The sequence below is a fragment of the Falco biarmicus genome, chromosome 1 (assembly GCF_023638135.1).
Source record: "Falco biarmicus isolate bFalBia1 chromosome 1, bFalBia1.pri, whole genome shotgun sequence".
NCBI classification, from domain to species: Eukaryota; Metazoa; Chordata; class Aves; order Falconiformes; family Falconidae; genus Falco; species Falco biarmicus.
Window position 1 is genome coordinate 76,659,756 of NC_079288.1, and position 1,153,433 is coordinate 77,813,188.

General features: G+C 39.2%; 7 protein-coding genes and 1 long non-coding RNA gene across 35 annotated transcripts; 5 read left to right on the forward strand and 3 right to left on the reverse strand.

Annotated features, from left to right (window-relative positions):
- Positions 1-39,667: 39,667 nt before the first annotated feature.
- Positions 39,668-618,983, forward strand: SORCS2 (sortilin related VPS10 domain containing receptor 2). Of its 4 annotated transcripts, none has more exons than XM_056352655.1 (28): positions 39,668-40,021; positions 223,966-224,033; positions 357,411-357,510; positions 495,514-495,678; positions 500,416-500,489; positions 511,794-511,858; positions 514,011-514,129; positions 518,241-518,330; positions 530,888-531,067; positions 536,395-536,541; positions 537,916-538,018; positions 549,273-549,349; positions 556,658-556,749; positions 558,302-558,409; positions 571,549-571,669; positions 573,010-573,143; positions 573,772-573,900; positions 575,310-575,481; positions 579,082-579,268; positions 583,184-583,317; positions 584,634-584,757; positions 586,538-586,650; positions 588,264-588,389; positions 594,927-595,026; positions 596,513-596,615; positions 605,597-605,754; positions 607,906-607,985; positions 608,325-618,983. In XM_056352655.1, exons 1-28 carry the CDS (start codon positions 39,677-39,679, stop codon positions 608,346-608,348), a joined length of 3,438 nt encoding a protein of 1,145 aa, XP_056208630.1. In that variant the 5' UTR covers positions 39,668-39,676; the 3' UTR covers positions 608,349-618,983. The 4 variants fall into 4 exon arrangements, with proteins under 4 accessions (XP_056208630.1, XP_056208638.1, XP_056208646.1 ...); XM_056352663.1 differs by having other exon boundaries at positions 605,597-605,742; XM_056352671.1 differs by lacking the exon at positions 607,906-607,985.
- A 5,466-nt stretch (positions 618,984-624,449) lies between these two features.
- Positions 624,450-745,924, reverse strand: AFAP1 (actin filament associated protein 1). 6 transcript variants are annotated; one of them, XM_056348670.1, is made up of 18 exons: positions 745,789-745,924; positions 692,722-692,862; positions 687,441-687,538; positions 673,397-673,505; positions 667,691-667,902; positions 664,508-664,687; positions 654,670-654,762; positions 653,050-653,134; positions 649,509-649,658; positions 646,017-646,228; positions 644,418-644,563; positions 640,766-640,883; positions 639,031-639,285; positions 637,022-637,136; positions 635,338-635,502; positions 634,542-634,732; positions 632,857-633,018; positions 624,450-628,088 (listed from the first exon to the last, which is right to left on the reverse strand). In XM_056348670.1, exons 2-18 carry the CDS (start codon positions 692,858-692,860, stop codon positions 628,062-628,064), a joined length of 2,457 nt encoding a protein of 818 aa, XP_056204645.1. In that variant the 5' UTR covers positions 692,861-692,862; positions 745,789-745,924; the 3' UTR covers positions 624,450-628,061. The 6 variants fall into 6 exon arrangements, with proteins under 6 accessions (XP_056204645.1, XP_056204627.1, XP_056204636.1 ...); XM_056348652.1 differs by lacking the exon at positions 745,789-745,924 and adding an exon at positions 700,280-700,387; XM_056348661.1 differs by lacking the exon at positions 745,789-745,924 and adding an exon at positions 700,280-700,386 and having other exon boundaries at positions 692,734-692,862.
- Positions 745,925-757,164: 11,240 nt separating this feature from the next.
- On the reverse strand, positions 757,165-902,000 carry ABLIM2 (actin binding LIM protein family member 2). 9 transcript variants are annotated; one of them, XM_056351376.1, is made up of 21 exons: positions 901,844-902,000; positions 861,840-861,983; positions 845,680-845,863; positions 837,415-837,530; positions 832,434-832,560; positions 830,266-830,359; positions 814,849-814,936; positions 808,605-808,663; positions 805,276-805,353; positions 800,557-800,703; positions 795,864-795,984; positions 794,032-794,130; positions 788,388-788,489; positions 787,056-787,109; positions 782,021-782,073; positions 781,262-781,409; positions 775,305-775,363; positions 773,205-773,259; positions 771,778-771,842; positions 771,527-771,607; positions 757,165-758,920 (listed from the first exon to the last, which is right to left on the reverse strand). In XM_056351376.1, exons 1-21 carry the CDS (start codon positions 901,857-901,859, stop codon positions 758,807-758,809), a joined length of 2,004 nt encoding a protein of 667 aa, XP_056207351.1. In that variant the 5' UTR covers positions 901,860-902,000; the 3' UTR covers positions 757,165-758,806. The 9 variants fall into 9 exon arrangements, with proteins under 9 accessions (XP_056207351.1, XP_056207281.1, XP_056207291.1 ...); XM_056351306.1 differs by lacking the exon at positions 794,032-794,130 and having other exon boundaries at positions 901,844-901,999; XM_056351316.1 differs by lacking the exons at positions 794,032-794,130; positions 901,844-902,000 and adding an exon at positions 870,273-870,427.
- Positions 830,699-835,108, forward strand: LOC130154828 (uncharacterized). The gene is made up of 2 exons (XR_008823866.1): positions 830,699-832,016; positions 834,479-835,108. It is a non-coding gene; the product is annotated as an uncharacterized LOC130154828 (long non-coding RNA).
- Positions 902,001-915,098: 13,098 nt separating the features above from the next.
- SH3TC1 (SH3 domain and tetratricopeptide repeats 1) lies at positions 915,099-975,105 on the forward strand. Of its 8 annotated transcripts, XR_008821836.1 has the most exons (20): positions 915,100-915,215; positions 921,037-921,287; positions 922,599-922,673; positions 924,832-924,959; positions 927,489-927,594; positions 929,431-929,574; positions 930,176-930,353; positions 931,135-931,208; positions 931,935-932,130; positions 932,973-933,100; positions 935,280-935,321; positions 936,927-938,612; positions 939,296-939,476; positions 941,875-942,025; positions 944,171-944,293; positions 944,576-944,726; positions 945,608-945,804; positions 948,996-949,231; positions 972,640-973,599; positions 974,960-975,105. XR_008821836.1 is itself a non-coding variant. In XM_056338637.1 (18 exons), exons 2-18 carry the CDS (start codon positions 921,080-921,082, stop codon positions 972,721-972,723), a joined length of 3,852 nt encoding a protein of 1,283 aa, XP_056194612.1. In that variant the 5' UTR covers positions 915,100-915,215; positions 921,037-921,079; the 3' UTR covers positions 972,724-975,105. The 8 variants fall into 8 exon arrangements, 4 of the variants coding, with proteins under 4 accessions (XP_056194642.1, XP_056194612.1, XP_056194624.1 ...); XR_008821835.1 differs by lacking the exon at positions 948,996-949,231; XR_008821837.1 differs by lacking the exon at positions 974,960-975,105 and having other exon boundaries at positions 948,996-953,120; positions 972,640-972,724.
- Positions 975,106-978,099: 2,994 nt separating this feature from the next.
- Positions 978,100-1,005,341, forward strand: HTRA3 (HtrA serine peptidase 3). The gene is made up of 9 exons (XM_056326581.1): positions 978,100-979,006; positions 988,250-988,349; positions 990,090-990,312; positions 991,002-991,196; positions 993,815-993,847; positions 994,512-994,626; positions 1,001,206-1,001,254; positions 1,003,033-1,003,128; positions 1,004,395-1,005,341. The coding sequence occupies exons 1-9, from the start codon at positions 978,583-978,585 to the stop codon at positions 1,004,558-1,004,560; spliced, it is 1,401 nt and encodes a 466-aa protein (XP_056182556.1). The 5' UTR covers positions 978,100-978,582; the 3' UTR covers positions 1,004,561-1,005,341.
- Positions 1,005,342-1,060,658: 55,317 nt separating this feature from the next.
- Positions 1,060,659-1,097,311, reverse strand: ACOX3 (acyl-CoA oxidase 3, pristanoyl). 5 transcript variants are annotated; one of them, XM_056338686.1, is made up of 18 exons: positions 1,097,178-1,097,311; positions 1,093,597-1,093,775; positions 1,091,779-1,092,012; positions 1,090,658-1,090,729; positions 1,089,096-1,089,185; positions 1,087,333-1,087,476; positions 1,086,420-1,086,508; positions 1,076,793-1,076,889; positions 1,076,191-1,076,373; positions 1,074,711-1,074,833; positions 1,072,930-1,073,050; positions 1,072,326-1,072,445; positions 1,071,533-1,071,646; positions 1,069,748-1,069,863; positions 1,066,929-1,067,103; positions 1,066,373-1,066,440; positions 1,065,592-1,065,678; positions 1,060,659-1,061,968 (listed from the first exon to the last, which is right to left on the reverse strand). In XM_056338686.1, exons 2-18 carry the CDS (start codon positions 1,093,762-1,093,764, stop codon positions 1,061,849-1,061,851), a joined length of 2,121 nt encoding a protein of 706 aa, XP_056194661.1. In that variant the 5' UTR covers positions 1,093,765-1,093,775; positions 1,097,178-1,097,311; the 3' UTR covers positions 1,060,659-1,061,848. The 5 variants fall into 5 exon arrangements, with proteins under 5 accessions (XP_056194661.1, XP_056194670.1, XP_056194652.1 ...); XM_056338695.1 differs by lacking the exon at positions 1,097,178-1,097,311 and adding an exon at positions 1,096,463-1,097,047; XM_056338677.1 differs by lacking the exon at positions 1,097,178-1,097,311 and adding an exon at positions 1,094,517-1,094,837.
- TRMT44 (tRNA methyltransferase 44 homolog) lies at positions 1,097,184-1,116,070 on the forward strand. Its single transcript, XM_056338724.1, has 11 exons — positions 1,097,184-1,097,721; positions 1,100,210-1,100,327; positions 1,100,984-1,101,203; positions 1,102,451-1,102,519; positions 1,105,282-1,105,389; positions 1,106,820-1,106,891; positions 1,110,108-1,110,214; positions 1,110,882-1,111,065; positions 1,111,734-1,112,124; positions 1,113,014-1,113,130; positions 1,115,620-1,116,070. The coding sequence occupies exons 1-11, from the start codon at positions 1,097,283-1,097,285 to the stop codon at positions 1,115,850-1,115,852; spliced, it is 2,058 nt and encodes a 685-aa protein (XP_056194699.1). The 5' UTR covers positions 1,097,184-1,097,282; the 3' UTR covers positions 1,115,853-1,116,070.
- The last annotated feature ends 37,363 nt before the right edge of the window (positions 1,116,071-1,153,433 follow it).

Consider the following 1,153,433-nt stretch of genomic DNA (forward strand, 5'->3'; position numbering starts at 1 on the left):
CTGTTTGCCTTGTCTTCATTGGCACTACTGGTATTTCACTTACTATTTTTGTCAGGACTTACATTATAAAGCTCAATTTTACTCCATTCTATATCACAAAGCAGCATATGTCACGGCAACTCCACTGAGCAGAGTAAGATTACTACATGAAATCTTATATCATCTTGTGATATATATACACACAAGATTACTGAGAAAATAACTTGTCATCACTGTAGACACTTCATGGGTGCTGGAAAAAACACTCCATACTGAAGCTCACGTATATATACACTGATTTAACAGCTCTATTCACCCTTTGCTAGAACAGTGCTGCCAGCAGAATGACAGACTAGTAAAGCTTCATACTTGCAAGGAAAATTTTCTGATCCTTTCTGTTTATAGGACCGAAGTTCCTTATATTAAAACGAAACATAACTTTAGCAACTACGTTATTCTGTGAAAATAGAAGCACTCTCAACTCGGTGTCACCTTGGACACTATTAAGATTCCAGATGTGTCACAAATGATGCCATACGGCACACCTTAGTGATTGCAGCATTAGATTTGACACTTTCAGATTGTTAACTCTTTGGTTTGAATCATGTTGGGGGATTTTTTTAAATACAGATGAACAGTTCAAGTAGTTCAGTGTCTCTGATTCTTTCAGCTGAGGTGTTAAAAAGCATAGTCCTCTCAGATTCTTTGTAGACTGAAATCTTAGAATCCATTCACAAGAACAGGACTTGGGAAAGCTGGTTTTGGGTGCATACTGTATGCTTTTCTTCTTGATGCATTTCGGTAGTGATTTCAAAGGTAAGAAGGTTTCCTTTCTGTAACTCTCATGAAAAGTCAATTACATTTTGCTGATTTGAAATGTTTTGAAATATAACCTTTACTACTAGTGTCCTGTGCCTTTGAGGTGGCTCCCAAAAGCCCAGGTCTTCCTGTTGATTCTGTCCATTCCCAACTGAGATGATTAGTTTTGCAGACTCACCTTTTATGTGTTCTGAGTTACTGTGTATCTAGAACTAAAGTTCATTTTGGCTATGTAACACTGGTTGATTTCTTGTCTTAAAGAATTTCACAAAACCAGTAAGTTTCTTTTATATCTGTGGAATGTATTTCATAAGAAATGACAACATTTCACGTTCTTTTTCTTTGTCGGTACACAAAAATTATGTCCTAAGTGACTTCACTTGTAACAGACCCACACTCATTTTTTCACAAGGTTCCGATCAGGCTTTGGGTTCATTGATTTTGTTAATGATTCCAGTGATATCTTACAACAGAAGAATGTTGTATGTGACCCAGTAGTGTTGTGCTCTTTGTGGTCCAAAAATCAATAAATGCACTTAAAACCCCTAAAAACATTAATTATAGATATAGGCAAAGGTCACTCTCTCTGCCAAATTCCTCTCCCTATCCTATTTCTAAAATAAGACATTATAAAGAAGACGCAATTTGTGAAGTCTAGTGACAACTTTTATATTATATATAAATTAGATTTAAGGGTTCCATTTTGGAAATTGAATGGAAAAGTTTCAGTGAGTAGAATTTCCTACCTGCTTAATAAAAATAGAGGTCTCTCCTAGCATATTACGTAACAACAACAAATCCAGGAAACACTATTGTGCTCACTGTCAGTATCTCCTTGTGGAATGACTTGATTGTAAAATTGCAGCAGACTCTCAGCACTTTTACAGTAACCAAGCTGGGACCTAAATTGGTATTCTACCACTTTCATTTAAATTCTAGCAATTATATAAAATAAAGAGATAGACACCTTATGATATTTTTTCAAGCCCTGAATGTTGAATTAAAATGTGGAGCTTCCTAATTACGTTAAATGCTGTCATGAAGAGTTCACTTTAAAGCAATTCAGACATTACAGAGAAGGGTATGGCTTCATCAGCTTATTAATTCTTTCACTTGAGTTCTAATGTGAAGTTGCTTTAATAGCTTTCTTGCTGTTTTAATTTTTTTACAGGCTTTCCTTCTCAACAGAAATTTTAGTCACCATATTTAAGTTAGGAAACTTTCCGTAATGAAATTAGTATTTATAAAAGTTGGCAACCTTATAGGCAAAATTCTGTGTTTATTCTTAGGACAGATATAGCATAGACAAGAAGAATGTAGTGCTATTACTAGATAGGTATGGTCGTCTGAATCAATCTTCATCAATTAAAGTCATCACCACAGCCCCTGGAAATGGCAGCACTTTGTCCTATGCTATGCATTGTGCAGGTGCTCTCAAGCCGTGTCCTGGCAAAGTCAATTGGGACAGCCAGCTTTACATTGAAGGAAAGGAGAAGTATTTAATTGTTTCTTCTACTAGCAAAAGTTTGGGAGCAGTAGCCTATGGCAAAGGATAGTTACAAGCCACTGTAAATTATTGATACCTGATACATGCTTCCTTGCAACATGAATGTGAATCATGACCTGAACTTCCATTTCTCTTGCTCAGTGATACTGCAGTCTTATTTTGGAATAGAACAGCTTCTGGCATTATGAATGTGCTCCTTTTTTCTGTAACTTTGCTGTATGGGATGTGATACAGGTTGTCTATACCAGTGTAATGTGAATACAAAACACTTTTATAAGCAGGTGATTGGTGACAGTCGACATGGCTTCACTAAGGGCAAATCATGCCTGACAAATCTGGTGGCCTTCTGTGATGGGGTTACAGTGCTGACAGATGAGGGAAGAGAAGCTGATGTCATCTGCCTGGACTTGTGCAAAGCATTTGACATTGTACTGCACAATATCCTTGTCTCTAAGCTGGAGAGACATGGATTTGATGGGGGGGCCACTGATGGATAAGGAATTGATTGGATGGTCTCACTTGAAGATTTGCAGTCAATGGGTCGATGTCCAAGTGGAGACTGGTAACAAGTGGTGTGCCTCAGGGGTCAGCACTGGGATAAGTGCTGTTCAACATCTATGTCAGCAACATGAATAGTGGGACGGAGTACACCCTCAGCAAGTTTGGCAATGACACCAAGTTGAGTGGTGTGGTTGACCTACTGGAGGGAAGGGTTACCATCCAGAGGGATGGGATGCCATCCAGAGGGACGGCCATCCAGAGGGACCTTGACAGGCTTGAGAGATGGGCCCATGCAAACCTCATGAAGTTCAGCAAGGCCAAGTGCAAGGTTCTGCGTGTGGGTCAGGGCAATCCCAAGCGCTAATACAGCCTGGGCAGAGAATGGATTGAGGGCAGCCCTGAGGAGAAACACTGGAGAGTGTTGGTTGATGAGAAGCTCAACATGGCCCAGCAGTGTGCACCTGCAGCCCAGAAAGTCAACAGGATCCTGGGCTACATCAAAAGAAGCGTGGCCAGCAGGTCCAGGGAGGTGATTCTCCCCCTTCACTCTGCTCTGGTGAGACCCCACCTGGAGTACTGTGTTCAGCTCTGAGGCCCTCAACATAAGAAGGACATGGACCTGTTGGAGTGAGTCCAGAGGAGGGCCACAAAGATGATCAGAGGGCTGGAGCACCTCTCCTCTGAAGACAGGCTGAGAGAGTTGGGGCTGTTCAGCCTGGAGAGCCTCTGGGGAGCCCTTACAGCAGCCTGCCAGTGCCTAAAGGTGGCCTACCAGAAAGCTGGAGAGGGACTGTTTACAAGGGCATGTAAAGGGGTAATGGCTTTAAGCTGAAAGAGGGTAGATTTAGATTAGATAATAGGAAGAAATTCTTTCCTGTGGGGCTGGTGAGACACTGGCACAGGTTGCCTGGAGCAGCTGTGGATGCCCCATCCCCGGAAGTGTTCAAGGCCAGGCTGGATGGGGCTTGGAGCAACCTGGTCTAGTGGAAGGTGTCCCTGCCCATGGCAGGGGGGTTGGAACCAGATCCTTAAGGTCCCTTCCACCCCAAACCATTCTATATGATTCTATTATGAGTTAATAACACTGAACACTTCTGCCTTGTTATAAATTGCTGAAATTATGCAGAGGTATGGACTATGGGGTTTTGGGGTCTTTCCATGGTAGGTAAAAGTACTTCTGTTAAGTATGTGATAGCCAAAATGTAAAAAACTTAGTGGTGACATGGTATGTACACAGCCTGTTTTTCTATAGCAGACAATTTTGTTTGTTTTTAAGGCAACTTTTACAAGTAATCATTGTACTTTTTGAAATGTTAGCTTGTGCACGTGCTAGTCTACCTGCATTGTCTATTTTGTTTTGACTTAAAAGGGCACTATTGAACCAGTATTTGAATCAATGCATCTATATAGATGTTTATGAAATGTGAGTAGAACTACTATCCAGAAGATGGGTAAAGGGACAGATACACTCTTCAGCTAGAGGTTAGCACACCTGATGCAGAGCATGAGATTGTAAATGTGCAATGTGGTGCAAAATCAGCCAGTGTAGCTCCAGCCACAACTGGCATGGTTTAAGGTAAGCTTTGGCCTTGCCCTGAAGAAATGAGGCAGGGACACATATTTGGGCTTCTTGGCTCTGACTCACGGGCCAGCTGAGAGATGGCAACATGCAACATGCATCTTCAGGGCAGTGACATTGCCTAAGGCAGTGTTAGGGCAGTAACTGCTGCAGACAACAGTTAAAAATCTAGTTTATATTTGCTAGTTTTGTACCATAAAATACAGATATAAACTCTCATAAACTGAAAGAAGCAGATGCAGACTGCACAGGTGTAAGCCAGATTAGATGTAAGGCAAGAATGTCATAGTATTCATGCATAATACTTCAAAATATCATTCATTAAGCCCATGCAAGTCACAGAGAGATTTTGGGGGAAGAAAGGATACTGTATTCCAAAAACTACTAAACCCCACTGCCTAAGTCAACTCAGGCATTGGGAAGAATAAATGTCATGGAAAGTCAATAAGACTTGGCTCCTGGGTAACCCATGTTATTTTAAATGTCATGCTCTGTGCTAAATAGTGACTCATTTTGTACATGTTACTGAATATTCTTGGGAAATGATCTAGATTAAAACTAACGCCTGTGAAAGGAGAAGTCGCTTCCTGGTCATCCATTTCTGATTTTTTGTTTCTTTAAATATTGATACCCGTGGAAGGGGTCTAAGAGAAAAAATGGCTCATAAACTAAAGGTGACCCAAATGCCTAGCAAAGATCTATGGCAAAGAAACCAAAGGTGTCAAATGCTGTATGAATTCTGAGACAGGTATATTATGTACAGAGCCAAACACACTTGCAGCTTTTAAGTGTAATTCAGGTCTGAAGGAGGGTTTCATATGTGCTTACAATTTTCCAGGAAATATTTCACTGAAGTTGTAGTTATGCTAAAACAAACATCTTAATTTATTGAGCTGAATACTGTAGTGTTTTCTAGTTTTTCCTCTCTCTAAACGCTGCCTAAGTGTACTAAAAGTAACACATATAGATTTGATTGCCGAATGGTTGTTAACTTTGAATTCCAGGTTGTTTTCTAGAGGAAATTTTTTTTTCTGGTTCTGTCAGAAGAACTAACATGAGATTGTATATGTGCTGGTCTCTACTATTCCTTCATGTTAGTCTTGTACTCAGCCCAATTAATGGCTCAGTCCGACACATACTGAAAGCAGTAGGAGGTATTCTATTGATTAACAGGAGTTGGACTTCTCTAAGAAAAAAAAAAATCATCCTCTGACATCAGAATTTGACAGTTTCCTTTCTACAATTTTAAGTTTTTCCTGACTTTATTGTGAACAAGAAACAGATTTTAGAGAACCATCTTTAAGTCTACAACGGGAGTTGAAGAAACAGAAGTATTTTGTCTTGTTTCTGTTCTAACCAGATACATGCTTGATTATAGTGTTCTCCTTTATGACACCACAGAAAAGATCTGGCAGTTAATAACTCTGTTGCAAAAGCTGTGTACTTTGGCTGAAAATAGCATTCCATGTGGAAAATTGGCACAGCAGGTGTCAGATCAGGATACTCAGAATTCTTCCTCCCTCTGCTACCAAATCAGGCACAGGAAATGTAAGGATTTTGTGGTTTCATGTTCCACTGTGCTGTTTTTCATTCTCATTACTTCTATTTTACTTCCCATCCAGCCTTCCACAATTTTCTTAAATGAATGAGGTTCTACAAAAATGCAAGAGGGAGGACTATGTGAACTGCAGGCTTGGTAGCATCACCTCAGTCCCTGAAGAGATTATGGAGCAGGTCATGTTGGAAGCTACATCTCAGACATTTAAAGAGTGAGAAGATAATTGAGAACAGCATAGATTCACTGGGAAAAATTATGCCTGACCAATTCATTGCCTTCTAGAATGAAATGAGTGCTCTGTGATTGAAGAAATAGCCATTTGTTTTCCTTGACAAGGCTTCTGACATGGTCTCCTATACCATCTTTGTAGCTAAACTGGTGACACACAGATTGGGTAATGGATGAAAAATTGGTCTGTTGGCTCAAAGAGGAGTGATCAATGGAATAAAACTGGCAGGCAACTTACAAGTGACCTTCCTCAGCAGTCAGTACTGGGGCTGATACTGTTGAACATCTTCATAGAATCATAGAATTATTTAGGTTAAAAAAAACTTTTAAGATTGTCAAGTCCACCATTAATCTAGCACTGTCATGTCCACCACTAAATTGTGTTCCCAAGCATGACATCTACAGGTCTTTTAAATGCCTCTGGGGATGGTGACTGAACTACTTCCACTGTGCAGCCTGTTCCAATGCATCAGAATGAAGGGGCAACATGCACTCTCAGCAATTGCATGAATGATGCCAGATTGTGTGTGTGTGAGGGGAGCAGCTGATATGCTAGGTTGGAGCAAAACTTCCGTACAGAGGGACCTCAACAAGGGGGAGAAATAGGCTGGTAGAAGCCTCATAATGTTCACAATGCAAATGCACTGTTCTGCCAAGACAGATTAGTACAGGCTAGGGTCCAACTGGCTAGAAAGCAGCTCTGCAGAAAGACCTGAAGGGTCCTGGTGGGCAACAAGGTGGGCAACAAGGTGATCCTGAGTCAGCAGGAACATGCTCAGAACAATGAAAGCCAATTGCATACTGGGCTGCCTGTAGCCAGCAGGTCAAGTGGTTATTCCCCCCTTTCATTACTTACAAGACCCCATGTGGAGAAGTGTGTTCTGTTTTGACCTCCTGTGCAAGAGAGAAATGAATAAACTGGAGCAAGTCCAGCAGGGAGTGACTAAGATGGTTAGGGAGCTGCAGCATAGAGAAATTAAGGAAAGTTAAGGCAGTACAAGGAAAAGTTGCAGGTGCTGTGCTTGTTTATCCTGGACAAGTTAAGGCTAAGGGAGGATCTAACTGCAGTCTTCCACTGCCTGGAGGAGGGATGTAGAGAGGATGGAACCAAAACTGCTCAGCAAAACGACAAGATGCAATGAGTGCAAGTTCCTACATAGAAAATTCAAAGGCATTAGGAAAATTTCCTAGGTATAAGGTAGTTTTATTTCACAGGGTGTCTGCTTAAGTACTGGAACAGTTTGCCCAGAGAGGCTGCGGACTTTGTATCCTTGCAGATATTGTAAGTTGCTAAGTCCCAGAGCAACCCAATTTCACTTCAGAACTCACCATGTTTTGAGGAGGAGGTCGGGCTTGTTGATATTCAGAGATCTTTTCCAACTTAACTGTTCTATAATTACCCCATTCTATAATAAGTTTTCACTTCTGGACATGACATCCTTCTGAAATTTAGGAGAGATATAGCCAGGAGATGGGAAAGAAGTGTGAGGTTTGCAAGTTATTTTGTCCGCTTTCTTGGAAGATTTTTTAGATCTTAGGTTAGTCCTTGAGTCAGCATTCCCAATTTCCATGAGCATATCAGTCCTTGGAAGTATCACAGAGCTCGGGTAATGCCTGAATAGCAGCACGGTCCGGCATGTGGGGCACAAGGCTGAGCTGGCTTCTGGACTTGACCATACTGCTGTCTTGATAATGTACGAGTCACTCGTTTGTTTCCCCCTCTCATTCATTCCCTATTTAGACCACAAGCTTTTTGGATCATAAAGTGGATTTTAGTATTGTTTTTAGCATACAGCATGCCAGGATCTCATATTGGGTGGGCCTGTAAGTGGTATTTTTTGCAAAACACCATCTGAGGTGAACAATGCTGTAAAAATGCAGTGTTATAGCTGGAATTTCTCTTAGACTACATTTGTCATGTAACGCTAAGAGAAAATGAAAGTCCTCAGTGTTGTACTGCTCTCAGTGAGAGACTTAATAAACTCTTATTATAAATGGAAACGTTAACAATGGTGACCGGAGGCTGGGATTGAATTAGAGTGACCTGGAGAGAGGCTGAAGAATTTTGTTACAGTTAATGGGGCAAGACAGGGGAGAAGAATCTGTACTTGATCATAAGACTCTGCTTGTCCCTTGGCTCCCTTCTTTTCCCTCCTTCCAAAATGAAACTAAAACCACAGGGCTTTATTTGGGGCTGAAATCTTTATGTGACTTGGTGGAAGACTTTCTGTTGATTCTGTAGTGTTAATTCCTGGAGGGTACTGTGAACCCTTGACTTCCAATTAATGCTGATGTAAAGTGCTCATAGGATTTATGAATCAGAATTAAGAAAAATAACTGATATGGACTGCTGCCATAGGCTCCTGAGATTCTCTTGTAGTCAGCTTTGCTGCCACTAGGATTGTTTCTGGCAGCTTCCTTTCTTTTCTTTTCCAAAATGGAAGGAAATGTCTGATCATACTGTATGCACGTGTTCCCTGCAACTTCTTATAAAGGCAGCTGGAACAACTGTTGAAATGAAGAGTTCAGAAACCTATTGAGTAGTTCTAGTTGTGTTGCCACCCATAAGGCAATAGAAGAGCAACCATAAAACCCACTCCATGGCCAGGAGCAGATTAATTTACTTGCGGAAGAGTGTTGTTAATACTTTCTCCTGGGCCATGCAACTGGGTATGACTGGGACACGATATGGTGCTTCAGCAGTGTTACATGCCTGAATAGCTCAACACACATCTGCCAAGCTAATTTCTGACCACTGAGTAAGGGAACTGTGAATGGTATTTGCTGATCTCCTTACCTTTCCCAAACTGCAAGCCTGCATCTAAGACAGCTCAGGATGGAGCTGAAGCTTTTAAAAATACCTGTTCCTAGCAATTATTTGTCAGAATGCACCCTTTTCTTTAAGATTTAAAAAAAAAGGAAAAAAGAACAAAGGGTTCTTATCTGCTGAGAGTATAAAGCTGTGATTTAAATTACTCTGGAGATGGTATTTCTAAAATAAATACTAGGCTTAGGTTTATGCTAACTGGCCCTTTGCACAGTTTTGCTCTGATAGAGCTATTATGAACATATGCAGATGACTCAGAAAGCTTTGATTTGTATTTTTGTTACTTCCCCTGCTAGTTTCATCATTTCTCATGAAATTCTGAGATGTGATCTATAAGTAATTTTTAATTATATACAACTAGAAAGGTAATCCTCATCTTGTGGATAAATCACAGGGCTTGGTGGCAGATGTAGGTTCTTTCAGCTTCGTTTACCTTTGAGGCCTCCAGCAAGTTACTGGATTTTGGTGTCTCACAGTACCTACCTGCTTAAGTGGGCTCAGAAGCCCTGTCAAGTACAACAGAGACTCAATATTTATACAGATTTGGTGAACTTTTAATAGACTGTTGTGTGAATGTTAATGAAACAATTTTGTAAGTCTCAACCCAAAATTTAGAGCTCACCCAGGCAGCATGTTTTTGGTGAAAACATTGCTGCTCTTAGTTCTGTTGTTTGGAAATTGGTTAAAACATGTGCAAGGGAGGAAAAATAGCAAAAATTCCTGAAGTCTGTGAAGAAATACGACATAATGCAACTTCTGCTTCTATGTTATAGCATTGCCATCTCTAGTAACAGTAACTGTTTTTATGCTGGTCAGTATTATAGTGTAGCTTCAGAAAAGGAACTTATATCCTTCTGAAATTAATAGGGTGTAATTCAAGTACCTTGACTAAATGCATATTTGCGAAGACATCTCTCCCAATAGCAAATTTTCTGGCAGAAAATTCTCGACCTGTGATAATCCTGGAAAATGATCTACAGCTTAATCCTGCATACAAAATAGGTTAATAGATGTCCAGAAGTACCCTGATGTCTCTATCAAAGACAACATTCCTATTGATTGAGGATTTTTTTTGTTGGTTCGTTCTGTTGTAGACTATGATAACTGCTCTGCGTGGTGACACCTGGGAAATTGCTAAGTAAAAAGAGGCTGTTATAGAGCATAATCTATCATTTTTCCTTTTTTTGTTGAAACACATTTGTGATAACAAGAAATATCTGTGCACATACTTCTGTAAAATTTAGTCGGACTTTTATGAGTAGTGTATTTCTATGTGATAAAGAGAGGGAGATAAAGTGATAAAGAGAACCAGAAAGATCAGTTGAACTGTACTGGTCTCAAACTGTATGCTGGAGTCACAGGTCCATTTAACTGCAGTACAGAGAATTCTGATTCCTGAATAAATTTTCTTTGGTAAAATGATTTTTAAATAAGCCTTTAAAGTTTCTGTATTTGTAAAGATTTTATAGTTTTCTTAAAAGTATATAGGCATAATCATTGATTTGTAACATAGAAAAGTCTGAGGAATTTTTTTTCCTTAAGCTTATGATTCTAATACCTTCACATGCCCATCCTAGTTGATTGAAATGTGTGTTGATGAAAGTTGGATTTGAGAACAGATACAGAATACTTGACATATTCACATTACAAGGATAACTCCTTACTCCCGTTTTCTAAAAGTGGTCTAAATTTCAGTGGAACTTGTCACAAGACTGAAGATTTTTGATGGGTTTAGGGGCTTTTAGATTGATTCTCAAGTAGTGCAACCCACTTAACTTCCCTATGCAGTTTGACATGAATACTGTCCTAAGCTTTCACATAGAATAGCATAGCTGTGTGCTGTTAGTCAGCTGCTGTGTCCCATTCCATGTGTTTGCATGTGATTCCTGTGTTTCCCTTTAATTGTTTGATTAACTAATGGGAGGTTTTATTGGTGTTTGTCAAGTGCTTTGAAATCCACATATGAATGGTGGTATAAAAGTGAAAACCTGTTCTTTGGCAATGCCGGGAAAAACAGGCATTGCTTTGAATGTGGCCTATGAATTTATCCTCAGTCACCCCCTTATCATTACATGGCTTTATGAGAAAGTAAATAAAACAATGGGGTATGACTGGGCTCATTAAAAACATATTTTGTTATTAAGCATCCTATAAAGAACATACTATAATATCAATTACTAGCTTCAGCAGGTTTGGGAAATGGGAGCATCAAAGTACATGAAAGCCAATATGCACCAATGGTATAGTCATTGATTTTTGTAGGATTATGGGAGTCAAAAATGGAAATTGATATTGCAGTGATGTCCTGGGTAATTGGCCATTTAAATGATTTGGTAGTGGTCCTGTAGATAAGGCAAGAAGTGCCCTTTGGTGCCTGTTCCATATTAATGAGTTTCTTACTTAGTCTTTTATGCTTGTTTCGTTTATAGTAGTGCTCTAAGTACCTGATCTTGACTTGAGAGTACTTGGCATCTTGCAGGATCAGGAACCGTGCCTGCCGAAGCTTGCTGCATTTAATTTAATTGTATCATTTTATTCACTGTTACTCACTCCATCTGTCCCAAGGGGAACATAGAGAAAGGAAAAGAGAAAGGAGAGAGTGCCAGTAAACTATAATAGCGGAAAGAAGGAACTAATTTTAAACTGCTTTGAAACTTGCTTTCTGTAAGCAATCTTGTCCTCCCAAGTGGAAAAGAGCTTAACTATTGAGAAGAACTGCAATAAACTCAGGTTTTCTTCAATGGCATAACATAGTGTATTGATGACACCTCCTTACAAGCACTGTCTAAAATGGGTTTTCTAACCTAGGAAAATTGTCAAGTGGATAGGACCTAAATACTCAGAAATCCTTATTATGATCATTATTTATAGTGAAGGTCATACAGAGGGTTAATAAAAGACATAATAGATTATTTGAATAAAAGGCAAATCAGCAATTACAGTCCAATAGTTTGCTTATGATCATTGCCTTTAATTGTACATTAAACCTTCTATCAGCTGTAATATGTAAATCTTATAACTATAAATCTTTATAACATGTTACAGTCATTTCAAATTTATAAAATATGTATAAATGGAACCTGATTATAAGTCTAGCCCATATATTGTGGCTTTGGTTTCCACTCTGCAGCATGCTGCTTATTGTGCAGATCAATATTGTCTTACTGCTTTCTTGTATTCCCCTGTCTACCTGTATGTAAGAAAAGATTTTCTCTATATTAGTATCCCCATGCTACTATGGTTTTGTTCAAATGTGTTTAATTACACACACAAATATTAGGAATTTCTTCTGAAAGATGAGTTCAGGAAATGCCAGAATGAATGTTACCTGTCCCAAAAGAGGCACACGCAACCCTGATGTGCATGGCTCCAATCTCACAGCACATGAAATTGGGAGTTAAACCTTTGTGTGATGTTGTATGTGAAGCAGTGTTTCTCCTTCTCCTCCTGTGCCATGACATCCTACCATATGGCAGGACCAGCATGGCAGTGGGTTCAAGGAAGATCCGGGCTCAGTGACATGTCATTTGGATTCACTGATAGCTCACTTAGAAGCAGGAGAGTACTTTTGAAGCAGATCTCCCTGTTGTCAACACTTACTGCGCATTTCTTTGCATCGTAGAACAGTTGCAGTTTGGATGAGCTAGATTACTTTCAGAGGAAACTAAACCAGAAGACCCACTGTAGGTATGTTCCAAATATGCCCCAATCCCTAGTAATGAGAACTGGAACCATGAATTGCCCTCAGTACCGTGAAGTTCTCCAGCATGAATTGAATGCACACCAAGAAAAGGTTCTTGGACACTTGAGAGTTTGTGCAGCACCCAGAAAGTACTTCTAGTGCTATATAAAGGCTCATGTGGCAAATATGCCTTGATGTTTGCTGCTATTGATGACCTTGAAATTTGCTCTTTTTTTTCTTTTCTGGGACAACTCCTACTGCAATATTCTTTTCTTTCTTTATAAGCACTGCCTTTTGTTGCAATCTGTCTTTGCTGAACCTACTTCTGAACAGAACCTTGGTGTCCTTTACAGTATCTCTTTTCCCCCCCATCTTATTATTTTGGCCCACTCCCTGCTGTTGTTCCAGGTGGAAACGTCTGCTGCTTCAGCCTCCCAGAATATCCAACGAAGTACATGCTGCAGCCTTACAAATATAATCATGTTTATTATCTTGTACTGTGAGAAAGCTGAAAACGTCTCCAGTGGCAGAATAACCCAGTGGCAGAACAAAGATCTTCCTAACCTCAGGATAGCTTCTATGTGCAAGGAGACTGTCAGTTAGAGGTATACAAAGCACTGGAAGAGGAAGGTTCTCATGATAACAGTAACTACACTTTCAGAGAGACACAGTGGATGTACCCCTGCTAAGGAGATCTGAACAGCTTTTCAGGTGGGACCATACCTCTAAGGCTGCCATCCACTTGGACGCTTGTGGCCTGAGTCTTGGGATCATCACGCAGGGGTCCTGGAGGAGAACTCAGCCTCTAATGCCATTCCAGGGAAAGCTGAATTGCACAAATGACTCCTGCAAAAAACTGTCAGCATCAAGGGATATTTCTTTTACTCACTCTCTGCTGCAGCCAGTATCAACAGTCCCCTGTGTCAGATTTAGTGTTTTCATTTTAGGTAAGCGTAGGTCTCCACAGCAACAGTAAGCATTGCACCTCCTTCCCACGAAAACAAGGACAAATGCAGGCTGGATTTGTTTCAGAAATTAAGCCAAGGGTTTATCTTCATCTGCTGTTACATTAGAAGACTACAAAGTTTTCTGTCTCTGTTAATACTTTACCCTTAATTTCAACTTCATTCTAATGAAGGCAAACCATGAGAACAATACCAACCTTAATGTTAGTACATAAACTATGTGTATTTTAGGTGACTAGCCATAATTAAGACTTGCCTTGTTTTCTTCCTCTTTCTTGGCCTTTGTGATAATGAACAAACAATTCTCATGAGTTATCAAACTTGCTTGTAATGATAAAGAAGAATAAACCCCATGTAATTAAAAATTATTTTAAAAATTGAAATGAAACATATTTTATTTTGAAAATACACATAAACACCCTTTAAAATGTGAGTATATACTAAACCCTGACTTCAGTAAAAAAATATAAATATTTTTATGCATCATAAGTTTATTATATTGTTGTCAATATTTTCGGTAGTCAGACCACTGCAGTCACTGGGTAGGTGTTTGAAACCATAGGTTTCTGAGGCTATAATATAGCATTAGGTTTTTTCTGCAGACACAAAAAAATGCTCCCTTATTTTGTCCTTTTCAAACAGAAAATTGAAATATATATATTTCAAATAAATAATTATTTAACTCCAAGCTGAGAAACTGACTTGTGCTGCAAAAACAGAAAAACTTGGTATTCTCTCCCAAACTGTTGATAGGATAGGAGGGTCAGATCTACTAATTAAATGCTTGGAGACAACATCTATGAGAGGCAATCAGATTAGTTTGCTAATTTTAGATTAGTAAAGCCTTCTTTATCAATTAGAAAATTTTGAAAAGAAAATGTGAGCTGACAAAGCTTTTTCTCCAGGTATACATCAGACTGAAGATTTTCGCTTCTAAAATACCTTCAAATGCTGTGTTATGCATTTGGGGTGAATTAGATTTTTTAACCTTAATTCAGTTTGACAGAAGTTAACAGAAGCAGACATTTAATAAACAAGACAGATGCTATTCACAAGAGTCTAAGACCCCGAAGAGTGAAAATAATTGTGTATTACTCAAATAAGGTTTTAAATTCATTTATTTTTGTCATCAAAGAGAAAATAACAATGCATGCCAATGAAAATTAACTAAGTAAAGAACACAACTGCAAAACAAAAGTAATGATTATTTAAGGTTTTCTACTTGGTAATTCACATGATTAAAATCTGTGACTACCAGCATAGCTACAAATTATCAGTAATTCCAAGGTAGCAGCATAGGGTTCTTTAGTCTTCAGTCTCAGTATTCAAAGATAGGAATTTCTGTGGCAAGATGGGAAATAAAAGAAAGATTCTGTGGAAGGAGACTGACAGTTATGTTTCCAGTAATTTCTCAGTGGTAAAATGCTTACTCAGCAGTTAAAGCTGAATTGAAACGTTCTTAACTATATTGAAATGCTAACTTACTCTATAGGAAATCACATTCATTGTAAGGTCTTGTTCAGTAATGTGGTGGTTAGTCAGTCTAAGACTGCGCATGGTCTTTTGCTTTTTTAGTTTCTTCTTTCTTACTCCTGGTAACACTTTCTTTGTATTTTTAACCATAAGTAGATAAAAATAAACTGACCACCATAAGGAAAACGAGCCAACAAAAGCAGTTTACCTTTAGATATGAACTTAATGGAGAAACAACAACAAAAGCCTTCAGAAGACCATTAATTTGGACTGAAAAGGCTGAGCTATATTTTTAATTATTACACTTAAATTCCATGCTGTTACTTCAAGTTGTTTCTCAATGGGTTTAAATGGTATGTGATGAATAAAATATTGATTGGTGGTTTTGGATGACAGATGCTTCTAAGTCTGAACAAAAATAACTAATATGAAATTCAAATTCTGATCAAACAAAAAATTAATATGAATTTCATATTTTCTTGCTTTTAATAAGCACAGATGCCTTGCCAGTGGCTCAGGCTCTGTCAAGCATCACTGCGTCACTTTTTGTGGGCTCAGACATAAAGGTAAAGAGTTCTTTCTATGTATGTGCCTTGCATGCACAATCAAACTGGTTGATATTCAGGCATAACTGATGTTTATTTTCTTGAATGGCAATTGTGGTCCTACTGTAAAAATCCTGAAACTCTGCTTTTCCAGTAAAGTATTTAGTAATTTAGTAATTTAGGACCAGAAGAGTCCTAGCTCATCAGTGAATCATGTCCCCTGGTCTCGCAGGTAATTTGATCAGGTAATCTCTTTAACAGACTGATGCAGTTCTGCGCCTCTTACTGCTTGACAATGGGTAAAAAAAGATAAAATTGCTGATACTTCTTTTATCTTCTGCCAGGTTACTGAAGATAAATAATGCCCCAGCCTAAATAAAGTATCAGTTTAGTGAACAATGAAGTATATGAACACAAGAATCGCCATGTAGGTCAAAATATTGTGTGTCTAATTCGGTATCCTTACATTTGACATTGTCCTGTTCCAGGGTGAGGTTTAAGAAACTCTTTCAGAGTAACCTTCCTCTCGGGGAGGCATTTTTGTAACAACTGTCAGTGAGAAATCCACCCAAACATGAGGTTTAATTTTTTGTTACTTGCACTGGGTCTGGCTGAGCCCCATAGCAGCCCTCATAGTGCTGTGCTTTGTATTGGTAGCTAGAAAGGTGGTGATAACGCAACCAGCCAGTGTTTTGGTTACTGCTGAGCAGGGCTCACACAGAGTCAAGGTTTTCTCTTCAGCATTCCCCCCCATCACCAGTAGGCTGGCAGTGGGCAAGGTCTTGGGAGGGGACACAGCCAGGACGGCTGACCCAAACTGAGCAAAGGTATATTCCATACCATATGATGTCTGCTCAGATATAAAAGCTAAGAGAAAGGAGGAGGAAGAGGAGGCATTCATTATTTATGTTTGTCTTCCGGAGCAACCACTATGCCTACTGAAGCCCTGCTTCCCCCAAAGTGGCTGAACATCGCCTGCTGATGGGAAGTAGGCAATAACAACTTCTGTTCTCCTTTGCTCCATGCACACAACCTTTGCTGTTGATTCATTAAACTGCCTTTATCTTGAACCACAAGGGTTTTTTCATCTCATTTTCTCCCTGCCCTGTTCTGCTGAGGAGGGGAGTGACAGAGTGGCATGATGGGCATCCAGCCATGGTCAACTCACTACATTACTCCTGCTATGTGACTTATGTGTTCATTCTGTTTCTATAAACATTTAAGTTTTTCTTTTAATGTCTTATAGTTACGAGTTTCAGATGTTAACCTGAAAATTTTTATATTTTGTTTTTAAATAAATAATTAAAATATGGTTTATATTTAAATATTTCTGCCTTTTACCTTTACTACTTCACTGAGTGAAGGTATATCAAACCCTGACTGACTGTGGATATACCACTGATTATTTTATATATCACCATCATGTCTTCTTGTTGGCATTTTGCTGAAGCACTTAGTTTCCTCCATTATCTTTGAAAATAAGATGCCCAGAACTAAATGCAGTATTTCAGCTGAAGGCATACTAATGACTAGTATAAAATGATAAAACAGCTTGCTAGAATTATTTTTATTCTTTTATGTATCATTCCATTACAGAAAATAAGGCTGAGAATCTCAAGAAATCATCTTTTCCCCTCCTTCTCCCATAATCCTAACACATTGTTTGCCTCTTTATTTGCAGTTGTGTGTTGATCGGAAGGTTTTGTATTCAATCTGTTTACAATAGTGCTCCTGTGTCTGTCTTGAAAGGTTCTAATTAATTTAGAATTTATCAATGTCTAAGTAATTCAGACAGGATTAATGTATAGTGAACTGTGTCTGGATTAAAATCCTGATGCGTTGGGTGGCTGAGCAGACTGGTGAAAGCATGCAGTGCCTTTCAGTTCTAAGGCAGTTTGATATATAGTAATGACCAAAAATTTTCACCAATGTGAACGGAGTTTGTGGTAGTATCATCTTGGCACTTTTTTCATAATTGGCATTTTTTTAGGAAATCTTCACCAAGAGGCCTAGGCTGGCATGAAGTAAAGAGCCTGTGCAGGTGTCTCTGAGGGGTGGACAGGAGTGAAAAAGCTGACACTGCTTCTTGTTCTGTGTTATTACTTCTAAAAGGGCTCTGGGGAGGAACAGGGAGGTATTTTTTTTGTTTTGTCAGTCAGGGATTGAAATTATGTTTCTGCTCTCCCCGAAGTGATGTCCTGAGTGTCTTTTGCTCCTTGGGTCGATGAGTCAGACAACTGTGTTGTATCATTCTTTTAACAACCTCACCAAAGTCAGTCTAAAGATGTGCTGGTGAATGAGGCCATGGCCAAAGGTTCCAGCAGTAATAATACATTTTTATTAGGAGGCACTCTATGTCTGAGGATTAAAGCTTCCTTAGCTGCAATTAGCATGAATGTACAACAAGCTGAAATATGCCCAAGAGCGCAGATTGAGAACAATATGAAGAAAATGACCATTTACATCCCATGGACAATAAATACGTCTGTACGGGAGCAATACAGTGTACAGCCTATCGCCTAGTTGAGTCTTGATGTGCATTATAGATATGGAAATCTCATTTCCTGGCAAGAATGTCCACAGTGTATTCAGGCTGTGAAACAGACACAGCACACTGGGTACATGAATTATCAACATATGACTATTTATCTATCATTTTAGATTGATATAGATAGTAGATGTGCAGTAGATTGATATTTAGTACCTGTACATAGGTATTAGATGCAGGAATAAAATAAAACATATCTTTGCCTAGTATATGTCTGACATCTTACTAATTGCACAAATTTTATCTAGACAGCACTATGTGTGATGGAAAAAAGAATTTATTCCTCTCGGAAGTTTGAAGTGCAAAGCAATAAAAAGTCTCGGGGTTTATTACATACTTTCTGTGATTATAAAAGAATCTTCACCTGTTGTGTGAGTCAACCTGTCCTGATAAGTCTTAGCAGAGATCATCAACTATTACTTGCAAGTTCAGCATTGATCCCCGATGTTCCCTCTGTATAGTAATCAGTCCATGCAAGACTCATCCGAGACATACGGCGTTAGAAAGTTGTTACTCTGTCTTGGTACTGGAGTTGTTCAGAACTCTGCCACTGATCCCCATTATTAATAGTGTCCATCTCATTTGGAGGACCTGAAGAGGATCAGGGCTTTTCTGTGTTTAATGCTGCATAAGACTGGTAGGAAAGTGACTGGCTTCTACAGCCTGAGGTTAAAGTTGCCAAGGGAGAAGTGGAGAAGCATACAAATATCCAAAACAAATGACCATTAGATGTGTAGAGTACACACATGTGTGTATTTAGGGCACACATTTTTGCTAGTTTAAGAAACCAACAATTTAGTTTAGTTGCAACTAGGCATCATGACAGAGGTGGGTAATGATAAAAAAGGGATGATCCACATGGTGCTGCTCTAACCTGGTGGGAATTAAAATCTCTGTGTCAGATAGACAAATTCTAGAGTTATAAAATGCTCATATTGAAAGAGACCTCCAGAAGTTATCAGAGTCATTCCCTTGTCCCAGTCTTCTCTGGTGTTGAATCTACAGAGGGACGTGGCTGTATTGACAGTACTCAAACTGAGATTTGTTCTTTCATTACTTTTAACTTCATGTACGCTGTTCATCTTAATTATGTGAAGCATAGGTGCCTGAAGTGGTAATTTTTCATGATGCTGAAAGATTGATTTAGCATACTGGATAAGCAAAATGCAGCTCTTTCTCCTTTTCTCCTGCTCCTTGCATTGTTTCTGTAGCTTGTGTAGCATTAGCCAGCTATTATGGTTTTGTTTTTCTTGATTTTTACCATCTTGGTAAAAGTTCATCTTGGGTGCGTTGACCCACTGCACATAAAATGTCGTAGCCACAGTTTCCAGTGTTATACTTAAAAATTCTAATTCAGTCTTGCTGTTGCTCAGTATCTCTTCAAATTGTCAAATCAATCATAGCATTCTCATCACTCAGTGGTCTACATTAAGTCCAACATGTTGCAGAACTTGAACAGCTTTCATCTTTTCAAACTACTTGTTTCTGCTTATATACATTCTGCATGGAACTCAAAATTTATCACTTTTTATAAGAAGGAAATAAAATTTCAGGATTAATTTATTTCTTTTTGTCTATTATGTTTTCTGTTATAATTATAAAATACAGAATCTACTATTCCTTATATAGAGGATCAGGGATTTAAAATTAATATTAATCTGAAGTTTATAGGAAATGTTTTTATTGATTTTTCATCTTAAATGCATTTTCAGTTTTTCTATGGGATATGAGTTATTTATTATTTTCCTCTTATCCTTTTCACAGAGTGTGAGGTTCTCAAAGTGTTATGGAGCTGTATTTCTACTTTTTTTCCTACATGGACCTAGTGTACCTCCAAGAAAGTTGCTAGTGATTTCACTAGCTGCCATTGTGATGAGAATTGTCTCTCTGATTTTAAAACTGCTGAAAATAATTTGCTTTTATTCAAAGAATTGAAAGGACAAGAGAATGCTATAAGTAGACCTATGAAGAAAGGTAGTACCAGATGCAGCCATAATGTGAAAGATGAGATGTTGCTGGATGACTGCTTCTAGGTCATCTGACTAATATCATGTGCTCCTCCTGGTCCAGTGCTTTACTCATACCCACAGTAGTGGATCTACCTTTGTGAAGTTTAGGCAGAGAGAAGGGAGTGAAGTATTATGCCCTGACTTTCCTCCACAACCAGTCTCACAATGACAAGAAGCTCCTTCCTTTATGGTGAGATGCTGAGCTATTGGGAATATTCCTCATCCTGTGTCGTTGCCCCTCCCCGTCCTCCCCGTCCCCCCCCCCCCCCTTTTTTTTTCCTGCAACCACATCTATTCTATTTATCTAGGTAATTATGTGTTTTTGCAGATGGATGTACCACTTGTGGTTTAAGCTTCCTTTGTCCTCAGAGCAGCATCAAGAAATTTGTTGGAGTCATATAGGGACAATACATAATAGCAGCCTGCTTTCCTAGGGAAATGACACAGCCATGTCTGTTTTCACCAATAGTAATGTTTAAATCACCTGAATTCGAAAGGGAGAAGAGCTATCAGTCACAAGTATTATATTCCTGCACATTTTGTGAGAACAGGTTGGCTGGTGAAGGTGTAACCTGTTAGTGTTGGAATACCTTTGATTCAAACCTGTTCAGGCATTGGTGTCAATCCGTCTTGAGTATTTGGTTTTCTTAATGCTAGTAATTGTAAAAGTGCATATTTTAAAACAGGAGGACTTTGTAAATGATAGTTTATTTTGATTGTAGTTTATCACTGGAAGGCCGTGTCTGGGAATAACTGGATTCTTTGTCACTTTTTCCTTAATTCTTTCTAACTTGGATAGCCTTTTGAACACAGCTTCTAAATATGGCACAAGAAATAATTGGGGAAATTGTAAAGCATCTTAATGTTCTTTAAAACTATTGAAAATTATAATTCTAATTTATTTATAAAGAAGAGTTTCTATTGCAGGTGCTCAAGGCAGGTATCTCAGACCCCCTAAGAATCCTGTGCTTATTACCTCTCATGTACTTTAAGAGCAGATATAGTGCTTGATCTTTATGTTTGATCCATTTTTCAAACTCATATGAATCAGGTACATCATGATGCTTTCAGAATGTAAATATTTAATACAGACTTCTTCCAGAAGATGGAAGCGTATTGATCCTGTGTTTTTAATCTTTACAACTTTATAATTTTTCTGATTGAAATTTGAAAACTATCCTTTGTGGGTTTTAGAGTTCTCTTTCCATTTATATGAACAACCTGACTAAACTCCAGATAAGTAGGACTGTAATTTATGTAACTGTTTCTCAGACTCTTTCTATGTCCTCATTGAAACAGCATGGTTTGTTTCATTATTGAAATAGACTGCACTCGATAACTTACCGTTCAGTCTTTCAACAGGTAAGCAAAGGGTCTAAGTGTGAATGGAGGGAAAAACTCTGAACTTCATACACAGAAGCTGTAATTCAAACAACAGAGCAAATATTTTTCAGAAGGAGTAGTCATTACATAGATTAAAATCAAAGCTTGCAACACTTTTTCTGTGTTGAGATTGTAAGTTAGGATAATATGAGCTTCAGTAATGAGTATCAATTGAATGAAGACATATGCAGACCGTAAGTAACAGCACATTCACCACCACTCTAATGAGGGGGCACTTGATTGTAGTAGGATGTGCTTTCTTTCCATGAAATCAAATATACATGTTTTTCATGTTTTAGATCTATTTTTTTTTAACAACTAGCATCTACATCTTATTTATATTCAGGCAGGTATTAATTATACAGTAGAGATTGTGATTTCTGCTATTATCAGTTAGTGACAAGACTTTGCCTACATCAGTCTGGAACAGACTTTGCAGCTTATTAGAAAGCAAAGGAGCAGGTGGGGGCCACGTGATGTTCTAAAACAGTAGGCAATATAGAGAAGACTGGTGCACAGCAAAAACTCTAAAGCTGAAGTTGTCATGTGGCTAGAACTGAATGTTCAGAAAGTTAATAGTTTGCAGGTCCTTTACCTTGGTGAGCATTACTAGAAATTTGGAACACCATCACTATGCAATAGGAAGAGTTCAATACATTTTAACCAAATTTGTTGCTGAAAATATCCAGCAACTAATTGTAATCTATACAACATATACAGACTTTCTTTCTGCAGTTCTGTTTTTGTCATTATGTCTTTAACCCTGTTTGTCCCGGACACACACTCCAGTCCACCCTCACAATTTCTGAGGCAGAATCATTTAATTTCCCTAAATCCCTCTGTGACTAGATGATGAATTCTTGCAGCTCAGTAATCTTGCACCATTCCTGTCACTGAAATAAAATATTCAATAAGAGGGAGACTTTAAGCTTGGTGCTTTTGCGCCAAGTTTCTTGGGACCTAGACGTTCACATGGCTGACTTGCTTAATGTCTTGCAGAAATTAATTAAGTTTCCTGAAATTAGTGGGAATAAGACATAATTCTGGTAGTTGTCTAGCTATTTGATAATGCCATGGAAGTAGTGAAAAATGATATGTAAATAATTGAATTTCATATGCCTGCGTTGTGATTTTGTTATTGTTGCTCCATATCTGTGTAGCTTCATAGAGAGAGAGAGGTGTGCTTGCTGCTGCTCTCTCCTTTTACAGTTAAGCTATTTTGCATTTTAAAAGTTAAAACGGTGATACCAACAGAGCAGAGAGATATAAATAGAGCACTCTCTCTCAGTATCCAGTAACAGATGTTTGGGGAAAAATAAAAGAAACTGGGCAAATACTGAGTAATCTTTCCCTGGCGCCATCCAACCTTTCTGTAAATGGCAACTTAGGGATTTTCGGACCTGGATGTTTCATCTGTACCATGATGCTCAAAAGGTTTGATGCGCCATTACCTCTCTCTAATGTCTCTTTATACTTCTGGCTTCCACAGCAACTCATGTGGAGTTTAATTATGTTGCAAAGTGTTTCATTTTGTGTGTTTTAGACCCGCTGCATGCTGAATTTATGAGCTACTTTCTCCCTACCGATTATTTCATAGAACTGTACTGTACTCCTTTTCAGTCATCCTTCATCCAAGTGCAAGAGTCTGACTAGCCTCTTCTCATACAGATGGTGCTCATCATTGCTTCCAATCATCATTGTTGCACACTTCCTTCTGGTTCTGTTACATCCTTTCTGAGCTGGGAAGATCAGCACTCCACACAGTATTTAAAGTGTAGGCACACCTTAGATATGTACAGTAGCAAAAACTGTCTTTGCATCTGTTCTCAATTTCTTTTCTAAAAATGTGACCATCCCAGGGAAAAAGAATGATTGAATACCTTGTCATGCCATTTACAAGGTCTTTACATGTCATTTCCATTACAAGCAGCTGTGCCCTTCCTTCAAGAAGGTGAGACCTTACCCCTTCCATCTCTTCTAATGCACCCTTTTCTGGTCTTAAATTCAGAGCTCCCAAATGGCCAAATTCACTTCAGTGGGTATCACTGGCTCTAGAGCAGATACTTCTTTGACCTGTTCTTCCTTTAGCTCTTTTGCTTCTGAGCCTTGCAAACAGCTACTGCTAGCTGCTCCCCATGTTAAGTATGCAAAGGTACTTCCTGGTTTGTATGTGCCAGTAGTCTCTGCTTCTCTGTTGCTTTATCTGGCTGCTCCTATTGCTTTCACATGCATGAAGTGTCATGTTCTTCCTTCACTACCTGCTCCCCTTTCAGGGTCTTCCACTTCTACATTACTTTGCTTGTGTTAGTTTTCCCCTTCTCATCTTTTTTCATAATCAATGGTGAAGTATTTAATGTGATCGGAGATTGGAGGTTTGTGGCCCATTTTGTCAAACAGCATACAAGCTTGACAGAAAGGGTAATCTCAATTCATAAGAGCTTACTATATAAGTTAAAGCTAGTGGGGGGCTATCCAAGGGAAACGGAGCAGAGCAGTGAACTGTAAAAACTAAAGGCAATCACAATGGCACTACCACTAGACAAAGGTCTGAATCTAACATGGACACCTATAGTACTGAAATGTGCTGTGGCAGGAATAGTCCTTGTGTTTATAATAGGCATAATCAAAACTTTGAGTGGGATACTACTAAGCACCAAGATAAAAGGGTGTTAAAATTGAGACAATATTTTCTTGTGCCTCAGACCCATGTTCCAGTGAAGACTTGGGAAAAAAAAAAATAAATCTCTGCAGCTACAGCAATAAAAGTACTAAATAAAAACACTAAATACACTGTAAGGTTAATAATAAGCACTCCCTACCATAGTGTTTTATTCATGGTTTTATGCACAAGAAGTCTTTTGTACCCATGACATGAGGAAAAGTTATTATTGATAGCAGAATCATCTGCTTAAAAAAAGCTACAAAATATTCCACTACTAACGAACTTCTACCTAAGATATACTTTTCTCCTTGTAAGCTCAGACCTGTACGTACAACATGTAAAGGTTTTTCAGAATAATAAATGAAAGTTGTTATAGAAATAATACAAGAGTGCTTAAGAATGACTTTTAAATGGTTTAGTGAAGTAGATACTGGAACAGCAATCTAAATTCTATCAGACAAGGTAATGGAGGGTAAAGAAGCTGGCGTGCAGAGTGACTGGAAAACTAAATGATAATATAAGCCTAAAGCATAGAAGAGCTTTGAAAAACTATGCAAATGGGCCAGGAAACTAATTTATACATGAAGAGACAGAGCCAAAGGTGTTACAGAGTGCTTTCGCTCTGAGTGCATGGCATCTATGCAGCTGCAGGCTAAATTCCCATTTGTGGTATTTTGATTTAAAATAAAGCTTGCTTATACATATGTATATACATACAAAACATGGCTGTTAATGGTCACTTGGTGAACCTCTTGGCTCCAAACCAGGATCAGCTGTACCTCAGCCATTCTTGACAAACCCTTGTTCTACTGGTCTTTAAAAACCTGCATGGAGATCTGCAGTCACTAGGGGCATTCTCTTCCAAGTGTTGGCAGTTCACCTTAGGGAACTTTTCCTGATACTTCACCTTAATATTTCCTTCTGCACTTTGGACCCTTTGCCTCTAACCACATCCTCAGCTGACAAAAATGAGATCTCGCTGCCCTATTAGCTTGAATCTCAGGCTTCACTTCTCTGCTTCCAGAATCATCCCTAATGCCTGTATGATACCCTTGGGCTCTAGTCTGGAGTGACCTGCTCTCCTCTGTAGACAGGGACTTCAGGTCACTGATGAAATGGTACAGGTGCTGTATTTCTGTCTAAGGTATTTTACACCGTAATATTTGCACATTGGCTTGACAACTACTGGTAGCTACTCTTTTGGCCAATACCCTGGATATGTAGTGACCAATTACATATGTAGAAATCCATGGGAATACAACCTGGAGGGGAAGTGTTCATAGCTGGTGAATTCTAGTTTGAATGTGTTTAGTCTAAAGTGTTCTGGCAATGGAGTGCTTACTGATAGTTATTTGAGAAATACATAATAAAAATAGCAGAGAGGCAAATTCAGTTCTCATATGGAACAATCACTGAGAAATTGTTCCCAGTGCTTTTCTAGACCTAGGCAAGTGTTCACGGGTTTCTTTAGCCATAAAAGTGCTCTAAAAAGAAAGCTTAGCACCACAGTCCAGCCAAGTGATGAAGTCTGCTGAATGAATCAGTATTTAACATTTGTATCACAGGGGAATCCTGTGGGGGTAGATTTGGTGCGTATTGATGATCTGGCTACTAAACCAGCAGATGCTATGTTGAAATTTTGCTTTAGGAAAAGACTGTTTTAAAGTATCTCATCCAACATGGTTCCTTGAGGATTTGGAAGGAAGGACATTCAGATAACATGGCAGATGAATGCCTTTTCTCTTCTGGTCAGTGCTACAGCTGTACTTGGTCTATAACCAAGCCTAAGCTTCTCAAAGCTTGACTTCAAAAGGGACAAGAATTTGATGTAATTTGCTCAATTTTTAGCCAGTTGAATAGTGCAACACATTATTTAGTTTTCATTAGCTTAGTCAATGCACAGGGCTAGTAAATGTTAAACATTAATATTAATCATACAGCAGTGCCACTTAACAGGTTCTCAGTATTCTGATCTTTAGCCAGAAGTGCAGGTGCAAATGAGAAATGTTGTGGCATGCTTTCTGCCTCTTACACCTGCGCATGTTTGGAAAATAAGTATAGCCAACAAAAGCTCTACTGAAATATTATTATCCAAGGATTCCCTTCCCGAACACTTGCAAGATGCACACATATAAAGGAAGCAGACATTACTCTGAGAAGTGTAAAGCATGCGCATTGCACAGAAGCTGATGTGATCTACTCAGGCTCATCAGAACAGCAGCTTGCAGGAGGTGCTTGATTGCCTGCAGAGTCTGGCCCTGGCTCAGTAGGCTGGTATATGATTATCTAAAAACTCTCATCTTGCTCCCTCTGAAGTAAATGACAGTGTTCTCATCTTGTTGGCCTTAGTGGCTCATCTCTTGGCAATATTTCATTAGATTGTAGTTCACATACATGATCTTCCAATTAAAATACTTAAAATTATCTCCTTTGGGTTTTTTGGTTTTTTTGTTTTTTAATTAAAGGGAGACACTTAAACATTTATACTTGCCTTCTGCATTTTTTTGGTTATCTTATTGTAGGTTCTTTTTTTAACACTCAAAATTACAGTGTCAAAATAATTACAGGAGTTAGTGGTATGTTACTTTACTGATTTCAGTGAAGTTATATATGCATAGTTTACAATCTGCATGGCAAAAACTGGCAAAATGCAAAAACTGGTATTAATAATTTGTAAGAAAACCTACTTTGAATGCTGCTCTTTGCACTAAGTTTTTGAAGATGTTCAGAATGAAATGGGAATTTAGTAAAGTGTATTTATGAAAAGAATCAGTCATACACAGGATAATATCCCTGAAAGTTGCATAGACTCTCATGAAAGCTCTGCTGCTGAAAAGCAAGATCCTGTTATAGTATAGGATACACAGATGCCTAATGTGTATCTTCCAGAGGTCAAGGAGGAGATAGGAAGATCAAAAGTGGTACAGAACATTTGTAATTAATAAAATTTATGAAGTCAGATCCTGACTTGCCTCTTCAAGGAGCTCCCTAAGGAAAAAATAGGTGTGGGTGTGAATCTCTTCCTGGTGTCCAGTGAGACAAGTGATTCAGGAAGGAGTTAGTGCAGTTACGGTTAGAGTTGCAGCTGTGTAAGTTAGCATAAGTGCACAGCAACCTTGGTAACAGCTGGGGAAGGCACGACTGAACTTGTTTAGAGCTAGTTTGGTTATCTCTTTCAACACATTAGATGTGAATCTGGCTTACTGTGTAAAACTTGGGGAAACCACAATTAAGAGATGACGATGGGGAGTATTGGCAGAACTATTTAAGATGAATAAATATCATGAAGGGAAACAAACTTTTGGAGAGATTGAAAGGATATCTGACTAACTGGAAATAATGGAACTGAGTCAAAGCAAAACTGTTTGGAAATGTATCTCATTTTCATTTTGGCTCTATAATGGAGTCACATTTTCCTATGCTTGAGCTCATTTAAGGCATACATCCACCTAAAAAGATCACTGTAGGCTTAGTTTGCATAGTATTAAGTCAATCAAAGGTTCAGAAACAATACTTGTTGTAGGAGAACAAATAGGTGAATGGCAGTAGCTGTTAAGATGTGATTAAATTTGATGAATATGTCAGAGGTGGTTCCTTTCTGAATGACTAGAATCAATTTTTATTTTTATGATAGGTGTTTGGTGACCAGAACTAGCAGCTGTGTTTCTGTGGCATTGCATGACCTGTCCTAGATCAGCATCTTCCCTATAACCCACATGCAGAAACGCTCTTTAATTTGTCTGGTCTATTGACCTGATAGCATTCCTGGAATTCAGGTGTCTCTAAGGTTTCAGCCCTGCAAGAATTACAAACCTCAGATTGCTAAGTGGCCACTTGTAGAGGAATGAAGGCAGTGGGTTGATTAGCATTGATAACATGCAGCTGTGGCCTTGCCTCAGAGGCACTGGGTTGGCTGACATGGATGATGTGCAGCTGTAGCTCCTTCCCACTAAGTGGTTAAATAGCCCCGAGGATTGTGGGAGGAGAGGGGTTGGATGGAGGAGGAGTAGTGTGGTCTGGCCTCTGGAGGAAGGAGGAACGAGGAACAGCATGAACTGTAGAATCTGACTGATGGTAAAAGCCTTGTTGCAGCCTACTAGTTTGTGCTGCAAATAGGTTTCCAACTTAGGTTAGGGGTTGCAGCATGAGCAAGACTTCAAGGTAAGCTGGAAGTAGAAAGTTGAGGTGACAAATATTAAAGCTTACATTGGGGCATCATTAGTATGGGAAACACTACTATGAAGTCAATCATTCTCCTTTGAAATGCTAATGCTTAGTGAATGCAATGGACATGAAGTCAGTATTTTTTCCATATTTAACCCTTTTTAAAAATGCGCAAAAATGTTTTAAGTGATACAAAGGAAGATTCCTAGTGAAATCAGTGCATGACTTAAATGTGTGCTCAGGGTCTCTGTTGATTTGTTAGCCTTGGCATAGGACCTTCCTTTGCTCATTTTTGTCATTGCAAAGTTGGTAATGTATTCAACATATTTTCCATGATTTGCAAGCCAACAGTGACAAGCACTGTATCAAATGCTGCTGTAGTGACTGATTGAACTAATGAAGTCCAGGGGACATATGCAATATTCCACAGCTTGACAAAGAATTAGACTTGTTCTGGAGATGGGAGAAGACTCAGCCAATATAAAAAAAGATCAGGTATCTACCCCATTCACAGTAATACTCATATCCCTAGAAATAACTACTAATACAACTAAGGTGGAAAACCTAGAAAATGAAGGTGCTTTGAAAACAGCGTGGTAGAAAGGAGCTGAGGATGAGAAAAATTCTGCATCAAGCCAGCTACAACCGAGTATCTTTACTAATATTTTTTTTCTGCTGGCAACAGAGACCCCATGAGAAGTTTATGGGTTTTTTTTCTTCCCCCAAATGGAAGATTTGTGTCCTGTGATGCAGTTCCATGCAGGCTAAAACTGCAAGAACACTGCTGGAAAATTGCAGGAACAATGATTTATTCCTGGGTTGAAAGCTGAACAAGGGAAAACACATAAACTCTGCACTATAGGCACAAAGGGTGATTATTTTTGCCACATGAAACAGTTTTAAAATTCATGGGAAAAAGTAATCTTTGACAGTATGGTATAAGCGGTGTTGGGTCTTATAAAAATAGCTATGGATGGTATGTTTGCTTTTCAGACTGCTATCTTTGCTCTACCATTCAGGTATTTTTAATGGCTTTTCTTGAGTAAGACTTAGAGTAGTTATGTTTATTGATGTATGAATTTATATGATTATAGCAGAATAAAATTGCAGAATCTTTACAATAGCAGAAACAAATCTGTAGACTTACTGTATTTTTCTTGAGTCAGTTGTCCTGGGAGAAATCGTTCTATTTGATTGACTATTTTTTTTCCCCCAGTTGTATTTATTTTAAGCATTTTGATGGATAAATGTACTACTTTTCTGGGTGCTGCACTCTGAATCATATGGGAAACTAGAATGAAGTAAGGGAATTTAGCAGTATGTCACTAAAATACAAGTCATTCTCTGTTTCTTTGTCAATTTTGACACTTTAGGTGATGCAAATTCAGATTTCTTATGCTCTTTCATGAGCCCTAAGATTTGTTTTGTTAGATGTTTCTAACATCCATCTTTCCTAAATTTCTGGTTCCATCTCCTGTAGGTCAGGCATACAGAATTACCAACCAAAGATGGAAAAAAAAAAATATCTAGTTAAGGTCCCTTTTTCTTAATTTTTTTTTTCCAAGTATAGTTCCAAAACCAGGAGAAATAAGCTCAGGTCCTGTAACGTAATAACCACCAAAAGCTTTTTAAAGTTTAGTCAGGTAGAAGAAGATGGTGAGAAAGTTATGCTAGACTTCTCTTCCACAATGCTGCAAAATAAATATGGAAATGTTAAAAAATCATGAGAATATCTTAAAGAATGTGATGTTAAAATGAAGTTTTTGACTACGCTTTCTTTGTCTTCCAATATCCCGAGTCTAGAGGATTAATTTATTCTGTGTTTTCGGTCTTTCTTTGAAAACATGAGGATTATCACACTTTCCAAAATGCCAACACAGATTTTTATGCAGTCTCCCGATTCTTACAGCTGGAGGTCTAAGAAAAATACTGTGAATCTATAAGCTGTATAATCTTTATATATTGTTTCCTGTGGATACATGTTTACACTTATTTACCTCTTGCACAGTACTCATTCCCAGTTTGCAAGTGAATGATACAGCAGGCATATGGAAAAACATAGAATTTCCCCAGACTTCTGTGCTTTTTGATAATCTTGAAGAAAACTGAGACAGCCACTCATGCCAGATTTCTAAAGGCATATTCATTTTCTAAAGCATTTGGGCTCTTAGCTTCCATTGATCTTTGTAGAAGTTAGGAAGCCAAGAGCATTGAAAGTACCTACCTGCATCTTTACAGATTTAGGCTCTTTCAAGACTCTGGATCAAAAGGAACTTCAGGCTAGACTGCAATTGTTTGAGATTGGTGAGAAAATACAGCATAGGAAAGGAAAGAAAAAAAAGATAGAAAAATGCTTTTATTTTGGCTATTTTTTCATCCTGTGTATTTACGAGAGGTACTGATAATATAATTTATATAGGGCTGTTCAAAACATTGATATTTATGCAGCAGTATATTTTTTTCAAGTTAGGTCATCCTATATTCATAGGACAATAGTAAAAGGTGCCTTTGCTTGGTGAAAAGTAGTATATTGTCTTGATATAAGTAGCCTGTCTTGGTGCATAAAACAAGATTTTAAGCTGTTACGAAGTGTGTGTTTGTTTTACTAGCTCAAATGCAGAGCAAGAATGATTTAAAGGAAATTAATGTTTAAGTGTAGAAATAGAGTTGATAAGGGGAGCCTTGGAAAGTGTGAAGTCCTTTGTATTTCTCCAGTTTGTGATTCCAAAGCCTTTCAGCCTTTTACTTACACAAAACATCTGCCTTCAGCTGTTCCATTTTTCAGGAACAATAGCTTGTAGGAAAGGAATTGGTGTCAGTTGTCTTTTATGTTTCTATTACTTTAATTTTCACTACTACCCATACAGCTCTTTTTGAAAATGGTCTTCTCCAAAATGTGTGATAGTCAGGTTCCCTGGCATCTGATAGTACATATTTTTCACAGTGCTATGTTACTTTCAGTAACTTGCTTTTTTGGGGAAAAAGGGGGAAGACTTACCTTTATCTGTATTACAGAAAAAACAAGGAAAAAAGTTACATGAAAAAGAATAAGCCAGCTGAGAAAAAGTACTACCTACACAAAATTAATGTACTATTCTGTTAATTATTTAAAGTAGTTTCTCCTGAAGGTTGTTACTTTAAGTAAATCTATTTCACAGATTGAAGATACTGTGGTCTTCGATGACGTTTTAATTGAAATTGTCTCCTGCACAAACCCCTCTCATTTTTGTTGGTTTGGCTTTGAACCAGCTATTGCTATATCTGCAGACCTCAGCCATGAGACAAAATTTAGCACACTCCTTGGAAAACTTACAGTAAAACCCTTTCCCATCCCTTGAAACAGGAATGGAAGACCACACAATTAGTACCCAGTCCCACACCAACTTAAGCTTGTATGCTTGCAATAGATAGGATTTGCTCTGTGGGTCAGAATCTATTAACCATAAATTGGAGCCTACTGACATCTGCATTCCTTGCTAAGCTCTTTCCATGAAGAGTTCAAGAGGATCAAGGTAGCTGTAAACATGTCATACTGACTTCCCACTAAACGTTTACCAGATGGGAACATCTCCTATTAGAAAAATGGTGCCTTAAGGCATCCTTTGCAAGAGACAAAAAGACCGATTTAGAATCGTTTGGGTTTAGTTGAGCTTAATATTTATTGATTTTTCTGATACAATTTTCTCAGAAATGCAACTGTATTAGCAAACTGATTAATAAAATGACACTGGTGAAAATACGGGTAAGATTAGATCAGAATGTAAGTGGTTGGTAAGACATTAACAGTTTTTTGAAATAAAAGGAACTGCATACCTGTATGAAGTTGAATGCAAACCTGAGAATTACATCCTTCACACCGTATTTTACTTACCTAAAACCCCAACTCTTTCCCAGCTTTCTGTATTTTCTCAAATAACATTCATGAAATTTTAGGACAGCATGAGTGCAAAGCTCTTCTGTGAAAAACAAATTCCCACAGTCTAGCTAGCCACATAAAAAAAAAAAAAAGGTCTTGTTTTCTTGTGAGCTCTTAAAATGTAGACAATTAATCCAACAGTCTCGTGTTTTCAGAACTCTCCTCATTAATTGTTGGTGAGAAATTATGAAGGTTGAAGACAGATAATCTTACAATAACCACTACAATGTTATGCTTCACCACATGTTTTCTATTTCAGACTAAGTCACTGTTTCAGGCTCTGTGGCATAACAAATTTATACAGGTTAGATGTATTTTTTTTTTCTGATTGACAGAAGATAAAACTTCGGTGGCTCAAGTCAGCTAGTATTCATTGTCAGCCTGTTTTGTAAATGACAGTTTTACAACTTTTTTCTCTTACTTTTTATGAGATGGAACTAGAGAAAATTAAAGTGTATATTTACCTACTTACTAGTAAAAATCCTGCAAGGTGCTGAGCTGTTCAGTTACTTTGATTGAATTAGATGAGAGCTGATGATGCGCAAAGGGTGATTTCAAGACCACTTCAATGCTGCCTTCTTTATGGGCTACTGGCCTGTGTAAAGATGGGTGTTTGTGTCAGGTTTTTTTCTGCATACATGCTGTTTGCTAACGTGATACTGACAAAATTAGAAGCTATTTAGCTTTCCATCAAATCATTTACAGCTCTTCCAATTTTTTTCTCATAGGTTTATGTCAGTTAGTATACTTATACCTGAACACAGCTCTCTGTAATGATCAGATATAATACACTATACTGAAACCCACTCTTTTATATTGTTCAAATTTGAACAGGATAATTGAACGTGTACTTTGTAGCTTAGTCAGTCCTTCGTAGAACAAAGGCAGCTACTCACTTTTTTGGCTTCAGAACTGCCCACAGAAGTAGAGTTTTGTTTTTCTAGTGTCAAGTATTGCTTCCTGTTAATTAGGCTTTCTTCTGCGGGCATCTGGGCTAGCTGCTGACAGCAATGTATCAGTGAATTAATGCGAACAAAACAATCTGACATCTGCTTAATTTTTTATTCTCTCAAATGGAACAACTGAGAAAAGTGTTAAGACACCTCGATTTGTTGACAATAGAAAGATTTTTTTTTTGTAACTGTAGTAATATTTTGGACCCTGAGAGGATTAGCTAAATAAAAACTGTTGTTTGGCATAAGGGAAACAGGGTGTGGCATTAAAATAATTAATATATAATAATATAATAATTTTCATTTTAAACAGAAGAAATAATTAGTTTTTTGTTAATTGGATAACAATAAGAATAAAGAATTGTCATTTATTAATTTGTTAAATGTGGTCAGAGTGAGTAATAAGGCTGTTTTGAAGTCAGGCATTTTGATAAAACGCATGTGAGATTAAGTAGTTCTTATGCATGAGCATTTTGTCAAAAACCCTGCAGGTCAATGTGCTCTTAATGATGTTAACATAAACATAACGTAAATGGAAAATGTTTTGTATCTAATGAATGGAATAAGGTATCCTAATGCATCTTGATACATTAGTTTAAATTGACTTCTAAAAGAGGGAAACAATCTATGAGGATTATGCTTAAATGGGTAATTTTTCTGTGATTTTCTACCGTATTGTGTATTTGCGGTCATCTTGCATTATCAACCTAAGAAGGCCATGAGTATGAAACATATAACAAATTGTTATCAATATTTTTATTTGCAAGCGTACCTCTTATGTCCAGTAGCAAAAGGAATATTTAGCATTGCATTTTGGTTTCTGCTCAACCAGAACTTGCTGCTTTCTGCAATAGTTTCAGTGTTTGATCAGAAATGAACCTGGTAAAAATAAAGTGGGTTAATTGAAGCCTTTTAGATCTTAATTTAATCTGACAGTCAGTAAAAATGTGAGTAGACATTAGTATAGCACTGATAATTCTGCCAACTTGCCTTGGATTTAGAACACACTAATTATTTTTCAAGCTTTTTCTGTTTCTGTTCTTGGACTAGAGGAGCTCGGAGGTGTCTGATACTAGATTGTCTTTTTGTCTGTGTGTGTGTATTTGCTGAGCCAGAGTTTATAGGAGACATAAAAGATCACAAATTTAGGGAAGCCTCTTTATTTTAGGAATCCTTAAACTCAGTCTAAACTAGCTTTTTGGCAACGCTTAAGAAGTTTCAGTTAAGCAGGTTTTGAAACTGGGAAAGCCCTTTACTGCTCAGAGTTGGTCTCTAACACTGCTTAGCTTGCTTGGGCTTTCTAGATAAAATTATGCTTACTAGTCTGTAAATTAGCTTCCTTCCTTTATTAACACACCTGATGTTAACAAACCTAGAAAAATCAGTGGCAATTCTGTTCTCTTCTGTTTGCATTTCAGCTGGAGTAGTCACAAAAGAAAAAGTAATTAAAGATTCTGGACATGCTTTGGACTAGAAGTATGTTACTTTGATTGTCCTTTGCATAACCAAACATTTCTATGAAGCTGGATCAACCTTTTTTTTTTCTTTCGTACAGTACCTGCCTAACACAATTGGACCCTGATCTGTGATGTGGTCCCCTGACTTTGGGCAAAACAAATACATGGTTTACCTCTTAGGTGATTTAGCTACAGGAGTAGCTAATTATATTAATGGGAGTTACACAATGAAAGTTTTTTTCAAGTTTTGCAAACCTCAGCCTTCTCATCTGATGTGCTTGGTACTCATTTTGAAACTATACTGTCATTAAGCATACACAGTAGTTATATAATGCAATACAGGTATTGTTATTACCATATCCCTAGTCTAGACTTACAACATTTTATTATTGTGAATTACTGATATATTAAATACGCATTACTTATTAGATTGCAAGATTCAGTAAGTGTGTATTAATCTGGCTGATGTAAAACCAGCTTCAACAGCCATTGAAGAAGTGGCCAGGTAAAAGCCTTTCACTTAGTGGCAGAGATAAGAGATGGTGTAAATATTTTCATAGCATTGCCCACACATCTGCTTTGGTTATGATAATATCTAAAGGAGGGAAAATAGCTAAGTTACTTTTGGTTCCATTTAATCTTTGACTTCTTATGAGCCTGCTACTAAGGGATTCAATTAGTGACAAGCATAGTGGTAGGCTGATTCATCCCCATGTACTCAAATCTCGCAATTCATACAGAGAAATAAGAATTACATCAATTTCTCTCTACTTTAGCATTAGTGTTCAGGTAAGATTTTTAATTGTCTTGCCTAAGAATAAAAGGCTTATGTGATTATTCTTTATCAGTGAGGAATCAGTTGTGTTGTATGTCTGTCCATCCACCTTGGTCGACATCTCCTGAACCAGTAAGACAATTCCAACTAAACTGGCAAACAGGGGGAGGTCACAAAAATAAATGACAAGTTTTGTGATGGGGCAAACAAGGAGGACTTTATTAGTGGATTTGTTAGGATCGTGTGAACATACATGGGAAGGATATTCTGACAGTAGGAAAAGATTCAAGCAGACCTTGCAGGTGACCATAAGATGCAAGTCTGAAGGAAACCAGACTTTCTTAGTTCTAGAACTACGGCTTGGTTTTCTTTTTCTTTTTAGGTCTCATTGTGGGAAATGTCAGTTACTGACAGATATAAAGAGCTTGACTTGTAGGAGCGTGGGTGTTACCATCTCTTTTCTTAGCTGCTGCTCACTTGGGAGCCCTAGCTGTTGAACATAGTTGTAGTGAGTTTGCATGGCAAGGTTTTGGTGGTGGTGGGGCTACAGAGGTGTGAAGGTGCCAGAAGCTTCCCCCATGTCCAATGGTGCCAGTGCCAGCTGGCTCCGAGATAGACCCGCTGTTGGCCAAGGCCAAGTTAATCAGCAACAGTGGTAGTGCCTCTGTGATAGCATAAGAAGGAAGAAGAAAAACAAGTGCGCCAGTGAAAGAGAGGAATGAGGCTACATGAGAATAACAACTCTGCAGACACAAAAGTCATTGAAGAAGGAGCGGGAGGAGGTGCTTCAGGCACCAGAGCATAGATGGCCCTGCAGTCCGTGGAGAAGACCATGGTGAGGAAGGCTGTCCCCCTGCAGCCCATGGAGGTTAACAGTGGAGCAGATACCCACCTGCAGCCCATGGAGGACCCCGCGCCAGAACAGGTGGATGCCCAAAGGAGGCTGTGACCTGTGGGAAGCCTGTGCTGAAACAGGTTTGCTGCCAGGACTTGTGACCCTGTGGGGAACCCATGCTGGAGCCGTCTGTTCCTGAAGGACTGCACCTCATGGGAAGGACTCATGCCGGAGCAGTTCATGAAGAACAGCAGCCTGTGGGAAGGAGTCATGTTGGAGAAGTTCATGGAGAACTCTCTCCTGTGAGAGGGACCCCATGCTGGAACAGGGAAGTGTCTGAGGAGGAAGGAGCAGCAGAAACAATGTGTGATGAACTGACTGTAATTCCCATTCCCTGTTCCCCTGTGCTGCTTGCAGGGAGGACATAGAGAAATTGGGAATTAAATTAAGCCCGGGAAGAAGGGAGGGGTAGGGGAAGGTGTTTTTCTGACTTGAATGGTAATAAATTAAATTAATTTTCCTCAAGTTGAGTCTGTTTTGCCTGTGACCGTAACTGCTGAGTGATCTCCTTGTCTTTATCTCGACCCACAAGCCTTTCATTATATTTTTCTTTCCCCTGTACGGTTGAGGAGGGGAGTGACAGTGGTTTTGGTGGGCACCTGGCATTCAGCCAAGATCAAACCACCACAACGGCGGTGAATGCAAAATGGATAAGCATAACAAAGTCCAAGTGTATTGATTCAGATGAAGTATTACATTTTGTATGCCAGTTTTAGCATGTAGGGGACTCAGGCCCTTCCATCTGTTCTGAGTATTTTTAGGTTATTCTACAAATGTTGAGTAATCTTCACAGTTTCACAGGAGATAGACCATGACATCAGAATCAAAATTATTTAATTCCTAATAATGGACCAATCACCCCTTAATATTGGTTGATACAACTGTGATCAGTCAGTGTTTTCTTAACAATTCAGCATTGTTTTTTCCCTTGTTCCTTTCTGTGTGGAGGTGCAGAAGATGGAAGGTGACACACTCAGCATCAGGTGTTACCCCACCAGGAATGGCTTCCCACTCATGTGTCTTCTGTGAATGGTTGTATCACTGCCTAATTTCTGTGCCCCTAAAGAACATATCCAAACAGCAACAATTCAAACAAGCGTTGACCACCAGCTGTCACTGAGACCAGTTTGCAAGAGTCGAGGGGATTTTGTCTGGAAAACTAAGTTTCTACCCCCTTAAAACCAGCTGTTTTTCTCCTTACAAGCGTAGTGGAGGGATAAGACACTGTGAAGAAACTAACTGTATGCAAAGATTGTTCTTCTTTCATGCTCATGTTTCACTTCCTTTAGACAGCTCCCTATAGCTTCTCCTAGGCCTTCTGAGCTTTCAGTATTGTCTCCAGAAATCAAGATTTGGGGGTGGGGGGGTGGGAATTGACTTGCTTTTTACACAGGATGTAAAGTCCTTCGGGAATGAATTTAATATACAGCTCCTTCAAGGGTCCGAGGGGCAGCTTCTGGTGACCTGGGCCAGGTGGTGCTGCCTGCCTGAGTTCCTGCCAGCTCCCCGGGCTCCTGCTGGCAGGCTGTTTGGGGCAGAATCTCCAAAACTGGCAGCTGGAGATTCTCAGAGGAGGGACAATTTCTTCTGTTAATTCAGACACCGTGCTGGAGGAACAAGGGGGAAAGCTGTGCAAAGGCTGTTTTGAGTCTGTGGGGTTCCACTTGAAACTCTGAAAGAGACTTTACATTGGGAGCTGTGGAAAAAGCACATGGGAGTATCTTCAAAATTATTTTTATTTTTAATCTTGATTTCTTTTGAAATGTAAGAGTTACCCTGAATTTGAAACTGCTCTATAGTTTGAGCCACTGCAGTAATAACAGGGCAGGTTACCATAGGCCTCATGGCACTGAAAGTGTACAGCTAATACGTAATCATGTAGCTTGCTGAAAGTCATTTTTACATGAATTTGGGATGACCAGGTTACTTTAGGTCATTATGAGAATCATCCCAGGCCTGTAAATGGTATCGTTAAATCAGTGGATACTATTTTTTCTATTAATCTTCCTAGAAAAGCCTTTGTAATCCTAATTTTCTAGGCCATTAGGGTAAAGGCAGATTACAACTAAAGCTGGTTTACTAATTTACCTCGGTTTTACCCAGCCCCGATCTCTTCTCCTAGGTGTCATCTGACGTGTCTGCCTGTAGCTGGAGTCATTACTTCTCTCGGCAGCCTTTCAAATGTGTTTTCTGACATCTAGGCCTCAGCAACCTTATCTTACCATGAAGTTAGGTTCAGCTTCAGAGCTGGCCCTGGGCTGTGCAGCGGGTCAGACCAGGAATCCTCCGGAGGTCCCAATTGGCCTGTGGTTCTAATCTGTTCCCTCTCACAGCATCAAATGGCTTCACGACCCCCGGTTTATTCACAGTTGCACAGCATGCTGCAGTGGAGCAGGAAGAGAATCCAACCTGCGGTGTGATGCCTAAATCTCCTTCCACCGCTTCACCTGTCTGTCCGAGTTACGCCACACGGCACAGAGCCAGCCATTGCCCCTCCTGGCCCTGACCACCCTGCCCTGTGCATTTCCTGCTGCTTCCATGCATCAGTCACAAGTTACGAGTCACATGTCCCCACAGGGGGCAACCCTGGACCAGCAGCGCGCTCTGGACAGCGCAGGTGAGGGGGCCGGTGCCTCCCGGGCGCAGGGGCAGGCCGGGCAGGCGCTCCTTCGCCGCGGAAGCGCCTCTCGTCGTAATAACCAGAACCGTATTTTTGCACCCGCTCCATTTGTTCCTCGGCTTCCAGCTGCTGACAAACAGACCGCTTCTCACCTTGTCACCGCAGCCTCCCGGGACCCGCGGCCAAACCCGGGCCACCCCCGGTGCCGACAGTGGCAGGGGGCGCGCGCCCGCCCGCGGCGACCCCCAGCCGGCAGCGCGCCCGCCCCGAGGGGCAGCGTGAGTGCTGCCGAGAGCGCTCGGGAACGCCTGCCGGGAGCTCGCCGTGAAACTTCACACGCCGCGGGCTCAGCCGCTGCCGGGTCCTGCCCTGCCGCCGCCGCTCGCCCGGGGCCGGGGCGGGCGTGCTCGTGACCCCGCGTGTGCCCGTGTGCGGGAGCCCCCCCCGCCGGCCGGCGTTTCGGCGCGGGCCAGCAGATGGCGGCGCCGCCCCGGCTGGGCGCGCAGCCCCGCGCACGCCGCTGCCGAGCGAGCCCCGCTCCGGTTACAGCCCTCCCCCGCCCCCGCCCTCCGCGGCGGTGTCTCCCTCCTCGCCACCTCCCCGCCTGTCACTACCACGCCGGAGAGCCACCATGGCGCACGGCGGGCCACGCGTGTCCGCCGCCGCCGCTCCGCGCGGGGCTACCCGCTGGCCGCTGTTCCTGCTGCTGCTGCTGCCGCCGCTGCTGGGCGCCGCCGCCGCTCTGCGCTGCGCGGAGCCCTGCGGCCGCCCGCGCCCCGGAGCCCTGACCCGCGGGGCGCGCAGCCCGCCGGAGCCGCGACGCGGCGGCGGGGCGGCTGCGGGGGGCAGCCGCGCCAGGAGAGCATCCTCAGCGGCGGGCCGGGAGCAGGTCTCCCTCATCAGCACCTCCTTCGTTCTGAAAGGGGACGCGTCTCACAACCAGGCGATGGTGCACTGGACGGGCGAGAACAGCAGCGTGAGTACGAGGGGCAGTGCGGGCGGGGTTGGGGGGGTCCCTGCCCTTATCCCTGCCCTTATCCCTGCCCTTATCCCTGCCCTTACCGTTGCTTTGCTTCCCCAGCTTGCGGGGCGCAGCCTGCGCTCCGCCGGGCTGGCAGCGGCCGGAGCGCGCTGCTCCCGCCGGCCGGCCCGGGGCGCGGGGGTCCCCGCGGGCAGCACCCGGGGCGAGGGGCGCCCCGACAGCCGGTCAGGTGCCGCCGGGAGGCCAAGCGCCGCCGGGGTCGGGCCGGCCCCGCGCACCCTTCGCCACTTCCCCAGAAGTTTGGAAAGTTTGCGAGCGCGCATCTTGCGGAGGGGCCGGGTGCGCAGTGTGCGTCGCGCTGCGAGGAGGAGGAGGAGGAGGAGGAGGGCTTGGCCCCGGAGCGGCCAGGCCGTGTCCGCGGTCGGTCGGCGTGCCCTCGGGGCTGGGCGAAGGTCTCCGGGAAAGGAGAGGCAGGGGCCGAGCTGCGGCGCTGGGATTATCTCCTCCAGCTCCTCAGAAAGTCCCCGATTAAATTGTCGAGGTTTATCGATTCACCTCGATTCAGTCATCCCCGTGTAATCTTCCCCGCGCCGCGCTTTGCCTCCGCAAGCGCCGGGGAAAGAAAAACGCGAAACCAAAATCTCATCAAGCGCGGCCCCGGGCTGGAGGGGGATGTCAGCGGCAGGGGCGGCCCCGCGGGGCGTCCGCCCGGTGGGCGCGGAGCCTCCGCCAGGGCGCGGGCGGTGCGCGGGCAGGGCGCAGGGCTTCCCCCGCCGGGCCGGCTGCGGGGGCGGGGGGGGATTCCCCCAAAGGTCGGGGAACCGCGGCAGCTCTCCGAGGAGTTTTACAGCCTGATCGATGGGTAAAAATCCTGCGCTGGGACCGCTGTTACTGCGTGAGAGCAATCGGTGCTCGCAACTTTTTGCAGTTAAAGCGATGTGCCTTGCCTTTATTACTGAATTGCCTGGTTTAGACAGCAGCTCTCACGGTGAGCACTCACAATCTATTTTTAACTCATTTTCAGTTTCAGCTAGGCTTCATTTCTTTATGTATTGACCCATTAATGGTTGGGTATTTGCACAGTGTGTTTTCAGGGATTTGCTGCTTCTAATTTATTCTTCACTGAAACATTATATCATAACAGTGGGCGTCATAGGTAAATATTACATAGCACCTTGCACTGTCTGTGAAACTTCACAGACAGGAAAATATCGTATATGAAGGCTCAAGATCAACTTTCTCTTGGAGGATTTTAGTGTTTCTGGAAAACTCTTGAGTGTTTTTACTACAGTTCAGCTAAGCTCCGACTCTGCTTGAACTTTGTGAATTTAGCATAAGGTTTACTTAAACTTGGCTCAGTTCAGAGAGCTGGTGTTGTACTTCTCGTAAGTATGTGAATCATCCTTTCTGTAGGATCGCAAGTCCTGGGCTTTGCCTGTTTTGATAGGGGGTCACCCAGGATGCGGAGCTGCTAAGGTTCGCCTGGCGAGGATGCAGTGATTCCCTTGAGCACGCTGAGCTCTTGTGTTAATGCTCTTGTATAATCAGTTGTCAGAGCTGGAGTCAGCACGAGAAAGCTTGACACTTTCACAGGCGATTTTTGATTTGCTCAGGAAGGGAAGCATAAGATGATGGCCATTTTCTGTGAAAAGAAAATGTTGCAAATCAGCAGCATCAGCTGTTCTGATTCTGTCCTTCCTCCGATTCTCTGCTGTTAGAATGCTGGCATTTTTTGTGGACAGTGTTTGCAGGCTGTTAGGACTACTTCCTTGAAGAATTCAGTATTAAAAAGTTGGCATATGTTCATTTTTTGACATAAAAGGCAAGTAACAGCTTTTATGCAAAGCACTCTGCACTCTAAAACGAATATAGTAGAACCTTGCTAATCCACTTTTATGACTAGTGGTCTCTCCCCGCCTCTCTGCAAAGATTTAATAACAGATGCTGCAGTGAGGGCTTGTATTGCTAAAATGTTATTATTTCTTCACAGAATGCTACAGTTCACTTGCTAGAATGCTACCAAGTAGTCTCTTCAAAAGCAAAGATAAATGGCAACTGTCAGAATAAATGAAAGTAGTCTTTGCTACAACTTAGTTCTTTTATGTTTGCTTAGTTACTGTCTACTAATTCAGTATTACAGGATACTCATTATGAATGCCTGCAGACGTTCTCTACAGTGTTTACACATTCAACAAAAAATACTTTTGCAGAGTTACTTAAAAAGTAATGTTGCTTATTCTGCCTGCCATCAGGTGATTACCATCAAGCAAGACTAGATTTGAATAGTGACCCGGTAATGAAAGGTTCTTTGCTGCCTTAACCCAAATGAGAGCAGCCAGTCTTTTTGCACTCGATGTTTTACAGTATGACTGTCAGCAGTTTTTTGCACCTTCTTTTTTTTTTTTTTTTTTTTTTTTGTTGTTGTTGTTGTTGTTAGCGTTGTTTTATTGCATGCTTCCAGGAGAAGAGCTGATTTTAACAAAGGCTTCCAGAAAAAATGATTTGTAAAGACAGTCTGCAGAATTTTTTATTTTATTTTATTTTAAAGAAGTGGAAGACATACATTAAGCCCAATGGAAGCAGGATGGACTTAAAGCATTTGGAGAGAAATTTGCTTCTGTATGTATATGAGATTAAAATAACTGAAAATAAGTACCTGATCCAAAACATATTTAAGGTAGTCTGGAATGTTTTTTTGTTTATATAGATACATATGTATGTATGTATTTATTTATTTTACTCTGGCTTAAATGTTTGGAGGTAGGAACACTAAGATCCAGTGCTTCTCAAACCTGGCACTTTACCCTGGGTTCCTAAGTCTATGGCAAATCCTGTCTTGCCCCGGAAGCACAGGTTTGAGCTGCGAAGCACTGTTCTGTCCCAAGTGCACTGCAGACAAGGGGAGGACTGGCATTCATAACAGTGGGGTTTTGGATCAGGCCCTGTGAACCTCAGGAGGCACTAAGCAATCTTAAAGTGTCACCACGCACATTTGGCACCTCATTGGAGGTACTCAGCACTTTGTAAACCAAGGACATAAACTAGTTCCTTTATCCTTTACAGCTGCGTGGCTGAAAATTTGACAGTGATGAGCTCCAGATGACCATATATCCTCTTAAACACCTCACCTAGTAAAATAAATGAAAAAGAAATATGCAGTAGGATTATTCCTTTGAGCTCCACGGTGGAGAGACAAATAACCATAAAAGCAGAGGGGGCAGCTGCCTCACTGAGGGGTGTTCACCTGCATGAATAGTTCATTGAAAGTGCTACCATGGAGTACTCATGTGTGTGGATCAAGGGCAAGTAAATAAATCTGAAAGAGGCAGAGGTTAGGTTGATGTGCACATGGAGCTTTAAAAATAATTATTTACATCTTGTAAATCCTCCTGTGCCACAATAATAGGACCATGTGATTTTCGGTTGTGTGAGATGGCCTGAAAGCAGCTAAGGAGGCTATGAATTAAATTGGTCCTGTCTCGTCCCCCTTCTTTACTGTAGAAGTCTGACGTGTACTTTATTATCCTCTCATAATGCCATTAATTTTGTGAATCACAGAAATGGTGGATTTGATAGCACAGCAGAGTATATGGTTGCACTGACTGTAAAGTAAGCTTGAATAACTGGGAAGATAACTGTACACTTCCTTGCTGTGTCAAGAGAGAGCTGTACAGGGAGGTATGCTAATTGCTTCCTATTGTCTTCTCATTACTTTTATTTTTTACTCTAATAGTTATTTATAAATTCCATAAATGATAAGCCTGTCACTGACCTTTCTTGACAGTGGAATGAATAGTTAAAACCGTCACTAGTGGTGTAAGTCTTGCAAAGCTAGTTTATCTCGTTAGTGAGTTCCTTCAATTAGTATTTCTGCTCTCAGTTCCCAATGCCCACAGAGATCTGTTGTGTACTATTACTTTCAAACAAGAGCTCATGCGAGTGGAACTAATTTCCTTTCCAGTCTTAAAATATCATAAACTGAAGACATGACAGGTGGGTGGCGCAGCACACCATTTACTCTCGTAAGGGCTAAAGACTGACATTTGTGTAACTGATAAATAACATGGAGCTGTGCATTGGAATATATACAGGTAGTGTGCTTAAAGAATAGCCTCTTACTGTGTTAAGCTGCATATGTATGCTCCCAGATTTACTAACAAACTACTACCCTTTCAGATTTGGGGAAAACAGTCAATTGATGACAGCTTTAAAAACCCCTGCTTCTTCTTAGAAGGGACCGTATAGTCATCCCAGGAGCTTTTTTTTTTTTTTTTTTTTTTTTTTTGTGTGTGTGCAGGTAAACAACTTTCTTTGCAAAACTATATTCTTTTTGACCCTACTGGAGAATTCCCATTGTGCATTAATAGTAGCTGATTTAAAAAAAAAATATCAAAGGCAAACCAGAAATACAGGGAGAATGAGACTTGTATTCACAATTGATTTTGATTCGTGGGCTGCTCTTCATGCTGTGTGCAGACTGTTAAAGTGTTGTGAACAGGACTTCAGCCAACTAGTTCTAAGTCTGAAGTTTCATGGTGCCAGTATTTCCTTTCTTTTGTTTGTTGTCAAAGTATTAAGTCCATGCAGGTACTTATTTGTCCGGTTAGTTGATGTCATGATCCCCCATAAACATGTAGCTCTTTGTTATGGAAAAACAAATATAAATATATACACATTTTTTTCAAGACTTAATATTTAGCGGCATCTTATGGGAAAGGAAAGTTTGTCACACATCTACGGAATTTGCTACGTGCAAAAATTTTAGCTGATTCAGACTTTTTTGTATTTGATATACAGGTAATTTGTTTAATTTAAAAAATATTACTCTTTGTGAGACAGTTTCACCATATATGATTTGTAGAGCCCAGTGATCCCTAAATGTATTATTCTGACAGATATTTTATATAATTGGTTTTCTGTTTTGTTCAGTTTGCAATAAATTGTGCTGAGGGTATCTATACAGAGCATTCACTTCAATATTACTGTAGCAGTATCTGTAATGGTAAATGTAATTATCTATCCAAACTGGGCAAAAGTCCATTTGTGGTAAGGTTTTGGTGCTGTTTCTCCAGAGCAGCCGGACTACTTTTTATGAAACTAAAGGGAGCGTAAGGTCAAAAATCTTGACAGCTCAGACCTTTGATAAATGGCAGATATATTGCAAAGTGAAAGGCAGATTTCCCATAGGGATTTTTGTTTTTTTAAAATTCCTTGAGATGATAGTGTGATAAAAAACAAACAGAAACCAAACCCAATAATTATATTTGAATGGAACAGAAGAATCCCACATGGAAAAGAGAATGATTTTAATTTGACTGAAGTAACTCAGGAGTTTAACATCTTTTTTCTTCCCCCACCCCCCAATATAAAGTTCATGGCTTACTTCATTTATTTGCTTCTATCAGCCTCTGTTTTCCCTCTCTTCCAGCCCTAGAGCTTGCTAGTCTTGTCGCTGCCTGCTGAGCTCTCTCCACATTTCAGCAAATTCCAGCTGCTGAAAGAAAGAGAGAGCACCTCTTCTCATCCCCTAAGTAGACACTTAAAACTGATACATACTTTAATTAGTAAGTGTGTGTCTCAAACATGCTTGAAAGTCCTCCTCCACACGCAGCCCTCCACACCTGCAGCCATACCTGGTCTTACCTGGTTTGCTGGTTTGACTGGCATTACCTGGTTTGCTTAGGAGCAAGCTACTAGCCGCTTTAGCTTAGAGTAGGTACTACTGTGCTGACAGTGGGACGAGCTCAGAGAGTTTGAATCTGGGAGGGAAATCTGGCAATGAACAGTAAACACAGACAACGGATTGAAATCCTGTCTCTGATACTGCTGATGTTATGTGTGCACGATAAACCAAATCTAGCTTAATAACAATCATTAGATATTCATTCAGGCTGTTGATAGCAGGTTCACATATCACAGTGGGAACATAATGCATTCTTCCCAAGCTCGACAGTGTTAGGAATTTACTGATACAGATCTTTGGAGAAAGAAATGAGGACATCCCTTTTGATTTTATTAAAATTCAATAGACTAGTAGAGTCTTTTTGAAAAAACAGAAAGGGAGAATGGTGAACTTTTCAGAAAAACAGTAATTGTTCTGCTAAAATTCTGTTCTGTAAAGTATGTGCCATTTTATGAATTTAAAACATGAAACGGCCCAGATTACAGAAGCCTTTATGGCAAGCCCTTTGCGTGTCCAAATGAAATATTTTATGGTCCTGTCAATTAAGACCAAAGGATGTTAGCATGAGGAGAGATAATCTGCAGTACAGTGCAAGTGGAGTCCTTTGCGCTCCTGAAAGCACAACTTCATTTAAGCAAAAGCTTAAAGTATAGGTTGAAAGTAGTCTGCTATATATGACTGCTTGCTATAGCTCAGGATGAAACTTGATGACCTGCAACATTCCTTCAGCATTTTTATTCTCATAGTCTCACATTCTTTACCAAACATTCCCATCTCCAACACCCTGCCCCAGTATTAAGAATTTTAAACTCTTAACAGTCACCAATGACAAAACCCCTTTGGAAAGAAATAATGGATGGGATCCTTTGTTATGCCTTACTTCAGCCATCAAGTCTAGGCTTGGACTTCTGCAGTAGGAAGGAGGTGGAGGTGGTCCCTGGGTTGATCTTTCCCCTGACAATCTTAACAGCTATGCTTGAGAAAGCCTGGATGATTTGACTTCTGAAAGCATGTATCTCTCTCCACTTATTGGAGAGGGGCCTAGATTACTAACTTTGATGAGAGACAGAATTTATTTAAAGTTATTCCTAATCCAAATATCTGGAGTTCATTGCTGCTGCAGTTATTTCCTTCCTTTCTTCCTGTAACTTGGCTGTTGGAGTTTCAGTTATGGATTAAGACTCTGTTGCGGTGGGTATTGCACAACCCCAATGCAAAAAATGCAGGTGCAGCTCTAAAGATTTTATAATTACAGTTTTACCTACATACATCCCTGAGAAACAGAACTGTACGCTTAAAGGATGTACATTGACAGAGATTACACAAAGGTCCAAGTTTCAGTCCAAGGGCTGCTCTAACAGCTGTTCAAATATTATTTTTTTTTCCCTAATGACTAATTTTTATTTTTCTATTCTAATGGAATATTCATATATAAGCAGTCCTGGGGGGAAGGGCCTGAAATTTTCCTTCCAAGGCAAAAGTCAATCAGGAGTTTAGAAACATGTCCACTTTGTATGTATGTAGGTATGCTTTTCTGTCTCTTTTTTTTTTTTTTTTTTTTTTGTCCAAATGAATAGATCTGTATTGTGCCAAGAAAAAGTGCAACAGTTTTAGCAGTAAGAGCTGTGAGTCTCTGTTCTAGCAGAGGATGCATATTTCAACTCTTTGTGTAAAAGGGGGAGTTACACCCTTCTGCTGGTTGAGTAACCCCAGTGCTGTTGTGTAAGGGTGAGGACAGTGTCACCTCCCACAAGAAGCTGTTTCAAAGGGAGTTTCCACTGTGCACTGTGAAATGCTCAGTGTTGTAGGTGTGTGCTGACACATCTGCTGGCCTTGCTGGCTTTAGTATAATAAGTGGAGAAGTGCCATGCTTATGGATCCTATCGGATTTCATCAGCCCTGGGTGAGGCTGTTGTGGAAAGAGGAGAGATGCTGAGGCACCGGTTACTCGCAGGACTGAGAGTGAGTGTGCACCCTTGGCAGAACTGGTGATGCTTGGCGCAGCCTCATCACCATGTCTGCAAGCTCTGAAGCGGTGTTGCGATATTCACAATGATTGATACCTCAGGGGCATTTGAGGCTTGGCCAGATGTACAGTGTGAGGTTCCAAATGAATGGCTGTTGGGTTAAATTGGAGCTGAATAGGAGTACCAAGGGACTTTGCCCGTCACCTCACCAGTAGACTCTGGGATAGCATTGGCATTATGTAGGTGATTTTGTGCCTCAGTTTCCTACCTGCAATGTGAGTATAACGGTGATTCCCTGTGTCTTGGGATTGCTCTAAAAAAGCTGTGCACTTCGATATTAAAGTAATGGTTATCACCATAACATCTAAAAGAGACAGGACCATAGAAAACCACATCTATGGTTTCTTTGTTCCTTTGACTGTCTCACAGTACAGTCTAGGAATTAGAGAAGAAAAGGCTCTCACAGGTCATGCAAACTTCTCTGCTTGTTCTGATGTTTGTTTTGATCAGGGCTCCTTTTAATGTGTAGTCCAGTTTAATTTGAATGCCTAGGCTCTAGCACTTCAAGATCATTGAACAGACTTAAGGTTATGTGATTAAACCCATTTCCAGTGAAACTTAACCTGTATTTAATGTGGCTTTTATTCTGCTCTCATTTACCAGTATAATGAAATAACTGTGCTTCTTTCTCAGTGTTTGTACCTTTCATACTCGTGTAGACTAATAATTATTTCTCTGAATAACATTTATTTTGTTCTTTCTTTTTTTTTTTATAACTCACTTTTGCTAAGTCTTTAATTGCACTGTCTGGATAGGGCAGTACCTACATATAATAGTACCTACTATTTGTATTTGACTGGCACATTTTTAGAGATGTACATATGCACAGAGATTATTGTTAATTTCTGGCTTCCCTTTAATCTCTGTAATGTCCTTGTGGTTATCTGTATTTTCTAAAAAGAAAACCACAGAACAGTAAATAGTTTTGGAGGTTTTGTTTTGTTTTTCTTTATTTTAAAAAAGATAAGTCATAAAAGCACTTAAATAAGTTGGTCATTACCAAAAAAGCTAATTTAATGGTTTCTGTGCAGTAACATTGTTAAAAGTTTGTTCTAGTAAAAGAAGTAGATTTATGTATTTAATGTTTCCCTCCCCTCCCGGTACACTTTATGAACTTTGTTTTTTTCATGGTCTTTGGAAGCTCACTGGAGCCATGGTAAAACTGCGTGAAGTATCGTAGAAGCATATTTGCAAGCACCAGCTACTGTGGTGTGTCCTTATTCCTACTGAGTGGTAGGTTCATGTTTACTGGCCAGCATGTTCAGTTTTAGAACATAGCAAGCTACACTCTGTGAAAACACATTTTTTGGTCACTGTTACTATCTATTCTCTGCTCCCCAGACTGGCAATACCACAGGGAAAGAGCAGTCTTAACACACACACACACACACACATGCGTGCGTGCATGCACACGTGCACACGCACACACACACACCCCCACCCCCACACCCCATGTATGAGCAAGATGTGTACTGGGGCTGAGTTGGTGGCATTTGAGTGCTTCTGTAATACCAATAAATAATAATGATGATGACTGAAGATTGAGCTGTTCCACCTGTAAATTCTAGCAGTGTGTAGCCTGGCCTCCTTAACTGAGCTACAGAAGAGGAAGGTTGCTTTTCTCAGGTATTGCAGAACAGCCTGTTTGTGGTTAATGCATTCCCATGCTTGCTTCCACCAGCAATTGTCACTGCAAGACGGATGCCCGAGGGGAGCGGGAGGGTGAGGAATATGTTGGAATCACTCTTTGAGCTTTGGGCAGTGCTTCACAGTGTTAAATGTGACTGATTCTGAAGAAATAGTTGTTTATTCATAGAGAACACAATTGTATCACGGCATAGTAGGTTGCCATAAAATCCTCCTGGGTTCTCAGTAAGGTATTTTTACTGTGTTTGCTAGCAGAAAGATACCGTGTAACTTGCTCTTTTCAGAGGATTGGAACCACCTGTGAGTCTAAGGCATCTAAATCTGCAGCAGGACTTGTTAAATTTTGCCATTTATGGAAAGCAGAATATTATTTTCTCTGTTCTTTTATGCTCCTAGGTATAGTGTTGGGTGTTCAGCATAAGTAGGCATAGTGTCAACACAGGTAGAGATAAGAGTATAACCCTGAGAGAACTTGCGAACCCCTTTTGTATGGGTAGCTCATTTTTATGCATGGTTTTTGAACGGATCCATGGATGAGGCATAAAAATAGGAATAAAACAAACAAAATCAACATGTGCTAGCTACAGGTGGATTACTTTCTGAATGTATAGAGATCTTTGCCAATCAATTACTGCCACAAGGCAACAGGGACCCATCAGGATGTAGCACACATACACAGTGCTCCGACGTTCAGCCTGTTACAGAGATCATGAGGTGAACTCCACGGAGATTTGTAGCAGCAAATGCCTGAAGATGCCCAGGGACCTGGCTGGTGATGCTGGAGACCTGTAACCACATGCAGCTGGATGGCAGAAACACTGATGCTCTTTTGCCCAACTCACCTCAACCTGCAGTGATCACCCCAGTGGGAAAGTAAGTCAAAATTGAAGGCTGGGATCTGCTATGTGTTTGTACTTATGGGCTCTAATCTCGATGATTCTTAACTAAATAAAGCCCAGTATTCTATTCCACAACAGGTTGGCATTAACCACTGTGCACTTTCTCAGCACTTTTTGGGGCCCTGTTGAAATAAGTAAGGGCTCAAATTAGATTTGGCTGCTACATATTAGTTTGTGGAGATGCTGTATGAACATCATTCCTTCTGGCCTCTCTCATTTTAGCCTTGTAAACTGCACAAGTTTAAGTGATATGTACAGGACTTTGAAGTCTTAGGTATTGCAGTTCATCTAGTTAGAGCATAGAAGCAAGCAAGCATATGAATGAAAAAAGTTTTCCTCTCCCAGACTGAGATGCCCCCGCACAGGCATTAGGACTTTATCATAATTGCAGCTTTTGATGTAGAGGGCCATTTCTTACTTTGCTAATTTGTTTGGCTTTTAATCAGTCACTTCCTATATTTCCTTGCCTGTTACCCAACCACGTAATGGCAGGCATATCAAAAGGTCTCAGCTGCCTTGAGAGCAGTCTTGAAACATGTTCTTTGCTCAGAGTGAGAAGTACAAACTGAACAGAAACTATGCAAAACATCTATGTTGGGAGTATGGTGGCTTCAGTGGGAGCTGTGTCCTGAGCACCAGTGACAGACTGTAGAAGACTAACAGTGAACTCTCTGGTTGCCCTTGGCTGTGCTGGTGCTGGGGGCAGAGGACTGAGAAGCTGTTACTATTGGTGGTCCTGAGCTTGTCTCTTTCCCTGGGTGAGGGAGGCTGATACTGGCAGAGTCAGCTGCAACTTGTTCCTGTTCTTTTTGAGGTTTCCTGGCCTGATAGGAAAAACAAATATGAAAGAATCCAGTTATTTTTTTCCTCTCTTGTATGTGACATCCACCGAGGTGCTGCTGAGCACATGCAGGAGGGAGGAGGATGTATGGATGGAGCAAAAGTGCCCTTATTTTTGGAGCAAACACCCACTATCAATGTTTGAAATTTCTCTTGGGTCATGGATATTATTGTTAAATTCTGTCTAAAACCACTGTAAAGAATAGAAGCCAGAAAGTATGTTGCGCATCAGCTGAACAGCATTTTTGTAGCTCCATGAAACCCACTTTGTGATTCTCTGATTAAGTTCTTGGCTCCCACCAGCTTCCGTGAAGGAAGACGCAGAAAGAATGCATCCCCCTGCATAATGGGCTGAGCTGGCACCTCTGCTTAAAAACTGTAAGATGTAGCTCAGCAAACACGCTTTCTGTTCATAATGAAAAACATGTTCATTTCCATACAGCATCTCTCAAGGGCTACTGCGCAGAGAGCACTGAGGGCCACTAACAAGGTCTCCTTTTCCTTCCTTCCTCCTCTTCCAACTGCTTTAAAACAGATGGGTTTTTATAAAGTGGGCTACATTTAGAAGGCTTTGAACCCTGGTATTTCTTCTAACGATCTCATTGCTCCCGGAGAGCTCTTTTTTAAAATTCATTGTATAAGCACCTTCTGTCCTGTGTTCCATTTCTTTATTTAAAACACCCTTGGGGGAGAGGAGGGAGATGATTGATATCAGGCTACCATATATAATTTGTGTGAGAACTAGGTTGTTAGTTGGTGAATTATCAACATAAAATATTTCTTTTAGTTTAGCTAACTGCAGAAAAGCCACTTCTTAAACTGACAGTGGCACAACTTAAGAATTGAATGAAAGGCAATCTTCTTTGTCAGTGGGTGGACTTAGTTTGGTTCATCAGTTTGCAAGCATGCAGGCATGTTTGAGCTGCTTTTGTGTCTGCTACTGAGGCAAGAGATGTTTTACGAACACTGGAACCGCATGAAAAGAAGACTCTCCACTTCCTGTTTGAATCAATGTCCATATTATTGTGAGGGATTACATCTTGGCTCTAATGTTCGTGACTGCAAGGAGACTGCTCCTGAAGATGGGAATGTAAGGCTATAGAAGGATATAATCTTTATCTTGCAGAAACTGCCAGCAAGTCTGGTTATTGCATTGCTGCATTTTGTGAGGTATATTGAGGCTCCCTAAGGGAGCAGGACTCAGTCCAGCGTGATGTTTCACAGGGGTCGGTAGCTCAGAAGTCAAGCCCATTTTGATGAGAGCACTGAAATTCACATTTAGGCATAGACTGTGTGCCAGGAAATAATATAAAGAGTTCATAGTCTTTGATCCACGGTCTGTTGTATGTGGATGGTTTGCACAAAATATGCAAGCTTTTTGGGTTTTTTTGTAGGAACTAAATAGACTTGTATTTATTAACTGAACCTGATCACAGTCACTGTCAGCGAGAAACTCTGCTCCCCTTCAGGCAACTTCTGCATCTGTTCTTTGTTTCTGTTACTTTTCTGTCTGCTTTTTAGTATGTCTCATTCCTTCTCCCCCCTTTCTTTTCTCTGTCTCTGTGTGTCTCCTTTGTTATTCTCCCTTCATTTCCTTCTCTGTATTAAATCACCTTTCTCACCCCTGAGGGCTTAAATAGCATCATCTTCCCAGTTCCATCTGGAAAAAAAGATCTTCAAAGACGTTGTTAGTAATGACACAGACATGTCATCAGTCTGGGAGTTGCCATTCCGGTGAATATAGATGTTCACACTTGGTCACATGTTGTCTGCAGGCTTGGACAGACAGTGCAGCATTGCTTAAGGAAATCTTGCATTCATGGCAGTATCTGTAGCTCTAGAGGGTAGCAGTAGCAGATGTTTATAAAAAACATTGTCCCCAAAATACATCATCTTAATTGAAACTGGCCCAGAAGCAGTGTATTTCACCTCGTGCCCCCAGCCTAAAGCTGTGAAGCGATCTCTTAAACTCACCTAGGGTTAGTTTTGGACTGGGGAAATGAAGTAAAACACGCTGCTTCTGTGTCAAGCTTCTGGGTGAGTTTAAATGATCATAATTAGAAATGAAAGACTCAAAATCCCATTTCCAGTCATCCAATTCTGTAATCTGGACATGCCATCTAGTAAGAATTTCTATACCACCTGTCACTGGAATGACTCTGTTTCTTACCCAGCTTAAATTGAAAAATAGTAATAAGCTATTTCAGTGCTAGATTTAATGCATAAATGAGGCTTTGTGAGCAAAACACAACTTCTGAAATGTCTATTACAGTATGGATTTTATTATCTGGATTAAGTTCAGATATTAGTGCATGTAATTCTGATATTTGGGTGATGTCATTCTGATATGTGACTTTGCCAAGTATGCTTCGTTATTACTTTTTGCAACCTATAGGCAATGGATTCTTTTTCCTTTAAATAAATGAAATATTTGCAAGCAGTTACTTACTGCAGGAATTTAAATAAGTTTCTTTTGAAAATAAATGTAAGCTGAGGAGAGCAAAGACAGCCAATGACTGTGAAGCTGTCGTAGGAGGGAAACTGCAGCTCATATATGCAAGCTCTGTGGCTTTAGCTGAGCCTTGAAAACATGGGAGTCAAAAGCAGGAAAGTGCTAAGGTCTTGGTTTCTGGCATAGCTTGTTTCTCTGATGCAAGTGCACTCGCTGTGCAGTCACTACAGTTCATGGACTGAAGGAAGATGAACAGCTTTAGAGTGCTTTTATCTAACGTGAAATTGATACTGTCTTATGGGAATGACTTCTAAGAAGAACATAAGAATGTCTGTACTAGGCTAGACCTGTGGATATCTAGGGAAGAGCATCAGACTCAGATGAATATTTTGTGATCCTTCATCAGACAGCTTTTCTGGCCAACAGCAATTTGTGGCTCAGGGGTAACTGTAAAAGCTTTTCAGGTGCAAGAAACATACCTTGTTTATAAACATGAAAACTAGAGGGAAGATGAGCTTATATACTTAAATGCAGCAGCTAGCCAAAATTGCTATTACTGAATTTCTCTTGATTACATCACCCTTTCCTCATGCCTAAATAAGTTCAAATTCTGGGGTATGTTCTCTGAGTGACTTAAATTATGTAGATCTGTAGCTACATTTTAGAATTTCAGAACTGTTTCTTAGTAAATTGATTTAAATACTATTTAAATTCCAACAAATTGTATAAAATAACAAGTAGACCAATCAACACGTAATTTACAAAGTACTTCTTTTCTACTGTGAGTTTCTCACCAATCTGGGAATTTTAAGGGATACTATTTCTCTTGAGTGAATGTTGTTTCTAGAAAGAAATGCATGGCAAAAGTAGCGTTTAGTTGTCTTTTTGTTTATATGGAATTTATAAAAGCATCTTTTTTGAAGTGTTAGGTGATGGTAATATCATATGGAAAAAGTACTAAATATCCTGAATGTTTTCCTTGGTTATTTAAAGTTGATTAAATGTTCGTTAAATGGACAACCTCATCTGAGCCAGGATTAATTTTAAATTCAAGCCATTATTCTCTTGGTACATAACCAATACAGTATATGTTCTTATCAACAAGTGAGTCTCATTTTTAATTTATGAAAGTTTACCTGAGAGTATTCAAATGTCTCACCCTTTCCAAGTATTAAAAAAGCCTTTGATGTCTCAGCATTTGACTTTAAAACAGCTGATCTTCTGGTGTGCTGTATAATAAAGTTGTTTTGATACATACAAGAAATTCTGCTTATTCATTCCAAGTTTGCTTGGCATAATTAGGTTTTAACCTAATAACTAGGTTTTTGTTCGGTAAAAATTGGTGATTCTGTTAAAGTGAAAATCAATCCTTTTCTCTTAAGTAACTTTAAGGCCAATTATTAAACAGGCATGAGCAAATTTCTTAGATTTTAAGAAGTGCTGAAGGTAAGTTTTGAAAATGTTTCTCATTCTTGTTTTTAAATAGTTCATGATTTTTAAATAAAGATTTCTAGTGCTTTCTTTTAATTTTTAATATTGGATTGAAGGGTACAAATGAAAGCATTCAATTATAATGGACTATCTATAGGGTCCATGGGAACCCATGCTGTGATTAGATTTCTCATCTGGAGTAAAGCAGCACCATTTCATTGACTTAAATTTCACCCATTATAGAAGGATTCTTAGCTTTGATTTGTCTCAAAGTTAGTGGAATGTTCAGAGTAAAGGACGAGAAGAGGTGCAGGAGCCTACAAAACTGGGAAAAGTAAACAGAAACAGGTATTATATTTTAGGTATTGAATTCCACACTGTTCTTTCCTACTGTTTTTCCTCTTCAGTTTCTGTCTTAAACATTTCTATATTACTGAGTTTATCTAGAAAACCCATGCTTGTTAGCTAGAGCAGAGGTTTGTTGTTTTTTGCCTTAGTCGTCTTACTCTCTACCTGCCTTTCTGTGAACTGGTTAATTTAATCTTTCTAGCTACTGTATTGGTTTGTTCAGCATCACTAGGGTTGGCATGTTACATATGGAAGGCACATCAGCGGAAGGAAACTAATATCCCGATCAACTTACCATCACTGCAGATAGAGGGAAACCATCTGGCATGAGTGAATTGATTTCTGCATCAATCTCCTTGCACAGGCAATCAATTCAACAGAGAGAAACGAGACCTGAGTCCTCATCACTTTCCTGTTGTAGAAGGCTCCCTATATCAGAGTCTTATTCTTCTGAATTCACTGATGCACTCTGCTATCACTTAGCTATGACAGCAGTGGTACTCCGTACAGTATCACTGAATTCAAAGCCTGTAAGAGGCAACAGCAGGCTACAGTGTGCTTTGGATCAGATCCTTGGGCTAATGCTGCAACTGTACTAGTGACTGTATTAGTTAAGAGGTATTTAAACCCTTAAAGCATTAGGAGGGATCTCTCATTGCTAACAGCATGAGACTCATCCTGATAACAAAGCAGGAATGATTTTATTTGTAATTTTTTAGTATACCCAACTGCTTTTTGTAGTTTCTGAATCACATGCATGCTAATAATTCAAGAGGAATGACACACAGTTTTAGTAGGCACCATTATTATATCTACATGAGGAAAACATGGTGCTTTTCTTCTCCTCCCTCACTTTTTTGGTGAAGGAGCAGTAGTGCAGCAAAGCAGGTCTGTTTTATAATAAAATTCTTCAGGGCACTATAATGTATAACTTAGGTAATGGCTTAAAAAGCCAAGTTAAAGAGAAAATAATTAGAAGCCTAATTTGGATTCACCCTTCCCTATTACCACTTAAAGATGTTGACTGTGGAGTTCTGTTACTGCTTCATTTAGCTTGGTGATTGCAATGACCTAACTCCTTGTGCATCAGACTGTTCTTGTTTGGATATGAAGTACGGTTTTTGTGTTGCTGGATCAGAGCATGTATTCTGGTACCATAGAATTAAGAGGAAATAAGCTGACATTGGCTTGCACAAGGGAACAGACTTGCTCTGCTTTGGTCCCAAAGGTGTCATTGATTCTATTTGCACTACAGGGTCAAATATTTGTATATGATATCATTGAGGCTAACAAAAGGTTGTCATGGGGCAGTGTTTATGTCACAAAATGTGACATTTACTTGTTGATGGGATACAATGTTGATGGGGTACAATGTCAGCATGTCGTGGTGCAAATGTCATCATTTTGTGATGTGACAAATTGTCCCTAAGGATAGAATTTTTAAGAGACCTTAACGGATGTTGGAAAAATGAATATTTTATTTGTGCCCTATTTAGGAACAATCAGAAGTTTAGAAAGCAAAGCTTGCAGCAATTTGCATCACTTTTCATTCTTGAAGGCTCTTTGCTAATGTCACAGACTTCAGTCATTATATACTTGATGCTTCCTTAGCAGGAAAATTTGTTGACTCATCATGCTTCAAGGCAGCTCCAGAGATGACAATTCTTCAGTAGCTAACATGTTTAATTGGACCGTTCTCCATTTGTAGCAGACTGGATTTTCCTATTTTAACCACAAAATAGTAGGACAATTTTAAAAGTTTCAGTCTGTCAAAACTTAGGTGCGATAGGAAGTAAGATAATTTTGTTTGTATTTGTTCTGTCCTTCATTCAAACCTTGTTAGAGGCAATTGTGAAGCATACCAAGCAGTGTTGCCTGTACCTTATCTACAAGGCAAATTCAGCTGGGAAGGCTGTGCTTTGTTAACAAAACTAAACTGAACCAGAAGCATATTTGGTATTGCAGTGTATTCCTGGGCCGTTCCCCTGGCATGCCTGAGACACACTGTAAGGAATCGAAGGAGAGCATGTTCAGTAGTTTCCAGAAGACATTTTAAATAAAATTCAGACATGTAACTTGCACTAATATCAGAGCCTTTGAGAATGTTGATTTGGTTTCTTAAATATGAGGGGAGTATTCTGGTAAGAACTGAAGGCTGCCCGTTTTTCTGTGGAAATAGTAGATTTCTGCTTTTGTAGTAGTAGACTCAATGGAAAATCTGTTTGTCCAAGAACAGAACAAGTAAATCATAGATTTGCTGTACAGATGAGGTGTTTCTGGATTTAATGATGAAATTTGGTCTTAGACAGACCTACTCATGCTTCAGGGCACCGATGGCATTCAGACTTATTTGGTCAAACATGGGTCCGAAAAGCAACATGTAATAGCACTAGTGGACAGTATCCTGCTCTCTCTTCCTGAATAGCTGTGTGCTCCTCCTCAGCTGGACTTCAGGTGAGTGATTTTGTATGAAACTACTTTCCACTAGGTTTGGAAAAAGTTCTGATGAAATTTGTGCTTTCCAAGTCTGTATGTTCTCAACTTTGTGTTTGCACAGAAATTTGGTTTTGTGTATGTGTTTTATGTGAAACAGCACATGTGGTTTTAGGCACTTAGTCTGCTTATATAGTTTGTAGATTTAATGGAGAAGTTTGAGCTGCTGCTGTTTGAAAACACAGATAAATATAAGTAAAATAGTTTGTTCTTTTGTAAAATTTTCTAAGCAAGGCCGGATGGGCAGTCCCTGGATGGCTCCTTCCCAGGAGCTGGGGGAAGCCTGTCCACTTCTATCAGCTTTAACTATGGCACTACTGTCAGAGAACTGTGCTCATGCAGACTCTTCTTGCTATACTTGGCCAATAATTGAGCTAATGCTCTGTGATTACACCAAGCCGTAACTTGCTGCTAAGGAAGAGAAATTGAATAAAGAAAAAGCATAGTGTTTGGTGGATGTGAACAGCGTTGAAAAATTTTTGAACAGCTTTCCAATCAAGATATTGGACATCGGGTACCTTTTTCAAACCATTTTGTCTGGAGCTGATCCAAAGCCAGTCTTTCTCCTGAGCAAATTCCTCAAGTAGGACATTTTTGCTCAGATTACCAACAGCATAAGCCTCCAGTAATTTCTGTGTCAGTTCAAAGACAGACTCCAGGTGAGTTGTGATTTCTCTGCAGAGAACTGTTAGTGGTTGCAACATGATGTGGTTCCTGCAGAAATGGCAAGGTGGGTCAGGTTGTTTTTGCATCTCTTGGGCTTCAGGAGGACCACTTCCGGTCTATGGGGCTGCCAGAGGCTTTCTGTTCAACCTTGAGCAGTAACTTGAATCTTTCTATATCTAAATGTAACATACGGAAATCTTGCTCTGCCTCTTCGGTTATAAGGCAACATCAAAGATCATGAAGTGTTTGGATACTTTGGAAATGTGTGTGATCGTTTTACCACAGGTAAGCAGAAGGGAAAAGAGAGGCAAGCTTCACAAGAAAGTTTTTTTTCTGATGTTAGTCTGATATAAGGGAATCTCATTTTACAGTCCCTTATTCAGCGCTTTCATGTGGCTTTACATCCTACATGATATTGCTTTTTAAATGCTGTCCTGTAAAAACAGTAGAGCATTATGAATGATTTTTCATTTACATATATTTTTAATGCCTGATACTTGCATTAGTGAAATATGCTTCTTACCAAACCACTTTTTATTTTGATATATATTTTTTTCTTTCATAATAACAACTACTTTAAAAATAATTGTGAAATTTTTCCTTCTTTAAATAATGTTTGGGATTTTAAAAATTCTTTTTCTCAGCTATATTTTTTTAATTTTAAGTTGGTAAGAGTTGTAAATTTCTTAGAATGATTGCCTACATAATAATTTGAAATGTGTCTGGCATTAGTTCTGTGAAAACAATCTGGATGTTCTCTGATCTGGATCTACAGAGCCATAAAATATATATGGCACTGTATTAAGTTTTATAATGCTCATTACTTCAATGTTGTACCTGTTGGGTAGAGAATCACTGAAGCGGATGAAAAGTATTGCTCTTTGAGCAGCAGAAATATTAGAAGTGCTTTTACATGGCCCCTTCTAGATATGAGTTTCACTGCAGGGTTCAGCAAAGAAATAATTAGTATTTAAACTGTTTGTGAAGGAATATGACTATTCCTCCAGAGCAGAAGAATTACAAATCAGTGGAGCGCTGCAGAATTTTTCTTTGGGCTAAAATAATTGCCATATGAGGTCTTCAGGATATAACGAGGGCTATCTGTGGTCTAGCAAAGTGAGCTTAAAACTTGATATAGTAGGACCCTGTTTTAATTCCTGAATCTTTCACATGCCTGTCATTGTAATCTGGGGCAATGCTCTTTGTTCCTGTTCCAGTTGTTAGAGCTACATTAGCAATGTAATTTATGTGTCTTTAAAATTAACTGTGTCTTCATATTTAGTTACTTTCGGGGCCAATTGCTAAGCTGCTTAGAAAACAAATTTAACCTGCCTGCTTTGTAATCACTGTAATCGGTACTCTGGAAGGCCTGGGATCTACATGCATGTTGTACAACATTGACCATTGTACTCCAGCCATGAGCTTCAAAAGGTTAAATATTTAGATAGTGTTACCTAACCTTCAGCTTACAATTATGGCCCTAATAAACCTTAATATTTGTCTTGATATCTTTCTGTTTTTAAAAGGGAGTTTTATTTATGATCTGTAGAAAATGCATTTATTTAATGTTCATTGCATTAGCATTGGTAATGGTCCTGACGTGTTTAGTTTCAAAGGATACCTGCTTTGAAATTTACTGCAGAATAGCGGAAGTGCCACCATTCACTTGGGAGTGTCTAGAAGAAAGTCATGTTAATGTTTTAATTTTAGAATATGTCATTGTAGCATTCTACTTCTGTTACTGAAGTGCCAGTGGTTTGGTCTCAGTGGAGCTATACAGGACATGAAACATTTCTGTAAGTAACATGGTACAAAGCCATAAGCACATGTGAAAGTTTGTAGCGGGTGTGTAATTCCCAGCTCAGTTTTGCATGATGAGAGCTTGTTGTCTAGGTTTGGATGTAAGCAACTTCTGAGCGTAAAAAGTGGTGTGTGTGCCCCATTTATGTGAGCCACCCAGGTTCGCCTGTCTATTGTATGGCTTTAGATGTGGTATATGCTGATTTTGCGTTCTCCCAGGTTATAGGCCTCTTAAAACAAACCCTCCAAAACTAGGGTTTTTAAGTTGGCTTATTTCACTGTACTGGTGCATGGTGTAGCTCTGTAGCCATTGCACTGACACAGTTGAAAGGGCAGCGGCACAGGCAAGGGGCTGAGAACAAGTGGCCAGAGCAGGAGGGAAACGGGAGCTTTGGGAAGGAGCTTCACTGCTGAATCAGTGTATTGTGAAACAGATTCCTTAATATGTAGCTTGCTACCTGTTTCTCTGGGTAGCAGTGCTGTCTTAAGCAGCCACAGAGTATTTCCAGGCCCATACAAACCCTCTCAGCTAGTGTCGGTGTAGTTCCTTGTGGAGAACTGAACTGGAGAATTGATCGCGATAAGAAGAACCTGGACAGCTGGATTAGCCTGTTTTCTTTAATGTCTGATTTAAATCTGTCTTGCTTCAGTTTACTTCTTTCCCTGTCTACCAGGGATATGGAGAAAAGTTTATTTCCTGTCTCTTTTCATCAAGCTTTAATATATCTGAAAGCCTTTATTATGCTTCTCCTATGTCTTGCGTTCTTTAGATTTAATAACCTCAGCTTCTTCATCATTTCCTTGCTGCTTACTTGGTGCTGCTTTTCTAGACCTCTCATCATTTTTATTGCATTCTTCCAGGGTCTATCCAATTAATCCACAACAGTTCTGTGATGCTCTGGCATGAACACACTCTTCCAACTGAGGTCTTCAGACTGCAGTAGAAGTTTCCTCTTGGAGACTCACAGTCTGCATGTGTCTTGCAGCCTCTTTATCCATTACCTTATGGTGCTATGCTGCTATGAAAAAGGCAGATGTTACTGTCTCATGATTCATTAACACTCCCAGCTCTTTTGCTGAGTGCACTTTGCTCTTGCCTATTCTGATTATGCGCACTTTAGTATTTATGCTCATTGACTGCAATCGTTCTTGCTGAATGGCACATGGCCATTTTTGATCATTTTTCTAATTTGTGAAGATCACTTTGAGTTCTCACCCTGTACCTCAGTCTGTATGTTTCAGCTTGGTGTCATCCTTGGATTTAATAAGCATAGCCACTTTGTGCAGATGTTAAATAATACCAGAATAAGGATGTGTTCCCTTGCAGACCCACTGGATAGAGAGGGTGTCTGTTGCCTCTCTGTTATCCCTAAGGCCTATCACTCTGCTATAGGGAAGAATTAGATAATTTTGATAGTATTTGCTTTTCAGAATTTCAAACTGGACCTCACTCATTGCTTGCACACAGTTTGTTTAGTGATAGCTTCTGGAATTTGTCTTGGAGTTGAAGATAAACTGACTAGTTGGTGTTTTCAAGACTCCTCCTACCCCTTCTCTTTTTATAAAAATAAGTTCAATGCCTGTCCTTTTCTGCCTGTCTGGTATGCACCCTGATTTCCATTGGTTCTTTAAGAAGTGAGTGAAAAAATCTCAAATTTATGGCAGTGTTTGAGAATCTGAGGATGATGTTTATCTGTACCTTATCTACTAGTATGTTTCTGTTGCTTTGTTCTTTGCTAAAATCACCTAAATTCTTCTTTCACCTTTCCCTGTCTCCAGGCACCTGTTATTTATCAATGCATTTCACTCACCTTTGCCACCAGCTTTGTGTGACCTTGTGGTAAAGTAGATGAGTGAACTGATTTGTGTAAGAGTAGTCATTCTCCACAACATCTTTCCAACACCTCCTACCCCTGTCTTAACCCTCACCCCTGTGTTGGGGGAATCAATGTGGAGAAGTCTGTATCCTGAAGTGACTAACAGGAAATTTTGGGAAAGGGTGTCTCCTGCTGTGTTCCTTTTTGAAAATATGTCTTCTGAGTAGCTTAGTTTACTGTATTGGTAAACTCCATGAGTTGAATTATTTTTCTTGCTGATTAAAATTATGTAGAAAGACAGTAATCTTTTAGAAAAATAAGAATTTCTATATTTCTGTGGCTTTTACTTCACATGGCAAACTCTGCTTTGAATTAGTGCATCTGTTTCAAGGCCTGCACAGAGTCGTTCAGTTTTGCTTGCCATTGCCTGGATGTTCTTCCACACTGGCATACGGGCACACAGCATATGTCCCCCTGTGCCTCCTCCCACCTCTACTTCACTGCACTTTTACTGCTGGGCAGTCTCCTGGTCTTCTGTAATTTGTTTTTTTTTTTTTTTTTTTTTCTTGATTTCTTCTTTTTGCTCTCCTGACACTACTGGCATTTTCTTTCTCTCTCCCTCTGCATCCTTAATTCTTCAACCTGCATGAGCTTCAGAATACATTTCTGGATTACAGACATTTATAGGTAAATTTTGTATGAGCAAAATACACAGCTGGTAAAAACAAGTTCTGTTAAAACCAGGGAAGGATCAACAGCTCTGTGCACATGTATATATACTTATGTCTCACTTGAAATACTTTGTTGATTAAACTCATATTTAGTTTGTCCTCAGAAAATCATTGAAAAGTTTACAAATAATGACCTCTGTTGCCTTAGCTGTATGTTTACTTTTCTCTGTTGTTTTGCCATGTGGCCAATGTGAAATCCATGCTTCTTGAACACTACCTTATATGTTCCTTAGTATAATTTTGATTTTGATCTTGCCATAGGCATATAGGTGCTACAGTAAAGCAGGTAATAATATCTAGCAGATGTTAATGCATTAAACGTATGAGTTCAGAGGCAGGCATCTCATTTTTATTATTGTTACAGCACAGTTTTTAAGTGTCCCTGTGTCTTCCTCACCAGATACCTGGAATTTATTGAGTGGCTTAAATTCCTTCTGAGTGTTTACAAGAAAAAGTGACAAATGTGATTTGATAACATTGACAATTGCACAATTCCCTTCTTGCTGGTGAATCCAAAACAACTTTTGAGAGCAATATGAAATTAAGTTATGACCAAGACCAGCCACTGTGAGTAACAGTAAATACCAAACTCAGAGCTGCAGAATTTCTTACAGAGACATTCAGACAACAGAAGAAAAATAGCAGAATGTTAATGAGCTTTATGTCTACAAGAATTAAACTGATTTTTCAGGTAAACAGAAGTGCATAGCTTGCTGAACAGAACAAAGAAGAAACATTGCCGATGGTCCTACCAATCCATCACTACAGAGAGTGTGTTGAGGAAAGTCTTTTGAAGAGTAACCAGTAGTAGAGGGGACACCAGTAAGCAAAGCGTATCTAGAAGATCTTTAGGAAAAGGTTTACAGAGAGAGCACTGACTCCACTTGTCTAATAATCTGTGCTTCAGTAGTTTGTGATCCTACATATGTTCTGCTTCAGGCTAGATAATTAGTGTTGCCAGTGGTTATCACTTTCTGTGTAGCAACTCATATCTGTCCTGGACTAGAGGATGATAAGCTTTTGTTCCATCTAAAGGTTGCTGTGCATCTTCATGCCACTGTATATATACTACTTAAACAGTAATAATCTCTCTCTGGACTTTCTTGCTCTTGCTTTTCCGTGCCAGTGAGCATCTTTCAGGGTTTGAGAGAGTGGGTGATACACTTTGCTAGGGAATGAGGACTGTTAAGAGGAGGTCGGGCTATATCATGCCACAGTGTTTCTTTAACTTGGACAGACAAGACTTCCTGTCACCTAGGGAGCATATTTTAGACTTCCAGGGTGGGGAAAAAAATGCCTGTGCCTTTGCTTCCTGAGAAATGTCATACAGGGCAATGCAGCATACAGAGCTTAGCAGGAGTGTTTAACCACTGGTCCATATCACACAGGAGATCAGTCTGTAGAGTTCCTGGTACACTGATGGTGGCTTGCAGAGAGCTTGTTTAAAGATGGTGCTCTCCCGGCACCAGTGGCTTGGAGGGGGCACCGGTATGTCTCCATGCTCCCAGTTTTCTTGGGAGAAATGTTTACTGTCACAGCATTTAATTGTGACTAACTAACGAGTAGAGGGAACAAGTGGGGAGCAGGAGGCTGTTATCATAATTTCTGATTGTAAATACTGCTTCAGTTTGTTTTTACTCTGTTTTGAATCCGAATCAATAAGTAATAAGCAACAAGGAATAAGCAGAAGTTATGAGTAAGACATACAGAGTAACTGAGCCCCAAAATGTTTACAAGATCACACTTTGATTTTTAAACAATTGCTTAAACAGATAGTTTATTGATAGAAGAACATTTCTTGAGTTTGAAAATGATTTATGATTTGTACAGTAATTGAAGTGGCAGTTACTTCATCACACTTAAGTTTATTGATTCCATTAATACATTGACCTCCTTTCTGCTGAACCACCAGTTTGAATGTCTGTGCTGCGTGGGATAAATCAAAAGGAAAAAAAATGCTATTTTCCTAACTATGCAGGACCAGGTTTTCTGCAATAAATAAATGAAAGCAAACAAACTAGTAGAAAATGAAAAATCACAGGTGAAGTGATGCTTTGAATCTCTTTACGTTTGATGGATTTTTTAAAGTAACTTTGTGTTTATTAGAGGTTGCCTTTTCTGCAGGTCAGTGATGAATGCTGAGTTTGCTTGCTCTGTTAAAGCGGCCATCATACTTATTCCAACAGTTTGTATAAACTGAAATCCAGAAGAATATGAAAATTATCATATGAATGAGAGAACAAGGCCAGCTGGAAAGTGATTCCTATATGATTCCACTTTGTATATTCTACATGTTAAATAACAGTTTCTACACTTTTATTTTCCCCCTGGAAGATTGCTCATAGTTGGGTGATGCTCAAAGCTGCAAAATAAAAATGTGGAGCGTTGGCATGTGAACTCAATGGGAGCTGAAAGACAGAAATCTCGCCTTGCTTGTGTTCTGCTGGGGCAGCAGCTCCCTCCTCCTCTGGCCTCTTTAGAGCAAAAGCTGCCTTCTGCAGTCTCACTCGGTCTTATCTCACCTTTGGGAAGATAGTGGCTTTCTGCATCAAAAAGTGCTTGTAAAGCAGGAGCTGCTGCCTTGCCAGGAGCAACTGATCCTCCGTCTCAGTCTGCCCTCCCTGAATACCTGGCGTCGTTCAGCTTGCGGCAGTTCCCCTGGACAGTGTGGTATGAAAGCTGGTGGTTTGCCATGGCACTGAGTGCTCATCTAGTCCGAGCATGGCACTAAGGAACGAACGTTTTGGCACTTGCTGCGTGTCCCTTAGATTTGATAGGTTTTCTGCTTTCTCCCCTTAATCACTGATGAAAGTCAGCCAGGCTGAAAGGACATGTTTTGCTCTTTGTAGCTGGGAAACAGAACAAAACAAAGTAAAGATTTGGCCCTTGGGATAACTGAAATGAGAATAACCCATCATTCTGTGGCTGATGGAAGGATAGTTAATATTTTTACCATTGATAGCATATGCTGGCCTAATGGATGTAAAGCTTCAAAAGCACCTGTAGGATATTCTGACCATTTAATCATAGAGTTCTGAAAAATAAAGGACTTATATGGAGCCTTGACTGTAATCAAATGGTATCAAGCTAACATTCAAGGTCTCTTAGCAGTACTTGGATACTGGTAGAAAAGGTATTTTATTTAGCAAAGTCATCTTAGGAGCATCATATTTTTAATGGCATGATTTGTGCTTGGATTACCACAAAGTGAGTTTTGACATGATTCCAGTAGCACCTTTTCATGGAATTTGGCCCAGGCATGCCGTGCTTTCGCTGGAGTGAGCCTGGAAAAGCTAAGGTGGAGAAATAGAAATTGGGAATTGTCATGCTCTTTCCAAAAGGTTTTTCATACAGGTTTGTTTTTCTCCATTGCAAAATGGAAACCTTTGGATGCAGAGCCTGGTTCGGAGGCTGAAGGGATCGCATAGTCTTGCATTTATTAAATTGCAATGTGAGTTGGGCCATATGGCACAGAAGCAGAACAGGGGGATTGTGAAGGGTTTTCTCCTGGGATCCAACTCTCTTTCTGTGACTACAGTGGATTTATTAACATTTTATGGTGCAGACATGCTCTGATGCTATACTGGGAAGTGCAGTATAGTAATCTGAACTGGACTGAATTAATTGCTTCTATATGACAACAAAGTCTTGGGCCATGTTATGAGGTTGGCCTCTTGTCATCTTTTTTGATTGCAGTTCTCTAAATTTGGACCATCTGTGTGGGGTTATATTAGTGGTGTTGCTCAGGAGTTTACAAGCTTTCTAACAGCCAAGTGGAAAGGGCATTTCTCATTATTGTACCGATGGCTGAAACATTAAATGCTTGTTGTTATGTTCACAAATGAGTGTACAGATTTTTGGCAAAACCAAGGAGTCAGATTCACTCATGCAGATAAAGGTTTTATTACAGTATGTCCAAGGGGTTTGTATACACCTAGGTTGAACCACTGAGTCTTTCATGTGAAACGAAGAGTAGGTTTTAGATAAATAATAGAAGTGGCATAATATTTTATCAGCCCTTTCTTTCCTTCTTTTTTTTTTTTCATCAGTTTGATTAAAGAAGAAAACAGGATCTAATTTAATTTCCCTTCCTCCTCCCTGTAAAAATCTGTTTTACTGGCAAATTAGAGTGATGAGAATTTCTGAAAATTTTATCAAGCAAATACTTTCCATCTGACAAGGCTGAAACTCCAAAGTTGCCAGGAAACCAGAAAGCTAGTGTGCCGTTAATTAGAGGAGATGGTCTGGTTCTTGCTTTTGCCATCTAACTCCATTTTTCTGTCCTTGCATCATTTCACAGAGAAAGCCCAATGACTATTTTAGGTTCAGTAGCCAGCTGATTGTCTTGTCTTTTATATTGCATAGCACGAATAAAAAAAGAGCTTATTTGTGGAAGTATCATGAAATGTTTGTCTGTGCTACCTGTGAAAATACAATAAACTTTTTAGATTTTTTTGTGGCCTGAGCTTAAATAAGAAAAGGGGGACTGGTGACCAGAAGAGTGGCTGAGCACATAAAAATGGCCAGAAATACCTTCCACAAGCTCACTGTTAATATTTTATTAGAATGATGATTAGGAACCAGTATGAATACTTTGAATACAGAAAAAATTATGTTTCCCACCTCCTGACTTAAGGAGATGCATAAGGATTAAATTGAAGTAAATATGCCTGTAATTTACTGTATTGCATGTACTCAGCATACTTGCTCTTTGACAAGTATCCAGCTCCATTCAGTGCCAGCTACTTCCTAATCAAGTAATAGGTGAGGGTGGAAGGAGGCTGCTCAGCATCCTCTGGAGCTTTTGCTGTTGGGTAAAGAGGTTTAAGGGGTCCAAACGCAGAATAAGCAGGAGGAGGCAGGATGCTACAGCAGCATAGATGCTGGGAGGGTGGAGGAGCTGCTTGTTATAGGCATTATTTACACTGTTTTCCTTAAAGGATCATCGGTTAAAGTGCATGAATGGTGATTAAAGCAGTGGATTTAGTGTCTACAGTTGTGTTGATGCTTGTCTCAAAGTGATCCACTATCTCCCTGGCTAAGGATTGTAAGACAGAATCTTTAGAAGTGGTAGTTTTGGATGCATGGATGTTGTTTTTGTTGCTAGCCTGAATATTAGTTACCTTTTTTGTCATTTAGTTGTTATTGCAGTGGCCTCTGGTCTTGTGAGACTTATAAACACCTGCTGTCAGAAAAAAAACCCCAGCAAATTAATGGGTAAGTATGAATTTAAGCTGAAGCTTCTTTAGTCCTGGGATCACATAGAATGACTACATTCATTGATCCACAGTGTGGCTGTATTAGGACTGCATCTTCTACAAGTAGAATTAAACCAGATATTAGGGATGAGTTTACCCATCCTGTAGAGGAACCGCATAATAGTCTTAAGCCTAGTCTGTGCTATAAAGTGTATCCATTTTTTCCTGAAGTAATTATATGGAATTTCATGAGAATTTTGGTCAGAAGCTTGACTCTAAGTAGATTCCTTTAAGTCATAGTTATAGTGATCCTTTTATGTTTGATGATGGATGTTGTAGTTTTGGATCAACAGAAGCCAGATCGAAGTGGTCAGTCTCTGCGATCTTGATCTTCTGCTTTGAGTCTGTAAAATGGGAATAACAATGGTTCCTTATATGCATATAGTTGTGCTGAGAATTCATTAGCCACCAGCTAGTGGTAATAGGAGGTCTGTGAGTATGTGGTGGGAGTATTGGTATCGCATATAGTTACATACATACTATATCCAATTGGATTCCATGGAATAAATGGCGGTATTTTTGAGGTTTTCTGAAGTTTGGTACTATGGCTTACACTGAGGTGAGGGCACAAGTGGAATCTGAAGTTCTTGCTTTTCTTCAAGACTATCAGTTCATGTGACTCTTCCTTTGGAACCTGAGACTTTATTCTTTCCAGCCATAGTCCAAGTTAAACCAAAGTGGAATACATTTTCCATTGTCTCCCACTAGGCATCGGACATGCATTGGATATGTGTCTGTGCCTTGATCATGTTATAAAATGCATGTAATGGCAATAGCTCTAGTTTATTTTGGGGATCTCAGTCATGCAGTGTGCTGGACACTCCTGCCAGTTCTCAGTGCCCTTGTCATGGCTCAGAACGTTCAATGTGCCCCTTAGGACTATGTGACCCAGCCAAAATAATGTTATAGTACTCAATATTTATATTTTCATTATAATTTTTTTTCTTTCCCTCTCTCTTCATTGTAAGGATTCTTTTCACCTGTCTTTGGGTTCTGAATATTCTCAGGTCCATAACTGATTCTAGGTTATTTACAAAGTTTCCACTACCCATCTACTTTGTATTCCCTAATGGGAAGCCTTCTATGTAGGAGTAAAAACTTTCAGTCTGTGAAGATCTGGTGAACCAAGAAGACTTTTTGCAGCCAAATTAATTTTTAATGGCACATTGATTCAGTATCTAGCAGCTCACATGTCAGAGTGTATAAGACTTGCCCTTTGTCCCATCCCTAATGCATTTCCCTTTAACAGTCACTGTTTGTGCTTTTTTTATTATTATTATTTGATTTAGGACTTTGAAATGCACTGGTGCTGCTTCATTAAGTTTTATTTAGTAAGTGGATTGTGTTGAGGATCAGTTAAGCTGGTGAAGGCTGACAATTCTGTGAAACTACATACATCCCGCTGTGCCATCCCGTGCATGCTGCTGCTGTTCTGTCTGCTGACATACTCCAAAGCAGAGGCAGTATTAAGAAAGTGCCATACCTAACTTAACTTTCACATTTAGTGTGGAATAATGTAAAGGGCTCTATAATGGAGCAGGAGCGGCCACTTCTGGGTTTAGCAGATTTGTAAGAAGCTTGGAGTGCAGACTTTGGGATGCTAGTGCTGGCTGTCCTGCTGATGTGTTGTTGCTGTTTTTATTGTGTTACCACAGTGTCTAAGCATCTGAGGCAGGGAGCTGAACATCTTTGTTCTATGTGCACTGTACACACCACACAAAATGTGGTTTGGGGAACACTTTACAAACTTGTATGAATAAAATTAATTTTCTAAAAGTTATGCTTAAATATTTAGATGAACTTGGCTGTTTTTTTTTTTTTTTTTCTCAGAAGTGATATGCTGCTTTTTCACCCTTACAAAGACCAAGGCCCTAGCTCTTACAGAAATAAATTTAGATAGCAAAACAAAGAGTTTTAAAAGTGATTAATAATATATTTACCTCTGTTTAATTATTCCAAATATTTAAGTTTTTTGGATACCCATTTTGGGATTTTTTAAAAAAGGATCATTTGAAAGGACTGAGAACACACTACTTCCTGAAAATTAGGTCTAGTTAAGGCTGCCTGAAATGGAGATGAGTGCAAGTCAGCTCACCAGTCACTTCTGAAAATCTACATCTATCTGACGCTGAGGAGCCTAATTTGAGGTCCCCGTTTGGAAACACTGATGGCTTTTTTTTCCCCTTAGCTTCTTTGAATCCTCTCATCATGTTTCTGTCTTAACTTATGTATTATTGTGGCCCCTGGTGGAGACATACTTTGCCTTTCTGTATCTATAGCTCTCTAAAATGAGCACAGTGGTATTGTTTGGTATTTATATTTTTCCTGTGGGGAATAGAAACCAGTCGATGGAAGTAGGAAATTCTGGTGTGTGCCCCCTTTGCAGGTTGTGTAGCTTAAGAGTTCCCTCTGTCGCGTTGTTGTCCCCTTAAGCTGAAATTTTAAGCTGTTTCGCTTGCTCATTTTGATGCCTACTCTGTAAAATATTCATATTAGCATCACATTTGTGTCCTGCATTATATCTGGTGCTGCTGTGTAGCTGAGAGGTGCAGGCATTCCAATCCAGAGTGAGTTTGTGGCTTGCATTCATATTCAAATTTTGGTATCATCTATCTATGAAATTATTCATCAGATTGCTGTGTGAATGCTTTTAATGGTTTAATGTGTTCAGCTGATAACAAACTGCATGCTCAAACGTAATGTTGCTCTTTTTAGACTTGATTAGACTCTATCCTTGATTGTGATTTAATAGCTGTTCACAAGCTTGTTCGCTCTTGCTGTTGCATATTAAGTACCGAAGTATCCAGCCAGGTCTGCCAAAGTCTTTCAAGGGACCATGGTTTCTCAAGGGAGATGAAAAGCCCTAAGTAGGCTAGCATTTTGATTCAGGACTTGGATTGTATTTGATTGTTCTTGATCACCAAAGGTTTTGTCCAAAAATCCCTCTGGAAATGTTCTAAGTGCTCAAAGACCTGTCTCAGTGCTGGATTTTACTTCCCTAAAATGCTATCTAAACAATCAAACAAAATCCTTTTTAAAGCAATCAGCACAAGTGATAGCAGTCAAAACAATTCAAAATATGTTTTATTCACCTTCTCCTTTTCATTTCCAAAATGTCCATTTGAGCTATTTTGCCAGAAAAAGCAGTGTATGATTAGAAGTCAGCTATTTCTCATATGCTTTTTGCATCATCTCTAACACCTCGTATTTGTGTATTGTGGATACTTACCTGGTGCTAATTACCATAATCTCTGCTTTGTAGCATATGTTATTTTTCACTGTGCCCTTACAGAAGTACCAATAGACCCAAGTCTCAAAGAGGAAGATGTAGGGATTTCCACAAGAAGTCTACAGAGGCAAGGGCTTGATCTGAAATCCTATGCTAATGCCATTACCAAACAGTGACTTCTCCCATAAGTATATAGTCTTCTATGTTTAAACTAGGAGAAAATGAAAAAAGTATAATAATGATGCACTAGTTAAGAGAATGTTTAAGCTGGGCTAGAAGTTATACCACGTGCTTGAACAGCACAGTGAGAGATGAAATATCTTCAGTAGTTTCTGGACAAAGGGTCAGAGGGGGAAAGATGCCCACTGGGCAGTGGGAATGTGGGACCACAAAGGTATGTTGATGTCTTCTAGTGATGTGCTTCTCACCCTTGGCTAATGTGTCTTTCATGAGCCCTAGTGAACTCATGGTCTCTAAGAAAATATCTGTAAGAAGAAATCAGCTTTTAAAGTGTAGGTTGATGACACCTGCCCCTCAGGTGATGTTGAGGGTAGCTTGTCAGCAATGGTATATTTTGAACCAGAGTTGATCTCCACAGCCTGCATTAACTGTTGCTTCTCTAAAGAAAGAATTAGTTTAAGGATTTGCAAGTACTTTTTTATACCAGTGAGTCTGTATTGGCTTTGGTGGAATTACTTCTGGTTTACTCCTGCTAGCTGAGAGGAGTTTAGCTACCAGTGGGCCTCTTTCCTCTTTCATGTCTGGCTGTGGTTAATGTATCTGCCACAACATTATTCCAAGACAATGGTTTCATTTTAGTTGAAATATGAATATGAACTGACTGCTTTTGAACTGCATTTTATTAGTTGATTAAGCAAAACATATTGATTATTCAAAACAAACAGAAAAAAGTGCAAAAGAGACCACCTAAAATAGGCTAGGCTAGATTAGACTAGGGTATTTCAGTTGGAAGGGACGTACAATGACCACCTAGTCCAACCAGCTGGCCAATTCAGGGTTGAGGAAAAGCTAAAGCAAGTTGATAAGGGCATTGTCCAAATGCCTCTGAAACACTGACAGGCTTTTTGGGCATCAACCACCTCTCTAGGAACCGTGTTCCAGTGTTTGACCACCCTCTCGGTAAGGAAATGCTTCCTAATGCCCAGTCTGAACCACCTCTGGCCCAGCTCTGAGCCATTCCCACGCGTCCTGTCACTGATCCCAGGGAGAAGAGCTCAGCACCTCCCTCTCTGCCGCCCCTCCTCAGGAAGCTGCAGAGAGCATCGCTCTAGTGAGGCCATCTCTCACCCTCCTTTTCTCCAAACTAGGCAAGCCGAAAGTCTTCAGTTGCTCCTCACGGGACATTCCTTCCAGCCCTGTCACCAGCTTTGTTGCCCTCCTCTGGACACACTCGAGCACCTGAACATCCTTCTTAAGCTGGGGGGCCCAGCACTGCACGCAGAACTGGAGGGGAGGCCGCCCCAGCGCTGAATACAGCGGGACGTCACGTCCGTGACTGGCTGGTTACACCGTGTTTGCTGCACCCCAGGACGCGGGTTGCCCCCTTGGCTGCCCGGGCACACTGCTGGCACGTACCGAGCCTGCTGCCCACCGGCCCCCCAGCCCCCTTTCTGTGGGGCTGCTCCCCAGCCACTCCTCTCCCTGTTCCTACTGGTGCCCGACATTGCTTCATCCTAGGTGCAGGATCCAGCATTTCAACTTTTTAAATTTCATCCCATTAATCCTAGCCCAATGCTCCAATCCATCTAAATCGCTCTGCAAGGCCTTCTGTCCCTCAAGAGAGTCAACAGCATATCTCAGTTTGGTATCATCAGCAAACTTGCTAGTGCTGCATTCAACTCCTGCATCCAGACCGTTGATAAATGTATTGAGGAGAATTGGCCCTAGAACTGAACCCTGAGGAACACCACTTTGCCAGCCAACACTGACCATTGCCAGCCAGATGTAGCCCCGTTCACTACAAATGTTTTGGTGGTTTTTTTTTTTTTTTTGTTTGCTTGTTTTTCTGTTTGTGTTTTGTTTTTCCATAAATCAGAAATTTTCTTTTGAGGTAAGTTTCAGACAGAGAAGATGGGTGCCTCAGAGCTCCCCTTGTCCATAGTTGTGAGGAGCTTTCAGCTGCCTCTGAGAAGGTGGTGTGGTGCAGGCTGGGCTGTGTGTGCTTCCTTGTCCTCAGGTCAGGAGCTTTGCAGAAAGCTGCAGAAATCCCCAGCTGAGTGGCTGAGGAGGGAGAGGACAGGACTGTGCCAGGGTCTAGTTGTGTCCCTGTCTGGGGCTGAGGCTGTGAAAAAGAGGACAATACATACAAACAACGGGAGCAGCCACCCCGGTCATGGTGGCCCAGGGCTGTCCCTGCCTCAGGCCAAGGCCCACATCTCCCCTGCATCCCGGAGACACCTGTCCTGGAATGGCCATGTCACTGACTCCACCACCAGCCTGCTGCCCACTGTGACACGGCCACTACATTGCTGGGGCTGGTGTCAAGAGCAGATTGCTCAAAAATAGCACCGGTCAGGCATTAACTTTGATTCCTTATCTTTACTTCAGTGTCCTTGTAGAAAGTCACAAGTATCTCCGGCTGAGCAGCTGAGAAGTGTGCCATGGTCCGGTCGTGTCCTCTTCGGGCAACCCCTGCCTGTGGCCCAGCTGCCCCCTCCCCTGCCTTCTTCCATGTCTTCTGACCTCAGACTTTGCTCGCCCACTGGCTCTCCTGCAGCCCAGGTGGGCTCACTGCGCAGCCTCCCTGAGCTGGCCATGTCTGCGCCCCCGCCCTGGCACGGCCCCTGCCCATGTTCTGCCTGCTGTGGCAGAGCCGGTGTAGAACCGGTGGGAAGGAGGTGCCAGGGGCTAATAAAAGGCCCAGCCCTCTTCTGCCCAAGGAGAAAGGACTGTCACCCTTCAGATTTACTCAAATGCAGTGGGACAGATGATAACTCAGGCCTGTGAGGAAAATTGCCAACATGGACAGCCTACTGTTCCTCCTGTCTGTGTGGGGACAGTCTCTTACCTGAGGCTGCAGTCACATCACAGCCCCTATCACCTCCATCCCGTCCCATCCTGTCCTATCCCACCACCCCTTGGCTGCCTCCTTACTGTTGGGGCTGGGGCAGTGGGAAGTAGAGCCCAGTGTGAGGCTGCAGAATAATAAATGTGGTGTCAAAACACTGGGGAGCCGTTCAGGTGTTCAACATACTGACCTAGTGCCACTTTGGCTGTCTGAAAGCCCAATATCCTATGAATATACCTGAAATTGGTGGAACACTGGACCTGGGAAAAATATATGCCCTTTTAGATCAGCCAGGTGGGGTACACTAAGGCATCTGAAATTGACTAAATAGTTATTTTAATTCCAGTTGTAATGCCTGGAACTCCACTGGGTCCATCTATGGACAGTTAGCTCACACCTGGCTGCACACCTGTGCTTGGGAAGGATACCAAGCTCGTTAGCCTTTTATTAAGCACATTTAGAGATTACATGCAGAAAGATGTATGTGAAGGAATGGTTTTGCTGTAAGAAGTAATGTGGTAAATGCCAGTTATCAGGGAAAAGATGCAATTTCAACCCCTGGTGAGGAGGTGCAATTGACTTGCTTTCAAAGTAGTCTTACAAGGAGGCAGGTTCTTGTACCCTGCTTAAAACACTTGCAAAGATTAAAACTTCCAGCATGCCTTTTCCCATCCAAGAGGCTCTTTTGTGCTTGTATTCAACCCCATGCCTTCATCACTGCTGCTAAAAGTCCTTCATTTTTCCATGGGGAAATAATCACCAGCTGAAGTGGATCAAGAATTACTTTTACATGGATCATACTCAGCAACAAGTTTAATTACAGCTGAAGTGGCAGATATTCCCCTTGTGACACATCCTCCCTTTATTGGCACCAGAAGAAACATTTAGCATTGGAAGAACTCCTAACTTCCAGGAGAATATTCTGCTTTTTGTGCTGTTCTGACCAGGTGACTCTTATGTTAGCCCAGCTGCCCTTTCATCTTTCTTTCAGGAGAGAAGCAATATGTATCTTGTGATTTAATGCATACCTAGCACAAGGATTGGATATGGTGTTTTAAAATCAGCAAAATATTCTGCAAGCTGAAATTGCATTATAGTATTTATTAAGGCAGCAATTCTGGATTTTGTTAAGATGTAATGTAGACATTTTTATTACTTATTAATGAAATCCAAAATATATCAGGAGCATGATTTAATTCCTACATAATAATCCTCTAAATGCAAATATTGGAACTCTTTAAAACAAGCTAAGTATTTTTTCACTTGAGCTTGATGAAGCTGATTAAGAAATACCTGCAATAAGTTGGTTTAGTTCCAGTGTAGGCTATTTGCTTAATAAAATAAATTACCATCTCAGGAGAGCATGAAGAGAAACACTGGAATCTGCTAAGGGTGAGATTTTCAGAAGCACTTTGCAGTGGCTTAACTCTGCTGTGTTAATTTTACCCTTCATTTCAAATGCAGGAAGGTGAGGGAAACACCCAGTGTCCATCTTGGATAAACAGTGGACAGGGAATGCAGAAACTTTTTTCTCTGTTCTTTACAAAATGTTTGTTCAGCATTGCTAAGAAATCCTAGTGGTCTTGCTAAAATCAAAAGTCTTCTGCCAAAGGCAAGGACAGGGTAAACTAAGCTGAAAAACAGCTGTTACACTCACTGGCAGTACTTTATTGTCTGTGTCTTGTTAGCTTTCTGTTAGATTTGGCTCAGTTCCTTGAGAAACAATCCCATCTCTTGAAGAAATAAACCTCATGTTACCACCTTAAAATAATATGAAAAGTACTTGATTCTTCTTACTACATTCCTCCCATCTTCTCCTCTATGTTGTTTGGCCATTTTTATGTTGGCCCCTTTAGGTACTGAACCCAATACCTGCAATTTTTTGCATTGCCTTGTCTCCTAAAAACTCAAACATATCACAGTGCTTGTTCAAGCAAAACATTACCAGTTTAAGAAATATCTTTAATCAATTTGTAGACACTTAGGAGAAATAGGCGCTGTTAAAGACTCTTCAGCCAAACTAAGTGCTGTGCTGTTGTTTTCATCCACAGATCTCCCCTCCTTCCTTTGCCTGAATCACTGTTGAATCATAATGTTAAGCTGTGAGTCCTTCAGAGGGTGGGGGATTCGGGTAGCCTGCTAGGGGGCTGGCCCCACCCTACCTTCTGGACCCTGGGAAATAAGAGACTCTGCAAGGGAAACAATGTGGATCCAATTTGAAGTCTGAGAAGTGAGGCCGTTCTGTGGCATATCAGAAATGCACGGCTTTTAACCCACTTTCTCATGCCTGGCTTTTGCTGATGTCCTTGAAAGCACAGTGATCAAACATGATACAGAACACACGCCACCTCAGCTAAGCATGGTGGTGCAGGGTGGCCAGAGTTATGGCCTTAAATCTGAATTTTCCATGGCTTTGCGATAGATGGAGCGTAACTTTGTCTTGGTGCTGATTCACACATGCATATTATGTGTGCTGAGAGGGAAGTCACCAGGGCTTTCCCAGTGCCCCACATGGCTCTGGCCTCCTGGAGAGCGGAGCATGGCTGGCAGTTAGTGGCGCTTCCCAAGCTTATGTTCCAGCAGCTATTCACAACCACCTCTTCTGCAGAGCACCCAGATCACAGATCTATTCATTTTTATTAATTGTCCTGGATGTTGATCAAATACAGAGTGAAAAATATGCTGAATAGCAACTGTGGTTTCCTTTCTTTTGGGTGCATCTCCTAATTTAAGTTGCACACTGTAGGAGCATAGAGTGAGTAAAGTGTCCTGTCCTCTTGAAGTTCATTGCTGGAGAAACTGAGTGTAATTGTCTTTTAGAAGTGGATATACTTACACTTCAGGATCCTCCTAATTAAGCTTCCATATGGAATGGAAGAGGGCTTTCCGTGCATGATCCTTTTCATGAAGACAGAAAACCTGTCTGCACTGCTGTCTTTTCTAACTCTTAGTTCTGTGCTAGAAGATCACAGATAACAGTGCACTTGCACGTTGAGAAGACTTTGGTTAGGCAGAGGCACCATAAGTAAGGTCGTCTGGTTTCATGTCCAGCCCTCAACCCTGACTGCCTTTGCAGCCATAAATAAATCACTTAGGCCAACATATTTTGAATGCCAATGACTGAAGTTAGACATCCAAATTTTTAGTTAAGCATGTAAGTAGGACTGCTCTGATTTTTATAGACAGTGACTCCCACAGTATCTCTATGTGTTATATTGTGTGGGGGTTTGCAGCATTACTGAAAACTAAATGTGGATTTAGGAGCATAATGTAAGACAGCCAAGTTTAAGAATGTCAGCCTTGACCTACACAAGCTTAATTTTTTTGCCCCTCTGTTAAGCTAACCTAATGAGGCTTACCTGGCTGAAGATGCCAGGAGGACTGAGGGACAGTGAGTTTTCTGATGATGAAAGTGTTTTGATCAACCAGTAGGTGATGTTTTCTGGTTTATGAGTAAGCACAATTATTGTTACAATATCAGGAGGGAGATTTCTTCAGACCCATTGCCCAAATGTAGTGCAGTTGTCATGTAGCAATCTAATACATTTCTGAATATCAAGACTGTGCTGTTAAACACAGCCTGATTTGATCCACCCTCCATCAAAACAGATGAATTGCAGTTTCTTAATGTGCAGTTAGATAGCTTCTTAGAGACGTGTGCAATATCATACTGATGAGATAAGGGCTCCTTTGTGGTACTCTGGATTTATAAGCCTGCTGGCTCCATGTGCTGGGGCAGAATGTTTGAGCATTTTATTAAAAAAAAAAAAGCCACTGTTTTGGTAGTTTCGGGGCCACATTCCAATCTCGTTTTCATCACATATCTCTGGCATAGAGAACAGAGGAGCTTACAGCTAGACTGGAGGCTAACCTCCTTTTCATCACATGGGGACCAAAGCATAGAGCTTTTCTTTTAAATTCCTCTGGTCCAGGTTTACAGTGGCAAGGACATGTTAATATTGCTTCATAATATAAAGGGAGTGAGTTCCATGGAATGCTTTAAAGGACTAGATTCGATGGTAGTAAGTACAATTGCAGCTTTCAGCTTGTTACAGAGTTAAGCTCCAGACCGTGTTATGTTATAAAAAGAGTTCCCAGTGAATATAATATTGTTTGCAGGCAGAAGCGTCTTCATTTCTAGCATCCCTCTCCCTTCCGTTTCGTGAGTACTGTGACAACTCTGCCCCTTTTGGGGACAGACCAAAGTCTGCTGCAACTTTGTGTGGAACGTGTATCAAAGCCTACTTTTGTCTTCCTGAATTCAATGGGAATTTTGTCTTTAAATGTAGTGGCAGCCCTGCTGGATTCCTTCTGTTACAATTTATTCTTTAGGGAGTTTATGTCCAGAAGTACTGACTGCCTCTTGCTTCCAGTGATTTAAACATGAGCTGACTGCTTATCACCCTTGGAAGGTGGGGTTCTTTGCTGCAGAATATTCCAGTTTCAACAGAGAGACGTAATTGCTCAGAAACAATTTTTCCCTTGGCTCCTGATGAGACTGTCTTAAGTCAGGCTTCGTTTGGTTTGGTGTGCTTTGATACAGAGGTGTGACAGTGCTTTTCACACAATTGGGTTAACACTGAAAGCGTTGTCTGTTTTCATTAACATGGTGCAGTTTTTCTTTAACAGGTGGAGAACCAATATGAACACAGAATCATTTTGACAGCCAGAAAAAGGTTCTTCAAGCGAATGGGTTTGTCAGATACTTGATCGATCTTTCAAAATCCAGCTGTTGAGCAGAATCATCACAGGCCATTGTGTTTTTTGTGGTTTTATATGATGTATCAGAAAGGATCTTGGCTTTTAAGAAATGCACTGCCTGTGTTGTTTTTTCACTCCGAAGCCATGAACTGGTTTGTTCCAATTTGGATTCAAGCATCTTGTGCAACGCCGGGCTGTGTGCGGTACACAACTGCTGGAATTGTTTCTTTTTTTAGCTAAGAGATTGGCAGCCACTTGGATGAGTCACAATCATGAGCCTAATTTTAGCTGGTATGTATGTATTGGGAGTATCTACCAGAGACAGTTGCATCTCAAGGGTTGAGAGAGGTGAATTTAGTTTTGAGTCTTCTTAGAAATCAGCTTTTGTGTCTGAATTCTGTTTCTTCTCTTGTGGTTTTGTATAGTTGTATTATATGACCTTTGTGTTGGCATTCACCTAATTCTTTCACCTTCAAAGGGTTTATCAGAAGGAGACAATCTGGAGTGACAACATCAATACTTTGATGGATGCTTGTTTGGCATGTATTAACTTGTGTTTGTGTTTTGAACATAATGAAGTCCAGAGTTTAAGCTGTCTGTAGTGCCCCAGTTAATTTGTTAATTTATCCATGTGCAGCCTCTGCTTGTTTCCTCTAGCTGACCTGGGAAATAGTATCCAGGAAGGTGTGGTAATACGTAGTCTGAGAGGAGTTCAGTATATGCAGTCAGAGCCCTCCAGTCACTCAGGCTGCATAATCTTGCTGCCAGCCCTCCTGCCACTGTTTAGTGGCTGCTACTGTTATTTTTAAGGCAGTAAAAAGGTGTCCTGTTGAATACTGCATTTTGCTGTGTTGGTCCACCTGTATCGACGTAACGCGACCTCTGGCAGGAGCTGGTTCCTGCTTCTGGTAGCCCATTAGGAAAGTGATGTGAACAGTGGTGCCTGCCTTTAAAAGCTGGGTACGTGAGAAAGTAGTGTGTGCTTTTTATGGCATCTTGCTGTTCCCTAATGCATTATTCCCGTTTCCTGTAAGGCAGAGGTGTCAGACTGGATTATGCAAGGAGATGGAGGCCAAGTTATCATTATTGCCTATGTTCAGAAAGCAGCCATTAGTAGTACCCAAGTCCCTCTGCTTTGTGTTCTGCTCAGCTTCTGTGTGTGCATAGGTAGTAAACTACCATATGTTGTTTATAGAGAATGCAAAGGCAGTGTATCATTTTCCACTTAATCAGGATGTTCCTAATCGGGAAATTGCCCAGAGAACTAATAAAGCCAAATGTACTCAATAACTACTGTTTAAGAGACAGTAACTCTGCTTAGCAGAAACATCCGCAGGTGATTTACAGGTACCTGCGCCACATCCCATTTTTAAACGGATTGTGACCTGGTTTCTTGTAGGAGAGCTCTTACTTTTGTTTGAGTTATGATGCAGGGAATGTTTGTACAACCAACTTCTCTCACTGTCTGATCCATATTGAAGCTGTCTTTTCTAGACAGGGTATGCAGAACGTCCTCCCATTCGTTGCTGTGGCTGGATAGCAAGCCCTGTTCCTGCTCCAGGCAGAGCCACTTCTCCCCTTACCCTGAGGAGTCTCAGGCTGTGGGCTGGTGGTAGTAACGGTGATGGTCCTGTTTAAGCTTTGCTTATGCTGAGCATAAACATCTCCTGGCCCTGGACACATGCTCCTAACCGGTGCTGCTCCTCATGTTGTCCTGGCAAACCATTAGCTGTGCAGCAGCCAAATCTGGATACTGACCTGGCTGAGAAATAACACAGAGAAAGGGAGCAAAGGGAGAAAAGAAAGGTGTCTCATCCAAATAGTTTTTCTAGTCTGGTTCATGGTGTGGCTACACAAACAGCTGTAAAAGCACAAAGAAGGGAGTGGTGGGAATGAAGTGGGTGAGGTCAGGGAGAAGGGAGGCTATTGAAGCCAGCACTGCTGCCAAAATGTTACTTGCCAAATTACTTCTCAGCTCCTCTGTTTTCTTGAACATTTCCTTACATCTGCTCTGTCACAGTAAATTCTTACGGATGTTACCACTTCTGCATAATAACATAACATCTGTACTGGTTCAGGCAAAGGGTTCCTCTAGCCCAATATTCTGTCTCCAGCAGTGGCCGTAATAAGCAGACCTAGAGGGTAAGGAGGAGACAAGTATGCCTGATATTACCATGAATGTTCTCTCAGCCTCAGTGTTTCTCTCAGGGGATTTCTTGAACCTGATATGGTTCATTTACACAGTAACTCTCAACGGATCTCTTCAGTACTTGTCCAACCCAAGTACTCCCCTGAAGGCTGCGTAAAATTGTGGAGGTCATGACATCGTTTGGCAAGGAGTCCCACAGTTTTCCTACTTGGGATAATCATGAAGTCCACAGGCAGGACAGACCTATAGTGGCCTAGTCCTATACCCGACATGAATGGGCCTGGGACCACACTGGCCTGGAGGGTCCCAGCTGCGGGAGCAGCCCAGGACTTGTCACACCTCTGCTCAATGAGTGTGCCCTCCAAACAAGGGTAGCTCCAACTGCTCCTCCTGTTGGGACTCCATGGCTCACCATGGCTCTCAGGCCATGTTTAGGGATTCTTGGCTGTGTTGGCACGAGTGGGCGTAAGTGTGGTGCCCCTCAGTGGCTCCCAGCATGGGCAGGTGAATTCCAGTGTTCCTGGCGCTCTTTAATTTACAGAAAGAAGTGCAGCCATGGTGCTTCAGTTTCTGGGCAAATGAATTTTTTTTTACAACCTAATGCTTGTCTAATTCCATTAGGATTCATGCCAGATTATAAACTGGGTAACTCTGGATATTTTCATTTTCTGTGTGCTTCTGTGTTTTGTGACCGAGTCAGTGAATTGCAGTGCTGCTTGAGAAGGGTGAATCCGTTGAGACAAGGCCGTGTTGACAAACTAGGGCAAATTCTAAATGCTTGTTTAGTGGTGTGTTTGATGGAGATTATAATTGTTCCTAGAATATAGATACCCATTTACTGGGATGAGAGGGAAAACTCTGTCTCTTTTCACCTGATGGTTGTTGTGTTTCTCTTGGTGATCTGTGCAAGGGCGGTCCTGGTCAGTGCAGCACTCCTGAGCCACCTGAGTTGCTTTGTCAATGAGGAACACATGGGCAGAGAATAAAATTACCTGGTATTTATTTGCACATTAAAATCTCTTTAGGAATAGGCTATACATTTCTTTCTCCTGCCCCCTTGGGATGTGCTTCCCCCTTTGTAAGATATTCACAATTTATGTAAATGATTGTGATTGCCAAACTAATCAAACCAAGGACAAAAGCAATCACAGGCGCTCATCTAGCATCCAGCTTCCTGACTCCAGCCCCCACATTAGCCTCTACTTCATTAAAATATATATGACCCAATTCAAGAACTAATTTGGACGAAACCATTAGGCTTCTGTCCTCATCACTGGTAGAAATCTGAGGTTCATTTTCACACATGAGTGAGCAGTTGCAGCTTTAAGATGCATGAAGGTTATTGCTGAGTATGTGCATGTGAAAGGGAGAGGAAAAGTGGCAGACAGTGGACATACTCCTATTATTTCTGTTATGGCATTTTTTATAAGGTCTTATTTGTGCTTCACCTGTGGAATGCTAGGAAGGATGTAAAAATACATGGGTGAGTTAAACACATGAAAGGATAATTGAGCCTCAGAAGAGAGAGTGTGAGGATGCTCATGTTGTGTTGTAACTGTTGAGTGGCTAATAGAAAAGCTGGTGGTGGTCTCAGTGGGGTCCCTGATTGAAGATGTCTGATCGGATCTCCAGAGGTGTTTGGACCAAGCCCAGAGAATCTCTACACACTCTTTTTTCAGAGTGTTTTTTGGTTCGGTTTGTTGTTTTTTTTTTTTTTTTTTTTTTTTTTTTTTCATATTGGATAGTTGTTTTAAATGCCTTAATTTCAAAAAAAGCCCTTAGCAGGCGGTTTGCAAAAATACTTAAAAGATCTACAGATTCAGAATCTCACAATATTTTTAATCCAGCAAATCCAGCTAATTTATCCTAGCATTTCCCAGTCTTGGGAAGGATGCCATGAGTAGATTGTGTCAGTAATATCTACTGGCATGTGTGGCTGGCAGGGGTTTCTTCCCTGTAGCCACTACCTAGGGTATCAAGTTACTCTCTGGACTGACGGATGAGTCACTAGAATCTCTGTTTTGTTTGTGCGTTTTATCAGAGATCATCAGGCAGCCGTCAGTATGATTGACTAACTCCATACCAAGTGTCAGGCAAAAGTAGCTGCAGTGAAGTAACACAAGTGACAGCTAAAGAATAAGCACAATCTGTCTTTTCAAATGAGTTGTTTGGTTGGCAATTTGACAAATTGTACGGTGTAACTGCAAGTTCTAGTTAATGTGTTACATTATTTTATTTCAAAATATTCTGTTATGAATTGCGTACATTTAAATTCTGCCAGATAGAATGCTTAATGATATTGGTACAAATACAATAAAATTGACATAAAAATGCTGAGACAGTGTGAATCTTCTGAGATTTATTCCTAAATATACTTGCAAAGTCCTGTTTCAGCATTTTTAAAAATAATTTGACATTTTTGTTTTCTAGAAAATAGGGTGTAATAGGAGAGCTCTCAATATAAATGGACAAGAAGGAGAAAGGGTGTGATTTGAACTATTTGTTTTCCTGTAGAAAACCTCCTACAAACTTTCACTCAGCAGATATATTTGGGTGCCATACATACTGATTGATCTAATTTGTTTGCCTTGCACAGATAATTCATGTTTTTCCCCATCCTAAGAAAACTTGACTTTGTTTTCCTTTGAGATTGATCAAAATTACTCTGGTTCCATAATATTAGGATGACATTTTAATGGGACATGTAAATAAGGAGTATCTCCATGAACTCCAGTTTTGTTGCACAAATACAGGCAGGGAAAACTGGAAGATTTTTCTTCCAAAGTTTTGTTTTTTCTGGCTGGTTAATGCCTTGGGAGAGCTCACAGCTCTTCTGATTGTCAGTGTTTACACATGTTTTTTTAAATTACTCTCATTCTATATTAAAATGTGAATCGTGGTTAATTGAGCAGTGGCTGATTTAATTTATTATGACTGTATTTCAAGGTCTTATAATTAGTTTCTCATATTCTGGCCAGTCAGTGTCTTGTACATGGCTAGCTAATAATATAGGTTGTAAAAAACTTTGCTGCAAAAATTGAAGTGTAATTTTAAACAATTGCAGTTTTGCTGGTATACGTTCCTGTGGGGATATCCTTATTCTACAGTGATCTTTTTCTCTTTCCTTTTTTCCTGGACTGACAAATCAAATTTGTGACTAAATTGAAATATTCTCCTCTGATTCCAGAGTAAGCATCCCCACATAAAGAGCTATTTGCAAGCAATCAAGTGGCCATATTATAAAAACTTGCTGTGAAGGTGCTTTAAATGTCCTTGTTCTATTTTGCATTGCAAAGGACTAGGAGTGTACATTGTCAGCTACCATGCACTACTGAGAGTGCTAAGTCAATCACATGTGATCATTAAAAGTGTCCACTGTCCATTAAATTGCTAATACTCTATCTTGGGCTAAGATTGTTTGGATGCTTGCAGCAGCGTACAGTATCTAGGTGCTTTATGTTTCCTGTCATGCTTGTTAAGTCTGATACAGTGTGAAGACAGTGTTTCTGTTGGCAGGTACAGATTGTAGATTAAACACCAGTTGTACATCTCCTGTTTGTCTTCGTCACTGTGACCTACTCATGCTGTGGTAAAAATCTGTCTCAGAGTCTCCATGAGGACAAGAGCAGGCAGCAGGAACAGTTTTTCATAACTATAACTTCTTTTATGAGACTTTGCAAACAGCAAAGGTATTTTTTTGCACATGGCATTCCTCAAGTTTTAATCTCATCCCTCCTGATGATAACTGCATGGTTGTTGGGAAAAATCATAGACTGCATTTATCGTCATTATGTTGAGGCTCAAGGCTAACTCAGAAGACAGGGGAAGCTACTGGCTAGTTGCCCTGCTGAAAGCAGGGCAGCATCTTCTCAGTGTCACTCTGGTGGGGCTGGTATGCTTTCTGCTGATGTGAAGGCTCTCCCTCATGTTTTGGTCCAATGTAAACATCACTGGCATCAAAACGTGTGACTCTCTTATGGCATAGCTGACGTGACGAAGTTTCTTCCTTAAAATGGGCAGATAGTGGAGTTCAGATAGGGGCTAGGTGGTTACAGCCTAAGATAGATGAGAAGAAGCAGAGACCATTTAAATAGAAAGATTACCAGCAGGTTATTGCAGAGAATATAACCACTGCTTGCCCTGAAGATATTTATCTGTTCTCTAATAGCTGAATTTGCAATGACAGTTTGGTGCCTGTGGCAACTAGCGCCATAAAAACCTTTTGTTTCAGATAGAGGCTTTGTATCTAAACCTTTACAAGGCTGTGGTACCCGCAGAAGCTAGCGTACGCATAAGCTGGAAGCAGTGAGGCTGTGCTAACTTCAGCAGACCCCGCTGCAGCAAGGCTGGTCAGTGCCTGCATGGCCAGTGGCCCCTCACTGCGTTGTCTGACTTGAGGCTACCTGCCCTGCAGCTGGGGAGGCAATTTCAGAGAGGAGAGTAAGGGAAGCGAGGGCTTTAAAACTCTTCCCTCTCTCCTACCCTCCAGTCAGCCCATTTCTGTGCAGGGTTCTCCACCCATGAGAAGCTGGGATTTTTTTTGGAGGACGTATACCTGCTGGCATCATTCCAGGAAGTGTTAGACGTGACAGTGCTTTTGAGATGCCTTGTGGAGAGCTGTAGGTGGAATCTCTTGGCAAGAACTTAAAAAAGAGAAAAAGACAATTGCACTAATCTCGCTTCTCCTCCCCAATTTAAAACAACTTGGATGTTGGCATTTTCTCTTCCATTTTCAGAAGGATGAACACTAATCCAGAGGTGATGGTGACAATGGTTGATGGGTTTACTTTTGTTATGTAGTCAGTGTTGTATTATCCTTTTGTTCTGTGATTTATGGTTAAAAATAAAACTGCTGACAGTTTGGAGAATGCAAGGGAGGCTTGGCTAACATACATATTGAAATAAAAGAATGAATAGATGAAAAAAATTACGTTATAAGTGAGTATGTTGCTTTCAGGCTATTATTTCTAAAACAGATAATAAAATTGTGTTATATAAATTCAAACAACTATATTTAAAATCATTTAGTACCTTTTTGGCTCCTATTTGTACTGTATATCCCCAGACTTTTGAAACACAGAGGTAATTTCTTAAAAAATCCCACCATTGCCTTAGTTTGCAAATTAGCTCCTTGAAATATCAGCTGTACATATTTTGCATTTAATAAATTAATTTATTAAGGAAGCAAGAAATTGATTATTCAATTACTGTGGGTCAGGCACCAAACATCCTAGTATGTTAGATGAAGCATGAAGCTGATCAATAAAAATCTATTCATCAGCATTTCTTAGAAGTGAACTAGCTGCTTGGGAACAAACGAAAGCACACACATGCAAACCCCTCTCTCCTTTAAATGATTTCGGATTATGTGACTGAAACACAAATGTCCTGTGCAATAGATCTGTGTATAATCAGGAAATTTGTTATGTATGAAATGCAATTTGCATTTCATTCCTGGAAAAAAGTTACATACATGTTTGATTGTATGATATATGTCTGAGTGAGATATATGGACACCATGAGTAAGAAACACATTATAAAATCTACATCAGAACAATTTTCTGTATCTTCACATTAAAGCTGTGCTGAACACTGGCAACAGTGAAAAATCAAAACTTTGTGGTTTGTATGTGTCTGCCTGTTTCCTTCTTCTTGAAGATCCTTTAAATCTTTGCTGCAGAGCAGCCTCTTCCAGATAGTTTATGGAGGCTGCTGCCAGACTCTTCTCATAGTGGACATATTAGAGGCCACACAAAACAAAACAAGTCTTTTAACTGGGAATTTATGTGCAGAGTGATTGCTGAACACTTTGACTACTTTTTTTTGGGGGGTGTCAGGAATGTTCTTGTTGCAGCTGATGGAATGAATCATGTCTTACTATGTACTGCGTAAGAATGACAACATGTATCTATTTTGGGACATGGGCAATAGAATAAAATGATCCTGTCACCTTAACATCAACTTTCTTAATATTACTCCAGTTGAATTAAATATATGCAAGCATCAGGACATTGCTTGCCATTGTAACTGTCTAATAGATAATGACTGTGCTGGACAGTTGTGTAATTATTGCATTTTTGTTTGTGTATTTGTTTAATAATTTTCAATTTGGATTCTCCAGGCCGAGTTCTGCATTTTTCTAGTTAAGTCTCAGACGTTTGGTCTTTGACAGATATTGAATGTGGTTTGATTAGTATGCTGAGACTAAGGAGATGACAGTGCTCTTATTCTAGTGGCTTTAGTGGAGTTCCTTTCCATTTACACCTGAATAACCAAGATCAGAGTCAGGTCATTGATGTTTGGAGCCCTATTTTTTCTTTTTTTTCTTTACTAGAATCCCTCTAATGATATTCAACTGGTTGAAAAAATTCAAGGGAGCCAAAGTAAGTAATGCTTGGTGGTTTGGGAATCTTTCCTATCTTTGAACAGTTTTATTTTGAAACTAAAATTGTGCAAGCTAGTTTTAATGCATTTTGCAAAGCTCTGCTTATGTTCTATGGTTATGTTACTGGTACACTCTCTTCCAGCCTGAGATCTCCCAGCTAGTCCTGGGAGATGTTATAACACTAGAATAATCTTTATCCTACTGTCTATAAACCTGCAAAAGCTACTACCACCACAAATCTACACAGATGAAGGAAGCAAAGCAAGTTAAACTCAAGGCAGATTTATGTCCTTCTTCAGCCAAACACTTCAGCATGCATTTGACTACTGACATGGGTTTAATCCATTTTTAGTCAGCAAGGGATTTAAGCTCATGACTGAACCCCATTGCATTACCATGAGGGGTGGGCATGGGGGTATGTGCTTTGCCACCTTGGAGTCTAATGCACACGCAAGTGCGAGAGTCTGATAGCGTTGTGTGTGACGTTCATGCCATGGTAGTTAGGTATAAAGCCATAGACTGAGGGTGAATCATCAACATCACCACAGCAACAAATTTCTTAATACTCAAAACCTTTGTTTCTTGTGAGACGGAGTCTCTCGTTACACAGCCTTGGTAGAGCAGTAAGGAGGTCTTTATTGGAATGAACCAAGCAGGGAAGCTTGCACGTATTGAACTTCAACCAGCAACCCTGCTTTGCTTTGCAGAGCAGATCTTGGTTTGGACTTCAAGTCCTGTAGTTGCCTCCCAAATGCTCACCTGGTGTTCTTATGCACTTGCAGAAAGTTGCAGCTGTCCCCACACTGATGGACATGCGAGGAGAGGGACACTGAGTACCCTGCTGCTCCCTGGCACCCACCTGCAATCCAGAAAGGATCAGACTTTGTTAAACCCATATGCATTTGTGTATCAGTGTCAGCTACATCTAACTGTGCCATGTAGGGCCACCCATGAAATTAAATTATTTGATATTCAGACTCTCAACTGGTGAGATTCAGTACCTGAATTAATTTCAATGATGTAAAGCAGTCAAGAGGAGGACCTGTCTTCCTGTGCGTGCTTTCCATTCAGAGAGTTTGATCACTGAAGCAGATATCTAAACTGCTTGCTTTTTTTTTTTTTTTTAATAGGAACATAAATCAATTATTTTGAGAGAATGCAAATGTTCAGAATGAGCCGTTTTTTACCTGTCTTGGGATTTGAATGACTGTACCAGAAGTTGAGGCTGGTATCCCTTCCAGTCTTCAGCAGAGTGAGGAACTTTCTAGAATGAATTTGGTGTTTATTGATTCTCCTCGCTAGCATGGGTAAAAATGTTTCTGTAAGGACAATAAAAAGAAAAGATACTTTTTGATTCTTTGCGTAGAGATCTGTAGTCAGTTTGAGATTCCTTATGGGATATAGTTTGTCAAACACCTGTCAGTCATTTAATACTTTCTGCTTTGTTGAATTCTCAAAAAAAGACATAGGATTCTGTTTTCAATGTGGTGCTTTAAAATGATTAAATAACCATGATGACTCAAATGTTTTATGAGGCTTTTTGGCTTCTGTATGCTTTTCATGATACAGATGAAGGCACTTTAAGCTGAGCTCAGAGCAAGGATCAGAAGAGGGGTTACAATGCGATGACCATCATGGGAGTCCTTTTTTCCCCTTCACAGTATTTATTTTGATAATAGAGCTCTTTGATGGCGGCAGAGAAGAGATTCATGGCTGCTTGTGAGCAGGAAGGCATTGCAGGCATAGCAAGGTTGGGCACCCATATGAAGAGCTGGCCAATATTCTTTCATTTGTTGTGATAATTGTAGTTTGAGGTTTTTTCTATTCCTGAAAAACAACAGGAGGAAAAAAAATATTAAAAACTACACTGAGAAGATACTGCAGTGACTATTTCTCCATTGCTGGCTCTTGCAACTGTATGCTTTATGTTGTTTTCTACATCAGTAGGTTTATTTGGAGGTAGTAGACACTTTAAATTATAAAACCCTGAAACAACAAAGCAAAAGAATCCCTGAAAGAATTTGTTGTTGAAGGGGGGAGAGAGAAGACAAATGTTTGGCCAGCTCATCTCTGTCTTTGCTTAATGACAGCCTTTGTCCTGGCAGTTATCTTATGGATCTGACTAGGCTCACTTCCCAAAATTTATATCCATCTATAATCAGAAGTTAATATGGTAAAGTAATTCCAGTCCTGTTTCTGTGCTCTCTTCCTTAATTAAATTACTTGAGACAGTTTGAGGTGAACAGGGGCAGTGCCGTCCAGAAGTTGTAACCTTCTGTCCATATTGCAGGAAATAAGTGCTATTTTGTGGGTGTCCCCATCGAGAATAAGAAGCTGACTTCCTGCATGAATATAGCTTAGTTTAATGGTTTATGTTTACATCAGTCTCTGCTAAACTTTAAGATTTTGTGCCAGAAGAGTGCCAACTAGTGCTGAGAAGACTTTCCAAATGCTCTGCCCAGTTCTTCCAAACATACCCTGTTTTTAATATGTTACAGTCTTCTGGGTTTACTGGCTTAACATGCTACAGCTGACTTTGGCCTAGCAGTACTTCTACAATGTAAGTGTTAAGCACATGTCAGCTCTGCATTTTAGTTCTGGGGATGAGATTTTATCCAACTTGCAAATTTTTAGCTTAGTGACTATATTTATAGTTGACATTTTGATTTTTTTAAGTGCTGGATGTGTTACACAATGTGGATGTGCTCCATGACTAAAAATTTGTAAAAGTTGCTGTCTATCATACCTATTTTTTTAATTAGTTAAAAAAAAAGAGAACACTTTAATCCCTGAGAAGACTCTCTTCTGTGTAAAAGGATGTGAAATAAAGGGTGAAAAAAGCTGTATGGTACAAATCTGTTAATACAAAAATGCACAGGAGAATCAGAGAACATATAAGAGGATGTTTTCCCCAGGTAATATAGCATGTAGTTTGTTACTCTGCAAAGCAAAAGATGTGTTAACTGTACAGCTTGAGACACACTTCCATTGTACTTTTTGATCATTTGAACGAGTCAAGAACCTTATGACTGCTTGGTCATGAAGAAATAGATGACTTTTTTCCCTTGAATTAGTCATTACATTTGTAGTTCAGCAATATTTAAATACTGCATGAACTCTTAGAGCTTTCATTCCTCTTTTGATGTACACATTATAGTAATTTTTTTGAGGCAGAGTAGTACTTTCTAGTCACGATAAAAGGGTTGCTGAATAGTTCACATTTAATTCCTGAAATTTACATTCCTAGGTATATTCCTGGAGATGAGTCAAACATAATATAACATTATGGTTTTCTTTTCTGTCCACATGATTAATTTCTTCTCATGATGTGGGTACAACCTAAGATTTATCAGTTTCAATTTATCAGGTCAATAATGGCCTTCTCTCCAGATGTAATATATTCAGCTCAACAGACAGCAGCCTTTTAACATTTCTATCTTCTAAATTGCTATTTACATGGAGAAGACAAGTCAGTGGAATCAGCTGGATTCACATTTTTCCAGGCCTTCAGAATGAAAGACACTAGAGGAAAATAAACTGAGTGCCTTCTGGGTCTAACCAGCAGAGATGGGTTATTCTCTGCCTACGCTAATATATCATAAGATATTCTTTACTGTCCACAAGCTAATAAATTGTACCGTGTGCTACCAGAGGAGTGAAAAATATGACCTCAAGAATTTGATATCCTTTTATATTGAGGTCTAGATAAGACATAGGTTCTTTATTTGCTGTGAGGATTCAGAAATACTTTCATATTTAGTGGCAGGTATTGATTTACTAGGTTTTTTTATTCTGTCCTGAGGGCTTGGAAAAAGGAGTGCTGTTGTTCATGCATGAAGTAACAGCAAGCGAAATTTTCAAATCCCAGGCACATCTAAACGTACATCCCTAAATCAGCCTGGCCTATGAAAAGACCCCCCAAATCTGAGATGTGTAACTCCTCCTATATATGAGGTTCTATCACTCTCTTAACCTAGTGACCCATTCTATATCAGTGCTAAACACCTCCAGCCTCTGCTAGGTTATGTTAGTTTCATGGTGTTCATCATTTGGAAACAAGTTACTTAGAAAATACTGTTTTCCAGCTTTAGGATGAAGCTTTCACTATTTTAGCCTTTATTTCAATGACTTGATCATAGGCTTCAGTGCAGTTGCCTGCAATAGTCTTTTAGATGCATCATCTCTTCAGCTGCTCTTACCTTCCCTCCCCTCCCTCCTTCTCCCACCCCTCTCACCTACAGTCCCCTGAGCAGTTACAGCAGCTGTTCGTGCACTCATCTGAGTCAGCCACAGTGAATACCGCTGAATGAACACATAAGGATGATTCCTCTCCACCCTGATAATTTCCTGTTATCCAGAGCTGCCTCGAAGAGCAGGGATGATCTGAAAATCCGTGGCTAGGTGCAGTTAGGAGTGTGTCTCACTGTCTCCCAGAATTCCAGTAGCTCCATGCTATTGCGCCTCTGCCTGTGTTTAGAGGCTGAGGCCATTACATTGAAGTAATGTTCGTTTTTAAGCTTCAGAATACAGTGATGTCTTTGTTGTATGCTTTTTGCTCCTTGCCACGTAGATGGCTTGCATGACTAACAATACTTTTGATACTATGAGGATTTCTGTTTGCAAGAACAGCTTTCCATCTAGCTGGTTCAGTCTTTTAAGGTGGAGATCACAGGTTCTTTCTATGTAAATTTGCTAATGCAGCGTTTGTGTTGTACAAGTAATAGTGCAGGCCCGGCCTGACACATTGAAGTAACAGATTCCATGTGTTTTTTGTATATGCTAATGTTAAGTATTGTCTACTTCCTTATCTTTTTATACATTGATATGCAAGGTGACAAGGTAAGTTGAAGAAATTGAATCAATATAAAATGTTAATTGTTTGAACAAATAATTTAGAGGACTAACTTGTTCATGCTTATTGCAAAAAAAATTCATTCAAATATATTAATTGAATTCTGTGTGCACTTTGCAAAACAAACAGTAGAATTTCTTTTACAGAGTGTTGATGGTTTTCTCTAGCTTCGAGTGAGTTATTGAAAGGATCTGCTTTGTGATGTACCTGAACTGTATAAGCCTCACTGGGAATCTGGTCCATTCATGGAAGACAATTTATTAGGCAGCCTGGCGTATTCTTAGAAAGAAAACTTCAAGATGTCTGTGAAGGATTTGGTATGTATTGAATGAGTACATGATTTGTGTACTGCAGGAAGAGAGGAACTGATTTATCTTATGTTCTCTTGCCTATACAAAAGCTTGCAATATGTTAACAAGGTTGGGATATTGTTGCTAGCACATGTTGGAGGAAAGCCAAGCTCTGCTCGTATTGGGCTTAAATTCTAGTGAGTAATTTTTGATTATTTCAATTAAATTATTTGGTTTATGTAATTCCATAATGCCTTGATAATGTAGAGACCTGTGCTGCACTCGTGCAATGTCAACCTCACGTAACAGCTACTATTTGGGAGTAACAAAATAGACAAGGGTAGAATAAAAAAAGAGTAGAATGTAAACTTGCTGGTTTTACCTGGTGGTAACACCCAGAGTTTTACAGTGTGCTTGTTGTCTAGTACTTCCCTATCAAACACATTTTGCCAACACCCTTAGATAAATATAATAACACTTTTTGAAGAACAAGTAATTTCTACTAAAATAAATTTTTGGGACATCTCATTTTTTTTTGGTCTCATGTTGGAGTGCTGGCTGCACTTGAGACAAGCCTGCAGCTGTTCTCCACACCATTTCAGGTCTGTGGTTTGTGCCATTTGGGATCTGGTACCATCCAAATGCAAAGGCTTATGGCTAAAGATAAGGCAATACTTAAAATACCAGTTTCAGAGCATGAGCACGAGTTCTTTCTTTTCTTTTTCTTCAGTAACGTTGAGGTCTTTCAGTGGTGCCTGATTATTGAGAATAACCCTCTTGTTTTTCAAGGGACAGAATATGCAATTGCCATAATGCACCTGCTGGGTTTGCTGACAGGGCTGATGTATCTGTAAAGGTTATGGTTGGAAATGTAGCTTCTCCTGTTGGGCAGAGAAGAAAGAAATTGTACTTCTTATTGGAGATACTGCATAGATGTCCAGAATGGAAATCTTTAAAGCAGAGAATTTTCTAGTGAGCCATAGATATTAACGTAGATACTGATTTTTTTCTGGCTGTCTCTACTAATTATCTGATAGGGAACTACCCAACCAGGAGGCCAGGCTGTTGCTTTTTAAGCTTAAGATACTTGCATTGCTCAAATCGAAATAGAAAGCTGCAATCAATAGGATGATCAGTTTTCTGCAAGCAAAGGGAGCATAGTGTATGTAATGATCACTTTGTGTATATGTAGCTTGTTGAAGTGATTAGAAGAATGATGACACCAGCCTTTTTATTACAGCAGTTGGATTAGTTAGGACTTTGGCTTGCAATATTATCTCAGAGGCAGCAGATAAAGCAGCTGTTAGGGAAGCTTTGCTTGTTCCCATTTACAAGGAGCTTGCACCTGTACTTGTTTATTTTCCAGTGTGTGGGGAAAAAGCTGAGAGCGTAAAGCCACTAAGTGGCCAGAAATGATACCAGTACATTACAGTTTTCATGGTTCGTATTTTTTTAATGTGTTCTAAGCAGTTAATCTGAGCCACCCACAGAAACACACATAAACCACGTGCTTCCCATGCTATAGTGGATGCTACTGTTTGCCTTAATCTTTCCCAAGTGGTATATTGGTCCTGATCCTATAGCCTTTTCCCATGTTGAAAGTACCTTCCTTGCATGTAATCCTAGCTCAGCAGGACCCTCTCTGGAAGTACAACTTTGTGTGTGGGAGAACCTGCAGAGTCAGGTTGTGATTTCTGTTTTAACTTCACTGATGCATGGATTTCTACTGCTTACTGATCAAAGGCAGTAGAAATAAATATATGTATGCCAGGATTAAGACATAGCAACACCATGCAACTTTTCCTTTCTTTGGATATATATGATTTGAAAGGTAGATTTTCAAGACTGTTTGGTTTTTGGGGTGAGTGTTTTTTGGTTTTTTAACTTACCTTCTTAAATCCTCTCTGGCTTTGAAATACACTGTTTCATTACGTCAGACATTGAGTACTTTCAAAAATTTATAGGTAGAGATTTAGAAATCCAATTTAGTTTCCAATGAAATATGAAGCTCAAAATGTTTATTAAGCTTTATTTTAAAAATAGTAAGAATATCTGTATGTATTCCCATCAAGATCATTATTTCTTTACATTCACAAGCATATGAATGCAACTCCTTTTTCTGCTATTGGCAATGACTTTTATTGATTATTCACCTACAAAAAGTTTTCCCTAAAATGTAGTTTGTGTTTGGAGTAAAACAGCAGGCTTCGGCAAATTTCTTTTGACAAGGACTTTAATATTTGGCATCCAGCCATTGAAAATATATGATCCTTGCTGCTTTGCTCAAAGCTGCATTGTTCCTTGAGAGCAGAGGTATCATGCAAGATCATGGAGAATGAAGGGATTGTGGAGACAGCTTGGTTAAAGGTTTTGAAAATTTAAGGTAAGGCTTAAAAATATTTCTGAAATTAAAAAGAAGCTCATATACTGGTGAGATGTGTTTGTGTAGACTCATGTTTCCCATGTGTGTCTTTGTAATCTTATACCTTGTGCGAAATGTAGACAGACAGGACTGTATCAGATCAGATAAAAATGTTCTGATGTTGGCATTATTAATTAAAACTAGGAGGCTTCTCTTGACAGTTATGGCACTGAGAGGAAGAAAGGTGATCTTAAAACTATCTCGGACCTAATCCATATAAAGACTTTCATAGCTCAGCATCAACATCTGGAACTATATTAGGGTTAACAGGGCAGTTATATGGTCTAAAGTATTGTGATGTTGTGTTCCTTGTGGATAGCTGCTTTCTCCTTGCAAGTCTTAAGTGATCCACAGCTGCTCCATGTAAAAATCAATACAGTAATCCAGTCCGGAGGTCCTAAGGTGTAGCAGCAGTGGCAATTATGCTTTGACAACAGACTTCTAAAGTGTGTGGTATGGCTTCATTACAATGAATAACTTCAAATATACTGCCAGTTTTCTGAGGCTTCTCTGATCAGGGCTGAGCTGAGGCACAGACCTTAAATCAAGACAGCTGCTCTATCTGAGCAGTCCAAGCAAATGGGTCTTAATGGTGGCAGCTAGCGTGGTAATGAAAATCTGTTACACCTATTGCTTGGTGTAGCAGAGCTTTGGATACCACGAAAGTTTGTATTCAGATGAGACAGGGGATTAGGATTAGTTTAAGATGGACAGAGCAGATGGTTAAAGAAAATTAGCCACTCTGTATTTCAGGGAAACAGCAAAGATTTCAGATTACTTTGTGCTGCCTTTGTTGCTTTTTTTATTGTAGACATTTGCCAAGATTACTTTGTATGTGTGCATACCAATAAAGAAACTTGTAGTTTATGCAAACTAGGTGTCTCACTTGCACGTTTATCTGAGATAAAGAAGATATTTAAGCCATTAAGGAAATGAAAACAGTGTGATAGAAATAAGCCCATACAGATATGGCATTATTGTATTTGGTTTTCTGCCAGATACAGCCCTTGGAGTTGTAGTGTTTTGCTGTCTTCAGTATAGAGATGTGGCCACTGAGACTGTTGGTCAGAGTTGGAAGTTACTTAAATTAGAATGCAGTATTGCCTGGTGAGGCTTGCAGTTGTAGGAGACTCTACCTTCATTGATCAGATCAAGATGGATGGCTACAAAATTGGATCTCCAGCCTCACTGAGCCACACTGCAGTGTGAAGGATTCAGGCAGAGAAATTACACTCTGGTTTGCCCATACTGCTCCAGCTGTAGTCCCAGGACTGCTGCTGCCATCCCAGTGGTCTGTCTTTTGGCTGAAGCCTCTGCCTTGCCCTTGAAGAATTTAAGATAAAGGAACGTGAGTCTGAAGAAAAAAAAAAAAGTTTATAGCTGTCAGTGCAGTGTGTGTAGCAGGCCTTTTCTGCTCTAAATTAGCTTCAGGTTAATATGGGAATTAAAAAGGTCAGTCTCTTGCAAAGTAACCGACAAGATGATGACAAGTTGCTCAAACAGATATCCCTCTGTTTCTCTGAAGCATAATCTATCAATCAATTCTCAGCTTCTTTCTTTGCCGTTATGAAATGATAGCAAATTAATATGGGTCTGTACATCAAACTTGTAAGTGTGTCTGGGTGCTTCTCTGCAAAAATAGGTTTCAAATGGCTTGGAAATTGTAATTCTAGTGAGCACTCTCCTTCATCTGTAACACTTTGGTGCCTTTATAGTCATGAACAAGAATGAAACTTGGGTTTTAAAAATTGTGTTTTTAAAAATTCTCAACTGTTAACAGAAAAGGATGGCTTTTAAGTGGGTTTCTCTACAAAAATGCAGCCACCCCCCTGAGACCCCAAAGCTCTTTGTTGCCCAGGTTTTTCTAGCAAGCTGTCCTTATCAATAGGAAGAAAGTTTCTACGGAATTGATTTGCTTGACAGTGCAGCAGGGGTGTCCAAAAGAGGTCAAAATGCAGTATTGCTTGCTGGTTTTGAAAGGGCAACAGGCTCCTCCTGTGAGTTTGTGTGTCTTACTGCAGCAAACAGGGATCTTTGACTGCCTGTGCACTTGCTGTAGGATTGACCTACAGAGCCACATAAAAGGGCATGGCTGTAGTTTCAAGGCAAAGTGTGCCTTAAAAATCCCATTCTTTAGTGCTTAAACTGATTAAAAGACCAGCAGCTTTTGGAGGGCTTTTTTGTATATCCAGTTCTGTAAAGATAAGTATCTAGGTCAGAAGCTAGAGGTGCTGTCACCATTATTTTCAAAGCTATAATATGTTTGGAAACTCTTTAATAAAGTTGTATTGCTATAAGGAATTCAGTGAGTTTCTAAAATACTCATTGAATTTAACCTGTAAGTCTCGAATTCCAGCAGGCTAACTGAGGATTTTCAGCTGGTGCCTTCATCTCGACTTAGGCTGACATGAAAATTCTGGAAAAAAAGCAAAGAAAAAATTCTGTGTTCTCTTTATCCTATTCACATGCCTTTTGAGCTCTTCTGATTTACTTAACTTCCTTCTTTACATTGTAAAATCAAGCTTAACTGTCTGTCATTTAGCAGTGCAGGGCACCTGGCTGTGTGGCCTCATTCTGCTGGTAAGGAGGGTATTGGGTACTGTGCTGAGGAGGCTGTGGCCGCTGGTGTGCCACACACGCTGGGGGTGTCCAGCAGAGCAGGAACTGCCATAGCAAGGAAGGGAGCAAAGTGGCAAGGCCAGAAGGGATGTTAAGTCCAAGGAGCTGAGCCCTGGGTACAGTGGCTGTGCCTGGGTTATGCAGAAACTAGAGAGCAAATGCATCTTGTTAGGTCAGAAAACCTGTCCCTCTGAAAGGAGCACCTTTGCACTGAAGGGCTTTCTGGGACTATATGGACTTTGCTGGTGACAGTACCTTTTTTTTGCTGTCATGAAGTGATACTTGTTGCTCCATCTGTCAGTTTAATGAATGTTAGTTTAATGAATCAGCTGTCTGTAGGACTTTTCAGAGGATGCATCCCGCTGATACCAAAACACATGAATTCCAGTTCTTTTTTCTCTGACTTCAAGAAAAGGAGGTTTGTAAAGAATGTGTAGGTACTTAAATATTTGGGTAGAGACCTTGTGAAATTTTGACAACCTGTTCTTAGCCTGCAGTTACTACAGGTGTCTAAATGCCTTTAAAATCTGCCCTGTGGCTTCACTAGTCTAGATATTCCTTCAGTAAAATAATCAGGATTAATTCACTAATGGAAAATGGTGGCAGTTGGACAGTGTGCTGAGGACAACAACTAACTTCCAAGAATCCAAGAAATCCAAGAAATCTGAAATTCTCATCATGCTTTTATAAGACCAGTATGAAATACATAGATCTGATGTGGTGGAAGTAGTAAGAAAGAAGAGATTGTTTCATACTCCCTCTAAAAAAACAGTGTCCCCTCAATGGCAGAACTCTGGGGTCCTTTGCAGAAAGCAGACTGACAGCATTTGTAGGTTAAATGAAATGAATTAGCAAACAAGTAATTATATTTGCATGTAACCTTGTTAAGATAATATCCTGTCCATCTTAAACCTGTTGTATTAGACATATTTAATCTTTGTGACGCATGGAGTGGTATATTATATTTGACAGCTTCTAAAGGAAGAAGGACGAGGGCCTGTAATTGGAATGCTGTCGTTGGGTAATAATGATGAGCACTTCTCATCTTCAAAGGGTTTTCAGCCTCTCTAGCTAATCCACACATCCCCTGAGTGGGGAAGGTAAGTTTTATCCCTGTTTTACATATGGGGAAACCGAGATGGACGAAGAAGCAGTGGATTAGAACTTGAAGTGCCTAGATGCTAGTAGTGCTGTATAAAACAAAATTAACTTAATTTTTAATTTGCACACTCAAAATGAGGTAAATGTATTGTTTAGGTTTAGATTGCATGCATTACATCAATGTCCTGATATTGGACCCTTCAAATATTAAGTCAGTCTCATGCGCTAACAATATAACAAGTGTTCTCCAGTTCATATTACTGTTGAGTTCAATAATCTTTACGAGTAAAATGTGCAGAGGTTCTGAATGTTCACATTTAAAAGTGAAAACCTGATCCTGAAAACCTTCTGGGTATAGAATTGTTTTGCAATTTGTGGAACTTCAGAATCAGAAAACTGGGAGAGTATCACCCATTGCACTGGTAAAACTCTCCCTGGCGTGTGCAGCCTCCTGAACAGTGTTACTTGCTGGATTGTGATGTTAAGGCAGTTTGAGTTCATTGGCTATTACAATGGTAAAACGAAATCAGTTGCTGGAGTGGACATCTTCCTCTCCCAAAGTGATTGCTTTTGGTGTTAAACAGATGGGTGGTTAAAAAATAACATTTTCTTTTGGTTTTAAGTCTGTAACTTAAGTTGTTAACCTAGTTTTAAAACATCAAGTTTGCCTATTACTGTTTATACTTTAGCTAGAATTTCTTCTATACAAACAGCAAAAAGTGGGTCAGTCATTGCACATACTATTCTCACCTGTGTGATTCTGTTGTCCCAATGGCTAGTGAGTATCAAATATACATTAGAGATTTTCACAAAAAGTCTTTATTTAATGAAAAAATACTCAATTATTTTATCCTCATTTTTGGTTTAGTAAAGATTCCCCAATGTCACCAAACTTTAATGTACAGGCAAACTATAAACTGAACCATACTACAGTCCCCTATTGTAACCCAGTGGATGAACTTTATGCAACTAGGTGAGCAGACATGAAAATATTCTAACTGATGACATTTCTAATTGTGTTTATCTGGGGAATGCTTTATATATGCAAAAAAATACAAGCAAAAATTGCAACATTAGAAAACCTCGTTAATAAAACCAGAAATACTCCTTTTTCCTTTTCACCAATAGTCTTCTCCCTTCACTTATTTTCACGTTGCAGTGCTGCCCAGTAATTTTGTGACTAGACACCCATTTTGTTTTCTTTCTTTTTTGTATTTTCTGGGGAAATTCCTACATGCACTTGTTAGTTCCCCAATAAAAGAAAATGTTTTCACTTAGTCTACCTGAGTTCTATTGGCTGAAATGACAATGCCGTTAAAAATCAATGTGCAGAAAGCTGGATCATTACTGAGGTTTTCTCTTGAACAGTTCATAGAGACAGCAAGCTCAGGAAAACAGCCTAAGTAAACTGCATCATGATTGATTTCAAGTACATCTGACGGAGTATAATTGTCTACCCATTCATTTCTTTTCATTCTCCTCTCTACATGCTTCCTCTTTTGGGATCAAATAATCAGTAGCAATAATCACAAGCAGACAGAATAAAAAAAGAAAATACATAGAAATGATCCCCTGTCAGTTTTGGTTGCAAACCCAAATAGCAGTAACTTTATATTTCATTTACAGATTCCCACATTCCACTATAATATCAGCAGAATCTTTGGGAAAGCTCTGGCTCCACTTTGTATTAACTTAGTAAAAATGCACACTTTGATTTATATTGATGGTTTTGCTGTTAGTGGCATCAAGACTAAATTTGCAAGTGTGTCAACATCATCACTAATACCTTCTCCTTAATTTCTTTTAAAATGTGGCAAGAGAATCAATACTGTGGGGGGTTAGGATCCCAGCATTCCTGTGTGGTTGGTTGGTTTTGTTTTTCTTACTTTTTAAATTGATGTTTATGGCACTCAAAATGGAGACTTTCTAATTCTGAAAATATGACACAAACTGTCCCTTTTGAACACAGCATTAATTGCAGAATGTGGTCTGATACCTACTTGATATAAATCCAGACTATTAAATTGATATGAATTTTGATATAATTGATATAAACTTCCTTCAATTGGAGTCCCAATTAAAAGAAATTTAGATTTTACTCATACCTTTAACCTTGTAAATTTACATCACTACAAACTCTGCTGTAGACTCTTAACATGAGAAAAAATTATTCTGTGATTATCTGCTATGGGCCATAAATCTGTTTTATAAAGTCATACTCTGCTTCAAATATTCATCTAAAAATCCTTTAATAGGTTGGTATTTTTAGTTTCAAGCACAAACAAATACCTTAAGGCTGCCTAAGCAAATGGTTTTGGCATGTTTTTTGTTAAATTTATGTAATAATATGGTCCTCTTACCTATGTATATGTATAGCATGCCTGTGAATTGCTGTTACTGTGCTGAAAGGAACTGTGGTGATGAATGCAGACCTTTTCTGGTTTATGGTGTGCTCCTTGATGTAACTGCTTTCATACCATTGAGGATATAATCTGAGCACTGTGATTTCTTGTGAATGTTTGCTCTAATGTTGCATGTTACTTTTGAGTTTTGTTTACTCCTAAATTCCTCTCTCAAGTAACACCTTTGTCAATATGTCCTGGAGTTCTATACTTGCAATTTCTCAATGTTTTAACTATCAAATTTACTAGTGAAAACTCATATATTTTTCTGCCAGATCCATAAACTCAATTTGAAATGTGAGAATTAAGTTTTGTTCCTCCGTTTTCTGTGTGCATGTATGTGTGCTTAAATTTATCTCCAGTAAGAGATAAGCTTCTCTACACAGAAGGTTCATTGACGGTCATCAGAAAAAAAATATCCACTTTTTCCAGATTATGCCTTCAGTGACCTCACCCACTGAAGGTGCTGGGACTGTGCAGTGAAAACAAGGTTTCTGAGGAATGAAAGAAGTAATATTTCAGTTTGTTCAGGTATGTCTCTGCAAGGAGCAGACGCCATGGAAAAGCAAGTGTCATTTTATTTTGAAGCTCTTCAGAACAGCACAATACTTTTAAGTATCCAGAAAGTCACATCTGCTGTCATTTTTATAGGAAGATCATTCTACACTTTCTAGCTATTCAGTTTCTCTTTTTGCACTCAATTTTAGGTGTACTAAAGCCTTCCCTTATTTCCTTTTTAATTTTCACATTGTTAATCATCAACTACATTCGTATTTCCTTCTCTTCCCTTCAGCTCAGCCCTCATAGGTTTTGCTTGCTTTGCTACTTCATTGTAGGCAACTCCCTCCAGTTCCGATCATGTGTTGTCACCCTCTGAGAGCTCTCCAGTTTATCTACTATGCATAGAAGTGCCAGTTAGCCAACTAGATCTGTGTTAATACAGCATGTTAAGAAGTGATTTAAATGTTTTCAGTTGTGTTGATATGTTAATACAGGTAAATTTAATCAGTATTATATTGGCAAAGACATTTTTATCTTACACAAACTTTTGTATATTCTCTTCCTATTTCAGCTTTAAGGGAGTGCTATTTACTTCTGCCATTCTGGATGAATTCTTGCATCCATTTCAAAAAAGCGTAGGAGGACTTTATGGTAGAGAAGGCTCTATACGCTCTGAGACCCTCACAGATACTGAAATTTTATGGGAAGCAACAATGAATTGGTTTATGATGAGAATTCTAATTGCATTAATTAATTACTTAATTGTATTAATTTTTGAGTACAGGCTGATGTTGCGCATCTTTTCATTGTCTCAAAATGTGTTTTCATTAATTAAGCAAGTTAGCATAAGGCATAACTAATCTCTGGTTTAAAATAAAGGAGTAACATTTGTGTCTGATGTGTGAACCTGAGAGTGATATCTACATTCTCCTTGTATTCCTTCTCGTATTTCAGGGAAGTTCAGATGTATTGGTACAGTCTGTGAAACTGTACAGCAAGGAAAAAAAGCACTTAGCTCTGAATCCAAGATAAAATTCCACACAGAATATTATCCCTATATTTAGTGAGCCTGCAGCCTATTTTTTCTTATATTTTATTCATTATTACTAAAATGTTTCTACAAGAAAGTCTCCTGGGAATATTTTTTTTTTGTTAAGAAGCTGTCAGTATGTCAGAAATAGGCCTGCTGGCATTGGAGAAGAAGAGACTTTGAAGTGTGGTTCTCAAAGTCAAGATTCTGGGCCATGATAAACCCCTTTTAGTTGCATATCCATAAGCAAATAGCCACTTCAATTCCTGGCAGAATGACTGTTACAATAAATGTAACAGCTGATGCTGTATTGTATGTGACTAACTCACAGGTCTGTTCCAATTGCACATAAAAGTACATGGACACACACTTCTGATTTCATCTGCTTCCAAGCACAAAATTACATGTTGTTCGTCATTAATAATATTCTTTTAGAAATAGTACAAGGATGAAGACCAAACCTGGACTGTCTCTTATGCTACCCTGGAGCATGAGAGATACTAAAAACTTCTGGTCTTGCTGTGAAAATAGTGAGCAAATGGAAAATGAAGAAGTCAGTGAGGTCTTTCTGAACAGTCTTGTGCACACTTTCTCCTTGTTTTGGCAGATTTGGGTCTATACCACTGTGATTTAACTCCAGTCCAACACAGTACATTAGTTTCTAATTACACTGCCCTTCAAACCAATGTAGATCTCCAGGTTGTTTTTAGAGGTGATGGCTTAATACATTAACACAGAATATCAATCACAATAGTTGTTTGTTGCTGAAAACACAGAACTGCACTGTTCGTAGAAAGGGAAGGCTATCTTGTGCCTGTGAAACTTGAGAGACTGAAAGTCAATTTCTTTCTCTTCCACAGATTTTCTGTGCAACTGTGGGCAAGCCTTTTAGTCTCACAAAAGGACTTGGGTCCTAGTCCTTGCTTCTTGGGCTGTTTATTTCCCCTCTCCCCTCTATTTTTTTTCTCTTTTAATTGTAAAATACCTAAGTAGTCCCTTACACAGGCAGTAAGTGTTGGAAAATATCTGTTCCAGTCTTTTTTAATGACCTGGTAGTTAGAGGACTTTCTACCAAAGCAAGAGATGCAGGTTTCACTGTAGAATTAATATCTATGGATATATTTCTCCTTTATATTAATGCACACAATTGTGAATAACTGAGAGTAATGAATGACAGTAGAAAAGCTAAGAATAATGAATGTAAGTGCATAACTGAAGGCAGAATTAACTCCTTTGCGAGGAAGCTTTGCATTTTCCTTGTTGCTTTCAGTGATTTAAATTTACCAAATAAAACTTGTTATGTACAACGTTTAGTGAAAAGAGGAAGAGAAAGTGGCTTAAGTGGGAGCCTTTCTCATTGGGATGGAGTGCTCAGAGTCCTTGAGAAAATACTTTTGGGAAATCTGCCTATTGATAGAGCCAAAAAGAAACCATAGAGGGGCCATAACAACAGCAGTAATGTTGGAGGCGAACAGAAAGACATTTTTGGAAGGTAAGGCAGGAGGACTGAAGTGCAAGGTGCTGGGGCAACCTGTCAGAAGAATTGTTCCCTTGCTGCCGTGATGATCGTATGTACTAGACAGAGATGAAAGACTGAAATTGAGTCACCTGTGAGGAAGACAAAAAGGGGCAAATCTGGCTGATACATTGTAGCTGATATTTCTAAATTTAGATGCTAAGGCAATATTGTAGCTATATGAGGTGGGAGGAGGCTTAATATATATGGCAGTGGGGTTCGATTGCTTTGTGGTGGCAGAGTAGAGACGTGGCTGGGTGGTTGGGAAACACTCCTGTTATACTGGCCACCCAGGTTGCTGCTAGAGCCAGCCATCAAGGTTTTAGGCTATTTCCCATCTGCAGTGGAGGTGCAGCTTGGAGCAGCTTTCCCAAAAGTTAGCAGGTGTGTGCATGTACCTGAGCTTTTTATGTTTGTAGGGGAAACACGTTGGTTCTTACCTGGGAAACTACTACTAGAAAAACTGTCTTCGAAACAGCAGTGTCCCTACTACAGAGCTGCTATGCTTGTCAACAGTTTACTGCTCAAAACTCCCAGATTTCCTCTTCAGTTCCTTTTTCAGTACTTTGTTCTTTCCCCTTCTCTGCCAGGGTTGTTTACGTTTCATTGCTGTGTATTGCTTGTAGGCTATTTAGCCTCTGTATAGGACCTGTAGCAGAAAAAGGTCTAATAATGTGAGATGCTCAGTTCTTGTTAGTGCAGCTGCCACCTGTGTGAAGGAAATTCTGCATGGGTGGCTGTAGGTGTGAATTGAAAAAAATGGGGAGGTGGTGAAGAAATCGAAGATGTTGTGAGCGTGAATGGAGAAATTGGATTGTTGAACATTTCTTGCCCTGCAGCATACAATAATTATTGATGAAAGTTCTACTCTGCAGGAAATCTGTTTGAGCTTTGTGCACATGAGCTTTTCAATTTGGCATGCAGATGTAAATGATGTGGAGAAATGCAGTCTCCTTTAGAAAACAGCCGTTGACAATAATGGCACTAACCTAGAATTTGTTTCTGTTTGCTGTGAGTTTGGCAGAACAGGCTAGAAAAGTACTGAGCATCCTTTGCTAGTCTCACGATGTAGAGGCCTGATCTTTTGCACTGCGCTTTGGGTTCCTCTGTCTCCGCAGAATAGATTATCTGTTGCTTTTTCAGTAAGAAGTTACAATAATTGTATTGATTGTCTTTCATTTGACTCTTGACTGAGAGGAATAAAAAGCTTCAGGATTATTGATTTAGTTTTGCACTCAAGTATTTTACTTTTGTTTTCACTTCCCATAGGACCTAATCCCAAGGCCATTTAGGCAGTTGTGTAAGGCCTTAATGCAGTAGAGATAATGCAGTTTAGCTCTGCAGAAGCCTGAATCAGCAGACAGCCCATGCGTCTATCTCCTTGCTCAGGCATTTGTAACTATATCATCTGAGAATAAACCTCAAATGAATTAAGAGAAGTGGAAACAAATGGATTTGTTTATTCTGCCTTTTTAGGAACTATTCTTTTATGCAGCTGAATGACTTCTAGATAGACCTTTGCTGTATCTATCCCTGTCAGTGACCAGCACCAGAGGGGAAGCAGTTTAGGGCTAGAGGTTTTCAAGTGCCAAGCACACGATGATCTTGTTGCTACTGAAATGCTGTATCTGTTTGTAGTAAAAACGGTCAGTGCATTGTGCTTTGGAACATCCATGTAGGAGTCAGGCAATGTTGTCATAGTGGTTTTTTAGTGTTTATGTTATTTACTTCTCCTTACAGTCTGTTCTGCTTCCCCAAATAAAGAAGAGCTTAGACAAGACTGATTCAAGCAATCCTGTAGGAAAGGCTCTTGAACTCCATGCTCACTACAGTGGTGGTCTGGTTCAGAGGCTGGAACTGAGAATCCTTTTTTCAGTCTCTCAGTGCTTCAGTGTTTGTGGAAAATAGTCTCTCATAAATGCATTGGATTTTATGTTTAATACTGATTTCTCCAGTTCCTTTACTTGGAAAAATAATTAAATAAACCCATAAATATAAACAAAATTTTGTTGGGCAGAAATATTTAGGCACAACACACCACACAATAAAAGAAACCTACTACAAGATAAGCACAGAAACATGCCATTAAATACAACAAATAAACCTCATCTCATGGATTAGCGTCTGTTGGTGTTAAAGGCCTTGTGGTTCAAAGACTCCACATAGAATCAACACAAGTACTATATCTGACAGCATATGCACTGTGCCTATATATGTAGTGCTGGGAGGAAAGGAGTGGAGCACATGAACTGATTTATATAACACAGTTCCTGTGTTTGCTGTACCATTACTAAAATCACACAATCCTGTAATAATGTAAGTTTGTCTTAGGCTTCTTGGCCACATTTTTTCCATCACTTCCAAACATTTTCACAGGAGTTACATTGGTGCTATATCCTTCTGCCACCTCATTTTCTTGATGTTGCAGGTAAGATATTAAAAACTAGGAAATGCTTTGGGACAAAAAGGCATGTGCATTTAAAATTGTTTTACTTTATTAAATTCAGCTTCCACTCCACTGTGAAATAGTGTCTTATGCATGCCAGAATTTTAGGAAGGCAATTAAATATACTGAAGTCCAGGTCAGATTTATTCTTTTGGACAAAGTTGTTTCTCCTAGGATGGTTGGTAGCTAATAACAGTTGTCTGGTTCTCTAGTCTTAGTTTTGACTTACTGGATGACCTTGCCATATCTTTCCTGTGTCCTCATTTGTAAGATAAAGATAAGCAGGCAGATATCCATTGCACAATGCTTGGACATCTCTCAATGAAAAATGCTGTGCCATTTCCAAGTTTTTGTTATTATCCAAGTGTGGTCATTAGTATACTGTTTCCTTGAGAATGCCGAGCCCTTCTCCAACCTGTTCTTTTTTTCCTTCAAAAAAAATTTATGTATATATACACCATATGTCCAGGAACCTTCTAGTACTTTAGAAAGATCAGAGGATAACGTTATCTCTGTTTTACAGATGTGGCAACGGAGAGTCTGTAAAGAGTAAGATCCTTCTTGGAGGTTATACATCTTCCTCAGTGGTCCAGGTTCCTGTCTCCCAGCAGCTTTAATCACTAGACAACTTTGCTACCCTTGGTAGGAGAGAGAGAGGGATGAAAAAGCCATCTGCTGCTTGTGGTTGCTAGGGAGTTGCAAGCTGCCCTCAGGTTAGGCTGATCCACTTCCTCTCACATTTGTCCTTGTTTGGACCACGGAGCTTAAGTTGATTTAGCTCTTGCTTTTTTCCTCCCCCTCCCAGTAGTATGGCAACCGGACAATTTGATGTGGGCTGCATGAATTTAAATGTGTAACCTCTCAATACATACATGCAGACAAGGAGAGTAAATGTAGATTCTGTAAAGCATTGCTTTTCTACTTGCTTGTTGTTTGAGGCTTGCAGCACGGATGAGGAAGAAAACTGCGAAGAATATTCACACCCAAGACACTGGCAGAATACTGAGGTTTATATAAATCTGTTCATTATGGCTCTGTGGGGAATTTCCAAATGTATTAGCATTTTTAGGTCCTCTTATCAGCACTTCAAAGATAAAGTGGTGTGAGATGAACGCTTCTCCCTTAGCCCGCTGAGTTTTACATACGCTGTGCACCCAAAATAGGTAGGGAAGTCTAAAAGGGGATTTATAATAAGCAGATGTTAAAAAAATGCAGTGAATGAATTTTTGTATGGTTTTAAATTGTGGTTTGTCAGATGGCTTCTCATAGGAGCATAATCACAAACCAGATAATCACTGATGGTTTATTTAAAGAAAAAAGAAAAGAAGAAAAGGCAGGCTGGGTAGTGTTTTTGTGAGGTACTGCTGATGGGGGCTCTGTGTGTCTCCATCATGTTTATCTCCCTGCTCATTGTCGTCATGGAAGCTCAGAGCCAACTGGGAGATCCTGCTCTGCACGGGACTGGATTACTGACCCTAATGCATGGAAAATTGAATGTATTAAGCGACAGCCGCATTTTCAACCCTAAGGACTTCACAAGGAATTTGAAACAAAAGGCCAGAGCCCTCTGAGGAGATTTTCATCCCAGGGGGGAGTCTCATTTTTAAAAAACAAATTAGCATCACCATAGAGAAGCAAGTTCCAGTGACCAAAAATTAGAATACAAAATGAAAGATTTTTTCGTTCTCCTGGGTACTGCTTTCCATTTTTTTACCAGCTGAAGGAGAGCTCTTGTCTTAAATGTAGCTGAGGTGAGCTAAGCTGTGACCTCAATGCAGTCGGTTGCACTCACATTGGAAGTGGGAAAAATAGCGACATCATAATGTCTTGGCAATCCACGGGTGAAAGATATAAAGGCTCATTCTTTTATAGAGGGTCAACAACAGTGTTCTCTTGATTTGTATGTATATAAATTAACTAAAGGTCCATGAAAGGAGAAATCAACAGGAGTTAATCTAGCAGGGACAGATAGGGGTTTTTTTGCCTCCTTTTCCTCCTGGTGGCAAATAAAGTATTTCTAATAAAGGATAGCCAGATTCTGAACTGTTAAAGAAAGCTCAGGAGTTATAAAAGTTTGGCTTGCATGTACTTGCATGTGGAAAATGTGTATGTCATATCTCTCGGAACAGGGATAGCCAGGAGCTGTAGGGAGAGGGCTAAAAGGTTTGCCTTTGGAAATGCGAAGGATGGAATTGCCAGAGGTAAGGCATGGACAACCTCTATGTGTCTTCTTAACTCCACTTTGCTGCTTTGTCCCACAGATTTGTGTTGCAGCAACTGGGTGTTGAGTTGCATGTTGAGGTTAATGGCAGATGTGTGTCTGTGCCTGAGAGATGGAGGGCACAGGGCAAGCCTGCAAGGCTTGTTTTGCTGTTTTGCCCTCTGGGGTGATGGCAGATTAGCTCCTGCCAGGGAAGTCTGTGGGGACTGTGTACGGAATTGATGCAAAATGTGTTTCACCTACGTTTTCCTATGATAGATGCTGTCCTTTGAGTTCAGTGTGCATCTTTTGAACTCCTCTAAGGAGTTGTTTTAGCCTCGTTGCAAAATGGTAGCAGATTTATAAGCTAACAAGCTTATACTGATGAGTGTTTTCTCCTTAAGCCTGGCTATCCAAACATAATAATACTCTGCAGATTTTTCCCTGAAGGGTGCCTGTGTAGCCTGTCACTTTGGAGGATATGCACTAAGCCTGAAACAACACAAAGAATAAGCAGATTTTAATGATAGCTGTTGTCGTATGAGATTTTGCAAGTGAAGCATGCATTTGTGGTGCAACCAAACCAAGAGCAGACCTAGCAGTACCATCACTGCTTTTTGATTTTTTGCTGTAGAAAAATACAAGAATATCTACAGTTACAGGTTTTTATATGCAAAACACTTTATAAATATTAAATAATTAGTTTTCACAAAATACATACTCAAAGGCAAACTTATCCCCAGGCCTCTGCTCACTTCTCAGATTGTTTCTTAGTTTTATCATCCCAAAGTAATTAATGCAGTGCTCTGTGTTGATTTGTTTTTGAAGATACAGTACCCGATAAAATTGTAGTACAGGAATGAAATGGGTAACTACCTAATTTATTTTAAAGGATTATACGCTATAGCATCTTTTAGTATAAGTCTGTATGTGGGCATGTGTCTGTACAATTAACAATACTGACACAACAGTTTCACCACAGAAAGCTCTGGTTTTGGACACTGTAGAATGTAATAGGAATCTTTTATTGTAAAGGTGGTGGCAAAATACCCTTTTTCTGCTCTGTACGCTAAACACTGAAAGGTCACACTTGTCAAGAACAGCAGCTTTATTTTGCAACACAAGTGAAGTGTTTTGTCCTGGTTTATGCATTTTACTCTGAGGAGTGAGTTGTAGCGCTTGTGATGCAACTTTGCACCGCTTCAATCTGATAAGTGTTGGGTGACATACACTACAGCCAACGGGGACTCAGGCAGCGAGGTGCAAGACACCTTGGTATGATTTTGATGAAGAAAGGTGCTGAATCACTGTCTGTTCTGAAGAAATCTCCTCCAGCAACACAGTTAAGATTAAATGACAGTAACTTCTCAACTGTTAACTTTTTTTGTTTGATAGTTTTGTGTCTCTTAGCATAAACATATAATAATGGTGGAAAGTGAGATAGCCAAAGCACTGTAGAGGATAAGATAATAATGGTCAATCACGATAGGAGAGAAAATGACACACATCTTTTCTCCAGTGCCAAATCTATAAGGGAACATGTGGGGAAAAAATGAAACACACACACACACACACCCACACACCCCCACACCCCCCCAACAAAAATCCACACAGTGATTTGGATCACTGGCATTCCTGTATGTGAATCAGAAGACAGTGGTGACAAATGGACATGCGACAGCCCCCCAGACTTTTGCAGCTGATTAGAAGCACCACAGATGAGCAGCTGTCATGCCAATGAAATATTATGGAATTGAAATGAACTTACAGCTGGTGTGGGTACCACCCCTTGTACTCCACTTTTATCACTGCTGCTCCAGGCTCCTACTCTTTACCTAGTCAATGAGTCTCACTGTCTCTGTGCCTGCATCCCGTTTAATGAGGTTCACTTTAAATCAAAATGGGACTTGGTTTCTGCAAGCCTGTGTTTTATAAGGCGGTGAGATATGGAGCAGACTGGAACGGTTCTCCTCAAGCACAGCTGACGTTAGGCAGGTTATCACTGGTACAAGTGTGCTGCTGATCAGCTAATAGCAACAAAAGTTTGGAGACCACTAGATTTCAAAAAATTCTGACATCTTTCTGCTCTTCATTTGTCTTGCCCTTCTTTTCCATGCTCTTTTTCCTCTAGCCCTGTATAGAAACTTGTTAATATTTTGTGCAGCTACCAGCTAACAGAATGGGGTTACAAATAAGGGAAGGTAGCTGTATCCTTAAAAATATATACCTATATACTTAAAATGCTGAGCCTTGGTATAACATGTAAAATATATTTGCAGATCATTTAGCTCAAGCCGTGGTGTGAAAGGTAATTCTAGTTGACTGCTGGGAAATAGGAAGTGTAGCCTCTCATTTTCTGCTTTCGGTACTGAGCTATTCATGGAATTTGCAACTTTTTTTTTGTTTATTTTCTTCTTGGTCTCTATTATTTTCCATTATTCTCTAGATTTAACTGCTTCTAAATCCAAAGGAATACTCTGGATTTAAAATATTGCTTCCAGGAGCAGAAAGTCTATTTTCCTGTAGGATGGATGTTTTGCTCTTGAGTCTATTAATTATGGCCTTTTCTTTCAACGGGAATAATTGTGTTATTAATAGTCTTTTCATGAACAGAAGAAAGGCCTCTTTGGAAGGAGAATGCTCTCGCTTCACAAAAGGTTTCTGATAGCCTTAAGGTGGATTTATCTGGTGGAGCCTTGGCTAACCTTCATATTAAACAGACAGAAGCAGTTTAGGGAATTTGGGGGTGTGAAGCAAATTAGAAAATAAATTAAAAGCATTATAGCTCAATAGTATAAATTAATGCAGCTGCCGTAAGCTTCATCCTGAGAGAGTTGTCAATATCTGCAAAGCTCCTGCTATGGGAAGAAAATTAATGTGTATTTTAACATTTGTGTTTTGCCCCACAAGAAGCAATTTGAAAGAGTCCCCTGTAGCTTTGATGGCTTTCCTTATCTTAACTCCTTCCACACCAGTGCCCTGGGTGTCCTCTGGGGACTGCAGAACGAAGGGGCTAACCCATCCCAGGCAAAGCATGTTGTGAGTAAAAGCTGTGCAAAACAGATGCTGGTGACAGCACTGATGTCCAGGCTTCCCTCTGCAGCCGCTTCTCTGGGCTGCCGGCTGTGCAGGTTGTGGCAGGCTTGGTCCAGTAATTTCTCTGTCTTGCAGATGAATAGTTTGGTGATAGAGGCATCAGCTGACTCTGTGTCCACAGAACAAAAGTCTCTTCTGTTCTGCTATGGTTTTGTTAGTGTTGATGGGAGAAGAGCACTAACCTCCCTCCCCCTCCTATATCCCAGCCCTCTGTGGTGCCATTCCCTCTGCAGCAGCTCTTTGTTTCTGCTCTTGTCAACGGAGATTTTAGTATTGTCACTTTCCTCCCTGAGACCTGGGTGGAGGCTCTACCAGGAGATCAGAGAGGGCAGTGGCGTGTCTCTTTTTACTTAGGGAACAGAGAGACTAGCGGTGCTCATCCTAAACCAACATGAGACAAACCTCCCAAAGCAGAAAAGAATAAGACAGCAGGAATTCTGTCTTCAGCATGGACAGAATCATTCAGAGTGGTTACATGAGAACTGAGGATAATAGAAAAAACATGTTAAATTGCTGGTTAAAAAGAAGACTGTGTGTGGCATTTGTGTTTTCTGGTACTCAATATAAACAGGAACTGAAAACTGTTGTTCCTGTTGTATTTATATTCTAGTTGCACTGGGCACTCTTAGTCAGATCTGGTCCGTGGTGTTCTGAGAACTGAGCTAACATGTAGTAAATTTTGTTCCAGGGAGTTTGTGATCTCCATCAAAATGAGATGTGTCAAAATGTATGAAGGGGTGGAAAGAGGTGAGAGCAACTGATATGGCCCATGGCTGGCTTGGTAAAAATCAGTCCCTACAAGGGTAAGCAAAAGGAGATGGTATCTGGCCACAGGTAACTGTTAACCTCTAAGAGAAATAGATTTTAGAGAGGAACCTTTTCAGCTGGTCCTGAGACAGCGTTCCTAGGGCAAGATGTGTCAGAGAGAGAGGGAGTTTGAGGCAACAGAGGACAAATGGCTATCTGAGGCTGCCGTGGTTGGTATGTTGGAGCATATTGGAATGAGGCAAGTAGTGGAAACATCAGCTGTGCAAATGCTTACTGCAGGGGACAGGGAAGGTGTCTTTCAATGAGAGCCAGTGGAGAGACTTGGTGACAGGAATGACATGTCAGGGCTTTATGATGGTCCTTGTGGAGATAAGTTAGGTGTTACGAAAATGGCAAGGACACATGGACACATGCTGAGTGCAGATTCCTCCTCCTCTGAGGAGGGTGCAATCTGTGGCAGAATATGGCAGCAGCAGATGTGGAGAAAATTTGGTATAAACTTACCAAATATATCTATGAGGAGATATCCTAAAGACCTCATTCCATGGTTGTGGATAAAATAGGAGATACTCTGCTACATTTTAGCTTGCTGCTTTTTTTTTTTTTTTTTTTTTTGTATTTTATGTCTCTTAATTTTTAATAAAAAGAACTACTGGCTGTCTTTAATACATACTACTACTCTCTAAACATGAATTCTAATCCTAACACTGTGAAATAGATTATAGCATGCTTCTAGCAGAACATGACTTGCCTCCAGAGCAAACAAGGAAACTCATAATCTTGAAAATCCGACCTTTGCTTAAGTTCTTCTTACCTGTACTCAGTATGTGTTTCACCTGTAGTCTTCTCTTTATTTAAACCATGACAGGCTAAGAATGTTAGCTTTGTCTTTCTGCCTTCTTTAAGGTATGCAGTGAACTGCTGATGCCTTGTAATTTTTGGTGTAAGGAGAAGGGTATGGGCAAGGAAGATGAGGAATTGCACATATGTGGGGGAAGATGGAACACAGTATCTGGAACAAAGTTAGATTGAAAAATCCTTATCAAGTGAAAGCTCACTTAGGCATAACTCTGAATGTGGTATGTAGCTTAAACTTCTTGCAGACTCTGCTACAAAACTAGAAAAATACTGTCTGGGCAATTTATTTGAGCTCCAGACATTACAAACGGAGTAAGGAAGCCCGTGTGACAGCGGGTGCTAATATCTTTATTCTGCTGCACCTGAGACCCTGAAATTCCCCTTCTAGTGCTGCTGAAAATGCAGGTCAATTAATAGGAGCAGAGTTCTCAGTTTTGGTCCTGTATTTAATTCCCTGAAGCTATTATTGTCTTGAGGGAGTGGGGGAAAAGTGGGGAAGATAATTAGACTTGACCTTGTGCTATGGACTTGTGCAAACTGTTGGATTAGCAATGAACACTGTCAAAGCTTGGTTAGAAAGCAGTGGGGGGACACAACATACTGTAAAGCATGTTGCTGAATATGCAAGAGAATAAAGATTTAGGTGGGAAGGACAAGATGAAAGCAGAAAACAAACACTGAGGATAACTCTGTAAGTGCGATGCTGCCAGGAGTTAATGTTTTTTCTTTTTTGTTGTCAGAACATCCATGATAATCAGACAAAATGGTACTTACTGCAGAGAAACAATTAAGTTGGGCCTTCACAGCCTAAATGATTAAAAAAACAAAGAAAGAAAAAAAATAGGATTTACAGTAAGGGAACATCTTGTGATGCCTAAGCAGCAGCCATATATGAAATAGATGGAGTGGAGCAACTGATTCTGGTCAGCTTTGCTTTTCCTTTCCCATTTCTCACTGTACATTCTCTCACATTATCCTACTATTAGCATTACTGTCTTCCATTTTGGTGTGGATTACAATGGCTTGAATAAGCCTTTTTTGGAAACCATCTGGCCTTAGACATCAAAGAACAGCTGTAGATAGAGCTGGCTTTTAATGTAGCTAAAGTTCACATCTCTGTGTAAAATAAAATGGAGCAGTGCCCGCATTGATGTTGACATGGTGACACTGAGCCTTGGGGAATTAAATTTCTCATTTTTGGTTTCCTAGCCTTCAGCCTCTCCCCCCATTAGGGCTCCTGGGCCAAAGCCTGTTCACCTTGCTCATGTGAAAATAGTTTTTGATATCAGTGGGATTATTTGCTTGCATCTTTAGACCATGCAGTCTGTGTCCTAAACATAGGTGGTGTTCAGCAAGTAGGGGTGAAAGGAAAAGAAGGTGATATGACACCCAACATAATTAGAAATTTTGCTATGATTTAATTTTTGCCCAATTGCTTTTTTTTTGTTGTTGTTGTTGTTTGAGTCTTTGTGGCACTGGAAATTCGAAATGAAAAGCAGGTCAGCAGAATGAAATGCCAGAAACCACTTAAAAGGGTGAAACCATAGGGCTAGATTCTGCTCTCGTTTCTAGTGTTGTAAATCTAGAGTGATGTGAACATCTTCCAGATTTATGTAGCTGTCACAAACAACAGTACCCAACCTAGGAAATGGAACTGATCATTGTTTTCAAGACCAGGCTGAGTGCAGGAGGGAGAATTTGAAAACTTGACATGATTTATGAAAATGTATTAATTTTATGAATTCCTAGGACTTAGCAGTAGCATTACAGCTCAGCTGGAGCTGTAACATGAACTTAGAACATTTCAAAGGCAGCATTAGCAGGCAGACTGCTTCCAAGAACGGGCATGTGGTTGTTGCATTCCCTGTGTGGGGGTCCACAGAAAGGAGAGCAGTGCCACAACCCTTTCCTTCCTACCGCCGGGCTTTGGCGCAGTGGGTGATGCTGAGCTAGCCCAGCCCCTCTGTGGAGAGGAGGACACCAGTACATAACCATATTTATCTTCATACCCTCTTCTGGCTTTTGAGAATCCACATAGAACCTAGGAATGACCTGGCTTGCTGATCATCCCTTTCTGCTTCAATTTCTGTAAATACAAGTACCTGTGGCCCGTGTGTACTGTGAAGCAAGCAGAATTGTATTTGTGTTACTGCTTTGGTAATGGGCTGCGCTGTCAAAACAGAACAAATGGGGAGTGAGCAATGAGAAAGTAATCCCCTGTTTATTCCGAATCATCTTCCACAGCCCTCTCTGAGAGGAACAAAGAGAAAGTGAAGGCGAGGGAAGAGGGTGCTGCAAAAACATGTTTCAATTACTTTATGAAGAAGTAACTGTAAATGTTCCTCTTTAAAATTTGCTAAGCTTCATTGATTTAACATTGCACTCAACATGGGAATTTTCCTCCTGAGCAGCTAGGTTACATTACATCTGACCTCTTTCCTGCTCATTCTTTTCTTTTTCAAGTGACTTTTTAATAATGATTTGCAAAACAAAATGAGATTCACTTTTGTAAGTGCTTTCTCTACTTTCCTGTATTCTTTGGCCATTGAAGTAATTGCTTCTAGGAGACAAATATGTTAATGTTATGAAAAAACCCCACCCTATAAGTATAGTGTATCCAAACTCATGTCCTTATCCTGAGCAGATTTATTTTTAAGATAAAGTGCACTTGTGTACAGTCTCACATTTAACAAAGTGTCATGACCTATAAACATTCCAGTGAACATTAAATGAAATAGGTATTGGGCTGGATGAGTTCTAATATTTTGTACTTCCTCCATGGAGTCTCTGAAAGTTAATCCAAACTCTGCTTCCCTTGGGCTGTCAAGGTAATGAGGAGCAGAAAAAAAAGGAAAAAAAAAAAAAGAAAAAATCCCCAGCAAACTGCAGGGTAAAAGATTATTACAGGAGGGAATGAAATGTTAAAAGGAGAGGTTAAAATCACTGCCCAGCTACACTGTATGTTTATACTTGGATTATCTAATGAAAGCGCAATGAGGGGAATATATATGACGTACGTAAGTGTGATGTAAATGTAAATTATATGATTATCATCCTGCAGCTAAGGAGGTAACAGTGCTTTAGATACTTTAGTTAAAGATTATATACAAGATATATTTTGATATTTTAAGTAACACATAGGTGAATTATCTGAATCATAGGAAGGTTAAATGGCGTGCCATGGCTACTGGTCCAGTTGTGGGACTGGTATTAACTTTCAGTAGCCTCAGAGCAAGGGACTGTGGTGTCCGGCTGTGCTGACGGCAGAGCTGGGAACGGACAGTCCCTACATGCAATGTTCATCAGGATAAAATTACAGATCACATACAATGTTCTGGTCAGTTAAGGTTGAAATTATCCTTCAGATTGCGGAAGATTTTTTTCACTCTATTCTGTTTCAGTTGCTCTGGCATGTATCTGGACTATGGGTTGACTGAAGGGGGGACTTTGTCTGACCTCCTTGCTGTGACATTCCTCTGCACATCTATGACCCTGTGGTTAGATAGCAGTCAGCAAACGGTATTAAAGATGTAATCATGAGCTAACTTGATCCTGAGAAGCCAGATTTAATACTTGTCTACCTCTTTCAGAAACAGGTTATGATTCTGAATTACCTTGTGGAAGCTTCTTTTCTCTTCTGGAGGCCTTACCATCCGTGGATGTGTTCAAAGTTGACTTGTCTCTCCAGGCGATAATTTGCTTTGTGAATGTCTCCCCAGGAGTCTTGCTTCAAGGTGAGGGAAAGATAGGTATCTGCCCTAGCTATTCCAGGGCTTTTTGCTGATATTTAACGGATGACTTTCCAGATCTGGGCTTTCTGGGAATTGAGTCTCATTTTTCTTTACACCATAGTTCTTCAGAGGTGCACCATAGGTTAAGCAACTCACCATGGATAGGTATTGCTGCTTAATCATTACTGCAAGTCAGCTGAGCCACAGTGACTTTCTGTGAGTGCTTGTTCATGACTCTCAGCCCTTAAGTATGTCCTAACTGCTTCACAGAGATCTCCAGTCAGATCTCAATGATTTAACTGACTGCACTAGCTCACTATCTGCTCTCTTTGTTTTTCAGTGGTGTATTAGTATTCCAAAGTTAGGTATCTGCTTGAGTTTTTAAATCAGTTGCTAGTCATGGAGAAAGGCTGGGTTTTGTCCATCTTAAGATTCAGTTTACTGAATGTCTTTTTGTTTTGTTTTGGTTTTTCTGTTTTTTTTAAAATCAGAATGTATATTACTTGATAATTTGATCAATGCTGCAGCAACAAAGGCCAGCAAGTGCCTCGTTGCCTGTTGTGCCCTCTGGTTTGAAGAGTAACAGCACATTTTCATGCTGAGTTTAGATGAATTGGCTCCTGCCTGTGTGCGCTGGGTAATGCCCTTTCATATTCTTGGCATTGGTAATGAATAGGATTTTGAACACAGCTTGCAGATGTTAAGGCTTATTGTAGGAAAAACCCTCACAAAAACTTTAAGCTTCTAATATGTGCCTAAAAGCCAAAGGAGGGCATCAGAATTATGGTACTAATTCAGTTGCTATTGGTTGCTTGCTAGATCTTTAATTGCCTGTACAAGCACTGAAATGTTTTTGATGATAGGTGACTTAACTTTATAGTTCCTAGATTTGTTTCCCTGTCCTTTTGTCCATACATAAGAGAACTTCATCAATCTGCTTGCTTTTAGACCTGCATTTGTCTTTTAAATCCTGAATATCCTCTTGAACGTTAGTGCTGTTCTTACATCTTAATTAAGATAGAAGTTTGACCTGTTTTTTGTCCCCTGAAGTAACGAAATAGCTTTCTTACTGATACTGGGGTGTACTATAGGAAATCCTAAAAAACCCCACAAGAAACAACCCAAACCAAAAACCTGAAAAAACCCCTAAGATCCTACAAAAATTTCTGTTGCCTGAAGATCGTCAGAGTATTTGCCAATGTATGATTAATCACTTGTTTGCAAAACCAGAAACTGAAAAAACCTTTGCAGTGTCAAAACTGCCAACTTTTTATTTTAACAGGGTGTATTTCTGAATAGTAACACAAATTATAAACAACTTACAAATCTCCTTTTTTGAGGAATTACTGCGATTTACAGATCCTATTTGATTTTACATACTATTGAAAAGCCGGATTTAACACAGACAGTTAAGAGGGATTCTGTGTGTTGGGTTTTTTTGGCTTGCCTTTTTTTTTTTTTTTTTTTTTTCCCCCAAGAGAGATGTTTATTTCAGTTGTGGATTTAATCCTTCCTTCAAAGAGAACTGGAGGATAAAGTGAATGTGAGAGCAGCACTGTGGGTTTCTACTGTACTTTTGCTCTTTGTTGCTACAGTGCCAAACAAGTTTCTGTTAATGTGGTGGTGCAGGTGAAAATGCTGGGACTTCATTAACAGTCCTGCTGATGAAGTGTGAGCCAGAATTAAATCCAGTTCCTCCGCTGTTCGCCAAGTTAGATTTGCAGGACAAACAGCAGAAAGCAACGTGCCCTGCTCCTGTTATTTCACTGAACAGATTTCACTGAGACTCTACATGGGCAGTAGAGTAAAAGAAAAATAGCAATAAAAGTGTGAAATCTTTATGTTGTCGCATTTCTGAGTAAAACCAAACGTCTGAGACCTTCAAAGTGAGACTTTGCAGGCAAATTACAATGGGTCATCTGTGCTGTAGCCAAAATACACTGAGAAAAATAACTCAAGAACGACACATTAATGAGGAAAAGGTAAGGAAATGAACACATCATTTTACCTTGTAGCCTGTGTAATTCCACACAGTGTCATAGAAGGGGGTCACACTGACACAGGCGTGTGTGGTTGTACCGGTGCCTGGTTTGCTACCTCCTTAACACCAGCATAAATAAGATGGATGGTCTTGTGGCAAAAGACCTTGTCTAGGTCTTATGAGTAAATCTGATTGAATAATAATGATTTTTCCATTTTACTGGCTAAAATGAATTTTAAAAATTGGAGACCAAATAGAATGTTTTAAACCAGGTTAAAGCCATTGATTATTTTTTCCTGCCCATTGGTTCCTGCTTCCATGTGAGAATAAATTCGGTGATGTGTGGGGACTGTTGCAGTGGGGTGGTACGAACAGACAGGCAGAGACAAGAGTCCTATCTGATTAAAAAGTAGCCAGCTCACTGAAGGATTACCGTAGATGTTAAAGCAAAACCCGTTTTTGTTCTGCCTTTCAGAATCTCTGGTAGTGCTCTTTTCTAAACAGTTTTACATAAACAATTTAACTCCTATTAAGAAGATTGCCTCAACACGTTTCTTAAGACAGATGAACAAATGAATCCTTTTTCAACAATGGGAAGTACGTCTAGCACTTCACTTACTTAAGTATCACAGAAGAAAATGAAAAATAGAAGAAAATCAGAGTGAGATGAAGATGGTAAACAACAGAAATTCGTTAAAAGCTGATGTTTATTGTCTCTTGGTAATGCAATCAATATATTCTCCAAGAGCTTTAAGGCAGTAAGAGTTTCTTTAAATAGTGGAGCTGCTTTGAAATTCCCTTTCATACCTGGGTAGAGCAACATTAAATCAAGAGACAGCATCATCAAACTTGCTTTGACTGATGAAAGAAAAGAAATGGTTGTCTGAGCCCAATCCTTTTTTTCTCCAAGTGATCTTGCTAGCTGCAGGTCATTTGAGAAAGAAATCATCTTGCATCCATATTGCCTTTCTAGAGAAAACTGCAGATCTGACCAGCACTTTCCCTTTTTCCCTAGGAGTCACCAACTTCTTTACTGTTTTTCCCTTAGTTGTATATACTGGAGGCTTTACTTATTTCCCAGGGCGGACTTCAGATGATGCATAAAACTTAGATCATGAACACTGGTTGTAATTAAAGATCCGTGGTATGTATGTTCTAGGTTGTTAACTTGGGTATCTGGGCAAATTTCCAGCCTGGATAATTATGTGCTGTCTCGCTGACTTCTGTCAGCGGCTTCCGCTGGGTAAGGTATTGTATTCAAGTTTTCTCCTACGTCAGTGTGTAATATTAGTCGCTCAGTCTCCTGGGCCTATGGCTCTAGGAGCTGATTGTTGATTTACCCTTTGAAAAATCACTAATGATTTGATATGTCTGTCTTGTTCCCCATAAAAATGTCCAGTTCTGAGAGATCATACCCTCAACACTTAGTGAAAATTAAGTCCTTTCAGTATTTCTTGTTAAATTAAGCAGGTGAAATCATCAGTTATTTTGGAAAAATTAAGCTTTCAGCAGAAATCCAACAATTTCTGGGTAGGTTTTGTTCACTGGCAAATTTCTATGCATTTACCAAAAAGAAAAGACTCCTGTTTTGTCAAAATACCCTCTCTTCCCTCTCAGTAATGCTAAATTTGCCTGAGAATACATGTATCTTTCTGTCAGAGTAGAAACAGGGAGAACCGCAGTTCATGCTAAGTCTTTATTGGAAAGGAGTCAATTAGTAGGAGAGAATTCTTGTTGCTATTATCTTAATGTATTCGTGTATTTACAAATATTGACATTATGTTCCACTGTGTTGCCTGAGTGTTATTTGAAAGCTTTTGAATATCTAAATCATTAATACTGTAACAGATTCTAGTTTGAGGAAAATGATGCTACTTTTAATTCCATCAAATGCTTTGTGAGAATTGTATTTTGTCACGTGCGTGCTCTGCTGTGTATTACTGCTAAGTACCAAATTCCTGAAGACATTGGAGGCGTATTTCTAACAGCATCTTAAGCTGCTCAGTTAGAAAAGAGGACTAAAAATAGCTCTGGTCATTTTTATTTTAAAAATTGAGTTTTATTGTAAGAAGACACTCCAGTAACGTATCCCAAATGACTACCGTGATGAAGTCAATATAGCAGAGATTTTATAACATCACCTTTGGCAAACTGTGTTGTTAACAAAAACATGCTGCCCTCGTGGAAATATCCTCCTCAGGCATAATTTCTATGGTTTCTTGAATAACAGAGTGGAACTTCAGAATGAAAATTTCCAAAATCATAGGATAGATGTTAATGGAATTAGATATCTCCCTCTCTCTCTTTCTAGTGCCTCTGAGAAGAGGATACCTAGAGACAGCTTCACCATCTGTAAATCTGATGCTGGTATTATGGCTGCTTACACAGACTTTGCTTTCTGGTGTTGGAAAGGATCACACCAGTTAATGTCATGGATTCTGAGATACCAAATAAGCAATTTTTTTCCCTTTTTCAGCTGCATTTTTTCCTGTTAAAAAGGGGAAAAGAAGAGGAGAGGATACAGTATGTCATCAGATCTGGTCAGGAAACCTCTGGGCTATTGAGGTGGGACTAGCAAGAGTGCAGGGACATTCCTGATCCTTTGTTACTAAAAGGCACATAAAAATTGTGAGATATTAGTAAAAACTTTTTCACCATGAAAACCATAGGTGGTTAAGCATCAGAACGAGTGCCCAGAAAAGTTGTTGGGTTCCCACAGTTTGGCTGGGTACAATCCTCAGCAGCCTGCTCTAACTTGGAAGCTGACCTTGCTTTCAGCAGGGTATTGGACCTGATGACCTCCAGAGATCCTTTCCCTTATATTCTGTGATTCTAAATGCACATCTGGCTATTTGGAGATGAATTTATCACTTGTTATTCCACTAAATTCTCCACTAAATTCACTAAATTCTATCTAAAAGATCTGTCCGCATGCCATTACAGCAGGTGGAGATGTTAATTTGGACTTCAGCTGGAGTTAGTACATGTTCTGAGTCTCTGTAGTCCTGTTCCAGTGCCCATTAAATCAGACCTTTTATGGCTCTAATTCATTTCTCTAATTTCTGTAATCCATTTATACATGTGACATCTATAACAGTGTGTGGGAGGCAGTTACACAGTATCAGGATTTGAAAAAAAGACTATTCTGTAACCTAAAAGTTTATCTGCTTTTTTATTTGCATTCCTTCTCATTGCCTTTCCTCTGTGGTTTGATATGACTTTGTTAGACCATTTATATGAAGCAGAAACAGTAAAAAAAACATCTTGAAGAAAAGAGCTCAGTACATAACATTGGGTTGGGAAACTGTCAACCATGACAGAAGATGGAAGTGTTGAAATTTAAATAAGCATCGTGGGCAGTATATTTCTACCTCATCCTCAATGCTAATATGCCTTGTCTGTGATAGTAAGACATTCTGCATGCAGAAGTTACAGCCTTTTGTAGGACTGGTGTGCAGTGGATTATTTCTCAAAAGTTGCTGACTAGCAGCAAGCCCTTGGCTGGTTTAATCTCCCCAGCTGAGGAGCTTGCCTGGCAGTCTCATTGCGTCCGAGGAGAGCCAGATTTGAGCCAGTGACCTGGAGGTGAAAAGCTCTGCACCCCATTAGCTATTCTCTGGGGGATGTTTAGTCTTTTCAGTTTTAACTGTTTAAGAATTGCTGACTTTGATGGCTGCATTTGGCAGAAGTGAATCATTGATAAGAAATGAGGTTGGACCCATTCCCCTGAGGTTTCCTCCCTCACGATCTCCACTTGTAGCTCAACAGATTGGATAGTGAAGAAATCAGTTACTTACTAACATTTTACAATAGTTGAGGAGAAAAATATCACATCTCTCTAATACAAACTTTAGCTCTAAATTGTGCAAGACACTACTTTGAAATGGCTGGAAATATGCATGACTGCAGCAAGCAGAAAAATTGTAACTAACGCATTTTCAATGAAGTCAAGATGACCATATATGAATATTTTGTAATATTTAAACCACTTCTGTTTTGAGAGCAATATTTTTGCTACTTGTAGGCTGGATTCTTCTTGTAGGTTTTATTAGTGTGAGGAAGAAAATGTGGCTGCTTGAGTCTATCATTTGCAGTTCTCACAGTTTTACAGTCACTAGTTTTGTAACCCTTTTTATTACTGGCAGGTGCTGCCAAGGTTTGTTAATGCAGAGTTGAGTGGGACTACTGAACTGGCTGTAACAACTAAAAACCTGATAAATTAAAAAAAGGGGAGTAATTCCCTTTACCTTAGTATTTTCTGCTCTGAGATGGTGGTTATGGTTCCAGTGCATTGCTAAAGGCAACCCAGAAGCTGACTTTCAAACCAGACTTGTAGGCAGTACCAACAGCAAGCTGGCACGTGGAAGCACAGGTCTCATTAGAGTGCATCTTCCTGACCCTGCTGGGTGCTGGAGCCTCCTGTAACTTGCGGTTTGCAGGTGGGAACAGGATGCATTGTGTTTGTAGCCACTTCACAGGCTGCTCTTCAGAGCCAATGACATGACCTCCCTGGGAGATGGGAGAGTTTGGCATTTCCGAATCAGTGCAAAAACCAATTTGTTTCAATAAAAGTAATATTGGCTGTAATAAGCAAATAGTGGACTTTCCCATGAGCCTAATTCTTTTTCCCTAAAGGGTATATAGTATTGAAAACTACATTTATTCCAGGCATTTTTGCCTTGAATGATGAGTAAGGATGGGTGATTGTACCTGAAGGAGCATCAGATAAAGAATGAGCATTGATATATACATATATATAAAAAAACAACCAACCCAGCTGAATTAATTCTGTTCAGGTGCTCCTGGGTATGGCCATATTCAGCAGCTTGTTAGAAGGAAACCAAGCAAGACATCTCTTACTATGTATGGAGAATCAATTTGAGCCAATAGTCTGGAATGTGGGAGTCTGCCACCACAGCCGTGATGCCACCAGTGGAGCCGGATGGCATTCCTTGTGGAGCCTGACAGGATGCCTCGGTGCAATGTAGCTCTGCCACCTGTCTCTCTTCTATGGAGTGTAGCACAGTCCATTTAGATTCACTTTTGGTTTTATTCTTTGATGAGTGTTTAATAACCATTTCCAAATCTCTGCACAGTTGGAAAGTGACATTGTCAAGAACAGGTGCAGCCAGCTGAAATTATGTAGTAATGCTCAGTGTAACAGCACTGGGATGAAGTAAAGTGGAAAAGTTTTGTTTGCTTCAGGGCAGAGTTGACTAAATGGAATTGAGATATCCTGGGATAAAATAATTGCCGCCTTGGTTTTTGCTTCCTTTTTGTCATGAGAGAAACAAGATGGCATTTTCACTGAGGAATAAAAAGTCATATATTTTCATCCCAGCCTTGATATCAGCTTGCTGCATGACATTTGAAAAGTCATGTGGACAAAATTTTGAGTCTACTTGTTCTACAACCAGGTGCTTATATAAGCCACCTACTTTCTTAAGGTAAATGCACAACTCTGTTTTTCATTCTGGACACCCAACATTCCCAGTACTTGCTTTCTGTGTAATTAACAGTATATTAATACAGGCATTTGGAACTGAATCTTTCAGCTTTATTTTTGCCATAGGAACTCTCTGTGTTGCAAGGAAAATCAGTGAAACCTAGAGATATGCAGCATCTTTCTTCTGGGTTAAATTGGAGGCAATAATTCCTATTTCATCGCGTTGTTTTGAGGCTTTTTATCAATTAGACTTGGGTACTGTGAGATATTGAACATCATAGGCTCTGATGGATATTAATAGATGAGCATGCAGCGCACCTGCTGCAAGAAGGGATCTTAATATTTCCAATTGCTTTGAGATCTTTGCTTTGAGATGCTATTAAAGTGCTACGGCTTATTAAGCTGTATCTTAATGCTAGCAACCCACTACACTGCCAGTGGGGGCTACCTGTTTGAGGCGGTGTTCTTTTATTCATGATATGTTTTACTACTTTTTCTCTGATCTTTTCCACTGATTGCTTCATATAAATGTTTTGATGAACTCTGCAAATGTTCAAAAGCCCCCTTCCTTGTAATTCTCCACTGTCCTTTTCTCTGTTTTCTTTCTCTGGTACTTTTTGCTTTGCTTCTTCAGTGTGGCAAAACAGCAGGCACAGCAGTCTCTGTCCTTTGGAGCAAAAGGATTACAGGGGTTAGAAGTTGTAAAAGTATACACATCGAATGAATAATTCCCATTAGAAAATCAGTTTGTTGACTAAGGGAAAGTAGCTGGGGGGGAAGGGAAGAGAAGAAAAAGGATAACTTAAAGCTGTTGTTCCCTGTTGAATCCTTGTTAGTGCAAACAGCTGATGTCTGTGGAAACTCTGACCTCCTTGCCTTAACCATGACCCTCTTCAGTGCTGTAGCTCCCTTTTTGCTAATAGAAGGGTTAACTCAGTAGATGGCAGTCTCTTTCCTCCGAGTAAGCACAGAGAGGCAGCGAGCTGGAGCTGCAAGGTGGTTCTGCAGATGCCCTCTTTTGCAGAAGATGCAAAGCCCACACCCTGGTGAACTGGGGTCAGCTGAGATTGCTGCGCAGATTTCAAAAAAGTAGGTGTATTCCATCCCAGTAGGTTATAGCTCTCAGAATTACATCTCATCTTTCGAAGTTAACAGTTGCTATTTTTATTATACCATAAAGTTTGGAAACAATACAGACATGACATCCAAGCCTTAGTCTCACTAAAGGTAGCTTTACATGACTGTTGAGCAGTGGAGCTGCTCTTCATTCACATATGGAAGTGGAAGTGGGAGTCAATCCCACCATGTTGTCTTTAGCAACATGTGTCCAAAAATATTTACCATGAAGGTAAGCAATATGGGTAAACCCTAATGCCAAATGACTTAGGAGGTGTGCTGCTTCTGAGTGCAGCTTCTCACACGGACACAGATGTCTTCATGGAATAGAAGCTCTTTCTTTATTTCATTCACATTGCCATAGTTGCAGCAAAAACCTGCACTGTGTTTAAACCAAAAAATAATTTACTTTATATTTGATAACTAATATTTAATTTAATCGTTGATATTTTATTAAAATATTTTAGGAAGAAATGAAATTTGGTATGCATTGCCAGGTTTCTTGTTAAAATATTGAAAACTTTCAGTCTCAACTTAATGAATTCTATTTAAAAAGTCATTCAGGAGATTTAAGAAGAATCTAAGATGGATTTTGAAGTTGGGGTTTTTTTTTGCTTCTGAGTGAGGTTCCACATGATTTGACTTACTCCAAGAAACCAGGGGTGCTTTAAACACTGCTTTGGGTTGTCTGTGTGTTAGCTTGAGGAGGCAAGTCAACTTCCAGCCCCAGACACCATCATACAGTGACAGAAACTCAATGATGGGTTTTTCAGTTGAGGGTCAAATAGTAGCCTAGGTGTGAAGATTAAAACTTCAAATTTTGTTTTGTTTTGTTTTGTTTGTCCTTTTTTACTTTGTTCTCATCAGTGAGTACAGTGACCAGAGCATCAATGTGACTGAGACAGTGAATCCATTACTAACTGGGCAGCTGCCTGTTACACCAGTGAGAGTTTATTTAGACCTCTAGCTTTCAGTCCCATGCTGTAGTAGTCGGGCTTGCAGGTCATATATAGATATACAGATGATCCTTGTCTCTTCTGTCAGTACAGAAGAACATACAGGCCTGAATGGATTAGTTACAGAGTTGACTCTAAAATGTCCTTGCTTATAATAGTTTTTGCCCTCTGAGCTTAAAAAAAAAATAAAATAAAATTTAAAAAAATTAGCTATTAATAGATCTAATTTTGGAGCCTCTGAATGCATTTTTCCTCTGAATACATTTTGCACCCTGGATTTTGACATACTGTACGCTGCCATAATATTACTACAACACCTGCTTCAAATTCTTCTGTCTCCTACCTGTCAGTGCATCATTTCATGCTCCACTAAGTGGTGCGAATAGCAAAACCATCTGTTCATTACTCATGTAGCCATTGTGTGAAATGTGAATGAAACATCTCATGTCTGAAAGAGTCATTGTCAACTGAGTTCAGCTGGTATGGTTGTATTCTGCCCAGAATCCAGAGTCCAGTTGCTTCCTTCAGTTGTGCTTAGTCTCAGCTCAGTACTTGTTCAAGCAAATGTCTAATCCATGATTTGAAATCTTCTATTTATTCACTTTCTCCCCTTTGAAGCATACTTTAGGGTTGAGATACTTGCTAGGACATTGGCTGTGGAATGAGATCATTCTTTGTTTTATCCTTGTAGACACAGATAAGTGAATAATATATGTGTGTATACCTACAAATGAGGCAAAGAGATAGATTTGTTATGTATTACAGGAAGTTAATGAATGTTTTAAAGAACTCATTTTTTTCCCCACACTGACTTTACTGAAATAACTTCCATCAAAAGTTTTCTCCACCAGGTCTAGAGTTCCATCTCCATCAAAGCTATTTGTACCGTTATTTCTTTTGGCAGATAGAATTGTTCCTTGGGAAGCCATCATTGTCAGTACGGCACAGATCAGATGGCAATGGCTTCTAAAATAGCAGGTTAATATCCCTGTCTGACAGGATTAAATGCTTAACAGTGATTCTTGCTTTTACAGCTATCAGGGTAAGTGATGCCATATGCAATGATAAAGATGTGACATTGTTCAGCTTGCCTTTTGGAGAATGATTAAATGACATGCTTAAATCCTTTGTGGCTTCACAAGTTTGATGGTACTGAGTGACACAGTGGGACAAAACAGCTAAGACTTAAGTGAGGAACAATGGCTAAGTTACGTATCTAAAATTTAGTTTATACTTACAAGTTGCAGGCAGAAGGAACAGCATGTACTAATTTCATTTGTAACTAACAAACCGATATATGGTAAAATCAGTCTCTGGTGTAAGCTTTCCCCCACTCCTCATGAAGGCACTCACCCATTTGGGGTGGAAAAGGCTGGATAAAAACACATTCAGTAAAACCTGAACCTGTATTGTCTCTTTAAACTACGGGATAAGATTCTGTTTGTGAATTTAAATATCTGATTAGAGTTGTCTACATGCGAAGCAGGAGTCTAAGCTTTGATTATGAAGTCAGTAAAGATCTCATTATAAGGGTCTAAAGCTATTTAGCTTCTAAAGCAATGCAGCCTAGGGATGTTCAGCTGACCAAATTTTAGTGCCTATTTTAGGATGAGCTGAGCAGCTGACATGGACTCTGTTGAGTGTAATAAGTGCTCAGATGACTTCTTCACATGTGAATGTCTGAGTGTGGCACCTACATGTAGGCGTCCATCTGTGAGCTGAATCCAAGCCTCATTTTTGTGCAGTTTACAGCAAGATGAGTGTGCCTTCTCGTAATCCATTGAGCAAACTGGACCATTGTTGCACAACACATGAGGAAGGTTTGGCTTCTTGAGATAGAGCTGTCAAGGATGGGTGAACTGAGGGTCAAAGGTGGGTTGTTCTCTGCATATTTAGTATCTGTACACCTGAGGCACTGAAGGAACAGCTGAGCTGTAGGATTTTGAGGCTGTTGTAGGAGCTCAACAATATATGCAGGTACTGAAACAGAGGTCGATGGCTAAACATCTTTGAGGATCTGGGCCTTGGCATTGTGCAGTGGTTGTTGATATCATATTTAAAAACAGTGGCAGTTTGGTGTGTTTCCACATTTTCTATTGCTAGCATAGAATTAAATAATTGTGTTGTATAACATCAATCATTAGGAGTAGGACACTGCAGAAGACAGTGCTGAGAGAGATCTCAAGTGCTAACATGGCCATAGTGTCTCCAAAGCCAGGATCAGCTGTACCAGTATATTTGGAGGTGGCCTTGGAAGGGTGGCGCTTGGCTGGAGGTGCTTGGGGCCCACCACTGTCATGCTGATAGTCCCATTGATTTGGTTTTTGAATGTATTTAAAGAGCTTCTTTTCATGCTTAAAGTTTTTCTCGAGTATGGAGGTAGGAAGAGGGCTTACTCTAACTTTGGTGTTTCTAGTCTTTTGGCTGGTAATCTGTAGTCCCTTAGTGTTTTTCTTTTGAGTATCATATATTATTTCACATATAGAAATGACATCATTAACCAAAATTATTAGTAACATGTGAATTCTTAGAGTAGATTTTGATGTAAGATTATATGTTTCTTTTAAAATGAGAAGTTGTAGCTTTCTGGCATGAGCCTTCTGCCAGCAAGAGCAAAACCTGTGGTTCTTCAGTCTCTCTGTTGTATAGCTTTAAGCAATCCCCGTAACAGGAAATTTACCCTTTTATAATCAGGCATCTAATACTTTACAGTAGGATAAAATATAACCTGCAGGTTTGTATTATTTACAGTTTCCAGGCTTGTAGGATGTGAGCAGGTTTGGGTCAGCCCTAATGCTAAAAAATGACTCAAAGTTCAGAAATCTGGAAAGCTGCCGTTGTTTGCTTTGCCTAATAAAGCGAACTGTAAGTCAAACATTTAATCACAGCATTCTGGTAACAGGGGGCCTGTTTTAATACAGCATTTTTATTGGCCTCTTTGTAGTTCAGAAATAATAAAGGCGATCCTGGCAGATAAGGTGTTTTCAATGCGAGTCTCATGTGGGACCTTTATTTTCAGACACAGACCTTGTATAACAATATGAATCACCGACATGAGAGCTGTTCTGATCTGTGGTGGTTTTTCCAGTAGGGAAATAACCTGCTGAGTTTATTAATGTTTGTCTAATTTACATCATTAGGGTCATTTTTTAAATAGCCCTGTCTGTTTGCTTTATTGCCGGCATGCGTATTGGGAGGATGGATGCCAGAGTGTGAGTGCCACTCATTTCTGAGCAGAGCAGAAAGCTGAGCCTTGTGTCCTCCCAGGTACTCTCTGAGCAAAGAAAATCTTCCGAGGCTTTGAGTTCTGAAGGCCTGCACACCACCACAGGTGTACGTGTTTTGCTGTGTTTTTTCTGGTTCCTCAAAAGACCTTTGTTACAGCAGGAGATGACCAGGGCAAGGGTGGCAGGAGGATGGGGCTTGTGCGCTTAACCGGGAGACAGCACAACATCTGTTCCAAGATTTTAGAAGGGAGTCTGTGCCACCTCTCTGTTTACAGGTGTTGCACGTACCAATTAACAAAGGGGGATTTTTGCAGCTGTTTGTGGGCTGATGCAGTGCCTGCAGAATTCGATGGGGTTGTCCTTGTGCTGCTTGTGGTGGAGAGGAAGTTCAGCAGTGGTGCTTTCAGAAAAAGGCTTGTCCAGCTCCCCTGAAGCACCCCTCTCCTCTGAGGGATGGAAGATGTTCTGCAATGTCATTGCAGGAGACAGTCATATCTGTTGCTACTACTGCTAGCAGTAATACAGGTGAGACTATTTAGTTGAAAAGACCAATCTGCAGGTTGGACTGAAATTCTGTTTTTTTCTCCTTGTTTGTTCTCAAAGGGGAATAAATGAAAGGAAAAGGTAATACTAAATTGAAATCTAACAGACCAAGTTGTGATCTTTTTCTTCCAGTGACAATCTGTAATCTCTCTTTGGTTTGCTAGTTTCTCAGGATTTGCTACAATGAGATTTGAATTTGATCAAGCTGCTATAATTTTTGGGAACAGTTTTTAATTGATATCTATCTACCTCTCTACCTGATTGCACATACGTAGGCGATATGTGGACGTTTGCCTGTACTTGACTAAAATTGTGTTTTCATCATTGTTGTGTCAGAACTAATTCAGTTCTGCAGTTTCTGTGACTAAATCCTTTTTACCTGAGTGGGAAAACTTTAAGGAATTGTCCAGTCTGAGCTGCAGTGCCTGTTGAGTTTGTCAGCAAGAAGCAAGGAGGTGCTCTGTCCTGTAGTGCATTTAGCCAGGCAGGTAAAGCAGACAGAGATTTAGAAAAATCCTGATCATTGACATTTCAGAGTTTATATTAAGTTTCTGAGTTAAACTGAATGCTGTCACTAGTACGGCACTATACAGATTCCTTGAAGAAGTGTGTTTGAACGACTGAGTCTCCTTGTGTAAATATATTGCAGAATTTGAGATGTTGAGGTTGTTTGGATTTTGGATAACAAGGAACTTTGAAAGAGCTGTTTATTCTGGTACACTGACTGTACTTAGTTCTGTATTGGACTGTAAGGAAGAAGTACAGACAAGATATTTTTTTTCTTTTTCCTGGGTAGGAAATTTTTTTCTTCTCTTTGTGTGGACAGCTGCTCAGCTGCAGGTAAAAAATGTTATAGTTTATGGGACTGCCAGCTGGAGCCAATTAAAATCTAATGGACCAGAGTTGGCACTAAAATACCTTATTCTGTCCTAGCAATGTAGAGAGTTTGTTCTGTTGGTTATATATGATTTAAAAGGTTTACAGTGTTGTTAAGAAACAAATTTACTTACAATTTTGCAACCCAAGAAGTGATTGAATTTAAAATGTGGCACAGAAATATTAGAGTTTGGGTCTTTCAGTGAAGGCATAGTTCTACCGAGCATGAAGAGCTGTGATGGAGGGACTTTCCCTGCCTGATGATGTTCTCCCTTAAATATATGAAATGGAAGCAGAGAACTAAATGGCTTGCTTTCGTCACACTGAGGATCTGCTACATACCTAGGAAAAAATGCAGGTCTTCAGACAGATTATCTGTCTTTTAGTTGTGACTGCCTCAAGCAAAAGAAACCTAGGACAAGACTAGGAGCCTGAGTTACAGTGTTGAAGAGTGAAAATCATTATTGTTGAGAGTAACATGGGCAAAGGGCGACGTGGATGAGGTGTGTTAAGAGGGACAGAACAGTAAGAGCTCAGCAAAAAGAATTGATTTTTGGAAAAGGGATTCAGTTCATTTGAACTGGAAGGAGCTGTTGTTTGTTCTTGAGAGGTATGACTCAGACTAGTCTCTTTGTGCAAACCTAAAGGCTTAAAAGGCATTTTTGGCCTTTTCAAGAAGTATTTTCAAAGACTGAAATAAAACTTTTTCACTTAGTTTTGAAGGTGGGGTGAAATCTTGTTTTCCAAAACATACAAATTTCACCAACACTGTATGAAACATGGCTCCTGTAGGCAATCTTTCTATCTAGGAAACATTTCTATTTCTTTCTGGTCATTTAAGTGCATTTCACTTCATGTTTTCAGTGAGAGCATTTGATCTGTTAGCAACCAATTGCTTTTGATTGTTTCTCCACATTCTTAAAGATTGCTCAGGGCACAAAAGATACCCTGATAACAGGTACTAAGTAACCTTGGAGATGCATGAAAAACAAAAGAGAAGATTCTTAAGACATAAGCCTGGAGGATATTGTCCCATGGTTTCCACAAACAAGCAGGCTGTGTTTTTGAAGAAATGAGAGATGGGAATAGTGGGCATTTGGAAAGTGTGATAAATTTAGGCCTGATTTCTCTGGTTTGCTATTCATGGGGTAGACTGAAGCTTCCTTTAAGCATTCTGCCATTTATTCAAAGATCCAGGTATCCAAAGACTGGTCAACATGGCCAATTTTAATCCTGATGGATTTTAACCCAGAAATGGTTTATCCCATGCATGTCTTCATACCTACCGTGGGTGGTCAAGTTACTCTAGAAGGCAGGAAGAAAAGAGGATTGGGAGGACAAGAAAAGAGCATGAGAAATAGTTGGGTTTGGTGGTGGAACTTGTATGGAACAGATTATACAATGTCTGAAAAACTTGTATTTGGATGAGGTGCTAAAGTGTAAAGAGGGGGTCACAAAATCTAGAGTGCATCTAGAGTAACGTTAACCACAAACAGTTGCTTTGGTTTGTTCCAGTGTTTCACTGGTTCCTGGGTGACTGGTTTTCTTGTGGCTGAAGTACTTTCCACTGCTGTTGGTATGTAGGCATTTACTTGCTGTCTTGACTGAATGCTAACTTCTGATCAGTTGTGTTGAGGAACATTTACTGTCAGACCCCTGGGAAGTGAAGATGCAGAGCTCAGAGAGAGCTGTCCTCAGAGGAATGAGCCTGTGGCCAAGCCGAATTTGGTCCTAATTTTAATTTTTCCATGATTTTTCTTTTCTAAAGCCTTTGGGAACCATTTCTGTTCTTTTTGAGAAAATAAGTTAATGAAATTACAAGTAATTTCATAGAGCTTTACACAGTTAAAATTATGTAGTTCTCCTCCTTGTGATGTATCCAGCTCCCCTCAATACTGAAACCAAGGATTCAAACAGAACTGGAGATCATTACAGCTGTAGGGTGGTCCTCAGGCACAGGACTGGGGTACACGCTCAAGAAACTGTTGGAAATACTGCCCAGGTGGTGTTACTATGCCCGTGTCGCAGCCAGAGAACTTCCCTCTCTGAACTTGTCAAGGTGTCACTTATAATAGACATTAAATTTAATATTTGGAGCTGACACACAACTTCATAATATTAATAACAGCTCCATAATGTTAAAGAGAAAGATATAACCTAATTGGAGAATGAATATAGACTTTTTTTGGCTGCTTTTCAGGCAGGAGATTTATTCAAAGCACTGTAGTACTCTTAATTCCTAATCCATCTCCTCTCCCCCAGTTAGCTACTCCATTTGCCTCTCTGTTTTAGGAGTACTCTTGAAATGGCATCTTTTACACACCTGGTTTTTAGAGAACGTTGTGGAGAAAAAAGGAGAAAGAAACCAATCCAGACCAGAATATGGATGATTCATAGTAAGAACTACTGAGGCTGTAAAAAAGTCTGGTAGGGATTCTGACAAGTTGGCATATCTCCTTCCACATCAATAAATTTGTCACTGGTGAAAGTGTTTATTCCTTTGCATTTTTATGATTTATGCTGGACCTTTTGTGCTGCATATGTGGACCTATAGCTCATCCTCAAACAGTAGAAGATGAACTCTGACTAATCGATCTCAGTGACTGTTCTGCAATTTATGCAGGATTAGTATTTTAAAAGGGTAGTGTGCATGATTTAAGTAGGATTTGAGTATATAGCCATGGTTTGTCCTTTGCCGTCAGCAAAGCCATCTTAAGTTCATTTCTTTAAAGAAGCTCCAGGCCAAATGTCAGGAAAAATTAAATCAAGCAGTGATGTAGTCCCATAGGGAAAATGTATTTCAATTGTGAGGTATTCATGGATATAATATGTCATCCTGTAGTCTGTGACTGTTGGGTGCACTTACAGGCAACGTGGCTTGGTAATTGCTACTTGTTAAGAAATTTGGCTACAATAAAAAATGACCTGCCAAGGGAGAGAGACAGTTCTGTTAATTTTATTTATGAGACTTTCATCAGAATTGGAAGGATGTGTGTATGTAGTGGCAAATCCTCCATGATACAGCATCTTTTATTAAATAACATTGTTTTTGTCTTCCAGCAAGATCACATAATCTTTTAGAGCTTTGGCTTCTGCAGTCTGAGAAACAAGTCAGACACAAGCCCCTTATTTTGCTCAGCCACCAACATTTTGCTACCTAATTCACCCCTCCTGAGGGCAAGTGTAAGCAAATTTTCCGTCTTTTGAACAAATGTGGGACAAAGCTAGGCTTGTTGGATCAGCCTGGATCCAAACCTGGAAAGAATTAACTCCACCCTCTGTAGTTTTGTTTTCGTAGAGAGTTTCTTTTTTTCCTTGGCATATTCTAAATAAAACAAACCAGACCCTTACTGCTGAGTTTATTCTTTAGAGTGGATACCTGACCTACGAGCAAGATCATGTAGGTCATAATTAGAGGCCTGGCAAGCTGAGATGGAGCCACAAACTGCCTTTCTGTGAGAAGCTTCCCTGCCCGTGCTACTGTATTAGCTAATTCTCTAAATTTTTCTGGGGGTGTGGGATCTTGCAGTGGTTTTCTTTATCATCTTTAATTAGAGGTGGGTTAACTTTGCAGTATCAGTAGCCATAAGCACTGATGTGTAGCATTCAAATGTCCATGTCATTCTTAGTCCTGTTATTTGATTACTGTGAAGCATTACACGTGGAGCACATATATAATTTAGGAAGAGTATCTTTTCAGATGAAAATAGACATTTAAATTGCAAGAAGCTGATGCACATTTGATAGTGGCATCCTTCCAGAATGAAAGGGTTTATCACCTATTGGATTGTTAAGGAACAATAGACTTGCTCCCTCAGCTGGCCAAAATCATTGTATTGCTTTGGGCTTTGGCGACCCTCTGACATTAATGATCTAACCCAGTATTGTTACTGTATCTGAGTAAGAGAGTAATGAAGTCATGTTTCATGGATTTATTTTAAGGATGTGAGAAATAGAAGGGGCTAGATTCTGCTTCAGCTTGTGCCATTCTAAGTCCAGAAGAAATGAATTAAAAACCCCAAGTAATTTTAAGCAGAGCACTTGTGTTATTCCACAGTAACACTTTCTGAGCCAGATGCTTAAAACCAATGACAGAAAAAGACTGAATCATAAAAATTTCTGAATAGTTTCATTGTGTACTAGCACAATGCACGGGATGTTCTGGGTAAGGAAATAGGTTGCATGGAGTTTTGAATAGGAAAAAATCCTCATGTAGTTAACTCTTTAGGGTCTGCAGACAGGGGGAAGTGTCATACCAACTGTAGGCAGGAAAGTTAAGGATGGACTGTAACCAGACAGGTTCATCCGGCTCTTGCATGTCTGGCAAGCCAGTGCTTTTGGGGAATGTTTTGTTATTCATGGTCTATCTGCAAGATAGTTCTTTTCAAGTCAGATTCAACTCTGCAGATTTGTTGAATGAAAAGACCCATCTAAAGGAAGGCAAAGTTTTTATTTTATCCTTTAGTGTTAATTCTTCTTGTCTTTCTTAGAAGAATCATGAGTTACTTGGGGTCTGTTGGAACTAAAGTACTTTGGGAGAGAGTTAACCAATGCCCCTTTACTGGAAAAGAGATTGGTTGACAGATCAAGGTGCACTTTCCCATAATAGTGAGCGAAATATTTTAATTGAGCTGTCCATATCATAGAATTGTAAAATAGTTTGTGTTGAAAGGGACCCTGAAGATCACCTAGTTGCAACCTCCGTGCCGCAGGCAGGGACACCTTCTACTAAATGTGGCTGCTCAAAACTCCATCCAGCCTGGCCTTGAACGCTTCCAGGGATGGGACGTCCACAATTTCTCTTGGCAACCTGTTCCAGTGTCTCACCACCCTCACACTAAAGAATTTTTTTCCTAATGTAAATTTATCCTCTTTCAGTTTAAAGCCATTACCGCTTGTCCTATCACTACAGGCCCTTGTGAAAGTCCCTCTCCACCTATCTTATAAGCCCTCTTTAGGCACTGGCAGGCTGCTGTAAGGTCTTCCTGGAGCCTTCTCATCTCTGGGCTGAACAACCCCGACTCTTTCAGGCTGCCTTTATAGGAGAGGTGCTCCAGCCCTCTGATCGTCTTCGTGGCCTGCCTGGACTCACTCCAACAGGTCCACGTCCTCCTTATGTTGGGGGCCCCAGGGCTGAACACAGTACTCCAGGTGGGGTCTCACCAGAGCAGAGTGAAGGGGGAGAATCACCTCCCTGGACCTGCTGGCCACGCTTCTTTTGATGCAGCCCAGGACCCTGTTGACTTTCTGGGCTGCAGGTGCACACTGCTGGGCCATGTTGAGCTTCTCATCAACCAACACTCCCCAGTGTTTCTCCTCAGGGCTGCCCTCAATCCATTCTCTGCCCAGGCTGTATCTGTGCTTGGGATTGCCCTGACCCACACGCAGAACCTTGCACTTGGCCTTGCTGAACTTCTTAGTATGTTGAAGTAAGTACTTGCTGAACTGTAAAGAGATGATCGCTTTTGCTGGAGTCAAGGCTGAGATTTTGAATTCATTGAATCTTTCTAAAGTGCATTTCATTACAGTGGCTTTCCTTTGTTATGTGGCTTTAACACTTCGCTTTGCTTGGTTTTAGTAGCTTTCCCCAGGTCCAACCTAATGATACTGTGTTACACAAAGGCATCTCTTTTAACTGTTCAGCTCTCCAATGATGATGTTATTTAACCCCAAAGTTACTGAAAGCATGGAAGCATGTCTGTTGATTAATTTCTTGTATAAATTCTTTACACATTTCTTATAGAAATGCTTTTCTAAACATCTGTCCTGTTTAGACCTATGCCTAGTGTTCACAGCTCTTAGGTGAATAAGCATTCATTCCCATGCTTTTTTCCCCAGGTTCTCCTTTATTTTGTTTCCTACCAATCTATCTGTTTTTGATGTTGCTGTTGCAGTTTTCTTTGCCTTGTCTTCTTTTCAGTTATTTCCCCGTTCCTTCATTGGAACCAATAATTACTCAGTTTTTCCTAGACAGGTAATTTCCTCAGCATTTTTCCTAGGGCCCTCAGGTTGTTGGGTTTTTTTGTTTGTTTGTTTGTTTTTTGTTTTTTTTTTTTTAATGCTTTCTCTCTTTTTGATTATTGAGACATTCTTTCCTCCATCTTGGTTATATTTTATGCAGGTATTTCAAATGTATTTCCCAGTTCTACCTTGATATTGGATAGGAGATGGAGCTCGTAGTAGCTGTTTTACAACTTTCTTACAGTTGTTCAGCAATAGCTGCAGGTATTTCCTTCCTTTAGAGACTCATTCATTGCCTGTTGGTCCTGGCTGAGGCTCTGGGAGATGGGAGCTTTCACTGAAGCTGTTAAAAAAGATTTATTAAGAGGTGAAGAAAAGAATATTCTGCAATTGGTAAATTAAGTGATCTGCTGAAGAAGATTGAAGACACTACCATTGTTGGTAGTTGTGATTCCTACCCATTCTTCTTTGACAAAGCAATTTATGTAGATGTTATCAAATGGTGTTCTAGGTACACTGGTCTTCTTGGAGTCAGGGAGAACTCCCATGCCTGTGCTGTCTGCTTCTGGCCTGGATTTGCCTGTAGGAGGTGAGGAGAGTGCAGCCCAGAGCCAACTTGTGCTGCAGACAGCAGTGGGAGCTAAACCAGCTCCTCTTGCATCAGTAAGACCTAGCTGTCCAGGCCTGCAACTTCCTATTTATTTGCATTTATCCTTTGAAAAGTGCAGTTAAAATTTTCACACTCATTTATGTAGCTGCACGCATAGTGATAAATATGCTTTTTTACAGAAGCTGTTTGTAGCACCATGGTTATGTTACACTTGTATTTCTGAAGGCTTCAGGGGTTCTTTCTGGGCCATATGACTCACAGCTTTGAAGTCACTGAGCAAAGGGTCAAGCCCTTCCTCACTCAATAGATGCTTTCAGCTCCAAGAGCTACTAGTACATTTGGGGCTAAAAATCTTGTCTATTGTAACAGCTATAGCTTCAAAATGTCGTGAAGCTGCATTAACGCTTCATTTCCTGCAGTGAATCATTTTGCTTATGAATGTATAGAAGCTGGGGACATTTAGGGAAAAAAAAATATAGAAAGAAAGAAAGAAACCCTCTGTGCTCTGGAATGGATAATTTGTATTCCTCCCCCCCCCCCCCCCCCCCCCATTGTATAACTTTATCCCATCGCAGCCGTAAAAACTAATATGCAAGGATATAGAATAATTATGTATTCCTAAGCTTTTCCAATTGATATACTGTTGTGAAAACATATTAAGTAAATTCACCTGAGTGACTTTGGACAGCAAACCACAAGGACATTATGAATAAAAAGAAACACTTATTTGCCTGATGTAATGGAATGTTCTAACCACAGGAACATCATTGTCAATCTCTATTCTAGATTAGAGTAGGTTTGTTTTCAGAAAAATGGGTGCATGGTTCAGAAGGTGAATGCAAAAATGTCAATTGGGCTTCATATTTATTCCGTCCCTCTACTTCCTAGTCTTAAAATTTGATTTTGGATTGGAAAACCAAGCTGTCTCCTTCCTGTTGCTGTTAGCAGGAAGGTGATTTTTTTTTTGAGAGAAACCAAATGGCAATTTTGCTGGGTGAGGAAATGGGGAAAATAAAGCCTAGCTGTCTTCTCTTGATAGGCTTTCTATTACTACTCATATTTAAAATATAAGTTTTAAAAATGCTCAGATTTAAGGGAGCAGATATTTAGAAAAAAGAATGTGACATTATTAACAATTTACTTCTATCAGCACCTGCATTTGGAAGCAGCTCTGTCTTCCCCAGGCAGTATTAGCACTGTGAACAATGAAAACAGAAAAATGCAGTGTCTTAGATAAAAGGTATACTCATTAGTGTTCCCCTGTTTTCCTGCAAGTGTTCTTCTTCTGCATTTGTCAGCCATATTTTAAAATATGAGGTAAAATTTGTTTAAATGTTTGTCAAATGGGGATGTAGGAGTTAGGAAATGCTGTAATGAGAAGTGATTTCAATACATGAGATAATATATATATTATATATATATTATATATATATTATATATATAATATAATATAATACACACAGTTTGTCTTATTAAGGCATTATTGCAGAATTAACAGATTTCAAAAAAGACACTGTATAACAGCCAATGAATATGATATATTGCAAATAAGGTCATATTGTTATACAGCTAGAAGTAATAAATTTATACTACTCATGATTGGTTTTCCGATACGTTTATTTTTCAGTGGCATTTGATTTTTTTGCTTTGTGTCTTAAAACAACAAAAGAACTTGCTCTAAAATCTCAGATACAATGGAAATATTAGGAAAATCTAAGAAAAGAGAGAAGGCAAAGAGCATTACAGAGGATGGGTAGCAGAGGAGAAAAATACATTTTTACGTATTTTAATTTCAAGAATATAATTTTAATGGGAGACTGTAACCTGACAAGATAGAGTTGCCTAAACAAAGAGAAAAGGAAACCTTTTGTGCTTTCAGTTTTTACGCTATTTTAAGTTTGAAAATTTCAAGATATTTTAAATTTTGTGGGTTTATAAATAAGTGTTTGAATTTTAAATGCCATTTCCATCTAGCTGCCTCCCTCTTTCTGATTTCACTACTGGGAAATGAGAGGATGTGGAAGGATTTGGGAAAAGTAGAAAAAAAACCCATCTGTGAAGGGGAAAAACCCCCAGAGACCTATAAGTTTTGTCAAAGTAATTAAACAAGATCTCTAAACTTCTATGCACCCTTATCCCCCCCGCCCCTGTTTTTAGTTATGGAGAAGTGAAGTCCATTTTTGTCTACAAACACCTACTTTGAAAAAAAATTGACTACTTCTATTTGTTCAGTTATTATGGTAAAAGTGAGAACATCTAGTATGTTTCTGAATGGTGTGACAACTATAATTACCCACCCAGGGAACAATTTTTGAAAGTAGAGGGATCTTCAATCCAAGTGTGAAAGACATGGCAAGATCAAGTGGCTGGAAACCAAAGCCAGACAAATTCTAAAAGAAGGTACAGGCACAGGTTTTTAACAGGGGTGTCTGTGGGCGTGTTATCCACAGGAACGTCTCATCAGGAAATGCTGCTCTATCTCCATCACTTGATGCCTCACCTTGGTAGGAAGGCTTTGTAAAAGATGTACTGGAAGGAATCGAGAGATTTCTGGGAGGCAATATGAGATATCACAGCACTCCTTCTGGTCTTAATGTTGGAATCTATGAAATATGTTTTTGGGCAGCTTTGTGAGTCTGTCCTCTGTGGCTGTGATATTCATCCTACGTGCTTAACTGGAGGAAACAGCAGTGTTGCTTATCTGCCTGTTTCAAGGGGATGGTTCAGAAGAGCCACATATTCCATTACAGCATGTGATACAGTCAGGGCTGCCATGTCATCTGTGAACCGGTTGACAGCTGTGTGTGTTGGCTTGTAAATGCATACAGCTGAGACACCCTCATTGCTCCTCTGCACTTGCTTCTCTCCTCTTTATTCTAATTACCACCTTATTCTCAACCAGCTGATAAACACGCAGCGATGTCTTGATGTCCCCTCTGTCACATGAGTGACTTATTGCTCATGCTGCTGCAACCCACTTCTTGAAGAAACCTTCATTTGGAAAAAGGAATTTTTAAGCCCAACAGTCTCTGCTCTCTTCTGTAGCTTTTACCAAGGATGCTAACTGCAAAGTCAGAGAGAGGAAGAGGAGGGTCATTTCTGCGAGGTGGGCAGCTCTTTACTGATGAGTAAAAGGTGTCTTGCTGAGAGCTGAGGTCAGTGCTGGAGAAGGTACATTTTTCATCTGGTTTTCATGTTGTGTGGAGTTAGATGTGGTGTCACTAGCACTTCTGTCCCTACAGAGATGTACCATGTGGGTCACATCCAGTAATTTCAGGCAAAGAATAGGTGGAATAGTCAGACTTAGCAGCCATCATTAGCTACTGACCTGTTAGCAGCAGGAAAATATTGTTGAACAGAGTGTGAACATCCCCTGAGTAAAAGAGGCTGTTGCATGTGAACAGGAAGGTTTTGTTTTAATCATATGAAGACTACTGAAGAGTTGAAAAAAAATATTTCACGATATGGAGGATATTTGTAGTAGCTGAAGGAGTGCAAATGGAAGAATTTTGCTCGCTTTTTCTTGATTCACTTCAAATGCAGTGACGAGAACCAGGTATTACAGATTTGTGAACTGTGATATGCAGTTTCCCTTCATTAAGTAACATGGCTTCATAGCTGTCCAGTGGATAAAGAAAAGTAATTTTAGGTTCACATTGTAAAGGGGTGAGATTGAGACAACTGAAATTTATCTGAGGTTTTGTCAGTCCAATATCTGACCAAGAGAGGAGCCTGTCTTATGCTAGCATCAGCTGCAGGTGGCTGCCACTCCTGGTTTGCCCGAACTTGTGCCTGCGTGGCGGAGCAGCCAGGGTAAAGTGCTGTCTGCCAGGGTCCAAGTCTTCCTATCGACGGGGGAAGGGGAGTTGGGTAGAGCAGAGATGGTGACTTTGTGCCCGCTCAAGCCTCGCTCCTGGGAAGATACAGGAGACCATTTAGTAGATTTTTGCTATCCCAGTGGACAAGAGGAAAATAGCATCAGGTAACATTGCATGCTCCAAAAGAATTCATAAGTCAAACCTTGACATGTCAGCAGGTTTGTGTGCAATAAGTCAGCAGCAATACTGGGCCATTAGGAGTTAAATATTTTCCTAGATTCTCAGAAAGGAGTGGAATCAGAGCCAGGATTTGAAGCCAGCATCTGAAGCCAGGTCCTGTGGTTGGACAATGAGGCTCGGCTCTCTTTTCATGGGGTACGGAGCAGCTGGGTAGAAACATCTATTATTTATAATATACATATTCAGAGTATCTGCACAATTAAATTGTAGTGTTGATCCTTAAGCAGTTGCATTCGAGACCTCTGTGGACTAGAGGATTCAGACCTTAGTAGTTTTTATGTTTTTGTAATTGATTTTGTAATTATGTTTTCACTGTTTCACATTTTCCCCCTGAAATACCCACATTTGATATACTTTCTCCATCTGTCTCTGTCTGGATTTGAATGGTTTGTGAGGTAAATTTAATCTCTCTATTGCATCATTAGATTCAACAGCTTGTCAGCATTTCCATCCTGAGCTGTTTTATGTAGGTCTTTGGAACTCATCTGTGTACTAGTGAAATCTGGGCTTAAATGACTAAGATGTGAGTGGTTTTCCCCCCCTGTTGCTTATGGGTAATTAAAATAAATTGGTATGGAATGCATCTTTAAGTTTGAGGAAGACCTAATGTATAGACAAGGAATTGCTTAGGAGGTTGTTTTTTGCTGCTTACACTTAGATAAAGCCTGCCTCATTAGTGCAGTTTGCAGTTATTGTTAATTAGTCCATGCAAAACAAAGCAGGAAGATTGCCTAATTCTCTTCTAACCTCACCTTTTTTAAACTGGTGTTATTCCAGCATCTCTAATAGAATTACTGTAGATTTACGCTTAATGACTACTGTGACACGCTGAATAATACTCTCCAAGTCAAATGTGTTCCTTGCTTGCTAAAACTTGAACTCTGCGATCTTCAGTTGCACTGAGTAGTGTCTCAGGTCAAGAGTATAGCTCATTCCCCATGTGTACGTTGGGCACCTATATTTTATTCCAGGTATTTACTGCTGTAAGCAGTGTATGCCCGGAGGATGCAGATCTACACAGCTGTCTGTCCTCTTATATGCAATTCATTTAAGCTATTTGCTGCGTCAACACGTCATGAGGCAAAGTGTTGACCCAGGGCTTGTGGCAGTGTGGAGTCTGAGCTTCGTGCTGGCACCTAACACGACTTGGAATGAATTCCAACATTTGATATGATTTGCCTTATTTGTGCCATCTCATTCCTCTTGTCAAATCTAGGTATGCACAGCGAGTGCATTAAGGACATTAAGTCGGCTGTTGAAGTCACACCTTAGCAACCCTGTCTTATGTATGTAGTTCCATGCACGCCCAAAGAACCAGGTATGTGGCTATTCAGTGTGAGATTGATTTGCCAGGAATGAGTAGGACAGAAGTGAATGTTATGAAGACAAACAAGCAACTGTGGTTACTGAGCATGTTTTGAAGAAATTGCTGCTTGTACTAAGTACATCCGGAAGAGATCTGTGGTGTGCTGAGGTGGGCAGAGCCTTGGCACATTGATGCAGATCGCACAATCTCTTTTTCTAGGACTTACGTGGAAGTGGCAATGCAGGACCACTAGAAACTAAAAGCATAAGTAAAACTTTTAATATGCTGCCGTTCACAATGGAGAAAGTAGAGACCTAAAGGGAAGTCTACTTCTTTTTCCCAAAGGGATTTAAAATGAGGATTAAATTCCCAGACAGTGTCTGTACAGGGAGCAGGAGCTAGCCTGTAACCAATGCCATTCTGCTGCAGCCAGTGTCTCTGTTTCACCACTGCCTGTGCATTGTGCAGCAGGTTACAGCAGTGTAGCTGCAGAAAGGAAAGAGTTACAAAATCTTCTTAACCTGGTAAGTCTTAACTCTGCTGGCTGATGATTCCCATCTTAGAATCCCTTTTTGGTGGCTCTAAGTGTTGATTTTGTAGCAATGTGTACTCTCATTAGTGTTTCTATCAATTTTCTGGGCTGTTCATCACTGAGAAGTGACCTGTGTTACACCACCTCTGTATGCAGGACAGTCTGGGGCCCCTCTAGGTATTAGGTGCTGGGTGATCAAGGCTGACAGAACACCTTCTCTGGACAGTCCTGCACACTCAAGAGGCTGGTTGTCAGCAATCATATTCTGAAGCTGCATTTCTTTACTTGCTTTGTGCTTCCTTATGTTTGCTTACAAAGTAAATCTCCTATATTCAGTGTTGGATGAAATGTTGACTCATCTGGAATCATCAAGGCCAGCATTTGACTCCAGATCTTTCTAGTCCTCATGCTTTCCTCTGCTCTGGGAAGGATTAGGGATAGTTACTAGCCTCTGTACAAGAGGTGAAGATGAGCTCTCCCTTCCACTCCAATTCCATGGGATGCTTATTCAGGAATAGTCCTGATCTTGTCAGAAATCTTTACTGTATACACTTTTGGTCTTATTCAATCACAAATAATACTTTTTTTTCTTTTTTTTTTTTTTTTCCAGTCATCAGGGTCAGTTGCACGCACATAGTATAATCCAGTACTTGGAGGAGTAGGAAATCTCTACAAAGTGCTTCTGGCTTCTCAAGAATTTTAAGCTTTGAAAATTAACTTTTGGCAAAAGTGGAATATGAAGGGTTTGAGTAGAAAATAACAATTATTGCATATCTACTGTCATTGTTTCAGTGTTTGGTGTTAGATTGGCAGTAATAATGAGCTGGGTTTTAAAAAAATGTTTATTTAATTACACTGTGATACTCAGGATAGTTGTAAAAATAAAATTGTTTGTTTTAAATTTCAGAGGAGAGGTTCTTGCTTTATTAGTAAGATGGAATAGTTGTCAAAATAGTAAGCTAAAAATGAATATAGGCTGGGACCAGGAACCCAATCCTCATCTTGCTTACAGTGGTCCGGCCATTGCCTTGGGTTTCTTAAGCTCACGCACATCTCCTAGATCGATGCCATTGCACTCCTGTAGAAAACTGGTGAAGCAAAAAGAGCGCTGGCTTCAGTGGTGGTCTTCCAGGTTTGTTGAGGTATGGGTAGGTTTGATTGCCACAGTCCTTGTTTCGAACGTACTGGATTTACAGATAGTTATACATGCAGAATACAGAATGCTATGTAGGAGTTTTGTGCTTGACTTGCTCTGTTTTATGAGGGAATAAAGCCCAGTGGTTGAATTAAAACAACCGAACCTCTGAAGAGGTCTTCAGTAACTTAAATTAAAAATAGTAAATTTGTAGTGTAGGCCTGCCCTATGCTGTATATTCATTCAGTCAAATGAATGGCATCTTTGCATGATATTTAATGGGTGAGCTGTGTGAAAGAAGATGCCTCCTTAACGTATGAAGCAGAGAAACAGAAAACTGTACTGGTGCTGTTGTCGCAGTTCAGCTGCAGTCTCTCCCTACAGACTGAGAAATGTTACTGCATGACCTCCTGGTGAGAGTGGTTATCGTTAAAGTAGTTAAATCCTGTATGGCTCAAATCAAGATAGAGATTTTGTGCAAGTCACACAGAGGGTCTCTGCTGCTACTCTAAGTATTTATGACTAAATAACTTTAGATGACAAAAAATCCAACTACTGTGGCCAAAAAAGCTTCTAGAAATACAAAAGCTATGGATATGACACATGTTGAAAGTGACCCACGTTTGGTATTTTAGTAACTCAGATACAGCTTGTATGTGTATTAGTCTGGTGCCAAAACCCCAAAGCTGCACAAGTCTTATCTTAGTTTCTTACTTGAATTGTTTCCCTTTTTTATCTTGAAGGCTGACATGGTTTTGTCATTAATATCTCTGTAGTACCAAAATATTTCAGATAACAAGTTCTAACTCTATTTGTGGAACTTGGCTGTCTGTAGTCCTTGGCTTTACCACTTTGGATGAAACCTAAATTGCAGATAGGTCAAAAATGAGTTACTAACTGTCTATTAACTTTGCATATGGATATTACTGGGGAATCCACTGACAGCTGTGGCTCCTGGGGCTTGTGGTAGAGCAGGAAACTCAAACTAAGAGATTCTCTAGTTTGGTTTAGCTTAAGGCAGAAGGGAGTAGCATTTCTGAGGTCTGCTGGATTGCTGCAGAAAAGTAGAACTGGACTGAGTGCAGTATTGGGGGTGACGGACATCATTGTCAAAATCTTTCTTGCACACTTGGAAGAGGTTTGAAAGGGCAAATTACTTGCCAGTGGGGCAGTGGTGGTAAGCTTTTGCTTTCTTTGTATGCACTTCTGATTTGTCCTACTTAATATGTTGGTATCAGTATGAGGTTACATTTATTTTTCATTTGATAGAAGAACTCTTCTCAGCTTTCTAAGATTTTATTCAGCTTCTTTATTCTAGGCATCTTATTTCTAAACGTACCCTTTCCGTCTGTGACAAATGCTAGGAGTTAGCAGCCTAAAGGGAGAGGTAGCAGGAGGTGGAGGGAGTTCAGTAAAGAAAAGACAAGAATTTGCCTTCACTGTGGAGAGAAAGATCAATAATACCTTTGATCATTGCATTTTTGTAAATGATTTGACACACATCACTGGTGACTGGAGCATGCTAAAGCCATGTGGTCACTTCACATGGACAATCAATATATAAATGCAAGGCAGAAAAGAATGGCATGAGTGACTGGTTTTCTTGAATACTTGGTTGCTTCTTGCTAAGTGCAATATGTAGGTGGCTTTTAGGGATTGATGGATGAACATAACTTTTGTGGTCTCATGTGTGGGAGCTTAAGCTACAACGATAAAATCCACTTTAATAATTTGTCTTTAGTGAAGGTCCAGCAAGGTTAGCTGTACTAGCAAGTACTAACTACAGTTTCGCCAGGGTTGGCATACATCTAGCTCATCAGTGGTGGGAGTAAGGAGGATAGACTGAATTTACCCTTTTCAGGTTTTTTTGACCCTTTCCATTAGATTTCCTTTGTGCTTAGTGGTCTGTGAATGCCACCCTTGCCACTTTTTCAGTGAGAGTGACGCTGAGAGGTGAAAATGAACTGTTCCATCCCTCCCCTTCATACTTTCTTCTATCTCTCTTTTCTTTCTAATCTATTTTCCTTTAATCAATCTATTTTACTTTTATTAATTCTCATTTCATTGCTATATGACACCAAGGAATGGCATTTACATTGGAGACTTTTGAAAATTTGGTTAAAGAGTTAGGGAGTCTGATATGGTGACTATGCAGACAGAAGACGTGCATTTGGCAGACAGTTTCTTCTTCTTCTGGTGAGCCCAGCTCCTGAGCTTTTGTATATATTAAAAATCCAAACTCAGATCTCACTTGGCAAAGAGCCACTAACTGGAGTAGGCTGATTTAAAACCTCGGGGCAGAAATCTTCCTGGTTTCCTATCAGCTACAGCTTAGAAATGTAAACAAGTTAGTATTGATTTTGTATGTGTGTGAATGTGTGCATACCTACATACTTCCTTCCCCACCAACCAAGTATTTTAGAATTCTCTTGTCTGTATTTTCCCTTTCCTCCTGTTTTGTTCAAGGCCTTTCTGCCATTTCCAACACATATAGGATGTTATGGTGTAAAAATCCACATAGAGGTAAGCACCTTAAACCAGCAGTGTGCTCTTTACCTGCAATGTGAGCAGGTGCATAGACCATTTGTAGGCACTGTAGTCTGGGGAGATAGCCAGCTTCAGAGGAAAGACAGTGTTTGAGAAATAAAACTCATGCTTTCAAGGACTAGAGCAGAGGTTGAATGCCATTCGAATTTTTCTTCAGCTTATCCTTTCTAAAATTTCAAATTTTAGGTCAAAACCACTTTTCTTGCAGAACTCCAGCTACTTCAAAGTCGTTCTGCCTTGAAAAGTTTCACAGCTTGGGCTGAAGTTACTGATATGATGGAAGCTGCTGTGGGCTTTGAGATCTCGTGGGGTGTTGTAGCCAAAATGCTCTTTTCATTAAAAATTGAAGTGGAGAGTTAAAAGCAAGCCATGGAAAGAATGTGTAACATTTTTTTAAAGTCTAGGCATTTCGTGCTTCCTAAATTTTTAAAATTAGTACATTTTATTGTGTTTTCCCAATGTTAAAAAATGCCACGCAGCATTCAGAAGAACCCATTTTACTGGTTTTGTAATTAGCTCTTTTTATGCTGGTGGCACCTGCCTGTTCCACTGTAAATTTGTACCTTCTCTGTTACAGAAATGAATGAAGAAACCATTGTGATTGAATAGGTTTGCAGCCTAAATATACAAGTATTAGCAGTAGGTGAAGGAAATACTGGTATCTCCCTTTTGCAAATAGGGAGGTATAGGCACGGAGAAATTAAATTATTTGGACTTACGTATTCTGCATGTGCTCAAGGCCTGGATCCTTGGGAACAGAGGCCACATTTTGCAAAATCTCTGAAAATATGAATCTGTTTTGTATGACTGTCTGCCATTGCACAGGCCAGAATTATTTAAAAATCGTGCAGAAGGTAGTCTCCCCAACTACCTGCAATGCAAGCTAACTGCTGATATTCTAACCACTGTTTTACTGAAAGGAGAACTGATAAGAGAAGTGAATTGGGCTTTCTGCGGCATTCCCAAGCCAGACATCCCAAAGAGGGATTATAAGGCTAATGTAGAATTCTCTTGCTTTCAGAGTAGTTTCCTGCTCAGCTTTCACCACTGAGATACAATCAGAATCACAGTCCAGTATTAAATGCCACTGCTTAGTTAGAAGGCAGGTATGTGAAAGACTGCAAGCTGCTATATGCTTATACGTGATCAAAGCAGCTATAAAATTCCACCATGAGTCTAAACAAAAAAATGAAGTTGTATCTGTTAGTGTAGTTTGTCCAGTTTGTTCAGACTGTGAAAACATTGGAGTGTGGGTCCTGCATAGCCTTAGAACTAATCCCCATAGTATTGTAATGTGATAATATTATATTTTTTATTTATCTATTTAATTGTTTATATTTATTCTTATCTGTATGCAAAAATCTTTTTTATTGTTAGCTTTGTTAATACTTCAATTGATCTCAAAATCAGATTTTTATACAACAGCTTCTGCTTGGTAATATTGCACTGAGTTGATTTTAAGGCAAATGAAGTCTACCTTTTTGAGAGCAGTTTTCCTTTTTAGTTAATCATCTCTGTCTGTACACGAGGATTTGTCTGAATGCTGCTTCATGCACTAAATGTTTAGTTCATTTCCTTCGTTATTATAAACCTACTTCTGTAACAGGATTGGCATTTATTTCAACAGTACAAAAATGTTCTGTATCTTTATCAAAATAACCACCTGGAGTGCTATAAGTAATGCACATACATGGAACAAAACTCTGCTCTTTATTACAGATTTTTGAATGCAAAGAAGCTGCATGTCAATTTAATATAACTACTGGCCTCAGTAGAGATGCTCAAGATTTATACTTGTGTAATTGAGAACAAAATGCAGCTTCATGTATACATCTTCTAATAATGCAGCAGTATTGCGTGAGAAATAAATCTGAGCTTTACTGCTGTCTAATAAATTATCTGGTAAGGACCATAATTAAACTACAAACCAGTTCATTAGATGCAGGCAGTATCAGTTTATTGGTTCTAATACAAGCTAGGTAGTTGCAGAATGTGAATGGCTGATTGTGAATATTATTGCTGTGACAGCAACAGTTAATTCAAATAATGATGGAACCTTAATAGATGAGATTGTGTTACAGAATTAGCAAAAGCAGATTTGCTGAATAATTGGTTCTTTCTTGGTACAGTAAGTCATTGATTTCTATTCCCTTCCTTCTCCTTCCTCTTACAGTTGTAATCATCAATCTGATCATATATGTGCATAGTGCCCTGAGACTTCAGCTACAGCTGTAGTAAAAATTCAGTGCCTATTGGAATAGAGCAAGCCTTGCAGAAGAAATGCCAAACCAAATCCATCACCAAGCCAGCAGGCGTGTGGTCCAGGAGGTGTGGGTTGTGAAATAAAGCGAGAGAAGGCACTCAGCTGGGAGTGACAGCTAACCACACTGTGTTGCAGTGAGAGCTGGGACAACAGGGGTGTTCTGCCACAAGGCTGCCTTCTTTAGAAATTAAGCTGCAGCCTAATGTAGTGCTTTCCAAATGTCCATTGCTGTGCCTGCACTGCAGATTTGGTGTAGTTGTTTTTCATTCACTTTTCCTTGACATGATCTGTTGTGAAAAAAAATCATAGCCAAGCTATTTTACTCACAGATCACTGTTTCATGCTTTTGTCTTACAATGTCTTACTCATACGTTTTTATGTACATGAGCCATTGCAAAGTGTGTGCTTGCATATGAGCTCATGAATGTGTACATCTGTGAGAATGCACGTGCTACAGTGTTTTCAAAGCTATAACGCCGTAGCTTCTCAAGCAAATGCTTTCAGGGTGTATAGCGTGATCTAGTACATAATCCTCTTTAATGTATGTTTTTCATAGCACCAGGCTGTGGGTTGTACTGCCAGAATCAAATTGATAGTATTTGTTGTAATAGCCATTTTAAGGAGAAATGAAAGACATGAAATAAACACTGGAGGCAATTGGTTAAAATGTGGCTTGATAGGCAGGTGTCCAAAGATCAAAAGTGGCTCCAGACTGTATTAGGATAAATCAGTTTTCTTATACAGTACGATTTCTCAGAAAATGTAGAGTTGGAGCTATATTTAGTAGCTCAAGGGCCCTGCTTTGATTTTGTTTTTGCATGCTGAAAGCTTTGATTGGACCTGTGTGTTAACTTGCCATCACTTCAAAGAAGTGTTACACAGATTCATCAATACTCATTTTCCTGTGCCTTGACTAACCTGACGTGTTCCGCAGCAGATGGGGGCTATAACAGCTTCCTGCTGCTGATGCCACTGCAGTCTCTATACTCCTCTCACACACAGATTCTGCTTTTTAATGCCATATAACTGCATTTAGGAGTTCAGTAATTTGGGGCATCTACTTTTCAAACTCTGACAGTGCTGAAACAAGGCTCCTGAATAATTCTTAAAAATAACATTTTTGATAGGTGTCCCTACACTGGAGTGACAGGTACAGACTCTGCAGGTACAAAGAAAACTATTTATTTTATATGTGCTCTGTGTCGTATCCTTGCCATTATTATATCTTCTGGATTCAGGCATGATTCCATCAGGATTCTAGAATTCTTCTAATTTTGAGTTAACCTTTTGGGTTCTAATTTCATAGAATAATGAAGTATTGACCCAAACTGTGGGCTTAAATGTCCACACAGCTTGAGGAGAGATAGAAATTAGTTAGGCAATATACATGTTTTGGTTCCTCTTTTACTAGCATGCAATTCTTTATTGGATTCTGGAGAGCTGAGAAAGCCAGGCTTTTTAATTTTAAGTCTGTAGGATTCTTGAGATGCTTTGCAAATTGTTCTACTCCAAGACCTCTGGACTGATCTTCTGCCAAAATCCAGGACGTATTCTTCTGCTTTTTCTGATAAAGCAGGCAGTCTTTGCTTGCTATCCTATCAGCTGGGATCTAGGCTGTATAATGAAATATGTGCTGCTCTATTATAATCTTTAGTGATTGGATAACACATAAAGTAATTTCCAAATGGTAAACTCAGTTGCAGTTCATCATTATGGACCTTTTCTTATGAAAGACAAGACAGGGTACAATAGATTAACAGCTCAAAACCTTGTTTAAATTTTATAAAATACGAATACTTTCTAAACATGTAACTTTATGCCTTGATTCTGAAAATAATTAGGTATATATTAGTTATATTATATACAGACTTCTGTCATTCTTCCTTTCTACCCAAGGAAGGTTTTTAAATAACGATGATTTTTTGTTTTGTAATCATTTGTAATACACCTAAGACAATCTGATTTATACACTTTTGCAGCATTTTGATGCTACTAGATAAATTCATCTTTGACTCTGGACATTGGTATTGATAAAGTATCAATTGCTGTTTACACAGATGCTGAATAAATAACAAATGTTTCATTTCAACTTCTCTCTTAAGGACCTTTTCTTACCAGTGTTGACTGCAGCATCCACCTGAGAAGTGCTGCTAGGTACCACTGGCACAGTATTTTAATAGTTTACATAGGAATGTTAGAGAGCTCTTGGTTCCGAGTTCTCTTCATGTTTCCTGTTCTGCAGCTGATAAAATCTGTTCTAGAAAAGAGCAGATGTTTACGTTTCTTGTGAAAATCATGGATTTGCCTACTTTCTCTAGGTTTAGTCTTTTCCTTCTAAATGATTGTTAATGTAAATTTATGGAGAAGTAGCTCTGGCACCAGTTACTTTTTACTGTACAGTCAGTACTTATGGAGCAGAAATCCAGAGTATCATAAAACCATGTAGTTTTCTTGGTTTATTTGCAGGTGTACCAATTTAAAATTATAGATTTCCTGCTTGTACTTTTGAAATTGATGTCTTTATCAATGATCGGAGTGAGGGAATAAAGCGCACGCTCAGTCGGTTTGCAGACAACACCAAGTTGGGGGGGAGTGTTACTCTGCTGGAGGCTCTGCAGAGGGATCTGGACAGGCTGGATTGATGGGCTGAGGCCAGTTATGAGGTTCAACAAGGCTCAGTGCTGGGTCCTGCATTTGGGTCACAGTGCTATGGGCTTGGGACACTGGAAAGCTGCCTGGAGGGAAAGGCCCTGGGGGTGCTGGCTGACGGCTGGCTGAACATGAGTCAGCAGTGTGCCCAGGTGGCCAAGGCAGCCAACAGTGGCCTGGCTTGTATCAGAACTCGTGTGGCCAGCAGGACCAGGGCAGTGATCATCCCTCTGTACTCGGCATTGACGAGGCTGTATCTCAAACCCTGTGTTCAGTTTTGGGCCCCTCACTTCAACAGGGACATTGAGGTGCTGGAACATGTCCAGAGATGGGCAACAAAGCTGGTGAAGGGTCTGGAGCACAAGTCTCATGTGGAGCAGCTGAGGGAACTGGGGGTGTTTAGTCTGGAGAAAAGGAGGATCAGAGGGGATCTTGCTGCTCCCTACAGCTGCTTGACAGGAGGCTGTAGCGAGGTGGGGTTGCTCTGTTCTCCCAAGTAACAAGCAATAGGACAAGAGGAAACAGCCTCAAGTTGCACCGGTGGAGGTTTAGATTGAATAAGAGGAAACATTTCTTCACCAAAAGGGTTATCAAGCATTGGAACAGGCTTCTCAGGGAAGTGATGGAGTCACGATCCCTGGAGGTATTTAAAGACGTGTAGTTGTGGTGCTTAAGGACATGGTTTAGTGGTGGACTTGGTTGTGTCAGGTTTACAGTGGGACTCAATGATCTTAAAGGTCTTTTCAAACCTAAATGATTCTATGAAATTGTGGAACCGTGTGCTATATACAAACCTTACAGCAAATCACTAACAGGCAGTTCCTGAAGGATTTTAAATTTAATTCAGTATTTCCTGGCTGGATTAGCTTTTCTCTCCTATGTTAGTATAATGAAGGTTCCCTTATAAATTTTATATAGAATAACATGATTTAAAGAATAATGTGGATAGTTGCTGTTTGACGCTCTGATAATTATTGTGGTTGTTAATCCTTAAAGATCTGAGAAGCTATGTGAAACTAATTGGGTATTTTAGAGCTCTGCTCTGTTTATCTAACAGTTTAAGTACTTCTAAATATAGTTTGAAATTTACTTTTCTTTTTACCCATTCTTAATTAAATGTATGCATTTAAATGGATGCATATTCTTCCATGCACAACTGTATATTGTTTTAAAACCAATTACATCTATTTAATTTGCATTTGAATGTTTACTTATGGAAATTAAATCTACCTGAGTAAGGTTTATTTGTTAAGGGCAACCACATGAGGTTCAATAATGCAGTTTGAAATTACATTGTTTATGGTATGGACACATGTGGAATGACTCTACTTGAAAGGTAAAGCAGATTGATTTAAAGCGCCTGTAGTGATGCTTAGTATAAGTACCCACACAATACGGCTGGTAAGTGATAACTTCTTAAGTGATTGTAACTCCATGACTCTCCATGAAATGCCCATATCTTCTGCAGAAACTTAGGGCTCAGACTTGTAATCAGTTTATTACAGCTTAATAAATTACCATGCATCATCTGAGGCACAGCAGTGAAAGCCCAGCAATGTAATCTACCTTAAATCTTGGTGTAATAAGTTTGAGCTACATGGGATTACCTGGCTGTGGGCTGAGTGTGCGTAAGGATAACAGAGTTGTGGTAATGTGAATTTGAGATGATAATGAATAGGGTGTAGGGATAAGTGTTTCTGTGTTTTTCCTAGTGCATTAGAAAACCTCAGTGGATTACAGCCACTAGATTGTAAATGAAGAACCTGTTGTAGAATTCTTCCTGTGATACTCTCCAAAGTCCATAAATTAATGACATAAGTATTTATTTGAATTTTCTTTGAAAATTCCATTAAGCTTGTTGCTAGAAGTTGAAATTATATACCTCAACGCTTTTCAAAAATGTTGAAATTTCAAATCATTGGAAATTGCTACACTTCTTAAAAGCAAGCAATATGTTTAGGCTCTTAATAAAATGTGTGAGCCTAATTTTAACACCTTCAGGATATGGTCCAAAGTCTATTACCATTATTAAGATACCTTCTTTTTTTCTTTAAGATTTAAATCAATCTGTAATTGATTCTGAGCTATTAATGGCATATTTTAAAATACCTCTTTTAATAATACCTCATACTGCAATGGAAGGGCTTCTGGAGAGGTATTCACACACCGCAATCATCTCTGTGTAGCTGTACAAAACAAAGCAGTGACTCAGGTTAGAAAGAATTGTTCAGGGACTGAAGTCTGTACAATGCAGGTCAGCAGGTGAGAATGCAGACTCTGTAATTGGTAGCATTTCTGTTATTTACAGATGTAATGTCTCCTCTGAATTCTGCTAAAAGACAAAAGATGTTAAAAACCAATATTTTGACTTGAGCCGCTCTCTGTGTGGTGCAGCAGTGTTCCTAACTCACCTTCTCTTTCTCAGCAGTGTCAAAAAGTAGTCTAAAGGAGGCTCATTCACATTATTTCATTAATTTGAAAGAGGGAAAGAAAACAGGATGTCAGGACTGCAGGCATCCTCCCATTGACTCGACTCCAGTTGTTTTATTTAATACAGCCCAAGCTGGTCTATTATTATTTTCCCAGTTGGCTGGGTGGTATGAGGTAGGCATTAAGACATTAGTATAATTCTTCCTGCATGTGCATTTATCTTGCCTCACAAAGCCGTGGCTATCTGATGGTGCCACACCAGCTGTAGGAGCCAAACTGAGCTCTTGTGTGTTGAAGACCCTTCAGGGGAGCTCGGAGGTTCACAGCTGGGTGTGCTGGACCTGCTCTGCTCACAGTCTGAGAATGGTAGCCTTCATGCTGTCACTCTGTCATCTCTGTCCGTCTGGGTCTCTGGGGTTCTGTCTGTCTGAGTGTATGGGGAAGCAAGGAAGTAGAAATCTAGTGCACCCTTACAAGACTAAAACAATTTAGGGCAATGCTCAGGTTTTGTGTTTCTTTGATTAAACTTCTTTCTAAATCTAAGTACTATGTATTTATAACCAAGATACATAAAATCAAGATGAAGTACTAAGCTGAACTGATATTTTTTTAAAGATCATCTTTTGGCAAGTTTCCTTAATGTAATAGAATATGTGTTATTAATGCATTTAAATAGTCTAAGTCAGATATGATCAGATAATTAATAAGATTACATTCGATGTAAATTTCAATTCCTTATTACTGTTGCTGTGTTCATAGATTCAGTAATGACGCCTGTGCACCACACTAGTTCAAAAGTATAGCTCTGCCGTAGAACACATTGAGCGAGCACACACAGTCAGAAAATGTCTTGGAATGAGTCAGAATTGTGTATTTAATATTGAAAGGTTTCTGTGATACTGCAGGGATCTGTAAATATTAAGACTGAAACAGTAGCTATTTTTTGTGAGCCTCTACGAAGAACGCTTTAGGTAATAACCCCAGCCTGGGTAAAGAAGAGGTTTTGGGTTTGATTTTTTGTTTGGTTGGTTTTTTTTTTTCTTTCAAGATTTCACTTAGTTCCATTAATTATTGAGCAGAAATACCAGAGTGATGTAGCTTCATTGTAACTTTTCCAGAAGTGAATATCAGTACATAAACAATATAACACATTCCTTTTTCTGAGGGTAGCCAGTAAGGAAGAGATGATAGAATCTTAAAGAACGAATAGTTTCTGATCAATCCTTTATTCAGGTTTTTCCTTTTCACTTAAAGAAGTAATTTTGACTTGAGGAGTCACCATATGTATTTCACTTCCAGCTTAGGTATTCGCTGGCCTTATTTTAGAAGACAGAAATATGCTTGCATTTTCTTTTTGGTCTCATCTGTTTTATTCCTCTTCCATAGGATACTTTTAATATTAGCATTACAATCTACAGGAGAAAGGGTCCAAGACATTACCTGAAAGCACAGGTTTAAGAACATGTACTGCAAATGTTATGTGATTTTGTTTGTTGGTAGATAGTTTCTTTGTTATCTTTCCAAAAGGCTGATGAGCTTATTTTGATATTATTTAAAACTAAATTAAGGTAGGAGAATGCTTATAAAAACCCATGTGAGTTGGAGTTGGAAGTGCAGAGGAGCCCTTTCAGGCCAGTGCCTGTGAATAACAGTGTCAGCCAAGAGAAACAGGGCTGCATCTGACTGCTTTCCTTTCGCCATTTCTTGTCCTAGTTTTTTAGCAGCAAAGAGGCTGGAAGCTGCTCAGTGGCACTGTATGGTGCTGTTGCTCTCGTAACAAGCCTGTTCCACTGTTATCCAGGTATGAAAAAGCCTTTGAACCCTTTTATAGATGTGATTGAGTGTGACTTTTTCTGGTAATTCTTTTCCATGTTTTCTTATTCAGAAAGGGTGACAACTTCCTCTTTCCTAGAAGCTGAGATCTGAAATTGAGTAGCTTTAGTAGCTGTCTTTCATCATTCTGCTAGGAGGAAGAGGTCAGACCACTTAAAGATGATGAAGACTGATGTATCACAGACAGAATGTATCACAGGGTCAGAAGCAGAATTTGCTTCATCCTCATAAAATTGAATTAACTCCTGAAGAGCTGGATTTCACTCCAACTTCTGCTCTGTAGGCAGTATTTTCAGCTGACTTTTGTGGAGCAGTTCACACGAAGTGTCTACTGTCAAGCTGAATACATCACCTTAATCACAGATTATATAAATCTTTTTTTTCTACCTATCATCACTTTGTAAACAGCTATCTTACATTTGTTGTCTTCAGAGTTTTAGTTTTCTTGTCGGTTCACTTAATAGTTACTGAGTTGCATAAATGTCTTTCTGTAGCCAAAATAGGAATTATCATAAAATTCCAGTGCATAAACTTTCCTGCAGGGCATCATGTGTCCATTGATATCAGCAAATTCAGTTGTGTGAAGCACATGGCATGGAGTCTGTTCTAAAACCTTTACTGATGGATGGGCAGTTTGTCAACGGGCCCTTTTCAAATCCCTGGTAGAGATCAGTTGGCAAGGTTAGAGTCAGGTAGTGACCGTGGACCCAACGCTTGGCTGAACGTGGCTTTTGCCAGGAATTGTCAAAGTTTCAGAAGGTTGCTGCCATATCACCACTGAGCAGTGACCTATATTATTGCTTAGTCTGCATGCCAAGTGTTTTGAAGCCAGTGACTTGAAAAGGTATGTCCTATGTGCCCATATGAAAGACTAGGTTGAAATATATTGCTGCTCTGATACAGAAAGGCTGATTTTGATACAACTTTTCCAATTCCATGACTGTTGAGGCAATGTTGGTTTTTAATGTCATTAACGTACCATATTTAATAAATTTAACTACTTCTGTTGCAGTTTAATACATTGATGCAGATCTGACAATCTGAGATTCATCTATCGCACAGGAGTTTCCCACCTACTCCTGTTGGCAGGTTCTGCACCTTTGTACCAGACAGAATTGCTCTCTTCTCTGTACACTCTGGGAAGTGCAGCCACTTCCCAGATAGTATGTCTATTCCATAAAGAGGATTTATTAATTCCAGAAGGCCCTTTCCAGATTTAATTAGTTACTCTCTTGACCAGTTTGTACTGGCACTTTCTTTCTTATCCATTTCCTTTTAAAAGGTTTATAAACTAACAGTGTAGTTGACAGTAAGTTGACTGAATGCATGGAAAGATGAGTTGATGGAGGTGCGGAAGGTTCTGATAGTGGCAGAGTGTTCCCGTTACAACGGTTTAGTTGCTGAAATCCAGTAAATGAAACTGGAGCTTTCAAACTGAACGTGGCTGCTACCTAGAACAGTTTAACCCTTTGCTTCCTCTAATATGGTAGTGAAAGAGTATGGAAAGCTCATTTGTCATGTTCATATGCAATGGTTCATCATGAGCTATAGTGCAATAAACTTTGAGATTCCATCTGAAGTGGCAATTTTAATGACTTCTGGTCAGAGATTCTGTCTCGATGATATGGAAATGATATGGAAATTGTTGTTAATACCTATTAGGATTGGAGTAGGATGGAGTTTTCAAAGCTGTCTAGTACAGTCTGCTCTCATTGGGGCATCAAAGGTAGTGTTACCTCTGACTTCAGTGAAAATAGAATTACATGCCTATTCTACATGCTTTTAACAATCCAGTTCCCTAGCTGTTTTACGTTTGGATACACTTATCCCTGGCAAATGTACTTTGCTTAATAAAATCCCTTCTGGACTTGGTTCTTGACCATATTCAATGATCAGTATACCCTTGCTAATAAGGAACTATAAACTTGTGATTTCATTTGACCTAACTTTTCATGGCAGTGTCTTCATACTCTCACTTTTACTTTTTGGTAGCATTTTTGCCTTACTTTAGCAAAAACTTGTAAAACATTTCAAGTCTTAAAGGAAATTCAGAGTAAAGAGATTTGAAACAGGTCTCTTTTTGAACATCCCATTATCCAAAGAATACATAGAGGGAGCAGTTATGATACTGTGAGGCTTCGTTTAAGAGTAATTGAATGGAAGATAGTATTTTAATGGTAAGATTTATGCTATATAGAGGACTTGACTGAGTATCGCCTTGCATTAAATAAACTAGTAGATGAGATCATCGTTTAGGTAGTCACAGAAATGACTGGACTTATCTGTCTCTCTCCTTGTTATTCTCTCCTTCATTCTCTGCCATTCTTTTCCTTGAGGTCCTCCTATTCAAATTCACCACACAGAACAGCTGCCCTGGGCCAGCTCCTGCTGAGCCAGGCTGATGGGATAACACAGATTTTTGTTGCTTTTCTGTGATACATTGTTGGTGGATGTTGGACATAATGAACACAGACAAAAAAACCCCAACAATAACTCCCCCCCCCAAAAAAAACCACCCCAAAACCAACAACCAAAACAAACAACATCCCCCCCCCCCCCCCCCCCCCCCAAAATCCAAACCAAACAAAATAAGAAAACAAAACCAACAAACCCTCAACAAACTAAAACCAAAACAGAGCCTAAGCACTTTTGAGGAGGATGGGATGTTCTGGGAAAATGAAGTTGCCGTGTACTCCATCTGTGCCGGCATCTGAGAGGAATGGTTATTAGAGCAGGACCCAGAGCTTCACACCTGCAGTCCAGTCTCTGTGGGATCAGTAATTACGTGTTAATTAACAAGTCTGGAATGAGTGAGAGTTTGCATGTCAGCAGATAATCTGTATAGTGACTAATAAGCTGCAGAATGTTCTCAATTAGCAGGCTTGAAAAGGAAATCCCAGTGAGTGTTTTGCTTGGTTGGGAAAGGACCGAATGAATGTGCCCTGTTGTTAGGACCCTCAAAACAGGCAAGTGGCAGATTTAAAAACTACATTGTAAAGATTAAGATCTGTGAAACACATATGCCTAAGGTACTTGCTACTGCTTTGATGGAATCGAACAGAGTAAACTTCAGTGAAATGAAATTTTTCACTTGATTAAATAAGAGCAAACATGGAAAAATTCCACTCTTGCATAGATTCATTAACGCGCTTTAGTAGTCTAAAATGGATTTTTATTACAAGTTTTTTTAAGGGACTGAAGTAGGGACAACTCCAGAATCTGTTCACTTGGGCTGGAAACAAATGTTGCATTCTTTCTTTGATACAGATTCTGGGAATCATTGACTATACCTCTGTTAGCTTTTCACTGTGATCTCCAGGTGTTAGATTCTCTTCGTTATATGTTTATATAGTAATGTAAGGAGAAAAGTTATTTCCCAGTGACCTGGCTTGTCTGTTTTGACTTGACTTTATTTCTGTTCTGTCCATATTTGCACTCAGGGGCAACATTTGGAGAGGTAAGAGGTAATTTCCAGAAGTGTTTGAGCATTTTTATCTCTTCCCCCCCCCCCCCCTCCCCTCCCCGAATGGTATTACAAGGGCAGGCAATCTGGAACCCTATTTTTTAATTAGCTACAAGTAAGGAGAGCTCATCCAAGGGACAAATGTTTAAAATTTGTTTGCGATGTTTCAGTTTGGGATGTATACAGGACTATAAATTTTTTCCATTACATTGAGCAACTTAAGAGCTTCAAGATATATAGTGTCTAATTTTGAACAACGTTGAGACATTGCAGATGGATCAGAAATGGCCAAATTAACTAAAGGCACAATTTTCAAGTTAATTCTTGGTAAGTGAGCTGTATTCAAAACTACATTTGGACGGAAGATGTACACTGTGACAGCCTTGGTGTATTGAGAATTACTGTTACGGAGATATGCTCAAAATAAGAGTGATTTTCAGACTTGTGAACATCCAGAACTACCTGGCTCCGGCTCCATGTTGTGCAGTTGCTTTTTAATGTTTTCTTCTAGTGAGGATGCTTGTTGGGAAAGAAAGGCTGATAGAGACCTGCTTTGTGCATTCCTCACATGCCACAATTCATCTTTGGCTCCTCCCAAGAGGAATGGAGCTTTGCAGAGCTGGCCCTGCCTGAGCTGAGCTACAAGAATCCAAACTCCACTCCTATGCCTTTGCCATATCATATATCTCCGATTAATGAACACTTTGCAGAAAGTGAGAGTTTTTTATGATCTTGGAAGAAGCGCAGGTTGGATACGAATCATGTCAACAATTGTAGGTTTTCTTCTTAATAATCATCAGTCTTCAGGTTGGCAGTGAGCTGTTGGCATGTCTGAAGTGCAAAACAAAGCATCTGTCCTTTTCATCCTGGGTTATACCAGTTACCCCATGGAAACCACTGAATTTCTACTTATAGTGTTCAAGGCTTGAGTTGCCTTTTATGGACTTTCTGTCAACTTCGCTTTGTCCCCCACCCCCATGCCTTGGGCTGCTGCTGCTGCCACGCTTAGGGGAAGCAAGACAAAGGCACGTGGAAAGGTGCCAGGTTGTTTCCATGTGGTGGGATGTATCAGAGTTGGGCTTGTCACTTGAAAAGTCCAGATGCTTGTTTTCCCCAATTTCTTTTCTGTGTTTTCCTGCAGATCCCTTCCTGGCTGTTACACTGAAGTGATGTTGAATGTAAGAGATCTTGATACTATCTAAGGCATCATCTCCTTCATGGAGCTAAAATTTTTATTACCTTGTAATTAATTTATAAGGTTCTCTGTAGTACCTGTTACGAAATCAAATTGGATGTACGGATTTGGCCAAGCTCCTTCTGGAGCAGGCAGGCAGGTGTTTTGCCATGTCAGATGAACTATGATCCTTGACTTCAAGCCTTTTTAATTCCTGTGAGACTTATTAGTGCTCACCTCCACCAACTGCATACTAGAGGGTTATTTTTAATTAATCTAGTTTCAGATCTTACCTTCCTCCCACCAATTTCTGAAGGATACCTGAGTTTGTATCTCACTCAGCAGATTTTTTTTGCCTTCTCTTGTCATGTTAAATCCCGAATTGGTTGGAGCCTAAGAAATGGCATAGATTTTTCACTCTGAAGGAAGACAGCATGCATCTAGAATTATGTCCTCACAGGTAATTGAAGTTGCAGCTGTTTTACCAGTCACCTTTTTCACACTGTCAGGGAGATGAGGCACTGTTGAAGACTACTAGCATCTCATATCAACAGTTGGCGTTTCTAAAACATGCAGACCATTATGTGTATAAATGTGAAGATTTTAAATTGTTAGAATGACTGTAAATTGGTTGACATCAGAGGTTTCTTTTGATAGAAAATGTCACTGCAGTCATCTCCTGTTACTCCTGGTTTTCCATTAGTGTGACAGCTGGCCTTGGTTTGTTGAGAATGTTTGTGAAGTGATGACAAGACATATTATTCTTCCCTTACATGGCTTGTTCCAGATTGGATTAATTCAATGTAATGATTTTAAAGGTAATTTTCCCTCCTACTTTTGGGTACATGTAGAAATGATCTAATTACTTGCTATTACTCTTAAAAGTACTGGGTGCGTTCCGGCCTCCCCTGAGATTTGACAGGTTATGCTGTACAAAATGCTAAAATAAAAATGCCAGCGAAACAGTTGCAGCAGTTGCCAGCACATTGTTTTTGACAGTGCTGTACCACCAAGTGAACGGACAGGACTTTTAAACTACTGTGAAATAAAAACACATGGAAGTGGAGTGTAAAGGACTTGAGGCAGACTCTCAGATGTTCAGCCAACCTCATGGAAGTCATTTAACTTCTCTGTACCTGTTTGTCTCTTGTTTGCCATCACCTGTGTGATTTACATTCTTTAGAAATTCCTCTCATGAATGTCTCTAAAATGCTGTGAGACACCTGGATGCCAAAGAACTATAAATATTAACACATACTCTTCTAATTCTTAAAGCATTTCTACCACTGAACTGGTGTCACCACCGTAGCTTTAAAAACCAGCTCTCAAACCATGCAATCTCAACTGAGAAGGAGTTTTAAAAAGCCAACACTTTTCCCAAGGTCTATAAAACCAGCTAATCCCAAACAAAAGCTGATGTCCTTAATTCATCTCACTGTAACTTTTGCAGTGTTAATGCCTCTTGCCCTGGCTGTCAGCGTGGCTCCACGATGAATCCGCCTGGATGCTGTTTGCAGGGGCTGGTTGAAATAGTGCGGGATTCCTGATCCGAGGTGGCTGGCCAAAATCCCATCCTGCTGTCTGCTGTGTGAGAGTGCATTGTCCCAGCCAGGCTGGGGTGGCATGCTGAACCTACTGGGTTTTTAACTAGGCATCATGAATCAGACACTTTACTGTTAAAAGTGCAGAGTTTGGGCTGATTAATTATTTGTTAGCCCTAAGAATCTGAGGATTCATGAACCGTCTCTTTTGAGGAATGCAGTGATTTCATCAGATAAATGTTTAAAGCGGGGCTAAGATAGCAGGCAACCACAGCAGAAAAACATTTTTTCCTTTGAGATAACCTCTTAAATATATACATATTTTAAACCATTTTATCTTCTCTCTCTAATTCTAAGCACCCCTTCTGTCAGCAGCAGGCAGAATTAAAAAGAGAAAACCCTCAGTGGATGCCTTTATTTTTTTGTGAAACATGTCAGATGATAAGCAAAACGTAACTGGGTATTTATTTTACTTTTCATGTGTCCTGCAAACTGTGGAAGGCAGCAAGAGACAGGTAGAGCAGCAACAGTCTGATAAGCATGGCTTTTCCCTTTCTGCCAGATTTCTCTGTATACTGCCTTTGAGCGAACACTGGGCTAGAGACCAAATGTCTTCACTCATCTGGGAGATTTCAGAGCTGCTGAGAATAAACTCGTGCTAAAAGCAGCTCCTTGATTACAAGATCTGTAGGTAAATGTTACCCTTGCAATAATCGCCATTTCCCCTCCATCTCTTCCACAGCACATTCTGTTCTAGCAGTGCCTAACAAATAATAATAGCAAAAATAAGGCGTGTTTTTACACTGGTTATTTTCTGTCTCCTTACTGAAAAAGACACATAATGGAATGAATCTGGCTTCCCATCTGTTGCTAGGTGCAATTCAAAGTGGCAGTTTTGACCTATAAAGGTTTGGCTGGTTTGCGTCATGCTTACCCTAGAGACAGCCTCTCCCCTTTAATTTCTCCGTGTCTCCATTTTCCATCTGTGAAAAATCAGGATAACACTACTTTTCTACTTCACAGGGATTTTACAAGGACACATTTATTAACAGGCATAAAGCATAGGCTCTGTATTAGACATCCCACAAATATCTATGTCTAAAAACTTGCTGCAACCCTCAGTCCCACAGAGTCCAAGTTGGTTGACCTTCATTATGTGATAGAAGGTGATTTGTTGTCCTAGGCTGTATTATGTATTGCCAGCTCCTAATCTTGCCATTTTTCAACAGACGCATAACATGATACTTGCAAGTTGTCTGGCTGAATTCAGTGTTTCCCATTAAATAGATTGGGACATCCCAGATTATGTAGAAGTGTGTTTACATGTTGCAGTCTTAGGTCTCAGATAGAATAAGGGACAGGGGATCACAAACTGTTGGACTGGAGGAGGTGTATGTGAGATACTTATTTGAGAATGGTTTCCTCAGAGTGCATATATCTAGAGTGGTGGTTGCCTGTTACATTAGAAGTCGGGTAGTTCTTCGGTTAGCTTTGAAAATCGGGAGTTCTCAGGTGCATTTTTGTAGCCACATGCAGGTCAGGTTTAAGCAGTTCAACACGCCTATTTGAGAGAAGACATCTCCAGGGCATGTTGGCTCATCAAAGCAATATTTTAGATCTGTACTAAATTATGGACTCAGTCCTTCAGGGGATGGGTAGGGGCGTTTTATGGAGCCTTGGCTTTACAGCAGCAACCCTTCAGTGCCAGATTTAAGACATTTCATACCTGTCCTGTCTCTGATGTGATTGCTGGAATGACAAAATTCAAGCTCAGCAGTGGTAGTAGTTCCACAGCTGAATGGTAGATAGGGCAACAGCATTTCTTGTGGATGATTACAAGACATGGGCCATCAAGCTAGATGGATTAACTTCCTTACTGGTGTGGCTCTTAACTTGGAAAAAGTGGGATCTGTCCCTGTCAGACCTTTATAAGTCTTGGTAAAATATTTTGAGTCTTATTTCCCAGCTACGGTAAGCATGGAGAGCACATACACTGCCATGATGCTAGCCCTTGGCCGAGATTCTGGCGAAGCTTGCAGAGACAGACAAGATGCAGGCTGTGCCAAAGTAGCACATGGGAAACTGTTACAAGGTCTACTAAAGATCATTGCCATATTTTGTTTTTCACCATATTACACTCAAATATTCTATTTTTTTAATCATGTCATCTTCATAACAGTAATGAAAATTGACCTTCCTTGATGTGATACTATTCTCTTAAAATTCCATTGTGTTACATGTGCGTGCAGGCACACAATTTGCAGAAGATGCAGTCTTCAGCAGAGAGCTCCACCAGATAAAATAATCATCACAGCTGCCACTCTGCCTACCTGAGTAACTCCCCTTAATTCCATTCTTTGTGGCTTTGATAAAGATTTTATCCTTTTCAGGTCTAGCTACCTTTTAGAAATCTCGTTGAATTTTTTTTAAAAATAAGTAAAATTAAACTGCAGCAGAGGGTTTTTTTCAATCTGTTTAAGAACATGTTAACAAACTGCAAATACATGGCAAATTAAAATTTAACGTGTATTTATTTTAATTAACTTAACAAAAGCCACAAGCCCCTTCATTTGAACATCAGTGATGTGGAAGCCGCAGTTTTGCGGTTTGACAGTGACACAGCTTCTGAGAACTGGAAATGAGAATAGCAGGGAAAGATAGAGGGGGGCCTCATCCTGCAAGGCTTTACTCATTTGAATAGCTCTCTATACATCCTTAGGGCATGTTTGCCTGTAGCACTGCGTTCCAGGGGAAAGGCTGTTAATTTTGCTCAAAGAACAGGGTCAGGAGGCGGTGACTTCTCCCCTCACAAGAGGGAGCAGGCAGGTCGAGCTGGGCTGAGCCAGCTTGTGCTCCTCTAGCTCAGCCTGAGGAGCAGCACTTTGGCTTGACCATGTGAGCTATTTCACGGCACCTCGTTAGCACGGGATGATGGCTTTACTGGGGGAACGAGTCATAAAAAAGCTTCCTTTGGTTAAAAATGAGCAGTTTCATTTTAGTGTGATGACAGCCTGATACTGAGGATTGAGTTTTTGAGTTAAAGCTAGTTTTGTGTGTGTGCAGGCAAGTGAAAAGGAACTGTGGACATGTGTCTAGAAAGCAGCCGCTGCAGGAGGTGAAATCAAAAGAAACAAATCCTGCTGTGATTTTATTTTTATTTTTTAAACTTCTGAGATTTTCACTGTCCTGTAAGCTCAATGGGCATCTCTTTAAGTAGTGAAACACTTGTGTGGCTGTCCTGTCCCTGAATCTCCTTTATAAGCAATCGCTTGCAACTATGGATGAGCAAAGTACCAAGGATGAGGGCATCAGATGTGTTTTTTACTACTAGTTGTAAAGCAAACAATTAATGTATTGCACAGTCCTGTATATTGTCATCAGGGAAACACAGCCTACAGAAAGTTTTCATCTTACTTGTTCCAGTGGAAATACCTAATGTGGGAAAATGTGTCAAAATTCCCCCCCATGATGTAATACCAGTGTCTGAAAATCCAGGTTTTCCTTTCATGCGAACAGCTCAAAGTGCTTTTCAGATGGGGGAAACTGGAGCACAGATTAATGACGTAGTATTTCTGGCTCCCTATTAAAAGATACTTACTTTGTCTTTCTTTTGTATCTTGTTACCTAGGGAGGCCAAGCCTGTTTTTTGTTAATGGTTCATACCATAGTAGTTCTCCCACCCTGCCCCAGTTCTGAGGTCTCCAGATGCTACTGTAATGTAAATAATGCATAATCAGCAGGTCACCAGGTGAGGTGGGGGCAGAGGGAACAGAACCCAGGCTCCAGGGCATGTTTTCCTGGCCACTAGACTGGACTGCCTCCCTAGTGTTGTTTTTCCATCATTGACATTTCTTTGGACATCAATATAAATGCCACAGAGAAGCAGCCATGCATTTGCTGAAAATAGGGCTAGCATAATAGTTATTAGATTTAGAAGCAGAGTGCATGCATAGCTCACCCCTAAAAGCACGATTATTTACAGTCAATCACAAGATAATATGTCTCTCACTGGATAATGATAGAAATGCACCAGGAAGAAGATTATCTAAGTTCTTCAATAGTAAAATGACAGACCTTTACCAGATGAGATGGCATAAACTAATATACATGTGGTCTGATTCAAACTTTTATTAATTGCTGGTTATTTTTTTTGTGCTGACAGCCGGTAGAGGGCACTGGTAGATGTCTATATAGTACAGAGCTATACATTCACTTTCCATAAGAGCCCAAACAAACCCACAGAGCTTGCTGTGACTTGCTGCCAAGAATATGTTGTATTTCTTAGGACAGTCCTTTATCCACTAATAGTTTAGGTCTGCTTGAACTACCAGCAAGTGGATTTAGTTCTTCAGCACATATTGTAGGCCTCATGCTTTGGGTCAGGAGGTCTTCATCTAACTCCATGGACAGCCAGAATGATAGCTCTTGTGTTAGAGGATTTTCTGCTGAAGTAGCAAATCATATTTGAAGGTAATGATTTGGGATATCCATATGTAATATCCGTATGTAGGGGAAGGGGGAAAGGCCACGTATCTTGTATGGTTTAGCCACCTTGATGGAGGTGGACCTAACTGGAGATAGTGTATTTCTGTCCTCATTGATTAAGGTTTTGGATGCAGCTGTTCTCTAATAGCTCTGCTTGCCTAGTGTGATGTACATGTAACATACAGACATACTACCTGCAAGGGAGGAACTAATTTAAAAGGGATGCTTGGTGTTGTGAGCAGGTCAGTAAATGATTTGGTCCATTGTATGGACCCAGCTTCTCATATGAGACACTGTGGCCCTGAGGCCCTGGCTCATTCTCTGCTATCTATATATTTATTATATTCTTTATGTGATGGCTCCATTAATGTACCATTCTTTGTAAAATAACTGGTACAGTAGTGCCCAGGTTGTGATCAGGGCCCCTGGGCATTATCATGTCATAAATAACAGTAATGTTATTTCCACCTTTAAAGCCTGTGATGACCTCATCATGTTCTTCTATGAAATATCTATTTTTTAAATGTTGTTCATTGTTACTCCTCATAAAGACTGCAGGAGGAACATTGACTTGCCACTGAGAATATTGAATCTTAGAACAAACAGATCAGTCATGGCTATTTTGCGTGTTTTGATGCCTTCGTATTCTTCAGGTTAAAGTGCTATTTATTCTTAGTACTGTTGACCTGATTTTAATCCTAGCTAATGTCTTTCAGTCATTGAATGGAATATATTGAGTAGAAAAATAAATTCAGTCTTACAGAATGATGCTATAAGAGCAGTTTAAAAAGGTCAAAGATGGAATTTATTTTCTCTGTGTTGTTGGAACTCCTGTGTTTGAGTGTTTAGAAACTTGATATGGCTTTATAGCGAGTGAATAAATCAGAGAAAAGCTAAAGCCTTATATCGGCGGTTCCCGAATACCTCACTGAGTAGCTTCTCCTTTGGAGGTAAATCAGTGAGAAGTAGAAGGTGTTGAATGTCTTCAGCTATTTGTGGATGTAGAACAGATTGGAGCAGGATGGAATAGAATCCATCCATGAATTAAGTCACCACAAATGGTTTTCAGTCAATGCACAGTTTCTGCACACACTAGAATAATAAAGAACGGGGGTGGCCGTATCAGAGGTCATAAGAAAAAACTGAAGTGTGTTAAATGTTCACATCTGTCAATCCTCCTGCTCTTTTTGGAGTGGATGGAAAATAGCTGAAGAAATTATGATGAGTGTCCCAAATGACTCTACGTGCAATCTGGGAAGTCTCCAGGGATGCTATTTGATTCTGAACACACCATTTTTTCTTGTCAGTCATCAAATTGGCATTGCACACTGTTATTAAGCTATTACACAGTTTTTGTGAAACGCACAGAATCTTTGCAACAAGATAAAGCCCTAAGAGAAAATCTCAGTGGCTCACAACAAACACTTGTTGAAAAAAGAAAAGTTCATACTATTTTCTTCTGGTGATGTTCAGGGACACGTACATTTCATACACTAATGTATCAGCAACTGTAATGAAAATAGGAGTAATAGAGAGTCTAAAGACAAGAAAATATTGTATGAAACCTACTAATGAAAGTTAGGATTTTGTAGATTGTTCTCTGGAACAGTAAGATCTGTTGAGCACGTACATGTGATTCCTATAACTTGGTCATGGCACGAGGAGCTACTCTTAGGGGAAAAGGGAAGAGGCTTCCTAGGTGATACAGTCCAATTCATTAAAAGGATAATTGGTGATTATATTAACTTATTGACAAGCTCTTTCCACTGTACCAAAGTAACAATTCGCTTGTGGATTCAAACAACATGCTGATGACTGTTAAGTATTTTTACTGTTTTGGAGACTTTAAAAACTGTAGGTTTATTATAATCTGACTGTGACTTCCCTTGACTTTGGTGGAATAGGCCCAGAAAATATTTCCGTGTTTTAGGGAGAAAATACTTGGGGTCTTTCTCTAGTGCTTATGATGTTTTTCACTTTTTAAACATCCATTGTATATCTTGTGCTGTTTTCTTTTAAAACTAAATGGAGTATTAGTTTTATCTGCTCTTCTCTTGAGGAGAAAGAGGAAGCTAATTTTAAATATGGTATTTTTCATGAAATCTTAAAGTATTAGAAATACTTAATTTACATGAATTTTTAGAAAACATTTGTCCTTTATTTCTTAAATGCTATGTTTGCATTTCAGATTTATGGTACCCATTCTTTTTGAAAATGGGAAAAATAGACAAGGAGGACAGGGAAATAATTCCAAGTATTCATTTAGTTTTTACACTGAAAGACTTGAAAGATTATTTTGGTCAGTTTTCTATGGATGATTTAGAGCATGGGCATGTGTATGTAAACTCTCAACATTTGGAAACCAAATCAACCTTCTTATGATCTGTACAGAGTTTTTAGAAAAAGACTAAATTTTCTTACTTGTTGATCAGCAGAAGGGTCTATGTTTGCAGCAGCACAACAGCAATTCTAGCAAAATTTTGCCAGATGTGTAGTAACACCTTTGTTTCACTTCAGAAAGGTGGCTGTTTTAAAATGGCTTTTCTAATTCAGCATATTTTGGTATTCAATAAATAATTTAAATGAGCCTAGATTAAGATGAATCCCTTTAATAAATGTATTTTAAATTAAATAGGATTGAAACATTCATGTATTTTTTCTGCCTAGCTCCAAGTTGCCTATGAAGTCATTTTTTGTTAGCTCAAGATTCTTCCCTATGTAATGTCGTGGGGGTCAGCAGAGTTAAACCATGCAAACATTTTTGCCCAATGTAATTTCTGGTAACTTAATTTATGCTTAGGTGTTTAATATAATTACAAAGAGTACTTTAATGATAGTTTATAAGAAATAGTCTCAATGAACTGTTACTAACACCGTAGCTCCCCAAGAGAAACACTGCATCAAAGTCTGCTAGTTCTGTCATCAGTTTCTTTGTTAAGTAAATAAAAGGTGATTTGAGCATGTTTGATGCTGAGCTCAGCCTGCAAAAAAGAATGATTCCCCTCATACCACATCCAGATTTCTTGCTCCTTATATTGTTTCCCTGCACCAAGTCTAATGGGACTCTGTATAAGTCAACTCCACAGTAGAAAGAGTAGCTTGTCAAATAGGCTGGTGTGTTCCTGCTTGGTATCTGTGGACTGTGGATGGACTATAAAAATGACACAGCACTGTTGTTGTTACTGTATTGGAGAGTCTGCAGCTTAAGGGTGGCTTTTTAATAGTGTGTGTGTTGCAGGGTGCTGTATGATTTAACTTGGGCACCAGCATCTATTACTAAAGACTAGGCTGGCTTAAACTGATATTGCAACTCGGAACACTAAGGAGCATGACAGCACGAGCGGATGTGGAGCTTTATAAAAACTGACTTTCATGCTGTTGTTATAAAAAACAAAAGTGCAGCACTGAATCCTAATGAATGAGATATTTGCGCTAATTCAGAGAATGTAATATGATTTTGTAGACCTTTTCAGGTGCCTAGAGTGACCTCCGCTGCAGCTGTGAAAGGACAAGTCCAATTACTGGTGTAATGCTCCTTTTCTGAGTGCCTAACAACTGTTCAGTTCTTTGATCAAGGCCATTGTTGGCCCTTTGCTGTCCAGTGAAAACCGTATGAAAAAATATTAAAACTATTTATATGTAAATAGTAGTATCTATTCATATAAAAATAACTGGAATAACTCATACCTGCTCCATAGGTTATCTGGAAATATACCTGTCTATTAGGATGTAACTTGCAGTAGATTTGTAGTCTCTTGTCTTCAGCTGGTCACAATACTCTCCTTCTCTGTATTGCACACAGATTTCTGAGGTTCCTTTAAAGATATTTCCTTAAATATTTGATCTGGTTAGTCTCATGTAAATACTAGCAATCTAGGGCAAGATGCTGGTCTATTTTCATTTGCTAAGGTCTGGAGAACCTGTGCTCAGCTGAACTATTCTAGCCTTGTGTGGTAAAGGAGATGACGGTCTGGTCCCTACCAGTAAACGTGAATTGTAGTCTCCTGTTTGATTCATGCGCATTGTTCATTGTTCTCATTATCCTTAATGGATGTTGCACACATATATTAGGGGAATAGACTCTATTAGGAACTGTCTAAGAAGCGAAATGAAAATGATAATCACTTTGTCTTGGATGAGGTATTGTATTTATTCTATGGTATTTTAACGGATATTTTAGTGTTTAAATTATCTGGTACATTAGAGAATGGTTTAGATAGGCTTTGGTTGATTGACAGTGGTGGGTATATTTTAGAAAATTATTATACGCATTGGGACTTTAATTTTGCTGTGAATTATATTATTTTTGGAGATGTAAATTGCCATCTCTCCCAGGAGACAGAAATAGTGTGCTGCTTGTTTGATTTTTAGCAATAATTAAAATGATGTGTTAAATTAGGCTCAGGTAGCATCATGAAACAGGACAAACTGCTTGTGTGTGGGAGTTTGGAGTCCCTGACAAACCCACAATTTTTTATAGTAAAATAACCTGGGCACCTTGTCGTTCATATCCTAGAAATCACACTCTCCACCTGTATCATCCCAGAAGAAGGCCAAGTAGGCTGGCAGAGACAAGTCAGCAGAGCCGTTCACTGAGATTGAAGGTGGATGCTCTCCAAATGAGTATTAAACTAATGAACAGATGAGTGGACCGGAACTATTTCCTTGGCTTACACTTAGCTGACACAGAAGACTATAATTCTGAATGCTGTTGATCCTTTAGTTTTCATCCCTTGCCATGCAGATTAGACAAGGTTGTGACTGAAGCAGTAAGTACCTACAGAAAGGGTTTCAAGGGAGAATTCACTGCCCACTGAATAGAGCGGAGATCTGCAGGTTACGTCTCGCTTTTCAGATCACTGGCCTTTGTGGCAGGGCTGTAGGAGGCAATACGGTTAAAAGAAAGATCATTGGGTCATTGCTGTTTGGACTTCATGGCTTCCTACCAGCAGCCCCAATTTAGTTAAGGTTGTTACTTTCTCCCCTAGAGAAGAGAAATCACAAGAAAAGTAAAGTGACGTTTGTTACAGCTGATAGGAAGCAAATTGAGTGCAGTGAGTGGGTGATCTTTATTGAGGACTGGGTGGCAATGTCACATATCACCCTCTGTGCAGAACCTGGCAAGTGTAAAGATCCTCTTTCCCTTCCTAACCGGAGCAGGGGATGGTTGTCACACTAGATGGATGGAGTGAATGTGAGAGGATGCAGCGAGTTCTTTTATGCCTGTAATTCAGAAGAATCTGAGATAAGCTGTAAATCTTCAAGGGACAGCAAAGAAAGTTTTATCAGTCACTCAGTTGATAGCTTTGTTCAGAGAAAGAAAAAGACTGAACTGTGAGTACTATCAGGGTAGAGTAAGTTGTTTCTAAATAGAGATCGGTGGGTGTGTTCGTCCTCAAAATCACTAAGCACAAGGTGTTTGTCGGAAGCACAGAACTGATTTGGAATAGCATCCAAATAATTTCCTGAATTCCAGCAAAGACAAATATAAATCTACCATATCAGGGAACTACAGAATTAAGACTTACATTAGTTTCTGTTGTACTACATTGTCTGCAGATGCTCTGTGTATAGTGTTGTAAAAATGGAAATGCTCTGCAGTTCAACTATGCCACTTCTTACTGAGGTCATCAAGAGCTTTGAGCCCACTTATTACCCAAAACTACTGGAAGGACCATCGAGAATGGATTTCCAGCACTAATTTTGAATTTCTTTCCACTTTTGTCACGGGCCTTACAGGTATGGCCTTATCTCAAAAGGCTTATATTTAACTTTAATTACAAATCTCTTATGTGTTCTTTAATCCTATAGATGACAATATGTAGTCATAACTTAGGATGCTACAAATCAGCTGTGGTAGGAACCTACAGCCTCTGGGGCCTCAGACTACAATTCTCAGTGTTTGGGGAGTGTAATCAAAAGTCAGCAAATGTGGTATCCAAATTCTTTGGAATTAGGGATCACCCAGCTAGGCACCTCTCTAGGCAGAACTCTGAACATGACTAAACCAAACGCCAACAGGGAGAATGCAAAACTTGCAATAATGCATCACTCTTGTGATTCCTGTAGCCTCTATTGCCAGGTAGTGCTTGATTTTTCCAAAGGCAGGGATAGAAAATGGCCAGTAATAGGTAACTGCCAAATAAACATAAATTTCAACATTACTGAGGCTTATCGTATGCAAACTGAAAAAAATAGAACAGTATTCTTCCAAAACGTTATTTATAACATTAGCTGGTGTATTGATTGGGTATCCTCTCAACCAGTGTTTTTATTGACTTTATGTTCTTAGCTGTTCATCATAGTACTTACTCCCTTCCTCATTCCTTTTCTTTTTCATTCTTTGAGGCAAAAATGTCATTTCATCTCAATAACAATAGGATGTGATGATTTTTGCATTTGTGAAAAATAAAAAAAACCCTGAGAGGTTCCCAAATCCTCCACATATTCATATTTTTATGTATCACTTTCCCTAGCCTCCTGTGCCTGCATCTTAAGGACCGCTTCCTTGGCAAATCAAGAAGTCTTCCTGCTGTCAGAGAAACTCCTTATTTCTGGCTTCTGTTATTTGGAACAATTTCTTCACATCTCTCCACCCCATCAGCTCACCTTCTTGACTGTCCCTTGTGCTTCACATTTCACCTAAGAATGTATCTTTCTCCCTTGTCCCTGCCTGTAACTTCATTTCTTTGTCATTTTTCTCTGCCTTGGTGTTACAGCCATTAATTATATAATTTCAAGGTAAAAAACAATAAGAGCACAGTTTGTTTGAAAAACTCTATGTAAGATGAAGCTGTATAATATTTGCTATATGCTGTTAATTCCCCAGATTGCTTCTCTCCCTGCAAAAATGAGGCTCAGTTTCTGGAGATGTTCCCTATCAGCTCCCAGCTCTGTTGTGCAAAACGACATTTGGAGGTTGGCTTATCAGTGTTGAATATGGTTATGTAGGAAGGGAGGGCAAGCAGCCTTATTTTTCTACTATTTCTGTTAGACCAAATGAGAATCATTCCTTCTCAAAATATAAACAAGTATTACGCAGACATTTGTGGTGTAGTACAAGTAAGGAAAAGCCATCACAGGAAAAGATCTTGATCAGGAGATACTGATGGCATTTTTCTGGAGCTGAAACTTCAATACAGCATGTTACTGATACCTCTTGCTGATGAATCCTTTTTTACTTTAGCTTATTGAGGACTTTGGAAATACTTTCAGAATTGCATGTGAGCAGGATGAATTTAAGTGTTTCCTGTGATTATGCCCTGTCTCCAGTACACAGTAATGGTGTGTAGGCTGTGAGTATCATCAGGTGAGTGGTACGTTTACATCCCCTTTGGACAGCTGTCTGTGGCCATCGACAGCATGTCCTCAGGCAAGGTCCCTGCGACAAGGTACTACTGGCCAGAGGTAAGGTTGGCAGCTAAGGTAGATAAGCAGTAACAACCTGGGTAAAGAGCAGAAAGTGTTTTTGCAGAAAAAGCCAATATAGAGCTGAAGGGAAATTGAGCTGGAATAACCCCTGTTGACAAAAAACTCAGGTCCCTTCGAACCACATTTTCAACCATGAGTGATTTTTTGCTGTAATACAGCAGTGTAGCTGTGGTGGCAAAACTCTTCCCTATACAGATGTGGTCACAGAGGCCAGGGTCTGCCCCAAGCCGACCTGAGTGTGCTGGATCTGTTAGCACCTCATCTGTCCTAGCTGCTCTGTAAACAAGAGCATTACTTTTCTGTCACATGAAATGGCTTCATGTTAAGGAATTGTGCTGTCCTGTGGGCGAGCTGCATTTCAGACAGTGTTTTGGCACAGAGGAGCTGTCTGGTCTCAGGGAGTGATGTTTTCCTCTGCTTTTGAGTGTATCATATGTTTTTCACAAATGAATTTCTTAGTCTGAATGTGATGCCATGGTGCGTGGATCAATACTGTTCCTCTGTGGCAAGGTGTACAGAATGCCAAATGTGTTCAGCAGTCTGTTATTATTATAAGGCAACTTAGCAGAGCCAAGAAGCCTGCAACCACCACTTTCATTAAGGGTAATTATCCTTGAGCAGCTGGGACAGGAGCAGGAGCCTGAATGGTAATTAGCTGCAATGGTTAGGAGATGCTTTTTCAGGTTCCTGTACCATTTTTCCCTCTGTTTAAAGAACAGACTGAGGGAATTGTGATAAATCCTGAGTCCTTGCTGTGGGAGAGGAGCTAGCTGCCAGCTGATCAGCTCATGTTAGGATGTTCTTTGCATGTCCTGCTGCAGAGAGAAATCATCCCGCACTTGGATGTTTTGTGTCTTTGTGGCAACATTAACACTTTCCTATCTGTTTTGTCAACAAATATATTGCTGTATTGTTGAGTTTTGTGTTGTAATAAAGTGACAACAACTGCAGATCTGTTTCAATTCAGTTTTGTTATACAGGTAGAGAGAGATGTATGCATGTCACCAGTGAACAGAATTATCAGACAGATACAATCTCAGTCACAGACAAATAAGATTGATGTGTTTCTATCCACCAACATTTTCAAAATGTATGTTTTCAGTAGAAGTTTGGTGGTAGATTTAAATGGAAGAATAACTATTTTTTAAAACATCTTTTCACCCACAGCCACTTTTGGTGTTTTGTTTTGGTGTCAGTAAGTGGTGTCAGAAGAGCTTGACAATTAATATGTCCTTGCTGCAACATATTTCATGAAATGAGAGAATTTGTAAAGAGAGGGAAAAGAATTAGTAAAGCTTTTATCATGCAGCATTAATCTGCTAGACACTTGATCACCCCTGCTCTGTCCTTGGATAATAACAGTCATCCTTATCTACTAATGTTCATCTTCAAAACCTTTTACAAGTGTTAGTTTATGAACTCTTGGAACATTATTTAACCATTAAGAAGAGGTGCATGACGGAAAACTGAAGTAAAGATGTTAGGTAGCACATACTTCTCCTGTATTGTATTTCTGTGTAAGAAACACTTCTTCATGTTAGAAGAAATAATGAAGCTGGAAGACTTGCTTCTCTGCTTTGCAAAGGACCCCTGAGCAATTGTGTCAGTGAGAACCAAGGGCATTCAGCATGTCTCTGCTAGATGCTGGGTCCTGAGAGAGGATTTGTCCTGGATGTACAGTTGTCTTTTCTGGTTACTTAATTTGTAGTGTATGATGTAGAATAATTATTGATTTCTTTTCACATTATGCGTGAGAATAAATGATAACAATCTCTGTAAAGCAGGCATGTTTCATAATATTACAGATATGACTGTATATCCTTAGAAGTGCCTTGTTTTTCCTGCTACTTCAGACTTTTTTGTTCTAAGATTTTTGTACTTTCTGTTGGAAATCTAAACCAACAGTTTCATTCCCTCCTCCAGTTCTAGCAGAATTTCGACATAGGCTATTTATGACAGTATTCAGAATCACTGATGCATTGTATCGGTGGGAGTGGAGAGGATTCCAGCAGAGACTGAAGCATTAGAGGAGCCAGACACAATCCTGGTTTTTGCTGTATGCCTTGAGGTGAGTTTTTCAACTTTCTGAAAGCCTTTTTGAGAGTCTCCAGTGATCTCTGGAGGGGAGGCCATACTGGCCTATCTGTTAATCAGTAGAAGAAGTTTTCATTGCCAGGTACATTGCTTTCTTTCACACTTTTCCTCTGCAAACCACAAAGTCCAGCAGTTCATGTTCTTTTGTAAGTGTGCTTTGTTGGTGCTGCTTCTTTGTATAGAAAAGAACATCGTACAAAGGCTTGGTTATAGTGAAGCCTATCAGAGATGAGCTCAGAGGGTGGAGTAAAGATGTCCTGAGCTTAAAATAATGTTCCGTTTATAAATAACAGGATCTATCAAAATGCCTTCCTTTGCAGCAGCTCTTCTCCCTGCCCTCTTCCTTTGTTCTTGGCTAATCTTCCTGTCCAGCAGGTATTTGCTTGCAGGTTGTGTGAAGTTACAACTTAATAATTGAAATTCCCCCATTTGTTGGCTACAGATAGGCCCCCTGGCGCCTTGTTAAGTGCTCTGTTACCAGTGACTGTTCTTAATTATGTTCTGGAAGTTGTTGTTCAAGTCACAAGTCATTTACTCAAGGTTTGGGCCCAGCAGGTAAACATTTTCAAATTAATTTAGGTTGCTAAACAGAAACCACTTAGATCTTTTGAATGCTGATAACTCGCATTACCTACTGAACTCAATGGGAGAAGAGATTATTTACCACGTGTTGAAATCAGGATGATTGCTGGTTAACTGACAGGATAGGCTTTTACTAGTCTTCTAGTTTGGAATATGTTGAATATGATTCAGCTAGAGAAAGATGTCTATAAGGTGTCTGACTTGGCCGATGTCCCTTCTAAATATGCACGTGCTAATGAAAACAGCCACCTTTAAATTACTAGAACAACAACCGATCATAAATGATTAAACATGAAGATTTGTTGTTCTCTATCATACTAGTTTTACATAAAGTAAAACAATAAAGCTGTCTTCAGAATCTCTATTGTTCCTTTGTGCATGCAGATACGTACTATAGCAAATGCTCTAAATACTGTAGATACTGGAGGTATTTATAGATGAATGATTTTTCTTTTATCCTTTTATATAAGGACATAACTTTGTTTTTATGGACCTTCACTTAATATAATTTTTTTTACTTTAATCGAAAGCCATAGAATCTTTCTAATTTCTTTGCTGTCATTATCATCAGCTTTGTCCTTGTGTGCTTACTAATGAATGACAGCCATTAGAAACCCAGTCAGCAAAATTTATATAGGGCTATATGCGGCAGAAAGGGCAAGGCTCCCAGGGCTGCACTGCTGATGGGCCAGGAGCTTTACAACAGCAGACTTATATCTTGACCAAAACTAGATGCTGACAAATAATAGGGGAAAGTGTGCCCCTGCCCCCCATGTCCAGCTATAAATCAATCAATAAATAAAGCTAGCAAGCAAGCAAACTAAAAAAGCTTTGAACAGATATAAATCTCCTTTAGCCTAGAAGCCTAGCTTAAATAATTCCATGAATTTTTAGTGAAAAGAGCATGCCCATGTCCTGCTAACCAATAAGTGGGAGCCTGGGATTTTGACATGAGCGTGTCCTCAGTTTCTGATGCAAACAGGCAAGTTTTTTACCTGAATTTCCAGAATCTTAATTTCAACGGTCTGTTGGCGGAAGCATAGGTTGCATTAAAAGTAGTCATGGTGGTTTATGTAGCAAACTTCAACCTGGGAATGTTTGTTTGGTTTTTGTTTGTTTGTTTGTTTGTTTGTTTTTTGTGGATGGAACTGGGGACTGCTGTTATTGTATCTTGAAGTACCAGCAGGTTTTTATTTTGCTCACTCCCACTGTTGATAACCTGTCCACCTTTGGGAAAACATGTTAGCTGAGCTAATAGTGGTGAAATTCAATACTTTTTAGTGCTATACTTTGATTTCCATGTGTGACTTTGTTAGTACAGAACTTCTGACTTCAGCATAGGGATCTTAATAATAGAAAACATTGAACTTGCAGAAAAACTGTCAACAACAGAATTTTATTTTATAAATAGCTGTAATGCTATAGTTAAGATTTATTTGGGAAAATATCACTTCAACACGAATCTGCATCTACCCACAGTAAAAAAAGATGACTTTTCAGCTAGGTGAAGCCAAAAAATTACTGTCAAATGTCATGCAGATTGTTCTGTCAGGGTTTATGAAGTAAAATCTGTCTATTTGTAAGTGAATTTATAACAGAAATCCAGATTTTCATCACTGAGTCTTGCTTACAACATTGTACATATAGGGGAGGGACTGGAGACATCACATGCCATGGAAGTGTACAAGACATAAGACTCCTGACTGGCAGCTCCTGCAAGAAAGGGGGCTGCCTGAGGCATCTGACAGGAAAGCTGTAAGTGGATGGAAGACTTAGTCACCAGGAGGTGGGTGGCACTGAAAATGGGTTTGTGAGACTGGAGTGTGTATTGAGATCATATACAGGTTGCGTGGGTTTTTGACAGCTGGGTGTTCACGGAAGCTGAGGGGCTTCTGTTGGAAGAAGACATAAATAATGGAGATTTGGGCTACTTTGGATAGAAAAGCAAGTGAGTGCTTAGTAAAAAGGGTACTGGGTGCTTGAGGGGTGTGAGGTATAGCTGGATTTGGAAGAACATGAGACTGCTGAGTCAGCACCGTAGACCCTCAACTTGATGGTGGTGCTTCCACATCCCTGTGGTCTTTGCTAGGAAGCATTAGGCAGCTGGAGTGGAGGTCCCCAGCTGCACTTTCTGCAGTGGTGACTGCGGCTTGGAGTTCTTTCCATGCACTTGCCATGCTGAGCAAGGCTTGAACTGTGGGTCAGAACTGGTCTGGGGTGAGGAGTGATGGAGGACATTTCTTTTAACAAGTGAGTAGCCCACTGGGTTTTTTCCAAGTAAGTGGGCCACAAAGATAGGGGTCCTGTTTAAGCACCAGTAAGCACTTGTATACATGGTTAAAAGGAAAAAGTAGAACTGGTAAGAAAGACAAAAGCTGCAGACATATTGTATGTAGTTAAAGAAACAGTTTTCAAAGTGGAAACTGACTGCTCTATCTTTGCAATAGAGGCTTCAGCCTCTTAATCTTTTAACATCTGGGCTCTCTTTAGTTCCCTTTCTACTGAGAATAAAGGGATGATGTGCCTCAGTCAGATTCTTCTGGTTCATTATCCTCCCAGGTCAATATACATATGGAATTCTTTCTGCTTTCCCAGCCACTACTGATACCTGTTTTATAAATTGTTCCCAATTTTTTCCCCTGCGTCTGAAGTTCCATTTGCTTCTGAATGACCAGCCATGATGTAGCTGTCTCCCTGTGTGCCAGATGATTTCCTCAGTTGTTTTTGCCACAAAGAATTGCCAGCCTTTCCCCCCACTTACTGGGGATGTGAGGATGTACATTCACATTTCTTAAGTGACCTAGATTAAAAGGGACAGAGTTGACAAGAATTATGGTAGCTTCCCCTTAAGCCTATTCATCCTATTGACTGCTGATCTCCACATGCTTTCCTCTTTTGCCAGTCTTTTTAGTCATTTCAATGGGACAACGTTTCCTATAATACTCACACATTGATATCGAAGAGTTTATTGGAATGCAAGAAGAAGCAACTGCTCTATGTATCAGCAGTAATTAACATTCTTTATATTGTTATGGATGAGAATCAAGGATTTAATGTCAAAGTCTCTGAGGATAAAGGAGCAGCAGCATCTACTAGTGCAGAGACTGTTTTCACTAGGTCATATATCTACATTTGTTTAGTAAGGGTTTGGAAGCAAAACTGGAAGTTCCATTATTTTTATTACTTAGAGGAATCAAACTACTTTAGCCTGTGATGTATGCAGAAGTTGCGTGTACCTGCCCACTAGTGTCAGGAAGAGAAGAGAGACCACTGCTAGGCAGCAAAAAGCTTCTTGAAGATTTCTGTGCATTGAGGCTCAGGGTTTATCCTGCCAGTTCTTCAGAACTGATACCGCACTGACGTGTAGTGAAGCATGTCGGGGTGTTACCATATTTCCCTTCCTGTGTCCCTATAGGATCATTCATCTTCCCCTTCCTTTCAGAGAATCCAGAGATGGTTTTTGATGTATGAACTCCTCCATGTTTTTAATCACCAAGAATAATCTAACTAGCTTCTTAATGACTATGTGAAAGCTTTCTGCCATTAAAAAAAAAGTATATTCTATTTTTTTTTTCTCCCCTGGTTACTTACTTTTCCAGTTTTAGGGCTACCTCTTCTTCCTGGTAAGGCACGTGTTTCTTTCTTTTCTATAACACTGTGGTTTTTTTCATATTCAGGAGTGCTGTCCTTAAGCCACAAGGCACTGTAATGTTATTTGCCTGTGAGCAGAAAGGAACTTTCCCACCCTTGTTTCCTGAATAGTTAAATGACTGTGGAACATATATTTATAGGGCCAAAAATAATGTATGAGGTAGTGGGGAAGCCTGTGCTGTACTGGTTGGTGTCTGGAAGAGATGGCAAAAGTCTCTCTGTTAATGTCTTGTTGGTGTCATTCAGACTCAAAGCCTGGAATATCTATCTCCTATAATCTCACATCCCAAGCTACAGTGAGGGCAGTTCTAGTCCTGACTCCAGTTATTGGACAGGCACACTTCATATGGTATTTCAGATTCCTCTTTGTTTATTGCATGAAGGTTAGTGGAGCAGTCTTATTGCATGTACATTACATGTACATGGACCAGTTTTACACATTTCACTGCTGTATTCTTAATTGTTTTAGCCCATTTATTCTTCTGCAGTTGTTCCACGGCATACTTGGAGAAGATAGCAGGCCCTTCAAACCAGCTTATATGAACTGATAATGCCTCAGGAAAAGGTATTTTTCTTAAAAAACCCAAACACACACACAGACACCCAAAAGCCCAAAGCAACAACAAAACCCCACTTGGTAGCCATATCTGAAGAGCTGCAGATACTGAGATCTGCACTGAATATCTCTATGGTACTCTCCCCAACAAAAAAATCTCTGCTGTATTATGGAAACATCCTCCTACTGTTTTGGGTAACCTTACTGAGAACACAGTCCTGTAAAACCTGCAAACAGAAGCAAATTGTGAACTAGATCAGTGGACTGAACTGCTATTGTAGTATTCCAGGCTCAGCAGCCATAGTTTCCTTTGGTAGATATATTGAGGAACCAATACTAGTTCCTCAAGCTGTCTATGTTTTATGTTGTCAGAAGACAAATTTAATGCTTTTTTTCCCTTCAGATGGCTGAGAGAGTGCTAAACTGCATTTTTACTTCCAAATTAGTATTACACTGAAAAAACATGTATTCAGCTAGTTTCACCTGCTATCCTGGTGTTTCAGTTCCCCACAGCCGTACCTGCTGATCACTTGCGCTAGTTTCCCTTACCCAGCCTTTATCTTTGTCCACCTGGCATCAAAAAGTGGTAGAAACAGCAGTCTCAGCTTGAGTGTTTTAGCTTAAAAACACTCTTCTAGGATCATTACAAAAATATCCTTAGGGATATGACTTGATTACGCTACATAGAGCTTGTCTGAACCACCAAAAAGAGCAATTGATCACTTAGCATGCTTACTAATAAGTCTGAGAATGAAACAGAACCGCTTTGGAGCGGTCTGGTGGGACCACCTTAAACATCACCCAAAAGCAAGTTTGTTCTGTTAATATGCTAGGAATTCTCATGATGCTGTCATCAAGGGGTGAACTTTTTTCAGTACAGCAGTATTAGAAATACTGTTTTTTAAATCTGTATGTGTATATATACAGTGAACAAAGACTTCTCATTCCACTGCAAGTAAATTTGTCTTCTTTATTGCAGAGGCTGGTGATGAGTTATGACCTATTTTTAACTACTGGAAAAGTAAAGAAAAGACCTCATTTCATTCCCAGTTCTGGAGTTTTACCCCATGTATAGACTTGCTTCAGCACCTTGTATCAGATCGTGCTGTGGTTTTGCAGCCCTCAGCATCTCCCTATGTCTAGTAACAGGTATCTGGGCAACTCCTCATGTGAACTGCTCTATTAATTGTCACTGGTTACCCTTCTGTGTCAGCTACTTCTCAGTTCCCTGGCATAACTTGACTCTGCAGTTCAAACTCTGGTGTTCTTCGACTTTACATTATGTCTAAATATCAGCTGGTTGGGGACTTGCCTTGTAAATGAACTTTTTCATCTGATCCTTGGGACACCAGCGACCAGCATGCACATGGACCTTTTCCAGTTTTTTTATCCACTTCCATAGCAGTCCTTTCTTGAATTGTTACATCTGGTGTGAAGTAGTTGCCCTGAGGCTAAGAATTAGAGCTGATGCCTTTAAGAAAACTGGCTTCAGTGTCTGCCTTAAAAGTCTGCATACAGCTTGGTCTGTAGGTTTGTGCAGTGTGTTTGCATTGCTCAACAGTGCATTAGGAAGCTCCCTTGCTAATTGTTTGCAAACTGACTTTCCACAGACGATCTCTTATGTTTTACATCTGGGCGCAGAACTCTGGCTGGGATGCCCTTGCCAGGTCTGGCACAGCTGGTTTAGCTTCACTTGAGCTGTCTCCTAAGACAACTGGCACAAGGAAAACTGCATGAAAGTATTTGCAGTGCATACAAATAGGCATACAGAATTACTCCTCCTGTCCTGCCTTCTGCTTGCCATCCCTTTTGACATTTCAGAAAGCTGGTCTTTCCTGCCTCCTCCCCTGCTTGGAAGCACTGTAAGCTAGCACAGCTATTTCTAAGACCCACAGAAACTGCAAGCAAGAGGTTTTGGTATCACTGTTGAAAATTCTGATAGATACAATGCAGCTTTTTCTTTAGCATTTTCATATATGGAAAGCGGTAACTCCAAAATTCAAGTACAGAGATCCTTGGTTTGATCAAAGTGATCAGTAAATTTAATCTCATGTGGAAATGTTTTTGTCATCTGAGTCTTCTGGCAGCACAATATTCTGAAAGATCAGAATTTTAGAACACAAAAATTTACAATTTTAGCAGATGTATGTAGGATACAACTATTTTTTTATCTACTGTAGTAGATAATCACTGTCTCGTTACCCAGCTTTTACACTAAGATACAGGTCCACTGGTTTTTTTGGCTGGGTAGATATGGTCTTACTTGGCAAATGCAGCTAGCTTGCTGTTTTAGTTCACCCAGAACTAAAGAAGTGAAGAATTTCAGAATATAAAAGAAGGAAGAGGGAACAGTAATTTTCATAAAAGGTTACTGTTTACTCAAAAATGTGATCTGTCTGTGCTTTGTACTGCAAAGGTAAGAAGACAAAGGGCCAAGTCAGCTAGGAGCTCATGTTAGTATAATTCCATGGCAGAGAAACATGTTGTATGAAGAGGTTCCAACCAAGTTGCATCCTTATTATACTAGACATGTATAACCATATAGCATTGGAAACCCTGTACTTTAGATTTAGCAATAGTGAAATAAATAAGCCAAAAAAGAGAGGACAGAAATCTGGGTGTTGGTGGTAATTGCATCATTAGCAGTTATCCCAGTTGTCCAGCCATTAGGGCTGAGCAATCATGTCAGGCAGATGTGATGCATAAAGCAGTTCTATAACAAGAGAGACAGCACCTTTTGTGCTCCTAAAAACAAACTAGCCAAGGATGGAGTGTAGTCGGGGAAAATTGCACCATATGCTTGTGGGTTGTACTGAACTCCACTGCAGAAAACCTAAAAGCCGGGTGGGTTTCTGTTCCTCAGCAAAGACAGAGTATGTGTTTGGAGAGCAGGCTGATGAAGGTAACAAAATCACTGCAATGTTCTGCCAGGTGCCATCCTAATGCTGCTCAGGGCCAAGCCTAACTGAGCTTCCCAACCCTATATCCCCACACATAATGGCAGCTCCTGCTGTCTAAGGACCCAGTTGTCTGCACAGCCTGCCAGCATCCCCTCACTGCTGCAGCAGGCAGAGGGTGATGGATGGAGGCTTCCCACCATGCTGAAGAGGAGCACGGGGCTGGTGCCAGTGCTGTCTGCCATTGCCTTGGTGTGTGGTGTACCCTGGGCTGGGAAGGGAGGATGGGCATGTGCTTGTAGCACTGGTTCAGCTGGGGGTGAAGGCAGGCACAGACTGAGAGAGGCTGGAGGTTCCTCTGCTGGCATGGCCAAATGCAATTTAGTCTATGCTTCCCAGAAGCTAAAATATGACCCAGCTATTCTGAAACAATTTAGCGTTGAAAAGCTGTGCAGTCTGCCTGCAGTTGTTCAGCTTTAGAGAGTGGAAGGTCTCACTGGTTCAGGATGTATTATTAGTGCATATGGCCTTGGACTTAGCTTAGTTTTCCTGTTTGTGAGAGAGATGCTGTGCATAGTCAATAATATACAAAGAAAAAAACCAACCCAAATGCAAGCATCGTTTCAACACTGTGGATCATGGTGAAATTCCTCTTCTCCTAAGCTCAGAAGCTAGCTCTGCTTAGGGGGGTTAATGGGCAGCAGGAATTAGCAGAGGCAGAAACCAAACTCCTGTGACTTGGAAGCTCTCTCTTGATATGGTTTGCCAACATGTTCACAAGGGGACTTGGCTCACATATTGAGAAAAACCCACCATTGTCCATACCCACTGGTTCATAATTTATTTGAAATGTTCTCTGTAAACCACTAGATTTTTAGTGCATGCACAGGCTGGTGCCAACTTGAATCTGGCATAAGGTACAGGAGCATGGGATGTTGGTCTGAAGAGTCTGCCTGTGTACAGATATGAAGGTTCAGGGGGATGTTTTTGGTGATTACCCCCCTCCCCCCCTTATCACATGCTTTAAGACATAATCATATTTTTATTCGTTAAAAACCCACACTTAAACACATTTCTTAGTATTGCATTGCCTGGAGCTGTTAGATACTCTTACAGAGTAATTAGGTACTTAAGTCACTGTTAAAGCATGTGTAGAATTTGAAAGGTGTGTTTTACTTGTAATGCTTTATATATACATATATATGTATATACACACACAGTGCTGAAGGAGAAAAAATGACTCAAAACTAAAAAAAAAAAAAAAAAGGAAATTCCACTAAGGATTACAAACCAACATGTAGGTAACAGTGAAGAGTCTGGCTTGAGCTCAAAAATTCAATGGAATTCAGTTTTAAGATTGAAAACCCTTGTTGACGATCACCCCTGACTTCAAAATTTATTTCTTTATTTTTACAGTAATGAGAATGGAGGCTAGAGTTGTCAGCCCTTTCGCTTTAGCTAAGAATCCAATTCTAAGTCAGACACTTAAAATTGAAGAAGAAAAAAAATCAGGTTCTTGTTAATCAGTTGTAAATCAGTTTTTCTTTTAATAACAGTATACTATTTCTATAGAGAGGCGAAGGTCTTAAAGAAAGCTATTCTTCTGGGTAATAATGTCTCCAGCCTGGCATGTGAAGAAGCAAGCATGAATGAAGTCTCAAGAGCAGCAAACATTCATAAGGAGCACAACAGGATCTGGACTCCCTGGTTTAGTCGCTGATTCTGGTTTTAAGTTTTGTTTTACTTCTTGGGAGCTCTTTTTTCTACCATGTAGGTAGAGGAGCGATGTGAAAGCAGAGAGGTTGTAGTATTCTCTAAACTGCAGGCGATCAAAAATCAGGAGATTAAACTTATTCAGAAATCAGTAAGCATCTTAGTGAGTGATAAATATGTGTATATATTCTCTCTATATGATCAGTGTATTACATACAATCACTGTAAATATAAACATAATCAAGTAGGTATATTTCTATCAGTATTTTCTTTCTGACCTCTGAACAGCTAGAGTTTACTTGCTGAAGTCTTTTGAACTTTGAGCTTAAATATTATGACACAACTAGTTAGATGTAAAAAAAAACCAAACCCATTTTCTGTAATAAGTGTTTATTTGTAACAAAATCCTAAAAGTCGATGCTGAATTCCTTTCCATTTGTAAAGGTCACTTTAAGCTTTTCTCTGATTTGCATTTTATCAATGTGGAACTAATTTTTTGAAGAAATTAGGTAAAATAGGAGGCAGAGATGAAAACTACACACACGCCACCCCCCCCCACCCCAAGGTTTTTTTTTTTCTCTTTTTGGAAGTCTAAAGAGAATTCGCTATTCTGTCTCACTGCTTGGCTGAACAGTGTTTCCTGCAGATGAGATGAGACCTCCTCCTACTGTTCCATTTTATTTTAGATGCACTCGGTGTCTACACAGGGGATGAAAATCTCAACTCCTTTGAATGAGAAGTACTTGAAATCATACAAAACAGCTAGTGCACATTGATCACTGATCTCATCCCAAATGCCCACGATCAAACCCTTTTTCTCAGGAGAGACAGCTTTTCCTGCCGGGCTGCAGTACTTCCCATTTCAGCTGTGAGTTAAGATGCTCTGATGGGAATATCTTTAATGCAAGTTCCTCTGAAGTCCTCATTGACTGGAGTCAAGGTTATTGGCATCCACTTTCTTTGAGATGGAAAATAAATACCACGATCTAGAACTCCAAGAAAATGTTCCTTGGATTTCCTTTGAGAGCACTAATCCCTGTTTTTAATTGTGAGGCAAAACTTTCAAAGAGGATTTATTAGGCCTCATGTTCCATGAAGTAAAAGAACAATTTGCACAGTAGCAGCTTTGTATTCCAGTGGTAGTGAAAGAAATGCTTGAAATGGGCAGAAAGGTTGAACAGAGATGCTTTTCACGTGCGTTAAACTTCTTTTAGGAAAATGCTACTGACGTGCTGTGCTGTTGGTTTTGTGAGGTTTTTTTTTTTTGTTTGTTTGGGTTTTATAAATTTACATAGCCCTCTAAAGAAAGAATAGGCTGTATTTAAAAATAGAAATCTACTAGATGCATCACTATGAAGGCTATTACCTGCTGCTTGCTTGCTTCACATTTTTATTTAAAGCTGTAGAACTTTCATACTCTGAGCTATCTAGGGAAATTGCCATGCAGTTCAGAGTCATTTCAGAATGTTTGGAGTTTGAATGTGCTGTATCTTTCAGTTGTGGTTTTTTTTCTGGTTTGTTTGTTCGTTTGGTTTTTTTGTTTGTTACTTTGTTTGAGAAACAATGTTAATGTGTTTCATTGGGAGAGAAAAGTCAGAAACATCACCGTTTCTATTGACACTAACATCCCTGCATGATGCTATAAACAACCCGTACCCTCAGTTCTCTTGCAGTGCTAAATTGGGTAATGTTCTTGCCTTTGCCCTCAATCCAGCTCCAGCATCCCATGCTTAATAGCCCCTGTAGATGTGTGTGGCTACTGTGAGCTGGATGCAGGCAGGCTGTACTGTGACCGCAGGCATGCTGTGATATTTTTTTCTATTGAAGATACACGCCTCTTGAGGATTTTTGTGGGCAAAGAAGTTCAGTTGCTGGAAAACAAAGGATAGTCATGCCAAGGACAAACCAAAGTAGCTTTGTCATCTAAACAGCATGGAGCATTTTATTTGCAGAGGAAAACACAGTATTGTGTTTTGGGTCAGTGTGGATCTGTCTTGGAAGGGTTGACATGACCTTCTCAGAGTCCGTGCTGTTGATAAGTATCCTGCAAAGGCTGGCTTTTTTTTCCCCCTGATTCCCCTTTTCAATGCAGCTATAGTAAGAATTCTTAACTTCGAAGCTTGCAGTCTTCCTGCCAGCTTGTTGCATGGGTTGTGAACTTTCAGCTGTGAAATTCTGAATGAAGAGTGTTGCAGGGACACAAAGGCCTGAGCTCGTTTCCCCTGATTTCTCTCCTCTCCCTGATAAAGAAGGCTGAAAGGCTTTTCTTACAGCATGTCTAATGAATTGTTCAGTTTCTACATCTTTCTCTGTACCTCACTTTACAAAGTAGGCAGTTGGGACTGATTTTACCTTGGTAGGAAATACCTGCTTTTCCAGGGGAAAGGAGAACCTCAAATTTACTGGAATTCCTTAGCAGCTCTAAGTAATTCAAGACATAGCACATCCTATGTACATCTGATAGCTGAATGATGTATCAGAGAAACACAATTAAATGTAGTAAAGAGTAGATTTGAATCACGGTTTGGCCTGAACATAACCCTGAAGTAAGTGTCTTATATTAATATTTACAATACATATCAGTCATTGCAATTAGTCATAACACTAATGAGACAGAAGCAAAACTGTAACCTTATTAAAATTCTCATTTCAATAATGTAATGTGGCTCAGACATTTGAAGTGGAAATGGATCCACACTGATTAAATTTGAAAAAAAATTTTTTTTTGAGTCTCTTAAACTCCTTGTAGTTTCATTTGTCACTAAGGTTTGCAGTTACCTGTAGTGGAAATGCAAAGCTCCATTAAAACAAATTTAGATCACCCCTGGAAGTGTTCAAGGCCAGGTTGCGTGGGTGTTTGGGCAACCTCATCTAGTAGAAGGTGTCCTGGCCCATGGCAGAGGGTTTGGAAGCAGATGATCCTGAAGGTCCCTTCCAACCCAAACTGTTCTATCATCAGGAGAAAGAATAGCTGGAAGATCTAGTCCTGTAGCACACTCCTGCTGGAGCAGGTTTGGTTACCCTTTATCTCTGGGGTTATCTGTCTTGCAATTTAAATATCATTTTGCATAACCTAAAGTCATTAAGGATTAGGAATATTTGCAGTAACCATAAAACTCGTGATGATACTATCAGATGTAGTATTCATAACATCAGGTGTGGTAAATATGTGGTGATAAAAATACTGAGTTTTCAGATACTCCCCCTACTTTTCTAATCAGAACAGCACTGTAAAACATAAGCACTTAATTTCATATCGCTTTTAGAATCTTTCTCCTAACTAGGACAGTAAAAGGAGCACAAATACTTCTCACCACATCTTGGCCAAGACACGCACATTTTAAGAAGGATTCTTAGTAGTTTCTACAGCATTCTGTATTCTCCTGCTAGGAATCCTCTGTTCTGATTCTGATTATTTTCAAGCTGAAATCATGTAAACCATAATGATAATGAAAGATATTTGGTGCTCTAAGAAAATATCATAATCAGGAGAGTAGAAAACTATTTCAGTGCTGTCTTGGGCTTTGCAGGCTTAACAATGTGACCTGTCTCATGACTGCAGTATTTGCAAAAAACACTCTGTCTCACAGATTCTTTCCAGCTTTTCATTTCAGACAGTCTCTCTTCATCATCTTTATTTTCTCCATTTCACTTTCTTAACTGCTACAAGACTTAGTGTGCAACAGTCTCATCTGAATACAGCATGCAGAATCTTCCTGCCTGTAGCAGAAATGTCTGTCCTAATTTTTTGGTTTTGTTTTAATTTTAAACTCCTACTGTAGTTGTCGAAGCCTCCCTTCTGTTTATATTGTAGGGGTTGTGTACAAAGAAATTAATCAGCTCTGCCTGTCAGTTGTAAACCTATCTTTTCTGTTACTAAAATAACACTTTCTGTGCCAGTGAATGCTACAGTTGCCTGATCCTGTCGGCTGTCTACATTTGGTAAGTGTGGAGAAGTACAGTTTTCAAAATTCTGTGTAAACTGGGATTTTTGAGCCACTACTGTTTTTTTGCTATCAAGAATCTCCATCACTCCTTGTTTTTGGACAGTTTTCCCCTCCAGTTCCCCATTCTGGTGTTTACAGTGTTTGCAGTTTATGATATTAGAGAGTTTTCTTTTTCTTTTTTCTTCTTTCTTTCTGTAATTACACACTCTCTTTGGCTGGTCAGACTTCTGAGAAGGCCTGGCAAACACTGCTATGCCAGCTCGCCACTGGGCACGGTATTTGATCTTGAGGTTACCCTTTTAAAGGGGTGTTGTTTTGTTCAGGCTATTAGTATGCTGGAGTAATTGCTTATGATGCAAGAAAGAAACGTGTACTTAGTCTTCCAGAGTTTCTGACTCATTTTTCCAGTTGTATCCATATCTTAGAAGATGAACGATGTGCCTTATCCTCCATGTGGATGTACAAGTTTGGTGGCTTTCCTGGGCCCCTGAAGACAGTTGACAAGAGCTGCTGTCCCTTGGCTGTCTATTTCATGGCCAGTATGGGAAAGGCTGGCTTGGCTTTTCAGCTGGAGATGTTGCTGTGTCTGAAAACGCACATTTTTTGACTAAGACAAGACTGAGCAATCCGAAGTTATTTACATGTAAAATGTAAATTTCCTTGTAAAATATATATGTAAAATGAATTTCCTCTTCCTTCCTCTTCATGCCACCTCATTTCATAGGTTAGGCACACTGGCTTTAGGGTCCTGCAATACTGTTATATGTGCTGTATATACACTTTATATGGGATTATCTAGACCTGTAAGTTCTTTGGAGCAGGGATCTTTTGGGCTTGGTGTTTGTGCAGCATCTAGCATAGTGGGTTTAATTAGAGACCTTATGTGCATTATCATCATGAAAACTAATGGCCTGTTAAAGTTAGGGGACGGCTTAAACAACAACAGCAAAATAGATCTTTCTCTTTACCTATCTTGTACCAAACTTTAGGTTCACTGTGTTCTCAGAAAATCTTTGCATTTAAATGGCTCCAGGTAAATCAAATGCAGAATATACATAACAATTATAGAGGAGACACAGGGCTCCATAGTACTTGCCATCTGACATCCTGACCATTTTCCCTGTCATTCCTATTTATTTTCGCATGCTTTCAGATTGCTTTCATCCTTCCCCATCAATTTGAAGATCAGTTATTTCCTTTTTTTCATCACAACACTTCTGAACTCCCAACCTGTTGTTAGAGGCCCATCATTGTTTTCTTGCATTTAGGACAATTTTCCTTACCCTTGATTGGACTTTCAACACTAACTGGGAATTTGACTGACCAGAGGAACTGTAACTGTTTTCTTGCCTTTCTTGCCAGTGGTTTGGAAGAGAAATTTCCAACCTATTGCACAAGGCTAATACCTGTATGTACCTCATACTGGGATTGCATATAAATTTGGTCTTATTACTGCAAGCTTTTTTTTCCTGATGGCTCCTGCAAATCATTCCTTCAGGGGATATGTTTTGGCACCTTAAACTTTATTTACATCTGGATATCATGCCTACAGACTTACTGAAGTAAGATGCTGGCTGAATAAAAGTAGTCTTTTTGTATTCCAGTTGAAGAATTCACCATCTGTGATCTATAATTAGACTCCTTACTAATTATACATGACAAAGCTGCATAATGCCAAATTTGAGGAAAAATATATTAGAAATTCAATGTAATATATGGTTGATTTGATTTTGTTGCTTAACTATAAAGAAAATGTTCCTGTCGAGTGCTGGGCATCCGTAGTTTCCTACCCCTGTAGGTTTAAAAATTTCTTCCAGTCACTCATGACACTATGTTGGTTGCTATAGTGATACCAGTTTCCTGTCTCAAATTATTGTACTTCAGAGGTACATGAACATGAGGCCATTTAATTCCACACACCCTGCCCCGCCCCTGCTTCAGTCTTTGTTTCCACAGATGCTCTTACTCAAGGATTGGAATTCCTATATTTTTGGTCTATTTTTTCCACTATCTGATGGAAACCAGAATAAATATAACCTTTTCCCCCATAGGACTAATGAAGGTTCCTTCTGCTTTATTGGTACCCCCACTGAACATTGCTCTATATCAAAGCCTTACAAAACTTTTATTTAGTTTTGTTATGGGTCACTAAGCCAGAGAAGCACAGGCTGTTCACCTTGACCAAATCAAGAGCAGCTGCACTCAACCAAGTGGAATTTACACACTTATGAAAAGCAGCCTGTCAGCCACGGTAGGTGTTTATGTTGAGCAAGATGCTACTGAAATCCAGTATGAGAAATCCAGCTAAGCCAAGTCTCTGTAATGTGACTTAATGGCGACTGTACCCTAGCTGAGACAGTTTGCTGTTTCTGTGATATATGTAACAGAAAGAAACCATAAAGCAGTATTAGCTGATCAATGTTCCCTTTGTTTCTCTACCTATGACAAAGTTCATGTGGTGGCTGAATTTTCTGTAAGGATCAAGTTGTTTCTGTGGGGTTGCAAATTGTGCTGGACATTTCTATATTGCTTCCTCCTCTCTCTGTACCTCCCTTTACATCCCTTTGAGGGCTGCTGTGATCAGAGACGGGTGTGCATTTGGCTCGTTAGTCTTTTGATGCAATATTCCCATTGATTATGTGGTCTAACTCCCTCTGCATTTTGTTCTCCCTCCTGTGCTATGGCACTGCCACCATAACCTCAATCATCAGCATATGTGGAATTTGGTATGTTTTATGAGATGTGTAGTCCTAAGCAGCCTCAGTTCAAAGGTCAGTATTATCAAATGTCTTTCTGCTCAGGAATCACTCGTACAGATGAATGATGCCTTTTCTGATGCAGATCATATCCCAAGCACTCTGTAGAATGAGACAGACTGCTGGAGTTTCTAAGCAGCAGGAAAAAAATAATTACAGAATAAGGTAAAAAGGAAAAGCTTCCAGGTGGGATTACTGGATTTCCAAACAGGTAAAAACTGAGGAGGGGAGGATGCATATAGAAAACATTCAGGAAAGTCAGGAAAAGGAAGGGATCTGTGTGGCTGCAAGCAAGTGATCTGTTTGTATTTTAGTGGATAATAACGGAAGGAGAAATGGGAAATGAAGAAGATGGATGTGTGTGAATCCTGGGATGAATTTGTACTTCATGGAATTATACACGAATTAAGCAGGGTGGCAATAATATTTGTATAACCAGGAAGGAATGCATAATATACTCTTATTCATTAATGTCTTTTTCATCTCTATATATACACTATTCTACCCCATTTTCTTTCTAATTTAGGCTCTCTTCTTGTATGAATTCTATCCCACGTGCGTTTAGCGTAATCTTCGTTTGCACTTCCACTTGCTGCCTGCTTGTTTAGCTTGTTCTGCCAGGCCATTAGTTCAGTTCTGTATTCTCATGGGGAAAAAAACCCCTTCTTTCTGTGGTAGAAGTAATTAAGTCTCCTCCAGGTTTACTCTACTATCATTCCCTTGAAATCCATATGTGATGCTATGGATTGGTGATAGAAAAATCTTGGCTTCTCACACACCTATTCCAGATAGTGGAAGTTTCTGTGGCTGAAATAGTTGGCATCAGTTGGGTCCCAAAGCAGTACCTGCACCACACCATTAGCAGCTATTTGTTTTGGCAGCCAGAAACTTACCCAATGGTGTTGTCTTTTTTTATTTGTACTGCTGTTCCTGGGTAGCAGCTGCTTGCTTTACTATCAGCTTATAGCTGCCTGTGTGTGGGCATAAAACCCATGCGAGGATCACTCTACTGTGGTTGTAATAGCAGAAAATAGATGTATTTTCTCTCGCGAAAGATCTTTAGATCTTTTCAAAGAGAAGTGAACTGTGATTGTGCAGGGTGAAAAGGGTCTTGTGCTTTTTAACTCCTATCTGATGACACAAGGGACAACTGCATTTCTTTCTTCTTTTTCTGTTCTTTTTATTGACGCCGTGAATTCAAGACTTGTCTGGCTCAGGGGAATCCACTTTTCTCTTTTGTACATATTTGACTTCATGCCAGTGATCGGTATAAAAGTTAGCTTTTTAGCATTAATTGAACTGTGGTGCTGTCTCTACACGTCAGCTGCTAGCATATGCTGTAACCACCTCTCAGAACCTGGAAGAATATTGTAGAACAAGCTAGGCAGAGCAGGTCAACCAGTGACTGAAAATTTTAAAACTTTTGATTTTTTTCTTGATTTTTAAATTTGATGTGGGAATAGCAAACAGATTAAATATGATTTAAATTGAGTATTTCCCTAATTTCAAGCAAGATAACAAGTAAGGTCCAAGTTCAAGCCAGGAGATCCAAGCAACAACTCAGTAACATCAGGGAATGGGAGTGAGAACAGACACACCTACGGCCGGCATAGCTCAGGCCAGGACCCTGTGCCAGAGCTGAAAAGAAGATCCCAGTCTGTGGACAAGAGGGTGCAGGGTTCATGGCTTGGGATACAAGGTAAGGCTGCTCTGGGCAAGTAAGACATATTGGTGCTCTCAGGACCCTGACAAATCTAACTTTCTTAAAGCGTTTACTAGGAGAATCTTATGGCCAAATTGTCTGTGACAAGTTAGAAGTGCTCGGTAGAGCTGAAAGGTAGATGATGCTGATTATGTTGAGAATGAGCATGAGGAGTTCACGATGAGTGAATGCTGGCTTTCAGATGGAGCAATTATGAGGAAAAATGGAGAGGAGATGATATCGTTGCAGCAGCAGTCTGGATGAAGCCCACAGAGACCTATGATTCTATTTCATGCTCTCTCTTACCAAGACTTCCTGTACAGTAGAGGAGCCTGGTAAGGGAAGACTACAAGTATATTTCTTAGAACAGCTAAAAAAAATGATAAAGCTAACTGAATTACTCTGAAAATAATCAATAGACTTATATCACAATTGCTACAAAAACCTGACTTCCCAAAATCTTTTTGTGATCTGTGAAAGGAACTGCAGGTGATACTCGGGTCATATTCATATCAAAAAAACTGACCTCAGACAGAAATTAAGTACTTAAAATAATAAATAATTTAATTCCTGGTGTTATAATTTCTGTAAAAGATAAGGATACAAAAGGATTGACAGTGAAGAACCAAAGTTGAGAAACAAATTCTTAATACTATCTGACTAATAGTAAAAACAATTTCTTTCCCAAGTCATTTGTTTTTCAAGTAGAAGACTCTTGTGGTAGGGGTATTTTTTACACAATGCACTTGGCCTTCTGCCAACAGATGAGCACTCCAGATTGATACTAATGAAAGAAATATTAATGCACCATAGCATGTCAATTATCTTGAAAAGGTCTCCAGCAAACATTTATCACTTAAATTTCACATCTTATAGCTGAGGACCAAATTGTGTTACATGTTAGAGTAGTTCTGCCAAATTTGATCCATCATTAACTTTCATTTGTTGATAATTTGAACATGAATTTTTAAGTTATGCATCTTTGTCAACTTGATGGAAATGTCCTCATTTGTTGTGTTATCATAGATGAGTGATGCTGTTTCTCAGTTGAGACTCAACTTCAAGGATATGTCCCCCAGGAAAAAATCCTGAGGCCAGGGACTTTATTTGTTGCACTTGAGGGAGGGGAGATGGAAAAAAAAAAAAAAAAAAAAAAAGGAAAAAAAAAATTTATGGCTTAGATTGGATTCTCAATTGCTGAATCATGCATGGACACTTAGTTGGTTTTTTTGAGTTGTTTGTGGGTTTTTTTTTTAACTTTAACCTCATTGGTATGATGGCTTTCATTGCTAGGGTTACCAGGCTTACAGGTTATAATAGTTATAAAGTGGAAAGGTAACACCAGAGTAAATTTTACTTATCTGATAGATGAGTTTCAGTGGATTGGATGACATAACTCAGGCGCAGGAAGGCAAATGAATCCATTGTAGAGGATTTGATGCAGTCACAAGTCTCAACACTAATGAACATTAACATCAGTTGCCTCAGACTTTAGATAAAGGCAGTGCCCTGGAGGGATTTGACCAAGGAGGGTGGACAGAAGCATCCCCTGTCATAATAGTGGGGGAAATCCTTTGGCTAAAGATGTTTGTTGATTTGTGCACTAGGGCACAGCTACTCTTATCTAGCAGCATGGGGTAATGTGGCAGGCTGTGGAAATATCTTTCTGTATAATATTGAACCATTGCAAAGCTCATCAACTTCTTTTCCCTGTACAAGGCATACTTTTCCTGCTTCCCTTTTTAAAAGCAAACACACAGCAGCTTAAATGTGTTATTTTTTTTAAGCTCTCAAATAAAATTCTTGGTGCCATGCAGAATTCTGGCTGAAGGAAGCTTGAACAAGGCCTCATACATAGCAGGTTTTAATCACAGTTTAATATTCTGTAATGTGCTCAGATACTGTTTTCAGGAGTGTGGTATGAGAGGTCTGTGTTGCATAAATAGAATGGGAATCAAGTAAAATGTACCTAAGTAGCCAGTAAATAACAAGCTCTGGTGACACCTTCAGATGATATGAATTAAAACCAGAACAAAAGAGACAAGAGGGTTAAACACTAATTGTAGCTGTTTGAAGTGCTTTGGAAATGGAAGTGAAGCTTTGGAAATGGGAAGATATAAATTTGTTTTCTTTTTGGAAAAGCTATGTCCGATCAGTATTCTCACCTATGTTTAAATGGACAGTGCAAATGTATCCTTCATGCAAAGGTCAGGATTCCTGTGCATGTTGTGTTTGTGCCTGTGTTTTATTTAATTTACTTTTCTGAGAATCTGTAGCAGTATAAAGGCCCTAGGCAGCCTTTCTCATCACTTGGTATAGTGGTTAGATCCTTGAATTATAAGTCAAAAGATCATGGTTGTAGTCATTTTTCCATTATCGAGGGTACTGGGAGGTTGACGTAGGCTTTGGATAATGTACCTCATCCAGGATATGCTTGGAGTACAATTTAAAGACCCTTGAATCACTGTACTGAGCTCCCTGGGTTTCTGAAAAGGCCAATTAGCTCAGGCTGTGAACATAAAATACCTCTGTTCTGCTTCAAGACAAAACTTGGGCAAGAAGCAGCAAAATGAGTTGTTGCTGCACCTGAGCTAATAAACCTTAGCGTGCTCTGCGGAGAGCTACATCCATAACCCTCTACGGTTAATTGGCAGCTTGAATAATTTGACCACGTCTGGGCATAATTGACAGAGTTGCCAGCACTTTGCACCTTCGTCACGTTGTCCCAGCCTTACAGTGACCAGCAGGTGCTTGTCACTGTCTCGATGAATTGTTCTGACCCCACTGCAAGCAGCTCTTGTGTGTAGGGTTATTTTTTGCCTCACCGTGTAAAGTCTGTCAAAGGCCATTGTGCTGAGTACAGAGTGGAGACGCATTTCTCAAGCACCATGCTAAATGAAAACCTGACTGTTTGTGTGGTTTTATGGTGGTATCTCTTTAGGGAACCATGGTAATTTGTGGAGGAGTTCTTTTCTGGTTCCCTTAAATTTTAAAGCAGTGGAGCAGTGATATTATGGCAGGCTGGGTTTAGTGAGAGGGCTGCTGAGATATAGGCTCAGTTGTAGTGCTGTCACAAATGTCCACTACATTACCTGGTGTTAACATCCCTGGATGCTTAATACATCTGTTCCTAATCTTATGTTGCTTTTAAACCACCACGATTCATTAGTGATATATGAAGAAAACCACCCCAAGTAATATCTCAGTTTGTTTTGCACCAAGCTGATAAAGCTCTGACAATGGACATATGAACATCTCTTCTTATTGAACAATAGTATAAAGATTTTTGATAGATATATCTTTCTTAGTAAATAGTAAGAAAACCTTTCAAATTTTCTGAGTAGTTTTTTTGTTTTCTGGTCATGTGTAAATGATTCTAGAACCTAACTTACAGTGTTTGTTTGTATTTTATATGTATTTTGCAAGTATTTTTGATTCTCTTGATGTTTCCAGTTTATTGCTTCTTAGTGTTAGTATCTTATCTACTTAATAGCATTTAGAGTTGTGATTCATGTTTGGGTTTGTGGGAAAAACAAATGTGTGGATCATCAAAAAAATCAACTAACCAATCCTAGTAAAAACAATTCTCCCTGTTCTTTACAGCAATTAAAAAAACCCACAAACCATCAGACAGGTGTGCGTATTGCAGGGCTGTGTAATAGTGTATAGCCTGAGGCACTATTTTGGTATCTATCAAGAATGGAGATGCTGCTTTAGTTCACGTATGTCTCTGAAACAGAGAGTATTTGAGTCTGGTAGTGGCTGTTGAAGGAAGATCTTTAGGAAATTTTTTTTTAATGATGAATCATATATTTCATCTAAAGTAACTAGGGAAGGTTTTGGTGAAGCTTATTTACTTATTAGCAAAAAAACTATGTGATCCTAACATGAAAAACTCCGTAGTAGGAGTAAGGCAATCTTTATATTAGCAAGCCACTTAGCTCATCACTGGAATAAGCGATGTGACTCAGTCACTATCATTTTTTGCAGGACCATGGAAATCAGCTGGATACAGAAACTTTTGGTTTTGGAATCACAGAATTACAGAATGATTAGGGTTGGAAGGGGCCTCTGGAGATCCATCTAGTCCAACACCCTGCTAAAGCAGGTTCTCCTACAGCGGGTTGCTGTAGTTCCCCATGCTGTGTGTTGGTGTACAGGGATTTCAGAGAGGTAATTGAGCATGCAGGCTTCTGCAGAGGGGTGCAAGAGGATCAACCACAGCCACACATCCCCTTGAGGTGGTTGGCCTTCTGGTACTCATTTTGGGAGGCAGCTAATGAACATCTGTCACTGCTCTGCTTGGCCTGGCATATTCCCCAGCTGGATGCAGTGGCACGAGCATTGCCATTTTGGACCCTGCTCCCCAAGTCCTTCACTTTAAATCCTGCCTCACCAAGCTGGCCAGCTTGCTGCCAAAGGTTCTCTTGCCTCTTCTAGGGAGGTGGACCCCATCCCTCCCTAACAGGCTATAGTCAAAGAATGTCGTCTTGTCACAGAAGCTAAAACTTTCACAATGGCACCAGCCAGGAAACCAGAAGTTGACTGGCATTATACCTTTATTTCTGGCGGCACCCTTTCCTCTTCCTGGTAGAATAGAAGAAAAAATAACTTGGGTACCAAAGTTTTGCACTTGCACCCGCAGGGCTTTATAGTTTGCCTTGCTTCTGCCCAGGTTCTGGCTTGCGGTGTCATTAGTGCCCATGTGAAGGTGTAGCAGTGGAGAGCAGCCTGTGCTCTTTGCAAGCTGTGGCACCATCTCGGCAGCAGCTTGGCCCGTAGCTCCCGGCAGGCAGCGTCCCTCTCGTGACTCTCTGCCAGGCCGGCAGGCAAGTGGTGCCTCAGGGCCCCTCAACGGAGAGTCACCCACTACAAGCACTCAACGTTTCTTTCTGCAGTGACTATGCCGTGCTGCTGGTGTAGTTTCTCCATGCAGACCTTGCTCGTGGGAATCTATTGCCATTAAAGCTTCGTATCTGTTCCTGTTTGTGATGCTGGAGGATGGAGACTGAAGCAGAGTCCTTTTTTGTGGGTCACTAGGGTCTAAGCTGCCTCATTCTCTGTGGTGCCCACTACAGGATCATGGGTCTGTAACCACCTCTCTATCTCCATCTTGACCCCTCTAATACTGCACAGCCTTTTAGCTGTTCCCTGCAACGCGGCCACCTGAGGTAACAGACCATCAGCCTGCGCACACCTGAGGCGGGCACTTACCTTCTCTCCAGGAGAAGGCTCTGGGCACTCGTTGCAACCTGCTGCCTGGACTGAAGTTTCCTTTCTTACCAGTTCCAAGTGGGTGGATGCATCAAACATGTCATGGGCTTTCTCTGTAGAAACACTGGTTTTAACTCTGAGACGAGTGCCCACCACCCTGGCAGAGGCCTAGAGCACTTCCCTGGGCTGTGGGCCTGCAGATGGGGTGCCAGGCCCTCCCTGCATGCCCTGCTGCACCACGCCATGGCTGCCAGCCCTCCCCAGGGCTGTGTAAATCTGCCGTGGCTGCTCCTGGCCAGGTCTGAGCTGTGTCAGCCTTTTTTGCAAGAGCTGCTGGCTCCTGGGGGATTACTTGGCTGTTGGTCAGGTTTCCCTGACTCCAGGAAGGCCCTGTCCACCTCAATCTAGCACTCAGGCACAGAGTTTGCTGTTGTCGCTGCTGCGCGTCTTGCCAACTGAGGGGAGGACAAGTCATGGTCAGTCACCTCAGTGGTAAGGCATAGGGGAATGGTTGTGGAATTGATTTTACTCAAAATATTCTGTAAAAAGGAATCATTTATATCTCAGTTGTTTTAAGCGTTCTGCTAATTGGTAAACTAAAATATGTTTTGCAATGGAAGTGGTCCTCCAGGGAAACAAAAGTGACAACAAACGTTGTTACACTAAACTTACTTCCTTTATCTCCTATGGAGATTATGCTCTCTCCCCTTACATGCATTAACAGTTCACATAAGTTTGTTATTGACTCAGAAAGCTGCCATTACTGCTGTCGAGGTCTTAAGAAAAAAAGAAATTTAAATGCCAGGGATATTTGTTATGAGCTTATAACACCGCTACATTGGATCCAGAAATGGGGTCTGGCATTGTGTCTCGATCTTTTCCACTGAATGGCAAATAACTTGGATGTCATCTGAAATACACAGCTGGATTTGGTAATGCTGCAATTTGGTAATGACTGGTCTGGTCAGAATTACACCTGTACAACTGTGCTCAGTCGAGGACGGCTGGGGCGTGAATTCACCATGTTTGTTGCTCTGCAGTATGAGCAGATTGCTGTGAGGCTGTTACTCTGTCCCTGTGCCTGCTTTAGGTAAGAAAATTTTCATTGCTGGAGCTGCATAGTAGTGAGTGGGCTCTGACCTCTGACTGCCTTTGGATGCCTGTGACTTGGGTGGCCTCAGCGCACAGTCCTGGGGGAAAGTTTTCCCGTGGGCTCTGGGTATGGCCCCACACCCTCTTTTTCCCTTAATCCCTAGGCTGTGCAGTCCCACCGGACAGAAGCGTGCTGGCCAGCACGCTGTTGCTCTGTCCTCTCCTGAAGCCTGTTGCTTCTCCAAGGTTGGTGTGAATCAGAAATAAGAGTCCAACTCCATGATCTTTAATTCTAGGCCAGGCGCTCTTTCACCATCCAGCAGGCCAAATGTGATCTGGAATAGTGCTGTTGAGTTAGCCAGGCAGCACAGCGTGAAATCCATGAAAGACAGGTGTTACCTGATCTATAGGGTGATTGGAACAGTGCAGGTGGATAATAAGTGAGCCAACATAAAGCTTGACAATAGAAAATCAACTTTTCAGAGCTTGCTCATCAGGTTTGAACTTTCAGGGTGGGTAAATACTGAAACAGTGCTTTGGTGGTTTTTGGGAGCTTGAGGGGTAGCTCTGCTGTAGTGTCAAACTACAGCCTAACTTCAATTCTACAGCTATTTATGTAAAGCCAGTGGTGAAACTTTGAAAGAAAATGAGTGGTTAAATGTCCTTGACTGCTTTTGAAACCTTACCACAAGAAGGCTTTGCACACAGTAGTACTGTAGTTTTTCTTAACCAGGAATCGGACTTAGATCATCTTAATTTTAGATTTAAAATAAGGAGTCTGATCTTGGCTAACAATGTGTCACCTGCATGCAATGCCATTAAATTAAATCAACTGCAAATGAAGCACAACTAGGCATATAGCTGAATACTTTATTTTTTTTCTTAGGTTTAAATTTTTTTTCACTAAATTTTACTCTTATCTTGAGCTTGTTCCTGTTTTTTTTTCTTCTTTTCAGAAGTGAGAGAAGGGGATTATAATAAAATGAGTTTTTCCTTCACATTATCAGCAGTATAATTTGCTGTTTTAAGGACAATGCTTGTAGTCTAGCACTGTGATAGGTATGTCCATAAAAGAAAGGAATGCTTGGAAATACAATTTTCCACCAAAAGGAAAAAATAACAGAAGTGCATGTTATACTGACTTTTGTGAGTAAAATCTGGTTATTAATTGGTGCACATTATTTGAGCAGTTTTAAGAGCTGTTTAAACTAGTGAATACTCTCAATTCCAAATCCTTATCTGTTGCAATGAAGCATAATTTCAACAGGTGATAATTTTACAGTCTGTGGAAGAAATTGCTAGAAAGTCATCTCTGTGAGATAGATGTCCACAGCAGGATCTCACTGGTGCAGATAATTTGTTTACATTTTAAGGCTTATTCTTTACAAAATGAGTTCACTTTCTAGGCTGAAACTATATCAACTACCAGAGCATTGTCTTAGGGATGTAAATTGGTCTTGAAGGGTGAGTAGAGGAAGGACTCCTTTTCATGGTGCGGTGTACTATTGCAAAGTTATAACTATTAAGGGGAGACTTCTTGCTTTAACGTATCTGACATTATCCTCTTGGAGACAGGCTATTGTTAGTTTTTTTCTAGTGTGACTTACAGCACTATGTAGTTACCAGATGTTGCAGCAGTAGAATGTACCATATTATTTGAGATTCTTTTAAAATATAATCTATAGTTATGCTGAATGGCTTGTGGACAAATGACTTTTTAAAGTTTTTTTTTCAAACTTTCGGTGCTTTCTTAAAATGAAATGATCTGGTTCAGAAAAGGAGATGCAGCTTTAACAAGGTATAGGGTTTTTGATATATTCATGTAGAATCTAATGGGACTTATTCTGATGCATCATAATGGACTGTTTAAATGATCACATTCATGTAACAGGAGATATTCATATAACGTGACTGAGTCTGTAGAGAAGGAAAGAAGAAAGAATCAGACCAGCCAATTTTGGTTTTGTGGGAAGTATTTTATCCTAACTGCAACTGCCAGTCTTTTCTTTCGCACCGAGACATTCTCGAAAGCAGAAATTCATTGGTGTAATGAACATACAGTCATCCTTGTAGGGGCGAGAATTAGAAGCTGAAATGAAGTGTCTTGGGTTTTTTATTTTATTATTTTTATTAAAAAGTCCATGATACCTCTGATATTTACAGAAGCATGACAGAAACAACCTCACAGCTTATCCAATTACACTTTAACACTATAAATAGATTTGAAATATTGGTAGCTTCCAAAGCGTTACAGGCATGTAGGAGATCACATAAAAAATTCTTGTGTGTTGTGAAAGGAATCTAAGTTGAGCATCAGTTAAATGGCACTCTTCTTTATTACATTAATATTCAGTCACATTTGAAGAATTGACTCCTGCAATAGGAGTATCAGAATTAAAAAAACAGGCTAATAAAAAACCCACCCTTGTTGCAATGCATTATGCCTTTAATTCTAAATTGCAGCTGATCAATGATGTTCACTAGCCCATGGTGTAAATGGAATCAAAGCTGGTTTGGAACGAATAGTTGCTGTCTAGGTCAGCAACACAATTGTCCTTTAGAAAATGAGCTTTAGAAGTAGAGCCCTAATTCAGTGAATTCTTGGTATGTGCCTGGGTGATTTGCTGAATCATGGTTTCTGTGCTGGAACTACAGGCTTGGTTCTTCCTAATTGACTCCTCTTTGGGCTGTTGCAGAGTGTTGGCTGGGTGGGATTCAGCTTCTGGGAATCCTGCACACTTAGAGTGAGTTTTTTGTGTTGAGGGAAAGTCTTGTGCAGTAGTGAACTATGTGAACTTGCCTGTCCCTGCTGTGGCACAACTGATATATTAAACTCCCTTTGTTAAATAGAAGCCTGTGTTTCTGTGCTTCCTAAAGGTCATGATTCCTGCCCCCTTTGAGCACCCTGCACAGGGTGGTAGGAAAGGGTCATTTTAAGTTTATGATGAGTATTGAGAAAGTCACCATTCAGGCTCGGAAAGTATTGCTCACACAGCTGAACAAGTCCACGCTTGTTGCAGTGAGTTGTGGCCACTTGCTGCAGCTGTGTTGCTTTTCTTTTTTTTTTTTTTTTTTTTTTTCTTCTTCTCTCTTAAGCTATTGGTCCTTTTGCTCTGAAAGGTTCTTAGGTCTTCTCTGTGTGTTTGTGTGCACTTTAACAATAAAAATACTTTGTCAGTGGCTTTTTTTTTTTTTTATCAGCAGCATTGATTAAGACAGCAATTCATGACAGTTTTGGCCATTAGCCTTCATTGTGGTTTTCACAATACACCATTATCTTCTTTCTTCTTCATAGTGGGCTACTAGCCCAGACTCCTTCCACTTCTGCTGCAGTAGCAGGATGGATTTAACAGAAATCTCTCTGAGCTCAAAAAGAAAAGTGACTCATTTCCCCTTGTTCATCCACTCATGTACATCTTAATAAAAGAGGTTTAACCATTTTATTATGAGTGTAGGGTATAGATTCAGTCTTGTCTTTGCAGTCTGTTAAATTTTTCATTTAAGTGAATGTGTTCAAAAGAGTTAATGTTATCTTAGAGCCAAGCAAGTGCTCAGGGCAGATCCCTCTCACTCATCCTGCTATAGCTGCCCATTCTGGCTGCTCCACCTCATTGTGGTAGGAGATGTGAAAGACATGCTTTGCAGCTATAGCCCTGGTCGCTCTGGGAAACCAGGCACCCTAGCTAAAAATAGTCCCCTCTAAGTTAGCAGCATTGCTTGTGAATACACAGGCATGAGAAGCTGATTTGGGTAATAAGAGATTCCCATGGTAGACTGGGAACCAGGGCTATCTGGGAAGAGACTGACAGGAGAAAGACAGGAGATGACAAAGACATAGTGGTTTTAAACCTAGCATTTCCAGTCTATGGAGTGCTTGATGTTGCATCCTTTAATTTGACTAACCATTATATATTTCCTTAAGATCTTAGTCAAGGTCAGAATTTCATCCCACTGTGAGAGAAAGCATTTGTCTCTAAGACTATACATTTTTATCAAACCAAGAACAATGTGAGGAAAACAAAGAATTATTGTCTCTTTACTGTGCACATGGGGAGTTAAGGTGAAGGAGACTTCCTTAAGAGGCTGAAAAATTACCATCAGAAAAACTCAATCTGTTTTTTCCGTGTTCAGGATGTGAGCTTCCAGAGCAGTTTCCCTCTTATCCTTATTCCCTTTCACCCGTCTTTTCACCCCTCCCTCTGCAAAGCTTTCTGTAACCCCACTTCTTTGCACTTGTGCAGCTGAACTGAACTCATCCTGCTGCTGGGTGGAATTCCTCTGCTGTGGGGTGAAGCTGTACTCCTCTGTGTTTTATTCGCCAGTGGAAGCAGCTCATTTTGTCATCTGTATAAGATTCTCAGCTAGATCATCTGTGGTACAAGGAGGAAAATAAAGACAGGAGTTGGGAAATGCAATAGATAAAGACTTAAGAGGTCAGAATTTAAATCTTAAACTGCCACTTGTTTGGCTGGCTAGAAAAAGGAAATGTAGGAAGAAAAAGGCAGTAAACATGATGATTAAGTGGATCTTAATCAGAGTAAATTATAGCATTCCTGAATGAAAGTCTTTTTAACGGAGAAATCATTAAATGTTAAACTCACACTATTTGTGTTTCATTGGGTAGACTTGCATGTGCAGAAATATCCATTTTAATTAGTGTTGAAAAGAAGTCTCATGTACAGAGCACTGCCTGGTAGGTATTTTTATACTCTCTCTCAGTGAACTCATTTTATATGATGATGATTTCCTCTAATTTTTAATTAACATGTCTAAGTTAGAGTTGGGGAAAATGATCAGTGTTTCATTAACTGCCTCACACTTGGAGATCTATGCAAACCTAATTGATATGGTTGCTACAGGGTACTTTGTCAAAATGAGCTGTTCTGCCACTACCTTTCTCCACTTGCTTTTTCGTTATACAAATTTGAGTGAAAGGCATACTGCAGCAACATATAGTTTTACCTCCAAAATGACAGCTTATGACGTGTCATTGTATTTCAATGCAACGTTTCATCTAGAGTATTTCAGAACATTTTATAGACTCTGTATTGGAAGATCATTTGTTTACCACTGGTATATAGTGCCCCTCCTTTGCAAAGAGCATATATAACAGTGCTTAGGGAAAAAAAGTGAAAATGTCTTGCTTCTTCTCTGAAGAAGATTATTCGCTCAATTCTGAGCATGACAATTAAAAGTATACTTGCTAGTCTGTAACAAATACCCCTAGATTAATTACGTTTAATATCACAAATTATTAAAGCCTATTGCTGATATTTATTGATTTATTTAGCCATATATACAAATGAATTTCAGTATCTCACTGGAAAAAGTGGTTGAGATGTGTGAAGGGAGGATGTCCTAGTGGTAAAGGCAGCGTAACTTACAAGGTTTCAGCTCTGATCCCAGCTCTGCCACTAACCTATTTAAAGAATAGGACCAAATCACTGGGTACCACTATTAGTGTACTAAAGAAAGTAATTTTGGGGGAAGAAGAGACTCGTCTTAGTCATATTCATTAGTAAGTGAGTATATTAATACTAAATGTTTTTCATGGGTTTAGGTTAAGCTATAATTATTGTAGCTATAGGGTTTCTGCTGCCATACTGTGATAAAGAGAAAGGATATGAACCACAAAGGTACAAAAGAGCTGAAACCTGGCAACGTACTCAGTACTTTGCCCACAGATTATGCCATGAAACTAAGTTAGAGATTGTGAAGTCTGAGTAAAAATGCTATCTCTGAACTTGCTTTATCTCTGGAGAAAAAAGAATTTTACTGTCTGCTTATCATAATGAGAAGAGCTAACTGTAATAACAGTAATATATTTGACTAATTTATAATGTATCAACTCTTTTTATGAAGCCATTATTAAAAGGAGAATACAAACTTTGTTTTCATTACAAAGTGTGAAGTTTGTGTACTTCACATACAAAGGTTATGTTATTAACATATACTTGGTTTCCTCAAATGTTTTGGACTTAGAAAATCAATCAATAAATCTTTTGTCTTAAAATACGATATTCACATGAGATATTGAGGCACATAAGATTCATTCTAAAAGCAGTTAACATGACATAGAATTGCAGAAAAATTGAGGTTGGAAGGGACATCTAGAAGTCACCTTGCCCACCCTCCTGCTCAAAATAGGGCTTATAATGAAAGTGAGATGAAGTTGTCAAGGGCCTGGTCCAGGCACATTTTGAGATCTCCAAGGATAGAGATTCCTCAGCCTCGCTGAGCTACCTGTCCTAGTACTTAACTACTTTCAGAGTGAAAATATTATCTCCCACTGGAATTTACCCTCCAGCTTGTGGTTTTTCTTCTCTTGTTGTCAAACTCTGGGAACAGCCTGTCTCTTTCTTCTCTTTAGGTAGTGAAAGCTGCCTAATGGACAATGCCTAAGACAAATGGAGGTCTTTTCCTTATCTGTCATGTGCTTCAGCTCTCTAACTGTGATCCTCTGCTGGACTTACTCCAGTCTGTCAGTCTTTGTTGCAGCAGGATCCCCAAAATAGACACAGCATTCTCGATTTTGTATGTAGCTGTTGATAGGGAGCTGCTGAATGATAAATATCAATGGTAGGATCCCCACAACTACCTGGATGTAAAGGGACTTCTTAGTTTGTATGCCAAAGTTGCCGTAAGAAGCTGAATGCAACCTGGAAGGATGAGTTACATAAATCCTTGCATTTGCACTTTGTACTCCAGTTCTGAGAAAAAAGCAATAGGAGAGAAACCCAGTTTGAGATAAGAGAGGAGGGTAGAGAGTGCTGGGTTATAATGGTGATACTAAGTGCAAATTCTAAAGCTTCATTTTCCTGAAGAGGTGATGAAGAAGCCAGTTACGGAGAGATGAGTGAGCGTATCTTTTGATTGGAGCAAGCAAGGTGCAAGCCTTCCAGCTAACTGAATCCCTGGAGCCACTTTATGTTAAACATGATGTAATGCAGTGAAGTTTCCCTTTTTAACTCTTTCCAGCTCTGCAGTTAGGAAGGTAACCCATTGTGTTATGAGAATAAAATTTATTTTTCCTGGTAGGCATTTCACTGTTGGGTAATTATGACAGTTAGCATGTATGGTGTTTCCTTAAAAGCTGTGAATTCAAATGATAGCTTAGTGTTGAAAAAAGGATCTTGGGCGTTTACAATCCGAGGCAGGGTTTGTCAGCTACAGAAGTCAGAGCAGGTTTTCCACAAGCTAGAACAGTCTGTTTCGGGCAAGTGCCAGGAAAAAAAAGAAATCTCCCTCGGGGAAGCAGTGGGGACTTAATTCACGATGTGAAAACTCATTACCTTAGTTTTCAGGCTTTAGTTCTGACCTCAGTGATAGTCAGTATTTCTGTATTTTCAGTCACTAATATGGACACTGATGTAAATTTTGCTTTTAAGTTTGTAGAGGGCACCACAATTGCTAAAATAATGAAGGGTGTTGCAAGGATAATCTGAAATGACTGATTAGATGACAATGTTCCAAATTAATACAGCCAGATGAAGAGCCGTGCATCAGGATTTTTTTTTTTTAAAAAAAAAAAAAAAAAAAGTAAGACTGTCAGGGTGGAAGGCTGCTTTGGGAAGCAGCAACCCAGAAGTCAATGTAAGGTTGTTGGGAGGGGGCAGCTTGCTCAAACTGTACTTAAACTGAATTGGTATGGTAAAGAGGGCTCATGAGGTTTGTTCTTGATGCTGAAATTCCTATCTGTATTTGTGAACTGAACTTGGAAGATTGTTCTCTCTTTAATATTTTTTTAATTGTCTCCAATTGCAGACTTTTTCTTGACAAACTTGTTCTTTCTTCTACAGAAAGTCAGTTGTATTCTACTGGAAATTAGCCCAGAGAAGCGGAGACTAGTTAGAATAATTATTGCTGGAGGTGTAGGTGGAGGTCTACAAAGCCTGAGGCTAAACAAGAGGAGACAGATTAGAAACAGCTCTTTGGAGTCTGAGAGATGAATAATATCTGACCTTGGAAAGTTCTTGGATTCTTGGGGAGAACCTGGTGATGTGGATGAAAAAATGCTGATTATTTTTGTATGTATCTGCATTCATTTAATCCCTCCAGGCATGCCCTATTTTTATGAGGTGTGTTTGCCAAGTGATCTTTCCCTTTTAGGGAAAGAAGAACAAAATGTTTAACATAGCTCTCCAACAGCAGCACTATGCTGGTTTATCCCAGAATCACTATTCATGGAAAGCTGTGATGAGGCTCCTGTAGGCTGTTTGTGGGCTATTTATAAAGGATATATCCAGGAGAAATTGGAAAATAACTTTGCTTTGCCTCTGGTTGTGACTGCTGTTCAGACCTGGTACCCTCACCTCAGAAGTGTCCTCAGTTCTAAAGGACATACTTTGGGGATAAGGGGTGAGGGGTTGGGAGAGGACCCACAAAAAATGGTCTGGATGCTGGAAAATAAGCTTTATGAGGTGAATTGTAGGGAAGCCAGTCATTAATCTTATCAAAGAGAAAAGGTCAAGAGGTAACGTGATTGCTGTGTTTAAGTACTTATATATGGAGAATATATTTGTCAGGCCCTTTGATCTCCTATACAAGGACATGACAAGATCCCATAGGTAAAGACTGAAGGCAGGCAAATATAGTCTAGAAGGAGGTTACCATTACCTGGCTGTCTGTATAAATAAATACTGGGATTCTTTGCCACGGGAAGATGTAGGAGTTGTTATGTTTTTTGAAATGTATGTAGCTCTACTTTGAGCAATGTGCTTTAAGCACGTTTCTGAGTTATCTGTATTTGGATTTGGAAGGGAAGGAGAGGAAGCTGGACAGAAAGGACCAGGTGATCCTTTCTAGCTTTGGACTCTACATCTGAGATGCCTTCAGTTTATTCCTTTAATTTGAGGGCCATTTGAGTGTTCATAATGGCTGCAAGTCTCAAGCAAGATGATAATTAGCTGATGCCTCACAGCATCAATCTGCAGGGGCTCAGGAGAGATCCCTTTTCCTCCTGGACATGTGCTTGGCTCTAGCTGGAGTTCCACCTGCCTGAATGCACCCTGTAACAAGCATATGTTCCTTCAGGGAGTTCATGAGAGCCACAGCCTGGGATGAGACAGTGCCTGAGACAATGGATGCAGAGAACCTAGATCTTTGGCTTACCACCTCTTTATAAAAAGAGAGTCTTTTTAGGAAATAAGATTGTGTTTTGGGCCATTCCCACTGCCCAGATTGTTGCTGCCTTATTGCTTCATTGAGGGACCATCTTGTCCTTACCCCTGTGTCATAGGCAAACAATCTTGACTGTGAGAATTATGTCTTTGTCCCCCCTTCCCAATACAAGAGCAAAATAACAAATTAATCATTTAGAATAAATCAGAATACAATAGCTATTTCTTATGCGTAATCCTTCAGGAGCAGTCATAGGATCTTCAACAAAAGGCAAACAATGTTAGGGTAAGTTAGACTACTGTTACATCTTAGCAGCTAGAAACAACATTTTAGTGAATCTAAAAGATAGACTATAAAACACCTTACAAGCTGAGATGCCTAAGTACATTCACTTTACAGTAAGAAGGAACCACCACTGGGAATCAAGTTTTATTTTTGTAAATAAAATGGGTGAGGGTTTTGGGTGTTTTTTTTTAATTTGTTTGGGTTTTTTTTATTTTATTTTTCTTCTTTTTTAGTACAGGAGATAATTACTTTGTCTGCCATCCTAGTAAACATTTACCTTGTAGCCTTTATCCACTTGGATTCATTATGAACTTAGGCCAAAAACATTTAGCTTTTGTGATCATTATCTGCCATTGCCTGATAGAAGGACCATTATACTTTATTGTATTGAACATTACTGGAATTAAGGTTGTAGTTGCAATTCCTTTAAGAAATACCTATTTCCACGGATTTGCTGTTCAATGCTAAGCATCCTGGATAGGAAAAATTTAGCTACAAGCAGTTATTTAATTTTTTATTTCTGTCCTTTTCCTTTGGTGTCAAAAATAAAAATTTAAACAGCATAATCTTCTGAAGCTATAAAACAAACAGATTGTCTTGGAGGCTTAATTATTCCCCACCCCCACCCCCACCCCCCATTTACTTTTGCCCATCCACTACCCCTCTCCTTGCTGAAGTGGGATGGACCCTTTTCTCTAGTCTGTCAGTGTGAAATAACCATGAGAGTCACTGCAAAGCTGAATGGTAATTAATAATTAAAGACAGATCCAGAGGAGTATATCTATAATGCATTCATTGGTGGGGGGAGGAGTAAGTTGCTTTTTTTTTTTTTAAAGAAAGACTTAGCAGCTAGTCTTATTTTTAGACACAAATCTAAATTTTAGAAACTTCAGTCTAAGCTTCTTATTAGTCATAACACCGCTCCTTGGTACAATGAGCTAGGTATTCACTTTGCAGAAATCTCAGTCCTTTTTAATATTAGCTAGTCATGCGCAGCCACAGACTGTTAGTATTCTTTGCACTGAGAAAAGAAAAAAAAAATGGAAGGACAACCCTAGGTACCTGGATACTAAAACCAAAGCAAAGACTTGCCTGAGCTGTGATCAGAGATCCTGCACATTTCCCTAAGCTATTTCTCTTAAGGCACTGAAGAGTAAATATTTCTTAGGGACTGACAGTTCTCCAGATAGCTTAACCCACTGAGAAAATGGACACTGCTTGAGTTGGATAGGAACCAAAGAACTGAACTGACATGTTTGAACATCTGTTTTTCCCCTTCCTGGTTGATGCATTTCTCTGGTGACACATTTACTGACTTTTTAATTTATTCATGGGGAATTCACATTATTTCCAGGTATCTGATGATTCCTATTTTTTCACTGTAGTCCTTTACATCTGTACTCTGGACCTCTTTCTTTTGTTCAAAAATTGTTGATCATAATCCTTTTGTGCTTCAGTTATTTAGTGCAACTGATTAAGAACAGTATGTGTTATGTCTCTTCCCTAAGAAATACACTTCAGGCTGCTTTGTGTCGTGACTTGGGGAAGGGAGAGGGAAGCTACAAAAAAGTACCACTTTAGGGAAGTTGCTGGCTATCTGTCCTCACAGAGATTGAAGGGTGCTTTCACCTTCTATGGGCCAGGGAATATGGAGGGGATGTGATTTCGTTCGCTGCTGACAGGGAATCAATGCTCTTGGGAATTGCACAGGTTTCTGTGGGTAGCGCTCTGAACTGTGTGGTTTGCGAATATAGATAGGAAACCTCTGGACTGAGTTCATGTCTCCCAGCACTGAACTCTAACGTTTATAATTTCTTTCTTCATATAGCTTTAATAATGCTGTATTAATTAACAGGCTGAGGTAATTTTCAGTAGTCTACTTCTGCTTACTTTCTCTTCTACATCGTGAGTGAACTTTTACTTTAAGAAATATCTGTTTAGAGAGATCTTCAGAAGTGTAAGTTCTCACTATAGGATAAAAAAACCCTTTCATCATTAAGTATAATGCTAGCTGTTCTCTTTGAATAGTCTCATGTCCCTTATAACTTGATAAAGTCATAAATTTGTACAACTATGTGCCTTTTGTGGAAAATACTGTGGTTGTTTCTTCTGTTCACAGGATGTATGAGACTTTTACAAATACTGCTTTTATCAAAATTGGATGCTTCCCTTCATGAAGGAAATTTCAAGATCTGATTTACTTTTAATATGTTTAGAATGGGCTTAATCCAGATTCTCATTGGTTTAAAAAGACTTTGGATCAGACTCAAAATAAATGCATGTGTATGGAAGGATGAGGAGGGAGCAAGAAAAATATCCATTTTCTAACAACATCAAGCTGAAAAATTGCCATTGGGTTTGGGCAGTAGCCTCTGCATTCTGGTTATTAGTGCCTTTCTGTATTGGCATCAGTTACAACCCAAACTCAAGGAAAATAATTTGCAAGAATTAAAAGGTTCATATTTTTTTTCTTTGTTTTGGGATAAGGTAATTTCCATAAGAAAAAAGACTGTTGACTTGTAAACAGAGAAGTCTATGCTGTAAGTTTCAGAAATAGAATATAAATAAAGTCATTTACAATACAAATATAGAACAAACTCATTAGAAAAAATGATTGTAAAATAAATAGCAGTTCCAGAGAAATGCTAAATATGATGGACAACAGTAAATGTTATGTACATTTGTTATACAGTTATGTATACTGTGCAGAAGTTTTAACCGTTAAATAGTATTAAGTTGTGTAATAAAGTACCTTCGTATAAAACATATCATAGTCACACATGCCATTTTGAACAAATGAGATTTGCTGTTTTAGTAGTTACAAAAGGTAGTCTGCTGCACCTTCTGAGATGATATATAGTTGCATAAGTTTCTTTGAACTCTTCCCTCAGATTTCCATTTATTCCTTGGTGGAAAACCAGGTAAGGGGAAAAATGAATTTTTCCCGTACTGAACATGTTGACTTTGTGGTACAGTTTATGTTATGTGTCAGGTAGGACATCTGTGGTATAGAGGTAACTGTAACTGTACTCCAAATCTCCTAGCTCTGCAAACTGCTGGTGCGTACCTGTAAGTCACGGGTGCTGTCGTTAGGGTAGGTGGTCTTTAACAGATGCAAGACTTGTGTCTGGGAGCATCATGTACTGGAAAAGAAGGTCCACAAGGATAGCAGCACACAGAATTTATGTCACATCTGTTGATCCTGCTTCTTAGTTTGTCCTCTTTTTATATGTTGTTTTCTGCTCAGCCTGGACATCATCAGTAACTCACTTAAGCACGGCTTTAACCAGTCTTTCTGAGAGGGTCAAGCTGGAAGTGTAGGTCCTCAGCATGATAAATCAATAGGAAAAAAAGTACTTCCAAAGGACTATTCAGATCTAGACAGACAAAACTGATCTCCAGAGGTATCTGACTCTGTACTTAGTCACTGGTACATCCTCAAGTTAGGTGGGAAAAATCAGTGATACATCTTTGCCTCCATTTCCCAACTGTAAAATAGACAGTACTATTACCTTCTGTTAAGGGGATTTGAGAAGCCTGAAACTACTACATTTCTACAGAAAAAAGCCATGAGAAGATGTAAGTGTTAGAGATAATGGTTCAGAAGTGTTCTAGGCATGAATTAATATTTTCCTTAATGTTTTGTGCTGCTTAACTGTTCTACCTGTCTTTGTGTCTATGAAGACAGAAAAGAGTAGTTCTCATAACGTGAAGAAAGTTTTTAATGCATTTCTAAAACAATCTGGGATCACAGGGGACAAACCAAGCATGAAAAATATCAGTCTCTAAGGGGGAGGATTTCACATTAAGAGTTTGTTACTGAAACTGCTTAGCAGCCCTAGCTACAGCCTGCTAAATGCTGACATACAAAAACTGTCTCCAAAGAATCTGTTGAATGCCGAAGTCTTTGCTGGCGTAAAATAAAGAAATATAGCCCTCATTTATCAGGGTCTACAATCTCTTCCTACTTCTGTCTACTTGATCTGAAGGTCATTTAAAATGTATTAAAGGTTTAAGTTTGGAATGCGAGCCTAATTTGAAACCTGGCTCCAAGATGACCGATTGTGTTAATATTCTTCATACTGGTTAAACTAAAGCATAGTTTCTGCGTGACAGAGCGGCATTAGCTAGAGATCCAAAATGATGTGGCATTGCCTGGTGAAATAGCTGTTTCTTTTCACAGATAATGCTGTATAATTCCACTTAGCTTTAATGGCCCAATGGCTCTTAAAGTAATGAACACCTAGGGCAGAGGCTGGGTGAGGAAATACAAAAAGCTGGCAGATCCTTTGTGCTCACAGATTGGAAATTTTCTGGTCTGGCTTTGGACTGAATGTGGAGAACTCTCCAGCACTCCCCCGGCCCCTTCCAATATTTTCTCTGACATATTTGGCCCCTGACCAATTTTCCCAACTGCTCCCAAGCCCTTTCTAATAGTCTTCTAACCCAGTTGGATGTTCCCTCAGCTCCTTTACGCCCTTTCCGTTGGCACGGATATGAAGTTCTGCTGCTTGAGGGATAATGCTGAAGATAAATGTGCTTTCATCCTTTCCTCTTGAAGGGGGGCATTCCCAGTATTTTACAGTAGCTGAATTCTGTTAATATCACTTGAGGTGTTCTAGATTTATTCCGAATGTGGCCACAGGGAGCAGATGGGTTTGGCATTTGAGTGGGAATGGTCCCCTTTCATACCATACTAGGGGCAGTGTGTTGGTACTTCTGCTGAAATTAATTATTTTAGCAAGATAAGTAGACATGTAACGTTTAAAATGAAAGGCAGACATAGAGGTGCTGACTTCCATGAAGTAAAAGGATGCGGGGGGGGTGGGGGGTGCAGCATTAGGCCTGCTCTGTCCATGTGTGAAGCTGCAGAGCAAATGGTCCTTGTTTGGAGAGGCACCTGGGCCCACCCCATGGGGAGGGTGATGGTGCTGTGGGGACTAGAGGACTTTTTTTAGACAGCACTTGAAGTAACAGGCCCAGATCTGTTTTGTGTTACTCCTGTTTTACTAGGCACTCCCCTGCTTCCTGCCCCCTGCCCTGCTGCCTCTGTTTATATGTCATTGTCCAAGCCTGATTTCGTCTTTGGAATAAGGGGTGTTAAAGTACCCCCGAGCATGTGGATGCCATTCAATGCAACATGCACACTCCATATCAGAAAAGGTACAAAATAAGCTTTGCATCTGCCTCTGCTACTTCTCTGATTTTCTGACTAAAATATTAATTGATATCACTCTGTTACTTTAATACAACTACCTTGATCTTTAGCATGTTTGTCCTGGCAGTACACCTCTCAGGTGTGAGTGTGCTGTTGTCCCCTTCTGTAGATCTTGTGGCCATGTTTAGCTTTCTAATTTATAAAGAACAAATTCAGGTACCTACAATAGTCAGGAAATATAAAGTCCAGTCCTATTTTGTGATAAGAAGGGTGTTAAACACTGTGATTCTGGCTGATTGTTGATGCAGCATCAAAGTCCTTGTGCCCATATACAGTTTTATAAAGCTCCTTTATGATAGGCAATTAGGTCTTATTTGAACACTGTAAGCCATTTTCAGAGATAATTAAATGTAATTTTGAGGTCAGTTTAGGCTGATGCAACCTCTGATAAATATGATGTTATTCGGTACAATGATATTTAATCCTGTGGCTCTGGTGAAGACAGAGCAGCTGTGAGGGAGAGTAACCAGTGTGAACGTATCTGCCAACAGCCCTGCGTCAAACGAACAGTCTTCCCAGCTTGTGGTATCCTCTACAGATGTTTCCATATGTCTTGCATAACAATTTCTGTTTTGAAATAAAGAGCGTAATTATTTTTATATGGTAATGTTTAAAAAATAATAAAAAAAAAGCTCTGGCTTTGAAAAAAAGGTTAGAAGGGTTTAGTGATGCAGATTGGAAGCTCAGTTTTCTGTTTTTATATTTTACTGTTGGGCAGTATGACAGACTGGGAATATCTTACAAACAGCACTTAAAATTTGATCTTTCTTTTCTGGTAGTGAATAGCTATATAACATAGACGACGAAGGTGAACTGTATATCCGTAATATTGGATTCCTGAAATATCGGGAAGAAAGTAAAGATGTTTTACATATGTCTTCTACGGATGTTAGCTCTGCTGCTTCTTGAATTTTCATGGAGATGGGAAAGAATATTCAGACAGTAGGTTTGTTTCTGCAGGAAGGATTGCTAATTCAATTTAGGATATACATTATTAGAGCAGATAAGTAAAGCTAGTCTATATTTCCAAAAAATTTACAATTAGGAGTCAAGCCAAACTAGGAAAAAAATATTCTTGCTTCATGCTCTAGAAATTTATTCTCTTGGCATGTTAGCAGATGTGGTTTTAAGAGCTTATCAAATGCTATGTTAAATATTTAAACCGAAAAAATACTGTGGTTGTGTAAAAAAAGGCAATGGCAGAAAATGAGGTTTTTGTGTCAGAGGTGACATTGTTTTGGGCGCTTTGAAAAAGAACAGTAAGTTTAATTGAACAAGTAGTTAAAATGTTATACACTGTTTCCCAAGCTGCAGATTTAATCTCGATTTTTGGGTCCTGTAATTCTGTGGCCTTCAAATGAAGTTCTTGTTTGCTTAAGCAAGCTCTGCATCTGCAGCGTGCCCAGAAATCTTGGAGCTACATCTAATGATTATAGAAATGAGCAGCAACACAAATATGTTCGAGTAGCAGCAGTCCAGATTGGTTTACCAATTTTACATATGCTTTGATTTTTGAGGACTGACCATTAAAAGTTACGAACACAATAGTCTCTGTTGTTTGCTGATGGGTCAGGCAGCACCACCTAGGAGCCTGTGCTTATCCAAGCAGCCGACTGCTAAAACCTGAAATAACAGTCCAACTGCCTGAGCTAGAAATTACTGAAGGCTGGAAAATATATTTGAGAAGTATCTTTATTTAGATGCTTCCCCCTTTCTTACCTTTTTGCATTTTTTGTTTGCCACTGTTCTAGACGGACCTGTGGTATGAACTGGTATGGCTTCTTCAGCTGTGCAGCTGTCTACCTTTGTTAAATATGATTGAAATGCATCAGTGGATTTAGAATGATAAGGTAGGGATGAGCAGCCAAAACCATGTATGTGCAGTGTGCATGCAGTGCCGTCATGTGAACGTAATTTTCTTAGGAGCTTGCACTGAAAATCTGACATCAGTTGTTGATGTGAAGACTTCCCTTATTCTGAACTTGGACTGTAGGCACCTAAAGGCAGTAAATTGTCTTTTTCTTCTGTGTTTGTACAGTGCTAACAGAATATAATGTTCTGTGCTAGATAGTGAATTAAATATATTGGATATCTTAAAGTTACTCTTCTGTATAAATGTTTGCAGGGTCAATGTATAAAGTACTATATTCAAAATGGCTTTGAATCCGGAAGCAATCACAGCCACCACTTTCAAGACTATGCACTTATTCAGCTCTTGTGGATAGAAATAATACTTCTAAAAAAATAGGAGTTGAGCCGTTATTGCGTCTTGCCTTGAATTATGAATAAATTCACTGGACAGAATTATTACTAATGCTTAAGACAAGTGCACTGGTCTGGTCAGTGACTTCACGCACAGTAAGTTCTCTCTTCTCCCAATACAATTCAGTTGGAAGAACTATAAATCTAATTCTTTAAGTCTTTCATGTTAAGTCATGGGTTGCTTTTATGAACTTTATTACCAAAGATGAGTAGAAGCTTATACAGTGAATTCTTAATAGCTTTAGTAACGGTCTAAATGTCTCTTTTTTCAGTTTTCATCATAGTGCTGCAACAATGTAAACCTAGATGCTTTTTTTCTGCTTATCATTTTCTTGGTGTAATCAAATTATTATGAAGATTTTAATAGTATTATGGCAGTTGTTCCATATAATAAACTTGTGGTAATATACCTTCATATTAATAATCTCTTGGGTTTTACTTTTCTCGTAAGAGTCTTTGTTTTAAATAATGAATGTAAAAAATAATGTCGACCCTAGTATTACAATTGAAGAGCCTGCTGCTACGAAAGTGGAAATGTCTCAAGGGATTGGAGAAGTAGGTAGTGGTTGATAATTTGTTGGGAGTTTTCTAATTATTAGTTGTCAAGAGAGTTTTGGAAGTACAGGGGGTGGTAGTGACGAACACGTGCACAGAATTTGTTGATCTCACTGAAACAGTTACAGTTTACAGTGAAGTAGTTATAGTTTAAATGCTGAAAAGGTGAGTTAGGCTGTGTTCTTGAACAAAACAGCAGCTTATGTTCCAGTCCTACAAAGTATTAAGTGCCTGTTCAGGTGACTTTCATAAACACTTCTTTTGATTTCAGTGTGATAATTTACATTAATCTAGATTAAGCAGATGCAAAAAAGTTTGCAGCAACTTGAGTCTGTCTGAGCAGTATACTTTCCTGGTAGCTCTGGCTGTCTGGAAGTATTTATAGCATGTTCTCACCTTCTGATAAACTTGGGAAAACAAAAAAACCCTTGTAATTACACATATGAAAGTATGAGTCTTTTGCTATTAAACTTCTGAATAGATGCAAAAAAAAATACTTCAAATCACAAATGGCAGGGGTCAAATAAAGCTTAATCTGTAAGAATCTCCATGTAGATAGAAAAAGAGAGATCTCTGTTAAGAATGGTGCATGAAACAAAATATCATGGAGCGAGCATGGGGGAAAAAAGAAAAGAATATTTTCCATAAGTCAATATTTATCAAGAAGAGAAGGATCTTAGGAAATCCTTCACAGAAAAGGAAAAAAAAACCCAAACCCAAAGATAAAATGCAAATACTAGGGCAAGTGATTGATCAAGAGTTCATTCCTTTTCTTTTCTTGCCTCTGTTAGCTGACATGGTGATGAAAAGAGAGGATTAAAATGGGCTTCTTTAAAGTCAAAAATTTATTAGGAAATGATTAAAAACTTATTGTATTTCTTAAAGTGAAGCCTTGCTCTTTTTGGTCCAGCCTTGCTGCAAAGCATTTTCAGAGAAGAGCAAAAGAAAAGGAGAGGGGGAAAATGTAGCTCATTCTAAGTTTATTCATGGATAATAATATCTGCGGAATTTTCCATTTTTTTCCCTGTCCATCATTCACTGAAAACCTAGTGCTCTCCTGAAGGCAGGTCTACATCCAGAAAGGACTTTTGGGTTAGAAACTCAGAAACAGCTATAACTCTTTTGTTTGGAGAACAGTTTTGAACTGTAACTACCATAACGGTGAGAATCCACCCAGGCAGGAACTAAGTTATGGAAGCAGAGGAATGGCACAGGAGAATCAAATTCTCTCTGTGCACCGCCACCCCCCATCTCCCCCCAAAGAAAAGGTGGGGCGAGGATGAGAAAGTAGAGGCAGAGAAATTTCTGAACTTCAAGGTCTCCCATCCCAGACAAATTGAGCAGAACTATAGTTATTACCTCCACTGAAAACTTACTTCCAGTGCACGTTGCATATAACTTTTGGAATCCTAAGGAATTTATCTTCCATACCTTGGCCCATATGGAGAAATACTGGCCAACTCAGGCTTTATGGAGAGGTCAAGGGCTTCAGTAAAGCAGCAGATAATAGAACACTAACTTTGTGACAAAAGCTGACAGTTTTCATTTGCCTGTTTCCCTATTTTATTCTAAGTCTGTACTTTATGATATAGTTGCCATATGCATGTCATGTAGTCACAAAATAAAACAATTTATTGTAAAAAAAAAAAGGGTGAAAATACTGTGTCCTGAACTCTATGCATGGAACCTGGCAGGGAAAAGGAGATACAATGCTCTGTTTATTCTAACGTTGCTGGAGGGAGGTGAAACTGCAGGTTCTTGTTGCAAAGGGGCAGAAGGTGCTGGCATCAGAGCAAGCATCAGAAAGACAATCAGAAAGCTGTAAGGTGCACTAAGGCCTGCGACTAAGAGAAGTCTTAGTTCAAATACTGAGCAAGGGATCTGTACCAGACATCCATGTCTGTCTTTTGGACCAAAATGTGTATGTACCTTTACTTGTATTTACTTAAATCCCCCAAAAAACCAAAATTAAACAACCAAAATTCTGTGAAGAAGAAATGCCTAGGGACTTTTGCCTCAGGGTAATGAAAGCAGAAGGGATAAATATCTTAGGTATATGTATCTAGAAACTCCAGTGAGTGTTCATAGTTCTGTAGCACAAAACAGTAAATTCCTGTTGCCACCTCCATTGACAAACTCTGAGGACTAACTCAGAGCTGTGGGTGAATTTAAGGTGAAATGGTTTAAAATGGTTTCACAAGTCTACTCATAGAACAGGAGACTGGATGGCCTAGGAGATCTCTAGGTAACCCTATAAATCCATCTTTAAATAGAGAATCTGGTAAAGCTAATTCTCCATTGCCTGCATTTATTTTAGCTACAAAATAATAATGCAAAAAAGCTAAATTTATTTTAGCTGTCCATGACTGATGGTAGTATGAACTGGTTAAGAATTATACTCTTGATTATTGCTTCATTCTGTGGTGCTTGAAGCCTCCCCCTTGAAGGCCACCCAAGTGCTTTCACGAGGACAGTGGTGTGTATGAACCATTGGCCTCAATCCAGTTTGTAAAATGCTTATAATTATGGAGTCCCATTGAAATGAAATCAGTGAAACAGGGCAGTGCTTTTAGCAATGACACACAAAATCCAGAGTTCCTGAAGAACTTTACATTTTAATTTTGAAATTATTCCTCCTGTTCTTTGGATCTGTTTATAAATTGAGAAAAAAATCACCGTTATGGCTAACAGGATCATCTGAAAAGATGCCCACAATCCAGAGCACAATGCTGTAAAATCTGTTAAATAGCTGACCTACATTTTTTGGATATTGGGATGATACCCACTGGCATAGTTGAAATAGTGGTCAGCCTCCTGGCAGCCTCACAGTTAAGCTGCACCAGGAATCTGCTAACTGTTTAAGAATTCAAAGATGGTTCAGTATGGCTTTTTTTTTTTCCCTACTAAGTCATTCTTCCTACTTCTGAAATGCAAAATAAGCTATTTTAATTTTGAAATGAATTTATCAATCAGATTGAAAAATACTGACATCTATTATTCAGAGCTGTGACTCAGATTAAGGCACTGATCCTGCAATGTAAATAAGACATTTTACTGTTTATGGCTGCTCCCTGTTGCAGTTTGCAATTACCTGAAAACCGTTCATTTGAGGTGTGTGGAACAGTGTGGTGTTTGCATCTCTTAGGTGAACTACAGTTAGCAAACAGTACAGTAAGCCCACCCCTTGTTCCTGAAAGTCTTTAACACTTAGGCTGGGTGCCGAGTTACAGGAACGGCTTATCTGGAAGGTGCATTGCTGATGCTTCCATAGAATTTTAAGTTCAAAGCAGGTGGATTGTGGGTAACCCAATAGGATCTTCTGTGTGTGATAGTAACCAGTTTAATTCAGGAATGAACAAAACATTGGGCTTATCCTGTGGCAGAGTGGCTCCAACATATATTGCTGAAAAACATCTGAATTATTAAAGTTATGGTTGTAGAATGTACAAGGATGAAAAAAGTTGGCACACTAAGTTCAGGAATGTCTCTGCATGAATCAGGTTCTGCATGAATGTAAAGAAACAAATTATTATCTCATATATCTTTCAATATTTTCTCTTTTATTGTCATGTACCAAATATTTATTCTTGTATCTCTTAAAAATAAAAATATCCCAGGCCAATTCTTGTGACCTAAAAGGAATTTCAATTTTTCTGAAAAGCATAGTCTGAAACGTTTTCCTTAATAATTGGAGCCAATAGATGCTCCTAGTAGTAAAGTTTCTTTCTTTCTCTCCTTAATTGCAAGCACTAGCAGAAAGCTGTAGTTAAGATGCTGACAATAGAATAAATAGTTGACCTGATGGAGTGTGCCTGGGCTGTAGCCAGGAATCTCATCAATAGATGCTTTCTCCTTTCAGAAATGGTTCTTTCCGTTGGCTTTGTAAGTATTGTAGTTACCTATTTAAAAGTAAAATATTTTTATTTTTTCTTTCTTGCTTTATTTTAAACCAAGCCTTTGGTTGTATAAATCACCACATTCCAACAAAGTGGTCTGGTAGATTGTGACTCTCTTGAGAATAGGAGAGCATAATACTATTTATGAATTATGGTTGGTTCTGTTTTTATTTATATCAATATACAGCCAGGATTACATGTTGTGAATTTGTTAGGTTTAGACAACCCTGAGTGAGACTGGTGTTATAGCTCAGTTCTGTAAAACATTGTGTTATTTCCCAATGCCGTGTATGTAACAGCCATGGTCTGCAATTTTGCTCTCTCATAAGCTCCAGCATAAAGAGACTGCAGCATAAATATATCATTGGCATATTAATTATCTGAATAATCAAGGTGAACGCCTACAGTTTGTGTTGGCTGGACATTTCATTTGGTGGTCAGGAGCAGAGGAAGTGCCAGCTAAATAACAGCTTGCTCCAAACTGTTGGAGACTGATGTTGACCCTGCATTAAAGAAAGCCAACAGCTGTGCAAGGAACCAGATGTTCTTCCTGTTCTACCTCTATGAGGTTACTATGGGTGTAAGAATGACTAGTATGGACTGGCAGCAAGTGGTGGAAATCTGTTTTAAATGATCTAATTATAAACTATAACATTCAGCTTGATACACCAGTCATGGACTAGGGCTTTATGTTTTTTGATCAGTGAGTTTGGCAGATGTTGAGTGAATGGAAAGTGTTTCTTGATGAGACTTCTCATAGGCTGAAGATGTTTTGTGGCTGAAGTTTGTTTGTATATTTTGTTGGCTATTGGTGATTTAGATGAGTAATTTACAGAGCAGAGCTGGTTCTTGAAGGCAAAAAAGAAAACTGATACTTCTAGGAAAAAAAAATGACAGACATGAAAGTTGCATTGCATTTCTGATCTTACAGGGAAGACCAGGAATTTGTTAGCTTGATAATCAAAATTAATTACCATTTTTTAAAACTTTGTATTAAAAAAAAATAAAATTGTGTCTGTAGATGTCCAAGAGAATTGCCTCCTAAATTTAAACTAGCTACCAGATTGGTTCTTCCTGCTGAGAAAGTCATACAAATTGTTTGGGGGCTGTCATGTGGTAGGGGGATTTATGTGACTATTCCAACTCCACCGCTCATGTGAAATAGGAAATCTTTCATAAAGCCACCAAGCTTGCAGAAACCTTTGAGTGCTGAAATTACTCTTCTTAGAAAAAGAAAGAAAAAAACCCCCAAACCAGTCTTAAAGCAAAACTGGTATAAGGTAAAAGTAAAGTGAAATACAGTTCGGATTTTCCAGGAGCCTCAGTTTTGCATTCAACACAGTAATGCTGCCCATGATCTACTTCTGGTTCTTATATCAGTTTACATATATGAATATATTTATTCTAATTTTCTTTTAGGTGATCCTGATCCTTACCAAGTACTATCATACTGACATGGGGAAAGTGCTGGAGAGCAGTTTGTGGAGGTAAGTTCTCTGTTTTTCCTGTAACCTGCCCTGCCTCACTCAGAATAGATCAGTCTCTTTTCCCTTTCCAACTGCTGCTGAGTTGAGTTGGTAGCTAGTTGATGCTAATATAGCAGGATTATCCAGTTTGTCATCATCTTTTACTCCTTCTCTTCCATAAATGCAGTTCCTGCAGTTCAAGAAGAGTTTGAAATGAGTTTTAACAGTGGAGACAATGATAGAGAGTATAAGGCACCTTCCTGACGCCACTTTGCAAGATACTGTTCTTTGACTTTTCTTTGAAATTTTGCATCAAAGTTACTTAAAAAATTTAAAATATTTATTGTGTTGAGATGTGTCTATTGGGAGTTCTTGTTGCTTTTGAGTACTGTATTCAGGTTAGTAAATATGCTGACTCGGAAGCAGGAACAATTGTCTAGATGAAACATAGTACCAGTGCAGGTTATGTTGTGTCGTCTGACAACTAGGAATATGTAGCAATTCAAATAAATGTCTAAATTGATTCTCATTTCCTTAACGTTAGTGAAATTAGATATCAATATCCTTGTTGCCCGTGTGTGCAGAAACTGCACGCTCAGGTGTATATCAGCACAAAACCAGGGCTAAGATAAGCCTATGTTATGCAAGTTATACTGGTTATCTTCTCATGTGTTAATTGTGTTTTGCCAAGTGGGCTTTTTGTGCTCTAATTTTCTGTGTATCTGTATCAATCTTTCAACACAATTTTTTGCTAGACCCATTATGTACACTTCAAAAGTGAAAGTATTTCACTGTTATTAATGAATGCAACATTGCTCCAATGTTTGCTATGCTAGTTTTGCTGGGCTATCTGCAGCAGGAGAAATACTGAAATATTCTGCCGAGATATCTAAATCATTATAAAAGACAGGAGACTTATTTGAGGAGTCTTATGTGAAATTCTTATGTAGCCCATAAGCTTCAGGTCTAGAAACAAATGGGTTATCTAATACTTTGTGGCTTAGGTACTTGTAAACGTCATGCTGTCCCAAGAGCTTGGCTGGGGACTCAATCTTCATCTGTTTATTTAAGGAACTTTGCAGAGACAGTCCAAAAAAAGGAGTGGATAGGGGAATAGGGAGTGGGAAAAGTCTATGACGAGGACATGCAGCACACCAGCCTTGTTACTTGTTTTGAAGGAGGCTGCAGTGTTTTAACCTTGTGGGATTTCTCTTAGTGACAGCGTGGTGTGTCTTTGTAGTATCTTGTTGTCATACTAGTGGCGGAGTAGTACAGTCTGGCCAGGGGCAGTGGTCCATGCAGTACAAGGATATTTTCAAATAAAATAGAAACTTCTAGTCATAAAAAGAAGGTGTTCAGGAAAAAAGAGTAAGATCAAATGGAGACTGCTTAGTGTAGGCTCAGGATTGGTCTTTTTAGGGCTGTGATGGTTCATTTGTAATTATCGTTTAAACTTAAAAGATGTGCAATTAATTGCACATTTGTTTCTGTTTTAATTTTTGTCCAACATCTTGTGCAAAGAAGACAACTAAATGGCAATTTGGATACTCACATAATATGCTTAAGCACATGTTGCTTTTCTGTTGTATGCCCCTAGCCTATACAACATGTGCAATATGTTTCAAGCTTTGCTATCCATGCATCAGTATAATCTATCATAGCAGTGTTTTAAACTCATTCAGTCAGACTCTTCCAAATAAACTCTCTGTTCTTTTAAAATAAACATAAACCAGGCTTCAGATAATGTTGCTCTCTTTTGAGAACATAAACACTTTAAACAAGGTCATTCAGACCTTGCTGACAGCTGGTATAAAGAAGAATTGGTGTGAACTGCATTCAAATAAAATTGATACTAGCGTGCATCATAGGGAAATCAGGTCCTTTTACTTGCAAGTAATAGATGTGCCAGATGCTTTGTTTGTTTATGAAACTAGGATGGAAAAACTGAAAGGAAGGAAGTGTTTAAGATTAGCACTTGGGCCAGGGGTGGTAGCTAATCCATCCCTAGATTTTCTCCTCTGGGCTCACCTCCTTCCTCTGCCTCTGCCCATTGTGGCATAAAAACAGCACATGTGGTTGTCAGACTGGAGGGGTTACAAGGTGCCTGGATCTAGAAAAGCACAAATGAGACCACCTGGTGCAAAATATATCAAATAGTGCCTCTCTCTGTTGAGATGTGGCTCATTATTTGTACTAAATAAAATAAAAATAAATACTGAACAAAGCTGTCTGTGAAGTCAGGTAACTTTTTTGTTATTCTTTGTGTAAAATGGTTGGCTATAAATTGGTGAAGCTCCATGTTTGCTGATGGAGCTGGGTGTTGTACTTGCATTGGCAGCCTGCCCAGAATGCACAGTGTATACATATTTTTAAACTTTTTTGTTTGATTCTCTTTTGCATTCCTCTCATTTGCTTCAGAACAAATAGACAGTAAAGCAGGTGTGAAAATTAGTATAGTGTTTTTTGTCAGCAGAAAAAGCGCCATTAATCTTTGTGAGGTTTCTGTGTGCCCTAGTGGGAAAGGATCTGTGCGGTTGTTTCCTGAATCAGCCCAATGTTTTTCTTCTTCCTGTCTTGCCTGGATAGATCATACCAGACACTTGATATTCAATAAATCTCTAAGTAAAAATAAACTTGTTTTATAACCTGACCAATTCCCACCAGGTTATTTTTTTTTAATGTTGTTAATCTTCCACTTTAATCTTGCTGATTAGTAAATATTATCCTAGCTTGACATTTATCAGTTCTTTTGTTTCTTGAAACTGTATCTTTCTTTTCTTCCTTTAAAACATGTTTCTTCTTCATCTTTCTCTCTTTTTATCCCACCAATGAAAATAATTTTTATTTTTCCCCTTGCTTAATGGAACAGGGAATGAGAAGGTAAGGGTGACCAAGTGGTATAATGATGCTTATTTGTTCTTAGTGACCTTGGAACTGCTGCCAGACTTTTAAGAGTAACGCAAATGGTGGGCAAAAAACACCAGTTGGGGGTACATGCCCAGTGGGGCTTTATGCGAAGAAGATAGATTTTTTGGAAATGGACCTAGGTGGCAAATTTCTGTGCCTCTGCAGACCATTGCTAATTTGTGTAGGTAATTTATGCCTGCCCACACAAGTCAGGCTACAGGATTGGGAAGCCTAAATTTTAATTACCTTGGAATTTTTTCATTGTTGAATAAACAGTGAAGATGGTGCTGGATATTGAAAATCTTAACTTTTTACTAGTAGCAGCCAGGTCTGGTTATACTGAAGAGCTGGAGGCATAAATCTCGGTGAAAGTATGTAGTTAGAAAACACCAGGGTGTGCTTCTCTAGTCAGCTATTTCTGAGACTGTGCTACATTGTTTATTAAATAATTATTAAGGTTGGGGTAAATTGTACAGTTATTTAACTCAAAATAAGGTAGGGAAATAAACAGAGATGATATTGGTTGCCTCTTGAATAGAAATTAAAATAACTTATTAAGAAGGAACAGAGGAGTGTTTTCAGGTTTACTTTTAGATTTTTTTAACTGCAATACGTATTGGGAGTACAGGTTGGTTGTTGTGTTAGTCCTCATTAGCATAGTGAAAAAACTGATACTGTGACTAAACCTGAAAATTCACATACTAAAATTATCTTCTCAAATTGTGATACTACCACTGTTCCTGTTAGAGTCCACGCACATCTTTATTCAGCATCTTTATCCAGCATGTTTGTGGTATCAAGAACCTGAGTCAAACAGACCATTTAGGATAATAGATACCTGAGCCTGTGTTTTCATATGCTTTATGAACTAGTTTGTGCATAAATCTATAGTTGTACATATTTTAAAACCTCAGCTGCGTGTTTGCTTATGTTGTGTGCCTGCAGCTTTGGATGTATGTAGTTGAATCTTCCAATCAAATATTTTAACTCTGAATTGGTAGCTACTACAAAATTAATGCTAATACTTACCTGTCACCTGACTTAATGAATTCTAATAATGTCTCTTGATAATAATAATAACAACAACAACAACTATAATAATTTTACACAAAGGACAACTGAGATGGTAACTGCTGAAAGTTATGCAGTGACTCAGCACTGTATGGCCATGGAATTGGCTTCCAACACTGCCCTTAGAGTGACTCAAAGTCCTGTTTCTGGTATGCATACAGCCTTCCCCTTCTTGGCTTGATCTAAGGAATGAATAATAGATGCTGCTGCTGATTGCTAATAAAGTTTTGATTGCATATTATCAAGCTGTAATGATACGGTAGTGCTAAAATGACTTGCTGCGTAATTGTCATTGTTCCCAATGGCATCACCATGTTATTGCTTCACTATAGCAAAACAAATGGCATTATTTGATGTTAACTTCACCGTTAACTCCTCTTATCATTGCATGCGGAACCCCAGGTAGGCCTGTTTTTAGAGATATTAGGATATTTTGCCCCACATTGTCAATAATGAACTGCTAAACAAAGAAACAGTCTTCCCAACCTGCTTAAATCTGGTCAGATATACTACATGAGCTTTCTGGGACTCCTAACTCCAATGCAGCCTGAGGAAGGAGTGAAGTTGCAGCACTGTGCGAGGAGGTTGTGAGTCCAGGTCAGTGTCTGGGCAGCTGGAGGTGAGACCAGTTTGGTGAGTCTCATGGACAGCATGAGACTTGGTAAACCTCGAGTCAGGAAAACACTATCTTTGGTGGCACAGCTGTTTCTAACCAGCACCCATAAAAAGCCACATATTCAGGGCAAGACCCGTTTGTACAAGCCCAGTGGCAGTCAGTAGTGGCCAGTGCACAGTGACCACATGGTACTTTGGACATTTACACAAAGGCGCATGCCTACACTAAAGTTAAAATCCAGACTGTAAGGAGCAGGAGATTCTTTTAAGGTAGATACAGAGAACAACATACCACTCGGGAAAGTAAAATTTCCAGACCTTTTGTGGCTCACAAAGTATGGGCATTTGTTTCCAAACTCTTTGGACTTGTAGGTGAAACTCATTTGTTCTGTTTCCTGAAGTTAATTTAAAAAGCAAAGCACAAAACCACAATATGCAGTCCGGTGCCCTAGTGAAATTCTTTCTTCGTGTGAAGTGCTGCTTAATAAGTGAGCAACTGTATTCTGCAGCAACTTGCACTTCCAGATGGTCTTATATTGTGGTTCTGCTTTGACTTTGTAGAAATGGCCCCAAGGGATGGAGTTATTGAGTCTGTGATTTCCATATCAAATTTGCTCTCTTTTCAAGTAAAAACAAAAAGAGAAATGGCTTTCTAATTATTAGCCCAGCAAACTCAGCTTGGGATCTAGTGCCTGGCTGTGCCTTCTCTGGCTGACGCGTCATCCTGAGTGATGCAGGCTCTGCAATCAGAATAAGCTGTCCTCAATTACACCTGTGCAGCTCTTTTGTCCTCCTATTATATCCTTATTTACACCTGTTCCCCTGTGAAAAGGTTTTGGGCAGTGCCATTGAAAAGCAAGTCCTATAATTAGAATGCTATTTCTTTTATTGAACAACAGATTTTTATGCTTTCTTTGATCATATTTCCATATTCACCTAATAGCATTACGAAGACTCTCATTATCTTTGCTGCAATTTCTGTCTTGCTAATACTCTACAGTGCATCGTTATGAGTTGAATTGTGCAGGAAAGTATCTATTTAAAATTTATTTTAGACATTTAAATTGAGCTGTAAAACCATAGTTAGGCTGAAATCCACTACATTCACTTTCTATCAGCAATGTTTTATTATGGGTGACAGGTAAAAATATGTAAAAGGCAAAGGAAGTGAAAGAAGCATGTCTTGGACAAACCTTGGAACATGCAAGATACTTGAGAGATACTGGAGAGAACATGCAAGATACTGATGCTTTTGATGGGCAGTGGTATTGATTTAGGGATCTAAAGGGTGCTGATGCTGCAGTGTGCTTCTGTAGTTGGTGCTCTAATGGACACATGACCCGCCATAATCTTTCCCAAGACCAAGACCCATCACATTGGTAATAACTTTGTTGTTACCTTGGTGCTGCACTCATCCTGTCACATGTCTTGGCTGTAGCTTTTGGCCGTCCAATAATGGAACGAACTTTGGTCATGGGTACTGGGAACTGTTCTCTGAATCATGACATGTAGTCCCCTCTGAAGGAGAGATGTCTTTTAAATGGCTCTCCAGGGCATGGGACATAGCTTAAGGAGGTCCTTTTATATCTGTGTTGCCATAAGAGCATTTAAAAAAATATTTTTATGTCTAGTATGTGTGAAAGTCTGAACTGAGAAAAAAACAACCAGCCACACACCCACAAGCAAGTAAAAGCTACTGAAGAAGTCTATCCAAAGTTCCTAACTGAATATCTGTTGCTCCCAGCTGAGAGCTGTGTCATAGCTACTCTTCCAAGTCCTCAGCAACTCAGAGTAGTGATGATGATTTATAATATTTTCATGTTTCTACACTAGTTTGTAAATACACAAATATGACATAGAGACTAAGATCCAGTTGGAAGGCTGTGATTTGTGTGGTCAGGAAAAGGCTCTTGCTTGCAGTACACTTGTGTTTGTTGGAGCTGGTTGCTGCGTGGCTGCTGAGCATGTTAAGTATATGTTGGAGCATAGAAATTTTGCTACTTTACAGGTTGATTTTTTTTCTTTCTTTTCTTTAATCCTCCTTCTGGAAAAGGAATTAAATAATCATGAGATATAACTCATTATAAGTGAGTCAATTTATTAAGAAAGAATAATGATTTATTTTAAATGGTTGAAGAATCCTGTCCTATTGTTTGAGTAACTTGAACCTAAGTCATAGAATTTCTGATGTCTTTAACTGGAACTGCGATCATAAACATTTTGTTATAGGCACAGACTGTGTGGGAATTGTACCATAGGTTCTTGTTTTAAGTAGATTCCTTTTGGCTGGGACTGGTGGTAATAGAATAAGCAATCTTTCCTACGCAAAACCCATCTGGGTCAGTAGCAGTAGGAAGTTCAGGAAAGCCATTTCACTGTCATTCCCTCAGATCTGTCATGGTATCTTACTGCATAAGCATCATACAACAAATGATCATCTTTCTCGCTAGCCTCAGCAGACCAGTTTAAGGTGAGGAGTGGAGAAACAATGTCCTTCTATTCATTACTCATCTCTGGGGTTGTAATTTTGTGTGTGTGTTGCTTTTGCTCTCCCTCCCAGAATAAAAGAGGGAAACCTGCATTGGGACTGCCCATGATCCACTTCTATATGACCAAACCAAAAATTGCAATCTCAGAGCTTTTATTGTGGCATGATTCCTCTGTACTAAATTAATATAAAAACAGTTGAGCCATCAGTTTTAGTTAATCATAAGCACTTTGCTGGATTGTCATCCATTAAATCCCACCGTCAGCAGGCCAGTACGGCAGGGAGGTCTGGAGCCCATAACCTAGGGGCAGATGGAATGACACTGTATATATTATATATTAAGCAATGTTTCCTTTGCCACTCTGAAAAATGGAATAAATAAGAAACCACAATCAAAGCAGCCAGTTTCATTGCTCATCACATGTTCATGGTGATGAACAAAGTACAAAAACCTGAATAGGATATATTTTTAAAACCTGAGAAGGGTGAAGTCATGGCTTAGGGGAACGTATGGTGAAGTAGGTATGACACTGCACTCAAATACTAGTGATGCTGCTGGTTCCACCTTTAGCCTAGTCTGTGACCTTGTGTGAAGAACCTACCATTCCTGTGCTTTCCTCCACATGGTCTTCACTTTGTTTCTTTGGAATATAAGTAATTTGGAGAACTGATTGTACAACCACAGCAGGACCCTTGTTAGTGCGAGGGCTGAATGCTGCATTAATACAAATAATACGAAGGAGGTGTAATGTTTAGGAGTGTTTAATGTTTGTCTCCACAAAGTTGTTGGCTTGAGCCTGAGGACAGGAGACCATCAGAGAGCACTGACATACCATAAGACTCATCCAAAACCGCCCGTAGTTTCACTACAAGACAGCTACTGATGAAGTGCCTTTTCTCAGCTGCTGTTTTGAAAATGCTGTTTTGCAACCCCCTGTTGCTTCTCTCTGTGTGGGGCACGTTGTGTCACTGATGTGGTATGTGGCATGCGAGCAGCTTCACTTGCTTCTGTAGAATGTATGCTCTGCTCTAGTGCATCCCCTGCGAACTGATTGCAAATTAATTTGGTTGTTGGGGCTGAATGAATGAACAGCTGCATAGTTAATTATGCAGAATGGTATAGAAAAATGTAGCATTAATGTTTTATACTCTCATTATCCCTGCAGTATGGAATACATTTTTCAGTGTGAAAATAACAAAGGCAATATTTCCCAAGTAACTTATTTATTAGGAACTTTGTATTGTTAGGCAGCTTTCTCCTCTTTGATTTGGTACGGATTAGGACAATCAAAACCTCAATACAGGCCAGTTTTTAAAATATAAATATAATCTTATGTGCTGAAGAATTTGGGAGTGTGGGTAGTTTACAAAAATTAAACCCATTTTACATTCAGATTTAAATATCTTGATTCTATTTGGTGTTCTTAAAAATGGAAGGTTAGTTGAGAGTTTTTCCTTCTGCCTACAGCCTCTCATTGAACAGATGACTGACATTTAATCAATTAGTCAATTGAATCTTTGTTCCAGCTACTTTTAAGGTTATTTTTTTGATTGTTTTGTTTTGTATTCATGGTATTTGGTTTTGTTCCTTCCTACGTCTGCTCCCTCTCTTCCCCCTTTGGTATCGTTTCCTCCTATTGCATTGTGCTGGTTTTGGCTGGGATAGAGTTAATTTTCTTCATAGTAGCTGGAATGGGGCAATGTTTTGGATTTGCGCTGAGAACAGGGTTGATATTACAGAGATGTTTTCATTATGCTGAGCAATGCTTACACTGAGTTGAGGCTTTTTTCTACCTCTCACCCCACCCCATAAGCAAGTGGGTTGGGGGGCACAAGGACTTGTGTGGCACACAGCTGGGACAGCTGGCCCCAACTGACCATATGGTGCCATGCTCAGTAGATAAAGCTGGGGGAAGAAGGAAGGGAGAGACATTTCGAGTGATGGTGGTTGTCTTCCCTAGTAACCGTTTATGTGTGATGGAGCCCTGCCTTCCTGGGGATGGCTGAATCTGCCTGCCAATGGGAAGTGGTGAATCAATTCCTTGTTTTGCTTTGCTTGCGTGTGCAGCTTTTGCTTTACCTATTAAACTGTTTATCTCAACCCATGAGTTTTCTCACTTTTACCCTTCTGATTCTTTCCCCCATCGCACTGGTAGTGGGAAGTGAGTGACTGGCTGTGTGGGGCTGAGCTGCTGGCTGGGGTTAAACCACTACATGCATATAATGCAGGGACAGCAACTTACTTTGCTTCAACAAATAGCTATTCTTGTGCTAACTTTCAGAAGACATTTCACTTTCTCACCAATTTTCTCTCCTAGTGGCCTTTTCTTGCTGGCTATTACACTGGCCCTTTCATAGGATTGGTTTTCTGTCTCTTTAAGGCCTGACTTGTCTAGTCCGTAGCAGAGAAGATGCTTTTTGGATGAGGTGTTAAGTGCCTCCAAAAGTTTTTGCATTTTTGCCTGACATGTCAGCTCCAAGGCTGGCTTTTGAAGCTGTTCCAGAACTGAAGTCCTTCTTATGGCAGGGCTTTCCCCCCATTGCTGCTTTGACAGACTGTAGATATTTCCATGACCTGTGAGCACATTTTATGCCAGTTTTCTATCATAGGATCTTACATTGTAATTTTCTGGGGGGAGATGGGCAGGCAGGATGATACGTGTTTTTGACTGTTGGTTGAAAACCACTTGTCTGTGTTTGGTTTTTTCAAATCTGATATATCCTTTCTTTGCCATATGGATATGATTTTTCTTGAAGAGGGTGCATGCAATTGGAATTATGCCCCTTGACAAAAAAACATTGCAGTATTGGTGAAATACAGACACTTCTGGGGAAAAAGCCAGGCAAATAAGTAAAGCAGACATACAGTAAAGTGTGCTCTTATATTGTCAAACAGACCAACAGTTCAGTTCAAAAGCACCTACATTGTTCAACCTTTTAATATCCAGTGTTTCAAACTTTCCTTTCTGGCAGGAGGAGGATGTGTGGTCATGCTTTTTGTATGATTCGGATAGATTTTTGTAACACTGGTCTGTCCTTAGGATTGCTGGCTGTTCTGAAGACTTCAACATAAAATGTTAACACATGGGAGAAAAAATTATTTTAAATTTTACTCTCTTCCAAGGATCTGGAGATTTATCACTGTGTTATCTTAATTCTTACCATATGCTGTCCACTCCTGACTTTTGTAATGTCTCTTTGGGATAGAATTTAAAAGTAATGTTGTACTGTTCTGAAGTACACTGGCTAGAGTTTGAGATTTCTCTCCCTTAACCCTACCCCAGGGCAGCGCCTGTGTTAGATATGGGTGTCTTAGGTTTCAGTAGGTATTTAATTTGCATTTTCTTCAGCCTGACATGTAAAATTAGAAAAATCATAATATTTTACTTTTTTGCCTCATTTAAAAATAATCGGAAGCAAAATATACATGTGATGGTGTTTTGTATGTGTGATGATTTCAGGTGTGTAATACTTAAAACTCAGTGCTATTTCGGTGCAATTTTCAGCTTCGATCACACTGCTCTGTGCTAATGGGAAGGATGCACCAGTAAAATATTATTCCTTTGCACTGTGAGAGGCCAGCACTTTCTGACAAAGTGCAGAAGCCCAGAGTGAAAACTCTCATGCCTTGGCTTTCCATATGGCCTCGGGTAACTATAAGAATCAGCTGGAGTTCCAGAGTGGAAAGCGTCCAAGAAGCACATTTAAATAAAGAAAAGAAAGTTAATTATTTAAAGATCAGAAAATTATGTTACAATTATGCTGTATAAAGCTCCATGACCTATCACGGCATTACCTTAATAGGTCGCAGTTAGAGGACACCTTGACTCCTTGCTTAAATACACTTCAGGTACCTCTCTTGAGATGTACTGGTAGGTGAGATGCAGTGTTGGATTTCCAAGAACTTCACAGTGATAATAGCACTTAGCTTTTTAAAAAGTCGCTAACATTTGTGAAGTACTTCAATAAGTAAATATGAGTATATATTTAAGTATCAAATTATATTTGATTTACATGTTAACTAGAAGTCTTGATACTTCCAAATGCTTGAGTTTTTATATAGTTGCTTGAGATTTCATCTTGGGAATTGATACATGTTGATATAATAATCATTATTATTATAATAAACATTATTATTTCTTTTTTCTTTAGCATGTTTGATAGGGCTGGGAATAGGACATAAGTTTTCTCATTCCCAGTTGATCACTTACATAACTGTTTTGCTGGGAAGTTTCTTCCATGTTGCATACATTCAGAGAATTATTTTGGTTTCATGGGAGCTTTGGTGGTCACAAGTACAAGCCCTGCTGAAAGCAGGGCTCATTGCCGAAGTTGATCAGGTCGCTTATGGCCTTGTCCTACCCAGTTCTGAAAATCTTCCAGGGTTCCACAGCTTCACTGGGCAACCTCTGCTCATGCTTTGCTGCTCTTGTTGTGAGGGGTTATGTCAGCTGAAATTTCCCATCTTGCAGATTGTCCTTGACATCTATCACGTATTCCCTGTATATCCTGGTCTCGTATACTCATATTTATATATTTTTAATATATATTTATATATTTATTTTCATATTTATAACCTCCCTTTTAGATACTGGAAAACTGAAATGAGATTCACCATTAGCCTCACTTTCCAAACTTAATCCAGCTCCCTCAGCCATTCCTTGTACACAGTGTTCTCCAGTTCCCTCACCATCTAAGTGACCCTTCACCAGACTTGCTCCAGACTGCTGATCTCTCTCTTCTATGAAGTGACACCAAATTATTTTATCCCGTTTGTAGAAGTGGGATGGTGTGTGCTCTGGGGGTCTCTCTCTGCAGCTCTCCCCACATAAAACAGACTGTGCTTGGGTGAATGCTTTAGAGTAGTTACCTTTTTTACCTGAATATAAAAATAAGTGTGAAAATCCCTAAATGACAGAATCATTAGCAGGAGAAATTAAGTGTCTAATTACTTAGACACCGAAGTCACTTCATTACCTCTTGAAAAAGATAACATTGGTCTTGTTTGCACTGACCTCTCAGCATAAGAACAGTGGGGATGCCAGCATTAACTTTTTGTCCTCACTTTTGTTATGCCATATGAATTCTTGGTAGGTTTTGATTTAGTTGCTGGTACGTTATTTAGGACATCTCTTGGCTGCAGCTGCTGTAATTCACAGATCAAAGCCAAGCCTATTGTTTCTAGTCATAGAATTGTAGTTTGTTGTAGAGTAACTCCCAGGTAATTAGGCAGGGTGTGTTGTAATTGGTTCTAACATGGGGTCTTCTAAATAAAGCATTAATCAGACTGAAAGACATAGTAAAGTATTTGTCTTTGGAAGATTTTTCTACCACAGGTAAACATTATTGTGGCCACAAATGTTAGGAGGATTAATTTTACCAGCAAATTATGTGCTTTTTTCTTAAAAAAAAAAAAAAAAAAAAAAGAAAAAAGAAAAAGGTATTTCACTTAGAAGTGAGTTCTTTTAAGTGAGGGGTGTGCAAAGCAAAGTTTTTGAGGGCAAGAATTCATGTACCAATCCTGGCATGTGGGGAAAAAGTCTTATTCAAAGAATGGACTTCATACAGCAGTTTTTACTACTATTGGTTTCATGAAGTTTTGAGTCATCTTTAGCTTGACCTGTGCTTCCGTACCTGTATACTCTTGACTCACAGGGTTTCAAGGGTCATAGAGACACCTGGAATCACTGGAGTAAAACCTTCTGATTGCTTTAAAAAGTGATTATGAACTGAAGAAATTGTAAGAGGCGCACCGTTTGGTGGATTTCTTGTCTCTTGAAATCCTCCCATCAAAGCTGGATCTTTTGTGTAATATGTAATGGATACCAGTTAACTGGAAACAATGCAAAGGAAAAGGGATGAAATTCAGCATTAGCTCTGAAAATCAGAATATACAGTAGCTACCTCAAAACCTGTGAGAAGCTAATGGATTTGCCTCAATTCACACAGCAAGCTTGTGAAACTGTCTTTGCCACAAGAACAGTCAGGACTTGGGATGGGAAACGAAAGGGAATCAAATTGCATTTGTTCCATCGAAGGTTGTTACCTTGAACATATTATTTTACCATAGTGTTTTGTTAGGAGAGAAGTTAAAGGCTGAAGAGTCAAAGCTTTTCTATTTTATGATTCTTCCCTGTTTTGACCCTCTATGTTCAGTTTGACTTGCTGTGGGAATGATATTTGTGAAGAGGTTCTTGTCTGCTCTCTTGCAGGTGGTGAAGCAAAGTGAATTACTGTTACACTATTAGAAAGCAAGTGTTGGGATGACACTGAGGCAGAGCCTAGACCAGACAGGGATTATTCCAATTTTTATTTCGCTCCATAGAGTGCTGCATATTCAGTATTTAATTTTCCTTTGCACGCTCTCTGTAAAATTTTGATGAGAAGTAGTGACTGTTGCTGCCATGCTCACAGTGGGATGGATTTCCCTGCCAGAAGAGTGATTTCTCTACCAGAAAACAGTCATTCCAGAAGAAGTGAACTGTGTGGTGTCACTCTTGGCAACAAGCTAACCTGCATGGCCCTCCACTTCTCTCCTTGAAAACAAACTGTATTTTAGGGCACACATGCATGTGCCCTACTGGGAAACAGGGCAATAAATTGGCTTACCTGGTGTTAAGAGTGCTAGTGCTTTTGGAAGCAGTGGGACTGTAATGATTTGCACAGGTTATAAATCAGCTCCTAAAACTAGCAATAGACATCAACTGCAGTTTGTACCAATTATGGAGATTTTAAAGCAAACATTTGTGAAGTGCAGTGTTATTATGCAAGTAGTAATCATCTGTTCCCATTCTATTTTCCCTCTGCTTGGTAGCCTCTGAGGAGGCATTCCTTTGATCACTGGAGTATCTTTTCCACAGATGAAGCCCTGCAGCAGAGAAGGGGTTAAACTCGAGCTCAGCAGCAGAATTTTTCTCATCTTGACAGTTTGCACAGCAATTGATTTTGCATCACAAAGCATTTTCATGTAGGAAGAAGCTGAGTTATCTTACTTGGGGTGGTGGGGTGGCAAGAAGGCAATGTCCATTGTGTATAGGTTAGATTATTCTGAGTAAAAACTGTAGGCTTGAAAGGCCTTGGGCTTCCTTCATGTATCTGATGATGATTATGTTGGTTTGGATATTAAAGTGGAAAGAACTGGTGTGTCCGAATGAAGTCTCCTCATCAATTTGTTCTCAGCTTCCTGACCTCTTTTTTGCGGTGTCACAAGCAAAGATCTTTGTTGAGCCTTCTCCCTTATCACTCATTTTGTCACTTAGTGTAATGAGCAGAAGATTTTGAGGAGGCACACTGGAGGCAAAGTAGCTCTGGAGTAGATTCTTGGCTCCTGGTTACCTTCTGTGTTTGATAGCAAATGGCAAGAATCCCAGTGTTGAACAGAGTCCTTCTTCCCTAACCAGGCTTAACTCAATCCTGCCTAAGCAGCTGGATGACAGCAAGACAGCCAGTTGCAGAAAGGCAATAGTTTCTGTCTGTCACAGTTTGCTCACAACACGTGGCTTAGGTGATTCTTTTCTGTATCATATCATGAGAGTTTTTTATCTTTTAAAATTGAAATTTCCTGATACTCAATCTCTATTTGAGGAAGTGGGGGGAAAGCACTATGTGGTATTGTTAAGACACAGATTAAATATATTAAAACCTGACTATTCACAGATTCTTAAAATTTAATTAACATTGAGTAATTGTAACTGCCTGGAATTTAGCAGTGATCAGTATCAGCCTTGCTTCTAATCAACATTTTAACCACTTATTTGGCAGTAAATACAAATTATTGCTGGTTATAGTTATGGGTAACAAAAAAGAATTGACAGTTATGAGGACTGGACTGAAAGAAGAGCTTTAAGTTGGCCCATTAAATCCAAGTTCAGCTTAGTGGAACACTATTTATCTGGGAAGAAGAAATGTGGGGTATGATGTACAAAGTATGTTGGCATACGGTGGAAGATAGTGATGGTAAAAAGGCTGAGAGGGGATCAGGGGTGTGACCTTCATGATTGTGCCTTGGGTACTTATGAACTTCATGTAAACAGCACTCATGAATAGAGGGAAGAGCAGTATCTTGCTTTCTGTGCATGCTGCTGTGAGGGTGATGCTGAAATACATCAAGGTCTTTTGTCCATACATTCAGATGCATGTAGAAAAGCGGAAAAGAGTCAAGGGAGCATTTGAAAGCCGGAGAAAATGGCCTGCTGTGACAGGTGCAGAGTTCAGTTTTTCAGCTTATCAAAGGGAAGTAAAAGGCTCTTTAATTTAGCAGGTAAGTTTACAATAGGGCTTGATGTTTGCTCTGCTCAAACCCTGGTGACCGTGGCTGTAGCCAGTAGGCTGCAGGGAAGTGACAGACATTGTCTATTCATTTGTTTTCTCTTTCTGATATCCCCCATCTTATCTGTTTTGACCAAAAATACTTTTGCTGCTTGCTCTTTAGCCAAACAGATTTAGCTGTAGACCACTTTCTAGTAGTTTTCCTTAAAAAAGACAGGGAGGCAGTTCATTTCTGGGCATGTTCATTTCTCCGATGGTTTCTGCAGGGGTGGAATAGAGGGAAGGAAGGCCAAAGAGTAGTAAGAGGCAAGTGAGAAAACAACTAGTGGAAGAAGTCATCACTATCCTTTACAAAAGCTTTTGAACATTTTGACATGCCCCAAATGCCTTTTAAACATTAACTTAGTTGATACATTTAATCCCAATTAAAAATAAACAGTACAAAGCGCCAATAGTGCATCAGAAGAGTTGGTAATCTTGGTCTGATTGCTCACAGCAAAGTTGTTAAAATGATCAGAAGCCCTGCTAGAGCTGATGCTGATTTATGTTCCCACAGGCAGCTGCAGCAGAAGGACCAGAGAACCAATACAAATGTAGCTGTGAAATACGTGCTTCTCCTTTGATGTGGACGATTCGGGTCACAGCTTCAGCCATTAGCACAATGATCAGTTTAATTTTCTTGTCTGTTTAGTTTCATCAATATTAGGTTTTGAAACTCTGAAACCTTGTTAGTCAATCCTTTTAAAGACTGTGTGAAGTAAGAAGGTACCATCACCTCTGTGCAACAGAGAGACAGGAGGGAATCCATACTGAAGCACTGGTGATGTTCAGAAAGCCTGCCTAACTAAGGTATCTTAGCAAAGTGCAGCATCTACAGACCATGTCTGTGAGCCTTCAGGTGCCTGTGCACTCTCAGGCTTCAGGATTTCCTTCTGAGAACAGAGGCAAGGATATCATTCCTGTTTTGTTTGCTTCTCATCCACATATTCTGTCACTTCGAATGGGAAAGTTTTCCCAAGAGAGCAGTAATTAAAAGGAAACAAGATATTTCAGATTGAAAGGTTATCAGCAAATGCTGCATAAATGAAAATGTTAAATGAGTGAATCTCCTGCAAGTCTTCTGTGTCACTGCTGCTTATAAAAACAATCCCAAGAATGAGATGAAATGCCCAGTGCCTTAGATTGGTAACATATAACAATTTGAAATACTCTAAATACCTGCATACTTGGTAAGAGAAGGAGGAGGGGTTGACTCTTGCAGGGAGAACAGATGACTTACATGATTCAGAAACAGTATACATTAGTAAATGCACATCTTGTTTAGGTTAAATAGAGATGTTATGAAATTATATTAGACAGCTTGGATGTGCGGTATTTCTCTGAGTGGAGATCGTGTATTTTTTGGTAGATTTTAATGGTCAGTTTGAGTAGCATCCACGCTGGGTAAGCAGTCTTCTTTAATTTGAAAAAATATTCAAGTTTTGTTCTGAATTGCACTGTTACATTTAAACGTATTGAAGATTATTGTAATTTAAAATAAATGGGCAGGAAGGTGAAAAATAAATCAAAATTAATTCTCTATAGAAGGATATGGTTTTGAAAACCCCTACTATAAATACCCTCCAAAACATCTTGTACCTGCAGAGAAAGGTTTTTAAGAGATTATTGTTTTAGGAAAAGCTTTTACAGTTTTTCTCTTTCTTGCAGTTCTTTTTTTGTTTGTTTGGGTTTTCCCCCCCCTTTTTTCTATCAGATGAGGAGTGAGGGAAGGTGAGAATAAACTCATTGAGTATGGTGAGAGTCAGAGTAATGTAGTGCAAAGTAATATTAGAGTCCTTCTCAGCTACACATTCATAATTTTCAGCCCTGTATTATTTGAATTGGGCTAAGGAGCCTCTGGGTCCTTATGAGTCAGGTCTGGGCACCTTCTCCTTTAGAAAGATAAGGAGGAAAAAACATAACCTCCATTTAAATTCTGTGGAAGTTATATTAAAAGAAGAATCACTCCCTGGAAAGCTTTTGCAAAGTGAGAATTGAATTTAACAGGCTAAGCTTTCTGTGATAATAATTGCACAGCTAAGGATGATGCAAATTTAATGGCTCTAATCAGATGAGGTGAAAGAAAGTAAACATTAGGTTTATGCTTTAAATTGTGATTTGCTCTACTGTTGATTCTTCTGTGCAAGAAGAAAGGTATGTTATGTGTGGTGTTCTGGTTTTTTTTTTTCGTTTTTTTTTAACCTAGAAAGCTTTGGAAATTATTAATCAAATTGAGTGCTCTTTATCAACTTAAACTGATTCCAGCTTAAAATGATACATTTTTACAACACTTAAAATAGTTAAAATTATAATCTAGAAAATGAGAATGACCGTAGTAGGTCACAACAGATTACTGACCTGGACAGTCCTTCGTCTCTGCCAGTAGCTCATACCAAATACTTACGAACTGTAACAAAAGAACACAAGTCTGTAGTGGATCTTCACAGACTCACATGATGATTGGGGGGTGGAAGGAAACTCTCGAGATTGTCTAGACCAAGCCACCTGCTCAAAGCACTATCAACTATAGCAGGTTGCCCAGGATCATGCCCAGCTGGGCTTTGAGTATCTCCAAGGTTGGAGACTCCAAAAACTCTCTGGGCAACCTATGCCAGTATTTCACCCTCTTCACATTAAAAAGTCTGTTTCTGATGTTTAAATGGAATTTCCTGTGTTTCAATGCATACCCACTGCCTCTTGTCCTGTCACTGGGCATCACAGGGAAGAGTCTGGTTCGATTTTCTTTACAAGCTCCCCAGTATTTATACACATTAATAAGGTTACTCCCAAGTCTTTTCTTCACCAGGATAAACACTCTCAGCTCTCACAGTCTTTCCTTACATGTCAAAGCTGCAGTCCCTTAACCATCCTCAAGGCCCTTAGCTGGTTTGGTTCAGTATGTCTATGTCTCTTGTGTACTGGGGAGACCAGACATGAACCCAGCACTCCAGGCTGACTCCCCAGTGCTGAGTGGAAAGGACCACCTCCCTTGACCTGCTGGCCATGCTCTTCCTAATGCAGCCCAGGAGGCTGTTGCCCTTCTTTGCTGCAAAACACATTGCTAGTTCATGTTCAACATGTTGCTCACTCTTGTTAGATTTCATGAGACTCCTGTCAGCCCATTTCCGCAGCCTGTGGAGGTCCTTCTGAGCAGATGTATCAGTCACTCCTCTCAGTTTTGTACCATCTGCAAGCTTGCTGAGGTTACAGTCTGTGCTGTTGTCCAGGTCATTAATGAATATGTTAAGCAGTATTGGCCCCAGTGTCAACCCATGGGGTACATTGCTAGTGCCTCACCTCCAACTGGACTTCATGTGGCTGATAACAACTTGCTGAACCTAGGATTTCAGCCTACCTCAATATCCACTTACTTAGCCCATACTTAATCAGTTTGTCAACTAGGATGCCATGGGAGATGGTGTCAAAAGCCTTGCTAAAGTCACAATAAACAGTATCTACTGTCTACTGCTCTCTCTTCATGCTGTGAGCTACCTAGTAGTTTATCAGTTTAGCTAAGCATGATTTTCCCATTCATAAATCCATGCTGACGATTCCCAAATCTTCTTTTTTTCTATACCGAGAAATGGGTTTCAGGAATAATTTGCTCCATCCTTCTTAGGGGTAAAGGTGAGGTGGACATGCTTGTAGTTCCCCTTCTTGCTGTTCTTGAAGATAGGAGGGACATTCATTGTTCCATGAACACTCTCCCACTCTCTAACATTTTTTTCTCAGGCAGCTCCTGAGCCTGAGGTGCAGTCCCTTTATTTAATTTCCCTTCATAGATCTCCCCCCTCTCCCCCCCACCCCGGGGTTAATTTTTTAGTTTGGGCACTTTTTTTTACTACAACTCTGGGTTATGATGGAACAGCTCCTCCACTTTACCCTGTAAGCTTTTGATTTTATGGACACTGCAGTTTTTGGTCCTTGAAGTCATTTCATTCCTTTGTTTGCCCTTGTTTGCCTTATGTATATTTCCTGTACTTCCCTTGTGTCCTGTTGGAGGTGTACAGCAGTACTGAACACAGTGTCCGAGGTAAGGTCACAATGAAGGGGCTGAGACAGTGCTATGCAGGCATTTTTTGTTTTATTGTCTGTTAGTTTCCTAAAAATGTCTGTATTTATTTATTTTTTTATTTGCTGTTGAATGGCAGATTGATATTTTCATGGTACTCGTACTCTGTATAATGCCACTTTATGGAATGGAAATAGTTTGTGCAAAAGCCTTCGTTTTGTATGCAATGTTAGAACACCCCTTTAAATTTATCTACTATGAATTTCTTTTGCCCAGTCGCTCAGTATCATGAGGTTCATCTATGACTTCTCATATTTACTATCTTACTTGATAGTAATTTGTCTTTGTTTTACTCCTTTGAATGATGTAATGTTATGGGCAGACTTTTGGCACTGTCTGCCTTGTTTCTATAATTATGAATATGTTACCTAGGACTGACTGAATTATCTTGTGGGACTCCTTTGATGACTCTTCTCAATAGCAAAAATTAATCAGACCTTCTGTTTCCCACTTTAATAATAGTTATTCCTCCAAATAAAGACTTATCCTCTAGCAATATAATTTCTTGATTACATTTTTGGCGGGGGGTGGGTGGGGTGGGGTGGAAATCTCTGTGAAAGGTTTTTAGATTAGGCTATTTGCTTGAATTTTCTTTTTTGTATTTTCATTGCTTCAGTCAAAACCCAAGGACGTTAATGAGTCATTCATTCCCTCTCCAAAGTTGTGTGGATTCTCACTCGGTACCTCTTATTTCTCCTTGTGTCAAATTACAGAATTGGAGTAGCTTTTACTAATTTGCCTAGTGCTGACATCAAACTTTAATGCCCTGAAGTACCTCTCTAAATTGTTCTTGGAGACCTTTAAAAAACTGGAATCCATATTTTCAGTGTCCATTTCTCTAATACAAACATTATTTTAAATGAGAAGACACTCTCTGCAATTAATGGCTTAGTGATTTCATCCTTGAGTTCCTTTAGAACATTTGGATGAATACCATCTGGTCTGGGCAGATGAGTGCTGCTGATTTGTGTAAAATGTCTTTCACTGACACTTTGAGATATATCTTAATACAGCGACAGCAAAGAAGAGTTCCGACATGGGAACTTTTCAAAGCAGCTCCAGGGTGAACAAAGATGCAAAACTAGTTTGCTTTCTCTGCTGTGGCCTTGTCTCTGGATGCTCTTTTCTCACTTTTCTCATGTGTTAACTCTACAGATTGTTGTGGCAGGCTTCACATCTTTTGGTAGCTTGATAGAAGATGTATTATTAAAGTGTCAAATTTTTCAAGTTGTGTTTCAAAGGTTTTTGTTTTGGCCTGGTGCATTTTAGTGTTACCCTTCTGAGGATTTTTTTCCCCTGTTATCTTCAGCTGGAAATTCAGCTTGTTAAAGTTGTCTCTTTTTCTTCAAGTAACGTTTCTTTTTAATCATGCCTTCCACCCCCTCGCTTTTGGTCTACTTTAGGTAGTATGCACTTGCAGTGAAATTCAATCTCATGCCTTTAAAAAGACCCTTCCAGTGTTTTACCTATGTCATTGCTTCTTTTAGCTTTCTTTTTCTGACCAAGGTTCCTCCTTTTTGTGCAAGAATCCTGTTGAATCCACTCCCATTGTGGGTATTTTGGCTGCCTTGCTTATGCACAGATGTTGAAGCTACATCTGTGCTGATCACAGTCACAGAGTCACTCACTGACAGCCCTGCTGCGACCTGCTGAAGAGTTGCTTCCCCTCAGAGTTTCCTGGCTTGCTGCTCACGAAGCAGAGTCTGAAAATTTGCTCTTGGCCTTGTGCCCTGATATAACGTTTAAGCAATCTACGTGGGGTTGTTGAAATCTCCCATTACTGCTGTGTTTCCTGGTCTTGCAACTCTTGAGTTCACGAAACAAATGGGAGTCGCTGCTCCGATCCAGGCCAGCCTGGTGGGGGTATGCTAAATAATGCATATTGCGCTCCCCGCCTCATGCGGGATGGAGCTGCCGTTTTGCAGGGATTGTGTGTAACGTCAGACAGTTAACTTATGTATTGGTTTTAGCTTTAAGCTTTTCCTGATGGATAGTACCCTTGCTAGCTATTCTGATTTTTTTTGAATCCCCCCTCTTCCATATTTAAGCAATTTACTAGTTTATTAGATATCTTACATTTATATAGATGGACGTTTATTTACTTTATCTTTTTCTGGTTTTTGTTAAAGGAAAGTCCCATTTAAGGAAGCATTATCTGACTGCTTTTAATCATCTGCTATTTCAGATTTGCCAACATCTCTCCTATTCTTTGCTTGAGAATACGGTGTTTGATACCCTTCTCAAAAATATCCATTGTCCAAAACTGCATGTCCTTTTGCGCCATTCAGCTTTCTTTTTCTATATGTCTTTCTTAATTTGCTTTTCTCATTGTGCAACTATCAATATTATTGACTTCAAATCTACTAGTAAGAAGAAAGATGAGAAGAAGAAATCTGCATTATTTTTTCAGTTAAAAAAAAAGTGCAAGTGATGCTGAATATCACATACAATAAATTTTTAAATATATTAATATATATATATATATTTTTAATTATTTTCTCCTTTTTCCTATGACTGTGAGTTTACACATTGGAGATGTCAAAAATGAGGCAGCACTACATTTCTTTTTAGGGAAGAGAGTCCTTAACTCAAAAGCATTCCTGCCTTTCTCCCTCACTCCAGTGGCTTCCCTGGGAAAGTTCTCACTAAGAGCGAGGAAGCCTTTGTAAAATCCTTGGCCATGTGTTTTGTGTACATTTGTCATCTGGGCTTGTCCTTTTTTCTTTTTTTTTTTTTTTTCTTATTTTACTTTTTTTTCTTTTTCTTTTTTTTTTTTTTTCCTTCCCACCTCCCCATTAGTTATACATATTTGGTATAAAACCAAGTTGAAACTAACCAGAATTCAGAAGCTTTGACTTTTCTGGTGAATAAAGATAGCGCACATGAATAAAACAGACCTTGCGTGTCTGCAGCAGCTTCCCACACTCCTATCTAGCAGCCAACACTTTCTGCTGGCTTTTCAATTAAAGCTCTATGCATAGGGACGGATTTGCATCATTTAAAATAAAACTGCTGTTTAATGCCTCATAGACATTAACTCAAGAACATTATTATTCATTAATTTTTATGACTAGAAACAGCTTAGTCATTTGAACTGTAGTTTTTCTGACTACCACTTGTGGTTGTAACAGAACCTGCCTGCCTGTGATTTGGGCAGTGATGTTTGGTATTCCTTTCCTCGACACCTGTGCCTCTTGCTTCTGCCTTCCCCTTGGCAGGGAGACATCTCTGATGTTCTTCCACCTGAGAGAGATCTCTCCCTATCTTCCCCCACCCATTATCTCAGGATGTTTTAAAAATGCTAATAACATGAGATCGGCATTTCTAGAGAATAAATACAATTCTTGATCATTTCTAAAAGGGTAATCATGGATCAAATTTCCTAGAAATTTCTTAAGGTTTCCATGCGCTGCCAAACATGATTTCATATATTTTTAAGAAAAGGTCTTTTGTTTGGTTTTGCAGTAGTAAAACTCTGTCCATGACCTTCCTGTACAGTGGAAAGTCCTTTTTTTGCTAAGGAGACTTTTACAAGAACAAGTCTTTGTATCAGACCTGTCAGGAGAAAAGGAGGAGGCCTTGTCCCCTCATCTCTGCATATTTTTTATCAGCTGTATTCTATGTCTGAGGAAAAGAAGAGGATAGCAGGAGGTGAAAGCTTGAAAAAAAAATTAGAGGTAGGAGGAATTCCTAGGAGACTATTTCATACTTTCTTTCTCTGCAGAAAACACTAATCTTAAAAATACAAACGAATTACTGCATGCCAGCTAATCCATGTATTAAGGCTTATATCATCATTAGTTTGTCAGCTTGTGTATGTCAACTTAATGGGGTAGATTTAGGGGTATACGGTTGCACAAAGAGGCTACTTGGGAATGTGAAGTGCTTTGTAAGTCCTTCCTTTGAGATTTTGCACTGTTCCTCATCATCAGGACCCAAACAAGGTCTAAACACCAAAGAGTGCTTTTTAATTGGCTTTTACTTACAGTGTCAGTGGTTTAGGATGGAAATTCAGGATGTGCCATGTATATAGGGAAAATGAACATGTCTGCCATGAGGTGGAAATCTGTTTTGTCGTTCAACAGTGGAGCCATAATTATGTCAAGCTATGATCTTGTTGGACCGCATCACCAAGTGAGCAGGGCTAGGCTAGGCTTCCCTACTGCTGCATCAAACCTGGAGCTACGTGCTAAGTGCAGTAGGGAGAAAAGGTGGCCGCCGAGTAACTGATGCTGCCCCTCTAAATGACAAATGACTTTTCTGATAAGAGGCTAAATAAAATCATTATCTTTTGTTATTAGCAAGCCAGTCTATAAAAGGAGAGCACTTAACCCTGGACACACTTCAACTACTACATGCACATTTTTCAGACTTTGTAGAGATGTTGATCACATGTAATGGTGATGTGATACTCTGTGTCTTTATATGTGTGCATTCCTGTATTCAGACATATATACCATTTAGAAGAAATTCACGGTACTGTCAAACAGAAGAAATACCATTTACTGGGGAACTCTACACTCTAACAAAAAAAGGTTTGAATAGAAGCACTGACTGGGAATTGAAGCTAGACAAATTCAAATTAGAAACCAGGCAGACATTTTTAATTGGAAGTCTAATTATATGCTGAAACAAACAAACCAGAGTAAGTGATAGATTCTTCTAGTCAATACTGAGTGGCTTTTAGAAAGACATGTGCTGGTCAGACATGAGTTACCATCCTTTTGTGTAGCTAGCTGTATTTCAGTGAAATGCTCTAGTCAGCTTTATGCAGCAGGTCAAGCTAGAGGCTTCCATGATTTTTTCCAGATTAAAGCTAAGTAAATCTAAATGCTAACAGTATTGCTGTAAGACAGATGTATCTAAAACTGGGAAACAGCAACCTTGTTAAAAAATAGAAGGGCAAGTGTTGATGAAATGCTTATGTTAATTTCTAGTTTAAAATGTTAATTTCTAGCTCTGTAGTATGATTGATTGGTGGGGTTTTTTTCCTTTTCATGGGCATGTTCTTTACCTGTGTTGGCAAAGGGTTTGAATATAGAACAGTTTTACAAGTTGGGATCTAACTGCATTTCTTAATGAACTTTTGTCATTAGTTGGATTGGGGAATACTAAGACGCTTTCATTTTCCAAGGAAGAGGAAGGAGTGGCAATTTAAAACAGAATTTCATTTCCTTCCTGTTTTTGGCACATTTGACCCTTTTCACATGAAAACATAGAAATTTTTTTCTCAGTGATTTTTTTCTATTGTGTTGTGGGGGCTGTATTTTTCTATTTGTCATTTAATTTTTGGTATCTATATCATCCAGAACATTGGAGTAGAAAGTTGGACAATGTGTATGAGAAGTTTCCAGTGATCTTACACATGAGGAAGCAGCCTATCCTTTTCCTACACTGGCTGCTCCATCAGCCTTAATGTCAGAAGTAAGAAGCAACGTGTCAGCAAAGTGGGGAGGGGGAATGCTGGAAGAACTGAACTGCACCAGCCTCTGAGGAAATTGTAATGATTGTCCTTGTATTCTAGCAAACTCTGACTCTGTATGTCTTGGGGGAACAAAGGGAAATAAGGTTTGAACAGGCATTTTTAACTGTTTTTCTGTTCCTCCTTGTAACACTCACTGTTCTGCCTGACAGTGTATTGGCAGCCAGGGACTGCTGGCATCCCTTGCAGGGGGAAGAGGAATCCTGCCTTGAGATTACATGGGCTTGATCAACTTTCAGCAGTTGTAGAATCTCAGCCACCCAAAGCTGCTGTTGCCATCCATCTTCTTTGTTTCAAAAATGTGCTTTTGAATAGATTTCCTTAAAGCTACAGGAAGACATCATATAGCTTTTTGTACAATAGTTTGCAAAATTTTACATACATGGTACTCTGGGAAACTACAAAATGTATAAGACCTCTTGGGGTGTGTGTGTGTCTGTTTTGTCTTTTTTTTCCCTTTTCTTTTTTTTCTGTGATATACAGATTACGCAGGAATTAAAAATACCCTTCCAGTTGTTTTCCCAAATTTTAAATAGTTTTTGAAGCTTCCTATGAAGTCATCAGTCACCTAGTTACTACACAGAAAATGTGTTCCTAAATATAACAGGTTTCAGATTTCTGGCTGATTTCCTCTTTGCCTGTGTCAGAAAAGCCCCACAAACTACAGACAGCTGGAACTAAGCAGAAATAATAATTCTCTGGAAGTACTTTTACTGTGTATGGCAAATGGACCACAGTTACTTAACTGCTTTTTAGTTTTGTCTGTGTGTTTTTGTAGAGATTGTACACAATATTAAGGAAGTTATAAATTTTAAATTGCCCTTTTTGGTACTTTTCTTACAGTCAAAGAGTAATTTGGAGTTGGGGAACTTATTAGTAGGGGCTTGAATCCATTTGTTCTGCTCAGCAGAAACTATCTAAAATATTTAGCAGTGCTACTAGAAATGAAGAGGAAAGCCAGGAAAATACAAATACTTAAGCTTTAATGAGCAGAGTTGTAACTAATTCCATTTTCCTTTTCTCCTGTCCATGTGGATTTCATTTTTTAAAGAAAGGGCTCTCCTCTAAATTCATCAAGTGACTGTGAGTCGCAGACATTCCTGTTAACTTAAATGCCTAAATTAGGTAGGTAGTTGCCTGAGGCCATATGTATAGCTAATGGAGATGAGTAGAGGCCTCCAGAGGATGGCTGGGAAGACAGGAGTGATGACCTGACCATGGCAGTTGCCTTTCTCTGTCAACTGATTTCTGCAAGGTGAATGTTGAGTGGGATGGATATGGATCACGAGTCCCACTGGGAAATGAGTCAGTAGGTAACAGGTCTCAGTTCTCTTGTTTTGGAATCAGGGAGGAAGATCTAAGATACATTTAGGGGAAAGGAAGACTTGTTTTGGAATCAGGGAGGAAGATCTAAGATACATTTAGGGGAAAGGAAGAAACAAAAATACAACATGAACAAATCTGGGGAAGTGGGATTGGTGAAGTTCAGCTTGGTGCCTTGTTGAGCAAGAAACTGCAAAGGTGGGAGGGATGCAATAGGAGAATGACTTGGTCATGGAGTGAGAAAAATGGTAGCAGATTGAATTAATCTGTTCAGAATACCTTTCAAATGATGCTCATGTCTGATTCACTCCTGTCACTTAGTCCACGTGGGACATTCCTGGAATAGGGAAAGATTTGCTGATTGTATATTGTATATTCAGAGGTCTTCCTAGATAGGTGATGACTGTAGATGACTGTAGTCTTTTTGATGCAACAGTGCTGTTGCTGCCATCGTTTCCTGCCTTGTTTAGTGAGTTGCTAGATTTTTCCTTCCGAGAAGTGTCTAGAAGAAATGGACACTGCAGTCCTCCCCAAGAAATTTCTGCTGTCTTGGTAGGGAGACTTCCTTTTCTTATGGAGAGAAACAGCTTAGCGTGCCATCTCCATCTGCTGGTTGAGCAGATTGGCAGCAGGAGTATCTGACCCGATTTCAGAAGAAAGAAAATTAACACATTGGAAAATATGAGTAGAAAAGTAGAAAACATAATATACACTTTAACTCTTACTGAAAAATGGAATTTAATCAACAAGATATTAAAAATTACAGCCTTCCCTTGGATGACTTATATAATTTTTATATTTTCATGGCAGGGATATAATTACATATTGTTTGATTAATTGCATAAGATATTACAGTGGACTATACCTTGACTGATACAGGCATATAAGTATATCTGTGCTACTGAAAATATAGTAAAATAGGCATCTTGGAGACGGTATCGTGGTTTATTTTAAAATTCAACCATGTGTAAAGCAATTATATAAATTGTATATTTCACAGACTCTGTGTGTTTAGTTTCTGACAACGTTTGATAATTTCATTGTTATCCTTAGGGTGTAAAATTACTTAATTGCTAATGAAAATATTCAGCCCACCTGAAAAAATGTATTACCTAAGTGCTTCTATTAAATATTTTCTGTTCTGTACAGAGCAGAGGAAGTTCTCATTTTTAAACTGGTTGTCATTGAAGTATTCACTTACTGTTGCTACACTTCATCATTTGAAATGTGCTTAGAGGAGGAACTTAGGGAATGTGTTTTCCTTTTCAGACTTTAGTACATAAAATAATCTGACTGGCATGCTGATAACCTTTAGGGCAAAGGGATTTCTTCTGTGTCCGAATAACAGAGGTGCACATTCAAGGCTTTCCTGGAGCAAACTGGAAACCTTAAGAAAGGTAGGGAGGTGAGCTCTACGAGCCGGCAGGTTTTCTTGGCAGGTTTTCTTGGCAGGTTGACTTCACTAAAATAGTGTATTAATGAAGTCATGATCGGTAACTTTGGAGTTCAATCATTAAAAGGTGCGTATTTACATATATTACAATTTATATTTGTGTGTGTATATTGCAAGTACATTCCTGAAGATTAACATTTGGATCTTCAGCATAACATTATATCAATGTAGTTTTCCTGCTGTTGTTTCATTCTATATTCAAATAATAAAAAAAAAAAGGTAAAGCCTTCTATAAGCACTATCATTTCCTTATTTCCAGGGAATAAGATCACCTTTATCAGTCTATCCCTTTTATCAAACACGAGTTTTTTGAATGTGTGTTTATACGTAACTACACAGAGTGGTAATGAGGGGCACGAATTTCTCAGCTGCACATTTCAATGAAAAGAAAACCATAGTGATACAAAAGCAATTACTGTCATCATCTTCTGGCGTCTCTGTTTAGGGTTATGGTTTTGCATCTGGATATCATAGTGACTTTTTGATGGAAAAACAGTGTGGTTTCATCTTTACTGAATCCATTGGTTTGAAAACAGTGAGACTCCAGCAGGTTCAAGCACAGGCAACAGAGATTAACCACACAATTGAGGACAGAATTAATGTGTTTTCTTTTTTTAAATAGAGGGCTAAATTAAAAAAATCAAACCAAACCAAAACAGTATGATATGTTTTAATATTTTGTAAAATGTTTGAGGTATAGGCTAAACTGTTGCTAACTGCCAGTAAGGAGCAAATTAAAAAGTTATTGTGGTAGATATAAATTGAAAATAAACCTTGTGCTTTGCTTTATGTTCCTTCTCTTCCCGAGTGGCAGACGATGTAGTTAGTTTATGTAATTGCAACATGCAACATTAATGGTTTGGTATAACTAGAATACAAAACCATCATGCAATAAGGAAATGTTAAATGTTTGGACTTGAATTCACTAATGCTTAGTTTTCAGTGTACACTACAAGTAGTTCTTCCAAAGCAGCAAGATACGGGAAGGAACTGGTGTTCATTCCTTAAGTTGGTTATCCTTAGGTAAGTTCCTTTATCAGTCTTTGCCATTTTGTAAGCTGTGACTGGCAAGAATATATATCCAGTATCAAAAGGAATTGCACTTTTCATGAAGTGTCCTACAGGTGGTTGTTGGATATACATCCTTTTACCCAATTTGAGTTTCTCTCTTGTGAGAGAAGGAGATATTTTGCCTTCATGACAAATATTTTCTCTCAGTGAGTCCACCTTTGATTAAGAGAACATTCTATCTTTAAAATATTCAAAAAGAGTTTGAATAAACCACCAGCAGCTGCACAAGATATCATTTTGTCCTATTAGAATATGCAGTACATACCTGGTACTGCAAGCAAGAGTAGAACACATAAATGCAATTAGAAGAGTAATAAGTCATCCTATAGCAGTTGATTGTACATTCTTTGATAACAAAGCACTACTAAGAACTTCAAAACCTGTTATTTGTTGCTGTTTGGATTGGTGAAAAATATTTTAGCAATGATAAAGCCTGTGAATGTTGGGTCAGTGGGCCTGTTAGTGGGGCTTTGTGCTAGCTCCCACTCCAGAGGCACTCACTGATATTCTGTCTTCCTTGCCTATCGAAAACTTAATTAAAAATGAGAGCTTGTTTTATTGCTCCAAGATTTCAAATCCAAAGAGCAGAAAATATATTTAAAGGGTTCTTAAAGTATATGCTGATATGTCTGCCACAGAAATACCTGGTTTTGATGTCTTTCCTGGAAAGTAAGATTTATTCTTGCGATACACCTCAGGTTTTTGAACTCTTAAGCCATTCTTCAAGCCATAGATTATTTGAAGAAATGACCAATATCTCTCTAGGAGGTCCTTCCTACAGGGGTGGTAGCACTGAAAGGCTTTTTCAATTGTCTTGGGTTATTTCAAGTGAGGATATAGAGTCCTGGTGATGTCTAAAAAAGGCTAACCACATTTCATATACCATATACCAGGTGATTTTTGTAAACTCCTCTGAAGGGGAAGATCTACCCCAAATCAGGATTGCAGCTGAGTTGCCCCCTTGCATCATATCTGGTGGTGTCTTGACCGAACAGGCCAGAGGCAGGATTCCCACCTTTTGAAATTGGTGACTAGAATGAAGCCTCACCTCTGAGAATGGAGACTCACCAGAGGATAACTGTGTTACTTGGCTAAGGAGTCAATGTAAATAGAAAGGTGACAGGGAAGGAAAGGAACTTTCCATAGAGTTCTTTATGCTGCTAAATTTCTTCCTCGTACCAGGTACCAGGTACCAGGACCGAGTGTACAGTGCTCGAGTTTCTCTTCTTATTGCTATGTTTCCTTTAAAGAAGTATGTTTGAAACTACTGTTGTTGTATCTTTCACCTGGGGGTCTTGGGGACCTGGACCTCCTACCAGTGAGAAAGACTTCTATGTCTGTATGCTACAGAGTGCAATGGAGGCAAGAGGTGTCAGGGTGAGGCTGAGCTAAAGGCATCTCCAAGGTCATCTCTGAACTGCCCCTGGCCCAGTGATGGTGGTTTGAGGACAGATGGCATGGTACGGAGGTAGTGCAAGAAGTCTCTTGACATCAGAGGAACATGAATTCTCATTGCAGGGAGTGGAAACGGATTTGTTTGTGTGTGGTGTAGTCTCTGAGACTTTGTTAACCATAGTTTAAAGCTCATGGGAAGGGGTAAGTGAGCTGTAGAAGCAACATCATAGAATCACAGGCATTTTGGCTGGAAGTTACTTTTGGAGATTATGTAGTGCTGCCTCCTGAGATCTTTGCATTGGGAAATTTCACCATCAGCAGCTGTGCAAACTGAAGTGAGGGATTATTGCTGATGTCTCTGTGGGGCTGGGTATTTAGCTTATACATATGCATATGTTTTAGCATTTTCTTATTTTAGTAGTTTCCTTTCCTTGTAATAAAAGTACCTTATAAAGGGCTTATGAGAGGTGTCAAGCCACTGAGTCATACTCGTATAAATAAGAACCCCTGGATGTTTGCATCCGTTGACCTTTGTTGCTTACAACACTGCTTTAAACAAGAATTTCAGGACTTGGCTACAGATACTTGATTTTGAATGAAACTGGATTTTGGGAGGGTTTTTTCTGGAAAGACAATGGCAATATTTCATCAACACATGTTGGGTGAAGACAGACTGGTTTTAGTCTGTCCATATAAGCAGTAGAAGTGCACGTATGAAACGATAAGGGAAAAATGGAAGTGGAAATCAGGCTCCATACTCACAAGGCAATCCGGTATTTATTATGTATAATTTACATTTATCCCTTAATGTTATTTTGAAGATAGGTAATAGCCGACAACTCCTTTTTAGCCTGTTGTGGAAAAATCTTACCATATCTGAAGGGTAATTATTTAAGAAACACCTAGCAGTTTTGAAATATGAGAAAATCATAGTGCTGGCAAGTAAAGGCCACTTCTTATCTGCAGAACTGGTTCAGTGAAGGTCATGGTAGGAACTGTTCCTCAGCTCAGCACTGTTTGGAAGGACCACCTCTAGCAGAGGGAGGGTGCAGCCTCTGTTGCTGTTGTCCATTGAACCACTAACATCTAGTATGTGATTGCCATCAACGCTGTCAATTAGTGCTAATTGCATTGGTAGTTTTTGTGAGCCTAATTAACTTTTTCAGGCCATTAATATTGCTTTCCTTGGTCTTGCTGGATTATTTAATGTTACCCACAGTCTGTGAGAAGACATTTATGCTTAGGTTGCACTGTTGCCAAATGAGATGGTTTAATGGCTATATGTTGTTGAAAACTGATGCTTGTGGCTTAAGAGTACCTGGCTAGAAACAAGCACTGACGGCCTCTAGGAATAATAATTTGGTTTTCTCATTTTTAGTTGTGGTCTTTTGCACACAGATGACACTTGCAAGCATTAATAAGCGATTCAGCTATTGCAGCATTTGCCCACCAACTCAACTAAGCCTGTTGTGGTTTAACCCCAGCTGGTAATTAAGTATCACAGAGCTGCTCACTCACTCCCCCCTCACCCAGAGGGACAGGGAGGGGAGTTGGAAAGGAATGTAAGACTCGAGGGTTGAGATAAGAACAATTTATTAATTGGAATAGAATAAAAATGAAAGAACAATAACAATGATGACAATAACAGGTATAATGAAAAGGGGAAAGCGAAGAATAAAATCCAGAGGAGATTATCCTAGTTCAGGCCAGCTGACCTGGATTCATCCCCCTCCCAATTCCTTGTGCCCCTCCAGCCTTTTTGCTAGCAAGGCCTGAGGAACTGAAAAGTCTCACATCAAAGCCAAAACACAGCACCGCACTGGTTCCTAAGAAGACAATTAAGTCCATCCCAGCTGAAACCAGGACAAACCAATATTGTAAGCAACTAGAGATAGATGATGGGCTATGTCTTTGAGGATATGAGTTTGCGTCCATCAGTTCTGATGAGTTTTACTTTTGTTTTTGTTATCTAAGGATTTGTCTGGAAGTCATGCAGGGGGCTCTCTGTGTTTCTGTATGTGCTGAAGTGGGGACTAGGTCTGAGAATTTCCAGGTTATAAAAGTGAGATCTCAGAGCAGGGAGGAGGGTACAAGCTGTTAGTCTTCTGCTTCTTAATATAGTTCAAGATTTTTTTTCGTCGTGGGAGAGATCCCTACAATGACAGGAGTGCTCAGCTGAGTGCTCTGGCATGGTGCCATTTACTTTCATTTGAGTCTAATTTGCAAAGTAATACTAATTTTTCAAATAAATGTTTTAAAGCTGCAGGATGTTCCCACACTGAAAGAAACCCCAGGAGTTCATCCATTTCCTCATTCCTGCTACAGCAGGGGAGATTATTTCTACCTTTCTTTCCATACTATTTTTTCCAACAGTACCTATTGTCCCAAGCCATGCAGTAACTGAGGTACACAGCAGTGCCAGTCACAATTAACCCAGGACGTCAGCATTACAAGTCATAAGCAGAATGAAATATTTCCAACCCTTTATTTGGCTATACAGTGCTAGATGGAAAGAAAAAATATTTTGCTTTAGGAAGTAGTGAACCTTTATGCTCCATAGATTGACTTGTTGTGTGTTCAGAACTTGATATATTCTGGCTTTATGTCCTTTATAGAATGAAGTGTAAAATTCTTGTTCCATAGAAATTGTTACAGTAAGAGGCAAAAAGCCTGTTTATTTGATCTTTGAGGAAATACAGAAATATAACTATTCATTTGCATTTTACTTATGTAGAAGGAACTAGAAAGCATATAAAGTTTCTTGTTCAAACATGTTTTTTAGATGAACTAGAAGTTCTTGTTACACTTTTCTTTCTAAGTAGTGACGTACCCAAGATGAAAAATTTAACAGTGGGTCCAAATGCAGTTTGTGAGCATCCTTTCTTAGTGCTAAAAGCTATGGACCTGACACTGTGTCCTTAAAGAAGTAGTATGTAATGACTGAGGGCGCCTTCAGAATGTGGGCTTGAACCCCAGAGATCTGCCTTCTCCATTGTCAGTTTTGAGACCTTTAAAAATTCTGGGGTTTTGCCCTGGTCTCAGCAGTTCTAATCCTTAAGCTTATTTTGTAGAAATGAGTCAACTGGGGAAACGGTTCCTTTCTTTTTCTTTGGTTCTTTCTTTTTCTCCTTCCCACCTCCCCCCGCCCCCCCCCCCCTTTTTTTTTTTTTTTCCTTCTTTTTTATTTATGAATACTGCTTTTGCTGTCAGGGAATAAGAGAGTTTCTTTAAGGAAATTTATTGCTGAAATAAGGGAAGAAAATGAAATTGGGCTGGCTGCCGCTTAAGACTTATGGACAAAAAGCATACGGACAATAATTACTTTTAAAGCCTCTCTGGAAAATATAAGATCTCTTCTATTAACTAAACTGCTTTTAAAACTAAAGAAGGCATGTGCAAGGCCTACATGATTTTTGTGTGTGTGTCCATGCATAATTCTCTGTAGATTCTTCATTTCAAGGCTACATTTCCAATTTTCTCCATTTCCTTCCTCTTATTCCTTTAAAGAAATTCTAGTGCCCGTTTAGACATAGGGAATCCAGAATTTCACTACTGAGTTTCTTTATTTTTCATTTGATTATTATGTTTTATTACAATATTGCATGGGCACCTTGGTTGGCTAAATATATGTGTGTTGATCTGATCAATTTACAGTTGGAGCATGTGTCTTAATATAGGCAACTCTTCTTTCACAATGACTTTTCTGGTACCTTTCCTTGGTAATATTTCCCAGAGGTGGGATTTAAGGAAGAAAATGGAGCAAATCTAGATTCAGACTTTGCTTTTGGATCTTCTTTCTCCAGAGGATCAGAACAAATCCCTGAATTTAATGATGCACTTCAATGTAATGAAAATTTGGGTATTAATCATCACTGGGAACCTGTGTTCTGTGCTCATTAAACAGCAAATTTTGGTGAGTACTTCCCATTCCCTTATGAGATACCAGAACAGCAGGTAGACACCAAGCAACATCAGGTCATAATGCAAATTATCTTTCAGGCAGAGCAGTGCATATTGCATTAGTTTTCAATGAAACCTCAGATTCCACTCTTACTTTTAAGTTTAACATCATAAATATGCAAAACTGCTTTATTATATGCCATACGGGATTCTCATCACTTTTGATAGTGAGAGTCTGGACTATTTAGAGGGACCAATTGTTTGAGTTGATATGTGAATTAGATTGAGAAACAGATTTTGAGTGTGAAGAATGATAATTAAAGTGGTATTAGAAATAAGTGACTAGTGAAATCTTTCCTGGCTGAGTAGTGAAGTATATCTTCTTTAATTAATTATATTTGTATACAGGGATGCAACATAACCTAAATCTTTGGAGTCATAAAGGACTCTCAGCAGTGTTGTCAATCCAAAGCATTCAGAAGTCAGAAACAAGCTTGAGTTAATCAATTGTGAATTCTTTTTGCTTGTTTTGTCACATTTTTGCCTTTAGGACATGTATTTTGAAGATTTTTTCAGCTTCCACAAAGAACAGAAATTTGCTTTGGCAAAGCTTTAAAAATAAAATCAAATAAATAAATAAATAATAATAAAAAGAGCTGGGATTTTTTGACAAAGATGTATCTCCCTGAAAGGAAGGAGGTCATTTGAAGAAAAAAAATCCACAATTCTTTTAAGTCTCAGGATGACACTCAGATTTGTTATATGATTTCACAGTTTGAAGCAGAAGATAATTCCTATATCAAGGCCTGTGTCTTGCCTGTTCCCAGAACAGGGTTCTCTTCTCTTTCCTTAATGCCCCACATGTGATGCAGCAATGGTAGGTTGAGTTATGGCATAGGTATTTCCTATTCTGATGGGTTCGTACGCAGCTGGGCTGTACGAAGACATTAGGAATCCTGCTGCAAGTCATGCTTCAGGTTGCTTCACCTGCTGCCTTCTTCCCTCCTGATTCCAAATAGCTCTTGGCTTGTAATGTGTCCTCATACGGAGCTGTCACATGCCTGGAGACAGTAAGGACTTGCAAGTTTTAAGCAGCAAGGGCTACATATGAACTATGTCATTAAGCGTTTCTGCAGAAATACAGCATTGGTGTGATAGCTTTTCCACCATGCAAAGTCTTGCTTTTTATATTCTGTGTGGGCACATGGAGTTACCCCTGACTTAGTGTTTGCTTTGTACTATAGGAAGAAAATAACTGATTGAAAAATGATTCCATTTCCCTGAGTTGCATCAGAAGGAAAAAACCAACCCACAAACCCAAAACTGAGGGGTTTTGGGTAATCAATATAGGTCACTTAGGAGCCAAGCAAATACCACAGTGAGTTTAAATTGTCTCTTCTGAAGCCACTTTTAAGTTGGAAAAGCAGTATCTGTGCTAACCTATAAGAATGCAACTAAACCTGTGGGACATCTGAAATTACTGAATGCCAAAAAGTAAAACGGTGTTTTTAGAATACAAGTAGGAATTCACAAACACATATATTTTTAAACATGCAAAAGCCCCCTAGATTAGGAGCAAGCAATTGGATTCATGCTGTTTGATTCACTGTAAACTTTCTTAAGTATCACATGGGTAGGGTTTTGCTCATGTGGATATGAGGCAAAAAAAAAAAAATTCTCCTTCATTCACCTGGCAGATGTGATGTTCTTCATTGAGGACACTCCAGTTCACTACAAAGGCTGATGAGTTGCTTGTATATAAGGCCTGTAATCCCAAATCAAGAGCTCAGCAAGGATGTAAAGAACAGTATTTTTAGATGCATTCCCATATACATGTTATATGTTTAAGTCTATGTTTATAAGCATAGATTATTCCAAATGTTTAAAAATTGCACATCACAGTAGAATATGTAATTTTTAATACATGTTCTTTACTGGCTAATGTTATTTTTAAAATTACTTTACATGTATATATTATTTATTTATTTTATATATATATATATATATATGTACGTTCCTTTCTGCAAAAATGAAATTTAAAATTAATTAGTTTTTACAGACAAATTACCATGTTTGTACTCAATTGTGTATTAGAACATAATTAATGCATTGTATGTTATTTATTAAAAATGGAACCTCTGAAGATGTTAATTTTACTTCTCATTGTCACTGATCTTATGCAGCGATACTTGAATATTTTTGCTTCCAAACACTGAATGGGAAGTGGTGGAATGGAGTAGCATTAATTCACCACCAGCACTTTCTAATTGTTTAGAACATCTTTTGGCTCTTGATTTAAAGAAGTAATGTTTGTTACAGAAATATTGGCTATGTTTTTATGTTTGTCATGGGTGCTAAGCAGCTCTCCTTCCAAGACTGGTCTGAGCTTGCAAAGCTATTTATGCATTCTTATACTAAAGAACTTAACATTAGATTTTATACAGTCTGCTTAACAAAACCCAGATGGGAGTCGACTATTGAAGATATCCTTCTAAGTCCTTTTCTCTTATGCAGTTTCATACTGATCTACGTAATTTATAGTAAATGTATATCTGCAATTAGTTGCATTCTTTCCTAAATTCCTTGTTGTTTGCTTGGTTTGTATGCAGAAGAGGACTTGGGGAGATGGTGGCCTTACTTATTCTAATGTTATAGTAACACAGTTTAATTTACTGATGTACATCAGCAAATTCATGATCCATGCTGTAAAAGGGAAAAAACTAAACTTCTTTTTCTAGTATTTAACATGAGTTGCTTTAGTTGAGCCTAGGTTTTAAAAACTGACATCTTCAGCCCCGTACACTCATTTGTTCATAATTTACTCACTAAGAAAGCCTGTTATTTGCTTGTCCTTGCCATCCTGTGCTGACTGACTGGCTTGAATTTCAGAAGTAAATTAATTTGTGAGCAATGGTTTGTTCCATTCTGGCTTTATGGCTTAATGAGACTGTAATGTATCCAGGCTGAGGTTTCTGTTTGATCTCATAATAGTAGGAAACAGACAAGTAGATCGCACTAATCATTAATGATTGCTAATACATTTGTTTCTCTCTATTCTGACAGACTGACTGTCTAGTGTATGGGTTGGAGTCGGGCACATGGCAAAAATGGAAGGGTTATGTTATCTTACTTATGTAATGTTACTGGCAAAAAATACATAGTTGGTTAAGGAGAAGACTGGCCATCTTTCACATCTCCCTTCTAGGAGATTAAGATGGGAGAGTCAGTGCTGTTTAGAATAGCAGGATATTTTTATTGGGAATTTCTCCTCCTGTGAGCTGCTCTGTACGTGTGACACAGCTGGTCCTAACAGCAGTGGAGGAAGCGGGATGCTTTCAGTCATGTGCCATGCATTAATAATCAAAAGCATTGTGTTGAAACTGGTGGGACATTTGTCCTGTGAAAATAAGGGTTCACCTTTAATCTGGTGATTTGTGCTCTTTGAAAGAGTTCCGGAGACTCGGTCCTTTTGTTCTCTCATAGGTGTTGGAGTGAATTATCTGTCCTGCCAGAACAGTCTGAAATGAATATACTTCCTTCAGGAAAACTGCAAAATTAAATGAAACTTTAAAGAAACCACAGAATCCCTTTTGAATATTTAAGTTAAACCTTGATTTCCCCGCCTCCGCCCCCCCCCCCCCCCCCCCCCCCGCCATTTGGCCTGACATGGGACAGAATCAGAACAGAGAAATGAGAAATGGAAACCAGGGGTGGGAGGGCAGCCCTGAGCTAGAAATTGGGGGTTTGGGTCACAGCCAATCATGGGAGAAAGCCAAACTGGAAAAATTGCCAAGGTGTTAAAGACTCTGAACCCACAAGCCTGTGGCTCACTGATCTAAGCTAGAAAAAAACTGCTGATCTGAAAAGGTAATATGAAATGTGTTGTAAAACTTCTGGATGATGAAATAATACATGCATTGAAATGAGAAACATTCTTGGACTTTTCAAAGACATCTGGATGTTCTGGGCTGTTTGTTGTTGTTATTTTTTTAAGTTAAATAGGGCTTTAAAAATCCATAGCATATGGGAGCTGCAAATTCCCACCAGGTGTTGCTGTTAAGTGTAAGGATGTATGGTTCCTACAGCAACTTTTATTGTTTTTAAAGTGTCCATGTGATTTAGCTGCTTGCTTTGCTTTTCCCTCTACCCCAGCGAGTGAAGGCTGTCAGCTTGTGGCAGAGAGCATTAGAGCCATTGCAGACGATGTCATGGTGATCTGGAGATGGACACAGATCCTGGTAGAAACACACCCTGGGAGCCTAAAAGCTTCTAGCATAACTTGGCTGCCCAGCTCGCTTTCCACAGACCCCATCAGCAACACTTTAACTGTGATGCTGATAAGTACTATAAAATGTCATGGATGTTGTCTAGAGCCAAATCCTGATGGTGTTGCATTAGATTTGATCATGGGAATATATATTCTCTTAGAAACAGTTCTGATATTAAAAATAATCTTTTCTTGCACCACCGTTTGGCTGGCAGCTATATAGACACTTCCCAGGAACAACACAGACGGCTTTATTTGCTTTTGGAAGGTTTTGCTGCCTGAGTTCATGCTCCTTCCCTGCCTATTTTTCTAAAATAGGACTAGATCAAGGCACAGTGAGTTTTGCAAGAAACCTTATGCTTTTTGGTGTCTCAGTGACAAAACAGATAAGGAAGTCAAGTGTCTTTTCCTGGCATACAGACGTTTAGAGACTAGAAGAAACAGTGTGTGGGGAGTATCCAAACATTTACAGAGAGAAGAATGGCCATGGCAGCTGCACTATATTTTATAACCGTGATAAAGATAATATCATTCTGGTGCTTTTTTGAACCTAAGGAAATGATTTAGTTTAGGGGGAAAAAAAAGAGATTTTCCAGTGTATATGAAGAAACCCACATGCATGCTACACTTAAATTCTAGTGCAATGGTGTTGGTGAGTTTAAGGGCTGGGAGTGTTTTCCTCATGATGTGTTCCCTGGGGACACACAAAACAGGGCTTCGCCGTGCAGGTGTGATGAGGCATGTTCTTGAGGATCAGATCCTTATGCCCTGTGATGTCTCTTTTTTAAAGGGAATTCAAGATTAGATGATACAGTTTTCAGGAGCGAGTACTTAACAACAGGCTAGCTCCTTTCTTTGAAACTTTGTCAGTGTTGAAACACTGAGATAACTTCACAGTTTGGAGTGTGTTACGCACATCTTGGTGGCATGGGGTAAATATTAGAAGATGCCAGATGGGTGATATGATATTGTGGGCAGATGACGGGGACTATGACTAAGACTTGTGGAGATCTAGTCATATTGGAGACCTTCAATAACAGATGCTGTATAATTTTCTAGTGCAAATGCAGTGAAGAGTATCTCCCTGTAATTCAGAGCATTAGCATCCTGTTGAGTAGGCAGATGGTTCTGGAAGACACTATGTGAAGGCATTAACTACCTGTTGTATAAGTTAGTCTTTGCTAGTAATGATGGTTTATTAGTCTTAGAAACAAGGCACATATTTTCTTTGTTGTTTCTTTTGAAAGAATTCTTTATATGTGGTCACTAAATGTTTTTTTGCTTGGAGGTTTCACTGAGGGATTTGTGGTTTTTTTCTTTTTTTTTTTTTAATTGATTTTTTCTTTCTATTTGAGAGACACTAGAAGTTGCTAAATAGCCTGTAGAAACAGTCTGCTAGGTGAAGAGATGTATCACAGGGTTGTGCATAGCCCTGGATAATGAAGACTAATCAGATGAGAAAATGCAGTCTATTTTTTGCCTTGTATTCTGGGAGATAGAATAGGTGGATAATCTTTTAGTTCAGGCGTAAATCCTGGGTTTGGGTCTGCTATAAAGTTCATACATGGTGTCCTCAGAGGCTACTCAAGGAACTTTCTGTAGGTATCTATGAAAGATCTCAGTGACTGATTTTGTGCATTTAGGAAACATGGGGCTTCAAGGTCAGTTGTGGCTCTGGGAAAGTGATTCCCTCGGCTCGGTACACAGCTCACATCAGTGACAGCTTAAGTGGTACACAGATACTGCATTTCTCAAATCCCATGCAAAGTGATCACTTCTGTACAATCCCATCATTTTTTTCTCTGTTTATAATTGTGATAGTCTCACTACAATTATAATCTCCACCAGGGCCATTTGGAAAATCTTACCTATCTTTCATGTTATATTTTGACATGCTGAAAATTGATACAAAACCATGGAAGAACCAGATTTGCTGTGAAGATATAAGCTGTACTTCACAGAGTTTCAGGCCTAAAGAAACCACTACAGGATGTAGTTCTAATTTTTCTTTAGGAAAAATGGTTAAAAAACCCACATTTTTGTTTTACTTAAATACTCCTTTGTTCAGAATAAAACATTTTTGTCTTCTGGAGACTAAATTCTTTGTGCTAGAAAGCAGGAGAGATCACAAACCCTCCAATACTTGATACCCTTGGCATGACAGGGAATTTATTAGGTATGATTACATGAGTCCACCAGAAAAGAAAGAGCTTATAGCACCATTTTTCTAGTTTTATCTTTTGCTTATGCTCAATCTCTGTGTTGTGGAATAAGCTAAATAGAGTTCTTTCCTCTTCTGCATTTGGAGTAAGTTTAGATAGCTGCATGGGAGGGAGATGATGTTGTTTCTGACCTCAGTGGGTGACTTTGACTTTAAAAAACAAGATTTCAATAAAATGATTTTCTTAATGGAGAACAGAAGTCATTCTGTCTCTTTGGGTAGAAAGGCAAGAATCTGTTTTCCTGTGACCTGTGAAGGAAGAGAGATGAGAAGGCAGAGGTTTTGGAGTCTGTTTACCTTCATAGTCTTTCTGCTCTTTAAAGTCAAATCATGATCTTTCCTGTCCAGTCCAACAAAGCATGTTAACTGCAAAGAACTTCTTCAAGAATCTTCAGGAAAAAATGAAAAAGAAGAGGAGAAATATATTCTAGAAGGATAGCATAATTTTCTTTTAAAGACTTCAAGCAAGGCAGAGTCCCCTGGTAAAATATTTCAATTTAATTTTCCCAGCTGCGAAAGTAATCAAAAGCTTCTTTCAAGGTTTAACTTGCTAATGAGATCCAGTGACTGGAAGTTAGTTATGCCATTGTCTGCATGATTAACTATTTCCATACTGTTATTAGAGAGCTTTTATGTGTGAAAATACCTGTGCATGGTGATGAAGTCATCCTATAACATTCTCTTTGATGATCTGAATATGTTACACTTCTGAAGTCTCACATTATAAATCATGTTTTCTAGGCTTGAGTCATTTTTGTGGACCTTATTTGAATGTTTTCCAGTATTTCCACATGTTTCTTAAATTGTGGACACTATGCTGTTATTCTGTCAGAAGTCTTTCAAATGATATAAAAAAAATGACATGACTTCTGTTTGCCTAATCTTTATTTGATTTTTTTTTTATCCCAAGAACGTCATAGATGCTTTTCACTAAGAAAGTCTGTCAAGAGTTTACCCTGAAGTTCTCATCCTTCTCTTTTCTCCAGCTTCTCTTTCTTTATCTCACTTCCAACAAAGCTCTTCAAGTCCCCAAAGTGGGTGGCTGCCATGGCAGTGACAAACTGATAACCTTCAGGCATCCAGCTCTGGAGGTATCTATTTCTATTTTCATAATTCTGTAAGAAACACAGGCTTTTATTTTAAAAACTTTGTCAAGCATCTAAACTAAATTATTTAAGCAGGCAAGTCAAGCACAATCCTGTGGTTCCCATTAGGCACATAAAAACTCCATTCTTAATTCCCCTTGTGTTGCCTTGCATTTAGTTCTACTAAAATGAATTTTGTTAGATTCTCCTTGTGGGCAGCAACTCAGATCTCTTCTCAGATACCACATTTTCTTCCCTAACCTTTGAGAATCTGTCTCACCTACCACTGCTACCAGAGGAGATGTTATATTTTTGATAAATATAACTTCAGATGAAGGATGAATCCCTTATGACTTCACTAAATGAGGAGTTATTGGTATCAAGAACATTTTGAGACCTGTGAGTATACTACAATTGAATCCAACTGAAGTACACTCTGTTAATTCCATATCATCATTTTTTAATTGAGATGTCATGTTCTACTAAGTCAAATGCCATGGAGAAATCAAGTGCACTATAGCATACAATTGCCTTTGTCATCCAGACCTGTTATCTCTTCACAAAAAGACAATAGGTTTGTTTTACAAGACCAACCTTCCATTAAACTAACTGATTGACATTAATTAGATTTTTAGCCTGTAATTCTTTGTTGATGAAATTCCAAATTAATCACTTCTTTTACTGAATGCTAAATAACTATTCTAGAGGTCTGTGGCCCATTGCTTTTATCCTTGTTTCAATATTGGATCTCATTTGGCAGTCCTTTATTTCTTTGGAATTTCCCCAGTTTTCAAAGGTTTGTTTAAAAATTAGTATTAGCAATTCCGGGAAGCTCCTCAGCATGTCCTTTTAACACTCAGGGGTATGTGTTATCCAGGCTGTTGATTTGAATATTGTTTAATTTTAGCAGATGTTGCCTAACATCCTTCTTTATCACATATGGCAAACTTTCTATTCCATCCACAACTTTACATGAGGTGAATGCATCCTCCTGCTTCATTCTGAACAGAGAACAGAAGAAAATAAATCTGGGCAGTTCTGCATACTTTACATCATCCTTTACAGTTTCACCACTCACCTCCTGCAGATCTCCTGTTTCCCACTATTGTCTATTATGCATCGTCATTCACTTACCTTTCTTCTGCCTTATACAATCACATGCTTTTTTTTTTCCTAGGTGTGTTTTATATGTTCTAGTTTCTTTTCTGTTCTCATTGCTAATTCCATGCCTCATTTAAAGCAAGATAATTTCTTGGCTTTTTTTTTTTTTTTTTTTGTGTGCATCTGTGTAATGATGAATTCTTGGGAATTTATAATTTTTTACTTCTAAAGACACTCTCATTTTTTGTTAAACTTTACACCTTAAATGTGTTTTGTTGGTTTTCAGTTTTTATGTCAACTACAACTTTAAATTTTGGAAAAAGTGATCCTCCAGAGTTTTCAGATTTCCTGTAAAATGTGTGGTTGTGCTTTTAGAGAGAATTTGTTTTTCTGGGTAGAGGTGTTTTGCACAAGGTGAGTGCAGTGAAGTCATAAACGTGAGTATCACAGTCTAAGGAGCATTTTTTTTAAAACAGTGTTTCACATTCAGATACCTTAAACTGATCATGGGTGATGAACCCGGAGGTTTTGGGGCTCTGACATGTTGATTTTGTCAGCAGATGAAGGCAAATACATATCTTTGCTAGAATTTCTTTATGTTTCTCTGTGGAACTGAGGAAATCATTTGGTGCAGAAAGCCTGTGGAGAGCTGTGCCACTGTTAAGGCTCGTCAACGAATTATAGCAGCTGGTATCTCCAAATACGACATCCTTTTAATGATACACAGTGGTATTTACACAATATTACAGTGAAAACTGTTCATTCAGGCCCTCTGATGTGTGAGCTGTTAATGCAGCATGCTGGATTTCCTGCTTGTTCTCCTGTCTGTATTACAACTGCAGTGGTATTATGATTAATTCCTACCCTCCCAGTGTCTGAGATGTGATTTTGGGTCTTATGAAGCTGTATTGTCTCCCTATAGTATCTTCTATGCACCACTTTGGTGCCCGTTCCTGCCCCCCACAGTGTTTAGTCTATTTGGCAGCAAAGAGCTCTGTAGCTCCACGGGTTTAGATTTACATTTAGGAAATGCTATAGAGTGAAAGCATATACCCTGAAGTGGTTGATGCCCAGTGTGAACCCAAGACAGATGGCACGGCCACCCTGAGGCAGAGTCTGTTCATGCTGGGGCTCCAATAACTCTTCTTTCCATCTCATCCGTTGTTCCGTGAGCCCCGGTAGGCTCAAGATACTGCCATGGTGAGAAAGTGCTGTGTGCAGAGTGGTTTTGTGGCACTTGTTGAGATTTTTTTAAGAAGCAGAGAGGAGCAGAAGAACAGGTGCTGATAGTTGCCTATAGAGGGCACATCTCTGGGGAAGCTCATGTGCACACAGCATCTCGGTCCCACAAATCTTCCTCTAACTCCGGCTGGATCGCTTCCAATATCTGAGTTGAGGGTACGTATCTTTAATGCCTATTTCACGTAGAAGAGGCTCACATAGCTGTACGTTGCTCTTAGACCCAAGAGAACAGTTGTGGATAAAAACTAGGGTTTGAAAAGTAGAGACTTAAGACAGTGCAGACTTGATGTCCTAAGCATAATTGCCGCCTTCAAAATCTGACATGTTTAAGACAATATTTTCTGTACATCTCATCCACCTCTTCAGATATTGGCTCAGAGTCCTGTGTTTTCTTCCCTTGCTCATTAGTACTCCTGCAGGTATCAGTGCATCCTCGAATGGTCTGACTGCTGTGGTAAAGATGACTTTATGAATACAATTACAAATGTTCTTTATGATTTGTTTGACCCTTTTTAATCACTTTAATCACTCCTCTTCCCTAAGTTGCTGGCTGCTGACAGACAGACTTTGTTTTCTAGCTCCCACTGAATGTGTGGAGACTACATAACCTTGTCCTCCAATTGTACCTTCAACGCTTTTGTATCTAATAGAAAATTGGTTGATCAACTAATTGATAAAATCTGGCTAGGAATTCTTTAAAGTGCTTGTGGGCACCAAAGAGAAAAAAATGGAAAAAGAGGAAAAAATGGAAAAACTATTTATTTTAATTAATTCAGTAAAGAACAATTTTAGAAAACAAGGCTTGCCTTTGTCATGTGGATACCTACAGATATAGGCAACATACCTTTATACAATTTTTCTTATTTTATCAAGATGGAGTTTTGGATTTGCCAGAGGGGCTCAGTTTTCAGTGTTTTTGCTATACAAGAGAGGTAGAAGAAGAAAATTTAAACTAGAGTCCTGGCAACTTGAATGTAAAGTGTATTTAGCAGTGGTCTTTTCTGTTTTGCAGCCTCAAGCACAGAAGTTTCCCATGCTGTTTCATTTCTTGCCTCAGTACCTGTATTTCAAGTCAGGATGAGAGTCAAAGTCCATGGTAAAATTCAGTGCTTGAGACATGGGAGTGAAATGGAAAGGAGCTGCAATACACCAGCTACATGATTCTAAATCTCATTGATTTGATCTCCTCCTTTGAATGAATGTTGGAGTTCAGGAGAAACTTTTGCCCTTTCCTCCCACTTCCTCCCCAGGAATGACAAAAAGGTTGTTTTGACCTGTGAATACTTCAGAGTCAGGGTGTACGTGCATGTATAGACAATTCAGTCACTTTCTACACCTCTTTGTGCAACACATAATATGCTGCAGTTGATTCCTTGCATTAAACCTGGTCTTGTAGCTAAACTTTTATTTTAAAAAAAACCCAAACAAAATACCACCAACAATATTGAATAAAAAAAACCCAAATGAAAACAGCAAAAAAACCCCCACCAAACCCCAAAACCAATCAAGCTCCTCTTTCTTCAGTAATTTATTTCAGTTGTTAGAAGTATAACCAACAACTCTTTGCTTGTCTGATTTTAAAGCCTGACTGTATGAATAGACTTTAAGGGGTGTAAACATTTATTTCACTGAGATGCCAAACTTTGAAAAAAATCAAACTTTCACATTGTTTGACTAGCAGCTCTTTCAAGTCTAGTTAATTATTTCATTGCTTAGGTTAGGCAGTGGAATAATTAACAAAATAATATGCTTGATTTCCAAACTCAGACGGCTTCCTCAGGTATCTAAACCTTCCAGTACTTCCTTTCCATCTGTCAGATTTTCTGCTTTTCCTATAGCCTCTCCTGACAGGATTTATAATGTCCTTGTGCATTTTCAGTGGAAAACTTTCTTTGTGTTGCTGTTTAAATCTTCAAAGACACCCAAGTTTATAAAATGCAGTATAAAATTAAATGTGGGAGCAAATGCAGACCTAATAATTTAATAGTTAGTTCATTTTAAAATTTATTTTTCAGTGTGCTACAAGATTTCCCCCTACATTCCAGTAATCGCCAGACTCCTATCCTTGAATTGAGGCATTTTCCCCACAGTACGTGGTGCTTGCATGCAGCAAGGTTATTCCCCATGTGCAGCGCTGGGGTGGGCAGTAATGGACACTTGTTAACATGAGCTGCCCTTCACTTCTAGCCCTGAACAGGGTTATTACTATCATCTCACTTCAGAATCTTTAGCAGATGTACTTTATAGGTCAGATATAAAAGATGCATCTTTGATGGGGGTATGGGACATTTTCTCCCAAAAATTTTTGATTCCTCCTCTCCTTTCTGAATAGCACAGGGCTACTGCTGTTACTGCAAGTGCTGCATTGAGCGGCAAAGAAGTGCATTCAGTACAGCTGCTTTCCATCCAAAAATGCCTTCATGGCCTCCTGGCTGCTTTGGACATGCCTGGCTATCGGAAAACTAGGAGTGATACTGTGTTGTGTTGACTAACCTTAATTTAAAAAAGAGGGAAATCTTCTTGAAATTAAAGAAAGAATTTATTTCTACCAAGCTGACTTGGTTTTTCTAAAAGAAGCATTACTATATTTTATAGCTATATTACAAGTATGAAATAGGATTAGATTTAATACTGAGAGACTGTGATCTCTTCAAAGAGTTTGTCTCATGCTTCTGTGTACCGTGAGCAATATATTGTCAAGTGAGTGTATTGTGTCATGGAAGTTACAAGTTCAGTTCAGGATGACTTAGTTCAAATTGCTGCAAACAGAATAGTCCTGGTTCAAGGCTCTTATAAGCTCCTCAAGCCAGAATGTTCTAGCTCAAGATATTTATATCTCCTGCCTGTGAAGGCCAGGGTAGTTTGTTCTGCAAGAAGAGCTTGAGACGTCTCTTATCCTTTTGTATTTATTTCATAAGGTGTTTGCTTGTAGTGTTTTGTTTTTTCTTTTTTCTAGGTGTCTTTCACTTCTGCACACTCACAATACTGTTAAATAAGGAAGTTGCACACTCATGATTTCTGTTCAGTAGGGGTGAAAAAAAGTACACAAACATCAAGAATCTGAAACTACATCTTGAATATCCAACTCTAATTTGACCCAAGTTGTATCTGCAGTAAGATAATGTGTCACTTTGTAGCATTGACTTCTTATAATTTCATAAAACATTGTGCTGTAAAAAGTTAAGGTTGTCAGATACGTCATACCTTTATTGCAGGCTTTGAGGGCATTATGAAGTTTAATTCATTGGCAGGAGAAAACTAGTCAGCCTGTGATAATTTTACATTCTTTAAAGTTACATTCTGAAGAATTGGGGCTTTTAAAATAGCATTAATTTCTTAAAACTAAAACCCTAGCTGATATGAATATTTAATATAGGGAATTATATTTAATGTTTGGAATGCATTAGTAATTACTGATTATTTTAGCATGAAAATTTGAAGCGATATTCAGGTTAACCTTGGAGAATTGGTGTGGTGTGGGGGAGTCAGGTGAAAGCCAGGGGATGTGAGTCTCTGGGAAGGCTGTATAGCAGCACGAGGCTGCAGGTGGGCTCTGTGGGCACCACAGGTCCTCTGTGGTACCCGCAGCTGGTGCGTGGTACCAGGGCATAACAAAACCCTGCACCAAGACCACAGGTTCCCCACACCAAGGGAGGGCAGTCATAATCCCAAACTAATTTTGGGCAAGCTGCCAGTTACCCTTACCACTTCTATAAATCTGCTTTTATGCCAGAAGCCAATAAAATCTGTTTAGACTCACTTCAGCTATGTGTGGAAACTGAGCAAGCAGAAGAAAACACCTTTTGCACGTCCCCCTGGGAAAATAGCTGTAGGAGAGGAGGGAGCAGGGTTGCAGGGGGTGCTAATGCAAGGGATGCTCAGCACACAGACTTGGTGGGAAGCCTTATCCTAAAACATGGTAGTTTCTTAGTGTGTAGGTCAGACTCCCACCTATCTGTGATTACCTGCAAAAATCTGCCTTTTTTGATTAGAAATACACTCTTGTTGGAGTTTCTTACTGGGGTTCATTTTTCTGAGATTCTTGCTTTACAGATGGTGCAGGCATGAGCCCCTGACCCAAGTTCAGAGCATTTGCAGCTGAGAGTGAGCTGCTGCACCTTTAACTCCTGATGCAGAAACCAGTGTCCAAATACAGCATCCAAAATATGTCATCTCTGTGGGAACTTTACCTGGCCTTGTACTAATGAGACAAGAAAAAGTGGGAATGTTAGGAAGTCAGAAAGGTTCCTTTATTGGGAGCCCTGTGTAAGTTAGTAGTAATGGTGAAAAAGGGAAATGGTCTTCTACATGTATACTTTGGTGCTAAGCAAATCCTTGCTAAAAGTATGTCTTCCATAGCTCGGCATTTTTTTGCCCTATTTGGGCATTATTGTATAGCATAATTTACATTTGCTTATGTAAATAAGTTCAGTGATTATAGCTGACACATTTTTTTCTGGTTAGTTTTCTGCTACTGCCTTCCCGTCTTCCTCCTTATTCCAATAATAAAAAGGAATTCATATTCTTGGAATTCAGAACGTAAGGGATGAAGATAGTGTTATACCCTTGTTCATTATCATAAACTATATCCAAATATGGATATAGATATAGATTTTTATTATGTGTAAATCTTTCTGATGTTCCAGAATTGTCACTGAGAGCTTTTGGTTAAAAAGGAAATAAAAGTAAAGGTGAAAATAGAAAGACAAAAGTTGGGCTTTGTCCTTTGATGTCTTAGATATAGGAGGTATGTATCTGGAAAATGACTGCCTTCTGAGGCCTCCCTCTGATTCAACTAATCTTTTAAAATTGGTGCCGATAATCACTTTTGCTCAAATCTGGGAATATAACCTGTTCTAATGATGACCTGTGATCTGCTTCAGGTTTTGTCTGCTCTTTTCTCTGCCTCCTCCCCTTCATATACAACCTGCTTGTAATGAAAAAAATGGTCAATGTGCTATACACAGTTAGTTTTGAAAACACATACTATGTAAAAATGAGTTCACTTTGGGAAAATTTACCTGGTTCCTCTATTTTTCTATGAATGCCATGCCAACAACTTGCCTGTAAGTAAGACCCTGATCTAGCTAAGGGTCATCCACTAACTGTTTTGATCTGAGGTTTGTGGGTTGGAAAGATATGAAAGATCTAGTGTATGCACATGTTCTCTGTAACAAAATGTGAATTGGACACAGATTAAGCAGAAATTTGTGTGTCTGAGTTCTGGGCATAATTCTGAAGTGCACACACTTGCATGCAAACGTGGGCCCTAAATGGTAGTTCCTGTTTATTTTGATTTCTTTGAGGTCTAAATATATGGTTTTGAAATACTTTAGGTGACAAAATTATTTGTTGTTTAATTCAGTTGATGAAGGGATCAGCATTATTCTTGCAGTAAGTGTTCTACTTAAGGTGAATGCACTATAGAAGGACTAAAAATACCCTCCAGTGTATTCCACAACCTGCATGTGAGTGCTGGTGAAGAATTCCTTTTCACCTGATTAAGTCTAACCAAACTTCTATTGAAGTCAGCCCAGTATTTAATGGAAAACTTTGGGGTTTAATGTACAGTCAAGACACAAATGAAGTTTTGTATTTCACAGGATTAATATCACCCATTGTCCATTTAACTCTTAGTATGTCGTGCCTGTTTCTGTTAGAGCAGGGAGAACTGGAGGAAGCCCATGCACAGTGGGAACATGGTGGCCCACACTGAAGCTTGCAGAGTTGCTTTCCTTTCCATCACTTACAGTTATGAATACAGCAGCTACTCGAACAAAGCAGACAGACTGTGCACATCCTTAACAGATTGGTCGAGGAGACAATGGTGTGATAAGTTACGGTCTAATAAATCACTTTCTACATAGCCAGAGTACAAATGTTGAAGTAGTTAAGTGTTGGTGGCTTAAATGCATCCCTGGGAGTAGAAGATGAAATGCTGTGGTGCAGTATGTGTGTAGGTAGGCTGCCACTCAGTGTAGCCTTCCACAAAAAAAAAACCAAACCCACCAAAAAAACCCCACCAAAATCCAAAGCCAAACAAAGCCAACCAACCAACAAAACACAAAACAAACCAAACCCCCAAAATCTGTGTGTTTTTCATAGCTCAGGAGTAGCAGCAGCCTTTGGTAGCAGCTGTTGAATCAAGCAGAGCATGAGGAAGATGGGAGTGTGGTGGCACCGAATTCCAGGGTGATATTGCCTATGAGTTAAAGCACTGGATCGTCTAGGTTGTGAACAGATGCTGTTATGTCTCATAGAGATGCACAAATTGTTTTGTTTCAGTGGTGCCCACGTACGGCTGTCGGCTCCGCTGTGTGCTGCCTGTTCTGTAGGAAGGCAGTGTGTTAATACTATCAGTTAGAAAGTTCAGCCAGGTGTGAAGCTGAACAGGAGTCAGATCACTAGCTTGAACAGTTGTTTTTAGATGTAGGTTTTGGTCTGTTATTTAGTGTCCTCATACAAACACATAGCACTTTGCATCATAACACTTGCACCTCTCAACAGTTAAGGCTTTCTATATGCTGCAGTCTTTGTGCAGATAGTGATGTGTGTGGAGCAGATACTTCCCATGCTCCAGCAATTGCTGTTATATTCCAAGATAACCTTTTCCCAGGAAAAATAAATTTCATAATCAGATGTGTCTTTCTCAGAGTTGGTTAGCAATATATCTAGTGCTACTCTTGCAGGAGGCAATATTGAATAACTGCAGATATTATTACAGGCCTGTCCATTTTGATATGAAAAGGCACATTAAGTTCTTCTCAGCAGTTTTTCTGGATCATGCTCATGTTCCTTATAACCAAATTGTTATCCTCATGATACTGTCCTTAAATGGTCTTGATACCTAAATGGCATTATATAACAGCAATTGAGATGGGTGCATTTTTGTGCCAACAGTGTGCAAGAGAATTACAATATTTGCATCGTGCCCCATTTCATAGGAAGTTCATTTTTGCAAAATTAAGGCAACACAAGTTTAAGTGACTTAAGAATCTTAAATCCTTGTAAAAACTGAAAAACGTTCAGCCATAGGGTTTTTGAAGCCCAGTATCCTCTCACTAACAAGGACCAACAGCAGATGCTTAGGAAAGTATGAAAAACATTAGTTATACATTCAGAGACACCTCCTGCCTCTGCCAACAATCAATGTTTTAGACTTGCTGAACCAGAGGTTGCATCAGGATTATGCAGATCCTGCAGCCTTTCATGAATCCTCCTTTGCTGATGCAACACAGAGGAAGAAGAGCTACAAAAGAACCAGTAAGATTGAAGTCTGTCCTGTGCACTTCCAGGGTTACTCACAAGCATAGGAATCTGCTGCCTCTGCTATGAGCACATTTTTTGGAAATCTGTCCACCTTTTTATGTAACCTACTTTATCATCCCTCTTTTATGCATACAAATTTTGCTATGCTACTGTGAAACCTTATCTTCCAAATCACGTATTTCAAGAGGATTTACCTTTTCTTTAAAGACAAAGGTTTGGCTTGTGCAGTGTGTGTCCCAAGTACTGAATTCTCAACTCTGCAAATGATTTGCTTTACTTATGGATAAGACTGTTTATCCACTTTGTGGAAGCAGAGGTAATATTATTTTTCTAGAAAGATGAGTTTAAAGATTTTTAATGTTTAAAGATACTGCACTACTAGGTCCACACTATATCATAATATTTAATTATTGATTAGGTCAGTGAATAAAGCTTATAGTACAATGAGATCATGAGATACTGCTTGGGAACCAGCTTAAATTTACCTAGCGGTGAAAAGTCAGTACACAGCTAAATAGCTCGGTCTGGCATTTCGGAAATATACATCTGAAATACATTGGGCTTTTTCCTTAAGCAACATTTCATTGTGGCTTTTTTTCTCAGTAGAAGTATTTTACATCATACCTGTACTTGCAAAGAACTTGACTCCTATGGAATGATGGTTAAGTATGGTCAAAATTTTCAAATGAGGTGTTAAACCCCTTTTCTTTCAGGCTTTGCTCACATTCTTAAAATATAAAAAGCCGTTTGGTTCCACCAGCTTGCATTGTCCGTATTTGCCTGCTTACCCAACCTGGCATGCCAAAGTATTTTTGCTGATTCCAGCTCTTACAGAAACTGTTCAAAGAGCCAAGCTATATTTTTGCCTTGTAACATGTTAGAGAACTAGTGATTTATTGCATTTATTTCCAAGTTGAAGTACAGTGCCAGAGCCTGGTTCTCATCATATTTTCTTCTGGTCTAAAGCATGCACTAGAATGGGTGTGTGCTTGCAACGCACAGAGAAAATTATCCGCATTAACTGGCATAAGTAGCTACTTCCATGTGGGCGATGCTGAGCAAATGCTTCTAAATTTAACTACTGAAATGTAATAAAAAGAAAAACCTCTATCACACTGTAAGGTTCCTGCAGGAATCTAGTCTCCCTGATCTGAAATGTGGAAAAGATATGATCACCTTAGAGCTGCTGCTGCTTCCACCTTGTGCTTCATAGGGTGATTCTTTATTATGATGCAACATTTGTTTAGAAGATTGGGAAAATATAGAATACTACATCAGAAAGAAAGATCACGTGCTTGTCTGTCTATTTTTGAATAGTTATTTATCCTCTGTTGTGGTGTAAATTAGCTGAACAACAGCTATACTAAAAATAAATGCACTGTTGTGGTAAAAGATGAAAAAAAATGTATTGTTTTCCCCTGCATTGATCTAAATGATGCATTCTATCCAATCCTATCTGTCCTATTCTATCCTGTTTTTTTAAATGATACTGCATTCCTTAAATGATAACACTGAATTCAAATGCAGCAAACAATGTAGTCAGGAATAGTGCAAAGCTGCAGCTGTGCCAGTTTCTCTGTGCCAGCTCAGGACTGATTTGCACTGAACTGAACAGCATCTATTTTCAAGTTCTTCATAAACAAAACTGAGAAATATTTTAATTGTTGACCCTCAGAATGAAGAAGCTGGTGTATTAACTTATAATGTCTCTGTGCTTATTGATTCATGAGGCCAGAAGTGTAGATAATAATGAACTGATATGCTTTAACAGCAATTTATTATAATAACTAGTCATGATTGTTTGATGGCACCTCTTCTCCTTTTCCTTCCCTTCTGCAATACTATCTCATCTGTATTTTTGCTGCATCTCCCTAAGTCCATTGGTTCATCTGACCTCCTTATTAGTATCTGTTTATTGCCAGCTGCATGAATTTTTTACTCCCTCATCAGATCATCAAAGAATTTTGTATGCACCAGGACAAAACATAGTCTGAAACTGTGAAAACATATTTTCAGTTCTTCTCTAGGTCAAGTTCAATAGGAAAAGAAAATATTTACTGGATACCTCATTTAAAAAGTTGTTTTGTATCTTCCAAGTAGAGCAAGTAGTGTTTTGCTAAGAAATGAAGACCTGATGTAGGTTGGCTTGTATATATGCTAAACCACATATTTGTTTTTGCATCTTTGCTCCTGATTTTGGTCTTGGCAGGTTGAGAGCTCTACAGGGAAAACTTCATAAATGCTTTACAGATCTTTAGTAAATTGGGCTCTAAGTTACATCAAAGTAACATTTGATCTCATTATCTAGAAAAAGCTTAGATTACTGCAGAATTTAATGGTGATTGTTGAATTAGGTGGTGGTTTTTATGCTGGATACTGTGATCTCTGGTGATGTAGATGTATGAGCCATTGTCCAATGTGCAGTTTATGGGATGTAGATAGCTCAAACTTGGCCAGGAAAGTGCTGAAGAAAATTGAGGGGGGGGGGAAAAAAGCTATTGATCCATTAATACTTACTTTGATGCTTTTAATCATTGCCACTTATATACATGGTATTAAATGGATCTGGCAGGTTTTATTTTGTAGATATAATTTTTTAAGAGGAGAATGCCTAATTCATTTAAGTGTGAGTGGCCTGAACTCCCACCAATAGGACATATGAATGCTCATGTCTGCTAAGAAGTAAAACCTTGAAAACACACACACTGCTCAGGACCTAGATGCATTTCTTTTAAGAAATGTTCTTCTGAGTAGTTCTGTGTCATTAGAGCTCCATCAGTGCCAGGGTGGTCCTTGAGGAACAGGGGAGAAGGTGGGCTCTGAAACATCTCTATTTCTGTGGACCGTAAAGAAGGGACTGGCCAGGGAGGTTCAAATAACCTCTGTAGGACAGGAACAGATTAGGTCTGAAGGCTGTGACTCTAGGATGACAGGTTTCCTAGAATTTTTTCTTGAGCTTTACGAACTTTCCAAAATGTGGTGCATTTTTACAGTTCACTAAGGACAATTCCCTTCTGATCTCCTTAGTACTTTGCCTAATGGACAAAATGCCCAAAAGATCAAAACAAAATCATGCTTTGCATTGCCCAAGCATGTGTTTTCCTAATATAGACCTTTGATTTTGGTTGGCATTGGCAGGGGTCTGGGATGTTGTTTGTTTTGATTCTGTGAATTGAGCTTGGTTTGAGAACAATCAATTATTGATTCATTGTTTGAGACAATTTAGACTTAAAGCTGCCTAGGAAGCCAAGTGATCATAAATGATAGTTGCCTAGTTTCTTAACTAAAGTTGTTAAAAAAGCTCTTTAAGATGTAATTTAAATCTTACTGATATTATGCTTGCTAGTTCTCAAAATAATAATTTCCACTTATAATACTAGTGTGAAATTGTTACATTATAATATTATGCTCTGGATAGTATTTATTTTGTGTTTTTAATTGGAAGAGCTTGAAGCATTTCACAAAGCATTAATAATCCCTGCAATTGTCCTCTTAAAGGGACTATTCATAGCTCTAGTTTCCATACAAAAGAAGACAGAGACATTGAGTCATTTGCCCTATGTTACAGAACAAGCCAGTAGCCTGAGTGAAAATATAATCTGAGTCCTGATCTCTGAGAAGTGAAAAAAATCTTCTAACACAGGCATATGTTTTTCACTGCATGGGATTTTCTTTATATGAACAGGGGGAATAGGATAGATGGGTAGGTTTTATGAGTGAGAGCTTGTGGAATTATTTACTAGTTTTCTTAAACCCTTTCTCATAACTTTTATTTTAGTTCTTTCTGAAAGAGTAGACGTAAAATTTGCTAATAGGTCTATTTAAGAATGGTTATAATCTGTATTGTTTTTTCACTATGGTATTAAAAAATAAAAGTATGTGCAGTGCTTTTTTGTGCATTTGAATTTTAGATTAGTATTTAACTGTTCAGCTGCATAGATATCAAACACTACCACCCAGGGCTGACACAAGTGATATGGAAATATAGAACAATGCAATTTTTGCATCTCTGAGGAGATTCAAATCATTAGCCTGTGTAGAATAAAGTATATTTGAACAAGTATCAGCCATATGAGAGTAGACACTTTTAATTGAGTCAAGCTTAGTCCTTGAATATGAAAATGCTTTACTTATATAACCAAAATTGTGCTACCGTAGCATTAATTTTTTCTGTATGTGAGAAGTTTTCTGTATTTAGAGCTATAAAAATGTGAAAGTTCAATTTAGTGTTATAGTTTTAATAATTAACATGCTGCTGTAAATCAAGTGTATAGCTTAGTTTGATGGTTTTATATCAGTTTCTCAAGAATTAAGTTTCATGTCACAAAAAAGCAATTCTATACTAAAAAGGAAAAAAACTGACATGAAGAGATTAAGGGTTTGAAGTTTCTGTTCTTTGTCTATCATGGGGCATTTTATTCTCTATTTCTACTCAGCAAAGAGAGATGGTTCCAATCCTTTCCATGGTCTGTACTATACTGAAATAATATTGATGGCGTTTGCATTTTGGAAGATAAGAAAGGTACAACCCAACGGCACTTATGATCTTCTGCCTTTGCTGCTGAAGGAAATGTGTCTGATGCTGTATTGGTTTGTAACGTAAATCTTGCACAAGTTTATTGCATTACATTGCTGTAGTGACACAGCAGGAAACGAAGACTATTTTATAAACCCTGTGGAGAAAATAGCCTAGGAGGGTGCTCTGCTTCTAAGTCCTCAGACCTGTGCTAACACTAATCTTTTTTCTGCTGTTAGTGATTTTGGAAAAATGCTATTACTTTGCACTGCTGTCATGCTTTGTAAAAGGAAAATAGTGAATATTTCAAATAAATACAAAAATAAAAATATACTTAGTGATGTCTTTGGTCTTTTTCTTTACAAAAAAAGAAACTGTGAAATGCACTATAACTGGTTCTATGATGGCTTTAGCTTATGAGAAATGAGTTGTTGGTATTCAGATTTAAAATATAAGTATTCAGTATGCAGGGCTGCATGAAACACTATAGATTTAATATATTACAAGTAAAGCTGTCAGATCTACTTCAGGATAAATAATTAATGCAAGTTGCAAGGTATGCTGTAGTCATGACAAAATCCAAATGTTAAGTTGAATATACCTGATCTAGTGACCACTGATCTTTGTAAGCATCTCATTTGGAGACTGTTGTATGTTGGTGGCCCATGTCTGAATAGCAGCTGTTCTTCCATCGTCAAAAGAACAAAACAGCAACAGCAGCAAAGTTTTCCCTTTTAGAGAGAGATATATCTTTGAAGAAAAGTCAGGTATTTAAGAGCAACAGAATCAAGATTTGGGGATAAGCATAAGAAAAGGGAGAATTTTACAACAGTGCAGTTACACTTTCAAGTAACCCTAATTATTTTTCTTGCTGGTATAAGAAAATCAGTACATTGCTCTTCAAGCAGCTCATGTTTACCCGGTGACCAATGATCCAGCTAGTCCAGTGTATAACATCTGAGTACCAAATGCTTAAGAAAAAGTGCAGAATGTGTTAAGAGGTTTCTTTGGTACCTAAACTGTTTGAGACCCTGAAGAATTGGGTTCAGCAAGGTTTCCAGTATGTGCTGGAAAACTTGCCAGCAACTCTAGAAATCGTTATTTCTCTAAATATCATGCCATGACCTAAATATCATTTTTAGTCTTTCTCTGCTTCATTTCTTTACTATGTGACAGGGAAATCTATGGATTGGTTGCCTGAGAAAGATTGTTTTGCTTGATCAGGTTTGATTTGATAGGTTCTTTGTTTCATTCTGTGTACCTTTGTCATGGTGCTGCATTAAAATAAGGGTCAAATCAGCCCTCCAAAGACTGTGGTTTTGTTATACAGCACGCTTATCATGCTTCCTCTGATTTCATCTTTGTAAAATAATCTTTTGGCCTTCTAAGTCATTCTTTTTGAGGGAGTACTGCTATCACTCTATAATTAATCTTATACTCCACCTCTCTGAACCCCCTTCAGCTCTTTAATAAATGGATTTAGCCATTTGGATTAAGCATAAAGCAGACTAACTGCAGCTAGGAGTGGATTTAAACTTGTACTTTAATATTTTGCTGAACCTTGGCCTAAATGAATACATTTGTTAAATCACAAGTGTGTCTTAATTGGTATGCAGACACTGGTGAATGAATATTAATTTCTTACTAGCTATTTTTGGATTAGTTTAATAAAATTACTGAGCATTTCATAAAGGACTTTTAAAAATATTTTTACTGTTGTGTGCTGCCATCTAATTATGTGATTTTTTTTTCAGGTTCTAAGTTTTCTTTTGCTCTTTAGTGGATCAACACCACATCTCAGAAACGATCTTGCATTTAGTGTAGGACCCAAATCTTACAGTGCTAAATTTTGGCATATAAAGAGTTTGAGAAAATAAATCCTCTGCTTATCAAAGGCTATCAAAGAAACTTTGACTGACCTTTAACTATAATGTCATGATCATGACTATATAGCATAGTACACCATATAGGATTTCAGGTGAAATAATTCATGTTAAAACAGTTTAGGACATTGGAACAAATCTGTTCCCTTTGTTTCCAACAAGCTGTATGCTGTAGCAGCTTTGTTAGTCTTCCCATATATGTAAGGCACACCGCAGTTTAAATCTTTGCGAGGGATAGGTACACATACACAAACAATAAAATGATTGTATGAATTAGGTGCAAAAAGTTCTATAATGTGGATTTGTTAGGATTACCTTCTTTCAAGGCCTGAGCTGCCTGTGCAGTGGGAGTGCAGCGGGAAATGTAATATGGTTTGGCTGATGGGTCTTGTTCTCTCCCCCACTCCCTCCCCTTTTTCCTTCAGTTCCCAGCCCGAAACCTGAAGCTTCCTAAATCCATGTCCAATCCACAGGGATAAGTTGCTGGGCGTCAGTTAGCTTTCCAGTGAAATGTGGCTGATCAGAGGTGCTGACATCTGTGGCCATGACCTTCCTGTGAACCCTCTAACAAGACTATTACCGTTTTTTCTACATTTCATGCAATATACGTGGCAAAGATTCACTAATTGCATTTGCTGGGCTATGCTGCCTTTAAAGCATTGCTTTTACAATGTTCTTTCCCCTCCTTTCTCTGCAGTATCTGGAGAGTATCAAACTGATAGTTGCAAACTGCATATGAGCTTTTGAAGTCCAGACATTTGCAATATTGCTGGGCTTTAATGGTCAGAATAAGTATGTTATTGAGAGACAGTAAAGACAACTGGAGTCCTAATGACATCAGGCCTGAAAAAATGATTATTCTATGAGTAGAACGTTTAATTTCCAAAATTAAATTATGCATCATTTCCAGATTTGTAATAAAATAATTAGTGCCTGCACTTTCTCATTATCGACTAGTTTGCTCCAATTTCTTTATATGAAAGGGGCTTTGTCGTTTAGTGAGGAGTCATATTATAGTCAAGTTTTACACATTTTATTGTCTCGACTTCAGCTCCAAGAATTACATGTCTACTTGGGAAATGAATTCAACAGTACCACAGAGGCTGGCAATCTTCCAGATTTTAATTGCTTACCAGTGAGGTTCAGGGCCGACTGTTCTTCCTAGGGTGGGAAAACGAAAAAAAACCCCAAACCTCAGTTGTACTAAAGAAAATGAAAATCACCTTCTTGAAAAGAGTATTCACTCATATGCGAAACAAAGAATTGTATCATAGTTGTTATTATTGCATAGTGGGCTCTATGGCTGAATTAAAAAAAATAATGGGGAACTAAGCAAAGTTGGAGCTGTCATGGTATTTAGCCAAGACTTGTGGCTTTTTGCAACTAACTTCTTGTAGGGAGACTGAGGTAGTTGATGGGAAGAAAAGGGACAAGATCAAAATACAGACAAAAGGCTGAGAGGAAAGATGGGCTAAAAAGGTCTGTAGTAGCAAACCAGAGAAGTAGCCCCAAAGACATCAGCTGCGATGTAAAGGTACTGTGCAAGGAGGCTGAGTGGTGAGATCCTCGTATTGAAAGCCAAGAAATCTGGATTTTGATTTCTGGGTCCACAGCAGGACCTGTCACGCCTTGTTTCTAGTGTGTTCTGTTAGCAGAGAGGGAATATTTTCCACCATTTGCCTAAAAATCTCTTCCTCTCTCGCTTTTAAAGAAGTATTTTCCATTGTATAACTTCATGTCATTGCTTTCATGTCTCCATCTAGTAGCGTAGTGAGAATAATGAAGAGTAAGGGACTGGTGAAATGGAAATATCTGAAGTGAAATAGTAAGTGTAGGAAGTTCTTTGCAATTTATTGCCATCAAGCTGTCTAGAAAACATGTTATTGATTTGATACAACTTCATAAGGGATCATTGATGCTTTGAGGAGGACGACGTCATGTTTTACCTGCTGACACTACTGCAATAAGACTTCAAAAAGGAGAAAAAAGGAAAGAGCATAGTGTTGAACAGGCTCAAGTCTAGGCTTTTCTAGAAAGACTGATTCCACGAAGTGAAGCAGTTAATAGGTAATAAAAAAGTTAATTTTGTGGCTACTACAAAAGTGGGTAGAGAACTAGTGGAGCTCTACTAGGAAGGATCTTTATTGCATTGTGCATGGATAGGAGAAAATAACATGCTTGAATTTGGATATGAGCAGTTTGGGAGATTGTGGAGGAGGTGAGATGTGGTAATCAACAGCTGTAGGTGAGCTCAGCAGCTGGAAAGGTGGCTGGATTGGTGCAGGGGTGTATGTCTGTTCCAGGACTTGTTTGCTTGGAGCATGGACAACCTGATAATCTGGTTGCCCTCTAACAAAACTCAGAATCTCAGCTTCATTACCTCTCCTGAGCTTTCCTTTCATACCTGTTAATTGGTTTATTAATAGCATTTGAGCAACCCCCATATTTTTCATTCTTCTTTTCATTAGCAGCCTGGTAAATGACAGGGAAGAGATCAGTATGGTTTAGCCAAGGGAAAAAATACTTCATGCAGCATCCGTACACGGGCACTAAAGTATATTCACCAAACAAGAGGAAACATACTGCTTAAATGATTTAAGATCTCTTAATCTGTCAAAAATTATGTGCTCCAACAGGTACTGTTTAATCTCAAGTCGCTAATGATACGTATGCTAGAAAGAGCTCTAGTTAGATTGTCAGATCCAAAACTTTATCAGCCTTGCTGTTCATTCACTAATATTCACACGCACCAATGTTCATGCTTGTTAAATGTAACACTCATTAAAAATATATAATCCATATTCATCATTTTAGTTATCCATCACTAAATAGGATTAATAGATCACTATACAATTTTACATTCTTTTTACAACTTAATGGAAATGATCCATTATTCAAATACTGAGCATTGCCCATCTGCACCCTTTTTTATTTTTTCTCCAGTTGAGTCACCCATTAATGAGTGATGAAAAGAGTAATGCCGACAAATGTATTTGGAGATCTTCAAGATGTTGTTGCCAAGACCCCTTGTAAGGCTTGGTCATCCTTCTGAGTCACTACTCTGTGCTTCTAGCTTCTTGTGCATCCTCAGGTGGGGTACTCCTGTTTTGGCAATTCCTCTGAAGGACAGAATCTCTGATAAGTTTAATGGATTCCCTTATTATGTCTGATAAGTTTTCATATTTCTTATTTTAATCCATTTTTTAAAAATGGCCTCATGTCTCGGTAGCTTTTTCCCCATGACAGGAGGTCTTTTTTAATTAAAACATCTCATTAAAGGGAATTTTTTGGTAAAGAGCTCATTCTTTTTGCCAATACTGCCATATAAATACCACATAGCATTGTCATGTATTTTAAGATTCTGTGTATGTGGGATAGACAGTACATTGTATTTGCTTCTACTCTAGTTTATGGTTTCTGAGCACACTAAGGATACAAAAGACAATATGATATCATACTTTACTTCAATATTTATCATAATGATAACTAACTACAAGCATATCCCTCACTGTTTTGTTTCATCTGGGTTTAGCTCAAGCAAAACCTTCACTCTAAGAGATTTCTCCCTGAGGATTTTCCTGTCTCTATAATTAATTCTCATTGGTTTTGTCTTGAACAACATCTCCAGAGGAGATGGTTGCTGAAAACCACTGTGTAGCAGCCAGTCCTTAGAGGACAGACCCTGTTCCCCAGACCCGTCACCATGATGCTTGGGAATAGTGTCTGAAACCTAAAAACCTTCTCAGCCACTGTCAATGCTAAATGATATAATTGTGGGAGAGACTCTTAGCAATCTGTTCTCCTATTCATAGTCATCAATGAACTACCAGATAGACAGGGAGCCTCAGTTCCTGGACAGTTCATGTCACTCAGTGCATAGGGATGAGAAATATTAATGAGGCTTAAGAGTTTCATAAGAAATGCTAAGGGAAAGGGGTGAAAAAGGGGTGGGCGAGAGTAAGCCTGGGCCCAGTCATTGCAAAAACCCCCAACTTTCCAGCACCTGTGAAGGCTTGTACAGGTCACGATGAATTTTCTGTCTCTCTAGCATTTTTTTTGTGTGTGTGTAATTCCTTTGGCCAAGGACTGACAGATTGTTCACATAATATATTCTTTTCAAAATACAATTTAGTAAACTCAGCATGTTCCCCTTTATTCTTTTGTCCTCCTTTAGCCTTCGTTTTGCCCTCGTACTTCATTCTATTTATGCTTACCTAAGAGCTGCTTGTTGACACTCTCATCAGTAGGGATGCTGGGTAGCTGATGTGCTGGGGGAACTGTGGCAACACCTTTTGCTTCTAGCCTTCCCTCAGCCAGTCCCCAGGAGTGCTCCTAGATGTGGTGCAGTGCCCTGCCCTGCTTCCCATTGGGCTCATGGTCTCAACTGGTTGTGCACAGAGCCCGATCTTCAGTTTTCTGAACCTGTTCTTTTGCTTCCAGTTTTCCTTTTTCTTTCTACCTTGTTCCCCCTCATGTGCCCTCTACCTTCCCTCCCAAGCTGCCTCCCAAGAGCTGCCATTACAGGGAGCATGGTGCAAGCTGGGCTTGCCAGCTATGAAAGGTTTTCACAGAGGAACCTTGTCGGAGGCTGAAAGGTGAGAATTGTTTTCTTTTTCCTCAGTAAATATAGAGGAATGAAGCTGGGTTAATTATCATTAATAATACACAGCTGTGGGCTGGCTTCAGGGGCGGTGGGTTGGCCAATGCAGATAAAGTGGAGGTGTGGCTGGTTCTGTTAAGTGGTTGGGCAGCCAAGGAAGAGAGAGAAGGAAGAAGTAGAGAGGAGAGAGAGTGAGCACCCTGGATGAGGAGGGACTAGAAGGCTACAGAGGGACTGGCATGGAAAGTATGTTGATATGTGACAGTAAAAGACCTTGTTGCAGCCAGCTAGTTTTGAGAGTGCTGCGACAAGTAAACACTTGAGGAAAAAACCAGCTTTGACAATGAAATAAATCTTCAGAAGTGGTACTAGAAGTAAAAGAGAAAATTTTCCACAGTGTGGAAAACTTATCAGGTAATATGTGTTTTAATTACAGGAAAGCAAACAAAGAAACCCATGAAGTCTGCAGTTTTTTGATTCAATAATAGTAGCTTTTTGAATTGCTGAGACAGAAGCATTGCTATGCTGTGAAATCATCAGATTCCCCCATGCTTGCCCTATGTCTGTAAGGCAAAAGCAACTCCACTTTATGTATTTATCTAAAACTTACTTGCCACTGCTCTAAGCTTCTTCACAAGCTGAGAGTGGATCCGAGTTACTGATCGCTCAAAAGTGAGGTACTTTCATAACAGAAAAATAAACCAACAGTAGATCCTATATCAATATTTTGAACATGAAGCAAGCATATTTCATATAGAGCCTTTCCTAATCGTGCATTTAGCAGCAGATTTTTTCTGTGTAGGTCCAGTGATGCAGTGAGTAGGGGTTTTTCACATGTTGTGCAATAACATTTGATTTCACCTACTTGCTTCTAGCTCAGGAAAAAGTGATCCAATAACCTGTACAGATAGGATGTGAGCTTTGTCCTATAGCTAAAACATGATGAGCCAATTTGTAATGACCTTTCAAAGTGTTTGGACAGGCTCTTACATTATGAACATTTTCTTCTAATGTTCAGTGGTTTGCTAACGTTGCTATTTGCATTTCCTATTCTCACCTCCCTGCCTGCTCAGCCTTCACATTCTCTTCACAAATATATCTTTTCTGTATGTCCTTGTGGCTTTTTCTATGTCTTTTTTCCCCTGTCCTTTCTAATTTGAATTCTTTTGTTCTCTTTCAGCAGCAAATAGCCTCACCTGCATCCTTACCCTGACTCTGTAAAGCTTTTCAGGAGCAATGAGTGCTCCTTCAAGATCCCCTAATGTCATAAATGAAACATAACAACAGAAGAGTGAGCCCACCGTAATGATAAATGCATCTTTCTGAGTTTAAGTATTTAGTCTGTGTTGTTTTGTTCGGGCTGTGTGCTTTGTTCAAAGGGTAGAGACACTTCCTTGGAGAGCTTACAGGCTGAAAAGCACCATTGGAGAAGGCAATCAGTTAAAGAGGTTATCACATAAAAGCATGGTATGTTGGATAAAAAAAAGCCCCTAGTAGAAATTTTTTTTTTTTGTAGTCTAAATGGCAGTAGTGGGTCTTCAGGAAGGATGTTAGCAATGTGAAATCTGTAGAAGAATCATTTGCTTAACAGAGCTTCTCCTGTGTAAGGGGCACGGGAAGGAGGGGAGGGAAGTCATGTTGTTGGTGAAAGTGGGAGGCAGGGGAGCAATTTCATGAGAGATCAGGATGGTTTCCTGGACTTTGTGCTCCAAGTTCAATGGAGCTTCAAATTGGAAAGAAGAATTTCAGATGACAGTCTGGCCTTTTCAAAGGATGAAGGGGTTTCTATATTGCTTAAATATTTAAAGAACACGGGGAGCACTTTGAAAAGACTAAAGCATCGAACTAGGCAATTAAAAGAGAGAAGATTCTGCTGAGACTTTGTTTTTGAAGATGTACAGAAGAGGTAAAAAAGCAGGCTCGTCCAAATGCTTAGTACACAGTGGATAGTAATTGCTTAAGCCAATGTGTGTTGTTAAAAAAGTGAGCAATGTAAAAAAGGTCAGTGTTCCCAATTTGCTCTTGAGAACCTAAGTACAGCTGTGCATGTTTGCATTAGAAATCTGTGCACTTGAATGGCATGTATAACACCTGTCTGTACTGCTGAAATTAGGGGCCTTCCAGCATCATTCTACTTGGATGAAATTATTTCATTCAGTCTCTGCCCATCCTATCATTGAGAACTGATGGGATATCTCAAGATTTATCATGCTCTGTAGGTTTTTGAAAGCTCACAGATTTTTCATGGCTGAAAATCTCTCCAAAGGAGTTAATTGTGAGATTTATCAATCAACAACAATCCCCCCATGCCCCCACCCCTGCTACCACAAGGATTTTTTTCCTGAATTATGTGACCTTTGATATAGCTAGCGATACCTGTAATGTGCTTCAGAGAAGCCTAAATGGGAAAGGCATAGGTCATTCAGTAGTGGGTATTCACGATTGAAAGTATCTTAGGAAAATAATTGGCTTCAGAAGACTTTTGATTTGTGATTAATTATTCACAGCACAATTTCTCTAACCCATCTTGGTTTTACACTTTAATCTCTTCAATTTGTCTGGCCTTCGTTGGTTTTATTTGTAAGTTCATTAAAATTAATCTTTCTGAAAAAGAAGTCTGACTTTGCTTATAATCTTGCTTGTGAGATGAATGTGGGCATTTTGCTTCGTTACATGCAAATTCGGGGGAGCCGCATATGAAAGGGTAGTCATGTGGATTAGATGAATGAGCAATCGGTTGTCTCTGAGTGTAATATGCTACACAGCTTCCCTTCTAGAAGGCAGTGGAGCGTCTGCATAGACATGTTCCACACAGCAGCACTGCCTTCACCTTGCTGTACAATTTTTGAAAAAGATAAAAAAGCACTACTATGAACGGCTTAAAACTATTTGTAAGTGAACTGCAAGTGCAAAGCTGGGGTATGCTTTAGGCGCTATGTTTGCTTTCTTAGTCCTTACTATATCCCATGTGCTTACTGGGATAAGTAAGCTGGGGTCACTTTTTTTAGGGGTTGCAGAGGCTAATTATTTAGGGCTGGGGTTGCACAGGCATTTTAGTGATCAGAAGTTCCTCTGGCATGGAAAGGGGCAGCTCATTTCCCTCTCCTTTTCCAGCTATGGGCCACTTGTACCCACATCGTCCCCTATGTGGGCACTCATGTTTGTTCGGCTGTGGGGTGAGCAGAGCAGAGCGTGGGGCTGGCCGATGGCTTTGGGAAGGGGAGCAGTTTGCAGCCAAACTTTTCACAGCACTTCCTTGCTCTAGCTTGCTTCTGTCACCGGGGGTTTTGGTACAAAGTTGGGAGCAATGGCCTGTGGCAGGGAAGGAGGGCTACAGACAGCCTGTGCATCTACTTCTGAAGGCATCTGTGAGGACTATTTTGTTTAAAGAAGCAGAATAGCATTGCAGTTACATAGGATGTTTGGGATATTAGGGCAATCAATTTAAGTGCTAATCAAGACTGATGCATGGTTTGTTATAGTGGTATTTTAATATGTTGGTTGACAGAAAAAAGTGAAACACTGCTTTGGCAATCTTGATATTCTCATTCTTACATCTCCTGTGGTGTATTTGACCAGGAAGTGGCATAGGATCCCCTCTGATTTGGGACTCTGCTTTATAGCTATTTGCTTGGGTTTCATGTGCCTTCTTTTGATCTCTTTAGAAGCATTTCTGTACCCCTCAGCAGATACATTCTTGATCAGGTACAGTGTTTCATCTGAGCCTTTTTCAAAATTATAATGATGCTCTGCTAGTTCATATTCCAGGAGGAGTAGGTATCACCTTGTTTTAGTTGCTATAAAATTATTACTTTGCCTTTGTCCCCTGTATAGATTTTAGACATGCTTTATGGCTCAGCTGAATATAGTTGAATTTGCTTAACTCTTTTTTGTGAACAAAATAATAAGCCTGAATTTATATTTCTTAATTAGCTGTCCATAGTCTTTGCTGATAAAAGTCACTTTGAAAATGAATCCAACCGAGGTTGCTATAGTGCTAGAGATACTCATTAGGTGCTACTGTCCATAAGACTGTTCCAGATGTTCCCCGAGGTTTTAGTGCCGATACATGGAATGATTGACATCAGATGGGGAGGATTTGGGGCATAAGTCCTCAAAACAGCAGATTTGCAATTTTGCAGTTGACCACTATGGAGCAGAAGCAAGGGATAACAGAGTGTGTAACTAGCATGAAGAGAGATATGGCACACTGGTGGTCGTGCTGTTTAGGCATTCTGCAGCCAACTTAATCGTTTGCTTTCTTCTTGTGTTTCAAAACTTTACTGTTTTGAAGTGTGAAGTGGTGTGAAGGAAGAAAGGAAAATGTAGTGCTTTCAGGGTCCTGTGAAAATGAACCTCACTGCAGAGCACCCTGCTTTAACCCGTTACACATCTTAGTTCAGTGTTTCAGAATTGCATAAAGGCTGGCTTAGGGTCTCAGGTCCTAAAATCTGAAAGCACTGGTGAAAGCTTCACCACTCTGGGTTAATTAAATGTCCCATGGAAGTAAGGGGATTTTTTGCAGATGAAAGGAAGAAGCTGGAATTGTACGAGCTTCCAGTGGTTGGCTGGATCTGGATGGGGGAACAAGTGAGGAATCGCAAGGCAACATGGGCAGTATGAGAGGTTTACTCTCAAGACACAAGACAGTGCTGTGCTGGGAAGTCAGGTGCTTGTTGCTCTGTCCTGGGAATTTTAAAAGTGATTTATGGAGACCAAGTGGCCAAGCCTGAGATGAATTCATGCCAGTAGCCTTCCTTTGCTAAAACTTAAGGGATCCTGGAGAGAAGCATTTACTATCCAGTAGACAGATGCCAGCCAGTACCAAATGGCTGTACTGAAAGCAAGCAGCACATACCAATGTGTTTTATGGAGAGACAGCATGAATTAAAATGCATACAAAAAAGGAAGTGGATGTTTGCCGGTGGTCATGTGTTTATCTATGTCATCTGAGGCTTTGATGATCCTATAGAGTCTCCTCTCATGAGATATAAACACTACCTAATAAGAATTTGAAATGCTCTTTTGTCTGTCAGGGATAAGTACCATTTAAACCTGATCGGAGATTTCAGACCTCTTCCCAGAAGAGCTGTTCATTAATTTTTGCACTTGGAGCTTTACATGTAGTATGTAGAACATACTTTCCTCTTCTTCCTGATGTTAATACTAAAGTTTGTAGAACTGAAGGGTGGGGGGAAACCCAAACTTTAAGCTGTCTTGAATTAGCTCTGTATCTATCTCAACAGTAATTTCTTGGGAATTACAGGTACCACCACAATCATATGGGACCACAGATTAATGCTAACATCTTTCTTAGTTGTGGACTTCGATTTGATAAGATACAGTACCTGGTGATTGCTTAAATGCTGACTGCACCTGGAACGCACCGGCAGATTATTCCTAGCATTCTGCACTAATGGGAGTAGAATTTAACTTCTCAGAAGTTTGCCTTAACTCTTAATTTTTTAGCTTTCAGAAGCTTTGCTGAAATTTATAGTAAAAAAAAAAAGACATGATATTATCAGGGAATTAATTGTTTTGTTACAAAGTATTGTTATTATCTCAGCCATTACATATTACCAATATAGAGTTAAGTAAATATTTCACTTCAACCATAATTGCTTTGCTAATTGCCTTAATGGACAAAGTTTTCAGCTGGTATATTCAGAATTTTAATTTCAGGACTTACTGATGGCAGGCGTTTTAATTTTTGTGTTGCTTGCGTGGGTGTATTTCAGACTAGAGATTGCTTTAGAAATCTGCAGTTGCCTGTGTCTACAGAGTTATACCTGCATTGTGTGTGAATATATTAGCAGCATTTCCTTATAATGTTGTATTTGGAAAAACTGAATACCAGAAATTCTTGCCTAGCCATACATTAATATTCGTCGCAGAAATTCTGCCACTTTGGCCTTCAGGTAATGGGTGGTAGACGAATGATGGTTGTTACTCTTCTGGTCGATGGCTTTGTCTTGGTTCACTGAGTTTCTCTCTGCACAAACACATTGCATGTGAATCACTACTCACCATGTGTCCCAACTGATCTAGCCAATATCGTCTCCTTTTTCCAAATGGGCTGAAATTGGGCAGTCAAATGGAAACTCCTATTCACAGTTTGAGATGGAAAAACTAATGAAATGCTCCATTAATCATTTCGTTTGCCCCTCATTCCCACTGTAATGAAGACTGAGAGGCAACATTAGCCCATCTGAAAGGTTTAAGCATTTCAGATTGATCTTGAATGGTATAATACCATCAGTGATATAATATAGGATTACTAAAGACTTAAATAACTCATGTCTTATAGTTGTGTTAACATAACAATCAGTCATACATGGGACTTCTAGGTACTATATTTAAATTTTGTTATCAAAATGCCTTTTGCTGCTGGGATTTTTGTCTGTTTGCTGACAGACTTGGGAAGGCTGCCTATTTTGGCTGTCCAGTATTTTATTGCACTACTTCTAGTGCTGTGAATGTTAATAATGCTAAGTAAGGCAGGAATTATTTTTTTAATACCTGTAAATTAAAAATACTGCTGCTTTGTGCAGAGTTTCATCAGTCAGTGTCAGTAGCATTCTTCTCTTTTTGCCAGGTGATCCCAGATCCAAATCCCACTTAGAGACATGGACATTGATTGCTTTAACATCTCAACATGGTGTCTGGTGTTTTGTGTGAGGCATTCACCCATACCCATGCTAGGAGTGTGATTTCTGAAATTACAGACATGTTATATGGAAAGCGTAGGGGAATTTAGGGTGAAGTGTAATGTATATTTTTCTTTTGTAATACTTCTTTCACAACCTTTATAATTAGGATGGAGCATCTATGGAAACAAGCATTGGTATTCAAAGGACTTTCCATTATAAGTGTCTCCATTAAGTAAATAGATGTAGGAGTCATAGCAAAGCAATTTGTTGTTTAGCTGTATAAAACAGCAGTGATTTGTGCTTATTGAATTTTAAAACAGCACAAAAGTTAGAGCAGAATTTAGGAAATCGCTGTGCAGTTCTTGCTCACTGTTACAAAAAGTTGAGTGATGCATACAAATAGCACTAATTAATTTTTCAGTAGAAAACCAGTACTTCATGCATACTGATTCTTCCAACACGGGCATGAAATTGGTAACACTATTGCTACACTGAGAGCAAGAGGCATTGCTGCAGGGAATTACACTGTGTAGAAAGGTGTTACGCAATCTGCACTTCTTGGATCTGCACTCTCATTGACTGAAAGTATTAAGAATAAAAAAATGTATCATTCTGGTTTTACCTGTTACTTACTTTGAAAAATGTATGAAAATGAAATGTAATTTTAGGATTTTTTACTTTAGGTAAATCAGTCTACAATGTCTGTAACAAATGGAAGGATTATTGTGGTGCTTGAGTCAGGATTGCTGGCAAGCTCTAGGCAATGATAGTCTCCAAATGAGCTGAACTTGTTGCTTGTCAAATGATAATTGTCAGTAGAGCTGGTTTAATGTGACATTTTTAATAATAATAAAACTTTGTAGTTTTGTAGAATTCTGTTTCAAGATCTGTTGAGTTCCTTTCTTCCTCTTAATGAACAAAGAATACTTTTTTTCTTTTATCAGGCTGCAGTATTAAGGATAATGGGCCTTTAAAAAACCTTAAGAGGTAGTTAAAGGCTACAGCTGTCAGTGCACTTCTTTGCATTTAACTTTTTTCAAATGCACTGAAAAGCAGAAACGTATGTGCAATTTCTGGACAGCAGGAAGCTGAATTAATCATTCTGATGATGGGGAGAGTAAATTTTCTGAAGTGTTTTTACAACAGAAAACCATTTAAAAATAATAAATGGGTCACGATAGCTAAAACTTCAGGTCATTGTGGCAATGCCTCTGTATATCCACCATGGCCTTAGCCCGTTAAGTACTTTTCACCTTTGGATGGCAAAGCATGAGAGAGTGGAAATGCACTCTTACTGCGAGAGGATAGGGTATAAAAATGTTGGTGCAGGGCTTCTCACAGCTGGTGTCACTTTGCACTTCTCTTTGATATGGCTGTACATACTAGGACAAAAGTACAGTCTGCAGATTTAATGGTTAATGAGCTTCCCACCTTGCACCGAAGAAAATCTTTCTGTAGCTCTTGTATTGAAGTAACTTGGAACTAATTTAGAGTCGGCATGTCTGTGGCTTTGTGAGCTGACCAAATTGTGTTTAGGCCCTTGCAAAATGTCTAAACTACAGTCCATGGCTTGGATGCAGCCTCTGGGAGGATTTGTACAGACCTGAAACATGTAGAAAGTGGTTTTCTTCCCCTGCCCATGTCAGAGTGCTTACTCTGCAAGCTGTGGCTGTAATCTCATGTTTCCCGAGAACAAGTTGACTTGCTGTTGATATATACCCCAGCAACCATTTGGCCCAAAGACTTGAGGGTGTTAAACGCTCCAACCACAGAATAAAACAACATAATTGCAAAATTTTCAGTGTTAGTGAAATAATTGCTATTGATTTCACTGAATGCAGGCTCAGGTGTTAGAAGTGTAGAGCACAATACAAATTTCAGTGTTTACATTTTTAGCTTCCTCTAGGAAAAGAATGGTTTCAAGCTCACTCCCAGCCTTTCTTTATGTCTTCTTTAGAAAGTTTCCCTGTTGCTTAATCAGCTGATATGGAATGGTTTGGAATATTTTGGAATTTTCTTTGGAAATTCTCTCTGGCAATAACAATTCATCCAACCAGGGAAAGGGCTCAGACAGTTTTCACCAAGCTGATATATCAGGACCATTCTTAAGTACCAGTGCACGTTGATGCTGTGAAGCTTTGGGAGCAGCAGGGAATTTCATTTCACAACTCTGGTGCTCTAATGCATAGCCAGGGCCTTTTTAATAGAGCAAGACCTTTCCCCAACAGGAAAATTTGAGCCAGACTGAGAATTAGCTACGTGTTTCTAATGATTTTTCAGCCCTACCTACTTTGTAACAAAAACCCAACTGAACAGACTTACTGCACAGTATTGCGTTGCTTGATCTGCTCTATCAAATTTTGGGTGCATTAAATGATTAAATGACTCATTCTTTATACTACTCAGAATGCAAACTGCTCTGTGGGGGTGGGGCAGAGTTTCTCCTGATGTAAATATAGTTCAGTGGAAAGAACAAGATTCAACTCCTGTTCTTTGAAGAGACAACAGAATGTTGTTGCTTTGTAATTGGACTGTGTTACTAGTTGAGTGATACAAACTCAGAGTAGCTCAATTTCTATCTGCAAGAGGAAAAGGAAAGCACTCCAGCCAACCCAAACAAAAATTTATATTCAGATGGTAAGAATGGGGTAAGGTGACACTGTTGAAAGTGGTATTTTACTGTTAATGATAGAGAATTAATAGAGGTATTGAACTTGCAATAAAAAGCCATCTGAAAAACTAAAATCTGTTTTGCAAATACAATTTTACTTGCATCCCAACTTTTTTGATGAAAAGAATTATTGTAGTAAAGGGGGGTACAGTCTTTAAGAGAAAGGAGGGTTTTTTCACCTCTCAATAGGTCCCAAACCCACTGGGAAAGTGTGCAGAACAAAAGATTTCTTATGAAAGAAGTGAATCTGTAGCCTGTTGGTTTGCTCCCGTTCCTGCCCATCCCTGATTGAGCTGTATTATTAGTTTTATGTCCCAGTATATTTCCTGATACTGTTTTAAACCCCTTATAGGAGATCCTGTTCTATATGCTGTACAGACAAGCCTTTGTGCAGAACGAATCCCTCTAATACCTTTTGTGGCCATCTTTCCCCCTCCTTTCACAACATTCCCCCTTTCATGCAGTACGACACTGATTCATACTGTCTGATTTGTTCCTTTTACACTTCTGTCACTTCAGTTCTTCTCTCCAGTGTCTTATGGCAGATGATTGCTAAAGTTCTATGTTTGGTTTTTTTTTTTTTTAATTGTAACCTAGGCTTTGTAGCTTGCATTTCTCTGTAGATTATATTAGAATATCTGAAATACCTATCTCACCAGGTCTTTGTATTCAGAAGTAATTAACAATTTTATTACTGTTTCTAATAACTGTAGGTTTATATTATCAGTAAATTTTAACCTTTAGCCTCCTTCTGAGTCTTTGATCAGCTTTAATATTGACCACTTTTAGATTCAAGCTATTACTCCTTTTAGTTCTCTCTCCTACAATTGTAAATAATCCCTTATCAGAAAGGATTACTCTTAAAATGTGTACTCTCACCTTCCCTGCCAGGTATAAACGAAGCATTCTCATTCCCTCTCCTTTGGGCTTTATCTTTACAATCTTTTCATTGTTTTGCTTGCCTACTTTAGATACTCTCTAATTTATTAATGTCCTTTTTGTAATAAGTGCCCAAAATGGCATGCAGTGCTTTAAAGCACAGGTGCTAAATAATTTATTTTCTATGAATAATTCAGTTCATCCTCTGTTAATGAACTGATCCTGCCTCTACAGAAGCATCCATTGTTCACAATTCTTCGTTGGCACCCATTGTGCACCAAATTGTTTGTGCAAACAGATTTCAGGTGGTGTGATCTTGAATAGTTCATGTTTGGTTTCTGGTTTCTGTGGTATATGACCATTCACGTAAGGTCTTGTCTTACCACAGTCTTCCTTACTTAAATTGGTGCAAGGGGCTTAGTCTTAAGAGGACTTTAGTGAGCTCTTGATTATTGGTGGTGTTACAAGTTCAGCTCATCAGCTCCTTTCCATCAGTAGAATCTTTAGTCTTAGTCCATCGCAAATGTGAGATGAGATTTTTGTCTCCTCTTCAGATAAACATGTTTAATCTAAGATCCTGAGTACAGCTGTTACTACTCACCAGTTTTAGCACATCCATCTGTATTCTTGGTTGCAGTCTAAACCTAATTTACCCAAAATGCGTTCCTAAGCAACTTCAGCTAAATTGAAATAAATACATGCCTTAAGCTTAAATGAGAGCAGATACAAACACCTTGCAAAAGTGCAATGCAGTTCTTCAATCCCGTCCTGTCTGTGTGCCAGGATTGCAAGAGTGAAATTTGACAGTGCAAGAAAATCGAATTATAGAGTGCCATTCAGTGAAAAGAAACCAAGGCAGGCATACTAAAACAGGCAAATATGGGAGTTATCACCAGACTCCTTTATCAGTTCCAATAACCATAATCTGAATCCTGTTCCAAGGATTAAAACAGAAGCAGCATCTAACAAAGTAAGCACAATCTTTCACAGATTTGGTATCAAGGATAAAATTTGGAATGGTTTCTTTCATGATTATATCGTTTTTAAAATAAAAGATTTTAAAAAAAGATGTAGCTGGGACCTCATCATTTGTCAGTGAGGCAATGAAGGATAACACACTGCATTACATTTTCTGTTATTAATCTGCTTGCCGCAGTCTTTGGGACTGGAGACATTGAATTTTTACAAGGACATTGAATCTTGTAACAAGCTGTTAAAAGGATATTGTAAGGAAAGTATCACTTAAAATTATTTAACAAGCAATTTGTTATTTTGACTTCATATTCAATGGCTTAATTGCCTAGACTGTAAGATGTTGTGTCAAGACCATCTTCCTCTTCTGTGCTTTGCTATCTGCCTCAGGTTGGGTGATACAGATAATGTAGTGATACAGATACCTAGTAGTATTGAAATTCTGTATTAGTTTAGCTCTATAGATAATGCATAGTTTTTAATTCATCTGCTTTAAATAAAAAAATCAAAATATCAAACTATAGATTTAAAAGAGTCTTGAACCATGTAATATATGTGAATTTAGAGATGAAGTATATTCTGAAGGGAAAATTCAACAGGCTTTGGTCCTGAATGTTAGATTTCAACTAGGCAAATAATTTGCAATTCCTCTGTCTGCAAATTAAAAGATCATTCTGGTCTTTATTACTACCTCTGATTTTAGGATTTTCTCAATTAAGGAGGCATTTCAAAAGCAGTAGAACAATTCTATCCCGTCCCTCTCAAACAGTTATAGGAAATAGTATTTCTTTGACTGATGGGCTGATTTTGACTTCTAGTAACAAAACGAATTGCAGCTATGACTATGAACTCTCTATTTCCAGTTCCCATAAGTGCTGTTCTTTTGTATATCGAGGACATGAGATCTGAAAGAAGATTTAGTAAGGAGGATAATAATTCAGAAATAATAGAATATCTGGAATTATATCAAGGTATTTGATTGGCTGGTGTACAGCTTATTACTTCTTCTTTAGAGTTCATTTAAAACACACTGCTTCAAAATAGTCATATGTCTATCACATTTAATTTTATTTTTTTTTATGACAGCCACAAAGAGTACAAGAAATTTCTGTGGTAGTGATTGTGAACAAAGGCTAAAGTCCCAAGAAGTACCCTGTGTCTCAATCATTGTGCCTGAAATAGGTGTGGGTAGCTTAAAGCTTGAAAAAATGTTGGAAAGTACACAGTAGTCTGCTGTAAGGTATAAAGATGAGAGACCATATCAAAAGGAAGATGTGGGATGGAGTATAAAGACGTATTCACATTTGGACCAAGAGGAATTAAATAACTGAGGGGTGTTCCTGAGAAACTTCAGGTTGGTGTAATAAAACCCAAGCATATCACACTGAATTTTGGTACAAATGTGTAACTTGGCGTTATTATGGTTTGACAAATAGAGAAAGGCAAAGAAAATTGCAGGAGAAAAAAGGTGAAACTTTAAAGTATTCAGAAATGGCAGAAATAAAACAGAGAGCAACATTTGAATCCTTTTATAGTTATTTGAGATTTAAAAATAAAAACACTTCAAAGATTTCCTTTAGCATATCTGTGGTGGCATGCAGCTCCCAGCACACTAGAACTCTGCTTTTTTGGAATTCTTTGTGTTTGATGATGATAAAAATACTTACTGTTAATGCATAGTTTTGTGAGAAACATTGCTTGGCAAACTGGTATAAGTAGGTGATGGAAAACTGGTTTATGTACTTGTGGCAAAGTTATTTTCTACCTTTTGCCCGTTGGGCCCAATTCTGTAGTTGCTGTAAAGCATTACTGATTCAGTGTCATTTGGAGAATCTTTTAAATAGCAGTTAAACATAGGCTTTCAAATGTGGCTTGAAAATAATGCAAGACCTTTTCCCTGGTTTTTAATAATATTTAGTTACTAACCCGTGGTTATCTTTTAAAGACCCAATGGTATGTGAATTATTTTCACAAGGTATTTGAAATTTTGTTCTGATTATGTTATGTAATCACGAATTGAGAATAACAAATAGTAGCATCTTCTGTAGTTCATCCTTTTATATTTCTAAAATATCATGTATTCTAAAAGCAAGGCAAATTGAGCACTCCAGATGAGATTATGTTAACTCAGTTCAGGAAAGCACTCAGAAGAGCTTAAGCATGATCTTAGCTTTCAGTGTTTTCAAAACCAAAATCAAAACAATCACAAAACCCATTTAATCCTCCTGGGATTGTGTGCCCTGAAGGAACCAACAAGTGTTGGTGGCCCTGACCAGGATCCCCTGCCCATGGGCCCAGGAGGCCAATTTCTGCTCAGCCTGGGATCATCAGCCGCTGCTTGAGCCACACTATGGGTGTGCCTGTCTCCAGCTCTGGTGCTGCATGCTCCTGCCTGGCCGTGGCCTTTGATGATCATGGACCTCGACACGCAGGCTGACTTGTTGCTTGGGCTTCAGACCTGTCTCATCACCATGACATTGCCTTATAATCTGGACTCATGGTTGGACCTGGCCACCATCTGCAGTCTGTCCAGCTCACTTCACTTGACAGGGTAGGATGAGGCCCCTGGTCAGTGAGGTTCTTACCCTTCTAACCTTGTCCTTCAGAAAGCAGTCACCCCTTGCAGCTTCCTGACAAATTAAGGATAATTCCATGTATTCTACAGCCGTAAGGATTACCTCTGCATGAGTTCAAACACTGCAACCCAGTGTTTCAATAGTTGCTTTAGGTTTATTCTATTATAAGTCCTGGTGGGGGAGGAAAGGAGACAGAATGCTCAAACTGCACACTCTGTTGCCTGCTTCTGCAAAACAATTTAAAGGGAATGTCCTATCTGAAAATGGAAGTCTGAAAGCCTACTTTTCCTTACACTGGTAACTTCCTGCTGGGAAAAGTGTAGTGTGTCCTGTTGGTTTCTGGAACACACATCTGAGAATGAAAAGAGATCAACCCATCCTGGGAGAGAGAATACGCTGGGCTGAAGAGTTTCAGATCATAGTCAAAGATGTATTTTCCAATCTTGAAACTGCAATAAATACAAAATTGTATCTGTTACATAAATATAGTGCCAGGAATGTTTGAGCTTTTTTCTTTACAGGGTATTTTGCCTCTGTCATTTTTCTGCTATTTTGTTGTGTGTTTCTGTAAACTCATTGAGATATTGGCTTTGATTTTGTTTCTGAAAAAAAACCCCCAAACACCTGCAACCAAACAACCAGACAGAAAAACCCCAAACTCACTCAGAGATGTTTGTTATGAAAGAAAAGCAAATCATTAAGCAGTTTTGCAAAGAGAGACTGTACGCTTATCATGCCAATTTAGGCTGATTTATATTAGAAAATACAGCATGCTTTCTAATTCAGGTAAATACTGGTAAATTCTTAGCCTAATCCACGAAGATTTTCATAGGTGAATATGTAAAGACCAATATATTGAGCTGCAGGCATCTTCAGTGTGCTACCTCTTTCTGCTCTTCATTCTTGTGTTCCTGTTAAAACAAGAATGGGACATTCAGCGTTCAGGACACTGTCATAAAATGTGGCAGAGCTTTTCAGGGAGACGTGGCAACTCTTCTTTGCTGGATGTAGCTGCTGAGCAATGGTTGTGGTAACAGTGTAACTTAAGTCCTTCTCTGGGATGTCTCCTTTGCTCTCTCTGTGTGCTGCAACTGACCTAGTAATAGCAATCACTGTTACTTTTCTAATGGAATTGTTTTATGGCTTGACCAGTTTCCCCATTCTAGTCATGAGATGGACACGCAAAGACCTCCTTGAGCACAATGCTGTGTGCTGTGCAAGGGCAGGAATAAATGGCTGGGACTGAGGAGGCGATTACTTAAGCTGCTATAGGCAGTACTGCTGGTGAATGTGTAATTGCAGCCTAGCTCCCATTAACTCTCAGCCCCTGTCACTTGTGCTTATGGAAATCTGAATCATTGTGTATGGCTGAGCAATAATTCCTGTTGTAGGCTTCCAGCATATTTGATCTGACTACTTGGTGTTTTCAGACAGAAATACCTGACCTCTTCCTGGCTTATCTGTCTTTATGTGACCCCCTGAGTCAACAGTGACTTATTTCCCCTACAACGTGAAGACTGAGATGCAGCAGTAATTACTGGTTTGCTCAAACATTTTGGATACTCCAAGCTGTTGTGAACAATTGCATTAGGTGAGCATTTCCCCTGCTAGCGAAATCACATGCAGTCACTTATCACAGCCTGCTCTAGTTTCTCCACCTAGGAGTAACTAGTTTTTGCAGATTACTGCTGCTTAACAATTCTCAATCTTCTTTCAGCTCCTTTGGCCCCACTCCAGAGGGGCCGTGATCCATAGTGTAAGAGTTTAAGACCATATTTGTATTCATAAATTGAATGTATGAAGTGTGTAACTTGAAGTGAAATTGAAAAGAGGAATATGAATTTTGGAAGAGGGAAAAAAAGCCTTTCCAAATCGCGTAATCTCTTTTTGAGCTTCTTCATTATAAAAGAATACCTAGAAGAATATGTGTCTTTTATTAACCTGAGAACATATTGCTTGTACCTTATATTAAGTCATGCTGTTGCTTTCACTGGGGCTATTTAAGAAAGACACGAATCAGTATAACGTTGTTCAAATCTTGCTGTTTGTAATGCTTGAAATTATATTTTTAAGGTGTTTTCTTTTTCATCTGACTTGGGTTGCCTTATAAGCATGGCTTTTTTAAAAAAATAGAAATTACCATTTAACATGGTTCTCTGAATCAGGTATGGAAGCCTGCCATATTTCTGTGACCAACCCGTAAGCAGGCTTGAGATCACAATCTAAAAGCCCATGAGACCGAGAATAATTTCCCATGGTTTATTCTGAAACTCAAGGTGGGATTGATTATAGTAAAGGTAATAGTATTCTTGTTCTTTGGTTTGCTTTATGATTTGAGAAGGTTAAGGAGCAATATCTCAGTTCTCTGAGCTAAAGACAAAATGCATTTTTAGTCTTTAAATTAGTTCAGGTTTTATGTCTGTTAATACATAAGAAGTTTCTCCTTCACTTCCTCTCTGCCCAGCATGATGGTTAGCTCATTATCAACCCCTAACAATTAGCTCACAGCTTCTGCTAGTTCAGTTTATTTGTATTTTGAGGTGCATAATGCTTTGGTTCTTCTCTCCTCAATTTATTTTTCCAATTGTAAAAGTCAGATGGAATAAACTCATTTTAGAGATGTCGGAGCTTTGAGAGATCTGCCCAGTTTTTCATTAGTACGTGCTCTTATATTACACTTCATGCCAATGAAATACATCATCTGTCAAGGCTCACCTGTGATCCTCCTTTCTTTAAGTATACAATTACACTTTGGAACACAGCATGGAGAGTTTCTTATGTGTCTGATCGAAGTCTGATGGCTTCCTGTTGGCTCATGCAGAGGATGGACTGGAAACTTTCACACTTTTGTCTTGAGCTTGAGCTGGGGTCTTCATCATAGCAGCTGAGGACTGGGCCAGCATGTACTGCCCAATGGATTAAACAAGCACTGTAAAACATGATGAGAATCTTTCCAAGACTTCAATAAGGTCTGGACTTGATCCTAAAAAAACATTGCAAAATTTGAAAGGGACACAGTCCCAAGATGTACTTTAAATTTATAAGCCACAGGTTTTCACATGGGCCAGAAATAGGTCTTGATTAATGAAATGGCAGTAGTTCAGCTGGTGGTGCTAAGAAATCAATTGATTGCATGTAAACAAATAGAGATTTGATTAATGTGTTGTTTAGTGGACACATAGTGTCCTTCCAGGCTTACATAAGTTATTGACAAAAATATTTCATGCCTCCAGTATATTATACCCTTCACTAGGAAGTGTATTTATTTGTGATCTAGTAATTAGTTCTGCTGAAGTTGGCACATACATTTTGCTATTTTGAGGGGACATAATGTGTGTGCAAAGCAAACAACTTGTTACATTGTAGTAGAGAGGTAGATGAGTTCTTTAACTTCTATTTCTATATGAAATATTTCGTTTGGCTTATAGCTGAAAACCAGTCTCAGCTGCTACTGTGTAGTGATAGTTGCTCTATAATATACTTATGATGCTGTCATAGGATGAAATATATAGATGTGGGCACACAGTTGTGTTATAAATATTTGATTCTCTGTTTTTTCAAAGACTCACAGCTTGAATCATGGGGTTTTGTTGGTTTCCTATACAGGTTGTATGAATTTAAGCTGATTCCACATTGTACAAAAAAATACCTATGAAAAAAAATAAATTGGATATTGATCTCAATTGAATATTGAGCACAAAGAGGTTTATAACAAAAAGTAAAAGGAAGACAAGCAGGAAAAAGGAAAAATTAAGATACAGAGCTTGTAAGAGTCACTTCATCAAGCACTGAAATAGACCTGTTCTTCAGTGTGTCTGCTTAGTCTATACTGTTTCAGGCTGCTGAATCCTGTACTCTGTCACACTTCCCACGTCTTTGCCTCACCTGTTCATTTTTTTTTGTTGCTGTTCACAGCAAAGTCATCTTCTGCAGAGGACTGTCGAGATAAATGAATAGAAACCAGGACATCCATCTTAGTTATAATTATGACCTTGCAACTTTTTAAGGAATATTGGAGGAATTTCTTGCTCAAAAATTCCCAAGAAACTGCTTGTTCATAGTAACAACTTTCCAAATAAAACTGGCAGTGAACTGTTCATTGCACACGGTCAGTGCATCATGTAATGCTAGTTAGCTGTGGAAAACAGTACTCTCTAGTGTGGATGCTGTTAGCATCTTAATAGTTTATATCAGTAAACAGGGCATTGAATACCCAGCATATCCTCTGAGAATTATCATTTAGCTTAGATATATGGAAAAAGATTCCCGTCTAAATCATATTCCTGCCTTTGTATTAGTCATGTTTAACACTGTCACCAAATATTGGAGGTTAACCTGTGCAATACTGAAAGACACTGCATCCCTTTATAGTGCCTGGGGTTGTAAATAAGTTTTCTTTAGAAGAATGTGATACCACTTTTACAGCAGGCAGCATTTGTACACACAGGTTGCACCCTTCTTGCTGTGCAGGAGCAGCCTCAAGGCCAGATTTGAGGACAAATTCATCACCTATGTACTTCATTTTCTCCAGTGCTTTCAGGGTTACCTCTGAGGTAACCCAGTGGTGTTTCTGGGAACACCTGTTTCAGCACAGACTCAAGCATATATTTATTTGTATGCAGCCTGGCAGTCTCCGATGGCTCGTGCACACATGTAACAGACATTCACACAGTACTTATTAAATGGCCACCAAGTTTATGTGCCAAAAATATAGATGGGTTTCTGCAATAGCAGGAGATCAGGCTCTCCACAAAGAAAATGTGGAAGGATGACGCAAGTCAAAGTATAGGCATGACCAGAGCACCTCTAGTGGGACCAGAATCTTTGATGAAATAGAAACAGCAATAATAAAGAAAGAATTGGTGGTGAGAGGCTATGTGCCATCCAGGCCTTGGAGTATAGAGGAAATACAAAGAAAGTTCAAGCTAGGCTATTGCTTCTTATATCTCTTCTCTCATTTTTTTCATTTTCAGTATGATGTCTCTTGTGGATTTCCACATCCACCATCTCTCTGCCTTTGTAGAGCTTCCCCAGGTGTATTGTCTCCACTAGTATTGCTCTGTATTCTTTTGTGTAGTTTTCCTTGCTGCTTCTATTATTTGAGCTACTTCTGGTCAAATATGTCAGTCCAGATAAAGGAATTACTTCATGCCTCAAACCCTAAAGTAGCAATAAAAATGGAATACTGGAGAGGGAAAACAATCTTTTCCCTTAATCCTATCTGTTAACTCTTCTCGAAACCATCTTTTGTTTGTAGGCATAGCCCTACATTGGAGTTACTGCCAGTAAAAAAAAAAAAAAGAACCTCTATAATAATAATAATAATAATAATAATAATAATAATAAAATACCCCGCCCCCTTTTTTGGCTGAATAAAATTACCTCCAAATATATGGCATATGTCGGCCTAAACAGTACAATATAGATAGCAGCACAAGAACGAGACAGCAAAACATTGCATCAGCAGTATCTTTCACTGAAGCAACCAGGAGTCCCATTACCTTCCCTACATTCATTAAGGACCGGCTTGGTTAGTCTGGCAGCTGTCCCTAGGTGTGTGAAATGAGATATGGGGACAGAGGGGAAAAGTGTGTGTGAAGAAAATGTGTCTCTTAATTGAGCTGGGACTTGAAAGTGAAGGAGTCTTTATGAAAACTCCCTTTATTATCTCTCTCTGAATCAGGTACAAGAAGTGACCTAGAGCACTTTGTGTTAGAAATACTTTCCACTGTTAGCATAAGCATAGCAAACCACAATGCACAGCAATCAAGATGCTAATGGGCATTGGCAGTATGCAAACGCTCTAAAAAGTTTTCATTTATTTATATACACTGCTATCAGTGTGGTGGGAATTGAAACTAATAATGTCTGAATTGTTTAGTTTTCTGGATAAATGAAAAGCATCAAACCTGATAGCATAAATGTTATTCTTTTAGATGGGATCTTTTAAAAATGTTGTAATATATTGTGTTCTAGAAGGTGCTTTGACACTTGCTCTGTTCTCTGAAGAATTGCCATGTCAAATGAGGCTCCATTTATTGAGGTGTTACCATTTTTCCAGTAGAAAATGGGGCGTTCCTTTTCTAGCTTCTTGGAAGCTTATTCTCTAAGGAAGAGTGTCCATTACTCAGGCTAATTGTCCCGATTCCAGCACCATTTTCTTAATCCGAGAACAAGTCTTGAATCTCCAGGACAGAAAAAAAAGGAGGATTGATATAGCTCAAGCTAGAAGAGAAGAAATTAAAGCTTGGCTGCTTTGAAAGATGGATGCCTCCCAGTAGGAGCTCGGAGAAGAATTGCATGTAAGAATAGAAAGTGGGGACAGGTTGCTGGGAAACGGATTAATGAGCTGGAAGATAAATTGAGAGGAAAAATTAAACAACAGATAGACCCTGCCTTTAGTGTCACAGAGAGTGATGTCCAGTTCCCTGTAAGTGAAGCAGCTGTGAGTAAAACTGCCCTCTAAAATCCTCATGCTCCTGGTTTCCAGACCAAAACATGGTCTGTAATCACATGTGGTGACGAGGCAGGTTGGGGTGTGTTGTTCTGCTTGTGTGTACGCCTGCCTGCTCACCGTGGTTTCAGGGCCTGCCATAGTGCGTGGGTAATGACACTCTGATAGAAGTACGTGTGTGAAAGGCAGAACTGGGCCCTAAAATGAGAAGAATTATCAGGAACAGTGTGCTCTGTGGAACGTTTGAATGCATGTACCTTACTTCTCTTGAGCAGATGGGAAACCATAATGTTTTCTGACATGTTTTTAAGGGGGAAAATGCTTTCTTAATTGATTTCACAGTTTTTCTGTAAAAATGAGCAGAATACCTAAGTAATTGCTTTTGAAAACTTTATTAAGATGGTATGCATGATGTACATGCATTGTACAGAATTAATTTGCCATCATTTTACAATCTATACATTTGAGTCTAAGGCTAAGTTAGCTTTGTATTACTAGGGAAACCTTTGACTGTTACAAAAGTCCTTTTATTTGTCAGAGTAATGGTGCTGGTACATCATTATGAGTGAGCCAGGGATGAAACTTGTAAGCAAGAACATTTTTTATATGCATGGGAGTTCTATTGTGGATTCTCAGACAAAAGGAGAGCATGTCCCATTTGGAGAGACAACAGTGGAAAAAGCAGATTATGGAAATGGGTCATGCTCTGCAACAATATGTAATGCCTGAGGGAGTATCCAAGAAGCATCTTAAGAGCTGGAAATGTAATGACATGGTTATGGATGGAGCATCTCTGCTCATCCATTGGAGCAGAAAGCAAATGCATCACTTTTCAAGAGCAGAAGACAGGTGCAACAAGAACTGAAGGGAATTAAGAGTTAAATACTGTGTAAAGCTCTCCTGTGCCAAGGTTTTCGTGTTGAGTTCTTTTGTATGCATTTCCCAAAATGTAAGTTGTAACGGTTTGGTTTTTGTAAAATCTTATATGCCTCAATTATGCTTTCAGTTATAACATGATGCAAATTTAGCGTTAATCTGTTTAGTTCACTAGAGTTACTTGCCATTTCTAGTAAAGTAACTGAAGCAGTGCCTGGCCTCTGTGGATGTTACACATTTGAATGCAGAAGAGGGCAGTTGTGTGAAATGATGCTCTTGTCAGAGCATGAGAACAAGAATGTTAACAGGAATGAGGTCATCCTTCTAGATTTGTAAAATTGCATTAGATCAAGTTTTCTGAAATTCTGGCCTTTAACCCAAGCGAAGGCTAGCATGGGACTGAATTTTGTAGGCTGGATAAATGGGAAGATGAAGAAAGCAACCCAGCTGAAAACAGGCTGAGGCGACTGTGTAGAGGATCATATTTCTGGGTTTTGGCCTAAATCTGATCACATTGATCTCAGTGGTTCAGTATATAGGCTACAGGGGGCTACAGGTGGAAATACTATGGGAAGTTTGGGCAAAAGCTAGGCTGCAGACTAGTTGAGACTCGAACTGTTTAGACCACATGGATCTAATAGGCAAAGAAAAAAAAAATGAAAGAGGGGCAAGCAAGACCTGAATTATAGGGGTTTTAGACAGCATAGAGTATTTTATGGCTCTATTTACTCATCTTCCAAGTGAGAGAAGGAGGAAAAACATGGGAAGTTCATTTTGTTTAACCATACTACACATAAAGGTAACTTCAGTAATTTTGATTTTTGTGCCATTTCGCCTCTTGTTGAAATATGCAGATGAAGCGTCTTTGTCCTGATGGTTGATGTACTGCACAAACTGCAGCCAGACTTGGGCGATGCTAAAAAGATTGGCTTTGAAAATATAAATAACTTCTTTGCTCTTTTAGCTCCCCTGGTCTCTTTCTGTAGTCCAGCAAAAGATTGAAGACAACATCAGCTTTTACAGGGTGCTCTCAGATTTCTACTTTCTCTTACTCTCTGCTAAGTTATGAACAGTCATATGCCTGGTGAAGCATCTGGTTAATCTTTAATTCTGTAGTGAATAAATTCTCCTGCCTTTAGCACTGATGTGAAATAATGGGTCTGACCTTTAATTTCAGACCCTAGTCTTGTGGGATAAAGTGAAGCATAATACTTTTTTCGCAGCTCCAGGAGGTTCCCTATTTAATATTGGCAAGCGTACAATAAGATCTCATGTCTCATTATCATTGAGCAGTTTTAGGAATTTTATTAGAAGTATTTAGAACAATAACAAGAGATGCCCTTTGTAGAAGCTCGTGTACAGCATTCTGAATGAAGCTTTTCAACAGAGGCTCCCTATGAAGCATCTCATGGCCTATTATTAGAAAGGCACCTGTCTCAAGTCAGGTAATTGCACCACTTTTTCCTCACTCTGTCGTATGTAAAAGTCCTAAGAACCATTCCTGTCCTTTAGCTGTTTTTTTCCCCAGTATAGTCCTATGATTAATAAGATATTCAACTTGAATCAGATGTAAAAAAGAAGTTAAGATTAATATAAATTTGCAGGCATAAATCGTAGTTCTGAATTCTCAGATCCCTCATTATGACAGTGAAATTCCCATGCAGACATTGGAAATGTGCTATTAGGAATAACTTTACTTGAAGAATATGAGAGAAATGCTCAAAGGAAGTGCCATTGTGTTAGGCTATTATAATATACACTGTGAAGGGATCTGAAACATGCACTAGAAACTTGTGTTCGAACCCATAGGTATCCTAACAAGCTTCAAAAATGTGAGGTGTTTATAAGAGGATTTCTTGAAAAAGGGTCTTGAAATGGAAGTTACAGAGGGTTTAAACGTGAAGTCATGTCTTCATTGTACTGATATGCAGAAACTTTCCAGTCCTATTAATTTGGACAGACAGAATTTTTTCTGATTTTCTCTTCACACTGAATTGTTTATGCTTTGTGTTTCTACTAAAGTGTAGTTTATTGTCCGTTAAAAATGCAGCTGTATTCAGTAACGTTGATACTGGTAAGGTATATCTCAACAGTGTAATCTATGTAGAGTATTTTCATCTCTACCTCTCTACTGTTAAGAAGTCACATTAGAATTATGTCAGTACTTAATAATGTGCATGAATTAGGCATCAAAATAAAGAAGAAATTACAATGGCCAACCCTGACAGCTATGCACTGTGCATTCCAGATGTGGTGGTTATGGGAAAAGACCACTTTCTTTCATTTGTAGGATATACTTCACTTCAAGGATAACTTCACTAACTTTTATGTCATGTGTTATAAAATACATCCTTCAACCAGTTTTAATTTTACTTGGTGTTGTTAGTCTGATATATATCTAAAACAATGTAATGAAAGTATATATCTCCTTTCCTCTTCTACTTTGAGTAGAAGACAACGGCAATTACTAAAGCCCCACTGCTTCCAGGGAGGCCAAAATTTAACATGTTTATGGAAGCTTACTGAAACCAACAGAGACAGTTATCATAAAATATTTTGCTTTCTTTTCTTCTGATTTAAAAGACTGTTAAACATAATTTTCTAGTGTCAACATTAAGAAAAGATGGGAGAAGTGGAAATTTGAGAAGAAAATAAAACTGTGGCGGCTTTCTTCCCTGCAAACTAGTTTTAGTATCTGTAGTCCATGAGCATCAATAGAGGTGCATGGTCCTCATTCATAATCCCCCAAATAGTCCATTATGAGTGAAACTTGTAAGGATGTGGCTATTATAATTTAGTAAGAATCATTAATATTTCCCATTCATTTGGCTGTAATTTCAAAAGAGTAAGTTCCATCAGTTGGTGTGTTCCTAAGATACTGATGATTGATTAATTTATTTCCAGTTAGACTTGTTCTCATTTTTGGATGTTTCCATTTGTATGACTGCCAAACTGTGGTGAGATGCAATTTGTTCCTAAAATGCCTTGAAGTCTATAACACGTCTATACTTTTTAGAAGCTGGTGGAGAGGTTCCTCATTAACTTCAATAGGAACTGGGTTGATGCAAAAATTTTTTGGCTTTAAGACTTATTTCTACTTTCTTTTTACCAACACATATTGTGGGTTGTGCATTTTTTTCCATACTTCTTTCTTATTAACCCACCCCCCCCCCCCCCCGCAACCCCCATTATTTAGAGAAGCTCTAGGCATTGTATGGTTAGGAGACAGGAATTCTGCTTTTCAGCTCATAGCAAGAAGAATTGTTTTCTGTTTGAGGAAACTCATTTGTCACCTATCAAGACATTTCAACTTTGTCACAATCAACAGTTGCAGTTAATATTTTTCATTCTATTTAATTTTTATTTCTTTTCAAGAAAAGAAAGATAACCATGGGACTCCTAAAATTACAAGATAGAAAGTAAAGAACTGAGAATACCAGTAGAGAGTAGGGGAGGGGTGGGGTGGACGTTTAGAATGTTGGGTCCTTTTAAAAGTCTATAAACAGTACTGACTTCTGCCTTTATAGTTTATGAATGGAGAAATAATTGTGGTCTACATGAGTCTGCTTTTCCTAATCATGGGCTTAGAGTCACAACACTGAACTTCCAAATGAATCCATAAATTGGACTAAAATCATATCTAACTTTTTAACAATGAAATTATAAATTACTTTCTTTCTGTTTTGGAAAGAAGGGAAAAGTCCATGAAATGTGGGTGGTCAAAAGTCTGTGCAACAGACAAGAGCTCTAATGTATACAGGGCTCATGATTTTTGGGGATAAATGTTTATAATCCCAGATGGCAGAAGGTTTTAGAAAACAATTTTATGGTCATGGGATTGCCTCTTGGAGAAGAATTACCTTTTTCTGGATGTACCTTCAGTATAAATCAGTTAAATATGTGTATGTACACTGGAAATAATTTAACATATTCCTTCTGTTGTGTCTTACTGTGGTGGAGAAAGGCTTTAATTCTTCAGTGAACAATCTGTCTCTCTTTTCTCACCTCCATTGCTTCTTGCAAATGTCTCTAATAGATGTCATGAAATGATAAAAGGATTAAGGTTTTAAGCCATCTGGTAATGTAAGTCTTCCTAGTGTTAAAAATTATAATTACACATCTCAGCATAGTCACAGCATTTTCAAAACTACCTTTATTTCATTTTCAGTGCCCTCCTTGTAGAGCCTTTTAAGGCATAGATTTACTTTTTTACCTGTTTTTGAGATCAAATACTCAGTACCTTGGTTATTTGGCAGCCTTCTCTTAGTATTTTCACTTACTGAAATGTCCTTACAAATATTGGAATATTTCTTCTATCTTTTGGTAACATAATTTTAGTTGTGAAGCATATTAATTAAGTTTATTCCATACTCTGGGCTCATTAACAGCATTTTAAGTAATCTGCCTTTTACTAAAACATCTAAGGTCTGGATTTTTAAAGCATGTCCCTTTGGGGTTCTGGACATGATTCACTGCAAGGTCTGTAGGATTCGTGCAATACAGTGTGATAGAAATGAAATGAGAGTTAAGCTGCTTACACTGCGCTTCATACAGTTGCTTTAATAAGCAAAATGCTCCAGTGTAACTGCAGCAGGCAGCTCACAAATGGCTGAGAATTGTAATTGTAAAATTATCCAGTCCTTCAGAGTGGATCATCTTTGCAAGTACTTCTGAGAAAAAAGCGCCTGTGGATTGATTCTGGAGAGCTTGCGAATGTGTACCATGTCTCTAGGGCTTACTGTCAACACCCAGGCAATAGCTCCTACCCAGTTTTCAGAAAGGGAAAATATCTGATGGTTGTAGTGGTTCAGGAAAGCACTGCAGACCCAGGACGTTTCTAAACATGAAATGGTCAGAGTTATTCAGGAACATGTTTTGGTAGTTTTACTTCAATTATGTAATTTAAATAAGTAGGAATAAGTTAGCAATATAGGCCAAAACCAGCTTTTTGGTCTAAGGAGATTGCTATCAGATACTTTGTGAGCTAATCTAACTGTTGATTATGTAGATGTCCATGTTCGTTGTCTCGATTTCTATTTTATATGTGTTTGCATAAAGATTGCCTGTGTACTATTAGCATAATCCTAAAGCAGCTTTCCAAACTAGAGCCCTTGTACGCCTGTTTTTCCTCCTTGGTGATAAAATGAGTCAAGTGACTGTCTCAGAAATTGGCATTTCCATTGTAGAGGTATAACGTTTGGCAAGATAAGTGCCGCCATTGGCATGGCACAATCAGAAACCCCCGAACCTTTCTTGATTGCTTATTTTAATATGCAAGCTCACTCCTCAGCTGAGGAAGCTATATAAAGGGTCACGTAGAAAATAAATTGCAAAGTAATTTATTGCAGCAATGCATTGTGCTTCTATTGAAATGGGCTTCATCTCATAACATGTTTTACAGGAGAGTAACTTTAGTTCAGTTATTAATGCTCTAAAGCAGCGAGGGAATCACAACTGTGCAAGAAGTCATCAAAGCAGATACGATGTGAGAGCCACTGACCACAGTGCCAAGCAAGCCAGGGCTGCTTAGGTGCATATCCACAAGGAGCATTACCTGCAGCAAATCAAGGAAAGTTGTTAAAACTCTAAATAACAGAAAGACCTGAACAGTTAGAGTCTCCTTTCGGAAATGCCGGTCGTATCCATTCATAATAGAAATAGGATTCGACTGCATGAAATTAAACTGCAGCTGGTATTTCTAAAGTGAAGAATGATGTTGTGGGTAAAACTCAGGTACAGAGGAGGTTCTGGCTGACCTTTATTAAATTACTGATAGATTTTCCTTGCTTTACTACCACCAGTTAGTCATGTAATATCAGTTGCTACATTCTATACCCAGACTCCATCTTTTTCTTAAACCGATGAAAGTCCTAACCTGAGGCATCTGAAATCAGCCAACAGCAAATTTTCATCCCCTCTTTTAAAATTCAGCTGAAACTATTGTCCTGTCAGATATATGAAGTTCTTTCCACCTTTATTAATGAACTTCGACCAGTTTTTTGTTTTGGGTATGCTGACTTTTTCTAATCTAAGTTGGCTGTTTAATATCTTTTTCTACCCTTAGGTTTTTAATCAAAAGGCTGTATTTTCATTTTAGGATTTAGGATACCATTCATTTTGAAAGACATAGGAATTTGCTGTAATTAGGAAAATGGGGCTTTGTGCTGGCATTTACATACAACCCCCAGGTGACTGTCAAAACCAATCCATAGCTTTTGTAATCCCTTTCCTTTGGGAAGGGGAAAAATGTTTAAGCCACCCCTGCTCAACTTTTCTGTTAGTCACTTAAATAGTTTCTCTAGGCTTAACACTTGCCAGTGATCCCAAAAGGGAAGGGATAGACTTTGATAGGGCATGTTAATAGTCTGAACTTGATATAGCTCTGAAATATTCAGAAAACATGTTTTAGAAAACTGTATTAGAAATATTAATGACTTCTTAATTTGTTGGTTTTTTTCAACTTCTAGCTCAGACTGTGGCATACACTGTTTGTTTTCCTGAGCTCCCTTTTATAGCTGGAGAATTTGTGTGTACTCATTAGCAATAAACTGGGACAGGACTTGGTGTCTGGGTGTCTGTATCTTTTGGCCTCAGTTTTACTTTTCTTTGTAATACCTCTACGTTTTAAAGATTATAAATATCCTGACCCAGTCCAGTAAAACTGCAAGATCTCTAACAAGGGCATTGGCCAGTTCTTCCTTCCCCTTCTAGCAAATCTGAAGTTTAACAGCTTCTAAGCAGCCTTTCTCTCACAAGAACTGCTACTCTGATCAGGCCAGGGGTCCTGCCAGCCCAGTTTCCTTTCTCCAGGAAAGATCAGTACCTTATCGAGGAATAGAAAAAAATGAGGCACTGAAAAGATGCTTTAAAATATGTTAATTTGTTGAATTTGTTCTAGCCATTGATCCAAACAATATGATTTTCCCTTAGTAAATAGCATTCATATATGAAGTAGTCTTTTTCATGGTTTTAGCAGCCTTGCAGTCATTTGCTATTTTTTTATGCTAAAGTGTAATAGCTACTTACTAATTTTCTCTCTAGACTCATATAAATTGCTGCATGAAATAAAATGCAAATATAGCACCTACACACTCCTATGTTCATAGTAGAAAGTTTTTAACTTACTAGGCCCTTGCACAATAAATCTGTTTGCTACATACAGAAAATATTTGCCAGCTATTGAAAACAAGTGTAAATAATGTTGACAAAGCAGAAGCTGACATAGATTAAATGACCTTTCTAATAAAAGGAACAATAATTGTAAATTAAAGTTTTGATTACCCAACATACCTGTGGATCGATATCTACAGATGGGGTCTCCTGTTGTGGCAATAAATATTAAGGGGAAGGTCCTATATATAAGAGGAGTTTCTTAATTTCTCTTCCTTCAGCCTTTGGGTTTTTTTGTGCATTTTTTTTTTACTGTAATTTCTTACGTGGAATTGTGTTTCTGTTCTCAGAGCTGGAACTTCTTTTCCTTATCTTCATTTCTGTTGATGTGCCCTTGGCTTCTCTCCTTTCTTTCTTCATCCCTCCTCCTGCCCTCACCGCTGCTCACTTTTTTCCCTGGATCTCTTTGCTAGCAAAACTAATGTAATCCATTTATATTCTGCTCTCTGCTACTGTTTACATTTCTGATTTTCTCACTTTCTATTCCCACAGCATGCTCTTCATATTAAATCATTTCCCTTTGTTTTGTTTTTCCAGTCTGAACTTTGATCTCTTATTTACACCTGGAAGGTTTTCCCCATTCAGTGGGGAAATAAGCTGTCTTCATTCACACCCTTTCTAAGAACTCATCTCCTGTGGATGATTGATATTGATAAGCCATGCATATGATTTTAGGTATTCTTAAAATGACTTACAGTTTAAGATAAAGTCGCATTCAGCTCTGTAACGTCTTATGTGTCTGTCTTGTATGTGATTATAGCTGCCTTGGGGCAGGGTTCCTGTCCTTGTTTCTTTTGCATGCAGCTCTGAGCATGTTACCAGCACTAAATGGGTCATGTTATCATTGACTAATAGATGGTGTGTTTCATGTCTCTGTTTTCTTAATTTGAACCTGTGTGAAAGATTATTTCCTTTTTTAGCTATTTAAAAATTACCTTAAGGCTACTTTTACTTTCAGCCCAATGGAAACAAACAAGATATTTTGTCAGCAGAAGCATTTTAGATAAAACATACTGTTGGCATGACTCCTGAATCTTGATTTAGAAGATTTTGGAACAGACATTTTGAATGATTTCTAAATGAAATGCAGGGTATGATATGCTGTGTTTGCTTCAGAGAGCAACTGACTTGCAGTCTAGAATTTCTTCACAGTTGTATAGTTATTACTTTTGATTTTAATGTGAAATTCAAGCCACTGCTATCAATTTGATTAATGGGGTAATACAACTTCTGACATTAAAAAAAGTTAAGTGTTGATAAAAATAGTATTTTCCTAGGAAGCTGAAAATATATTCCAGTTATTGCTGAAGAGTTATGGAGTCTGGTCTCTTGAAAACGTTGGCATGATTCTTAATGTTACAACATTGAATAACACTTTTCACCTTAATATTTGTGCAGTTCTTTGTTCCATAAGACTTTGTGCTGAAATCTTAATCTCTGCAGGGACAAAGAACTTTGTTACATAAACTAATTGGTTGTGAAGAAAGGAAAAAGGCATAAAATTGACACAGGAATAAGCAGAAATGCCACTCTTTTTGAAATGCACTGATTAGAATAGTTTCTAAAAAATTACATCTGCAATATGAATATCCAAGTGTACAATATGTAATATTTCTATTACAGTTGACTATTGCAGTAGAACAAAAAATTGTCTGTTTATGAGCAAACACACCATTTTCTGTACAGGTAGAGTCAAAGAATGCAGTTACAGAGGGAGACAGCAGTACTCCGTACCAAGTGTGGTTCAACCCACACTCTGTTTGAAGAAGGGGTGTTCTTTCAACTGTAGAGCTGAAACAGGGAGAAAGAAAGAAGATTTAGAAGGAGATTAGTGTGTAAGGGTAGATGAAAGTAGGGTATGTAACAGGAGGAATGGTATAACTGAAGTCTTCAATATCTGTCAGGTTTATAAATCCCTCTTTCTAGAGAGAGCAATAACAGTGCCAAAGGATAGACCTCTTCAGTGTCTGCATGGTCCATCTTTTCTGTAATAGCCTCTTAAGTATTCTAGCAGTGTTCTTTCAAAATATAGCCTCTTTTTTCCAAGGCAGATCAGTCTGGCCGTCATTACACTGTAGTCATCCAAACCAGCATATTTACACAGATGGAGAAAAGCAGTATTGGTGGGAAGGCAGAGATCACAGTAGTAGACACTCATCTCAAGAGGAAGAAATATGGCCATATGAAATGAATTAATTTAATATTCTTTTGTTTTCGTAGGAGAGTAGAACTAGGGTGTGAGAAAAATAGTTTTGTTAACTGTGCAAACAATGTTGATTCCCATGTGCTCTACTTCCAAGTCAACACCCACTAGTTAATATTTCTTAGTATATATGTTGACATAAAGTGCTTCTCCATGGGACAGGGAGTCCTCTATGCCAGTGTGTAGCTGCGTGCAAGTATTATGCATGAGTTGGTCTGCGACTCTGACTGTATTCTCATCAGGCAGGAGGAGCTGTGATAGTGGAAAAGCAAGATTTTACCCCCATTTACTGCTGCAAAGCTGAAGAACAGACAAATTAAGCAACATGAGGCCACAGAACTAATCTCTGCTGACAGAACTAGAACCTTCTGAGCCCAGAACTTACCTCCACAGTAGGAGTGTTATTGCTGCCACTCCTCCAGCTCTTCACTTGTAGAAGACTAATGTTGTCCATGAGGCATACTGCAGTACTATTAAGATTCACATCACAAAATACTTTATCTTTTAGGAAACAACATTGTCCACAGTGTTGTCATGTTGCCTCCCATCTCTTCAATGACTTGATTAATCTAAACTTGTATTTAGTATAAGCTTGATCTCCTTACAGAGTTTGTAATTTTATTTGCCCTTGGATTAGGGAAGATTGGCTTGCTGTTTCAGTGTTCATGTAAATTCTTGATAGAATAGCCTAAGTCATATGTTTTATCATCAGTTTTCTCCAAATCAATTGATAGTTTCAGAGATTTAGGTACTTCTAGTCCTACTCTCAGTTAGGACCATGAGCAGGCCCAAAGGTATTCATGACCATGTTTGAAAAATAAGATACTGCACAGAATGAATGAAAATAGCAAATGCCAGCCCTATGCTGTTACTAAAATGTTGGTGCACCAGAGGCACATAAAGTTGTGGCTGAAAAAAAGGCTTTGAAAGGAAAGCACAATATAGAAAACTATGAACAAAGCATTAAAAGTACAAAGATGATGACCTGAGAGTAGATTTAACATACATCTTGCAAAATGACAATTGCATCCCTCCCCTTCTCCCCGCTGATATTTTGCTCACATGTTTTAGAAAACAGCAGTGACAAGTTAATGCTTTACACCAATTAACATTGTCTCTGTGGTAGACTTCAAAGTTTCTGCATTCTTGAGAAAATCTAAATTGCATGGTAAAATATTAATATGGTGTTGTTTAAATTATTTCATATTCTTATGGTTGTCAAAATTGAAAACCCATTTGCTCATGTATTCTCACTCATTGCATTCAATGGTTGCCTCAATATTGACCGTCAGTCCCCATGCACAGTAGGCTAGAGGGCTTTTGTGTGATGTTTGAATATGGACTGATACTATTAATAAGTTTTTAATTTTAAATCATTAATTTAAAATTAATGTTTAAATTATTAATACAATAAATTTTATTAATAAAATAAATTTATTAATAAAAATTAAAATATTTTCCAAGATTGAAACACAGATGTTGCATTTGTTTCACTGAATTTTTGTTTCCTCTGTACAAATGCAATTTAAAGTCCTGTGGGGTAAGTTTCCATCTTCTTGGTTCTGTATAAAAATCTCTCTGAGACTGTTGAATCTAGTATCTGTCTCCAGACAAAATCCATTCTTCAGAGAAGCTGTTGATGTACTGGCTCTGAATTGCCTGATGCCATCTGTATGGTGATTTTCACATGGTCTGCGTGCTTATGCCCTGAAATATGAAACTTTTCTTTTTTATATAGATAAAATCAGGAACAGAGATATGTGGAATTATATTGGTTTTCTAGGTGTATAGTATTCAAGTGTAATGAATCTTTTTTTCTTCCCTTTCCCCCAAGCACCTTCCCCCCCTCCCCCCCCCCCCCCCCAACTTTTTAATCACTAGCTACCGGTATAGTGAATTAAAAAAAAAAAAAAAAAAAAAGTTGAGAAGTTGAGCACCAATATGCTTTAATGTAGCAGTGCATCAAGTTTTACTATTGTATCTTTATATCTAGATGATTTCTTCTTCCTATTTCTGTCCTTGGTGTTCTACATTTTTATGTCCAGACAAAGTAGTTTCATGGTTGAGAGGTTTTTTTGTAAAGCAAATCATGAATGTAGCTTTACACAAGAATTTTAATGCAACAGATGCATTCATTATAGTAGAACCTCAAAGACTCTTTGACAGCAAAATGAAAATATATTAGTTTGTCATTAAAGGAATTTTGAATTTCATACTAACTTAGATAAATGTAAGAAAGTATATTTTTGACATCTCATTAGTTACGTTGATTCCAATAGAGTTGTATGTTTTAAAATATGATAAAACATAGCACTAGACCCTTGACTGAAAACACAGTGCAGAACAAACTGGAATGAATTTCTTTTGTGTTTTTTTCTGCACCCACATTATACATATGATCAGCAGAATTTTATGTGAGTTAACTTAAGATCTTACAGAGATATTACAAAAATACAGATTTTGCCCCAGTTTTTCTTTTAAGTGTAAATGCAACTATGAGATAAACCACTCTCATTAGCCAGTAGTCATACTAAGCCTGCTACAACCACATTGCCTAGCCAGCAGTCAGACACCACGTGCACACTAGCAATTAAAATTTTTATAAATTTTTTTTTTTTACTATTTTGATATCTGGCACCTTATCCTAGTTCCATGATACTGACTGATTTTGGTTTATCAGTGCTCCTTACTTTGTGATACTGGTTTTGGAGTTTGTTTTCTGTCAAACATATGCCAATGCTCTCTGCTTTTATGGTGTACTATTATCATAGTCCTGATGAATTGATAAGCATTGTGATTGTGGCAGTGGCAGATTAAAATATGAAACACTTTAAATGCAACAAACTAAGCCCCAAATTCATTGTTAAAACCAGTTGTATAAAATCCTAGTTTTGAGAAACCTGACTTTGTAATTTCATGTATTTGGGATTTCCAGTGCAGTGTCACAGTGTAACTTTTTTGTTACATTTAATTGATTTTATTCAGTATCAACAGTATATTTAACATTGATGTTGTTATTTCTCACTTAAATTAATGTTTACCTCTGGTACAGCTTCATACAGGTCCAGCCTTCGCCAGACAGCTGGCTAGCTTGCATTTCTGCAGTGTCATTTTATCGGATTTTTTAGTGGTTGAATATACCCTATTCAGAAACAACTGGGAACATAAAGTCACAAGTGATACTGGTGTGTAATTCTTTAAATTGCCCTTGCAGAAAACTCATGGGAAAAATAATGGTAAAGTGAATTAATTGTATATACAGTGGAGCAAGCCCTTCTAAATGGTCATTAGTTGTGTCTTCATGAAGGCTGTAACACTATTACTGAGAACCAGGGAATTTGAGCATTGATTTTAAAGAGATGGTATGTTAACAAGGATGGTGATAATAGTAAAATTTTGTCTGAAAGTAAAGAAATTGTAATGTAAGCAGATGAAGCGCTTTCAGCAGGAAGAAAGAATACTGGGAATGACATGCCTCCCTAGAACCCCATTTATTCACAAACTGCATTTTGGAAGCTATGAATTTGCCTAAAATTAATTTTACTTTCAGCTGTTATTATGTTCTTGAAACCCTTTTACATCTCTGCAGATGCTTTGGACTTGCATCCTTCTGTAACTGTGTCCAGCCTTCTGTATACAAAGCAGATTCGTCAGAAGGATCTGAAAGGCATTAGGGTTCCTTGGGGACTTCTTGCAAAAGGTGTGCAGTGTTTATTTTGAAACTGGTACATTTAAACTTTTCATGCCATTTTTTGTTAGTAAATACAGAGAGCTATGATTTACTGTCCTATATGAATATCTGAACACACTGACAATATGTGGCTATTAATATTTTAAACTTCAGCCTTTTGCCAAAGACAAACTGAGAATAGGCTGTGTTCCAGACAACATTGCTTGTCCTACTGAAAATACTCTGTTGATCATCTGATGATTAGACATCCCTACATCCTTTTTGGTTTTAGATCAGAAGAGACCCACTATCTTTTTATTCATTTGTCATCCCTAATTAATAATTGCCAGTGATGTACCCTGAACATCTTTTCCCTCTTTCATTGAATATAGTTGGGGAAGAGATCAGTACACACTCTCTTTCCCAGGTTGCCCATACTATTGGGGACGATTGATTGAATATACAGTTTCCTGGAGAGCTGGCAGACTGGTTGGCTATTGATGTTAGCTCCTGGGAACTGGCTTTGTACAGGGACAGCTCAGAGCTATCAACATTTAGGACTTACACGTTGCACAAATGCCTCTGTACTTTTTTTTTTTTTTTTTTTTTGTGGGGGGAGACACCTGGCTGTAGACTGACACTGTGTAGTCTACCACCAACTTGGGTCAAAGAGAGGTTGCAAACTCCACCTCAGTCCTGACCATGCTGACCAGATGAAGCCCTTCTCTGCCCCACACCCCTGATCTGGGGGCCTTTGGTAGGGCTTCATCTTGCAGTTTGTAAGTCCTCCCTTTTCAATGCGTGACCCAAATGTCACAAAGCTTACCCAGGCCCTGCTGGGATGCCTCTGCATACATTCCCATGCTCCCATTTCTAGGAGGATTTTCATTTGCTCACTTTCATTGATACTGTGCCTACGGCAATATAACACAAACACCAAAGCCAAGCTGGCTTTCCACATACAGGTAGAACATAGAGATTATTACAGGAACAAGTCAAACCTCCTACAGTGTTTGATTATTAGGGGCTTTGCCCTTCTTGGGAGTGTGCCAGTCACCTTCCTTGCCTTAGATGGTAATTGGCTCATTTAAAGGATCTACTAAAATAATAGACTAGGGATTCTTTCAAAGGCAATAAAAACAATATTCTCTTTTGTCATATTTTCCTTTACAACCCTGAGAGATATTGAACAGGGCCTAAGAAGGATTTCTTTGTGTGTATGTACATATTCACTTTCATTAGGAATATATGGGGGGCATATGACAACACATGGTATTGAGAAATTATTTGACATGATTCAGTCTTTCCAATGCAGATAAGATTGAATGATGCTTCAAGTATGTTATTGAATCTTCCCAAGATGACATAATGTTCAGCTAGTCTCATTCTTCATGTGAAATCAAAAAATGTGCAGAATTACTGAAAAGTTCATTGCTGAAACATAAAGTGTAATTCAGGGGCATGAATAAAATGCAGATCCAAACTGCATAGAAGTACTAATCTTATTTTTACTCATGCAGTGAACCCACAATATAGTTAACAATATATTCAGGAGTGTGAATGCAACTCCCTATAATACGATTTAATGATTATATAGATTGGGTTTATCATTTCTGTATGTATGTGTTTCTAGAAATAAAAAAAAAAAAAGAAGAAATTCAAAATGGCTTAGTCAAGAAATTAGCTAAAAGAAGGGACCAAATTGAGCGAAGTAGAGATGCACAGTGTTTTCACAATGCTGCAGAAAGATGGGGTGGATAGCATTATAGGAGTGACCAGTTTATGGCAAGAGAAGTAATGAGCAGGAAATGAGGCAGCAAAATGATAAGGTGGGAAAGAGTAGATGTGGAAAGGATGATGCAAAAAGAAGGTATGCTGTTTGGTGAGAGAGAAATTACGTGATGATCTATGAAATTAGAGAGGAAAGAAAGATATGATGAAGTGAAATTGGATTTAATGAGGTAGAAGAAAGGTGATTAGGAACAGAAGAAAAATAGAATTTAGTGATGAGAAAATCCTATTAAAATATCCAATAAATCTTCCCATTCAAGGGTTTCCCTTCTTTCTTCTCCTTCTCCCCAGGATATTTTCTGGGGTAGTTGTGTCCATATCTAACCAAACAGGAATGCCATTTTTCACATGAAGCACTTCACTATCTCTCCATAGGACCAGGAAAATGGTACAAGTGTACTCCTGGTACCTAGTTGTAGCCTTCAGGCTTGTAGTCTACATAGTGTGTTAGGGTTTTGTCAAGACTGTGTTTAAGAGATGGATGACTTTTTTAAGACCTCTTTTGTTTAGGGTGTTTATTCAGGGAGAGTGTATCTGTTCTTTATATCAGATACTATCTATGGAATAACTGTCTTTCCATTTTTCCAGTTAACTCCATTGCATAAGTGAAATTTCTGGACTTTGTATCGTTTGCTTCCTTTTAACATTGTTCAGTTCCATATGACAGCTTTTTAAAATCCAAGCAGAGTAGATAAGAACAGCAATATAGTGCACAGCACACATAGCAGATGGCTTTCCATCTAAGAAATGATCAGTTTGTCTGAATTATACTCGGAAGGTAAAGTTCAAAGTATTTGTGCAGTCTCTTTGCTTGCTTGCTTTTTTTTTTTTTTAAATAAACAGGAAAATTCAACACTTCATGCCCCAACAAAACCCCTCCTAAGACAATCCATCAAAACAATTACAATCCAGCTGCTATCACATTCTAGTGTGTGACCTTCCTGCTTTGATGTCATGTCGTTGAGACCTTGTTTGACAAAAATTTGCCTATAGGTTAAAATTTGAGATGTTTGCACAGTAGGATGGAAATGCCAGCAAAATTACATATTTTCCACAAAAAAGTGGTTTAACAAAACAAGCCTGTAAAGACTTCAAGGACAATTCACACTTTACTGGTCTGAAACAGGGCTCTCCTCATGTCAGTGAGCTAGTGGAGATGAAGGTGTGTGGTGGAGGGGTGTCCTTAAAAAGCAGTACAACTGAACTGCAAAGTAATTAAACTGTAGTTTAATTTGCATATAGAAAGCTTTCCTGTGAAGTTACAGTAAATGTGAGGCATCAACTAAAGCATCAGTCTTAAAACTGTGTGTTTTACAGAGTTGAAGGCAGCTAAATTGATTAGTATTTCTGGAGGCCTCCTGATCTTTTAGTAATGACTACTTACCAGTTTTTAAGTTTTTTTTATTTTGTCCTTTGGAAATAGTTTTAGATTTTTGTTAGAGACTTTTTTGAAGACTACTTTGCAGGAAAAAAAATAATCCAGTAACCAAAGTTAATGTAGTTGTCATAAAAGAAATATGTTGGTTTAGTCAAATCATAAAACTTCTTGGAGTATACTGTTATGCTTATGCTACAAACTGGGAATACTAAGCAGAAATAAATGTGTACTGACCACGTCTTCCACATCTGTGTCCTTCATGGGAAAACATTTTGAGTGCTGCAGTTCCACAAGTCTATTTGTTCAGCTTGAAGTGCATTTCAAAACTGTTCTGGTCAATTAGATAAGCCTGATGTTGCTCAGCAAAATTCTTAATTTTTAGTGCCGTAAAGTTGCAAGGAAGTTCCTGCAAGCAGTAGCCCCCATGACAGGGAAGGTGCTGAAATCGAAACTGAACAAGCTGCTTTCCTTTCCTAGCCTCTGGCTGACAACCCTGTCTCTATGAATTCATGTTACTTACCCATTGTCATGCTGAAGGTGCAATTTGAAGCATTTCAGAGAATGGAATGGTTAACTTATTTTAACAAGACAAACAATATCCAAATAAAGCCTGTGTACCAGGATTTTGGAACTGTGTGTATGAAGAAAGAGCATTCCTTAATGACTGTGAAAAAGAAAAAATGCTGAAGAGATGACATAATTTAGAGAGAAGTAAATGTATACTTCTAGCTCTGTGCTGTATTTGTTTCTTAAATACTTGGTATTAACAGTAAGAACTCTGCATATTAACCTAAAACCCCTCTTTACTGGGAAAATGATGCACACAGGGGTAGCTATGCAAGCTGTTTTCCCAGCCATGTATGAGTACAGCCTGTGTTTTTAGTGATGGACTAAACACCCATTTTTTTAACCAGTGATTCTTGCATTGGGTTCTGGACAGGTTCCTGCGCTGTGTGTGTGTACCAAAGAGTCAAATTATATGTGAAGTGAAATCTGAAAAGATGACAGCACGATGGAATTTTTAAAGGAATATAAAATAAAACATGATAGCTGTTGAAAGGTAAAGGAAGCTTGAAGTGGCAAGAAGAGAGGAAGTATTCTAAATTTATAATGAAAATTAATTATGCATTCATTGCATTTGAAGAGGTCAGACATTATGAATTTAAATAGTACATGAGAATGAAGGCCATCTTTTATATTAAAGGCATTACAACGGGGTGATATGAGGAAAGGCAGAGAAATAAAGGAAGCAAAGGGGGAAAATTGCAACACTGAGGCAGTAAGTAACAAGAACATTAAATCGAACTGATCTGCTTTGTGACTAAATTGATTCATGATTTTCAGGCAATTCAAAATAATGATAATTTATTAGCCATAAAATTATACTGGAAAAATGTTTAAAGCTGCTGAGAAAGTTAATAAAAGAAGGAATTTCAAAGTGGATTCTCACCAGCTTGCAGTAACCTTTACAACTGTAATTGTAAATTACAAAGTATTTAAAAAAAAAAAAACAACTGTTCCTTTCTTACACATAGTTACTATACATGCTTCTTGCTTTTATGGGGAAGTACTAATTTTTTTCTGGTTTTGTTTGGGGATTTTTTTGTGGTTTTTTTTTGTTATCTCCTGTCACATCTGCCATGCTTTCACTACCCTGTTTCATTTGTGAATATAGTATATGAACAAAGAGATTAAACACAAGCCTGTGTAAATGCCGTATGGGATAACTAGCTGTAGGGCTAGAGCAGAATATGTTGCTCCACTTTCTGGGTTACTGGAGCAGAGAGTTATTCTGAACAGGGATAGACTGTACTGAATAACACCAGTAGAAATACAACTTAACCTTCCTGCTTAATGCTGTTTTCATACACATGCTCTGGGGTGTATGAAGATATCGCATTACTCAGCCACCTTTCCATTTAGAAGCTCAGATACTTTGGAGCTGGGGACCCTATACGTTTCACGTGGGGTCAGGCAATACTTATACTGATACCTAAACACTGCTGTGAGACCCAATAGGTTTTTTTGACTCAAGGTATTGCTATGGAGCTTGAGGAGTCGCAAATAGTATGTGTGTATTAGAGTAGCTAGGAAGTCAGAAATTCACACTGACTTTCCCAGCAAAGGCATATTTTAATTACAGAAATTCCCAGGTGAAGGGAGTCCTTCAAGAATTTCATTGCTGTGGCTCTGAGCTAAGCATCATCAATGGCAAGTGAACTCAGAGAGGCTTAGTGGTTAAGAAGGGTGTAGAAAGGCAGAACGCAAATAGTAAATTGTCACCTCAGGCTTTTACAAAATAGCAAGAAGAGAAATAAAAAGTATTTTTCCCTAGAGGGTGTTTTCGTGTACCTAGTTGTCCATGGGGTGCAAGGTTACCAGAAGAGAATAGTGTACCAGATAATTCCCCTGTGGCAGCTGTTATGATTCACTGGTTTTAATATTATCCCCAACTTGAGGGAATTCTCCAGGCAAGCTCTAAAGCATCGCATGTAACCCAATACCATTATTGTTTTTATTTTTTTTTATCACAGGCATATTCCTCTTTTACTTGGAGTCTATGCAGAAAATGGCACCATAATTCCTATAGCCTCAATTAGATAACCACAGTTAGATTGAATCAATACCCATTCTTCTGAAGAATATTATACTGAAATTGTGGATTGTGGTGCTCTTTGTCCTGCCAAACACAATTACCACTGTAACCCCAGTCTAAAGTCCACCTAATTAATGTAATAAGTTATTTACCAATTAAATATTTAACACATGTATGCTGTCCTTGTGTTTTAGAATCCTAAGAGTTCAGCGTGATCACTTATTGATGACTTTTTATTGCACTGTTTGGTGAAAATCCTAACAAGTTTAACAGCCAAGAATGGTGGTGTTGGGCTTTTAGTTCAGGGGCTTTTTGACACCTGATAAGGAGTGTTGGGTCTTCATGTTTTATTTCCTTTTTCCATTTTTTTTCCTTATTCTTCACCTTGGAAATGAGGATAATTGTTTTTATGAGGGTAGAAAATTTTTATATGACTCCTTACCCCCAAAGTTCTTGGTGTGACTTCCCTCTCAAGCTTTGCATTACATTTTGAACGGATAAATCTTTGGTCTGGCACAGTTCTACTAAAATCATCAATGGTGAAACCACTCCTATTAACCTGTTATTGAGGACTTCGCAGTTCACACCCTTAACACTGAAAACTGATTTAAATCTGTTTACCACTAGGAAGTTTTGCTTTGCAAGGCATTTTGAACAACTGTGTGTTAGCCTGCTAGCACCTATTCATGTTCCTAATTTACCGTTGGTTTTACAGAGCCCAAATATATTGCCAGGTATAGGTCTTGTTCCTTTTGATGAAGGCTGAGAGCCTTCAAATCAGCTTCGCTTATGCCCCAATTGGTGCAGTATATAAAACAAGATTATATACAGGGAGCCATACTACAGATAGGCTTAAGGCAAGTCAAGCACAAGGATACAAAACATACCATTGCTTTTTTATTCTGTTATGTTAGTTAGTGCCTTTGCAATATCAGTTGGGTCTGTCACCTTTTCATTTACCCCATGAACAAATTTCTGGGTACTGGGTAACAAACGGTGATAATACTCTCCCTTCTCCATGAAACTCATAGGTGGGTATTAGGTAGAGTTCTGGGAAAAGCAGTTATAGATATCCATGTGAAAGAAGCACTAGCAAGAATATGTTGGGCTATCAGCAGACCAGATCAAGCAGAAGTTTGTTTCTCGGACAGGCAGTACATAAAATAGGACAATCATCTCCTGTTTTCAACTTGCCATTTTAATGCTTTCCAAGGGCATAATTCAGTTCCAATCATGACTTGAATTTTGCCTTAAGTTTGACTTTAAAATTAAAATCCTATCCTTCTTCAACTTCTTTGGCATTTTAAAATGTTTCTGCATAATTTCTCTCATTTCAGTACTTCTGTCCTCAACTAGAAGTAGATTTTTTTTCTTTTAAAAAAGGCACAACAGGGAAAAATCCTTCCCTGCTAGGAGCCAGCCAAATCTTCCTCATCAGTTAGGTTGAGAGCAGGTTTAGCACATTTATTAATTATGAGTGCAATTTGTTAGAACAAACAAGATTCCAAACCTTTAGGAGCCCTAGCATGATTATAAATAAATAAAAAACCTTGAAAAATGCAAGGCAAAAGCTCAGCAAACAAAAAGAAGGGACTGTACTTTGAGACTAGGTCAGTAAAGTGGAGAGTACTTTCCCCTTTTGAAAAATTATGCCAGCTACGTTAGTAATACATTAATGTCATGTATATGTATGTACATATTTAAGTGTATACATAGGTTTTCTTTGCTAGAGTTTTACCAAAACTGTTATGAACTTGTATATGAATCTCTTTGTGAGCACCTCCTGCCTTCAGGACTGGCAGTAGTTCTGTCCTCTTTCTTGTGTCTGAATGTATTTCCAGCTTTGGGGCACCTGTCTGTGCTACTCAGCAGATAAAATTCTGCAACAGCAGTGATTATTCTGGGAAGCTGGTTCTGGGCTGGCACATGCTCCTCTTCTTTTTCAGGAGAGTGGATGCTTTCCAGGCCCTTACAGGGATCTCTGGAGTCATCTATCTAGTCAAACTTGCTTCTCAAAAAATGTAAGCCCCTTCAAAATGGCAAAAAGAGAAAGTTCATTTTTAGACATGATTTTCCATGTTGAATTTGCTACCTAACAGATTACTTATTGAGCAGAACCAAAATACTAATGCTGGCAACATCAGCTGTCATAAATTACTACAGAGCCGCTTTTTGTGAGCCAACAGGTAACAACAGATTTAGGTGCTTATCAGCTGTTGTGGTCAACTACTGCATTTAAAGAATATTAACTGTTCTATCTTAAAGGCAGGCAGTGTGGCTATTTTGTTGGACAGCACTAAGATTATTGATTTCAGACCTTGAGAGATTTGTTAAATATATCATGAAGGCCAGTATTCATTCATTTATTTTTGTATGAACAGACCTCAACACTGAAACTATGAAAGTGGGGTGTACAGCAGTGATATGAATAAACCTCATGTTTAAATCTTCAGAAGCAGCAAATACCTGCTTGTAACACACACAGTCATGTTTCCTGTCCTGTCCTGTGTCTCCCTATTTACAAATATTTATGATTTCTGTGAATTCCATGTCATACACCTCACCCTGTGAATCTATGCCTTCCAGTGCTATAGACACTACATTTTTTGATACAAAACCAGTATGAACATCTGTGTCTTGTCTTACTGTCTAGGGATTAGTATACCTGCGTTTTCTTCTACAGCAGGGGTTTTGTATCCAGTGGTTGCCATACCTCTATTCCATTGCTGTACATTCTGCCGTGAGAAGCAGAAAATAATGTAATGCAACCAAATCTCCTCATCACTGGTAGTACAACTTCAGAAATGATGATTTTTTTTTCATAACTAACCTGAATACCCTTTTGTCAAAGAAATGTAAGAACACCTGTGATGTGAACTGGACTCATCTATTTGTTATGCTGATGTTAAAAAGGGTTCTGGGGCAACTCTAATGAAATTCAGGGAGCTATTCCAGCTATACAGCTTTGTAAAACAGCTGAATTTGACTCAACAACATGATTTTATTCAGATGTAAGTTTTGATTTCATTGATGTGCTACTGTACTGTGCTGCTTTTGTGACTGCATTTGTTTCTTTAAAGTTGCATATATGACAATGAGGTACCGTCAAGGTAAGTCAGACCCACAGGGCTGTATGAGATAATCAGGAGGAGGATATTGTGGGCTGTGAGAGTGACTGTGACCCGCAAAGTAGCACAGAAGTGTATTTACTCTGTGTGCTGATGACATACTCTGTTTTTTCAAGAACTCTGTTACTCATTTCCCCACTCGATTATGTTTATTGGACAAGTTCCACATAGTTCATGATCAGCAGAGAACTGAGGTCATACTGTTAGCATTCTTTGGCATTCATAGCTAGACACATTTTCCCCCTTTTAACAGAACACTGCTTTGAAATAAATTAAAAAACCCTAAAGCAAATTGTAGTACCTTGTAGGTCAATGACTTGGTTTTCCAAAAAATGGCGGTGACTGTCAATACCTATCAGCAACTGCTCAATCATTCTGAAAATCAAGGCATCTGCTTAGGTGCATGAGTGCAAATGCTGACTTAAGGATTCTATTTTATTTGTTTGGGTTTTTTTCCCATCATAGTTTCTTTATGGAGGGTCTTTTCCCTGTTGCAGAAATTAACAACCAAAGAAAACAAACTCAGATCTGAGTGTCTTAGTATAAACCACCAAAAAAGTGAAGGACCCTCAGGAATTAATATCTGAGCTGTTCATCTTTGTCTGTCTGTGAATTTGCAGCATTGACCCAAAGTGTGGGATCAGTTGGAAGGCTGATATTTATGTCTCAGTTTTAAAAAAGTCCTAAATGCTGTTTGCAAACACTCCTGATTTTCAGTAAGATGTATTCTCTTTCTGAATATTTATATTGAGATTCCTTAAGGACCAGATGGTAGAGGACTCAATCAGTGACTGACTTTCAGAGTGTCTTGGACTTTGTAATTTGTGATGTCATTTCTGTTTTAGCGGTGACCATTTATGACCATATTAACAAAGTAGGTTGGTTTGTTTCAGGATTGAAGTCTACATTGTTCTTTAGAGTTTTAAGACACAAAGAGATATGTAGTGAGCATAGTTACAAACATAATTGCTAGTACTTGAAAAACTTATCCAAATAAATTGAGGTTTTTATAAATACAAGTTTTTAATTCTCAGGCACTTAGGGAGATGTTATCCTGTTCGCTGGATATTCTAGAGGCTGCATTGTTTTATATTGTGTTATGTGTATATATAAAATATTCTTATAAAGATAATTGTATTATTAAAATGGCTAATGTCTAATGAAAGACATGTTTTAGGAATTTTGAGATTAATTCTGTATTCAGAAAGTTGGTTCTTTATCTCACAACTTTGTTCTCTGCCTCGTGGCTGTCTCGTGGAGCCCTCTTCCTCTGCAGCCCTTTCCTGCCTGTCATTGTCCTCAGTGACTGCCCATCCAGGCTTTCTCCTGTGGCCTCTTCTTGCTCTCCTAATCACTTGTAAAGGCTTGAGTTGGGAAGGGGACTTTTGCATTTGAGTGATTACAGCTTTCATTTTGGGTGTGCAGACCAGACACGGCGCTTCCCGGTTATAGGTCATTTTTCCCCTCTGTCACCCACCCTACGTATGGTCTATGCTGCAGGATGTTTGCTTGGTTTATACCAGGAGCTGCTCTCTTTCATTACCTTTTCTCTTGTTACGCCACAAAGCCAGAAAGGCGTTATTTCAGCCAGTCTGCTCCTATGGTTCAGGCAGTACAGAACAAGGAAGGTTTCACAGGAGTTGTCTGTGGACAGCTGTATTTAATGATGCTCTTCTGTGGATTTTGAAAGATCCTGTAGTTAAAATTATCATAATTCAATCTTTACAAACACTTTTTTGAACATTGCGTAGCCATGCCCAAGCCATTCTCCATGTTTTGTGCAGAGAAGGAGAGATGATTTAAAAGGAAACATTCTGTGCCTTTCTGGATGACATCCTGCTGTTTCCCAACCATTTTTTTTGGTTTTGTTTTGTTTCTTTTTTTTCTCCACCCTCCATCATATATTAATTCTGTCTCTTCCTTCTTCAGAGACAGATGGTGAGCTGGTGATACTAATGAGCTCCCTGCTGCCCAGGGAAGGCAGACTGAAATGCTTTGTGTTCTGAGAACTAACAGGCTGAGCACCCTCACTAAGGATGTAACAGAGGCGATGAAAGGTTTCATGCACAAATACTGTAACAGACTTTCTTCACATGCACCTATGAACCATGTCTTCCCAAGAGAACAACTTCCCAAAACAGCCTACCTAATAGTCTTATCCTTACTGTGTTTATTGGGGTATTGCTCTGAATGGTACAATAATCTCTCTCTTTTATGGAGATGGAGAGAGCATTAGGTTGTGGACACATGGCAATTGAATGCCCTGCTTCTCTGGCATTAGCACACTAAGAAATAAAAACAAAGAGCACCTGCTGTTCCTCAGAATGAGTCTTTAAACATTATAAAAACTTTCTTGGCAGAAAGCCATTCTTTTCTGGGCTGACTTTAAAAAGAATGCAATTAATTATAGGAGCTGCAGACCTCTAAGGTAACAAAATGCAATTATCCAGGGATTCATGATGGATTCAGTTATGTCTTGTTTAAAATGTAACAGGATTGTCAAAACTGACTTCTACTAAGTATGCAATTAAAGACAGATCCCATTGGCCTGGAAGTCTAATGGCTGCATTCGTGTGGCCAGTTGAAGGCTACCTACAAAGTTCCCCAGTGGTGGTAGTTATGTGGATTCAGCATGCTCCTGAAGAGTTTTTCAAAACCCCATGAATTGGTTATGATTCTGAGAACTTTCATAATGGATTCATTAAATGTTCCCTTTCCAGCAGAGATCACAAAGAGACATATATCCCTTTCTCCACACTCAGCAGAAAAACTGCAGTGACACAAGATTTCTAGCTGAGTGAATGTGATACGTTCACTTTTTGTGTTTAAAACCAAATAAATACTAGTATCAGAGTATCTGTCTTTTAATGTGAGATCTCTTTCTCAAGAAACAAGATTTTGCCACTGGAATGGAGAACATTAAAAACCCCAGACTTTGCTTTCAATTACTACATAGAGATATGTCACGTAAGCTTATGGGATGGATAGTAAATCTAACTCTAATCTGACCAACTGTTATAGCTGATAAAGAGGTGTTGGTCTCTTATGAAAGCAGGTGCTTTGATATCTGTTGATGCAGAATAGTACCCAGTCCACATTTAAGTTAATTACTGTATACTAGCAAGTAACAGATGTGCTGCAGATGGCTAGGGTGATTAAAATAAAAAAGCTCACAAGTAAAGATTTTACAGGTTTGAAAGCTAACAATAAATAAATGGGTTAAAAAGCACTATATTAGAACACAAATATTTTAGTAATTGAACTAAAACTGTATTTGTTTCCTTATTATCTGTCAGTTGCTGTGAATAGGTTTGAAACAAAATAATGAATTACAGACTTAAACAGAGACGTGTTTCCCATTTGAATTTCCTAGTACTATGCCAACAGTTACTCTGGGAAAATGTGTCTGTACTCTTTTCTTGGTTCTGTGCTTTCAGCAGCTTTCAGTGACAGCCTAAAATGAGGGTCAGTCTGTAAGTGGCTGATGGTCTTTGTTTTTAGAACGTACATGTACATTTACTGAAATGACAGCTTTTTACGGGAATGTACTGGTTTCACCGAGAACGTTTTTACAAGCGTTTCTTGGTTATTACTGGAAATTCCACCCTGAAAGGAGAGGGAGCCATGTATAGACAGGCAAACACCTATCTCAGAAAAAGCAAGGAGCTTATGTAGGCAGTGTAGGATCAAGAAGTTGAACCAGAGGGTCTCACAGGACTAGTGGGTATATTCACCATTAAGTTTTTTTTCTCTGGGATGTTGCTGCTTCTCTTTTTTTTTGTTGTTTGGGGGTTTTCTGAGAAAAACCTTGGCAAGACATATTTCACCTTTCTTTTGATCCTAAGTCAAACCGTGGCATTTTATGGAGTCTCAAAACTTTCGTATGAAAACAAAATGCTTTCCTGCCTAGCTGTGAAAGGCATCTTTGTAAGGTAAGAAAGATTATGAAATGTTAGTAAAGGAAATGATACAATCTCAGTAATTTAAGCATGTATGGGTAGGTTGACCCAATTTCCAAATTAATAATAAGAATGTAGACCACCTTGCTGTGAGATCTGATCAAGAAGAACCACTTGGATACGTAATATAACATTTGAATTAATCTAAAGGAGCTTAGTATATTCAATGCACAAGACTAAAGTAACGTGTACTGAAGACCCATCATACTGTGGTACTCTGGGCTGGATTTAAAAAAAAAAACCAAAAACCAACAACAAAAAGAAAAAGAAAATGAATCTTTTAGAAATTGTTCATAAGTAAGTTTTGTTTTGTTTGTTTTTTTTTTTTTTCTTGTGGGATTGCAACTGATACTTAATCAGCAAAATAGTCTATGAATGTTTTGTTTTAAGAGGGTATTTTGGATATTAGCTGAAGTAACTACTTTTTGAAAGACGTGACTAAATACAGGTGAACTGCTTGTTTCTGGATTTTGCTGTGGCTGGTTTTGTCACTACTTATGAGGGGGGAGATCATAAACAAACAATACTCAGCTGCTACTGTTTGTACAAGTGAGACGTCAGATAACCCCACTCACTGCACAGAAAGGCCATGGAAGTTTCTCCCCATATTGTAAGGCGTTCTACTTTTTATTCTTGTAAACCTCTGCACTGTATAGTCATTTACACCATATTCACATGGAAAGTAGCTCTGGTAGTGAAATCACAGAACACTTTGCTTTGGGGGTTTTCTTCTATCCACTGTAATAACAAGTTTCCTTGCTATGTCTTATGTCATCTCTACATGCTTCTTGGAAGGGCAAGAGACAGTACTTGCTGTGGCCGATGATGAGCTGACTGCTAGTGAACCAGTCAGCTGCTGCCTGCCAGACCCCTGAAATTTGCCTTTCCCTCAGCGGAGGTGCTAATTGGGTCTATATCCATTATCCAGATACTGCTGTTCATAAAACTTGTAGGAGTTCTGGATTTTGGAGGTCTGTCTTTCTCTGAAATCTGGGTCCAAAAGCCATTTGGATGGGGAAAGGAACTGGAAGAGAAAACAAATGATCATGTAAGTCTTGTTTTCTAAAGGGAGCAGGATTAAAGATGTGTATCTGAGACCTGTTTCCCACACCACAGATCAAGCAGAACGCATCCTCTGGTGTATAGGTGTAGTGGGGAAGCTTAACTACAGGGGTGATCAAGAATTTAAAACTGTATCTCTATTGCCATGTGATAGCCCTGTGTATTATTTCAGAAATGCAGCTGTCATTTATTCACTTATTTCTTCATATGTTCTACGTAGTTGTTATCTGTTTCCAACTGTTTCCTCTCAGGTCATATCCATAGGTGACATAGTTACATGCATTTATATATCATGTGTGTGTATGACATTTTATTTCCCAAGAAGTGTTGCACCGTGCAGTGTTCTGTCATATGAGAAAGTAAGCGCAAGATGCAGTACAGAAATATTTCCTTGCAGTGTTCTCTCACTTATAAAATTGGGTTTCTACTAGTGCTTTCTGTTAGTTTGGATTTCTGGAACTGGTGTAACGTTATCAAGTATAATGCAGTTGTGTTGTTCAGACAAGTTTTAAGTTTCCATTGCCACAGACACCCCCGTAAAGAATTAGACAGGAAGGAAAGAGAAGAATGTTGCCTTTTCCTGAATTAGCATTATGAAGCACCTTCTTAGAAATCACTTTCACTTTTAAATTTCTGTCATGCCATATGAAAAAGCCCTTCCATTCCCTTTAGCTGTGAGACAAACACCCCACCCCCCGCACAGAGGTAGACATGTAAACTGAAAGTTTAAGGTTTCTAGTTTGAGCATATGCTGGTGGCACTGTGGAAACCTGGGAAACTCTCTCCTAGTAAAGATAAAATGAGAGAAAATGCCTTTTCAGTGCTAAATAAACCACCTCTGCTTTATATATGGAGAAGCTTTGGTATTTTGGATTTAATGAGGCCTAAATATGTCAACATTGGAGGCTGTTTGCTTTTGTTACATAGTTGGCATGCTGTACTGGCTGGCATTGTTGTATTTGCTTTGTCAAGATCTGCTGCAATTCACTGTTTCCCAGGCTATATGGATGCAGCTCGTCAGGTCTGCCTTCATATTAGGTTGTTCTGTTTAGTTTTAAGATGAACTATATCTGCTCCCTAGTGTTTTTATCAGATGTCTTGCTATTTCTTCTTTTATGCGTCCTACAAGCATTGATATAGACAAATTCAGGTGAATAATTATTTTTAATAAATCCAATGCAAGAAAAGTGATTTGAAATGTGAACTGTGGAGATTTAAATCATATACATACTCCAGTGCAGCCTGATTGTATTCAAAATTTGCTTCTGAATGTCCAAGGCAACAGCTCTTTTGGCTAGGGGCACAAGGCTTTCATGCATATGGAGCTGGGTTGCTCTGCAGTCCCAAATCTGAAATCTCCTGAGCTCACACTACAAGGGATTATACCTGTTACATGTGACAACTCTATAATCTGTTATCAGATTTCTCCACCAAAAATAGTTCTAGTCACAAAGACTACTTGAGTTAGTATTTAGAAAACTTATTTTCTCTGCAGTTGCTGCAGTTTTAAATTTCTCTTTCTGTGGTTAGAATGCGAAGGACTACAGTAAATCATCTCTTTTGCTGTTGTGCACCACATCTCTCGGGTAAATACAATGCCAGTATTACAATGTGAATTGTTAATATTCCAAGACTGAATACTGTAGTCAGTGGAAACTTGACATGTAGGATGATGGGATTATCATACAAGTTCAGTAAAAGGCAAGTACATTTTATTGTTTTACACAGTCATTTTCCATGAGGTACTTTTGGATCATCCAGTTTTTGGGGTTTTTTTGTTCAAAGATTTTGACTGCCTCAGAAAAAAACCCAACATCTAGGGGTTGATAACCAAATGAAGCTACTATAGAGGAGGTGGAGAGCTGATCTGAAGACTTTCTCAGAAAGTGTCATTACTTCTTCACTGGGTAAACATAAAAGTCTAATGAATGAACTTCTTTAGAGATCAGTTGGTTCAGGGTCAATCAATTTTTATTAGTGAGCTGGCTGATGGTGTAGGCAGTGTATATATTAAATTTGTAGATGTCATGGAGTCTGATGGGGTTGTAAGCATGTTGGAAGACAAAATTGGATTCAAAATGATCTTGGAAAACTGAGGAAATTATCAGAAGAAATGAGATTAATTTGTAGACTTAAGTGCAAACTATTGTGCTTCAACAGGATTGACAGCTTCACCGCTACTGATTAAGTCGAAATTTTACAGAAATAAAATTTGAGTATTAAAATGGACCACTAACTATTCCTCAGTCCTGGCTTTGTGATGGAGGAAAGCCAAAGCTCAAACTGGAATATATCTATATCTGAGTTTACATGCAAAAGATAAAAATTAGTCCTGGTCAGTTCAGGTTTGTTGGGCATAAGATGGGAGTGAGCCTAGAGAGGAGCATCACAGGGATGAAGGAGAGTCTAGCAGGTGACTTATGGCAAAGACCAGAAGAATGCAGGTTATTTATTTTAGAGAAAAACAGTCAGTGGGTGATGTGTTAACAGTCTTCAAATATATTTTAAAATGTCAGCAAAGAGGATGCAGCCTCCAAATGCATAGTGCTAGATGATAAATAATAGGCTTACTTGTTAGTGAAGAAAACACAAGTTAGAAATCGGGGAAAACTTTCTAAAATGATATGCCATTTGGATTATTTGCTTGAGAGGCTTATGAAATCTTCATTACTGGAGGTTAATAAATATATAAACAAGCATCTGTTAGGGATGACAGAGGTATAAATCACCTGCCTTGGCAGTGGTGGAAATGAAGTAGGCTTCTCTTGAAGAAACTTACAGCCCTGTTTTCTGGATTTCTGTGTGGTTTTGTTTGTTTTTTTGTTGTGATTCTAATGGTAAATTGATATTACCAGAAAATGTATTTCAGGGTTTAGGATTACTCTACTGCTTTATATAGTTAAAACCTGAAAAAAATCACACCTGCAGGTGATATTGTTTATACTTCAGTGATAAGAGGATTTCTTAAATTAGGCAGATCAATACTGATATGCTGATCATTATTTAATATATCTGTGAGAGATTAAAATCAGACATTATTGTCCTTTCAGTATGTGTATCTTCCTTCTGGAGAACGTCCTTTTATGACCATGCCTAAAATAAACACTTTTATCTGCTCTGACATTTTGATGGTATATAAAATATATTGTTAGTATTATGGCTGGTTTTAAAGTGTCAGATTTATTCTGATTCCTATTGTGACCTCCTGAAAGTGGTAATTTGTAAAACACAGTAAGAATATTAATAGGTCTCACAGGCTCATTAGTCTACGTGGCATTAGAGTTTATTTCTAACTTCAGTAGAAGTTTGTGCAATCAAGCAGAATTGGCCTCTGTGCCTTTGGTCTTATTCATACTGATGTGCCCTTCTATGTGACACGATACTTCTGTGTAAAGTAGTATAAACTCAGATCGGAAACTAACATGACATCGCAGAGAGGAAAAACCTACAGCAGGATCTGATGGGAAATTGGGAGAGGCAGAGGACTGGGTTTCTTTAGTCCCTGTAACTGCCTTACCCACGTGGAGATGGGCACGGCAGAGCAGGCAGGGTGCCCTGTGCCGTTTGAGGTGTGTGGGACACTTGCAACAGTCCTCTGTAGAGGTGAGCAGGTCGCCAGTAATCCAGCGGTCAACAGCTGTTCTGCCGACCTCCAGGACCTTTCGTTTTTCATAAAGAAAGTAATTTTTTGGTCCTGTGATTTGATCCACTGTGGATTACAGGTACACTGGGAATGTGTATTTAGATCCACAGTTCAGTTACAGAAGGATTGAGGACTGAAACACTTTTACTGAGAAGAAAGTTATTCTTACAGTAGTTGTATATAACAGATAAACATTTTTAGACACTGTGACAGGAAATTGGAATCCTGACTGCTAATTGTCATTTATGCTCAAATCGAGAAGCTTATTTTAGATTTTTCATGCTTTGCATATTTTCACATTTCTACCCTAAGCATTTTCAATTCCTTTTGTTGCCTTAAATGTCCTACGTCTTTAACATTTGGAAGAATGGACAATTTCCACCAGGCTCATTTGTTCTGAGTTTCAGCATTACCTCATGGTTTGATCCCATCAAACATAGTAAATGCTCTAGCTCTCTTACTTTTGGATCCCTGTGCAAAGTTGTAAATGAATTTGATATTGTGCACAGATGTCAGCTCCATTGTAAAGTTAGAACACTGAATTCTCATTCTGTGACAGCTGAGCTTAACATTCACTGTAATTTAGAAAAAAAGAAAAGCTATCAATTGCTTTAGTATTAGTAGTAGTTCACTGCAGTTACTGGGGGCTGTGGGCACCATGCATGGTGATACTTGCAGGATCAGAGTTGGAACTTGGTTTATGTGACTGTAATTTGTACATTTTCAGACAAATGTCTAGACAAACTATTTCTCCAAATGTATGTAAAGAAGAGGAGCCAAGAAGCGTTTGTGATATCGACTGATGACATTTGTAATTTCTGCAGTGAAATAATTTTTTTATGAAAGCTGGAGCATTCCAAAATACATTAAAACAAGTAAGTCTAAGTTCAAGATTGAATTTAAGATGTTTCCAAGTGGCAAAACATTGCCAAAAAGGCTCAAGTGTAGACCAGATGAATAAGAACACAGTCCATGGTTAGATTTTTTGGGACAGGTATGGTGACAGTTTTGCATCTCTGATAAAAGAAGCACACATCACTCGAGTCTTGCAGTTCTGTTCAGTCATATTATCACTTATAGTTCTGTTCAGTCACTCTGGGTTTCATAGAGAGGAGCAGTGTGTTTGGGGAGTACTTAGGCAAGCGGGCATGCATTATTCAGTGCGCATGCAGTGTTTGAGGATTAATTGAGAGGCTCGTTAAAGGGTAGAAAGATCTGTTGCAAGTGGCTCATCAGGTGAACTACAAAACCTTTTGAACTGCTCCCTCTGCACACTGCTGTTGAATTGGACTCAAGTTGTCGGGGAGAAGAAACAATGATTTTTCATTATGGAAAGAGCTTTTGCTTTGAATGGGGATATGTCCTCAGCTGAAATGATTCTTAACCACTTGAATAAGCAGATTTCAGGATGAAATCATAGATTTATAAATGTCTCTATGTATTGAATGACAATAGGGAAATGACATTTACATTTTGAAGCACTCTTTAGGGAATGAATTGTAAGTTAAAAAGTACTGTTGTTCTGTATCAGCAGGGTTAGTGGTAGCTGATAGAGAAATGGAAGGATAATGCTGGAATATATATTTAGCTCTGGATGAACAAGTGGCTTTTCTCTGGAGCACAGAGGTAGCAGGAGCTCTGGTTCCTGTGGTAAACCTCTGTGACTGAGAAGGGCTGATGTCAGTAGCTCTATTCTCCTGCAAGCTCTGCCAAGCTCCTACGTGTATTTAGGATTCACAGTGTGGCATTCAAACAGAATCAGCCCTGCTAGTAGTTGTTACCACATACTTTGTAACATGTAGAGCCAATTCCATTTCTTATACGTGTTTTCTAGGAGCAGACTGGACTAAGCGTTGGTACCTTGCTTCTGTCTGTAAAGTCAGGAGCTGCCATAATTTTGTTCTGTGGATGGTGTGACTTTATGGACAACGTTTCCCCCAACACAGAGCCTGTTAGCACAACCAAAAGCAAGAATGGTAGCCTTCCTGTCACAGTGAGGATTAATTGACAAACCAAGTGATACTGTTGTGGAACAGGTGAGGGTGAAACCCAGAGGAGTGACTATGGCTATTAACTTTCCCTTGGAAGTCTTCCCTATATATTGGAGTGTTTTTGAGGTTGTGATTGAGTTTGGTTTCAGACAAGAAGCATATGGCAGTGGACTGGGGAGCTGAGACTTTGCTGGGACAGGGAACATCCAAAGAAGCTGCACAAGTAATTGAATCTCTTGTTCTGCTTGAGTCAAGCCACAGAATGCTGCAAGTTTTCTCTGAATACGGTCTCATTTTTGAGAATTAATTTTTATCAATCCTGTCTAGACCTGTCCTGTGTTCATTTTCTACAAATAGACTTCAGCAAATGGAAGAATTTACCATATCAATACATTTTCACTATACATTACAGAATACTCAAGGATGGCAATTGGAATTTATAATCACAAATGCTTAGGACAGAAGTGTGATTCTACAAGTTGCAAGGTGATCATGCAAAAAGGAACTCAAAATGTCACCTTATCCCCTGTCAGGTATTTTATAGCTAACAAGCTACAGGTCAAGAATTATTTTACAAATAATCCGAGACAACTATTGTTGATTTTCCAGGTAATTTACAAATAGAAGAGTAATTTGTCTGAACAAATAATGTAAAGCAAAGTTCTGTGATATTCCTGTGTATTGAGATTAATTTAGTGCTCATATACATAGAAAGCACAGGGCTTCATTCCAAGTGATTTACTTAGGTGCCTTTTTATTGGGGCACTTAGAGTATGAACTGTTCTCTGCGTCTCAGCATCTACCTCGTCCTTTCCTGTATATATATCTTTGCAGAATATTTACCATTTTCAGGAAATACAACTTGTCTCACCATTCTCAGAGCTTCAACTTTTCTCAGTTATAATAGAAACCAGGCTAGTGAGGGTGGCAAGTGAATTCGCACAGGATAGGCAAAATCCAGGGTATGTACATGGAGATGATGCTGTTAAATAAGCAGAAAACTGTAGGTTTAGATGAACAATTTTCCAGCCATCTGTTCCAAATTGATGGCAGAGTATCAAAACTATTGAGTACTTAGCGATAGCTGTTAGAGGTATCTGTAAGCTCCTTACAAACAGTGGGTGTGGACCACTGGTGGTCTACAAGTTCATGGGCCAATGCTTCACAGCTGAGCTGTGGAACTACATTGCAGGAATGTTGTTTTCAACTGGAAGCGTAACGTATAATGATATTTGAAATATTCTGGCAGAGGTCCGCTTACCTAAAATTTTTTAAACCTGTTGCCTGCAGACAGTATACCTGATATTTAAGGCATATGATTTCTCTTCTCTGAGAGGGGACAGTAAATTGACACCAAGCACTGATATGCTAAAAGAGAAAATAATAGAAAATTCCAAGGCAAGTACAAATAAGCCTTCTTGTCTGTGTGCCAAGGATGCCTGACATTGCTATCCATACTGTTACTGATGCTCTACCTGCAATTTAGATGAAATCTGTGCCTAGCTTGTCCAGATTTCAAAAAACGGAATAATGCATTTCTGTCTCCTTGCTGATGCTATACACAGTCTTCTGTAATCACTACCAAAAGATAAGAATTAAATGCGAAGAAAAAATAGCAAAAAAAAAAAAATGCTGTTCTGATGGGGGAGGCAAAGACAGATATAAAAGAAAGGTTGTATGTGCAATTGGTGCTGTGATAATAATTTGAAATGCAATTACTAAAGGTCAGCCATCTCCAAAGGCAAAACTTGCTCTGTTGCTTGTGGAGTAATCTGGGGGGGAGAGGCTTGTAGGAAGCAGGAGGCTTACAGGAAGTAACAGCTAGGGATGAGGTGGGCAGCAGAGGACAGCAGATTGTCTTTTCTTCCTCAGGACTTTAGATCTTCTAATGATGAAATCACATACATCTCTAGTTATCATATACTTGACAGTGTTACAAGTCATGGATGACCTTGCTCCATTCCTGTTTCATTATACCTCTGCTTTTACACATCTGCTGCTCGAGGGAACAGCAGAACTAATTCCCTCCCACGTGCTTCTATGCCATTTGATAATTTACTAACAAAGACAACATTTACCCCCCCAAAAAAAATTATACCCAAAGATTTGAAGAGACAACTGCAAATCATAAAATAGAAGCCTGAAAATCTACCTACAGTATGCATAACACAAGTTGTATTTTCATTAAGGTAGTCCATTGAAAAAAAATGGCATAAATGTTCTTTTTTTTCCTCTTGCACTTGACACTATGTGCATAAAGATGTGAGAGTCTGAATGTGGTGTTATTTATTATTATTGTTGTTGTTATTTAGTAAAGCCACAGAGCTGAAATGATAAGTAACCAAAACCTCATAATAATAAGTAGGCATGACTCATGAGTTGCTCATAAAGTATTTGTTCCATTAATCCAACTCTATGGTTTGGTTTGAAAGTAATTACATTTTGTATATCAGTGTGAATAAATTGATGGTTTGGAATCACTTGAAATTTCTTATCAATCCATCAGCTAATATCCCTTACTTATAATTTGCATTCTTAACAGAGTAAGTGACTCAAAGCTACTTCTTATTTTATTTCTTTTTATAGTCATTTACAGCTTCCTTTGATCATATGGTAATATCCTTCACTTTCACATCCTTCAGCGTCTTAGAGGCAACAGCTATCAACTTGGTTCTATTTTTATCCTTTATGGAGGCAAAACCAGAAGTTTCTCTGACCTCTTGTAACATTTAAGGAAATTTGAGGAATCTGAAGCTCAGTTGTGTTGAATGCACATTTATCTATGTAAAATATGCGAAATGCTAGGAGAATCTGCGACAGATCCAAAAGCTATAACAAAAAAAATAAAATTAAAACCTTTACGTGCTAATCAAAATGCTGTCCACACATAGCTGCCAAATAGGCCATATGTGGCCAATGCAAATACAGGTGTGACGTGACTGTTCGTTGTTATGCTAGATTAGTCAGTTCCTGAAGACACAGCATTAATGTTGGAGGACAATTTCTCTGGGATTTGATGGGTCATCTGATTATCATATTTTGTATTATTCTTGCTAATCTCACGCTGTAGAATAGATGAAATTGTGAGCAGGTAAATAAGGAGAGTGCAACTATATTGAAAGGAGTTGGAACAAAAGATCACTTTTCCTCCTGAGACATTTATGCAGCAAAGCAGAGGGTCTTTTGCAAACACAAGAGAAAATTATTGCCATATGTAATCTTTTATGTAATATTGCTAATGAAAGAAAGTATTACCACTGGAAAAGATTTCCTTTGTCCAACCCCCTCCTTAAATCTACGTGTCTCATTTTCATGAATTTGAAGTGCAGGAATTCAGGGCCTGTGTTAGTGACAGAGGGACGAATAGCCCATTTTTATGCATTGTACATAATGATGAAAGAGCAAACCAGATTTGAGTCATGTAGGCTACCTCTTAAACTTGCCCAAAGCTTTCTCAGTAAGAGGTGACTAAGCTTTTTAGGTTCTGTAGCTGTTTCTGGAAAGGTCGTTGCATCTGTTAAGTCCTTCATTTGACAGAATAGCTTTTTTCTTGTTCTTATGTAATATCATCTATGTTGGCCTTATAAAATATTATGAATGTTCTTTGATAAAAAAAACCAAACACTAAAAAATATGGGTTAAGATTTTTTTACTTGTCTTTAATCATTTGACGTGAAATTTGTCTCTCTTTCTTGAAGTACATTGCAGATGCCCCTACTATCCAAATTCATTAGATCTTTTCAAACCTGTTAAGTGCTGGCATCCTGTTATTAATACTCTTGCAAATTCTGAAGTAAACAGATTTCAGAGACACTTGACTGTTAGTGTGAAGACAAGGTCAAAGAGTTGAATGACAAGTCCTCCTGATACAATAAGACTACCCATCAATCAGTTTTACTAGCAACTTCTTAATAAAGAAAAGAGATCAGAACATGACAAAATAGTGCCTTTGAAAATATATGTGCATGACATCCATTTTGGTATCCTTGGAGTAGTAGTTAATGATGAACAACTATTATATATGGTCTGGAAATATGGTAGTCTCCTGTAGGAGAACCTCTTCTGCAGTTTAAAACTTCTGAAACTCAGAAATTGAAAAAAATTGTATTATGCCAAAGCTTTCCGAACAACATATTAAAGTAACTAAAATAAGGAAGATGGTTAAATTTAATTTAAGAACTGCCACGTTTTAGTATTGATAACTCAAGGATGGTCATTTACAGCCATTAAAACCAATTTTATTTCAGTTACTGAATACTCTTTTGCATGAGTGTGCAAGCTTCACTGTTAATGCATTCGGCAAATACACAGCTCAGAAGCTAGGTCATTTTCCTCTAGCTTTCTGCTGAAAATTTTTGGAACATTTCAGCCTGCCATTGTCTTTCATTTCCTTAAATCTTCTGTGGCATTTATTCTACAAGGTTAGATGTTACAGAGAGGGTAGTCACTGGTAAAGTTAAATGCAGCCAGTCTACCAGTTTAATAGTAGGACAAGGTCTAAAGTTAGACAGATGGCCCTGGAAGAAGGAATTCATTTTATCTACTAATTAAATGTATAGGAACAACAAAATTATGACTCAGATCTCTCATTTTTATTAGCACAGGATATAAAAAATAAGAGAAAATATAAAATGCCTACCTGTGAAAGGACATCAGATGCATTCAACATTTCAGATATTATATGTGTCTTTGAGCTATGTTGTGAGGCTTTTTCACTTGGTCATTATCTCAAGATGATAATGAGAGTTTGTGTCAGTAAAAAGAAAACAGAAGTCAGTCCATACGTGGAGATCCAGGCTGAACACAAGATACATTTATGTGTAAATGTACTTTACTATACGAAGCTGAGAGAAGGAGGGCAGATTGCATTCTGCTGTGTTCCGTGGGATTACCCACAAGTGTGGGGCAATAGGCATTGCACTGAGCGACTACTCATGGCCACTCTCCTTTTATTGTCTCCAGTGATAGCCAAAGTCTTGATTTCTTTGAAAAAGACTGCCTTGCAGTGGATGTGGTTTGGAAGTAAGAGCAGCACACGTGTCTTAGCCTCTCCCCAAACACTGGAATGTTGGTTTTCATTTTGCTGGTGTAAGATTGAGCTGGTTTCTGAGTCATGTTTAAAAGTTACTTAATAAAATATGCCTAGTGGGACTAGTGGCTAGCATCTGGGATCTGTACATTTATTTGTAGAATAGTGGTGTTGTGCTGAACTTTCACTATGAACCTGAGGCTTGACTGCATATACCAAGAGGTTTGCCAGAGTTTTATAGGTTAAATTCCCCAAAGCAGTGGTTTTGAGTGGAATCAACAACAGCAAGGAAAAAAAAAAAGAAAAAGCTTTCATTGGGCAAGCCATGTACTTTTTTCATATAAGCTTGACTGCTCTGGACATTGGAAAATACTTGGTTATATGACTGCGAAAAGTAACGCAGCTAAAATGCTTCTGTGCCCCCCTTTCAAGCTGCAAATGTATAGTCTGGGATATGACTGCAAATTTCAAATTTCATATCCAAAGATTGTGTAGGCCCTGCATTGCAGGTTCTTTGCTTATCAGTAAATGTGAGGGTATCTTTTGTTGGATTAACCAACACTGCTGCACAGTTGGGCACTTCTTTGACACAGGCAGACTCCAAGCAGAGTTCTGATTCCAGTGAACTTAAAGACAAAACAAAATGACAAAGCTTTTGTTTTTAGTATGGTCAAGTCTTTATGTGAAATTGTGCATTTCCTAGAAAATATTCAGATAAGTTCCTTCTTTGACTTGGTGCTCTAATTGTGTTGATTGTCTACAGAAAGTGATTTTTGTTGCACAGTATCTTCAACAAAGACAAATCATGTTAAATAATTTTCATTAACTGCAGAATCACAAATTGGTTGAGGTTGAAAGGGAAAGCTTGACATCATTGAATCCAGCCCCCTTGTTCAAAGCATGGTGCTCTAGACCTTGTCCAGTCGACTTTTGACTATCTCCAAGGATGGAGATTCCACAACCTTGCTGGGCAACCTGTTCCAGTGTTCAACCACCCTCATGGTAAAGAAGATTTTTTTCTTACATTTAAATGGAGTTTAATGTGCTCTGGTTTGTGCCCACTGTGTCTTGTCATGTCACTGGGCACTGCCAAGAAGAGTCAATCTCCATCTTTTCTCCCTCCAATCAGGTATATATGCACATTGATAAGGTTTCTCTTGAGTCTTCTTTTCTCCGGGCTGAACAGTCCCAGCATTCAGTCTTGCCCTGGGTGGAGGATACTCCATTCTCCAACCATCTTTGTGGATGTTTGCTGGGCTTACTCCAGTATGTCCATGCCTCTCTTGTACTGAGGAGCCACAGTACTGCAGATGTGTCTCACCAGTGCTGAGTGGGAAGGATCACCTCCCTTGGCCTGCTGGCACTGCTCTTCCTGATGCAGCCTGAAAGACTGCTGGCCTTTTTTGCTGCAAGGGCACATTGCTGGCTTACGTTCAACTTGATGTCCACCAGGACCCTCAGGGCCTTTTCTGCAAAGCTACTTTCCAGCCTCTTGGCCTCCAGGACGTACTGGTGCATGGTGTTGTTCCTCTCCAGGTGCAGGATTTTTCACTTCCCTTTTTTGAGCTTCATGAAATTCCTGTTTGTCCATATCTCCACAAGATATGTCACTGATGCATCAGCTGCTCCTCACAGTTTTGTATCATCTACAGACTTGCTTTCATCATCCCAGGAATCTCTTTCTCATCACCTCAGAAGCTGTGAAGTCTGCTGACATCCATCTGCAGCTCTTTACTGCTAGACCTAGATCTTCTACCACCACCACAAGAGTCCTCCAAGAAAGGGGCCCATCTCCTGCTGTCCCAGCTTCAGTGAGAGACCTCAGACACCCCAGCAGCCCCAGACCTGCAGAACTGCATATTCTGCTGCCAGATCCATCTGGGTTTTAATGGTAGATTCTTGGGGAAGCAGGAGTACGTGTAATAACCTTCACTTCTACAAAAAGGACTCATTTTTAGATGCTGGATCTCTTCTTAGTCCCCCTTAATGCCAGACAAAAACGTCATTGAAGTTTTCAGCTCCTTGAGTGCTTTGTGTTATTTTGATTGTAGATAACTGTTCTTGTTCTGTGGGGGTTGCTTTCAATTGCACTTGAAATTACATGGCAACAATTTATAGTGGACCTGGCTTCCGTTGAGAACAGTCATCATAAAGTGAACGAATGTATTAGCACAGGGGTCTTCAAACTACAGCCCGTGGGCTGGATACAGCCCCCCAGGGTCCTCAATCTGGCCCCCGGTATTTACAGACACCCCCCTGCCCCCCCCGCCGGGGGCTGGGGGGGGAAACCAAGCAGCCGCAGATGGCTGCCTGCCACTGCATCCGTGCGCCGGCCCCCTGGTTAAAAAGTTTGAGGACCCCTCTATTAGCATGTCACCCTGGTATATATCAACCCTCCCTCCTGTGAAGCACAGGGTCAGCTGTGAACACATTCTTAGTGCCATTTTCGTTTTACAAAACAGATCCAAGCATGGCATATATTCAGAAGTCTTCTACCAAGGATCCTCTCCTTACTGTTTTAGTTTTAGAACTTTCATTACCATGGCATGGAAGCACCATCGATCCATGTGGAAGTGTTAATGGCCATCAAACCCCCTGCTTCCTGCACTTGTTGCTATGACATGTGATCTTCTGAGTTTGGAAACTCCTGTATAAATGCATGTATTTTTCTTAGGATTCTGTTTCCTAGCAAAATGTGCTGCATTTGCTGTGGCTGGCCCTCGTAATCTGTCAGCATAATTTATAGGAACACTTCATGGCACCTTCTGCTGCTAACAGTCTCTCAGAGTCCTGCAGAAAAGGCTGGTTCTGCCTCCTAATTTTAAGAGCCATGATGGTGGCACTGTTTGTCTTTTCTGGATCTATTTTGGATTTATGTCTGGCCAAGGCTTTGGAAGAGCTGCTATAAAAGCAGAAACATCTGCTGGGGCTTTATGTGCTGCTGGCTTGCCAAGTTCAACAGCAGGCCAAACTACAGCTGATGGGCTCAGCCCTCCCCAGGTGTCACTGCAGTTACAGGAGAATGACTGCAAGGGAAATTTGGCTGCTGAAAACTCTAAACAAAATAATTTTTTTTAAAAAAAAGAGTGTCAGGAATTGTAGAAGGCTATTAGGAGATTATGACTGGGGTCATTAGCAGGTAAGAAACATATCCTGCTGAAGTGGCTGTGAGCACCTGAGTTCCCCTGGTCCTCCTGGTAGTGCAGCACCCTCAGGGGTGCCTGCTCCCATCCTTAACTGCAGGCTTTCCCCACTGCCTTCTGCACACTGCCCGCTCAGGTGGCACAGACACATGGCGATTTTAAAGGCTGTTAGGAAATCCTCATCTTGTTTAACTGTCTGAATGTTTTCATTATTTCATGCAACCTTGCTCATGGGCAGACATGGGTGAGGCAGGCGGTGTTTTTGACATGGACAAACTTCTGTTGCAGCAATTCAAAATGATGCCTTAAAATCCTTTGTAAAAGCTCTGTTCCTGTTGTAGTTGTAATAACTTAGAATAATCACTTCTTTGACACTGTAGACATGGAAACTGATATCCTGGATGAACTTGTGCTGCATCTGAGCATTGCCCAGACTCCATCCATGACGTGTTGTATAACAGTTTCAGAGAAGCATGCCAGAAACCCCACAGCAGAAAACCGTGGGGCAGTTGATGGATCTCTAATACTCTCACCATAAGGCTTGATACCTTCCAGAGTCTATTTATCTACATTTACTTCCTGTTTAGGATATTTTCATTCTTTATAAAAATGTCCAGTTACTCCCTTAGTTCTGCCAAGCATTTGGCTTCAGATGCAGAGCACCACAGTCAAATTACTGAGAAAACATTGACTTAATTTACCTTTTTATAAAGTGCTACTACCTAGCTATATAATTCACTCCCCCTCCCACCTTCCCCAGAGCAATCATAAAATTGAGGTCAGCACTTCAGCAGCAAAACCAAAAAATCTACAAATAGAGTTAAAAAAGATTTCCACTTACTGAAGAGTATGTAGCTGTTATAGTTGGCAGAGCCCATTACTAGAGGAATAATTAGTCGGATGTGAATGTGCATATACAGTTTAATAAATTATGATCAGTTTCTAAAATTTTGTAAATGTTCTTGTTGCAGCCAGATCTATCCAGTGGTTACAAGAAAACTTGCTGTTCTGGTCAGAAAGCACAAGGCCAAGTTCTCTCCTCTCATACATCCCAGCATCCTCCTTGCCTTCCCAGGAGCTGCCTGACTGAGAATAAAGTTGTTTCAGAAATATTTCAGATGTGTGTAGTGGTTTAAATAAAAACCTTGTGCTGTGGTAGATACCTAGCATTTTTCCATGGTGGAGAATTTTACTGTTTCTTGCAAACCTAAAGAAAATGTTCTTAAACCATCCCCTTTCCCCAAAGAACACATGTATGTGAGAAGAGAAATTTTCCTTTGCAATTACTCATTTCCACTCACAGTACTTGTAAAAGAGGAATTGTACTAACAGTGATGTAAGGATGTGACCACTTCTAGCAGTATAGTTAGTACATACAATTTTGGAAAATTGCATTTTAGCACCAAAGGCTTTTCTTTCTTTTTTCCCTAAATTTTCAGCAGTCATAGCCTTTTTTTCAAGGGTGAGTGGTTGTTCAGACTGTTGGAAGGAAGTTAACACTATATAGGAAGTGAAGTATTAATTTCTTTTGTAGGTAGCAATTACATAGTTCAGTGAAACCACTGGTTTTTTTCCAACACAGTAGTTTTAGAAATAATAAATTGAGCTTTTGAAGGAAAGCCTTTTTATTAAAAAATAAACACCTAATAGTAAAAGTGTTTCTGTACTCTAATCCAGCTAGCATTTTTATGGTACAAAAATTCCCAGATTAATAGTAATAATTTTTGTAGCACTGTGTGAATTTTCAGTTCTGGTATTTTCTTTATGTTTCTAATATGCCAGAGCTGTCCCTCAGTAGCAAACCCCTCAAATTCTCCATGTTATACTCCATTCCTTGCTGAGACCTACTGATGCAATACTGGATTTGCACCTGCTGAAACTAAATCTACACAGGACCGTTTCTTAGGATAAGAAGTTTTCTTGCACACTAACAGTTACATGATATGTTGAATTCAGTGAAGAAAGTATGGTAACAAACTGATCTTTCCCTATTTAACACAATTTCATTCTCATTTTCTACTCCCTTATTTAGGTCACTCCAATCCTTTGTGGGAATGAGTTGTAAACAGAATTGCTGAACCGATCCAGGTTAAAAAGAAGTCTTCAAAGCCATTAATTTGAAGGTGGATCGTGTCAGTTTTGTTTTTAGCAGGAGCAAATGGCTTGTTTAGAATGATGGTGTGGAATTGTTAAGGTGCCCCCAAACCTGGCTATGTCCAGCTACTGCACCCTGAGGGCTGCCTGCTCCACTGCCTGCTCCACTGCCTGCTCAAGCCCTGCCTGGGTTGCAAAGCTACCAAGGAAGAAATAACACAGAGCTTTTACTTTTTTACAAAAGTAAGACATAACCCTGTGTTCCTGGCAGTGTCTTGTCTGCTTTGTCACTGTGACACAGCTTGTCTCATGGTTGAGTGGATTCATCACAAATATCTGTGTACTGCAAGCATAGCTACAGGCTGTACCTTCCAAGACATGCCGTCAGCGAGTGCTGTGTGTTGGTGATGGAATTAATGTATCAAGGCAGTAGTTTCACAATAGGTGTCTTACCTAAACTAACAGTTTCTGGGAGAAAAGGCGATGGCTGCAGGTAATAGAAGCTAATGTGATGTTTTGCGGACCTGTAAAATATAAAGGCTAATTATTGGAGATGTGCAGCAAAGTAATAAGGAGCTTGAAAATGTAACTGATAAGCAGAGCAATTATAGGCTAATGAGCAGGATGTTTATGGTATATTGAAGGACTAATGAAGGGCTGCAAAAGATAACTGTGGTGGTATACAGTGAAACTCTGCAAAGTAGGAATGTTTAAATACAGCACTGAAAGATATGTAGTATATACTAAAAACATAGTTCTGCTAGCTATTGGAGTTTAAGTGTGTGTGTATATTGTACAGGTTAAGAAATTAGCCAAAACCAGTACATGATAAATGCATGACAGAAGATACCAGTAAGGAAAAACATGATACAGTACATAAGTATGTATTACATAGCCTGAATTTCTGTGCCAAGTAACATCTCCATCCATACACAGAGCTCCGTTTATAACCTTCCATGTTCCCTCATAAGAAAACCTGAGTGGTTCCTGTTCTGTGCAAAGCTTTCTGTCCGGACAGCTCTGAGACAGGGTAATTCCTGGAAAACATGGGCTTTGAAACACTTTCTGCAAAGGTAATTGCAACCTCAGCATAGAAAGTTGTAGCATGGCATGCCAGTATGGGGCACAGTCAGCCCAGGTACCTTGTAACGTTAGGGGAGCCCACTGTTAGACCCTCAGGGGAGAAGCCAATGTGTAGCATCATTTAGTATTTGTCTTCTGTGATTTGTAAGCACCTTGCAAAATAAAGCTGTGCTCCATTCCTCACTGTGAAGTTAGTAACCATAGTTTCTGAGGAAGGATCTGACTCCCTAAAGTCACCTAGCAAGGTGAATTGGGTATATTTAATGCATTGAATAAAACTCCGGTTCTAAAATTTGTGACATTATGATCCTCCTTGTGTTTTCACTCTGTATGAATGCAGCTGTTCAGTGTTTTGGTTTAATTTGGGTTTTTTCTTTTTTTTTTCTGTGGATTTTTTTAGGTCAATATTTTACAATCAGATATATACTTACAGGTTACTAAAAAGCCACTAAAAATGGTCACCTGCCCTTTATTGTGCTCCCATGGAGTGATCAAGACTGTAGGGCTCTTCATGTGCACATAATAGCTGTAAAAATGGGAAGGAATTTCCGTAACTGTATAAATGCAGAGTTGTACCATATTCTGTACTCATCACAGCATTACAGAGCAGGTCACTTCAGCTAAGAAGGCTGTTGTGATAATCCACAGTTCTTGAAAATATCTGTTATTAGCATATGTGATCAATATAAGTTATCGGTAATGGTTTGATAAGTAAAAACAGGATTCATTCATCTTTGTAGTGCTTTGGGGAAAAAAAGGTAAACTCTCTATTGCCTAAATATGAAGTTGCTAAACTGTTTATCTGTTAGCTCTTGCCTACGCCATTGATTCTTTAGTGTAAAATTGGATTAAGGAAGAAAACATTTCTATATTTCTGGTTTTGAGAAGAAAAATATGTAACTTCAAAAAGACTCAACTTTTCTGGAAAGCAGAGAGAGAAGTATTTTCAGAAAGTACTCCAGCAGAGCTGATACCTGATGAGTAATCTGTTAATTGGATTGCTAGGGATCATACTGTTCTACAGCCTTTGAAGAAATTTTCATCTGCACGAATTCCTCAATACATGAGTCAGGTACTGGAATGCAATGTTATAATGTGTTTCTACTCTGAATAAAGGCTTTGGGGTTTTGCAGGTTTTTTATTGCTGTTTAAAAAGATTTTATGAGGCTAACCAAAGTCTCTGCAATTTCCACACTGTACATGTAAGAGCCCTTGAAATCGTCTGTGCTGTTTAAGTAATGAAGATACATTAGTGTACCACTTCTTTAAAGATATTCCTTTGGTTACTTTCAGTAGGTTTGTCCTGGCATTTGAAGTGGGAACTTCGGATGTATCTGTTTTAGATATTCCATCAGCCAGTTCTTCATTACACTACTGTTCAATAGATATCTATTTTCCTTACAGATATTTGAGGTATAGGAGATAGTGTTGTCTCTGTTTTTCAGGTAGAGGACCAGAACACAAAGGAAATCCTGGTGTTAGACATAAGTCTGTGATAAAGTAAGAACCTGAATTAATTTCTCTTGCACTTTAAAGTTCATGGTATAAATACTGGATTGTTCTTCTGACCAAAAGGAGAGGAAGGTGAGAAGGTGATGTTGAAATACATTCTGGAGAAAAGGAAGTGAGAAGTCCAGTGGGCATTATGCATAGATCCAGTCTTCCTTGATTCTGTAGCACACATCTCAATTGAATCTTTTTTTTTTCTTTTTTCCCCAACAACTTTAAGCAGATCTTTCCTGTTTTTGTGTTTTGTTTTGTTTTGTTTTGTTTTTTTCCAAAGGCTTTCTTTTCATTTTGCTAAGTAATCCATGAGTCATTTGAAATCTCTTTGTTGTTGCCTTCTAAGATTTTCAGTTAATAGGGCTTGTACAGTATAGCTCGTATAGCTAGAATGGAACATGAGTTAATCTTCAAGAAGAAAAGGCAGAGGAAATCCAATAAACGTATGTGTTAAGTGTTCCAACCTTTCTCTTTCCAATGCATCTCTTCTATTAATTAAAAACAAATTCTTTGGGTATTGAATTTTACTTGGGAATGCAATTTTCATCTCTCTAAAGATTTTCATTAAATTCTCACTATATAGATTTTAATTTTTCTTATATATATATCAATTTATACTTGTAAATATAATCTGGAAAAACAATTAACAATGAGCAATACTGTATCATAGGTGTGAGTCAAGTCGTCAGTGGAGAGCGGTATAATGGTAGCGAAGTTTAGACATGCAAACATTTGGTTCGGTTTTGGTTGCTCTTTTGGTTTAATTTCTTCTTTCTTAATATTTCTGTTGGAAGATGCTTAGACTCAGGATTTAGGTACAGTTCCAAATTATGTTAGGCATAGATTTATTTTAGCTCAAATATAGGAAAGTTACATTTTTATGGCTGAGACCCAAATTTCCGAAGTGTTTAGGGGCTTTGGAAGTTTTGTTTAATTGGGGTACATTTCGTACCACTTGAAAGTTTTCCCAACTGTTGTTTGAGGTCACAGTATTAAAACAAGCTACGAAGACATAGTTCTGTCAGCTGTAATAGCATTTTATGATATTGATGTTTGTTAATTGAGCATGCTGCTGTTACAGTGACAAGTGATTTTTCCTTACAGAAAAAAATTAAAAAATGGCACGTTTCAGCAGATGTACATGATTTCAAAGAAGCTATTACCCAGCCGCAAGCTGTGTCAGGCACAGGTTGTGTGACGTCTGCATCAGCACATGAGTTAATCACGTCATTCCAGCATCCGATGGTCCCATTGCTCTTGGATGGCCCATCTTGCTGTATCCACTGGAATGTTTCACAGAAAGCCAAAACACTCACTAACGGCCTCCAAATCACTCAGAACTGCAAGTTAGACCTATCTTTAAGAAATCAGACTTTACAGGTCTTGTTCTGGAGTTCTGCTGTTGTGCTACCACTGCAAAGGATGTTTTACTGTTCTTATCAGGTACATGTGTATCCTCTTTTCATTATACCTTGAAATATATTTTAACGAATTTTTAGGGAGGAAAAAGAATGTATTTATCCTGAATAACACAGATGGTTCATTTGTGGATTTTGATTTTGCTCTCCTTAACACTTTTGACACACAAGTCTGGTTTTTAACACACAAAAAAAGTATCCTTATGACTGGAAGAGCATAAAGGGCTCCTGCTCTCCTGAATTTGGCAGCTTCTTAATATGTTCTTGAAACAGGCATGCACTGAGATCCCAGAATTCATCCTCCCCAACCCTGTCTGTAGCCCAGTAGTACAATTACAGGGAATTCCGTCCTAGCTCTGTGCCACAAAATGTAATTCTTTATATATGCAGAATCAGGAACTTGGAATTTGTCTCAAGTGAAAAAAAAATGTGATGACCTGTTTACTCTGGATTATAGCAGATTTGGAAAACCAATTAATTTGGTCAGTGCTTCCCTTGAATGATGTCCTTGAACTACGTTCTTTTATATGTAAATATCTTAAAGAATAGCTGACATTCCTTAGCTCCCTCAAGACTGAGTTATAGTAAAAAAGGTTTGGGACTCTGAATAAATTTCTCCATAGACCCACAGATTTTCTGCCAGTCTAGGTCTTCCTACTTAGGCATGGTGTACGTTTATGGATATGCGTTAGTCTGTTGCCTCAGGCTGAAATTGGAATTTTCCCCCTCTCCTTGAGATAGCCAATTTATACCAGAACATAAAAAATGTTTGACTATACAGTTTTTCTACTTTTGCCTGAAAATAACATAGTTACCTTAGTTTACTCTTTTTGTTATAACCTTATTCTTTTCTTGTAGTACTTTTTAGAAGTCATGAGAATTAAAAGAGGAAGTTTTAGACTTGGACTTTATATCTTTGAAATGCTTTATCTTCTTTGGGCTTCTTGCCTGTACTGTTTTCATACCTTGATACAGTTGCTGCCACTGTCCCCCCTGCAGTGTTACTCTCCAGTGGTCCCATTGTATTAATCCTGGAACTGCCTCTTCAAAGTAAATTGGATCATCTTTAAGGTTCAGAGAATTATTTCAGCGAGTTATTGCTGGGAAAGCCACTAACCTGATATTCTTTCCTCAGAGAGAATAGAGTAGGTTCTGTTTCCATCATACATACTTGTTCTGCATGATTTCAGTACATCGGCCTAAACTCAGGATTTTAGTCTTTGGTTTAATTTCTTTTCTGTCAAACACCTCTGGCAAATTAGCTTTATCATTGTCCATCCTATTCCCCTTAGAATTTTAATTAGCTTGGTGCTGAATACCCAGTATAGTGCAATTATATGCATTTGATTTCTACAGAAATATTTGTCCAAACTGAATTGCATTAACTTTTACAAAACTAAATTGCCAAAGTTGCAGTTGAAGCAATGTTATGGGGAAAAAAATAGATCAAATCCATTCAGATGTCATTACAAAATAGGTAAATTCTCAACTTCAGGCTGTGAGTGTGGTCTGTGTGTCTTAGGCTTATGCTCAGTCATTTTTTTTGACTGGAAGAAAAGCAAGGTGTCTTGGTGTGCCTTAAGACCTGATCCAGGCATATCATTCTTTGCCCAATATGCTTGGTGATGCCAAAGGCATAGAAAGCTGCCCCATGGCCACAGGTGAGACTTCTTGTATCACATGGAAAGCTGGATGTGTGAAAGTAAAGTAGCCACCTCTGCCTTTGTACTGCTTGCCTTCTGACTTTAAACAACATCCTTGGTGCGGGTGGGATGGGACATGGGTGGGTAGAGGATGGGCACACAGTGCTCATGGAAGCTTCCTGCAGGCACCAACCCCTGTAGGACTGTTCTGCCTCATGTGGCTTGAAGGAGACCTCAGGCTGTGTGCCACCTGTCAAGGTGTACACACTCAGCCAGAGATTTGCTTTCTCACTTTTCTCTCACTGTACTCAGTCATGCTCCTATGAACTTCAGCAGTCACTCCCCTGGTCGAGGAATATGGGACAACAGAGCCTACCAGTGGGTAATGAACATGGGAGACAACGGGGCTATGGGGCAGGAATCACTGCCTAGGCAGTCCTGTGTAACACTGGGAGGGACACAGGTCTCATCCTGGTTCTCTTGGACATGAAAGTTGTTGTATGTTCACAATTGTTTGAATAATGCAGAGGTATTCTGCAGGGCACATTCAGCCTGGTTTGTTAAAGGAGATTGTTATTCCAGTGAAAAAAGCGTGTATAGAGTGGAAGTCCTCCCACAAGTTATCTGTCCTAGGGAGGCATTCTTGGTGAAGAAGGGACAGGTGCCTTAGAAGTGTCTGAATCCCCTTCCAAATGTAAAAGGAAAAACTGTAAATATGGAGAGACCATATGTTGCAATTTGATCCTATGTAGAACAAACAAGGCTTTGTCCAAAGTGATTTAATTTGGGATGTGACTTGCTGTGAGTTTCACTAACTGATGTTTTCCTATACTGACATTTCACTTGTGCGTTCTTTTTATACTAGACATTGCCCATACAGGCACGTATCACACATAACATTTTTCACTGTAGGTTTTTCAGGCATGTGAAACAATTTCTGCTGAGTACCCACATTTGAAATATTCATAGATTTGTGTGTATGACACATTGATGGCCGAGTACTGACTTTGTTTTTATTAATTCAAAATGTAGTGATTCTCTGAAAAGGAGCTGGAGGAGTAGGTGGATAACTTTATTGAGTATGAATTCTGATTGAGGTCCATTGCGAGTCTTCCAGACCTCAGGTCAAATTGTTCTTTTATGCAACACCAGGCTCTGAAGTTGGGTCTTCTTTTTCTGCATAGCTGAGGAGGTGCTGTTAGTACTTGCTGGTGAGTCTTTGCTCTGCTTAGCTCTTTTTCTCCCACCTTGTGGGTGGTGATGGAAAGGTATATGTGTTGGGCTACTGTCACTGCATGGTGCAGTGCCAGGATGGAACTAGCACTGCACGGTACTGCAACATGCAAACAGAACCAGCCATGGTTTTTCAAACCTAGAAAAATATTCTTAATAGTGGCAGGTTTCTTTTAGTAGCTAATGATCTCTGAAAAGAGCAAAAGGATGGCGGAGAAGCACTGAAAATAGTTAGTGCTACAAAGTGGGGTTTTTTGCAGTTTCAATGCTGAAGCCTTTAGAAGAGAGCACTTAGAGATGTTTGATTTCTTTCAGATCCTCAGATTTTGGGACGTTATACACGAAGTTGAATCTACAGCCTGGGATTGCCACTGTTATTGACAACTTCTACATTTGTCCCACCAACAAAAAAAAGGTACGTAAAAAAGAAATGAGTTTTTATAGTGCAGCTGAGATTCTGCAACTATATGAAGTGTATTTCAGAAGCTTTCAAAATATGGGAAAGTGGTTTCCACAAAGTTTCGGGTCACCTTAGGTGCATTTGTAAGGTATGGAAGCAGGGTATTTATACTTCCTTGAATAACATAGAAAGGAAAAAAATGCCTACATGGACTCTGAAAACTTTTGAGGACATTTGCTCCTGGCAATTGAGTTTCCTTGAAGTTTTCCATGGCGATGAAAAAGGAACTTTTGTTGGTTTTCAGTCATCCACATAAATTCTGGGACTAACATTCAACCTCTTCATCTTTATGCACAATTTCAAAGTCCTTAAATGCCCATTCCTTAATATAAAGCATAGGGATTGGGCTGGCTGTCATTCAGAATTATGTTTATCCTGTGTAAAACCTTAATTAAAAATAAGAAAACCCTCTCCTTAAACTCTTGCTTAAAAAATGTTCCTGCATCATTACCAAACCAAAAAGCTTTTCATGGAGCCTAGGAAGATTAAATGGACTTCATAAGTGAGGGCGAAATCGACCCATTGAGTGTATTTACAATGGATGTTATATTAGAAGCAACAGGAAGAGCAATTATGAGGAAAAAAAAAGAAACAATAACAAACCTTCTATGTCTGCAAAATGCCTGTGATTTGTGAAATACATTGTGAATAACACAAGCACAGTAGGTCTTTCATGAAATAAGAATTTTCTCTTGATAAGGGCCTTTTAACTCCGGTGTAATACAGAAGCATTGATTTCATGCAGAGGCCACTGATTGGAAGGACAATGTTAGTTGTGTTTATCTGTCTGTTCTGCTTATTCAAAAATCAGTGGAATCTGCCTGAATGATTAAGTACATATTTTATTTCTCTTGCCATTGTCACTGGAGTTTTTGTGCACAAGCTATGCTATGCCTGAGCTTGGTAATATATTATTAATCTGCTGCAAAGTCAGTAATTATTTTTTTTTGTTTCTTGAAGTGGAACTACCACCAAGCGCAGAGTTGCTGCAGATTTGTGTCTCAGGCATAAGATCTACTGGTGACTTCAAGTCCAAAAGAATAAAACTAAAAATCTTTACCCATCTCAGTTTCTGGGATAAAGGTTAAAAGTATGAGGTGAATGACAGCCCTGGGGAGGATTTCTCCCAGCTCACCCAGCTACAATGTAGAAGCCTGTGCAAGCACAGTGGGGTCAGTGACAATGTCCTTGTGCCAGTTGTCTGGCAAAACAAACACTGGTAAGATCACTACTGAATTTCAAGCCTGAAGGTCACACCAATGTTCACCTCAAATCTCATGTTAACCCTGTCTTAGAAAAATCTATATTCAGTTCAAGAAGTTTAAGTTCTTAGAGATGCAAACCCTGCTTAGTAAACTCATATTGGAACCCATCTGTTACAGAAAGTCCCTTTGAGTCATTAAATATGCTATTTTTATGCAGAGATTTGCTTCTACGGAGGTGTTCAGTAGTATACAAATGACAAAAACATGAGAGCAGAAAGGATTTCTAGGGCCCATAAATGATGCTAGAAGGAGATATAGTTATACATGCAAATGTACATACATACCTGTATACATGGTAGAAAAATGGTGAAAGTGTTGGGGTTAAATGCTTGAGCTGACAGCTTCAGATTGGTCTTGGAGCTGTTGCAGTCACGTGTGGCAGGTAAGAAGGAAGTCTCCATGTAATAAGAACTTTGTCTGTTGTAATGGGAACTTTTCTGGTGCTGGACATTTGATTAGGACACTAAGACTACCATTTGATTTCACAAAAGTTATTTAGAAAGATGGAAGAACATAGAATCATAGAATCGCTTATGTTGGAAAGGACATTTAGGATTATCGAGTCCAACCATTAACCCAAGCATGGCGAACTCCACCACTAAACCATGGCCCTAAGCACCACATCTACACAGCTTTTAAATATGTCCAGGGATGGTGACTCAACCAGTTCCCTGGGCAGCCTGTTGCAATGCTTGACAGTGCTTTTGGTGAAGGAATTTTCCTAGTATCCAATCTAAACCCCTCCTGGTACAACCTGAGGCCATTTCATCTTGTCCTATCACTTGTTACTTGGGAGAACAAAGTGACCCCAACCTGGCTACAGCCTCCTGTCAGGGTGCTGTAGAGAGCCGTAAGGTCTCCCCTGAGCCTCCTCTTCTCTGGACTAAACAGTGTCCATTCCCTCAGTGTCTCCCCATCAGACTTGTGCTCCAGACCCTTCACAGCGCCGTTGCCCATCTCTGGACGTGCTCCAGCCCCTCAATGTCCCTGGGGCAGTGAGCGGCCCAAACCTGAACCCAGGATTTGAGAGATGGCCTCACCAGTGCCGAGTGCAGGGGGTTGGTCACTGCCCTGGTCCTGCTGGCTACACTGTTTCTGATCCAAGCCAGGATGCTGTTGGCCTTCTTGGCCACCTGGGTGCACTACTGGCTCATACTCAGCTGGCCAACTGTTGACCAGCATGTCTCCCTATCCATCCGTTTGAGTACAGCTACACTGGCGTGGAATGGAACATATAGAGCTCTGCCTCCCTTTTCCAAGTTGAGCAGAAGTCTTGGGATTTCACCTGTTTCTAATGGTACGAGACTTCAGATCACTATGGCAAGTTTTCTTCAATCAGTTCACATATTTTGAAATGTGCTGAAAATGGAAACTGGAGTGCTGACTGTGCATACTGGAACTCAGCATGCACTGTAAATTTAAAGCATATGTAGTCCCATGCTACCATTTAGCATTTAGGGACTGGGATTATGCATGAAAGCAAAGATAAAAGACATTGATGGGGATTTTTTGAATACTTTGCATATTAAGCATTGTTCTGTGCTTTCATTCCATTTATCCATTGTAGACCTCATCTGGTGAAGAACTGATGCTGCAAATGTAATGCTCATAATTTCTACCTCAATGACATCAGAGCATTAAGCTCACCTGATTTTAGCTGTGTAAAATTCAGGTGTCTAGTCAAGCCCTCTACCTCTACAGTCAAACAAGAAATGTGGGTACCTCCAAGCATTTTATCCTGTTAAAATCATAGTTCTTTGTACTTATGAGAATAAAGATTGCATGATATTGTGGAGGTTCCTATAAATGACTCTGTGACTGTTGTAGGTCTGAACATAGTCTCATTTCGGCTTCCTGCATGAAGACATACAAAGAGATGTGTCATGGTTTAACCCCAGCCCTCAACTAAGCACCACACAGCCACTCACTCACTGCTGCCCCCCATCCCCAGCAGGATTTGGGGAAGAGGATTGGAAGGGTAAAAGTGAGAAAACTTGTGGGTTGAGATAAGAATAGTTTAATAATTGAAATAAAATAATAATAATGCTGATAATGTTGACAAACTATAATTATTATAATAATAGTAATTAAAAGGAAAATAACAGAGAAAAATAGAACCCAAGAAGGACAGGTTATGCAAATGAACAACTGCTCACTGCTAACTGACCGAGGCCCAGCCAGTCCCCCAGCCGCAGCCCTCCCCGCTCCGCCAACCTCCCCCCTGGTTTTATTGGTGAGCATGATGTCATATGGTATGGAATACCCCTCTGGTCAGGTGGGGCCAGCTGTACTGGCTGTGTCCCCCCCAACTCTCTGTGCCCCCCTGCCCACTCACTGGTGGGGTGGGGTGAGGAGCAGAAATGTCCCTGGCTCTGTGTCAGCACTGCTCAGCAGTAGCTGAAACATCCCTGTGTTATCAACCCTGTTTCCAGTAGAAATCCAAACCAGCCCCATACTAGCTACTGTGAAGAGAATTAACTCTGTCCTACCCAAAACCAGCACAAGGTGGGAGATTTTTTTGTTTGTTTGTTTTGGAAGGAATTAGATTAAATACTTGCTAGAAGGTTCCAGTCTGGTTCCTGGACTGAATTATTTTTTCAGTTTCTCTTTGCCCGCATACCAGCTCCTGAAGCGACTTAGAGCTTCATTCAACATGCCTTTGCTCTGAGCTGCTATTATATGATACAGACCAACAGGCTTATATCTGAGCTTTATGTAGTGTATGTGAAATTGTACTGGAAATTTTAAGACCCTGTGGATGACTTTAGTTTGTATTTTCTTAAGATGCATTGAAAAGAAAAAATGTTGATACTTCTTATCTTCTGTACTTCATTGTTTAAGAAGTCTAAATTCAACAGATTTATGATGCCATTCATGAAGTGCATTAGCAGATGCAGAAGGTACAACAGCATCCTTTGCACATAGTGCTACATGGAAAAGGGTTTGTATAAAAAAAGAACAAAATTAAAGGTAAAATATAGGAATTCTGGCGACTTTGAACTAGCTGGTGGAAGGGTGGAGATCATTTATAAAACCCGCTAAATCTATGCAAAGAAGTAACACATTCCTTTTGTCTTTTACCCTTCTATGACGAACTTGTGATGAGTACTGTTCATAGGTCTAAGAAAATAATCAGGAAATAGTTTTATCAAGGTCGTGTGTACACAACTTTTTGATGATTGATGTGGATTCAGTCGGTCGAGCCTTTTCCTGGCTGAATGCAGCAGAACTCTGATGCAGAAATTGTGTTGCTGCAGTTACCACAGGACTCAAGCTATGTAACAGTTTTGACAAGAAATGATGACAGACCTCTGAGGGTAGAGCTTTAGAGGGCTTTATGTATTGCTCTGAATGCACCTTTCTGATGAAATCATGGGATGGAGGCATAAACCATGGCTGTATTTTTTGTGATTCAGAGCTGAATGGCAGTCAGCCAGCAGCACAAGTAGAAGACATTTGCAATACCTGAAAAAAACCATGTAGGCTTTTCCTAAATGCTATGAAACAGTAGAGCAATAGCGAGGTAACACTGTAATTAAAAGTTCACGCTTCCTAAGGATGCATTAATATTTGCTTTGCATTCTGGCTGGTTTTAGTGTAGTATAAACTTGCAACCAAAGACAGTGAAACTGTTATTCTGATGTAGTTTTGGGAAGTTGTGGAGTAATGAATCTCTGTGATGCCAACTTCTCCATTTAAAGCACTTTTTCACTGATCTATGACGTAAAATAGCCTTACTTTATTCAGGCCTTGAAGTGCTGTGCATCGATAAGGGATGTTCCTGCAATTTAAACAACACAATTTATGTAATTATCTTCTTTCCAGTAATTACTCTCTGCTGATAGCGTCAAGTAGTGCAGGCATCCCCTAATGTAACATGTTGGGGAATTAATTTGATTTGTATCCTCTGTTTTCCAAACCAGCATTATAATTGTAATTTGGAAGTGATGCACACGATTTATGGAGTATGGGATTATGCTTTCCATAGTGTCAGCCTGGAGTCAGATGAACAAAATAAGCTCTTTCTACAGAAGACAAAAGTTAGTAGATTTCATATTCACTAAGCTAAATTATCAACAAAATATTTAACATTCTTATAGCACATATATGCTGTTGGATATAGAAATTACATATTTGCTGTAAATCTGTTTGTATAATGTTTCTGGGGAGGACTTGAATGTAGACACTGATTTTTTCCCACATTCAGCACATATTTTAATTTTCGTTGATGCTAATGCAACTGAGGCATCCATCCTTCTGTTCATATGCTTCTGGAAAAGAGACAGCTAAGCAGTGTATATTCAGGCTTTACATATTAAAAAAAAATAAATGTTGATTGTGCATACGCTGACTTGTTAGTTAAGTGGGTTGAACACTTACATTTCCCAGCTGTTGCAAGAACCAATGGCTGCACATTTTTCAAAATTAAAAGGCAAGATGAAAAACTTGTATTCTTGCTTGACAAACCATGCAGAACACTTAAGAACAAGTAAGGATATAGGTTATCCTGTACAACTCCTGATACTTTAAAATAGTATAAATTACACATGATGGCAAAAGGGTATTTGCCAGAGCTATAAAAACATTTCCCGAGATGCAACTGGCTTGAGCAATGTTTGTAAGCCCTTACAGCTAAATGCAGTCTTACAGCATTTTGACATTTGTCTTTCAGAGCAAAACAGTTGGTAGTGGAAGTTGTCAAAATGCAGTATGACTGCATTTACTTATAAGGAATAAATCTGCTCAAGTATCAATTTCCTTAGAGACCATACCAGAATGTCTGCAAACAGAGAGAGCAGAATTATCTTACACTTATATTAGTAGAAGTTGTCAACTATGGAATATTCCTTTCAATAACCTGAGTAGTTATTTCAGGAAGGTTTCACTGAAATTGCAGAATATGAATCTGTATGTTGTGATTCGTCATCTCTCAACCGTGATGCGTTCTTTCCTTATAAGCGGTGTCACCATTCAGTTTTATTCTAGTGATGCACCACCAAAGCACTGATGTAATCTGACTGCATCATTTTGCTTAAGAATTGTGTCCAGGACTGTTTAATTAATCTTCGGATTTTCAGAATGCTTCCAAAAGTATGCCCTGTAATCTAGTATTTTTTTCCAGCCATAGTTTTCTTGTCAGTGGATTATTGTGAGAGGCAGCCCTGTGCAGAAATCCCAAATTTTATTCACACACAGCTGATGAGCAGTTGCCTTGTTGGCAGCCAGGAAGTTATTAAATGCAAGTGGAACTCAATAGGTGAAAACAGTCAGAAATTTCACTGAGCTATGAGCTAGAAGTCACCATCCACGGCAGAGGTTCATGTAGTACCACTGAAGCCAAGCCATACAGAGGGAAGATGTGATGGTTGCTATTTGATGGGGTGTGAGTATGTACATGTGGAAAAAGTATGATAAACCTTTGAGAAACAGAGAGTGGAACAGTTAAAAATTAAAAACTTGGAAGAAACACTAGGAATCTGGCTATTAGAAAAGTATTTGCGCTATTTACTGGCTAAAAGGAGGTTAGAAGCTACAGTTTTCCCTGTCTAACTGATTCCTGCTATGACTGAGAAATCAGTGCGTTTTCATACTTTGTATGTAAACAGAGCTTCATCAAAAATGTGTAACTCTTAGGGGGCTTTCATATTCTAACTCCTTGTACCACCTCCCGTAATTCAAAGCATTAGAAGCGTTACTGTTTTATTTAAGTATAACCTCTCTTAAACAGTAAATTATAAATGGATTTTTCTATATAGTGTGATGGAGAAAAGTTTTCTTTGTTTTCCATAAAATTTTTGCAGACACTTTCTGTGCACTTTTCCATCCTGGTCTTCTACTTACGGAGCCACAAAGGAATCCCCAGCTCTGGTTGATTAGATGCATTATTGCCTTTGAATACATTTTGCATACATGTCTACCAAAACATTGAACCATGCAGTCTGAAGCTGCCTCTAAACCTTTTTGTTATAGTTCTGCTCCTTTTAACCTATAACTGATTTATAGTCCAGCACCTGGAGTAGAGTGTGGCCAAAGACTTCATCTCATTTAAAAAAAAAGAAGGAACCCCCAACCCACAAAAACCCTCAAACCAACAAACCTGGCTAATAATACAAGTGAACAGTAGAGTGCCATGACTAGTGTGCAGGTTTGCCATGGTAGAATAATTACTCATCAGGGCAGAGGTGTGCGGGCTAAATGGGTGCATACTTGAACAGACATTCTGTGTTATTATTCTATCCTATAATTTATTTGATGCTTAATGTAGAGATCTCAATTGAAGTTGTTGAGATTGACCTTCCACTGTGATTTTGTAGCCTAATGTGCAACTTCCACATTCTTTTGTGCTCAGGCATACAATTATTCTAAGGAAAAATAGTCCTGTCTTTACTGCATGCTTATTATAGATTCTTTTGTTCTGTTTTTATGAATTTCCTGTCTAAAACTCATTAATCATAAAAGCAGACCAACAACTACCAAAAAGCTGTAATGTTAAATTAAGTTTACTGTAGTGAAGCCAAAAATAAAAAGACTAGTTGGTGGGAGTACGACATAAAAAAGATTTATGTGAAAATGGAAAAGACCTGTGAGCAAGTGTTAAGAGCCCATTGTGCATATGATTCTGCACTTGAGAGACATCCATTTCCCTCCTGGTAATTCTGGGAAGAGAAGGAATCCAAGCATCATATTTTCAGCAAAGTTTTATTTCCTATTATGATGAGCAGGGGTCATTGCTTGGAGAAATAGGAATAGTCAATCAAGATCATATAGTAGAAAGCCAGTCTGAAGCTACCCTCATCACCTGCAGCGGTGTGTGCCGCTGCGTGGGTGGCTAGTCAGAGAGCAGCCATAAACGGGAAAGCAAAATGTTCCACACCAGAGGGGTTTTTAAGATCTAGGATTTTGGTTTGGTATGTCTGAAAATAAGGGCAATTTAGCAAAATTTAGACCAGCCTGTCAATTCAAAGCTCTTTATTTTAAAATGTAGATTCTCATACTTAGGCCAAAATGTAAATCTGAGCCATATGCCAAAGAAGAATCTAGGGTGGTGATGGTAGATTTACTGTGCAGGACACGAGGCAGATCATATATGTCCATTGTCCAGCTTGCCCATGGGCTCATTAACCTGAAAGTACTTCTTAATTCCTCCTGTGCTTGAGATAACCACTAGTGGGACAAACAAAATCAACTAATCAACCCAAATTGTCTGCGGTAGGTCTCTAGACCTGAATGAAACCCAGGCTTTTCTCCAGCATGGCAGAGACTTTCTTGTGTCCCAGCTAGAGCTACAACTGTCTTCTAATCAATAGCTAAGAGGATCATGCTCAACTTTTTTTAAGACTATACATTTCCACAAGAATATCATCCTAGAAGACTTTCTGATGCAATATGGAGCTTGAAGAAATAAATATAACAAGGAGGCAATTTATAATATCTGGCACTATGTCAAAGGAGAAGGTGTCCATGTGAAGAGTGAATAGAGATGATTCAGGTTTGCATGGAATCTGTGACAGATAAAACCAGAAAGGAAGAGGTGTTTATATTAGCAGTCCTGAATCTTTGCAAAAGGAAAAAGGAGAAAAGAAAGAGAAGCTAATTGTAAAGAGGAAATGGTAAAGGATTAGTAACAAGCTCCTTATGGTACTTAGTAAGTATTTATTTGATTGCCTGGTATGCTATGATGAAATGGGTACAGGTAGGTCTGTAGTCAGGTTTCTGCTAAACTGGAATACACCAGGTGAGATTTTTCTGTGATTAATTTAGATTATTTATATCTGTTGCTGTTATCCCGCGTGTTGAGATTACTTCCATCTAATTATTCCGCCTAGAGGCACGTATCAAGGTTCCTGTGTTACAAAAGGGAGGAAATTGGGAAATCTTTCATCTTAACTAAGTCTAACCACAGCAACAACTAGATGATAGGACAATGTTGTGGTGGTTATATGAAAACTTATAAAGAGTTTTTGAAGAAAGACGAATAATATGGTTCAAGAGGTTTGCAAGAACAATGTCCAGTAGGCATATTCTCCCAGATAGCCTGAAAATAATGGTGTAGTGTGTTTGAAACATATTCATCATGTTTACTGATGGATCTTCTGCATCTTCTGGAGACCTGTGCTTTTCCTCCTCATTTCCCCAATGATGGAATGGAGCACAAGTCCCAGCTTCCACGCTTCATGCTCTGCTAGCATTTTCCAATCTACTGATGTGTCAAATTCTGCTTCTCCTTACTGCAGCTGTTCAACTTCCCTCTACTTGTGCTGACCAGAGAAACTCCTCTGCCTTTCTCAGGAGTAGAGATGCAGCAGGAGTTTCTCCCCAGGGCTGGCATGGAAGCACAGTGGAAATGAGCAGGGTTTAAATTGCTTCTGTGTCCGTTTTGCAGGTCTGACAGTGTGTTTGCCCCACTGAGAATCCCTGTGGCTGCTGCCCCCTGACACTGCCAGGAGTAAAACTGCTGCTGCAATCCTGCTGTCATGGCATAATTCGTATAGGACTCCTGAAATGCTGTGAAAGTTAAGCAATCCAGTGATTTTGTTTATTCCACTGTCTTTGTGGCATTTACTACAAGGGATGAATGTAACTGTTTGTTTAGGTATTTCTAACTCTGAAATGAGCTCTGACTCCCAGTAGCCCCAGCACCCTGAAGCAGCAAACTTCTGAAAAGGCAGGACTCCTGTGACAAATATGTTTTGATCATATCCGACTCATGCAGCCTGTACCCATTTATTTGAATATAGTAATCAATAATTAATGTCAATGTAAACCAAGAATTTTTTTTTTTAATATTTATTTTCACACAATGTGTTTCTTTCAGGTAGAGAAAGATTCTTACTCCTTGAAACCCAAATCTTTTATGTTTAACTGCCACCTCTGAAGCCTTCTTGACAGTGACCTCTTCCAGGTGTGCTAGAGATAGATTTTTTTTCCATCTGTCAGAGTAACACACTAGGTTGCTGTTGTCCCTTCACAGCAGAAGATTGCTATCAAATGAATAGTGGATTCTTCATAATTCCTGATTTAGTCTTGAGGAGACATCTTCTGCGAGCTTATTTTGTTTTATGTCTAACTGGTATTTCTCTCTCCCCCTTGTATTCACAATGATTTTTTGCAGCCTTTCATCATATCTTTCTGTCCTGTCTCTTAAGCTCTTTCCAACGCTTTCTTGTTTTCCTGCTTTTCTTTCTTCCACTTCTGAGCATTACTCCTTTCTACATCTCGCCAAGGACATTCTGGACTGAATTTTTCTTTCTTAGTTACAATTACTAAACAAAAATAATATTTAGAAGAATGTAACCAATGGTCTATGTTTCTATTAAAAAATCACAATTTTCTTGAGATAATAATAAATCTGCTGACACATCCCTAACTATAATTCATAGAATGAATCTCTTCAACCACAGCACTAGGATGCTTCAATCAGGGAGCTGTTAGCCAGGAGACCTGACTTCAGTTTCTATGACCTTGAGCAAGTTCTGAGCCTTCCTGAAGCCTGACTTCCCATTGACTTGCACCTTGTAATATAATTTGCCTTGTGCAAAAACAATGTGACATTACATGATTTGACAATCTACCCTGAGGACAGATTACAAGGTTTTGCAAAAAGTACAGAATTAGTCTGGTTTAGTTTTCTTATTTATAAACTTAAGACAATAATACTGAAGTCTGCAGAGCACCTATGGTCCCTAAATAAGCACTATGTATCTTTATGATCCCATTTCAAGAGGAATGCATATTTATAATGTACTTTTTGTGTCACATCACAGCATTTTAAGATTTGCAGCATGCTGAAAATAATTGTTATAAACCTGTTCCTATGTTTTTTAAGATTGTTTAGCATTTATCAGACATGGCTGGTTCAGGACAGGTAATAATTTTAATATGATGGTAGTACTCCTATTCTCACATAAATGAGGAAATTATCTACTTGCCCCAAATGGAACAGGATTAATTTCTGCTGCAATTGCTGCATCTACAGTTCACATGTTTACAAACTTGTTCTCAGTCCTCTAAACAATATTATCAGTCTGGACATTGAATTGCCTTTCAGGTTAGACTTTAAAATGCTCTTGTTGTTTTCTATTAGACACAAAGTCTTACGCAGGGAGATCCAGTGGAAAGGGCTGGCGAGGGAGGTACCTCAGGTAGCACTGAGGGACTGTGGAGCGTTTATCTTGGAAAGCTTGGTGCCAGAAATGATGACTGCTAGTTGCATAAAGAGCTGTGCTTTCACGGTAACTATGACTACAGAAATCGGACTGGGATCCCTGGGAATAAGCAAACATTGCATGTCAATTTAAGATATTGAATGCACTGGACTCATTCTTTTTTTAGTGCTAATATGTATCCCGTTTATTTCATTCAGCCATACCGGTGAACTAATTTTTTCACACATTGCATCACTTTATAGGATTTTCTGTGTTTAAGTGCTTTCACAGTTTGTGATGCAATGCAGGCAGGCATAAATTAGTGGTGGTTTGGCTAAAAGTTCCAGTCTGTCCATGAGAATAACAGTGTCTCACACTTTGTTCGTTCTGTGGGCTCCAGCAAGGGCAACAGTTCTCTTACTTGCTGCAGCTGAAGGTTTGAGAAATGCTTTTCTGCAAGGTGCCGTAACACAGAGGAGCAGAAGATCTGGGCCTCCGTTTTTTACATCTTTGCTATGTAGAGCTCAGGGATACAGGTTTTCTGCTGGGCTTTGGGATTGCAAAGCCCAAAGGCTCCTCTGGAACCCTCCCATGCTTATTGCAAGGTCCAGCCATAACTTTTCACTTGACTTAAGCAAAGTCTATAAAACTGTTCTTTCCGGAATAAAATGCTGTTCAGCAGGTAGTAACGTTCCATTCTAATATTGCATGGTATATTGTAAGCCCATATTAAAACCACTTGTGAGTTGTACTCGGCCATAAGATCTCAAAATTTTATATGTGCGTAGATGATTTGGTGTCTCCTGTTAATAACATTGAGAATTCTGAAGAGGTTATAAGGTTTCCCTTTTACAGATGTGGAAACACAAAGATGTAAATTACTTGTCTGGGAAAGGAATGACATAAATTTAATAGTATTCCACACATCTAAACCAGCCTCTCAGCTTGAAGCACAAAACCAACATTTTGCCTCTCCATAAAAATAATAGATTAATTAAATCAAACACATTTTTACCAGTTCAAGAGAGGGTGTGGGCTTGTGGAAAGTCTAGCAATGACATAAATATTATAAGTATGAAAATATATGAAAGCTTAATTTTGGGAAAAAAAATCAGAATAGTTAGTATTTCCGGAATGACGGACTGAAATTTGGGAAGTATGTTCAATGGTAAGATCATAATTAGCTTTGAGCAAGAGCCAAGTAGATTTTTACACATTTTTGTGTTATCATTTTGGAAAATTAAGTAGATTTAATCATGGTTGGGTTAGGATAAGGTCAGAAATGTTTATCATTACTCTGAAAATTACTGAAATATTTATGTCGTGACTTACAGATGAAAATAAAAAACAGGGAAAAGAGCTGATAGCACCAAGATGAGGAAAAGCAGATGCGATTAAGTGAAATACGTTGTTTAAAATGTGACCAACCCTCTTAAATGTAGTGTTTTAAAAATATGTCAGGGTTTACTTATAAAAATAATAAATACTTCTAAGTAAAATTAATATTTGAATTGGGAAACTTGTCAAAATTAAAATGTGTATTGGAAAACATTGCTTTTGCCACTTCAGCATTTTCTGACCAAAATTTATTTTTTCTGAAAGTATGCTGGCATTTTAATAGCTAGTAAAGTGCCAGAATCTTATAATTTTTTTCTCTGGTAGCTAGTAAATTTTTTACTTATAATTTGGAGTTTATCTCAAAGCTATAATGTATTCTGCTTTGCTTACAGATTTTTCTCATCATGACATTCTTTGATTCGTTAATAAGGGGATTATCCTCTTCCCCGGCTTTTTTTTTTTTTTTAATCTAAGATGTTAAGAGTCAAATTCACTAGGCTGATGCTCATAGTCTGCAGGTGACAGTGTTATGTTTTTCCTTTTTCCTGTATTCGGTGGTCCATGATTTAGTTAATTGCCAGTCATTTATCTTTTTTGGACATTTTGATAGGACACTGGAGTTTGTTTGTTGGTTTTTTTTTTTTTTTTTTTACCCCCTTGGCTGCTCTCTTTAACTGGAAAACTACTGCATCTTGTCAGTGGCTGAGGTTGGACACTTCACTGTTCCTTAATACTACTGCGTCACCTGCCACTGCATTTAAGCCATGTTCACAAATGTAAGATAAATATCAAGCAGGCAAAAACTAGAAAAAAGGCTAAATCTCTAAATGTTCATGCTGGCAAATAAATCTATTTAAAAATCACCAAGTGATGCAGTGGCAGAACCCAAGAGATCCCCTTTCTGCCTTCTCTGCAGGTCAGTTTATAAGCTTCAGCTAACAAAATTATCCCCAGAGAACACTGCAGTTGTAAACTGGCAACGACATCTTCTGTGGTAGGGGCTACAGACTTTTACCAGAAATCTCAAAAAAAGGTCTAAGCCATTTTTAGTAGATCTTTCAAAGGTGAAAAGTAACGTAAGAATGTACAATGAATTTTTGCTCCACTTTTAAATCCAGTAAATATATGTTGATGGCTGCACAGTAAGATGTTGTGCTTTTTCCCTGAAGTGTTTGGGTTTCCAGCTTATTTTGATTTCTTAAGGAAACAGAAAATGAGGAGGAAACATCCAATTTAGGCTTGCCCAGCTCTGTTGTAGTATATTATATGGTAATCATGAGTACTCCAGCTTGCTCTTTCATCTAGGGCTGTTGTTTAACAGTGTACAGGGCTGCAATCTGGCCTTTCATGTGTTTTGAGTATAGATTTTCCAGATAGGTAGAATTGCAATAATAACCTGGAGAGGTCTGGCATTACCGTGACCTGGTTTGCTTTTATTCATTATGACTTAGGGCCAAACAGTTCCTGGGAGCAGTGAGCTGCTGGAAATGGCATATCTCTCCCCACTTTGCTTCTGTGAAAGCCTTGAAAGAGTGTTTCCCTGATCTAACTGCTTCTTCCTTCAGCTTTCCTTTCCAGTTTATTTCCATTCCACTTGTCTTATTCTCCTCCTACCCTTCCAGTTGCAGATCAGCCTGGAGGGGGCTTTTCCCAGCACCCTCACGCCTGGAACAGCAGCATTCAGCTCAGCCTGCATTGCTGGGCAGCCTTGCACTGGCACCACTAGGGGCTGTAGCATTGGAAGCTAAGGGAATTGCACAGTGGATGCAAAATTGCATATCAGAGGCAATTTTGGTCAAGAATCACTTCAAAATAGTGCTCTGCTTTCATAATGTATTGTTCCTTTCCTTCGGACAAAGAAATTGTTCTTTGTTGGCATTATCTTGCTCAAATCTCTATGTAAACTTACATTCTCTTTCTAAAGCTCTAGGGTGTGAATTCTATTTACATTGTAGTACCATAGAACTGTAGCATCATTTAGGTAGGAAAAGATGTTTAAAATCATCAAGTCCAACCATTAACCCAAGCATGGCGAACTCCACCACTAAACCATGGCCCTAAGCACCACATCTACACAGCTTTTAAATATGTCCAGGGATGGTGACTCAACCAGTTCCCTGGGCAGCCTGTTGCAATGCTTGACAGTGCTTTTGGTGAAGGAATTTTCCTAGTATCCAATCTAAACCCCTCCTGGTACAACCTGAGGCCATTTCATCTTGTCCTATCACTTGTTACTTGGGAGAACAAAGTGACCCCAACCTGGCTACAGCCTCCTGTCAGGGTGCTGTAGAGAGCCGTAAGGTCTCCCCTGAGCCTCCTCTTCTCTGGACTAAACAGTGTCCATTCCCTCAGTGTCTCCCCATCAGACTTGTGCTCCAGACCCTTCACAGCCCCGTTGCCCATCTCTGGACGTGCTCCAGCCCCTCAATGTCCCTGGGGCAGTGAGCGGCCCAAACCTGAACCCAGGATTTGAGAGATGGCCTCACCAGTGTCGAGTGCAGGGGGTTGGTCACTGCCCTGGTCCTGCTGGCCACACTGTTTCTGATCAAGCCAGGATGCTGTTGGCCTTCTTGGCCACCTGGGCACACTGCTGGTTCATGTTCAGCCAGCTGTCAGCCAGCACCCATGGGCCCTTTTCCCCCAGGCAGCTTTCCAGCCACTCTGTCCCCAGCCCGTAGCATTGTGTGTGGTTTTTGTGACCCATCACCTCTCCTCTGTGCACCTCATAAAATTGTCCTCAGTCCATCGGTCCAGCCTGTCCAGATCCCTCTGCAGAGCCTCCTGCCCTTGAGCAGTTCTATGCTTCTGCCCATCTTGGTGTCATTTACCAATTTACTGAGGGTGCACTCTATCCCCTCATCCAGATCATTGATAAAGATTTCAATATTCTGGATAAGGGAATTGAGTGCACCATGGTGATGGTGGCTTCCAAATACCGCAGACAAAAATTGTGATGATGGTTCCTGTGGTGTTCCTAATCCTCTCATGATCCTCTTTATATGAGTCTAGTTCTATGTGAAGAATCTATGATCCAGGCTAAATGCTCTCCATGCCAAAGGAATGGCACTATGGGGATCAGTGATGTCTCAGGGGCTCGAGCTGGTGACCAGTGTCAGTAGTTCAGGTTTTTAAAGCTGTGTCATCAGATGTCTTTGTAATCTTGTGTATGTTTACTCAATCTAAAAAAACTCTCTGTAAATGGGATTCTTTCACGTGAATGAGGTTACTTACTGACTATTTCAGAATACAGTATATTGTCAATATTTGTTCATCACATGTAATGGTGGGTATGCAATATTTATAGTCTTTCCATAAGGATTACTGTTGGGAATAGCAAAGTCACAACTGATTTGCCTCAGCTGCTACTTACAAAAGTCAGCTCAGTTACCATACCTTGGTTGGAATAATCTAACCCAGCATTAGAAGTATATTACCCAGTAAACACAACGCCATTGATGCCTATTTGAAGAGAACTCACTCATTTCAAAAGTCTCAGGAGACAAAATAAGTTATTTGTGTGGCTGAATTGCTGAACAAAAGAGAAGCCGTTTGTTATCTGAAGTAACAGTGCAGCATATGTTTCACTGCAGTGTGGCTGCCAGCCTAGAGTCTTGAAAAATATGTTCCTGTCTTCAGGGGAGCATAGACATCAACTTCGTGTATCTCAAGAGGTGTTAAAACAACATCTGAAGAGTCAAGTTGCAATCAAATGGGCCTTGCTAGGGAAGAGAGAGCAACATATTCAAGATTTTGGCAACTGCCATTTTACCTTTGCCTGTTTTTATAAGAGAAAATCTACTGTGATTTCTCATAAGTTTTCTTGAGCTTTACAACAACGAAAATGCCCTGAGCTATTCTCTCTTTTTCACCCAACCAACCATGTTGAAATTTTTAACTTTAGAAATAAAAATAAAACAAAAACTTTCAATACAGTTTGTATTTTAGCTTCTATACTTTTACCTAATAAAAATTACTGAGTTTGTTAGCTAAGATTTATTGAGTTAGTCACCAGAGGGGAGACCTGTGGAACGTGTCTTTATTCTGGAAAAAATAAGTTGTCAGTTTTTATTTTTAGCATTTCAGAGAACACTTTGACTGCCAAACAAATATCCTGAAGAGTCAATTCTACAGATGTACATAGTCCTAAATCTGTCATGTTTGTGTTCAGATATGCCATGCCATCTGTCTTCATGGTTATAAGAAACCTATTACATGTAACTCTTTGTGTAGTTTAGAGTTTGTATTTTGTGGCAGAAGATATCTGTAATGCCCATATTCTTAGCACATGCACACTAGTAAAGAAGAAAAGATGGTAAATCTTAGAGACTTTTTATGCCCAGGAGCTTGCATATAGTGGAATATAGTCCATCCTTGCAAAAGATAAAGACGAAAGGTATGTGAAATGGTGTTCAAAGTCTGTATGTTTCTAGAAGGTCAAGCAATTTCTTCACCAGTGGTAGGCAAGGATGAGGGACTTCATTTGCTGCTGCTGAAAACAGCCCAATCAAAAAAGGTAACAGTCAAGTTTGTGGGTGGGTTATGTGCTGTGCTTTGTTTGGATCTGTAATTCCATTATACTGAGTAAAACCTGTGGAAAAGGATTTTAAGAACACAGCCTGAAGTACTGATTATTCTCTGGAAACACAGGGAAAGAGAAAACATATTCTGCCCAGATTTGGCTGGCTGAGGTTGGAAGGAGAGGTTTGTTTTACAACATGTAACTATGGATGATTCACTGGAAGAGCCTCAGCTGGGACTATGATGCATTAATTAATGGAGAAATCCATGACCATGTTGATATCAAAGGTTCAGACTGTTCTGGTCTTCTGAAGTAATTAACAGCTTCATTGCTTAAACATGTCCACCTAGTACTACTGTGAACCAATCAATTCTTGCCATTGTGCCATGCAGTAATCTTGCACAGACACTTAGAAGCAATTGCAGCAACAGGTAAAAAGGTAGACAGCTTAGAGAGCTGGTCCTGTTAGCATTTTACTTGCTCTCAGTTGAAATTGTTGCACTTGGTTTCCTACCCTATCCTTTGCATTAATGTAGTGTTACCAGTGTTGGTTGCTGAACAGGGTGTAGGCAAATGGGAGGAGATGCCTTAGGTAAGAGGCCCCTCATGTCTGATGATTTTTCACCTCAGAAGTCATATTTATAATGGAAAATAAGAAAGATTTAGGGAAAAACTTTAATTTACTTCTTCTTGCCATGCTGAAGAATTATCTCCAAAAGTGGAAACACTGACCTTTTCCTCATTCGGAAATAATATGGGAAATTAATTCAATCGGTACAGATTATTTCCATACATGTTGGACAGCACTACTTAATTGTGCCACACCTATTAAATCATGGAGAAACTGTTACATTAGGATGGCTAATAATTGTCTTGATGACTGATCTCCTATTTTGCTAGCATATCTCACACTGTAGCATGTTTATTGTAATTATTGATGTAATGGAGTGGTTTATACATGTGACATTGCATTCTGTTGATTTATTTATATCAATACTTGGTCACAGAATCACAGATTGGTCAGGGTTGGAAGGCACCTCTGGAGATCGTCTAATCCAGTGCCCTGCTAAAGCAGGTTCTCCTAAAGCAGGTTGTACAAGAATTGTGTCCGCATGGATTTTGAATGTTTCTAGAGAAAGAGACTCCACAGCCTCTCTGGGCAGCCTGTCCCAGTGCTCTGTCACCCCCAAAGTAAAGAAGTCCTTCCTTATACTTGGATGGAACTTCCTGTGCTGCAGTTTGTCCTGTTGCCCCTTGTCCTGTCGCTGGGCACCACTGAGAAGAGCCTGGCCCCAGCCTCCTGACACTCGCCCTTAAGGTATTTGTAGACATTGATAAGATCCCCTCTTGGTCTTCTCAGACTTCTCCAGGCTAAACAGCCCCAGCTCCCTCAGCCTTCCCTCATCAGGGAGATGCTCCAGTCTCCTAATCACCTTTGTAACCTCTGCTAGACCCTCTCCAGTAGTTCCCTGTCCCTCTTGAACTGGGGAGCCCAGAACTTGACACAGCACTCCAGATGCTGCCTCACCAGGGCAGAGTAGAGGGGGAGGATCACATCTCTCCATGGGCTGGCCACGCTTCTCCTAATGCACCCCAGAATGCCATTGGCCTTCCTGGCCACCAGGGCACACTGCTGGCCCATGGGCTACTTGCTGCCTGTGCTCTTTGCAAGCTGTGGCACCATCTCAGCAGCAGCTTGGCCCAGGAGCTCAGCAGTAGCTCCTGGCAGGCAGGTGGTGCCTCAGGGCCCCTCAACGGAGAGTCACCCACCAGAAGCACTCAGCATTGCTTTTTGTGGTGACCATGGCATGCTGCTGGTGTTGTTTCTCCATGCAGACCTTGCTCGTGGGAATCTATTGCCATTAAAGCCTCGTATCTGTTCCTGTTTGTGATGCTGGAGGATGGAGACTGAAGCAGAGTCCTTTTTTGTGGGTCACTAGGGTCTAAGCTGCCTCATTCTCTGTGGTGCCCACTACAGGATCATGGGTCTGTAACCACCTCTCTATCTCCATCTCGACCCCTCTAATACTGCACAGCCTTTTAGCTGTTCCCTGCAACGCGGCCACCTGAGGTAACAGACCATCAGCCTGCACACACCTGAGGCGGGCTTCTCTCCTGGAAATGTCACATTCTCAGGAGCAGTGGTTTGTCTTGGTCGAGGGTGACAGTGATTAGTAGGTAAGGCAGCACAGACAAATCTTTAAAATATTTTTTACTTTTTTTACTTTTCCGTGGCTGTGAGTAACATGGAAGACATCACAGGCAAAGCGCTGCTCCCAGTGCTGCTTTAAAAGCTGACCTGAAGCAACTGGTAACTAGCTGAATACTTTAAAAAAAAATATATAAAAAAATAAAATAAATGTAAATTAGGTGGTTTTACTCTTCGGGATGTAAGTCAAAGGGTACCTATCAAAATGTTGTACTAAACTTCTGCTATGTTTACTTGTATCACTTCATTCACACGTTGTTACCTTTCTCGGAGGCTAAACCTTTTGTCTGCCACTAGAAAGAGAGTGTTGAAAATACTTCAATTGTTCTATGCACTATGAGTGTCTTTATTATCAGATTATATCCTTGTGACACAGAATGCAGCTAGAGATGTATGATATGCAATATAAATATGGTAAGAAGCGTCACTAGAGCTCATCCTTGATTAAGAATTTATTTTACTCTCCTCTTAACAAGGATTGACTGGATCACAAGCCATTTCATTTAGAAGGCTATATGTGAGAGCTTTGTTGATTTTTAATTTTCCTCCATTGATTTTCAGCATCCAGAGAGCACTTGTTCTCTAATGGCTCTCTGTGTTGGTGTTTGCTTGCAAATTGAAGTAAAAGATAAATGGCTTTCAGGGTAATACCTCTCCAAGGGCTTCTACTTGAAGACTGGTGGCTGTCAGCAGAGCTTCGGTATGTTTAGAAAAGTTCTATGCTCAAACAAAAGCATTCCTGAGCTGCTCAAAGCGTGGTAACATTGTTTTAGGCCTGGTGTGACAAAAATCTCTAGCTGATTTATAAATCTTTTCAAGGAATAGCTCATTTGTCAACATTTTTCTATGAAAGTGAAATACTCTGCACTTTTCTTAATAGGGATTCAGATGTTTTCCTTGCACATGTTTTCCCTTAGTAAACAATTGATATTTTGGTAGAAGAAAAGGAGAAGAGCTGCTGGTATTTGTTACCAGCAAGTTATGAACAAATATTTTTACTAAATGCAGTAATTTTTTGCTTGTGGTAAGGTTGAAAGTTTTGGCCTGCATATTGGAAAACAATATTTTGAAATGTCTATAAACTTCTTTTTCAAGATTTTTGCTTGCTTAGGAATATTAAGATCACAAACTTGCTTTACATTTGGATATTTCAAGCCTGCTCGTACACTGTTGCTGTGGTACATCATTGCAGTGTGTAACAGTGTTCCGTCTTAGAACCACTGCTAATAAAGAGGTCCTGCTTAGCACCCCTTACCCATCTCCTTCTCAGACCAGGCTTTGGTATTTAGAAAAGACATCTTACTCTAGGCTTTAGTTAGAAAGCCATGGAAAAGGGGTGAGAGGCTCTTGGAGCTCCAGGGAGGTGATCCTGTGGATCATGTAACTCATCTCCCACAGGTGCTGGGCAACATCAGCTCCTCTGGAAATGATTGCTTTTTATTACCTCAGAAAGTCATATTTATGTGTCAGATAGCTTTACACAGCATGTACACAGAGACTGCAGTATCTATTTTCATACACTGAAATTGTAAAATTGGGCTAATACAGATATACTGCTTATATGACATCATTGTGCATCTTTTTTTAATCAGGTTTTCAGCTTTCCAAGTGTCTTGTACAATCAGTAAGAGTTTGGCTTAAGGAACCCATGATACATTTTTGTTACTCTCTGCTTCTCATGATGCTTTACACCAGCTTAATTCAAGCATCTTCAGCAAAGGTCTGGAATAAGGTATGCATTTACATTTGGATCAGGACTGAAACAGATTAACAAACTACTCCATTAACATATAGGTCTGTGAAATTAAAGACTCAGTCTGAAATGGAGAGGAGTACAAATCCTGGGCTCCTTTCTCTGTTCTACTGCTTTGTCGTTTTGTGTCTCCAAGATGGGTATTAAGGACAGTCTCCTTAATAGTCCCTCCATCCTGCAGTGTCCAGGATCTGTTGAAGTTTCATCCAAACTTAAGAATGGAGACCTGAATTTCAGGTTGGTTTCTATGTTCTGCTTTGGCAGAAATTTAAACCATCATGTTTGGTATTAAGCGCTTGGATGATGCTATTGACTTTAGCTCAGTGCATCAGGTTAAGCATTTGCACAGTTGCATTTGGGAACTGGGGAATAAAATGGAATGTACAAAAATTAGGCTTTACCAGAGGAGCAGGACAGTAAACTTTCCATATCTTAATTTATAAATAAGAAGAGTAGCTTTTTGCCAAGCAAATCAAGTCAGTGTTTAATAGCAAAATGCAGGTTACCTGAAGCCTTCCCTTAGCTCTTTTTTGAAGTCATAAATTGCTGATGGCTGCGTGTGCCACAAGGCACACAAAAATCTTTTGCTGGAGGTTTTGTTTCAAGCTTGTGGGGTTTTCCTTCTCAGTAGCCAAGCTTATTACATCAGATGTGCTTTTGTTGTGATTCTTGAGTGCAGCTTTCAGGGTGACCTCTGTGAGATAAAAGGACTAAAAGCACTGTGGATTTTCCTGAAGCAAAGTCTTCAGCAGTGATGGGCAGTTCATCTCTCTGAAAGCAATTGCACACTCCAGGAAAGAACCCAAACCAGACCAGAGCAGACCTGGCAGAGCTCTTGCTTTTCTGGCCCTCCTCCATTACTTGTGAATTGGGGCAATATTAAATCTTAAAATATAGTAGTATAGGTAATAACCATAGTAATGATTGAAAAAAAGTGTTGTCTTAGTTTTTCTTGAGGAATTTAAGGAATATCATAATGTTACATTCCTGGTTGGCTCTTCTGGAAGAACTTGAATTTTGGGCTGTGTCTTCACTGCATGGCTCAGTGCTGTTTAAACTCAGGCAAATCTAATGTGAAGGGGTTTGCGCTGCTGCCAATAGTAAGGGCTGGCTTCAAGCTGCTCTTACGAGAAGCACCACCAAAACAGGGAGGATGATTGCATTTGGACCATGCAGGGGTGCCATGGCTGCACAGGAAGGGACTCGTATATGCTGGGGATCTGTCCCAGGACCTTGTTTCCCATGGTTTAAATATGGTTTTAGGCTAGCACAGAGCTTCAGAGAAGGATTTTTCCTCTCTGCCTTGCCCCTACAAAGAGAGAGCAGCAGGCTGGGATTGCAGGAACTTTTCTTACAAAGAGAAGGATATATCCCCTAAATGACCACAGGACAAAGCTGCAGACCCAAGGGATGTTAAATGGGGTGAGTCCTGGTATTTGTTCTGTTTGGCTTTGAAATAAAGCCTGATGCAGCAGCCTTCCTGCAAGAGAGGTGGTGGTTCTTGTCACCTGGGATGGTGTGGATGTTGCTGGTTGCTCTGCTCATGCTGTAGGGGCTCTATAGGGACCCAGCAGTTTTTGGTGAGATGGTAGGGTGGTATGTATTTAGCTTTGCATAGCTGTGAATGGCTAAATTTAAAGTCAGAGAGTAAAGAAATTAAACCTTCATCTCTTTTGTAAGTGGCAAAAAACAACCTCTGTTGTGTGGAGGAGACTCTTGGTTTATCTTCATTGCAATAGCAGGTAGGAGATTTTGTAAGCAATATTAGACCATTTTGCAATCCATAAATCAATCTACGCTCTTTGAAATAGGGTCAGAGGTGGGATGCATGTATCTGTTTATCAGCAATGGATGCCCTAGAGTATTTAGTGGGAAACAGGTAAGACTACTATCAGGGAATAGTCCTAGAATAAGACTCAAATGAATAAAACAGTGAGGATTTTTCATAATACTTACTTTTAATTGGATGCCCAACAGGGGACTTGAAAGAAGGCACTGGTGTGGTTTGAAGCTGAGAATCAAGCATTTTTATGTAAATAGACTCATTAAAGTTGCCTGTTATAGAAGCGCAACTGTTTTTCTATGAACGTGATATTTGTTCAATAATTGAAATATTTCTTAAAAAGAAACATACTGGCAATTTTCTTTTTTTGCTTATGTAATTCATAAATGCCATTTATAAGTAGACTAGATACCTTGCCCCAGAAAACCTGGAACACATCTACCTGCTTTTTACTGGTCTCATAATGTAACCAACCTACAAAATAAAGGTTTGTTTTATTACCTTTGGGTAAATTACTAATGTGAATCAGTAAGTAGAGATGTTGTTCTGCACTACAACATGCATTGTCAATCGTTGATGAACCAGACTCAAGTTGCTTTAAGTTCTTTTCATTATTTAAAATACCTTCTATGATCTAGAAACTTATTTTACAATGTATTTTAAAAATTAATTTTTAAAAGCAATTCTTTCTCTTTGAAACTTTTCTTAGAACTTGAACTATAGACCTTGCTATAATCTTTGCACCCAGTTTTGGGGAAGCTACTTGATTACTTATTGTAGTTATACTGTCATCTTTTTAACCCTTCTATTAATACTTAAATTCTGCAGAGTGCTACTTAGTTTTTATTTCCAGCATAACAGAGTGAAAGCCTTGGCCTAAGTCTATGCAAATTTTCCTAGCTTCAGTGCTCAATATCAGGGCACTGCATGGGGTGGCTGCACCCCATGGGATGGGCAGCTGGGAGCCAAGGGGGATCCTGCAGCTGGTGGGGCAGGGACAGAGATTTCCAGGCACATCCATGGTGATGTGGCCACAGTCAAGGGGGTCAGCCCCAGTTGTGGCCTCCCCACAGGGTGTCAGGGCATCTGGGAACCTATTTCTCCCTTCTACCCCAAAATTTTCAGAAATACTTTCAACAAAAGTTAGCTGTTCTGTCAATCTCATCAGTCAGCCCCCAGGCTGGTCTGCTTGAGCAGAAGGCTCGAGTGGAGACCTCCCGAGGTGTGGTGGGCTTCTGGGGTTACTGAGTGACACACACATTCAGAATTCAATTTCTTGGTTCTTCCAGTCAGAGGTTATGATTTACCTAATGTGTTTTTATTTTACACCTCCAGTTGCTCAGCTTAAATTCAAAACTGCTTAAGACTCTGTATTGGGTAAGACAAGCAGTACGAGCTGGGCCATTTATCTGGTTATATTTTGTAGAGTTAAAGACACCATGAGAAAGGAAAATGCTATGAAGCATGCTGTATAAATCTTTGAAATAGATTCTCTGAGTCTTGAAGTCACCAATTTCTCACTGCTTACTGTACAAAATTGTGCTGGTTCAATCCTCCAGTCGGCTACAGACCGTGTTTTAAACATTTATTTCTCATTTCCTTTATGTCTTTTCCCTTTTGTAAGTATCTGAATGAGACTTTTCAAGATTGTGGTGTTTCCTTCCTCCCCTTACCCTGTTGGCACAAAAGATTGCTCCTGTCCTGCCCCCTGGAGCCTGAGTGAGACAAGAATCAGTGCCTTGTTAAGCTGAGAGCATCAAAAATTCTCCAGGGATGGAAGGCCATGTGGTGGTAAGCAAGATGACCCAAGTTCACTTCGTTTAGTTGCTTTATGTATATTGAGATTGGTTCTTTTGTCAATTGACTTACTTGTCACTTAACAACCTTCCTGTTTTGAAGTCTAGTGGCACACTAGAGACCAGTTGAACCCGAGAGGCACTGGTGATCTATTGTGTGGGAGTTGAGGGTGTCTGAAGCTGTGGTGTGCAATTCAGTGAATGCTGATCAGTTCCTGTGGCAGATGCCATTAGTTACGGTTTCCCTTTAAGCAAAAGGTTTTCAAGCGCCTTTGTACAAAGTTCATTGGTAAAAGAGAAAGATATAGTGTGCACATGGCGTATTCACCCCATTCCAGAGCAGTCCCCTCTTCGACATAGTTTTTTTCTTTTTCTATACATTACATTCTTTGCTGTTTGTTGAGGGATTTTTTCACCTCTTCCATCTAATTTTGTTGGAAATGTGTCTATCTGCATAAACTGGTTTATACTTTTCACTTCAGGTTGTTCTTTCAAAGACATCAAAGCATGCTACAAATTTGTCTAACCCATGGCAAAATGTGAGTGTGAGGTGCTGGAATGCATTTTTTCATGGAAAAAGAGACAGGGAAAAGTATAGACCATCAAGGTGGGTCACACCCCATGTGTGACAGCATCAAGGATTGCTTGCACAGCGCTGATTGCATGCCAATAGACCATGTTCTCAACCTTTATTTTCTTAAGCATATATCCTCACTGTTAGTGCATGAACTACTGGGTCTTTGGCTGTTCACACAGGGTATTGAAGGTAGACTTGCATAAGACTTTTTTTTCTCTTTTTTTTCTGACATCTTTTTAAAATAGGAAAGCTGTGAGAGTCTGCAGTGTACCTATACACAAAGTACGTTCTGTAAGCACATTTGGTGACTCCTTTCAACTACGCCTGTAAACTGTAGCGCACCTATTTATGGACTTTGTGTTGGCATTTTCATCAGTTTTCTGAAGAGGCAACATTGTTGCTCAATCAGTAAAACTCAGTTAGATTTACTAATTACACAATTCTCTTTTCCTGAGACAAACAGTGAGTTTGTAATTGCTCAACGTACTATATTTTCTAGCAGCTATATCCAACCACACCTGTCAGTTTGCATGTGTCACAAGACAGGATTCAGATAACTTCAGATCTCTTTCTTCTCCCACACTGTTGTGAGCTGGTGGACTTTCTGCAGCAGAAAAGAAGAAACATGGTTTTTATGATCTGAGCCTGTCACTGCAGTCTTTAGGGTGGTAGCTAACGTGGAACAAATGTTCTGAGGTTTTAAAAGGGTAGATTGTGACAGCCAAGTGTGCTACTTTAAAAAAAAGATTGACTTTCTCAATATAGTATGCTAATCCTGGAAATGAAGAATATCAGATGAAGTTATTAAATTATGTCCAACTGACCTACTGTCACTGATTATAATTTTATTTCTAAAACAAATATAATTTTTGCTGTTTCCAAGACATGCAAGGAACTGTGAGATGCACTATGTGTTGTTACCTCTACAACTGTATACCTATGTTTTTTTCTGTATATTTGCAGACACATCAGTCTTAAGTTTTGGGAGTCTTAAGTCTCCAGTACACATAAAAACTCTAGGCTTAGTGGAAGTGTTGGGCCTCCTGTGCAAACTAAATGCCAGTCAAAAAAACCTGATAGTTAAAGTCTTGGAGCTGAGGGTAATTAATTCATTTAATCAAGCCTATCTGGATATCTGCAAACCACTATGCTACATGTTAATGGGCAAGTCTCTCCAACTGCTTTTTTCTCCCTGGGTTTGGTGAAGTAGTTATTCTCCTCTTTGAAAATGCAGGTCATGTACAACTTGGAAGATACATGCTAAATAACACAAAAGAGTTAGATGCTAACTTTCATTCTCGCAATCACATTTCCCCAAGAATTGCTGTTGCTTTTGAGTAATCTATTTACTGCTATCAGAATGCTTGCTGCAATTACTGGACTAAGGCGTACTTACTGAAGTACTTCCTAAGTAGCTCTGTTAGAGGTATGTCTTACTTTACTTTAGCTGCCTGCTAGGGAATTCCAGCCTTTCCCTCTCTGTTTCCTTTCTTCTGGAGCACAGGTTCTCAGTCGACATGAACAGACAAAGCTTCATTGACAACAACACTCTATTTTGAGCTCTTTGTCATGCCCTCTTCTGCACTTTGGTTGTTACTGCTGCAAGAAACTCCTGTCAGCTTGCATAATTTTTTTTGATAAATGTAATAGCTTGACCATTGCTGGGTGTGCAAACCTGATAACCCTGGAAAGTCCATGGAAAAAGAAGGGAAGGATTCAATGATGCTAAATGGCTGAAATTACCTTCTCTTAGGGGTTATGTCTTTTTTTTTTGAAATAATTTTAATACTCTTGGGGCTTGATTCTCCACTGTCCTGAAACCTGCTTAGTGACTTCTAAAACTGTGAAGAGAACCTTCAGGCACACAAGTAATCTGTAAGCTCTGTGACCATATAAAATGGAGGCAGCAAAGAAACAGGGCTGGCTCTGCACTGCAAACAGAAAGGCTTTGAGGATCCTAATCCAAGGTTAATAAATGTTCTCAAGGGTAGAAGCAGCCTGAGTTTCCTAATGAGTATTTCATTGCATTTCAGGCAACCGTTTCACCAAAATTATCATCTCTGCTTTCTTTGAAACAGACTGACCTGCAGCTGAACTGTGCTAAGATACAGTTCTAACAGAATTATACCAGCTGTTAATAGAGAGTTAGAAAAAAACATGCACTATGGATTCACAGCTGGTATAAATTGCTGAAATTACATTGTGTTCAGGGGAGTGCTGCTCATTAAATGAACTTGAGGGTCTGGTGGTTGGGGTTTTTCTGAGGCTGATGTGCAGCATGTGACTGATACTGTTCCCATGTGCTGTGCTGTTTTGCTTGCTGTGAGATGGTGCTAAATAGTGAGGTCTGGTCTTAGAGGTTCCTCTCTTGGATTTTGAAGAGTCTCATGAATTTGACCTTATGCTGCCTCTAATAGTTCCCATCTCTTGAAGAGCTCAGTGTGTCAACTCTTTGCCTGCTGGAAGTGCACCAGCCAGTCACAGATATGGAACCTGAAGCAGGCATAAATACACATAATACAGTATTTCATTTCATAGTGTAAAAGTGCTTAAAAGGAGGTCCCATTTTTAAGGAGAAACTGGATTGTAATGTGTTGAAGATATTTATGTGTGAGCAGTATCTGCATTGAGGTCTTAGCCACTGGTTTGCAGGTAGGTGGAAATAAGGGAAGAAATTGGTGGGCTCATCTTTTCCAGGTTGCCTGCTTCTTGGGAAAACTGTAACTAAAGCTTTCTTCTTTAGACAGAGTCATCTCCTTTAGAAATTGATTGGTTGGTTGTTTTTAAATGCCAGATAAAGTTCTTAGTGAATAGCTTAATCTCTTTAAGTAGTTTTCTCGTAGTGCTCTTGTAGTGCTCTTAAATTATAAAATTCCTAGGAGATGGCCAATACCTAAGTCCAGAGGGACCTAAAAACCCCAAAAATGCTAAGCTGCTTTTGTCCAAAGCTGCATTTTCCTGTATCTGTCTACAATAGTGCATCGTCTGTGATAAGTTGAGGTTTCTCCCTTGTTATTTTGGCACCATGGAGTAATAGCTTTATGATATATGGGCTCTTTAGTAGTCCTTGCTTTCTCCTATACGTAGAAATAAGTCTTCAAAGGAAATAAAGGTAAATAAACATATGCTAGAGGCATGTCAAATATCTTTACTTTTTTGGATGCCTAAACAGAGAAGTATTTTCAGATGATTACTGCTTGCTGTTTTCTAAAGTAGGCATTGTCTCCAAGGGGATATGCTGGAATTGGGTATCAAAACTATTTTTGTCTTTGCTTCTTGGGCAGCCTGTTACAACTGGAGGGAAGGGCAGGCAAATGTTAAATGACATATCTCAGGCCATAGATACTGGTTTCAGAGACAGCATTACAAATAAAAAAATAATTAGTACACTTCCTTGGACTGACAGCTTTCAGTGGGGGGGGCAGGAACCACCAAGAATTTTCTTTTCCCCCCATTGCAATACTTCTGTATTTTCCTTTAAAGATTTTTTTTGTGTGCATGTGTGTACCTCCTTTAAATCTATGCTTTCCAAAGTTACTTCTCTCTCCCGATATATAGCATCCTTATGAACAAGAAGAGCAATTCCTTATGTGTGAGATAGGAGTATATGTATTTCTACCATATTTTGGTATGGTTTTGCAGGTGGAAGAGGGAGCAGAATTACTTTCAGGTGTCCAGGTGCTCCTCAGTGTAGCAGCAGCAGGTGAACTGCTGGCCTCTAGTGGTAAATGGAGAGTAATCTGAGTGAGTATCTTGGTTGGAGATGTCTTCTGATGTTACTTCATGTAAGTTATACCAACATTTGAAGTATGACTGAGACCATGGCTGTGACTTAGTTTGTTACATTAATTGTTTTCAGTATGATTCGGATGATCTTGAAATGAAATACTCTTCTTTTTTTTACTGGTGCAAATAAAGCTCAAGCTGTGTGTGAGCACTGGAAGAATGAAATTCTTGTAGTGAGAGCCAAGCATAGAGTTATTTTAAGGGAATATGCAGTCAATTTTATAACTTCTGTAAAGTGGAAAAGCCTCTGGCAGACTGCTTGTGACAGAGAAATAGATGTCATTATAAAACATGCAGTCCTCTGAAGATACTTATTTATCTCTGTAAAGAGATCTGGCTCTCCTTGGGCTATACGGGCAGCACTCTCTTTCTACACTTAATGAGGAAAATAATATGAAGGCCAGTTTGGTGGCCTACAGGTAGGTGCTATGTTACAGGGGTGATCGCTGCCCTCCTGAGATGGCAGAAGCTGCAGAGGGGGTAAGCTGCAATGTTCCCATTTGTAATACATCGCTGAACTGTGGTCCAGTCTAGCAAGTGTTGCAGTGGTGCTCGTGTGAGCTCCCCTGATGAAATTTAGTAGCTGTCACATGGAAATGGTAGCAAAAACATGCTGAATCTGCCCATCATTCTCCAGGACAAATGTTAATTATAGCAATACCTTAGGGGGATTCAAAGAATGGAGGAAAATTCAAACCTTTCGGGACAGTTGAGAGGAGAAAAAGCTCTTTCATTAACCCTAAAAGCAATTAGTGTGAGAAGTGAGACATTTAGTTTTACTAATTTGTGTATTGTCAGATTTTTTTACATTCCTTTAATTTTCTTCAATAAATATATCTGAGTTAAAACTTACCCATTGCCCAACTTGTATTAATGCATTAGACATAGCTCAGTACTTCTTTTTTTAAAGGACAGAATGGCCCTGACTCCTAATCACAAAAACTGGTGTAATTTAGAGGCTGAACCAAGGCATCTGTGCCAAAGTAAAAACAGAATGAAATTTGATTCCCTTGCTCTGAATGGTGAGTTAGACTTTGGTTTTGAGGTTGAGCTAGCATTTTCTGGTTAGCCCAGACTAGCTGCCATTTCTGCAAGGATATTCCCTTCTGTAAGACCTCCTTCATGCCCTTTTCAGTGACTGAGCAGAGGGAGAGAAGTGACAGAAAGGATCTGCTTACGCTTATGTGCACCTCAATAACTTGATTTGCCAAGCATTCCCTGGCAGGACATTTTGTGGTGACTAAAAGTTTCTCTTTGTGTATCCATTTAGCCCTTTCCCCCCCCCCCCCCCCTTTCCCCACCTCCCCCCTCCCCCTTTTTTTTTTTTGGGGGGGGGGGGGGTTGTTGTTGTGTCTCTTTGTAGACATGCAAGACATCTCCTGAGTTTCTGGATGTGTTCTATCCAGGAGCAGAAGGTGTTGTAGATGGAAAAATCCCAGAAATGAAATTTACTTTTCATTATAAAAAAGAACTTGCAGTGCAGGTGGTTCAGCTGCAGACCAAGGGCTGCAGAGCACAGCTTCTCCCTGCCTGCCTGGCTGTGGGCTGCCTGATGGCTTCAGGGTTCTTAGGACCTGAAGGAACAAAATGGCAAATGCAAATTAAAAAAGCCAAAAACTGCAAGAAGCTTGAACTGCCTGGTGTTGTTTATCTACTATAGCCTCTGTACTGTTTCTATTATTGTAGAAATTTTGTTGTTTAAGATTGGCCTTTGAAACCATTAGTATGTCAGCAGCTCCGGAGTATTTTGGAGTTTTCCCTGGGTGTCCCCACCTTGGAAGAATGTGTGGCTCTACTGTGGGTCCTGGAAATCAGGCTTTGTGTTTGGTTCTTAGTGCTGTTCCCATCATTCATAGGGAGCAGTGGCTTGGAAGAAAAGACTGATGCCCCGCCTGGCATTCATAATAGGATTTCCTTCCATTTACAGGGCCTTGACATTACTTACTCAGCTGTGCAGGGGTTGATGTCATTGAATAGCTGGCTGAGTCATTTTGGAGTTATTTAACATGTTGAGAATAAGCCTGAAGCTGTCAGATGAGTAACATCTACATAGGCTTTTTCTAGCTGCAGCCATTCTTAATTTCTGTGTTATATTAAAGCTAAGCTAATAATAGTACTTGGGGTGATGCGTTGATAGGAAGCTTTGTTAACGCATTTATGAGGACTAAAGAGGCTGGTTAGAGGCTAGAAATGTTAGAGAGGCAACGATGCTAAACTGGAGATTGAATGAATAGGTGGAGCAGCTAGCTGTTTTGCTAAAGTAGATAAAATATCTGTGTATAGGTCTTTGTAGCACATTAACTGGTGAATAGATTCAATAGCTGCATTGTCATAGTTGGAGCTGCTTCTTTTCTTTTTTAAAAATGAATGCTTAGTGTTTCAAGTAGAAACTGATTTTAAGAATATGGGTGCAGATATTCAGTTCTTTGTTACACATTGGTAGTCAGTCTCACAATGATTTTTTTTTTTTCCCAGAAGTAGCCTGTGGTTTAGCCCAGGTTAATTAGAAAGAGAGTGGTACATCTCCATTGAGCTGTTAGCAGATGATGTACAAAAAGCACCTATGTCTGTGCTACTGTGCAGCAAAATAAAGTAGGGCTGTCTCGAAGCTAATTTGGTGACTAATTTGGTAAAAGAAGAGTGGTGGCAATGAGAGCTGCATCTGAGAAGAGCAGGCGGTGCTGATGAGGATGGGGAAGCATGCTGGAGAGTTTAGTAAGGCCATTGTTGTAGCAGGTTTATCTGTCAAATAGATCTGTGTCTGGGGAGCCAGACCCCTTTTTGGTGGCTGTTGATGGGAATCAGTGGAGCTGTGGTGACTATTTTTTTCTCTGAAGTGGTCAGCTGCCCTATTGAGACTTCTGTGGGCTACGAGGTGTTGAGTGGCTGACTACCACCGCTGACTAATCTGAGAAAGACATCATGGTTTGGAAAGTAAGAATAGGATATTTAATAATAAACAAAGCAGTCACTGCAAGACTGTAGCCCTCTAGAAATCATTGATTTTTCTATTAAAATTAAGTTCAGTTAGATGTTAATTGGTCATATAACAAAATTTGCAGATACATGCTTTCATAAAATTAGTTCTTTTATATTTGTATCAATAAGCTGATAATAAATACGGTATAATATGTATTAAATTATATGACAATGTGGGTTTTTTATGTGTGGGAGGAACTGCAAGGTAAGAGCTAAGCATACCCTACCAGGGTTATTTTGTTTACTTTCTTGCTTTTCCTTACCCTTTGGTGTCTCTCTATGGAGTACTTGTACTGTATTAGATAAATTCTATTTCTTATATAAAATTGTGTAGATAAGCTCGAAAACTATTTTGAAATAAAATACTCTAATAGATTCTGTGGATTGGATTTGATTTCCTTTGTTCATACTGAATAAAGCTATAGAGGAAGAATTATGTGTTATATGGTATTGTTTGGTATTAGTAATAGTGGCAGAAAAGAGCTTTATATATTGAGCAATATTTCCTTGGCTAAGCCTGTGAAAGCATCAAGGGCAGCACAAAGGAACAGGTCAGGGTAAGAGTAGGAGACAGAAAAGCTGAAAAGGATAGTAAAAAATGAAAATATAATAATACAAAGAAATCAAACTTGGGATAGCCTTTTGTTGTCTTCTCCAAAAATCCCCACATTTAAGAGGTAAGCTGGCATGTGAAGTCCTGTGGCAGGAAACCTGATGCAGGTGTACTTGTTGCCAACTGCCACAATCAGCTTGTCTGTGGCACTTCCCATCCTAGCATTTTAGTACAATTTTCAAGCATTACATAGAGAAATTGTCACTCAGGTTAAAAGACTCATGTTAAGTCTGCCCAGGAATGCAAGGCAGAAGCAGAACCCAGGCTGTGGGAGGCTTTCTTCTGTCTTCCCCTGTGCAGCTCAGTGTGACAGCCTTGCGGTGGGAGCCACAGCAGCTTTGCCTTTGGGCTGCGTGTATTCTTTTGATTGCAGAAGATTGATCAGTGTAGAGTCACAAAATGTGTTTTGCCATTTACCTTCACAGGGGTGTTGTGGAGACCGCAGATGCATGTTACGCTGGGGAAGATACTGTCTGTAATCTATTTGTGATATACAAAGGGAGCAGAGCCAGATCTTCAGCCCACCTAGTGAGTGGCAATATTCTGTCCAGACTGGCTCCTGCTTTGGATGTGAGAAAGGTGGGGGTCAATGCCCCATATTCTCTGTATCCCCCTTTGATCCAATTGCACAGTTTGCTCACAGTGTATGTAAACCTCTCTTGTATTCAGTTTGTGATTTCTTTGTATGTTTTGCTTTATTTCCTCTCTTTGTACATGGACCAAGTGCTAAACCTTGAAAGCAAATGTGCAAGAATAAACAGATTGTCCACTCTCTGTATCCCTTACAGACAATACAGACTTTGAAATGTTTTTTTCTTTCAGCTAGAAATGTCAAAAGAGTCAGCAACTGGGAAGCTACTGCTTTGTATTAATAGAAAATGTTGACACAATTTTCACTAGCATCAAGGCTCTTAATGAGCAACCGTTAAGGAAGAGAGGACCAACACAAGTAATTATATTGCTCATTGGGATTACCCTGTCAGCTATAGTTTTCCTTTTCAGAAAAGCAGAAGAATATTTTTATGATAATTAGAAATGCAAGATTTACTGGGGACTGAGACTCTCTTCTTACACCTGGAATATGAAGCTTTCGATCATCCTGAAAAATTGAATAACTGTTTCTGCCACTGTGTGTTGAGAGCAGGCTTGCAGATGTGACACAAGGCTATTAATGAGTCGATGGTAGATCATTGTCCTAACCTTGTCTTGGCCTCCGTGTCGTTCACAGGTAAAGTGTGAATGCCTTCAGATGATGTAACTAAATAGGATGCCTCTTTTTGAGATTTCTAAAACTCAGATAGTCTCTTGCCTAGTACAGTTATTCTTGTAGGAGTAATGGAACAGGGACATTTTTAACAGTTAAAGTGCTGAATAATGGAAGCGAAGGGAAACAGTCCCGCTTTGTGGGATTTAAGCATGCCATGTCTATTAATGCGGATAGTGTTAATGCTTTTAAGTTCTCTTAGTACTCAAATGTAAAAAATGTGCAAGTTGATTTAAAATATGTTTATTTTTGGTCAGGATACTCTGAAAACTAAAATATTTCTGTTCTAGAATTTACTGAAATGGCTTTTGTTTTTATGAAGAAATGGAGGAATCACAAGCTTTACTAAATGGACATCATCACTCACTGGTGTATGTACTGTGTAGCTATGATGCTTTGTGCTTTCTCTGCCAATTCCACTGCCACTATCCCAGGTATAAAGGCTGTTCAAGCAGGAGCCTCACTGTACTGTGTAGTACAATAATACATAAGACCTTTTATAATATAGTTCTGTGCAATAATTGGTTTAAAATTGGGGCAGAGTCAGAAGAAAATGCCAAAGTCCAAAATCACATTCCCTAAAGACTGAAAAATTTGCTAGGTGAACTAACTTAGAGACGTCCTTGTTTGCCTGAGAAAAAAATGTTTCCTAGGCATTTGGGAGTAATATTTTTGTTGTTGTTTGGGTGCTTTTTGTTGTTGTTGTTAGTATAGAAGTGGTGATAATGTTTTAAGCAACAGAAAAAAATAGCATATCAAGGGGATGGATTAAAAAAACAAACATTACTTGCTCTGTAATCTGTCTTGTCTGCTTCCTAAATGATAATTTCTACTGAATTTCCTGATTTTATGATGATCCACTTGACAGAATTTGAAAATTGGATTTACTTATACACATCCAGAATATTTAGATTTTTTAAAAATTTTTGGATTTCTTTTATTTTGTGATTATATTATTGCTAAGGGCCTAATTCTAAATGGCTACCATTTTTATTGGGTTTGTATTTCCATTGGATCCTCACTAGTATAAATTAGATTTAAACCTCATAGTAGTAATAACGAATTACTTGTTAGCTCCTGAATGCTTCAGTTGTGTGTCCTCATCTCTCTGAAGGTCATATGGTTCTCGCTGTCCCTCAGGTTTCAAACAAAATGAGATCCTTTAGATGCATTTTGTGTTTCATCCTAACAAAATAATATTTGGTTATGTACTTAATGAAAAAGATCGCTCGTGGATGATCTTGCTGTACTTTCAGTTGTTATCTGTGCTCATTGATCCATGAGAGCAGTTTAATTACACTAAAAATGAATGTCTATAGATGTAGAAAGAAATAAATCTTTTAAATCTGTACAGCATACTTCACTGAAATAACTGACTTTAGTGCCCTTCCTAAGACTACCTTTAAGAAAGGTTAAAAGGAGACACAATGTGCTGTGTGTCTGCCTCCTTCAGCACTCACATTTAACCAGTCTGTCACTACTTTTAAAATCACAGGCTGGGAGAATGAGTTGATTTGTAGAGAAGAGCTTTTTAGACTTCAGGTGATCTGTCCCTATGTGAGATGTCATGTTTATATTGGGTTGATTTGCTGTGGAATTATTTTAGCCACACTTAAAATAGCAAGACTTAGCTATGAAAGGGTAGGAAGCGGGCTTAACTGTGACACAGATAACATATCAAAAAGAGTTATTGACTGAGCTTAGTTCTGTCTCTTAGCTTTTGGAATGGCAACATTTTGGTTGAGTGGAGACTAGTTTTCATTCATTTTTGCTGCAAGTACATTCTGGGGATTTTTCTTGAACATAATGTATTGTTCAAACATCAGAATCTGAAGCTGTGTTTTCCAAATTGTGGGATTCAAGACCCTTGTATGCATGTGAGGCAGAAGGGTAATTGATGTTTAGGTCAGTGCCTTGAATGGTCTCTGAAAATAACATAGTAGTTGTGTGATGTGATTGTTACTAATCTCATTTCCTGATCTAAAAAGTGTTAGAGACTTTTGGCTGCGTTTTCTGGCAGTCTGCAGAATTGCTGGGTAAAAATACAGTAATTTAGAACAACTCACATTTCTTTAACTGTTTGCAAGTGATTTTCTCAGAGGGCTTGATAAAGCCTTTAATTAGAGTAGCTGTGGAATAAGTATCCATAGGACAGTGCAGGTACCACTTAAAGCTCAGCTACATCACCTTTATGGCAATCATGCTTAATGTCAACTAATGAGCGTGGTGCTCACAAGAGAGTAGATATTGGCAGGATAACACAACCGTTGCTGCAACTATAAAAGGTCATTGGATTTCTAAGATTTCAGTTAGCAAACAGCTACTTAAATGGGCAGGAACAGGAACTGATGTTTCAGCTGTTATCACTGTAAAGTCACTTAAATACATATGTACAACCAGTGAAAATCTGACAGCTTTCACCTTCATGGCAATCGGGGGAAGCACGGCTGACCTTGGTGGCTCTTACCTTGACTGCATTAAGTGCAAGGCAAGCACGACTCAAACTGGTTCATGTTTGTCACCCTCCCACGCACTCACCGACTTCAGACATTGACTCACAAGTTCAACCATCTTTGCATTTAAGACAAAACCCCAAGCCTTTCTATTGAACAGCAATCAAACCATTTCAGAGATGTTTTTTGCCCCCCTCCTTAAATGTTATGGTGTTAATTTTTGAAGCTGAGACTGAAGTGATCTCCCTGAAGTCAGACGGGAGCTGGGTTGTGGAGTAAGAAATTATAACTTCGGTCTCCTGGTGCTGGTTTCATTTCTTGTCCATCAGGATGTGCTGTCTGCACCAGCAGTGTGTCTCCAGTGTTTCCAGCTTGCTACTGTGGCTGGTTTTATAGTCACTCATCTTGTTTTCTAGTTTTATAGTTGCTCATCTTGTTTTCTGCTAGACCATTTATTGTATTAAAATCTGCATGCTGTGTTATCCTCAACTTAAACTCAAGGGTTGGTATAAAACAGTCCAGTGTTTATGGCTCATTTAACTTTGCAGGTTTTAAACGTAGTTATTGATACTTCTCTGTCCTTTATTTGTAATCACTGCAAGGACTTGGTGGTCCTGACTGATCAAGTGTATTGGACAGAGAATTAGCTTGAAAAATGTCAAAGAAAAGATGAATGGAGAAAAAGGAAAATTTGCTTGTTAAACTCTGCCTCTAGTTCCTGATCACTAAGGAAAAGGAGAAATTCTTCAACTGTATATGAGTTCTTAATTTATTTTTTTGTAAAGAAAGGCATTTTCCTGCCTGTAATTCTTTGATTCAATGACTTGTAAAAAGGAAAAAAATAAAATTATTGCCACTGTAGTTTTTTAGTCTTATACACAGTAGGCCAGCTCCAGAAATAATGAATGGTGATATTAATTATTTACTAGTAATCTAGGAGAGAGGAGGGTCTTGCTTCCTTCAGCTTTAGCAATCCAAAGAGTTTGGAGTTTAGTACATTTCTACTTGTCAAAATTAATGAAATACCAGTGGCATGTCTACATAACACGTCATAAATTGGAGTGAGAGATAGTTGAAATATACAATGGATTATGAAAGCACAGAGCTGACCAGCTTTGTCTAGAGACTGGGATTTTCACTGAGGCAGGTTTTTAGAAATAACCAGTGAAGAAGATTTAGAAAATGCGATTCATTGCCATTATTGACTTCTTTGTATGTGTTTGCTGTTAAAACCTTAAGCATCTAATCCTGTGTTAAGTTTGCATTTCTAAATCAATACTACCAAAGGAGAATTTTGCTTGCAGAGTTTATTCTATATCTGACAAATTAAAACTATTAATGAGCAATTCCTAATTTCCATCTGCATTTCTACTGTGCATCATAAACTGGCTTGATCTAATAGACCAATGCTATTGCTTGTGCAGTCATTCATGCCTTCTGGTATAAATTGCTGTTTCATTAGTCTTAAGAATATGTTAGGTGGGTGTTTGGGTGTCTGTTGCTGTTGGTACTTCTCTTTGCACTAAGAGGCATGTTAAGCACCTCCCAAAGCACTAAAATATCAGTTCAGAACCTGGGGAACTGTGAAACAGATTGCAAATTGGTGTAATCAGGGTGTGGCAGTAAAAAAAAATAATAGTAAAAGTAGAAGGGTCCCTTTATTTGGCAAGATCATAGCATGCCTGGAGATGAACAAAGTGAAGTGGGAATATCTGTTCTAACTTTTAGTTTGTTAATAGTTGATCTGCCTACAATCCAAGTCTTTTGGAAAAGCTGTGTTATTTCTCAATAGTGTGTGCACTGTTAACCTTCAGGAAGAAATTACCTGAAAAAAATCAGAATTATGTGTACATACGGCAGATTAGACTTGATTTCTTCTGTCTCTACTGAAGTTACTTTTCACTCCTAACAGTAATTGGATTGTTTGATGTTTGGTTTTGTTTTTTTTTTTTTTTAATTTAATAGAAAATATGCAGCTAGATGATGTGACACCATTTTAAATAGTCTTCGTTGTCCATGACCATTTCCTATTGATTACAAGGGTAAAAAAGTGTTTGTAGCATGTTCCCTTTAGAGGGGCTCTATTGAAGTACAATCTGTCTCTTTTTCAAGAGGAAGGTGGAACCAATATTAAGCAGGTTTTCCTGCAGACATGGCAAATAGGGGACAAAACAGTTTTGTGTCTAATGTTAATCAAATAGAGATGTTAAAAATGAATAGGCAGGTGGTCTCCTGATAAAGGTAACTCTATTTGTAGATCCAGGCATCTTGAGCTAGGTAAGAATTTTCAGTGGGCATTGTTTTAATAAAGTGTAATGGTACGTTGCCTGAAAAAGGTGGTAGGTCTGACAAAAGACTATGGTCAGTAAGGTATGATTGAAGTAATTAAATTCCTTTAGAATTAACCTTTAATGAATGTCTCATTGTGATTAATGAAGAAAGGAGATGCTTTGTAAAGGTTATATGTTAATAGTACAAACAATGAAGATGTACTGAAAATTACTGTGATATATTTGTAGAACTTGAGTATCTTCCTCAGTTGCATACCAATACATGCTTTCTGAAATAGATAATCAGCAGACTACTTCAGTGTGGTACATGTCAGATCTGGCAGCAGGTGCGATTATCATCTCCTTTCTGAAGCAAGTTAATTGTCAGTCATTCAATTTAACACATAGGTATTTTCCACTGAAGGTGAAGTATCAAAGTGGTACCTTCTTGATAAGGATATTTAGATTCCATGGCTCTTTTGATAAAGGTGTAGGGGGTTTTTTTGTTGGGTTTTTTTTTTTGGTTTTTTTGTTGGGTTTTTTTTGTCACTAACGTAATCTGCTGAAGTCTGTAATTGTTGGGCACGTTCTTTAGCTGTCAGCTGTCACTCTGTTGCAGAAGCTGGAGCTTTTCATTGGTACTATACATGACTTTGTATGTATGAAACCTTATGGGCTGGGCAGAACTGCTGTGTTAAATTATTGCTAATAAAAATGTGACACCAAAAGACATGTTATCCAGGGAAATTTGGATCTATAGGGTATGCAGATCTACATAGTGAAACTTTGTAAGGAGCAGCAGCCATAGAGATTTGTGTATTAAGATGAGCAGTGTTGGCTTCTGACTCTTCGAAGTGCTACAGACGGCAGGGAGGTAAATTACCAATTCTTTGAGAAAATAGTTGTGTGTGCTACCAGGCTTCTGACAGATGGGTTTCTGCAGTAAGGCCTGAAAGCTGTAGTTTCCACTGCTGCTGTTGACTTACAAATTCAAGGGAGTTAGCGCTGGATCAATAGGGATTTCAGAAGGCTTCAAAGCTTAGACTGGAAGGTGAATGAGTGATATCCTTGGGCATTCAAGAGGTTACTCAGTAATAAATCAGGCAAAGATATGAATTTCTACCATAGCAGTGGTATGAAAGAATGAACTTTGTAGCTTGAAGGACATTAATTCTTCTCTCTTCAACAAATGTGCATATGACTGAGATTCAGTTAATTCATTTTGGTAATTGGATCAGCCGTTTCCATGGTAAAGCCTGACTACTGGTAGTGCTGACAACAAAAACACAGATCTGTTATTCTTCCTGAAAGGCTAATCCCTTTGGTGCTGTTTTCCATGAGGTGGCCGAGCCCATTGCCAGTGCCCTCCTTGGATCTGTGGGAGCAGCCACCCATGGATCTGCCATGTGTCTGTCCTGTGATGTATGTGCTGAGCCACCTGAGCTCCTATAGCGGAGAAGGAGTAAAGGCTTTCAGGAGAAGACAGGTACCGAAAATTGGTAGAGTAGTTATGAATGAAATTGCAAGGGTTATAAATCTAAAGATGAACAAAACTAGAGTGAGGCACCAGGGCAGGATCTTTGCTGTATGCATGGATGCATACCAGGTCATCTTATAGGAAGAGAAGACAGGTGTATACCACTATTTTAATGTCTTTACCTTAAGATTGGTTTTCCATATGTATTCAGGTATCTGATAAAGGAAATAAAAACACTGGATTGAACCGACCTCACATCTGCTATACAATGTCATATCCAATGTAGAGGGGAGAGTACCTCTTAAAGAGAATTGTGAGGTCTTATCTGAATAGATAGAAATTCTTGTCACGTTAGATAAAAGCCATTGTGCAGAAATGAAGAATTAGAAAGCAAGGAAAAAGCCTATTGTAAATAAGAGCACTAGGATTTATTGGTGTCGGAGATTTCAGTAAAAGACTTGTGTCACTTCAGGAGGCATGGAGAAGTTTACATGGCAGGGTATTGGGGGGGGGCATTTCTTCTTGGATTAAAAATTGTAGGCAGACTACAAGCCAACCTACTGAAGTTTTCACATGAAAAAGAAGTTTAAAAGAATTTTCTTCTACTGAGACAATGAGCAAATGGGGGCACAGCAAAGCAGGCAGTGTACCACTCTTGCTATCCATGGTCTGCAGTAGGTAACCCACTAAATCCCTTTCCTAGATCACTCATAAGTAGCCAGAACCTCTCACTTCTTAAATAAGTAACTCAGCATCACCCTCCAGAAAATACTTCTTAGAGCCTCATAAGCCCAAGTTGGGAAGGCAAATCTCTTGGAAAGCAGTGATTTTGCACTTTAATGCATGACTGTTAGATTCGGGTGTCCCCAATGTCAAATTTTGACTGAATGCCTGGCAGAGGGGAACCCTGATTGCATCTGCACTTCTCTACAAATCTACGTCAAAATACAAATGTTTTAATTAAATCTTCATAAAAGCAGTGGCTGCAGATGACATTAACATCTTTAGAAAAATTTTTAAAGAATTACTGTAGGTGAATTCTCCTAGTCTAAAATTACTGAACTTTAACTCAGTTTCTGAACATTTGTAATTCTTATTGCACTGGATCAATCAGCAGAATGTGTAATGCTAGGAAGGGAGTACTTCATGCTGACAGGCTAAAGGAGAGAGGAGAAACTTTAAATTCTCTCCAAGTAAGAAGGATGGCAATTCACTGCTGGTGGTACTTTAGGAAATGTTAGGAACAGCCTGTCAGAGGTGCATTGGTGAGAGCATCTTCTGGACATAGTGATAGATGAAGCTAATAAAGCCAGACCTCAAGAACATGAAAGAGTCCTTGGCAGAAAGCCTTAGGCAAATTTTCATCTCTGTATTTTAGAAATAAGTAAAATTGCAATTGAAAGGAGGTAGAAAAAAGCAAGGCTAGTTGCATAAGGAGAAGAACCATAGCATTGATGCTATTGGCACAGGAAGCACAGGACTGCATATTGCATGGGGATTGACCATAGACTCACCCTTTTTTCAGAGCATCTGAGACCAGAAAGGGGAGAATGAAATCATGCAAAGTTCAGACTAGCTATTAAACTGTGTTGAGTAGTGTTGTACTGAGCCCAAGGGATCTACTCAAGCCAGTTCTGCCCCGAAGGACTGTAGGCTACAAGCAAACAGGGGAATCCTAGGTGTGGCTGGGGCCTGAAGCCTCAAAAGTGGCAGAAGATGCTACTTGCTTGAGATGTGCACTGTACACCCGAGGTGAATAGTTCTTGGTCAGCATGGGCTGGGGTCAGTTTTCTTCCCAGTCCTAAATCTTAGGTGAACGTGGAGAAGACGAAACCATGAACTTAAAAACCAATTTTTGTTTTCAGTGTCACATCATTTCTTCTTTCTGCTTTCAGCTATCATTTCCTAACATACATACATACATATATACATCACTGAAACTGATCATTTATCTTTCACCACATCTCTTCCCTGTCTATATGGTAAATGCTGACTTTTCATGGTAAGTGCTGACATGGTTAAGCCAACTTTTCAGCCCTCAGCATTTCTGTGGCACTCCTTCCCCCCAGCCTCCCCGTTCTGTGGCATTATCACACATTACATTTGAGCAAATTTATTAGCTAACTATACTCTGCCCCACCTACCCACTACTTTCTATAATGTTTTTTTGTCACTTACAAACAGTACTATCAAAGCATCTATATGATCAGTCACGGTGTCTAGTTACTGGGAGATAAAGAACCCTGAATGCTGCGTTACTATATATATATATGCTACAAGTTGGGCAGCTGACTATGTCTTGAGTTCCTTACAAAATATGTAATTGTTACTGTGAGGCTGGCTTTTCAAAGACTTTCTTGTTGGCCTAGTTCTGCTCCTGCTAGAGAGCATAGTAAGCTTCTCTTCCTAGCCAGAGAGAGCAAAGTTAGGCAGCCAATGAGAGCTTTAGAAAATCTCACCCTACGATTACAACCAAAAATAATTCTCTAGCAAATGGTTTTCTCTGGTTTCCTTTTTTAAAGCTAAGCCACCCACTGGGAGTTTGATTCTGTAGGACTCTGAAGATGACTGGGGGGGTGTGGGGTGTGGAATTCAACCTATTCAACCTAAAAATAAGTTGGAGGAGCTCTTTTGTTCCTCAACAATGACACAGTTGTAGTGTCATTTCTGGACCTCCAGGTCTGAGAAATAAGTGTTGGTTGCTTTGGAAAGAGGATATGTGCATGTAAGCATGTGTCTGTGTGATCTGGATGTATACACAGAAACTGTCAACTTTTGCCCTCCTTGGGATGCATGAAAAACATTTTTTCAAGAATCTGGATTTCTCTCTTCTTCAGCATCCTTATTACATTTTTTTTTTTAAGTTAGGTAATACCCAAAGTATTGCATTTCTTTAAGACTATTGTTAGCTAAGTTACTGAAAGTCTTTCAGTTACAGTTTATAAAGTAGTGAGAATTTGATACAAGCAAGTGAATAGTTGTCAGCAGAACTGCAGAAAAAAACTGGATTTTCAGAAGGAATCTGAGGTGCTGCTTTGTAAGGAGAGCAATAAACATGGGACCATGTTGTGCTCAGCTCTTAGACCAAACTCTATCCCAACCAGCTCCACCAAATGTACCAGATCTGTGCTGACTTCATGGTCTATTTATGTGAGAGTAGGATATAACCTACGGTAGTGTATCCTCCCCTTGCCACATCCCTGGCTGCAGCACTGTAGGAGACTGATGAAAATGTCACTTGACAATAGGGTCACCAAGTTCCTGTGGGTAAAAGGCATCTAATCTTTTTCCTCCTAGGAGACAGAGTGTGTCACCTGTTAGCTGCTTTACATTTCCAGAGTCTATCTGGCAAGTATGCAGAAATGCTTTTCTCGTGTATTTGAGTTGAGGGACTTGAGAACACAGTCTTTCAGCTTTTCAGGGTGAGTGTCATTGGTCTTGCAGTGCAAATGCGTGGGGATGTCTGCAGTGCTCTGCTGCTGTTCTGCTAGAGAAGCTGGCCAAATAATGTAAGGGAAATCGAAAGCCAGAAACATAACTGATCCTATTTTGATTCTGTAGTTCTTCCACAAAGAATTAGTATTCTCCCTCCTGTTTTAAAGTGTGATTTTTTTTTCATTTATTTTACTTTGAGCTTCCAGTAATACCCATCAAGCCTGCTTATACAAAGGGTTTGCAGTCAGACACTACCCAGGGAGAAGGAAAGATGTAAACATTGCTGCTTGCTTCATAAAGAAGCATATTAATCTCACTCTGCTAGGCCTTTGTAAACCTTTGCAGTGGATAAATGATACTACAATTCTTCAAGCACGTAGAGAAGGGAAAGCTGGTTACTGCACTTCTGCTGTCAGCTATCATTGGCAACATAAAGTCTGTGTTCCTACAGCTGCTGACAGTTTGTAGAAGTCATGAATAAAAATATGCATTTTTAGTCAAATTGTGCTGTCTAACCCCAGTATGCTAGTAGCATGATATCCTATTTCTGGGTGGAATTTAATAGATTTGATTCAATAATTCTGTTTTGAGTTTAATATTTCATCTTTCTTTCTGGATTTTCAATGCTATAAATAAATTCATGTGGTCATTTAGGACATTATCTTACAATAAAAGTCTGTTGTAATTCCTGGATGAGAGACAAGAATCAACTTGTAATTTTGATCAAGTATTAAATCTATACTTATGTGCATTCATCATTATGCAATATAATATTTTTGTCAACATATTGCAAAAACTTATACTTGCACTCAAAGACTGTAATTTCAAGAAATGTTCTTTGTGGTGGTCAGTGTTAACTGATGCTGAAAAGGTAGATTACAAAAAGGATTCCATTCTTGATTTCTGGAGGTCATAAATAGAGTCATATATATACCACTATAATATGAATTCTAATTCATATTTCTGTGTAATTATATAAAAAAAAGGGGTTATTTGTCCCCTGTAATTTTCTATCTGTATTTCCTGTGAATGCCAGCTCTGCCATATTTCTATATATTCTCATTTTCTTAGCTGAAGGAAAATGTCATTTCCCAATAGACAGAGTCCTCTGTAAATAAAGTAAAAACAGAAATGTAAAATGTCAGCAACTGTTTTCTTTTAAAGAAGGCCATTTTGTTTGTGTGTTTGCATGCAGTGAGTAAGAAAGAGGAGTTGCATATATTTTTTTTTTTTCAAATATTGCTGATAAGGATGATATTTCAAGCAGCATTTTTAATTTGTTTTTCTCCAGGGGCTAACTGGTATAAAATGGTGATAATTAATTATTAACAGTTCTTAACAGAGATGCTGCCAGTTCAGTGTGCCTGTAATCCAGTCAGTTCCTGTCCTCCTTGAAGAAATATCATTTCGTTCTGTGAAATCATTGGGATTTCAGCTGGGGCCAGATGACCTTCAAGAAACAGCCGTTTCAGGGCTGAGATGGTATCATCCCTGAATTATTCATCTTTGCATCGGAGGTTGGGCTGGAATACAGTTGAGGTAGCAGAACAAATCGTTCAAGCACCATTCAGCAGCTTTCTTGCAAAATCAACTATCTTTGTTTAATCAGGTCTCACTAGTTATCCAAGTCAAGCCATCTGAGTCTGAGCTGAAGAAGAGGGATGTTTATACAATCAACTCCTCAGTCACCAGTACAAGGGGCAGTCATCAGCCAGAGTTACCAAAGAACTTACACAGGGGAAAGTTTTCAACCTGTAGAAACTTGTAGCCACTGGAAATGCCAGCCTTCAGTTTTTCTTGGTTTATCTTTGAGAAAAATGTTGGGGAGGGTAAGATTTGTACATTGGGGTCCAGATTCATTCAAAAACCAGCGTACCTATCTTTGATTTACCTTCCTAACCTGCCTTCTTAGTCTTCTGCTGTAGAGGATTGGCATTTTGAGGGTGCATTTCCTTCCATCTAGGATGTGAATAGCCCTGTGCTTGGTCTTTTCGCTCACTGTAGAAAGACCACATGCTATTTCATACATGTAGATATACAACCCCTTGGTTGTCTACAATTTGGTGGGATGAATTTGATGTTAACAGCTCAAACACACCATCAAAGTTACTGTGCTAACAAATTGCCTCTGACAAAGTCATGCAAGTTATCTTTAACAATCTCTCATTGCATATGAAGTTGTAGTGTATTAATTTCCATTTCTTATGGTCTAAGACTACACACACTGATGGTTGCCATAGGTCAGGTGATATTTGTTAGCTGAATCAAGTATAATAACTAGATTTGGAATCTAATCCCAGTCTGAAGGTATGTAGGAAGAGTATTGTTATTGAACTTATTTATTAGAGCATCTGTGTGCTAAGAAACCAAGAATTATATTAACAATGTTATCTAAGGTAGGTAGATGTGATGTGCCTGGTTTAATATCCTGTCTCTGAGAGTAATTTGTTTGGGGAAAATATCAGCATCTCACAACAAGGAGTGAAGGGGAAAGAGTTAATATTTCCTTTCATTTTTTTTCCTCCTTTTTTCTGTTAAATATACCACAAGTCAGTTTTGTTGAATGACCCTTACTCTTCTGTCATGAGACAGAGAACTAATTCTCCCTCTCAATATAACTCATTATTTTTGATATATTAATTATGCATCTTCTTGTTTATTTCCCTTCTGGGATAAACACTATCAATGTTTTAAAATCCTACTTCAAAGGAAGAAGCTTTGTTTACAAAGAATTCCTTAAAATATGGGTAATCTTGAAAGTATGTTCCAGACACAAAGTCTTTGATAAATGAAATATTAAGATTATAGCAAAATATTGTGCAAAAGGATGGAGTCAGAAGGTAATGCCCTATGGGTTCATTGACCTGATGCTGTTACCTTTAGACTGAAGATAGATTTTTCTTATACTAACCCTAGCTATCTTGTTATGTTTTTGAGGATAGGGAAATAACAACATATTTCCTATACAATATGCAGTTTGTGTATTTGGGGTTTTGAATGGGGATGCTGGACTGCCCAGTTCTTCAGCAGTGGGTTAGAAAATGATAACGAAGGGAAGCATCAACCAGGCAGCTCAGTCACTGCAGGAACAAAGATAACCTACATATTTATGAAAGTAAGTAAGGACAACATTTGGACTCCTTTTTGCTGTCTCAGTTGCTTCCTCCAATTATAACATCCCTTTTGATCAGCCTTCATCTTTTTCTTAATACTGGTGAAGTCAGCCTCATCCATGTTGTCTAGGCATCTTTTTTTTTGTACCTAAACCTTTAATTTTTTTTAAAATTGAGGGTGCCTAATGATTGCAACATACTCTGAGATGGTATGAACACCCCTAGTGATGTTTGCCTTAGGCTACTGTTTTGGTATATTGAGGACCTGTAAGGTATGAATTGGAGCACTGGAGTTAAACCCAAGTGTTCTATGTAATGAGCAGCGAGAGCTATGTGACCTTGAGGGTGGATGAGGTTATACATCTCAGAAATTTGAACAGAAAAGTGGGTCTTCTGTAAAAACCTCAAACTTTTTTTACATCTCAAAACTTTAATATTACCATTAGAAATGTCTTATGCCAATGGTGGTCTTCTGGATAAGTTTCTTTTTACTTGAGCACTGGCACTCAATTTATTGTTGCAAATGAGAAAGAGAATTCAAGACCATTAGAATGCATGTCAGGATGTTCTTCAAATGACAAGATTTGTTTAGTTTGCTGTTGCACAGTCACAATGATATGCTGAAAGGACCAAGGCATTACAGTCAATTTAAATTAGGTTTTACAGCTTAATATATTTCTTACATAGTGATAGATGACTTGTTTTACAATACAAATAAAGTCATTGGAATTAATTATGGGGCATAAAATTAAACATAAACTTGCTGAGTCTTTGCAGAATTCTGAACAATTATTACGTCCTGGAGAATTACTGGATTTAAATACATCTCAGTGTATCTCTTGGCTTTCAATTTGGAAGATAGATCTGAGCTGTCTGACTGCTTGATGAAACATATTTTATATAACAATTGAAAAAGCAAGTTTGATAAAGCAGTTGTTTCCATGTATCAGCATTCATTTAAAACATTGCTTCTGATTGTCAAATTCTGTGTAATGAAGTCTTAGTCAAAACCTGATAACTGTTATTAAAAAATAGGACATAAAAAGGCAAATCATGACCCGCCTAGGGGCAAGTCAAAAGCTGTTGGTCCATCTGCCTGTATACTGCTTTTTATTGTTTGTCAAGGAGTTGGAAGATGCTACAAGGGGAATATCTTTTGTAACTAGTGTCTGTGCTGCCGGGCTATGGCTGTGTGCAGCAGGGACTGCACGTACTTGGTTTGAGGAATCCTTACATAGTTGTATTCAGTTTGCCTGGCAATGTTTTGGTAGTGGGGGGCTACAGGGGTGGCTGCTGTGAGGAGCTGCCAGAAGCTCCCCCCATGCCCGATGGAGCCAACGCCAGCCGGCTCCAGGATGGACCCGCCACTGGGCAAGGCCGAGCCCATCAGTGATGGTGGTAGCACCTTAGGAACAGCATATTTCAGGGGGGGTAAACCCCTGCACAATAAATGTCAGCCAGAGAGGAGTGAGCAGGTGTGCGAGCAGCAGCCCCGCAGACACCCGGTGGGTGCAGGCAGGGCCGGAGGGGCTCCAGGCGCCGGAGCAGAGGTTCCCCCCCAGCCCACGGTGAAGGCCACGGCGAGGCTGGCTGTGCCCTCAGCTCATGGAGGTGGTTAAAGATTTGTTTTTTTATTTTCTCATTATCCTACTCTGATTTTGATAGGTAATGAATTAAACTAATTTCCCCAGGTCGGGTCGGTTTTGCCCCTGTCGGTACTGGCTGAGTGACCCCCCTGCCCTTATCTCGACCCACGGGCCTTTCGTTACATTTCCTCCCCCCTGCCCAGCTGAGGAGGGCACTGACACAGCCGCTCTGGTGGGCACCCTGCGCCCAGCCACGGTCAGCCCAGCACAGTATTAAAGAGAGCAAAGAAGGACTTAATCTTTACTGCGTCTTTAAATTCCCATCACAATCTACAATGGATTGCTGTTGCTACTGTAGAATAACAGTAGAAGTTGCTTGATTTTTGTATTAGGTCAGGGATAATCGGGAAAATGGGTGCAAATTAGACCATGTTCAAGCTTGTGTTCTATAAATATAATCCAACTTTTAATATACATTTTTCTAGGTTTTTCTTCATGCTTATATTTGTTACTGCTATCTTGCTGCAAGAAAATAATCTTGAAGCATAACTAGACAACTTTCTGTCAGTGAAAATAAAACCACAAATTTAGATTGGAAAATGGAAAACAGGTTTCCTGCGTTTTATTTGTAAAGCCTGAATAAATGCCAGTTTTGTATATTCTCTAATTAAATTTAGAAAGGTTTCTTTACTAAATCTTGCACTTCCCTGCTCATTGATATTATAGTAGGTGAAACACCTATTTTATTCAGTATACACAATTGTACAGTTAAATTAATCTGTAGTTTATTATGTAGCTGTCCTTTATTTGAGGAAAAAAACATGGCAGTCTATTTCCAATTCTGGTTCATGTCTTTGAGCCCAGGATTTACGATGATGTAGTAGCTAATATCTGGCTACCATTTAAATTGAAGGATCACTCTTCCATTTCTGATATCTAAAGATATAAGCAATGATTTCTATAAAGATTCCAAGTATTACAATAGAGCTTCTCATGGGTAGTATCCCCTTTCAGTGTTGGAGAAGTCATTGCAGCTTCAAATGTTTCCTACGATAGGTCTGAGATTTTGAACAGTTCTTCTACCAATTACTCAGTTAATGATTTAAAAGATACTGAAGTTGTATGGAAATGCTCAAGAAATTAAGTGACCCTTGTAGTGGGAGACTTTAGAATAGCTTTTGTTCCATAACAAAATATAACGTATTTAATAGACTTCAGTATGATAGTTAAGATATCTAAGAATGTAATTATCAGTTATATTTGTTCTCTCTTTTTATATGCACACACACACACCACAGACACACCAGCTTCTTATTTTCTAAGACTTTCCACTGTTATCCAGCAGCTATAAGAATTGAAACTTTGGAAATAATTTTTTGAATTCTCATACAGGGAGAAAATAGAGAACTTTTTAAAAAAGCAAAAGAGGAAAGGCAACAGCAATTAGTTCAGCCTGAAGCACTTTTCTCCATGGCTGGACAATTTTAACACGCTAAGTTTCTTTTAGCAGAAGCAAAATAAAGAGAGACCAGATCACAGTTAGTACAATTTGAGTAGCTAATGCCTAAACCCAGGGTTTGAAGTGGGCAATGCTTGCTAACCCCACAACAGGTTGCTGTTGTTTGTTACTCTACTCCTGTATCTCCTGTTTATATGATTTCTTTGTCAAAAGTGTCTGTAAGAAGAGCAAATTACTTAAATCTTATTAATAACATTTAGCAACTTGCCTTTTCCCTTTCTATTCTTTTTGCAATCCATTTTTGATTGTATTGCCATACAGTTCTGATGGTCAAGTTGATGCACTTGAAGGCACTCTTGCTGCTGAACTTGGTCAACAAGGTATTCACGAGTGCAGTAGCTATCTGTTGCATTTGAATGCATTTTTCTCAGCATGTTTTGCGATTTGTTCTACTCTAGAAGCAAATGCAGGGATGGTTCTCTGAAATCATCATTTATCAGCAAGAGCTAGTGGCAGGATCAACCTTTCAATGTCCAAACCAAGTCTTCTAACCACCTTTTTGCTGCTGGCTGATGCAGACATTTGAGTTCGAAAAGAACGTGTCTGTTGTGAGAAGTATTTGATGGAAAGCTGCCTTTAGAACTAGAAACTTGAATGGGCAACATGCTGCCTGGTGCTTTCACCTATCTAAAGGTGTTATATCACAGACCATAAATCTGACCATTTACTGTACATTACAATTATGTCGTATAAGTGCAGTGGGAGGAACATTTCTCTGGCATTAAACCAAACAGCTCAACTCTCTCAGACAGCAGCACACATATAACAGTTTCAGATAATTCATCGATCTAGTTTTTGATCTACTGTGAAAAGAAATGTCAGAATTTATGCACTTGGCCACACTGCTGACAGATTCCTCAGGATGCTTTGAAGAAATCTGACAGCTCCAATTTAAGTTTACTAATGTGATAAAGTGTTTTTTAAAGGGAATAAACATTTTATATGGGGTGCTGCAGTCTTGTCAGGGAAAGTGTTTGGCTTTCCAAAAACATAAAACAAACAAACTCCCCTCCATAAAATAACATGGCTTTGCAGTAATATTGTTAGAGTAATTTATATAGCTAAATCTGCTGAAGAAATGAAAGGATTCTGTAGGCTGTTGGATTTCTGTTTCAGAATCTTGGAAGTCCAGAAATATTCCACTAGAAGAAGGGTTAAATTGTGTGGTTAAAAAACCAAAGCACCTTCTGGTTTTTCAAAATGCTTCCCCTAAATTAAACATGAAATATTGGCCTAAATATGATTCTTTATAGAAATACCTTTACAAAGTTCAAATCCAGGTTTTTTTTATTTTGATAATATCCTTCATTGATGTAAAACTCTGCATTTAAGCCCTCAAAACTACTGATGTGTCCAAGCTACTCAGTTCAGTGCTCTCTGCAGTTTCACATCTGAGTTTAATGTCTTTCCTTGGTCATTTTGAATATGTGGAACCAAAGTGAGAGCACAGTTAGTTTTAAGTGCTTTATCGAAACATATGGAGCAAGTAGTAGTTCCAGAGAGAAAGCTGCTACAATGCCTCTGTGGACATTGTAATGTCCCCCATACTCCTTGTTAACAAAGAGTAAGAAAACTGATCTCTTCCTTACTGTTCAGTTTGGATTGATTTCCTTAATACTTTTAATGCAGTGTGGACAAAATAGATATTTTTTTGTTTTGTTTTTGTGGGTTTTGTTGGGTTTTTTTTTTTGTTTGTTTGGGTTTTTTTGTTAACTTGAGCCTGTGAAGGAACTTAATTCCTGTTCAGGATAATTACTTGGTTTTGGCTGCAATGTACTGTTCTTTTAGCAGTAAAATAGCATCTTAGAGTGAGAACACAATAACAATTACTCTCATTTTAAGTCACAACATCAAAGGGAAGGTAAGCATTGTGTTGTTCTCCACTTCATAGATGGACATAGATAATAAATCGCTTTGATTGTGTCTATTGTGTCAGATGTCAACTTTGAAATAATCAGGACAAAGGAAAACACTTGTAATGACTGAAATCAGTCAGAAGGTCCTCCCCACCATCACCCTTTTTCACGGGGGACATCTGAGAGGATGAAACTGAAGTGTCAGTAGAGGAGATATTGAAATAAATTGGCAGGAGTTGATGATAATCACCGAGAAGAGGAAAGGAACTTTGGGATGAAATAGCTCTGCCTTGTACCTGTTGTTGAAATCTGATGTGCCACCAGATGACTAGAAGGTGTCAAATATACCTCAGAATTGGAAAAGGAAGAGAAGGAAGAATGTATGATCTGTGGAACTACCCAGTAAGTCCAATACCCATAAGTATGCATTAGAAATACTTCTAAAAAATAAAAATAATAAATACAATCAATATCAAAGGGATTCTATATGAATCTGAGTGTCTCAAAAATGTGAGAAGGTTGGTGGGGTTTTTTTTTTTCAGAATTAGCTAATATTTGAACAAGAAAGTTTGGTTTGATAATCTAATTGGATTTTCTAATGGTCCAGCTTTCCTCCTTCTACAGCTGCTTTCTGTCTTTCAGTATTGGCACAGGAGTATGTGTACACTAAACATTTGCAGTGGTTTAAAAAGGTGTTAGGAAATTCATGGGAGAAAAGCACATCTAGACTGTTAAACACAAAGCTGCCACTCTTGTCTTGGAAATTACTGAAGTAAGAGTTGGTGGAAGACGGCAGTGTAGTAAAACTGTATGGCAAAAAGTGTTGGGCAATGATTTACTTTCCTATAGTAGTTTTTTTTTCAGAAATCTATTCCTCTCCAGTTCTAGAGAAAAGATATTGATGTGAACCTTCTATCAGCACCATTGTGGCTAATTTTATGAATATTAGAAGAGTATAAAGCTGCAAAACCACCTGTGTAACATCTGCATCTTCCACTGGCCAGTGCTCCCTGTGGCTATTTTTTCTTTTTTTTTTTTTTTCTTCTTCTTTTGATATAATAAATGCACCCAATATTTTTTAAGTTAAATATTATAGTTGTTTTCTGAATAAATTATTACTGCGTGTTTACTCTCCTATAACTGAAAATACTTAATTTAAAACTGTTCCAGTTGTATGAGAGATGGATCACACAGTATATGGTTCTGTTCAGGAGTCGTACCAGAATACACCTAAATAATCCAGAAATGATTCAACATACTCTTTCTCAACATTCTGTATGGATTTCCTTTATAGCTTTATCATGTGAAATTTTCTATATGTTGTCTTTGTTAAGTGATGGATTCAATGGATGAACGTGATCTTGGGTGATAAACTTTCTCGTTGCTTTCTCAGTCTTCTCATTTCTTTCAGCAGACAGATATGGATGCAGTCTTCTATGTGACTATGACACACACCTCTCCACGGTTATTCATTTCTTTGTCGCTTCTTATAGCGCGCTCATCATCTTTCTCTTAAGCCTAGCTCAAAATTTAGCACCTAAATACAATTTTGGATAGAATCAAAGTGCAGGAGAATAATGCTAAGAATGTCACCGGGAGAGTTACAATCCCTGGAAGTCCAGCTTTACTCACTGCTGGGGTTATTAAAGTGCCTAGGCTTTTACTGCTGTGCAAGCCCAGAGGTGCTTCAGCTTCAGCTGAGCTGAATGTCTTGGAGCTTGCCTGGTGTCTGAGGCAGTGCACGGTTCGTACAGCCAGCACCCATAGCTGTTGAATCCCCCAAGCAAATAATCTAGGAGGTATATTCAGCACATCTCTAACCTATAGTGGAATTGTTGCAAAGCTATGGCTACCGTAATTGCTATGAGCGGTGGTTATACTGTCATACCTGCAGGTTAGTCATAAGAGCACCTGTCCAGGGAATGGAAAACTAGGATCTTAGGACCGCTTTAGCTAGAGGGAATCCAAGCCAGAGCTGGCAGTTTTCAGAGGTGTTCCCTAAATTTCGGTTTTGCTAGGAGAGTTTCTGTTTTATACTGTGATCAGTGATTATAAAATGTACTTCTGAAAGCCAGGGGCAAATCCAGGATTTTGCCTTCCCAGGGGATTCCCCAAAAAGGGCACCTAAACAGGATCCTGCTGCTCCCTGCTTCTTGGCTCCCTAAATCTCTTCTTCTTGCTGATCCAGTGGCCAAGCATTAAGATGTGTCCTTGTCCACTTTAGCTGAAAGCTGATCGGTGGCATGCTTTTTAATCTTGTGACTACCTTACCATATAGTATAGTAAGTATAAATTCTTATGGCCCTTCCTTCAACTTAAAAACAAAAGCATATGCCACTTCCATCTCTACAAAGTGAAATATTTAATGTAGGGGAAAGCTGATAATCCCAGTCTTCTGTCAGTATCAAGCTGGAGGCTTTTGCTCGGCATACAATCGGTACAAACAGGTGGTATTTTTCATCATTTCATCTCACTTACTTTAGGTGAACTTTTGATCCTCTGCACTTTTCAGTGTACCAACAGAAGTTGAATTACACACTGGATGCCTCGGTCTCTACATTCAGAATAAACAGTGGGGTTTTTGTTTGGTTTGGGGTTTTTTTTGAAATAAAATTAATTTAAAAAATCAAAAATTAACACAGAACCAAGGAAAACCCAAATGTCAAGACACAATACACACACATTTATCTTTTTTACCCCTACCATCAATAAGTCTGTGTTTGCATGATAGGTGAGAGTATCAACTTAAATGTTTTTGCGTCATGCTATTGCTTGCGGGGCTGGCTCAGGAAGACCTGTCAGAACACCTGATTAGACAGGCTTTTATGCTTCTAAAAAAGCAGGGTTATTAATTCTGCTTTGGCAAGTAGGTGTCTTGACTCCCCTTGGAGTCATGACCAAAGGACCTATGCTGGAATTCAACATGTTTTCATCCTCTTCTGCATTTCTAAAGTATTCCTAAGCCTTTTCCATAAAGAAAGTAACTTAAGCTGTAGAAGTTTTAGAAGTTATTATGTTGAAAATGCCATACAGTGTGAAGAAGATTTGAAGATACGGTTCAATATTTTGTTTAAATGGATTTATAATTACATATGGGGATTCTTTGCTTCCCCAGTCCTCAGTGGGACAGAAGGAGAAGAATGACAGCATGTGTGGGAGTATTGATTTTATATAACTAGACTATTAAATGATAGCAAAAAATGCATCACTCAGTAGATACTGCTAAGGGTGACTTCACATTAATCTCTCACTGTGGAATGAAAAGAAGTTTTAGACTAATACCTCAGCTTTTGATATAGATCTTATGGACATTTTTTTTGCTTTTATAATTGGATCAGAATTGTTGCACTTGTAACATTTTTAGTAACTACTCATTCAAGTATTGACGCATGTATGTGTTTTATTAGTATCACCCTTGTTGCACTAGGGCCTGCGCTATAAACAAATGGATATCTGCCTCCCTATAAATGTGTTTCAATGACTGCAAATTCCAAGAAAACATATAATTTATAAAAATATTGATTTTCAGTTTTTCCCTTACTTGAATTTAGCAACATCTCTTCAGGTTGACAGCACTGGCTATTAAAACCCTCTGTTCAGGTTCAGATGAAACTATAGTTCGAACAGTCTCCCTGTACAATGCTTAAATCACGTCAGCCCCTCTGCAGTCTTTTGTGACTGTTTAGTAGAGTTGGGAGGCATTGTGTTGCCTGTAATAGTTGTATTCAGTGAAAAATGCAGAACTTTGCTTAATTAGAACTACTTTTAAATTTGTGTTGAATTAATATCATTATAGTATAAGTGGTTTAAAAAATGGTTATGATATTGTGAGGCACAGTTATTTTATTTTATTTCATTTTTAATGTAAAATGGGAAAAAATGCATTAAGGTAGGTGATTATATTATGCACAGTTATTAATCCCTTTTATACTTTAAATATTTAGGATTAAAGATGGGGTGTCTTAGAAGCATTTTTTTTCATAGCAATTTCTAATTCTTTCTGATTTAGAAATTCATGATCAGGAATTGAGATTTAATAGCATCACATAGATACAAAACATTGGAACTGGACAGCAGGTACATTATCATATTTCATCTGGAAATATGATGACAGAGAGGCCCTCTGAGTTTTTCCGTAGACATAGTATGTATTTGAGTTGGTAAAGAGGCTATTCTCAAAAGCAAATGCAAACCTTTCAGCCAACATGCATAACTGATATAAGAGTAATGTTTATCCAAAGATGGTCTTTGTGATCTCAAAGTAATTTGCTTAATATTTATGCACAAGGTGTGATATTTTAATTTTTTTTTTGATGTGCAGAAATTCAAAACCTTATCCTGAGGGATGAAGTTTAATGCATCTTTGTCCTGCTGGGAGTTTCATGTGAGAAAGTGATATAACACCTTCCTAGTGCAGAGAAACAGGTGGTTTCCAAACACAACATGCTAAGGTCAAATCCTGTACATGACTCATGAGGTGTGTCTCAAGTGAGACTATTTGTATATGTAAGGATAATTTCCAATTCACTTTTCCCACAGATACAAGCATCAGGAGTTAGATGATGTTCAATGCCAATGATATGAAAATGCTCAATTACAATTAACATTTTTACTCATATTAAATAAAACATACTTCCCAGCCATGTGTTTTTTGGTTTGTTTTTTTTTTTCTTCTGAGAATACCTGAGCTCAGCTGGGAAACTGTATCCATGTGAACAGTCTATTAACATCAAGGTTTGTGGCTAATTATGCTACAGAATAACTGAACAGTGTGCAGGCTCACGTTCTTAGGGGTTTCTTTAGGGACAGGAAGTTCTTTCTGATTTTCCCCTTCCTACTCCATCCTCTGCTTCTCCAGTGGCTTTTTTGGGGGGTGGTTTGGGTTATTTGTCAGCCTTTAAGGTCTGAATATGTTCCCTTTAATATAAATGGTAGCTTTTCACGAGTAATCTTTTTTTTTTAATTCAGTGGGGACTGCCTGTGGGTTTAAGACTCCACGTCACCCTTATTCTCTGGAGCAGGGATTACTTCTCATCCATGAGAGTGTAGAGCGTACAATCGGCACAGACATATGCTTTTTCAGAAGGTATACATGATTAGAAATATAGTTAAAAGTGAAAAACCCTATTTCAATTTGACCTTTAACATCCATCCCCAGATGATGCTCTGTGAATAGCTCTGGTGGTTTTCGCTTTTCTTGTTTTAACCTAATGCTTGGCATGCCAAGGCTCTCCGCAGTCCGTATCCTCGTGATGGCTGATGCATTTCTGATAATACAGGCTTTGGATAGAAATGTGCTGGCAGAAGTTGTGTTGGTGATGGTAACGATCTGTATTTGCAGTGGTGAGAGTCAAGTTGTGTTTTTTTAGTGGCGGGAGCAGAGGTCATTCACCTGGGAAAAATGGATGAAGTGTGAGTGTATTTGTCCTTTTTTGTTTATTTGTTTGTTTGTTTTCCTAATGCATTGCAAGCATCTTTCTATTAGTGTTTCTAAGATGCGCACCTCTCCCACAAGACTATATCTGTGCTGCACACAAAACAGAGATGACCTTTCACTGAATGAAAGGCAAAGTATCTCCAGAATAATCACAATCTTTATACTCTAAAATTGCTTTTTTTAAACCAAGTCAAGTAGGCAAGAAACTTATCTTCTCTGGATCATTATGTGTTGTCTTTCCTGCTCTCCCCTCCTTGATGCAGTATGCATAATGAGGTGTAAGTTAATGATGTGAACTTACAGTTGCTGCTTTGGGACCTTGCTGACACAAACTTGCTTGCTTTCATACACCATGTGGTGACAGTGGGAACAAGCACCACCAGCACGACCCAACCTTTCCCTTCCTTCCCAGTGGCATTTCTAAGTTACATAAAGCAGCAGACTTGGTAACATTGGTTGAAACAACTCAGGCTATAATTTAGGTAATTTATGAGATCATATTTTTTTAATCTTTCTGTTAAATTTGTTTTCATATTACAGTAGGCTGTAGCAGGATGTGGGTGCAGAGTCGAGCAACAGATCCTGCCTGCATAAAAGGGGGCTAGAAGGGAGTTTGAGGACAAACAGAAAAATAAGCTGCATGTCCATTTTGAAAGCTTTTGAAACCATAATCTGTCTCTGTCATAGATTTTTGTGGTGTTTAAAAACCTATGTCAGGGCAGCTTTTCCAGCTTCAGATATTGGTGATGCCATAAGGTTAAATTTGGGAAAAAAAAAAAAAAAAGGCAGCATGAACTTGTAGTAACTCTAGTAGCAGAAAAAAATTGAAACCACAGGGGTGAACAACAGCTGACATATCAAAGTGAAAAGTACGTTTTATCTTGGTTCTCAGTGCTTTTGTGAGATATTAATGGTTTATTTGAAATACAAATGAGAAAGGACAAAATTTTTATTGCAAAACCATATTCCATATCAAACTTTGATGTCTGACTATACAGAAAGACCTTCTGAAACTTTTCTGTAGTTTTTAAAATCAGCTCAACATGTTATTAAAGGGCCTGCATTTAGGATAAAAGACTTTGTTAAGCAAACAGCAGCTGCTGTTTGAAGTGCAGTTTCCAATTCTCCAAAGCATCAAGCAGAGGAATCATTAAGTTTGCTTTAAGTCAAGTGCAAGGAGAGGGTGGGAGGTGAGTAAAGACATTGTGGTTATTTTTGCAGAGGCTATTTTATACAGCCCTTTTGTACCACCTGACTGGGAATCAATAGTACTTTATCGGAAAAAAAACAAGCAAAATGAAAACCCATGAAAGCTCCTGAGCACAGCTGCCTGCATTGCTGTTGGGAAATGAAGTCTTCCTTCAACTTTCACCACTTGCACAAAAGGGCAGCAATGCTGTTGGAGTTTTACATTAGATTTGAATTTTTTTCAGGACCTTTTTAAATGTTTGGAGGGAGAGGGGTTGGGTGGTTTTGGTGTTGGTTTTTTATTACAGAAAGCATAGCCTACTATTTCTGTGCAATATAAATCACTTAATCTTATATATACTGTATCAGAACTGTATCTTCAGCTTGGAAAGGTTTTACTTCCCTCCCCTCTGCCCCCCCCCTCCCCTTTTTTTAATTATTATTCAGCTTTATGCTCTTGCTCCCTTTCCTCTTTTCTTACTCCATTTCTTAACAATGGCATAAATGACAACCAAATAGCAAAGAAGTGGAGAAATATTCTTAAATTACATCATCTCAGAAAAACTCTTCATCTGTTTGGTTTGCACTTTCAGTGTCTCATCTCTGTGCCTTCCTGTGCTCAGAAAGTGTTACCTGCTCAACAAAGTAGCAGAGAATTCAACTCTGTAATTCAAGCTGGAAATTATCATACTAAAATGGAAGCTTTTTTGTAAGGAAAGAAAAAAACCTGAGGAATTCATCAGAAAAATGGAACAAAGCTGTGATAATTTGTGAATGGAACAACATTGATTTTGAAATGTTGTCATCAAAATAAACATTGTTTACTCATTCTGTTAATCCTCTTTCTCTTTGGTTTGGTAAAGACATCTTCACAAAACTCTGGCTTCAAGCCTAGAGTAAAAGTCTCCTAAAATTATTATTATGATTTGTGTCTTTCACATGCTTTTTTGTTATTTCAGGTTTTGGAGGTCTTACTAAAGATGGTTAACTTCTTGGGTAGGATTTCTCAGGCCTAAGGTGTAGATGTCAACATCTCAGTTAATTATAATTGGTGGAAGGAACTGTAACTTTAGGATGCAGTTCAATTCATATAATGGATGTTTGAATTTGTACTTTAAAAGTGTCTTTTTCTTTTTTTTTTTTTTTTTTTTTTTTTTTTTTTTTTTTTTGCCTAGAGAAGTTTGGGTAACTAACTCAGGTCTAGGTATTTATGTCAATGTCTAAATTTAGAAATTAATTTTATGCTCTAGTGTGACAGTACCCAGTCAAAAATAGACATTGGTGTCAGTGTAGAGACCTGAGTTCAGTCTTGTATGTATAGTGGAACAGCTGCCAAAGAATAAGTGAATAGTCAAAATTTAAAATAATAGAAGAGAGAAAAGCATGGCTATGATTTCATTAAAAATGAAGAAAAGTCAGTCCTGTGCCCTCACCTGGGATATTGTGTTTAGTTCCTATTGCAGCATCAGAAAGACACACTGAAGAAATCGAGTGGTTGAGGGGGAAGATGAGAATGATAGTTGTGTGGAGGAAATGCGCTCATATGAAAAGAGATTGAAAAGACTTGGACTATTTAAGGAGAGATGAATAAGAGGGAAACAGTAAAACTAGCCAAAGTTATAGTAAAGAAAAGCAGGGTGGGAATTAGTATTTTATTTTTCAAGCTTGAGTAGAAGAACAAGGAAACACTAATTGAAAGTGGAAGGGGGAAATGTAAATCTGATGGAAGAGAAGACTTTATTCACACATTCTGTAATTAACCGATGGCAGTCATTTCCCTAAGATGGCATTGAAGCTGGTGTTTTACCAGCCTTGGAAAAAGGGGCTGGGAAAAAAAAAAATGTATCTGGGAAAAAGTGAAACATCTACAGCAATGATAATATGCAACATCACCCCTCAAAACCAAGAAAAGGAGTTTTGAGTGTTTTCAAAGCAATTCCCATGCTCCTAGAACAGCACGTCTTTGGGATGATTTAAGATTTCAATACTTCTGACACAAGTAGAAAGTAAATTGGTTTGAAGAATTTTCCCCAATCGTTAATTTGTTTATGCAAAATAAATGTACTGTTTGAAACAATCAGATTGGATATTGCTTGGTTATCATCTGCTCTCATTTATTCAACTGTATGCAAAATCTGTTCTGGCCCTCTATCAGAATGAAGGCATATTTTTGCTTGTGATATATTAAGGGCAAAATAGCAGCAATATTTCAAAAAGAGTGGGCTAAATCAGTTTCAGTATATTGTCTGGCTGGGAGATGAGCTCAAAGGAATCTCAAAGCAATTCAAGCAGGTTGCAGCCTTTAAATGCTAATTGGGTTTGTCTGCAATGTTATTGATAGAGCCTCTAAGGAAGAGAATGAGAATTCATTATTCTTTATGTGAATAACCGAAGGAAGAGGAAGTAAATTAAAGGGAGATGTACTTTTTCTTCCTAAGGTCTAGATTTATCAAACTGATTTCATTCATTTCAATCTTGTGTTTAGTGGTCAATGTAATGTTTTAGATTTTCTTCTGTTGGAAGGTCTTTAAATATCTGTTGGAAATATCAATTTTATTTTATTTTTTTACTTAAGCAGCTAGCAAAAACGTGATCTCTCATTTACTGCTCGGGTTGTGGGATCAAATGTAGTAATTCAGTCCATTTCTATGTCTGCTTTGGTCTATTCCACAAAGATTATATGAAGTTCTGTTTCTCTGAGTTAAGAACTAAGTTTTCTGAAAGGCTAGAGATTGTTTTAACCAGGACCTGCTATCAAGATGCCCCTTCACCCTCTTTTAAGTGTTTCCATGCCTTTCTTGACCAAGGAGATCAGGATTTTCTGTTCTAGTTTCATTGCCCCCTTCTCTTGGTGGCATTGTGTCGTGCTGTGCAATTCCCTGATTCTCACCTCAAGCTGGGATGGGATTTGGACTGTACAAGATTGGTATGAGAAGGCAACACAGTAGCTTCCTGCAGTCATTTTGCAGTCCATGTGCAAAAAGTATGGGGATACCATTTCCATAAGGATATGACAAGTATCTGAGGAGCACACTGATTGGAGCTGGTGGGAAGCAACCAAAAAGGAGCTGCTTGGAACTAAACCATGGGTTTTTTTGCCTCCTAACCTGGAATGATATTCTGGCTGTGTGCACTTCTCTTCCCTTTCTCACTGTAGTTTGCTGTGGTCCATCCCTTAATGTTGTTACTAACCGAAAATTTCTATGAAACTGCTGCTGCTGTGTCAAATTGGGTTAGAATGTAACTTGGAATGAGCGAGAAGGAGTTGAAAACTGGGAGCAATGGGCTGTATTCATTAGTGCATACCAGCTGCTCGGTTTAGATGTGAAGGGTATGAAAATATCATCCAGTCAGGATATTAAACTAGGTTTATGGCTGCTTTCTGTTGCTTCCAAAGAGACTGCTGTACTGTACTGGTGAATCCCTGTAATTTTGAGACTGGTTTGAAAAAGGAAGGCAGTATTCATCTTTTAGATCTATTTTGTTTAAACTCTGGGGAAACGGATATCATTGAGAGGATGTTTTGGTGGTTTGTTTATTTTTTTTTCCCACTGTCTTGCAGTAAAAAGTGGAGAGCATCTGTAAAGATTATGCTGGATTTTGTATGTACATAACATCAGTCGCTGTGCCCCACATTTCTTAGGAACCTTTTTCTGAAATATTTTTTTCTTTCTTTTTTCCCTCAGTTTCAGTGATGATCTTTCTATCACTTTTTTTTTAATAATAAAACAGATTTAAAACAAGGAACTTGCAAACTCTCATATATTCACTGATGAAGTGTGTTACTTTTTTTTTAGCATTTCTCTTTTATTGTAGCAATAGCATAAGTAATATAATTATGCTGTCTTAAACCAACCCAAACAACATTTCTGTGTGGCTGGGCAAGAGTTAGTGCCTTTCCCCATAGCACTGTGGGCCACAACCCATACGTATTTCTTGGCATTCTCTCTTAATCTCAAATTTAAAACAGAAGAACAACAAAAGTTGTAGTATTACAGAATTTTTTGGCTGAGCAATTCTCATTTCCTCCTTGTTCACAGCCCCTCCCAGCTGCCTTTATCGGGTCTTTCCAGCCATTCTGGCTGTTTTACTTTCTTTTATGTTTTCATACTGTTGATACAGGTATAATGACACTGGCCAGAGAAAAATGATCCAGCAGAAGAGCTCTTTATCTTTGTGCATCACAAACCTGTTTTGGGGTCTTCCATAAAGTCTCTTAAATCCTTTTGGGGGGTCGGAGCACGGAAAATAAGGCCCAGATTTCAAAGGGTGCTGAAGAGACTATGTTTCTTAGGAGTTTCAGGGGATGTAAGGCTGGTTATTTCCAATGAAAATTAGTCCTTCTGTTTCGAGGCCTTAATGCAAATGTGTTAGGCTTAGTGGGAGCTTCTGCTTGAAGTTTCTTAATCTTCTTGCTGCCAGATGCATAATTTCTGAAGTAATAATAATAATAATTTCCTCTGAACTCTTCCATTCTTACAGCAAAATATATTTAATTTACTTTTCTCTGTTATGCTCCATTATTGAGTACTGTATCTATGTCACTATTAAGTGAAGAGTGATAATAATGTAAGTAAACAAAATGCAAACATTGTCAATATTTCTGCATTTAGGTCCTAAGTGATGGACATTTAAATATAATCACTATTTAAGATATTGTATTTACTTGGTAGCTGCCAAATGAAAGAAGAGCAGATGCATATTTAAACTGAACTTGGATTGAATTCTGCAAGCACTGAACATAGCGAGATTCATTGCAGCTCTTTGTATTACCATTTTTGAGAAGAAAGTGTGTTTAGGTGAAGCAGGGGAACAGCGAGTTTGCAGGTTTATAACTCTGCAGAAAACCCAGATTGAAGCTGATGAGGATACTGGGCTGCACTTTTCCATGCTTATGCTTTAGTATAGGCATGTTTTAATCACAGTAAATCTATTCTGCCTAACAGGCAACCAGAGATTGTCTATTACTGGGGGGCAGTGTGTGTGTATATATATGTATATATACATAAATAAAAGCTGTACATCTGTAGCAGAAATGTTTCAGAATGAAGATTTAAGACATCTGCATTTCAAGAAAGAGGGCTAGAGCAAAATAAAAGAACGACCCTGTGTAATAACCTGTGCTTTGCCGCTGGGAGGCTGTGAGAGAGGCGTGTTGTGGCAAGTGTTAAGTGTTAGGAGATGATGAGTAGCATGGTTATCTTAAATTGTTAGTGCTCCTCTGTGTATCGTAGTGACTTGCAGGCCACAGAGCATGTCTACTTGGCAGCTTGAGCCAGCAAAGCATCTGTCGTTTTCAAATGATGCTTGTTGCTAATTGCTGTTGAATTGAACTCTGGCATAGAGCTGTTCAGGATGTTTTTCGGACCACTTAATATTGGAGCTTTTTGATCCTTTCTACATGCCTACTTCATGATTGTGTTTAAGTATTCTTTTGGTGCCAGTTCAACTCTAGTTTGGTTTACAGAGCACACAAAATGGTCACAGCCACTGTGGAGAAAAACAGGAAAAAATGTCAGTGTGACTTCAGGACTGAAAGTGGGAGCAATAAAAACAGATGACTGGTACAGAATTAAGGTTGATTTCCAAATAGCTGGATTTAATTTTCTTTTTTTTATACTATTTTAAAATGCAAATGATATTGATGTAAATCTCACGAGAAAGCAGAATGTCACTATGTCTTCTTAGTGCCTGGTACATTCCAATGATGTAAACTGAATGGAAGTCTAGTTTAGAGTTTAAAATAAAATTAAATCTATTCTTCTTTCATTGCTATCAGCAATGGAATACCACTGACTATAGCCCTAGAGTTGTATTAATTTCCTTTGAAAATAATAATAAAAAAGATTGGGCTTGGTAATGGAAATGTCATTAAAAATTTGTTTTCTTTAATGGCTAAGTCTTAAGAATCAACAGAAATAGTCATAGATTCATAGATATGTTCATGGTGGCACTAATGAAAACTTCAAAATTATTGTCTATTGTGTTTGAAATGGTGACCAAAGCTTTCCTTTATCACTTTTGTCTTTGCCTGCAAGGGAGATGAAACTTTTTTCATCGCTTCCCGAAGGGAGACACCACAAACTAGCAACATTAGGAGAGGTTCAATAAATGAAAATATGATGGTGTTTTAAGGCATTCAAAATTAGCCGTATATACTTAAAATGACTATCTGCTGTCCATTATGAACCATATACTACAATTAATTGGGTGGCCTTTGAGAATATTTCCAGCCATCTGGATATCTACAAAAATGGTGGAAGAGCTTTATCTCTTCAGGTTGGTTTTTTTTTTAAAACAACAACAACAACAACAAAAAACAACAAAAACAACCCAACAAGGCGGCAGTGGGGGCAAGCTTGAGTTTAATATCAATTAGGGCTTTAACATCTGTTCCTAGAACTAATAGTCCATAAACATCAGAAATCTCAGCATCAAATGCTAAAGGTTAGAATGTATCTGACATAGTGTTAGCAGTATAAATGCTATGCATCTAGCTAGAACTGATTTTTCTAGTGCTTCTGTTTAGTTAATGGACAGTCATCTATGGAGGATGATTTGTTTTGTCCTATAAGAGATGTCTAAGATGACTAGCTGAAGTCACCCTTTCAAGGTACCTACCTCTCTTGCCATGATGTTAGGGAGAAGCTAGGTGTTTGTCTTTTTAGGTAGCTAAAGTGAAATCAGATTAATTCCAATCTAAGTATCAAATTGCAGCTTATTTTAAAAAAAATTTAAAAAAAGAAAGGAAAAAAAAGTAGTGTGAAGTGGTAGTGTATATCTCATAGCAGGTATAAGTCTAGTGGCATACTGGGAATCTCCTAAATCAACCTGGCTTTGGAATTAGTGCTATGTAGGGAAAGGACAGGGGGAAAGTCTGTTTGGAAGTAATTAATAAGGCATACTGTCATAAGTGGAATACTATACTCTTATGTTTTTTTGCTTTCACTTGTCCCGCTTAGGTCTGAACCCCAAAGAACCATGCAGTAAGTACTGTCTTGGCTGTTTAAATCCAACCACTTTTCAGACTGATGTTTTTACAGCTGCTCAAGCGTACATGCTGATGATTCTGTGCTGTAAGGGTAATTACAAGTTTCTCACCTTAATAGAACTTCTTCTAAAGAAATTAGAGCATTCCTATCTCCATGCTTCTTTCTCAGTGATTTAGCGTATCCCCAGTGTATTTGAATTGTTTATTAACCAGATGATGCCTAGATTAGAAGGGAAAAGGTAGTCTACCATGCAACATGACCCAGTACTTCAAAATGAACTAAATTTGTTCCAAACCATAGCAAATAACATGGGCTTGTCCCTTGGGCTTTCTACTGAAAAATTCATGCAAAGCTTATAAATGTCATCTCTGTGTCTGTATGTAGTTTGTACACACACTCTTTTGTATAACAAGACGTCCTGTCAGTCTTGGACAAACTTGGGATAATGTTGTAAGGACAAACCACTGGCCATTTCCTTTCTTTCCTTTTCTTTTTATATCATGTCATACGTAGAGAACCAAATGTATACAGAGAATCTGGAATTAGATCTGGCTCCCTTCTGCAGAGATATGTTGGTCTGCTTAGGATTTCACAAAGCTTTAAGGCCATGTGAATAGAAGTGGTTAAGAGAATTAAGTGGTTAATAGAATCTGGTTAAGGCTTACAAAGATATGAAAGGACCAAAGGAAGCAGACAGTCTTCTTGCAGAATTTGCATAAATGCTTAAACAGTTTGGTGATTAGAACCTAAGTTTAGCTAAACTACTGTGGGCACTGCTGTAGCTCATTCTTAAGCACATAGATGTACTTGAGTGCTTTCAATATCTTCGTAAATTTAACTACAGGAGTTAAAACCTCTAATAAATTTATACTTTTGGGGATATTTTTTCTTTAATTAGTCTCATTTACAGTCCATAGCTGCATGTAGATCACTGGAAATACTCAGAAAAGAATGAGCAACCAGGGAGGAGCCAAGACTCAGTTCTCTTCACGTGCTCACTTGTATTAAATTCTTATGGTACCGTTTATAGTCTTTAAACTTTATGCTACATAATTCACAGGAAAAGACACAGTCCTTACCTGAGGAACCTGTAACATATTGAAAAAATGCAAATTAAAAATATTTAACAGAGGTTTAGTGTGGTGATATTAGTAATAGTAATACAAACCCGAGATACCCTCTTCTCATCTATTTACCCTTAACAACCACCTGTAGCTTCTGTTCTTGTCTTGCTATTAAACTTAGCTAGAAGAGTAGCAAGGAACTTAATTTTGTTCTATTATTTCCTAGTGTTTGAAATATTTCCTTTCATCTTTCCTCCATTCTCTTACAGAGCAAGTAAGTGCTGTGATGTTCAAGATTAAACCATCATGATGGGGATGGTTCAAATTTGGTGAAAAGTTTACTCATTTTTGATACTGATATAAAATATATTGGTAGTTATGATTTTTGGGACTGCTGTGTGTATATCGGAAAGTCTGAACTACTACATGATCTTATGAATGCTAAATATTATAAAAAATTGCTTTTCTTCCTGGTGAAGTTCTAATGTCAACATGTTTCTGCACTGTTATAAGCATGTTTATACTGTCAAAAGCCTAGCAGATGGGTATATTTTCAAACTTTGTATTCACAAAAGTGTTCAATAATTTATATGCTACTTTGCATCCCATTGTAAAACTGCTCAATGAGCAGATTAAAGCTTAAGAAGGCTATTGCATGTGTGGAACAGAATTCTGTTCAGTATTTCATTTCTTTTATCTCAAGCCCCTCTCCTCCCATCTGTCCTTACCATTGCTGCTTCTCTTGTGTGGTACCCATACCTTTCTGACCATCAGCTATTCATCCTCTTTCCTGTCTACACAATTTCCATTCCTGTAAAAACCTCCTAACCTTCCACAGCCTATCCATAGTTTTCATGTTCTGTTTGGAGCTGTGAATTTACAGAAAAATGGCAAATTTTCACCCACTACAATGGAGGGTGGTAGAATCAAAATTCCTGTTCTCCATTTAACATATCGGCAGATATTCCCTCTTGACCCGTCTGCTGAGTAGCTGGACGCTTAGCCCTGTATTCTATCTTTAGAACTGGTGTTTATTTACTACCTGTAGCTTTAAGCAATATTTCTTCACCCTGTTTGCACAAATGTTCAGCATGAAATACTGCCATCAGAGTCAAAAATGTAAATGATTCATACATTTCTATATTTATTTTCTGTTCTGCAATTTGATAAATTGACTTTTAAAAAAATCACAATGAAGGAATTAAATGTCTTGGAAGGCTCTGCTGACCTCAGAATTAATGAAGTAAAGACTATCGATTTTACTGGGGATAACGCCATGTCAATTAACAAACAGATTACTTTGTTATAAGTATGATTTAAGGGCAGTGAGGAGATCTGAAAGGCATCTAAAAAAATTCAGGTTGGTATTTTTTTTCTCAAATCAGGATCTGTAGTGATACCCACTGTATTCAGTGCACGAATTTTTTCTTCCAGCTGCAGTATATTGAAAGAAAAGAGGAAGTCATTCATCTGCAGACAATATTTCACTGTCTTGAAATGTTAATAAATGTGACTTAATTTTGATTAAACTATGAAAACCAGGACGGTTCTATTTGTAGATAATTTTATTCTAAAATGTATGCACTCACTAAAGATAATTTCCTTTAAAATGTGTTAAACACTTATGAGGCACTATATCTCAGAGCAGGTAGAGATAATTTCAATAAGGTACCATTGATATTCTGTCAGCTTTTACTAGTAATCAATAGAAAAGCAGCAACGTTGCTTATGTTCGTACATGGTTTTGCTTTGTTTTTCCATTCGTTGAGAAAATAAATAGTTCATGTTTTGATTGAAAACCCATAAATTATTGACAGATCCTCACCGTTCTTCTGAATGACAATAAATTAAGCAAAAGTCTTGTCGTACAGGTGTTACACAGGTAGAATCTTTTCTAGGTGTGACAGTTTTTTATTTTATTTTATTTTTCCCCCCAAAGACATTTGCAAAGGAAGATCAGCTAGTTGGAACTGGGAGCAGCCGTTGAATGATCAAAGTTGAGCTAAAGGTGGTTCAAAGTCTTGAAAGTGAAGCCAGGCATGCTGTAGTTCACAGGGACAAGAAAAAAGGAGCCAGGGCGGGGAGAAGGATAAGAAAATTGTTTAGATGGTTATCAGTGGAGATGACTGCATTTGCAAAGGCCAGGAAAAAGGAATCTGCAGTGATAGGCTAACAATGTAATATATTGAACAAGACTGAAAAATATGAAAGGAAAATAATATCTTAGATTTGACATAGTGCCTGCAAAATGTAGATGTATGATAAAAAGGTGCCTTAGTGGAAAGCTGGGTCTGAACCAGGATAAAACAGGGCCATCTTCTAATCCAGAAGCTCTCAAATAGCTGAACTTTGTTGAGTTTTGTTTAATAAAACATGTATTTTACCAAATAAGCCTGTTACTTTAGAAAGAGTTTAGTTGGTTTTAGCATGTATACAGTTGAGATTTATAACAAAATAATAAGATCAATTTAAAAATGATTCAAGTTAAACCAGTTCAATTTCTCATGAAGATTGAATTTCAGATGGCTCAGCTACTGGAACAAGAGATTAGGGCAATTTTTTCCACAAAGAGAATTTCCAGATGGCAGTTATGAAAATCAAACTTTTTATTGATGGATAATTGAAGAGAGAAGAGACTTAACTGTTCTGTTTTCATCTCTTGGCCTTAGTGACTAGCCCAGGGTCACTCTGTGAGTCAACAGCAGAGCTGGAAATAAAACTGAAGAATTATTACTCCCAGTCACAGGCACTAACCACAAGACAATCTTTCTCTCCATTTCCCTCTTAATGGACTACACTTGCATTTAGCATTCCACTCCAGTCAACAGGGGGAAAGTATTGCCTATAGTTAGACAAGCGTACTAAAAAGTACCTCAGAGTTTATGGATGAAAACAGCTATAAAAATGCTCAGGTTTATTATTATTATTTATTGTTTGCAAACATGGGAATTCAATAAAAGTTTAAAGATAAAGGAGGCCCAGCACAGAACTTAAGTTTCCCATTATTTCTTTCCTGTTCCAAAAGCAATATGCATCACTTAAAATATTTAGCTGAAAGAAGTTGTTGCCAACATTTTTTATATATTTGTTCTTGGGAAAATATATTGAAATATGGAACAACTCATTATGAAAACTTATCTGAAATTATCCTGCTCCCATTCTTAGCTTCTCTTCTTCACCTAGTAATTGTTATCTGGTTCTCTGCTAAGAAAATAAACCAGGAACTATTAGTGAAATCAAGAGTACCTGTAGCCCTGAGCAATCTGTGAAGGGGTTTCTTTCATTGCCAGATCATCTTCAGAATTCCATCTCAGATCTCCACACTGAGGTCAGTTCCCAAATTTTTTAGTTGATTTGGCTTCCTGTCATTGCCAATCATTATGACTAAGTGGTGGGAATGAGTTATATTGTCAAGTACCATTCAGTGTGAACAACCCATAAAAATTAAGACCTATATTTTCTTTTGGGGATTCCATTAATTTAAATGTGAACCATATTTGACAGCAAACGTTTACACTGTGAACTAATTGATAACTGAGATGAAAAGCTAAGGTTAACAGATTATGAAACTTCAGACAGTCTGACTGTGCTAGTTCAGCAAGAACATCACAACATGCCCAGCAATGGGTAAGGCAAGATGAAGATTCTTTTCTTGGAGACATAGTCACAAAATAAAAGAAACAGAACTGCATACCTAGAAGAACCTGGCAGTGGGTGTAGGGCTGCAGCAAAAGCATGGAGCAGCTAAACACCAGGCAGAAAGCAGTGTTTATTTTATAGAGTCATAGAATCATGGAATTGTTGAGGTTGGAAATGACTTTTCAGGCATGGATATCAACTGCCAGTCCTGTAAAGGAGCTGCAGAGATGTGCCATGCAGCTCACCATGGAGAGCAGACAATAACCTTCAGGATGTGTGCAATAACAAGGCTTGAGGGCAAAACATCGTCATGTTCAGGAACTAGAAATTCATTCCGTGAAGAGAGGACCTACCCCTGTGCATTCAGGGTGCTGGAGCAGGGTGGATGCTACATCTGCCTAGTTGCATGTAGAGGAATGAAGGCAGTGGGTTGATTAGCATTGATAACATGCAGCTGTGGCCTTGCCTCAGAGGCAGTGGGTTGGTTGACATGGATGATGTGCAGCTGTAGCTCCTTCCCACTAAGTGGTTAAATAGCCCTGTGGATTGTGGGAGAGGGGGTCAGAGTGAGGAGGCGTAGTGTGGTCTGACCTCTGGAGGAAGGAGGAACAGCATGAATTGTAGAATCTGACCAGGGTAAAAGCCTTGTTGCAGCCTACTAGTTTGTTTGTGCTGCAACAGTTGCAGAACAGAGAGGCAGGGGTGTAGAATACTTGTTGATGCTCCCAAAAGCCACAAAGCTCTGCAGCAGCCGGTGTATATTTTTTAGTTCTGAATCTCTAATACCTTTTGTTTGTGGAATGAGCATCTATGAGGGAGCCCAGGGTGGTGAAATGGGGAACTGGTGCTGATAATAGATAAGATGCTGGTAAGGCTAAGACAGGGTGAATAAATTAGCATAAGCAAGTAGTCCCATAGTGCCACTGGAGAAATAAATCTGTTACTTTTGAACTTGCTTGGTTGGGGAGGTAAAGTCATATGCAGAAGCATAACATGCACTGGTATGTCTGGTATTGCTACCTATGCTAAACTTGAAAACTGTGACAAAAGAATTAGTGTTTTGTGAGGAAATGCAGACAAATAGAAGTGTGTTTGGTGTGCCGGGAACTACGTGGAACTTCTTGTTGTTGATCATGTCCACCCTGTGATTTTTCAATTTAAAGAACTTTCTGTCTTCTCTTTCTGTTTATTTATTAACAAAGGATTGAGAGTGTAATCAAAGTCAGTTGGCTAAGAAACAGCAATTTTATAGCCTCCTGCTGCTTGGTCATTTCTGTGACTGATGTACTTAAGTTTTCTTTATTCCTTATCACTAAATCTGGGTATAGTAATGAAAAAAAATCAAGCAAGCAAGCCTCTGAACCTAACACAAACCACAGTCAAGAAGTAGGAGAATCCAATAGCAAATTTCAGGCTTCGCTTGACTACAAATTAATTCTGCATTCTAACTGTGCTCTCTGGTTCGTTAACATTCCAGTTTCTTTTGTGTTTCCTGAGCACTGTGTTTAACTCTAACACATCCCAGTTTATTTCTGCATAACCTCATTCCACCAGAACATTCCAGTAGCAGGCACCAGGCTTAGCGAAATACATTTACTATTTTATTTCTCATCAAAGGAGTTCTGTCATCAACTTCCGTAAGGCAATATTTCACCAGGTGTGCATTAAAAATGAGGATAAAGTATGAGTGCATCAATAAAAATAGCTCTTTTTTCTTATTTCCTTCTCCCACTTTTTTTTTTTAATTATTTTAATTTGCAAGCTATTTGAATCTTTCAGAACTCTCTTAAAAATCATTATTATGTTACGATACTCTCTAGTCTCAGCAGGGAGACTTAACGTATTAAATAGACTCAAGAAGGAGGGGGGGGAAACCCTCCCATGACAGCAACAACACCAGGCTTGTTTTGCAAGATTTTTCTAACCTTCTCCTCCCCATAGAAAGGTATAATTTCTAACTAGTAATCTGAAAATAACATGAAGAATTGTTTTTAATGTGAAAATTAGTACAGTGAAGTTTACTGAATGTGAAATCATCATGTACTCTTAATATGAAGTACAAATGATGTAAACTGTCAAGCTTTGGGTTTGCAAGCTGATCAACTAGAGTAAGAAAAATCTCCTAATCTCCAGGTGCATGAGGTTTTATGCATTCCTCTAAAAGCATTAGACCACAGCTGGAAACAGATGAGGATGATCTGTGGTGCTTAGTGTGACAATTCCCAGAAAAAGTATGCATTTAGCATTTGCAGCCATGAAATGAGTACATTAATTTAATGGATTCCTGTTTTTCCTTTGCACAAACGGTATTCCAAAAATGAAATGTACTGCAAACTGCAATACAAAAGTGTGAAACAGATATTTTATAATTTTTCCCCTCCCTTTAACAAAAGGTGAGGGATGCAATGTAATTCTTTCACTCAGTTCTGCTTCATGCACCTCGGTCACAAATATATAATGGAAATGTGGTGCAACTCATGTCACATTCGCAAGCTGCTCCATAGTCAAATGTCAGGGGACTCAGACCTGACTTCTGAGCCCTGCTCCTGGGATCATTTCTGGGTTTGATATGGTAGCTGTGTAATGTACAACACATAAACTAAGCAGGGTGTATAACCTAGTTTCTCCAGCTTCCCACTGAGTGCCTTGAGTACCAGGCCATAGAAACAGCTCATTCTGCCTGCAAATACCGTCATCCCTCTGATGTGCAGCCATGAAACGCGTCTTCACCAGACCATCCTGTAGCCTGGTAGACAGGCACTGTGACTTGTATTCCTCCCACCAAATTCTAGACACTTACTTGAAATATTAAAAGGAGTTCAAGATCTTACCTCAATAATGAATGAAAAGAGAGCAGCAGTTCTCCATCAAACATATTTACGGGTAAATTGCGCACGGGATGTACACACTTATCAATATATGCCCTCTCAACCCGGAGAGGTCCACAAAAATTCTCTCCAAGTTTAGGAAAGCACCTAGAATGGAGGAAGACTTGCCTCCCTGAGTTGCATTACAGGTGGGTTTGAGTTTCTTCTACCCAAGGGAAGATCCTGATCCCACCTCTTCCATTCCTGGTTATATATGCTAACTGACAGGGCACTGTGTAAGTGATTGTCACCCACCATTGGACGTGGCTTATAGATACAAGTCCTACCTGCAGGTACAGCACCTGGATCTCAAGTGGAGGGAGCCACTAATCCCTTACTCATGTGCCTTTGCTTCAGAGCATGGTAGGAATTTGGAGACAACTGTTTTCTAGCTGTAGCTTTCTCCTTGCTAACTTTGGTGCTTTCTAGGCCATTCTTTGGAAGCTTTTGCTGCTGGTGATTTTCTTTCTTTTTTTTTTTTTTTTTTTTTTTTTACAGGGATACAGAGTCCTTGGCTAAAAGTAAAACAAGAACATGTGTATGTTACTGTCTCTTGCTGTGAACTGGCTTATTCACAGAACAGCAACATTTACAGACATAGTTAGACTAGGCAGGTTTTTGACACATCCCAGACCCCTTCAGGTCTTCAGCTCCTCTGCTGAAACTGTTCTCTCTCCTGCTCCGCAGTATAAGGGGTAATCCTCCTTTTCACTCCTTCCTGTTCTGGGTGAAGTGAAGGGGAGCAGGGCTGATTGCACCCACAGGAGATTACTAATTACTTCTGGCAGCTTGGTGTTAATACACCCACCTCAGCATCAGATCCTGGTGCAGTGAAAAGGCAGTGCATCTTCTTAAAGCTCTTAACCAGGAAGACACAATTTAGTTGTGAATAGGGAGAGAATGCTCACCTTGATTTATTTAAAAGTTGTCTAAAATTTAAAAGTTCTGTAAAAGAGTTGTACCATGAAGATGTCAGCAGAATTGTGACATCTTTCTGCTAGAAATATCATCTCCTTTCGCCAGTTTTACACTGAAGACAATCACATAGCTGCTTTTATTTGGAGTTGTAAGTCTGTAGTAAACTGTGTGACTTAAGCATGTTACATATCAATGCAATATAGAAGTCATGATCAACTGAAAATAAGCCAGATCTTTGCATATGTGAAAACAATACTCAAGTGAACAGAGTTCCTTTCTGTTCCTCTCACTGTAGGCATTGAAGAGTGAGTGAAATGCCAATTGTCCATATACTTATGCCATTTAATATTGACAGAACTTGCTGGTTTTGTGAACAATCTAATAGTACAGGATCTCTAGAATTACTCTTTTGTCTTCAGTGGAGAAGTGATGATATAATAATATCAGAAAAAGTTACAGTGCCATTTTGGCCAATGTAGTAAGCAGTGCCCTGTTGTAAATTGAAGTAGAGAGCATAAAACATTCTCTGTTAAGCATGTAATTAGGCGGCTTGCTGAGAAGGGAGGTCCTAAGGTAGGAAATTAAAAAATGTTACTTGTGAACTTGTGTGTCCCTGGTTTAGTGTCTTAAACCTCTAAGGAAATGGGTATTTGGGGTTTTTTGGTGTTTTATTTTTCAATAATGGGGAAGAAATCATTTGCCTTGTCATATTTTGTAGTAACACAATTCTGCTGACATCTTCATGGTACAACTCTTTTACAGAACTTTTAAATTTTAGACAACTTTTAAATAAATCAACGTGAGCATTCTCTCTCTCACGAAAGGTAAGGGGTTACAACTGATACAAAACATACCACCTGAACTAGGTTTTGTGCAAATTACTCCTCTGTTCAAAGCCATGGTGTGATAACAGCTGTTTGGTCTGCTGTAAGGCAGAAATTATGCATAATGTCTCACATGTCTTTAGTACTGTCTTGGGTTTATTAAAAATCATAATAATTTAGAACGAATAAAAGCAGTCTGTTAAAAAGTTCAACAGATCATTGGCAGCAGCATGCTGAAATCTGTGTCACTGAAAGTTGGGTAAGTTTTTGATTTTTGTTGCTTTTATTTTGATTAAATAAGTGAAATATTTGAATAAGGTCATTTTCTCCAACTCTTCAGTTGTCACAACTGTATTTATACGAAAATAATCTGGAATTAAGAAGCCTAGGTATTTCAGATTGCATGAAGATTGACTCAAGCATTTTTAAACGTTCTTAATTTTTAAATTAATAGCTGATATATCCATTCTACATAGGTCTTCAGCAATTCAGTGAGATTTATTATATACTTGATTTTAACTCCTGTAAAAACATTGGAAGAAGTTACTAAAAATGTCTGTAAGCACCTAGAAAAACAGAAGAGGTGAGGTATAGGAAACATACATTTCCCCAGAACAAAATGTGTCAAACCAATTTGATTTTCATCTCTCGTAGAATAACAGGTCTTGTGGTTAAAGGACAGGCAGTAGATGTCATATATTTTGACTTCAGCAGAAGAATATTGTGGTAGGTGGATAGAAAACTGTTGAAAAAGCTATAATAGGGGAGTGTTATTAATATTTCACTGTCATAAAGAAGCATGTGTCAAGATTGTGTTTATTAAATCTGTAGATGACACCAACCTGAGAAGTACTGTAAGTACTTGGAAAATAGTGAAGCAGGAGATCATGAAAAAAAAGTTATAATGTGTTTACACAGGGAGAGATACTTGGAAAATGTAATGATGTTGCAGTAAGGAATGCCTCAGTTTTGCTAAATTTTAAAATAAATTGTGGCTGAACAAAAGCATGTCAGGTCATTGCATTTGCTATTTTTCTTCACAATTAGAGTTGAAAAAGATTTGATCTTCAGTGTCCATTTTAGCACTTAGGATGTGATATTTCTGTCTAATGATTTGGGTGAAAGAGTCCATGCAAATGAAAAAGGGCATATCTGTTTTAGAAAAGCAGAAATCTTTTTCTATGAAACTTCAAAACTATTTTATATCACAAATCTGCTGCTCTACCTGGCCATAAGCTTTTTCTTGTATTAACTGATGTTTTATCATTTAGATGGGAAAAATACCACATATTTGATCATTTGAAAATATCAGAATAGAAGTTCTTTAACAAAGCAATTTTCATGTCTGTGTAAAAGAAAACAAGTATTCTTGATAAAAGTAGTTTAGCATCTTGTTTGAATATCGTTGTTAAAATGATGTTATCCACTTTTTGATTTCTTTTTATACCCCATAATGCTGCTGATAAAAATATGTTAACATCTGCATATACACCTTAATATACTGTCTATACTTATATCTCTATATGCATGTTAATTACACCTGAGCCTCTTACACTTTGCAAATGTCTATCCTTCAACCATTTCTTAGAAAGCTACTATTATTTGAAGAAAATTATTAACTTATGTTCACAAAAGAAATATGGAAGGCCTGGAATTCAAATCCCAATCTCCTTAATAGCATTGTGCTAACCTCATTAAAGAAATTGCATTAAGTATGGGAGCATTGTGGGGTTAAGTAAATGATTGCTGAACAGTTTCTTTTCATTGTATCAAAATTAACATTAATAATGGCTTAAGTGATCAAGCTGCAACAAAATAAATGCTTTCAAAATTTGTTTAACTTCGAAATAACTGTGGAGAAGATATATATATATATAAATATAAAACTACTATTTAGCTATCATATTAGCATTTTTTGTTGTGTTTCTAGACAATAAATTTTTAATATTGATTCCATTAATATGTTTTGCCATCTTTTTCTTGGCAAGACTGTTGTATTTCCACTGAAATAATTATATTTTCTTTAATAAGATGAACATTTAATGTGCTTTTGGCATGAATTAATTTTTAATAAACCATTAATAAGTCAGATCTCTATGGAGTTTTACTCCCTTTAAAGTCAAGCCTCTTCCAGCAAGGAGTTTTTGATAGATCCTGGCATTTGAATTTATTGTAGCATTTTCAACATTATGAATAATAAGAAGAAAGGAAAAAATCTGGTTAATAAGACTGTAGATGATTTTTTCCCCCCTTTTGATAGATTTATGAGACAGTGTAAAAACTGTATTGCTAGAGAAGCTGATTCTCTTAAGCTTTGGTGAAGCTTGAATTATACCATGTGTTCTCATTTCCTGGTAGAAAGTAGCAAAATGGTAAATTTTACCTGAATATCTACCTGTCAGGATGTTTGTGTTGTACTCAAGCATGGATTGATAATTTAATTTGTTGATGAGTTACGGTGGTAGTTTTACATGGATGTTTCAAAGATCTGAGTTGCAGAACTGACATAGTCCAAGTATGGAGACAGGTATTATATATAGAACTTGGAAACCTGCCTTGGTAAAATACAGGCACTGCCTTCTGTCTGTTCTGTCCAAAACTTACAAAGGAGATAGTGTGACTATAATGGTGATTGATTTAATACTGTCAGCAGTCACTCTTCAAATGGTAAGTTAAACATGCCCTGAATTTATATGCAAACTCCATGAAAAAGCCGTATGTTCCAGCTCTCATGCAGGGGTGGCTGCTCAGTGAAAACAGCGTATCTGGGTTACATTTTGTTGCACTGACCATGGGCTGGGGAAAAGCTGGGCAAGCTTTTTGGCTGTTCAGTTCAAAACAGAAGTAGCAAATTTCAGAGAGAATGGTTTGTCAAGGTTTAACGTTGATATCAGTTGTACCATTCAGGAGAAGGTAGTTAGGTACTTGTGGGATGAAGTGGTAAATGCTGAGCTATTCTCTCTGAGGTGAAAGAAATCAAGACTTTAGAATTGTAAACTATCTTTGTGAAAGATAGGGACTTCTATGCTAATTGCTTTGTGTACATTTAGGAAATCTTACAGTGGGTTTTATCTGCTCACAGGTAGTCAACAGTTATACCAGAGACTTTTTGTGGGCCTCCAGTGGGTTACTGCACTTAACTGAAATCAGTGACTTTTCCCATTCAGTGTAAGTTGGAGTAGCTCTGCAACCTCTTTCACTTAGCCGGTTGTTTCATGGACATTATTTTTGTGAGCAAAGAACATACAGTCCCTGAGTGGAAGGTTTCTCTTGGATCAATTTGTGCAGCTGGAGTTCTGTTTCAATATAAAGTTGATGCAAGCCATGTTGGTGTTTGCTTAGATTTGCTTTGAATTTTAGACTCTGTTGTGTTATAGACTGAAAGGAGGCAAGTGGGTTCAAAACAGCTTGGTTGGAATCTATCCTGAGGGAAGAGTTACCCTTGGTTCTACTTATACCTAATTGATTTTAATGACAGTTTTGACTCTAGTGTAACACTTGGTCATCAGCTCAACTCCTACTGTGCTACTAGTTCCCTTGAGTTAAATGGGGCTAGTGCCAACCCTCCAGTTGGAGCACTGAGTGTGCTACATGGGATCAGGCTGTACATAAGCTGGGATTTACTGACTTTACTTGCTCCCAAGGTCTTCCTCCTCCCAACCCCCGTGTAACTGTGTATTAATGAAATGGTGGTGAACCTGGCATAACTTCAGCATTTTAAAGGAACTGCAGCAAAGCACAAAAAATAATAAGTTTATATTGCAGTATAGGCATTTCTGTTTTCTGCAAAACAGACGTGGCCCTTTCCTCTTCCACTGCATTATGAAGACAATGTTTTGCTTAGGTTTGGGCCTCTGTCTGTGCTTACAAGTGTGTGTAGAATTGAAAGACAAGATGTGTGTTCCGTGCAGCTTCTCACTTTGGTTGTGTGTTGAAGACGTTCTCAGTTCAAACCATTAATTTCAGAGGAAACTTTATTTTTGTTAAATTGGAGCTAAAAGATTTTAGAACATGCTTCCAAGAGGAATAGATAAAACAGCCTGAAGAATTTATAATTTGTCTGGATTTATGAACTATGTAGCTTTATATATATGTTGTGGTTAATTCTAAAAAGATTGTCAGCTTCTCACTTCAAAGGTGCTGACAGTTTCTACTGTGATACAGTTTGAATAAGCCTGCAAAACGCAAATGCAATTCAACACAACCTCTTATTAATACTAAAAGCCAATTGATCAGGTTGAATGACAGAGGAGGTCACACAGAGCTAAACCAAAGTCTGGAGAGAATTCCTATTGCTTTATTTGCATTCATTTTCATTGCTGTTATATCACAGAGATATAAGGGAAACACCCACAGGCATTCCCAGGTAATATGGTTCTGTGACCATAACAATCATGCCTTTTGCAAGCATCTTTTCTAAGCAATTATTGATGCTTTGTGCCTTATAATATAGCCATTTTTATTCTTCTAATTAGCCATTTATGATACTTCTAACTTAGTATCAGTACATTTCAATGTTTATGTTGCCTGCTTTCCTTGCTCTGCCTGTACTAGTTCTGTCCATCCTGAAGTAAGTAATCAAGAATAGTTTCCACATACTATTAAAAAAGTGCAGTTTTCTGGTTTTGCTTGGTTTTGTTTGTTTGTTTTTAAAAAAATGATTTTAAACAATCCAGCGTAGAGGATGACTATGGTGCTCAGAAAATTACTGTGTTATGTTAAATGCTGGGGGGGTTGTCACTTTTATGAAGCGAGTTAGAAGTACCATTGACAGATCGCATTAGAAAGTATTTTTGTCAGGGGTAGGAATTGTGTGGGTTTTAGCCATTTAACTACTACTCAGGTTATGCTTTTTGAATATGATCACTGTTTTCTGTGTATGGGTGCATTGAGCTATGTATTTTTATGTATTAGTAAATTAATATGGTCTTTGTTCTTGCAGTTTATCTAAGAAGCGAGTAAGCATTCTTGCAGTGATGGTTTTAGACACACAGAGTAAATCAGTACTTTTAAGTGTATAGCCTCACTTGGGTTTTTTTTGCTAGCAAGGTAATTTCAATTTTGCTGACATAAATGAATCTAATACACTGGGGTGAAATAGAAAACACTGTTCTATAGAGATTTGCTAAATATTAACATTAAGAACATATATGTGTTATAATTCATATTTTCAAATATTGTCAATTAAAACAGTGGAGAAAGACCACATAAAGTGAAAATTTATTAGATACCCACAGTATAGGAAGAACTCTTCAACTTTCAGGACCTTTAACAATTTGGTCTCCGTAACTGTGAAGTAAGGAACTGTCATGGACCATGGAAAGAATCATAGAATCATAGATTGGTTTGGTTTGGCAGGGACCTTCAAGATCACCTAGTTCCAACCCCCCTGCCACGGGCAGGGGCACCTTCTGCTAGACCAGGTTGCTCCAAGCTCCATCCAGCCTGGCCTTGAATGCTGCCAGAGACAGGGCATCCACAGCTTCTGTGAGCAACCTAGTTCAGTGTCTCGCCAGCCTCAAACTGAAGAATTTATTCCTAATATGTAATCTAAATCTGGCCTCTTTAGTTTAAGCCACTACTCCTTCTCCTATCACTACATGCCCTTGTAAACAGTCCCTCTCCAGCTTTCTCGTAGACCCCCTTTAGGCACTGAAAGGCTGCTGTAAGGTCTCCTTGTAGCCTTTTCTCCAGGCTGAACAACCCCAACTCTCTCTTTATAGGAGAGGTGCTCCAACTCTCTGATCTCATGATCGAAGAGCCAATACAAGGATTGCTAAGAAAGTACTGAAGCCGGCTACCATACATTGCAGTATTTGCACTCATTGCATTTGGCCAGTACAATAACCACGTGCCTGTATTTTTTGCCTGGCCTGAAATAACACTGCATTAGTTGCTGCAGCAGCCTGCCCAGTGGACATGAGGCCAGGTGCAGAAATGCTGAGGATGACAGCTCAGCTCTAGCATCTAGCATTCAGTCTCCTTGTCTCCTGCGTAGAAGCTGTACTGCTGTCTGCACCACAGGCAGATAAAGGAAATAGAAAGACCTAAATGTCCCAAAGAAAATATTGAGCCTGTTGGGCAGGAGGAGCTGGTGAAGTACACGTTCACTTGTCAGTTCCTTTGCACAGTCTAATAGGAGAAAACTGAGGGAAATAATTCTTAAATCAGAGAGTGGTCATCTAACTGTAGTTTGGAGGAATCTAGTTCTAAAGATACTTATGTCTTATGTTAGCAGAATACTTGCTTAGGAAATGAAAGGTGGGTTCAGTGCTGTCATCAGCATGACTAGTACTGGGACTCTCCGCTCCTGCTGAAACTGTCCTTTTGCACAGAGCGCAGGGCACAAGAAGCAAATGAGGAAGAAAGAAAACACAGGAGTGGTATGAATCCTTATGACTCAGCTTCTGTATTAAGCAAAGACTGTTTACTATAAAATACACAGGTGGTCTTGTAAGCAGGGATGCAGGGCTTCATAATCCCTGTTCCTCCCTGCTCCATCCTTCCCAGAGGTAATCTCATAGTTACAGCCACTTTGATTGGAGACATGAATTTGAATCCTTTCAGGTAGAGGAAGACATTGGACTTCAATCTTCTACTCTGTCACAACTGCATTTTGTGCAGGTTTTTATGCTGGTTGCAGATGTTGCTCGTATTTTGAGAACACCTACCAGACTGAGGCTCCAGAGGCATATAGACAAGAAATAACCTAGTTTTTTTGAAACTGGCTGGTTTTCAGTGCCATGATACTTTTTCAGCAAAAACTGAGTAGAAAGCACAAACATAAAACATTGGAACTAATAAATAAATTCTTTGTAAGCAACTAGAAGATTTGCAAAGATGTGTAATAGCTGTAATCAAGAAATCAAGTTTAATCAAGAAAAAATGTGTAATAGGAATTTAGTTCTTTTCTGACAGCTTAACAGTTCTGGTATATAGAAGAGAAGCTGTAGACATCTGTATATGTATATATTAGAAAATCTGTCAGAATGAACAGTTACCTCAAATGGGACTTTTCAGGAACCTGGCTTCAGCTCGATTATTATTCTGTATTTTCATTACTTTGACCAAAGGATAGAGACTGCTTACCAGGTGACAACAATTTTAGAAAACACACAAGGATGTTTTGGAGGCAAGGTCTGAATTCTATCGTTGTAGAATTGTTCTAGTCATTCTGTAACTGAAACACTATGGGAAAAATAAAATAAGCCTAGCTGGGTTGCTATGTAGAAAGGACAGATTTAAACTTCTATATTTAGATATGAATAATTAACTGTACAAACACAGGATGGGTAATGACTCTGTAGACATCAGCAATAACAGAAAAAATGTGGGTTAATAGTCAATTTTAACTTGAACTTAGGTAAACAACATCTTGTCAATGATGTCAAACACCATCTGGAGTGTGTGACAGGAACATTGTGTTAAACAACAGAAGAAATTCTTTAGCCTGCTTTGACCGTCCTAAGGTCAAAAAGGATACGGAATAATTTAGAAGAGTTCAGATAAAAATAATGAGACCCCTTAGAAGTCTACTTAATAAAAAAACCCAACACCAAACTAATGAGAAGATGTTAGAGGAGCTGGATTTTTTTTGAATACAGAGAAGGTAAGACTGAGGTGTCGTGACAAGAGCTTTCAAATATATAAAAGGCTGTTGCAAAGATTCAGAGAATACATTTGCAGTCTTTCACAGGGAGATCAGTGAGAAACAGACTTGAACTGCAACCAGGAAGATCTTTATATTCAGAAAAAAAAAATAATTCTAACAATAAGGATGGTAAACCTTTGAAACAGGTAGCCTGGAGAGAATGTGAGGTTTCCATTACTTGAGGTGTCAAGAACAAGTATCTATCTCTACGTGGTACTGGGGGAATACAGTAATACATGCGCATGCATCTGATGTACCGAATGTAATCTATTAGCTTTATGTTGGATTCTTGGAAACAATGTACTTATAATTAAATGTTTGTTGTATGACATAGATATGTGAAAATACTAGGAAATAATGCAGTTAAATGTGTTGCACCCTAGAAAAGCACCATAACTTACTCCCGTGCTCTCTCATTCTTCTGTGAGTCATTTCTACCTGTTAGTCTTTCAAAGGTGAAATAGAGAACAAATTTGAACTACTTTTACAGATTTTTTTTCTCCCAAAATGCTGGTTCAGCGCTCAGCAGCTCAGAGCACGATGTTTCCACTGGAGAGCTGTAGTTCTGTCCTAACCCCATCCTAATGGCACCGCTGGGCCCAATGCTTCTCGGCCAGTGCTTATTATTGACTTTGATTTAGCAGAACCTGACAGCAAAGGTCCTGTGACTTCCAGCCTTGTTACAGTCTTGTTTCTGTGTCTCATAACTTCTTTAGTGGGCCATGAGTTGCTTCTGCCCCCACCCCCTCATCCCCTGCTTGTGTAACCCTGGCTGGGATCGTATCGAATGGTGTTCTTGAACATCAGGTCCAAAGCCACTTCTCTGCTCTTTGTTGCCCTGCTTTTGTTGGGAAAGGAGATCTCTCCCGGTTTTGCTTTTGAACAGCAAAAGGCTTCACTTCAGGTCAGACTGTTTATCTGAAAGGCACTTCAGAGATAAAAAAAGAGAATGCTGTATTTATCTTGCAGTAACAGCAACATCCTGCAAATAATCCGGCCATCTCCCTTGGCTCCTGCCTGAGAGACAAACAAACCAGCTATAGAAAGCAGTTCATGTTGCTACAGACTCTCAATTTAAGCACTGCCTATTAAAGAACATCTACATGGCCCATTTTTTCTTGTTTTCCTCCCTCAGGACAAAAAAAGACCTAGCAGGTTTTCAGTCACAAAGGTTCTCAATCCCAACAGATGGAAAGGCTGTCATCTCTCTTCTTGTTAAGTAGAAAAAGGACATTAATCAGCTCATGGAATTGGATGCAAAAATCGATAGCTGCTATCTTGTTAAATCCATTCAAAATGGTAATTTCAGCATATTTGTAAAACAGCTTAATGCAGTGAATAAAACCCAAAGCATTGCAAAAGGAAAACCTCACTAATTTCTGTATTAGCCAGAATATTCACTATTAGCCTGCTTAAATAGTATAGATCCAAAAAAAGTTTTTTTTCCTTCTAATCCAAAACAGACTTAATTTTAAAACCCAGAATGAATTTCTCACATTTCTTATCTTCTAAATACTTACTTACCTCAAAATTCAATTTGTCACTAGCTTAGCTAGTGCTCTATGCTTCCTAAGCTATGACAGAATTGCTAGTACAACCTGGGCTCTTCAGAAGTGACTCAAAGGCAAGAAGGAGGTGGAGGGGTGCTGCTTCACTGAGTTTCTGATTTTTAGGTGATCTGTAGCATGTAGCTTAGCCTCTACTGCAGTGTCTTCCAGTGGTGACATTTCAAGGTACTGGAAATAGTCTGGGATAAATATTTTAAGTCTTTTGGCATATACAAAATTTGTTTGCTCAGGGGAAGTGAAAGCAGTGGTGAGAAATATTTTTTTTGTGTAATTAGCATTGGATCTTTCACTGATGTTGGCCTGCGGGTTTTTGGTTTGCTTTTTCTGGGTTTTTTGTTTTTTTTTCAGAATATATGACAAACTTCCATTCTTTGCTGACACTGTTCATTTGGGAGTTTGTGACCATCTGCAGCTCTCATTTATTGTTTCTAAATTACAGATTAAACTTTGCTTTTAAAGATAGGATTTTTAATCATTCAAAATTATGTTTGATCTCAGAATTCAGAGCTCCTGTTCACTGCATAAGGAAATCTGGAGTTATGTTATTCAGGCCATGCTATGGTAATAGCTTATAACAGAAATATATTTAAGAACTCCCTTATGATTAAGCACAGATAAGAGAATAAAGTTGGAATGTTTGTAATCCGAGAGACTGAGATTTGATTTATTTAATTAATTTTTTCTGCACATAGAACTGAGATAGGAACGTTTACTTCCCATACAGCAAATGAGTGCCCTAACCTCTGTGTATTGGGCGGTCTGCCTTGATGAGGCTTTAACTTTGGGAAAATTTTGGGTAGTCAGATGTGTAATGAAAGAATTCACGCCCAGCACTAGCTCAGGGTTATAGCTACTCATGGTATTGATCACAGAACGGTTGAGGTTGAAGAGGACGTCTGGAGCTCATCTGGTCCAATCCTCTTGTTCAGGACTGTCCAGACAGTTGTTGGGTATCTCTAATTAGGAAGAGTCCACAACTTCTCTGGGCAGGGTGTGCCAGTAATTTGGTCACCCTCAGAGTATGAATTTCCTGATGTTCAGAATAAACATTCTTTGTTTGAGTTTGTCTCCACTGCTTCTGGTCTGGTCACTGGTGACCACTGAAATGGGCCTGGCTCCATCTTCTTTGCACTCTCCCTTCAGGTGTATATATACACATTGACAAGATTCCCCCCAAGCCTTCTCTTCTCCAGGCTAAACAGTCCCATTTATAACATGTCTCTTGCACTATGGTCATACTAAATTTTACTGTCTTCATGAAAACTCATTAATGTTTCTGTTTATATGTCAGTCATTATTTACTGTCCTGAAAGCAGTTCTACCTATAAAAATCCATTGAAAAATGTTGGTTTGACATATTAGTAAAGTCAGGGTTGAGTACTATCTGTTTGAATAAATACAATCATAATTTATTTCATGAAGATGTATTTCTGTTGATGATGAAATTCTGAGCAATTCAGCTTGACTTTGAAATCCCAGATTGAGTTTGGAGTGGAGGACCAGTAAATAGTTGTGAACATCTCCAAAAGAGAATGTCTTCTGTTAAGAAATTTTGCAGTCGTATTTTAACTCGAATTTCCCTAAGTATGTGTAGTTCAAGATAGGAAGGAATGTTCTTTCCTTGTGTAGACAGATTTATCCTACACTACAGGGAAATCCCTTTATCTTATCACAGGTTTTCTTCTGTGGTAACAAGGTATTATCAATCACATTACAGTGACATCAGATTGTGTTTTCTTCTGGAGAATAAATGCACTTGCAGTAGCAGATCTCATTCAGTGTGTTGTTTTCAAGGTGAAGTCTTGAGATATCCGCCTCTTAATGAGAAAGCTTGAATTCTTATATCTCATTATTGCTTAGGTTTAGGGGAAGTTGTGTTGTAATTCAACTGTACTAGTAAAAATGGTCAATTGGTAAAGAATTCACTCTTGTATCTGTAACACCTTTTTTGGTTTTGACTTTGAAGATTAAAAGTGACTTATGGGGTTGTTAGAAGTGGATTTCATGGAAAGCTTTGAAGAAAATCCAGCTCTACTAGTCAAAGATGACACAAAGCTGTAATTCTTTCTTTGAAGTCCACCATTGTGAGATTTGACGCTTGAGTCCCCATTACATTCTGTACACATATGATAGATTTCTGATAAAAGTATGTGCTGTGCTCTTATCTGGCTTTGTGTGTGTTTATGTGTGTTTATTTTAGAGGATATATGACATCTCTGTCCATTCTCGCTGTTAGTGTTAACAGGGTAAATAATAGAACTTCTGAAAGTTTTGTTGTATAAATTAAATTGTAGATAAAGAGGAGCTTGGTGGCTCATTACTACAGAAGAAATAAAATTTCTTTTTAATTGGCAGTACCACTGAGAAATAAGTATGCATAGTCTTTTGAGAATTTTATAAAGTTATCCTTAATGTAGCGTTTCCTCTCTTGTTTAATACTTTTTTGATAAAGATGCAGAATTAAGTTTTGAGTACTTGATATGTGGTAGTCAAACATAAAAATTAACTAAATGTAGCTTGGTCAGATTCTTCGTAAAGACATTAAGAAAATTTTCCTGCAGAATGGATAAAAACGGATTAATGCTGTATCATGACTTTGCCTTACACAAGCAATGTTACTGGTGGGAGGGCACAATCTTTTCAATTGGAAGAATTTTTTACTGAGATTTCTGTGTGTCGTTCATTTTAAAAAAATGAGTAAGAAAATTTAAAAAAAAGGCAGTGTTCTGAGACCAGCATATGTTAAACGATCCTTTTGTGGCACATACTAAAAAAATATTGATAATGCCAGAGTGCAGTCTTGTGCTTATGGCTTATCTTAATGTTTTCTGTCAGACATTTTGGCAGGTATTTTATTTCTTCTACTCTCTTAACAACTCTTTGCTACTGGCCTAAAGTATGGCTTCAGTTAAAAGGACTGTGTTGGAGAGAAGTCAAAGGAACTACAACTCCTTATGAGCATGAGAGTATCATGGCTTGTATTCTTATCCTACATCTGGATTCTTCACCTGTGTGCAAGAGCTGATCCACAGGCAGTGATCTTTGTTTCCTGCATGTCTGGACAGAGATGGGTGCTAGAAGGTAAATCCACTCAGCCAGCACATCTCTTAACACATAGTAAAACTTTTTATACACTTTGAACGATTGTTTACAACTGTATTTAGTCACACTTAATTCTCCTTGGTTCTTGCCAGCCTCATCTCCATTTAAAGGTACAGTGATTTTTTTTTTTTTTTTTTTTCCCACAAGTTCTGCAGGGAAGGGGCTTTGTTAGTAGGTGGCTCTCTTTGCTCCAGGGTGGATCTTTTGGTATCCTACTCAGGATAGTTCACACATAATTCCAGTAATTTTCTGCTTAGTCTCATTAACCATTTAGTTCTCCTTGAGTTTATCTTGTTGTGTCCCACCTTGACATATTTATGGTGTCTATTCCTTCTCCCAAGGCCATGTTCTGTTAACTGTTTGTAAGGATTTAACTAACATCCTCTGTTTTTTCAAATTATTATATTTCACTATAAATATTTACTTCCCTCCCCTCTCCTATTTTAAAAAGTGAATAATACTTGTATCATTACGACATCACATCTGAAAAATATTGTTGGAATTTGGATGCTATGTAATCTGGTTTTTTGGGATGTGGGTGCACGATGGCAGGATATCAACCCTTAGATCTTCAGCTGGGTTCAAGGCACATCCTACTGACCATCTTTACAGCTGGATTAGAGGAATGGAAAAAATTATCACTATGCTTGAGCTATAGTTTTGCACTTGGTGGTTGATGGATTTTCTGTTGGGTGTTTAATAAGGGGCGATCACAGATGGGTAAGGGAGAAGGCAGATGGGAATTGCAGTAGGATTCAAAACCTGAGCATAACCAAATCATTTGTCAGATAAATAAGAACAGATTAAGCAACTGGGCAGCAGGTAGGTAACTGCTGTTGCTCTGAGGCTGTAGGAGCTGTGGAGAGGAAGAAAGGTGCTGGAGATGTACCGCATATATGCTTCAAATGCTCAACACTAACTGAGGGTGCAGCACTTCTTCAGTCCTGGCAGATTACCTATAAATCTTTGCAGTGTATTTTTCAAGTGGATTTTCTCTACTGTTATCAGGATCTCTGTGTTCACCCTCATTCACAGTCACTCAGCTGCAGTTATCCATCCTGGTGATGGCTTCTCAGGCTTTTAAGTAACACCAGTGTACTAAACCCATATCAGCATTTAATGCCAGCAATTAAATAAAAGGCAGTATCCCGATATTTACTCCTGCTCTAAAGCTAAACAGTTCCTTCTTTTGTTTGGCATCAGGGAACAATTTGCATACCTTTATTTTACTTGGCTCAGAAAGTAAGACAAGGGGGGCACCTATATTGAATATCTGCAAATGTTTTTGAACTGTAGAGGTAATCCTCCCAAATGAGTAACAATCACTAGTAACCTCCAGTACTAATCAATGGATTGGGAGTTAGATGACAGTTTTCAGTTACCTGTGGTTCACCTTGCAGCTCATGAGTTCATGCAGAGCTGGAATATTTTGTAGCATAATAAAAAAGTCCAGATTGTCACAAATTAGGTGACTGTTTTGCCACAAGAAAGCTGTGTGTTTTGGGGAATTGTATATGTATTTATATTTAAATAATTTTCCAGTAGTGCAATATCATTAGTTTATCAAAAGAAATACCCCAAGATATGATATGATTTATGAGTATGGTAATAGGAGACAGATTTAAAGAAACACTAAGCCAGGCAATTTAAACTCCATACCGCACGCAAATTTTAATGGGTTGGGACTTTCACCTCTTGAGATTCCTGGCTTGAAACTAGTGGCTTATTCTGTAATATACTGTAGGCATATACTAGTTGAACTTGAGAATAGTAAGTTGGTTTAGACGGTCTTTACTGCACTGATTTCAGGCTAGGAGTTCTGATGCTCCCTTCCCTTAGAAACCTGTGATCAATGATTTCCAAGTAACAAAAAAGTTCCAGCAAAACTAAGATAACGTTGAGCTCTCAAATTCTTAATAAAAGTGAATTAGCAAAGTATAAACCAAAAAATGAAGCTAAGCTTCATTTGCATAATGAAAACCTTTCATCAGTACATTTGGAAAAAGAAGGGACTTGAAAATCATAAACCTTTTGTGAGATCTTGGAAGTTACCTCTGGCTTGTTCTGCACTCCTAAGCCTATACAGAATAAGCCCTTGGCACATTGTCTTTGTTACAGTAAGTGAAGCCGGCTGTGTCACAGTTAGGGGACTGTACCCCAAACTTTGTGTCCAGAACCGCCTGTTTTATTTGCAGTTTTAATTTTTTTAAGTTGATGGTGAGCTCTCTCTTACTCTTTTTTTTGGTTGGGGTTTTTTTTTTGGTTTTTTTTTTCTCTCAGACTTGACCAACTCTGACTTAAATGGGTGGCTGCAGATTTGTCCACATTGTCTCTTTTAGAAATTATGTCCTTCTGATTTTTTCCTGAGCTAACGATGATACTAAGACTTGATCCTATAACAGCATGGCTGTCGCTCTCATCGCTAGATGTTGGACCTGATCTCTTCCTCAGGGTTTAACTTCCCTCCAGCCCCTTATTCATGCAGACATTACCAGCTTTGCTGGGGTAATGTTGCTTGAGTAGCAGCTGCTAGAATAGTCCCATCAATCCATATAAGTTCTGGTCACTTTCTGCCATTCATCAGTGTATCTTTGTATTGATCACCCTAAACAGAATAATGTGATTTATTAGTTGTCTGCTAATTTGTGAATGGTACTGGAACACCTGAACACCAATCTTTCCTGTCATCCCGATCTACTGTTTTTAACACCATTGGGAGTATATTTTGATTTGTAAAGGTTAGGGAAAGTGGTAATATATGAATGGTAAGAGCAGAGTATCCCAGGAGATAAGGGACGTAGAGGAAACTTCTTAAGAAGATGTTTGTGTCTTAACAGAAAAAGCTATCCAAGAAATGAAATGAAGTGATGGTCATTCAATAAAGAGATCAAGGGAAGGAGAGGAGGATTCTCTCATGCTGTGTATTTAAAAAAAAAACCAAACAAACTAGTCACATGTGTCAGACCTATCTCTTCTTTTTTGGAGGAAGATAGCTTTTGACACTAAAATATGTCAATTACCAGGTCAAACTCAGACCTTTTTTAGGTAGAGGGAGTTATGGTTAGTGAAGAATATGACACCTGAAACAGTTTGTGAGTAAGCTGTAACTGCTGCTGCTGGTGTACTGCTTTTTAAGGGAAATGCATAAACTGATAAATCTTAGGCCTGAAAATCCATTGAACATTTTTTGGGTAATACAGATCACAGAATGCCACCAGTGTGATAAGCTGAAGAGCTTGTCTGGAGTCTGTAGGCAAAGCAGTTTGTTTTCAAGATGCCTTCAGTATTGTGAAAATATTAGATTATTTAGTCATAAAAGTATTACTAAAATATTTTGGTTTATGAGGCATATAATACCTAAAGTGCAGAAATACTTTAGATAATACACATAAGGATTATAAAATGTCTGCTATAGCATGAGACAATAAGAATGATAATAGCTATTCTTCAGTAGGACACATTTTCTGCTCATTGTAGGCATTTATTTAGCTTTTAAAATATTTTAATTTTACATTTAAATATAATTTTATTATAGAGGTTTTTGTAACTAATCAATAATTTCAATATAAAAAAAATCAGCAATAAACAAACAAAAAAGTTCTCATAAAAGTGATTTCCTTGTACTGCTAGGCTGTCACGTCTGGAAATTGCCTATTCTGGGACAAAATTCAGCACTGAGCTATCTATCTGTAAAAAGATATTTTCATTTGTGTTTTGTTTATTTGCTTTTTAAATTCATACTGAATTAGTGCTGCTCCCTCTCAGTCCCTGACAACTTATTGCTTTTTCTTCCCCACCCCTCCGCCCCCCTTTGCAGAGCACAGCATTAACTCCCATTTAGAGCAGAGGGATGCAATCTGTGATTCTATCTGTAGGTTTCTTTCCAACTGCTGTTATCTTCAACAAGGCTGAGGAGTCTGTAGATACCTAATTGCAGTTGTTTTTGAAAATGAGCTCCATCGTTTTTACACAGCAGTAGAACCCAAAATTTCTTCATGCTGTGGATTTTTCTTCATAAATTAAAGCAAACAGATGATTTGTGAAGGTGTATTGCTGTGTGCTTGTCAGTGAGGTGTTCTAAACTACAATTCAAAAATAGTGCCTTTGCAACTCTGTTGTGCTTCAAGGGGAAATACTTATACGGGCAGTGCTGTAAATCAGTTAGCTAAAGCATGTCATCCTAAATTCCTAGTACTCAGCTGGGGGCAAGGTTTTATTTATCATTACTTACTTGGGAGGTTTATAATAATCATAGAATCATCTCCCTTTCCTCCCCACCTGTCCTGTCTGACCCCTTTCTCCTGCCAATGAGTGACTAAGATTATTTCCTTGAATTTTGTCATCATGGTGACTTTTCTGGAGATAGTGCTGAGTTCAGATAATCCGTTTCAACTCAGAGCTCCAGACAAGTGCAGAGGAGGACAGCAGGGAGTGATAGAAAATGGCATTTGGAGGAATAGAGGATAAGCAATACATTTTTAAAACCCAAGTGATGAAGTGGGGACACACAGGGAAAGAAATAGCAGCAAAAGTATTTCCAGAAATAGGACATCTTTTCAAATCATGCATGGGAAACAATGGGTCATGTTATGATGTCCTACACCCTTGCTGCACCTTTCAAAGAGACATTGTACACATGGCTTAAAAAAAAAAAAAAAAGCACTGTAGTGTTAACAGAGTAAATTCTTTAATATATTTCTTTTTGACAAGCATCTACATCCATTGCTACAACATGAATTGTGTTTCATTGGAAAGCTCATGAATTTGTTAAATCAAAACAGCAGACTAGAAGGATGTTTACTTGTACTCAGCTTTTTAGTACAACATAGTTCGCACTAATTGAAATTCTCACAGTGCTTTCTACGTTCAGGATGTAAGCTTAAAGAGATACAGTGATTTAGCAAGCTGGCACTGCAGACTTCTCAGGATCACACTTACATCTTCTTGCAGTTTACAGCACACATAATTTATAAAATTGAAATCCTGGCCCCACAATAGGATGGTGTTGGAAGGTAAGCACATCTGACATGTCACTTCCAATTTTCTGCAAGACCTGAGATCTTTTTACACAGGTCTTCCTCTGCCCCTACCCCTGATATATTGGATGAATCACAAGGAAGTTGTCTAAGGTCACCCAGTAAAGTTCATGGTTCAGTGCCTACTTTTCCCTAGGCTTTTTATGCTCTGATTTGAGTACCTGATTGCATGGGCTCATTAAAAATGGACCAGAAGCAACATATAGAAAGCCTATCAAAAACAACTGCTGCAATTTGGAAAGTTATGCTAGCCAAATGGTAAGCTTTAATATTAGATAGAGATGCAGTGGCTTTCTGACACCCATTTCAGGAGGATGTTGCTGGTAATCAAAAAAATGATTGCTCAATACTCAAAGCATTTAAAAGCTATTGTATGATGTAGCTAAGTGCCTTTCAAGCATAGTGGAGGGTAGGTGAAGTACGTTTATGCTGCCTCCCCTCTTGGATTATTGTTGCAACAGTGCCTTGAAGAAAGTAAAAATTTATTATCATGTTTTGATCCTAAACTGAAGAAGTTATTTAATGGTAGAGTACAGTAACTATCCTTAATACATAAACACAGTGAATATATGTAAATGATTCCTTCAACTATGAAAAATTCAAATATTATAGCCAGGTTGCTTTCGTACTCAAGCCTTCAAGCAAGCATGAAAATAATTAAATGAAAAAGGTACCTTTTTGTAATTGAGGTAGGACTGCTTTGATACCTCCTCCTTAGTAACTGTTCTTAAGCATGACTAGTGTATCTGCTGGACAATGCAAAAAACTCTCCGTGAAGCTTTTGGTCTGAACCAGGCAGCCATTGAGCAGAATGGACTTTGAAAAGCCTAGAAGAGGGGTTGATTGTTTCTGATTTGCTTTTCATGAGTCAATAATCCAGATTATCAGACAGCAAATTATTCAAATATGCAAATGAACCATGTTTCCTCTTTTGACATGTTAGAGTAATCCCATAGTTTTGGGTGTTTTATGTATTTGAGAAGTAATGAAAGTAATGACATATATTTCCTTTCAGTTTCATTTTGGCATAGAGAGCAACTTTAATTCTTTGTGGCTGCTTTTTCACTGTACTGGGAGGGACAGAAATGATGGTGAGGTGGGGGGAAAGGCCTTATCCCACCACTGCTGTGGCTAATAGCAAATAGCGTGCTTAAAGAAATCGTGGTTGCCATCTTCCTATTGACCTCTGTGAATTTTGGACCAACTCCATGAGAACAGGAGCAGGTTCCTAGCAGAAGAAAAGCAAAAAAGAGCAGAAAAGTAATTTTTGTCTCCATAAACAGGTTTGGAATTAAGGGCCTTGAAGTCTTGAATCCACTAAAGGGACAGCGAGGCATCCTCATCTTCATTCCCTCAAAGCATATAATTTCATCCAGCAGGTCTGCAGATGACCTGAGACAGGAATTGTAAAGTTGCTGAACACCATCACAGCTGTGTTTTGAATATCCAGCTCCAGGAATGAAGCCCACAAACCTACCTTCTGCCACCTGATCTTTGTAAAGTGCATGAAGACTGCCAGGTGTCCGAGCATGTGAACTATGCAGGACTGTCTGAGGCGGCTCATAGCTGTAGCCAGTTGCTGGGGGCTGCAGGAGGTGATGCAAATGTCTCAGCAGCAACAGCAGGTTGCCAGCTGTGTTATGAAGTGAGGGAAAGTGTGAGATCCCAGAAGGGGCATGGTTTGGGGGAAAAGAAACAAAGAGAACTGTGCCCATCTGCAGCTTGAATAACTGTCATCCCTGGTCCCTCAAACCCAGTTCCACCAAACTGGGCAGATCCCAGTGCTCTTCCTGCATCCTGCTGTTATGTTTCCCACATAAGCGCCACCAGTCCCTCTAGCCCTTGAAATGCTGATGACTGCTTCTGCTCTTTCTGTGGTTCTTAGCCCGCTAGACTGGCACTGCAAAATGTAATTGTGCTAACAATATTGAAGACTGGAAACCTGTGAGTCATTTGACAGGAAAAGATGAACAAAGACAGGGTGTAAAAACGCATCTGTGTCCTGACTGGAGTTGTTTTTGGGGGAGGCATATGTCCTTCCAAATTCCAGAAATGTAATTATGTTTATGGCTGTTTTAATCATTTGTTGGGACGGAAGGAAAGGGGATTCTGCCATCTGTGCAATGGCCTCACGACCATGCACCCTCCCTGTGGGCAGGCAGCCAGGTTAAGTGGCATCCCCTGTCTCAGCAGCGCAGCCCTGCCTGCGTGCGAGAGCTGGGCTTCGGTCTGACTGTGGTTTCTGCATGTTATATTTTTACTCTTCAATGAAAAATGAGTAAGTAGTTTTCAGGTGAAGGTCTAGGAGCCAGGTCTTGTATTTCCCGGCAGGAGCCCAGCCACCACACACTATTAGGAAAATGTAAGCACCACTACTGTCTTCTACTCTTTGTTTTCCTCTGTTTTGGGCTTGGTGGAGTCCATGCTCATGGGCATGTGCTAAGTACATCACCCAGATTAGTGGACACAAATTTTAGAGCCATGGGTGCCTCAGTTGTATGAGTATGAGCTGTAGCTGGCATGTGCTTATGTACATAGCTGAGGAAAGACAGCAAATACACAACAGCAAACTCAAAGCACCCCAGTAATTTTTCTGGGGAAAACAGAATTTTTCAGGGACCATTAGATATGGAAGGTGTTACAATAAAAAATATTATGTAGCTCTCATGTTTGGACTGCCTAAATTTTGCCTGATACACATTTCAGATGCCTGAGTACTTTCCCCCCCCCGCCCTCCCAAATATGGACAGATAAAGTATGTCTTGGGGAACATTGAGGCACACATAAATACTACATTTACATTGCTATAGAATGTTTATGTTAGAAATTAGTTTTAAAATCTACAGATGGTGAGGTTATTTTTTACCTTCCTTTTAATTAAAAGTGTATTAGGATCCAATAGGAGTGAAGGATCTAAAGATGTAATAGACACTGAATTTTACAAATTAGTGAATATACATTTTTTCCAGAAAGAAAAGTTAATGCAACTCAAAATGTATTTTAGTTCTTATTGACGAGTGTAGATTAATATTGACTTAAAGGCTTCCTAGAATACTAATAAATATTATTTTTTAAATTTCAGTAAAGCTCGGGATTCTTACAGTAATGCACATGAATTGCAAATCTCATTATGTTGGTCTTTAGAAATCTTTTCTGAGAAGAAAGTAGATGGTGATTATAATGCAAATTGTGGAGTGCAAACTAAATATTAGCTGCTAAGGTGCTATTCTGTTTAGATTATATGATTCTTCTGTTCTCAGATAGATAAACCTAGTGCATTCATTTTGAAAATAAAGTGTTATAGAGTTTCCATGCCTATTGTACATTAGGTTAAAGCACTTTTTTTTTTTTTTTAATTTATTTATGGCATTGTTTAATATGATTCCATTTATTTGTGGAGATATAGAAGAGCACTCCACTGCTCTGGAATTTTTATTTTCTGCACTGATTATTTACTCTGGACAAGTGGAAGGAAAGGTGATTTGAACTGATGTGACATGGCATTTTGGGTTCCCTGGCACCTCTTGTGGCCTTAATTTCTCTAGATTGGTCATGACTTTCCTATTGAGCTGTCATCCCATCTCTCTCCAAAATGATGATGCTCGCAACTGCTTTGACACCCTTTCGTGAAGACGCGTTTGTCAGAAGCGTAACTTTTCCTCAGCATATGCAGTACATAATGAAACTGTCTTTATGTCCAGGGTAGATTCCCATGGCAACGGTAACGTGTTTGCTGAAAGGTTAATTACAGTCATGTTGGTAAATGAAGAGCTCCAGGAGCTGCATGGTGACTAATTCCATCTACCTGTGCTTGCCACTGAGAAAATGCTTGGTTTAGGAGAGTGTATCACTCCCAATGTTTTTTTTAAATTTGCAGCCTATGAGGCAACACTTTTTGCAAGAATCAGGGCACAACAAATTTTATCAGTGTTATTGCGGTCAGATTTGGGCAAAGGACACAGTTGGCAAGGCTGCCCCACTGACGTCTGGTCTCACAGAGCTGGGGACAGCCAGTGCCTCTGAAGCACTGTACAGGGTATTTCCCTTGGACAGCTTGGGAACCTGGTAGCCAAAGTTTTGCACGTCTAACTGGACATTTTGTGAAGGTTTTCTATGGTTTCATTAGTGCAGAAATGTAATGTCAAAATTCATAACTATTCTTGAAAACAGATGAACAAGGACGTATCAGCTAGAGGTTTATGAGCAGCCAGTATATTATCCCTTCCTCCTGTTTGACCCCATCACCAAGAGTCTATAAGGAACTGGTATGCAAACTGAGAAGTCTCAGACCAAATTTTTACAGACTTACTAAAATCCATTTTATTGGTGTCTGACAACAGACATGAGAAGGTGTAATCTCTGTATTACCCCTACAAAGGTATCAATGCATGATGACTATATTGAGAGAAATATCTAAAACACCGTGAAGGGAAATGTATAACTGTCATTTTTAACCTGTAACTAAACTTTTCAAGTACAAAAGGGATTGAATCATTAAAGTTTAATAAATACATCTTGTATTTCAGATAGTTACTTTTTCTCATGTCACTTGTTGAATATCAGAGAATATCTCAAGTTGAAAGGGACCCATAAGGACCATCAAGTCCAATGCCCTGCTCCTCACAGGACTACCTGTATCCAAAGACATGTAATATCTTTGTTACTTTGGTCACCATATTGAATTTCTACAAATCCCATTTGAAAGCAAAGACTGACTCTGTGTTTGGAGTTTGGTTTTGGGGTTTTTGTTTGTTTGTTTGTTTTTTCTTTCACAGTGTAAGTATAGGTAATATCCTTAGTAATGTAGCTTGAACAAAACAAGGTAGGGGGGTGGGTGGGTGTGGGTGTGTGTGGGGGGGGTGTGTGTGGGTGTGTGCGTGCGTGCGCAATAGGCAGCCTGGGAATGTATTTGGGTGAGGAAATGGGATACTGCTCTACCGTTTAGTCCCAACATGGATGACGCCAGAGAGGGGTGTGTATTAGCAGGGTTCATACACATTGCTGCCTACCTTTTATCAGGCTGTGACTTTATTTATGAAGAAATGTGTGCAGATGTGGAAGCAAAAGCACATATAGTTAAGCCAACAAAATGTGTACTGAGCTTAGCCATGCTTTTATCCATTCTATTTTTCTTTCTTTACCTAGTTTGATTTTATGCCCTTCAGAATAGCATCTGTCTATAGGAAGTACACTACTGTTTCTTTCTGACACTGCACGAGTGACAAATACTAACAAAATTTCACCTGACCAGCAGTGAGAAGTCAGGGACAATTGGTCAGAGAAATCTACTCAGCAAAGTAGAAAAAAACCTCATAGAAGATGATTGGAATTTCAGGCTTTGGAAGACTGTAATCACAATTTGCAAATGCATTTGCAAATTTCCTTGTGGAAATAATCAAGAAAATGCAGAATCTTTAAATGAGATGCACAGAAATGTTTGATTTTCATTTTGCGTGAGGTTGTTTGGGTTTGGTTTTTTGTTGTTGTTGTTTTGTTTTGTTTTTTGTAGAAGGAAATCTTTTTTTTATAGAGGTCAGACTTTTAAATATGTCTACTATGAAATGTGATGGCTTCATTGCCTATTTCTTAGTCCAAGCTTAGATCATTACAGTGATGGATGCAGAATAGTTAGATATCCTGTGTCTACTGTGATTGAAGCCTTGTGAGATGTGATAGCTGCTCATCAGCAGAGATAGCTAGCAAGATGTTTGAAGGACAACATGGAGGTCACTTTTTAAAAAATCTGTCTATATTCTGTCAGCATTTTTGTGTAGCCACTTAGCTTATACAGTAGCATTGAAGTTTGTTTTGTCTCAATGAAAAAAAAAAAAAAAGGAAAAAAAGGCAAACAATTAGTAAGAGGTAGATGCAGGCTTTTTTATTATTATTTTCTTTTTTTCATTTTATTTTTCACAATGCCCTGTCCCTTCGCACAGAACAGAGTAAGCCAAGTAGAGGACTGTAATATGCAGGATCTGGGTAGGTAGTTGCTATTAACATTATTGTTAATGAAATATTGTATAATAGTCACATTGCAGATAACCATCCTGGCAGGGTGTTCTCATCCCTTGGGAAGAGTCAGTCTGGTTTTTGTAGGGATAAAGAGGTGAATAGCAATAAATAGAGCATCCTCACATGGAAAAAATGTGAATGAAAGAGTGCCGTTCCCCAGTTTTAGTTTAGTATCTGGAAAACTAATGTAAAAGCTGCATTGAAACAACGTGGGGAAGGCACGCCATGGGTTACTGCTTTGTGTGGATAATGTAGATGCAGTTTTGAAGTAATGCTTTTGGACAGCTAAACCAGTATGTAAAAAATTTGTGTATGGTCTGTCTAACAGTGATTTTATTTCCAAACGCTTTCTAAGTTTCCTTGGGGGGACAGGATATGTCCAGCAGAAAAAAAATAAATCACTATAGCTGTATGCTGTTATGATGATAGGAAATGACTTCAAAGGCAGGGACCATCATCAACAGGTTTTGACCCAAAACTCCACTTGCCATTAGTAAGGTTTAGTCTCCAAACTTGTATGTAAAGGCTAGAAAAGCACATATGTTTATGCAAAGGACATGAGCATTGGCTTCTAAACAAGTGTCTGGCCTGCTGCCATCTTTGAGTAATCTACTACAATAGCGTATGTTGGTGAGAAAACGTGTTTATGTAAATGACCAATTTGTAGACAGGGAATGCTGAGTGGGATCTGTGTCGTCTGAGCATGCCTGACATCACAAGACTGGAAGATTAGCCTCGTCAATAGTAATTACTCCCTTTTCCTCCAGGCCTTGCATGGAAAGAATGATACCCTGAGCACTTTGTTGCTCACTACCTGCTGCTGTGTGATAATTGCTTTGGCTCAATCAAACCTTAATTAAAAAGTTATTGATAATTTGTCTGCAAAGAAACATTGGCTCACATTTCTTAATTGGAGGTCAATTCATGTCATCACTTACCTTAATCAGCTAAAACTTTAATAGAAAATAACTAGAAATTACCTTGGTCTTTTTGCTTTACCATGGAAATGTTGGCCAGTAAGTTTTCACCCTCTTGATTTCTAAGTGCAGAACTGGTGAAAGCAGATTACAGGACGATAATCAAGGGCATTCAGGTATGACATGCAAAAAAGATGTATATAGAGAGATAACACTTTACAGATAAGATGACACATCAATTGCTTAGCAACTATAGCTGAGCAAAGCTCAGCGATATTATTTCTTTTACATCTGTTTAAAGACTTCCTCCTGATTTTTTTCCTATCTGGAGCGTAACAATAAACAAGTCTCACTTAATGTTCCAGTAGAAAAAAACCCAACTCATAGATCCTTTTAGTAAAACTCAAAAGTGTTCATTTTGCCTGCGTTTGCACCCAAATAAATGTTTCAAGTAAACCAGAACAAAGATTTTCTACATCTTAGCATGTTTGTAACACATTATCTTCTATATGAAATTTAGAATGTGTTTGCATAATTAAATAATGTGTTTCTGGTTTGTTTGATTTGCTGAAAATAATACAGAAAAATTGTATTTACAAATAAAGTAACTGTTATATCCAATTTGGTCACCATGTTAGACACTAACACAATCATTTACATGTTTTAAAATCAGTAGGATATGCATGTAGATATAGATGCAAGTAGTAGTAGCCAGAGGTGTTAGTAGATGCAAGTAATTGCCTTTAAATCATCTAGATGTTTGTAATGAGTCAAATTCTATGCACCAGATATGAACTTACAATGCTGCTGTTTTCATTAAGTTGCCTAGCTGGCACTGATGTTGGTAGCATAAATGTCAGTAAATACTATTGCTATATTATGTGTGTGTATGTATATGCATACGTATGTACCCACATATACTTACATACATATTAATCTCAAAATTATATTGGGTCCATATAAGAGAAGAAATTTGTTAATGTCTGAGAGATATCAGATGTTTGGTAAAGAAATCCTGCTGCTTTGGTCCCTGACAACTCTGAGTCCCGCTTCAAAGAACACCACTATTAGGTACGCACCTGAAGGGAATATACCTTGGCAACAAGATTAATGTGTGGCATGCTGCCAGTGAAAAACAAGGGTTTTGTATTAGCTATTATTATTATGTATACTTATTTTGATTGCTGGTTGAAGAAAGTCTGTAATAGACTATATCAAGTCTGTCTTTGGCTAAATCAAATGTGTGATCATTTGTATGGCTTAAATATGTGATCATCTGTCTTTGCTGGATATATTTTGGTAGCTATGACTAGCTTTTGTCCAGTATTTATTGGTCTTTCTTTGAATACACATCTTGCAAGTGTATAGGATATTGTCTCTGCTTGCTTTTCCAGTGGGTTTTAGCATTACCTTGCAGCTACTTTGTGAATTTTTGTATTGTGGTATTTTGGCTTTGAGGCTAAAAAGCGATTTATGCTTTTAAACAACCAGGTAAGAGCAGCAGCTTGATTATGAGTTTGATGGAATTAGAGAATTTGGTTCTGTAAAAAATGGTTGAGTAAATCTGACTAGGAAGGGTATTGATGCTGCAAGACAATGTTTTACAGTGCAGTCTTAAATTTCTTCCAATACATGCCAGGAAGGGGTGATTCAGTTAACCAAAGCTGTCAACATATAACCTTATATGTGTAATTATTGGGGCAAGGAAAAAGTAGTGCGTTAACTTCAAATGAAGTTTATTCTGAGCATATAAGTACTTTCAAAAGCAAAGCAGTTTTGCCCACGAGTAGTGTTGGCTACCTTGTGGTCTGGGACATGATTACTGATCATTCATACCATGTTGATTATGAAGTTTTTTCTAACTGTTATTTTAGAAGGCTCATTTTTTAATTTACAGAGTGATTTTCCTCTTCGGCCTCCATCTTCACATCAAAGTCTAAACATTCTGATTGCTTCCATGACTGAGGCAAATCTCTGTGGGAGATTTATTTCAATATACATCTAGCAGTCAGGGTGGGGATTTTCATTGCTTTCATAAGTAGATTATGTAAAAGCAGGCATAAATTGAGTCTCATTAGTGCTGGATATAGGAAGACCAGTTTGTTCATTCTCTCTCCACCAATAATTAGCATAAAATGTTACTCCGTGCTCCAATATGCTTTTGTGATCTCTTTTTCATAGCTGACAGAACTCAAATACGCTTTATGCTTAAATGGTGCTCCACATTATCCATGTTGTACAAATCATTAATAGTCCTTGTCATTCTTTCATTTTTCTGATGAGAAAGGTATTATCATCATCATAATCTTTGCAGAAAAGTCTAACAGATAGGAAAGTGAAGAGGCTTCTTCACCATGATTCACTGGTAAAGAGTCAGCCTCAACTAGTGACAATGTCCCAAGTAGAGCAGGTGGTCACTATTGAACCATGCTACCTTGCTTGGAGGAGAAGTAAAAAAATATTTAATGTGAACTGCTAGGTGGCCAGAGGCAGCTATGTTAGGAAATGAGGCAGTATTTATTGCAAGATGCATATAGCTGTTGTATTTCCTTGCCTGGGAAGTGAAAGCACAAATATTCAGGCAGTTTTCTATTTATTCTTATCCAGTTAAGGGGACTATGCAATCTCTTTGGAGCTAAATTTCTGTGAATAGAACATCCATTTTAAGTGGCAAGACAACTTCCCTTTCCTATTCTGGTGTTTTATGTACGGTATGCGTCAAGCGTAGCCATCAGATTGCTGCAATTCCTTACTGTGCTAGTCCTGTTTTCCTGCTTTGAATCCACCCAGTAGGTGACCAGTTTCCAGTTAGATTTTTCAGAAGTGATTTTGTTTCAGTTGTAGTGAGATCCACTTTTTGAGTAAGAAATCTGGTTGCATGTCAAACATGTATTTTTTGACTCCATTGAAGTCCTGCTTGAGGAGATTCCTTCCAATTCACACTAGCCTTCCGTCTGTTGTGTTACAATGAATATTTTTGTCACTGAGATGTGAAGAAATAAAGAACTGACGACTAATGGAAATCAGGCACTAGAAGTTGGGTTGAAAAGTAAATGTATGTTTGTTTTGTTTCTTCCTGTCTTCTGCTTTTTGGGTATGGCACATCTTGGTGTTTTTTTCTGTTAATGTAATGGAAGGATAGATGAAAACAAGTGTGACTAGGGAATGTATAGTTGTGGAGTTTGGACTACAAAAGTATGAAATTCCTTTACTCAATATATGGTCACAAAGTGGACTCATTTCCCTTTGCTGTCTGCAGATCTCCTATTTAGATCATTGCTAAGTTTGTTCTGATGAATTTGTTTTACCTCATCCCAGCAATAGAAATGAGTAATTTTTATTGTCTCACTAATTTAAAGCAATAAATTCTCTCTGAAAGTAGCAATATTCCCTCTTCTTCACTCTTCTGAGAACTGTAGCCTTAGTAGCTCATGTTCATTTACTGTCTTGTCTGTTTTCAGACTGAAGTCCACTTAAGCCCACCTATCCAGTTTACAAAAGGCTTTCCTCAATAGTTTCATTATCTAAGTTCTTTAACATTTGAAATTTGAAGCATATGTAGCATGCCTTGGGCTCATCTGGTGTAATTTGTGTTTCTTTGTGTTTCTGTATTTCCATCTAAAACCAGATGAGGGAAAAAAAACACATCGTTGAACTTGAAAGCAAAAATAGAATCGTGAACTGATGTTCTATTTGTAGGCTAAGCACAATTCAAGCCCAGGCTAAGAAAAAGATGAAAAACCCCAAAGGATCTTTTTACATTTTCAATCATCATGATGAAAGCATCATAAAAAAGAGTGTCAGAAACTAGCAAACTTTCAAATTTTTTTCTTTAGGAAATCCCATGGTTTTGCCATTAGTATAGTATCTTATTTTGTATCAACTATGCTACTTACAAAGAAAACCTGGATTATCTATAACGGTAGCTTAGCATAAATGCTTCCCATTTAGCCTGTTACTTTTAGATCCTGTATTATTAATGTTTGATAAATTTATATCTCATCATAGGCTGACCGACGTGACATATAAGTATTAACAAGTTTCTTGAAGCTGCATGATATACCTTTCTGTAATAGATAAGCCTCTCAAGTGTGTACCATATTGAAAGACAAAAACTGAAGGGGAATCTAAAGTTGTGCATGGTTTTGCATTCCTGTGGATGAACAGTCCTAAGGACTTTTATAGTGAAATGTTATCATCAAAAACATTATTCAGCTGAAATTCTTTCCAAATCCCCATATATCATGTAGCTGTAGTTGTTAGATAGTACAGCATCCAACTGGTTCAGTCCTTGACAAGCTTGGATGTGTGTGAAAAGTCAAGTGAGGAAATAAGTAGATGAAGTAGAACCTCCAACCCTAGGAGGTTCCATAGTTCTGTAGTCTGAGGTCAAAACAGAGTTATCTAAAATAGTGACCATGGGTTTGTGCCAGGATAGCGTCTCACTCTGTGGGTCAAGGTCATCCAATCTGCAAAATTTCTGTTGCTCTAATGTATAATTTGTTTTGTGACTGCTTGTGAGAATAAAATCTTAAACCAGGTTCTGCAGGGGGGCACCAGTATATTTATTCAAGTACTGATCATACTTGGTTTTATCTGTTGCTCAGTGCTGGGAGTTGCCTTTATCTATGTTTGTGATGCAGTGTTTAACTTACAGATGACATATAGAATGTTTTCAATGTCTTCTATTATACTTTATATTCAGCCCTGTGTTCTTGTTCTAATAAGCACATTCTTTCCCAATGAATCAGAAGTACAGATCTTCCAACAGAAGGATTTTTACATCTGTGTTTTCCTGCCTAAGTCATTTATCTATTGTACAACTGTCTACTGAAGAAATTTTGAAATTTCCTGAAATAATCATCACTGAAAGAGAAGGGAATGAAAAATTGTTGCAGTAATAGAGTAGTGGAAAAAGCATGCAGAAGCAGACGAGCTTTTTTTTTGCTTTTTTTTTTCTTTTGCAAAGGTGTTTTGTTTTCCTCCAAATGTTTGTTTTCTTTTCAAATCTAGCCTCTAGTTGAAAGTTTGGTTTACATAATTGATTTTTTTTGGCAGGGAAACACTAGGTGACATGTCTAATGTGTACTGCAGGCATCTGTTCTTTGATAGCAAGTCCTGCTAGAACATTTTAAAGCCTTTCAACTAGCAGATGGCTTTATGAGTTTTCAAGAGAACTTTTTCATTTTGAACCTGAGTTCGGGTTATTTCAGTCCAATCGTTTCAGTTCGTGAATTCCGAACAAAGCATTGGGGAAATAAACTGAGTAACATTGTACTCATGTGATGATACACAATCAATGAAGTTTTCCTTTTTCCATGTACGAACATTTAAAGGAACATTTAAGAAAAGTGGCCCATGCCATGATGGGCTTATTTCCTTAGTATATTACATGAGTTTTGTAGTTCATGGCAGCTGTTTGGTCATTTCAGAAATAAATGCTGAATTTTCATATTAAACCTGAAGATTTTAGCTATGTTTGGCACAAAGTGATAGGCCTTACCAAGGAAAATTAACATGTCTCTTTGTGCCTTTTAAGATGAGGTTGTGGTTGTTTAACTGGGTTTGTAATTTAGTGACATGCTTTTTAGTTTAAGGATTCCTACCATCAGTTGAAAAAAAACCCTGAAAAACACAAAACAAAGTAAAAAAATGAGTGAAGGCCATTGTATTAGGACCAAATTACTTTAAATGTTGGGTTCATGTTGAGTTTTTAAAACTTCAATAAGTAATCACAGTAGATATAGCACTGAGTCACCCTGTTTAGTTTTTCTATTGCTCATCATAATTAACCATAATATGGAGTATTTTTTAAAGTGACTAAATAATTTACAAGAATATGTAGCAGTGAAAATGGTGTGCCCAGATAACTTTGAAAATCTTGTATCCTGTGTTTACTGTAATCTGTGATAATGATTAACTTTACAAATGCATAGGGCAAAACATGCAATCAAATCAAGCACACTGATACATTCAGTAATGATTTTGATAACATCTTCATTTTCAGAGCATAAGCATTACTTTAAAAATATTAAAAATGGGTTGATAAAACACAAGGAGCCTTGAATGTTTTGCTCTCTCAGAGGTTTGCTGTAACACTTTGTGTCGGTTGTAAGCAGAACCAGAAGTAACAGGAATGTTTTAAACAGCCAGAGGAGCTGGAACATCCATAAATAATCGAGAGAATGGAATTGACCTTGACTGAAGTTTAGGTTGCTATATGGTCTCAAGTTAAACATAATCTCATGTTTTGCTTTACCTATCTGTTATATGAGAGTCTGATTTGAAGTTGAATCTTCCCATATTCTCCACTGGGTTTTGAATAGGTTTCATGTGAATCTCCTATGGTTATTATGAAGGTTAAGAAGTTAATGTTTGTGCAGCACATAGAAAATGTAACGTAATTCATACCAGTGTATACGTTGAATTTAGAAGCAGCTGTATCCCAGGTGTAGAGAAGGGAGGGTGAAAGTCTGAGGCGAGTTACATATCTACACAACCATGACTATGTCATGTGATTCAGGAATATACATACCGCTGTGTCTTGTGATAATTGAGGAGCTATAGCCTCTTTAATCCTCCTTATCCAATAAATCTATCCTATTTGAAATAAGCCTTTCAAACAATTTAATGAGCAGCAGCCTCCGAGGAGGCAATCATTTCATGCTCCTTGTAGCCCATGAGTATAATTTTACTGTTCTTTAATAAGAATCAACTCTTTCTGTGGAAAAAAAAAATTACTATCTTTGAGCAAATTTATAGATAAGATATTGTTGGATTATGCTAAATATTAGGGATACAAGGTGAATGCTTCCATTTTGGAGCTAGTGATCTGCACCTACGCTAACTAGTGGTGCTACCGTGTGGGTTTTGTTTTACCTAAGCTAATCTAGACAGGCAGATGATTTGATTATTTGCAAGGATGTTCAGGGACCAGCTGTAAGAGTAATGTGACATCACAGAGTGAGATACTTTCAGGTTAGCTCGTGTAAAAGAGTTTATTCCTTAAGTCAAATAAGGACAGCATTATTGCATTGGAGTTCCCAGTCATAATATGCCACCTTTGAATCTGAAGGATTTCCTTTGGGGGAGGAAGCCAGAAAGGGAGGATGGCGAAGGTGCAAGAGGCCTGGACTTGGAAACTAATCAGAGGAAAGCTGTGTTTTCCACATGGTGATGTCATGTTTGGAATAGTGAAACCAGTCAGCAGTATTCTGAGGTTGTAGGGCAGTTTTTATGGGCACGTTAGGAGAGGCAAAAAATGACACATTAATTTTCACTTACTAGTGGGTTCCTTTAAAAGGTGCTTGGCTTCCTACTCCTTCTGCTCCTTCAATGTAGAGATTACCTTAAGAGCCTGTAGCATCACAAAAAATCATTGTTTAAATAACATTTTAAGATGCTTTTGCTTGGAAGCAGAGATGCTGTTAAACTCTGCACTAAGCCATGAAGTCCTTCATTTTTGTTGTAGTGTTTTCTAAACAGAAAATTTTTGCCAAAAGAATGTTCCCTGGTTTTGTGACCTGACATTTCTTTGCCTCACTTTTTCAGTAAAGTACAATTGAGATCAAGCAGGATGGTAAACTTCTGAGGTAAAAATCAGGGACAGCTGCAAGGTATGTTTTACAGCCAAAGAGAATCACTTATGATCTGTGCTACTAAGAGCCACAGGGTAGCTTCTGTCTCCATGCATGTCTTAGCAGAAAAATTTAAAGATAACCAAAGATGTTGAGAAGTGTTCTTTTATTCCTGCCTCTTACACCAGAAATGCCTGAGAATTGAACAGAAGAGCTTAGAGAACATACTGACGTGCTGTAATAAATAAACATATTTGGCTATGGATAAAGTCAGCTGGAAACATCTCCCTCCAGAGATGAATAATGCAGCCCTGTGTGGCAGCCAGAGGGGCCAGTTAAGAGTGATGTGAGCTGCTTGCAGCCCCCAGGAGGTATTAACAATTGCATTTAATGCTTATGTAGCACTTTCCCAATGTTTAACTGGATTACCGGAGGCTTGTAACAAAAAGGCTTCTGGTGACTTAAAACAGAAGTGCTGAAATCTATTAAAATAAAAAATGCCCACAAAAAATCCATGGTGTTCCCTGTCTAAGCCTCCAGCTCCACAAGACGAGCATGATAAAGAAAAAATACAACCAAAGGGCAGAAACGTCCTCCTCATTATGGACATACCCTAGGACAGGGAGACTCAAACAGGAACAAAAGAAGACATGAGTACTCTCAGACTTGAGCTTCACCAAAAGTAGCTTGCAATGTACAAAGTATGCACCAGATCATGTGTTCAGCAATCAAACAGAAAGCGGAGATGGCATCATATTGATAGCTAAGGTAGATAAAGGGGTTTCACAGCATGACAGAAATGAATTAAACTCAAGTTCTTGATAGTTAAAAAGTGATTCCTATCATGATGTTTGTGAAAGGACCAGTAAGGAAGACATATAGTAAGGCTGAAATAAAGCCAGTTGATCTGAAAGGAGAAATATGTTGCAGACTGTAAAGTTGAGGAGAGCAGCTAAAAATCTACTTTTACCTTAAGTGGAAGTGAATAAGTTTGTAAGGGATTTTGCTGGTGTAGCGTTCTTTCCCTGGGTTCCCTGCAAGCTGATGGAGATGAGAGTTGGCTCATGTCTAAAACGAGGAGCACCTGCATGCCAAACAAAACTCCTGCTCATATCAGGTGCAGACCAGACAGCAAGGGTTTGAAGCAAATCATACCAAACATGTTTCATAACTCATCAATGCAATGCATTATTGCCAGCATGTACCAAGGGCATTAGCAAATAAAATGCATAGATAACAAAATCATGGGATCATGCCGTCTGTGTTGTCAAAGGGATGATCCAAGTATTTGTGGTTGTTACTAAGGTTGCCTAGTATTTCCCAATACATGACTTTATAACTGCCTGGCTTTACTTAAATAATATTTAGACTAATTTTTTATGTTTATGTATCTGTTACATCATTGTTTCAATTAACTATGAAAGTTCTAGCATTTTATTTTATTTTAGCCATGAGGTTAACCAATGTGATGGCCATGTACAAGAAGGGAAGGAAGGAGGATCCTGGGGAACTACAGGCCTGTCATCCTGACCTCGGTGCCGGGGAGGGTTATGGAGCAGATTGTCCTGAGTGCCATCACATGGCACATCCAAGGACAAGCAAGGGATCAGGCCCAGCCAGCATGGGTGGATGCAAGGCAGGTCCTGCTAGACAAACTTGATCTCCTTCAAAGACAGGATGACCCATCTAGTGGGTGAGGGAAAGGCTGTGGATGTTGTCTACTAGGACATATGTAAAGCATTTTCCTAGAAAAACTGGCTGCTCATGTCTTCAATGTCTGTACTCTGTGCTGGGTTAAAAGCTGACTAGCTGGCCAAGCCCAAAGGGTGATGGTGCATGGAGTTAAATCCAGTTGGCATCCAGTCACAGGGGGTGTTCCCCAGGGCTCAGTGCTGGGGCCTGTCCTGTTTAATATCTTTATCAATGATCTGGATGAGGGAATCAAGTGCACCCTCAGTCAGTTTGCAGACAACACCAGTTTTTGTTGGGGGGAAGTGTTGATCTGCTGGAGGGCAGGCAGGCTCTGCTGGGGGGTCTGGACAGGCTGGATTGATGGGTCAAGGCCAATTGAATGAGGCTCAAGAAGGCTCAGTGCTGGGTCCTGCCCTTTGGTCACACCAGCCCCACTCAGTGCTACAGGCTGGGGACAGAGTGGCTGGAAGGCTACCCAGCAGAAAAGGACCTGGGGGTGGTGGTCAACAGCCAGCTGAACATGAACCAGCAGTGTGCCCTGGTGGCCAAGAAGGCCAAAAGCATCCTGGATTGAATCCAAAATAGCATGGCCAGCAGGACTAGGGAAGTGATCATCTCCCTGTACTCAGCTCTAGTGAGGCCGCACTTCAAATACTGTGTTCAGTTTTTGGCCCCTCACTACAAGGGGGACATTGAGGTGCTGGAGCATGGCCAGAGATGGGCAACCAAGTGGTGAAGGGTCTGGAGCTCCAGTCTGATGAGGAGCGGCTGAGGGAATAGGGGTTGTTTAGCCTGGAGAAAAGGAGGCTCAGGGGGACCTTATTGCTCTCTACTACTACCTGACGGGATGCTGTAGGCAAGTGGGGGTCAGTCTCTTCTCCCAGATAAAAAGTGACAGGACAAGGGGGAATTGCCTCAAGTTGTGCCAGGGGAGGTTAAGATTGGGTATGAGGAAAAAAAGTTCACTGAAAGGGTGTTGAAGTTGGAACAGGCTGCCCAGGGAGGTGGTGGAATCACCATCCCTGGAGGTATTTAAAAGATGTGTAGAGGTGGTGCTTAGCAACATGGTTTAGTGATGGACTTGGCAGTCCTAGTTAATAGTTGGACTTGATCTTAAAGGTCCTTTCCAACCTAAATTATTTTATGATTCCATGATTCTATGACTAGGTAGAAAATAGCCTTTGAAGGTAAGGTATACATCTTATGCTAGTGAATGAAGGAGGTATGTGGAAGTATATTCAAGAAAGAAAGGAACATATGCTTAAAGACTCATTTGTAATACATACCTAAGAAGCTGATCCAAGGTTGTACAAGCAATATCAGTGTAAGTTTTTACAATTAGAGCTCCAGTATTTCTGGTGTGCATCTCTGGGACAGGAGTGATGGAATATTAAGAGCTGAGTAAATTTGTCTGTGCCAGGCCCATGTGAATTCTGCTGTGAATCAATTATTTCTGTGCTTTGTTCACCAAACAAGCGAATCCTGGCTGGAAGCCTCTATCAGCTCAAGTGTAATGCTGTGCCTGAGATAAATAAAAGACATTCCCTGTTCCTTCCAAAGAGAGCAGTGATGAATCCAGTGGATCTCTCCACATGTACTGTGTGTGCTTTGACCTCCTGTGCATATGTGGCAATAGAAGTATTATTTGGTTGTCTTTTTCCTTCCCCTTCCTTCCTCCCACTGCCAAAATTGGACACTTGACCCTGATGTTATTTTAATCTGTTTTCTGAAGAATATGTCCCTTGCTGTAACATTTATCCTTGTGACACAGGACAACTATGTGGCCGGATATGTTAACTCTTTGGTCTTTCCCATGAAGCATAAGTGAAAACAAATGTAGTATTATTGTCAACAAATAACACGTTGGAGCCCAATTTCAATGACTTTTATCACCATGTACATTAATATCTAGCTTCAGAAGCAGCCATACTGGATTCATTGGTTCTGCTCATAGAGCAAGTGTAAATGTAGAGAAGTGGTTCTCTAGCACTAGACCAGACAGAAGATCTGGTGAGAAATAAAAATGAGGTCTTCATTATTTCTTTCTATTTTTGACTTCTACCAAGTTCTGTTAAAGCTAGCAGGAATTTGTAAGACTGTGGAGGGGATAAGTACCGAAGTACCATACCAAGATTTAACATTTCTTGGTAAGGTAAAAAAAGAGATATTCTGCTGCTAATAACTCAGCACTCTGCAAATATAGCAATACACAAGCCATTTGAGCAGTTATGTGCATGGTTGACCAAACAAATATAATTGTGCTCGGTCAACCTAACACAATGGTGACACGTGACATGTTCCTTTCCAGCAGGACATGACGTGTGGTTTCATCATGCCACAGTGCATGGGCCAGCAATCAACCTAGAAATGCTTTTGGTACAGGAAATCAAGTGGTTCTGTTGTAAACACTAAGGAAAATATACTGTAGCTGTATTTCTGCTTGATGTTTGTGCATCTGGTTTTCTGTCAGGTGAAACATGCGTGGCTTTTGCTTTACCTGTTAAAGTGTCTTTATCTCAACCCATGCCTTTTCTCACTTTTATCCTTTCGATTCTCTCCCCCATCGCACTTTGGGGAGGAGTGAGCATATGGCTGCGTGGGGCTTAGTTGCTGACTGGGATAAAACCTCAACACAGCACTATTGCAATTGAGTTGCATACAATCAGACGTCTTAGCTGATTCTCTGTATTGCTGCTGTGTATTGGGATAATAGATTACAGGTTTATTTTTCCTTCATTAATTTTCCAGTCTGTTTATAAATATGCTGAACCATTTTACATGTTACAGACTCTTAATTCCTTACTTCTGAACTAATTATTATGCAAATCTGACGTGAAGTTCACTATCTGCAAGGTTGTTGAATTGGTGCTGTTTCTCAACTTGTTTGATGTCAGATATTTTACCTAGATATTAATGAGCGAGGTCTTTGCAGTAAACTGTTTTTACAACAGAATTAGAAATTTAAAAAATCAACAATTATACCAATGCCCAGTAACTTGGGAGAAGGTGTGCCAAAGTTATACTTTTCATGAGGCTTGCTGGCAAGTGTTTCTATTCAGCGATGGATTCTCGAAGCAGAGCTCACTGGGAAGAGCTTGGTGTCTTAATTTTCATCATTCATGCACATCCTTCATATCCTATGAGTCTGAGGGGACATCCTGTCCATTGACAATTTTTTTCCCTTGGTATTCTAATATGGTGTTAAAGATGTACTTAGTGGATCACTGCTTGGTTTCAGGCCCTGTATCAAATGACAAATTTTTCTCTGTTTTTTTTTTTTTTTTTTTAATTAGGTTTAAAGGTTTTAAATCCATTCCAAAAACACACTTCAGGCAAAATTTACACTTCTCTTTCACACTCCATTTATGAATACCTGCTGAGATGGAATCTTATTTTTATTTCTTCAGTGGTGTTTTTCCTGCCACCTTGATTGAAAATGTGAAATAGCAACAAATTATTCTCTCAGAACGTATCTCCGCAATATTTGGTAGTAATCATGTAATCTGTCTGATTACATAGGCCGATTACAGAAGCAAGTGTTCAGATTGATTACATAAAACAGCTTCCCTTTTGCAAATAACTGTCATTAAGGGATGAATTGTGCCCTCATGCTAGCTGCATTCCAAAGTCACTCCATTAAAATTAATGGAAAGTCTTTGGAATTCAACCAGGATGAGATGTTAAGTGAACAGTTCAGATGGCAAACTGACAGCCGTAGGTATCTGGCATCTTACTATAAAACCTTTTTTTTTTCCCAGCTGTTCTCCTGAAATCAGAAAGGATCTCTTGGGGTGATTATGCAGAGGTCATTATTAGAGATACAAATTAAAGAAACTAGTTATGTAAAGTGGAATATTTGTGTGTTGAAAGAGAGGGCATTTCAGGTCTGGTATGACCAAAGTATTTCAATTTGCTGATTTCATTAATGGCACTGAAAAATTGATTTGAAATAGGCCTCAGGAAAAAAATACAGCGTACTTCAAGAGCAGCATTTATTTGCCATGTCTGCCTCTGCAGTTCCTAATGTGGGTAATGCTCTTCCTTGACAGCTGCAGACATTTCCTCAGTTGAGATGTGGTTACTGTAGAGAGTTACTGTTGAGGTTACTTAGATAGTAGTGGTGTCCCAATATCTCCTGATAAGAGCTGAATTATTCCTACATCCCCTACAGGGGATTAATTTGCTATGATGTTGAGTGAGATGGTGTTAGCGTGACTCTCACCAGCCCCTCTTGAACTTTATGTTGTTCTGCTTCACGAGATCATAGAATCATTTCAGCTGGAAAAGATTTTTAGGATTTTCAAGTCCAACCGTACTTGGACAACCAACTGCCAAGTACACCACTAAAGCATGCCTCCAAGAAGCACATTAACTTTTTCTGTAACACTTCCAGGGATGGTGATTCCACCACCTCCCTGGGCAGCCTGTTCCAACTTCAACACCCTTTCAGTGAACTTTTTTTCCTCATACCCAATCTTAACCTCCCCTGGCACAACTTGAGGCAATTCCCCCTTGTCCTGTCACTTTTTATCTGGGAGAAGAGACTGACTCCCACTTGCCTACAGCATCCCGTCAGGTAGTAGTAGAGAGCAATAAGGTCCCCCTGAGCCTCCTTTTCTCCAGGCTAAACAACCCCTATTCCCTCAGCCGCTCCTCATCAGACTGGGGCTCCAGACCCTTCCCCAGCCCTGCTGCCCTTCTCTGGCCATGCTCCAGCACCTCAATGTCCCCCTTGTAGTGAGGGGCCAAAAACTGAACCCAGAATTCAAGGTGTGGCCTCACCAGTGCTGACTGCAGGGGAATGATCACTGCCCTGGTCCTGCTGGCCATGCTATTTTGGATTCAATCCAGGATGCTGTTGGCCTTCTTGGCCACCAGGGCACACTGCTGGTTCATGTTCAGCTGGCTGTTGACCACCACCCCCAGGTCCTTTTCTGCTGAGCAGTCTTCCAGCCACTCTGTCCCCAGCCTGTAGCGCTGTGTGGAGTTGGTGTGACCCAAGTGCAGGCCCTGGCACTGAGCCTTGTTGAACTTGGCCAACCAGCCAGCTTTTAACCCAGCACAGAGTACAGACATTGAAGACATGAGCAGCCTGTTTCTCCAAGAAAATGCTGTGGGATACAGTGTCAAAGGCTTTATGAAGGTTCCGGTAGACAAGATCCGCAGCTTTTGCCTCACCCACTAGATGGGTCATCCTGTCGTAGAACGAGTTCAAGTTTGTCAAGCAGGACCTGCCTTTCTTCAACTCATGCTGCCTGGGCCTGATCCATTGCTTGTCCTTGGACATGCCATGCGATGGCACTCAGGACAATCTGCTCCATAACCTTTCCCGGCACCGAGGTCAGGCTGACAGGCCTGTAGTTCCCCAGGATCCTCCTTCCTTCCCTTCTTGTACATGGGCATAACAGTGGCTGAACTCCAGTCTGCTGGAAACTCCCCAGTTAGCCAAGACTGTTGATAAATGATGGAGAGTGGCTTAGCAAACTCTTCTGCCAGCTCCCTCAGTGCCCACAGGTGGATCCCACCCGGCCACATAGACTTGGGCATGTCTGAGTGGAGCAGCAGGTCACTGAATGTTCCCTCCTGGACTGTGTGGACTTCGTTTTCTCCACATCCCTGTCTTCCAGCTCAGGGGGCTGAGTACCCTGAGGATGACTAGTCTTGCTAGTAAAGACTGACGCAAAGAAGGCCTTAACCTCAGCCTCCTCAGCATCCTTTGTGGCAATGTCCCCCCCTGGATCCAGTAAAGGATGGAGATTCTCCTTGGCCCTCCTTTTATTTGTAATGTATTTGTAAAAACATTTTTTGTTATCTTTTATTGTAGTGACCAGCTTGAGTTCTACCTGGACTTTTGCTTTTCTAATTTTCTCCCTGCATAACCTGACAACATCCTTGTAGTCCTCCTGAGTTTCCTGCTCCTTATTCCAGAGGTAGAAAATTCTCTTTGTTTTTTTCCCAAGTTCCAACCAAAGCTCCCTGTGCAGGCCAGTCCTCGTCTCTGCCAGCTCCTCTTTTGGCATGTGGGGATGGCCTGCTCCTGCGCATTTCAGATTTCATTCTTGAAGAATGTCCAGCCTTCCTAGACCTCTTGGACCCTTCAGGACTGCCTTAGAGGGGTCTCTGTCAGCCAGGCCCCTAAACAGGCCAAAATCTGCTCTCTGGATGTCCAAGGTAGCGGGTTTGCTGACCTCCCTCCTTACTTCCTCTAGTATCAGAGTCTATCATTTTGTGATTGCTATGCCCAAGACCGCCTCTGACCACCACATCACCCACCAGTCCTTCTCCGCTCACAAAGAGCAGGTCCATCAGGGCACCTCCCCCAGCTGGCTCCCTGACCAGCTGTGTCAGGGAGTTGTCTTCCACACACTGCAGGAGCCTTCTAGACAGTTTCCTCTCCTCTGATGAACTGTGCTTTACACCAAAAGCAGAAAACATGCAATGGATGCTGATCTAGGAAATTAAGTAGCATCATTTTTACATTTTACTCTTCATCACAGTGTTTTTATGTAACACATATAGGCAGCATAGTATTAAGGAGATAATTCGTAGAGATCCAGGGAAAATTGAGCAAGCCAGCAGAATTATGCCTGTGTAAAAGTGATGCTAGAAATCTACGGTACTATCACATGCAGTTTCAGCAGTGCTCCACTCAGAAGAGATAGTTGTAGTGGCCTCTTCTAGCCTTAAAAGGTATGAATCTGTGAGGGTTTTTATAGTTAGGGAAAATACAGTAATTTTTCTGTATTTTTCTGGTAAATAAGTACTTTTAAAAATTGTTTGGTGTCAATAATTTCATGCATAACTGATTCAGATGTTTGCTTATGGGTTGCAGTCTGCCTATTAGATCAATTCCTTCAACAAATGGAAGCCCCATTATAGATATATTTAAGCACTATCTGATGCTCAGAGTTAATACTAAGGCACACAGCAAAGCATTTTAGGATTTTTCTTACAGAGCTTCATTGTCTTTTTCTAAATCACAGGAGGAGAGATAAAGGGTTCTATCCTTCAGGTTTTTCAGTTATATGACTTTCTCAAGCATGCCCTGTGTTTGAAGAGAGTCACTGTAATGCTAGCATATTGCAATCCAAGTTCATTGCACTGAAACCAACACTGTCACGATTTGAGAACAGCTGTGTTGATTCTGTTGTCTAATCTGAAAATTCACAACCTGCTGTACAAGTAATAGCTTATCAAAACTTGATGAAGAGGTAGACACTGGGGAGGCAGGATAGGAATCTCAAATGCTATCCCACTTGAAAACCCCTGCAGCAGGTAGATGTTAGCAGTTGGTGGCTATGGCAAAGGATTGAACAGGTCCACTAAAGGGCAGTGGTGCACATCTGTGTCAGCGGTGTATCGGCAGTGTTACCTGCCTCTCAATTACTCTTGTCTCTGAAGTTTCACGGGTACATACCACCTTCGTAAAAGATACTAAACAAGGATATTCCATGTATCCTTGCTCAAGAAAAATTTGACTGTCTTGTATGATGCTGAGTTGGAAAGTGACTGATGGAGGATTTGTAAAGGGGGGTGAAATTCAGAAGAGAACAACACTTTAATAAATCGTAACTCTTGACTCTAATGAATGTTGATTGACTGTGTAACTTTTAGGTAGGTTTGAGTTGGAATAAATGTCAAATACAATTCAGTTCACACAGCAGTGTGAAAAGAACTGTTACTTCCCTCAGAGAAAACCTGACAGCCCAACTTTCTTAAAGGGCTTTTCTGTCTTGCTCATTTGTTCTCTCTTTATAATGAAGCCTTTCACAATTGACACTTCCCTAACAAAAGGTAACACAGGTCATTCTATTAAACAGAATATTCTTCCATCAACAGTATCACAGCTGTAATCTGAGATCAGAAACTATTATTTCTCTTTCATCTGATGGGAAGGATAAGTTGTTACTCATAAGAATACTGTAGTGTTCTGAAGTGATGTCTTCAGAATGCAGGTGCTTGGCATTAACGGCATGTGTTGAGAACTGGTATTTAACTGCCATAAATATATACATATATGAAACTAGGAAATGTGTGGTATTAAGTTATTAAGTGAAACAGAAAATGCACTGCATTAATATACAGCTCTGCCACAGACTTCATGTTTACAGAATCCTTTTGGGAGCAGATTTGGGGAATGGTGGGAGAGGAGAGAAAGGATCAAAATTGTATAGTGCCTATGATTAAGATCAGATTTTCAAGAGCTTAGAGTACTGACTTCTGACACAATTGGAAAATGTACTCATGGGGTCACAACAGGAGAGTTACTGTATGCTCAGTATTTTTGAAAACCAGGTCTTTGTTTACATGTTTCAGTAGAAGGTAAGGGATTTTGAAACCTGGTCTTTGTTTCCATCAATTCACAACATGGAGAGCGATGGTAATACTTTCCCCTTGTACTTCAGTCTGTTTTCTTTTTTTACATTACAAATGATGGTCAGGATCTGTTCTCCTTCTCTGTGCTCATGTTTCTGATCTAATGATCAGAAATACTGATTTCTGGTTGGTACAGAGTCAAAGAAATATTCAGATCCATCTCTTGTATTTTAGCCTTCTGAGGCAAGATGACACTGCTTGTAATTGTTGGGGATTTTTGAGAAGATGATGAGTCTGTGTGCCAGTCAAAGTCAGGAGGAGCGTGATTGTTAGATTTGCTTCTAACAGGGGAAGGGCCAAGCCGGGGTGGGTTGGAAAAGGAAGACTTTCCCTCCGAGGGCAACCAGGAAAGGCGCAAGAGCGGGGAAAGGAAGGAAGAGCAGGAGCAGAAAGTTGTAGCAGCTAGAGACTGCTTTTGACAAGTGATTCAGGGAGCAACTGTCATGTCAATAATTCAGCCATGTTGAACCAAGTCATCTACAGTGCCACTCCTTGTTGAATGTTGGAACGTGTGTTAATTCAGCATTGTAATGAAAGTAGGGAAATACATGTGTATGAATAGCACGGAGCTGGGTTGAACTACTAAGAGCCACTATTGAAACATAAAAAAGGTTTGTCCCTGTAAAATGTAGCAAGTTCTTTTCTGGATGTAATTAAATAAACAAGACTGACAGATAGTAAAAAGATGATGGAGGAAAAAAACACCTGTACTGTTCTCAGGTAAGACTGACATTCAGTTGGTATCTCTGTTTGTTACAGAAAACAAGGAAAATAGAGATCTAGTTTGGTTAAAATGGAATTATTTATGTATATAGTAGACATTGTGCAGAAAAATCTTTTCTATTAGCGGCAATGTTTTCTTTTTTATACTTCTCTTGAAGAGATTAAGAAAATAATTTTGGTAGTCCAGTCTGAAAATAGATTTTGAAATTCTCTAATAATTTCTTAATTACAGTTGTTTATGACTTGGGAGAGGCTGGCTATGTGGTGTGAGCAATTATGATATCCCCCATGATTACTCAGAAGGCAGCAGGACTTGTAAATTTTCCTGCGATGTTTGTCTACATGAATTCTACAAAAGACGCTCTGGAATATAGCATTTCTCAGGCAGCCAAGTACTGTTCTTCAAAAGTACTTAAAATTACTGTAGTAAATGCATTTTCTATGTAGCTAAAACCAAATTAACTTAAATGTTAGAATGATTAGCAGTGCTATATTCCTCTGCCATGTTTTGCTGCCTTGGTAAATATTCCCACTTGCATTGGAACACAATAGTACTGCTTTAAAGTAAGAATCATACTTGAATCTCGTTCATTTTTGCCACTTGCCTTTTTACAAGATGACCATTTCATGGTGGAAGATTATGGTACACACTTAATGCTTTCCTAATTGCTGTTCAGATTTGAAAGGATTGAATTCAGGATAGATATTGGGGAGTGAGGGAGACATATTCTGATAATTTAGCAGTATTTGCAAATTGTGTACTTATTTATTTGCAATGGGGCTCCATGGGTATTGAAGTCCTGCTTTATCATATTACTCCCTAGCCCAATGGGGAAGATTATCTTTGCAGAAGACAGAGCTCTCTTGGGATTTGGTCTGAGGGAACACTAAAAACTGCCAGCAACCTCTGTGTCTGCTCTTCCATTTGCAAGGGGCACTCTTGATCTTGTATTCTCGAGAGTACAGAGGCGTGTATATTTTAATAAAACTTCGGACTGAGACTCTGCACAAGTGCCTCCTTGAAAAATATTTTTAAGGATCTCTCTGTGATCAGACTGTATCATTCCATTAATTCAAATAAACCAATACAGAACTCAGCATCCAGAAACACCAGTAACTCTCAACACTGATGGAATAACCATTTTTTCCTGAGGCAAAAGAATGGTTTATACTGTCCTGTAGTCAGCATGATTTGACATAATGTGACGTTTTATTCCTTTTTAGTGAGTAATTCAACTACAATCCATCCAGATTTTATAATATAATGGTGAATGCTGTGATTCTGCTTTTTCTTCAGAGTGGTGAGACTGGTAATTACTAGATCTAAAAATAGATATAGTAGCTAACTTTCAGATCGGAAATGGGGAAAAGTTGAGTGCTAATACAAGTGATAACTTTTCACACTGGATTGAGTACCTCTTGGTAATATGCAAGTCACAGAATACTGGTGTGTTATAGAGGGTAAACCAGCTCCCAAGCCTGAATTCTTACACCTCTGAAAACCAAGACACTCATCCCAAATTGTTTTACTGCAACAGATGGTTACAGCAAACCTGATTCTGCAGCCTCCTGTTATGTAGGAAAGGATTGCTTATTTCACTAAAACACCTCATATGAAGGACTGTATAACCCCTACCTCCAACTCACTAAAAGGTCAAAATGGACTTCAGAGCTTTAGCCACAATTTTTACACTGGCAAATGTGATTGAGCCAGATTTTATAGCAAGGGATTTTATTTCTCAGGGTAAAGATTTGTGTTAGACTGAGCTTCAGCAGACTTAGTGGTCTTTCATATTTGGCTTTATCATTTCTAGAGGGAAATATGAAGTTTAATGGGTGGAGGTTACACTTACTTTACAGAATATCTGCTTTCAGGACCTTTTGACAGCACAGATATGTTTATTTCTCTTCACTGTACTGTTTGTTTTCTTGTTCAGTGGCTACTGTTTTGATCTACATTATGCCCATTACAACAGTTTTACATGAAATGGTCAAAATGCCAGCATGGAAAAATGAGAAGAAACCCACACAGGATGAAACCAGTGTGGTTTTTTTGAGAAGTGTAAGTAGGGATATACTGAAGTACTTACAGCAGAGGACAGTTTAATATTGAGTCATATTTTAATCCTGTCATCTTTGTCCTACAATGCACATAAGTAGTTTCTCCGCTATGTTGGTGGGTATTATAAAGCACAGAGAGGTGACGTAAATAGTCTCCCAAGTCTTATAGGGAATGGCTGAGAAAATGTCAAATACAGTTTGGGACCCTGGCTCTCTAATGCCTGGTTTTGCTGCCTGCCCATCACAATCACATCCTTCTTGGAATCCTTCTGGTGGACCTTGTTTAAACTACCAGTGTGGTGGTTTGTCATAATATATGGGTTTCTGACCAGAGCAGGCATGTTGCCATTCCTTTTATAGAGTGTAACCTTCAGCAGAGAGGTTGCAGAGACCCATCTCAAAATACAGCAGAATCGCCACATCTTTAGGATCTTGCGTTGAGCGGGAAGGCTTTGTGAGCATGTAATTTTATTACAAATCTATTGAGAAAAGGCTGCGTGTTTTTTGCAGCTATAATCTTGTGTTTCTAGAGTGCAGCGTGCTTTGGAAAACAGTTACTGTACCATGTCAACTTGCATTATGTTACAGCATTCACAGCAAATTATTTTGTTACCATCACTATACTGCAAAAAAGTACTCTTCAGTGAATTAAACTTTTGAAGGTTTTGGGTTTTTTTTTTTTCTCTTATATTGAACAATGTGAGTATGGGTTAATAAAGGTCACGACTGATTATTTTGCCTAAAAATACAACAGCTGGATTTGGGAATAGGTACAAAAAATACAATGCATTCCTAAGTTTTGAAGGCAAGTGTAGACAGAATACTGATATAAAACCAAACCATTTTTCATTATATGAGAATTTAGAGTATCACAGGATCAGTCATTGCTGTTGTGCTACATAATGGGAACTACAGATCGTCAAACATTTTTCTGGGGGGCCCAGACCTTATAAAGTTACAGGGCAGCACAGAAATCACTTTAGCTGCAACTTTTGTTGGAGATGCTTATATGAATGTTTAAATTGTCTATAATCTACACTGCTCATGCTCATTCTCCTCCTTCAGTGCTAGTTTGTCAGCTTGCAGTTTCACTTAGACATGAATAATAGAGAAAAGTCAAAAGAGGTATCTGTGGGTTGGAGGAACAAAGTACATAGTTTCCCAGCTTGAGCATGGTAAATCTTGGACACTAATGACTATACAGACTGGAAATGCATATAGTAGCATGATCTGTATTCCATGAATGCACATTTCCAAAGCCTTGCGGACATGTAAAATCTTTGTCCATACACATTTTACTGGTGAAAACCAGATAACATCTGGTTAATAGGTTATGACATGAACATGTGGATAGGCTGCAAAATTTAGCTGTTTCATGTCTTTCTGAGAAATGTCTCAATATGAGGCAGCCTTTTTTTTTTTTTTCAGGGGGATTGTTTTATCGTAGAACTGGGTTGTTTGTTTGGTTTTTTTTGAAAGCAAATCTACACTATATTGAGCTATATGGCCCTGGTTCACTGAAAAGTGTTCTCTATAGTGGATGTAGGTTCCATACTCCATAAGAAACTGTGGCCTAAATCTGAATTCACAAATTCTCTCAAAAAACAAAGACTAAACATACTAACTGCAAATTTGAATGTGGGTAAGACGTAAACAATTGTTTTGTAATAGAAAAATATTGGCATCGTGCTGCAGCTGCCCTACCTGTTGTATTTCTGTAAAACCTTGTACTGATGACCTGTGCTCTGTTCAGCAGAGGGACCTGAGAGTTCCCCGATGAGAGAGAGGGAGAAGGGTATGTTTTTGTTGAGAGTTTGCAGCCATTTACCATGCCCCAGAAATGATGTGAGCCACTCCAGAAACATAGCTTCAACTCTTGTTTCATCCTGTTTCAACTAGCTGTTGGCAATCTGACATTTCTTACTCAGAGCTTGTTTACCAGGTGAACAGTTTAGCTTCTCAGTGCCTTGCAGGTGGTTATTGTCAGTTAGCACAGTGCCACAACAGGTTGGTTGGGCATGAACCTGTGTTGCTCTTTTACTCTCTTCCTTTTTGGCTGAAGTGATTATAACAGCCTGAATCACATCTAACCTATCATTAATACCCACTGCCATGATTGTTTGCAAAGTCACATTCATAGCTCCAGGATACTGAAAACTCTTCTTAGTGATAAATGTTGGAAAAGATGTTCAGAATAGGAGGCTAAGCAGACTCAGGCTTCACTGTAGGCATGGATTTAAAGTCTCTGAAAATTGTGGAAAGCATGAAAGAAGATGATACAATGGGAATTTCTGGTGCTGAGCAGTTTGCAAATCACACCACTAGTGTATCATCAGTGGTATAATGAATTAATCGAGCTGCTTTCCATATTTCCATATACGATGGATATTGAGGGTACTCCGTCTAGCTCATTTAAATTAATTTGCCATAAATATATGATGTTTCCTTAAAAATCACCAAATTCTCATTCAGGGGTTAAAAAAATAGAATAGCATTCAAAAAAACACTCAACAGCACTCAGTGTGACCAGTGTGGTTTCTGCAGCTGTATTTATTTACTTTTTATCATACATGCACCTACAGGCAAAGGTATGATTGAGCTTGGCACTGTCCAGATGTGAACCAAACAGACAGGCTTGCCCTGAGCAGTCTGTAATCAGTCTGACAAAGAAATGGCTGTGCTGAAGCTGCTTGAAAACTTAGCTAGGACTATAGGCATGCTGACCACGTTTTAGATAATGGGATCCTCTTGCTGCTTTGTTTATGAATCCTAACTTCAGTATTATTTCTGCATCCCCAGCCACCACCTTGATTTACACAGCTAAAACTCACAGAAATTTTGTTTATTACTTTTTGAAACATTTTCATTTAGGATCCTTTGGTTCTGTATAAACATACAATATTGTTTAGTTATCGAAAACAAATTATTTCACAGACCACAGAGGTCTGTTTGGAGGCAATGTGGGAAGACTAGCCATCCACCTGGGCAAGCTTTCTTCTTGAATGAGGCTTATTTTTTCTGTTGGTATTTGATTTTGGGGTGGGTTTTTTGGTAGTGGGTTTTTTTTGTTTTGTTGGGTTTTGGTGTGTGGTTGGTTTTTTTTTTTGTAGATTTTGTAAAAAATGTAGATCTTTGATGTCTTTTAAATCTCATGGGACCTTTTGTTTTCAGTAGCAGTAAACGAGTTACAGCCTATTCTTCTAAAAACTTTTTTTTGCCTGCTTATTAATTCTCTCAAAGAAATGCCTAGGATGAAGCTGATGAAGCGAGGTAGATTTGACTGAGACACACTGTCAGGCAAAGGAGTAAATAACCGTCTTCTCCTCTGCCCCCCTTCCCCCCCCCCCCCCCCCCCTTTTCCTTTTTTTCCCCTGCCTGTCAATGAACTGTTTACCTTGCAATAAATTATAAAGAACTGTTAGTAAATTAGTATGCCACCTGGGACTGGCTGTTGATTATTGTGTGATTTCTATTTACTTCTCTGGAATGGGCTGCAGTCTCAGATGAATGCTTCTTTCAGGAAACTCACTTGTAGAAATGACAAAAGGCCATTTTTTCTGGGTATAGATTATACTGAGTGTTTTCAATTAACTTTTAATTATGTGAAAGAGGCTCTTCATATCTCCTAGTATTTATTTTTTGTCGTCCTTTATGGCTAACTCACACCACTTTGCCTTCACCCAGTTAGTTGTTTTGTATTACGGTAAATTTTATGGTGCTCACAAGTTTTTAGTAAAATTGATATAAAAGGCCATAAATAATCTTATGCTTTTTATCAGTGGCTAGCTATTGCCCAGGGATGCAATGGATTAGAACATAAGAGGTGAAGGACAAGGTTCCCTGGAAAGTTATACTGGAAAGGGTTTTGTAAATATAAGGAAGTACACTATGTTCTTTGCAGTAACGGACTAGTAACAGAAGGTGGGAGGGGTTTGGGGTGAAGAACAAAAAGCAAATCTTGAAATAAATTTGAGGACCAGAAAAGGTCATTTGCTAGAACACAGATGAGGAATTAAACATTTCTAATTATAATTGATACTAGAAACTAATCAAGGATGGAATCTCATCCTTCTAATTTAGGAATCGGATATCCTGGCTCATCAAAATGATAGGGGCTTGGATTACTTGGGACAATCAGCCCCACTCTTCCTAGGCATCTGGCTTTCTCCAATAAGATAGATAGAAACCTCTGAAAAATCCAGAGGGCAGTCTAGTCTTCCCAGCTTCAGTGCTTGTCTTCAGCTACGGGTTGTACAGGGAGCAGCATTTGTGGGGTGGTCATCATTGAGACAACAGGAACTGTCAGGTGCCTCCGTCTACATGCAGTTTTTTCTCATGATGGTACATTCAGTGACACGTTCACTGTGCAGGCAGGAGAAATGAGGTGTTCGGAAACGTGTGAAGTTCAAAAAAAAATTCATCCATCTGGGATGGAATAACTCCAGCAATGGGACAAAAGAGGCTTACTAGCTAGAAAGCAGCTTTGCAGGAAAGATCTGGTGTTCCTTATTGGACTGCCAAGGGTGGAGCAGTGTGCCTTTGCAGCAAAGAAACCCAACCACGTACTCTGGGAAGAGTTTAGCCAGCAGGTCCAGGGAACTGATCCTTCCCTTCTGTTTAGGAATTTTGAGGCTGCATGTGGAATAGGAGCTCCAGTTTTGGGCTCCTCGAGACAAGAATGGAATTGACATACTATAGGGAGCCCAGTGGAGGGGCAGCTAAATCCAGAGCTGCGGCACAAGACACATGAGGCTGAGGGAGCTGGACTTTATCAGCCTTAACAGGGCTTAGGAGAGATCGTATTGCTGTCTAAAACTAGCTGGACATGAAGCTGGAGTCAGGCTCTTCTGAGCAGTATGGACTAGAGGTAGAGCCAGTGACACCAGCTGGAACATGGGAAACTTCAGTGGCTTACAGGGAAGAAACAAACTTATGGTGAATGTGACTGAACACTGAAACAGGCCATCTAATCTGTCAGATCTCCATCTGTAGAGATATTCATAGAATCATAGTATCATTTAGGTTGGAAAAGATCTTCAAGATCATCAAGTCCAACCATTAACCCAGCACTGCTAAGTCCACCACTAAACCATGTCCCTAATTGCCGCATCTACAGGACTTTTTAATACTGCCAGGGATGGTGACTATACCACCTCCCCCGCAGCCTGTTCCAATATTTGATCACCCTTTTGGTGAATAAATGTTTCCTAATATTCAGTCTAACATAAGGCATACACACACCCTGGTGCAACCTGAGGCTGTTTCCTCCTGTCTTATTGCTTGTTACTTGGGAGAAGAGACTGACACTCACCTTGCTACAACCTCCTGTCAGGCAGCTGTAGAGAGTGATAAAGTCTCCTCTGAGCCTCCTTTTTTCCAGGCTAAACAACCGCTATTCCCTCAGCTGCTCCTCATCAGACTGGGGCTCCAGACCCTTCACCACTTGGTTGCCCATCTCTGGACATGCTCCAGCACCTCGGTGTCCCCCTTGTAGTGAGGGGCCAAAAACTGAACACAGTATTTGAAGTGCGGCCTCACTAGAGCTGAGTACAGGGAGATGATCACTGCCCTGGTCCTGCTGGCCATGCTATTTTGGATTCAATCCAGGATGCTTTTGGCCTTCTTGGCCACCAGGGCACACTGCTGGTTCATGTTCAGCTGGCTGTTGACCATCACCCCCAGGTCCTTTTCTGCTGGGCAGCCTTCCAGCCACTCTGTCCCCAGCCTGTAGCACTGAGTGGGGCTGGTGTGACCGAAGGGCAGGACCCAGCACTGAGCCTTCTTGAGCCTCATTCAATTGGCCTTGACCCATCAATCCAGCCTGTCCAGACCCCCCAGCAGAGCCTGCCTGCCCTCCAGCAGATCAACACTTCCCCCCAACAAAAACTGGTGTTGTCTGCAAACTGACTGAGGGTGCACTTGATTCCCTCATCCAGATCATTGATAAAGATATTAAACAGGACAGGCCCCAGCACTGAGCCCTGGGGAACACCCCCTGTGACTGGATGCCAACTGGATTTAACTCCATGCACCACCATCCTTTGGGTTCCGCTATACAGCTAGTATGAGGTAAAGAGTGCATTAAGCACGTCAGCCTTTTCCTCATCTTTTGTCATTATGTTTTCCTCCTGCATCCAAAAAGGATGAAGATTCCCATTAGCCCTCTTTTTGTTGCTGATTGATTTATATAAATGCTTTTTAGTGTCTTCAATGGAAGTAGCCAGATTAAGTTCTATTAGGGCTTTGGTCTTTTTAGTTTTCTTCTTGTGTAACCTAAGGACATCCCTATAGTCCTCCTGACTTGCCTTCCCCTTCTTCCAAAGTTTTCCTGAGTTCCAGCCAAAGCTTTCTGTTCAGCCATGCCAGCTTTCCTCCCCACCAGCTTGTCTTTTGGCCTGCTCCTGCACATTTCAGATTTTCTTCTTGAAGAACGTCCAGCCTTCTGGACCCCTTTACCCTTCAGGACTGCCTCCTAAAGGACTCTGTCAGCCAGACTCCTAAACAGGCCAAAATCTGTTCTCTGGAATTCCAAGGCAGTGGTTCTGCTGACCCTTCTCTTTACTTCTCCGAGTATCAAAACCTCCTGCAATTGCTATGCCCAAGACCGCCTCTGACCACCACATCACCCACCAGTCCTTCTCCGCTCACAAAGAGCAGGTCCATCAGGGCACTTCCCCCGGCTGGCTCCCTGACCAGCTGTGTCAGGGAGTTGTCTTCCACACACTGCAGGAGCCTTCTAGACTGTTTCCTCTCCTCTGTGTTGTATTTCCAGCAGACATCTGGTAAATTGAAATACCCCATGAGAACAAGAGCTAGGGATTGTTAGACTTCTCCCAGCTGCTCATAGAATATTTTGTCATTCTCTTCATACTGGTTGGGTGATCTTTAACAGACTTCCCCCATGATATCAGACTTTTTGGTGTTCCCTCCATTCTTAACCATAACACTTAACCCTATCATAACCATCATTAAGATCTAGGATATTATAACACTGCCTAACATACATGGCTACCCTACCGCCTCTCCTTCCTCGCCTATCCTTTCTGAAGAGTTTATAGACATCCGTTGCAGCACTCCAGTGCAAGTCTCCCACCATGTTTCTGTAATGGCAAGGATGTCATAGTTTTCCTGCTGCTCTGTTTTCCAGCTCCTCCTGTTTGTTGCCCATGCTTTGTGCATTGGTGTCGATGCACTTCAGTTGGGCTATTACTTCAGAACTGGAGGGGACATGGTCTTGAACTATGTACTCTATTTAGCCTTGCTTGGAGGATGAGGTTGGATTAGATGACCTCTGGAACTCCCTTCCCACCTAGATGTTTGTATTATTCCCTTCTCTTCAGTATTCTAGAAGTTACACTGGACAAATAACTCCCAGTAGCTACATAGCCTGTCCCTTAGCACAACAGACAGTCTGAGGAGCACAGGCAAAGGAAAGGGAAAAAACAGCAAGGACCGATGAAGTTCTTACCTAGGAATAAGAACATACTCATTTTAAAGAAAGAAAGGAAAAGACTGCAAAAACATGCAAATCCCGAGTCAAAGAGCTATATTCTAATGCAATGCTTGGGCAGTATCCATCTGGGTCTACCAAACGCTGGAACTGTCTCCTAGAATGATACCTAATTACCAACTGACATGAATTGTTTTTATCTTTTCTGTGTAACTCAGATTATTTAAGACTGCCTGTTCAAATCTGAAGACATACATGTCTGTGTTCTGTTTGCTGTGTACGTGCATGCCAGTTGACCAGTAGATTTAATCAAAACCATACTCATCTGCACAGCTGAGATTAGAAATTGGCTCTGCAGCAGTAAGACATTCTTCCCTCATGAAAGTTAATTCTGAGATACTGAGACCACTGGAAGCATCCGTGTAGCATAGCCTTAACATATGGTAAAGGGATGATATTTATTATTCAGTCATTGGGAGTGGATGGTAATTTAAACTGAAAGTTTGAAGTTATATTACAATAAGTGTTGTTTTGGTTTGTTTGCAGGGTGTTGTGCTGGTATTTTTGGCTTTTTGTTGTGGGTGGGTGGGTTCATAAGAACAACTCCTGGTTTTAATATGAACATTTTTTCATGTTAATACTTATTTCATTGACGTTATAGGTGGGGTGGAGTGTAAGAAGTTGTTACTTATTTTTTTACTCTTAAAATTAATTTTATTAATATGGGATTGCTTCTGATAGCCTCTAATTTAGTTCCAATATGTTTGAGACAAACCAGTGGTTTGTATGGTATCTGGTATGTTCCGCTAATAAAACAAAATATGAATTATATGGTGTTTTTAAGAGACTAGCAGAATGGTTTTTTCCTCCTTTTTTGTTGAAAAGCTATTGTTCCTGCCAATCTTCAATGTTTTGTTCCCATTCCTTAATTTCGTTGGGTTTGTAGTTTCTCCATTTCACTTTTAACCACCACCTGTAAGCATATATATGTTTTTATTCTGTAAAAACAGATTTGGTATTGATGTTACATGTAGAGAAACTGTGATATATGTAAAGTATCATAAGACATTCATGTTACAATCTCAAGAATTACTGCAAAATCTTGTAAAGTGCCAATGTAGTGGTAAGAACAGTTTTGTTTGGAATCTGCTTTAGATGGGGTCACTCCCAGGGTCTGCAAAACAGTCAGTTTGCAAGGTTCCTGCTGACTGAGAACAGAAACAGCACCCCAAGATTAACCTCCACCTGATGTTTTTAGAGCTCTGTGTAGCTGTCTATCTTATAAGGAAAAATAATGATATCACCTGGATTTTCTTTTTCAGTATCAGCCATAATTCATAGCTGAATCTCTAGTAATACTCTTGCCAAGTGAGAAAGATGCTGAAATCTTCCTAGCTGTTTACTCTGTCTGTAAACATACTGCCAGGATCCAAGCTCTCCAACTTCTCATTTTCAGTAAAGTATTATGTTTAAATAAAATAAAAATCCCCTGGATTAACTAAAAGCTTTTCGTGAGGATTAAGTGTTAGTAAAAGTGAGAGAAAGGGGATTCATTTTTGCATTCATTTAATTTACTCTTCTATTCACTTTTCAACTTTTCATAAAAATATAATTAAAAAAGCTGAAATAACATGCTTGGGAACAAACATAAATGATCACCCTTGCCCCTAAATTTTACCAGTCTAGCAAATGAGCAAAAGAACATTGTTTCTAGTTCTTTTTTGGTTTTGATGACATGCAATGTTTTTTCTCTCATATATATATATATATATATATGAGAATATGTACAGAATTGTCTAAGTTTTAGTAATCACAGCATTCAACTGGGAAGATACCACGACTTGTTCCTGCAATGACATATGAAAGGGCTTTAATAATTCACAAAGTCAGTGTCCCTATCCCAACAAATATTTTCTATCTACGTGCATGAGGTGGACCAACCCCACTCCCCTTATTCCCTCATGGGCCTTAGGAATTACGCTGGTAAATCTTCTGATAGAAGTTTTCAGCTATATATTTTAGTTATGGCAAAACAATGCTTTGCAATAGAAAAAATGTTTTGTATGTCAGCTTTTGAAAGCTCCAATCAACACCCGTCCCCAAGTACACCTGGAGAAAACTAGTGCAATGAGAGCTAGGTATGTGCATTTACTAAAACTCTACCTCAATATAAAATGGGTACTTTACAACTGCAAAAATCTAAGCCCTGACAGACAAAGGTTTATTGTGTACAGTGCTGCTAGAATCAGGCACAGCAGTACTCTATGCTTCTGAATGTAAAAGCTCTATTCTTCAGTGAAGTCCTTTTTCTATTAATGAGATTCACCCTAATGGGATCAAAAATTATTTTAAAAGACATTTTCTTTCTGCTTTTCAAGGGCTTTTTTCCAGTCCATTTGGACTGGATATCAAAGATAAGGGGAAATATTTCAATAGCAAGAGCTTTTATAATTAAGCTTTGTAGCCTACATAATGGAGATATGGCCAAATTCAAGTGAAAAATAATTACTGTTTTTCCAGTGCTTGCTTCTGCTGCTGTGCCTCCCTGTCTTCTCCCCCTTCCATTTTCCCCTTCAAAATCACATAATCGGTTGTGCCTTACATATGGAAGACTTGCTCAACACAGCTCTTATCCCCAGGTTTGTATTTTCCCTTGTGGTCTAGGAGAGAAGAGCTGTTCAATCTTTAGCTGTGCTCAGACCTCCATTAAGGAGAGCGCCTACAGTTCTCAAAAGGAAGCAGGTGCTTCCTGGAGGGTAAGGACTTCAACAACTCACTTCGTAGTACCAGCTACGCCTTTAAATATGGGAACAAACAAATTCAAAATAGAGACACTTCTGAGAGACTTTGTAGATGATGCTAAGATGGGCATGATGTTTATTGTTTTCCAGTCTTCAGGAACCTCTCCCAGTCACTGGAGCCTTTCAAAGCTCTCAGTGATTTCAGACAGTGGCTTCAGAAACTTTGGATGTGGCCCACCTGGTTGCATGAACCTGTATGTATTTGCATACATATGTATGTATACACACCCACCCTCCATGTTTGGAAGATGCTACTTATTTTTTATGATCTTTAGCAGAGTCGTTAAGTACGTTGATCACCAAAAGAAGTGATCTATAGATTTGGGAGAGGAACAGAGGTGCTTGAAGTTGATGCCGCAGCTGGCGTTAGGGATATCTTGGGAACATTATGGGAAGGCCTTTGGTTATGAGAACACCAGGAACCTGTTGAGTATTTGGGATTGGAGGAGACAATTTGTACAAAACGAGATTCCCTGGATAATGTTAATATATATATATATAATTTTATAATAGAAATGAGCTTCATAACAAAAGACACATTTGTAATATTTTTAAGGCAGACGAATGTTTACCTATTACACAAGATGATGAAGTCTTAATCAATCCCATATGACTGATACTTTTAACTACCGCAGCTGCCTGCCTTTCCTTCGTATTTTCTCCTCATCCACTAATTACCGTCCATGTAATTTCTCTTTGAACTTAGTGCAGGTTTTGCTGCTGACAAATGAATGGCTGGCAACTAGGAACTATTTGGCTTGTTTCTTCATTAACTTAGATCAACACATGTATGCAGTCAGTTGTTTTGCATCCATTACCCTGTTTGGGAGGCATTGTTTTATATTTTTGCTTTGTGATGTCTTCAGACAGAAAATATTTGCAGGTTTATTGGAGGTCTGCAAAATAACTTCTTGAATTAGTCTGTGAATGCCCAAGCTGAAAAGATCAGTGTGTGCCTGTTCTGTCTGGGAAATAATACTGTTTGTGGAGATGTTGGTGAGAAAGAGTGAAACTTGCCCATTTCTGCTGTGCAATCCAACTTCCTTTTTTTTTTTCTCCAAGACACACAAAACGTCCTTATTTTATGGGTAATATAAAACCTAGTTAGGTAACATTCCCCTGCTGTGACAAGAATTGGCACTATGCCTCCATCAATGCTGCTCCCCACTCAAAATGCTGATCTAGAGCATACTGGGAAAGACCATCTGATTTACTTCTTGGTATACTGGCGTGCATAGTTTTAAATGAAACCATTTGAATATGTACAAATATCAATATGATGATCATCCCACAAAAAATATCAACAGTAAGTTTTGCTCTTTTTAGATGTAGGAGCTGTACAAAGGTTTCATTAAATGATTCCTTTTGCTGAATAATTAGCAATAGCCAAGCTAATATTGGACCTTGTACCATGCAAGAAGAGCAAAGGATTCTTCTGATTTCACTTTAAACAGAGACAAAAAAATAGTATCTGTAAAAAATAGTATTAGGTTCCTTTTTGTCACCCTTATGTACCTAATAAAGCTTCTGTTCCACTCAGTGTAAGTTCAGCCTGTGCCAAGAGATCCACTGGATATTTGAAAGATATTCCTTGTTAATTAACTACTTGCTTGTATCAATGTATTTTTCAGAAGATAAATAATCTTAGCTCTGCAACAGAAGTACACAAAACACTAGAAAAATCAGCTATTAAAGAAAGGACTGTCTATGAAGATGTTGAGTATTTTTTCTCCTCTCCCTCTGCCGTGACCTTTGGCGTATTCACACCTTTCAGTATATTGCAGAAATACCAAATTTGCTGCATATGTGCAAGCTTTTCGGAATTCTTGGGCTGGTGGTGTGAATTACTGCTCTGAAATGTTTTTGAACAGAGCATTCCTTGTGAAAATTTGGCTTGCCATCAAGTGACAAAAAGTTTTTGGTTCTAGCAGGTTATGGATGGACGAGATTTGTTCCTGTGGAGGAAGAGATAATGATCAGCTTGCTTACCCTACCCAACACTTCCCTAAATAAGAAGACTGAAGAATTGAGCTGCAATTGGTATGCTCTAGAGCAGGGGTCCTCAATCTTTTTAAACAGGGGGCCGGCGTGCAGATGAAGTGGCAGGCAGTCATCTGCAGCTGCTTGGTTCCCCCCTCAACCCCCAGCGGGTGTGTGTGTGTGTGTGTGTCTGTAAATACAGGGGGTCGGATTGAGGACCCTGGGGGGCCGTATCCTGCCCGTGGGCTGTAGTTTGAGGACCCCTGATATAGAGACTTGGCATAGTCAGCATCTTTGAGGAGTTCAGTTATAGAGATCTGGCAGATTAAGGTATATACAGTGCAACAGGGCAGGATTTTCAGGCTGCTCATCAACTTCAGTCAGAACTTTTGCAGCTGTTTCTATGTGTGCACTCATTATTATCATATGTTACCACCCTTAAACTTGCTTCCACTATAGTGAATGCCTAGAGAAAAGCCAACTATTTGAAAACTATTTATGATCAGATTATTTCATTTCAGGCTTGCCTAGTTGCAGTGTGAGCCAGTTCTCCATACAGTTGCTCTGAACACATTTTTCTGTTAAGATGCTGATGTTCATTCCCTCTTCAGCATTTCTCTTGTTACCAACTGCTCCAGTTGGTAACCACTTTATTTTAAGATCCTAAACTCTTAATATTCACTCCACATCCTAACGTGCCACATGTGTTGATGGTACTAGATAAATAATATTACTGTTTCATTTGTGATATTCCAAATGATTAATGAGCTGACCACAATACAGGGGACATGAAACTGTAATACATGCTTTTCATTAGTCCCATCAGGATTGCTTCAGATGGCCTTTGATTGTGTCATGAGATTATGTGATCAGCATAGTGGGTATTTCTCAGGCGCCATCCTTAACATTCCCACCTTCCCTTCCCTTAACAGTGGTTCTCATAAAGACTAGTTTTGAAATGCACTCTCTGTCACCTTGAAAGGGGCTCTTCAAGGGAAAGTAAATACAAATTCTAGAGGAAGCTGTGAATGTTTGCCATTAAAAGTAATATAATGGTCCAACTTGTATGTTCATTCATGCATATATGTATTCCATCAATGTGCATTTATGCAATTCAGTTGCACAGAGATTTTAGTGATTCATTAGTGGTTAAATTCATGAATAACTAATGTGTGAAGAGGGACTTTGGATGCAAATGCCAGGGAAAATCTGCAAGATTAAACTGTTATCTGGAAGGCATTTTATTTTACTCTCTGCTTGGGATTACCCTGGGTTGATTCTTAGATACTGTTTTTACACTATGAGGGTAAAGGGACTATTTTTCACTCTGCAGCTTTGCCACTCTTTGAGTTATCGGGTCTTTCATACCATCCAAGATAAAAATCATAACCCTTGCAAATTCACTTTGTGTGTTTTATGAACGCCATCTGAGAAGCAACATCTCATTTACAACTGGGACCAGGAGCCAGAGTAATTTCTGTGTCAGCCAGGCATATCTAATAATGCATAAATAACACAAATTGTAAAAATAAGAAAAAAGGTGAGTTAGTTAACCTGAAAAACATTGAGGGTGTTACTGCCATGCTGTGAAGCTCTATGAATACTGCCCTGAGACTGACAGTACTGCCACAAATAATATTTCTCTTCAAAACACATGTAGGCATGCAGATTTATGCGATGGTATCACTAGGAGCTGTCACCAGCAGCCTTGTCTCCAGTTTAGTTAAGAACCTTCATCTAGGCATTAACATTACAAGCTCTTAATGGAAGTTGTGTGACCTTAGTGAGGATGGCTCGTAAGCTTGCACCGTTAAAATTTTTGCTGGAGTGAGTCCAGCACTCTTTAGGATTGGGTCCCCATAGCCAAATCATCTGTGTCCAGTGGGAGCTCAGTTTACTGAAGGTGACCGAAGAGGCGTAGGTTCTTCCCGGGCACGCTTGGCCTCTCAGTGCATGGCTGCTGTGAGCTTAAATAAAGAGTTCTGTATTTTGCTTTGTTATGTAGCCAGAGGTTTCTTCCTTCAAGGTCAGTTTAGAATGCTTAGGAATATGAGATGGCTTGATTTCTGACCATATGCAGGATTACAGAATTAAAAAACTGTGTCTTATCTCTCTCATCACTTACTGCAGAAATCTCCTGTAGCAAGTCAGACACTGAGATGGATGTTTTGACTTTTTTTTTTCCTTTATGAATACTAGAGAAATGGAAAGGAAAATAAAATCTGGAATTAAAATTAAGATCAGTTGCTGAAGTTGAAAGAGATGGCACAATTGTAATGTGTTAGAAGATTGCCTTGTTTTAGAGAAAGTGCTGATTAAGATCAAATTTATCTTGCGTTTACATTTTGATTGGACCTAAACTGAGGGGAGGAGGGGTATATTTCAGACACACTGCAAATGATGCATGCTAATATCCTGTGTTTATTGCCACTTGAAATTACAGCATAGCTTTGAATTGCTGCCAAATCTACAGTTAAAACTCCCTAGTAATCACTGTGATTATTCCAAATCTTCATGGTAATAGTGGAAGGGAAAGTATGATGTACAAGCTACTGTAGCCTAAGCTGTCAGAGTCTCTTTGTCCTTTGCAGTTCAGACTAGGATTCCACCCAGCAGAGGCAATGGTTAGACATGCACATTGGCCAATCAGTCCTGAAAGAGAGATTAAATAAATGGATTTAATGAAGTTATTTTCAGATTTGTTTGGCTTTTATATTACCTCTTGCCTCACTAACTTTTCCTGAAATGAGGAAAAGCATAGCTTTTCTTTATTTTTGGAATGTTTTAATTCATATGTTGGCATAGTGTAGTATTTTTCTTTTTTATCAGAAATATCTTTGGTTTTCCTCTCTGTTGATCTATAACATATTTTTATTTTTACTCATTTTCTTTACAATCCATGGGATAGTTTATCTCCTTGAAATAATCTTTTACCTCTGCTTAACTATTGGAAGTTGTAGATTTACATCTGATCTGAATGTTTATGTGTGTATTATTGTTGTTTATTTAGCTGATGGGAAATTAAGAAGTGATGTCAGGGATAAACAGCATAATATAAAGTTACGATTTACTAAAAAAATATTAGAAGAGTCTCATAGGAGGGAGAAATACTCTGTAAAATGTTGTTTGAAAGAGGCTTAAGTGAAATTTAGCTGTGATTAAAATCTGTTCTGGTTTTTGGATACATAATTATTCAAGCAAGTAGTTGTTTATTTTGAGATAAAACCCTCAGCAATCACTGTTAGTCAGCTCTCCAGATAGTATGTCCCTGTTGCATCCCTTCATCAGTTGCTAGGAGGAAGGTTTTCCTATTTGTTCCACTTACAAAGTAAATAAAACTTGTTGTGGAAAGCATTTAATGTGGATACTATATTTGCTTTGGAATATTTTCCTCAATAAGTACTGTTAGCCAGCAGGCAAGTCTGATCACCCAGTGTGTTAGCTGTGGGAGGCAAATCTGAATGCCTGGCACATAATGATCAGTTTAAACTATTGAAATAGAAATCAGAACACTGAGTGAAATTCAAAAATATTTCATTAAATGATTTATGATGTGTATGCGAATAAAAGTATAGTTAGGGACTCTGCCATATATACTTAGATGTCTACAATCTTTAGGCTATATTTTTTCTGATAAATTTAACTTCAAAAAGTACATGATATTTTTGAGGGACAGCACTAGAAAATATCACAGTGTGTTTGCATTTCATTATAGCTAACATTTTTCTTATTACTTTAGTTTCTAGAATTATGTTCTCTGTAAGCTGCTCTTGGGTCCTCATTATGAAACTTAGCCATGCCTATGCTCAAGGCTCATTAACAGAGAAAAAACACTACCAAATTTATAAACCTTTTTCCTTTATTAATTTGAAGCCAATATTTTTGGAAGTGTAAGATTTATTGGGCCAGAAAAAGAAAGCAAGACAATAGCACTCTAGTCCAGAGATTACTGTTCTGTACAAGTACGGTTCATGCCTTTTCAGGAGTATATGCCATACTGATTTGTTGTCTTATTTGTATACATTTTAAAAAATATTAATAGGAGAGAATGAAGCTAATTATATTTACGGAAAGTGTTATTTGAACTAGAAGACTGTATGCGAACATAATAAGCTTTTTGTATGGAATTACAACCATACTGCTTCTAGTGATACAGTGTGGAAGGAATTGTACACGCTGCAATCTAAGCATGGGTCTCAGGACCAGCCTCGTGCATGCATTAAAATGCAAGGATGTTCCTAGGCACAAGCTTCCACAGGGACTGTGGAGCTCATATTGCAGCCTTGCTTGTGAAGTTTAGCACAGGACTGGGTCCTTCTTTCTGTGATCTGGTCAGGAACCAACAGGAATAAGCACTCCATTGCTCCCTCAGCATGCATGTAGTTTGGATTCATTAATTTCCAAGAAAAAACTGCATATTTTGAGCCTGAGTTGCAGATGGTAGTGTGGCAAGGAAAGTGCAAATCTCTGTGCTGGGCATAAGCGCTTCTTCACTCCACTTTGCAATGCCAGCAAAAGGACAGGGCAGCACATGATGGTCACATTCAATTTTGGGTTGGTGTCGTGCCTTCTGCAGAAAACATGCCAAGTGTGTTACAAGAATCTTTGAATACTATATCTAGGCCACCAGCAGCATACTTAGAGTGTATATAGTAATAAATTAAACAGATGCTGTCTGAAGAGTTCACTAAGAGACAGGAAGCCATTGGATATTGTAGGAATAAAAGATGGCATTTGTGAAGAGATCACTTATGGAAGCTTTCCAATAAAAATACCAGATTCCTACTATTGGATAAAGTATATCATTACAAAAAATACAAGATCGTAGCAAGGTTATTGGCTAGTATCTTGCTCTTAGTGACCTTGACACACAGCTAATACAAATAGATTTGGTATAATATATGCTTTAGTGTGGAGTTTCAGTGGTAGACTATGGACTCTATATGAAATTCCTGCTCTTGTTCAATAATGTTCTTTAATATGTGCCCCCTTTTAGGTATATGAAAGCTATGCAGAAATTAGTGCAACTGTGTATGTGCTTCAATTACAAGTGCACATGCTTAAGTAACCTGTCAAATTAGAGCATCTACAAATGTTGTATTTATAGTTTCTACCCTAAAGCCCAACTGCAGTAAAAGCTCAGTCCAGCTGTCATATCTGTGTAATTCATTAGAAATGTCAAATTTTTAACTTCAGCTGTACTCTAAAGAAAAGGGACTACATAAAAATTATATAGTGTTGGCTAATATATTTCCTTCTCTGTATTCACGTTCTTGTAATTCTGTTTGCATAACTTGTTGACATTTATCTCTGTAAGCAATTTACAGTCACTGTATCAGTATTCTGTGTTGTCTTCTGCATCATTTGCTGAATATTCTAAATGCATTCTGATTTCAGGTTGTTGGTGGTTTTTTTTTTAATTGTTTTTGAAGTGTGAGCCAAATAGTGCCCAGCTGGGCTTTGAAAATCCATGTTTTGTTTACAGGCTATCAGTTGATGAAGGCACCTTTTTGAATGCAAACTGAGCCTGTTTGATCTGGAAAGGCAATAAAAATGGATCCTTACATTGGCATTTTTGTAACCACGCTATAACATGCTGCCCCAGTAGTGCAAAAGGTGAAGAAGTTGAAAAGAGTGAATTTCTGATTAAATTATGTGGGAAAAATTTCTTTGCTGTTGAAAGTCTGACATGAAGTTCACATGAGGAGACAGCTCAAGCTATTACTGTGTTTGAGTCAAGGTATTATCTGGACCTGAGAGGGAAATGCAGATAAATTTTTGGCATATTTTTCTGCATCAGAGTGAACTGCCTTTTTATCAAAAAAAAGTCAACAGGAGAATGGTGAAGCAATGGAGAGATGCTATAAACTAATTATTTGTCCTGTGTCATTCTTCTGATATAACTTTAGCAGTGATTATTTTTATGTTTAGTATTTATAAAGACAGCATCACTAAGTAAAGTGATGTACTTAAATGGGCATGTTAACATGAGTCATTACTAGTATTAATTCTTTTTTGGTTGCCTTGGAGATTTTCTTGTGTGGCCTCCTGAGCCTTGCACAAGGACCAAAATCTAAGGCAGTCATTTTGAGTAGTAATGAGGAGAATGATCAAATTGGTGTGATTTGCAAGAGAAGTTATAGAATTTAACATTCGCATATTTGGTCAGGGAATATTAATAGGGTCTTGAAGTCCTTTTCTCTTAGATGCTTTTGAGGTTTGTGCCCAAGAATTGCGATAGGTAAGGTATGTACAAAATCTGACATTTACACAAGAAAAATAGAGCTATGTTGTCTATTACAGAGAAAACAGTTCTCTGAAGATATGTTTTCATTTTTGTTTTTTAGATAATTCTTGTAAGCTCATCCCATAATGACCGTGACCAAAGCCTTTTCATAAGCACGGATGAAGGAGCAACATTCCAGAAACAACCCATCACTTTCTTTGTGGAAACTCTCCTTTTTCATCCAAAAGAAGAAGATAAAGTACTTGCTTACACCAAGGAAGGCAAGGTAAAGCTTGAAAATACTGCATTTGCTTGAAATTTAAAAATTACTTTGTTAAGAAGGTATAAAACGGTTCTGATATGCTGATTAGTGCTGGGTTTTATGAAATATCAGTTACCCAAAAGGGAATCATGTTCTGGTTTTGAGGTTTATTTAAATATTTATTGTCTTTATGTCCAACTTTGTTTTTTCAGTAGTTTCAATCCTGGCATTTTCAGTTGATATAGATATTCGTAATATTTATCCCTCTGCATAATATTGTTAAATAGTACCTCTTAAATGTGTTCCTCCCTAGAAAGTGACCATAAGCAATTGCTCTGTAATTTATAGTGTAGTAGAAAGTTAATGAAGCTGAAATAGTGCCTCCAAAGGCCGTTCATGGGATGTAAAATAAAGTAATATAAAATAAACTGCATAGTTGTGCAGCAGATTTGGGGAATCAGTGAATCTGTAGAAAGGTAAAATTCTTCTCTGCCTTATGTATTTATACCACTTTCTGATTCAGGAGTTGTATTATATTTGTAAATTTTGACCATCTTCCAGATTTTTTCTGGTAAAATTATAAAAATATTTTTTTCTGCGTGGGTTAGGCGAAGCATTGATGAACGTGCATACAGTCTGTGAGTGTGTAGTTCATCTTTCTTTCACAGCACCAAAACCACAGCTGTAAAGTCACTGTGATTCTGGTCCTGGTAGTGGTTTTGACCCATCTTGATCATTACTGCAGTTTTAAACTGAAGTTAGCAAACTCTGGTCCATTTTAATCCTTGTCAGGCTTCACAGAAGGTATATATTTACATGGTGAGATCAATCAGAGAGAGTTGCTCATGTTGAAGCCAATTACTACACTGATTTCAGTGATATATGAAGTCATCTTTTGGGATATTTTCTGGGATATATAAGTTAATAGCTGATCCCAAAAGAATTCATGTTTACAGGCATTTGCAAATAAGGATAGAACTAAACTAAACTAAACTAAAAAAAACCCATAAAAAAACAAACTCAGTCACAGACTGCATTATTTTATTTAGCAGCTTCAATTTGAAATCCTAACATAATGTATGTTCAACATATTTGTAATTATATAAACAAAATAGTTCAGGAAAGCCTGAAATTATGAAAATCCTATAATATGGAAACCTCTTTTTTTGAGTTTTACTTTTGTTTCTGATGCTAGATATAATTCCTGAATTCTGTATGGTTACAGAATTGCAGAACCTTTAGGTTAGTAAGAGTGCAAAGAAGTGTATTGAAGAAGTTGACCAGCACAAGTGGGTACAAATATTTGCCAGGAGAAAGGAGAAGGCAGAAGCACAAAGTAAAACATTTCCTTTGTGTTTTGATTAAATATGCATGTTAGAGAGATTTTCAGGCATTTTATACTTAGATAATCTTCCAAAAGGAGTGATGCCATTGTATGCCACATTTAAAATGTGACTGGACAAAATATTCAGTAAAGAATAGCCCTGCAGTAGTAGCAGAAGGGGTTAGGTAATCTGATGGACTTTGCTCAGGATTTCAATATTACACTAGAAGGAGGCAACCTTAAAGACATACTGGACAAGTCCAACATCTTTACCTGAAATGTGTAGGAATGAAGGGTGCCTTTGGGTCAGTAACCTGCTTCGATTTCGTATACAATGTGACAAATTTGGCCTAGAAGAAAGAGGAGGGTGAGATATGTTGGCAAAGGAGGAGCTGAAAATCAAAATTGCAACTTGACTTAAAAGGTCACCGTACTAAAATCAATGCCCTTGAGAGACAGTCTTGCTCTGAATTTGGCCTACGGAAACAGTATAGTCTAGATTTTTGAGTTAAGTAACTTTACCTTCACTGGAACAAAGTAGTATCAAGGTGTAATCCAATCTAAAACTCAGGAGAAGCTGTTACCTCCTCTTACTCCAATTATTTCTTACAAAGGCATTTTTGAGAATACAGGGAGTACAGGATCATGTCCTTCATAAATAGCAATCAGCAAGGCTTCTCTGTCTACTGGAACATCACCGCCTTACTCACAACTTCTGATTTGATTTAGGGCTTATTTTATATTGCAAAAAATGAGTTGTTCTTTCATTCAGAATATTAGATTCTGTTTAAATAAAGCTCTAGCCTCTAGCTGACACTATAAACGAATGCAAATCCAGTCAATGTGGTTGGATTAATCCATTTGCTGACTCAAATCTATACTCTCTTTTTCTGGCTACCTCAGTTATAATGAATAACAATCAGCTATTCACTGAGTCTATATAAATACTTCCAGATTTTTTAAAAAGTCGGCAGAGATGCAGTAGATTTTAATTGTTCGTTTGGAAGCTGAAAGGATGAAAAAATGGAAAAACTGAGAAAAGCATTATTTTTTTTTAAAAAAAAGTAATTCCCTATGTTTATTACATGTGTGGTAATAAACAGAGTTAAAAGATCTATTAGATGTGTTTGCTGAAGCCAAAGATTTTAGCTGTCCACTGATATAATTGTTTTCACCTCATATCTAATCTTGTTTAATAGTGTTGTCATATGTACCTGTTAAAAAAATAAACTTATGGGTAATTTTTTTAATTGAAGGAAGTTGAATGTCTGTTTAACTTAGTTACACATTCTTTTTTATTTATTTCAAATACTGCATCATTTCAAAGTTCCTCTCAGTCTAAATATGCCTTCTTAGCCCTGCTTCGTTCTCCCTTACAGTAAGGTTGCCAGGGCTTCCCCCAACACTAACCCAAACTCTTTATTCATAAACTTCCAGACTTCACTCTTAAATGTGTGTGACGGGAGGTAGTTTGGGTTTGGGGGGAGTGTGTGCATGTGTGTTGGGTTTGGGTTGGTCTTTTTTGGCCCCTACTGCACAGGCCTCACTCTTTTAATGGCAGGAATCTTCTCTCATTTTCTTCTGAAATTCATCCATGACAAAATTACATCCCTTTGTTCATGTGCCAGTGTTGTCCCTTATCCTAAATAGCTCTTTTCCCCTCCTGCCAGGAACCTCTGATTCCTTGTCTGTCTTTGCAACTTGGACAACAGAGTTAGGGCAGCGCATTAAATGATCATGTCTTCCAGATTTATAGCAGTCTGCTGAGGCAGGTAACTAGCTGAGTAGGTCCACCCTTTTAAAAGATGGTCAAACCAATGGTTATCTCTTCTGTAATGCCTTTGGTGACAGATGTTTGAACAAGTAAGAAGCTTAGGTTCTTCATCCATCACAGTCTAGCCCACTCAAAGCCACATTCCTCTCTCCACGAGGCTGCTCTAAGCTATATGCTATAAAATACACTGGTTTCAGCAAACCCTAACCCACATAATAAAACTGAGATCAGAAAGTTAGCAGACAAATCAGGAGCCTGGCTCTGCAGCCCTGTCATTAACACATTTAGCTCTAAGGGTGAAGACTTTTGGATCCCTGCTCATTTATCTGTGCACTGACTGAGTGAATAATAAAGTAAGTAATCTGAGTCCTTACTGTAGTTTCTTACCCGAGTTGTGGTCTACCTGCTTTAACTGAGTGTGCAGTGGAACAAAGCCCAGTCATTGTGAAGTGCAGAGTAACTGGGAAATACTGGTTTATCTTTAATTCAGACTTTAGTAAATTTACCCATAGAGTTGTGCTAAGTTACCTCAGCTTTTATCTTTCCATCTTAATGTTGCTGGTTTTCTGTAGTAAAACATAATATATAATCATGGGGGGTTGTTCTGTTTGGTTTGGTGGTGGGTTTGGTTTTTTGGTTTTTTTTTTTTCATTTGTCAGTGAATCTGTCATTTTAAAACAAAAACATTCCTTACTAGTCCTCATAAGACATTTACCCCCAGAACAATCAGTGACTGAAATGTGACTTATTCCCACATCAGAGAACAGTTTTACTTGTCTTTTTTTTTCCATCTTAGAGATATTAAGAGAAAACCCATCATATGTAAATTGGATCAAATAATAAATGCCTGCAAACAGCAGGGGATTTAAATCTGTCTGTTTAGAACTCTCAGATATTTCCTATTTTAATGGGAGGAAACACATGATGAAGGCAAATGCTGAAGGAGGGAGATTTTTGAATAGCTGTTTTATATCCTACTTTATTTTGGAGGAAAACAGCTTTCATCTGCACTCTTGATATCCATCCATATCATTAGCATTTGGTTTTTCACCAGGAGTCTACTGTTCAGAGGGAAGGTGGAGCTCGAGTCTTCCTGCTCCAGGCATCTTCTGCCTCTCTGCTGAGTGACCGTTTCTCATGGGTCACAAACGGGTACCCATGAAGCAAGCGCCTCAGTGCATCTCTCCTCATCAAATCTCTCAAGCATTTCTCTAGTATCTTTTGGTCCTATTCTAGTAGAGTCTTAAATACTCTGACTTTCTGATTTAAGTATTTTTGATGGAATTAAGGCTTGAAGCATAGAGGGAACATTTGTGCTTGTTCAATCAATGAATGAGAAGAAGAAGAAAAGGGTCCTTTTACCATCTTGTGTAACCATACTGAGATAAAAAAGAATCTGACCCAAAATGAACTGTGATTTGTTTTTGTGGTAAACTAGAAGTAATCGTTACTGAGTTTTGTTCATTATAGATTATATTTTAAAAGGTTTTCTTTATGTATGGTTATTATTCTGAAAAACATTGTAGAGAGTTCCTGTTAATAATTTAAAAAAAAAATAAATTGTATGCAACCTGTCATTTTAATAGTGACATAGGACCTGTCTTCGAAGATGTACAACATTAACAGTTTCCTATCATCTATTTTTTTTTTTTTTTTTTTTTAGGTTTATGTATCCATGGACTTGGGGAAAAAATGGATCCTTCTGCAGGAACGAGTTTCAAAAGATCATATATTTTGGTAAGCAGTCTGTTATTTTTTTCCCAGTAACAAATGAACAGCAAAAGTATTTCATTCTAATCAAGAAAGATGTTTCTTTCAGTATGAGCCTTGTTGTCTTCTGCAGATTATGTCAGCATTGCTGTGTCCACTATCACAAATTCATACTCAAGCCAGTGATCATTCCAAGTGTCAGCACATATAAGGGTTATAGGTCTGGATCTGTGGAGCCCAAGATTTAGAGAGAGTCGTAATGTCCAATGAAATTGCTCTTCGTTTTACTAGTGAAATTGATCTTTAGAAAGGAGAGCAGGTTTTTTTGCTGAGAAAAATCAATAACATTTTTTTAAGAGAGGTTGAATCAAACCTATTAAATGGAGTCATATATAAACTTACATTATTAAGGAAACTGGTGAAAAATATGGTTTTATCAAGTGCACATATATCAAATGATTTCATTTTCAGCTCAAATATTTTGCTCTGTCTCTAAATGTTTAAGTGATTTAAGCAGGTTGACAAAATGTTTGAAAAATAAGTCAATGCCTGATTTTTATACTAATTAAATTGATTTGAAAAGTGTGTAACTTCTTTTACACTAAAATAGATCTTTTGGTAGTGTTTTAAATAATTCTTTATTTAAAAATGGTCAGTTTTCACACTCAATATTTATCTGATTTCTATTGAAAAAGCCAGAGAATTCCCCCTTTCGTGTTCTACTTCAGTGTGTAACTGCCCATAACTGTTTCATTATTAAAAATTGGTATGTTTTATTACAGGATTAGTCATAATATACTGGACACTTCTGTTCCCTAAATTACTTTTAATTTTAATTTTAGAAGGACTCTGATCCATGTCAGTTGCATAAAGTTTAATTGTCCATATGTCTGTGGAGCCATATCTGGCTTTCAGCAGTATTTTGTGGTTTGCTAGTGGTGTTGCCAGTATTGAAATGGGTATACCTCATCTTGGTTGCAAGATTTGCAATGTGTTTGGTATTCATGCTGTGCTCCTCCTAGTTCTTCAAGTAGTTGCTTTTCTCTTGAAATAGGTACTCATCCTGGCCATACATGGAGAAAAACAAAACAAACAAAACCCTGACCTACTTAAACTGCTAGTGTAGAGGTTACAAGCATGCAGAGCTCTTATAGTACCTACAGATACATTGGCCAGGTGCCCAAAATGTAACTTGGCAGGTCCAAAGGTGTGCTGGCATGTGTGCTGCTGCTGCTGAAGTTGGGCAGGGGGAAGATTGTGACCCAGGGCAGGGACACATGCTTAGGTTCAATCCTGTTTGCAAGAGCCAGGTGCACAAGATGTAACCTGCCCTGCTGCCCTGTTGGTTTTATCCCTGTAATTATCCCTGGTCATATCAAGGGAGCTTTTTCACACTTTCAAGTGCCTCTTTTAATCTGCAACCTACTTACTGTCCATAGTTTTAAAAGAACAGCTTGTAGTTAAGTTTGTGGTAACACCCATCTGAGTTACTCCAGTTTGTCTCAAGATTTTCTGCTGAAATACTTGAGGCCGCCTGACATTTTCTGCTTACTTGCTCCTGCAAAATATAGCCTTATTCGAGAAATTATTTCTATGCAGCAGCTGGAGTTTCATAGGCAATACACTTTACAGGTCTCTTAACTACCATGTGAAAGGGTATAATCTTTTAGAAGCAACGCAGTGGGTCAGAAATGTCATGTTTGCCTTATGAGCAATTTTTCCTTAGTGAGATTATATAGGGCATAAATCAGGAGTGCGTGTGATGCTCTGTCTTTAATCAAAAATTTTTTTAACACGTGTTAGGTCTGAAAACCATCAACATCACTAACAGGCAGGAAAGAACAGTGGAAGCTCTCACTTGAAGACTTGTTTAATGGTGTTTTTCTTATCTGAGTCTAGGTATATTTAGCACACTTGGATTATGAAAAATGTAACATACCACTGAGATATGTGTCAGTTTTGCTCTGACTCAATTTGTCAATGTTTTTTTGTATGTAAGAATTAAAGCCAGCAAGTGCACATTTAATATTAAGTCTGTATTTTGCTGTGTTTCGGAATCCTTATGTTTCATTATATCATTCAGACACAATCAGGGAAGTGTCCTGGAGCTCCAATAGGAATAACCCCCATGTATACTTCAAAGTCAAGATTGTTCATGAATGTCACATTCCTCTCAGATAAGAATAATAAATTCTAAGTCTGTACATTTATAACCATTAGAAATATTTTCTAGGTTTTTATTTTCCCCTTTTCTGTATATAGATCATTCTGATTTCTCTCAAGAACTGTATCAGCTAGCAACAGCAAGGATTTGGAAGCAGGCATTTAGTGCCTCATCAGTACCAAATGATCCTTCTCTTAAACTTACATAGGAATAAAGATATATAAATGTATTTTATTTCTAATATCATATGGACATTGCAATATGTGAAGAACGTGCAGTGAGGAGAGGGTTGGACGTGGTGGCTTTCCAGTGGGAGTTTGTCATTATATGAAACTTTTCACTAATTTAGTACCTTCATCACCCCAGTTATCTAGAGTACTAGATAGAAAAATATGTTTGTGTAGTTTTCAACAGATGTAAGAACATGGCGTTTGTTACCTTGACTGCTAGGATGCTAAGTCCAGTATTGTTTTCTTGGCAATATATAACATCTGATGTGTTAAAGATGGGTGAAATGAATTCAAACCAATTGTACACCTCACTATAAATGAGGGCATGTATCTTGCTGATACTGGCTGATTGTGCCAAGAACATTTCAAAGGGCAGATCTTTAGCAAATGTTTCTTCTTTGATTTCAGTCAAGCTTTGCCACTGAAGCTGATAATATAGCCTAAGATTTTTATTTGTCTGTTAACTACCAATATTATCAGTCATAATATTTTCCTGTGCTTTGCAAAAATATTATTTTCTGTGCCTCCAGCAGCAGCCAGATCTTCATGCATTTCCTGAAGAAGCATTTTTTTCTCGTCTATGAAAATCCAAATGCGATTAATTTAATGGAATGTCTTACGTATTTATATTAAGGGAAGGTCAGTAAGGACTGAATATTTTAAACTGTTCATTTTCAGATCTTATACTGTAGGTTTATAAGCAATATATTAAAATCTCTTCTAGGCTTTATTTGCTTTTCAAGTGTTCTGGACCATCCCTTAAGTGTCATTGCAGATTTAATGTATGGAATTTGTTTTTTCATTATAGTGGAACTAATGGAAAGAATATTGGTATCAGTAGAAAGTGTATACTGCCATCCCTATTTTGGTAACACAGAATATTTTCTACTCATGTGTGACACAGTGTGTCATTTTCTTACCTCCTCCCAGACATTTTCCCAATTTGTTTCAGTTATTTCTTTGGAAAGGAAAGTTTACTAATCCTTCATATCAGTTTCTCTTCTCTTAGCATCTTAGGAGGTAAAACTGGCTTCCTAGAGAGGTAGTCGATGCCCCAAGCCTGTCAGTGTTAGAGGCATTTGGACAATGCCATTAACAACAAACTTTAACTTTTGGTCAGCCCTGGAGTGGTCAGGCAGTTGGACTACATGATCATTGTAGGTTCCTTCCAACTGAAAATATTCTATTCTGTTCTAAAAACAAAAGAGCTGTAAGGCTGCAGGTAGATGTGAAGACAGTTGCAAAACAGATACATTCTAGAAATGTATTTATTATTGTTTTCTCATTCAGGTTGAATTGAAAAAATCAAAACATAGAAAAAAACTTCAGAAAATATGGAAAGACTGAATATAAATGCTCGGAAATTGTTAATTGGAAAGCTTTTTTATTTTTTTTAATGCAGAATCTTGAAATGTGGATTTGAGATTAAACAATGAAATACTAAGTCACAGTAATTTTTAAAAATATTATTTTCTATCAACATTTAAAAATATAAATCATTTCTTTATGTATAAATTCTACCTAGGAAGATTCAAATCACACCCCAGCCCACTCCTCCCCCTTTTTTTTTAATGTGAAAAGTTCTAATTTTGAGCTAATTCTTGTGCTTTAAAATTAAGAATCTTTGTTCACTGTGACCGGTTTTACTGCTGCATATAAACTGCAACAGGCCATGCGGTATTGTTCCAATGTGATGATTTCTGTTTAAGGGATGTTAGTTATAGCACCCATACTTTACAAGTACTTTTTGCAGTTCTTGGTGTATTTGTGGGAGGGAATGCAAAAAGATATGACCTATCCTGGCCAAACATTAAGCACCTACACATCACATGGTAAATAACTAGTTTTATACATCAAGCTCATTTTAACAGAATGGTGTATTATGTTGTAATCCTTGAGAAGAGTGAAGGGCAGTGCAGTCTAGGATTCCTCTAGCTCTGCTGCTATTCTTCTTAGTCCCCAAGGCTTATGCACCAGCTAAGTTGCTTTTGATTTCTCAAAATAGAGTTTAGTAATACATAAGCAAAGAATAGATTGTGAATCAGCTGTCTACAACCAGCACAAATATACCCCAGGACAATAAGACATGAATTGGTAAATATCAGAAAATTAGGCCCAGTACTTTTCATTTATGACTCTGTCTAGAGCTGGGATATGTGGATCCTATGCTATGGGAATCTGTTACTCTTATTTTTAGCTATAGGCTTCCATTTTCATAAGTGGTGAGAACGTTAAAATGAAAAAAAAAAAAAAGAAAAAAAAAAGAAAAAAAAAAAAGATTAGTTTATTTGGGTAGAGCAGTTGTTCTCAGGGGACCAGAGCCCTGTACTCGTCATGAAATCCCATATGAGTAATTAATCACATCCATGCCCATTAATGTCAAGTGTAGCAGGTTCCTGGCTATTCAAGTGTCAGGTGAAAGGGGATTTCAATGATATTATGCCCTGAAGGAGAGAGACATGCAAAGAGGATTTCATTGAGCCTTTAACATTGAATTTTGTGTGAAAGGCTTTTGTGTGGGAAGCCATGAGTCAGTGTGGGCAGTCATTCCAATGTTTGAATTAATCACTTGGGGTGGTATTTGTTTCTATTTCTATCTGTGTGCAGACGTATATGGCTGTATTGGGTTTATGTGGCAAGGTTTGGTAGCAGGAGTGTTCAGGGCTTCTGTGAGAAGAACCCAGGAGCTGCCACCTTTGTCAGACAGAGCCAGGTCCAGCCGGCTCCAAGACACACCCACCACTGGCCAAAGCTGAGCCCGTGAGTGACAGTGGTGGCTCCTCTGTGATAAAATATTTAAGGGTAAAAAAAAGCTGTGCAGCAGCAATGTCAGCCAGGGAGAGGAGTGAGCAGGTGTGCGAGCAGCAGCCCCGCAGACACCCGGTGGGTGCAGGCAGGGCCGGAGGGGCTCCAGGCGCCGGAGCAGAGGTTCCCCCCCAGCCTGCGGTGAAGGCCGCGGCGCGGCCGGCTGTGCCCTCAGCCCATGGAGCCCGCGGGGAGCAGGGACCCACCGGCCGCCCGGGGAGGGCCCCAGGCCGGGGCAGGCACGCATGTTGGATGAGTTCATGAAGAACTGTATCCGATGGGCGAGTCCCATGGTGGAGCAGGGAAAGAACATTAGGAGGAAGGAGTGGCAGAGACAGTGTGTGATGAAGTGATGACCACAACCCCTACTTCTCGTCCCCCTGCTCTGCTGATGGTGGAGGAGGTTGAGAATTTGGGAGTGAAGCTGAGCCTGGGAAAAAGGGTGGGGGTTTTGTGGGTTTTGTGGGTTTTGTTTGTTTCTCACTATCCTGCTCTGTTATTATTTGGCAATAAATTAAACTAATCCCAAATTCAAGTCTGTTTCACCTGTGACAGTAATTGGTGAGCAATGTCCCTGTCCTTATCTTGACCCACGAGCTTTTCATCTATTTTCTCCTCATGTCCTGTTAAGAAGGAGGGGTGATAAAGCAGCTTGCTGGGCACCTGATAGCCAGCCAAGGTCAACCCACAGCAATGACAAACCACTCCAGCTCTGCTGTTTGGGTAAATGTGGAAGGAAAAATGTTTTTGTTAAAAAGCATTTAAGCACAGGGAGTAAATAAGTAGCAGCACACACTGGCTGCGTAGGGCATTGACTGAATCATTGAAGGTGCCTCTTTCAAAACAGATATGAAGGTGTCATGGCCTAAAATACAAATCAGTCATAATCAAATGCTTTTAGCTTGTATGAATCAAATAATAGTTTTGTCTCTCTGAGTAACAAGGCTGCTAAGAATTAATACCATTTTAGGCTACTCGACTTGCTTTCTGAGGTAGGAAGCACCCTTAAGCCAGTTGCCAAATCAGTCAGTATAAACGGGGAAGTTGTTCCCTTTTGGATAAACTTCATATTCAGAGATTATGAGATAAGAAGATTGAGGAGACTCATAAAGTTTCAGATGACCTGTGATTGGAGGCTCCTGCACATCGGTGAGCAGGTTTGTTTTGATTTGGTTTTGTTTTCTGATGTTCTGTTTGAAGATGTCTCTTAATTAATATGCACCCAAATGACCTTCATCAAATATTTAACAATGAAGGGATCCATTGGAGGTAGAGAATATCTATATCTATAGCAGACTCTACTTGAGTAGCATCTGCAAACAACTGCTCCCCTACAAAATGAGCCTGGACTACTGGAAGCAAAAAAGTGTTTCATGCTTGAAGTAAAATATGAACCATAATTATCATATAAGGGACTTAAGCTTATGATTCACATTGTGAGATGTGTTGTGTTGTATGTCAGTGGTAATTTTTGTTCCTGTGTATTACATAAATATCAAATTTCAGGTGAGTAATGGTGTTTTTCTAATGCTTCATGCAATTAGAGTAGGAAAATACTGGGGCAGTTTATGAAGATAGCTAGCTGAATAACAGGGAACATATTATTAAAATAATGCCAAAGGTCTCATAATTGGAATTCTAAATTTTTAGAATTTCAACATGGTTATTGAAAAGTATAAAATACCTAATGGCAGTATCATGAAGGACACATTCATACACAGACCAAGGCACATGCAGAGGGCTTGTTAGTCCCCTACATAGCACCGTTTTCATGCTGATGTAATGCTGTTAAGGTCAGTAGAATTACCTGGTGGAGCACTAAAGCAGAGACATGAAGAATTAGCTCATACAACAGCTAATCTTTCAGGAGTACTTTCCTAAAGTCTAAAAAAATATATGCTTAAGAAAGGGCTCTAGTGTCCCTCAGGAGACCAGATTCAGGCCTGAATGGAACTAAGGTACCTTGATTTCCCTCTGATTCTCATTGTGTTTATTAAATGCAGCTTTACTATATAAATGAGGTTAGACATACACAAAGGCTGCACCGAGGCTGAGGCAATTTCACCTCTACACCATCAAAAGGGCCTATCTTGCCACTTTTCTTCCACAGGACTGGTGCTCAACTGCTGGCTTGAGCTGATGAAACAGAAAACTAATTCATCCAAAAAGTTCTAAAATTATGGTTTGCAGGACCAGTTCTCCCAAGAGGTTCAACATGGAGTCAGACAAGCACAAGGGAGATGATGGGAGCTTGTGTTCACGGGAAAGGGAAGAAGCATATTGAGGCTACTTATATTTACACCACCCTACAATCAAGTTGGGCTATTTAAATTCTGAAGTGTTGTAACCACTCTGTTACATTATCTGAAGTGCTGGCATGTTGCACTTGCTTTTATCCAGTGTGGTACACTTGGTCAAAAGAGATTTCTTTTCCTAGAAGAAGATTTGTCTGATCTAAAATTAGTCTGAATTTCACTGGAAATTTTAATGGTTGAATGTAAAATTATAAAACAACCCAAACCAGAAAACCCTAAATTCAGTGGTGATACCTCCTTCACCCAAGTAAAGCAAATAAACAAAGAAATGGTCCCAGATTCCTGAAATATGGACATTTTCATTGCAAACTACTGTGAGAAGAAAATTCGAGAAATTCTAATCAAACGACCAAAAAAATCCCTGCTGAAATTGAGAAAAATAGAGTACCTGAGAAAGTGCTTGTTCTGTTTGGGAGGGGGAAAAAAAATGATGCTGAAGCGTCAACTGAAAGGAAGAAGGTGTTGGATTTTCAGGGTCCATTGCATCCGTGCTTTCTAAGACAGAAGAGGTCCTCTGCTAAAGCCGACTGAGGAACAGTAAACTGTGCTTGTGAATGGATGTGTGGACACAATCCTCACATTGGTACAATGCATTTATGTTGTGGTAGTTGTAAGTTTGTAAATGAAATTGCAAAAAAAAAAATGTCTTACATTTCTCCCTCAATATGAAAAAACATAACTGAGCCTTCCTTGTAAGTGGATCATTTACTGTATGTGTTCCTGTAAGTACATTATTTGCCCAGCATGTTAAGAAAGTTATATCACATGGGCAGAGGGACCTAGACTGTGTTTAGCCTGCATAGTGTCATACCACTTTTCCTTTGGTTCATGATTAAAGCACAAGTGGAATAACAGTATTGCGCTTTAAAGTACTGTTGGCAGAGGAGTCCACTAAAATGAGTAAATAGTTTATTCTCCTGGGATATACCTTCAGGTTCTCTGCATTAGTTATAGTCTGTTCTGAAGATTTTCTTAGCAGCCATAATAGATGGGGTCTTTTTTTCAATAAAAGAAGGACTATCCCTAAGTGCTCGTAAAGCTGAATCAAGGGACTTCAGAGTTTGGAAACTGCTCTATAGCAGACATTCAAAAGTAGACTTTGAGGGCGTAACATCTTCAGTGAGTAATGCTGTTATAGCTTATTGGTACAATTAGAGTAATGGAAAACACAAAACATTCTTTAAATACTCTGCTTACTTAATTTGTGCCTTTCAGAATGCATAAACTCTGCACTTAAAGGATGCATCTCACCTGTTATACCTGACTTGTATGAAGTTAAAGATCTACAGTTATAGCTTAATGATCATTTCTTTTGGCAGCCTTGAGTAAGCCAAAGCGTAAGGCTCACATCTTTGCAGGGTCACCTTGAAAATTACAGTTCCCAAGACTGGGATCTGGCAACTTCATTGGGACAGCTGAGGCTGTGAAGGAGAGGCAAGACTGGGGACACGGAATGGGGTGCCTTAATCTGGTAGAGCAATAGGAAGAATTGCTGGTCAAACTGCAGCGTGGAGCTGTCCTCCTAAACCTTCTTTATATTCAATGGATACCATGGAAATTGATGCAGCTGGTTTAGGAACAGAAGACTTACCTTTTGGAAGTGACTGTTCTCCTGGTTAATAAAGGGTAGTTTTAAAAGGAGAGGTAGGGTAAATGTCTGAACTGGGGAAAAGAGGTACTACTGTTTCCTGGCTAGGTTAAAACAAAAACAAACAAAAAAAAACCCCAAAACCAACCAACCAACCAAAAAACCACCAAACCTTCCTTGTAATTTATTCACATCTACTCAAAAGTCTAAAGAAGAAAAGTAGTCTGGGTTGGAAACTTTCATTTTCTGTGTCCATGCAGTGTTCATTAAAACAGATCAGTTACAACCTCTTGCACTAAAAGATTACACTGGAAACAAGATTAGACGCTACTTGTGCCAGCTGCCACCATTAGGAGGAACATGGTAGAGGTGAGATCATTTTCACTTCTGACCTGTTGAAAGAAAGTATGAGAAGGTAGAATATTGACAAATATCTCAAACGGTGCTTATGAAATAATGTGTGCTAAATTATAGATACAAGAAGTTGTTTGGAAAGTACCCCAAAACTGTCTCTCCATTATTGATACTGATCAGCATATCAGGCTGAATCTCAGAAAATTTCAGCCCTAAAGTTTTTGTTAGTCTGTAGATCAGCTGTATGAGGTACAGCACAAAACATAAAATATTCAGTAAATATCATTTTCTTCCCTCAAAACACTGAATGCAGAGTTGATAACAGGTTTGATTTGGTGTTGTGAATATCTAGGAAAAGAGTGCACACACCAAAAAAGATCGCAGATCCTTCCCTCTGCTCATATACACTCTTAATCAGGTCTCAGTGAATATAACGTCTTCTCTGACTTACTGTTTTGCCTCCAAAATGCTAGAATCATTTGTGTTTCAGAGACCAGTTTCTTAGTAAACACAAGATTATTCCATGCGTTTACTAAAAAAATCCCACTAGAAGTTTCCTTTGCATCTTATGACTTGGTGGGGGCTCATCCCTCCCCCTCTCCTTACTTCTTCGGGCTGATCATTTATCTTGTTAGGGAAAAACAGCATATGTGATTATTTCTGGTTGTTATGCAGCAGTGGAAATCATCCAGTCTCTTCCCCCTGGCTTGCATTCCCAAGGAGCAACCAATTACTGAGTCTGAGTTTTAACCGCTCCTCATAAATCAATGCTATTAAAATCATTACACAATGATGTAATTTCAATCCAAAGTATAGCTTTATTGCATTTTATTATTAATAATTGTATGAAAATGATCATTTTCTCTTAAGTATTTTAATGGGCTTTTTTAATATCTGCATCCAGCTGCACTTCATCACTCAACGTATCTCCTTTGTGTGTCTTCAACTCCCATCTGCTGACTCGATGGACTCCTATCATGCCAGTGAAGAGCCTTGTGAAGAGCAATATAGCTAGGGGAGCGGGGCTGGATTCTGCTTCGCTTAGTGACAGCACATCAGCTCAGAACTTTCTCTGCAGAATCTGCCTTACTAATGACAACGGAAGGGCCAGAAAAAAAGTGCAGCTAGGGCTGCTGTTCCCAGGTTGGGGTGGAAGCCCTGAGGGCAGAAAACTCACCTTTTGGCTGAGCATGTTTGACTTGAGAGATATTAAGAGAAAATCAGCCTCTATTCCCATTACACCTTTTCAAAGTTAAAACTCACCTTGATCAATTCTGACTGAATTTCCTGCTCAGAATATTCTTCTCAAAAGTATTCTTCACTTTCTTCTGTTGTCAAAGTGGAATCTACTCTTCTCTTGAATATGCTAACCAAACATATATGAATTTGTTTTGGAAGTTGTGTGTCAAGTTTAAGATATTTCTAATAAGAATGGAATGCAAGTCTTTTTTAGCACTAAATCTGCCTTTTAGTCTTGAATGTCAAATGTAATTGTAAAAAGATGCTCTAGCGCTTGCTAGGACATATAAGTGTGTGCATATGAGTGTTTATATATGTATAAATATGTATCAATTATAGATTATGAAATTTTGTTTCCAGTTTTATACCTATTTCTGTTTTTTTCTCCAATTGATCCTATTTGTATGCATATTTTAGTAAAAGAGATTCTAATGAAATTTAAGAACAAACATAATGTCAAGTACAGAAAAAATAGTTTCCATCTAAACATTAATAGAACATTATAAATGGAGTTTATTTTAACTTCCCAGCAAAGAATGTTAAAGCTGGTTAGTATGAAATCCTCTCTTTTCTTCCATCTACATAATTGCTATTCTGTAGCTGGCTCTGCATAACGTGATTATATTATGTTCTCAGGGCTGTTGCTGGAGTTGATGGAGACCCTGATTTAGTTCATATGGAAATCCAGGACCCCAGTGGAGGTATGAAAATGGAAATGTTATCAATTGATACCCTAGTGTATAGTAATTTCTCTTTGTTTAGAGAGTACTTTTTGTGTTGTTTTTAAAAGTGGTCAGAAGAGAAACTGCAAATCAGATTCTTTGGTTATCTGTAGTCAGCAAAGCTGTCCTGTTATATTAAAATATAGTATAATTTAAAATTTACTTGTTTTCCACTCTAAGACGAATTGACGTCAATATGCTATGCTCTGTTGAAAATATCCATTAATAGTGCAATTTATTCTGGCAGTTAAACATTGAACATTTTTCCTGATCTGCAAATAAAACCAGCAATCCAGAGTTAGGGCAGGATAAGTGTCTGTTAAAGGGAATCGTTGCATGTCTCAGTTCTGCTGCACAAACCACCGTCTCCCAGAATTTCCTCATGTTACAGTATCCAGTGTACTTTGAGACTTCAAAAGGAAAATAAATGAAAAAGCAGATTAGTAGTCAGGATTTGCTGTTCTAAGGAGTCACCATGATTCCAAAAGCTTGTATTAGTTTCTTTTTACCAATTGTACTCTTGAAAAATATTTTAATTCCTTGGATCGGATCATCTAAGTTCCTGTGCAGTCTTAAAAATGAGTTGCTAGGAATGCACAGTTTGATTTTCCCTGGTCCAGTTGCCTTTCTTCATTTCAGCCCTATTAAAAAAATCAAAGTTACTATGTTAAAATCTGGATGCCAAAGTTTCTAAATCTTTTAGCAGTGAGATTTCTGAGACATGGTGACCCCTACAAAGCCCCATGAGCTGCATTGTTTAGAGATAATGTAAGAAGATTCTTCAGGAGCTGGATGGAAAGATTATTTTTATTTTATTTAACAGAAACAGCAGAAAAACTCTGATGACATATCTCCTGACTGGGTTTTCAACAAACCAACTCTGCACACTTATGTTCAGTACAAGCATCACTATTGATCTTATTGGAAACAGCATCTTTGTACTACTTATCTGATGAAGGACTATAATGCTTGTCAGGTGAATTACGAATAGCTGCAAGATTTTGATGGCCCATTGCTGCACTTGCCCAAATATCCTTGTGGTGATGATTTGGACATAAACAGGAGAACCTGGATTGAGTCTAGCTGCCTATTAAACGGATGCAGATTTTAAAACAAATATTTGTATCTAGTACACTGGTTTGGCCTTTTCTAATTAAAAGACATAAAGTGTGGAATGCATTTCCTATCATACTGCAAAAGCAAGGAAAGACATAAGAGTGCATTATTTTCCTTTTATGCTATATCTGAAGTATGGGGAAAATTAGTAATCTGGACACAGGGTTGTATACATGACATTTTTTCTCACTGCATGTGAGAAAGTCAATCAAGTACTTTGTGTTCAGAAGCTTGTGATGAAGGGTGAACTGTACAAGGGCTTGAATCTAGGAGAAGGTCTTTGGGCCACAGCTTATGTATGATATAATTATTGGCTCTGCTCTCTGATAAGATCAGATATCATCAAAGATGCAATGATGCTGTTCTAACAGCGCAGGCAGAGAGGATGTTCCTTGCCCCTTGCTAACTGGAGAGGAAGAGAGAGGCCATAGCTTCCACTGATATAAATCAGTCCAGGCTCTTTCAGCAAGGTATTAACTCTGAATATAGAAGTCCTCCCCCAACAGAGCAGTTCCAATAGTGTGTTAATAGTGTGTTTTAACTAACCTACAGAGCCTTTAAAATTCTGCATACTGTCTATTGAATGGAGTCTGATTCTCCTCTCACTCATCACAATTTTATACGGGGGTTGATCTATTGATTTCACTTATGTTGTGTCAGGCTGCCATTTCTCCAAATGAATAATTTGGCTCAGTGCATAGGTTAAGTGAGAAAAGACGCTCCTTCTATTATCCCCACCCATGAATGCCTCATTCATCTAACCCCTAATCTTTCTGGACCAGCAAAATTTGGATAATAACAGGCTGCCTCCCGGGAATGATCTGAACTGTAAGCAGTTAATATATTCTCAGTACACTGGAGATTGAAAAACTCTTGTATGAAGGTTTAATATAATAATTTTACAACTAACTCACCTGGCAAGGGCAGCGCTTTTCCTGCATGAATAACATTTTATACTGCTTGCTTCTTTTTCCCTTGATAGTCCTGTCATATGTTTCTGTTTCTCTTCCCTCAGGTTATCGCTACATCACTTGCCAGATTCAAAATTGCTCTGATAAGACAATGACAGTCCAGTTTGCTGGTGGCACTGATCGGGATTCCCTGACTGTGCAGGATGACTACATATTTCTTCAGGTACTGCCACTCTCTGGAGAGACAGCCCATTTTCAAATTACAAAATAAAATTTTAAACACTGTTATTTAAAAGCATGCAGAAACCTGTTCCAGAGTATTAATGATGATTTATGAAATTTTATATGGAACAAAGCATTCCTTTATCTGTTTAAAAAAAAAAAAAAAAAAAAAAAAAAGCATCTTTAATTTGTGCAACCAGTTGCCTATTTATACAGTCAATTTTAATTTATCGCTGACCTAGCTTTAAGTATATGAAAATTTTCAAGTGGATTGTGTGGTTCAAAGTTACTTTTAAAAAATACTCTTGTGTGTTAGGCAAAATGCAGCCCTTTTGTTCTAATGCTTACAACCTCTTCTGGGTCCTTTCCATTACCTCCATATCACAAAAAGCTTCCCTGAGAAGAGCACCTAAGGAAAGCCACTGACAGAATAGTGTCTCAGCTTCTTCATATGTATTCTCCTCTGAAGAGGTTTTACTAGGAAAGAACTTACATGGCTGTGCTTAGGAAGCAAAAGAATGAAATGGCCATAGCTGGGGAGCTTTGAGCAACTTAGAATAGAATCACAGAATCATTTAGGTTGGAAAAGACCCTTAAGATCAAGTCCAACCATAAGAGTAACACTGCCAAGTACACTACTAAATGATGTCCCTAAACACCATGTCCGCAACTTGTGATGGTCCAAATTACATTGGGGTTATTTCATTCCCAAACTACACGACCTGCGTGCAGAAACCTGGACTGGAACTCTGTCAACCTTATGGCACCTGTATGGCTCAAACACATTTGAATTTTTTTTTTATGTGCTTGTAACAGGTTGTGGTTTGAATCTGTCGGAGCTACAAGCTTCTCAAAGAACAGTTATGTCCTCCCTGTTTCTTAAGAATTTACTAGCAAATTTCCTTGTACTTTCCTCAGTGGTTGGCTATCATTTTCCCCTTACTTTGATATGATTTCCTTGTGGCAAGCCTTCTCTGTTTATTGATTTTTGCAGGAAAGCAACAATGTGGCAAGGGATAGGTCTTCCCAACACTGGCTAGGTGTACATCAGATTGACTTCTTTGCATCTTTCCCCCCTTGTAGCTGTTTCCTCCAAAAGGATCTGTAAACTAATAGAAACACAGAAAGTCTGTCCTCCTCTTCTTTGGCACAGTGGTTTCAACGGCCCACATGGCTTGCAACATTTAGCACCGCAAAGAAACAGCAAAATGGGTTTGGGAAAGATTTTTTGAAATAAAGTGGGCATTTTTCACCTCAGGTCTAACACTCATGGCACTCGTTTTGCTCAAAGGTATTATTATCTGTGGCTCCCCCCAGGCACACTCTAAAATCTATTTCACGGTGTGTAGCCGGTGAGAAGTGCTTCTCGTCATGTGAACTTCCAGACTGCTGTGCTCAGCAATGCAGTGGCTGCTTCCTTTTCAAGCATTTTGTTTTGCCGGACATCTTGTATAATTGCATCTCGAGCAGTTGTTATTCTATCTCGTGCCAGGCACAGGCAGACATGAAATGGAAGTGCAACCTGGCACTGTACACATAACGTAATAATGTTGCTGCTAGCAAAATGATGCCATTGGTAACATAGTCTCTGTAGATTTGAAATTTGCCAATGCCAGTAGATGATACGTGCACATATTCCACATAAAGGGGAAATATTTCTTGTCTTTTCCTTTCAGACTTACCTGCAGTAAATCACAGTATGGAATATAAATCTCTCTTATTGTTAAATTGGTTTACAGTTAGCCATATCTATATGGCTGGAAGATAGAAGATAACTCTGGGATCCTGTAGTCACATCTGAAGCGCAGCCACCCCTGCAGGACACTACTTACTTGTGCCAGTGAAACCACACAGCAGCTGCACGTTTGAGAAACAGCATACTTTTGAAATCATGTGGAAATTCTTTCAGCACTAGACTAAAATATTGCTATATAAGTTAGAACCAGACCAGGGACTCTTCTTACTATCACATCAATATCTGTTTAGAAAGAAGACAGGACAAAATAATCTGTGCAAAAATAGAGTTTGAAACTGTTGCCCCTGGCATAGCTCACATCTCCTGAGCTGTACAGCTGTGAATCAGAGCATTGAAGGTCTGCACTGCTAATCCTGGCCCAGATCTCAGACTTTACCGTGTTAGAAGATCTCGACCCCATTTTCACTATGTCTATACCCATGAAGATCAGGAAATTTCTAATACTCGCTTCTTTTCCAGCTTGCACTTACAGTCAGAGAGTTTCAGCGGTGATGTTAGTAGGAGGATTAAAGTTTCATAACTGTTTTTAAGCATAGACCAGGCTTTAATGTCAGTGAGGCTTGGCACAAGTAGCTGCTTCAACGCCGATTCTCTACTGCCTTTACATCATCTTCAGACATTTAAAATGAGTGACATAAAAAAATGTGTAGTGAACAAAAAGATAGATAAGACTGCTATTTGATACTAATTAATCAAACACTGAGGTTTTTGGTTTAATCCATCATTTAACAAATCACGTTCCTAAAAGGCATCACATTCTTTCTACCACCAAAAAAAAAAAAGAGAGAGAGAAAAAAGGAAATTGAAATACTTTGATATCTTTGAAATATTCAGGCAGGTGGACCTGCTGTCATGCATCAACTCTATTTTTAGCTGGGCAAGTCAAGTCTGCATGCTTCAGGATAGGCTGTCTTCCAAATCAGGTTCCCTTTTTAAACACAGAGGTTGAGGAGAAAAGCGGTGAAATTGGGGTAGGATTTTAAATGGATTTCCTAAGTTAAAGAAAGAAGATGGGTCTGTTTGTGCTTCAGTTCTGCAGCCTGATTTGTTACGGACAACCAAAGAAAAATTTTGGATATTTCATTTCACTTCTTCCATTCTTTTTTGACCAGTCCATTCCTGCAAAGCAGCCACCCTGTATAACCTTGGTGAAAATGACTGAAATGACTGAATAGTCATTGCTTAGCTGATCTCCGGGAGGGGTGGGTGGGGTGGGAGTGAGGGGAGGCGCACGGGGAATGTGAAATACTATTTACCAAAGGCTAAAACCTTTGCTAATCTCTTCTGATGGTGCACAAGAGGCTTAGTTGGAAATTTCCCAATTTATATAACAGCACAGATTTTGACGTTACATTGCTGACTAGAAAAACCTAAGAAACCTCTTAGTTGAGTATTTTCATCAATTTATTTATTTAGAGTCTTCTTTTTGTTACTTTGGAAAATTTGCATTGAGGTTTTTTGGTGAATAAGGTAAAAGTCTAAAAATGGTCAGTGTATCTGCTATTAGAAAGAGGAGAAAGAGCTAATGGATAATAGTCATACAGCAGTCTTCCTTTCAATGCATGCTTCTGTGGGCTTTCTTTAGTGACAATCTTTGTAAGTCCCCAAGTATTTTACATAAAACCTAATCTGCCTTCAGTTCCACACATGCAAGAAGTTGTATTACGTGTTTTACCTCTCTATTTAAGCATATAATCGTGTCTTTAGGACATAGCACTGACTTTCGAACTGACTGACCAATGGATTCAGCGTTGCATCATTATCTTCCATGTGGCATGTCAGCATCTTGCACTGGGAAATGTTTTCTCTTGTACAGAAAATATTAGTCAAATATAGTGAATGCTTTACATAACATTAACGTGAACTTATTCAACATTTTTTGCTCTGCTTTGAATTGTGCTGTTGAAGTAGCACTTGCCCTTGAGGTGCCTCCTGTTCATAACCAGTGTACCTCCTCTCTGCCTCACACCTGGAGGGTGCTGCTGCCTGGACTTATACAAAAGGGCAAAGATGTGGGAGGCCAGTGAGTACACAGGTATCAGTAAAGACTGGGGACAGTGAGATGCTGACTCTCAGGTGTTACCCCAGACAGCTGAAATGATAAAAGAGGGAAGTAAGTCACTTTTTTCTTCCAAAGAGGAGGAGAACAAAAGAATTTGAGTCTCTCTGGAGTCTATTTTTTCACAACTTTTGAATTACTCTATTTAGGAGCACACTGTGCAAATTGTTCACATGCAAAACCAGTAATAGCTATGTATTTCCATGGCAGGTTAAAAAGAAAAAAAAAATTTCTTCCATCTCAGACTCTTTAGATTTGACATAAATTATCACAGCATTCTCTTTTCACTTTGTATAGACAACATCAGCAAATCGGACCAAGTATTACGTGTCTTACCGTCGAAATGGCTTTGTACAGATGAAGTTGCCAAAATATGCATTACCAAAAGTAAGTATACATATTTTTCATTCTATTTAGAAGTTTGTCTTCTTCTCTTTCTACCTAAACTAGTTGTGTTCTTCTCTTTTTTTAAACCTCATTATTCTGACATCACAATTTCTCCCTGTAAGGATTTCTGAATCCCATTTGTGGTATATTCTTACCCTACTGTTTTTATTTTTATTCTTGCAATGTAGTAGCTCATAAACCACAGAGAGCAACAGCATACGATAGTTTATTTGTCATCAGTTACCACAACAGTTTTTGAGCTTTGCTTCCATGAAGCAGTGCTACACACCCAATGACAATGTAATGATATCAAGCAAGTGTTCTTTCAAGAATCAATTGCAGTTTAATTCCACATGGTGCTTTCTAGTATAAGCATGAATAGTAATATGAGAGTATTTTACTGGTTGATGGAGCTGTATTTCAGTAAAGAATGCCAATATGGACTTTAATTGCTTAACAACATTGCAAGGTTTGTTGAGATGTTCCTTCAGTCTGGCATATTTTTATAGTGACGGGGTTTCTATATTTGCATAGTAAATTAGCAATAAAACACCGACACGTATTTACATATGGGCTAACTGATGCAATTGAATTTTTTTGCTGCACAGAAAGTTAGGAAACACTTTATTTATAGTTAGAAGGTTTCTGCAATCCTGAAGAAAAATGGCGTGGAAGTTTTAAAGACCCATATGGATAAAACCCTCAGTAACTTGGTCTGTCCTGACAGCTCACCCTGCTCCCAGCATGAGGTCGGTCTGAAGACCCCCAGAGGTTTCTGCCTTTTCATGTGATTGCCACCTACTTAGGAGAAAACTAAGGCATGTTATCTTTGCATGTCTTGAATTGCACAGGTTTAATTCATCACTCATCTGATGAAGGACAGGGAATACAAGGCATTTCCTTCTCTTGTTACTGTTATAAAGCAAAGAATGTGTTTAATATCATTTTTTTCATCATTGATTTTTATTTTTCTATTGTAGTCTAAGTGGTGGTCTGAAGTCTTCTGGTATTAAATGTAGAACTTATGAACAAAATCCTCAAATCAAACCCTCAGATATTAGTTGAACAAGACTCTGAAAATTGGATATACTCCTAGTAGCACTATAGAAATAGCTATATATTTATTTATCTATCTATCTATTTCGACAAGGAGTTTATAGCTGAGAACAGTTAAATATATCAGCCCTTCCACATAATTATTTCAGTGTTTTTAAGGCCTTCATAGTAACCTTTATGCTTCCTTGGGGGAATTTGTAATTAGGAAAACAGCAGGAGAATATCCAGTTTTAAATGTTAAAACATGCCAAATATGGACACCCCAGGGGACTGCAGCCCTTGGATGACCCACACCAGGATAGAAGAAGACAAGGGAGGAAAGCAAAGAGTAAGCAAGGACTGGCTGAAAGAAACCCTTCTGCAGATGACCCCAACCTCCTGCACAGCGCATTGCCTCACTGAAGGAGTTTGGAGGAACTGAGTTAATGCAAAGTGAAAAGGGAGTTGAGAGCAGGAAGGAGGGAGAAGAGGTGTTTGATTAAGCTGAGCCTAAAGAAGGGGGAGGAAGGATGTTTCCCCAAGTGTTTGTTAATGTGGTTTGTTTTGGTTTTTTCCTCCTCAGTACCTGAATCAGTAATTTGAAGTGTGTGTTACCTGGCAATAGATTAAATCAGGTAACATTCTCCAAGTTGGGAATGTTTTGCCTGTGGCAAATTTCCTGAAGTGCCAGAGCATTAGGGCAAATGTTGACTATGCTAACTTGTGTGGGAAAAGGTTGTCTGTTGGGAAACAGAAGGGCAGAAATCTTGTGAGAGAGACCAGAGCATTTCTTCCTTCTGCTTCTGGATGGCCTGTGCAGGAGGAATCTGTACCTTTCCATTGCAGTTTCCTTGTCATGCCCAGTGCTCTGGTGCATTTGGCCATGGCAGCACTTTGTCCTTCCTGATACTGTCATCACATAGAAGATGGACACAATAAGTCAATTTTTTTAATAGTTGTACAGTGTTTCAATTGTAGATGGTAGTTCATGTGTGTATACTTACTTACTTCAAGCATTCAGGAAAGTGGATTATTTTTTAACAAGTTCAATGTGTACTGTATCTCCGTAATGATACATGACTCTGATTTAAATATCCATATTGCAGTACACTATACTAATAAAGGACATGCTATTTGGGTTCAGATGTAGCTAGCTATCTGACAGATCTGAAAAAATGGGGGGAGGCTGTCAGAACTCAAGAACTATATGAGACTATTGTCTTGTAGGCATCTCCATTTGTAAAAGGTGAGCTTGCAAGAAGAGTAGCAAATGTTATGGGAGGGCTGGAGACAAAAGCACACAGTGTGTGACCTAGATCTCTGTCCTGTGGAGCTTTCCTTAGCAGAAAAATCAGTTTAAGAAGTCCTCCTCAGTCATTTATTTTTCCTACTCTTCTGCAGCCTACTATGACCTCTGTTGTTTTGTGGGACCACACTATAAACACGACCAGTGTAGCAATCTCTGTGAAAAATAACCCTGAAAAAAAGTGTAATTTGTTTTTTAAAAATGCAGATCAGGAGGCAACTTGTTTGTAGAAGAAGACTGAAGAAGCCTCCTCACAAGGGGGAGAAAATACTGAGTCTTAAAAGCACTTCAGTAGGGAAGGACCCACTACAGGTGGGAGCTGAATCCAAATTAGAAGCTGAGCTCAACTTAATAGTGTTGGTGATTATGTATTTTTAAAAGTGCCAGGGAAAGTGACAGGTATTCTGGGTTCTGAAGTTCTCAAATCATAAGCACCTTTCTGGGACATTTGCTTTAACCATATAGAAGTTATTTTCTCCTGCAGTGTATAAAATATGCAGAAGTAATTGTTGGAAATTCTCGGGCTGGAAAGAGCAGAGAGCAAACTAAAGGATCTAATCACCTCTTTTAGCCTTAAAATGCATTATTCTGCAAAGGGTGCTTAGTTTACTGGGCCCATGCCCTTACTGAGTGCATTTCTGACATATTCAAAAAGTGTCAGTCATAATAGCCTAGTATTTCTGTCATATGTAGTCTGGATTGTTTGAAATAGGGCTGCATGCTGAATTCTTTGTCTTGGAAAATATGTTTTTGGTTTATTTGTCTTTCCCCCCCCCCCCCTCCCCCCCTTGCTAAGCAGATTAACTTGAGGCTTGACTGAATAAATAAATTAGAAGTTAATGGTTTCATTTTGGATAAAGTCAATAGCTAGCTATGAACAGTGACTGTGTCATTTGGAAAGGGATGTTTTTATGTCCTTTATAGTCCAGGCAGTACCAAATGAGTGGGATGAAATAAACTATCTCTAGCATTTTGATGATACTTCCAAGAGAAGTTTCATTGGTATCTGCACACCACAGAGCTGAAAATATCACTAAGAGGGCCTGGAAGCCAGACATCCATTAGAACAGTGGTGCATGTGAGAGATTTTAACCTTTGCTGTAAAAGATACCATTTTTCTTTCTTTTTTTTTTTTTTTTTTTTTTTTAATGTGATTTGATACCTATACATGACAGCATAAATTTTAGATACTCAAGTAAATAACACAGCTCTAAAACTTTTCATCACACCATCTTTCACTGAGAATCATCCAAGTGCAGTAGAAATGTATCTTCCAATCCCATTTAAATGAGGGGAAAAGATTCATATGAGCAGAGCACTGATGAAATTTTTGCAAGCAGCAGTGTATCAGCAAAGGCACTGGCAAATTCAGAGTACATCTAGAACATGTGACTGTGGAGTTGCTACTTTTATGGCAGTAAGAGATAAATAGAACAAAAGAATTTTCAATCCTTATTATTTTTTTTTAAGATTGATTAAAAACAATAGCTTTTCAAAGAACTGAGGTTTAGGAGGTTTGAAGTATTAGATTCTGCCCAACCAGGAGATGAAGCTGGTCTGAAATAGACTATATTTAATTTTTCTCAAAAGAACTGAATGAGGCTCCAAAAACTCTCTTTCCAAGTGGTCTCTGTAAAATGTTTCATGTTACTGGCTAGAGTTTTTGAGCAGTGTACTGTACACAGTGATTGTGTACAGGGAAGGAAAACTGTCAGAAGATACTACAGGCTGGTCAAGGATGTATCTAACAACATCAGGAGAGCTGTGCTGGAACACTGGCTCTAGCCTGAGGGAACAGTGCTGGGATCTTCAGATATTATTCTTTTGCTGCACAGATGCATTTCACAGTGATTTTACATATGGAGATGGAATTAACATTTTCAGATGAGTAATTAGAAAATGTTATTGATATCTTATTTTCCTTGCAATATGAAGTGGCTGAAAATCTGAAAAAACAAAAAAAAAAAGGCAATTGTTTTATATTGTCTGTATTTGTATTTTGTTTGTATTTGTCCAAACGTACCCTCAAAGAGAAACATAGAAAAGGATAAATGTCCTTGGACATATCTCAAGGCCTCCTTACTTCTAAATCAAAGGCTGCTAAAAGCAGCTTCCAGCCCAACTTTACATGCACTGAGTTTCTAGGCTCCAGCTCCGCAGTGCCACTTAGATCACCTTTTTGTAACACATCATAGCTCTGTTTATGTACAGAGAGCAGAGCCGCTGGGGGCCACCTAATGAACAGAATTCAGATTATTTTTTTTTAGCTTTTTCTCCATGCTGTTGAGAGATTTACATTTTTTTCAGTAGCATGTTTGACGTTGACTACATTGAATCGCACAGCTGTCTCCTTCATTTGACAGAAGTCAAGTGCCAGCTGCTGCTAGGCAGGGTGGTACCAAAGGTAGGTGAGACCATATTAAAGGCTGCTGTATGCTCCCCAAATTAGAAATCTGGAGCTTCTGTTTTTAAGACAAATTGGGGTTTTTACTGTATTCCATTTTTCCAGGGTTGCTGGTTCTCCGCTGCTAAAACTAGATCAGAAGTTAATAACGTGTAGGAAGGGAATATCAAAATCATGCCAAGAGAAGCAGCGTTGGTGTTGACTTGGCTGGTTAGGCATGCAGGAGTGTTCCAGGGAGACCCAGGGAGATCCAGCAATCTCCCTTGGGCTGTTTTCAGCCTCAAGCAGGGTTTTAGCTGCCAGGGTTGGGAGAGCAGGTCTGCCCAGGGGCACAGGCTGCAGCCCCATCCAAAGGATCATCACACTTGTATTACACAAAAGTTCTTGCAGTTCTGTTTGCCCTTTTCTAGAGAAGTGTGGTGTGGAGAAGGAGGAGTACGTTGAGGTCTGGTCCTTATTCAGCATTTGGAGTCATGCTCTAATGTGACTAAAATAAAGGAACTAGTTCATTATGAGAGTTTAAGCAAAAAAATTAGCAAAATTGCTGACCAAACCAAAAAGTCTGCTACAAATCACAGTAGTTTTACTGTTGCAATTTGGAATCATTCATTTATTCTGAGTCCCCTTTCCACCTCTGGTAAACAAACTGCATTGATAACGATCTCCTTTTATGAACTGATACAAGACATTCATTGATTCTACATTTGTTCATGAACGATACAAAATCTTAATAATGTGAGATCTTTATTATCTGTTATATGCTACTGCAATTCAGAAAGTTTATTTCTGAAAAGATCTGGTGTGGAAAAAGCTTGTTTCATCTATTTTGATCTCTGTATGTCTTTTCAATCTTTGAAATAGGCAATAACATAAAAATTTTCAGGTAACCAAGATACAAAAGGGTACAGGGAAAAAAATAAACAAAAATAAAAGAAGAAAAATATCACATTACCTTAAAAATAAGCCTTTAATGTATACATGGTAATATGACTCTCCTATACACGCCTTTTATCAACTCTATATATTCTTTTTATTTGATTATCACCTAGTGCCCTTCTGAGGGTCTCGAAACAGGCCCACCTCTTCCTTGCCTCACTCTGAGATATGCATCACTGTTTTAACCACAAGTTTTCTTTCAAACAACCCTGTATCATTCAACAATAGATATAACACTGTGAGGAGTAAAATATTCGGGGCAGTTTTACTCTTTCTCCCTAAATAGCCATCAATCTTTTGAAGCATATATTCCCTTCTCTACCAAGCTCCCTCTTACCACAACTTTTTCAAGGATTCCTTAAATGGGTCCATCATTAACAACAGAAATGGCAGGAAAGATTCCTGCAGCTCCTTTGTCAGCAATGTTCTCTTGAGGCTGTGGCTGCATGACGGTTGAATTATGAAGTATTGAGGCTCTAAGAGCTCATTTACCAAGACTCTTAGTCTCCCAAGAACTGTTTCTTCACTGGGCTAGTCCCTTTCACCACCTCTGCCATCTGCCGCCCTGGGAGGCTTTGGCTGTGGTTGCTCCTCTGTGCCAGGCAGAAGAGCAGTTTTCAGCTGCAGCAGGACTACTTATCCATTCTTCTGAAAGTCCGTTGGAATGGCTGTTGAACAGAGAATAAAGGGGGGCAAAACACAAATACGGGTAGCAGTGGCATTTGATGCAGAAGTATTCTTTTCCTGGGCAGTATCACAGCAATAGCCAGTGGACCTGAGCTGTAGCAGCAGTCTGGCTCCCTGATCATACAGATAGGTGGATACAAGGAATTGTTCTTTTCTTCACAGTGTAACTTGTTATTGATTTCCCTCTTTGCACTGTTTTACTCGGCCAGGCAAGGAAGATTAGGAAGATTATCTTTGGGATATGTTCCATCCAGTCACCTTCATTGTTCTTAAGAGATTACAGGGGTATAAATGTGGTGCATCTGGAGGTCAAGGCTGAGGCTATGCAGTCTTGAGTGTTTACATCTGTTGCTTTTCTAATAATTTACTTCTCCTCGTTCTCTGTTTAATTTTTCACTTGCTTCAGGCTAATGTATTGCCCAACCACAACATTAAAAGATTGCAAAGGGGAAAAATTCTGACATTAGACTGAAAATTGTAAGATTTCAAAACCCAGAATCTTGATATTATACTTTGTTTGCCTTACTGACTAAAGCACAACAGCCCTGCCTGTGTACTATTATGCTGGTTATGCTGAACCTTGCCTACAGTGTTTTCACTTAATGCTATTTCCTATGTCATCAGCACATTTTACTACACAAAGGAGCACTGGCTTGCAGTACAATTCTTGTCATCTTTTATGTCCTTCTGTCTTCAGGGTGCAATTGTGTTTATTTGTGTCATAGGGTTTCTTATCACAGTTAGTATAGTAAGCCATACTGAGCATTTCTTGAATATAAATTTCTATAAAGTATTAGCAGATTTATAGGCTGATGAGTTGCTAAATGTAGATGCTATGGGACTGTATACAATGAAAACAAAGCATTTTTCTTCCCTTCCTCCTCTAAAAATCTTTCTTTCCACACTCCTATCCTCTGCTCCCCAAAACCCCAACTCTTCTAATATAATGCTTTTGGACTTCTTGACTGATTTATTTTTGATTTGGTGTTAGTTCAGCCTTCTGTGAAAACAGACGCAACTGCATTAAAAGCAGATCAGTTGGGGAAAATCTGACTGATCGTGTTAGTGAACTAAGTTAAAAGTAAAGAAATAATTCTCAAGTGGTGTCGATGTTTTTAAGAAGTAACATTTGATCATTACTCTGTACTTGCTGGAAGAGTTCTTGGGTGCTTGTTCTCCATGTGATGGCTGAACAGGCACAGTTCTTTCAGTGTCACGTGCACACCCTCAGACTCATTTATTTTGTTTAACAGACCATGTCTGTCCATGCGATAGGAAGTTTCTCTGAAGTGGTGCTCATCTTTTGGCACAATTTGGCCTTTTATACATGTCTAATTATTTCTAGTATCACTTTGAAACCCTCTTTGTGTTTATTTGAACAATTATGGTCTCTGCTGCTGATCTAAGGTACAAACAGCAGCTTACAAGTCCCTGAGAGAGCAGGAGTGGTATGACCTGTCACTGGATGCCTTGTTTAATCATACCAGGTTTTAATACACAGGCTTTGATCATGTTCAGGATTCATTTAGCATTTTTGTAGAAAAGTAACTCCAATTCAACAGATTTCGAGCTGCCTTTAATTCTAATGTCATGATCAAGTTAAAATACTTATTTGTCTAGGGTTTTTTTGGTTTCTTTAGCATAGTTAAGAATTTATAGCTCTTGAATTAAAAAAAAAAAAAAACACAAAAACAAAACAAAATAAATCCTGCCCCCCTCAAAAAAAAACCACACCAAAAAACAACCCCAACCCAAACCCACCCCCCTCCCCCAAAGAAAAAAAATCCTGTCTCTTTAATGGTATTTCTATTTGTATGTGTAACATTTCAAATAATCTCAATAAGGTGTGTTTTTATTTTCGCCTATTTTCACAGGATTCTACACAACAAACATGGAAAAGATCTTGGGAGGTCCTTTTCCAAAGCATGGTCATCTGCCTAAACCAGTCCTGACAGATATTTGTCTAACTGCTCTTATCAACTCCCAAGGATGAAGATTACTTTCCCTCCCTAAGCATTTTATCCTCAGTGTGTATAAACAGGCACTACTATAGAAAGATATTCTGATGTCTATCCTAAATCTCCATAGCTGCATTTTATACGCAGTATTTAATTCCAAGTAGACTTAGAAGACATTTTATTCTGTTTTCCTTGGGTGGCTGTTTACATTATTTGAAGGCTGTTTTCTGTCTGCTCTCATCCACCCATAGGGAAATGACTTTGTGGACTTGATTGCATAGTAGATTTTAGAGCACTTTGCAGGCTTCTTTGGTTGCATCGATAAGGTAGATCTATCCCTGACCCTGAGTTGGTCCACTGTCTTGGATCTATGAGCACTTTCACAGATTTTTTAGTGATGAACATACAGACATCTGTACCTAGTGTGGTGTAACAGTACCCAGTAAAAAGGAGGATGAAGGGAAAGTTGTGACAAAGGAATTCACAGAATATAGTGCACAAGGAGCACCTTAGGAAACAGAGCAGCAACATCTCATGGGGGTTTAGAGGTTACATAAGGAATTTTGAACAATACAGCTAGTAGCATCTCAGAACTGTACAAAAGCTTACAACCTAAGAAGATGAGATAAAGTAAATGCAGAATACTGGTGATGGGGAACCACAGTCTGTTGCTGATACAATTTGCCTTGGTAAGCTTTAGAAAAACAAAGGAAAAAGAAAAATGGTGAAAGCATGTATGCTTGTATCAGCAAGACATGGGACAGAGCAGACATGGCGGACTGGACAGAGCAAAAGTGAAGTATCGGAGATGAGGGAAAGAATGTCCATGGAGGAATGGGCATGCCACAGAGGAAGCAACAAGGTTGCTACAGCAAATCTGGAAAAAGATTCTGCCTTGGGACACCTGAAAGTGCATGGACCTTCTCATTTGGGCATGGAAATGAAAGTAAAGCACAACAGCTCAAATACTGAATGTATATTAAAAAGCATGGAGACAAACAAAAATCTGAGTAGTGACAGTAAGGAATATTCCAAAGCCTGAAGATCTCTTGTATCAGCAAAGAGATCTTTGTAAATGATTTTGAATAAATCATGTGTGAATGGCATAATTACAGAAAAAAATTAGATGAACAGTGGGACTTTGAGTTGCCTGCAGAATGTGGAAAGAGAAAGCAGGAGATCCAGCAAGAAGGCAATTGCAGTAATCCAAGCATGAAATCATCAAAGAATAAATGCTTTCCTTATAGGATCTGCTGAGATTACAGCCTAAGGTAGTATCTGTGGCCATGAATTAGATAAAGCAATAAAAACTTGCATTACCTCCATCAAGATATGTATTCTTTCTCAGATGTCCCTACTAGTTAACTCTTTAGTGACAGTAAATTCTGCCTAGCAATATTTGCTGACATCGCATCTTCACGTGCTTGTCATCTGTTGAGCAGTGCGTAGCTGGGCTGAAGGTCTGGATTTACACAGTAAAGACCCAGCCTCTGTATTTGTCAGTCAATTTCTTCTTCCTCTTTAAAGTTTCACCTTTCCAGGATAGGAATAGTACAAAAGTGACATGACAGTTTAGCTTTGTTTCAGCTAGTCTGGTCATCCAGAATTAGCTAGGTTTTCAGCAGTCTGTGGTCATCCAGGATTTTGAAAGAAAAATTTAAAAATTGGGCATGAAATTGCAGTTTTCCTTACTTTGCCTATTAATTTTCCCAGACCATTAGATCATGACTGTCTGGGCAGAAAGTCTTGTGCAGGATTATTGCAAGGTAGTATAACTGAAGGACTGGTTTGTTTCCTGAGGGAAAAGAAATCACTGTGAAAGGAAAATAGTGGTAAAGCCAAACTGGAAATCTGAAGGTGTAAATTCTGAGTGAAAGGAACAAAGTTCAGGGCAGCAGAAGGGCAGTTTCACTTGCTAAAACCAGGATCTGTTAGGTTTTTGACTCAAAAAAAACCCCAAAAACCCAAAAAAACAAAAACAAACCCTTGGCATCCAGCAGTCTGAGTGTACAAACCTCTTTCTTGGTAACAATCACTGCCAAGACAAAAGTAAACTCTCTTTTGTTGCAGTAAAATTCTGCAGTCCAACCCCTCTTTCTTCCACCTCATTCCTCCAGTCTGCCTGAAATGTATCCTCCTGTCCTGCACCACGTTTTGGTTCTTTATGTGTTGCTTCTGCTGGCTCAGCAGCTCCTACCTGACCCTGAAATACAAGAACCACAACTGTACCCATCTTCCCAGTTCTCACCTCTGCCACCACAGGCCACCTGTGCAACCTTTACCACTCCACCAGCACCTGGGGCAAGGAAACTGCCTTGCCTATATTCACTGGAATTTTGCAGTTGTTTGCGGCACTGTTTAAATGTTTTATTATAATAATATAGATTATAACTTTGCTGAAAGCTCCTGGCATCACAGGAGAGGAAGGATTTTCTTGAGGTTTTCACATGAGAAAAAGAATAATTTATTTATTCCTTCTTTTGACTCTCTGCTTCACTTCCATCCTTACTTATTGGATAATCAAGGGAGCTTTTCTTACACTGCAAAAGAAGAGAAGAGGTGAATTTAGTATTGGAATTGTAATGTGGGCTACCCTGCCTCACATTGCCCTGGTGTAAGGCAGGAAGTGAAGCATGGTGTACATTTAAAAGTCTCTTTAAAGAAGCTGTTGGGATCAGTTGCTGTGTTTTTCTGGCATTTGTGCCAGACAATCTGCTTCTGAGTAATTTTTGAGTACAATAAGAAAGAGAACTATTCATGGGATTCTAAACAAAAATCTACTTCAGTAAATAGTTCAACATGAACATCTTTGAAAATATCATTGAGGAATCACTGACAGGAAACAAGTTCTTTTGTGTTGAGGTGTGTCACATATGTAAAAATACTTTAAATTTAATGAAATGACTAGTTATTTAAAAAGCATCTTTTGTTCATATAACAAAATCTTTCAATTGTATTATTTTATTTATATTCATGTCTCTTTTAATCTAAATACCTTAATCACATAATGCATGTTGCCTAAAGTGTGACTGCCATACTTTGTCAAGCATTCAGTGTTTCTCTGTTACTCACATTTTCTTCAGTCTCAACTGGATTTTTACAGAATTTTATTTTTTTATTAGAGCTCTATGAAGTTGTTTTCTTGATATTTTGTTATATTTTTTTAAAGCCAATTTTCCCCAAATTCATATTATCTTGACATTTAGGTATCTTTATTTAATATTCACTCCATTGCCATATTTTTTTCCAGTAATAAGGTGACCAGAACTGGATACATTATCCCAGTTAAGTACCAAGGTCATAAAGAGTTTACAAGTCTTCAGTTTCCGTGACTAGATGTCATTTCATAACTTGTCCCAACATCTGCCTTTATGATGCCCTATTGCAAACTCATGTCCTTCTTTTTTTTTTTTTTCTTTCTGTTTTCTAAGCTTAGTTCAGTGTTGCTACTTCCTGATTTGTTTCTCTTCCTGATTTGTTTCTTCTGTTTAATATTACAATTACATTGTTTTCCCTAGCTGTGCATTTTTTGTCTGAAAAGTCTGGAGTGAAGAAGTGGAGAAAACTGACAGCAAGCTGTTGCAATATCCATGCCTGAAATTCTTGACAAATGAATGCAGAATGTGGACTTCCATGTTATTACTGTTGAATATTTAAGCGGATATGCCTACATAGATAGATAAATTAGCGTTATGTACTAAAATTTATATGAGCTGTGTGCATGATGTGTACTATGTCCTTTGTGTAACTGCTGTCAATGATATCTAATACTCTTTGTGCTGTGTTACCTGAACAAAGTATTTCTTAATTCCCTAGGTACCTGGGGATTATTTTTCAGATTACCTTTGTTTTTTCATTACTTAAGTTTTGTCAGTGTTTCGTTGATCTTATCCAGATCTTGGAAAACCATTTCCTATTTTTTTCTTTTACTTATTTTCCCCTTCTTTTCAAAAAGTCATTTCCCATAGAAGTCAAGGCAGATCACAGCTTTTGCACAGTCATGATTTTGGTCTTCACTAAACTGGTTTGCAGTCTGATAATCTGTAGCCAAAAGGCACTAGCACCCCCTTAGAGCAGTGGGATACAGCATGTTGATTAGTATTATTTTGAGAGATTGCTGTTAATGAACTTTCAGATGCATTCCCCCCTCCCAGCTATTAAACTGTCCTAGCTAACTTACTGAATGTAAAATAGAAATTATTGGAAAATTTTGTATTTTGTTTTTCTACAGGATTTACAGATAATCAGTACAGATGAAAACCAGGTGTTTGTAGCTGTTCAGGAGTGGTACCAGACAGACACGTACAACCTGTACCAGTCTGACCCACAAGGTGTTTACTACTCTATCCTGCTGGAGAATGTCCGGAGCACGAAGCAGCCAGAAGAGAACGTCCTGATAGATATTCTGGAGGTAGGTCTTTATCTCTTCCAGTGTGTGTAGTCTGTGTGGAGTTGTTTCTTTGTTTGGTTGTTTGTTTGTGGTTTTTTAATTATTATTATGAACATAATTAATTTTACATTAATATATTTTCACATTTATCTTTAACATAAAAAGACGAGGGTTTTGTTCTTATTGATAGTTCACCATTACTACTTACATGTTTTCTTCTTGCCCTGCTAATGTACTGTGCACTCTAAGAACTGGATTCTTGTTATGGTGTTCCATGGAACTGCAAACCAAATCTGGCTGAGGGTTTTTTTTTAAGATATTGAAAAACAAAGTTGGCAGCACAATTTATTATTGAAGTAAGAAGTTATGCAGCCGCCTACATACAGCTTTTTTCTTCTAGGTGACTCAGTGATACACCTCCTGACTTAGAGCAGGACATCTTTTAGACAGTAGGGTCTTAAACAGTAATCCTGCAAGCCTTGCCCTGGGTTGTGTTAGCTCTGACAAGTAAGGAACCAACAAAATTAGATATTGGACAGCAAATCCACTTGCTTTCAGGAGGTATTTTGTGCCAACACTATTTTCTAAGAGACAAACTGTCCTGTAAACAAATCTTATCTTGGATTTTAACACCAGTGCACTTGGCAAAATAAAATACAAGAATATGGTCTTTTGGAAGAGTAGCACAAACTGTTATCAATTCTGTTCCCATTGATGAAGACATTTAAATGTAATAAGGTGTCTGTTTGCTCTGGTTCTGTTCTTTCTTGTAGCACGTAGGACTGGCTATTACCAGAATATTAAACTAAGGGACCTCTGGTCTGACCCTGTTTGGCCACTGTTGCACTCTAATCTGCCTGGTGTTAGTTTTTTTTAAAAAATAATAATAAAAAAAAATATCGTCGAGTGCACCAGACTTCTTTGGAAAAGGTTTGTAGTAATTCTGGATACAAGTTGTACATTTACAGAGCTGTTATAATGGCTATAAATAGACTCTCAATGGGGGAAAACGATAGCAGTTTTTTCCCCCCTTATATCCTCCATCTTTGTTTAGCTTTTTCTTTCCAAATGGCTGTAGTAAAACAAAAATGTCTATCATTACCAATTATTATTTTATAGTCTCTATGTTTGTAGAAACGAGGCTTCCTAATGAGTGAAGCTATACATTGTGTGTAGCCACATTCCCACAGGGTGATGTATTGGGAGCATTAATTTGCAGCTCTTTGCTCCTGGTCACTTGTGCAGGATGCAAAGCTAAAAGGGAGTCAGGTGTAATCTCTACTCCCTGTGTCACCTGTAGTGCATAATTTCAGACATGTTGTACAGAAATTCCACCCCTGGCTGTCCTTTTCTCTACAAAAGTTATTTAGTTAATTCAGTTTCAGTAATGATTTCAGAATTTCACAAGGTTACTGAGGGCATATTTGATAATGTGCGTGAGAGAGAGAGAGAGAGATCCTAGATTATTGTGTGTGCTGGATTAATTTGTAGGGTTGCATTTTAAATAAAATGTGCATATGATAGAGTAATTGAAAGGCAATACACATGGAGCCATACAGTTTAATTTTTTAGAGCTGTTTTTTGGAATAGAGTTGCGTTATAGGAGAACACTCTTGCTTGCTTACAATAAGAAACGCTACAGCTTCCAGATACTTTGTATGATAAATAATTAGTGTTCATCATCTTAACTAGAATGTGATCAAGTACTCATATGTACAAACGATGTATGGGTTATTTACACAGTACAAAATAACTATTAAATATAACATGTCCTTGAGGATGGACATTTTTTTTGTCTTGTCTGGCTTTTGTCTCTGGGCATTTTAATGCAAATATCCCATGCTGAGAAGAGAAGTCCTCAGTGCAACAGAGGCAGCCTCAATGCTTGACAATTTCTTTTTCCACCAGTGCATAGTTCTCCTTAAAATTTGCACTTTTCATCTTTGTTATCTTCTGCTTGACCTCACTTCATCTTTTGCTTGTACATCTGCTATAAAATCTTTTATGAGTTTCTACCTGTCTGCATTCATTATCTTTTATATGTTTTATCTTTATTTGCACTGTGGTTTTTTTTTCATGCTGTGTGTGTGAAAGGGGAGCAATTCCCAAATTATTGCTCAAAGAAGGAAAGAAAAAGAAAGGTGAATTATGAACTGACTGTCCAAAAGGAGCATGTCCTTGAAATTGTATCAAGTGCTGCCAGTGTGAACCAGTCACAAATATGAGATAGGCATATTTGCAAAATGGATGTGTTAACGTACTACTTCTAGATTGGATCTTGTTGTGGCTGCTCTTATAAATAAGAGCTACACAAGTTGCACTATACATTCTTCATGCTTTTTTTCCCAAACAACAAATCATATATATTTAAATTTTAATCACAAACTTGTATTCTATAACAATATTTTTTGTATATCAGTAACTGCTGCTAATAAACACTGTGGTGCCATGTGAAGAGCACTTCTTGCCACCAATAAGTTTAGCATATTGTTTGGCCTTAAAATTGGGAATGTAACAATGCAGCAAATTAATGTGTCACAGAATACATAGTCATAGGAGAAAACCTGTTTAGAACATGGATTTATAAGTTACAATGTGCTTTTCTAAGAGTCCTGGGGAACAACTAACCCCTGAACTGTTTTGGAAAATAGGTGCTCTAAGAACTAATCCAGAAATCCAAAGAAAATCAAAGGAAAGATACTTCTGATTTTCCATGTGTTTGTCTATCTTGGGACTGTTCATCAGAGTAACTGAACACTCCACAATGTTGAAATGTCTTCTTTTCCATAGCACCTTATTATTAAAATGAGTCTTCCCTTCTTGGTAGAAAGATACTAATCTGCCAATATTAGATTAGGGAACTGAGTCAAGGAGTAGAAAGTTCAGAAGAAATTGGGTGCCTCAGCATCACAGTTGAAATCCAGAAGGTAGATTTGACGTACAGGATTAACAGAATTTACAGAAAGAAAGAGTCAGATGCATATTTACATAGGTCACAGGACAAAAAAAAAATAGAAAATTATACAGAAGGGGTGGGGGGATTTAAAGGTGTCATTTTTTTACACACCATAATTTTATATTACTTATTATTTTTTAGGGTAATGCACCACTCCTAACATCATACTTCTGAACTTGTTCAGAAGACAGATGCCTGAAACTTATTTCAAGCAGGGTTTATGCCTTTCGTTCAAAACACAGCTGCTGGAGTGCTGGTCATCTTGTATCTGTTAGAGCAGCAGTAAGAGAAGTTAACTGACACACTGGAATAATTTTTATCACAACCTTTTTGTGTCTGATAGATTCAAACATGTATGCCCCATATTCTAGAAAGGAGAAGTTACTCTAGCATTTTGTCAGGTTAGAGTTCGGACTGGGAATGGATAAAAATTGTAGCCTGACTCCCGCTGAATGATTAAATATTAATTAAACAAGAATGAGAGAAAAAAGAGAGAGGAAACAAAAATATTCATGAAGCAGCACTGTTTGCCATCCACAAATTAAGAGGGAAAGCTCAGTTGTAGTCCCTGATATGATAGTTGTTTAAATATTTAATAATATGTTCACTGGAAGAAAGACAGGCACAGAAATTGAACCTCAAGTCTGCCTTCCCATGTAAATTTTGAACATGCAGGCTTTTCAGTCATATTCATGCCTGTGCCATCTCTAGGAGGTAGAATATGTAATAAAGCCCCAGCAAGATGAAAGTGCTTTGAAAGTAAAGAAAGCAGGTTCCTCATCTCTTCCCTGCCCTTCGTTTTCTTACCTGCATTGCAAAATAGTTGACTTTTTATATTATGTTTGACTTGGAGGTGAATCTGGGCATCCAGCATCCTGGATAAGTAAGTAACCACACATATGGGGTTTAAGAAGAAGCTCATGAGATAGTGGAGTGTTAAAATGTCTATACAGAATGCAGTTATCTAAACAAATATATTTTCAAGTTCTAGGCTCTTACCATAACCAGCAGAACATTCCTATTCTGTAGATTTGGGTGAATTCCTTAGAAAAAAGGCGTATATTTATAAACAATAGGTATCAAATCTGTAGTCTGCTGGAAGGGGTGCCTTCTCTTCACCCTAAATGCAGATTTTTGTTAAACGAATGTCAATGAGAGTTGATAACTGGTAGTTGGCGGGGGGTGGGGGGGTGGGAAGGAAACAGTAAGTAATTCAAATACAAAATAAATAGTAAGTCCAGGAATTATTCATATCAGCAAGAGGCAATTATTCCTGATTATGCAAAGAGCTGGCTATCTTGTGCATTTAGTTGTAATGAATGCTTCAGTTTTGTTAAATGTCAGCACATTAGCAGATTAGAGAGCTGTACTATGCTGGAAATGGTATATGAGTTGATATACATTGTCAAGACTTTTTCAAAAATTCAAGAAGCCTCATAAATAATCGCAAGGGAAACAGGAGCACTCTTAAAGAGACCTTCAGATTTATCTCATGCCATTGGGTGGAATAATAACACCTAACATGAAAGTTAGGACTAGAACTAAACATAATAAGGTGCAATGGCAATCATATTGCTTCTAAAAGTTTTCCTTGTTAATGTTGACACTCTGAGTTGTAATAATTCTCTAACACAGGTTATTTTGAAATAAAATTACTAAAGTTGCCCAAGAGGAGAGAGAGTCTCTAATTTATTTTTTTTTCCTTTTTCCCCAGAGGTTAAACAGGTGAAGGGAGGCTAATTGTGTGGAGGTAGACTGAGTATGGAAGCATTTCAGAGGCTTGATAGGTTGATTCAGCCTTCACTGTTTCTTCCCCCAATTATCTATCTGCATTTATTTTCTACAAAAGGCAATTGTTCTCCCTAAATCAGTGTTATTTTAAAGGATATTATATTGTATTTTGTTATTATTTGTGTACTATTTGTATGATGTGGGTCACATGACCAGTATAAAAGTCAGGTTGCTGTCACAAATTGATTACATCATTTGCAGAATAACACTTTAAAGACATCCATATTTTTAAAAAAATGAAGAGCTGTAATTTTAATAGTAGTGTACACTAAGGCTATGCCACTGTAATTTTTTTTATTTTGCTGTATAAACTACATGTAATTTGATTAGCCTTCTGACATTGACAGAACTGGATATCCTTTTAAAATACACTTAGAATTACAAATCAGTTAGTAATTGTCCTCCCTTTTCCCCTTTCTCACTTTACTCTTATCCTTCTGCCTTTTTTTTTTTTTTTTAAGGTGTATTATTCACTTTCCTAGTGGAAGAACTACCCGAGATACACAGTTCAGAGCCAAAAAAGAGCAGCTAATCAGGGATAATCCTTGTTGAAAAAAATGTGTATGTGCTGTTCATTAACCCTCTTTCCTGCATGCTTCAGGTCAGAGGTGTAAAAGGAGTCTTTTTGGCCAACCAGAAAATTGATGGGAAAGTTACAACTCTGATAACCTACAACAAAGGCCGTGACTGGGATTTTCTAAACCCTCCAGACATTGATATGAATGGTAAACCGACAAACTGCAAACCTGTAAGTGGCTGTTTTTAGCCTGTCTTTTCTCTGAAGTACACAAGATTTATTTGTATGGTTGGATGTGCAGTAGTTCCAAGAGCCCAAGAGCTTTGTGCTGAGTTTTCCAGCCAGATTAGTAGGCAAATCTACTTGCACTGCATGAGCTGTGGTTTCACAAGCTGTTAGTCCAGTCATCTTGCAGAGTGAGTAGTCAGGACTCTCTGTTGCACCGCTTTTGTATTTTAGATCACTTTGACACAAAGAGGACATTTTTTCTTGTGTATCAACCACACAATGCAGTTCAGAATAATCACGTCAACAGTCATTTGTATCTGGATATAAGGGACACATCATCAGTCAAATAGAGCTTACCAATACCTTTTCTGTTTCTGTCTTTCATATTTGTGTTTCATCTTAAATCAAGATGAGCCTTGGTTCCCTGTTAAAGGGAACTATTGACAGTTGCTTGAAAATAAACACCACACTGCATGAAATAGTCCTTTCTTTTTGTAAGATAATGTTATTTTGGTTTGTTTAGATGTGCCAGCTATGCATAATATTGTGTTATTTTTGAGGCTGTACCAAAAATCTTGTCTTTTTCTCACTGACTCTGCTCCCGGGGACTCCATGCTCTGCGTTGTTGGGTGAAATAAATACTTTTAGTCCTGCCACTGCCAGAGCCTTGATCCCTCTCTACGTAACAGAAGCGGAGGGCTGAAGCTGCTCACTCCCTTTTGAAGAATTCAAGACTGTGCTATGTGTTTCAAGCCTGCAGGGCCTGATCCAGAGCTCTCTGAGATGAGTGGAAAGACTGCAGTGGCAGCAGCAACCAGGTGGTGCTGGCAGCCTGCTCCTGGTAAAGCTCCTGGCCAGGTTGCTGTGAGCAATGTGACCTTTGAGTGCCACTGCACAAAGAGCAAGAAGCAGTAAGTTGCTTAGCAAGGAGAGATGTCCAAAAGTCATTATCCTATTTTTCATAACACTTTTTTCTAAAAAAGGAATTTCAATACAAACAGTTTTTTTCTAATCATCATTTTACCAATTACCTGGGACGAACAAACACGCCTTACTTGTTGCTGTTGCTGTTGGCATTTTTAAGCAATTATTATGTCAGAAAGGTGTTTTATACAATAATTTTATCCTGACTTCTTTGAGTTTGGAAATCTTTTTGTTGAGACAGTGACACACTACACAGATATGACCAGGGATTGTTCTTGAAAGCTAAGGTTGATATTTCTGACAGGAATTTGGCTCCATGGGCAACAGCCATTCTTTTTCTCTATGAGGACATGCATTGCTGAAGCTGCTTTGGCTGGGATTTCATTATTGTAGGAGCATAACTGTTACCAGTTACTTTATAAACCTGCTGTTGTCTTCTTCTTCCCTCACAAGCCTGATTGCTACCTTCACCTTCATCTCCGCTGGGCAGATAATCCCTATGTGTCAGGAACAGTCCACACGAAGGACACTGCACCAGGGCTCATAATGGGGGCAGGTGAGTGCATGACATTATGTTTTAAGACCTGAAATGTGACAGCATTTCTTTGTATATCTAGTCTTCTGGTTTATAACAATACCATACTACAATCATCGGCAAAATAAGACTTTCTCTGCAGAATAATCCTTTATGTGATCTCTTGATCCAACAATTTAATAAAAAATAATTGTTGTCCCAGAGCTGTCTTCTATGACCGATTTGTAACAGTCACCTGGATTCACTATGCTTATCTGTGCTGTGTAGTACCTCCTTACCCGTTGGTGTGGTGTGGAGGAGTGATGGTGTCTGAAGGACTTGTCCCGCATTCTTTTTCTCTTGAAGTGGGACGTAGGGCTTCCACCATCATGAATAGCCCAGCAAATCCAATAAACTGATGTAAACAGTGACCAAGCCTTTGTTCTTTAAGCTTAGATACAGATAATTTGTCTTGTAATTTTTATTAATTCCTTCCTTCCTAAAGAGAGATAAAGTGAAAGAGGCAAATCTGTCTCTGTGTTGGGAACAATGCTGGATGTGACTTCTCCATTATAACATACAAATGGAGCCATGGTATTATGAAGTGGCATTTAATGAAACCAATTCCATTGCAGTGTTGACTACTCATCAAGAAACATATTCACATGGCTGTTTTATTTTGTGTCCTTGTGATTAATCTATTCATTTTATTTAATTTTGGGGGGGTTTGTGTAAAAATTGCTGTTCTAATAACTGTTCTAAAACCTTTTTTAAATGGAATTAGTTTATTCTTATATTATGGATATGTTTAGGTGAAAAACACACCTGTACTGCTTCTCTTTTTGTAAAAGTGTGACTGGTTTCGATCAATAACAGTTTCTGCCTTAGTTTACACTAACCTCTTAAAAACAGCTTACTAAATTGAAAATTTCCTGAGAATAATATGGTGAACATGTTTGGTGTTTAAAGAGAATAATAGCTGCCATTACTTCAATATAACCGCAGATTCCCCCTAGTGTAAACAGAGTTTAAAGTATTTTACTGGAGGCAGATCTATGTGGTGAATTGCTGCTATGTTTTTATTGACACAAACGAAACTAAAAATTTGTACAGTGCCCTTGTAGATACATCTTTATAGGTATTTAATTCACATGTTAGTAATTCCAATATGTCAAAAAATAACTTCTGTCTCATGGACCTTCTTTTTGCATAAAGGTACCGCTATTCTAATGTAGGTTCTTATTTTTAGCCTCAATCTATTGTACCTGAATGCCTTGTAGTAGCAAATTAAGCACCGGGGTTTAGTCAATTAGTCCATTAGTTTTCTTAGTCCTTGCATTATAATCTGATGTGGTAAATCGATATCCGTTGAGACATTGGGTTCTTTTCTTTTGGTTAGGTTTTGTGGAGGTTGTTTAAGTGCAATGTTCTGAGACAATATTAGGAATGGCATGTTAGAGAAGAGTATTTTGCCCTTAATACCTTCCTGGAATGCAGGGGGATTTTATCACTGTGACCTTGTCTTACCATGGCAGGTAGGTAAACATGTCAATGGCTTTCCTCAGTGTGAGAAAGGAGTGTTTTTAGTGACATCCAGATATCATTAAGAACTGAACTAGTATGAATCTGCATTGATTGGGAGCAACCTACATTGTAGTGGGAATGGTTGGAATGCACCCTTGCTCATAGCAGCTGGCTAAAAAGCTGGGAGGGATGGTATGGAAGTGGGAAAAATTTGCCCAAGAGTAAGTGCAGTATGTCCTTTCTCTGGTAGAAGGTCATGTAGTTGCAAACAGAGCCAAGGGACTAATTTTGGAGTCTTAAAAATCCTAAAGAGCAACTGCATCACCTTGCCAAAAAACAACTTGATTTTTGACTTGCATTAATATTATTTGATGTTCAGGTCATCTGGATTCAGTGCACATGTTACAGTCTTACTTATCTGGTGAACCTGATAGTCTTGTAAACTTACATTTCTTATCAGAAATACTTTACATACAATGAACTTGAATTTGATCTAGCCTGATCCTTGAAACGGATAATCTTATGCAAATCAACAGAAGTACTAGGTTCTTAGCACATACAGAAATCAGATTATTTGGGCCATATCACACACTGTTGGGATTTTACTGTTAGATTTAGGGAGAGCATATGTTCTGGAAATGACTGAAGATGATACAGATCTGTGAATGTCAGTTGATCACACTGTGTCTGGGAACTATCAATGCCTTGTGCTGTGAAATAGGGAAATGTATTCTGAAGGTGAAGTAGGTAAATAATTGCCAACAGATAGAGGAAAATACTAATACTCTGGCAAAATACTGTACAGTAACCTTATTAATAAAAATGTGTAAAGTTCTGCTCATCAGTTTTCAGGACTAGTGAGCAGATGCTAAGAAGGACTACTTGGAAGTTGATGAAAGTAGAGAATATTTACAAAAGGAAGCTCATTAGCTGAGAAAAATAAAAGACAATAAATAACATGATTTTTTTTCCTGAATGCGTAACCATGGGGTTAGAAACAAATGATGTTAACAAGTGGATAGGAACTTGAAATTAGAAAACAGCCATGAAGTTCATCCTCTCAATAAGACTGTCAATCAAAAAGTTTAAAAAAAGAACAAAATTCCCTTTGACATGGAATTTGGCTACTTTATAGGAAGCTTATACAGTACAGAAACTTGTGGTTATGGAAAAACTAATGTGGTGGGTTGACTGTGGCTGGGCGCCAGGTGCCCACCAGAGCGGCTGTGTCAGGGCCCTCCTCAGCTGGGCAGGGGGGAGGAAATGTAACGAAAGGCCCGTGAGTCGAGATAAGGGCAGGGGGGTCACTCAGCCAGTACCGACAGGGGCAAAACCGACCCGACTTGGGGAAATTAGTTTAATTCATTACCTATCAAAATCAGAGTAGGATAATGAGAAAATAAAACCCAAATCTTTAACCACCTTCCCCCACCCTTCTCGTGTTCCCGGGCTCAGCCTCACTCCCGATGTCTCTCCCTGCTCCCCCCGAGCAGCACAGGGGGGCCGGGAATGGGGCTGGGGTCAGTCCCTCACAGCTGCCCCTGCCGCCCCTTCCCCCCAGGGGGAGGGTCCCCACACGCTGCCCCTGCCCCAGCCCAGCCCCCCCCGGGGGCGCAGCCTCCTTGGGCACCCCCTGCCCCGGCCTGGGGCCCTCCCCGGGCGGCCGGTGCGTCCCTGCTCCCCGCGGGCTCCATGGGCTGAGGGCACAGCCGGCCACGCCGTGATTTGACCCAGCTATCTGCGGGGCTGCTGCTCGTACACCTGCTCACTCCTCTCTCTGGCTGCAGTTGCTGTTGTGTAGAGTTCTTCCCCACTTCTGAAATACTTTGTCCCCCTGCTGCTACCACCGTCGCTGATGGGCTCGGCCTTGCCCAGCGGCGGGTCCATCCTGGAGCCGGCTGGCGTTGGCTCCATCGGGCATGGGGGGAGCTTCTGGCAGCTCCTCACAGCAGCCACCCCTGTAGCCCCCCACTACCAAAACCTTGCCAGCAAACCAAATAAACCTGACCTGTGACTTAAGCAGAGTATCAAAACTATCCTTGAAAATCAGACCACAGAGACCACTGCATATTGTTTTAATCTAAAAAATAATTGAATGGTGAACAGCATTAATGTCTAGGGCACTTGGGGAAAATTCAGTACGATGTTGAAATTGCATCTTTTTAAACTCATATTTACAAATAAAAATTCTGCTTTATTAAAGTTGCATAAATAGTTCAGAGGAATACATATTTTAGCTTATGTATATATATACATTTTACAGACAAAATACTGAATTTTATAGCTGCATATTAAAGTGTTCTTTTAAATAACTGCTTTGCTCCCTTTAAAAAATGTAATAGGATTTTGCATTTACATTTGATTTTCGTGCATTTTAATCTTGGCAACAGCTTCTGTTTCTCAGCATCGGCTATGAAATGTGTGTCAATTGATGTGTAAATTTTTACTATAAACTTGCAAAGGACTTTTCTATGAAAAATGTTTAGAGAAGTATAGATTTTCCAGGTGCTAGTTTACAGTAATTGTCTGCTTAGTTTCCAATCCAGATGGCAAATCAAGCAAGCAGTAAATTCTGCGCATTCATTTGAATTGAGGAAGTGCTAGAAAACTTCAGTTTACTTTTTGTCATATCAGGCTGAAATACATTGTGATAACTTTCTGTCATTTTTCACCAAAGTAGCATACCAGGATGCCACTATAAGAAGCATGAGGGAACGGGAAGATGATTCAGTACGTTTTGGAGTGATCGGGCAGTTCACTTGGATTTTTCTCATGTCAGCATGTTCCCCCATTCTGATGGTGTGAATCACTCCCTCAGCCGAACACATCATTAGCTTGCCAGGCAAAAAAGGTCTTATCTGGAACATTTAAACTCAAATTGGCTGAATGTTTGTGGCTACAGGTTTACTAGCCATGAGATTTTAGCTTATTGTGCATTGACTGAAGGGATGTTACAACTGTATTACCTGTAATCTAGGCAAGGCACATCTCTCGTTGGAGTAGGTGTCTGCCTGTATGCTAAATTTAAGTGTCTGGAAAAGATTTTCCATATTAGGAGAATTATCAAAGTGTTGCATATGGGGATTATGTCTTCTTTGCAGTAAGCAGTCTAAAATCACGTATAAAAATATGGGTAAATGCAGTGATAAGTAGCACTTAAAACATGTACGTTAATAGTAAATTTTAAAGGAAAGTAATCTCCCATATTTGAATGACCCAGTAGGAACCTGCCAAAATGCCTGAGCAAAGACAAACTTCTAATTACTCTTGAGATCAGTATGTGTTTTTCACAGCTATACAACCTTTTCAGAGAGTTTGGCTGACCACCAGTCATCACTAAAATACATTGTGTGCTTTCACATCCTTGTGCTACCAACTGTTAAACTGGAATTTGGAAATTTACAAATAGCTTGGGGAGCTATGTTGAACAGTAGTTAGTACCCCTCTAATCTAGATTTTAGGACTGCCAACCCTGCATGGATGGAATGTGTGATTTTACCCACTTATTTTAAAATTAGCTTTTACTCAGGATAAGTAAAAAAGCAAGAGGATTTCCTGTATCCAAAAGCACAGTTTGAAAATTTTATTAGAATGCAAGCAACAGAAATGAAAAATTACTGTTCTTAATGAAAAGAACCAAAACATAGGCCAAAATGTTTCCTTTTGTTTCATAAATTGAAGAAACAAAATGTCAGCATGTAACAACTGTGGAGTCATACTTATTCAGGCCAAGAATCCATCTAGAGCGGTATCCTGGTTCTGCTGGTGACAAAAGCATTTGGGGAAGTGTTTAAGAACAATTCAGGTGTATATGGTCCCCCAGGCCATGTTTTGGGAGAAGGTACACACATGAGACTGTTTCTGTTAAGTGCTATGGTCAAGACAGCGCCAGGTTTACCTCTCCTAACCTACATAGCTCAACAAAACTATCGTACCTTGGCCTTCTACCCTCATATACATCCATCGTGATGTGAGGCATGCCACACACATCCTGAGTTTCATCATGTAAACCCACCATTTTCATTACCTGTAACCCTCATGTTACTTCAGGTAATTTGGGGAGTGGGAGGAACCTTACAAAAATACATCTTCTGGCCAAGGCAGCACTACCTGGGGAGAGCTGGTGCTGAGCACTCTGTGGTGTGAACATGGCTGCATCATGCCAACTGGCCTTGGCTGCAGGACAGTGTCTGGCCTTCCCTCATTTCATGTATGCGTTTATATTTGCAATAATGCCATCCCTTTATTAGGATCGAACCTTTAAAGGTATGAACCTTTAACAATGCCTTTAACAACAATATATTTAAAATTGGATGACAAATGTAGAAAGCAAAGCTAAAGCAAACACTCGCAGTAACTGAAGGGTCTTCTTTCCTGTTACTGTCATTTAGCTACAAAAAGAACATAGAATAATGTAAGACAAACTTGAGAAGCTTCTGTATTACAGACAAAACTTCTTGAAACTAGATGGCAAAACATTCTGTGTCATGTGTCAGAGGAGTTTTCAGGCCATTTAAATCAAAAAGTCTTGTTACCATTCTACCATTTCAATACTATGTATTAGCTCTGGCTAATATAGCCTTGTTGTGGTTTAACCCTAGCCATCAACTAAGCACCACACAGCCACTCACCACCACACCTCACCCCCTGCCTCTATCCCCCAGCAGAAATTTGGGGAAGAGAATTGGAAGGGTAAAAGTGGGAAAACTTGTGGGTTGAGATAAGAACAGCTTAATACTTGGGGAAAATAATTTTTTTAAAAATTAAAAGGAAAATAACAGAGAAATAAAACACAAGAAAGACAAGTAGTGCAAATGAAAACAATTGCTCACTGATAACTGATTGATGCTCAGCCAGTCCCCCCAAAGTGGCCCCCTGACAACTTCCTCCCCCCCCCCATTTTATTACAGAGCATGATGTACCATGGTACGGGATATCCTTTGTGTCAGATGGGGCCAGCTGTCCTAGCTGTGTCCACCCCCCACCCCCCTGTGCCCCCCAGCCCACTTGCTGGTGAGGTGGGGTGAGGCAGAAAAGGCCCTGACTCTGTGTGAGCACTGCTTAGCGTTAACTAAAACATCCCTGTGTTACCAACACTGTTTACAGTGCAAATCCAAAACATAGACCCGTACCAGCTATTATTAGAAAATTAGCTCTACCCTAGAAAAAAACAACACAAGCCTGCAGTTGATTACCCATTCCAGGTGCAGTAACTTTTTCAGTATGAACTGAATTGCCTTCAGTGTATTAATTACCTTTACTTGTTACCACAAGTGGATTTTGAGACGTAACACAGACCCACTAAAATGATGGGAAAAGTTCCATGTTGTAGTGGCATGCATTAGGAGTTCCTGCAGATATTTACAGGTGTAATAAGGAGCGCAGATTTTGGTGTGATTCACCAGGCTAACAGCACACTGATGTTTGTGGGTGTGCAGTACAGCCCAAACACTTCAGGATGTGGTGGGAATGGTATTCACATGCTGAAAGTGTTGGCTTCCAGCATAATTTGGCCATTTCTCACCTTCTGTATCACTTGATCGTGTTGTTAGTTGTGCACATGTGTTATTGGCTGCCATGCTCACCACAAATATGGTTCATAACTCTCTTCAGATACGGCACGGAAACTTTCAGGGTGCCTCAGCTCTACTCTGAGTGCTCCTCTGACTTTGCAGTTGTTTGTTTATAATGTTATTAATGTCGGGATTTTTAGCATTTCATTTGATGTGAATTGGGGCTGTTGTAAAGGGGTTTACAAGCTACTATTACATGTGCTTTGTTTAGTTAGTTGGCTTAATTCAGTCACATGACACACTGCAAGGTAGCTAGAGCCTAAAATTAGGCACTGTATTTTAAATCTTAGAAAGGACAGATTGTCCCAAATCTTTGAATTTATTACTTATTAGAACATAGAACACACACACACACACAAAAAAGGTTAAAACAATGTAACTCTTTAAATAGACAAACCCCATAACTCTTATGTGACACATCTCAGATAGGTTTACAAATAAATTTGTGGTGAGTCTGCTAAATTCTTGACAGACTTATTCTGGTCCTACTTTTCCAGGCTAACAGCTTTCAAAGATATCCTTGGTTTAACAAATTCTTTAAATACCCCTATGTGTTCCTGTGGAAATTTCCTTCTGCCTGTCACCTCCAAGATTTGGCTGTGTGGCTGCTTCCCACTGCAAATAACCCACTGTGCTTTGCCAGATCCTCCCTGTCTCCGTTGGTGATGCAGGTTTCCTGCTTGTTGCCTCACCTGCTTTTTCTTTCTGAATGCACTGATACTGTTTTATAGCAAGACGTTGTCTGCGGTACCTACATAGGAAACTGCAACTAAATTGAGAAGTTTTATCTTTCCTTACAGAAAGGGTTCTCTTATGTGCTTGAAGACTTGACTTTATAAAGTTTGAAAAATTATGTAATATCATTTAAGCTCCTAAAAAAATCTGGAGGTAGTGGAAATTACAACCTCCATAAATGGGCAGAACATTATGTCAGCAATCAGAAGTTCCTGCATGTGCCAATTCTGGGGTTTCACCCTTGACTTGGGGGTGTATTACTTTCAAATTTCAAAGAGCAATGAAGTCCTTTTTCCCAAAGCAGTACACCAGCCTCTATGCCAAGTTTGTCATCAGTTGTGGGTTTTGACAGAATGGCATTTCTCTGTAATTATAACTGAGTCCACCAATTCCTTTTGCTCACTTACCAAGAAAAAGCAATAAAGGTAAAACCAAAAATAGGAGAAGTCATGTCTGCCTTGTTACAGAACTGCAATTACAGAGCTGCTGCTAATATCTTTCGGTCATTACTGTATCAGCTGGATATAAAAGGGTTTCTAATGAAGCACAAGTTGTTGCTGTTTAGTTTAAAGGCTACTTCTCCATTAGCTAAGGCAATTTACCACTACACTTTTTAAAGTGCAGATCCATAGTAATTCTCAAAATAAAGACCTACTTATGCAAGTAGATTTCAGTAAATGGTGAAGAGAGGTGGAATAAACAGGATTTTTCCAGGAGCAAAACTAACAATGCATTCATTAAGGGTGCCTGTGCAAAGAAGGGTGTAGACTGACAGCAATACTTTAGATTCTAGCAAGCAAATAAATATTTCTATCCTCAGCTATTCCAAAGAAAAGGTTCTGTAAGTAAATTGCAGAAGCACAAGAATATACCCATTCACAGAGACATACACCAGTGAAAACTAAACAGAGGAAGGTAAGAATAGCAAAAGGAATTTCTTTTGTATAAAACGTAAATCAAATCTCCCTTCCCTTCATTTCTTGTTCATATCTCCTTCTAGTAACCAGATTAATCTTTGCTACACAAAGCTGATGGGATGTGGTCCTATTTCCTGATGAGATCTGTGAGAAACGGGAAAATAAGATTATTTTTCCTGATCTTTGATCACATAGGTTTTTAGGATTCAAAGTGTTATTAAGTTCAAAATGGCCATGAACCAAATTAGATATAAACAAACCTGTGTTTGGGGAGAAAATACAACTGAATGTTGTACAAAAAATGTGTACACACAACTTAAGGTGTAAAGCTTTCATTATGGAACTGTCTCATTAGATAATATTCACTACTTTATCATGTTTAATTGTTGGAGTTTTGTCTTTTATACTGGAAGACCTGCCTAAATGAATGCAACATGGTTGTAACCAAAAGATGTAATTTTCCAAGGACTATGGGACACAATAAAACCAAAACTTGAATCTGTTCTAAAAAAATTGAACCTTTTATCAGGCCTATGGTCCTTTGTTCTTAATGCTGATGGTGTGGTTGTAACTTTCTGTCATGGAGATTTCATTTTGGTTGCTGGTATCACTAGACCCTTTGTTTCTTAAAGCTAGAGAGCCTTATGTAAGAATGATAAACCTTTCCTGAAGCCCTACGATAGCCCTTTTGCTATGCTGGCTACATGGACCAAGGCAGCAGGCAGAGTGGTGGGAAGGTGAGACCACACGTCTGGCAGGCAAGCACCCTGCAACCTCAGTGCTGACTTAAGGGTAGGATGTTTTTTGAAGATTAAGGTTTTTGCAGGGAAATAATAGGAGCTGTTCACAGTTATCTGTTTCTCTTTCCTTCTTTCTTGGTACAAATGCTGTCATATCCAATAGTAGTCATGAGGGTCATCCCTACACTTTGAGTCTAAGCTGGTTTTGGCACGTTGTTAACCTTACAGGTCTCACATCTGCTTCATCCATACAAGCCCGGTTCCTAAGTTGGTGTTCAGTCCACACCACCTTCATCCATACTGTACTGACCTTATCAAATCTTCTCATTATCTACAGAAATAAGGTCTTGTTTTCAAAATGACATGGCCAAATAGATCTGTGCTGAATTGTTTGGTAAATGAGAAAGCATGATGTGGGTCGGAAAGATGAAAAGATGAAAAGAAGGGGCAGTGGCATCTTCTGAAATGTTACATGCGGTTGAAAGACAGGCACTGACTCCTATAAATTCACCATAAATATCATCATATATATTATATAAATATATATCATATAAATATATGCCATCATATATATTATATATGATATATATATGATATGATATAAATAAATATATAATATATAAAGTCAACATAAATATCCTAATACTGTCTATGCTGCACTTAGAGTTAAATAATGTAGAGTTATACCATTAAACAGTGGAGCACATGCAATCTTGATGGTCCAAATAAAGTGTGTATTTTGGGCAGCAAACACTATCATTCCTCTCAGGAACCTTTCAGCACTAGTGAGCACGCTCTGCATAAACAGATCTGTTTTGGTGGTTAAAAACAACTATTTATATAACACACAAATGAAATTTCATACTGCTATCCTAATCTCAAGTGTATTCTTTCCTCATCTCTTCTACTTAAGAGGATCTGATAACTTTTCTCTCATTTCTACTGTAAAAACATGCAAACCATAGATTTATGCCAAAATCCCCTAGAGGATATAATTTAGAAGGAATATTGTGCTATGATTGCTTCTCCCCTAGAATGCTGTAAACTGCCTGATAATTTAATAGTTTGCTATTTTAAATACTGCATGTTAAATGATGGAGATCTCAGTATTTGGGATTGCATCTGCTAAGGTCATCTTCCACAAGTTTGTTTTAACACTTCTGTTTGCTTTGCAGCAATCTGAATGCTAGCTGCTACTCCTCAGCGTTTTTTGTCAAAATATTCAGTATTTTCCTGGTCAATATTTAGGTAAATCAAGTGATTCTGCTTTAGATTCTTTTGTATTTACACACTTTTTCAAACCCCCGGGCCCTCTTTTAGGTGTTATGTATTTATCCAGATGCTAGATTTTGCTACCACTACATAAAGTCTTAAAGATCAAAGATTCCTGATTTTAAAAATTCAAGGTGAATAATTTTACAGAATGTGATTAAGGTTGAGGTATGGCTTCTGAGTTTATGAGTGTTTCAGACTTGTATCTTAAATATATGTGCTTTTATAATAATATTTCAGCATGCAGCAACAAAACTAAAATGTTGGTTTGGCCTCTGCGTTTCAATATTAGATTTAAGCCTTTATTGCTCCCACCTATGAATAGCTAGCAATGTAAAGGAAGAAGTTAAAAGTGCACTTACATGTTTTGAAAAGGATTTATCTGGTGCTACCAGAAATGAAGTAAGCCTGCTAATCATCTGTGTTTAGTTCTTGCTCTGACCTGGAAACTTCTCACTCTGACTGGCATCAGAACTAGATCCAATCTCTCTGGCTCATGTGGATGCAACCTTTGTTTCCTCCTGTTTTGTGACAGGTAACCTGGGGTCCCAGCTGGTCGAGTACAAAGAAGAGATGTACATAACGTCTGATTGTGGGAACACATGGCGTCAGGTAGGAAACAGGAAACAGCAAAGACACCTGGAAATAATTTTAATGTACCAAAAGTCATGAATTTTATAATGCTTTACTGATCTTTATATACCCATTCCTTTGAGGAAGATGGCTATTATTATCCCCATTTCACTTGGAAACTGTGAAAGATTAAGAAGGTGATTTGCAAAGACTCAAATTGGTCAGGCTGTCAGGTTCTGCTGAAACTCAAATATTTTGGTCTCTCTAAAGATCTTGTAAGTATCTTGTGTAAAAAAACATAGAGTCTATTGAGGTTTTTAATAATTTAATAATTTAATAATTTAAGTAATCTTCCTATGCCAATGATGAAGTGGACTTGGGCTGGATCTTGCAGTACAAATATTCCAAGCTAAAAGATGTGGCTAATGTAGAACAGCAGCAATTCTTCTGCTTCATAGTCTGAAAACTGGCAGTTAAGCTTAAATTTTGTTCTTCATTGAAACTTAAGAAGGAAAAAGAGATTTTTAAAAATCCCATAAACCTTAGAATGTCTTTCAGTATGATTTAATCAATTATGGGACTAAAAATAAAAGAGTATTAAAAAGAAAGAACAATCATGCAGTGGCTGTAATTGCATTTGAGTTCTGGATGTCTTTTGCTTCTAATGCTGGTGTCAATTCAAGCATTGCACTTTTCCTATGTATTTTTTCCTAAATTGCTCTGTCTCAGTGTGGTGGGTTGACTGTGGCTGGGCGCAGGGTGCCCACCAGAGCGGCTGTGTCAGGGCCCTCCTCAGCTGGGCAGGGGGGAGGAAATGTAACGAAAGGCCCGTGGGTCGAGATAAGGGCAGGGGGGTCACTCAGCCAGTACTGACAGGGGCAAAACCGACCCGACCTGGGGAAATTAGTTTAATTCATTACCTATCAAAATCAGAGTAGGATAATGAGAAAATAAAAAACCAAATCTTTAACCACCTCCATGAGCTGAGGGCACAGCCAGCCTCGCCGTGGCCTTCACCGTGGGCTGGGGGGGAACCTCTGCTCCGGCGCCTGGAGCCCCTCCGGCCCTGCCTGCACCCACCGGGTGTCTGCGGGGCTGCTGCTCGCACACCTGCTCACTCCTCTCTCTGGCTGACATTGCTGTTGCACAGCAACTTTTTCCCCTTCTGAAATACTTGGTCCCCCTGCTGCTACCACCGTCGCTGATGGGCTCGGCCTTGCCCAGCGGCGGGTCCATCCTGGAGCCGGCTGGCGTTGGCTCCATCGGGCATGGGGGGAGGTTCTGGCAGCTCCTCACAGCAGCCACCCCTGTAGCCCCCCGCTACCAAAACCTTGCCATGCAAACCCAATACACTCAGTAGTGCTTAATCATGGGAATATTTTCTTTCTGTGTCTATATGGCAACAACACACAATATGGAATCTACTTATAATGTTTGCCCAGGAGAAGCAAAAACATTCTCAAAGTGTGTCAAAAAGTCATTAAATTTCAGTTAAAATAGTGTTTTATTGTCCAGCTGAAATAAAATTGTGTTAATTTCTGAGGACAAATAATTGTGAAAATGTTCTCACTTGTGTTACTGAGCTTGGGGAGTTTTAAGTTAAAAAAGAAAAATACAGAGTGTTTCCTATATTGCTATTGTAGGGTGCCATTAATACTCCACAGAAGGACTTTTTCAAATAAATACATTATTTTTGTCATGATAATATCCTTTGAGGTTTAAAAGATAAAATTTTATACCAAATACATTCTTGAAATCTACCATATGATAAATAGGTGTTTAAATGCAAAAGCCTTCCAGGATTTACAGTGGGTACTATGTTGTCTGATACTTCACAGAGTTCATGCTAATAATTAATTGTCACCATTTGCCAAGATTCTATCATTTTTCTGGGGTGAAAAATAAGAAGAAAAGTGTGAAGGGCCTCAGGTTCATATCTTTGCTGCTTTTTTATTTGTGAGACACTCAGGCAAACATTATGTGAAACCTGAACTTGAGATGACTATTCATGCTGTAAAACCACCCACAAACTGATCCCTCATTATGACAGTCAAAATGAAAATCACCATTGCTAGCTTTATTTTAATTAAAACTGCTATGAAGCATTTGAAAGAGCTTACTCCATCTTAGTATTTGTGATCAGAACAAAAGTGTATGTTATTGTATGTATTTTATGGCCTCATTGTTGAAACAGTTCTTTCGGAGGGCAGTGCTACATTTCCTTTCTCTGTTGGAGTTCATGCAACAAAAGACAAGGCTTCAGTCCGATGGCATGGGTATTATTTAGACAGTAAATTACAGGTCTCATGAGTTGGCAAAAGCAGAGCAAAGCTCACGTTTTGGCACAACTTTTTGGGTGAGTTTAAGTCACTGACATGGAAACTTTGTGGTTGTCATTAGTGAGTGCCTGTCACCTTTCTTCCATAAAACACATAACTTTTCAGAGCTGTCTACAGATGAGGAGCAGTCTGTTCTTGCACAGAGCAACGAAGAAAAGTAAATATAAAAGACTTAGGAGAAAAGGGAGTTCAAGGAATTAATTAAAAGCTTTCTGGAAATAATAGTAGCATTGGTTCATAAGAATATAGGACTGGAAGGAATGTCAAAGATCAAGTAACTTAACTGTGTGTTCTGAGGCAACATCAAACATACTAGGAACATCTCTATCAGAGGTTTGCCAGACCTGTTTGTTAATCCTTCACTGTAGAAGATTCTGCAGTCTGACAGTGGGGTGTTTCACCATTCTTCATAGATTTTTCTGAATATTTAACATAAGCTGAATGTGCTTTTTGCTGTTGTACTTGCAGTTTCACAAATTCTGCAAGATAAGCTGATTTCTTCTTGTCTTTGGAGAGGAGTGGTTTTCTGTCATCTTTGAATAGCTTTTCACTTGTTGAAAGGTGGTTATCATGTCTACCCAGAGTATAGTTTTTTTCCCCTTGGAAACCAGCAAACTCAAATCCACTGCTTTTCCTAATGGATCAAATGTCTAAAGTGCTTTTCAGTTTTGTTGCTTATTGGTTGGACTATCTAAGACATCCCTCTCCTGAAGCATGGTAAGACTGAATGCAAAGTCACAAATTCTATCAGTACTAAGCAGAATGAAATTGTTGCCCTTGATATGTTGGCATTACTGGCATCTCATTTCAGAAAATTTCTCCTTTGCATTAGCATCACATTGTTGACTCAGATTCAGTTTGTGATTCATAACTGGGACCATTCCTTGAGTTCCTGAATTTGCAATACATTCTCAATTTAAAAATGATTTACCAATCATTTTCCTTCCATAATTTCTTAACCAGCTGTATACACTTAAATGATTTCAATTGAACCCTATTTCCATAGCTTGCATGTGGTAAGGTTGTATGAGAGTTCAGGAAGACTCTGCTATGGTAGGATACGCGGTCAGTGTTTATCAGTAGAAATAAAAATGCCCAAAAGAGTGTTTTGTGAAATGAAGTAAATACTGGTGATAAATGGAAAAGAGTGGGAAAATAATGGAAGATTGTTGAGGAGGATTGTAAACATGCTCAAGTGACTTGCAGCTGGGGGTGTCGAAAAACAGCTATGTCATACTAGTTGTTCTTTGGCCTTGTGTATCGGTCAGGTAGAACATCTGTTTAGGTAACATGGGCCTGTGACAGACTTAGAGGTACCCTATTGAACATGCTTGAGATTCCTGCCCTGCTGTGGGAAAGATCAAAGCACAGCGGTAAATTATGCCTGCACGATCCCCAGAAATACAGGGAAAACCGTCAGGTTTGGTGAATGCGCTAGCATGGACCAAGTTCTGCAGTGCCTGTGTCTGCACTTGTGTGCCTCTGCCCAAGTGCTGCTTCAGGGATCCCCTGGTTGGTGAGGGAACGAAAATAAATTTACTCGCATTTCATCCGTGGTTTTGTGCTTGTTCCTGCGTCTTGTCTGTGCCGGCTCATGCAAAAAGTAAAAACAAAGATTGTGATTATAAGTAGCCACAATACCACCTGGGCTGACTGCAGTTGTTCTACCTTTCTGTTGCATGACGCCTGAGCTGCTTGTTGCTCTCTCTTGAAACTGTCATTCAACTGTGTACCATTTTAAGGAAAACTGAAATTTGTGACTTTACTGTACAAGCACTGTAAATAGCAATAGTTTAGGAGCAGGCTGACAAGTAGCTTAGACATCCATGCAGCAGCAGTGATCTGGCCTGTAGGAGAAGGGAATCTCACCTTGACATTATCATGAACTAAGTGGGCTTAGAATCATAGAATCATTAAAATTGGAAAAGGTCTTTAAGATCATCGAGTCCAAATGAGTCCACAGCCCTGCCAAGTAAACCACAAAGATGTAGCCTAAGTGAACTTGTGGGATGGATATGTCTATTTGGAAAATTTTCCTATTATACCAGGAAAACGATATCATAAAATGTGTTAATGAACATGATACTGAGTCAGGCAGATAAATAAGTCTTGCATCCTGGGAGAAATGGGCTACCTTTGAACACAATTTCAGACCATGAAGGTTTAAACACTTTTTTGCCCTATGGGGCCTGTTTTTTCATTCATGATTTTTAAAATATTAGGATACTCTTTCAAATGATGACCTTGTGACTCTTTCAAGAATGACCTTGTATATGCATGTAAGTGTTTTATTTATGTTAAAAAAAAATAAATTTCTCTTCACAATCATGTTGCCATTGCTATTTCAACAGCATCTGTTACAACTCTGTGCTTGAAATAAGGCAGAGTAAGAGAAAGGTCTGACTTTCAAAATAAATGGCTTAAATAAAGGGAAAAAATCAGCCTCAAAGACCCTTTCATATTTGTTCTGCTACGAAAGCAGCTAATGTAGTAACAAAATGATTAAGCTAATAAGGTTACACATAAAGTCTGTTGTATGTCTATAAACTGAACCTAGATCTCTGGAGCTTTAGTCTAGAGCTTTGTTGGAATACTATTTCTCTGTGTCAAATCATTTTTTGTCAATGCAATTTGGAAAACCTTTGTTTAAGCAGAACACTTGTTTTTCTGCAGATATCTTAAGAGATGATGGATTGTAACACCTTTAAGCACAACAGGAAAGGCTGCAATCCCAGCCTCTCACCCCTGGGGAGGTCCAGCTGGCTCTTTCTGTTTCTAGATTTGAATTTAGAAATGAATGTCACTTTGGTGAGAGAAGCAAGTGACTCTGGGCATTCTGAGTTACTTTTGAAACTTCTGTATCTTAGAGTAAAACTGTGTGGCATATATTTCTGTAGGATCATTTAAACATGTTTTCATTGATTTCATGAATGCCTCCTAATTGTTGCCAGCAAATATTCTGGCCTGAAACAGCTGCTGAAATTGTTAGGACAGACACAGGAAAAACACTAAGAGCAGAGGGAGGAGAGGTAGAAAAAATAATAATAAATAAATGACATTATGATTATAAAGCACTTAGCATGCTCAAAAAATTATGGAAGGAAAAAACACAGAAATAGGTTATGAAAATTGTGTTCTGTAGTGGCTGGCTACTAGAAAGGATCATAATATGTTTATTCCCTGGCTTTAGTTAGTGGAAGAGACATGTATCAGAATTTATGGCTGACAGTGAACACACGTATCTCGTGTTCCTGGGTTTGAACTTCAGCTCTGACACTGAGACCACCTGTGCCTAAATCCTTTGCAGACTGTCTTGATTTTGTTTTCAGAAAGTAGAGATATTTACTTTTTGTACTGAACTCCACAGGCCTGAAATTGTTAATTCCTTTCAATGCACTGAAGATGAAGAGTTGCTTTCATAAGGAATTACATACATTTTGGTTATAAAACATTTGAAATGTTCACAAGAAGTGCATGATATAAAGGTGGCATTAATATGCCTGTAATGTGTCCTCTGTGCTTTATAGTGTGCTAAAGCTAGTGTGTGAAAAAGATGCACAAGGAAGTGCCACAATGCTTTTCTGGGAAAATCAGATTTGGATAAAGTGATGCAGATACCAGCTTCCTTTATCTTCAGTATGACGGTGAAGATTTTGGAGACTTTGTGTCCCAGCCTATACTGTTTCATTTTGATTTGAGCAAAAGTTCAAACAAAGTTTAGAGAAGGATCAAAATTCTGCTTGCTTATCTGACTCTAGCTGATCTCATTCTTCTGAAGTGCATCTAAAATTAATGCCTGTCCTTTACTGAATGCTCTTCTAAAATATGCAGCTGTGTGGAACAAGTAGATAGGCCTGTAAATGCCTCATATCAGGTTTTTGCCTGTAAATTGGCAACATTGAAAAACTGATCAGACACTTGAAGCCCTAGGATTCCCATAAAATATGCTCTTACTAGATGAGAGGAAGACTGAATTCTCAACCCAAATTAAATGCTTACTTTTTTTGAAGTAATTTTGAATGTGCTCTAAGACACTTTTTCCCCCATCTAGCTCAGTCTTGCTGATAAATCCTCTAAATGGAACATTTAGTATTGCCAAAAAAAGAAGCATTTATTATTGTCAGTATTTTTTGCATTCACAAGGCAAAGTAAAGCTAACCTTTATGTTTTTCACTTTTGATTTGTCAAAGCATGTAGGAGGCTGCATGTTCATCTATTAACTGCTAAGTGTGTATAGTAACTAACTTTATCACCTGTTCTTATGTTAAATGAGCTTTCACAGGTTAATTACATGAGTAAACCTTATCTTAAAACAGATTTCAGAAGTAAAAAAGGGAAGATATCTATCTGTTAATTCATTTCAGTATTGTTGTTGACCTCTAGAAAAGAAATGAAAATTATTTAGGAAAGTTTGAACCCTTTATACCATTAAATCAGTGTTATATATATATTTTGGTTCCGAACTCAGAGTGGCCTCTTTGTGAGATCACATGAAGTTTGAATTTAAATAAATCATTGACACTGGAAATGCAAAAACCATGCCTGCACTAATTATTTCAAGCTCTGTAGAGGCTGGAGAACAGGTGAGAAAGTCACAGACTGCAGTACTTTTCCTATTTTTCATAGAATTAGGCTACAAAGCATTTTATTCTACAACATACACAGAATATGGCAAGTACCAAAGTAAGGTGATAGGTCACTTGGTGATATACAATAATAAGGAATGCAAAATGCATACTGTAGAGAAATATAAGCTTGGGCTAAAATCACTTTAGACAGTTTAATCTGATTGTGATTTGAACCTGAACATTTTCTGATTCACCACTTAACTTGCTTTTCTTTTTACAGCTGGGAGAAATATAAAAGTTAAACTGACTTTTATGTCCTTTTCAATTTGAAGTGCAGACATTATAAAACATAGAAGTCTCTTTATCCTGATTTGTTTGTACATTTTATTTCTGCTGTTTTGTACATTTGCTTAGCTGGCCTTTTTTTGTCTGACTTGTAGGTCTTTGAAGAAGAGCACCACATCTTATACCTGGACCATGGTGGAGTTATTGTGGCCATCAAAGACACCTCTATCCCTCTGAAAATACTCAAGTAAACCTACAGTCAATTAGAGTAGAGATATTGTGTATTCGAGACCTCAGGCAAAGTTCAAAGTTTAGGATGAGCACTTCAGTGTGATCATGTATGAAATGCAGGTGGAGTCAGCTTAATTTAACATTCATTAGGTCAATAAAATACAGTTGGATATTTTCTTAAAGATTACCTCATGGTGCTGAAGGTACCATGCATAATACATTAATAGTAATAAAACTTCCTTGCATCAGCATAGGTATTTTTGCTCAAAAGACTATCCTGGAACACTGCGGTATAAACCACGTTCTGCATGATTGTTTTCTGCTACTGGTTTGCGCCACCAGTGTATGGCAATGATGCTTAACCTATGATGCATATGTGGCTTAGGTATCCAGTCAGGATAGATCATTCATGCTGCAGTAAAGCTCAGTCCCTTGCGAGGGCCACAGTGAATGAAAGGCACTGAAGAATAGCCCTGGGTTGCTCTGGCAAGGCCAATATAGTGTAGACCTCGGGAGCCAATGGGAAAGCACTTATGTGCTGTGTAACACAGTATGGAAGAAGCCTAGTTCATGTGTGATCTTCATGCACCAATTAATTTTAGTATGCATAGATTCTGTCATATAGTGATAATGCAGCAAATGGCCTTCTCAGCTTGCTTGGCAGGAAAGGTTTGCTGCAAAGTATTTTGTTATAAAACATCAAGTTTTAAACTGCATGATAGTGAAGCAAAATATAGTAACCTTACGTAATGGCATACAAAACTACCATAGTTTGCTGCAAAGTATTTTGTTATAAAACATCAAGTTTTAAACTGCATGATAGTGAAGCAAAATATAGTAACCTTACGTAATGGCATACAAAACTACCATAGTTGGCATAAAAAACATAAGAGATCTTTATCACTTGTGACTTGGTTCATTTTTGCACAATCCTGTATACACTGATAGTAACTAGGCTACTTGGTTATCTAGAATGAAAACCATCACGAACCTACTATCCAAAAGACCTGGAGGAAATATACAGAAGAAAAGAGACTTTGATTCATAAATTTTGGATACACAGAGTTTTTGAAATATGTTTTGTGATTCATCAGCATCTTTTGCAAATTTTTAAGTGGATGGTAGCAGCTGTGAAGGGCTATCATCTTGGTGCCTACAGTTACCACACCTCCCACAGGTTTTAGCAGTTGGGCTGGTTTGTCTCACATGATTCACTGACCTCTGGTTAACAGGTCTCTAGCTCAGAGGCTACTGGAAAGAATGAAGTATAATTACCTTGCTCTTGAGCCTTACGAGGCAGCAAGATCGTTTGTTGACAGACTTTTGTTTTTATCTCCATGTGAATTTCCATTGTTGTGGTAAATTTATTATACACCTTCTAATAAAGATGTGAGCCCCTGTATACATTGCTGAGAAAAAGATCACATTAATATGATATATGTCTAGACACATTGTATGTTGGTGATCATAAATCCTGGACTTGTAATGAGGGGATTTATTTTTTAATGAATTAATTCTATTTTGTATATTTAGAGTTGTAAATGAAAACCATTTCTGCTTTTTTACAGGTTCAGCGTAGATGAAGGCCAGACTTGGAGTACACATAATTTTACTAGCACTTCAGTCTTTGTGGATGGATTACTTAGTGAACCTGGAGATGAGACATTGGTCATGACGTGAGTTACTGGCTTCATCTATCTTCAGGGCTTTCTCTGCTTATATACTTGAGCATAGTTGTAACGATGTTTGAGATAGTGCTTGAGTCAGTGGCTTTTGCTTCTTGCAGTCACACAGACTCTTACACTGATGTTCAAATTCCCTAGCACGCAACCTGTCTTTCAAATTACCTGCATGCAGTATTTCAGATTGTAAAAATGAAGTGTTGTGTTCATATGAAATTTTGCAAACTTACCACAAGGGAGAGTGAAATAATAGGACTGAAAATACAAATCTGAGAAACACAGGTAAAAAATTTACTAATTCCTGTATATTTTCTGTTTCCTACCCATTCTTAGGCAGACTTCAAAAAATTTAAATAGCTGTTGTTTTCATGGTGTAAGCAACTATATTATTGTCTATATTGTTACTATATGTATAGTAACTAACATTGGAGTATTTTCTGTAACCAAACACTGTGATAACACATACACACTTTTATTCTTACAGTGACTGAAGCAGATGCTGTGAATAGAGTTAAAAATAACCAAATTCTGCAACTCGGGCCCCTGTTTTTCTGTCTTTTTCCAAAGGGCCAAGGACATCTGGATCTGAGCTGCAAGTTCTGCTCTGTGCCCTAGGATAAATGATAATATTTTAGAAGTGCCTGAGAGTAAAAAACACCTGTCCAATTAGGGAAAAAGGCACATGCTGACTGCAGCAGGAAAGGGGAATGTGCTCACAGATATCCAGGCTGCTACGTGTGCTCCTATCAGAACAGCTTGTGCAATCTTTTATATTGGACTATTGGACTTCAGTGTGTGCATGACAGGCTTTTCCTCCTAGAAGTTACAAATAGAACCGCATTTGACATGTACTAGTAGCATTTTCCTCAGGGGAAAAAAAAAAATATTTAGCCCAGCATGGAGTTGTGAAAAGGATCCTCAGCAAAACAGAAATCCTACCCAATGTACTTAAAAATAGTGTGCCAAGTTCATAATGCTGTACTACGCAGAGCTGAATTTGGTATGTTATTTCTTTCTCCCCTGTCCCATTTATCCTCCATTATACGTATATGACCTGAGAAGAACAGTATTACCCCGCCATCTTCCCTTTCCATTTGATGGTATAATATATGCCACAAGGTGATACTTATGCCTCTGAATGAAGGATTTCTATTGATTTCAGTGTCAGCAGAGGGATCAAAAGCTTATCCTAAACTGTACTTATGGCAGATAAAATGATGTGTGATAACTATATGCTCTGGGTTATTTTTTATTACTAAGTATCATTAAAAGCAGTGATTTTGTGAAGATTTATTTAAATATCTGGCTGAATGGGCTAAAGAGCTCTTTTAAAGCACAATGCCTTTCTGAAACCGTCCATCTGAAATACATAAAACTAGTTAGATTTGGTACATGAGCTCAGATTGACAAAAAAGCGTTGTGTGACTTGTAGATTTCTAAGGGCAGAACAAGAGTGTGACTCCAGCACCTCAGTGCCAGGCTTGTAGGTTCTTACTCTGCAGCTAGTTCTACTGAACATGGAGGACATCAAGCACTTATTGTTACAGACTGGCCCTGAAAAGACTTACAGCCTTCCTACCACACTCAGAAGATAATGAGAAGAATAAACTGCAGTATGTGTTTCCTTGCTGACATTGCATCAACTTCCTTGTCTACCCTATGGCTTTTTGTTGGGCTTTACCTTCAGGGTGACTATCAGCCCAGTGGTGCTCTGTCTGACTTTGTCAGACCTTTTGTCATTCTGTCTGTCTTAGGTAATTTTTTATCAGAACTTCACACTTGTACTGAGTTGCTGCACATGACTTAATCTACAGTGATTTGCTGCACTGATACACACTCCCTGGAAGAAAAAAAAAAAATAAATCACCAACCCCCCCCCATGCCATCTTTTCCATTTTATTAGATAAAAGTGTGTTTTCTTCTGGGTAGAACATGGTAAGGTGAACTTGTGTATGGTAATGGAAATAATTTAGTAGTGTCTTCCACCGTGAGGAATACCCAAGTCCATTATGAAGGACTTAGTCTGACATTTTTTACTTGTACAGGAATATAATTTTCTCCCTTTGGTAGGGAATCTGTTTGAATAGAAACTTTGAATAAATAGTCCAATGTCAAAATATGCATAAATTAGGAAAGAGAGTATAATTCTGAGGTAGGAAGTTAATAACTGTAAAAGTGTATAGCAAAACTGTGGAACAGACACTATTTCATTTAAACCTAGAATAAACTCATGAAAGAGTCAAAGAATACTTTACTTGTATGGAAAGTGGCTGTTACTGTAGGGTAAAACCCTGGTTCCACTGAAGTCGGCTTAGGGACTTCCTTCAATGTTTTTAATTTGTGTTGAAAAAATAATATCTACAGACATATTATCTGGGGAAAATGTTAATGAACCTGATAACACTGTGTAAAAGAGGCTTCTCAGTCCTCAGCATGGTGACTGGGATATTGACTTGCCTTGTAAAGGACTTCCATTTGAATTCCTGTTCTGTCCTGACTTAACCAAAATGAAATGGCCTGGTAGGCTTTACTAAAGGAATGGAGGAATGTGAACCTGTTTGCCTCAAGCCTTCATTTCAGAAAGTTTTGTTTTTTCTCCAAAACGGGGCGGGGGGGAAGTTTACTTATCAAAAGTTTTCTTAAAACTGAGTTGTCATCTGCCAGTCAACATTAATTTAAATCATTCATCCAAATTCCCTGCAGTATTCAAAATATGTACACTCAAATGCCAAGGAAAAAATACTTTATTCCATTGTACTCTGCAATAGACCTAGTTAAGATTTTTAGGAGTTTTAGGTGGTAAAATATTCAAAAACGGTAGGAAACTCATTCTGTGTAAAAATCAATTTCTAAATAGACCTAGTTAAGAGTTTTAGGAAAACTAAGCAATGAAGTATTCATAAAGTTTAGGAAACTCAGTCTGTGTAATAATTAATTTCTAAATGAATAGCTCAAATCCACCATTTATTGCTAAATTAATAAGTAAGGTTTGCTAAGAAATTTTCTAGACTAATTGATGTATATTCATCAAAACAGTGCATGGTCTAATACACTTTATTTTGTTCTAAATTCTTTAGAATTCTAAGAATGAAGGTTACTGCAAAGCAGTGTTTAACTTAGCAATATGCTATATTTGGGGAAAATTACTTAATGACGCTGGATTGAGTAATGGCCTAACTCAGTGGAAAAAGGAAGAATTTTTCTATGTCTGAAATATTGATGTTCCTCTTCAGAGGAAGTAGTTCATATAATGAAAGTTTCAAAACTGTAAAAATGACTTCTAAATCACATTTCAGCTTCTGGGAGTGTTTCCCAAATGGGTTATTTAGATTGCAGTATAAATACAGTAGGTATGATAACCATGGTACTGCAGACCATGGCCCCTTTTAAAAGCCAGTAAGAGGTTACATGAAAGGACTGTTTTTCTTTGTGTCAGGTAGAATCAAAATGTTCCCTATGGGTAATTGCAGTTTTTTGCAGAGGGATTTTTTTTCTAAGGTCTCCTAGAGTAACAATTTATGATGCCGCTGGGAACTTCATGACATCTCTGAAATGCAGAACCCCAGCATGCAAATTTTGCTGTCTTGAAAGTCTGTTGTTGCATTCCTGTTGGGTTCCTAGGTGATAATGGAAACAAGAAAACAGTCTCATTTAAACTTCCTCAAAACGAAGTGGATATGATATTAACAGATGTTAGGTATTAGGGAGAACATCTGGATTTTTGTAACTGTCAATTCTGCTAGGAGTGTCAGCCTCAACTTTAACATCAGTTAGTCAACATTGTGTAGTTTGTGCAGCTTATTCTTGTGTGACACGTGGCAGCAAACTACCTTCCCTGTTGTCTTTAAGTGCCCTACTAGGTGGAGGTACATCTCTCTCTTAGGAATTCTTCACTACTAACTTTCTTGTACTGCAACCCTTAAAAAAGATAGATAAAGCCTCATTATGTAAGAGAATAGCAGATATCCCAAGGCAATGTCTAGGTTTTATCTGCAGCTAGTTGATCTCTTATTTGAGAAGCATTGCTTAGTTATGAAGTGGTAATTTTCCTTTCTGCATAATGAGGAACAATGTTGTCTGTCAATAGATGGAGGAAACATACAGAAACACAGGAAGACAATGGTGATAAAAGCATTGAAAAAGCAAACTGATTATTTCAATCTGATCTAGATATCAGTTAATCCAGGTGTACAGGTTCCTATTTACTGGCAATTTTAGTGCTTTTGCTGACATCTCTGTGGACACAGATGTTAACAGAGCAAGTTGTAGTATTGCTGCCAGCCTGTGGCCTTGGAGCCAAGACCATGGGACTGCTCTTGTCTCTTTCTCAGCTCAAATGAAGTCCAGTGGGTAAAACGATTTTTTTCTTCTCTTTCCGTAAAGTTTTGATAACGTCTTCAGAAACATGGGAACACGATGCTTTCAGTGTCTTTGTAAGCCCTTATTTAGTACCTTTTGAGAGCAGACCTCAAAATATATTTGAATAAAAGAAGCTGAAAGGTTAGGAATCCATGTCCTATAAGAATCTTTTATCACCTTGTCCCTGTGTAAAGGAGGAGCGCAGGACAGAAAAAGGGTGGCACATGACTTTTTCATTCAGATGGACGCTTTATGTCATTTTGAGGCCCTGTCACTGAGTGCCTGCAGCTCTGGTGCTCTGTCTTTGCTTTCAGGGAGACAGTTACGTTTTAGCTTCTAGTTCTAATAAATGTGATGATGAGGTAGACATTAAAGGCTTAGGACAACAATAAAGTTTTTCAAATATTTTACTTATTTTTGGGTGAGGTCTTGAACTCCATTTTGTTATATTTTGCTCTCTAAATGAAGGAGCCACAATTTAGGTGACTGTAGGCTATTTACTCTGGCTCTGCCAGGTGAAGTGTGAATGAATAATTTCCTATCTGTGACAAGAGACACTTGTTTTTTAAATATAACTAGGGAAAAAAAGTATTAGCTAAAGAATTAATTACATATTTTTTAAAGTATCCCAAATTAATCTTTAAGTAAGATGACAGCAGAAAGCTGAATGATACAAACTATCCTCTACAATGTCGTATGTTTCTCTTTAAGTTAATCCATTTGATTCACTGTCCACCTTGTATTATTTCTGCATAAGGCATCAGGCTAGCCATTAAATCTTCAATTATTTCCAAACAGTTTACATGTAAAAAGGTTGTTCTTGGACAGGAATTTACCAAATAGATGGAAAAAAATGTTGGAGGTAATTTGCAAGTATCACGGAGCCAAAGTATTCCTTTCCATCCTTTTTTTTTCCCTAAAGAGCTGAAACCAAGATGTTTTGTCATAAAACAATGAATGGAAATTATTATTTTTGGGGGGCAGGAAACAATTAAAAAACATTTTTTCATTCAATTTGAACTGAATTTTTTTCCTCCCCTAATTTTTCATTCTGGCAGCCAAAAAAACCCTCCAAACCAAACCAAAAAACCAAAACCAAAACAACAAAAAAAACCCCAAACCCAAAAACGCCAAAACCCCCTATTCTTCTCTTAAGTCCATTAAGTATATGCATATGTTTGTAGTTTAAGGCACTTAAATCGTAAGTGCCTCAGTGTATTTCTACGTGATCTGTTTTGTACACAAGCACTTTTTATGTGCAGTTGCTGTATGTAGGCAGGTGTCTACTTTTGCACATGGAAGCATTCATCATTTCTGTAGTTAAAATTTAGCAAGGCCACTGAAAATGTGACCTCTGTTACGTTCTTTTGGGGAATTAGAAAAATATGCTGAATTATAATCTTGATGTATAACAGACTGCAGCTTGAATCATACATTACTTTCATCCATTTTACTAGTATGAACCCTTTGACTTACTCAGTTTTTGTTGATTTTATAATGTTGAAAAGGAAGCAAAGACAAGTGTTAGAAGGAAAGCATGTGTATAAAGATTCATCTGACATTTTCTTTTTGAAAATTGTAGGCTTCAAATAGCACTGTAGGACATAGTCATGGCTAACCTACTCTTCCAACCCATATCCCCTTGGAAAGCCTTTCATTAATAATATTACTGCTTCTGTGAGTTAAGGAGGACACTGTTGGTAGTGATTACACTACAGATAAAGTGCATCCTTCCGTGCCTCCCTCAGTTGGTGATTTCTTTACAGATTTTGGCATGGAGAGGTCATATGTCTTGCTATATGTTCAAAGGCACTGTAATAATATTAATTACAACAGGCAAAACAAAAAGACTGTCACATTTATTTGCTTTTTTAGTTACATTGTCATCAGTTGTAGTAAAGGTCTAAGTGAAGCAAAGGACTTGGGTCTTTAGTTCACCATAAACTGACAAGAAAGTTGTTACACACTACTCCTTTTATATAAAAAGCAACTAAGAAAGTTGCTGCTTTTTTAATGTAAATGGCCTCTGATATTTAGTGAACTGTAAGGTGAATTCAGTATTCAATCTGAAATTGCAATATTGTTAGAACAATTATCAAGGAGTCATGACAGTTAAAAAATATTTTAATTATACAATAAGTTCACTGACAGTTGTATTTCCTACTAGTATGATCTACTATAGGAAAGGGAGTCTTACATGGGGAATAAGATCTAAATACCACATTTTAGCATAGCTCTGTGACTGCTTCCATTTAGATGAATACTTTACAAGAGACAGACTGAGAGTTATTAAAATAATTAACTAGCATCTCTGAGAGTCTGGCTTCCTTTCCCATATTGATCACATACTCACTGTTGTATATTGAAGTTTAGATCCAAAAAAAATTTAGGTACTTGCCTTAATTACACATGCTCGGACATCTTTGTTTAGATGCTGCCTGGAGGAATTTAGACATGTTATCAAAGACAGAGCCATTGGGATTGCCTTTATCACCTGTATGTGGGGTCCTCAGTTGACCCTGATTCAAACCCTAGGTTTTATTGTCAGTAGTTTTATACATTTGAAGACTCTGCCAAAACAACAGAGGTTCTGTTTTGCCCCCGACTGGCATGTCTGGTTAGCAGTGTGTCAACTGGGCAATACAGGACTATACAGACAAATTCTGCTACCTTGGCAGCATGCTGTTTCAAACATCACAGTTGACGACAAAGTCATATAGAGGAGAGCAAAAGCCAAAACAGCACTTGGGAGATTAAAGCAGTGTGTCTAGAACGAGAGAGGCATGTGATTTCAAACAAAAGTAGCAGTGCATCACACAGTTGTCATCACTAGTCTTCACTACGACTGCAAGACTTAGACAATTTAAGTTGCTACATTAAACATCTGAATAAATTCCACATGTGCTGTCTTTGTGACCTTGGTGGAGTAGTACAGCAGGATCACTCCTGCCACTGAGGTATTTGAGTGATCTCAGATACTCAGCAGTAAAACAATACTGTTGCAGTTTCAGCTGTGCTGCAGTTTGCTTTGTCTGGATACAATATGGCTAACAGATCAAAGGTAAACCACCGTAACACTACAAAAAGTCGCTGAATGTGTGTCTTAATGTATGTGGGATGAGATCCATGATATGGGATACTGTAGCTAAAATCCATCTGCTCTAGCAAAGAGTGTTTGGATGCTGCGAAGGCCCATGAAGAAAATCTTGAAGAACACAGTAGAAAAGCTAAAGAGGAAGGCAAGTGTAGTGGTTATAAAAAGCTGTGTCTGTGACATCTGAGATGAGCAGTGTGTTGTCAAAATCAGGCTCATTTTTCTGGAATGAAGCCATGGAAGCTTAATTTTTATTTAATAAGTCTTTGGGAGTCTCCAGCATCAGCATCATCACCACCGTAGTCAGGTGGTTTGCAGGTAACACAGCAGGTGATACAGTTATTACTGCTCATCTGAACTAGGAACATCTGGAATAGATGCTCTTTTCTATTGAATAGAAACGTGAATTTACTGGGAAGTATTATCATCGCATATAATTTCTGTTAAATTATCTCTCCCTGATTATGAGCTTTATCAGGAACAGAAATAACCAGCAATCCTCCAGCAAATAGTTTAAACTAGTTAGCTTAAAACCTGCATTAAACTGTCTTATCTATCAAATGATGCAATCAAATTAAAAAATGTGATCATAAATGAACTAGGAACAAATGTACAAAGTTGTTATGGCAACTGAAACACTGAAGTAAAAATTATGGATCCTAAATTCTTGCAAATAAAAGTAAATTAATTTCCAAGGTAATTGGAATTTCTTTCAAAAATTATTTATCACAGCATCATCTTTCATAGTTCCAGAAGAATTGATTTGATGGCTTTCTAATGAAATATAATTAATCAAGAGGAAGGTTTTAGTAGCTTATGAATTACTATCATCTTGAAATTTATCTTCTAATCGTAAGTTACACTTGCTGCACTGTTGCAGTCTTTTCCATTGATATTTTATTGGGCATATATATTTTGCACCTGAGCAATTAGATTGTGATTGCTGTTATGTATTGTTTTATTGTAGCTCAAATTTTTGCATAATCCATTGAATCCTACTAAATACATCTTTCTTTCTTACTTTGGAAGAGTACTCCTTTTTTTATTCTGGTGAAATTCAGCAATACATTTGGATGGGTCTTCTCAATGGAGCAACAAGTGTTACTGCAGCAACAGCATTAATAATCATTAAGCCTTTGTTTTCTTCAAACAGTTTAAGCTGAGTGGGTATAAGGTGCTGGATTTCTTGGGAAATTTGCCCCAGGAATTACAAAGCTGTATGGCTGTATTTTTCATGGGGTTTGTGGCTGTGCTGGGACACTTCCTTGAATCTCAGGAATTTTACTTAAGCCAGAGAATTGTGGAATCAGTGGTACAGTTACTCTGCTCTGTCAGAACATGGTTTTCAGTCTGCAGAATCAGAACAACCATAATGGAAATTAGTATTTTATTTTTTTAAAAAAAAGTCTGGACAGGCAGAAAAGTTATTTATGTCTTTTGCTAAAAATCCACAGAGGAGAGGCTTCTATTTCACCATTGAAGCAGTATCTTTGCTGTATACATGCATCGTTTGCATGTAGTTTCCATATTACTCTAGGAGAATTTGCATAATTGCTAGAGCAATTTCTATAATTTTTATAACATTATAGGATGTGAGACTGGGCAATATCTGAATATTTTATCTAATCTTTAGCTCTAATCCTGATGTTTTGCTAATTTCTCACTCTAGCGAGAGAGAATAAGCCACCTCAATATCTTGTACCATTACCATTACAGAATCACATAGTCACAAAATAGTTGAGGTTGGAAGGGACTTCTGGAGGTCATCTTGTCTGACCCTCCCTGCTCAAGCAGGGCCACCAAAAACCAGTCACCCAGGACCATTTTCAGATGACTTTTGATTATCTCCAAGGATGGAGACTCCACAGCCTCTCTGGGCAACCTGTGACAATGCTCAGTCACCCTCACAGTAAAAAAATAATTCCAGATGTTCAGAGGGCACCTCCCGTGTTTCGGTTTGTGCCCATTTCCTCTGGTCCTGTCACTGAGCACCACTGAAAACAGCCTAGCTCCATCTTTTTTGCACCCTCCCTCAAGGTATTTATATACATTTATAAGATCCCTCTGAATCTTCTGTTCTCCAGGCTGAACAGCCCCAGCTCTCTTAGCCTTTCCTCTTAAGAGATCTGCTCCCATCCCTTCATCACCTTCATGGCCTTTGTTGGACTCCTCCAGTCTGTTCATGTCTCTCATACTGAGCCTAGAACTGGACACAGTACTCTAGGTGTGGCCTCACCAGTGCTGAGGAGAAGGAATTTGAGAATTGTGCAGCTGTATGTTTTAAGTTTATTGATACTTGTCCTTCCTCTGTTTTTGCCTTTCCTCTGGGTCTCTTTGAAGACAAGTACTCCATCTGTAACAAAACTCTGAACACATTTTGTTACGCTTCTTGGCTTTATCTTTTCCAGAGGAAAACCCAATTCTTTCAGTCTATCTTCACTGGTTACAATTTCTAAGCAGTTCATGAGTCATCCTTGCCCCTCTTCAAATTCATTTTTAGTGAGTGTGTAAATATATGTATAACATCCAAAATTAGACACCATATTCTTCCAGAGGCTCCACCAGTGCCAGGTTTATCAAAAGAATTACATCAGTGTATTCTGTTTTCCAGTTCTGAATATAACCTAGAGTTAGTCTTTTTTCTTTTGCAGCACCATTGCATTCTTGGTTTAGTTCCCCAGAATTGTCCAAGCCTTTTCCTCAATATTTGAAAGTTATTCTCTATTTTGGTTTTGTACTTTGTTGGGGGGTGGTGGGGTGGGGTGTTTGTTTGTTTTGTGGGTTTGTGGTTGTTTTCTTTTTTTCCCTAGGAGTACTTTTTGCAGTTTGTTTTGGAGTATTTCATCATGTTGATTTCTGAGTATTACTTTCATCAGTCAGTGTCCGCTCCCCTTCTTTTGTCTTATCCACAAAATTTTGTGTGTTTGTTATTTGACCACACGGGTTTTATGAAAGTATTGATGGCAGACCCATCATATCTTTGTGATACATATCTCAAAATATTTCCCTGTTTAATAACTACTTTTAAAAAATGGTTTCTTCTAATAGGATATGTACTTCCATTTCTCATTTACAATGATTTTATCTGCACTGTTTTCTTTTTTACATTGAGACAATGTCAGCTAGAACTGTGTAGCAAAGGCCAAATATGCTACATTTTCTCCTTTCCTTTATCCACTTACCCTATAAAAGAAGGAAATTACATTAGTTTGACATGATTTGATTTTGACAAATCTGTGGTGGCTGTTTGTTATCATTTTAATTATCTCCAAGGTGCTTGCAAGTGGATAGCTTAATAATTTGTTTGGTATCTTTGTGGATATCAAAACTAATTCTGTAACTCCTTGGGCTCTTGTTTGCTGGTTTATATATATGGTTATATATACACACATATGTGTGTATATATATAGGCAAAATGTTTCCCTTTCCATAGTCATCGGGAATCACCCTAATCCTCTGTGAGGTCTCAAAGATGATTATTAATAGTTTGGAGGGGTTTTTTTATACTTTCAGGAGAATTTCATTATTCTGTTCTGCATTGAACTCAAACTACCATCTATTTTCTTTTCCTGACTAATCTGTCCAAGATAGCTTACATGTATGAAGAACTTTTCACTTGTTATATTAGAAAATACTTCTCTTGAGGCAGGAGTGAAGGTTTGACAGGACTTGGCTTCTTGCACATGGACATACTTGCTGATAAATGAGTAAATAAAAGATATGTAAACAATTTGTAAATTTTTGTGGTGTCTGAGGAAGCATTCGCTGAGGTAGGTAGCTACATAAGCACATGGTGAAGTCTGCCTTATGTTTGTACTTTATGGAGAAAAAAATTTTTTAAAAAGAAAAAAGTACAGGTCTTAGCATGCAAAAGACACTGTGCTTGTCAGCAAAGCTGGTCATATTGAAGCAGACATTGTGGAAGAAGCATGAGACCACCTAAGTTGTCACTTCAGTGAGTATGTAACTACAAGTGAATAAGATTATATGATGACTGCAGCTCTCAGGATCCAGCTGAACCAGAAAAAGGAACCAAACCTGTAGGTGTCAGTGAGAGATGTGGGACCACACACCTATGTACACATACAGCCAGTGGACCAAGCCACATTTTTTTAGTTTTCATGTATTGTTTCTACTTCTGAGCCATGGGTACATTTAGAAGGAAAGAGAGTATATGATCCAAGTCCTTTAATCTCAGAACCTTATGAAAAAAGAGCAAGACATACAAACTAAATGCACATGTTCCTGTTTAATTAAGTGCACTTCTGATGGCGAAGTTTCCTGTGAGCCTGGATTGTTCAGTCATTATAATGTGAGCAGTATGGGCAATAATCTATAGATACCTACATATCTGCACAATGACTGAGGAGCAGAGACACCAGAAAGGAAAGGGGGAAATCACTGTATTACTTTAGTCTCTGCAACTATTTTTCAGCCTCTTTGGTAGACTTCAAGGCTCTGCATCTGTCTACCAGGGAAGATGCTTAGTGTGATGATGTTTCCCTGTGCTACAGAGAATCCACCCTTTCCTCACTTCTGGTCTACCCTAGTTCCACTTTGAACCTGGTATTCAGGACAAGAGAAATGACTATGTGCAGCAGAATGATTTTACCAAAACTGTACCATTCCTGCTGTGTCTGGATTTGGACAAAACTGAAGGCAAAACAAAAGGAATGAATTAGTTTGGAGAATGCTACTAAAGCTTGGAATATGAACTCTATGCAGTATGAACTGCACAGAAATTCTTGGCTTCAGAATCAACCTTAAATTCTTTGGCAAGTAAGTCACATAAGCCTGATACAAACCGCAAATACATTTGACTTTTTCCCAAATAGAGTCTTTATCCTTTCTAATTTATTTTTTTTTTGATGTCATACTTACCCATTTTATTTTTGAAATAAATATGCTGACATTGAAAATGTTGGCTGCTTTGAAAGTGCAGCTTGTTTTTTAAAGTAATAAGATTTCCTTTTTTAAAAAAAAAAAAACAAATTAGTTTGTGGCTGGGTTTTATTATACGGTGGACTATCTGAAATGAAGAGGACACTCAAGAGTTCTTCAGCACAATGTGTAGATACATTGTATTGCTTAGAAATTAATATAATTTAATGATACTGCTGTGAGTTTAAACAATAGCAAATTACCATCTGAAATCTGTAACAGTTAAAAAAAATACACATCAGAAAAAACTGAAGAAGTTGCTCTGTAATCGTAAGGGATGAGTGACAGAGCTGGAAATTGAATCTGGTGATCCTGGGTTCAGCTCCCTTAATTCCCTATCAAAATCTGAGAGCTCTGCATGTTTCATATAGCAAGATAATAGACAAAAATGTTGGGTTCCAAATTAGAAAAGGTAGTATATTTCCAATTAATGTTCTAGATAGTTTGTTGAGGGGAAAAAATCTATAAGCTATAAGCTACATTTTTGCACTGTAAAGTTTCATAGAGAATTGGCAAATGTTCTCTAACTTAAGATACAACTAAAATGTTAAATGTTCTCTAACTTGTATATGTTCTCTAACTTGTATATGAAGAGGAGTAAAAGTGGAAGAAAAATTAACCAGGGACCTTTTAGTAGAGAACCATGACCATGGAAAGGAAAAGACTGAACTGCAAATTTGAATCTGCAATGTCTGGTATTTCTTTGCAGTAAGATTTTACTTTTGATCTTTTTGTTCAGAGTCTTTGGACATATTAGCTACCGTTCAGACTGGGAACTGGTGAAAGTGGACTTCAGACCATCTTTCCCCAGGGAGTGCACTGATGATGACTATGAGTCTTGGGAGCTCACAAATCTACAGGTATTCACAGTCTTATGTTAACTGTCACAACTTCTCCGTAGCTTTCAGTTCAATGTAGAGCTGTGTGCTAGGAAAATGTTTTCAAACAGAATCCGGATGTTACATCCCCAGCTTTGATCTCCTTATGTTGGTTTATGCTGATTTTACAACTGTTTAAAATGGGAGAGGATTTTGTGTTCCCGTAGGTTGTGTGATCTGTGCCTTGGGAAAAGGTGGAAGTATATCTGGTGGTCTGCCATAATAATAGGTGGTCCTGTTGGATTGTGAAGCATATACCAGAAACTGAAATGTGTAATATTGATTGAAGCAAATTCAACATGCAGTCATGTGTTCTGCCAACTTCCTGACCACATACTGTACTCGTATATAAATTGCCACAAGTAAAGCCCATTCCAGAAGTAATTTAGGATCTCAGTGGACCAATCATGTAATGCAGTCCAGTTGTTTTGGGCAATACCATTTCTGCAGTAATGCATTAAGGCTGTGCTAATCCTGGTGCTCTGGCCAAATCCAGTTTTGCAAAGCTGTGTTTCTAGACAATGTATTGATTAAAGAGACCAATGTGAGGTGTTGGGGGTTTTTTTACATTAAATAGAATATGTCATATTTATTCATAATCGTTCTGATTATTATGTTCTGCTTCTTCCAGTACATTTGTTCTTTCACTTTCTGCAGGGTCGGAGGTTTTTTGCAAGCTGGTCTGTGTTACTCCAGCTTTCCAGCTGTCATTTGATAGTTCTCTAAATGCTTCATTTTGCACTTCTTTTTTGGGAATGGTGTGTATTTACAAATAACGTTTGCAAATCTGAGCGTAAAGAGTAACAGTATCTTGGGATATTGACATTGAAATGTCTTTCAGAAATTAGAAACTACTAGAACACTTTGACAGAGTACTTACAGCTGCCCAATTACCAGTAGGGGGCGACGAGTCTTCATTCTGCCTGTGTCCAATCGGTGCGCGATGTTGCCTGCCAACAGGAGATACAGTGATTTAGATGGAATTTCAGCCATCTGCGTGCATACTGAACTTTTAAACGGCCAGTTGTAGGCCTGTGCCTAGATTGTGCACACATGGAACATGGGTCAAATGGCATTTGAATCTTCATGTATATCTTTGGGTTAGTTCCCTAAAACACAGCGTGTGTTACAAATCTGTAATGGCCAGTTAGTGAACAGCGGTGGATATAAGGGCTTTCTATACCTATATACATTTGAATATGAGAGAGTTGTTACAAGTTTATAGTCTTGGCATCAAGACCAGAGTTTCTCAGGACAACATAAGGTCACATCTGTGTTGTGTAGGTTACAGTGTGCAATAAGTCCAGTGCTTTGCTGTTCAGGGTGATCGTTGCATCATGGGCCAGCAGAGGAGCTTTCGAAAGAGGAAGATTTCATCGTGGTGCATTAAAGGGAGAAGTTTCACATCAGCTCTCACATCCAAAGTGTGTGAATGTGTGAACTCTGATTTCTTATGGTGAGTCTGTCTGTGGACCTTTTGGTTTATTGCTAGTAAATACTTACTTTGGGTTTGAAATGGGTGTATTTTCCTCCTTTTGCCCTCTCCCCACATAGCTGTGTATAAACAAATTTCTTCAAATAACAGGTTGCCTTTGCATTTGCCTTTGCTTAAAAACATTGCCATGCTTTAAGTATTTGTTTCACCTAACTGAACAAATCCTGATGTTTTCCTCTATTGATCAAGACTTGAAAAATTACCATTGGATTCATGTATAAGGCAAGCAACCCCTTTCTATTTGCAAATGAATAAATAAAAAAAAAAAAAAACCAAAACAAATCAACAAAACAAAACAAAAAAAGCCACCAACCAGAAGAAATGTCTTGGTCTGAGTGGCAAAGGACACCACATGAAAGTTAACTTTGCAGAACTGACAAAGTCATTACAACCAGTTTTTCCCCGAAGTGTGCACAACTCCCATTGATTGAAATTAGACTTGGCTTCATCAACTCCTATGTCCAGCTGGTAGAATAATACTAAAAAAACATTTTTAATGTTAAAAAAGTAGTCTCATCTGCCCTAAGTTAGACTTCTGAATGAAGTGGGGATAGTGGATAGTGACATGCTTGGTTTTGATGTTTTTCAGTGATTATGGTTTTGAGCGCTCTGCACTTCTGATGTCGGAGTCTAGCAAATGCTTTGCTGACTTTTGGTTTAACCCAGAAGCACCTCCTGAAGACTGCATGCTGGGGCAAGCATACACCAGCAGCACTGGGTAAGCTGATTTTACATTCTACTGGCTTGCAGAGGCATCCAGAGAGGAGGAGAATATTCTGACCAAAGGCCACAAAAATGGTTTGGAGGAAATGTAAATAATGTAATGTAAAAAGGAAATGTAAAAATGTAAAAACTGGGAAATGTAAAAGTTCTGTCTCTAAAGCATGTACAGAGGCTTCCTACAGACTAATGAAAGAGAAATGTTATTTTACATGTTCACAGCAGTTCAAAACCAATCTATTTGAGAAGAGGGAGAGCTATCTTGTTCTAGGTTTGGGGTTTTTTTTTAATTATTATTTTTTTGTAACATTTGCTAGCCATAGTTACACTTCTGATACATTTTAGCCCATTGCTTGTGTTCAGACCAATTTTCAGTTTGCATCCAATGAATTACTCTGAGTAGCCAGTAACATCTCACGGAACTTCCCAGTCTCTCACTTCCATAGGGGTAAGGAGTTCTGTGGAGAACAGATTCTTTTCCTGACCATATGGAACACTCAGAATCAAAGGAAAGCTTTAGTAACCATAAACAATACCACACAGAATACACTAAAACGTATTCTGACGACCGTGCTGAGAATAACTTGCAGCTGGCATCTATTCTGGCTTATCATAACATCATCTCTGTCAGTTGTGGAGATGAGAACCAAATGATGAAATGTCTAATCCAGCAATAGAATTACAGTCTCTGTGTATATTTGCTTTACTGAGGTAAATGATGCCTTTTGGGTTGTGGCTGACAGCTGTGATATACAGAATAAGAATTCAAAAGAGTTGAAATCTGACTCCAATTTTAAAGGATGTTTAAAAATAACATACCTGAGTGAAACTGATCCATAAATAATTGCTGTATACATCCAAGTATTTGTTTACTAGCTCTTTAAAAGGCTTTTCACTCTTTTATATGATTATGTTAAATAAATATTTTAAGTGTTTTGAGAAATGCATAGATTTCAGATCATCAGCTAAGCAATTTGTTCTGGGTTAATGCAGAAGCTGCTTGGTCTAACTTCTTCCTGATCTTTGGGGTTTGAATTAAGATCTCTAGAGCACTGAAGACGATTGAATACTAGGAAAGGGTATGGCAGAGAGGACAGCAGACTGTCTAGCTCCTGGAGGGCTGTTCAGGCATGTTTCTAAATTTGGAAAGGCAGACTCTTCCAATGCATAAAAGTGAAATCCTTATCATACTCCACACTCTCTTTCTTCAATAGTTTTTACTCTGTAAAGGCAATGTCCCTCATCAAAATATTTGTATCATGTGTTGATTTTGATCACTTACGATCTTGTCTGTTTGTAAACCCAAGGAATATTCATTAGCTATGATCACACTTGCATTCACTACCTCTAATAGCATTCTCCTGCTCACCTCTGATTCAGTGTGCTCGCTTCTTACTGGTTTTGCAGGTATAGAAAAGTTGTTTCTAATGTGTGTGAAGGTGGTGTAGACCTGCAGCAGAACTTAGCACAGCGTATGTGTCCACTGATTGCTCCCAAAGGACTTCACATCAGCATCAGGGAAGAAAGCCTGGCTGTTAGACCTGGGGAAGACATCACTTTCATCGTCAGACAAGAGCAGGTAGTAATGAAAATTAGCTTTATGAAAGTTTCCTCCTTATTTTTAGGGTTCATTTCACTCCTGCCTGCTTTGCTGCTGAATGGAGATTAATTTGTGTTTGAGACTAAGATGAATGACTCTAAATATTGAAATTCTGTGTCCAAGTAAATTCCAGTAAGCTCAGTGAACCACCAAGTTCTGTCCACAGAACAGGATTTGTCTCCTCAGCAGCGTAGTCAGTCACTATTCCTTAAAGGCAATGGCTTCTTGGAAAATCAAAGGAACTAAATTACCAGTTTCTTTGGACTGAACATTTCAACTGCTGTGACAGAGAAGAAGAGAAATGCAGAGAACAGTTAATATTCTGGGTTAAGTTTTTTTGAAAATCTGCCTTTCAGAAAGGAATGAGGAGAAGCTTTATAGAAATCAGCAAATAACTCAGCATAAAATCATTTATTATATATCAGTTGTGTTGCCAAAGGTATGGGTTTTTTCTGTTTATTGAGACAGGCAATACTCTAAGGCCCTGATCAACAGCACTGAGTAACTTTTGGATTAATTGTTTGCCATGGTTATGTTTTCTAATTCTTGTTTTTTAGCATTAGGCTATAACTGCTGTGCTCAGGTTACTAGAGTAATGTACTTCCTGGCTAACCCCACTGATTTGCAAGAACTTGAAGAAAGTTCACACATTTTGGCAAACCCGTGCAATATAAATCGGATACTTGGGATTTATTTCTGTACTGGTATCAAGGAAGTTACGTGCGGAACACTGGGCTGCTTAATGCTTCGCAGACTCTGTGTCCCAATGCTTGCAGTGCCCTAACAGTTTGCATGGCAAGTTATACTGCCTTCTCTTTTTATAATTTGTTTGGAAATGTTTATTGTAAGAATAGAGCATTTGGTTGCAATTTGGACTCTAATGGTTTTGATTGGCAGTTTGACTATTTTTCCTACTGAAGCTTTCATGAATCTCTGTGGCAATACATAAAACATACAAAACTATTCAAAAACCTTCCTTTAGAAGTGAGGAATCTTGAAGGGAATCCCATGCAGTGTTTTCTGATGAAGTCTTTGCTCAGTACCTCGAAGTGGAAGGCAGATTTAGAAGAAATGTAGCAGTCTGCTGCCCCCTATGGCTATGAATAATATTTATACTCAAATGTCCCGAGTGTTTTTTAGGATTACATCTATACAACAAAGTCTAATGAGAATTCGCAATGATTACTGAGGTTAAGAAACAGCTCTACTAGTATAAACCAAAACATATGACTTATGTGGCCAAACAAAATTAAGTTACCGGGTTATGTGAATGCATGTCACTAGGTGCAGGAATGCCAGATGTCACGGAGTATAGAAAGCAGGCTTCCAGTATGTTCGGACAGTTTGCAAGTGACATTAGAAATAATAATAATTTATAATATTTTTTTTAGCAAAATATGTTGGTTGAATGTAATAATTTGGTGACACTCATCTATTTTGCATGGAATTGGAAGCCTCAATTCCTTTTAAATTTAACTGCCTCTTCCCTCTGTGACTCTTGTTATCTCTCCACTGCTCTCTGTCTTTCCTAGTCATGGAAACAGAAATGCCTTGGTGTTTTGAAGACAGCACTCTCATATTTATAGTAGGGAAGCTATTAGTATAAAAATTAAGAGAAGCCGGCATCTACTGCCTTTCAACACTGGTTTCTGTCTCACCTGGAAAAAATATGCATGTATTCTTGTTAGCGTAAGAAAGAGCAAACAAGAACTGTTTGCAAACTAATGTCATCTAGAGATTCCACTTACTGGCACATTGCTGGCAAGAAGACATCTTTTTTGCTTTAAACTTTAATAACATATTACCTCCTCTACTAAATTCTACCCATCTGCTGTCAAAAGAAAGATGTTATTTGGAAAAAAAATACTCACAGTGAAGAAGCTTTCAAGGTCCTTTAAGTGTCTTGAAATATGGTGTTTAGGCACTTGATAACCCTACAGGTTCCTTATTAAGGGTATTCTTTTACATTATAAGCAATGCTTTTTCATCTGATAAAACATGGAAGAAAATCAACCAAACTGCAAAATCATAAAAGGAGGAAATAATATTATGTTTTCCTTTCCTTTGTAATGCCAGGGTATGTAAGTTCTAGGATAAGTTTCTTCCTTTGAATTTACGTTAGTGCTGCCTTTTGGGATGATATTTTGATACAAACCTATTTCAGAGAGTGGTTTATGGGGAAGTTAAAGTGATTTTTGAATACTTCGATGGGTTTCAGTCTTTCTCTGCTCTGATGGCCATTCAGGTCACCTGACTAGCATATGGATGTATGTGTTCCTTTCCTAGAATCAATGAAGATTTTTAAACCAACACTATGATTTCACAATATGGAGATTTTTCTACCAAGTCTGGCCCTGCAACCTGTTTTAATTGCATGACTGATGGCTGCGTACTGTGGCAAACAAGCAGAAACATACTGCTGAAGACCAAGGAAGCAGGTCTTGCTAAGGGCAGTGCTGCCATTAGTATTGAACAAGTGTTGCTGCTCACAGCTAAAATGAATTTTCCTTTGACTACATCCACATCACCAGTCCACGTAGCACAGGCCTGACTTCTCTCCTGAGCAGCTACACTATGACAGCATGAGTGATGGACATATGTTTGTCATCTGATGGTAGTATCAGTCGTGCACTATTTTAGGCCTGAGTTTAGGACGACGTTGTCATTTAAAGGAGCACTTAACAGAAGTGCAATGAATTATAAATTCTTTGAGATGTTTACCATGACAGATTTATTTGCCTTGACTTTTAAACCCTTTCCCAAACTCAGCTTGATAATCTCCTTCATTAAGCATCCATCTACTCTTGCAGTAGAGTATGCTAGTTCTAGACGTGCTGGTAACTCTGTAAAATAAAGTAGAACTCTACAAAGATCCCAGCTTGGATCCTGAAGGCCATATGGTTGACAGTCAGAGGGTGTGGTTAGAAGGTGCTGTCAAAAATATCTAAGCCAACTAATTTTACTTTATAATTGCATAGGCTAGAAGCTCACTGGATGAATGGTAATTTGCTAAATAACAATATTCAGTTGTTTGCAATCATATGAGCATCACTCCAGAACTTGGGGCTGCCCTACACTGTTATGTTAGTTAACATCCACCTGCATTAAGACAAGGGTGGTGGTTTCTGTGTCATACAGCTTCTTTAGTGGTCTCGGGTATCTTATTTTAAGGTAGCACCTTACTGTGGAAATTTGAAATTATCTCTATTAATGCACATGACATCTCTTGCACTACAGACTTTGCCAGGGGTCCTCGAACTTTTTAAACAGGGGGCCGGCGCGCAGATGAAGTGGCATGCAGTCATCTGCCGCTGCTTGGTTTGTCCCCCACCCTGGCAGGGGTGGGGGCAGGAGGGTCTGTAAATACCAGGGGCCGGATTGAGGACCCTGGGGGGCCGTAGTTTGAGGACCCCTGATCTTTGCCATGGGTGTAGTGGTTTTACTGCAACTATTGCAATTGAGTCAAAAAATCTGGATGGGCTGGAAATGCTGTTGTTATTCAGAAAATGGTTATAATCGTGTGTCCTGTCTATTTTGGTTCTGGCCATTGAAAATATTTTTTATATATTTTCCTTTTAGGGTGATATATTGAATACCAAATACCAGGTAGATCTTGGAGATGGCTTTAAGGCGATATATGTGAACCTTACAATGACTGGAGAACCCATCCGTCACCACTATGAGAATCCTGGGATTTACCGTGTCTCGGTGAAGGCTGAGAATGTGGCTGGCCATGATGAGGCTGTGGTATTCGTCCAAGTCAACTGTAAATCAGCTTTTTAGTTTTCTTACTTTTACTGCTGTGTAAAAATCTCATGACAACTATGAAGTAGTAAAGAAAATTACTAGCCACATTTAGGAAAAATGCATATTTTATCAGTAACCTCACGCAGTCTTGCCGTGCTGTATGTTGTCAACGCAGAGGCTTGTAAACCTAATGTGTTAGCAGGTCAGAGTTACTTTTGTTTGGATTTGTGAGAAGGATGGTGTATTAATCTTTTAAACTGCAAGCATGTCTCAGTTGAAATCTTAGGTCTGATCCACCTTCTTGACCCAAGACCCCATTGGCAGTCTTAGCAGCTAAAATTGAGAAATTCAAGCTATGTCTTTTTAGGAGCTTCTAGGTTCTGTGAGAAGCAAGTGAACAGATATGTTGAGAAATATGTGAGCTTTTGTATGATTTTAGAAAAGAATTAAAAGCTCAGCGTTTCTGGAAGTCAGAGTACTTAGTAAAGTACTAGGATTTAGATTTTAGGTAGGTAGTTCTCACAAAGTTTTAAAGTAGTACTTGGGTAGAACTTCATGTTGGTAGGCACTATTACTTGACTTGGGCCTCTTGCCTCTCCTTAATTAAGACCTAAAACCCCCTATCAAATAGATCTAAAAGAATAGCACAGCACAGGGAATATCATGCACTATTGCAAGCTTAATGTACCTCAGTCATCTCATAATTGAAATGAAGAAGGAAACTCATAACTGGAACTGAATTTGCCACTTCCTTTGAGATTCAAGACAGCTATTGCTCTGCCTGTTTTCAGCCTGTTTTCAGATGTGTCAAGAAATCAGAAACAAGTAACATCAAAAGAAAGGAAACTCATCTTGCATTCCTCAGGTGTCTGTTTCTCTCAGTTGTGAGTGGTGTGTCTTCCAGCCTAATCCCAAAGCAACAGAAATCATTGGAGCTGCGCACAAGGCTGTGCAAAGATCTGTGTGCTTTGTGTCAGCCTGCCTAGTGACTGCTGATATTTATGCATTTTGCTATTCAGAGTCCTTGAGACCTGAGTTTCTAGTTCTGCTTTGTTTAGCAGATGGAGCCCAATCCATTAATGCTAATGGCGAATCTCCCACTAAAATCAAATGGAATGGATTAGAATCAAATCCACCCCAGTTTCATTATCTGTTTCTTTGTTGTGTTTGTTTTTTAAATCATTTAACACCACCAGGGAGCCCAGACAAATTACTTAGGGCTTCACTGTTACTTTTTAGGAGTTTCTAGGTGCTGAGAAATAGATAAAGCACAGGAAGAGTAGATCTCTACAAGCAATGAACAGCAAAATACTGTGTAACATCTTTTCCTCCAAGGAGAACTCATTCAGAGAGTGACTACCACTAGTAAGCCCTGATCAAGAGCGGAACTACTGCTCTCTCCAAACGTGCTTCTGGTGTGGCCTACATCAGAATAAACGTTAAAAATGATAGATGTAGATTGTGGTTTATGCAGTGGATTTGCAAACTGCAGAAACCAGAGGTATTTTTCACAAGTAAAATGCCTGGTGCATTAAGACAACTTTGGTAATGAAGTGCAGAGGCAGCAGAGCACTGAAGCAGACATGATCCATTCCTGAGCTTGTTCATGGTTGCTGCACATGGTCCAGAAGACTCACGGAAGCATGTTACCCAGCTCACTTGAATAAATGTTTTCTATGTGATTTGCTGTGATTAATTTTTTAGGTAAATCACAAGATTTGGAAGAAATTAGCTGACACTAATTAAACTGCAATTTCTACGTTCTAGAGAAACACTAATAGCTGTTCAGAGACATTTTTCACTGTGAAATACCATGAAAGCAGATATGTCCGTAGAGTCCTGCTTTCACTCCATCTCCAGCTGATGTATTCCCAGGGAATTTTTTCAGGGACAAATGGTAAAGGGAATACATCTTAGTCCTGCCAAGTTCTGTTACTGTGAAATGCCCTGTAATGCAGAACAATTATATGGATTTTGGTCTGTCATCCAGATTATGCCTTCTAATCCAGATCACCCAATCTACAAATTGTTAATGAACTGTAAGAGAAATTAGAGCAAGTCTAATAGTTAAATGTGAGTAGGTAAACCAGAATAAAAAGAAAAGAAGAATTAGTCATACATTTTCTTTTTCATGAAAACATTATCTCTATAGTGTGTGTTTATTCAGGGAGCTTTGAAACCTGTACTGAAATTGTAGCTTTGTTAAATGGAAATTATGTAAATCAATTTCATTCCTAATTGTACACACTTAAGGGTGCTATGAAGCTTGTTCAAGTGCATTGTGGAATTGTGTGACTGAGAAAAGCATTAAAACTCGCAATAATTATTTTTAGCTCTTTACTATATAGAGGTATGGCAAACATGACATAACTCGTCATTCAAGTATCGAACAACTTCCCCCCTAAAAATTTTGGAAAAGAAAGTAACTTGTTTCAGGAGTAAAACCATATCTCAAAATTATTAGTTTCCTTGGGAAAATGTAAATTTACGGTAAAATCAAAAGAGTGATGCAGATCCCACTAGACCTCTTTAATTTGCCTCATCAGAAGGAAAATTTGTTTCTAGGATGAACAAATTTAACGGAATTTCTACAACTTCTGCATTTTCCTCAAGACACTATCAACAGGAGGTCCAGTTTAACTCTTTTTCAGTAAAGAAGGTATTGAAGAAACCATTTTTTTAAGCACCCAACATGTCTTGAATTCACATAGGTGGTTAAAGAGTCATTGGAGAAAACGCAGAATGAAAGTAGAGCCTTGCACTCGGGTGAAGTAGCACACAGCCCGATTGAAGTAAGGTGGAAAAGGAGGGTGTGCACGGCTCAAACAACTTGCTCTCAAAGAAGTTCAATCAGTTTAGTCAAAGTGAATTGGAAGTGAACAGGCAATGACTGGGTTCATGAAAGAGAGTAAGGGGAAGTCTTAGGACCAGTGTTAATTACCTTTAAGTCTGCACTGAGATGCAAAAACTTTGAATGAGGTAAAAGATATTGTAGAATGGAACAAAACTGGATGGGTTAGTATTCATTCTCTGTAACGAATGCATGTGGGACCATAAAGTGGTATCCTGGGTAGATGGTGCATCTGAAGTTGAGAAATTCTGTTATCACAGTATACTATTATAAAGCTTTTACCTTCAGACATTCTGAAAAAGATATACTTGGAAACCTCTGAGGGAAAGATTTTCTTTCAATAAAGTTACTCTACTATGAGGCAAAATACAACATTAACAAACAGATAAAATCCTTGTAATGATGCATTTCTTTTATACAATAATAAAGTTTACAGCCTTCGTAGGCAAAAGTTCAGAAAGGAATAAACTTACTCTAAGGCACATTTTTAGAGTGCAGAGGTTATCTATTTTGATTTGCAAATAAATGCTCCCCTGATGTATGCATCTATTTTAAAGCATGCATTAATGAGGGTTTATGTGTGGTGTGAGCCTAACAGCTGATATTTTATAATGAAAATTAGTAGTCAGCAACATTCTTTCTCAGTTTCTGCTTTTCCCTTAGCAATTTGAGATTTGCTAGATTTCTATTCATTTGATCTTTTATTACTTAAAAAAAAAAAAAAAACAACCAAAAAAACCAGCTGAGATTGCCTTTTCCACTTTGTAACTGGGATATTTACTTATGTTTTCTACAATTTGACATGCACCAGAAAAACCCCATAGTGATCAGAGATGTGCATTTTGGTGATCGTATCATTGTTCTAGGATTTGAGGGGAGGTGGGGTGGGGGGAGGTTATGGGGGGCTTGGTTGAAATTAAGTCCTACCAATTATGCACGTAACTTTCAACGCAGATGTAAAAGCAAGAGGTAGGGAAAAATAAATTCAGGACCTTACGGTGTGCAAATGAGAGGCTTTGGGGGAAAGAGGTATTAATAAATTGATAGATACTTGTTGAATGATATTTTGGGAACTTTTTTCAGCTCCACTGCAAGCTTTAAATTTAGAAGTGGTTCCAGTCGTTGGGAGAAACCAGGAGGTGAACCTGACAGCCATCATACTGCCTAAGAATCCTAATTTGACAGTCTTCTACTGGTGGATAGGAAACAATCTTCAGGTACATGAATGGTTTTGACTGAGATTATTTTCAATCTCTTTCCAGTAAAGATTGGGTGACACCTTTTACTTTCACAGAAATACTACTGTGTTGCATGTCTTCTTTTAGACGATTTTTCATTCCAAATAGCCAGTTGTGTCTGGTGGCAAACAGTATCTAAATTCCTCTGTTTTATCACGTACATTTAAGGTATTGATTTCCCTTTATTGCTACTTATGTGGAAATGGAAATTTGCCTTCTAGAATTGGTTTGATTTTCTAAACTATTTTCTTGGGGGGGGATGACAAAAATGTATTCTATTTCATTACCTGTGGAAAAAAAAAAACTTGTGGAGCGGGATACATTCGGGATCGAATGATGAAACTTGGATTTATGCACTTCCATGTTGATAATTTGAGTACTGTAGATTTAAGTGCTGTACAAAAGTATATATTTGTTGTATAGATAAATACTTACTGGGAGTCTAAAGTAAACTGGCATATCAAAAATACCTGGGATATGAAAACAGTGAGAGCACTCAGACAGTGTAGTGATATTCATTTGGAGACAGCAAGTCTAGATAAATGTATCCTAGAGCAATAAATATCCAAATATTTCTATTAAAATATTTCTTGTCTAGCTGGGTTAATTTCTTTTAAGGTAGTTCTTTCAATAACAGATAAGTAAAATATTTTCTATATGAGGAAGACTAAGTATGACAGGAATGCTTCAGATAAGTGCAATGAACTTTGTTCTTGTAAATGTGCTGTGTACCGTAATCCCAGTCTGTATCTGTTCATCATTGTTGACTTTGCCATTGCTAGAGCAGGCAGTGCAGATCAATGTAGTCTTGTGAAGGGGGCTGTAATTCATACGGATGTGGCCAGGGAACAGAATATCTCAGCTCCACTTTGGAGGTTATGGTGGACTGGTGCACCCTCATGTGTCATGCCTTAAATTGTCAGAATGAATCCTTTTGACCCTGGCATACCCTACATTTTTTGAGGGAAATGACTTGCTTGATACTATCTTGTAGAGATTGTTTAGGCTGCCTCAAAATCCATTTATTTCAGTGCGATCTGATTGCAATTTAATTAACAATTATTCTACAAGAAATATTTGCCCCATCTGGCAGTTATTCTGATTACAAAGGATCTATGTATGGAAAGAAATATCCTATACTGAAAATTGCAATATAACAAGTTGATAATATGTTGATTAATTTAGTAATATGTGTGAAACCTTTTTTGCTACTATTTTTAATGACAGTTTCTTCAGACAGTTTTCTCATGGGTCTTGCTGAAATTCTATTTTCACCTTTTCATTGGTTTTTAAAGCCACTCCTTACACTGGAGAGTTTTCTGGTGATGAAGTTTGCTGAGACAGGTGACATCAGAGTTACAGTGCAAGCTTCCTGTGGGAGCTCCATGCTTCAGGACTCAAAAGTTGTCCACGTTTTTGGTGAGAGGTTACTCTTGTTAATTTTTTTGTTTCATGTGTACTTGTTTCTTATACCTCTTAAACCAGCCCTGACACAACTGAACCTGCCGTAAAATTATATTTAATGCCACGTTTAATTCTTAAAATTAGAGGGATGTACTGTCACTGTGTAATTCCATAAAGTTGAACAGTGTGACTGGGTGGAAGATTTCATCTGAAACATTTTGTTTCTTTATTTTAAATGTTATGGTGGTTCCTGAATGCTGTATGTAGCAATAGTGATTCAGTAGTATTTTGGCCTATGGCTAGAAAGTTTCTTAAAATTTCTAAGTAGTGTAAATACTTCTGGAAAAAAAAATAAAATGTGTATGCCTCCAGCATTAAAAACAATGTGAAATATTTGCCTTTTATCACAATATATCACTGTTCCTTTGATGTTTATCTGAGAGTTTGGATCAAGTATAGCTCTACTGTAATTATTGAATAACCCTTCAGCTCTTGTCTCACATTGTGCCCTGGTGTGTTTTATTGTGTTTTATAATGTGGTGACACGGCATAATAAACTGTGAAAAATGTAGTGCAGACAAATTATTTACATTTGTATTTATGCTGTCACATGTGGGAATTGTGATAAGTGAAAAAGCTTCTTTTAAATGCAGAGCTAAAAGCCTTGAGATATTGGGAAATAAACAACATGATACATCTCTATTGTCTGAAGAAGATTCTGTTATTTTTGCTTTTAGTATACTTATTAATTTAAAATAATGGTGAAAACCACACTCAGGCTAAATTGAGCTTTTATGAACCTTCTCCTTTCGTAAGATAAATGGATTTAATGTTTATGCTACCACTTAGGAGTGCATCCACTTTTTTAGAAATCGAAAAAGTATAACCCTCTTAGTGTGACTGGATCAATGACTTTGACTTTCAAAAATTCCTTCTGCTCTTAATGTTGACCACTCCTGATACAATGAGCAAGAGACTACTGGCCATGAGGGAAATAAAGAAACCTTTGGAAAAGAAATGCATTAAGATACAATTCTCTTGGAAGTGTTGGGGAGGCCAGGTTTGACTCATGCATTCCAGAGGGTCTCTTTGCTTTGCATTAAGTTCTCTGGGTGTTTGTCCAAGAAGACTATATGCAGAATGGGAAGATTTTAGAGACTGTTTGCTGAGGAACAGCCCATTTCTAGTATTTCAGATATTTTCAACATTATCCAGAGAAATGTTGTGGGTGTGTCTTGTTTTTATTTTTTCAAAGAGGGCAGTACTTAGCATTTTTCATATAATTTCTGTTCTTATTTTCACAGCTAGTTTATGGAGTATGTATTCATATTACATGAAAAACAGGAACACGTAATGAGCAAACCCCATATGCTTATGATTCTGTAAGAATAAAATCCATTGGTGCATTCCCATTACAAATCAAAGAAATCAACCATGTCTGTGTAGTGTATTGTCCTAAGGAAAAATTATTGGGAAGGTTATGACTCCAGAGCATGGATGTAAATCTGCTTTGTTTATTTTTTTTTCTTCCTGCTTTTTTACCTTTAGGCACAGATTTGATGGTGACAAAAATACAGAAAGAAATTGAATGACTGACAGGAGTGTACTATTGTTCCATGCAAGAGTAAACACAGAGCAGTGGGGCCCCTAGATACTGCAGCGCTGCACAGCAAATAATGCAAAACATATATTTTCAGCTTTCATTTTTACAAAACTGTTTTTGCAGCCTGGTTTGTTACTTGTTCAAAAATGTTTCTTTTTCTTTTTCTCTTTCTTTTTTTTTTTTTTTTTCTAGATCATTTTCATGTTCTTCCTCTGAAGTTTACTAAGCACCTGGACATGTACAACCCTGACATACCAGAGTGGAGGGAAGACATAGGGCGGGTAGTAACACGACTTCTTGCAAAGGTGCTCTTTCAGATTGCTCGTAAAATGTTCCCTGGCCAGTCATAAAGCTTGAAGGTTAAGTTAATGCCTTCTCATTTAGAAAAAAGTAGGCAGAGCAAAATAATAGTGTGAGCCTCATGAGCCACATTTCAAACAAGTTTGAGCCTAGTGTAGCTTTGATGTACAGACTCCAGATGATGATATTGTTGAATAGACAGTTTAGGTCCAACACAGCCTAATTGGCAATTAATGCTAAATATTGTTCTCTAGGATTAGGGATATAGACATATTGGCAAATAGTGCTGACTCCAAAGCAGGAAGAGTAGCTTAAATGTGATATATTTAGAAGTTAAGCAAAGATGCTGTGCAAAGTAAAAGACATAGTCTTAGTGTAAAAACAAAGCAGAAAGAAAGAATTCATGCCAGTTACGTAACTTTGAAAATTATTTATAATATATAGGGGTACCATTAATACAGCTGGCTTTTTAGATCATGTTCACAAAATAAATGTGGATTCGGAGCAGCTGAATCCTGCAAGTTAAATCAAGTACAAAGCCATGCAGCAAGACTGTGAGATAAGTAAAAAGAACCCCATGAAAACTGTGAGCTCTAGAGCTGTGCTCTTCAGGTACACACAATGCCAGCAACTGGGTGTGCACGCACCAGCATTTGTGAGGACAGTAGCACTTACATGCAGGTTGATAATTTTTTTAAAATATTGACTTTTCCTGGATTTGTAGTAGTGCAAATCAGGTTCTGGAATTTTGACTTTATACCATTTCCTGCCTTCTTTTTAAGGTTCACATCAAATGTCAAATTAAAGTAATTTCCCACTTTTCTCAACTTAAACCCATTCCATAACCTGTCAGTCAAACAAATATTTTCCTCCATTATAAAACAGCTCTTGCATTTTAATAATTACTGAATCATTTGCAAAAGAATATGAGCAATTTAATGGAATGCCAGAATCGGTTTGAGAAAGCCTATGGGAAGTGCCCAGGGTGTTGTCATTAGAATTGTGTGGCTGCATAAAATAGACATGGAGGAATTTGGGACTAAACCCAAAATTTGCACAAACTATTTTTGAAAGGGATGCACTTATCTTTCAGTGGGGGATGCAGGTATTCATTACAATTTCAGGAACTGAACCTAGGTGCTCTTAGTATCACCCTGGAAGAATTCTCTCTGCCCATTAAACACTAATGGAAGTGTAGCCTCCCTAAGTTAGAGTTAACTGAAATTAATATGCCCTTCTAAGTCTACTAAGTGTCTGAATGGCCTGCAAAGGATCCTAAATCCCTTAGGAATTTGTTTAATGTTATGCTAAAAACATACAACCATTGCAGAACTTTACTAAAACTATATGCCCACATCATTTTGCTTCTTTCCATGATGCCCCTAAATCACTCTAATATGCTAATAATGCTTAGCTGTTCCAGTCTTCAAAGAGCAGTTCACATTTCAGTTGATTTATGTTTGGCTTTGTCCATGGTTTAGCTTCTGGTGAAATCCCCTCTAAAGATTAAGGATCTTAACACCAAAGACCAAAATACACACATGGAGCTACTGAAGTATTTTCTACAAAATATAAAGAACGCTGTTCTGTAATTTGCCACATGCCTTTGTCTTCACAGGAAACCAATATACCCAAAGAAACACTCATGACAGTTGTGAAACCTGGTCTACCCACAACAGCTGACTTACATGTGCTACTACCAGCAAACCAACCAAAAAGGAAGCGAAGTGTAACTAGTGATAAGGTAACCAGAGCAATGTATGTCTGGTTAGGACAGTCTTCATTCTGTTTTCCAATCAGTGGCTGTAGTCTCATTGTCTTTGTGTGAAATTACAAGGTGTTCCCTACCTATGTAAAGATCTTATTCCCACCTGACAAAATACACATAAAAACTAACAACAGCTACGTCTGCTGTGTTTGACAGTGTATAGACCAGCATAATCTAGTGCTTACTGGTGTTAGTGTATTTCTCAAGAATAATTATTATCAATCTGCTTTTAAAACAGGAACAATAGTGATGGCATATCAGTCTGTGAAGATCCAGTAGAGCAAAGAGTCTTTTTAGAACATTGATACTTCTAAAGAGGGACAAACTGTCTTTGCACTGTCTTCAGAAGCAAATTAGATTTCAGGTCAAACAGAAACAGAACCTTCATAGCTGACCTATAATGTAAAGAGCATCAAGCAGGTAGTTTCTAACTTTATGAGCAAATGTCCTTTTCAATTGGCAAGAAACAAATATAGTTGTACAGGAACAGAAACCAGACATTAGTTTCTCCCTGCTTATTTCCAAACCATATTTCTTCCATAATAAAAGATCTTATGCCAGCTGAAAATCAGAAGACAGTTTTGCACTTACAATTTACGATATTTGTCCTTTTGCTGTGATAGGGAAGGAACAGATCCCAACTCTGGGACTGTATCTTGTGGTTCAAGCCCTGCCAGTCACAAAGAAACACAATGTAAGGTATCATTAATTTTGAAGGGCATTTTACAACTTTTTGAGACAAGGTCACGGTATACAAAGGGCTGGACAATTGTGTAATAAGATACTCTTCATAGTAACACAAAAGCAGTAGATTGTATTGGACTTGATGGGGTACACTTTGGAAGATCCAAAGGGGTATGTTGAAGTTGTCCAAGTACTTGAACAGGTGTCTTTAAAATGCACAGAGTACCGTGTAAATGCCAAAAATTTTCTGCTTTATGGTAAAGCCAAACCATTACTGTTCTTCCTCTGTAATCACAGTGGGAATTCATGGGAGTCTGAAATGCTGATAATGTTGCAGGAAATGGTTAATTTGGTTAATTTTAGCAGGTTGTTTCTTTAGTAGAGTGCCATTCATTAACTAAAACTTTCAGTCAGGTGAGTATTACCACTTCAAAATTATTTACATCTTTCCACTTCTTGAAGTAAGGTGCAGCTTCTAAAGGAAATTCTTCATTCTAAGCCTATATGGCATGGATGTCTTTAATAATTTAAGGGAACTGATGGTGATAGATTCTTAGTTTGTGCAAACATTTTATTTCAGTACAAAGTGTTATGCATATTAGTTCCCTTTAAGTCTCAACTCTTACATTAGCACTGTGCTTCAAGGAAGCTTAAAGAATATCATCAATTACAATCAATGCTGTCTCAAGGATTTTTTCATGTTTGTGTATGAAATATCCTATCCTGTGAGTTACTCCAACGCATAAAGAAAAATAATCATATGTTGCAAATTATTTGGAAAACCTCGTGTTCAGTGAGGCTATGGGGAAATTACAGTAGTTTAGAAGGTCACAGTTTCTGTGCCAAGTAGTCCTCCAGTAAGACCTTGCAAATGTTTTTGGAAACTGGAGGAGCACTGAAAGGTGAAAGTAATTGTATAATCTGGATAATAGATGTACGTTTCTGACATTATTAGGGTAGACCAGGTGAGACCAGTTGTGGTTGGGGATTATATGTATGGAAATACCAAATAAGGTACAACCTACATTTGGTTGGAGCGGGAACAAGGGAGACAGCAGCAATTACAGCAGCCTATGCTCTTCAATGATAAAAAATCAGGTTCTTTAGTATCACATTTCAACACTGATGGTTTTCGAGAGTACGGTGCTGTAGAGCCAGTCTTCTAGCGCCAGCTGCCTAAATTTCTATTTTTATATTATTGCTAAGGGACACTACTTTAGCTATTGACATGTGCATATAAATTTGTTGGTTTAGAATTTAATGGCACAAATTTTGATAAAATACGTGTTGTATCAGAATCCAATGTGACTCAAGAAATATTCTGAAAATATACCCTATGTAAATAAACTTAGAAGCAGTAGTTAGTTAATTCAATAGGAAAATAGTCATAGTATCACTTGTTTAAAGGTTCATTATTTTATCTTCTCTTACCAAATGAGAATCCTGAAGGTCTCCATCATTTTTCACTGGAAGAATGTGCTTTGTCAATGCTGCTAGTGCCAGTTCTTAAAGTCAGTGTTGTGACACCACTGTGAGGACTCAGCAATACAGAATGTTTCCTGCATGTTTGCAAGAGATATCCCTGAAATCTTAATTCAAACATAGCTATGAAACATCTTCCCTCAAAGAGAACCTATTTGTCCTTGGCTGAAAACCTTTTACATTGGGGATATTATGTGATTTCAGAAGGATTGTTAAAGGCAATAATTTCTTGATCAGGTAGAGAACACCTACTTGATGGAGTTTGTGTTGGTATTTTACATGGAGTGTTATGATGTGATGCTATTTATTAAGTTAGTCATCTAGAATAGGAGTCTTACTGAAAAAAGTAGCCAGCAATAAGAAAGATCGCAAGTAAGTTGGCAGCATAGTGGTAGGAGCCCTTTGGATAATTCTGAAATTTGATTCCATTCTGACAAAAGCCCCTTTCTTTTCAAAGCCCTGATAGAATTAGATCTGGCCAGGGGCATCAAGGACACAATAAAAGCTTCTATATGTATGTCAGTGATAAAAGGAAGACTAGGGAAAATGTGGGCCCTCTCCCAAAGGAAATGGGAGACCTCGTTACCTGGGACATGGAGAAGGCTGAGATACTCAATGACTTTTTTGCCTTAGTCTTCAACAACAAATGTTCCAGCCATAATGCCCAAGTCGCAGAAGGCAAAGGCAGGGACTGGGAGAATGAAGAATTGCTCACTATAGGAGAAAATCAGGTTCAAGACCATCTAAGAACCTGAAGGTGCACAAGTCCATGGGACCTGATGGGATGCAGCCACAGGCCCTGAGGGAACTGACAGATGAAGTAGCCAAGCCACTATTCATCATACTTGAGAAGTTGTGGCAGTCTGGTGAAGTTCTCACTGACTGAAAAAGGGGAAACATAACCCCTATTTTTAAGAAAGGAAATAAGGAAGACCTCGGAAATTGTAGGCCAGTCAGTCTTACCTCTGTGCTGGCAAGATCGTGGAGCAGATCCTCCAGCTGGTAACAGCCAACATGGCTTCACTAAGGGAAAATTGTGCCTGACAAATCTGATGGCCTTCTATGGTGGGGTTACAGCTTTGATGGATAAGGGAAGAGCAACTGAAGTCATCTACCTGGACGTGTGCAAAGCTTTTGACACTGTTCCACACAGCATCTTTGTCTTTAAACTGGACAGACATGGATTTGACAAGTGGATCATTTGATGGATAAGTAATTGGCTGGATAGCGGCACTCAAAAAGTTGTGGTCAATGGGTTGATGTACAAGTGGAGATAGGTGATGAGTGGGATTCCTCTGGGGTCCATACTCACACCAGTGCTGTTCAACATCTTTGTCAGTGATGTGGACAATGGGATTGAGTGCCCTCAACAGGTTTTCCAACAACACCAAGCTGAGTGGCGCGGTCAACACACTGGACGGAAAGAATGTCATCCAGAGGGACCTTGACAGGCTTGAGAGGCAGGCCTATGTGAACCTCATGAAGTCCAACAAGGCCAAGTAGAAGGTTCTGCATGTGGGTCAGGGCAACCCCCAGTATCAATACAGCCTGGGCAGAGAACGGATTGAGAGCAGTCCTGAGGAGAAGGACTTGGGAGTGCTGGTGGGTGAAAAGCACAACATGGTCTGACGGTGTGCATTTGTAGCCCAACCGAATCCTGGGCTGCATTAAAAGAAGTGTGGCCAGCAGGTCAAAGGAAGTGATTATTCCCCTTTACTTGGCTCTTGTGACACCACACCAGGAGTACTACATTCAGCTCTGTGACCCCTAGGATAAAATGGACATGGACCTGTTGAAATGAGTCCAGAGGAGGGCCACAAAGATGATCAGAAAGCTGGAGTACCTCTCCTATGAAGTCAGGCTGAAAGAGTTGGAGTTGTTCAGTCTGGAGAAGAGAAGACTCTGGGGAGACTTTGTAGCTGCCTTCCAGTGCCTAAAGGGGGACTACAAGAAAGCTGGAGAGGGACTTTTTGCAAGGGCATGTAGTGATAGGACAAGGGGTAATGGCTTTAAGCTGAAAGAGCATAGAATTATATTAGATATTAGGAAGAAATTCTTTAGTGTGAGGGTGGTGAGGCGCTGGCACAGGTTGCCCAGAGCAGCTGTGGATGCCCCATCCCTGGAACTGTTCCAGGCCAGGCTGGATGTGGCTTGGGAGAAACCTGGTCTAGTGGAAGGTGTCCCTGCCCATGGCAAGGGGCTTGCAACTAGGGGATCTTTAATGTCCCTTCCAACCCAAACCGTTCTATGAATCTATGAAATTTATACATGTAGAAATAAAACCTGACTGTGATTTAACCTGTTTTTAAGAACACAGCAATTTCAAAAGTATTTAATTCTAATCATTGTCTCTAGAGGAAAGCTCAGTCGCTTAATTTATGCACATCTATTACATGTTTTATGTCAGGTGGGATGGGTTCAGTTGAAAGAGTCAATTAAAGTGCATTTGAACTACAGCCCAGAAAGTAGTGGCTCTGAGGAAGATTGGACTCTATCTAGACAAACTACTACATGAATACTCCTAGTGAATTGCTTTGGCAAAACAGGCAAGTCAGATCTCCGGATGTATAAATAAGTGTGTAAGAGTTTGAATAGTGTCATTATTTTTATATTCTTATACCACAGTGCAGGAGCCATTGTGTTCACATGTTCAAATATTATCATTGGAAAGGACGTAGAGAAAGGAGACAGAAAATTCAAATACTGGTATAAGAACCTTAACTTACAGAGTCTATAGAGGACATCCAAACACTGGATTAGTTTCTTTTAAAACAGTTGGAGAGGTGGCTTCACTATGCTCAATAAATACCTTGAGGCAGAAAATAACCCCCATGAGTACTAAACCAGCCATCAGTCTAACAGTGAAATAAATAAGACAGAACCTTTGGCTGTATTCACATTAGATTAAAAAATGAAGTGTAGTTCATATAGGCTGTGGTGGGAACCCAGGGTGGGGAAATAAATAACTAACAAGTGTTAGTCACTTAAGCAAAAACTAGAGCAAATGTTGGGTTCTTCAAACTCCTGCCAGGAAAATATGACCTATCCAAAGTTATGGGGCTCAGTAATTGCATTTACTGGCTGAAAGTCAGATTAGCCTAAATTAGTGATCCCTTTTGCATTGTATACCATGAGTATGTGAATGAACCTGGTCTGACACAAGTATTTAGTGGTGCCAGCATCATTTCAGAGGCTGCTAATCAATACAGTTGTCATATCCGATCTCTTTTCAGATTTTGGGCAAGAAGATATATACTTAGGAGTTATCTGGAGTAATTGTGTTGTAAAATAACTGAGACTGTGCTCACACCACCCTTATGTTGAGTCATTCCCCCACAAAAAAATGTAATAGAGTCAGTGGAATAGCTACAGAAGTTAGATATTCCTCAACGTGAGTGAGGATATTTGAATTTGAACTTTTGTATTGTCTCTGTCCGTAACATGACACAGACTACAAGGATTTCTATTTATTAAACTGCAAAGGCTTGTCAAAGATGAGCTTTGTAATTAATAATATCATAAAAGGAGTTACTTGTGAAGTTTTCATGGGTATAAAGCATATTTTTAATTTGGCATCCTGTGGGAAGTTGTATCCTAAATCATAAGGCACAGAGTATAAAACTAGCTTTGATCTTTCAGAAAATTACCCACATTGAAGACACAAGCAAGTAGAAGGGCAAAAATTCAGACAATTTGTTATCTGGGGTTAGGATATGAAGGTATATTTAATGGTTCTGCTCCATAAAAATGTGAGACCATATTTTACTATGCTCTATCCACTGAAGAAAAATAGGAGGAATCCTGATTTTTTCCACATGGATGGATGTATATGTTTCTACAGAGTATTGTTAAAAAGTAGGTATAAATGGAATCCATCCCATAATAGGTAAGGAGGTAAGGTAAATTATGACATGCAGTTCATTATCAAATAGCGGCTACTTTTCATAGCAAGAAATCTAAAGTGACATTGCAGGTTTTCTTCTGATAGGTTAGAAGAATGTAGAGTTTTTAATATGGATTATGCGTTGTGTGAGTTATGACCCAGGTAAACCCAGCAGTGTGTGTAAATGACATGCTGTCTGTCACAAACTGGGTAAACATAAAGGCCCTGGTAAGCAAAAAGAAAGATTTGGCTATAAAGTTTTGACATTTTTAGCTTTTATGGCTTGTAGAGTTTTGCACGATTTTTAAATAAGGAATTTCTTTAAGATTTCAGCTCATCATTGAGAAATGCTTTCTGAGTTTCTCACCATTTACTGAACCAGAGGTTTTCCTTTTTAGAGCACTGAGTCTGTCAAAGTGGAACAGAGTGCGAGACGCCTGACATTCTCTCTGTTGTATTTTCAGAGAATAGCGGCTATAAAGCAGGCCTTGAATGCACACAACATCAGTTTCTTTCTGAGAGGAGGATACTGGGTCTTAGTGACTTTAGCTGACTCCGATTCAGGTAAATATATAAACAAAGGTCCCAAAAGACCACCCCTTGGGTGCCTGTTTGAGTTCTGATAAGGAGAAAAATTTTGTATCAGTATATATGTGTTCATATACACACATACATATATACTTACCTGGTACTTGTTACATATAGATACACCCATAAACATATTGTGTATGTACATGCAAGTATGTAAATATCTATATACATACACGCACACATGTAGACATGTATATATTTTCATTTGGTACTTGTTAAGACTCACCACCAAATAACTATTTCTTATGCATTTCCATTTTGTCACACCTTATATTCTGTAACACAAGCTTCTTTTGTTTTCCTGTGTAACCATGACATTAAGTAAACACCTCTATTGTACAAAATAGTGCCTTGCAGGAAGAACCAACCAAGCCTCAAAAAAAACCCATGTCTGGTGAACTAAAGGCACTTTGGTTGCACTAGCTGCTGAGAAAGCAGAGCTTCTTACCATCATATCGGCCATTAACTCTGCTGATATAACTCCATGAGTCTAGGCGATAATCTTGTATCTCTGATCTTCAAATCAACTAACGGGAAGCTTGTTGTAGGGTCTCCATATTGCTAATCCTGTCCTGAGATAAATTATGTTTTTTCTTTGTTTAAAACAAATGGAAACGCCTTTTTTTTTTTTTTTTTTTTTTTGCATGCATTTCCTGCATGCACTGTAGCTGGAACCTGGCTGAAGAGAGCATGTGTGCATACATGTGTGTATTTTGAACAGAGATACATTAAAATGAAGTTTGAACCAGAAAGTTCAACTTTGACTTGAACCTTGTATTAGAATGTTCCATAATTTTTGTTTGTGTATCATCTCCCATAATATAGCCTTGTTTCTTATTTCAGTCTGTTGTGGGAGAACAGCTTAGCTGACCACAATCAATTTATGCAAATACTGCTGTGATATATCTCTCAGCTTTCTGTTGAAGACAAAGGTCTTTTATCTAGTTGCTAATAGAGAATTGTGCTACAGTCTCACTGTGGTACCCCATCTGCTTTAAAGGGCTAGCATTGGTTAGCAAGCACAAAAAGCTGGGATTGAAAGAAGCCCATGTTCATTTCAGCCTTTACCAATGTACGATCTTGATGAATTCATTTATTGTTCACAGCCTCAGTTTCTCCATCTGTTAAATTAATACAGATCTGGTTTTCAATGCATGTACTTAGGGTATGTGATAATTTCCTGTGATAAATTTAGATTCCCACAAAAAAACCCCACTGAGTATGCAAATAATTAAATATTCAGGGGTTTGGGGTTTGGGTTTGGGGTTTTTTTAATTGGTCCTCTGTCCTTCAGTCACAAGTCACCAATTAATTTTGTGTTGTTGCGTTTTTGAAGAGGCTACAGATGGAGTGAAAAGATTACACAAATAACAACAAAAGTTTTTGTCCTGAGAAACAGAAAAGAATAGACTGATCTGAAAGAGAACATGCTAAGATGTACTTTTATTTCATATTTCAGACTCTCAGAGGATTGGAGGAGGCAGTGGCTACTGGGCTATAGTGTTTCTCTTTGTTATCTCTCTAGTCGCGGTTGGGGCTTTCATCCTCTACAAGTTCAAAAGGCAAGTAAACCTTAATCAACAACATGCACATTTTAAGAATTAGATTTATCCAGATCAGAAAAACAAACCAGAGTTTGTTATTTAAAAAGGAGATTTCTTGAAGAATTGCAAAAAGTCCACCATTTGAAAATCGTGGGTTTTTTCTGAACTTTTCAGACATCAAGGTACTACACTGATGTTTGCTTTCACTCGTTGTGTTCCAAGGTAAATAGCAGCAATATGGGAACTATGAAGAGTTTGTTCAGCTTGTCTAAATAATATCATCAAGAAACAGAGCTGAGCGAAAATATTATTCCTGATTAATTCCTACCTCATTACTCCTAGCAGTTATGAATAAACTAAAGCTATTGGGATAAGGAGTGCATCTGCAATGCTGATTTGCTTAAAAAAATAGTTTTATCAAAACATGTAGTGCTCTGGAGTTTCTCTTTGCACACATTAGGTTTTAATTGCTGGGGCATTGCCATGTAGAATGACTGACGGAAATAGATTAGCATTAATTTGACAGTAGAGTGTGTTGAGGGAAGAACTAATTCTGGAAGTGGCCTTTATGTGAGACATATTCTCAAAATTGACAAGGGATGATATGCCAGCCTTTGACAGTCCAATATATCTTTAGTCTGCAATTGATTATAATCAGAGCTACTAGGGTGCTGTGCAATATAAAGAATTTTGTTCTTGTTCACAGGTCTGTGTTAATATTGGCTATACTCTTGGTTTTTTGTTTCTCTGGGGCATTTAGAAGCTATTTGATTTGAGCACACTGGAAACAAGCCTTCATCATCATCAAATCCTGATATATTTGCTCAGTGAGGATTCCTATTGATTTGTTGCATTTTTTAAAGACTGATTTTTATTTGAAATTAACTTGTTTATAGAAATGGGTGTGGCACTGAGTCTGATTGCAATAAGGGTAGGTAGAATTTAAGTAAGAGGTTTTTTAGATAAAGTGTTTTTACATCAATTAAGAACCCCCGTTTTCCAAGAATCTCTTTATTTTCTCAATGCAGCACGTATGTTTCTTAGAGCTCATAGTGGCTGATTTCTCTAAAGGACAAAGCACAGAATTCTGTATCAGCCTGTCTACAACTGAATAAAAATCCATTTTGCTATTTTAGATGCCTGCAGCAAGGAAAAGCATAAAAATGGTTGATGTGTTGTAATTATATTATTTCAGTAGCAATACATGGAGGATTTGCTGTTTGTAGTGTGGGATCATAAAACTTGCTTGTGGTATCTTTCCAAAGCTGTATGATTTATATCTTTTATTAGCTCTTAAATGAGAGCAATTAAATAACAGACACAATTACCGCATGGCAAAAGAAGTATAAAATATTCAAGAAAGGAATAAAAAAATTATTTTCCTTGAGTTCTTTCTAAAATGCCCATTGAACCATTGCTTTATAAATAGGGCTTTTATTAAGGAGGAAACTGTAGTACAATTTGCAAATTGCGAGTTTTAATGTCTCTTACACTTCCATATATAATTTGTGAAAACCATTTGCATTTAAATATTGTGGGGGTTTAATTTAGGTGAGATTGAGGAGAATTGTGAGATATATTCAAATGTTTCTCTGTAGCCTGAAAACTGCTTTTGGCATTGATGAATGACCATGCAGTAGTGTTCAATTTTATTACCTTTCTTATCTGTTTCTGAGATACTTGACAGAATTATTTTTAAATATTCCTGCTAAGCTTTTCCAAGATGATTTTTTTTTTCATTGTGTCCTTCATTTGCAATTTGGTCTTCAAAGAATATTGAGCAACTCATTGGTACTACATTTTAAAAATCACTTTTTCCCTATGTGCTCCCTGTGAACTCCTCTCGCACCCAAATCTTTAATACCTTAAAAAAAGTCTTTCAAAGACAGCTGGTGAATTGCTGGATCCCCATGGAGTATTTACTTGCAAGTATAGTCCCTTTAATGTCAGTACAGTGAGCATGTAAGTTTACAAACTGGTCCACAGGGACTGAGGCTATGAAACTGAGTGTCCTTTATAGATATAAAGGTTGCAAGTTGTAATGAACAAAGGCAGCTTGTCAACATTATATACCTGTATATTAAAAATTAATTTGCTGGAAGAATGCTGTAGGCAACAAAAATTGTTCATTTTTAGGCTATAATTTCAGCAGAATAACACTTACTGGACCCTACGGTAACTCACACAACACATGGAAATATAAATTATTTCCACATACAAATTAGAGACATGTATAAAGAGTTGAAATGTCAATACTGTCCATAATTTTTATGTATGATTCACAAAATTAAGGAGGAGGTGGAAGACATTTGATGGTGCTTTCCTTTCATTTATGTAAATTGACAGTCAGATACTCCCTTTGGAAAAGGGTTAAAACTCCTTTTTTCCCCCAGGGCAGAGAAATGTTTATTAATCTTAGTTTTATCACTACACTAATTGGGTCTATGTGACTTGCGGTTGCCATGCAAAAGATTGCATGAACGTGCCTTGGACTATTCTCTCTCTCTCTCTTTTTGCTGGCCCAAAGTTCTTTACTTAAGGGTAAGTTTGTTACCTCATAAGATGCAAGATGGAAAAACTAGCTTGCAGATAACACAGTGACTGGATTGGCAGGGAGGATTCATATGTGAGAGCATTTCATCCACTTGCAACAAGCCAAGGCACTATTCAGGACCCGGGATGAAGAGTATAGAGAAAATAGTGGATTTCCCTGTAGACCATAGTACAGCTTTGATAGAAAATGGAGAAACCTGCTCAAACTGCCCAAGTTCTGAGCACCAAGGCCTCTTGTCCCCAAGCATGGTCCCTGCCCTCCCTGCCTGAATTATTTCTGAAGTTCATATTGTAAGAGCTTGGGCCTTAATTTACACTAATTTTTGTCAGGCAGAATTGCGAGATGAAAGATGGTGTTGACCAGACACCAGGGACTAATCTAATACCTCTTTTTTATGAGTCTTTCAGGGCAATCAGGACAACTATGATGAAACTTGCTGCTCCTGTTTAATTTCTCTTTTTTTGAAAACTGCAATACCCAGCACTAAAAATTGGTGTCCCTTGCAAGAAGTAAATCTCACAAAATGAGTTTGGGGAAGAGCAGTAATCTAAAAATAACAATCCTTCCTAAGATTCTGTGTCAGATGCCTCATGCATAAAGCAAGAGTGTATTTTATCTAATTAAGCAGGGGGGTAGGGGGAAAACAGAGGCAGATTCATATAGAGGTAGTGGGATTTTGGCTGATTAGTTATACACGTAGTAAAAACCAGTGCTGTCTCATCACTCCTGAAGGAATGCCCATTAAAAAGAAAAGATTAAAATTGTTTAATTTCCCATTATGCTAATCAAAACTAGAATTGTAGGGTCTGCTAGATAATCAGAGCTGTCATGGCTGCTAGCTAATGGTTAGGTGACTATAGGTTACATCAGTTATGATATGCCCTAATCCCAAATATTTAAACGCTGGCTAGGAAAACTGCTGCCCTCTGTTCTTATATGCAGTAAAATTGCAAGTATTTTTCACTTTGTGTTCCCCTGCCCCACCTCCCCACCTTATCTAATGGCCTGTTTGTGCATCCAGCCACTTCTCACCGGGAACATATACGGAAAAAGCTGATGCTGGAATCCCTGGAGCTCATGGAGCACTCTTGGCAATCCTGGGAGTGGTTAGTGGCTTTAGGAAAAAAAAAAAAAAAAAGTCTTGAGACTAGCAGAGTTTTGATACTTTGTGATCAGAGTAGGTAAGCAGTTCAGATTAGGTCTATTTTTACCCAGTAAAGAAAATAGTAAATTTAAAATTATAAATGCTGATGGTTTTAAAAAATAATTCTAGTCGTAATCCACAAACGGACAAAGATTGGTTTAGATCATTTGAGGGGGAAATTTTCAGCATGGCAGCAAGGAGAGAGAGATGATACCCCAGCTGTTAAATCTGACTGTGGCTGTGGCACAAGAGGCAATGCAGACAATGAACATGGATGGTGGGCAAGCCGAGAATAATTTGCCTTTTCTTTGCTCTTACTTTCTGGGTAAGGAAATCACCAATCTGATGCCTCAAGCAAACAGCATGTTGCAATACTCACTAGCATGCTTCAGTTGTTTAAGCATCCAGGTAAAATGGACTACAGCTGCTTCTTTTGACCAGCACAATATAAAGCAGTGGGAAAATATTTTTGAGAAATCAGGTCTATTTTTTAATGCAGATATGGGACCTGTGTATATTTTTTCTATAACATATCATCTTTACTAAATTTTGTTCAGTAAAAACAGACTTCTTCCATTTCCTTTGAAATGATGTTTGTCTTTTTTGTGGGTTTCAAGTTTTGTGGGTTTCAAGTTGCCATCCAGAAAAGATTTCTTCATCCTTTCTATTGTATGGGGTCCTGGGCAACAGTGTAGAGAAGGCAAACAGCACTGTCTGCACTAAGCAAAGTGGAGGAAAGGAAAATTGTATTTTAGCTACATCAAAGCTGCCATGTAATCGTCATGTTACTAGTAGATCTGACATCATCCTCTTATTTTTTACTTCTGTACAAGAACAGGATATTACAGCTGCCAATCCAGAGCAAGTAGTTGGCTTTTCTGCTTTGGTATTTTACCTGGTTAATAGTACCAAACTCAATTATCTAAAAGTATGAAAATCTTAATCTTTTAATTTAGATGCAAACTACTATGAGTGCACTTAGAGCTGCGTATATTGTTTTCACAAATTGCCATTAATCTACTTCAGCCAAATTTATATCATTTTGTGTATTCCTTTTTTGCCCACTAATATCAAGTGCCACTTGAAATGAACCCCCTCCTGGGTCATTGCCACAGTCTGGAGCAGAACTGTGTTTTCTTTCTGCCTCATTGACTTACTATCTCATTTTCAGTCTCTGAAGAAAAGCTATCTTTTTTCCCCACCTTGCTTATACTACTTTTATGCTCCATGAGAGCAAGTATAGTCCCAATCCATGCCATTTAGTTATAAAAAAACAGGCACTAATTTAATGATCCATAATATTTCATAAAAACTTCCTCAGAAATCAAAGTAATAGTATGTAGGAAAGATTTCTGAAATGAAAGAGGCAAGTAAATCAGGAATGCCTTAAAGCACAAAGAAGTCAGTCATGTGAACATTAATCCAAATGTAATAAAGCCAACACCACAATAAAGTTATTTTATTTAATGGATTATTATTGTTGTTAGTTTTATTTAAGTTCCAAGAGAATGCTACATTATTCCGTGTCCTTTTCCATGTGAATATGTTCCTATTTTTTATACTAAACAGAATCTTAATCAAGCCTCTGGAAAACGAATGAAGTTGCATAAAGGCCAATGAATATTGTCTCCACAAGGAAAGAACTGAAAGCCAAATAAACTTAAATGAGTGGGAATCAATATCTCATCCCCCTCCTGCTGTTCCTTACTGCTGAACATTTTAAAGTGCAAACAGTTTTGGGTATGAACTGATTAGAATTTGTGAATACAGGGAGGAAAAAAAATGCTTTCTAGAATATCTTCTCAAAGATGTGGGACCTGGAGAGCTTGGTGAAAGCCATGTCCTGTGTTGTTTGTTAGTAGTTTTGTACAGACTTAAGTCTCCAGTTCATACTTTTATGGTCCTTAAAGCAGGCATGACTATTTCTTCTTCTTCATGATTGAAATAAAATGCTACAGAGAAAACAAAAGGAAATAAAAATGTAAACCATGGAGTGCTGCTCAGCAGAGGTAATTGTCTCCAGTGATGGATGTGAAGCACATGCATTTTGCAGCTGAAGAGTAAACCCCCAAAAGAAGCTATTGTATAACATTTTTCTCTGTTCTTAGACTTGCTTTCAATTTTCCTATTGCTGATATAAATCTCCTGGGTCAAATTTCATGTCTTGTCATGTTTTCACAGTAGTCTTTTAGGTAAAACCAAGCATTTCAGCTCTGCCAACTTCAAACAGTTACATTGGATCAACATAAATTGCTTCCTTAAGAAGAGCAAAGCACATTATAGTACACAAAAGTTTTTCTCTGTATAATTAAGGGTAGCGGATTCCTTCCTGCATGTGAGAGCAGTTGAGCAGAGACTGGAAAGTTGCCAGAATCAGGCCCATCTTTAGCAAGGATTCAGTATCCACATCCTGTTTCATCCCACAGTGTGGTTGTCCCTTATAAACAGAACATCTGGCACATGTGTTAAAAATGCCTCTTGAAAAGACTTGGACTATCATTTTCTTCTGTCTAGTTGAGTCTCTTGTAAAACTGATCCAATATGAAGCACAGAGATCTCTATAATCTATAAAAGGTCAAATGCCTTCACCAGATCTGTAATATTCTCCTTCCTCCCATCCATACTCCATGTTACAATCTAAGATGCTTTCCTCTATGAGTGTGAGGAGCAAAGGAAAGTATGAAAGAGTCGCTGAGTACCTCAACTTTTTACTTTACAAAAGGGATCTGTACTTAGCAGGATTGGGCTCATGAGGTTTAAGTGAGTGAGAAATACAGCTTACGCCTTGTTTCTTTTTATGTGTAACCCATAAAGAAGTGCTCTTAACAGCAACACGTTTAATGGTTATTTGTGAACTTGTGAGGTTTCTTCATTCAGTAACCCCTTAATATGTTCAATAGAATGTGTTGTGATATTGGTGATCTCTAACTAGTAAGTCCTGAGTTGAAGCCTCAGGATTCACACCAAAGGACATACCTTGTTGACCTGTTTTCAGCCAGGTCCTTCAGCCTGGGCAGACAGCAGTTAGATTAGCAGCTCTGCTTACTTAATTTAACTGCAAAGGTTTGATGCATCATATGGGTTTGAGATGGATAACATTTTTATTATGTCAGAAATATTTTGATATTGCCATTGATGCTTCTGCAGTCTGTCAGAAATACAGTTTTGAGAAGGTCCCCTAATTATTACAGAAACATATGTGCTTATCCTGCAGATGTGTTGCAAAGACATTCTTCTGGGTTTTATTTCCCTTAGGCATTTGACGGTGGACTGAAAGTAAGCAATTTGACAGGTTTGATGCAGGTCTGATTGAGAGGGATATTGTTTTCCACAATAAGGAAAATCAAAATTAGTTACCTAATGTAGTTTTGGTAATGAGAAATGTCCTTCCCCCTTTCAACATGTGTTTTTTCATCCAGTTAATGGGAGGAAAGTGATGCATAGCTTGGCTTTATATGTATGTTTGTGTTGGAGGAGCCCTCGGACCTGTTGAAGTGGTCATAATAGTACGGTGTCGTCCTTTGCATTTGCTTAGCCCTGTGCTTAATTTACTCCATGCTCACTGAGATACAGAAAAGAGCAAGCCAAATCAGACTTCTTTCTTTGTGCTGCTTATAAATAACGGGATAAAATACCTGATTTCTTTGTATATGTATATAATTTTGTGTGTGTGTGTGTATATATACCTATACAGATGTGTGTGTATGTACACATATAGGCGTATAGGATGCATTTCATCTCTTGAGTAGTTCAAATTAGAGGGAGGAGATCCTCTTCAGTCATCTCTCATTGTTTAGCATTCTCTGTTTATTCTAATTACTTTGATGCAATGGAAGATGCTGTTCAAAATAGTGTGCTGCAGCCACTTTTATCTCAAACTGAGATGGTGACACCTGGTAAAGAACCTTTCTTCTGAAATGACACTAAAACCAGGTCATCTTCAAAAGCCTAGAGAAAACAGAGCAACCTGTGTATTTATCCAGCTTTCAAACTGCTGCCAGAACACGGAGCAGAAGATGGTCACTTTTGGAGAGATGCCTAAAAATCAGTGTCACTTTTTCTGTTTTCTCACTGCCTAAAGCAGCTCAGCAGAAACCACAGCTTAACCTCAGCAGTTCAACCCTGTTTTCTCTTCTCTTCTTGTTGTCTACCGATTGCAATAATCTGTGTTTAAGCACAGACTTTGACAGCCATGGTCTGCTGTCACGCTGATCAAGCTGTCAAGCTGTTTCTTGCAGTGTAGGAAATAGAGCTCACAACCTGCAACTCCCTAATCAGAAGTGTCTGCTTGGTGCCTAGGAAAGGATGTTCTTATGCGCCCAGGCAGACTGCAGGTGAACGCAGCTACAGCAAAGGCTCTCAAGAAATGTTTAAACCAAAAATTCTGTTACAAAGTTAGAAGTCCCTGATTATTCCCTTTGATTTTACAAAGTCTAATTTGAGTTAATCTAGTTAAGAACTCCTTATCAATCCTAAGTCTTAAGCCTCCTGGTCTCAGCAATAGTGCTAATTGTTCATTAGAGCTGATAGAGCCATTTAATAACATGCTTTCTGTTCTTCTAGATTCAAATCATAATGAATGAATTAAATGCAATCTGCTATAGAGAGTTTTGTCTAATTCAGCAGTTCCCAGTAGTCCTGGGTCAGGCTTTACACTGCCTCCTTCGCTGCTGCCTGCTTAACTTCATCAGCCTCCCCTGTCTCCTTATTTGCCCTTATTAATGTCTGTTTACCTCCTTACTTCTTACCCCTTGGTCCTGGTCTCTTGTTTCTTCATTCTCTGCTACCTAACCATTCCCTGTCTCCTGGATTACTCCAGCTTCTTTCTCCTCAACCCTGATGGATATGAGAGTGTGATTTGATTTGATTTGAGTGTCAGCCCACCTCACCAGGGAGATGTGATGACGGTTGTGAGCCAGCTACATGTTTGTGAAGATATCTGGAACCAGAAATGAATGCCTACTGGGTCTTTTTATTGCTTGAGATCTTTAAATAGTTTTTCTGGTGTTTTAGTAATGGTTTGGGGTTTTTTTCAGTATTGTTCGTTGTCTCTCAATCTTAGTCAGAAATTAATGCTTAATTACTACATTGGCATGAACATCGTGATAAGGCAGTTACATAAAACTGTGACTGAGTATAAGGAGTTGATAAGTTTAGGTTGTGAACACAAAATTAAGGAAAGGTGGGATTGGTGCTGGTTAATGATTCTGGAACAACTTGCCCTGCTGGAGCTCTGCTCTGATGCCAGCATGTGCGTGACACAAACTTCATCACAAGACTTTTTCTCCTTGTCTGATTTAGGAAACTGCCAGGCAGAAATGTCTATGCCCAGATGCACAATGAAAAAGAGCAGGAAATGACAAGCCCTGTTAATCACAGTGAGGACACCCAGAACATCATCCAGGGTGAGGAGTTTATTGATGATGATCTGGACTCTCAAACACTAGGTAACGCAAGAGGTAACTTCATTTTCAGTTTATAATTTTTCATAAGTAATTAATTTTTAATTGATGGTTATTTTAATTTTAGCTTTTTTTCATTTTCTGCTCAGCTTCGGGAAGAAGCAAACAGTACACCACTAACAGGATTATCTCAGTTATCTTCTTTTGGCTTGCTTGTGTACAGGCTAATGTACGGATGACATGCTATAAGGAGCACGAATACAGAGATAGCACAGTTTAATGCCAGGAGACTTACCTGGACAATTTTAGAGAGAAATTCTATTTAGTAGAACAGGATATAATAGGTAATAGTTGAAGTAACTCCATAATCGCCTGAATTCGTGGAAAATGGAGTTTAGGCCAGAAGGATTTGTAGAGTCAATGTTTCCATGATTTCAGCCACCATATTCTGTTAGCATTTAAAGTTTTCACAATCAGAAACATTAAATTTAAATTTATTCCTGTATAAAATAAGTCTGCCCTAATTTAACTGATAACTTTCTAGTTTTCATGGGTGGTCATAAGGAACCCATGAGGGAAACTTTCTGCGAATATCTCTCAGTGCAAATAATTTCAGTGTCAGGTGGAAATGTATATCCTGGCACCCTGTAGTTATTTTTAATGTAACATGGAGTGCTGATCTATAAAGTTCATTTCCTGTAAAATTTACCATTGTGTTCAGACTGCTTTCAGGTCACAGTCTGAAAAGTGTAGGGCAATGGAAAAAGCTCCTTGGTTCCACTTCTACATATTTTCTGAAAATAAATCAGATAACCCAAGCCTTTGGGACTTGTAGCAGTAGATTCATGGTGTAAAAGGCAACTGTAATGTCTTCATGAACCCACGGAAGACGACGTGTTTTAGTTGCAGCAGTGGTAGCCCGGGGAAAGACAAACTTTGGCAGGAGAGATTTCTTTATCTTGGGTTTCACCTTTATCGTTTGTTATCGATGTCTTTATTTTCATTTGCTGAACTGTGTGCTGCTTCTAGGTTCTTGGAGGTGTTAGCTTTGAGCACAAGGGAAGAATCCAGACTCCTGCTTTGCTTTGTGTATTTCTATCCTTTGTTTGACAATCTTTGTGTATGAGTGTTTTCATTCAGGTTTTGCAAGATGACCTTGATTGCACTCCTGACTTTACCGGAGTTATTTCCAAAAACAACCCTGGAAAAACAAAGTCTATGTTAAAATTGTTTGATCAACTCATCTCCAGGGTCTTTAGAAGAGAAGGCTGAATGCTAACAAAGTCCTTGCAGACATGCCTATTAAAGTGGAGCATTCAAACACCTCTAGTAATATACAAAAGCATAACTTCTTTTAATGGTTGAAAATCCCTTATCGCCTATTTATATAAGGCAGCTTGGGATGCTGGAATAAAGAAATGCTACCCTGATTTGTAATGTGGTTAGAAATAATGCTCACTTGCCCTGCACTCCTTACTCGGGGAGGGGGGGGGGGGGAGGGGAGGGGAGGAAATAGAAGAATTTTTATATTATCTGGGCAGAGCATTAGGGTCAAAAAGGGCAAGACCATGATGCTTTGATCTGAAACTTAAAAAAGACAGTTAGCAAATGCAGATCTCGAGGTGATTTGTGCTTCTGCTAGGTTGTCAAAACCAGCAGCATTTCCAGCAGAGCGTAAAGAGTTCATTTCTGTGGATCATAATCATTCATGTTTGTCAGCTACTGTACAGCTTTTAGACACAGGACTTTAAGACACAAAACTATACTTCTGCTTGCTGTACTATTTTGTTACTTGCAATACTTTCCAGTAGCTCCGGTATTGCTCAGTACTGCCAAGAAAACATTCCTGCTAATGGTAGTCCTCCCTTTTATCTGACTAGGGTATGAAACATGTTATAATCCCTGCTTTATATTAAATTCTGTTTTACAACATTATTTGCAGAAGGTTCCTATGCTATGGACATCCCTTCTAGTGGTGAGCTTTCTCCCTCCCTGTTGGGAGATGTCAGTAGCAGCCTCCGCTCCGTGCACAGCAGGGAGTTACGGGCCAGGGTTTCTGTTTGTTCTCTCTCTTCTCATAACTTTTGAATTTCCACAGTACAGTATTTCCAGACTCACCCATCCACTTTTTTTGTTTTCTATATATTTTATGTTGCCTACTTTATCGCAACCCCCACCTTGGGACTCCTCAACACCATTACCTTGCAGTGACTCCTTCTGGGAGAAGTGGCAACTTGAACAGCTACAGAGTTCCCCTATTGCTGATGCCGGTCAGTGTCCAGTCCCAGGTCAGTGGCATGTCGAATGGACGCCTCAGGTTCCATTCTCCTCCCTCACCTGCACCCCTCGAGACAACTACACCTTTTTAAGCCACAAAGAGAACCAACTTATGCTGTCACTGGGATAGAAACCCTAGGAATTCACCACAAATCCACCACCATGAGCAAAAGCTTTGTGTGAAAGTATGCTGTAGGTACATGGAGCTGTTGCACCAAACTTCACCTGACCTGTTGTTTGCTAAAGCCACTCTCTTTATGCGATTGACTTGTCCCTGCAATAAAAGGGGGATTTATTATGAAGTTCCTGAAATACACTAATGCTGGCCTTTTGTTTCTATTTTTTTGTAGGCAATCACTCAGGCGTGGTTTTGAGCATCAACTCCAGAGAGATGCACAGTTACCTGGTTAGCTGATATTTACAGCTGAACACAAAATCCGAAAGACTCTTCTCTGTATCATTTTATTTTTCCCTGGTGATGTCACAAAAATGAAAATATGGCTGTAAATGCTGGTGAAGAGGAGGTTGCTTATCAGTCCTGTGGAAAAAAACGTCCATCATCAGTTATCGAGGGAGAAGGATAATACGTCTTGTGTTCACTCTATGGCCTGGGAACTCGTTACTATTGAAACTCAAACTATAGCAAATCTGTAGCCCTAGGCACCTTCAATGCCACCTTATTTCTTTTCTGTATATGCTCTAGTTCTTTATGTTTATTTTTAGAAGGATTGACTGTAACTTTTTAATTATATTTTTAATTGAGGTATTCATCGGAAGGCTGGGACTCTTCAGCTTGAAAAGGTGATTTTTACACAAGTGACTAGACCAGAACAGTTGGTTGATCACGATGACATTTTTTTAGGAGGCTAAGTGTTTCTGTACTGGGAGAAGACTGAGTGAGGAGACAAATGCACTCCTAGTTGGTACAAGCTGTTAACTTAAACGTGTGTGAGACAATCTAATGAATTTAGGCTTAGGACCTTCTGCGGATTAAAGGAAGTAAAATGTTTAATTAAGATATCTCATAATATAGGATAATGCTCTTGTAAGTATATCAAGTTCTGACAAACCATCAGCACCAGTATCTCCCCCAGTCCCACCCCACGTGAAAGAAAAACACCAGCCTGATGCTATTTCCAGACCAGGTGCCTTCACTTGTGGACAGTCATTTTTAGTTGCTCTCTTCTTGTCTCCTGAGCAAGCACCTCTAGGACGATGGCAGCTGCCGGATGAGTTATCCCATACAACCCCATGCTGGTGGCCTGTCTCTTTTTAAATATACAGAGAGTGTAAATACCTCTTTTAATTTGCTTTCTTTGTAAGATTATTTTTTAAAAAAATTAAATTTTACTATTAGGGCAGAGGTGCCAGGTAGGTCAGAGCTCTCCTCTGGGCAGGAATGGGTAGTGCACCGCCATCCCCTTCCCATCTACATCCTTCTTTGGTGTTTTCCCTGACTGTTTGCCCTTGCAGACAGGTGTGGGCAAACTCTGACCTGACCTTTTCCACTCCAGTTGGTTTGACAATCCAGAGGTCCATGGGGAGGCTGGGCTGTGATGTAGGGGTTCATATTTCCTTTCCATCACCACAGAGTGTCATTCAGTCCCTAGCACTGTGGCCCCTATTTCTGCAGGGAGGGTGGTGGGGCTTCTGAAGGAGCTGCCAGGCTTGTGAGACAGGTCAGAGTTTCCTAATCTCGACCTCTGCATCCCTTGGGAATGGCAGTGCAGTGAATCCACACCCCGCTGGTCTTTTTCCTGTGGTTTATGGAGCCGTGCAGGAAATGGACTGTGGGGTGATGAGATTGAACATCTGGCACCCTATGTGTCACAGCTGCCTGGGATTAGGATGCTTCTCTCGGAACCCTATATAATCTCTTCACCTTTTGCCTTCAATAGAGAATAAATAGCTCTTTACTCACTGAATGTCATACTGATGCTAGCAGCAAGCTCACACACCAGCTTGTTTACGAAGGATATGGATAGCTAACTACATCTTTCTGAATAAACAAACAAACAAAAAAAAATGAATGCTGGTAAACCAGAAAAGAACTGTCTTAAAGTTATCATATGCATTGGAGTCATATTTTTGTGTAGCTGTGAATATCCTAGAGCATATTGTCATCAAGTGCAAAGGACCAGGATGTAACAATTCAGTGTAGTGCTGTAGGCTCTCACAAACCCCACAGGATGTATGCGTAAAGCACAAGAAAATCTAGATTATAATCTTACTGTAAGGAACTAGATGGAAAAGTTGAAGTGAAGATTCTGAAAAGTGCTTGCAAACTGCTCAGGAAAATAATTTCAAAAATTGTTCTAAAACTTCTGCCTATTTAGTTGTAGAGTGCCATGCAAACTGATTTATGGAGAAGCAATGCTCTAGCTGACCGTTTTATGCCAGACTGTGTAGAAATCCAAGGTGTTACCCATACCTGAGTCTGAGTTTCTTGAAGAGAAGGGCAGGTTCAAAATGTGCTGTGCATTGGAAACTCTTGGGATTGTTGCACCAGAGGCTTTCCCTCCTCACCAGCTTGTTATGCTTTTTCTAGTGGAAATAAGCTGGAGCAGAGAATAAAATAGTATTGCAAACAGCCTGCTTGTTCCTTTGAAATAAATCTGAAGTGGGTTATTTGTATAGGGCAGGTGAGTGGCCTCACAGACAAGGGATGAGATGGAAGTTCTAGCCTGGGGTTGTTCTCCCATGGTTTGTCTGACTGGCAAAGGACACTGTTGGAACTAGGTCACACATCTAATTTATGCTTTAACAGCTACTTTTGTACATTTAATACAGGGTGATTTGTGTCTGATAACGGGAGTCTTTTGGAACACTGTAGCATATTTAATGAATACTTAGCACAATATAGTGCCTGTAATAATGTTTTTCAATGCTTATTAATTTGATTCATGCAGCACTCCTGTGAGGTTGGTTTGTCATGTCTTAAAAACACTGTTTTCTAAAGAGATGTCAGTAACTGTATTAATAATACCCAGCAGATAATAAAGGAAGCCTTTGATTCCCTGGTAAGAACTTTAAAATGAATTATTTTAAAACTCAGAAAATACCATTACCATTTTTCCATTCATGGTGTCTTGGTTTATCTTTAAATGGAAAGTCTTACTAGTGCTAAGTTTCAAATCTCTTGAACTATGTCCATGAAGTCTTAACATTTTATCCTTTATATGCATCTAATCCTGATACAAGTGTATACAGGAACATGGAGTTGTTTCTATGCACAAAAGCTAGCCACAGATGCATGCACAAATGCATGCAATATTTGTATGTATTCCAGTTAAATTTGTTAGTGAGAAAGGGTGATTTGATAGCTAAGAAACAGAAGATGGCTGTCAGGTACCTGGATTTTGTACCCAGACTCTGGGCATGTTACTTAACCTTTATGTGCCTCAGTTTCCCCACCTGTAAAATGGGGCTGATCATAATTACCTCACAGGAGTATTGTGAGGCTAAATTAATTACTGTTTGTTCAGGATTAGCAGCATGAAATAATTTTTTGAGCATAAATTATTAATAGTTTTCCTTTCTTTTACTTGTAATTATGGCTGTTATTAAATGTAGTCTGCTGAAACCAGCTCCAATTGTGTATAAATGTAAAAAATGCGTAATCCAAAAAATAAGGCACATCACTGTTTAAAAAAAAAAAAAAAAGAAAAGGTAATTTTATTTAAAAAATGTTCTTTGAACATACTGTTGTATGGTAGCATTGCAACATTACCTGTGATTTTGCTGTTACACACTAGTATCTTAAACTTATTTTTCTGCAGCCTTATAATAATGGGTACAGTGATACTTACCAACACTGATATTGAGCTATACTGTAACCAACAAAACTGGTGGTGCATTACCCTCATTTACATCTTTTGGCCTTCTTAAACTCTGATGCATTTGCGATTTCAAAAACACCCTGTACTTTTCAGAGTGCTCCAAGCAGTACTGATTTGAAGCATTCTAACAGAGCCATCAAGACTTACAGCTGTTATCTTTGCTTTCCCTTTTGATATTGAATGTTTTATATGGCTCTGGATTAGTCCATCCGTTAAAAGTGCTCAGAAATGCTCAGATATTCAGGGAAAATCCACACACAGTGTCAATTAATTTCTCAAAAAAAACCCAATATAAATCATTGTATGTTTTTATACCCTGTAGAAGAGGGTGGTGGAAATGGCTGTGAGGAAATAGAAGGTACCAGCCCAAGGCAAGACATTATTATTATCTCAAATTCACATGCAATTTCTTTGAACTCTTTTAGAATATTCTCATTGAATTATATCCTTCTTGATGAGTTTTCTGCTTTCAAGGACCAGTGTAAAGAAGAGTAAAGTGTTTGTTCCTATAAAGTAGATGATTTGTTACACTATTTTCCTCTGGACAGACAGAGACAAATCAGCACTTTGCCATTAGTAGTTCCTAGTGCAAAGCAGACTTCATCTGACATGATTATGATGGTTAGCTGTTTTAGGACCAATGAGACATTCCTGTGGTGGGAATACTCGACTGCTGTATGCTGTCTCTTTAAAAGAGGTCAATAGAATGGAACCGCAGTGGTATCCATCCTCCTCACACAAATACATGCTCTAAGAAATGTGAGGGGGTTTCAATATTTTTAAGAAATGAAATACATGTGTGTGTTTACAGTATCTTTTTGATGATGAACCAGTGGTTCTGATAAGCTTTGAATTTCTAGTGTTATTTCAGGTCGAATACAATGTTGCTAAGTTGATAGAATCGAAGACAATTTCAGTTGTAGATTTTTCCTCTGTTTTCTATAAAACAATGTTTTAAAATTTTTCATTAATGAGACCTTGGGGGAAAAGAGACACTAAAATTTTTATTTCATTGCACAATCCCTGACAGTTGGAGTTGTTATGGTGTATTGATTGATACCGCTGTATTGTTTCCAGCTTCATTTTTATTTCAGATGTGCAGAAAAGTGCACATTTCTCTCAAAGTATTGGCTTTCCACCAGGAAGAACTGTATAAGCATTTACCTTTATAAATACTGATTTTTGAGGTGCAAAAGTTTGTTGTCTCTTCTAAGTCCATCCAAACTGCTGCTTCCTGGCTCATTTTCTCTGTTCTAGTCTCAACTGCACATTGCTTCTACAACTTACTTTAAGAGAGTGACATATAGCCTAATCCTACTAGTCTGAGAAAATCTTTCTAAAAATTACATTAGAATAGCATTTAATTGCCTAGAAGTTGTTACAGGATCTGCTCAGACCATTTTCATAATGTTGAGCCTATATTTTCATGTTCTTTATTTCCTTTCAGTATTTCAGAATTAGCCCTCTCGGTGCCATTTAAATGTGTGTTTATTCCTGTCATGGATATATATGTAATGTTTTTCACTTATTTTCAGACTATAATTGTCAAAGTGATGAACTCAGAAATAACTCAGACCCCCAGTTAGCTTTTGCAATTAAAAGCCTAACCCTGCAGTCTTTGGGAAATGCCAAGCTGTGCACTCTAATTTTTTAATCTTCTTTCCTAAGTCAAACCTTCTACCCGATTGATCACCTTGGCAGATTTTCCTCCAATTCTTATTGTAACCTCAAGCTGGAGGGATTGCAGAACAGTTTCTCACTGTCGACAAGGACTAGAACAGCTCATTTCCCAAATCTGAATGGGAATGTGTATGGACAAAGTTTTTATTTTTCCTTTGTTTTCAGGTATGTTGCATAGAGCAGAGAGGATTATACATACCACGAGGGAAATAAGGACCTGAATGGTACTTCAGGTTGGTGTGAAGACTTAAGAATGCATTCCTTTTAAAGTTTTGCTATTTGGGCTTTCTCCCCTTAAAATTGATGCATACAACCGGTTAGTTTCATGATTTATAATATGTGAGATCTCATTTTTTTAAGTCTTCAGTCCTGGTCTTTTTCCTCCTGTTAAATGGAGTAGCAAATTACTAAAAATATGAATTGTGGAGCCATGTATGACTGAATGAAGGATTTTCATTCTTTTTGTCTCTTCCTTTTATTCCTTACATGAAGCTTGTCAGAATTACTATTGTCAGCTAGTTTATGTGCTGGTAGCTGAGATGATCTCCTGGAAGACAATATCTAAGACAAGAAATAGTGGAAGGCTTAGAAATACGTACTCTGAAGTACAACAAGGCAGCTATGTGAACAAAATCCTTATCAAAGAGCTGATATGGTTTGTATTAAAATACTTTATTTTAATAGTATCCCTAAAAATACATGTTCTTAAATTGCATAGTCTTTGTCTTGCTCTTCTTCCAGATTGATTTTCTTTTAGCGGTGACATTTACTAGCCCTGAAAAAAGTGTATTCTTTTCCTTACACAAGTAATTCTGTTTAAAATTATTTCCTTGCAACACTTGAAAGCATTACAGAAACTTGAGGTTTATTGATCTGACTTGATTTCTGAGTTTCTGTAGAATGTGTACTGCAACACTGAATTGTTGCAGTACAGCGGACATGACGTTGTGTTGGGCAGCAATAATGACATGCAGCAGTACATGGCTCTACTTAAATAATATGTCTTTGTTGCACATACTTTTAATGGTAGAACGAGTGTATTAATCACCAGGAAAGCCAGGCATTCCAAATAACTTTCTTAGCATGTCTTGTATTTCTATGTTATTTGTTGCTAATTTTAGCCAGCTGTTGATGCTTATATTGAGTTCTTACTGACAGTGTCTGTTCTTGCAGATCAAAGGGCAAGAATTGGCATGTTCTCTTTTTTAAAAAAAAGAATTAATTCACGCCGTTTGCTTATTAATTAAAACATCTTAAAAAGGAAATCTTTCAAAATGGTAAAAGAGATGCATGTCAATGAGAACAGCTCATATAGGAAAACAGCAGACTTGTATCTACATGGGTTTTGAGACATGTTATGGATCATGAATAGGCAGGACTATGTAGAAGAAGTGTACACCCCAAACATAAGTAACATGCATGTAGGCAGACTGGAAACGATTAAACTAGTTTAAAGGAGAATATTTTAATAGACCACTTATATGTCCCAGATTCACAGAAGGGCATTTAGGTGGTTAAGATTACAGAACATCATAACAAACATAGAAGATGCCCAATTCACTGGCTCCATTTGCTTGTAAATACACTCCTCTCTTTAGGGTGTTAATCTTTTGAGATGCTAAACTCTTCAGAGAAGTGACCTGCATTATTTAAGTTTTCCAACTTTTTGCTAAGTAATTGGTGACACTTTACAGAAAAAAATGTCTGAATTTCCATTATCTTCTGTTTCTTCTAGTTCCTTTCTCTCTCCATTTTTGTCATTTCATTCTTTTTCATTATCGCTGCTGTTTGTTGCTCTGCCTTGCCTGCCTCCTCCTCCTGATGACAGCTCTCTACAGTCTGCTTTTTTCTTCCATTGCCTTTTGTTTTGCTTTATGTTCTGTTTCTGTCTATGTTTTTGTTTAGATATGCACCCTACTGTGTCCTGAGTGATAAGAAGAATCAGGATCTCTTCCCCACCCTTGCCTTTCCTCTGAGCTGTGCTGTACTCTCTGGGCTGATGTAGTTCCCCTATGCTTTGTCTCACTGCAATCCATCCTTCCTGTTTCCCATTTTTGGTTCTTTTAATCCTTTCGCTTTGAATTTTGGCTCTCATTTTCTGTAAATCTTTCTGGGACTCTCTTTTTGCCTTTCCAGGACTCCTCTCAGCTGTTTGTCCCATAAGGCACATACTTCTAGTCTGAGATGTGTATGAGTGTTGTACTCTCTGGAAGGATAACTAGCATTTTCCTCTCTCATCCGTGATTATATTGACCTTACTGCAGGTCTGTAGTGGAAAACGTATATTTAATTGACAGACAGCTATACCCATTATCTCCCAAATGCCTCCTCCTCCCTCATTTTGGGTTACAGGGATAAGACATGATGTTTGCATGAGTTACCTGGAGCACAGCAAGGACTGACTTGCTTTGCCAGCCCATCTGTCTAGCAGGTACAGAATTGCAGCAGGGATGGGCAAAACCAGCTTGCCAGACCATTGGGCTGCATTTGTATTTCAAGATGGGAAACAGTGAGGCCAAGCTAGTACACAGCCTTTTAGGTAAATTGTCTTCACCTGAAGCTGAAGAATAGGCGAGGTAAAGAAGGGTCCATTGCTAAGAGAGAAGCAGGAGCAGGGATCATTCCTCCTGGGAGTAACTTGACTTGTCAGGTTTGTGGGACAGCTCTGTATGCAACATTTTCTAGAGGCTGAGGCAAATAGCTTGCTTTCAAGTTCCATAAAATACAAGTTTAAGCAAAGTCAGCAGATAGGTTTGGCAGAATCTTCTTGTTGGAGGAGCTTGGAGAATTTGATGAGAATAAGATAATTGAAAAGCTCAGTGTTACCTTTAAAAGGTAGAGACTGTGTTAGAGAGGGAGTGTGTGAGAGAGAGATGCAGGAGGGATGGGAGCAGAAGACTGAACAGGACAAGGAAAAGCAGGGAGATAGTCAGTGTTGCCAGTGTGTATTATTTTGCCACAAGTTGTTGATTCTTGTTTTGCTTGAGCATTAGAACTTAAATTCGTAATGGCAACTATTTTCAGTTTTGTTGGCTGCATAGAGACTTTAAACCATGAGTCTAAATTCATGCAGCACCAGGAACATGCAAAATTATCAGCATTTCTATCTGTCATTTCAGAGGGATTTGACTCACAGCAACATCCCACTTGAGGTGCATGGAAAAGAGGTTGCTTCCCAGGAGCCAGGATACATGTATGCGCACTCTAGAGGTAGCTGCAGTGTAGGTTTACTTCCGAGATGATTGTAGGGCATTTGCTAATGGTGTTCCTTGTTAGCACAGCACTGAGCTGGGAGGCAAGGGAGAAGAATTGTCTTACAGGGTCTGTGATTTGGATTTATACTGCTTAAATGTAATTTGCTAGAATCCCTTTATGAGCAGTAATTTTACAGTGTTTAGAGAGGATGAATAGAGTTGGCATAGTATTCCTGCAGGTAAACACCAGCCACAGGAGCTTGCTGGACATATGACTAGACATTTTAATTTCCAAATGGAGAGTTCCTCCATTTCATGTACACACCAGGCGTTTCAGTACAGCTCCTTTTTTTATTTGTCACTGACAAGCTATGATTTATTTCCTCATGGGTGTAAGACATGGGCTGTGCTTGCTGCAATGCAGAAGGCTCTGGAGGGAAAACATAATCAGATGGAGAAGTATACTTGAATTCTCCCTTCTTGATCCCAGTCTCTTCTGAGTTGCTTTTCTCTGATTGTGGTTCTGTCAGGAAGATGGGTTGATGTTAAAAGGGGATTAACTCATTTCTATCCTCTTTTGTGTGGCTGAGAAAAAAACAAGAAAAAATTAGCAGAGGAATAGCAGATTGGAAGAGGTGGAGAACTTGATCAGCTGGCAGGGCGCTTTGAGAAGCATCCACTTTTGTGCTTTACTTACCACTTATTTTTACAAATATGTACAGCTACTGTGATTTATCTTTCTACTAACCATTGATATGTTTCTTTGGAAAAGGGGAGGTGGTTCTAAAGACTATCACCCTAGTGCATTGCAAATGTGGTTTTAGAGACATCAGCTATCACCCTTCCTCACCTAAATGAAATTATCATAGTATCATTGCTCTGTATTTATGAAGCTGCATTAGGAATATTAGTTCACCCTGGATTAAGTGTTGGAGGAAGATTTGGAGAGAAAATGTGAGTTGGAATGGGAGAATTTTCCATTTTAAGAGTAAAGGATGACTACTGGCATGTTTACAGTGTATCTGTGGCTGTTTCAGCACAAGTGGGTCCAAAATCTCTCGTTTCAGACTCAGACAGATAAATCATATTGATTTAGCTGGCATTACCCATGTGAACAAAAGGAGAAAACGTTGGTAATTAAACCAAGCCCTAATCATATTTTTTGGCTAATTAGATCTACAGCTTTTGGTAAAGATAGGAAAGCCAATAAAATAAAAACTAGACTTAACATACTTCTTGTGAAGATTCACAAAGAATTTCTCAGTAGCCTGTTGTTCATGTGGAGCATTATTTATTTGGCATCACAGGGACGAATTCTAGCCTAATTTATGACCATGCAGTTCCAGGGAGTTTGTCAGTTCAGCTCTGTGTTAGGGAAGAAAGGTGCTCATCCACAGTGCATTTGAAATGCAGCTGCAGGCTAAAATCAGTTGTCATCTCGCTGCATCTGTACTCACACAGGTGACCAGCTGATTTTCACCTGTAGTTCTTATTCCCATGGTTAGCAGGAGAGTACTTCGGACAGATGTAAGCTAATTACAGCCAAGGCAGAACTTAGTTTTTAGGCTACTTGCAACTGCTTTTCCAGAACGAGCAAATGCTTAACACTGAGACTCTAACTGGATTTCTGACAAAGGGGCCCTTCCAATCAATGTAAAGGCTCTCAGCGGTCATCGGTATGCTATAGTCCATACCTTTAACATACATGACTACGCAGTCCTCTCCTTCTGCCTTTGCACACTCTAGTATTTGTGAAAACAGTACATGCCTTTTCCTAATTTTCTTTCAGGAGACCTTGGCTTTGAGCAGGTTTCTTTGTATACAGTATCAGGGCTCAAGGGAAGAATGAAATTAATCCGTGACTGGTGCATTGTCGTACATGGGGAGAAATGTTATTTGTATATTTTTGTAAATATGTAACATTTAATGGCAGTTTTGTAGTGACGTGCTGGTTTTGAGGAAAAAAAAACCCAAACAAATATATGTTTGAATATGCTTAATGTAACACTTAACTGTGATTCAATTGCACAATTAATAGCTTAATCAAAAGTCTTGTGCAATATGTAGTGCACACACATAACCAAGTATCTGTTAGTGATCCACAACCAAGTTTTTGGCAACTTTTAATGATGGTGATGAACTGTGCAGTACAGATTATCACAATCTCTTTCAGCTTCCAAACATGTAGCAGGCAAACTACTGTATACGTACCTGTGTACTCCACTGCATCCAAAGGTATGCATTTGTCCTGAGAACCTGCACTACAGGTTTTTCTTTAATAAAATTTGGTTCTAAACTATCGGTTGCTTGGTCTTTCTTGTGGCATGTTTCATGGGATTTGTGGACGGAAAGTGGTTTAACTGGTCCCCAGAGGTTGTGTGTGTGTGTGTGTGTGTGTGTGTGGTTTGATTTGTCTGTAGTTAGCAGCAAACTACTCGGCTTCAGCAGCACAGACCTCAGTGGCTGCAGCAAAGCTTCATCCTCCTCCCCTTTAGCTACTCACCCCACTCGTCCTCCTCGCCGCAGCCCAACTCCGCTCCATGCAGCGCTGCCACGGTTTAACTGGCGGAGGGTGACACTCTGTGGTGAGACCGAAGCCGTGCAACTGCAGCTTCCAGAACTTCACTGAACCAAAGGCTGAATCTTTCTGTCTACCCGAAGAATCACAGAATTCAGTAGGTTTCAACCTTGATCTCCCGGGAACAGAGAGCTATAAACAGAACAAAGCTAGGTGTGTTCTTCTGCGCTTTCTTCTGCCATGTCTTTATTCCAATCTCCCATTTCATTGCCTTCACACACTACTTGCTCTCTTTTCTTTTTTTCTTTATTCTTTCCTTTTTTTTTTACTGCATTGTTTTTCCTTCATCCCACTCTTTTCCTGAAGCATTGCCTGTGCTGTGTAGAAGCTGCATCCTCCTTGCAAAATTGATGGGTCTGCAAATTAAGACTTGTCCTCAAGCTAGCGGTATGCAAGGATCAGGCCCCAGCTCTCCAAACGCAAAGGTGAGTGAATTGCTAAAGTCAGAACATGCCATGCATCCCTGCAATTTGGACATTCTTCCCTGCTTCAGAATTCTGAGTGGTGAGCTGCTACTGGCTTAATTCAGGTCGTGGGCTGGAAAACAGTTTACGGTTTGCTGACAAGTGGTTGCTGCTGTGCAGCCTGGTACAGCAGCTTGGTCTTCCCAGGGAAAGCCTGACACTGGAAAAACAACACTGGGACGGCTCTTTTCACTGCCTATCCCCCACAACAGGTAAGAGCAGAGAGAGCAGAGATGTTTGTTGCTAAGCACTGTGGTTATGGATGTGCAATGTGAAGTCTTACTAAACCTCACACTGGGAAAAAGCAGCAACATAAACTATTATCTGCCATTTTTTTATTTATCCATAGATATTTTATAGACTACAGTGAAATTGTAATGGACTAATGAATGGATTGTTTATTCATGGAGTGGGTATACTTTGAGGATGAGAAGATGGGCAATCATAAGGAAAATTCTCAAAAATAGAAGTTTTAATTTAATTTTCTCAGTCTGCCTTAGTTCTGCGCTTTCTCATAGTCCCTGCTGAAAGACAGCAGCCAGAGGAAGCCCGTGGTATGGGCTGTATGAACATACCCTGTGGCATATCATGCTAAATGTGAGGCTGGGTTCAGAAGTGAAATTGAGACTTTCCCTGCTTGTGTAAGTCAGCTAGAAGACATTCTGGTGGTTGTCATTTTAGGTTCTCTCATCCTATATTGTGGCTAGCTGAATCTTTAAATCGCAATTTATCACTAAAAAAGCAGCCTGTTGAATCTCAAGTGACTGCATTTCATTTTCCAAATTTAGTGCTCTGACATAAATAAAAGCAAAATGAAGAGAACCACTAAAGTCTCTAATTTTTAACGATATTCCAATAGTTATCTCCAAGGAAAGGGCCTGAAATGGAAGGGCAGGAGTAAGTGCAGACGTGGACATGCCGTTCCCATAAATGAGACACCAAATGAAACTTGCTAATACTTAACCTGAAGGGCTACTTTACTTCAGAAACCAATTTCCATGGAAAAAAGAATAAGATAATTGCTTCACTTCTGTTTCCTTTGCTGTCCTCATCAAAGCCGTATTAATTGCTATGCTATTTTGAAGCCTAACTGGTTTCAACATCATCATAAATTATGTCTCTATAATAAAACTTCTGAGTCATAAACACCAGCCAATGTTTTTCCTGTTTTCCATTAAGAGACTGATTTCCATTTTTTCTTTTTGTGATTTATGCCTTGAAAGATGTTTTGCTTTTATATGAATCCAGCTGCTGTGATGAAAATGTTACTGTACTCTGACCCGCATGGTTTTCAAAAGCTGAAGCAAAATGCTATAAATGCTGTTCAGTGTATTTTTAACATGATAAAAGGATCCGTTCTCACCATTACAGCAATCACACCAAATGCTGACCTTAAAAAAAAAAAGTCAGAAGCAGCAGCACATGCTAAGAAAGCAGTTTACAAAAGTAGTAATTTTTGTAAAGTAATTTACAAAAGGAACAATTCGGTGAAAGGAATTGTCAGTCTATTTAACAATTTATAATGAAACAAGGAGTGAAGCTTCTCACTTGAGTTCAACTCAGGACCATGTAGCTGTAATTCTACTGAGCTAGGATTCTACAAAATCTAATAGGAAAACTATTTCCTTGTCATCAGGAGAGATAATTGAAGAGGAATATCCTTGGTGTCATTTAATTGTTTCAGCTGTCATCTAATATATATTGTGAGGGAATGATATTGCGTTGTCTTGATCTTATAGCATACGCTTGCTTTGAAAATCAAATGGAAAAGAAGATGATACATTGTTTTATAGGAGGGAATGCTTTTGTAACTGCTGGTGGGAAAAGATAAATAGTCTTCTATGAAAGAGCCCTGCTTCATTTATCAATAGCAATATGGCCGGGGAAGAGGAGGAAGCACACAAGGACACTTACGCAGTGTTGCTTCCTGCCTCCATCCACCCTGGACCTGGACCCATCTGCTTCGGAGCTGACAGCTGTGTGTTTGGTAGCCTTGAGTAGTAATTTTTTGCCATGAATGTTGTTTATTGATTATGGACTGGTATAAGCTTTTAGGTGTCTGTAGAATTCTGTGGCAACAGGTTTTTCTAGCTGAATTGGGCAGTGAGTGAAAGTACCTGTGTTGTAGGTTTGAGCATTAATTCTACCCCATTAATTTTGCTGCCCTCAGCGTCTGTACTGTTAGTGACCGGGACTACTTCATTCACCATTCTGCTGCTGATTTTTGTAACTTTTTTACATATTCTCTTCCCTGCTCAAGATTTTTATTTCACACTGAAAAGACCTTATTTTTGTTTTCCCCTTGAAGTTCATTGTATTATCAATAATATTTTTTCCTTCTATGGAGAGGCTGTCGTGCTTTTGGATTGCTTTCTTGCCCTTGTACCATCATCCATATGAGTTTATCTATTTATGAGTCAGAGCTCAGACTTTGGATAATGTTCTATGGGTCCTAAAACAGATGATGGTGATATCAGAGATGCTAGGTGGGTGGTGGTCTTCTTTATTTTAAACCACTTGTTTGTGCAAGTTGTGCAAGTCAGATGGTCTAGAGCCATTTGCTGCATTTTAGACTACAGGATATTTGCCAAGGGTTTTTTTTTTTGTTGTGTTTTTGTTTTTTTGATTTGGGTTTTTTCTTAATTACTATGCAGTACATGCATCTAACTATTAAAATTCCATGATCATCTTGAGTGTAGTGCTGTTTCAGCACTCAGAAGTGTCTAGATTGGGGGTCTGGGGGGGAGGGTTGTGGGTTTTTTTCTTTTCTTTACCACAAGCAGCTCTTTCTGTACACTGATTTTTTTTTGACATTTTAATCACTGGTGAAGTTGTGAAAAGTATTTCTGCAAATCCTTGTAGCTGGCTTTTAGTGTTACTACCCTGAATATATATAAATTTATATATATAAAATTAAATTTGTCATCCTCTCCCCCCCCCCCCAAGTCTTTCTGAATATTTTGACCTGCTCAAGGCTCCTATCCCAGCCCTGTGGGATCCCAAGGCTGACTGCCAAGGCAACTGGAAATAGAGAATTCATGCCCTATTTTTCTGTTTGTCTATCAACCAGTCATTTGTCCTATTGGGTATTTTCCTTTTCTCCAGTAGCTACTTAAACCTCTTTAGTGATGGACCTTGTCAAAAAGTGTGTTGAAGAAATCCAAGCAGAGTATGTTCTTTTCCTGGATGCTCACCAACAGCTTTGCAGACCCCTCAGCACTTCATGTGCGATGACACCCCAGTATAAACCTGCGCTGACTCTGCCCCAGTACAGTGATTCCTCAGGCTGTTCACTGACTCTTCCCATCATTATACCACCTGTCAGTCTGCCCAGAACAGCTGTAGAACTCTGTATTTTCAGACTTTTTTTTTCCATCTTCCTTTGAAAAAATGGTGTCACATTTGCCATCGTTCAGTCTCTGGCCCGGAGCCCTTCTTTATAAAGCTGTGTGCTTAAATGCTGTAATGAGGGGGTCTGATGGTGCTCAAATTATGCACCAATTTAAAAGGAAGTTAAAAACATAACTTAACATTAAACCACTGCAATGCTTACAATGTGGGTGCCCACCTGCAGGAATAAACCACAATGGAGTAAGTTAGGTGTTGGTGGGGCCTTTCATATTGAATGCCTTTGGCATGCAAGGGGTTGACCAAATATTAAATACAGCTTACAGAGAAACACTAAGATCCTTTTTAAGGCTTTTTTTAGGCCATGAGCCTGAGTAACTGAAGGTATTAATTTTCTCTTTTTTGCATCTATACTATTATGCTGTAATAATAGTACATATTACATACTACAACTATTTAAAAATATATATTTATATATAACATACATATATTTTTATACAACTTATCCTATGTATGTATCTTTTCTACAGACATTCTTTCTTTCTCTAGAGAAATGCTAATAATTTCCTTTGCTTTTGAAGGCTTTTTAATTGACAAAAGGCAGTGAGGTGTTTTTTTAATTGACAAAAGGCAATAAGCTTTGATTCAGATTTGAAAAAGCTGCGTCTACTCGAGAGACAATTTTTATTAGTTAACACCACATACTTTACAAATGCTGACCACCTTTTCCTCCTGAGGTCAAGGAGGCTGTGAATACAGAAAGGAAACCAATTAGACTACTTTATAATACTGCTTCCTTGAGTTTGGTAAAATAGAATGTATTTTCTGCTTAAGCATGGTATATTTGGTAATATTTTTAGTGTAATGGGAGCAAGAGCTAAATCTAAGTAAAGCAACAAGGAGTAATTATGGTTTATCACTTTTCAGTCCCATCTGTCATCTATAAGGAATTGCTATATTCATCATAAAGCAACCTGCTAATTATCTGTTTGATTTTGAGCCACATTAATTTCTTAGGGGTAATTTTTAACGTTTTACATTTTACATTATTTATGAATAGGTTCAACATCTAAGCAAACTGTTACAGTAACACTAGATAAGCAGTAACTTCTGCTATGAGCTCTAAATACATCAAATTCCTATTTTCCGTTGCTAGGCAAGCCCTTGGATGAACTGCATTCAAGTTGCAGAAGGTCATCGCTCAGTTAAACAGGGGCAGAAATGATACCAAACCAATGCATATTATAACTTGTTCAAGCATTTTTCAACTGACTGGCAGAGGAAAATGGTACTTGGTTGAGGGTGACTATTGCTAAGGTGTCACCTACTTATTATACTGACAAATACCAAGAAACAACAACTCAAATATTTCTTTTTTTTTTTTGACAGGTAACTTTATTAATAATGGTCTTGGATTTGTCGCACCTGCTAGGTGCCAGTCTTTTTTCACACTCTGCAAGACTTTCTGAAGAATAAACTAGAAAGGCATAAAGTTAGTTGAAGCTACTAAGACACACATTTGAAGGTGGGTCTATTTTGGACTTTTTTTGTTGTCGTTTATAACAGAAGTTCCCATGAATGTGTGTCAAAAAACTTAAATACATTGAGAAATACAGTAGAAAGACTATATTTACAGTCAATTATAATGGGCACTGCCAACATATCCAATAACAAAAATAAAACAAGAACTTTTTTCATGTTTCTTTCATGCTTTTTTTCACAGAGATTTTTTTAAATATGATTTTGTTTTTTAAAAAATACAATAAGGAAATAATTACATTCTTAATATGAGAACATTATCTTACAACACATAGCCTGGGCCAATTAAGTTGAAAGTGTCTTTAACAAAAAAAATTTATACTAATTTAAGTATTCAACATTTGAAAAATCAAATTGCCACAATTATCTCATAAAAAAAACAACAAACAAAACCACCTTTGATCCCCAAAAGTTATGTGGTTTTTTTTTTAAAGCATCACCCATACAAAAACAATTTTACAAAAAAAAGCACCTGGTACAGTAACAGGAATTTGTTCAGGAAGCACAAGTGTAACGTTTTCGTAAAAGACATAGAAATAGTTTAAAATACAAGAGTTTTCCTTTAAATCAAAAGTCATGCTGCTCTATTGCTGACTTTGGTTGGTGATCCTGAAACCTAAAAAATGGTGAAAATACAAGCTCTGTTGCTTTTTATAAAAATTGTGCAGCAATAGTACTATTCAAGAAAACAGAGTTCATTTCACAGCACCAAATGTGGTCTATAGAGAGGTTATTTACCAAGGCTTTTTTGTTTTTCTCTTTTCAAAACCTTGGTGATTATATAGAATAGACATGTCACTGATGCAAATTGTGATGTTACCGATGCACTTACACATTACAGACATAAAATTACAGTACGAGCTGGGTTGGGGGGGGGGGGGTGGCTTTATGGAGGCTTTGCTGGAGAAAGGGCAAAAGATGCTTAGTTTTGCCAGCAGCCCCTGCTGCAGTAGATGCTATAGGTGCCGAGGGCAACCAGCATCTTTGGCAAAGCAGAAGGCTGCGGCACTAGGGCTTGGGTTGTGTGCACAGCCCCAGTACCATGCGGTTTCTGTTTGCTTGGACAGAAATTTGCACACTTCCATCTCAGGCATGGATTAAAACCTGTCTTTGCCAAGGATTTTTTTTTTTTTTCCCCCATGGGATATAGAGGGTGGAAGATACAATGCCAATATTGGGTAAACAAGACAAGTGATTTGGCTTTTGACTACTCTGCATTACTTGATGCGGGACCACTTCTTAATGGCAACTGTTACTTCATTGCAAACGTTGACTAGAAACCTAATTTGCATCATAAATATGTACAGATATAAATTAAATATTCATTGAAATATACAAATAAATAACTTAATTTGAAATAAAAAGCCTAAATGAACTTACTTTTGCTTCAAATTTGTTTCTGCTAATATTTATGGGAACTTGATACTGTTTAGTCCATAGTCATACAGCATAGAACGTGCCCTCCACTTATAGAGTTAGTAAGTAAGCAGATGACCTAAAAATAATATAGAAAGATCCTGTTTTCAGTGAAAAGCACACTGACGCTTGCTTCCCTACTGTATCTGCATTCCTGCGACACTTTGTACAAAGCCCAGTCCCAAGAAGAAAAGAGCCTTTTCTCATGTTGGGCCCCATTCCTACTCTGCTAAGGTTGATGGGATCCCTGGCACTAACTGCCTTGGGAACAGGACACAGCCCTGTGTCCTAGCAGCTGTCAAGTCTTTCTGACCGATAGCTCTGTGCCTTCAAATCCCACATGCTCCTGCGGGAAGTCCTCTGGCATCCAGCTCAGCTGGGGATCCCAGCGTACCCTTCAGGAGCGACACGCACCTATTCCTAAAGGTAAGAGACAAACTCTAGGCTGGGCCATAAAGGGATGTGATCCTTGATAACTAATGTCTTGCCAGCTCCTGTGGGTTTAATTGCATGTCTTAAGTAATTATCAAGACTCCAGCCCTAACATCTGTGATTATCTCAAAATATGAATAGTAGTTTAATGTTTTTAATTAAAGTAATTTTCTAGTCCTCACAGTCGAGAAGGAAAAAAAAAATACGGAGAATGTGATTGAAGACTCTCCAAAGGCTTAAAAAAACATAGAGAGAAAACCTGAAAGAACCCAACTCATTAAATGTTTCCCCACACACACACACCTCCTCCTGATTTTTAAAAGCCAATCTTGAGATTTTGAAGGACTCCAGTTGGCAATTTACTGCATGTAGGTTCTCAGGAGTGACATGGATGGAGACAAAAACCAACAGATTTCTATAATTTTACAGACTAAAATGCAAGACGCTGTTTCCTAGTAAAACAGAATGGACTCCTGTCTGAGAAAATCCCCAATTTTTGTACAATTGTTTATAAAAGAATCTTGAAATTATCATCTTTTCAGTCCATCTTCCTCAAAAATAAAAGCTGAGGTCTGAAAAGACAAAGGAAACTAAGTACAGCAGTGTTCTATAACTCAAGTTTAACAATAAGATATAAAAAACAAAACAAGACTGACTGCATATGCTGCTCTGAGTTGCCATCATCTGTTACAGCTGAATTTCACTTATGCTTTCTTTTTCAAAAAGTATAGAAAAGAAGCAGTATCTAAAAATACCTGTTTGCCTTTTAGAAAAACGAGGAACAAGTCATAGTCCGACAAGATGGCCTTTGAAAATGACTGGTGCTTCAGGACAGTAACACAGAGAATGTACTAAAACACATTTTTTTCAAAGTACGGCAGCTTTTTACCTCCCAATGACAAAAGCATCTGTCTAAAAAGTATCCAAAAAAATGCTTCACAGCTGAGTCGCTACATCCCAGGGCCTTGCACCAACCTGCAGGGCAGTGGCACTGAGAGCTCCCGCTGCCCCGGCCAAGCAAGCTGCCTCGCTGCTGTGATTACAGCTCTGCAGTTGTCTTTTGCCACATAACAGCTAACGGCAAAGCGAGGGCTAGCAAGCAAGGCTTTGCTCAGCCACCTCTGTGGCAGACCTTGGAAGTCAGTTTTGACCTGAAGGAGTTACGATTTCACACTGGTCTTCATGTATTTCATGTTTTTTCACGATTTCACACCAGTCTTCGGTGGCGTTCAGGCCATCTGATGCGATGTAATTAACGTTGCTGGTCTGTACCATTCCAGCGAAGTAAACTTTCAACTGCGACTTTATGCTCCTTTTTGTTTACTATGGTTCATTTTGGGGTTTTGGTTTTCATGTTCTTTACCAGTGATGTTGGAAATTAAGAGTTACAGCTACTAAAAAGGGGCACACATAGCTACACAGCAATACAGTAGAGGGAATACAGGCAAATTAGTGCCAAGCTATCATTAACTTAACAGAATTATAAAACCTCTTATGTTGTATCGCTTGATACGACCTTTCAGATGAGTCTTTTGCAGCCTGCGTCTTGGTCCATAATAGGTAAGGCCTTTATGGAAAGTGAGTGGTTTTGCTGTATTTATGTTCCATTCTTCATTTCCCATTCCTGGAAAGGAGGGGGAAAAAAAAAAAAAGTAATACGGAAAAATGTTAAGAGAAATCAGGGTATTTCACTAATGTCATCAGATGTGCTAAGCCAAAGCCAGCTGAGGTCAGTAACATTTTTCCATTAACTTCCCTGGATCCAGCCTCCTGCCCACAGATCGGTTAGGGGAAGCTGACAAGTATGCCCTGATAGCGTCTGTGCACAGCCCCCACCCCTCCACAACTACACACGGCACCTTTTTTTCTGGTGCAGTGCAAATGCGCCATGTTTGTTTTCTGCAAAGGGGACTAATGGAGCAAATTTGCACACCACAGTTGGTGCAAAGCACTCAGCTGGAGCTGGAGGATGGAGCGGCTGATGTAGCACACAGGTGAGACAGCAGGAAGCACTCGCTGCCTCTCATAGCTGACGACGTGTGATTGCTTAACTATTATTTATTCTTACAATATTAATTTTTTATCTCTCATTCATACTCATCAGTTATTATCTCTAAACAATAAATTTATTATTTATAAGTAATGACCTATTAATTCTTATTAAAATTTTTATATATAGCTAATATATTATGTATATTAATTACTAATATTTATTTTTATTATAAAACTTACGGCAGACATGTTCCTGTGGCTACAAAGGGCAGCTTACTGAGGCAGACTTACAGGCAACGTAAAAAAAAGTTAGTTTACATTGCGTTTGTTTCCAGGATACATAACCCAAGGTGAGCTATTGGCGAGTTAAAGAAATCACTTTGCCTTTCTGTGCCTCGGTTTCCTCACCTGTTAGCTGAGGGCAATGACACTTACCGTCCACAGCAAAGCACGTAATCTATAATGCTTTCATCCATATGTCTCAGAGCAAAGTTTTGCCATGTCTTCTGCCACATAAGTGAAAATCGTGAGATTGCTACAGCTGAACACCCAGTTAAATCAAACTTGTGGCTACTGGGCGATACCTACAGTGCTTCCTAACAGTACACAGGAGCCACAGAGCTGAAGAGAGATGGGCTCAGTTTAGGATGCCCACACTGTACCTGCTCCCCACCCCGCAGCCTTACAGATATTGGGAACTAATGAAGATAGGAAGGAGGTGGCCTCTCGCTGAGTAATCCCCATGGAGCAACCACCCAGCTGTTCCCAGCCAGGCACCGGGGGCCTAATGGATTCCTCTCCCACCTAGCTACTCTGCAGAGATACTCTGCCGGCAGCCTGCTGACTTGGCTCCCAACCTGAATTCCTGAATTTAACACTCATTCCACAACATTTAAGAGCTATGATTGAAAACTATTACTTATGCATGTTAATATCTGTTTCTGCTGCTGAAAGCAGTAACAGCATTAGTTTGGCTAATGCAGCATGAGCACGACACCTCTTCAACCACTGGAGAGCAACAGTAAAGGTCACGATTGGTGGCTGCTTTAGCAATATAAGAAAAAAAAATCTTATATTTTAAAAAGGTAGACTTTTTTTTTTTAATCTTGGGTAGGTCCTCATTTAAATGGTGCTTTTATCAAAATACAGTATCTTTAAAATATTCAGTTTTATACTTGAAATTATGGTAAATCTAAACTAAACACAGTATTGGTAAAAACTAGATTACTTAATAAAGGCTATTAAATATATATTCCCTATGTATATGCTACCGAAGCTCTTAAAGGAAGTCCTTGGCTAAGCAGCTGGAAGGAGATTTTTTTAAACTGTTAAAATAAGCCTTGAAAGTAGCTTCTTTTGCAGGTGCAGCAGGAACTTCTTTGCTTCCATTTCTCCAGCAGGTTCACACTAATAAAAGAATGTTTAAGTCAATATTAACAGCCTGACTGGGAGCTGAGAAACTGGGAGAGCTCCTTTTCTTCTCCAGTTCCTGAACATAAGCAAAATGTAAGCTACTGACATTCACCAGTCCACCAGTTTTGAAAACAAATCAGAAATAATCACTGAAGTTTCCTTGCTACACATAAAAATTTAGTTTTAGAAATTAATTTGAAATGTGAAATGTTTAAATAATCGGGGGGTTTGTACACCAAGGATATTTGGGCCATTTTACTTCTCTAGGAACGTTAATGCAGAATATTGTTTTCCACGTTTTAACAGTCTCCATTTCCAGCCAAGTAGACATTAACAAAATTGCAATTAAAATGTCTTCTGACTTCTTAAAATATATGCGTTATTACTTTCTAAAAAAATTAAAAGCACATGTTAAAAACCAACAAGTTAAAAAAATCCAAATATATGTATGCATGTATCTGTATATGTATAGTGTATGTTCTGAACAGTCAATCCTCAAACTGCTGCTAGTTCTTAGATTTAACACTAAACCTCTCGCTTCTCTCTCTAGTTCCGTCTTACATCAGTGCATCAGAGAGGAGAGAGATTTTGGTGGAGCAGCTTCTAAACCTGCTGTCTGGGGTGCCCTGCCTGCCCTGCCGGTGCCCCAGGGTGCTGGCATCGCGGCTGCACAGGGCACCCATCGCACCGCAGCTGCTGCCCTGGCGGGGAGCGACACGCTGCTGCGGGACCATTAGCACGACAGTGCCATCAGGGTGGCTGCAAACACAGGGCCGCCTGGTGACACACTCGGCATCCTTTGTGCAAGGAAAGAGCAAGAAGGGAGGCATTCAGTGCATTCAGATACATGCTGGGGGAATAAAAAAAATCTGACGTTGTGAATGTTTATACAACTCCCTCATGACATTGGGAGATTGGCCAGCTGCCAAAGAAGCAAGTGCAAGAACAGACGTGCAATCTGTTTCACTCCCACACATTGCACTGACATCCACACAGGGAGAGCCAAGTAAGTTCTGCTGTGGGATACTCACGTGTGACGCCCTTTCCTTAGCCACATCTATAAGGCCTGGGCTCACTCATGACTGCAAAAGGCCAAAAGAGCGGAGAGCCAAATTCCACCCTCACACATGCACAGTTAACTCCCCCTGAAAGCGGTGTGTGCTGCAGATGCATACCTGATGGCAGCCTTTGGCTGCAGCTCCTTGCAAATGGGCTGAGTACAGCCTGGGTTGCACTATCTAATTCAGCAAAATTTCACTCTTAATATTTAGTGCATGAGGTTTTAGGAAAAAGCTGTTAAAGCTGAATTGGATACTTTGAGTTGTTTTTCCCAGGATGGGAATTCATACACTTAGTAGCTCTGTAACCTTTTTGATTAGGCTAATCTTATAGCCCAGATTCCTCTTCAGAAGAGCTTAACTAACCTATTGTGCCATCCAAAGCACAGTGATACCAAGTGGCACAGCAGGGTTTGTCCTGCGTGGTACATGCCGAGCATACAAAACGTACTACAGCTGGAAGGTACTCTTCACACCAAAAATGTCTAGGTTTTTATAGTCCCCTGGTTTCTCCAGCTGTAAAGATTAAATGGCTGGCTTTGCTGTGCCTGTCCAGCATGCAGCACAAAACCACACTCCCTTCTGTAAGGACTGTGCTCTGCTAGGCCACAATCCATGAGTAACACTGTGCTAACGTGTGAATCTAAACCAAAGTGTATCATTGGAGATGGCATCTTTATGAGACAAATAAAGGTATAATTGGAATACACAGATAAGCTTTAGAGCACAAGTCCTTTGTCAGGTTTGAAACACAAGCAGCAAACTTCAAACTTAAATAGAACCAAAACCTATTACACTGAGTTTAATTTAAATGGATCGGGGTAACTAGCGGCAAAAGCAGTTGGAAAGGCTGGAGGAAATGGTTGTAGAAGAAGGGTGAGAAAGCTCTTATATAAGGTATAGCAGAAGAAGAAATTCATGGCCTGGGTAATGTGCAGAGGTTAAAGGGGGGGAAACACAGAGATTAGGATGTGACAGAAAAGCAAATAATTTGTTGAGATTATGATTTTTCAGTGTCTGCTACATTTAGGTGCCAGGCTCATACTCAGCCACTGTAAATGTATATGATCAACGAAGACATGTAATCAAAGTTACTTAAAAAAATCTCTATAATTCATTGTTTTGAAAAAAGGAATGGAATGCATGAAAGACAAATGTCTATGATTATTATTGTCTATAATTACCATTAGCAGTGAACTACTAAATCAACAAAAGCTTGGGCCAAAGATATTACTATCACCCTTGGATACACGCTGCCCACACATGCTTACGTTGGTAGCAGATGTAGCCCAGAGGAATGTTAATGCAAATCCCATTTAAACTAAAGCACAAAAATGAGAAACTTGTAACAATAGAAGAGGACTCAAACTTCAGCCTGGTACTTGTGAGACTAAATTAAATTAATTCAGTTTTTTTGAAGCAAGTTGTGCATTGAGAGTAGGTATTTGCCCAACGCATTGTCAGTTATTATAATGCACAACTATTCTGTTTTTGCACCAGCTGACAAAGATCAGACCCAAAGTTGCTTCAGAACACTTAGTCTAGTGATCCTTTAACCACTTCTCTGCTACACAGATTAGTGTAACTTTATGAATTTTAGATGGACTGTCTACACCACAGACCACTTATCTAGCAAATTAAATCTATAAAGGAACAGAGAAGAACATAGAATGAGTGAGTAGAGTCCAATCTGTCTCCCAAACTATTTACCAAGTCTTCTGCCAAAGCTTCCCCCAAATCAGCAGTATTTATGTAGTAATACAAATAATTTAGATATATTCTTCTTAAGACTAAATTTCACCCACAGAAGCAGCAGGAACCAATCCTTCTCGATCTCTTTTTCTGTCTCTGTCTCTCCACGAGCAAGTAAGATTTTTTTTAAGAAAGTAAGAAAAAGGACAGAAAAAAAAATCTAGACATAAGACTCACCTTTGCTTTTCGAAGGACATGGCCTCGACACGGAGAATTATTTGACGAGGGAGGTCGCTTCAGAGCTGCTGCACTGTTCACAGGTATTGAGCATTCCGTATCACTGGTATCACAACTGGAGATTGGAGAGTTTTCCAAAGTTCGGTGCTTGAAAATCGGAGACTAATGAAGAGTGAAAAGCCTACATTGAGTTTCCTCCAAATAGTCCCACAGGCAATATGTTCTATCTAGATTTAGAACTGCAGGATTTTTTGTTTAAAGAAATCACACCCATAACGATGGATAAATGAAAACAAGGTTAGAACAAAAGTCAGCAAAATAACATGCATCTGTGATGAAAATTAGAGTTCACTTGATGTGATTAAACAATATTGGGTCACCTGGAGGAACTGACACATCCCTCTCTGATCCTTCTGAGGACTGCTTCTGACACAGAGCTATAGCATAAGCCAGGACTGTCATGCTCCATCGTGAATATGTGAGACGCAGCCCTTGCAAAGGGTGACAGTGACTGATGGGGGACCAGCACAAGCAGGTCTCCACCACTACGTGATGACTTGGTGCATTTAAACCTCCCCGGGATGGAGCAATGTCTCAGTTCATGTACTTCTAAAACCACTGGGGACAATGAGGTGTCAGCTTTTGCACATTATTCTAACACATACTGCCTGTGATCACAGAATGGTCAGGGTTGGAAGGGACCTCTGGAGATCATCTAGTCCAACCCCCTGCTAAAGCAGGTTCTCCTACAGCAGCTTGCACAGGATGGCATCCAGGCAGGTTTTGAATGTCTCCAGAGAAGGAGACTCCACAGCCTCTCTGGGTAGCCTGTTCCAGTGCTCTGTCACCCCCAAAGTAAAGAAGTTCTTCCTCATATTCAGACGGAACTTCTTGCACTGCAGTTTGTGCCCGTTGCCCCCTGTCCAGTCGCTGGGCACCATTGAAAAGAGCCTGGCCCCATTATCCTGACACTTGCCCTTAAGACATTTGTAGACATTGACAAGATCCCCTCTCAGTCTTCTCTCCTCCAGGCTAAACAGCCCCAGCTCCTCAGCCTCTCCTCATCAAGGAGATACTCCAGTCCCCTCACCATCTTTGCAGCCCTCTGCTGGACCCTCTCCTCCATTAGCTCCCTGTCTCTTTTGAACTGGGGAGCCCAGAACTGGAGACAACATTTCAGATGTGGCCTCACCAGGGCAGAGCAGAGGGGGAGGATCAGCTCCCTTGACCTGCTGGCCACGCTTCTCTTAATGCACCCCAGGATGCCACTGGCCTTCCTGGCCACCAGGACACACTGTTGGCTCATGGGCAACTCACTGCCCACCAGGTCTCCCAGGTCCTTCTCCTCAGCTGCCTTCCAGCAGGTCAGCCCCAGCCTGTGCTGGTGCACGGGGTTGTCCCTCCCCAGGTGCAGGACCCTACACTGGCCTTTGCTGAACTCCATGAGGTTCCTCTCTGCCCAGCTCTCCAGCCTGCCCAGGTCTTACTCCCACATCTACTTGCTCCCTGTGACTGCAGAAAGTACACCAGATGCAGGTGAAGAATAAAATTAACACAGAAAGGCATTTAGTTCTGCTCTAATTTTCTGGGCTTAATAAACCTTTTGAAAACTCCCAGTTCCCACTCATTTTACTGGCCCTGAGAACACAGAGCACTCCCAGCCAACAGTGCTGGGATTTGCCTACCTGTGGGCTTGATGTTCCCGACTTCGGCTCAATAGCCAAGCCCAGTGTGATGCCGCCAGCCAAGGCTTTCTTAAGGCTCTCCTTCACCTCGGTCAGTTCTAGCTCCAGGTTTACACGCTCAGCCTCCTTCTGCTTACACTCCTCTTCCAACTTCTTTAACTTGTCTTCAAGAATCACTTGGGTTTTCCTGCCTGTCATCCACAGCAATATGGATTAATAAAAACAATATAATAAGATTAGTAAAATAAAATTAAACTTTCAATAAGAAGTTTAAATTGACACAGAAAATATTTTCTCTTAAAAATGTAAGGATCCAAAGTCTCCAAAAGTCTCCAAAAATCAGTGACATCACAAAAAAGTACTTTGGAAAAAGCTTTTTTCATGTAAAAAGTTTAGCAACAGAAATAAAATATTTTCTTTCAGGTGCCTCCCCAACGTTTCTAGTCTAGTTTCATATCAGTACTTCTTTTGTTATTTTTCCATGTCATGAAAACCAGTCACAACAAAATTATTCCCGTATTCTGCTTGTCTGAAGTCCCCATCAGTGTCATTTCAAAGGTGTGTGTATACATACACACGCACATATATATAAAATCTATTACATATATATATAAATATAAATAAATATATATTTGTATTTTATATCTATACAGAAAGAAAATACAGGCATTACAGAGTACTGTTTAACATCAAAACCAAAACCCATGTAGTGGCATGTCTTCAGCACAGATTACAAAGCTATCAGGATAACTAAGCCTACCCAGGGCAGAATCCAGCACAAAAAAGCACCTCATACCAGCATTGACTTCAATGGCAGCACGCAGATCTTTTCTTTCTTTTCGAAGCTGGGCCAGCCTATTCCGGAGTGCTTCCTTCCTCTTCAGCAGCTCTTCCTCTTTGCTCTGTAATCTCTTTGCATCTGCCTCTACACGATTCTTGCCATATTTGTACTGTTCCGCATCTGTATGTATTGGGTTGTAGTTATTTGTGTTAAAATTAATAGTAAAACTCTAAACTATTCCCTGAGACTGAACATCACACGAAGCATGTCGCAGTTTGAGAAATCCGTTTGCAATCCCTTTCACACTGGCTTTTTCTCAAGCTCCATGATTCCTGCTGAGTTCTGCAGCACAGCTGCAGAAATTATACGGGGTAGGCAGTTTGTTCTCTACATTCATACGGGGAAAATGAGAAATACCAGTTACCTTATAGTACATTGGTTTTGAAAAATGGCCTTGCCTTTCAGTATAGTTCAGAGGAAGGAAACGAGGCTCCTCTTTAGCTCTGAACCTTTGATTTTTAATTGGAAAGGGTCAGAGGAAAAAATACCAGTTTGCCTTTTGGCCTGGTTTCCATTCCTACTTCAAGTGCTTAAAGCACATGTCTTTTCTCACCTGACATAAGAGAATACAAAGTTGTTGATTGGCGTTTTTTTGATACTCAAGAGCTTTCTTTTTCTTTTTATAATTTCCCATATAAATGCTTCAATTTCATGGTTCACATGTACCTGTGGTCTAATTTATATCACAGCCCGCTCTATACCTGTGCTCCAGTTGCAGACTCAAAGAAAATAGTTCCGCCAACAGATCACTTTGTCTTGTCTGCAAATCTGAAGGCAAACTCAAGGATACTGAATCATTCCTGACAAACAGTTGACAAACCAGTTTTACTCAGCCTTTAGTAACCAAGATGCCCTTACTCCCACAACTATCTATTCCAGTACTAACTGACCTGGGTTAGAAAGACACATACTTTTTTCCTAAGTCTAACCCAAATTTCTCTTGTTGCCATTAAATCCATGACTTCTTAAAAATTCACCATGGTGTTAAAAACCCCACATTAGCTCCTTCTCTAGAAGAAGCTGTGCTTTTGACTCCATATTTAAAAACCACAATTATAGCTATTTTTTGCCTGTTCTTCTTTACACAAAGTAATCCCTGCTCCGGATTTCCTAGAGGCAATCCACCTGCACAGATCTTCTTTCTGAATGTGCCACTCACCAGCTGAAATCTCCTCTCTCTGAGGAAGCTTTTGAGCTGTGTGGTTGTCTTCATTATTTTATCATGCCTTTTTCATTAGTGACAAGAGTAAGTCCACTTTTGAGTAACATAATGCTCTCCTGTCTTTCCCAGCTCCTCATCTTCCTCTTCTCACAGGACTACAGAATTACTCTCTGCCCCAAATGAAGAATTGTTACCCTTTTCTTTTCCTGCTGCCCTCGTGACTTTGCAGGCATGGGTCCACATTTCACATTTATTGTTCTCCATATGATAGCCTTTTACCTTGTGGCACAGCTGGAGTACCGAGTCACCAGCGCACACCACATCTCCTATTTAAAGCCTTGGTGGGCCTCTCCTGCTCAGCCTCTCAGCCACAGAAGAACCACAGTGGTTCTTCACCTCGTCTGCTATGACAGCAGCTATTTTGGGTATCCTCATGACTCCACTCACAGCGAGGCAGCAGTAAGGAGAGATACTTACTGGACGTGGTGCGCTTCACACATGACACCGATTCCGATTTCTTTGGCTGGCTATTTAAAGCTCTCCCTTTTCCACTGATGCCATTAGCAGTCGCAGGAGGCTTCTTGCCTTTGAACTGTTTGAAAACAAAAGTGCAAATGGGCTTCAGCTATTCCTGCACCACTGGCACTATAGTCACCCTTTCATCAAGGGCAAAGCCTGACAAAAAGCCATCTGCTCGGAGAGCCTTTATATAGCGCATCGATCCGAGCTGGAGACAGTGCTGCCTCCAAGGATGTCACCTCCGAGAGCTGCCTACTCAGCAGCAGCCATGCTGGCAATCACAGGGTAACAAGGGGATGAACCTTGTTATGTATGCTATACCTAGAGTATGGACCATCTCTGGTGGCATCACCATCTCCAAGTTATTTAAAACTCTGGCATTTACTGCATTAAGCAAGCCATTGTGAGGCAGAAAAGTTGCACCTATGAGTAATTTTATACAGTAAATATTCGTGAAACACATGTTTGTCAGAGTTAATTTCATAAGAAAAAACCAACAGGGTCTGCCACACAAAAATTCAACACTTTCTTATTTACTGTAAGACCTTGCAATTCTTGTGGTGCCTAGATTTTATTTTTTTTTACAATATAATTATCACATATTTTTAAATGTTAGGACTCAACGTATTATTTCCTCTAAATACAATCTCTAATAATTAATTTAAAAGAAGCTAATAATTAAAAGCTTTTCTTACTTAAAAACCCCTCTCATAATGGCCAGACAGGCTCACACGATTACCAGAAACAGCACATTTCATGTCCAAGGGGTTTCCATTTAGGGGGCTCCCTGCAACGAGCCGAACCCTGGGAAGAGCAACGCTGCCCTGCCCAGCCGCAGCGTGCCCATGGCGGGTGCCTGAGCTGAGCACGGGGCGTACACGTGCCACGCTCTGCTCAGCTGCTTCCGAACGCTTCTGAGGGCTGAACTGGGAGTACACCGAGAAGCCTGCTTCTGCAGTCATCAGGGCAGTTTATTGCTCAGGTCCACCTCCTATTCTGCAGCTTCACTGAATGCCAATATTCCAATAGGAAGTTTCTGTAAGCGTTATGTGAGCTAACACGCAATATGTACAAATTTACATACATATATACATATATACAAATAATACCTTATATACGAGGGAAACACCTAACTGTTCCATTCCAGATCAGATTGAAAACCACTCATCTTTGTGATACATTCACAGGCTTATGCCAACAACCAGCTTTCAGAGACTGGCTCCAGGCTTCAGAGAAGGCTCCTGGTGTGGCTGTGAGCCACCTTGCTCTGCCCCCCTGCTGGGGTCTGACCCCGCTGCTGAGGCTGAGCACACAGGATTTTGTCTGCTTCCCATTTCAGTTGAGGTCCAAAAGCCCGAGGCCGTTCTCAGAAAGCAGCACAGACATAGGCTTAGGTGGTTTTCAGTGTAAGCAAACACCAGGCAGTAATTTAAATATGGTGTATACACACTATCTACAATATAGAATATCCTTTAGTGTACATATATATATATATATATAATGATATATTTGTATAGTCACAAGGTATATATAACCATAGTATACACAACATACAGATTCGTAAATTTCTAGAGAGGCAAATTTGCTGTCACAGCCAGGTCATATTTCACTTTGTTGTATTTTGTTGGGTTTTTTAAAGTTTTTAAAACAACTCACTGCCTAAGGAGACAGAAGGCAGCTAGATACACATTCAGGTTAAGTTTGGAAGGTCTATTTTTTTTGTTATTATCCACAATCTGTAAATCATCAAGAACTTGTGGGGAAAGCCCTTCCCAGGTATCAATACTTCCACATCAGGATTTACAACTTAGCAAACCTGTTGCATTTGCAGGGGCTCCTGACTAAACTCCAAGCACTTCAGTACTAACTCTAAGAGACTGAACAGGCCATGGCCCTTAGGATAATAATCAGATAAACAGAACAGCCACAAAATAAAAAGCTTTGTAAAGTATTAAACAGTACAGTACCTGCGAGCCAGATCCCCTCCCCACCGTAGAGGTATTAGTGACAGACTGAGCAGAAGACAGACTGGATGAGACAGGGTATTTGTAATGGTTAGAGGAGAGTTTGTCAGTAGATAACCTATTGGGTTTTCTGTCAGCTGGCGGATAGCGCGCAAAGATTTTTGGAGACGGCAAGTTATCGTACAGGCCTGCATTATCATAAAGCATTTCTTCTCCAATGTTCCTGCTACGAGAAGGAAAGCCATCTTCTGGTTCCCACTGCAACACATACACTTTGGCAGTTAGTAAACGACAGACCATGCAGAACCTCCCAACTGAAATTAAAACACTAGTATTTCTTTTGACCGTAGCAAGAGCACATGCTTGCTGCTTACACTTGAGTCAAACTATTTAGAAAGTGGGGGAGGACACAGCGTGGAAAAGCATTGCGCTACATGGCTCATAGCCTCAGTCCCGGGCATCTTCCGCAGCATGAGCAAACCAATACTACCCCACCGCCCTTGTTGTTCCACAGCCTGCAGCTTCAGTTGTTAGCTCGAGCACCGAGGGGGCACAAGCAGACTGTGTTAACGGGGGATACTCACAGGCTACACAGATGAATCTGTGGGATTACATCTGGTTCATGAGTTGTTAAAAGTAATATGGCCTAACAATTAGCAGAAGCCAAGAGGTTTTATTTTCTTTCTTTCTCCAGGCTATATATCTTTCCAGTGAATACCAGCTGTTGGTATGCTAGCATTACATTTTATTTGCTGGAGAATTATTCTGAGCTAACTAGCTAAAATAGCTACAGGCCATTCCTTTTTTTTTTTTCTTTCTTTTCAGAAAAATGGAAAGCTCAACAACAATACTCCAGTGATTCATTCAATTAATCTTAAAAGAAACCAACCTGGTTGCCAAATATCCTTCCTTAATCCATCCTGGTTGTGGCAGTACACTGCTTATACAAAGGCATAAGTGCATCCAAGAACTATACACACAGACTACTCACCACACATGTGGTCGCCTGTTGTTCCCAAGAGGGGCTTTCTACTATCTTTCTGACATTACTAAGACATGATGGAAGACTGAACTTGCAGTCTACTTCACACTTCAAAACTCTGAATTTCTCTTGAGCTCAGCTTTAGTGGGGGCCTTTATGAAGCAGCCCACTTTAAAAGCTGACACAGGCTGCAGCTCCCCTGTAAATCTTCCCGAGGATCATGTATTACTATGGGTTAACAGCCACTAATTGTTAAACCCTATTACACATCTGCCTACAATCAGCTCTGCAATTTATGAAGATGGAAGCAACCACTGTGGTTCTCCTTTGGGATAAACAGTACCCTCTGTCATGGGGAATGCAGCCCCAGGGACTGAGAAGTGTTTGGGTGTTGTTTACTTTCCAACGGACACCAAAAAGTGCTGGTGTAACCAAGTCTTTAATTTTGCCAGGTCCAATGTGATCTAAAAAATACCCCCTCAAGTGAGTATTATATTCAAGGACTTGGCAACAAATCATCAACAGGCAACTGCTTTCTAAATGCACGTTGGCTCACATGCAGGTTAATGTAAACAATATGTCCCACACCCCTAGTACTCTGTAGGTGTGAGAGAAGTTTGCAGCCCCCAGTCAAAAAAAAAAAAATAGGAGTTCATTTGGAAACTGCCCAGTGGGGCTTTTTAGATAATACAATTTTCAGATGTCCACGCATTTAACACATGCAAACCATTTGCTCTGTGCAAATTCAATTCTTACCGATCCATTTATGCAGGGAACATCATCATAATGAAGTGCCATTCCACTCGGACAGGCGTAGCCATTGGCAGTGCTTCCCCGATACGGATTTGTAGATATAACTCGCCTGTTCATGAAACTGAATAAAGCAAAATAAAGATAATAAAAAACAGTGCTTGAACCTAAGTCTCAATGACGATTCAGTGGTATGTTCCCTGCATCTGGTTATGTAGCCTGGAAGCACATATCTTCTCGCTTTCTATGGGACAGTTTTCCTTCTTTTGCTATTCATATGTTGCTGCTAGCAGCCAATATTACAACATATGTTCCTGCACTCAGTTCTTACAGTGGGGATACAAGTGTGTGAAAGCCAGGAGGGCAACAGCTGTAACTGCTCAGTGGCATGTTTACATGGGAACCTGCTGATCTGTGTTATAAACCAGCTTGCCCATGTCCCATAAAAGTTCCCTTGTTGTCTGCATCAGGGAGAAGCAGGTGTTTCTGGGTGCGTGCGTGCCAGGGGGGGAGGGGGGAGGCAAACTTAGGAATCGGGAGAAACAAGAATCAAATTCAGCAAAAATTTGGGGAAAATGGGAGTGGAACCTTGATGAAATCTAAGTTAACATATTTATCAAAATTGGCTGAGTAATTACTTTCTCAAAACCTGGGATTTTTTCTTTTCCGCATCAGAACTTTGGCTGGGTAGAGCATGCACAATGACACTATGCTTCCCAACTCTGTCTGGGTAATTGTGCACGCAAATAATCTGTACGCTCATTCTTGCTCTATTGCAGACAGTGGATCTGAGTTCTTTGGAAACTTCAAAAGGGGTAGATTTTTTCTTTCAATTTAAATCCTCCCCTACACCACCACCACCATGACCATCACCCTCATAGCTTGTTCTACTGGAATTCTGCAGAACATGTGCAAGATACCATGGACTACAATGGGCTTGCAAAGATGTAACAGTGCAGAAAATGGCAGAATCATGCCCAATAACTGTAACGACCCCAAGGAGAGTTTTTCTTTGTATCAACCACTGAAATTGAATGAGGTATAGGGCGAGATCCCAAATAATTCCTATAGCTTCAGGTGTACATGCCTGGGAAAACAAAGCTTTCCATCCCAAACAATGGAACTATTCAGACTCTGTGCTGACACTCACAAAATATGATAAAGCCCTACTAAACCAGAGAGGGTCTTCTGTAGTGCTGGCCGGAGCTCAAGAATGCTGTGGTTTCAACAGTTGCTTTCTTTTGGCTTTGGAACAACATGGAGTCCCTTCAATTTCTTATTCAGAGGGAGACAGACCTCATCCAACTGTGGCTCACCTGAGCTGCAGGAGACCTGGGCTCACAGGAGGGACGAGTGTGCCCAGTTCAATGTGAACCTTTCAGGGCAGTGCAGGGGTGGAATAACTTTTCTTACTTCAAACAAGCAAACAACCAAAAGCCCAAGATCAATTCCATGACAAAAAATGTTTTAAATTTTATCATATCTCACACTTCACTAGACATTATTAAAGGGCTGCTGTTTTTCACTGCTCCCCTTAATGGAAAGCATTCGTCAAGTGTTTCTGGTTAGCCTGAAGGTCTGCATTTGGAGTCATTACTGTATATCTTTCTATTTAAGTAGTTTCAATGAAAGGGATGTATAATAACCATGTCTGAAAACTGGGGTACTCAATAATGACATCTGATGCACCTGTAGTAACTATTTCCACAACCAAAGGAAGCCAAGATTCATCTGCAAACACTTCATAAGCATTATTTCACTAAGCCTCATTAATCCTGTTTACAGATGCATCCATGTAAGTTAACTGTATTCTGAAAATGCTAAATGGGAAAGGAAATAAGAGAAAACCTACTTAGAAGCACTTTTAATTCAGCCTTTCCTAGATGCCTAATGGTTTAGATGAAGAAAATTGATGGAACTCTTCATGAAGAGCCTATCGTTATGCAAAGCATCAGTCTCAGGAAACGATTAACCAATAATCCAAAGTAACTGCATGATAATCAAAGCTTTAATGATAATTGCAGTTAATTTGGAATACTGATACTCATTCCATAAGGGGCAACAATAGTATTTTATTAACACTTAAGTATCACTGTAATTTCTCTTCATTTTCTAGAAGCAGCTGAAAAATCAGCAGACACCTACTCTAGTTGCTTATCGACAAGCTCTTACAGTTTTTTAAAGATACCCAATGAATGTTAACTAATTCTTAATAGGGGAATTCTGCTATTTTGCAATTTGTTTGACATTCCTTTCTTACATGTGGTCTAGTTGCATATGTTTTTTTCACTTGGCTCCAATTAATATCACATTTGTTCAGAAAAGGAAAGCCACACAGTATTCAGGGGGACAAGGTTTCTATTCTATTTCTTTCTTAAATGTGGTTGATGTTCGATGCTGACTGAAGCAAAAATACCCATCAACACAGGATAAACCTTTTGAGCCCTATTAACTTCAAAACAAATATTAACATTAGTCTGTAAACTAAGGGCATTTTGATTCTATCAAAATTATCTGGTCTTCACAAAGCTGGGTTTGTGGTAACACTGAATCACTTTGATTTCTACCAGAAGTCATTCAAACCAGATCCTGAATGAAGCTGCATCATTTCCCTCATTAAAGCTCTCTTAATACTTTGCTAATGGCAGGAGATTCTTCTTTTGGAAAACTCTGAAGGTTTTGCCTTTTTTTTTTCTTTTTTTCATTTTCAGTTTATTTTAAGTTATAATGGGCGGATGGGGTCTAATTCTTTAATGTATTAAGTCACACAAATTCCAAATTTGTGTGGGGAGTCTCATTTTGCAGTGAGATGAGGGATGACGCCTTTGCCAGCTGTCTTCTCAGGCCACCCGCTTTCTGACCACGGGAAACCATGGGAACATCTGCAGCAGGGCATCCCGCCTGTCCCAGCTGTTCCATCACTCCCGTGTCTAAACCATCCTGTCTAGCCAAGGAAAAATGACAGTCTTACCCCACCAAAGACTGCTTTAATGCCTAAACTGATTTGAATACGTCAAACAGTATATATGCTAAGCATGCATTACTTTTCTTAGCACAGGAACAGTAATGGGGAATTCACTGTACTGATTTCTGTGCTGGGCCATAGACAACTTCCCAGTTTCCACCTCCTAAATTAAAACCCAGAAATTAATTGGACTGGTGTGAGCTTGATGAATTTTTAATTAATCATAAAGAACTTGAGAAGGAAACACTGAGAATGTGACTATCCAAGATAAATCCACTATACATTTTTAGTGTACGGCACGTATTGGCCAATATATACTGTATATATTGGCTACATGTACAGCAAATACAGCCAATAGATAAATGTGAACTACATAGCTGTATAGCTCAGCATATTTGTTCTAAGTCACCAGGTAAAATAAAAGATTAAAATATAGCATTTGATACAAGATTTACTGAAAAAAATGAGTAAAGATTTGAGTAAAGTTGCATAGTGTCTGCATCTTTTACAGAACTCAGCAGGATGCCAACATGATAATCATAAACACAATCTAACATGCTGCAGCACTTCAGAAGTTCAATATCTTGGCAAAGAGGGAGGTGGATTTTGATAAGCTGTCTTGGCACTAGAGTTAAAATACAGATACAAATTCTCAGAGCACTGGAAACACCCGGGTAGCTGAATGCCTCTCACCAGAAGGTCTGTTTTGCAGCCTGGATGACGCTTGCCGTCATTTCCACGTCAATGTAGTCATAATGCAGAGCCCCAGGGTCTGTTGAAGATCCCGTTTCCGCCAGCAAAATTCCTATCCATCTTCCCATGTCTTCGGAGGAGGATGCCTGTGAGGAGAGGGCAAGAACGTTATGTCAGTTCTTTGCTCTGCCAGTGAGCTGAGCATTACTGCAAAACAGCACATTCCTCTTGGCTGACAAGAGGCTCTGGTTTCTCTCTGCTGAACTCCTAAAAACCTCAGCGATTCTTGTTAAATCTGCTTTGCTAGGAGTGCACTTTAAATAAGCTATGTGTTCATCAGCTATGATGTAATACAAAGTGGGCAATCTCCAAAAAAGGAAAAAAAAATTGTTTAAAGCTAGTGGATTTAGATTCAAGTCATGCTTATTTTAGGCTTCAGAAAATTTTAAGCTGTAATAGAATTATTTTCCTGTGCTAGGCTGGGGGATTTTAGTTAGCATGACTCCTGAGAAGAAAACCGTCAGTCACAAGTAGAAATGAGAATGAAATAAAAGAGAGAATGGAATAGCAGAAGAGATTTTAATGTTGTGATTTTTTTTAATCCCACTAAATTTGTCTAGATGATGGCATTCATTTTCATAACGGCACAAGTAAAAACATGAATACTATTAAAATAGTTTTAAATTTTTCACATTTGGCTTTAAGTCACAAATTGCAAAGTTAAAAAGTAGCAAAATAAATAATGGAAAAATAGTGGGAAGAGAAAACCGTGCTGTTTCTAAATTTCTTGATCTTTTTAAATATTTCCTTTCCTTTCACAATTCCTTGAGCTGCTATCTATTTTTTCAGCCGCTCTGAACTGCTCACATGTAACAGGCCTGGCTGCAAGGGCAGGAGACTAGTGCAACCTGCAGCTGGAAACCCAAAGTGGTCAAAGTATCTGCGATACCACTGAAAGCAAAAGGTTGCCTCCTCCCACATCTTCATTACATTTGGCTTTAAGTATCTTCTAATTTCAAAATATGATTAAAACAGCCCCTCAAAAACATCCTGACCCACCTAACAGCTGAAAGTATGCCCTTCGTAATGTGAGGAGTGTGCCAGTGCGTACACGTGCACTCTGGCAAGAGCCACACCAGGTTGCTGGCACGCTGTTTTCTAACTGCAGAACTGCCTTAATATGGACACAGAGCGAGCAAAAGGAGTTGACATAAGTAGCAGACAAATGAGTTAAGAGGTCTAGAGTTCCCATCAACAGTGGTCCAGTATTTAATTATTGATAAGTTATTTACCCCAAGTAATTACATCCCTGATGTAAAAGTGTGCCTAGAGAATGAGCAGGGATATTTTAGTAGCAGGTCAAGGGAAGGTCAGTATAGAGAAAAGCATCTTACTGAGAAGATTTCTGAACGGCATTAAATCTCAGTTTTCTCTTTGCCTACAACTCTTAGTATTTCTTTTGTCCTTGCAGTATTTACTATCCAGTTCTGCAGTAATATTATTCCAAAGCCTTTTTGAATGGCCAGGGTGTATGAAACTGCTTCCCTAATTTAGCTTGTGGGTGTTCCCGCAAACCATAGTCATTAGCAAACACCGCACCTCAAGCACAGCGACCTCCTGCCCGTTCCGGAGCAGGCGGAAGGTTAGGGGATGCTTCGAATCCAGTCCCAGGATGACTTCACAGCCACGGAGAGGGATAGAAACAATATGTGTCTTCAGATCTGTCCTGTCCTTGTGGAAAATGAGTTTATTATCTTTCACTCTGCACCAGCGCTCACGCCAACGGTTATTTGAGAGCACGTTAAGATATCCTGCAATAAAATGAAACATGAGATATTTTACTCCTGATTTTTTTTTAAGAAAAAAAAAACCAACCACCCAACAACTTAAACAATTAACAACTTGTTGCTCTTATAACAGATGGATTTTAGGGAGACAAGTAAATGACCCTGCCTCACTTCTTTTCCTGAAAACTTTTTCTGTGTCAATAACCTGGAAGAAAGCATAAAATTATGTGATCCTGCTCATGTGCAAATGGCTGCTCTGTGTTAGTCACTGCAGTAGCTGCATGAGCAGGAGCACACCGATCCCCAAGACTTTAGTAAGAACGGGAGAGGGACAGTGATAAAAAGGTATGTACATAGCCCATGTGATCACACCGAAGACCCACCTTTGCCATGTGTAATGGCTTTGATAACTGTGACTGACCAAAATTTTCTCAGGAAAATCACAGCTCATATGATGTAATTAGGTGATGAGCTACCTTCTGTAGCATCCAAAGTCAGTGTTCTAAAGACCTACTAAGCACTGATGTTATATGGTGTAATCTAATTTGGTTTGCAACACATTTAAAGCAGAATTTAAAAGACTGCCACTGATGCCAATAAAAATAAAATTCATATTGGTTTAAAATTCAAGAAGCAAATGTATGTGAAATTTAGCTAAACTTCAAGACAAAAGTTTAAACAAATATTTTTATATTTTCCTAGGGACAATATAGTACCCTTCAACAAATCAAAATTTCATGAACAAATTGCCATGAAAAAAATCCCACTTTTCTTATCATGCTTTATATCAGATATAGTGTTCAGGCATATAATATCATTAAATAGGCAGTGGTTTGTGTTTTTCCTTCTCTGTCCCATAGCAACAACCATTCCAGACTCAAACCTTAAATCAAGACAATATCCAGTTTCCTTGCCTTATTTAGTTTGGGAATGGAAAAAAAAATAAAAATACTCTTTTACTTTTGCTTCCACATTACAAACAGTACATGAATTCATCATGCTGCCACTTCCAAACAGGCTATGAGGAGGAAAACAAATGGTATCTTGCAAAGGCCAGAATTTATGTATAAAAATTGTCTTCTGTCTCAGGTCTGATTTTCATTTAATCCTGTTGGATAGCTATCTCTTTGGTTTTCATTAAAACTATGACTTATCATTAATTTTTCTGGGTTTCCCTTCCAACATTATGGTTCCAATGTCAAAGCTTGATCCAACAGGATACAGCAGATCAGAATTGTGCGCATCTTGGAAGGTGCCATGAAAAAAGGAGGATGTGCACAATCCTCTGATTTTGGCTCCTTGTGACGATCACACTCTTCAGCTCTTCTCCCTCCCCCTGTAACAAAACCCTGTATAGCTGTGCATTATACTAATCCCTAGAAATGGAAAACTCTTCACATGCAAGCCAGCTGGCTTGTTTTAGAGTGAAAATCCTTTATTTTCACAGTACTTGTTTTTCCCCTCTTCTCCCAGCGCACCTCTCAGAAAAGCTCTTCCAAACCCTCCTGCTTCAAGCTAAGCAAGATCCCATGCTTTACACTTTTCCTCCCACCTATCCCCACTTAAACCTTCAACAGCTGACATGACCAAAACGCCTTCAGTGTGTTCCCAGCTCAAGCATTGGCAATTCAGCTTAACCCAGGCAAAGACCGGCCACGTTGCTAGCAGGAGCTCTGCCATGACCCTGAGTGCAGGTGGGTTTAGTTTCCACCCTAGCTGGGTGTCCCCTGCAGCTCCGCTGGGCTTCTCCCTTTGTTATTGGGAGGCAGAGCCTCCTAAAGCATTAAAGCCTTCACCTATGGAACAGCCTCCCTGAGGGCATTGAACTGAGTCAAATTTCTGGTGGTGAGAAACTCCTTCTGCAAAGACTTCCTGCGATGACCAAAGCCTAGACAGGCTTAGGTATCTTCCTGCAAAATCTGCAAGCAGTGTTGAGTAGAGCCAAATGAAGGCAATAGTAATGGCTATATTTATGTCTATACCTCAAAAACTGATAGAAATAGTAGGAATTAGATTGTACAGCTGTGGTTAACATCTCACATAATACAGAATAATCAACCGAGTATGAGAGCCCGGAAGTTTGAGTTTTTATGGAAGCCAGATGCTTCAGACAATGCATCTGGCTGGACACAGCTTTTCCCAGCTGTTCTTTTGGTTGATAAATCACATCTGTACTTAGCTGATGTATAGACATATATACACACACTTATTTAATCAAAAATTGCTTATGTGAATGACTCCCAAAGTGTGACTTGAGAGCCACCTGTGATCTATGAAGTTCTCACTGGTGGTCCATGGATCTGCTTCTTTCACATTGGGCAAACATCTATCACACTTCATGCAGTTCTGCCAGCTGCTGCCTAATCACCTATTTTGGGGTTTCCCAAAGTTTTCCTAGTCAATTGAAGGGGAAAAGGCAAATCCAAATTCAGAATCTGGTGCAACTGCTTCACAGCTTTCTTTCTATGGAAGTTTTTTTTTGGAAGGGATTGGGAGAAGCGTGTGTTCAGCCTTATTCACATATGGAAGTGTTACCTAATACTGGAGCACCAAAAGGCAAACAGGAGAATGTAAATACATGGCATTGTTTGAAAATACCAGAGCTGTGAGGACATCAGCTAAGTGCATTGCATGAAGTCCTAAATTGTAAGCAAACTAACAACTAAGATACAAAACATAAGCATTTTCTGCATGCCTTTTTATATATTTCCTTGGTGCTGCCAAGCACTATAGCTGTCATATGGAATGATCAACATTAGAAGGTAAAATAGCTTATTAGAAATTTGTTACTTCATTCAGGATTTGCCCAATATTTTGCTTACTTTAGGAACCACATTTTAACTCAAATTACTTTAGATGAGGCTAGTCAGCTGCTGTCTTGATTGCTATCCCATAAAACTTCAGTGTGATCCATCCTAAAAGACTTGATCCCTTCACAAGATCCTTCTAATTCCTAGCCTAAATTTAATTTCATAGTCCAGCCAACATTCATTTTATATCTATTTGAGAACAAATATTGTTCCTTTCAGATTTTTGTCCACACTTCTCTTCCCCCTCCTCTTTGCAAAGCACAATGACATTCCTTCTGAGCCTGGGCTACCATTTTATTTAAAATGTCAAGTTCTTTTAGTCTCTTTTCAAATGACAAGACTGTGATTACTCCTCTTTAAGTCTGAGTGCATCCTTCTGACGTTGGAAGAAGAATTATAGCAGTACAAGTAATTTTAGAAGAATTTCTAGGCTAGAATTTTGTTTTCTTTTAGTCACAATGTGCATTTAAGACTGAAGGAGAAAAATCACTTACCACATGTTGGAACATCTTCTTCAGCTGATGAGGTCTGCTCATCCGTTGATGGCTTTTTCTTTCCTAAACCAATGATCTTCGTTATTTTTTTCCCTGTTACTTTAGTCACAGTGCCCTTGGCTTCTGACTTTGAACTTTTTTTCCTCTTCACTGTTAAGAAAGCAAAAGTGTGTATTTTAGTGTGTTTAAATTAACCAATGAATAGAGAAAACCTGAATAAAAACAGTAGTTCAACCAAACTAGTGCAAGGTGGACATTTGTACAAAAGTTGCAGGCTGCAATGAGGTAAACATTAAATGCACTCCCTAATGCAGATGCCTACAAATAACCTCTGTGCTACAAAAGTCATGACATTCAGAAGGATTAGAAAAAACAAAAATCAAGCTTCTAATTTAATTAAATCCAATCAAGCTGCAAGTCTCTTTCCACAGCAGTCATCATCCAATTTATTAGCATGACTGAGGTACCTGCGTACAAATTTAGCTCATATACACAAGAATAAAAATCCAGCCAGATGATCCTTCGTTGCTCCTAAACACTTACCTCAAAATACTTTAACAATTAAGTATGCAACAGAGACAGAATATGCTTGCCTAGTGAAAATACCCCTGCCATGTACAATTAGGTTAAGGTATGTTATCACAATGGACCTTTTAGAAAAAGACTTATAAATTAACTACTAACAATTAAATTAGTGGGATTGCTATAGGCATTCAATGGTTAGAATTTGGCACCTTCTGTGACCCTGAGGACTTGGAAAGAAAAAGCTCTACTGAAAAGTGGTATTTTGCTAACATCCAGTCTATGCTTTCATTAACTTCATATGATACTAGTAGTATTACAGCTTTGTGCACTGAGGCATCCTGAGCTGCTGAACATAACATGGCAAGATGAATACCATTTCTAAAAGTGCCTACATGACTATAATCTTAAATTTTTTTTTTTTTTACAAAAAAGTTTCTAAGATTAAACAGCATCAGAAAGACAGACCTTTCATTTACAAAAAAAAAAAAACAACAAAAAACAAATGAAATAAACTTTCAGAAATTGCATTCAGTGGCCTAATCTGGATTCCATCAATAGAATAACTGTCTCTCTCCTAACTGACAGGGCAGCAAAAATACCCATTAGCTTGCCCTGATACATGATTTTGATGAGAAATACATTTAGGATAGTTACTGAGCTGCTATAAATTTATCGCTTCGTTGCCCTTTGCAACAGGCGACATTTAGTCATTATGGACTTGTGTAAACTGAGGAAAAAAAGGACAAAATATTCATATAAGAAATGACTGTATGAATTGATGAACTGGGAAGAAGAATGCACAGAAAATATACACACAGGTTGGGGCTCACAATAGGGTATCTTATCATATTTAGCTTAATTGTTAGCAATCACGGAACATTATTTAGAAATTGTATCTGTGCCAAGACTGTACAAATCTGTCACCTGCTGCATGCGGTGCCAAAGGGGAAAGGCAGCTTTTCAGGCAAGGAGAGCTGTTCACCAGCAAACTCCAGCACAGCGATGCGCACATGCAAGCAAAGGTCTAATTCTCTCTTCCTAAGGGAGCGGTGTTCACAACTTATATCCTGCTCTCTACACCTGCAAGAAGCTCCCGTGTTCGAGGGAGGAAGGCTACCCAACCCATCTGTCAATGTCACCCCCTGCCCAGGGGATGACCGGAAGGCAGAGCCTGCCCGCAGACAGGCCTCCATCCCTTGCAGCACCAGCTAGTGACCAACTGTGGCTGTTGAGGGGGGAGGAAATGAAAAGCACTGAAAACAACCAGAGACCCAGAATAACTAATCTCTGAGACACAAGCCCAAAGGAATCATTCTTATGAGCATGAACAAACAGTGGAACAAGCCCATTTCAGTGTTTTTTTCTGGTTTTCTGTCCTATTTTCCTTTCACACCTTTTTATTCACACTGCAGAACTGAGAGGCAGCAGAAATAAGGCCTATGACTTAATCTTTTCAAATCTAAAGAATATACTGATTGCCTTACTGCTAGTGATTTTTTTCACAAAAGCCTTTTCTTTTCATTTCCTTCCCCAGAGCAAAATGAGCAGCTGGTGAAGAGCAGAGCCGAGGCTGGCTGGTGGGTGACAGCTGGAGGTGACCAGTTGCCAGGGTCTCCCTTCCCACATACTCCATTAAGTGTTTCCTATCCGTTGTTTAAAAGACCAGCGTAACTTCATCCAGAACCCCATAAAATGATGCCAGGGATATTTTAATCTCCTTGCAGTCAGTAATGCTAATTATTTTTATTTACTACATATTGAAGGCCATAATTTTCAAAAGCAACTAGCATTTTTAATTACCCTCCTTGGCATATCTAAGCTGGGCTGGCTTTCCAGTAGTGTGTGCTTCATCAACAAGCCTCCCGTGGGGCACCTGAGCCACTAGGCACTTTTGGCCATCGTGAACAACACAGCTTTTGGGTCACAGATGTTTCTCAGCAGGTTTCACAGAATGAAATGGTACCACACTTTTTGAAAGCTTAATAGAAGGTTTTATAGGGTGAAATCCAACCATGTACCACAACTTGTAGAAACCACGAAATCTGACATTGTTCCATACTGTTGGGTATGTCAGAGATCTGTATAGTCAGGAAATGTTGGAAAACAATCCAGGGAGGAGATAAAGGAAATGAGTCAAAAGGCGAGACAGTGCTGGCACCAAGGCCAGTATCGACATTGTGCTCACTGCAGCTCACATTACATCTTGACAGCTGCAGAAAAATGTCTTATCTAAACGTACCATTGTTATACGGCAAGTTAAAGTCACAGAATTTCTTCTGATTTGGGGAGGAGGGAATGAAATGGGGAAGAGAGCACAACTCAGACAAAATTCCCTCTGAGTCTGGGATTTACTTTTGTCAGATTATAAGGACTACAAAACTTGCACAGCTCCAAAGTAGGACATGTAAAATTTTATGCATATATACTCACAAACTCACTGTTACTACAGGATCATATACATTTTAGTATGTTAATATAAGTAATCATCCACAAAAGTTTTTTATATATATATGTATCTGTGTATACACAATAAACTGTGTATATGTGTATACATACACATGTATGCATACATATATATATATAATATGCATAATTCTTGCCTTCTAGTATTCAATGATAGCTTTTTTGCTTAGAAGCTATACACCCACTATTTATGTTGCCACTACAGAGTCAGAGTTACTAAAAGCAATGGTTAGTTACCTACAGTACTCACCCAAGCTCTGAAAGACTATTTTTGAACACACAAAAGGCCAAGTCAAAATTTCTATATTCTGTTTCCTTATACTAATTATATTGATTTTACCTGCCCAATAACATCAAATGCCTTCTGTTACTGCAAAATTTTAAGGACTCACACTTGACATAATTCAACTTTCTAAGTCGAATTGAATCCTAATAAAAATTTTCAAAAACTTTACTGCTTGTTTTTAAAAGACAAAAGCCAGGTATTTCACTGCCTATTACTCCCTAGATGCACATACTATTTACATCACATATCTCTGGATATGAGACATACCTTGCTCTTTCCCATTGCACACGGTAGTGATGCCATTTTCCACAGCACCCTCCCCATCTGAGCTTGGCCTCTCAAATGACAGTTTCTGCAGGGGCAAAGAGATTAGTTGACATACAATGTTGGCACCTTTGCCAAATGAAGTGTCATGAGTCAATTTAAAAGTATGTTTACTATGAAGTAAAACACATTTCAAGCTCTCATCCACTCTGAAGACAAATAGAATATAGCAAAAATTTCAGTTCTAGAGGCTTTAGAAAAGCACAGAATAACAAAACAGGTCTAGATTTGAAACTGTAGTCAAAGAGTGAAATAATCATGATTCAAGACTTATTATTACACAATATATTTTAATGAATTTCTAGACTTTAAATGTTGCTGTTTGTTAATCTGCTAAGCAATGAACAATTCCATGGATCAGAGAAGAACAATTTTTAAATTATTTCTTTAAATAATACTTCATATATGCATTTACAATTACAACTTATAGAAAATAATGCATTCCTACAAGGTGCTTCAGTGCTTTCAATATGTGCAAAAAATTAAGCTTTTGAAATAGATTCTTTGCCATGATTATTCTGTGATGGTTGTGTATAAGATATGGGATGAAGAAGTACAGAGCTTGTGCCAGCATAGTTTTGGTAACCACATTACTCATGAGTGGTGAAGCCATGAAGATGTACAAATTATCACAAAAAGAAATGAATGACAAGTTTTGCTACACTTCTTTACAGCACGCATTTTAGAAAACAACAATTTCATGGCAGTTTCAGTTACTTTGTTAATACCGTAGCACGCAAACACAACAGCTTTTGCCTTGTGAAATCACAAAGCCTGAGCTGCTGTGGAACATGCCTTGCTCTTATCTTCCCAGGTGCAAAACAACACTACTGACAGCAGTGTCCTTCCACCACAGGGGTTGAACTTGCCATCAGGAACCTGGTGACAAAACCTTTGTCACTGGGACTTTTAAGCAGGGCCCGCAGAGGCATCTGCTCACATGGCTCCTTAACAGAACAGGGGCTTACATTGGTGCTGGTGATATGCTGAGAATTCCCTGAAGAGCAGCTCCCTCTCCTAATTCTTGCTTTCATATCCTGCTGAGTCAAGGCAGCAGAGACAACCACTGGAATAGCCAAGTTTCTGGATTGAGGCACAAACATTTCAAAGGGTCTGCCAAAACAGTGACCTCAGCGTGCCCCAGGAGCTCTTCAAGAACTAAATTCCCCAAAAGAAAAAACTTTCCCTTAAAACCCTTGTATAATCTTCGGCCATTCTTCCCTGAGAGTGGCATCCCTGCCTGTGCTTTGCACTTGACAGAGTACCACTGCAGCACAGCACACATATCACACCTGCTTAGCCTGTGCCCTTCTCAGTGGCTGAAGAGAAGCTGCTAATGGACATGAGCCAGTCTGCCTGCCGTTTGTGACCAAATGAATACACGTGGCAGAAGTCTTACCTCTGTAGGATGTGTGCAGGTATCCAAACAAACAAAAACAACACAGGGATCAATAGTCTAAAACAGCAGTACAAGTCAGCAAGTATTTTACATCCAGTGTCTAGCAGTGCCTCTTTAATAAATAATCATAAGGGATTTTGCATTCATCATTTTGATCACTTCACCTTTTCTAGCTCCACCTTGTGTACTGGAGAACTCGACAACGGTCCATCAGAGTCTACAGCTCCTGTACAGTTGTTGCACACATCTTTTATAACCTTAGGAGACAAGGCAAAACTTAGTAATTATTCATAAAATACAAATCAGAGAAATTATAAACGAATGAGAAGGGACATGGGAAGGAGAAACACATGGGTGTGGTTTACTAGGCTGGCAGGTGTCAGGCAGGCTGCCACTGCATCAACTTCTCCACACTGTCTCCCCAATTCATTTCACATATGACCTGGAGGAGCATAATGTCTAGAGGTGGAAGGTTTCAGTTTCTAGACAAGCTAAGCTCCATGTCTCTCCTGAGTAAAGAAACCAACAGTGCTGCTGATTTCCATGTGCTACTTTTGCAATATGAACTCGGTTGACAGCACCAAATTAATTTCATTATGATGACAAAAAAGTGGGATTACATCCAAGGTCCTACAAGTCAAAGGACAAGAGTTTTGCATAATACACTACCCAGCTGCTCTTTTTTTGCTGTTGGAGAACTAATGAAGTGCTGATCGACTTACAGTTAATACTGCACAGTGGTATTTCGTGGCATTTTTGTACTATGCTTGCACACTGACATAAAGGAATAGGTCAAAGTAATTGTAAATGTTTCGAAGAAATGGGAATGGCACTGTCTGCTTTTAAAAAGTTACAGAAGAATCCAGAACCTAGAATTCACTGAGATTTTGATAGAACTTGAAGAACTTAAAAACCTGAAACTATATAAATGTAAAAAACGATGATGAGTAAAGACATTTGATAAATCCCCATGGATATAATTAAGTTTTTTATCTCTTGTGATGTTACCACCAGCCCATTATCAGTCTGTAATTGCTTGTGCTGATGAGAACAGGTCCCCACTCTCCATTCAGACTTGCACCGAGGGGGTGCTGAGCTCTACGCTGCTGATTACAGCCATGCAGCCATGTGAGGGTGGCACGGCCAAGCGAGCTAAGGCAGGCACCCAGCTCTGCTGGAAGCATTACCCCTAGACATGGAAACTTTCCCCTTTACATGTACATATATGTGTTTACATATCCAGCTCCTCCCTTTACACTGTTTACAGCAAGCCCAACTGGCAGAGAGGAGGATCTGGCCTGAGAACTCCTAGTTCCAGGGAAAACAGCCATCAGCTAACAGTCAAAATCCAGAGTTCTTTCAAGGAGAGGAAAAGCAAAACAATAAACAACGTCTTATTAGTTTCAAACTGAGCAATTTTGATGTGGAAACTATTAAAGAGCTAAAGATGGCATCAAACAGTCCTTTCACAGCATTGAAGTTCCCTTTAACAGTAAAGCTAAACAAATCAAACATTTATGGCTTACAAAGACTCTATTGCTACAACTCATGAGCACATAATAAATTACAGGCATTATATGCCAAAAAAAAAAAAAAAGAGCATCAGCCCCATTTTACAGATGGAAAAAGATAGATTAAATCATGCATTCAATGTCACTTAACAAAATCTAAGCAGAACAGGGAAATGAACCTATGCTTTTATTTCTGAACTAGTATCTTAAAACACTTCAGCATCCTTTCTTGACTGTCTACACTTCCCAGTATCTTGTCCCAGAAACATAAGCACGGTATTTCATGGAACTTAGTGTCCTTTGTAACAGAATATTTACATACATCTGCTGTAGAGCATTTCCACCTCAGCATTAAACGTAGTCCTAAATTCCCCAAAAATCCTAAGATTTTTTTTTTTTTTTTAATGTGTGTTGTTTTATTTTCACTTGCTGGTCCTCAGTACAGTGTCAATACACTGCTGCTTTCCTTCTTAGAGAAATGTGACCGTACAGTTTCTGGGAACATTCATTTCTGTCTCCTGCATGACCCTGATTCAATGGCTCATGTTTTCAGCATCTGCTCACACCACACAGTTAGTTAATTTTGGCAAAGGCAGATAGTAATGGGAGTTACAGACAGAACAGAGGGAAATGATTTGGCAGCACTAACTGAATAGTATGTGCAAAGTCATGCACTCAAGTAAATCCGGTTCTTATCATACCTCACATATTTAAGGAGAAGTTGAAGTGTTTAATTGGGTTGTAATTAATTCTAGATTTAAAAAAAGACACGCTATCAAATGGAAGTTCATGGCAAGATCTGAGGTGAATGCATATTCCAGGATCCAGCACTTCATCTGAGTTCAAGGGGTTCACTGGCAAAGACTTGTGCATCACCTTCTGTGTGCCATATAATTGTGTATGATGCACAGCATAAAAGTCATACTTCTACGGCTCACCAGGACGAAATGCCTTTAATATATAATGGTTGCCTGGATGCACTCTCTATAATTATGTTTGCAGACAGCTGCCATTATAAATGTGGTTTTCACATGCTTATAGCTTTAACTCAAAATTTTAAGGATAAAACATTCCACCGGTGTTGCCAACTTGCATAATTTCAATCACAAGACTCAGAGTTCTTGTGAATTTTTTCTATGTTCCATCTCCTGGAGTCATACGAAAATAAAAGATCACTATTTTCATTAAAAAACAGTTGTGAGTAAGAGTGAGGAAAGGAGGCCACCAAACTTATATCCATTGCAATAAAACATGTGAAAATATGAATAAATGCATCTTAATGGCTCCAAAACTAGAAAGCAAATAAAAGGAATCCACAAATGTGTTATTTTTTAAAAAATTGGCATAATCTGGAAGGATGTACTGAGAACACTTCGTAATGGCGCGAACTCCATTAATAGTTTCAGTTTTCTCACACATTAAAAAAGGGAAATCATTCTTTTTCTCACCACAAATGCCTTTGGACATTACATACACACACGGAGGGTTATCTGCCAGGAAAATCACACTGAGATCATAAACAGACTATTCAAATATTTTAAATATATGAAGACCTTTCATGTCTTTGGATAGCCTCAAATCTAAATAAATTTAAAATAATCTTCCATCATTCCATCACGAGAATTTAAAATACCACAATTACCATTACATACAATGTTACAATTAGCAGACTTCAGAACTGCCTCTTCCAAATGCAGACCTGGAAAAAGGTTGTGCAGCCTGAACTGTATTATTATTCCTTATTTATAGAGTCATAGACTCATTTAGGTTGGAAAAGACCCTTAAGATCATCAAGTCCAACTGTTAACCCAGCACTGTCAAGGCCACCACTAAACCATGTCCCTAAATTCCACATCTACCCATCTTTTAAATACCTCCAGGGATGGTGACTCCACCACTTCCCTGGGCAGCCTGTTCCAATGCTTGAAAGCACTTTTGGTGAGAAAATGTTTCCTAACACCCAATCTAAACCTTCCCTGGCACAACTTGATGCCGTTGCCTCTTGTCCTGTCGCTCGCTACTTGGGGGAAGAGACCGAACCCCACCTCACCACAACGTCTTTTCACGTAGTTGTAGGGAGCGATAAGATTCCTGCCTTGAGCCTCCTTTTCTCCAGGCTACCCCCCCACCCCCACCCCCAGTTCCCTCAGCCACTCCTTGTAAGACTTTTTCTCTAGACCTTTATAGAAAGGTCCTAAATCCCCAGCTGGATCAGGATATACACCAGTGTATCACATTGAGCTCAGTGACACGAGAAGCAGAGGAAATAATTTGCAGGTAGAAAGCTGGAAAGATTCCCTGCCCTGAGCGATTGACAATGACAGGTGAAGTCAGTAGAATTTCTGCCACGTGGTGTGTCTGGAATACTTCTCTCTTCAAAACTACCTTACTAACATTTACTATAAAACTTTCATACCTGCACTCACCTACAGATTGCTATGATTCTTTTATCTTATTTTAAATGACACCAGGGCTGGAAGCAAAATACTTGCCCTATATTTATTCTTTCATGCAAAGCCAGAAGAATCAAATCAGATTTTTCCAGCTACCTTCAAAGATCGAAGCTTCAGATACAAAGCACAGGCTATGCAGTAACATCAGAAAGCTAGCTGCTGGCCAGCCAGACCCTGACACACAGAAACCCTACAAATTCTAAGTAAAAGTACTAAAATTGTAGATGGTTCCTTGTTGATCTCCTTGGGACCTGGTAAGAGATAAGACTGAAAGCTGTCCTGTGTCTGAGGAGCTTGCAGACCTCTCTCCTGGTGGATACCACGTGATGAGCTCAGGCTGTAGGTTGTGCTTACCACAGGATTACAGCATCTCATCTTGTCTCGTGTTCTCATGAAATTTACAGAGCACGCTTTCAGTATGATTGACTTCAAAAGCGATTAGGGAGTAAGCTGATGGCCTGACTGCCCATTTGCTTCACTTCCACGTATAACCAGGCTAGAAATCCATCCAGCCCACCCACCCCATCACTCCCATCTACCCACATTTTGCAGATACAAGAATTACTAGAAATGGGATGGACTATATCCGCTGTCTCTGCTGCTCAATTCTGAAGACAGAAATATGGTAAAGCTGAAATCTGCTTATGCACAACACAGCAGAGCGAAAACAGCTTTTCTCCAGATGCAACTCAGTATTGCTCACTCCTGAAACACTCATTTTTCAGGGCTAGAGAAGTACTGACTTTCTGTGACTCTTCAACGTTTTGGCATGACCGAACTCTTACTTTCTTTCTCTTTTGAACCCCTGCACACTACATAGGTTAGTGTCAATCTCCATCTCCTTAAGAGAGCACTGCAATTCTCTTAGCATTTTGCAGACAAGAAACACCGCAAGGAATTTACCTAGATAAATTAGAGGAAAAGCAGAAATTACTGACATCGTAGCCTATGCTTTAAGTTTCAACAAGAAACCCCCTTTACATTCTGTAGTGGAAAACATAACTGTCATGCATCCCTCAGGCTGAAAAGATTCATCTTTTTTCCTTATTGCTGTTTGTCTGAGCAAAGTGGGGATGAGATCCTAGCAGACTAGCAGCCAGCAAGCCTATCTTTAGCGCATGTATATCCCCTTAAAAATACTTTTCAGACTTATTTATCCAAGGAAACCCCTATACCATTTCTCCTGTGTTATAACCATGAAATCTGCTGCTATATATGGCCACTGGATGGGGCAGAGCCCCGGGACAGAGGTTCTGGGTGGCTGGGGAGGGAGCCTGGAGGCACTGCTGCCGCAAGGGCAGAGGTACCCTGCACAAGGGGACACACATCCCCAGCCCAGGTGGTGCAGGGATGCAGACCACACTTTAGACTGTAAATCTGAGCTAGGTATGATTTAAATAATTTTCCATCCAAAGCTGTGAGTAGGAGAGAGGAGGAATAGTATCTAGTCGTGAAAGCAGGGGACCAAGTCTCAGCCCTCCTTGGTTCTGCTACAGCTTCTATTCCTTATTTTAGCCAGAAACCTAAAGAAAACTTACAGCTGAGAAAACAAGCAAATAGGATGTTTGTGTTCTGGATTAATTGGTGTGGTTTTGATTGGCTTTTTTTTTTTTTTTTTCATTTACACATGCATCTGTTTTTTTAAGTAATGCATCGTTTACTGTGGTGCCGGTCACCCACCACCCCCCCCCGGTTCCCAGCCAAGCTGGGGTCCTCTGGCTCTGTCAAAGGCTGCACGGCTCCCATATGTCAGCTCAGTTCATCCCATCTCCAGGTTAAGTCCTCAACAGCCCTTACACACACGCACTGACCTCGCTGTGATTTGAATCAAGGTATCTAACACCACCTCTTTGAGACAACAGGGGTGTAAGTCCTGGGAGGTTTAATTTAGTTTGCAAAGCCTTCACCACTGGTGATGACATGAGGTGGAAAAAGAACAGCCTGACTGTCTTGGGACCCAGTATGTTCCTGACATTACTTACCAACTAACAAATGCTATACGGAAATCACTTGTACTGAGCACGCATCCCCAAACACACTTTCCCCACTCAGCTTTAAGGTATGGTCATTCAGCAGCTGACTCTACTCAGCTACAAAATGGAGATAATAACCTCTTTGGGGAGCATTACTTAAGCCAAGAAAGTAACATTTGAAGTGTTTTGAGATCTCTGGCTGGAAACTCCCACAGAAAGTAAGACCAGCCACACAGTGTTTACAGCTACAAGCTCAGTTTTTTGCAGATTTAAACTGGTAGAAGAGCAGCTCTGTCAGTAGTTTATTCTTCTTTAAAACTCAGTCCACATTAAGACTGGAGCCCAGAAGTTACTTGACTCCCCTCACTAAGCCCAGGGCAGTGAAAAAAAAAAAAAATGTTTTCAAGGACTTTTATGAGAGACAACATGAAGTTATCAGAGATGGAAATTGAGTAGGACAACTGGATTAAGAATTCTAGGAGGAGTGTTGCAGGGTCTCTGGATGACTGGATATAGTCACAACCTTGACTTTCTTCTCTCTTCAAGGCAAAAAAACTTTCTTATCACAAGTTCAGAACTGACTGAACATTGTCACAATGACAGATGAAGAAATGTCTACTTATGCCTGAGAGATTCACTGCTCAATCACAGACCCTCAGCTGAAGGGACTGCTGCAAAATGGCTGCACGCTGTAAAATGAAGAAAAGTTAACAAAGGGTGCCTAACGTCAGGGAAAATGAAAATCAAGGCCAGTACTCCAAAACGATAGATTACCTCTCATGCGTGATACGACAGAAATACATTTTTGCTGGAGGCAATGGTAAGACGAAGAGGTGGCCTTGGGACCAGCCACTACCACCATTTTCTTCTACTGGTCTTCTACAAAAGGCTACTTCAGAACTTAATTTCTTTGGCATCCATGTATTTTTAATATTGAGAGCAGTTTTCTGTGGCCTGGCCTGAAGGTCCTGCACACAGAACGCATTCATCTGTATGAATGAAGCCACTAAACAACCATCTTGCAATGTCATGTTCTTAGTAGTCCTATTTTTCCCATAGCATTTCTCAGGGATGCTGACAAGTAAGCACAGCTTCACCAGTCTGCTGGACGTGCCGAGACAAACAAGTAGATTTAAGACCTTACATGATGACAAATGCACAAAAGTGCACACAGATGCACATACACTCAAGCACACATGGAAAAAAGCTCATCTTTGGGTCAGGGTGTGTAACTGCACACACTTTTTTCATGTACATTTTTGTGGGAATGTTTTAAAACTCAAGGATGGAAAATTTGACCACTTTCTGTTGCCCACCGTATTACTGCTATGATCTCAGCTCTAGCCTGAATTTGTACTAGTTATGCTCCTTGCTCTGAAATCGACAGGCTCTTTGGGGACATCAGCTATCTTCTCTTCATCAAGCATTTGTTAGCTGGTAAAGCTGAAACTCCCTTTGTGGTTTCCAGTCTAGACTTTAATCTGCACTAGGTTTATCAGCTGGGCTTTTTTGGTGTCATCTTTATGAAACAGGGCTAAAATATTCTCCATTTATTTTGCACTTGCTTTCCAACAGGCATTTTAAAATTATTTACTTAAGTAAATCTATTTTATACCGGTAACATTACATTAAAAAAACAATAATCTGGTTTAGCTTTCATGGGAAAATCTAGCCTCCAACTAGAGGCTCAAGAGTAAAGCTTTAATTTGACACTTATATATGAATTCATGAGAACTGGTTGCTCCTGAGTGATAACCTAGCTCCACTGGCATGTATTGGTACAGCATCTTTGACAGAGAAGGCACCTTATGATTTACAAATGTGGTTGTGGTGACCCTTCTTACTGTCCATCTCTGAATCTGCCTATTTTATTAACTACAGAAGTCACACACAGCTGAGAGAGTGGTGGGGAGGACCCCGGCCCTCTGAGTGACAGAACCACTTCTCCCAAGACAGTTTGATCTCCGTCTCCATATAGGAACTTCCTACACAAAGCCACATATGATTATCAGAAGCTCATTTTACGGCTTGAATGAGCAAAAAATAATTATTTTCGTAATAATAAAAACAAGCCTCAATTTTTGCTACATTTTAAAAAACATAAAAAGCAATGTGTTTTTCCACAAAAAGCTATACTTCTTGAAAACACTGCAGCTGTAGCAAGAGCTGCACAGACCACTTTTGGCTAGCTGTTGGATCAGCAGTTTGTACTGCACAGAACAGAGAGCTGCGACAGCGCTGAGCACTTGGAAGTTGAGCATACAGCAGCACTGCCATGTACCTGAAAGAGTTTTTTTATTAATAGGGAGTTTTGCAGCATGAAGGAACTGAATAAAGTGCTGTCAGACTGCCTCCAAATGCTTTGCAGATACCGTATTGCCTGGCCATTCACCCTTGGCACACACAACTTCGTTAACATGCAACTGTACAATGTATTTATTTATTTATTTATTTAAAATAATAAATAAATGGAAGGAATAATAAAGGAATGCATCTGGGATATGGAAAAATCTAGCACTGCTCTGTCTGCCTGCCTGCCTGTCTGCTTTATGCACAATTTAATAAAGAAAAAGAAAATTATTTTAATGAAAGTCTGCTAAATGCCAATCAATTCAGCATTACTAAACCCATGTTTAGAACAACACAGGAAATCACGGTGCAGTTACTATAATCTAATTACAGCAGAATTCCCTTGGAAAAGAATATGACCTATGAACTTCTTTCATTCCAATCGGTGTTTTTGAAACTCTAGGTGAGCTAGTGGGGTACTTGGATGGTTCTAAATTTTAAAATTTAAAACAAAATATGGATGTTAGAAGAAGCCTAACAAATACATGGCTGTGATTAACTTCTATTAAAAAAACAACAGAGAGTGCCTTTTTGAACCTAAGATACAAACTCACAGTCAAAACCAAACACACACAGAGACACAAACCGCAAACCCCCAAAAGGTATATTCAAATAATGAAAACCAGGAAATTACAGATTAATTTTCCATTTAGTAAATTACCCCACAGCAGAACTCATACCTCTTAAGCTGCATTTTATGTCTCTCTCTTATGCAGAAAAACAATCTGCCATCAGGAAATTCCTGTGTGTTTAATTTGATTGTATTTGGAAAAATACAATTTATTCTTAGAAAAATAAGCACCATATAAGGTCAGATCAGAGCACAGCATGGAGAATGCCTCATGAGTCTTATGCTTTCAGATTTCTACATGCATTTAAAACGCTGGATCTCAAGGTCTTGAAACAAGCTACTGAAACAGCAGTGATAGTTTCCCACACTGCTTCACTGACCTCCACGTTTGAGACTGGCAGAGTCCAACATAAATACTAGTAATCTGGTTAGGATCTAAAACTGCAGCCCTCACGCTGGGATTTTCCACATTTGCAGACACTAAACAGAAAGGAGTGCAAGATGACAAAACCTCATTTCTCAGAAGTCTGTACTTCCAGAAAAAAAACATAACAGATGATAACGCTGCTAAACCAGGATTAGCAAACTTGAATTGACTTCAGGAAGCTGAAGGCTATTTCTGCACGCAGAGCAATTCAAACAGGTATCTTCCCAGATACCCTTCTTTTTGAAAAAGTAACTATGACACTGGTATCCCAGTTTTTGCAGGGTAGCTTACAGCAGCTAGGCATCTATACCACTTCCAAAAAGCAACCTGGGTGCCAGCCCCCTCCACCTTAGGGAATTTGAACCTCCAGCTCATTATCAGTGTGTCCTAATCACCAAAGCTTTCTGGAACACGAGCTGGAGATGAAGCTGGAAGGGAATTTGCCACTTCTGTCGATTCCAGATTACTGTGCAATTAGCAGCAAAAACCACACGCAGCAGCAACACCTGCGTTAACACTGAGCTGCCAGTCTGCCTGAGGAGCTGCTCCGGGACCTAAACATTAAGTCTGTATTTCTGCAGTCATAAATTACATAGGATTGAAGTGGGCTCAATTTGCCTGAAAACTGCTGTCTGTATCTCAGTTTTTAACAGCAACTGAGAAGGCAGTGGAAGCGCTTTGTGAGTGGAAAAGCTCCCGGTCAGAAATGCCCCCTTACCTTTAGCCACTGTTCCGCCTGCTCTTTGCTCTGCACTGCCAGAACCAGGGCATCTGCTCCTTGGTGTGAGATTTTCAGCTCATGCTTCTTCTTTTTGCTGTCTTTGGGAATGTATGTGATACTGCAGTCATTCAGGAGCAGTTCCATCTGGGGCTGCTGGTCCTTGGAACTTTTGTAACACTAAATAAATGCAAAGAAAGTTCAAAAGTTAGATATAACTTTTCTGAACCTTGGGGGAAAGCTGTTATTATATGGAAACGCTGTTTTTTAATTTTAATGCTTTTCACACATCCCTTTACCTCATACCACAGAGTTCAGCCAATGCCAACTTTGCATTTCTCCTTCTCATCCCCTCTGTAAAAGCAGAATTACTTCCAGACTGACATTGACAGACTTCTTCTATTGCAGGACAGGTAGAAGATATAGAGAGCATTAAGCTTCTCTATGTTATCCTTATGACTCAACCTTGACCTTGATCAGGTAGGAAGAGGGAGATACAGGGTATCTGTTCACAGAATAAACTTGTACAGTTAATGACTTTAAAGCCCAGATGTTTACCCTGCCCTCCATCAACAGCCCAGCACACCAAGGCAAATCTACATCAGTGCCTACACACTGCAGCTGCAGGGGCAGTGGCACATGCCTCGCTCAGCTGTTCTTTTTCTTCAATATTGCCACAGTGTGGAAAGGGGGCAAAGCCCCACTTTTTCAGCTAATACAGTTTAATAGTCATTGCACGAAGCTGCATAAATCTCCATGTTAGTTTACTTTGTAAGCTCCTGACTAAAACTATATGACTTACATATATGTATATGACGATGTTTTTTTCTCTCATTAGTAAATGCTGTCAATTAACAGCCATTTCATGCTGGATCACTGGTGACCTGCTCTAAGTTTGAATTGGTGATCTAAAGGTGAAGGGTTCCACGTTGCATCACTTGTCCTATAAGACCCTAACCCTATACCCACCTTCCAACACATCAGGAGAGCTGAGGTTCCTAAAGCTGTCATAGTGCCAGACTACAGAACGTTTAACTGTGTATATGAACATCCAGTTATTTTATATATTTATGTAAATCGGGCTTTCACTCTTACAAATAAGCACGAAGGCTAAGAAGGTATCTGATTATAAAGAGGTATCTGATAATAAAGAAGACTAATTATTATATGCATACATAGAGTATAAATGAGAACAGTAAAAAGCACAAACTTTTGCATGTCTGTAGCAGTGTTCATGTCATGATGCAACTGTCAGGAAGACAGTAGCTGTTAAAAGTATGTTATAAACACTGTAATTTATGCTGAGTAAATACAGCTACTCTAAACCAGACTCTGCAGATCACTCATAATCTTCATTCCCTCTCCAAAGTCCATTAACTCAAAGTTTCCCTAGCTTGGTCACAGATTTTAAGTTTGTAACATTAAAAAAATATTGTTTTCAAGCTATGAAATCTTGAAAACATACAAGACTAGTCACTTGAAGCAGCAATAAGCAGCATAGAATTCCCTTTATATTCATTTAAATATTTTAATTACAAATATACATCACTAAAACTGAAGTATCTATATATTAAAGACTAAGTAAAAACAATTCCCTACAAAAACTGATTTCTAATGTCTAATTCTAGTTAAAATATTTTGGTTTTATGATGACAGTTGCATTTATAACACAAGCAATTACTAATCCCTAAGAACATATATTTGTTTTACTTGCATATCTCATAAGTTAAATGTCTAAGTCCTCCTTCAAACAATAAACCAATCTTGTGTAACTTGGTATTAGACTCCTATTGTGATTTTTATTTTTTTAATCCCCATTACAGAATTACTGAAAAACAGTCCCTATAAGGAAATTAAACCTTTTCAGACCACACATGTGGCTAAAGGAAATGAAAATAGAAAAAATAACATATTTCTACACAAAACAACAAACATAATTGTAGAAGAAATATTGTGTGACTTCAGAGAAAAATCTGACTCTTTCCCTCTTTCTGTCTTTTTCTTCAAGCTATTATCAGACAGTCCTGAAATTTGGTATGATCCTGATATATGATGCTAAAAATGTGGGCTAAGGATAATGGCATTATATCAAAATATATAATAAAAACTGAATCAGGATTAACATTCTAGTCAACATTTAAACAGAGGACAATACAAAAATTAAATCCTCAGTAACCACTGAAAACTGGCAAATTCATTCAAGCTGTATTTTCAGAAACCTCTACTTCATACCCTGCTATTCTCTATACTGCCATAAGCAAAAATATACTTGGGAAGTGAACACACCTAAGCTACATTGTGCCAGTGTAGAATGCTGAGGTTCTACAGAAAATGTTCTATCACTTGTTAATCAGCTTTTAACATTTGTGATACTGCAGTAATTATTAGTTACATGATTAGTAACAACTGTTGGAAGCACCAGACAGGAAGGTAGGGAGTGCTTAAGACCCCAACATATTTAGTACTGTAAGTATTAGTTCACTTATAATGACACAGAAATAAGTGTTCCCCTCTATTAGGCTCTCTTTTGAGAAAATAAAAATATATCAATCGCCAGATAATTATAATTTACTAACTTACGCAATCTTTTTCTGGTGCCTCCAATCAGAAAGAAACATAACAGATTTGCTTAAGGAACAAATACATCCACTTGTTTCTTTCCTTTCTATAATGCAGCTGTGCATCATGTGAATACTGCATCTGTAATTACCGCAGAACAGATGGCAAAGGTTTAGTTTAAAGTGTATACATTACCACGGCATATGCTGCCAAGTGAATTCTCAGCCTAACAAGGAACTTTTCTCTCCAGCGGTCTGATCCAACAGTTCATATACAAAGCTCCCTATGAGTTTTTTTGTCCGCAGGGAATGAAAGATTGGATTTACAGTTTCAGCAATTTTTTTTCCAAATTAAATATGTCAGAAGATAACAGGCCAGGCTTTCTTTCTAGTGTCAGGGAACTGCCTGGGTTTAAGTTTAAGTGCAATAAAAATCAAAGTTCCAAGTGGCTAAAGGATACACTTATAATTTCAGTGCTTCTCTGCTTCTTGGGTAAATCATGACCAAACTCTTTGGTAAGGCCACTGTTTGCAGAACATATTCCAAAACCCAGATTCTTGTAAAAAATAAGTACATCATCTAAAAGGTACAAAGAAAATATAGCTAGATAAAAATAAAAATTACCAGTAGTTTGTTTTCTTTGATAACACACAGTAGTTTGGTCCATTGCCCAAATCGTTTCTTTCTAAGGAGGAAGGCACAGATTTTGGCATCCTTCACCAGATCCATAGAGGCCTCCTCAGAAGGCCACTGATGTCTCATTTTCTTCCCCTTTCCATCCTCCTCCTCTTCATCGTAGGATTCGTAAGAGCTGCTCATAGCATCTGAGTCATAATCTTTAAGAAAAGCATGAAAGTGTCAAATTAAAACATTATAGCCATGAAGCATACTGAAATAATGGAAAATATCAACAGGGTACATTTTAAGTTAAGGCTTTTGAAAGTCAGCCACGAACAAATTACTGTCTCAGTGCTTAGAAGTATCAATACATTAAGTTAATTGAATAAGATGCTGCTCCATTATGAAACTTTATAGAAGACCCATACTGACACCATGGGGATTTTAATTGAAAGAATAAGCTGGCAATACATAGCTAGAATTTTAGGTAGTGTTTTATTAACTTCGAAATACTATTTGGTAGATACCTTCATCTTTTGTAATTCTTTTACACGGAAACATCTTCATCTTGCCCTATCACATAACACAAAATGTAGGCTCAGAAATGTCAGTATTAGTACAGCATGTTAAGAAACAAACACTGAATATGATGAAGGTCACAAAAGTACATCACAGGGCATTATCTACCTATCATAACACTTCATATAATTCTCAAATACAGCACCTGCACTGATACAATTAACGCTGAATAGACAATGCTGTTCCTTGAACTCTAGATTCTGCTGGAGTCGAAGGCTTTCTGCCAAAATAAGTTTTGTTATGTGCTTTGCCTAAAATCCTTAATCCTGCTCCCAGTTTGGTGATGGAATGGCATGATTCCTTTTTAATTAAACAGTTTGCTCAGGCTTTCCATTTTCAGTGATGCAGTCAGCTCCAGCAGTTCCCTCAACTACAAACCCAATTTGCCATTGTCACAGAACCCTCTCTTCCACCATCCATACTAATTTATTTCTTTGTGTGGGTATGTAGATAGAAAGCCCTTCAGATAATAACACCTGAAGGCATGACGGCTATCCACTGGCACATGCACCCGTGGAGGAAAATTGCTTGGAATATTTTTAACAGCTGAAATTTCATCTAAACATTTCAAGTAGACTTTGATATATTTTTAGGCCAGAAGTTGGAAGAAAATCTCTCATTTGCTTTAGCTGGGTATTTAGGACACTGTTGGGAGGTAGGAAGGAGACCTGGGACAAATGGGAAGAGGACAAGAGAGTGGATTGCTGGAAAGCTCATTCTACGTCAGCTCCTCCCTACGTGCATGGCCAGAATGGGATATAGCCAGACCTCACATCTCCCGAACAAGACTAGATATTCCAATCCAATTTGTGGTTTCACAAAAGCGTACAAAACAGTGTATCTTCATCGCAAAGTGAAATGAAAATAAAATTTGAAGGTCTGGAAACTTTTTTTTTTTTTTTAATTAAATTGAATTGCCATCTTCTGTCAATTCCATGGCGCATTTGGTTTAGGGCAGCTCCACGTGAGCAACTGGTAAAAGCCTCAGATGATTGTCAATGGGAAAACACTACACTTTTTCACTTGCATTATAAAAATCAAGAGAAAGATGGAAAATTTTGTTAGATGTTTAAGCTGACAGACTGGGAAACATTAATTTCAGAGTATTTATTTTTGCGTATTTGTTTAAAAGAATGTGTATGATTTAGTAGAACTTGCCACTTCATCTCTTCTTTCTTCCTCCCCATGAAGCAGGAAAACGTCCTGAAGAAAAGCCTGCCAAAACCAGAACCAAACCAAAACCTTCTCCCCGCTCCCCCAACCTCCTTTTGGAGTGGCTATCCACAAACTTCACACAGAAACACCAGGAAATGCTTGAGAGCTCATGGACCAGTCTCAAGCACACAGCAGCATGCCAGTCTGTTCAAAGCCAATGATTCATGTGGTGTCATGAAGATGTAAGGTCTAGTCATTAAATTAGTGTCTTCAAGAAGGCCTTCTCCCAAAGACACAGGCTAAGGGACAAGCTGCCATAACCTAAAGTTGCTGTCTCTCCGAGAACTTCATCTTTTAACTCCTCCTTTTCCTTTTCCAAAGAGAAATATTTAGATGCCCATAACCTCCTCAGCCCTTTCCTGAATTTAGTACTGATCCTTGTTGCAGCTGTGCCACACTGTCGCAATGTTCACCTTGACGTTTGCTCCCTTTCTATGAGACTATTTTACCTCATTTGTGATTTTCTTCGAGTCTTGGCAATAATAGTATTCTGAAACTTTTTTTTTTTTTTTTAAGGTAAGAAGCAGAAGTCACTACTCATATCTTGAGATATGGAAATACTACTCTGTTTGATTTTTTTTTTTTTGTTTTCTGTTTAATTACTGATAAGATATTTGGTCCAAAACTGCAGGAGTGTCTGGGGGCTAATTTTCATCAGATCAGCTGGAAATGTGACTGTACAGGAGGGACACTCCCCAGTATAGCCTTCCCAAGAGAGTGGCACTGGGTCATTTTTCTACACCCTGAGTAAACGCTGGAGAAGGGATGTTTGCATGACAGAGTCAAAGACTTTTCTATCGGAGGTTGGTCTATCAAATATGCCTTCCCCATCTGCATTTTTAAGTGCATCAATCAAAAGGATGCAAAAACTGAATCTGTTTTAACATGCTGGTTTTCCTTCTTCTTTAGGACATGGTTTAGCCTTTTCATATTGCAGAAAAGAAGGTTTCACCTTGGATAAATTTACCAGTCATCTATTTGCCATATATCAAAAAGTTGTTTTGCTACTTACCATGAACCCCATGGAATAATCTCGGCTTCTTTTCAGCAAAATTAATGGGTTAGATCATTGCTTTTTTCCTCACAACAATAATTTTTTTTCTTACAGCATGTTTTACCAGTTTCAAAAAGATTAATTGTAGGATGTCCTGATTCAGACTTCAAAGTAGAGATTGAAATTCTGTATATTAAATATCCTACAGGTACTTCCTATGTGGCTCACGTGCAGTCCAAGTGCAGATTTCGTGTTAGCCATCAATTGTATGATCAGCAGGGGGACTCGGCTGGCACAGCAGTTGCAGGTTCATCCAAATATCTGTTTATAGGAGGATGAAAGCCAACAGGAGCTGCTGAGGTTCCCACCCTCTAACGGGATCTCTGGGGACCTGCTGCCATATCCTGCCCATTAACTGTTCCTCATGTTTCTTCTCTTTCTGGTTTGTGGGACTCTTGGCCAGAAGAAGAGTTTGCTGTGTGACTCACACCAGGAAGGATGACCACCTTGGAGCACTCCTATCATCCTGGCTGAGACTCTGTGGCTCTTTGCCACAACCCACCTCTACTCTTTGTTTCTCCAGACTGCTGCACCATACCCAAAACAAGGCTTTTGGGCTCTGAGACACAAACCAGGACGCTTAGAAAAAGTGAAAAATGCCTTTCCAAAACCAAGTGGCTTTATTCAGCCTATTAAAGCCTCCTGAGACTCTGGATGCACTGATACAACACTCCAATGCTGTTAATCTCCTTTTTTCTTTTTTTTTTTTTTTTTTTTTTTTTTTTTTTTTTTTTAATCTTCTGCATTTTCTGATTGCTCTACCTTCTTTTGACACTGCCTTTTCACCCTTCACCAAAATTTTCCACTGTTAAGGGGTGAAAATCACATTACTTGTAACAGCATATTCCAAAGATTAGTCTGTAATAATTTAGGCACATTGTGCCGACCAGGAGCTTTTAATAAAGTGAGAGTTATCAGACAAGGCATATACAGCCTTGTTTTCATCTACCTGCAAGTGTTTGTTTGCAGATTACAGGGATCTGGGGAAGTGACGGATATTTCATTCTCTGGTATGTAAGCCTCTTTGCTACTGACATTACAAAAATATCCATAGGCATATAGCCCAACAGTTGTTTAGCAGTTTATTCTTGCTTCTTTTAGTGCTTCTTAAGGTCTTCTCTATCTCAAACAGGCAAAACAGCTAACGCTACATCTTTGGTTAATACACTGCTTCGGTGGCTTGTTTTAATTATCACACAACTGGATTTAGTGGAAGTTTTGCTTGAGTGGAAATATATTACTAATGGCACAGCGAATTTAAAAGTAATTTAATTACCAATGAAGAGTGGAATACTTTTAACACAAATTAAAAGGGATGATAAGGAGTTCAGGACCTAAGGAAATATAGCAAAATCACAGCAAGTGAGATGGTAAGTTACACTAATGGAGCTTTAAATGCCTGGATATCGGTACTTAAATTACAGAATTTAATCAACTTTTAAGGCTGACATCCTAAATATTTTTATGGATTTGGACGGCTAAGTACAGTAAAAAATCAGTTTCATATTTTGTCTGTTTTTTTCCCTAGATGATCCTTTAGTAGTGCTATTAATATTTGTACTATTAATATTTTTCTGCCTAACCATGGCTGCTGTTTAATGACAAAACACAAATCAGCAGTTCACTGGATTACAGGGTGTAGCAGGACCACCCTGCAGCATTTCAAGGGAGGAGATGAACAGAGGAGTGATGCTGCTGCTCTGCTAAGACTGTATTTTCCTTCACTTGCTCTAAAGTATATTAAATTCTTTCTTACTTTTCATTTCTTAGGTAAATTCTGAGCTGCCAGATAACCTCAGTTTGTGCAACATACAAACAAGTAATGTTCTAAGGTGAGCCCTATGTATGTTTTAAGAACAGAGATATTAATTTGTTCTGGTTCAAATAATAAAAATGGGTATAAAATGGGGAAGACATGCCTTTAATCTTTGGGCCACAGAAATAATGACGAGTGACATATCAGCCATACACAAGTAATAAATTACTCCAGCCAACAAAAAAGCAGAAAAAAAGAAAAACTTCGCGATTTTTTGGTACATAATGTCCTGTTTACTGCCTCCGTGTAAATGCTCAAAGCAGTCATTTCAGTGTTTCGGCAGTGTGCTCTCAGCACAGCTCCTCTTAAGTGCACATGTCTTTGGGTAAGTATCTGGACATGAGAAAGAGCATTTGTGTGTGAAGAAGGACGCTCCTTCTGGTGGTCAGTTAGGAGGTAGCCCTCTGCTTTTTGCTCTAAATGAGTAGCCACAAAAATAATGTCATGTGCATCAAATATGGCTTGTGGGAGCCAGCATGGTTGCTTTATCCCTTTCCACAATGGGTCATCAGAAATGCTGCAAATCCCATCTTTCCAATGATTCCCTTCTTTTTATTTGTCTACTTTAGCAAGTAATTCAGTGCAATACAGGGATACCAGTAGATCTGCAGATCAACACCGCTTTCTGAGACCTCTACAATCACAGTATTGTGAGCTTAGAGGGGTTTAGCCTGGACAACATTTAACTCAGGACTCCTGGTCCAATGCCCCCACCATCTTTGTGGTTGAAAGCTGTGCAAAAAAGCAGTGGCTGATTTGGACCCTGTATCTCCAATAACAGCTGGAACATATTTATGTGCACCTAATTATGAGCTCCAGGTTTAGCTTCCTCCAAAAGGAGCCTGGTTTGTGCACAACAGAACAGTTCTGCAAACCAAACCAATGCACGGCCGATGAGGATAACCAAAACTGGTGCCAAATGGTCTAAGCCACGCTTATGACCCATCACCACTGCAGTAATAAAGATGTAGCTGTCAAATACTAAAAAAGCTGAAGGACACTGGAATTACCAATTGCTCAGAAAATGATCTGGAAATATATTACTCACTGGAAGTGATATACTCAGGAGCCTTCCCAGGACTAAGTGGCACCGCCTCTTCGTAATAGCCTTCAGGAAGGGAAGATGTTGGTAGTGGTGGAGGCCCATTGTCTGGTGGCTAAATGAAGAAAAAAAAAGAAAAAAATATTACAGACCAACAAGGTGTTAAATTAAACATGGTTAGAACGTGCTCGCAATCAGTGCTAATGTCACCAGCCTTATAGACCCGATGTCTGCTCTTGTGACTGTTTCTTATGTTAACTATCTCTAAAGGCAAGACTCTGGAAGGGTGAATTGGATGTTGTCCTTTGAATAAGGCGTGTTCTGCTGGGTAACATCTTTTAGAAGTGAAACAGGTCTAAATCTAAACCTCAAGTTCCTCTTAGGTCGTTATCATTAAACAATAATAAGTAGAGGTTGAGATTTGAAGCAATAAAGTGACTTAATCATGCTTCATGACCTTTACCTCCACTCATGATGAAGCAGAACCTTCCTGCATGTCCTCCGAGTCCTCTGGGGATACAAACACAGTAGGATCCTACTTGCCACTGCTAAGGATGGCAAAATCAAGAAAACAGCTAAGCTCTTTCTACAAGCATTAAGCGGTAAAAATGTTGAAAAGATATAGCTCTCTTTTTAAGAACTAGAAATCTGAAGGGTCTATGTAGGAAAGAGATTTCTTTGCATATACCACTTAATAGTGTTAAGGCTGATTTATTAGTATTTTACACCTAAAATAACTTGTATTACAGCAGCACACAACAGTTTGGTTGCACATTTTAGAAAAGTTAAATAGCCTGGGCTGGCAGAGATAAGGACAGATAATTTAGCCCATATTTTCAAAATGTGTTTTGTTTTTCAATGGCAAAACAATTCTTAATATAGACATTAATTTTTAAAATGCTATTTCTACATAGTGAAAACTGAGCTACATCCAATGAAACATTTGGAACAGCAAGAAACTATTATCTGACAAAATAAATATTTCAAATACCAGGTCAAATTCTAAAATGCTTCTTTTCTAAATATAAACCTGCTTTAAATTTTAAACTGACTGACTGCTGGTATGTTGATATAGTAACAAAGTAAATTTAGTACTCTGTGACTTCTTCCATATGACTATACTGATCTATTTCTTTAACAAGTACCAAAACAACGGTATTTTATAGAACTCATTCATATTTGCCACAGGCTTTTAGTTCTGTATTTTCGCATTAGAAAAAATACTGAAGTCTTTTTCCAACACCAGCGGCTAATTGTACTATTACAAAAATGTAACTTGTAAGCAGAGTCTCATTTCTGCAGTAACATTTTTTTCAATACAACTTTCTCTTTTTTCATGTAATGAAAGAGATGTAACAGTGTTTGTCTGCATTAGACTGATCAAGTCTAAACTCAGGGAACAGAGATAATGAAGTAAGAAACTAGTCAGGGTGGGCTTTGGTCATGGTCACACACAGACATTTCTGGACTGCAGCTCAGGTGGGCTGAACAGTCTAGCAGGGGCACAGAGCCTTCGTCCACATAACACAGATGAAGCCACAGTGACTATAGTCCTCTTTTGCTATAGAGCTAAAGTTACGTGGGAGAAACCTGAGCTTTAATAACACATGACATTAGCTGTAATGAAATTATTTCTGTGGGCACACAGAATATTTCTGGATTCATCTTTGCGTATTTCAAAACTAGACATCTCCAAATCTCATTACCGATTACACACCTACTCCAGACATCTTGTTCTTAACAACATCAGCAAGAAAAGTCCCACCCTTGGTGTGCTCTGCAGCTAAATTCATATTGAGTAGGTTATTCCACCTTGCAGAAAGTGCTTGTGTATTCCCAATGTGCAGGAAGGCAAGAAGCTTGTGACTAAACCTGCAATCCAGCTCATCCCACGCTGACTTCCCCTCGTTCACCCAGTTAAAATCAGAAACTTCTTCACAAACAATGAACCAATTCATGACTGAACACAGAGGTTCTTGGTCAGATTGAGATTTACACTAATACTACTTCTACATGAAATGATACAGCCAATTTCATGTGTCACACTCAATTACAGATAAGAGATGGCAATTACTGTTATCTACAATGTGAACCAAATGAGTTTTCCTCACAGACCAGTTTTGCTAGAGAAATTATCAGACCTAGAAGCAAAATAATGGAAAAATACAACTTCAAGTGTAGTGTCCCTGTCATTCTGCTGAAAAAAACCCCAAATTACAAATCTGCACATCACAGCAAAACAAATGAGTCTTTCAAGGTTTGCTGCTGTGCAACAGGCATAAAGGGACATTAAAAAAATATTACCTGTTTGTTAATATTGGAAAAATTGCAGAAATTATTAATTTTGCCCTACAAACCTGCACACACCAGCTCCGTGTGGCATGAAATGCTAGATACAACAGAGGAAACTGCCTTCAAAGAGTTAGTATTTTCTCCCTTCATGCAGCTGGGTAGAGCCTTGCTCAAGTGAGTTGGGGTCAAGGTTTGTTCCTGGGGCAGTGCAGATTCATACCATCCCTTTCATTAGACAGATACATTAATATCTTGGTCTAGCCTTAAACTATTTTTCCCGTCAGGTGTATATACAATATATGAAATTCCTATCATTATTAAACCTAATTCACCCAGGAAATACCCGTCCCAAGAGGCATTCCAATTTTGCCTTGACACAGCACCAAGGTTTCAAAGCTATCTTTTATCCAGAAACAAATAAGAGGTTCCAATACAGATCGGGAAGTGGGGGGTGGGGTGGGGGGGAATCCTTGTTTTTAGACAAAATGTTATTCAGAAAGAAAGAAAAAAGGAAATGAAACACAAATGGTGCTTGTCTGAATTTGACCCTGCTGGAGCACCAGTTACTTCATACAGCTGGGGCGGGCTGGTCTGTGCAGCCAACGTCAACACAGATGGAATCCATTGCTGAATTAACCCAGCCCTCCTCTCTGAAATGCGTTTTGCAGTGCTTGCCATCACAAAGTTGAAAAGAATTATAAAAAAGATTTTTTTAAAAAAAATAATTAGGAGAAACAGGAACATCCAACATTAAATACTTTCTGATTAAAGCAAGGATGTTTTAATAGTGAAAGAAAATTCAACTGATTAAATACAAATAAAAATATCTCAGTCAAATCTGTACCACAAACATCTACATCTTTTGGGAGCTATGGAATATGTAAGAGTTTGAGCATCAAGAAATGTAAGAAGTACATCTGAGTATTCTGGTATTACTTACTAATATTTACAAGACTTTTTTTAATGATTGCTAGTTGTATTGTTTGATTCTTTCAACTTAGCAATTTTTAGTGGAATAATTTTGATGAAGTTAAAAATTACAAACTGAAATAACTCTTGATTCAATAACTTTTAATTAGTTTACATGAAAGATAAAAAGGCTGTAAGACCCGCAAAACTATTCACATATTCTATAAAAGGATTAAATCTCAAAAAACCTTAGACCATGTGTAGTTTGAGGGGTAGCAGGAGGAAAGACCTGGCAACCTGCAAAGAAGGCATTAGCACAAATTTCTGCTTTCAGGCAAGAGGGAAGAAAACTAGAGAATGCTGTCTTTCCAGACAAATGGCCTTGCTCAATTACAGGAATAAGAACTGAGTCAGAAAAAGCCCCACAACCGTTATTTTTATCTCATCAGAGAGAGCAAAAAAAAAAAAAAAAAAAAAAAAAAGAGACAAAGATGAGTGAGATATTGTTGCCCAGAATAATACCAGTAATACTGATGAAGGGCTTTGGCAGGTGCTGGGTCTGAGACCAAATGAGAGATGCTTTATTTGGAACCAAGAGGCGGACAAGGTGATAATTACACTACAGAGCTGAGATCTCTGAAGACAGTGAAGACTGGATTGTGCAAGGGATGCCCAACTCCAGCTTACAGGAGTTTACAAGATGGATTGCTGAGAGAAAGAAACAAGTGTCTCCAAATAACAAGCAATATTTACCTACATCGTAAAACTCACTATTCTACTGGACACTATGAAACAAACTTAGTGGAAATACTGATTTTATGGCATATTAAGGTCTTCCCTTCCACCTGCCTCTCTGTGTTCCAGACAGCACAAATAATCTCTTTCTTTCGTTATTCTAGCAGATAAAGTAATTTTTCTCCCCCTTCTGTGCGAGGGTACCGAGCAGGTAGACAGTAACACTGACTAGCTGATACCTGCTGATGATACGGAATTATATAGCGTGGAAAGCAGTATGAAAGACAGAGGAAAATAAATGTCATCGTTTAGGGGCCTGAGGATATAAAATCACTTTACACCCCAAGGAAGACTTACATTCTGTAGGAAATAGAAAGAAACAACTCCCTTTATGCAATGATTTAGGATGTGGAGATTTCCAGCGCCAAGCAGTGGCTGTAGCAGAGGCTGTCAGTACGGCTGTGCGGCAGGCAGAGGCTGCCAGCAATTCCAGGGCCATGCTCGCGTGTGTGTTACTAGATCAACCACCAGTTCGGATCCAGCCGGACTGTGGAGCCAGCTGCTACGTAACCCCTCAACACTGAAAGCAGCAACATGAGACTGGAAAAGTGGTCACACACTGCATAATAAAGCTATTCAGAAGCCAGCAGGCAAATGTGGGCTGTCAAGAAGAAACCTTGACACATGCACGTGCCATTTGCTTCGCAGCAAGCTCAGCCATGACCTCTGTACAACCCCAGTGCATCCTCAGCCTGAAGGGTGAAGGGTGCTTACACGTTTATGATCCTTTTCCCCACACGTAAAAAACGGATGCCCAGAAAGCACGATGAATCAACAAACTGAGTATCAATACAATTGGCAAAATTACTGACCACACATTTCATCCAAGCTTCGCTGTACCACTGTAAAGGCTGGAAATTGGGCATTAGTACTGTCCTGGTTTAGGCTGGGACAGAGTTAATTTTATTCCTAATAGCTTGTACAGTGCTGTGTTTCAGATTTAGTATAAGAATTATGTTGATAACACACTGATGTTTTAGTTGTTGCCATGTAGTGCTTACTCTAAATGAAGGACTTTGAATTCAGTTCCCCGTGCTCTGCCAGTGAGCAGGTGCACAAGAAGCCGGGAGGGGTCAGAGCCAGGACAGGTGACCCAAACTGGCCAAAGGGATATTCCATACCATAGAGCACCACGCTCAGTGTAGAAACTGGGGGGAGGTGGCCAGGAGCCACCGATCACTGCTCGGGGACCGGCTGGGCATCGGTCAGCAGGTGGTGAGCAACTGCATTGTGCACCGCTTGTTTCTCTTGGGTTTTATTCCTCTCTCTCTCTTTTTCCTTTTCATTAATATTATTAATAGTAATAATAATTATTATTACATTTTACTTTATTTCAGTTATTGAACTGTTCTTATCTCAACCCATGGGTTTTACTGTTTCCCAGTTCTCCTTCCCATCCTACCTGGGGCGGGGGGCAGCACAGTGAGCAGGCAGCTGCATGGTACTTAGTTACTGGCTAAGGTTAAACCATGACAAGTACTTGCCATGCACTTGGTATGGAAGCTCTGTAGATAAACTCCAAATCGGTAAGGCACTAAAGAGAAATCACCATTTATTGCCAGCAGTTGAGGACCTAGATGGACCTTAGATTTATTCAGGACAAAAGCACTGACCATATGGGATGTTAAGACTATACTGGGCTGTACAGGAGGGATATATTAGCCTGAGTGTAGACAAGCAGAAACGGAGAATTCTTCATTTGACCTCAGCTCTGTACTTTAAGGTTATTAACTTCTCAGCTTGTCAGCTGGACCCTATAAAACCAGGAGCCAAATAATGTGAAAGAACTCTAACAACTTCTCTTTTCAGCTTCTGAGCACCTCTGACAAAAGACAGCATACCAGCCAGCCAGCCATCAAACTCAGCTTTTTGGACAAGAATAACCCTGTCAGTCCCACCTCAAGGTGGGTAACGGCTGCATGACAGGCTGTTGGTACAGTCCCACCCAACCATCTCTGAGTGCACCCATGCAATTCCAGCACACGCCTCTGGGTCACCACTGTTAGCAGGAAAAAAACCAAAAGGAATTGCCCAAGAAATCAACAGCCAGTCAGACATGACTGGAGGCCCAGCAACCCCTGGCAATCCTACAAAGAGCTGAACTGGTAACCCACCAGCTCCCATGGCAGTGCCGAACAGATGGGGGGCCAGCATGAAGCGCTAGTGGAAGTGATTATCAGGTGGAGGGTGAGGATAAGCATAAGCAAAGTGCTTCCTTAGGGTGATCCTGAACAGTGACTCCAGCGGGTCTAACACTAAGAACAAAACAAGGTACACGCTTCGCATGCTGTCCTCCAGGGAGTGGAGATACAGCTGACACAGCCTAAAAGTGTGCCTGCTGACTCAGGGTTGAGTATCTAATTAAAGGTATCGCTGGAAAAGTGCTTAGTATGTAGAGTATAGTGACTACAAAAAGATCACAGCCTCAGAAAGCACAGCCTGATGATGGGAAAGGGATATGAACAGACTTGCTTGCATTTAAAGAATGAATCAGGGCATACTATGGCTCCACAGTTTGATCTGAAGATTGTCTGCAGAGCACTGACACAGAAACCTCACCAGGAACTGGGTTACCATCCCAGAAAATGCAACACATCTGACTTCTACTTAGATAACCCAATAACCCCTTTAGCTAAGCAACAGGAAGGTAAAGATGGCAGTGATGAGGACCAAATGGAAACAGTAAGAAACCAACACAGAATACTGACTGAGTATAGCACCCAGCAGTTCTTGCATGTCCTTTACAGCAATGTCAGCCTGCAGCAGAACCCAGGCACAAGCTCAAATCTCTGTTCTTGCCATTGTATTTAATTAATGTCTGAGATATTAAATAAAACTGAAAAGACTGGAGCACAGAATGCACCACTGAAAAGACAGATAGCTGGAGGAAGTTACACCCAAACTCTGTGGAAGACAGGGGTGCAAATAAATTCCAGACCCCATGGAAGTAACAAAAGAGAAAAAAAAAAAAAAGTCAAAAGTGAAAAAGAATAAGGCAGAAACAAAACCATGGTATTTCTGCATCATTCAGATTTTATAATAAAAGATTATTACACAGCCAGTTGGAAGCATCACTTGGAAAAAACAATAGAGTTGACTCATATCAAGAAAAGGGTCTGGGTGTACCAAGAAATAATAATAAAAAAAAGGCTAGGCAACACTTTCATGCATATTACAAGAGAAAGATGAACCTGAGTTTTAAGCAGTATGGGGTCCTCAGTCGGTGGTGGTTATTGTAACTGGGCTCAAACTGTGCCTATGTTCCCCAGCAAAGACAAAATCACCTTCCTCTTCCAGGCTCATCCAGGTACACAACGTGACAGTAAGGACAAGACCAGGCAGTACAGTGAACAAAGTGTGCGCAACACCATTTTCGCTGGAACAACAGTCTCTAAGGGCCTGAGCACCACACAAAAAAACCAAGAGGAGCCTTGGTACTTACTGCCCTAATTCCTTTCCCATGTGTTTGCACACAGAACTTTTAATGAGCAGGGTTAGGAAAGAAAATAGGCAGGTCCCTAACTATGAGCACAGGGAGGGTGTTTTATGGACGTGTACAGCATAGAAACAAGACATGAAACACCTGAGGCCAAAAGTGTGAGCATGTTATGAAAAATGGTGGGACAATATCCTACCAAATCTGTGGCATTAGTAATTTAATAGCTTTCTTATATGAAGGTCAAAGAGAATCAGTAAGCAAAGACAGAAAAGAGGGCATATAGCTTCACTATGATCATAGAAAGAATCTGGTAAAGCAGTTCAATTCTACTTGAAACCTGACCTGAGCTCATCTAGTTTAAATGCAAATTCCAGTTAAAGGCAGTCAGGAACAGCTCATTCTGGAAGCTTGGACATGAAGAAAGCTTTGAAATACGGTGATGTGCATCATTATAAAGGTATACTATAAAAGAACTGAGAAGGAAATTACTTTAAAGCTTTTCTGTGATACCATTTCCAAATGTGAAATAAATCACCAACAATAACGCACCAACCCAACCCAGGACAAACGGGAATGGCAACTACAGTGTCCTGCAGGACATGACCAACACAAAAAAGGAGGCTGCAAACTTTCCTTTAACCTTATTCCTTATGCAATCACATGTGATGACTGAAAGTGTTCCACAACCACAGTGTGCTCAGGGGGCCAAGAAGGCCAATAGCATCCTGGTTTGTATCAAAAATAATGCAGCCAGCAGGATTAGGGATGAGCACAGGAACTCCCGGTGCACTCGGCACTGGTGAGGCTGCACCTGGAATCCTGGGTCAGACATTGAGGTGCTGGAGCGTGTCCAGAGACAAGCAATGAAGCTGGTGAAGGGTCTGGAGCACAAGTCTTACACGGAGTGGCTGAGGGAACTGGGGGTGTTTAGCCTGGAGAAACGGAGGCTCAGAGGGGGACCTTACTGTTCCCTACAGCTGCTTGACAGCAGGTTGTGGCAAGGTGGGGGTCGGTCTCTTCTCCCAAGTAACAAGTGACAAGACAAGACGAAACAGCCTCGGGTTGTACCAGGGGAGGTTTAGATTGGGTGTTCAGAAATACTTCTGCACCAAAAGAGTTATCAAGCACTGGAACAGGCTGCCCAGGGAAGTGGTAGAGTCACCATCCCTGGAGGTATTTAAAAAGACGTGTAGATGTGGTGCTTATGGACATGGTTTAGTGGTGGAGTTGGCAGTGCTGCTTAACAGTTGGACCCGATTATTTTAAGGGTCTTTTTCCAACCTAAATGATTCTGTGTCCAGGACACTCTGCTGTTCTGGTCACTTGCGATCAAACTAGAACACAAGCCTTACTGCAGGTGCATCACAAAAATACTGATACAGTTCACTAGAATCAAACCATAGCTCAAAATGAAACTGTTAGAGCCTTTTTCATACACAATGGAGGGAAATGAAACCCAAGAGGTGTATGATTGCAATTTCAAAGGATATCTGTGGCACAGGCATGAAAGTGATGGAAAAAAAGCTACTTAAACACAAGGACAAAGGCTGGCAGTGAACACTGGGATGGTGAGACAGCCTTCAAATTGAAATAGTGGGTTAAAGAAACCTGAATGCTAGAAAATAGATTTTGGTATGTTTCTGAAATGGTTAATATTTCATAATTGCCTGCAGTAAAAGCGACTGCACTTAATAATCAAAAAGGCCCCTTTATTTGTTCCTTCATCATGGAAGAACTTGTTGAGATCTGTTCAAACTGAAGCTATTAGCCAGCTCTAAGTGAAACAACTGCATTTTTGTTGAATTTATTTTTGTGGCTTTTACAAATTTTCTGCAAGGGAAAAACTCCAAGGCTAGTACTATCTCAAGATTATCTTTTACGTAGAACAGAGAGTAGCACATTCTTTTCAGCTTTAGAAGAAAAAGCAAGATGAAATAAAGATTCATAAGAACCCACCTGGCATATGAAAAAAAGAACCCTTGCTTTTGTTACAGCACTAGTCTCACTGCACACTTTAGAAGAAGCTTTAAGATTTGCACTTTTTTGGTTGTTGTTCAAAGAATGATTAATGTAACTGCTGATATATCACCTCAAAAATCCTTTTGATTTCAGGATGATTTTTTTTTTCTTCTCCAAGGACACTGTCTCCTTTCAGCATTTTCTAATAAATATCTAAGAGTATACCTGACAGGCAGCCAGATAAAGGGAGGCTGTCAAATCACTTCTCCACAATAGGAAACTCATTTATATGAAACACTCCTACAGAGTGACTGTGTACGTTGCAGGAAAGGGTTGGAGGAAGATGACCTATCCTTTTGATTTATATCTACAGGGGTTCTGGCATCTTGCTGGACACTTGTTGCGGTTAAATAATTATTAAATTGACAATATTCCAAGAAAAGCAGCACATATACTCAATTTTACTGTGAAAATCACGCAGAATAGCTGTGTGCTGTTTGTATTTGATTTTGTTGGACTGCACAGTGCACTGAAATCAGTAACTGTCAGATGTAATATGACAACCAAATGCTTGGAGGCTAGAAGTATTCTGTCACTGTCATGCTGTGGATGATTTATGCCAGTAATCCTCAGGCGCATCTGAGCAGCAGGACACATTGGATTTTATCTTACTGCCTCGGTGGAAAAGGTACTTCTAGGCAGCTTGGTGACAGTGCAATGATGGGATCCCAGGTGTTAAACCACCATCGGCACTTTGAGGTACGCACAGAGCATTGGCTCTGTTATTCTTCCATACCCATCATCTAGCACTGCTTCTTGCCTGTCAAGAGCAGGGAAATACTATAAAGGTAGCTGCTGATGTAGAGATGGAGAAGGCAGGCTAAAAGCCACAAGCCTTCACAGTCAGCAGCTTCAAGAGGGGAGAACCAAAACTGTTTCAAATGCAATGATCTCCTCCTCTGCTGCTGACCCAGGCAAAGCTTCCCTTGCTGCTGGCACTGTATTCATGCTGGCATATTAACATATTAACACACCCAGGCAAGTGGTGTTTCAGTTCTGCAGCAGGACTCCAAGTTGCCCTTAAGTCACATCCTCTATCTGCAGCTTTTACTTTGCTGGCCATCTGAAGGAGCTGTAGGCACAGGCTGAGGTAAGTGATGATTTGTGCTTTCTAAGCCTGACACAAAATCTGCTAGACCAGATGTAGGCAAGGGAACGTATGCAGAAGAAGTACTAAGAGAGTTCATGCTTAGTGATTTGCTTTGTTCAAATATATGCAAGGTTCAACTTTGTCCCTCAGTTTTAAGACCTTGTCCAAAGCCCACTGAGTCCAGGAAGACTCTCTGGGCTTTAAAATGTTTTAGTAACAGGAGACTTAATTTAAACTATTAACAGCATGTCTCTAAATAAAATGCATTTTATGTGCTTTGTTCATGGGCTGATGAATAACAAAACTGATACAAGATTTGGCCTGAGCAAATATGCAGGTCTATTTACAGATTTACAAAGGAAACCTTGCACACCACCTGCCCACACATAATTCTGGCTCCTGGCACTACTTTAAGGAGTACTGAATTCCTTCCCACCCACACATCTTTACATAAGTAAAAGCTTAAACATCAATTCAGACTAAACATTTTTGAATGCAGGATCCCTTGAGTGCTGTAACAAGAAACAGTGGTGTAGATGAAACTTTAATTTCCATCATGTGCAATAACTGATGTGCTAAAAACATCGATTTTTAAAACAGTGCATAGTCTATTTAAAGTTATTGATTCCCACTTCCAGTAAATTCCTATGTTCCAGCAGCATGCTGTGTTTCCACTGGAGGCTGAGACCACCACTAGATGTTATCCAGCAAGTGGAAAAAAGGTTTCTGTCCTAAATGGCTGAACGAAAGAGGTGCCATACAACATGACTTCCAACGTGCCATGTGAAGAAGGGCAACCTGGGGCAGAATTTCCTACCCTCTGGTGGGCCCAGGGGATTTCTTCCACTCGACTGCGAGAGGATGGTCTATGAAAAGTGGCTTGGAAAGGCAGCTTGGTATTTGTGTCACAGAGCAATGGAATTATGTACAGTTTCCATAGATTGGCATAATCAGCTGCAAATTTTTAAGAGTCTATTGATTCAGAGTATGTTGAAAATCACCATGATTTCCAGTAGGAGCACTACTGGAAGGGAAAATTAGATCTTGGCCACTGTCACTGATGTCCAGCCTGAGGTAAGAAGAAAGATTATATGACAGTCTCCGATCACATGTAGTAATAATGAGGGGCTAACAAAGAGATGCATAATAGAGAAAGGTTTCCAAAAAGCAGCTAACAATTAATTCCGTTAGTCCAACTACAGGAGAAATTTTTAAACAGTCAGACTGGGGTCTGAGCTTGCCCCAGTGTTCAAAGGTCAAACAGCTGATTGTTTTGTCCCTCCCTTTTGACTGCACCTGGTCTTTTGCAGGACAGCGGCAGTCTGTCATCTTTTTCACAAATTACGATGTGCTACCATCTTAAAAAAGCACCACATAACCTGTGTTTGGATAATATAAGACAACGAGAGGCCTGGGACATTTCCTGGCTGATCTCAAAGTGGCAGTGAAACCAGAAAGAGAGGTGAAAACCACCACTGCCTGACAGCAGCAACAGAACCCCAGAAAAACTGGCAAAAATCAGCTTCCGCCACTATGGAAAAACCAGCTCAGCATGGTGACTTCACCCAGATGAAAGTGTCTGCAGTGTTACGGGCAGGTCAGAGGGGAGGACCATGGCTCCGCTTTGCCAGGCTCAACATGGGATGACCGCGCTCCACACCAGCCAGCTCTAACTGTTTCAACTTCCACGGTAATTCCCACTGTATCTCAGAGAAATATTTTTGTTACTCAAAAATCCAAACTGAACTACTGCAAAAAACAGTGCTGACCTCCTGGACCCAATTCATACTTCACACTATTTCACTTGCTGCAGCTGTACCAACTTTAAGGGAATTTACACATTAGTGTATGAGACAGGAAAAGTAGGTCAGTTTTCTTTAGAAAAACAGCTTGAATCTTCAAAGCCAATTTATTAAACTGAACCTGCATAAATATGAAAGAATGAGGATCTCAATTGGTTTCAGTTTATGAAGCTAGCAACTGAAGTCTACATTTCAAAGGCATGTGCATTTTGCATAATTTTCCTGCCTCTCATCAACCCCTTCCCTTGTAATTTATGCTATATGCATCTTGAATTAAAGAAAAATAATAATTTTCAGGCACTGTTAACCCTGAAACATATTCTCCAGGTTTCACTGCATATTAGTAAGACCACTTTTGCATCCATCCCAACCTATGTATAATTAATTTACAGCATCCCTTTTAGTTGACTTTTGCTACAGTATATATATCAACTCTGGATATGAATGTTTCTAGCACAAACATTCTCCTCCTATAATGACTTTGGCATATCTCATTACATTAGGTAGAATTAAAATTGAATAAAAAAATAATTCAAAACCCTTTTTCAGGTCATAAACCAAAAGCTGGTAGTGCTTAGGGAGAAACTGTGATTAAGGTATTCTACATAATACATGTTTGATGAGTGGTTTTAGTTTGTTCTGCAGCACACAGCGTTATTCACCATCAAATAATGGGTTATTACAAAAGACTGGCCAAGAGTTTGATCTGATAAATTAGTTCTTACGTTCATAAGATACTACTGGCTTATATATCTCTTAGAATTGGGCACAAATGCGATATGGAGTAACACAAAAATTAAGCAGAACATCAGCCATGCAGCTGTTTTGCCCCTGTACTGCATCTGTACCTCCTGCTTCAGCCAATGAATGCTCCACGGATTGCCCTTATCACCATGCACAAAATTTTCCACAAATGAATAAAAAGATGGTTAATTTATCAGTATTAGGGTTAAGACCATGTTTACCTTTCAACACACTATATCATGGTCTGTTGACGCTTTTCTAAAAAAATGTTGAAATGTTTTCTTAAAATCTACTGTAAAGTCAGTAACAGAGGAACATTAAAACATGTTTACAGTTTATTCTGCATCAAGACAGCTGCTCCCAACTGGAGGAATTGAATTACAGATCTCAGTCAGTATCTTTGCTATTAACACCTCCAAGACCATGCACTTCTACTTGTTCTGCAGGGAATTTCCTACCCAGAGACCAAGCACGGAAGGGCACTAAAAACTTTGTTTAAAAAAAGGAGGTATTCTTCCTTCATTTTAAAACTCTGCACCGCCATTTCTCAGCTATCAAGAGGGCATCTTCTCATAAGGCTTGCTCCAGGAAAAGCGGATCATTAAAACTGTAAGAAACTGGGACCTGTGGGCTTGGCCAGGGCAACCTCCAACACAAGGCAAGTCAACCCTTGAAGTTAATTTTAAGTTGCTCAGCTTTTGCCACTTCAGTTGTGAAAACTGCCAGAGAGTCTGATTCCACAGCCTCTGCAAGTGGCCTTTTCCCAGGCTTATTTCACCAGAACAAATTTTTTGCCTTCTCTTCTGAAAGTTGAACCCGATTCCCTCAACCAGAGTGGAGATGAGAGGAATTATAATTTCCCTGGACCTGTAGGCTCTGGTCCCCTTGTAACCATTTCTGTCAGTGCTTATCACAAGTATTTTCTCTTTTATATATTTACATGTTTAAATTAACACTTACCAGCCACTGCTGAGGTATTTCTGGCAGAGGCATTTGAGGAGGCGCCGGCAAACTGTTGGCGACTTCTTGCTTCTGTACATGTTCTTTTATTTCAAAACCTGTGGAAGAGGAACAGACGTCATTTAACACCTTGGTGAGTGCAAATGGGACAGTTTTTCCACATGTGGACACCACATCTTGACTGACACACACCAAAATCTGGCACACAGTGCTGCTCACAGCCTACTTCCCAAGCACAGTTACTGAGGCAGGACTGGAAGAATGCTGGGAATTCAGGAATTTAATCAAGCAGAATAAACACATACTTACTCTATATGATAATGACATATACACTATCTGGATCAACAAATACCAGAAATAGAAAAAAATTACAGGAAATCATTCTGAACTGCCTATCCATCTGGAACTGGAAGACTTGAACAGCTAAAGTTCAAACACCGTTGCCAGGTGCCTACTATACAGATAAAAGTATATATGGGGGGAAGATACCACACTTGTGAATGTCCCAATGGCACCATACAGTGCATGAAACAAGGTCAGCCTGAGGGCAGTATGTGACTGGCTGCCCTTACCCGTGGAGACAAACAACAATTGTTCCCATGGCACATTTTGGACAGGCCAGGGCATCACGCAGAAACCAAAGCCACCTATCAAGCCAAAAGTGAGGGCAGAAAGAGAGACCTGGCCTGCCTCTCTTCCTGGCAGCGATGGTGACAGCTATTTGCCCAAGCTCACAGCGCCCATGTTCCATGGGCTCCCTGCTGGCAGCACCAACTCCGATCACAGACCCGTGGTGCGCGTCTGCACAAGGCCTGGGAGATGCTGCGATACCCCAGCCCGGAGCATGCTGCTGCTGGGTGGACATTGCCCCAACCAACCCACCATGAACAGAACTGCACACTGACCATGTTTTCCTACCATTTCCCTCTAACATTTCCTTCTTCCTCTCATTTTTTTTTAAATTAATCCCATAGTTTTCCAGGTGAATTTGAAAAGGGAGAAGGAGCCAAACGTAAAAGCTGCTTTGAGGGTCCTTTGTATCACTACTGCATCTCCCTCCCAGGGGAAAAGACGTGACACACTCATTCTGAGGTTTTGGCACAATAATTTTAATCACAGTTGAACTCACTGCATAGGAACATGATATTGTTTATTTTTCTCAATATCAAAAGGGAGATTAGGGTGCATCTCCTCAATGTTCTGGCAAAAATTCAGTCAATGGATTGTACTCTGCTTAGCCCTAGACTGAATTTAGCTCCTAGTGTTTAGTTTAGTTTTTAAAATACATATTTACAAAGTCAAATGGATGTCGTTTGGTTAAGATCATGTAATTCCCAAAAATATAATCAAGGATAAAATATTTCTTGTCATAATACCCCAGTCCCACTGGCTGTGAAGTCATGGATTAAAAAACAACACTGATAAAATAAACTGGCTCAAAGGGCCACAGATTCTTCTTTCTTCCTACAAATCAAGAAGGGGATTAGTCTTGGGAAGCACTCCTTTTTTTTTTCTTTTTTTTTTTTCAGTATGACTTTCACTTTTTCCTCTTTGTGTAGGCTGAATCCATATTGTGAGTGCTATATATGTCCAAGTCTCCCATGCTATCCATAACAACCAGAAGTCAAGTATGAAGGTCATTTTAAGGGGGGGGGGGGGAAGTGTTTCAAGTTAATTCTATTGACACTGTAAAACTAGTTTTCCCCCAGTTTTAAACTATATGTTTAAGCAAGAACCTGCTCTAACATTTATTTTCTTCTACCAAATTACACAGCCAAGCAGTGAGCACTATAGGTTTACAGCATCAGGTCCCTTTAAGGAAAACAGGCAATGTTGACAGTCATATTAAATGCCTAAATCCAGCAACAGTTCTTACTCCAAAATAAACTGTTTGTGTCTTTGTTTTTTAGAAGAAAGTCTGAGTTCCAGAAGGAAATGCCAAGTGTTTTCTTCAGACCTACAATCCATTGGGCATGCCAAGGTTCAGGAAGGAAAATAAAGTTTCTATTTCTGCCAGCTATTCAGGGTAACCACTGGTTTGGGCGTGGGACAGGTTGAGGCCAGGCAGCTATGACCTGAAGAGCATCCGCCGAGCCCCGTTCTCTCTGCTTCACAGATATGAAACGAAGAAAACAGCGTGCATTTTGGAGATGGAACAAAACAAGGCAAAAGATTTCTGAAGAATTCCCCAAGTAAGAACTTAATGACTTTAAAATTGTTTTACTAAAAGCCAACCCGTCCATTATAATAATTTCCACACCTTTACAAAGAAAAACATAATTGTCCGTTTCCAGATGTTGAAGAACCCAGCCAGTTTCCAGTTGCCCAGATCCTTCATTTACCATTCCCCATTGATCTTAAATGGTTTGTGCCAGCAATCGAAATATCCTGTTGGATTCCCACAGTTTTTTGCAAATGCATATAAAGAGTCTGCACTCAGCATAGTCCTCAGGCCTCTCAAACTGTGCCAGCAACACAAGAGTTCTTGTGGAGTTATGTGGGTGGAGTAAAACAACATTTTGAAAAACAAGACTCCGAATGACAGTTCAGCTTAGTTACAGAGTACTGTGGGTTTATGCATCTTTTATTGCTTTTAATTTTAATAAAGAGATGAATAGTTTCAAAAGGATGGGTGTAGTGGATGTTTTAACTGATAAAAAAAGCAGCAGGGTCAGCTCCAGTAAAGTATACGACTCCCCGGGTAGTTTCACACACACTGGAAGCCAGCAGGGGATGGCAGAGCTCCCAAAGAGGCAGCTCCTCTCCCTTCCCTGCCTCATTCCTCTCCCTGCACCAACCTCTTCTCTGTGCCAGCATAAGCACGTGTGCGGCCTCGGGTTGAACCAGAGCAGGGAAGTGATACGGTAAAACAGCAAAAAAAAAAAAAAAAAAGCAAATAATGCTTGTGCTAGCAGAAAGGAAGATGCAATACATGATGAGCAAGAATGAGTAGCTTGGGGAGAAAAACAGGATGCTTTTTTTAGAGGTCATGCTGGCTGAAACTCTAAACTGCAGTTCCATAAACTAGAGTTTATAGACATATACGCATGGTTCTATGACCCCTTGCTTAACTGATCTATGGGATTTCCTTGAATTAATTCTTGTTTGTACTAGAGCATATCTTTTCCCAAAATATTCCATCTTAATAAAATGCCAGCAATGGCATGCAGACTTTACAAAGTCCTTCCATTAGTTCACAGCTTCAACGCTCAAAACATGTGTTTTAGCACTTTGAAACAAACATTCAGCCATGGCACTTACTGTTGTGTACATCTAAGAACTCATTCTCAGTCATTCCTTTTCTACATTGAGATGATGATACCTCATTTCAGACAATTTGAAGGCATATTTCTGGATCTTTTAATCACTTCCATGAATTTTCTTTGAAATGTCTACATTTTATCTCCTTGAATGTAGACACTGTCATTAACAACTGGACTGAGCTAAGCTCTACCACTTAATATATGGAACTCATATGGATCTTGCTAATGGATGGATCCTGTAATAGGATGTAATGGATCTTGTTATAGATCCCATAATAGGTTTTAAAACCTAAATGGTAGGTGCTTAAAGGTAGAAAGCTATGGTCCTTGGGTCTTTTTATCTTTGGCCACATCTAGAGTCATAAATTCAACATGCCTAGGAAGGTGCTAGAGAAATTGATATCCATACAGTTAAAATCTCTCACCCCTTAAAATCAAGGTGGAGGGTGATGTTTTTGAACTGTTGGGAACTGATCTTTGCCAGGGCTGACTCCCAAATCATGCCTAGAACTGACGGAGGAGATGAGTCAGCTCAGACCAAACCCATGCCAAGGATCATTCCATAATTCAGGAGCATAGGTAATTGAGTTCTAGGGTCCAGAAACATACCCAGCACTGTTTAATTTACTAGAAGAGCTGTAGCTTTTGTGTCCTGAAACACCATCCACAGTCTTGAAGGAACAGATATGATAACCCTTCCCTGTGTTTCATCTGACTTCTTGAAGAAGTCAAATATTTATCTTACTAAATCTAGTTGAAAAGATTACGAGAAGAACATGGAGAGTCAGACCAGCTTGCTGAGGTTATTCCGAACTCTTGTAAAACACTACTGTTTCTAAGCACACCAAATTGCAGGTTCTCACCTACAGATTTTGGTTTTGGGGGAGTTTGGTGTCTTTTGATTGGCTTTTGGGGCATGAAGCCTCCTTCCAGAATATGTGAACTTGGTACCTGCTTCCTTCTCTCAGAAGCAAAGTAAAAATAGCAATGTGTCTTCAAGCATGTCAAAATGGAAATCATTATTTTCAAGCTGCTCTCCTTGGACTTGAATCCTGTGACAAAAACGATTTCTTTACTGATGGGGGGAAACCCTGCATCAAATAAGCCTGTATTTTTTTAGCACTGGAGATGAAAAAGATTATGAGAAATGCAGCTGCTCACAATGTGGCATTTTTCTTCAACAAGCTCTGGTATTTTTCAAAAATCTAAACACTGTGGGTTTACACTTGACAGTATTTCTGTCAAATGTAGGACAGGCAGAGGTCTTATAGCCCACTTCATACAGAAAAGGAAAGAAGCACACTGCATACAGAAAAAGTTGTAAGGAAATACGAGTACTGTTAGAAAAAACAGTGAGGAATATTCTTCATATAAGCTCTGTGGAAAGATTGCTGTACACAGTGAATCATTTATATTGCATTCAGTTCCATAATCTTGATGGAGACAAAAGAGACTGTGCAATCAAAATGGTTTTAGATAAGTAGAAAAGGGGAAAGTGACTATAACTCTAATTGCAAAATGCAAACCAAACATGCTGACAGCCATTTCATATCTTTGGCTTGGCACTCCTGTATCAGCCACGCATAAGAAACCACCTCAATGTCAAAGCTTTTGATAGATTTGGATCATTTGACAGTGAGGCAGCACGCAGCACCCATGCATTCACAAAATGATGTGGTGGCCAGCACTCCCTGATGCAGTATTACTTTTCCATCAAAACTCATAAATAGCACTGATACCACAAATAAAATGAAATAGCCTCTCTATCAGCAGAAGTGAAAACATTCTATCTAGCACGTAATTTTGTGGCTGGTTTCACTGATGTGAACCCAAGATACTTCCAGTATGCCTTTTGCTGTATTTTACTGCTGAACATGAAGGAAAGCATTCAGGAAAGTTACACTTTGGCTTCACCCTGTCTTTCTGTCTTGCTTCAATTTAAGGCTTGTCTTTACCTCTTAAAACTATTTCACTGAGCACAGACATATTCTCTACATTCTGCAAGCAATAAAACTCACCCTGACACTGACCTTTTGATGACTGTATCCTCAGGAGAATGTTAGTTATTACTGCCTTCTTCTCCCTGACAGTTGAAGTTAGATATTCATGGTCCAGAAGTTCAAGAAACAGGCGCAGCTCAACTATTAACTCTTCCATGGCTGAAAGACAAAAAAGAAAATTACTTCTTCTAAAAACATCCCATTAAAAAAAAAGACAGAGTTAATTCTCATTTATTCATATAGTTATTTTCTAGCATTTCTTAAAAATGTATGGTCCTCCTGGCTGGAAACAGACTATTTATTAGTGAAACCAACAGAGCAGCCCATCAGTGAGCACTACTGGCATCTGTAGTGCTTATCACAAAATAGATGCAGAAAAACCCAGTTCTTTTCACATATCACATCATCAAGCCAGCACTAGACAAAAGTAAGTGCAGAAGTGGTGACCATTTGCCTTTCTGACAGTGCCACTCTGGATCCTCTCCCGTTACCAAACAATTTCTAACTGCAGAACAAATTGAAAGTTTGGTAAAGCTCTAGACACATTGATGTTTTCGTAGATCTTTAGGGAAAGTTTCTTTCCCTCATATTATTTCTTCTGTTTGCTGTGGTAAAAAAAGCAGATTTTCCTTTCTTCCAGTGATTTGTCTTTCTTATCATTTCCAAAGACAAGCTCCCAACCCGTGGCGTAATCTCTTATTACTCCTCAGATTCTTGATGATGCACTTCATATTTCATCCTATTTCTAATATCCCAGATTTGAAGGCTTTCCAATTCATTCTAGAAAAAAATTACATTTCTTCTCTGTATTCCCAATGCTTCTCAAATTTTTTATCAACAAACTTTATAAGCACATTTCTATTTTTCTCCTTGCAAATTACCTCTAAAGCCTTGCATTGTCTTAATTACTGCAGTAGCTCAGACCATACCTATAAACACAGTTGTTACAGCCTGATCATATGATATCTAGTAAGCAGGTTTATGAGAAGCCCATAGTATTAAACCTGCTTTTCATGTTTCAATTCTGTCATAATTCTGAGATTCTCTGGTCCCTTCACTTAAGTGGACTCTCTTTTTAGTTTCGGTTTCATCTTTGATAGAACAGTTCATATTCCCATACTTTCTGTATCTGATGACACTATGCTTATTGAAAGGTGAGGAGAAACCTCCATTTCATTTCAGGGCTGCACCTACAATTAATCTCAGTCCTATCCCCATCCCTACTTAATCACATTTGGTTTTATAGACTTCAAGGCTTAAGAAGGCAACCACTGCTAAGCCTCTTCAGACCTCTAAAAAGTACATTATTTGCTGCCTACTCCCTTACCACCTCTTCCCTACTCCTAAAACCTTTTCTGCTGCAGTTGTCTACCCAGATGAACCTGGAATCCTTTCTTCCATTTCTCAGAAGGTGTCTGGATGTTTAAACAACCCTTGGTCAAGATGCATTTGTTTTATCCTACACTTGAAAACAGGAGTGTGCGGGGAAACCTGCAGATGTCAGTTACACCCCTACGAGGGAGGGACTGTTGGCCCCCTCTTGTCTCCAGTGGATGCAGAATTTCCCATTTATTTGAAGATTGCACCTGCAAGTACAATCAGGATGTTCTAGCAAACCGGACATACTCCTAGGAGGCACAGAAGACATGCCAGTTTGCAGTACCAAGGCACGATAAAGTCTTAACAAAGAAATCCCTGAAGAAGTACACTTGGGCAAATATTTTCCGGAAAACACCATTAATTTGCACATACATATCCATCCTGCCCAATTTTTTTCTTGGTGAATACATTCTTCTATTCAACTGAGCAGTAGCACTGCCATTATATCAACCATCCACATTTTCAGGAAATATGTTTCAATATATGTTACAATATATAGGCAGAAAGAGAGTACCCAAAGTGACAGCAGAACTGTCTATATCACAACGCAGCTCACAAAAAACATTCCATGGCTACAGGTCATTTTTTTGCCATCACACTTGTAGCTGTCTAAGCTGTCTTGAAATCCGTCAGAAATCCAAAGTATTTCACAACAACCCTATTACTTCCAGTGTCATTCACATTATGGAACAACAACATATATACTTACAGCATACAGCTTTGAAGCAAAAAGTTATAGGTTCAGATCTGCAAAGCAGTAATTGATCACAAGACTCAAGGAGGAATAAAGAGGACATGTGACCTAAACCAAATAATAATACCCCAAAAATCAGTTCTTTGTTTTGTTTTTTTCTCAAATGATACACTTTAGAAATAACATGTATATTCCATTAAGGGTCTAGTGGTCTCTTGCTTTTAAGTATGCTTTGAATGTAAGATGTATTGCTACTGTTGTTACAAGCCCTATTTTAATTACGGAATAAATGAATCTTTCAATATTTACTTATATTATAAATACAGGCATTTCAAAGGCTATCATTAACACAGAATCTAGGCAGTCATTGTGAAATTAATCACTAATACAGTACAAGGAATATATATTTTTTTAAGTAGCTCCACACATATAAATTACTGTCAGGAATCGCATATATTACTGCAGTAAAATTTCTTTGCGATGGCATGTTTCCTGGAGTCTTTAAGGCAAGGGGCTGTAAACAGGCTGGAAGGGAGCTCTCCTTTCCCCTCTTCACCAGTGCACACCCTGTGCCACCGCAACCCCGTTTCTTTGCTGAGAACCTTTGCTTCCAGGAAGGAAGACCAAAAAGGAGGAAAGCAACAGACACCATTGGTGTGCACAGTGTGCATAACTGTTTTCACTTATTAAAAATTGTAAGAACCTTGTACTGAGGAGCTTACAATCTACCATGAACAGACGGATTGTAAAATCAGAAATTAAAACAGAGCACGAGCGAGTTACGAGACAGGGAAACAAGAGAAGAGGTGATAGGAAACCACTGCTGGAGAGGCTGCGGGGAGCTGGCATCAGCCCAAAGCTCTCCTGAGGCCTCAGCCCATGCACATGTGGCCTTCCAATGTGTCCTTGGAGGAAATATGCATGGCAGTCACTGGTGACCACCATCCACTGACCTACAGTGAGCAAGCCACCTAAGTTACTGGAAGCAGTTTCACCACCCCCAGCAGAGGCTTTAAAAAAAAGCCTTGGCTGGGACTGATAGAGGATGACAAGATGAAGCTGATACCAGTGAGACACTACTTAAAAAACCCCAAAGTGCCCTAGTAACACATTCACCATAACTGCGTTTACATTTGGCATGGTGTCCAGCACTGTGGGTCAAATCTCTTAACAGTGCATTGTAAAGGAGGACAGCACCTGAGAAGAATGGCTCCCCCCCCCCCCCCCCCCCCCCCCCCCCCGGCTTTGCAAGCCTACAGGTATATGACACTGACTTAAAAAAAGCAATCGTAAATGCTGGTTTAAAATTTTAGGATGACAGCAGAATAAAATTGTTAGCAGCTGTTGTAAAATGCTAGGCATGAACACTTAAGACATCACTTCTCGTGTTTTCCTACCAGGATTACATTGGGGTTGTATTTTCTTCGGTGGGACTTAACAGCATCACAAACATCAAAGTGTTAAGCAAGTGAGTTCTGAATTTTCACTTTATATATATGCAATAGTGTCAAAACTCCAAAACAAAAGAAAGGAAACACTGTTCCCAGCTAGTAAAAAGCACTCTTTCCACCCATCTTAAAAGTGCACTTTTCTAATAGTTTTGCTGCTTAAAGCAGAGAACAGAAATACTGCCATGGAATGCATTTAAAGTAATAAGGAACTGAAAACTGTTTTCTAAGACAGCAACAAATATACCTGTATATACTTGGGGAAAAAACAAGTTTGCCTGTTGTCAATCCTTGGTTTATTTTCTGGATTAAAAAAAACCCAAACACCTTCTTTTCTCCTTCCTAGAAACGTAATGATGTGCTCACAAAAAAGTAATGGAACTGAATAATAGAAAATCCACATAATGCATATTTTCAGTAAGCAATCATTACTTCTGAAATGGAGACTAAAAATGAGAGGGTGATGCAAGTCCCAAAGAAAAACATACTCCTCCAGTGAGAGATTACCCTTGGAAATCTGACATCACCACAAAATAAGAATAATAATCAGAAGGCACTCAAAAAGGGACCAATTTATTTGACAGTTTTGGCTGTATTCTCATTGCCAAAGGAATTACTTGTAAGTGGCAGGTGGTGAAAGGCAGGGTGGAGCCCAGGGATGGTAATCACAACAGTAAGCAGATTTTAGTTCAAATGAGGAGCAAAATCACATTCCATATTAAATGATGAGAAGTCCGTTCTATGCTCAATAGGAATTATAGGTCCCTAATGGGCTGCTGCAATTGCCATGCACAAATAAAAAAAACAATGATACATCCAGAAGAGTTTCCAAGACTGGCTCTCAAGAGTTTTAAAGTTTTTTCAAATGACAGCACATAAAAACTATACACACAAGCCAGCAACGGAATACACCAAGGTAAAAATAATCAGAGGAAGGCAATTACATCACACTGTAGTTTTTGTTCCAAACCAGAACTAAAACCAACTGGGACTGAAAGACCATGATGATGAAATTATTCCAAATCTACGTTTATGGGTACTAGCCTATAACCATTTTTATAGAATATAAAGTTTTCACTTCCAATTGATTAAAAAGAGATCATAGGAGCAGTGCTGTATCACACACATGATTTCACAGTTGCTTAAACTAGAAGAAAAGACAAGGATGAGCTCATTAAAAGAACAGTCAGATTGGTTTTTGTCACTCACAGCCTTTAAGAGTATCTCTTAACCTTGCCATACCACAAATGACCCAGAACTGTTTCCCAGTTGACTATTATATGCTGAAGAACTTTTAAGAAAAATAAATACAAATCCAGGAAGGATGACATGTATTTTTATTAAATATTGCCTTGTCCATACAATACAAACCCTACGCAAAGTAAATGGACTTCCATGCCCATGTGTCTATTATAAATGCGTGCATACAAATATGTCAGTATACACATCTATCATAGAAATATGAATTAAAATTTAGCTTCAGACTTTTAGAAGATACTCTTGATCAGTTCCTTGCACATTACTGAGTCAAATTTCTCTGGGCTTAAATCTTCAGCTTTCTGCCTAGTTTGACATTTACATGCGTTAATGGCCAGAACAGACAATTTCAATGAGATCCACTAGAGATCACCTAATCCGACTTTCTGTACAATACAGGCCAGAGACTTTCACCTAGCTACTCCTCTGATAGAGAAGAGACTTGTATTTAGGACACCTTCCAAAAAACCAAAAAATCTATGTCAGCATTTTGAACCCTACGCTTTGGGGGAGGGGATCCCATTTAACTGAAACAAATTTGATTGGATTTATGGATAATATTGATGCCAATCTTCAAGCTACATATGAAAATCAGGTTATCAAGAATAGGTGCACTTCAGTCCAACTACAACCCCATACAAGCACACACACACATGCAATGTATTTAGTTACCACTAAGAGGTTTTCAAAGTGGATGTCTCAGCCTCAACCTTGCCTTTATGATCACTTATTGCAAGGCTATATTAAATGAAATGCATATCTGATCCCATAATAGTATTTAGACTCTGAAAAATGTTCACGCTGCAGTTTTGTACTACATAAAGAAGTTCTCTAACTCATACACCACATGGGCCAATTTCAATGCTTCTGTCTTTTCACCTCTTAAAAATCTAAGCCTCCATATTCTGTTAGCAGCATGATACTTCAGGACTTTCTTCAGAAGAAAAGTTAAATTTGGCAATGGCTGGTTGGCTGAACGATTAAAAATTACTCTGTTTCAAAACGTGATTAAAGCCTACTAAGATCCAATGATTAAAACCTTGAAACACAGAGACTCTCCCACCCTGCCAAAAAAGCCTCACTGGCACTTGGGTACACAAGCAAGCAGTGGAGAAAGCAGACATATGGTCTAGTTTTGAATCAAAACCAGAGTGTGAGCTGCATGTTTATGCCCATTTCTATTGAAATGTGTCACTGAAATAGTGTTATCATCCTTAATTTTGGGTGTCGTCATTTGAATATTTTATTAAAAAGCTCGTAACAGAATACCGCTGGGGAAATCATGTCTGTATTTTATAAAGATATAAATATCAGAGACACTGTGAAGAATACAGAGCCACAGGATACAAAAATCTTTACGAAGAAAAACCCCAAATCACTTTGAGTCGCTTCCACTCAACCCTATAATGCAGTTACAAAAATCCAGTAACTGAGGAAAAAGTTCCTTTCATGGCTACATTATCATTATCCAGGAAAAGAATTTCACTCAGAAATACACAAAATTCCTAAGCGGGCAGTGATAGCATATTTAGCACTAGGAAAAAGTTTTGTTTTTTCCAATATGCTACCAGAAACTAGATGACATATTTGGAAACTATATCAGAATCCTATCCACAAAAAAATGAAAGGGCATGCTGTTTGAAGAACACAGGGTGAAAAGATGTTTCAAGAATTTTCTCTTGGTTGCACTGGCCCTTCTTTACTGTCCTAATAATAATAGTGTACAAGTTGTGAGAAACTCTAACTGTTAAGCATGTTAAAAACCTGCTTCAGAAAGTAGAGATGATCATTTTGGGGGTACATGGCATTACAGGGAAGAATGGTAAAAGTGTATGAGAGAGAGGTGAACCCTTAATAGTAGATAGAGCCTAAAAGACGAAGAATTAGCACGGAGCAAGTAAAACAGGCACAGGGATTATCATCAGAGTATTTTAACACAAAAATAATTATATTTAAAGCTCTCTAAAAACTCCTAACAATCATCTTTTGTTTAAAATTTGGAGCTCCCCAGACTGTCACAAACTCTCTTTCCAGACAGCTTGGGGCAAGAGAGGCAAAACACAGCTACTAAAACTCCTCCTGTCTCATGCATATTTATGATCAACCTCAATGAGTGTCAAGGGATCATTTCAGCCATAACCCGCATGTATTCCACTTTTTCTTTCTTCCATCTGCTTCAGTTTTCAAGGAATAGGCATTTAGAAAACCAGTTTTCCCAAAATGCTATGAGTGCTCCAAATGCTGCTGTTGCAATACTTGGGTGATAAAACAAGAGGTGGGAAAGCATTAAGGAATGTCTGGGCAAGAAGCTACAGCCATGCAATGAGTGACAGCAATGCAGGAGTGTAATCCATTAACATAAGGTAGATGGATAAAGAGTTTATTTTTTGAAGTCCAGACCAGTGTTTAAGCACTGCCACAGACTCTGGAGAGGAATGCCTCCTTCTAAACTCACAGAAGAAAATACAAAAGGGAAAAGTAAAAAAGAAGAGAAAAGAAAAAAAGAAGAAAAAACAACAACAACAAAAAAGCAAGAGACAAAACAAAAGAAGAAATGACAAAGAAAGAAGAAAATAGAAAGTAATCACATTACAGGCATTTATTTTTATTTAAGCACTAATTATCTACCTTGAATTCATAATATGCTAACCCCCCCAAAAAAATACAAAAAAGCCCCAACATGCTGATAACTAACTACAGAAGCTTACAGTGGTCTTTATCAAGTTGCTGAAGGCTTTCTCTAGAATTGCATTCTCTACATGAGGTTTCTTTTGTTCCCCAAATAAATGTAACATACCTTGTAAAGCAAATGAACGGGGTTTCACTCCAACTGCACGCCCAGCAGGCTGGGCAAGAGTCCCACCTCCCGCCTCTGTGCTCACTGTGGGCATTCAGGTTGAGTTTTCTTCTCAGACTCCCATTACCCTACTAGGGCAGAAAATGGAAATTTCTTGCATTTAACCATTTCCAAATGTATCAGCTGGCATCATCTAATCAGGACAAGACATTCCAGGTCTTGCCTCTGGCTCCTGCATTAGCTCAACTCCTCCATTACTCCAAACCACAAAAGATAAGCAGCCACTACAGAATTAAGAAATGGGCTCCAATTCTACAAAAGAAAAGCACTTCCCTCATGATGTAAAAAGGAGACAAAACCTCTGTGGTAGGAGGTGAATGTCTGCCCCAGCCTCAAAGTCCCAGGAGGAGATGGGGCTCAGTTAAGGTTGAGACACACAGAAGCAGATACCCTGTGGTAGCACAAAAGGAAGCAAAATGCTGCAGCACATCTTTTTGAGTTCTTCATTCGGGTCCTCAGCTGCACACAGATCCCTTTTGATGTTAGGATTTCTTTCAAAGTTACGAACAATTACATATCCAGAAGAAATGTGAGACAATTAGTGAAGTTAATGGAATGGAGAAACAGAATAGCAAAACAATGACAAAGAAACACAAATATGGCAATGGTAGGAACTGCACATAATTTGGTATTTTTGTATTCAGCAATTTTCATTATACATGTCAAATACCACACTTAAAAATTGTTCAAGAAGCCATGAGACTGACCATGTCAGCCATACATGCAGTACAATCCAAGAATAGTTTGCACTCGGTGAACCTGGTGCTCTAGGCTTCCAGTTTGCAGGTAATTCCAAGCCAGAAATGAGATAATACTGCATTTTATAAGAACAGATCCAGAAGTCCTCACATTTGTATGTGAGGATGGAAAAAAATAATATTTTTTTTTTCCATTCCACAGCACCTTTTTATACCACAGACCTCGCTGCTGGGTCCATTCTGCAATGAGTAACTTCTACCATGTACGGCTGCATTTCTGACACTTTTCCCAAGGAGAGAAGCATGTTCTGCTTTTTCTGTCAGGTTTTTGAAAATTACTTTAAATAGATGTACACATTAACACAGATTTCTGTTAAGAAAATAAGATCAAAGAAGCATACTTTGCACTGATATAAAGTATAATTGTAAGAGCTCAAATCTCTCATGTGGAAAATACATAATTTCCCACCTTACACATGTGCCCTAAGAAACTTGTGTCCTTTAGTGTCACCCCTTATTCTTATTCTGGAGGATTTCATTATGTGAGAGGTAGATCACAGTCAACAGGAAAAAAAGCATTAGAGCTTAAGGTAGCTTTGAAACTCAAGCCCCATAGGTGAAGAACCATTAACACAAAAATGGAAATCTTAGTATTTAAAAAAACCAGAGAATAGAGAAAAATAGAGAATGCTCCACAACGTTTCAACAAGTCCTCCATAGTAATGCTTGAACCCTGAAAATATCATGGATATATTCATGTCTATGCATCTTGATTTATTCCTAGGCCTCTGCTCTACATAAGGACATAAACGCACCCAAAATTTCATAAAATCCCACCCTTGTGATAAATATCACTATAAAACCTCCCAGTGAATTAGTCTTTATCCTTAGACATACCTTTCAGGCTAGAAAGATGAGCTTTGCTACATCTCCAGCACAGACTTTTAAAGACCAAAGGGAGAAGCAGCTGGAAATATATGGGACCTTAAGGGAATACATCCTGCAATAAGCATCTTTTTTCATAACACCGACCCTCCCTCACAATCACCCACCTGAAACAGCTTTTTACAGTCTGACGCTAAAAAAAGAATGATGTCTTAGACAAGTTGTCCCAAGGACATTCATGGGTTTATGGAGAACTAAAAATCGACACGTTGAAACCAGCTGATAAACCAATACACAGTCAAGATGATAACAGTAAATGAAGTGTGCACAAAGAAGCACATATAATGTCGTTGTCATCATCATCATCATCATTATCATCATCATCATTATCTTGTATGTGTTAGGTAGCCCCTTCCACTGGAACTGAGTGGTACCAATGGTGAATTTTTTTAATACCAGATCTGACACCAGTCCGCAGTGAAAAACAGAAGGCAGGGTTTGAGGCACCAGGCAGGTAATGAAAGCACTGACTGGTGACACACAGGTAGGGCTGGTGGCAGAGCCTCTGTATCTGCTAACCAAATCCATCAGCAGGTGGAACAGCTCTCGTCCTAAGCTATGCCTTCAAAGCTTTTTCTCCAGCATCCGTACACACAACTTACAACACTTTGCTGAGCTTCTTTGCTGTGCCACTCACACATACTCTGACATACATGATCCATAAATATAACCATGAAATAATTCTCTATTGAAAACAGCAATATATGCATTTCAACAGTGGATGCAGCTAGCTGTGATAAAGCAGGAAAGCTGTAATTCTGAAATGGGGAATTTCAATCCCCTTCGCCTCTTGTAGCCCTCAAGTAAATTCCCTGAAAATACATCAATGTTTCTGTGATTTCTTCTCTTTCTGGTTCTCCTTCATGATTAGTACGTGGACAGGAAAATGAAGTAAACTTAATTTTATAGTTTCTGACAAAAAAAAAAAAAAAAGGGAGGTGGGTGGGCATGTGTGTGTGTGGATCTCAGCAATCCAGAGATAAATTATCCCTTTCAGTTCCTTCACTCAGCACACCTCTACAGCCTGCAAAACAAGACTGACCAAAGGGTCTCTGTGTAACCTTACTGTCTCGACTGGATTTGGTCCAGGTGCCTCTGGCCTTGGACAGGCTGGTCCAAAGGAGGGCCACAGCAAGCACACTGACTAGAGCTCAGGGATCAGCCAAGAGTGGAATTCACACTTGCTAATGGAGCTCCACAGAGCAACCTTCAAGGCCCCTTTTTTGTCTGTAAATGTGTTTACAAGTGAAGGTTACACTTTCTTTCTAGAAGCAGATAAAGTCAGCAAGTTACCTTTTAGAAATCTATGAAAATTCAGGTCCCAGAAACTACACTATATTTCCTTAAGATAGGGAAATAAGAAATCAAAAAAGTGTATTTTTATGTATTTGCTAGAAAACAAGAGGCCCTAAAGAATACGCTAATAATAAGCTAGGTCAATAAGTCAACAGAAATTGTGCCAGCTGAGCTAAGGACTATACTGGAATTCGAATGTCAGGTCCACTGCCCTGGCAAGACACGGGTGGTATCACTGTGATGAGTCCTGAAACTGAGCATGCTGTAGAGGAATGATCCCAAACAAACCAGAACAATTTTCATGAAAGGATTTCGACTCCACAGTCTTATGTAAGAAGTTGTCACCAACAGCCACTGAATGAACCATACGAAAGACACTAATTCTAAAGCCAAATATTTCCAATAACCAGAACACTGACAGGCGGTGGCTTTTGTTTCGAGCCCTGATCAGGCAGGAACCAAGGCATCAGACCATTACCTGTCAAAAGACTTGAGCGTTTCATGACATGAATGCCAACCATGAACTCCTTCAAAACTCAGTGATACATCATTTTAATTACTGACTGTATAGTGTGTCACAACAGGGACAGAACCGCTGAAATCACTGAAGTTACTTCTTCATGGCAGCTTTCAAAACGCACAGTCTAATCACTAAAACATTAAACACTGGATACTGCACAAGCTTTCAAAGAGAACTCCATCTTTCTTGTACTACCAACAGTTATTCTGACGACTTATGATGAGCTAGATCTGCAGAAGGCTGGACACCGAAGTGGACTACAGCAGTCTCAGTTCTGTTTGATGGGATGTTTCTTTAGAGTACAAAGTTCTAGCAGGAACCTTTGCCTGAAAAAATGCAGATTCTGACAAATTTATTTAAATAATGTTTGGGAGTGGGGTGGGCTGTATGTATGATCCGCCTGAATACAAAACTTGGACTTAAAATTGAACTTCCCTCATCAAACAAAATTAACATTAATCTCTATTTATATTCCAAGGATACAGAATAAAATAAATAAATAAGCTAATTCCTCCCACAACAAAATAGGAAAAGAAACATTAAAACCTTTGGGTCCTTATCTGGTGTAGTTCTCATGGTTTCAGTCATGCTCAACTAATTCATTGTAACCCAGGATATGCAGCTAATACTTGTATGTTACAGAGATTTCATTTTAATTATAGAGGTGCTTTGAATTTATCATGAAACCAGAAAACATATGTTTAATAAACAGTAATAAACTGCTGCCAACACCTTTCTCTCAGGCTGCTCCCCGGTTTTCACTCCTCTTGGCTGCTTTCTGTTTTCTGCACATTATCCAGTTTTTCTACATCTGGTTACACTGCCCCATATGTTTGGAACAGCCTCCCTCCTCCCTGCCAAGCAACCTCCCTCCTTCCCATGAAATCCCTCTTTCTTTCAGCAGTCCCTTCAACAATAATCCTCACATTCCCCCTTGCCTAACAGTTGCACCGTGTCTCGTCATGCAGCTGTTTTTTTTATCTACCTTTAGGCCAGACCTTGCAAACATTTTCCCATGGTAAAAAAAAGAAATGTCCCAGTCCTTCTGATCGGTTTCACTAACCACAACAACAGGATGAGTTCAGAGAGAAAAAATATCTGTGTTTTAGTTATTAACATCTAAAAGGCAGTAATTTCATTCCTGTGCAACAGGAGCAAAGTAGGCGAACAGTCGGATGTCTGCTCCTCCTGGCAGCAGTGACGGGAGGATGCAGCACTGAAGATGGGAGAACAGGGCAGCTGCTGGGACATACCCTGGTACTGGCACGGGCACTGCCCGTTCGGCTGCGCCTGCTCCATCCGCCTCCATCACAGCTGGTCTTTTCCAACAGGGAGGTTGTATTAAAAAAAAAAAAAAAAAAGAAAAATCCATACAAGAATATTTTAAATCTCTGAGGACGTATGTCCAAAATGTTATTACCAGAGGCTCTCACTCACCCTGAGTCCAAGTGCATTTTTTGAGGTCAATGAGCTAATTCACTGCTTGTAAAATGTGCTGTCACAGAACTGAACAGCACAAGGAACACCAGCTTCTCACTGTTACAGCATCTAAAAACTTCCTATCTGGCTATGGGAGAGAAAAAAAATGCACTTTACACGTATCCTCAGCATATTCTTTCCATGACTGCCCACACGTGTCACTGATGGATACTATACAGATAAAAATGGACCATGGGATACAGAACAAAACCCTCTATTCCAATTACGCAGCTATCTCTGAGCATACTTCAGCAATATTGCTTGAGCAAGGAAGCCACATTTCATGACTAGGAAAATCACTGTGACTCCATTTGTCCTCACCAGATTTTGTCACAGCTGAGAGAAATATCCTGATCAAAATGAGCTTCATCAAGGTTTGGGTGTGCCATCGATCTCATGTCTTATATTGCTGGATAAGGTCCTGGATGGCTTGTTTAACAGTACTTGCCAATAGGCGCTTCCCAGTTCTTCCTCTATTCCTGAGTAACAAAGAAGATGCACTGCCAAATGTCCTCCCACTGAGATCTCTAAGGCGAACCCAGCACCCTCCCCCAAGAAATAAAATAAAAAAAAAAAAACAGCAAGGATTTCAGTTTATAGCAAGGTTGCATATTTTCCTTGTCTTATATGCTTTGTTTTTACACAGACTCATAACCTAACTAGGAAACCACAGACTGCTGCATCTGTTGGTCTCAGTTATTATCCAAAATGTGCTGACTCTATATGAAAGTTATCCCATTGCATCATAGCACAAACAACGTGTGTCACGCCTGTAGCCGTGCCCAGGCGAGCCCTGCGCAGCATCCCTCGGCAGCCAGGCTGGGGAAGGACCAGCTGGTGCCACCAGGCAGCCACTGGGACCCGTCGGCTTGGCCCCACATCAGCCACAGCAATTACACAAAGGTAAAAGCTATCGATGGCAAACATTTGCATCCTTGCCTCATCTCACCATCTGCTTCTGCTGCTGCTCACTTGAAAATTAATACGGTGGTTGCTTGAATCAGAAGCTAATGCTACATCTGTCTTCCTTAGCGTTACATATAATTATTAGACTATGCATGCAACCCTTTTGGCAACTCAAATGGGGTGACAGTGGTCTCTAATCTGACGGGATCTGTCCTCGATCAAGAGAGACCAAACAAAATGCTTCATTTGCAATTGCAGACCCTGAAACAAATTGGACTGCATCTTCCACCTCCTAGTCTGTGCTCCCTCACTCTCCCTCCTCTTTCTTCCCCCATACACTTTCATCAAAGCTAAAAAGTAAATTAGTAAAGTGTGAATCCTTTTCAAAGAACATAAAAAGGTCTTTCACAAGCAAATGTACAGAAAACTCAGGGCCTGTCTTGCTTGAATAAATTACATCTCCTAGCTCAATTTCTAGGGTCTCTTTCCCAATTATGGACATTAAGGGAACAAATTGCATTTTATCATCTCGATCGTTTACTCCTAACAGTTTCCTACTTGCATCTGATTTGCACTGCATGAAGAAAAGCAGAAACGTGAGAAGAATCAAGTATATAGTCCCATTAAGTCCTTGAGGTTGGCATACTCTATACAAACCTTAATTTTGTGGCCTTTAATCCAGACAAAGTCTCAAAGAGGTATTCCTTATATATAAATTGCAACATACTGGTTTTAGAGAAGGACTAATTTCACAGGCTTCGGGGGAAAACCTCTGAGACAGAAATCTGTTCTCTTCTTTCCCATGTAAAACATGCTGGAAACTGCTTACTAGGAACATTATCAAACTGAATATTTTTAAAAGCCTCCCAGTAAAAAAGATTTTACCCTACATGTACTTTTCATCATTAGAGTCAGAAGTTATTTATAAAAAGAAAGAAAGCAGTCAAATCCACTTTGATAGTTTTTAGGGGAATTCTAGAGAAATCTATATATTCAAAAACACCCTTCCCTCCTATTCAAAGCAGTTTGATAATGCAGTGAAGAAACTTCTAACAAGAAAGTTTTCAACCATTTTTTTCATAAACTATAGTTTGAGCACCGTATTTAAAGTGAATGAGCTGTGAAAACTAAAAAAAAAAAAAAAAAAAGGACAAATTGCTCTATCATGTCCTCGTCCTTTCCAGAGGCTCACCACATATATACACATTAGCAATAAAATAATGCAAGATGGCCTCCTTTGCCTCTCCTAGCAGCAAGACAACAATCAGCAAAGGCAGAAATGGCCAGTGTAAAAATGGAAACTATTTAAATAAGTCTTTGCTTTGGAGCATTTGAGAATGGCAAAAAGGTGCTTCAAAAAGGGCAGGCTGTCCTCTGAATAGGAAGGAGCATGAGAAAAAAAAATGAGAGATGGGTCATTCAAAGTCCATGAACCTTAACAGTATTCCTTGAAGAAAAATAAAAAGGTTTATCTCAGTTAAATAGTTTCTTTACAGGAAAGATGCAAACATGCACTTGTAAAGAGATTTCTTCTCTTCTACGCTGCTTTAAACTGTTTTTCCATGATGAAACTTTTTTGCCCCCATTTTTTTCTTAAGAGACATAAAAAGAAAGGCAAATCAGCTTATGCTTTCTTTTCATTCCAGATGGCAAACTTATGAAAATTTACTAATAGCCAAATCAAGATCTTAATTATGATGAAGGCAGGGGTTCTAAAAAAAAACTTTGTAATTTTTGAAGTGAGAAAAGAAGGACAGCAAGTATCATCATGCAACTTTTAGAAAGTAATTTAAATTCTCAAGGCACTGTAGACCCATTAACTATTCATTTTCCTACCACCCTTTTGGATTACAGAGTAGCACTCTCTCTGGTTTATAGATGGGAAACTGGGGCAGGCTTAGAACCACAAAGACCTTCACAGAGCATAACTCAGTGTTGGCACCAAAAGGAGCAGCCATACGTACCCTTCCCGAACCCAGGCTGTACTTTCTGTCTCTTCGCTGGGCTGGCACAAGTGCACGTGCAGCCACAGCATGGACCAGAGCAGGGCACGGATACAGCTTTTAGGTGCAATACCTAGTTATGCTAGAGTAACGTTATGGTGGAACACCACTGTAGATCTATCGTCCCAAATTCAGGCTGTTTAGAAATCCCTTCTATACTAGGATCAGGCAACAGTAGGGGACATCAGTATGAAAGTATCTGGTTGTCCTCTGTGTCCCATTTCCTGACAAATCACAGAAAGGATCCATTGAGGATTGGTGTCCCATCCACACTGCAAGCTGCAGCAGTTCTGTGCACATTCTAAAGCAGGAATACCTGGTATTTCCCTCCTGGGAAGGCCAGCAAAAGATGGGGAAAATTGCGTGTTCTGCAGTTCTCTAAATCCACAAATTTGGTGTCAACATCATTTCTGTGCTCTAACTCCAAGCAGCCCAAATATATCCAAGTTGAATGTGTAACACTGAATGCTGAGGCAAAATCTCAGATCCAAATAGCATTTGTCTAACAATTCCCATTAATGGCAAAGTTCTCCCAATGTCAACAGCTGCTGAGATAATCTAACCCTTAGCACATCTGCAAATCCAAATCAAGCTGTGGCCCTCTCCAGATAATGTGACTAATTTTAGCCTTTTTTGACAGTGTTGTCTATTTTTGTCTTTGGCTTTTGCAATTAAAATGTAGATCTAAATCATGTGACCTGGATGCAGTGGAAAGTCCTTAAGGACTTTCTGAAGAAGAGCCAAGTTTTCCTTAAACCTTAAAAAAGCCCAAATGCCAGTACGGTAAATGATCAGATATTTGCAGTGCAGAATCAGAAAAAAAATATTTCAAAGAACACAGAATTTACTATTAAGCTATTAAAAACTTCAATAGTATTTAATTTTATGAATAAATTTCAACACCATTTTGCAGGTTTCCCTGCTGTTGCTGGGCTGTCCCAGGGCCACAGCCCTGTGACTGGGGGCAGACCCCGCCGGCAGGAGCTGCCCCTGCCCATGCTGCAGCATAGCTAGTCTAGATGTGCAGATGCTAATAAATAACAGTGACAAAGATGATGATGGGAGAACCATGTAAGCATTCATGATTTTTGAGCTTCCAGCCTCTCCTCAATCTAGAATGCCAAACCGCCTCAGATGGCTGGCAAGAAGTCAGAGGCTGACAGCCATCCTGGCAGGGCTCTCAGCCCCTGGGCCCCTCACCTAATTAGCCCGACACGGAGCAGAAGGATGCTGTGCCGCTGCCAAACTGGGAGGTGCGGGCTCAGAGGGACACCAGAGTCCAGCATAAGATGCTTCACACCGAGCCCAAGTAATCTGGCCTGGGAGGACACTCACGGGTCAGGATGGGCCCCCACATCTACATTCCTGGCTTGCACTAGCCCTCAGGCAAACGGCTTACCTAAATCCAAGAGTAGTGAGGAAGAGGATTGGATTTCTAGCCAAGGCAGAGATTATTTGTAGCACAGATTAATTAAAACTACTCAGATTTCACTTTTTACCCTCCCATACTGCAAAAGAATAAACGCTTCAGAATAAAAATGCTCAGACATGCCAATACATCTCTCCCACCAGTGCCACCGAGTGATGGCTGCACGTGCCAGGGCGCAGCCTGGCCATATGCCACTAGCACAGTTCTCTGGCACCATCACACCGACAAAAATTATTTCACAGGCTAAAGAGAAACTGCATCCCACTGTATCAGCTTAGCCTACAAGTCTGAAACAAGAAGAACATAGAGAAGTAAAACGAGAGGTGAAAACTGTCATCGTATTCAAGCAAACCACATGCACAACTCTGAAATGTTCATTATAAAATTCCAAGCGATGGTCTCAGTTCTGTGGCACAGTGAGACTATATTTTTAAACAATGAAAGAGCAAGGGTGGAAGGGGGCTTGGAATAAAAGTCAGCAGGTATGATTATTATTTGGAAAATTCTTAAGCACTTATTCTTCAGTGCACTGCATGAATATTCATTAAGCCTCCCAGCTTAGGAGGTTTCAGGTTGGAGTGTTGATATCTTCCCTTTATGGAAGAAAAAACAAGGCATAGAAGCCCAGCTTCAGACAGCTATGCGGAACTTGAGGACTGTAGTTTCTCCACAGCCTCACCAAGTCCTTTCCCAATTAACTTTCTTTAAGGTAAAAAGAGCAGCAACTAAGTGGCTCTGGAGAAAAGTCATTGCCTAAGACCACGACAAAAATAAATGGCAAAGCCAGAGATGAATTCTGAGCTCTGAAAACTCAGTCCAGTATCCTGGTCCTTTGGGAACACTACTTAAGTGTAGCAAATCATGAGCTAATAATATCACTCTTTCCAGCTCTGGTAGCAGTTTCCCGAAGCCTGCTCTGTGAGGCCACAGTTCAATGATCCATGCAGCTGATCAATGGAGCAGTGCTGTCAGCAGAGCTTTGACTTAAAAGCTAAAAGGAATGGGTTCATTGAGCTTTTGACATAAATTTTAGGTTCAGCAACAGCGCCTCAAAAACACTGCTCTTTGGCAATTGGCACAGTCAGATGGCATTTTTCAGAAAATACTTTGTTTGGAAAGTAACAGTTCATCAGGGAGTGTCTTGCAAGCCCCATATATACTGATGTGCAGCTGAGAAGAACCACAGCAAACTCCTCCCAAAATATAAGTTAGAGCAGGGTGCCTATTTAAGTGTAAATTAGAGAATCCGCATCCTTCAGTCAAATACTGGGGCAAACAGTTTTGCTTCAAGAAGTTTCAATAACACCTCAAAAACCTACTTGGAGAAGAAACAACCCTGGCTGCAAAGTCAGCGTGGAAAGCCTATGAAGTAGTCAAAGGATATGCTGTGCCCCAACACCTTTGCTCCCCAAAAAGTAGCAGCCTAAAAGGAAGATACTAGAGGACTCAGTAGACCTACTTCTAGGTCTTCATAGACAGTGAGACGCACTGAAGCAACTGAGATCTCCTCTCTGTCCTCCGGGTTCCCCATCATTGGAGATAAAGGTAATAATTCTAATCCCTTTTGTTTTGAGCCTTGATATCCACTAATGACACTGTGTTAGAGTTAGAGAACACTACATCATGTTTTTTAAAACACACGTATGAAAGCAGCACAAGAATTCTTGCATATGCCATCTAACAGTTTAATGGTTTTGCAACCATACAAATCTGAAAGTATGACAAGAAAAAAAAAGTGCTGCAAGAGTAGCTAACCAGAGTATGATCCCAAAGGTCTGCCAGCAAGCAACCTAACAAGTCTTATTTGTTCAGTTGTTTCTAACTTTCGCTGCAGTAGAAGAAAAGAAGTTGCAATTTATCCTAATTTACAGTATATTCCTTTGAGTAAAGGACACAGGAAGGGTCATTGGTACCTTGGCAGGGTTTAATCTTCTAGGTGGTCTAAAGTAATGGTGAAGTTTTCCCAAATGAACAAATAAACATAGCTCTTCAAGCCTTTCCCACTTAAAAGTAAATAATACGAAGCTAAGTAACATAAGAACTTTAAGGAGAGTAAAAACAAAGCGAAGAAAAGATTGAGGCAATACAGATGGTAGAAACCTGAAAAACGTTAAGTCGGAGGAGGGGAAAATTGGGAAGAAGATTTTAGGAAGGAGCTCTGAAAAGCTACTCTCTACACCACATTTTCATACAGGGTGCCTTAACTGTGGGCTTGCCTGATGCTGCTGGGAAAGGCCACTGCCATCATTCACTGACAAGCTGACGCAGAAACCAAGAAATGCCCACTCCCACCAGCTCTGCTGGGCTGCATGCTCCCCCGCTGTTCCCTCCTGCTCTTCCCCAGCATGGCCCACTTGGAGGAAAGAGAACCATATCACTTCTTAGTGACAACCCAGCAACTCCCGTGGTGCCCTATAGCACCTCCCCAGTCTCCTTCTGTCCCTCCCATCTTGATTCCACACTCCTTCCTGTGTGACAAAAAGGAAGACTGAGTAAACACACCTTCTCCATACACCATGACCAGCAACAGAACAGGGAATGTATAAACAGTGGGACAGAAACAACGTTGATTCTTATAATGCTACATGCTGCTCACAGAACGCATGTATAGATGGTTAAAATGCTTAAAACATCAGGCAGACTGGCTTCAGAGAAAACGAAAAAAACATAATCTATGTCTTAGGAAAGGAAAAAAGTGTAAAGATAATGATATAAAAGAGGACACTGGGATTCTATTACTCCTTTCAATATTTAAACAGCAAAAAAGTGGCAAAACTGAAAGACAACAAACAGATAAAAGGAAATTATACAAAATTGTCATGTGAAAAGTATGAATATAAAATATCAGCAAGGATGCAAAGAATATTTTTTTTTGCTACTAACTCTGGATCACCGGGTAGGCCAAAGACCAAAAAGGGTTATCAGTTTCTCAGGGGTTAAGAAGAAACTCCCCAGAAGGACCAGTTATGCCAAGATCACCAAACAGATGGGGTGAGGCATCCTCTTTTTGTGCTTTTGATAGATGAGGGGGATCCCTGGCAACAGATAGGGCAGATAGGAGGAAAGTGTTGCGTTTGCATTGGGAGCATTGTAGCAATATTTGATTCCATCATCACTAATTGTCCCTATTGCTGCCCCTACACTTGGAGCACGCCCTGGCACCAGTGAATCAGCAAAGAACACAAGGAGGAAGCTCACTGCAAAGAACAGCCTGGGTCATAGCTCATTTATTATTTTGTGTTTCACTTAATTCTATGAAATTATTTTCTGATTTGTAGATGTTTTCCAAAGGCATTGCCTCTTTGTGTTTTCTTGTAGATTCTGCACCTCTTAACAAGCCTCTTCACTGCCTTCTGGCTTGGGATAGACTGCAGCCTTATATCTCTCTTTGTGAAACTTTATTTATTCTCTTTGCAAAATCTTATTTATTGTTGGACACTGGTAGTGAGATCAGCCTCCTCAGAACACAAGTGTGGACACAGTCCAAACCCCCGCAGAGTTTACAATCCAAACATTCACTCAGCAGAAAATCCTCGTTAGCTCCGTTTCATCCCTGTCTCTCACCCACTATTTATTTTGGCATTGTAAAAGAATATGCTGTGTTCCTGAAAACAGAAGTCTCCTCTATAGTGGGATTTAGGTACATGAAAGCAGGTAAAGTGTAATTTGACAAACATTTACATAGTGGCCTGGTTGGAGTGCAGCTGTTCAGCTATGCTCTTCACAAAAAAGAGATGCAGAACCATGTGTGATAGCCACCAGCTTCACCAGGGCAGCAACAGGGATTGAAGAAAAGGAACCCCATCCCAGAAACAGTTTCCCAGTTTGTAACCACATTCCTGTTAACTGAGCAGCTGTGAGACTCTACAGTGAAAGACAGTTGTATATAAGCACACCCATATGAGATCACTGCCAATGCATCTTTAGCAGCTTCAGAATCACTTTAGCTCAACCTCACATCGCACTCTGATGGAAGTACAACTTGGTGCACTAGAAGGACAAGACTACGAAGGGTTACATGACTATTTTCTCTGTGGGAATTCATGCTGTGATGAGAAGCAGGTAATCTGCACTTCCTCAACCATCCTCTTTGCTCCTCAAGAGTATGAGAAGCAGCCACTCCAAGAGGAACAATCTGCAGCATGCCCAGCATAAAAGGCAGGATCATGCCAGGTGGTAAGAGGCCCCCTCCGAGAAACAAAGACCTGTTCAGAATTCTTTTATCGGGACAAAATATAAGGCCCCACCAAGCTGAGGTACTGAGAAAGTCAGAAGGCTTCCTCATTTATAGCCAGTGCTCCAGAGCCGTTTCTTCATGCCTTCAAGGCACAAGAACGTTTTATTTCACCTCAGAATCATACAGTATTAAATGTTAGAAATAGATGCTCTGGAAACTTACCATGTAGGTTACCAGCAAATATCCACTTCTTGGAAGCCCTGTGTCTTTGGAGAGGTCTTTTATTTAGTTTTTTTAAAAAAAAAGAAAATATTTTTTTACTAAATAAACATCTACACATTATTACTCACATCCAGAAGGAAGTGTGACTTTTCAGGAAAAATGAACTTTCTGCTCAGGCAGTTTCCAATAAAAGCCCAGAAGAATGAGTATGCTACGAGTCAGATTCATTAGAAGTAAATTAAAATCGTCTGTCATAAGAAACTCTTTTTTTCCTCCTCTAAACTTTTGTTCTGAAGCAGAAATTTATTTCAATTGTACTTCAAAACAAAATAAATAAAAGATTGTTACTTGCACTACCTCCCTAATTGTAGTGTTTATAATGAACAGGAATTATTTATTTTTGGAGGGTAAAAAATGAACATTCTAGTATTGGGTTTGGCTGTTTTGTGCCTTTTTAACAGCAATGCATATCATTCTTTTTGAATGCCTATTAATTTTTGGCATTACAATACTTTTAGGTAATTTTGTAACTAGAACGATACTGAAGCTTGTGTCTTTACATCATTATTTTATATGTCTTTTTAAAAACTAATCTCACTGATTAATTTTTAAATTCCCCAAAAGTTTAAAGTTTTCAGCACTTCTAAGAACTGGCCCCTAATATCAGTTAAAATATCATTATACTTTAACCTGTTTGGAAACCAGAGCCTCTCCACTCAATCATAAATGTTACAGCTAAAGTCTGACCTAAGTAATCTGTCAAATGCTGTGCAGGAGCTGGTGCCAGTTAGAGTGATCATCTAATTCTCTCCGTTCCCAGAGCTGGACTTTATCCAGGGGACAATTTTTTTCTTTGGGTTGTATCTTTTTTTAAGCTAATTTGTGGCATTTGGCTTTTGGCTTGGAACATTTTCTAAATAAAATAAAAACATTAATTTGGACATAGTATGAGTGCCAATACCATACTACACTACTTCTATATGGTTTAATATGAAAATAAAAATCCCCACTACATCAAAGAGACAATTATAATAAAAGATGCAGCCCTAAAGAGCCTTCTCTTTCAGGCATGTAGGAAATGTCTGAAAGACTTGCAGAACCTATAGCAAACCTAGAAGTTACCTTGAATCATCCTCCTGCGGCACATCTAGCTAGAAATGCAACTCCTTGTTGTTCCTGCTCCAGTGTGACCGTGGGCTGCTGGGAACGGATGGAGCTCCTCTGCCCCCCACTTTTTTGCTGTGGGTTTCTGGCTTTTCCCTGCATCAAGGACTAGACTGAGCAGTTGCAGAGTGCCTCAATTCAGTGCAAAATGAAGGATTCCTTTCCCTTGAGTAGGAGCCATCTCCCCCTACAGCTGCAGAACTGTTAGATCTGGTGCATCCATCACAAATCCTACCAAGTCACTGGTAAAGTAATCCAGTCAGGTGCTGTAACCTTCAGGGCTGCTGACTTTAATTTTACAATGACTCTGCAGCTACTCAATTTCCCAACTGCTTTTTGTTCGCTTGCTAACATCTTACTCTGACATTGAGAATGCAATCTTTCGGCAGTCGGGTTTAATCACAAAACCCACTTAGAGTTAAAAAGTGCATTCCTCCAATATTTGTTCAGTTGTACTGCCCTGAATTTCATTAGATAATGAAGAGGGCAGTTAAATTCTGTGCCAGCAGCAGTTCAGCAGGTCACGCTTACTTTGAGAGAATGTTTTGCTAACACGGAGATAGAGAAAATTAGGAGGTGTCTTCACGGAACTGATTTCTAATTTTTTACTAAATATTTCCTGCTGGCAGTTTTATATTATGCCACCGTCTCTTGGAAACTGCAGGCCTGATCCTGGTACAGGCTGCATCTCCTGAGGCACAAAACAACCCTGCCAGGGTCTGAGCCCCCCTCCTACAGACCCTGAGCACTTGCTGCATGTGTGTCCATAAACCTATGTCAAAGCCATGCCTTGAAAACACCCTTCCCACCACAGGGCCAGGGCTTGCTTTTTTAATAGTGCTGCTGTAGTAGTTGAGGAAGAAGGAAACAAAGAAGAAGAAAAAAAAAAGGTTTCTATAAGTGGAAAACAGTTTCAAATTAGACACAGCAAAAACCTGACATGTTTTGGGGGAGAACTGCTGGAGGGTGGATGGCAGCTGGGGAGCCTTCTACTCTGTTTGCTCTTACAAGGTACTAAGGAAAATATTCCAGTTACATGCATAATTGTCTGAATTCACGGGATTAATCACTTGCTTCAGCACATGCTTCTTCTGGCCTTCCATCCAAGGCATCCTTCCATCCAAGTGCAGCAGGACACATACCGACAGAGCTTCCTTCCTATTCTTTCCTGTTATCACCCTGCTCCCCCTCAGGACACTAATGCACCAAATACATCAGCACAGTACTCACACCTTAAGCAAATCCATCACATCTATACTTCTCCCCCTCCCCGGGAGTAGGAAGTGCTGGCCCAGAGAGTCTAAGGCCATCAGATGTTGCCTAGAGTTGGAGCCAGGCAAAACTCCCCATCCTCCCCTCCCCATCCCAGGACTAAACTGACCTGGGCTACATGGACTCCCTCTCACTCAAAGTCCAGGAAAAGGGTGAAGCTGGGGACCTGGAACCTTTCTCTGCTGCCCCAGCACTGCTCCTGCGCAGTCAAGGTAGGAGGCAGTGCCTGATGCCACAGGTTTTCCCTGTCTCTGGTCTTTGTGGTGGAAAACTGCTGCAAGACTCCTTCACTTGGTTCACTCTTCCCATCCCATGCCACTGCCTGTCCTCCGCTTAATGCACTCTACATCACTGCTATTATACCATATCTGTATGGTCTAATTCTCTATAAGTTGAATGAAAGACACATCCAATTTCTAAATCAATTTTGCCTCTACCATCTATGGTTGTAAAAGATCTCATCCTGTCAGTTGGTCTAAACTTCAGAAGACATTTAATTCTACATTTTTGCAACCAAATGCCAGTGATAGGCTGTGAATTACACCAGAGATCTTTCTGCAGAAGGCTCAAGTCCTCAGAACAAGCCTTCTGATGAAGAGCCGCAAGCCTCAGTAACATTTGCTGACAGCTATAGCATATTGACAAAACTTTTATTACATTCATTACACCCATACCCCAAAAAAATGCAAATGGGGTTACATTAGCTGAGGTTTTATTATAGCTAAGAAAATAGCACCACCACTTGCAGGACTGGATGCTCAGGTTGGTTTTTCCACGTATAATCTTATCTGCCCCTAGTATTTATTTTAGTGTTACGACAGAGTCAGTTCTTACATCCTTTCCATTCTGGATCAAGGTTACATTCATCTCAAGGTTTCATTTAGACACTGTAATTATAGTGACGAGTGTTCTACTGTATCTGAAATACACCTCAGTTGTCAAAAAAGAAATCCTCTTTCTAAAAGCCCAGCAGATATAGAATGACAACGTAACGGAAAAGTCCAGAGGATGCTCCTCTAACAGACCTCAAACATGGTACAGAGAAGAAATAGTCTAGGTAGCAAACTATTCACATCCTAGGAAGATGCATTATTTTGTTATTTATGTACTTAATTACACCCACTAGAAATAAATTTTCTGCACCAGCTGCAGCAAAAGCCTTTTACTACAGATGCCTATCAACAACTGGATGAGACTTTCAGCTCATTTCACACTAGCTAGAAAGAGCCTCAGCCATATTAATGACTTTGAGGTTGGCTGCATTTCAACTAATAACCTAAAGATGAATGATCCTACATATCCAGTTACTGAGTCCCTTCAAATGGACGCTAACTGGATACTCATGTTTGTATTCAGAGAGAAACAAAGGAAAAAAATCATAGCCAGGCTGGCAGAAACCATTTATTTGGCAATTGTCCAAACTACATAGTAGATTTACTGGTTTAAAGATTAGAATTGCCATGAACTCAAACACAAATAAAATTGCAATCTTATTCCAAATTTCTACTATCATCTTTCAAATGACATGCCTGACTCAATTTTCAAACCTTAAAAGTCCAGGAAAGTCTTGGTGGCCGATCAAAAAGATATTCAGTAAAAGCAAGTTGTAATAGAGGATAATAATCATAACAGTGATGACTGTGTGGTCCAGCTTTCCTTTCTTGTTCTTTAGTATCTACTGAAAAAGTACACAAGTTCACATTCTGTTTTGATACAAGTAAATAATTTAGGTGTAAACTGCTTTAATAGAAAAAGCAGCATTTGGTAGATATGAATTGCAACAATTAGAGACTGTAGAGATTGTTTGTGATGTGAGTGCTAGTTAAAATAACTGCAGATTATATGGCACCAAAACCAGAGTAATCAAAACTAAGAACATTACAAAAACAAAGAGATGAAGATCTATTATTATATATTTTAAATGATAGGTTTTGAAGTAAATACAGCTTTCTTTAAACACTAAAGGTTAGTCTAAGACTGCTTGCTCTTCTCTTTTCCCTAGCTTCTTTGTTTCAAACGTATGGAAGTCTGTTGCTATTACCAGACCTATTCCTTTCTTAATGCTCCGGTACGAATGTGCTTCCCATCCTGCAAATAAACACACACTGCAAAGATACAGAAGAGTGCAAAAAAAGTGATAAATTAATCATTTATCACCATAACCAGACTAAAGGAGTTAACAGCTTATGACGAAGTATGAATAGGCTGAACAAACATTGGGTTTCCCTAACGTTCTGTCAATTCTAACACAAAGGAGAAACACCTCCTCCTCATTGCATAGCTGTGTTTGTGCACAGTCGGTGATGAAGCAAAGCCCCTGTTGCCTGCCTTCGCTGTCCCTGGCAGATGGGACACCTGCTATGCACAGCAGAATGCCACAAGTGTATTTTAATCACAGCAGTATATGGGAAGGTATATTAAACCCCTAGAGACATCTTGTATGTGTCCCAGTGGCATACATACCAGAGAGATACCAGACCACAAGGAAATCACGGTTTTGTTGAGTGTCAAGGTCTGAGAGAGGCAATAAAGGATCATTTCTCTACTGGTTGGTAAGGAGTGCCTCTCAGAGTGGGCACAAGGCAAGAATTCAGTGGAACCCCAGCTCCACTTAAGCTGATCTAAAGATGGAATAACACTGCTGCGTTCCTAGTGGTTTTCAAGATTCCTTCCTCTGTAAATCAGGAACCAGTGGTTTCAATGATCTAATAGGGGAGGCTGGAAATTTAGATTGTAACATTTTAGTTTCAGGTTCTTCACTGTCTTCCAGTACAGCCTATGTTGACATTATTTAAGGTTTCTCAAAAGATTAGGGCATTGCCACTTTTTCACAAACACTGCAATGCGCTGAAGTCCTCTGATTCAAGCAGCAGAAGTGGTCAGACAGCTGACATGCCCTCTGAACCATCACAACGAACATTCTGTGTAACACAGTCTGCTTCTCAGAAACACCACCAGAGCCGACCAACTAATAATACAACTTCTGCAGATACAACATTATCCAACAGCTCATGTACAAATAGGCCCTCGTGCCACAGCAGCTGATACCACAGAGTAAATAAACCAGCGCTCCTAACACACCGCCTTTAAACACATATTAACATATTGTTAACATTGATGCACATACTCCTTGCTTTACTCCCATCTATGAGAAAATCCAGCTATATTCCTAAAAGCCTTAGCACATTACAGTGGCAGCAAGAAGCCAGTTCCTTGTTCTTTGCATTTGTGTGTCCCTTCATTCCTCATCTCGACGCTGCTGGAGAAGTGCAGCATCAGTGACAGATTCTGCTTGTCGGGAACCGTTAATACCCGCTGCCAAAAAACACACATACCAAAAAAAGCTAGGGAGCAAATTTAATAGAATAAACATCGTGTTATTTATGCCAGAGTCATGTAGGCCACATTAAACATTTGGATGTGGTAGCTCACATTGCTTTTAAATATTTAAGGAAGAGTGCTGACATTTTTTTGATGTTACTACACTCTCACAGTTTCCAGGGAGCACTATGTATCTTCCTGACCTTTATATTAAACACACAAACTCTTATCCTACGCTGTCTCTCAGTTACTTCCTGAAAAACTAGGTTTGGGATTAGAAAATCATTACATACTCATCATTATTTTTTTTCTAATTTTATAAGTGAAGAGACCACACATTTTTGCAGCCTTTTCTAAACACCAATATTATAAAACCAGTGCAATCAATCTCTGCCAAATCAAATCAAACCATCCATCTCCATGTAAATATAAGAAAAAGTAAGAAGACTCCCCATGGACTTCTCCACCATTACCCTTTCAGAGCAACTATCATTTGAAAGGGAAAAACTACAGGAATCTCCTAGAGAGTGAATAGCCTCTAAATATTAAAATAAAATTAGAAAGAATACTACTTTTTGCAACACAGAAAAATTTATTACTCTTACCTCATAATTACTAAGACATTAGCATGACTTTTGCAAAACATTCCAGTGGCCTTCCAAACTGCAAAACCTGCCAAATTCTTTGACTCAGTTGCCATAAATGCTTCTAAGTTGCTGGAACCAGATCCAAATTTTGTTTTATGAAAGTATAAAAAGGATATGAGTAAAACCATGAGTTGATTCACTGTGAATGTAACATATGTTAAAGGGTTTCCGGGTCCTGTTACTCATTATAAGAAAATAGCAATCCAGATACGCAGATATATTATGGTGGCTCCATAGATTTAGTGTCATCCTATTGTTTTTGGTAGTTTTCCCTTTCATCTAATCATCTGCATCTGGATTTTCCCTAAGTAAATCCATGTCTCCCAAAACCAAGTAAACTAAAGCAGTGCCATCAATAGAAGCGTGTACTTTCTCTAGTAATATTAACCACAATCTTTCTTCTTCATCAACAGAGCAAAACCAAAAAAAAAAATTCTGATGTTTTACTTAGTTTTTCAGGAAGTAACTGAGAGACAGTGTAGGATAAGAGTTTATGTTTAATATAAGGGTCAGGGAGGTATATATTGCTCCCTGGAAACTGTGGGAATGTAATAACATCAAAAAAAGGTCAGAGAAAATGACCTCTTGGACTCCTCAAAAATTCAGCTATATCACTATGAATTGGAGTATTTTTATCCTTTAAGATGACAATAACGTAACTTACAACTGAATTTATACTGAGGTTTATGAACAGCTAGAAAGGATCCTCAAATAGTATTTTTTTTAGTCTTATTCAGATTGTTTCAGTGAAGCTCTCTGAGTTTGGCAGTTTAAACAAATCTTTAGAGGCTGTTCAGCAGCTAATACCTTCAATACAATCAACCAACCAATCATCATGAAAGTCATACTTAAATATCTGCTAAAACATGTCTTTTGCTACAAGCACATCTGCTTTACTGCTCAACTGACTAACCCAGTTCAGGTGTGGGAGGCCTATACTTTCAGGCACATATAGGAAATTCTGGGAATGCACAGCAAGAGTAACAACTCATCTATAGCTTGGCTCCATCCTCGCTGGGAAGCAGGAAGAATAGCAGCCCACATCAACATCCCACTCAACTATTACTTTACCTGCCAGTGTCAGCCCGCTTGTCTACACTGAAAGCAGCACCAAGCTCTGTTCAGAGATTTTAAAGTATGTTTGGGAAGTGAACTAGACTGCAGAAGCAGCAGCAGCTAACTCATGTCCATCAGTCCCTCTTGGAGTCCGAGCAGTCCCAGAGCTGCAGCTTAATGGGAGGTAACATGAGGCTCATTAATATTACCGTTTGGCACAACTATTTTTTATTTTTTTTTTGTCTAAACTAAAGGCTGGAATTACAAACACAGATATAAAGCAAGTTAAATTCTTATTACAGCTCTGACATATACATATGTCAGAACAGCCCCGTCACTCCCCTGGTACTGCCCAGACCTGAATTCTCTAAAACTTGCTTCCTGAAATTCAGAAAAACCAACTGCACATTACATGAACATCATGGGGCTGTTCTGACCTCATTTGTAAGGGAACACATTTCCATGCTTTCAGTGACAGTTTTCAAAAAAAGCTGATGTGTGGGGTTGCTTTTTTTTGGGTGGGTGATTTTTTTAACTTCCAAACAAGGACTAAACTGATCCATTGCTTTGGAGGACTGTATGGAAAGGAAGTGTTTTTTAACAAACATCCCAAGATCCTCTTTAAAAATAAGACCTGCAATGTCTTCTCTCCCATTGCTTATGGGGCTTTTTGCCTGCATACTGAGATTTTTTTTTAATTATTTTCTAGTTTCTTTTTTTCTTACTTCACTGTACTGTAGCACAAATGTGTACTCTCAAACACCTCCATAAAGCCAATGTATTGTTTGAATTTTCTTGCTGAATTTGACCCTTCCAAAACATATTTTGTTTTTTAATGCTTACCACTCCTACCAAGCTGTTTTTAGGCAGCAGCACAAGGAACTTCAGGATTCCGATTAATATTCAGTATTCCTCTCCCTAAGGAGTGCCAGTGTCATATTTCAGCTTTTGCTTTATATTTCCCGTTGACGTGTCTCCATGTGTTTTTTAAGACACAATTTAGGCAGAATCTATTTCTGTGAGGTTCAGAGTATGAAAAATGCACTTGTAGCAAAGACAAAGAGGATGACAATAGGGAAAGATTTAAGAGCTGAAGAACCAAATAGGGAAAAATACTACCAAGCAGGATGTGATTGCCCCTCAGAATCACTATTTTCAGCCCACAAATGTTTATAAAAAGTGGAATCTTAATCATTATCTCTGGGTTTTTGTTTTTGTAGCCAAAAGATTGTATTTAACACAGCTTGAAGCCAGTTATGTTTATACAAGGGCATGGGTCTAACCTGGAGAACCAAAGTCTGCCAAAAGTAACTGAACCATAAAGTCACTGAAAGTTTTCATGGTACACCAGAGGGGAAGAAACACAGATACCGGTGCTGTATTCTAACAAGACAGCTCAAAAAAGAAAGCTGGACATTTGCTGGTCGTGTTTTCTTAGAAATAGTATTTCCACAATACTTCAAAGAAAACCTTTTCTGTACCAAAGCCACTTCTAGAGCAGCAGCAATCAGAGGAAAAGAAGCAGGGGGAGGAAAGGACAAACTGTAACACCAGAATGAGATGTCTGCTCCATCAGAGCCTCTCCAGCATTCATTCCTTTAAATGCTCAGGCGGATATTTTCATCCTAAAAGGTTAGGCTTTAATAATCACAGGCTTCTACGTTACTTTGAGTAGATTGCCTTTTGCAAGTCATATCCGTCAGAGGCTGCAACTCGCAGGGACGAGTGGTGGGCTGACTCAGTGTAATGATGTGCTCATCTGGGAATGACAAATGCCAGCCGCTAAAAACCGAAAGAAGGCGACAGTAAGCTCGTCCCATCATGACAGCAGCTTCATCCGATAGTTTTCTTCATTTTCTACCCATTTCAGAGGCAAAAGGGAGGGAGAGAAAGGAAAGGTATTGCTGTTGCAAAGAGGTGACAAAGCAACTAATCCTGCAGTTGCTATCAAAGGTGAAGAGTCCATGTCAGTTTTGCTAAGAATTGCAGAATTCATTTTCAACACAACAATGGAAGGGAAAAAAAGGCAGCGTGAATCCAAATACAAAGTTATATATGGAAAAGCTTTGGGTGAATATTAAACTGTGATCAGAAAAGACAGAACTAAGGATATGAAAGTGAAGCAATGGATATGAAAGTGAAGCAGTGGTATTCAGCAGCTAGTTTCCTCCAAGATGCCAAAACCATCTTGTATTGGTTACTGTATGATCATCACACTCTATTTAAGATGGAGAAACAGAAGCTATCAGGTCATTGTCTGAAGAAAGCAGCCAGGAAATCCAAGCTATTCTCATGAAAAATGTTCTTTACTGTGTTTAAGTTTACTTCGTAATACATCATTAAGCATTAGCCTGAGGAAAGCCATTCCTGAAAGAGAGAGGAAAAGTCAACCTTTTGGGTGGGAGAGGGTTACAAAAATACAAGAATGCACACAACATAAATAGCTCTTGTTCATTCAAAGAATACGGCTCAAAGAACCATTAAGGAAGTGATGCTGTTCTCATCAAGGTGAGATCAGCTATACCTATCTCATTCCTCATAGAAGTCAGTCCAACCTTTGACCTCTGCTGGCAATCAAGTCCAACCTTCAACCATTGTGAACATAAGAAAGTGTTTCTAACATGCACAACCCATCTCCTTTGAGGAGTTTTAAGCCCATTTTTTCTGGTTCTGTCCACAGAAGACATGGGGAACATACTCCCTTTATCTTTGCAGCAGCCTTAACATGTCTGAAGACTGTTATCATGCCTCTCCTCAGTTTTCTTTCTGCCAAGCAAGTGAAACCCCATCACCAGTCTCTCACAGGTTGCATCTTCCAGCCTTCTGATTATTCCTGTGGCTTTCTTCCGAAATCCCTTCAATGGTCCCTATCCCCCCTGACATACAGCAGCCCACATGACACGCTGTTCCATCTGAGGCCTTCCCAAGGTTATTTGGGCTCGTGGGACTATTTCACATTTCTTTCAGACAACACTCCCAGTAAAACGTTTGCCTGTTTTTCTGGCAAAGGCATGGTATCAGTCCTTCAGAATTGGCCAAGCCATGGCTGTCACATCTACACATCCTGAAGTGCATACAGCTGTTTTATTCTTGCTATACATAATACAACAAAATGAAAGATACCACTTATTTTTACCTTAAATTACTTCTACTACTGAAACACAGGGAGGGGAAGGGCAGGGTTGGTATTTTATAACAATACTGGCCTTCAGCCTCTGCATAAGCAACACAAAAAAAACGTCTTCAGGGTTTCATCACTAAATTTGTCATACCAAAGATGAAAAACAAGTGGGGAAAACCCACCCTAATTGCTGAGAATAATAAATCTTTTTGTCATCTGGGCATGAGACAAGATGACAAAAGATCTGCAAATGTCCCAGCTGGCTGCAAATGCAGCTGGCTGTGGAAATCGCTTTGCTCCAGGTTGAGAGACCCCTTCCCCCATGCCAAGATTTTGGAAAAGGCCTGCTAATTCCTCCTCCGTATTATAAAAGTCAGTTTTATGAGAAGCAAAATGATGGAAAGAGGAAGGATTGCAAATGGATGGTGCAAATGAGGTGCTCAGGAGTCCAGGAACAGCCTTCAGCCTGGACTTGCTACTTTTCTGCTTAAGCGATGTTTGAGTAACAGTGTCAGCACTGGGGGACAGAACATGACATAATCTATCACCTCCTGAAACTACCGCTCATCATTTTAATCAGAGAAACAGCCCGTGTCTGCCTGAGGTATTAACAGTGACAATATATATAAAACCCAGCTGACCTTATCCTTTCATGATAATAAAAGGTTATGACAAGAAAACATTGCTTTCCTAATACAAATTAGTTGGTTGTAAAGTGGACACACGACAAAGCCTAATTACGGAGTGGAGATAATAGTTTATAGGCTGCTTTCTGTCTGTCCTGAATTGTTACAAAAGTTTGGACAGGAGGAAGAAGAGGCAGAATATTTACAGGATGAGACACTATGAGGGCCCTTCAAATTCAGCTCATCTCAAAAGAATGACATGGATCTCTAAAGGTTTGGATGTACCTGAGCTGCCAAGGATATCCCTCTCCCTCTTCCCCACACATGGAAGCTGTACCTGTTTTATTCCAGCTGATGAGCCACTGTGGCTGGAAGAGTCACATTAATGCAAAAGATCCCTGTTTATGGTCAGTATTTAAATGCCACAGCAGTTCAGCAGCTGCATCACAAGTAGTTCAGCCATGCACGGGCAGCATTAACTTCAGTTGGCCATGAAGGGCATGCCAGAGCTCTTAACCCAGTAGTGTTTTACAGACACTAGTCAAGAAACCTACACAGAGCTACAAGTAACTGATTTTTTTCGTAAGACCCTTCTCTTCTTTCTTGTTGATTTATCACATGACATGATTTTTGGAGGAAATCAGTGTTTCTCATTAATGATTTAGAACTAATCATGCTGATTCCTGTTTAAGTAGGAAAGAAGTCAAGGTCTTAAGGAATCTGTCTGATGCCTGGCAAGGAGTAACAGTTGTTTAGACATTAGCTGTAACATATCATCCAAATAATATACCCAGAAAAGGCAGGAAAAGGTAATTTTGACATTGCTAAGGATTTAAATTCAAAAGGTATAATCTACTCCTCTTTAGAGTGGCATCAGATAAACAATATGCTCTGTGAGAGGATGATACGTGCAACTGAGCATAAATAAAAAACTCCTGTTGATGCTCTCTCCACTTCCCCCCCTCCCTTCCAAGATGCTCACCGAGTGCTTTCAGTTTAACTATTTCCTAATTAAAGAACCTGTGATCCTTAGGCCAGGCTGGATGTTCCCCTTAAAATGAGTTAATTACCTATGCTCTCAGAAAAGTCAGTGGAGAGTCACTTTCTGAGATACTGAGATGACTTTCAGTGCAGTCTGTACAAGAGAAGTACATGTACAAGCGTGCAAATATGTTTGTATTTCAAATTAGATAGTTACTTCTGCTTTTTTTCCTCCATGCCTTTCCTGCAAGCTGTGTTTTTACAAAAACTTTAAATTAACCTGTGTCTGGGCTGCTGCTAAGAGCACCTGATCTGGTCTCTAGTCCCTCATTCCCATACCTGCCTTTGGGCCAACGAGAACACTTCTGGGCCACGGGGTGAGCCTGAGGAGGGCACAGAGCCAGCCCACCGCGAGCCTCCAGGAGCTCCTGCTGCTGCCCAGGCCAGGAGCACGGAAGGGAGGATGCGCTGGATCCTCTCTTGGCAGCAGCCTACATTTAGATTCAAAGCTACTGTGAACCAACAGTCTGGTGTAGATGTCACACAGTGGTTAATGTCAGAAGGAACCTCCACACATGGTCTACTCCTATATATGTGCTTAGATATCTATGTGTATATATATACATGCACACACAAATATACACGTACGTACGTGACTTCCCTCGTGCTGCTGTGGGTGGAAGGATGACAGCTGTTGGGAGGCAAGTGGTGGGAGAAAACACCTCTGTCCCCTGGGTCAGGCACTCGGGGTATGGTAGGAAGGCTGCAGCTCACCCCGAGCTCCTCAGAGAAGAGTCCCTGTTCCTGTGGGGTTTCGTTTGTTTATCTCTACGACTCAGTAGCCATGCGGAAGCAAAAATAAGGATGTTTTCATTATGCAGTATACTCAGCTTCTTGGAGCATGCATGACTTGGACATAGACAGTTTGGGCTGCATAGACCAGATTGTAACAAAGCACCCGAAGGTAAAAAATGGTATTTATTAAACACATATGCAAAATAGATCTCTGTATTATATGTGAAATACACTCAGACACTCTAAACTGCTGAAATTACCAGAGGCAATGTCACCAACAACCCAAATGTTATAATTATTTTCAAAGGCAAGCAATAGCTGCAAGTAGACTCACATTGAGCTTTCCCCTCCCTGGGGCAGTGCATTCCTACCAGGGGTGTTCTCCTGCCGATCTGTGGAAAGCATTAGCTGCTCTGATAACAATGCAGCTCTGTGCTTTTTAAACACAACAAAGCAATCCTGCAAAGAGTAGTAAAGTTCATTCTGAATATTTCTGTGAGAATTAAAAAACAGTCCAGTGGTATTTCATGTTTTACACTAGGGACATTGTTTATTTTCCCTTCTGAAATTTGGCAACATTGTTTATTTTCCCTTCTGAAATTTGGCTTTAGGTCAATAAATACATCAGTAGAGATTTTATTTTTTTCCCCAAAAAAATAATAAACCAGTGAGCTACCACACCTACTCTTTAATTTTTATCCTTTTTACTTTGTGCTTCTAGCTGGTAATAAAACAGGAGACTGAAACTGGGTTAAGCAAATGTTATAATGGAGGAATGCATACAGTTACTCACATCTTACGTTTCAAGGGGACTTACTTAATTTTTTGATGTATTTTAACTCTCAGGACACTGTTCTCCAGGTGAAATTGAGTACAATACAGTTTCCTCTACACTCTTTTCCCTAGAAGTATGGTTCAGCCATATCATTCAACCCTTACAGAAGCAGTAATAATAATAGAAAATGCATACATATTCCTACATTGTAAGACGAATTTAATAAAACTATTTATTGGAAAAATAGTTGATTTTGAAAGTATTTTGATTTGGGCTGATATGTAACAACCATGAGAATTCAGCAATTTTTAAAATACCTCCTGGCAAGATTTTGGAATCTACAAGCAGCTTGGCAAACACATGCAATAAATAAAAATAAAAAAGAAAAAATAAAAAAACAACCCATGGCATATGGAAAGGTGAAAAGCTTTGGTGCTTCTAGTATACGAGAAAATGGAAATGTATCTGTCATGACAGGAAGAAATCTCTCCTGAAGGCTTTCAGAATTCCCCTGCAATGGGTTACGTATATTGTATTTCTAGTTACTTACCTATGGATGTCTGTTACACAGTATAAACGTATGCAGAAGTTTTAATGCAAGTGACTACACACACATGCATTCATATGTAAGACCAGCAGCTCGTAACAGTTTAAGTATCTATCCTATCCCACAGCTAAACCAGTTCGCCAACTGGAAGCACTATCCAGCTTTACTCAGTACTCCTGTTTCTGCAGCAAAATCCCACAGGCCCATGATGGACTCATAAAAAGTGGGCAAGCTTGCCTAAATTAAGAGGAAAAGAATCAGGTCCACTGCAAAGACCCAGGGCGTATCCGCTACTCAGAAATCTCAGTGCCAGGGATGAGCTAGTGCAGTGAAAGCGCAAGGGCAGACCTAGATCTAAGTGTCATTTCACAGCGCAGCTGCTCTCAGCCATCCTCCATTGACCCAAGAGCACCTGGAGTATATATACATATTTTTATACAAGTATAAAATATCTATGTATTTATACATATATACACATATATAATATTACATAATATGTATATATCCTATATATATATAATATTTTTTTTCTGTAGGACATTAGTAGTGGAATGGCAACAGAAAGGGGAGGAGTGATGGGTACCAGTTAGTCATCTATTAAGAAGCTGGGGCTAATTCTCCCCCATAATACTAATAGTCAGCAAATGAGGCTTCTTGAAGAAAAAAAAAAAATGGATGTTTCCACCCTTTTAAAACTGAGAGCCTGTGCTCTCTTGATGTGGGCTTTTTGAACAGAATATGGTTTTATTCAAAACTACACTTGCAATACACTCTACTAGGTTACCAAGTCAGACCTCATTACTTCCCACGGGAGAAGACTAGTTGCAAATTGGATTTAAGTCAAGAAATCCTATCCAAAGTAGTATTTATTAATATCCTTATGAAGTGGTCTGAGCACCTATGCACTATATGGTTGCAGGTACAAACCAGTTTCTTCCAAATCACGGTCAATAGTGAAAGGGAGGCATCTTCAGAAGGTTGTTCCTTGAACTTAAATTCTTAATCCCTGCCCAGTTCTTTAAAATTTGATGCATCTAAGGTCTTTATGTGTAAGAGATAGCAGCAGTTTTCTGGATAGTGAGGTAAGGAGGGTTGTATGAATATCCACGACAGATCTTTTCCTATCAATGCCTGTAGCAACTTGTGGTGTTTTTCTACGGATCTGGATACAGTTTTGGGGAAAGCACAGAAATACCTACAAAGGCTCTATGCCCTCATTTAGCTCTGTCTCACCCCTCTGGTTAATACAGAATGTTAACGTAAACTCCAGCTGCTCAGCATATCATAAACTCTCGTAAAGAACATGTAAATGCATGCTTGACTAAACAGCAACCATGTGGTGGTCTGCACTTGAGTTAACGTGATGTGTTTATGCATGGCACTTTCTAATAAATGCTCTACCTATCCAGCTCTTAATAATACTTAACTTACCGCCTCCTTTCAATAAAAATTATTTAGGTAAAATAATACAGCAATAATCACCACGTTTCAAACAATAATTAATCTTTCTGGGAGGTCACCCACAATAGGTAATATAAGCATGACGTAGCCAGATAGCAATTATTCAGCCTGAAGCAGTGATGGAAAACCTACATTCTTTATAAAAATAGCTTAAACTTCTAAGTCTTTGAACTATTTTTAAGACTTAAATGGCAACAAAAAGTCAGACAAAGGCTGATACCAGTAAACAAATGTCAACAGGAAAAGAAATACAGAACATGGTTTACATGCACTGTCTGCCCTAGGGGTGAAGTTAACCCCAGGATGAAGGAGCTTCACAAGGTGCTCTGCATCTTCTAGGCCTGCAGTTTTATTTGACCTTCTGGTGTGTTAGTAGACATATTTAAGTCTGAGTTTTCCCATTGGCTTCAGTGCAAACACGCACACATGTAGTAAAGAGCTTTGCCTGATTTGGTACTGTGAATAAAACCCTATTTTTATAGGCGTTCATTTCCTACTGGAGTCACTTGAGTTCTGTTGCATGTTTACTGTTTCCAGCCAGCTCTATGTAAATCTCCTCGCTTAATTCTGTGAAAATTATTACTCAAGTAAACTACCTGAGAATGGTAAGTGTATATAATATATAATATATTTAATATGCAATATAAAATAGTACATAATGAAAACCAAAACATATAAAAGTTTGGTTTAAAAACTGCCTTTAAGTAGATAAGCTTGTAATACAATACTTTATATATGGATTTCTGCTAAAGAAAGCCATATTTCTCAGTCATGTATATTCATACTTCATTTCCAAATCTGAAATATACTTAGAAAAAAAACAGATTTTGGTAATTAATTCAAGCCACTGTTTCTCCCTGGACTTCTTTTCAAAATCCCAAATCCCTGACATTACTCAGATGTAGGATTCATGCTTAAATGGATTAGTAAATTATTGGTTAAAACTGGATGCTTCCAGTTCCCAGAAATGATGGCATCTAATGTGTACCTCTTCCAAGGGCACAAGCAACAAAATTTTCCCAGTCTAGCTATAGTTTTCCATGTGGTGACTCCCAAGCCACCAGACAATCAGTTTCTCTTTCACTTTTCCTGTCTTCACAACATGTTTTTCTGTGATTTTTCTGTGATCAGCACATTTTTTTCTTTTTTTATTTTAAACAGGGGTAATAAAGCTGATTTTTTTTTGTTGTTTATTTAAGATTAAGAAACTCAGTCACCCAAATGCAAAACATCTTAATTAGTAAGGCACTGAGCACAGCAATCTAAATAAAAATCTCACAGCTGAATGAACGGAATGTTTGCTATACAAATGATCTTATATGAGATCAATATGGCAAACTACTAAAGCAGAGAACTAAAATTATGCAGCAATGCCCAGAAATATATTACCAAGAATGTTATATCACAAAACTCATTTTCCAAGAATCTGTCTCGGTCATCACTTTGACATTTCCAGTCTCTTTTCAAGGATGTTTTCATAGAGTGCCATGAGCCTTCAAAGCACTGAAGTAGCCACACCAAGATGCCATAACAAACTTTTTTGTAAGTACAGAGTAAACCCAAATTAAGAGCAAAAATAACCCACCTATACATGTAAATACAAAGAATGATCATCTTGTTTCAAGCCTCCTGAATAAATTATTTTAGTTCAGAAGAATTACTCATTTTATAGGGTTGAAAGTAGGGAGGCAAACCATTTGAGCTTTAGAGGTGACATTCCTCTGACTAAATGCCAACGCTTACAACATAGTCATCTGTATCTTGGCTAGTTGCCCTAGGCTCAACGCACAGTCAATGGAGAAATGTACGCTTCCTAAAATAGACATCTAGAACAGATGAGATTAATTACATCCTTGAGAAGCGGATTTCTATCCCCTGATTGTAAAGAAAGACTACGGGGAATGAGCTCAGCTGCAGACCTGCTCTCCCGTGTGTGTCTCAAGCCTGGCAGGATGTATCCCGCTCTAAGTGCCTATCAGCTTTCACATCCCTTTAATTCAAAAATCTGATCCCATGTTTACCACAATGAAAGTGAAAAAAAAGAGCTTTCTAATTATAGTAAAGCTATTTAAATATAGTTAGAAAGTTGTTTAGTCATGTGTTATATGCACAGACATATTAAATAGTGCTGTTACTACTTACAGTTTTCTGTAACATTTTAACTGTGCTTAACCAGTTTTACCGAGAACAGAAGTAAGGGAAATATCTAGACTTACATTAATTACACGTTAACTGGCACCACTGGGAGCCACACAGGAGCTCACATGGAGTCTCCTTGGTTTCTGACTCACTCAGCATGCACGTGAAGCTTCTGTTACAAAGACCAGGGACTGGCAAGACTTGTGAACATATGATGACACTCCACTTCCTATTCCCATTTTTTGAATACAGATGGTCCCAGCGAGTGCTTTTCTTAGTGCCTTGCAAGTACCAATAGCTGAATCCTAATTTAAAAGTGCATAGATTAAAAAAGTTTATTCTCAGTTAGCACACTCCCAAATGTTAATCTTCAAGACTAGTGAATGTAACATTATTTCATAAAAATGCATTCTCATTTCACTCTAACTTTGGCTTCCTCCTGTCACAGCCTCATCACAACTCTTTTTCTCCCAACCTCAAAACTCTGGCGTGAAAAATGTAACCGATTTGAGGCACAGATGAAAGATTTCATTGCACTGCCCCAAGAGGAGGGAGGAGGGAAAGAAAGCACTTCTGTGTCATAGCTGCCACTCGTGTACCAAAAACAGCCAGTGTGACAAGCCACCACAAATATGATAAAAATCATTTTAACAGACAGCACACCTATCCCCTCAAGTCCCATGGACAAGCAGGGTAAGGGATTGCACCACACTCGGTTCCCTCGCTCTTCCTGATCTATCAACACCAGCCCAGCCACGACGCTTTAGCTCCAGCCCCCATAGCACCCTGAATAATGCAGTTACATATCCTGCCACTACTCTCCTATATCCCGTTACTACTCTTCTACACCTGATGTAGGTAAGCATTGATGCATTTATTTTACAAATATTGTTACTATTTGAAATTGTTCTCCTATTCAGTCAATGTCCAAGTTGGCTGTCCTCTGCTGCATTTTGCCTTTGGTTGCACATGTCAAGTTGCATTCTGTACTTGAAGGACAGTGACTGAAAATATCTGAAATTAAATCCCCTACATAACTTCTACCCATTATCTTTCGATAAGAAAGCAGACCCAGATAAATTCCCATTGGCAAGACTGTGTATTGTGGGACTGAAAATCACCATGCTGGAGCACCTCAGTCTCATCTCTTGCACAGGGGGTCTTTCTCACCATTTACCTTGTAAAGCAGTTTGTCAGGATACTAATCTGATCATAATCACCTCTCACATGAAAATTTACAACAGATGCAGGTATTTAACCAAATACAGAGTAAGGCAAGGCAAAAAAAAAGAAGGATGGCAGACAATTACACAGAGGATAGGGTACCATTCAGTCATGAACGTATGCCAAAAAAATCTCCAGTATGGGGCAGGCTTTTGCTTAAGAGAAAGGACAAAGATAAATAATTAGTATGATTATTTTGGGGTAGGATACTTCTAAGTGAAGTGATTTCACTATGGAGACAAACCAGTTTATTTTCCAAGTCCAGCAGACATACTACTGACTTGGAAAATGCAGTTAGTTCATCCTACATAGTGAAGTGCCCTGTGGGAGCAGATGCTGATAGATAGATGACGGTTTGGAAAAGCGGCTTTCAGTCACAATCAATACACCACTTCAGACTTTCCCTTCAGAAGCTGATAGTTTTAATCTGGAAACTGACAGCAATCTGACCTAACAAGTATCTTAGTACAAATCCTACAGTAACAATAGAGCAAAAGAGTGGTGGCACATTATTTATCTTAAAGAATACACAGTTCTTGCCTTTAAAGACTCTGAAAGTGGATGCACATATGAAGAAGGTAGGAAAGAAACTCTGGGAAGATGAAGCAGCTAGGGCAATACAAACTACCCAAATCAATGCCTTTGCTAGTCCTAATATACATTTTACAGTTGTTTAGCTAGCTTAATAATGCCATTTCTTAACCCTCACACTTGGAAAAAATGGGATGTAGTCCTCTAATCCTTAAATTAAAGAACATGCAACTTTATGCTGACAAAGGTTTTAATCATCCAGGACACAGAGTCTACCATTATCAGAATTTTAATTCACTGACATAATTCCATGGTGTGATCAGATAAAGAAAGGAAAATAATGGTATCCTCAAAAGCCCAGATTCTAATAATCTTCACTACTAGTCACAAGCTGGCAGACAAGCTGAATGTATAACAAGATAAGGGCACAGGCAATGAAAATTCTCACTCAAAGGGCTCTCTGCTGGCATTCAGTGATTTCCCAGCAGTCTGTTATTAGGGTCCCAAGCCCCTGATCCTTCTCTTATTAGCCAATGACAAAAATTCACTTGCCTACAGGCAAAGGAAGAGTCATTATAGGCATGGATGCTACTTCTTAAGCACAGGAAGAAAGAGGCATCACTGATTATAATGCCAAATTAAAAAAAAATATAGAATTATTAAAATCTGTATTCTGTTTACTACACTATAAATAATAATTCCATAGGAAAACACACTTTACATGTGAAATCAGCAACCACTGAACATTTATTTTTCCAGGTGGCTTTTATCATTCTGTTCTTAACAGTTTCAAATGGCATTTTCCCCTTCTGCTTTGGACAACTTCCACTGGTGAATGTGAAGTATCTGTTTCCTCCTTACAAAAATCCGATTTGGGAAGAAATTCTCACTTCAATAAAGAAACAATGACAAAAGGAATGTAAGATTTTCCTAGGCAGGCCTACCTCAGAAAATGTCCAATGCCTACCATTTTCGAGAATAATGCCGCTAATAATGAATTCTCCAACCCAAGGAAAAATCTTGTCATGCCCTTTGTCTGCTTTCATGTAGTTATCCCCTGATACTCTGTTATCACAGGGCACAGTTGCTCAATATTATTTTGTGCCTTTCTGAGCTATGTAAAAATGCTCTTTATTATTGCCCGTAGCAAAGCCACCCTCTGAAGTGCTATGGTACACACAGAGCCACGCTTCGTTCTGCCCCTTCCAGAAGTGCTAAGAGCTTTCTAGAATCATACACATACTTTTAGTTGCTTCACTGCACTGAGTGCAGCTGAACTGGATAGGGGAAGGATTATTTTGTCAGAGTACTGTAATGGAGTGAACTGATCTGGAATAGTCATGATCCCCTATAGCTGACCCTAGCGAATGCAATCAAAGAAAAGGGCACGTCTGTGTGGCGAGTCCCGGCACGTTGCACATCAGTGAGATAACTTGCACGGCTCTTCTCCAGTGGCTCACTGGGAGGAAAGCTCAGTCTGTAATTTTAATAGCAAATAGTACAGCATTACATGCCACTGCTCACGTAAGGAGTACAGGGCAGGTGAGATGTTTGCTCCATCGACTGCTTGACAGAAGGGGCAGGTCAGCTAACGCCTGTAAACTGTAGTTCAAAAGTGGCGTGACACACAGTCTTATAGATATAGCAACCAGCATTGCTCCAAAAATGTAGTTTCCCAGGTAAAGTAGATAAACATTTGTTTATCCCAGAGTTCAGGAGTGTTCCTAAACTCACTTGAGTTGCAGGAGTTAAGATGAAAGCTTATAAACCAGAGGTGACTACAGCAAAAAAGGGAAAAGATATTACCGGATTCTTACGTGCTTCTCTCCCTCCTATGCATCAATTAAAGTGAAGTTTACGGGCTTGTATGGAAATTTCAGGAGCGCTGAGGCACTAGCAGGCTGATAAGAAAGACAACTAGTATACCAAAATCCTTTCAATATTATTATGCATTTCTTTCAAGCATTTGGGCAGACTAAGTCAGTTCTCTCTTTCCCTCTGCACACTGAGCATCTGCCATTTCCAGTTCCTACTCCCCATCCCATCTCATGAAGTCATTAGGGTTTTTTATGAGTTATTAACATGTAAAGAGCTGCTCTAGGGCACCAAGTGCTCTGCAAGTCACTTACTAGAAGGGCACAGACTTCTTTGGCTATATATAGAGCCCAAGCTATAGCTTGAACAAGGGCGCATTCCTGCTCTGCTGTCTCTGGGCAACCTTGCTCCTGGCTCAGCCAGGTGACGGGAACATCCAGGTGATGCCTCCTGGCCAACAACAGCTCTGCAACCACACCTAGGAAAGCTGCGTAAGTTCATTTCATGTGTCTTTACTTTCACCCATTTACATTTAAATCTTGCTCTGGGTTGCCCAGATCCTAACTGATGGAGTAAAGCACTTAGACGTCAGTAGGAAGCGGCCCTTCCCTACAGAGATGTACAGGGAAAGGGCTGGACTCTCACATAAATACTGCCTCCAAGTCACCTCCCTGAATGGAAAGAAGAACTTAACTGGTGTAAATGCAAAGACTGAGACTACTTAAAGAACACTCAAACCAAGCTAAGGTTTGATCCCTCTTTGGCAGTGTATTTTTACTTTATTTGGTTGTTTTTCCTTAAAGCTGGCAGAATGACAACCCCAGAACAGCTGGTTTTTTGTAAGGCCTGGTACGTCAGGAAACCTAGCCCAAACGACCCCAAGTCTCAAAGACAGATTTCACCCTTTGCTCTCATAAAGCACAATAAACTTCAGGGCAATCTCAGTTTGCACTTAGATCTTGGAGCCTGTAGATGTGCTGACCAAAAACCAGAAAGGAATCCTGAAGTGCAAGCACAGCAGGGCTAGTCCCCTAACGCTTAAAAAGATATTACTGTGGTAGGAAAAAGAAGCTGAAGGAGTTGAAAAGGGTTGAAGAAGTTTAAAAATCCCCAAACATCATACCTCTTCAAGACAGCTTTTGCTTTCCCTGTAATTTAATTGATATTTCAGTTGTTTCTTTGGGGAAGACAGTCATGTGGGCCTTCTATGTGCACCTGTAATTGCCCTTAAGTTGCAGAGAGAGCTACTGTTTACAGGGAAGTTTCCAGTACAGCCTGTATTTTACACTTAAATTAGTTTCAGAGGTTACACAGTTGGACTACAAGCAAGAGGACACAAAAATGAGAGATCTGGAGAAGGTCCTCGAGGTCAAAGGGGTGACAGCTCTCAGCAAGAGTTTCCACATATGCAAAATCTAGACTCAGTGTTTTGTAAACAACAATAAAAGAGAAGATCCAAAGGGATGTGAAGGAAATTGCAGTGCTGAGAGGCTTGTGAGGCTCAGTCATTGCAGACAGACAGACGGGAAGAGCAGTCACCAAGAGACTAATTGGGACTTGCGTCAGGTTAAAATTAACTGTTGCATCTTTTTGGATTGCTGGATAGAGTTTGATCCAGATCAGGCTACGGATGTGGTGGTCACAAAGGAGACGGTGCCTTGGTGGCCCCGAGGCGCAGCAGTGGGGGCAGGTGGGAGGGCTCCTTCTGGGGGGGCACACTCACACACCTCCCCTGCTGACTGCCGGCCGCGGCACCTCCTGCTCAGCAGACCAGCGTAAACATACACGCAACCCCAAGCACTAATCTCACCAACATCAAATAAGATGATTCATTTATTTAAAGCCGAGTGCTTGCATAAACACTTCTCTGAGCTCCGGGGAAAGAAGTGCAAGAGACCAAGAAGCTGCAGAGTGAACCAAGGACAGCAGAAAGTCCCAGAGAAGATCAAAAGTTCACAGCTACAGGAACAGACAAACTTTCCCAGAGAGGGAACAGCTCTTCCTTTCCCCAGAGGACACTTGTTTTTTTTTAATCTGAGGTTTTTGGTGTGTGCTTTCAGCTGTCTGCATGTTTGGGGGCTTGTTTTCATTAATTTCTGAAGTGAGAGACTTTTAGGTTTATTTATTTATTTTGTTAAGGTCTCCAGCTGTTGGGGTTTTTTTTCCCCCTTTTAAATGAGACCTTAATTGTTAAATATCCCTTTTTTCAGCAGAATTAACTAACCTTGGAAATAGGATTGTTTTTGTAACCAGGTGGGGTCCCACCCATCTGCACTCAGCATTATTCATACTGGCCCTCATCCAGAATTTTCCCCAAGACTCTTCAGGGTGGATTTCATTCCCGTTAAGCTCAAAACAAAATGCTGTGGCCTGACCTAGCCTCTGTCTCCTTTCAGCTCTCCTGGTTCTTCCTGAAAGACCCACCAAGCACCCATCATGCCCTGTCCAAGGAGACTCGCAGCTTTTCGTAGTCCTAATGGCAAACACATGGTGCAGACAGAGGAATCAGGCAAGGAGAACAGCTTGGTGTATTCACAGAAGCTCCTCAGCCTGAATAACCCACACACCCCGCCCTGAGAAGCCAATCTTTTCATTTTCCAAAGGGTATTCTTTGATAATGTTGTGCGTTAGCAGAGTTGAAAATCAGGTAGCTTCCAACATTTCCAGGTATTTATTTTCTTCTGTCTCTATCTCTTACAGCCAGCAACATAATCCATTAAGTATTTCACTCTATTCCCTAGCGTGGACTTGCTAACAACAATCAATCCCACTCTCCACAAGGGCAATTTCTTTTGGTTTGATCTATTCTAAGTCCCAGCGGCAGAACAGCATCAAAGAGTGGCCCCTCTGCAGCTCAGCTCCTGGCCACCGCTGCCTTGGTGACACTCAGCAGCGCTGCTTCTTATCTAATGACTGCCTTTTACATTATCTATCTTATTTTCAGCTCCTACCATTTTAGCATTTCCTCACTGCAGCCTACCCTGCTTGCAGGGCTGAAACAATGTCTGTTCGTTCAGTCTGCACCACAGCGGGCAGCCGGCTGCTCTGCTGCATGCTTATGGAGCAGCAGCAGCCCCCAAACGATGACATGGGACTCAGCTCCTGAGGCTGATTCCTGCTGGCAGCTTCCCCTCTCCTCATCTTCCTGCTGGAACGGGACTGCTTATGGCTTTGGACTCTTAAAAGTCCTCTAGGAAGTGGTTGTGCAGCCATGGTGCCTGGCTGCTGGAGGTCATAGCTCGGAGTGTCAGCCTCTCCTGGCCCCATCCCCTGCTTGGGCGGAGATGCTGGGACCCAGGGGCTGATGCCAGCTCAGCCGTGAGGATGGGCACCACCGGCACGCGGTGGCTGACAGTACCATCTGAAGCCACCCAAGGGTGTCTGTCCATCAGACCCTTCCCCTCAGCTGCCCAAACGCTCAGGGACAGCCCCAGCCCTTGAAGAAGGACGATGTGCAGCACTGTTTTGAGCAGACCCCTTTTCACTTGGGTGTGCAGGTCCCTGGGGCAGGGGACGCAGCTGCAGCTGCTGCCCTGCCTAGTGCCAGTTCAGCAGCTGGGGCCATAAAACCTGTCCCACTAACATGGCACACACAGGGGAAAACCACAGAAGTCATTCATTCTATAGCCAGCTAGCCAATTCACATGATTTTTTCCCTGACAGAGCAGATAACTATCTTGCTAAATGTATTTCACATTTTATGAGCATTTTCCTTGCACCTGCTATTGCACGTTTCTTACAGCATTTCAAGCTTCCTTGCCCAATTCTGCTACAGAGGTAGTTTCTACCAAGAATTGGCTAGTTAAAAAAACACAAGAATTATAGATCATACTCTGCTGTTGGCCATCAACCTTACCAATCTGAAGATCAGGGCCTTAACCTTTTAATTGACATTGTAACAGTAAATATATATATTTATTAGCAATTAGCCATTTTTCTCAGATGTGATATGCCACAGGTGTGGCAAAGGCAGCTCTAACATATATCACCTATATATACACACACTTTCTATATATCTATCTATATACATCTAAATATGTATCTGTATATATCATATATAGAAGCAAACATGTGCCCATGAAGTCAGAATTATACACTAGCAATTCTGCCTGTTCCCATTGCTTCTTGCCCCTCCATCTACCTGTTAGCCAAGACTTTTTTTAATAGGTATGAAGTATCTCTTCTCCCAGGTAACAGGAAACAGGGCAAGAGGAAACAGCCTCCAGCTGCACCAGGGAAGGTTTAGACTGAATAGTAGAAAAAACTTCCTTCACCAGAACGGTCGTCAAGCACTGGAACAGGCTGCCCAGGGAGGTGGTGGTGTCACCATCCCCAGAGATATTTAAAAGACATGTAGATGTGGCACTTAGGGACATGGTTTAGTGGTGGCCTTAGCAGTGCTGGTTAATGGTTGGACTCAATGATCTTAAAGATCTGTTCCAACCTTAACAATTCTGTGATTCCATGACCTTGCCTGGAAGGAAGCCAGGCATGAAGTGACTACCTGTCACTGTACTGAGCCTTGGAAAGGAAGGCAAGAAAGTTGCACTTACTGCAGCTGGCAAGAAAAGGTGAGCAAAGGAATCTGAAAATGGCAGTGAACCTGGTGTTACAATGAGAAAAATTGAAGAACCCGAAATGGAAAACCAACCAAGCAAATAGAAAACAAACAAACAAAACGCTGACGAAGTGTTAATAAGCTTTTGCATGCTTAGAAGCGGGTTGTTGTAGCCGATCAGCTGACCTTGGCTACCACATTATAACCTTGGCTCCAAAAGAGCCCTAGAACAAGCTGCAAAGGCATGCATGTTCCCACAAAAAACAGCAAACAGCTTAATCTGAGAAAGCTACATTATTTCATGTAAGAATCAGAGAAGTCTGAAAACACATCTTTACTCCCTAACTTTTATGTTTGCAAAAAACACCAAAATTAATATAACTGCATCAACTCAGTAAAAATAATGCTGAAGATTAGAATGAGACTGGAGAGCATTGACTGCGAAAGCCTGAAGTTGTAACAGCTTGTGAATGGCTTGCCAATGCCATTGAGACGTAGTGGAATTCTCTTCCACTGCTTTATAAACATCATATTTTATTAATCAGTCCAACAGTACACGGTAAATATTGGAATCTGTCTACAAAGCTGGCACATATGGGAAAAGCTCACTCCTGGTTGTTTTATTTTAAACAAAACCTACAGCAGCTCCCATTGTTTGTTTTTCCCCCCCCAGACTAGACAGCATGTGGCTTATGAGCCACTCTGATAGATACGATAAAGCTCCTGCCAGATCTGATTGATGACGGCACTAGGAAATGCTGCGAAGGTCACACTGTAATTCTCTCTTTGCAGCTGCTCCTGGTAAGAAATGGTATAGCAAAATAAAAACTGGATCTGCTAATTGCTAATAACAGGGAAATTCCCTCCTTACCTTGTCTCCTCGCCTCTTCCAGTTTTGAACAGGAATACCATAGGCATGTGTAACTGATGAGAGACCAGATAAGTTTCAAAGAGATACTTAAACATACTTCAAGGAGGGGGGGGGGGCAAGGAAGGGGAAATCCACCCACAGCAACTGGCCAGATATTGAGCCTTTATACATTTGAAGACAGCGCATGGTAGTTTAGCATAGGAATATTCAAGAGCTTTTACTATTCGCTTCTCTGCAAAACTGAGATAACATACCACTACATACTCTCTGTGAAGGACTGCTACCTCTTATAACGTAAATAGATGAATTAAGCTCCTTTCCCAACCCAAAATCCACTCCTTTTAAATGAAGGAAGCCAGCATGCTCATTAAAAGTGGCTATCAGAATAAATTCAGCAAGGCAGAACACCAGTCAGTCAAGTAGGACACCAAAATCTTTAGACACCATAAATGTTTAGATGTGATCAGGACAGTGTTAAGAGACTTTTGGGAATTCACAAACATGATATAATGACAGTCCCCTAATGAATAATATATATTTAGTGCAACTCACATAGCAATTACCTCACACAAAGTGCTATATTTCTTGGGGGTAAAATGTTGTTATCTTTGAGACATCAGCTACATTACAGATTAAATTTGAAACCACTGGTGTACTCCGTTCTGACACTTACTATTAATGGATGGAAATATTTTTATTCAGCATTTTGTACTCATGAAGGTTTTGGCACAATAAGGCCGTTACCAACATCTGTCCTAGAGAAAGCCTTTATCACCCAGCTCAAAAATACACGATAGCAGAGATAGGTTGGCAACAGAAATCCCCCAGTCAGTCCAAAAACTCACACTACTATGTCATCATGAAAGGAATAATGCACTGATTTTTTTTTAATATTTTTTTTCTTCTTCAGTTTAGGAAAGAGATTTAAAGATGACAATCCTATGCAGTTTTGCTTATTTTACTGCTAAACGTACACCATCTTTTAAGATACTGCTACATTCAAAAGGCAGTATCTATACAAAATCAAACCTATTACAAGCCCTCTTAGGAGTTTCTTTTCTAGATTCCTTGATGGACACTGGTAAAATATTCAGCAGATATTGAATCATCCTTTTCACAGCCTAGTGTATTCTCCCATGGCTACTCTAAGAAAGGTGATCACCATCCGCTTATTTGGACATTGTTGTGTGCTAAGGGTGCTCAGCACCTTGAGTAGTCAGACCTTACTAGTCACTGTATGTCATGACCAAATTTCTGTTAAGGTGGCAGAAGGGTAATGGACAACAGACAACTCTATTTATGACATTCAGTGTTTCTTTTCTTACTGTAACCTTGGAAAATAGGGCTTATGTCTGAAAAAGTTCATTTATTATCTGCTATGAGATATCCCTCTTTCCACACACCCCAATTATGTTTCTGCAATAATATTCACTAGCATCAACACGTGTTTCATGACCTGGAGAGTCACGAGGCAGCTTCTAGAGAGTAAGAACAATTTATATAGTGTGTATATATATATATATATATATACATAGATATATATACACACACTAGATAAAAAATATACAGTATTTTACAGTGCTGTTGCAGATGCAATACAAATACACAGCCTTCACATATACACAGATGAGTAGGTGCAGTGCAACGCTTGCTCTGGTGTAACCCCTGCACACTGCACTCAGGGTCACCCCTGTGCCATTGCAGCTACATGTTTTCCTACCTGCTCATAGCTTTGACAGACTATTCTCAGTACTACTCTATGCAGACACTCCCCAAAAAGGTATCTGATGTAATATTAAAAACTTGAATTTGGTCTAAGGTCAGCTTAGGATGCTTATAGTATGAAAGCTCACTCCTCCTGAATTTCAATAGATAACCTTAATATTAATAGACATAGGAGTACATTTGAGGCTTAGCTTTTTCAGTCCTGCTTCAGAGTTCACAGTAACTGTAGCCCTTTGGTTGAATTCCCATTTTTCTATTATTTTTGTTGGGTTTGACTATCAGAGTTCATCTGGAAGCCTAAGAACATTTTATATTAGAGTATATTAACATGGAATAATGTCATACTGAGTGTGCAACACACTCACCTGCCCAGCCCAGACAAACAGTTCCTGTGCCAGATGAAACACTGTATTTGTTAATGAACTGATGAATCAGAGGAAATTCAGGGTCATACCAGCAGCCAAGTGTCATTCACATCTAAAACAAGCTGAATTGTGACTAAAACCCTAACAGCACACAATCAACTGATCTGTATGGGAGCTTGGAAGTGTAGGTCCTTGCATCCCACCCTCCCACTTCAGCAGGAGACCTCTTGCAAATGAATATAAAGCACATCCATTCCCCTCCTGGCCCCCTCCTCGCAAAACAAAGAGCGCAGCCTTGAACAATGCAGTTAACCAGGCGGGCTTCTGGATACCATGCTCCCATTGACTGACATACCAGATACGAAACTTCTGAAAATGGACAGAAATTAAATCGGTGGGCTCCAGACTGCATAAACCAGCCCCAAACCTCTGGCTCTTTGTCCTAGGGCAATGTCTCAAGGAAGTCTGCAGGCAAGCAGCGGGGCAAGACAATTCCTGATCTGACCTTACAGCGGGTTCTCTTTGCACTACTGAAAGAAGCAGCACAATTAGACATATGCATACCAAATGCAGCCTGCCCCCATTGAGATCTCAGTATTATTTTCTTTTATGTTTCTGACAGCATCCCTTCCATTCTGAGAGCCTCAGGAGCTGAAAATGTAAAACCTCTCCACTACAATTATACGATTTTAAAATAGCGTGAGTGGCTGACCTATTGAAGTGTCTTTGCATTTTACCCCTCCTGCATTTTACCCCTCCTTGTTGCCACTGCTTCAAGAAACACCATAATTTCAACAACTCAGACCTTCCAAATCCCTTCATCTAAAATTCTACCTAAGACCTAGGAACACATCACAAGACTTTGAAATCTGCTGACATATTTCCTAGGAAACACCAAACAGCACCACATATCACCAAACGCAGTGAGTATCTGCTCATTGTTCTGTGCGCAGGCTTGTCACCACAATCGCTGGGTACCCAGACAAACAAAGAAATCTGCAGATGCTTCTTTTCAGAACCTATTTCAAATTCTTCTTAAATCCACCTGGTGCCCTATAGCCCCAGAAAGACAGAATGGCTGTGCCCCTGGCTCTAATGCAGGATTCGCTCCTCTTCCACCCCAGTTCCAAAAGGAAAAATGGAATGTTCAAAAGAAGAAAGCAAATGTGCAGCTTTTCCTATGGAAACCACCAGGAGGCATAAGGGATGACTGAAGGGCATCAAATGCCCATATAGGAGAGCACTGATGGATGGATCCATCTGGCTGCCAAGCTGTTTCCTTGCGCCCCTGCACGGACCCTTCCCAGAGAAGCAGAGAAAAAGAACTTCATAATACTGCTATTTTCATGAAAGAAAAGAGCAGTCCCGTAACACTCGGAGCAAGCAGTGGCAGAGCACCTGCAAGGGCGAGATACTAGTTACGGAAAATACCTCCAAGAGCTGCACCAAGCCATGCTGTGACATTTTTTTCCCTATGGAGCAAAACAAAGAACTGCACGAGAGCAGAATCTGTCGGCTTAGGAAGCCCCGGACTGCAGTACAATATTTAATTAGATCTTTTTGGCTTTTATTTTACAGTCAGATCTGAGCTGAAAAGATCAGTCATTGCAAAGGTACGATAAATAAAACAGGCGCAGACGCACCAGGCGTTTGCATCAAAATGGTCATATGGGATCCAGAGGGGAGATCTGCTAAAGACGTCTCTGCTCCTGACTTCTGTCTTGTCTTGCCTTTCCTAAGTGTGTGCATTCGTTACATGGCCCTTCTGGGCAGGTGAACGTCTGTTTCCGAGTGATGCCTGCCTGGATCCATTCACCTTCTGTGACTCCAGAGCTTGCAGCTTATACAGCAACGGCTGCTCCTGACTGTTTATCCGACTTTTTTGCCGCCTTATTATTTTCCTACCAGCTAAAACTTTGGCAAGTTTCCTCCATCCCCCCCGACACACACAAGGCACATAAACTCACACAGAACCAACAACGTTACAAGTGAGTTTCCAAAAAAACCCTCAGTGGAAGAAATCAAAATACGTCGCTGTGAACCAAACCACCGCCTGCCAATCGCCGGCTGCTTTTTAGTTTTAACCTCTGTTAAACAGGAAATAAAAAGGAGGGAGTCGGGTGGGGAAGCCAATGGGATAGATCTGGAAGGATGGTTCGCTTCGCCTTTGCCCTGACTGAATCCAGGACTGTAACATGATGCAATCTCTCGGCGATGATGAAACGGGTTCAAATGGCAAAGGCTGGAAGAGAGACCACCTCCTCCCACCCTAAAAGGCGGAAAATAACGCAACTCCCAGCTGTACAAAGCAGCAGCGGGGTTGCCAGGCTGGTGCCTTTCCCCGGGAAAGGATGCGAGTTTCGGGATGGCAGACAGCGGGTTCGTTGCCGAGGCTCCCAGCCGGATTCCTGCTGGGTGCCAGCCCAGGCACGGCCCGCACGGTGCAGCGGTGCCGGGGCCCGGCGGGGAGCCCAGGGGGACGGCGGCTGCCGGGGCTGCCGCAGCCTGATGCTCGGGCTCCCTCGCCGCGTTCTCCATGTGCTTCTCCCGGACAAGAAAACGAGCGAGATTTTGTTGGGAGTTTTTTTCAGGCTTTTCCCCAGTGAGCCTCCGGCTGTCCTAGCACGGGGCTGCCTGGAGCAGCCGCGGAGCCTCGGCAGAAAAAGCCCTTTTCTGAATCCAGCCCTTCCCCTCCCTCCTTTTTCCTCCTCTTTTCCCTTCCCGCCCGCGGAGCTCGGGGGAGAGATGCTGCCGGGAGCAGCGGGCGGGAGCCCTCCTACCTTTCCGGCCGTCCTGCCGCGGCTGCCGGCACAAAGCGGGCTCCGCGCAGCAGCGGGAGCGGGCGCAGCTCCGGCCGCAGCTCCGGCCGCGCAGCCCAGCGCCGCGCCGCGCAGCCAGCACCGCGGCGCGCCGGGGGCGGAGGGGCGGGGCGGGGGCGGGGCCGCGGGGGCGGGGTGCGGGCGGGGCCGCGGGGGGGCGGCCCGCCCTCTCCTACAGCCCGGTCCGCGGCTCCCCCGCCCCGCGGGGAGGGGGCAGGGCGAGGCGGGGCGAGCGGAACAAAGGCGGGGGGTGGGGAGCGGGGTGCGGCAGCCCCCGGGTACGGGGCCGGAGGGGTCGGGGGCACAGGGCAGGAGGGATGCGCGGCAGCCCCCAGACTCGGGGCCGGGGGTACAGGGCAGGAGGGATGCGCGGCAGCCCCCGGGCTCAGGGCGGGAGGGGCCGGGGGTGCGGCAGCGGCCGGGGGTGCGGCAGCCCCCGGGCAGGGGGTCCCGGTGGGCGCAGCTTCCCCGGGCAGAGGCAGATGAGCCCCAGTGCTCCCTGCGAGGCTGGCGCTGGCAGTGCAGACACGGGTTTCCTGCCCCCGATGAAGCATCCTTGGAGGATGGAGGCTTTCCCAAGAAGAAAATGCTGGAATATTGCGGTATCGTAACTGGAGCTTCAGTGCAGCACGTCCCTGTCCCATTCGTGCCCAGGAGATGCTGTTACTGCAATTCGGCTGCGGGGCAAGAACCCAAATGTGGAACAGGAGCCCACTGAGCATGTTGCCATTTATCTGAAGTCACAGTTTAAGATGGTGTAAAACCACACATAGACCCAACATGGGTATAGAAATGAGTTCTGTCATCTCAGTTTAGCTTGATACAAGCCAGATGTTGATTAAAGTTTATATTGACTAAAAGTGTCCTTCAAGAGCTTAAAAGCAGGCTTCAGGTTTTTAACAAAAATCCACGTTGGACCAGTGCAAACTTACATATGGACAAAGTGGGTAAACATGTTCCGACTTTGACAAGTTCACATATTTGTTTTTTTTCTCTGTCCATAAAGAATGGAAAATTCAGGTCACAGAGGAATGTTACAAAAGCAAGAACATTAGTTAAGGCAACATATTTCTTCATTTTTAGTCCAGCTGTGTGCTAGAGCATCTCTTCTTCAAGTGCAACAGTTGGATGCACAAATGGTTTCTTGTAAGACGCATTTGTGTAACATTCTGCATGCAAGTTCATCATTCTGTACAAGGTTGTATCTTATGCTGTCACACATCTTAAGAGTACACAACTCATTAAGCATCTTAAATTTTGGTGAATAAAATATTCTTTGATCTGGACAAGTTTAATGTGGTCTTCTGCCCTGTTTCATCATACTCAGTCATCCTGGCAAGGTGATACCCAAAGTAACAGGTTCAACCAGGGAAAATTCTGTTTATTCAGCATTTACACTGCATGGCCATCTAGGAAACACATGAAATCTCTGTAGCCTAAACCAGGAGTGCTGAATTCACAATCCAACCTTGTCAGGACAAATTACCTAGCCTAAATTCTCACTTTCAGCTGTTCTCTCTCTTGTACGCCTTTGGGTATGGGCAGGAAAGGACTCGCCTACTGCATGAGCTCTTCTGAGAGCAGCAGCCTGCTCCTACCTGCCCTTTTTTCATTCTGCTTGTTGGGAGCTGGCAGGAGTGGGATTTGGAGTAGTTATAAGTAGTCATTTTTCTGGCAATATTAAAGGGCTTAGTCGGCCTTGAAAAATTAAACTGTAGCTCCTCTTCTCCACAGTTCAATTGCTTTCACCTATTGCTGTCTTATAGCTACTTGATTTGTATTGTGACCTGTAAAACATGATTGCTAGTGAGAACAATCCACAACTTTGCTTGTAAAAGCACAGCCCTTGGCTGCTGTGGTGCATGCAGTGTAATCTGTGCATAGTACCACTGGTCTGTATGCTTGCAGTGAATGCTTTCAGGATTCAGTGACTTTACTGCCTGTGGTTTGATAAATTTTAATGCACACCTTACATTAAGTAATAGCCTCTGCCTTCCCCAAGACATCGTGTAGCACCTCTGCAGTCTGTAAGAAGGTTGCCTGGTTCTAGCAACACTGCAGTGTTTCTTTCACAGAAATGTCCTGAAGATGTTAGGAAGTTGGTCAGCAAAGGCACAATGACGAGAAAAAGTCATCACAACACTGGCAAGAAAATAAGCACTTTATGGCCTATGCCAGATGAGAAAGTGAGATAACAAGTGGTTTGTCTTTAGGCTGATTGGTAAGAACGTCTTGTCTTCTAGTGGTAACTCCATAGGGGCTAAAGAACAGACCATCTGCCACAGAGGCAAACATCAGGCAGCACAAACAGTTCCTCTTGAAGACAAATTCTCTCTAAAGCTGAAGGGCTCAAAAGAACTTTTTTCTTATTTGAATTCTTAGTTCCCACAATGATGCATTTTAAAATTGTGTGTGTCCCCCCACTTCTGAGTGCAGCCATGTGCATTCCACAATCTACTTCAGCTGCAAAATAGACCTTATGATTCAGTGAATTTCTTTCTCGTGAGTCTTCAATGACAATATTTAAATACAAATTCTATTTTATAGAATTAAAAGGAACAGCATGTAACTCACCTCAAACACAGTATCATCAAAATAAATCAACTGATTACTATGGAGTTTCTTGCATGGAAACTGAAGTCACGTCATTTATAGGAAATCTGTGGTTCACAGTGACTGTACGTCATACTTTGCACCCAATAAACTTCTTAAACTAATGATCTTCTAACACAAAGTAGTAGAAGGCAAATTTGTATAAAACACTGTATTTGAAACACACATCCTCCGTGCTTGAAAAAGTGCCTTCTAGCTTTAAGACCAAACACTCATGCACGTTCCAAATACTGTCTTTGTTCTCAATAGTTCACAATACATTTCTGCTCTATCAAGGGTAAATTCATTAATGTAGAAAGTCTTCACAAGCTTTAGGCATGACTTGATGAAGCTTAGTCATAGGGATGCCCATATCTTCCTGTAATCTTCTCAGCACTGGTTATCACAAAAAAAAAGAAAAATAATCCAACAGTCCCAGCAGTAAGGTATCCCGATATAGTTGTTTACAAGACTGGGACTTTAACCATCAGATAATCCCTAGTGTGCTGAAGGAGAAAAGCCATGACAATGACAGGCCATGTTTATTATCTTTAGGATGTGCTTAGAACAGTTATTATGCATGTTTTAAGATATTTTTTTCCCTTGGAAAATCAACATTGGATGAAATCTGAGAAACACAGGCATGAGAAAAAAAATCTCCAACCATTTGTTGTGATTTAATGCCTTGTAAGGGACTCCAAGCAATTTGGATTTGGCTCACTCAAATAATGTAAAAAGGCAGAAAAACAGTACTTTGAGCATTTAAAAGCATGGGTCAGTTTTTTAAAAAAGATACACTCAATTACACTTCAAATCTGCCTTGGACTGAGTCCATAAGCAGACAACTCAATAGTGTTAGAGGCCCCAAAACCTCAGCAACATCATGGAGAGAAAACAAGTATAAGCAAAGCTATTGGATGATGTAAGTGATGATTGGTATCCCCTGAAAGCCTGCTCAATACTTTTCAGTAAAACCTTTCAAGGTGCCTCTACAAGAATATGGGGTTTTTTTTCAGGATCTTCAAGTGAAATCCTAGCGGTAAGAAAGAGCCTGTATGTTCTTGTCCTTTGGTACTGGAAAGGCTGTCAAAAAACTCTGCCTCTTTGCGTTGTTTGGGATTTGGTGGGGTTTTTTTGTTTGGTTGGGGTTTTTTGGGGGGTGGTTGAGGGATTTTTGTTGTTTGAGCAGACATAAAATAAATACAATTGGCAAAACACTGACTTCACGTAGAGCTCAGACACTGGCCCGTGCAGAAGATGCTGGTGTCGGGCAGGGGAGATGAGGGCTGCCTGGAGCCAGCCTTGCTGCCGCTGCCTCCTGCCCTGGCACTGTGCTGGCACAGGGGAACGGATGGTCCCCAACAGTGAAAAGCAAGCAAAAATATTGTGCAATCTGGGCTGTCAAGAGATGGAGTGACATTACAGTAATTGCCACAGTAAAACATAATGATGGCACGATTTCAAAAACAGAAGGCAAGTTATGGCTTTTTAGAACAAAAATCTTCTTCAGTTACCTTGTGATTTTTCTGTAAGGAAAACATCAGTGTTTCTACAGCTGTCTCAGATGCTTGAGGCATTTACAAAGTAGAAATAAATGTCTTTTATGCACAGCAGAAAGCTCTCAATAAAGGTGTTTTTTTTCCCTTTCTTATATACTGTGATCCTATTATGGCAGAATTGACTTATTAAAACTCTAATACTCAGCATCATTCTGATTTTTTTTTTTAAAAAGTGTCTTTTTGAAGCATCCCTTCAACGAGTTGTTTTGGTTTTTGTTTTTTTTTGTGGGTCCCACATACTTTCCAGGTTTACTCAGGGAAAAAACCCCCACCTATCATATTTTATATATACTTTTAAAATTTAGTTCAGGAGTCTCACAGTGCTGGGTACATCTGTGTCCCAAAAGGACTCCTTATACAGGTAAAACTTACTTTTACAGAAATCCCATTCACCTTTCTGCAGAAAGCAAATCTGAAAAAGTGTACATCACAGAAACATCAAGAAGAGGGATTATGCAGCTTTTATATAATGCACAGGCCTCTTCTTACCCTACACAGACAGGTCTTCTCCTGCATAACAAAGCTATTTGCAACTATCTTCTCTTCAATGGGAAAAAAAATATCTTAAATTAGGTTCTTTATTCCACTGCTAATTGATTTTTGAATCAGGGTGAAGACAGGAATACATACAAAGGTATAATATATACTTTATAGAATCTTAATGTGCAGCTAAAAATGGTTACTTCCCATTCATATTCTTCTGCTGGAGCTAAACATAAGCAAACAATTCCTCCTTCTGATTTCAGCTTAAAAAGAAATTCTATATAACCTGACCTTTGCAGCCTTGTGTAGCTAAGACTGCCAGTGATTTCAGTGGGCTTAGCATTTAGCACCTGACATTTTCAAAATGCTAGGCTAACATCCTTTGATTAATTGCATATTAAATCCCCAGCATCACTGAAAAGGAGCTTTACCTTTGGGTAGTACAAACCTTTTTTAAAAAATTAAAAATCTTAGTCTTGTTATTTTATATTTTCATATCAAGGTTGAACACATTGGGAGATTTCATGTAAATCTTGTCTCCTTGTCCCTGCTTTCTTTGAATGCAAGCAAGATTGGGCTAAAAATGGAATCTCTGCCCTTCCCTGCCTCTTTTCCCCCTCAATGTTCAACAAGGTACGAAACCCACTACCTTCCTTCTTCTTCACCATCAAGATCAGGGAAGAGCCAGCTCTTAAACTTGCCACCTGTCAAAAGAATGCCTGTGTAATTCTGTTGAAAATCTCAACTATTCAGATAAACCCACTGTGTTGTTTCACGATATGATTACTTTGCACATTTTTCCTACAGAAGAACACTTTTTTGTAAGCACTAGAAAAGCTAATTGAAGTTACCCTTTATTTACACCTTATTTACTGTTGAGTCGACTCACTGGTATACAACATCTCTTCTTTTACATGAGTAATTTTCTTGTTCCTTCCAGAAAGCTTGGCCAGGTTTGCCTCTAATGAGACCTTTAAAAATAATAAATACATACTTCTGCTCCAAAAACTCTTTCCAAATTTTCCATTTAAGCCAATGAATTAGAAGGATTTTGAAAGAGAAAGACCTAATTTATGGTTGGGCACTGCTACTTTAATGCTTACCTTCTGCACAGTATATTGAAATCAAGGTCTGATAATGTAAATATCTTTGTAAGGTTTGTTTTGCAAGTATTAGGCCTCTACTTACTAAACTTTTTACAGCAGACATTTCACCAGTTTTCAGTAAGCAAGATAGGGTTCAAGAAAATTTTCATAAATACTTCTAGTTTCAGAGTAACAGCAGTGTTGCCAAACTGATATTAGTATAGAAATACTGATTTTAGTCCTTTCATGAGCATAGAAGGCCCAAAGTATGCTGATTTATATGTGAGACTATTTCAGAGGTACAAAGATAAAGGAGACGTGAAAACACATAATCGGGTATTTATATTTTTATGGAATATTTTCAAAAACATTTATAGGCCCTGGAGAAAGTTGTCTGGCTTGAAATGCAGCACCTCGTAATGGCCTAGAGCAGTGCAGTCCTCCCACTGATGACAACAGGAGAACATTCTTCCGTACAGCCCTTTAACTTTAGACCCTACTTAAAAAAAAAAAAAAAAAAAGGAAAGAAGATAGAAGATACATTTCAGCTTCTATTCTATATTTGTATTCTCTTCTGTCCCATTTAAAATGTAATACAGGATTTCCATATCCTTTGATTAGTATGTTATTTTTATTGCACTATAAGAATATCCAGTTATTACAGTGAAAAAAGGATTAAGGAAAAAAATGCAATTTTAACAATTTGATGCTTATACAGTGACTCATAAAGTCCTGCAGGCACTTCCATCTATGAGAAATTAGCTGGGAAACAAAAAATATCTAGTATAAAATTGGCAAAACCTGGGGAGCCCGAAGTGTCTATACTTCACATCCTTAACTTGGGAGAATTTTGTTTTCAAGTCTGACTAGCATAGTTGTCAAGTGACATGAAGAGTATTAACCTGGTTCCCCAGCTGAATTATCCCAGGCCAGAGAACTGCAAGGAAATTCTGACAGACCATTAACAATGGCAATTGTATTAATTTGCTGTCAGTCATGGTACTTATTTAATTATCAGTCAATAGAAAAAAAAATATAGATAGTAGCGTAAAAAATGAAAATTACTCATGTCAGAGTTCAGAAATGTGTTTGCTCAGGGGGAAAAAAAATCAACTTGCAATAGTGAGACTACCTCAAGCACGGCTCCAGAATAATGTCCATTTGTAGTAAAAAGTTAAAGTGATTCTTACCTTTCTTCTTCCCATGAAAAAAAAAAAAATGTTATAATGTCCATAGTAAATATAAAGCAAATCCTGTAATGCCTTTCTTCTGTCAGATCACCTCCTGAGCACAAGTTACAGCATGCTGATGGGAGCTTGCAGAAGAATTATCAAGGGCAAAGAAAGGTTTTAATCACAAAAGAAACTGAAAACTTCTCAAAAAAGTCTCCATAAAATTTCCAGTTTTTAGGGGAGAGATGAGTTAGACAATGTAATAAAGCAGTGCATCATAGGAAGTGGAGAAAATGGGTCAACACCAAATCATCCAGAACACAAATGTAACAAGATTTGGAAACAGAAATCAAGGATATCCAGGCTGCTTCTAACAAATAGTAAATATATCATAGCTGAGACAGTAAACTTCTTCCTTATAGCCTTGAAACATTATACATGTAGTTACATGGGACATGTTGCTTTTGTCCGTTTTCGGTTTCCTGCTGTTGACTCTGGTGCTGCTGCACGGGGCACAGAAGAACTATGGCTGCTCCAGACTGCTCCAGTGCTGCGCAGATTTGTTCAACCATTTAAAAAAAACCTAGAACCTACCTACTTACAAATACCTGTGTGCACAGTAGTCAACACGTCAAACACAGTGGTAGGCAGAAAACCTGCTAAATCATGAAAGTAAAAGCACTTGGTAAAACACAAACCTACTTACCTCTCTTAGCTGTTACTCACTGAGCCGGGGGTTGTGAGGAGGGAATAGTAACCAGCTGCAATAACCCAACAAACTTCAGCTTGCTGTGTGTGCTTCATTACCAGAGAAGTAAACAGTTGAGATCTAGTGTCTCAAAGGCATGCATTTTTATCACCTTTGCTAACATGGCTTTTCACAGAACAGAAGTAAGACGGGATACAAAGACTCCAACAGCCTGAGGAGGCACCTCCCGTGAGCCTCAGGATTTCGCCACAGCTCAGAGGTGGCCTCGATATCAAGAAGAAATGCAAGCCTCTGGTTTAATTCTATATGCACAAGAGAATTGTCGTCTGTCATTGTGATATTATTTTTTTTTTATAGATACTCAAGATATCTGAAAAAAGGTAGCTACTCCAGTGCCCTATCAAGTAATCAGATTGGTCAAAGTACAGTCTGGATCTTACGTTGCTTAAAACATGACCCTTGTCCTCACACACAAGTCAAAGGGGCAGGAGAAGACGAGGACGCTGTGACACCCATGCACCATACACACAGCGGCCCCAGGGACCTCACCCAGTTCATCCGCAAACAGCAGGATGGCACCTTCCTGCAGATCTGTGAAACAGCTGATATAATTAACGATCTGGCTTGGTCCTGCTTGGGAAACGTTAGCTGGTTCCACATCAAAATGACAAATGTAAGACAAGGCATCTCTCTTGTTCTGAACTGCGTCTTTTTTGTTCATGTAAAACTAGCCTTGTCTCAGAGGGTTATTAGATTCCAGGTAGCTTCTCAGAACCATGTATTTTCTTGTTTCTGCAATTTCAGTTTTCAGAGTTCTCCCCTGAACCACAAGGAAAAGAAATAGCAAAAGGTCAGACGAAAATGTCCAGCCCTCTCAGACAGCTGTAACGATAACCTGGCATGCCTGGTTTCCTATCTGGAATTGTTGGTCAGCTATTCTTCAGCAACCACAAAAATCCAAGTGTTCCTTTGTCTCAAAGACTATAATGATAAAATAAGTTGGCTCTTTCATTGCTATGCTTGAGACATACCTTGTTTAAAACACATGAGGTGAGAATTAGGTCATACATCAGGGTTGTCATGAACAGCTGAGACACACAACTCAGATCCAAGTACAAAAGTGAAATCTCTGACAGAATTCCCTTGCTTCTTGTATACATGTCAAGATAGTTTCCTTCAAGAGGTATACTGATCTTGAGCTGCACAGCTATATCCATACTTACCAAAATGCTGACAGACAGCATTTCCTTGAAAACAGGACTATGGAATGCTATCTGAATAACCATAAAGAGCATTACCTAATAAACAGCCGACGATCTGTTGAGACTCCGAGTATGTTACTGCCAATGCTGAACCACAGTATTAGATGGAATATTCTGGCAAAGATTTATCTCATTACTCTGAAATGTGTTTTCCTTTTCATAATGGTATTTAAGATTAACATATGGAACTCCAGAAATAAACCAGAATATTGATTATGCATGTTAGTCTGTTCATGTTTAATAAGACACACTTTAAGTTCCCGAAAGAAGACTACGTGACTAAAATTTAAATTTGCAGTTTCCAAACGGGGAAACTGTGATAAATTTTTGGAAAAAGAAATGTATACTCTGGTATGCCATGTTCTGCTTTACAGAGTTTAGGTGATGTACAGAAAACTTAGCAGTGAAGTGAACGACAACACTACTCGCTTTATGGCCCTTTTACACTGGTATATTTGGCTGGTGCCAAATCCAGCATACAATATCATACTGTAAATGAGAATTTAGTTAGGCTATAAAGCATAACTAAATAGGTCAGCACACCATATGACAGTAGATACTTTAAATATAGAGTGATACACCGACATGTATGGTCTGAAAAACAGAACAGCTTATTGAGTTATGCCACCTTTGCACAGAACTGACATCCACAGACCTTTTCAAACTTTCAGGAAAACGAAGTTAGAAGGACACACAAGAGTACTTGTTCATCTAACATCAGCAAAGGTTTTGTGTACGGAAGCCAAATTCCTTTTGGGTTTTGGCTGGTAGTAGGAACCTAAGTTGATAAACTGACTGTCTTCTAAAACATTTTTGCGTGTTTGGCACCAAATACGTGTCTGTTTGGTGAATAGCATAATGAACACAAAGAATTACTGTGTTAAGGGGTTTTGTGAGACCTGTGCAATTCAAAGTACCGTCCCGATAGTTTGAAAGTGATTTGATAACATGGCTTAGGAACGACCAATGGTTGCAAGACTGATATTCCACCAACTGGGTAAAATCTGGCTTATTATTTTCACTTCTAGACTGTAGGCACAGAATTAATTTTATCTGAGATTAGGTAGCTTGCAATGCATACTTCTGCAGTTGGGCTGGCTTTCTTTATAGTCCACGGACATGATGGGTGCAATTCATATAACTAGATTTGAACATTAGGATGTAACTGAAGTGATTTTTCTCTCTTCACTGACCATAAAAGGGAGCACAGAATGACAAACTGACTTGTAAGCCAACATAAGTAGATGATAGGGTACCACTCCTAGGTACAGTTGTGAGTTGTGGTAAGAACTGATGCTCACGAGCTAAAATGTCTACATGGGGGTATGTAAAAAAAGTTGTATCTGATTTAGATCAGGTAGGACAAGGTCCTTCAGGAGACACTTTTAAGGCTTTTGACATTGTAAGACTAACTGGCTCAAAACAACGTAAATGAGTCAAACAGAGCTCAAATGCTCTCACTGTCCTTGCTTGCCATCAGCCATACATCTGCATAATACAGCACAGCAGCATGGAGCTGTTGTTCACAGGTGTTGCTCAGCTTCTTAGCTTTTGTTATTTTGTTAGCTTTGCTTGTTACTTAATAGTTTCAAGGTACAGCACCAGTATCACATAGGTTTGGGGTTTTTAAATTGACTTGTATAGAAACATGCAAATAGTAATGCATGAGGGGTTTATATATCTAATTATAATTTGACTTATTATGGATAGAGCACACCAAGCTTTGTTAGTTACATTTTATGCTGAACTGTTCCATTTCCACACCTGCCAATTGCCATCACAGTTGTCATGGCTTATTGGCACATTTTCCTTACAGCATAGGTTGGTTTCTAAACTGGTACAATAGCTGCTGTGGTTAAGCAATTTTCAAATTATATATGAAGACTGATATTGAACCTGATCTGCACCAGTATAGGGATTTCTTTGATCAACATGCAATTTTTTTACTCACTGATAAAATGCCTGTAATCAACCTGATGTCCCAGGAAGGTGTAGATGAGAAAAGTGGTCTTCACCAACATCAAATTTACTCATCAGCACCCTCCAGCCAGTTGTTCTCCTGGATTTAGATTTTCGTAGCACCAACAGACCGTGCTGATCACGTTCTGCACTGGCCCATCTCAGTGCCTGCCAGCTTTGACATGTAGGCAAAATGTAACACATTATCCTGAGGTTGAAGAGCATTACAGATGAGGTCTCAGGTGGTCAGGAGCTCTCAATTAAGACTGGCTAATGGTTCTGTACACTGGACATCACCAGTGAAGCAGCTTGTGCTTGGTCGGATGTGACAGTTGCTTGATGGATTGTTTAAATCATGACCAACTTCACAGTAACTTGACATTCTGAGGTACACTTAATGCTCTCCTCAGCGAGCAAATCCAGTGCAAGTTACATCTTATTTACAGTAATATCATGGGAAGACCCTATCCAGAGCAGCACTACAATCTAAAAATTATACACACATTAGAAAACTCATTTGGTTATGTCTTTGTTTTAATGAATTTTTTAAACATTTGTATCATCAGACAAAACATTAAGGTCATGAGAAAATACTTGTTTCCAACAGCATGGACTTTGAAAGTTAGTTGGAAGAAGGCATGTTCAATGCTCTGATTTTTCCAATGCTGGGTCAGCTGAAATAGTGTGTTGTAGTGCGTATATTAACCAGTTACTTTAAGGAAATGCAAAGAGACATAGTGAAGTAGGAAGTGAGTAACAAACATTCAAGGCAGTAAAAATGCAGAATACTGACACATGGCTGAAAAATGTACTTTTTGTAATGCTCTTTTAGTATCACACAAAACTAGCAACTCACTTTAAAACATTCTTTGTCAGCAACCATACTTTCGACCATATGAAATTATTAAATTTAATACAGTCTTTCAGCTGGAAGAGAGATCAAGGTCTAACGCTCATATCAAATGCTCAGATTTTGTTAGCTTTGCTTGTTATTTAAGATAGTTTCAAGGTACTGCACCAGTATCACATAGGTTTGTTTTTTTTAAATTGACTTGTACAGAAAACATGCAAATAGTAATGCATGAGGGTTTTATATATTTGATTATAATTGGATGTATTATTGATAGAGCACACCAAGCTTTTTTTGTTACATTTTATGCTGAACTGTTCCATTTCCACACCTACCAATTGCCATCACAGTTGTCATGGCTTACTGTGTAAAGCCAGAAAGTGGAGAAAGTAAGAATGTCTTTACTTAGGACATGTATTAATGAAAATAATTATTTTATAGATAGATATATCTATCTACATATAATTAAGATTACATGGTATTTTTATCAGCACGAAATGTAAAAAAAAAAGTTTTCCAAACACCCCAAACCAGTAGGAAAACATAGTCAACTGGCACAATACACTCTTAAACCAGTTTTGTATAAGGCTTCAGTTTTCCTGATGAATGGGACTAAATTCTTAAGTAGTTCTGTATACATTTTAGTCATTATAACTGTTTTATGTCACAATATATACTTAATAAAATAAAAACTCTTGTGTTGTAATTAAAGATAGCTAGTTACCTTCTAGACAAATATGACCTTTTAGAGAGTAGGCTGTGTCTAAATATAAGAAGTAGAATTAAGGTGCTTCCATATTTTTGCTTTCATTCTTAAAAAGTACCACACATAAACAATTGCAATAATTGCTTGCAGACATGCTTTTCTTTGGCTTTTACCATGTTTTTAATAGCATGTGATCCCCTGTTGGAGAATTTTATATTACTTACTTGATTTTGTAAAAATTGTGTTGTAAAACTTAATGGAACAAAATGTTGGATGTCTTTCCTTTGTCACAGCTACACTTTTTTCTCTTCCTTTCAGAATTTCCATTTGCATCAAGCAATAACTGCAAGCAACAATAATTTTCAAGCTAGATTTTTTGCACGTTGTAAACTGGGTAGGACCAGGAGTTACTGACAAAACCAGCTGGTCATGCAAGATTAGCAAATTCTCTGTATTCCAACGCATTGCCATCTAATCTGTCCTGTTTCCCCTGACACATACTAACACAATGAAGCTGGACAATGGTTCAACAGCAAGTGCATGTGATAGTTCTGGCAAGACTATTTTTGTTTTGATTAAGCACATATTTTATCCGGGAGGGGCTAGAAAAGCAGGGCCTTTTTCTTCAAGTCATTCCGCTTCCAAAGTGCCAGACGATCAAATTCCTCAATGCTCATTTTGAAGACTTCCTGGAACTCTTCAGGGGACAAATGCCTCTTGAAAATGAAAACACAAAAGGTATCATTAAGCTCGTCTGTGCACAGGAATATTTCTGCCCTTCCTAAGTTTTAAAACACATTGCAAAAATAATGCATTAGAATTTCCATTTAAATTCCCAAATTAGTTCTGGAAAAAAACCTGCATCAAATCCAAGTAAGTTCAGACTAGTTGGGAAATGAAAAAAAAAATCTTTTCAATATAGCTCTAACTGCACAGAAGCTATGGACTTTGGGAAAAAGAGTGTTTACACACAGTACTTGATGACAGAGCACACTGAGACAAATGTAAGCTATTCCAGGACTTTAAACAGATGGTGTAATTTCAGATTGGATTTGTTTTGCCTTGATCTTTAATGAGAGCGGTGGACACCACACTGGTCCACTAACACCAGCCTTGTAACAAAGGAGAGAGCACACCTAAATTCTTAAATCCAAAATGTGCTTATCCACAGGGTTGGACTCATATCAGAAGTCCAAGTTGGATAAAGTGTTTTTTTGTTTTGTTTTTTTTTTTTTAAATGCCAAGAACTATGCTTCTGTTTGATGTTTTCATGATTCAGTATTTTTTTAAAAGGAGAGAGAGAGAAAGGGAAGAATAAAAACATAAAGAACTGGAAGGAGGTAAGATAACAATCGCCTAACAATTATTGGTATACACACAGAAAAGGCAGGAAAGAGAAATGTGTGAATTAGAAATGAGTATCATATAAAATTATTCTAGTAACTGTGGACTAACTCTTGCTCAACCATTTCAGTAGTATCAGTTATGGTTCTGTTTCTGATGTGTTAAGCACACACTCTCTGAAGGGGATAGATTCAATGAGAATTATAAATTACAATTTTTAAACATGGACTCTCCTCTTCCACAAAGATTTCCTTGAAACCTGGGACCAGCCCTGCGATCTAACCCTCTCCTCCCCAACCAAGCTTTTGATTGGAAGCTCCCCAGATGCATCTGTCCTTCTGGGCACAGCTGGGCAGCCCCAGCCTGAGTACCTTGGCACCTACTTAAGTACCACTTATATCCAAAAATTAGGTCCCTCAAAGCTGCTGAGTGCAAGAAACACTTGGACATGCCTCACACAGCAGAATCAGGCTCATCACACATTAAACAAGTGCATAATTTCAAAGGAAGGATATTGTCCCTTTTCATCTCACTGCCTCCTGGTGCCAGAATTTCCCGGGAGGTAAGAAACCTGGGTTCAACATCCTCATCACTTGGAAAAGGCTCAAACCCACCATCTAGTCCACATTACCCACTCTAAAGATGCACATCGGCAACCAGACAGGAAGGTAATTTTAAAAGAGATACAGTCCTCACAAATGTGAATTATGCTACCAGAAAATGTCAAGTGCAAGATGCTGAAGGTAGGGGGAAACATAGTGCTCCCCAGGGGAAGGGGAGCCACTGGCTCCTTTAGACTATGCTTTTACCAGTATTTAAAATAGGCCAAGGCTGTCTTGCATTTGAATCAGGTTCCAGCACTGTCTGGATGACAGCTTGCCACTAGGAGCCAAAATCGTGGCAGGAGCATGCTAAGCAGCCCTGGTAATCCCACAGCGGTTTACCCAACCAGGACAGACACAGCCCCATTGGCCCTACCTTACAAAGCTATTTTTTTGACAAATTTGAAAGCAAAAGTTTACTTTCCCTTTATTAACAATCAGTTGATCTTTGTAATGTAAATTACTCAAGGAAAACTGATGAAAGTGTTTGTAAGAAATCACTACATTTAAATACCTTGAATGGTCATCATGGGCCCTTGTGGTTTCTTAAAAAAAGACAGCTTTAGGTTTTTTCCCTTGAGATTCCACATATTGAGAACAACAGTGACTAAGAGCTTGGAACTGAGCCTTCATTTTTCATTTGACCACTGATAGCAACCCACCATAAGCACTATGCATAGCACGGAACAAACACGCCATGCATATTTGGCAAAGGAGATCTTGTTTTGCATGGGAACAAGCAACATCTGACCACGTATTTTAGAAACAACCTCTCACCGACAGAATTTAATTCTCCTGGGTTTGGAAAGAAAAAGTAACTTCTCTCTGTATTGATTTTGAAAAATATTTTCCTGGTAATCTAGTGGACAAATGTGAGCAAGCTTAACTTCAGTCATTTCTCACAGCAAGGAACATGTCTGTAAACTGTGGGATTAAAAAAGAAGTCTGGATGAGCAAAGCGTATCATATTTTGGTTTATCTTACTTTCTAGACTGTGGGTAAGACTTCAGATGTCACCTTGCTCAGGAGAAGGCAGTGACAAACTGTAGTTCATACTCAAAGAGAAAATCAGAAAGCCTATAGCCCGCAAGTAAATCCACTTTGCCAATCACCCAAAGCCACAGGAAATGTGAAACTTTAAAAGGAATGTTTTCACATTATTTTTTTCCTTGAGGTAAATTACCCCATGTCTTCCTAGAAACTGTTGTGGTCTCATCAGATCTGTTTCAATACTGAAGATCAACAGGGGGGGAGTCAGGAAGCCCCACATCATCCATCGGGCCTCTTCTCCGGGGTGCCAACACTTGCTGCACCTTTGCCCCACAGTGAAGCTTGTCACCAACCTCCGTTGTGACAACAAGCTCTGCAATTCCCCCTTTCCTTGCCAAGGCCGTACATTGTCATTTATCATTTTGCTTTGCCCTCGAGGCTTAGTGAGCTTTCAATCTGCATGCATCTATCCAAGCCAGTATGAATCAGATGTGCAGCCTGCTCCTCTGCTAGTATCCAGATATCACCTTCATTCCTTGCATGCACTTGTTTTCTAATTATACTTAAGTTCTGGTTTACATAAGCACAATTATTATTTTTTTTCCTCACAGAAGCTCTCGGTTGGTGCCACCTGGTCCAAAAGCAGTTGAGAATTTCCAGCCTAGGGATGCAGTAGCAGAGACTGAGATGGGGAAAGCACCAGCTCACTTATTTCCACCTCCCATTCCACTAGACAGTTTCTTTGCTTTTAATTTTCCTCCGCATACTGTCCGTCATCTCAAGGACTAACAACCATACCACAATATTAGCAAAGTTTCTTACTCCCTCAATGAATTACCCACATGCAAAATTAATTCTAGTAGAAGGGAACACCTCCCCTCTGGTCTGAACCCTCTCTGAGGACACCAGCCTGTGCCCAGTGTAGCGTCACTCCCACCATTCTCCCTGCACCACAGAAGCTTTCACTATCCCCTTCTTAAGCATCATGGGCTCTAGCTTCGGGACTGACCCCAGAAGCAGCAATGATTACAGTTCTGTCTGCAGATTTTGGAATAAGCCTTGATCCCAGGAAGATGTCATCAAACTGGCAGGGCTTCAGATGAAAGTAACAAAAGTAATCAGGGGTTGCAGAGTTTGATTTATGAGGAAAGACTAAAAGGCCTAAGTATGTACAAGCGTAGCCAGATGATGACTAAGGGAAAATATGGTAAATGTCTACAAGTATTTGAAGGGTCTAAACACCATGGGAATAGGCCAGTGTGAGAAGTTTATGTTCATACTTTTCTTTGTATGTGTGTTGTTAAATTTTGCCTGCACTATTGCTGGGACTTCACTAAACCTTATAGCTTTAAGACCTAGAGCTCTTCCCAAATAAAGGCAGAGAAAACACACAAGAATCTTAGATTGATTTATCTTTCTTCTCAGCTATTGGAATATTAATTTGTTTTAACTGAAGCGTTATTTTGTCTCATTAATCAAACAAAAGAAGGGAAATTGAAAATGATGCATAGGGAATAGAGAGGATATTCATCTTGAGGTGTGAGAGAAGATGTGTGTGTAAAGCTATGCCTTACAAGGCCATGAACGTGGTTACTTTTTTTTTTTTTTTTTTTTAGGATTGGATCAACTTAAAACATCCAGCTATGTTAACAGTGCATCATTGGGCCATTAAATGAATGGCCAGAGTTATTAGTAAAAGTAATATTCATTCCTTTTTTTTTTTTACTAGTGTTGGCCTTGTTTACATAGGAAGTCTGGGTGTTTTACAGTGTGCTAGTAACCAATTCTTAATTCCCTTTGTGACAATTTGGTCATATTCAGGCAGCTTAATTCAACCTGCTTCTCTGCTCTGCATCAACTGCAAAGCTGGGCACATTGCTGATGCTGAGTGCAGAGGACCAGCTTAAGGTCCCCTTCTGCCCACGCTCTGAACTGACTGCATTTAAGTGAGCTCAGTTCAGAAGCTACATAGTGATGTCAACATCATGCTACCTGAAAACCTTGCTAAAAATAAGGTAAAGAGTTTAGATGGTTCTTAATCTTCTTAAAAAGTCTGCCATACTGGAGCTTGCAGCATCAGAACATCAGCATTTTGGATATATTCAAGTATGCAATTGCCACGCTAGGAAGGACATTGTATTATTTTGATAAAATTGTATTAATCTGAGGCTTGTAAAGTCAATAGTGCTCAATCTTTTGTTCTGAATAGCGTTTTGTGTCAGCTTGCATGGGAAATTAGAAAAAGAAAGTGAGGCTCAAGTTTAGTAAAGTGCTGAGGATCCACCAGATGCATCCACGAGTCACAGCAGTGGATTTGTATGAAGAGGAGAGTCATGTCTGCAGAACCACAATCTCTCACCTGCACTAACAGCATTTTGGATTAGAGATACAGGATCACAACCTTGGGATCACACTCTGGGAAGCCTGAAGGTGGCCTGCAGCTTGGAAGCTGAATGCTGCTGCTCTAATTCCTCACCCGCATGTTACCTATAGGGCACAGCACTGTGCGAGAAGGGTACCACACCTTGCTGCCATTATGTAGCTAGCTCTCCTAAAACATGCAAATGCACAACCGAAGGATTAAACCACAAATGTTTCTTATGAAGATACACAGAACTAAGCAAGGGCTGAGCTAAACCCCTCTACTGCAATGCAACCGCTATAATGGAAAATTCTCATGCTCTGCAAAACACCGTCATTAAAATGCACGGTACAGATACATGCTCATTTTTGAGTCTCTGAGAACAAAAGTAATTAATCGCACATTCAGATACTTGGTCCACAGTGTTATCTCAGAAAGAAGTGATGTTTTTTGCTGTAAATTAATGAGGCTCGTCTCTTTTTTTTTTGTGGCCTGCTAAAAAGTCACTAATCATTTGAAATAGAGTTACAATGTTTATTTAATTCAATGAGATTTCTTTTCCTGGAGAATAATAGTGCTTTTACTGAAATTCAGACGTTCAAAACTAATACCTAGGAACATGGCATTAGTGTGAATAAGTCGCAGGAAGGGAAAATTGCAATTAACCGACAGCCGTACTACAGTAAGCTGTGCCCAGGTCATGCTGCACAAGCACGGTTACTCTGTGTCAGTAATTGGATGGGAGTCCTCACATAAAAACCCACTGATGCAGGAAATTCAGAGGACACCATACTTTTTCATGAGTCGATATTGAACCCATGAAGCAACACAGTAGATGGCAGGAGGTGATGAGTTGGAAGACTAGAAAAATCGAAGTCCTAACGCCTAGAGGTCATTTAAAACTTCAGGTTTATTTCTCTTTTGCTTTTTGTTACATTATGTTCATATGAAATGATGGCTGAGCATTACATCACCTTTGCTTGAATCCATAGTGAATCCTTCAGCTAGTCTTTCTCTGAAGCACTACTGTGCACTCTGTTTTAGAGTGCATTTCAAATAGTCATCCACTCAAATTCATTTTTGTTCGGAGTCCTTGTAACACTTACAACGTCTGACCCACAAAATCCAGAAGTAAAAGCTATAGGATCTTTTCCAGAATCTTCAAAATGCAAAATATTCAAAGTAAACTGGGATTTACTGGGAAGCGTTTATTCACAGGTAGGCAAGCATTGATATAAATAATGGAATCTCAGATCTTTAGGGTAGCACAGAGGCTTTACTGGTGGGACACAGTCTCTTCCTGTATTAAGACTTAGGATATTAAACCTACCTCAACATTTGGAACAGTAACAGCGTCCTCCCCCCCCAGTTTTATTTCTTTCCACTCCCCCTCCATTCCCTTTTCCTGTGCCTCCCAAAGTTAGCCCAAATATTACTTCTGGATGCCCAATCATAATTTTCTGGAAAATTTTCTCTTTTATCTATTGAAATTCAAATCCTCATTTTGCTTTCACAAGGTTTGCACTCTTCACCCTTCTTTCTGGTGCACTGCTGGGGCTCAGCAGGCATTTCAGAGGTTTCTTCTAAGCCTACTGCATGGCTCATTACCAAGCTGTAATTAGCCATGTGCCACATTCCCAAGGGAGTATTGAATGTTACGCTCATCTACGGAATAATTAAGCTTCATGCTCAATAAATATTTCAAATTATTTAGTAATTATGTGATAGGGGAGGGAAAGTTAAGAAATAGCATGAGTTGCCACCTAATGAACTTCAAAAGATAGCTAGAGCAGCTCAGTTGATTAGGGGATGAGGCAGCAGGCACTACGATTGCAGTGACACTAGATGAAAACACTTAGAAGAGGGAACCGCTGAAGCACTTGTGCAACCGAGCCTTGGCAGGAGGTGTGCTGCTTCCACATAGCCATGTGGGACCCAAAAACGCTCCCAGGAAAAGTAGTGTAATAGAAGCAGCAAGGAAAGGAGTCTGAAACCCTTCCCCATGCTGGCGTCACCCCAAGTGTCTATACAAGGCTGCTGGATCTGTGGATATACCTCGTTTAGTATTTCAGGGTACCGTGAAACTTCACAGAGAAGCTGCATTCTGGTCAGCACTACTACTGTGGGGTACCTGCAATCCCACTTCTTGTGGAACACCACAAGGCGCACACAAAATATTCTGCAGTAGCACTGTACGTTCTGAATTTTCTACCAGCTGAGTCATCCATAAATATGCAAGAAGCCAAACAGATAAAAGTATTTCTTTTAGGGATAGCAATATAATACCTACACAGTGGTACACATGGAACATCTCTGAGGATAACCTGGGCCATCTTTCTCTCATCCAAACAAATCAGCTTTTTCATACTGACATTGACATAAGTATTTGCCTTCAGCAGACTGATGATAAAAACCACTATGTAATTAAGAAAATAATTAATAAATAAAACTAAAACTACAAATCCATAATGAATATGAAAATATATAGAAGATTTTGAGTTTCACAAATTGCATTCGATTTAGGTACAAACTATTCTTAGAGCAGATTTTCCAGTTTCCCTTAGTTTGGGCTTTAGTGCACCTGTAATATGAATGCTCCACATTGAATCTCTGTTCACTCCCACAGTGTTTCCACTCAGATAGGATTTAGCCTTCATACATATCACATAATTTGTAATGCATATTTCATTTTACAACAGCTCCTTTCGTAATGGATTTGAAAACTTAACATAGACATCCAGCACTGATCAAAACACAAGCATATGCCTAAAATAAGAAACACCATACAAACGTTTTTCAAGATAAACAGTGCAAAGCTCCACTGAAGTCAGTGACCTGCACTTTGTCACTCCAGGTTATGAGCTTCATCGTGAAGTGACCCCGTAACCTCAAATCCAGCCCCAAACTACAAAATGCACTTCTCTGTTGTTAAAACACACAGCATTCCAGTTTTGCTCTGATTTTCTCCATCTGAGCTCCAGAGGAGGTGGGACACACAACATTGCTTGTATGAATGACACTGAGGAGCTGGGGCTGTTACAAATTCAGCCTCAGTTACTGGAAACCAGTCCCAAAATGGTTGCAGCCCAAATGGTTAGAACCCAGGGTGGCTGTTGAATAAAAACTAGTGGAAAAAATGTCATCCCTAAAATGAGTCCAGACAAGCAGTTTCAGGAGGAAAAGCATGTTTGAATTAAGTGAGTACTCTGTTCAAACAAGACCGCACCCATGATTAAATCTCTTATTTCTGTTTACAAGAGAACAAGGTGGCAGATGAAGGTTTGCTACTTGACATTCCAGAACACTTTTTTCCTTAGCAGTTGTTTCAGCGTATACTTGTTAAACAAAGAATGAACAGGCTTTTTTTTTGTTTGAACAAAAGTGGTATAATTTCCCTTCTACTGCATTTGATAGGCATAAATGAATAACGCTTTTAACTCTCTGACATCCAAAAGAAAAGGCTAAAGAAACTAAGATACATTAAGATAAAAAAAAAATCAAATGAAAACACTAGAAGATGGTTTCCAAATGGAAGACTCTGACTATGTTGGCTTTCAAAGCTACCAGCCTGTGACCACAAAAGAAATCTTATACTCTGTGACAAAAGCAACTTCAAGAGGAAAAAAAAACCCCAGTAAATCTATGCAGCTGCACATGAACCATCAATCTGGATGAGCAAGCACTGAACCACACTGCTGTGACTGTACAAAAGGCAAACAATACCCAATGTAAGCTAAAAGTACCAAGTGCGTGCTTTTAGGAGACAAAAGCCTAAACCATAAAAGGTATTCAAGTACTTAAAAGGGGTATCAAGAATTTCAAAAGTGTTCATAAGCCCAGCTTCCTCTGGAAAAAAACCCACAACAGGCCATGTGGAACATCATTGGGAAACCAGCAGGTGAGTAATGTCCTAATGTGTACCACCCAAAGGTGATGTCTTTGTGCCTGGAAACTCAGGACTTAAGTTGTCCAAATTTGGGAAATTTGTTCCAGGACACTTATATTTAAGCCTCTGCATAACAATAAAACGATCCTTTTCATAAAACGTTCCAAAGTAGACTAAAATACATATTTTTTCAAAGGCTACTGCAGCAAGAGCACCAAATAAGCCTATTTTGTAATTATGTTAAGGCTATGTCTTCACAGAATATACCAACCTAAGCAAATTAGGGATTCACAGAGGCTTCAAAACAGGGCCAACTTTAAAATTAGACCATGTTCCTCAAGGCCTTGTTCAGCTGCTTTTTGCATGCATCCAGAGATGGAGTCTCCATCGCCTCCTGGGCAGCCTGTTCCAGTGCACTGTTCTCCCAGGGAGGAATTTTTCCCTTGTATCTAATTGTATTTCCCTTCCTGCAACTTGTGACTGTTGCCTCTTGGCCTTCCAGTGTTTGCTTCTGAGAAGGGTGTATTTTCTTCCAGAACCTCTCTACTGCAAAGGTGAGTTGCTGCCTCACATTCAGCTTGTTTTCCATCAGGACCATCAGATACTTTTCCGCAGAGCTGTTCCCCCCTCCTTGCACTGATGACTGGTGTTACTCTGTCACAGGTGCAGGAAACTGGATTTACCTTCACTGAACTTCATGAAGTCCCTGTTGACACATTCCTGTAGCCTGGCCCAGTCCCTCTGACTGGAGGCTCTGCCCACCTGAGCATCAGCTGCTGTTCCCCAAGTCTGTGTATCTGCAGATGCAGCCAGGGTGCAGTTCCTCTTCACCCAGACCATGTAATCCAACCCTGTGCTACTGCTCTGTTGTCCTGCAACATTATCTGCATTAACTTGTTCTTCACCATTCCCTGTTAGAATAGCTCACGGGAACGCTGCTCCATTCATCTAATGTTAGATAAGAGCACTGTGGTAGAGAGAAACTTCTAAAAAACCATCCTGGGTTAAATCCTTATTCAGTGTAAATTCCTTGCATTTCTAATCAGCTTATACTAAATGAAGATCCAGGCTATCCATTCAAAAGCCTGTGTGCCAGTAATGTATTTAAACATCAGCAGACCATTTATTATAACGAATTCTCAATGCTCTATGTATTAGTTCCCTGTTGGCATAAGTATCTCCTGGAGGAGCACCAGGAATTGGGCGCTTCTGCCTCACTGCTGAGTTAGAACAAGCAAACAAAAACATGCTGAGTGTTTCTATGCTTTTGAAAGAAAGAATTCCTATTATTTGAATGCGTTTATTACCAGTTGAGCCTTCCTAATCTCTAGATACCTCTTGGGCTTAGAAAAATATGCATTCCTACAGGAAAATATTTTTTAGAACCCTTAAAATAAATTTCTTACAGAACAGTGTAATCTAAAAAATACTCACAATGGGAGCAAAGCTAGGAAAACACTACCACCCATTAAAACCCCACCCTCCTGCGGTCCTTGACCATCAGCTGAGGTCTTCACTGCAGCCTCCCTTAATCTGACCCAAGGAGCTAATACTGTTTTACTTGAGTTCACTTTTCATGACAGGAACACTCAGTATCAGAGACACCCCTTGGAAGAGGGAATCAGAGACAAACAACAGTGCCCGTTCCATGACTTCTGTGCCAGATCATTCAGAGTTCACAAACAGGAGCCCGCTTCAAGTCAGCTTGCGAGAATGCTGCTAAATAAATCTAGCTTACGCAGATTTAGTCACCTTATTGCTCCTAAGTAGAGAAGGAAATCAAACATCATGTACGAGATGTTCTAGTCATACTGGACACAGTAAGACCGCTTTCAGGTTTGACAGTTGATACAAAACACAACAGTTCTAGGTCTCCTCTCACGGACACCACCTGTACCCTGTCCACAGCCATCACACCCAGGAGCTTGTTCTGATTTGCAGCAGCGAGAGCAATGCAAGGCTTCAGCTCACAAAACTGATCAGAATAAAACTCTAATATTGTAAGATTTTTGTTTTATTTAAGTATTTTCCTAGGTAAATCACACTACAGTTTGGATGGGCTTAGCAGTGCTATCACCTTTAGCAGTTCTGTAGGCACAAGCCAGCCCTTCCACAAGTGACACTGGCTATGCAGGATGAAAACAGATCAACTGGCAACCAGTTCTGCTTGGAGTGAGCACCTGCCTCCTAGAGATCTGTGAGCATCGAATCTTACCTTCCAGAATTGTGAAATGGAGCTCAGGTGAAGGTGAAATCCAACCTTGGCACCTGCTTCCAGCGTGAAGATACCAAGATACTCCTAAGTGGGTCCCCTACTAACAGACGGCGGGGGTATGTGCCTAATCCTGATCCGTTCCTGTGCAAACCCGTACACCCACCTCGCCCTGTGTCTGGCTCAAGACTGAAAGCTGCTGAATACACAAGCCAGCAACTAAGTTGCAATCTTCTTCTTCTGCCACAAGAGGAAATAATGATAAACTTCTTCTCTATATAAAGCTTAGAGAAACTTATTTCCAGCAATTCCGTAATGCAGAAAGAAGGGACAGGGAGGAAGGAAAGCAGCTGGCAGGGAAGGCAACAGCTTGTGCCTGTCACTCAGCTCTCTGCATATGGTTTGAATGTGTAGATGAGCTGCTGCCTCTGTTCTTCCAGTAGTCAAAATCCTATTAAAATGCTGCTAATTTAACTGTTTAAAAAACTACCAATCCCTAATAAACGTAAGATGGTTTCCAAAGGAGTCCTTCCTGCCAACACACGTGTTTAACATAGTGCAGCAATCAGCAGGACCAGCCCGGTCCCCTTATTGCTTCTCTGGTGCAGGTCTGAAGCAGATCTTATTGACTGTTCTTTCTGCAAACCTCTGCGAGATGTTTGAAGTCGTCAGGCTCCTTGAGCTATGATGCACTGGGCTGCACCTGCCGCGAGGCAGACGGAGCAACTCCAACATTATACAAACAGCAAACCCAGCCGAGGACAGTATATGAGTTACGGATAATGGCAGCCAGGACAGGCACGATCCACCCGAAGCAAACTACGTGTTGTCTTAAAAAAAGTAACATGGAGCTGCATTTGCTATTCAGACCAGTCTGATGTATTTAAATAAAGACTCTGTTCTTTAATATACACACACACATATATGTGTATATATAAAAGAATCCTTTATAGGATGTGTCCAGATGAGTATCCCTCCAACTCCCTGCTCCTTTTTCTGGACTCATTATGCTTTTTATTATTGCTATCATGCCTTGCTATACCCCAGGCTTAAAACAGCACGTTTGAGGCTTTTTCCTTACAATCAAATCAATACCATTTGCTGGGTAATCAAGCAACAAGCACATTGAACTATTTAAGAATGTAATACCATTTCCAAAATATACTATGTATATAAAAACTTGGTAAATGATATTTTTTTAATTGATCTTTAATGAAGACCTTTCTGCCTCTTCACAGTTTTTCTTCTTTTTTTGCTTTAAGATTTAAGTTTTTTCTTCTTTTCTTGTCACATTATCAAGATAAAAAACCAATATATTTATTTAAATATAAATCTTCCCGAAAGTGCAATATTGTTATCACATATTTTTTACTGAGCTATCTTTGGCCTTTGGAAACTAAGGTTTCCTTTACAAGAAATTATATCTGCATTTCTCCAGCATACACTGCTACTTTTTGAGAGAGATGGATGCTACAGCAAATCTGTGGCACAGTGATCATGGATCACAGAGCCAAAGGCAAGGCTGAATAAGACAATGGACCAGACATAGGTCTACATATTTGCAGGATAAAAGGAGGTATTTTATAATACTCAGGTTATTCTAGGAGGATGTTTTTTACAGGAGTTAAAAACACAAGCTTCCACCTGTTCCATTCCAACTTTCAATATCCTGTATCATCATCCAAAACTAACATGTTTCATCGGTATCTTTGTAAAACACCATTTGCTCAGATATTTACCAGGTTTTTGGCTACTCTTTTTTAGTTAAATTGCCCACGTACTAGTGTTTTGCAATAAAACATAATATATAATGTTATTCCTCTCTCCTCTCTTCTTTCATTGCTATTACTTGGTCACAGGAATACCTACAATGGTAAACAAACAGAACAAAGACTTGCAAAGCCATCAAGCAAACATCATTCCTACCTCCAGCCTGGTCCTGTCCACATCCTTAGGCAGTTTCACACGAACTCGGTTTGTTACAATAAGTGTTTCATAAGGATAAATCTGTTAAAAAGACAAGAGCATATGAACTCCAGCCAAATCTGATTCTTATGTGCGGATGTGACAGTGTGGAGAACTTACTAATTTAAACGGTACATACTTGCATCTTGATTTGACAAATATTTCACTGGGACAAAAATTAACAAAATAAAAAAAAAAGGAACATATGTAACCTTGCTAGGAAGTGCTGAATCTGATTGTTCTTCCAGTGTTGGAAAAGCCCTTCTTACCTTGTATTCTGCAAGAGAATAAGAACAGGTTCACAGTTTAGAATTTATAGGCTTCTTTTGGAGACACTGCAACGAACATTTAGGTACGTCAGCGATTTGTTGCGCTACTACATTTCTGTCTTCTCAATAGCTGTTGGACAACTGCATGTATAGTATGCATTTGACCCTCATGCTCTGAATGCCTATAACGCTGTCTATCACTGAAGCAGTAGTCCTTGAAATTAAACGCTTATTACAGAAAGTCCATCTCTTGATGCTATTGGGTTACACAGTGAGTATTCTGGCAAAATTGGGAATTTCTCTTTACAGGATGCTTTTGTGCAGAGTTAAGTCAGTCTGTCATCCAAAAGTCCTGCCCTTATTGTTCTTTACTGGAAACAGTTAAAATATATGGATTATTACAGGCATGTCAGCTTGGGAACATACATGAAAACCATTATGTTAATACAATATTTCAAGATGCCAACATCCTGCACTTGGGCTGACCGCAGAAGGAATAACAACAGTGAAGAGAAGATGATTTAGGGGTGTGGGGACAATGACTCCTGGATCTAAACTAGCACAGGAGTATTCTAGTTAGGTCACTACATGACTATATATGCTATGACTACCACAATGTCACCTGTCCACAACCATGATTAAATGCAATCAGGAGAGCCAATACATTTTCATAGACCTTTTTATGGTCTGAAATGAAATCAGAGATAAGCCTACTTTTCAAAATCTGTACTTTGTTCAAACATAGAGAAAAATGTTTGCATCAATACAGAAGCATGAAGTGAAGCATCAGAGTAAGATTTTCAAAATGAGCTCAAGCGTCTTGGAAACAAAATCCTACTCTTCCCCATGAGTAGATGCATATTCCTAAATTGCTCTGCTCTTTTGAAAATTTCAACACAAGTTCCATATTAAGTTCACAGTCCATTTAAACTGTAACAAAAACAAATAATGCAAATGAATTCTGCTTTTTGAATTCTGTATATTTTAACCACACTGTAGCACAAACAAGAAGCACAATGGACATCTTTTAAAAAATGAGATATGCCTTGAAGCAGTGATTATCTTAAATTTCTTCCTGCCTTTGATATAAGACCACCATCCCAGAGACTGTTGCCACATATTGAGGATACTGGGATTGACTCAGCCTAGTTGTACCACTTTATGATACAGGACTTCAGTCAGGCTTTATGTTCAGTTAGATGAAAAGAAGATTCTCTGTGATGAACATGATACTGAGGTGGATCTCTGTCTAGTCATTACTACATGAACTATGGGGAGATCTCAGAATAGAAACCTTTCTGGCAATGTATTAATGAGCATCCTCAAAGGAAGAAAACATGAAGTGAAGTGAAAATGAAATTGCAACGTACCTTTCATCCCCCAGCTTGCCTCCTGGTCCATTTCATATTGGCCCATATTTTCAGGCTGAAAGAGAAAGACAGAAGCAATGTAGCAGCAAAATACACTACTAAACCACTCTGCATGTTGACAAGAGAAAAAAGAAAACCAGTTGGTACCAGACAATCAAAACACAGATCCTGGCAAGACAGAATGAGAATACAGAGTTTCATTTGAACTCAACCTAATTGCTCAAGTAAGCAAGGTAGGACTGAAATTGTCACATGCCTTTCCATGCCAAGCAGACATCTTACTGCCACTGTCACAAATCACTTATGCAGCACTAAAACATCTCTCACTCTGCTTTCTGCTTCACACTGCTGATGCCATTAAGACCAGGAAGAACTGTGCATGTGTGCCATAGCTTTGTCTGACTCGTTGTTATTCTTCCTTTGCCGGCAAATGGTATGATGAAAAAACATTACAGGAGAACAGAAAAGCACTATTATATGGGTTTTTTTCCCCTGAGTCTCATTTTTGCCTGTTAAGGTACGAACGGTGTGCACAGCTATGCTCACAATAACCTGCAAGGTTCCTTGTCGTTTGGTTTCAGTTTATTTTGTTATGCAGCACTGGGATGGCTGATTAAAAATAACAAACCGCAGAAGCTGGTATGAACCAGCGGTCCAAACAGAGGACATCCACTGCGAGAGGAATTTTGGCCTCAAGGATTTGACCACGTGCAAGCAACCTTTCCAACCTCCCTACCGTTTTCAGCTAAGGTTGGAGCCTTTAGGTGGGACAGCTGCTGCCACCCGCCGCTTCCACGCTGCACTGCACGGCTCCAGCCGGCGCGCGCGGCCAGCGCACGGCTGATGCGGCTGGTGTCCGCCTGCCTCTGTCAAGCCTCCCGATGGCTTTGGTACCTCACCAGTACAGTGGCTGGGCGCCAGTCAGTCCCTCGCTTCAAAGTTACTGGTAACAGTTATTGTGAAAAGTCAGAAAAAGACCCCGTTGACTCACAGGTGGGGACAGGTTTCTCCAGACCCTTTTAGTTTCCGAAGTCACATTTGATCAAGTTGCAGTGCCACTGGTTCCTTCACAGAGGAATTCAGGCAGTCAGGTATTGAAGCAATGCAGGCACAATTAGCCCTGCAAGATTAACTCAAAGGGATGGACATTTCAGTAGCTACTGAAAAAATAATTTAGCTACTCTTTTGACAGTTGCTTTCTTGTTGTCCTCCCAATGACCTGCAGTTTGACATGTATCACTGTAAAGTAAAATCCCACTCGTGCTTTTGTAGCTTTCACATCTTCCTTTGGAGAAAGGAGGGAATCTGAATGAGGTCCTGTCCATGTAGTTTAGACACAAATCAGTCTTATAAATTTAAGTGCACGTGTGCATGTATGTATGGCCAGCTTATTGCTATTAAGCATAATGGATTTGTACCTAAAAATGGTAAGCCATGAACTGAGAACCCGTAATGCTAGATGCCAGAGAGTAAGAGAGACCATAGGGTCAAAGATGCCTTTTCCCTAGACTTACAAAAATAATAAAAAAAGATTAGAAAAAGAACAACTAGTCTGATCTGATCATAATTGTTACGTATTTTGCTTTCTAGATTGCTGTCTGCCATTCTCTCTATATTGCTCCCTCCCTGCCTTAAAAGTACGATGACTGTGCGTGTATATACATACACATATACACACATGCATACTAGAAAAAAACCAGACAGATGGTTCAAGAAATGGAATGGATGTGGGCTGCTCCACCTTTGCTCTAAGATCATTACTTGCGTAATTATAGGCCTAACTCACTCTATCATTAATTCAAGCTATACTGTGATCTATTAATATAGATTAATAGCCTGTGCATTTTCGACCTTCGTTTGTTTTGGGAGGAGAATCAAGATTTCTAATGCTCATGATGTACACAATTAAAAGGAGAAGCCTCAGTCTGTCTTACTCTTGCAGACAGACAAACTGTAACCCACATAGGGTATGAATCTGTCAGACAAGGCTGGCAGCCAAAACACCTTTGAAGTGTCTACTGTGTAGATTTTCAACTACTTACTAAGCTGCCTGTTTATGATACACTATTGCTTGGAGAATGCATTTAAATGTATACCTACCTGATGTAAGCCATTCTTTCCATAGCCAGGCAGAGAAGCAGATTTAGAATATGGAAATCCTGTAAAAGACACAACATACAACTGTATGTTTTGTAAACCCTTTACAGCCTACTGAAACACAGAATTCAAGAAAACATCCAGAAACAGAAATTACAAGATCAATATGTACATTCTATTAATGGGATGACATATAACTGAGCAATGCTCACCTCTTCTCCATATTTAATGTACATGAACATGTGTAACAATGTCTATAAATAACAGCATGCCAGTAGGCGCTCACCTTACCGGGCATGACATGAACAGAGCTGTGGGACTCATGTTACGGAAGCCTTATGCAGCTACGTGATGCAAAGCAGATTTGAGAGCTCGTGAAATCTCTGCCCTCCAACTTTGTGTAAACCATGACTTGAAAATGGGATTAAAGGTACCATCATTTTAGAGTTACATCACTTCTGATCAGGATGTATGTGGTTTTGGTTTTGTCTCTTCAAAAGGAAGGATTTGTAGCCTACCACTTAAAAAAACCCCACAAAAATGTTTTTGCTTTCTTTAAAACTTCTACTGTTTCAAGTGGAAAAAAGCATAAAAGAAGATATGGCAATAGATAAAGTAAATCAGTGAGAGTATAAATACTCATGAGAAAGTTAAAAAAATAGACAAAATCAGCAAAGCAGTGTTACCATGAACAAACTGTATGTAATATGGTGATGAAACTGTGTGCAGCCACTATGAAACAACTGAGAAGTCTTACTTTTAATACTGAGAATCTAATAAGAAAGTTTGGAAGTTCCTTTTGTCAGTGAAAGGACAAAAAGTGTTTCAGATTATTTTTTGGTTAATTAAGATAATGCTGTATTATAAGCAGCAACAAGTTGAATCAGTTTAAAAGAAACAAAAGATGAACAAACAAGTGTGTAATAAACATTCTTGATTCCAGTACAGGAAACTTTGATAACTGCAAAGAGTTAGAGAAGTCAGTTAGCTCAAAGAACTGGACATACAATGCTTCTTTCTGTCAAAAATCTTAGCAATCTGTGTCCAAAGGGGAATGCAGGAGGGGGGAATCCAGACCTCACTGGATTAATAAATACCCTGAGGAGATGATTAGGAATAAGCATACAGAAAGAAAAAACAAAAGATGGATCAGCAAAGAGCTCGTGATGTGCCGAGATAAAGTGAGAACTGCCAGAAGTCAAGCTGAGTTAAACACTGAAAAACGATACTAAAACAAATAGAGAAAGGTTCCCCAGCTATCCAAATAAAAAGAGAACAAGGAACGAAGAAATGGGATCACTGGGAGCTACGCTGACAGTATACAGCAGAGGTGAAAGGTAACCTAGACAGGGCTCCAACAGCAGCATTTCATCGCTGTTTTTAGGAACAAAAGATAGAGCACTGAGTAAGGAATGAAAGCTAGCGGGATAAGGGAACATTGATGAATCACAGCCATAATGAAAAAGCACTTAATGTACTTAAATAGGGAGCGATAAGCTCACATCAAATTGCAAGTCCAATACCTCTTACCACTGGAGAAGAGCAACTATAGTTCTTATATTTAAGAGGGGGGAAAGCTAATCAGGAGCTACCAGCTTGCTTCCAACAGAAAACTTAAGGAAAGACTGAACAAAACCATCAATGTAAACAGAAAATCAATTACATTCACATAGATTTTAATTGGTTTGACATAAGTTAAGGACACAGTGCCAGGCTTGCTTTCTTTGTTAAGAGAAATTACTTCTGCACAAGACAAATTTTATTGGATCTCATCTAATGTGATATTATTACAGTGACTGGTATTTGGCCACACTTGACATTAAATGCAAATCTGGAAAAGATGGGAGTTTATCAGAGGAATTATAAAGTCTGTAAGGAAATAACAAAATGTAAGAAATGGGTAGTGAGAACGGAGCAAGGCTGCTAAAGAAAAGTGTCAGCATGGACTGGTGTTGAGCTGAAATTGACTCAAGTTTTCACTAATAATCTGGACACCAAAAATAGTAATGGACTAACAAACTTTGCTGTCTACACAAAGTAATAAAAGTACTGCCGATACAGAGGAGCACTGGGATATCATAAAGAATGGGGATAACCTTGAACATTAGAATAATAGAAATGGCATAAAATTTAATAATTCATGGGAAAACCATGCACTTAGGGACTAATAAATACACCAAACTTCTATAATTCAAGCTGAGAGCTCATAACTTGGAAATAATAGGGAAGGAGAGAAGCTTAGATATACAGCTCAATCACAAATAACCTTGAGTTGCTAGGACAAGCATAAAAAAAGGCAGAAACTAGATATGCATGTCCTGATACATATAAAATGTGGAAACAATAGCAGTGACAGGAGATCTTGGAGGATTCCTTTGTGCTGCTCTTGTTCATCCCTGTTCGCATGGGTTAAATTAACCCCAGAAGACCCGTGGTCTACAGGATAACTGGGGCAATGAAAGCTCATAACAGGAGAGAAGGCTTGATAAACTTTGCTTATTTAAGCTAGTAAAATGATCTATCAAAGCAAGAGTTGTTTCAGAAACGTAATCAATTACCATCTGAGAAGTGGTATAAACTACGAGCAGAACTTACGTGTTCAGCCCCATGGGGTTTCCAGGCCTGATACAGGGATGTAGTGACGAATACTGAATTAGATCACAGCTATTCCAGTTTAGAAACCAGAAACTTACCATTGCCTGTGACCTGACCGGCAGTGACGCCAGAGGGCAAAGAGTGTCATACCATTGAGACAGGATGAATCTATCTGCCACACAACTGTCACCCCTGCTCCTGCCTGGAAAAAGATGCTGGTGCTGCACATCAGTGCAGAGTTCAGTTTCCTGGCCTCTTGGCTACAGAGAGGATGGGTGAGATAACTGTTCTGTCACCAGTCGCCAAGGAAAAAAGCAATAAGGTAAGGACCAGTTTGAAACCAGACACAGTTCGCGCAGCTGGCAGTGGCGGAGAAGCTGCCGCCCGGGCACCGGGACGGAGCCGGGACCGGGACAGTCGGGACCGAGCCGGGACCGGGACCGAGCCGGGACAGGGACTGAGGCGAGACTGACCCGGGACCGGGACAGCCGGGACTGAGCCGGGACTGAGCAGGCACCAGGACCGAGCTGGGACTGGGACAGCCGGGACCGAGCCGCGGCCGGGGCAGCTGGGACCAAGCCGGGACCGAGGCGGGACCGGGACCGCCGGGACCGAGACGCAGCCGCGGGCACCAGCGCCACCCTGTGGCCGGCTGGGAAAACCCAAGAGCCGAATGACGCCGAAACGGCCCGAAAGCAGTTAGCAAGGCCCAGTGGGAACGGTATCTCACTTAGCTTCTGTTTCCCATGAACTCAGTTACACAGTTAAACACGTTTTGTTTTGCTTCTTTTTGTTTTTTTAAATATAAAGGAAAAATATAGCACTAAAAGCCAACAGCCACGTACTGCTCATTGTCGTATCCAACTGCAGCTGTACTGTTACAGTAAGATTTCTGAAGTAACTGGCCAAGACAAAGCAGTCTCTCTCTCTAATTAGGCACTATCTGAGCATCAGCTACTTTCTGCCTGGCTACAGCTCCTGTTTTTTGCACTATGACATTCACTCTACCTGGACATTCTGAGGCTGCCTCTCAGCACATCAGGAATACATGTAGAGCCAGGGTTACATACTTTGACGACTGCTTTCCTAAGTATGTGACACTTAAAATCATGAATTATGGTAAATTATTAACTACTAAACATCTACATATACAGAAAAAAGACATTTACACAGGATGTAAGCAGATGCAAGGCCCACTCTAGATGCCAAATTACACAAGCTTCACGCTGATGCGCTTTGTTGTTAGACGTATTCTTCTGGGTGTATACCTAACACAACGTGGCTAAATATCGTCTAGAGCAGAATAATCCTTCTCTGGTTTGCCTAGAGGCTGGACAGATGAACGCAGGGCTGTTTACACAGTATGTTTGGACACATCCCCAGAGATTCACAGTCTTACGTCTACTAATCCTCTCCACTTTGTATATAACAACTTGGCACCAAACCTATACCTGAAAAGTTTATTTTCTCTGATACTCACTGACTATGCCACAGACACGGGGCTGAATGTCAGAGTTCTTAATCATAAGTGCAAGAGGCAGAGAAGCTACTCTTCCATGGCCAGCGGGGCATGTGACAGACCACAAATATTCAGAACTAAATAGGGAAACGCTGATTACAGAAGGAATTACTTTAGTATGTCCATGGGTACTAAAACATTCTAGTGGCTGAATAAAATCATAAAGAAAGGGGTGGGGGGTGGGGGCGGGGAAGAGTGGAAATGTCAGGGAAAGAAAACTTGCCCGAGCATCAGTTCTGTGTAGCTGATAATTGTGTAGCAGGGCTAACTTTCACAAGGGACAGCGAAAAGCTAACAAAACCCCATGGGAAATTGCTTACACAACCTGCAGTGCATTGGTGTGGAGGGGACACTGCCTCTGACAGAGGTGTGAACCATCTTCTGAATTTCTAGTTTTAATAGCTCCATGTTCCCAAGATAATAAAAAAACCATAAAAGAAATGCTGGTATAGAAGAGTGACAAGTCCAGCAATATTCTCATGAAAAAACCTGACACCGTATGTTGTTCCTGTGTAACACAGTTCTTGGTGTGCTACATCCTTGTACTTAAAATTTGCACACAGGGACTATTCTCTCAATACATATGTAGAAAGTATCAGATCAACTCCAGAAAGCTTCCAACCATAACCAATGACACATTACAAGGAAAGGTTTAGGTGTTCATTTTTGGGCAATGGCTTACAGATGTTAGATGTGTGAGGTGGTCGGGCTCAGTTTCCCCTGCACAGGGAATCCTACAATACACCTTGTGCATGTATGTCATGTCTGGTGAGGACTAAGGAATCAAATCCCTCCAAGTCAGACCCATGAGACTGATGACCCAAAATAACTTTTCTTCTTTATCTTGTTACAGCCTTGTGACAGACTTTGTAGCATCTGTTTTTCCTCTTCCTTGCAGAGCTAAGCCATAATTTCCTTAATATACGTTGATGGAGCCAGCTATCACATTACCAAAATGCCCACAAGACTGACATCCTAGCCCTGCTTCCAGACATGCCTCGCATTGGATTCATTCTTTTGGAAAACTGCTTCCCCAACTTGTTTACCCCAGATGACCTGGTACTGCTGTATGGTATGAAGGGAAGAAGGCAGGGAGAGGAATGTCCCAGTTATCTGTTAAAATTCATTTAAAGTATTTTTTGTCATCTATGTAATCTAAAAGTAAAATTCAGACCTGATTCTGATGACCATCTCCTTCCTCTCTGGACTTGCTGAACTGCGGAGGAAGAAATGTGCAGAATGTGCTTTTGGTACTGAAAGGTAGCACGGGCATATGCTCTTCAGACCAGTATTTAGTAACAAAATTACCCCATTATTCCATCTGGAAGATTTCTGTGAACTTACAGGTATAACTGTGAGCAACAGCAAAAAATGCCTACTTTTAATTTTTGGAGCAAAGTGTTCTTTATGCTTACTGTGATACAGAAGAAATGGCTCTCATGGTTTGTATCAAGGAGTAATCGGCCCAAGTCAAAAATCTCCCTGATACTACTATCCTGTCTGTTGAAAACACACCGCATATAATTAATAGCCAGTTTTATGTATGAATGAGGGGCACGTTTTTGTGGTAAGGAACTTCTACTCTCCAAAGAGACAACACCGTTTCTTTATACAAGCAATGCTTCTTCTTTTACTAATGTGAAACTGTAAGTAGTTTCACAAGACAAATCTCAAGGCATTGAATGCTTACAAGCCATAGGAAAACAGACAAATAGGTGTAATTACAACAGAGAAACAAAGCATAAAGCCAACTAGAGAGCTATGTGGACAAGCCTGAAGCAGGGCCACCTTCCTTTGCCACACTCCTACTCAACAGCTCCGGCAGGCCCGCGGATGCAGTACTCACGGGAGTAGCCAGCAGTCATGCCCTCTTGCGCCCTTGGGAAGTTTTCTCTGTCAGTTCCGGCAGTAAGAGACAGGGATCGTGTGTCCGAATCCGGGGAATTAGTTCTGGTGTCCATATCCCCTTTCAGAATGAGCCAACTGGTCTTCAGCTGGAGAGAGTAAAAGCCTGTTACAAGATTCAGTATTTAATATCTGAATACAGTTCTGCTTCGTCTGTCTAGGAAGCCTTGTGAACTGATTGTATGTTTATGCTCATTGCAACTTCCACCATTCTTTATCAAATTATAAAAGTGACTACATCATGACTTAGACATCACAGGTACCAAAAACTTTTAACTTTCAGCTGGGCTGAGGATAGTTTCTCTGTTGATTAAGCTGCCTACTGTGCCCCACTTTAGAAGATGCACTGTGTCATTTTCTTGCTGTTAATTAATCTACCGTTAACATTTTTTTTATGTTAATATGCAGCCTAAGTAAAAGTCCAGAGGCCTAGCTGGACCACCTTTGTATATATTGAGACTGAGTGAAAATTCATGTGCTTACTGCTCTTAATTTCAATATGCCTACTTCTTTCTTTACTGTAGAATGTAGATTCTAAACCACCTGAGTGAGAGATTTGCTATATCTTCTTGGAAAGACCTAAACATAGCAATGATTATTTCAGCTATATGAAATAATACCTTTACATATGAACATGTTTTGAAAAACAGTTGCTTCAAGAAAGATCAATATACTCCCTTTTGTTCTTTGTGATCATTACCTTCTTACTGTCCTGATCCAAGCTTCCATCCTCCCCTTCTGATCTTCTTGCTGCTGTAAGATTAATTTAATTTTAAAAATTAGAGCAATTACATCTTTTTTTGTTTTCTGTTTTGGCTGTGGTTATGTTACCAATCTTTTTAAGTGGTGCTGATGTGTGGGGGGGACCCAATAAAACCCCCTCAGAGTTGGGTAGGAAATTCAACGTGTAGAGCTATGATTCCAAATCATTCTGAAATTCTTACAGTAATACTAACCCTTCAGGTATACAGTGTATTTAGATAATCTATTCCTGCTGGATTGTGACCCCCTCTTTTTAGGAAGAAACTACATTTAAGGAATGATTGGTGGGAAAAAAACCTATATCATAATTTAGGAACAGATTTATACGGTCACTGTGCACAGTGTGGTCATTTCCCCATTCTGTGTTACCATGACCATGAAGACACATTCGGTTGCACAGGTATTCTGTGGCCTGCGCACCTGGGCCTCCTACATTCCCAAAAAGGTTCAGCAATGCCAGTAAAGTAGATAGGAACAAATGCGGTATCACCTCTTCATGAAATCAGCAAGAGAGGCTGGGTCAGACTGAAATTCACAATTCCTCGACCAACCACTTTTCTGACTATATCGCTCTTACAGAATTATTTAATAACAACAACAACAAAAAAATATTGCTGATATTTTACTGTTGGTTTACTGTCTTGCAACTTCTCAAATTGCTGAGACGAAAACCAGAAATGGAAAACCCAAACCATAAAACCTACTCATTAGATAGTTCCAAACCATCAAGTGTGCTTTACCTTGTCTTTTATGTCCCAGAGTATTGTTGCAGACATTGAGTTACACCTCAGATTCTTACAGAAAGATTTTGCACCAAATTTCACATAATTGCAGGTAAAATTCCAAAATTTGAGTCCTACTTGCCTTAGTATCAGTCTGTGTTGTTTTGGGGAAAGTTTATACAGTACAAAACTGGAATACCACATTATGTAATGCACCTAGCATCATTTTAAGCCCATGAGAAGTTATCATAAGGGGACTGCCTGCAATGCCTGAGTAAAAGGGCAACACAAGAGCTCCATGCAACACAATGTACCCAGAAAATATATTAATAATAAAAATAGTATGCAATAGAAAAGTTAACGCATGGATTAGATTATCAGAGACAGAGGTGGGGAGGAGATTAAGTTGCACCATTAGAAGTGCTGCAACACTCCCTAGAAAGCTGGGAACAACGCTGCCCTCTCCATTTCCCCAGCCAGCATGTTTGCAGAGGATCTGCCCCGCATGTGAACACAGGCACTACCACTAGCACTTCAGTGCTATTCTGTTTCATTTGCCATCACACAGCTCACAGGCAGACCTTAACTATTTTTATTGAGGACATGGTTAAAAAATGACAAATTGCAGCAAGAAAAAAAAAATCTATGGGTTAGAGGTGAAAAACTTAACTGTAGAGGTTTTGGTGTTTTTTCAATTTAATGTTATGGAACAAAGCCAGGTCATAAAGTAAAAACAGTATCATGAAAAATCTCAAGGTTTTCATAGTTAGCTAATAGCACCCTGATGAGGGTATTTCCTCAAGATGGCAAGCTGCTTCTCTGAGAAATAAATAGAAAGAAATATCCACATATGACAGATGAAGAATAAAATCCCTACATTGCAAGAAGGACAATTAAACAAGTTGTTCCATGTTATATGTACGGATCTTGCTCTCACTAAATCAGAAATCCATATAGGGAATCAGCTGCATTTTTGGAAATTGTTTTTGTTTCAAGCCGTTGATGTTTGCAAAGCAAAAAAACCAATCCAAAGCGTTATTCAGAGATTTCAAATTTTCCACGGGATCTTGAGAGCATCTGACTTCAAAGACATGCAGAGGAGTACAATCAAAATCAATGGGGGCCATGAAGGCCTGCGCCTCCCAAGTTCCTGAGGGGGCTTCATACAACAAATCCTTGGCAGATAAATCCAAGTAACCAGAATTTCATCAGTACTGAGCATCAGCTTCACCACTACAAGGGATACTTGGTTCTGCTGTGAACCCAATGTGAACTGCATGTTGCACATGGATCGGTGCTAATATTGCCAAAAAGCAAACCTCTTAAATTTCTTTTTAAACTCTAAATGATGTTAAAATATTTCTTAAACATGAGCACACACACAAAAGAATGACCACGCAGGCTCCTGCACTCCTCACTTTCTGTCCCCAGCTCCCAGCCTGATCTCTCATATGTCCCATTCTATCACCACCTTTTCCTCATTCTGAAGTTGGGTGTTCGTAATAGAAACACAGAAGCTGTAGCTACAGCAAATCTGTTGGGCACTGCTGCAACTGAAACCTTTTTAAAGCCAAATGTTTTGGAAGAGCTTTTGCACTTCTTGTTTTAAAGAACATTTTTGTGCTTGTTTGTTCAAACTTGGTCTCTTCAGTGAAGGAATGTTCTCTGGCTCCTTTTCAGCATGTATTAGCTCACTGTCCGTTAGCTTGAGGAGCTGGATCATCAACTCCTCATGCGTTTAGTCAGGAGTTCTTCCAGAACAAAAGGTAAATTTCATTTATTTTTTTTATTTAAAAACAATTATTGGAAGGGAAGTGCATTGATTTTTTTTTTTTTTTGGCTTTCTGAGTTAAGAGTAAATTATGTTTTGCTCTTCATACGTTAGAAAAACAACAAGCATGTATTTTCAACACAACCTTTCAGAACATCTATAATCTATAAAAGAAAGTTCAAAACATATATCCTTGTTAACCTATAGAGACATCTGACTCACTAATTTAATTCTCCACTCACTCCAGTGATTATGAGGAAAAACTCCATACAGCAGTGCAAAACTGACATAATCCAGACTTCGACTGCATATCTGATGGATGGAAAATTGATATAAAAATGCCTGGCCTGGAAGAAAAAGAGCTGCTGCTTAGAATCCTCTTTGCAACCAAAAGTATCTATAAAATTAAATGACACAGACAGGACATTGGAGCCATATCCTCAGCTTGTGTAAATCCACAAAGCTATGCTCATTTACACCAGATTACTGTAACTTTGCATTTGCTCATGATCCTTCCAAACACCAGCGCACTAATCAACTTCTTCCTTCGTCAGTAGCTTTTTTTGCACAGCCTGAGTAGTTGCTTCAAAGTTTGTATATCTAAAGACAAGAAGGAATTAGAGAGCTTGGGCAGATTATAAAGTTGGCAGATTACATTAAAGCAAGCACTAAACCAAACAGATACTATCTTTTTGCCTGAGAGGTAATATTAGTTTGTCCAAGATTAGGATACTGTGAGCAGAAAACGTCTATCAAAGACCAACACCTAAAGTATGCTGAAATGTCAGCAAGTCTGACTTTGCTCAAAACCATACCCAGAAAAACCACAGAGGTTATCTAAATATCTGAATGTGCAGTTACTTTAGCATGAAGTGCCAGTTACAGTGAACGTGCAAGGCTGACTCACTCGGGAGACATCAGTTGACTATTTTCTTTCTCCTATTACTGTACCAGATCCAAACTAGAGTTTAATCCAAAAAAGAAATAACTGCAGTTTTCCATGAAAGGCAGTACAAAATTGATAACTACATAACCCGTCATTTTAAAAACTGTTAACTGGGTATTTTAACATCAGTTAAAGCACTCTGTTACCACAAAAGAAAAATAGGTAAAATGTGTTTTCCTTGTTCTAACCATGAAGGCAGTGATGTATCTGCAGTCCCTAACCTTTCACTCAGGGAAAGCTGTCAGCAATCAGCTAAAGCCAAAGTACGGGAGAGCAGACACACGGAGCTTTCTCACTCTTACGTACAACGTGGGAAGTCACCTCTGTGCAGACAGTGCAGCAGAAGGCGAGAGGATGGGAGGAGTTGCTCCAACAGAAACACTGCTCACAGGCACAGCTTGGACCTTCCCCTGCCATGAAGAGTGGCGCAGCTTCATTCTCCCACCTGTATGTCTGAAAATACTTGCCTTCACCTCCAAAGTGCCTTAGCTCACGTTGTGATGAACATCTCTCATGTTTATTTTATTCTCTCATTCCTTCCCAAGCAGGGATACAATCATGATTAAAATAAAGTTATTGCTGTGAGACTGATTTATATCAGGTATTTTATTTTTATTTTTGACCTCTGCTTCTGACTACCGGAGTACCCCAGTCATGACTCTCTTAAAAAATCAGAAATGTACTTCTGCACTTTTCAGGCACACTTATTGCAGCAGAATCCCCACGTATTTTTGCCAAAGACTGATAGTGGAATTCAGTTTAGAAAAATTAATTCCCTATTACTAAACCTGTATCATGAACCAAGATCATTGTCAACACCACTGAGAACACAGCAGGCACTGACAACAACATGGAAACTGCACTAATGTTAATTGGTGAAACGTACAGCGAAAGTAGTAACAGAAGAATGCAGACTTTGTATTTCTATTTTTCATATTTATGAGGGTCTTAAGTCAGAATCTCTGTGGTATAAAACATCACATTTCTTACTGTTGTTCAGAAACTCAGTAATCTTGTAGCTGGGTCTACCAAAGCTTTTCCTATCACATCTTGCCAAGGTTATCAGCTACGGAATTTGTTCCTAACTACCATGGTGTGACTACATTTGTTCTTGATATTTTACAGCTTGAAGAACTTGCCAATGAAAAGTAGATTTCAGATACAGCATTATCAATGAGTATTTTTTTCCCCAGCAACATAGCAGTCAGAATTATTTACAAAAGCCAGATAACCCAAGGCATGGTCTGGAAACAGAAAAGCAACCTTCAACATTTACCTGTTTTCTATCATTATATAAATAAGAAAACTGCTTTGAAGTTAGTGCCAGCTTTGAATTACCAAGACAAATCAAAATATCGTTACCTCAGTTTCAGAGAACTTACTGAATCCTTGGACAACATGTTATACAAAATGCTATTTAATTTTCATGTTACTTTTTTCCTGCAAAGACTACAGCAGACTAATTTGGAAGTCAACATGCATTTCTTTACAAAGACACGTAGATAAAACTGCAACTGACAAAAGCAGACTGTACCATGCTGTTTGTAGATAGGAGGTTTCCTATAGATGTTATCTTTTACGCCAGTGTCTGAGAAAGAGGAAAGAGAAAGGAAAGAATAAAAGAGTAAGCACGCAGTTCAGACCATGCTGCTTTTGTCTCCTCGCAACACCAAAAATGCACACACTTCAGCAAAGACTACACATTCATTCAGTGGTTTGTCGTTCACTGGTTATTACAGGAGGATGAAGCTTTATTCATCACCTTTATATATTTAAAATATTGGCTATACCTACCTATGCACCACAATCCCTCTTCAAGTCCCTCAAAATGCTTTAAGGCACTTTGAATGGCACCCATTTGCTGAAACGTAGGTGGTTACATCTGCACTACCTATGTATACTTAGGCAACAAACTGGGAGCACTTGTCACTATTCAAAATAAAATTCATACACAGGTACAACAGACTACTATAATAGTTATGCTTGAAAAGGGACTTCTTCCGTTAATGATGAACAAAGTGTACATGTTCAGATATAGATGTTTATACTGGAAATGTCCAATATTCTTATAGAAAATTCAATAGTTTGTCTACATTTTGAATTACACAGATAACTTGGCCTTCCAGGAAATTTCTGAAAGGCCCCAGAACCACAGTCCAGGGTTCCTATATCATGTTGTACAGACATCAGATTTACTTAGTACTACAGGCCCGAGCAGACACAACTCCTAATCACAGTGTGTTTACAGAAACATTAACCCCAGAAGCTAAACACTAGAATAAAAGAACTTCTACTGAGCAGGTAGATGTGCTTAGCAGTCAAAAAGCTAAACAAGTGTGGACATAAATTTAATGTGCCTGTTGACTGAATGGGAACTTGAAAACAGTATACCACATATGCAAAGGCACAGCCACAGGGAGCTTCCTAGAGTTCTAAAGTCTTCCAGCTGTTTTTAAGGTCTATGTTAAGATGACTTTCTAATTCAGAAAGTAGATGGATATGGAGAAAACCAAAATCAAAACCCCCTTCAGCATTCCCTCCTGCACACAAATTCAACAGACCTATGCAGCCATGGCACTATAAAGAATTTTATCTCTGTAGGCTTAATAACATTTGTCACTGTGTGCCGCCTCTAACATGTTTACATATATATATACACACACATAAGCACACAGCTCTCTAACTCCTTTATTTCTAAGATGAAGTTTAACAGGTAAAAGTTTTGCACTTATCAGACATGTTCTTCTCTTGCAGTTCAGAATTCACAAATCAATGCAAAAAACCCCAACAAAACCAACCAAACATTCAGAAGAGAATAAACAGGTGCCAGCAATTGAAGATCAAAAGCTAAGCAGTGAATGCCTACCTGGAATATGGAAATGCCTAGGAGCCTGCTGATAGACAGAAGGTGAAGATTTGCTGTCGGAGTACATGGATAAGCTTGGAGTGCTCCGACCACTTTCACTGCCTCCAAGGGGAAGAGCAAAGAAAGCAGATAAAAGAAAAAAATGGAAAGCAAAGTAGAGTATTTCAAGCATAAAAGCTTGATCAGAATGACTTGTTAATCCAACAGTTTTAAATCTATGTTTTTTTAAAACCCATTATTTTTCAGTACAGCATATTGGCTCAGTCTCCAAACATCTCATCAATAACAAGTATCTGATAGATAATACCAGATTAAACTGCCCCACTTTGAAACTAAAGCTTCTTTTTTAACAACACTTTAACGAAGAAAATAAAAGGATAAGAACATCCACAATCCTGTAATGTGTTTTGTACAGCCTTAACTGAACAATCTATCAATCAAGTTTTTTAAAAGTTTAATGCTATGGCTGATGGCCTGCCCCTGCAACCAGTAATGAAATCATTCAGTAGTGTTTAAATTATCTCAAAGCAGGACTAAACCAAAAAACAGATGTTTCAGTTAAGTCAAATATTCCTGTGTATATCCATGACAAAACCAGATGTTGCAATTTGTTTCTTAATTGCAAACTTTTCCCACATGTAACATGCCACAGCATTTTTTATTTACGCAAAAACAAGGTTGGATTATCAAGTCATGGATCTATAATGCCATAGTCACTTCACCAAATTTCAAGATATACAGTGGATTGATCCGTATTCATGTTTTCATTTGTTTTGTCAAATGCTTATTAGGTGCCATTCATTTCCTCTCAGCTTATTTCCCCGAAGCACACTCTATGGCATTATAGTGCTGCTTGGCAAACAAAAAAGTAAAGCTCTACTTTTTTGGGACTTGTAAAATCCTATTAACTTACAGCACTGTTAAGCAACTGGAAGCCAAACATGACATTTATTCTAACATAAAATGGTTGTTAATTCGCTGTTATTGTTTTAGTGTGGATGGAGCACAAATTTAATGGCTAGTAACAATGAAATTATAGCAAGTTTTTTGGGGGGTAAAGTAAGTGCAGTAGCTCAGGACACTAGACTTGTAACTGAGTTACTTCTGCCTTCAGGGAGAGATGTTTTATAGCCATAAAACTATAGGGCTACCGTAACTGCCTAGGCCATGCCCATGGAGGTGGTCTCGGCCTCTGCTGACAAGAAGTGGATGTGTGGTCATGGGTCTGTCACCAAAGCCAGCCTTGACACAAACCACTGAGGCCAACTGGGTGGCACTACTGAGTTCCACAGGAGCAAAACCAGGCCAGACAATGTCAGAAAAGCATGCTGTGCATCTCATGACAATACACTAACTAACCTGTTCCGAATTTTATGTCTTATTTTCACAGTTGGTGAAAAATTAAAACTTAAAACCAATTCAGCTCTTACCACTGTGTAGTCAGTCACTGTGATTTCTAGTGGAAAAAATGTAACCTGAGCATTTGAGAAACTGAAATCGCAACTGCACATGCTGATAGATTACGGTCCTTCCAAAAAGTAAGAGAAGAATTATGGAATTACTAAAAATCTGGTGCATCACCACCAGCTTGTAGTCAAGATGTCCTTGGACAGGGAACCGGATAGTTATTCAGTTTTTTGATTCCCACTTTGCTTTTGGAAAGAAAGAGGTGGTGACAGGTCTTCACCATACATTTATTAATTCCCTCTTTCTTTGCTGCTTGCTGCCCAGATGCTTGGTCATCTCTACTAAATGGAAGAAACTCAATGTCACTCCCAGTTTGAATGCAAAGAGCTGTGGTAGATACTCATTTAAGTAAGGTTCTTATAACTCCAAAAACCTTAAAAATCTTGTAATGCCATTCATTTACATGTGGTGTTACTACTGAAATTTTTTAATTTAAAAAGAACAGGAACATTTTCAAGTGATTTTAACAGAGTATTAATTCCTCAATTACTTAAAAAATAGCATATTATTAAACCCATATTATTCATATATGACCTGCACTGCATGAATAATCACCTCATTGAGCAGTGACCCCAAGGAGGTGGTATCATACACACACACAGAGTAATTCTTCAGGGATAAGGTAAAGTGTCATCAAGGAATCAGGAGGAAGCATTGATTAAGAGGAATAAACTTGTAAGGAAACAGGATGCAAGCACAAGTACCAGGGGACAGCAGATCTGCAAACTGCTCGATGTAAGGACCATCTCTGTGGAGCAGTTTGCAAGGCCATCACCTCTATCTTGATCAAAAGGGGAGAATTAAGGATTAAATGAGGGAAAAGGTTCTTCTTGCAGCCCACTTGTACAAGCTGATGCACATTTAAATTTAAATTCTGCCACTGATTGGGACAAATACACAAGAGTAGCTGTATTTCTCATTTTGCATACAAAAATAAGTATTTAATAAAGCAAACTCAAGACCCATGTAGAAAAAACTTATGTGTAGGAACTACAGACAGTCATTTAATCTGGTCTGTAATTAAAATCTTTAAAATGAGACTTTGCCAAGAATTCGTCTCTTTTAAGGTTTGCCTGGTATACACTGAAGAACTTCAAATAAGGTCTCAGAAAACACAAGTACCAGAGGAGCAATTTTCCAATCTTTTGGTTTTGTCTTCTGCCACAAGCAGCTGCAGGCTGTGATCTGCTCTACTGGTCAGCACAGAGCAAAAAAAAAAAACCAGAATCGTGAACTGTTCCCTGCATTTTATTTAACTTGGAAAGAATCTGGAAAGGTTTACTTTGAACTTGAGTGTCAACCACAAAAACTTCCCTGTGTCTTTTGGCTGCTGATAGAGTAGGCTGCTCTTTTAACCTCGTGTCCGTGGAGCCAACTGACCACAGCTCAGACCATGCCCCCTTTTCAAGGGATTGTCATGAAAAGTATATTGTTTATAGCTCCTTCCTAGTCAGCTTTTATCTTATCTGAGAGTATGGGAAATTCGATAATGAGTTACAGTGAGAGCTGTCTAAGTTTGGGATTGAGCAACAAACAACTGGCCTAAAGAGGGAGATGTCAGAGCTTATACTCATGAAACTGGATGCTTTAATATCTCTGCACATGTTGCATTAAGCTAGAAAAAGGTTTTTGTTTTTCAGGTTTGATGACTAATGCTTTTCAAGCTTTCAATGTCGAATAAAATGGACTTTGGAAGCTGTGCTCCTGTACTAGAAAGGAAAGATACTTTCTACCACGTTTTAAGAAAGCACTTATTCAGCAGGGCTCAGCATGGCCAGTGCACTCACTGACTCCATCACCCCGAGAAGAAGAGTCACACCAAGTGTAGGTACTTGGAATATCACACCCCGTCATTCACAGGTGCATGACCTGTGAAGTTTTCTTGATGTGAGGATGTGAGGCTGTCACAGGATTTATTTCGAAGACATTCTGAAGACAAAAATCCTTAAAAGAGCACAATCAAATAATTCATCTGTACACTAAAGCTCATCCTATTACACTTCATGAGAGCAAGACTACAGTATACCGAAGAGCGAGCAGAAACTCAGTAACCGTATTTTTTGCTGGAAGAATGATGAATCATGTCATTCTTAGGAGAAAAATGATGCAGACTCTGTGAGGTCATAAGGAAGATTCTGCCAGTAATAATGTTTCTGTCTCCTAGAATCTTAGAGAAGTATTTTTTATGATGATTGTGGAGTGCTGGCTTTACAAAGAGTATGTCTTTTATTATTATTAATTGGTGTCTTATATTTCAATTTTATAAAAAAAAATTAAATTAGTGTGATTTCACTTTTCTAAAACCAAAGTAGTAACATTAACCTTGGTCTGGATAAAAAGCAATTATTGGTACAATCATAATCTTCCCTGAGTAACCACTTTGAAGAGAAAAAACCAGCATATTCACATCCTCAAAAGGTTTCTCCAGATAAGGTGAAAGTACAGTCTGCAACTCAGAGAAAATAATTCAGAGACCTTAAAGAGGATGGGGGCAAATACTCTGACTCCTTTTGGACTGAGATGTTAACTCGGTGTAAACCAGCAGAGAATCTATACAACTGCTGCAGGGCTCACAACTGCCTGTACAGGGAAATTATAAACAAGCTTTTCTGCCTCACAGGAGCACTGTGAGGCACTGTGAACTACTGCTTGCAAAATATTTTGGCTCCTTGATAAAAGTGCTGCAGAATTGCAAAATATTATATTTTTTCATCACTTTACTAATAAGTGTTCGGGCACAAGGAGCTGCCACTTGAGGATTTCTTCCTCTAAACAGCAGCAGTAAGTAATTGCTGCTGCTCTGGGCAACAGCAGGTAGCGCTGAACAGAAACTCAATGTAACGGGAGCGCTGCTAAGCAATTGCAAGCGGGCTTTCAAATAAGAGCTTTCCATACAGTGAATACATGCACTGCAGCACATGAAAGAGGTTTTTCTTAGTACATCAGGTTGGATAATATCATCCAAATTTAGGGGACAGATCAAAAAACTGTTCAAGCAGCACTGCAGAGAATACCAGTGTGTGCCAGCCTTTCAAAAAATATGTGTGTGGGGGTGTGACTACTTGTGGGAAGGAGTTTTGCAGGTAGACTTTAAAATGGCAGCAAAATTTCATCTCATCAGCTTTTCCCTCCAAATTTTTCTCTTGGGAATCGTTATTTAGAAGACTCAAGTCTGATTCTGTTCCTGTTTATACCAGTGAAATTCCGCTGACTTTGGGCAGAACTGTTTCTGGATGCATTAGAGCCCAGTGAAGATGCATTAATTATTCTTCCAAACTCAATGAGTGCCTGCTGTTCACTTGAGTTTGCAAGTCTGGTTCCTGCAGAGGGTCACTTCCTTTTCTGTAATGGTTATGACAGCAGGAAGAACAGTTTTGCTTTATTAAATCAAACAGTACGTGAGTCAAGGAACAGGCATTGAAAATGTTTGCCATTCGTGTCTCCTCCCCATTTACATTGTTACGAGAGAGGACAGACTCCGGGGAAGACACATGTGGTAGCTGAATGTCTTCTCTTTCTGACATTTAACTAACCAGCTAGAAAAAATAAGCTTTTGCCTCAAAGGTTCTTCATATTCCTTGGCATTGTCTCACATCCGCAACATGGAGGTCATTAAATGTTAATATCCACTGCAAAAAGAATTAAGGGCAAGGAGAATCGATTCTGTTACTCTGTTTTATAATACACAGCACAGACTATTGCTAATCAGTGCAGTTATATTGATTTAACCACCTTATCTGGCATAATTTTTGGTAATGCTACAAATAATATGAAGAATACCTAAATGTAGGTTAGAACATTAGGTAACAGATCATCCAATGTTGGATCCAACGTATAAGCTTGTTACGCTATTTAACATCACCCACAGGGTAAAGGTAAACCTGGATTTTAGAACAAAAAGACTTTCAAATTACTCTGTCCCTCATTTTACTTACAAAAGCTAATTCCTTCCCTCTACCCTTCTGAAAGACACTTAACACTCACTGAAAAAAAGCAAAAATAAAATAACCCATACCCCCTCAGTTCTTAAAACTTACACGTTACATCAAGAAAGCACTTGCACAAAATTAAGACAAATCTTATCCAAGTGGAAGCCATGCTTGCACAGACATAAAAGTGAAACACATCTGAGTAAGTCTACAGTATCACAGCACGGTTTTGCATTCCTGGACCTTACCTTTGAAGAAAGGGATGTAATGATGTCTGAATGTAGATGTAGGGCTTGGGTGTTGGGGCAGGGAGATGCAGCTACTGGTACCAAGACTCTGAGTACCAGCTGGGGGCAACAGAGAGTAAGTGAAAATAAACTATTTAGTTCACTTACTGAAAGCCACAAATTACAATGCCACCGTTTTTTTCAGGAACGTTTTCCTCCTGATGCTTAAAAACATATAGTTTATATTTCAGATTTCATCCTTCTCTGGTTAGTGCTAAAAACATCACAGTGGCCATACTACGTGCTCGACCAAGGGACACGCGCTTTCCGCAACAGAAAGAGCATCGTATAAAATGCTTATAATGTAACGCATCAGAAAATATTCCAGAAAAGGCACCACAAAAAGCATAGCTGCACTCAGGGGAAAATCTGCATATTCAAAAGCTGAAAGAGGGAATGATATATGCTCATAATGGATCTAATGAAATGAAATGGGGAGAGCCTTGTCTCTGCAGAGAACTGCGCTACGAGTGGGTCCAGTTCTCACTGCCGTTGGTGCACTCTGGTAGGATTTAGTTCACAACACACCAGGGCACTCAGATGCATGGCTAATTTAAGCATTTGAAGAAACGTCCTGAAGTTATTTGAGCTACGAAAGTTAGACATGTGATTAAGTACCTTGAAAAACATTCTCAAAGTAATCTCTGCTTTGTTGTAATTACGTCCTGATAACATATTTTGGAGGACTAATGACAATTATTAAATGCGGCAGTTAGGATGACTATCTAATAAATTTTCAATGAAGCTGTAAAACGTTAGAATTAATTTGGAATTTCTTTCATCTTTCCTCCTTGCTTTAACAGTGTGCAGCTAAGCTTAAGCATGACACAGCTGGCAGACCTTCGGCAGAGACTAATCTTTCCTCTCTCAAATAGATTTTTAATACTCAATCTCATTTCCACTTTGTCAAAGACTCTATGTAACACAAATATTCAATTCCTGTAAAATCTGTTTCTGTTACCCATAAAATTTTCATTTCCACTGGAACGATTAAGAACTCTCAATTTTCCAAACCACTTTATAATTATAATGTATCTCCAACGAAATTAAAAGACACCAAGGAAATAATGCTCTGCGTTCTCCACCCAAATAATGGAGTGGAGAAAAATCAGAATTGTTTTTGAGCAATTTAGTTGATTATTTCCAAGGATAAAACTCTGCACATTGCCTAAATACGGACGGGCTTTTGTAAGGGACTCCCATGTAAAGATCAAAAGGAGGATCCCTCCTCTCTGTGCAACAAGAGCACCAACACAGCTGCTACTACAGCCCAAAGTGGCAATAAACATTGCTGTAAGCTTCTCAGCTATAGCAACTTGGCCTTCAAAATCCAGCCATTAGAACCCCTAGTCACTCCTCCAGCTCTTACACTGTGGAGAGGAGACACGGGCAATAACCCTGCGGTACAAGAAGGGATATGAAGTCACTGGATCACACTCTGGGCATTGTGTGCATTCACTGCTACCATGCCATTCCTTGAAAAGAGGTGTGGATTGAATGCATAGCTTCAGGCAGGATGGGACTAGGATTAAGTCCTTTAAACTGTTTTATCTTCCATTTACAGATACATAAAATCAATCTTTCTAGATGCCTGTTTTCATTTTCTTAGATACTCATTCCTGAAGCACTTGTTTCCTTTCTTCCCATGGGACTTGCTGTTTCACTGTAAATAAACCACTGCAATGAACAGCTACTCCTCCTTAAACCCCTGTCTACCAGAGTCTACCCTACTTATGACATAAAACAAAGTAGAAGAAAAATCTGGAGAATGAAAAAGGCTGCTTTTCAATTACCTGGTCTGCTGTAATGCTGAGGAGAATGTGACGTTGGAGTGTAGCGACCATAGCCCAGCGAGCCAGCAGAGCTAGGACTTGATGTCCTGTACTGCTTGAAAGATCTGTCATCTTGGTCACCCTGAGAGGAAGCGAGGAAATGTATGTTATCAGGGAAAGAACATGCCATTTTGCACGTGTCCGTGCTGTGTAGATGGAAGTCAATGCTGTTGTAACACTCCATGCAATCCCAATGAAATGAGGTGGCTTTCAGCCGTAAGTACCTCCGCTGCAGTGTGACTGAAACAGCTCTGCCAAGAATCAGAGAACGGCCGTGTTCCCAGGAAAGGTAGCACATACATGAATTTAAAATGACAATATAATTTGAAAAGAACATAACACTGTAGAAGTGTTGTCTCAGGACAGTATAAATCCCTGGGCATATGTGGGTGGGTGGAAGACAAGGTCAGGTTAGCGTGATAGCACTATAATAACTTTGTACCCATATGAATGGATGCATAATGGTTACAGGCAACACAAAAATCAGCATTTGTTGGCTTCACTGCATTACAGAAATGACTGTGTCTGCTGTATAAATTGCCCAGCACACCATAATACAACATGGTGATTACTAAGTAACTGATACAGTCATGTATAGCATTAGCATTAATACTGCAGCATCGTGCAAAGCAAAACCCATTTCCCACTAAATCCTTGGCTTCAACCACTTAAAACCATGTACACCCATTTCAAAGCCCTCACCCTATAGCTAGTAAAATTACAATTGCCATTTGCATATAGTGCCTTCTTAACAGTAAAACCATTACTGAGTGAATTAGACGTGGAATTGACTTTTTGTAAACTAGCAAAATCAAGTTTCTTGTTTCTTTTAAGACAAGCAAGAATTAGCTTGAGTTAACTTCAAATTAGAACAAAACAATGTAACCTGCAGATGCTCCCTTATGGAAAGTCACACTCGAAAAAAATGTTTCCCCTCTCCTATTCCAGTAGGAGTGAGTGAGGATATACTATACCATAGCAGGTGTCAGTCACTTCTCATGAATACTGGGACATCTTTAGGCATCTGTGTGACTCCCACACATCATTTAAACACTCTGGAGATCCTGCTTCGCCCCATCCCTCTCTCCATGGTCCCTGTCAGGACAACTTAATCATATCCATCCATTCATCTTTAGATGAATTTGGTTTCCCTGGGATTATCTTTGACTCTATAGAGAAGTACAACGTCCTCGCATCATCAGTTTTCTCCTCTGGTTCAGGGGTGCTCTGTCCCTTCCACCCCACCCCAGACTCACTGACTGCACTTTCAAAAATGAAAAAAAACCCACCCAGTTTTGTATAGTGGTAAGTAGCATTATTGCTTTAGTATCAGTTTCAGAAGAAATTATACAAAAAAACAGAGAACAATTGATGCCTTCCCAAGCATGCAGCATTCCACAGGCCTCCTGCCTGCCACCAACTCCTCTGTGCCCAGCTTGAGATGTTTCCCTCCCAAAGTAGCTACGTTATTTAATATCTACTCTAAGCCTAGTGAAGACAGTTACAAGCAGTACAGCAATGTCTCTAGAAAGTCTTGTGACGATACTTAAATATCATATGAGCGTTAGCTAATGGTCTATGATGCGTCCAATTGCACGATACAGTGGGATTCTCCTCTAATAAAAATCCCGGCAACAAAACTGGTGACAAGTTTGCAGACGATCATGCCTGAGCACCTGATCACAGACTCTTTAGAGAAAGACTGCAAGCATGGCAAAGCTGGGTAACATGGGAGCAGTCGCATAACACAAATCATGGCAGCACCAACCTCCACACCAGTGTCACTTTTGGTATTTAACAGTATTGACAGTTTGATAACTGGTAGCTACTTTAAAGGAAATTCTTATAATCTTCCAAAACACCAAGATTTCATATTGACTGTTTCAGACCTTACCTTTTGTTTACCTTTGCATCTCTGTAAGGAACAGTCAATCAAGTTCATGAAATCCAATATTAAATAAAGCATGTTTTTATTTTTAAACTACCTATTAAATTACATCTCTATTGGTTAACTTCTCTGTTTAACCAGCACTTATAGTGACAGTTTGTCATTTACAGTCCTTAACGGAAATTTGAAATCCTCCACTATTACCAAAATTTTGCAATACACAAAATTTGGATAGTGGACAAATTAGGCAGGCCTGCAATATGTAATTGAGTTACTGTATGGGAAACCATGTGAAATGCTATCATTGCTTCCAAGGTGATGTGTCTTCAAACAATGACTGGCTTTGATCATTAATACACATCAACGTACAGACCCAGAAGTTCAGATATGTGCAAATGATTTAACAGTTATGTGTGTGCAAATAATGTAAGGAATTTAAACTATTCGTGGAATAAAAAAATAAACAGAAAAAAAAGAAGAGAAAACTATGCCGAGAATTAATGCAAGTCAACTCACGCTGGCAGCTTCACATATAAACATAAATTGTATTTCCCAATATAATTTATTTAGTAGAGCTTGAAGAAGTGACCATCGTATAACCTTTATTTTGGAAAGCATAAACATGGATGACAGTGGAGCTAGATGCATACAGATGACAATCCAGAAGCAGAGCACGTATTCAACACAAGTAACACTGTGAAAAACATGAATTATAAAACCCCATGCACTGTAGAGGCAGGAGGCAAACCCCATATTTCAGACACTGCTGGTTATCAATATGACCAGGTTTACCATCACAAAATGGGTCAGAACAGGAGAACAAAGGCACTGGGGATTACCTCAGTAGGTGTTGGAGAGAGCAACTGAGGTGACTGCAAACAGCAACACACAACAAATTAGTGATACAAATTCATGCATGATGTTACTTGTGAGAACTACTCTAAAAATATCAATATCCATGTATAATACATGATACAGTTAGGAAAAACACCTGTCAATTAAGTTAGGGCAATCTTTCTTTTTATTTGTTTTTAAATAAGTAAATAAGGAATAAGATATAAATAGATTCATATGAAGCTTTTGTTGATTTCTGTGCTACAAAATCCTGGAGTAAATCCAGTGCCACAGAAAGTGCTGCTAGTAGGGAAGCTCCCATGTAAAGCAACTGCTTGAAACTACACTCAAGCCCTAGCTAAATCTGCATCGAAGCACCTCCAAAATGTGGAGTAGAACTTTGTTGTTCAGGGCTGGCAAAATATCTGTACCATTTAATTTTTAATTAAACAATGAAATCTGATAATTTGCTGTTCACTCATTTTCCTTTCAAAATTAAATGCTCTCTCTGCTCAGTTGAGCAGATCTACTGAAATGATTGCAGCTGGAGGTAGCAGCCTGGGTGCTGAAATGTGGAAGACAGCATTTGGGTTTTTTCCCCCCGGCAGTAGCAAGGGTATAAATATTTGCAGCACCATGACAATGCACATGTTGGATTGCAAGCACAGCTCAGAATCACCTCGGAAGGGATGCAATGCACGTGTCCTCACAGGAGCCGAGCTGGGCAGAAGGTTATTTAATCTATGCACCTCTGCCAAGCCTAGATGTGAGTGGGCAGTTGAAGAGGACCACAAACGTTATCAGCACCCAGGGATTTTGACATAGAAGGGAAGTGTTTATACTCCATAGGTTCAGGGCTAGGCAACTGCTTTCACTTTTGTGAAATCAGAAAGCTAAATACCACTTGAACCCTTTACCAGATACAATCTTAAAATCTTCTAGAAAGCATTATAATGGAGCTGCTGTGGTTCAGCATTGTACAGAAAGAAGTCTGGAAAACAGTCTGCAAAACCTAAGATATGTGCTGTGCTTCACCTCAGAGGAGTGCAGAGATTTTAGTGGGACTGATGAAGTGTAAAAGGTGTGATAGCAGGAGTAAGGCCATTATAAAGAGTATGGCTATTATTTATAGCATTTATTTCTACCCATTCATTTACACCTACAGAGAACAAAGAGACTTCCATTCTAGACTGTATATTTCTGGCTAATACACCTAGTATACCTGAGAGGATTGATTTGTAAAAACATATCTAAAATTATAAAAGAAATTAGAAATGCAAATGAAAGGTTAATATGGTTAGGGAAGAAAAGCTAACTTGCATGACAGGAGTTATATACAAATACGTTTCACAAAAAAAAGAATTAGTATTAAGATTACGTTAAATTAGATTTCATTAGCACAAACTGTGTAATATTAGCTCTGCATATGAATAGGTTGAAATGCATGCATGACATGAGCATGAACTTTAGTAAGGGATAGTTGAAAGAAATTTGTGCATAGGAAAGTGATACCATTTTTGTGTTACCAGAATAACATGGTACACTTAAAAAAAAAAATTTAAAAAATCATGAAAGACATTTGGCTTCGCTTCTGATATTTGCATTATAATTAGCAATGGCTCCTGTTTCCTACCACATGCATGCAGAACTCCTCTCAGGAAAACATACTTTAATTACATGTCATCTGTTTAAAAAATGATCACAGAAAACAATTCTTTAATTTCCACAAACTAAAAAGTGAAATGAACATCTCGCTTGTTTTTTGTAAGGCCTTGTGAATGAATGGATTACATGACTCGATTAGCTGAACTGATAAAAATTAGTTGTTTGGGTTTTTTTTAATTATGCATGTTTAAGAGTGTTCATCAACATGTTTAATGATACACATAAAATCTCAAATTCTTAGTATGAAAAATACCCATGTTTCAGTACCTCCCCGTAACTATGCCTGTCATCTGAAGAGTAACTGATATATGGAGAATAGGAGATCATATCTGGGCGGTCAATGTTATAGATGGCCTTATTTTTAGGAAGAGCAGCCAAATCCCTGTAGTCAAGAATCTCATCTCCAAGCTTTGCCTAAGAAAAGGAGGAAAGAAAGCAGTGAGAATAAGAAAGACTACGATCAGGATGCAATCAGAAAAGGACAGATGAATGTAGGTAGAAAAGTCATCATCATAATAAACCACTTCCTCTGTTTTTGCACATTGAAATCTATTTATTACACAATGCTACATATTAGTGCTGTTTCCTTTTTATATACTGGGGCTTTCTACTTTGGTGCTCCCATTTGGCTACTAGGAGTAGCACGGCATCAAGTCCAGCTCCCCTGGTTACCTCCCACTTACCACTAGCTGCACAAAAAGACATGGGAGACAGATGCTGTAGTCTCTTTCAGGCAAAACACCCTTCCATTTTAAAGTGGTTTCGGTGTGAAGGGTTCCCCTACCATAAACAGTAGTGAACAACCAAATACATATTGCAACATATACTCTCCAGATGGTGAAAAAAATCAGTCAGGTCTTTAATTTTTCCCATTTAGCGGTGTCCCACAGCTCCACCTCCTTTCTTGACTATGTCTAAGTAGCCCTTAATTACGGGTGACAAACCAGCAGATGATGGATTTGCACCATGGTGGATTAGTTGGAAGATCACAGATGCCACTTAAGGAAGTTCAAATCCTTTCACAAGACTCACACAGCCAACGGATGGCAAGGGATGTGTTGCTCCCCATTCTCCTCTTACTACACTTATTCCAAAAGTATCATTATCAAAATGCCACAGTTGCACAAATTATCCTTAGGATAATGGTACCTTACAGCAAAACTGTATCCAGCACGTACTGTCTTGTACATACGATGACAAGTTGGCCACACTGAGAGTGGAGAAATGGGCAGCATAATTGTCTCACTCCCAGTTCAGGCTCTGCAGAATGATAAGCTTTTTGCCGGCAACAAAATGAGGAATGAATCTTGCTATTCTCCGCAAATCTCAGTATGATCATCTATAAAACTGTACTAATGTCTTCCACATGCAAAAATATGAAAGCATCCAGGATTCATGTGTGCAGTGATTGTATTTTTTCTTAGTATGAGCTAAGAAAATTTCAATAGATTTTCCAGGGAAGTTTTCTATTTGGTTAATCATACAGGAAAAATTTCATGTGACAACTTTCAGTTATTCCTTTTTCTAAAACAATGTATCAATCTGTGCAAAAGCAAGCACCACAGAAAGAGATTCCTCTTCCCTAAGAAAGTGGAACAAAGCTGCCACAGTCATCCTGTATTCTCATCCTCAAAACTAATTAAAAAATGTGTTTTAATCAAACATGTCATTCTTCAGTGATCTACAGATCTCACCTTCTTTGCAGATACTTTAAGAAGCTAAATAGCAATGAAATTGCCCCTTAATGAAAATAGATCCCTCCCTACTGAGAAGCCAGTGGCAAGCTCTGATGCAGAGAATGTCAAGCAAAGGTAAGGAGGAATTGTACGTGCCCACAAGGAGGGCCAAAGAGGCTGTGACAATTTCTTTTTTAAGGTATCCATGGTTGTGGAGATTATTCTAGTCAACCCAAAGAAATTCATCATTGGGTATATTTAAATGTGAATTATGGTAGTTTTAGCCTCTGTCTTTTCACACAGATTTGCAACTTGAGATTGTCCCACTAGACTTCAGAACTGTCAGGAGTAAAACGTACCTAGTTAACTTCAGTTTAAATATCAAAATGTAGGCAAATTTGGATGAAAAGACACCTTAGAGATACAATTGCTTCCTAAACACTCAATTCTACAAACATTCAGCCTACGTTGTTTTCTATTTGTTTCATCTACTTTCAAATACGTAAGTGGAATTCAGATATTCAGGGAAGGCTCATATTACAGCCAAGAGGCTTCAATAATGTGGCATTTTGGATTCTGTTAGAACCATGCTCTAAATTTAGAGTATCTATTTCACTTGGAATATATAATTTTACAATTGTATAATTGCAAATACAATCTGCATAAAAATATAACGTGATTTCTATTCCTAGTATGAGAACATACAACACAGCTATGTAACCTAACCTAAACCTTCCAGCTGGATGTATTAGAATGGAGCACCTAATTCTCTCTTCATAAAATTTAGCTGAGTATAAAGGATGAGTTTTATTTAAGCCTTATTTAATGGCTTAATTTAGAAATAAACTTAATTTTTAAGTGGTATTTAGGGACTGTGAAGGCATATTAGCACCAGGGTAAACTTCAGTCTGGATATAATGAAGCCATCACTAAAGATCATGAAAAGATGCCCATTAACTTCAAAGGCTGTTGGCCTGTGCCCTCTCCCAGAGCAAGAAGACACCAAAGTCCGTTATCAACAGATGGCTTCGGTAAACCAACTGTACAAACCACATTCAGGTTTAGTCAAAACATGCTTTCCTCATCTTTCCCTAGCTGACCACTCGACCAAGATGCAGAAACATGCCTCTCATGAGATGGCACATTGCCCAGAAGGACTGCATTGCTCTGACTTTATTCCTTTGAAAGTATGGGTGCCACAAATACACGGTTGCTATGCTTTAACCATCTTCTCTAAATTCTTTTAGAATTATACTTCACAGAGCTCACCAGCTGTTAAGGTACAGTTTTACTATTGGTTTTAATGATCTGAATCCACGCTACTGCCGAAAGCAGCTGTCCTGTGCAGGCCTTCCCACTCTACTCTGCCTTCTACGTTAGCATTAGAACACATGCAGATTTCTGGGTCTTTTTTTGCCTCTTTGGTTGGCTGGAGGTTTTCTGTAGGTTATTTTGTAGCTGAATCTGGTCTCAAAACTGACTGATCATATCCTCTGCGTAACCACCAGTACTAGCACCAAAGCGAAGATGAGAAGACATGGCCAGAGAGGGACAGGGCTACACGTGGGTGGGACCTTCCTTTCAGTGGCAGCATGAATTTAGGTTTGGTAAAACTGACAATGAAAGCACCCAAGACACATCTTGACCTTGCCTGTTTGTCATAACACTCCCATAATAGAAAACAGATGGAAAAGATAGCCAAAGAATCGTTTTGATAATGTAGAAGTCCAGTAACATGTTTTAAATTTTCTACTTTCCTGTTTGTGAAAGCCAAAATAGGATTTAATCAATCTCACAGCTTTGAAAATTAAGCAGTCAGAGATGAGACAGATAAAGCAACAACTTGCATGCCTCTGGGGAATCTTTTTTCCTAATTGACTCATATTTGCTAGACAACTTTATTCTTCACAGTCCCAGCTGCCTCTAAAGTGTATTACAGAAACAAATATTAGAGCTGTGCACTGATTTAATGATATCCTTTGAAAGAAACAGAAGAAGAGAACAGAGGTTTGACCTTGACTTTAACAGCCTGTGAAGCACATTTAAAGCTGTACTCACAAACATCAAGAAAACAGTATCGTCCAACAGTTAGATAAATGTCACTAAAAACATGTATCTTCGAAGAACACTCATGCTTATAAAACCAATGAAGTAGTGCATGGCTGCAGAGATAGAGACCATCTGGCCAAACAAAGTGCTTACATGATAATAGGCTCCTAGTACAATGAATTGTCTTTGCAGGAGCTAAGGCAACAACGTTTTTTTTACTTGGAATATACCACTGGTATCCACCAGCATGGAGCTCTACTGGAAGGAGAACTCAGAAACACCAATGAGCATTTAGATAAGGGGCAGTTCCTCCACTTCTAGTTCAGTCTTACTCAGATAAAGAGTATATTGTGTTCAACATAATTTTTACTTGAAGAAAAAAGACAATTTTCGCTCCAAGGCGCTCTCTTTTTGCTTTTCACAGTGTAGTAGATAAAAGCCCTTAATCTTTCTGTAACAACTTTGCCAGCAGTCAATTTCCTCTGCATACAGTCCTATCCGATGAGAATGACTTGTCTACCTGAGGGATACCTGGACAGGACAAAGAATAGCCCCAGGAATACTGAAACACTCTGAGAGATGTCTGTATGGATCATCCCACACTGTGGATATTTTTTGCCTATTGGTGATAGTCTTGAGAATTTGGCCATGAACATTAGCTACAGCAATTATGACAAGCAAGGCACACCTCATATTGAAAAAATACTCAGCATAAGATTTTATCATATTTGTTATTTCAAATCCTCTCTATAAGCCTTCCAAAGCTAGTACTTCTTAAACCATAAACACTTTGAAGGTCCTTTGTCAAACATTGTCAAAGGTCCTTTGATATGCTTTTGTCAAGGTAAAACAAGTCCTGCAATCACACACAAGTGTTTTCATAACAATCAGATGCAGGCTCAAGAGCTCAATTTAGACAAGCTGCTTTCAAATCTAAACTTGTAATCTACCTGCGCACTGTACTGTTTACTTAAACTTTTCTTTTTAGAAAGCATAGTGGTATTTTGCAGGCTTCAGTATAAGCTGTAGTTGTAAGTGTTATAAATACATCAAAAAATATAAAAGGAAACTGTTAGAATTCTGTTATGGCAAATGCAGTATTCAAACATTTTAAACGTGAGAAAAAAAAAATCCATTTTAGGGGAATCACCAGCTGCAGTGGTTTTGAAGACAATAACTTTTCAGCCAATGCACTAAACTGCAGGAGGAAGCACAGGGTTTTCCCCATCTCACAGAACGAGTTTCACCGTGAAATACTCACATAGATCACACGGCTTGGGGAACCTGACGTACTTGAAGCAGGTACAGAAATAATACTCTCAGAGGAAGTCCTTGTTTCCTACCGCAGGAGAAGTGAAATGGATAAGAATCAGAGGAGAGGGAGAGAAAATGTAACTGTTACTTCAAAAAGAATGTGCAAGACATTTAATTTAATTTAACCTTTAGCACTCAAAAATGGCATATTACAGTGAGTTCAAAACATACTGGCATACCAAGGAGTTAAAAATATAAGACCACTTTTAGTCAATGAAATTAACCTTTTTCAAAATGCAAAAGTCATTTTACATATGACTTTCTTTTCCCCTCCCTTCAGAACAGAATGGCCTGGGGCACTTCTGGGCTGGCAGGACAGCCTTTGGGCACTATTAGGGACAGGTCAAATTAACAAGATGATACAGTGGCAGCATTTTTACTCTAAGGTGACACCACCAAACCCGTCTACCATTGCTTCTGGAACGTGTCACACTACCGTGCCATGCACTCAGAGCAACCAGCATGACATCCGGCAGAGCATCCCGAATCAGACATCCAATAATAGCCTATTATCACCCCCCTCTCTGATCATAAAACTACCAGGTTAATTTTAATACTCAACTGCTTTTGCTGTGTTTGCAATCATTCTGGCATTCAGAGTGACAGACTTTTTACCGCTTTATTTTTGGTAGATTCCTTTATAATGAAAAATATAATTATTTTTAAATAACAAAGAGTTGTGAGACACAATTATATTAACCATGAGTAAACAGACCTGACATCCATAATTGAAGTTTAAACAAATATTAGTATGAAGTCAATGGATTTATAGCCCATTTTACCCAGATATGTTCATTCTGGGTAAATATTCTTTCCCACCTATGGAAAAAAACGGTCCCTGATTGCAAAAAGTACGTATTTTTCCATGTGCTTAGAATGACCATCATCTACTGTCTCATGAAGGCTGACACTTCTTAGCTCGAGGTTGTAACTATTCAAACCCTTAAAAGGATTTTATCTGTTAGGTCAAGGCAGCATCCTCCCTATTACTCCAGTCTTGAAGTATTTACTAGCTTTTAGAAGCAGTATGTGAATATATCTGTACCATACTGTGTTAGCAGAGCAAACAAACTGAATGATCACAGATACCCTTCCACTGACCTTCTTTAGCCCAAACAGTCCTGTGGCTTCTCTAAGACAATATGTGGAGATAGTTACCCATATAAAATAGATTCCATTTAACTGTTTTGGCATGTCTGACTGGGATTTTAGAATTTTCTCCCTCATATTCATTTGTCTTACACTGAGGCTCCGTAGACACTCAGAAGATTCAAGGGGACAAGCATGGGACATGATGCCATATGCAAACCATACTTCTCTTTCATGATGTCTCTACAGGAGGCCCAATGCACTTCTATACCTCCTCCACCTACCTCTTTTTTCTTTATGCCTTTTCATAAGCCTTATCCTTTCTCCTGCTACTTTCATTTCTTCAGTCTTTTCCAGCTTCACCCCTTCTGCTTACAGTATCACACTCCCACCATTTTTCTTTTTCCTGTCACTCTCTTTCACAGCTTCTTCCTCCCTTCCACTCCATCTCCAAAGTTTCGGAGTGTGCTGCCACTTGTTACTTCTGTCTTTGTCACCTACTTTCACTACATGCTGTGCATATATCTCTATAAATACATAGAACGATAACCTTTGAATTAGAACAACAAGCCACAATGGTTGACCAGAAAAGTCAACCAGTATATCCCATTCCCCACTTTACAAGTTATGTTGAAAAGTCCATTACTAGCCTCTTTGAAATGGCATCCTTTCCTCTTTGTTTTCTCAATAATGAAGGTAAAGACCAAAAAAAGAGGAAAAACACAAGAGGAAAAATGACTAGACTTAGGATCTTTGAGCACTGCTCTGGTTTCTTGTCCTACTCAGGCAAAGCTCCCACTGACTTTCAGACGCAGATGTTTTCATCTCCGCAGAGGAAGGGGCAAACTCCCAGCACTCAGGGGGTAGGTGAATGAGTCAGACTTCACACAATATCTTACAAGTACACCTGCCTTTGTGGGGAAAAGGCAGCCAAGTAGGAACCCAGTAAATCCTTATCCGCTGATTTCTTTGAAGGAAGAGAAAAAAACCCAAACTCTACTCTTTTTCAATAAATTGCATGGGTTTTTAGCCTTGCAATTTCAGTTACTCAGCCAGAATAAAATCCTTAGGAAGCCTGAAATACTGCTTAATAGTATTAAGCTGAATCAGCAGTGCTTATTAAAGTATTTTGACAATTATAAATCTACCTGTATTAAACAACGCCTTTTATGCTGAAACACTACTTATTTGATATTCAGAGCTCACCAAGAAGAATACCAGAAAAATTGCTTCCCAAACACATGGGTACAAAAATTACAGCCAAGATCCTTCAGGGTAAAGCACAAACCATTTTTTTTTTTTTTTTACTGCAATTTAGTCAAAGTTGCACTGGCTAACACACCAGTTTTGTAAACACTCTTTTTATAGCTACTCCCTGCTGTTCTGACTTGTCCCATGTGCCTTCCGTCCAAGCCTCGATGAATCAAAGCAGAGGTTTTTTAAACAAGGATACCAAGGGTACCACTTTGAGCATCAGAGAACACTGGAACTGAAAAAAACATACTTGGCCTCTACAATAGATGAGATAATTGTACCTCAGCCTCACCACTTCAGAGAGGTCATTTCCTCAGCTACAGATTAATTCTTCATTTTCTAGGTGCAGCTTATTCATCTGCTATCCTTGTAATTATTAAAGTTGCCAGAACTCCCCCCTTCTTTCCCTTGCATACAGGCAGATGCACAAATCATCCATTTAAGGAGGTACTTAAAGCCAGAGATTAAATTAAATTGGGGCTGGCTTGCCGACATTTTACAAACAAATAATAAAAAAGAAATTCCAAGGAGAGATTTTTATTGTAAAAACAAATAAAGTGAAAGTCCTCTGATCCTTTAAGCGCAGAGCCACATAAAAAGAGAAGAGGTCGTGCACTGATCACATCATAAGCAGACAGAAGTTAAAAAAATAACTGTTTTTTTTCTTATTGATATTTTCACATTTTTCCTTATTCAGCTTATACATATAACTCTTAGGCCAGCATTCTCCTGAAGTTGTAGCTTTAATCACGAAGTAAAACCAGAATATTTATATTACATTATTACAGTCCATAAACCTACTAGATTTCTGTCATTTAAAATTACAGTAGTGCAAAAATTCCACCTCCTTCCCTCCGTGCCCACTGCAAAAAAAAAGGGATAGAGAATAATGTAACAATGGAATAACACTGGGTAAATATACAGGGGTTTTACCTTGTTTTTTTCTTCAGCCTTTGCAGCCTGTCTACAAACTGGATGCCAAATGGATGTACCTAGAAAGTAAATTTAAAGTTCTGCTTAATTCAGTTACCCAATAAGAACCTTAAAAGTTTTAAAGTAAGAACTTTATTAAACCTTCCTATAAGGTTTTACAAGACACAGCATACCGACGGATGCCGCTGCAGCCACCATTTCATGGATACTGACAAAGCTAAAACTGACAACTTCTCACTATCATTAAGCCTGATCACATGCATTTTAAAGAGTAGGTGAACTTCACAAAACTACACATACTTCAATATGCTGGATCAATATCAAAACCTGAGTCCTAAGGAGTGTGCTAAGGGATCTCTGCAGCTCCCCCAGCCCCTCCAGCCCAACCTCCTGCTCGCAGCAGGTCCCATTACAGCAGGCAGCTCAGGGTTGTGCCCAGTTGCGTTCTGCATATCTCCAAGGATGGAGATCCCACAGCATCTCTGGGCAACCTCTTCCACCATCATGGTATTTTTTTTTTCCTTCTATGCAGTTAGAATTTCCTATACTCTCCTACATGTTGTTGCAATAGTCTGGCCCAGGTCACACTAAGTAGCACACTGTGATGGGATGGAATAGCATTGTGGCATTTAACACTAGCCGATAATCCAGTCTTTCTTTCTGAATTAATCACTGTACTGATCTTGCACTTCGTATAAGTTTGACTCTCACAAGTGAAATACCAAGGAACTGCATAAATTTGGGGGAATATCCATCCTGGAGGAAGCAGGAAATACATAATGAACCAATTCTCTACTGCATGTAAGTAACAAAGAAAGAATCATGAACTTCAGAGATATCAGTAAACATTAAGTGTGAGAAAGAAACTTAGTTTCTTAGTTTTGCATTAGTTGCAACAGATAAAAAAAAAAATCTTTTAACAAGTTGAACACAATATTCAATACTCAGTGTTCAATGGAAGTGGAATGTGTGTATCTATATAAAAGAAAGTAATTATTTGTAAATTTTAATAGTAAAAAGGAACTTTTATTTTTATGTCGATCTGAGCTTGGACAAGTCAGAAACTAAAGCCCCCCCCCTTAAACAACGTCAGTGCACTGCAACTTCTGCCTAACTAAATGGGAAGTTGAGAACTTTTGTGTTACAAATATTTAATGTTTATACTGGGTGGAGAGCACCAAGAAGAGTTATTGGAAATGCTTTGTTTTCACAGCAGTTTGATAGTTTTCTAACCAGTGGATTTTGGAAACAAGATAGAAACAGAAAGTCTAGTTCTCAGAAGACAGACTGAGATCATTAGAATTTATTTCACAAAAATAACCCAGCTGAACCCAGACTCAAACAGCAAAAGACTACCTGTAAGTACAGACTGGATAAATTATGATTACAAAGTTACTGAAGTTTTTTGGGACTGAACTACTAAGAAACATCTTTATAGCACCTTTACATTCAATGCTAATTTATCTTCTAATTATGAGTGGATCTGAGGTTTCCCACTGAAAGTGTTTGTCCCAACTGCTGCATAAGTTGATGTAAATCTTCTCAATGGTTTTAAGAAGTATTTAGATATTTTTTTTTTGTTTAAATTACTCCCATTCTGTGGTCAAACAAAAGTGGCTGGGAAACTTTTTCACACAGAAGAAAAAAAAAAAATCCTTTCACCCCAAAAGAGTCCTTTCACCCCAAAGTCATCTTCTGGGTGACCACTGATGATGCGATTTCTACTAAGGAACAGGCAACACCTAAAGGAGCTTCACAGAGTTTATTAAGAGGATGAAGAACAAGTTATAAAACCCTGGGCTCTGACATTTTTTATTATCTAACGCATCAGGTCAGGCAGTCCAAATACCTAACCACAGATATTTCACAAACTTAACTCCAGTTTCTAATGGAAATTGCTCTTCATGTGAAGACAAAAATTTTAAGATAGCAAGCTGGTATGAGTATTTCATGCATCAGACAATAAAGTGAGTAAGATGGGTACAGTTAACTGGACCAGAGCATACTTGGGTGTCTCTATGTGAATGCATGTAGCATGGGGAAAAAACAGGAGTTAGAGATGTGCACATGCCTGCAGGGCTGTGATCTTACTGGTATCACAGAGACATGGTGGGATTGTTCCTATAACCAGAGTGTTGGGGTGGAAGGATACAGGCTCTTTAGGAAGGACAGGCATGGGAGACAAGGAGGCAGTGTCACCCCCTATGTCAGTGACCAGCTGGAGTGCGTGCAGCTCCACCTGGGGTGGATCAGGAGCTAACCAAGAGCTTATAGGTCAGGATCAAAGGGAGGACAGGGACAGGTGACATTATAGTGGGGGTCTGCCATAGGCCACCTGACCAAGAAGAGCAAGCAGATGAGGCCCTCTATAGACAGACAGGAGCATCCTCACATTCACAAGCCCTGGTCCTCATGGGGGACTTCAACCACCCTGATATCTGTTGGAGAAACAACACAGCAGGGCATAAGCAATCCAGGAGGTTCCTGGAATGCACTGATGATAATTTCCTTCTCCAAGTGCTAGAGGAGCCAACAAAGAGAGGTGCAGTGCTGCACCTTGTTCTCACCAACAAGCAGGGGCTGCTGGGGAATGTGAAGCTCAAGGGCAGCCTTGGCTGCAGTGGCCATGAAACGGTGGAGTTCAAGACCCTTAGGCATCAAGGAGGTTGTACAGCAAGCTTGCTACCCTGGACTTCAGGAGAGTAGACCTTGGCCTCTTCAGGGATCTGTCTAGTAGAGTACCATGGGACAGAAGGATGGAGGGAAGAGGGGCCTAAGAAAGCTGGTTAATATTCAAGGATACCTCCTCCAAGCTCAAGAATGATGAATCCCAACAAAGGCAGCAGCAGGCAAAAACACCAGGAGGCCTGCATGGATGAACAAGGAGATCCTGGACAAACTCATACACAAAAAGGAAGCCTACACAGGGTGGAAGCAACGACAGGCAGCCTGGGAGGAATATTGAGAAATTGTCCCAGCAGCCAGGGATCACATTAGGAAAGCTAAAGCCCCAGCAGAATTACATCTGGCCAGGGACACCAAGGAAAACAAGAAAAGCTTCTATACATTTGTCAGTGATAAAGGAAGACTAGGAAAAATGTGGGCCCTCTCCAGAAAGAGGTGAGAGACCTGGTTATCCAGGACATGGAGAAGTGTAAGATACTCCACAACTTCTTTGCCTCAGTCTTCACCAGCAAGTGCTCCAGCCACACCATCCAAGTCACAAAAGGCAAAGGCAGGGACTAGGAGAATGAAGAACTGCCCACTGTAGGAGATCAGGTTTGAGAATGTCTAAGGAACCTGAAGGTGCACAAGTCCATGGGACCTGTTCAGATACACATGTGTGTCCTGAGGGAACTGCCAGGTGAAGTTGCTAAGCCACCATCCATCATATTTGAGAAGTTGTGGGAGTCTGGTGAAATTCCCACTGACTGAAAAAGGGGAAACATAACCCTCATTTTTAAAAAAGGGAAAAAAGGAAGACCCAGGGAACTACAGACCCGTCAGTCTCACTTCTGTGCCTGCCAAGATCATGGAGCAAGACTGTACTTCCTCCTGGAAACTATGCTAAGGCACATGGAAAATAAGGAGGTGCTTGGTGACACCCAGCATGGCTTCACTAAGGGCAAATTGTGCCTGACAAACACGATGGCCTTCTGCGACGGGGTTACAGCACTGGTGGATAAGGAAAGAGCAGCTGATGTCACCTACCTGGACTTGGGCAAAGCATCTGACACTGTCCCACATGATATTCTTGTTTCTAAATTGGAGAGACATGGATTTGACAGATGGACCAGTCGGTAGATAAGGAATTGGCTGGATGGTTGCAACCAAAGAGTTGTGGTCAACAACTTGATATCCAAGTCGAGACCAGTGACACATGGATGTCCTCTGAGGAAAGTACTGGGACCACAACTGTTCAACATCTTTGTCAGTGACATAGATAGTGGGATTGAGTGCACCCTCAGCAAGTTTTCCAATGACAAAGTGGTGCGGTCGACCCGCTGGAGGGAAGGGTTGCCTTCCTGAGGGAAGGGCTGCCATCCAGAGGGACCAAGACAAGCTTGAGAGGTGGGCCTATGTGAACTTCATGAAGTTCAGCAAGGCCAAGTGCAAGGTTCTGCATGTGGGTCAGGGCAATCCCAAGCACAAATACAGCCTGGGCAGAGAATGGATTGAGGGCAGCCCAGAGGAGAAAAACTTGGGAGTGTTGGTGGATGAGAAGCTCAACATGGCCCAGCAGTGTGCACCTGCAGCCCAGAAAGTCAACAGGATCCTGGGCTGCATCAAAAGAAGTGTGGGCAGCAGGTCCAGGGAGGTGATTCTCCCCCTTCACTCTGCTCTGGTGAGACCCCACCTGGAGTACTGCACTCAGCTCTGAGGCCCTCAACAAAAGAAGGTCATCGACCTGTTGGAGGGAGTCCAGAGGAGGGACACCAAGGTGATCAGAGGGCTGGAGCACCTCTCCTATGAAGACAGGCTGAGAGAGTTGGGGCTGTTCAGCCTGGAGAAGGGAAGGCTCCAGGGGGACCTTACAGCAGCCTGCCAGTGCCTAAAGGGGGCTTGTAGGAAAGGTGGGGACAGACTTTTTAGTAGGACCTGTAGCAATAGGACAAGGGATAATAGCTTTAAACTAAGAGAGGCCAGGTTTAGATTAGATATTAGGGAGAAATTCCTTACTGTGAGGGTGGCGAGACATTGGCACAGGTTGCCCAGAGCAGCTGTGGATGCCCCCTCCCTGCCAATGTTCAAGGCCAGGCTGGATGGGGCTTGGAGCAACCGGGTCTAGTGGAAGGTGTCCCTGCCCATGGCAGGGGGGTTGGAACTGGGTGATCTTGAAGGTCCCTTCCAACTCAAATCATTCTATGAATCTATGATACTTTGCAATTACCTGAACTAACATTCAGCACAAATATCCACCCTTATAACTGAACTTAAAAAGAAGATTCACTTGCAACCCAGTTTCAGAGAGTTTGAAATACAGAAACAAATTTGTAGTTTGGTATCTCTTTTTAAAGCATTGATTTCCATGGGGATTTTAGTACTGCTAAGCTACTTTGCAATTGAAAGAACCACAGCGTTTTCTGGCTCCTCAGGGAGAATACATGAGCGTAGACAAGGATCATTATGTCCTTTAATGAGCTAGTTCTTGTTGCAAACCAAAGTGACAATAAAATTGTCATTTTAAATAACATACTAAATTATAATTAGATCTTACTGAGACCACTGTTGTGTTTTAAATAAAGTCTAGCTTTTCCAGCTTGATGAATGACTTCAAAGTATGCTTCTAGAAAACTGTGGACAATTGCAAAGTTGTAATACAGATCTGGGCAAGCATGTGATTTTAGGATAACACACCAACCTTGCAGTTCCCACACCCTACTGAGTTCCTCTTTTCCATTTTCCTTTGAAAAGATATTGCCAGTCAAAGACATAGGCAAACCCCTTCATTTTCTCTGGCACCTGACCCTGTATTTAACTATGTAAACATTATTTTCTTTGATCAGATTAGTACAGCTGAAAGTTACTACATATGAAATACAGATTTTAGCTCATATCTGGCTAACTTTTTTTTTTTTCTATTGAAAATATTATTGTGCAAGTCCTTGCCTATTACCACTGAAATCCCCTGACTAGAAACATTGAATTTCTCCTGTGCAAGCCTATGGATGTGTAAGGTATATATATATATTGTGTGGTAAGAGCTTCAGCTCCACGGCATCCTCTTCTCCACCCCCCAGGAGCACTTAAGTCTGACTGAGGGGAATTCAGGTAAGGACCTTCAAATCTTCTCCTCACACCCAAATGGGCAATGGGTACACAACTCGTCTTAGGACTGCAACAGCAGCTTTAGGGAAGCTGCTGTCTCCCATGCACATTAGTTTTCATCTGGACCATTCATCACCACAGAAAAATCACATTTTTTTTAGTAAATGGAAAATTTTACAATCTTCACTGTCGAGTACTTCCATCTGCAGGAAATAACTGCTGCCACTCATCCTTTCTGTGATTCACACCTGCTATTGAATTTGAACTGAGAGAGAAGTAACAGATGAGCAAGAAGCAACAAGAGTTTGGTTTTTGCTTTTCCTCAGCTTACGCATTGCACTCTTCACTTTCTTTGGTAGTTATGAAAACAGAATACATGCAAAACAGCTCAGCCATGCTAGCAGGTATTGGCAAGGTGGCCAAGTGCTGCCAAGTGCAATGTTTTGTCTTTTTTTTTTTGTTCGTTTGTTTTTACCTTGAAGATACATTTCTTCTCCTTCTGCAAACATCTGACTGCACCTGACACATCGTGCGCAGGTTGGGTGATAATGTTTTTCTCCTGCCTGTTTGGGAAAAAAAAAAGTACAGATGATTAAATATACTGATCAATTTAGCTGCTTTGCTATGAGGAGTTTTTCTTTCATCTCCTAAAATATGACTAATTAGAGTAAATTAGTTAATGCAAATTAGTTCAACAATCTCCTACAACCACAAGGCCAATTTCTGATTATAAACAATTCATGATCTAACATGTAATTACGGTCTTGCCTACACACAAAAAGTTAATGTTCAATAGTTAAGTTTCTGAATTTACAGACTGGAAACATTTCTATATAGTGAACACATTTTTCCTCTAAACAACCTATTGTGCACCAAGTGCAAGATATCTTAGGATTTACCTGCACAAGGAAGTTGGGAGGTCATAACCTTTAGCATGGATTTGCAACTCAACTGTACATTCATCATGATCCCACTGAATATAAAATCTTAATGCACAGCAAGAACTATCTTATGCAAGGAATGTTTGTATCCGCATTGAAAGTGCCTTGCAGGTAATGGGTACTAAAGGGTTCCCAGGACTGTAAGTTCAGAGCTGACACTTGGGTACTGTGCACTAACTCCCTCACGCAGATAAGCCAGGAACTTTGCCAATTGCTCTGAGACTAATCCACATAATTTAATACCATCATTTTCATTGACTGCAATAAGAATAGGACTGAGCCCTAAATTTGCTCAGAACAACTTAGTAACTCATCAGTTTTCATAAATTTAAATTTTCAATTACCTTATAATCCCATTCATTTGAACTCTTTCACCATTGACCTCAGTGTGTTTTTCAAGAGGAGACATCTATCTGCTCTACAGAAACAAGGGCTTGCCTATGTAAGAACATCAATGTGTAACAGAGATAAGGGCGAAATTAACCTCAAATGACTATAAGAAAAAAAAGCCAAGACGCTTGGGCAAATGGATTTATGCAGGACTCAATTTTGGTAGCTTGGCCAAAATTCAATTCTGTGGCTGACTGTGGGCAAACTTGTTGGCTCTGATTCTCACAGGCAAGGACAGCAGCACTACAAGGGAGCATTGGATTGATCCAGTGACAAAAATAGCACTCAGACAGTTATGCTCTTCTGAGCGAATGATGTGGGCCAGGCCCCCCAAACTGCACACCTACCCCGTCTTTCAGATGAGACTCACAGAATCCAACAGCCCAAAGCCAGCTCCTGCACATGCTCCCAGCACTCCTCACTCTTCAAAACCCCTACAGAACTGAAAGCCAAATCTTGGCATGTCCTTCCTCCTCTTTGAGCCCACACTCTTCTGTGCTAGGCAGAACAGCCCATGGTTTAAGTGGCTTAAGGTCAATGCCACTTCCATTATGAACAAAACCCAGGAGACCAAGTAATTCTAAAGCTTTGAGCTAAATTAAAGTAAGTTTAACTTCTGATTTCAGCAGAAATTCTGCTGGAGTTGAAGATAAGCAAATCTTGATATATGTAGAATGTCTCATAACCTGTTTATCTGAAAAAGGTTTAAAGTGCTACTAGGATTGTATGTGCCTTTAAGAAATTACTATCAAGTACCACTACACTGTCTTCAGCATGTAAATATGCTCTCACAGCACTGTACTGTAAATCCTCCTTTTATTAATCTAGAAATTTAACACTACTACTACAAGGATGACTTATCTTCCTCTTTTTCATTGACCAAATGTCAAAGCTTTCAGATGTACTTATACTGAAGAACATAATCTGTGTCTGGGGACTATTTTGCTGTTCACAATATCAAACATGGGAGTGTGGTAAATTTAGGTTGAAGACTCTCTGGTTTTACTTCATCAATGTTAACTTGATTCACCCCTGAAAACCTTGCTGCACTTTAATGTTGCTGCATTTTAAATCAGCAGTAAGGAAGAGCAATGCATCACATCAGAATTGCCATTTTGAAAAGAGCTTTGTTCCAGTTCATCCTTCTTCTTATGGTGTTATTTGTGCAGACAGCTGAGTGATTTTTGCAACTTTACACATGGAAGATGGTCACTACTAACTGTGTCAACACCTTAAAGTATTAGACCATGAAGTAACAGTACCGGGCTTTAAACCTCATGTTTAAAATTGCTTGCCTGAGTGCAGGTGTTTAAACACAGAAGGATATTTAACTATCACCAGATAAGCTTAGGTTTGGAATATCAAGCTGAAAAGAAATATAATTTCCCTTGGAAGATTTGTACTGCACAAGCATTGCTAATGCAATCCATAGCCTCAATAATTCAACTGATTTAGTACAGCTGATACAATTCCCAGGCTAACACTCTCTAGGGAAATTCAATTATTATTTCTTTGCTAAAATAAACTGTCTGAACACATTCTCAGTTAACCTGGATACATCACAGAATAAAATCTATTTTCCCAAATTTAACAGTAAAACCAAATACATCATTTTAATTCACTCTCTATAGTAAGTAATATCAACTAGCTGTAGAATTGGACAGAGAGACCTCTTTTTAACTCAGATACAATTATAACAGAAAAATCAGGGGATAAAGGTGTAGTGATCCTTTTGCTGATGCTCAACACCAGTGTAACTCCAATGGATTTTCTATAATTACTTCTGAATTAAAACGGGACATACACAAACTTTTCATATAACTGTCAGTGCTGAAAGTGGGTTTTGTTCCCCTTTCTTTCAAATTTTTTATTTTGTCCCTCTTCTAACCAAAGCACAGAAGACAAGACATGGCAAATCATCATTACAATTTAAAACAGATCACACCATGTTTCTAAATGAGAAGAGACAGCTGAATCTGAGGCTAGGGACTTGATGCAGGAATTAACTAACGATATTCCCTGATATGCTTCTACAGTTAGCCTGATGAGATACCATAAATTTTATTCAAACCTAGGATCTGGGAGTGCTGGGTCTGAACATGAATCATAATCTCACTTAGGTACATGCCAAGGAGGCTTCTATCAGTGCCCCTTCCTCCTCTCTCTCCAGACCATTTCAGATGCCTCAGATGAACAATCAGTTCCACAAACACCCAGAAATTTTACAAGCTTAGAGCAGCAACTGTTTTATGTTTTCAGTTTAGATGTGATGATGGCCTCATTATTTTTTCTTTTCTTGGTTGTATTGATGTGAGGGAGTTTAATACAGCAAACAAATTCCTAACCATATGGTTACTACTTCTTTGCACAGTTTGAAAGCTTAGTTTGACAGATTGTTGTCTCAGTGTTTCATAAAATATCAACACACACATAGCACAAGAAGAAGCAACTTTGATCTCTGAGAGTTCTCTTATGGTTCAAGTAGCAGACTGTAAGAAACCTTTCTAATACCCTACATTTGCTTCAAGACTGCACCAGGTCTTTGTGCCCAGGCATCCAGATGTGAAGATAGTAGCATGAAGATAAATTTAAAGATTCTCGACTGAGATTTCCTCAAACCTGAAAAGCAAACCATGTCCTGAGCAACACAGTACACTACCAACAGTTTAATTTCTCAAGTGACTGCACCAGCTTTCTACAACCCCTGAGTCAAAGTCTTGGTGTATAATTTCAAGGTGGAGTCAAAACAGTCCTTAACACTCTGAGACAAAGTATTATGAATTACTTCATTCCCTTTGGATACAAGGGAGCATTTTGAATGGTAAATCTCCTCTGCACAGAAGACAGAGCCTTCTGGGCTGGGTCCATGTGAGGGACGTCCTCCCAGTGGAGCCGAGGACCTCCCCGCACTCTCTGCCCCTAAGTATGGGCAGCCCTGCAGCATTGCTACCTGTACCACAGCACATTGCCAAGTAAACCTATGCTTCACCTAAAACAGGAACAGAAAGCTCTGCAGTGAAGTACATGCTGACGTCTTTTCTCATTTCTCATAACTTCAGGGCCTGAACCAGATAAAAGCATGAACCTGATGCGACAAATGTGAACCACAATTAAAGCACAACTTGAAGATGGTAAGGGGTGGTACCCTAAAGTCCGCAGAGCAATATGAACACCAGGTCTGGGAAGCATGCAATGCTAGCAAAACCAGAGTAATTCATACCGGAAGGAATAACCTTATCTAGTTAAGGCTGGGGTTTAAATTAGCTGTCATCGCTCTGGAAAAAGACAGTACATTACCACAGACAGCTCAGCGAAAATCACTGCTCATTCTCTGCCTATGGCTGCAATAACTGATGAAATGGTAGAATATATAAAAGATGATATGTATAATAACCGTAACTCTATCACACATTGCTCCTGTGGCCTCTCAGGCCATTGCTAGGAGTGTGACTGATACAATTTTTTTACTGCAGTTGGAGCAACAACTGCTTGTGGATTGACACATGAGGGATTGAATCAGAGCAGCCCAAAGCTCAAAGCACGAGCTGAGTCCTGGAAAGCAGACTCCAGATTTCTGATGACTCTCACCAGTGAAGTCTAATTACATACCATCTCAATGCATTACTCAGTAAAGTAGCTAGTAAAGGGAAGAAAGAAAGCAAAATCATTTAATGTGTTAAACTCATAACTATTTGTTTCCTTCCCTGAAAATGAGAAGTTTTTAGTAAACTTTTTCCTGTAAGAATAAAAAATAATAATAATAAAAAAATCTGTCTTACCAAAATGCACAGTGGTAACTCACACCTTTTACTGCTGGGAGTAGAGAGTTTGCAGAAGTGAGAAAAGTTTATACTGCTGCAATGATTCAATCATATCAAAGCATATTTTCCATTTGAAGTGTATAATACAATTATACAATAATAGGTTGCTGTAATAGTGCAGTATTACCACTGAGTGCTATCTATTGAGGTAGGTCCACATCCCGCCATCCTCATACTCTAAAATCTCCAAACGAAGTCCTAACTGTATCCTATCCTGAACAAAGATAGTGGAAGTCAGGCTACAAAACACTGAGCCTGCTGGTATGCCAAGGCATGGTGCAGTTGCATGACCCAGAAACAAAGCCCACAGAAGACTGGTATAAAGCATTCTTAGTTAAAAGCTTTTCACATGGAACAAATTTGTTGGAGAATTGGGTCATCACCAGACCAACCACCTGCTCAAGCAAAAGGAAAAAGATAAAGCACAAAACTGCCGACAATCAATCAGCCTTTCCATCAAGACAGCTTCTCAACCTGAAATGATTAAAGCTCTTATAAAAAACATACATGAATCAACTGCTGCTATCTGTTTAAGTGGAATTGAGTTACTATTTATTTGGGATTGGAACAGGAAAAAGACTAAGGTACTGTAGTAATTGGCTGAAGTTTAAAACTTCAATTAGACAATAAATTATTCTTTCTATACTCTAACTCCACTTCCTAAATAATTTTCATTCACACAGACATTTACATTCATTCATTAAAGGGCACCGAGATATATTCAAGTGCGCTTTGTAATACAGCTAACACTAGAAATATAATTCAATTTAAAGTCAGGAAGTGTGAAACTGCACCATAGAATGACAGACTAATTCAGGTTGGAAAGGACCCCAGGAGGCCATCTAATCCAACCTCCTGCTCAAAGCATGGTTGATGCTCAACTCAGATCAGCCTGCTCAGGAATTTGTCCAGTCAGATATTGAAAACCTCCAAGGATGGAGAGTGCACAACCTCTGAGGAGATGACTCCAAGTGAACGTTTCATTAACACTGCACATTTTTTCTCTTTTTACCCAGTCAGAGCTTCCCCTCTTTCAATTTATGACACTGGCCTCCTGCTTTCCTACCTCGCACCTCAGTAAGGAGTTTGCTTCCACATCCTTGAGGGCCTCCTCATAGGTATGGGAACACTGCTATTAGGTCCCCCTAAAGCCATCCCTTCCCCAGGCTAAACAAGTCCAGCTTCCTGAGCATCTCCTCACAGACTATGTCCTCCAGCCCCTCAACTATCATGGTGGTCATCCACCAAACTGGGATATTAAACTATTATGTGAATGAACTGTTCTTCTTCTTCGGTGCCAGAAATGTACAGGAAACTGATAACAAAATATAGTTATAAAAAGGAACTCCAAGTTTTTATCTTTATGAAATCTAATAAAGTTTTTGAATGAGATATACCACTTTGACATTAGATGTCCCAGCCAATCACTGCATTGATTTATGGAGGCAAATTCAGCATCTCTAAGCAAATGTGGTTCCCTGACTTTGGCTGAGCTAGTTCCTGCTGGAGGAGGTGCACAGCACTGCACCATCAAGTGTTGTCTAATGGCCACACGCTCCTAACTCTGCCATTGCACCCCCACAGTTGCATATTACGTGGACTGTACTGGCTCCATAAACTGGATTCTACAGCGTATTTTCACATCAGAGTGATGCTATTCAGAAAATCAGATAAACTTTGCTGCTTGGAGCAGAATACTGTGCTCAGTTACCAGCTTTAAGTGTAACCACATAAAATCCCCATTCACACTTCTAGCAAAGCCAGAGTTTTGCATGTGCTACAGAAGAACTTTAAGGATTACTCAGTAACAGTTGTATACAATAATGGTTAAGTTAGTAAACTGCTATCACATCATCTACATGTATGTACAGTATGCAACAGGGTCAGGCAACATTATCAAGGCAGAAGGATTTGGCAAAATATCTATTGCTTATGTTATACAGCAGTGCTGAGGAGAGAAAAGTGTGAGAGCCAGGAGACAAAGACAGAATTATGTGGAGGAAAACTCTTACTAATTTTATTAGTCACAGTGGACCTGACTCACCACTGAGTCACTGCAGCAGTGTGCCAGGGCAAATGAGCCATTTCCAACCAAAGATGTAAAACCTTTACACCAGCATAAATGTAGCGTAATGTTTTGAATTAATCCTTTTCCTCATCTTCTCCTTACTGGATTAATTTATCATCCCACTAGATGCCAAGAAACAGTCATGTGAAATGTTCAATACATGCACCTGCAGCATTGCTTACAGCTTTAGCTGTCTCACATATACGGTTATTTCGTATTGTCTTGGTTCTGGCTCATCCTGCTGTACTCTGCAGAGCCTTGAGACTTCCCGCCCACATCTGAGTCATTTTTACTGCCTCCCACACACTTTTTATTCTTCCAGGTATAAAGTGGAGATTGAATGTACCAACAGGGACATTTATCTTAGGATGATAGTAACTTACTATATACTGGACTCTCTGAAGGAGAAGTTTCTAATGCTTGCAGGAGAGAAAAAAAAAATAATTAACCCCCCCTAAAGGGAATAATTCAGGAAATGAAAGAATAGAAAGAAAAATCAGCACTATTATGACTGTAATCTCATTCTGTGACATCTGCAAACAAGTTCTGACTCAGGAGTAAATTCAGCCCTGCCGCAGTCAGGCAAAAGCTGGGAAAGGTCAATAGGGCATTTTTTTTCTACAGAATTTGGTACATGATCTTGTAAACCAAAATAGTCTGTCATGCCTAAAACCACTGATTTTGCACTCAGTTGCTTTTGTTATGCAACGAGTGATCTGTGCCTTTTGTCTTTTTCTGCTCAGCTCTGCAAATTTTTCTTGCCACCCACTGAGACTGGAAGAGGCTTCTGTTTTCCGTTTGCTTAACCATCTCCTTAATTTCTTTTCCACTTTCCTCTCCCACTCCCTAAAACCCACTCACAGGCCAGTACAAGCTGCAGCTGGCTCTCACTTCTACCATCTCTTGATCGGGGAGAGGAAACAAAGAAGGAGAGAGATGACTTGCAGACCTACTCCCCTTCATTTTCGACCTGGCAGCTGTGCATTTAGCCCACCCCTTTCAGATGAGAAGAACGAAGCTGCAACCAACACTGAACAGCCCTGGAGAGGCAGCATGGTTTATCGGATGAAGCCAGCACAGCTCTTTTCATGTTGCTCACATGATACAGGCTGCAAACATCTGAGGACAGAAGCAGTCTCTCATTCTGTGCCTGAATAAGGACTGATATTTTAGATCCCCTAAATTTAGCTGGGACTGAAAATGCTGCTGTCATACGCAGAACTGACATTAACAGTCCTTCCTGGAAGTAGGATGTGGCTACTTTCAGACTCATCCACACATTGCCAGTTCAAGGTACCACTCAGAAGTTCTTTCTTTGGGGGGAAAAAAAGAAATCTGAAGCAGCACAAAAAATGCTGAAGACTGGCAGGATGAAAAACCTTAAAAGATACAAGAAATGAGTCACACAGGCTGCTTTCCTGCTATTAGCAGGACACACTGAACTGTTGTCACATGGGCCAGAGCATCCTGGAGACACTTTATCAACAAAGCCAATTGTCACTAAGTGCACTTACTGCATGCAGCACCACTGTCATGGTTACGGGAGAGAGCTGGAGGGAGGCGCTTGTGCTGCTGGCTGGATCATGGGCAGGTACAGGGCACTGCGAAGCAGCGGTCTGGCCGACCCCAGCGTGCCCCAGGTGAGTCAGAAGACCATCAGAAATGAAAGACATTACACAAAGTAAAAGGATGAGGAACTGAAGACATCCGAAAAGTGCAATGTTGTCACATTATCAAAATATTCAAATGCTGGCAAATAGTACCAGATAGTAACGCATCACCACAGCAACACATCGTTTGGAGAGGCATCACAGCTGGCATACAGTACGCTGTTTGTGTCTGAGGCTCAGAAGGTATCAAGGTGACTATAGGAATCACTGCTTTGATGCTTTAATTAATTAAGACAGTTTAAGACAGTTAACTGCTACTACGTTTTTGCATAATGGCAAAAGGCAGTGGGCACCATTCACCTGTTTGCCAGGCTCAGGAGTCAAACTACGCACTAAAACTAACACGTAGAAACCCACGCAGGCACAAATGCACAGCAGCACTACCGGGGACTTCTCCCATATATACAAGAGAAATCCTCAACAGAAAAGCAAGCAAGCAAGCAACTGAAAACTGAAAAAAAAAAAATACCCAAACCTGCAACAGTCATTCTTTCTCCTCAGTTTCAACCCAGTTTTCCCCAAATTCTAAACTTTTGTGTTATTCAGAAATAGTTTGCAGAACCCCTTACTTTGGTAAATATGTAACAGGCTTAAGCTATCACCAAATGCTACTCAGTGCTCTTCTTCAATAAACCTAAAAACTGATTTACAGAGTAAAACCTACGCAAACAGTTTCTTTTAATATGTACTGTTTTTTCCTGACATGCTAACAACTGTGAGTTTTTAACAGTTCAGAGAATAAATATGGATAGGTGTAGCTCTCTGTATCTTGCTGGAGAGAAGAGGTGGTTGAAAAAAGGAAAGGATGAAGATGAGAGAAAGATAAGGTGAATGCATCTAAAACAATATAACTGGGCTATAGAAAAGGCTAAAAGCTAAGTTCAAAAACACTTGCATTGCTATTTATATGCTTGTCAATAGTATTTTTAATGATGCCTGTTTAAAAGCAGAAAGTCTAAGTCAACTGCCAATTAAGACTTACCCAGCCAAGTTCAGACGCTGTGCACTGATGATTACCCTGTTTTTGAAACCAGCAGCCACAGACAAATTGCAGGTAGCACCAAAACAAGAGACTGCTCTCAAGCAGCAAAATACCTTGCATCTCAGCAAACACTATGCATTGAAAGTGCTAGTTAATGTTTCCTACCTTAGATGGTTTCCTTTTGCAAGAGCTAACGCTGGTTTATTACATGTATCTTTTCCAACAGTTTTCCTTCTTCTCTGGTGATGGGAGAAAACTGGCGTAGAGAGCAGTTTCTAACCAAAGATTAGTACTGAACTTGGATCCTTTTGCTGCTCTGACAGACTTTGCAAGGCTGCCCGTGCTACAGGAAACCCTTCGTTCGTATAGACGGAGCCGCTTTCATTGCATGTTTCAGCAATACCTATATTATAAGCTGCTCAAGTACCTTTCACACATCACTAGGTTTTGTTGTTAGTGAAACAGCAGGGTAACAGACATTTCAGAATGAACCATTCTTCCACACTGCAGGCAGAAATCTGTCCACCCTGCTGTAAAGAATTAGTCTCGTCTCTGCTATACCGAGACTTTTGCAAAGGGAAAGGCAAGATTTGCAAAGTAGATGTGGCTGCAAACAAAAGCAGCTCAACCCGAGGGCAAAGCAAAAAACAAACTAAAAAAGAAAAATAAGATTCATGTTTTAATTAATAAGTCACTGAGGTATAAGTGGTAGTTAATTGACATATAAATTATTGATACTTTTTGTCTAATTCCTGTCTACTGCCTACTGCATTTGTTCCCTCATTTTAACGTAACATGTGGTTTCAACTAATAGATTTTTTTTAAAATATATTGATTATGATTTTCTAGACATTCACACATACATGTAAACCAGAAAAATGTTAACTCTTTCTTCCACCACATACAGTGAGTGCTATGCTGTCATGTTAGGATGTCAGATCCAGGAGTCAGACCCATCATTATGTTCAGTAAGTGATACAGCTGCTTTCAGCAGCACCTGAATGACCCATTTACACCACAGCCACATAGCTGTAAATCATGGGACAGTTGCAGACAGAAGTTTCGTCAAGTGCTGAAAATACCCCTCAGCGCTTCCAGAAGCTGTTGGGTTACATGTAAATAAGCCCCAAGAGACTCTTCCAAAAGCATAACTTCCAATGTGCTACACTGACAACTTTTATTCACATGAAATTCAAAACACCAGCTAGCAGTGGCAGAGATCCAGCTTGTTCATCAGCTACCAGTATGGTTGGTCGTGGAAGCCTGCTATGATGCAGCTCAGCCTGGCCATCACTGGGCTGCAGTTGCCTATCCAAGCAACTACACTTGACACCCTCACAGCCTATACTGCATTTGCCTTCAGAACACCCCCAGGATGTTATCTCTGAATATGAAGACACCCTTTAACAACATAGGAAATCATCAGCTGGAACAGCAGGCAAGAAGAAACCCACCCCAGGGAAAATACTCTCTTTGGAAACAGTGGAAGGGGTTACTACCACTGCACAAGCTAGTGGTAGGGCATCATCTGGAGTACAATGCTCATCCACGCTGAGAGAAGGTGGCTCCAGCTGGGAATAGGCAGTGAGAAGGTCCACCTGCATCACCAGAAGAGCCTGCAGCTGACTTTATAAGCAGAGAAGAATTTGGTTTGTTTAGTTTTGCAAAACAGAAGTTGAGAGGAACTGACTGTTCTCTATACTTTTTCCTTAGAGTTCATTAATTAAAGGGGAGAATATTAAAAAAAAAGCTAAAAATCAATGTGTATTCACAGAATTAGTCACTATAAACAGACCGCTTTAAAATAGAGAGGTGCTGAAATTGACATGAAGTTTCTAAATATCAGATCTTAAGGAAATCCAGGAGGGGACAAGGAGTCATCACTGGCTGTCTCTCATAGCTCCTCCATGCACCTCAACAGCCTTCCAAGCCTCTGTGTGGCCTTTCATGAGGGAAGGACCAGAAGGCAGACAACACATCTCTGCCTCCTCCAAGCAAAACACAGCTAGAAAACTGATGAAAAAATCACAAAACAAATGCAAAGTGTTTTCTTGATAGAAAGGGTCTGTATTAGGCTCTGAATTATGATGTGAAATATAGTATATTTTAGAAAAAAAGCAATTACACTTATTTTTTTCTATTTTTATGACACCCTTATTAGCACAAATTGAGGTTTAATTAATAAATAACTGCTTGTGATAGAAAAAGAGAGAAAAAATATTTTTAGTGCCAAATGCAGAGAAATAGATTGCAACATGACAAAAGGGAGATGGCTGGTTATAAAAATCCACAGCTTGTTATTTTAAAATGTGTTTATTCTCTGTGTTATTGCAAGATTTTAGCTATTGATGGATTGGCCACAGAGCTACAGCATAACCACTAAAATAAACCCTTTTTCTCCCTAGAAGATTTTAATAGCACTGCGTTATAAGTTAAACTATAAAGTAAACTCCAGCCACCTTATGCTCCCCATTGAGGATGGTAGGATTATCAATATATATGGCCAGGAATAAAACATAGCAATTTCTAGGAGAGGACTGATACTGCAACAAACAGTCCTCTGTATGCTTCATGAGCAAAGCAAACCTTGCCCACAAAAGCACTGGTGGGCAGGCTTTTTGCAGAGAACAGCAAAATTGTTGCCTTTAAAAGCAATAGAAGAGTTCATGGTCTCCAATTAGCTGCTCAGCCCCTTTTGTAGCTTTTCCAGTACAAGTTCCCTGGGAGACTGGGGGCAAGCCAAGGTGGACTGGAGAAAAAGAAACAAGAAAAGAATTATAAACAGAGCTGTCCTATGTTTAAGCCCATTTACTACATGGAATGAATTTGGCCCTCAGAAAATGGGCTGAAGGAAGAATTTAAGTAACTAAATCATCATTGTATTTGGCTGGCAACTTACAAAAACAGCCATATTTTTGTAAGTTATCAGTAAGTCACACCAGTTGACTCTCCCTTCCTCCTCTGCTGAATAAACACTTTAAACAAACAAGTGTTGGAAAGGGAGACAATATTATAAAATCTGGGCAGGGAGTAATTGTAGAAGCAGCTGTCCTCCTGACATTATCACAGAAATCAGAGATGGAAAAAATCCTATTAGGTCATATAGTCCCTCCCTTTGTCATTGCAGGCCTGTTCCCTAACGTAGATTTTCCAGTGCCTTGTCCAATCTTGTTTTAATACTATCTAAGTGATAGCTTCCAGCAGCTCCCTTGGGAGATTATTCCTCTGCCTAGTAAGTATTGCTGTCGAGACTTTCCCCACTGTAACAGCAATTTTTCCTATCATTTCTGTGTATCTCTAGATTATATCCAAGATGGTAAAAAGAAATACAGAAGTTTTGAAAAATGTTTCAGGATTCTAGACAATTGCACAAAAAAAATATATCCTAAAACAAAACCCACCCTTTTTTTTTTTTTTTTTTTTTTTTTTTTTTTTTTTACCTGTTGCACTTGTCAGGAGATATACAAACATATCAACAAGCTGGCCCATGACAAACACACCCCAAGTCCTATACCAGACAGATGGAAAAGATCAGCCCCAATTCCAAGTCTTTCAAACGAGTCCTTTTGCTGCAGACAAACAACAAATTACTTAGCTACGTTAGCTACAGATACAGTCTCTGCGTTCTTTCAGATCTGTCTGCTTAGGTCATGACTTTGAGTCTAGCTTCCTAATGGAACGAGGTGTGCCTGCTGCCTCCTCATCTGACTGCTCTCCACAGTCAGCACTGGAACTCAACAGCTATTTAAACTGATCCCTTCCAGAGGTCCAAAGGCTCACAGAAACCACAGGCTGATAACCATGGAAGGAGCCTCATGCTGTGCGTCACCTCTTGACCATGCAAACAGGCAGTGGAAATGTAAAGAAAGCTTTTGAGACACTCAATGGTTAAACAGAGGGGATGGGAGCCGGTGTTTGGGGAGACTTCATGAGGAACAAGACTTAGCATGGCAGCAGGATGCTAGGACACTGGACATGCACACATATTCAAGCTTCATCAGTTTTGTTGCACACAAAACAAAGAATTGTTTTATACAATCTTATGGAAAGAAGGTTATAGATTGTAAGTTTCCAGGTTGTTGTAACAAGCTTCCAGACATGAAATACCATTGCACCTGTTCAAATTCATTGCCTGCTTCAAACTTAGTCCTATCTTTTCTGTTTTACACTATCTGAAATTGCTGGACTTTTACAGATTGCAAAAAATCCTTTCTCCTCATTTTTTTTTTTAAAAGGATTCAGAATCTTGCATCAGTATTTTTTCCACAGTTAAATGCCACAGACATCAAAGTCACTCCCAGCCTGCATAAGTACCAAATTAAGAGACAAATGAGTGCTACAGCACTGTCAGCAGAGCAACACTGGGGGAGAGGAGGGTAGCACACATACACTAACCAAAAATGTCATCTAGAACTACAACGACGTACGTAAAATTCCTACAACAGCTTTAAAGAATTAACTTTTCTCAAGTTTGCTATTGGTCCACCTATAATAAAAACAAGGAACTCTCCTCCTTTTTTAGTTCAGTACGCTTTCACTAAAGCAGTTAGAAGAAACAGATACAGCCTTTTGTGCCCTCAGGTCCCACAAATCCAACTCAGTACTGTTACTATGCTATTTTTTTTTCCTTTTCATCATCCATAGAGATATTAAGGACCCAGTTCTTAATCACATCACACCACATGCTATCATTTAACCATACCGTGAGTAAAATACTACCAAATAAAAAGAGTATTTTTGTACAGATATTTCAAGGCAAGAACCAGAACAGAAAACCACAATATTGTGAAGCCAACAGCCAGTACAGAAACTGGAGGCTGTTCTTCCCCCATGTATCAATCAATCCCTGTAACCTGCTATGAGTAAGTGCACCCAAAATTTGCTATATTTTTGACCATGGCACTCCTCTCTGCATTCACCTCTTTCTTAATCACATCAAACCTAAGTTAGTTTCACCTTCAAAGCCCACATGCTCTTACTACCTTTCATTCAGTCTCAAAGGCTGACATCTCTGAAAACATGTAACAGCTTCCACTTGTCCCTCCTACATTTCTGAAAAGTTTTTAATGTTTTCTTCTGTTTTGCCTCTCCCACTTGAGAGCCGCCTATAGAAGTGAGAAAGCTGTCTTTATGCTCTTTCAAATCCCTCATTAGAAGTCTGTTTTCTGAGATGTCTGTAAAAACATCTGATAACAGAAAAGCATCCCATGCCTAACCTTAACACCATATCATGTCATCTAGTATGGACCCAAGTTTCTTTCCACTTGCTTCTCAGTTCTTACCTAGCTATAATTGTCCACCATTTGGACAGGTAAGTCTTTGTACAACCCCTAGCAGATCTTTGTCTGGTGCAAGTCCTTTGGGACTTCTCCTGGCTTTTTTAACTGATGAAGAGAAAGAAGTGAACTGAGCAACCTGGGGAACCTCTTCCTAACTGCAGTACTGCTAAGGCTTCACAAAATACAGGGAAAAGGCAGAAAGAAAAAAGTGACTAATAGATGTCATCGATAAGGTAACAATACACATAGATCCAAGGATAAATTCCATTCAGATCAAAGGAAATATATTAATTTCCAACCCTGGCTCAGTTATGTGGAAAACTCTTTTTCATAAAGCATAAACATGCACCTACACTAAACAACCCCCTTGCTTTTTAGAACAAACTAAAAAAAAAAAAAATATCCCTGCAACATAGCCCATTTCTGGGTGCAAAAATACATTTCAAATGATTCACTTTACTTTTTCAACAGCTTCATCCTAACTCTGGGGAACATAACACAGAATCAAAAAGCAGAAATCACAAAGACATTTTGCTAAGTATTAATACAATTTTTTAGGGAGTGTGTGTATTATCAAGTCATTAACAGAAGAAAAAAAAAAAAGAATTATAAAGTTCCTAGTATTTCATAAAAGTAACATCAAACTGTTGCATTAACACTCATTTGTGAGCATACGACTGTACCCAAAAGAGCAAGTCTCTTTGTATACCTTGAGATGTTTGAATGACAAGTTCTCCTTACCTCTAGCACTCTTCCTGTGATATACTTTTCACAATTGTCACATCTGATACCAAACTTTGCATGATAGTCTGTTTCACAGTATGGAATGCCATCCCTAGGGAAAAACAACAGGCCATACAGATACTTTACATAGGCTTACAGGTTTAATGGGAGATTATACAGCTAGAATTTCTTAATGCTTCAACACTTCATAAAGCATTTACAGGCTTTCCCACCTCCCAAATACCTGTATTTATTAATTTTGTAAAGAACTGAATAGTTAATGAACTATTCTGGCCCTTCCGAGTCTACCACAATCCCACTTTCCTGCTTTGTCACCGAATTCAGCCATCGCCTCTCCCCTTGTTGCAACACCTGGTTTCTGAGACACTCACACACACCATTTGTTTTGACAGTGTTACTCATTAACTTCTTCCACATTTCCCTCTTTTTAAAAAAAAACAGTTATTCCTACATATTATTCTTTCCCTCCTCTTTACTTATAATCTAATTAATCTAATGTATGTATAATCAAATATATATATATATATATATATATATATATATATAATCTGATCTTTTAGCTTAAACTGCACAGAGTAATTTCTCAAATGAGTATCTTGACTGTAAACCAAGTTTTGATTAACATTTAAATCTACTGACATTGTGGACTGGACTTGCTTACAGACAGTCTTGGGAACCTGCTCCACAGAAGTCAGTAATGACTGTGAGACCTCAGCCCCAGCAGCAAAAGAGATCTCGCAGTATGTTCCTGCATGACGTGAACAGTTATTTCACCACCACAAGTGATTTAAGATAAGGTACAATTTAAAAATATGAAGGATAAAACCAGGAGTCTCAGCTTTACTGGTCACAACCAGTACACTTGGGCCATTGCTCTGAAATGAACCTATTTGTTTTACATGCAGATCACAATTTTATGGAGTTTTACACTTAGACCATTAAACCGATGAACAAAAATAAATTGCTCTAGAAGAAGCTGGAGAGACTACTTCTGTTTCAAAGTGCAAGTTAAACACAGTTAAATGTTTAATGTGCTATGCTAAAACAGCCTATGAACAGACAGATTTATTAGCAGGGGCATGATTTTATTGGACATTTCCCTGCAGAAACACAAAAATTAATTTTATAGCATACAAGTTGGATTGCTCAGAAACGAACCTGTAAGTTATCACAACAATTAATTTAATTAATTGAAGCCAGGATGTTTCTTCTCTTGAGTTATTTTGTTTGGCATTTAGCTTTTTTAAAGAGAGGATTTCACAACAGCTATATCTTTACAATTTATGGGTATTTCATTATTAAATAACAAGGAAAAAATGCACTGTACCAAACATGTAGCAGAGTAGCACAACATCTGAGATAATGCAAAACCTTACTTAAGAACACCCTTTTATTAAATATTGTTTCTGCAGTGCAAGCTGTGAAATTAAATGTTATACTTGTGTTAATCTAAATTCAGAGAATTGCTGAAAGTCAGTGGGACACCAGCTCTGAAACTCCATCATCTCTGGGCACTGATGATTGAGTTACTTAGCTGTTTAGGAAAATTTCATCATATCAACACACTTCTCTGAAGCAGAAATTACTCCCAGGTGCCTTGGCTGGTGAAAGCCCTGTATCTCACCCAACTGATATGAGTGTTGACATGGGACTTGGTCTGTGTGTGTGCTTTGTGCTGTCTCTTATTGCTGTCATCACATTCAGTCCAAATCTGAGAGCATGAGGGTCTGGATCAGTGCAAAAGCATGGTATGTACCCCCTTAATGAACTTCTTCAGAACATTTTTGCTTATGTGAAGCACATGGAAAGGATAACATCTGCTTGTTCACATTACAGCATCACATACAGAAAAATCAAACACAGACAACTCAGGGCGTGTCTACGGGGCTTTGAAGCATATTCCACCATTGCGTTTCTATAGCATAGCTGATTTGTCAAGTCCCACTCCAGCTAAACGGAAAAATTCAACTTCTACTTTTGTTAATTTGATTTTTTTCTGCTTTAAATCTTTTAATACAATTTAGGCGATAATTTAGATAATAATCTCTAATCTTTTATGTATCCCCCAACTATACATAAACAAAAGCTAATGGATATGCAATGCTAAAGGAATTACTTTGTATTAAAAGAATGCTGAAAACAAGTGAAAATGCTCCTCAACTTACTTGCTGATGTACTCTGCATTCAGTAGCTTGCCGCATGTATCGCACTTAAAACAGCCCAAGTGCCAGTGTTTGTCCAAGGCAACCAATGACTGCCCATTTTTTATTTCTGAACCACAGCCCCCACAATCTGCAAGAGAAAAATCCAATACGAGTGAATCACACGCTTTAGATGGTCACACAACAATACTGGTTACTGCAGTACAAGGATTCACCTGTGTCCTACTAACAGCTCACTGCTGGCTGCTCACTGCAGGATGACAGGTGGTGCTGCCCTAATATTGCCCTAACATTGCTGGAAGGTAAGAATCATTCAAAGAAAAAAAACTAGTAACTTAGGTCTCCTAGTGCCTCTAGGTTTTATCTTTATTAATTTACACTTTGGTTAGAAGATACAAAGTTTTGCTGATTAAGCTTTCAAGAATTGCAAATTGGGCCAATAAAACTGATTAAAAAGTCCTAAAAGTCATGAGATGAAAGCAAGTAACTGATTCTTCATATTAGATGTTGTTTCTGGGTCTGAAAGCTTTCCTTATTATTCCAAAATTCTTTTTGCAACTATGAAAAAAACTAAGCTCAAATTTTGACATGAAATTCTGTAACAGGAAAAATACACCACTACTTAAGAGGCATTACTAATTCCTGAGTAGTAGTGACACTGCAGTATGTGAAAGTGATGGCTGGCTACATATTTATTATTTATAGAAATTCAGGCTACATATTTATTATTTATAGAAATTCACATATATGAAGATCCAAAAAGTGGTAACAAAAATTAAACGCAAAACATGTCATAACTAGGTAACATAGGCTAGGCTATGTTGGTTAAATAGGCTATACGTGAACTAGCTACACTCCCCAGAAAAAATAATTAAGGACAAGACTTTTGAGGGGATTTGGTTGCTTTTTGATTATATGTTTTTTTTTTAATCACGGATGCTTTTGACTATGCTAGTAAAAGCCAGATCTAGTCTCATTTCCACACCAACAGTCCACCAGCAAGTACCTTGTTTAGAGATGCTACATAGACAAGGGATTTGAATGTGGCTCTCTGTGTCCTAAATGAATCCTCTCATACCCTACAAGGTCCGGCTCTCTTTCATTCTTCACTGTAGATCCATGCCTATGTATAATTTTCTTACAAAAAGTTAAAATAGTCAGAATATGTGGAAAAATAGGTATAAGTATCAGTAATAAACTGATTCTAGTATCAATCTCTCAGTAACCCTTCTAATCTAATATCATTAGATCTTCCATCTTACGTGAAATCATATATATTTTTTTTTAGGAATTCTTCATGTATACCAACAATCTGCTAGGAAAAGACAAACTCTGAAAGGCACTTGAAGAGTCATTTAAAGATGTCAGAAGAGAAAAAAAAAAAAACTGATGTCTTGCATGGAAGAGAAAGATACACAAAACCATAAAAAAGATACATCTAGTTATTAAGAACTCCAAACACAGGATCTCATTAAAACAGTTAAACAGTTCTCTTAAAAACTCTGATTTAAGACTATTTAGTTGGTTACATGACCCTAATGAGACACTCTGTTAGTGCAATTTTAAATGCCTCATTTCTGAGCACACAACAATAAAGAACAGTTCTTATTTTCCTTTAGTGGATTTGGAATGGATTAAGGGAGTAATAATATGTCTCTCTAATGTCGCCAGTAAAGCACCAATATGTGGAAACAAGCCCAGCACGAAAGCACGTGCACCACAGATCAGAACATTTGAGTTTTGCTAACAAAAAAGAACATTTGTGTGTGTGCCTGGATTTAGTCCCACAAGAGAAGAAATGTTGCAGTATTCTGCAGTATCTATTCTTCAACTGCAATCAGAAATTTGTGATCTCCTCTGCACCAGGGGTTCATCTGGTAATCTAATTTAATCTCACTGGTTGAGGGTTTCTTTTGCAAACTCAATACAACACTTTCTGCTCAGATGTCATTCACCTTTCATCTGGTTTAAGCTTGGGTGGGCAGAAATGCAGCATTTGGCGAGCTACTTTTCTGTTCCCAACTGCTGTTTTCGCTGCTAAATTCCAGATAATTAAAAACAAACATTGTGGTTGCTATGCCAACAGTGCCTACTGATGTGACGTCCTTGTCTTCCTGTCTTGGATGCAGCATCCTTTGGTGACTCACCTGATTTCAACCAATAACTCTGCAGAACCCATCAATTTGCTGCTACATGTTGAAATTCTTCCCTGAGTGCTCTCTTTCCACATCAACACTGCCACAAGAGGTTTTCAAAGCTAGTATTTTATAAATGAAATAAAACGAGTAGGTAGAGGTATTTATATAATAATAAAAAAATCAAGGACTCAGGCAAAGAGCAAATATTTGACATTCTTCCTTTCTTCCAAATGTAATACATAAAGGAGATCAGAACTGAAGCTGGAGTATGAAAATAGAACTGGCTCAGAGGGGACAGCGGTGTTGGGAGCTCAGTGAGTCCCATGAGATCTCTTGAAAGCATTCTTGAGCTCAAGTCAGAGATAAATGGGCCAACAAACAACACACATAGTACGTATCAGGCAGTTCTGAGCCAGGAGCATAACCAGCATAACAGCAGGTTATTATTATGTATTACTTGGTCCTTGACTCAGCTCACTTGGAGTCACATATTTTTGTGCACTACTGTTCTCTAATAAAAAGAATTGTTCATTTAAAACATTAAGGTCTTCTCTAAGAAGACTGTTGCTAAAACAAGGAGACACTCCATGTATTGCTTTGTGTAATATGTAGCATAGCTACAGCCAGCCAGCCTGGATTTTCAATTTTCCAGTTCAACCAAGATGTCTCTGCTTGTTCATTCCTGAAACACTGGTTCTAGCCTGAGGATGAGATGCTTAGAAAGCAGCTGCAATTACATATTGCTCTTTCACAAAGTACGTATTAATCTGAATGTTTCCCAAATTCTTTATTACCTTTTTAGATATTTCATTAATTTTCTCTGAATTGGCATTGGTCAGGCTCTTACATATCCCACTATGTATACATGCACGCACTTCCACGTATTTGTGGCTGCAGCGCTTGCCATTGACCCATCAAAGCTCTATTTCCCACACCAAGGAGGGATTATACCATTGCTATCCAATTTCCTGAGTTCCATGACCTCCACAGCTCTGGGCCAGCTGGGTGCTGCACATCACTATGTAATCAGAAGATGCTGGCCTGCAGCTGGACTGCAAGCCATGGGGAAATGGAGTAAGGAAGAGGTAAGAGACTATAGTCTACACAGGTATGTTTGTCTGGGATCCTTGCAACATCATGGCACAATTTACTTGCAGGCCAGGTATGGACTTGAGTTTGCCCTTTGAGAAGCCATTTTGTCTATCAGCTCAACCCCATCACGACATAGTTTGAAAAGCAGAGCTGGCTATAGTCTCAGGTGAAGGTGAGATCAAATTCCTTTAGAAGTCTACAGTGTGGCAGATATCACCCACGTTTGAACCCAGACTCGTGACCAACTCCACTGAAACCTACAGACTTCATCAATTTAAAGCAGACCTGTGTTTGAGGTTTAAATACGTTTGAGACTTTTTTTCGGAGAAAAGCTAAACTTCTGTTTTCCAAGCTCAGGTTTTGCCACAAAGATATGCTTCCAGTACTGTTTCCCTTTGAGACAAGTGGTTTGCTGAGGTTTGCAGGTACCTGTGCACTGCGGAGACTTGGCACAGTGACCTGAAAGTTCTGGGGAAATGCAATACAAGAAAAACTCTCCATGGTGTGTTGGTGTGTACAGAGAAAGGGGATGTAAATACATAAAAGGATTATGTAATCACAGGTAATCAAATGAAGTTCTGTCCGTACTCTATGAGGCAAATAATGTCCATTAAAAGCAAAGGCACTTTTCCCATATGACAGGGGACAAAGAGATGATAGGATGATAGGCCATTAAAATATGGATCTGCAAATGCAGCCAGCCAAGATGGCTGAAGATGATCCATCTCTGAAATGGAGAGATGGATCATCTTCATGATGAGAAGATGCACCTAAGAGAAAGGGCCGTCCCCTTCCCAATGCCATTCTCTTTTGGGAAGAGAGGAACCAGCATAGCTTCTCTCACTACATTCCCACAGCAGCTTTTGCTGACAAACTGGAGAAAGCAGATGGTGAAAACTTCTCTAGAGGGAGGGCTGGGGGGAGAAAACACCAAAAAAAGGAGAGATTTCTCCCTGAAGTGGGCTGGATTCCTTATATACAAAGACAAGCAGTCTATGGGGCCCTTCCTCAGCCATGCTGAATCCAGCCCGATGCAATGCGACAGTGTGGTAGTCACTACAAGTATTTCCGTCTTTGCTGTTTAACTGAATTGCTGTGGCTGTGTAATTACATAAAGATAGTGGTTGACTCTCAAAGCATGGCAGCTCCTTGGGAACAAACCAGCCGAGGAACAGAATTCAGAGCCGCAATGCCACTCTATGACCCGCTACAAAAAAGGCGGTATGAAAAGACCACATTTCTTCTCTGCAGTGTTTGTATCTATGTTTGTACACTATGGTACTGAGGTCAAGGCAAATAACCCCCTGGTCACATTGCAAACATTAACCCTTCCTGTGTAGTATTTCGCCACACAGTCATGTTACTGATATTTTCTGAAGCAATACTGGAACACTCACAAAATATTAAATTTCACGTTGGATTTTATTTTAGCTGGAATTGGACTATGTCCTCAAAAATATTAACATCTATATCACACATTTCTCCAAATATTTCAATTTACTCCAGTATTAGTCAAATGTTTTGAGAGTTTCTTCGTATTGTTAACCCGATAATGGCACCATTTGTGTTTCTTAGTATCAGACTTTCTCAGAGAACTACCACATACTTTTTCACATGACTAGATTGTATTTCTCAACACCTTCTATGCAGCATAGTGGTAGAAGTACCGGTTACAAGTACTGCTGTAAAATTTTGCTCTTTAAACTCGCACAGACTAAGAAGTACCACAGCAAAGGGCAGAAACCCCTACTTACTTCGCAGGTTCTGTACAGGGAAAGAGCTGGTGCTGCTGGAAGGGGGCAGGGAACATTTCTGGCAGATGCACTCCTTCCCATTGAAAGTCACCCGGTCGCCTGCAGGGAAAGGCAGCCTACAACAGAGGAAATAAAAGTGAACAGGTTACAGTCTCACACCTTTATCAAAATGGAGTATCTTTCCATAAAGGAACTGATCATTACTCTGGTTTCTTTTTCTTTGCTTGCCCACTTCTCATTCATGATTTTTCAGCTACTTGGAGGCTAAAGTATCAAAGGGACATATCAAACAGACAATTGCAAAAGCAGATGTTACAGCTACTTAGGAAAAAAAAAATAATCTCAAGATACAAAACCACACTGAGCACTCAAGTCCAGATCCTTGTGTATTTAAGAAATGTAGTATTAGCAAGGGTTGATCATGAACAGGATCAGTTACAGAATGAAAATAAAAGTCACATTAGAGGGATAAGTTACAGGCAAATGCAGCTGCTTTTATGTTCTGAAAATGCTGCATGTATGATGACTTTTACACATTAAAAAAACAGCACTTGTCCTCCCAACTTTGATCGTATCAAAGTTCTCCTCTTAATTTACATGCTCAGAAAGGAAGAGCTGGTGAAGTCTCATATGAGAAAATCTATCCCAGTTATAAAACTCAAAGCGTCTACATTACTTGTTTGTTCTACTCAACAGCTCTCCTTACACTTAATTAAATCCTTCCTTTTTATCAATGTCCTTAAAACAACAAACTTTGTGCAGTGAACTTTCTTGTCTGGGCACAGAAACTGCTGATGTTGGTTTTTTTCTCTAGGCTGAGCAGAAGGGCAAATCACTTCATAATTCAGCAAAGGATGATGAGGATGTAGAAACACATTTCACTCCACCTAAAGCTCATGTCCACCTAAATCCCAAGTAAGCTATCAAAATATGGCTAAGTGGGGCAGAAACGTAACACAGGCCTTCTGCCTCGTGGTGATTTCCATGTGATTAAATAATCTCATTAACATTTCATCAAAACTCTGCATGACATGCCCCCACAAACACTATCAGATTCATACCAGGTTTAGAGGTTGTCTTCACTACAAAAGCTGCACAGATACCTCTGGCTAAGCACAAACGTTATTTTCTTCCCTAAGCCACCCGAGTGGCTTAGTCTACAGGTGTTGCATTTAAAAGAAAACTTTAATTACTTAAAATGAGAACAAAAGCAACGCTGTCCCTTGTTTCTAAATAATGCTACTAAAATCTATTTTAAACCAGCTATAAGTGTTCAATCCATTTTGGATCATAGGCAATACTTTAAAAATCATGAGGACAACAGAGACTTCAAATATTTTAGGATCTTTGAATATCCAATAATGAATTCTGCTTTTCACCTTTCCTTTTTTCCCTTCACTAATGACTTTATACTCCAAATACTTGCCGGCTACCCTCTTACTTACCTAAAGTTAAGATAAGGAAAAATATTTTAGGCAAATAGCCTTTAAAATTGTCTTGCTCTTTGACACAAGTAAATGCTCCATGTGTGATTCTGGTACGAACAGGCCCAACACCATGTTAGTACAGATCCAGGAGTCCTAAATTTCCATCTGTTCAAACAGGATTTTCTACCATGAGTTTTACTCAATAAACTGATCAGAAGACGACAACACTGTCTGGTATAACAGAGAGGACATGATGGAGCCACGCTCCAGTGAGCGGCAGGTCTGTCCCATCTTGCAGCAATCTCCTGTGTTACATATCAAAAACCCCAAAAATGTTCTTTTTAGGTTGTAACTGTTATTTACAACAGATTTTTACACTGCTCGAAGTCATGAAGCCTTTTAATGTATGGAATAAAGAGTTTCATGAACATCACAGAACAGGTGAGGTTGGAAAGGACCTCTGGAGGTCATCTTGTCCAGCCCAGAAGTTTATTCAAATGTACATTTGAATACAACTTAGTAAATGTGATGTGATACACATCTATATAGATAATTAATATGTATGGCTAATTACCAAAAACTGTCTCAAAAATGGGGTGACATACTTTAAACACTGTCCTAGTTTTCTAGTGCCAATGTGAAAGAAACCATTTAATCCTGTTTTCATTTTAACAAAATCTTACAAAATCAAGTCTAGAACTTAGCACTATTGATTGACCTGGAACAGTACAAGCCAAGGAATTTCACCTGTTCCAGAACTGAGATAAGAACTTGTAGTTGATCTCCTATGTGTTTTTAAGAAGACATCTCATCTTCATTTACACTGATAGACTTATTATGACCACCGGTAATCTGCTCCAAATTAAACCCCCCCAAAAATGGTAACCTGCTCCACAGATACAACCACACAACTACACAGCCATACAATACCCTGACATCGTTCGCTGTTAAGCATGGTTGCATGCCCTGGCAGGATATTACCATCAGAGATGTTTTGCCATAGTCTTTCTTGAGACCAAGACTGGGACTTGACTAACGACCCAGCTGCACTCTCATGAGGTGTCTCGGTAAAATGGCAGTCTTTGAGCTGTTCATAATCCTGGAGATGATGATGTACTAGAAGCCATGAATGACAGATACACTGCTCTGAAGAATGACCTCAACTACAGAACATTCTTGTATCTAGTATATAAGCAGGAATAGCCAGAGGGATGGTTAATGTATTTTTTTGACTTGATAGCAAAATAACAAAAATCCAGCTGAACTTCCAGCCGAATACAGAAGCCCATCTCAAACAGATGCACGGAGCATCAAGTGAAGTAGAAGGAGGGACTGATCACTTTGAATTTGCTCATCTACACTAGGCAATTAGCCAATATGAAAGAAAATAAGTTGATACTCGAACAGAAGAATAGGATAATTGATCTCCTATGGCACAAAGACAGAGCTGGGTAGATGACAGCCACAAAACATACCAAAGCTCATAGGCACCACACCATGCCATTGAGCCTCAGAGGGAAGGGCCACATGAGCCCGTAAACATATCTTACTTGGTTTATTTGTTAAGAGCTTAGTAATTAATTTCAGGCCCTTCCATTTGGAGGGGAGAGGGCAACAAGTTCAATTCTCTGTTAAGTTTTCCACATCCGCAAGATACCTTGCTCTAAAAAAACAGGGAAATCCTCCTTGGAAGCGGTTCACCCAAAGGCATAGGCAGACATTTCCTTCCCTCGCTGGAGACAATCAGGTCTCGGAGTTTGCTTCACTATCTTATTCACTGGGAATCCAGAATTTGTACACAGCACATTTGCCAGTATTTCTGTAACATCTGACCTCTCCTTTTCACAAGCAGCCATGCTGAAGGATTTCAACGCTGCCAGTACAAGTGAAGGCACAACAGAAGGTGGTAACAGTCAGCTAACAAGGTTTCAGTTTCTGAGATCTTTAACTTGTGAGCAGGACTATATATAGCATTGTAGGCTAAAAGCAGCATATCTGCCTTTGAATACAATGACATCTCACCACCAGTCACCCACTGAACATTGCTAGGTATGGGTTTTAATTAACTGCTAATCCTTTTAAAAATATTCAGCGTGATTTTCACAGTTGGATAATCTATTTTTAAAATGAGAATTAAGAGCATCTTTAAAGCAACTCTCTGAAATGACTTGTAGGATTTTAATACTTCTGTGATTCATTTCCCAATGAATTTTGTTTTATCCATCTGCCTAGAATATTTGTAAACCCAGAAATGACTGGAGCTCACCAACAAAATTATATTGTAAAACATCAAGCCATTATCAGCCTAAACCAGGGGAACTGTGTGTTGACACTAAAAGGTCTGGTCCTGTTCTTGTCCCTCTCTGCACCATGCCTCAACCTGTGCAGCTGTGGGCAAGACATTCAAGCTTTCTGGGCCAAAAGAAAATATTCCATTTTTTTCAGAGCAGATGGATCGCCTTCTGTTGCTGACCTGACTGTGGCTGAACAGTCAACTAAATTTCATACAAGAAAATTAACAGAAGCATATGGTCAGGGTTGTGGGGAGCGCAAAGCTATTCATTTCAGTAGCAGAATGCAGTTACACTGGGTCAGTTGTAATATCAGACTGCAACCTAAGGACCTACAGGATCAAATTCTGCTCTAACTTGTACCTCGTACAATCACATCCCTCAAGGTTGCTCCATAGGAACAAATTTGACCCAGGGTGTTAAACCTGATAATACAAAGTAGACATTACTTGCTATCTAATGATTACATGAATTTCAGTAAGGACAAATGCCAAGTCCTGCACCCAGGGAGGAATAACCCCGTGCACCAGTGCACCTTGGAGGTCAATCAGCTGGAAAGCATAAAAAGATGTAGCGGTCCTGGTGGACACCATGTTGAACATGAGTCAGCGGCGTCCCTGCGACAGAGGCAGCCAACTGCATCCTGGGCTGCATTAGTGTAGACAGCAGGTCCAGGGGTGTGATCTTCCCCTCTGTTCATTGTTTGAGAGACCACATCTGGAGCAGTGTGTACTATTTTGGGTTCCTCTGGACAAGGTTTACTGGAGGGAGACCAGTGGTGGTTGTTAGGTCCAGAACTGGACAGACCACAGGACGCACAGTCAGGGTACAAAAGAGATGGACTTGTTCAGTCTCAAAATGCTCAGGGGAGATCTTACTGACATCTAAAACTACTCGATGACATGTATATGAAATTGGAGCCATGGACTTTTCAAAGGTACAGAGTGAAAGGACAAGAGGCAGCAGACATAAACTGGAACATGGGAAATGTCAACTGAATACAAGGAAAAAAAACATTACCATGAGCGTGCTCAAATGCTGGAACAGGCTGTCCAGAGAATCTGTGGGATCTCCATCCTTGGAAATATTTTAAATTAATGCTGTCAGCAGCCTGCTCAAACTGGAATCGCTTTGAGCCAGGAGCTGGACCACAGGAACCCCACAGATCCCTTCCATCTTACATGACTCTAGGGTATGGGTATACTCCGTATGTAAACCTGAAGAGCATCACAGCAAGGCTCCTTTGTTCAGGGAGCACCATATATTGATAAATATATTTAGTTTAGAATCAAAATGCCAAGAAAACCTCATTTCATTCTGATTTCAAAACTTTGGCCTTAACATCCAGATGAAGGCTGCTTCGTGAGATGCTTCAAGAAGTACTCAGTGCTGCCTAAGTGGGAACCAAATTCTTTCAAAATTCAGCAGCACTAAAAAAAGCAATTTAAAAGGTTTAGGATATTTGAAAAGTCTGACACAATTGCTACATTTCAGAGTTAACTGAATTTCAACATCTAATTTCCAGTATTATCTTAATTTCTCATGGCATACATAAACAAAAGCTCTCAGGTTCTTTCTAGAAATAGCACTGTTACACATACAACTATAAAGTCCTTTGCTGAAACAAACAAAAAAAATCCGTTTTCTGCATTTTTATATTAAACTGCCTGGACACAGTTAATTACCTTCTTGAGGGTAAGAGAAATACAAGTGGATTGAGAGAAGTTTTAGATCTGGGTTTGGCACAAAACCACTTGAAGAACATGTGTGCAGGGGCAAGAGGCAGTTACATTATCCACTTCTATGTGGCACATACTCAAGTTCTGTCAATACACTGTTTCAATTTCCTAAGTTCAGACAAAACATAGAACTTAGATATCCAAATTCTGTAATGCATAGATGAACCTGTTTAGTTATTAACTCAGAACATATGTGCGAATCTATCCCCCAGGTAAGAGTCAAACTGCCGTTCTCTCTTCATCACGTATGTGTCACAAGAAGCTGTATTTTTTCAACTTTTAATTAAAAGAATAATGAAATTAAAGGGATAACGATTATAAGCATTCCTCCAACCCGGTGAATAAACAACCCCACACACTTAAGCAATTTTTATATTAACCCATAAAACCAAACCCCAGATTTTTGATACCCTATGCACACACAGCCCATCAGTAACATTGAAATCACAGAGTCTATGTACAGTTGAACATTACGTGGAGCATACATCTGACATATGCTTAATACATTTATATAACTTATTAACACTATCACAGGTATGATGATTACCCATGTCTTTCTGAAAGACTCAGTTTCCTGCCCTTGCCCACCCTGCATAAAGGCACACAGTCTTGTCCCCGACACCCACACAAGAACTATGTGCACAATTTTAATAAAACTCAGCTTCTATTGCTACAGGTAGCCTTAATTTTCTCCCTCTCCCTATTTGACTTATACAAACACATGAACCTTTTGGAGGAAATGCCTTTGGCAGCGCCCCGGAGGACACAGCCCCTTCCAATTAATGAAGCTGCAAGAATAAGATTGCTCATTTACTTCCTGGGAATTCAGACTAAGCAGTTAATCTGCACCATTTTTCAATCTATTTTGTTGTTCTTCTACTCATTCCTAGTTCTAGGCATTATCATCCCAAAACCCAACAGCAGAAAACAAGTTTCACTGGACTATGAACAGCACTGGAAGATGGGACTAAGCCCTCAATCCTTATGCCAGCAGAGCAAACATGCAATTAAAACTTGATTTTGTTTAAGAACCACCTGGTCAATGAAAGACAGAGCAAAACAATCACATAGGACAATATAGTATACTGTACTTTTAATAGTTTTTCTCTGAATACTAATTCATTTTTTTTTGCACTTTGACCTGTGGCAGCCCTGGACAATAGCATCTGAGTCCCAAGGGATGCCCAAGGATGAGCTGGATTTCTGACACACAAGCTTTTTCAGAGAGGAGGGCAGCAGTTTATCAATGCAGTGCAGAGGGCACCAGGGAATACAGCTCTTTTCTGTGACACTGGGCCACATGGCATTCAAAAGTAGCAGTATCAGGAGCTCCAGAAAATGACTGGGCTTGCAGTACTGGCATTTTCCCACTGCTCCAGCTAGCTGTATGCACATTAGATTTTCCACTGATTTTACCATATGAAGCAATGTACACTTCCCACCAGCTTCTATTCAAATCTTGTCTTCTCTCAAAGAAAGAAAAAAAACGAGTTGCTACTGTCAATGGTTTACTATTCAATGTACAAACAGTTTAAAAATCTTACTTCAGCAGCCATAGAAATACTGGTTATAGAAGTGCTTACTTAAAGCACCTGATGATCCTGCAGCATCCTGGAGACCCGTGTCATGGGTGCAAAGCCTGCCAGTGATTGCCTGCTGAAGCTGGTAAGAGCCTTGCTGGATTTCCATGGGAGCAGGATCAGCCCCACTGTCAGGCAGTCACCACCTCTCAAGTTCACACTGCTCTAGAAGTCAGATTAAAATCTGGCTATAAAAGGCAGTATCAAATGCAGTTTGCATGACCAGCCGACTGCCTTGGACTGTGTGCTTTGGCCAATTATTTAAGGTTTCTGTCCGTCTGTAAGAAATAAGGACAGAAATGGTACTCCTGACTCTTCCCACCAAAGAAAATGCCAAGGTAGAGGGCTTTACAATCCTGTACCTGAAACCAAACTGCTATATTTTTTTGCCTTTTAATAATATTATTTTTTTAAGCAAATAAACAAGTTCTTTTTCTTCTTAAACCACATCTATTTATAGTCAATCCACCTTATTTTTACTAAAGATATCACTCCAGGAAATAAATGCTGATGATGTTTAGATAGGACACAATTTCCCATAAAAAACATAAATTATATCTGGCTTGCAAAAACTGGGGTAGTTGAAGCAGTGCTGATTTAAAGCCATTGAGGACCTGCCCCAGTGTTTTCACTACAAACAGATGACAGGATTCTTCTGTTGTTCTGCACTACAAGTCAGTGTTACAACCCCCCTGGGAGACACTAATTGAATCCTGCTAGTCAGCAGGCCATTAGTTGGCTCTGATGAAGACAACATGAATTTGTGTGTGTCCTTCTAAGGAAAGTTACAGAAGCAAATGAGGGTCTCTCTACTGAAGTTTTAGATAATGGCAATTAGAAACAGTGAAATAGCTTTTAATCCAACTATTTAGCTATACAGAAGGTTAGGGACCGTCTCTTTTTTTTTTTTTTTAATATGAAATACTATTGTATCAGGAACTTAATTTTGAAAAGCTTTAGCTTGTCTTCAGTACACATTACATTTGTAGCATATTCTAGTGAGTATTTTCACTGTATTGCAATTCAGCTTACCTGAATTGTTAGATACTTAATAAATAGTTTAGTCGTTCACTCAGAATTTGCTTGTCTTTTTTTCTATTTTTTTAATTCTGCTACTTTTTAAGGAGTGGATAGTAGAGGACAGAACTACTTTTTCTTTTTTTTTTTTTTTTTTTCCATCTATAGGCTATGAGTCTAATTGAAACACAGCTTCATGTAGAAAACATACCTGCAGACAGCACACACAAAACAGTCTGGGTGATAGGTTTTGCCCAGTGCTGAGACCACTTCTCCCTCAATGAATTCATCACAACTGAAGCACCGTGTGCCATAGAGTCTCTGGTAGTCCAAAGTACAGATGTAGTCTCCCTGTCTCACGAAAAATCCTCCTTGAGCCAGGTCACATCCACAAGCTGCAGGAAGAGAAAAGGCAGATTCAGAAGGCTGGAAAAGCAAGGCTCACTCTCTAAGACAATGCTGATTTTTCAACCTATGACCAGTATGGCTCCTAGTGGAGTATTTAAGCACTTCTGAAAAACACTTTTATAGTAAATTACATTAGTGATGTATTTTATACACTAATAGTTTGGATTTATTCCATGTAAAAATATTAACCTCAGTGCAGAGGCTGCTAGCACAGATACATCTTTAGGACTTGAGTTCAGGGCTATCACACACAACATCCATCATATTTACTAAGTTAAATGAAATGCATAAAGGGTATAAACCTTCAAAATCTAAAGCACCAACATTACTAAGAAACATCTCTGACAGATTACAATTGTCTGATACTTCTCCTGGACACAAAAGTGGTTAAAATACTGCTCCCTCTAAACGTGTGGTCCGATGTGCATGGCAACTGCTGTAAACTTCCACAAGTTTACAAGATCCTTTTTTTAAATCAGATCTTACATTGACCTGATTAACATCACTCACCAAGCATGAACTGGAGGGATCTCCAGAACCACTTGCTCCTATCAAAAGTAGAGTTTTTAATCTTATCTGTCATTTGTATATGTTAAATGAAATCTGTAGGAAAGGGTTTAAGTTGATTAACCACAGGCTTGTGAGATTTTTCAGGGGCTTTCTCCACTAAAGCAGGGATAAAGCTAGGCTGGCATTTTGAGAACACATAAGATGGGAAAGGAGAGATACAACACTACGTATGGCTGAAGTCATACAGGAGTAGACAGAGATGTACAAGATGATCCTCACCCATGTTGACCAGGATCTTTGAAAACAGACTTGAATTGATTTGTAAGAACTGGAATTCAAAACGGTGATTCTGCTGCTGTGCTGACTACTACTTTAAGTCATAGCACCACACTTGTTATTATGTACTTCTGCTCCTGGGGTTGTGCAGCTAGGGAAGCACTTCCAGTAGCAAATGGTGCTTCCAGTCAAACAACACTGAACAGATGACTGCGGCAGTGTCACTACTCGCATGCAGCACACAGAAGAGCGGGAATTTTGCTATCAAATTTGGGTTGTATTTACAAAACACTGCAGAGCTCCACAGTGCCTTGGTCTAAAAATAGCAGAGGTACCTAAGTGTTTAAAGTTCAACACTGAGATTTTTGCTTAGGAACCTGAGAGTCCACAGGCACTTTGGGTTTTGAACATAAAGCCTCGCAACTCACACCAAAGCCTGTCTGCAATGCCAGAATCAGTCAGCTAGCTTATAAACTATGAGAAATGATTCCAGGAGGCATCCTCAAGGCACAAAATAATACATACTCGCAGCACAGAAACCCCAGGCAAGCACAGGATCCTAAGCATTCATTCAAACACACATCCAATCACCCATCCTTTTTTTATCACCTTTCTCACCAGCTGGAGACCACAGCACAGGAGGGAGGCCTGGCCTCAAAGTCCTCTTTAAACCCTGAGTGGACATTTAAATCCTGATCTTTCTCCCTGGAGGTGGCCCCAAACACTAAGTGACAAAAACCAGCAGCAATCATGCTGAAACTGTATTAGTGTATGACCAAGAACTGAAGAACCATGGGATAATTAACCTTTCTTGTAAGTCAAAATAATTCCAATCATATTGCATTTGTCATGGACAACAACTATGGATTAGTTGACTTACCTTGCAATACATTATTCATGTGCTTTATCTCACAGGCTTAACACTTTCACTTTAACATTTTTCTTCCTCACCCTTGCTCTAATTACTGCCAAGGACATGTTTTTTGAACAGACTTTTAAAAAATCCAGCATGACTTGCTGAATGAGTTTCTTTCAGTCTATGTATTTCATGTAGGCATGTACTGGTGTGACAGAAGGACAAAGTAGCTATGGATTTAAGATGATGCTGACCAGCATACTGAGCTGATACTAATGATGCACTAGAGCACTTAATTGTATCATACAGTGGTTTAACTTGCAGAGTGAATCGTAAGAGAAAAAAGTTAAAGGACATAATTAGGTTTTTGAGCAGGGAGGGGTTATGTCCCTATGGGATATTTCTTTATACCAGTAAGTGGCGCATCTTACTGCAGTGCAGCTGAACAAAGCCACCAAGAACCACTATGAGCTACAAGGCAGGCACCACCCTATGCATTTTGGTCTCTGCCATCCCAGAGGGACTCAGAGCTGGGCTTCCCTAACAAGAGTGAGACAAGGAGTTTAGAATGTACCCATAAATTACCTGCCACTGCTGTCACGCACTCATGCCACTATTCACCTGCTAAAATGAGTGGTAAACACAAGCAAACCTGTACGTTTCTACCGCTGGCATGGGTCCTTACGGGAGGCCAGGCAGGTCCAGTCTCACTGCTGCTAACAGGACCTCAAATGTGAGGTTTGGCAACAGCCCTGCCACCGGCATTTGGTGACACTCCTCACCTTGAAGGCATCTGCCTTTCTCTCTGCTGTCACCCAGGTTACAATTGCTATGGCTTGTTGTGCATCACTCCAAAGCAGTTTGCACTAATGCACTTAATCCTGGCTTCTCAGGAAAACCTGCAGTCAAACTGATCACCCAGAGAGAGACAGAAATACAAGATATCTGGACTGCAAAATGAATGCTAAGCTTGGCATCCTCTAACCAGGCCCCTTTCTGCATTGCCATCACTTCAGCCTCCCTGTACGTGAAGAGTGGCTGAACTCCGTAAGGAGGAACACAGATTGCTCCACATTCATTTGAACAGCAGAACGAAGATTGAGAATTGTTTTCTACCTAAGTTGTTCTAATACCTGCTACTATACTTTTCAATTAATATAAACAGCCTGACAGTCATAACAGGCCCAGCACAAGTGAACTCCATGCCAAAGTCATGGGTTCTTGTAGTGACTTTTTCTGCACACCACACTACGGTGGCATTCATACAAGAAATGAAATGGGCTGTGAGAAGGAAAAACAACTTACCAGCGTACCTGCTCCACAATACAGACTCAATTACTTCATTCCTGCAAAGAGCTATTTCAAGATACATTACTTTCTAGATAAACAGTGCTGTAAATCTCACCTACCTGTAGCTTTAGAGCAATAGATAAGATTGAAAAATTTAACAGGATGAGATTGTAATTAGGCAACTGACCAAGAAGGAGGTGAAGAAGGGGGAAGCACAGCACCAAGGAAGACTATTATATTAGTACAGTTGGTTAATGACTAAGGGAAACAGCAACAGGAATAACGTCCTTGCTACAACAGAGTAGACCCATGGCAATGAAGTGTGCCAATGACCCAAGGCCCATAGGCACTATCTGTGCAGAGGGGCATCTGGATACCTTGAGACATAGAGAAGGGATTTCCTTTAAATGCACAAGGTGAAATGCCTTCCATTCAAACAAGAGCAACAAAAAAAAACCTCCCTTCTGAGTGGCAGAAGGAAAGTCAGGCCTGCAAATATTAGCAATCACAGAACAACTGCAAGTCGTTAATGCTTTTTAAGTAATAAGAAAGGATGCACTGGGCCAAGCAGGTCCCACAGAGCTAGCTAGTACTAAAGACAGTAAACCTTGTGAGCACCCTTCTAGTGCACAGGGTATAACCTGACAGTTACTTCCACAAGAAACTGATTCACGGCAGAGCAGGGCTACCAGGATGACCTACAGAAAGAAAGCCTGCTTTAAGACACAAGCAGAACTTGGCTTGTCTAGCCTAACAATAAACAAACAAACAAAAAAAACTCCAAACAAAACCCACAAACCACCCCGCCTTAGGAAACAACAGATATTGAAACATACATCTGAGGTTTAAACAGAGAGTTAAAGAAAAGATGACGAATTCGTCAAATGCAATGAGAATGCTGTCACAAGAACAAGTGAGGAAACTGGCCACAAATAAATGGAGGCTGCAAATTAACAGAAGTGTTTCTAACCATCACAGAAAAAGGCTGTGGAACAGCATCTCAGCAAGAATGAAAAAAGATGGAATAAAGGCCTCAGATCTCTATAGCTTTGGAATGAAGTCAGAGCAATATTAAAACCGGATTGAGATGAGGTTAAAATATTAACCTAAAGAGACTCTCTTTTAAAGGCTAATGAGAGAGAGAACATAGAACCATAAAAAGCATCAAATGTGAGACAACTTTGGATGAAATTCAGAAAAAAATATATTCATTTTTAAATTTCTTAGGGTTTGGGTACCTTAAATCAAATACCATCCATAAAATATAAATATCAACATTCAAAAAAACAGTTTTTCTGATTAATGCTTCTGATTAATTAAGCAGATGCATCTGTCATCCTCCACAAGATCAGTGCTTAGCAATCATTACAATATAACAAATACCTGAATAGTTTTATTCAGCGATTCCCTGATACCACACGGAATTTCAAGTCCTTGAATTCTCTGGTTACAGCACAAAATGCAGGGGAAACAAGGAAAGAAGCTCCTTATTTTTCACTGCTAATGCTACTTTCTGTGTAATACAGGAGTAGAAATAAACTTACATATAGATAGATCATAGTATACATTTATTTGGAACCAGTTAGATTTGTAATAAATTGAATGAGACTAGTGGCTGCCATGGTGCTGCTTCTTCAGAGATCTGAAAACCTCTTCCACTCAGCAAGGCTATTACATCTCCTGATGCACATCAGTATGACTACTGATTCAGTTTAGCGCAAAAATATTTTTATGGCACAGGATTTTAGTTTTCTTGAATATTTCTTTTACAAAGCCAGCCCCTTCTATGTTGCTAAAAACATAACTTGTGAAGGTTTTAGCTGAAGCAATTTTACATGTGCCATATTAAAGAAAAATATTTTTCCATTACAGTTTTTAAATGAAAACGGGCTTTTCATGCAAAAACATTAGCTACACTGTAAAATATTTCTTCAGAGAAAAATGAAAAGATTTCAGACAGGCATAGCCATCACACGAGTTGTTACCTGGATCAGTGGTATCTATTTTGACAAAGGTTTTCAGTGTTTTAGCATTCCAAGAGGTTTCAAAAATCATTTGTATCAAACCTTGATGCCACATCTGGCCCCCTAATCTCAATTCTCGTCAACGGTCATAAATTCTTCTAGAGTTCCCTCCAAACTGATCAGCAATAAGAAAAACTCCTAAGAAAAAGAGTCCGTTAATGCATTTTTTGGCACAGAAAAATGAGCAGGGTAGGCTTTGTGCCCTTTCTTTGCATCTTGTTTTGGCACATGCTCATGACAGAGACCACGTACGTGACAGTTCACAGAGGTGCCACCCTCTGCAAAGTCTTTATATTTATTCATGAATGGAGAAAAATCTAGCTCATAAGTGAATCTGGAGCACAGGAGGAAGTCTTCATGGTTATACTCTCCTTCCTAACCACTGACGCTGCAGAATGGGGCTTTTCCACAAGCCAAATATTCCTCCTCTGTTCTTCACACATCATTTCACCACCAGCTATGCTCCACCATCCACAACTTGAGTCATGAACCCCCGCATGCTCCCGCACTCTTTGAACCATCTGATATGATTTAACTCAACATCCAGCTCACCAGAGGAGAACAGAGGGATTCCAGTTAAATACCATCTTGGATATTAAAACAGTCCCAACTTAAAGCTGAGAAGAGTAGCTCTGAAAACAGACCCATTAGCCATCCCTCGGTGAGATGCTGTGCCCCTTGCCTGCTGCTCACGTGGACAGAGACACTGCCCAGCTGGGATGATCCTGCACACCTGCAGAAACAAGTGACCAGGGAAACGAAAGCTGGAGAAAGTCTAGGCAGCATGTTTGAAAGCAACTACCAGATCTTACTCTCCCAGGACAGGAAGAAAATCAGCATTGTGTCACAGACCCACTCCTACTCAACACCTGTCATCCAAAACAAGTATCTGAAGGTAGGGTTATTAAAAGCTAGAAACAGTTTCCAACCATTACTGACGTTCACCTTAGTGAAGCAAGAAAATCATTGCAAACATAGCACTTATGGTAACGAAGGGACTAACACTAACTCAGCTGCTTGTCTTGGTATTACCCTGAATACCAAGGCAATGCCCTACCCTGAACTGTTACAGGCTGTAAAGGTAATTTTTAAGGCATGAACAAATAAGTGTTCTTCTTCTCTTATGCCATTTCACAGCAAGCCAGTACCTGGACTTACTATGGGACATGAGATGGAAGATTATCCACACCTTTTCTGAGGAGAGTGTACCTCAGGCTGGCTTCTCTGACAATTCACCAATTCCACTCAAAGCTGGTTTGCCTGACACCAAACTAATTCATATAAATCTTAGGAGTACCTCTGCTTGCTCAGAAACAGGCTACTTTTTTCCCCCATCCCTGTGCCTGTAACAGCACCTGGAACACTGTGTGATTTCACAGTCAGTCTAACTTCATAATTCTTTGGTGCCTACAGCCTATAAAAATGTGACCACCTGATGAACGTGAATATAAGTAAAGTCTATAGGACCTGACAAGATGCTTCCCAGAGCCCCGAGGGAACTGGTTGATGTAGTTGCCAAACCACTCTCCATGATACTTGAAAAGTCACAGCAGTTGGGTAAAGTTCCTGGTGGCTGGAAAAAGGGAAACACTTCACCCATTTTTAAAAGGGTAAAAAGGAGGAACCTGGGAACTACCACCCTGCCAGTCTCACTTCTGTGTCTGGGAAAATCATGGAACAGATCCTCCTAGAAGCTATGCTAAGGCACACGGAGGACAGGGAGGTGATTTGAGTCAGCCAGCACGGCTTCACTAAGGGCACGTCCTGCCTGACCAGCTTGTGGCCTTCTATGATGGAATGACTACATCAGTCGACAAGGGCAGAGCTACAGATGTCATCCATCTGGACTTCTGTAAGGCCTCTGACATGGTCCCCCACAACATCCTTCTCTCTAAATTGGAGAGCTATGGATTTGATGGGTGGACTGTTTGGTGGATGAGGAATTGATTGGGTGGTCACATCCAGATGGTAGTGTTCAATGGCTCAATGTCCAGAGATCAGTGACAAGTGCTGTCCCGCAGGGGTCCATACTGGGACCAGTACTGCTTAGCAGTTCATCAATACCATAGACAGTGGGCCTGAGTGCACCCTCAGCAGGTGTGCCAATGACATTAAGCTGTGTAGTGTGACCAACACACCGGAGGGGAAGGGATGCCATCCAGAAGGACCTGCACAAGCTCCAGAAGTAGGCCCATGTGAACCTCATGAGGTTCAACAAGGCCAAGTGCAAGGTCCTGCACCTGCACTGGGGCAATTCCCAGTATCAATACAGGCTGAGGGATGAAGAAATTGTGAGCAGCCCTGCAGAGAAGGACTTGGGGGTACTGGTGGATGAAAAGTGGGACATGAGCTGGCAATGTACACTCACAGCCCAGAAGGACAGCCATATCCTAGGCTGCACCAAAAGAAGCATGGCCAGCAGGTCAAGGGAGGTGAATCTGCCTTTCTACTCCACAGTCATGAGACCCCATCTGGCGTGCTGCGTCCAGCTCTGGAACCCACAGCACAGGAAAGACATGGACCTGTTGGAGCAAGTCCAGAGGAGGGCCACCAAGATGATCAGAGGGTTGGAACACCTCTCCAATGAACAAAGGCTGAGAGAGTTGGGATTGTTCAGCCTGGAGAAGCGAAGGCTCCAGGGAGACCTTATTGCAGCTTTTCAGTACTTCAAGGGGGCTTATAGGAAAGATAGGGACAAACTTTTTAGTAGGGGCTGTAGCAACAGGACTAGGGGTAATTGTTTTAAACTACAAGAGGGTAGATTTAGATGAGATATAAGGAAATTTTTATGATGAGGGTGGTGAAACACTGGAACAGGTTGCCCAGAGAGGTGGGTGGTAGATGCCCCATTCCTGGGAACACTGAAGGTCAGGCTGGACAGGGCTCTGACCAACCTGATCTAGCTGAAAATGTGCCTGCTCACTGCAGGGGGCTTGGACTGGACAACCTTTAAAGATCCCTTCCAACCCCAACTATTCTATGATTCTACGAAAATAAACAGCAGCAACAGCAATTAATCAAGGCACTTTAAGCATGTTGCTATCCCACTACTGTATGTCATCAGTATTCCATCTGCACTGTATGAATATAAAATGCATCTCAGGTTTTCTTGCTGGCAAATGAGCCTGCTGAAGTAGACTAATTTTTTGGCTGCATACTAGACCTGAAAATCAGCTGTGTCCTGAGAGGCCCAGGAGATGCTATGTTTGCTGTGCTGCTGTACACTACAGCAAGCTGTAACAGTAAAATGCACTGGTCTTCTTGTTATCCAAACACTGCTGTTTTGCTTTCAGCCTGCCAGACAATCAGGTGGTTTGCTTACATGTGATTGCATGTATGAAGTCTATTTTTTTTCTCCCATTTGTTGCCTGATGCAAGCAACCAGGCATAAATCCAACACAGGAGAGAGGCAGAGACCCTGAATATAAAAGAAGGAACAAAGATCCATTCATAATGTTGTTACAGAGAAATCAAGAAAAAGATTGCTGCTTGCTTAGAGCTACATCCTCAGCACTGCGACTTAATGTTCATTTCTAGTATTTTCCTCCATCCCTGAGATGAATGCTGGTGGTCACTAAAATCCCAAGAATGACACATAGCCTGCTGCTGACACAATTCTCTTTTGGCAACTAAATTGCATGTCTCCATATGCCATTGCTGCAGCCTGGGACCCCATTCTCTGAAAGCCTATGACTATATCTGGAGCATTTCTCCTCACCACTATGCCTATGCTGTGAGAAGCAATAGCAACCATCTGGCAAACTTCCACTGCTACTGATTTGAAGCAGTCTAAGCCCATGTCCAGAAGACAGCTGTGACTGTGATACTCCTTCTGTTGCATGGTCTGGTGCAGATGAGTCCAGACAAGCTTTTCATGATGGTTTTGGGGAAGTCTTCCCCAGCTGGAAGTTTGCTGGCCATGCAAAGTCTGTATGGGAATAACATCTCACTCGCCCTCTTAGTCAATTCACACCTGAAGCTTCTGTCTATAGGTAAGTCAGCAGCAAGACAGCAATGATATATGATCCATATAATCCAATCACTCTTCCTAGGCAGAAGCAACCATATCTAAGTCTTTCCAAGCAGATGTCTGAGAAATCAAGAATACTCAAGCCTATCAGTCACCAGCAGTGTTTTATCTATAATATCTGAAATACCAGCTATAACCTCAAGAACTGGAATCTCACCTCGTTTATGTTACAGTCCAGGGCAAACAAAAGCAGTATGCAGTACCAGAGAAGTGTGGGCCAGACCTGCTGGCCCCTTCCCCAGCTCCCAACCAGGAACTGCAGGAAGGCAGACAGGTCAACCAAAGGAAAACCAGCAACTTTCCAGAGCGGAATAGACACAGAGAACCGTGGGAATATATCATATACATTGTACAACACTTGACCATGCATGTGTAGCATTGATAAATCTGTAAAGGACACAGGGTACAGCACATCTAATAAACTCTCAGGCTAGACTGGCCATGATACCCATAAATTAATCTGTGGAGTACAGACTTCAGTGCAGGAAAACCCTTAAGAGATTCAGAATGCTCTTATGAGACTCACAAAACATCAACAACTCAGGTATACTAATTAAAATAAAGGAGAGTTTGGGGAGTTTCCTGTGCACTATGTAACTTGATTCCTCTAAGTAATGAGAGCTACACATCTAGTAATTTCTGCATCAGAAAGTGCAATTCCATTTTCCATTTCTCTTCTGGAAAACTGCAATTCCCAGTAGGTTAAAGACAGTGTTACTGCCCTATAAAAGCTCTCCTATAGTATTAAGGATAAGAGAGATTCCTCACAACACTATGTACGTGCCTATTCCATGCTACCGAAACAACCCTCAGAAAAACTGGAAAAGTCATCTCTTTTATATTGATTTATTATTTCAAGGAATAGATCTGGTTATTTAAAATTTACAAGCATGCTAAAAAGATTTAAGAAACAGAGCAATGTGCTTTAATCCATTTTCAACCTAATAGCATCTTCAGTGTTTAACACAGAATACAGATTTTATTTGCCAGACTAATTAAAAGTTTGCGCTTTTTTGCCTTTTTTTTTAAACATGTAAAGCAACAACATTAAATATTTTCTGATTTTTCATAATGGTGCTTTGAGTGTCAGTTACAGGTTTGCAAATTAAGCGTGCTTGCTCTGACTACACATAGATATGGCAGATGGTGTCATGTTAATGAGTCTCAGAAAGCAGGAGGTGGAATAACACCACTGGGGCAATGATGAATTTTATTCAACAACTCCTTCTGGGTCTCCACGCAGGCTTCACACCACCTTAGTGCACGGAAACACCCAGTAACTACTCCAGCAGGCTGGCTGTATCCCTCCTGTGCCCCTGTGTGAAAGACCACAATATGGACAGAGAGCCCCCCTGCATAAAGGCATCCTTGCACTGGTATTTTTCATGCGGGGAAAAGCTTTACCCTAAAAGAATTACAGGCTCTTCATGGGCATGACTTCCTCTACTGCGGGCTGAAATTATGTACTCTCAAACCTTTACATGAACAATATCTTTACTGCCTACAAAGATTACGTTACCATCCAAAACTTTACTTAATGAACATCAGGCATAATTTTTAAATGCATTCGGTTTTGTCTCAGTTCTAGTTTGCTTTCAACCACTGTGATCTTTAGTACTCTCCAGCTGTTTGGTGTCTTTGTCTAAATCTACCTCAGCATTCCCAGCATGGTTAAGCACCTCGCCCAGGCACCTCTCTCTTCCCAGCTAGGAACCACCCTCCTGCAATGCAAACATCTTCTGCACGCGGCCGTATCTGCTGTTTGGATCATTCCTCACAAATTTCAGCAATTACTTCATCGAAAACCCTCTCCAGGTTTTTAATGAGCACTTCATTTTCTAGTATAACCTCTCAGTCTTGGGACTAGAGGGATGCAAATATGGAGACAACCAAGGCAATGAAAAGACTAAAGAAAAATATAATTAGTAAGAAAATAAAGCAAGAGTATTATGTAATATCTTTGGTATAAACACAGCAGTAAGCATGTATAGCTTTACTATACCCTAAAAACCTAAACCCCAGAATCTTTGTGCTTTAAATGAAATAAATCAAGTTGGAAAACAAAATTAACAGAATCTTGGCTTCCTGTGGTGGACAGTTAGTGAACCTTCATTGAAGGGAATTATTAGGAAGATATCCCTTTACCAGTACTTGTAACTGTGATTTCTCCCCTGTCCTTTCCACAACACTTTACTAATATTATGTAAATTAATGAAAGATACTCTTAAAAAAAATAATTCATTGGACTCCGAATGAAATATATGCCATGAAATAAAGCTTTCTGATGTGGCTGGTATATGACCAAGACAATGAGGGGCTGCAGAATGTGCTTTATGAATACAAAAAAAGGTTGAAACAAGAACGTGATTAAAACAAAAGAAAAATTAGCAATTACTTTGTGATTACGGTAGTTCACTAACTGACCAGAATTTTTTTCATGCTTTAACTATTGAGTTGTTTTTAGAAAGTTAGTGATTAATTATTTTAAAAATTTAAGTTCAAAAATACTAAAACTGCAACACAGAGCCATTAGCCACTGTTAAATTACTTTTGCACAGACAAAAGCGATTACTATGATTATTATCATCAACCTCATTATTTCAGCAAAATAAATGATTAAGCTACCATGACTTTGGTTAGTCAGCCCCAGACCTACCATAGTGTCCAAGCTAGACTCTGCGAGCATTGCGTCAGAAGCATAGTTTTCCCTACTATACTGAGTTAACATGATCTGGGACTGTTGCCTCCTGAAGGACTGGAGAAGTGATGGGCATGCTGCTGAGAGTGAGCGTCTGCTGAACCAGAGCCCCTGTGTTCATCCCCAGTGGCTAAGATACCACACATGCCATCAACTGCTACTACTTGGCCAAAAGCTGGGACTCAGAAACCTTACTAGTGAGCTTCCCGTAAATGACTCCCATTCTGAAATGTGAAACCTCTTAACTATGTTCAAACGCGAGTCCCTCAGATTACTCAGTGAAGCTTTTAACATATTTATATCCTAGCAGATGCATTTGATCTAACAAACAAATCACTCCTATTACCAAGTTACTTGATGTTTTTAACCTTTTCACCAAATACTGTGTTTTCGCCCATCCCATTAATATGGCTTCACAATAAATTATATACCTCTGGGTTGTGTTGTATGTTCTACTGAAAAAAACCAGAAGGTATAGAAGTGATATATCCATCCCAGGGCTTTTTCACAATTCCCAGGAACCTGCAGTGCCACAGGAATCAGAAACATTGACCCACAGAACCACATACCCAGCTCTAAGCTGGAGATGTGATATGTTCTCACAGATTAATTAAACAAATAGGTGAAAAATCACAGGGAAAAGAATATACTTGAAACTGCTAGCCGTGCTGGCATGGAAGACTGCATGTGCTGCATCCGTAGCAAGACAGCAATTCAGGGAATTTTGATTAGGGGTAAAACAAGACAGACACATACATAGCAAAGCTGATATAGCACAGTGGTCTTGTTTTTAAATCTGTGGCTCCGACTGCAAGCTTACTTTATTTCATCACTACCAAACCAGTAAACGCCATAGATATGAGTTACAGTTCTTCTCGCATATAAGTAATCTTGCACAAAGAACAGCTTTTTGCAGGCTTGCATGGATTTCCCCATTAAGTAGGGTGGAGGCTGAAGGACTTTTGCACGCACTATTTGCAAATTTGCAAATGCACTATAGATTGTCCCTTATTTGATCTGCTACAGTGACTACATAAAACACTGCAAAGTGTACTTTCTGATTTTATATCAGCGCCTAGAAACATTGGGCTTTGAAGCACACTTCCAGTATTTCCTAAATGCTGCATTTGACATAGGTTACTGCTACTTTGGAAACGCCAGGATGCTATCACATCACAGAAAAAGAAATACTGCCCAACGCTCCTAAAACAAGGTAATTTCTCTCTTTACGAAAGATCAAAGAGGCTACCCAGGATAACATAAACACAGCATCTACATCTCTCCTATCTACAATTCTGCATTAGTCTGTCTGTCTGCTGGCTCACTAAATTACGCTGTTGTAATTAAGCTCCAAGTGAGTGTTCGCCTAACACCATACCCTGTATGAGCAGCAGTCCTGACCTGACAGACAGCCTCAGAAGGAACTAGACAACACAGTTTGTGTTAATTTGATCATGTGAGTCATCAATATTTTATCACCTTTTGTTATTTCCCTTGGTGCTTCCATTACAGCGGTAAAAGATAGTAAGAGAATTTGCAAACATGGGAACTGAAGACCTTGAATTTTAACGAATAAAATCTTTACCATATTATTTCAAAGGCATCTATTTCTATTATAACTGCATTTTTATTAAATCCGATTAAAATGGGAGATATTTTGAAGTAAAGATTGAGTAAAAATTTGAAGTGAGGCTAGATGGTACGTTCCCTACAGCCTTTTACTAGCAGATTAGATGAGCACCTTAACAGGAAATAATATAAACAAACAGATATGAGTATAAACCTTATTTATAACTCCCACACACCTCTGTAAGTCCTATTAAACTCTGATACTGAGCAAAACTAGCAGAAGTTCACAGCATTGCTATTAAAAATTTTAATCTAGATGTGTGTCTCAATTCTGAATAATTGAATAAAATTCTATTTTTAAAACTTTTCTTAGAATTGTTTAGAATCATTACCTGGAGAATGTAAGAACTGGATAGGAATAAGTGATTTATACTAACTTTCCCTGGTTATATAATTTAATATAAATATAAAAGGCACCTACATATATGCTGTTACCATTATGAAACTCACAGTCCCCATAGGAATAATCAGAAAGCAGTATGGTAATATATAAAACTACCTTTCTACCCTAAAAAAAAAAAAAAAAAAGAAAAAAGAAAACATGAAATGTCTCTGCCCCCTGAAACTTCATAATTTATCCAACACTACCAAGGAAATGGTTTCATATCGCACACGTATTCAAAAAATGTGAATTCCTCCACTGTACTATCATCTGTCACTGTTCAAGTCATTCAAACAGACTTCAAATACCTCTAGACTCCCTCTCTAGACCCTCTATACATTCTTTATGGGCTCATTATCAGTTTGTGGTCTCCATCATCATACATCTGTAAATACTGTGAGAAGGAACATAATTTTCTGCACTTTTACAAATATTTAAGGTTTTCTGATGAAGGCTTTGAGATGAATTCACGCAGAGGCATTCAACCTAAGCAGGCAGGCAGCCTTGCAGGGCAATGCAGCCAGCCCACACACAGGATTATCTGTCCTTGGACTGTCTTGCTGCACTAGACGCTGGACACACGGCATCTTTCAAGGCACTATCTTTGGCAGATGAGGTGAGAGGGGGCAAATTGCACCGCTGAGTACCATCAAAATCAATGCACCACAGGGAGGAGTCCACTGTATGGTAAATATATTCCCAGGATCATCACCCTGGCCATGCGCAACAGTCCAGCAGCACGACAAGAAAAGGGGTTCAGAACAGGGGTCATGGCACAAAACTCTCCTCCAGGGCTGAAAGGAGGTAAGTGGTCGACTGACCAGGAGAACTCAGTATCATTTTTTTACTAAATGCTAACACAATAACTGTATTTTTAATCCACTGATTTGAGCACACGGTTAAAAATGCCAATCACATTTGCCTAACCTGATCCTGATTTCTTTCCCCCCTTTAATTTTAGTTAGTGAAATGTATGTTCAGTGCTCTGTTCTGTTCCTAAATCCTTCTCATGTAACAACACGGTAAAACCACGCGACAAAGCAACTTATGGTTCTTAAGTAACAAGTAAACCCCATAAACAAAACAAAACCAAACCAGATCCCAGAAGGATGCCAGCAAATTGATGGAAACCCTTGAAAAGTGATAGAAAAAATGATGGCATTTAAATAAAGGGGGGGGGGGGAACAACCCAACCATGTGTGCAAAATTAGCACTTAGCAAAATCATTACTAAGAAAGAAGTACTCCAAGAGCCCTGACACTGAGAAGCAGTTTAACCACCCATCTCTGACACTATCTCCCATGCCAGCTGAGAGTCTGATGCATAGCTGACAGATGCTACCCTGCTCTTCCTTGTTAACAGTGGGGTTTTTTCCTCATTTTATCCAAGATCTGCTTGAAGCAAACAAACTCCTCCTTATCTCTTACAGACAGGTAGAGGCAATGCAGCTTCTACAGTATATTCATCACCTTCTTCTGCATGGGCATGGGAAAAAAAAAGCCTCTGCGGTGCCTAAATTTGGGATCAGTGAATAGTTTCAGAATCCGCTTGCTGCATTTGCAGGTGGCCTTAAAACCTCTAAAAGGAGATGCCCTATGAAGTGACAACATGGATGTATAATTGTGTCTTGTCATTCCGTAGGACTCGCCAGTGTTTTCTCATAGCTGATCTGTATGTATAAAAGGTGGCTTGGATTTCATCAATATAATTATATGGAGCGCATACTGGTATGTTGCTGAGACTTCATGCAGGAGACAAGACTGCTGAGTAAAAAATTAGCTGCTCTCTTCCCAAGTTAGGTCTGAAAAACTAATTTGATAATAAAATTTGCCATAAAAACATAAAACCAAATGGCTTTAAAAGAGTTTGAAAAATGTACGTACAGGCTGTGTTCTGCTTTAAATACCATTCTGCTTCTGAATAGATGACTGAAATATTTGCTATTTAGGATAGTGCACTATGCTTGTTTTTCTTGCTGTGTTATTTTGCAAAGAACACAATTATTGAGCTGAACATTGAATCCTGTCTATCTAACTCATTAAAGACTGACTCAGGTATTGAATAATATATACTTAATCCCATGGGATTTATAAAAATATCAGTGTAGCTGACAGAAAATGACAGTTTTCTTTCTGATAGTTTCCTCCAAACTGGAGGAAATAGTCACATTAACACAGCTGGGACCACAGCCACGCTCGTGCTTCTAGGCTGTGCTACAAGGATTAATAAACCACTCTACTCACAGGAACAGCTGTCACAAACACTTACCTTTGCAAACAAAGCACTTAATATGGAAATATTTGTTCTGAACTCTCAAAACTTCTCCTTTGCATGGGTTTCCACAGTTATTGCAGAGAATTGCAGTACTTGATGGCTTCTCCAGTTGGCTATGTACAGCCTGTGGTTGTGAAACTGCAAGGGAAAACAAAAGGTAGAACCTTTTAAAGGCCATCATGTGCATATTCTGCGAGACCTACAAATAATGACAATTAACACCTTGGGCAAAACAATTCAAACAGATAAAACGGTTTTAACTTCTGGTATCGGCCAGCACAGGAGAAAAGATCTGCTAAAGGACCATCTGAGCCAAGCTTCTCATTTCAGAACTTGAAAAGCTCATGCCTGCAGATTTCAAACATAAATCAGAATTGCTTATAAAGGAAAGAATCCACATGATCAAGTCAAGAATTTCAAATAATGATTTGTTGCATTTTCTCTTCAGTAAGTCAAAGACTATAGATAAAAGCTATTGTTTTCATCCAAAATACCTTTTATGGGATTTAGTAACCAGTACGCTGTGAGCTACTGATCTTTAAAGTTCAAAGCAATTACCTTTTTAACTGATTTTAAGATAGAAATACACTTCTGTAGATGTTTTGAGTTCATACTTCTGAAACATTGACTTCTCTGTAAATACCACATACATCTGATCATTAAACAAAGGTTGCTGTCATTTTGTTAGAAAACCATGATTTCAAGAGATTAGGTTTATCCGGGTTAGTGAAATATTAAGTGATTTAAAAATTTGCTGCCATCTTGTGATGTAAATTAGAAATTGCATTTATTGGGCAATATAAATTGGCATGCCAATGTGTTATGTGTAACAGGTGAGATATGATGTTCTTGCAATTCTGCTGCAGTACTTGCATCATTTTTTTATTGCAGTGTACTTAGGAGTCTAGACAGCAAACATCAAGGCAGTTAATTATAAAGGAGCTGTACCATAACTCAATAGACTTGGCTTTTTCCTATGTGAAAAAGGACTAATAACAGGAAAATTATCAAGCATTTTAAGCATTTAACGACATTCTTCTGTGATGTGGCATGCTTATTCTAAGGTTGGATTGCTTATTTCAAAGTGATGGATTTAAAAAAAAAAAAAAAGCTTCAAAATAAACTTATTAATCAACCAGTCAAGATGAAGCAACCTCTCACAGGCCAATACTTTAAGTATGAATGGGAACCAGAATTGTTTCCCTTTAGGGTTTAGTCAAGGGATAATGCCACTGCTGTGTAACCATTTTCTTTCATTCACATTAAAAAAAAATATAATTGGGAAGTAACTTTGGCCAGTCAGGGTTAAACTCAGACTGGCCAAAATCTTTCATTACTATTCCTATTGCAGTATCAGAGCTGTTATTTCAGAAAAAAAGGTTCTGAAAGAAAAAAAGGGGGAGGGGGTACCCCGCAAAATTGATTTTAATTAAAACAACAAAACAACAGTAATGTTACTTTTACCATAGGTAGGGATGATATAGAGGCAGTGATGGTACTGTCACTATGAACACATGTGATAACAGATGATACCAAAATCAGCAATTGAGCATCATCCAGCTCTTGTTCTCCAATAACTGATCCTGCTGCTCTTCCTCCTCTATTCTCACCTCATCCCCACCGCAGGCACCCTGTGGTGATAGCCTAAAAGGCCTTTCCACATCCACTGACTTTAAGGGGTCAGTATTTCAGTGAGATACAGAGCCTCGCACCCAGACTTCCAGGGGAGTTTCTGCAAGTTTTGCCCAAACCAGCACTTCCTACTCCTGTAAGTAAAGTGGGCGTTTTCCCCAAGTAGTTACATGGGATAAAGCTGCCCACAGGCATTCTGCCTTGTCTGCTGAAATTACACATTCTGGGATTGTCAAAAAAGTCCTGCTCAAGGCAATGCGAACTTTGGAGCTATTACTGAGGCTCTGGTTATAATTAAGTACATCTCCAATAAAAACATCACAGCATGACAGGCCATTAGAAGTTTATAGAAAGGCAGATGCCCAAATTGACACAGAGCAAGTTGCACACATGGTTCAAGCCAATATGAGGGTCTGACTTATTCCTCAAAAGGAAACAGATGAAACTCTGAACTTTGCAATACTTAACTTTTGACATGAGAATTTCTCTTTACTGTAACCCTCCCAAAACAAACTACCCACCCTGAAAAAGAATCAATGCTGTAAGAATCTGAAACAGATTGTTTTCCTGAGTTAATTAGTAGAGCAGCTGCTAAAAGTTTTTAACTCTGGATAAAGAAGGTTTGCCCCCTCCAGAATTATTAACATGCATCACCATCTGTAGCACTTAATTCATGGAAGACTTGACTTAAAAAGAGCTGACCACACCCAGAAAAAAAGTTACATTTGAAATACAAAATTCTGATTTGAGTGATTAAATGTTTTACTCTCTTTCATGCTCAACTCTTCCCATGTCCAAGGCTTTCTCAACAGAAGCATCAGCTCCTGGCCAGTGCAGAGGCATGCAGGTGGCCACCATCTCGTGCCATGGTGTGTTGCACGGGCAGGGCAGTAACCTGGCCCAGGAGTCCCAGTTGCAGCCCAGAGCATGTGCTGGACGGACCCAGGGGCACTGCTGCAGAGCCCCAAGGGCAGCCCTCCACACCAAACAAATCTCATTGTCCTAAAGTGAAAATATTGTCAAATTTCTAGAGAATATTTCATTTTTCTGTTTGCTTTCTTGCACCTGGGAGTTCCATGCTGCACTTACTGCAAAGCTGCAGAAAATTGTTGCTAACTGAAAATTGCTGCAAAGTGGCAGAAAACAGAAAGTTCTGCTTTTCACAATGGATGAAGTCTCAGCATTCACAGCTACAGAGCAGGATGACATCACACGTTTCCTTCTCTTCAGGTCTCTGGATCAAGGTTTATAATTCAAAAAAAACCCCAACAACTCAGCTAAAAAATAATTTAAAATGAAAAGATGTAGTATTTCTGTTGGAATTCTTCCATTAATCTTGAAGAAACACAAATCATATTTAAAAATATGCGTGGTTGTCAGATGAAAAGTTTTGCTCTTCTCTCAGTTCAGAACTAAGCTACTCAGTATTTCACAGAAAACCCCAGTGGGAATACAGTGCCTTTGGGCTCATTATAGAACTGTGCTTCTGAAGACAGTTTTAAATACTTATTCCTTCATCTAGCACAACAAAATGATGTGATTAATGATATCTGAAGTTCCAACATTTTAAAACATATTCTGCTTTTTGTTGAAATTGCAACTGCTGACAATTTTGAGAAATCAACTGTATTAGCGAACTTCACATTTTAACTCACATTTCAAATCATATTAAGGAAACATGTTTACATGATAGTTTTCAGCATTCTACTTTTACACCTTTATGTATCAGAACCAGTCTTTGAAGCAGCAGAAGGTACAATCAGCATATTTAATGAGTGAAACATTGAATTACTGATGGAGTGTAAAGACCTGAGTCTACTCATCAGCTCATAACTAAAGAGCTCATTAAAACTTACATGCTTACATTATACCCCGATTTGCAGAATTTAATGAAAACAGAAATTTCCTTTTTAACTCTAAATTACTTCTTCCTAAAAGAAATACAAATGAATGCCTGATTCTCCAAATTTCCCTCTCTCCCAGACTGCATTCTGCTCTAGCAGAGATATCTCCACAATTCTTAAACCTTAAAAAGATCTGACTGCACTTACTTTTTGACAAGGGCAAAAAATGGCAAGAAACGAACTAGCAAACACTTTCCACAGCACATCTTTGGTGTGCAAGACCTGTCTGCTGGGGACATCACTTCCAATAATCTTGTTGAATGTAATGTTCAGTGCTCACATATTCCTGATGTCAAGACTCAGACTCCCTCCAACAGGTTACACAGTATGTAATTCTGCAGTTCTGGATCAAGTAGGGTTTCTTGAATTAGCAATGGTTTGTTAAAAAAGTTGTCAAGAAGCATTCCTCAGATTTACTTCTATACTGCTTGCTTGAGACACATGCACTTGTGTTAAGTATCACAGGGAAGAGGGGACAGTGTGGTATCACTTGTTATCAAAGCTGCACTACACAATTTATGGCAACTATAAAGTGATCATAGACTCATAGAATGATCTGGGGTGGCAGGGACCTTAAAGATCACCCAGTTCCAACCCCCCTGCCATGGGCAGGGACACCTCCCACTAGACCAGGTTGCTCCAAGCCCCATCCAGCCTGGCCTTGAACATTGCCAGGGATGGGGCACCCACAGCTGCTCTGGGCAACCTGTGCCAGTGCCTCACCAGACTCACAGCAAAGATGTTTTCAGTGTGCTTGTAACTTCACCAAACTTAAACCTTTACACATACATTATTCACATTTGGTGTTATTGAGCTCATTTATTCAGGGAAAATTTCAGACAAACTGTTTTAGCTTTTTCTAAAGGTAAGAAAAAAGGACAGGGTACAATGTATTTTTTTTCAATGTTAAAAGCAAAGCATTAACATCTTGGTTTTGGAAATATTTGGAGTAAAGGCTGAAGCCTGACAGAGATGGGCGCTGTGACAGATACATTTGATCCATGAAAATCCACAATATGTGGTCAAAAAACCACTCCCTTTGAATAAGCACAGCTCCTTCAGAATTGCTAGACTAAGTAGGATTTAACAGCAGCGGGGACCAGGATGAGGTGCCAGCGATGAGGATGAGATTTGGCTGAGACAGGAGTGTTTTGCAAGCAGCACAAGACAAGCTGATGGCAGTGGTAGATGGGAGAATGTTTGCAAGTCCCTGGTCACGCTCCACTCCAGAGACCGGCATGGAAAATATCACCTTCATTCTGCTGTGAGCAAACTGATGAGAGAGATCAAATCCTTGGTAAAAGATCCCATCTAGGACCAGTCCACGTGGAGGATGACAAACCCCTTTGCTATCAGGCTGACAGCCAAATGAGAGAAATCTTCATGGCAGATTACAAGCCTGATATGGCCAGAAACTGCAGAATTTGACACAGTCCTAATGCTTTTTCCAAATCAGCGTATTTAATTTTAACATAGTGTAAGAATCCATAGAAGCCATCACGGAGCTTAGAAAGCACGTACTGAAAAGTCAGGAAGTGCCATGCTTAAGGACATGCATTCAATCTTGGATCAAACCTCAAATACAAAGTTTAATAATGAAGACTTTCACCTGCTTTGTTCAATAGATGGATACAAATAAGGCCACATACCCCATTTACTCCACATTACTTAACCATGCTCTAAAAAACATTTATTAGATTTACTTTTCTTGGTGATTACAGAAGCCTGAAATGACAAAGGGCCAAATGACAATTTAATAATAGAATCACAGAATCCTAGAACGGTTTGGGTTGGAGGGGACCTTCAAGATCACCCAGTTCCAACCCCCCTGCCATGGGCAGGGACACCTTCCACTAGACCAGGCTGCTCAAAGCTCCATCCAGCCTGGCTGTCTTTGATATTTAGTATGGACGTTTTAAAGAGGACTGTGAACTAAACTAAGGTGTAATTTGAATGGAGAGACAACATATATGTGAATAAATATTTTGTTTCTGAAGAACAAGGTTTTGTAATCCAAACAATTACCACTCGATGCAAGGAAAGTGTTAATTCCTCACCAAGGTTCCCCGGTGGATAGGGGAGAACCAGAGCCTAAAGGACACAGTAAAAGGAAAAGAATTGGGCTCTGTGCCTGTGTGACCTCCCCTGTTCATTTTGTGCGTTGTGTTTTGGTTTTTTTCATCCTGCTCTGGGGGTTTGGGTTAAAAAAGTGTTAAGTGTTTCATTTCAGGCTCATACAAATATAGTCTCATTTGCCTTCAACAGCACCCTTCCAGAAGCAGAAAAGCTACTTCAATTTTCTTTAGCAACTATCTGTATTACTGGCTCCTCTATAAATTCACCAGGAATGTCCCTTCTTCACAACCCATTACATTCACTTCATGAGATGAAAACATTTGTTTGAGAAAAATACAAAAATCAGAAAGACATTAATACTTAGAATTATCTATATCAGCTGTTTAGTTCATAAAAAATGTTCAGCTTTTTCAACAAAGGCAAAGGCCACATTCCAACTCTGAACCAAAAACGCACAGCTCTGACAACTGGTATTATTCTGCATAAATTAGCAGAAAATTCTCTGTTTTGACACTGAAACCTTTCATCTCTATAGCTAGAGGTGGTTACTGAAAATCAAAATAAATGAATATGCGACCCAAATGCCATTTACTCACTAAGTATATGAGAAACAGGGCATAAGTACTGATTGCCGAAATGCTGTGCCAAGTGATTTGGGGTGGGTGTCGTTCACAGCAGCCCAGAGGGGAATTAAATTTGCAGTCCTCTGTGAGCAGGATTAAAGGAGAAGCAGATGAGTGCAGCAGCACCCGGCTGGAATTAAAGATTGAAGTTCAAGTTGTTTTTTTGCCAAACCCTACTTGCGTGGCCTTAGTCAAAACACTCAAGGTTGGATTTAAAAACACCCAGATGAAAGTAAACGAAACAAGCTTTTAAGTGCCTCTAAATATCCCATGAAGCATTATTCATGGGTTTAAGTGCCTAAAGCTGGCCCCTGCTCCCTCCCTGTCTTGTATCCGTGCGTAAAATGGGGTGACTAGGAGTTCTTCCAGCGCTGGCGATGGGGTAACAACAACATAACACAGGAATAAGTAATACAGTAACACATGCAGTGTTCAGAGAACTACACGGTGTGAGCTATAAATTTACGTTAGATAAGGGGGTTGTTTTGGTGGGTTTTTTTTCTCCAAGAACCGATGATGATTCATTATAAAGCCTTGTGGGGGGCCTGAGACCTCAACGGTCCATTCCACAGAAAAGGATGAGAAAAAGAGTGGGTTTGAAATAGGAGCTCTACAAGCTTTCCCCATCCATCCTTCCAGCTGTGCTCAGGAGCAGGGAAGAGCAATTCCCCAGCCCCAGCCGTGCCCAGCCGTGCACTCCGGTGGTCCAGGCACCGGGGCAAGAAGGAGCACAGTGTACCCAAATGGACGGGCACCAAACCTGCCCAAGGAGCAGACATGTTAGATGTCCTGCAACAGTAACTAGTGGTAACCTGGTTTACCTTATTTCTCAACTAGCAGCTCATGTTAAAGGCTGTTTCAAATGTATTTGCATGCTTACGATGTCTTTTCATTATAACACAATTCCTTTTCTTGCATACATCTCACAAAAAAAAAGCAGATCACTAGGATAAAGGGAAAGTTAGAGAAGTTTTGCCTTGAATGTCCATATCACATAGTCTCTCAAGCCCTCCCGCTGGCTGTACAGAGGGCTCACCTGTCCCCACGCCAGCACACGCGAGCTCATTAGCTTCCCCAGCGGGCTTTACTGCACCAAGCAGCTCCAGCCGCACCCCCAGCAATGCTTGCTGCTCTTTCCTAATACCTCTGCTGTGGCTCCTCCAGCAAAGCACTGTGGCTGCTTCTCCCCTTAGCTCCTATACCATCAGACAGGCAATCCAGCACATTCAATAAATCTTACATCAATAAATCTCTTTAATTGAATTAATTTGTACAGCCTAAAACCACAAAATAACATGGTTCAAGAATTCAAGAATCACGGTCCTTTTTGAAATGTTCATCTGCTTCTACTACTTAGAAACAACAGCTTTTACAGTGCTTTTCCATCGGCACGAAGGAAAGGATTGCATACCTTTTCCAGCACTTCCTATGGATCATAATCAGAACAGAGACCTATAGCTGATGCAGGACAGCAGGCAGACAGCACAACTGAAGGAACCTCTGCTTTTACTGCTGATTACAAAGTTTATGGGACCAGAGGCAAAGGAGAGGTGTTATCCAGCAGGATATGGATACAACCATACCGAAGAGACGCAACACAGCACAAGTACTCAGCCCACAGGAGCTCCAAATCCTACCGTTTACTCAGTGCAATATTCACATCACATAAACAAGCCCAGCATGAGCTAACCTCCTGCCCCCATTATCATAATGAAATATTTACCAAATCCAAAGGCAGTTAGAAAAATCTCTGCTGAATTTTAAGAACCATTACTGCAGCAACATAAAGGCTATTTTTGTATGGGTTTAGCACGACTGCAGTGAGAAAGGATATAGGAGCAGCGCTCCAATATATCTGCATAAAGCAATCACTGGGGGTTTTTTCATTACAATCTAATATAAAGCCTAAAGTCAATTTAAATTAAATAAATAAGGACAGTTTTCAAATTGAGCTGTCAGTTAAGTGCCAGTATGATTATAATTTCCAAATCATCATTCACATAATCAAAAGAATATGAAGCATAATTTAAAATAAATGTTTAACCATCTTTCTCCACTCTGCTGCGCTTCCACGTAAACACAGAATAATTACTCTCGTAACAGTATCAGTGATTCAGCTACCACAGCTCCAGATGAAAAACAAGTCATCTCAGGTCGAGGCTCTCCAAAACTTGGGAATCATTGCACTGTACCTGTATCTTCCGGCATTCCTGCATTAACACCCTGCGAGTCGGGAAGGGCGAGGAGAAGCACCGCTGCTGGGTGGCCAGCCTGCAGCAAGGAGCTCGGCCGGAGCAGCCGGGGAGCGGAGCGGGAGCTGCAGCCGCGTGCCGACACAGCAGCCGCTGCTCCGGCACCAACGCGCCCAGGGGTCAGATGACTCCTGCAGCACCCACGCACAAGTGGGAGGCGAGCCAACACTTTGCTGCCGTGTAAAAATAGCGTCCTGCAGAAGCCTAAATATTGTCATGTCCACGGGGCAGGCCACCGCTGGCAGGGTCCCAGAGGGACCGGACGCAGGACGTGCCAGCAATGGTTGTCTTTGCATCAGGTGATGCCACCTTCCATAGCCACTGCAGGGTGGTGCTGGGCACCTGGGGGGAAAGGCTTAAAGAAAGTAAAACCTGCAAACTGCCCAACCACAAATCAAGAATATAGTCTGAGGTAGCTGGGGAATCCTTCTAGCCTCCCCCCTAGTCCAGGCGGTCCCTTCCCCCTGGTGCAGGGGGGCACAGCACCAATGTCGGAAGGAGATGCCATAAGCTCGTCTCTCTCCTGAAGGTGGTCAGTGAGACACCTGGCAGACAAAAATCTCTCCCCTGATTGACTATATGGAGTTGGACTATGTATCACTAGAATAACAGCAATGATTTGAGCTATTTAAAGCAATACTTGCTTGCCCAATTATCACGTGAATAGTCCACAAGGATTAAAATCTGTAGTTCTTACTTGCTTTGGACTAAATTTGTATGAAGGTAATAACGTGGCTTGTGCACTGCAAAGGGGACTGATGGCTTGGAGAACAATCTGGCTAAACCTGGAGTAAAGGGCTGGGATAGGAACAGGATTGCACCTCTCTTTTTCACAATGATCTTTTTTGTTTCCTGCAGGCTTCACAAAATCCAAAACACTCTCGCCCCTCCATCACTCACCATCCTTCACCCCACTCATTGCCTACTTGATTACAAAACAGCTTTTTCTCTCCTTCAGCAAACAAAAACTAGGCAGGCGTGTAAATGTGAAAACAGGTCTTCACAGTGTCTGATGCTGCTGCGGGAAGGCTGTGAAGCAACACAGCCTGTGTAGCACAAAAAGCACAGAAAGTTCACTCTGCTATGCAGGTTGAAGAATAGTTTGCACTGAATCATTAAAATGTGTTGAACTGATCCAATCTACATGTATGTTGCAGGGTGAGTCTCCATCAACCTCAACAGTCGATGCCCAACCATTTCACAGAAAGTTCAATACGTTCCAATTTCCATCAAAGAACAAACTACTGTTTAAAACCTGAAATATTGCTTTTTTTTCACCATTTGAAAAAAAAAAAAAAAAAGGGGGGGGTGTCATTTGTGCAAAATGAATTTCAATTTTTATGCATTAGTGAAGCTCATAGGAACTTTTTTAACCTCTTACCAGCTCACTGTAGATTAATTGTTATAAACACTACACAAAGGGGGTGGAAGCTGGTTTTTTTTTGAAAAGGCATCAATGCCACAAAAGCATCTATATGCAAACACGATCAAGTTTGAAAGTATTTCATAATGAGAACCCAGAAACAGCTGATAGTTTGTAGATCCTGCAGAAATGCCCATCACCTAAAGCAGAAATCAAGAAATCCCCTGAGTTTCAGAATCCTTCCCTTTGGTTTATTACTTACAGAAAATGTCTTTACGTTTTGTAATGGATATGAAACAAAAAAATTTTTGTCCAATATTGACTCCTGGGAACAGAACGAGCACTGCTATAAGGACAGTTGAGGAGCTCTGACTTCAGAAATCTATACAGTGAGTACAGAACTGTCCTGGGCCATGCCAGACATAGTCCATGACTTCAAACAGCCCCCAGCTGGCAAGACCAGAGACCCAAAAAGCAGAACTGAAGATCCAGGTTCTACACATTGAATTAAAACTATGAATTATTCCATTTTTAAAAATTCTTATATACGTGCTATCTTGCAGCAACTGACTTCTGGCATTAAAACCTCACGGCAGTATTTTATTTTGTTCAGTACTGTTATGCTGTCTGTTTGAGGCCAAATCTGTCCCTGCACTCTTTGGATCACCATCAGCCACCCTGTCTGAGCTCTCCAGATATTTGCAGGATTTGGCCTACTTATTTTTTTCCCAGCGGCTACTTCAGCTTGGCAGAAACACAGAAGGCACTTTGCTAAATAGCAGCGCTCTGAAGGAACATAAATTAATAGGCAGGAAAAGTAAAAGTGCTTTCACTCCAACACAGCCTTTCCTCTGCTCACCAGACTTTGTCTTTTTCAAGGCTAAATGCTATATAACTTGCATTTTGACATTATATGACCATAATGCAGTCACATAGTGTACTAATTTGTATTTACAATTCTAGGTGTAATCCTCGAGCCTCCCCTGTGGCCTCCCTGCTTGGCTACAGCAAGCAGAAATCACACTCGGAAGAGCTCAGAGGGTTTTTGATGGCGTTTCTGTGAAATTCCAGCACCACTCATGGGCTTCACGAGCACAAAGCACAAGCCCATTGCACTTCATTAGTGTGATGGGCTGACTTGAGGGAGCGTGACAAGAGACCGCAGTGACAGCAGCACAGGCGAGACAGCTCAGACACCAACTGCCTGCTGACACTCCTGCTGCAAATGATCCAGAAAGCAGTATAGCTTTAACCTTATTTCTCAAGTCAACACAAGCCAAGCACCTGGAACGCCCCTGTTCCAAAGGTAATAACAGTACACTACCCTTGCTATAGGAAAAGGATGAGGCATTTGGCTCCTCTTGCGACTTCAAGTGAAGTTCTGGAAGCCACAGCAATGCCCTTTCCCATCCTCTGTTTCAAGTTTCCTTTCACCAAGGTTACTTTACTGAGGTCGATGCCTTCATGATGTCTTTGCAAACAGCAGCCAGACAGCTTAGCAACGAATTTAGGCCACTCTGAAATGGATTAGTTGGCTGCAAACTCTTTATAGCCTATGGCACCACTGGTTGTAAATGGCATTTTTAAAAGATTTCAGATCCATTCGTAATTAACTCATGTTTTTTTTTCTGTAATCGCTTCCCTCTTCCCAGTAAAAGTTAACATGAATATCAATAGTAACTGAGGGTAACAGTATAAAGCCTAAGCCTGTTCCTGTTCTTGCACGCTCACAGCACCTCACTAGACCCATTTTGAGCTTTATTCACTGCCTGTCTTTGAAAATATTTAGAAACAAGTATTCATTTTTTTAAAAATATGGAAGAATGTTGATGTTTTTCTTTACTGTAAAATATGAAGTACGTTCAAATCAAGATTTTTAAAATAAAAATCAGAGCTAAACCAACTGAAATTCAGGGACTTCGTAATATACTACATGTATGTACCTGCCTGCATACACCAATTCTTAGGCTGCTTGGGATTTGCATAGTGGTTTCAATTTCAGGTTGCCCTGTATGGAGGCAGGAATTGGACCTGATGATCCCCATGGGTCGTTCCAACTCAGGATCTTCTATAATTTTATGAATCTATGTCCCTGTACTTCAAGTTGCTCACTAAGTTTCTAACTTATGTTAGAATGAGCACATATGACTGTTCAATAGCAAATGGAGACTACAAAGTCCAGTCTCAATACAGGGTATGAAATTTAATTTTCATTAAGAAGTCTAGAATTAATTAATTTTACTTTGACAATGTGGGAAAATACAAGAAATCATCACATTTCACAGATTCTTCTCAGTATGCTTCAAGGTATCTTTCCTTCTAAGTTGCAAAAACTGACTGCAGTACTGCTTCACATTCTTTTTGCCTTACAGTGATTAGCATTTATTTGTATTTTCTATTTATGATACCAAACAAACAAACAAAAATGCAGTACAATTAAGTATTTCTCTGTAATGATACAGATTTTGGCAATGCCTTATCACTATGACAAAAATAAAATTACAAAGCAGATGTTTCCTTTGAACTATCTTCATTTTTTAGCTGAACTGATGTATTCCTTAGTGGTTGTGTTAAAAGTCAGCACTGTAGCTGAACGGTCCTTGCCCTCAAGCACCTATGATTTAAACAAAGAGGACAAAGCCATGGCAGAAGCGAAAATAAACAGTAAAAAGGTAAAGGTTTAACAAGATAAGGGTTGCATAAAGGGTGTCTCTACAACTAAACTCATGTCTTCCAACTTTATGCCCAGCCTCTCTTGTGTCAATCCCATTCCTGCTGGGAATGAACTTGCAGTCACCCAACCATGCCTTCACCTCGGTGACCAGTCGCATCCTACAAAACTTTTCCTGCTCAGAAGCAGCCCGAGTTTAAACTTCTCGCTCTAACACCTCCATCCTCAAGTCCATGCATGACAAAACATCCCTCACCCCCTGCACAGCAATGAGCTGCATACACGGTCATCTTTAACAGAAACACACATGCAAGCAAGTCAGCTGAAAATAACGATCTGGGGGCTCTTGGTGCACGGCACTGAAGTCTAAGACACTGACGACGCTGCAGAGATTTATGAAGCAGGAAAACTTAAAATATGAAATCAGGCTGAGAATCCACTCCAAGCTCTGCATAACAGAGAGCAGGCAGCTGTGCTTGCTCCAGAGGTAACTGGGTCATGAGTCCTTCTCCGCTCCCTGCTATCTCTTGTGAATAAAGAGCTTCCTTCGGCCCTGAAATTTGTGATGACAGCCCTTGTCTGCTGGCCAGCAAGTCGGGTGAATGAAACCAGAACTTCTCCCACTCCCAGCTCCTTCTTCCCAGCGGGGACCTCTCTGCAGCAGATCTAGGTCCAGACCTAAAGGTGCATTATTCCCTTTTACTCCTACCTCCAACTACAATAAAAGCAATAAATGCACCATCTAATATTCTTCAGAAAACCGTACACATGAAATAGCGAGCAGAAATCAAACACAGAGCCTCGCAAAGCCTTTAGCAAAGATTTTATAATGGGAAAAAGTGGTACATCAAACCCATAAATAGGGTGCAAGAAAAAACTTGGAGGACTGAAAAAAAACCCCACACCTGTCTCATAACGAGGTGACAGAGTACTGGCACACTGAGCAAGTGGTTTGCAAAGTGACACAGGCCAGAGGGTAAAGGGGTACGGTCTGGTTAGCAGTGAAGGGAGAACGAGAGCCACAGCGGTGATACCACAGGTCACATGCCTTCAGAAATGAACCTGCCGCACAGGGAATCTGCTGACCTCATGAAACTGATAGGGATGGCCAGTAACAAATGGGGTAGATGTTAGATAAGAAAAGATCTGCTTAACTAGAGGTCATAGGCTACCATTCACTGCGGAAAAACTTTATGTAATAAGGATATGGCAAGCAATGAACAAAAGGTATTGGTTTCTGAAAGGTCAGGCACTACAAGGCACTAATTGGAGAAAGGACTTGAGAGTGCAAGAAGGAAACTTAAACTGTCTGCTGAATACCTAGCAGTAAGCTGGGAAAGTGAACAGGATAATGGGATGTGTTGTATTAAGGGAAGGCATCCTGGCCGCAATAGGAACAGGACTGTAACAAGAACCGCTGAGATAAAAACTAGAATCTGAGCCCGGTCGTTTATGGGACAGAAATCAAAGCAGCAGAACGAGGCAATAAATGTCAACTAGTGTGGCCAAAAATTGCACATAATAGGCATGAAAGTTAGAAAAGCTCATTTACATCCTTTAATACAGGAGGAATTAAATTACAATATGAATTTGACATTTAAGGGATTGTGAATCGTGCAAGAAAGATGACAGGCATTGCAAAGACGCCAAGATCATTTTTGGGTATTTCTTCTGGGAGTAAATTAATGCATGGAGCAGGTTTTTAATGAAGGATTTTTCTGTGTGGGCTGATGCTACACACACACAAAGAGAGAAAGAGATCACTAAACGTTAATTTAGCATTGTTTTACATACAAAATTACCATTTAAATTGTCTGGATTTTTAATCAATGGAAATTTCAAGTGCTTAAACAGAGAATAAACTGAAGTATTAACTAAGTAATTAGATTGTCTTAAAGGATCTTCATGGCTTTGCTCTCTCCTGAAAAGTTACATGGACATTGCCATAATTCTGCAATCACCAGATACCCATTGTAGAAAATTATCAAATGATAATGTGGGTTGGTGCTATTTAGAAAAAAGATTCAAGCTCTCATGTGTTTTAATTAGAATTCAGAAATTTAACTTTGGAGGTGTCTTACAAAGAAAAAGAAAAAGCAATGAATGCATATAAAACCCCGGAAAAAAACTGAAGATTTTAAAAGAGGCCCGGGACTAGGTCTAAGGAAAGACTCGTGTTTGAAATGCCACACGTGCAAGTCCAAAGCTGGAAGGCTGAAAACTCCCTTCTCATGTCTGCTCCTCAGCTCGTCCAAAGGCAGAGTACACTGATTTGCCACTTCCCACTATCCCAACTGTCCATGGAGGACTGCAAGAATGTGCCTTTGGCTCTTTGGCTTCCCCCGTCCTTTCTACACGTAGTGGATAGTAAAGTGGCTATATATCCTAGTTTGTAGCTTATACATACCCTTTGCGTGAGCGTATGGTACTGAATGCATTCCTCAGTGTCACCCAGAAAACAGGAGAATCTTCCATTTGAAGAGTTACTTCTTTTGTTTTCCAAGAAAACATGACTATAGAGACCTTTCCAGATCCTTGGCACATTTCACGGAATCAGAATGGTTTGGGTTGGAAGGGACCTTCAAGATCACCCAGTTCCAACCCCCCTGCCATGGGCAGGGACACCTTCCACTAGACCAGGTTGCTCCAAGCCCCATCCAGCCTGGCCTTGAACACTTCCGGGGATGGGGCATCCACAGCTGCTCTGGGCAACCTGTGCCAGTGTCTCGCCACCCTCACAGTAAAGAATTTCTCCCTAATATCTAATCTAAACCTGGCCTCTCTTAGTTTAAAGCTATTATCCCTTGTCCTATTGCTACAGGTCCTACTAAAAAGTCTGTCCCCACCTTTCCTATAAGCCCCCTTTAGGCACTGGCAGGCTGCTGTAAGGTCGCCCTGGAGCCTTCCCTTCTCCAGGCTGAACAGCCCCAACTCTCTCAGCCTGTCTTCATAGGAGAGGTGCTCCAGCCCTCTGATCACCTTGGTGTCCCTCCTCTGGACTCCCTCCAACAGGTCCATGTCCTTTTTATGATGGGGGCTCTTGCTGGAGGAAACCCAAAGAGACACTTCTCCCCCGAGCCTAGGCTGCCTTGCTGCAAGACAGTGCAGCTCAGCCCACCTCTGATGCATGGCAGTACCAGGACAGGCATACATGGCCAAATACACAAGAGTGCAGAAACCACTCTTTGCAAAAAATAGGCTGTAGTCTCCAGATTAGGGACATCTGAAAAAGTGGCAAGGGGGGTTAACCCCAATGGATCCAACGGGGAACCACAGCTGCAAATTCTACTTACTCAGGGGCTCGAGTAGCTGTGAGTAGCTCCAGCCTTTGCACAGACCACTTTGTTCAGGTTTACAAAGCTGAGGAGAGAACCACTGAAATCAGGTTCAGGATGCAGACTGTGAATCCCAACTGTAAAGCCCTGGACAAGAAACCTGCCCCAGAGAGCAGAGGGCGTTTCAGACACATCCTCATCTTCAGCTCTCTGCATCTCGTGTGCATGCACCCGATTCCCAGTGCTTTAATCCTTGCATTTAGCCCACAGTGACCATGACAGAACACATTTTTCTGCCTGCTTTCCAAATCCCATTCTCTATAAAGGGATATAGCTGCAAAGCAGCAGTCAAGTCCAAAGCCTACTTAAATACACTCATTTTGTTGATGATCACTGAGGAATTTGTCAGCAAAGTGGAGTGCTGTTTTGAAAGTAAAAAGATACAAAATAAGTTATCATTGGAAATGCGATGCTGTCAGACTTCCCCCTGTTCCCAGTGAAGCCCACCAATAAAACTGTTATTGATCTGAGTGGAAGACTTTCAATAGCATTAATTTCTGATCTGAATTCAGCTGAGTTTTGATTTTAGCAATTTATTCATCACTTCCAGAAAGTTCAGCCTTTCTCCTTTTTGCCTAAGGTTACAATTTCTCATCAGTAACACCTGAAGTGAAATTATGTGTCTGAGCTCACATTAATACAGTGAAACAAAGCAGAAAGGTAGGTGGTGGGTTTTTTTCTTGGAGTGTGTCTAAATTAATTTATATTCCTTATTGCTCAGTTCCAGCATAAGTAGCTCTGAAACTTTAAGAATCAATTAAAAAAAAAAAAAAAGTCATTGCACTTTATGGCTATTATTGCTCTGCAGCTCCCTGGCTGTCTGATAATCACTTCTAGCACCTCCACTCAAGCCATATTCCTGCCCGTCCCCTCATCTTTAGGGCTATAAAGCTAGAGAGCCATGGACCGTTGGTCAGAAACTGCCATTTTGGTGCTGTTTCCATCCCCCAGGTCTGTAGCACCATCCGGGCTGCATCCCTGCTGAGCATCACACCTCACACTGGTATCTACTCAATCTGTGTCATCAAATGGGGGAGGCGAGCAAGCACATTCCCTGGCTCGGAAATGAGCAAATGTTTGGAACTGGGGAAAAACAGTTTAGAAGGAATTTCCATGGCTCATTTCTCTTTCCATTCCCTGGTACAAACAGAATAATAACAATGCCTGCTTGTTGTAGCAACATCAAAAAGCAAAAGCAAGATAAAATAATGTAGAAAATTACTTTTGCTAGCCAAGCCACAATGAATCACCCCAATCATTAATTAAATCATAATTTACTAACTTTCCACTAATGCTATATGAAATGGTGTTTCTAAAAGGATTACAAACAATAATTTAAGGACCTTTTCAAAGGTTCTTTTTTATGTTGTATTCTACAGCATATAAAAAGGTCTTAAATAATTACTCTGAAATACAAAACTAAACTCCTGGTTTTATTTGCTCTGCTTAATTTGGCATTAAGAAGGGATTAGCTACTGTTTTATTCCAATCAGACTGTTACTGCAAATATATACAGGTATGAACATTATTGAAGTGCTGGTACTAAAGTCACATGACCTTACACAGGTGCAAATTTGTTAACTTTGGTGAAGTTGTCACCATGTGACATGCTGTGACATGCACAGTTCTGCAACTAACACTTCTACTACCACGGATACATTTTTGAGCTATGTAAACTACATGGCTTTTGACTGAGTTTTGGATTGCCTAATTTGCAACCTGCCACCTTATTCAGACAGCAAATGAGTTTTACGTGAAATTGAGTATTTTGGTCTGAAGCTTTAGATTCACCTTTTGCAGACAGAAGGGAAAGAAGCAACATCATCTGATAAAATTGTGTCTTTTTAAAAAATAAAGATATTGCACACCATTTGTTCTAGGTAATGCAATTCGGTGAAGTACAGATGAAAATGCAATGCCAAATACCACGTTAGCCTCACTCTCCTGATTTCAACAGGGTAGAAACACAAACAAAGTACGTTCATTGTGCTGAGGGAACAATAGTGGGATATGTGTGGGCAAGGGGCAGAAGATGCTGGAGCCCGCTAGTTCCCATCCAACCTCTGTACCCGGGCTGCTTTTGCATGGAGACCATAGTTTAGGAGGTGAGAGAAACTGGTGGCCAAGTTCTGGTCCCAGTGCTATGTCAAGGTGAGGCTGTGGCAAGCACAAACAAGAGCTGCCAGTCTTCACATTGCCTGTATTTACTTAGTCCAACCCACTGGAAAAGAAGGAAGAGCAGCGGGCTCGGGGGGGACCTCGTCACACTATTGCAGTATTTGAAGAGCAGCGACAAAAAGCATGGAGGTTCTCCCTTCACAAGGAGCCACACCGAGAAGACAAGGGACAAGAGGTACAAGCTGCACCGGGAGAGGTTTTATCTTGACACAAGAAAGAAATTTCTCACAGTGAGAACAACCATGCCCTGGAACAACTTCCTCAGGGACGTGGTGGCATCCCAGTGTTGGAGGTTTGCCATATGCAATTGGAGAGGGTGCTAGATAATCTCACCTAGGCTCCCTTTCCCGTGACAGGTTGAACCAGGTGACCTTTCGAGGTCTTTTCCAACCTGAGTTGTTCTATGATTCTGTGAATAGGTGTAGCCCTGCATGACAAAAAGGGAGGTTCATAAATTCCTTTCTGTTCACCAAGGGGGGAAACTGTAAAATATGGCTGGAGGAAAACACCAAAGAATACTTTTCAAGTCAAAATGAGAGAAAGCAAAAGACATCATCTTGAGTTACTTTCTTAATCTAAATTTGCTCTTATTTTCACTGGGACCGAACCTTCTAAGTCCTTACATTCTATGCAAAATATACAATTAATCTATAATTGTAGCCAAGGCCTGGTGAACACCAACTACCTTTGCAAAAGCGTTAGGAAAACCTTTATCTTCCTCTGCCTCAAGAGAAGCCTTTATGTCTGTCCCTAACACAGAAAAGCCTACCAAGCTGCTGTGACGTGGGGGCTGGCAGCCCCACTGCACGCCCCGCTGGGCAGATGTAGGTCACTCCTCCTCCATGCAACGGGAAGGAAACAGGGACTTTTCATCTGGCTGCAAGCTGCTCCAATTGCCAATAATCCTATCAATTCAAGTATTTAATAACAAACTACTAAGATGACAATTACGCAGGATGCTGTTGCTTGACCTACATGCCGCTGAAACGAAACTCAGTCTGTTGGGCCATCATTGACACAACTGTCCTGGTTCATGGACTCAGCTCGTGACACTACATGTTTTACCACATCCCCTTCTTGCTGCATGCGTGGCTCTGAGGCTGTTTGTATTCACAGTCATTCCTCCTTAACCACTTCAAGCTCCCTTCCGCTTCCCCACAAGGGATGACCGCTTATACGAGCTATGCATTGATGACTCCTGTTTGGCCAGTTGGCATGATGTAGCAGTATAAACTATGCATAGCCAAATCTGGGAGACCATGGGATGTGGGGATACATCCCACATGCAGACAGCAAGGACAGTGGGTGCCAGTGTCCAATAAGCCCACACACAACCAAACCCACACACAGTTTAAGACAACTACAGGACAGGCTGTGGCCATCAGGTGCTGGGCTCAGCCAGAGAAGGACACTGATCAGCAGCCAACACACTTGTAACCAGCCCCATTTATCCCTAACTTCTCTTCACTTTCCCACAAATGTTCCTCCCTGACCCATCTTGATGCCTCCTTTCCCCACCTTCGATCCTTTGCCTGGACATGTTTCTTCCCCTGGGCGCACATGTTCTTTCATGGTGTCCTTCCACCAGCCCCGGGGCTCCCCACGGCGTCGGAGGTGGCGAGTCTCCCTTATTGGTTTTTGCGGGGCTGTGAAACATGGGAGCTCTTTTTACTCTTTCCCACTGCAGACCAAAGGAGCATCAGGACACAATCTGCCTCTGCTCTACTCCCAAAGTATCACAGAAAAGTACTGGGTTTAATGAGAGAGAAGCCCAACTTTAATGTCACACACAGAAAGAACAAGTGATCCATGCTACTGCAGCACATTACCAGTATTTATTTCTAAAACAGAATACAAGCAAAGATAATTCACCTCCCAGTCCAAATACTCATAAAGTAAATGACGACTAGGACAGTAAATACCCTTTCTATGGCATCCCATTTCTCTCTGTCATTTAGAGTGACAGCCCTGCTCTCACTGAATTAAAAAAGGACAATTCTGCTTTGTAATGAATGAAATCAACATTTGCTCTAGTATGACTCGTTTTTTCTGCACTGCTAAGCACTATCAGTATCTGTACTTCAAAACCTTTTGGTTTTAATAGTGTTTCTGTAGGAACAGGCCTGAATTTCCACAAGTTATTTTGCTTTTCTGGGTACTTTCTTAAAACAAAGATGAGAACGTAGCACTAAGTGAGCTACCTAAGAAAAACATAGTCAAATGAAGTTAATCTGATCAAGCTGGAAGAAGTAAGTATCAATTTCACATTCAAAGCATGATATGGAACTCCATGAAAAGACCGATGAGGTCCTCAGGGTATGAAAAATGATAGGATGCAATTGAATTATCTCAGCAATAGTTTCTTGCGTAACAGCTAGAACAAGGACACAGTAAGGGCTAACACGTTAAATAAGCAGAGAACTAGGAGCAATTCCTTAATGCAGTCCAATCCTTACATCGGTAATCATTTTAGCTACAACTGCTATTGGGGCTGTGCAAAATAAGATATCTTCTGGATGTGCTTCTCTCTGCTGATTAACCAACTTAGTTGCACAAGCCAGTGAGACGTTAGGTGCCAAAAGAATCTTTAAATTAGCCGCTGTGACTTGCAGAAACCTAATTTGACCTAGCTTGCAAGCTCAGTCATTCTAACAACATATTTTTCATATTATCAATCACAAACCAGTCCCACCTCTTTAAGCTACTCTACTAGTAATACTTTCCTGTATCACTAAGCATTAGAAATTCCAGCACTATCTCAATTTTAGTCCCTGTTCTAACACTGAGCTGAAACAGGAGTTGAAAAGTCTGGTCTGAATTTCAGTTTGGAAGATGGGAACAATACATGCTTAATGCCTCAAGCCATACAGCTTGATGAGCCCCGTCATGTTACAGTTTCATCACCTGACACCACACTGACAACCCAAGGCAGATGGGTTTTAACACCATGCATTGTATCACTGATTTCACGACAATGTTTTTAGACAGCTTTATATTTCCAAAGCACCATGAGGAAGACTAACACGGCATCTTTTCCAATGGCAATTCTAACTGTCAAAGGAACAAGTTTTCAGTTCTTCACTCTATGAAAACACGAGCTTTATACAAATACAAATCGAGTAAAACTTCAGACTTCCCTTGTTTGCTAGGGGGAGTCATCTCAGCTAACTTCAGGCATCCAGAAATTCAGAAAGTAGGTAAAGTAGGTTCCCACTATCATAAAAGAGACAGAAACTTCCCACTATGAAGTTTCCCACTGCCACCACAGGCTGGCACAGAACATCCTCTGGAAGTGCCTCTTTCCGCTCAGTGTTGGGCTAGCTCAGGCTAGACAACCAACGCTGATATCTCTAGTCAGATGAGATAAATCCAAAACTGACTGCATAAGTGCTCACTGTTTTCTATGCTTGTCTAAAATTCTTTTGGGGATTGTGAGTTTATTTCCTATGCAACCTATGTCCGAATCTCCTAGATCTCACTGTCACTCAGCTGGCACCTCTCCTGATCCTCCTCATCAATGCTTCTTGTGATTACAGGGAGCCCTGTAAGCATATGAAAAGCTTATTCTTCATCAGGAAAACAAAAATACAACTTTCTAAACCTAAGCCCGCCAAATTATTTTTTTAATGATTATACACAATTCTCAAAAATTAATGTTTTTTGGAAGTTAGATTTTCAAACAATTTGGGGATGCTAGTAACAACACTTCAGTACCAAGTATCAATCCATTACTCCAGCAATGCACTGTACCATTTTCTACCTTTTTGTGCTATTCTCCAAGTACCTCTGCATAATTATGAACTTGTAATTGTGAATTATTCCAATTTTATTGGCTATTTAGTCTTTTTCTAGCCTCTTTCTTTGATTTTCCTCTGTAGACATGAATCCATTATCAATTGTTCACATTTTGGATGCTCATACTGGTAGAGTGTATACTAGTACGAACATTTAAAAAATATGAAAGATATTAGCGCAGCATTTCAGCTGTATTGAGGTCAACTGAAATACTATGTAGAGACTCAAAGACCTCCATAGATATTTATCGTGATGGGTTTGGCAGGTAATAACATAGAATCTTCGGAGGAAGGATCATAATTACTTTGTATGTCTATACAACGCCAGCTTTTGTTTCCTGAAATGCTGCTGCCCATACCAATGCAAGTTTAAGCAGAAGGAAGTTAGTAATTCACAAACAAAATCACTCAGCGAGAACACTGTGTATGAAACTGGGCAAACATATTGTATTCAAATCAAAGATATTTTATATAAAGGTTTAAGCATTGCTTTTGGGCAAGAATTAACAATATGTGGCAACGTGTAATAAAAATGAAACATTTTTAATTTCTAAGCTTTAAAATTAGGCAAGGGAAGAAGTCTCTTTCTGAATCAGTATTCCCACAGTGTGACAAACTCTTATTTCCCAATTCTGATTACATAAGTCCAGGTTATAACCAAACATTAAATGCATGTACAAACCGTTGTCTTTAATGGTAACTCATACCACAACTTTACAGATTAAGTGAAAAAGACAGAAAGAAAATGAAAGATGCCTCTATTAGATGAAGGTTTGTAAAACAATAGAAAACCTCTGCATATAAACACCTGGGAACCACTGGCAAACACAGGTACTGCCCTGAGGACAGAGAGGAAGGGCCAGAAACTCACCAATTACTAAACCCAAGAGGAAGAGAAGAGCAACAGGTTCTCTGGAGTTGAGAAACAGCTGAAAGGGGTGTTTCTCAATCAGGAGGTTGCCTCCTGTTCTTTGGCCCTGTTAATTTGCAACAGAAATGGCTTTTCTTCATGTTCTTTACTTAAGAAAATGTAATTTTGCAAAGCATACCTGCATTTGTTGTCAATTTTTCCTTTTAACCAAAATAATAAGTACCACCCCAAACAGTAGCTAACCATTTCTGAAAAAAGGAGCAATACTGTATCATTCTATGATTACTGTCTATTATCTAAAAATCTAAGATTTTTTGATAAAGTATTCTTTGTTTAAGAGGGTGTCATGGAGGTTTTCTATATGCATAGTAATAATATTACTTATTCATAAGTACAGCACTAATGCAGTGCCATTCAGTACGGTACCTGAGAAAGCGGCAGAACCCCTGCACCTCTAGTTCAAGAGCATTTTCTGCTATGCATTATAATTTGTTACTTTTAACCCTCCATTTAACTTTCTTTCCAATTGCAGGTCAAATCCATCACTGAATTCACACCATCAGACCAACAACTGACAGTCTGCTAGCACGGTTATACCTATAAAGATGTAATCAACACTTATTTACAAATTGATTAGGCCAATTCTGGTTGTGAATTCCACTTTACAGCAGGAAAACTGCTGTAAACTATTTCTTTCTCCTCCAGATAGGCAGGCTATGTGTCTGACACTACAGCACTGTAACAGCAGTCCCCGAGGAACCTCCAGCTGACTGACAGATTTCCCCCTTCCGTATTTGGTCTGTTAATAATTATCAGAAACTAGGAAAAGACAGAAAATAAACATCATAATCAGTCTGAAAGCTACTGAGACATTTATTCTGTATGTTCCCTTTTCAACCAGTAAGATTACACTTGTACAAAGGCACAATTATAACAATCACTTTAAAGTGTATTCTTCTACTCACACAGTAAGATTTAATTATTTTACTTAAAGCACTGATCCAAAACCTTTCAAACACAGTCAGACCTCAAAGGCTTTAATGCTTATATGCTAATCCTAAACTCTGCTATGTATCAATCCATTTATTAGTTGTCTGATGAGGTATGGACATAATTAGAAAACGGAATAAAATAAAATTTGCTTTTTTAAACTAGAAATTGCTCTATCTTTTAAAAAAAAATCTTTTCTGCAATAGCTTTTACGATCATTTTACAGACAATTTTATACTAATGAGATTCTACCTCTCCTATAATTTCCTACATATTTTACATTCAGTCCACAAGAAAATAATGGTCTCAAGATTCAACTTTAAATCAAGACACTATCTTAAAATTGGCCTAGTTGTAGTAACGACATACTAAATTAAAAATTGGAAGCTGGACACTCTACAATGCAGAAAATCTACAGAATATTAGAAATGCATTGCCTTTATTCTCAGGTCAGCTGCACAAGAGATTAGATCTTTTAATTATGTCACAGAATGGGAAATAGAAACCTTGAATCCATTCAGCTGTTCAGTTTATGACCTGGAGAATTAAATCTGACCCCTTACAAAATACATTAAAGCATCACGCACACCCCAAAACATAACTATGGTTTTAAAAGTCATGTAACTCTCAGCTGGTATGCCATTATGCTACAGAATAATTGAGTTTCCACTGAAAATATACATGTCTGTATTTTTTGGAAGTGCTACTTGAGAGTCCCAGAAGCATTGCCTTGCTGTCCTGCTGTAGCTTTAAATGTAATTTTAATCACGGCAAAGTCAAGTTTAGCACTCCTACACACTATATTTAGAACCACAGAATAATTTAGGTTGGAAGGCACCTCTGGAGGTCATCTAGTCCAGCCTCCCGCTCAGCACAGATCCCACTAGATCACGTTGCTCGGGGCCTTATCCCATCCAGATCTGAAAATCTCCAAGGATGGAAGGCCACCACTTCCCTGGACAACCTGCTCCAGTGCTTTACCACCTCCTTGGGAATTTTTTCCCCCTTTAATCCGAACTTCCCTTGTCGCAAGCTGTCATGGTGTTGAGTTTTGCCTTTTGCCATGCACCTCTGAGAAGAGTCTGGGTCCATCTTCTCTACAGCCCACGAGGAGGAGCATGAAGACTGTGATCTTCTCCCTCAGCCTCCTGAAGGAGCCTGGCTCCTGCAGCCCCTTCTTGTACACCCAGCCTCTGGTGGTCCAGGCAACCCATTCATGGACCTTTGCCACTTCATCCCAGTGGCAGGACCCTGGCATGACAGCAAAACAGATTTGCCTAAAATCCCTCTCTAACATGAACATCATCACAAGTGAGTGAGGACACACACTTTAAAGCAGAATGATTAAAATTAGCCTTCCAAACTCATATTTAGCATCTATCAAAAAGCCACCTGGAGTTCAGTGCTATTGAACACCTTTAACTTGCACCATCTTTGCTCATCCAGGTGTTTTTTTTCAAGGCCACCTTACATCATATCATACTACATGCCATAAGTAATAAAGCAACACTCTTCTCTCTGGATCTGCCATAAGGAACTTCAAGTGTCCTGGGTGGGTCAACATTTCCGATCTGAACATCCAGCTTTAGATCATTGGACTCTAACAGAATAGAAGCTAATTTTAGGCACACTCCTGTATAAATGGCTAAATGAATGACTTTTTTTTTTTTTTTTTTTTTAGACAAATTCAAAATAAATTTATTTTCCTAAAGTGCTATCAATCACTATGAACATGCAGATTTGCAGCAGGCTGGCCCGAAGACCAACCCTGAGAACTCAGTAGGAATTTAATTACAACCCTACAAACCAAACATTAGACACACAATGACCTTGGCAATCCCACCATCAAAAAGTCACAGTGAAACAGAGAAGCCAAGCTTTTTAAATCTATGCCTAAATCAAACATACAAAGAAACCAACCTGGTTTACAAAGTTACCCATTTGACATTGCAATTTGCCTTAGAAATAAGGAGGCATTTTGTTGTGACAGTAAATACCAATGCCACCTAACCACATGCCTATGTGTCACAGGCGTTACTGCACAGGTATCCAGTTTCCAGCCTCTACACTCTGCACAGGTTCTTTGCAATTTAAAGAACAGGCAATGAGATTAACACTGCTAATCTGGCTGCATTTTGAAATTTGACTCACTCTTCGACACGGGAGCTCTGGGAATTTTGACTGCAATACAAGTAGTATTGTTAAGTCTCACAATTTTATCACAGCCTTGAAATACTTGACATTTTAAATTAAGTACCATCACTGGGAGATAACTGATTATGCAGCAATCTGTTCTTTATTTTTATATTATTTTAATTCAGTTCTAGCTGTCTTTGTTGCAGAAAAAAGATTAAAGGTTTTTAACATTTTATAAAGTCCCCTCATCTGTGTCCTGTACGAAAAACATGAAATCCAAATGGTAAAAAAAGAGGCTCCAACTTACATTCTGGTTTACAGACCCTATTGCTTGTGATTTCTCCCTTAACCATTCAAATGTGTGCACATGGCCTAATGAATAGATACAAGATTTTTGCTTCTGCTTGTATATTATCTGCTAAACTAACGATACTACAAGTATTAAAAAAAAACAACCACAAAACATTAATATAAGATCATTTAAAGTCCTAGAGATACACTACAATACCTTGCTTTAGAGCAAGAACACCAATCATACAAGTTTTATTGGGAAGATGCGTTCTCAGCGTGTTGGAAAGAGCAGATGCAGTAAGACGGGCAGCTCACTGACTGGTGTAGCCCCAATGAAAGGGAAAAATATTACATGAAAAAAGAGAAAAAATACTCCTACAGCAAGTGATATTCTTCTGGGATGCACCAGAAATGCCCCCTTTCATTCCACTCACTGATTTTACTGCTGCAGTAGGGGAAACAGGACGGTGGTGACAATGCCCACAGCTGAACAACTCCTGCCTAACCAAGGCAGGGGCCAAAAGCACCTCACCAACGAGACTGGTATAAAGGGACTCAAAACTGGCCCCCAGTCCTCCACCACTTGGAGTGAATCCTGAGCAGCTGGATCCATCCACATCTTTTGCCATAATACTTAATTCTCCAGCTCGTAGTCAACTGACGGAGCAGATGTCACCGAAATGACTTAACGCATTAAGCTGCTATTTGTTTAATTCTAATATGGAAAATGTGTCACACTTCACATAGTTTAGTATGTTAATGTACCACCACAGCATCCTACAGAAATCTTTTTTAATTCTATTCTAGCCCTATTTGCTTATTGATTTTATTTTAAATCATAATTAAAACCTGTTTTCTTGCTTCCTACTTACTTTTTTAAAGTGTGCTCTTAACTTCAGCTTCAGTTTCCTCAAGCTGAATAAACAGAACTATTACCTCAAATAAACAGCTAATGTCCTAGCATATTTTATCTACAATTAATTTGCATTAAGTGACATAAAACAGATGCAAACTTTCAGATAACATATTCTGACAATAATTTGCAGCACAATAGTTCACAGATGAGGGGGCTCTGGGGGTTGAACTTTACAGAATAACATTTTAGTATCTACGTCTGTACAAGAAAGCTGACCAAAGCTAGATTTGGAATTGGTCTGAGTAATATTATCAATAAAAAATATCTGAAATCTAAAATATTCTTATTTGAATCAAACTTTTTTTAAAAACAAAAGATTCTTCAAATTTTCAACTCAAGCTGTGGGGTAGCTTTTAATAACTGCAGCATGAAGTTTTCTTATGAGTGTGTAGTTCCTTACACTTCAAAGGGATTATACATGACAAAGAGTGTATCTACTCTCAAACTTGAAAATGATTCACCTCAAAAACATGCAAGGAATCAATTTCAGAATAGCTATTAAAACATTATTATGAGCACTACAAATGAGGAATTCCAAGCTGTAAACACAAATGTCCATTTCAAACTAAAGGTGCAACATAATGCCTACTAAATTTAACTCTTCTGTGGATTTGCATCAGATGTTGCAGAGCCTTATTAGCTAGACAAACTATAAGCATGTATTAGTAAAATTAATCCTCTTGCATGTAGCTGCACTCCTCCGATAAGTCAGCATCCCTAGCATTAGCAGTCCTGGTTTCTTGAGACTCTCTGGGCACACATAAGACAAATTTAACTTGCCAGCGCCTTACCCTGATGCTCTGCCATGGCGTATTTTGACAGGCATTCCCTACAGGGGCTTAGGCTTCAGGCCTGGCTTCTGTTTCATTGGAGGCTTTGTGTCAATAGCTCTGAAAATAAGCCTCATGAATTTCTCAAAATAAACTATTAATTTTAACAAATTTTGGAGTGTGCTTTTCAAAATATAGCTTCTGAAACAGGCTCCTATGGTTTGAACGTTAAAGCCCACTATTGTACAATATTAAGGATTTCCTGCAAAGAAACACCGGGCTGCATTTTTCTTTACAGCAGGTCCATTCAGCTTGACAACGATCAAACCACCGCTCCTCACCAGCAAGACTGCAACCACCCACCTGCACGGCAGGCGCAGGCACAACCCACTGTGAGACACCTCTGGAGCCAAGGCCAAACATTGGGAAAAGGCTTCAAACAACACAAAAAGCTGAAATGACTTTGTTCAGAAACGCAGTTCTTCATAACCACCTTGTGCCGGTGCTGCCTTTGGCCCCGCATGGACACCCCCCCGTGTGACCTGTCTGCTCCATGGCTCGCCTGAATGGCTCTTGTTATGCAGATGCTCTTTCCCCCAGCATTAAATTATACCAGTGGTTACACTCTTTTGGAATGATGACATGATCAAAAACTGACGACAAACACAAGAATATAGGAACTTGATGCTGGCATACAGAGAGCTTTATGGAACAATCCGTGTAGTGCACTTCAACCAGATTTTTCTTAAGATGAACTTGGTTGTTTCAATGTATTTTGAACAGAAGTGCCGAGTGGCTTGGAGTAGGTCCACTTTATCCGGACAAATGTACCCAGTAAACACACTTGACTCAGTACAAGCCCCCAGGACTGAAATAATCTTCACCACAACAACTAAGCTTTCAGTCACCAGGGGATACAAAAGCTGACATGCATTATCAGTCTGATCTGGAACGGATCACAAATATTTTCCAAATTATCTATTGTATTCATGTGACCATGACTGATGAAAGCGGCAGAAATTGAAAAATTGGAAAGTTGCCTCCATCCCCAGCTTCCCTAACCAGCTGGGAAAGGGAGACAGGCAAGCAGAGAGAAAAGCAGAGGCTTTTGCACTTTTCTGCACATATCTATAGCGCTGGCCTTCAGGGGAATCTTAACTTAAGCCTGCCTCTAGAGGAAAGAGCTGTATGTTATCTCTTTGCCATGTTACAGCACCTTTAAAGAGCTTTGAACAACTGGCAAGTGACAGTGGCAGCTGCTGGCAGGGGTCTGCTGGGACAGGCGTCACTGTGGGCTGCACAGATTCCTTGGTGGGGCTGCATGCTGGTAGCTCGGGTGCCAATAAATGCAGCCTTTTCCTACCATGTAAAAATAAATAATAAAAAAAAAAAAGAAAGCATTTTCCATGGTTAGGGTCTTGTGGGAATTTTTACTTTCATTTTATACGTGCAGTCTTACCTGATGGGTGACATCAGTTGCAATCCTGATTTTTTATTTTTTTTTTGAATGAAATCTCTTCATGGACATGATCCAGAGAAAAACAAAAAACAAAGGGGGGAATATGTAGGCTGCCTGGGGCATGGAGTTAACTGCAAGAAACTAGCTTTGTTGCAATTGGTTTTTACAAGCCTAACTCTTCCTTCCCTCCTTCCCTCCTTGAGCTGCTGAACAAGCTAAGGACCGGACATTATTTTTCAAAACTTAGCAGAAGATGGCAATCAAATTAAGTTTTCGGCTTCCTTTCTTACTTCTGGAGACAAATGTCAGCCACTCATGCCAATCACAACAATAACCCCAAAAGTATTAAGCCTTATACATGCGAAGTCAGAGTGGCCTAAGGGATGCAAGATTTAATTCAGACTTCGGTATTTCAGATTCTTCTCCTCTTAACTAATCCTACCAAAGAAAAGTCACAAATCTCTTCTCAGCTCTCCTGTGTGTACAAGCAAACTCCCCTCTCTTGTGAGCATTTTGCAGTCAATTGACCAAAAATATTGTTAAAAAGTTAATGTATTTGAAAAAATACGCAGCATCAACAATACCATAATGAAATTCTACCAAAAAGAAACCCTGACATCATAGAACATATATGTAAAGAGTGACACATCCTACCAAAAAAAAGGAAGGAGTTCCTGCAATATATGGCGAATCTTCCTAAAGAGATGATGTTATCTTTCAGCTTGGAACTAAAAATAGTATGGCTGTTTATATAGTACACACAGCCAGAGACAGCATCTCTTCCCAAAAGCTTCCAAACAACATAAACTGCAGTCAGATGAAATACAGGAAATATATTAATATAACAGCAATTACCCCATTAATTACATTATTTGTACTTAAATGAGTTCAAATCTTTCATTGCATTAATAATTTCTTTAAGGCATAGCATTTTAGGATGCTTATACAGAAGTATGCCACAAAAAGCCTACATTCATTGATAAAGAGACTTTTAACACTGACAGCAAGATGCAATGGTCATCTCAGAAGCAGCAGAAGAGATTGCAGCCTAGAGACAAAAAGGAATGAAACACGTAGGGCAACTTGTTTAGGGGTCAGTACAACAGCTCTCCTGGATGTGTAGCTCTTAGTGTCCATCCAAAGTCCCCTCCTCCCTACTGCTCAAGTGCTATACATAGCTGTCAAGTTGAAATGCCAAATAGCTTGTGACCAATATAGGTTCTTTGGTAACTCTTAGTTCTTCATAGTACCATAATATCAATGCAACGGAAATACTTCCCATAGCATAGATTCTGCAACAGCATAATCACCATAGTTTCCCTAGAAAATTCATAGGGGCTACCTGATAAACTTTGGTCCCTTGCCTTCCAGCACAATAGTCATGACCTGCCTCCCAGACCCAGAGCACGGAGCCACAGGGTGGGCTAAGACTACGAAGCTTGCTTTAAGACATCAGGGCTTGCTATTTACCCACTGCTGAGGTCTCTGTAAACAACACCGGAATCGCAGCTCCTTAAAATACATGCACAGGTTCACTCATGAAAAACAGGTTCAACTACAGAAAACAGAATATTTTTCTTATTATATATATATATATGTATAAACCAGTACAGCATTTTCTAAGCAAGCAGAGTGATTAGTACAAAAATGGAAAAGCAATAGGTTCATAATCTTTTATTGTCTGAAGACAGTTCTGCTTTTGCAAACAACTCAGTATCGGGATATGTGAGTGAAAACCACCAGGTATGCAGAGTAGTAGAAGATTAAATGGTTTATCAACGGAATTTGACCTATAACACAGACAATGTCATAAAAATAATTTAAACAACTAGAACTGATTATGAATTTCAGAACTGAAAGCGGTGAGCTTTTGATGTCCACAGTGCAAACAGCTATACTGAAAGCATTAATCGCCCTATTAAATACATAATTACTAACCTTAGGAAACATGTATGTGATCAAAATTACCAGGACTGCAGCTAGGACTGCCTCCAATATATAGCATTCCTATGTATTTCCAAAATTTATTTAGAAATATTTAGAAAGGCTCCGAGAAGCTGCCTTTTTCTAATTCACGACAAGACAGGTAAATCAAGCAATTACCCAACCAACGTTATGGCAGCTTCTGACAGCTTCAACTTAACAGCCAGGCTGCTTCTGCCGACTTGAATTTGCAGCTCGTGCTGTTTGCTGCTCTCTAAAGTAGGCATGACTATGGCACATTTCTAGATCTATATAGACCTTATGTGCTTCAGAGACAAAACAGAACACCCAGCCGAGCATTTCTTCAGAGCTGGCAGCATCAGACTCATACCCTTCACAGGACGCAGACCACGTTGTTCTCATGGAATATCAGCCTCGACCTTGGAAAAAAGGTCAGGCATATCACAAGTTAAAATTACAGATCTATGGAAAGACATGTGAAACAAATGCCTATCGCTTCAGCAGTTTTCCTGAAAATGTAGCATATCAATTCAGTCCAGAAAGACTATTTAACCCCAAAGTTTAGAAATAACAGGAGCTAAGGGTCCTCAGCACAACCTATGTTTGAGCCTTAAGTCAAATCCAATTAATGATACAGACACAATCAAATCTTCAGCAGTGTAACTGGGTAGCTCTGTTAAAATATTAAGCTCTACTAAGATATAAATAGAAGTTTATTGTTAGGCTGGCTTTCTGCAGACAAAATTTAGGCCACGCTACCAAAAAAATGAGCTAAAATCCAGTGCTAAGTGATGCATCGCTTTAGTACCATCTTGAAAAACATTCATGATCAAGGTAGACAAAATTAGCCACTGTTATCATTAGTCCCCCAGTCAGGACAATGGACGCAGCTGGACACAGGCTACTGGGCTACACAAACATTTAATCTGAGCTGGTACAGACAGCGTTAGGATCTTAAATAATGAAGATAAATGTGGCATACAGCAAACTGAAACACAAATGCTTATTACTAAAGGTCTTCCGGTTTGTAAGGAAAAGAAGCCTTCAAGATGCTAAAGAACATTGGTTGTTCTCACAGCCAACAGCATGCTAAGACAATCTCCAAGACGCTTGCTATCTTAGTTTTGTACCATTTTCATGCCATGGCTATCAGAATAAAGCTGTTATAAAGTTCACATCTAATTCTGTACTAAGGCACATAAATAAATGCCCCGGGTTCAGAGCGACAAAACACTGCAGCTCACAGTGGTTTCACCCATGGGTGGTAGATGCTTAGCACTTCTTGAAGTGCCAGCAGTGATGGAGAAGCCAGATGTTCACACCAAACTCTCTGTCCCAGTTCAGGAGGGGCTCTGGAGCTGCACATACATAACGTACCGGAGAGATTTGCATCTTTAGGCAACTGTTGCATCTTTAGGCAACAGATAGTTCAACAGTGGTACACAAACCCTGTTTCTCTCTAGGGCCTGGTGCAGGAGAACATACAAGTGTTCCTACACGAAGCTGACGCTAGTTGTTCTCCAATTTTCCGAGACAGGAATGAACCATCCAAACACGGCCAGGAAGACTGGTTGGTAAATGGCCACACAAAACATTCAAGATTAATCAGCCTGTAGATCTCTGTAGCACCTCAATGGGAGCTCTGCAGTCACGGTTATGGATGGCTTCAGATACCCACAGAAAATTCTGGATCACATGCCCTGAGGTCCAGTTCACAGCAGGGCAAATCTTCAAAGTTAGGTCAGGTTGCTCAAGCATTTGCCAATCATATTTTCAAAATCTCTGACGCTGGAGATTTCACAGCCTGCCTGGGCACCCTCCTCCAGGGTTCAGGCACTGTCACTGTTAATTTTTCTTCTCCTTACAACCAGTGGGCATTTCCCTTGCTACACCTCCTGACTGTGGTCTCTTGCCATTTTTCCACGCATCTGTGAGAGAAGCTTGGCTCCACCTTTCCTCCACCCACCCATTAGCGGGATGAGACCACAAGTTAATTTCCCTTGGCCTTCTCCTCTCCAGGTGGAACAAAAGCAGACCTCTTCACCTCTCCTTCCACACCACACACTCAAGTGATGCACACTGAAGCGCCTCTCGTGACACTTGCTGCACAAACCCCGGTAGGATTTGGGGATGGACTCTTGTTGACCAAGCAGGGGGAAACACTGCACCTGAGTATACACTAGTAGTCACAGAGAGGTTTGAGATGGCATGCAAAGCAGCGCTGCTTCTCATCACCAGTATCTACCTACTGTGTGCGCTCAGGCACGCTTCTGTCGCTGTGCCAAGGCTAACGGCAGAGCGAGGGGTTTTATTTAGTCTGAGCAGGACAGAAGCCGCTGAGTACGCTGAGGCCCCGACCACAAGCAGAAACCCTACAACTGGCACTCTTTGAGCCTGACTTATAGCCAGGTTAACAGGCAGCAGAACGTGAGAGCATATGTGCAAGTCACAGGGGTGAGGTGCTGGAGTCGCTGCCAGACACTTGCTACAACTCACAGTACAGACATACGCAGCCCCAGCTGTTCCCAATTGCCTTGTATCCTGGTTAAGGGATTTGGCTGCAAACCCTTTTCTATTCCCATCTTCCTGTCATCAAAGGTAAGAGTGGCAACACAGCCCGTTTCTACCATTTCCTTTGGTCTCTGTGCTCAACACAATTCTATATGCAACCTTCCAGGTTAGATCCTCTGTACCTGTACTGCATCTCAAATTGTAACCGAGTGATTGCTTTAATGCCACTGGTATTGCAAAGCCAAAAGAAACACCGGAGCAAGGCAAACCCTACAAGACTCCATAAAGCCAAACTGGTCAGCTGAACTCTTATCAAAAATCCTTAGCAGTCTGTTACAAGGTAAATACCCCTTTGATTTGCAGGTCCCAGCTAAGGAATACTTAGATCAGCAGGAGAAGAGAGGTAACGAATGTGAAAACAGACCAAAGTAAATGAAAGTAACCGAGATGAAAATAGAGAGGAAACTGTAAAATTACTTTTCATGACTTCTAGAGCATTCACATCATTTTAAACTGCAGTATTTGGAGCAATCTGGGACTTACAGATCTATACCTCAATAAACTCTCTTGACAGAGGTAAAAATAAGTCAAGAAAAAAACCTCAAGTGGTCTGTGATAAGAACTCTCCAAATTAATCACTGCATGTAAGGCTGCCTATTCATTTAGTCCCACTTCGCGTTGCCCAGCAGGAAAGTTCCCAGCATGTATTTAGACATCAACTAGTAAACTGCCTTACGTATTACTTCTGAAATTCCCTGCTATCCATGAAACCTCCAGTCCCGTATATGTGAGGGGAAGAAGGTATATGACCTATTTTCTAAAGCGACAAAAGCTCTTGCATGACACACTGAGCAAAACAGGTTCTGTGGCTGCTTCTTCATATGATATGCATCAAACTTTAACTCCTACTTCACCAAGGATTTCACCATCGGAACGATAGCACAGAGATTCAATTTTACTTTGTCATCCTCTGAAACAGACTTGAAGGAACATAACTACTGTACTGTACTGTACGCTCCACATTTATACCATATCCAGTTATTTCACTCCATAAACCAGTAAATGTAAGGAATTATTTTTTTTTCTCCTTGAAGCTTAAACGAACTTGGCAAGAAGAAAGAGGAAGAACGTTGGACAATCACACTTCATCCTCTTCTGAAGTATCAGAGTACATCATGCTAGGAATAAAATGATAGAAAAGGTACTTGAAAGCTTCCCAAGAACTGAATGCTTTATTTGTGAGCAGCTACTACTACACAGTAACAACAGAGATACCACACTTGTTCCACAGATCCATCATAAGGAGCAACTGCAGTCTGTTACTGTTTCACAATAACAATGCTACTTAAATCTAAAAATAACAGTTTCTAAATAGCAAAAAAAAAAAAAAGTTTTTATTTTTTAAAAAAGCTGTAATACAAGAACAGCAACATTTTTAAAATATCACTAGTGATCTCCTACAATTCAGGAATGTTTATTTTTCATGGCCAACTGCATTTAAACTTTGTTTTCCTTTGACTACAGATCAAGCAACTTGTCCAATAGGATCAGCAGTATCTCCAAAATAGAGTTATTGATCAATCTGACTAATGGCAGTGGAAGAATTATTTGCTTTTACAAAGCAGCTCCTAAAGCAGACAGAAATACTCACTGAATGGAGTTTATATTCCTCTCACATTCCTTTTCTGAAATGGAAAAATAGATAAATGTGCTTATTGCAAAACAATATTCCATCTAGATTTCAGAGCACGAACATCAACTAATAAGCTGTTGAAAAAAACATTCCAACATTTCAGATGATAGCAGCTAAGGACCCTGACACACTGCTAATGGATCCTGACACAGGGAATAATCTAAATTCAGAAATATTTGCCTTAAGGTTATGTTTAAGGATGCAAACAGCGAGCCAGCAAAACGTCCAATAATCTCAAAGGCTGATCTGCTGCCCAGCATCTGACGCTGGGCTTGTGCAGAGGCACAGCTCTGCTGGCTGTGCCCCCTCTCATCCTGGCACTTCCAGAGCTCTGCTTCCAAAAGCCCCAGGCAGCACAGCCCATTTCCACACAAATATGTTTAATTCATTACTATGAGTGCTGGATGCTTGGTTTGAGAACCCACAGTCCAAAGGTGAGCTAATGGCACCAGCAATCCCCTAGCACGATGGGAAAATGCAGCAGTGAGCTTGAAGTAACAACAGTCCAGAGAGATGCGTTTCCATTGCTAAAAGGCTGAATTTGTGTAGAGGGGGAATGATTTGTCAAATGAAGCAAATCTAAAACCAGGGTTTCCTCACTTCTTGAAGCTGGCATGCCCACTGAGTAGAAGAAGGTAAGAGAGGGAAAAGGTGTCCTGAGTAGCCCTGCTTTGGTTAATTTTTAAATTTTCTTTACATTTATTAGCCCTATTGGGCATTAAGTACATAAGCCATTAAATATCTTGAGAAGGAAAACTGAAAGTATACTGACTTTAACATCATACTGAAATGGCAGTCAGATGTGTATAGATACTAGCCACGAAGGACACTCATTACTGTACAGATGCTGCACTGCAAACAGGCAAGTTGGCAAGAAATAGACCTCGCTCAGAAAAAGCAGAACTAGCTAGCTTTCTAGAGATCTGCAACAGTGCTGAGGCAGCACACGAAGGCCCATGGCAGCCCGGAGTTACCAGCTGATGTGCCATCACCTGCTAATCTCTTCTGACCTATTTCATCTTCTCATATCTGTGCTATATGTCCTTATAATCCAAGAGCATTATGCCATTTAACAGATGTCATCCGTTGAGCTAGAAATGCTTTTCTAAAGAGTAAACAAGAATCTTCAACCAAAAATCTTAAAGATACGGCCTTCTCCTTTTTACAGTCTAAGAAATTATATACAGTCTATGAAATTCAGCTTCACAGGAAGAAAATACCATCAGGAAATACATGTGATTGCTTATTTTTTCAGGGAAACATGGTTAAAATGGCAATGGAATTAAATAGTTCTACTTCTGTTTAATTACAAAACTTGGAGGACTGCATGTTATGATCTGCACACATTCATTAGCTGGAGAACTCCAAAGCAAATCAGCCTCTCGCTGCTCCTAGCTAGTAATTCAATGTGCTCTTCTACTAGTGCTCAAAATGAAGGGCTGAAAGTAAAACACTCTATCTAACTAAAAAATATACTACAGTCTGAAACAGTTGTACTACTGTCTCCAGAGACAATTCTTACCAGCATATTTACACGTGAACTTTGAAAAGGAATTACGCATCTCCCAGGCAGAGCAGGACCCTGCATGACCAACCTGCATAACCTCTATTGTAACCAGAATCACTGTGTTCCTGCTCCATTTGGGCTGTGACACTCCATTAGCTGTTCTCTGATCCACGCAATCACATTTTCCCTCTAATATAATAGTTTAAAGACTAAATAGCTGTGTGAATTTGTGTCATGACATTTAATTTAATTTAATCTAATCTAATTCACCTAGTATGTAATTAGCTCTGCAATTCCTTCTTTTTTTTGTACTTAAACAATAAACACCATGTTACCCTATTTCTGGGAACTGACGGGAAACTCATTTTCTCAATCTCAAATTTTTAACCTACTCTGTCCTTCTTGCTATGATTTCAAGATGGAAAAGAACTGGACTGATAACCATACCATAAACTCTTAAAAGTACATTTAGAATCCTAACGTCACAGCCATGCCATATAAATCTCATAGGTATAAAAAGCAGTGAATGGGCTTGCTCTTGTAACTAAGTTTCAGCCATGATCAATAGTAAATATATAGAAGGTGGCTGAGGAAAATCACATGTGGAAAAATTTAATGACAACATACACAATAATGTATTTGAGCTGTGTTTTACTGTGTCCCACAATCATATGCTTTCTAGATTTAAAATTATAGCACAAGTCTGCAGAATGACGGTTCAAAGTACGGACTACCGAGCCACTTCAAGTTATATTAACTGCATCTATATACTACAAACTAAATCACGTTTACCAAATATAAGCATTTCTGTATCTAACACCAAATCTTATGATTAAAATGGCAAGGCAGCATCAAACACTGAAACCCTCTTGATACAGGCAGCTAATGACGTGTTGCACTGGCACAAGAGGGGACCCAGACTGCGTGAAGGTTTCTGGACTAACAAGCACAGATCTGCAACAGTTTACTTCATCTCAAGAGTAACAGGAAGAGCGGGAACTTCTCCTCGATTACCAAACCCTGCAGCAGCAATTCCCTGAACCTTACGTGGGGCTGATTTTAATACCACGTTGCACCCTTGTTTCCTTTGCAGAACCAAAACCATTTTTCTGTTACAGTAAGCACCAAGCTCTGAATTACAGCCTTTCCGTAGTAATTTTAGTGGCAATCTTTTGGAAACAGTGATTTTAGTCAAATTGTGGCATTAAATTTGCTGTACAATACTTGCCCCATTGATGTTAATGGAAAATTGTCATTGATTTTTCAGAGATGTGGGCTCCTCACATTTAATTTACCACAAAAGTTGATTGTAGTTGTTTACATAGTCCACATAGACATGCAAAATCAAACATCAAAGCTAAACCAATACTGTTAAAAGTGCCAGTTGTTCGTTCAAATGAGAGCTAAGAACTCTCAGGGGGTTTTTTCCACTCTTTTTTTTTCCCCAGGATGTTATTTTTATCTTGGCACTGTTCATTTTTGCCATTTCATTTATACCATGTTTGGTGCAATTACTGAGATAGAATTGTGTCAAGTCTCCTCTGCGCTAGGCTGTTATCTATTAACTTTTCTACCGGGTTTATAACTTTACAATCTTTTTAATTGGTGTTTTAAATATTGTAGATACACAACTTTGGACTCTAATATTCCCTCTACCAGATTCAGTTCTACCACTACAGAATTTAAATGTTTCACAGTATTTCATATTCTTCAGTTTGAAATCACAGACAGGTAACCAAGGACAGGATACTGTGGTGGAGTTTAATCATCTCCAGTGCAGGTGTCACTACCTGTGTCAAGCACCTCAATTCCCTTTAAAGACAGGGAACAGACTCAGGATTTCTAGCACACGACTCAAGATTGCCCTGCAACATGCGCTCGCTGCTCTCACCTGCACCACAGCCACCCGCCTGGGCCAGGGCGCTTCCCCTGCGAGCACCGGCATGCCAGGAGGAGATGACCAGCACACGGGGAAATACCCACACCTTCAAGAGACATGAGGAAATGCTAAAGGAGGATTTTAGTTCAAGCCTCCGGCAGGTGCCTTGACCCAAGGTCTCGCACTGTTCTAACGGGGAGCTGGTCTCCCTCTTTGTTTGCCCTCACTCGGCTCGCTGCGAGGATGGGATATGATTAAGCATGTTGACATACAGAGCCACCACGTAATTGTAGCTATTCCACGTCTCCCTGTTGTTGTGGCAGAGGGTATATTTAGCAGCTAGTTACCCTCAGAAATGAAATATACAATCAACTCCCGAAGCCTCCTCCTTTCCCCTGGGAGAAATTTACAAATTTACAAATGCCCAACCCTGTATTTGCCTTAAAGACTGTAATATGTTGCAATCGACTGCACCCTGAAGTAACCACCCCCCACTGCCACACAATGCAGATAAACGCCGAATCGCTGGAAAACACAATTCCAAGTCAGTTCTCCAAATCTGCACGTATGGCAGGATACACCGCTTCTGTATTGGCGTGGGCAACTGGATCCCTCCGGGTGGCAATGCCAGCCAGGGCTCCATGGAACCTCTGCGACTGCCACCCCCCTCTATCACCACGGTACCTCGGGAGAGGCAGAGCCTTTGGCCCGAACACCCCCCGGCAGGCCGGCCGCGGAGGGGTGCAACAGCCCGCCAGCCCCCTCACCCACATGCCAGCCGCGGGGCCTGGGCCAGGCGCCCCCCGAGCCGTGCGGCGGGTACCGGCGGCGGCGGGGGCAGCACGGGGGGGCGCCTCCCGCTGCAGGCGGCCCAGCCCGGCCCGCGGGGCTCCCCGCCGGGGCTGCGGGCGACGCCCGGGGCGGCACCGCCGGAGCCCCCGCGCAGGGTCCCGCCGCCCCGACCGCCGCAGCTCCGACCGACCGCGCCTGCGGCAGCTGCCCTCGACATACGCGCACATCCACATATGCATATTGTATAGGGTGGCTTGGGGTCTTTTTTTTCAGGTTAGCAATTTCCAGCCGGCTCCCCCTGCCCGCACCCCGGTAAGCAGCATCACGGCAACGTGACGGACCCCGGCAGGGAAGCAGCAACGTCCCCTGAACGGAATACCGGGGGGCTCGGCTGCCCCCGCGCCCGCGTACCTGTGCCGGTGCTCATGGCGCGCAGAAGGGGCCGCGCCCGCCGCCGCTCCCCGCCGCTCCCGCCGCCGCCGCCCGTCACCGCGCCCCCGCGGGCGGCACCATCCCCGCCCGCCGCCGCCGCGCAGCCCGCAGCGGGGCAGCCGCCGCCGCGCTCCGCCCCCGCCGGCAGGTGCCGCGCACCCACAGCCCCGGCGCGGCGCGGCGGGCACCTTGGGAAGTGTAGGCGGCTCCGCGCCCCGCGGACTACAACCCCCTCCGTGCCTTGCTGCGGCCGGGGGGAGGCTCCGGCCCCGCCGCTGCTGCGGGCAGAGCTGCTGCAGCCCCCCCGCCGCCCGCAGAAAGTTCCCCGCTGCCGCGGCGGGGGCCGCAGCCTGCGCTCACCGGCCCCGCCGGCTGTGCATCCAGCCCCCCCGTGCTCTGCGGGCGAGCTCTTCCTCCGCATTTTCCTGCCCGACTTGCGCTCGGTTTGTGCGATGCCCAAGCAAAGCACATTGGTGCACGGGTGCTTTCGCGTGTCCCCAAAACGCCCGGGAGTGTCGCTGAGGGTGTTCGCGCTGTCCCCGGGCTGCGCCGCGCAGGTGCTCGGCAGCGGGTCCGGCTGTTCGGGCGGGGCAGGTGCTGCTCTCTGGAGCAGGGGAGCTGTCACCCATCCTTCGTATTTGAAAGCAGAAGGCAATGGTTTATTCAAGGCAGCTTATTGTTTCAACATTCTGAAAAATCTACTAAAGTTCTGGAAGAAATAATGTTTTTTTAAAAAAAAAAAAACCAAAACAACACCAAAATATGTTTTAACAAACCCAGCAGGAGCCGGGCGTAGTTACGTAAGGGTGTTGCATTGCACAGCTCTGCTGGTGTTGACTTCAGGCGGGGTTCAGGGCAGCTTGGGGGTTACAGAAACAGCATGAGGAAATAGGGGTGTGAAGACTTGCTTTGCATTTGTATCAGTGCTTATTGTGCTCTTTTCCACCGACAGTTATCTAAAAGTTAAAACTTAACCAATTGTTGTAACCATAAAAACCGACAGAACTTTCCCACCCTGCACCAGCGATGCAGCCAGGTGAGCTCTGTAGCAGTGCTTAAGAGCCAGGGTTTGACAGGGCATTGCAACCCTCTGTGTCAGTATAGCAGTACAGTGTGGCTCTCGTGTTGTTCCCCTGATGTGCACTGAGAACTCCCAGAGATATTGCTGCCATCGGGAGGGATGTGGACCTGTGCTCAGAGCAGCTGCACAGGATCTGACAATCCAATCCGATGTCCCTGCTGAGGGGACCTCCCAAGCCAGATGTGTATTCTTTGTATTAAAAGAACCTTCCGTGGATTTTCCTCCATTGTTTTGTCCAGTTGTTGTTTGAACCTATGCACACTTCACGCAGCTACAGCATCCTGGGCAAGGGATTTCACAGCTGAACTATGTGAGGTGTGAAGAACTGTCTGCTTTAGGTTTGAGCTTGCTATTTGATATCTGCTCGTTCTTGTAGTAGAAGAGTTGGCAAACATATCATTCCCTATTCACATTCTCTGTGTCATTCACGAATTTATATTGCTCTATCAGATTCTATCCTTCACTCCTACTTTACTCAGTCATTCTTTAAAACTGGCAACTTGTAACTTCAGTACCACGCTGCTGTCTGTCACTTTCTGTCATTTGTTTTGGAGTTGCATCGTTGATTGTTTAACATCATGTTTTGCTAAGCGCTTTTGTTACCTTTTTTCAACCCTGTGGTCTTCTACCAACCATTTTCCATTGAAAGCTGGCTAGCTGCACTGAAGCATGCTAGCTGAGTTGCAGTTGGCCTTGAAGAAGTTCATTAAGACGCAGGTGATGCATGAATATCCATGTATGTATGTATGTTACGTATCACAGTAGCAGAAATGTGTAGAGCATCTCAGTTGTGGCTATGCAGCATCATCCATCTTGTCTGTTCTGCATTTATGCCAATGAGATCTGGCTTCCAGCATCACTGTGATTTGTGGTTTTGATCATGAACTATCTTTGCAGATAGTAAACATCATGAGTTCAAGGCAATTTTTCTGTGACGCTAGTAAGCCTGTGGCTATGCAGAAGTGTTGCTTTAAAAGCTAAATTAGACATAACTTGTTGTATTGAAGGTGGTGGGCGTGCAATCCATAATGGATGTAAGGAAGAGGAAACTGCCTTGGGCTTTAAGGCTGCTGAAAGATAGTTTGAGCCTTCTCTGGGCAGCAGTGCGGAAGGAGACTGCATGCTTAAGTCTTTGCTTATTCATTGCTGTGAGAACCCACAAGAGGGTTTTGGAAGTTCTCTTTACCAGTCATAGAAAGGTCCAGGTTTCTATACAAATGCCTGAAGTGCCTACATGGTGCCAAACTTTGGGGAGCACTGTGAGGAACAGGTCATGGTCATCAAAATTCTCCTTGTTTAGGTCAATGTCACCTGCCACAAGCTTAATTAGGAGACCCCATGACTCAATGGCAAAGTCATGTTCTGCCACTGGTAAGATCCCATTACTCCAACCAATGAACTGGGGAGTTAAGAAGCATTTTCAAGGCCTACTGTCTAAAACAGATCTCCAAGCTCATCCAGGAGACAACAGGTAAGGAAAAACCCTGCCTAAATGGCTTTTTGCAATAGTTTAATATCATGGATGGAATAGATGACACTAGCATTACTTGGAAAGAGGTCAAAGTTCAATGTTTGAGTGATCTATGGCAAAAATAGTTCCCAGCGTTTATTCTGAATTCTGTTGGATTTGGGTTATCCTTGCTCTCCAGAAAGACATTGTCTCTTTTGCTGAGGAAGCTGGCTGTGAAAGGGTTGATAGCAAAAGTGTGGTGCAATTGTTGGCTTCACAGTTAAAATGAAACCATTCAGAAAGAGTTACAAGAAGGTTTACACTAAACAATGTAAACCAAGCATCCAGTCTCACAGAAGAAACAGCTGAGATCTTTCAGGACAATGATCCATCCTGAGAATGGGCAGGTACAGTCATCAAGGCACTGCAAGACTCAGTCTCATTACCAATCCAAAGCCCAGGCTAGTAGGCAGTCATCTCTTGATTTTCATTTTTAAAAGCCATCAGCCTGTCCAGCCACTGCAAAGGAGGCTGAAAGGTCATCCTCTAAACAGTCAGCACTTTGAACCATGTCTTTCATTACTGGAAATTGAATTGGCATTTGGCAATCCTGATGATCTTTTTCCTTCCTCCAGATCCTCAATGTGATCCTGAATTTTTAAGAGCACCATTATTTTTTTGGAATAGATTAGAAAAATCTATGCAAGGTTAAAAAGTTTACGTTTTAGTATACAAATGTTTTCAGATATTTTTCCATTACTGTTATTTGGGCAGCGTTATGGAAGAACTTATATTGCATTTTACTGACCCTGTGTATTTAAACTGTATGTGTTTCTTAAGCACATTCACACATATTCCCCTATTACATTAGCTGTACTGGGGAAAAAAAAAAATCATTACCTATTGAATCCCTAACTGTCCCAGTTATCAGAAATGCATCCTCATCAAGTAAGGGAATATATCTTCACATATCTTCCCTTGACAAGTAAGGGATTGCAGCTTCATGTAAAGGAAAAAGAGATCGAGTACTTTAAATGTAAACCAAAACAGAACAATCTATATAATGTATATTCATTAATAGGTATTAGCACTACACTTGACTCTGTGCTTATATATTTTAAGTATACTGCAGATTTATGGACTGACAAAATACGCATTTTTGCAGAAGCTGATATAGCTCAAGCAGCCAGGAAGGTGTTTGAGTTTTTCCCCTGTGTATTCAAGTAAAGTTAATCACATGAAAAAGTACTTCCCTTTCTTCATGTTTTTCCCCCTTTTGTTACCTTCAAAATTCAGGAATCCAGTCGGGGTAATATTCAATTAATAATACCAGTATTTTAAAATTCAGTTTCACAGCAAAGTTGTCATACAATATTTTTATTTAGTGCTTTTCTTGAAAAAGTCCAGCTGAAGCAAGCTAAAAGGATTTTTCTAATATTTCTGAACTTTCCAACAATGGGGAACGATGGGCTTCCAGCAAAATAAAATTACTACTTTTATTTAATCGTTTGTCTGCAAAGCTTTTTAGGTCATTGCCAATTGAGTATGAAAGAGCTTATATTTTAGAAGTATCTCAGTGATGGAGAGTCCAGCAAAAGGGAGAGGAACTAGAACTTCTGCATGGGGAGTGAAGCAAAACTTTTGTCTCTTCAGCAAAAAAGACACATGTGAAAAAACCATCATCCAGCCAGTTGCCAGAAGTTATTTACATGCTAATCCAGAATATAGAAGACCACAAATTCAAGTAGCTGCTTAACCTGTTGAAGCTGGCCCTTGGCTTCATGTTCAAAGCTGACGTAGTATCACAAGATATTCATGTCAAATAGCAACTTGGAGTGGAACTTAAAAGAATAATTAGTTTGTGCCAGTAATACTGTTAATTGTTCAAATCCTCCTAAAAATTTCCTGAATAGATATTTCATGGAGGAAAAAAAAAAAAAAAAGGATAAACCCACATAAATTAGATATCCCTTTTTAAATTCTACTGTGCATCTCTGTATTTCATACCTTTAAATTCTGTTAGGTTGTCCTGAAAACTGAGCTTAAGCTCCTAAGAAACCTTGGGTTTTCTATATTTTTTATCCTGAAATTGAATTATTAGGCTCATATTCACTCCAAGCTGCTGTCTTTTGACAACTATTATATCTTCTGGAAGACAAAAAAGAACCTTTATAATTTATAGTAATTTATTTTGAAGTGCTTAATTTTTAAATGACAAATTATCCCTCAGATGTGTTCTATAAATTTCCAGAAATGTGCCATTTTCCTATTACTTAAAAAAACCCAATTCTTTCATATCACAGAAGACTAAGAACCTGGCATGACTTGCTGTCATGACCCCTCATTTGCTTTTTACTGATTCTCTTTTGTGTGAAGAAGCCTCCCTAAACATGTGTTAAAAATGTTTCTAATGTTGGGTTTTTTTGATTCGTGTCTTTCAGGAATTCAGGGCTGGACTACTTCGCCTAGGTTACAGGCCTGTAACTAGACCTGAACTAGTCTACTTTTATGTCTAATCCCAAATTTAAGTTATGACTTTTTGACATTAAAGCTACTAATCAGGGAATTACTGGTTCTGGGACAGTTGCCAAAATAAGCTACACTTGTGTTTGTAACCTGTTAGTGCCTGTGACAGCAGTTACCTCTTTACCACCTTACTGTGTTTGTTGTATTGATACGACATTGGTAGTAAATAAAACATAAGTCTAGTCTGAAGTTTCAGAAGAATAACAGGCTGAGATCTTAAAATGAGATTCTGGGTATGGAAATAAATTGCCAAGTATTCACTGAGCCAGTAGTACACGTGTTTCTAAATAATCAATTAGCATGAAGCAGCTGTAATGAAATAATAACATACACTATATTGAGATGCCTGCATCACGCTATCAGGATGTCTGTAACAACTTTTATACGAAGCTCCTCTCACATCATGGGCAGAATATAAATATTGTCTCAGCAGTTATAACATAGACATCAATTACCCATTACAAACCTAAATGTATTATGATCAGCAGGTCAAATAAAACTCCCAGGCAAACTTTGAAAACAGAAAGAATGAAATAACATCAAAGGGAACAATGGCTGAGGATGAAAGAAATCTTTGTTACAGTGAGACAATCAAGGACTGTTCTCTCATGTCAGCAGTCAGCTTTTGGGAAGTTGGTCAGAACAAATAAATTTTAGTATCGCAGACTGCTGCATATGACAGGAAGTCTAGCAGGTAATGATTAGCATCAATATATAATTTATACACAAGAATGACAACTGCCCAGGTTACAGCAATGAGAGTTGCAGAAATACAAATGCAAAGGATGTTTTAGAGGAAGAGCCAAGACAAAGCATGAATAATATAAAAGTCACTATGCTTGCAAAAATATTGGCAAAAAATTAATTTTAATTTGAGAACAGCAGATGAAGCTTGTGAGGATTTCAGTGCAACATTACACAGTCTGTGTAACGAGTAATATCAGTACTCCTGACTGTAAACATGTAAATAACATTGTGCTTTCTGTAGTAAACAAGTGAGGAGTATAATACTGTCCCTCTTGTGCCTGTTGCGGAGAGGTTAACACTTATTAAGCAAATTGTGACCTCTTGCAACTGTGACATTGCAAAACTACTCTTCATGTGAAGCTACAGCTTTTCACCTGAAGTAGCTGATATCACAGTCCATTGGCTCTGACTCAATTTAACTCTGTTTTGCAGTACAGGCTGGTGTATGCTTACCCTACATTGCATCTCAAATGCTGTTCTTATGTAAAAAAAAAAAACAAACAAAACAACAAAAACCAAACAACAACCAAACAAAAACCCAATATCATGCTAGCAGAATTTAGACTTCCTGGGTGATAAAATTCTCACATAGCACCATCTGCAAGTGAGTCTGCCTGGTAAGATGCATGACAGTTTACAGAAGCTTTTTGGCACACACTACCAGGGAACATACCTGGGGTTTACAGACATCAGTCCCTAGGAAAATGCAGCTGTGACCGAGTACTTCTATGTCCTCAGCTGCGTCAAAGCTGCCCGGTACTATCATTACGGCTTTCCAGGCTTAATGATACAAGGTGAAGGTCCCAGTCTTCATGTAATGGCCTGAGCCAAGCCTGCCTAAAAGATAACTTAAAGGTTTAGGGGAGGTTTGTGAATAACATATGCACAGATGTCAACTAGAAAATAAGAAGGAATAGAAACATAATCTTTTTTTTTTCCCAAACATAGGAAAAAGTGGAAAAAATATTACTGAATATAATGAATGGACATGAGACATGACATGCATTTAATGGAGTGGGCCCAGAATGTGTTAATGTTTATTATAATTTCTGGGTTTAGCTGCATACCCTCAAATGTACTAAGAACCTTAGAGCATGCCCCCACACATTCACACCTTAACCTCGTTATTGTCTGTGATAGCAAGTGAAAGCCTGTTTTCCATTAATAGAATTGTAAGGATGGCTCCAAGGCCAAAATTCAGGCTGGAAGCATCTAGAGTTTTGATGATCTTCAGATCTATATTGACATAAGCTCCACCATGCCTCAAATCTTCTTTATTAGAAAATCCTCACATTTCTCAAGACTATTGATTGCACTATACCTTTTAAAGATTTTACTCTTCTTCTAAGAATGCTTCCTCAAGCATGCCAAGGCTGGATACTTAAGAAATAGGAATTGGGTGCTTGTTATGTTTATTACCATGTTTTTATATACTTAGTTGTGTTGTCTGTGGCCAAGTGGTCTAAAAAGATACATGTAAGAAGAAAGATGTTACTAGAAGTTGTAACTTGGATCTACAGATAAAGCTGCAAAATGTGGACTCCATTTTGCACATCAGCCCTTCTTCAGGCCTCGACCAGTGGGCAGCAGTAATTTCAAAAACATCCCAATCACTTTGCTAGTTTTACACAGATGCAGACTTTTACAGTTATTTCTCAAAGTCAAAATTATCAATATATGATTTCCTATACTCTAGACATTTTGGTGGCTGGATATGTAAGGAGGTAATATTTTCAGCTACCTTGATCAAAAGGAAAAACCTCACATTGCATGCCTACCAGCAGCATTCATTCCATTTTAAACAGAAGTTACCGACACCAAACTGTGTTGCACCTCGTGAGTGGTACAGAGATTATAGGATCATAAATCACAATTCTATGATCATTTCTAGCCTGGTGGCTATCTATAATTTTCGATCCTCTAGGTACTCCTTCAGGCATGTTCTTCCACAGAGCATCAGCAGAGGCAAAAATGAGCCTTTGTTTCTACTGAATCCATATTGAAATATTTCCCTTCACTTAGGATGCCTAAGTCAAAATCTACTTCCTCAATACAAAAACTAGCTCAGGAGATATCTGTATTCCATGTATATTCAAGCTTCCATAAATAAAGCTCCCTCACCCTGCATTTTCTAGCACTAAGCAGAATCACCAAGCAGATGGGTATAATTTCAGTACTGCAAATTAAGTGTTTCAGTGTACAGCTAAGGACTGTAAGTGCTTTTCTGCTGAAAGTCTTTTTATCCATCTCAGAAGTGCTTTAGCACCCTAGTAAAAAAAAGAAACCACCAAAAAAAACCCCAAAACCCACATGAATATGCATATAGAAATATAAAAATATATTTCAAATAGTATACATTTATGCAAATCCTTAGAAAAGATAAGGAATTGAAGCAGAGCCAAATATTCATTGCTACTGCTGCTACTCCTCCCCCTTCTTTTTTAAAATCAAGGAGCTGTGGTTTTCTACTCCACTCCTGACAAACAATTTCATATATACTGACATAGTTTTCTCTGTTATAAAAGCTAGCAGAAAAACTGTGACAACCTCAGTGAGAAACCTCATTTGAGGAAAAAACTTGCTAAGTGCCCTTTTCTGAATACCTAACACAACATTTCAAATTTCTTTGACAGAAAAGAGACACCAAATTCATTTGAACAACACAATAAATAATCACTACTCAATATATCACCATCTAAGTATTTCCTAGCTATTTATAAGAAGGTTATATATCTTTCCTTAAAAATAAATTCTTATTTCTACCTGAAAATTTCAAGCAGCTAGGAAAAGCTAACCTGTAATAGAAAATCAATTCACCTGATTATAAAAGGAAGTACCCATTTTCCTTAAATCACCTGCAGTGCTGTAAAAGGTGGGGGTTAGACCTGTCAAGGGGAAAAATAATTAAAAAACCACAGGTGTTTTATGGGAGTTTAAGTATAAATTGTATTGTATGTCAACACTTTTTTTCTGCCTTTTAGTAGATGGAGATATGGAGAAGAAGAGAATTACTGCTTCCCTATCAACATGTGTTACCCACATTTTTAAGGCTTGGTTGGGTGTTTTAGAAGCCTTATTTACCAAGAATTTTGTTAACTTCTGCTACTCTCACTAGGTAACAGAAGATATAGGGAATTTAATTTCAGTTTCAAATGGAGCAAAAATAGAGAAAGCTTCTTCCCTACACTGAAGCTTGTGAGTACAAACTTTCCAAATCTTTTTGGTTTGGGGTCATTGAGAAGGAAAAGTTTTCTGTGCCATGTGTAACTCAACAGTTTGTGCCTCATTTGGGGAGGTTGTTATTCCTAGGGGGCAGAAAATAAATCCTGCTGACCCAGAGAGTAAGGGAAGGAAATTATTAATCATCTAAGTGGTAAGTGCTAATTATCTCTTTTTTTTATTATTCTGAGCTGATGAAACTGTTTCAGAAGGCTTCTCTTTCTATAATATACGGAGGCTTATGGTCCATGTCATGGCTGACACAGAATAGGGAGTCCAATCATGACCTTCTTGCCTGCTGGGATTTGGATATGAGCCCAAATTGTTCCCTTGGTAGGAGCATTTTGGCCTTCTGGTCCATGGCCAAAAATGTCCTCAAGCAAGTAACAGTGGCTCTGGGGAGCTGCTAAACTTAGGAGGAAGCTCTATCAGGTGTGTACCATTATTATTGCTTCTGCTGAGGCATAACAAGCTCAGTAATGTCTATTATTAACATTTGGTAATTGTAAGCAAACTTAGCTGTTATTTAGCCAACTGGGTAAATAGCTTAGGAACTGTTTAAGTGGAGTAACAGCTGGATGTTTTGACTCAGCATTTTCCTGCAGACTACAAGGCGACAGCATTTCCGTACAGATGGATGGCAGTATATTTTTCTTTTCATGTTTTCTGTTTTTCCTTTCTGAACCAGACTATGGAGCTGGGGTGGTGGTTTTTTCAAGACCTGGGGGAAGTAAAGCTATCTGGGTTCTAAACAAGCAGGAAAAAAAAGATGACAGGACTCCATTAGAAAACACTTTAACTCTTTAGCTAACTCTATATGCAGTTACTGAGAAGAGGTAACGTGCTAATCAAAAGGAAACATATGGCTAAACCTATTTCTGTGGAAATTTTGTGTAACCATAGTGTGAACATAACTAATATCCATGCATGCTGCTAATCCTGCTAAAATTAATATAATTATTTGGGTAAGTTTGCCAAGTAGAAGGTTGCCACTGTGAATTTACACTTCAAGCTGGATAGACTTCACATCTAGGCGTTCAAGTGATATTTCTTTGTGATCTTTGCAGTACAGATTGTATTGCATTACATTACTTTTAAGTGAGTATACCTCAATCACTGGATGAATTAGAAACCAATAGAGATTAATTTAGCCAAGAAAGCAGTATCTTGTGTGATTTCAGATTTGTCGTGCCAGCTGTAAGTAGTGAAGAATGCTAATTTCAGCAAAACATGAAACAAAGACGGTCTTTTAATGATAGGGTTCAGCAAAGGGAAATAAGCTTTGTAACATTTAGTGGACTTGAGATGAAAGAGATCAGACAGGAATTTAGTAAAGCGGGTGGGAAGATCCCTTCTTGCCTAAATCTGGTATTTGCTATCAGTTATCAGTGAATAGTCAAACAAGTTACATTTCAACGTTAAAGTTAGTCCCTTTGGCAGCGGACTAGTCTTTCATAGGTATGGCCCCAGCTGTGATGGAATAATAGTTATACTGGAAGGTATAACTTGGCCTAAATATTAAAATGTGTTATTTTTCCTAAAACAAGCTGTTGTAGTGAAAAGCGGTCAGACAAACGTGCAGCTGCAGAAGGGCAGACAAACAGGATGATGGAAAGCAATGCCAGAGAGAGACAATCAGAGGAAGTGTCTTGTTTCAACACACGATGTCCTCCTCGGCCTCCTGGCAACTTTTTTTAATAAGCCTGAAAAGATCAGGGGCAGCCCCACATAAACAGGGCCATCAAGACATCATGTAATTTTAATAGTTAAAGAAGTGTTCTCAAACTTTTATAACGTAAGGAAACCTGAACAGGTAGCATGATTTCTGTGACTAAAACCTAGTGTAAGGTATGTGATGACTAATACAGTACTGCTCCGTACTACCTTTGTCTTTCCTGTTTGCTACAGTATGTTGGTCTCTGGAGTTACTTCACGAGAGCAGCTATTCCCACCTTCAGTAAGGCTATTCACTTGCGGTTCTGTAATACCGATCAGCGCTGTTCTAATAAGACAACAGGAAGTCCAGGGCCAACTTCTGGTGTCATTACCCTGAAGCCAAAAACTTTTCCCCCACCTTGTTTCCACTTAAACTACATGTCAATATACACCCCCAAGAATTGAAGTACTGCGTGTGGCATGATGAAACATGCTTTGGAGTGAAATCATGGAGGAAGCTGAAGATGTCCCCGCTCATTGCAGGGGCGGTTGGATTACACGACCTTTAAAGGTCCCTTCCAACCCCAACTGTTCTATGATTCTAAGCAGTTATTAACAAGGAAGTTAAAAAGCCTGGAGTTCAGTTGTTTGCTATTTTGTTACTTGATTTGTTAAGTGAGTTGCATCTCTCCTAACTTTACTTCTCTGAAATAAAAATTGGTTGGATTTGAGATTTTAGGGATACACTCATCAGTAGTGGATTCTACAGTGACTGGGTCATAGAAATAGAGGCTGGAAGACCTGTATTCATTGGAAAAATTACAGGGTTAGATGATTATTGTTTTTTTCAAAACTACCTTGAGTACACAAAAAAGAAGAGGTGATAGGAATACTAGTGAAGAACTGAGGTTATAAAATGTAACAAAAAATTATCCTTAAATATACAAATAAAAAAAATGCGATTAAGAGATTTAGATGTTTAAGAAACTCATTGAAAATTAGTCAGTAAAATGGTGACAGAAATGTGGCATTTCATGCTGTTGGCATAGCTACTACATAAATTAATTAATCCTGAAGTGGCATGCTTTGTGTACTGCATTATAGTGCAATATGAAATTAATTCCAGTGGGAGGAGAGCCCTGTGGGATGATTGGTTAGTTGTGATTTATACAATTACTTGAATACCTTCCAATTTCATAATTTCTGGAGAGATGGAGAGTTCTCAAGCGTACTGCAGGAACAGATTGGCTGATCAGTGTGAGGTAGCATTTATAATTCATGTTAACATGGTGTGATGGGATGAAGTAAGGTAAGTGAGAGTATGATTTGTAATTAATATTTAGTTTATAAAGTCTAAAAGCAAGTTTTAAGTGCTTGAGACACTTCTATGTTGAGACAGATTAGCAGGAGTTGTAACTAAGATCTTTAAGGCATCTGAAGGGTCGTTATTTTTTTTTCTATTATCCCTGGCAAGAGCTGTAGGAGGGCAGCAGTGCTGTGCAGCACAACCCATCACCTCAAACCATGTTCTTCAGGAGCTGCCCAGCCCCACAGGCTCTGTCTGACTGTTTGGCGTGCCTCAGGGCAGCACCCCCTCTGCCAACATGTACCCGCAACTGATCAATGGCCTGATATCTTAAATGCTGGGATGTTACTGACTAGAGATGTCTGAGATAACAGGTGTATGGTCTTTGTGGTGGACACTGTCCGATTGTTCTGTTCTCAGGTAGCACCCACTGCAGTGCAGCCCAGACCCATGGCATGTGGGGTACTCCGTGCTTACCTGTAACAGTAGCGTAACTCTGACTAACTGTGTGTGAAATTCACAGTATGTTAGGGAGGAAAAGAATATAAACCATCTCAAGGTGTGGAGGGCAAAAAGCTAGCAGATTTGAAATAGAATAGATTATTTTCAGTTTCTCTCATCCTTGCCTTTGTGGACCGTTTAGGGTATGGCATCTGGATCAGTGATGAAATCTTGTGACACAGAGGATATACTCTGCATGTACTCCACAACAGACTTGCTTAACTCCCAAAATTGGTATTTAATGCTGCATAGCTGCATAGTGCGTGATAAATCTGCAAAACTATATACTTCTGCAATTTCAACGCAAGCATATAAGAGCAAATTCACTGTCAAAGTCTTCATCAAACTTTGTGGTTGGAATGGTAGAAAGAAATCTAATTCTGTGATCAAAAGCAAAGTGGCAACAAAGCCTGGTACTCCATCTAAAGGGCTATTTGTTAATTTGTCTGAGCAGTGCTCACTTAGCACAATGGTCTGGATGTATCCCATGGAGCCTTTTAGCCACTAATGCAAAATGCCAACATAAATTATTGCTTTGAAAAGCAGGGGGGTGTGAATGAACCTCCCAGCACATTTGATACATTTCTGCTTTGCATAATGAACTTTAGTAGCTCAAGTCCATGCTCATGAATGTTTCTTTAAAAAAAAAAAAAAGTTAAAAAACCCACAGTTTTTGAATTAACAGTAATAGTTAATGGACAACTTTTTGTACTTGCCACATGCAAGCCAGGCTGTGCAATCAACAGGAAAGATAAGAAGGTCAAACAGGAAGAGCTGTGCTGGAGTGAGTTTTGAGCAGAGCTGAGGAAGGCGCAGATCTGCCTGCTCTTTACCAGCATGTTATAGCGGATCAGGCTTGGAAAAGGTAGGAGAAGTCCTGTGCTCTGTATCTGCATGTCTGTCTCTTACTCTAATTTAGGTACCTGTGGTCTGGTATTTGACTGTATTGTCAACACGTTAGAATTGCAGCCAGTTAAACCAGGATAATTTCAGTGGTGTTCAATACTTTGGTGTGTCCATAATGAAATGATTGAAAAATACACTTAAATGTGATCTGTCCTGACTATGAGAACCTGCTGGGAGTTCCTGTGCTGCTCCGTTTTCCCTCTTCTAGGTGGTGGTGTGTGAGCTGAGCTGCTATTCAGTAACAAAAGCATTCCTCCTACTTATTCCTCTGCGTTAGCTGGCACAGGCTGAACTCTGTCAAATCTAGCACTCAAAATGAGGTATCAAGATTCACAGATGCCTTTTATGGTTTTCTAACAGTGACCTGAACTTTTTTAAATACCCCTAGGATTTATGCTTATTTTTAATCAGCTATGAAAATGTGGATTGTAGCCTACAATTTTCAGTATCTAAACTTGGAAATTTTAGACTTGGGGTGCTTTCAGGGCTTGATGTGGGTGGAAAGTATATTTCAGTGCTATTGAGGTATGGTGAAACTTAATCGTAAGAGGGTTAAAATTTTTAAAGGAATCTACTGCATCTTTGAAGCTTCCTAGGGCTTTATTTATAGACCAACTGTGAACAATGATACTGCTTGCAACATTGTTTGCTAAGAATGGCTGACTAACCTAAAGTTACTCCAGTGATAAAGAAGTCAATCTTCCTTTTTTGTAGAGTACTCAGATTCCCAAGTCTGTTTACCCTGATTACAGATTTGCTTTACCTTTCTGTGTAATACATAGCAGCACTGGAGGAAAAACTGTTGTGTTGCCTATACAGTACATATTATGGATGTTTTTTAATTCATGCCTTTAACTGAATTTATCATAGAGATCAAAGCTGTGATTTACTCTCTCTGAGGAGAAAGATTTTAATGATCTTGTCTGTAAGATGCTTGTAGCCTAATACAGGTGATGTGAAACAAATGTGAGTTGAAACTGGGGAGAAGGAATCATAAAATAACTACTCTGGCATCAGTTTGGGAAAATTACCTAGATTAATTTACAGCAGTATAGTTGCAAGACTGAGGTATTTCATGACTTGTGGGATGTACAGGAGATGGAAAGCAGATCAAGTGTGTGCACACAGTCAAAAGTCCCATAAATTAAGGCAATGCAGGCTTCACTAGCTGTCTGGCCTGGTTTGGAGCCTTGGAACAAGACATGCCCCATGAGATGAGTAAACATTTTGAGGCTACCAGAGTTCTGTTGTCTCAAGGTACAGCAGCAGTGGTTGGAAGAGCCTGGAGACTTTGAATTTAGAAGAGTTGCCCCTGATCCACTGGCAGCTCAGGTGAGATGAGCAATAGCTGGTGCTCATTTTCTTTGGATAAGAACTGATGCTCAGAGCAGCAATGGCAGTAACTTTGTACCTCCAGGACAATTCTAATATGTATGAATAATCCTCTTGATCTAAATTAATTCAACTTTACACTTGCTTCTGGACTCTGGCTACTTTACCAGCACTTCTATAGCACTCCTGTATGACCACAAATAATCTTTGTCTTGATTTCCATCTCTGTAAGACTTGAACAATTATAGTAACTTCAAGCTAGTAATTAGTAAGTTGTCCTGAGCCTCCTAGAGAGAAGATGATGAATGAAAGAGAAATATTGTATTGCATGCAGGTTTTAGGCAACCAGTTCAAATATAACCCATTCTTACGTACTGGATCGTATTCTCTTACTTAGCAATACACCTTTAAAGAGAGAGAGGGAACCTATACAGTGGATGTTATTAGTCATCTTCTTCAACCCTCTTTTAAATGGGAAGGAATTGGTGGGAGAGAAAGTGTTCCTGTCATCTACAACTCCTCTTAAAAAAAACAACAAAACTTGGGGGTGTGAGGGTGTGTGTGTGTAACCCTCAACCTGCATAGTTAGGGAAATGGAAAATGTCAAGCTATACGTTTTTTCTTCTGGTTAGCTAGCTCTGTTTTCAAAAACAGAGTTACAAGCTCTCAATGAAATGGGAGCAGCCACAGAGGGGAAAGTGTGATAATGGAATTGTTCTATTTAACTTTCAATAGGAAAGAAGTGTCTTATTTCCATCTCATGTTCAACAGCTGTTGAATACAGAACTTTCCAGCCTGCTGTGTGCTGTGGAAAGCAAGGAAAAGGTGGAGTGACCTTCTGAGCCTCACAAGCCTGGGCAGGTGCTACCAATGGCTCTGTATGGGGCGGCATGTCCAGTGAGCTCAGGCCAGGCAAAAGGATGATACCAGTGAACCCAGTAGCACTCCTATAGGAATTGTTGAGCTGTCCAGTACCTGCCTCTCTCACTGCTCATCCCCACCATGAGTTTCTGCTTTAGAAAGTGAGACTCCCCCAGAACAGCAGGGAGTGCCATCTCTTGCCTGCATGGCTTTTGGATAGAGGTTGGCTTCTGGCTTGGAAAAATGGGAAGATCATTAAATTTTATGGCCAATGTCTTGCACCAAATATGAATTTTTTTTGGTCAAGCCTCAAAGAGCATGAGGTAAAATAATTTTGTCTAAGTTACAAATAAAATGCTTTGTCAGTGCACATAAATGTAAATTGTAAGAACTAGTTATAGAAGACAGACTTTACAAGGTGAGTGTTAGATCTTTAATCCATTTCTTCATCTCATATTCGTTGCTATCAACAAATGGCTAATTGCTAATAAGTGTAATGGTAAGTTAGCATTACAGGTTAAGGAAAAAATCTCTAATGAGTGCGACTCAAGCACTGAACTTTAACATTCTCTAAATCTATTTCATTGTGGATTAATGCTTTTTTTTTTCTCTGGTTGGTGCCTCTGAATCTGTTTTAATTTGATTGGAATGGTTAATAATTGATGAGAAATCATGAGCATAATAAATATGGTGATTATACCATAGCATTGCTTGTGTGTTACGGTTTTGCTCCTTGGGGTACTTATAGTCAAAGGTGAATAGTAAAAGGACAGCGATGTAGTGCAACATCGTATGAAATCTTTGTTGCTTGGGATGCATTTAGATGCTAAATAAACATTCAAAAGGGCCTAAGTAGACTAGATGCCTAGCTACAGGGAAGTTATTTACTATGTTGTTCACAGTTCTTATACAGAGTCACATGGATTGAGGTTTGATACTTAGGGCAAATGTTAAAGACTGGAAAGGAATCTCTAGAGGACAGCATGAGTGTTAAAAATGTTTTTGAGACTGAATTTTTATTCTGTGATTCTTGGAAAAGCCAAGAGAAAACATTGATAAGAACATACCATTTTTGCTTTCCTTTCTCTCATTCTGATTTTTTTTCTCCTTGACTTAAGCTCTGGGATACTATGACTGAATCTTAAACAGTTCATATCAATTTTGATTTTTTCAGATGTCCTACTTGCTCTTGCAGCACCAAGCTTTACAGATTCATTCACAAGCCTGTATGTATGTCACCCTTAATAACATGCACTGATGCAGAAGACATGAAAAGTTAATCAATATCTCTTCTTCAACTTGTCTGAATTCTAAGAATTCAAGTCACAGTATATTTGTTTTCCTGAATTTTGATGAGGATGACATTTCTGTTTGAAGATAGGAGCTGATGGAAAAATTAATATTCTGAACACTGAATTCTCTTTCTGGGATCAAGGATAATCCTGAACTAAAAATAATAACTGGATTTGGATTCACATAGCAATGTAATTTAAACAACCATCTTTTGAATTAAATTATCCTTAATATCACAATATTTACATCCTCATCAACAGGAGATACCGGTATTCACAAAATCTATGCAAAAGAATGTTTAATTCTTAAGTGTGAAGGTTACAATCCATTACATATAATCCTGGTATAGTACTGAAAAGAATGGTGTTAGCTACTGTCATTACCTTAAGGAAAAGATCAACTGTATAAATGGAAAAGCATATTCCTAGCAAAGTGAGTTTGGTCTCTGGCAGACCTGTATTTTTAATCTTGTATGAGTCAGTCGTCAAGTCTAATAGGCAGTTTTTCAGAGAAATTAGCAAGAGAAACAGATCTGAAGTCAGTAAACTAATATGTTAGTGGAAATACCCTTTTCTGAGAAAAGGCATCAAAATTGCTTGTTTGAGTTACTATCTGTGTTTCATAGGTATTTATGAATTTATACTCATAACTTTATATGGAGAATTGCAAAGCTACACCACAAAGCACCGTTTGAAAATTGGCCTCACCACTCTGATAAGCACTTCCAAATAAATAGCAAAATGGGACAATGGAAACATTAAAACAACATCCATCCTAGATGTCTTAATACTTCATTACCTTATGTGCTTGTGGTAGATATGGCTATGGTTTAATTCTCCGAGCTGGTCACGCCACCTGTAAGTATGCCTCATTAATCTTTTTATAATTGCATAACATGCTTCTATCTGTATATAGTTTACTGCTTATTCAAGTTGCTCTATGGGCTAAAGGTTTCAATCACTGCAAAAAAAAGCATTAAAGTTGGGCAGACAGAGCACTGCCTCATCCCATCTACTTGCCTACCATGGCAGACATCTAGGAGCTGTTGCACCATTCACATTGGTGCTCAGTTTGCTCAGGTTTAAGGATCTGTGATGTGAAGCTTGGAGGTTGAGAAGTGTTGGAAAGCATTTATGTGAAGAAGCAAACCAGAATAACATGCTTTGGGATACACCATTGCATAGTGAATGGGGAAGGGAGAAATTTTCTGACCAGTCTGAAGGCCAGTTGTAAGGGCATACTAGCTGACCATGCACCACTAGTCTGAGGGTTTGGCAGTGAAAGTAATCTTCCATCAACAGCTCCATTTTAATCGATTTCTGCTGGAAAACAAATGAGAGGAAATTTCACAAAGAATACAAGTGTGTATACTCATAATGAATGTGGCTCGTTGATGAGTATGGCTGGAGTAAATACAGAGGAATCTGGATTAAGTACAAGTGGCAGGACTAATGAGAAATCTATCCTGTGGCTTTATGAAATCAGAGGCATTGAGAGCCCACTGAGAAAAGGTTCTAAATATCAGTGGGGCGTGTGCTGGCTACATGCATTGGCTGATGGTCTGGCAGCGCTTTTCTGAAGCTGAAGTAGCTTGTGCCTAAAGAACTGGGACTGCAGGGTGTCTCACATCGGTGACTGTAGAGGGAGCAGTGAAGCTTGCAACTACTTGAGCTCTACTTTCATTTCTATTCCTTTCCGCTGATGTTCTTCCCAGTACGTCTTGCTGCCAGGCTTGGCCTATAGCTTCAGTAAATCACCCTTCTGCTTTACTGCAAAGAAACCTTGCGATCCTTGCATGCCAGTCTTCCTGTATTGTGGGTTCCTGCAGAGGATTTATTCTTTAGCTGAATTTAAAAAAACCTTTCTGCTTGTTTGAATTAAGCATACAGTACCTGTTCCATTCTTGTCACCTTTAGAAAATGATGTTTCTCCTCTGCATTGCCTCTCTTAATGTGAATGATGCTATCCCTTGCAGGCTCTGCTTTAAAGCTGGCCAAGAATGAATAATCAGCAATGGGCATAAGTACATTTCACTTCAGGCCTTGGATTGTTGCTATTAGTCAAATCTGTTGTTACGTTGCTAAAGCAGTGATGCCACCTGATTACAGGAGCTTTTTCTGGTGTGAATCTGGGTGTTACACAACAATTCTTCTGAAAGGAGCCTAAAGCAGATACTTAAATTTATGTTAGAATTAAAAATAATTCCTGCAGGCAAGGGACAGCTCTTGAATACGTGCATGTATTTTGATGTTTTTTTTAAAAATATATTATTAATTAATTTTTTTCTCCCTCAGATTGTTGATAACGTTAATTGTAGCACTGTGAGCAATCACAAATATGGAGAGCTTGGCAGCAGCAGGCAGCACATCCATGCTTAGTACTAATGCCATCGTCCCTGGTCTGGAGGGAAAGCAAGAGAGGAACTTGGGGAGGAAAGAAATGGAGCAGAGGAGGTGCAGGTCTCACTGGAAACATGCAGAGGCCAATGCTGCCATTAGCACTGTGAGGGGTGGAGTCAGAATGGACACGTTGCAAGAACAAACAGGTAAGACTTCGATCAATATATCCTCATCACTCTGCTCTTGACTTTGTATTGAAATCAGTGTTCTTTAAACATTGCTTCCTGTGTGCAAGCAGACTTGTGACAGTACTTCTGACTAAACCAAGAAAAAGCAGAACTCTAAGTATGGTCCCAGAGGCTGTCGAGAATTTAAATTCATGAAGTTCCTTAAACACAGCCAGCCTACGCTGCACTGAGCTTACTATCAATTCTCTATTTAAAAATAAATATCGAGTCCAGATTAAAAAAAAACCCGCAACACCCCTGTCAAACCCCCAACCAAACTGAAGTGCTTGGGAACTGCAATTTCTATTTCTAGTATACATTAATAATTGTCCTTAAAGATGTTTTTATTGCTTACTGCTTCTTTTCTGATGTAGGAAAACTGTGTATATGTATCCTTATGTATTTGTGACTTTGTTCATGCAACATCAATAGGCGCACTCAAGGGAAGATGCGGAAGACTTGGAAATTACCATGTCCTATGATATTACAAGATTTTTCTTAAAAGCAGAGCTGCAGAGGAGAATGTCTTAGGATGCATAAAAATTGCCTGAGTTTTCTTTGAAAAATTAAAGATCTATCTCTCCCATTTTTATACTTGGAAATATCAAGCCTTGTCTTCAATGATTTTTGCTAAGGGAACCTTGGAATTACTTGGAGTGGGTGCTTCTTCAGCATGAGAGTGTATAATTTCCAAAAAGACCCCAAGAAATATGGGCTGAAAAAGAAAAAAACAGATTACTATTAATGTAAAATATAGTAATTTTGTGTTCTATTTCTAAAACTTCAGATCTCTTGGTTTTACATTACACCCTCCCAAGTATTAAGCTTGTAACAAATAAAGAGAAGGTTTACTTCTCTCCATGTCTGAATTGGTACAGGGCACTCGTGTCATTGCCAATTGATACCACTGCAGCTTCAGTGGAGGCCACTTTTTGGTATAGGTGCAAGGGAAGAGAAAATGAAGTCTGACTCTTGCTCTCTCCCAAATGTGACTTCAGTTTCCTGAGAGGCTATGTGTCCACCCATTCTCCATCATTTTGAAACTTCAGACCAAAATAATGAAATATTTAACTTCCTCTCCAGTAGGAGAGAAATGATCTGCAGATAATTTTTGTGGGTTTTGGAAATTATATACTGGGAAGGGGAAAAAATATAGTTATTTTCTTTTAGTAATTATCCAATGCATCGAATGCTTTGAAAGTCTGGGATGGTTTGTTTGTTTGTTTTTCTGGTGTGATTTATATGGACTTAGAAAATGCTCTTAACCATTCCTTTCATTTATCATAACAGAGTGTTCTCAAAGTGAAAAATGCATGAGTGTCAGTTCCAGGACCATTCCCAGACAAGCAGAGAATTTTCCAACTGGTAAGGTATTTGCTTCCATCATGCCTTGTAAATATAATGCTTTTCTCATTGCTTACTTTTTTTTTTGAGACAACTACGTCAACATTTGCAGTTGCAATTCCTGTAAACTTTATAACATACTTCATGGAGGCTGTGAAATGTCAAACTTCTACATAAGATTTGTCAAGAATTTCTCATAAAAAGAGAGAACTGCTATAAAAGCCAGAAACAATGTATGGACTATATTGTAGTGGCTAAGAAAAAAGGTAAATAAAGTTCATTGCTTATTGAAACCCACATGTAAAATTCTTGAAATGTCCTGTTTTTTAAGTTTGTGGCCTTTCCAAGTCTTTATTTTTTTTTTAGTGCTGTATTTTCAATGAAGTTGCAATTGAGTGCAGTTCTCCAGTAAAGTAGGTGCAGCAGGATTCCCTTCTGGAGTCCTTGTGGCCTGCTCTGTGAATTGAGGTTCTAGTCACATTTCCCTTCTCTTGCTTGTGGAGGAAGAGTAATAACCATCAAAGAACAACAGTTGGATGTGGTCTGCTTTCTGGCTTGACCTGACATATCACATCAGTGGTAGAAGGTCTCCCCCAGGCATATAGTTATTTCTAGTTAAACTATGTGTGCTTATATACACACCTGTTTGTCTCACTCCGTATAGAGCTTGGGTAGTTCTTAACTGGGAGTATGGAGCAGAGCTCACAGAAGCAGACAGGAAGACTATTATAGGTGCAATGGTTTTGGACCACGTTTCAATTCCATAAGGCTTTATTAATAATTATTTTGGCAGAAGCAGCTTATTTCAGTTGTTTAAATTCAATGCAATTATTATTTCAGTAATATTAACTTTATATAAGACTTAAATTGTGTTTCTACCATTAAATATTTAATTTGGAATCAATTTGATTATGTAAAACAAATTTAAATTTTTTACGTAATAGTCTTCTCTTGTGTCAGTATCTCTGATGGCTTCAGGTAAAATGAAGATGTCAATACAGTTACTTAACAGTGATCTAAGTAAGATTCAAAGATTCTAGTTTGTGTTCTTTGTACTAACAATTGACTACATGACCACAGCTTAAACAGAGAGGGCTTGTAATTCAGTAACACTGCTTTGTATTTCTGACCCACCCTTCTTGACCTTAATGTAATGAGTAATTTAGGTGCAAGTCATCGTAAAACTCCTGAAGACATACATAGGAAGCCCTATGAAAACAGATTAAGATGCAGCATGTTAGACCAGAATGTGAGAAATATCTATTTTTCCTGATTCAAAGGTGAAATTCAGAGGAGATGGAGTATTTTGGGATGGTCAATAATCCCATTTATTGCTGGAAGCATGACCTGTTTACACACTTGCAACTGGAATTCTTCCTGGATGGGTATTATTGCCTTATATGTACCCATCTGTGTATCTGAAAATTTATGGGTCTGATTTAGAGTTCTTGAGTTAAATTAACAGATATGCAGAATGAAAGCAGGTTTATCGAAGATCTTTATCTGACAGCAGCTAGCTGAAACTGAGGAAGTCATAAGTGAGCTTTTAGTGGGACCATTTATCTTGGCTGGTACTGCTCAGCCAGCTTAGTGGAGAAACAGCTTTTTCAATATGCAATTTATAGAAGCCTTCTGAAATGGTGGGGGTGACATATCTGATAACTGTGAATTTAAGATTAGCATAAAGAGTTGCGGTAACATGCCAAACAATCTACATGTTGGTTTTGGCTTTGTTTGGTTTTGGGGTGAGAGTTATTTTTGTGATTCCAGTATCTGTTTGCCTCGATTTTTAAAATATGCATGGGATATTTGGAAATCTGGGCATGTTCTCAATGTCCGTAGAGCTGTCTAATTTGACAAATTACCAATCTGCTTGCTTTTTTCCTCTTCTCTCTTCTCCATCCCCAAGTGTGTCAGTTGGCTCCCAGAATTTCTACAGACTTTCACATCACACTCCTTTGTATAGTCGAAGCCTTTATTATGCAAGTGAAACAAATGTTGTGTTTCATGCTAGGCTACTATCTCTACTGGGTAATAAAAATGAAAAAGAAACATGCAGTACATCAGTTTTCTGTGTCTGTCTCTGAAGCTGAAAAAAATATTTCTTAATGTGGATTCTATGAATTTGAGGGATTTTCTGGTTCTCCAAAGCTCATTCTAAATGGATATCCTTCTACAGATATCTCCTTGAAGTTAACGATGGTAAGACGAAAGAGTCAATGTCCTGATCCCAGACTCCAAAGACAGCTCAGAGGGCAGCTCCGTCTTCTGGAAAATGACAGCAGGGAGGTGATGGCAGTTTTCAATGTAAGTCAATTGCTTGGGAATAGTTTTATTGATTCAGAGAATCCACCCTGTGCTACTGAAATAGTCTGAGTTACTTGGGTCCTATTTCCATTTACAAGCTGTATGCTTGAATGAGTGATCAGAGCTTCCCATGGCACAAAACATCTATAGACATTAGAAATACTGAACCATTGAAAAAGACTGGAACACCAAATTGATATATAGTAAATAAACCTGGCTAAATAACACATTGAAGGGGTTTGTTTTAAAAATGTTCTGCTTCGATTTATGTCAAAGGAAATCATGCTTTTCTGATATTTTATTTTCATTTGCCCTCGTATTGACTTTTCACTTAAGTTTCCAGTCACTTTGAGTCATTTGGCATGCAAGTTACCCAGGAAGCCCACTTCTAAGTCAAAGAGGAAGTCTGAAGGAGAACAGCATAAATATTTGATGTCCTAGGGCTAGATGGCCATAGCTATAAACAGCACATAAGAGGGTTGACCAGTTTTTATTGCTGTCTTTCATTTGTTCATATGTAGGAAAGTTTCCCTCTACAACCAATGAGGTTTGCTACACGTATGATTTCAAGTCACCTCTTCCCTCTTGATAGAAAAGCAGGATGATACCATTTGACTTTTGGTGTCCCTTTTTTGACTAAGCCATGAGTTCCAGTCTCCGTTGCTAGCAAGCCAAACACAGAGATCTTAATTAGTTATGGCTTTGACTATCTTGGATGCATGTGTTCCTACACATTTTCCCTTTCATGTGTTGTGAACTCTCCATCACCAGCCTGCTGATTTTGTGGCTGTGAAAACAGTCTGTACTCCTGCTGCTCTGCTCTGGCTTTTGTTTAGGGGGAGATGGAGAAAGGATCAGTAGGAGAAGGAAAACAGCATACAAATAGACTAGATTTGTGGCCTTATTAGAAACAGACTGGGAAAAGGACTTTGAAGGAAGCAAGATTTATAATGATAAGTTTCCTTAGAATGTTGTTTTGATATTCAGCAGTGCATAAAGCCCTTGGGGCTGAGATATTTTAGCATGTGTTGGCAATTTATTAATAGATTTCAGGCTCTTGTTAATATTTAATCTAGTGTAGAAAGGGGCATGTAGAAGATCAAAGCAGTGATGAGGCTTAAGTTGGATATCTCTTTTTCAAAAAGGAATTACTGTTTTAATTTGTTCATGTTGTGTGAATTGAAAAAATGGAAGTTAAACAGAATTAATTCAGAGGTCTTTTTAAATCATGACATAATAGTAATAAAAACAGTAGATCAGCTTCATTTTGCTCAATTACAGAAAATGTGTGAGGGAGTTTTATTACACACACACAGAGTTAGAATCAGTTTATTGTTCAGTCTTTGCATTGGTTTAAGATGCATTTCAATTTAGATGTGATGGGAGTAGAAGGTGCAGTACTGGGAAATGATACAGTAGCATTATACCTGTTAGCTTTGCATCTGATTTATCCTCTGAGATGCTGGTTCAGATATTTGTCTCACAAATTGCCACAGTTCTTTGTATTTCCCTGAAAGAGAGTAGCCAGTGTCATTGGTGAACCCTGTATTTAAGCTACTAACTGAAGTGCAATCAGACAGTATATTACCACTTTTTGGCTAGAATCTGTTAAAATGTATATTTCTTTGACTTATTTGAAGGTTTATGTAGTTCTCCCTTTTTAGCATTTCTGAAATTCCATATAAAATCCATCAATATCATTTACAGCTATCATTGCTCATCTTTAAGTGCCATTTAACGCTATTCTAGCAACACAAACCAGTACAAATGAGAAGGAAAGGCTTTTACTGCATTTTAAAAAAAACAAAAACAAAAAACACCCCGAACAAACCCTCCAGTATATTTAATTGTCTTAACTATGGAAAGAGTGAACTAGGGAATGACTATCCAATGCCTCCTCTGGAACAAGACTGAAGTTGCCATGTAGCAGGTTCAAAGTTGCATCAAAGGACATGCATTTTCATGTGTGTACAGAGTTCTGAGGCTAACCTACAGCAGGGTGTTGTGGATCCTAAAATTTTACAGTGGTTCAAGTGACCTAGAGAAATTTTAAGACAAAAAAAATCCAAAGTAACAAACAAAGAAGCCCTTTCCACAATTTAATATCAATACCAACATGTCTGGCAAAGACAGTTCTCAAACTTTAAAAAGCTCTGATGGGAGGGTATTCTTGGAAAGTACCACGAGAGGCTTGCCTGGCTTTCACACTAAATAGAGAATGCTGGCTGCTATACATAGATGTGTATGAATCAGATAGCCTGTAGTCTTACCCAGTGATCAGTCCTGAGGTCTTAATTCCTCTGTAAATTAACCTTACTGGAACAGTTGGTACAATTGGTAAGAAAAAGTCAGATTAAAACTTGGCAGACTATATGTTGTAGGTATGTGTTAAATAACAGATATCTCACGTGGGTAAAACCCTTCTTAATACAGAGCATTTTAGCATAAGCATTACCTAGTGTGAAAGTGTGCTCAGGTCTAGTATAATGGTAATTAAAATACTGGGTTTTATTTATTTTTTTTTTTTAGGAGCTCTCTGCTAGACTGCTGTCTATTCATAGTGATCAAGACCTAATAGTGGTGACATTTAAAACTTTTGAAGAAATATGGAAGTTTCTAACCTACCACTCACTGGGTAAAGCTGTTTCACCATACAACAGTTCAACATGCTTTTTTTTAAATTCCTCTGCACACAACTTCTGATTGACTGGGAACTTGTTGAACAGGATTTTGAGATTTTTTTTGTATTAACTCCTACTAGCTGTAAGTAATGTTCCTGAACTGGGTACTTGTGATAGGGTTGGAGAGACCCTCTGACCTCCAGGAGAAACCTGCCTTTTTCCCAAAGCAGGTAACAGCTATTGTTCCTGTCAAAGTTAGACACTCCAGAGTCAGACCATATCTTCTTTTTAAGCAATCTATTCCAATCCAGGTGGTTTTGTCCTAAAGTCTAACCTGTGTTGCAACTTAAATACATTTACAGATTTTTCTGCTCACTGTAGACATGTGGAAGTCACTCCTCTTTCTTTGTATCATGCTAATACCTATTTGGAGACTTCTAACCCATGCTTCCACTCAGTGTTGTTTTCACTAGGAAAATCAACCCTAATTCCTATAAGCCTTCTTCAGAGTGTATTTTCTAGACCTCTTATCATGCTTCCCACTGGACTCTTCTGGTTGTTCCACAACTTTCCTAAATAGCAGTGAGCAAACTGGACAGAGCTGGTAAGGCTTCAGAGGAAATATCAAGTAAAACAAAAATTGCTTCATATGGTGCATGCTTCAGTTTTATTTCTAAATCTGAGCTTGCCTTTTGTGTACAATATGATGCCATTGATTTGAGTTACATTTTTAATATGCTATAACTTCCCAAGTCTTTCTTGAAGAATATAATGTGAATTGGGTCTTTGTCTCCATTTTATCTGATTTTTATTTTTTTTCTTCTGTGTATGGAGAGCTTGTGTGCATTATTATTGAATTTGCCTGTTTCTGTCAGACTAATTTAAAATAATGAATTTTATTTTGAATTCCACATTTGCTATTTACTTGCCGTTTTGTATTTTTAAATGTTCCTTAGATAACTAGAAAAAATACTGTTTCACCCAATTTTGCAGAGGAAAGACAATATGATGAAGCTTCTTTTTAGGCAAGGCTGTGGCTAATAGGGAATTGATTCAGCATCTTCTGAAGAGCAGAGTAGCACCCTAATCACTGATCTGCCCACCTTTCCTCTTCATCACCACTTTTTGCACAAAGGTTTTGCTGATGTATTAATGTTGGCCCTTTAATTAATACCCTGCTATCTATCCCATACTGATTGATACAGCCACCCAGTTCTCTACCATGCTGATTATGATACAGCAATCCAGATCTCTCTGGAACTCCTAATGTAAGGAGCCCCAGCTTCCAAGATCAAGCACTATCACCTGATTTACGTGACTGGTATGCAGCAGCATCTCTGTCCCAATGTTCCAGGAGTCTGATGCCCAGGCACAGTATCTGCATAAATCAGTACAGCTGAATCGGGCAACAGAAATTTATACAGAGATTATTTTTTCAGATTATTTCCAGTCTTCTGTTCAGTGGTGCTAAGCACCCGTTGCTCAAAGCTTCCTAGTCGTTGCCTCTTTCAGACTCCAAACCTTTCAAATAGAGCTAAGCTATGGGGATCCCTTGTTAAGGGAGGACATGGTCTGCTTCCTCAGCAGGATTAGGCACAGAAATGTTGTGTGCCTTTTAGGTGTAGTCTGTGAGAGCTAAGCATTAAAAATAGATGTAATGCATGTGACTTGATGTAACTTTGCTAATACTATATAGTAAAATTAGTTATACACTGTGGGTTAAGCAATAAAGGAATCATCTGAATGCCCACCCCAGTCTCTGACTTTCTGAAAGGGTGTTTTCTTCTACACTGTAAAACTGTAAAGGAAACAAATTGTTGGGTCTCTTTTTTTTTTTTTTTTTTTCCTAGGTTTTATAAATCATTGCATGGAGAATTTATTCTTAGATCAGTCTTTCTGGCTGTATTCTCAAGAGGAAGAAGAAACAGGCATTGAAGTCTGTATAAATGAAAAATCATTAGAGTTGATGTACAGAAGCTTGCTAGTACAGGAAGGTAAGGAAGACTATACATGCTAAGGCTAAATTTAGAGAAGCGCCTTTCTTTAAAATCCCCAAATCAAATACTAATGCACCAGGAAGAGAAGAGAACAAACACAGATTGGGTTCAGTAGGATCACAGGGAAATTAGAAAAATTCATGTGCAACCGGTCCATAAATGTATATGAAAAAAATTAGGGAGGGATGCACATTCCACCTTGCTTAATATTATTGCAGAGCCTGGAGACATACAGGAGAGAGGGACTGCAGATAGCTGCCAGGCTCATGTGCTTCCCCTATAGCATCACCTGCTGCCACTGTCAGAGACAGAGTGGGGCTAGATGGATTGTTGATTACTGCAACAGGAACATGCAGAGTGTTGCAGCAGCAGAAGGCTCTACACTTCATTGAACAGCTCAGCTCTGCTTTTTTTTTTTTTTTAACTGAAACTAGACAGCAAAGTATGAATATCTGACACTCAGAAAGAAATTTCCTATGAAATCTCAGATTTTTGTTTTCTAATTGAATGTTACTAATGCTCTTGAAGCCAGTTTTAAAGCTTGTATGACACTAAAACATTACATAAAATGACATCTGCTCCACTGCTTTCTTTTTAGGGGCATTTTTTGTTTTATGTCCTGACAATCTAATAAGAAAGGCAATTGCTCCAGACAATGAAATAAACACTCATTGTGAGTCTGGGGCTTTTACTGAAGAAGTAACAGATGGATCTGTGGATGGTGATATGACCGTGCTGTGTAATGCTTCTCTGGAGCCATTGATCCCTTTTCATCAGTAGGTACCTGACCCTAGCTACCTCTTTCATATGCATCTGTTTCGTATGTACACATGTGCTTAGACATAGGTGTCTCTAAATGGTAGCTTGTTATGGAACATCCATCTTCCATTAACACTGAGAATGCATGCTCTATTTCCTTCCATACTACACAACTGAAATTAATCCAGATACTTACAGAGCAGCATTTAAAGATGGTTTACTATCTTTTGAGTTAAATATTTCTGCTTTTTTTCCCTGAGTCTGAAATAAAATCCATGAACACTTCTAAAATAACATAAAGTGAAAATTTTCTTTTTTTCAGGATGCTTGGGAATATGGATAGTAACAGGTGGGATGCTTGGAAACAAGGATGATCACAGGCTAGCAGTGTTTTTACTCAAAACTATTGACAGGAGCCATTCACCTCCTTTAATGCAGTTTGTTCCAAATTCATATCCAAGCTCATAATTGCTATAAAGCCAAAATTACATCAATGGACTCACTTCAGGAATCACCAGAAAATAATTTATTCTTGGTGTTCTTAGTAATTAAAAAGCTGGTGTTTTTTCTATTGACCTTGGGCAGGGAGAAATAACATGACCTCCTCAGGTTTGTCTGACTCAAGTAATGCTTCCTTTACTACTAAAACATAGCTGTGTCTGAAGTGTATGGAGAGTGCTGAAATAGAAAGAACTGTGGGAGGCGTGCATCTGTTTTCAAATGGATTTAAAAATATTACTGTTATTTTCACAACACTTTGTGAAGTGTTTTATACGCTAACTTGTAGCTCTCTTTCAGATGGTTTCTTAAAAGGTATTCTAATCCTATTGATTTTACATACAAAACGGAAGCTAAATCCATCAAGAAAGTTGGTAAGAAATTCCATTCAAACATCAGCATTAAAAGAACCCCAAATTTATTCTATGCTTTTAAGACACTCTAAAGCCTATTTTCCCCATTATATTAGGATGGGAAGACAGATTTCAAAATTTCATTACAATAAAATTAGCGAAAGCATAAATCTCTGCCTAAGTTGAGTTAAACTCTAAAGGCTTATCTCTTCTATTTTTGTCTAAATACTGTATTAAGTAGATGCACAAAGTAGTAAAGAGTAATTAAGTTGAGAATGCCTCTAGATTTGATGAAAAAATTTAAAATAAGAAAGTGCACCAATGTAATTACTGTGGATCTTTCATACATGTATTGTTTTATCTAATACTGCCTCAGAAATTAAACTTATACAGAGGTCACTCTGGCCCAAGTTCGGAGCCCTTTATAAGAGGGAAAGTAAGGACTTAAAACTTTTTTGTTGTTGTTGCATCATGAAGGAATTTGCTAGAACTTTGAAAACATTTTAAACTCTGCTTTCTCATGGCTGGAAATGAGGATTTTTATGCTGTTATATACAATTCTAATTGCTCAAACCAAATAAATTGGGTTTGGATGATTTAAATCTTGACAGATCAGATGTGCAACTCACAAGTTCAAGGAATGTCTCTTGCTAGATATGTTGCTCTGCTGAGTTGCTGTTCTATTAAGTGTATTTGTATTGTTAAATTACTTTATCTGAAAATATTATTTATCTCCTTATTACACAGTAACAGGATCCTGTCTGGCTGTGATGAATTATGAAAGTATTGTGTTGGAAGAGATGAGTTTCCAGGAAGGGGACAAAATTGAGATCGTTGGCTACTTCATTGAATGCATGGCATGGTTTCTTGGAAGACATGTGTTTACTGGCCAAATAGGTTTTGTAAAGACAAGTCACGTTAAACTGGATTTATCTAGAAATAAGTAAGTGACATATATTTCACTCATACACAAAAAGTGACTCAGTCTCTTGAGCTTTAAAATATACTGAATATTAAACTCAGATTTGAGGGGTTTTAGGTTTTTTTTAATGAGAATTGTCATAGTGTCTATCAGTCAAAAGAAATGCAAAGAAATTGAAATATGAAGTCTGATTAAATGTTGGAAAATGTCCACGTGTACCAGAGTTTTATTGGGAAAAGTTTCTTACTGTTATATCTGGTTCAGCCTCTCTTCTTTGGATCACAGAAGACTATTTTTGCTGGTCACAAGACCTACATTGAAGCATCCAAGTTCTGTTTTTGCTAGTACCCTCAGTTACAGGCCTTAACTTGCTTCAAATGGGGCTCCTTTTACAAATAATTGCTCATAATGCAGACAGAAACCTGTAAAAAGTGTGCATTTCAGCATGCTTTGGCACCATGTAAATAGGCTGCTCTTACTAACATGTCTGGACTGTTCACATGCTGAAACAAGGATTTCTTAGAATGTTCTCCACCGGTCCATTTGATGTGTAACTTGAAGCATATATTAGAAAATTGGTGCCATAATGTCCTTAGATTTTTGCTTTTAATATGTTCTCTCATAAAATGCTATACCATGACATAGACATACAAATTACTTGCATATGGCAGAAACTGTTAGCTGCAAGCATAGCTACTATCCATTTGTATGTATGTTTATAAATGATTGTTGTCTTCAAAATTAGCATCAGCATAATGTAAAGATTGTATTAGTTTCTCTAGCGGGCTTCAATTTGACTGATGCCGTGAGCTCAAGCCAAATTTGCTTTCAGACACCTTCAGAGTTGTTCCTTTCTTTGTTAGAACACAAGACCTGGATTTTCTTGAAGCAGAAGAGCTATCTTTTTTTTCAAAAGAAAAAAATTTAGAAGAAGTGATACATTTGTTAAAACAAACTTCCATCACAGATGTTTGCTCTGTGTACAGAATAGGTACGTATGAATTTTACTCCTTTTTAGTGCACAAGATACAGGTGCAGTTCCTAGATCCTTGTTATAACTGCCTCTTTTTTAAAAAAAAAAATATTTTTTTTGTTTCAGTTTGATTCTAGCCTTTACATCTAGCTTGTAATATCTTGGTTTTCAGTTTGATCATACATATGGCTGTAAAAATCTTGCTATCATCTTTGCTGCTTCCCTGTTGATGCAAGACTTTTCCCAGCAGAGCATTTACAAATCCTCTTTTGTCCTTTTTTTGAGTGAATTAAATAGCAGGGTTTTAAAAACTCTGTTATTGAGCTGAACATACCTTCAAGCTTTTCAATGTCAGCACCACATTATAAAAGGTGGTATGCTAACCCAAATACTGCTGGCTTTTCACTAGCCTTAAGAAAGGTGGCATAATAATTATTGGCAGCTAATGCAAACATACACCTTTTCATGCTTAATTTAACTTTCTAAAGGTATAGAAAAATAGCAAAATCTATTCATATAAAGAAAACATATACTTTTAGCTATACAGTCTCTGAAAGAGCTGTTATTTCTAAGTGTTCATGCTTTACATAAGCTAATAGGGATAATTGGGGTTTCACCTTTACAGGCTTAGTGTAAGGTAGTGTAATAGAATTATCTTGCTGAACTGGATCAGCTATTTTTTATCCCATCACAGGCTGTCCTGAGGTGATGTGTATGCTTGCCAAATATCTAACAAAGTTTTATCTCCATTAGTGCCATCCTAAGAGACAGACCTGTAGGCTGTGGTTTGAAAGAAGGTGATGTGTGGGGTTGAGTTTAGTTCTGCAAATCGGAGTGCTTATGAACAATAACTAAAGCATGTCAGACCTGAGTTGGAAAATGCAACATATGTCAATGGGCAAAACAACTCCATGTCTCACCTTCCTTGCTTGAATGAAAAGCCTGGGAAAAAAAGCTCAGACAGCTGTTAGGTGCTAAAACAATGTCATGGGCGTAATGGACATACTGCTGTTTTTGCCTGTTGCACATTTTTCACCACATCTCCTCTCCTCTTTAAACTTTATAAGTGCCACCTTCTTTTCACATCTTCCCCAGCTAATGGTACTATCTTTGCCACTTTTTTCTCTTAAAGTGAACAATTGATCAATATAACATGACTTACCCAGAGCACGTGTTTTCAATATTCACTTGATGTGTGATCTGAGTAAATGGGTTTTTGATTCCTTCCATCCACATCTAATGAGAAGTATTTACTTATGAGTACTTCCCCAGCTAGATATTTAAAGCATTTGTAAACATCTATGGCATTTGTCCACCATAGTCAGGAAAACATTTGAAGACAAGAGATTCAGAAACTAGTAAACAGTCAGTGAGAAGTCATTCTTAAAGGCTAGCGAAACGTCTTTCCATCAGCTTAAACAGACCTAGTTCTGTGAACCTCTCCTTTTAGACACATTCTTCATACACTCAGTACCGCTTACATTGTACCTAGTGTATGAAAAACAGTGAATATAATCCTGAAATGCACCATAACAACTGCAATACTTTGAGAAATATCTTCTACACAAAATAGTAATTCTTAAATGTTCTATGGATGCGTTATTTCTATAGTAGTCATGTCTACAGAACTTAAAGATAGCTTTTTTAGAAGGAAAGATGGATACAGGGATTTTTCATCTGTGTCCTATCGGAATGGCCACAAAAGTCTGACACTTGGCTATAAAAACTACCCAAATAATTATTCTCTCCTCCCCCCACCCCCTGTGAGTGATGCTAAAACTTATTTAACTAATATTAAGGGCTTTTTGTTACCTCATTTTGGGGGCGGGTTGTGGGGAATGATTGTACCTACACTGTCCACATATTTTAATGCAGTGGTGATGCATCCCTCATGCAGAACAGCTTGGCGTTAATTCTAATTGCATTATGCACATGTCTCCCCACCTTACTGTGCAGTGGTAGGTGCATTATGATAGCCATGTGGAAAGCAGTGAATTGTATCAGCAGGCGGTTATGTCCTTAGGATCTGTTAGCTTTGGGTCATACTTAGAAATTGCTTCTCTTCTGAATTTCTAGACACACCCAATTCTTCTGACATACAGAATTCTGAACTAAAAAATAGCCTTGTTTTAGGGAATTTAAAACTGGGAAAGAACTAAGATACCATAACTAATGTGACTTTTTTTCTTTCTTACAGACCAATTAGAAGAACCAGAATTTCAGAAAGCTCATGAATATGGTAATGCCTCATATGCATACAATTTTTGCGTAAAATTAATGTGACTTCTGATATTTTTGGTATCTTTGCCAGCTTTTCTTCTTCTAATGTGTCTTCATATGCTAACTTTCTTCTCTCACTGTTTGCTTTCCTAGGTTTTGCTGTAACCCCTACTCACCAGATTTTGCTGTAAGACATTATGGGTTTTCACTGATATCACATTTCTTTCTTGGACCTTGCTATTCAATTGCAAAATGTATGCCTTATTTCTACTGCTGACACACCCACACCCACCACCACCCTTCAACACTCCTACTTGCTTAACAGAGCAAAATACTGTTTATGGGGCATCTGGCAAGTGCTGACTTTGAATTCCAGCAGATTTTCCATCTGCTAGAAAACTTCGCCCCATAAATATATTTCCCAAAGGAGATATTTTGATGAGGATGCAGAATTATTTTCCTTTGACATCTATTTGCTAAACTGTCACTATCATTACTTGTACTATATTTTTCTAAATACCAGATTTTATATTTATGATTCTGCTGAACAGTTTCAGAAATGAGATTCTAAGAAAACTGAGCTCTAAATCTGCAACTTCAATAAGTTCCTGTTGATATGCAGCTGTAAGCTTTACACTGACTGTGATGGCAAAATATATGCCTAGTCCCTGCCCTATTTTATTGGCTGGGCATCAGTGGGAAGACTATAGAAATGACGGCATGTCTGTCTTTTTTTATACTGGTAAGATATTCAATGTTGTCAGTACTAGGATAATTTAAATCAATGACTACATCATTCATGAAAAACTTGATAATTTTGAGAATGTTAGTCTGTGCTAGCAGAGAATAAGGGTTGGTATTTGAAAGAAGAAATCTTGTGACATATTACACAGGCATGGCTGGCCATACAGACGTAATGTGAACAGGAGAACATGACCTTTGCGGGCACTCTCCCAGCACCCATGTAAGACTTCAACACCTCTAACTCAGTTACTCACCTCCCATCCCCCAGCAACCTGCCTTAGCTGTCTATCAGGGTATAGGTATACCCTTACTCAAATTCACAGTTCCCTTAGACCTTAAATCCATCCAATATCCATGTCCCATCCTTGGGCTCTTTATCCAGCTTGCAGTTCAGACCTTGGGTCCTTCCAGATCCTGGTCTTCTGCTTTCCAGCTAGTCTGAATTGTAATTCATTGACAGTTTTCTTTTGGTCATATATACACAGAGAGAATAGAGAATATACACTCAGAATATACTTCTTGAGTATACACTCAGACACAAAGCAATTTGAATTGACATTGGACTTCATTTGGATTAGCGATGGATTAGGCATACAGCCTGGCTAAGCAGGTGTACTGATTGGCAGCCTGCTTACATGTGGCAAGGTCCGTTTATCCCCACTCCTCCAGTTTCCCACACTTGTTCCTCTCTGATCCTTCTTGATCTTCCTCTTTCTCCACCTTTGGCTTGTCTCCTAGACATACTAAGAAAGTGCGGTATATGTATATCATGTTTTTTTAACAGCATCTTCTACTGATAAATGTTTTTGTTAGTCTATTAAAGATCTTTGTGTGTATGCACAAGTGAAGTTGTGATCTGTAATTTATTTTTGAATTTCAGAAATTCCACATTCACATTCTAACACAGGATCCACTAGCAAGAATGGCAAGATAGAAGAATTCCTGAAGAACTTCAAGAATTTGGAGGCCACTGAAGCAGAAGAGGCAACTACTGAAGGAGAGGATTCTGCTGGCTCTCCAAATAAGGAACTCTTTCCTCCACCTGAAGGACCTTGCTTCCAAATATGTCAAGATGATGTCCAAGCATCTGACATCTTGGAGTCATTGTTACTCTTCTTAAATAGGAAAGAGTATGAGAAAAACTTCAAAAGCCTGTATGATTTCTCTTATCCATTTATCAATAGCATGTTTTATGGGTTTTCAGAAGAAGAAGAACTGGTTAGTTTTTTCAGGTTAGCAAGAGAAGCAGCAAAAAAGGCAGGTATGTCCTGGGCACTGGCAAGGATATGCTTTCTCTTAGGCAGGCTCAGTGTCAAAAAGCTGAAATTTTCCCAAGCTCGGGTGTATTTTGAGGAAGCATTGAGAGCAGTAGCTGGAGGATTTAGTGATTTGTACTTTATAATTGCTCTTTATACAAATCTAACAGTCATCTACTTGACACAAAAGAACAAAGAAAAATGTGCTCATGTTTTTGACAAGGCTACATCTCTTCTCATGGGAATTCCCAACTACATTTGCAGTGCTGACCTGGAGTCAGATATTCTAAAATATGCTCTGAAAAGGACAATTCTGAGCCAGAACAAACATGCAGAGGCAAGGGCATGCTTTCTACTGGCAAAACATTACAATGTGCACAAACAGCATGAAGAGGCACTACCATTCTTGGAAAGGTTTCAACTGTTGCTTAATGACTTGGGTTTACAAAACAACTTATCAAACAACTGTTACTTCAAACTAGCAGAGTCCTACAATGAAAAGTGTTTGCCACACATTGTATTAAGTTGCATAAAGGTTGCCTCTTCTCAGAGCTCCAATACTTTAATGGATTCCTTGAAAAGGATTGATTTAGTCATCAAAAATGCTCCCAAGCTCTGTGGCCTGAGAAAACTCAGACAAATACTCCCATCCCAAATTGCACCTTACCTCATACAAGCACTTTCCTCTGTGTTTACTAATGAGCAGCAAGAACTATGCAGCACTATCTATCTTAGCTTAGCAAAACTATACAGTCATCACAAACGGTATGGAAAAGCCATTGTTTACATGATGAAAGCACTGGACTCTGTTTCTGCTAAGCCAGAGGAAATTATTAACTATTTGGTCTCACTTGCTTGGCTATACATTCTTTATAGGCAATATGATGTGGCTTTAGATGTTTTAAATGCTGTTGTAGAGTCTTCATGGAGCAATTCTCAACAGCTAGGGGTTGCTTATAATATGCTTGCTATTGCTTTGAAAAGAACAAACAATACAAAAGAAGCTGCTGAAAGCTACTACAAAGCACTGCGTCTCTCCGAAGAGACTGATAAAGCTCATAACCAAGCTATAGCCCTGGCTAATTTTGGGGCACTCTGCTTGCATGCAGCAGCCAGCAAGCTGGCAGAACATTATTATATCAGGGCAGTGAAGCTATTCTCAAAACTTCCAAGTACGGATTGTGGCCAAGACTTTATCCAAGTCCTCCTTCAGCTGGGATGTTACTATGTTGGTGGAACTCAAAGAGAAAAAGGAAGGCTTTATTATGAATGGGCTTTTTTAGTTGCAATGGAAACAAGTCATTTGGAAAGTAAGTATTTTTTTCTCAAAGTTAGGAAATGTACCCTTTAGGAATGTTTGTTTTATAGGTATATTATTGTTGTTCCTTAAACAACATTCTATGTCCAGTTATGTGACAGCTATTGAAGTGATTGAAAGCTTTCCTCTGTCCCATAATGGTGGAGAAACAAATAAATGTTGGCTTGCTCTTCTGGTGCTACTTAGGTTTGTCAGAAACAATAAAGAAAACGAAATGTTAAAAAAACCCTAAATAACTTAATTAGTAAAAAGTTCAGAGATTTCTATGTTCAATAATATTTACAGTAGTTACGATATTATCGGTAGTACAGACAGCACCAGACTCAGATTTAAAGGTATGAAAAAGATCAGCAATCTGGATTACTTTTGCATAAAACAGTTGTATTTAGAAGACCCATGCTTTATTTATTTATTCTTTCTGCCATGATTAAAGCAGCTTATACATACAGGTAAGGTGTCTGTTTTATTATTTTACTTAGGAGATAAGTTTGAAGTAACCTGTAGCCTTTTTTAACTTTGCTTGTAAAGAAACTGGCCGTGGAGTCTCCTTGTTATGACTTATATTGTTATTCATAGACTGTACTGTGATTTGTGAAACAGTAAGAATGAATTATTTTAAAACTAACTTAACTTTCATTTCAAAATAGAGATTCATGTTAGTATTTCAAATCCTAGGTCAGCTACAAGCAATCAAACTGCTGTGTCAGTTCTACAGTACAGTTGTTCCTGATGAGGCTCAGTGTGTCATCTACAATGAATATCAACTATCTTTAGCTAGAAAGATGTCCAACAAAGTTCTGGAGGGACAAATTTTGGAAACCATTAGTCAGCTGTATTTGTCTTTAGGAACAGAAAGGTAAGACACGCTGAATGACTCCACTTTTATTCTGATTGTAACTGTCCTGCCATGCTAAAGGATCTCAGTTTGTGCAACAGCAGAATATGACTGATTCTGTTTTCTCTCTGCTTTGCCAACATGCTTCATCAGAATTGAAGGGTCCTGTGCTAATGGAGACTACTTTTGTCTTCAAGCAGCAATCATCTTTCAAGGGAGACAAGATGTTCAGGAGCGATTAGCACCACTTCAAGAGCCAAATTATTTTTTTAAAATATATGTAAATATGTCTTAAGAAGTATTATATGTTACGCAAGTCTTGACAACTGCTATAGCTCTAGGATTATTGCTGGCAGGTGACTTGTTTGCAATTATTTTATATTTTTTTAAACAAAATTTTCTATTGGAAACCAAATGACAGATCAGACATCAAATTGTCTCTATGTAAATTTCCCTCCTTGAGGAAATGTCATTTTTCAACATTTGCATATAGGCTTTGTGCTTATGTAAAACTGCATAGTGTTAGTTTCCAGCAATTTCTTATTTTCAGACTATCAATTTTTTGTTTTGCTTTATTGAAAAAACAGACTGCACAAGTCAATTTATAGTAACTAACAGGTGCTGGGGAAACTTACAGGTTTCGCTAGACAACTTAAAAAGTTCTTTTTAAGGCAGCTTTGAATATTTTCTTACTGCATGTCACTTCTGGGAGTCACTTTAGATTCAGGTATTTTCAAGCATCCTTCAGTAAGGATGGAAACAATATCCTCAATTGTGGAAAGAGAGTAGATGCTTATTTTAACTTTTAAGGAGCTGAAGTCCCAGCATCTAGCTTCCTAGTATGTCACCTAATTTATTTTGCTTTGTTCACTGCTGTTTAATGACATAGTTGATGAACATCCTTTGGAGAGGCTGAAGACAAAGGAGTTACGTAATATTTTTAACTTTTTGGATTTTGCAGAAGGATTTCACTAGTTGGAGAAGCTGTGGCTCTGTGTGCACGTAGTACACAGAATTTACATGTCCCAGGAGCCTGGCTCCCAGATGTTGGCTGTGTAACCTTAGCAGACTACTGGCTAATAGCACATACTCAATATGGTATTAGACCATAGTATCACAGTGTTCTTTGAGTTAATAGCCCTGAGTAATGATATGTGTCTATGATGAAGTAATGAAAACAGCGATGTCCTTGGTGTCACCACTTCCATTGTAAATTACTGTGGCCAGGCCAGCAGATGCAGCCTGACCTGTTCCAGCTGCTGTGCTGGGTTATGAATTGTTATATGCTTCTGCCTGCTGCAAAAGCAAAAAATCTGTAGGAGGGATGGAAGTAGCATTCAGTAATTGGGCTGAGCTGAACTATTTCGCCTACCTTGCCTTTCCTCATGTTAACATCTTGTTAGCAGAGAGAGGACTGAAATGTCAGGCTTATTCTGTGGATCTTTACTTCCTTTCATGAGTACAAAAGGAGGGACAGATCTCTTCAATTTCTGTAAGAATCAGAAAGTGGTAAAAACTTCTTTTTCTCTCAGATGAGATACTTTATTATAGAGACAGAACTGAAATCTTGATAGAGTGAAATATGTGGGAGCACATTACTTTTACATTTGCTTTGGATCTCTTTGGAGGTCTAAGCAGGGTGTTCTAAAAATGCAGTGTAAGGATTCACCGTAACTGCAGTTCATATGACATATCAACGTTTGGGCCTTCTGCTTGGAGGAAAATGCATCAGGTCAAAGTAATGGGAGTCTAACACAAGACAGAGAAAGACAAACCAAGTCTGGGGCTTCTGTGTCTGGTATAATGCAGCATAAACTCAATCAATCTGACAGGTCTTTCCAATGAAGAGTATGACTGCACTTCTGAAAGCACAGTACCCTTACACTTAAAGTAGATTGGATTGCCCAATGATAATTTAGGTGCTTCTAGAACTAGTTATGTCGTGTCCTGTTCTCTTCCCCCCTCCCCTTGCCCCACCCCAAGTTTTTCTACAACTGCTGATTAGTCTGCTCTAGTTTCTCAGATTCCTAGGTGATCTTAGAAAAAAAAAATACCTACAGATGCTATTCCTTTCTGAGATTTCTAGGGAAAAGCCATAAATGATAGAAGAGCTAAAGATGAGGAAAGAGTTTTTACACCTGTTGCTACCTTGAGGCAGGGGAAGGACACATTAAACTTAACTATCCTGAAATAATATAATGTGATAACAATCTAACAGGAAACTCAGATTGAACAAAAAAAGGAAGAAGGCAGCTGACTTTGCTAGCTACTAGTGTAATACAGCTGTGGAAATTATAATTGTGCTTTGAATAGGAGAAACAGATTGTCTTTTTACGTTAACATAAAGCTTTTCTGACTATGAAGAAAACAATTTGTAATTCTGAAGAAACTCTGTGATTAGCAGTTTTCCTTGTTTCAGGGCTTACAGGTCAGCTCTGGAATATACCAAAAGAAGCCTTGGAATATTTATAGATCTCCAGAAAAAAGAGAAAGAGGCATATGCTTGGCTACGGGCAGGAAAGATATATTATTTTCTGAGGCAGAATGAGCTTGTGGATCTTTATATTCAGGTATGTCGTCAACACTTACAGGCACGCACATGTTGTCAACATGGTGCAGGTGGCTTGGTAAGAGAGTAAGTAGAAGTAATTCAATAGAACAATCCCAGAGATTTTGCTAACTGATGTTCTGAACATACAGTAACACCACTTAATGTAATGCTTAACAGTCAAAAGTCTCAGCATTTTCCGTTGGTGCTCCATTTTCATCTGTTGCTTGACTCTGGAAAGATTTTGGGCAGCAACCTTTTTTTAGTGCCTGCTCTGTTTTATTCTGTGTATTTCTTCATCATCGTCTACCAATTCTACAGCACCACAGCAATCAAACCACATATGCATGCTATACGCTGGTGGATAACACATAACAATCTTAGCATGCTGGCTTGTGGGCCAGATCCCCAGGAAAACAACGTAGCTTCTTCAGGAAGCATTTCCAAAGCACCTAAAGCTTTCCTTCTGTGCCTGTGATAGCATGGCACAGAGCCAGGTCAAGCTGCTGCTGGCTTTGCAACACTGACACCAGAGGCATGTGGCTTGCACACCTCAGACCCCCTGCAACTAGCTAGGACCTGCTGCAGCTTCTACTGCTGTGCTAACACAGATTGAAAGATGACCTGTGGTGGGGATCTAGCTCTTGCTGCTGCTGCAACTGGATGATCTGGAGTGTTTTCAGAGCTGCACTGCAGCCCAGATAACTGTCATCTATATGGTTCCTAGGCATTCACTGAAGTATTTGGGAAATTTGTTTCTTGGTTTTGTAAAGGAGTTAAAAATACTTCTTTACCATTATAAGGGAGAGTGCTGCCTTGAAGGGCAGGATATATGCAGAACCTAATATAGTAAGATCTGAGTCTTGGCTGGTATATGACTGGTACCAACATATAACATCTAAATAAAATAATCAGACACCTGTTTAAGACATTTTTAAAAAAATCTACAAAGCAGGAAAACATAGGAAACAAGTTCATATTTAGAATGTACTGACACACAATATATGGGGCTGCTTTGATTGATTTTTGTCTCAGTTATATTACATTTTTGAATACTTACCAGCAAAATGGAATAAATGTGTTTACAAGAAGGGACTGTGCTATATGCCTGTTATTTCTTTTTCTTTTACTAAATCATTTTAGCTGATACCCCCAAGTCAGTCACCTGGTGGTACAAAAGCCAAATTAGCAAGTGGGATGATTTTCTCTGCTTTATTTCCACCAAAACAAAGAATAGGCCAGGGACACGCATATGTATTCTATACTGTGCATCTATAGAACTTAGTATTTAGAGCAGGGAGTCAGTGCCTGTCCATGAGGAAAGTCTCAAAGCAGGAATCTGCCCACTAAAAGGTTGACCACTGTGCCAGTAATTTGTGGAAGTCATCATATCTTAACTTGCATGTAAAACAACATTGCTACAATATGATGCAATGGAGTCCTTAGGTGCCTGAAGCCAAAATAGGTGGAAAAGGTTCACTGCTTTTGTGCTTAAGTCGAGAGATGGACTTGTATTAATTGAATGCAATTTGAAAACTAAATATCATAAAGCCAACGCAAGATTCTCGATCTTGCTTTGTGTAAAAAGTCCCCTTTCTCATTACTACTTATCCTATCAATAACTGAGTATCCTGTATTCTTGCTTTGGGGAGGATGCATGCTGCCTCTCATGAAATCCTTTTTTCTAACATGGGCTGTATTTTTTTTTTTTCAGAAGAACAGGATAGCGGAGCTGTATTTATTTACAGAATTCACAGGCTTTTAAGTCTGCACTGTTAGTAATATCTAACTTGCAATTGGAATTTATTTCTATGATGTTTGCTCTAATTCAAATTTAACATAGCAGGTATCAAATACGCTGTGTTTTTAGGGTGCCATGTACTGACAAAGGTAGCAGGATATTACTGCTAGAAAAAGGGAGAACTGTAATACTATGTGTGCCCAGGTTGTTACTTCTTTGGTAGCTGCCACTGGCTTGCTCGAAAAGAGGGTACCAAAAAACAGAGCATGGGCCCATCAACTACAGCCTTTCCCATCTTATAATGATAAGAGAGGCCTTAATAAGATGATTTTTTTTTCAATTGCTAATGCTTATGATTTTTTTTTTTTACCAAGAAGTAACCAAGATTTATATTCTTTCTTTCCCCGTTCCTTCTGTTCTTTTCAGGTTGCTCAGGATGCTGCTCTTTACACAGGAGATCCAAAGTTAGGAATGGAATTGTTTGAAGCTGCCGGAGACATATTTTTCAATGGTACTTGGGAAAAGGAGAAAGCAGTGACTTTCTACAGGGTTTGTGCAGTTTTTCTACTTCATTGATAGTTATGTACCTTCTTACTGTAGCAGGTATTCTACAAATGCTGAACCAAAAGGTGAACCTCTCAGCAGTTTATAACCTATTGGAGCTGAGTACTTTATCATGGTGTTAGGAGTTGAAACAGTTGTATCTATTGTGTGTAAGATATGTTATAAGCAAGGTGCAAAAAGAAACCTGAAATTGCTTGACATGACATGAATGGAAACCTGTCAATGTGCGTGTTGGGGTTCAGCCTAAGATGGTGTTTTGCATTTCAGGACAGGGCTCTTCCACTTGCCGTTCAGACTGGGAACAAAACCACTGAACTCAGATTATGCAATAAACTGGTGGAACTTCTGGTGAATCTGAAAATTTATGAGGAAAGCCTGGAATATGCAAAAGCATCTCTCATGCTCAGTGTAAAATTAGGTAAGACCAACCTGAATTAAAGTAGAATATGACTGATTTTTAAATACAGCAGAAGTCTAAAAAGTTGTCTTCCTTTGAGTTCAGTCAGATTTCTTGTCAGGGTTTCATAGCAATACTGTCATTGCTATTTTTGCCTCTGTTCAAGAATGAACAAGTTTATTACTGCCTCTTCTAACTCCAAGTTCATATGGAAAAACCTTTGGTAGACCACAGAATTAAACTTGGAATTCCAAGTCCAAACTGAGTGTGCTTCTAATAACTCAGATGTAATACTGATGAGTACTATTGTCCCAAGAGGCTTTTGAGTGTCATACTTTCAGATTTGCTCATAGCCTTGCTAGTGAATAGACCTAGGATGAAGTAATCAAAAATGAGAGAGATGGTTTAAAAAATGACTATTCTTTGAGTTTGGGAGCTGTTCAGCTGATTGGGAACCATCTCACCCCTCCATACAACCACAGACAGGTCACTGATCAGTCTGAAAATCATTTTTTGTCATAACTTTTGATGTAAAGTATGTACTGGCAAGGGAGTCTTTAATCCCATTAGCTTTCTTTTTTTCATTACTTTCATAATAATTTATGGTCTTTGTAACTAGTGAAGGGTATATATCTATATATGAGAGACAAATGTAGTTATTTCTTAAAATCCCAGACACCCTGAAAACCTATGGCAGGAAATCCAGGAATTCTATGGGATTTTTCTTTAAGGGCAGGTTTTGGCCATGTATCTCTTTAGCAAAATTAGTTTTATTCAACAAAAGTTCAGCAAATACCATATAGAAAAATAAAATCAAAAAAATAGTATAGATGTATTCTGATTTGAGACAATTTGCCTATTTTGTCTCTTTGGTTTTATCCTGACATATATTATCTCATTAGGAAATCAGCTAAATGAACGAATAGCTTATCATCGGCTGGCTGCCATCCATCATCATTTGGGTCACTGTGAACTAGCTGAACACTTTTATTTAAAGGCCTTGTCCCTTTGTTCCTCTCCTCTGGAGTTTGAGGAGGAAACACTGTATTACGTCAAGGTGTACTTGATCTTAGGAGACATTATATTCTATGACCTTAAGGTAAGAAATACTAAAAATGACTGCAGAAAATAATTACACAGAGTAATGTTTCATAACATCAGGTTTTACCACATCTTGGGTTTACGCATTTAGAACGTAAATAATAAAGTAGGAAGTTCAGAATCTACAATATTCTCATTTGATACCTAATAAACTGAGCTTGCATGTTCTTTTCCACCAGTTATACTACAGAGGATACTATCTTTGTGTCTCTTATTTCAGGATCCCTTTGATGCAGCAGGCTATTACCATTTGGCACTTGCTGCTGCCATGGACCTGGGCAATAAAAAAGCTCAACTGAAGATTTACACAAGACTTGCAATAATCTACCATAACTTCCTTGTGGATCGGGAAATGTCTCTCTTTTTCTATCAAAAGGCAAGAGCCTTTGCAACAGAGCTGAAGATTAGGAGGATAAATCTAGCTCCTGATCAGTGTTATAAGAGTCCATAAGTATATTTGGCAAATGCAGTCTAACAATTATATAAGTATCTAGGAAAATACTGCACTGGCTTTGTAGGAGGATGCAGAATGCATTCATGTCTCCTTATGCATGTGCTGTAAGCCAGAGCTCAGCATCCCAGACTAAATTACCGGTTTGTATGACCATGAAAAACATTTTATTTTCTCCAATATATACAGTCTTGATCAGCCTATGAACTAAACCCAAATCCCAACAGTCTTTATTTAAACTATTTTTTTCTTTGCTATCTGTTTCTGCCTAGCTGGATACTGGAAAATCATCAATGCATAGATGCAATGAAAAACATTTAATGAAGTGTTTTAGAGGAAATAACATTCCATATGAATTGTGGCTTTCTTTGCATGAACTAGCTCTTGCATAACCTAGCCCTACTACGTTCATGACATCAAGTAAATACATTTGCACAAGCACATTAGGTGGGGTATTCAAGAACTGGTTTGATCCAGTTCCCCAGACATCACCCCTAGCTTCCTATCAGATTAATCTACTGCAGCACCTACAGCCAGTAGTAAAGATTTATCTTCTAATCCCTGAAAATACTTCTGTACATGTTGTAATAACTAACTGGTTTCCAAAACTGAAGTCTCTAGTAACATGTAAGCTGTAACTTTGTGCATTTCAGTGGTCATGTGAAGTCCCTCTTTCCAAAGACAAATTATCTGTTTTTAACTGACTCTTTTCAGAACTGTCAGTTCTCTGCAATAATTTTACAGCATTTCCTACTGTCTTGCATGTAACTACATTATGTTCAGAAAAATGTACTACTTTAGTTGCGAAAATTCTAAATTGTTGATTTTGGTAGTTCTAAATCTTTGTGCCTCTAAACACTTTCATACTAAAGCTATGGTGGAAATGACATATTAGATCATGCTGTATATTTTGAGAAGAAATGCCAATGTCTGTAAAAAAGTCTGATAATATTGTGATTAAATAATCAGATACATTTTGAAATTATGCCTTTTCATTTTCTGTAAGAACTTCATGCAGAAACTGCTTATTTTTTTTAAGAGACATTACAAAGAATGGAAATAGGGAAGAGTCTTTGGAAGATGCGCACACAGTGTCAGAAATCAGCTAGAAGCTGTTTGCTACATATTAATTTTATTTGCTTAAACTGCCAAACCTGGGGAAAGGTGCAAAAACCAAACTTTTTTCTGGTCTGTGTATATATGTAATCTCATTGCTTTGGTTCTTTGTCTAAGAATCTTTTTTTTTTTTTTTTTTTTTTTCCCCTCTAAAATCTGTCATTCACAGCACATTTTGAACACTTTCCATATTTATACTCGGGTATCTGACATCTGTCATCTTTTTGACCTTGTGAATTCTTCATTAGCTTTTTACCTTCCCTACAGGAAGAGAGGATAGTTATCTATCATCAAGATAGACTGACACTTAGGATGCTCTCCAGGGAGGTGGGAAGTAAATCTTCCTCTGTGTGTTGTAAGCACTGGTCTATATAACAGATAGTTGCCACTATCATGATAATCGTGACCTCTCAATTACCGTGAAGAGATTTGACTTTAGGTAGACAAGGTAACTTCACAGTCCTGTACTTGGCTCAAAGGTCCAGAAAGTGAAGTGAGGCTTCAGCCCTATGCCTTCGAGCTTAAACAAGTCTTATTTTATATTTCTAGAAGGCTCCTTACACAGTAAGCTTTGCTTTTTTGTTTTCTCTTAATGGTGTAAAGAGAACTTATGCGTGTTCAATTTCATGCTGAGGATTACATAGGTAAAAATAATGAACATGATAGTGCCTTGCTTGTAAATATGCAGCATTATTAAATATATCTTGGCACTTTGCTTTTAAAAAATGAAGTTTTATGTTGGTTAGTGAATCAGACTTCTAATGCCTTGATTGTAGAAATGTGTGTACTGCTCAAAGCAATTCCGCAGACAATTTTGGGTTGTGTTTGTTTGGTTTTGGACACTCACAATCAGACTGTAACTAAGCATTAAAGTTGAAAGTTTCACTGTTCAGGTGTCTTAGGAATCTACTTTGAAGACTCAGATTCAGATTGGTGTCGTATTGCCCCCCCTAGTATGGGAAATCAATAATTCCGTATCCTCTTCCTTATTTTGATCAAAAAACTCAACATAAGTCCTGCACGATCTCTGCAGAGCTGGGAAATTTGTAGATGTTGCTCTCTGTTCATTAACTTGCTTTTCAGTGCTTGGCAGTCTATTTTTCCATCTCATTTGGCTTTCAGACTAGATAAATTTATAACCTCTCTCTGGTTCTGATTGCTGTAATCGCAGGCAGCCTCTTTGTACTCTGGTAAGGGAAGCTGCAGTTCCTAATCTGGAATTCAATTCTGCTGATAAGACCTATCTTTTTTTCTTGTATTGCTACTTCATCTTGTTGCCTTGATTCCACATAATTTTTGCTTTCATAGCAATCCAGTTCCTTATGATTAATTCATCCATTAATGTTAAATTGTGCTTGGACAACATATAACACACTAAATTTCTTGGCCATTCCCTTCAAGCTAGTTGAACAGCATACAAAAATGTATCCAGCTTTTGAAAAAGCAGTACCTGACTTCCCTCCTTGCTCTGATGGCACAGGAATTGTTTCCCTACTTAGTGCAAGTCATAGGCATAGGATTTCAAAGAACTGTATTCCTATTGGATATATAAATGGCATTTTAGGTTTTTAAAACGTGTTTAAAAAAATCCATTAGACTTTTAAACATATATTTTTCTCCAGGAAGCACAACATCATTTTACATTGAATTTATCACAGAATTGTAATTGAACAGCAAAGTTGGAATTTACACATTCTGGGAGGAACTAAATATGAGCTAAAGGAATTTACTGTCAAGATCTGTTCCCTTCGATCAGGAGTAGTAGGATTCATCTTCCCTCCAGCAAGCACCTGTTAGATGGCTCTACTCTCTTTAACATCGGAGAATGGTCAACTCTCTACAATGTAGAATTTTATAGGTGGGTGACATGAATCTTACCTTGTGTGCTTCCTGATTGAAGTCTTTATAAATGGAAGCTTGTTTATTTGAGATATAAATGTCTTGTTTTCACATAGCTGTTATGTAAATAATAAATTTTGGCTAGGTAACTGGCAGAACATTCTTCTAGTTCAATGAAGCAAAAAGGTAGAACAGCATGGAGTCTAGATGCCTTGTAGATAGGGTATAAAAAGCATAAATCTGCAGGGTCTGTTTGTTAGAAAAGACAGAGTGTGGGATGTTTGAATGATAAATAAAAAAGACATAGGAAGCATATGTAGATTCAGAGCTTCTACCTAGAACTAGTTGTGTAGCTAGTCAGTAGCAAAAGTTTGATACTCTTAATGAGCCAGAGAAAAAAAAGCCCTGCTGAGCTGTTAAGAGTTCTGCAGGCACGGACACTGTAGGTATTTCTGTTTGATTTGAAATAACAAGGTTCTACTTCCAGGAAGGTATGAACTGGTGCCTGTAAACAGCTACATATCTAGAACCTTGTCAGATACAGTGCCAGACATTTGTGGTGTATTCTTATGCAGGAATGATATACGTTGCCAAGTGACACTCCTTTATTTTTAAAATGGGATTACAGAGAAGGGAATGGTAGTGATGCTATCATGGTGTGGAATACTTAATTTCTTGAGTGACTTCAACCCTCATGCTCTTCTCCAACTGTAGAAGCTCACATTTCTGAAGAGGAAAATACAGAATAACCTACTCAGTAGGCTAGGGGCCTGTCTGTCTCTCCTGGTCAGATAAAAAGACATGCCCAACACTGCATACTCTCTGGGTGTCTGTAAAAGAGAGTGTACCCCTTTCCTCTTGTGGTTAAGGCATTCAATTTAGAGTAAAGGGAGGCTGAGCTTCATCACCTATGCTCTGAAAGACATGCATTAAGCATCTCTTCATAAAATTGTCTTTGGAGTGGAAACTGGCACACAAGATTCCTGGTCGTTGGGTATCCATTAGTCTTGGTTTTTGCTAGAGTAAGAGCTCCACTGCTTTCTCATGTCCCCATTTTTGCAGCTTTGGCCTCCTCAGAGAAGTTAAGCCTGCTTCATGCAGGGTTTTTTCAGGGTGTAATCCATTCGGTTTTAACACTTCATTTTTTTGCAGGATCACCAAGCTATAGAGTTTGCCAGTCGAGAAAGCCTTTAGCCACGTGGTGGCACTCTCTAGCTTTACATCAGTGGCCTCCAGTCCAGAAGGTTCGGAAAGGGATTCAGAAAACTGAGAAAGTAACACGTTGTTCCTCCATCACCCTTCCTTTCCAACTAAAATCTAATATCTCTTTAAAAACCAACAAACCAACCAAAAAAAAAAAAGAACCCTGAAACCCCACCCATAAAACCCCCTTAAAACTGATGCCTTCAAAAATGATGACCTAAAGCCTAGCTAGGTCTTCAAGTCCCTTTTCCAGGACAAGTGAAAAGACAGATCTTCCCGAGACAAGCATCTGTGTGCTCCGTTGCAAAGGAAATCTGCTCCAAGAAAGCAATGGAGCACTTGCAGGGAGCAGGAGGAAGAGTTGAAATAATAATTCTAAGCTAATTTTAAATGCTTGAAGTTCTGTTCACAGACAACCTGGAGAAAGTTCACTGCTTTGATGTAGTACACAGCTTTATTTGGTAACAAGAAAAGTGGAGTGTAAATACAGAACACTGTGGCAGAGAAGAAACGTAGTAAACGAGGTTAGAGGCAGGCATGTGCTGAAAAATATTGGTGCTAGTTTAAAATGGTCAACTCTTGACAGCTACTTGTTTTGTCAAGAGAAATTCCATATGAATTCCTTTGTATGAGCCTGCTGCTATAGTATTCTATGCAGTGATGTTAAAAATAAACTACGGAACAAAGTGCTTTTTCTGAAAATATACCAATGAGATTAGCAGAGTTACTAGCTGTTTTCTCACTTAATATAAATTGCCTGCCTGGTTTTATTGCCTGCTGAAGTGTTAAGGAGATGTTCCTCTAAATATTTTGCTTCTAATGCTTTTCTGCCTTCATTTTGCCATTTCAGATAATGAAGGGAAGAAAAAAGATGTTTAATTTCCCAAAATGTTTATCTCTATCTGGCACTTCAATCACTGAGTGGCAGGCTAAGTTGCCATAACAGTGCACTGACATACTAAACGGATTGTATCTTTCCATGAAAAGGCAAACGAAACAAGATTATTCTGACGTACAGTATCATAAAACTTATATGCCATTTAGATGCTGAATTACTTTAGAGAGTAATTTTGCTGGGAAACTTGAAAATTTTCAGCAGGTGTTTTTCCTGATGTAGCAGATGTACAAAATCTGCTCAAAGTACCCTTTCTTTGCCAACAGAAAGGGAAATTCTGTCAACAGAAGGGAATTTCACCATTGCACGGAAAATATTTAAATTTTTGGAAGTTAGAATGGGTATGATAAATGGAGCATTTTTGCTTTTCTAAAAATAACACAGGTTCTTTCCAAATGTTTCCTGAAGTATATCTAACACCACTGGCTGGTGTTAAGATACTTGTGCTCTGTCAGTCAAGTTATAAACTGGGGGAGAGAGAAACTTCTCAGGAGCCAATCCATTCCCAAACTGGGGAAAGACTTTATCAAGAATTATGGACCATTATTCACCAGCTCATAATTTGCTTGAAGTGCAGATACATTTCTAGATGCCTGCCTTTTCTAACTAACATATGCCATAGTCATGTGTCTGAGATGCCACACACCCGTTTCTTTCTCTCCCTTCAGAAGGAGATTTAGCACAGTACCAGTGTAGCTGGGCACTTTTTGCAGTATCAGAAAGCAACAGCATATGGGTATTAGGACATACAAGCAAGAACCGAAGAAATGACTGAAAGTGACCTTGAACCAAAATATTGCTGTCTCTTCTGGAGTTCTTGTACGTTTTGGCCTTTGGTCATGAATAATTGTGTGTATGTGGGTGGGGATGTTAGGAGAATTGGGGGCTTACGTCTAGTGATGTAGTGAACCCCCAAGTTAATTTCTGCATTTTCCCATTATTTCTCTTTAGCAATTCATATCCATTTAATAATGTAAAAAAATTCTAAATACAGTTACGTTGTTGCTGCTCAGTGCCAATGCAGCAAAGTATACATATTTGCTTGAAATTTGAACGTAAATTAATTACTTTTAGTCTATTTTCCTTTTAAGGAGTTATTTTCAGCCTTGAACAACCTATGGTTTACTGAAGCAATTTTATTCTCAATTCAGAATTGAATTACTAAACATGATTGTAAAATGTAGTCAGGATGTTTTTTCTCATGTTTTCAAAGTTGACATTAATACTAACTATGCAAAAGCATCCAAATTATACAGAAACAGGACAGTAAAATAAATACATCCACTCTATCTATGAAACTATTCCCTAGGCACTATTATTTCTAAAATTTTCATTTTTGGCATAATTCTGTACTTATTTCTTTGGTAATTTAAGTGATACGCACTGCAATTTTCTTTAAATCTTGAAGCTTTGTCTCTTATTGCTCAGAAGACTTAGTGAAAATTCATTCAATCTTGTACCAATGAATTGAACTCAAGAGAAAACACTTGTAAATTGCTTACAAAGTAATCTGAAAAGTTTTTCTTTTATGCTCTGCTGTAGGTCTGTCAATTATACACTGTATAAAAGTTCTTTTCTGTTCTTCCTGCATACCAGAGATAACAATAATCTTACATGCAAACTTACAGCTGAGTAAATATGTTGTTCACCATGAAGTAATGATAATTATAGGACTATAATATTACTCTTCCTTTATTTTCTGAGATAGCAGTCATTCTGAAAGTTTCCCATTTTATTTTACTTCTAGATAAATATAGGTTTCTTAAAATCTTGAAAACTTGTAACTACAAGAAGTTTCAAGAAAATCAAGGTGTGTGTCAGCAAGTATCTTAGCCTAATAATCTGTCCTTTACTAACAGGTTTTAATGTTTAATGGACGTGTTTGTTTCTCACATATTTTTTCTCCTTTCAGAGATAAGTGGAATTTTTGGGTGGAATGACTTTGTTAGATTTTGTATTTTTTTTTTTTTTTTTTTTTTTTTTTGTGCATGTCTGTGATTTTCTGGGCCATTGAACAGATGATAACGCTTCCTTATTAAATCAGAGAAAAGTCATCCTTACTGTACCTTTTGCCAATTACATTCACTCTATTGCTTTCCTTTTTTAGATACCATTTTTACTTGGGTTTAGGTCTGCCAGGCTTTTCATCACCCTTGCTGGATCCTGGGTGTCTGCCACATACCAGTTAATGTTGGGAAAAAATCAATCCTATTTCTAAGAATGAGTCTAGAGAAAAGTGAACTAATTGGTCAATGTTTATTTTAAACAAAATTAAGTCTGGTTGCCCGTTCGCTGATTTACCAGCGAAGTGTGGACTTTCTCCTATTAAAAAGTATTCCTGTCATAAGCTTTTAAAAAATTGCAACTTGTGTAGGAAAGATGTTTTGACACATGCTACCAAAATTCTATGCCTATGAGCAAGCTTGAGCTACTTGCAGCTTGTAGGGGTAAGCAGGCTCTGCAATCCGTATGCTTCATGCTGTTACAAGGGTCAAGCAAATGAACCTATGAGACTTCCAGCAGAAAATAAGAGAATAGCTTTGAGAAGTATGAACAAAGCTTATCCTTTGCTGAAAATAAGGAAAAATGGGAGGGGAGCTGCTTTTGAATATACTGCTGCATCACATCCAGTCTCCCATACGCACAGTAATCATATTAGAAGATTCAGAATTTTCTGCTGCTTTTTGTTAAACAGCCCAAACCATGTTTTTTAATTGGCAAGCGGCAGAACTTAAAGCAATGCACTGACTAGGTTTCTCTATGATTTTGGTCTTTGTAATGTGCAAATATCTACAATTTTGCAAGCTGCTTGTTTAGTGCTTCTGAACTTTACTTTAAAATCTATACTTGGATTACCCAAATGTATTTGTTGATCTCTTCTGAACCCTCTTATATTTTTAAATTAATTTGATAAACTAATCCTGTATTAAATACGCTGGATATGGTTTATAACAAGTTAAATCTAATATAAACTTAGGTTGAGCACTTAGAAATTTAGATTGCTGCCTTTGGACCTCTATGTTCACAAGTTCAGGTTTTATTTTACTCAGTTGCTGGACATGAAAATCTGATTTAAACAATAAGCCACATTCTCAGTTTATATAGATCAGCTAAGCTCCATTAAAATAAAGCCCCAGATTTGGGTGAAATTAAGAATTTGAGATTTGGCTAAAGTTCTATATCTAACATGACACTCCCTTGCCACAGGAGATTAAAGCTAAAGTGCTGAGGTCCTGCATAAAGGCCCAAGTTGACTGAATCTCCCTCCCATATGATAACTCCTGAGCAGCTCTGGTGTGTGGCTCTGTTTTCCCGTGTGAGAGTCTGGAGGAGCAGGTTATGTGGGCATGGACAAACTGATGAGAGTTCCTTAGTATTGTGTTTGCACTAAACCATGAGGAGCACTTCTCAGCAGGATGTAGAAGTTTTTTGGCATATTCCTTACACATCCTTTTTCTTGGTTGTCCTCTCAGTGACCTTCCTCTCCCCTTTACTGTTCTACAAAATATTAGAGGTTCTACTGGAAAGAGGGCTGCAGAGTAGGACACATTTTACAGGATTTGGTTTATAAGACCCATTAGAGAGGTCTGATTCTGGAAGAAGGTCACAAGTGTGTGCTCTGAAACAAGTCTCTCACTTTCCTTATAGTTCAAGATCTTATGGAACTTTTTGTCTTCTGAAAAAAAATCTATAATCCTTGTCTGATTCATATTTCTGTAATTAGAGTCCTCTCCTATTCCATAATTCATAAGCCAAGATACAGTCTGCTTTGTTTGCATTTTCATGAGGCTAACACTTGGCTGATTTTATTGGAGTGTGATTTTGACAATTTTTGCTTGGATTCTTCCTTAATTCTTTTGTTATCTTATGCAGAAACTTTGCACAGTTAGTCTATCAGGCTATATGAAGGGTTATCAATGAGAGGATAATTTTATCCTGCATTTAATATTGAACATTAGGAAGACAGGAAATTTTGAAATTGAGCCTTCAGTTCCCCTGAATTAAGGGAAAATATAAAGAAATTTGTAAATGGTTTTTATTTCTTAAAAGCAGTATCAAGGCATATTTTCACACATTCTTTTGTAATTTCGGAAATTTTAATTTAAAGCTGAAAAACAGCTTAATATAAGGGTTCAGATTAAGCAAGCACATATATTATCAATGTCTATCTGTTTAAAATGGTCTTGTGACCATCTAACAGAATATGCATTTGGTGTTTTATTAAAGTAATAATATGTGTGGGATATTCAGCGGTGTTTTCCCAATTGTGGTCAAAGTAGTTTGGAGAATTCAAACATAACAAAAACAGTCTCATGACACTTGGAGATCCTCTTTTTTTTTGTTTGTTTGTTTTTCCATGTCTATCTAATACAGTGTTACTACACTGCTTTTAATGACTTCATTTCTACTCCAGAAAAAATTAAACCTGTGCATTGAACAAGCACAGGAAAGCAATCTTCATTGCATTTTCAGAAGTAGTATAATTTTTTCTCATGGGCTTGATTAGTTATGCCATAGAGACTAAAGAACAAAGCTGTTAAACCCACTCCAGTATTACCAGTAACAGTTTAAGTGAAGAGGCTCAAATGGGTAACTGAAGAATGTGCGTGCCAATAAGATTCAAGCATTCATTAGCTATATTTCTATATGAAGATCTTGGAAAAAGTTTCACAGATTAAAAAAAAGTACAAAATGTGCAAGAAAGGGTACAAAAAATTACAAAAATATGGAAGATTGCTGACCAAGATTTGGTATAATGTCTATGTTCAAGATCTTTTATTTCAGCTCAGAAGTCCTTTGTCTTTGTATTTTTGCAAACGTACAATTCATGTTAAGATTTTAGCCCTATTTTTATTTTGCTTCATGTGATTGCAAAACTTATTTTCATGCAGTAGAAGGAGGATTGGAACACTATAGAAGATATGTGAAAACAAAGATAATTGTTACACCTCATGGAATAAAGCACCAAAGTTACAACCCTTGAGTTCCCCAGGCCTACAGGTTCAGCCAGCTGAGTATAAATCTTGGCCAGCGTCTGAATTTTTACTATCATGTTTAGTTGCTGTAACCCATATTATGGGGTGTGGTGGAATGTCAGTGTTTAAAATCATCCATATCCTGAGGCAATACCTCTGAATAAATGGTGGGAAGCAGAAAAGATCTGAAAATAACCTGATGCTATTTTTTTTCCTTTCAAATGCTCAGTCCACTAAGGGGAGGTGGCTCTTCTTTGCTGGGTGCAGTCAAGTATTACTTTTCATTTGGTCCACACTCTACTGTACATTAAAATCATGTTCATTCTTTAATGCCATCTTTCATGAATAAAAGCAAACTAATAAAAGTCTCTGAAAGAACTCACCATTCAAATAAATCTGTTTCATTATTATAGAGGCTTAAATCTTCCCTTAGAAATAGTTTATGTACTTGTAATTGAACTTCTTAAAATAAAAGATCTTGTTACAAATTTATTTCACACACCCTTTTCCAAAGAACATACAAATTTGGTTCAGTCCCAAGAGCCTACTCTTGGCTGAACTTTTTATTATTATTATAGAGTCTACTAGAAAAGCACAAAGTCTCTGTGGTTTGGATTTGACAACGTTGCAACTCCTAGATTACCATTGTTCTTGCACTTGGTGAAATCTGTAGCGGTAATTTAGATAGCCACCTTTCTTCTGGAGCCTCAAGGCCCTCAGAAGTGGGATTTATTTAATAAAAGACATAATACACACCACTAGTGAGAGACACAGTAGGAAATACCAAGATGATGTTAAACTGTCTTAATGCTCACAGGTCAGAGTTTGCCAGGATAAGTACTTTCATGGGACAGTGGATGAAGATGAAGTAATAAATGCCAGGCTATGTAAAACACTGTCCTATCATACATCGTCTTGTACAAGAACATAACGTAGTAAACGTGATTTACTGAAAATTTGAAAATAAGTTCCTGGGACTTCATACTACCAAAATAGAAAGGATTTCAAACAGCAACCTTCAAATAGATAATTTTGAGCCTGCTTACATATTTTGAAGAAGTCTGGATATCTGTAATTTGCCAATGATGGCAAACAGAAAAGGGCTAAATGCATTTCTGAGTGTAGGATCAGAATTCAAATCGCTTTGAGAAAGGAAACTTGTGTTAAAGACCTGTGTTATGGAGAATAAATGTGGAACGGGAAATAGCTGACAGGGTGACAGAAGAGGATGAAGGATTGTAATGGGTGACAAGTCAGACAAGAATAAACATTTTGGCTGTAGTGCAGGAACAGCAAGCTTCGAATTAGTAGAGGTGTCATGGACAACAGAGAAATTTATTCTCTGTCCAGTGAGATCTTGGATGAAGAACTGTATCCAGTTATAGGCGCAACGCAAGAAAGCTGTTGACAAATTAGAGCACAAAGAGGAACAATGAGACTTATAAGTTTAGAAAATATGAACTTTGAGGAAGGGTTGAAGGAACAATGTTTGTTTAGTCTAGAACAGACTGAGGGCAGATATAATAGTCTTCACATTGTAAAAGCCTTTTATGAAGAAGATAGCTCTTCTCATCTGCAGGGAAAAGGAAAATAAGATTTATATTGTGTATTTTCATAACAGTAGAGTAATGAAGTACCAGGATCTGTAACATAAAGAGAGTCTCCTTTTTAAAAACAAGTTAGAAAAATTTTTAAGTTGTATTTGCTGTCCCTCAGGGCACCAAGGGTGCACTGGATCCCTAGAGATCCTTCTGATTCCTTGCATTTGCTTGCTTTCAGGATTTCATTTGACAAAATAGAACAGCTTAAGCTATGGAGGGATCAAAAGACCTCCATCTGTAAACGTCCCAGAGCCTAGTGAATATAAGCCAAAGGAGATGGTGATTCAGATTCTTTCATGTCTAGCTGTCCGACCTCTAACTAAAAGGGCATTACTTCACTTGGTTGCATTCTGTAGGGACAAACCATGCTTACATCACTGGAGTGAGAGATAGGGGAAACCTGTTTTCTTTCAATTTTGTAAGGTTATAACAGTTTCTTTGGCACTGTCAGTGCTGATGTGTATGTGACCAGTGCCAAAGCTGTAAGCGTACATGAGGTTTAATCAGGCTGAATCTGTTCAGAACAGATTTTGAATGGTGGTTATACCAAAACACTGGATAGATGCTTAGTAAGGAATCCCATATCCTACAGTGACTGAATGGGCTTTGGTATACCCAAGCTAAACAATAAAAAAAAACTTTTTGGAAGATTTAGCTTTTTCATTGTATTATTCTTGTGCTCAGACAAGCTTAGTGCTTGTGAATGGAAGCAGATATGACAGCAAAAGAGACAGACACAATTTCTTTATCTACACAGACACAGCATGAAATACAGTGGCAATGCTGATGCTCAAATGCTTTCTCAGTTTATGGAAGGATACTTTAGTCTTCAGGCTGATGCAGAAACAATTACTTACCAAGACTGATGGTTCTGATACAAGTGCCTGCACACTAGGAAATGAGAGAAGAGTGTAGGCTAAAGAACAGCTGTCGCTGACATCTTGGACTTGAAACTCCTAATTCAGAACAGAAATGTAACATCCATTGCATGTTACTGATCTGTTCAGCAACCCATTTCCACTACTAAAACATTTTTTATAAGCAGAATGGGTTTATATGCATAACTTTATTTCACCTGCATGTAAGACTCCCTAATTTTAACTGAAAAATGCAGCTACTTTCAAAATTTTACAACATTTGTCAGGAAGAATCAGTTTCAATAGTGGGTCAAGGATGACAGAAACTTTTCCAGCATTTTTTCTTGTTATGTGTTTCTACTGGCTTACATCTCCTTTCCATCCATCATCCTCAATGGAAATACTTCAAAGTATTACTGTGTAGGCTAGGCAGATGGATGAATCGGTCAGATATTAGGTGCTTGACACCAAAGCTCCACTCCTCTAAACTCATGCTTATCAGCTGCTTAAAGCAGTCTGAAGTCCATAGACACTTGCAATTTTGGCCACTGTATTCTTTTCCTGTGGTATAACCATAGTTCCCACATCACGAGTGGCTCAAACCTCATATCTAAGTCCCATCAGGATCTGCTAACAAGACATTCCTTTGCTTATTTTGGTTGATGCCTTAATCCAGAAAGTAGCTTTGAACTTGCTTAATAAATCAGTTTTTTAAAAAGAATTAACTGAAAGAGGCTGCTTTCCCTAACCATCAGGGACAGTTAATTTTGGGGAAGAGGTAACAGAAAATAGAGGAAGTTCTATCAGTATGTTCCTAACAGACAAATAAGACTGTGAAATCATACAGAGTCTCTCTGGCTTTGTGGTTTACCATAAACTGATGGGCACTACTACTGAATATCTTCGTACTTATCCTAAGGTCCCAAGTAATCATATGAGGGCTTTGCAGTTCCAAAACTAGGTTCTTATTGGGAAAAAAAAGTTTTCTTTCAGAAGCAGAAGTCACACAGTAAAACAGCAGGGCAATTACCACATGCCTACCTTTGCTGGGTCTCAGCTGTATGAAAAGCACAATGATCCCAGTGTTGTGAACTTCCATTACACATCCAGTAGGCTTTGTTGATTGTCCTACATTGGCCTTTCAGCTGTGGGCACTGTGGTTTGAAGTTGATGAAAACTCTGGCGAACACCCTCAAGACTAAAAGACAACTGCTTTTCAGTGGCTACAGTATTACTGTGAAGTTTACAAAAATATAATCAAGCATTCCATATATCAAATCAATAATATGTGCAACAAATTATCTGTATCACTGCATAACTCTAAAAATCTAAACTAATGAGAGCTTTGTTATGTTTAATTGGTAGAGTATTTGCTACCATACTAATTTTGCCAGCTGAGAGATTTGTTGTCATTGAATTTGGTGTCCTGTTTCAGATATAAACCAAGAAATATACCCTAGAAAGTACACCATTTTTAGCCACTGAGTTTATCACCTTCATTGCCAAGGGAAATATTTTCAAAATTGAAAACCACGCAGGCTTTATTTTCATACTTGTTGAAAAAAAATTTCCACTGCTACACAAACACAAACACAAACACACCCGTGAGCACAAATCCTCAGTGAGGTAATGGCAAAGCTCAGAAGCAAGTCTGCAAGAACTGAGACTTCCTTATGTGAACAAAAAAATATTAAGTTTATAGGCTGGGTGGCTGACTGCTATCTCCCACAGGTGCTAGACATAAATTAGCAATAGATTTTTTTTAACTACTGCATTCAATTTTCATTTCTCTTGCTGTTATTTATAGAATATGCCTTTGATCCTAACTACTATCTTTTAATTACTCTTACTGAGCTCCTTTAGTTTTAATGGATATGTGTATTTATGCCTGAGACTAGTGGACTGAAAAGACGACACTGAGGCTATGGTTTGCAACCATCATGTTTGCTGTTATGTGGCCTAAAGGAGAATGTGGTTCTGGTGCTGCTCTTAAGAAAATCCAGTCTGTTACTGTAAGCAGTATGTTTGATCTGAGAAGATTGAAAATATTATTTTATTAAAAATTACTTTCCTTTTGGTGAAAAAGTTAAGTGTATAAAATATTAGTAAAATAAAGTATTTAGTATAATTTAAAATTTTTTGCTGTTCTATAGAACTGGTCACTTAGTGAGGACTGAGGAAGGAAGATAGATAAATTCCTTTCTTTCCCCTTCTATTTTCACTGAAAATTAACTCTTTTTTATTAAGTTGTAACCTGAAAATCCAACAATTCCAACTGCACCCTCAGGCAAAATGGCTGTTACCATGCATATAAAAGAAGACGGCTTCAAGAATATTTTATCTGTGGGTTTCATAAAAACAGATTTCTGAGGACAATTTGATCTCTCTCCAATGGAAAATTTATGTGGACTTATGAGCCATTTTGAGTTACAAAATGATACCAGTGCTGATTGTATTTATCCATGGAAAAGCTTGACCTACATAATGAGGCCTAAAGGAAAGAAAAACAAACCCATTTTCTGTAGGAGAAAACTATGAAGCTGGTTGTGAGAAGAACAGCTTATGTAAATGAGTTTCCAACCTCTCGTATAAACAGTTTCTGAGATCTTTACCAGTATTACCTAGGCTGTTACAGAGCAGACAGTACATGGAGCAGAGATCCTTAGAAAACCAAAAATCGCCCCTAGGAGCTCTGAAAAGAAATTCCTTGACACACTTGTCTATGTACTCCTAGGTATGCCCACAAAATTACCTCTGTAGAATGAAGACTGTAACCCCCTTCCCTAAATAGTTCTAGTCTAACAGCAAAGGCGACACAACTAGTAAGAATTAGAAACATTATAATGATATGAAACAATTCTAATGATAGATGTGGGCCACTGAAAAAGACACACCGTACTGAAGCTTCTAAGAAAAGTCACACAGCCACCAGTGAAAGCAGAATGAGTAAGGAATGTACCATTAAAAAACCAAACAAACCAAAAATCCCAAACCACAAAAGCCCTTAAAAAACCCAAATGACCATGATAAGTATCAGCATGGGCTGGAGAAATCACTGTTCCTCAGAATTTTATGGCTACAGAAAATCAGATTCATTCTGTCCTTCCATTCAACAGTATGGACATCTTTGACATAAGTTATGCATAAGGCAGCTTTTTCATGAGCTCTTTGAGAAGGCAGACACACACAGTCTCTCTCCCTGAGACACAATGATATCATAAAAATGCTTACTGTGAACAAAGCTGCTACCTCCAATGGTTTCTTGGGAAATTAAATGTCTTACGGTGTAAGAGTCTGGGACACATACGGATGTATTACACAAAAGGATGTATTGCCAGGTATAGGTATATGACTGGTTTTCTACCTACAAGAAAACAAGATACATTTTGACTTGGATATGTGTTGAATAAAATGTAATGCACTCACAAGCCTAGCTGAGTGCTGCTTTATCAGTCTCAGAGAAAAAACATTTTTTAAAATAGAGAACACATAGTTGGTAAGTTTAGGATAGTGTAATTATTTTTTTTTTAACATTTTCCCTGCTTTATGAAATCTTAATGATAGCACTGGACTAAAGGATAATGTGCCTAATATGAAAAAAATAGAGAGCATACTGAAAAACAGCTGCTTGAGCTTGTTTAAAACTACGTATACAATCAAAAAATGGTACCAATTTATCTGTCTATAGCATGTCAGATAATTTCTAGGTCAAAACCAAAATGAAAGACCAGAACTCCTACTACAGCAAAATTCTTCATTATGCTCCCCCGTAACATGGTAATTTTTTTGAATTATTATTGCGCAGAATAAATATTCTCCTATTCATCAGGGTTTCAAACTCATCAGTGAAGAGGCATGATCCAATGCCAAATAGAAGCAATGGAAAAACTAGGACAGAACAATTACCCTTGAGTAAAAGTTGAAACAGTCCTTGGAGGAGGAAGCCTGTTGCGAATAAAGTTGCTTCCTTATGGAACGGGTTTCATTGAATGGATGCATACTTCCACAATTAAAACTGTTCTCATAAGCGAGGTACATTAATTGCGGCAGACCTTCATGAGGCTGACAAACTAAAGGTCCTACATTACCTTCTTTGTTCTCTGGCAAAAGCATGGTTGCTACATCTCAATTAATCTACTCATAACTACTTGCTGAAGGGCTTTTAGTAATATTCTTGAAATAAACAGAAGAGAGAAAATAAATATTTAGAATTAAAATGTATCATTTGAATATCAAATAGGATATTGAGGAGAAAGTTGGTGAAAATAATGCAAATCTTGCTAGTGTTTTCTACAGGAGAGAGATCAGAACAGTCTGAGGTCCTTAATTTCATACACATACAATGAAATAATTTTAGGTTCTTTCTTTCTGAAATTATACTTTCTTCCTCCCATAATGCAATTGGTATCATCAGTTTGGTACTGGTGCAGTGGAATGGAATTGATGACACAGGAGGATCCTTGCCCAACCCAAATGAGTCTATGTAATCAATCTTCTAGCTAACACAGATTTTCCTGCCTCTCTGGTAATCCTTGCTATGCAGGCTATGTTCCTTTCTTAAGGGAAGAGATACTCCTTACATTTAAAAAAACACAACCCTTTGAATGCAAATAAAATGACGAATGCTTCTTTAAGCTCATAGTGGTTCCATGCAGTAACTTAAGTAAGAGGCTATTAGTTCATCTGTGACTGAAAACCAAAACCAGATGGATTAACTTGTTAAAGTTCTCACAAAATAAAGCTATGAGTTATGGTCATGGTGGGGAATACATTTCTTTTTCAGTTGCCTTCTTTAAAGCTTCTCTTTCAGCTGTTTCATTATACTAGGCTTTTAGAAAATTGTTGAATCTAATCTCTTCTAAAAAGTCTTCCTGAGTAAGAGGGAAGGAGCAGATGTTAGTTTCAAATGTAAAAATGTAGCTAAAATTTGAAACACAAGTTTGCTAGGGACAATTCATAAACCTTACATGTTCTGCTACACTCTCTTCTGTCAAAAAGAAGGCAAATTTGAAATACAGTTACAACAGCAAAAAAATACATTGGTCTCCTTTTAAAAGTATATTCTTTTTGAGTCTTTGCATGAATTTAGGACTAACGAATTAATGTGATGGTGCCTGCTGTTCATTGTTCTTAGTTTCTACATGAACACACCTAGTGAAACACACTCATCAAAGCTATTTGCCGTAAAGATACCAACAGTGTGAATTGTAAGGGGCTTTATCAGGAAACAGGCAGCTAGATATCCAGCTTGGTAAGGACAGTACAATTGTTTGCGTGCCAAGAAGCACAACTTTATATGCGTAAGGAAATTTTAACAGGAAGATGACATGTATTGCATTTCAACTCATAAATGCAATTTTTTGGTTGTAAAGTGCTCTGAGAGTTCTGGCAGAAGAAGTATGCTTTTGAGTCCCACTCCTGTTCACACTGGAGCCAGTGGGAAGGCCTCCACCGCTGTCAATGAGAGAATGGATTTGTTGGATTGTTCAGTATGTTTTAAAAATGCTGTAGCCCCTCTCAAATTCCTCTGTGTTTGAAAAGCAGTGTGGATGGTCATTCCCTGACAGAAATTACTGAAAAGGTTCATCAGGACTCATTACTCCAACATCTTCCCACCTTACAATATGCCTCAACTGTAACTGTTAGGGTAACTGCCATGCCTTGACCCTCAGCTGTTAGGGTAATTGCCATGCCTGTCTAGCCTTTCCTTGGTCTACTGGGACTACCAAGTAGTGTCCCACTACAGAACTTTGGAGCTAGTAAGTTGAATCAAACTTAATTTATTGTATTATAAAATCTGAGTCTTGGATAAATATCTACTATCAATTTAATTGGTTTGATTGGGGATGTAGATATCTACTGACAGGACTGAGGTACCAAACAGTTATTAGATGAGAGTAAGGTTAGATTCTGACTAGCTTCACTTTTATTTAAAAGGAAATAAGGCAGTCCAGAGAGTGTCAGTTTGGAGAGCTATTCAGTCTCCCAAGCTGTTACCTTTATTACACATAGCTGAGATTCATCTCATTCATCCCATTTGATGGGATTCATCCCATCAAAACCCATGGAAAGACTGCTGGTGTGTTCTGAGAAAGATGAACTAAACCTTTTTTCAAGCTCTCAAATGAAACAAGACACAATGCATATGATTTCTCTCACCTAACTTCAAGGACTGAATTCAACTGTCAGTTGAATTGTATCAGTATAGACTGTGATTTTTAACACCTTAATGGATTCAAGACATCTACACAGGGCTGCCAGGAACAACAGGGCACATGAGATAGCTATGCCCTTCTGGACTGTCAGTGCCCTTTTGCAGACCAGATGGAATACCCTGGAGCAGCTCAAATGGCAGTAGATTCATATGTGGGCAACTGAATTGAGTCCTAAGCAGTTGCAATGTACATGTGTACATGTAGCTCAGGTGTGCAGGTTAATCTTAATATCAATAGATTTAATATACCAGTAAAACACAGAGAATTATTTGTCTAATCTGAAAGTAAATGCCCACATTTTACCAAATGAATTGCACCTTAAACTCCATTGACGATACTAATCAAATTAACTAAACATGCTGCTGTTCTATAACTCAAGAGTCCATAACAATAAAAATAGCTAAAGTCTTTGTTTTGTGGTTGGCCGCTGACACTGCGTTGAAGTTTTTGTTTCTCTGCCAGTGTCTCCAGATTGATACATAAGGATTTTCTATCCTCAGAGAACTGTTATGGCTCTCCAGCTCATATAATTTTCTGTATTTCCCCCAAATTGAATAAAGCTGTTTCAGTTTAACCCTAGACTTAGATATCTAAGAGGGAGCTATCAGACTGAAGAGACAGACTTCTTAGTAAGACATCTAAGTTCCCTATGCATCTTGCCTTTTCACTAGCTAACTCGGTTTGATCTTTCTAGTTGTGTCTTGAAAAGCTGTATTTGTATTGTGAAACTTGTACGCACTCTGGAAATTTTAGCCTGCCTGCATAATAAAGAACCCAGTTATCAGCTATTGATTAAAGGTTTCTCAAATTGTAAGGCACTTTCTTGAAGTCCGCCACTGTACAAACTTACATTATGATCTCTCCAGATCTTGTAAAGCAATGGAGGCTGAGAGTGGCTACAATCTGAGTGGAAGCTGTGATCTTGAAGAACTGCCAAGTGCTGCAGTGAAACTTTGATGGCAGTAATTCCAAAGATGGCAGCCTTCCCTCCAAGTCAGCACCAAAGCAGTTTCCGATGTGCTTCGAAGAGGCACTGTGCTGCTGAGGAAGATAAACCTGACTTGGTGACTTGTGGTCAATTAAAGATCTCACGGAACGTTTCACAAGCAGAAAGACATTAACCTCAGTGTCCTGGCAAGATTATACAATATTGGTAAAAACAAGTCTAGAACATTTTGGCTCTAGTTTTGCATTCCTCACTCTGAGTTGGGTGCCAGGATCTCTCCTGCTGCCCTCTGAATTCAAATGAGTACTACCAACTAAAAGCTGCACCAGATTTGACCCTAGAAACAGTTCCTTTCTAAATGTGCTGTCAGCTGTACATTGGGAAATTCACCAGAAGCAGATGGGCTTTTTCTTCTGGTCTGCTTTTGATGCTGTCAGGTGAGTGGGAGTTATTTGAACTCCAAAGACAGAAGTGGAAATCAAAAAGCAACCTAAATCCCAGGAGATTCTGTCCACATGCAGATGTTTTTAGAGCACTGCAATTAAACAGCCTGTATATGAAAGCATCAATTACAATTGAAAAACAGATTGTTGGCACTTAGCACATTTTGAGAAAAGAGCATTATGAAAATGGGGGAAAAAATTTAGTGTTGCTAAATCATATTTGGTTACTAAATATTGGTACCAGATGAGTTGCCATTTGTTGATAAAAACATTTAAACATGATAAATGTAGAACACTTAAGAGGAGGGAGAAAAAGGGAGGACAAGTTGCTTTATATATGAACAAACAAAAATTTTGAAAATATCTTGAGTATGATATGTAGGGATAAATACTGTCACAATTCAAGGGGTTGGTTGTACTCTGGGGACTCAATACAACAGACAGGCTTGACTGATTAGTTTGGCAAATGAGAATTTTGGGATAACTGCAAAAAGTGTCTGAAATACTAGCGTGAATTTGCACTGAAAGGCACAACTTGTCCCTAAGCTATCTGATAAACACCTTTAGGAATAGTTTTTTCATTATTCCATGGAATATTTTGCCATTCAAAAAACTTTTCAGCCTGACATGAAAGACTATAAAATGAGATCCTTAAACAGAATCCTTGGGAAAGTTAGCTATAGATTGAAAAAGGACTCACTTAACTTCAACAACTCATACAATTTACTTGAGTGAAGTTCATCACATCCAAGTCAAATGTCTGGGATAAGAGCCACCTCTTGAAATGGGGTGGGGGTGGGGTGGGGGAAGGGGAGGGGGGTGAGAAGTTGGCAGGGGGGGAACGGAGAGAGAGGAGGAGAGAGATTCTTTAAGAAGCCACATAAGACAAAGGTGAGGTTAAACAAAGTAGTTCTGATGAGACAGCCTCTCAAAAATGGTGGAAGCCACTACTGACAGATTAGATGAGAAGCCAAGAGGAGCTGGTGTGGATGAGGTAAAAAGAAATAACAATTATTTCCAGAGACTGGGATGGGAATGATAAGTTTGAATGTCAAGTGAGGAGAATGAGTGTATAACAAGGGGCCAGTGGTAGAGAAAAGTCAAACAGTGGCCCTACCTGGGAATATTCGGAGGAAGGAGATGAGGGAGACACACTGCAAAAATGGCAGCAGCAAATACCTCTGTAATCCCATGTGAAGACAGTCTAAATGACAGCTATCATCTCCTCCTTAACAATTCCTTTCCGTGTAAGTGAAATTAAGCCATTATTGCTATATGTTACTCTGTGATACATGGTCTACAGATCAATCCCAAGCATTGATCGTGCTGAGGACTCAACCTTTTGTTATGATTTTGCATCATGGCATTCTAATTCTTCAATTAAAAACAAACAAACAAAACAAAACAAAACAAAACCAGAAAAAATACATAATGCAAAACATTGTCTTGTTACCTCTTACAAAAAAATTTACCAATATAGTGGAATTTTATAGTATAGGTTGATTTTAGAACTTATCTGCTAGATAGGATGTCACAGAAAGGGCTGGTAGGTAGTTACCTATTTTCAAGACAATCCTGTCTCTGAAGTTGTTTGGCCCTGTTAGACTGCTGAGCACAAATATTGTGTAGCAGCAAAAGCGTAAGTATGTACAGGACTTTACTAGACCTATCGCACTGAGCTGCATATTCTAAACACTAGATGGACCCCTGCATTTTTATGGTCAGAGAAAATGGCAGGAGCTCTCAAAGACAATTGCCAATAGCTTGTTGGGAAAAAAAAAAATAATCGGGGAGATGCAGGCTGAAATTCCCTCCAGGTAAGAATGGTCCAGAATTCTGTTTCTTGCTTCCAGGATGAGTTCTACAGTCAGTATATTGCTATATAAAACATGACCAAACCACCTTCTCCTTCAGTGGATCTTCTGAAGAGAAGAATTAGGCAAATGTGCAATCAAAGATGCCATCCAGATGCCTAAGTGCAGAAGCAATTATAGTCCTGAATTTTTTTCACTGCAGTGAGTGCCAACCAGCTATGTCACACTTGTCCTGTTTCTAAAATTTCCAGCTTACTGGTTGTGAGGACTTCCATCTCCTCTCAGTTGCTCATGTTTTTGTCACACTGTGTAATGCCAAGCAGCTCCTCTACTGCCTTTGAAAACTTCAACTCATACTAATCCTACTAGCAGAGGATTTGTGGGTTAGTGCAGTGCTTTCTTCCTTCTATAAGAAGAGTAAGAAGGGCTGGGGAGAGAGGGGCTGGAACATAAAGCTTTGAGACTCTGAGCTGACTGAATGGCATTGGGGACCTGACTGGTTCACTGCTGTTATTCCTGAATACCAAGAAACTGGCAGATCCATAAAAGAATCTGTCTTTCCAACTCATCCTGCAAAAATGTCCAAAATTAAAAGGTTTGTCTGTCAACAAGCTTCATGAGTTTGTGCACTGCTACTGATGGAATTTTCTAATCTTTGTTTTCTCTTGTAACAATGAACATCACGCTAAGTTTCTTTTCAGATTTGATCACAACTGCAAATACTGATATATTCATCTTGTTCTCCTCCGTATGTAGCCACTGCTCTTGCGTAAAAACTTTGAAATGCAGCTGTTCCATGACAAGTAAAGGATGAGAAAACAGGCATGCATGACTCCTTGACTAGTAAAATTTTCCAAAGACTGGGCCAGAAGCACACAGAAGTCCTGGGGATAGCAGTAAATATACATTCCCTTGGGTACTTGGGAGTTGAGAGAAGGCAAACATCTCCTCTTTTTCCTCTCTCACATAAAAAATTACCCTTAAGGTCTGCATGTTTCTAAATACATTTTATGCTCTGATTTCACTGCAGTAATATGATTCTGTAACTTCATTATGCAAATTCCTCTAATTTAAGAGCGCCTATTATTTGCTCTTCTTTTATCCAGTCATCAACAAAAAAAACCATGACAGTTTTAACCTGTTTAGTTAAAGTGCATTGATAAAAAGAATTTGGTGAGAATATGGATTAAAACAATTTTTTTCATCATGAAATACTGTGGGAGATTTCATATACAAGGCAGCTCTTGACCCTGAATGGGAAAGGAGTGTGAAGCAGACGTGAAAGAGGCATAACGCCCATCTGTCTTTCAGTGTGGCTTCGATAATGACACACAGAATTTCAACAGGCATCTATGTAGAGGGGGTGGCAAGCAGAAAGACTTGTCATGACTGCTGGTGAGTTTTCACAGATAGTCATCCGTGGAGACAAACCAGAGAAATGTGATTAATGAGCTGGAATAACATGATCTTGACGAGTGCTGTAGTTTGTGCTACAATGTTTCTTCACACTGCACACATCTGTCACAAACAGGCTCATGAAATCATTTGCTGTTTGCTTTATCTACAGAAACATTCCTTGTGTGCTGACATCATATAAAATGTGCCAGGGTAAGCAAATAAAACCCTATGGCAAACAGCTTGGTCTAACTGTAACACCTGTCTTCTTGACTTGCTTTGGCCAATTATTTCACAGGGCTAAACTGATAAAAATGCCCATAGCTTGTACGATAAGATCTAACCACCATCTTCACAGTCTAGCCCTTTCACTCAAAGTTAGTCTGAGTCACAGAGATGGCAGAGAGTTCCAGTATGTAATATTATGGCAGGATGAGAGAAAACCACTGCTTCCAAATTCAGCAGCACCATCTAGCATGAGAAGTGTCAGTTGAAACCTGCTCTATTCTCCTCCAAGGACCTGTTTTAAGCCACCATAAATGAGAGGATACAGGCCCTTCAGACTGACCCTGACAGAACATAATTAGGTTCTTACTGACTCTACACTTGATCATTGTTCTCCACTTTATGGTTTCACTCATCCTATCAACTTCCCTACCCTGGCTTTTGAGTTCTGCTAGCTCCTTCTGTTTTCTGCCACCCTTCAGCCTTCACAGGGAAAATTCAGGCAGTTACAATTGTCCTCATTGTGCTTATGTTGTCTTTTTCTTTAATTCCTCAGAAGTACTTCTACTTACCTTCAAATTCTAGGCCTCTAACTTAAACGAAAGCTTCCAACTCTTAAAATTTTATGGAAAAATCTTAAAAATTTGCTGTTCTTCTTAAAACATTAACTACTGCAGTAATTTGAGTCTCCATTCCATAATAAAATAATTTTCTAGCTCTCATTTCATGGAGGGAAGCTCAAACCCACAACCCCCAGGCTTATAAAAAGAAGACAATAAAAAGAAACAAAATATAGATTATTATTTTTAAAATTAATAACTAAGAAAAGGCTCATGAGTTTGAAAACTTGCGGCTGACAAGACTCCTAAACCCACCTTTCTTCAGCAGTCTTCCTTTTGATTAATTGCTTAAATATTTGATGAGAAAAGCACCGTGTACCCTAGGCAGGCACCATTTTTTATGGTAAATCCCCTAACCTTTTCCAACTGAAAATGAATAATTTGTCCTTTAATGGATTAAGCAGAATAAAGTCTTCTTTATGAATTTAAACTTTTTACTCTGATTTCTAGAATTAATTCTATATTTGTTTCTGTAATTAATTCTACAATTCTGCTTCAGCCATCCAATCCTCATCCCTCTTGGCACCCACTGTGCAGACCCTCTCACAGAAAGACTGGCTAATATCCAGCGACATCCACACCACCCTTCTACAACGCCAAGCCACCATAAAAAGATTCATAAAATCTGCAGGCCCCTGAACCTTGTTACTCTGCCAGCAAGGAAAAAAACAGTCACAGAAAATGAGATAGTATCAACAAGAAAAATTGGGGAAGAGATGGAAAACAGAAGGAGATGGATTTTGTGATGTTTTAGAGATATCCATGGTTATATATTGAACACCTGGTGATACCAATAATGACAGTACAAAGGGAGCAAGCTGGATTCAAACATGGAATTTGCGTGTTTAAAAAAGTAACTAATCCACAAGAAGTCTTTTCTTACTTGTTGAATGGAATTTAATACACTTAGTATACCTCTATTCACAGTACATCCTCCTCTTGGCAAGATTCTCTAATCTTGCCAATCTTTCCAGGAGATAACACATGCCATCTGGAGGGACTTTTTCTCTTCCCCCCACCCTCCCATCTGTTATATATTTCTCTTTGATCTCCTCACCCTCACCACTTTATCCTCTGATCATCCCTAGACCTCAAACTCTAGCTGTACAACCATTTTCACTTTGTACAGCCATTTCTATTTGGGTTTTGCCTTGTGATTTTATCACACTACTGAAACTACTAGTCTGCAACAGCCTTAACTGAATCCTTCTTTATCTCTAATTCTAATCCCTTCCTTTCTTTTCTCTTGAAATTCTGAGTAAGCTTCCTCAATTCATTTTAGGACTTCTTCTATCTTATTATATACTCTTTAATCAGGCAGATTGTCTGCATTATGGTCACAAAATAAAAAAAAAAAAAAAAAAAAGTAGGAAGGGAGTTCAAGATTCTACCTGCCCGAGGCAGATCAGTTCTTTCTAGTGTAATTTCTGAACAATAACTATGTAAGCTTTCTTGGAAAGAAGGCCTTAAAAAACAGAAATTCCACATTTTCTCCACAAAACTCAATTCCAGTGCTTTGCTATATTTACATTTTAAAATATCACTCCCTTTATATTTAAAAAGATCTTCGTAGCAACAGTCCTAAAGTTCCCCAGCAGCATGTTGAGACTTTTCCTTCTTGAGCTACCCCAGTGAACACAGAGAACAGTTACCCTCTTCTTTCTGCAAACTTTTACATGTCTGAATACTCTTATCTTGTCCCTTTTCTGTCTTCCTTTGTTTCAGACTAAACAATTTCAGACCTTTCAAGTTTAGCTTTACAGCATATTGCTAAATCTCGAATGATTTTGTAGTCTTGTGGATTCTTTCCAATCGATTAATGTATTTTCTGAAGCAGAACATAAAAATCTAGGCATAGAATTCCAACAGAGACCTTACCAGCAGTCAGGAAAGAGGAACATGAAGAGTTGGTTGGGTTTTAGGTTGTTTTTTTTTGTTTATTTGTTTGGGTTTTTTGCTAAGATACACAAATGTTCTATGTGTTTCAACAAGGGGAGGAGGCTTTGGTGGTTTTGGTGTGTTTTTTCCCCCTCAAAGTACAGGCTGATGGTCTTATAAGCTTGAAAACTTGTATATGGAATTGTATTGAACCAGTCAGTCCCTGCCTCTTTACTGGATTGCTCATTACTTGTCCCAAAGCGCAGAACTTTGCACTTGTCCTTACTGAATTGCATCTTATTTACAGGATTTTTTTTTTAATTTTAAATTTTAAATTATTTTATTCTTTTGTCTTGCAGTCAGCTGCAGTTATAATAAGAACAGTTTTGGACTCAAGATATGCTCCTGTGGAAATGCCTAACATAATTTCAGGAAGACTTTGAAGGACTGATGACTTTTTGGACAACAGAATTCCAAGAAGTTATACATTATGAAGTTTCACCCAGACTTTAATTTCACTGTTTGCTCACAAAAGTATTATCAAAGACAGTATAAAAAATATTAGTAATGTCAGTATGTATTTATATGACAGCCACAGCTTTTACTGAGTCTCAATCCCTATTATTCTGTTATAGATGAAATTAGGTTTGTGAGATGTGGTACATTCTTAATCATAAATTCTTTTAATTATTACTTTATGATCTTCTGGAGGCTTATAAGGTGACTTTATTTTCAGTCTACTGTGAACTGCACTTCTAGGTTGCTTCTGACAATTCATTAAGAGCACCCTAAGGTGAAACACACTGGGGCAAGCCATGTGGAATACATCTAAAAATGCCTCTTTCCTTTTAACGAATTCCTTTAAAATTCATTCCTCTTTCTTGAACGCACTGTATCCTTTTTGCATGTGGCAGGATCTTGGATACATATATTCACAGGGACACATCAGCTAGGATGAAGTTATTTGAGATTCTAGGCAGCTTTTCAACAGGAAAGCAGAGTATGGAGCAGAGAGAAGCAAAAACCCATTTATGCTTATATGTTTTCCTTCGATTCACTGTAGCCATTTATTACAAGAATAAGGAGTCTCTATGACTCATGATCATTTCCATGCGACTGTTGGTTCCACAAATTCGGATCACACACAAATCTATCAGCTAAAGCAGATGCAGTGTGGGTCTGGCAACATGTCTTGCCTGAAGAACCCACAAAAGCATGGTTTGAATTGAAGGCAATTTCTCTTTTCTTTCAGATAGCCCCACACATACTGAACTGACAGCAGCTGGTGTCACTGTATCTCTTTGGAGAGCTAACAGGAGGTAAGGAACAGTACAGCAGTATTTTTATAGAACTACAGACTCGGGTATCCTGCTGGGCACTGACTTGGCCTTAGGTCTGCCTAGTCCACCTAACCGCTCACCAGCTAGCTGAGCTTGCACGTTGCAGCCTCAGACCTGGTAGCTCTTGCCAAATGGCCCTTCACACAATGTTTGTGTCCTGTTAATGGCATGGCCTGGGAGCCCCTACAGGTGGGCTGCAAAGCAGGAAATCTGCATATGACAGTGGGTTTCATATTTTTTGTCTTTTTGCTTCTGCATAAAACTAAGGCTTCTAAAATTCTATGTAAGAAAACTGAATCTTCCAGAGTAGATAGGGTATTTACCTGCAACAACACCAAAACATCAAAGCCAAGTCCCTGCTCTTGACCATAAAGAGCAGAAGATTGAATCTGCGTCTTCTACAGCTCAGAAAAAAAAACCTTGAAATTTTGGTTCTTGGATCTTGCGGAGGGGAAAAACAAATGGACAAAAGGGTCTATACTTTCCCTCTTTCATTTTCTATTCTTCCCTCTTCAAACACACATTTTGACCCGATCTGCCCTTGTCTCCTTATACACATCCTCACACGTAAAACAGCACTTCCAAACTCAAGTTGTCTTGCTTTGTTCCAATGGATTCCCTTCATTTTTATGACCAGTATTTTCTAATAAAAAAAATGTGGTGTTTTGGGCTTTTTTTGTTCCCAAACACCTGCTCAAATATACACTTACCTTTTCACTGCAGGCCTTATATTTAACAAAAAAGTTTGAGGTACAATTCCTCCTTCTACAGCTAGAAAAATGCCTGTTAAGACTGTGACAGAATTTAAAGCATATGCTTTCTAGGCCAGTTCTGTTATTAACGGTCTGAATTTCCTCCCCTAAAACATACCAACACAAACTGTTCTTTTGGCTAGAAACAGAGAAGAACAGAGCAGGCTGTGGCATTTCCTTCAAATCATCCTGTCTCTGTGCCAAAAAGCCTACCTTTTCTCTCTTGCATCAAATGCAAGGAGTTCAGAGTAGCTGTATGTCATCTTAGAGGAGAACAAGTTCTTGATTTTTAGATTTGTTTTCAGTATACTTTGAAATTTTATCTTGAACACATTTTTGGACTCATTAATGCTTCCAAAAGTTATTTATTGGCATCAGTTTGAGCAGAACACAGAGAAGAAAAATGACCCCTGCTTACAGACTACTGTTAGAGGATGGGAGAAAGAGAAAGAAATTGTCTTAAAAGTGTATTGCTAAGGCATAGCTTGCCTGGCTAATGAAGGCAGCCAAGAAAGTTTTCACTTTGTTTGATCTGATGTGTCTGTGAAAGTCTTATTTCTCCCCCCACCTCTTCTTTTCTTCTGCAGTTTCCAGTCTTGAAAACAAACTGACAGATGTTCTCTTGGATCAGCTTGTGAGACTTGCAATGTCAGGAGTGCAAACAGACTTTAGCTGTTTAGTTCAGGAAATGAGATGCAGACAATCTGATAAATAAACAGTGTTTATTACTCCAGTTTAAAGTGTGCTTTCTATTTCTTTTCAAAATACTCCTACAAGGAACTGAGGATGAATATTAAACATGTGGTCCTAATTTAGAGACCTCAATGGCGAGGGCAGAGTGGTCTTTAACTTACACAATTTGTACAGTGAGGTTATAACAGAAGTGAATGTTTCTGAATTTTAACCGTATTAAAGAAACAACAACAAGAAATTTGAATTACATATAAATTCACGCCAAATAAACTTACAAGACCTATGAATACACAGACATGAATTAGAATAATAGGATTTAGGACAGTGTGTGAATTAGAATACTTTGTGATTTAAATTGAGAGACAGAGAGAATTAAATCAGCTGATATGTAATTACCAAGTTTGGACTAGAACAAGACAGAGTGGAAAATAGTCTTATACTCAAGCAAATAAGTATGTATTTTAATGGTTATGGGGTCATAAATTTAGATTTACGTATCATTCAAACAGCACTTCCTTTACCAGCATCATATAGATCTCCAGTGCAGCACTAAGACATCATTTCACTATTAATCCTGTGTAGTGTCATGTGCCACCCTACTTCTCTGTCATGGCTACGTGGACTACACAGCACAGAAGAGATTAGCATCCATGGCTCCAATGACACATATGCAGTCAGGCAGAAGTAGGAAGAGCAGGGGACCATAAAAGTGCCCTGCACGTACACCAGGAGATGCAAACAAGCAGGCAAACTGGACAACTACATTAAAAGCCAACAAGGACTTTTTTTTCCTATTGTGAGAAAGGAAAGAAGAGTGTTTAGAATGCAGTAGGTGAGTTTTAGAGCTAACTCCTGGTATTCTCTTAAGGTCATGGTGACTACATGCTTCAGTGTCCTTTGGGACTTGCATAAAATCACAGTTTGGCCCTCGAGAGAGAAGACAGATACCCACTGAGTCACCAGTAACATTTTCTACATTGCTTTGGATTTGTCTTGAGGCACCTCCCTTCCAGCTATGCAGTAAGCATCATTTCCAACAGACGGAGGTGATTCAGAATCCATGAAACGGTCATTTTTCCATGTTCTGGAGAACTATTACTGAATGTGTTATCATTTAAAAAACTTTTCGTGGGAATTTGAATAAATTCAAATTCTAGTGAAAGGTGTTCAACAAGTAGCACTGAGCCATGAAACCTTACCCAGTACTTGGTGTGACTTCCATTTTTTTCTAGCCTTACTCTCTGCATCCTCACACTCATCCTAGATTGCAGACTCTCTAGTTGCTGTATTTATCTGTCCATATTCACCCTGTTTTCCTATATCCTGTTTCAAGTCTCCAAGCGTGACTACAGAAAGAGATAACTAATAGGAACAGGAATACAACTATTAAAGATCCTATAGTCTAACAAGAGTATCTCAGACTGTTATTTGTAATTTGAAACATTTCCCCTAGCCTCTTCCTTGTAACTGTCATCATAAATAATGAATGACATTATTTTACCTACACATGGAGCTCTTGTTTCTTTCTGATTCATGTTTCAGATCTTTTTATTAGTCTCCTGTTTCCTTAAAGGGCAAGTTTATATCAAAACCACACCATTTTTTGTATTTTAGATCTCGCTCTATAAAAATTTAGGAAATCTTACCTTTTCAAAAAGTGGCAAGATGTGTTCTACAGCAAAATTTTACAGTTTTCTCCTCACAAGACATGCAGTGTCTTTAGCTATCACATATACCTTTGCCATGAGACTGCAGCTGTTTGAACAATCCAGTCTTGGACCAACTCTGCCCCTGTAGCAGAGGAAACAACAAAACACTAACTGTAGCAGGAGATTCTGGGTGCTGCCTACTGCATTCAAGAGGTTCTTAATTAGAAGACAGCATCATCAATTTTCTGTTCTTATGACCTATAGCCAGATGCAGCTGATCAGTAAATTGTGCCTACTTAAACCTGGCTCACTTTCTCATCAGGAGAAAGCTTGAGGGAGTACCTTCCAGGATTGCATGAGTTTTATCCCTTGCACAAAAAACAGGGAAGGGGGAACTGCAGGCAGAAGTCAAGGTTGGAAGTGTCATACACAGCAAGATTTACCAAGTTTGGTATAGTTTCTGGGTGAGCTATGTCAGAGGTCTTTCTCCTGAAGTCAGCTTAACTTTTCTGGAAGCCAGCTCAACCCATACCTAGATTAATTAAATTGAAAGTTATGACTAGTCGCTCCCTTTGAGCGAATTGAGTGGGTTTTTTTGATAAAGACAGCATGCGTGGGCAAGGTTTAGTCTTCATGCTGTGAAGACCGTGTGGGTGACTAGTTAGCAGAGTTCCACAGATGCTGTGTTCCACCCAAGCTTGCTACTGAATACTTTGTGATGAATGACAGATTTAAAAAAGCCCAATCCCTCAAGAATTAAGGCTTTGCCAACACATTTTTACTATCCTATAGAAGCTACCAAATATTTTGTTGAGGTACACGATGGTGGGAAGCCCAGCAGATCCCCTTTGGCTGTTTGGAAAGTGTCTCGTGCAACTTGCTGTAATGCCACGTACGAGGGGTACATTCAGCTCCATGTGTCCCTGCTTCGTCACCTGCAAAAAGGGATCCATGACCAAGCACCATGGTGTTTCATACCACCGCAGGGGCCCAAGCTCATTACCCTTTGGTAGCAGTGGTGATGGAAGTTCTTACTAACGCTGACAGCATTCAAGAGAAGCATGATAGCGATAAAACGGCTGCTGGCTTTCTGCCCCCCGCACTCGCAGAGGTCGCAACCTCCCCCTTCACCTATGTTCTCTTACATGCATATATCGGCATTTTTTTAGCCCACGTCGCGCACCCACTGCTGCTGGCGTCGGGTGGCTCGCCACAGCCGGGCTCAGCCCGGGCCCTGCCGCCTCGGGGGCGGTGAGCCACCGGCAGACGGGCGGCATCCCCCGCGCAGCGCCCGGGCTGCGGGGAGCCCGCCCAGCCCGTCCCCTGAGCCAGGCCCTCCCCGGCCCGGCGGCCCGCCCGCGGGGAGCCCGCCCTCCCCGGTCGGGGTGGGGCCTGGCCGTCGCTGCGGAGCTCCCGCGGCTGCTGCCAGAGGCGGCGGCGGCGGCCCCGGGCGCGTCCCGCATATAACCGTGCCGCTGCGCTCGGTGCCGGCCTCACTGCTTCCCGCGGCCGCCTGGGGACGGCGCTCACCTTGCGCGGCACCTTGGCCATGGCTCGGCGCCTCAGCCCTGCGAGCTAGTCCCGCGGAGCCCCTGAGCTGCCGCGCCTCGGACGGAGTAAACGGGCCTTGACGCCGCGGCTTTATACTCCAGCCTCCTTCCTTCCATCTGCTGCTCTTTCCCGCCCCGCCTGCAGAAGCTCTGCTCGGGGCAGAAGACACTTTCCCGTCCGTGTGTGCATAAAGCCCGACTTCCCTTCCCTTCCCTTCCCTCGCTGCACCGCGATTGCACCTTCCCCGCCTCCTCCCCTCGGGCCGGGCAGGCTTGCACCCCTTCTCCGCCGCTCTCCCCGCCAGCAGCCCGCCGAGGATGCGGGTGTCGCTGCTGAGCCCGTTGCTCCTGCTGTCGCTCAGCTGCAGCCCAGGCGCTGCGGAGCTGTCGGCTGCCCGAGCCAAGTGCCCGAGCCGCTGCGATGTCTCCAAGTGCCCCAGCCCCAGCTGCCCCAGCGGCTACGTCCCCGACCGCTGCAACTGCTGCCTCATCTGCGCCGCGGGCGAGGGGGACTCCTGCGGCCGCAAAGAGGACCCGCCCTGCGGGGACAGCCTCGACTGCCGCTACCCCATGGGCAAGCGCTTCGCCAAGGGGGTCTGCCAGTGCAAGCTCAGCGCCCAGGTGTGCGGCAGCGACGGCCGGACCTACGACAACATCTGCCAGCTGAAGGCGGTGAGCCGCAAGGCGCTGCAGCACGGCCTGCCCGCCGTCGCCCAGGTCCAGAAGGGAGCCTGTGAATCGGGTAGGAGCATGGTGGGGCCTGCCCGTGGGGCAGAGGGCGGCGGGTGGGCGCTGCAGGGGCGTGCCGGCTTCCAGGCTAAGAAAAAAAACATGATTTCCAGTCACCTGGGGAGACTGGGTGGCTCCAGGGACTGTAGGAGGCTACAAGGTCAAGGCACGTCGCCTGGCTGCCAGCAGTCACTGCGGTGTGGGGAGGGGGCGTCCAGGTCCTTTCTGAATGGCAAAAATCCTCTTCCTCAGTCTTTGGTGCAGGCTGGGGGCCGTGGGCAGAGGTTTGGGAAGATCTCCCCTCGGCAGCACGGCCGTGGGCACCTGGGTGCTGTGCAGGTGGCTGCTGCGGTGCCCCGGTGGGCAGGATGGGCGGCATGGCCACCAGCTTGGTGGATGGAGGGCGTTGGGCTGGTGGGGCAGGGCCGCCGTGGCGTCCTCAGCCTTTGCCCCTGCTCAGGGCAGGGCAGCGGTGTGCGCTCGCTGTTGTCCTGCCAGCGCCACGTTACTGTCGTAATGTCGGCACTTGCTGCTGAGGCGTTTCAGTGGTGTGGCCCATGCAGGTTGCGCTGCAGATCCATTGCACCATGGCCTGCACAGGCAGAGCGAGGAGCTGGGAATGCTTGGCCTTGGGGGCTTCCCTGGTGGCGTATAGGAGGCATCACCTGGAGGCATCACCTACAGGCATCTGTAGAAAGAATAATGCCTCTTAAAGCCAAGCAGGGCAGAAGAAGCACCAAGTATTATATAAAACCACCCTAAACCATGGTCTTTTTTCCTGGTTTTTGGTGGTGTTTTGTGGGGTTTTTTTTTTGCTTTTCACAAGAGGTTTTGTAGCCTACTTCTAGAGTCTAAAGTGGGGGAAAAAAGCCTGCAGAATTTTACAGTTTAAAATATTGACACTCAGGATACCAAATAGTCTTCTGTTTGCAGTAACATACTAAGGCCATTGCCTCGGATATTGTGATGTGCTATGGCAACTTCAGGCTCAATGGTTTAACTTCAGAAAGTTTAGTAATCACTTATGTTAATAGTAATTTTATTTTTTTTTTAAGCGCTAAAATGGGTTACTTTTATGGAAGTGTTAGTGCTGCCTAGTATTTTACCACATACTGCTATGTTAAGTGTTTGCTTCTGGTACCTTTCTCGCAGTGTTCCTGGAAAGAAAAGTCATATGCACAGTGGAGTTTTAAGTCATGCATTAGTGTTTCCATTATGTCGGGTGAACCACTAACCGTCCTGTTTATTCACAGATAGCAGACTTGCCAAAATTATTGGGAGGGGTCAGAGGGAAAAGGGCTACTGTTGTAGCCTTTCTGTGAATAGTGGACCTTTCAAATATCCCGCTCTTGAGAGAAGGTAAACTCTGGTTCAGAGAGGGAGGAGGTCAAATGCTATTCCTGGAGTTCCTTTAGGTGTGTCTTGTCAGAGTCAAGAATTGCTCCAGGTGCCAGCCTGGGGCTGCACTGATCAGTCTCTCCAGTATTTTGTAGTTGTAAATTGCCCTTTGCCTGTTCCTTTTCACATCAGCATCCGTTAGCTTTAGTACTGCTAATACTAGGCTGGAACTGATCCATGTGAAATAATCAGAATGTTTATCCAAAATGAGTGAGCTAGCCTGTGTCTAAGGGCTTACTGAGTGCATGGGGTTTGGTATATATGACATTTTCTTTAAGGAATCCTCCTGACTCTACTGTTAATAGGCTTAGGAATTTGAAGCTGTGAAGTAGAAGTAACTTTTTTTTTTTTTTTTCAAGCAACTATTTAAGGGTTTGCTTTATTTTGGCTTTATTTTTTGTCCCAGAAAACCTCGGCTTAGATGAAGCATCTGGTTCTCTGTTAAGTTTTATTTTTGTTTTATTCAATTCTACAGCTGCACAAACTGAAGCTCAAAGAAACCAAGTGTCTTGCCCAAGGTCAGACTGAGTTGGCGGTTGAGCCAGGAATAGAACTCAATTATGGTATTTTTTTTAAAACAGTAACATGCAATGGATGTAATGAGAGGTTTAGAAGAAAGTCGACAGTTTAAAATTATTGTTGAGTTTCTCTCTTTTTCCCTGTTCTTGAAAGAAATCTGGCCTCAGATGACTCAATTTGAAGGGCTAAGCTAGTTATAAAGTAAATCCAGTTTTACTTAACCATACATATATTAAAACAATCTCAGGTAAAGCCTTATGTAGTGTGGCTTAGGTCATTTTCAGAACATGCAATGACCCTGAGGAACAGCTTTTGAAATGTCAACTTCTGTCCATTTCCAGTTGTTCGTGTTGATGCTAAGTTAGATTCTGGCAGTGATAAGCCAAGACAGGCTGAGAAAACTTAGGTGTGGTTTCCTAGTGACAGAAGTCTGGTGAACAAGGATGCATGAAAAAGGAGTAGTAAAGGATCATAAAGGATGCAGGAAGGAAGAGAGGAAATAGATGCCCTGGATGACTGAGTGGTAATTCCAAAATTGACATAATTTAAAATACTTTTTTCTTGTTGAAGGCCTGGATTAGCTTGAAGAACACCATGTCAAATTGCAAGTTCTAGATACAGTGTACTAAAGGGTGTGTGTATTGCATAGTTCCATACAGGAGCTCTGTCATTGATGCTCTTCAATATGCCTGTGCCTTGAAAACTATTACTCATACAGTTAGCATTATGTATCTGAGCAGACCCATGGACTTCTCTGCAGAACAACTAGGCAAATTTAAACTGTATGCTACAAATACTTTTTTTTTTTCCCTCTTCAACACTAGATACCTTAATATATGGGAATTTTCTGATACAGCTAGATTTTTCCTGCCTTCTGTTACTGTGAGAAAGACAAGCTATTGCAAGCTATTGTGTAAATAATGGCATAAATGTTTATGGAAGACAACTTCTGTAATCAAAGACCAGTTCTTACAGAGTCCTGTTTCTCACTGTAGCAAATTTAAGTTTTAACAATGTCACATATCAATCTATTAAAATGTCAGACTGCTCACTCAAAGGATTCAGAGTCATCTGCAATCCATGGCCAATTTATGTCAGACTCTTTCTTGCACAAAGGGCTGTTTATAATCTTCAAGCACAGCTTTCTTACTACTGTTAATAATTCCCTGTAATGTTATGTTGCTAACAGCTTCTGTGAAGACAGTTCAGATGTTGAAAGGTTTGTATTTTCTCACCTAGGACGTGGAAGCAAAATGTTACTTTTTTTTTTTTAAGTAGAGGTGCTATTTTGTCAGTGCAACAAGGAAAACTAAAAGATTGATTAGAAAACCTTTGAGGAAAGAAGTTCCAGAAAACAAGTATGTTGGCTTTGACACTGATCCTTTGCAGGGTTCTTCCTAAGAATGTCTGTCTGCTGCATTGTTTAACTGAAGTCACTCTCAGAAAGTGGTCATGATGTTAAGCCTCACCCATGTCAGTCAAATCTTTGCAAGGTATGAGCCTAAAAGTTCAGTTCCCTGAAAGAAATGTTTGAAATATGGTTAATACATGAGCAGAGTCATTGCACACAGTTCTACATGGGGTGTTTGGAGAGTACCTGTAAATAAAACCTTGAAGATGCAGAGGAACAATTGAGCATATCCTTACTTGCACTTATGAGAAATTGGCCCAGTAAGAGATACTGAAGTCTCCTACAGGTATTATTGTCATCAAAGCTTTACAGCTGCCTCCAGCTGTATTTAGGGAAATTTACTACAAGGTATTGGCTGAAAATGTAAATTCTAGTCATGTTCCTTTATTGATTGTTTTCTTTATGTCTGAGTTTGTTTTGATTTCCTGTAGGTGAGGATTAATATTGTGCAATGTTTGGTATATAGTAAATAAAGAGTATGGCACGTCACTGCTTTGTATAGGATAGCTAACGGGAAAGATGTTCTCGTCATGTCTCCTTATAAGAGCCACTTGGGAAGGAGAAATAACAAGCATCTGAACTCAGTGAGGTGTCTGTGCTGGAAGGCTTGTGCCAGTTTGTCTCCGTCTGGCTGTTGTGATTGCAGCACTGCACAAGAAAGCCACTTTGGTGTTGGTTCACCAAATTGTTTTAATCTGTGCACGGTAGACAATCCATTGGATAAACAAGTCTGAACCATAATGTGGCATTAAACTCACCAAGGCTTTATGGTCAGTGCACAGCTATGCAACTTGATCTTAATGCTGAATTCATCAGAAAAGCTGCCCATGAACCTATGTTTCCAGCAGATGTTTCTGTTTTTTAAGCAGAGACATTATAATCTTTTATTTGTCTTTCATTTCTTTCCATGAAAGCACAGTTGGGACAGTGTTTATCCCTGGTGATCAGATCTACCAGGTTGCAGTCCTCCCTTAGACATAATAATTTTGCTGAACACAGAGATATTTTCTGAAGCTGGTTTTTAAAAGGGGGATGGGGGAACAGCCTTAAAAGAATGAGTTTCCCAGGCTCACAAATTCTTAATGAATATAAAATCGTGGATTTTAATACAATGTATTGTCTTTAAGAAAGCATTGAATGTGATTTGATTTAATTCTACAGGGAGTAAGTTGGCAGATACTTAGAAACTTTCAGTCTTTTGCAAATGTAAATTGGTCTAGCTTTATTGTTTTCAGTGGGATTATGACCATTTATTTCTGCTGAAGTTTTTTTCCAGTTCTCTTCCTACTATGTTAACTCTACAAATTTGTTGGAGTTGTTCCTGATTTACCTCAGTGTTAAAGAGATTGGAGTGGGTCTATTGTCTCTGCAAGAAAGTAAATAAAACACCATTAAAAGTGCTTATAGCCTGTAGAAAATGCTACTATCCAGGAAAAGCTTTAAACTGGTAATAAGGATACTCCCACCTGACAGGCGTTAGCTTTAGCCATGTAAATCCAATGTAGCTGGAGCCCATCGAACTGGAAACATAAGATCACCTCTTAGGAAATACGCTGAACATCTTTAACTCCAGTCCATGCACTTACATCCAAATCTGGATTTTGAGTGTTTTGTGAGAGAAGCTAGAGAGCTTCTGAAGATCTAATTATTTAATTGAAATGATAGGATGCGAGTTCAGATCTGCTGAGAATACGGTGGATTTGTGGCTATGGAACAGATTGGGAATATCTAGCTCTTTTGATTATGAAATATGTAGACAGCTAAAGACTCACACAGTATAAATGTGTTTTTACTTGCAAGTACAACCTGGTTGCAGTACCTTTGATATTTTGGTTATACAACAGATACTGGATTAAATGATGGCTTTTTGCCAAGATAAATTAGCTTTGGTTAGTTTGAGATGATTTTGAGCTTGTAGTAATAACATGGAAAATAATGCATGTTATTGAGAGACCTTTGGAGAAATATGTGACAAATCTTAGTAGGTCTGTTGGTCAAAATACACAAAGCTGCTGGAAACTCGAGCTTTTACATTCAGTCCAGCAGAGGTCTGAGAGTGGTGTGGAACTGCAAGACAGCAAGGTGCAGGGGGTGTGTGAGAAAGACATTTAATTTTTATGTTTCGGTAAGAACAGTAGCAGCAGCTAGTGTCTAGTAACTAATGCAAATTGAAGGTCTGACAGAAAGCCCTGGTTCTACTACTACAGTTAAAACACTTGTCTTTGGGGTGACCTTAGACAATTTTGTTGCTTCCTTCTTCCTTTCCTCAGGCTGCAATTCCTCCCTTTTAAAGTATATTGAGAACTTCTGATGAAAACCAGCAGTGTAATATTTATGCAATAAAATTTAATTGATAATAAGTAACACTTCAGTTCCCTTAAATAGGGCTGTATGTGTGAGAGTAAATGCTAGTTTGCAGTTACATCTTCCAAGTCTGCAGTTTGAGTTCCTGGCATGTCATACAATGTGTTTAAAGGTTCTCATCACTCCCATCTTGCAGAAGATGATTCAAGAGAGATCAGTTTCTATGAAGGCATTTCAACTTTGTAAGTCGATTTTCACCAGCATTTAGTCCCCATGAGACAATAGTAAGAAGAGCTCATCTCTAATCAGGCCAGTAGATCTTCAACTATACCTTTCTTACAACGTTTGCACATCTGTTATTCTTGATCCTCCTTTGTTTCAGATTTCCCTTTAATGTACAGTGCAGATTTGGATTCATCTTCAGGTATGAGTATTCTTGTCTTCTGACCCCAGCAGAGAGTTTCTGAACTTCTGCTCAGACTGAGAAATGCTTTCCCTATGATATGGGAAGAAGACAAGTTTTGCTTCTGTTTTATAGTCTCCTCTCTGTAATGCTGCATTTTATTTTCTTCAGCTATTTCCATGTTTACATTCATCAGCTGCCTCTTTCAGACTTTTTCTCTCTGCCTACCCTAAATCTTACCAGAAAAGCCACTGCTACCCATGATGTTTCCCTGGTGGCTAGTCAGGAGTGGTGTAAAACTGAGTTCTTTGACAGGTGTCCGCCTCTGCTTTTGGCCGTGTGCAGTGCTGCGACTATTTGGCATGGGCACAACAGTTCAGCACTCAGCAGATGCAAAGGCATTTAGTTGCCCTGAGTCACATAGAGCTATGCTGATTTACACCAGCTGAAAGCCTGCATTCACCATACTTTTTTCCCCTATGATAGCTTGTCAGCTGAGGGTCTGGCCAACTGACTGTCATAGATGCATAGTAATTTCTATTAAAATAAATGTGATGATAATGTTACATCCTGTCAGTGAACAATGCTGTGTATGCAAGCATTCAAAGTCATGTTAGTAGACTTCAAAAGATACACTGCATAATCAGGCAAGCTGCTTGTGAACTGAAGGTAAGATATATCTTCAGTGACCCAGTAAACAAAATAATAGTATTATATTGTGCTTACATATGACTGTCCTCTCTGATTCCTGTTTGCAGTGTCTCTTTTAAACTAAGTACAAAAACAAGCGTATTCAATTGGTTAGAGGGATTTTTCAGTGTGTGAGAATGTGCATAAAAATAATAGATCAAGTCTAGTCCTGCCAATTTGTTCCTTCTGTTTATAACATATTGTATAAATTTAGCTTGCTAAATGTAAGCATGGTTTCTTTCTCCTCAGAAGCAAATCCCATGTCCAGTAACAGGAAAAAGAACTCACTGATTTCTATGGAGAAATGCCTAAATTGTCTTTATCTGTTTTCTTCAGTATTTTCTTCCTTGGTACCAGTATCCATTCTGTAAGTTCCTGTCTTTGCTTCAGGTCTTTTGGATTCTGTGGTAATTTAAAGCCTCTCACTTTCTGACTTTTTAGGTCCTCTAACACTTTATTGTGAAAGCTTTCTGAGAGACTATAGGAACTATAGCAACTAGTTCGCTGTCACCCACTCACTATCTTATGAATTCATTCAAAGAATAGGACAGATCAGTGAGACATCTTTTCTGTAAATAGGTTAGACTCCTTTGTGCTGTAATCTTTGTAAAGTAATTTACAAGTTACAAGGTTTAATGGTCAGTAAAACATCTGTAGATAAGGATTGGTGAAAATGATCTTTGAACTAGGAACTACATAGAATACCAAAATGCATGAGAACTCTCTTGGACTTCTCTCTTCTTTCTTTTCTGTTTCTTTCCTTTTTTGTGTGATGCTTCCTACCTCCTTTCCTTTTAAAGATTTGGTTAAAAGGAAGCTGATGGAAAAAAAGTATATGCTTTCAAAAGACATGCTCTGTATTTGAATTCATTGCTATGTTATGTGATCTATAAATAGGCAAACCTAGAACCCTTAAGCCCAGGTGTTGTCTTGGTATGCAGGAACTACTGTGGAGAAAGTTCATCCTTCAGCATGAGTTGAACTCAGAGCAAATCATGATGGTGCAAAGCATCACTTTCTGAAGGGCTGATATTGTTTAGAAATTAGAGCTTCTCCCTCCTGACTAAATGGCAGAAAAAGAATTATATCTCTGGGGATAAACAGTGTGCTGTTGCACCAGATTTGAAAAAAGCCAAAAATGTTATTGCTGTATCTGATTACAACTTGTTTAGTCCCTTCCCTAGATCCCCTAGTTAATTTTGAAGCATCAGGCTGTACACATGAGAGATTGCTGTTTGAGTGTGGTGATATGTCCCCTAGCATATGTTTAACATATGTGTTGATATGTCCCCATGTATTAGGGACAGCAGAAAGTATGACATGCTAGCACAAGCAATATTACAACTTTGTGATGTTTTGATGTTAGAATCCAGGATGTTGTGACAGTAGAAACCAAGATGCTGATGCTGTGGTTTTTTCCCTCTCCAAGATCTTAATTCCACAGAATTATATTCAGTATTCATAAATGCTGTGTATAGTGCTGTGTAATGTAGTACTATGCTGGCTTCTATCAGAACACTTAGTATTTAGTAAACTGTTGCTATGCCCAGCTGCTTGTGACAGCTAAAATGTGAATTTGCAAAACTTCTTAGGTGCTAAGGTTATCATTTACAGCAGGTTTCTAATGTGTCTACTTCAGAAAAATCCTAACTTGGGTTCTAAATGCCGTTCCCAAATGCTGTGGCTATATTACTTAGCACTTGTTAGACCACGTCTAGAGTGCTGCATCCGGTTTTAGACCCCTCAGTACGAGAATGGTGTTGACAAACTGGAGCGAGTTCAGGAGATCATGGGGTTTGGGGTGGGGTGTGGGCTGGACATATCTCCTGCGAGAAGAAGCTGAGGGAACTGGGCTTGTTCAGCCTGGGGAACAGAAAGCTTCAGGAGGACATAACAGCAGCCTTCTTGTGCTCATGAGGAAATTCCCAGGAAGATGGAGCCAGGCTTTTCACAGTGGTGCTTAGTAGGAGGATGAGAGACAACGGGTATGACTTGAAATGGGTGTCAACAAGAGAGGTCCAGACTAGATACACAAAAAAACTTTTACCTCATGGAGGACAGTGAAGCAGTGGGACAAGCTGTCCAGAGAGTTTCTGGAGTCTCCATCGTTGGAGTTTTGCAAGTTCCAGCTGGACAGAACCTTTGAGCAACCTGGTATGCCTTTGTAGCCGACCCAGCTTTGAGCAGGAGGTTGAACTAGAGATCTCCTGAGTCCTTTCTGGCCTGACATCCTACTGCCCTATGTGTTTTGGGTAATAGTAGCTGTCCTGAGAAAAATACTCCAGACAAGCCTCGTAGACTTCCAAGAAAGCCAATTATAGCCAAGTAATGCTGATATTTAATTTTCTCAGAATCTGCCAAAATGCTGGATAAGTTTCGAACCATCTTAGTGATTTTGATTCCTTTTCCAATACCTGTTTGGAAACTATCCCAGTAGGAGAAACAGACCAATTCAAAGCATTTTTATCTCACTTACTTGGCAAAAAAGGGTATTGTCTTATTAACATATCCAATTCTTTCTGCTAGTATAGGTCACCTACAGTCCAGCAGCCCAAGATACAAATTCAACTTCATAGCAGATGTGGTGGAAAAGATTGCACCTGCAGTTGTGCACATAGAACTTTTTCTCAGGTAACGCTTTGAATTCTTTGTATTTTAATTGCATTGTTTAATAACTGCCTACAAAGGTTTTCCAGTGTAGTAACCTTCATTTTGAGTTCTTGAAGTTCACAGAATACTCTGAAACATTACAGCAGACTCGTTCCAGAGAACCACCCATTTGTGTGTTTTGTTCCTGTTTAGTAGATTTATTTTATTTGGCTACAGTCTACAGTACTTTACAATATATATTGTCTGCCATAAAATGTCTCATCTTTGGACATCTCTTCAGCCTTCACTAAAATGTGTTGCTTGTTGGATTACGTTTATTATCTGAGTTTAAAAAAAACTAGTCCAGAAGGTAAGCTGGAAAAACATTGCTCCTTGTTGCTTATTCTACTTTCAACGAGAGGTGATTTTTATTTTGGTAGGGAGAACATTAAGAGGTAGCATGTTGACCAGATGTAACCTATCTAAACACAAAAACTATTTCTGATAGGAAAAAAATATACTAAATTTGCTGACCAAAACATACCATTATTCAGTGTACTGAAGCTGGAGCTAAGGTGGCAAGTTTAACACTGAGTGCTCAAAAGAACCTGAGAGACAGGTTTAACATCAAGTGTTCAAACCAGCCTGCTGTCAGAACAAATTACTGCAAATATTATAGGTACTCTATTAACTGAATACCTTGCTGCTCGGCGTGCTCTATTTTTGCATATACTTGAGAATTTTTATAGGGTTTTTTAATATCCAAAATTGAGATAATCAGTATTTTTGAGACATAGCTTTATGCACACGGTGATTGGTCTTTCGAGAGTGTTACAGCTGAAGATGTTTAAGATCTGCGTATATATAGTTAAGATTTTTCTTTCCCTGCAAGTAAATGTTTTTCCAGCAGCCTGCTGGGCACTAATTGTGATACTGCCTTCTGCCTGGGATTGGCTCCAATTCTTTATTGCTGAATAGCCCAGAACTTTCAAACAATTTCCTAATAAGGACCACATCTTGGAAGAAAGAAGAATTTGTGGACCTTTTCTCATCTTCTGCCCAGGCACTTTCTGTTCCCCTAACAAATCTAAGGTTGTTACAGCAGTTGTTGATGGAGACAAGTCATAATACTTTAAACAGTTTATAAAGTCTTTTAACTGTCTATATTGCAGCAAATCTTGTTTCCCTCCAAGTTTTACCCATTGCTAGTGTTTTTCATTTCTTTTCTTTCACGTTTTCTCAGTCCTTTCAGTTTCCAGACATGATTTTTCCTGCCAGTCTACACTTGGGTTTCATGATTCCCTGAGGTGTCACCTCTTCCATTGTTCCTCTGTCCAGCTGCAAATGTTCCTCCTTCTTCCCTTTTTCTCTTTAGAGGACCAGTCCATTTGTCTGCCCTACTATTTCCTGTTGTTGTTTTATTCCCGTATGGAAGCAGCAACTGGTGGGATCAGATGGGCTCCTCCTCCTTCCCTTTTTGTCACCTAGCCTCTCCTGCAAGGAAGCCTATAAAGATAGAACTGGAAATCAAAGGAAAAGGGCCCTGCCGGTTGTCTGAAAACCTCAGTTCCTGTCTCCCTGAATGACTAAAAGAGATCATAATTTTCAGCAAAGGATCCTTTCTTTGTCAATTATTTTAAATTTAATTTTTGTAAGGGTTGTAACTTTGGTCATCAAATGCTTTGTTGTTTCTCAAGGTGAAAGGTGGTAAATGATTCCTAATGTAATTGTCTCTTAGGTTATGCTTCCCTTTTGAGTTATAATTACTTACATTTTGTACAGGCACCCTCTCTTTGGTCGAAATGTCCCGCTTTCCAGTGGATCTGGGTTTATTATGTCTGATTCTGGTTTAATCGTGACCAATGCCCACGTGGTGTCAAGCACCAATGCTGTATCAGGCAGACAACAATTGAAAGTGCAGCTACAGAATGGAGACACCTATGAAGCAACCATCAAAGACATTGACAAGAAATCTGACATTGCAACAATAAAGATTCACCCTAAGGTGAGTGGCATAAACAGGTGAGTGAATTACTTTGGGAACCCTATTTCAGTTTCATTTAGTATAGAGTGACTGGATGAAATATGTGTTTAGGGATTCCTTGGGCGTATATTTGGGGGAAAGCAATGTACTGAAATTTTGGCCTGGAAATTTTTCCTCTTAGAATTAAATTATCTTCTGTGCTAGGAACTGCTAAAAAACAACAACAACAAAAAAATGCAGCTCAGTTAATGTATGGCCAGATTCTGCTATCTTTACCTGAAGACCCTGGCTATTTTGGCTAATCCTGCTAGCTTCGTTCCAGTACATGGATGGCAAGGTGGTACATAGTGTAGGGAGAATGGCAGTCTGGTGAACAGTTAGTTTGTGTGCTGTTTGTAGGAGGAGGGAACAATCTGCTGAAAAACAGGGAAGTCTGTGTCAGAATCTTGCTGGCTTTTTTTTTTTTTCTGGATGAAACTGCAAGGTACAAAAACTAACACTTTGTTTCTGGGGACAGTTTAAAGCAGTAATGTGCTGCAGAATACTAATTTTACCTGATGTAAGTTTTGGGTAAACGATAGTGAGTGGCTCTTTCATTAATGTAGTGGAAAGTGTGTGTTCCTAACTTTTTGCTAGTTTTTGATCTTTCCAGTCAGGTTATTTTCAGGTATAATCTAATGTTTGCCTCTTTCTTTCTGTGTTTATTTAAGAAAAAACTACCAGTATTGTTACTGGGACACTCTGCTGATCTGAGGCCAGGAGAATTTGTGGTGGCAATTGGAAGTCCATTTGCCTTACAGAACACCGTGACAACAGGTATTGTCAGCACTGCTCAGCGAGATGGCAAAGAACTTGGCCTGCGGGACTCTGATATGGATTATGTTCAGACAGATGCTATTATCAATGTAAGTACTAGGTATGCGAGGAGCTGAGTTTTGCAGTCCTGGGACCTTGAAATCCCCACCTATTCAGCAGAGAAGTGTGTGCTTGTAAAGATGAATCCACTAAAATAAAAGCTTTGTTTAATATCAGGAATAGTCTGCTCTTATAAAAGCTATACAGTGTCTGTAAGTTGTATTCAGGCTTTAGTGTTGTGAAAGGTATAATAAATAAAACTACCCTCCTTGAGGTTGTCTGTGGAGGTGTTACATATGACAGACCCTCTCATTCAGTAGTTTGTGCAGTAACACGTGATTGTACAGACGAGCAGTAAATCTGCACATTTCTCTTTCTGCTTGTTCAGCTGACCTGGCCAAGCAAGCTGTAGAATAGGGCCAAAGTTTCATTCATCTCCATGCATTAGAACCAGATGGAGTAGTCAAGTTGATAGTGTCTGCTTAAATTTAATGACAGGACACCCAGCTAAGAACTTAAGGAGGGGGCCGGTTTTTTTGTTGTTCTTGTTTTCCCTTTGCGTATCACATACTCCAAGTAAAAATCTAGACGTAAAATATCTAAAATTTGAGATAGTTTGGAGTTAAGTGTCCCAGCACTGCATGTTCTATAGAAATACACGAAAATAATGTCCCTTTAGAGCAGCTTGGAGGGATCCAAAGAGCTTAAATAAAGTCCTTGTGTGCGTATATAACTTGTGCAGATTCTAAAACAAGTGTTGCTTGCATATCTGAGGTAGAAAATGTCCTGAAATTTTATGGCATAAGTCTGTTATACATTGAAAGGGATATATTTTCAGGATTTATTTGCTGAACCTCAAAGTCAAATTTGACATAACAAGTCATAAGTCTTAGCTTTTTACACAGGCAAAGCGCTTCAGAAATGTTTATCGTCACAGACTTGTTGAGAGAAACTGTATGGGAAGAAAGAGGGTAATTACTTTTCATGCTAGGTATTACATGGAAGTGAGCTTTTTCAAAAAGCTTCTATATGAATCAGGAGCTGGACCTCTTAAGACATTTAATTGGAATTACTCTCTTCAGTCGTGTAAGGAGAATAGGAGAACTTATGCAAAATGTGTTACTTGGGAGTGCACACTGAATTGGTGGCAGAGACAGAATTAGAACATGGGATTCTTGACTTCACGCCTATACACATTCCTCAAGATCACACTGCTTCCTTGTGTATACACTAGACATTCAGTGTCCTCAGAAGCTAATGATCAAGTTTAGACAAGGATAGCAGAGTGTATCAGATAATGCTAGACCAAATGGAATAGTGATAGCAGAGGAGGTAAGGAAAATGACAATATATTTATATGCTTTGCCATCTGAGACCACAGAATATGAAGATAGTCCCTGGCATAGGGATGCTTTGTGCTTAGCTGATATACTAGTTTTCTCCTGAGAATGGGAGGAGTTTGAGAGCTGCTCTGTTCAGAGCATTCCTGTGGCTCAGCCAAGACTTTCCTGCAGGAATGTGCATGCAGCTGCCTTCTGAGAAATGCTGGGAGAGCAGGAACATGGGGCAGGAGAAAACAAGGCCGTACGTTCCTAAATGGAGCTATGCTACATGTGCTGTAGTTCTTTCATTATCGTGTTCTTCAAGCAGAAGACAAGTGAATGAAAGATGATATGCTGAGGAAGCCTGAAAAATCATTACCTTGGTTCCTTTGTGTCAGACATAAAAATCAAGTGTGTAGCCTGTGATTGCTGATACGATGTAAGAAACTGATCTCTGTTTAAACACAAACTTCAAAGCTGTTTTAAAAATTTTAAAGTCTCTTTTATTCTTCTGAGACTGTATAAAGTTTGCCCAGTGCTATCTAAGTATAAACAGTTCATATGGCTCGTGTTGCTATCATGCATCACTTAGCTTTTGTTTCTTTTGAGTAGTAAGTTGCTGCTCTTGGCTGTGTGGTAGACCTACTTGAAAACTCTGGCCTCACTCGGAAACAAACATGTTGGGCCAACATGAAGATGGACCAGACTTCTCCAGCTCTCATTTCCCGTAGTACTGTTGGATGTTTCCTTTGACGGTCATTAGGTATTAGGCAATTTCAGGCTTCTCAGAGCTGCTTATATATGCCCTCTCTACAGACAGTCTGTGGTTACTAAATCAATCCTTATGTAGTACCTACCTCATAGCAATATGCTGTGATTAAATATGTAAAGCACTGTGTTCTCTGGTAAAGAGAGATTGACAGTGGTACAAACCAAAGTGATGAATAAAACTACTAAAGAACGGTATGTGCACCTCACTGAAATATAGCTTTAAATAGCAGTTAATTATTTCAAAACTTAGTTCTGAAAATCTTTAGAAGAATAAAAATACTAATTTTAACTATTTAATTATTTTTCTTAAACTTAGGATCTAACTATTTGGAGTGGTAAATTGCCACTCCTAACTTAAGGCCTGTTTCTGGAAAAAAAATACCTTTACCACAAGAACTGTGAACGAGTAGGGTAGGACCTACCTGTAATCAGTGATCAATATTGCGTCTTTCAATGCTGCCTAAGAAATGACCTGCTCTCTTTCATTTACTTACAAACAAAATACTGTTTGAAACGAAAATTGCATTTCCTACCGTGAAGCACCAATTTATTGTTCCCTTATGTCATTTTTACAGTACGGCAACTCTGGAGGACCTCTAGTTAATCTGGTAAGTCCATGTGACCTGGCTTTTGTTTTGTTTCAAGAGCTATTTTGAAATTAGTGGAAGAATATTTTTTTGGAATGATTCATAGGTCATACCAGCTTACAGTCATTCAAGCTAATGATAGGCAGATACCCTGAAGCTAACACAAGCTCTGCAAATTAGGTCTCAGTTCATATACCGTGGAAAAACATTTTATTATAAAGCAGAGGAAATTTTACACAGCAGTGAGGAAAATGGGATCTGGAAGGAGCAGTTAGGCTCATTCACGCTATGAAACCTGGGATGCACGGCAAAGATGAGACCTGATTAATCCGCACAACTGATTTTAAAATAGATTGCTTAAAGCCAGCAGTGATTTTGGAGGTCGGTGAATTGTGGCTGTAGTGGTAGTAGTGACTCCACTGCCCACTCAGCAGAGTGAATCTCTTTCCAAGTGGTGGGATGGACCTTGGATGAACAAACTGTACTGTAATCTCTCTGGCCATCACAGTTAAATGCAAAAAGGATTGTGAATCAGAGCCCAGATCCTCCCTTACAAGTAATGTTTATTTCTTGAGTGATTACAACACTCTAAAATTTCTTACAACAGCTTTTAACATGAAATGCTAAGCAATGAGCTGAACCCTGGCACTTAAGAGCAAATTAATTGGGTGCTGTCTCTCAACAGGATGGTGAAGTTATTGGGATTAACACCTTGAAGGTCACAGCTGGAATTTCTTTTGCTATTCCTTCAGACCGTATCACTCAGTTTCTCACAGAGTCACATGACAAACAAAGTAAAGGTAAGATTGCAAGAAACAGTGACATCTTTGAGTTACTATCCTGATCTGTCATTGAAGTGCCAAAAGACATGGGTTGTCTTTGCAGGTCAGTGAATTGTGGCTGTAGTGGTAGTAGTGACTCCACTACCTGTTACTGAAAGGAGCAGCATTTTTTTACAGTATAAAACACTATAGACTTGGAAATAGAAAACAGCTTCAGTGAAGCAGGAGAGACATTGTGTTACTCAAACGCCCAAAGAGTAGACAGTATCTGTATAAATCTGGGGAAAACAGCCTCTGAGAACAGTGAGGACACAGCCTCAAATGATCTTAAGAACAAATGGTGACTTGGTCAAGGAGTCTTATCCTCACATATTGTCCAAACAAAAAGGAGATTGAAATGTATTGTGGAGAATAAGGTCAAAACTTTTTAAAACACTTGTCCATAGATGGAGTATAGTGTGTGCACTATCAATGGATGATCTTTATTTTGCTATGGTCATCTATGTCAGTGCTATACAATTGGATATTGTGCTAGATTCTCAGACCCCCGTGGAGATAGAGCTGTGTTCTAATTCCTGAAAAAAATACAAAGGCAAGCAGGGGGAGAGGCTGAAAAAAAGAAGAGCCTCTGCACCAAAGAGCATATAAATCTGAATATACCAGCAACTGACAATTGCAGTACTCTGGACTTTTTTGATGTGCCTGCCTCATATATGTCACACTATATTAGGTGTCATTCTACGTGCTGCACAGCCAAAGCTGATCTAGTAATGTTTCATCCAAGCCAAACCTTCCTTTCTCTTTTGCTTGCCAATTTATCTGTCTACACCCTACTCGTCTTTTATCATGACTGTTGGCTGCTGCTTCTCTTGAATCTTCTTGATATTAATCTTGTCTTCTCCTGAGTTCATCCTAATTGCTGATGCCAGGGTTATTCCCCTACACTGTTGTGCTCAGTGTTCTCTCAGATACTGTTATTTCAGAAACTTCCCTTAGTCAGAGGTCTTAAAGTTATGCATCTGCTTGTGTATTTGAGACCATCGCAATTCTGATGGGTCCCCTCATCTGTGTTTTGCCGACTTCCCCAAATCAGATTGTTTTCACTTGTTGATTTGGGGGAGGGGAGTCGGTGAAAGAAGTTGTTAATTATGTGCTGAAAAGTACATTTCAAACTAGCTGAAATAGTTTTGTTTCAGCCAACAAGTCAAAAGAACTATTTATTCACCCAGGTTACTAACTGTTTGTTGGCTTCTGAGAGACGCAGGTCTGTATCATTAGTGATGTTCCCCTTCAGAACCAAACTGCTCATCTCAAAACAGGGAGGAGCGATGGCTTGCTCTGCTGGCATGGCTCTAGGGGCAGGAATGCAAGGCTTGTGCAGAAAGCCCACCATCTGCCAGTGAGTTCCTGGAAACTAGGGCTGGAAAGTCAGTGAAGGCTAGAGATGTTGCCACTGAAATCAGCCACCTTGCTCCTTCAGGCACCTTTGCCTCCAGAGAATGATGAATCCACTGAGCCCAGACAGAGGGCCTAGAGATAACTTTGCCTGTGGAACCCTAAGAGAAAACATGGTGAAATTTAATCTTGAGATTGGAACATACTGATTTTTTTTTTTTTTATCATTTGCATTATCCCCTAATCAAAGGAGAAGGATTCACACTCACTCATAGCATTAGTGTGACCATTAGTGCTTGGTATAACCCTGGGTACAGGCAGTTTTTATTTTTTTAATTTTTTTTTTCTTTGCTTGTCTGAAGTACCTTTTGTACTTTTGCTGCAGGCAGAAGCACAGTCATTTAGAGCCCTTGATGCATAGAGAAGGAGAATTTCTAGGAGATATTTTCACCATATTTGAGACATAGAATTTTCATGTTTGTTGTATAGGCGTTATTTCTTGATATAGGGAATTTATGTAAGCAGAACTTTTGGGCTGTTTTTATCATGTTTTCTTTTGCTCCAATTAAGTTTCAGAAGTTTCAGTGGAATCCACCCTTATGGTACAGTTAAATCATAGAAATAAGTTTAAGGGTATTAACATTTTGCTTTAACTAATATTTCCTGAAGATAATAAAACTCCCTTAGGAAACTGATTTTCGCAGATTTACTCTGGCGTGTAAGAGATATTAAACAATATTTTGAGTAAGCTTGAACTTAGTCTTTAAATCTGAGTTGATCAGATAACTACCAGTTTTATATAGAAGGCATATATTTTTGAAGTCACATCCATTGCATATAACTGCAAATATATAATCTACTGATGTACAGGAGTGGAGAAGGGGAGGAAAAAGGAGAGGACGGTATCTGAATGCAGTGTCTGCAATGATTATGATTATCGAAGCATTCTATATTACCTAATGCATGGGTAATACATGATAATAGCTAATAGATAATTTTTGACCAACGATTTACCACATTCTGCATAGAGATATTTATCTTTTGAATCATCTGAAAGTCTTTACTGATTTCAGATTTATCAGTAATAGTGTTAACCTCCTTTTATAGTTAGGAATTACTAAACTGGTGCATGAAGTTAAGTGTCTCCATCTAATCTCAGTTTTTAACCATCTGTGTGTTCTGTCTTTACCTCCAGAAGTCATAGATATATTTAAGCATTGACTGTTTTGACTGGGTTGTTTTTTGTTGTTGGTGTTTGGTGTTTTGGTTTTTTCTTTTTACTTCAGTGTCTTTTATTAGTATCCTGTAGGAATTTCTCGGTTTCAGTCTTGGCTCTGCCATCTATTTCTAGTTTACACTTGAGAAGGATGGTAAAAGTAGAAAGTGTTCAAACATGGATCCTCTAGAATGGAAGACAGTAAGTTAGCAATTTGACAAAATATTAAAGAGAAAATCCAGCCTAAGAGGTCAGCCTGGGCTCTCATATTATTTTAGCAGAGAAGTGAATAAACCTTGTTTCAGATGGGCAAGGAGAAATAGGGGAGTTCTGCATTGGCCACACCAGTTCATTTATATGAATCTTCTTACGTTCCCAGAACACTTAATTGGTTGTGTTGAAACTATATGCTTACCTGTGTATTTTTATGATTATTAATGATAATTATTACCAATAAACATTAGGGCTGCTTAGGAGGCTTGCTAAGTATAGATTCAGAATACTGATTAAATTCAGCTATGTGTTTATATGTGATGATGCACATTATTTGGCATTATAGATTTGAGCTGTTTTCATGGTTTCTGTTTGGCAATGGAATATTTTCTTAAATACTTTCAGGACTGCTCATGCAATCTGCAAGACCATCTTAAGTGCAAAAGGAGCAAGCAGAGAAGTAGGAATTTAGCCTGCCACTTGAATAAAAAGTGCAGGATTCGTTTCTTCACTCAGAAATCTTGGCAATATCCTGGCCCTACTGAAACCAACTGTAATGGGGATACTCATGTGCCAGAGTTAACTCATGTCCGTAAGAGTCTGAGTACCTGACCCCTTCATTTGGATTTATCAGGGGGTTTTTTGCCACAGTTTATAAGTCATAAACACTTCTACCTTCAGCCTGTGATTACCTCTCTAGTTACCTAGTATCTCTACTGTTATAAGCATCGGTAAAACCAGAAAGGTTTCACACTAAAGCAAATGCTTTCCTTACTGTGGAATAGAAATCTCCATAGTGAGCTGCTTCTAGATACTTGGGGTCAGCTGCTTGTGACTTTGTATTAATGCAAAACAGATTTAAGTTTAAACTAGTAGTTGAAGCTGGTTTGCTTTACTTTGTACCACTGGAATCAGTATTCAGTCTGGCCTGCTGTTTACAAAAATGAAATGAGATTTGAATATCTCTCTGCTGTGCTATGCTCCAGCTTTAAGTGGTTTCCCATTTGTTCAAGCTGATTGTTCCTATGTATTGGCCTTCTTTTGACTGCTGCTGGGACTTCACCCTGGTGACGTGCTTCTCAGATTTACAGCCTCACTTTATTCCAGTTCTCCTAATTATTTTTTCTTCTGCCTCATGGTTGCACAAATTGCCTGAATGACAGGTTTTGAGACTTTCATTCACAGAACAGATGTAATATGACAGTGTTAGTTCAAGGTGCCACACGCAGTTCTGCTAATGTGACTTAACCTTTACATCAAAATGCCTATCCTTTGGGGATGGTAAAACAGTGTAATAGCTTGTCTGTGCCTGTCCAGTGTCTGCTGATACTTCCAATAAACTGCACAATTATATTCCCTTTAATCATTGTTGATGAAAGCTTTGGTTCTTGTGCAAGATATTTGACTTAAGTTAAACTGAATGGAATGGACTTCTGCAAAACAAGACAAATATTTTTTATATATGTATATTTTTAACCTGTATTCTGACATCAGAAGTGGCTGGAGGATGGGAAGGGGGGTAATCTAGTCTCTGCTGCTAAAATAATGATTAGATCATAGCTATTAGTTTTATTTTATACAGTAGCCTGCTACTGTTACAGTATGAACCACTGTTTGCAGGGTGGCAAACTTATTTTGGAGAGAGGGCTGAAGGCCATTTTGAATTTTAATGCATGAACATGAATGAAATGATACCCCAACCTGCCCAAAGATGATGGTAGAATAAGACTTCTAGTTTTAAAAAAGTCTGTAGTTACCAGATTTATTTGTACCCCCCACCCCCAAACCTCATTTTATCATTAGCCACTGGGGAATTAGTGCCCTTTTTGATCAGCAGCATTTCTGCTTTGGTTTTCTGTTCTTGCCCAATCTCATCCTTGCTGCTTTATTTCTTCCAGATAGGTTTCTCTTGTCCCTTCTTTCATTTTTCTTTCATGGAAACATTCCTAACTCATGCCCCAGAATATGCTTTGTGCTTCTGCATATTTTGCATCACACAGGTGATGACCAGTAGCAAACCGTTTAATGCAAACAGTAAACTGTCACCAGAGAGTCTGTCATCTGTGTTTCATGAAGACAACTTAGATCATTTAACTGTCCACTTTACAGGGATGGAGAGATTATTTTCAGGTGGAGAATTATCATGTTTGGATATTTTTAAAAAGTGAAAAACTATGTTTATGCCAGGTAGACTAGAGAAGCACTATGAATTACACTAGGTCATGGCCATGCCCAAAGCTTTTGAGACTTCGGTTTTGAGTAGTTAGAATTCTTCAAGACACTTTTACTGTAGCTGACTTTGATCGCATTAGTTTCACTTTAAAGCAGAAGAGAGCCAGAACAGTTCAGGGAATAACAGGGGTGACAGTTACAGTTGTAAGATTCAGTGTGTAGCAAATCCAACGTTTAGTAGTTTAGTAGCCAACATTTTCACTGACACTAATGGGAATATTGGACATGTATAAGATTCAGGACCAATTCCTTTACTTGGGACTATTTTTCTTGGAAAGAATAAGAGTTAGAGAAGACTGTGTGTATCTCCTTTTCAAACTGTTTCCTCACATGAGAACATGGAGAAGCTCAAAGAAATTGTGAAGTAGTTATGCTGGCACAAGTAAGGGGAAAAGCTGTTTCATACCGGATATAACTAACTACTGAAGCAGTCACTTCAGGAAGTCATCAAACTGCATTTTTTTTTCATAAGACAGCTGTGCAATATCATGATTACTAAAAGCCAACTGCAGAAGTGTGGTGCTGTTTCTAAAGGAGTAAATTTTCACCATTTAAAATTCTACAGTCTTGGCTAATCATAGAATAGTTTGGATTGGAAGGGACTGTTTAAGGTCATCTAGGCCAACTCCCTCTGCAGTGAGCAGGCACATCTTCAGCTAGATCAGGTTGGTCAGAGCCCTGTCCAGTCTGACCTTGAATATTTCCAGGAATGGGGCATCTACCACCGACCTCTCTGGGCAACCTGTTCCAGTGTTTCATCACCCTCATAATAAAAATTTTCTTCCTTATATCTCATCTAAATCTACCTTCTTTGAGTTTAAAACAGTTACCCCTTGTCCTATTGCAGCAGACCTTGCTAAAAAGTTTGTTCCCATCTTTCTTATAAGCCCCCTCGAAGTATTGAAAGGCTGTAATAAAGTCTCCCTGGAGCCTTATCTTCTCCAAGCTGAACAACCACAACTCTCTCAGTGTTTCTTCATAGGAAAGGTGTTCCATCCCTATGATCATTTTTGTGATCACTTTGGCTAAGGTGTATGGGGTTTTTTTACTTTTAATTCTTTGGGGTAGAAATAACAAGCCATTTGCATTAGAATCAGTGTGAGTCTTTTGGTTGTCCTTTCCCTGAAAGGTGGAAATTTTAATTTCTTTAAATCCCATTTCTACATTTTGGTGAGAACACCATATGATTGAATTGTCTTGACCAGTTTCAGATGAAATGGTAGTTGGTTAAGAAATTTTCCATTTACTGAAGTCATGTGATTAGTAGATCACAGAATTCTTCCTGAATTTCCTGAAGGAAAACTAGTGGAGTATAAATGAGCTTCTCTCTTACTCTCATTTGCAGGGAGAGGGATTGTCATTGTGTACACCAATGCTAACCAAAATAAAAAATGACTTCAGTGTAGATGTGTATGACTTCTGCTTGGTTTTATCGAAAGCTGATGACTTAAAATACATGTCAATTAAAATGGGATGTTTCAAAGTAGTTACTTCGTCAATGTTTGCCAAAATTTCTTAAATATACTTTGTATTACTTTCAGATGGGAAGAAGCGTTTCATTGGCATCAGAATGCTGACAATAACACCTGCGTAAGTATCTTAGAAAAGTAGTCTGTATGATCGTGCATACACCATGTGATCAATAGTGGTTCAGAACTTCATCATTCAGCTTTCATTACAAATTTCCAGAAAATCCAGAAGTGTGCATTTGCTTCTATGAAATCTGTGAACATTTTAATGATGCTAGTGAAATACATGTTCTGAGACCTGGAAGATCACTGTCAGTCACTGTCTAAATACTGGTAACGGTGGATGCTCTGTTGATAGCTGAGGGAAATTAGGAAGAGCCTGAACAGAGATTTTGGTTCTTCACGAGGATGTCTGGAGTTAACCCGGGTTTTAGGTGACATCTAAACAAGCTGCTCTTTTCAGGTGACTGAGTGCCAATGGCAGATTAGCTGCCTGAGGGTTTGGTGGTAGTTTTGTCAGTGCCAGTGGAGGCCATATGATGTGAGATTTAGTGCCTAACCATTAACTGGGAAGAAAGTAGTTGCTAAAGTGCAGAAGTAGAGCTTAATGCCTCCATGTTAACAAAGCCAGAATATGGGTGCTCTCTTCCAGTTCTTTACTGTCTTTTCTGTCTCATGTTGCTTTGTGTCTTCCCATTATGAGGATATATTCTGGGATAACAAATGAGGAGTCTTATGGTTCTTGTGCAGCAGTAAGCGCACTTCCAGCATGGCAGTAGGCTACAGAATTAAACAAGACAATTTCCAGCTGGGGTTGTAGTAAAGCTATCTTTTATTTATTGAGTTACACTCTTGCAGTCCTCCCCAGAGGGTCAGATCCTCAGCTGGAATGAATCGGTGTAATGGCATTAACATCACTGGGCCACCACTGATGGAGAGAAGCTCAGAATGTTTCTCTGCATAATTGTGAAGTAAACGTGCTAAGATTTTACTGCTTTTGTGGCATCTAATGGAGCAGTGTAAGATGTCTCCAGGCCCGTTTCCAGGAAAGGACTACTTCCCCTAGTGTGTTTGCTTTAGTCGTTTAATTGTTAGCTTCCTCATTACAAAATCAATGAAGTGAGGCTATGTGCAGCCATTTTGGCTTGCTTTCCATCTGAGGGACCCCAAGTTTTTGTGGCAGACAGCAGAGTAATCCATCATTAGTTTAAAACCATTTCTTTCCAGAAATGGGTTTTAAACCACACTGTACACAGACCTGAAATGATGTCATCCCCTCAGAAACGAGGGTATATTTTTAGAGTCTATTTTGCAGATGATTCCTGTCGTCTTTCTTTAGAAAGGGATGCACAAACAATCCTCAAGAAAATTTGAGGAAGCTGGTTTCCTTGGAAAACTCTCACGGTTCTCATCTATCTGATGACTGAAGTTATCAAAGGCTTTACTGTTCTAGATAAAGACAAACTAAGAATGTCTTGCAAAATAAAAGTATCAAAATAGTTAGCAAACTTCTGCCCCACCACCAGCATTATTTTTTTTGGAGCAGGAATGTCTTTTATCCCTGTACAGCACCTAGGACAGAGTGTGCTACTGTCTCTGTGCTCTTCTACAGTGCCATCTGTGCTACTGCCATAAATAGCAAAAGTCAGGTTCTTGCAGGAGATGTACAAGACCATTAAATACAGTATGCTTTGCACAGTTAAGTAGTTCTAACTCTTAAAAATCTGTATTACTGCTTTTAATCCAATTTCAAATCCCCTGTGTTCTCATCACAAGAACAAGAAGCAAACAGTTAAGTCATTCATTTTTGGTCACAAAAAAATGTGAGAATAAATAAGAATTTTTGAATGCTTCTGCTTTTGTAGTGGAATAAAATGCTGTATAACTTTGTTCTTTTAGCTTGGTGGAAGAACTGAAACACAATAATGCTGATTTTCCTGATGTCAGAAGTGGAATTTATGTACATGAAGTTGTTCCAAACTCACCTTCTCATAGGTATGTAGAGCGCGTAATCTTCTTCACCATAAATAAATCTTCAGATAGATATTAGTAGGTAATATTTCTGTTTATATTCAAGTACTTCCTCATACCAACCTTGATTTGTATTTAAACAAAAATTGTACCTTTACGTGTAAAAAAAAAAAAAAAAAAAAAAAAAAGAATAGTCAAGATATTTGTGCTAAGAATCTACTCATGTCTAAAGAAGTTAAATATTTCAATAGCAGACTATTTTAAATCATAGAATCATTTAGATTGGAAAAAATCTTATAAGGCCACCACTAAACCATGTCCCTAAGTGCCACATCTACACATCTTTTAAATACCTCCAGGAATGGTGACTCCACCACCTCCCTGGACAGCCTGTTCCAGTGCTTGACAACCCTTAAGGTGAAGAAAATTTTCCTAATATCTGATCTAAATGTCCCCTGGCATAACTTGAGGCTGTTTCCTGTTGTCCAATCGCTTTTTACTTGGGAGAAGAGACTGACACCCACCTTGCTATAACCTCCTTTCATGATGTTATGAAACATTAACAATGTGCAAATATAAAGAACACCCCAAGTACAATTAATTAAATTTTGGTTTTGAAAGGTATGTTGAATATTAATAAATAGAAACTTGGATTAAATTTGAACAGGAAACAGGATAGCATTTACAGAAGAAATTGTCAGAGCTATTATCTGAGACAGTGCTTTATCTTAGAGGAAGAGACTACTTTACAGAACGGTTGGAAAATAAATATTTCTAAAAATGTTTTTTAGGAATTACTAAGATACAAAGGCAATAAAAGCAGCTATCCTGGATTACATCTGAACATCAAGAAAGAAATAATTTACCTGTAGTTCAGTTGGTACGCATTGCTTGTCTTGAAATTTTGAGAGTGGTTTAATTTCCAGTGCTTGAAATGCATACTGGAGAGAGAAAAGCGTGTTCTTGCAAATGGATGGAGTGGAGTGAGTCACTTGTGGCTAACAGGCTTTTCTGTTTCTCCCTTGCTGTAGTTTTGTGGAAGACAAAGAGAAAGCGGGGCTACTTGTTTTTTCTGTTTTAGAAGAAAATCCTCAGTTGATGCGAGCCTGATTTTGCATTTAGCGAGTTAAACCAGTTATTCTCTTTCAGTAGGAAGGGTGGAATTTCACTTCAGTGGAAATTAAAACAAGTTAAAATTTACCACATCAGCCAAAGAGGTGGTGAATAGTCTTTGTACTTTCGCTGCACGTAGAATGCATACTTACTGCCTTTTTCTTCTTGTCTTTGCAGAGGAGGGATCCAAGATGGAGATATTATTGTTAAAGTCAATGGGCGTCCTTTGATGACTTCCAGTGACCTGCAAGAGGCTGTGATGAATGAATCACCTCTACTACTTGAAGTTCGAAGAGGAAATGATGACTTGCTATTTAACATTGAGCCTGAAGTTGTAATGTAAATAGAGTTGAGGAAGCTCTCACCATAATTAAACTCACTTATTCTGGAACACTAGATACCTCCTTTACAGCTACAGTAATTATACTTCCTGTTGACTAATGACAAGGTGGACTAACTTAATTGCCTGAGCCATTTCTGTACATAGTAGCTAGAATGAATTCAACTATGCCATTTATAGAAGATTTAACTTTGAAAGAAATTTAAGAGCTGTGTTCTGGTTTGGGTAGCTGGTAGAAATGGGGTCCAATTCCTGCAGATTCAGTTCTGCATTTTAAAAGACTAAAATACTACTGGAAGTGAGGAAGCATGTTGAAAGGGGAAATTATTCTTAAAACTACAGTCAGGGCTGCAGCAGAACCAAGCTATTGCAATGCACAATTGAGTGATTTTTTTGTATAACTTTTTCAATGTGAACCTAGTATTGGGAAAGCTTGTATTTGTTCTTAGTGCTTCTATGCTACGTGTCAGTGCAGGTAGATTAAATCTGTAATTGTCAAAAGGAACAAAAATGGTATCAGGCTCTAGAGTGTTACACCTAGGTCATGCGATTTTGGAATATAGTAAATGATTCTTATAGAATTAATGCCTTATTATATATGTCAAAACGATGTGCTGAACAAAGTTACGTTTGAGAAAGTGCACAGTTTTTTAAGAATTTGATACAAATCAGGTTTGCATTTTACTGGTAAGCTTTGCTGTAAAATTGTTATACTACTTTTGGCTTGTACTGTGTATGTTTCTACTGTAAGGAGATTAAAGTTTACACAAATAATTTGTTGGTGTAAACCTCTTTTTAAAGAAGTATGTCTTCTCTCCCTCTTCTGTCAGACTGGAATAGACTCTCCCAAGAGAAAGTTTTCTTACAGAAAATTGGGCCCTGATGTTATGAAAACCCTTTGCAGCCCTATGGTGTAATTATTCTGCCCTTATTTAGATTATGTTTAGACTTGCTTTGCCTACAAGTAGTTTATTTATACTGGGTTTTTTTTCTTATTTATGAATAGTGCTTTGATTTCATTTAGAGAGTATCTAGCTGGGATCCTGTTGTCTTCAATTCCGCCTGCGCATGACAAAAGCAGAAAGGAAATACTATTAACCCTGGTTTACAGCTAGAGTGTGTGAGGCTTATGTAATAAACCCAGGACAGAAGTTGCTAAGAGCTAAATCCAGATTTCTTCGGTACCCTAAACCACACAACTATCTTCTTTCTTGGCAAATGTTGCTACTGCTCCCGAAGTGGCAGAAGAGTATCTCTATCAAGCGCTTTCTAAAGCAAGCTGTGCTTTCTAGACTTGCTATTTGTGTCTTTGTTTAACTCCTTTTTGCATCAGAGTGTATCTTTGGGACCTTCCTTGTAGGCTGCCATCACATCTAGACTTTCTGGCTATTCCAGCTGACTTGTTTGTGACCAGCCTTGCATCTTTCGGTTTCTGTGATGCCAGACACATGGAAGAAAGCAATCTGTTCATTACTTGCTGGCTGGCTGTGACTGCAGCTATTAGAGCTGGAAGGTGGATGGGGTATATTCCTCTTAAAAACTAATACTGTTTCATTTCATCACGTTATTACCCATGCCTGTAATAGTGACAGCATGGGTGTCAAGCCATTAAAAAAACCCAGATGGTTTTGCCCCTCCAACAAAAGATAGTTGTACCTGTTAAATATTCCAACTCCTTTCCACTAGGATACAACCTTAGCGTTGTCTTTCAAAAAGTGTCGGTGTTAGGATAGCTGTGGCGTGCAGGAGGATACTGTCACGGCTGAAGTCAAGCCTATCCATACATGTCTGCCATATTGAGACTAACATTTTACAGTTTGCGAGGGATGTTTTGATACCAAAAAATTGGAGTCAAAACTCTCTAATACTCTGTTTGGAGTTTTAGAAAGCAGACATTAGTCTCGACACCAGATACCCACGGGATAATTTCCACCCATCGTACATACTAGTTTGCTATTTATCTTTATATGGCTGATATAAAAATTTATATAGGTGAGTGTATATATATATTAATGACATTTCTGAGAAACTATTAGCATATTCATTGCAGTTCCATGAACTACTAATCATACCTACATTCTTACTACACACATGTGGCTTAATGGGCCGAGGGTCCTCTGATGGTCATTTGGGACATCTTCATCCTCTTCTTCATCATATTCCTCTTCTTATCCTTTTCATGACTTTTTCTTCCTTCGGCCCTGTTTCAACACTTTTGACTCATGTCTTGGTTTCAGACTAGTTCTTATCTACCTAGTAGCTAAACTATACAATACAGCGTTATACTAGTAGCTACGCTATGTAATGCAGCATTGTACAGCTCAGCCATGTCATGGATACATAGTTGCAACATTTACAGTTAAGCACATTGGTAAAATTCCTCTGGTATCAGTTTGTTTGCATCCACTGATTAATATTGATAAACTATTTCCATTAGTTTGTTGCTAATTTATCAGATTTTTGACCAATAAATCGTTTGGGAAGAAGACCCACAGAGTGACTAGCTTCTCTTACTGTAAGAGAAGCTTTTTGGCTTCCAGATAACACAGTACTGATTTTGAAATAAATTGTATAACAAGTCTCCTTACAACAATTCTGAGTAGAACCTGGAAGTGACATAGTAGTATTAAAACTGAAACAATACATTGCTTTTGGCACTGGCCAGGTGCCTTGGCCTTTTGATCATGATGCTGGAGGGGAGAAAGGCTGTTTCCTTGCTCATCAAAAACTTGCATTCTACCAACAGTTGCTTTTTGCTAAGCTTTCTCTGAAAGCTTTTAGAGCTTGCACTTCTAACAGGTTGGAAGTAGCAGATTTCACTGAGGGAATAAAGGTCAGATGAGGTTCTTCTAGGAAGAAAGCATTGTCATCTCCTTTGGCTGCAGGAGCGTCTGTGTCAGTTCAGCTGTGGTGTGACCCTTAGCTGCTGAGATATGAGTAGACTTTATTAATTGCCAATTGTCTCTCTGACATTGGCCAGAGCTGCAAAGCTTAATTGCTCTTTCTTAAGATAGAGTCAGCGTCTACTGATGCCAGCAGTTAATGTTGTCAATAACACAACCTTGCAATCTGTTTCTTTGTTAAGGGAAAGGGCAGTCAGTGTCTCTTTAAAACAAAATGTTCAGGCAGCCTGTTGTAAGCCGTTACTGGCTGTGTCTCTCAGGGCAGCAGGGGGAAGGAGCAAGAGTGTGATCTTGATCTCTCAAAGAAACTGGACTGGCAGCTTCAGCTTTTTCCAAGTCAAGGCTGGGTCAACAAGATGGAAGGTTTTGATACTCATTAGTCTGACCACTCTTATTACCATGAAGATTTCTAAAGCCATCTCATTATTTCTGTAAGGCCTAATCAGCAAAATAAGGAAAGAGGCATCACATGACAATCCAAAAGATGAGCATTTCAGGGTGCTTCTATGCTGCAGCCCATTGAAGTCCACAGTGGGAGCTGTGCAGCTCTGCCAGCAAGCTAACGCCTGCAAGGCAGCTCACTCTTGCCTGTCCTGCTCACCTGTGCCTGCTGTGGGGCTGAGCAACTTGAAGACAACTTTTCAGGCTCAATGTTCAGTAGAAAACAGGAATGAGATAACACCATACATAATAAAATACAATTCATAAACATAGATGATTGCTGTTAGGAAGACAAGGTATGGGCGAAGAAGAAAACAAGAAAGAGAAACAGCACAGAATAACAAGAAAATAATTATATTCTTAGGAAATATTCTTTGAAAAGAAAAGGTACATCTGTTTTTTTATATAAGTAGATGGTCACAACACTGGGCAAGGCTGCTGTACAGCTGCCAGGTACTTGAAGACCCCTTTCTACAGATGGCATCTTATATCATCTCGGTACCTTCAGAGCAGTTTGAGGTGGGTAACATCATCCCAATACATCAGTGACTCTCCCCAAGAGGAACCAGTAATGGAAGGAGAGAGCATTTAAACTGTAGTCAGTGTGGCACACACTTGTCATCTTCCCTGAGCATCACATAGCAGCTCCTGTGGCTGATTATTTGTGGCTGTCTGCACCACCCCCAAGTGCTCTATCACACTTGTACCTATGATACCAATTAAAAAATATGATGTCACTGGAAAGAGAGGCACTTTCTATTTGCAAGCAAGGAAAAATGAAGATAATTCCTTCCCTTACAGGGGATCCTGTAGGTCCGTCATGGAACTGGATGTGACACAAGAAGTGCATGAGTCTTGGGGCTTGCCTGTGTGTCAAACCAAGTCAGTGATTTGTGGGCTGTGGCTGCTACGCTGCACAGATCACTGTCATGGTCCAGCAGTTGTACCTGGGCCATGTACTGGAGGTGCAGCTCCAGAATTTTGGCCCGTGGAGATCTGAAAAGGCAGCAGAAATCTGAGTTATTGAGGAGCTTCAGTGGCCATGCAGAAAGTCAGTGGACAGCAGCTCCGTTCTTTGCTTGCTGTTCTGTATGTTCTGCACAAGCTACTCTGTACAACCACATACCAAGCAGCAGTCCCTCCTTTCTGTGCGTCTCTTGTGGCTGCCTCTGCACCAGCAGTCCTGTGCAAAGCTCTTCTGCACAGCTTCTTCCACGGGGACTGTTTCGCAGTTCTGCATTTTGCCCTCCGCAACAGCTGCTCTGTTTGCTTTTCTCCACTTGTTTTGCATGAGCTATTCCGTACCACCATATATCCCAGATAGCAGTCTCACACTCCTTTAATTTCGTTTCAATTGCTTGTTTTTTGCTTGAGGCTTTGTTGGTTTAGCAGAAATTCTGAAGAAAGAGGAAATATTTTCTTTTTTCTTCCCAAGCTCTGAAGTCTGGAGTGCTGTTCTGAGTATTTCAAGTCCATAGCATAATTTGAGGGCAGTGGGTTGATTAAAAATTTATTTAACCATGACCACTGCAGGATATAGAAGGTGATGCTGCTTCTTTTTAGGCACCACCAGCCCCAGAAATCGATGTTCAAAGACATGCAAGGTTGAGAGCTTACCCCAGCGGGGGTGTGTATGGGTTTGCTTTCTGTACCCGCATACAGAACTGAAGTCTGAGGTTTGCTTTGAAGTAGGAGGAAGGCTTAAAAAGGGAAGGGGGAGGGGGTGTAGCATGTTTATTTTATTTTATTCCCTTTATTTACTTGGGTTTCTGACATCTTCATTTAACTGGATGTGCCTGGGGAAAGCATCCAGATCTGTGTTTATTCTGATCCCTCTTCCCACAGTAGCAGATTCTTTTTGCAGCTTTGGTGTTCTGCAGATAGTAGATTTTGTCTTTTATCCAGGTCTTCCCAGTGCCTGTGTCAGCAGACACAGCTTGGTGGGGCTGTACTCTAGAAGAGCTTTCCAGGTGATGCCTGTAAACCGAGGCAGAAAGAAGAATCACAGATAAGGCAAAGTTATCTAGACCTTGCTGGCTGGTCCAGTTCTCGGTCTTCTGGCAAACATGACAGGCAATGTTATATTGCAGTTTTCTACTGAAAAATGCGCAACCAGTATATTCAGTAGCAATGGGGAGCATGGATACAGGAGTGGAGCTTCAGGCTGCAACAGTCACAAACAAAAAAAGAGGAAAAATGTATTTATTTTTTCTCTTTTGATTTTTGTCTTCTGGGGAGAAAGGTCAGAGAGAGCAGGTCTCTCCTCCCCGGCCCCCTCTTCCTTTTCCCCTCCCTTTCTTGTCAAAAGTCTCCCCCGGAGATTGTGAGAATATGTCAATATTAAACAGCATTTTTCCTCTAAAGATCTCTGGAGAATAACAGAAGCAACTGCTTGCTCTGTTTTTTCTTCAACAAACACTGGCCAGGCCTTTGCAAATAGCCAACTGAGGCATAGTCAGGAAAAAACAAGTTCTTAGAGGAAGCGGTCGCCAAGGAAAATAATTGGGCAGCATGAGGGGTTTGGTGACGCAGCTGCACAGCTGCTAAGTTCAATGACTTCTTGACTGCCTTCATCTGAAGTTGTGTCCCACTATGAAATGATCTACCTCCGTAACTATAAATAGCCAGGCATGATGGTTTGCTGCTTGAAATCTCAGATTGCAGCTTGGGGAAAAAAAGCCCAAACCCAATGCACAACAAGAAAGCAAGAAGCCTTCAACTATCTTCTCAGTAAGATCCTAAATGTCAAAGAGAGACAGGGAAGCTAGAGAGTACAGTGCTAATGCTTTTGAACATGACTTTTGGTTGATCAAGATGTCCAGTGCTAAACCAGTAGTGCCAATGGTCTGTCCTCCATCTGTGGGAAGAATTCCACCTCTGGGTTGGTGTCACGTAGACTGCTGGTTGTTTCACCTGCGCTATCTGGCTGACATCTCATAGCATCAAGGGAAAGAAACAGCTTCCCTTTTCTCAGAAAGCAGAGGTTCAAAACAGGTCCAAAAAGCTGTATCCTAAAAAAATTTACTACAAAGCCTCCTTCCTGCGAAGAGGCCCCAGGAGGCCAGAACCGCTGCTCACGTCTGTGCTGAGGCTAAACCAACCACAAACAGAAATCCAGTGTCCTATGAAAGTTCAGGGAGCTGCTTTGGTTGTTTGTTTGGTTTTTTTTTTTCCTCTTCACATCTGTAATGGCAGCTGCAGAAAAAAAAAGGGACATGAGTAAATACTGGCAAACTGAAAAAGAGCAGCCTCTGAAAGCAGCCCAGCAAACTTCTGTAAATCACCAACACATTTTAGAATAAAGCAAGCTTTTCTACAGCTTAACTATACCAGTGAAGCAGTTTAATATTTGTGCTGAAAAGAAAACCAGTAATCTTTACACATTTTGCACTGATAGGCATTACATATTTGCCCTAGTATGGAACAGTATTTGCAAAACTTGCTTTTCAAACTGTTTTAGCCCAAAACATGGTAGGCAATTAAATAAAAGCAGTATTTTCTTAAGAAAAATATGAACCTTATCTAAAATTATTTTTTAGGTGGATGGTATTTTTATAACACAACATTTATTTTGCATAGTACTGAGGAAATTTGACCCAACACTCAGTTGCTAATGCTGTCCACACTACTGGTGTGGAGTCAGGTTCTGAAAGAAAGATAAGGCATAGAGGCTCTATGACAGATTTCTGAAATTTATCTTGATCAGCTAGCACAGCCCTTCCATAGACTTTGGGTAGATTTCTGTAATTCTGCTGGCTGCTGCAGGTTAGGCTTACATTTGTCTCTGTGTAACTGTGAAGGCTGTAAGAGTTTGCAGCAATTGCTGTTAATTACAACAGCTGGGGAGAAGTTGTTTCCCCAGCTTGCTGATAGCAAAGACCTTCCTTACCCACCCCCATCTGACTAGACTTGAGAACATGCTTCTGTAGATGATAAATGAGCATAAAATATGGAGTTTCCTTTTCTCCAGAAAGCTCTGATTCCTGTTTAATGCCACATATATTCGTCTTCTAACATGTAAAAATTTGATACAGTTATCATCCTATTCAGATTAATGAAGTTTGGGGGGAGGCTTGAGCTTCAGAAGGTCAATGAGATAGCAGAGTTTGCAGTTAAAAAATTCAGATTTTTAACAAAAGAACTCTTGACACATTTTCATTTTTCATGTGCAGCATGGGTTTATGGTCAAAGATGCACCCTCTGTGAAATCAAGCCTCTGTGGTCTTTTTTTGTTTTGTTGTTTGTTTGGTTTTTTTAATAGAGAAAAAAAAGGAAGGAAGAAGTCAAAGAGTGAAAGATGAGCTGCTCACCATCCCGTTTTCTCTATTAGCATGGAGGAAGAAGAAGGAGAAGAGAAAGGCCATTGTGGCCTGAAGTGTCAGCTAGCTGTTCCTGGTGTTAGGAGTGGCTGGATGATGCAGAGGTTTATTTACCTGTCTATGTCCTTATACAGTCCCATTCCCGTGGCATTTGAGGTCCAGATTCTCCAGAAGATGTAGGTGGTATGCCATGAATACCTTATAGATTATGTGATTCGCTGTGTGTGGCTCACGGATACTGTATTTCCTAGAGACTGACCATAAGACAAAATTTATATGTGCGTGGCAGTATCTGACACCACAGCACTGGTTTGTGTCCTGATTGAGGAATGAAAAAGTCAGAAAGTAAACATCTTTCTCAGAGCAAAGATTTCTTGCAAGTTCATCTCAACGTTTTCAATCACGGTGACACATTTTGATATTCATTTATCTCCCTAAAAACACAGCAGCAGCTCAGCCAGAAAGAAAATAATTTACATCACAGAGCACACAGGGAACCTTGATAGAAGGTGGTGAGAGGTGAGATTTTTATTTTACATATTATAAAGCACAGAAATTTGTTATTAAGTAGATGATCTATCTGAATCCCATGCTCTATATGAGTAGTAGGTTAAAAACATCTTCCCGACACCTGGCAATCAAAAGACAACCACCACAAGCCTATTTCAACATTGTACACAATTTGTCAAATTTTTAATTTTAATTCTACAATTAAAAACTTAATTTTAATTTAATTAATATATTATTTTAAAATACAATAATAATAAGGGGGGGAAATGTTTCACTTTGTACCAAGCACCTTAAGCTGAACCCACACTGTTTTGAGAATCTGCTTTATGTCCAGTTTTTTAATTTATACAAAATAGAAAACAGCTGCATGAAATTAAAGCTTACTGCTTAATGATGTGCAGCAGAAGTCTTTCTGCTGTTAGTACAAAAAATACTTTAACTCATTCTCAGTGATAATTCCTCACTTCTATTTGTGCCAACATTAACAAATAGAAATTCATATTGGTTGTAATGTACTACACAGGTTAGGTTTGGTTTAGATTGAACTTCTCCCCTAAAAACAGAAAAGAAAAACCCAGTCAGTGTGCTATTTATCTTTCTTTTTTTGTGTGTGTACGCAGAGATTAGGAGGATTAGAAAAGGGGGTTTTAGCAGCATAGAGGGTGTTTTGGGTTAAACCCAAGATCTAATCCCATGGCTGTAGCAATAGTATTTTGAAAAATCATTTTTCAGCTGCCGTGGTAAATGTTTCTAAAAACAGAGGAGAGGTTTACAGTCTGTTACAACAATGAATCAAAATAACTCAGCTCATTTTCCATGCTAAGTCTCAAGAGCCTTGGTGAACACCACATTGGCTCAGGCGAAACAGGGGAATGATTGACAATGTAATACAACCAAAAACCTGAAAGAGAAAACAGGTAGATTAATTATCCATTACATTAATACTCCTCTACTCATCAGAGTTCCAGTCTGCAGAGCTGGGTCGGCTTAACAAATAAACTGTCCGTCGGTCCAGCACAAGTACACCATAGAAATCTAGGGCCTGATCCTAAAATCTGTGAAGGAAAACATATGCATGAAGTTAAGCACATGATTAATAGGTGAACATTGAAATCTGGTCCATACTGGAATTCTCATGATGTGAATATTAAAACATTCTTCCAAATCCCTGCAAGTGAATGATCACAATTTGCCAGTCCAACACGTATTCCATCTGCTGTTGGTAGCCAGTCCATAGGAGCCTTGATCTTGTGAACAACAAAGACACAGCACACACCCCTAATTAACTCCAGGTTGTACACACTGCAAAACGTACGCAATGCATTCACATGTATTCATCTTGCATGCACATATGAAGTCTATACAAATATAACATGCAAAAAGAAGACATGAAAATAAATAAGAATATAAGAATTGTAGAACTATTCACCAGGGAAATGCAAAGATGAAAGATGAATTCTGTGGCTAGCAGACATTAAAAAAATCTGATCCTGGGAACTTTAAAAGAGCTGCCCTTACCTTTATCTGTTAAAAACTGTGGCAGAAGTATTGGCATGAATGGAGAAAGCGTCGTCTGACAGGTATTTCCTTCTGTGATTAGTACAGGAGTATTATCAATCCAGATATTACCAAATGTGGCAGTCGATTCACATGATAATGATGAAATACTTTCTGGTTTAACAGTAGCTCAAGACGAAGTTAGACAGCTGCATCTAGAACTAGGCTTTTTTTGTTCTTTTTGTGCTTTTTTTTTCTTTTTTCTTGTCTTTTTTTTTTTATCATCGGGTTCAGATAACTTGTAGCTGTTTTAGAAACTGTCTAAGCTGTCTAAATGTTCATGTTAACTTTCTGTAAACCTTAGAACTGTGGTGATGCTCCATGAATAGCTCCAAGTGAGACTGGAAGATCTCTGACATTTTTAAGGGCTTCTAATTGATGAACATATAAATAAGCATCAAAGGGTAGATTTTGATGGGATTTTTAAGTCAGACTAATAACTTTGCAGCTGATAAAATGAACTGAAATTGGAAATGATAAATGTCTGGAAAAAAAAAGGATTTTGATTGCATTGTCCAGACCACAGGAATGAGAGTCACGTGGTACTAAGACGGCGAGGGAGGAGGTGGCTGTGGTAAATAACCTCTAACCTTAATACAGATGAAATGTTTTCTGCAAAGTAGAGGGTTTGAAGTTTAAATCTATTCCAGACTGACTGATGCTGGACCAGTTGTTCAACTCTTCTGCTTCAGTTTCTACATCCATTAGATGTAACTGGTAGCAATGCCTAACGTGAAGCACTGAAATCTCAGGCAAATAAGATTATACTGTCAAATTGCAAATGCTGTCTCTGTGATTAAAAATATAAGACTCAATGAGTCTGTGTGGTCTGCAAGAAGATAGATGCCTAAATGGACATTGCCTCTTCTCATGTGCAGTCTCTTCACTGAAACCTTAGTTCATGGCTGTGAATATGTGCTTTTATAGATATCTGAATTAAGTGTCTCAGATGGGTAAAGGCAACATGCCCGGTTACTCAGGGTGATGTCTCTAAGCATCATAATGTTTAAATTGGACTGGGTTTCAGCTGAAAGTTTAAATTTCAATGATTTTTAAATTTTTTTTTAAAATCCTGATTAGTCACCATCCATTCTCCAACACGTTTTGCTTTCCTGGCTCAAATTCATACTCTATGTTTCCCCTTTATCAGAAAGAATCAATTTTGGTGGTGTATTTTTTTATTATTATTTTATTTTACTTTATTTTATTCTTTTATATAGGTTTCCTTTGTGTGTCAAGTCTCAACTAGAAAATTGTCATAGGGTATTAAGGCTCTTATAATTTAAAGACAAAATAATAAAAATAAAAATGAAGTGTCCCTTAGAACATTTCTATTTTAACCTTTGTAAACTAATGCCACTCTTTGTATCACAGGAAAAACTCAAAGCTAGTATGTCAAACAAGATAAATTCAGCTTTGCCAGAATATTTTCTATTTTCTGGTAACTTTTTGAGATGGAATGTCCAGTGCTGCTTCAAAACTGTGAGAAGTTTAAGGGCAAGGATGCTTTCCATTTTTTATAGGGTTTGGAGGGAAAAAAATCCCAAACGCAGTTTACTTCCAAGGGGAAACACTGCAAAATGTGACCCTCTGGTCTCTTAATTGTATGGTATGAAAAACATAAAAGTATGTTATGAAAGATTTATACATTAATACTTAGACATATAAGCTCATTAATTTGATCTGCTGTCATCCAAAACCAAAAAAACGGTAAAGGTAAGGGCAGGGTCTTGAAGTTCATGGCATTACTCATGTCTATAAGCTGTACCCAGTGCTTGAAGGGTGATGTATCCCCCAAATTGTGTTCACGGAATCATGGAATGGTCAGGGTTGGAAGGCACCTCTGGAGATCATCTAGTCCGACCCCTTGATAAAGCAGGTTCTCCTACAGCAGGTTGCGCATCCAGGCAGATTTTGAATGTCTCCAGAGAAGGAAACATCAACCAGGTAGAAGTCAGCCCGTGGTCAGTAGCTAACTGGCTTGTCTGACTATGCTGTGGAGTGATGTGTTACTGTGCAAAAATTGTGCCTGTGTTGACAGACCTTATCTGCATGATGACAGCAGACATTTGTCTGAAAAGGTCTTTTTTTTTTTTTTCAGAAAACAGCCTTCATTACCCACCAGCTGCAAAGTAACTCTACATTTTAACAACCAGGAACAGAAAAATCCCCATAAACTTCTTTGCAAGTTTAACAACGCGTTTCATTCAGGAAGGTCTGAAACATCTGGGAGCGGCTGGAGTGTGTGTGCTATGTAAAACAGAGGAGGGTTTTAAGGTGAACTAGAAGTGACTAGCGACAAGTCACCTGTCAGCCTCCTCATAAATCTGTTAGAAAGCAGAATATGCATAGACTGGCTGGTATTCTCTATTTTTATGCATGGAATAATAGAGCAGCAGGTGACTTTAATATAAGGCCAGTAATTTGTGCACATTATAGAGTATAAACTCATCAGGCAGTTATTTCAATACTGGCAAGACTTTTGAGCAGCCCAGTTGTGAGGAGGAAAACAAAAGACAAGATTTATTCCATTTTCTTTGATTTCTCATGCTGCATGAAAGCATCCAGCCTTTCCATTACTAAAGGATTCAGAAGACTCATTAGGGACCATACTAGAGCTGTATGTTATGTGCTTCACCACTTAGGTTAGGTCAGCAAGTTAAATGTCCTCTATCTTTGTGACCCCTGTCTTTCCACTCCCACCCATTGCTTTTTGCTAAATTGTATTTACCAAATAGTTGCAGCAGACAAGCTTGGGGGAATGTCAGGCAAAGAAAGGGAGGAATTATGAACAGAAAAAGTCTGAGAAAATACAACTTTTTAACAAGACTCCCTACATGGTTATTACCGATATACAATATTGTAAATCGGGGGGGGGGTGGGGGGGGGTGGGGGTAGGGGTCAGGGGAGGAGGGTGGGTGTAATGAGGCAAGATTTATTCATAAGCTTATCATGAAATGAAGCTAAATAAGAAATCTTCATTATAGGATGGCAAATAGTAATTTCCTCAAAATAAACTTTTATTTTTGTAGAAAAAAAAAATCTGATAAATCTTGATGAACTTCATTTTCAGTGGTGACACTAGGAAGCAGTATGAAGAAGGTGAAGAGTAAATCCAGACACTGGTCAATGACTTTCATCTTTGTTGCAAATACAGACAAGGTACTAGCCTTTGTGATTACAGTTACAAGCTGCTGAGAACTGGACTAAAAGCAACAAAGTCCTTTTGCATTTGTCATGAAACAGCTATAATTTTATGTGAAGGAGTGACCTGGATTTGAGCCAAGTGGCCAGCTGGAAAATATATAGCCAGTTTTAGGATCTGTATAAATTGCTATGTTGACTCCTGCTGAAGAAACCAAGCTAAAAGTGTTCAGATCACTTTGAAACATTGCAAGAATCAAATTGCAGATACATCAAACCAAATAGAGGACAATCTAGTCCTATCCTTTCGTATTGTATCCTATTCTTTTTTAATGTCTTGTCCTGTCCTGACCTTAACATGGCAATAAATAAAAAAGTGACTCGGCAGTTGCAAGGTGTTATTCTCTGGTACTCTTTCCAAGGAGTGCATATAGTTGGTCAAAGTACCATGATTATGTATAATGGTCTGTAGTTTTGAGCTAAATAAACCAAAGTAAGCTTAACCTCCAAGAAGATGTTGCCCTCAAGTCAGACAACTTTTACTCTGATCAGGATGAATTACAGAACACCTTAGGAGTATCCTGCATTTTCAATATACCTAGCTTAGATATTGATCATTTTGGAGTAAAGGATTGGGACCTTGAGCTTTATTAAAGTATGTGGTGAGTCAGAGTTGTACCCAAGTTGTCACTGAAGAAGTGGGCTACAGTGTTTTGCACTAACGTTTCTTAAATGATGAAAGCTTTTAGGCTAAATAGGTAACATTGCTGCTGTTGAACTGAGAACTGTAAAGGCATAAGGAACTGATTACTTGAAACAGAACACATGGTTCCACAGAAACAGCCTAAATGGCACCTACTTTTTTCCTAGGTTGATTAAGGGTTATCTCAGTAATCACTAAAAAATCATTACCTTTCAATTCAAAATACCAGATCTGGTGTATAATTAGAATAAGATGCAATATCAAAATCTTGTTATGGTCCCTAATATTGTGAGCATTCGTCGGTCTACCCTAGATGTCTAAATACAGAACTAACAAAAGTGTATTTTCAATACTGATGCTGAAGCAGGATAAAATCTGAAAGCAGTTTCACAATGCTTGTTGTGGAGCTGGGTATACTAACAGAAAGATTCAACTTTAGTGATTGCCCTTAGTCTCTTCTAGCCTGGAGACACATTTTTTGGTACCCAATGAAATTATTCTCCTGACATCTCTTGCGACAGTATCGTAGTTCAAACAGGATTTGAATATGAAATAGATGTATCTTTTTAACTCTACAAATTGTGGCAACTGTTTTTTTTTTACAATAGATGTTTTGCTCCCCTGGGAGAAACTCCCAATTAGTGCTTGCCTTTTGTAAGAACGCTTTTTTAAATAAGGCTGCTTACATCTTTGGCTGAAAACTGAAAAAAATAACCCATAGGCTCTTATTGTTGCCTTGAATCTTGAGGCTGTACTTACTTCTGCAATTAGATCAGCTCTTTTCCAGTTACTTTTCTAAATCCATTTATGGTGATGCAGAAGGTGATATGACCAATAATGGAAGATTAAGATGACTCCCATAGAATAGCTTTAATCTGATCCTCAACAGCATGTAATAAAATTGTATCCTTTAGTAAAGACTTATCAGATCTCAGAAAATAACCTTTACAACCCTACTTTCCAGTTCTAAATAAAGTAGACATAGTTCTGATATGACTGTTATTAGGATTTTCCTTTCTGGGTCATAAATGAATTCAAATTCCCCTTTTGCAATCTAGACCTCTAACTGCTGCATATACTGCAGTGAATTGGATCCCCTTTCCTGCTGCGGACTGGAACCTCTTCAGAGCAACAACTGACTTCACTCTGTGTGTACACAGCCTGAAGCTTATAGTCAGAGCCCAGCTGCTACTGAAGTCTAAATAAGTGCATTGACACACTCACTCTGACTTAGCCTGGGTTTGTGGTTTGATACATTTCCCAAAAGCTTCGAGAATTTAGTCTGAGATGTTTTGCGTGCCTGGCATATGGCTTAACACACAAGCAAAAGTGTGGGAACACACATTTTTCTCTACTTCTCCCTCATCAATAGTAAAAGACTTCATCTGTGAAATTTTCTATCATAGACCGGAGCGCAACAGTGGAGCCACAGAGGTAGAAATCAGTGAAGGTTAAGTAGTCATGGGCTGAGCAGTTCTGGGACCAGTCCTATGACTTGCATGGAAACCATTATTTCCATCTCAGCTTCCCTGATCTTCTGTTGAAGATCTTATCCCAATGTATTGTACTTAAGCCAAAATCTGTGTATGATGTCAGAGTCTTGGCTCCACAGCTTGCTCTTGTAGGTGTTCTGGAAGGGGTGCTCTGCTATGGTATTTTCTGGCTCCTTGTGGTGATTTCCTTTTTCTTTAAACAAACAAACCAAACCGTATTTTTTTTTGTTTGGGAATATTCCCTTTCAATACAGTACACTTGTGACTCTGCGACTTGACCAGAAAATGTGGAATCAGACTTTGATTCCATTCATTGGTTAAGGGAGTTCAAACTACCATCTCTCATCTCCTAGTAAATTGGCTTAACTTAGTCACTGTCAGGGAAAAATGGCAAAACTGTGCTTCTGTGGAAAAATGGATTTAAGAACTGTCATTTCTGAACAAGGGCGTAGCAACCAGCATGACCTTAGCTTAGTTAGCAGAGAGACCTAGGCTTGGTCTTTGGCTCTTAATGATTTTATCTAAAGACTTATAATGGGATGCTCCTCAGGTGCCTAAGATCTAGGACAGTTATTGGTTTGGCTCAGGCAGCAGGTACTGCACAGCAGGTCACCTAGACACTAAGTCCCTGTTTTATTGTCAGCTTCAGAATTCTTTTCAACTGTTTTTTTCTTTTTCTTTCTTTTTTTGTTTTGTTTTGTTTTGGGTTGGTTTTTTTTTTGTTGTTGGCTTGTTTTGGGTTTTTTTGTGCTGAGTTATTGGCCCGTTTTAGAGAGCTTTCTCTAAAAGCAGTGGAAGTGAGTCCTGAATGGAGCAAAGTCTTAAATCAGTGTGAAAAACTCTCAGAAAGAGGTTGTCCATGCACATACTTTCTTCTTGGTGGGTGGCTCCAGAGAATAATGATCCTGTTTCTTATACAGAGGCAAAAAGGGCAAGACAGGGGGAAAAAGCTGACCCAACTGTAAGCATCGCCATAAGCAGTTAAGGGGGATGAGGGTAATGCAAACAGTTCCATAAGATGGAAGTCACTTTTATTAAAAGCATCTGGCACACAGAGAAATAGGATATTTTGGCACCATCAGAGACTTTATCAAGACTTAGCCATGTAAGGCTGCATTGATTGTTATTTATAGCATCAGCTTAGAGGGGGTATGGAAATTATACCAGGAACCTCGTTATTATGAGCATGAGAGCCATGACCAATCTCACTGCTCTAGTGAATGTATTAATTTCACAGCACAGATACAGCAAGCACCAAGGGAGAAACCTTCTCAGCCCCTTTCAGCCTTGTTATGGAGGAAATGTGTAAAAATGGAGAGAAACTACAGCACTGACCAGGAGAGACCTGCCGGGGCTGATACCTGTCTAGAGTCACACATTCGATATGCATTGACATCCCATCTGCCTCCTCTCCAGTGGAAAGCAGGTTTCTGTTTTCTTTAGAAATTAAACCACTGGAAAGTTTCTAGAGATAAAGCTTTGAATATTTGTGATTGTTGTCTTCAGAGGAGAGTGTACTATAAACTGAAACAGTCAAGGAATAACATATGCTGCTGGCAGATGGGCATGTTATTTACTGCAAGCATTCAGTGTGGCAGTATCTGGCATCAAATGGTTTTAATTGTAAACCTTTTCCCCCTTTGAGAACTTTTCAGTCTCACAGGCACTTATTTTCTTGGATAGTAAGCCAAGTCAAAGAGATGGCTGATTTATTGTTTAAACCAAGATGCTGCCAATGACCAATATTGCCTACATAATACAAATACCACTATAGGTGGCACAGCTCTAACTTATCCCTAATTTTCAGGTGGTATGTATCTGCTATGGTCTCATTTTGAATGTTTGGTGTGTTCGTGTGTTTTGCTTTGAAAAGCTCTTACTCAGGTCTGAGCAGCTGGTGTGTTTTGTCACACTAGCTCTTGTCAAGGGAAAAGCTGAAAAAGGCTTGGTTTTCAAAGGGTTTGGAGTACTGGTAGGTATATTTGAGGGCTTTGGTACTTAACATGTTCACAGACTGTATCACCAGAGAATTACAGAGGGGACAGACTGAACTTGAGGAGTCTCAGTTTGTATGAAGAGCAGAGCTGCAAAAATGTTATTGAAAAGAAAAATCATGGCTTGAAGTGTAGAATTTTCCCCGTGTGCTCGCTACAGCTTATTGTCTGCATTTAATAACATATCCAGAGTTTCAACATTCAAACTCCTATGCCATCTGACTTTAACCTAGTAGTTTTATATCAGGTAGATGAGTGGAAAAAGACATGCAACAGCACTCTATTTTGAAATTCTGCATTCCTGTGGGAGTCTGTTAATTTTCAAAGGTTGCAGTTCAGGCTCTAACTGAACAACTGGGATAGAAGTTGACAGTCTGAAAGTTTTAAGTTTATGCCTTAGCTGAATTGGATTTAAAGTTTGGTTTTGTTTTTGTGTTGTTTTTTTTGTTGTTGTTGTTTTTTAAACTCAGGTTTATCTCACATTCTGTATTGGCCTTTGCTGTTTCATTTACTAGATTGTTTATTGATAGTAAGCCGAGCAATAAAGCACACATGAACTACAGCCATGTCAGTAATTGAAACATCTGATTTAACTTGTCTCTCCAGTTTGGTGCAGTCATTCCTAATTGCTTTACCTCTGAACTTTCCTTCTCTGTGGATTAATTACCCAGGAAAACTTATGCTGACAGCCTCACTCGTATCAGGAGCTACATTATGTTCAACGAGTGCATTCATCCAAGTTTTTTCCCTTGGGCTGAATGTCAGTTAAGTACATTCTCTTGTCTTATACTTCAGATATTACAGGAAAATCTGCAATGTCTAGGCCTTGGATATGCTATCTTCAGGTGGGATTTTTATATGCAATTTTTCTTCCTCCTTTTTAATAACATTCTAATTTGATCTACCCTTTGCAACTTTTCTCTCCAAGTCCTTATAAGGGCTTATTAGATCTACTGCAACATACGTACATCTGAATTGGCACTAAAATTTGTTCTTCTTCATTCTTTTCCTTTATTGTTAAAAATCAGGTGGAGTAACATCACATATTTTCAAATGAATACTTGGTATCATTTTTCTCAAGTTCAGTGCAGAGATCCTTCTGCATCATTTATCTATGACAGTGCTTCCTCTCCTGTACTTTATTACATTGGCAGACAAACTTGAGGATTCCTAGTAGGTATTTTTACTGAGAAATTACCTGCAATATACATTTTCCTGTAGCTCTGAAGGAATGTCTCTTCTTTCCTGATAATGTTTTATGCTGCTTTAAGATCAGGCTTCTGCAGACTGCTTCCAAACCCCTCAAAGACCTTTTTAACTTACTCTCTTGTAAGCTGTCAATAGGTGATCGAAGGTCTGTAATCTTGTGTTTTCTGGGCCACAGCTCTTGAAAAAGGAATCACCCTGTTATTCTCCAATGAGCTATAAAATATTGATGAAAGAGGACTGCATGGTTTCTGGTAACTGCACTTGAAGTGTAGCAGACAGACGTTAAACATCCTGTGCCTCCCATGTGTGCAAACATTGGTTTGGAAATCACTATGTCCAGTAGTCGCCAAAATCCTCAGTAACCACCTGGCTACCGTTAGAAATTAGATGTACAAGCCTAACTTCAGCACATGAGTGACCACTTGGGAGATGTGGGTTCAGGATTGTGCCCAGGCTGTGACTAACACCTGGGCTAGCAGGACCGCTGGCAGCCAAAGGGATGCTCTGCACACATCACTTGATAGGGGCAGAGGGAGTGGAGCAGAACATCATAAGGACTAATAACAAGGATCAACGGCAGTATATTTACACCTGCAAGCCATCACTCCTTTTAGTTCCTTAAAAATTTAGCTGGAATACAGAACCACAAAAGAGAGGTTTCTGCTTTCCTAGAAGGAAATCACATTTCCTACATGAATGCTTCTAGGGCCTCTGTGTCACATATTTAGTACTTTTTAAGGATATTCACTATGCCTAGTACCTGTACCCAAGTTAGAAAAAGGATTATTCTCCACTTACTGTATGGGAAATGGGAGTTTCCTAAGACAGGAGCTGATGGCTGGGAGATGAATATTGCCCTTTGTAACTTGTTGGGTACCCATTTGAGTGGTCTTGGGGACAGAGCAGAATTATGCTTTAACTTTGAAGTCCAAAAGTAGGAGTTAAGGATATGAAATAATTTTATATATTATGTAGAGATTCCCACAGAATTAATGACAGCCGAGGGGAGAATTTGATAAAGTATGTAGGGGAGGAAATGCTATTAGGCAAACTGGAAATCTGGGGTAACATGTTGAAAAGGAACGGTCTGAAGAATAGAGGAGTGCCTGGCAAATGTTATATAACTGAAATTATTCTGGCCAGCTTTGGGTAGGAAAGAGCCAAAATCCAGAGCAGGCTCTGGTAAGGACCGCCCAGAAAGAATTGGAATGGAAAAAACGTGTGAAGCACTTTCCAACTGTCCCAAATTCCTTTGTCAGTAATGAGAAGTGCTCTTTACTGATTGCCTTGGATGGGGCTGGAAGTGGTGAGGTAGCGTCTAATCTAAGCTTTAGCATGTACCTAGCAGCTTTCATGCACGTGCAAGCCAAACTGGGGGAGAGGAAAGATGTGTTCCCAATATTTCTGCAGAGAAAAAAAAAGTTCTGTTTAATTGCTGAATTTTGCCCAGTTTGCCTACTAGCATTAAGCCATTGCTAGAACAGCCAGCTCATTGTCTCCAGAAAAGATGTTACCAGCAGAGCAGTTGTGGTGTTTCAGTGAAGCATCTAACATTAAATCACATGAAGCTGTCTAATTTCTTATTTTCCCATTCCAGTAAAGCCTGTTTTCTCGTTCAAAAACATCTTGAGTGCCCTCAGCTTTTCATGACCTACATTCCATGCATTAGATAGTCGTGCCCTGCCCCCCACCAGTGACAGACACCCAAGAACAAACGTCAATAATAGTTTCCCAGAAATTGAGATGATGCATGTCTGAGTCAGTGACAGAGAAACCAAAGCGTGTATAAACAATACAAGCACAGAAGGATGAAAAGGATGCAAGAGAATCTGCCGGAATTTGTGGTCTTCATAATTTTACATGAACACTCAGTATATTCAGTATCAAAGTGGTGTTATTTGCCTTTCAAAGTCTTGGAGGTGAAATAATTACTGTTATGCTATTGTAAATATACTGTTAAATTAGGCATCTTATTTTTGTTCTATAATTCTCTGTTGCGTAAATTGATCAGGGCAACTGTTTTTCAGACGTATACCTCAAATGTGTGATGATGCAATTCTGATTTTTTACCTCGATACTTTTAATGACATCTATTAACATGATATACGAATGTCTTAACTATATATTAGGTATATATTCTTGAGACATGTCTAAGCAGTGTTATTACTGAATTTGTGAAGCAGACACAGAGAAATTTAAAAACAACCCTGAACATCCAACAATGAAGTAGCTTGAAGCTGATGACAGCCAGAAAATATGTAGCCCCCTTAAACATCTAAGCCTTCTTTTCTGTCTTGATCCATATGATTAAGATCTCATACTTTGGAACATTTAGCTCTCTTTTATCAAGAAAGTTTGAGATTAAAGATTGTGATCCATACTGGGGGGGTGGGGGGTGGGGGGATAATATCTTTTTTTTAGAACAAGGACTCAGATGATGGACTTTAGAGGGTACAGAAAGAGCAAAGGTCTTTTTAGCCAAGTATCCTGTATTTTTGAGTAGCCAGTAACATCTAATAAAGAAAGAAAGAACAGGGCAAATAATCAGTGATATGTGGTCCTTGTATTATTTTCCTGGCAAAATACTCCCCTGTGACTTGGGGAATTTAAGCTTCAGGTTGTATCTCCATTTTTGTGTGCAATCATATTCCTAAAAAGGCTTCCCTTTCATTAATTTATCTTGTTGCTATAGGAGGATCAGTCTACATACTCCCTGTTTTAGTATGCTACTCCTAAGCATCCGCAGAGTATTCTCAAAGGCAAAATGCTAGATTACATATCCAGAGCTAGTTCTCCCTTTGGGATGATGCCTTCCATTCAGCCTTAAATTGCTTGGCTGATTTGGTTAGATTTACTCACAGTAGCACAATTGTACAGTGTTCATTCTTGGAGTTCTCAAGACCAGGGTAGATAAAATTACTGGTGGCTTATCCAGTATTGGTGACCATCCTGCATTCAGTGGGAGGCTGGACAAGATGACCTCCGGATGTCCTTACCTGTTGATATTTCTATTGATTCTGTCATAACTGATGTGGTTGAGGGAATCTGAAGTAGAAATTTCATTTCTTGTGGTAAGGCATTTGTAACATTTAGGACAGCAATTGGAAAATATGGATGAATCCAGTGTAATAGTGTTTGTCTTTGCAGTTCCATTCACATTAAGGAGAAGCGATTATAGATTGAGCCTGTTCACCCACTTGTATTAGCAAATCAGTGGCACAGACTTCAGCAGCACACGCTGGATGGCTTCAGTGGCTGGATAGAAAAGGGTTTAACTGGAATTGTAATGCCAGTGCTCCAGCCGGTGGTTTGCTGCGACTCTGCTGCAGAGGGCCTGTATGCGTCCATTTCTGTGTCCAAAAAAATCAGTGGTTAGATTCTGTAATATGTTTTGTAAATATTTGACTTGTCACACTAATAAATTGTTTTCCTGTTTTGAGGGTATGTCTGTGGGCTGTGGATATTTTGGATAGGCCAAGTAAACTGGTACCAAATTTTGTAACATACACAGACAAGAAATTTGATGATATGAACCTATTCCATCGTTCTCTGACTTAGTTTCCTAAGGCGACTTTGATGCCTTTAGACACCAGCATTTTTAGTTCACTGACCCTCTGAGTGCAAAGAATAAGTGTGTATGAAGTACATAGGCTCCCTTTGAACAGCAGGGGGAAATGAGACATCTTGGAAAATGCATAACATGTGTATTAAGCAAGGAGAAGATTAATGTTAACCAACAGGAAAAACTAGGAATGGGGATTCTATATGTTATGAACACTATCCCTCTCTAGAGCATAGCCTCTGGATTCAAGCCTATGGAATGGTGTATCCATCCATTTTAGAGCCCAGGGTCTTCTGCGGCTAGACATTTGCATCTGTTTTTTGAAAGAATAATGTTCGTGCTTTTCTTTAAAAATAGGACTCCTGAAGGTGAAAGCCGTACCCTTGTTTTACGTAAGAGCCTTACGCTTTAAGCACTTACTGGGAAAAGAGCTGGTCCAGGCAGGCACTGAATGTAGAGCATTCAGCCGCGTTGTTCATACTAGATACCAGCGACCTGGCTTCCTGGGCTGTGGTGGGGAGAACTGGAGCTCTCCCTCTCCATTGTGCCAAAAGGAATCCAAGGTCCAGCAGAGAGCAAAGCCAGAAGGGGTATGCAGCTTGCGGCTAGTGTGGAGCAGGGAGGCTGGTGTTTTGGTCTGTTCTAGCGCAGCCAAAATTTGCACTGAAAATTCTTTGAGCAGAATATGGGAAAAAAACTTGTACTATGTATGCAAACAGTATTCTGTCTTTTTCAGGATTAGGATTTTCTTGAGATTAAGAATCTCTGTGAATTAGCTGCTTGGACCTCTTTGTGCACAACTGGAGGAATGGTTTGTTCCTGTACCCCAGATGGGCACAGGGCAGGCAGCATCTAGCCTGAGACAGATGAAAAACCCTCTCTTCATGGTCTAAGTTCCTCACTGGCTCTCAGTGACTTGCTTAAATCTACATTGGTTAAAACAAAGACTGAACCCAGATAACCTCAGTCTAGCCTACAGACTTACTTCAAAGCCACTGCTCCTCAGATGCGTGGTACTGCTTTAATAAGCAGCCTGTGAGCTCTTAAATTTGTAGATGATTTCCTCCTCTGCTTGTTCTCAGATTTCTTCCACTTCAGAAAGGTGAAAAGGCTTTTCTAAGCAAATGCCAAACCAACAGTGCTTGATTAGAATCCTAGCAAGTCATCGAAACCATTCTGTTGAGCCTTGCAGTATGGAGCTTCGGAGAGCAAAGACAAAATACAAGCTGCTTTAGCTCAAGTAAGCTCCAACCTTTCTGCTGTGGACAAGAGGAAGAATTTATTTCCATGGAGCTGAGTTTTCTGTGTTTGATGCTGAATGAGAAGTAAAGCTTTGCTGGCACTGGTAGACAGAAAGTAAAACTGTACAAAGTTAAAGGCCAAGCCAAACAGTGGAAAAAACAGTGACTGACTCTTCTTGAGCACAGCTGTAGGTGAAATAGCACCCTAGGTTTTTCCAATCAAAAAGTCAGAAATCTCTATTTTTTGGTTTAGTATACAAAATTCAGAAAATGTATCCAGGATGGTTTATAATTTTCTGCTTTGATTTCACAAATAAATAACTGAACACTGAACTGAACTCTGGGCAGCATAAATGCTGGTACCCAGAATAAAGTTTCTTATAGCAGGAAGAGAGATAAGGAAATCTGGTGTAATTAAAAAAATAATGCACAAAGGACAATTCATATTTTAGGGAATCGTATGTATGGGTACATGCAGAATCTTTTAAAATGTCACACAGAAACTTAGAGACCAAAACCAGGCAGTGAAATCTTAGAAAATAATGCTTTGAACACAAGCATTTTGTTTCCATTGATATCATGCAGCATTTTCCACAGACCCACTAAATCATCATGGTACAAAATGAATTAAAAAAAGGTCTATTTATTATTTTTCCACTGACTTCTGAGTTTTGGACTATGTACTATTCAAATCCTTTAGTTATTCATTGTGTTTTAGGCCATGTCCTAGGTGGAGGTTACTGTCTTTGTGAGTTAGGTGACCAAATTGTGTGAATGCTTTTTGTCTGGTTCAGTGCAACATCAGTCAAGTCTGACCATCTGTCAGCAAAAAGTCAGCAGAATTCGAACTGATATGGAGGAGGCGTTTTTAAACACTTCATCTGGTGATGATGCAGCCATGGGGACACTTAAATCCACCAGAGGAACAATCGTCATCTTTTTGGCATAGAGGGTGGTGCCATCTTAAACTACTGTACCCATTTCTGACCAGGCTTGATTTCCGATTTCTTTTCCTGTAAAAGACGTAGAGGTAAATTTTCATATGTCATTGCTGAACACAGCAGGGTGCTGTCAAGCAGTTAAATAATTTAGAGCAGAAGTAAATTGACATAATTTAAAAAGACCAGCTGTGAAGGAGAAAAATGCACATAGATCACCAATGGGTTTCACAGCTACTATCTGGCAACAGCCAGTGATGAGGCTTAGGAAGCTGGGTATTCGTTACAGGCTAATAAAAATATGTTACGACTCCCAACTTGTAATTTTGTGTCTCACCTTCTCCAACACGTTCCTATGACTGCACTGATTCTCCTGGGCTTCTTATTCCATGTCATTCGGCTAACCCCAGTTCCTACCCTCCAGTAAAGGTTTAAAACTTTGTTCAACTCATTTTCGGAGCATCATTGCCTTCCCTGACCTGTCTTTGTCCCCTCTCCCATTCTTAGTTGACCATTTCTCCTCTCTGCTTCCTCACACCCCAGTTCATGTTTCAGCTCCATTTGCAATTATTTTCTGTAGCAAAACGTCAGTGCCCCAAAAGGGGGGAATCTGGAAGAGACAGCTACCCTATTTCTTATTCTGAAAGCCCAGCACTACAGCGGATGTGAGAAGCTTAAGACTGTTCTGTGAGGACAGAATTGGTGCTGTTTAGCTTTAAAACAGAAGCTGTTTCTGCTGAGCCCATTTAATATGTGATTTCATAAAAATTTATCTTGTAAAACTTTGTCTGGATTTGGTGGAAAACAGTGAAAGCATGTTTCCTGTAAGAAAACATTATTTCCACTGTGTTTCCAATATGTGTCATAGCATAAGCTTCTCACTTCTCCAAAATATTGTCTGTACACTTTTAACATTGCAAAAGATATTTAATTTTCCCAGTTTTGTTCTTGGAGAAAGCTGAATGGTTGCACAATCTTGGCTGATGCTTGTCAGTAAAATTCAGCCTAAGGCTAAATTTTCTGAGCAACATGTAAAATTTCAGCCTAAACCATTCAGGTCTGGCAAAGCTATAAGCTGTTCAGCACGGAGTCTTGTAAGTGGAAGTGTTAGGGAAGTTTAATAGTAGGCAGTGCTACCAACTCCACCTATAGGATTTCTTAAATCTACTATTAGGTCTATAAATTAGATCATGCTAAAAGTAATATTAAACCAATAACAAACATGTTTTTGTCAAACCTGAAATGCCATTAAAAGCTTTACAGCCTTAAGCTGATATATAAATGTAGGTTCTGATCTTGCAATACATCCTGAGCAGCAGCAGAAGTCAAAGCTTTTCAGTTGTGGTGTCAGTATTCCCACAACAGCATATTGGCGAAGCTTCACTACCTTGATCTGCTAAATAAAATTTCCATGGGAGTTCCTGTGCTCTGCAGTTCATGCCCTGAAATCTCTGCTCAGTCATTATATGGACCAACTCCCACTGAAGTAAATTTTCCCCAAGAGAGTATTAAGCAATAACTGAATAAGGACCTCTGTGTATGGAAACGTTTGTACTGTAACTTTATCCATGTAATGTAGTTTTCTGTGATGTTTTTATGATAAGGGAGAGCAGGATAGGGGGGTACATATGGAGGTGGGAGTAAGAGCAGTGTCATAATTAACATCTAGCAGACCTAAATTCTTTCTCAGTTGCTGGAAAGCAGCTGTTAAAAGGATGAAAACAAAGAAGAAAGAGCACGGTTTTGTCAAATAGGTCTACTAGTGTTTTCCAAAGTTTCTATTGAAACTGTGGTGGGCAAGCAAATGGAGAATGGAAGGAAAAGTCAGGGATCAAAATGGGGTTTAGTTGGCAGATAAAGCTGGTAGACAAACCAATGAAAGGATGGACTTCTCTCTCTCTCCTCCCCTCCTTCCCCTCTCTTTTTTTTTTTTTTCTGTCTCCCTCTTTCTTCAAATCTAGAATTCTAAAAAACAAACAAACAAAAACAAAACCCCCAAAAAAACAACCAAAGATGGAACAAAGAGAATTACATATCTTGCAATGCCCCCATTTGAACCCAGCTCTCACAGCTACCACGGCTTCCTCTTGATACTTCATGATCAACCAAGATACCCGCCCACCTCTCATTGCCCCAGACCTAAAGGAGCCATATAAAGTTGTTTCTTCTACCAGCTTTGGCTAATCCCCAGCCCTCTCTTGAATTCTTAATGTCTTTTCTTCTCTTGTGTACCTTTTCCCTTTCTACCTTATGTCCTTGCATAACATTTTTGGTAGCTTTTTAAGATATTTTTTTGCCTGCCTATGGCTCTTATACTATTTCTGTTATCTTATTGCACAGAGACAGCTCTAAGCACCAGCTATAAGGTCACAGCAGAAGTATCACTTTGTTGGATCAAAGTGTGCCTGATGAAATTTTGTGCCCAAGATGCCCTGGAGTGCTAACTTAGGGTTACCAACTGAGACAGCTGTTCTTCCTTACCTCTTGCAGCTGTGTGGGTTTATTCTGCACAGAGCTAGAAAATGCAAGAACTCTCCAGCTCCAATCTTTTTTGATAACTATTTTGTTCCCTGAAGAAGCTATCTAAAAGACTGTCGAACTGCTTATTCTGTTCTACAACACTCACAAGAGCTGAGTGAAGAAGGAAAGAAGAATACCATTAAGTAGAAAGCTTTGCTTGGTAGTTTATTCTCATACTTATTTATAGTCTTTACTGTCTTTAAGGAATAACAAGAGATTTCTAATAGCAGCTGTTGCTAGAGGACTAGCAGGCTGCTATCTGAGCTTTTGCTGTAACACTGCACACCACCAAGTTCATGTTAATGCATTTGGGACTCTGGTTCAAGTTCTTCATATCAGTGGAACACAAAAGCAGGCACTGGTTCCTTTTCCTTCCTAAAAGTTGGAGAAAACTTCCCCCTTCTTACTGGTTTACAGAGGAAGCACTTCTGTATATGTCCCTTGTCCCATTGATTTAGTGGAAATAATTTCTGCCACTTGTTGCACTTTAGATGCTCTTTGGGGTGATGGGTTGTTTGCCCCACTGCAGAGAGGAGGCTTTTCCTTATCTAGATTCAGAATTCCTGCATGTAGGAATCAGATTTTCAACTGCCTCCACTCCTCTCACCAATAAAACAAAGGTGGAAAGAAATCAAGCGTAGATGAATTGTCAGTGTGGAGAAGCACTCTCACTGATTATCACAGAGTAAGCCTTTTGAGAACAAACACTATTTTAAAAGAAACTTTTAAAAAAGAGGAGGATTTAGTCCTTAGAGTACAATGGACTGTATAGAATAAATCAAGGATAATAATACTGAACTAATTCCCCCTGAGAATGCCAACTTTCCTGAAAGTATTTAGAAGACAAATACTGATAGAAATTAACTATGTTTCTAATCATGTGGATGAATGGAGCCCAGGCTTATGAATTCTTGAGGAAAATGAATAAAGGCAATTTCATGCTGGCTCCTTGGCATAATGATAAAATAGGTCTGTACTGCTGCACATGAAAGGCATATGAGTATTCCTGAAATCTAAAGTCAACTCTTCAACCTGTCAGACCTATTTCCCCTGTTCTTACTGTGCTGGGAATGCTGGCTCTTAACACTCCTTAGGCTTTGTATTCTTATCAAAATGACATCTCTGGTAAAATGGAGTGGCAGGATTAATATACAACAGGAATTCAGAATATTTGCTTAATCTGGACTTTATAACAGCATGGCATAGAGTCTCATGTTAGAAATGAATTTAAAAAGACTTGGACAAGTACACTTTCAAGTAGGCTGGCAAGAAGACAAGGAGCCATAAATCAAGGTTAATGATAATGGCAATGTACCAATTTGGAAGGGAAGATGAACATAAGGAGTATTGCAAGAATTGGTGCTAGGCCCAGCTTTACTAAAAGCGATTATTTATTATGTTAATGGAAAGTAAAGAACACTGAAGTCAAAGCAGTTGCCAGAATTTACGGAAGATGAAGAAGACATCTTGCCTAGCTTCAGCTATCTGAGTATTACTTTCATAGAAAATTTTAGTTTTCTAAATTCTCCTTAAAAAAAAAAAAAAAAAGAAAAAAAAAAGAAAAAGAAACTGGAAAAAAAGGTACCACAAAAAGAAGTGACAAGGCTAGAAGGAAGGGTGTACTGTCTAGAAACACCCTTCTATAGATTTGGAAAAAGCCCAGATGAGTGTAGTAGTTAGATGACTGAAGTACTTTCAGGATGAATAAATAAATCTGGGAAAAGGTTAAATTATGTTCCCTATTGGATTTGCTTTGGACTGAGATGCACATCTGGAGAAAGATGTTTTGAAATCTTAGTGTCAATAAAAAAGTTTTAACAGAGATCAAGAAGTAAAAACCAGCTTTTAACATTAAATAGTTCCAGAGACAAGTGTTTTAGTGCTTCACATGTGAAGCTCAGAGAGGTATTAAATAATTCAATTGCAACAATAATAAATAAATGTATGTTGTATTTGAAAAGTAACAGTATTGAATGAGAAGTCAAAGGGTTAGTTCAACAAATCATATATTGAAAGTTAAAAAACCAAAAGAATCAAGTTTGGCCAAATGATGACTAAAAGGGAAAAGAAAAACCTGCTAAAAGTATTTATTTAAAGATAAAAACAGCAAGGGGAGTGATAGCCCAAGGGGCATGAGTAAGGAGGATGAACTCAGTGTAACTATAAGCTGAATATTAAAATTATTGCTTAATACAAAATTTCTTCAGACTGAAATATTTTGCAAGAAAGATGATGGAAGCCAAATAACATCAAAATTGTGCTTTTTTGTTGCTGGTTTGATTATTTTTGACATTTTGTATAAAACAATGAGAGCATGCTGTGGAGTGTGTTCTTGTGCTAATTATGGCATGGGTGAATTAGAAGTGAAGTGAAATATGAATGTGCCACTCTAAAGACAGAGAAAAGAGTGCTATCAATGGTACTGTAGTAAATTTCTATCACACTCTGAAGGCTTGCCCAAGGAAAAGTGAATGGTACGGAAGAAGAAATGAAATCAACACTCTAATCCAGTGGTTGGGTCCATTCCCTGAAAGGTGCAAACATGCTTTTCCAATTTTACTGCATTTAGGAACTGTGCATCCTATTTCTGCAGTATCCATGGTAATTGGACAAGACATTTAAACGGGTCTTACAGCAAGGAGTGGAACCTAAGTCCACTCTTGCAAAGCAATTCTTTAGACCAAAAAAAGAAGGATTACCTCTTGGCCTAGTGAATCTTTTATAATTCCAGGAAAAGTTGGCTGTCTAGAAGGGTGTATGAAGTCATCCTCCAGCAGTTCAGTGTTTAGAACCATTCCTGGGACATGTGTATTTGATATTCCTTAGGCTAGGAAAACAATTGGAAATAGGTGTTTCACAGGCTGTGTGAGTGCTCTTCCCTCTGCATTCATAGATGACAAACCAACACTACAGCCGCCAAAACCTTTGCTGGCATTTCCATGAAGAACTCTGTAGACATTCTGTAAAAATCTTTATTATTTAAGAGAGAGGGAAGAATATTCATTGTCTTCGGCTGTAACCAATGTGCTAGGCTTCTCTGTGTTGTCATTGCTAGAGCATGTGTGACTGGTGTTGACCCGGGTACCTAAGTTACTGGTGAAAACAGAGACATCAGTCACCGCTGCAGTTAAGCAACCTGTGTCACACATCTGACTTTATTTTGCTGATTCTGAAATACATAATGTGCTGATGGCAGCATCTGCCTCAAAATTCACTGGAAAAACAGTCACACAGTCAATAAAAGCAGCTTTCAGGAAGCAGGAGTGGAGGACTGGTATCTCTGAAGGCTACCTACTTGCACTACATCACCTGTGCTATTAATCCTGAAAACCTTGTCATTGTCTGGAAACTATTTGCTTTGAATATATTCAGGAGTTCTGGACCCTGTTTCCTGCTGCCCCAGAGCAATTCCCTGCGCTGCAGGTAGTCCTTTAAACAACACAGAATTCCTGTTTAGGGTATTAAAAACCAGGCTTTTGCTTTTTGCAGCTCCATTTGGATTTTTATGGAGTGGATGTAGTAGACTATTATGTCACTTGCCCCGTAAAAATACACAAGCCATGAATAACATCAGTGTCAGAGATACAAAGGGAAGGCCAAGGTCTGCAAAGGTACTTAAATCCAAAACAGAGATCTTTGGAACTTTTTCATACCTTTCCAAGAAACTGAATTCCTATCAGTACAGATTTCTAGATGTCTGCATTTCTGGTGTCAGAAATATGTATTTCTTTCAAAATCCTGATAGCAGAGCAGTATCTAAGTCCTCTCAGGGCTCTTGAGCTCCACATGTTTTTGTCTTCCTTGTGACATCCCCTGCCCTCTGGTGCACACTCTCAGGGCAAGTTCCAATTCTGCCCAGAGCAAAGCTTGGAGGATGAGGTGAAATTTCTCTTTAATCTTGGACAGAGAAGTGATTAAGACACTCCAAGGATGAAAATTCTTCCAGTGTCTAGTCTGGCCCAGACGTTTTCACTGAGATCTGTATATTCTCACGTAGGTCAATGAAGTGTCTCTCGTCTGTAGCTCCCATCACTCTTTAGTGAACACCAGCCATAGAAGAGCAAGCACATGTCTAATTGCTCACCAGTCTGTTGGAAGTGGATTCAAACCATTGGGCTGTTCGTGGACAGACTGACTTGGGCGCCTTTGAGGTTTCTTGATGGATTGTTTCACTGTGCATTAGCTGTTGAATAAATACTGGGTTGTGGGGGAAAGTGGTGAGAAGTCGCTCTTATCATTGGTAAGGCACTGTGCCCAGTGTGTAGGCAACACAAACGTAGCTCTCCTCCCTAGATCAGTGCCCAGATCATGTGGATATTTGGCAGCAAGAGGGATTAGGATCTTTGTTTAAGGTGCTTTGTGAGAAAAGTACTGGGATAAGCTGGCGCCTAATTCTAGGCAAAAGTTTTCCTGGGTCCTAAGAAAGGGGATCAAACCCCTACATTTTCAGGAGCATGGCAAGAAATCTATAGGCCAATGATGGAACAGAAAACAGAAGATCTGATCTAGGTTCTCTAAAGGTTGGGAAGTTTCAGATCCATGGGACTGAGCAGGAGTCCCTAACTACCGGTCTAGGGGCTATGCTAGACCACATTAAAGTACCCATGCAATAGGTTGTGACACAGAGAAAAACCAAGTCTCTGAGCAGGCACAAGCAGGCCAGGGCTTTTAATGATCAGGGAAAATGGATGCCTGGGCAGCAATCGCATGAAACCCAGCAGGAACATCATAGAAACAGTTTTCTTTTTTTCTTGAGTAGGTATACCATTACCTGTATCATAGGTCAGCCCAGGCTGGATGTTTAGAAAGCTCTTAGGCAGGCTTAGATAGCACTTGGTAACTTCAAAATGCTGCAGGCAGCCCTTCTACTGTCTGCAGGGCATGTTGCAAGCGAGGCTGGAGAAGCGGGACTTGCAGCAGCATTCTTCAGGTGGGCGGATCTGCCTGTCACCAGCTCTTGGCAAGGCAGGTGCTGTGTCAGGGCTGCGCCTGTCCTCCAGTTTGCATTTTTAGACAATGTGTTTGTCTCAGATCTTGAGATATCCCTGATGTTTCACGTCATTAATAATGATAAAAATGTCTCTGCTTTGTTTGGTTTTTTTGTGTTTGGTTGTTTTGGTTTTTTTTTCTGTTAAAGACCTGCTATCTGGCTCAAACTGGATCTTCACTTTTCTGAACACTCGCTAATATCTACCTGGACTACTGCTAAAGTAAAAATCCATTTGCTTCTCTTTAAGTAATGCCGTTCAATTATGGTCTCTGCAAAATGTAATATCCATCTAATGCTTGAACTAAACTTCACGAAATAAGATGCTGAGAAAGATTTACGAGTCACCAAGGCTCAAGCTAATGTGCTGATAGCTGTGGAATTTCAGATGTTCAAATGGAAGTACTCACAGCTGTGGCAGGAATTTCCTAATTTGCCAAAAGCCCTTAGAAAATAACCCTCCAAACAATGGTAACTAATGGTTTAAACTATATGTGTGCACTTGATATTTTACAATTTAAAATAGTTTTCAAAACCAGTAAAAAAAATAATTATGGAATCATCTTCATATACAAAGGTACTTCTGAGGATGGAGCAAGCACAGAAGAGTGAGACAGATCTTTCTGACTGCTTCGTCCCTGTGAATTCTCTGGGGCACATACTCCTGATGGCACCTGCTCTGCAGAATAGCTGCCCATACATCCAAACTCCTCTGGGAAGTCTCTTGCTGACTTACATTTGATTGAGACTTTCCTCAGCTTCTAAACACAGCGTATACAGTGTAACAGACCAGCTCTTGCCTTGAATACTCATTTTAAATATTTAATGATACTACGTGAATGCTTTACTTAGGTAAAGGCTGCAGCATCAATTTCATTATTAAAAATAATGGAGGATTTGATGCAATGGAAAGCTGATTTATGAATATGTCACATGCCAAATCCAACTTTCAGGCTTTTTGTTTTCACTTAATGTTATTTCAAGACATTAAATGGACCATACGCTGTGTTGTTTTTCACAGGAAAGGTAGAGTGCAATCTACTTTTATATGCTTCATCCTTAAAGTAACCGTTCAGAAGAGGGATAAGTAGCTATTTAAGGAGACAGGTGGCACTTATAATCATGTAGATGGGATCGTTTAAGACTGCTATTATTTTTCCAGTGCTGGCATAATGCTGGTTTGGACACAGTTATGAATGTATATTAATAAAAAGTTCTTTACCAGTATAATTCCTTCCCTGGCCAGTCAGCTATACGAGCGTAAGCATATGCATGTAAACTCAACTATGCTTATACCATTACCAGGTGCAGTTGAAGCAGGACAGCCTTTTGTCTAGGTGAGACCAAGTCCTTCATCTCTTCAGAATATGCCAAAATGGCACCAACCCTAATGTTAAAAGATTTGACCTTTTTTTGTGAACAAATTATAAATTGCTTTCCTCTGCATTTGGGGAATAGTCCTTCAGCAAACATGTTTAAAGAGATGTCATGCTTCCAACAGAGGCATTGGAAACATTACATTTTTTTGCAGTGTCTTTCAAAAGCTAGTTGTGTCAAGTATGCCAGGTGTTTGATGTCAGTAGTCGGACATGAGCACTTAGAAATGTGTTGTTTGTGATCTGATTTTGGATAACACAAGCTTTGCCATGCTTTGATAGATCCTTGATGCTTTATTACTTCAGGGCAAAGACAACAACAGCAAACCTCGCCTAAGAATCCTCTTTTCTATCTCATATATGCAGCCTCTATATGCAGTCAGATATTCAGCTGCAGAGTAATGAAAGCTGAGGACATTCAGATAAAAAACAGCAACAACCTGGATATGGACTGGCTAACTCACACTTGCACTGTCGGGGACTACCATCCTATGAGGGGGCAATAAAAATGTGGTAGTACTTCTCACTAATGCATGGAAGTAATTTAGGACCAGAGGCAACAGTTTCATGCCAAAACTAGAAAAGACACACAGTGGAGAAAAGCGAAACAGAGAAATCTCAGAAGAATCTCTGTCGAGCTGATTGCATGTCCACCCATGGCATTATGTGCAGCTCAGATCATCTACTACCACTTAAGGGAACTTGACTGTGAATGTGTCTATTGGTGAAGAAACACATCTTCTAAAACAGTGGGAATTTTACCCTCAATATAGCAAATGATCTTACTTCTCTGCTCAGAAGCGAACACAACTCAGATGTGAACCAAACTAATTGCTTTTTAATTTGTGGATCATTAGAGAAGAAAAAAAGGCAGTACTTTTCAAGGCCTGACCCAAAGATTATTGACACCTACGGATGCTTTGTTATTTTTCATGGTCATTTCCCCAGCCTCTTGGTAAGTCTGTATGTGTGATGCCTGTGCTTCCATGACTCATTGTATTGCTCAGATTTCACACTGAGATGGAATGAATGTGTGATATCAGTTTGAGGAGAATAAAAATGATTAGAGAATTTGTCCAAATCCATTTGGGACAACTTATCATAAAATGAAGTTATATATTTTCAGTTTTTCTTAATGTATTCAGTCAACACATGTCATTCCAAGGAGAAGCAGTTGAGTTAGGATGGTTTCCAGTTCACTGTATGTTTTCAGGAATTTGCTACAACAAATGAAAAATCAGTCTGTCCTAGGAGGAGAGGGAGCCTACTAGACGTCACTGGGTGTGTGGACTTGGATGAGCTCTACAAAACCAATATCTTCCAAGAGATCAGCAACATTAGATGCTGTTTGAACACTGATAAAACAAATGTGCTAGGCACAGGCAGTTCAAAACAGCCTACAGTAATTTTTTTACTTTGCAAAACAAATGTCTTTGCAAATGCAAATTCAGCATTCAGTCAAAGCTTGTGGTCACAAGGAAGTAATCAGGGTTTTTTTCCCCTCATTCTTTTTTTTTTTTTTTGTGTTAGTTCCTTTTATTAAATGGTCTTTGATATTCCCTAGAGATATGCTGCTGCGAAAATATTGCTGTGCAAAATGAACTCCTAGTGTCAAACTTCTTTTAATCTTCACATTTTTTTAAATATAGTTCTATATTTATTTTCTAGCATAGAAGCACTGAACCATTTTCATTAACATAGTCTATATGTGACATAATGGTATATAAGGCTTTCTATTTTAATCACTAATTTTGAGAGAGTAGCTGTTTGATGTGCAGCTATTTCAAGCCAATTCTACTTTCTAAAATCCTTCTCATCAAATTGGATAACTTTCTGATTATAAATATTTAATAAAAAGTATCACACCGGTAATAATTTTTATTCTATATTGTAAGTTTGAAACTATTTTTACATGCATGAAGAAACTGCTGTTACTCTCATATAAACATGAAGATGCCAACATATATCTTTGAGCATCTTGACAGCTTGTGTATACATGTTCCAGTACAGTTAAGTACTTTAACGTTTGGGACTGACTTTGGATATGTGACAATGCTGTGCCTGCTCCTGTCTGTAGCTCTAATAGGAAATTCAAGCCCATATTAGAGTAGCTAAATTAAGGTTGAAATCACAGACTTCCTAATGAATTTATCAAACTTTGTCCATAGCCAACAGAAAGAAGTATGGCATTGCCTGTCTCTTAGGGGCTGGGGTCCAGCCTCTGGCAATCCTGCCTTGCAGGCATCACCATGTTAGTTAAATGGCTTTGTGTCCAGGACAGGGCTGGAGATGGTGTGCGCTTGGCTGGCACCAGAGTGGGGCTCATGGTGGGTGGGATGTGCCCAGTGCCGTAGCCAGGAACTGAGAGCTGCTAAACACTTGGAGCCCTCACAGGCAGCCTTTCTTGGGAAGATTAATGGAAAATCTGGACGGATAGTGGCAATGTGAGCCGGGGCCACCTGGATGTGCTGTCATCCCATTAGGATCTGTCTTGAGCACAGACACTCACTCTTTCAAAGACTCAGCTGAAAGATGATTTTTAAAGAATAGTTGGGAGATGGGGAAAGTTAAGCCAATACTAACCTTTTAGGTCATGTCCTAATGACTACAAATTGGGCTCAGAAATGAGAAAAGTGGGTAGATTATCTCTTTTTTTAGTTGTTTGAGGGTTTCCAACTATTCGTGCACCTAAGAGGGCTCCCCCGGCTGGGCTTTGCCTCAGGCTGTTGTGGTGAGGCAAGCATGGATGTGCATGTGGGAGGCTTTACAGAGGAAGTGAGCTACCAGTGAAACTTAGCTGTTTCCAGGATTAACAGCGGCTGAATAAGAGTTTTCCACATCACACTCATGAATTTAGATTATTTGTCAATTATAGCTGACTCTTTTGAACCTCCTTTAACCTTGAACCTTTAACCTCTCTGCCTGCCGCCTTCTCTGTACTGGGGATATATACCTCCCTCCTTGTACCCCAGATCGGGGGTTGATGTCTATCATCCCTTCCATCTTCCCACCAGTGGGTGATTGCTCCTGGTAAAAGTACTTAAGATGTTGTGTGGTCCAGATTTGAAATACTTTGGACACAAGAATCAGCTTCTTTCCTTATGGGACTGCTCCACATCCTACTTTGCTTTAGTGATAGAAATTGTATTCCAGTTTAAATTTTCCTTTTTCCTAACTTCTTCCTATGAGAGCCCCTCTAATTATACCAGACAACTGAGCCAAATCTGCTTCAGCCAAATCAACATTGGCTAGGTTCGAGTTTGATGGATCTAACTTCCCTTGAGTTTGGAAAAGCACCATGCATGTGACAGAGTGGGAAAGCAAAGACATTCCTCTAGCAGCGCTGGATGGGCTTCCTGAGACCCGAACACCTCCACACCTGGGCATGAGTCTCGGTGAAAGCTGATGGCCTGGGACCACATTGCCACTATCCATCCAGATTTTCCATCAATTTGATTCTCTGTACAAGCTGTTAAAAAACTGATTTTTCTGCTTACAGAGATAAAACAAAAAAAACCCCACCTGTTTTTCAGCCCATTGTTATTTACGACAACTGGGACTGAATCTTGTTTCTGTGTTTCCCTTCCCCCGTTTCACTTCCTGAGTCCAGGCTACAGGTAAATTTGGAATCCTGTCTTCCAGGTTGCAGGCCATATGCAACATATACTGAGCATTTTGAAGGGATTCTGGAAAGAAGTTTAGAGTTTATTAGAAGATGGAAACACTTAAGTTTCTAATGTGCAATTAGGGAATTGCAAATCTTTCATGAAAATCCAAATAGTTGGGATAAAAAATTCCAACAGCCTAATACCCATTGTAACATCCAGGCCTGGCATTTAAGTTAAACATCTCTGTCTTTCAAGGAGTGACCCTCCTCGCTCTCCTTTTCATAGCCACGAAGCAGCATTTAATGTCAGGTGCCTACTGAGAAAATCTGCTGCTTCTGCTCTACCAAGGATTCACGCACCCTTTTCTTCTACCCTTCCCAAAAGCAGGGAGAGGGTTGCTTAAGATCCGACATTACCGTTGTAAGAGAAATTGTTTGACAGGAGTTGGGCCGGGTTTGGATTGTTTCCAGAGCAATCCCTAAAGCAGCAACTGTGAAGGTCCTTTAAAACCACCAGCCTGAATCATTTACTTGCTGTCCTTTGCCATTTGCTTATCTGTGTGCAAACTAAAAATAGAGATGAATTATGGGGCTCTAAGCAACTGTGTTGAGCGGAGTATTAAGATGATGATGATGTGTATTTAACAAGAAATGCTTTATAATTGAAACAGAAATAATAGGAGCTAAATATAAACTTTTAAATTCATTTCGAATCTGCATTTGGCAGTTTTGTCATTATGGTATTTGTACTGATTTCCTTATTTGAACCAATATGAATCTTTTTTTCAGACTCCAAGCATTTCAATGATCCAACATTTTTGGTACACATCAGCATGGAATATCTGATAATTACAAGTCAAAATTTAACATCGTTTTTCTCCCCTCCTAGACAAAGTTCCTATGAAGTTGTCAAACTGGGCGTTAGTGAACCCTCAAAGAGTGACAGAGGGAAACCATATTTTTTTGCCAAATCTTCTTTTTGTTTAACATTAACGCAGAAGTCCAGGGTGGTGTCACTTTCACTCTGGTTGTAGAGATACACAAGTTAGTTCTTCCCACACTCACCCCAAGCCAGAAGTGCTCAGGGACACCCACCTGAGTCTGGCGTGCACTGTTTATTGCTGCCAAGCCAAGCTATAAAGTCCTGCTGTGTGATTTCCCTCTTCAAAAGCTCCTGCAGAAATCCCTGCACCACACTTCCCCACACATTGCAGATGTTCTCTAAGTTCTCCTGGGCAAATGATAAGCACCTTCTTTCCTGCAGGACAGATGTTACACACCCAACAAAAAAGCAGAAGCGCCTTCTTCTTGGGTGAGGCATTGCCCATGGATAGCTGGCTGTTACTGGGTAGTACAATGTGTGGCAGAAAAGCAACTAGTGGAATACAAAGCAAAATACCAGTGTTTCTTAGTCCTTAAATTGCCCAGTAAATGGGCTGTAAGCCACCATGAGTAGCTCTCTCACCTAAATGTAGCTGCCTAGAAGTTAGGAGTCTGGTCTCAGCTAACTGTATCCCTCTACGACTGTGGAGAAAGAGGATTCATCGCATCTTATCACGACTAGTGCTGCCCATTGGAAGTGTGTGACTCTACTGACTACTGAAAAAGTGTGGATGCCAGTTCAGAGTCAAAGAATCCTATCCTAATCACAGAATTACCCACAAAAACTCAAAGAGCAATGTGAGCCAATAATTAACTTGAAGGCATCCCTTTAGGAGAGATTTTATGCAACCTTTTTTTTTTTTTCCAAAACAAATAATTTGGCTAAAAATACCAGCACTGCTTCAGTTCAATCTCAACAGAAATACACAAACAAACAAAAAACTTCCATTAAAAACTGCAATTGTTGAATAACAGGATATGACTTCCCACCACATTCTATTTCTAGCTGTAGGCTTTTTGAAAATGCACCAGCAGCCCCATCGCTGAAGTGGTGATGTTGACTGAACTTGTCGGTGAGGGAGCTTTCCAATGACAGCAAGTTTTGTGTCTACCTCTCCATCAGGTCTGCCAGTGAGTGAGTTCAGAATTAAGTCAGGAGGGGCAAAGGCATCACTGCATCATCTTTCAGGCCTTCAAAAAAAACCAAAGAGCACATACTTGGCAGCACTTTAATTTCTATGGTTACTGATGAATAACAGCACAGCTGGGGAACTGTTTCTACAACCCACTAGCAGAGATAATTTAAGAGGTCACACTTAAGCAGACCCACACTTTCTACAGGGATAATAAAACTGGGGGCCATAGGTTGTGCTCTTTGCATTAGCATCAAGTGGAGTACCCTGCCAGTTACAAATTTGCCCTCATTACTGTCATTGTTTAGAAAGCAGTAAGTGGAAAGATGGCTCTTCATTCAAGACCCCAAACCAGGGCTGGTGGTTCTTGGACAAAATCTTGACCAGAAACACAATTTGCTTGGATTTTGTCAGCCTCAGATATTGATGTCTCCCATGCTAATGCAGGCAAATGCTAGATGCTGCTTGGAGAGCACTTCTGGCCGGGAAGACCTGCATGAAGGCTTTGCTTTCTACCATGGGGACAGTGACATAATTTTCCAGCAAAGTCCGGAAAAAATAATTGAGCAACCCTGAATCAGAATGGTTTGGGAGCTCTGAGACAGACTTCTTGCATGACCAGGGTGAAATGGCTAGTTTGTGCTTTCAGTTTTGATCCGTACTTGCCTTTCTTATCTATTAGGGTACCAGTCATGAAGCCCCGGAAACTTCACTGCAATATAACATATCTTTAAATAATTGATGGAACAGACTTTAGAAGCCTTTTGGGCAGGGAAAGCCTATTGCTTTGTTTTACACAATGCCCTACTCATGAGGGAAGTGAAGACAAAATTCACCCTTCTTTTAGCCTGTCATGCTCTAGCTGTGGGATCCTCTGAAGAAAATTCATTCCCAAACCAGTCAGGGACAACAAAGACTTTCAGATTATTTTTTTTTACTTTTGCAAATCCAAAAATGTAGCATGTGGTCAAGGAACAGAACAACTATTATTTTATATGCTTGTGGGTAGAATTGTAAAGAACACTGTTAAAAATCTAAAATAATTATTAATGCACTGAACCTGTGAGCCAGTGCACAGAAATGCACTGTTGCGGTCAATGCAAGTGTTACAGCTTTACATTTTATTCAGCATAATATAGGATTAGTATCAGATAAGACAGACAAAATCCTTGTAAGTCCTTTTGCAAGACTGCTTTCTACATGTTGTCTCTACACACACTGGAACAAGCACATCATTGAGATTAAAACCATTGACATCAGTAGAGTTTCACCTGGGATGGATTTGGCTTACTTTTGTTAATTGCGTCATTACCCTCAAGCTACGCTGAACAATTCATTAGTGGCAGACAGCTGAATTTCTAAACGTGTGTGTAACCTAACTCTAACCACCAGCACAGTAGAAACTACTCTCAGTAGCTCCTCTGGGCAACCAAGGACACCATGAGATTGAATAAATAAGGATAAACAAAGAATGTTTTTCAATTTGCTTTCCATCTGGAGTACTGGGTATTTTTCCAGCTCTGGAACCAAGGCACGTTTGCACACTATTAAAAATATTCCTCTTTACCTTCTTCCTTCTCTGATGATCCCAGTGAATTTAAGAGACTTTCATAGATAAGATATTTTCCTTACTTTTCACAGCTTTCAAAGACTGAGCCAATATGCCACTGATTGCTTACTTTTTGAAAATTCCTGCTTACATCTTTTTTTTCTTAGTCTAAGGCAAAGGTGAAAGTATGACTTTTGTTTCTTTCTCCCTAAATGCCTATTTTCATCTACCGGTTACATTCCTACAAATGCTTAGGCAGGGCCAGGTGATGCCCCCAGCCACTGGAGCCATCGGCTGTTTGCAGCATGGAGCTGGTGGAGCAGCAGCTGGGCTGGGGTGGCCAGGGGCAGCCAGCTCTCCCCAGCGGTCCCCAGGGCCATTCCCCAGGGGTGCTGGCTGCATGCAGCTGCCCTGCTCTGGAGGAGAGGCGAGCTCACTAGTGGGCAGGGCTTGCATGCGCCAGCTGGCTGGAGTGCTTGACCACCTTTTTGAACTTGCTTAATTTACCAGTAGAGGCTTAACCTCAGAGCCTGCAGAGGCACCTTTCACTGGCAGGTACAGGTTGGGTTCCTTTTTTTACTTCTGTCTATAACACCACTTAAAGAGGAATGGTATTGCTTCATCCCTTTGTGTTAGACTGGATAAACAGGTTGTTTCCTACAGAACTTGCAGTTTAACTGGTGTGTGCAATACCCAATACAGGACTTCAGTAAATAAATACCTCTCCTGTCACAGCACGCTCCAAACTATCCAGCTGCAATGAGGTCTTTTACCATCTCATATCAGCATACTCTTCATACAGTCCCTCTGCTGCTTTCTCCTCATCTCACCTCATCCAGGGCACGTGTTCTCTCTCCTCTTGCTTCTTCCTTCCTCATTCCTTCTTGGGCTCCTCTCTCTTCATTGGCTCTCAACCCCTTAACAGAACCAGCCACAGCTGCCCCTTATCTACATTGGCCAACCCACCACCCCTGAAGCCAGCCCACAGCTGTATATCATCAATGCTAATTAACCCAGCTTCATTCCACCCAAACAATCTTAGATGTCAAATAAGGTTTCATTTCTTGAGACATAAAAAATGAACTAATCTGAAATGTTACGGCTTTCGTCTTCTTTCTCTGTCTCATGGTCATATTTTTTCTCTGTAACAGTGCTTCAGGAGTGGAGGGACCACCAGTCCATCAGTCCAGTACTCCTCCTTCCCCCCATGATGGCTGACAAGGACAGAGGCTGTAGGGGGATATTCACAGGCTTGTTTCTGGATCTCACCAGAATGGCTGGGTGCAAGTGAAGCAAATCTGGGGACATGTGAATGGATACTTATGGGTATCTTCCTTAACAAATACCCCAGTCTGGAAATTAATACTTCTGTTAGTGTCAGCAGAGAATGCTGCTCGTGGCACCCCGTCACAGACCTCTGGAACAGCTTTTATGAACCGTACACTGTAAGTGCCTGTGTCTGTTCAGGGATTATAAAGGGATTCAAGACGATCACCTCAGCTGCACCATTTGGTCAATATCTAAGGCCAAGAAAGGCAAGCTGAGACGACAACCCCCTGGGCTAAATGTAGGTCTAGATGGAGGGTTGCTCAGCTCACAGCTAGATGAAGTATCACGGATTGTGAGTGATTTCCTTACTCAGGTACTATCCACAGAGTAAAAACCTGAGATTAAATCTTCCATTTCTCCTGCATAACCCTCCACACCACAATGTATTCAACACCCTTTGGCCAATGTCCAGCTTGTGGACCAAGCCCAAGTTTTCCTCCCACCCTGCCTGACTTGTATCTGAGGAAGACCTACTTGTTAATGTTAGAGAATTGGCAGTTTTGGCAGGTTTTTGGGAGCTGGGGTTGTGCCCAGTGATTGGATCCACTGGGGACTGTGTTTGTGAATGTTCCTGGTAGATGCTGACTAATGTGCACCTGCTGCTCAAACAGGTCCCAGTCAACATACTGGTTGTGGTCTGGGTTTGCTGCTGTTTCAGATGTGCTGATTCATTAGAGTCTCTCCCACTGCATGCTGGTGCCGTCTTCCCTTTTGTACTGTAACTGGGTCCAGGTCCTATCATCTCTAACAGCACACACATCCCAGGAAAACAAATCACCCTTTGTGAATCACCTCATAAGACAGGCATTTAAAAGTCCTCCACCTCTGGTGATCTGATTTACAGAGTTCTGGTAAATAAAGGAGCTGAATCATCATTTTCACAAAGGTTTAACTCTACATAGTCTGCAAAAAAAGAGAGTAGAAAAAGATTTTTATAAATATACTGTACATGACCAGCTTTCCTGCAAAGCCAAAGACTAGAGAGGTGCTCATCAGTAGGTCGAAGAAAGTTTGTTCCTTGTACGTATTAGTGTGTTCGTGCCTTCTGTGTACCTACATTGCTGGTCAAGCAGTTAAGTGTGGGGGCAAGGAAAAGTTCACCACGGGCGAAATTAAGGACACAGCAGTCTAAAATTTAGTTGAGGCCATGAGCAAGTAAGTATGAAGGCAGCTGCTGCACAGAAGAGTGCTGCAAATCCCTAGCAAACTCTCTATGGTGTAGCTTTTTCACCAAACATTATCTCTTCATTTAATTAGTAGAATAAATTACAAGTAAAAGTTAATTTGACTCGTTTCTTCATATTCTTTTTCTCTATTTCCTTACTTCTCCAAAGAATAAAATTACTGTTGCAAAAGAAGCAATTGCAATGGCAGTTTCTCACTTGCTCTGATGTAGGACTAAAGACAAACCAATGTCTGATGCTGATGATGCTGATGATCCTTCATGTCCTGCCTGTCCATTCAAACATTCCAATCAGCTGTGGCAAGTCCCGCCATCTTAATGCTTCTCTGCACTTAATGCTCCTTTGCTAACTGTTAAGATCTCCAGAAATGTATTACTTCAGAGGTGATTAGTGAAATGCACAAACCAGTATTAGACTGAGATTATTCTAACTTTTAAACATAAAAAGTATCCAATCTGGTGAATATCAACCGACAGCACTTACAATTGCAGAAACTGGTGGAAACCCTGGCCAGAACCATAGCCTAATGTGAATCACTGATGCAGTGGACCACGCTCCTCCTGCTCAGCTTAAGCCAACCTTCAAGGTTGAACTTCACGTGCTGGGGGCTTTGCTGAGCACAGAAGGGGCTGGGACCCACGGACCAAGACTAAACTTCTGTTGTTGAGCTGTAGCTCTGCTCCTGATACCTTGGGATGCATGTAGGTCTAGTTTCAACAGCAGGGACTCCAAAGCCATTCTGAAGCGGACAGTGAAGACACTTCCCTGGGAAGAGCATTTCAGATATCTCAGGGTAAGGTGGTAGCTGCATGTTTTCCTCCCCTTCCCTGAATCAGTACTTAGAGAAAAGTGCCACCTCCTCACTGGTAGCACAGTTTTAAAGGCTCATCCTTGCCCATAGAGGAGGGCTGGAGCTCTGCAGTGTCCTGGCTGTTAACTGCCATCCTGAGTGAAGCTCTGAGCTGCAGAGAGGAGCAGGGGTTTGGATGTAAGTGCGAGTCCTGCACCTCTCCTGCTCATAATACATACAACTTCTTATATTTGTGCTCTTGGCATGTGATGCCTTTTTCACCCATAGCTGTGCCATGCAGTTTTGGGTAGTGTGATTAGAGTGAGTTAGTTTGGCACTTCAAAAATAGTCAGAATGAATATTGGCATGTTTAAAAGGCGTACTAGAGGGTTTAGTTTGGGCCGGCAAACGGTTGTCCCACTGAAATGCAGATTTCTTGCTATAACTATTTCAAGGAAATATGTTTGTCTTCTGTGAAGTGGCTAAAAGATTTTAAGGACCATTTAATGATTATATACAGTCCAAGGAGATAAATAGTAAAACAGAAAATGAGCTTTTCAAGATTCAAGTAAATGTAGCATGCAGCAATGGTAATTTGGCACAGAGCTTACACAATAGATTTTGTTTTTTCTTAACAGAACAATAATTGAAAACTGACTTAGCCCCTTAAATAAACCATTGACAGCTGGGAAAATCAGCAGATTGGCCCGTTGTGCTTGTTTATAGTATATTTTGGCAGCAAGATAGTTGATGTAGTCTCTATAGGATGCAGCTATTATGTCTTCCAGATGTGCTTGACCTTTATCTTGGATAAAAAAGCATCTTGCCATAGAAACTATCAATTTATATACTCTTAGCCCAAGTCGTCGGCCCCTTTAAGATGCTGAAAAAAAACTCTTTTGATGCTTATGCTTCCATTGCCATTCAGTACAGTTGCCTAACTTGGGAGTGCTTAGATTTTTCAACCATGAGTACATATTTTCAACTCAATGTGCCTGTAGAGCTCCTAATATGAAGAAGATCTGTAATACAGTAAGAGTTGCTCAGTCTTCACAGAGGGACATTTAGGAGGTCCTTCCTTGGTTAGCTGCTCACAGTGGGTGGAAGTAGAAAGAAAAATAGCAATAGCTTCTTCATGAGTTCCCTTTTATTTTTTACTTATGTGTACAGGACAATGCTACTGTTCTCTCTGGCTCTTTAGGGAAACTATATCAAACAGTTTCCAGAAAAAGAGTTAAGGTACAGACAGCTTAATGCTAACACGGCAAGTAGTTGGGAAGAGCATGGCTCACATCATACTCATGGAGTCGAGCAGGAGTCCTACCAATGCCATGCTTGCATCAATGTCAATTGTCCCACTGGCAAAACCCCAGCGCCAGAAAAGAAAGAAAAGGAGCCTCTGGCTATAATTGCACTTAAGTCAAAGGAAGATTTCCAGTATGTTAATTTGACTGTCTCAACAACTATTGTGGCACTCAGACAGAGTGGCACAAGAGTAAAGTGAATAATATATGTCAGTGTTTGTGGGGAGGAGAATTAGGACATAGTGGAGTAGAGAGAACAGGGGGACTGGGACAAGAGGGGAGCTGTGGGCATGCTGGGCTTGGCTTGGTAGCAGAGAGGGAGAGGTTGAGGGGTTTGCATCAGGTTGAAGAGAAGACTTAGCTGCAAATGAGGCAAGGCAAGATGTGGAGTGGCTTTTACTTGCTGTCACGTGCTCAGGTCTCTAGGCTGGTAACTGAAGAGCCACGGCTCCCTGCCTCCCAGTGGTTTTATGGCATCTGTGTATCTGTGTAGCTCTGTACACCAGTTACGTGCTGGTGTAACTCTGCAACTGAACCTCTTGCTTTTCCTTTTCACCTACATCAGATGTGAGAACTCCTGAGCCAGAATACAAGTTCAGGGACAGAAAACCAGGGTGACACACTAGCTCAGATTGCCATGCATCCTGGTGAGTGCATCTCAGACACCCTCAGTGCTGCACTGCAAATCTTCCATGCTCCCATTTTTGCCATCACATGAGCCAGTATGTCTTGGCCTCCTGTGACCAGGAAGGCTTATAGATGTGTATCTGTCACCTCATCTGAGGCATAAGGTTCCCACAGGGACACCTCATTACGTGACTTTTTATACAGATGCCTTATGTTGGGATTTTATAGGGTTGGAAGGGGGTGTGACAGGGCAGACTAAGGTTACAGAAGAAGGAACCTGGCTGAAAGAAAGACTGGAGCCAAGCTGCAAAAGCTGGTGGCCCACCAGTATGGTCCACTAACAACAACGATGGATGCAACTCTGCCTTTTATATTGCTGTAGGACGGGAAGGCAAGCTTGTAGAAAAGTGGGGGTATACAAGTGGTGAAAAGAAGAGACAAGAGGGATTGAATAAAGTTCTCTAGTGTCCACAGTCCACCCAGAGGTACAGCTTTTGAGATCCTGTGACACAACAGTAAGCCAGTTTCAAAGGAGTAGGAGGATTCTGGAATGTAGTTTCTGGAAGACCACATAGCAGCATTTCTGCAACTGATTTTCTGAGTTGTTTGTGGGAAATTAAAAAAGAAATAAACCCATCATAATTGTTCAAATTGGATCAAAATTGCACACAAACCAGAAATCTTTTCAGCCTTCGTGGCTGTCTTCTGGCTCTTCTACTGAGCCAAAAAAGCCAGCTGGCAACACAATGGTGGTTTTTGAGATGTTGTTTCCTGGAGATAGGAATATTTTTAGGAGAGGTGATAGGCAAGGCAGAACTTTGCTTCATCATACTGAGCCACTGGTTTAATGTTATTAGAGGACACTGCTTGCTTACTTTCGCAAAGCAGCAGCTCTAAACAGAGCTTTCTTCCTGCATTTAGCAGAGCCCCCTGAAAGGGCTGAATTCTGTCTATAAATCCCTGTTTCTTTCACTGTTGAGGAAGACATAATGGTACACATGCCAACTTATCCATATTTGGGACTTTAATTGTTTCACAGTATCTTTAAATAATGAGACAAATCAGGGAAGGCAGTAAAGCAATATGGTAAAATGTATTTCATCAAAATAACCAAAATGCCAAAATAGCCAAAAATAAAATGGAATTTGACAAGTGGGAGGAGAAAACAGCTGTGTCAGTTGTTGCTTTGCTGTGTACACAATTTAATGCAATTATAAATCTGCTTCTGGTCACACTGTAGCATAGACAAAAAGGTTTTTCGCATAAGCTCTTCCTCTGCTTTCATTGGGAGTCCTCTTGAATCACAGGCTGCTTCAGTAATTTGGTAACATATGGTAAGCGGTGTTTATGGAGTGATGGTGCAGATGTTTCAGCCCAAGTCTCAGCAGATGCTCTTCTTGTCTGGACCACTGGGGATGGGCAGGTGCTGTCAGACCACATGGCCAGAGGCACTGGGTTCTGGCCATGCCTCATGCTTGCTGCTAGGAGGAAAACCACAACTGTGTCTTCTTTAGTACTCCTCTTGCGGCTCTTCCAAAATGCATACCATTGCTGCACAGATTTAACCCATACCTGTGATCTTTGCCAGATTTAACTGGTTTTACACCCCATCACTCACATAGTTCATGAAGTTTCAGGACAAAGAAACAAGACATTTCCCAATCTGTTAGACCAGCAGACAGCACGTGCCTATGGCCTGTCTGTACGCTATGGCTCAGCTAGAGGGTAACAAAGCAACTGCTTTCATGGAGCTGTTGCGGGGTCTTCTGCCCCCAGGTTCCCACAAGGCATGGGGTCAGCAGTGCAAATGCCTGGTGCTGTGGCAGCAGCTCCCTATGCACCAGGGGCTGCTTGCTACTTCTTAAAGTCCCTGGCCCCTTCATGAGCTGAGAACCGTCGGCTCAGGGGCCACTGCTTACTATAGACTATTCAATGGTGGGGGTTTTTGTGTGCTTTAAATGTTGACTTGCTCGCTTTGCCACATGCATGGACAATAACCTGCCTGAGACATGGCAGAGATTGTAGGTGCACTGTGTAGGGAAATGCATGAGGAAGGGCTTTAGCCAGAGTTTGCCTTTGAAGTGTGAAAAAAGTACAATGTAATTATTTAAAACACATTGCTTAAGTAATTAGAGAGGGTGTATGCATAGAAACGTAGTTTGCATTAAACCTTCAAGCTTTTCAAAGCATTTATAGTTCACATAGCTATATGTTAATTCAAAGACAATCTATAGTTCTGAATATTCTCATAGCAACCACAGATCAACAAATGATTTCCCTGGGCTATTTAGACATACCACTCCTATTAGGTCCTTTGATTTTTAATTAAAAGGAAATAGCTCTAAACATCTTGAAGAAATTAAAACAATAATATCTTCTGTAGGATGCATTTGTTAAAGTAACAATAATTCCCCCACGTGACTTTATTACTCAAAAATATGACTGCAACTTCATTAGACAAAAGATTATCCATTTTTTTTCATAAACTTAAAATGCAAAATATGCTCACAGTTCTGCTGCAATTCTTGATTGTAATAAGAGAATTCCCTCTCCCACATTTTACAATGCAACTCTTGAGGTAATGATCTTATTAACCTTCATTATAACTCTGATTAATATCACATACCACAAATAGTTCCTTATTGTCTCTTGGACATTCATGATGCTTTCATAAGGAGTTGATTACTGTGGCAATGTTATGACTCTGTGTTAAAAAAAATGCACACAAACACACACACATACACCTAGCTTTACACAATCATTTCTGGCAAAATTTTGATAAAAAGAAGTAACACCCAGAGGGAAAAGTATTTGACTCAGTATTCTTAAAAATTGTTTATTTTTGCATCTGAACACACATGCATGTATTGAGTTTTGTAACTAAGTATCTGTCTGTGTCTCTGTGTGTATGTGTGTGATATCTGTATCTTTAAAATTAAAATGTTGCAGCATGTTGCAATGAACCACTGGACTGTAGAAGTTTTTAGAGAATAATATTATTCCAGGTGTTGCCTGGATACATATGGAAGCACAAAATAAACAAAAAATGCAACAGATGTAATTACTTAAAGTAGGGGTTTAAGGAGAGACTTTCACCATGGATGAACACTTACTGTCAGCCAGTCTTCTCCCTATGTCCAAACTGCCTCTAAATTTTAAAACTCCTTCAAATTTTCTGCAAAAACTATTGACTACACTCTCTCTCTCTTACAGTAAAGCTTACTCATAAAAGTATGTACCTCTTATTTCCTCCTCTCTGTCCCTGGCAAATGTACCTCTGTCCTTATCAGGTCTGTGCCCAATACAAGAGGTTATTTGCACCTTCTCTGAGCACAGGACCTTGGCACTGTCCCTCGCTTCCCATGTCTTTCCACTGTCTTCTATATTAGATTAAGAGTAAATCCTTCATCTTACTCTCAAGACTCATCATAGTGCAATCCTAATTCTGAAACCTTTCATGCGCTGGTGGGATATTTACTCCTGCCTCCATGATGCCATCCTTGATGCCAAGTACTGGCTACCTATTTTCTCATAAGCTTCCTCCTTTCCAAATCAGGAAGCTCTCAGAAAATTTCCAGGCAATTTTCACATTAGCTTCTCTTACATCTCACCTTTAAACTCCCTTGACACCATGTTTATAAAAAAATTGGGTAAAAGTGGCAAGCTGTACATAGTGCTATCCAGTACTGACACATTGATTTGTTCATAGTGCACCTTTTCTTGCCTTCTATTTAAACTGAAAGGTTTTGGAGATATATTTGTGAGAGCTTTGTACAGCACTTAGGATGGTGGGACCCTGGTCTGTGATTTCCAATTTCATGCATTAAGTAAGCCCTCCTCCTCTCTCCAGAAAAACAGCCATGCCTGTCTGTTCCAGTATGTAAATTACAATTTAACATTGTATTCAAAGAAATGTCAGATTTAAGGACTAACACAGATACAGTTAATCAGCATTTGACCAGATGACATCTTGAGTCACCTCAACTCATACGATGTAGGAACATCTATGACTGAGTCTGTATGGGACCTTCTAATTGTTTTTCTTTAACTACTGTTGCATCTCTGAATGGGAATTTGAATACATATGAGAGAATCATTCTGGTAATTCAGAGGCAACATGATGGTTCTGAGAAGTGGTAAGACACACCTCACTACTAATGATGATATTACCATGTTCCTCCCAAATAAAACAAACAATAATCAATCATGTTGCAAATTGAACATCTAAGGAATGTACTGTTCTGTAGAAATTTTTGCTCCTTAACCCCAACTGAAGCAAAATACAGCGTGACTCTTTCAGCTCAGCTTTCTCAAGAAATTAAAAAAAATGAAAAAACAATTATTTTTCCCTTTAAAAATCTAAAATCCTGTCTTGTGAGATTAGCTGGTGAATCAAGTTTTGGATAATATTATTATGGGAGAAGTCAAGCAAACAGAAAGATGACTCAAACAGTTTAGTGCCAGGACTATTTCTTAACACAGAAGAAAATCATCCTCTAGTTGCATATGGAATCCTCCCACGATGAACAGGGAACCTGGCAACAGAAATAAAACTGCAAGTGCTCCGACTTTTGCTGTGGACCTGGCCTCACAGCTGAAGTATAATGGGGAGGCATCAGAAAAATGGACACTGAGGAGGAGAAACTATAGCATGGCTAAGTAATGCTGTGCCTATGTCCTTGCTTGTCAAAACAGACAACCTGATAGATAAAAAGGTAAAATTTTCTTTAATTCTCCCTCCTCATCAAAAAAAACACAAATTAAACCCCAAACAAAAAGTAAGGCAAAAACACAGAGGGAAATTCCCTGAGCACATGCTCTCCCTATAACCAAGACAGATTATGCAGGCTAAGAGTGGGTGTCTCCTGCTCAGAGTACAGCAGGATAGCACTGCACCACCTCCAAAGTGTCTTATGGTGATGGCCAGGGGGCCACCCTGGAACAGAGCCCACCTGTGAGACCACAGAGTGGCTCTGATTGGATCCAGGCTGGTGGGTTGTGCCTCGGATGAACAGTGCTGCAAAAAAAATATATGGTTTTCATCTGCCATAGAACATGGCTCAACTGCACAAGTATTCATGTGTTGAGTGAAGAACTGGGCTGCTGCTTGCTCAGTGTCTTGGGCACTTGTGTGTGTTTCTCCCACTGACCTGAGGAGTTACCCACAGCTTTAGGACTGGAACAGTATATGCAGTTTCTGTGGAGCTGGCAGACATTCTTTTAATAAGAATTTGTAAAGAGATCAAAACAAGCACAGAAACCCAATTACATCCTATATGTGTCAAAAATAAGTTTACAACTGGGAATACTCCCCAGGAGATACATTTTTCCTGGCTCCTCCATCACACTAGTGAAATACAGCCAGTGCTCAGCTCTGGACTTTGCAAACACTCATCATTGATAAACTACATGGAAAAAGCTAAATTTTGTGTGGGCTTAAAAAAAAATCCTTAACTAATGACACTCAGAGAAGTACGTTTTTGGAGGGCAGTTCAAATGGCACCTTCTGAAAAGGAGATTTAAAGGATCTTGGTGCAGTATCTAACAAAACCATAGACTGTTGTTTGGTCCTCGCAAATAATGCCTGTATATGCACACACTTCCCTTCACAGTAAACTATTTCCTTAAATCGCTCTCTAGTGATCAGACACAAATTAGATTTGTTTTGACATTCAACATTTTCTTCCACTTTTGGACAAGCTGTCGATACTGTAATAGCATCATATTTTAAGCTCCTCTTTGACATGCTAAACATTGAGTTTGCCCAGTTTCCTGTTTTACCACAGTTTTCTCTGACTTTGAAGTCAATACTGTTGCTCTTTTTTGCATCCTTTTCTGGTCTGTGCCCTGGAGAAGCAGTAGTCTGGCCCCTGGTTTCTGTGAGCACAGAGACAGAATAACTTGTAGAAATTCTCTTTTTTCCACAAGTTTCTATTTTCCAGGCAGGCTGGCATTTGGATGTGGCTTTTTTAAAAAAACAGGGCTGGACAAGAAACAATCCCCTGATCATGTGGAGGCTGTAAGGATCTCACATTTTCTTACTCTTCCTGTGACTCTCCAGTAAGCTTTAAAAAACTTGTGATTCTCCCCCAAATACATCAGTGCAGGTCAGCTGTTGATGACAGCAATCAGCCTGTGCAGAGAGGAAAGCATTCACCTTGCCTCGGCTCCCTCTGACCCAGACTGACATAACCTCTATCCCTATATTTTTGAAGGAGCTGTTGTATACTTGGGTCAGCAAAACCGGGCTGGTTTAAACTTATGATTTCAGGCTATGCTGTATGTCAGGTCTGTTTTTACTTTTATTTACCAGTCCACCGTTTCTGCACATTTTAATAAGGGATTTTACAATTACTTCCAGCTTGCCAAGGAAAACAAGCAATGGCAGGTCCAGGATTATCCTTAATAACATCCCTAAAGAACACATAATGATTTCTCCACTGATGGCTTTCTGAGATCTTGTCAGTCAGGAAGTTCCTAATCCAATTAAAGTGTGTTTTACTGATAGAGTGCTGATTTTGTTATTCACAGTGTCATGAATAACTATGGTGTCTTAGAGGTAAATGTGCACATACCATGTCACATATATAGAGTTTGAGAATACCTGGGAACTCCTCCAAGTATGAAATCAGATTTGTTTGGCAAATTCTACTTTCTGTAAAATTTCTGATTGATATTTATTGTATTACTATATGCTAAGTATTTTATTAGTTGAATCCTCCTTCAGGTTTTCCATTATTTTGCTTGTCATAGACTCATGTTCACCACTTTTTTGTCCTTTTAAAACACTGATGTGATATCCAGCAAACTCTAATCTGGTAGAATTTCTTTGATGCTCTTAAATCTAACAGAAATGAGTACGAGTAGGCCAGTCAGGTCTTCCTAGTCAAGCCTTCACAAACTTTTGTTGCCAGTTATATGGGTCTGCTGATTTTAAAGTGTTTACCATAATATGTGTTGCTTAACATCCTCCTGGGTTACTAAGGGACTAGAAAGCATTTTTTCACATCCTGGTGATAAAAGCCCATAAACACAGTGCAGAACCACTTGTTGACTACTTTCTTTGCCTCATTATAAACAATTTTATCATCACAGCTCATATTTTTGCTGTAGGGAATGATGTCTGTCTATAGATTCTTGGTTTGATTCTTACATTTTACGAAGATAACATATTACACCGTTAAAAGAGGTTTCATTCTCAGGCAATTGCTGTCTACTGCTTACGTACAGGCTGCTCCAAAAGACCTCGTGGAGGTGGTAGGGTCAGTGCAGTAGCTGCTGTACAGCATACTGGCAGTAGGGCTGCTTTTCCTTGGAAGGTGTCCTGGCCCATGGATCACCTGTTGAAAGCATGAGGCGCGTGTCTGTCACAGTCACAGGTCTGACCAAACTAGAGCTCCTTGCTGGTCTTTGCACGGGCTGTTTTCCAGCTCCTGATTGTTTCCCTGTGGCAAATACACTGCAAGCAATTGCCCTTCTAAACAGAATTGTCATTATGAATCCAGGCATTTTCTCTATCAAAGAACTTACAATTTAAAAATGTTATTTGCATAAAAGGAGGAATAGAGATGGATATATAATGATTTGGCAAAAATGAGTTTCTAGCACAGCTATGAGTACAGGGAAGATGACAATCAAGCGAAATGGGTTGGGGAGGGCACCCTGCAGATGGATGGAAGAACATGGGTGGGTGAAGATGGCTATTGCCCACTGATGCTGGGTCTTTGGAGTCTTCTGCAAACCTCAGCAGATGCTGGATACTAAAGTTGCCCATAGTTCCCAAACAAAAAATGTAAAAAATGTGTAAAATTTCTTCAGGAAATCCACTGGGAATTGTTCTAGCCATGCACTTGCTGGTCTATTCTTTGACACACAGCAAAGAAAATCCTGATGGAAACAGCACGTATTCAGGAGAGGTTCATGCTGGGGGAATCCTGAATAAACACAACCAGACTGCAAAAAAAAAAAAAAAAAAAAAAAATGGGAAAGAAAGAGGCAAGGTAGGCAGCCAAACTGTTGCTCTCAGCAAAAACTGCATTCGTCTCTTTCTGCTTCTGAAAGGAAACGATGCGGAAGGCTCCACTTGTGTTTGATAAACCTGTGACTTGACTTGCTTGGAGAAGAGTGAAGCTTTATGCTCCTGTTTCTCCTGGCAGCGCTGTGGGCAGCCTGCGGTGATCACAGCTGACCTTCGCCTGGTGGGTCTGTCTGCCTCAGATTACACTATCACGGGTGCCTCATGCAGGGCGCTCCCCTTTGCTCACAGCCTCCTTAGGCCACTGAACCGAGCTAAACTGATCTGGAGCCTTACCCTGATCTCAAGCTAATGAGCACTGGGAATGACAAAAGACGGCGGAGGCCCGTGCAGGTACAGTGCTACAAGAGGACACGCGGGCCTCTGCGATGTCCATATGGCTGCATCTGAGAGCGCCGTCATGCTGGTAGCGTGTGCTAGCATTAAACCACCACTTGGGTTTGAAAACACATTAAGTCAGTGAAGAAAATACATGAATAAAGGCAAACAGAAGAGGAACTTGCTACTCTGCAGACAGAACACATGATAAATCATTTATTACAGTGGGAAAGAGGCTTTCAGATGGACATGGCAGCATATGACTCTACTTACCTCTGCAAAAAGCAAGCACCTCTGGGAAACCTGTATTCACAGAACTGCAGCTGTGAAGGTGGTAAAGCTTTCACCCAAGCCTTTCTCCTGACACCAGCACTCCTACAAAAGCTGATGTGAAATATTCATTAATTTATCCTGCCACATCAGCAAGGGAGGTGTGTACGTTCAGCGTCCTAATGCACATGAACAACTTGCTTTCCTGTTACAAAAGAGCTTTTTTGCTTTAACCAACTCACATCAGCAGAATCATCTCATCATAGAAGATTGAAATACCCTTGGCAGGTAGGTGGTCTGACAAAGTCTCAAAGAAGAAAAATGCCACTATCCAGGCGACAGGGCACAGGGGAAGCCGTGGGTTGGGGCTTTTCCAGGCCTACTTGGATTCAACTTTCTGGTGCCTTCACATGGCAGATTGAAAGGACGCATTCCCAGAGCCAAACTGTTTTGGACTGAAGCTATTAGACAGCCTTTGACCCAGCTCCCCAACAAAGTTAACATGACATATCCAACTTTATTTGGCATTTGAACCCGGAGGGAAATGACTTTCTGTTCTGCCAGAGGCCTCTTCTATTTAATGTCCTATGAAGAGGAACAAACTGCATATAATAATGACATCTTGTGGTAGTTGTTGAATTATTGCCCTATGATTTAGTAGATAAATGGATGCCAAATTTCATGACATCTTTCTCCATGCCGCAGCTCTGCAAGTTCATACTTAAAATTTCTGCTGCTCTGAGGAGCAGGATGTAGAAGACATCTAAAACCTTATTGTCGACTTCAGAGGAAAAGGGTATTTTGCTCATTTGATTACACAGGTCTGGCTTAACACACAGGGCAGAAATTCATAGTCATAACTGAGTAAAGAATTGTTACCTGGATATTCATACAGAAAATACTAGTTTTGATAATATTGAGGGCAAAGTGGCTCTGGCCCACAGATTGAGCCTGCCTTTGCTGTGCTGTGGCTTTGCGCTGGGTGTGGGAGTAAAAGGAGATAGCCTTTGCTGGCAGCATATAAAGCCCAACAGCTGCTGAACACCTGCACAGCTTGCAGAGTCTTGGTGAACAGCCACCATCACCCCACAGCTGGGGGTGCACAGATGTGTGGCGTTGTAATGAGTATCAATTTCCAAAGCCTCACGGTGCCCCTGCTTTGCTTTTACTTATTCTGGCTTTGGTGCTTAGGTCTCTAACTCCTGCCATTGACTGTGTGGGTATCTGAGGATCCCACGAAGCTCTAAGCTTAGTGCAAGCTGTGTGACACACAGTCCATAACCACAACATTTTACCGAGTATCCCACTTTGTCTGCCCATAACCACGTTCTTGCTGCTGCACTCTGCAGTGCTTGCTCTACTCAAAGTTAGCAGCTTTTCAGAACACACAGCACACTTTCCTGCCTGTTTGTAGAATCCTTATCAGCACAGAGAGACTCGGCTTTTATCAGGGAGTTTGGATGTTGACTAAATAGTCAAAATAAATAAGATTAGCAGGAATAGTTTAGGGATATATTTCTACAGAGTGTCTGACTGTCCTGTCGTGTTTGGTGGGTACTTTGGGGCTCGCTGTCTTTGGTTCTGTTCTACTGTGACAGCTGATTTCTCAGAGGTCTTTTTTGCACAAAGGTGGCTTAAGATACATACCAAACACCTTCGTTTTTTCTTCTAGGCTACAAATGTCTCATAAATAGACTTACAGTTTATATGCAAGATTTACATACAGCTGTTTGCCAGCTGTGAGGAAGGAGGCAGGAAAAGACCACATCACTTAGGAAGAATTCAAAGGTGATGGTGAAATCACATGTGTGTAGGACAGTGAAATAATGCCAATGATCAATTGATAGTACAGAATGTGGACTGACAGATCAATGCTACTGATGTCTGCATTTTATGCAGTGGGGCATCTCTTCCCCATTTGCCTTTTTCACTGTCAGAGATCCTGGTGTTCACACTGGATATTGGGCATAATGTGCTCTGCCTACTTCATTCAGGTCTGCACAAATACAAGCAGGAGACACTTGCTGGGTTCCCTACTGATTTAGAAAATAGATGAAGATAATCATGAGACTTCATGATTCCATAATATCCAATGATAGGTATTTCGCTGCATTGATCTGTTCTTTTTCCACGGGACGTTGCCACCTATTGGACGTTATTAAAAGAGGCAAAACAGTTCAAAGAAAATAAACACTTTATTCTGGGATTTTTTCAGCAAAGGCAGCTAAAGTTTTGACTGTTGCCTACAGTTCAATAGCTAGACAAACAGCTTCTATTGGGGCATCCTGAATTATGCCATAATTCATATAGCTTATTAGAAGAGAGGCAGAAAAAGAACAGGCAACACTTATCTCTGGCAAAGAAAATGAAGTTCAGAGGAAAAAAATACAGGTAAGGTTTAACAAGATAGTTTTTATCCATTTTTACAATGGGATGATAAACAACAGTTTTAGCATTTTGGGGGTTTTGTTTGCTTGTTCAGTTTTTTGTACTGAAGTGTGTTGAGGGTGATCATCTTTCATTGACCTTGAACTTGTGGTGGTAAAATTATTAAAATTTAGGATTGAGAGGTCTGACTAAGAAATTATCTTTACTAAAAGAACATTCCTCTGGACTAAAAGCTAACAACTTTTAGATTGGTTCCAACTTCCCACTTCTGAGGCAAGAAAACACTGTGCCACTAACACAGGCTCCATCAAGAGCCATCTCTTCATAATGTTATTTACTGTTTGATTCCTTAGAACTGCGGCAGTTAGCAAGCTACCTAAGGAGTCTTTGCCTCCAGGGAAGGATACCTGGCTTTGATAACATTGAAGTGAATGCTTTTCCTCACCTTTTCCTCTTTTTTCTCAAACAGCATACATGTTGGGTCTTTGCAAACAGTTGGCTGAGAACAGGCCAGCTGCGGGGGAGATACTCTCTCAATGTTCTCTCACTATGATCACAGTTAATAAAGCTTCTGTCTGGCCTGTCCTAAATTGTTTTTGCTTTTGTTCAAATTATTCATAACCCCTGGTGGGAAATATTTTTTAATCATTTAACTTCTGTAATATGACAAGTAAAGTCAAGAGACTGATTGGAACATTTCTTTTATAGAAACTTTGTAGTGATCATAATAAATCTTCATATTTTGTATATAATTGAGTAAATATGAATAGTGTGTAGAAGTGTTGCTTTTGCTCCTGTCATTATGTTAACAGTCCTTCAGACCAAGTTGGACTTGATTTCAAAGTTATTTTAAGACTTGGCACTTCTCTATGAAAATTTCTTTCATTTGCAGTGTTTGACATACGGTCTCATTTCCTCCTGATGTTTGAAACACAGTATCCATCTCAGGCCCATCCAGCTTCTTACAAGTTGCTTGGTTTACAGTCTTGACTTCAGCCTGCATGTAACAGGTTTATTAATACAAAATTCTGCCCACCATGAAGGTCTGTTCAGAGCTTTGCTGCCTTGAAGGATCTCTGCCCACATATTTTTATATAACTGCAAAATGATAATAAAAAATAATTAATTCATACACAAAATAAATCAAAGTTCTGCAAGATAAATTATGTAACTTATTGGTTGAAATGAGATTGTGATTGAATTTCTAGGTAACAAATGTGAATAATTATGAACAGGCAAGAATAAACACATAGATAAATCACAAAATGTCAAAGTACCATAAATGTCAGATACCCGTGTAAATAATCTAGACCACCTTTGGCATTAAGAGCAGGAAACCAGCAACCTCTATAATTTATTGTTTGAGTTGTATTATCAAAGGTAGAAATATGGAAACAAGGTCATATTATGCTAATCTTTGTTCTGTCCAAACCTGAAGACTGTGTCTGAGAGAACTTGTGCATATCTGTTTTTACCTTATTTCAACACATTTCTGGAAAGTAACATAACTTCTCTACCAGATGTGAGCTGTTCAATCTGAGCATAAGAAATTCTTCTCTCCTAAGCAGACTGTTAATTCATTATCTTCATCAATGTACAATTTTATGTGGAATAGTTTAAAAAAAAGTACATGGGAAGTACACTTTGCAAAAGTATAATTTTAGCAATATTTGGCAGTTCATAATTAACTGAAGCTTAAAACTTTAAATGACACAGAAAGATGAGGAAAGGAAGGCCATATTTTTAGCAGTAAGTTAGAGAAGAGTGTAATACAATATTAATGTAGTATAAAAGCAGTCAGCAATGTAAAGTGAAAAGCCTTTCCTCTACATCAAAAGATGGCTTTGCCCTATATATTTGTGATGATTTAAATAGCTATTGAAATATAATATATTTAATACTAAATATATTTTTACCTTGATTACGTGGGTTAGTGTTATTTATTCCATTCCAAGTATGCCTTGATATTTTCTAACAATTATAAATCAATCTTAAATTAAATGTGGTAATAACTTTGCATACTTAAGCTGACATTGTCAAGGCTTGTATGGGGAAATGATGTCCACATCATAAAAGTTTCTTTTGAAGAGAATCTGAATTCTTACTTAGGGCTTAAAACTGCCCATAACAACTATGAAAACTTTTCTTCTGCCCTGATTATGATCTGTGGCTCATGGTGCAAGGCACTCCACTGCAGTACAACACAGGTTATCCTGAATTTAATTTATTTTCCTGTTTTGCTTGGATAATCTAGGCTTTACCATACTGTAATTTTTACTAAAATGTTTGCATTGGTTTTTAGAAGTCGCAAAGATAGCAATGAATACAGAATTAAATATAGACAGCCAGAAAAGCTTTATTAATTATTTTCTTTGAGTGAGGGATTGGCAGCCTTTTTCAAATTTCAGTTGAAAATATTTACACAAGTTGAAACCCACAGACTTAGAGGCAGTTCAGAAAACCTTCCTGAATTCTGCAGAACATGGATTAGATACCGCTGCTTGAAATTATTTTCTCAATATGACTCAATGAATTTACAAAAACCTTAACAAATATTTAGTACACAAGGAAGTCAGTAGTTCTTAGTCTTATCTGTATGTCTCACAGACTATATTCCTAACATTCATCTCTAATATTAATAAGCCTCTGTGGCTTCAGTATTTGTGTGAGCTAAAAGCTAGCCAAAGAAGAGCTAGCCAAATCCATTACATGACAGTTTCATCAGCTGCTAAGAAATCTCCAGCTGACTGCTATAAAGGGGGTAGTATTCTAGGAACGGATCACTGTGTACTTGCACCATATTTTATATTCCTGCCCATAGCATCTGCTCACAGCGTCTGTTAGAGACAGAATAATGGGTGAAAATAGGCTTTTGGCCAATACAGATATTCTTAACGTTCCCACAGATGATGTTCCTTCTCTTAGGGTTACCTTTGGAGCTTCCCTCCCATGACCTCTTTCGTTCATTTAATCCTCTAAAATCTACAGAAATGGAAACAAAGTTTCTAGTGATGATTATAATCCTATTGTTGAGATGGCTGGGTATCTAGAGCTAGCCTTTCCTCCTTTATTTGTAGAGACTGTGTTACCAAAGTAATCATTCTCTTAGATCAGTGTCTTGTTAGAAACATCTGGGCTGCCTTCTGTATTGCTTGATCACCATGGGAACAATGGATGACTTTAGACATGAAGACACAGAGAACATTGAAAAGCATCGAGTACACTTGACTCAGCAATCCTGTCAAACTTCCTGGCGGTCTCCCCAGGCCCTAGTGGTTCTCTACAGGGTCTATCCACACTAAAACAAACTACTGTACTAAGACACTAGTCTCTACATAATAGTTATCCCACAGCTTGGCCCTGCTGAGTAGGGTTGGCCAGCAAGCAAGAATTTTGGTTTGCTGAGACTGGAATGAAATACAGCTCTTTAAATATGTCAAGGAAAAAAAAAAAAAAACCAGAGACAAACCACGACTTAGTATAGCCAAATCCATGGTGCACCCACATCCTGAATCCTGCTTGTAGGTCTGGTTATGACACCTCAGTAAGAATAATGCAGAACCAGGAAAGATACAGAGAAGGAAAACAAGGCCTGTGAGAGGAACGAAATGGCACTACCCAGACAGTCAATGTATATGGACTAAGACTAAGAAGCATTTTTTCACAGTACTCATAATTAAATTATGAGGTCATTCGTGGAAGCCAAAAGACAGCTGAATTTGAAAATAATGGGAAAAAATAATAGAGGATAGATACAACTGTGGCTGTTAAACAGAATGACACAAATACAGCCTATGGCATGAGATACCACTTAAACCACCAATTGCCAACTGCTGAGACACTAGGGAAAGAACACCTTGATATTTCATCTGTTTCACACACAACTGTGTTCCATGGCCAACCTCCTCTGCCAGTTACAGATTATCCTGTGAACTGGATCCAGTACCGCCATTCTTATGCTCTTAACTCAGCTCTTGCCTTGTGTAATTTAGACTACACAAAAAAATATCTCTCAGCCTTAACAAAGATGGATTATATATTCATTAAAGGAAGGTGAGATGCTGACATAACAGCATCCTTCAAATCTGTATTAACATTTCTGAGATTGCTTGGGTAACGCTGTACCTTACACTGGTTAATACAAGATAGTCTTGTCGTATCCTAGAATTCCCACTGGATAAACAGAATTCTCAAAAAAATGTGCAGTTTCTGATACAATTTTTAACTGGAACAAGTTTTACATTTTCTTTTATCTTAGTAAAATAAAAATTTTATTAGGAATTAAAATAAAGAAATAATTTCTACTCCACTTAGATGCACATCAGACAGACTTAGTGATGTGAATACCAGTAAAGGTAGTAAAAGCCTTAGGCAGAGAAGAAATATACCTTACTACCTTTCCAAGGTATTAAGCAATATACTAAAGACATGTTACTCCTGAAGGAATTTTAGGAAATGGTATTGTTTATATTTTTTTGTGTTCAGCAGCAGAGACACCCACAAGAGCAAACTAGAGCAATACTGTATGAGTTTCCCATTGAAGCCTGTCTCCAGCAAATGCAAAATGTAATTTTCTGCTGACATCAGTTTAAGTCTGGCACTTTCCACTGAAATGGTGTCTTCTTTTGTAGCTGTGAAGTATCTTGAATATGTTATGGTTATTTATGGGCAATACCCTTCTTAATGATGAAACTGACAAATCTTAAAATGGGTTTTCTTACCTCTCCACTAGCTTTACCAATGGGAGAGTTGAGAATGAAGTCAGGAGGAGCAAAAACATCAACCAGGGCAACTGCATCATCTTTCAACTGTTTAAAAACAAAAGACATACATTTGGCAACTTCTATAGCTGTCTATGGCTACCTGTGAACTACAGAGCAGCATAGAGATTATTTTCATAAAGTATCAGCTATTCGTAACTTAAGAGAAATCCACAATAAGGAGTCTAGATTTATTTTGCTTTTTTTCCTCCCAGGGTAATTGCCAAAAGACACTGTATTTTAAATGTTTTCCACCTTTGCTTATGAGTTTTAAAACACAATTTAACCAAGATGGCACCATTTACATACATAAAACCACCTATTCTTGAACTTGAAAAACATAACATCCAGAACTTCTCTGAACTTTTGCTTACCTGTAGAGAATATAATCCAGTTTGAAAAGTGTTTGTGTTGAAAAAAAAAAAAAATCATGAGCTAACACAGTAATGAAATAAATAGAACTGGACTGCAGCATTTCACTAGCTTTCCACTGAAGACTGCAAGGTCACAAAGGATAGAGTGTGATTTTGTAAGATATATTTGTTTTCAATTTTTGGTAAATAAACTAGGACTAGATTTACGGTCAATGAGTTACTAAACTTTACATGAAGTTATTCAGAAATGATTAATCTAATATCCTGCTAATTTACCCCCAGAAGCACAGAATAACTGACATATCTCTTCTTTAGTATTTGTATATTATATTATTATTTAATCACAACAAATAACATTCAAGGCTTACCCTGTAGCAGAGCTCCAGAATAGCATTCTGAATAAATCTACCAGCTTGTTCACCTGAAGCATAGCCACCTGCAAACACATTCACAAAGAAGCTTATACCAGTAAAGATTACACTGGTACAATCCTTTTACAAAGGAGTTTATCAGTTCAGTATTCAAAGGACTAAACAGGTGCTCCTGTGTAATTAATTGGATTGACGGTCTTTCACTAATGAGTTGACTGCAAAACCATTAATCTAAGACATTTGGAGCCTTTTGCATTAACAAGCTACACTACAGCATCTTACTGCCTATCCTCCACCCTCTCCCCCAAGCACTGGACCACAGCAAAACTTGTGAGCTCTCCATCATCTCTGAGCTAAACCAGAGCCTTTTGGGTTAATCTGTCTCTCCAGATTCCTGCTCCTGAAAGTTTGCCCAGAACGACTTTTTTTTTTTTATGTTACACAGGCAATAAGAAAATGCTCTAATCTAAATTCTAATTAGTATTTCCGACCCCTGCCAAGTTAGGACTGTTAGAAAGTGACAGGCGCAATGTATTGAGGGAGCTGATCTCACCTTGGTAGAGCACGGCCAGGTGTTTACTTAAAGACCAGAGTCCATACAAAGCACTGAGATTCTTAAGCACTGGCTGCAGGGTAGGTGGTATGTTGGGATCATGAGTGTAGTCATGATATCTTTGTAAGACTGTTTGTTCAATAAAAGCAATGGCTAATGATCGACAGTAGTACACCTTAGGAAACAGAAAAGAAGGACACTGAGTAACAAAATATAAGGAACCAGTCCTCAGCTGGTGCAAAATGGCATTGCTCTGGTAAAGTTAGTGGAGATCTGTTGATTTAGATCTGCTGATCTAGCTTAAGATTAAAGAAAGTCTAAGAAAAAACTCTAGGAGAAAACTTTCTACCATGTCTCTGCAAAAGTTAGTCACAAAATGCCTCATTACATGCCTCTTGAAAATAAGATCCTAATTTTCCACTGTGTTCCAGTTTGGGTACTCTCTTATACCAAAGGGAGCACAGACTGTATGCCTGTTACTACTGTAATTTGGCAGTTGCCCCCAGACTGTATGGGATCTAGTAGCTACATCAGACAGAAGACCACACCAAAATCAAGTCAGCTGACTTTAGGATCATTAATAAACTCATATAACTCTAAGAAGATAGCGGTAGGTTTACATGTATTTAACATTATGCAGAGTTTTATAAAGACAGTAAAATCTTCAAAGTGCTTCAGTAACCTATTGAAAACTTATTAGAGTCCCTTCACATAATAAATAAAACATCTGATCATGTTAGCATGAGTGGATTCTGTTTATGGATTGAAATAGATTGCAATATGTTTTGAAAGATCCATCTAACTAATCCTTGCCAACTATCTGATCAGAAAGGCAAGTCAGCAGTTACTGTTAATACAGAGTATAAAACCTTAAGTGATTGTACTCACACAGGAACACTTGCCAACTTTTATATACTTCACCTTTGCTGTATCACGGCATACGTCCTGCCATGAAATAGACTGCTGACCAAAAACATTTTAGTTGCTGAACATAAGGGGAGGATGAAACCATTGCTGTTGTGGCTGATTTACTGCAATGCTGTAAACCAGCGTTTGTTTTTAGCCCATTTGTTCAGGGCTTTTTTTAATTTAGAATTAGTTGATTAGTTTTTTTCTTTTTTCTTTTAAATACCTGCATCATCCTTGCATTTAAATCCACTGTTGCATTTAAAAAAGGGATATTCCAAAGGTTACTGCCTCTCTCTTTATAGCTATTCAGTGGCATATTTATTCCAAGCTCAGATACAAGTATGAACTGCAAAATACACATCTGTTCTCTGCAGGTTTAGGGAGGACTTCCCCCTTACCAGAAAGGACATTTTTAGATACGAATATCAATTCCCTACTGAGAATGAAATAAGTCTTAACATCACAAATAGAGCATCAAGAATTATTTCCCTGTTCTCCCCTATAATTCCATTTCTATTTCCTCCTTTACATTTGCTTGCACTTCTCTATTGTTTCTATCAAGCTATCCCCAAACCAAAATAACTGAGGGATGGATAGGCTAGGAATCTCTTCCAGATCTCCTATAGCAAGAACAAATATTATATATTAGTCAGCCACTGGGCTGACAGAAAAGTGCTTCTTCATGCCCAGAAAGTTTTAAATCAAATATGTACATGTCTTTAAAGCATAACTTGTAAATCATTTTCAGATGGTTTTGAGGCATGAATTTAAAATAAAAATTCCCACTGTCCTGAAGATGAATTGCAGGGAGAAAAGAAAACCTAATGACCTCGGGTATTTCAATACCTATCTCAAAAGCAGTTATATGCCTATGTATCTTTAAAATTTAGCACATTTGAACATAGAAGAGAAGAGAACCTTCACACTTCTCAGGAAGTCATTCTCTCTAACACACTGACCCAGGCACCAGCCTCCCAAGAGATGGCCAACTGACAGGCAATCAGACTTGAATTTTTGGCAATTCCTGTTCTGAATTTGACCCTGAAGTTTCTCTAATAAGGTGCTTCTAGGGTAAGAATGGAAAAGATTTCCTCCACTCTACCAGTGGTTTCACACAGATCATCCCCTGTTTAAGCTAGGCTGGCTCCTTCTAGCTGAAGAGTTGAATATTCCTTCCTGATGTTTTTTAATGAGCTTTGCAGATAAGGTGAACAACACTGGCCATCTTCAGGGAACGGATCTCTCTCCTCAGTGACAAATGACAAGTGTTCTTTCCTTGGATGAGAGCCAGTTTTTCTCATGGAGGTAACAGAAGAATTTGGGGAGCCTGGGGATATACACTGAAATTTGGAGTTAAGCCATTCCTAGCTGTTAAAACTCTCTGGAGAGAGAGTGGATGGATCTGCTATATGTAGACTGTCAGTGTTTCCTTTCAGGCTCCAATGCTGTCAGTCTGGTATCTTTCATGAGTACTTTGCACTACAGAAATTAGAGATGGAAAAGACCTATTAGGTCATCTAGTTTACCTACCTGCCAGAGCAAGATTCTTTCCTACGGTATGTATTTGGCCACAAGAGCAGATGGAGATGTAATAATCAGATGCTGCAGGAGGTTTAATAGTAGTAGGTTTAGTCTTCAGAAATTGTGCTATCAAATCACCCAGCACATGCCTGCAACTTTTCTGAAGGAAAATATATCCTGGAAGATATATTCTGCTGACAGTAACTGTCCTCCTGCTATCAGGTTCTATACAATGCACATGGACAGGTATTACATTTTATTAGTTATTTCACTTGCTGCTTTGTGCTTGAGGAAATTGTACTTCATGACACAAGAAGACAGAACTAAGAGGATCTGGCAAACTTGGATGAAGATAAGTAAATAAAATAAGAAAGCTGAATAAGTATTACCTGACAGTTGTTTTTTGCCTCAAAATCATTTCGCCCAGACTGCTTCTCCTTGTTCAGCTTTAGATCACTTTCTCTGAGCAGGTAGCAAACCAGCCATTTATATGCTGCTAAAGGAACTGTGGAAAAGAGAGAACCAAAATCCTTAACATTCACATTTATGATGCAAGAAATCACATGCAGTTTCTACTTGCAGTCTCAGATTTTGTCACCTGAGATTAAAAGTGAGTGTTAATCAATCCATTAATATGACACTTTGCCTGTTACTATAGATGCAGTAACATCTGGGTAAGATAGTCAGATTGTAAATGTACAGTGAAGACATACCATGCCTGGCTAGTTCAAACTGATCCCAAGCCAAAAGACAAGGTATATCCACAGTTCAATTTAGACTTCTGACTTGATCAAATTTTCTTAGCTTATTTTCTTCCCATATTAAGACTTAGGTCTGCAAGATACCCAGTCTCTTCTGAGAATACAGTCCATCTTTTGCGGAAGCACATGACTTCTAACACTGCAAAGGTGGCTAAATGTAATTGCATTTGAATGACCCGCTTTGTACATAAGTGCATTACATTTTTAGAGAAGCCTGGGACTATTAAGGAAAAAAGTACTTCAGCATGAAGTCCTCGTATGAATCCTGCTTGCTTCTGTTTTAGCTTAAGATTTAATGTAGACTATTACTTAGGCAATTGTGAGTGTTCACATGCTGTCTAAATTCAGGCATCTAAATTAATAGTTCAGTTCCTAACAGAATGGAACAATAAACAGATTCAGGTATTTTTAAAACTATAGTCTGGTTCAGTAGGTATTACAAGAGGAGAAAACATGTGCTTAGGTATCAGTTCATGCTCTGCCGGATTTCATGAGTTGGAGACATACAACAAAGAAGAAAGCAACTAGTTGTTTTGAACTAGTCTTTTTCTTATAAGCATTTGTATTTTGAAGTTATTCAGATTTTACCCCATAGCTATTATGATACTATCTCACTTCGTACTATGCATCACTATTGGAAGTTCAGCTTTTCTGCAATTATTTGAGCACTGAAGTGGTTACTGAATTCTAGCAATCAACTTGACTGCCCCTTATATATTAATATTAAGACTGGAGTTTCTTCCCCCAGTATGTTCTCAGTCTCACAGATTCACTTTTGCTCAAGGTCGTGTCACTATTTCATTATCTGCTCATTTCTTTGTTAATTTCTGCCTCCAAGGGCCTATCGGGGCTCATAGTAATACAAAAGTGGGAACAGCATTTAATGTCATACTTGATTTGATTATAGCAGAGTAAGCCAGGAAAACTGCAGGGAATTTTCTTTCACCATTACTCATTCTTCTCTATGCAACCAGAAGCAGCTGTTAAAATCACACAAACTTAGAAGCTTTTTCAATGTATTTCTTAATCACTTGTATGGTTTTCTAAAATAAGGTATTTTAGTGATATAAGGCAGGGGCAATCAATGGCCCTTACAACAGTTTCACTTGAAAACAATACAGTGGCAAAAAACCTAGATCACAAATGCTACTTTAGAGGAACAAAAACAGAAGAAAAATATCTGATGCTATCCTCTGTTCCAGAATTGAGGATGGAGACAATGGGACACATTTTGAAAGGCAAACTATGTTCTTAGTCATCTGAAATGCATAAATACAAAGCAAGTCAGCAAATAGTAATATGAAAACTGTTTAATAAGTAGCAGAGGCTGAATCTCAAATCCTTGGATTCTTTCCTCTGGAAAGGAATTCAAGATTCTAGACTCAGTTTAACTGGTTTTCAGCAGAAGGCTACCTGAGGAGTCCATGCAATCTTCAACACTAACAGCTGTGAATTTCCAGCCAAGGATATGATGGTAGTCTTGCAAAATGTTTACTGTTCCAAAAGGGGATTCAAAAGGAGCTTTATCTGAAATACCAAAGAAAATAAAAATGATTTATAAGAAAAGAAATCAGACTCTTTGGAACTAAAAGCCTATTACAAAGCCATGCATACACTTGACAGGCCAGATGCAATTAGGCTATAATATATATTTTATTATGGCCTAGTCCAGCCAAATGAGGACTGATGGACAAGTGCTGAAAAACCCGACATCACTGCCTTTAAGTTCCATAACAGTCAACTCTCGTTGCTGAGTTTTCCAGTTCTGTAAGATGCTGGTGAAACTCACTGCTAGAAAACTGAAACAAAATCTAGAGAACTACAAGTACTGATGGATATTACTACCAAGTTAGGCAATATGCACTGTTGTAAGTACAATGAGCAGAGGATACCCAGACTTACAACAACTACAGTAGTAGTTCCACTGAACTAAACTGCACTTTTCAGGGAGAAAGATACTACTTGTATCCCCTGAATAGGGATGGCAAAACATCTAGCTAGCTTCTGCAAGATTAGGAGAAAGAATATTTCTTGCAGCAAATATCTGTGTATTGTGAACGTATCATATGATTGAGTCTGTAGCACATTATTTATGCTCTAAAAAATGATTAAATGACTGTCAATTGCTTTGAGTATGAAATTATCTCCTAATTCCATTAGCTACACACTGTTGGGTCCAGCATAGGATTCCACAATGAAAACTTACCTCTTATGTAATTCATCCACCTCATTAAGTAGTTGCTGGTTTGCTGAAGCAGGACATTGTTATCTCCCTCATATGTGCAGTTTGGATCATTGTCATTTCGGATTTCACCCAGACGATTCACTTAATAAGAACAAGTGCACGATTTATATATATTGCAATGTATTAATGGAAGCTAAGAGGAATTAAATAATTATTCTGACAAAATTGAGACAGTAGTCTGTTTCTTTATATATATTGTTACTAACAGAGGAGATTGAAAGTTCACTGTTTAGCTTGTGAAAATGAATATACTGGAAAGATTTTAGAAAAGTGTGGCATTCATTTTACAATGGGACTTTTCATCTGTAAAGTCTGCATCTTTATTTTTAGAACTGTGTCTGAATCACATGTACAGTCTCTTCAAAGGCTGATGCAGATGATGCATGGGTTTAAGGTTTTTTTGTGGTATCAGGTATGAAACAAACTTTAAAAATATGGATATGAGGAAAAAAACCTTTCTAAACTTATTGCTAAAATTTAGACACCATGCCACAACAACAGCCAAAAACCATACCAACATAACCATTCTCCTTCTGATCAGTGTAGGCAGTAGTCTGTAACTTACTGGCAAGGTAACCATGCCCTCCACAAGCTTCTCGGCATTCCTGGGCTGCTTGCTGAGCAGTCCAAGATGACAGTGGTTTGCTGGCAGCAGATAAGGCATGAATCTCACGTCCCAAATCAACCTTTGTGAAAAACAAGTTATGAGCAAGTAACAATTTTTACACAAAGTAAGTTTGTGACCAGTTAAAGTCATTCCTACATATACTGCTTTATAATGAAGAAAATGATCTTTTTTTCTTTAAAATGAAGAAAAGAGTAACTGGCTGTACATACATTATATTTTTTTTTGAGATCTGTTTAGGGGCAGAGCCTATTTTTTGCTGCCACCAAAAAAATCTGACACAATTGAAAAACCTTCAGCACTAACATTATATGGGACAACAATAATTTGTTCCAGGTAATGGACACATGGGTACATCTTAGCTCAGATGCACCAGCTGACATAGCATTGAATGGGATAATTCACTGCTTGCCAGCCTTTTCCTCCCAAAGATCGAGAGGCAGGTGGCTGAATGTGGCATGTCCAGAGAAAGCTTCTATCCCCTCTGTGCCATAAGCAATCCTTCTCTCCCCAGTCAGCAAGGGATTATTTATATTTACTGCCTTACATGGTTTTCACTGATCTTTCAAGCATCAATTTTGCGAAGAGTAGGAAAACTTAAATGTACCCCCTCCATTTCCAGAGAACCACAGTAGCCTGCATTAAGACTCACACTGTTTGCCCTCCTTTGAAAATGTGTTTGGAATTCTAGTTTCTGGAGATAAGGGGTTGATACTACCAAAGCCTGTTTAAGGGTAACTCCCTGGTTGGGTTTTGTTTGTTTGTTTGTTTTTTAAGATCTCCTGTAGCACAAAAGGAATTCAAAAGGATTACATTCTTAATGTTGTCAACAATCAGATTTTTTTCTATCATTAATTTTTTTCTGATAGCCACTGTTTTGCCTAAGACTGCACACTGGAGACCTACAGAGATAAAATATCAGATTAAAAAAATCAAACAGATTCTTCTGAAATTTGTGCAAAGAGGAGAAATTAGAATACATTGCAATTAGTACACAGATTTTTCACAAGCTTTATTTAGCTAAAAAAAAGCCTGAATGTTTAAGTGAGCTTTGAGCAAAACACAGCCAGTGTGCTGGCCCTAAATTAATACTGTCAAAATTTTAAATAATAAATATCAGTTCTATGCTATAAAACCCCTACAGGACAGCTATTTTGATTGCAAATCAGTCCTTGCACACAGACAGACAGATCAAAGTATTTCCTCTGTAAAGGGATGATTTCCAGTGGTCTCATTGTGGAAAAGAAACTTGGCATTAAGACTCAAAAATCAAAAATCTTAACTTTTTTCTCCAAAAATATTTATCCTAAGGCACGAACATGAGTTGCAAACTCAAGTCAGACTCACAGAGTCTGTGCAGGAATTAAGAACAGTATCATTTCAGAAAGTCTTTGATATATGCTCCCTGCAGTATCATTTACAACAGTTATAAGCTGAATTTGCATTATCATCATATATTTATGATAAACAATTCTGCAAGGGAACATAACTTTAAATCCCATAGAAACCAATAAAATTTGAACCACTCCATCAAAACTAATTTGGATGTTTTTCTGAATGCAACTTTAATCATTATTTTGCATGTCCCAGATTTCTGAGACATTGCTATAGCATTCTTGATTGTAAGATGGCCTCAGACTCCTATAGTAGGTCCTTCATTTAACAATTTCCAGTGTATTATAGTAAGAACTCAGCAAAGAAGAAATGTGTAAACTTCTTACCTGTCTCTGACTCCTTTGCTTTGTCAATATGCCTGCATAAAATTCTACGAAATTCTCAAACAGGGATTTGGAGAAATAATCTAAGGCATATGCAGCAGCTAGATAAGGAAGTAGACGCCATTGCTAGAATGAAAAATAATGATATTTGAATGCAAATTGATACATATTTTTTATAGTTATATATATGTAACTATCTTATAATATTGAACCAACCCATTCGTTTTTACTTTGCTCAAATTGGAAAACTGTTTTATGGAGAAGAGAACTTAACAGTACCTATATATCTATATATCTATATATAATTATATATATATATATATATATGTAAGTACCTATAAACATAATTAAGTGGAACTACTCTATACACAAGTTGCAGTTATGTTATTCTAATTCATGCATTTTATGAATTTGTGATAAACGTTCTGTTAAACCAGTACAAAAGTTCACTGAAGCTTTGGGGACCAACGATATATTTTTGCCCTGTGTTTATACAATGTCTGGCATGCCGGGGCCAGTCATGATTCATGTGTTCCCTCAGTACTGGCATGACAGAGGTTGTAGATGTTTCACTTGCTTGTTCGTTGCTGAACATATGCTCCTGCTGGGTGCACGCATTCTGTGAAAAAAAAACAGGGCTGGGAAGCAGCAAAAAAAGCATCTTTGCTGCTCCTTGCAACTTGGAGCCCATGAAGGAAAACAGAAACTGCCTGAGGAAGCTTTTGTGGTAGAGCAAGAAGAGAATGAGAGGTTCAGCAAGCAAAGCCTGCAGAACAAGCCAAAACTGAGAAACACTAAGAGACTCAAAGTATAGTGGGAAGCAGACCCTGGCTTATTCAGAAGAGGTGAAAAGAAGGCAACTTTTGCCACTTTGTAGAAATCCATTAAATCTTTCAAAGTTACAAGACAAAGTGCAAACCTGGAAAAAAAAGCACCCACTTTGCGAGGACAAACTAGGCATGCTTGTTTTCAGCACTTTCTTATTATTAACCTTTCTTATTCAGCAGATCCAAGTTTCCTCTGCTGCGCAGTTACCCTACATACTCTTGATCGATTTTACCAGAGCAAAATGTGGTTTTCATCTGCATAATCTGCAAACAAACACTGGTTATATTCCTCTCAAAATCAGTGCTAGCTTGAGACTTCACCATAATGAATGTCATTGATTTCTACACATTTAAAGCATAAAGGTTAAACAAGAGAAAATTAGCATAGCAGCAAAAGAGGCACTGACATTTTAAAACAAATACTAGTTTCTACATCTGCAGTACTTTCATGTGTGCACAGAAGACAGTCTTTCTAAAAGCCAGATCATGCCAGAAGAAGGTCCTGAGTTGGAATGAACCCCCACAGTGGCACTACAATCACACTTCAGATGACAGACAATGGCACTACATCCAGCATCGGTATTTTGATCTGCAGTAGCTCTGAATCTGTGTTTCATTATATAAAAGTCTATAGATGTGAATTCCAAAGTATTTACCTGTGTTTGGTATTCAAGAACAGGTAGTTCTTCACCATCAGTTGGTCCAAACTGACGGCGAGCTGCTGAGAAGCGAATGGCTATTGATAACGCAAGCTTTAAATTGGTCGTGGAAAATGCTGTGATCAGAATTCTGCCAGTGGACAAGGATCCCAGAGCTGCACTAAAACGCTCTTTAACGTCCTGAATGAATAAAAGGCACAGACTGAATGGTGAGGCTAACATTTCATTTACATCCCCTGTGAAGATACAACTATTGTTAGCATGATCTGAAGCCCTGAGAGGATTAGCCAGTTTTCTTTCTTGACACATTCAGAAGGTGTTCAGGCAAGATGCAAAAGTTTCTCTAAACTACTCTGGCATCAGTGGCGTAGTGCAAAGAGCAAGAAGTCAGTAAAATCAGTAAGGTGAGTTGAGGCATCTCTGAAAGGCAAGTAAAAAACCAGAATTCTGACTATCTCATGTGAAATCCTCAAGTGTTATTTAAGTCCAGATATCTCGTACTTCCTAACATTATAGAGGCCCATGCTTTATCTCTTAACTTACTTATACCTTTGTATATTTAATGAAGTGTATTAAGGAAACAAAACCTTCATTCATACCTTGACTGAACTTGAGTACTTTCCCTCAGCTGTGACATCTCCAGCTATATTCAGGATGTTTTCTTTAGGTATCCTGACATTGTGGAACATTGCAAATCTGTTCAAACAAATACACAAGCAATGTAAAATCTACCTTGACATAGTCTGAGGTGTCTACGTTACAGAAAAAAGGTCACAAAAAAGACGTGATTGCACAGTGATGTCAGGCATATCAGTGAACAGAAAACAGTGCCCATGAGGCCAGGTAGGTAGTTTTAGGAGAGTATGCCTGGGAGAACAAGGGTTTTCAGACTCAGGGCATCAGAGGAAATTCAAGACGAGAAATAATTCATTATAACTTAACTATTTTTAGAAAAGAAAAAGATGACGCTTACAAAACCAAAACAAACACCTCATTGACTATAGGAGACCATTTCAGCAGTTTCACAAGTGAAGAAGTAAGTAGCTTATGGGAAGATGAGCAATGTATTCTGTTTGAAGGAAGGGACAGGTAAAGTTACTTATTAGAGACCTTATACAGAGGTGGTTTGACAGACACTTTCACCAACAGCCCAGAAACCTTAACTGAATTCTGTCTCCGTGAGTTTAGGTAAGTTACTTAGCCTGATATACCTCAGCTACCAAAAAGCTTGGGAAGATGAACTTCCTTCTCCTGTTTAGAACCCATCAGGGCCATTCTGACTCCTAATAATGCCCTGCCACAAACATTTCTGCTGAAATACATGTTTTACTGAAGTGTTGTCTAGAGACTGCTTTGGAATAAATACACTATATATATTTATGAGTCTAAAATACAGATCTGTGAGGATCATTCATGTTACTGCAATCCTTATGAGGACATAGCTGAAATAGTGCCCTGAGAAGGAACTGAATGGAAAAATTTCCTTTGTTTAAACTCAGACTAGGATTTCTGTTCCCTGAATGTTGTACCTCAAAAAGGAAGAGCAAGATAACCTTTTCTAAATTGTGGCACCCTAGCAGCAAAAAAGTAGTAAGTTGTTAGAATAGGGAGAACGTCCCAAGTATTCATATTCTTCAGGAAAAAGTGTATGAACTGTTTCACCCTAATGGGCAATACAACTTGGCACAACAGCAGTAATATCAGCTCCACTCACAAATATCTCAGTATCTAATAGCACTTGAAAAGCTGTATTTGTAATCAAAGCAAATTCCTTTTTCCTGCCAATACAGGCTGATCTATTTAATAAGGCTCACGAGAGTCAGGTCTTTCACATTAATAAATTACATAAGAGCTGCCTTGCTGCATGTGCTTTAAAATTATGAGTTGTTTCCAAGGAAACATATCTGCATGTTGAATTTATTCAGCCTTAGAGATACACAGTATTTTCAGACTTAGCCACAGGGAAAAGCATGCTATCCTAACCAAGAACCAGCTGCTTATTGGCCTTAACGATGCTAAAAAGTGCTTTATTAAGTGCCAACTTCAGTGAGACAACACTACTTTGTAACAGGAGCAAATTCAGAATTCCCAAAATTCTGATTTCCATATCTTTTAATACTTTTTTCCAAATCATTGAAAACAGGAAACCTCATTCAAAAGATCTTTTGGTTAAATCCACATTCTCTGCTCCCTATAACCCAAATAAAATCCATCACAACTACAACTGTAATAGCAAATCCAATAGTTTTAAGCAATAGCATGCATGTTAGACAGAACTTGAGCTTTTCAATTATTGCTACTCATTGCTTTAATTACATGAGAGTGTGTGTGGCAAGGTTTAGGTCCCTAGTTTAGCACTCTCCCTAGTTACTGTAAATCCACAGAACTACAAGGTGCTTCCTCCTAGGAGTTTACAATACAAGAATAAAGCAAGAAGCTACAAATGTGTAAACAAACAGGCAGACACTAACTACTGAAAAATACTTTCTTGATATGGTATCTGTCAGTCACAGTGCATTTGCAGCTAAGCACTGGCATTTTTTTATAAGCCCTTAGAGCAAATGAGAATTTTAAGGAGGAATCTGAGTGATGAAAGTAAGGGAGGTTCATGGATTTTTATAAAGGATTCCTCCCCAGTAGGACAAGCTGCAGGGAAGAAAGCAATGAAATATTATTTTTAAAATCTTTGGAATGGGTGATAAAAACTGGAATCATAAAGCCAGACTAAAGAAAGAGCTGACCTAACAGAGAGATGATATAATCTTTGGGGCACAGATTAGGAAGAAATTTCAAAGGGCTCCAGCTCTTGGGCCTTCTCTTTGCAAATACGTATTATTCTGAACATGTTTAGTCCCGTGTATGACGAACGGTAAGATTTCATGATAGTAATGACAATGCACAAGATGGTAAATTGTCCTTTTGTGTTTTCCGCTGTAGTGATTAGTTCAATTCATTCAGCACAGCTGTGCAGTTGTAAAAAATTACTTACAATGATATGTGCTAGAAACTCTAGAGTTCTTAAAAAGAAAATTAAAATCTACTAATATATGAATCTATATACTAATAACTTAATTTTTGGAAATTCAAGTCTACCAATATTGAACATGTGGCAGATGTGTGCCAAACAAAACAGCTCCCCAAATAACCTAAACAATTTTACCTACTTTCACCTATTGCGATACAATCCCAAATAGTTAAATCTAGAGGAAGTCTTTTGTTGGGAAAAGCAAAAAATCTTGTCTAAAGTTTTATTATAATCTGTCTGACACAAATGCAATGTAACTAATTCTGTGCCACATAGAAGATCACTTAGAATTATTTTGATTAAAGACCACATGTATACCCATCATAATTCTTTTCACAACTAGTGAACCAGAATACTAAATTTCCAATCATTATATAACAATCTCTTTTCTTAAAATCAAAATTAGTTCAAATAAGTTTTTGAAAGTTTACATTTTTTCCCTTGATACTGTCTATTACAGATATATTTCCTTTTTTTTCTGTAAGCTGCTATCAAAATAAATGCATATAAGACAGCGGACACTTTAAGAAGCAAAAGAGACAGAACTACCAATGAGAAATCAACCAAAAATTCCCATGTGTGAAGAAATAAGATATATATAAGCACCACCGTTGAAAATAAAAGCAGAACCTTATAAGACCTGGGAGTTAAGTGACCTTATGAGATCATTTCCAATTGCTGTTACGCTCATTCTCCAAGAACCTTGCTATTTGAAATTGTTAGACATACTGGCCAATTCGAGCTTGACACTGGAACATAGTAAAAATAAATAGTAAGATTTAATGAAGTCAACGATCACATTTCCAATAGTTATTAGCCTAGAAAGCATAGTAAATAGACGTGGTCCACATCTGTCAACGCATTTAGGGGAAAAATCTCCTTAAAGAATTGAAGAAATATCTTACAATAATGGAACTGTATACACAGTCATGGGGATATCACGTACCAGCAAGTTTGGAAAATGGCTAAATTTCACATGGTGATGACAAGACCATAGGTTTGAAACCTACCCTGCTTAGGGCCTCTTCTGCATAGCAAACAGTGTGACTGAGATTAAGACCTCTCAGCAAGAAAGACAGATGGCTGTCCCTTTAAATACATATCATAGGGCTCCACAGCAATGTGCAAATTTGCATCACATAGTCCATAGTTTAAAAAAAAAAAAAAAGTACCACCTAGATTTCTACCTAGATTAGCTGAGCAGAGTGAAGTGCAATTCCAAGAGTAGCATTCTTGTTTCGATTCTTCAGCCAGTAGTTTAGGGAACATTTCAAGCAAAGTTAATTTTACTGACTTTAAATCATGCAATAGTAATTCATCTGGTGTGCAGTAATGCTGACAAAAAGGGAGCAGCTGGAAAAACTACAAGGTCCTTTTGCCAGTACTAAATTAATAAGCTGTTACCTATAGTACAAATAGCTCAAACATACTTGCTGAATTTCAGACTCAGTAAAATGCCTTTCCTGCCAGCTTTTGTTATTGACTACGTTAGAGATGGTGCAGCGACAATTCCTTCAATCCTTCCAGCCAGAAACAGAAAGCTAGTGAATGGTATTGGAAGGCTGCGAGTCAAGTGATCTCATGGCTGTTTATGGGATACAGTAAACCTTGGGAAGCGTAACACTTCAGAGGTTTGGTGAAAAACTTGCAGAAGGAAAGAGAACAGCCACAGATTCCAGACTGAAACTCACAGAAAGGTTAAGAGTTGAGAAGAGTTAACAGAAAAGCTGGGGAAAACAGCAAGGCAGTGTATTAGCTCTAGTTTCCACAATCAAGGCTCTAATCTAAGAATGCGGCTCTGTAACAGTAATGCTCAATAGCAATGACAACACAACATAGCATTTTATAGGCCTCCTAACCCTGTCTTAATGGACTTCATGGACATACAAAGACCCACTCACCCTGAAGTTCTTATAAGCTAAGTGCCAGTCTTGCAAGTAGTTCTGGGTGGACAAACTCCCGCAACTGTTGAGAGCTCACAGAACTCTGCTAAGGGAGAAAAAAGGTTGTTCGAAGTTCACTGCAGATGCTAGGCTGTATTTCCGTGGGTGGTAAAACAAATGTATGACCAGATCTGGAATCTACCTTTCCCCATTAGCACCATCAAGTGCCTGTCTGTGAACTGGCTATGGCTACAGTTTTGAGGTACATGTGAGTGACAAAAATGAGAGGATAAGGCAGCACTCTTCAGCAATGTGACTACATCTTAGCAATGTGCATAGCACTGTATGTACCCATATAGTGTCCAACCTTGACTGTAGAAACAAAGTAGAGAGGGCAAAACAGGGAAGTACCAATGATTCTACTGTAAAAATCAGTTTAACTGAAATTGCAAATATGCAAGATGGGTCTTGCAAAATACTTGGTTAAACGGTGACACTGGCACTGTTCACAAGCATTTAAGTATTGATGGTACTGTATTCAGATAATGTAAGTAGACATACAGGAATTTTTAACATTTATTTGTATTATATAGCTGCTTCATTACCATTGCAATTGTTTGTGACTCTGGTCAGAGGCTGCAGGACAATAAAAACATTAAACAACCATAAGCTTGTTTACTTGTGAAGCAGGACTGATTTCTACACTTGCTTTCTTATTCATATCCCTGTACTGTCCCCTTCCCTGTACTGGAACAGCCTCTTCTGTGGCCTTGCAGTGAGCCAGACCTGACAAATGATCTGGTTGAAGGCAGCCAATTTTTTTTTTTTTTGGGAGGGGGGTTGTGGGATTAGTTTTCAGGCAGTTCCAGTTCCCTAGCTGAGCCCCACCACCCCCCTCAGCTACACAAATATCTGTCCCGGCACAAAGAAAAAGGCAGTGTGGGAGTAGAAGCAAACAACCAAAGAAGCTGAGTATGGAAATTATCTTCACCGAACTCCTGCTTCAGACTGTAAGATGAAGCTCCAAAGACTACGTAGGCTTCAACCATGTATTACAGCTCCTATCCTCCTAGTGAAGTACCTGCAACCACTGCAAAATCTAAGAGTTAAGATGATAAATACTAGGAAACAAAACCCCTTTGAAGAACTGGACTTTGATCTGTTCTGCCCTTAAACTAGCAGTAGCAGAACTGATACTGAAATAGCAACGAATCTAAAAAAATGAATGAACCGTTTAAAAGTCATTCATAAAGGCTTGGAGGTTGTGTGATGCACACCATCTTTGCCAATACACAAGGAAGGAAGTGTAGTGGGGGCTTTCAGAACCTGCAATATCTTTACAGGAGGGCTTCTTTTACACCATTTATTGTTTTTCTGACCAATAAATCCCCTTTACCCATTTCTTCTTGGGTGTTTTGTTTTGTTTTCAGTATCTAGAGAACTGAATCTGGCCTCAGTAATTGCTAGCGAACACGCTGAATGTCTTTGCATGTTTTATGTATGGAGAGATTGAGCACATTTTTAATTGTACATGAAACATTGTTAAACAGATAATAAAATACTTGTTTTCTGAAGACCATCATTATAATTAGCTACAGTTAACAATTATTCTTCCCCCAGAAAGACTTTTTTCTCCCCTAGAAATAATTCAGTTAAAATAAATATCTTTCTATCTGGCAGTGGTTTGCGCTATCTTTGCTAGTTTAATTTCACTAGTTTTTCCCTTATAGGTTTTGTCTGCTCAACAAACTGCATATACGTTATCAGTGGCTACAGCTGAATGAGCTCAGAACATGTTTTACAAAGACAGGCATGTTAAGCTCCACTTCAGAAACACAATTATAACTCATTTTGAAACTTCCCCATGCAGATTCAGTTGGGTATCATTTCCATTTCTGGAGTGGGGAAAGCAACAATTTTCTGCTAGTTACATTAAATCGGACAGTAAATTGGTTCATCACCAATACCAATCAGTGGCAATCATTTACTGACATGCACTGCAGTAAGGAGTAATTTTTATAACGTTACATTAGCCAAGGTAGACAAAAAAAACCCCAAAACCCAAAGGGAAGAAACAGAAATGTGTATTAGCACTTACCCAAGCTCTTGCTTTATGTCCATCCTCTTATGCCTGCCATACATTTTACTGAAAAGCCCCTGGCTCCCAAATACCCAGAGTTTTTTCAGTGGTTGTTTTTTGCCTCAGCTACTTCCATATTGGGACTTCAGTGAACAGCAAATTTCAAAGACTGCCAGAGCACTAGCAACAGGTGGACTTTTTTATGGTAAAAATAAAGACTGAAGCACTTGCATCCCCTGGTGGCAGTCTGATTTATTGTTCGGTAACAAAACACAAAACCAGTCTCGTAACAAAAAATAGGAGTTCTATTTCTAACCCTTTATGTATTGATTACACAAATTATTGTAAATAAAAAAAAAAGAAAAAATATTTTGAAATGTTTTAAAGTGATTTTGTCTTTTTTGTCAGGGTAGCTGAAGTTGCAAAGATTTGCAAAACCCATGTGATTTTTAGACATTCCAATTATGAAGCTCTAAGAATTATTTGGAAGGAGAAGACTAAGCAACTGGATTTACACTGCAAAAATTCCCACATTACTTCTGAAATTCTTTCTGTTACTGTAAACATTACACCCTGCATTAGCAGGAAACCAGCCTTCAGCCAAATGACTCAAGAGATTAATTGTATTCCAAAGCCAGAAGGGACAACTACAGTCACCTACTCTGTTCTCTTGCATAGCATAAATCAATGCCATTTTCCATTGAAGCTCTGGAATTTCTTCCCCGTGTCCTTCATAAGGGTTCAGAAGCTTAACTCTCTGTACCCATATTGAATATTAGTAGGATAAACATATTGAAGTACAGGAACAAAATATGACATCTCTGCCAGAGATGTCAGGCTCTGATCTGCACTGTGACCATTTATCCTGAGTGTAACTACATGGAAATACATCTGATTTACTAAGTGTCTATGGTAGTTGAATCAGACTTCACACATACATTCCAAGAACTAGCAAAGCATGTAGTAGATCTAGACTAACACTGGTAGTCACAGCACAATGGAATGTTTTCTCGTCACCACATACAACAGGCTTCTATACTGCTGGCTGTGCTTTCAAGCTAGGATATAAGATTGCTAAACTGCTTCAGAGAACACCTTGACAAGGCAGTGTCTGGTGAGACATCTCCTCGTGAATCTTGGCATTTTGCAGATCATGCAACCAACAGTCCATTTTCTAGAGTAACACAGCTTGTTGTCTCTGCAAACAAATGCAGAGCTATGAAGCCACTTCCTCTCCAGTCCCCATCCAGGCCTTCGTGTACCTCTGAGAAGCAACGTGTATAAGGCCTGACATTTTTGACAGCTCAGTGTGAGCAGGGAGGTGGCAAAGGCAAAACTAGTTCTCTAGTTCTTGTGAACAACATTGGCATCTAGCCTCAGACCCCTCCAAAGAAAACAACTGAGGTATAACAGGAACATAGGCTCCTAGAGTTTTCAGCTGAATGAAGGGTATCTACTGGTAACCTTGGGCATCCTTGTCCCTCTAGCTTAATCTGAATGTGCTGTCTTAAGCTTTCTAGTGCAGAGACTGTCTTAAACCATACTTAAGACATCTAGATCCATGATTTGGGCTCCTCAGGCACTGCTGTTACCAGAAAATAATAATTTCCTTTAAAGCAGCATATGCAGTGTAAACAAAAAGATCAGAATGCCCTATGGTTGCTTTAAATGACATGTGATGTCGTAAGTAAGATAAGGGACTCCATCTGACATTAAGATGGGAAGTCATTGGTATCTCTTACTTACAGTGTATTATGTGTGTTCTCATTTCAGATTATTCAGTTATTACCGATATTTTAAGAAATGCTCTGTTTTTTCCCACTAAATCAAAGGATAAATCGATTTTAAAATTATGTGCATTTTGATGTTTTGCGACAAGGACACTCTTCTCCCTCCTTGCGTGTCACATAAAACTATGCTGCAAACTAAGAACGAACAGCAGAATTTGAGTATTTCTACAGAACTGTGAAGCCGAATTACATTTAGATTATTTAGGCCCATGTTGCTGTGCCATCTGGTGGCTACTAGTTTGTAATGCAGATGGAGGCAAAACCCACCAAAACCAACGTCCAAACCCTCTTCTTTTCCAGGCATTTTCTCACACATTTCCTCTATAAAAATTAATTTTATACATTTTTGTTCTTTATTTCATTTGTCTTCAGGCAACAGAGAATCAATGAGAATGAGCTACGTAAATATAAAAGTCAGTGCGATTTTTGCCACTGCAGGCTATTTGGGACATCAGGAGGAGGCTGATACAGACAACAAACTACAGAGGACCGACAATCTTCTGGAAAGCCAGGAAAAGCTGGCTTTTGACAGCACTTTGAAAGCAGGACACTTTAGGATTTCTATACTTCTTTACTGCAATGGTGTGTTATACGTGACAGCATCTCTCTCTCTAATGAACTGGATCAACAGAAAGAGGTACATTTGAGGGATTGATATCCCCCCCCCCCTTACTATTTTAGGTCTGTCTTTACACAGAGCTATGTAAATGATACAGTTATTTTTACATAATGGTTGTTTTAATGTAGAAATCTATACCTCAATTGCCTCACTGTCTTTCCTCCCCACCAGACGCTTTGGTTAATAATGCAGACACACAGTAAGGACACTGAAGCCCACATCTCAAAAATGGAGCCCACACACTTTTTATTTCAACTGTACACAGAGGATACAATAAAAAAATAACTATCATTCTCCTTCTCTTCTGCAGTGAACAGGACTAGTCCAGAAATCCCATGGTTTAAACAAGATACCTAGTTTCTCTACTGGGTCTCATTAATTTTACATCTTTACCAACAATAAACCTTGTCTGTGGACCTGCATCAGCCTTCCTGTGGGCTGGAAATTGACAGGCAAAATTATTAAGAGCTTACACCCAGATGGGTGGAGAGGCTGATTAAGTTCTTTACTCAGAACTTAATGGATTTTTTGAGGTGGGTTTTTTTTCATTATTATTGTCACTGAGTCTATGACTGCAAGAATGCTTGGGGATATTCACAGAGTATCCATGGCACTTTATATTCTAAAAAGTGAGAGAAGTAGAAAGACTATGGTTATTCAGATAGAAAATACTGAAATTAAGGATTTTTCAATAGTCTTTTTTACAAATACTAACAACTTAAAACCACTAGCAAATACCTCAGAAGACAGAACTAACATGGATGGATATTTGCACTACTACAGTGTGATATAGTCTAGAACATTTCCTCCTTCACATGGATTGACTTACCCATTATCCAACCCATTCTGCCCAAGTTTCTTTCCTATGTCACCTACCATCACACCTGGCATTGGTAGGAGAGTTTTTGTGTCTCGAATCTGCATAGAAGTGGCACAAAACATTATTTCAATTGTGGAAAAATGGAAGTTATTTGTTGAACTTGTTAACGCTAAAGAAAGCTCTCTGTTTTTTAAAAGCACGTGATCCTGGATACAACTTGTACATATGTATCCTCTCATTCAGGACATAGATCCCTTAATGAAAATTACTTTGGTAATACGACACTAATTACATCACTGTGTTAAATAAGCCTTGACACTGATGACTGCTCCCATCAAACTAGCATTGAAACCTTCTTAGGTGTACACAGACATAACAGGAATCAATGGAACTTTTATGTAACGATCAGCTTTGAGATATTCCCTGATTTATTAATAAATCCTGTTCAGTCTGCAACTAGTTAATTTTACTATGTACAGCTTCCTCTACTGCATTGCCATATTTTCTGATGCCTTTAATCTTATAAACTGATCTCTGTAGTAGAAGCTTGCAGATTTCATGCAGACCAGCCTGAAGTATTGGCAGTCACAAATCATCTTAGGCCTCATCCAAGACTTTCAGGACTTCATATAGCAAAGGTTAGTTCTAAATATATAGGTAGCATGATAATTGGAGGCTTTTCAGCTCTTGTATTTTTCAGAATTTTTTGCAGAGAACTGACAGTATAACAACTGGCCGTACAACCATCACAAAATCAGTGAACATTTAAAAACAGTACACTTGTTACAACTGCCATTAAATGCTGAAGGCATTAATTAAAGAATCCGCTGATCTGACATAAATAATAGCATAATAGAAAGTCTTCAATTTGAACCCACTCCTCCCAGAAGAAAAAAAAATATTAACAGTATTCCTACCCTACCTGCACAATAAAGGAATGTAATCCTTGGCACTGTCCATCAGGAGTATAGAGCTGGGCATACACAACTGCATGAGTGGCATGTTTCCCCATATTACCAACCCAGAACTTTGCAGCTTCGAAGTCTGGAGTATGGATAATAAATTCCTGTAGCCAGGAAAGAAAGGAGCATATTAAGTAAATCATAAAAATCAACACATGGCTATTTTCTTTTTTTTTTTTCCATGACCATGGTAATGTTTTGAAAACATCCATTAGCTGCCAGAGTTAGATTTGCTGAGGTCTCTGTTACTGTGTTCAGCTTTGGAGAAAATACGTGTAGCTAGGAAAAATTCAGAGCTGAAAAGGTTCATTACTTCATTGTAAAGCGTGAAATTCAGCCTTTTAATTGCTCACTTAGGCAGTTAAAAAAGTAAAGCAAAGTGATGGACTCAAGAGGCATTTCCTAGATCTTAGGTTAAGCTGAGCTGTGCAACCATGTGAGGGACTGTGGGGCTGTTTCAGCTGTGAGGGATGAAACTTATGCAGGGACCACCTCATCTTGCACAGTTTGTATGGAATGGAAGCCTGGTTGACAGTGTGAAAGGCAGCACACTTCCCAGTTTGGACAACTGCGGGACCATGAGTAGTGGGAATTCTGAAGAATACACGTATCCTGAAATTTAGACATAGCTTCAGCATTCAGATTTTTGGATTCCACATAGTGTTCTTTCTGGATGTAAAAAAAAATCTGAACTCAGAGCTTCATGGTCTTAACAAAGATTTAGTCATTTCAGTCACTTTTACTGCTGTGCACTCACCACCAGCCTAAAACTCAATTTATTTAAATGGAACTTTTCATGCTGCCAATCTCAGAACTTTTGTTGAGTTTCTTTTCTGTAAAGGGATCTGATTGTCCATGTTGCATAAATGCTCACTGAATTGCTTGTATATGAAAAAATGCAGACCGAAATGTTGTCCTACTGAAGAATATAAAATCTTATGTTTCAAATCTATGATCTCATTTGTCATTCTTTTGAAGCTACTTCATGATGTGACACTGTTTGTTGTCAGTAACAGCACTTAGTTCTGTATAATACAGTGCAATAAAATGCCACAGTCTTTGGGGGAGATGATGAGGCTACCTTCTTGGGACGTTAAATAACACATTTTAAATTCAACTTGGCATAAATCAAAGCATGTAGATGACAGAGAGAGAGAAAGTTCTATTGGCCTCCTCTCGTTTTCTCCCTCAATGTAAAACTATGATGAGTTCTATTAATTTACTGAAAAAAATGTTAGAGGACAATGAATTTATTTGTGCAGTAGAGTTGATTTCAGAAAACAAATTATTAATAGTAAGCACCATCCGAATGGAAAAAGAAGTTTCTTGTCATTTTCTTTGGGTCTCTCCAATAGTCTTGTTATGTCTTGTTTATATTTCTTTTTCTCATCCTCAGGAAATAATCCTCACCTTTATATAAAAAGTCTTCATGTTTGAAGACAAAAGACAATTTAATATGCACATCCAACTATTCCTTAAGAGACACAACAAAGAAGGCGGCTGCTATAGTTATCACACAACCAGAAGAGAGAGCAAGAAAACAGAAACTGCAAATATTTACAATAATGAAAATCTTTGGTGGTTTGTTTCTTTTTACATTCCGCGTTTGGAGTTTAACTTGATTCCTTCTTCTTAATCAAAGAAATCCCTGAATCATTCTGTCCTGTTAGTAAGTAACAGAGCTTAGCAGTGTCAAAATTATTCCTGTGCATTAAGGACTAACCTGAGTGCTACGATCAAATGTGGCAGTAGTCCGTATGCCTTTGGTATTAGTTCCATGGCTGAGTTCAGTCAGAGCGAAACATCCAAAAATCTAAATAAGGAGATATAAGGCACAATTCAAGACCACTTCTACTACAGCAACTAAAACTCTAAGATTTCTGGACGATTGCAAATTCAGCGGTTGGAAAGTAACTTGCAATTGCAAAAAAACAATAAAATGTAACCCTAAGGCTAGAGTTACATGCCTGCAGTTGAATAACAGGTATTTTATGATGGCTGACTCATTCAGGCAGGTACAGTTTACTACATTCACTAAGTTTTCAGCTGCCTGGGTTGAAAGAACTGTTGTGTAGTGAAAATCATCAAGTCTACTTGCATTACAAGCCATTCTGGGAACTCCCAAAGTTAGGTGGAAAACAGAATGAGCCTGTTTATTTTTAAAATTACAAACAGCCTACATTATTAAAGGGGATAAATATATATCAGATCAATGTATTGATACACCTGGTTCTCAGCAGCATTTAGGAACACTGCCTGCTTGAAGCCACACTGAAGTGTGCATGCTACAGCCCCTTACCCTAGACTGGTTCTGTAGTACACACTTTTCAGTAACAAACCTTTGAAAAGCAAGAGAAAATAAAAACAAACAAACAAAAAAAAATCCAAAACCAAACCCTGAAGCCTCAGGCAAAATAATTCTGAAAATACATATCCTAAGGCTTTTGCTTAGACTGAGAATCATTAAAAGAATTCATCCTGATCTTCAGCATGGGACAGCCAATCAGAACTATGTAGTAGTATATTGTTGTCTATGAGCAGACAGATAAATATGCAATTTCAGAAAATTAAATAATCAAGGAAGATGAATGGCTGGCAAAAAAAAAAAAAAAAAAAAAAAAGAAAAGATAAGAAGTGATAAAGAATAAAGGAAGAAACATGAAGCTCAGTCTGGGTGTGCTCAGCATGTGTATCTCCAGCGAATGCTGTCCACATGGCCAAGTGGCATGGACAGGAGAAACCGTTTAGGATTGGCTCCTTCTATACCAGATAGGCTGCACTTATTCTGCAGGGTACTTGGTCCTGAGTCTCCACTGCACTCTGTGTGGTGCTTCTGTGGCATTAAGACATTATTATTTTCCATTTTATACCATCAGAATACAACTTCTATAGCATCATGGCAACAGTATGCATTGCACAGTGTATGACATATACATGGGAGGTGGGAGTGTTTGAGCATGCAAAACTTGCTAAGATACTCTTCACTGACTATGGGCGGAGACTGAACTGCTGTAGCGTCATCTACATTGCCTTCTGGGAGAAGTCCCCAAACTCTGTCTGCATGTTAACTTGGACAGTCCAAAACAGATCCAGGAAGTGGCATAATAGCTAGCAGTGAGGACAGGGTAGTCAGGGCTCAGTGCCTGGATTTGCTCATTGGCCTCTTCTTTTGATAATTAGAAGTACCTAGGTATGTAAAGAGATCAGAAATAACACAAAGGTGCGGCTGGTGCCACAGTTCTGACGGTACCCATTTCTCACAAGTTATCAAAAAAAGCCCATTACCTCCATGCTATAAACTTGTTTCACAAAGTCTGCAAATCTCGTAGAAGCACTCAAAATTGTACCTGCAAATACCTGTAAAAACAGAGAATTATGAACTAAATCAGTGGTGACCCCATGATAGAAAGCACAAATTGCACATGCATAGTAATTTGTAATAGTGATGTCCATTAAAGAAACCAAAGAACGTAGGCTGCATAGTAAACTACTACTTAGATTACAGCTGGAGAAGGTAAGTCAGGATTTGATCCTATCAAGGCCCCTTTACAGAGGACTCAACTTTTCACAGCTCTGTTCAAGCCTCCATTGCAAAACTTAAAAAATGCCTAACGAGCTCACTTTCCACTCATCCTTACCGATGCCCCCTTGAGTAGGGTAAAACTTTATTCTAGTTTTATTGCAAATATATTGGGAACCGAAGGTGACTGCTGCAAGATCAGACAAGAACATATTTTAAAACTACCTTCAGTTTTTCTAGATGCATATTCACATAACAAAACTGTAGTTTCCAGATCCTCCCCTGCCATGTGAGTAGTAATTAATTAATTAAACTAACATTATTTGACCAGCTATGTCAAGTATTCTTTCTGAGAGACTCATCTAGGGAGCAACTGATGAACAGAATCCCAGCCACTGATGTCAGTGAGAAACTTTACACGGGTTTTCATTCCTTCTGGATTCTGTCCTGAATCAAGACACTGGGGATTAGGCAAGGACGTTTTTGATGCTTGTATCTGTAGCAAAGACATAGCCACTAAATAGGGCCCAACAACCAAGTTCTTCAGCTGCTACTGCCCTAGAGAGGAGGCAGAGGAGTGGACAAAAGAAGGTGGAACTGTAGGAATCAAAGTATCTTTCTGTAGCTCTGTCTATACTGCTCCACCTTTACTTTCCAGGTGGGATTCCAGACATGGGCTTAACGACAGGGCTTAATGACAAAGACCCACAAACTTCACTCCACAGCTCTCTGATTCTTCTGAACAGTTAAACGGAGTTCCATTTTTGAAAACAAAAGACCGGGAAAAGACATAGCTTTAATAAAACAGGCAGAAAGCAACAGAATTATGGTATTACCAGACACTTAAATTAAATATACACCACTATATCCTTTGAACTGTACTTACACCGCAATGTAAGAAATACTGGAGACATGGAGACCAATCGTACATTCCTATGCAGATCATCATATTAAATATCTTTAATGGGTTCTCTATGATCTCTTGCTGAGTAAGAAAATTATATTCAAAGAGCCTTTTACAGCGCAGGAATGTCAGCTCCTGATATTTCTCACGGCATAAATCTTCCCCAGGATGATGTGCAAAGAGAGGATCACCTTCCAGAGCAGAGAAGATTCTATTCTTGAGGGGGGAAAAACTGACATGAGAATGTTAATCTAAAAGCATTAACAAAATGAGTTAATGTTCTTCCAGGATAATACTAAGCCTCAATCTAAGGTTTAATAGAAGTTATAAACTTATAAAGCCCAAGCTCTAGAGAATAAACAAATATATTTAAATGGTCTGTCATTAAATGTACAGTTCATGAAGCTAAATTTTATGAAAGCTCCTTCACAACGAAGTAGTAAGTGTGGGACTGATTCACTCTGAATATAAGAGAACAGTACGGTAAAACTTACTTGCTTTTTATAACAGTTTATTATTTCATTACATGAAGCTACTGGCAGGATCTAAAGGACAATGGCCCCTAATCCAAGGATAAAGGAAAAAATCCAGGGATTACATTCAGTTAGAAATATGCCATAATGGTAAAGCCATTAAGCTACCACAACTGCTCTGTTCCCAGATGAAAGCAGAAATGTACTCCATTTAATGGAACCATCATATGCAGTCATTCAGTATGGGGATGTGCATTTTTTAATGTTTTAATCTGGATCCTTTTTTTTTTTTTCATTAGATGATATACTAAGGCATTTTTTTACTTCAGATGTCTGTGTCTTCAGGATATCCACATCTTCTTAATTATCTTTCATGTAATTTATAGGGGCGGGGGGGGGGGCGGGGGGAATGCAGTGCCTTAGGCAAAATCTTTCTGAAAGGTTTTTTAAGTCCTTTCCTCCTCTCTGAAGAGAATGACAGAGTAAGAAGAAAGAAACCCAGAAGATTTCCTGTGGTTTTCTTTGAAAGGGTCACTCCTTCTCTCCGTATGAACAACACTATTTGCTCATACAGCTTTGAAAATCCATCAAAGCGCACTTGTGTTTTTCTATGCTTTTAAGCCAATCAGTCAGGTGCAGAACAAGACATTCTTGATTTCTCAAATCTACCTTGTAAGACTTTAATAATTATGGTGAATGTTCAAGATCAGCTTAAATCCATGTAGATCTCTACCACGTTCAAACAAAACAGTTCTTTCTCCTCCTACATCTCCAAGTCATGCATTCCCACACCATCTCTTGTGCTGCAATTAATCTCTTTCTTTGGTAGGTTTAGCTTTCAGCGAGGTAGGCATGCTAATGTGTCCAACTGCAATGCCACATAAGCATTAACGCAAGCACAGATCGTAGGAAATTATGTCAGGTCAAAGGAAGACAGAAATACTACGTTTGGCAGTGCCATGAACATAGCTCAGCTTAAGTGTATCATAAACCCACAGGATATATGATTTAATGCAAACAATACAGTAAAGACAACATATGGTAGAATATAGTTCTTTCTCACTTTGAAATGAACACTTGAGGTTCTATAACATAGCATCTGCTGGCCTCCCCTGTACTGACGTTCAGTAATGAAACAAGTCTTATGAGACAGCTAAGTAGGTTGCTCAAAAGTTCTGTTCTATTCTGAAAATTAGACGTACAAATCCAATTTCTTCATGCTTGGTATCTAAGGGTATTATTAAATATTCTCCCTTTGAAAATCACATACATGCTTCTACTGATATCTCCAAAATTAAAACATGCTTACAATTTTTGCAAAGTTTACCTTAAGCCGGATGATATCTTCACCATCTAGTAACACTGCCATCTCCTTCCAGTTGAAGGAAGCTTTCTTACGATATTTGCAAAGCGGTCCTTTAGGGAAATCTGGTAGCAAAGTATCCCATGAACTTTGATTGCCAGTGGCTTCCTTCAGGTTCAGTGAGGATGCCATTGTTAGTTAAACTGCACCAAACAAGAAAAGATACATCACAAACTGAAGCACCACAGATGACTCATTTTTAATAATAAAAAGAGATCAAAAGGGTTGTTTAATTAAATCCATACACTTGTTCAAATGTAAGAGTACAGCAGTGCAGAGCCAACTAAAAGCTTACCCTTCCATTTTTCTAATTCAGTTGGCTTAGTACAAGCTAAGAAAAAAAGAATACCTTTGATCAAATATACATGAATGACACAGTCTTTGTCATTAAAATATGAGCTAACCCTTTTTAAATAAGCAAAATATGAAACAGGGACACCATTGGTTAATATGGCATAATAAGAAAGGGGGGATAAAAGATTCAGGCAAAAAGCCCCCATGTCTTAAGAATAATTGTTACCTCACTTCTAACTTAAATGCAACGTAATAAAATAGTAAAGCACCCAAACACGCATACAAAGCCCTGTTCAAATGCAGGAGATGCCTGTATTATCTTCACATTACTAATTAACATTTAAACAACTTTTAACTAAATGGCATCTTTGTTATATGTTAAGGTTTGGTTTCATATAACTGAAGTGATGACCTATTGTTTGTGCATAAACACCTGACTGAACACATCAAGGAAACTGCAGGAACTCTGCCCTTATCTTCCACTAGTTGAATATATGAAAGAGTAAACGGGTAATAAATCTTCTAGTTCATGTACGCCAATTGCAAGAAACAAATGTCTGTATAATTGTGCACATTTGCATCTCCTTTACTTAATTTAATCTTGCCCAGAACTCGGTTAGCTCCCACAGATCCACATGGCTACATGAGCGCTATGCTACCTGGGTATATCTGTCCAGGCCATTAGGAGTACTGCAGAAAAAAAACAGGTGGCTTTGCATAAGCGAAACAAACACACCTCCAGCCCTGTATACTGTTTCAGTGCTTTGATAGAGTGAACATTTAGAATTGTGAGACTAGAACAGTATCAGCGCATTGTCCATCATTAATAGAGAAGGCAAATGAAACAAGCAGGAGGCCCTCTCTGCAAGGAGTCTGTAAAGGGTACAGACTAAACCTGCATAATTGAAGTCAAATAAAACTATTACAATAGTGACTTCAACAGAACACATAGAACTATAGAGCTTTTCTTTTACATAGATGATGCAGCTCTGGAAAATTCTCTTGAAGTGTCATATTGCCATATCAAGTATAAATTCAAAGTGAGAACTTTGCAACCACACTTAAAGCTTCACTTCTCCTTTCTTCCCTAAAGTTTAAATTTTCATTTCTGTTACGTATTGCTTGTAACATTTTTAGTTTGTCTTTCCACTAAACATTTTTTTCCTAAATACTTTCTTCTCTGCTGAGTTGACCTGAGGGTCTTGTGATCAAAAGCAGTAAGGCCCCATGAAATCCTGCTGGCATTTTGTGGTGTACATCTATGGATCACGCAAGCGCACTGCAAAAAGTCACAGACCCGGCTGGATTTCATTATCAGTAGGTGCAATCGCACTAGTTTTGGAGAAAAGGAGAATCGCTTTGCATTAGAATCTGGCCCAAAGATAAAAGGCTTATTCCTCTGCTGCTTCCAGAAGCAGATGCCGGAGTACCTTCTGCTGCTACCTGCTCCTAATGCACCCAGCAATATCTGTCCCTTCATGCAGATAGAAGAGATCAGTGTTATGCTTGTGAGATGCAAAAATAATCAGGCAGGGGAACAGAAGCTGGCTGCATTATAACAAGGGGACTGGCGTGAAGAAGCAATCTCACAGGTACTGGGAGGACATCCAGGCCCAGGGCTGGCCAAGGGCTCAGTATGGACTATGAACTGTATAAAGTAGTCATGAACTATGAACTGTAAACTATGAACTGAATAAAGTACAGAAACTAATAGTTTCTACTTTGGCACTCTACTTTTTCAGTCATGTTTTTTTCCTCATCATCTTGAGGTACCTCCCTACTACATTTCTGCTAACGTACTCCTCTTATGGAGGTCATTTCCTAGTTCTGGACAGTATAGACACAGAAGACGACTGCAGCACAGCATTTCTGCACGTGACTTCCAAATTGGTTCTAGGAAGGTGCAGTTCTAGTACTGAGCAACAGGTTTGGAAATAGAGAAGGGGAAAAAAGGGCACTGAGAAAGAGCATTTCAACCTGAAGCCAAATAAACAGACATTACTCTTCTAACTGGAAAACAGGTAAATCAAGCAGAAGTTCAAGGCTTCTGGCTCAGAACAGAGAAAAATTTACATGCAAATATTGCAGTTATTGAACCTAACTTTATTTACATAGCAAATCAGTAAGATTGCTCAAATGAGAAAAGTGTTCACAAACAAAGGATCCTGTACTTCAAAAAAATTTACAATTTCTGTCTTCACACAATGTTTTAATGTAATTTGGTTCCAAGCAAATATCAAAGTGATCCAGAAACCGAAACAGGCAGTTACAATAGGAAAGTTAACAACTGGCCTAAAGAATAACCTCAGTGTTAACTTCAGCCTTGTGCTGGTATTTCAAAATCTGCGTACAGGTGTGGCAGTAAAAAAATAACACGTTATTTTCGACTTGCTGAGAACTGCTGCAGTTTCACTGAGAAATGCTGAGTTGAAAACCTTTTTAAGTGGACGATGCTCCTGCTAGTTAATTCAAACTCATGCCTGGACAACAACAGTATCTGAATCGCGAGGGAGTATTTCAGTCAGCAGTGCATTACCATCAGTTTTCTGGCATGATGACACAGCTCAGACACATGGTAGCTGCCAAGAATAACGTATTGTACCCTTATTCTGTCAGAAATAGCATTACTCGCAAACGTAGAGCCGACAGAAAATAAGAAACACTGTGACAGCAGTTGCCCAGAGGAAGACAACACCGGAGAAGCTAAAGGCAGGGAAGTAAACCTCCTCTTTAAGAATCCTTTGAGGTTTCATTGCACAAACCGCTATGTGAGCTGCCTGAATTCAGGGTGGGGCCTCGCTTCTGCTCAGAGGAAAAAGTCCAGACGACTAAGTAATATCCTGGTTTTTAGCACAAAAAAAGTACAGTGATTTGTTTCCTTGAAAAGTCGGGCAGTGGGAGGCCTGCCAGTCCGCGTTCCCGGGTTTCAGCCCGCTTTCAGAAAGGTGTTTCTACGCTGAGGTACCGCCGCCCGTGTCACACCGATACAGGCCTTTTTCAAGCAAACGCTACACACGGGGTACAAACCCAGCAACCCACACTCGCTCCTGGGAGCAGGCGGCCCCCCGTGCAGCGCCGCCCCGCAGCAGTTCCCCGCCGCGCCCCGCAGGGCCGGTCCCCGGGCAGGGCTGGCAGGAGGCGCTGCCCGCCCGCCCGCCCTGGCCGCGGCGCCGTGGGACGGACAGCCCGCCTCCGCCTCGCTCGGGGCTCCGAGGCCACGGCCCGGGGTGCACCGGGGACGCGGCACCTACCTGCGGCCGCCGCCGTCCCCGCCTCAGGAACTGACGGGAGCAGCCTGCGACGCGCTCCGCCTCCTCCCCCTGCCCGGCGGCGGCAGCGGCGGTGGCGCGGCGGCCATGGGGCCGGTGGGGACGGCGGCTGTGCGTGATGGCGGCGCCGCGCTGCCTCACGGCTTCTGGGCGGCGGTGCGCGTCTGGCTGGAGAAGCCGCAGGTGGCCAACAGGCGGCTGTGCGGCGCCGCCATCGAGGCCGAGGGGACGGTGCCGCTCGGGGAGGGCGGGGAAGCGTCTCCCCCCGTCGCCGCCGTGTGGGGAGGCGGGAGCGGCGGGGGCGCGGGGGGGCGAGCGGCGCCCGCTGGGGCTGCGGAGCTGGGCCGGCTCTGGAGGGAGGTGTGCGGCCAGCTGCCGGCGGGGCACGGGCACCTGCCGCCGCCCCTCACGCCGTGGGGCGGGCCGGGCCGCCGCCCCGAGCTCCGCGCCGTGCTGAGGACGCTGCTGCCCCGGGGGCGGCCCGCCGGCCCAGCCGCTCCGCCGCCGAAGGAGCTGGCGGTGCAAGGTGAGCGGGAGCGGGCCCCGCGGCGGCGAGCGGGGCGGCCGGGGCGCCCCAGGTGCCGCGTCTCTTGCAGGCCTGTCGCGTTGGCTCGCAAGAGGGATAAACACCGCTTTTTTCACTGCTTGTGTGAGTGCAGGTGGATTTTTGACCCTGTCCTGTGCTTAGATTTTTTATCTCTTACTTTTGTCGTTGTTGTTGTTGTGCTAGGAAGTGTCAGCAGCTGAAATACAAATTACGGAGGTGAAGCACCTGCAGGACTCTGGTTTAAACAGCCCCTGCTTCGATGTTAGGAGATCGTAGTAGGGGAACAGCTGATGTGTTATGTGTAAGGTGCTGCTGAGGTAGGGGAAGGACTCAGGGATGCCAGACTTCCCCCTGCTCCCGAGGAGGAGGTATAGATGTCTCATCTTTTTGCCTTCCTTAAAAAGAAGAGGCAAGAAGGACTGTCATCATGCAAGCTGCTGTCCTAAGCTACCCACACAGGAATGCTGCTTGCAGTGCAAACCTAATTATGGGCTTGTAATGAGTGATGGGTAGCCTTTGAAAATGCAGAGAGAATGAAAAAAAGTACACACCTGTGGCACCTGCCTGGCCAAGTTGAACTGTTTGTGTCTACTTCCTTACTGTTCAGTATTGTTTAAAAATGAAGCTTGACTAATTTTTGGTTTTGCATTGTATGATGGTAATATGCTGCAGTAAATCCTACTATAAAGAAACATAAAGGGTAGAGGTTGACGCCTTTTTAAGATGAATTTCGGAAAAAGTGTTGATGTGGATTAAATTCTAATAGTAACGTTTTGAAAAGAATCAGAATTCCAGAAACAGTTACATTTACAATGCAAAAAGACCTATAATCATTTATGGGGGACAGCTGACTTAGGATGACTTGTGGCCTAGGATTCTTACTCTGATGACTTCAAAGAAAGTATGATGCCCTCAAAAAAACCAACCAACCAACCCACAAGTATATGTTGCGGGTTTGATTTTGTTTTTCTTTTGATGTTAAGGTGGTCCTGAGCTACATCTAGAAAGCCTATCTGTAAGAAAAAGTCTAGGAAAATATTTTTTTTTATTTAGTATGTTTATATTAAAAAATGTTAGAGAGGGGTCAGGTAAGGATGGGCTGAGATAGCAAGACTTGTATGGCTGATTACTCTTTCCTGTCTCAGCAGATTTTGGAGTCCATTGAAGTTTGATTACTTAGCCAATATAACATTCTTAGTTGGAAGATTTGCAGTTAGCAGAATGTTTGCTTTGATGGTGATTGAAAAATGATTTTAAAAAATGAGAACTTAGTAAGTTATTCTGAAGCAAGCATCCTGGATAAATAGCTGAAAATATTTTTGCAACTGGCTTATAAAGTAATAATGCATACGAATCATATGACATAAGGAATATAGTAAATGTTTTAGAGTCACTTTATAGAATGTATATAGGGAAGAAATTAAGATATTAAGATTTTCTAAAAAAACAGTATGTGAGTACTACGCTTGATCATGCCATTCATATTTCAGTGCAAGTTGCCTTTCTTTTTATTTGTAAGTTATTTCAAAAGGACACACTCTCCCTCTTTCTGTTTTCACTTGTGTAGGAGTTATGGTACCTGCATGATATTAGAGAATGAAATGTGACAAAAATTGCAGAATATCTACTTGAAATGTGGTAGAGGCACTCAAGTGTGTTGACAGCTGTTTGCCAGCCCATCTCAACTCTTCCAGAGTCCCTAGTGTTTGGATGTAAACGTTTTACTCTACAGGTGATAGATACCATTAAGATCAGTAGCCTGGTGTGCTGAACATAGCTTAATATGTTAACATAATACATATGCCTTCACCTAAAAACAGGTCATCTTAGGTAGTTTCCTTCAGAGTTGAGAGATCCTAATTTAGGGATAGATAATGTGGTTTTTCAGTGATTAATCCAGGAACTCTTAATTAGGAAAGCTGCATGACATTAAAAGGGAAGTGTAGTTATACTTAATTATAATCACATAATAGATTCTATGTTCGAACATGGCAAAATTGATAGATAGTAATGATGTTATCGATTATTTTTTAATATTGCACTGGCTGGTTATCTAATATTGGGGTGATACGTAAGTCTCTGTTAATTTGGAATGTGCTTCCCAGGACTACACATTTACTGTGGGGTAGGGGAAAGCAGCACTTTTGTGCTAAAACCCCCTCACTGTCTAGCTTTTACATTACTAAAATAGTTAGGTTTTAAGAAAATGAATATTCTTACTGGTCAGCCTTAGATATTTTGGAAACATGCAGCAGAATGCTAAATTTTGAAAATTCAAACAGTTCAGTAGTTTCAGATGTCAGGCACCCTGAGAAACAGATCTGTTTGTAGCATTATGGTTCTTCCTGTGTTGTCCTAGATCTTGCCTCACTAGTTTGCACTAGTAAAGAGACTAAAGTTTATTTTGGTGCTAACCAGGATGGTTTGCACCATGGAATAATATATCACTGTTTACATATCTTTTCAGATATTTACAATGGGACTGTGACCTTTTTGCCTTTGGAGGAAACCAGTGAAGGAAAATACCAGATTAAAAAGTGCAATATTTATCAAATTCAACTTACACATGTAAAAGATGAAGAATGGTAAGTGCTAGGAGTGAGAAAAGAAGCAAACCCTGAGTTATTGCAAGGATCACACCATGTTTTAGTATTTGTACCGAGGTGATTTGGTTTGTGTAATTTTCTGCTTGATTAGTAAATGACAGTAGTGGTGTGATCTTAATGCAATGCGAACCTATTGAGCTTCAGTCATTGAAAGGTAGACCATTGCAGCTTGGTCCTGAGCACCTGAGGGTGTAGCTCTAAGGAAATCTGAGTCAAGTTAGAGGTGATGAAATAATGAAATATGCTGACTGGTATGTTTTCCTCCTAAATTTTCTTGTTGTTTTCATTAGTTTAATGAAGTCAATTTTACTAGTTAATGTTTGGATATCTTGCTAAATCAGGTTGTTCGTCATATGTGAGTCCTCAGTCATTATGTTAATCGCAGCATGGACACTCATGTCCAGTGTTTGAATTGGCAGATAATGAGCTGTCTAACAAAGTTCAGGGGAGACTGTTCAGTAACATCACCGTTTTATTTTACTTCTGGTTTTGTGTATCACATATTTCCTTATTGTTCAGCCTGCTTTTATACCTCTGATCTGCTGATCACTTAATCATTGTTTTCTCACTCTTTGAGCTAGCTGTTGTAATGAAATACGCTCTATTTATACAAAGTTTTTATTTTATTTTTAAAGGTCTGTGTCTATTGTAGCCCTGTTTCCAGAAGACTGGTTTTCAGATGGAGTTGCATATCCCAAACTAGCATGGCTTGGAAATGAGCTTTTGTCCAAACTGGCTAAATGGTCTGTGGAGCAAAAGCCCAGTGAGTTTAAAAGTACACTCTCGCTCATTTCTGTGGCAAAATACAGCGAGGTTTATCAAGACCTTAAGGAAAAATACAAAGATATGGTAAAGGTAAGTTTAGCAATAGATGCAGTAATAATATGTTTTCCTATATTTTTGGTTGGTTGTTTGGTGAAGCTGCTTCTTTCACTACATTTTTTTTTTTTAATAAAAGAAGCAACTGAATTGAAATGTATGTTTTATGGTTTCATGTTTTGGGGTTTTTTTCTGTGTATGTGGAGGAAAAAACAATTTAGTATTTGAAAGAACTAAACTGGAAAAGCAAGATTTAGAGCCAAATTCACACTAGATACTTGGAAGAGTTAGGGTTTTTTCAGAATGCATTCCTTCTGATAAGAAGAAGCAGTAGGTTAGTGGACATAAATACTAAGTCATCCACACTGGAAGTCATAAATAAAGCACCTTCTTCTCCAAAACCCGATTCTGGAAATAGCACTGGTTAGCAAGTAGGTTAATTTTTCTATTATTCTCCTTAAATTTGGATGCTGTATTAATATGTGTTTGAGTTAGACAAGCAATGTTGTAAAATAGTTTTATTCTGGTGATCCCAAAAAATGACAGTGATCATCTTGAGTGCTGTATGAAGTAATGCCTATATCCTGACTCTAGCTACAAGCAAAAATATTAGTAAATGCTGTTGTAAAACTGTGAAAGTGTTGAAAAGTTTTACTGCTGATAGTTCTGTACTAATAGAAGGATAGAGGTGAGAGGAAAGTTGGACTTGTGGCTAAGGTAACAACGGTTCAGTCTTTAGCTCAGCAGTAGAATTAGCATAGTGTTGGGCATTTTAAACTTTGTTGCAATTCCTTGTTGACAAACTAGGGATAATACTGCTGCTTTCTGTCTATTTCAGGTTTAGATTCTTTGTTCTGTTGTGGCAGGATAATTTTATGCCTGCTAAGCTGTGAAAATAAATTCACAAATGTTCATGTTATCAATGTTGCACATAACAGGAATAATATAAGCTTTTTTCTTCTGAGAGAGTTAAGCAAAAGGATGCATGCTTTATTGCAGAACAGGTGCAGCAGTTTGCTTGTGACCTGCACGTATGGAGCAATAACATTCTTGGAAACGTTGATTGGGTGACAGCAGACATTTTTTATGCCATGATTCTTTTGTGTGACTTACAAAATCAGTCTTTATATTCTTTGAGTATATTATTTTATGAGGTTAAAATGCAAAATTTGCAAAATGCAGAAACCTATTGAAGTGGAGGGGTATCCAGATCGCTTTAATTGAGCACTTTTGGAAATAATTTCAGATGGTACAGAAAATAATTTTTCTCTTTTTTACTGAAGGTGTGGCCTGAAGTGACAGATCCTGAGAAATTTGTTTATGAAGATGTTGCCATTGCCACTTACTTGCTGGTAGGGAACCTCTTTGCCTAATAGCATTCTGTAAGGTTCTATTTCCCAATAGTAGAAGCTCTCTAAAGAAAATCAGTATTTTCATTTTATAGTTTTTGCAGTTTTTCAAATAGAATGACTTGAAGTGATTACAGACATACAAAGCAAAAGGAAGGGGGTAGGAGAAGGGTTATGAGTTTTCTGGGATTTGGAGTTTTTCTTGCTTTTGCTTTCATTTAAGCAGAGAGAAAAGTTCTTATTACAATGTTTTTAAGCTCACCTTAAACCAAAAGTGAAATTGATGTCTATAACTATTCAAGTTTCATTTGGGATTTCAGGGATTTACATATAATATGTCATTAAAGGAAGTAGGCATTTTATAACAGATTTGGAAAAAGAAAAAAGAATGTGACACAGCAAAGGGAAAATAGGTTAATTTTTTGTTTTTATACTGCCCTATACCACAAAAATCAGGACAATAACAGTGAAGAGTTTAGAGGGCTACTAAAACTTCTCTGTGAAGATGTGATAAAGATTTGTGGTCCTGTCACAGGAGGTTTGACCTACACAGACAAGATCTGATATTTTTTTTAAGTGGTAAAATGAAAAGCAATGATACAGCAGAAAAATAGTGATTAGATGGGCTGATTTGGAGATCAAAAGCTATTGTTTCATACATATGTCTACCACTTGCTAATTTTATGCTAAAGGTTTTTCACTGCTGTACTTTTCCCTGAGAAAAGTTCAGCTTAAATCCCATCTTCAGATGCAATAAAGTCAACTGTAGATGGTAGGAATGCAGATACGTGCTTGATGCAGTTTTCTAAGGCACCTGCGTACGTCAGAATTTATGAAAATTCTGCTACCTGCAGTCACTAAAAACTTCAGATTTTTAAACAGCATCAAAATTTGTCACTGTGTAGGCACATACTTTTGACTGCTGTCCAGAGTGTGGTAAAAACAGGTCTGCCTTAAAGTGTAATGTAGATACCTCTTACATCTTCTCTAAATCGGTAAATGTAAGTAAGGTAGCTTGTTTACAGAACTCATTGAGGGCCAGTTTATTTTGATGGTTGACAAAACTTAGAACCCCAGGGTTTTTTTCCCCGTAAGGATTTTTAAAATTATCTGAAGAAGCCTGACTGACCTAGGCCACTCAAAATCTTGATTGTCATGTTGATGTGAGAGAACTTTTTACATCAGAGAAATGGTTGTGATGAAGTGGTCAGACAGTTGGGCTAGATGATTGTTGTAGATCCCTTGCAACTGAACCAATCTATGATACTGGCTTGTGGAAAAAGCTATATATTAAACTTATCTTTTACCATTTTTATCACCGTGATATTAGATGTTGACAATTGGTTGTAGCCCTCAGAAAATTCTGTAATGAGAGAATTTTTATGCATTAGTGTTAGTTTACAGTGTTAATGTGTTTTAGCTGACGTAAGCAGTAGTTTTCAGAAAGTTATTAAAATCACCCAATAACTGGCTTATATAAATGAAAGCTTAAAGTATGCTATTAATAACCTAACCTCACTTCAAAAATTTCAGGTATCTTTATGATGGTATATAATATTTATTTAGATTAAACATTATTTAGAAGTGTGTTAAACAGGTGGTTAAGAAAAGGTGGGCCCAGTGTTAAATTTTTATGGATTTAAGGCATCTAAATCTGACCTCATTTTACTCAGCAGTCACATTACATCACCTGCTGTCTAGGCACATACCCAAAGAAGTAGCTATTCAGTTTGTATCATGAGAAACTCAGCAGGGGATGGAGGATAGGTGTGATCTGTGTAGGAGGTGATTAGGGATTTCCAGGATGGAGCCTAGAGTGCAAAAGTGCAATGACTGGTACATTTAAAAATGTAAACATAGTTTGATAATCTCATGGATTATCTGCAGCTTCTTTCCCTCTAGCAAAACTGACAAATTAACAAGTAGCAATGTTACAAATATTAATTTTTATGGTTAAATACTCTTGAGGACTTTTGTTAGTTGCAGTAAAGTAAGTGTGCAGAGTTGATGAATGTGTGCTCTGTAGCTTGTTGTTGAAGGAAAAAGAGTTTGACGGTAATAGGGACTAATCCATGTCCTGCAGACAAATGTCCAATTAGTAACTAACTATGAACTAACTATGGAAAAGTAACTACTTTGGTACATAGCAGGGACTATAATCGGGCTAAAAGTCCCTTTAACTGATGCAGAATTTGGGGCAGCTGACTGTTGCCTTGTTCAGTAGAATGTGATGTTACATATACAAACATATAGCAAACTGTTTACAAAGAACATTTTTGGTTTTGTTTTCACTCTGCCACCAATTCTTTCTTTAATACAGTTGGATGTAAATGCTTCTGTGGTGTTACTTGCAAATACACTGCTGACAGTTTACTTGCTACTTCCCTTGCTTCCTCTGTTCATCTCTTGCACCATGTGTTACGGTGTTTTGTATATGTTTTTTACCACTTATGTTCAGTCCAGCCCAGGATTGTGTAGCCTTGATTAATTTCAAACTGCAATAACTCAGGAGGGCGTGCTTAGCACTTGGAAAATTACTGGTATTTCTGCAACATAATCCCTGCCCCTCGCCATAAACAGTTTTAGAGGCTTTGGGGTTGGGTTTTTTTCCCTCTCAAGTTGTTTTCTCTGTGAGTACAGTGAATCTTTTCTGCCACATCTGCATTCTCTTCCAGCTTTCTCCTTACATTTACAATAACCTTTACTGATTTCTTACAGGGAAGCTTGAGAGCAGAAGTCTAATATGTTTTCTTTTCTTGTCTTAGATTCTTTGGGAACAAGAAAGAAAGGAAAAAGGGTTGACCAAGAAACAGTCATTTGTAGATCTTGGATGTGGAAATGGTCTACTGGTTCATATTCTAAACAATGAAGGGGTAAATAGAGTGCTTTTTAAAATAATAAAAAATAGAAGTAGCCAATATTTTTGTTATGCTTTCCTTTTATCTGGCATGTAAATACCCAAAATTCAGTTAATTCATGTCGCAAATAGGATTTTGTCACTCTAGTTACCAGGAGAAAATCCTAGCAGAGCTTTAGAAACCTTTCACTTATCTATTTTTACTGGTGCAATTCATTTCAATTCAAGGCTGTTTTTCTGAGGTAAGAAACAAAGAGGGAAAAGAAAAAGTAATGGTGTGATTTCATTATGCTGTAGACAAAGGAAAAAGGAATGGGGAATCTTAACATAGAGATTCTCTCTCACAAGATTTTGTTCATGAACTTAACTTTATAGAAATTTAATTCTACTTGTCATGTCCTGAAAATGTTTTGGTTTTTTTTATCTTTAAAAACAATCCTGGATTTGTTAATTTGTGCTTTGAGGAGTGGCAACAGCAAAATTTGGTTTCTTGAGGCATAGTTTCTGAAACAACAAAAAAAGGTCAGTGAGATTAAACAAAACCCATTAAAATTGGGTCTGTCTCTTTCAGAAAATTGTATTTTCCACTTCTAAGAGAACGTTCTAAAATCTGTAGAGGAAATTAACGTCTCCTATTAGATCAATAAATGCTGGGGACTAGGGGCAGGAGGGAAGTTCCAGATTCTCTTAACAGAAACACTCTATCCTTGTATGTCCAGAAAAATTTATCTGAGATGCTGTTTTTCCTGTAGACATTTCTTTTCATGCATCATTAGGTCATCATCGCTGTAGCACTGGCAAACATTGTTGACTGTAAAAAAATCGTGTGTGAGAGTTCTATGAGCCTTTTTTAGTAATAGACTTTGATTAGTTCTGCACAAGGTTCTTAAAGTTCAGAATCTGTTACTTACGCATTCTTTATTTCTTGTTTTAGTTTCCAGTCCTATTTCCTCTTCTCATCAATTTACACAGGGGAAAGTGTGTTTGGACTCCAGCAGCCTAATTGATTTCAGTATTTGAAAGATGGTTCTCCAGCAAGGACTGTTTAGGGTAGCACTCTTTTCTGAGCCCTGTGGGTGCTACAGTAATATTTGCCTTATGAAAAGTTTTGGTATTTTAAAAACAAACAAAAAAACCCCCACTACCTCTGCTTTTACTTTTTTAGAGATCCAGATTTTCAAGAGCAGTTTCAATGGGTGTGCCCAGATAAAATTTCAAACCAAATATATTCTTAATGCTTCCTGGGCTTTCCCTTCATATTTAGAAGGGAAAGAAAGGATTAGAAGTATTTAGCTTCTGCCTGAAATGGTGAAGATGTGTTTTATTCTGTCTAAATTTTAGTATGAATGAAATAATAATTGTTAATATATACATTTAGTGAGCCTGTTTGACAATTTCTGCTAAAAATTGAACTTCAAAATGATACTTTTTGTTCAAATATTTCAGCATTCAGGTAGAGGAATTGATGTGAGGAGAAGGAAAATATGGGACATGTATGGACCAGAAACTCATTTAGAGGTATTATGCAAATGTATGTAAATCTTACTGATTTATAGTTTTATTCATTTGTTCATTGCTTCATGTTGTGTTGATGTAAATGTAATCAAACATACTGGGTTACAGACAGTTGTCTAAAGTGATCTGTGGGTTTGGTATGATGCCACCCATATGTCTTATGTGACTGTAAGTTGTAAAGGGAATTACGAGAGCGTGCTGTATCGTACCCTTGCATATTTGCAACTTCCTCATTTTACAGCTGAGAAGACTAGTGTAATTTCCTACTGCGTGTACAGGCAAGCATAGCATGAAACAATCTTTGATTTTACTGGAAGATGAGTATTAAGCAGCTTGCTTTGCACCACTGTACCTCATAAAAGATACTATATCCAAAGTTGTGAGTAGTTTAGTCTTGAGAGTGATTCTGACCTTCTAGTGCTATGTGCCGTTCTGGGGAAAAAATTGTTGAACCTCAAAGGAGCCAGTACTCTGCCGTACTGACCTTGTGGTAAATAACTGCAGTAATAGCCTTCAAAAAAATGAACAGGAAAATTAGTCTGAAAGAGGGATTATATTCCAAGTTCCACATTAGCATTTTTATGAGAACAGGAACAATTCGAGCATAGGAACATTCACTTGGTCTGATACTTGTTAAAGTGTGGTGCTGATGAACAGTTCCCTTTGGAAGTGAGGTGTTCTGGTTTCTTGTTCTCTAGACTCCTAAAATTTCTCACTCGGTTCTCTCAAAAGTTGTCAGTGTCCAGTATATTAAAAGGATTTTCTACCGGTAGTTATTCTTTAGTAGTTTTTTAAAAAAAGTTAACTCAACATATCTCTGAATACTAACAACTTAGATCAGAAAAAGAGTAGCATTTTTCACAGATGGGAGGTGGAGCTTTCACAGTCTTGGTGCAGCCTTTTCTTTGCCACCCTGCCATTTTGGGTACAAATGGCCAAAACTGCCAGATTCCTTTGCTGCAGTCTGCAGCCAGATCTTAGTGACAGGCTTCATGAAACAATCCAAAATATCAAGCTGTGGTGCTCATTTGTTCCTATTGTACTATATTAAGTCACTTTTGATCATACCAAACAGCATCTTCTCTCTTCCTTCATGTTATATATTCCTTTTTCTGCCCATGTTTCTGTGTTGTGGAAATCTTTGAATTTTGTATATTCCTTTCATATTAAGGTCTGGCTGTTTAAAGTTTCTCAGTTTTTTTGACTCTTAGGGAAACTTCTGCGCATCAGCTGTCCCTCTCGGCACCATGAGGGAACAAATTAGAAAAGGATAGGTTTTATTTGTCTTTTTTTAAAAGAAAAGGAGAAAAAAAAAATTCATAGAGAACAGTTGAAAAAGCCAGACAGAAACAATAAAAAAATCAAAAATATGCATATAAGGAAAGTACTAATTGGGGGGGGGGGGGGGGGAGTTACATACTGTACAGGAAGGCTGAAATGATTTTGTAAGGCTTCTGTAGCAACAGGAGCCACAGAAGCAAGAAGGCACCTGCATCCAGCCTTTTGTTACCCTTGAAGCTAATTTTGTTTTGATCTTTACTTAAAAGCTTGAGTTGCAGGATGGATATTGCCATCTGTGACATATACAGTGCCAATACTAACAATATAAATGAATGTAACAGGTGGCATTTGGCATCGCCAAACTGCTGTCAGGCAGGGCGAATACACATTTCATTATGAGTGACTGTCAAATTGTGGAGTGTGGCACTGATAATTCATGCTATGCCTAAACTGAATGATCAAAACTGAAATGTAATGTAGGAGTAACTTGTTTAATCAACCATAAGAAAACGCTTACCAAACACTTGATTTAACTAATCTGCCAATCCATTAACCTGCCAAAAAAAACTTTGTTACATACATTTTCTAGGAACACATATGCAGAACTAAAAATAGTCAGATATGTAGTATTTACAGTGAACAATAATACACTGTACTGATACTTAAAACACCTAACGCTGCTTTCTGCAGAGAGGAATTGGGGTGTAACAGAGGTAATCTGAGATTTCCGAAATACCCTAACAAGTGTTTCTTTGTGGGTTTTGGGTGTTGGTTTTTTATATGTATAGATTTCTGTACAGGTAGTGCTTTACATATAATTCTGAATTTGGAGCTCGTAAAACATTCATTTGGTATATAAAAAGAGAGTATGGCATAATTTTTAGGGCTTTTCCTAACAGTCTGTGGAGATTAAAATTTAATTTTTTTCCACATCTGCCCAATAATTATTTTGAGATTTATAGATACTTTTTTACATAATAGTGTGTACTTCAGTAGTGTCAACATCTTTAAGTGCTTTCTTTGCTGAACTTAGTTCAAGGTAAGAAGAACATGTGTGTGAGTTAAATGTTAAAGGCACTCTAGAACTTAAAATTTAACCTGTATGAAGAATTCATACTGTTTGGTGATTTTGGTTTTAAGGTGGTTTTGGTTTTCGGGGTTTTTTTCTTATAGAATTCAGCATAGAATATTTTTGAGGCTAATAACTATTCTGTGCACCAATGTTATGTTGGGAAGACTTCTCTGCTGATGTCTGCTCAATCTATACAAATTGATTTTCCATGAGGCAAAACAGTATTCTAAAGGCCACCAAAGAAGCCACCTTTCTCTGAACTATTGTTTCCTATTTTTGCTCCTGTTTTGCATGTATCGTATGGTAGCCTTGACACAACTTGGAAGGGGATCAAATGGCAACATAAACAGGGAAAGTGTTGGGCTGTGTTAGGTTTGTTATATGTGAATTATAGGGTGTGAAGAGTGGTGTTATGTATATTAGGATTTTATTTGGGAAGAGTCTCTGAAGGAAGAACATAGTAGTGAAGCTGTGTTCTGGTTAATTGCTGCATGAGTCCTAGGAGCGTAAGACGTAGAAAATTAAGTGGCTTTCTGAAAAATTGAGTCCAGAGAAGGAAAACAGCAAGAAATCATAACGCAATGTATGATATTTGTTTACAAATATTTAGGGTGACAGATATCTTAATCAGAATTATTATTCCACTCTTTGTCTGACTAACATTTGTGCATAGCTGTTGCTAAATTACTTTTTTGTAGCTATAAAAAATTACTACCTGGCAGAAGTGCAGACTGAGGAAAACGTTGGTGTCTGTTCTCATTCATCTTGTATTTGTCAGCTTGTATGACTTTAAATACATTTCATTTGGTAATAAAGCACTAAGCAACAATATAAAGAAACTTGTAATTTATTGTTTGATTTTCTAGGAATCTACAATCATGCCAGGTGACAGTCACCTCTTTCCAGACACTGACTGGCTCATAGGAAACCATTCAGATGAATTAACACCATGGATACCTGTAATTGCAGCTAGGTATTTGCAGAGGGAGAGGAGTGGGAGGGAAGGAAGAAAAAGAACAAAACCCAAATGGAACAAACAAAAAAAAACCCCACCCAACCAAAAAAACCCAAAATAATTACTGATGTGGGCTTGTTGAAAACTGTCACTTTTACAGCTGCATCTGTGGTCCTTGCAGGGCCTGCTGCTTTTGATGCCAATTGATTATTTTTGCAAAATGTTTCTCTTCCTGTGGAGAAGTATAGATGTAGTATTTTCTTTCTCAGAGAATTCAATACATTTTGCTTTTGAAGTGCAAAAACCAACTAATTTTTATTCCTTAGATTTGAATCTGTTTGTTATTTAGTTGGGGTTTTCTGCTTTTTTTAAAATAAAATTGCTATTGGTTCTGCCTTTCCTTGAACTGTTGTGCTCTTCACAACCAGCTGCAATAATTTTGTATCTAGAGTTTCCGTCCTGCAAACCAATTTGGCACAGTAATTTGCCATAGCAAATACTTTGTGAAACAGTATTTTTGATTATGCTAATAGAGCTACTGAAAGAGGAACATAGAAATATTATTTCAAGAAGTTCTGGCACTTAACAAAAATGTCCATTATTGCTTGTATCTTGTGGGTTATCTGCTGAGTATGTGTGTTTTCTGAAATTACTTCCCTTCGGCAGTTTGTTATCTTTCTTGTAGGTCTTCCTATTCATGTTGCTACTTTGTGCTGCCATGTTGCTTCTTTGATTTCCATGGAAAATACAGCCGAAGACAAAGCAAGAAAACTCAGTACAGAGAGTATCTTGATTTTGTTGCCCAAGTGGGATTTGTATGCAGCTTTGATGTGGAAGAAGATTGCCTTAGAATTCCATCAACAAAAAGGGTAATTTTGGACTGTGTAGGGCTTTTGTCTTTTTTTTTTTTTTTTTTTAAGCTGCTAGCTCTCTGAAGCAGATAAATGTTCATTATTATTGTTTGTTCTTTTTATTGTAAGATCAGGCTACAGTCAGTTGCATTACTTGAGACAATATGCTCTGAAGAGAGACTAAAATTACTTATTGTTTTCTTGGGTGTTCTGCTCGTAATGTCATAGGTACAATCCTAAAGACAGGAAAGAATGGAAGTTTTATGATTATTTGTTGCCACCCTATGGGATGGAAAACTTACAAAACTTATTTTTTTCCAGCTGCCTATGTTGCTTATTTCTACTTAATTTGGCTGTTTTTCATGTTGCATGAAATTCAAAGTGAAATGTTCTCAGAGTAGGAAGAGGTGTCCAGCTTTAGTTTTTTATATAATCTGAGGGTCAGGAACAATCTTCCTGTTCTGTGTGGCGTGATGGATTATGGTTTGATTACTGGATTTCTTCTGTGGCACCAATATTTGAAAACTAAAATTAAAAAACTGACAAATGTCAATAAGCATTGACTTTGAATGGGTATCTCCTGTAGGTAGATTTAGAAGCCTGTGTAAGGTATGTGCAGACTTGGGGGCTGTGTGTAAGTATGGGACTCTGTGTAAATAGTGATTTGCGTGTTTCTGCTAAAATAGGTAAGCCTGGTTGGAAAAAATAGGACCTATCCACCTACAGAACGTGCTCTGATTGACAAGCAGATAACACAGTATATTAATAATCGTCAGACCTGTGCTGTGGTCATGTGTGACAGAAGAGTTGGATTTAATCATAAGGATCACTCTGATGATGTGTGCAAAGAAGCACACTCAGAACTTCCTGAAAATGAGACTGAGACTGCTGGTACAGTTTGGATGCCTAAATTTCAACCCAGAGAAAAAGTAGAACAAATCAGGAATTGTGCTTCCCTCCCTCAGGATTTTGTAGATGATGTGGTTCTCAATGTGGCAAACCTGCTGTTAAATGCAGTCCCCCAAAAATCATGTTCTAATATGCTTGGTGGGAATACAAATACCTGGAATCAAGGAGGTGAGATTGTATGTCCTTTACATTATCCTTTGCTTTTGCTGGTAGAAGATGTCTTTTCCAATGAATTTACATAATTAGAAGTTTAGTAAGCTAAATAGATCTTAGGAAATACCAAGAACAGTACAGTAGCAATCAAAGGCTTTTTTTCCCTTCTCTGATTGCACACTGGGATGCAAACAAGGCATATAAGATTATATTGAAACCGGTGTGGGGTTTTTTCCCTCTTCATTTAAATACTAGGACAGAGTCAATTTTTATTTAAAAAACTCAAAGCAAACCCAGAACTCCTCCCCATTTACCAAACCAGAACACTTTACATCTATTAAGTTTATTTTTGTATAGGTACTTAATAATTAGCTCTAATTATGTAAGAACTGTGTGATAAGTGTTTTGAAGTGCCGGTTGGTTATGATATGATGAGGAATTTTTAGTTTAGTCTTAGGAAGAAAAAGAATTTGCTGTTAATTCAGTTAGTTCTCACTACTACCATCTTTCCATTTTCCTCCACCTGGTTTTATTGCTTACTGTAGTTTGTCATAAGTTACTGGTACAGGAGATCCTTTAAATCATTCTCTCTTCTCTCTAACTACATGTAAATTATGCTTATCACAAGGAATGTTATATGCTACTGTAAAAAAAGCAGGGAAAATAAAAAAATACGTCTTACTGTGGATATTCTGACTTGAGTGCTGTAGAATGAAAGCTGCTATTTTACAGATAATAAACATACACAATACATATCGTGCATGATATTGGGAGTACAAAGTTGCTGCAGTACTGGTAGATAATTCACAGATTCTGCTCATAATCATTAACTTGTATAGAAGTTAAATTTTCTTAGGATTTTATATATATGCAATTTTAATAGCTTCACCATTATTTATTGCAGAAAGCCTTTCTTTGAAAGAAGTAGCAGAACACTTAAATAAAGAGACTTTAAAAAGACTAAAGAGTGAATATGGAGGCCTGCAGACACTACTTAAGAACAATCATCAGGTATTTGAAGGTAAGGAGTTTTGGTTCTTTGTTTTGGTTTTTTTTTAATTATGTTATCTCCTCTATATGCAGTTAAACTCAACTGAAAAATTACTATGGTGGTGAATTTTTTAACTGCTTTGCATACCTTTGTGGAAAACTGGATATTCTTTATGTGCCTATTGCTCCAAGATACTGTTACTAAAGCTTTTGAATGAGATCGGTAAGGCATCTTATCAGCAAAGCGTTGTTCTAGACTGACTGTACCTGAAAAGACAAGTCCTTCATTAGAGTGGCTAATTTAATGCTATTGCTTGACTTAAAGACTAGTTTTATTTTTCCTATAAAGTATATTGATGATTTGGGGGCTGTTAAATGCAGAGCAAGTTCACTAAAGCATTTAAATGAGACTTTGTCTGGCCTTACCAAGCCCCACAGTGTAAATGCCAACACAAAACAAAACTAGTCTCTGTAAGAATCTGTAACTGTGGGGCTTGATGTGTAGCCTGTGGTGCCTGGCTGAAAGAACTCAGTAGCAAGTTTCTGTGGTTGGCTGGATTTGTTGGTAGCTGGTTTCTTCTTCCTATTGTACTGTGATGGTGGTGTCTTTTGTGTGGTTAGTTTTTGGTGTGGGTTGTTTGGGTTTTTTTGTCAGTGTGGAGTTTTGCAAAAGTAAGGTTAGCTTTGCAGCAATACAGGATCTGCAGGTTTTTACCAGTATTACGGCTGCTTCAGGCTTGGAAGTATGTTAACTTCTTGTGTCCCGACAGTTCTACATCAGCTGTAAAATATTGATCAACTCATGGATGGCAATGAGAATCCTGAGAATGCAACCTAGTTGCTTCTAGTGGTTAAATTAGCGGCTTCCACTTAGTTCAGCTTCAACTAATGATTTCTGTACACTTGGCAATTATAAAATGTGCAGCTATACTGAAATCCTTTTGAATTACCAGCTATTTAAAAGAATTGGTCACACTGTGTTCATTGTGTGTCTGAATTTGATTTCTTGTCATTAGGGCCAGGTGGAATAGATTTGCATCTTGTTACATGGAATGAGCATTTTAATTTGACATGGATGCTGTCTGCACATTACTTCTGCAGAAAGACTAGGGTTAAGGCTGGATCTTTCTCAGCAGTATACATCACATGGGAACTCCCTGGGGCTTCAGTAGAGACCATTTAATTCTTCCCTGAAGTAGCATGTCACGATGACAAGGGACTGTTGCCAGCACGAGGTCTGGAAGGATATCGTTCATGCCAAAGAGGAGAGAGAAGAACACGGCTTCAGCTCGTCTGTCATCTTTTCTGAAGTGTTTTTCTTTTAAAGACATGGAAAAGAGGGATGCTCGTGTGCACACACACACAAGAAAGGTCTTAGAGTAACTGATCTGTGGCAGTTTCTTTTGGTCAGGCATCTTATCAAATATGGGACTGATTGTCTTTTAAAAAAAATGCTTGATCATAAATAGCACTGTATCTGCTGGTTTTAGTTTGAGAGAGATTTTAAAGCTCTGCTGAACCCACTTCTGGATTGGCTGTGTGTGAGGTCAGATCTATTTGTGTATCACAAGGAAGCCTGGAAGGATGGATTCATTCAGGCCTGAGTGTGTGATATTAAGCTTTCACTGGACTCGTTACCTTTTGAATAGTGATCATCAGAATGCAGAATGGCATCAGTTAACTACTCCAAGCTACATATATGTGATATAGAAGGTATGATCGAAGCAGAATACGAAAACAGAGCATAGCCAATCTAGAAGTGCCAGATTATTCCTTCATTTCACTGTGGTCTTACATCTATGTTTTTTCTTTCTGTCTTAGTAACTTCCTTTTATTCTTTTTTGCTTACACATTTAAGGAGTTGATAGAGATTCACAAATGTGTTGTGTGCAGTTCATGGACCTAAACCAGCAAACTATTTAAAAAAAAAAAAAAAACCAAACCAACAAAAACAACAAAGCACTGAATCTTTATTACACAATAATTCACTGTTGATTCCTATGAAGGACTACACTTGTTGTCTCTTTGATGCGGTGTATTTTTGGGTCAGTGAACAATGGTCTTTGCAAGAGCATTTCTGTGTAGTGAAAGTAGTAGAAGAGCCTTACTAGATTTTTGCTGGTAATCACATTTTAAATGTGGAGCCATAAATTTTTGAACACAGGAAGGATTACAGTTCTTCTGGTTGAAACTTTTTTGTCAGTACTTGCAATCCAAATTCCGAGGATCTTAGTCTAAATGAACTTAACTGCTGTATTCAAAACAAATAAACAAACCTCTACAAAGACGACAGTAAAACATCTCACAGAGAAATGGATCAATTCTTCTTTAGACCATATCTGTACAATCTTGGTTTGTTGTGCACTTCTATTTCTGTACAAGTAGCACATTTGGTTTTGCCTGAGTGATCCATTTGTAGAATATGTATTTAATTCACAGAATGTCACTATACATTTTTTCCAGTGTAATTCCCATGCCTGTCTATTAACAGCTATATTTTTGTTTGTTTTTAAATCTTAGTTCTAAATGGGAGAGTTCATATTCGTGACTGGAGAAAAGAGAAACCATCAAGGAAAACTAAGCCTGAAGTGAAACGACGCCTTTCAGCTGAAGCATTTAAAACACGTCTCTGTTGGTTTTTCATTCATCATCCTGATGGCTGTTCCTTGCCTTCTGAATCTTGCCCATATGCTCATGGGACTGAGGAGCTAAGGCAGTCTCAGATTATTAAAAAGAAAAAACATATACAGTAATGAAATACTGCCACTTACGTTTAAGTTTGTGTACATAACTGAATCTGATTGTCTTCAGGACTGCCTAGTGCATGAAAAACTGTATGATTTGGAGGGGGTTTTGCCATTCTTGTGTATCTTATTTTCCACTTAGTTACAAGTTTGCCTGTATTTTTAATTCTTTATGTTTTTTTTATTAACATGGAAAAGGTATAGTAAAGCATGTATATACTTCTGGATTTTGTCGTGGCTTGTCTAACATGCATTTATATAAGTTGAAAAGCTTTAAAAACCTAATTTCCTAAAACACTCTTCATGATCGTCAATCAGACCAAATGTACATGATGCAGCATTTTCAAACCCTGAAAATTAGCTGTTTTGTTCCAGATTTTCCAGGAGAATTTATGGTTTCTTGTGACTCACGGTGACTCTTGGGAGTCAGAATTGGAGAGACTTCACTCTTTCCTGACCTGAAAGCTTTGTCTCCACGTTACTATGAAATAATACTACATAGTACCATTTCTTTCTTGGTCAGACCCTAGTCCTCCTTTCCTTTTCTTACTGATTCAAAATGAGTATTGGTTTGACGAATAACTTTCTAGGAAATTATTATGGAAGTTTTCACATGTAGGTGTTGGGTTTTAGGGCTTTTGAGGCCAACCTGTCCTTTCCCACCTTTTTAAATAAGGAGTAATAGTAGAAAATAGTAGAAAATTTATTTAATAATACTGGAATGTTAAGGTTTCTGCTTCTCCCATAACAAAGGAATGGCTTAGCACCTTGAGCAGGTTATGATTTTCGTTGGTAGACTATTATTTTCTTTAAAATGTTTAACTTTTAAATGCATATCCAAAGAAGAGCAATGAAGATGGTGAAGGGTCTAGAGAACAAGTCTTAATGTGGAGCAGCTGAGGAAACTGGGGTTGTTTAGCTTGGAGAAAAGGAGGCTCAGGGTCAGAAGAGACCTTATTGCTGTCTACAACTGCCTGCAAGGAGGTAGTAGGAAGGTGGATGTCAGTCTGTTTTCACAAGTGACAGGCAATGGGATGAGAGGAAATAGCCTCAAGCTGCACTGGGTGAGGTTTAGATTGGATATTAGGAAAAAAAAATTCACGTAAAGAGTTGTCAAGCCTTTGTCAAGTCTGGGAGCAGGCTGCCCAGGGAAGTGATGGAGCCACCATCCCTGGGAGGTACTTAAAAGACCTGTGGATGTGACGCTTATGGACATGGTTTAGTGGTAGACTTGGAAGTGCTAGGTTAACAGTTAAGACTCAATGATCTTAAAGGTCTTTTCCAACCTAAATGATTTTGTGATTCTGTGAACTTAGCAGAAATTCTAATAACTCAGTGACAGTCATTGAACTAGCGTCCTAATTCATATCTGTGAACAGCTAAGTACTTGTAAATTCAGAAACTGCTGCACCGGCTCTGAGACAAGGAATAATGTTTGTTCTGGCCTAGCCTGTATATGGATAGTGTATCTCTGATCTACTGAAACAAGACTTTGATTCCATATCCTACTGAAGAAAAAGCAAGATTTGAAAAAGTAAAAAAAAAAAAAAGCGTTACTAAAGAAGAAATGTGGAGGTGAGAGCAATGACATAGAAACTGATTGCAGGACAAAGAGGTCTGGGGATAAGAGAGAATAAGCCATGTAAGAGCTCAGGCAATCTGAAGAGCAAAGGAAGGAAATAATTGAAGACAAAAGCAGTGGGAAAATGAAAGCACAGGAAACAGTTTTCAAAACAGTTCCAAAGTGACTTTTCTCACACCCTAACTAAGCCAACAGGTTGCAGTCCGTTGCATGCAGAAACAGTAGCGTCTAAAACTGCTGATAGGGTGGGAGCAAAGGACTGACTCAAAGTGCTGCATGTTCCCCCTTCTCCCTTTACATTTCTCTTCTGATCCTGGAAGAAGCAGCTCTTGCTAGACAACAATGACCCTGATGATTGCAGCAGCGCCTTACTCGTGGATCACATATCCCGTTACCCAATATTAGTACAGCTGCCTGTAAAGAGGAGCTGTGGTGGGCCCTGAGCCTTTCTCCATGGCTCTGGTCTGCAGTGCTGTATACCACCACATCCCAAATATGGCACTAATCAGCACTGTGTTGCAGACAGTACAGCGTTCACACGTTTTGAAAAGAGATGCTGTCAAGTGAATCACATTCTAAGGGGCAAGTTGGATGTTGTCCAGTTAAGGTTATTGGACTAAGGGAAGGAATAGTATAAGGCAGGCAAACAGCAGCACCTGTGAAGCAGGGCAGCACAGTAAGGGAGCGCAGTTCGTAGTGTAATTACTGTTGTAAGAATCTCAGAAAAGTATTTAGCTGATTGAGGGGACAGGACTTGAGAAAAGCCATGGAATTGTATAAACTCGATGTGGCCTTAGCCTTTGTTTGGCTGTGTACAGAGTAAGAAGAGTTGCCCAAGATGCTTATTTACTGTAACGTACTGATATGTTTGATGAGGAGGAGGCCCCTGTAAAATAAAGTTCATGCAGTCTCCAGATGGAGATTGTTTCCAGATGGTGCAAAGAGCAAAAACAGACTTTCAGTTCTTTTCCAGTCATTTGTGTCTTCCCTAATGATTCATCTTAGGCTGGGATGTGTTTGAATTGACACAGGTGATTTCCTGAGTTAGAGTTCACCTGTACAGCCCCCGAGGGGGGCTTGCAGGAAATCAGGGTTAAGAAGCTGGAAGAAGGTTGTTTGGATTTATTTTTTTTTCTTCTTCTGTCCAATTTGACTCATTGAAATTACAAATATACACATGATGGGACTAGCAGATTAGTTTTAAACTACTTTTTTTTTTTTTTAATTATTTGTGCAATGCTATGATAGCTAGCATAGCATAGGACATTACTGTAGTACAGTACCTCCTTTGTATAGACTCTGTTTCTGAACTCACCAGCATGCAGATCTGACAGAGGTGTATGATGGCTGTTCCCCTTCCTGTTTGGCATCGCTGCAGGTGGTAAGCCAGCCAGCAAACCTCCTGTAATTACAGAAACTTCCCTGTTGTTTGGAGAAGTGGTAAGAGAACATTTTTGCAACCAAGTGCCAGCCTTGTATAATTCTGCATTTAAATGTGAAGGTAACAGCTGAAGTCATAAAATAGCTCTACTTAATCTAAACGCTGTATCTTGCTTTTTCAGTGATACACAGTCTGAAAATGGCATTAATACAATATTCAGCTTTGGCAATGGATGAAGCACTATACAGAGTAAGAATCAGTTTCACTCTTGATAAAAATGCTCTTGCTCCATGAGGTATTCAAGCATAAAGTTTTATTTGTTCAGGTGACACTGTCATTTTACTACTTAGTTTATTAGCATCACTACCTGTTAGTTAATTTGCCTTAATTTGAAGACTATTTTATAAAGGGAAAATATTTGCTGTTGTAGATGCCCCACAAGAGTGGAAATATAAAGAGAAGTTACATATCAGATTGTAGTCAGAAATACTAGGATCTAGAGATTTTCTGTTTCTATCAGTAGATGGGCTACAATTTCATGAAGTCTATGAAAATATTCTAAATTATGAACAAAAACCTTATGTTTACATTCTCCCTTAAACCTCAGGAAGGGACTGAGTTTTAGTTTTTCATCAAATCCCTAAAACCAGAAAAAAATCACAGGAGAATATTTTTACTTACAGAATATCTATATATAAATTCACAACAGTCTATTTTCTGGCAAATTTCAAACCAGTAATATTTTCTGTGTATGTATAATTTCAATGGTCTGTTTACAATATTACTGTCACTACTTCATGTTATGAATTATTAGATTGCCCAGATTTAGAGCAATTCATAGAGAAAGTTTTACAGCTTGTCTTACAGCAAATACAGGCCTCCAGGTATGCTTTGTGATAAAATTTGGCTGCTGCTTATGGGTTTTGGGAATTGTTTGCTCAGATACAAAGTTTTAAATGATAATGAATTCTTTATCTTCAGTGGTTTAAACATGTTTTTATGAGCTGGAATCTAGCTTTAGCTATAAAAAGTAAGCAGGAGTTGAGCCAACCAGTGGCTTTGCTTAAGGCATCTTAATGGAAAATATTTCAGAATCAGAGATGAAATACAAAATCTGTAACAGTCCTACCAAGTGACAGCTAAAACAAATACTGAGACAGATGTCCACCAAAGTGTCTAAACATTTGGCATCAACTGAAGTCAGACATTATGTTTTGTTACTGCGGGTAATTTATCTTTATATAATTGAAACAGTATTTTCATACAAAAATTGTGATTAATTGGGAATTTACCCAGAGCATAATGCCAACATGTTACCACAAGGAAGACCTTTCACAGTCACTTTTTTTCTGTTGTATCGTGCTGGACCTCGGAGTAGCACCTTAAGATTTTACTTGAAGGTGTTGGCGCGTTTCCTCTTGCAGCAGCTCATTGCAGCAGCACTGTATATACATGGCAACAGTTTCATGACCGGGCTTTGCCTGCTGTGAGTAGTTTTCAGTGAACACTGTTATTTGGACCTGCTGAGTTTATGCGTTTCATTTGTATTATTACTTAATGTGCATATTTATGAGGTAAATGTACATAATTGCTTTAGCGCTCATTTACAGTCGTCTTATAAGTGCTGCTTTAAGTCACTTCTAACTGGGTGTTACTACAATACTGTCAGATGAAATCTGCCTAGCAATCGCAACCCAGCGCCTCTCTTCCCTCTGCAGTTTTATTGTAACAGGCTTCAACAGCTCTACGTGGGTGAGTACAGCTGCAGATTCTTTTGTGGCAGGGGCATCATGGAAATTTCTGTTCAGAGATCAGTGGATCCATCTGCTTTAGTTCCGTGACGAGCCACGCCATGCTTTGCGCCCGCCAGGCCCGTGGTGCTGTGCGTGCTGGAGGGGCAGGCGCTGCCCGCTGAAGCCGGGTGCACCACCTGCTGCACTGTGAGAACACCCGCCTGCGAGCTGCCAGTCAGTTGACTTGTCTGACAGCTAACCAGACACGGTGTACAGAATCCAATCTTCTCCCAGAAAGCTTGCCCTGAATTTTGAGCACTTTGGTAATTGTTTCGCTGCAGTAGCCATAAGGAAACTGTCCTCACTGCTAGTTGGTATTATCAGTGGGGTCTACACAGAGGTACAAAATCTGCAAAATGAGAGTCTTTTTGCTTTGGATTGTAGGCTTCGTGCTAGTAGGTTTTAATCCAGCAAATAAACAGGGAACTGAGAGAGAAACGGAGAACTGTTTGCCCTTTTCTCATGTACGAAATAGAAGAGTTTTCGAGTCGCCCATCTTTTCCCAGTACATCATGCACTTTTTTCTCCCCCCCCCCCCCCCCCCTTTGAATGTATCACCTTTACAGGGGCAGTGCTTGTACTCAGAAGCACCTTGGCATCTTCACTAGCCTTTGGAGCATCGTGAGGAAATCCATCCAATATAGGCATTGCTGTCCTTACCTCTGTTACACTATGGAATGGTATAGACATAATTCTGGTCTTTTTCTTTTTGTCTTCTGTTTTATTTAATGTTGGCCAGATTGTTTCAGGGGCTTTAAATCCCATGGTGAACACAACACCAGTTAGCAATGATATGATAATGCAGTGAACATAAATATTGAGTTTAGCCCAGCATATTCTTTCTTGTATTGGGAATCTAAGCAGGCAGGGAGTGCTTTGAAGTAAGAGGAGAATCCTGGTTTTTGAAAGCTTTAATGATCAGGCATTTTTGCTTTTTCATCGTTGTTTTACTGGGATGTCTCATCATAGGTGCTGATCTCACTTGTAACAGCAAAAAAAAAAAAAAAAAAAAAAAAAAAGCAGAGAAACTTCATTAATGGCCTGTGGAGGTACCTCGGTGTGAGGGCGAAATTGCTTTAGTCGGGTGCTTTCATATGGAGAGTAACTTGGTGCTTGCTGCTTTCCAGCATGGCCAGCAGGTGGGGAAAGTGGAAAAGCTGTGGGGAAAGTGGGAAAGCTGGGGCGGGCGGAGAGGGGGGGGTTGCAGCTCCGGCGGCAGCGGCGCGGCCCCGAGCTCAGCCAGCCCCGGGGAGAGCGGGCTGCGCTGCATTTCCCTAGGCGTTGCAGACCATCGGTTCTTGCATCATTCTTCCAAGGGTATTCCTGTATTTTTCCCTTGAAAATATAACCCACGTTTACTTCTCTCTAGGATATTCCTTCTGTATAAATACAACTGCCTAAGTAAAGTAACAGAAGTATATTTCAAGTAAGGGGTGTTATTTTGATCGTTACCGTGGTTAGATGAAAGAGACTAGATTATTTCAAGTCATTTCTTGGCAAGCTGAAATGCAATTTGTTATTAAGAAGCTGGATATTTAAGTAATGTTGCACTTCCCCTGCCCCCTTGATCTGAATTGTTGCTTTCTTTCCTAAAAATGCCAGTAGCGTCCTAGGTCTTGCAGTGGATGGGAAAAGAAGGACATTTTTCACCAACTCTCCTCTTCTGGTAAATTAGAAGGTCCTGAATTGTTCTGATACTGCCTGATAAACAGACATGTCACAATCTTTTTTTTTTTCACAGGCTTCTTGGAATCTCTGTACCTGTAGTGGCCAAAACAACAGACCAGAAAAATGCTGCATAGTGGTACAAATTACTGTCTCCTAGTGGTCCTTATGTGAAGCAGTGTCTTTATCGTACAGTTAAGTGTCTTTGTGTAATCTTCCATTTTCTTTTCTCACTCAGTTATCTTTTGGAGGTAAAATTACTATTGCAATAGGAAAACATGTTTAAAGATATTTATGAACATCATGCCCTCAAAAGAGTAGTATAAAACTAAATTAGTAACTAACTACTGAATTCCAAGTGTCTCAGTAAAAATAATAGTGCTGGTTTGCTAACAGGTGTTCAGCAAGAAAGGGTGATCACCAAGGTGCTGGCTGAACACAGCTGAAGTTACCTTGTTAAAGTGTGTCTCAGGTTTGTAATTACTGGTAGCTCAATTTACTGCGTAAGAGAGCTTGTCATCTTTCTTGCTTTTTGCCACGAGATACTTAACATCAATTTGCATCTGACACGGAGCTTGCAAAGCTGATTTGCATGGTGTCTCAGTCACTGAAACACTCCCTCTGTTTAAATATTGACGCTTTCCTCAGAAAATATTTATTCTTTGGATTTATATAGGGAGTTCCTTCAGTTTGTACTACTGTGATTTGTTTCTTTTTTTGATGATACTGCATCATATTGTATTGCTGCTAAGGCTTTGGAAAGAGTCATAAAGAAATTAGGAAGCATTAATGTGATCGTGAGAGTGAAGGAAAATGGGTGATGTTGATGCTGGCTACCATAAAGAACAGGCAACCAAGCAGCAGCAGTCCCTCTCCTGGGCTACTGGAGAGGAAACTTCCATGGGCAACAATTTAGAAAAGAGTGATTTCTGGTAGAAAGATTCTAACTTTAATAGTAAGAAGAAATACTTGAAGCCAGTATAAATGGCACGTTGTGGTCATTAAAGAAAGTTCCAGTGCTGATCTATCACATCAGTGTCAACCTGGTGACAGGTCCATGGAGCCATACTTCAGTGCATCACAGTTGGAATCTGCCCCTCGGTCATCACTTTGACCACAGGGCAGAAGTATCTCTGCAGCTGGGTGGGAAGCCCCACTGCTCCCATAACTCGTTTATTTAAAATCAGATTCTGTTGTTATGGGAAAGAGGAAAATCACCTCTTTTCACCAATCAGTCCAGGAGAGGACCCTTTATTAAGGCCCTGCAAAGGCCATGAGCTGTTCTTTGTTAATTTTTTTGAGATACAGGATCAAGCCTTGATGCAGGTTCAGGTTCCTTTGAACGCCTTTGTTGCCGTTACTTATCTATCACAGCACTCCACCTCTGTACTTCAGCAGATCATGGGCTTAATTTTGTAAAATCCAGACATAGTTTGTAATTTTGTTAACAGGCAATCAGCCTTGGCTGGAAAGACTATTCTTAAATGTGTGCACTTAATGGGAAATGACTTTTTATGTGTGTTTCCTCCACAAATTATGATTGTCAATGTTTAATCAGTGATGGAACAGAATCTAGCAGCTTCACATCATTTTGATGAACAGCAGACTGATGTTTCTGATGAAAGAAACAGGTTATGCCCCAGCTAGTTCTTTGAAGTACTTTCCTCTGTGGATCATTGTTAGACCTTCTGTAGGGTCAGAATAAGTTTGCTGCTCTTTGCACAGAAACTAATTTTTGCCAAGCACTGTGACATTTTACAGATATCAAGGTCTACATCTGTGGAGAGTAAAACATAGAATCGGCTGTACACTCTTGGCAGAGAAACCTACAGACTGCATTTTCTTCCTCCGAGTGGGTGTTGAAGAGAAAGGGAGGAAAGATAGATCCCAGTAGGTGAGCACAACCAAAGGTTTTTAAAGAAGATGAAAAGCAGGATTGTACTTGTATTCCCTGGATCTTCCTGGAAGAAATATTTACTGCCTACATTGCACAGTATTTGTCTGCAGGAGTAGCTCTGGTTTTTGGCTGGCTGACGCTGAAAATAAACTGCACCTTTTGTTACTGAATATGTCAACCATTTCAGCATTTTCCCCTAACAAGTGGAAGGTGTGCAGGCAGACATGAGATCTGTGTATGCTCAGGTATTTTTAAGACTTTTTATAGCATAAGTCAAGCAGCTTTGAACAATTCTCCTTTGACTCATTAACAAATGCAAATGTAGATGGGAGGCGTAAAACTTTATTTCAGAAGTGTATAGCTGCAATATAGTCTTCCTCTTTATGGAAGCAAGCTTATACGTAAGCAAGCACTGACACATTAAATGACATATTTATAATAAGATAGGCAAATACATAAAGAACAATTTAGTTGCCTAAACATGAAGTGCTATTTGAGATATTGTTTTCTCATCTCATCTTCTGGTATTTCACCAGGTCTCCCTTCGGCTTCCTGCCCAGGGAATATAGGGCCTCCATCGGGTCCTTTACTGTATCTTGTGTGACTGTATCATCTCTCCTAGGTTATCTCGAATAGCACAAGATAGTTATGCTTTGGCTAATGAATTAAGGCCATGTAGATGAAAATAACATGAAGTTTGTTCCTAGCTGGTCAAAATACAACCTCTAGAGCCACATTAAGCCTGAAGGGTGCATTAAGAGTCCTTATGCACAAGATGCTAGTTTTAGAATCTCAATCTGTAATTTTTGGTAAAATGTGGGTGATGGAATAAAGGGTATGTGTGTTACATTTTCAGACTATGCCACATGGGAGATACTGTGAGTATTTTGGAGTGGATGGTGGAAAATAAGTGCTTAAAATGGAGAACGTAGAGGGTTTTAATGTGAATTTTGACAACTGTATTAATAACAAGAATGAATAACGGTAGGGATGAGCAAAAATGGGTGAATGACTTCAATTAAATGTGCACTTTTTCACAAGGTGGTTAGAATCACTGTGTGTGTGTGAATATTTCAGGTCAGAACCAGGATTAATACATGTTCAGTACTGAAACAACTATGTAGGTAGGTTTGTAATACACAGTGCAGTGGCATGTATATTATGAAAGAGGAAATTAAATCTTAAAGTCTTTGATTTAGAGCTTTGCTACAGTGAGTCCCAAGGTGGCTGTATAGCCAGCACTATGCCAATGTTGTGCTACTTGTTCCATTCCTTGAATGAAATTATTTTGATGCAGAACTGAGTTTGTAGCTGGAAAGGACAGTCCCTGGCTGGCAGGAGGCAGGTCCTAGAGGAAGAATGAAAGGGAGAGACACAACTGTGATTCAAAATTATCTTGGTTAATTGCATAAGTTATTTGAAATCAGTGAGATGAAATCCAGTAAGTTCAAGTGCTAAATACATAGGGAGAGATATGTGTTTATAGGTAGGGAGGGACATCATTAATACAACATGGGGGGTTACTGTCTGGGTGATGTGATGGATCATAAACTGAATAGCAATCAATGATGTTTTCTGCAAAAGGGATAAATCTAAATCTGGGATTTATGAATGGGAAGATGGTGCATAGGAAGCAGGAGGTGAGACTGCAGGTGAAGTAGAAGGTCTGTTTCTGTACACCATGACTTAAGAACGATGTACATACATTAAAGGAAGGCTGCAGGAGATGCATAAAAATTACTAGATATTTAAAGATCAAAGGGCATGTTCTTTAGGTGATATAAATCACTTAAGGCTCAATAATTCCCAGAGAACTAAGCTGATTCACAGCAGCTGAGGAGCTGATTAAAAGAGTTATTTTTTAAATTTTCTTTCTAATCTGACCTTAGCAGTGGCAATTTACATTAACTTCTCAGTGCCATCAAGTTCTCCCCAAGGCTTACAGGAAAGAATTATTTGAGTGTCATAATTTAACTCTCTCTTTTTTCCTTCATTTTTATTTTAAACTGAGCTATAGAATTTTTTTTTTCAGTTTCTATTTTAGCATTATTTAAAAATAAACACAGTTAAAATTCAAAAAAAGAAAGCATTTTTTAAATACAGTGCACAATTAAACTCTGAACTCTACTGTCTCTTGATATCGTTGCCGCCAGAAGCTTAACAGGATTAAAAAAAAATAGATAATGAGAAAACCTCCTGGCATATTAGAGGAGATTAAAATAAAAAAAGACTTTAGGGAAAAAAAAGGACAAAAAGCTACATGCTTCAGGACGTGAGACAGCCTTTATATATTTAGATGGAGGAAGCTGGTTTCTCAAAGAGCATGTTGTCCTATAGTTGCCCTTCATGGGCTTGTGTTTCAAACATCTCCTTGTCAGATGGAGGATACTGAAGCAGAGGGACACATCTCTTCAACGAGTCTGGCAATCATACTCGTTCCTGATTTGAATTCTGTGCAAAATTCTGTGCTCCTGCAGCTAACCTTTTAGCAATGTGTAAAGGTGACGCAAAAGGGCTATTTAAAAAAACAGCAAAGGCAAGCTTCTTCTTTTGTCTGTGTATTCATGTCTGTCTGCATATTCATATCTTGTTCATTCTCACCACCATGTTGTTTCAACATCCTTATGTACCTACGTGTTTAATTTTTATCAGAGGCTGGATCAGTGGGATGAAGAAAGGTTTCTTCAAGGGAAGATTTATGATCTAGGAAAAGGTGGACAGCAATAAAGAAAAGCAACAAAGGAAAAATGTAAAAGCATTGCTTGGCTACTTAGAGACAAAATTATAAAGGACAAAGCCCAGCTGCAGCTAAAACTAGCAGAGAACATTAAAGGTGGTAAAAATGGATTCCAAAAATGTCCTAGCTACCAATGGAAGTTTAGGAAAAAATGTATCAGTGCAGGAGAGCCCAGCCGTAGACAATGGGGAAAAAACTGAAATTATCAAGACGTTTTTTCCTCACTGTTCATAAGCAAGCTTGCTCTCAGAATTCTGCATTTTGGGAAGGAGGTGTGTTTTGCTGCTGCAGTTTGGGAAGGAGATGGCAACCAGCAGAGCAGAGCAGAGCAACAGGTTACAGACTGCTCAGAAAGGCTGGTTTTCTTAAAATCTGTGGAGGTGGTGGGAACCTGAGTGTTCTGGTGTGGTGACTATGAGGCTGCTGTCTGTTATTTATCAAAACTCCTGACAGTAAAGGAAGCAAGACTGGGGTACTGCTGCCTGCATTCATAATGGATGGCTTTCTCAGCAAGGTTTTGCACTAGTCTGCTTGCATGGATCCACCACTGAGCTGATTTAATACCATGATTAATTTTTTGTGGTTCTTTTCTTCCCCCAAGCCTACGTATTGCTCTTTGGATTTGTTTGTGACTCATTTCTAATAGCCTAATGCTGTGTGAGCTATATTCTACTGATGAGATATGTGAGCTTTGGTTGATTTCTCCTGACATTGAGTAGGTCTAGGAAATGTTATCTTTTGAAGGGAGAGACTGGATTTTCACCCTTACTGACTCTTTACAGTGATTCTCCTTATATCCTTCCTTAGAATTATCAGATTACTATAACGATTGAATAGCCCAAAATGGGATGCTGATAAGAGATTTTACTCCTGCACTTATTAACATGCAAGTTAAACATCAGATGTGGGGAGTTTCTGATTAATCTGGGCCTTATGGAAGCAAGAAGTTATTAACTCGGTTGGATTATTTGGTTGAATGAATAGCTCCTATGCACATTTAAAAATTTTTTGTAGCTGCTTTCACACTTCCTTACCTGGGAAGCCTTTTCCAAGTCCCTTGAACAGCATCACAAAAACTTTTTGCATCATCTAGTAACTATGTGAGGAATATGTTCATGCTTCGTCTGGGCTGTGTGAGAATTCTGTCTGAAGAAACCCTGATTTTGGGAATCACATCTTGTCCTGTGAGGCTGAGCCAAAACAATGTGCCTATAATGATTTATGTTAATATAGGATCTGGCCCACTATGTCTATTCCTGGCATACACAGAGCAGAGGCTCTGTGGTGTTTGTGCTGTGTCTGACTGTCATCTTTTCTTAACGCTCTCTGTAAATACATGCCCCAAGCCACAGAGAAGAATGGGCTGAGCTGAAGAAAGTGAACCTTCTGTTTCAATTTCAAGTGTTATTTTAAAGGTTTAAAAACTTTATAAATGTCACAGTTTTTACGGTCCTTAGCTCAATGGGAAATGTCTTCAGATGGCAAGGAGCTTCAAGCTGGATCCCTATTACCTTTGATTGCTTGTTCATTAAGCTGTAATAGATTAATAGAACTAAGGGCTGTAAAAGGTCTGTGACTTTCTTCCAAAGATGTACTCTGTCTTGATTTGAAGGTTTCAGTGCTTAATCACTCTTGCAGTTGAAACATAGTCTTGTTTCCAATTTGAATTTGTTCAACTTGACCTGTCTGCCACTGGTGCTTGGTTTGCCTCTACTTCAGTACAAATCCTGCCGTGACTCAGCATCCCTGTAGGACTCTGCCTGATGGTAGGCAATGTAAGTTTTTAATTCTTTCACGTTTGTGTCCCTTCAGTTTTGTGCCATGATTTTCCAAATGCAGACACCAGAATTGGAAGCAGTATTTCCATTTCAGTGGTATCAATGAATGCACTGAAATCAAATCTTACTTCTCCCAGGTTCATATACTGAAAGAACATACTAGCGCTTCTTGTGTCTTCATAACACTCGGAGACTAATGATAAAATAATTACATTTAGCATTCGTTTGTCCATTTTAACTCTAGATTCATTTTAATTCACTGCTTTGCCAATACATCCTCCATTCCGTAGGTATGATTTGCACTTTACTTTCTGGATATATAATGTGAATTCTATTTTATTAAGGTTGTTTTTTTTTAATTAAAATATTTTGTGGGCTGAATTACTTCATATGCTGAATTATTTCAGATCATTCTATATAACTATTCCATCTTTGTTCTTTATCATTCCACCTGTTTTTGTCAGCTGTAACTGTTTTAAGATTGCATTAGCCTTATTTCAAAATAATTTATGAAAATGTTATATATTCTGAAGTCCAATGTCAGCCTTGAGGAATCATATTAAAATTACTTGGGTTCCATGGTGTTTTCCCTTTTGTGACTATTTCCAGGGATTCGTGGGCCATTCTTTAATTCACTTAATGTATTACTTGGGTTCCATGGTGTTTCCCTTTTGTGACTATTTCTAGTGATTCGTGGGCCATTTTTAAATTCACTTAATGTGTGCTTTATTAATAAAGTATAATGTTAATTTTAGATCAGATTATCATATGCTTATGCATAAGTCAGATGCCTTATAAAAGTCTAAATATATCCTCACAGTTATCTTTTCTCAAAGCAAATTGTGACCTCATTAAATAATTAAATAAGATTTGGTCAATAAGATCTGCTTTCTCTAAAATCATCATCACTAGCTGCAATTATATTCCAGCACTTATTTTTTAATTGATAAACTGATACAGGATTTCCTTGAGAATTTGCCCATGTTAGATTAATTGGCTTGCAGTCATGCTGACTGTCCTACTTGCCTTTCGTGAAGGTACATGCACCAATTAGCAATCTTCTGAATTTGTTAAAAATATACAGCAGAGGCAGATGTCTCAGGTAGCTGTAGCACGTCATTGATGTGTACCAAAAATTTTGAACATGTCATCACAGTATTTTATTATTGAAAAAGGGGTAATCTAGAGAAATCATTTTTATTATATGAGACCTTTTTTATTTTAATACTGTTTTCAATGGAAGAAAAAAAAAGAACCAAAGTACTGTTAATTAATGTGTTGCTTAATACCAGCTTAACCAAAGCATCTCCTCCTCTAAATGAAATCCTGTCTTGTGTAAATGAAGAACATTAATTATTCTTTACAGCAATTCACTGGTAAAAGCAAGATGAGAAAACATGGAGCAGGAGGATGATATAATTATAGGTTTTGTCCTTATTTTCATGCCCCTTTGAAGTCAAATCGACCTGCATGTAATTGAAATTCAGAGCATGTGTCCTTGATTCAAGGATAGATCGAGCATCTGGTAAAAGTGGCAACCTCAGTCTTTGTATTGGCAGAAAATAAAACTGAATCCACTTTAACCAGAAAGGGGCAGTGAAAATCAACAGCTTATGACTGAGAATTAAAGAGACAGTGGGAGAAATTGAAATCAGAGCCCTCTGAGGCATCATCAGAGGCAGATGAGAGGCAGCTTGGAACTGAAGGGGAATGGACAGTCCCCAGAGATGACCGAATTTAAGCTGCAGCTGTTATGCAGGTGGAGGAGGAATTATCTAAGTCAAAAAGATAAAAAGGAATTGTCTAAGTCAAAAAAGAGCACTGAGGGGAAATCCTTAAAATAAACAAAATACTGGAAAAGGCAAAGGAACATAGCAGAAGCAAGTGTTGGTGATCTGGAAAAGGAAAATGAAACTATGAATGAATGTGAAACCACAGCCTTCATTTGACATTAATACAAAATTAATCTGGCTAAAACTCTTGATGGAGTTTTCCCAGCAGGAAGAGGACCAACCACAAGTAGGTCACCTGTGTCCACCAGAAGAAGAAAGCTCTGATGGTGGTGGACTGTGTACTTTGAATGCCAGTATACGGGCACATGTATGAAGCTGTCATGCTGGCTTCAGGATACAGTGTTGTGCAAGACAGACAACCCATAGCAGCCTGACCTTAAGAAGAACCCACAGCTGAGGAGGAGGAATGGTCCAAGTCAGTGCTGTGCAATACCACTGTACATTTTACTTTATCTTCTGCGTTGCTATATGATCTCCAGAAACAGGTGGAAATTTGTCTGTATGCCAATAATTATCAGGTTTGTTTTCTCATTAGTGATGCAGGATGAAGGTATTGTATGTTGACACTTAATTCTCTTGTGAATTGAGGGTTTTATGAAGGGATGAAGGTACTGTCTAGGTACCTCTAAAAATCTTTTCTTCCAGATAAAATTTATTGAAATTGACAAGTCTGTTTCTGTTTACTTCAGTAAACTTTTATTTGAAACTAAGTTCATGTGCTTGATAATCTATTTTAGCATGCAGAACTTTTTTTTTTTTTTTAAGCAGAATCAGAAAACCGGTATTTTATTCTATTCAGTGCTCAAGGTAATTTGATAACAGATAACACCACTGTTTCAGAACTGACATATACCTACTCCTCCTTTAAAGAGAAGAATCTACGTTGATTCTGTAAAGTTGCTAGGACAACATGAAGGAACGTACAAATTCCCTTTCTCGAGGAGCAGCACTTTTCTTGCTGCTGCGTTAATTACATTACTCTATATTTATCACAGTTCAAGTTAAAAGTGACAATTAAGCTTTGAAATTTCTCTGGAGAATTGCCATTTTATTTAGAAACAGGATGAAGTTGGGGGCACATAATCAAAATGAAATGGACACTCTTGCCACACTGTGCTATCAAATATGCTTTAGATAAACATATTTTTCCATCAGTGCCCAATGTAGTAATTAAGTAGCTTTTGCTTTAGAAGCGAGAAGTTTTGGCAAATATAGATTTTAAACAGAGCATGAGAATCAGAAATAATGAGTTACCTAGGTTGTATACATGTACAGGGAAATGTAGGCTAAGAGCCTACTACCAGGGATATTTGAAAATGTTCTCTACACTTATTCTCCCATTGTAAAGTGTCAGTTCATCAAAGCTGTGGGAAATGCTTCAAGAACAACTATTTGAACTTGAAAAATTATATACACTTTTTCATGATTTATCAAAATATCCTGTTTCACTTGATTTCTGAAATCAGCTTCTTGATTTATTTCACTTTTTTTATGCAAAAGAATGATTCATTTCACCTTGGACATCTTTGTGATAATGTTTTGGAAAGACCAAATACAAAATATTAATGAATCTCTCAAAAGAGGTTTCAGGTGATTAGCTGGAGAAGATTCTCAACTTTCTGCCCAATATGGAAAGGAGGAAAAAGTCCTGAGGGTGGGTAAACTTCCTTCTCAGACAACCTTTCCCCTCTAATACTATAGGCAGTCCTGCCTGAGCTAAGGAATCATGTTGTCCGATTGCTGAACATCGTCCCTAAGGTACACACAGGTGGTGCTCTATAATACACTTAATTGACGGTTATATATGCACCGGCTTGCTCTGTTTCTGGAGCAGCATGGCAAGGAAGCAATCCTCAGAACTGTTGTGACAGTAGGGGTGTACCTTAATTTATTGCTGGGCCAGGCTGGCAGATAGCTCTCTCTTCACAGGAGAGAGGGGAAGGATGTGCATTTAGATGCTTCCAGAGCTAATCTTCTAAAACTTGAAGCATTAAAGCAATTAAACGCACTTCTGGTCTGTTTGATCATAATTGAAATAGCTGTGGAAACAATTAAAACTAATATTATTTTTTTTAACCTGAAGCACTGATAATCCGTTACTTAAAAAATGAAAGGACATCAAGCAGAGGACACGCGCAGCAGTATCAGAGTCGGAACAAGCTATTTTTTCTCAGATTCTTGCTCTATTTTTTCTACACTGCTTATTAGATAGCACTGAGTATGTTGTTAGGGCTATCGTGATATCCATGTGCACTATTACTTTTTGAACATTTGATCTTATATAATTGCTGTCATATGATACTGTATCTAGAATTGCTTCAGTGCAAATCGCGTAGAGGGAGATGATAGGGTGTCACAGAAAGGTCAGATACGCCCACGATCCAGGAAGATCAGTACAGCTTTGTGAACAGATTCTGGTTTACGTTTTTGGACTCCTCCATTGCAAAATGAGCCCAGTTACTGCATTATGTTTACCCAGTTAACAGGAGAAAAAAATCAGCACTACGCAAATATGCTTCTGCAGCTAGGGTGGTCCTGTGGAAACGGAATCTTTGTCTATAATCTACTTCGACACAAAATTGATTTTGTTTCCTTTATGTCTTTAACTTGCATTATGAAGTCAGATGACAACACAAATTATACATAAATAATAAACTTAATGAATCAGAAATCGTAAATAGTATTTTGGAGTCAAGTGTAAAGTTTCATACAGATATTTGAAATGAGTTTTGTTTTGTGTTCTTAGTTTTTCCTTTCTAATTTGTGACATAAGGCAGAGGCCTGTCAAAGTCCACTTGAAAATAAATAATATTTGCACTTCTTAGTTTGGCATCTGAGAATCATAGGCTTTGAAAGAACACCCAGCTACACTAAATGACATTGGATTCACTAGATAAATGTGCTTTCAATATTTACAAAGTTTCTGGCCTTAAATTCTTTGAACATACATGCTGATAAGTTTAATGTATTACTTCTTAGAAACTTTGGATATTCTTATGTCATGAAATCATCTCAAAAGACGGTTAATATAAGACCCCAGAATTTCAGTGGATGTCAGCAAAAATGTGCTAGGTTAGGTTTATCCTTGGCTCAAACCTACTGAATCAGATCTTGCCAGGTGAGGAATGGGCGTGTGTAATCTACCTGATTGTGGTGTTCCTATCAGCAATTTATGTATATCCAGTATTCCTATACAGTACCACAAATAATTTTGGTCAGTGTTATATTGCAAAATAGATTCTTTTTTTTCACTGAAAGCTATTACTTTATCTGTTCTTCCTCTAAGACATGTATTTCTATCCTGCATTTTTACAAATAAAAAGGAAATCTACAGTTTTAATGATAGCTGCAGAAAACATGAAATTTGAGAGTTTTGAAAGAGATGGAGAAATAAGTCAAACAGGAAAATGAGAACGATTCAGAATACCTGCAGAAGATAGTCAAGAGTTGATTCTACATGGTTGACTGCAAGTGGAAAAATAAATAGTCCAAACAATGTAAAACTTAGTTGTAGGGGAAGGTTTTACACCAAACACCGAACGCCAGAGTAACAAGTTTAGTTATTTTATGGTTAGATTTCCGTAATGATTTTCACATCAGTATACATGCAACTCCAAAACAGTAGAGAACTTACCCTCGTAATATATTAATTTATAACACCATGGTATTATTTTACAGATTTTAAAGCTGAAAAGCTGGCATACATGTAGATGTATTCTTCAGAGAGCAGAACATTCTCAAGAGAAGGAATTTTCTGGCTTAAATCCAACAAGCTGTTCCAAAAGGTATTCATCAAGTTAAGCCATAGTACTTCTTCTAGCAGGAAGCACAGAAAGGTCCTCCCTGGCACATCAAGGAAAGAAGTTGTGTGTTACTTTAGTCCTGATACAAATTTTAACCGTAAAATTGTTAAGGCTGTCTAAAAAAAATAATGGAGTGGACAGTGAATTATGGGAAGAAAGATCTTTTTATATGTCTCTAGTAGCAAGACATGAGGATATTTAACGTTGGATTGAGAAAATATGCCTCCTTTTTCTATGACTTTCTGGGATCAGAAAAATTCTGTTTTCAATTTTAGACAACACATTACCAAAAGTAGGCAGACTGTTTTACAGTAGCTAAAGGAAAAAAAAGTCAGAAATTAGCAGAAGAGATGAAAAATAATTATGCTAAGATTTTGTGATACTTAGCACCTAAATTAAAGGTGAAGTTTTAAAAATTGCTGAACACCCAACATGTATTCATAAGCCTTATGTAACTGTAGTTTAAATGTGTCTGATAACACTATACCACTATTGTTATTCAGCTTCAGTAAAAGGATTGCCATGGACTTCAAAGTAGCCAAGATTTCAGCTGCACAGTTAGCAGGAAAAGGCACTTACCCCAGGAGGAGGCACCAGCTTTCTGACTAGAGTACTCTTGGGGTACATGGTGATCTCACCTGGTATGTCTGGAGTAGAAACTTGAACTGAAATCTGCTTTGTTTGGGAAGTGGGGTGTCTGAGTTATCTTTCTACAGGTATTCTTTCTTTCAGTCTTTCTTCTTGACATTTTTCTACTTTGTATTAAAAATATACAGTTACTTTCCAATGTATTTTACCTCTGAGGAATTAGAAAGGAAATAATCTGCCCTTTTTTTTCCCTCACAAAAACAAAATTTGATGTGCTGTATTTTAGATCTGCTTGTAAGATGGCTCATAAGAGTGTTTAAAAACTTAAAAACAAAACAAAAAAAAAACCAAACCCCAAAAACCCAAAAACCTTACTGCTGCTTAATTTTCATTCCCACTTTCATCTTCTTGCTAGGACCATACTGTCACTGTAGAGGACAGGGTCTACTACTGTACCTGACATGCCATGCCCTCCCTTGCTCCCTCCCCTTTCCCTGCAGTGTTTGCATTAGAGATGAACAAGGACATTGAGCTGAGCTTCAGCTGGTGGTTTTGGACTTGGCTATCCGAAGGAATGCCTTACAGTGATATGCAGAACAACTTGTGAAACAAGGGCAGCTTTGTGCCCTCAGGCACTGCTCAGGGAACACAAATTGCACTATCCTAGAAGTAGCCCAGAGCTGGTCCTTAGGGTATCTCCCTTCCCCAGAAGCCGGTCTCTCACCTTCAGAAACCTCCTCAGCAGGGAGAGTCCTGGGCAATGCTCCTGCAAGCACTGCTTGCGTTTTGCAAGGAGGGTGATTATTGTCTGTTTGTTTTCCAGTCAGCATTTCAAAATCTTTTGTTGTTTTAAAGAAAGGCAAAGGAACAGGATAAAAAAAAATTCGCCAGATGGCAACCTCACAGATGAGAAGGTGCTGCCTTTTTTCACTTTGTGATTTGTTGAAAGCTTCCTACTCTTTTACTGCTTCAGTTTCATCTTGTTGGCATGTTCCCAGCAAACCTGTTTTCCCCATATGTGAATATTCTTTTTTCTAAACCAAGGTAACACCATAGGCAAATGTCCCTGGATGTAAAGGACTTGTTTCTTTTTCTTTCATAATCAACAGTACTTGTTTAATCTATCAAACATATTTTTAGGTGCGGTCCCTCAAAAGGCCAACTTAAAAGCTTCATGTTATTTGGCTGCTTTGTTCTTGTGTGTAAACAGTTGCTTATCAAGGATCTTTCCTTGCATCTAAGGCAAATGGTAAGTGTAGTTCACACCTCTTGTTTTTCCAAAGGCTTCAAGATAATAGATGTATTCCCAGATTCCTGAGATGAATTTTTCACCCATTTTTGTGGGTAACTGGGCTATTGCCAGATGACGAGTATGCATCACAGTGTATGGTCAGCTTATTTACATGAATAAAGGGAAAAAGAACTGAAGATTATCCCACTGTACATAAGACACAGAGAAAGTAAAGACTCTTTTGCAACACATATTTATCTTTGGCAGGACTTAAATTCTAGATGGCCTGTTGCCTAGTAAAGAGGGTCTGGCACAGCGTAAAATACCCAGGAAAGACAGGCTGGCTATGTCTGTTCTAGTAAACAAGTGTGCCAGGGCCTGGGTCGTGGCTTTGATGGCAAATGACATGGCACTGTTTACATCTGGCTTTTTCCCCTCCCCAGAGTGGCCTCATCTCTTTGCCAACCTGGACATTGTCTGGGAGATTAGTAGTTAGTGTAAGACAAATATGTACTAAGGAAGCCAACAATATAGCAATATGGGCAATCATGGCAGCCTTGGTCTCTCTTTAAACTATATTTTATTATTATAGATGTAGCCTTAAAACCAACTGAATTAACTTGGACCAGATGGAGTGCTGTTTAAAAGCACTTAAGACATCTGGACAGAAACCAACGGATTCATTCACATTTTAGACTGGCCAAAGTCCTGCTTAAATTCTCCTGATTAAGTCTTGTTTTTCCTTTCATAAGGAGAAAAGGAAAGGCCTCTTAGAATAGCTATTAACCCTCCACTTGGAGAACTTCCCAGAAGTATAGTAAGTTTGGGTCCAGCTTCTTGAACAGACTGATTTGAAAGAAAGGATTGAACCCACATCTGCTTCTACTTTGGAAGAAGGAGATGAAGAGTTCTTTGTCTGAAGGTCATGTTTTGGAGCTATTCTACTTTGTATTAAAAATTATCCACTGAGCCAGAGAAGGTGAAGAATGAATGAACAATTGGATGTGTTCATGTATTTGGAAACAGAATGGTGAGCCTGCTTGGCTGGACACGATGAGTGACCCTGTGTATGTTTGTAGTCATCTGCGATACATAGCAAACCAATAATAAAGTTGATTTGTGCTGCTGCTTCTGCTGAAGTATGTTCCTAAAAGATGTGAATTTGACAGCTTACAATTAAGTGATTGTGCAACTGCTTGTCAACATGAATGTTTGTCTCTTCTTCAGTGGAAATGGATGTGGGAAATGGAACCATTACTGAAGCTGTGTCCTCATTGATACTGATGACTTGTGATCTGGAATTTATTTTGCTGGGTCACTCTGCAGGTTTGTCTTAATTCTTCTCCAGATAAATATACATATATGTGATTATATATAAATAATCATGGAATAGATTTTCTGACTTCAGTTCAGGCCTCTGCACATTAACCAACACCCTAAGAAGATTCAGTCTTTGATTTCATTTAAACAGCTTGTAGATGTTTGGCATACAGAAAGTAAAGAGGAAGAGAGATGCATTCCCTTTGTTCTGTCATTAATTGTTAGACATTAAGACTGTAGAGTAATTAACATATTGCTTTAGAGTAAATATAAATTACCCTCATAATTTCTTAGGTGAAAGCTTAGGGAATAAAAGCTTTATAATAGTGCTAGAAAAAATGTTCTGATTTTCCATGGATATACATTTTATGGTCAAGGAATGGGAGTAGAAGGAGGGTTATACATCAAACACTGGCATTCTCTTTCATCTAACAGGTTTCATCTTTCTAGCTTTCAACATCAAGAGCTAAAGACAGACCCTAATGACTGCGATTAAGATATGCCCTCTTACATCAGGGCTGAAAGTTGTGCCTGGTTATTTGAAAGGGAATAATAAAACTGACATAACTATATTTCAGTTGGCTAGAGCTCTCCTTACATTAACCAACATGCTGCAGAAAAGTTATGGGGTAATGAAATTTTATATGTGGGTTTTCACACGTAAAATGAGTGTAAATTACTGAAAATTTATGGGTCTTTTGTTCAACTACTATAGTGTTATTCTGGCCAGATCAAACATTTGGCTAGTGGACTAGGACTTAAATTTTAAAATTTTTTTAGACGAAAAAAGAAATGCATAAGAAATAGTGTTGTTCTCAGGGCTGTAGTCAGCATGACCTCTGTCTGTTGTAGAACCTTCTGTTCAGCTGTAAAAGAATCATGGGGCCAGGTCCTGAGCCTACAGAAAATCCATTTGCTTCAGTGCGCTAAAGAAGGAGCAGTAATTATTTTTACCAGTGTATTCAAGCACCTCTTCTAATTAAAATGAGACTTAAAGGGCCCTATACTTGGAAAATTATGCCATAAAGTCTAGTCTTTAAATACTTAAATATTTAAAACATCTCATTCATAGCTGCAGTTAGGATGGGATTCACTTAGGTAAAAAAATCCTCAGGGTTACTCATTGGTAATTTCCAAAATCTAAGTGTGTCTTTCCAAGATATAAATCTGAGAACATATTAGTGTTTATTAGTAGATCTTTTGATCAGAATTTAAGAGGGACACACTGACTATCAGCCTAAAGAACCATCTAGCTGAGACTGTGGTCCTAATGGATATTTGGGGAAGGAGAGCAATAAATGAGGCAGGTAATTCCCTGCTCTGTCTTGCATCTTGCGTACACCCTCACCTGTCCCAAAGCCATGGGCTTCTAACCGTTAGTAGATTAATCCACTAACTGTAGCGGATATGAATCTTATGGAGATTGCAGACCCCTTTATATGGCTTTAAAGCAGAAAACATCACAGTCTTCATTTCCATTTCTTTTCTTTCAAGGAAAGGTACTGTATTTTCTTGCCTCACTGTCTCAGCACCTGCCACCTTATTAGATATGCAGGTGAAGTGACGGGAATGGCTTTGGCTTAGATGTTCCTGCTTCCTTCTGCCAGGAAGAAGTTCACTGTTCACTGAATCATGTCCCAGATCAGGCTGGATTTGAATATCACCCATAACAGACAGATGCACGAAGCATTATCACAATACATATTCCTGTCTGTAGTGGTGATGAGGTGGTGGGACTATGACAATGAGTCTTCTGGGACTGTGTTATCCAGGTGCAGAGCATCCATGTATCCTAAGCACTGAGGTGCGTTGGAAAGAGAACTCGAGAGGTAATTTTTATTGCAGGTTGTGTAAATTGGCAATTCCGAGGCCACAAAAAATTAAAATTATCTATGGTACAGCACTTGGAATTTTAAACTCTAGGGTACAGTTTGTGCTTATCCACTCTGAAACCTGTAATGTACCTCAGAGAGTCAAAGTGAACATGCTCGAGTGCATGCAGCCACATAAATCTCTGCCTTCATAGAGAAAACTGCAGTCCTGCAGTCCAAGCTGAAGCCATATACCTAAAATAAGGGAAGGTGCTCTTCCTGTCCTAGTTCTTTGCCTGATACACTTCAGCAAAGTTAAATACAGCTCCCTAGCCAAAAAAAATAAATTTTTGATGACCGTAAATAAGGATGTATGGAGAGAAAAATATTTTGATTTGTCTACTCAAGTCACATATAAACTCTTCTGAAAGTTGAATTTGCTTAAATGTCAAAGCAAAATCACATGGGATCAGGAGCTCTGCTTTTTGAAGGAAGTTCATGTCAGGACAAACCTACTTTCAAAAATTGTTACAAACCTAATACAAAGATTTGAGTTGATTCCCCTTCTCCTGGACTCATGCTGGCTTGACTGTAGGGGACCTGGGGACTGCTTGCTAACTACTCCTAGGCAGTCTTTCCTAGCAGGGGAGCACTTTGAAAATGTCACAGACAGTCATAATGTTTGAAATTGCTGGCACTATTAAACATGTGGTGTTTATTAAGGAACATTAAAGAACACCAACAAATGGCTTCTGTGCAGTTTGAGACCTGGTGGTACCAGAGACAAAATATTCAGCACAGCATCAAGAGATTTTAATGACTGCATGTGTACTAGAAATAAACACGCCTTTATGCAAATAATTTGTTGGTCAGGTATGAAGCGGGGCTAACCCTAGGGCTGTTCACTGTTGGAGATTAGTGGCTTTCAATGCTGCTTTGCCTTTTCTTCTCCCCTCAGTCTAATCCAAACTGTTTTCATGAGGTCTGCCAGAGTAGCTGTCGTCTGTGTACTTCTAAAAGGCCTTTTGTGCATCTTTTCTGCTGGATTCATCCCCAGACGCTAATGCAACCAAAATATTGTTACTGCCATGTTGTGTAACAGTGGCTCTCAAAGCACACCCTGTGGAGCGTGTGATGGAGCTCAGTGGCGAGCTGGCTGCCCAGATGGTGCTGGCTCCTTCTCGGTTCCGCTCACTACCGAGATGCTGAAAAGCAGCTTACGGTATGTTGCTAACAGTAGTTGTCTATTGCTTCACAAGAACCTAATGAAAATGGGTAACCAGGTTCATTAAACTGGACAGCGGTGCTAGGGATTCACTGTGCTTAATTTTTGTTTTTCATGATTAATGTATGAGCTAGCTCCCCATAATTCCTTTTGTATGAATGGGGAGCTGTAAATATTTTAAAGTAGGGTTTCTACAATCTAGTTTAGTGCCTGCTATGGGATGAAAGGAAATGTATGCCAGAAGTGCCTGATTTTCTTCATTAACTCTAAATGAAACGTATGGTGCCTGGCTGAGGTGTAACTGTCCATATCACAGGGGGATACCAGCCCCTGTCTCTACAGCTTCTTTGGAGAAACAATATATACTTCTTCCCTGTAGGTACTCTTCAGGAACAGGGGAAGAAGCCAAAAATCACTTAGGACAAAAATGAGTGGAATTCTCATGCAATGAAAATGTTTGCAAAGCGTTGCTGCAGAATGTTCTCTACAAGCTCGCTAATATCTGCAGTACATCTACTCAGGTTAAGTTGGGTAAACATAAAGACTGAATCTAACAAAAAAATTAGTCATAGTGCTGTTTTGTTTCTTGGTGTGAATGCTATAAAAGTTACAGCAGCTTTAGAATCCGGATACTGTTTTCATTAAAATACAATTTGAAACTCACTGGTGCATCATTTATTCCTACACAGAGTAAGCATTTCATCGTAAGACATTATAAGAAAAGGATTGCTAGTTTTTGCAAGTTAAAGTAAGATAGCCAGTAATGTGATCTGTGACTAAACTAGAGTTCATTCTGGATTAGAAGATAAGTCTGGGATCTATTTTCAGGAGATACCTATATTTTTTCATGCAGCAGGAAACGTGGCTTTTTGAATGTCTGTTTCCCTTAAAGCAGCACACAATATGTTAAGGAACTATCAAGCTTGCAAGAAGTGCTTAATTTTTTTTCTTTTCACTCATGTAAACAGTTGCAGAAAGTTTTGTTCCCTGTTTAGACTGTTTCTAGTGCATAGTTTCCTTGGCATTTTGTATATGTGTGTGAATATATACATATGTGTGTGTATATATATATCTATGTAGGTATAGGTAATTAGAAATGCAGTGTAAACGAATTATTCTAAACTTCCCTGTAGCTAGCTGGCTGACTTTCAAGCAATCACAGAACAATCCATCATAAAATATCTTGATTTATATTCTGATTATAGGAGTGTCTATGCCATTTAAATACATTTGCTGTATGCATTATGTATATAGATGAATGCATATTATGTATACAGAGATATACATCAAACTAATGTAGTCCCCTTAAATACATTTCTCTATTTTCTCTGCTTGTGATAGTTTTGCATTCTGGTTCAGGTTTCTATAAGCAGCTTTGCTAAGGGGAAATTTTGAGCAGCCAAATGAAATTAATTAAATGAACCTGATCTTGGCTATATATTTGTGCTAAGCAGAGGCCAAGGTATTTGCTATGTTGTCTAGTCAGACTTTTTTTAAGCAGAGTAAAGACTGACCAGCGTTAGACTACAATAGCTGTCTAGGAACAAAGTCAAGTTGTTAACAGAAGCCCATTACCTGCTGCACCAGAGGTAAAGCTGTTGGGAAAGCTATTGCATTTCAGCATGGGGCTGCTTGCCGCAGGCAGTGTGGGGTTTGTGAGCAGGCTGCTCAAAGACCAGGGGCCCCTTCGCCCTCTCAAGGTTTTGCTAAGGCACAGAGAAACCAGTATGAGTGCTGGAATTAAAGAGTAGTCCTCTTTTTCCTTCCACCTATGCTGGCAAGAAAACAAAGTGAAACACAAAGAGTTCGAACGTACTGTGCTCTGCACCTCTTACCGTCACTTTACACATGCACAGAGCTGCTGTAAAAGTCTTTCTTCTGCAGCAGGAGTGTTTGGCACGTGTTTGCTCTGTTTCACTGGTGTGTGATGTTGGGCCATGAACCATCAGGGTCAAAAATGTACTTGGGCAGTGTGAACGCCCTACTGCCTCACCTAGCAGAGAGCACTGTACACGAACAGAAACTACAAACACCGTGCCAGTGCCGTTGAAGCAGTCTGAACAGAAGAAAACCAGTTGAAAAGCTTCTATCAGCTGCAGGCTGTTGTCTTGAGTGACAAAAGCAAGTACGCCTAGCTGCTTTGGGTGGTGGTAGCAAACACCACTGCTGCCCAGCAGAGGCATTAAGAATTGCTGTTTCCCTCAGCATGGGGAGGACGTGCTGGTATTGATGTGAACTGGTAGCTGTAGCCTGAACTGCAGGGCCTGAGGAGGTCCTGCGAGTTACATTCAGTGCTGGCGTATGTTACAGCTATAAAGAAAATGAAAGTTTTTGCACATATAGGGAGAAAACCTGCTCAGCTGCCTGGAGAGGTGAGATTGAACCAGTTATGTACTGGTGCTGATGGAGGCAGCCCTGGCTTGCCATTTAATTTTCATCTTTTCAGTCCTACAGCACTGAGAAATGTAAGCTGACAGCACAATACAGGGAGCTCTCGGAGGCTTAATGTGTTAGAGTCAAATGAAACAAAACCTGAGATTAGCTTTTAAAAGGATTTTGTCTGCTGCAGATAAGAACTGAAAGGCTTGTATAGATCAGCTCTGTTGAATATGACTTTGGGCAAAGAAAGGGGGAGATGAGCATCAAGAAGGAATAATGATGGAGTAATCAAATGGATTAATGGAGGGTAACCATGAAATGCTGGTTTTGCCTACATAATTAATACTTGCTTGGGTGACAGAAACTCAAGGTAATTGACTGAGTCTTCGGATCATGCTGTAACCTAAGAAGGATAAAAAATAGATTTCTAAGGCTTAAAAAAACCATGACATTGTGATAATAATGACTAAATTCTAGGTTTTCTGGTCCTTTGTTTCCACTTTTTGAGCTGCTTCACCTTGTATTATATAACTAAATATTCATTTAGCCAGATAAATTATATTGACATATAGAAAAAAAATTTCAATTGGAATGAAAAAGAGGGACCAAGGGTTGACTGACTGTGCCTGTGAAGGAAATGAGTTGAAAGCTTAGGAAGAAGCTCATACCGAGCAGCCAAGTGACTGGGATTACATCCATGAACACAGGAGGTGGCAGCTCTGCTTTGGATTGGGTTGGAGGTCTTCATTGTTGACAGTGGCGTTTGGCTGCGTGCTACTGGTGCCTGAGATCTCTTGCCCAAGACATTGTGGAGTTGCTGCCTTTTAACTTTAATGAAAAAGAAGAACGTTGTTTGAACAGCAGTTAGTTTTGAGCGACCCCATTACACAATAGGCTCAGCTGGCTGAGGTGAGCAGGCAGCTTCCCTGAGCGCAGCAGCACTGAACACTCCGGGGCATGAACCTCCATCCAGTGATGCTGTAGGTAGGAGAAAACTCATTTCTGCCACCTGTCAGTGAGGACTGTGCTGCAAATCAAGGCAGAACCTCAGAAGAGCAGGGAAAAAGTTTGTCTGTTCAGACCTGAGATGGGTGTTCATGTCACAGGACTGTTCATAAACCATGCTAGAGTGAAGGATGTGTCTCTTGACAATGCCATTCTTGTTTAAATTGACATTTATGTTTCAGTAGGTATATTGGCTTTTAACAAACAGGCTTCTTCCAAGCCAAAACTGTTTTGTTAGAAAATCCCCAGGCAGTGATAGTAACAACAGCACACACCAAATTGCTCACTGTGGGCATCTTCTTTCTGTACCGTGCCATAACAATCTTCTGAGGAACAGCTGGTGGTTTCACCAAGGCATGTGTGTCCTGGCATGGGCTTAACAAGTCATCCAGTGGAGAAATTATGATTTCATAAAGGTTTCTGCATCTTGGTGCCTGATTATACATAGTGCGAGTCTGTGCCAAGCAGATGGCTTTCCAGACATCCTTGAGTTGAAGAACTGAGTCTGTGTTTCTGGAGGGTGGACTCTTCAGTAGCATTTATATGGTCTGAGAAGTCACCAGAGAAAGCGTTTTCAACTATACTATTGCTTCTAAAGTACCTGAGTGCTTCAAAAATGCCAGCTGCACTGGAGACCCACACCTAAGTCCATTTCTCTGGCTGCATGCAGATAAGGGAGGGATACTTTTATCTAAGAGTGTGAGAATGATTTCATTTCATTACAGTATTGCTTCATAGTTCTTCCAGTAAAATAAGGATATTTTTTAGAGGCTGTTATCTGGCTTAAGTAGTTAACAGATGATGCCATTTACAAAATTCATAAAAGCTTAACCTGGGAAAATACCACAATGAATAAAAATAACCTTTATTGCATTTAATTTTCATTTGATATTTACTTTTCTTTCTTTAACCTGTATTTATTCTGAAGTCCAGAGCTTCCAAGCATAGTTTACACTTAATTAAATACTTAAGCAGAAGTCAGTATGAGGGTGTCTCACAAATCTAATTCTTACACAGCTTTGCTAACTGTCAAACAAGGTGAAATGTTTTAATACGACACCATAATTTAGCAGATAAGGTGAGGGAGCTAAGCTACTACATGCAGCTTGTTTGTTCTGAGTACTGGCACATGATGAGTTCCGAGCACCTGATTTCTGAGGGTTTGTCTGCAGCATACCCCCAGCCTCAACTGGCACCTAATACTGATTTTGTTAAAAAGCATTTAGTCCTTCTGTGAACACTTAAATTCAGAATTAAAGTGGCCATTGGTGAGCTTAGCATGAATGTTAATTATGCTACATTGAAATAGCATTTGAATCCCAATTAAAATACGGGGTTTCTGCCACAGGAGTTCAAGGTGTGATAGCTTTCCTGCCTTAGATGTGCGCTGTATCCAGTACATGGACAGATGCACTAGCTACTGCTAGGTAAGATCAAATTTGCTGAATGGAACTAACCAGAGGTAACTGCCTGTGTAAGGATTAAACAGCGGGTAAGAGGGGTAAATTATCTTCCATTTTCTGGGTGGCAGGAGGATACACGAACACAGCTGCCAGAGTTGCTAAAGTTAAGCTCTACATTCACAGCCTCTACCCCTTGTACTTTGCCTGTGTGTTGATAGCCTTTGCTAGTTTAGACTGACTTTCTTTACTGCTCCCAAATAGGTGAGTTTTCAGTCTTATCACTCTCATTGTCTGTTCATTTGTTTGTTTTCTTTGTAGGAAAATGTTATTTCAAATACCTCGTGTTGGTTATTTCCCCTAACAAGAAACTGTCAGTCAGGTACTAGTGGAAAGGGACAGGCTGTCCCCGGAAAACAGCTCCCCTTGGATGTCTGCATTCAGACTTCTGTCTGTGCTGTCACTAAGGGAGCCTGGAGTTGTTTGGAAGCTGCATTTGGAAAGGCAGTCCCAAAACAGAGCAGGGGAGCTGGCACTGAGCTCTGCTGACAACACTTAAACTACCAGCTCTGTTTTCAGCATAGCAGAAATCCCATCTGCTTCCAAAATAGAACTATACTCATACAAAATGCTGCTCTAGCAAATTTGATGTAAGGGTGGCGTAGCCATGAAAATTCAGTTTGCAAATATGCATTTCTGTAGCAAAACTTACAAAAATTGTATTTTGAAATATAAGCACTCTGCAAATTCTTATTCTAGTACTGGAGCTTAATGTTGCTGTATGTCATGGTCACTTTTTATTTGATTCCCCATATGTCTCACAGTAACTGTGAAATGAGGAGGCATCTGATTCTCTCAAGGGTTTTCAGCTGATGCAGGAAAACAATTCAAGGCTCTTCAGGAAACAGATTTTTGAAAGGGCATCTGTGTAAATTATGTCTTTTATTACCAAACATCAAAGTATTTTAATTCTGTGATGGCATGCAAGGGGTAACCACAGCTGGCTTGTGATATCACCACAAAGTGAGATCAATGGCAATGTCTTCTGATAAAACTAGAGACCATTTCATCCCTGCCATGGATCCTCCTCTCCCATTCAGGATAAATCATTGCTACCTTAGTTAAAGGTAATGGAGTTCCAGTAGCAGAAAATTATTTTAAGGTGGTGGTAGTGGTGGAGGGAAATCAAGGCCAAAATGTAGATTTTGTGCTTTGTTTGAGACACACAATGAAAGGAAGATAATCCATCCAGTTGCCCTGTCCATCCATAACTGAAGACTGTTTCCATGAACCACCTAATTTCAATATAAACAATAACGGTGTTTCCTTATATAGTCTTTTGATGTTTCAAGCTTCCCATGTTTTACTCTACAACAGGATTGTGTATAGTTTGAGCTTCCCAGGTATATCTGGGGAAACAAACACAAGTATTTTTAGAAGATTCTTGTTAAGAAGCATCTGACTTGCACAGAACTTGTTATCCACAGTCAACTGGTCAAAACCGCAGAGAGTATTGGGAAGCTGACAGAAAAAAATGGGAACAGGAACGATAAAAGTAGAATGAGCCAGCATAAGCCAAGCAGTTAAAGGAACAAGAGGAATGTGAAGAAACAGATATAAGGCCACAACATCCCAGAAAAAAAACAGCTGGAGAGACACATAGGACATTAGCAAAGTCGTAAATGCCTTGAAAATTGAGATGAATTTTAGGAGGGTGTTTGTAAATAAGATTTTGTGGTCTGTTCTTGTCTGTCTCTTCTTTCTTTCTTAACGCTTCCACTAGATGTGTTGAATAATGCCTTGTCCTTACCAATCAGTATATTTATCTAGCATGATACATAGGCACCCCATGCAAAATTTAAGTCTGAAGTTTTGCAGCTCCTTAGGTCTTTCCACTGCCCGTTACTGGGATGCACACACAATGGCCCAGTAAGCACTAGAGCTGACTTCCCCTCTGGTTTATTCTCTTCGGTAGACCTGTGTGTAGTGTGGGTGAACTCAAACATCCTCACCTACGTTGTTTTGAGGAATGCAGGCTGCTTCAGAGGTGGTGAGACCCCCGCTAGGGAGAGGGGCAAGCTCTGAGGTTGCTCTTCATCCTGGAAGAAGATAAAGTTGAACAAGTAGCACTGGGGTAATGTGGTTTTCCTGTTCACGGAGGCCACTGTGCTTTGGGTTAGCTTTAGAAATTGGTCCCAAGAAAGGAATGATTTTTTTACTCCATGGTTCTAAATTTCAGGTTTAATCTCCAGTAATAAATGTTTCCTTTTCTGTTGTTCCACTCTCCCCACACCCTTCTTCTTCTCTTGGCAATCCCATGAGAGGTCTCCATCTTGTGTATCTGAGTCTTACAATATAAGAAATACCAAGGACTTTGTGGGGTGTTGGAGCATAATAAAAAGGATTATTATGGGCTGCTGCTGTTGTTTTTCTGTTAATAAAGAATTAGCTATTTGAAGCAAAGTACATTGTATGGAGTTTCACTATGCAACAAAGTTATCAAGGAGAAATAATGTAGCAGACAATGATTATTTCGTAACTCATACAGAAGGCTATGATTAAATCTCATGATATGATTTATTGAATTCTGAGAAGAAATAAAACTCAGGCAAGGTACAAGAATAAGAAATACTGAATGGACAATGATTTACAGACAATAAGAAACTGCATCTGTGCTTCTGCCTCAGGTGTCAGACTCGGCCATCTTACAGATATGCACTCTTCAGTGTCATTAAAGAGAAAATTAAAAGTAATTTCCATTTTTTTCAGTATAGTGGCATTGAATTTAAAGAAGCTTATGACTCACACTGTGTTTACTTTGCCAGCGAGCCTGGCATTTAGAAGGATGTATTTAGTAAAGAGTAGTTGTACAGAGGAAGAAAAACCATTTCTCTTAACTACACTTATCTTTTATGTTAAGCATCAGCAATATGTTTAGATCCATTCCAGAGATGAGGCCTAATTTCTTCTCAGTCACACCTGTGTTAATTAGAGGTAATTCTAGTGCAGCACCAAAGTGACTTGGTAAAGTGACAGGGAGTATGAGCTTTCTGTTCATGTGTTGTTGCTGCTATTGGTAACAGCCAAATTTTGATGCATTTATTTACAATAAACAGAACCTTAATGCGTTAGACATACCACTAAAATACTTTATTTAGCATTGCAGCACTATAGCTTTTGCCCTAATTTTTCATTTATTATAAAAGTAAAGTAAATGGCTGTGGATGCTAGCTACAAAACACAATTTCAGTCATTTTTGTGGCTTGGCAATGAGCGTCTTTAGTGTTGACTTACTCAGACACACATCACGCTGACAGTTTACCACTACAAAGAGGACAGACATTTTCTTCTACTTCTAGAGATTTAGCTGGTACATTTCTCAGGAATTGTGGCAGGGTTTTTTTATTACAACAGCAGTGAGGGGTGCAGGAACAATTTGTTTTGAGTGCTTAAAAATTCCATTTACTCACCAGAAGCATGTCTTTCCAGCAGCAGAGGAGGAAGACCAGTGCCAAAGCTGGGATGGACAAAGGCTACTTTTCCAAGAGTATCGTGCTTTCTTGTTTGTCACAGCTTGCAAGAGGAGGCAAATGCTCTTCCCTTGGCTTAGCTATGTGGTTTATTACACTTTTAGTTCTTGTAGCAGTTTTCTAGCTGCTCTTTTTAGTGATTCTGATATGGTCTTCACTGATTCAAGGGAAGGAAATTTCCAGAATGCCTGGAAGCCAAACTAAACGGTCGATAATGAGGGCTGTATTGCTGGGATCTCTAAATGCAAGTGCAGGTTTTGATGCTAGAGTGAGACTCAGGACTGAGCAGTCTTCATAACAGAGCTGCAGATAAAGTTTTGTAAATGTTTTTTTTCCTTTATTTTTCCCTGTTAAAATTTCCTACTTTCTTTTATTTATCTTTTTCCCCATGAAGGAAAAGAGACCATATACTTTAACCAGCTTGAGTTCAATTTGCTGGCAGATCGAAGAATACCTTTCCAGCACCCTAGGAAGAAATGCAGGTGCTGTCGGATAGATGATGCAAAATAATAGCCATGTAAAAAGAAATAGTATATCCTTTTGCAGCCCTAGTTGCTTTCATTTCACACAGCTACAGCTTCTAGAAACCTAGCACTGAAAGAGCTTTTTAGTGGTACCTACCCACACTGACTTCAGAAACTTGCCTGCCTCTTCCAAGCTCATGTATCTTCAGGCCTCAGAAAACATCTTCAAGAAAACTACAGTGTCCTGCCCAAGTTGTTGGCTTCTAATGGATTTTTTGGCTCAGAAGAAAGGAGACATCCTCCGACTCATTCACAAGAACTATTTTGAGTGACCTAATTAAACAAAGACCATGCTCTGAGCTGCTGCTCCTTTACTGGAGCCCTTGATGGCCATCTCACTTTATCCCACATTTTTACTCTGTTCTGTACAAAGTCTTGTTAAATTATGAAAGAACGAGTTTCTGCAGTCTGTAGAAATTTCCACAAGTTACTTTGACTTTGAACTCCCTAGTGATGTTTCTTCACATTATGAGTTCATAGTTTCTGCAGGCTCTGTTGTATAGATGTTTAAAATTTCTTGATATGTGTAGAGGTAGTGTGGTCCTTCTCATTTGGGTAAATTAAAAAAATAAAAGGATGTTTCATATCATCTGTCCTGTACTGAGATTTCTGCTCTAGGAGTGACTTGAAGCTGGGGGCAGTGTGCAGTGCAGTCCCATGTAGCTGCGTTGCCTCTGTAAGCCTGAACCTGTTTGCTCTGAAGCCTGCTTGCTTGCACGGTGGGTGATGCACGCTCCAGCCAGGAGGGACCTTGGGCTGCACTAAGAGAAGATGCTTGTGGACTCTCCCATGAGGTAACCAGTAATTGTTAGGTCTACACACCTGGGTGTACAGCTCTTGTGCTCATTTTCACCTTCCACACATGCTGATTTTATCTTCAGTGCTTCATCTAACATGCATTACGTCTGTCCATACTACCAGTGGGTTTTTTTCCACAGAGGTCCTAGTGAATATGTACCTAGATAATGTTGCTGTACTACAGCCAACAAGCACGTCTGCTGAGAAGCAGACAGAACCCTGAGCAGCTCTTCCACTCTTTCAGCTTTCTTAATTTTTAACAATGAATCCTGGTGACTTTCTGAACATGTATACTCTTCTTTCCCTCCCCTATATATATATTACAATTATATTATATATTGCATTATATATATATATATTATATTACATTATAATCATCATGTGTTATTTAAGGTGAATGGAAACGTGGATACAGGAAAGGGTTGGGAGGTTTGCTGGGTGGGCAGGCTGTTCCAGGTAGACCTCAGTGGGTGGATAAGTGGGTCTAAGGACTGATCTTCCAGGGACAGATTTTGATGTGGGAAATCCTTCCTTTTTATGTTCTTTCTGGAATAATAGGTGAGAATAAAACCATTGTCACCTAAGGTATAACAAAGAAATAGTCAAAGTCTGGAAAACTTCACAGAGTAGAGTTGGGACCTTAATACAGCTGGGAGAGGTACGTGGGGGAGTGGGTGGATTAGTTTGTCAGTAAACATTTAACACTGGAGTTAAGGATGGAGGAGGACGGAATTTTAAGCTAGCTGGAAACTGCCATGGTACGTCAAGATATATTTTAGAAACTGAGAGCAGACTGAGGTTTGTGTTCTTGTGACAGCTTGTGAATCTACTGCAAGCCCGCTTTTCCTACACGGTGTGGATGAAGCCATGATATCTGCACTAGGGGTTGTTCCAGGAAAACTATTCAGAGAATCAGATCCTCTAGTGAAATACCTCCATGTATTTATTCTGTGCAGATCAAGCTCTGGAAATATTTCTTGTTTTAACTATATTTTTCAGGACATATTTTTTTCCAGTGATTATGTGTTCTGCCTGCTCAGTGCTGGCAGCTTGGCTTTTTTGCTCTGCCATGTCATGGTTTCAGCAGAAGAAAAAGGCACTGCAAAAGTTAGCAATAACAAATGGCTTAAGAATGGAATGGCAAATATGAAAGCAATTCCCTTTTGGCTGTCAAGCACAGAACATGGATCACACAGCTAATCATTTGCTATTTTTCATAGCTATTCTACAGTGTAGCACAGAGAATCATGTTTTCCTGTTAAAATTCATGCCTTAATTAGAAAAGCATACCTCTTTAGTATTTTGGTTTAAATTGCAAGGAAACCTAGAGTAAAGATTTAAGTCTGATGCCTCTTTTCTGGGGCAAACAGCTAAATAAGTATAGCCTAGCCCGACAATATTGATGAGTCAGAAGTGGAGGTGCTAAAAGCGGATCTGTAAAATACAGAGAAAGTAACCCAGACCGAGCAGGATTTGTTGGGCAGTAGCAGGAGGACAGCTGTTGGACACTGCCTTTGGTTGTGTTGGGTTTTTTTTATGGGAATGCAATATCAGATCAGTCTGCAAACACACAAGATACAAATTTAAAAAAACCCCGTGTCTTACTAAATAAAATATAACTATTGACAGGGACCACAAAAACAGGGAAAGTACAAAGCCATAACTCTCCTTAATAGCTTTCACTTCTAAAGATTTAGGGATATATTATTTTGTCCTTGAACTCCAGGGAGAGAATTAATTCTTTTCCCCAAATCCCTTTTCTCTGGGATTGCATAACAACTATAGTCCTTTCCTTCTTTACCACCTCAACACACCAGTTACCTTATAGACAGAAATAGCTGTCACAGTTCTGACCTGGCTGTCCTATAAATAGCCACTGTATCTTCAGTGTTAGACTTACAATTCCTTTTTATGGGTGAAGAGAAAAAAACTCTTTTATGGAAAGAATGTATGGCTAGTGTACTTGAAATCTGAACAGTCTAATCAAAGAGTTATTGCTAGTCCAGGTCTAATTGCTATAGGTTGAGTAAGATAATAGAGAGATGAATAGTATTACAGAAAAAGTCTAATAAATAATACAGATGAAATTGTTATACTCACAGCCCCTAGTCTCTGTCCCTTCTCTGCTGTTCTGCTTGCCCCGCAATCCTTCTGGGTCCAAGGTTGATGGCTTCAGCCCGAGAGGATGGTGGTGTTGTGCTGACTTACCGTGTCCCAGGCCCTTTCTGGGGACAGTGTGATACCAGTGGTGGGGATTTCCTCTGCTTTGCCAACAGAAGCATAATGATGATTTCTTCTGCCTCGCTCCAGAGCCCACATGGCACTATCTTTAAGAACGTCTTTATACATCTTCCACCATGCTTAACCCCTTTTTCTGTCTTACCTGGCTGCAATTTCGTGTTGCATGTCAATATCAATGCAGTGTTGTTACTTGCTTTTTGTTTACTTTGTTATAGCTGAAACCCATTTTGCAGCGTTCTCAATCCTTCCTGTCTTCAACAGACCAAGGTGGGCGGTCACAGCCCGCAGTGTGCAGTGCTGGCCTGTGCCCGCCTCGTTGTCATCTCCTGCCCGTACTGCTCTGCACCTCATCCTGGGTCCGACCACATCGTGCCACATTCCTCTACATAACATCGTCCTGTTAGGGTGGCAGATATTTCACGTGACAATAAGATAGCTACTTGTTACTCCCAGCCATATAAAAATGACAGTTATGCTCAATGAAAATGCAAGGAGATTATTCAAAGAAGTTAGCGATTTGCCACCTGGTCATTAAAAAAAAGGTGCTGTTACAATTAAAGGAACTAAAGCCATGCTCCAGGCAGGCCAAGCCAAGCTCAGGCAAAGCCTGGAAAGCCTCACTCCTGCAACCTTGCCAAGTTAGGGTGACGTCTGTGGCCTGTTACGAGCCATGGCAATAGGGCATTTACTGGGTAACAAGGTTACATCAGTTCCTTCTGTCAGTATTATCAGCTGTTAGTGTTTCCTCTTTCTTCCCAGCAAAATGTCACATTGACAGGTCCATCCAAGAGCCCTTAAATGATTTAAGAATGAAGGTGACTGTTCTGTTAAAAATATGCATATGCAAATTAATCTTAAAAGTAGCTGCTTGCTCTGCAGGCTGAGTTCTGTGATCATTACAACCCAGTTACAGTTCTGCCGGATGAACACAAGAGAAGGGTAACATTGCCTCGGTGGAGGCAGCTGTAAAACCTTTAAATTTCTTCTTGAGAGGGCTGTGTTCAGGAGATTCAGGATCTCAGAAAGACTGTTCTCTTAACACCAACCCACAAAAAGGCTTCCTTAGAGCAACCCACGTTAGACCATGCACTGCAGCTCTGCTGAAGCAG

Excerpts from the sequence above, each read along its gene's own strand:
- SORCS2 (XM_056352655.1), top strand. The coding sequence starts at position 39,677 with ATGGCGCACGGCGGGCCACGCGTGTCCGCCGCCGCCGCTCCGCGCGGG. Across the intron at positions 500,490-511,793 it reads TCAAAAGATCATATATTTTG|GGCTGTTGCTGGAGTTGATG; the intron begins GTAAGCAGTCTG and ends TTATGTTCTCAG. Across the intron at positions 588,390-594,926 it reads GAAGTGTAACTAGTGATAAG|AGAATAGCGGCTATAAAGCA; the intron begins GTAACCAGAGCA and ends TTGTATTTTCAG.
- AFAP1 (XM_056348652.1), bottom strand. The coding sequence starts at position 700,373 with ATGCCCACAGTGAGCACAGAGGCGGGAGGTGGGACTCTTGCCCAGCCT. Across the intron at positions 644,564-646,016 it reads AGGAGGTCGCTGTGCTTGAG|GCATCCTCCTCCGAAGACAT; the intron begins GTGCGGTGTTTG and ends CTCTCCTCACAG. Across the intron at positions 637,137-639,030 it reads GGAGGGGATCTGGCTCGCAG|TTCAAAGGCAAGAAGCCTCC; the intron begins GTACTGTACTGT and ends GTTTTCAAACAG.
- HTRA3 (XM_056326581.1), top strand. The coding sequence starts at position 978,583 with ATGCGGGTGTCGCTGCTGAGCCCGTTGCTCCTGCTGTCGCTCAGCTGC. Across the intron at positions 988,350-990,089 it reads CACATAGAACTTTTTCTCAG|GCACCCTCTCTTTGGTCGAA; the intron begins GTAACGCTTTGA and ends CATTTTGTACAG. Across the intron at positions 1,001,255-1,003,032 it reads ATGCTGACAATAACACCTGC|CTTGGTGGAAGAACTGAAAC; the intron begins GTAAGTATCTTA and ends TTGTTCTTTTAG.
- ABLIM2 (XM_056351376.1), bottom strand. Across the intron at positions 830,360-832,433 it reads AATGCAGAGTACATCAGCAA|GGATGGCATTCCATACTGTG; the intron begins GTAAGTTGAGGA and ends GTTTTTCCCTAG. Across the intron at positions 781,410-782,020 it reads TGGATCAGGACAGTAAGAAG|CTGAAGACCAGTTGGCTCAT; the intron begins GTAATGATCACA and ends TACTCTCTCCAG.
- ACOX3 (XM_056338686.1), bottom strand. The coding sequence starts at position 1,093,764 with ATGGCATCCTCACTGAACCTGAAGGAAGCCACTGGCAATCAAAGTTCA. Across the intron at positions 1,092,013-1,093,596 it reads AAGATATCATCCGGCTTAAG|AATAGAATCTTCTCTGCTCT; the intron begins GTAAACTTTGCA and ends TCCCCCCTCAAG. Across the intron at positions 1,066,441-1,066,928 it reads CCTGGCCGTGCTCTACCAAG|GTGGCTATGCTTCAGGTGAA; the intron begins GTGAGATCAGCT and ends ATGTGTTTGCAG.
- SH3TC1 (XM_056338623.1), top strand. The coding sequence starts at position 921,080 with ATGGAGAGCTTGGCAGCAGCAGGCAGCACATCCATGCTTAGTACTAAT. Across the intron at positions 930,354-931,134 it reads CCATTGATCCCTTTTCATCA|ATGGTTTCTTAAAAGGTATT; the intron begins GTAGGTACCTGA and ends GCTCTCTTTCAG. Across the intron at positions 933,101-935,279 it reads TTGCTCTGTGTACAGAATAG|ACCAATTAGAAGAACCAGAA; the intron begins GTACGTATGAAT and ends TCTTTCTTACAG.
- TRMT44 (XM_056338724.1), top strand. The coding sequence starts at position 1,097,283 with ATGGGGCCGGTGGGGACGGCGGCTGTGCGTGATGGCGGCGCCGCGCTG. Across the intron at positions 1,100,328-1,100,983 it reads CATGTAAAAGATGAAGAATG|GTCTGTGTCTATTGTAGCCC; the intron begins GTAAGTGCTAGG and ends TTATTTTTAAAG. Across the intron at positions 1,110,215-1,110,881 it reads ATACCTGTAATTGCAGCTAG|GTCTTCCTATTCATGTTGCT; the intron begins GTATTTGCAGAG and ends TCTTTCTTGTAG.